Source organism: Megascapheus bottae, chromosome 9 (assembly GCF_031878675.1).
Source record: "Megascapheus bottae isolate mThoBot1 chromosome 9, mThoBot2.hap1, whole genome shotgun sequence".
In the NCBI taxonomy this organism is placed as follows: Eukaryota; Metazoa; Chordata; class Mammalia; order Rodentia; family Geomyidae; genus Megascapheus; species Megascapheus bottae.
Window position 1 is genome coordinate 39,228,025 of NC_143517.1, and position 1,153,433 is coordinate 40,381,457.

Genomic DNA, 1,153,433 nt, shown 5'->3' on the forward strand with positions numbered 1-1,153,433 from the left:
AATTATTTTTGTATAACTGATCTTGTAAGCTTGATAAAGCTACTGTGTTTTTTTCTCCACATGCAGAAGGAAAGGATGCCATTTTGGAAAGTGTAGGGTCCCCTGAAACGTTAAAAAGGTAATCACCATCCCTGAGTTTTAATTTGCTTCTTTTAAGATAGCTCAGCAGGCAGGGTTGGTTACCCTGTATAACACTCGAGAACCAGACTCCTGTGTCTATTAGGTAATGTGATCTAGTTGACTGTATGCAAACAGACGGAAGTATAAAGCCCACATTAACTAGCTACACAACCCCATTTAATCTCTCCAATCCTTTTGATTTTCCTTTTCCAATAAAAGGAAGTTACATCTTGTGAAACTGAGATATTTCTGAAGTATATGCCTTAATAGATGCTCACAAATTGAATGATATGGTAGTAACTTTGTTATCAATGAAACTTTAATACTTAATTATATCTGATATACTGAGAAAGCACTGTCAGGAAACAAGATAGATCAATAACATCTCTGCTTTCAAGAATTTTATAACCTAGAGAGAAGGCAAATAAAATACAGTAGAGGGGGAAAGAGTGGTTTGTAGAGGAAAACTCTCCACTGCAGTGATAATGGGAGGTGGAATCCCAGATGGGACACTGTAGACCTTAAGTACCAGGAAGCAGAGTTCTCAATTCACAGTAGAAAACTGAGGAGTTAAAAAGTGTTGGGGTTGTTTAATCAAAAGAAGAAAGTAGTGGCAGGGTCGGGTTAGTGATGTGGCCCATGTGAGAAGAGTAGGGACTGGGAATTGTTTTTTCAAGATAGGTAAAAGAAGTTGTCCCTGTGCTTTTCCTCTGGAGCCAGTTTAGGATCCAGAAAGGAAGTAAGAAGCAATAGGTAGCTGAGCCTGAAAGTTATTCTCTAAGGACCTGGAGTAGACGGAAGCTGACTTGACTCCCCGAAGGCAAGGAGCTAAGGTATATAAAAGTTTCCCAGGTCCAGGTGTCATCATCCTGCTTCAACAGCAAAGAAAAGTTCTCATTAGACCTGATTCCTAGCCGCTTATTCAAACAAAACAAAACAAACTAAGCCCCCCCAACTTGTACTACCAAGTAACATTTTGCTGAGATATCTAGATTTGTGTCCAAAATCAGTATAATAATGTACTAGACTTCTATTTTCATATATTCTAAAAGTTCTACTTAGAATAACAGGATCAATTTTCATTTTTTTTGGTGATACTGGGATGATACTTAGGATTTCATATTTGCTGGAGGGGGCACCCTACCACTGGAGCCACACCCCATCCCCCTTTTTCAGGGAGGGCTTCATATTTTTGCTTGGGGCTAGCCTTGGACTCAATCATCTTACCTGTCTGACTAGGATTACAGGCAATGCCACCAAACCCAGCTTGATTTTTTGAGAGAAAGTCTTGCTAACTTCCTGCCCAGGCTGGCCTCAAACTGTATCTTTCATCTTGACCTCTCATATTGCAGAGATTATAGACATGAGCCCGCAGAGTTTATTTTAATGATTAAACTTTGACATATAGGATAAGAAACAAAAATAGCTTGCTTATTGAATGTCAATGTGTTAGTAATTTGAGAGGATTTCCTGTGACTAAGTTAAATATCTTATTAAGGTATTATATAACATCATGTTGGAAAGCTACATATCAGTCAGTGGATAGACTATGGTGTTTAAACCTTAAGAGGTGATTCTGTATCCATGGGAAAAGTAGAATATAAAAGTACATAAGTAATACACGTAAGGTCACAGCGTCTGACATGTAGGTATCCCCATACAACAGATGTCATTAATTTGATATCCATTTAAATAAAGACATTTTCCCCCAATTCTGTTAGCTAAATTAACTTGTATTTTCAACAGAAAAGTGCTTATGCTAAAATGAACTGTGTAACAACAATGTTGTAATCCTGCATACAGGAGTTATCTAAGTTCATAAAAGCAAACAAAAAACTTTCTCATCTATAGGGCAAGGTATACAACAATGCTAGCTTTTCAGTGAGATGAAACCTTGACTCATTAGCTTCAATTACACTTGCAATACTGGATCTATTAAAGGATGGAGGTGTGTAGAAAGCACGCTTACTTATTTTTGGAAAGTTCTCAGCAATCAAGGTCAAAATAAAAGGCTTCTTCTTAAACTCATTACAATAACTATAAAGTTTTCTTTCCTGAGTGTCATGATTATTCAAGGCTTAACTAAACTTGAAGGTTTCTTTCATGGCTTGAGGTTCTTCAAACACATATCTTTAAGTTCTTTTCTTTGGTAGGGACAGAAATGAGGAGGAGGAAAAAAGTTAAATATATTATTCTACAAATATTTTGACTTGCTTCATACAGCTCTAAAATAAAGCAATTATTCATTGCTCTTAACGTTCCTAAATATATGTATCTGTATATGTTTAAGTAGATGTAACAACAGGGTATAGAGTCTACTAATATAAACATATATTAAAAGGAGGACTGCTGTTCAGACTGGATTAGCAGTCCCCACTTTCTTTTTTTTTTTTTTCCAGTCCTGGGCTTGAGTTCAGGGCCTGAGCACTGTCCTTGAACTTTCTCAAGGCTTAGCACTCTACCACTTGAGCCTCAGCACCATTTCCAGCTTTTTTTTTTTCCTATGAATGTGGTACCGAGGAATCGAACCTGGGTCTTCGTGCATGCTAGGCAAGCACTCTACCACTAGGCCAAACTCCCGGCCCCCATCAGTCCCCACTTTCTGTAGAGAGATAATCTTCATACTTTTTTTTTTGGCAGTCCTGGGCTTGAACTCAGGGCCTGAGACCTATCCTTGGACTTTCTCAAGGCTAGAGCTCTACCACTTGAGCCTTACCACCATTTCTGGTTTTTTTCTATGTATGTGGTACCGAGGAATTGAACACGGGTCTTCGTGCATGCTAGGCAAGCACTCTACCACTAGGCCAAACTCCTGGCCCCAATATTCATACTTTTTGTCCATTTGATATAGATGGTTTTGTTTGAATCATAGCACTTCATTATTTGATTCTATCAGATTAGGCCAAGGTAATAAGCTGGTGAAAGGCAAAACAATTATGGGCATGTTAGTACTGGGGTTTGACTCAGAACCTGGGCAATGTCCCTGAGCTTTTCTGCTCAAGGCTAATTCTCTTCCATTTGAACCACAGCTTCACTTCCAGTTTTTTGGTGGTTAACTGGTGATAGGCGTCTCATGGACTTTCCTGTCCAGGTTGGCTTCAAACTATGATCCCCAGATTTCAGCCTCCCAAGTAATTACAATTACAGGAGAGAACTACTGGTACCCAGTGGAAAAATAATTAAGGGAGGAAAAAAAAGATAGTGTTTTACCTGGTTAACTCATCTATCCCAAACAGACTCCAGGAACATTTAGCTTCAACACTAAGTTAAAAACATCTCATTAATGTCTTTTTTTTTGTTCTTTTTTTAATTTTTATTTTGGCAGTCCTGGGGCTTGAACTGAGGGCCTAGGCACTGTCCTTGAGTTTTCTCAAGGCTAGTGCTCTACTATTTGAGCCACAGCACCACTTCTGGCCTTTTCTGTATATGTGGTACTGAGGAATGGAACTCAGGGCTAATGCATGTTAGGCAATTACTCCACCACTAGGCCATACTCCCGGCTTTCATAATGTCCTATATAAGCTTTGGTATCTGCAGAATTAGCTGTTATTTATTTGTTTGTTTGTTCATTTATTTATTTTTTGCCAGTCCTAGGGCTTGAACTCAGGGCCTGAGCACCATCCTTGGGCTTTCCTCAAGGCCAGCACTCTACCACTTGAGCCACAGCACCATCGGCTTTTTTTCAGTGTTTGTGGTGATGAGGAATCGAACCTAGGGCGTTGTGCATACTGGGCAAGCACTCTACTGCTAGGCAAAACTTCCAGCCCCTAGCTGTTATTTTTAAATAATGTGTTTTATTTTTAATCACCTTTATATATTTACTTTTCATTGCTGTTTGCATAATGTCATAGTTTAGTAAGACAATATACTACTTATTAAAACTCAAAAGAACAGAGAGAAGTGCCACCAAGGGGCATTAGCTTGGACACTAGTGCCATTTTAGAAAAGAATGGAAGCTTTCTGAGGATAACAGACAGTGAACTCCAACTACAGCCACATAGTCAAGCTGTCCCTGCCTGCTTCCTTCCAATTAGACGTGGTCACATGAATAGTTTTGAACACAGGAGCTATGGTTGACTGCTGTGTTGTCGCTGACTCACCAGGCTCCCTTCTTGGCTGCGGTGAACATAATTGCTGCTTCAGCGTGTCCCTGGGTGCAGACAGAAGAAGTCTGCCAATCTGGGATGTGCTTGGAGTTCCACCTGTGCTATGCGATGCCACTGGCATTTGAGGGCTGCTATCAATGCACCGTGTAGGCTGGGCTGCCAAACAGACCAACCTTGCTTGGAAAAGACAAGAGTACTGGTTATAGTTTTAAAAATCATACAGAGAGGAAAGGTGCTGGGTAGCACAGTAAAGTTTATTTGTCATTTTGACTTACACATTGTAATTAAACACATAAAAGGACAAACACTGTCGAGATGACCCTATGCAGCTTAGGCAACAACTGGTCCCAGTACAATTATGCAAGTGTTCATTCAACCTAGAAGTGAGTTTCTTTTAATGGGTTTAATCTTTTTCCTTTTTTTTTTTTTTAAGTTCCTAAGGTTTGCACAGCTCAGTACAAATGTTTTTGCTGTTTTGTTCTCTCAGAACAACATGATGTTTACCAATTCCAGAGAAATAAATGAAACCAACAAAAGGCCTGTTATATTAGAGCACATTTTCACAGAAATAAATTTGATAAGCCTATTATAGTTTGATTTGGTGTAGCTATCAGACCTACACAAGAAACATGAACAATGTTAACAAATCACATTTGTCTTAAGATTTCATTTCTTAAAATATTTACCAGACATTTTTTTTTGAGCAAGGAGTCCACTGATTTCTTTGGTTTTAAACATTACAGTTCTATTTGACATTTGTATCAAATATCAAAAATTTAAAATTTCAAAAGGTAAAAATGTAATTATTGCTTCATTATAAAATGTGTTTAGTCCATTTGGATATTACTGCTATTATTTATTACTTTCTATTGAAAAGCTATCCTGGAAATCTAAGGATGTACTCATAACCCCCTGCTTCCATAATTTGGTTGTACATTATAACCTATTAGTATGTTCCCACCTTTACCAAAGCTATCTTGATGTTGTCTTTTAAAAACAAAAAGTGAAATAGCATAAATAAATAAATCTAGCTAAGGGGATAAAATAAATAGGCTTCTAGATGGGAATAAAGAATATTGTAATATAAAGCCCTTCAGTGCTGTACAAGTAAAACAATAGCTTTGGATTTTCAAGGTTTCTTTAATATACCTTTCATTTCAGATTAGTTTTATTGCTAGAATAACTGACAGAAAAAAAGAACATATTTCTATTGTCCTCATCATTTAAAACTGAGATGACAATGGGAATGATTGTAAATTCTATCCAGTGGGAATTTACCTAGGCATGTACCATTGTAGTTTTTGAACTTTGCCTAGTTGAAGAACATACATCTTAGGAATTTAAAAAGAGTATTTCATCAATTCTTAGTGGTTTCTTGGTCTTGAGAGTAGCTATAAAAACAAGAAATTAGACTCAAAAGTTTTGCTGCCTTCTTTTCTTAGCATCCATTGCATCCAGAATGGGCTGTCTTTTTGCAGTGTATCGCTGATGAAGTTCTTCTATTTCTCGTTCCATCATGGGGTCCAATGCTTTTAACCGCATCTGTAGCTCTTCTAAACTTAGATTTTTTAACTAGACATAGGAAAAAAAAATCCAAAGACGTTAATATAGTAAAGTTATACACCATACATTAAAGCCTAATGGGTTTTAATATAAATTACTTCAGGAAATTCTATCACTGAAGTATGGTTTAAAAATTAAAACAGAAACTCCTTCCCTGAAGAAACTATAAGCCACATCTTGCAAGAACTTTAATTTGCAACAAAACAATAAAAATTGTACATTAAGAAAAATAAGCTGATAAAATCTACTATTAAAAAGCACAGCCTGGCATGGTGGTTCATACCTGTAATCCTAGATGCTGGGGCACTAAAGTCCGTAAGAGTCTTATCTCCAATTAACCACTAGAAAACCGGAAGTGGCTCTGTGGCTCCAGGGGTAGGGTGGTAGTCTTGAGCTAAAGAGCTCAGGGAGAGCATCCAGGCCTACAGTCCAAGCCGCATGACCGATCCCCCCCCCCCCAAAAAAAAAAAACCACACACAGGCGGTGAGCATAGCCTAGCCTAGTGGTAGAGTGTTCACCTAGCATGCATGAAGCCCTGGGTCTGATTCCTTGGTACCACATACACAGAAAAAGCCAGAAGTGGCACTGTGGCTCAAGTGGCAGAGGGCTAGCCTTGAGCAAAAAGTGTCCAAGGACAGTGCCCAGGCCCTGAGTTCAAGTCCCGGGACTGGCAAAAATAAAATAAAAATAAAAAGCACAAAGGTATCTGGATGACACTAGCTCACAAACTGCCATTGCTAGCTGAGAGAGAAGATCAAGATTTGAAGACCCAGAGTTACAGGACAGCCTTAGCTGAAACAGTGTCCAGGCCCTGAGTTCAAGCCCCAAGACTAGCTAAATAAATAAATAAATAAATATACAAAGCACAAAAGCATCTAGATGACACTGGCTCACAATTGCTATTCCTCACTGAGAGAGAGGGTCAAGATTGGGAGACCCAGGGTTCCAGGACAGCCGTAGCTGAAACATCTGAAATTCCATCTCAGTGGAAGAAGTGAGATAAGCTAGCGTGCTCCTGTCAGTGAAAAGTGAAAAACAGTAGGACTGTAGTTCAGGTGAACACACAGATAGGAAGTGAGATACTAGCTCAAGAATAATAAGGGCAAAGATGGGCATGTTGACTCATATCTATAATCCTAGCTATTCAGGAGACTGAGACTTGAGAATTGTGATTGAAAGCTAGTCTATGTAGAAATGTCTGTGAGATTCAACCTCAAATTAATCAGTAAAATGAGGGGACTGGACTGGAGGACAACTTAAGTGTTAGAATGACAGCTATGAATGAAACAGCCAAGAGAGAGCAGGAGGTCCTGACTTCTAGCTCCTGTAGACTCTCCTAAAGTACAAAACGGGTTGGAGGAATGGCTTAGTGGCAGAGCACCCACCTAACAAGCATGAGGCCTTGAGTACTGGAAAAAAAGAAAAAGGAAGGCCAACAACAAACGCACTGTTGTTAGAACATGTTTCTGGATATCATTCTGTGTCTTAACAGCTATGGAGTGCTGCATGGCCATGCATACTAAGGAAATCACTCAAGAACTCTGGCAAGATCAAATAAAAGTTAAATTAATGGTTTTATCCTCTATTTTACCAAATGACTAAGTTTTTCTTTGTCTTTTTGTCATCAGTTATTGGGCTTGAACTCAGGGCCTTGGCACTGTCTCTGAGCTCTTTTCACTCAAGGCCAGCATTCTACCACTTTAAGCTCTAGTTTTTGAGTGGTTAATGGGGATAAGAATCTGTTTTCTACGTGGGCTGGCTTCAAACCATGATCCTCAGATCTCAGCCTCCTGAGTAGCAAGGATTACAGGTATGAGCCCAGTGTCCAGCCCAAATGGCTACATTTTTAAGCACTCAGTGAGAAAGTAATTTACATTATCCAGAACATTGTTACCCCAAATATTTTGATTAAGGAGTTTTTAGTTTTTGATTTAAAATAACCCATGTCTGATATAAAAGGTGCTGTTCAAGTTCTGAGGTAGGCCTGGCCAGTTTAACAATGAAGTGCCTGTGACATTTCACCTTATACAATATAGAGTGGTTATGTTGGCTTCAGCAGAAATCAACAGCATATCCTTTTCTGTGTAACAGCAGGAAAAAAGTTGTGTGTCATCTGTGTAGAGGGATAAAATCTGCTCTGTTATATAATAGGAGCCATGGCATTCTGGGCCTTACTGTATTTATTTCTATGTCAAAATAAGATGGTAAGAATTATTTCCTGAGAAGTACATTTTAGGCATGTCGTTTGGGGCTATGGGATATCCAATAATCTATGTCTAACACAGTGTTTTTTTTTTTAAATCTTATAGACATTTTAATGATACCTTTTGAACTCTATCTTTTAAAAATGGTTACAGCAATATGGAAGGCAGGAAGTTAACAGATCAGTTAAACCATGAGGAGGTACAGAATGTTACTGTCATACAGTCATCGGCATCTTGGTGGGTCTAGGAAGGACAGCGGAGAAGGAGTATTTCCTTGCCCTTAGGAAACAGATAGATGAGGTGTAAGGGTGCCTGGTGAAGGACTGATCTGATACCTTGTACAATAAAGCTGCCCTGTGTGTTATGGAGTAGTGGACAGTAGAAAGAGAGATGCTTAAGGAAGTCCATGAACAAGGACCTCATGTGCCAAATTCTGCATGTTTATTTGCTTTCCTGGGCATAGTCTCTATGTTTCTTTTAATGGATGCCCTCAGCTCAAAAAGAAGCCTAACTATAAACTCAGTGAACAAAGGAGATTCCCTCTCAGAATTAGGGCGTTAGAGCATGATGCTGAGCCCTGAGGAGGCCTTCCCATTCTAAGTTGAAAAACTAAGGGCACCACAGAATGGTGGTCTCTGCGGAGGAGATGCAGCAAGAATGGATAGACCTGGTAAAGCTCTTACTTCAGAAGTCATTAATTCTGAGGCGAGAAAATTAAAGAGGGTAACTGGGCTTAGTTTCAACAGAATAAAACCTGCAGCTCACTTTTTATTTTAAAAAGATAATGACATTTGGTTATTTTATGAGTCAAGCCAGAAAACACTCATTACTTTTAGTCAGCAAAAATAGTGACCTCAAATAGCACTTCTCAGCTGATCCTCCTCTCTACCGGCAATACCTAGCCCTAAGTGAGGCTTGCTTCCCCAAATTAAATCCACCCTGAGCCAAAAAGGATTCTGAGGATAATGAAAAGAATGAACCATATCCTCTGAAGGAAACTCAAAAGAGAAGTTCAAAAGCATTTGTGAGGAATAGCAGTGTTCCAGGAAAGAGTGTACAGGCTCCATGGTAAGAACCCAGAGAGGATCCTGCTCAGGGAGGGGGAGAAGTTTGTGTATGGACAAATTCATATGCCATAAAAATATAGCTTTTGTTTTTATACTATGCTGTAATATACATTTATATCATAATTCATAGTATTTTATTCACTAAGTTTTAATCTAACTATTTAATTATTCATCTGTTACATGCCCACTTCTGTTCAAAACATGATGAGGATAAAGAATAGGCCAGCAGGGAATTTCAGAACTTTCTGAACTGTATAAACAGGTGATGTTGGGTTGAAGAGCCAATTGTGAACACAAGACCACATTTCTGTGAGAAAATAGAGACTCACCACATCTACAAAGAATGCAATTCCACTTCAGAATTCTTTACCATATTTGTTTTCTTTCAGCCCACATTAATCTTTCTTATCTCTGAATTTTACATCACTCATAATTTAAATACTACAGTTGAAAATGTGATTCTAGAACTGTGTTTTCCAATGGATTTTATATATGAGCTTCACATTCTGATTCCAGGCTTTAGAGAATACATATTCCTTGAAACTATTCAACTGTGAAGCTAAATAACATGACAGGAAGGTGGATACATAAGTAGGAATAAGAACAAATGAGTGAAAGGGATGAGTTACACCAAGATTAGAAATAGCATATAATACAAAGAAAACAATTATAGTTACTTTAAAATGTCTTGCATTAAGATACTCCTGGGAAGGGCTGGGAACATGCCCTAGTGCATGTGCACGAAAACCTGGGTTTGATTCCTTTGTACAACATATACAGAAAAAGCCAGAAGTGGTGCTGTGGCTTAAGTGATAAAGTGCTAGCTTTGAGAAAGCCCAAGAACAGTGCCCAGACCCTGAGTTCAAGCCTCAGGAATGGAAACGAAAAGATATTCCTCTGAATGACTTCTGTATTACTTTTACCTGGGACCAACTTCAAGTATAAATTTCTACGTTACAGAAATAAATGAAGAGAAAAAAGCTTACTCTGAAGAAAAATTTTCTTTCTCTAATAGGTTTTTATTTGTGAAAAATAAGGCTGGGAGGTGACAGAACCATTATCTAACTTCATTAATAAATCAGGTGTTCCACACAAAATAAATTTAGAAAGTTCCTAAGTGTGAGTTCTTTAGGTGATACAACTATGTAAATCACTTTGAATATAAAATGTTTATAAACTACTTCACAGAATATATTTCCTTCTGAAGTGGAGGACATAGGGCCTGAAACAACCTCTCTTTGATGATGACTCATTATTACAAATTTCTAATTTGTTCCATCGTTATTTGAGGAAAAGCTTTCAGCTCCTTTTCTCAGCCATCATGATACATATTTTCTATCTTCCTATCTCTATAGCAAGTCTATTCATCTGGGAACTAGATGAGGCAATTTAGTAATGTTACAATGCATTACACTAAATAATGCAGTCATGAATAAAATTCTAAGGTGGTGCTAGGGAAGACAGAACATGCCTCTACCTTGTTATGCCTGTTTTTAGTGTTTGTATACCTTCAAAAATCTTATTTCAGCCAGGTGTCTGGTGGCTCATGCCTATAATCCTAACTACTCAGGAGGCGGAGACCTAAAGATCAGTGTAAAGCCAGCACAGGCAGAAAAGTCCAAGAGGTCAGAAGTGGTGCTATAGCTTAAGTGATAAAGCACTATCTTTGAGCAAAGAGGCTCAGGGACAGCACCCAGGCCCTGAGTTCAAGGTCTAAGGCTAGCATAAAGGAAAAAAAAAATAACAAAGTCCAATTTCGTATTTTGGCAATGTGGGGTTGAGATTACAGGAAATCTGTTTTTGGCCATGCTTTCAAGCGGCCTGTCATAATAAACTTCAGAGTACTACTAAGATTTTCTATGAATCAAGCACTATAGATATAGAAATGAATAAAATACTCTCACTCCTTACAACATGTCCACAATATGGCTGGCAAGGAAGGCCCATGCACGAATAACTTGTTGAAGAATGAGTAAGCAGAGAAATCGGAAATAAAACAGGGAGAGACACAGCATGCGAAAGTGTAGAATCTTCAGAGATAATGGAAGGCTACTGAAATTCAGGTTACTGAGATGAGGCTGGATAAAAATGGCAAGACCAGATGGCTAGGGGTCTTAAATATGTTGTCACATTTTTTCTGTGACATGAAATGCTGGCTGTGACATGATCATATATGAGCTTTAGATAAATATCTTCAATAAACAGACATATAAAATGAGTTGTCATGGAGAAGAAAATGGAGGCACGAAGACCTTTCAGCAGCTTTCTGTTTAGGAAGATGAGTTCTGAAACAGGACAGTGGCAATAAAGACTAGAAATAGAAGAAGGATTCAGTGTTATAAAAGAGTTAGTTGGTGGGAGCTTCACTGTGAAGAGTCAGGAGGAAGGATTAAGACACTATCTTAAAAGGAAATAGGAATAGAGACTCAGTAAGGGGGTGGTTAATAAAACTGATTTTAGTTCTAGAGAGTCTGAGGTTTGATCAAGGCACCATGGTGAACCACAATAGACTGCAGTTTGGGGTTTGGGAAGTCAGGAGAAAGAGACATCTACACTAAAGATACAGAGAGAGGGAGTCATCAACATTCTGTCTACAAGTGAACCCTTAGGAAAAGAGAATTTCTCCCTGATTTTACCATTTACTTATGGTGTCTAACAGAAAACAACCCAAACCTTGACATCTGTAATGCTAGGCTGTGTCAGTTTTCTGTCACTGTGACAAAATATTGCGGGCCAACCCTCATCCTCCAGGAACCTCCTTTCTGCAAATGGATCTAACCTCTCAATAGCCCACTCAGCTATGAACTCAGAAGTAAACCAAAGAGGTTAGCAGCCCCTTTGTGACCCAACCATTAGTGAACAGCTCTGTCAGCTGGAGACCAGGCCTCCAACCTCTGAGTCTTTTTGGGAGACACTTTATATCGAACCGTAAGAGGCTCTTCTCATTTTGTTTACAGAACAATAACACTGCCAGGCTTCCATATAACTCTAGATTATGATACTGCAAAGGAAAAACATTACTGAAGCTGACTGGTAAAAATTTTAACGTTTTATAAAATAGGAGATAAGGGGCTGGGAATTTGGCCTAGTGGTAGAGTGCTTGCCTATATAGCATGCATGAAGACCCAGGCTCAATTCCTCAGTACCACATACATAGGAAAAAGCTAGAAGTGGTGCTGAGACTCGAGGGGTAGAGCTCTATCCTTGAGAAAGTCCAAGGACAGTGCTCAGGCCCTGGGCCCAAGCCCAGAACTGGCAAATAAATAAATATAAAAAATCAAATAGTAGCTACCATTTATAGATATAAATCTCTGCCTATGTTCTGATTTTCAATTAAGCCCTAATCATATATATTTATCCTTTGGTTTCTTCAGTTATCAGACCTTCTACAGGAATAAAAATGCTTTGGGAAGGCAAGTGGCAGAAATGGCTTTTTTAATGTCTTCAAAAACAGTACTCCCCAATGTCTTAGTAGTAAAAAGATTCACAGACCAGATAAAATTTTATGGGAACTCAACAATAAAAATGGCCCTGTAATATACAATCCATTATTATCCTTTTACAGACCTATTTATTTGAATCCAAATTGACCAGTGTATTTAACTGGGTTTTACTAGGACTCTGGTGTTTCCTCCTTCTCCATGAATTGTGACTTCGGAAACCAAACCAGATTCTGTTCAACACAGGAAAGTTTAGCTAAAATGGAATATTAGGGTGAAAAGGAGTGTGTTGCTCCAGGCCACAAAAAGTCCCAAAACTGTGTGAGGCATGCGGTGGTAAATCTTACAAAATACTATAGGCAATTCAGTATCAAAATTGCTGTAGGAAATTATTGTTGTTAGCCATTCTGTTGATAGTTCATATTGTTAGAATTGCTAGCAGATGGGAAATTAGATGAGTCAGGGTACAGTATTAGCAATCCATATTTTTTTAATCACAGACTACTAGTAAGGTCTGTAGCATTTGAGAGATTTATTGAAACAGTTGCTAAGAAGAGTTTGTTTTCCCAGTAAACACAGTAACCTTGAATAGGATTTTCTTGATTGACTATTTGACTAAATGTGTTAACATTAACACAAAAGACCATTTGTTTCACTGTAGTATGTCTCATATATTTTGACATACTGATTATTTCAGCAACTTGTAGACCCATTAAGTTTTGAAATGCTGTCACATCTATGCACTTGAGTTTATTAACCAAGGTGAGTTGATGGCTCATGCCAGTAAAATCTAGCTACTCAGGAGGCTGAGATCTGAGGATTATGGTTTAAAGCCAGCCCAGTGAGAATCTTATTTCCAATTAACCACAAAAAAAGCTGAAAGTAGAGCTGTGCCTCAAATGGTGGCACACTAACCTTGAGGAAAAAAGCTCCCAGGCCCCAAATTCACCCCCGGACCTACTATTATGTCTTTTAATTTTTTAAGATTAATATTTAAAAGAAATTTCTTATCTATTTTTGACAAAACAATGTAATTTTTTTTTTTGCACTGTCTAAATACCAGTATAACCCAAGAAAAGTGAGAAGTCCACTCAACGCTTTTTCTCCTAGCATACTACAGGGTCTTGGTGCTACCTACAGAAGTCTTCTACCTGAAGAATTCTTCACAATAGAAGTAGAAATCAGCATCTATGTCTGGGAACTTGTTCAATGAGTACTGTTTTATTGGCACAACATTTCAATTGTTCAGTAAGTAGCTGGTTGGAATGCCAAATGTCAGTGTCATTTTCCTATAGGTACTACCTATCTTTATCTGTGCGTGGCTCTCTAGATGTCCCCTCACTTGACTTTTAATCTAAGTAAGGAGATACTTTTTTTCTCTCTCTTTCATGAGACTATCAGGTCTATTAAGATAAGTAGTTTTAAAAGCCATATAATGAGTGATTGTTGTCCTTAATGTACTATGTTATCTCTCATCTCTTTTGCTGTTCCTTGGTAATCTCATATTGTTACAGTATCTCACTTCGTTATCTGATATATTGGATATAGGATATATTTGTATTTGGTTATTTGAAATTGGATAGGGAAGGGGGGAAAACAAGATGAGGGGTGGGGGTCGGGGGAGGGAAATGGGGACCAAGACATGAGAAAGGGTATCAATGTATGTGAATTAATGCACCTCCTATCTGGCAAATATAATGTAACCCTTCTATTAATTACAATAAAAATATATGAAAAAAACAAAAACAAAAACAAAAAAAGATAGGTAGTTTGTCTTTGTAAACAGCTGTCAAGGGAACACAGTAGGTATTTAGTAAATATTTACTAAATGAGAAAAAGTTGGTATGGTCTTAGTAATGCCTGGACAGCTGTTTGATCCCTGTGTTGGATACTAGGGCTAGTTCTGCAGCAACAGAAAGTCTTAACATTTTAACAAATATCCATTAATAAAAAAAATGGCCTAGTGGTAGAGTGCTTGCCTAGCAGGATTGGGGGAAAAAAAAAAAGCTGTAGCCAGTCCCACAAGACTTTAATCATAGCTACTAAGGAGGCTGAGATCTGAAGATTCCAGTTTGAAGCCAGTCTAGATAGTAAAGTCCATTAGACTCTTATGCCCAATTAAACAGCAAAATGCCAGAAATGGAGCTGTTCCACAAGTGGAAGATAACCAGCCTTGAGCAAAAATGCTGAGACAGCATCCAAAACCTGAGTTCAAGCCCCAGCACCAGTCTGTCACTCAAATTTATCTGTGTGTAAATTTATAGGTAACTGAAGAAAAGAAAAATAAGTATCAGAAGAAATGGGAGGTTGGTTTTTTTTTTTTTTTTGGCCAGTCCTGGGCTTGAGCTCAGGGCCTGAGCACTGTCCTTGGACTTTCTCAAGGCCAGAGCTCTACCATTTGAGCCTCAGCACCACTTCTGGCTTTTTTTTCCATGTATGTGGTACTGAGGAATTCAACCTGGATCTTCCAGCATGCTAAGAAAGCACTCTACCACTAGGCCAAACTCCCGGCCCCAAAATCAGAGTATTTTTACCAGTTATTTTACTCCAGCTAGTTCCATGCTCCATTACATGCTCATTCTCCAAGTGTGATAATACATTTATTTTAATAATGAATGACTTACATCCTTTTCTCAGAAAAGTGGTTATATCAAAAAAATTCTTCATAATGGTAGTAATACCATCATCAAATTCATGGACAAACATGCACGGAATTAGTATTTCTTACTAAGATCACTTACTATGATTATTTATACTGTTTTCTACTACAATGATATCACAATCTTTATTCTGAATATTTCAGTTACACTAGCTTCATATTCTGGATAAAAAGTTCCCTTTTTATCCACAAATAATTGTAAAATAAAACAAATACATTTTGTTCTATTCTTGAATTGGAGTTTTAATAAAATAATATTTCAAATCACAAACTTCAGATGATAATGGATACCTGTTTTTGGCAGTACTGGCTTTTGAACTCAGGAATTCATGCTTGCTTGGCAGGCACTCTATTGCTTGAATCATATCCCCGAGTCCTTCTTATTTATTTTTTGAATAGGTTCTCGTTTGTTATTTGGGCCATCCTGGGCCATGGTATCTTTTCCCTCTTTCCATGTAGTGAGGGTGATTGAGAGTGTGTTATTACACCCCGCTTTGCATTAGTTGGGATGTGGTGAACTTTTTGCTTGGTCTGGTCCCTTAATTGTGATCCTCTTTGTGTTCCCAAGTAGCTAGCAGCGTGGGGGTGGGCCAGCTTGTAATAGATAAATTTTAAAAGTGGAACAAAAGGTAGAAATGAAAGGGACCCTAATCTTTTGTTTCTGATATATCTATGTCTGTAGTGTTTTGTTTTGTTTTTTTTTTTTTTTTTGCCAGTCCTGGGCTTGAGCTCAGGGTCTAAGCCCTGTCCTTGGACTTTCTCAAGGCTAGAGCTCTACCACTTGAGCTTCAGCACCACTTCCAGCTTTTTTGTTTTTTTCCTATGTATGTGGTACCGAGAAATTGAACCCAGCTCTTCGTGCATGCTAGGCAAGCACTGTACCACTAGGCCAAACTCCTTACCCTCTGTAGTTCTTTTAAAAAGATTATAGAGGAGTCAGGCACTGGTAGCTCATGCCTGTAATCCTAGCTACTCAGGAGGTTGACATCTGAGGATTGCAGTTCAAAGCCAGTCCAGGCAGAAAAGTTCCTATGAGGTTCTTATCTCTAACCATTCAAAAACCAGAAGTGGTACTCTGGCTCAAGTGGTAGAATACTAGCCTCAAGGACAACAAGGCTCAGGGACAGCATCCTGGCCCTGAGTTCAAGTCCTATAACTGTCAAAAAAAGAAAAAAAAAAGAATTATGGTCTGATAGCTATTTTAAAAAACATGAAATAAAAATACTAAATGTGTATTATATTGGACATCAAATGTTATCATTCTTATTACATGAATTTAGAAATAAAATTTACAAATAAGGAAAGATTTTAGCAGTTTCAATTATATAATGGCATGGTTTGTGGCTAAAATAGTATTTCCATCCTCTCAGCTATTGACAGACAACTATGCAAATTCAATTAAAATGTCACAAAGATTTCAGGGATGGATAGGAGGGCTATTATGAAAAAGTTCAAAACATAAAGTTCATACTTACTTTAATAATAACCATTTTTTGTAAACTAACAAGTAAAACCAACAGGATACAATTGAAGCTGACAGCACCTACCTTTGTCATTTCATTAATATTTGTCTAAAAATATGTTCATAAGTACTACTAACCTAAGGCAAAAGAAGCTTCAAAAAGTAAACAAGATTAAAGGAACATAGAATTAGTTAATTTTTCACTTAGACGTGTCTTAGGCATGAGGCAGCAACTTTCAGAGGCAAATGCCTCAGTTTTCTGAGTAGAGAGGAAAACAGTATTTGTACTGTATTATCTTAGTCTGGACAATTACTTTGCATACATTACTGAGGAGAAAGAAGACAGTAATATGCCAGTGTCATTGACACACACAACAGCTTAACCATTTACAAATGAAAAACTTTCATACTGCTAGTAAAGCCCAAGGTTTCTACTGATTATGACAAATGAGGGAAACCACTGAGCCTAAGTTCCTTTGAGTCTGGCTTACTTCACTTAATATGATTTTTTCTAAGTCTTTCCATTTCCTAACAAATGGGGCGATGTCATTCTTTCTGACAGCAGCATAGAATTCCATTGTGTACAAATACCACAACTTGTTGATCCACTCTTCAACTGAGGGACATCTAGGTTGGTTCCATATCTTTGCTATGGTGAATAATGCTGCAATGAACATTGTTGTGCTAGTGGGTTTAGTATGCCCTTGTTTCTGGTTGGTTGGGTAAATGCCTAGTAGTGGAATTGCTGGGTCATAGGGGAGTTCTATGTTTAGCCTTTTGAGGCACTGCCACACTGCTTTCCATAGTGGTTGAACGAGTTTGCACTCCCACCAACAGTGTAGTAGTGATCCCTCCTGGCCACATCCCCTCCAGCATCTGTTGTCATTTGTTTTCCTAATCCTGGCCATTCTAACTGGAGTGAGGTGGAATCTTAGAGTTGTTTTGATTTGCATTTCTTTTATGACCAGAGATGTTGAGCATTTCTTCATGTGTGTATAGGCCATTTTTGTTTCTTCTTCAGAGAAGACTCTCTTTAAGTCTTTGGCCCATTTTTTAATGGGATGGTTGTTACTTTGGAGGTTAGTTTTGGAGTGATTCAATTTTTTGAGCTATTGATATATTTTAGATATGAGGCCTTTGTCCGTTGTTTGGTTGGTGAAGATCTTCTCCCACTCTGTAGGCTTCCTGATTAGTTTACTAGCTATGTCCTTTGCCATACAAAAGCTCTGCAGTTTAATGCAGTCCCACTTATCCAGCCTTTCTCTGATTTGTTGTGATTCTTGGTTCTTATTAAGAAAGTTTCAACCTGTGCCACAAAATCTTGATACATAAGGCCATATAATGTGAAGCTAATTGAAAGGACCTCCAGGATATTGAAACAAAAGCCATATAATGAATGATTGTTGTCCTTAATGTACTATGTTGTCTTTCATCTCCTTTGCTGTCCCTTGGTTATCTCATATTGGTATAGTATCTCACTTTGTTATCTGATATATTGAATTTATTTGTATTTGGATATTTGAAATTTGATAGGGAAGGGGGGAAAACCAAGACGGGTGGGGGGGGGAGGGAAATGGGTACCAAGACATGTGAAAGGGTATCAATGTATGTGAATTAATGCACCTTCTATCTGGCAAATATCATGTAACCCTTTTACTAATTACAATAAAAAAATTAAAAAAAAGATTACATATAAATGCTGAATCAACATTCAATAATAATAAACCAGTGGTGACCTTCTTAATGTGAGCTGACAGTCATGGATGAATGTGGCATATCTGATTCTAGTTCAGGCCCCTATGATTATTAACACATATATAAATGATTTCAAAAAGAAAAAAAAAGAAAAACTTTCATACTTAAACAACTACAGAAATGAGTGGTCCATGGGCTTTGCCCTTTTTTGGGTGGAGGGGGAATAGTACCAAATCATTTTCTGAAAGTGTTTTTGTTGATATCAACTAATTCTATAGAGAACATGGCATTAAAATTTTACTTCTAACATTATCTTATAAAAAGAGTATATTCTCAAATGTTCCTAGAAGTTCAGTGTTAGGTTAGGTCTAGCTGCCAACTTTGCCAAAGGGACCAAGGCTTTTTCTTATCTGCCCTCAAGAGCAAACAACTATTTTCTTCACTACTGATGTAGACATGGAAGCCCATGCGAAGCCTATGATGGGGGAGCATTACAATGAATGGACGATCTGACTTTGCATCTATTTCCTGGGATGTCAGGAGACTGTGGTCATGAGTGGAAACTTGAGCTCTGGTTCCAATAATACATTAATGTGAAGTAATTTTACTAGTAAATCTTTACATTTTATTTTACAGGATGAAATTTCAGCTAACTTTTAAAAGTCCATTTAATACAAATACAAGGAAAAAATGCATCTTTAATTACTAACCAAATGAAAGACATATTGCTGGTTTACCTCCTGTGGAAAAAATAATAAAATAGTTATGTGGTTGTTAAATTCAGTGTGTTCTTGAAGAACTTTTCATTGTTAGCAAGTGACTGAAACATACTCTTATTTAAAAACTAGCTTATCCACTAAAAAATCTGATCTGAAAATATTTTGTATTCACAGACAATATCAATTAACTTTTAATGTCAAGTAAGTGATGAAACAGACATAGTGATGAATACCTTGTACCTGGCTTCAAGAGATAGTGGCATTTTCCAAAGCATTTTTTTTTTGCCTTTAATTTAATTTAACTTTATGGTCAGGATGCTGTACAGAGAAGTAACCATTACATACATAAGTAGTGAGTATATTTCTTGTTGGACACTGTTACTCCTTTCCATGTTTTTCTCCTACTTTCCTTTCCTTCAACATACCCCTCTCCTAAGTTATACAGTTCATTTCCAACATATTGTCTTTTGTGTATCATTATTACATTGGCTCACCCTTTGCAAAGCATTCTTAAACAAGAACATTGTAAGAAAAATCTCCTTTACCTTACTAGATTCAGAGTAGAGGAACAAAACTAGAAAGGATCAAGTAGTTTTGAAAAATATTACACACAAAGGAATTTCCTTCAGATGGAATAAAACACTGTGGGCTGGTTCAAACAATACTGCTCATAGTTTATCTCATTAATTCTAGACCATTTTATGCTGGAGTTATCCATACGACTAACCCCTTTCTGCTATAATGCTTTAAGTCATAGTAAATGTGCAGGCCCACCCTAGCCTTGCCACCACCAGTCCATGCTTGTCTTCTCATAGTGTCATCCACTGAAACCTCTCACCTCTAAGGGAGGCCTAGGTCACTGGCTACCCAGCACCCTCTGGTGGTCATTTTTGGCACCACAAATTTTTCTATATGGCAGAGATTTGCTTTTCTTTTTTCTAATTTTAATAGCTCTAGCATAGTATATTTTACAATCTTTTCTAGGCAAAGAAGTAATTACAAATAGCATTTCTCTGTATGGAAGAAACTGTACATATATAAATTTGAGACCCCCAAAAGTAAGCTATTAGAATACTTTAGAGAAATTTTGTTCCTCTGAATGTTTTTATTAAAATCCCATGTGTGAAGCTATGTAAATGAAAATAACTGGTCAGTGCTTAGCTATTTAAAACTTAATTTATTTTCAGGCACTTACTCTACAAGTAATATTTTTCTTTTATATAGAGTCATATTGCTATACAATGTGGGGTTACCACCACAGACACTATGCTGTTATCTCAGGTAACAGGCAAGAATCTTTTAAAACAGTACTACTAATATGATCAATTTTCAAAGTCTAACATTATGAGATACCAGAAATTTAAGCTTCTCAGAGACAGGCAAACCCTAGCTACTTAGGCAAATCCAAGTTAACTGAGGATGGTGGTTCAAAGCCAGACTCTTATCTCCAATTAATATGAAAAAAAGCTGGAAATGGTGCTGTGGCTCAAATTGGTAGAGCACTAGCCTTGAGCACAAAAGCTAAGGGACAGCACCAGGGCCCCGGGTTCAAGTCCCAGGACTAGAACAAGAAAAGGAGGAGAGGAGGAACTAAGCTTTTCTAAGATATTTAGGTAATAAGAAGTTTGGTCAGAATTACAATCTTAGGCAATTTAATTTCACTTTAAAGAACTGCCTAATACAAGAAGACTGGGTAGTTGTGGGGCTTGAACTTGTCCTGGATGCTGTCCCTAACTTCTTTTGCTCAAGGTTAGTGCTCTATCACTTTGAACGACAGGTACTGGTTGTAGGTTTCATTTACATAGCATGTTTACATACATGAAATGGACCTTATAATAATTCTATAAATAAGTATATTCTTACTTTGTAAGTAAGATTAAATGAGGCTTAGACTAATTAAGTAAATTCTGTAAGTAACACAATGCTCTCAAAAATGTCTTAAGAGATTGAAAGTATAGTGAATTAGTGTGGGTTTATATAATCTTCATGTTGTGTTCCATGGAATAAAAATAAAGATTTTTTTGTAAGAAAACAAAAAAAAATCTTACTTAGGATGGAAGATTTTTGCTTCACTTTATTTCTGCTCCACTTTATTTTTGTTTTATTTACTGGTGAATCAATAATTCACCAGTCATTACTATTGCTAAACTAGTAAAAATCCATAAAAGGAAGAATAAAATCAGAAAGTAAAATCTTACAGAAAACAAAATAAGAACAAGGATAAGTCATAAAATATACTCTTGAGTTGGGCAAAACTGTTTCCAAATTGTAAGATTAAGATCAATGATCATAGAAAGCAGTTAGCATTTAATAATTATTTAATTTTATAAAGTATTTTCAAAATTTTGTTACTTTTATAACCCCTAAGAGATCATTGGATAGTATAATAGTGTTTTCATGACTGATAAAAGGACATTTAAAAAGTATTATAAAGATAAACTACTACTCTGTTGAAAAGAAGACATCTTGTGATTCTAATCACATCCCCTCTCCCAGTTCTTTCAGCATAAAGCAATGTGATTTATGAGCATTCCTGACGCCCATCCTTCACACTGGCTTTAACGGAAGACCCATGTCTCCCTGTGAAGACAGTGATCTTCTCCTAATTGCATTTGTTTGTCTGTGAATTTTTTAGCTCTCTTAATTGTACATTTTTCACATCAACATGAAATACTTTCTACCATTTCCCAATGAAATGAATAAATAATAAAAAAAGTTTTGAACCCATCACTCCTTCAAAGGTCACAATTTCATCTCTTTCTCCTTTTGAAAGTCAAATTACTCAGCATAAAGAAAACAGTCTCCACATTTTAAATTGATAATCACATTTCAATTCATTGCATATTTTCTGTCCCTCTGATGCACTCCAAAATGTAATCAAATGAATCCTTTTTAATCTTGCTTGACTCTACAAACTCAACTTCTTCAAATATTTTCACAGCTCCTGTAATTTTTAGCTACTTTATGGTTACTTTCTAGTCTCCTTTATTGGTTGCTTCTTTCTAACCTCCTAAATGTTAAGAATTATTCAAAGATTGCTAAGTTGTTTTTTTTTTAAACTACATTCTCCATTTCCTGGACCGTCTTAATGTACAGGAACTGTACTGTACTGTAATGTGCAGCAACTCTTGTTTTTCTATTTATTTTTGAAATCTTGTTTTTGAGACATGGTCTTTTTTTTTTTTTTTTTTGCCAGTTCTGAAGCTTGAATTCAGAGCCTGGACACTGTCCCTGAGTGCCTTTTACTCAAGGCTAGCACTCTACCACTTGAGTGCCATTTCTGGTTTTATCTGTGATTTAACTAGAGCTAAGAGTCTCACAGACTTTCCTGCCTGACCTGGCTTCAAACCACAATCCTCAGTCTCAGTCTCCTGAGTAGCTAGGGTCACAGGCATGAGCCACTGGCACCCAGCTGTAAGAGTCGTGATCTTGCTGGCTTGGACTTAAGATCCTCCTGCCTTTACCTGCTGAGTAATCAGGATCACAGGTCTACAAAACCACATCTTGCCTCCTTCCTCTATTCTTGCTTCTATTAACGCTTCAAACAGCAGCCAGGATTATTTTGGGAAGGGAAGGGTAATCACACAAATGATGGGACAAAGGGTAAACCAATGCAACAGTGATACTCACTAGACACTATCTTTACAACTTGGTGTGTGTGGGGGGAGGGGAAGTGGGAGAAAATGAGGGGGGGTAACAATGTTCAAAGAGAAATGTACACATTACTTATGTAACTGCACATTACCTTTACAATAATTTTTAAAGTGTATCTTAAGCTATGCCATGTCCCTAAGACCTTTAAATGGTTTTATGTTGCAGATAAAATCCTAATAAAGCCTTATATGATTTGCCCCTGCTTAGACTGACAGCTTCAACAGTGCTACTTTTACCAAAATTCCTGTTTTTATTATTGTTGCTTCTTTTCTGGTTACTTGTCTTTACCAAACTCTTATGCACTGATTTGGGAGCAAAATTGTCCAAAGATGAAGTACTACATAACTTTCCTGTGCTTACAATCTTATACTCCCCACTTCAGCTCCAACTCTTTAACTAGTTCCTTTTTCTGAGGACCTCTTTCCCTTCATGTCTGCCTGATGAAGCACTATGCATTTTTAGAATTAAAACTAAATTTCCTCTGTAAAGTCTTCTAAAAAGTGTTATTTTTCTCTGTATTAAGAGAACTGTGTATGCTTCTGTTTAGCATATACCACTATATTGTAATTTCTAAAGACATTTTTGTTACACTAGAACTGTACAATGTGAGATCTCTATAGGACTGGTTGCTGTTTTCAGATAAAAGCATTTAGAAAGTACCAAACAAATGCTTGTTAAATCAGGAAAATGAGAGTTAAGCATAAGCACATCTCATACTAGCCTTGTAAATTTCTAAACATATTTTTTTCTAATCTGTAATCCATATACCTGGGGTTCTTGTTCATGGAATTCAGACAGCTCTTTTCCCGAATCCCCACAGGGACTTCAGATGACTAAAACAAACATTAAAAAGTAAAAGGACATAGTCCTTTCTTCCTAACCATTTGTAAAGTTGTGTGTAGGAAAAAAATCTGCATTTTTTCCCCCCAATTCTGAGACGTTCAAATACAATACTACAGTTTATTTCAGAGTTGTGCTGAAGATCACGGAGACAACAGATGGTGGAAGCCTAGCATAAAGGTAGGTACAGGTGGCCTGATCCATCTTCCTTTTTCTCCCTTTCAGCATATGTACACACACCTCCACATCTATGCCATCAGAGCTCTCCTTTGCTGTTCTTGTATTCTGCTTTATCAGTGTCTGTCTTCATCTTGTCCTAGAATTTTCCTAACTCTTTTGATCAAATACATTTAACTCCCTTTAGCTCTAATGACAGAAGAGTACATGTCTTAGGCAGCAATAGGAAAACACAAGAAAAAGGGTATGGCTGTGAATATAATGAACTTCCTATCATCATTTTACTGTGGTGTGTCTGGGTCCACCAGGGTAGAGGCAAGGGCATTTCTGCTTGATAGTACATATTTGTAGTTTAGCAGAAAACTTCAGAGGCAGTTCAAGGATACAGAAGCATATCTGGAGTTCCGCTTTTGCTGTGTCACAGAAAGTTCCTAATAGACTAACTCTTTCACAGATAATAATCTTACACCATTGGCAAAATAAACCAACTACTGAGGGCTCTGGAGAATGAACAAAAAACATATTGTTCTCCTACCATGAGAAATCATTTACAATGTCTGGGATGTAATCCAAAATTATTTGAAAAGGAAGAATCAGGAAAATGTGGTCCTCTCCTAAGAAAGCGAGTCAACAGAGACTAACCTTGATATGACCCAGATATAAGAAGTAACAGGATTGTATAACAGCTATAATTATATTGACTGAGTTAAGGGGAAATACGCTTGTAATAAATAAAATAATAAAAATTAGAGATTTTTAGAACAGAAAAATTCAACATTTACTCAATAAACTTGACAGTATAATGGAGCTGACAAAAATCTACTGGCAAAAGACCAAGAGAAATGATCCAAGGTGAAGAAGATAAAAGCTTGAAGAACAACTGAAGTTTCAGAATGATTGTGAACAATATCAAAAGGTCTAATGTAAACCTTTGGAATTCCAGAACGCCAGAAAGAATGTATAAAAAATGTGCAGGGGAAATATAAAGAATAGGCAAATTAGTAAATAACATACAAATTCAAGATGCTAAAAACTGCAAAAAAACCATGAACCTATCGGTCAAAAATATGACTAAGTTTATGAAAAATAGAGACAGATAACATATAAATAGAGCAACAATTTGAATGATTAGATTTCTCTCTAGAAAATATGAAAGTATACTTTGCCTTAAATACAAAGGCATGGAGAATCAAAGTGAATGGAGGTAAAATAAATACAGCTTACAAACAGCAAGCAAGACTGTAGTGGCTATATAAATATCAGAGGGAAAAGCATATAACTAAATAAAAAATAGCTGGATGTTTAAGATTTTATAAAACTCACAAACTTTATAATCTCAAGATAGAATTATTCAAAACATTATCTAGAAAAACTGGTGATCAGAAAATGTTTAGTATTTTTTCCCAGTGATGTAATAAAATTTTGATTCTCGGATTTTTTTCTTGTCATTAGTAACCTTTCATACTTAAAAAAATTAAAGAAAATCATTTATTCAAATGAAGCTAGTTTCACATTTCTCACCATTTTCCTTGAGCAAACATCAAAGATTAACTTAAAGGTCATGAAAAGATTCAAATTCAAGATTTTTTGTTTCCATCTGAACACTTTGAAATAAATGCAAACATAGACTAATATTCATCTACAGCATTCACCTTTCCAAGGGTTTGAAAGAAAACAGCCCACAAGTGGATTTTTTACATATAAGTCTTATAAATTAATATATAGTAGTTATCTGTATCAGTTATCTGTATTAAAATGCTACTTGTCCCTCAATAAAAATCAATGCAAAGGTTTGAAATCTTAGAGTGATAAAGGGCAAAGTTAAATGTTTCTAAATTATTGTACTTAAAGGATGAACAAATGTGATCATGCTATTCAGTGTATACTATGGAAAATGACCTATGAAACTTTTGGGCAGAAATGGGAGGCGGAAACTGGAGGAAAGTAAAGGAATGAGTGACACTGTCAAACAAAATGTACTTATTTCCTGACTTATGAACTGGTAATCCCTCTGTACAACATCTTAATACAAGTATATTAAACATGTTCACGTAGCTTTTTCTAAATCTTCTTTATTAAATCTCAAATAATAAAGAGACGGTTAAATGTTTTATAAGAACTAAAAAGAAATAGATATATAAAATATATTAACTGTAAATAAAGAAAGAGATTAGCAATGCCTAGAACGTGTAAAGGCTCATTTTCTGTCACGCGGGTAGTTATCCTATCTCTTATGAGATGACCCTCAGACTGTCTTAACATTTGCTCCAAAAATCATCAGTTTTCTGACAGCATTCCCTTAGACTCGGAGCATGACCTTTTAACTGCTTGGAGCCTAACTCTCCTCTTATGGAGAGATTAATTGCTAGCTACCTCTCAGAAACTCTGTATGATTTAATGAGGCAGGGAACCAGACCTGCATGGTAATTCAATTACTCTCTGTGTAGGAGATGTGCTGTTTATGAGATGCTAAGGATAGACAAGTGTAGTATAAGCATTACAAATAGCAACTTCTTGATTTCCCAAAATATTTACATTAACTATTTTAGAAAAACATAATAACCTAGTACAAATAGGCTAATACTTTATAAAACATTTTGGATTTAGTAGAATGAAATTATCATTCAACTGTTTAAAATACTGTTTTGACTAAGTAATGAGAAAGGAGAGAGAAAACAAGAACACCAATCTTTTAGGACATATGGATATTAAATAATAAGAAAACTCTAAAAGTGATTCTAAACCAAACAGAAGAAACAGCCTTGGTACTATGAACTATGTATTTAATTGAGCCAAGTTCAGGCTAATTTCAGCTTGCTTAAGGTAAAGGTTAAAATGTTGCCCTAGGAAGGGCAGATATGAATTGATTCATGGAATGAGATTCAATTCTTATGAAGAGATTTAGCGTAGTGGCACTTATATCATTAATACAATACACATTAATAAAGGCAGTAACAAACAATTTCAGCTTAGTGAAGAAATAGTTCACACAGGATGGTCATGCTCTCATATGGTCATGCTCTCACAAGTTAAAATGGACAAAATTGATTTTTTACACCAGATTAGCCACACAATATTAATCATATAAAATATTTCCCTAAAAGTCTTGGCACAAAAATGGGCCAATGTGTTCTGTTGTGGCTATTTTTTCCAAAGTAAATTTAGATGGAGCAAAAAACTTTAGAAAGTAATCACAAATTTCAAAATCAATAAATTCAAATTGTTTTTAAGGCAGTAAATAGAGAGGCCTGCCAAATGATGTAGGAAATTGATGTACAATCTGTCTGGTATCTGGACCATGTGAAAAAAATTTTAGGAAAGACCTTAAAATAACCAAGACTCTAATCTAAGGGTTCAACAAATCTTATTTTATTCAGACTGTTTGTCCTGCTTCATAAATAAAGAGGTAAAGAAGCAGGGGTAGAATAGCCAATTCATTATAGGGTGTGGTGAATTATCTTTAGCATCTTAAACTGGTACTTTCATTTGGACCTGGCTCAGAAGAAACAGTTTATCACAGAAATTAAGACCAGCTGCTAAGTGGCATAGATTTAAGTTATCCACGAAAACTTAAGGGTGTGTCTGAAAACTGGGAGTAAGAAAGTGCTGAAACCCCCCCCCCCCAAAGACCCACAAAACACTACCCTCCACCCTCCCAAGATTGCCACCTCCAGTCGGACATTAGTCAGTTTCTTTCTTTTTTAAAACTACTTTTTAAAGATCTACTTCCAAGTAGTGGAATTGCTGGGTCATAGGGGAGCTCTATGTTTAGCCTTTTGAGGCACTGCCATACTGCTTTCCATAGTGGTTGAACGGGTTTGCACTCCCACCAACAGTGTAGTAGTGATCCCTCCTGGCCACATCCCCTCCAGCATCTGTTGTTATTAGTTTTCCTGATCCTGGCCATTCTAATTGGAGTGAGGTGGAATCTTAGCATTTACCCAACCATCCAGAAACTAGGGCATACTAAATCCACTAGCACAACAATGTTCATTGCAGCATTATTCACCATAGCAAAGATATGGAACCAACCTAGATGTCCCTCAGTTGATGAGTGGATCAACAAGATGTGGTATTTGTACACAATGGAATTCTATGCTGCTGTCAGAAAAAATGACATCGACCCATTTGTTAGGAAATGGAAAGACTTAGAAAAAATCATATTAAGTGAAGTAAGCCAGACTCAAAGGAACTTAGGCTCAATGGTTTCCCTTATTTGTCATAATCAGTAGAAACCTTGGGCTCTACTAGCAGAGATTTGCAATAGAGCAAAACCTTGATACATAAGGCCATATAGTATGAAGCTAATTGAAAGGACCTCCAGGATATTGAAACAAAAGCCATATAATGAATGATTGTTGTCCTTAATGTACTATGTTATCTCTCATCTCTTTTGCTGTCCCTTGGTTATATCAACTTGTTACAGTATCTCACTTTTTTATCTGATATACTGGATATATTTGTATTTGGTTATTTGGAATTGGATAGGGAAGGGGGAAAACCAAGATGGGGGAGTGGGGGGGAGGGTAATGGGGACCAAGACATGTGAAAGGGTATCAATGTATGTGAATAAATGCACCTTCAATCTGGCAAATATCATGTAACCCTTTTATTGATTACAATAAAAATATTATTAAAAAAAGATCTACTTCCACTGATCTAACCTTCAACACTAACAGATTGAGATTTACTTTTTCAATTATATGACTACCATGCACTTATTCTTAGTTCCAAGCGTACACATATGTCTAGACATATACTCCCAGAACTTTTCAGCACACACACACACACACATACACACACACATACATACACACACTTATTGTTTATTCATTCTACCAATCTTTACTGGATGCCTATCATATATCAGGTGTAATGCTAGGTTGGGCATGATAATTGCTGGGGGATGTGTAAGGGCAACTGCAAGTGTTTGAAAAATAGGTGAAGGAGGTAGAATAGAAAATCTTTACTGGAGGAAGTATATCTAACTTCATTCTTAAAGGGAGGATATGTAGTTACGTAAAGAAGTACATGAACTTAAGACTAGAAAATAATAATATAAGTTCATGGATTAATAAGACCAATATATATTATTTTAATGTGAATAAACAATATCCCATAATTTACTTTTTCAAAGCTAATGTAAATAAAATACTGGAACTAGATTTTCAATATTGCAATTAATAATGATTGGTCTAAACTATACTATATATAATAGAAAACATAAGATGTAATATGGTAAGATTCTCTTTTTATTGATTACATTATATGCATAATAAATATATATATACACACCTATATACAAACTACAAAGTATTGTATACTACATATTGAAGAATAAAATAAATCTAGTCACTCTGGTCTTCTCCCGGAAAGAAAACAATCACTTGATTTATGTAAAAGAATTTTATTTATAGGCTCAATGATGTAGTGGTAGGCCAGATGACTAGCCATACACAACTAATGAAGTTGAATTTCACATACAACCATTTTGTTGCCTAGAAGCCAAATCTCTTTTAGTTATCCCAAATTTGATGCAATATGTTTTGTGGGCAAAGTATTGCTTGAAGCTCTGAAAGAGTCAACTGAAGACATGTTCTCTACAGGCTTCCAATATATTGTCAAAGACATAAATAGTAACAAATTATTACAATTCAAAAAGAGCACAGAGAAGAAAGATTGATTACAACTAGGAGAATGGGAAGTATTTCACAAAAGGGGTAGCTTCAAGCTGAGTAAGATTTCAATTAACACAAAAATGTAGGAAATTCTGAAGATACCCAAGTAAATAACACAACAGTGTTGCACAAAAGGAATACAAATAAAAGTCTGTTCTGTACATGTAGAAGATAATGAAATGCCAGTGAGATGAGTTTAGGGTGCTCAGAGAAGGTAGCAGTGGGAGGTAAGCCTGGAGGTAGATGAGGGCAATTACAGAGCAAAATAGTTACCTGTCAACAAACTTCAGTCCATATTCTATAGGAAGTAAAAAAGCCATTCAAGATTTTTCAATGGGAATATGCTCAGAATAAGGACACATGAGTTAGACTGGAAAGAAGACATGAGTAGGCAGACAGAATAGGGGCCTATGACAAAGAAGTACTGTAAAACTGACTGAGGACAGCAGTGATAGAAACTGGAGGAAGAAACTAGAGTGAAAAAGATACATTTTGGAGGCAAAATGTATAACAGAAAAAGCTAGGGCTGGCTCCAGGAAGTTCTGGATTTGAATTCTAAGTCTGCAAACAATCTGTTTCTGGTACTGGAAAAAATTTAACTCTTTTACACTATTAAGTCCTCGTCTATAAAATTAGAAACTACACACCTGTCTATAAAAAAAATGATGTGAAATGAAGGGAGGAAAAGGAGAGGAAGATCAGAGGAACACAAATGAAACAGCACTTGAAAAGATAGGTAAATATTTGCAAAATGTCAAAGCACTAAACCAAAATACAAGAATCTGATGATGTTCAGGTGCTGTTTAGAAGACTTTTCCTAACAGGTAAATTTGATTTGTGGTGGCGACTGTCAGTGTCAATGCTTTCTCTGAATGTTTATTTTATGCTGGTTCTGGGTACCGTATCTGAGTGTGTTCTCTCAACGCTAGCAGTCTAGCATTAGATCCACGGCTCCACTTGTGGCGTTCTAGTGCTTAAATGGAGGCAAGGGTGTAATGGACCTTCGTGACTGGTCTGGCTACAAATCATGATCCTTAGATCTCAGCTGACTGAGTAGCTAGGATTATCATATGTGTGAACCACTAATGACCAGCTTGAATAAGTTTAAATTTAAACAACAAATCCCCTTTGTTTTGACAGTTTATGTGCACTTATTTATTGCTGATAGGTGCCCAGCCTACTTCTTTCTTGAGAAAATGAGAGACAAAATATAATTTAAAACATTTATTTTTTAATGCTTTTGTGCTAGATAAATTTATCTAATTTATTCAATCAATTTTTTCTAATTGTTTCCTTTTTGTAAGGCACTGTGTGGGACACAAAGTGAATATAATGTGGTATTCATCTTATCATTCAGAAGCTAAGTCTCACAAATTAGTGCATTATAAAGTAGAAAATGGAACATTCAATAAGAGGAACAGATAAAATGACGTAGAGGGAGAGGAGATTATTTTGAGCTGAAAAGACTGCCATCTCATCCAGTAGTTGGGTGTAGTGTAGAGTGGTGTGTGCCTGGTTTTGTAGGCTAGTGAGAGGCTGACAGTTCCATACTGGCCCAGGCAAAGAAGGTCGTAAGATTCTTTTACTGCAACAGAAAAAGCTACCCATGATGGTGCAAGCCTGTCATCCCAGCTGTTTGGGGAAATACAAAAGGTAGATGAAGTTCAAGCCTTCTTGGAGAAAAACGAAACTTGGTCTTAATAATAATCACAGCAAAACAGTTCAAGCTCAGCTCAAGAATCTGTAACTACCAACTGGGAAGCTCTGGGTTCAACAAACCCCTTCCTCAAAGAAAAATGAAAATAACAGAAGAAAATTTTTTTAGGATTCAGAAGCAGTTTTATAATGTGTAGTATCTTAAATGTATTAAAAGATAGGGATGGCAGGGCTATCCTCTTTACACTCCCAACTTTTCCCAAACAGTACAGTACAAAATAACTCTCCTAGTTATTAAGATGGGGTTGAAACGGATGGAAAGGAAGAACAGAAGATTTGGAGTTGATTCTTTCCTACATCCAAATGCCATAAGCCAGCTGGTAATGTTTAGTAGCAATAACCTCATCTGCTAGGCACTGCAGCTAATTTCCCATATTTGGGTAGGAAAAACACATCTTGTCTCAAAGAATGACATATTGACAGGGAATTTAGTGACTGAAAGTGACAATAGATATGTAGCTCCAAAGGATGAGAAAGTACTCACCTCGATGACCTACAGATTGGACACAGTTTGTACAAGTAGAGACAGGCTGATTGACCTCAAAATACAGGCAGAACTAAGAAGTGGAAGATAAAGACAGAGGGCAGATGGATAGCTGATAGCTGTCCTTCAATATCTGTTCTTTCTTCCAAAAAAGTAACATTTTTAGTTGGGCATGTGGCCATTCGGAATAAAGACACTTTCTAGCTTTCTCTTGCAGCCATGGAATTATACAGCAGCTTTTGGGAACCTTCCTTAAAAGATGGTTAGGGTGTGGCGCACCTGTTTCTATCCTTTCCACATCTCCCTCTACCTTTGACCATGAAAGTGAAAGCAGCATCCTCAGCATGAGAGTATGAGTTGCAAGGAGTGGTTTCTAGACACAGACAATGCTTCCATTTTTAAAAAAATAATGCAGCTAACAAGGCCCTTACAAACTATCCTTTTCACATATCTATATTCTAAGATTGCGTTTCTAGGAGTAAAATGGCATGAAAGCGATCTAAATCTGATATATATGGAAAAATATTCTTCTTAAAGTTTAAATTTTCATACATTCCCTGCCTTGCTAGCCAATGTTAGTAGCTAGTTGTATCATTAGTAGGTAGTTCTCTTCATCTTACAATAGTAGGCATCATGTTATAAATATTCTTCTCAATTCCGCCTTTTGATTTAGTTGATTACTTCATTGCACAGAAACTTAAAAATCTTTATGTGGTCTAATCAGATCACTTAAAAAAGTGATTTTTTTGCCCTCATCATTATACCCCAAGAGCTTTCTACCACATCAAGACTTTATATATGCATATATTTAATAAAATCTTTCTATTTTCCTTTATTCTTTAATCCATATAAATTAATTTTTGCACATACACAGTGGATTGAACACAAGATTGAACATTCAATTTATGGAATCAATCTTTCTTTTTCTTTCTTTTCCTCCCTCCCTCCCTCCCTTCCTTCCTTCCTTCCTCCCTCCCTCCCTCCCTTCCTTCCTTCCCTCCTTCCGTCCTTCTTTCATTGGTTGTGGGGCTTGAACTCTGGGTCTGGACATTGTTCCTGAGCTCTTCAACTCAAGGCTACCACCCTACCCCTCGAGCCACAGTTCCACTTTTGCTTTTCAAACGGTTAATTGGAAATAAGAGTCTCACATACTTTAGTGCCCAGGCTGGCTCTGAACCAAGATCCTCAGATCTCAGCTTCCTGAGTAGCTAGGATTACAGGTTTGAGCCACCGTGCCCGGGTGAATGTCTTTTTCTAACAAAAAGTTTTACTGTTATTTATTCTGTTTCTATTGAATTAGTACTATATTTTTTGAGGGGGGGTTGGAGACAGTACTGAAGTTTGAACTCAGGAGTGCTCCATTGCTGAACCATACTCCTAGCCTTGTTTTTTCACTGGTAAATGTTGAGAGATCTGGTATTATTTCCTATCCAGCTATGCCTGGGCTACGATCATTTATGATCAACTACTTGAGGCTTCTAGTTGTTGTTGGGATGACAGGTACATGCCACCACATCCATATTTTTCTATTAAGATGGCATTTTACAGAGTTTTCTGTCTTGCTAGCATGAGACTATAATCCTATCAATCTCAGCTTCCCATGTAGTTTAGGATGACAACTGGGTGTTATTATGTAGAGCTATAGATTGAGAAGGGGAATTGTGAACTTTTGGCCCTGGCTGTGAAGTTCCTGATTTCAGCCTCCTAATTTGCTAGGATCACAGGCATGACCACACAATATCATCTAGGCTTCCCTAGTATTGTACTGTTTTAGTTATTTGGCTTTAGACAGTGTTTTTGTTTTTTAGTGCCTGCCTACTCAATTGACAATAATTCTTTGTTTCAAATATTTCTGTATGTATATATATATATATATAGTACTTGGGTTTCAAACTCAGGGTTTCGCACTTTCTAGGCACATATTCTACCTGCCACTTGAGCCACACCCTCAAGCTCTTCTTCCTTTAACTATTCCTTGAATAGGATCTTGTGTTTTTACTTGGACTGGCCTCAATTTGGATTCTCCGCTTATGATTCCTTATACAGATGGAATTACTGATGTGTGCCGCCATGCCCAGCTTTTTTGTTGAGATGGGGCCTCAGTGACTTTTATGGCTAGCTTTAAACTCTGATTCTCCAGATCTCTGCCTCTTGATTACCCTCAAGGATTTACAAAAACAAGTGACTGAACCTGGCTGTTTTTGAAAGTTTACTATCTTCAAAAATACTTTAAAAGTACACTCCAGGATAGGAAAAAAGAAATAAAATTGAAATTGTAATTATATTAAATGGTAATATAGGAACTTACAATTTTAAACTATTAAAGTCTTCTCAAAATATGGAATATCTCAAAAATACGGAATGTTTTTTCCATTTACCTAATTGATTTTATGTTCTTTATAAACTTGCAAATTTTATACAGTTAGATGAGTTACTTCCGTCCCTAAAAAATTTTCTTAAGCATGATTGTAGATCTTTTATACAAATAGTGTTATGTTTAGTAGGATCTTTAAGCATACTTTTCTGTGCTAGGATAGAGGAAACACTTAAAAATCATTTTGTAAAAAAATAGAAAGAAAAAATATTTTATAACTGACCATTCATTATATTGACATACTTTCAATAGGGTTCATAATACTTGATTATCTTCAATTTTCTAGTTATGACAGTAAAACAATTTCAATTTCAAATAGTGATATTTCTTTGTGCAGTATTTATACTTATATTTTCTTATCGCTCTACCACTTGAGCCTCAGCACCACTTCCAGCTTTTTTCTATGTATGTGGTACCATGGAATCGAACCCGGGTCTTTGTGCATGCTAGGCAAGCACTTTAACCACTAGGCCAAACTCCCAGCCCTATTTTCTTATCTTTTAAGACAACATTAAGTAACAGAATTACAATGCTACTTTTATACCCCTGACTTCAGTTCTTAGGACATTTTTCCTTTTTAACTATGTAATATCTGATATGTATCTATATTTCTTACCATATCTTTTTTTTTGTTATTGTTGGTCATGAAGCCAGAACTCTGAGCCTGGGTGCTGTCCCTGAGCTCTTCAACTCAAGGGTACTGCCCTACCCCTAGAGACATGGCCCTACTTCCAGTTTTCTAGTGCTTAATTGGAGATAAGAATCTCAGGAACTTCGGAGTCCAGGCTGGCTGAGTCTCAGATCTCAGCCCCCTGAGTAGCTAGGATTACAGGGGTGAGCCACCGTGCCTGGCTGCTGCTTTTCCTCTTCCTCCTTCTCCTCCTCTTCTTCTTTTGACAGTCCTGGGGCCAGAACTCAGAGCCTGAGCACTGTCCTTGGGCTTTCTCAAGGCTAGAGCTCTACCACTTGAGCCATAGCACCACTTCTGGCTTTTTTTCTATGTATGTGGTACCAAGGAATCGAATCCAAGTCTTTGTGCATGTTAAATAAGCATTCTACCACTAGGCCAAACTCCCAGCCCCAATCATATATGGCCTCAGAGGTTAGTATAAAATTATAAAGTGTGTTTCTTTAAAGGTAAAAATGGCGTTTTGCAATAAAATCTTTGTAGAAACCTGGCTCACTGTCTTGCACAAAGAACATTGTGGTTCCTAAAACTATGAGTCCTTGGGAGCACACAGAAGATTTCTGAAAAACAGACATGAAAAAGGGAACACACACACACATACACACACAGAGCAACTCAAAAGTTCCCCAAATCATTCAGAAACTGCAAATTCCCTTCTCATGGAGAAGGAATCTAGATGAGTTAAAACCTTCATAGGTGGTTCTGATGATTTGCAAAGTAAAGACTAGTCTTTTCTTTTTATCACCCTTGAAAACTGTTTCAGTCAGGAGCCTGATTTTCATATGTTGTCTTACACGATTCAACATTTGGGTAAGTCTGGTGATTATTGATTTACATATTCAATGAATGGAAAAGTTTTATTTTATCTTATTTCTCCTTCTTCCTCCTCCTCCTTTTCCTCCTCCTTCTTCTTCTTCCAAATCGATTGCACTGGGGTTTGAATTTAGGCCCTCATACTGGCTAAAGAGATGCTCTTCCATTTGAGCCATGCTTGCAGCCCTATTCGTGTGTGTGTGTGTGTGTGTGTGTGTGTGTGTGTGTGTGTTGCATTTTCAATTTTTCATGTGTAAAAATGGAAAATATCAACAAGATATACAAGAAAAATCCAATCGTATCTCCCACTTATCTCCTCTGAAAGGACCACTGATAACTAATGGTATCTTTCCAAACTTCTCCTTACCTTACTATACAAAGTAAACAAAAATGCACACATACAGGTAGTTTTTCCTTTTTCAAAACAACATAATAGAAAACTTATCTTGTAATTTTATACTATGTTACAACGTGTTATTTCAAATAATGATAATGCGTATACAAAAATTTAGCCTATATATAAATAAAATGAAAGCCAATTTTCTTTCGTTCTTTCCTTCCTTCCTTCCTTCCTTCCTTCCTTCCTGCCTGCCTGCCTGCCTGCCTGCCTGCCTGCCTGCCTGCCTGCCTGCCTGCCTGCTTGCTTTCGCTTGAACTAAGGACCTGAGCACTGCCCTTGGGCTTTCTTATGGGTAGAGCTCTACCACTTGAGCCACAGCACCATTTCCTGCTTTTTCTATGCATGCAGTACCAAGGAATTGAACCTGGGTCTTCATGTATGCTAGGCAAACACTCTACCACTAGACAAAACTCCTAGTACATGTTTTCTTATTTATTAGAGACCTTAAAGTAATAGTAAGTGGCTTACGCCTAATATCCTAGCTAATGAAAGGTTGAAATCAGAGTAAATCTGAGCAGACAACCATGATAAATTCCTATCTCTAACCAGCAAAAAAGCAGGAATGGAGGTGTGGCTCAAGTGCTAGAGCACTAGCCTGGAGTGAAAAAGCCATGAAGAGTATGAGGTCTGAAATTTCAGAGGCAGTATTAGCACAAAAAAACATCAAGGATAAAATAATAAGGATAAAATGTCATGAATTTCTAATTTTTTTTTAGCAAGTATCAGGTTGAATTTTGGGAAACTCAATGAGGAAACTAATATGCTAAAGAATATGGGTTCATATCACAGATATGACCAAGCAGCACTTAAAAATTAAGAGGATAGGGGCTGGGAGTTTGGCCTAGTGATAGAGTGCTTGCCGAGCATGCACGAAGACCCGGGTTCAATTCCTCAGTACTCCACATACATAGCAAAAAGCCGGAAGTGGTGCTGAGGCTCAAGTGGTAGAGCTCTAGCCTTGAGAAAGCCCAAGGACAGTGCTCAAGCCCTGAGCCCAAGCCCAGGACTGGCAAAAAAAAATTAAGAGGATATTAATTTAAAAAAATTAAATTTATTTAAAAGTAAAATTTAAAAAGTTAATTTAAAAATTTAGCAGCAAATATAAATAATACAAAATAAAATAAGCTTTTTGCTGGGTGCAAAAAGGCACACCTATAGTCCCAGCTGCTCAAGAAGCTGAAGCACCTAACAGTTTATACCCAAGAGATCAGAGACAGCTTTGGCAACAAAGTGTGTCCTGCATCTAAGCAATATAAACATTCCTTATTGTTATGCTCCCAGTTAATTATATTTTTCTTCCCTCCCTTTTTTTTCTTGTCAGTCTTGAGATTGAACTCAGGACCTAAACACTGTCCCTGAGTTTCTTTTGCTCAAGGCTAGCACTCTACCTTGAGCCATGGCACCACTTCCAGCTTTTTCTGATTAGGTGGTACTGAGGAATCGAACTCAAGGCTTCATGCATGCCAGGCAAACACTCTACCCCTAAGCCACATTCCTAGCTCTCTACCCTCCTTTAACTATACTTTTCTTCTCTTCTTTCCATAACTTCTAGAAAGGGGGGGACTACTTCCCTTTAAGTCATTCTCATTGCGATGCAATCTGGCTTTAGATCTCACCATGTCAAAACAACACTGACTAAATGTCAAATTCAATTTCGAATTCTTAGAAATCATATGATTTTATCTTGCTGTAGCTCATTATATGTTTACTCCCTCTTTATAGAAATGTTCTCACTCTCAGCATTTAAAAACACACATTTTCTCTGGTCTTCAAGGTCTCATTTCTGGTTGCCTAATGTTACTCATATTCAACAATATCAATTAGAAATGACCTAAAATTCTGAATCTCTAGCACAGATATTATTACTGCAGAGTTCTGTTCAGACTATGTTTAAAAACCAGATCTATCTGAATGTCTTACAGTGCTTGTGCATCCACAATTGATATTTCGTGTATCACCTGACAAAGGTCACGATTATTTTACTTGAATGGACCCATGCTCTCTTCCTTCCCTGAACCCACATAACTCAAGTAATATGTCTTAGAGTTATCTAAGATTTTTCCCTCTTATTTATTGTCAGATGTAAGTGCTAAGGAAAAAATACTCAGAACTGTCCCTTTCTGTCATTTCCATCACCTTCATCCATTTCTCATCAGAATTGTGTCATTAGTTCAATAATCTCCATGACTGTTCCAATCTCAACCCCTTCTAATCAAGCTTATAGAGATTAGGCTGCTGGAAGTTTTCAATGGCTCTCAATTATTTACCTCCTAAACTCTCAATTTCTTGGTATGATAAAAATGTACCTTCCTCAAGCCTTATTTCTATCATTTCCAACTCAATTTTATGCTCAAGCTACATCGGGCATGCTTTTCCAAAACTGTCGTACATGTTGCAGCATGATTGATTTCTACTTCTCATGGCACTGTCTATGAGGTGGACATTGTTGGTCAGTACAGGAACATTTCAGTTTTGAAGACTATAGGAACATTCTTTTGCTAAATAATTATACTGCATTACATACTAGGGTTACATGAGCATTGCACTTATAACTGGCTTACATTATGAAATAAATATAATATTCTAGATCATTAATTTAAAAAATTCTATTAAAAAACATATGCCCAGGGGCCAGGAGTTTGGCCTACTGGTAGAGTGCTTGCCTAGCATGCATGAAGACCTGGGTTCAAGTTTTCGGTACCACATATACATACAAAAAAGTCAGAAATAATGCTGTGGCTCAAGTAGTAGAGCTCTGGCCTTGAGAAAGCCCAAGGACTGTGCTCAGGCCCTAAGTTCAAGGCCTAGGACTGGCAAACAAAAACAAAAACATATGCCCAGAAAGAATTACTAAGTTTAAACTAGTTGAAATTAAAGAATAAGAGATTTTTGTTTTGCTGCTGCTGTTGCTTAGTACAGTGTACAAGCATTCCTTCTCACTTCTGACTTGAATGTTATTTAGATTTAAAGCTCTGACATATTTACCAAACAATTTTTTCACTATGTATTGTTTCAACTAGTGTTAGTCAGAAACCACCTCTGATGCCAGATTACAGTGCTGAGCAAAAGTCATCTCAACCTTAAAGGTATTTAAAAATGAAGACTTAAAAAATTAAAAACTCCTAAAGTATACATAAGGAGGGTCTCAGATGAGATCATGAAAATATTTACTTGGAAATAGAACGGTAGAGGGAAGGGAAAGGAGTTACTTGGTATAAAGTTTCAGATCTGTAAGGAAGTTCTGAAGATGTTAATTATATCGATAACTGTTTTGAAATAGATCTCTATTATCTATTTTTTAAGCAGATAGCAAAATCAATCTTAAACAGTGCTAAAAAGATAGGCAAAAACCAGGTGGATATAGATAGAAGTAGTGATGCTGGAAAGGCCTAGAAAAAAAAAATCAAGTACAGATATATAGAAAGAAAAAAATGGAGAGGTTACCAGGAGCCAAACTGAGAAGGATTTCTAAGTTTAAACTTTGAGCCTCCAGTTACTGATTTAAATTTTCTTCATGAATCAAACCACTAAATTAAACACCTGTTTTCCAAAAGCACCACATTCCTTTACCATAAAAAGAAAAAAACGCTCCAAATAAAACACTTCCCAGAAGAAAAATCCATCACGTGGAACCCACTGTGACTAAGGAAATAGATTAAAAGAGGGAGGTTTTACTTGCACATCTCCAGGCTGTGTGAAAATGAAAACAACTGAGACTCTGAATTCTCAAAAGCTATCACAGTTTTAACCATGAAGTCAGTGTGCCAAGCAACATATTAAATGTTCAGTTTTGAAACAGGAGGAATACATTTTACCTTTTTATTTGCAATAGAAGATTAGATCCTAATCTTTGTTGGTTTTCCATTCAGATGAGCACTATAAGTGGGATCATACTTCTTTATTTCAGGTACATTTTTCTGAAAGTCTGTGAGTACTTTAATTTAAAAGCCATGGATAGCAACCTCAAGGAGCTCTGACCATGCAAAATGTTTTATAAATAGTTCCATGTGTACTGTTCATCTGGAGTCTCACTAGAGAGGATAATGACCTTGTATTTTGTACTCATTTACTCTGAATTAGCCAAACCTTCTGTTTTTAATTACATACTTAATTCACCTAGCATGGTCTAATTACAGAAAACAAAACATCATTTAAACAAAAGGTGGCCTTGAACTTAATCTATCAAAACACCAGTTAGTTTTCAGTTTTCAGTTCTTAACAAACTGCCAAGACATGCAATAGCAATTTTCCAAATGTGATCATACGCTTTTATAGCAATAGATTTACTACATAATCAAACATCTGTATATACTTTGAGAATTCAGTGTGTTGTCTCACTAATAATACACATCTGCTTAAATTGTAATAGACTTTAGAAATCTTAAAGTTCATACTATACAATTATGTTTAAATATCCAAGGTCATTTTGGACTTAAAATGACAAGTTATCATAACTATGGCTACTTACTGACAAAATGATTCCAAACTCTGTTTAAACTAGCAGTCTTCATCTGTGCTATCACAGTACCTCATAGTATTCACAATGCTTAGTTTTTATTATTGGCTTGAGGATCTGCTCCCTAACTAGACTGTAAACTTCAGGAAGTAGAGTTTGTCCCTTTTGTCTGTGGATTCTTAACATGGAGCATAAAGCCTAATGTAGTGCAGGTACTCTCTGCAAATATAGTAAAATGGATTTAAATACAATTCTGTAAAACAGTATTTTAAAACTCACAATAAACTATCATAACTAGTAAATGTGTTACATTATAGAAACCAAGTTCAAATACAAAAATCACTTGTGTTTTTATGCAATCACAATGAACAAATAAAAAGTAAAGTTGAGAAAAACAATTCCATCTATAATAGCATCAAAGTGAATAAAAATTATAAAACATTACTGAAAAATTCAAGAAAACCTAAACAAATGGAAAGACATCCATGTTCATAGACTGAAAGATATACAGTATCATTTTCAAGCTAATACTCACCAAACTGACCTATACAACTTACAGATTTAATAAACTTCTCCCAAATCTGAGCTGATGACTTTGGAGAAATTGACAGGCTAAATACACTCTGAATTCAATTCACAGTGACAAAATGTACAATAGAATATTATTTAGCCTTAAAACAAAAGGAGCTGGTGCTGGTGGCTCATGCCTATATTCCTAGCTACTCAGGAGGCTGAGATCCAAGGACTGAAATTTGAAGCCTGCCCAGGCAGGAAAATTGTAAGACCCTTATCTCCAATAAACTACTCAGAAAAAGCCAGAAGTGGTGCTGTGACTCAAGTTAGAATGCTAGCCTTGAGCAGAGAGAAGCTGAAAGACAGTGCCCAGGCCCTGAGTTCAAGCCCAAGGATTGGAAAAAAAAAAAAGAGAAAATAAGACAGAGAGAGAGAGAGAGAGAGAGAGAGAGAGAGAGAGAGAGAGAGAGAGAGAGAGAGAGAGAGAGAGAGAGAGAGAGGGAGAGAGGGAGAGAGAGAGAGAGAGAAAGAGAGAGAAAGAGGGAGAGAGAGAGAGAGAGAGAGATCCCAAAAGGAAATAATATTGCCATGCAGAACTTTGAGACAATATGCTAAGTCAAATAGACCAGTCACCAAGAGTAAAATAATACATGATTCTACTTACATGAACTATCTAAAATAGTCAAATTCATAGAATAGGTAGTAGAATGATGAAGAGAAAAATTATTATTAGGTATAAATAAGAAAAACAATATGAATATACTTAACATCACAAGGCTGTACACCTATAAATGTTTTAAATGGTAAATATTATGATGTTATCTTCTTAACCAAATGGAAGAGAGTTAAAGAAAACCTGCCAAAACAGTTTTAAAAAAAGCCAAAGCACATAACATGTCCCAATTTCAAAACATATTACAGTGATAGTAATCAAGACATAGTGGTAGTGACATGAGGATGTTTCAGGTCAATGAACAGAACTGAAAGTTTAAACTCAAATAGGAAACTCATTTTTATGTGTTTGATACTGCTTATTAGGCAGGTACTCTAACACTTGATCTACATCCTCATCCCTAATCAATTTTTGGAAAAGGGTTCTAAGTTCAGTCAATGGAGAAGACTAGTCTTTTAAATAAATGGTCCCGAGACAAATGGATGGTCACACGCAGAAGAATGAAACTGAACTCTTATTATATTAAAAAATAGTGAATTATCAAGCCCTCTTCGTTCTTGAGCTCTAGTAGAACAAGTTGGTCACTTTCTCTTTAGAATATTTTCTTCACTTGGCTTCTCATCTTTTGTTTATTAATTGTTCCTTCTCTGTCTCCTTTGCCAATTCAACTTCTCTTCAATCTTTTCCTGCTAGTGTCTTGAGAATCAGTATAGACCCAGCAAGAGGTTGAGTTCATTGAGATAATCATGCCCTGGTTTCTGTAACCTATGTTATCTTATTTGGTAAAGACTAAAAATATGAATAGGATCTTAAGGTCCTCAGTATAGGGAGACAATTCTAAATTACCTAAATGAGTCTTGAATAAATTTATAAATATTCTTATAAGATAAAGAGAGAAAATTTTTTAAAACAGAACGTGATAGCTGGGTTAGAATGTTAGTCATTCTGTGAGGGCTGAAATTCCAGTGGCCAAGGTTCTGCCTGGTTGGCTGTGTCTCAAGGTTGCTCTGGCCTGGCCTGGTCTTATAGCCTGGTCACTAACATTAATCCTGTCTCCCTCTCACAACTCAGTTCCCCATCTTATTACAGGCTCCTTCCCTATAAGTTACATCCCCAGCTTAATGGAGTCAGCCTGCCAATCCTTCTGGCATTAAACATTTCCTCTCCTCTTGGATGTGTATGGTGTGCTTTATCCAGTTGGGACATCTAACATTGGTGCCGTGACTCGGATCCTGATTCCTCAGTGACTTTGCTCTTCCCCTCTTGGGGAATTTGAGTTGTCCCAGGGGCCTGGTGTCAGGTCCAAGCCCACTCAGGCAATCACCCAGACGAATTCCTCCTGATGAAGCGTCACTTCCTGTATTCAACACGGGCTGACCCACCCGCTCTTCAGTGGGGAGTGACTCAGTAGGGTTTGAAGGTTACAAAAACTTGGCACTGGGCTCTGAGTCCAGGAGGCCCAGACTGCCAGCCAGTTGTAACAGGCTAGGGATTCAACAACTGTGGGTGGGTGACCACCCCTCCAGTTTCCCTAAGTGTTAGGGAGTCAGCAAATGCAGGTGAGGACCTTTAGCTGCTTGCTCCCTCTGTCAGTTTACCAGGCACCTCCCTTCCAATGCTTGTGGAGGCTCTAGTGTCAACTCCACTCTCTCACACGTGGGAGGGGTCTGGCAGACTCACCTCTCCAGTGCTTTCTACTCCTTCTCCCCTTGGACAGCAACTGAGAGCACACAGGAAAATCAAGTAAGATCAAATATGTTCAAACTTCCTCTTTTCTTCACTCTCAACCGTCTCTGTGATCTTTGTTTTTCCAGTATAGATTCTCTCCCCACCTCTCTCCCCCTCTTCCCGATTGGAAATTGTTTGCCAATAAATCACCTCCATTCCAGACAAAATTTCTCCAACTAAATGGCCAGTGGTCAGCCTAAGCCTTTTTCTCATCCTTGCTAAAAAGCAAACATCTCTCCCTCACTCCAGTTTACCAAGCTGGCAGATCTGCAGTTTATTACAAACTTTGTTGAAGGTAACTGACAACTTGAGGTTTATCACCAGCTGTACTTAGTTGTTTTATTAGCCAGAAAGCCTTGCTAACAAAGTTGTTAATGAGATAAGGAAGCAGAAAGAAAAGGGATATCTTGAGTTTTATAAGACAGGGCTTATAAAACAATATAAGGAAAGACTTTGGAACAAGAATTGAGGGACAGAAAAATGGTTTCCTTTACATTGAAAAGGATCTGGAAAATAAGAATTGTCTTAAATGTTTGTTCAGAAGGAAAAAATTAAGACAAACCACAGAATGTTCAAGTAAAGTCACAGTTGGTATGAGGAAGTATAAGATGGTGTGAGTATATGCTGAGTTTTAAGACAGAGATTGTCTTTGTAAAAGACCTAGTGGCATCTATAATACTGTCAATCTTATTTAGTAAATGGGTAAATTAAGTTGTTTCAAGCTTCTAACACAAATTCATTTGTCACTGCAGAATCATCTCCCCTACTCTTACCCCTAAACAAATGTACCAGCAATCTTGGAAGAAAGCCCCAAACCAAGGCCAAGTCTGATGCTGATGCCCCTGACACAGGGGCCAATGAGACCTTGAAACTCCTCAGTTAAAATAACATTGCTCATCTATCCCACCTACATCTCATCCTACTTCCCTCTGCCCCCTCCAACTTGACTCTTCGTGCTTCTAACCTTGTCTCACAAGTATTTGCCTGATCTCACCTTTTCAAAGGTTTCTCTTTATTTATTTATTTTGTATTTTTTTCATATATTTTTAGAAGGGTTACATTATACTCACCAGATAGAAGGTGCATTACTTCACAAACATTGATACCCTTTCTCATGTCTTGGTCCCCATTTCCCTCCCCCTACCCCCACCCCTCATCTTGTTTTCTCCCCTTCCCTATCCTTTTTCAAATATCTGAATAAGCATATATACAATATATCAGATAACAAGGTAAAATACTGTAACAATATGAGATAACCAAGGGACAGCAAAAAAGATGAGAGATAACATAGTACATTAAGGACAACAATCACTCATTATATGGCTTTTGTTTCTATATCTGGAGGTCCTTTCATTTAGTGTCATACTATATGGCCTGATGTATCTGAGTTTTGCTCTATTGTAAATCTCTGCTAGGTCAAAGGTTTCTCTTTAACAACCATCACTCAGGACACCACCGAGGAACAAGTCAAGGCCATCCTATTACTTCTGGCTAACCGGAGATTTCACGTATGCTGCCTTGCCTTGCCCAGTGCAGATCTAGATGCCGAGGACCCCAGTGATTCCTTAAAGCCCCATTCCACCAGTAACTCTGGTGGCTTCAGGGCCTCAGCCCTGCTAGGGCCCACTATTTCCAGGCTCATGCCACTCCTAGGCCCTCTATCTGCCCTTCTAACACTGACATTTTTGCTACCCTGTCTCTTTATAAGAGGTGCTTCTGAAACAAGCCAGAATGTTCACCAGATGCTCCTACATAGTGAGTGTGGAGGCTATAGTCACTTTCCACCCATGAGTCCAATAGATGCCCAGACTATCAGGAGGTTACCCCACATGGTCATCACCCTTTTCAGCAGGAAGCAGCTTCAAAAAATGGACCACTGCCCCTTGTCCTGGCCAATAACAAACAAGAAAGAGTGGAATGTTGGCTGGGATGAAGCCATTCTGTGAGGGCTGAAATTCCAGTGGCCAAGGTTCTGCCTGGCTGTCTGTGTTTCAAGGCCAGGTGGCCAGGCTGGGCCACTAATGTTAACCCTGCCTTACTTACAATACAGTCCCCCATCTTTTTACAGGCTCCCTCCCTCTAAATGCCTGAGCCAGCTTAATGGCAGCTGCTGCTCTCTGTCCTGATGAAGTCAGCCTGCTAGTCTTTCTGGCATTAAATATTTCCTCCCTTCTTGGATGTGTGTGGTGTGTTTTATCCAGCCAAGACATATAACAGAAGATAGCCATGAAAGTAAAGACAGAGAGGGAAGATGTTAAATTACTGGCTTTGAAGTGGGAAGAAAAGGCTATGCATTGAGGAATATAGAGAATACAGAATATAAATGCTGAAAAACATGACAATCTCTGGATTCTCTTACAAAGAGGAAGTGTGGTCCTGTGGATGTAGCCCCATAGGCTTGTTTTTGTTTCTTTGGGTTTTTTTTTATTGTTGTTTGTTTTTTGCTTTTGCCTTTAGAATTATGAAATAGAATTCTATTGTTTTGTGATTTGTTACATAAGCCAGAAAAAATGAGTACATAATCTCTTAGCCTTATGAAAAACTTGGGAGTGCATTCTGACAAATGCATCAATAGTTGAAAACATACCTTACATTTGATCTTCTGAACTAAAAGCTTAGCGATACATATTATATATTTTTTTGTTTCCTTTCATAGTCACATGGCTGAGAACTATGGTTTAATACTCCTGTAGAGCATTGAGGAAGTATTGTACTTTAGTGGCTATAATTCAAATTATAGTTTCTTCTGGATGTAAATGGCTTTGCACCAACACAAAGCTGAAAAACCATAAGTAAAATTATGCTAAGTTAAAGACCACCTCCACAGATTATGATGCCTGAAAGTGGAGTATTTCCATAAGAAATACTTAAAATTATTAAAATAGCATTGAAATTGATGATGGGGCAGAAGCTAGAAGAAATGTGAAATGTATGATAGCAAAAACTTAGCTTCACCCAGACTCTTGGTTAAAACATGAAATTAAAGGCTCTGCTGGTGATATTCCATCTTAACTGTTAATATTTCTACCAGCGCTCTTTTAATGATGATAAATGTATTCTCCCAGATAAATTAGAATTCTTGTATATACTATAGCCCTTATTTATCTGAGCCTACATAAGAATTTTAGTATTTTGAGCTCCCTTATCAAAGATTGAGTGGCCATACGTCTGTGGGCTCATTTCTGGGTCTTCAATTCTATTCCATTGGTCCTCACCCCAGTTAGAATGGCCATTACTAAGAAAACAGTAATAACAGATGCTGGCAGGGATATGGCCAAAAGGGAACATTACTACACTGTTAGTGGGAATGAAAACTTTTTCTACCATTCTGGAAAGCAATATGGAGATTCCTTAAAAGACTAAATGTAGAGCTCCCCTATGACCTAGCAATCTCACTTCTGGGCATTTGCCCAGATAACTAAGACCACACTAAAGTTACCAGCACAAGTTCACCAGTATGTTCACAGCAGCATTACTTATCATAGCTAAGATATGGAATCGACCTAAATGCTACTCAGTATGGATTTTATTTTATTTTGTTTTTGCCAGTCCTGGGCTTGAGCTCAGGGCCTGAGCACTGTCCTTGGATTTTCTCAAGGCTAGAGCTCTACCAATTGAGCCTCAGCACCACTTCCGGCTTTTTTTTTCTATGTATGTGGTACCAAGGAATCGAACCTGAGTCTTCATGCATGCTAGGCAAGCACTTTAACCACTAGGCCAAACTCCCGGCCCCTCAGTATGGATTTTAAAAAGAGTAGTATATATACATGATGGAATTCTATGCTTCCATCAGAAAGAATAACACTGAATGGAAAAACTTGCAAAAAATTATATTAAGTGAAATAAGCCAGACCCAAAGAAACATAGGCTCCACTGTTTCCTTCATTTGCAATAATTAGTATGTACCTAGGACAGTCCTAGCAGAGGATCACACTAGCTCAATAGCTATGTATGTACGACAACATAAAATTATGCTACTCAAAATGAACTCCAATATATGGAAAGAAGAGGATTTTTTTGGTTGTATTTTTATTTTTAGTGTACTATTTGCATTTCTTTTTTTTTTTTTTTTGCCAGTGTTGGGCTTGAACTCAGGGCCTGAGCACTGTCCTTGGACTTTTCTCAAGGCTAGAGCTCTACCACTTGAGCCATAGCACCATTTCCAGCTTTTTTCTATGTATGTAGTACCAAGGAATTGAACCCAGATCTTCATGCATCACTCTACCACTAGGCCAAACTCCCAGCCCATCATTTCTTTTTTCTTTGGTCTCTTTCCCCCCATTTCCCCCTGATGTTACTGTTTTGTTTTGAATCTCAGTACCCTCAGTCTTATTTGTAAGTTTATCTGATTTGGGGGAGAAAGAGGAAGCACCAGAAAGTGTTGGAGAAAGGGTGAACCAATGCAACATCCACACTCACTAGACAGGATGCTGAAATAAATGTTACAAGGAAGTAGCGGGGAAGGAAAGTGAGAGAAAACAAGGGAGGGGATAACACTGTTTGAAAAGTACTCATTGCCTTACTTATGTAATTGTAAAACCTCTGTACATCACATTTATCACTAAAAAGTTCAGAAATATAATAAAATACACTTGAAAATTAACAATCTAATGTCTTCCTATCACTGCCTAAGATTTTATTTAAAATCTAATATCTAATGCTCACTGGAATTTAAACTTTAAACAACTGATAATTGTTTTATTCTTAATTATATGTTTATTATCGGTAAAAACTGATAGGATGCTGGGATTTGTGGCTGCAGGGGGGCAGGGGGAAAATGATGGAAGAGGTGACATTGATCAAGATAGACTGTATTTATAACCCTAATGTATGGAATTGTAACCTTTTTGTACAACTACTTAATAAGACGGGTTTTTGTTTCTTTGGTTTGGTTTGGGTTTTGCCAGACCTGGGCTTAAGCTTAGGGCCTGAGCACTGTCCTTGTTTTTTTTTTTCTCAAGGCTAGAACCCCACCACTTGAGCCACAGCACCACTTCTGGCCTTTTCTATGTATTTGGTATCGAGGAATCGAACCTGGGTCTTTGTGCATGTTAGGCAAGCATTCTACCACTAGGCCAAACTCCTAGCCCCAAATAAGAAGACAATTATTAAAACTGAATCCAAACTTTTATGCTAATATTACTGCTAATAGGCTAGAGGATATATTAGTTCATTGTCATTGACAGCAGCTATGAATGAGATTTATAGGTAATTTGGATTAATGTACACTTTAAAAGATTCTCTGTTGTTACAGGGGCTAAAAATAAAAGGAAGATCTGTAAGTGAGGGTAAGGATAATAGAGCTTTTTGGCCCAGTAAGAATGCTATAACTTTTTAAAACTGATTCAAGAAAATGGAAAGAGAAAAGTAGTATATACACTGTCTTCTGACATACACAAAAAGAGGACTTGCATATTTGTGGTATGCCTCTAGATTAGGCACTAAATTGAATTTGACTGTTAAATAACCCTTAATAACAGCATAAGAAAATGACATTTAGTGTTCCCTAGCCATCCCTTTCTTTCTTGTAGACATTACTGTGTATTAAAATAACAAATATGAAGATTATTCTTTTATTTTTCTAGCTTCTCTTTCATTTATATTTGAGCATGAACTGTATACAACTATTAAAAGGATTCCTTTAGGGCCGGGAGTTTGGCCTAGTGGTTAAAGTGCTTGCCTAGCATGCACAAAGACCCGGGTTCGATTCCTTGGTACCACATATATACAAAAACAGCCGGAAGTGGTGCTGAGGCTCAAGTGGTAGAGCTCTAGCCTTGAGAAAGTCCAAGAACAGCGCTCAGGCCCTGAGCTCAAGCTCAGGACTGGCAAAAAAATAAATAAATAAAAAAATAAAAAAATAAAAGGATTCCTTTAAATGTCTAGTGATTTCTTTTTTAAATCTTTCTTTTGAAATTACCATTTGACAAAGTACCCCTAAAATTCATGCTGAAAGCAAGAAAAGGCCTAGGAATGTAAATATATCAAATGTAAAATTCTTTCAAGAAATTCTTTTATTTTTGCTGGTTGTAGGGCTCCTTTTTGCTCAAGGCTAGTGCTCTACCATTTGAACCACAATACCATTTTTGTTTTTTTCTGTGATTACCTGGAGGTAAGAGTCTCATGGACTTTTCCTGCCTGGGCTGGCTTCAAACCTCAATCCCCAGACCTCAGTTTCCTTAGTAGCTAGGATGACATGAGTCACCCGGGCCTAGCTTAAGTAATTTTTTTTTTTTTTTTTGCCAGTCCTTGGCTTGAGCTCAGGGTCTGAGCACTGTTCCTTGGACTTTCTCAAGGCTAGAGCTCTACCACTTGAGCCTCAGCACCACTTCTGGCTTTTTTCTATGTATGTGGTACCGAGGAATCAAACTCGGGTCTTAGTGCATGCTAGGCAAGCACTCTACCACTAGGCCAAACTCCGGCCAAGCTTAAGTAATTTTTAAAGTTTAATAAGTAGTTATCAATAAGGTGAGAAAAATTCTATTTGCTTTATTATTCAAGCATCTGATTTGACTTAATGGTAAACTAGCTTACTGTGAAACATAATAAAAAGGCTACCAGCAATATGGAATAAAATAGGATACCACTGAGTGAGGCAGGAGAAACTAATGATAATACAGGCATTTTACATATGATTCCCTTTATAAAATTATTTCCTAAAGGTAGAAAAAGAAGGAAGATACTACACGAAAGGAGTCACAAATATTTTTGAGTAAAAGAAATATTAAAAATTATAAATGTTTAATTACTAACATGCTACTTGAGAAAAATAGAGTATTAAAATTATTTAAACCATGTAACTTCAAGTACATTTCAAATATATTCAGGGTGTAACATATTCTAGTCTTAGTGAATGTCTAATTCATTAATTAATTACCCGATCTTAGTGCATGCTAGGCAAGCACTCTACCACTAGGCAAACTCCCAGCCCTCATTAATTAATTACTAAAATTTCCTATAACATGGGAAATCATTAAATAAAAGTATCATATAAATGAATAAAATCTATTACCATGTGCTGAATATGAATCAATTCAAATGTAATATCTAATAATTTGATATTTATGTATTTCACATCTTTCCACATATGCAATATAAATTATCAAGTCTTTAAAACAATTAACTATTACACATTTTTATACCTGTTACTATTTTTATCATATATAGAATTAATTTTCTTTTTATTATAAAAACAGAGAGATAATGTGGCATTTTAGAACATTTAAATAAAAGCTAATGTATATTATCCTAAATATAAAGAATTTAGTATATGACCAGAAGTGTACAAGTCACTTGTACAGAGGGAAATTAGTGCTCAAAGAAAATCTGGTTTGGGGTTTTTTTTTATTTTATTTTATTTTGTATTTTATTTTTTTAATTTTTTTTTTTTTTTGCCAGTCCTGGGCTTGAACTTAGGGCCTGAGCATTGTCCTTGGACTTTCTCAAGGCTAGAACTCTACCACTTGAGTCTCAGCACCACTTCTGGCTTTTTTTTTTCTATATATGTGGTACCGAGGACTTGAACCCGGGTCTTCGTGCATGCTAGGCAAGCACTTTAACCACTAGGCCAAACTCCTGGCCCCGGGGTTTTTTTTTATTAGACTGACTTTGGGAATTTGAATTTCCATCAGTGCAAATAACAGTGGGTCTATCCTGCCCTGAGGCTCACTGGTGCCACATTTTCCCTTTGCATCTTTGTCACTCTGCCACATCCCATTTCATCCTGGTCTCTGAGGAAGGAGCCAGTGAACTGATTCTGTTCCGGAAGTTCCACCACAGGCCAGGAAAGCTTGAGGAAGTCATTGTGGAAGAAACAAAGACGACCCCCAACACTCTCCTTGATCTGCATCCCTGGGCCTGTGAATGACGACAACTCTGAGCTGCACCAGCTACCTCTGTCTGCATGGCAGAGGAAAGCCCATAAGAACCAACATGGATGAGGACTCAGACTTCAAGGAAGAAGCCATTTCCCCGGGTCCTTCTTTCTGTGTCTCACCACCACTACTCCAAACTACTCCACTGATCAGCATCTATTCAGAAGTTACACCAAATCTCAAAATTGGTGGAAGGGCTCTTGTGGGTAGCAACTATGAAACAGAAATAGGACACTAAATTACAAACATTATCTCTTTTTAATTTTTTTGATAAGTGCATCCCTGGTTTCATTCATTTCCAGCTTGAAAGCCCAGCCACACTACTCTAGTCCCTAACCAAACTGCTCTCAGAAGTTATTTTCATTTTGTTTGTGATATTTGGATGTGCACACTTCAGGAAGTTCACCTTTAACTCAGCATTCCAGATGAAGTTTCCTGACTCAGCATTTTTTTTGCAGAAGGAACTAGAACAAAGCAGTAAGGAAAAAGGGAGATGCTAACATCCTCCCGCCCCATCCCAACTGCACCTTAAAGTATACATGTCACCTTCAAGGTTTTATAATTGCCCTGTTTGCTTTATGTATGCACAGATTAAAATTATTGCTACAATTGAGGAAAATACAATTGTTTGCTTCTATGTAATTCCTGTCGTTACACAGGAAATCCATTTTTCCAGCTACTGAATAGAATTTGTTTAACAACCTCAAAATAAAAAAACCTAGTATATTGTTAATTGCATCAATTAATAACAGTAGGAACTGGTATGTTTCATTAAGGTTTTATTTATTATTTATTTAGTTTTTGCCAGTCCTGGGCTAGCGCTCTACCACTTGAGCCACAGCCCCACTTCCAGCTTTTTCTATGTATGTAGTACCAAGAATCAAATCCTGGTTTTCGTGCATGTTAGGCATGCACTCTATCACTAGGCTAAACTCCTGGCCCCAATGTTTCTTTTATATTATCCATTTCCCTTATAAGTTATCAAATTCAAACAGTTTGTTAAAAATAATCCAGGAAACAATAAGGATGTAGAAATTTTGTCTGTGTCCAATTCAGATGGATATATTACCCATGTGAAAAAAGACAAGAATTTAAATAGAAAAGCTCACATTCTTTTTTTTGGGGGGGCCAGTTATGGGCTTGAGCTCAAGGCCTGAGCATTGTCCTTGGACTTTCTCAAGGTTAGGACTCTACCACTTGAGCCTCAGCACCATTTCTGGCTTTTTTCTATATATGTGGTACCAAGGAATCGAACCCGGGTCTTCGTGCAAGCTAGGCAAGCACTCTACCACTAGGCCAAACTCCCAGCCCCAAGCTCACATTCTTAAAATATTGTTCCTACTCTGGAAAGCTGGTTTTATTATTTGATGCTTGTTTAAAATACTAATATAGCACAACGTTCCCTAAATTAGAAGTTAAAAATGAATTTTAAGCAAATATTCATTTGTTTTAATGTTTCCATTATGAAACAGGAATCTGAATAAAAATTCAAATATATCTCGAACAAGATGCATTGTATTAATCAACTACTTTGTTGAACTACTTAAAGATTCAAAAAAAAAAAAAGAAAAGAAAGAAAAACTTAGAGCTGGGTGTGGGTGGCTCATGCCTGCAAACTTAGCTACTCACCAAGCTGAGATCTGAGGATCACTGGTGAAGGCCAGCCCCACCAGGAAAGTCTGTGAGATTCTTATCCCTAATTAACCACCAAAAATAAGAGTTGGTGTGGTAGCCATGTGGTAGAGCTAGCCGTGATGAAAAGAGCTCAGGGACAGTGCCTAGGTCTCCAAGTTCAAGCCCCATGACTGGACTTCCCCCATCCCCCACCGAAAAACATCAAATGAATCAGATTTTAAAACAGCTTTTGGCTTTTAAGAACAAGATTTTTGTTTTTAACTTTCTAAAAAATAAAAGCATAAATGGATATGATGACATGTGAATGCCCTGAATCTAACTAAATTCTTTAGAATTTTTACACACAGTTACAACTTCAGGATCAACTTTTACAATATAAATAGAGAAACAAATCATTAAACATTCCTTGGGCTATAAAGTATAATATTTTTAAAAGGCTCATTATAGAATTCTTAGCACAAATATGAATCAAACACATAAAGTATTATATTAACTAAAATGCATTTATGTGTGTATGTGTCCTTGGGCTTAAACTCAAGACCTGGTTTCTGTTACTGAGATTTTTTTGGTTCAAGGCTAGTGCTCTTGGGGCCAGGAGTTTGGCCTAGTGGTTAAAGTGCTTGCCTAGCATGCATGAAGACCCAGGTTCGATTCCTCAGTACCACATACATAGAAAAAAGCCGGAAGTGGTGCTGAGGCTCAAGTGGTAAAGCTCTGGCCTTGAGAAAGTCCAAGGACAGTGCTCAGGCCCTGAGCTCAAGCCCAGGACTGGCAAAAAAAAAAAAAAAAAAAAAAAAAAGGCTAGTGCTCTACCACTTGAGCCACAGTTTCACTTCTGGATCTTCATTGGTTAAGTGAAGATAAAAGTCTCACAGACTTTCCTGCTTAGACTGATATCAAACTATTATCCTCAGATTTCAGCTTCCTAAGTAGGTAGGATTACACCCAGCCACCCAGTCACCCAGCCTTAAAATGTATTTTTAAGGCTGTGATATTTATTCCTATTAAAGCATGTTAAGTGGAAGCTTTTGTTTGGCCCTAAATTGTGGACTAAGGCTCACAAGTAGACAAAAATGTTATAAAAAATATTCCTTATCTTGAAGACAGGTGTCAGTTTGACAGGGCCAAATTGCTGCCCTTGGGTTTTCCAGAAAGTTGCAGAATAACTCCAGCAATACCACTTTAGCCTAAAGAGGGAGGGTAAGTGTGAATCCAGAGCATTAAGATACAGTGTCTTTCATAAGAATTTCTTCATTCAAGCCAAACATGACTGATACTATAGTACATATGAAAAAACACAGATTAGGGAAGAAGCTGGTTATTAACCTTTTCTATGTAGGTATTTATATGTCTGTAGTCCCGTCTATTACATACTGCCCCCACTTATTTTTTGTGGTGTTGGGGATGGATTGAAGCCTGGAATACTATGTAGCTTTATTTTTTCAGTTTCACATTAAGATGCAGCTTTAGAAACCAAATCGAAGACCTATAAAACTACAATTTTATAACCTAACTCAATGTCCTTGGCTAACAATATAGTCTGGATGATTTATGAAGTGGGTGAAGTTTGTATTGGAAATTAAACTCAAGGCTTCAACTTGCTAGGCTCTACCAGTTGATGGATACCTCCAATTGGTTCCCCCTCCCCCCCCCCCCCGCAGTTCTGGGCTTAATCTCAGGGCCTCAGCACTGTCCTTGTATTTCTCAAGGCTAGAGCTCTACCACTTGAGCCTCAGCACCACCTCCGGCTTTTTTCTATGTATGTGGTACTGAGGAATCGAACCCCAGTCTTCATGCATAGCACTCTACCACAAGGCCAAACTCCCAGCTCCTCCAGTTTTTTTTTTTTTTTTTTTTTTTAATGTTGGTTATTTTCTAGCAGCATCTCACTGTATGTCAAGACTGGCATAGGCTGTGATGCTAGTGCTCCCCTGTGGCCCTGGGAATGACAAGCATGCTCCATTGGGACCAGCCACTGTGCTTCCCCCATAGCTAAGATCACAGGTAAGCATTAAAAGCCCAGTCACGGAATGAGAACTTTATGCTGGAGTGATCACCAATGTATAACCCAGCAAGAATTAGACAGGATTACAGGCTTGAGCCACCATGCTCAGCCTCATGTGAAAATTTAAACATGTGCAATTATTTAATTACATAAAGAATATAATGGCTTCTCTGCCGAGAGCCAAAAAAATAACACAGCACTTTCCTTGCTATAATAAACACATTAGTTTGATACTTTCTTTCACTTGTTTCCTTAAGATCTATGATTTTGGTAGAAAAGTATATCTACTACTGATGGACCAAGTTATGAAACAAGATGACTGGTTTTGAATTAAGATAATTAGTTTTGGATTTTTAAGAGGCTGCTGTTAAAAATCTTCTAATAGGCTGGGAGTTTGGCCTAGTGGTAGAGTGCTTGTCTAGCATGCACGAAGACCTGGGTTCTATTCCTCGGTACCACATACAAAGAAAAAAGCCAGAAGTGGTGCTGTGGCTCAACTGGTGGAGCACTAGCCTTGAGAAAGCCCAAGGACAGTGCTCAGGCCCTGAGTTCAAGGCATAGGACTGGCAAAATTAAATCTAACAAGCAAACCTAATGAATGTGTGACATGTTTATGTATATATAAATACATATATATAAATACATGTGCATATACATATACACATATGCATATGCCTACATATGAATATGTAGACATGTATTCATACATTTGCCTACCTAGACATATGTGCATGTGTACACACACACACACACACACACACCACACACACACACACATATACACAGTTAGCCTAGTAGTTTTTCAGGGTTAGGGGATTAAACTCACCACCCTGTAATTGGTAGGCAAGCACTGTAATCCACTGAGCTGTGCTCCAGCCCTTTTTGTTGTACTTATTTATCATACTGGGTTTTTTATTTGTTTGTTTGGCTTGGGTCAATATAGTCTGTGATCCTTCTATTTACACTTGCAGTGTAGGTGAGATTATAGTTGTGAGCTTTGACTCCTAGCCCGAGGTCTTCTATTTTTAATGAGAGAGAGGGAGATACTATGGGAAAAGCTACTCATTTAGGACATAAAAGACATTGTCAGTTTTTGTTTTATCAAGTCATCAAATCTCCTTTTAGCTGTAAAAGACACAACTGTAATAGAAGTCAGTTACAGAAAGGTTTCTAAAAGCCAGGAGTGTGGCCTAGTGGTAAGAGTGTTTGCCTAGCATGCACGAAGCCCTAGGTTCAATTCTTTGGTACCATATATACAGAAAAAGCCAGAAGTGGTGTTATGGCTCAAGTGGTAGAGTGCTAGCACTGAGAAAGACCAAGGATAATGCTCAGGCCCTGATTTCAAGCCCCAGTCAGATTTAGGGAAATTTCATTTATGACCATTCAAGTAAAAAAAAAAATTCCATCATCAAAATACAACTTATTGATTTATTTCTTACTACTTACCTCAGTCAATCTAACACCTTATTTCAGATTTAATGGTATATTTATTTCAGGAGATAAATATAAAGGAATGTTAGTTTTAGAAGATGATAAATTAGATTTTCTACTCTTTCGTCCTAAATTCCATGATTGGTTAACATCTCTTTCAATGTAATTACCCTAACAGTCACTAATGCTTACTGAAACATCCAAAAATGAGATTATGAACAGAAAGATCTCATAGTCAAAATAACTTTTCCAGACATCAACATTAGCCAACACATATACTTGGAGCAGGATATATGTTTTTAAGAAGCCAATTTTCAACACAGTCTTCTAAATCAACTACGTTTTAAAAAGAATAATTATTATGAAGAAAGTTTGTGCTTTGTACAACTCTTTTTGGTAAGACACTTTTCTTTTTACCATGTTTTAAGCAACTTAATAAAATTCAACATGGTGACAAAAAACCATGTATCGCATCTGTACCTTCTATCTTAATTAATCCAATAAGTATAGTCTTATTCACTTCAATTTGAAAGGAAACAATGATATAATGAGTTTTAACTTAAGGTATGAATTTACGTAAATATGCAGAATTAGCTTTACATTTCAGGAGACTTTGCCTAGATGCAAGCACCAGATAAAAATTACAGAAACATTAGAAACCCAGTGTGTTTAGAAAATAAAATGTGTGGTTAAACGGACTAAATTATACGGAAGAAGAAACCGGTGAAACAGTTCCAACACTGAAAGCTTTATCTTTACTACAAAATCATAAAACTACTACAGCATCAATAAGATAGAATAGTTTACTAATATTATCTTCTACTTTCACACAAACACTTATCTTTGAAAGAGATTACTTTCCTTTCCAAGCTATGAATTTCTTACATGTCTCAGTCGACTGAAAAAGCCTTGCAAAAATTCTACATGGACCTAGACAATCACATGACACAACTTGCACACACCACGCCATCTGTGGGATATGACTGCCAGCACAATTCCGTGAGCTGGCAAAGGACCGAAATACTCAAGAATCCTACAAGTGCAGACTTCTCATTAATTTTAATTTCCTGTTGGCTCTACAAGGAATGAGTGAGTAGTGAAAGCACAATGTGCCACATACACTCAAGTTCATGCCATATGTACACCTGTAATCATAAACTCTTATCCAGGGCTATATACTGGAACATTTGAGATTTTATATGTTTATTTCTTCTTTACCCTAGAAGAAATAAACCTGAAACATCTACAGTTATCTTTTCATAGTCCATTAATACTCTTGCAAACATCTGGAAATACTTGACAATAATTGTTTAATTAATGCAAAGCTAATCGATGACAATGTGCTTATTAAATACTTCACTCAACTTAAGTGGTTTCCTCCGTGCAGAGAACTAATAAGAACTGAAGAGAACAAGCAGTTCTTTGAAAGAGTACTCTGCCTGGGAAGCTTTTAGTTAACATCTCTTCAAAAGCAAAGATAAAGTCTCTACTTAAAAAGATAAAGCAGATGATAGTATAATATTAGAGGGTAAAACACAGGTCCAGGTGGCTGGCTCAGGCTTTGTCCTTAAGACTTTTTATAGAGACTGTTCTGCTGAACACAGAACAGTTTCTGGGTACAATCCTCAAAACTGTAAAAAATAAAATAGGGCTAGTGTTGTTGCTATGTTTTCATGGGCTGTTGTCTACTATAAACTCTAGTTTCCTGAGTACTTCTTCAAAAATTCAGGCAATGCAGAAAGATGAAAAGACCCCAAAAGTAAACATTTCTCCAGAACAAGGGAGCTTTTCCTTGCAGCTTCAACAGCAGAGCTGGCAATCTTGTTGGTTACTGTTTCCTGTATTTTGCAGAAATGACTATTGTTTTGTTTCACTATAACCAAACTGATTTGCCAACCTACTAATCAGAGGTAGACTGCAGAAAGCCTAGGAAAGTCCCAGGCAAGTTTACATTTGGAGGAGAGGATTTGCTTCTTCAATTATTATGAATTTTCTAATTAATCCCCTCCCTCAATTGTTTCCTAGAGGGTTCTTATACCTCTTAATTCAAAAACAACACAAACTGAATTTTTTTTTTTTTTTTTGCCAATTCTGGAGCTTGAACTCAGGGCCTGGGCACTTTGCTTGAGCACTGTCAAGGCTAGCACTCTACCGCTTCAGCCACAGCACCACTTTTGGCTTTTTCTGTGAATGTGGTATGGAGGAATCAAACCCAGGGCTTTGTGCATGCTAGGCAAGCACTCTACCATTAGGCCACACTCCCAGCCCAAGACAATGAGTATATTCTTTTTCTGTTTCTTTGTTGGTCGAGGGGCTTGAATTCTGGGTCTGTATCTGAGCTCTTCAGCTCAAGGCTATCACTCTACCACTTAAACCATAGTGCTGCTTCCCAAACGGAATATATTTAAGAGTCAGAATAATCAAATAATGTTATCCTACAATTCAGTCAGGGTCAAAAACAAAAATAATTATTTTACTTAATTCCTCTTACATTAGTAATTACTGTCAATCCCCTTTCTTTCTTTCTTCCTTTCTTTCTTTCTTTCTTTCTTTCTTTCTTTCTTTCTTTCTTTCTTCTTTCTTTCAAGTTGGAACAAATATAGTGGATTAACAGATGGCTTTTAAACTTTTTGTTCTTAATCCAAAATCTTTACATTACCCCAAATATATCTATTTAAATATGACACTGTTAATTTTTGCAAATAAGATCTACATGCATTCTTTTCAGCACTAAACAATCTGGATGCTCAGGCTGTTTGGAAATAATTCTAACAAAAAATGGAAACATTAGACTGGTGCTATAATAAACAGATTTGCCTTTTATATTTATTTTAAAAAATTCTACATGTGTGCCAGTAGAGTTAAAGTAGGTCGATTAGTCCAACTATATTTTATTTCCTATCTTTTAACTCCAATTTGATGACATCATAACTTCTATTATCTCATTTCATCCAGAAAGAAAAATAATATGAAACAATTCATAGAAAATTCAAAATCCAAATACTAAAGATTTAAAAGAAAATGCACAACTTATCCTACATACAGACTTTAAGGTAAAGAAGATTTCCTCTTTTGCCCATCAGGGTAGCAGGTGTTTCTCTGAAGTAACTTTGTCCTTTAGAAATATGCTCTGAGTACTTCAAACAATAAATATTTTCTCTTTTTTCTGTTTTAAAACGTATTTTCTTCAATGTAGAAGAATGAATATTCTAATGGTTGGAAAATATGGGCTTGTTTCCACTAACTTGTAGTAAACAGACAAAGGAACCACACAAAATCCAATCCTCTTTTAGAAGCACACCTTACATGGTAAAGTCACACATTTTAACATTTTATATCTAATACATGAGAGAGTAAGACTGGACTTCCCTTATCATAAACAGCTGATGTCCTAACTAGAAATTCATCACTGCTTTTATTTTTGTTCACTTCCTTGTAAACATTTAACTATAAATCTCATCAAATTTTATAGTTCTAGTTTTCACATTTAGATCTTTGATCCATTTTCAGTAACTATTTTTATACAGTGAGGTAACTGTCAAACTTAGCTGAACCTGTCCAAGGTGTTATCCCATAAAATAGTGACCAAATAAAAGTTCTTCTCATAAGCAATTAATATTTGGGTGTGGAATTCATTCAGCTTTCTGTCTGTGGATTCTATAAATTCCTCTATTAATCTTTGGTTAGACTCATCATGCTCACACAAAGCCAAACGCAGACTTTTAATCTTCGGCATTCAGCATGTTTATGAGTAGTGTTTGTAGAGAATTTTGAGAACTATCCCCTAGGCTTTTCACTGATTGTTCTATTGCCTGTTTAGTTTGAGTGGGAGAAGTTCTTTGACTTGCCATTTTTCTTGTGTTTCTATGGCTTGTTCTGCCCATTTAGATACAAAAGCAAATCCAATACCACAAAAGAATACAACTTTAAGATGAGAACCAACCCAAGCCCTGAAATCACACAGATGTTAGAGGTTTATGATCATAAATAGGTATTTTCACCCTGTCTCTCTTTTTGAATACAAAAACAGATCCAATACCACCACAGAACACAGTTTTAAGATAAAAACCAAACCTGAACCCTAAAATTAACCAATTTTATAGGTTCAAAATCACAGATAGGTATTCCCCTAGTTTCTCCTTTTCTTTGTTAGGGGAGGGTTTAGAAGCAAAGACTAACTAGAGCGAAATCATTCTATTTCTTAACTATGATAATTTATTCATTACCTATAGCTCATTCATTTCAAATAATTTCCCAGTCTATTAGGATTTACTCTAAGTTGAATTTTTGATGCTAAACACTATGCATTATTCATGTTAATGAATGATTTAAAGCTTGAATGTCAGCGTCCTAAATAATTTATATAGTCTTAAAACAGATGGCTTAAATTGAATTCTTAGTAGAACCACAAATATATGGATTTGTTTCTCTAATTTCTTCAATATTAAAAAGACAGTAAAGGGCCGGGAGTTTGGCCTAGTGGTTAAAGTGCTTGCCTAGCATGAATGAAGAACCGGGTTCGATTCCTTGGTACCACATACATAGAAAAAAGCCGGAAGTGGTGCTGAGGCTCAAGTGGTAGAGCTCTAGCCTTGAGAAAGTCCAAGGATAGTGCTCAGGCCCTGAGCTCAAGCCCAGGACTGGCAAAAAAAAAAAAAAAAAAAAAGACAGTAAAGAGCCACTACAGTTAATATTTTAAGTCTAACCTGTAAATTACATTACTAATATATGTTAGCAACAATTAATAAATTTACTGAGAAGTTTATATATCTTATGATTTCATTACTAGAAAATTCAAGTTATCACAACAGTTAGAAGAAAAATAGGATTATTAATACTAGAAGTATTTATAATCCAAAAGCATTCAACTACAGGCAAACTAAATTGCATCATTTCCTCATATTGTGGATATTAATACATATCCTATACTTTTATAAACACATGGATCATATTTAAAAACTAGGTATTTCAATATGACAAAAAATATAAATGAAAAATATAAATGGAAAACTTCAAATGTACTTACAAAGTCAAAGTCTCCATCCTGAGGAACTTTCCAGTTATCAGGAAAAACATTTTTGGACATAGGAAAGGGTTCATGCATGTTCTGATTACAGTTTTCATGACTTTTATTTTTGAAGTCTTGCTTATCAAAATAGTCCATGAAAGATGGTCTTTGTACTTGTGGTGAAGTTGCATTTCCTTAGGTAAAGAAAAAAAATAAGGTGGGTATATAAGACTACATTTAAATAAATATGATTTTTACTTAAGTATTTTTTCATTGAGCCTCACAATAAATATGTACTAGTCAAGACTAAGAGCCAACACAACTCAAAGTAAACAAAGTAAACTAAAACATGAAGACAAAAACCATCCAAATCAAGTAAATGTTGAACTAATCACAGGCAAGTAGCAAAATAATCTTAGTTGCGAGCACTGGGTCCTGAGTTTAATCCCAACACTCGCAAAAAATATTCTTAGACTACAGACATATTTCAGAATTTAGCAGACTCTATCATAAAAAATTCTATCAACTGCCAGACACAGTGGCTCACACCTGTAATCCTAGCTTCTCAGGAAGCTGAGATCTGAGGATCATGGCTAAATGCCAGCCTGAGATTCCTATCTCCAATTAATCACTAGAAAATGGGAAGTGGGGCTGTGGCTCAAGGGGTAGAGTGGTAGCCTTGAGCTGAAGAACTCAGGGATAACGCCCAGGCCCAGAGTTCAAACCCCATGACCCACCAAAAAAAAAAAAAAAACCCAACAAAAAGACCCCATCAATTTCATTTGAAATCGGCCACACACACACACACACACACACACACACACACACACACACACACATACACACACACACATTTTAAAAATCAAATGTTTTTGATGTTCTACATTTAAGTCTGCATTGTCATTGTAATAATGCACATTTAGCTAAAAGAAATTATAAGGACTTACCCAGGGTTTTCCTTTTTTTTTGTTTTTTTGTTTTTTGCTGGTTCTGGGCTCTGTCCCTCAGCTTCTTTTGCTCAAGGTCAGTGTTCAAGGTAAGTACTTTAAATCACATCACCACTGCTAGCTTTTTTCAAGTAGTTTATTGGAGATAAGAGTCTCATGGCCCAGTGCTGGTGCCTCACACCTGTAATCCTAGCTACTCTGGAAACTGAGATGTGAGGATTGCTACATAAAGCTAGCCAAACCATGAAAGTCTGTAGGACTCTTCAATTAACCACTAGAAAACCGAAAGTGGTACTGTGAATCAAAGTGGTAGAGTGCTAGCTTTGAGCTGAACAGCTCAGGTACAGCATCCAGGCCCAGTGTTCAAGCTCCACTACTGACCAAAAAAAAAAAAAAGCGTCTTGGTATTTCCTGCTGGTGGTTCTCAGATCTCAGCCTCCTGAGTAGCTGGGTTTACAGGCTTGAGCCACTGGTGCCTGCCTTTTCTTTTTTTAAGATTTTATTAACATTGAGTTTTATATCATATTTCAAATGTCATGTTTAATAAACAAATATTCAAGAAGGGATTCTCTATATGCTATCACTGGCACATAGATTTTAGAACATAATTAAAATTAAGCTGAGGGTTTGTATGTCATAGACACATATCAATCTATATAACATTATGTCTATAGAGTATATATCCCATCATAGATTTCTATGTCTATATAGTTATGTTTATATCTCCAAGGCCATGTCCATAACCTTGGGTACCAAATATATTGAGTCATCGCTCTTGTACTGTTTGGATCTAATATTCACATATTAAGGATACCATGCATCTTTTGCTCCTTTGGTCTTGACTTATCTCACTCAAAATGACTAGCTCTAGTTTCATCCACTTCCCAGAGAAGACCATTATTTTATCTTGTCTGTTGGCTATGTAGAATTCCATTGTGTGTGTGTGTGTGTGTGCATCACATTTTTTTGTATTCATTCATCTGCAGTAGGGCATCTGGGCTGTTTCCATCACTTGGCTATTGAGAATAGGGCAGAGATGAACATGACTGAGCAGGTATCCTTATCATATTTTGGGTTGATTCTCAGGGCAGATGCCCAGGAGTGGTATGGTGGGATCACAGGGAAGGTTTATTTTCAGTTTTTTAAGAAGAGTGGCTGAACAAGTTTACATTCCCACAATCAGGGTTCCTCTTTCTCCACAACCCCGCCAGCATTTGTCATTGTCTGAGTACAGAATACTGGCTATTCTAATTGGGGTAAGGTGGTATCTTAGGGTTGTTTTTATTTGCATTCCCTTTATGACCATGGATGATGAGTATTTTCTCTTATGTTTTTCCGCCATTTTAACCTCTTCTTTGGATAAGTCTCTCTTTAGCTCCTTTGCCCACTTAGTGATTGGTTTGTTGGGTTTTTGAGGGGTCTGGTTTCTTGAGTTCCCTTTAGATACTAGATATTAAGCATTTGTCTGATGTATTATAGGTAAATATCTTTTCCCAGTTGGATGACTATCTTTCTACATGAGTAGCTATGCTTTCATCTGTGCAGAAACTTTATTTTTAGGTTGTCCTACTTGTCGCATCTCTCTCCAATCTGTTGTGACCCTGGGACTCTATTCAGGAAGTTTTGCCTGTGTCTATGAGTTCCAGTGTCTCTCTAACTCTATCGTGTAACAGTTTGAAGGTTTCAGGTCTGATATTGAGGTCTTTGATCCATTTTGAGTTAATGTTTGTGCACGGCAATAGGCTGGAATCAATTTTTAGTTTTCTGCATGTGGCTGCCCAGTTTTGCCAGCAGCAATAACTGAATAGGCTGTGTTTGTTCCACTGTATATCTTTGGTTCCTTTGTCAAATATAAGTTGACTATAGGTATATGGTTTTATTTCTGGATCTTCATCTGTTCCATTGATCTTCTGGTTTGTTTTTTTTTTTTTCTTTTTAATTGCGATTTGACTTCGCTAGTCTCTCTAGCTGACTCTCCTACCCTCTGGACTTCCATGGCTTGGTCATATTTATATTCGGTATCTCTCAAAGCTATTCACCAGCACAGACTGTGCTCCCTATGTTCTACATCTACCTTTGCAACTGCTTGCTTTTGTACTGTTTAAACTGGAGTGGTAAATTATCATACCAGTTCTGAAACTAAATAGATCTTTTTCGTGAAATCTGCAAGTTCTCCCACACATTCTGTATCTGCCAAGGTCAACACTAGTTATTCAAACTCCAAAGTAATAAACTTGAAAAATAATTCTGACTTTTGTCTTCCCATTGTATCGAAAATGACTGTAAGGCACATTTAATGCTACTTTTCAATAGAGTTGTTTAGATCTAACCCTTTCCTCTTTTTGTTTGCTACTGTCTTTAGTTTCTAATAAGCAGTCTCAAACAAATATCACTTCTAGTAACTCAGTTTTGATGTTATATTTTCATAATGACCTTTCTAAATACAAGCCCAATTACATTATTTTTCTGCTTAGAATCTTTATATGGCTCTTATTTTTTATAAACTGAACAATTAAAGTGAAAAATAAACATTTGGAATAATGAGATTTTTAATCCTCTTAACAAGATCTTGATCAGTAGGTTCAAAAAATTCCTTAAAGCCCAAGAGCTCCATAAGAATGGTCCAAAAATCATTAGGAAAGCCTTTTCCATAATCCTCCAGTTAGAAAGTAAGTTGTCGTCTTCTTAAGACCTTCTCAGAGGAGTACAGGAAATTAAAATCTGTCCTATAATACAAACATGCTCTAGATAAGTTTCTCCCAAATATCTGAATTATAGAGACAATGTCTTAGCTATATCTTTTTCAGATGAAACAGCCCCAGTTCCTTTCATATACACTTTTCAGACTCATCGCCATCTTGTTTACTTGCCTATGGAGACTTCACTTTCACAATGTTCCTCTAAAGTTAAGATATATTTGCAATAGTTAACTGGCCCATCTAGAAGACATTTATGATAGCAGTTTAATTGTAAACTATGGCAACTAAGTAATACCGCTGGTGAATATGAAATTTCAAATCTTTTTTTGCCAAGAAAATGCAATGTTAAAATTCTTTATTTTCAGTCTTTAAGAATAGAGAATGATGCCTGGCATTGGATCAGGCCAGTAATCCTAGCTCAGGCGGCTGAGATCTGAGGACCACGGTTCAAAGCTAGCCCAAATAAGAATGTCTGTGAGCATCTTATCTCCAATTAACCACAAAAAATAACAATAACAAAAGCTGGAAGTGGAGCTGTGGATCAAGTGGTAGAGTGCTAGGTTTGCACAAAAAACTGATAGACAACTAGGTACCAGTGGCTCATGCATACAATCCTAGTTACCTAGGAAGCTGAGATCTGAGGATCATGGTTTGAAGCTAGCCTAGGAAGGAAAGTCCATGGGACTCTTCTCTCCAATTAACCACAAGAAAACTGGAAGTGGTTTGAGCTGTGGCTCAAAGTGGCAGAGCATTACCCTTGAGCAAACATGCTCAGAAGGGGTATCCAGGCTGTCAGTTTAAGCCCCATAACCCCCCACCCCCTCCCAAAAAAACCCCCAAACTACAAAACAAAACCTGAGGGATAGTACCTAGGCTCTGACTTCAAACCTCAGGACAGAGGAAGTAGTACTATGGCTCAAGTGGTAGAGTGGTAGCCTTAGGCTAAAGAGCTCAGGGAGAATACCTAAGCCCAGAGTTCAAGCCCCAGGACTGACAAGAAAACGATCAAATAAAAATATGACTATTGAGCCAGGCACCAGTGGCTCATGTCTATAATCTTAGCTAACTCAGGAAGCTGAGGTCTGAGGATGGAGGTTCGAAGCCAGCCTGGGCTGAAAGCCTGTGAGACTCTTATCTGCAATTAACCACCAGGAAAAAAAAAAAAAACAAAAAACAGAAGCGGCATTGTGGCTCAAGGGGTAGAGTGCTAGCCTTGAGTTGAAGAGCTCAGGAACAGTGCCCAGGCCCAGAGTTCAAGACCCATGACTGACCAAAAAAAAAAAATAGACTTCAGGGGAGGGAAGGAAGGAGGGAGAGAAAGAGAGAGGGACAGTGACACAGAGAGAGAGAGAGAGGGAGAGAGACAGAGAGAGGAAGGGGAGGGAGGAGAGAGGAGAGAAGAGAGAGGGGGAAGGGAGGGAGAGAATTTGGAGTCAGTAGCAAATACCTGTTATACTAGCTTTTCAGGAGCTTGAGATCTGAGGACAATGGTTTGAAGCTAGCCCTGACAGAGAAATTGTCCATTAACCAGCCAAAAGCTGGAAAGTAGTGTGTGTTACAATGGTAAAACTGTAAAGCATTTGTCACGATCTATAAAAGAACCAAAAAAGAGCAAGAGGCACTAAATTCAAGCCCCATCTCACATACACACACACACACACACACACACACACACACACACACACACACACACACACACACACACACACACAATTTGTCAGAATGGAAGCCTTACTTTCTATGGTAAATTAAGACTCTGTAAGAAGAAAAAAAGAGAATGCAGTGAAGGAGGAAGAATTGTCAGGCTTCTACCCCATTTTTTCTTCCCTTTTCATGGCTCTCCAATTTCTAGGTACATTATTTGGCAGATTCAAAGTTTAGATGAATTTGTTCTGGTGAGGACAGAAGAAAAGGGAATAATGGTGGTGTTTATTCATTTATTTTTGTTTAAATCTCATTGCCTTAAAAGTGATATGACTTTTCCCCAACAAAACAAAGGTTTTATAACTTCATATTAATTAGGTTTTTTAAACTGTTATAAAATCCATATAACATAAAATAGACCATCTTACTTTTGGTTATATACCTAAAATTATCTGAAACAAGGTCATGAGATTTATATGTCTATGTTCATTCACTGTATTGTTACTCACAATAACTGAAAAATGAATGTTACTCTATTGTCCAGTGATAGATGGCTGGACAAAATGTGAGGAAGACAAGAAAAGGAGAAAATCAGTCAATCTGACAAGGTTATATTACTAACATTTGAAAGGGATACATGCTTTCCTTCAGTGCTCTCAACAGAATTTAAGAACATTGATTTGTCTTTAAGAAATATCATTGTAAGATACATTTCTGTAGCTTCAGAATTGAAACTTGGTTCCTATGGCAACATATTATTTCAAAACAGCCTAGAAATTTAATCTCAGTTATTCTCCACTTCTTTTTTTTTATTGTAATTAGTAAAAGGGTTACATGATATTTGCCAGATAGAAGGTGCATTAATTCACATACATTGATACCCTTTCACATGTCTTGGTACCCATTACCCTCCCCCCCACACCCCCCACCCATCTTGGTTTTCCCCCCTTCCCTATCCAATTCCAAATAACCAAATACAAATAAATTCAATATATCAGATAACAAAGTGAGATACGGTAACAATACGAGATAACCAAGGGACAGCAAAGGAGATGAGAGACAACATAGTACATTAAGGACAACAATCATTCATTATATGGCTTTTGTTTCAATATCCTGGAGGTCCTTTCAATTAGCTTCATATTATATGGCCTTATGTATCAAGATTTTGCTCTATTGCAGATCTCTGCTAGTAGAGCCCAAGGTTTCTACTGATTATGACGAATGAGGGAAACCATTGAGCCTAAGTTCCTTTGAGTCTGGCTTACTTCACTTATTCTCCACTTCTGCCCCATTTTATGAAAATAAGAAGAAAAAAAAACCAAATTGAAGTGGAAGTAAACTTACTCATCTTCTATTGGACACTAGGATAAATCAAATGGAAAATAATCCATAAAAGAATACTTTATTTGATATTCATTTCCTACCTTCTTTCAGCTTTTTTTTTTTTTTAAATGATGCTAGAGATCAAACTCAGAGTATAGTACAGGCTCACCATATGCTCTGCTGCTGAGTTAAGCACCTACCAAGAAAAGTAATTCTGGACTGTAACGTAATTACAATAGTTGTTGTAAGTTCTGGTTTTCAACAGAAAGTCTTAAAATGGGTCACATATATAAAGATATGTGAAAACTTTAATGTTCAGAACAAGGATTATTAATATTGCTATAGGAATGTCAGACTCAAAGACGACTGGAAAATGGTTTTAGGGGAAAACTATATGAAACGCATAAAACCACCATTATCAACTGCATTTGAAAAATGAATAGAAATATTTAATGAAACTATTTCCAGCAACTTTCTTTTTTGAAAACTTTAAATCCATGCAATGGAGCCTAGCTGGCCACAGCTCCACTTGAGGCCTAATAGCCCTCTTTCCTTGGCCTCTTGAGTCTAGAGAGCACTCCCCTCCATCCCCCTTCAATTTCTGGTACTGAGATTTAGAGACAGGGCTTTGTGCTTCCTACGCAAGTGCTATACCCCTTGAGGCATGCTCTGGCCCTTTATCATATTGCCTAGACTAGTTTGGAACTCTTGCTTCCTATCACTACCTGTCAGACAGCTACAATTAAAGGTGTGAGGCGCTTCCCACACCTAGATAGCATTCTTTTTTCTTGCCAGTCCTGGGGCTCTTGACCTCAGGGCCTGAGTGCTGTCCTTGGACTTTCTCAAGGCTAGAGCTTACCACTTGAGCCACAGTACCATATCCAGCTTTTTCTATGTACGATGTGGTACTGAAGAATTGAACCTGGTCTACATGCATACTAGGCAATCACTCTACTACTAGGCCAAACTCCTGGCCTTAGATAGCATTCTTTAAAAGTAAATTCAATATATGTAAGTACTCTGTCAAAACACACATATACTACGACAAACAGACAAATTATGACACTTTCAAATTGCTTTTAAAAAACAAAGGCACTTCCTGACCAATGGCCCTTCCCAAATCTTTCTCCTCTTAATATTAGATGACGAACTAGTCTCACTACTTTTCCTCTGGCCCAGAACTGTCTTTGCTACAGAGATCTAATTAGAGTCTATTTTATTATTTCATTTAATTAGTGTGGTACTACTGTGTATCACTACCCTGGTACTATAATGAAACTGTTAGGGGTCTTTTAATTCAACAATGACTCATAATACAGATCTTTATAGGTGAGAGGATCCACCCAATCATGATAGAAATGAATGAAGATTAACACAGAACTGACACAGAACAGCTCCTACATATTAAGAGTAGCGGTGTACACTGGGAAGAAGAAAAAATAAAAAACTTAAAGTTGCTTTTACCCTACAATGAATAAGTGGGGAAACAGTTAATCTTTTATAAAAGGCTTCACATCACAAAGAAAGATTAGCTCAGCAATCCTCTAGAGACAAGGAAATGGCTGAGAGACAGGCATTCTTTTCTATAGTAAGTCCAAGAAATGGAAACTGGATCAGAGATAAAGAGTGGTAATATAAAAGGCTGAAGCATACCAATCCCTTGGGTTTCATTTAAGAAAAAAAAAAGAAAAGAAAGAAAAGGGGAAAAAAAGAAGAAAGAAGTAATAGGAAATTTCATCGTAGAAATCTATTCTTCTAATCTCAACAGTTCTGGCCTCTTTTAACACTAATCTAATCAGAATCTTCTAACTTGTCAACCACAACTAGTGTTGAAGTCTTAAAAAGTAAAAAAAAAATTGCTTATATAATATCTACATTATTTTTCCCTCCTTAGGGGTAAAAAGGTACCTCCCTTGCATAGGAATGGCTATGTAATAGACTTATAGCCAGTAATATATGTTTCTAAGATGTTTCTTGATACAGAAACTACCTATTCAGCTTTTTTCCCCCTTTGACCTGAATGAAGACCGCATGACCAGAGAGCTAGCATTTATTCTATAAACAGGAGAATGAGCATCATACCCTAAAAATGATATCACAGGAAGGCCTTCTATTAAGAGTAGTCCTTTTTTTTTTTTTTCCCTCCAGTTGCAGGGATTGAACTCAGGGTCTGGGCACTGTCTCACTTTGAGCCACAGCTCCACTTCTGGTTTGCTGATGGTTAATTGGACAGAAGAGTCTCATGAACTTTCTTGCCCAAAGTTGGCTTCAAACTGTGATTATCAGATCTTAGCCTTCTGAGCTTCTGATTACAGATGTGAACTAACATGTTCTTTTTCTTTTTTCTTTTTGCCAGTCATGGGACTTGGACTCTGGGGCTGAGCCCTATTCCTGAGCCCTTCAACTCAAGTCTACCACCCTACCCCTTTAGCCACAGCCCCACTTCCCCTTTTCTAGAGGTTAATTGGAGATAAGAGTCTCATGGTCTTTAGTGCCTGGGCTGGCTTTGAACCTTGATCCTCAGATCTCAGACTCCTGAGTAGCTAGGATTACAGGTGTGAGCCACTGTGTCTGGTTTAACATGTTCTTAAGATAAAAAGAAACATTCTTACAGAGTAAACACAATTATAAGAATTAACTTATGGCTGAATGCAGGTGGTTCATGGCTATTGCCCTACCTACTCAGGAGGCAGAGACCTAGAGGATTACAATTCAAAGCTATCTAGGGCAGAAAAGTCTTTGAGACTCCATATTCAACTAGCCAGCAAATCACTGAGTTGGAGTCCACATGGTAGAACAGCAGCAAGCTGAGTGAGCTTATGGATCCAGAGTCCAGTACCAGAAAAAAAAAATCAATTTAAACAAAAGAAAGCAATCTATTCCATTAATCATTTTCTTTGAAATAAGATGCAATAACTCTAATATGTTTTTTCACCTAATTTTCTATTCAATTGTATTTGCATGTCTATTTTCCGTTGCTTAATTTAAAATCTAATTGTAATATGTACAGTATGTCTTTGTTACATTTTTTTCTTCCTTAAAAGGAAAATAAAATTTGTTTTCCAAGCTAATGGGGGGGGCACTTGTAATTTCTTAGTAATGTTTACTTGTACAATATGAGAAAGATGCTGTGGTGTTCCGTTGAATTTCCATGTAGAGCCATATTGACAGAGCTAGAACAGAGAGGATGATTTTTCTGACTTGGAATTTATTTAAAAGACAAACAAAAGAAAAACTAAGAAGTTTCGGGTGCTGGTGGCTCACTCCTGTAATCCTAGTTACTCAGGGAGCTGAGATCTGTGGATCACAGTTTGAAGCTAGCCTGGACAGGAAAGTCCTTAAGACTCTTATCTCCAATAAACTACTTAGAAAAAGCTGGAAGTGGCATTGTGGCGCAAGTGGTAGAGTGTTAGCCTTGAGCAAATGAAGCCTACACCCTGACTTCATACCCCAAGATGGGGGAAGGGTGGCAAGAAATCAAAGGCCCTTCAATGAGAGAATGACATGAAGACAGAAACCTTAAAACAGTAACCATTGTCATATGCAATTGTAGGGCAAGTATTTTTTTTAAACACATGAAAATAACATGAACTTCTGCAATTGCACTTAAATTCTGATCATAATCAGAATTATTTCAATAGTAAAATTAATATTCAAATTATCTGGCTCCTCAATTTTGGTCCAACTTTTTTGATGTACTTGTAGGACTAAAGATCCATTAAAAATAAAAAATAATCACCACTAATTTTCTTTGTACCTTTCAAATTATAAAGAAAAAGCTTGTTTCTGTCTCCATTCATTCCTCAAAAGATTTTAAAACACACTGAATTACATGGAATATAATGCCTTAGGAAATATGCCAGTCTGCCCCCAATTGTTCATTAATTTGCATCCAATCAAATGGTCTTTGTGAAAATTTACATATATAAGATTTCAAAAATACTTAACAAAAAGTTTGTCTAACTTTTAATTTATTTCCTTTTTTCTTTTTCCTCTGGCAATACTGTGGTTTTTGAACTCAGAGTCTCATTCTTGATTCCATGGCTAGTATTCTACCACTTGTGCCATGCCTCCAACTAAGTTTTTTGCTGGTTACTTTGGTGGTAAAGTCTCCTGAACTTTTCAGTCTGGGTTGGTTTCAAACCATGATCCTCTGAATTTCAGTTTTCTGAGCAGCTAGGATTACAAGTGTGAGCCAATGGCAGGCAAGGAAAGAGATTTTCATTTGCACTAGGAAGATTAGTATGCCTATGTTTACTTGGGCTTGGCGATAGTAAAACAAGTATTAATAACCAAACTGCACAGACCAGCAGTCCTGGGCTGGGTAATATCCCCAGACCCAGAGCACACAGAAATGAAGAATATATTCAGTGCCCATAGGAAGCTCCAAATCAGGCACCATGTAGCTGGAGTACCTAGTACTTTTTTAGAGGAAGATGAAGGATTTCTAATAAGCCACGAGGATTATGCATATTTAGATATGCTGTCAAAAAAGAGAAAATTATTATACTATTCTGATATAATTTTTATACAATCTGAAAATTTTCACAGATATTCTAAATCCTAACCATAAGGGATTAATATGATTTTAGTGTCAAATTTGGATCTATATTCTTGTTCCATCACTGACTTGCTATGAAATATTGAACAAGTTACTTAACACTCCTCAAGTTTCAGTTTCATTCAGTGGTAAATGGTAGATAAAATGGAATTTTATTGGGTTCTTGTGAAGATTAAACAAACTACTGTATCCAAAGTCTAGAGCACAATACTTGGCCCACAGCTATAATCTGAGAAATTCACACCTTTTCCCCTTGCCAAAAATTATTTCTTTCTTTCATGTTTTTATGGGACTATACCCATTTACTTAAAAAATGTTAAATTTCATAAACAGCGGAATATAATTCTTTTACCTCACATTACCTTAACATACATTGATAAACATGCGACTAAATATCAGAGTATCCCTTGACATTTTTCATCTGGTCAACTATCAAATACACCTTACTCATGTTCATGCCACTAAGTTCATTTTGAAGGTAATAATTTTCTAAACAATGTTTCTAGTTAGCTTACTGAATAAAGAAAAATGAGGTAAGGTCTAGGTGTAGGCAGAGAAGAGGTGGGAGCAAAAATGTTGATGGGAGAAAGGACGGAGCTGCTTGCTAAGTGGTTCTGTATTTCCAGTCCCAGGGAGATCAGGCCTTCCTCACAGAGTAAGAAGCAGAGCAGGAGAAAGTTCAGGAATCTCTATGTTCCAGCTTTCCAAGTTGTTGGCAGGAAAAGTGAAAGGGTATAAAGATAGGGATGATTCTTCACAGATTATCTACTATAGTTAAAGCATCCTTCTAGTTCCTAGATTTTATTATTTTATGATAAAATATTTAATAACTTAATTTTATTTGTTAAAATAAAAATTACACTAATTCTTATTTCCTCTAATAAATTCTGACTGAAATAAACATGCTGGAGTATAACTGTTGAACTCTCATAATAAGATCATCACCTAGGTCAAAATACATAGTGTCTTTACACTGGAGACCATGTCAAAGACTTTTCTAATGTCTGAAGACATAGTGACCAAAACCTGAATTTGCTTGAATCTAGAAATTGAGCATCTTTTTTAGGTAGTTTAAATTAATATGCATATGCACACTGAACAAAGGGGAGAGAAATATATGCAAATTAAACACAGAAAAGATTAACACATAATTAATAAGCAGCACTAGATTCCACATTATTTTATTACTATGTTCATTTCTATTTAGAAAATATTTAGTCCACATAAAAGGATTAGGGAAGTGCAACCCTTCAAAGTAATGAAGAGTACTGTAAGAGCTCAGGCATAATGAGATATGGGATTAGAAAGGTAAATAAGGACCAGAGCCTTTAAATCAATATTGAACACTAGCCTAAAAGCAACTGGCTGTCATTGGAATGCTAGAGACAGAAGAAAGATGTGATGAAAATTGTAGAGAGGAAATGGGCCCAGACTGGAGGTGGGGGGCTCATGAGGAAGGCTTATGGGGACTTGCACTAGGAAGTACACGTAAGCAAGTCTTCCCTCAAAAACTTCACACCTATTACTATTACTCTTCTGATTAACTCTGTGGAGGTTACATTAACACTACTTGATTAAATTTTGGAGAAAACAGAAAAGCTACATCATAGAATGATTTGTAGGAACTTAAAATATGAAAGTTAAAACCTGTTGAGACATAAAACTAATGCAACCACTTACAGCACTATCTGCTCAATTTCAAAATGATTTTTTCTTAAGATCTCTATGATACAGTCAGTCATCTATATTTAGTCATACAGTAAAATCATAATATATTGATTTCTACAGTTGTTACAGCTAAAGTGACTGTACAAATTATGTGAAAATCTATTGTGTAATTTCAAAGTATGACATCTGATAAATCATCATTATTACTTCTTCCTTGAAATGTAATAATCAAACATAAATTAAATTCCATACTCATTTTTTCAAATCACTGTGCTTATGATGCTCCAATATACAATTGTATAAAGAAGTTGTTTTGGTAGTTTTGCAGAAAGTTGAATAGCTCACTAGATGTACAATAAAGCAAGCAATGAAGAGTTCTTAAATGTTCTAAGAATCCTAAAATCTGATTGAAAGAATTTTATCAACTTGGAGAAATGCGATGTTATGTGCTGGTAGGAAATGTGTTATCTTAATGTGGGTTTGTGGGGCACGACACATTAGGGAAATGGAAACCTATGCTGTAAAAGGAGGCCTAACTCGTGGCCCAGTGCTCATTCCCTCGTCTTGGGACTGCATCTGGCTGAGATGGCGCCTGCCCCGGGTTGGAAGGCATGCTGTGGTTTGTGAAAGTAAGGCCACCTCTGGGATCGAACCCTTCAGCCCTCTTGGACAGCACATACATCTTATGTTAGCTGAATGGACTTCCTCAATGAGAGTACCTCCCCGACCCCTCCCACCTTTGTGCTGACAGGCTCCTGCATCCTATGTTGGCTGAATAGACTTCCTTAATAAAGGAGTTCCTGCCTTGACAGGTCTCCCTGAGGAGTCAGATTGTCCTCCCGCCAGGAAGGGCCGGGTGCCGGTGGTCAGTCGGCCCTCTCCTTTCTCTGCTCCTCCTGGCCGGGTGTGTTCTCCCTATCCCTCCTGGGAGTTGGGAGGGACCGAGGACTAAAAACCCCGACATGGGATCATTTTGATCTATAGAGTATATGAATTGTATCCTAATACCAGCAACATTGAGGGCCACAAGAACATCTTATGCAGTAAGCGTGTTAAAATGGGAAAGACCTATTCTAGTCAGAAGCTCAGCTAGGATTTTCTGGAAATCCAAGATTCAGGTTGCTTTCCAAGTCAAAAGTTCAGGATACCCACCATTGACAGGAGGAAAAAAACATTCATATACACTGCCACACTGATTAACTACATATAAATTCAGTTTGTTTGCACTTTGTGCATCATGACCTTCCCATTCCAAAGTATATAACCATATAGCAGAAAGTATATAAGCCATATAGCAGAAAATGTGGGGAAAGAACCAATAGTGAGGTAAGTGAAACTTTTGAGATTGAATTTCACTGGAGCAGCAACACTAGGGCAGTAGCACAAAGAAAGGGATCGGCAAAAACAAACAGAAATGTCAGAGAGGAAATTCTCATTTCCATTCCACAGTACTAGCAAATCACTTGAATATTTGCAACTTTCTAAGCTCTCTAATAGCACAAATCATGTAATTTTTCTATCCTACCACTTAGAAACAATATCATGTAGTAGAAAACTGCCTAGTACTCAGACCTTGATATCAATCACATGAGACTACAGTAGTGGGGGGAAAAAAGAGAAAGGTCAATGGTTGTTTAAAGTTAATTGTTTCTGCTCTCTCACTGTACATCACAATGTCCTGCATTGAATGAAGGATAGAAGGAAAGGAGAGAAGGAGGGAGGGAAGGGAGGAGGGGGAGGGGAGCAAATGGAAAGAAGGAAGGAAGGGTGGACTAGTCCATAGAAGGACCCTTATTTTCATCACTCTGTAAGCAACAGATGTCAGAGAGAATGTCTGAATCATTTTAGAGTCCTGGCCTGTGTCTCACACATGATAAGCAGCAGTAAACATGCATGGAACACAGTCTTCTCTATAAGCATTCCTAACTCCCATTCTTTCTTTGAGGATTTCTTATTTTCCTGCTTCAGCCCTCATTTCTTCCCATAACATGCACTCCTCTGTCTCTGTGGTTTAACTGATAATCTGGACAACATGAAATAATATTATGTTGTATTTATTGGAATGAAATTTTAGGCTTGCTTTTTTAATTGAAAAAGTAAATGTTAAGCACTATCTTCTTTCTAAAATACTTTACAAATTAAATTATGGGTTTGTAACCTTCAACAGGAAAAAAAGTTCTACAACTCCAAGTTAAATACATAATACTATATGTTATATTAAAATAAATTTTAAAGCTTTCTGGTGCTATATTTTCTTTCTTTCCTTCCTTTCTTCTTTCCTTTCTTTCTTTCTTCTTTCTCTTGCTATCAAACAAAGCTGAAACCCCTCAAAAAATCCATCATTTTTTTAAGTAATTATTAAACAATTCTAGTTTCCATGTAAGTATACTTTCAAAATAGGGAACTCATCTTTAATGAAGAAAAAGGTCACATACTTTTCATAGTTCCATCTTCTTCTTCCTCATCCTCACTGTTTATAACCATGGTCCCCAAATCAGATTCCAACATGGTACTGTTGTGTTCAATCATGGTCTGGGCCCCTTCACTCATGGTGCTTGTCGCCCGCATTGTGCCCACACTTTCTGAGCTAGTCTTCACCATGGTGTGGGAATCCAGCTCATCTTCATCCTAGAAACAAAATACCACAGTGAAGAAACACTGTTCTGGGACAATTGGATTTTTTAACTATTAACAAGGGCATGTCTACACTGTTATTAATAATAATCATACTATTATTACTACTATTTTTCATATAAGCATACACACAAATGTTATCGTAAGGGGTAAAATTAGCAAAACAACCTAAGGCTTTAGGTGATTAAAACCCAACAACAGAAAGTGATAAAAATACAAAGCTACTGGTTGTTTTTGAAATAAAGACTGAGATCAATACATTATCTATAAATACATTAACACAATATAGTGATGAAATAAGCTATACAAAAGGTCGCTTTAAAGGTAAGACATGTTTGCCCTTAAGCTTTTTCTTGATGGTACTGGGGTTTGAACTCAGGGTTTGTTTCTTTTTCAAACAAGGTCTTACTTCTTACTCAGTCATGTACATAGGGCAAGAGCCACCTATTTTATATTTTCCACAGCAATTGGAGTAATAGGCACACAAAATCCCACCAAGCTATCAGTTGATAAGGGGTCTCTAGACCTTTTCCTGCTCAGATTGGCCTCAAGCCTTGAATCCTCCCAATCGCAGCCTTTCAAGTAGCTAGGGTGACAGTATTGGCAGACACAAGCCACCATAGATGTGTTTATTGGTGATATGGGGTCTTGCTAACTTTCTGACCACACTGGCTTTGAATGGCAATTCTATCATCACCTCTTAAGTAGCTAGAAATATAGACACAAATGTCTTATAGTACTCTTGAATCCATTAAATTATTCCATTCTAATATTCAATATATATTTATAATATAAAATCAAGGCCCTTCAAGATAGAAAAGAAACCAAATTAACACACTGCTTAATATCTGGAAAACTGAGAGGCACAGAATGTGAGAAACATTTCTATTTAAGAGTTAGGGAAAAACAGGAGAAGGGGTAGTAATGTGTAATAAGTAACATACCTACTATCTGATGAATGTAACTGTAACCCCTCTTTACATTATCTCAACAATAAAATAAAAACATAAAATAAATGATTTGGGAGGCCAGGAGTTTAGCCTAGTGGTAGAATGCTTTCCTAGCATGTACAAAGACCCAGGTTTGATTTCTTGGTACCACATACATAGAAAAAAGCTAGAAGTGGTGCTGTGTCTCAAAAGGCAGAGCTGTAGCCTTGCGAAAGTCCAAGGACAGTGCTCAGACCCTGAGTTCAAGCCCCAGGACCGGTATAAATAAATAAATAATTAAATAATTAAAAGAGTTGGAGTTAAACCATTTTCTTTTTCAGGAGGAGGGCAGTAAGGAGGATTGAATTCATTGGCTTCATTCTTGTTAGGCAAGTGAGGTATCACTTGCTCCATCTCAGCCCTTTTGCTTTGTACTTTGTTTCTCAGATGGGATTTTACATTTTTTGAGGGGGAGGGCTAGCTAACCTGGGACTGAGATCCTCCTTCTCCTAAGTGTGCACCGCACTACCTGCTTGATATTGAGGTAGAGTGTCATTAACCTTTTGCTCAGACAAATCTGAACTTTGATCCTCTTATATGTGGGATTATAGATATGTACCACCACACCTGGACTACAATCCTTTCATTTCTTAGCCCATTATTCTACCACATACATGAATCTTCTTTATATTTAAATGTTTATCTGCTTGAATATTAAGTTAGATGTAGAGGCTTAACATGTTAATTTCCTATTCCACCCCATAAAATTACTTGATCCAAGCCACCACATTCTTTTACTTGAGTGAATCAGAGAAGCCTCTTATTATTTACTATTTTCATTCTTACCTCTTTCAGTTCCACACACCAGACATAGTGAGCTTTTCAAAAGACAAATCATGTCACATTATTTTCTAGCTGTAAATTCTGCACTTTGGCCTCTTATCACATTTAGAATAAATATAAACTATTTATCATGGCCAAATATGATCTAGCCTAGCAACATCTGCCAATCTCATCTCCTATCACATTCCTTCCTGTTCATCAAACTCCAGCCATGTTGGCCTCTTTTGCTGTTTTTTGAGTATTTTAACCACGTTCCTCTTTTAGTCTTTAAATTGGCTGATCTTTCAGATTGGAATGCTCTTCAATAAGACATTTATTTAACTTTGATTTCATCTCCTCAGGGAGGCTTTTCTGATCACCAATTTGAATTAGAGCTTCCATCACTCTCTACTTTTTGTCTTTCTCCCAGCCTAGATCTAGTCTTCTGTACCACTAGAATATAAGTTTGATGAAGGCAGGAGATTTTTTTTTTTTTTTGTGGGTCATAGGGCTTGAACTCGCCTGGATGCTGTACCTGAGCTCTTCAGCTCAAGGCTTCCGCACTACCCTTGAACCAAGCCCCATTTCCCATTTTCTGGAGGTTAACTGGAGATAGTCTCAGGTCCTTTTGTGCCTGGGCTGGCTTTGAACCTTGATCCTCAGATCTCAGTCTCCTGAGTAGCTAGGATTACAGGCGGCAAGAGATTCTTTCTGTCAAATTCTCACTGCCATAATACTAGGTACTTAATAAATGTATATTCAATAAATGAATTTATATTATCATTTACTAATTTATTCACTAAGTATTTATTACACATCTGTAATATGTCAAATAATGAAACAGGCATTGAAAAATACAAAAATCATTAAGACAGTTTTGTTCCATCTGTGGTGATTTGTTTTGTTTTAAGGAATTTGAGTTCTAGAGAATTTCCTGGCAACTGAAAAATAAATTACAAGACAATCGTTAAGAAGCATAAGAAAAGTGTTAATAGTATAATGGTTACCTAAGAGTAGAAGCCTCCAATTTTGCCTAAAAGAAGCAGAGAGGGCCCAGGAGTTTGGCCTAGAGGTTGAGTGCTTGCTAGCATGCACAAAGATCCGGGTTCAATTCTTCAGTACCACATATATAGAAAAGCTGGAATTGGTGCTGTGGTTTAAGTGGTAGAGCTCTAACCTTGAGGAAAGCCCAAGGACAGTGCTCAGGCCCTGAGTTCAGTCCCCAGGACTGGCAAAAAAAAAAAAAAAAAGAAGAAGAAGCAGCGAAAGCCTCACAGAAAAGGCTGCCCTTGAGTTAAATCTTTATTTCCCATAAAACATGAAAAAAAATTGATTAACACATAATAACTAACACATAATAACCATATGTACAGTGTGATATTTTAGTACCTGTATATAGTCTGTATTGATAAAATAATGGTAATTAACATTTAGAGCTTCTTTTCATTGCTTTGTCTGGAATCTTCTAGTTTCTCTACTGAGTTTGTCTTAAGGGATAAGTAGACTATATAAAAACAAGTAAGCATAAATTTAGTCAGGGTGTTTTATACAACTTTTTTTCAACACAGCTACACTCAGGCAAATGTTTTCACAGTTCAGACACTCTGAAACGTAAGTATGTGTAACTTTATTCCCCTAACACATTTTTCTTATCCAGATCATACATTTACTACAAATGTACATTTGTCTTATCTAAAGTCTCTATTTGACACTCAAAGCTCTAACCGTAGAAAAGAGATTTTATTAACAGTTATTTTCCTGATATCCGGTATAGAGCATCATTCTTAATAGTAATCTATTAACTAATACTTCATTTTGTGTCAAAATACAGAATTAACAACAATGTTATGTGAAGGTCTAGTGATACAACTTGATTTAAACTAAAATTATAAACAGAATGATTATTGAAGAACCCTTGGAGAAGAAAAATAATGTTATCCTAAAGTCATTCAGGAGATCCTTCCTTTAATGAAAAACATGGTTACCATCAATGAGCGAGAGGCACTGTTATGAAGTCTTTTTTTTTTTTGGGGGGGGGGGCCAGTCCTGGGCTCGAGCTCAGGACCTAAGCACTGTCCTTGGACTTTCTCAAGGCTGGGGTTCTACCACTTGAGCCTCAGCACCACTTCCGGCTTTTTTTCTATGTACTTGGTACTGAGGAATCGAACCTGGGTCTTCGTGCATGCAAGGCAAGCACGCTACCACTAGGTCAAACTCCCGGCCCCCTAAAGGGTATTTTTTGTTGTTGTTATTGGGGTTTTTTTAAACTATATTTTTTTGTCTTTTCTTTTTTGGCACTGGGGATCGAACCCAGGACATTGCACTTGCTAGGCTAGCGCTTTGCCACTGAGCTACATCCCAGCCCATGAAGTCTCTTTATAGGCTACTCCATGATTGCGTGTACACACACACACACACACACACACACACACACACACACACACACACACACACACACACGTCCTAGGACTTGAAGTCAGGGCCTAGGTGCTGTCTCTGAGCTTTTTTGCTAAAGACTAGCACTCTACCATTTCAGCCACAGCTACACTTCTGTTTTTCTTTTTTTGGGGGGGGTGGGGGGGCAGTTAATTGAGAATAAAAATCTCTTTTCTACCTGGGGTAGCAATGAACCATGATCCTCAGATATTAGCATCCTGAGTAGCTAGGATTACAGGCATGTGCCACTGTTACCCAGCTTAATGCTCTGATTTACCCTGTGAAGTATCATCTTTTTTGTAAAAATCATAAACCTGAAATCCAATTTTGTTTAAAAATCTGTCCAAGGATAAACAACAAATAACAAACAGTAGAAGCAAGATTTTAAACAGGGCCTGACTAATGCTAAAGGTTAGGCTCTAACTTCCAACTTTGTAAAGCTATTAAACCATATGAAACATTTTCTTTCAGTTCAATTTAATTTACATTAAAGATTCACAAGAGCATGCTTTCATCTGTTAACTGATGAAGAAAATAGCATACATATATTGTTTGTATATATTGTATATATTTGGTCAAACAGCTAGTTTTTTCCTATTTTTATTATGAAGAAAATAACATACATATATTGTATGCATATATTGTCTGTATTTGGTCAAACAGCAAGTTTTTTTTCCTACTTTTATTCTTTTAAGTAGATCCCACCCAAGGATGCAGAAGTTGATTTTTTTCTATCAGTTTTCTTTTGAAATCTACTACTCTTAATATTTTATACTAGATGACACCAGTGCCCAAAACACTAAATTATATTTTTATATCTGACTCATTTGTCATTCTTATAAGATTCAACACTATGGCCATTTAACTTAACAAGAAACATAACATCTCATTGAAATAGAACTTTTAACCTTCTAATAAGTCCATTGAGATTGAATCTACAAAAGGAATAGCTTGCCCCTTTGAATTTACACAATTACGAATAGCTATAAACTACTATAAATTGCTATAAACACAGTATAACCCACAAATGACAAAACAATAATACTATTTTCAAGGGGTGCCTCTTATCATATGCATTATTTTTGTGTATATATTCACTTAACTAAAAGATGCTAACCTAAATTTACAAATTGACAGCAAAAACAATAATGAAAGTAAAAACATGAGTGCTCAGTTCATGAAGGAGAAAGTGGCACCAAATGAGTAAATAATGAAGTACAGAGAGAATTAGATAATTTTTATGAAACTTAAAACACAGACACTAATAAATTGGTAATGGTGCTGAAATCTTTTACTTTTAAAAATCATTAACGAATATATTCTTGATATTTTTAGATCATTGTTAAAACTGATTTGCTATTTTTACATTTTCATAGAAACATGTTTTTCAAAGTTAAATTTTACTGACATATACTTTTGTTCTTCACTAAAGGAAAATATGCTGATACTTTATAGAAAAAGATCTGCAGAACAGATGCTTCTGCACTGCAGAAGGCAGCCAATTTCAGTAAGGAATACAACAGCATTTTCAATCAGTGGCCATCATGTGCCAGGAATGTAAAATAAAGAGTGCTGATGATAATCCAGTTTATGAATCATAAAATCCACATGGAATACAAATATTTGAAAACATTATTAGGAAATCCTAGTCTATCGCTCAGACAGATTTATGCTATAAAAGTCTGAGGAAAAAAATCAGACTTTGCATTATCATTACATTTGCTATATTTACTACTTTAAAGGAGTTTTTAAAATAGTAAATAATCAAATGATTTTAAGGATCAAAAATCAAAATGATTTTTACACTAACAATTCAAAGTATGTCTGAAATTTATAGTACTGAGATAGAATACTCCTCAAGCATATGTCCTGAGAAAAAAGCTCATCATTTTTTCTTCTTAAATTATATGAAATTTCTTTACTGAAAATATAATCAATATAAAAATAATGATCACAATGGCTTTCATTCAACTGGACAATGCTAATATGTACACATTCTATTATGATATGAAAAAAATCTTCACAGCTGGGAGTTTGGCCTAGTGGTAGAGTGCTTGCCTAGCATGCACGAAGACCCGGGTTCGATTCATTGGTACTACATACATAGAAAAAGCCAGAAATGGTGCTGTGGCTCAGTGGCAGAGGGCTACCCTTGAGGTAAAAGCCCAAGGACAGTGCTCAGGCCCTGAGTGCTAGCCCCAAGACTGGCAAAAAAAAAAAAAAAAAAAAAAAAAACCACCTTCAGAAAAAAAATATGCAGTGAACCATTCACAGAAAAAGCTGCAATTTTATAGTCATCTAGAAAGCTTTAATATCTTTTCTAAAAAAGAAAATTATTTAGGTTCTCAGTTTAGAACACTATTTTGTAAAAATAAATACAAAAAGAGATTGCATGTAGCCTTGGAGCTGAGGAATAGCTCCAATGGGTAGAATTTGCAAGTCCACAACTTTCTGATCAACATTGCACTGCTATGTAACCGTATATTCTCTCTCTCTCTCTCTCTCTCTCTCTCTCTCTCTCTCTCTCTCTCTCTCTCTCTCTCTCTCTCTCTCTCTGTGTGTGTGTGTGTGTGTGTGTGTGTGTGAAAGATCTCATCTTCTAGAGTTTCTTCTTGAAGTAATCGTCAGTGATGTGTTTAAGGATTAGGGATTTTCATTTGCTGATAACAGTTTTTGTGGAGGTGGTCACAATAAATTTCTGGTGTGTCTTACGAAAAGAAACAAGATTGAGGGACAGAAGTCCAGGTGCAAGTAGCAAGTCACTGCCTAGTTGCTGCAAGAAAACCACTCTCTTGCATCTGTGGCTCCAGTGAGGATGGTCACTGGAGTGATGCTGGCCTGTAGCCTTCGCACATGCTCACTAAAGGGCTTTTTGCCATGGCTCAGCAACTTCGGAGGCAAATCTTCAGTGGGATAGGATCTAGGTATTTTTTGAAGCTTAACCACCAGGATACCACCTTTCCTTCTCTTTTTTCTTTTCAAACTTGGGTTTAAGAGCTGAGTACTTCCTCTCCCACATGGCTTTTCTGGAATACATGGCAGATGGGGAGTACCTGCCAATTCTTCAACCAAAATGGGTTTCAACAGCAGTGAGGCCTCCCTTTCTTGGGATTTTGAGCCTGAGGGGTAGCCTTCTTCATGTTGCAATGGACACCAGCCTTCTTGGCTTCAGGGTTCTTCAAGTGTCAGGCTTGTCAGCTTTTTCACCTGCAATATCTTTTAAAGATGCTAAATAATAGCAATCATTGCTATGTACTTGTATAGCCGAGCTAACCCTGCCTTCAGATCTGCCCTCAGGGCATGTAATGGGGAGTGGGGAGGAGAGGTGGTTAAATAAAGTTTATATTTTGGTAGTTAAAGGAGAAGCTTAGGTTTTCTTCAAAGCAGAACTGGAAACCCTGCACAAAATTGGGATTCTTAAAGGTCTGTATTTCCAGTGAAAGGATAAATGAGGAAAAAATTGTTTAGAGATTCAAAGGAGGTGACAAATCTCACCTGATTTAAGAATAAAGTTGAAACCACATACTTTGCTTTCAATTTGGCACTGCCATTTGGTTTGGGGACTCTTATGCAGAAATTGCCTTGATGCGATTTCAGTTAGGCAGAACTCTGGATGCCTGATTTTTTTTTAAGTGCAAAATCCACCCTAGAGGTGTTTGTATCTTCAGCCTTCAATTCAGAATACACATTATTTTCTGAGATGAAAGCCAGCTGAACAAAAGCTTACAATTCAAAAGATAACTACACCACTGAGAGTAGTTAGGAACAACCAACAACAGAATTAAGATGCCCTTGTTCCTTAGAATTAAGTTAGTCCCCTTAGAAAACTTGGTTACGGGGGGAAAAAATAGGCATAGATGTGTTAATCCAGATTGGTAGGAAAAAAACCATCAAAGCTGAGTTATTCTAGCTTGAATGGAAAGCAGTGTGTGAGTCTGCTGCCATTAAGGGATGCCCACTGTTTACAGAAAGCTTTAAATGCTGCAGGCTGGCATGAGGTGCCTGGCAGAAGAGTGACAGGCACAAACTAAAGGATAAATTGGTAACCAAGAGTAAATAAATTGGAATAGAAAGCTGATGCTGAGATCCAGACTTCAGGTTGATTAGAACCTATACTAAAAATGGTCCCTTAACAGCAAAAATGACATGTCCAATCTAAAAGAACACATGAAAGAAAAAACTCATCATAGTCTAGAAAGTTTCTACAAAATCAAATTAAATAGATCAAAAGTAATTTAAGTACTCTGGACTTAGTAAAATCAAATTGACTCTAAAGAGAAAATTGTAAGACATTCTGATTTGAAGAAATGAAGGCAGAAAACATAACAAACAATGTCAGTTACTTATAACCCAAAATGACTTAATGGGTTTGCTACTTCAGCTCACAATGAGAGAGTGAAATAGTCAAATAAGTAGTCCACAAGGCATCTGTCATACAATTCAATGAGATGAGCGAAAAACTGTGGGAAACTTTGGTAGGAATCTTTTATTCCCCTCCTTGTGCATAATTGAATTCAGGGTTTGGTGGTTAACAGATTGCCTTTCTGTCAGAAAGTAAACTTTAATCACTGACTGGCTTAAAAGTAAAAATAATCACTGTACATTTACTTAAATATCTCAAATCATAAAAATAATCCTAATTAATACTTTTTGTTGTTGGTGGTGGTCATATGGCTTTAACTCTGGGTCTAGGTGCTGTCCCTGAGCTCTTCAACAACTCAAGGCTAGTGCTACTCTAACATTTCAGCCACAGTGCCACTTCCTGTTTTCTGGGGATTAAGTGGAGATAAGAGTTTCACAAATTTCCATGTCTGGGCTGGCTTTGAACCGTGATCCTCAGATCCCATCCTCCTGAGGACCCAAGATTACAGGCGTGAATCACTGGCACCTGGCATGCTATTTCCATATAAGGGAAATAGTTCACAGTGGGATCAAATGGTTAATTAAACCTGATTACAATATTATAGGTTCAGCTTAACTGATCTAAGAACTACTGAGAAAACACAAAACATTGCTCCATCAAACGGCTGCCACATCTCACACACACACAGGTTAAACTGATATTCAATCGCTTAATATTACTAAGACATGTAGTCTCTGAATGCCCAAAGAATTCACAAGGAATGAATTTCCTTCCATGGCTATAAGTAGGTGGTCTGTCGATGTCAATGTAAAACTAGCATAATAGCTTATACAGCTGCTGTCTTTGACAAACAAAACTTCATGGATCCTAACTTTTTGCATGTAAAGCTACATCAAAGCTTTCAGGAACTTGAGTCATAAAAGACTCTTCATCAGTATAACAAATCTAAATGGTGGAGGCATGTGGGAAGGACTTCAGAGGCCCTATGATGCAAGACTGTACAAGTTCTTGGCATTATAATCAAAGTTTCCAAATGTAAGATTATCTTCCATCTCTAGGGTTGAACAATACCAGTGTACAACACAATAAATGGTAAAAGCAGCAATTGCTATGACCTTCTTTTTTATTTTCTTACAGCCAAGACATTACAGGATTAACCTAATATAAGAGTTTAGAAAATCAAATGTTTTAGAATAACACCTTTGAAAATGATTGTGTTGTTAAAGCAGTTTACAAAAAAAGCCCACTAGAGGGCACCAAACACAAATGACTAACATTCCATTAGCTGGCAATTTACACATACTTGATAACATGTTCTAGGAACCTACCATGCTCTCTTTTCTCTGTAGATCCGTGGGGCTTGAACTCTGGGCCAGTGTACTGTCCTTGAGATCTTCATCTCAAGACTAGTGCACTACCACTTCATGTCGCAGCGACATTTCTGGTTTTCTAGTGGTTAATTGAGAGAAGAGTCTCAGGGACTTCCCTGCCCTGGCTGGCTTAGATCCTCATGATCCTCATGAGGGGCTTGAGCCACCAGCACCCAGCTCCTACCATACTCTTAATGTGTCAGAAATAAATCTGTAGCTACTTATATTTTTTTTTGGGGGGGGGGGTTATGAGGCTTGAGCTTGGCCAGGGTTCTGTCCCTGAGCTCTTCAGCTCAAAGCTACCATCCTATCCCTGGGCCTGGGCATTGTCCCTGAGCTCTTCAGCTCAAGGCTTCTGCCCTACCCTTGAGCCAAGCCTCACTTCCCATTTTCCAGTGGTTAAGAGATAAGAGTCTCAGGTCCTTTTGTGCCCAGGCTGGCTTTGAACCTTGATCCTCAGATCTCAGCCTCCTGAGTAGCTAGGATTACAGGCATGAGCCACTGCGCCCAGCTGCTACTTATACTTTTTAAGGGGAGACATTTAAGATATTATATCTATTGTGCCATATTTTTTATTAAGACTTTCAATAGCAAATGTTACTGGAAGCTTCCTGTGGCATTTCCACACATGAACAGTATAACCAGATCACATTCATCCCTTCTATTATTCCCCTTATCCTCATATTTTCTAAATAAGTCTAATAGGATTAATTGTTCTCTTTCATAAATCATTATTTTTTATAAAAAGAATTTATATTTTATAAAAGTGTTTCTTAAGGACAATGGATGCCTTCTCCACTTGGTAATTTACACAGTTACTTGTACACAATGAGAATCAATGAACAGATGCTGATCCTATAAAGTTAATAAAAGCATAAGAAGAAAACTGATATTTATAACACTATCACAAAATAACTATACATGTTTTATGGTAATATTAAAACATTAGATTTTAAAGTTTCATTTCATGAAAAGAGCACTATACTCAACCCATACCTTTTTACAAGGTAGACTTCCAATAGGCAATTCAGCTATCTACAGTAAATCTGAACAAACATAGATGTCATTTAGTCAACTCACACTAGATATTTGGGGGTTTCTTCGAGTATCACCTAGGAAACAAGTTCTTTCTTCTTATAGGACATTGCTGACATAGCCGATTCAATTGCTGTTGGGAAATGTCGCACTCTCCATGAGCAATCCTTAAACTACTGCAAAAACCTTAATACTGGAATTTACCTGCTGCAGAAATCTGTTTGCAAATTGTTTAATTAAAAAAATCTGCAATTACATTAACACATATTTTTAAAAAATCTATTTGCCAAAATGTATTCCTATCAGGCAAGCTATTCCTGCAATACGTATGGAGATTTAAATCATAAGGTATTGCTTCCAATCATGTTCCATGACATGCTAGAATAAAAAGACGTTTATTTATAATCATGACCAAGGGCACAGGTATTGAAGGGCACTGAAATTTTTTTAAACATACGTGGAAACAGCAATCATATACTGTTTTCTTTTTTAAAAGCTGCACTGTTAGTAGGGGAGTGGCCTAGTGGTAGAGTGCTAGCCTAGCATGCACAAAGCCCTGGGTTCCATTCTTCAGTACCACATACACAGAAGAAGCTGGAAGACAAGTCCAAGGACAGTGCCCAGGACCTGAGTTCACGCCCCAGGACTGGCAAAAAGAAAAAAAAGAAAAAAAAAAGCTGCAGTGAAAGTTGATAGAAACATGAATTGTTAATGCTGAATATTAAATACGAATATCTGTCTGAGTACAGCAACTAGTCTGATGAATCCACAATTCTGGAATTTATAATCTGGAAAAGAATGTGATCTACATTATCTCAAAGATTTTTCAGTTGTCCAAAGTCAAGCTTGGTCTGTGTCATATTAGCCCAATTACTAGGCAAGGACTAACCCAGGGTCTGGACTAGAAATAAAGACTAAGAAATGGGGAAATTCAAGTCTTCTTAAGTAAAAAATTAATGTAAACACAAACTGACAACATAAACCTCCCACCATGCTGAAGAGATCTTCATCTTTAAGATAACCAAATAAAAGGAAGAAATGAGAATTCTCAACAGAAACCAATATGGTACCAAGCTAGCCTAGAAGAGAGCTAATTCATAGTATCACAGTTTAGCAGACACTGACGAAGTGAATTCCCCAAACTGAACAAACTTGGAAAACAACCAGCAAACGTCACGGGCCAAATAAAACCAAGATGAATTGTAAATAATGCTGACTTCACAGATACAGATATTAAGGAATCCACTGTCGACTAGATATTGCCCCCCCTACCCATTGAAGAGACATTATTTTTCTTATCAACTACAAATTTGGTATAAATTGCCCTAATTGTCCTGATGGCTAGTAATGCTACCTTGCAGAAATGTTTTCTTCTTTGCTTAGACGTTTTTGGCATAACTGGATAGGACAGGCTAGAACTGTAGACTATCTTATATCTGTGGCTTTTGTTAATTTCTGAGTACTGAAGAAATTTTTAATAACTGAAGTACATAGAGATTTTATAGATTTACTTACGAGGATATCATCTAAGTATCATATTACAAACAATATACAAACTGAAAACCACCTAAGAAATAACAAGTGACAAGCATTTTCATTAAAATAAAAACAAAAAAGTTTATACATGTCCCTCCTAAAAATACTTTCAAAGTACAATAAAGGTACAGAAAATGATAAACTTACAAAGACAAAGAGCCCAGGTAAGGGAAAACAGCAAACAGTAGATGTCCAAAAATTTGGAAGTTAGAAAACAAATATGTAAGTGCTAATAACCTCAGCAAATCAAAAACACTCATCTTAAACTTGCAAGAAGTCACAATTCAAGTTCATTTGGAGGAAAGGAGAATGGTAGTTGGAGAACAGCCTGGGCACTACAGTATCTCAAAGCTGGGATCAGTGGTGCATACTGATAGTCCCAGTTAAACAGGAGGTGAAGGTAGGAGGACTATAGTCCAAGTCTGGCCTGAATAAAAGCACAAGACTACCTGAAACGCACTAAAAAGGCAAAAAATTGGGGTGTAGATTAGGAGGTAGAGCACTTGTATAGCAATTGCAAGCCCTATATCTAGTTCTATACCTAGTACTTTCAAGTTCTATACCTAGTACTGTTTCCACCCCAAAAAGAGATCTAAGGAAATGCAAATTATAGTGAACCCTAACATCATTTACAGCAAGATATATTATTTCTCTTATGCAGAGAATTTCCAAAAGTCCATAAAATAAGTTGGAGATAAAAACATAAGATCACCAAAAAGCAAATGGAAATTCAAAAATATCATGAAAATATGACAATAAAGAGAAAGAAGATATCATCAAAATTAAATATTCAATGTGAGAAAATATAGAGAGACTGAAGAAACTTAAGAAAACCACACAAATAACAAAAACAGAAAAAGAGACAGAGGATGGAAACAAAGGAAATAAAAGATGAATCAAGGAATGCCATCAATCCACTAAAAAAAAGTTCTATGAACCGAGAAAAAAAAGACAATAAAAAATTAACAAGAAAAAAACTACCCAGATTTCAAAGGTATTAGAAAATGTAAAAGATAATACACATAATGATTTTTAAAGATATACACAAAACATATGATCATCAAAGTTTTAAATAGCAGGAGGAATCTGAAGATCCTAACATTCAGAGTTGGTACCTATATCATATTAGTATTTCTGCTGGAAAAAGAAATAAAACAAGACCTTCAAAAGGGATTTTAAAATTTATACTCAAATCTACCAAGGTATGAAACACGAGTATTAGGAAACTACTAGGCAGATTAATATGGCTGATCAAAATAAGAAATTCAATCCAGGAAGTAGAGGATTAGTTAGTTATAAAAGAGAAGAAAGTGAAATTCTCAGAATGAGTTTGAAGGGAAGGCTGAGGATGACAGCTGGAAAAGAACACAGGGCTAAAGAAGAAATGAATTAAAAAAAAAGTAAGATGCTAATAAATTAACTATATTTGGACTTACACATAGTTCACAGCTCCTACTGAGTGTGGAAATGCATAATATTATTTAGGAATGTCTATAATTTTTTCTTTGCTCTTACTCTTTCAAGTTTAAAATTACATTTGTAAGTCTAAGTCATTGGTCATTTAATTTTTAATAGTAATGGAGTTTGAACTCAGAGTTGTAAGCTTGTTAGGCAGGTACTTTAACACTTCAGCCATACCCCTAGCTCTCCATACCCTTAGCTTTAAAATTTGTTATAAAATACTTGAAACTTGAAGTTTATTTTTAATCTGGTTCAAATCCGACAAGCAATGAAATAACTAATGAAAAAAACAAAAACAAAAATGGCACAAACAAAACTAGCAAAAGCAGTAGTGATGGCTCATACCTGTAATCCTAGCTACTCAGGAGGCTGGGATCTGAGGATTAAGGTTCAAAGCTGGGGCACTAAAGAACGTGAGACTCTGATCTCCAAGTAACACTAGAAACGGAAGTGGGGCAGTGGTTCAGGGGTAGGGTGGTTAACCTTGAGCTGAAGAACTCAAGACAGTGCCCAGGCCAGAGTTCAAGCCCTATGACCCCACACCACCCAAAAAAGTAATGTTAATAGAAATGAAAGCTAAACTGAGTATAGTATGTGCAAAAAATATAATTTACTTAAAAAGTATTGTCCCATAGATAGCAATTCTATTTACATGTGGTAAAACTGAAACAGTCGGATATACTTAGCTCAAGGACTTAAGAATCATTTGGAAATGGAATCCAAATCAGGATCCAAGCATAGTCTGTCCTACACTTAGAACCCATCATTTTCTGAGCCAGGTATTAAAGTTTCCTAGACTAACAAGGCCTATCCTATAGTCTGATTTAAAGCCCTATTCAACAAAAATAAAGGAAAGGAAAAAGTTCAGAAATGCTTACTCTTTCAGGTGCTGTCATCAGTTGAGGAGCACATTATTTTGTTTGGTCATTATCACTCCACTGCCCTTTCTTGCCCTTTAGCTCGCCTCCTACTTGTTCTATCACTCTTTCCAAATAGCCCCCCTTCCCTTTTCTTTTGAAAATATATTCTGAATATGAGAGAAAATAAGAAATCTTTCTTTCTGAATCAGGCTTATTTCACTTAACACGATAATCTCCAGCTGTCCATTTGCTGCTATTAGCATAATTTCATTGAACAAAACTACTCCCAATTTGCACCATATTTTCTTTATCCATTCATCTGTTGGTGGGCACCTAGATTCCATAACTTGGCTATTGTAAATAGTAGTACATTAAAAATGGGCATGCAATTATATTTAATGTATGCTCACTGAGATTTTGTTGGATACACTGAGGAATGGTGGAGATGAATTATATATTAGTTCTATGGTTAGTTTTTTGAGGAACCTTGTTTGTGATTTCTGTACTGGTTGGACTATTTACAATCTTACCAAAAATGTGTATCATTTTTTCCATCCTCACTAGCATTTGCTTATTTCTTTTCTTGATGAGAGCCATTCTGAAGGGGTAAGATGAAATCACAATGTAGTTTTTGGTTTTGTTTTGGTGTTAGTGCTACAGCTTTGAACTCAAGGTTGGCACTCAACTACTTAAGCCACAGCTTTACTACTTACTTTTTGGAGTACAACTGGAGATAAGAATGGATAAACTTTCCTGAATCTTGAATTGAACTCCTCAGATTTCAGACTTCAGAGTAGCTAGGATTACAGGCATGAGCCACTGGCACCAAGCCAAAATGTAGCATTGCTATGCCTTTCTGGGATGGCTCAGGATTTTGAAAATTTTGTCATATATTTATTAGCCACATGTACTTCGTCTGTGTCCATATAATGGTTGGATTATAATTTACACATTTTGGGTATTAGTCTCTTCTTAGATAACTGGATTTTGTCCCATTTCCTAAGCTGTTCCTTCACATTGTTTCCCTTGTGTAGAAGCTTTTTTTTTTTTTTTTGGCCAGCCGTGAGCTTGAGCTCAGGGCCCCAGCACTGTCCTTGGACTTTCTCAAGGTTAGAGCTCTACCACTTGAGCCTCAGCACCATTTCTGGCTTTTTTTTTTTTTAATGTATGTGGTACGGAGGAATCGAACCCGGGTCTTTGTGCATGCTAGGCACAAACTCCCAGCCCTATGTAGAAGCTTTTAAAGTTGATGGGATGTGTCTCATCAATTCTTGCTATCATTTTCTGAACAACTGGATTGTATTAATAAATTTCCTGCCTATGCCTGTATTTTCAAGTGTTTTCTCTATATTTTCCTAAAGAATTTTCAGTTTGAAGTTCTTTTCTTTTCTTTTTTTTTTTTTTGCCAGTCCTGCGCTTGAGCTCAGGGCCTGAGCACTGTCCTTGGATTTTCTCAAGGTTAGAGCTCTACCACTTGAGCCTCAGCACCACTTCTGGCTTTTTTCTATGTATGTGGTACCAAGGAATCGAACCCAGGTCTTCGTGCATGCTAGGCAAGCACTTTAACCACTAGGCCAAACTCCTGGCCCCAGTTTGAAGTCTTAAATGAAGGTTATTGATCCAATTTGAAATCACTAGGTGAAAAATAGTTTCAGCCTCCATATTTGGATGTCCAATTTTCCCAATACTATTTGTAAACAGTCAGTCTTTAAGGTATGGTATGGGCTCCTTTTTCAGGTGGACTCATTTCGAGGACCTTTATTCTGTTTAATATTGGTCTACTTGCCCATTTTGTACCAGTCTCATGCTGTTATTGTTATTATAACTCTGTGGTAGGTGTTATTTTAGGACTTTTTAAGTTCTATGAATAAGGTCACTGGATTTCTGATGAGGACTGAAACTAGACTGCTTGTGGCAGAACAGTCATTTCATACTACTAATTCTTCTGATAGATGAGCATGGGAGATCCTCCCATATTGTAGGCTGCCATTTGTTCCATATTTTATAACAAAAACATGAAGATTTATGCTGAACAGAACATTTATGCCAAGGTTGGACCAGATGGGACAAGATGAGATGACATCGAAATGACAGGCTCGTGTTCCCATGCCTAGCTACTGGCTGAAAGGGGGTCTTGCCCAATTTTTGCTTGAGCTAGTCTCAAACTATGATCTTTCTTTCCAAACTACACCTCTCGAAAGGCAGCAAATATCAAACCTTATTACTACATACATATTTAAACATTCAAAAGCCTGTGTAGTATTTCAATAAGCCATTAATCAGGGCTGGAAATATAACCTAGTGGTAGAGCGTTTGTCTAACATGCACAAAACCCTGGATTCAATTCCTTGGTACCACATACACAGAAAAAGCTGGAAGTGCTGTTGTAGCTTAAGTGATAGAGTGCTAGCCTTGAGAAAGCTCAAGGACAGTGCCCAGGACCTGAGTTCAAGCCCCAGGACTGGCAAAAAAAAAAAATAATAATAAATTCATTTAAATGCTAGATGACAACTAATTACACTTAAATAATAATAACTTACTAAAGTGCATTTTTATACTTTGAATGAGACAGATAAATTAGTATAATCTAAAATAGGAATAAGGAAAGGTACTACTCTATGTTCATACCAACCTATATAAAACTTTGTAATTATGTGGCCAAAAATAAGCATCAATTTTTGACTTTCAAATAAAAAACAGTAACATTTAATAATAGAAATTGGTCATTAAAGTAAATTACAAAGCATATAAGAAATTAGCTGTTTAAGCAGGGTGCAGTGGCTCAGTCCTGTAATCCTAGCTAGTTAGGAGGCTGAGATCAAGGTTCAAAGCCAGCCCAGAAACAAAAGGACCTGAAACTTTTATCTCCAATTATTCTCCAGAAAATGGGAAGTGGGGCTTGGTTCAAGGGGCAGGTGGTACCCTTGAGCAGAAGAGCTCAGGAACAATGCCCAACCCCAGGGGTAGATAGCCTTGAGCTGAAGAGCTCAGGTACAGCACCCAGGCTGAGTTCAAGCCATATGACCCACCCCCCCCCAAAAAAAGAAAGAAATTAGTTGTTTTATTTGTTCATAGTATTATGCAATCAAATTTAGTTAGGCAAATTTACATAAGAATCTCACAGAAATAAACAGTATAAACTCAATACATAAAATTTTGAGATTTCAACATGAGTAATAGTCTTACTACTGGTGAAAGCACTATTCTACACATCTCATTGTTCTTAAAAATGCATGTGCATATGGCTATAGATATATATACACATGTGAATTTTTACCCTATGGGTAATGATTAATCAAAGATATATGAAATCTTCTGCATGAAAATATAATCTAAGCAAAATAGGTATTAGTCAACACATCACTTTATCATATAATAATTTTTTCTTATAATATCAATTAACAACAATGAACATAATAGTGTTATTCAGAAATATTATATTTACTCCAGAGAATAAATGCTTATTTGAACTATAAAAAAAAAATCACAAGACCTGATATGTTATTGGTCTACAATTTTTTCAGAGTCCTACCAAGAAATGGTGGAACATCCTCCCTACCTTAAATTTAACACAGGTATGTATTAAGCATCAGTTTTAACCCAACCTACCATACATGTGTTTAGACTACTCACTAATTGAGAAAAAAACACAGACTACTTTAATAATACCTTAAACATGCAAAACAGAAATGGTTATATGCATGTTTTTATGCCATAGTAAAGATGAAAAAGTTGAACCATCATTTGTGTACCATCTGTATGAATTTAGGAGTAGAAGTGTACAGTTATGCTAAATTTATAGTTTTTTTGGTTTGGGGATTTTTTTTTTTGTCAGCTGTGGGGCTTGAACTCTTGGCCTGGGCATTGTCCCTGAGCTCTTCAGCTCAAGGCTAGTGCTCTATCACTTTGATCCACCACACCACTTCCTGTTTTCTGGTGGGTGATTAATGGAAATAAGAGTCTTGTGGACTTTTATGACCAGGCTGGCTTTGAACCTCAATCCTCAGATCTCTGCCTCCTGAGTAACTAGGATTACAGGCATGAACCAACAGCGCCTGGCTTAAATTTATGTTTGTTAGGAAAACAGCAGTTTGTTTGCAACAGAGACTGTACCATTTTACATTTCCACCAACAATAAATAAAGGCTCCATTTTCTCCAAATATTCAACAAGGCTTGCATAACTGGTAATCAGGTGAAATTAAGTTTTAGAAGATATGACATAATACTGTCCAAATTCCAAGATGTTTATTCATCAGAGAATAAATGTTAATTGCCTACTAGTTACCATAGAATGCTACTATATCAACATTCTATTCCATTACTATCAGTTTTAGGATATCTAAAAAGAATAACATTTAATGCAAAAAAGGTTTTTAAAAAGATGAAAATAATATAGCTCACTTGTATAATATTTTAAGAAATAAGATTAAGTTATAGAAAAATAACTCAGAAAATGTAAAAAGCAAACTTTCTTAGGATAATTACAAACCGAATTTTCATCTTCCTCTTCCAGTTCTCGTTGCTGTTCCTCATGTCTTTTAGCTTTAATCTCCATAGCTTCTGTGATCAGGTCTCTTAATATTGATACAGGTTTGGCATTCTTGATAAAAGGATGCTGGAAGAGTAAATTTTAATTGTAAAATTCAAAACCTCTTTCTGAATTGTAGGTAAAAAATCTTAAAACATTAGTAAATACTAAGCAAGTATCATAGATGTCAGGGTTGTTTTTGAAATACAACTAAATCTGTTGGTTAGAACAGAAAATTTTGAATGCTTCTGAAAATATATTTTTCAGTTTGCCTTTAAAATATCTTAAAACAAATACATAAAAATGTAACTCCATTAATAAAGCTATTTTTTTTTTGTTGTTCCTGGGGCTTGAACTCAGGTCCTGGGCACTGTCCTTGGGCTTTCTCAAGGCTAGAGCTCTACCACTTGAGCCACAGCACCACTTCCTACTATTTCTGTGTATGTGATACCTAGGAATTGAACCCAGGTCTTCATGCATGGTAGCTAAGCACCCTACCACTAGGCCAAACTCCTAGCCCAATAAAGCTACTATTCTTAAATGTACACTTATCAAAAAGTAGGGTAACCTTAGGTGGTAAAATAATTTAAATATTTTTGAGGACTAGTAATTATATTACATATAAAACAAATTTGTATTTATTAATCTTTATAAGTGGACATATTTTCAGATTAAATAGTCTATGCAAATATTCCCAAGAACACTGAAATCTGAAATATTTGTGACCATAAGTATTTTAGATATGAGGTATTCAACCTGCATTAACAGAAATGAGATCAACACTGTAAAAACTGAACCAATAGAATTGCATCTCTTTTAAAAAGGTCTAGAAATCTCCTATTATATCTTACTTTGTTTGCTTCTTTGGTAAAACTATGAGCTACCACTACAAGCCATATAATAATTTGTAAGAAAACCACTGTATTTGTCTAGTACAGTCTACTATACCCCTGTCTTTGTACTGTTCATTGTGAATTTACTACAGTGCTATGTTACCATAGTCTATAGAACTTAACACTTTTATATTTAAAATTTCCTCATGTGCAGTTCATTTATATTCATGAATACCTAATAGTACAACTAAAAACTAATGTGGAAATACTGAGTCAAAGAACATAAGGAAAAGCCAAGAAAAAAACTATAAAATAGAGAATTCATTGAAGGTGGGTTTTTTTTTGGGGGGGGGGGGTTATGGGGATGGACTTGGCTTGGGCTCTGTCCCTGAGCTCTTCAGCTCAAGGCTACCAACCTTCCCTTGAGCCAAGCTCTACTTCCCATTTTCTACAGCTTAATTGGACATAAAGAGTCTTAAGTCCTTTTGTGCCAACGCTGGCTATAAACCTTGATCTCAGCCTCCTGAATAGCTAGGATTACAGGCATGCGCCACTGCACTCGACTTGAAGTTTTGTTTTAAAACAGGTTTAAAAGCAAAGGATGCCAGGCACTGGTGGCACACACCTGTAATCCTAGCTACTCAGGAAGTTGAGATCTAAAAATCACAGTTTGAAACCATCCTTGGTAGGAAAGCCTGTGAGACTCTACCTCCAAATTAACCAGCAAAAATCTGGAAGTGGTAGGTAGTATGCTAGCCTTGAGCAAAAAATGGTTAAGGACAGTGCCCAGGCACTAAGTTCAAGCCGCAGGATCAGCACACATATTTAAAAAAGACAAAAGTTAACAACAAAGAAAAGAAAGTGTCATAAGATCACTCTTGGGAAACAAAGAAAGTATACAGAAGGAAGGGAAAATATGAGAAGGAGGGGGAGTTTTAACCATACTCTCAAAGGAGTTTTTTCTGGTCAATGTCAAAAAGACAAAAGGTACTCAGAAAAAATTCTTCCCCAGTAAGCACTCACTTGTAAAAGTTGTGTTGCAGTAGCTCTCTGCTCAGGATTCTTCACTAAGCACTTTTTAACAAAATCGGTGAAATCATCAGACCAAAGTTCAGGCTTCCTGAATGTTGGTGGTGGATTTGTAGGAATCATAAAAATAGCCTAGTACAAAGAAGACATTCAGAGACAAAGTAAGAATCACAATGGCACAACTAAACAAACAAATCTCTTTATCTACATTTTATCATATTCAAAATCTCAGATACAAATTTAAGCTGTTCTCATATTTCTATTAAGATTATAATTCAGGAAACAAGTCCATCTGCTACTAATGTAATTATTTCCCATTAAATTTACTCTGTTTGAATTGTAGCTCATTGAGCACATCATTCCTTATTTTATCTATTATTTTTTATAAGTCTCTGGACTGTAGCCACTTACTACAAAGTATTATCAATGGGTTTCCTCCTGGGACTTGAGCTTTCTCAAAGCTAGTACTCTATACTTGAGCCATAGCACCACTTCTGGCTTCTGCCTATGTGATACCAAAGAACTGAACCTAGAGCTTTGTGCATGCTAAGCAAGTGCTCTTAGCAGCAGGCCACACTCCCAGCCCATCAATGGATTTTTTTTCTCTGTCTTGGGGCTTGACCTCAGGGCCTAGACATTGTCCCTGAGCATTTTTTGCTCAAGGCTAGTGTTCTACCACTTAGAGTCAAGCTCCACTTCTGGTTTTCTGGTAGTTAATTGGAGATAAGAGTCTTTCGGCTGGCTTTCAACTATGTTCCTCAGATCTCAGCCACCTGAGAAGCTAGGATTACAGGCATGGGACACCATGGCCTGGCTTCAATCAGTGGGTTTTAAGTTGGAAATTGATTCAAATGATTTTCTGTTAGCAAAACAGTCAGTACTTTTAAGTATGTTGATTTTAAGATAGAAGTTAATCATCTTATCAGTGAAATGAATTATTCTTCAAAAAGAACAAATCCTTGAATAGATTGAGAATGTCCATACATATCTTGCATCACATTACACATATTATGCCTATGATAGTCTTCAAAAAGCAGTATTGAAACAATTAGTACCTTCTAATGAAACAATAAGTAGTTATAAAGCCATTTTCTGTGTGTTCAAACAATGCTGTAATTAGTAGGATGCGGTGGTTCATGCCTGTAATCTTAGCTACTCAGGAGGCTGAGATCTGAGGAACGTGGTTCAAAGCCAGCCCAGGCACTAAAGACAGTGAGACTCATTTCCAATTAACCACTAGTAAATAGGAAGTGGGGCGGTGGCTCAGGGTATAGGGCAGTAGCCTTGAGCTGAAGAGCTCAAGGACAGCACCCAGGCCCAGAGTTCAAGCCCCATCACCCACAAAAAAAAAAATAAAGAAAAAGAAAAAAGAAAAAAAATTTTGTACTTTAGGAGTAGCAAAGTGATAGGTCAAATAGCATGAGCTGAGTTATTCTACTTAGACAATATCAAGTTCACATTCTTGTATGGTTAGAATCTACTGAAATTAGGCTGATTTTAACTGAGATATATATTCTCTTTTTTTTGCATGGATCTCTTCCAATCTGATTGATGATCTATTTTACCACATAGTCCTTTCAGTTCTTTGTAACTACCTGACTTGGTAATAAGCCTTGTTATCACAGATTTTAAAATGGTATAAATATCTCAGTGCTCATAGTGGAGAAAAATAAGCATATACTAAACAAACAGCAAACAGAGTAGCAGAGCATGAAATTGTGTCTGAACAACTTAATCTCAGATGACTAGAGTTGAGTTAGAGCTTAATAAGGCTTTCAGTGTAGACAAAACGGGGTTAACAGCAGCAGCACACATTAGAAAATGAAAATAAATTTGAACTCTCATCTCTGCAGAGGAGTTCAAAGTACCTAAATAAGCCCCTATGTAGAATGACCTCAAACTTCAGGTAAGAGATACCAGATTGTCTAGATAAATGTGCTTGTTCACTTGTACTTGTTACAAACTGGTGGATAACAATTCAGTGATTTATGTCCTTGTAGCTGGACTTCTCTCCTTTGAACTTTGAGCCAATAAGTTCCACTTTTATCTTCAGATAATCTGAACATATAAGGTTCACCTCTGCAGTAGTTATTAGAAATCCAGAGATAAAGAGCTTAACTCTAACTCTTATTTACCCAGTACTACCACAAAGTACATGTAAATGTCATGTTTTACACTCAAATAAGCATTAAGTAAGCATGAGTATTGAGCATATACATCAAATAAATAATTCTTAACAGTTGATCTACCAAAATGTTCTCTGGAATGCTTCATTACTTCCATTTATAAATTTTAGAAAATCAATATCAAACTAACAGATTTTTCATAGACGTTGAACTAACTATTCAGGAATCACAAAAGATCTTATTAGAAATGTTCACATTTTATATAAGCTATTTAGGTAATAAGCCCCTGTTACAGAAAGTTTTGGCAATAAGTCTAGCCTTAAACTAACTCAGTCACCACCAACCAAATCACACAGACACATATTACAGCCATATAATTTATCTTATCTCTAACACTATTTTGATTGAAGAATCTCAGTACAATAAATTATATGATTATCCTGTATTTGTTTCAACACAATGTGTTGCTTAACTACATACTGAACCTCAGATTAAGTTTAAAAAAAAAAAACAAAAAACAAATTTCTCTGATCACAGCAGTAGAGGTGCTACAAAACAGCTAGTTATTATCCTGTTTGGAATTTCATGCCTTTGACTCCAGGATTCTAAAGTTGTAGAAAGAGCTTGAACTGAGACATTAGAATGCCTGAATTTATAATCTTGACAGAATGAGTCAACACAGATGTCTGAAGCTAAGGATTTGTGAGTGTACAGAAGCGAGGGTCATGCGAAGATCACAAAGAAATCCATGCTTCTATTTAAAAACCTCAGGTATATGGGCAAATGATATCTTCATAACAAATAAATGAGATAAAGAATGAAAAGGCACTTTATAAAGCTACAAAGAACTAAACAAATATAGCTGTTTCGACAGCACACATAGTAAGTAGCAAGTTTTTAAAGCAAATAAAAACACTGATCAAGACCCACTGTACACAGGAATTGAAACTCCTTTGTACACTTAACGATAATTTTAAAAGTAAAAATAAATTTTAAAAAATAAATTTAAAAATAAATTTAAAAAATCAACCAGTGCTTTCTAAGAATTTCTGGGAGGGATGGAGAGGGAGAAAAGAGGAACACCATAAAGAAGAGAGCCAACAGTACAACAATGAACCCAATAGAGGACCTGAGAAAAACTGTCTTGGGTTCTAATTTGCCTAACTATGAGGGTTCCATTGTGTTTTATTTCTTAATTTCATATAAAACAAATGGTTAAATTAGGCAATTATAAGAGCCCCCTTACGGTATAAAAGATTGATCCTAACTGCTTAGCAATCTAGGAGTCAAAATTTAGTTAGACAAATAATAAATTACTGTTTTGAAAAAATGGAAAAAAAGGAAAAGAAAGTTAGAGGTTTTCTGGATATTAAGATAAAACACAATACTAACTTTTTATCACCACTACCTCAAATACAAATATAAAGGTTTTGGAAAGAACAGTAGTCTGAAGTGAAACTCATTCCTAGAATATAGTCTCTAAGCAATGACTAAAGTGTTGGGAGCAGGAACTCAAAATTTCCTTCATCTCTAGGTAGAGGAACATCTATAATTATTTATCTGCCAAATGGAGGTCAATTTGCCAACTTAGAATGTGAATTAAGGAGGTGTAGATGTGCCCTACGTTATGGATAGTATCTATCACATGGATAGTAGCTATCATATTTTTCAGTTCAGTTCATCTATTAGGAAATCTCAATCCATATAGAACTTTCTATTGGATTGCCCTAATGTAGATCTAACTTCTAGATTAAAGGCAATATAGAAAATAGAGAAATAGATAAATTTGCTGAATGGTTCACATAAAGGCAAATTATAAGAGATTCTACCCCCCAAAAAGTGGCCCTCTTGGGCCAGGAGTTTGGTCTAGTGGTAGAGTGCTTGCCTAGCATGCATAAAGACCCAGGTTCGATTTCTTGGTACCACATACATAGAAAAATAAAAGCCAGAAGTGGTGCTGAAGCTCAAGTGGTAGAGCTCTAGCCTTGAGAAAGTCCAAGGACAGTGCTCAGGTCCTGAGCTCAAGCCCAGGACAGGCAAAAAAAAAAAAAAGAAAAAGAAAAAGAAAAAGAAAAAACAGAGGGAAAAGGTTGGATGGAGAGATGGACATTCAGCCAGACAGAAGTTCAGTGTAATCACAAGAGTCTTGAAAAGTGGGAAAGTCAAGGAAATACAACTATGGAAGAATTGTGTGCTTCTTTGAAGCATTCCCCAAATGCAGCTGTTCTGAAGATAAAGAAAGAGGGCCATAAGCTAAGGGCCATATGGGCAGCTTTAGAAACTAGAAGGGACAAGGAAATGAACTCCCCTCCACAAATTCCAGAAAGTCCTAACAACCCTGAATGGTAACACAGCATTAGACTTCTAACCTATAGAATAAGCTACAAGATAATCAACTTGTATTGTGTAAATCATTAAGTTTGTGGTTGTCACAGAAGAAACAAAAAAACACATGCAAATCCATAGAGGAGAGAAGACAAATGAGGAAAGAGGAAGAAAGAAGAAAATATCACTGTTTTCAGAACTGTGCAAAACAAAGCTAGTACAGTCGTGCTACGATGCCATCAGGACATGCTGGGCACTTTTCAGGGTACCTCATAATCTAAGATAGTCTAATACTAGCTACCCCATCTCATTGAGGGAACAACAGTCAGCTCTCCTTACCTAAAAGTCTAACACACCACTTTTGAAGTTTCTAAATACTTTAGAAGCTCCTTAAAACCTCAGGCATTTCTGGGGCTGTCTTTGTTATGCTAATGAAGTGACTCACCAGTAAAGCTCAGACAGTCAGGATAAAAGCAGGTCATGGGAAAAAACAACCATGTGTTTGATCCACTAGGACTTTCAGAAGACTGACCTCTGGGGAAGGGAAACTGAAAACTGAGTTCAAACACACAGTCAAAGATTTAATCAATCATATCTACTTAGTTAAGGCCCCAGGAAAATGCTGGAGAAGGTACAGAAGATCTGTGTTTCTTTGTACACACCTGTATACAGGTCTCTTTATTTGGTCCTGTTTTGTATTATTTTATAAGACTATAATCAAAGCTCCATTGCTTTCTGAGTTCTTTAGTTATTCCAGTGGATTATCAATCCAGAGGAAATGAAGGAACCTTTAAATCAGAACTGTGAATAAGCTGGGGAATTTGAACAGTCTAGATGGTATCTAAAATAATCTTATCAGAGACTGTACCTTAGCTTGTAGCTAGACTAACTTTAGATGGTTAGCATGCTGTAACAGTACTATATTGAGTAGAGATTGAAACCACGTGATAAAGATATAGCCAAATAATAAAATTAGTACTCAAGCTTATATAAGGACCTTCTTAAGAGGTAAAACATAATGTTTCTCTTTAGATGTTCACGAAATGTGGTTCACTGATCCTTTTACAGGACTGCCTTTTAAGAGTTTTTCAGGGCAGGCCTATTTTCATAAAAACTTGGAAATATTCTTTTTTTTTTTTCAAATATCTTGGCACTAAAGTTGAGAAAGCATCTTGGTGCCCTTGGTGCCAAATGAGGCACTGGAATCAACTCTAATGACTGCATTCTTTACTGTCTGGCAACAACTCACAATTTTTTAGAAAGTCACTTTCCATGAAGAAAAAAGTAGAAAAGGACTACCTGTGAGAGTCAAGTAGTAAAAACACCTGTGCCTAAGCATTCAAGGCCAATCTGAATAATAGAAACCTATCTTTTAAAAAAGGAGGGAAAAGATGAAAAAAGAGGAAATGGCAACAAAAAAAAGGAGAAAGGAAAGAAGGAGAAATTCACTGTAATCAAATACTGATTTTTTAGTATACATCTTTCTAACACATCGTGTGATAAAACAGGAAATGCATAAACTATTTCATACAAAAGTTCAATGGTTATCTCCACCAAAATCATATATATGACTAAGTTGCAAGCTAAATCACAACTTTTTATATGAAGTATCTTTTTTAAAAAATAGAGGTGTGGTCAACACTGGTGACTTGCCCAGCTGGAGTTATTTAAAAAGCTAAGATCCCAGGTCCCAAGCCAATTTGGACAGGAGTCAGTAAGACTCTTACCTAAAATTAACCACCAAAAGACTAGAAGTGTAGTTGTGGCTCAAGTAGTAGAATGCTATCCTTATGCAAAAAAGCTCAGAGATGGCACCTAGCCCCAAGTTCAAGCCCCACTGAAGCATATCCGTGCGCACAAGTGCACACACACACATGCACAAACATACACACACACGCACACACATACACACACACATCACAAGATGTGGATATAGATCAGTGGTAGAACACTTGTCTAGCATGATAGGCTCTGGATTTTATTCCTAGCAATGCAAAAAAGAGGGAAAAACAAAATGTTTGCACAGGCCTACCAAATGAGGAAAACAGATAAGTTTTGGTGTCAAAATGAAATTCAAGATCCCAAATGAAAATTCTGCTTTTCAATTCTGCACCATGAATTTAGGAGCTGCCCGATTCTTGGAAAATTTTCTGATATTAAAAGTGATAACACTAACAAATATGGCCTTTTGATACTACACAATATGTCAAATTTAACAGATCTATGTAATCTAGTAAAACAGAATTTCCAGACAGGTTGTAAAACCTCCAATTATCACAAAATAAAAGTTGTATTCAAAATAAAAGAAACAATAGGTTTTAATGTAACAAGATAAAAATACTCACTATTGGGGCTGGGAGTTTGGCCTAGTGGTAGAGTGCTTGCCTAGCATGCAAGAAGACTCAGGTTCGATTCCTTCGTACCATATACATAGAAAAAAGCCAGAAGTGGTGCTGAGGCTCAAGTGGTAGAGCTCTAGCCTTGAGAAAGTCCAAGGACAGTGCTCAGGCCCTGAGCTCAAGCCCAGGACTGGTTAAAAAAAAAAAAAATATATATATATATATATATATATATATATTAGGTTTCATATTCTAACACTGAAATTAACCTCTAAAAAACCAGCACCGATGAGTTTTGGTGTATATAGAAAAGTGATTAAAACTCTCCCTTATCTAACCACATATCTGTATTGAGCTAGATTTTTCTTCATATAATTTTTTTTGTTTTTTTTGGCCAGTCCTGGAGTCTCAGGGCCTAAGCACTGTTCTTGGACTTTTTCCTCAAGGCTAGCACTCTGCCACTTGAGCTATAACACCACTTGTGGCTTTTCTATGTATGTGGTACCGTGGAATCAAACCCAGGTCTTCGTACATGCTAGGCAAGCACTCTACCACTAGGCCAAACTCCTGAGAAAATAACACCTGTTCCTTCTGATTCTTCAGTCTTTCCAATTTTGAAGTGTTTTAACCTATACCTTGGTAAAATGTGATTAGCAAACTCATAAGTTATGAGATTCTACTAAAACTCTAAACCACTATGGCTCTCCATCTGGTTTATCCTTCCTTTTCTTTCCCTCTTACCCAGATCAATCCTTTTAAAACTCTGTTGTTCCTTATACCCCAAACACTCTCATATCAATTTTTCCTAACTCCAACATTATTTCCAGAAACCTGTATTGCTCATTTATTTTCCTCCATTATTTCTACTTCATCCAACTTCCTTTTATGTGTCTTTCTTGATAATCCTGTATAGGCTATCACAAACACATTGTCATTCTATAGCAATCTCGCCCTATTTCACTTTTCTTCATAGATGTACTATATGAATACTGGATGCAATTTTATGTTATTATGTTTCTCTCTTTTATAATAAAGGCACCTAAAGGATAGAAACTCTCATTCATTACCTTATCTCAGTGCCTAAAACAGTGTCAGAACTGGCACTCAATAAATATAGAACAGGGCTAGGCTTTTAACTCCAGTCTAGTACATGCCTAACACATATAAAATCCTAAGTTCAGTCTCAATATTGCAAAAATAAATGAATAAATATAGAATGAATTAAGAACTCAACTTTTCTGCAGGATTTATACCTGCATACCTTTAAGACCTATAAATCCTTGCAAAGATAAAGAAGAAGATAGCTAGGAAAGATATATAAAACTGTAAGCTGGCCTTCTTAGAAGACAGAGACTTAACAATAAATGATTAAGTACAAAAGAATAAAGTAGATATGTGGCAGCCATGTAAATTCTTGACAGAATAATAGATACCTACAAATAAATCTACAAAAAAACTTTATAATAAAACTATATAATTAAACACAGAGAACAAGTTTATCTTGCCAAGATTTGCTATCATTGGCAAACATCCATATTAAACTCAGCTTCCCCAATTCCAGATACAAATAGAATTGTGAATTTGGCAAATCACTGGAGAAAACGACCACAGTACAATCTGAGTTCACATTAAAGTTACCTCATTCTTCTCAACTCAGATCTGACCCAGAGGAAAATTTTTAACAGATTCTACTGGACAAGTGCCATAATACAGTCAGTAAAGTTCAAAATTAGCATTATGATACTAACCTAAAGGATTTCTATTTTCTTTCTCTAAAACTAAACTAAGCTAAAAATAAAATATGATGAATTATCAGTATACAACTGATGAAAGAAATACTCTGTCAAAGAAAAGGCAAGTTATAGTGCTAGTCTCTCCCTCTTGTTTTTTGTTTTTTACTTCATCCATGCAATATTTTACCCAGGGCTATACACATGGTAGCACTCAAGTTATAAATGATAAAACAGATATTCTTCTTTCCTTCAAGGTTTACCTAAATGTAGTGAGCTACAATATAGATATATGCCCACTTTAATCCTCCCATTGAAAAGTACAAATATGTATGTCAATGCATTCATTCATTTAATATCTATTATATCACAAAGCATTTTATTAGAAACTGAAATCACAAGAAACAAGTTGTACAAGCCAGGTGAGCATAGTGCCTCACACCTGAAATCCTAGAAACACAAATACAGATTAGGAGGATGGTGGTCTAAGATGGCTTGGGCAGCCATGTGACTGTGACTCCAGCTGCATGATGGGCCCTAGATATGAAGACTATAATACCAAGCAAAACATGAGATCCTTTCTTTAAAAATTATTAAAACAAAAAAGGGTTTGGGCATTTCTGTAATGGCAGAGTGCTTGCTTAGAAAAGAGTAAATTGCTGAGTTCGAACCCCACTAACCCTACCCCCTGCCCCCGTGCAGTGCTGTAAAATTCATTATCTAGTAGATATGTCACATAAACTATAATAGAATGATAATGTCTATAATCTTGAGCTGCATAGTGTTAAGGAAGCTCAGAAGGAACAGTTCCTAGTTTAAAACACATAGAAGAGAGATGGGGGGAAAATATAGGCACAAAAATAACTGGAGGGGATGTGGCCAGGAGGGATCACTACTACACTGCTGGTGGAAGTGCAAACTCCTTCAAACACTATGGAAAGCAGTATGGCAGTTCCTCAAAAGACTAAACATAGAGCTCCCCTATGACCCAGCAATTCCACTACTTGGCATTTACCCAACCATCTAGAAACAAGGGCATACTAAATCCACTAGCACAACGATGTTCACTGCAGCACTATTTACCATAGCAAAGATATGGAACCAACCTAGATGTCCCTCAGTCGATGAGTGAATCAACAAGATGTAGTATTTATACACAATGGAATTCTATGCTGCTGTCAGAAAGAACAACATCGCCCATTTCTAAGGAAATGGAAAGACTTAGAAAAAATATTAAGTGAAGTACGCCAGACTCAAAGGAACATAGGCTCAATGGTTTCCCTCATTTGCCATAATCAGTAGAAACCTTGGACTCTTCTAGCAGAGATTTGCAATAGAGCAAAACCTAGATACATAAGGCCATACAGTATGACGCTAAATGAAAGGACCTCTAGGATATAGAAACAAAAGCCATATAATGAGTGATTGTTGTCCTTAATGTACTATGATATCCCTCATCTCTTTTGCTGTCCCTTGGTTATCTCATATTGTTACAGTATTTCACTTTGTTATCTGATATATTGGATATATGTGTATTTGGTTATTTGAAATTGGATAGGAAAGGGGGGAAAACAAGATGAGAGTGGGGGGGGAATGGGGATCAAGACATGAGAAAGGGTATCAATGTATGTGAAATAATGCACCTTCCATCTGGCGAATGTAATGTAACCCTTCTATTAATTACAATAAAAAATATATGGAAAAAATAAAAAAAACAGTGAGCAAAGGCCAGAGCAAGAACTTATATGTACCTGCAAGTGGTAGTATGAATAAACAAAAGATATATCACACAAAGAATGTGTAAAGCCAAAGGCTTTCTTGTATGATACCCTTAAGGACTAGACTCCTAAAACTACAGAGAAAAACATTTTAATTAATTTTTAAAATAAGGAATATTTTAAATTAGATAATAGAATCATCTGTGTTTTACTTCAGGATGATCAATCTAGCAGCACCATGAAGACTTATCTGTAGAGGGAAGTAAGACAGAAGACTACAAAATATATTAGAAGATTGATGTACAAATCTAGAAAAAAAATGAATTATTTTGGGGGGTCAAGGGGCTTGAACTTGACCTGGGTGCTGTCCCTAAGCTCTTCAGCTGAAGGCTACCACCCTACCCCTGTGTCTGGGTGCTGTCCTGGAGCTCTTTAGCTCAAGGCTACCCCTACCACTTTACCCTCCAGCCAAGCTCCACTTCCCGTTTTCCAGAGGTTAATTGGAGATAAGAGTCTCAGGTCCTTTGGTGCCCAGGCTGGCTTTCAACCTTGATCCTCTGATCTCAGCCTCCTGAGCAGCTAGAATTACAGGTGTGAGTCACTGCACCAGACTACTATTTCAGCCTTCTAAACCATATATTATGACCTCAATAGGTCCTGCTGAGAAAAGTTATTGATGCTCTTCAGTTTGGGGAAAGAGGAGAAAAAAATGGGGGAAGGAAGAGATTGATTTAAAAAAGTGCTAAAAATCACAAGTGTAAGGTAAATACAAGGGTACAGGATCATGCATGAGATCCAATCATAACCAATAAAAAGCTGGGTATACTACAACATGCAAGTCATCTCACTTATGAAGAAAGTATATAAATAGATGAGTCCCCAGTCCAGGCAACCTGAGCATTACTGTGAAACAAGACTTCATCCAAAAAATGAAGCAGAAAAGGTTAAGGGATATGGTTCTAGTGGTAGAGCGCCTATCTAACCCCAGTACAGAAAGAAAGAATGAAAAAAAAAAAGGAAAAAAGAAAGAAAGAAGAAAAACATATGAGGTAAAACTAAGATATAAAAGGAAAGATTGTAATAGGAATAGCTAATCTGTATATAGTTATTGTGCTTTACCATTAGTGTTCTAATAAAAGTATATCTATATACATATATAGTACAAAGTACATGTTTAGAAGTATTCTTCATATACTAAGAAAATTATTTCAAAATGATACTTTCAAGATAAATTATTTAATTATATGGTCAAAATCATAAAATTAAAATTCTAAATGGTATTTAAGTTCTTCAGTTCTTTTATCCTTGGCAAAAGTAGTTTACTACCTCTCTGAAACAGAAGATAACAAATATAAACTAAACAAAGCTAATAAAAATGACACTTGAAAATGTCCTTGCAATATTGGTCAGGATACAGGTAAATAATAAGCCAAGTTTCCTAGAGTACTTCTGTTTTGGACCATATTAACTTTCTATGAGTAAAGAGGAAGTAGACTTATGACTTAATATACTGCATTTGTAAGGTTTAAAATTTTTTCATTGTAAGTTTTAAAGGAAAAACAGTATTTTTTACAAGGGAAAAATGCCTAAAAGTCCAAATACTGATCTTACTGAAAAACATGAAAGGTAAAATGAAGTATGAACCAGGTCTGGATCCCCATATCTTCAGTTTCCATTTATCAACAGAAAAATCTTTCCAACTTTCTCCTTTCCTGTGTAAGACCAAAACTATGTGATATTCTGTTTGTATTACAATTACACTAATTCAATGCAGGTCACTTGCCTTTTACTGAGTCCAGATGACATTCAGTAAACTAAACACAGGCCAATTAGTTTAAAAAAAAAAGAAGAAGAAGAAGAAGAAGAAGAAGGAAGAAAAGTAAAAGGGAAGAAAGAGTGCATTCTGATTGCCTTTGGGTAGGTCATACAGTGGCTACAGAGCATCACAGCCTGAACTTCATTTTGTCTAATACCAACCAGACGGCTAACATTATGGACTAGTATTTCTTACTCCTTTCAGATTTCTCACATTTGGAAATTCTGGTTTAAATGCATTTTCTGGTGAAAATGAGGATAGCACTTCTGCACAATATCAGCTATCCCCTGATTTAATTAAAATATTTTATTTTTAGAACTACTAAGGCAGACTGCTATTTTGTCTAAGCAAATATAATGACTCTTTGAAAATCAATTGTTTTTCACTTAATGGAGAATAAATGAACAAATGAAACTGATGATTTAGCTGACACTAACACCCAAAAACTGATGGTCTAAGGCTACTAAGTTTCAACATTTATATTTACATATATATATATATATATATACATATATTCTCTCAGAACAATGTAAATACCACATAATTAAGTATAAGATGTAAGGAGTGATAAGAAGAAAAAGGCAACACAATAAATATGACCAGGTATAAGTGCTCTACATTTTCTTATATCAAGTAAATTTTTGTTTACTATTGCTTTTAAATTCAGCTTATTAGTTTCTTACTCAAAACTAGTACATTTTTTCAAAGCCATAATTTAAGTTAAAAATGAACAAAAATCCTAAGTCAAAATCAGATTGCAGGCTGGGCAAGGTGGCTCACATCTGTACTCAGGAGGCTGAGATCTGAGGATCAAGGTTCAACCCAGGCACTTATCTCCAATTAACCTCTAGAAAAACGGAAAGTTGGGCCTGGCTCAAGGATAGGGTGGTGGCCTTGAGCTGGAGAGCTCAGAGACAGTGCCCAGGCCCAAGGAAGGGTGGTAGCCTTGAGCTGAAAAGCTCAGTGACAGTTCCCAGACCGAGTTCAAGCCCCATGACCCAGTTAAAAAAAAAAAATCAGATTGTACAGACACCAAATTTTGATGGCATTTAAAAGTAAAAACTAGTCATTCACCATTATTATTAAAAGGGAATTTTCTAAATGTTTGCACTAACTTGGTTTTTAAATTTTTCTTATTTGGGGCCTAATGTTTTTAAACATCTCTAAAATTAACTGAAGAATATTAGGTTCCTACAAGCATTCATGAATGTAGACATAGTAATGGAGATGGAAATTATTTACTCTGAAAATCCTGCTGCATGACTGTTAAATCACTTACATACGGCCAAATGATCTACAAGGAAGCAGGGAGGTCCTGAAACTGTGTACTCATATCCATTTTCAACTACCGCACAGGTGACACAAACAATCAAGTCATTACTGAAACAGAATGGGAATAGAAGGTACTTAATGAAAAAAGGTGAGTTCCTTATGAAACAATAGAAATAAGAGGTGAGTTCTTTATGACAAACTAGACTATCATTTTTGAAAAGTAGTGGCTATGGATTGTTTTCTGTATGCTATGATGATCAGAAATGCAAGCATAGTGTTGAACATTATCTAACATTCAATAAATGCAATAAAACAGAAAACAACAAATATCCTGGTAACAAAAGTTCCTTTAACAGAGTAGATCACCTCTACAAAAGTTAAGTGATAAAAGAAGGAAGAAGCATCCACCCTAGAACATAACTACAATACGCAATCAAGGACCAAATCCTGCCCCAAGACCAGACCAGAGCTCAAGCAGATGATGATGGTGCTGTGGCTGTGAAGGAAATGTATGGTTCCACCTATGGGCTAGTGGGTGTGGGTGAAAGCCAGACAGCATACATGATGAAGACCAGGAAATGTATCCTGGTCTTTTGAACTAAACTGCTAAAAGGGAATTTACATCCATGTCAACAAGCTATTTCTATTTTATACAATAAACCATGCCATCAGAAACTTCCTTAACATAAGTACTTCTTATTTTAAAGAAATCTAATTTTAAGCAAATTGGGCAATAATTATTACAAAATAGTTTAACAAAGTCTATGGAAATATTCTATTCAATAAGTAGGTAAATTGTCTATATTGGCCACAAAAAAGTACAATTTATCTGAGTAGCTCAAGATTATATAGACTTTTCTGCATATAGAGTTCACTGTCAATAAAAAATACTGCATGTATTTTATATACCCTGCTTTCAAACCCTATCTCCAGGTCTGACTTCCCTGTCTATTCTTTCACTAAGAGTGAGAGACAAGTATTCAAACTTAATATACTTTCAATTTTGTCTTTTTGGATTCAAACCATTCATCCTGCAAGCTATTTTTAGGATCTGCTAATTCTCTCATTAATTAATATTGTTGTCTCTCTCAATTCTCTACATCTGCAAATTAAAAAATATGTTGTATTATCTTAAACCACGCTACTTACACAAACTGCTAAACCTCTGAAAAAACAATTAAAAACTCAAAAGCATATATTATAAACATACCTCCACAGCTGAAGGAAAAGTTTCACACGAAGTAGATGATAAGCTGAGTGCTGTGGCATGTGCTTATCATTCTACCTATGCAAGAGACTAAGATCAGGACTGTGAGACTGCATCTGCATCTTAAAAGAGACTGGACATGGTGATCTTCACCTAATCAACTCAACTATGAGAAGGGTTTTCCAAGCTATCCAGACAAAAATGTTAAGATCATATTTCAAAAATAGCTATCACAAAAAGGGCTGGAAATATGGCTACAGTGGGAAAATGTCTGCCAAGCAGAAGAAAAGCAGGGTTCAATACTTGGTGCAAAAAAATAAAAAAGTTTATAAATTAGGTTGAAGAAACCAGTTATCCACTGGCACTGAACAAGACATTATAGAGCAAGGATCTGCTATCGCTATCTTTGTTAAGAAGAACTGAAATAATCAGGGAAAAGGTAAAGAACAGTAACAACAGTGAAGAAAAAACCAGTAGTGACCTTGGGGTTTGAGAACATTATTTCTAAATACAAAACAAGAATTGATATATTAAGGCCGTAAGTTTGGCCTGGTGGTAGAGTGCTTGCCTAGCATGCACAAAGACCCAGGTTTGATTCCTCAGTACCACATACCTAGAAAAAAGCTGAAAGTGATGCTGTGGCTCAAGTGGTAGAGTACTAGCCTTGAGAAAGTCCAAGCACAGTGCTCAGGCCCTAAGTTCAAGCCCCAAGACTAGCAAAAAAAAAAAAAAAAAAGAAGAAGAATTGATGTATTAAGCAAGACACACATCTACATCATACACTCATCAAAATGTATAGACTGAACATTTTAAACATTGTTGTGAACTAGTCCTAAAATTCACATGCCTAATTAATTATCAGTCCTCAATATAAATGCATTAGAGGATGGAAAAGATTCCTCTTTCTACCAGTATGAGATCATACCAGTAGTTGATAGTCTACAAGTAAGGAAGTGAATCTTCTCCAGACATGATGATTACCCTGGATCCTAAATTTGCTAGCCTCCAGAACATGATGAAGTAAGTTTCTATAATTTAACTTATGCAGAATATGGCATTTTTATTATGGTCACTTGAACTACAAGGATGAAAATTTATCAAATAGTCAAAATAACTGAACAAGGAGCACAGAAGGATGGGAGAAATATGTCTTTCACAAAATTACTTAAAATGTCAACTTTCATACAAATATTTATGAAAGCATTCTCACAAATTGTTAAATCAGCAAGTGCTACTTCCCAAAACTTAGAAATAATGCTACTAAAAAAGTTGCTAATGTTCAAACCTTAATACTATCAAACAAACAATCAAACAAAACAATATTTTATTTCACATGGGTAAGGCCCTAGGATCAGTACCTAATACCATGAATGAATGAATGAATGAATGAATGAATGAATGAACCACCTATATTCCCAGATACTCATCTGGCTGAGAAAATATGGCCATTTGAATCACCAAATGTATCAGATGCAGTTCAGGGTAATGCTTGCTTTCTTTGAACAGAAACTGAAGATACTGATTATAATATGGGCCAAAATTCCTAGAATAACAGTAGTTATAGATAACAAACTACTCTGCTCTAAGGGGTCAATGGCTAATAGGTTTGAAGCACTAACAATAAAAGACTTCAGTACATCTGAAAATAAAAATACCTATTCATGGGTAAGTGAAATGATTATTTTGTTTTTTGGGGTTTTTTTTTTCCAAAAACAAAACCAGTAAAACTTGTTTTGAATTCACTCACAGAGTTTGATCATAACTGGAAAATTTGACCTGCAATGACAAACTGTTCAGCTGAGCAACTGAGCAATATATCCTAGTACTTATCACATTATTAGTGAAGAAAGGAAATAGAAAAACTCATGCCTACATGGATCTTACATTAGTAGTACAAATTTACCACCTCATATTATGTTTCACACAAGAATTCCAAGACAATGACATTTCTCCTTTTCTTAAACAATATTTAATTGAATTATGCCCAAAAATTTCCTCAATACAGATTATCACATTATGCAGCATGTAAATGGCACTGGCAGTAAATCTAAAATGTCAAAGGAAAAGACAGATCTTCTGCACAAAAAGTACTGAACATAGCATCCCAAGAATTGTAATCTCCTTGCCAGCATCAGCCATTTACAGGCATACCAGCTTGAGAACAAGAATGTCCAAACAATAATAAACCTTCTGAATAATCCGAGGGTTATTCCTCATGGGTAATCAAAGTGCTACCTTATCTGACCTTCATAATTTATGTCCCCTTAACATCTTCAATGGTAAATGGGGGAAGAAAATTCAAATAACCATTTTGCTATTTGTTAGTAGTTAAGAAACAGACTCACTCAGACTGACAACTAAAACAAATTAACTCCTATAAAATTATTGTTTCCTCTGGGCTTCAAAATACTAACATCTTTACATCTTATTCTAATGGCTCTATTAGCCACCTAAAGTCTTTATTAAGTGCCTCTATTAAAGGAGGCATTGTATATATCCTTTACAATCACTATTTCTAAGACATATCACTTGAAGTGGTAAATATTTTTATTCTCTTATTTTCAGATAAGAAAACTGTCTAAAGAAGGACTTGGGAGGAAGACCAGTGAAAAGCTGAAGTGGGGAAGGAAAATGTGAGTGGGGGGGCAAAAAAATCACAAAAATATATATAAATATGTGATATATTTTCATATATATATGAAATAGCTTAGTGAAATTACTGAGACTGTTTAAAGAGAAAAGACAACAGAATGAGTTATAAGAATGTAATAAAGATGGGTAAATTTGGCCAAAGTATTTTATGTGTGTGCATGAAAATATCACAATGAAACACCTTTGTAAAGCTAATTTGCGCTACTGAAGTATTACATTAAAACACTGGGATTGAGAGTTTGGCCAAGTGGTAGAGTGCCTGCCTAGCATGCATGAAGACATGGTACCGCACGCACAGAAAAGCTGGAAATGGTGTTGTGGCTCAAGTGGTAAAGCACTAGCCTTGAGATAGCTCAAGGACAGAGCTCAGGCCCTGAGTTCAGTTCCCCAGAACCAGCAAACACACACACACACACACACACACACACACACACGATCAGAACTATAGAGGAACACTATTTGCTATGCATACTCATGCCTTAAAGGAGGGGGAAGAGAGTTAGCAAAGGAGTGGGGAAGAAAAGAGGAAGAGTGAAAAAGAGGAAGATAAGAAGACAAACAATACATACATACGTATATAGATGAAGAACACATACATGTGTATATGACTGTAGGAAAACATGACAATAAAATCCCTTGTCAAATCAATAGATGCTAATAACAGACCACAAAAAATAAAAAATAAATAAAATCATACCTAAGAGTTTGTATAAGTTTCTCAAAGTTATGCAGCATTTGTCTGAATATGAAATTATCTCTTCAATTGACTTCATATTTTCTCACTCCCATAACTGGTCTAAATTGGTGATATTAATTCCTCTTCTGGGGTTTTTTATAATTATACACACACACATACACACACACACACATATGTGTGTGTGTTTTAGAACTGATCTAAAACAGTTTATACCCTTGTTGAAAACATATCATATAATTAACTGGCTAGCTTCCTAGTTAACCAGAGAAAGACATGAAAACAAAATCCCAAGTATAATGTTTTCCAATATTATACACAAGCTATTGCAGTACTTTTGTAATTCTCCAGTGGCAAGACCATCTTACTGAAATTATTTTCTAAAGTACAATAAAATAAAAAAAATAAACATTCTGAGATTTTTGTTAACAACTTTATTACCTCAATGCTTTAAACAATTTCTATTGCTCTGGTTCACTCTAACCCCACTGGTCTCCTGGTAAACTAGGCAAACTTCGAGCTCTTGTTGGTTCCCTCTAACTAATGCTCTTACCCCTGAGACCTACATGGCTTACTCCTTCATGTCCTGTAGGCTTTGGCTTAAACATTTCACTATCAAGGCTTTCCAATACTATTTTTTTTTAAAGTGCAACCAGACTTTCTAGATCCTTTTCTGAAGTACTAATTACAATCTAATCATGCATTTGTTTTATTATATATTTGTTTCATTTATTATCTCTTTGACACACTGGTCATATAAATACCACGAAGGCAGATGATATTTGTTTAATTCAGTATTGTATCTCTTACCCATAGAACAGTGTCTGGCTCGCATAAATACTTTTAATTGAATAAATTAACTTTATCATTTGAAAGAAAAAAAAGAAATTAGATCTGATTTTGTCACAACTAAAGAAAATTCAATTAAGGCTGACTTTCTGATGCTTGTTTATCTCTCAGATTAAATGAGTATCAATATACATATATTTGTTTAGGATTTCTAATTATTTTTAAGCCAACTTGTAAGCTGGGAACCAGTGCCTAACACCTAATCCTACTATTCAAGAGGCTAAGATCTGAGGATCATAGTTCAAAGCCAACTGGGAGAGGAAAGTCCATAAGACTCTTTTCTCCAATTAACTACCAAAAAGAAAAATGAAAAAGAAAAAGAAAAGAAGGCAGAAATGAAGCTGTAACTTAAATGGTAGAATGCTAATCTTGAAGGAAAAAGCTCAGTGACAGCATCCAAGCTCTGAATTCAAGTCCTAGGAACAGCATGAACATGCACATGTGCGCGTGCACACGTACGTGTGTGTGTGTGTGTGTGTGTGTGTGTGTGTGTGTGTGTGTGTGTGTGTGTGTGTGTGTGTCTGTATGCTTCTGAAAAAAAAAAAAAGAAAATCTGAGTTTCTTGTGTTGTAGACATTTGGTGATCAGGTATTTGTTATATATTCACATGAATAAAAGGTTCCAAATATAACAGAAACTATATTGTACTCAAGCAATACATGTTTACACATGTTACATTATTTTTTAATTCTCAAAAATTAAAATTATCAGCTGGGCACAGTGGCTCACGCCTGTAATCCTAGCTACTCAGGAGGCTGAGATCTGAAGATCAAGGTTAAAAGCCAGACGGGCACAAAAGGACCTGAGACTCTTATCTCTAATTAACCTGTAGAAAATGGGAAGTGGGACTTGGCTAGAGGGTAGGTCCATAGCCTTGAGCTGAAGAGCTCAGGGACAGTGCCCAGGCCAAGATCAAGCACCATGACCCACAAAAAAAAAAAAAAAATTAAATTACCTTTTTCTGTAGCAGCATAAAGATAAGTGACTTCACACAAACAATTTTAAAACTATTTTATTAGTTCAATTAAGTAATTAACTGATACCATCTCTTAATACCACCCCTTCACATTTAAAAGAAATAAATAACACAGAGATTAAAATATACAATAAAAACCAGAGGAACAGCAGTTTTTCATTTCCCAGTCTTTCTACATAAACACTGAGTACAATTCTATGGAAGTATGGCTCCACATATTAAAATGAAGAATATATCTGTTTACATGTGTCTCTTTCCTGCTCTATATTATACTAGAACCTGTGTGTACAGAGCTCTGTGGTTAAGATTTACTACATGTTCATATTAAAGTCCCAGTTCCAACATTTAAACATGCAGCCACAAGACCAATTACAACAGTTATTAGTAAAACCCTTGCTGTCGCAAAGATTTGGGAGTATATAAAGTTGGAATTGACTGTTTATAGACAATTACAGGTACTGAAATAATTTAAAACAGTTCAATTCTTGTCATGCTCTGCAGAACCAGACTTATTTAAACAAAAGAACCAGATGCACACATTTAAATATCAACTTCTAATCAAAAATCACCACTAATTTCTTAGCAGGGTGGCCATTCTCCTGCTTCTAGTTCTTTGAAAATGCACTAACTCTGCAAGCATTGTAACAATACATTCACAACATTTTTTAAATAAATGTCTAGCAAAAATATGCAAGCCCGACTCTGACTTAAAGCAATCCATAATGTCTAAGAAATAACTACATATGTCAGATGCTGTGGAGTAAAATAAGTTTGTGCTGGCATTGGGGCTTGAACTCAGAGCCTGTGTTTTTACCTGGATTTTTTCATGCAGGGCTAAGTCAAACCTTTACTTCAGGCTACTTTTGCTGGTTAATTGGAGATGAGAGTTGGCCTGGACTGACTGAACCACCAATCTTTAGAACTCAGTCTCCTGAGGGCTGGGAGTTTGGCCTAGTGGTTAAAGTGCTTGCCTAGCATGCACGAAGACCCGGGTTTGATTCCTTGGTACCACATATATAGAAAAAGCCGGAAGTGGTGCTGAGGCTCAAGTGGTAGAGCTCTAGCCTTGAGAATGTTCAAGGACAGTGCTCAGACCCTGAGCTCAAGCCCAGGACTGGCAAAAAAAAAAAAGAACTCAGCCTCCTGAGCAGAAAGGGTTACAGGCATGAACCACCAGACCTAGTTAGGATTTTTGGTTACAAAACAAAACAAATCCAAAAGGCTGTACATCTTCTAAACCATTTCAAAGACTCCATAAAACTAAATAGGTATTTGGGGCTGGGAGTTTGACCTAGTGGTAGAGTGCTTGCTTAGCATGCACAAAGACTCAGGTTCGATTCCTCAGTACCACATACATAGAAGAAAGAAAAAAAAAGCTGGATACAGTGCTATGGCTCAAGTGGTAGAGCTCTAGACTTGAGAAAAATCCAAGGACAGTGCTCTGGCCCCAAGACTGGCAAAAAAAAAAAAGGGGGGGAGAGGAAGGGAGGGAAAGTAGAAAAAAATTCCAGTTTTTACTGAAACTATTGCTTCCTAAAAAAACTTAGAGTCCTATTTCAAGGTTCTTAACAGGCAGAAGAAAACAAAGCCTTTCTCCTATTTCACTACTACAGACTCCTTTCCTTAGTGTTAACTTTTGAAGAATTCCAATTATTTCGTTCTGTTACAGACTTCATTTTCCATATTGGTTGCAATTTGTACTTGAACTAATTCCCACGAGACATCTATTTTTCCTTTACTCCATTTGCTGTATAATCTAGTACAATTTTAGACAGAGTAAACCACTGGATGTGATTAACTTGGTACAGAAAGATTGTAGTAACCTTAACACACACAAACAAGCACACACTGTTACAGACTAAAGTTGAAAGTATACTCTGTGTTAAACTCCCATCTCTCCCTTATTTCATCCCTTGGTCTATTTCTCAAGTTTTCAACTCATTTTTCTATTTCTTTTATGATAATTTTCTCCAGCTAATAAATTCTTTACTTTATACCCCACATCCAATCTGTCCAAAAATTTTATTGGTTCTATTTTTAAAATATATCCAAAATTTGACCAAGTCTAACCACCTGACTACTAACATAATATATGCCAACATTATTTCTCACCTGGAATAATGCAATAGCTTCCCAACTAGCTCTTTGCTTCTACTTTTTCCCACAATCACAACTGATTCCCAACAACCAGGGTAATCACTAAAACTTACAAAGCAGACCTTATTATCACCTGCTACTACAGGTCTACAAAACACTGTTCCTGACCCCACCTACCACCATCATTATCTTCCTTAGTTCCCTCACTTATTTGATCTTATCACTTCTCAGGATCATTCAGTTCCCATCTGTTCCCAAACACACAAAGGATTTTCATGTGTATGTACATGTATGTGCAAGTACACACACACACACACACACACACACACACACACACACACACACACACACAGAGAGAGTAATGTAGGAACCAGTTCGAGAGTTGAGGGTAAAACTCCTACTAAGACAGTTAATCTAACACAAGAAACAACACCTTTACAGTAAGGACAGTTCTGAGGTATTTTTGGTCACATTTTTATGGAGTTTTTGAAGGACAGTAGATTCCTGTAGAGACAGTTATAAGGACAACATATAAGGACATCTATGAAAACAAGTGAACTGTAGAAGTTCATTACAACTCCACCAAAAGCCCCAGTAAGTGTGGCTAATTTGGATACAGAAATGTTGGACTGAAATAACTTGAATGTGTTTCCTTTCTATTGCCTCAGTATTACTGCAATTACTGGAATTGCGAAGGTGATAGACAAAGGGGTTACAGTTACATTATGTCAGGTAATGAGGATATTTCTTTTTAAATAGTCTCACTTCTTCCATCATTTTCTCCAAGTTTTTTCCCTTCTGACACCCCTCCTATATAAGCTATATAATTTTGAACATAGTGTTAGTATTTCTGCTGTATTTGTTCAGTTTGTCCCACCATTTCTGTGCTTCCCCTACCCTTCCCAAAAAAGATGAACTTACATATAACACAAAAGGTAAAGAAATCAAAAACTGCAACCATAGAGAAGAAAAAAAAAAGCAAAATGCAAAATAACAAACCTCATTTCCCCACTGGAAAATTAACATAGCTCAATTAACTGTCTTTCTTATTTTGAAGTAATATATAAGAACCCAAGATTCCTTATTATATTTAATCCAACCAATGTAACCTTAAACAAATTTATAAAATAACTTAGTAAGTATGGAGTTACCACCTAGCTAGAGTATGTGAAGAAACTTACAATACTACTCAAATAGAAGAAAACGGCATCTATGTTCTTGATTTTTTTTAAGTGGGGGTGGTTGTGGGACTTGAACTTGTGGCACTGTCTTTCAGTTGTTTTGCTCAAGGCTAGCACTCTACCACTTTGATCCACAGCACTACTTCCAGTTGTTTGGTAGTTAGTTGGAGATAAGAGTCTCATAGACTTTCCTACCCTAGTCTGGCCTTGAACTGTAATTCTTAGATCTGTCTTGTGAGTAGCTATGATTACAGGCATGAGCCATCAGCACATGGCTTGACTGGTTCTTCTGATGACAAGGTTTAACCATCAAACCTGGAGAAAAGGAGCAGAGGAAAACCCTTTCTGATAATAACAACAATAATAGTAGTTAATCTATATACAGAACTTTAAGTGCCAAGTGTTCACTGAAGTATTGGACATACATTTAGTCATGCATTTCCAAACAAATCATCTAGGGTTTACTAAAAAAAGAAAATATTACTGAAGTAAAAACATTAGAACTGAGAAAATGAATAAGAGAATTTGTTTCGCCTAAGGTAAAAAGAACAACAAACAAGTAGTAGAGCCAAACTATCTAGTTCTTAGGCATTATGGTATATTGCTTTCCTGATAATATATTTCAGAAAACTAAAAAGAAAATGGGAATTTAGAGTGAGTCATAGTATTATATAAAAGAATAAATTTCCTAGCCAATGAAATAATCACTAAAAGAATGTTTATGAACAGCCAGGCGTGGTGGCTCATGCCTGTAATTCTAGCTACTCAGGAGACTGAAATCTGAGGATCACTGTTCAAAGCAAGCCCGGGCACTACAGTCCGTGAGACTTTTACCTCCAATTAACCACTAGAAAACCAGAAGTGGAACTGTGACTCAAGTGGTAGGGCAGTAACCTTGAACTGAAGAACTCACAGACAGCACCAGGCCCAGAGTTCAAACCCCACAACAACAACAAAAAAGGAATGAACATACTTTGTAAATTAAAGAAAGCCAGTATAAAAGTGCATAAAAAATATTTGTATTATAGTCAGATTCAACATTAAAATATTAATAACAATGCATAGAAAATAGCACACATATATAAAATATTTAAGTCCTATTCATATCAGTCAAAAATTTATTAAATAAAATACTTGAAATGATAATGCTAAAAAGGAATTGAATGTCTCTTGGTGTGACTTTCAAAAATTCCTTCTCAAACTAAACACCAGAATTATATAAAATGAAGAAGCATACATATACTCAATAAAGATGGAAACAAGATTAGGATTCCTATATTCTACTCTACTGAAACTATCAATTTTATACTAATTCTTTCTATACCAACTTTTTTTTTTTTTTTTTGCCAGTCCTGGCTTGAGCCCAGGGCCTGAGCACTGTCCTTGGACTTTCTCAAGGCTAGAGCTCTACCCCTTGAGCCTCAGCACCACTTCTGGTTTTTTTCTATGTATGTGGTACCGAGGAATCAAACCTGGGTCTTCGTGCATGCTAGGCAAGCACTCTACCACTAGGCCAAACTCCCAGCCCTCTATACCAACTTTTTACTGAATTTTTTACCCACATTCTCTCATCTAATTTTATAAGCCTGTAGTTCTAATACATTTATATTTATGAAAGTAAAGTTTCAAAAATTCAATGCTTTGCTCTCTAAAGTCACATAATAAAAACAGAAAGAAGAATTTGTAAAACACCAAGACATGTCTTAAATATGTAAACTTTTATGTCACTATTTCATTAAAGCTGGTAGAAATATAAATTTGTGGAGTGGGCATGATCACAAACTATTATACTCAAGAACAACAGCTTATTACTTGAAACAAAAATGTTCAACAAGTAGTGCTGTGGCTCAAGTGGTAGAGCACGAGCCTTGAGCACGAGAACTCAAGGACAACATCCAGGCCCAGAGTTCAAGCCCCATAACCAACCAAAAATAAAAAGTTCAACGAAGCTAGTATACATGGTAATTTTTTCCCCCTAAAGGATTTCCTGTAGAAGTTGATTGCATAGTAAATGAGCTTTGGAGCCAAATATGCTTGATTCAAGTCAGGCAAAGTGGCCTAGATATCTAACCAAAAAGGGGGTATTGCTGAGATCAGTATCTATGGAGTCACTTTTGTGATAAACTTACTGGATATACCAGTGACAAATCTGCACAGCAACAGCAGCAAACTAAAACAGCTAAAATACCTTATCAAACAGCAATATTCCTAGTCCTAAGAGATCAACAGGCAACTTTCAAAAACTATGGATGTCCTGCTCTATAGATATGGACTGGGGGAAGGGTACAGAACTCAAGGATAGAAGGGTGAAAAAGTATAGCAGTAGAGCTCACTGGACTCTGATGAGAGTGAACTATACAACTTGTGGGTGGAGAGAACAAGGAAACAAAAAGGAATGTAGTCATATAATTGTAATCCTGCATATCACTTCCATAATAATAAAGCAAATTAACAGGAAAAAAAAGGAAAAAAAGAATTAAAAAAAAACTGGATAAGCCAGGCACCAGTGGCTTATGTCTGTAATCATAACTACTCAGGAGCTGATTCATGAGGATCATGGTTCAAGGCCAGACTGGGCACAAAAGACCACTGATACTATATACAAACAACAGGCAGGAAAATGATTTATGTCCCTATTAAAACCAAAAGATTAAGGAAAACAAGGAAGTGAAAAATAATGATAATCTATACTAAAAATAAGTTTAAGATGGAAAGGGATGAATAAATGAAATGTGGCAATAAATACAATCAGCCTACTTCCCCATAAGGGTAGGAAATACCTGGCCAGAGGGCTGTGTAAGGCCTGTGAAATCATTTGGTCTGGCCCTCCAAGGCAACTGCAGGTAGGGCTTCAAGTTCAACAAATCTAGGAGCTTTTTCATAGCAACGTAAACATCAGTATCAGCTAAGGTAACACATCAAATGACCTTTGTAGCAAAAAGGTTCCCCATGTCCTCCTAAAGACTGTCCTCTTAGATGCTACAAAATGGATGAACATGGAAGACAATATACTAAGAGAAACAAGTTGATCACAAAAGGACAAATACTATATGAGGAACCTAAAGTCATAGGAACAGTAATAAAATGGAAGTTAGTAGCAGCTACAAGAAAGGGAAATTTGAGTGTGCTTCACAATGAGTGCAGATTTTAAGTTTTATAAGATAAAAAAGATCTGTTGCATAACAATGTAAATAGATTTAATACAACTGAATAGCACATTTGAAAGTGGTAAATCCTATCTTCTATATCATAATTAAAATCAAATCTTTTAGTATAGAATATCATTCTTTTTCACTTACTTTTTTTCCTTAATCTTTGGTTTTAATAGGGACATAAAGAGTAAAGATAGAGATCAGTGCCACAATTTTTCTTTTCTTTTTTTTTTTGCCAGTCCTGGGCTGGAGCTCAGGGCCTGAGCCCTGTCCTTGGACTTTCTCAATGCTAGAGCTCTACCACTTGAGCCTCAGCACCACTTCCAGCTTTTTTCTATGTATGTGGTACCGAGGAATCGAACCTGGGTCTTCGTGCATGCTTGGCAAGCATTCTACCACTAGGCCAAACTCCCGGCCCCCACAATTTTTCTTAAGGGTAAAAAAATTTATATGTATTATATGTTACACCATTAAGAAAGCCAAATAAGGTTCAATTAATAATATCTGATGCATAATGATACAATACAGAAGCTCTCTCAAATTTAGGAGCAATAGTTCTTCAGCCACAGTCACTCACTATATTCATATTCCCTTTAGCCAAACACTTAACCTAAGTTCAAGGGTTCTAAAAGAAAGTGCAATTCAAGAATGGTCAATTGAGACTCAATATTAGGGATTTCCTTCTCTCCATTCTTCACTTTCCTATTATTACTACTGTAGAAGCCACTATTGCCAGAGACATTACCTCCCTGTTCAAAAATAAATTATAAATTAAGATATCCCCAGACCAGAAAGCACAGTGACACCCTTGTAGTACCAGCTATAAGAAGACTGAGGCATTTATGGATTAGATAAGGTATTCCTAGGCAACATATATTGAGCATGTATCTTTTCTTTTCTTTCTTTTTTTTTTTCCGGTCCTGGAGCTTGAACTCAGGGACTGGGCACTGTCCTTGGACAAGGTTAGTGCTATGCCACTTGAACCACAGGTGCCACTTCCGGCCTTTTCTGAGTATGCAGTACTGAGGAATTGAACCTAGGGCTTCTTGCATGCTAAGCAAGCACACTACCACTAGGCTACACTTTTGGACTGAAGAAGAAAGAAGAAAGAAGGAAGAAGAAAAAAAGAAGAAAAAAGAGGAAGAGGAGGAAGGAGGAGGAGGAAGAGGAAGAAGAGGAAGAGGAAGAAGGAGAATGAAGTGGGGGGTGAAGCCAAGCACTGGTGGCCCATATCTATAATCCTAGCTACTCAGGAAGCTGAGATATGAGGATCTGGTTCAAAGCCATAGCTTGGGCAAGAAAGTCATGAGACTCATATCCAATTAACTACCAAAAAGCTAGAAGTAGAGTTGTACGTCAAGTGGTAGAGCATAAGCCCTGAGCAAAAATCTCAGGGGCAGGCTGGGAGTGGGGCCTAGTGGTAGAATGCTTGCCTAGCATGCATGAAGCCCTCGGTTTGATTCCTCAGTACCACATACACAGAAAAGCTGGATATGGTACTCAAGTTGGTAGAGTGTTAGCCTTGAGAAAGCTCAAGGACCGTGCCCAGGCCCTGAGTTTAAGCCCCAGGATTGGCACCAAAAAAAAAGAAGGAAGAAGGAAGGGAGGACGGGAGGGAAGGAGGAAGGGAAGGTAGATGAGAGAGAAAGAAAGAGAGAGAGACAGAGAGAGAGAGACAGACAGACAGACAGAGACAGAGATAGACACAGACACAGACACAGAGACACAGAGAGAAGCAAGCAAGTAAGCCCCAGAAAGGCCAGAGTTACAGAGTTATCCAATGGTAGCCAGCTTACCCAATAAGAAATAATAATTTTTTTAATTCCCTTCAGTTGAAATGAATCAAGAAAATATGGTATATATACACACTGAAATTCTATATTTCTACCAGAAAGAATGACATTACTCCATTGGTAAAGAAATGGAAAGAATTGGGAAAAATTATACCAAGCAAAGTAAGCCAGACCTGAAGAAACATAGGCTGAATGGTTTTCCTAATGTGTAACAATTAGATCTGCCTGTAAATCTACAAATAAACCCAATGGATAAGAAAAGACAAATAATTACTCTTGGACATGATTTATTAAACAGCACTGTAAACATTCACCCAGTGAGACTAAAGGAGATATTCTCAGGAGAGGATCACAAGGATTCAATAACTATATGCATATGACTATATAAAAATGATGCTTTAGTGAATGATTGTTGTCCTTAATGTACTATGTTGTCTCTCATCTCCTTTGCTCATATTGGTTATCTCATATTGTTATAGTATCTCACTTTGTTATCTGATATATTGAATTTATTTGTATTTGGTTGTTTGAAATTTGATAGGGAAGGGAGGAAAACCAAGACAGGTGGGGGGTGTGGGGGGGTGGGAAATGGGTACCAAGACATGTGGAAGGGTATCAATGTATGTGAATTAATGCACCTTCTATCTGGCAAACATCATGTAACCCTTTTACTAATTACAATAAAAAAAAATAGAAAAAAAATAAAATAAAAATAAAAATGATGCTTTCGAAATCCACTCCAAGAGATCAACTCCAAGGAATGGAAACAAGAGGGTTTTATTTTTCATGTACTGTTCATGGTTCTGTTTTTTTTTTTTCTTTCCTTTTTTCTTTGGTTTATTCCCTTTTGTCACTATATTTGATTTCTGTACTTTTTGTCTTATATATAAGTCTATCTGCTCGGAGGGAGAAGGGAAGCACAAAAATGCTGGTTCAAAGGGTGAAGCAATTCAGTGGTGACAGTCACTAGACACTATGGAAATAAACTGAGGGGAAGGGAAATAGGGAGGGGAAAAACTGGGAGAAAAGGAGAGACGGAGTGACACAATTCAAAAGGAAATGTACTCTTTACCTTGAATTCATGCAACAAATAAAAAGTGCCAGCAGCTAGGGGGGATATGAGTCACACTTATAACCTTAGTTATTCAGGAAGCTGAGATCCAAGGATCACAATTCAAGTCAGCTCAGACAAGAAAGTCCACCAGACTCTTATCTCCAATTAGTCACCAAAACAAACAAACTAGTAGAACTGGGGCTCAAGTGGTAGAGTACTAGCCTTGAGTACAAAAGCACAACTCCAAGTCGCTAAGTTCAAGTTCCAGAACCAGCACCAAGAAAAAAAAAAAAAAGCCAAAAGATACATAGGCAAGTTCTGTTCTGTTTATTTATTTATTTATTTATTTATTTATTTATTTATCTGTCAGCCGTGGGACTTGAACTCTGGGCCTGGGAGTTGTCCCTGAGCTCTTCAGCTCAAGGCTACTGCCCTACCCCTTGAGACACACAGTGCCACTTCACCACTTACAATTTTCTAGTGGTTAATTGGAGATAAGAGTCTCACGGACTTTGCACTTTGTGCCTAGGCTGGCTTTGAACCACAATCCTCAGATCTCAGCCTCCTGAGTAGCTAGGATTACAGCCACTGCACCTGGTTTAGGCAAATATTTTTAAGTATAAATAAATATTTGAATTTCATATACAATCTCATTAATATAAATTACAATTTTTTCACCAGTCCTGGGGGCTCAACTCAGGGCCTGAGCACTATCCTTGGGCTTTCTCAAGGCTAGAGCCTTAGCACTTGAGCCATATCACCTCTTCTGGCTTTTTCTATATATGTGGTACCTAGGAATCAAACCTTAGTGTTCGTACATGCTAGGCAAGCACTCTACCAAACTCCCAGTCCCTAAGTTACAATTTTAAGAGTAGAGTTATACCAAGCTAATAATGTCAGATTGTGCAAACTTGAGTAGAAAACAATCTAATCTTAAAACAATCAGTGAAAAATAGTGTTGGAGCCATGATGCAGCAGTATAATGCCAACCTAGCAACCACAAGGCCCTAAGTTTAGCCCCTGCACAAGAAATAAAAATAAATAAAATAAAAAAAGGGAACACAGGTTCTACCAGCCCTTTTCAAATGGACACAGTAAAGAAAATTTCTCATAGTAACCGGTTTATTCCAAAAGAAAATTATCTCTTTGTTCATACAGTACTTTATTAAATCATAAATAAGTCTTTATCCTATAAATGTTTTAATAAATATAAAAAACTAATATCAAATATTTAAAAATTCTGAATCACTCAAGGACATTTTCTACATATATATATATATATATATATATACATATGAAAATTTTGGAGAGAGATGGTTATTCAATCACATGCTACTCAATAAAACAAAGAGAAGGAATTTACCTTTAAAAAGGAATCTTATAGGAAGTGGCACTGTGGCTCAAGGAGTAGGATAGTAGCCTTGAGCTGAAGGGCTCAGGGACAGTGCCCAGGCCCAGAGATCAAGCCTCACAACTGACCAAAAAAAAGTAATCTTCTAAGACTGAATGTTACCCTATAATGTTAGCCAGTTGGGAGGCAGGATGAGAGGCTCAAAGAGGATAGAAGAAAATGTTAAAGAGGCTGGAAGAAAATGTTAGCAAGACCCTCTATCAATAAATAAGTGTGGTAGTGCAACCTGTAATCCAATCTACAAGGGAGGCATAGGTAGGAAGATCTTGACCCAAAGTCAGTACAGGCAAAATGCCAGACTAAAGGGGGAAAAAAAAGAAGGGAGGCGGGGGAAGAAGAGGAGGAAAGAAGGAGGAAGAATAAAGAAGGAAGTCAAAGGAAGAGGAGGAAGAAGAAAAGATAGAGAAGGAAGAAAAAAGGGTGGCAAGTGTACCTAATAGTATAAAATCTGTCTAGAAAATACGAAGATTTGATTTCAAACCCCAATATTGCCTCCACACACAAAAGAAACCTTATAGTAAAAAAAAAAAAATAGACTAGACCATCACTTTTGACGGATACTGAAGATATAAACTTTTCAGCTTCTATAATAACTACCTGATCAAGTCAGATTAAAGATTTATTCTCTTGTAAATATTTCCATTTGTATTTGTTTTTTATTAAAGAATTTATTAACATTGATTTTTACATCGTTTTTCAAATGACTATATTTGTTTTTAAAAAGGAAAACTAAAAAATTTACTGATCCAAATACTAAATTTTTTCAATATAAACAAAAATATTCCAATATGAATTGTCCTTGGAGAACATAGGCATAAATCAAACTTGGAAATCCAGTAGAAAACTGCTAAAGAACAATGTAAGACAATGGATTCTGGTCTCAGCACATTGGAAATTAGTTACTTTCAATCACTGCTTTTCTTTTTTTTTGGCCAGTCCTGGGGCTTGAACTCAGGTCCTGAGCATTGTTCTTGGGCTTTCTCAAGGCCTGAGCTATAACCGCTTGAGTCACAGCACCACTTCCAGCTTTTTCTTTCTTTTCTTTTCTTTTTTCTTTTTTTTTTTTGGGGGGGGGGTGTCATGGGGCTTGAACTCTGGGCCTGGGCACTCTCCCTGAGTTCTTCAGTTCAAGGCTACCACCCTACCCCTGAGCCACAGCTCTACTTCCCCTTTTCTAGTGATTAATTGGAGGTAAGAGTCTCAAGGTCTTCAATGCCTGGGCTGGCTTTGAACCTCAATCCTCAGGTCTCAGCCTCCTGAATAGCTAGGATTAAATGCATGAGCCACCATGCCCAGCACTTCCAGCTTTTTCTATGTGAAACTGAACCCAGGTCTTCACACCTGCTAGGCAAGCCCTCTACCACAGGCCAAACTCCCAGCCTCAATCATTGTTCTTGTTTGTTTGTTTTGTCAGTCCTGGGCTTGAGCTCAGGGCTTGTCCTTGGACTTTCTCAAGGCTAAAGCTCTACCATTTGATCCTCAGCACCACTTCCAGCTTTTTCTATGTATGTGGTACCAAGGAATCAAACCCAGGTCTTCCTGCATGCTAGGCAAGCACTCTACCAACTAGGCCAAACTCCCAGCTCTTCAATCATTGGTTTTAATGTACCTAAATTACCCACAACTAAAATAGATGAAATAATTACATTTTATGATACCCTGAATATTGAACAAATGACAAAACAGGGAAGAAATGCAGATTTTATGAGAAGATACATTTCTTTCGGCTTTCTCTCCCACAAGTTGCTACAGTATCTTAATTCACATACTTTGACTGCTCAGAATATTCTAGAAAAAAATTAATTTATACTGTTTTGGGGTTGGGGTTTTTTTTAGGTATCTCAATTCTCAGGAAATGAGTAAAAGAAAAAAGCATTTCTTTCCAAGAGACTTCCAAGTCCAGCTATCTATTTCTCTTGTCCAAGTCCAGGTATCTATTTCTCTTGTGGCTGTCATTTTCCTAATTTCTAGTTTCAATTAAAATGTTTGCATAACTGAGAAAGGGGAACCAAAATTACTAATATTTTTGTGCAAAACTTCCAGTTATATGTCCTAAACCTTTCCTCAAAAATAAGTTCACAAACTCTGACAGATGTTTTATAAATGTTTAAATATTTAGTCAGTAAAAGGATGAATTTAAAAAAAAAACAAATGATTTCATTCTTCTTAAAAAGCAGGGTGGTCTTTGGGCAATTTTAGTGCCAGTGGTTTTGCAGAGGGAATAAAATGAAAACAGGTGCCATCAAATTCAAATTAAAGATTTAGTTCTATTTTAAACCACCTTAAACAATCTTTCCATAAACTTTCTAGCTGATACTACTATAAATTTGACAATATTTTATAACAAGAAAGGATTATAAATTGTCTGCAGACCATCAAATTTTAACTGTAACAAATTTAGACTGATTGGCAACACTTCCTTAAAAAAAAAACTTCCATTAAATATACAGCATCATTTTTTAAATGGAATGGATATATAAGGTAAGTTAAAATAAGGAAAGTAAGTAGGGAATTTAACAGGTTTTTCTGAAACTTTTTTTTACTAATTGATGTGCAGTTTTAAAACTTAAACATCAAGCATAAATAAATTCAAATTCACAATGTATGAGAAAAACATTATGCTATTAGCAACATTATGAAAGGCTTAATCTTTTCCCATTAACCTATTGTTAAAATTTGAAGTCCCTTCTACAGAAAAGCCCAATGACTTTTATTTTCTTTTATAAGCTTGCATTAGTCATGGGAGGTTCACAGTTACATTATCACACATTTACAATGTATTTTAATCAATCACCTCCACTACCACTTCCTCTTTCCTTCTTCCAATTATTTATTTTATATTGAAATGAATGTAAGTACTTGGCTTCTACCTTTAAGTCATATACTGTATATCTCCTTAAGAAATAGAGCAAGTGTCTCTTAATCTGTAAAATTTAAATCAAGCTTCAAAAGTATATCATTGTAGTATACATTTTCTTATTTGTGCAATACTGTAAAAGCAAAACATATTTTGTCAAAAGTTATAATCTAAGAAATGAGCATATGAGAAAATGGTGCTACATACAGCTCTATGTTCTTGATGAGATTGTATAAGAATCTTTAAAAAGGATTAAATATTTTGTTCCCAGTGAGGATTCTGGATAGATAGTAAAATGAAGTATTGTTAATCTAGTTTGCAAATATTCCTTTTTATCAGTTTTGACACTAGATAGCTTCTGAAACTTGAATGAGTATCTTAATCTTACACTGAGTAGAGTTCTTTAATTCTGACTACAAATAAATTCCATTTTCATATCAAATCTTCTAGATAGTGCAGGTTTATTTTTAGCAATGCTCTACCGAAACATAAGTAAATACATTAGCAGGGAATCATAACTCTTAGGTAGAGTGCTTGCCTACCACGCAGGAAGACCTGGGTTCAATTCCTCAATACCACATATAAAGAAAAGGCCAGAAGTGGTGATATGGCTCAAGTAGTAGAGCTCTAACCTTGTGAAAGCCCACGGACAGTGCTCAGGCTCTTGAGTTCAGGACTGGCAAAAAAAAAAAAAAAAAGTTTTCAATATTAATAGATTATTTCTAGCTTAAAATTTCCCCATGGGATTATATTTGCAAAAATAAAACAATAAAAATGATCTTTTTTAGCTTAGTACTTTCTTTGAATTGTAAAAGAAAAATATACCATGCTGTATGAAGCTGATCAAGATAAAACTCCCTCTACAGTTATATCAGTTAAGGCCTCAAACAATCTCACTTGTGTGTAATTATAAAATTACTGTACTGGTCTACTGGTTACTTTGAAAGTGATTAATCAAAATCAGAGAAAGCCAACCATCAACTAAAGTGTGTTTCAAATTTCCTTTGCAAAGACACGTTAAAAAGAAAAAAAAAGATGAGCCAAGTTTACTTTAATTAAAACCTGATTTAGAAATATGTAATAAATGTTTTCTATTTAATTCCAATTAGATTTCAATTGTGTCCAGCTTTCAAATTACTTTTGCTACTTGATTACACAGGCCAAACTAATCCTATGATTCAAATAAACAGATTTAAAGGGAAAAGACTTGGACTTGTGTTATAGGTATATATAGTAGTTTATAACTTTAAACTTAAACTAATTAGCTACAAATAAATTAGTCTCAATTCATTAATAACTTATTCATCTCTTAGGCAATGAATCTGTAAGAAAAAAAATACCTAAGTTTAATTCTTTAAAGTTGAGAACTCTTAATGTTTTGTTGAACTCTATTTTTTTCCTTACATTCTCTCTCTTATAAAAGCACAACAAGTGCAATGGCTTGGATTTTTAATTTTGATTGCTTTGCCAGAAGATTTAGAAGTAAATTTTCCTTCCAGAAGCAAAGAATGTTAAAGACCTATTCATAAAATACTACAAGAGTCTGTGATCAGAGTAAGAGTCTTTAACACTAAATAACTAATTGCCCCACTTATTACTGTCAGCTGACTTTCAGATATGTGTATTTGGATGGTTTAAAACAGGAAGGCTTGTTTTTTTGTTTTACATTCTAAGTAATCAAAGAATAAAAATGACAGGGGAAATAAATGCAACTAAAGTACACTTAACTAGCAAGTAGTAATCAACCAAAACTTAAAAATGGAAACTTCATAGCAGTCTTTTTTTTTTTTTTTGGCCAGACCTGGGCTTGAGCTCAGGGCCTGAGCACTGTCCTTGGACTTTCTCAAGGCTAGAACTCTACCACTTGAACCTCAGCACCACTTCCAGCTTTTTTCTACATATGTGGTACTGAGGAATCAAACCCGGATCTTCGTGCATGCTAGGCAAGCACTCTACCACTAGGCCAAACTCCCAGCCCTAGAACAGACATTTCTGACCATGTGCTCTTGGGGTGTTTCACACAGGCAATTGAAATCCACTGACTAGAGAACATAGGATTTCAACAGAATCAAGCAATAGTTGAACAGCAATCGAAACATTCACACAGTGAGAATAAAGGAGGATATTCTTGAGAGTATTACAATGGCTCAACAGCTATGTGCACATGGTCATATAAAATAATGCTTAACAAAATGAACTCCAAGAAATGGTAACAAGAGGGTTTTTTTTTATTGCACTGTTTGAAGTTCATTTTTTTTCTTTCCTTTTTTTAATTTAGTTTATTCCCTTCTGTTGCTGTTTTTGATTTCTGTACCTTTTGTCTTGTATATAAGTTTAGCTGATATGGGGAGTGGAAGGGAAAGCACAGAAATGGTGAGACAAAGGTGAACCAATTCAGTAGTGAAACCCAATACACACTATGTTGGAAATGAACTATACAGCTTGGTGGGGAGGAAAGTCAGGAGGGGAAAAACTAGGAGAAAATTTGGGGGGGGGCACGGATGATACTTTTTAAAAGGAAATATACTTACTATCTGACTTATGAAGTCAGTCGCAACCCCTCTGTACATCACCTTTACAATAATTCTTTTCTTTTTGCCAGTCCTGTGGCTGAACTTAGGGTCTGGGCACTGTTCTTGGGCTTTCTCCAAGGCTGACTAGCACTCTACCATTTGAGCAAGAGCTCCACTTTCTGCTTTTCCTGTGTTCATAGTACTGAGGAATCAAACCCAGGGCTTTTTGCATGCTAGGCAAGCACTCTATCACTAGGCCACATCCCCCGCTCTAACTTTTATTTCCCTCCCTGTGTACGTGGTACCAAGGAAATGAACCCAGGGCTTCGTACATGCTAGGCAAGCACTATCACTATGTCATGCTCTGGCCCTACAATGTAAGTTTTAAAATCTACTCCCTACAACAAGAGTGTCAAACAGATCAACTCCTCACGTATCTCCTTATCCTACACTGTTGTTAACGGCCCATTCCTTTAAAGCAGCCGAAGGCTAGGCAGAGCCAAAACATCTTTCACTGAAGTCAAGAATTAACTCACTTATGAAATATTTACAAAATGCCTGAAATAAACTAGAATTTTCCTTTGATAAAGAAACATTAAACCAGAACATTTATAACAAAGTTCTCTTAAGATCATTCTACTAATTGTGTAGCTTCCAGACACATTACCTGCAATTTAGAAAAAGCCTAAATGAACAGAAAAATAACTCCTTTGACAGAAACTTAACACCTAGAATCATTGCCTAAATCTACCTGAGGAAAATACCAGTCTCACTATGAAGAGCAATGCACAGTCAAAACCTAATTATAGCTATACACGATTAAAACTGAATAAAACTGGGACCGGGAGTTTGCCTAGCATGCACAAAGACCCGGGTTCGATTCCTCGGTACAACATACACAGAAAAAAAAAAAGCTGGAAGTGGTGCTTAGGCTCAAGTGGTAGAGCTCTAACCTTGAGAAAGTCCAAAGACAGTGCTCAGGCCCTGAGCTCAAGCCCAGGACTGGCAAAAAAAAAAAAAAAAAAAAAACCTGAATAAAACTGTCAAATTGAATAAACAATTGCATGTTATTTGGATAAATTTGAAGAAACAATAGAAAAAAATTTTCATGCTATGAATATAAAAATATGTAAAGATGGGGCTGGGAATTTGGCCTAGTGGTAGAGTGCTTGCCTAGTATGCACGAAGACCCAGGTTCAATTCCTCATATCACATACATAGAAAAAAGCCAGAAATGGTGCTGAGGCTCAAGTGGTAGAGCTCTAGCCTTGAGAAAGACCAAGGACAGTGCTCAGGCCCTGAGCTCAAGCCCAGGACTGGCAAAAAAAAAAAAAAAAAAAAAAAAAAATGTGTAAAGACTAACTAATGAACTGAGATGCTTTATTAGTTAGGGACATGCAGTTGAAGGCGAGCCTGGAATTTACTCTGTAGTCTAGGCTGGCCTCAAACTCATGATTCTCCCAAGGGCTTGAATTCTAAGACCATCAGGTCTGGATTTATTTATTTTTTTTTACTGTTTTGCTGGAAACATTTTCCATGCATACTGAAATACTTAAATTATAACCCAAAAATTATTTTACAAAAAATTTCTCATCTACACATCATCAAGCTAAGTACTGACATTACTATCTCTTTGCAGCCTCCATAAGATTTAGCAAAGTTGGCTAACTATTTCACTAAAAGTTTCAATACAATTCCTTCAGGAAATCAAAGGATGCTTCCCCACTAGTCAATCCATGTGATTTTAAAATACAATGCTTATTAACTTTTCTGAGACAGACAAGAAAAATTTATTAGGTGGTATGAGGTTAATAACCTGAATTCAAAGAAACTTAAATTTTTGTATACTCCAGTCATCAAGGGTTTATTGTTTGGTTGAGGTAAAGCACTTCTGAAGATTCTTTTACGAAGGTTTACATTTTATATAAAGAGAAGGTATGTAATCACTGGGAAATGTTCCAGAGGTCTAAGAAGCTGACACATTTTGCTGTGGAATAAAGAATGGAGAGTGAAAAGGAAAAATGTTTTAATGATTTGGGGTAGTATTTATCTCTAAAAACATCAACAGTATAAGAAAGATAATGCCTATATTTTCTTTATAGAATCTGAGCTTTCTCAAAGCCCATTCACTTAGTTTGATGTCATATTTTAAATATAGTTTAGTACATATTTAAAATCTACTTCATGGAAGAATGACTAAAACTCTATCTCACTTGTACATTAAGAAGCTAAGATGTGGAGTCCTATGTAAATTTTAATCCTGATTCTTTCAATTACTAGTTATGTAATATATGCTTCATTTATCATCTGTAAATTATACTCCATAATAGTAACACCTACATCATAAGATTGTTGTGAAAGAATCAAGTAAATCACTACACACAAAGAGTCTACTTAATATTTGCTTCTTGTAACTTACTTGCCCTTCATTTCTTGATCTCTTCAGAATTGGCTTCTACCCTAGCAGTTAAATGAATCACAGCTCGAGATATAACCTCCAATATAATAACTTGACCATACTACCCAAACTAAAGAAATCTGTTTTTGTAAATTACCATAAATCACATCCTCTTTTCTCTCTTGCCTAAAACACCAATTTCCTAATTCTCTTCTGGACTCTCTTTTATTTCTCTCCTGTAAATCACCAATCACTGATAACTTCATCATTCCTTTGTTTTTTTTTCCTGATCTTGAACAGATCCTGAAACTTTGCAAAATGTTTTATAAATGTAGCTGAGGTAGCAGCAAGGAGAGTGGCTTACTGGTGGATTGCTTTTCTAACATGGACAAAGCCCTGGGTTCAATTCCTCAGTACCACATACACAGAAAAAGCTGACGTTGTGGTAGAGTGCTAGCTTTGAGAAAACCCAAGAATAGTGCTCAGTTCAAGTCCCAGGACTGGCAAAAAAAAAAAAAATAGTATTTTTTTAAGAGAACTAAGGTATAAGACAAAAGTACTTACATAGGGAGAAAATAATTCCACTCCCTCCAGTAATCATCTGGCAACAACAGAATGCTTCCCTACTGTACGTGTACCTATCAATGTTCAAGGTTAAGAAAACACATTTGTAGCTTTTGGCAGGTAAAATATATTTTAAAAAATTTTTCAAGCACTCAATGTTTTCTTCCTAAAATGATTGTACTTCTAGAAGGAAGTATCTAGCAATCTGTTCACTATTAATTATATGTTTTCAAATATGGTTAATTATTGAGACAATGTAAACATTTAGCTGGTTAAGACTGCTTACTGATACAAAATTCAAGACTATATATATATATATATATACACATTATATATAAAAATTTCTTAAAGATAAAAACTAAGTCCCTCTAATAATCTTTTAAATTCTATGTAAAAACAATATTGAAATCCATAAAAAACTGACACGCAACATCTTGCTTTTTTGCTTTTTTTGTTATTATAAAAGTGATATACAGAGGAGTTACAGTTAAATAAGTCAGGTAATGAGTACATTTCATTTTAGACAGTATCAGCCCTTTCCTGGCTGCCTTGCTTTTTAAAAATTGTCATCAGAATACTTACCATCTTAAAAGGTATTACTTGTGATAATAACACTATATGAATGTAACAAAACCAACAGCATTTTTGCACACTTTAGAACTAATGACAGCAATGGCTTTTTCACATAAGTGGTTTTTTTTTTCTTTTCCTTGAAGAAATTATATTTTTATGCCAGTCCTGGGACTTGAACTGAGGATCTAGGTGCTGTCCCTGAGCTTTTGTGCTCAAAGCTAGTGTTCTACCACTTCCAACACAGCTCCACCTCCAGACTGTTTCTGTTGGTTAATTGGAGATGAGAGTCTCACAAACTTTCTTGCCTGGGCTGGCTTCCAACCATGATCTTCAGAGCTCAATATCTTGAATAGCTAAGATTACAGGCATGAGACACCGCATTCAGTGAAATTATGCATTATAAGCTTTATTATAAATGTTTTATGTATGACAAATTATTTCATTTAAGCTTGTTTTTAAAAGGATGATAGTATACAGGTAAGAGTCTCCAGACTGGCCTTGAATTGCCACCCCCCTTGTCTCTGCCCCCTTATCACTATAATCTTATTAAAGACATTACCATTGTATCTGACTTAAAAATACTGCAGCACTCAAAACTTCAAAGACATGAGAAATAGGTCAAGATATACTAAATAAGAAAATTATAAAACACTATAATACCATTTCAATTTTGTTTAAAAAAATCAGCATGTGCTGATGGACACAGTAAATATACAAAGCAAATAAGAAACCACATATCAAAACATTAACTGTAAACCAGGTGCTTGATGAATCTCACACCTGTAATCCTAGCTACTCAGGAGACTGAGATCTGAGGATGGAAGTTCAAAGGCAAGAAAGTTCATAGGACTCTTATCTCCAATAAACTACTCAAAAAAAAAAGTCTGAAGTCGGGCCAGGAGTTTGGCCTAGTGGTAGAGTGTTTGCCTAGCATGCATGAAGACCCGGGTTCGATTCCTTGGTACCACATACATAGAAAAAGCTGGAAATGGGGCTATGACGTCAAGTGGTTGAGTTGTAGCTTTGAGAAAGCCCAAGGACAGCACTCAGGCCCTGAATTCACACCCCAGGACTGGCAAAAAAAAAAGTCTGAAGTGGCACTGTGGCTCAAGTGCTAGCCTTGAGAAAAAGAATCTCAGAGCCCTGGCCCTCAGTTTGAGCCCCAACACTGATACAAAAAAGAAAAAAATGTTAACTGTAAATGAATTACTAGTACAATTTTATTTTCTAATTTATTTCTAATTTTATTTTCTTCTTTTTACTTTGCTTTCTTCCTTTAAACTTTCCTTCCTCTCATCAACAAACACCCATAACACTTATGGTTATGTTTCCTAGAACAGTAACTCTATTTTGATTAATTTCTGTCAACAAAGTAGAAAATAACCATGTTCTAAAGTGATATACAGTACCTTTTAGTATCATTAGTGTTCTCATGTACCTGATACATCAATATTTCCTTTTAATCTCCTTTTAAGATATATCAGAATGCAATTACTTACCAGTTCCACTGTTATTACCATATTTATTACTATCATTTCTTATTTATGAAAAAAACTCTCCTGATTAGTCAACTTGATTTTTACCCAATTACCTTCAGGTTTTCTCATGTCACTCTTCTACTCAGAAATCATAAGTGATTTGTCAATTTATTCAGAATAAAAGCATAAGCATTCATTTTCTACTTTTAAGGCCTTATGATCTATATTAGCAATCACCAGTTATGCTCTTATTTCAATATGTAAGAATATTGAATATTTAATTAGTTACATCTACCGAGTATGTTCTACATCCAGACATCTAATTTCCTACAGATTTTTCATTCCTATCAACATCTTGATGAGACTTTACTAGCAATCCAACACAATATATCACCCAGGTCACTTCACTGCTTTTTCCTATTACAGCATTTATTGTTACCTAACATAATTGGTGATATATTTATTTATACCTCTCCTTCAAAACTCAAGAAAGACAAATTTTCATTTTTTACTGCTGCATCCCCACCATCTAGAACAGTCCTTAGCACACAGTAGGTAGTGAATGAATACATGCATCCCAGTTAATCTGTAATATTAAAGCCATAATTTCCCAATCACAGTAACCTGGTTCACTTACTGTCATAAATGATATCAATTCCTTTTTCATTTTCTGAAAAGCAATGCCTGGAAATGACTTTACACAGGACTAGAGAGATGAAGAACAGCTATGCTAAACAATAATGCAGACATATCTTCTCAAGCCCCTAGGATTTTATCTTCAAAAATTTACAAGCTGGGTGTGGTGGCTAATACCTGGAATCCTAGCTACTCAGGAGGCTGAGATCTGAGGATCAAAGCCAACCCAGGCACTAAAGACTGAAAGAGTCACATCACCAATTAACCACCGGAAAACCAGAAGTGGCGTTGTGGAACAAGGGTTAGGGTGGTAGCCTTGAGCTGAAGAGCTTAGGGACAATGCCCAGGCCCAGAGTCCAAGCCCCAACCAACTGACCGAAGGGGAAAAAAAAAAAAAGAACAAACAAAATTATGGCTTGAGGCTGGGCGCCACTGGCTCATGCCTGTAATCCTACCTACTCAAAATGCTGAGGTCTGAGAATAGTGGTTTGAAGACAGAAAAGTCCTCATGTTACTTTTCTCTCCAATTATCCACTCAAAAACAGGAACCATTCTGTAGCTCAAACTGGTACAGCACTAGCCTTGAGCAAAAGAGCTCAGAGACAGTGCTGAAGCCCTGAGTTCAAGCTCCACAACCAACAGAAAGAAAATAAAATAGAATAAAAATAAATTATGACTTGATTTCATACACCAAAAGGACTCTGAGATCACACACTACTATTAATGATGCTAAAAAAAAGTAAGAAATACTATCTAAAACCATACTTACCTTTCTTTTTTTAACTAGAATATTCAGGTCTAGTCTGTAAGAGTGGATATAAAACTTTCCTTATGTGTAAACAAAACACTAGCTAAATGTCATATTACTATGCACCTGAGTATCTGTTATCCAAAAGATCTTGGGATCTTTTATAAACATCAATCAATGCTATGCAAAGAAAGCTAAGGGGAAAAGGCAATTAGAGACTGTGAATAAATGGAGGCAATCAGAAGAAATATAGTCCATAGTGGCAGGGACACAAGCTAAGCAGGAGGTATGGATAATCTGGGTAAGTGCCATGGAAAAATAAATATCATGATTGGACTTGAGGCAAATGGAAACAGTTCAAATTGGCTTCATATAGTACTCTGAAACATATGATGGCCATATGTCCATTACCAACAAACTGAAGCATGGAAAATAACAAAAGTCAACGCTATGATGGCTGCAAGAACACACCCAATGCCAGTCTACCACACCATAGCAGCATAGCTTGCTTACGACAGCTGCCAGGTAAGTTAGCTAAGAAGTCAGAAGCAATAAGAAAAGAAAATGAGAGGGACTATGCAGTGTTCACATTCCCTGCAGAAGAAAAAGTTAGGATCTATATAAGAAAACAGAATATGGCTACTGGTAAAGGCTTTTAAAAAGTAAAGCACATTTTTTTGCCTATATACATTTCAAAAAAAAACACATAAATACTTTAGAATTAAACAAGGCACAATACTGTCCAAATGACAAATGATTTAAGATACAGAGAACTAAAGGGTGGGATATGATATAGTAGCTTACAAATAAAGATCACAATCACAGTTGATAAAAAAGTAGCTCTTACACAAAAGTCATAAAGGCTCATTAACACAGAAAAACAAAAGCTATAAAAAACAAAACTATTTTTAAAAAGTTATCACCTCAGAACCTGTGTACTGGTCCTGACATTTTCAACCCACTTAGAGGCCAGATGCTTATGGCTCCTGCCTAAAATCCTAGCTATTTACAGGACAGAGATCTGAAGATCGAAGTTTGAAGCCATTCTGGGCAGGAAAGTCCAAGAGACTTGTACATCTAATTAATCATCAATTAAACCCCATTACAAACAAACAAAAACTGAAAACAGCTGTGGCTCCAGTGGTAAAGCACTAATCTTGAGCAAAAATAGTCCAGGCCCTGAGTACCTACCTGAGTAAAAGCCCCAGAATAGGCACACACTTACTTGTACGCGCACGCACGCACGCACACACGCACACACACACACACACACACACACTATTCCCAATTAGATGAACTACCTAAAAATAATCTCAGCAATGATGCTGAAATATATGCAGTAGTTGTTGTCATTCACTGAAATATATAATAATAAATTCCAGAAGTTAAAAGTACATAACTATTTTATATAAATATCAATGTCATTTTTGTTTCAAGCTGACTTCCCATTCTACTCCTTAGCCCCCAAATTTGAAACCAACAATTTCTTGAGTAGCTGGAGTGTGGTTAAAGAAAGGAAGCTATGCTTGTTTGTATGGAATCTACCATTTCCTCCCTGCCAAAACACTTGTTTAAAAAGTCATGTAATATTTCTATTAAATTGTAAATGCAGCCGACAAGGAAATGGCCTACTGGCAGTGCACTACCTTTGTGGCAGTGCCAATGGGCCTACAGCAAAAATAGTGCACATGATAATTTCAACATGCATTCCCAAGTAACAAAATTGTGCTTTACATAAATACCACAGAACCTGAGCAAGATCCAGAAAAAGCAAGGGAAATTTGCCCAAGCTTTCATGCTTGCCTATATCAATTGTATGTCATAACTAAAGCAAAATAGAAAAGCATCAACATATGTTCAAAAAGCTTGTGAAGTTAGATCATATAACCCTGGGAAAACTATTGCAACTTAAATCTGTGTATTTCTTGTTAACCACTGTAACAACTTACTAATAAAAATTAAGAAAAACTATGGGTATCAAATGAACCAAAATGTACTAACTACATACAAGTCCTTAAAGTTCATAATGCAACTTATTAACAGTAACATATGTTCAGTCTAAACCACAATTGTTATGTTAAATTACTTCTTCCTTTGATATCATTCATTTGATTACAGAATTTAAGACATTCACAAGACTTCCAATTAAAACGGTGACCTTCAGTTTATAAGTCACTTGCGACAGTGCTTACAAAGTCATCTCTGATCATTTGTTCTTTACCTTTCATTACAGAACACAACTACGTACAATTATGCTATTTAAATCATCCCACATGCAATGAAGATGGCTCTGTTCATGAGCTAAAATTATGCTGGGGCTGAAATGTAACTCAGTGGTAGAGTACATGCCTAGCATGAACAAGGCTCTGGGTTAGATCCTCAGCATCAGCATGTACATAAACACATTTACAAAATCTAAGTTAACATCGAATAGTGACTCTGTGATTAACACATACAATTTAGGACACCTGAATTTAAATTAAAATATCTTAAGTATGTATTGTCGATCTTTATGTATTGTAAATGTCTATGCTTAATTTCAAAAGGCAAATTTGATAGAAGCAGGATTTCTTCAAAAAAATACAAATTTTCAAGTGTTATACGTTTGAAATTACAGTCAATACTTGTACTTGCTGCCAACATACCCCACAATCTTCCAACCCCCACATGCCTCTGTCATCTAAATAGATGGCTATGTACATCTCTAACATACTCTGACTAACAAAACAAAGTATATACCAGAGAATATAGTAACACCATACAATTGCTTTGAAGAACATAAAATTCATTCCATTAGGAAATCAAGGCTACTGTGTCCAGAGACACAGCTGTGTACAGAAAGAGAAAACCTATCTTTGTCTTCACAGGTCAATCAATAATTTTATAAAGGTGTTTACATTAATCTACTTTCTAACCTAAAGTACTCCCCCCAAAAAATAAGATGAAATAAAAATATGAATTATGCCAATTTAAGTTTTTTGGAAAGGGGGTGGGTTTTTTTGTTTTTGTTTTCTTTTGTTTTATTGCCCGTCCTGGGGCTTAAACTCAGGTTCTGCGCACCATTCTAGGGCTTTCTCAAGGCTAGAGCTCTGCCACTTGAGACCCAGAACCACTTCTAGCTTTTCCTATCTATGTGGTACCAAGGAATTGAACCTGGGTATATCACTAGGCCACACTCCCAGCCCAACTCAAGTTTTAAATAAATAAATTGTTCTGAATAGAACTAAAAGTTAAAGGGCAAGACCAAAGGGAAGTTTTTTTTAAGTCTTTCAAGTTGCAGTTGATTAGCATTTCATTACTTTTTTAATAGTTTATTTAACTGGCTCTTCTTCAAAGTTATATGTACATATATTATTGTAAGAAAAAAGAATCTAAGCTTGCCAGAGTTCAATATTAACAGAAATATCTTTGATATAACGTACACAGTCAACAAAAATTATTGGATCCGCTGGCACAGTGGCTCGTGCCTGTAATCCTACTCAGGAGGCTGAGATCTGAGGATCAAGGTTCAAAGCCAGCGGCACAACAGGACCTGAGACTCTTATCTCCAATTAACCTCTAGAAAATAGGAAATGGGTCTTGGCTCAAGGGTAGGGTGGCAGCCTTGAGCTGAAGAGCTCAGGGACCAGTGCCCAGGCCAATTTCAAGCCCCAAGACCCATAAAAAAATAAAAATAAAAAATTATTGGGTCGGGCTGGGAGTTTGGCCTAGTGGTTAAAGTGCTTGCCTAGCATGCATGAAGACCCGGGTTCGATTCCTCGGTACCACATACATAGAAAAAAGCCAGGAGTGGTGCTGAGGCTCAAGTGGTAGAGCTCTAGCCTTGAGAAAGTCCAAGGACAGTACTCAGGCCCTGAGCTCAAGCCCAGGACTGGCAAAAAAAAAAAAAAAAAAAAAAATTATTAGGTCCTCATATGCATAAGTCACTCTGTTAAGTTTAATTAATACACAAAGATCAAAATCACTTGGATTCAAAATTCAAATCTAGTTGGAAAAAATAAGACAAACGTATCACAAAACCCATAAGAATACATCCTAAGTTTAAAAGTATAATAAAAAGTAATAGCTAAGGGAATTCTGAGAAAGGAAATATTTAATTACTGAAATCAAGAACTTCTCTCACTAGACTTATCTAAAGTACAATGTACACAAGAGGAAGGGGGAAGATAAAGAAGTCATATACATATATATTTGCCAATTCCATATTAAAAATAAAGAATTAAAATATATTGTAAGAACTAAAATTAAATATATAACAAGAAATCTTCGGAGTCATTGATAGTATGATTATTATTGAGAATTATAATTTTCAACTATCTTAGGTCAAAGAATCCTTGTTTCTAGGAGGCAGTATTTTCCATGAAAACTATAAATTCTCTTACCGGAAAAGAAATACATATTTTAAAAATACCATTGTACTCATTGAGTACAAAATGAGACTACTGACTGAATTTTATTGCTCCCCCAAAAGTTCATTCTGTCTTCTTAAGAATCATGGTTTTCATCACTGGGCCAGTCTATAAGTAAAAAATGAAAGTTAAAAAAAAATCTGTATCACTATCAGAAGAGAGAAAATGTATCTTTATCCTCATGGGTCATTATTTCCAGTGAGAGCTGCAGAAGTCATCTCAGAAGCCATAATCAAGGACTTCATAGCTTTTACCAACCTCCCTTGGCAGACATATAAATAACACTAAGCACATTCAAGCACAGAAATAGTAATGCATTTGGGTACTATGTAAGGCACCAATACCTCCATTTTCCTTTTGGTTTCCCACAAGAAAGTCAGATGATATTAAACAACTGGTTTGCTCTTTCCCACAACTAGAAATTTTATAAGAATTATTAAGTAGCAATGTTCTTTAAAAACTCAAGCTAGAGTATAGTTTCAATGCAAGACTTGAAAAGTAACTTTACAATGCTACCAAGCATTGCTCAATGTTTAACTTTGTATATGTATTACCCCTATGTATTTACTCACTAGACCTTCATAAACCACCACATGAAGTAAACAGATGAGGGTTCATTATAGCTAGTTCACAGACAAGAAAACTGATTGAGGACTAAAAATCTCACACAGCAGGTCACATCAACAGAAATATTCTGGCAACTGAAAGATTCAGATTTCCAAAGTCAGAGTCATTAATTCTTAACCTACAGATTGTTATTACTGTTTTGTCAGTTGTGGGGCTTGCAGGGCTAGGGCACTGTTTCTGAGCTTCTTTGTTTCAAGGGTACTTCTCCATCACTTGAGCCAGAGTACCACTTCTAGTTTTTGAGTGGTTAATTGGAGATAGGACTCTCATGGGGACTTTTCTACCCCGGCTGACTTTGAACCACAATTCTCAGATCTCACCCTCCTAAGTAAATAGGACTATAAGCATGGCCATTAGCACCCAGCTTACAAATTAAAATTTTAAACCATTACTGAGTCATAAAAGAAATTAAACGAATTTTCATCACCCATTTTTTTTGGTTTGCCAAGTTCCTTTATTATGTATGCTTTAACATCTAGCATATGCTATACATAATTCTAATGCTGGAAATCTGCTATACAAAAATAAAGGGATTTGATTTTTACCTCAACTACACAATTCCACAATCTAAAACTGTAACAAACTTAACACACAGTCTCTACTAAGCCAATACAAATGATAAATAACTAGATACAACAGAAATGAACACTGATGAAAAATTCAACCATTATTTTGAATAATCTATATTCGATATATATTGCATCTTTGTTAAAATAGAAGATATTTGAACTGTGAAGAAAATTACAGGAGCCCAAATTCTTTAAAAAAAAATAAGACTTTAAAAGTGTCTACTACATCCTATTCCATGTGGGACAATCCATTTAAACTACCTGAACATTAATACTATACCAGCCTTGTATCTATTCTTTAGAAAGAAGAAGAAATGGAATTTAGTAAATATTCCTTTAATTGCTCTTGCACATTTTAAAAATATTTATGTTTATTAATACAATTTATAACTATAATGATAAATTTAACATAATAGTAATATAGCATGGATTATTTTTTCCCCCAATTCTAGGCTTGAGCGCAGGGCCTGAGCACTGTCCTTGGACTTTCTCAGGCTAGAACTCTACCACTTGAGACTCAGCACCACTTCTGACATCACCCATTTTTAATAGAAGAATAAAATATAACATGAAAAGAAAATACCATAATGAAATAGAAAACAGAGTACTCCAAAAATTCATTCATCTATTGTTTTGTTTCAGTTGTGTATATGCATGTTCACAATATATCACAATATGAAATATGTTTTTTACTATGGGTGACATTCAAAAAATGACCTCTTGCAATCATTTATAAATCAATTATTTCCTTTAAACTCTTTCACAGTAGTATAGAAAAAAATGTTGCATTGTTCAGAATTCCACATTAAAATCTTTAAGAGATTGACCATAGTGTCATTCTCAATAATTACTATTCTAAGTAATACTCAATGGAACTATGACTCCCAAACTAGAATTCATATTTATGGGATTTGTGTATCAATAAGAAAATGATTGCCTTCTGAATAGCTACTAATCTTGCTTACAGAGAATCTGGCAACAAGTTTGAATAAAGACAATCAGTGAAACCAGAACAGTGGTTCAAGCCTATACTAGCTACTCAGGAGGCTGAGATCTAAGGATTGTTGTTCAGAGATAGCCTGAACACTAAAGTCCATGAGACTCTTATTTCCAATAAACCACTAGAAAACTGGAAGTGGCTCTGTGGCTCAAGAGGTAGAGTGGTAGCCTTGAGCTGAAGACCTTAGGGACAGTGCCCAGGCCCAGAGTTCAATCCTCACAACTGACAAAAAAAAAAAAAAAAAAAAAAAAAGACAAAGAGTGAGAAATTCCTCTTTCTATAGAAGCCTCAGGGGAAATCCTAGTAGTACCCTGTGTATAGGGAAGGGAAAGGGAACAACAAAAGGGCGAGACAAAGGGTGAACCAATGCAACAGAGATATTCACAAGACAATATGTTGGAAATGAGGGTGTTGTGAGGGAGGGAGGGTAGGAGAAAAATGAGGGCAGGAATAACAATGTTTGACAAGAAATGCACGTAACTGCACCCTCTCTGTACATCACCTTGATAATTAAATTATTTTAAAAAAATAAAAAAGAAAGACCATAAGACTGTTCTTCAATTAATCAGCAAAAAGCTGAAGTGAAGCTGTGGCTCAAATGGTTCAGTGATAGTCTGGAGCACAAAAGCTCAAGGAGAAAAAAAGACAGCAGTAAAGCAATAGGGAACTATCCCAGCTCTCTCTGATCAAACAGATATTTCAGGTCTTAACTCGCACTTCACTGCAACAGAGCAACAACAAGAAAAATAAAAACATATGGAAAATCACAAGAATGAAGAACTTATACCTAACACACACAAACAGGGACAGAAAACTGTGAGAGCCTTCCTTCTATCCCATCCCATCCACATAGTGCAGCTAAGCCTGGAAAGCAACCCAGTGGCAGTGCCAGGACCAGCACAGACAGCAACACAAATCATCAACATGACATTGCCACACCAATACACAGAAAACGTTTGTCACAACGCTGCCTATCAGCTCAAAACCAATGCTAAGAACTATATGTACCCAAGTGAGGATGCTTCTCATGGAACCATGCCTTAGGCCCCCTCCATTCTGCCCAAGAAGGGACACAGTACTTGAAGGGGACAAAGAGGCCAGAGCCCTACCATACACCCCTTCCACAGGACCAATATTGGTTCAGAGGTAGGACCCTGCATTTCTTGCAGTGCTAGCTGCTTTACAGAAAAACATGATCTGCTGAAAGACAAGGTGACAATCTCCCTGGACCACAATGTGGGAGCCGGGCCCCTCGGCAGCTCACATCCTCCCTGGAGGCCTGAACACATCATTCCCAGCCAAGGGGAAGTAGACACCAGTCCCAGACTTAAGCAGGAACCAGTTCAGGATAATCTCCTGAGAGGCCCAGTGGGAAGCCGACCCCTCAGATAGTCAATGTGATTTGTAATTCCAACTATAAGAAGTGTAGGTAGTAGGAAATGGCTTGAGGCCAATCCTGGACAAACACTGTTGGAGGCCAAGTAACACCATGTCTAATAACTTTCTGCTGAGACATGAGCAGGGGTAAAACACGTGGACCTCTTTGTCCTGCCCACCTGTTGTGCTGAAAGGCTACAGCACCGAATATAAGGAGGAGGGATTTGGGCAAGAGAGAGATTTTCCTGCCTTGATGAAGCTGCCTGGTGTCTCTGTTCGTGCCCCGGGGTAAGAAGGCTGAGTAGGGGAGGACAGTGGGCCCTTTCCTCTCGTGGCTAGTCCTGGTCCCAGTGTGTTTTTCCCCATCCCTCCTACTAGTCGAGAGGGACCGGGGGCAAAGGACCCCGACAAAAGACCTTACATGAAAAATTACTAAAGCAGAAAGACGAGGGACATAGCTCAAATCCAAAAGCCAACAACCCTAGTAGGGATGATGAAGTAGAGATAGAGGACAAAAGAACCATTAAAGTACGAATGAGAGAAAGACAATGAAATCAAAAGGGATATCCAAAAACAAATAGAAGAATGCAAGGAGGAAATGACAAAGAATATACAGATCACCTGAAAAGATATGGAAAGAAAAATAGAAATGCTACATCCTTTATTACAAGATGAAATTAACACCATGAAAACTGACCTCAACAAGAACTTGGAAGCATAAAGGTTCAATTTCTCTATTGCAAAACAGATGCCTTTAATCCTAACTACTCAGGAGGCTGAGATCTGAGGATCAAGGTTCAAAGCCAGCCCAGGTACAAAAGAACCTGAGACTCTTATCTCCAATTAACCTCTGGAAATGGGAAGTTTCAAGGATAGAGCAGCAGCCTTGAGCTGAAGAGCTCAGGGACAGTGCCCAGGCCAAGTTCAAGCCCTATGACCCACCAAAAAAAAAAAAAAAAAAGCACAATTGAGAGATTACACAATAGCATAAGTGAAATGGGGAAAATAGACTGTTAGGGGTTGAGGATAAAACAGAGGGATTAGAACAAAAAGCAAGGCAATGTCCCAGGTAGGGAGGAATCTCGCGGGAGTCCCTGGCCAGAGCAGTAGGGCAAGGCTAATGATTACCTCGCGGAGGGCGAGGCCTATTTTCTATTTTTCAATGAAAGAGATTTTAGAATAGAACCAAATGGGTTCAGACTGGAATGACCGTGAATGTGTGTGAAAGGTAAATCTAAATCTAAGTCAATACGGGAGTAAACAGTTTAAGAACAGGTGAAAAGCGCAGACTTGAGAAAGAGAATTAAGTGGTAGTGATTTAGAAAGCCTGTGTTTAGGTTCAGAATAGTTGAAAACAGGCTAAAGCTTTTTAAAGTCCCTGACAAAATATAGAGACAACGTCCCTGAGTCAGCTTGAAGAAGTTACAGAAAATGGATCTTTGCCCATAACCCCCTTAAAATGAAGGGACCAGAGTCATTTTTGGACAGTAGTTTAAAACAAAAAGGGGGGGACTGGAAGACTCCTCTAATTCTTCCATTGCCCTGCTATTCCCTATGGCTTGTGTGAATATTTTCTTAGTTAATGTTGGAATGTTTCCCCATTTTCTCTGTTGTAGTCAGAGCCACTCAGTATATACTAGTGCCTGTATAGGCGGAGGAGAATGCTTTTCCGCTCATCAGTAAAAGAGACTTTGGTGTTTTCCTGCCCTTACTGCTGCGAGTATTGTCCTTGCCACTGCAGTTTCTACAGAAAATGATTTGAATACTGCGTTGTAGATCTCAGAAGCCATTAATCAGCATGTGTGGACTGGAATTGTTATGTGCACAATTGTTACAATATTCTAACTTTGGGTGATTGTTATCTTGACACTTTTGGGATTGATCAGTTTGGATTTGTTTTTATGCACTATAATTGTGATATGTCTATTGCCTGTCTACAAAGTCAATGCAGAAAGTGAATGCTAATGTGACAGGCATTTGAAATAGGTGCATCCCCTCAAGTCTGGTTTGCTTAAATAGACGGCTGGTAGTCAAAGACGGGAAAGTCCCAGCTATTATCAGCCTAAGACAGGAGCCACGTACCTATCAACCTAAGACAGGAGCCAAGTAAAAAGGACTTGGTGATCCCATGATGGGTAAGAAGACTAATGAGCTTGGAGACACCTAAGACAGGCACAGCCGATCTAATATGGTGGTAGCCCCACATACCCTAAGTTTTGTCTTTTTTAAGATAAAAACGGGGGAGATGTTCGGGGCCAAGCAATGCCATTCTAATAACTTTCTGCTGAGACCTGTAAAATAGGGGTAAACAAGTGGACCTCTTTATCCTGCCCACCTGTTATGCTGATAGGCTCCCGCACCCAATATAAGAAGGGGAGTTTTAGAGAGAGAGATTCCTGCCTTGATGAAGCTGCGTGGTGTTTCTGTTTGTGCTCCGGGGAAGCAAGGCTGAGTGCAGGAGGACAGTGGGCCCTCTCCTCTCGTGGCTTGGACTGGTTGGGGTGTGCTTTTCACCCATCCCTCCTCAAGAGGGACTGGGAATGAAAGACCCCGACACTTTAGTAATTTTTCATGGCCTGAGGACTTGCCTCAGACCATTTCTTACTACTTACACCTCTCTTATAGATGGAATTACAAATCACATTACTATCCCTGGCTTACTAACTGAGACAAAATTTTGGTAATTTATTCCCCAAACCCTTTCTCCCTCCAGCCCTACCTGGCCTAGAACTAAGATCCTACCAATATCCACCTCCTGCGTAGCTGGAATGTATAGAAAAAGAAAGGTATTCTAGGATGTACATATATGTGTATGTTTTAAAGAGAACTATTTTCACTATTTCATAGATGCCTGAAGCAGGATCCATGTACTATAATTCTCTGCTACCTGCTAAAGAAGAGAGTACAACATTGTAAAAATTATTATGTTCAACTATGTATTTTGAAAGTTAAGATTAACAAAAGAGCTGGGTATAGTTGGTCAAAACTACCACACTAGCTATGTGTTACGTGGAAATAGGAGGACCACAGCCCAGACAGTTATTAGTTTTAAAATAACCAGTCAGTTATTTTTAAAAGTAGCTAACAAAATAGTGCTGAAGCAAGTGGCAAATTACCTGCCTAGCAATCACAAACCCAAGTTCCAACCCACACACACACCAAAAAAAATTTACAGAGACAGTAGAATCGAAATAATGTAAAACCTCAATTACCTCCATTAAATCCCAGTTCTAGATTGCCTGGGATATCTTAGTAAACCTCATACTCACATCCTTATTTGAAGATCATCTTTATAAAATAACTAAAAATAGCACAGAAGACTAAGAAGTGAGAATTTTTGTTGCTGTTTTTATGTTTACCTTGCAATTTTTCATTTTCAAATAATGAATTGATATTTTTATTTCTCATAATAAAATTTATATTTCGGGATTTATATGCATAAGAAATACTGCAAACTTCATATGACTGTAGTATTAACACAATTATCTCTATGAGGTGTCTCATTCAATATAGCCTGCACATTTTGAAGTGTTTTTTCACGATAATATTCTGTTATGTTTTATTTCTGTCAATTATATTTTTTAACTTAATGCATAGTATATTAGCCATAATTCCAACTTATTCTGCTTCCAAGTTATTCTAAAATACTGCACATTTCTCTCTTTTATTAACTTTACACATGCCATTCATTCTATCATCTCTTTTCTAGCAATACCTACAAACCCTAACCACATATATATCCCTGTCCTTCCTGAGGTAACTATAGCCACTAGAGGGCAATATATTTACAAAGAAAATTGTTCATTAGTATGACAGAGGTTCACATACTAGTAAATCTAAACATTTAAAACAAAGAAAATAAGACTTGATTCAAACCCACAAGTTAGTCCAGGAAAAGGACTCCACAGAAGCATACAGTAATGTTCAAAAACAGAATTCTGCTTTCCAAAAAATTACTTAAAAAGCATGGGGCCGGGAGTTTGGCCTAGTGGTAGAGTGCTTGCCTAGCATGCACGAATACCCGGGTTCGATTCCTTGGTACCACATACATAGCAAAAAGCCGGAAGTGGTACTGACACTCAAGTGATAGAGTGCCTTGAGAAAGTCCAAGGACAGTGCTTAAGCCCTGAGCCCAAGCCCAGGACTGGCCAAAAAAAAAAAAAAAAAAAAGCATACCTAATTATTTTAAAGATAAATACTAATATTAGAAATCAAGATTATTTAATATCAGCCTCAGATTGAAGGAAAAAAAACACAAAAAGGTAAAAGTACAGGGAGAATAGAAAAATGAGAACAGATGTCTTTTAATTCTTCCAAACTCACACTGAGAAAACAAACTAAAAGAACAAAGAGTATTTTGCAACTTCTATTGAGAAGCAAGGATATATTTATATTTTAGGCAGAAGAAAATAGCAATTACAGAGATAACAGAGACTTAAGTTCTTTTCTCAAAATTAAGAATGCAAAGGAAGGAGATATTAATAACTAATATTTTCCACAGAATCAAATTCAAATGAACTTCTTTTACCATGAAGGTGATGTACCAAGAGGTTACAGTTACAAAACTAAAGTAATGAGTACATTTCTTGTCCAACAGTGTTACCTACCCTCTGCCTCATTTTCACTTCTCCCCTCTTACCACCCCCCCCATCTGCAAGTTGCAAAGTGTCCTGTGAGTACTGCTGCTGCACTGTTCACCCTTTGCCCTTTATCTCACCACTTTGCTACTCCCCTACCCTTCCCCCAAAGACCCAGGGTACCAAAATCAAAATCAGTGACAACAGGAGATAAAACAAAGAAAAACAAAAGAAAATAAAAAAATAACTTCACACTGTACATTAAATTTAATTTTTTTTTAAATTTTGTTTCCATATCTTGGAGTTCATTTCAATTAGCATCACTTTTTATGGCCATGTGTACATAGCTTTTGAGCTATTATCCGCTGCTAGGACTATCATAGACATATATTGAGTATTACAAAGAGGGAACCTATGAAGCTTATGTTCCTTTGGGTCTGGCATACTTAACTTGGTACGATTTTTTTTTCCATGTCTTTCCATTTCCTTACAAATGGGACAATGTCATTCTTTCCGGTGGAAGTATAGAATTCCATTGTGTATATATACCATGTTTTCTTGATCCATTTATCTACTAAAGGGCATCTAGGTTGGTTCTATATCTTAGCTATGGTAAATAACGCTTCCATGAACTGTGCTTTAGTATGGCCTAGTTTCTGGACATTTGGGTAAATGCCCAGGAGTAGGACTGTTGGGTGAAAGGGGAGCTCTTGAGTGTTTTGAGGAACTGCTATACTGCTTTCCAGATTGATTGAACCAGTTTACATTACCACCAACAGTATAGGAACACACGAACAGGCCTAACGACCAATACAGTACAATTGCTATACAAGATCGTCTATAACTTATATGAATTTTTGGATTGTTTCTTCTATTTCTCAAATGAGTCTATTTACTCTGACATTATGATACTTAAACATTTAAAATGTGAACAATTTTAGGAAAAATTTTCTTACCCTCATTGGATGTATATCTGCATAAGGAGGTTTTCCTTCAGCCATTTCTATTGAAGTAATGCCAAGAGACCAGATGTCAGCCACACAATTATAGCCTATTTCTTGAATTACCTCAGGAGCCATCCAGAATGGAGTTCCTATCACAGTATTTCGTTTTGCCATTGTATCCTGCAATAACATTACATGGATATAAATACTACCACAAAAACAACACAAATATCAACATTAAAATACATGTTAAACCATCAAATACTATAGATCCTATTGGAAATTAAGAATTTTCCTAACTTAAAACTACTTATGACATACTTCGGAATTTTTAATTCTTTTTTATTGTAATTAACAGAAGGGTTAGTTATATTCACCAGATAGAAGGTGCAGTACTTCAAACCATTGATACCCCTTCTCATGTACAATTTTTAATTCTGAAATATTCAGATCTACAGTAATTACTTCAGTAAAGAGAGTATTGTAACAAAACTTACAAAAACGATGTGCTTAGAAGAACCAATACAGCTTCCTTTCACACAATTTGAGCAACATGAAGATATACTTTCACATTCAATGATTCTTAAACAGTAAATAAAAGAATAAATGATAATATACTTGGTTCAATTATGATTTCTTTTCCAAAAGAGTTAAACCCCCCCCAAAAAAATACTTAATCTCATTCCCTCCTAAAAGTTATCAAAGTTTGGTCAAAATCAAGACTGGACAAACAGTCAAAAATGTTTCCAAAATTATTACCATAAACTTACTGTTAATTGGCCAGCCACTCCAAAATCTGCCAGTTTTGCATGTCCTTCTGTATTGAGGAGAATATTCCCAGCCTTTATATCTCTGTGTATTTTTCTCATAAAGTGCAAATACTCTAATCCTTTCAATGTAGATTTTAGAATGGTTGCAATTTCATCTTCTGTTAACTGGAAAGGAAAATTTATAAAGCCATATTGAAACGCTGTTACATAAACTCTTGTACCAGTGAACACAACTAATACTTCTTTCCAACAGTCTATAAATCTCTACAAAAAGACTAAAGAATAAAAATCAAGAGCTTCTTTTTCACTTTCACAATATTATCAGTCTTATTATACATTTTTTTTTGCTAGTCCTGGGACTTGAACTCAGGGACTGGGCACTATCCTTGGACACTTTTTGTTAGCATCCTGCCACTTGAGTCACAGCATCACTTCCAGCTTTTTCTGTGTACGTGATACCAAGGAACTGAAGTCAGGGCTTTGTGCATGAGATGAGCATTCTACCACTAGGCTAAGCTCCCAGCCCCTTATACATTTTAAGCATGAGAAAAGTATGTCTTTTCTTGAAAATTATCAATCTCACTCAAAAAGCAAAGAATATAAAACAAGATTCATTACAACCACAGGACATTACTATTTCCCCTGTCATCTTACAGTTGTATGTCACTATTATATCTGTCATGACAAAAAAAAAGAGAATTCATACTCTTTCCCGCACAGCCCACAATTCATTCAGAAGAAGAAAATCAGGGGCTGGGAGCATGGCCTAGTGGTAGAGTACTCACCTAGCATTCATAATAAAGCTCTGGGTTTGATTGCTCAGTGCCACATACATAGAAAAAGACAGAAATGGCACTATGGCTCAAGTGGCAGAGCTCTAGCCTTGAGCAAAAAGTGTCCAAGGACAGTGTCCAGGCCTTGAGTTCAAGCCCCAGAACTGGCAAAGGGGGAAGAAGGGGGGAGAAAGAAAATCAGCATTGTTACATGAATACAAACAAAAGAGGTGATGTGTCACAAGCATCATTCTTGTTTCCAGCCAGGTTACCGCTAATCTACCCAAATCTTAAGATTTCTTACATAATAAATAAAAACTCAGGGCCAAAAGTTTAGCCTAGTGGTAGAATGCTTGAACGAAGACCCAGGTTTAATCCTTCAGTACCACATACATAGGAAAAAAAGAAAAAAGCCAGAAGTGGTGCTGAGGCTCAAGTGGTAGAGCTCTAGCCTTGAGAAAGTCTTCAAGGACAGAGCTAAGACCCTGAGCTCAAGCCAAGGACTGGCCAAAATAAATAAATAAAAATAAAAACTCAAAAATGGAGATAAGAAGATTAGGAAAATGGGAACAAATTAACAGCAGAAAAAGAAATAGGGAAGAAGAGAGAAATAGAAAAAGGAATATTTCTGTTACAGCCATTGCAATCTGCATAAAACATTATCACTAAAGATTTTACAAGTTCATTTATTCTTATGACAATCATAATAATAGTATGATATTGTAATATAGTAAAAATAAACATTTGGTTTGCTTTCCAGGTTCCTACTACAATAGTTCCTAAAAACCATTGGGATTTGCTGAATGATAGGAATAAAATACTATTTTTATTTTTTATTTTTTTTGCCAGGCCTGGGCTTGAGCTCAGGGCTTGAGCACTGTCCTTGGACTTTCTCAAGGCTAGCACTCTACCACTTGAGCCTCAGCACCACTTCCGGCTTTTTGCTATGTATGTGGGGTACCAAGGAATCGAACCCGGGTCTTCGTGCATGCTAGGCAAGCATTCTACCACTAGGCCAAACTCCTGGCCCTAAAATACTATTTTTAAAATACTCACAATATAACCTTTTCAACTACACGGAAGTTTATGGTAATGAGTAATACTTGGTGGAGACTACATAATTTCAGGGTAAGAATTGGTTGTCAGAAGAAACAATGTAATTAAAGGGTTGGAAATCTCAATCTTATCCCCTTCATGAATCATGAGTTAATTACCAATCTCCAATGATTTAATCAACCATGGCCATGTAATAGCACCACCAGAAACCATGAGGAGCTAGTGTTGTACATACTGAAAAGGGATAATTTGATAGAAAATCGCAACAGAAACAAAGGCAAGAACAAATGCCATAATAATGAAATAGAGACTGAAAAACTACTTTAAATCAGGTATATAAGAAGACGTAAAATAGTTTTATTTGCTTTTGTTGTTGTTTGGCACGGTAGTCCTGAGCCCATAGCCTCAAACATGATAAGTAAGCATACCTTCTACCACTGCTGCTCATACTAAAAGAGAAGGGAATAAAAACACCAGGATTCCACTTCTCAAACCTCTCCAAAATATTGAAGAACATTTACAAAACTCATTCAAGTGGGACACTGGTAACTCTTGCCTATAATCTTAGCTGTTCAGGAGAAAGTGCGAGAATTTTATCTCTATTTAAGTACCCCCAAATCCTGAAGTAGCACTGTGGTTCAAGTGGTAGGGTACTAGTAATGAGCAAAAAAGTATGGAGACAGTACACTCAGGCCATGAGTTCAAGTCCCAGTAGCAGCATGCATGCGTGTGCACACACACATGCACACACACAAATTGATTTTATAAAGCTAGAAGAAAAAGAAAACACCATTTAAAAAAAAAAAAAGCCAGCTAGCCATTGATGACTCGTGCCTATAATCCTAGCTATTCAGGGAGTTGAGATCTGAGGATTGTGGCTTTGAAGCCATCCCAGGAAGGAAAGTCCATGGATGCTAGCCTTGAGTGAAAAAGTCAGGAACAGCACCCAGGCCCTGAGTTTAAGGCCATGACCGACTGAAAAAGAAAGAAAAAGAAACTACAAGCTGAGAATAGGGTTAAATTTCTAATTCTGGCAGAAATTATAGGGGGTGGGGGCAAGATCAAAGTTCAAAGCCAGCTTGGACAAAACAAAGTTTTTGAAACTCCATCTCTACATGTAGTAGCATGTGCCTATCATCTTCACTATAAGGGAAGCACAATGACTAGGAGCACTGGTGTGTGCCTATCAGCCCAGCAACTCAGGGAATCATAAAAAGGAGAGTCACAGCACAGAGCAGCCTAGGCACAAAGCGAGTCAGTCTAAAACAACAGCCAGCATAAAAATGGCTTGGACCCATGGCTAAGCTGTGAAGCACCTATCTAACAAGTAGGTAGATCTGATTTCCAATTCCATCACTGAAAATGTACATACCAATATTCTCCATGAACACTAATGTAAAACTCAACTAAATACTAGCACTGCCATACTCAATTCAGCAAGATAGTAAAAGAAACCACAGATCATTGCAACTAATAAGTAAAAAATCTCTTTGCCAATTTAAACACTTATAATAAAGGTATTAAAAAACAGGAATTAAAAGAAATTACAGTATCCTAAAATAAAAGACACATGAAAAATCACAGCATCATATTCAATGGTGAACAATTAAAAGCTTTCCTTCTAAGATCAGAAACAGGAAAGGATGCATGTTTTGTCACTTCTGTTCTACATAGCAACTGAAAAAGTTCCAACAAAAGAAATTATGCAAGAAAAAGAAATAATAGACATCCAAATTGGAAAGTGTTTGAAGACCAATAAAACTACCAGAACTAATAAAAATAAATTGATGCACTAGCTTATAAAATTAAATACACACAAAAACAATTGTACTTCAATACACCAACAACATGCAATCTATGGAAGAAATAACAAAAATAATTCCATTTATACCACTATCAAAAGAAAAAACTGTTTGGGAATCAATCGAGACTTGCACAAGTGACTGAACTACCTACTCCCATCATGTATACAGAAAGCCTTCCTAGAGCATGAAAATATACCTCATATCTTTTTTTTTTTTTTTTTTTTGCCAGTCCGGGGCTTGAGCTCAGGGCCTGAGCACTGTCCTTGGACTTTCTCAAGGCTAGAGCTCTACCACTTGAGCCTCAGCACCACTTCCAGCTTTTTTCTATGTATGTGGTACCGAGGAATCGAACCCGGGTCTTCATGCATGCTAGGCAAGCACTTTAACCACTAGGCCAAACTCCTGGCCCATCTCAGATCTTATTATAGTCATTAGAGCAGTAGCAATGACTCACCTTCATTAGAATTTAACACAAATACAAAACTGATCTATCACCATAAATAACATTTTAAATCAATCATCCTCACTCTGAGTAGAAGAGTCTCACATATACAACCTCTTGAGGGATGAAATTAAGTATCTGTCAACCAACACCAACCATGAGCCATAATCCTGTCTTAACAAATCTACCAAATGCCAGAGATTGAACCTCCACAAATCTTTAACCAAGATATATAAATGCCTGAGAAAAATCATAAAATTCATGAATAAGTAAGGCAAGAAAACAGAGAGAACTTCAGCACAGTTATGGAAATCTTGGGGGGAGGGGAATCAAACTAAAATCCTGAAAATCAAGAATTTAATTGCCAAAATACAAAACTCAATTGAAAGCCTATGTAATACAACAGAAGTTAAAAATAGGGTACCAGAGGTTGAAGGTAAAGCAAGGAATTACATCAGTCAAATGTTTTGAAAGAATACTTGAAAGACATTAAAGAACTACAGACTTATTGGTCTCTATCAAAAGATCAAACTTGGGGCCGGGAGTTTGGTCTAGTGGTAGAGTGCTTGCCTAGCATGCACAAAGGCACTGGTTTGATTCCTTGGTCCCACCTACATAGGAAAAAAAGCCAAAAGTGGTGCTGAGGCTCAAGTAGTAAAGCATCAGCCTTGAGAAAGCCCAAGGACAGTGCTCAGGCCCTGAGCTCAAGCCCAGGACTGGCAATAGATAGATAGATAGATAGATAGATAGATAGATAGATAGATAGATAGATAGATAGATAGATAGATAGATAGATACGGGCCGGGAGTTTGGCCTAGTGGTAGAGTGCTTGACTAGCATGCACGAGGACCTGGGTTCAATTCCTTGGTACCACATACTTAGAAAAAGCCAGAAGTGGTGCTGAGGGTCAAGTGGTAGAGTTCTAGCCTTGAGAAAAATCCAAGGACAGTGCTCAGGCCCTGAGCTCAAGCCCAGGACTGGCCAATCAATCAATCAATCAATCAATGGTCTGGGAGCATAGCCTAGTTGGTAGAATGCACACCTAGCATGCACAAAGCCCTGGGTTCAATTCCCTGGTACCACATACACAGAAAAAGCCAGAAGTGGTGCTATGGCTCAAGTGGCAGAGCACTAGCCTTGAACAAGAAGTGTCCAAAGATAGTGCCCAGAACCTGAGTTCAAGCCCAGGACTGCCAAAAAATAAATAAATAAAAATCAAACTTACAAATTGTGGAAATAGAAAAGGATGAATAATTTAAAACTAAAAGCATAGAGAATCTATTTAATAAAATGACAGAAAATAGCCCAACCTCCAGAAAGGCAAGGGTCATCAGTGTGACAGAGGCCTACGTAACTCCAAACAGTAAAATCATGATGGCAGCACATCCAGCTTTATTAAACAAACACTTCTAGACTCATAAGCACAATAACAGTAAGAGATTCCACTCTCACCAAAGAATAATTAATTTAACAAAAAGCCCAACAAAGAACCATTACAATTAAATGACACTATAAACCAAATGGAATTAACAGAAATCTACAGAGACATTATTTCACCAAAAACAATACATGTTCTTCTTATGAGCCCATGGAATGGAATTTTCTCCAAAATATATCATGAGCTAAGACATACAACAAATACCAACAAATACAAAAAAAAAAAATGGAAATAAGCCAATCGAAGTGGCTGACACCTGTAATTCTATCTACTTAGGAGGTTCAAAGCCAGCACAGGCACTAAAGACTGTGAGACTCCAATTAACCACCAGAAAATCAGAAGTGGCACTGTGGCTCAAGTAGTAGGGTGGTAGCCTGGAACTAAAGAGCTCAGGGATAACACCCAGGCCCAGAGTCCAAGCCCCATGACCAACAAAATAAACAAACAAAAAAAATTGAAATAACTCTTTATATATATCAGATCATAAATTTGATCAAAACAGCAGAAAACACTCAAATAAATATGGCTTATTATGCAACTCCGAGGTATAGAAAAACAGAAACTAACCAAACCCAAATCGACTGAACAGAACTTAATAAGAATTAAAAGAACTATACAAACAATCAAAAAAGAAAAGTTGGATCTTTAAGAGAGGAAGAAGACTGTTAATACTCAAGTTAATTTGACCAAAGGAGGATAGACAAGATTGAATAAAATAGGACTGAAAATGGGGATATCACAAGCAATGAAATCCAAAGGATCATGAGGGAATAGTTCTAATATCTATACCTAAATAAAAGCCGGAAAAGTGGATAAAACTGACATAACAAAGCTGAAACAAGAAGAGATAACCCACTTAAACATAGCTATGATCTCTATTTTAACAAATTTCATTTACCCAAATTCATATAATCAATTACCTAAAGTACCCAAAGAAGCTAGATATTTATTTGGAAAATAGTTTTCCCATGTTGCAGAAAATTGTGTCTTTTTCATTCTGTAAGCATTTCATCAGTTCAAACAGGCCCCTACTCAACTAAGAGTTAACTATACTCAACTGAGAGTTAAGAGTTCCTTCAAAAGAAAAATTTTATCAGCAAGAATACTTTATTTGTAGATTTAATTAGATTACTTTCCAATGCATTACAGGTTTAAGTTCATTTCTGACACTATAAAAATGAGCAATGTCATCTTAAAATAATTTGAATCACGTTTTATACTCTGTTCAAAAAAACCGATTATAACCATGAATGAATACTCAGCAATCAGGGATGGAAATAAGACTTTTGTAGCTGAGCTAAGACATTAAAAGACGGAAGTCTACATCTGGTTTCAATATTGGCATGAATTCACTGGCAAATTTAAAAAGAATTTCACTGTACAAAAACAAAAAGATGGTTTTGATAGGCTTTACTCCTCTGGTTACTTTTGTTTCTAGAGTCATATGATTAGTATAATAATATGATACATTTAATATGTCACTGTATATATGGTTTTAATAAAAACTGTACCCACCAACTTGTCTCAAGGGCACATGCACAAATGATTTTTTAAATACACAGACTTCCTTAATGTTTTTATGTTCACAAAAACAAATAAAAGTATTCGGAGTTCACACAAGATTAAGAATTTAAATATTCTAAAGGGAGTTTTTAAGAAATGTAGCTAAATCCCACCTTTTGACATAATTGCTTAGGTATAGAAAACAATGTATGAATTTATGTTTAGTTTCTATTAACAAAGTATTAGCTCACTATTTCAGTGACACAGATAGTTTCATGTTTCACTCTCAGTAAGTTTGCATAAGATCTTAAAACTTGTTTATAATGAAAATTCACTAATATAATCCTAACATGACCTTATGAGTCATAAACTAATTATGATCTCTTTCAAAAAAATCACCCCATAGTCCAAAAGTCAGACTCTATCTATCCACTAATAACCAATAGCTTACATTTACTGAGTTCTTACTATCAAGCTACCCTACATGTACTATTTTGCTTAATACTCAAGCACAACCATAGAAGGTAGGCACAAGTAAAAATTGTTGCACTACGTCTTTCTTCAGTATTTTGTAAGACAAGCAGAAAAATTGTAATACTAAGCAATGGTACAAGAACACTTCTGAAGATCAAGTCTTAAAGCGGGTTATAAACTTGATGCAGTATCCTTAAAATAAAATTAAACCATCCAATACAACCTACAAGCTAGGTGCGAGTGGCTCACATCTATGATCACAGTTACTCTGGAGGCTCCAATCTGAGGAATGTGGCTTGAATCAGCAAAGTCTGTGAGACTCTTTTTCTCCAATTAACTACCAGAAAATTGTATGTAGCACTATGGCTCAAAGTGGTAAAGCACTATTGCCTTTAGTGAAAAGAACTCAAGGACAGCAGTCACGCCCTGAGTTCAAGCCCCACAACCAACAAAAACAACAAAAACCCTACAATCACCCTCCCTCCCCGCCAATCAAGGAAGGATTCATAGAGGAGGTGACCTTTGAGCTGACTCTCAAGAAGAATGAACAAAGGTAGCCAAAGAAGAAAGAAAATATTTGTATATAAAGACAATACCCCCAAAATATATGAAGCCAGCAGCATAGGTATCAGTTAAGGAAAGAATGCTAAAGAAATCAGGATATAGCTGAGTATGGTGGCTCAGCCTGCAATCCTAACTACTCAGGAGGCTGAGATCTAAGGATCACAGTTCAAAGTGAGCCCAGGCACTATAGTCCATGAGACCTCTTACCTCCAATTAATGACCAGGAAACTGGAAGTGGCGCTGTGGCTCAAGACATAGAGCAGTAACCTTGAGCTTAAGAGCTCAGGGACAGTCCCCAGGCCCAAAATTCAAGCCCCATTATCAACGAAAAAAAGAAAAGAAATTAGGATACAGGGCCAGGAGTGTGGCCTAGTAGTAGAGTGCTTGCCTAGCGTGCATGAAACCCCGAGTTCAATTCCCTGGTACCACATACACAGAAAAGACTAGAAGTGGTGCTGTGGCTCAAGTGGTAGAGTACTAGTCTTAAAAAAGCGTAAGGACAGTGCTCAGGTCCTGAGTTCAAGCCCCAGGACTGGGGCATATATATACAATGAAGTATTATTGAGCAATAAAGACAAAGAAAACCATGATCTTTTCAGGAAAATGGATAAAACTAAAGATTATTGTGTTAAATGAAGTAAAGCAGATAAACAAGTAATTTGTATGTTTTCTGTCATAAATGGAATCTAGAAAATACAAAAGGAAAAAATGGGACATGAAAGTTGGAAAGGGAACCTTAAGAGAGGGGAGAAGTGAGCTAGAGAGGGAGGTAGAGGATGAATATGACCATGGTACATTATATAAAAGCTCAGTGACAGTATCCAGGCCCTGAGTTAAGCCCCAGGCACCACAAAAAAAAGAAGATGAAGAAGAAGAAGAAAAATATGTAACCCATTAGGTTGTGTACAATTACTAAAAAGTAGCAAAAGGAATAAATAAAATATAAATATGTATTTATATGTATGTGTGTATATTGTAATAAATCTAGTACAAATGTATGGTTCTTTGCATTTCTGTGTAAAATGTATAGGAAAACAATGTAAAATGGTAAGAACAAACTGTTTTATACACTTACTGGAAAACTTAATTAGTCATATCTGAACTTAAGAAAAGTATGAGTCAGGCAGTGATGACTCACATCTGTAGTCCTAGCTACTCAGGAGGCTGAGTAGATCAAGAAGAGACTACATATTGAATTAAGGAATAAAATGGAAGACTGGAGGCACAGCTCAAGTAGTAGATTGCCATCACTGAGACAATCAAAAGCATAAGGTCCCAATATCAATGCAACCAGAGAGGGAGGGAGGGAGAGAGGGAGAGAGGGAACACTGACAGCAAACCCAAAGTCAGAACCTAAAAATGTAAATAGGTATACAGAATATAATAATATATAATGATCAAAGAAGTGTCTGCAGTCATAATGAAAGGGAAATCAATCTTGCTTAAAATCCCAAAGGAGATCTCTGTAATGGAATTCATAATAAACATTTTAAAGAAACTTTAGAGAAGAAACAAGAAAACACCAAAAGGAAAGCTCATATCTCTTTCATAATTTAGGCAGACTCAATGTAAAGCCAACATTATTTTTTTCTCAACTAGAATTGCCATACTTCTAAAATATTATGTATTGCTCAAGTAGCATCTTCACAGTTCCCCCAAAAAACTGTTGTTAAAAATGAACACTGTGGGGCTGGGAGTTTGGTCTAGTAGTAGAGTGCTTGCCTAGCATGCACAAAGGCCCAGGTTCGAGTCCTAGGTACCACATATATAGAAAAAAGCTGAAAGTGGTGACGTGGCTCAAGTGGTAAAGCTCTAACCTTGAGAAAGCCCAAGGACTGTGCTCAGGCCCTGAGTTCAATCCCCAGGACTGGCAAAAAAAAAAAAAAAACCCACTGGCCCAGAGTTCCAACCCCACAACCAACAACAACAAAAAAGAACACTGAGTAGCATGTTCACCTAGCATGCACAAGGCCCTGGACTTAACCTTAAGCAGCAAAAAAAAAAAAAAAAAAAAAAATCAAAACCTTTAACTAGTAATTCCATTTCTCAAAATGTATGCAATGACTATAACAACATAAACACCAGTACACAACTATAAACTTTCTAGAGCTTTGATTTCAATAGCAAAAATATTAGAAGTTGGAGCCAGGTGTGGTAGCTCACACCTATAATCCTAGCTACTCAGGAGGCTGAGATCTGAGGATCAAGGTTCAAAGCCAGCCCAGGCATAAAAGAACCTGAGACTCCAATTAACCTCTAGAAAATGGGAAGTGGGTCTTGGCTCAAGGTAGGGTGGTAGGCTTGAGCTGAAGAGCTCAGGGACAGCGCCCGGGCCAAGTTCAAGCCCCAGGACCCACAAAAAAAAATAGAGAGATAGAGATAGATATATAGATATAGATATATAGATATAGATTAGAAGTTGGAACAAAACTAAAAAAATAAAAAAGTGGATTTTACTTGTATATATATAAACCTTATACACACTGGTATGAGAAGGTAACTAGGGAAAAAGAAGAATGGGCAGAATATCACATACAGCATGAATCTCTTATTTAAAACAAAATATACATTCATTTATGCTGAAAGAACCAATGAGAAACTGACTGACTTGAGTCAATTTAAGGAAGGAAAATTAGAGTCAAACTGGATGTTCACACATTAACTTTCTTGTATTATAAATTTTTTACAATGTACTCAAAATAAGCTTTTTTCTTAAGGGTAATCTCTAAACTTGTTAAACATAATTGTACAGAAAACTTGTCAAGACAACACAAGTTTAAGAGTTCCACTGAATTATATTAAAATGTGAGATATTTTCATTTTTCAGGAAAATTAACATGCACAAAATTTCTTATTTCCTAAGACTGAATAAGGACTTTAATGCATGACACATGATCTTTTAAAAATGTTATTTTTAGTGTTACAGATCTACTATTTCAACAAATACAAAATTCTTAACTGGTGAGTAATTTAAAACAGTTTTTTGTCTTACACAGTAAACAAAGGAACAATTTCTGTTGGTATAGAGGTTCACAGTTTACAGAATTCTAACATTCATCATATTTGTCCCTCACAAAGGAACATGATGTAGGTAAGCCACGTAATATGATAGTGGATCCATTTTAGGATTAAGAATCTAAAGTTTGGAGGAATTACACCACATATTCAAGGTCATAAGACTCAATAAGTAGCAATCTAGTCACTGAAACCTAGTCCTCTGGCTCCACAGCCAGGAGCCTTTCAAATAAAGCACATCTCTCCAAATAACCACTGCTCCACAGGTTAAGTCTATGGCAAGGAGAGAGTGCTCAATGTGTATCCAGTATGACTAGCAATTTGCTCAGAGAGGAATGTACAAAATGAAAATAAAGTGTATGGAGATGGTTTTGACTGATGGAAGGGAAATAGAACTGGGTGAGATGCCAAGAAGAACAGCAACAAAGGTGAAAAACTGGGCAATTTACCAGTAAGGGAAGCCAAAGAAATACCTTTGTTAAGCCTAATTTACTTAGTTAAGGTAGAAGGAATAGTCTATGGAGGGGACTATATTGTAACACATAAAAAAATTAAAAGAAAGTGTTGATAATCCAATTAAAAATTTAGAAAAGATGTAATGAACCGTGATATATATGATGTATTTAATCAGAGATTAAGACATGATGGTGCATGATTACTATGAAAAATTGGAATAATTTAATCCTACAATGCATAGTCATTAGTTTCCATTCATTTTTTATGCTGTGACTTGAAATTTTAAGAAGCAAGTATAAAGAACTTTGAGAACAAAAATCTTCTCTCAGAAGAGATACCAAATAAGGAGCAAAGGTATCAATCACTTCCTGCAGACAGATTTGCTCTGTAAAAGATTTGGCTCCCTGCTGGCAGCATGATCAAGAAGGCATTGGCTTATTCGAGATTAATTCATTGATAAATTAATAGCTGAGTGGTGGGGCCTAGTTTAAGGAATTAGGACTCTGGAACTCAGCTTTGAAAGGGAACATCTTGTTTTCCTCCCTGCTCTGTACTCAAGCATCTGGACTTGCTTAGTTTGTTTAATGTAATGTCAATCTACTACTTGAGCCACTCCAACCCAGCTTTTTGCTAGTAAACTGGAGATAAAGTCTCTAGGTCTTTCCTACCCCAGCTGGATTTAAACAGATCCTCCAATTCTCAGCTTCTTTAGTTAGCAAGGATCACAAGGAGGAGCCACTGATGTCCACCTCTAAATCATTCATTCTTCACCCTACCCCAACCTCCAGAGTGCCATAGTTATGGTAAATGAAAGCTTTAATTCTTCACATCTTTCTACCTTAATATTTCTGCCTTGCCACAGGCCTAGAGCAATAGAACCACTTGACCATGGACTGAAACCATAAACCAAAATAAACCCTTCCTTTTTTGAGTTGTTTATCTCAAGTATTTCATCAAAGTCATAAAAAAAAATCAACACATTCTTCTAAGATTCTAGTGCAACACTTCTAACAGCAGCAATACCTACTCAATGTGAGAAGGAGCTAAGGACTCCAGATACACAACACTGTTGAAACACTGTTGATCAAGCCACTTGTGGTCTTAAAGAAACACTGGACCTTTAATCCCCATGAGGAGACTTTCTAGGAGAATTCTTACAAACATAGCTGAAGAACTGAATCCTTATTCCCCAGGGTCAAGCAAAGAATCAGGTACATGCTTGTCTGCAGGCAGGTCATTCTGACCTTCATCCCCAGGGAAGCATTCCATTTGGGGGCGGGCCAAGGATATCCGCCTTGGACCCCAAAGAGGCCATAATCCATTTTTAATTTTTCCTTATTAAGTCCTATATAAACCTACCCCAAAATCCAGTCCCTAGCACAACCTCTACTCCCAAGGGGTCTGTGCCCCTCGCTGTTCCTCGATAAACAGTCATTGCCTATTGACAATGGAGTCTAGCCTATTTCTTTTCCATTCTCCTCCATTTTCCTTACAATAGCAGCAACGAGTCCTTTGAAAAACACCAACATTATGATACCTTACTATAATAGGCACACAATAGCTATGATATTCAATGTCACCAGATAACTTCTTTCTAAGTTTAACATTGATTTTTGGAAACTATTTTAGAGAGACTTCTTGCATGGTTTTGTTTTGGTTTTAATATGTCATTTTTGTTTGGAAGGGCCTTCTGGGGGGATGCATTAGTAAATACTCAAAACATAATTTTTTTTTGCCAGTCTAGTACCCATTTACTCTTAGGCTAGCAATATTCTGATTTCATTTTAGGAAGGTACTGATTCTTACTTCTAGCAATGAGCTCCACCCAGGCTCAAGGCTGGACACAAAAGTTAGTAGGTGTAAGCCAATTACCACATCTTATTTCCATGGCTAGAATGATTTAATTAGAAAAAGGCACAATTCATTCTTATCAATGATGTCTAAGAGTATTTATCATTCCTACTGTATTTCAACTGGAAAAATATAATCCAGGAAACTGCTGGTGATCATCTTGTAACTATGAGGGGGAATTTGTATGAAAGTGAATGGATCAATAAAAAAGTACCAGAACAAAGAGAGAAATTCAAGTAATTCTTTTCACTCTGAATCAAGCCCTACAGAAAACTAAAATATATAGGTAAATAAGTAAACTTGAGCAAGAAAGCAGCACAAGGGCATAACATCCTGAGTTCAAGTCCTGGAATTGTCAATGTTAATGAAATGATAAGGCAGGTTTAATCTAATGGATGACTATAATGCCATCATTCAAAACTACAGGCAAACATTCTACAGTCTTATGAAATTTAAAGCCACATATAAAATTTTAAATTTTGAATGTAGTGTATAAAGTTTGTGCCTGATTTTTTTCCCAATTTACTGTCTTAGAAATGAACTTCTATGTGGTTTCCTCGGTGATAGAGACACACATTACTTCAATAAGCCTCACCAGGAGAATTCTAACAAAACAATAAATAAGTAAACATTAAGAAAGAGTGATAGGTAGGAAGGGAGGGAAAGAGGGAAGGAGGGACGGAGGGAAGGAGAGAAGGAAGTCAGTCCATTGGCTTAAAATAAACTTTAGGCCACATTTTCCATAACTTGTAACCAAGAGTTGAAACCAATGTAGTAAACTCTAAGTTAATATTAAAGAAAAATGAAATTCTTGATGAAGAGATTTGTACAAAGTACATCTCTAACTCCAGAAATGCTAGAGGTTATTCCAGATAACCATGTCAGATCTCTAGGCTGATTTCTATTTTTCTATCTCCCCAAAAAGGGATATAATAACTAGGGAATTGGGGAGAACAAAAGAATAATGAACACGTAAAAAGGAAAACAAAAAAATGAACACTGAAAAATAAATCTTTTTTAACAAGGGATCTGCTGGGCCAGGAATTTGGCTTAGTGGTAGAGTGCTTCCCTAGCATACACGAAGACCCAGGTTCAATTCCCCGGTACCACATATATAGAAAGAAAAGCTGGAAGTGGTGCTGAGGCTCAAGTGGTAGAGCTCTAGCCTTGAGAAAGCTCAAGCCCAAGACTGGAAAAGAAAAATCTGCTTTTGCCTTCCTTTCCTAGTGGTACCTCTTATAGCTAAAAAATATTTGTGTCAAATGGTTTTACTTTTGCATTAGACTTCATCTTACTGAACCCAAATACTTCAGCTTCTACTCATTTTTATGACTTGTATGATATAATCACATGGAGTGACCACCAAAACCCCTTACTAAAAACTTAATGGCTTAAAGAAACGTGAGGAATATGTAATATTCTTTAAAATCCTTAAATCTCAAAACACAAAAGCTTATTTATTAGATTTGATGTGAATATCTATGAAGCTTCATATTCCAACTTCATTACAACTGAAATTTCTCTCCCCTTTCTTTACCTCTGGGGAAAAAGAATACAACTTACCAGGCCTCTCAGGGACTTGGGATAATGAAAACACTGGAATAAACAGTGCAGCAACTCCATAACTCCCTCCACCTGTCACCATTCAATATCATCTCATCCAAAAAGACTTAAGAGTATAAAATATCCAAAGTTTTAAATAATAAAAAGAATTATGGGACTCTTCTAAAAAAACACAAATCTTCTGCTCAACACAAAATACATACATTAAGAAACATAACAAGAATATTTTAGCTATTATTATATACAAGAGGGCAGAGAGATTTTCTTTCATGAAATCTGGACTGCACATGTCTGGCAAGGAAAAAAAAGATTAATAATCTATCACAAAGTCCCACAACTAGCAATTCAAAATGAAAGCTTTCACTACTTACACCATATGTAAATATACATACATACACACTGTTTATAATCCCTTGATCTACAGAGAAAGAGAACTGATACTCTGTTGTGAAAATGATCAGTGGGTAGACATTTTAAAATCCTTTCCCACATGAAAAGATTCCTGAAAAAGAGATCAGAAGACAACAAAAAAGCACTCAATATATAAGGAGTTGTAAAACCAGTATGAACTAGTATCTATTACACAAAGGGAGAATATGCAACAAAGTGATTAGGAAAGTCAAACATGAATTAGAGTAGTCACAGAGCAAATATAGATCCCAAAAAAGAACTTCACAGAATATAAATCCACTTATATCAAAAAGGCCTCTATTATAAATAGCAAAGATACAATATAACCCAAATAAATAAGAAGAATTTGGTGTGCCTTCACCAAGAGAAAAAACTCTGTTTAAAGAATCACATAATTAACATCAAAGCAGTATGGATACATTTTTTTAAAGTATGTTTACTATAAAAGCTCGTGTGTGTAAGGTATTATTCTAGGGACCCAAGCTATATTTTGAATAGCTGATTTTTATTCTATTGAAGAAATTCTCACCACTTCCTGAAAATATGAACTCTATTTTACAGAGTATATATTTACTTCATTATCAACAATAATAGTGAACTACCAGTGGTAGGTAATTATATTTGATCTTTGGTTCCAAGGTCCTTCATCTTATTCTACCTCAACATATCTGACAGATAATATTCAAAATGTGAAGACACTCCCATTTCTCTGAGATGATAGGAAGATAATGAAAATATCAATAACAAGTACACAAAGAGCTTTATATACCTTTTGTGAACTTCATATATATCAAATTTAAAAAAATAAAATAGGAAGTTCTCTTAATAAAGATGAAGACAATACATTACAAAGAAGCTCTTAAATCTTACCAGATCACACTAAGTATGCAGAACAGGTAGGATTCAAACACATTCTGACTGTAGATTTTTGTGCTCCTAATAATATTTTAATTCTTCTACAAGTGAGTTATAATTTCAAATCCTTCTTCCTGTATAATTTACTTTGTCACATTTTGCTCCTTTTCTCATTTGGAAAATGGATTAATAAAAACGATAGTCTTTTTTAAATACCTGACATATATACTATATAAAAACTTCTTTAAAAAACTACCAAATGCTGGACCAGGAGTTTGGCCTAGCGGTAAACTACTTTCCTAGCATGCACAAAGACCAGGGTTTGATTCTTTGGTACCACATGCATAGAAAAAGCCAGAAGTGGTGCTGTAGCTCAAGTGGTAGAGCTCTAGCCTTGAGAAAGCCCAAGGACAATGCTCAGGCCTTGAGTTCAAGCCCTAGGACTGGCACAAAACAAAGAAAAACTATCAAATGCTGGGTGCTGGTGATTCACACCTTTAATCCTAGCTGCTCAGAAGGCAGATCTCTAAGGATCATGGTTCAATACCAGCCCAGGCAAGAAAATCTATGAGATTCTTATCTCCAATTAACCACCAGAAAACGTAAGTGAGGCACTGGCAAAAAGTGGTAGAACACTAGCCTTGAGTGAAAGAGCTCAGAGACAGAGCCCAGGACAAGTTCAAGCCTGATGATCCACAAAAACAAACAAGCAAACAACACCAAATGCCTATCACTTAAGTTGAGACAAACATCACTATTCTAAAATTATTAGTAAGAATTTATCAAGCAAAAGTAGAATACAGAGTCACACCTGCAATTCTAGCTACTGGAGAGGCAAAAATGGAAAAGTTCAAGGTGCAAGGCTAGTCTGGATGTAAAGTCCATAAGACCACACGAATTCTACCAATTAAAAAGCTGGCGCTGATGAGATGAAACTGTCATCCCAGGTACAGCAGAAATATAACAGGAGAATGAAAGACTAAAGTCAGCTCCATCAAAAAGCAAGACTTTATATAACTAAAACAAAAATGGATTGGAACGTAATTCAAATGGTAGAACAACTTCCCAGCAAATGCGAGGCCCTCAGTTCAAACTCCAGCACAGTCAAAAGAAAGAATGATCTTATCTTATTTTGCCATTTATGACAGGTAACAGCTAGCCATGAGCTAATAGGAAATGCAATGGTGATCTAAAATGGAAGATGGGATCCTAGGACTGAGAAAACATTGCCATTAAACTTTTAGTCAGTCTAGCTAGCCCACCAAAATCATGGAATATCGTAAGGTATGGTTTTTGAGCACCCTATCCACCTGAGGATATACTTTATTCTGGGCCTAAGGTAATTCAACAAATAGTTCATAAAATGAGATCTTTAACTTACCTACCAGGTCAACAGATCATGCCCTAGAAGTCAAATGTAATTCAGTAAACCTCCTGAGCCTGGTAACTGAAGTGGTCCAGGAGAGGCACTTAGTGCTCCAAATCCTATTCACTTACTAAAAATGTATGCCTGGCTAAAATTCATTGTCATTCTCACTCTAAAGTGATGTCCCACTTTCCATGCATTGGTAAGTATATTCCTTTCCTAATAAGCTCTCTTGTCACTTTCACTATATTCTGCCTTCCCTAAAATCTTCTCTGCAGATACAAGGATCAAGGATGATTAGCTACGTTCCAGTAATGCATTATTCTTCTAATTACTACCATTATAAAGCAAAGTTAACACCAAACTTGTGGAGCAGGACACACACATCACTTAAAATATGTTCTCTTCAGTCTGGAATTTACTACTAGAAACACAGAAGTTAATCACATTCTGATATAGGTAAATTTCAGAACATGCTCTACTATATATATCATGCTGGAATTTACCTAAGATTTAAAACATAAAACTCATTTGTACAACTGAGTGCTAGGTTCTCAAAGTTTAAAACCAGATACCAGAAGTTATCTTCATCAAAGATCTACAAATTATAAACACTAGAGAAAAGGGAAAACAAAAACAAAAAGCAAAAAAACAGAGATTATCTAGTCTAGGAACTTGTGATGGATTTGTTGAGATTTCTCAAAGGTACAAAAGAAGAGAGCAGTCACAGGGTTAAAAAGCATGTGGGATGTCACAAAATTTCCCCTTCTAGAGCTAATGAATGCTACAAAGAAAAAAAAAAGGGAAGCAAACACATACACATACTCTACTATAAAGATTATCAAATTATTCCTCACAATAGTTGTACTATTTTATTTTAAATTCCTGAGTTTGAGAGAATGTGTATAAAGATGTGTTTATAAAGACAGATTTGTACGTGTATAAAGATATAAGGCAACTGGGGCAAGAGTAAAATTACACATATTCAGGTACAAAATTTACTTGAATTTCAAGTTAATTATTGAAGTAAAGAAGTCAGGTCTAGCCGGTGCCATCTTGGCCACGAGGTTAAAGTAAGGTCTGGGAAAACCAAGACGGGTGGGGGGTGTGGGGGGGGAGGGAAATGGGTACCAAGACATGTGAAAGGGTATCAATGTATGTGAATTAATGCACCTTCTATCTGGCAAATATCATGTAACCCTTTTACTAATTACAATAAAAAAAAAATAAAGTAAGGTCTGGCATCTTGTCTTCATGTCTGAGCAAGGTGAGAGGCATGCCTGAATCCTTGGAGGCAGGGGTGGGCACTTGGCTGATAGGTTACTCAACCTGTCAATCTAGTGCCTGGGCTAGGGAGCTTTCTGTGACCCTGTCCCCTGCCTTGACCCTCTTTAGGCCCAGACTAGCTCAGGCACCATTATGCCATGCCACAAGTCTCCATATTCACGTGCTGTGTCCTGTTTCCTGGCTGTTCTCTGGTCACCATGATGTCCCAATTCAGCACTCTAGTAGAGCTGAAATGGCTTGCTATTATAGTCTTTGTTGCTTCTTTCCTTTCTGGTCTAGTTCCTAATTGTGTTAAGTGTATTTGCTGGCTGCAGGTCTTTGTAATTGGCCTGCCTGCAGACAGCTAGTACTCAAATAAAGACCCCTAGCTACTTTAACTGAGTTTTGGCGTGTCTCCCTGAATTTTGGAATATTTTAGTAATTTGTCTCTCCTTCTCTGAAACCCCATCAGAGAATAAAAAACCCCATAAGAGGTGTTTTTGTTTTGTTGGGGTTTTTTCCCCCCAAGCCAAGTAGAGGGCTTGACCTCTAGGCCTGGGCACTGTCCCTGAGCTCTTCAGCACTAACCTTTGAGCCACAGCCCCACTTCCTGTTTTCCAGTTGTTAAGTGGAGATAACAGTCTCATGGACTTTAGTGCTTTAAGCCTTGATCCTCAGATCTAAGCCTCCTGGTAGCTAGGACTATAGGGGTGAGGTACCACATTAGGCTGAGAATTATTTTTTAAAGAATAGACTCTAATACAAAAAAAATCTAATAACTTTGTGAATATTTCTATTTAAAGAGTCAAAATCAAGAGCAGGTAAAAAGAGGATCTAAAACAAGATTCCAACTTTAGAAACATAGTGTGAAAGGGCATGAATAAGGAAAAGACATACATTATGGATTAATCTCCAAAACAAAAAGAGTGAGGTGCTCTGAATAGGCTTTAATTCCTTCTAAAAGTAAACTCTCCACCCATTTATCCTAACTTTATGTCTGCCAGTAAAAAAGCATTGTTCCAGTGCTTCTGGTGAGAGCTGGAAAGCTTTCCTGCTCAAGACCAAGACCAAGATAAATAAAACAAATAATCCCAGAGGAAACAACAGATGCTTCACAAGATAGAAATATAATAGGTTAGAAAGAAAAAAAAAAAACTATTATCCTCACAGCAATTTAAAAAGCTTATATATCTTTATGTCAGCATTACTATGTTATAGGAAAAAAAGATCAGTTAAAACAAAGAACTTAGCTATGGAAATAAAAGGCTCAATTAGAAGAGTCAGAAAATGAAGTACAGTAAATCAAATACACTACCCTCTAAAAAAGGAAAAATAAAAAAAAGAGACAGAAAATATTATATGGATTTAGCATAAATCAGATTGAACCATCAATGAAGAAATGTTTCCAAGGCTGAAGAAAGACTACTGTTCATATTGAAAGAAACTACGGAATGCTGAGCATCCCTAATAAAAGGACAGGCAAAATATCTTGTCAAATATCAGAAATATAGGAGGAAAAAAATCCAAAATTTTTCAGACATGGGAGAAAAACCTAGGAATAAAACTCTGACAGGCATTATCTATCATATTTAGCAACAATGGGTGCCAGAAAGTAATGAAGCAAACTCTCAAAGTTCCAGTAGAAAATTATTTTCTACATAAAATCTTTCACAGGCTATCAACCAGATACAAAAGCAAATAAAATATGCTTTTAGATTTGCAAGGACTCAAATCACTGACCACTTCTTATACTAAAAGAAGACAGTTAGAAAAACAAAGAAAGAAAACAGGAAATACATAAGAAAATGAGGGCACTAACCCAGGAGTCCAGTGAAAAGAAATTCCAAGGATGCAGGTGTGCAGCAGACCTAGAAAGCAATGAGTTTACATTAGAACAAGAAATTAGGAAGCTCCAAAGACTGACTTCTTGAAGAACTACATACATTTCAAGGAAAGAAAAATAAAGAAACAGACATTAACAAAACCATAAAGATGTTAGAAGCTACCTTTTTCAACATAAAAAAGGTAGGAAAAGGTATAATAAAAACAAAAACTTGTATACCAAGATCCACATAGATCTAACAACTTAAAACAAGGCAAAGATTCTAAGCAATGGATTAAATATGAGCAAAGGAAACCCAGTGAATCAGATGCTGAGAACATTTCCTTTCTGGAACCTAAAGGGATAACAATGGGCCTTTAGAAATGGAAATAAAAGTAGTACTGTAGCTTAAAGTGGTAGAGTGCTACAGACCCTGAGTTTCAACCCCACTAGGGACAAAAATAAATAAATAAATAAATAAATAAGAAAGAAAGAAAGAAAGAAAGAAAGAAAGAGAAAGAAAAGAAAGATCAAATTTTAGCTTACTCCTTGCCTTCTCTTATCTGATTTATTCAGTTATTCATTCAATCCTACAACAAGTACCTACTGAGTATCCTCTACACTCAAGTATTACCCAGGAAATAGAGATAAAACAGTGAACAAAATAAACTAAAAGCTGTGCCCATCTAGGTGATATAATCCTGGTTGCTCAGGAGGCTGATACTCGAGGATAGCAGTTCAAAGCCAATCCAGGCAAGAAAGTCTGTGAGACTCTTTATTTCCAATTAACCACCACAAAGCCAGAAGTGGAGCTGTGGTTCACAGGGTACAGCAGTAGCCCTAACAACAGCATTGGCACACGCATGTGCATGCACACACACACACACACACACACACACACACACGCACACACAAAATCTGTTCCCTTTTAGAACCATATTTAATATTTAGGACACAAAGCCAGAAATGGAATTGAATTTAGTTTCTTACATGTTACCTCATGTGTATCTAAACAACACAAAAAGTAATCTTTCTTATACCTTTAGCAAAGCATGCTCTGGCCTAGACTGAATCTTTCCATTTGAACCTTTCCACTCAACTGACATATAAAGGACTATATAAAGATTACTATTATTTAATGTAAGAGGAAAGCGAAGTTCTTGTCAGTAAGTGATTTTCCTCAGACTACATCTTTTTGAAGAAGAATCAAACTAAAATCTATAGTGCTAAAAGTCTGAGTTCATGCTCTTTCTACTATACTATGTTGAATTAAGCCAAGCGGTCAAACCAAAAAAAGAGTCTAAACAGTAGAGAATAACCTTAGGCAATTTCTTAAAATGTTTCCAAGTATACAATAAACATCTAAGACACAGACTCTATTTCTTCCATATGTCAAGGCATAGCTTTACAATTATATGAAGATCATTTTGAAAGCCTCTAATCAAAAATATAACCTATCTTTAAAAAGCTCCAATTTCACAGTTGTACTTTTCTTCTAGGCACTATGTAATATTTATATATATACATGTTGGAAAATGTTAAATAATATTTAATGTCATTGATTTTTTAATTCTTCACAAAGGAAAATTTCAACTATTGGTCCCATAAAATTCACTGACCATTTTAATCTTTATAAAAACACTTTGACACAGAAAGGGGGAGATAAAGGTGACCAAATGCAGCTGTGTTACTCACTAGACACTATTGCTGGAAATGAACTCTACAACTTGTGAGTAGGAATGGGAGGGAAAACCTAGGAGAAAAAAAGGAAAGGGATGATACTGTCCAAAAAGAAATGCACTTATTACCTGACTTTTATAACTGTAACTCCTTTGTATATCACCTTTATAACAACATTTACAAAGTAAAAAACAAAACATTAACTTGCAATAACTCAGCTCTTTTTTCTATAAAGCCAAAAAAAGACCGAAAGAGGTCTGTGGGTAAAATTATGAAGCAATTTTTTTAAAAATAAGTAAAAAATTAAACATAGAAACACTACAAAAATTTAATTAAAAAGGAACTACATGTACACATGTACCAAGTTTATCAGTAAGCATACATTTTATAGCTATTCTTTGATATATGATCATCTCTATTCAATAATCCACATACTAAAATGTAGTAGTCACGTAAATAATAATTTTTCCACAAAACACCAAATACATGGGTTAGGATCACTTTATATTTGCAGAAACAACCAAGGAATTGATCTTATCTCTGCTATTCTTTTTTTAACAGATATAAATGTTTACTCTACATAAAAATTTACAAAATAGGGCCGGGAGTTTGGCCTAGTGGTTAAAGTGCTTACCTAGCATGCATGAAGACCCGGGTTCGATTCCTCGGTACCACATACATAGAAACAAAAAAAAGCCAGAAGTGGTGCTGAGGCTCAAGTGGTAGAGCTCTAGCCTTGAGAAAGTCCAAGGACAGTGCTCAGGCCCTGAGCTCAAGCCCAGGACTGGCCAAAAAAAAAAAAAAAAAAATTTACAAAATGGGCAGCTGGAAGTACTAAGACCTTTGGTGGAAGTAGAGGGGGTGCTGAGACGGCAACATGGACAGTGGTCACAAGCACCCGGCAGAAGCAAAGCTGAGGGCTGCAGCCCATGCACAGCTAGTCCCTGCATGCATGCGCATTCACACTCCTGGCCTGTGGACAAGGGGGACTGGCGTTGGGGTACACATAGACTGGGAGCCTGGATGGGCACGCCCCCAGCTGACTGCTTAATACTGCATCCAAGACACCTGAAACCACATGGCACTGGCACACCAATGGCGACAGCGAGGCAGGGCAAGGCCAGACCTGACATGACACCTGGGCCAGCATCCTGAACATGCAACACTGGCTTGCAGACGTGGCAGCGCTGGCCCAGACCCTACTCCTGCTCAGGGCCAGCCCTGGGTGGTTTCTGGACTGTGGGTTAGAAGGAGGCCAGAAGCTTGGCCAGGTGGAGGAGGAGCCTGGTCCTAACAGGCAAGCAGCAGCACCCTGAGCCTTGTGGCAGTGGCAGAGGCTTGGTGCTGGGGCTGTTGGGACCATCCCTCCCCCACTGTCTCAGCTATTCTAAAGATAAAATACATGTCCAATTCTGATGCTCCTTCTTTAACATTTATGCTGACAATCAGCTCATTCATTTTATAACTTTTTAAATGATAGGTAAAGATTCTGAAAACTATTAGCAAACTTTCAAGCAAGTACTAGACTTCCAAAAAAAGCAAAAGATAGAAGAGACCCAATAAGAAAAAAAATGTAATAACCAACACACGAGTGCTCAGCCGGCCTAGTGATCAAAAAAAGCAAAATAATAACAGTAAAAGTTAGCATATATTGTATTCCTCACATAAGAACAAATATGCAACAAAGACCAAATCAATCAATGAACTAGTATATCGACAACAAACTATCTAAAACGTTTTCAACTATAATATTAATTTTTGTTTGGTTGGATTTCTTTGAACTCGGACCTGATGCCGTAGTAGACAGGTACTGGGCCACTTGCTTTATTAAATTCAGATATGATCCCATCTATCTGGGACCACAGCAAACTAGGATCCTTCCCACTTCCCAAGGTACTGGGATTATAGATCTCAACCACCACACCTAAATCCTATTAAAGGAATTTGAATCTCACTTTGTATAACTTCCTGTGAAACCCAAGCTGACTTCAGATTCAGGATTCACCTTGCCTGAGCCTCCTGAATGCTAGAATTACAGATGGGAACTACAACACTCATCAAGATGATATCTTAAGGCAAAGCATTCAAAGATGCAAATTCAGTACTACAGGAAGTGAGAACAGTTGAACCTAAGAGAGAAAAATGAATAGCAAACTCAAAATCACAAATATATAGACCCAGTTTTTGTTCTAGGAGTCAGGTTTTATTGTGAAGTGAAATCTATAGTGTATGAGATAACACTGACAAGTTATAAAATTGTTTAAATGAGAAAGAGACAGTATTTGTAAAACACTGAATTTAAATTTCTTTTAAAAAGACATTAACTGGGGCCAGGAATGTAGCCTAATGGTACATTTCCTGTGGAACATTGTTATCCCCTCCCTGATTTTTCTCCCGCTTTTGTCTCCCCATCCTGCCCCAGGTGTAAAGTTCATTTCCAACATAGTGTCTTGTGAGTATCATTGTTGCACTGGTTCACCCTTTATCCTTTGTCTCACCATTTTGTTTGTCCCTTTCCATTCAGATAGTCCCCAATTCAGATAAGACACATAGATGTGTGTCATATATATGTTTATCAGTAGTAAATTTTACTGACAATGATTGAAGCCCTGAGCTTCATCTTCAGAACCACAAAAGAAGGGGGGGAGAAGAAGTGAAATACACTTGCATGGAAGAAAAAAATGTCTTAATTACTACCTTATATGTAAAGAAATATAAATGACAGGGCCAGGAGTTTGGCCTAGTTGTAGAGTGCTTTGCCTAGATGCACAAAGACCTGGGTTCAATTCCTTAGTACCACATACATAGAAAAAGCCGGAAGTGATGCAGTGGCTCAATTGGTACAGCTCTAGCCTTGAGAAATTCCAAGGACAGTGCTCAGGCCCTGAATTGGCAAATAAATATATATATATATATATATATATATATATATATATATGGGTGTGTGTGTGTGTGTGTGTGTGTGTGTGTGTTCTTCAGAGAAGTAGAAAATGGAAAAAGGAATGAAAAGCAATAAAAAGCATGAGTGCATAGATAAATATAAGCACTGGCAATATAAAACAGAAATTCCTATAATTTATGCATTTATATATATGCACATATAATATGATTACAACAACACATTAAAGAAACAACAAAGCATATTACAAGAAGTAAGAGCCTAGGAGCCATAAAAGCAGTTGAAAAAAGACTACCCATTATGACCATGAAAACAACCACTAGAGTAAATCTTGTAACTGTTTAATAAATGATCAATGTTTAAAACAAGCCATTTAGTAACAGCCATGTCTCTCAAATTCAAACTAGCAAATATTCTCATAAAATGAGAAAATATTTACAATATCTGAGTGTTTTTTGTTTGTTTGTTTGTTGTCAGTCGTGAGGCTTGTACTCTGGGCCTAGGCACTGTCTCTGAGCTCTTCAGCTCCAGGCTACTGCCCTACCCCTTGAGCCACAGCACCATTTCTGGTTTGGTTTTCTGGTGGTTAATTGGAAATAAGAGCCTCGCAGACTTCCCGCTGGCTTTGAGCCTTGATCCTCAAATCTCAGCCTTCTGAGTAGCTAGGATCACAGGCGTGAGCCACTGTACCCAGATTCTGAGTATTTTTTAAAAAAATAATGAGCCAGAAGCTGATGGCTCATGTTCGTGATCCCAGCTGCTCAAGACACTATGATCTGAGGATCGCAGTTCGAAGCCAGCCAGGGCAGGAAAGTCCATAAAACTCTTATAGACTACTCAGAAAAATACAGAAGTGGTGTTATGGTTCAAATTGGTAGAGAACTAGCTTTGATCAAAAGAAACTCAGGGACAAAGCCCAGGTCCAGAGTCCAAGTACCAGGACTGGTAGAAGGAAGGAAGGAAGGAAGGAAGGAAGGAAGGAAGGAAGGAAGGAAGGAAGGAAGGAAGGAAGGAAGGAAGGAAGGAAGGAAGAAAAGAAGTTTACCTCAATAATAATAACAGCTTCTATAGATAAATAAAAGACAGTATGTCCCTCAGGCCGGAAAAGAAAGATATTAGATACTCTTGTCTTGATTACAATTCTTTTAAGATCTGAAAACACAAAGAAAATAAACCCATAGCTCCTGATCAACCTCTTTTGCTACTACTCTGGATAATTTTCATATATGGAAATTGTTTTCCTGCTATCCCAGAACAAGAATAACTGTTCTATGAGAAGAAGTAGATGGTTTCAAATATAGACTTCTCAACATGATAGTAGATTTTGCCTTCTAAGGAATATGAGCATCTAAATCTTTCTGTTGGAATTAGTATAATGAAATTTCTAAGGAAAATTTTAAGAACCAGGGCTGGGATGTAGCTAAAGTGGTAGAGCACCTGATTAGCAAATACCAGGTTCTGAGTTCAAACTTCAGTATCATATATATAATCACCACTATTTGTAATTATTGGCAACAAGAAATAAACTTCTTAGATCAAATAATTTCTATGTAAAGTGGCATTTAAAATCTATAAAACAGATATTTAAAAATTTTTTTCTGCCTCATATATGTTGACTTTATATTCTTACTTGATCATTCACTATATATACCAAATATCCTAAATTTAACCTTGAAATAATTTAAAAACCCTTCTCCTTAACTGGAGTATAATTCTTTTTTTTTTTTTTTTGCCAGTCCTGGGCTTGAGCTCAGGGCCTGAATGATTGGACTTTCTCAAGGCTAGAGCTCTACCACTTGAACCTCCACACCACTTCTGGCTTTTTTCTATGTATATGGTACCGAGAAGTCGAACCTGGGTCTCCATGCATGCTAGGCAAGCACTCTACCACTAGGCCAAATTCCCGGCCCCAGGAGTATAATTATTTTTAATTAAAGTATTGTTCTGTCAAGCAAATGCCACTTAATTCATATAAAAGTAAGTTAAGCAAAGAATTTCTAAAATATGCAATTAACAGGTTACAGATCACTTCATCCATTCTGTCAAAATAGGAATTATTTTAACTTGCCTCCCTTCCTTTTGATTGAGTTCTATTTATTTTCTCTAACAGAAAAAAAGTTACAAGAATAAACTTATAATATATTTCCCCAATCAAACTTTCAAATGATTATGGTTAACCACAAATTTACTCAAGTAGTTAAATATTTTTTCTAAATGGATTTTACTAAAACATTAGTGTAACAATCTCAGGTAATTAAATTATTGTTCTACTGATTCACAAATTACTTCTCTGATAATTATTGTTAGCCCCTCATAGATTAAAATGTCTCTTTAGTCCTTGAAAAATGTGCAGTAAACTAGATACAGTACTAGGATAAACAATTTCATTAATAGTCCTCTTTTTTTGTTGTTTTTTTGTCAGTCCTGGGGCTGACTCTGGGGCTAGGCGCTGTCCCTGAGCTCTTCTGCTCAAGGCTACCACCCTATCCCTATAGCCACAGCACCACTTCCAGTTTTCTAGTGATTAATTGGAGATAAGAGTCTTATGGTTTTTAGTGCCCAGGCTGGCTTTGAACAGTGATTACAGGCATGAGCCACCACTCCCAGCTAATAGTCCTTCTAACGATAAGAACATAATTATAAAAGCTTTAAGTAATACAGTTTGCTAAACTAAATTCAGAATAAAAATGTATACAAACAATCTAGTGTTATCACTTTCACACATTTTCAACTATTTACCAGACATAAACTAAAGTAAGTATAAATACCTTGAATGTTATACGCTTTATATCATAATTTATTGAACTCATATTAATCAAACTCACACATACCATTATTTCCAATGAAGAAGAGGAGTGTTATGGTAATATCACAGTAACTTAACAAAAGTTTTCCTAAGAAATAATCATGACTGTATCTGCTCCAGAAAAATATGTGGATGGATCTCACACCTCCTGCTAGATTCCCTTACACAACATAAATGCTTTTCTTTTTTACATTAATATTTTCTTTGTAACAAAATACTACATAGTTAAATTCTAAAATAGGAATCTTTAGAAATCAAATTAGTAGAACAATTTTTAAATACTTACTGTCTTGTTTCGTAATCTAATTATGTCTGAGACAGAGCCAGCTCCACAGTACTCCATAACAATCCAAAGGTCTGTGTTCTTAAAATAACTGCCATAGTACTTTACAACATAAGGGCTAAAGAAAAATATAGATAATTAAATTGAATTAACTCCCAAGAAATTTTTTTCTTAATCTCAATACAAAGTGTTTGCAACATCTCATAATGTTCTAGTAAATAAACTTAATGACTAAATTTCTATTGTATACTGCACTGTCTATATCTAGAGTTCACCAACTGTGTATAATTAAGTTTTATTTCATGGACAACATTTAACAGGATTACAAACTAAAGGAGGCCCAAATATTTTGAGTGATTCCCAAGGAAAATAATACTTCATTTTGGCAAGAACTTACAACATAAGAAACAAATGAAGGCCAGGAATTTGGCCTAGTGGTAGAGTGCTTGCCTAGCATGCATGAAGACCAGGGTTCAATTTCTTAGAAGCACATACATAGAAAAAAGCCAGAAATGATGTGGTGGGCTTAAGCAATAGAGCTCTAGCCTTGAGAAAGCCCAAGGGCTGCGCTCAGGCCCTGAGTTTAAGCCCAGGACTGGTTAAAAAAAAAAAAAGAAATGAAAATATTTTCCTTTAAGACATTCTAAAAGTGAATCAAAAGAAGTTTGCTTTCAGTCAAATATTAGTACTTGGTGCAATATTTCAATATTTCATTTTGGTCTCAGAAAATTCTGGTGAAAAATAACTATGTACATACATACACATATATGCAAACATATGCATACATGTATATATACATATGTGTGTATATATAGTATTTTAATAGTGTACATACTGTATATATATGAATATAGTATAAATATATACACTATTTTGATAATTGGATGTGTATATATGTTTGGATGTGTACACTATTATCAAAATTTGATGCAAGATATGAGTGCCCATGCCTATATTCCTAGCTACTCATGAGGATGAGATCTGAGGATGGAAGTTTGAAGCCTGGGCAAGTAAGCCTCTGAGACTCTTATCTCCAATTAGCTACCAAGAAAGCCAGAAGTGGAGCTGTGGCTCAAGTGGTAGAGCCTTGAGCACAAAAGCTCCAGGACAGCACTAAGGTCCTGAGTTCAAGTATTAGACAACCAGTACCACCCCCAAACTGACAACTGTACATATCAATGTCAAATAAAGTCACAGTAATCAATTAAGAAATAAATATTGAGAGGTACAGGAATTGAGGGACAAAAGGTGTACAAACGCAACAATGGTACTCACTGGACCTTATGTTGAAAATGAACTACACAACTTGTGAGTGGGATGGGAGGGGACAACTGGGAGAGATGAGGGAAGAGATGGCATTGTCCAAAACAAAATATACTCTTTACCATACATACAGAACTGTAACCCTTCTGTACATCACCTTTTTAACAACAATTTTAAAATAAAAGGAAGAAAGAGAGAGGGCAGGAGGGAGGGACTATTGAGGGGCACTAGTGGCTCATGCCTGTAATCCTAGCTACTCAGGACATTGAGATCTAACGAATGCAGTTCGAAGCCAGCTTATGCTTCAGGAAAGTCAATGAGCCTTTCATCTCCACTAAATTAGAAAAAAGTCAGAAGAGAGCTGTAGCTCAAGTAGTAGAGTACTAGCCTTAAGCACAAAAACTGAAGGACAGTGTGTAGGTCCAGGTTTCAGGCCCAAGGACAAGTGAAAGAAGAGAACAGAACAACAGAAGGGGAGGGAAGGAAAGGAAAGGGGAGGGGAAGAAGGGAGAGGAAAGGGGAAGAGGAGAGAAAAGAAGAGGGGGAGGGGAGGGGAGAAGAGGAAAAGGAAGGTCAACAAAAATTTAAAATATTATAAAAGGATACATAACATATCATCACACCATCAAAAGAAGATAAGGAGGAAAACTTTTCAGTTGAGCCTTTATTTTAGTTAAGCCTTAAAGTCAGAGGTAGAGAAGGTTGGTTGGAGCTTCAAGGCCTGAACTAAAAAGATATCCACAGGACTAGAAATAACTCATGTGCCTGTTTCTTACTATGCCTTGTACATGTCTCACCCATCCAAATGTATGCCCTATATAGTTGACACAGTATATCAAAATAAAGAAAAATAAGCTGAATATATGCTCCCATTAAAAACAATGAGAACTTACATTGTCTGTATCATTTATAATTAGCATTGCATATCCAGATTTCTTTTCAGATCAATCTCTGCTCTATACTTTCTACATTCTATATATCATCCCTCCCTCTCTTCACTAGTCTATCCTTATCCTCCAAGAAGAGGCCCTACATTCTTATTCTCACCAATAAATTTGTCCTAAAAATAGGACTACACTGAGTATTTTCTTCACTCTACATTCCTTTATGCTATGATGTAATTTTCTCTTTTAGAAGCAAAAAGAAATAAATACAAAAGACATACTACAAAGCTGTCTTCATTTTCTTCAAAGGATTAGTCTCATTTTCAAAAAAAAGAAAGAAATAGCAAAGTAATACATTTCATTATATTTTATTAATAAAATTCATCCAAATGAAGAAAAAGTAAATCTCTTCATACCTGTCACATTGCTGCATTATAGAAATTTCTTTGATTATTTCCTGAAGATCTGACTCAACAGGTACTTGTTTAATTGCAACAACTTGGCCAGATTCTTTATGGATTGCTTTAAATACACTTCCATAAGACCTAAAAACAAACAGATGTTTACGTTTTCTTATCTAAATGCCATAAGTATTAGAAAAAAAGTATTGTAATTTTTTATGTAGTGTTTTCTAGTTTAACCACTATTTAAACGATAAAAATAAAAGCAAACAAATAAAAGTCAATGCATTAGTTTCAGTGCTTCAATGATAAATAAAGTCTTCAAAAGTTCATATATAACAAATTGAGTTTTCTTAGGAATGAAAGAGACTTACGGTTTCTCAACTCAAATGCAGCATAAAGAAGATATAAATAGAAATTAGCAGTATGAAAGATAGATTAAAAAGAGCTAAAATTTCAAATTAGGAGAAAAGGCTAATCTCGTTAATAATTTCCAGAATATCAAAGTCCCACTTTTGTTCAGAGTACTTAAAAACAGCTGAAACCCTCCACTGGGGACCACTTAATACCAAAGTTAAGAGTAAGGGAGCTCTAGCCAAATAGTTTTTCTGAAGTGACAGGTCCAAGATCTCCTCAAATGTTCCTTTTGCTGTTTTCTCAAAAAAAAAAAAAAAAAAAAACTACACAGTCACAGGTAACTTAAGAGATATTTAAAGTTCAATTCACAACTAATACTTACCTTTTCCAAAATAAAATGGGCTCCAAATTCTAAATGACACTTGCTTAACAAGTCAAAATCATTCAAGCTTACTAATGAGAACACCACACAACATCCAGAAAAACACACAAACACACACACACACACACACACACACACACACACGTATATTCTTCTTCTTTGGAAAACAGTATAGCACATCTAGAATCATCTGATCTTTAAAACTTCAGACTAATGATCCAAATTCAACTAGTATTAGTATTCAATTTTAGCAAACATTCCAGTTGAAAAATTAATTTAGACAGTCCATCACTATATAAATGCTAATTTATTTATTTTTTTTTTTTTTGCCAGTCCTGGGCTTGAGCTCAGGGCCTGAGCACTGTCCTTGGACTTTTCTCAAGGCTAGAGCTTTACCACTTCAGCCTCAACACCATTTCCAGCTTCTTTTTTCTATGTATGTGGTACCGAGGAATCGAACCCTGGTATTCGTGCATGCTAGGCAAGCACTCTACCACTAGGCCAAACTCCCAGCCCCTAATTTAATATTTTTTTGCACTCACCCTTCTCCAAGCTTTTCCAATACATCAAAAACTTCTTCTGGCTGCTTAGTCAAACTGTCTTCACTCAGCTTTTTCAATTTGCTGATAAGAAAAAGAAAAAAATATTTTCTTTAACATCTTCTATTTTTAATCTATTTCTAATAAGCAAAATAATCAAATGGCTCAAAAATAAAATAAGTCAAAGGCTGAAGGCTCATTTCTTTTTTTTCATATATTATTTATTGTAATTAATAAAAGGGTTACATGATATTTGCCAGATAGAAGGTGCATTAATTCACATACATTGATACCCTTTCACATGTCTTGGTCCCCATTTCCCTCCCCCCCAACCCCCACCCCTCATCTTGTTTTCCCCCCTTCCCTATCCAATTTCAAATAACCAAATACAAATATATCCGATATATTAGGTAACAAAGTGAGATACTGTAACAATATGAGATAACCAAGGGACAGCAAAAGAGATGAGAGATAACATAGTACCTTAAGGACAACAATCATTCATTATATGGCTTATATTTCTATATCTGAGAGATCCTTTCATTTAACATCATACTATATGGCCTTTTGTATCAAGGTTTTGCTCTATTGCAAATCTCTGCTAGGAGAGCCCAAGGTTTCTACTGATTATGACAAATGAGGGAAACCCTTGAGCCTAAGTTCCTTTGAGTCTGGCTTACTTCACTTAATATGATTTTTTCTAAGTCTTTCCATTTCCTAACAAATGGGGCAATGTCATTCTTTCTGATAGCAGCATAGAATTCCATTGTGTACAAATACCATGTCTTGTTGATCCATTCATCAACTGAGGGACAGCTAGGTTGGTTCCATATCTTTGCTATAGTAAATAGTGCTGCAATGAACATTGTTGTGCTGGTGGATTTAGTATGTCCTTGTCTGAAGGCTCATTTCTGTACTCCTAACTATCCATGAGATCAAAATTCACAAGCTTGAAGTCTGAACCCACAATAGGCAATTTAGAAGAGAGATTACATCTCCAAAAAATAACCAATAAAAAGTCAAGCTTAGGCAAAGCTCAAGTTGGTAGAATATTAGCTGAGCAAGCCAATCTGAGTAGGTTCCAGCCCCTGATTTCAAACCCTAGGGTGGGAGGAGGGAGGGATCAATCAAGCAATATAAAAAAGTATAAAATGAATAGTCTCCACCCAGGCCTTCATCATCATGTTTCTAACAAAACCACAAAAAAATGAACATATTCAAGATTTCTCCCTAGGGGATGAAAGCACCAGTTTTATACATATATATACACACACACAGATACCCAATAGACAGATTAGATACATCATACATACATACATACCTACATAGATAGATAAACACATAGGTACATACACCAATCAACAATGCTCTTGCTGGGAAATGAAAAAAATAACGATATTCTTCCAACAATCAAAGCTGAAAGAATTTATCAAGAAATAGCAGGGAGTTCTTCAAACTGAAAAAGATGCTAATAAGTGAATATCAAAGATATTAAACTTGCCGGCATGGTGACTCATGCCTGTACTCCTAGCTACTCAGGAGGCTGAGATCTGAGGATCAAGGTTCAAAGCCAACTGGGCACAAAAGGATCTAAGACTCTTATTCAAACTCAATCAAAATCTAGAAAATGGGAAGTGGAGTTTGGCTCGAGGGTAGAATGGTAGTCTTGAGCTGAAAAGCTTAGGGATAGCGCCCAGGCAAAGTTCAAGTCCCAGAACCCACCAAAAAAAAAAAAAAAAAGATATTAAACTCATTGGTAACATTAACTATATCAATTTAAAATTCTCTAACATAGTAAATATACCACAAAAAAAACAGTGAGTAGGCTTTTATGTCTAGTAAAAAAATAGTTTTAAAAAAAGCCCCCCCAAAAATTCAAAATGTGGTTAGAAATACAATGAAGGAGGTTTCTTACTAGTTTTCTTCCTTATTTCTCTTCTATTTACAATCATTAAATTACTATCATATCAAATTAGTATTCTCTAATGAAAAGACTTTATTAACTTTACAGTGACAACAAAGAAAACACATGTAAGAGGCACACCAAGTAATCAAGAAACTAACACCCTAACAAAGGAATTCATGGCACGATGAAACACTGTGTGAAGGTGGGAAAGGGCTGGGAGTTTAGCCTCGTGATAAGAGTGCTTGCCTAGCATGCATGAAAACCTGGGGTTTTTTTCCTCAGTACCACATACATAGACAAAGTCACAAGTGGTACTGTGGCTCAAGTGGTAGAGTATTACCCTTGAGGAAAGTTCAAGAACAGTGCTTCATCCCTGAGTTCAAGCCCCAGGACTAGCAAAAAAAAAAAAAAAAAAAAAAAAAGTGGGGGGGGACCTAGAAAATAAGTTGTAAGATGGCAACGAAGACCTCACCTGTTGCTATCTTACATATAAATGTATTAGATTCTCCAATTAAAAAACTGAGACTAAACTGATAAAATAACTGAGAGCCAATAATATGCTGCTTACAAGAAACTCAATGCATATCTAAGGACACAGAAAAAAAATAGTATCATTTGCAGAGAAATGGATGAAACTAGAACAAATCATGTTTAGTGAGGTAAGCCAAGATCAGAGAGACAAACAGAACATGTTCTCGCTGATATACAGAAGTGAGAGCTAAAACACATGGGGATTTGACAAATTACATAGGATTCTAGATATTCACACAGTGAGACCAAAAGAGAATCATCTTAGAGAATCACAAAGGTGCAATACCCAAGTGCCTTGTCATATCTATATCAAATAATATACATAGTGAAACAAGCTCCAAATATATGGAAACAAAGGAATTTTTTTTCTTAATTTGTTTATTCTTTTTCAGATTACTCTGTATTCTTTACCGTATATACAATGTGTTCGTGTGCACATCTGTGGGAGGGTGAAATGAGGGCACAAGACCGAGAAAGGTACAGCAGTGGAGTGCACTGGGCATTGATGAAAGTGAACTATGTAATTGTGAGTGGAGGCGGGAGGAGGTACTGGGTGAGAATAAGGGAATAGATGACACTGTCCCTCTCGATTAGTAGGAGGGATGGGGAAAAACACACCCCAACGAGTCCAAGCCGCGAGAGGAGAGGGCCCACTGTCCTCCCGCACTCAGCCTTCCTTCCCCGGAGCACGAACAGACGCCACACAGCTTCATCAAGGCAGGAAAATCTCTCTCTCTCCAATAAACCCCCCTCCTGAGGCAGTCCCTCCAGCTAATGTCCCCTCACTTTAGGTCCCAGCAGAGAGTGATAAACAATAACACATTTGTAACCAATGCTAATCAAGTCTTGCGCCATGCCTCTTGCACCTTGCCTTGTCTCAGCAGAAAGTTATTAGACATGGCGTTGCTGGGCCCCCCAACACATCACCTCTAAAATAACAATAAAGTAAATTTTAAAAAATAACAGGCCAAAAAAACTGGCAACTGTGTCTCAGAAATCAAAAGGACTTTACCTTCAAGGCTAAGCAAGTGACTGCAACTCAAAATGAACATGCACATGTCATAATGATGGAAGCAGCATTATTATAGTAACAAATTTCTTCCACAGTAAGCCAAAAAGTAGGAGTTGAAAAAGTTTGCTTCACATTTTTGTTTATAATCTGACTCAATTTAAACAAGTCATAGGTTATCAATTGAATCCAGTAAACACAATGAGTAATTCTAATTTACACATGTTATTTTCTCAACAGGTAGAATAACTGAAATGTTTTTTATTTAACTTAGGTAAAAAGTGCATCTCTTAGGTGTTTGTCAAGCGAAAACACATGATTTATTTTGGTAAACAATTCATGTTTTGGTTATTTTGTCTTAAGTTGTTCTCTTTTTGGTGTTTTAAGTGAAAACTAGTGTTTTTTTCATTTGTGACTTAATTTTAATGTTTTTATTATCTCCTTTAAATCCACATTTACAGTTTAAAAAAAAATTTCACAGGTGCAAGTGGCTCACACTTATAATCCTACTTACTCAGGAGGCTGAGATCTGAGGATCATAGCTTGAGGCTAGCCCAGGCAGGAAGTCTGTGAGACTCTCCAATTAACTACCAAAATGCCAAAAGCTTGTTAGGTATGCCCTGGGAAGAAATGCCCATCCTCATTGTTCTTCCTGTGCACACGTAGCTCCTCCCTAAAGCCCCCACCCAACATTCATAACCCAGGTAACTGGCACACCTGGAGGAAGTTACCTCCCCTTTCTCTGAGGTCATATCCTTAACTGCCCTGGTCACGCCTCCTCTGGACCATGGGAGGTTCCCAGATTCTGAGGTCACATCTACATCTGCTATGATCACTTCTCCTTCTCCCCTCCTCATCCCACCCCTCCTTCACCCCAATCTCTCCCTATATTAACCCCAATCCCACCAGAAGTCACCCCTTCCCTTTCCTTCTTTACAAACATTTCACCGTGTGCAGGCCAGCAGTATGCTCTTCCCCCAATAAACTTCTGTTTTCCTGAACCATGTGGCAGTTTCCTTTCAGCTAAACTTTGCATAATGGTGCTGAAAACCCAGGAGGAGGCAGTCAGGAGTCACTGTATTCCCCTCCTAGTCTCCTTCTGAGGGTCAGTCTGCCATCTGCCTCCTTGACCACTCCTCCTTGGATCAAACTGCCAAAAGCCAGAGGAACCTCATCTCTGACTTCTGGCCCTTACCATTGCTGGCCATGCATCCACCACACTGACTCCTCTCTACATCTGGTGAGTGACTGTGACTCCCCTCCTCTATACATATGAAGAGTGCTACTCTATGAGCCCTCTGACTCTGTCTCTCTAGACATGGCACCATATCAGACAGCCTCTATACCTCCTTGGTTGGTCACTGCCTATTTCAGGGACACCTGAATCGAAAATCTGACCCTTATCCTGAAAGAGGCTCAGCCACCTGAGCATTCCATCTGAAACCTCTTAACACACACCAGACTCCACCTTCTATGTCCTATAAGTCTCCTCCCCTTCTACATCCTATGGGACTCCCCCTTCCACATCCTTACCGCACTCTTCTTCCTCCCCATGTTTCTTCCAAGCCAGGAACTCCTTTGGGGTGTCTCCTATGCTCTCTAGATGTCATTTTCACTAAAAGACTAAATATACTTTATATTCTCTGCTAATGCAATGGTAAATGGTTAGAAATTCTGTATGTTCAAACTCTTTCATGTCCATCTCTGTCTCCTGTCTCATAAGCCTCACAAGCCATCTCCTCTAGAAATTTCCTAGTCTTGTAGAGGTTGAATCTCCTCTCTCCCTTTCATGCTCCCTTTTTGTCTCTCTGTCTCTATCCCTATCTGTCTCTATTTCTCTCTCTGCCTTGGTGCTTGTGCCCTTGGGAGTGGATTTTCTCCTAAAGGGTAGCTGTCCCTGATTTAAATTCTCTTAGCTAAAACTGTCTCTCCTCAAGAGCACCCTTGAGCACCCTGCCTTCCTGTTCGGCTGTCTGCTGTCTGTCTGCTTTCTTCCTTGCTTACTTCATAATGCTCCACCAGGTTTTCTTACCACCATGGCCTGTTTTTTGTTTTTTTTTTTTGTTTTTTTTTTTGCCATCTTGCTCACATGGTGGATTTTCAGCCCCCACACTTCTAGCAAGTGTTCAAAGGTCAACTGAATATAGCACTTTAGGATACTACTTAAGACTGAAACCACGTCAGCTCTGTATCCAAAGTGGCTTACATACCTGGAGAACACATATTAAAACCTTAACAAACACAAAGGAATTCTACATAGCCAACAGACAAGATAAAATAATGGCATTTGAAAGGAAGTGGATAAATCTAGAGCGAATCATGTGAGTGAGACAAGTCAAGACAAAGGAACAAAAATCGCAGGGTATCCTTAATATGTAGCTATTAGATCCAAACAGTACAAGAACGATGACTCAATATTTGCATACCCAATGCTATGGACATGGTACTGGAGATATAAACACAACTACATAGACATAAAAATTTATGACTCTATAGACATATTTTATTACATAGATTAATATGTATCTGTGACATACAAACCCTCAGCCTAATTTTAATTATGTTCTAAAATCTAAGTGCCAGTGATTGTATATAGAGATTCCCTTCTTGAATACTTGTTTGTTAAATTCATTTGAAATATGATGTAAAAATCAATGTTAATAAATTCTTTAATAAAAATACCTTAACAAACTTATTAGTGTACAAACACTAAATGAACATAAAGAATGATATGCTGATTTTATATCAGTGTATTACTTTTTAACTTATTTAAATCACAGCCATCTTAATTACATACCAACTTGCTAACTTTACTCATAAGCTCTACCTTATAAAAGTGTCCATTTTTATTTTTTTCCTTTGGCCTATGTGGTCAGGGGCCAGAAAACCTTCAAAATGATGTATTGAGAATTTCATCATTTTGCAATACCCAATGAATTAACTGAAATAAGTACTAATATTAACAGCTGCTGACGTCACAAGAAAAAGAATATTACACATTAAGAGTTTACTACTGTCTTGCTACCCAATTTATAACAATGCCTAATGGATCTAACTTTGGTCTGATCCATTTCAGGACCCAGCTTCCCAGTTGCAGGAAATACAGAAGACAAATATGTTGAACTGAGCCTGAAGTAAACAATGAACAAAACACACATAGTAAGAAACCACAGTTCAAACAACTTAAAGTTTTCAACAAGAAAAAGGGTAAAAGAAAACATAAATCTTAAAAGAAACAACCAACCCTAGCTTGGTTGTTACTAGCAACTCAGAAGGCTAAGATCTGAGTCTCAGTTCAAAGCCAGCTCCAATTGATAAAAACTAGTAAAGACTTTTATCTCCAATTAACCTCCAAAATGGCAGAAGTAGAGCTGTGGTCAAGTGATAGAGTGCTAGCACTGAGTAGAAAAACCTAAGTGACAGTGCCTGGTCCCCAAGCTCAAGCCCTATTTCCAGCAAAATTATATTTGGTTAATTGATTAATTTCCTACATCTAGCCTATCAATTAGTACTTCATTTCTAATCTCAAAATGTAGCCTCAATCTGTTCTGTTATCTCCATCTCCACTCACTCCACAATCTCTATCAATTTTTACATTGGCCTTCTGTTTCTTTTTATATTAACTCTCTACAACCCACTCAAAGCAACCAGAATAATATTTTTAAAACAGAATTGCTTGAAATCCTGCTTAAAATCTGCCTTAAATCAAAATTCCTTTCCATTACCTTTATCACTGAATCTCTGCCCATCTTTCGAACCTCATCTTTATTTGCCTTCTATTCTAAAACCTAGCCACAATGGCCTTACTTTAATTCCTTTAGGACATTGAAGTGGTCTTTCCCTCACCAGGCTTTCTCATGGATTTTCTTTCTGCCTTGAGTACTATATACACACATGTCTGTTCACCAGGATAATTTCTCAGTGTCACACTGCAGTTTAAATATCATCTGCTCAGAGATAATCCCAAGTGTTCGATTAAGCAGGTTCCATCACTTCATCAATTCACAAAGCTCAAGCCCCCAACTAGAATTTTTATGTTCTGTGGAAGACCTTATCTTTCATTTGCTAATGAATGCACTTAACATCTGGTGTTTTGGAAGGCAGTCACTTAATTACTGAGTGGTTTAAGTAGATGAGCAAATGAATGGACCAAGGCTTATAGTGAAGTAACCTGTCAGCATTAGCTGTCTAATTCTGTTTTTGTTTTTTTGTAAAAATACTTAAACTGCTTGGCCACCTGCGTATGGTGTTTTCCTGGTGAGCAGGACCACCTGTGTGTGGTGCTCTCCTTTAAAAGCTCAATCCCACAGCTCTCTATCAGCCCAAAGGTGGAGTGTAGCCACTGCGCAACTATTAAACTGACTCCTAGCTCCATACTGAGTGCTGGTGACTCTATTACTGGAGGGTTCAGAAACCCCAATATGACTGGATATTACATACAGAGGCCCCAGGAAGATTCCAGCCTCAGGCCTTGATTTCAGGTAGCCCAGGACAGGTGAGCCCGAACCTTTCAAGGGGGTGGCTACTGAGAGAAATTCCTCTCAGTCCCAGAAAAGGGTGGTAGCTTTTCCTGGCTGGATACTTCCTGTGGTCAACATTAAGCAGGAGTCTGTCTAAAATCCTCCAGAGGTAAGCATTTTATATATTGACTAGGAGTGTCTTATGTTTTGTGTACTGACAAACTGGTGAGCAGCTAGTGCCCTGTTCACTGGTTGAAACAGACTGGTGAGAGTACTGTCTTGTGTCTAGCGCTCCAGTTGAAATAGACTGGTGAGCGTTCTGTGTACTGGCTGAAACAGGCCGGTGGATGCGGGCCTTGGATAGGTTCATGAGTGAGCTGTACACCCCGACCTGAGGTGGTAGGGAAATTTGTCCCCACTGTCAGACCAAATGAATCTAGTGGGCACCGGTTGAAACATACTGGTGAAGTATGTCATATTCCAATTGAAACAGGTTGGCACGAGTTTACACTGGTGAGTATTTTATGTTCTGTGTACAAATTGGACCAGAATTGGACCAGGACAGTTAAGTGCTGACTTTGGGTGGGTTTGAGTCCCACCTGAAATTTGTGTCGTCACTTGTCTGCACGTAGCTGTTTCCATTTACCAATGGGACGACATGGGCCAAATGACATCAGTCTCTATCCCCGTGGAATTAATGCTCGAATGTTTCTGATTTCAGGAGTGGAGCCAGTGCTCATGGGCCATCTCTGGGCTCTCTGGTGAGCTTGAATGGCAGGAGTTCAATGTAAACTGCCATCTGAGGGTTCCTTTAATCTATTCCTTTTCGCAGTTCACAGGATCATCTTCAGAAACCCTGGTCACCCAAATCAAATCCCCCATTTCTTCAGGACCACAGGAACCTCGAGGATGAGTTACCCCCTCCTCTTTCTGAAAACCCCAGGCTTTAACTCCTTGAGTCTATTCTCTTCATTCATTAACCCCCTTGGAATCATTCAATAACCCCCTAGGAATGACAGCAGGTTTTACAGATCCTCTATCTCCTAGGAATGGAATAGTCATCAGGTGTCTCTAAAGCTACATGCTACAATCACCCTCCAGGAGACTGAAATCAGCGTGAAAAAAATCAGTGTAAAGGTTGCCTTTGGCAAAAGCCAATCAGCTCATCTTTACCTTCAAATGAACAGACCCAAAAGGCTGTTTCTCTGGCCAGCTAACCTGGACAGGCTTCTGCAAGGTTTTAAGAACTCTCCAACTCTTTGAAGCCCCAAGTCAAGACCGTCAAGACCCGGCAGCCTTTCCACACAAAATATCCAGAAGTAACTCTTACAATGTTGATGACCTCCTACTGTCAGCAAAGAGGTTAGTGAGGTCAATCCTTCAAGTATTAGAAATTAAATGTGAAGATCTATTAGTATCAGAAACTTAGCCAAGCAATTTTAGATGGATAGAACAGACTATCTTTAAGTATCAAGAGAAAGGGACAGGCCTAGAAAGTCACATATGGTGGGACAGGCCCTAGGAAGTGTCCACACATGGTGGAAGAGAATAAGCTGGCATGAAGACAGTTCATCTAAATCTAATCAGATGGGCCAAGTTGACCAACTTCATATCTTTCCTTGCAGACTGACACTGGAAATCTGATGTGAAAGATGACTGGTATTTCTAAAAATAGCCCCTAAGGGAAACTTTAAAAAGGGAAACTTTAAAAGGGGTTTTTGAAACAAGGTTTAAAGGTTTAGAAGGTTAAAAGTTTGTCTGTATAGGAGCAGGGAGTTTGGCCTAGTGGTAAGAGTGCTTGCCTAGCATACATGAAGACCTATGTTGGATTCCTTGGTACCACATACATAGAAAAAGCCAGAAGTGGTACTGTGGCTCAAGTGATAGAGCGCTAGACTTGAGAAAGCCCAAGGACAGTGCCCAGGCCCTGAGTTCAAGCCCAGGACTGGCAAAAAAACAAAAAAAAAATTGTGTGATGTAATTTGTTTTCAACACTTCTCAATACTATTTTGTAATTGAATGTATTAAAGAGGCATATGCTAGTTGAAATCTTGGTACAGTGATGATGCTTGTAATTCTCGCATTACCAAAAAACTGCTATTTGAATTCAAAGGTTATCTAAGAGTTCAACTCGGATTGGAAAACATTGCCTATTTTAAAATAGGTGACCCCAAGGCAATGGACTGTCTAGTGCTTCAAGACTTCAAATGAAAATAAAAAGCTACTGAAGTGTTAAAGCAATGATTAGCAAAAATAGGCTCAAGACTATAGGTTTCTGGCTAGGGAGGGTCAACTCCCCTGTGTAAGCTGGAAGAAGATGAGAATCTTTGCCCATCAACCCAACAAAAGGACCAGTACCATCAACCTAGCAAGACAACCAGTCATTTAAAAAAAAAAAAAAATAGGTAGGATTGAGAAAGTAGACAGTAAGATGACAACTGGCATGTCATCATTTTTGTGGAAGCCTTGAGTCACTATAGGTTGACCTGGCCAATTGTCTTACGTCCATCAAAGACTCAATTATATACAAAGGAGCTGGGAATGTAGTAACCTGTCAGGATTAGCTGTCAAATTGGTTGGGGGTTTTTGTTTTTTGTTTTGTTTTTTTTGTGCGGCTTGGACTCTGGGCCTGGGTGCTGTCCCAGAGCTCTTCAGCTCAAGGCTACCGCCCTACCCTTGAGCCAAGCCCCACTTCCCAATTTTTAGAGGTTAATTGGAGATGAGTCTCGGGTCCTTTTGTGCGCAGGCTGGCTTTGAACCTTGATCCTCAGATCTCAGCCTCCATAGTAGCTAGGGTTACAGGCGTGAGCCACCATGCCTGGCTTCTGCATGTGGTGTTTTCCTGTGTATATATATATCAGGTATTTTCCTGGTGAAAAGGACCACCTGTGTGTGGTGCTCTCGTTTAGAAGCTCAGCCCCACAGAAGGTCAGGGCTTCTCTCTTATCAGCCCGAAGGTGGAGAGTAGCCTCTGTGCTGCTATTAAACTGACTTAGCTCCATTCACTGAGTACTGGTGACTCTATTGCTAGGGGAATCCCAATATGGCTGGGATATTACAATAGTCCATTTCTGCCTTAAGTAATCAGTATGAAAGCCTGTTTTCAGAGACCATAGAAAAAATGACTATGTGGCTTCAGAGAATTCAAGAATATTTACAGGTTATCTTCAGTTTATGCTTTCCTAAAATATAAAATATATCAAAAGTTCATCTAAATTATAAACCCAAGTTTAACTTGTGTTCCTTTCTAACTATAGGACTCTACAGCCCATAATTTCAGAAGACCAAAAATCCTAAAGCTGAAAGATGATCTGGAGAAAGATATTATGTCTTAAATAAACAGAAATCCCACAAAATGTACTGTTTTCTAATATTTCCAATATTTTTCTAATTTCTGGTCTATTTCAATAAGAAAAGATGGTCATGAAATTAATTTGATAAATCATAACTCTCTGTTAGGTGATCTGTAGTTTTAAAAAATATTCTTGATGGGCTGGGAGTTTGGCCTAGTGGTAGAGTGCTTGCCTAGCATGCATGAAAACCCAGGTTCGATTCCTCCATACCACATACATAGAAAAAAGTCGGAAGTGGTGCTGAGGCTCAAGTGGTGGAGTTCTAGCCTTGAGAAAATCCAAGGACAGTGCTCAGATCCTGAGCTTAAGACTGGTTAGAATGTTCATATTAAGGAACACATGAATAATTTCTAAATATGTCCTATATTCTTAGTTAATTCTTAATTACCTTTTCCTTCATATTCAAAAACCATCTCCCTCTGATTAATCATTCATTCATAGCAATATCTGCCATTATGATTTTCTTACCTTCCCTTTTCATTTGTGGGAATATATTTCAATGCCAAAACATTTTTATGTCAATCCTCAACTTTATTTACCCCCTAACTTTCCCTTTCATAGTACTTAATTACCACAGAATCTAACAACATTTGAATCAAAGACCTCTCCTTCCTGTCTTAGAAACACAACTTAGGAACTTAACTCATACTTTAGTGTTTTCATTGCTCAATACCAACTTTGATTCCAAACAAATTTTAACTACTAGTCTTATAATGTAGTGGAGGAATGTTAGACTGATCTGGTAAAGTATATCTCCATAGCCTATTTAGAGCATATTGTGTATCCTCTCTTTGACAAGTACTGTATAATACCACAAACCTACTCTGTAGCAACTAGAGCTCTTGTATTTCCAGAGGCCTCTCTATGACAAAAACCTAAGACCCATTCTGGTACATTAGCAGATAACCACATTTACTGAATGTTTTATTTATTTTTGCCAGTCCTGGGCTTGAGCTCAGGGCCTGAGTAATGTCCTTGGACTTTCTCAAGGCTAGAGCTCTACCACTTGAGCCTCAGCACCACTTCGGCTTTTTTCTATGTATGTGGTACCAAGGAATCGAACCAGGGTCTTCATGCATGCTAGGCAAGCACTTTAACCACTAGGCCAAACTCCCGGCCCCTGAATGTTTTATTTTAAAAACAAAAAAGAAACTTAAGGATATTAAATCAACATATATGAAGATGCAGGTGCCTTACTATTTAAAACTGAGTCAGGGGTCTTTTTTTTTTTTTTCTTTTTGGTCAGTTGTGGGGCCTGAACTCTGGGCCTGGGCAGTCTCTGAGCTCTTCAACTCAATGCTACCGCCTGACCCCTTGAGCCATAGCACCACCTCTGGTTTTTTACTGGCTAATTAGAGATAGTAATCTCATGGACTTTAGTGCCCAGGCTGGTTCTGAACCTCGATCCTCAGATCTCAGCCTCCTGAGTAGCTAGGGTTACTGCTGCATGAGCCACTGTGCCTGGCTTCCAAGTCAGTATCTTAACCCTGGGGCATACTGGGAATTTCCAACTTCCAGAGGAATAACCAAAAGTAAAATTTAAATGTCAGTGGCAAAGCAGGGCTGATGTTATAGATGTGTCACTAAGTGACATCCTAAAAATCTTAAAGACATGTATTGAAAGGGCAAATACCCGATTTAGAATAGTGATCAACCTTTGCAATATATGAAGAGAATATAATTGAGAAAGGATAGGCACAGGAGGCTTCAGATGTATTAGTAATATTTTATCTCTTAAACTAGGCAGTAAATATCAGCAACAAACACAATTATGATACTCTCACAAAGATTAACAATAGAATGAGCAAAGGGAAGTAGAGAGATTGCAGAAAAAATCATTTCATTATGAAACTTTAATAGGCATTATTGAACATAATGGAGTACAGAGCTTTTGCAGCCATTCATACTAAGGCTTCTGGCACTTTCTCCACATGAAAAAATTAATCTGAGAATCATTTCATAAGGAAAACATGAGTTTTATCATGATTGAACACATTACAAAGCACTGTACCGAGTACTTTTCTAATGACCTCATTTAATCTCTACAATACATTTTATAAGTGAGAAGTTTAAATGTTGAACTAATACAGTAAGTGATCACCAGTAAGGATCACCATTTCTTAAGATTATATGTACAAGGTAGAATTAGAGACATGGCTCAAGTGGCAGAGCACTTGCCTAACAAGAGCAAGGCCCTGAATTCAAACACTATTATCTCCAAGAAAAGGTATACACAGTCACATACAACAATATTTCAGTCAATGATCTCATACACATAGATTCATAAAACTATATTGCCTACTAACACCATAGCCGCCTACATAGCTTTGTGAATGTATACTCTACAATGTTTATACAACAAAATCACCTATGGATCAATTTCTCAGAACCTAACCTACTTACTGTATGAATTTTCTGGCAAACAACTGATCTCAAAATTGATTGTCTACTTTATTACTTTCTAGACAACAATAATCAAAGGGGCAAACCAAAAACTTACGGTCAACAATTTCTGACATAGCCTTCCATGTTATAAAACAGGATTACTGTCTATAATCCAACTTACTCCCTTGCTGGGAGGATTAAAAATCATGAATATAGGACTGGTGCATAACTCAAATGGTAGAGTGCTTGCTTAGAAACCACAGGCCCAAGGTCAATCCCCAGTACTACCAAATATAGGACTAGAGAGATATATAGATATATAGAGATCAAAGACAGATAGAGATAGTCATATTCACTCACCATTAATATAAAACTTCTATAAAATTCAACAACTATTCAAATTAAAGAATTAATGTCACATATCTTTTGTCCTTCAGAAATGCAGCAAGATACTGGATTTAAAATTGGCAGAAAAAAAAAGACCTTTTTAGACTTGGGGAAAAAAAATTCATATTTAGTGAAGTAAGCCAGACCTAAAGGAACACAGCCTCAATGGTTTCCCTCATTTGTAATAATTAGTACACACCTAGGACTCTCATAGCAGAGGATTACAATAGCGCAAAACCTAGATATATAAGGTTATATAGGGTGAGGCTAAATGAAAGGATCTCCAGGATATGGAAACAAGAGCCTTATCTTGTGTGATTCTGTTGTTCTTAATGTACTGTTATTCCTCTTCTGTTTTGTTGCCCTTTGGTTAATCTCATATTGTTACTGTATCTGACTTTGTTACATGGCATATTGTACATCCCTTTATTTATTTGAAAGCAAAGGGAAGGGGGGAAAACAAGATGATTGGGAGGAGGTGGGGGAGGGAAATGGGAACAAAAACATGAGAAAGGGCATCAATGTGTGAGAAGTAATGCACCTACTACCTGGCAAAAGTAACTGTAACTCCTCTATACATTACAACAAATTTTTTTTTTAAAAAAAGGCCTTCATAGGTCATAACAAATCTCTCTGAACAACCACTTTGAAAAGTATAAATCCCCATGGAATTACCACCTCCTGACTCCTCTGGGTTGTCTAATGTCTTTGCAAGAATAAGGATTCTCTTACACCTGTGATGAAACTGTGATAACTTAGAGTAGAGCTAATAGAAAGCCTCTACTACAATTCGAAATGGCTCATGTTGGCCTATAGCATTATGTTAGGGGTGTTCCCTTACAATCCTTCCAAAGAAGAAAGAAAAAAGTGTTCCCAGTATTATTCTGTAGTAGTAAAATCTGTGGCCAGGAGTTTGGCCTAGTGGTAAAGTGCTTGCCTAGCATGCACAAGGACCCAGGTTTGATTCCTCAGTACCACATTAAAAAAAAAAAAGAAGTGGTGCTGTGGCTCAAGTGATAGAGCTCTAGCCTTGAGAAAGCCCAAAGTCAGTGCTCAGGCCCTGAGCTTAAACCCAGAACTGGCAATAAATAAATAAAATTTATGTCCACTGAGTACCAGAAGACAAGTTACAAAATGCAAGAAGAGTATGTTTCAATGACTTGCTTTCAGAACTCAGACTGATGGCAGGCCCCTTTTGAACCTATCCAATACCTTCCTTTTTTACCTGAACAGATGGCTTCCAGGCGCGAAGACTTACGCATCTACTCATACAATTCTTAATAGTTCCCTACCTTTTAAATTATTTAACATTCTTGAATACAACACTTTCGATCTAAAAACCTCCAGGTGTCAAAGCAGACAAATTCTTCACCACAGCACTCACTATAGACAGACATTAGTACATTTAGTTCATCAATTAAAAATGAAAGACTCTCCAGGTGCTGGTGGCTCCCAACCTAATCCTAGCTACTCAGGAGTCTGAGATCTGAGAACCGCCGATTGAAGCCAACCAAGGTAGCAAAGTCCATAACACACTCCAATTAACCACCAAAAAGCCAGATATGGAGCTGTGGCTCGAGTAGTATAGCACCAGCTTTGAGCAAAACAACTAAAGGACAGAACCTAGGAATTCAGTTCAAGCCTAATACTGGTACACACAGGGAGACATGTACATGTACACATACACACACACAGGTTAAATGCTTTGTCCAGCATCAACCAATTAATTCATTCTTGGGGGCAGGGGGTCAGAGTATAACTTGTATCCGTGGAAAATATGACTTCTTAAGAGCATTGCAAATGTTAGCTTTAATCCATCCATTTTGTTTGTCTATGCTTCCAGCATATGTCACGTTCAACATAAACAAATACCATGCCAAAGCATCACTATCTGTAAACCTACACGGGGGAGGGGTTCTAATTTAAGATTCCTTCTGTCATGGACCCATAAATTCTCTCAAGGGGGAGGGGGAGGAACACCTGTCGGTGTAACTTTTTACACAGGGTAGCTATTAATAATTCCCTAAACTATTTTCTTAAAACCGTCATCTCTAATAGAAAAGGGAAACAAGCAATACTTTGAAGCACATTGGACAAAAACAAGCCTAATAGTTTTAAGACCTTCGTTTGAAGGTCTCCAGACTCTGCGAATCTGCCACGAGGGAAAACCCCACGGCCCCGGGGTCGGGCCGCGGGCCGCCCGGCGCTGCCACCCCAGCGTTCCGGGGGCGCCAGGCCAGCCCGGGGCCGGCAGGCGAGGCGCCGACGCCCCTCAGGCCGCGGGCCAACTCCTCGTCCCGACCGCCTCCCGGCCCACGGCGAGCCCCGGCTCCCGGGCCTAGCAGGCGGGGAGAGGGTCGAAGCTGGGCCCGGCCTAGCCGCCCCCGCCCCGCGGCCGCCGGCGCTGCCTTCCTCCTTCTCCCCAACTTTGTTACCTCTTCGGGGCCGGCGGCTGCTCCATGGCGGCCGGTGGCAGAAAGAGGGACCAGGAGAACCGCGAAAGCCTGAGGGAAGACGGGAACCGAGGCACCAGCGGGCCAAGCCCGGGGAACCACAGAGGGAAACTCTGGAAACTCGGACCAACTTTCCCGTAACTCCACAGCGGATCTCCCTCCCGCCCGGAGCCTGGCCCCGCCCTCCCTTTCCCTCCCCTCCCCTTCCCTCCCACCCTCACCACCCGCCCCGCCCCGCCCCGCTCCGCCCCGCCCTTCGGCCCTGATGCTGCAGCCCCAGTACATGGTGGGCGGAGCGACTGCGGCCTAAAGTGGGGGGGCGGGGCCAGCCTGTGGGCGGGCCCCCAGCCGCGGGCAGCAGCCCAATCAAGATGAGCCGAGAGGCATCCTCCAGGACTGGGCGGGGCCTTCCGCGGCTTTGTATGGAGGCGGGGTCAAGGGAGGGGCGGGGCGGATGGAGCCGAAGGCCGGCTTAGCCAGAAGAGCCCCAGGTGAAGCCTAATCCTTTTCCAGCCCTACTAGGCCTCCACTTCTCACTCGCCTTGGCCCGGCTTGCCCTAGTCCCACCGGACTCATTTCTTAGGGTTTCTCAACAATGCATCCCAAACATCTTGGGAAGCCATCTGAAGTATAACTAACTGCCCACGCTTCCCTCTCTTGTTCTGCTCATAATTATTGGCTATGTTTCCCTCCCCCCAGCCATTTGACATTTGTAGCTACAGTAGTAGGGATACTTATGGAAATTCTGGTTTGAATTTGATTGTGGACAGCAACTCACTATCACAATAATTACATCTAATTACAGAGGAAATAGCTACTTTAGTCATTTTGTGTGCTGGGGTCTTGCGGCTGTCCAATGGCCTAACCTAGCAAACCTATCACAAATTATGGTGTGGGGTAAAGTACTCAAGAAAACTTTTCTCTCAGGCCAGGAGCCTGGACTATTGGTAGAGTGTTTGCCTAGCATGCATGAAGCCCTGGGTTTGATTCCTTGTTACTACAAACACAGAAAAAGCTGCAAGTGGTGCTGTGGCTCAAGTGGTAGAGTGCTAGCCTTGCGAAAGCCCAAGGACAGCACCCGCCCGCGTCCTGAGTTCAAGCCCCAGAACTGGCAAACCAAAAGAAAACTTTTCTCTCCAGTCTTCTCCCATAATTTGACTATTTTATGCAACCACTAATATGTAGGTATCTCTTTCTTACAACTGTATACAGCTGCCACATAATCAGTTTGCTTTTCATTACATTTTCTTGAAGGTTAGAACAATGAATATAAAGCACATAGTGAATAATATGAATAGTAACCCGCCAAACAAAATATTCATGTAGCTTTGGGATTTTGCATTGGTGAATTCATAACATTTGGAAAAGCATGACACATACCAGATGATCTCAGTTACATAAAAGGGATTGGTGTTACATGGAGGATCTAGACAGTCATGTCCAACTGAACTGCTTGTGTCAGAAATACTTTGCACTTTGCTTATATATGTTTTCTGTAATGCACATGTTTAAATAAATTTATTTATAAAAGAATGGAAACCCAAATTAAACTTGCCTATTAACTCTTCAGACAAGTATAATTCAGTTTCCTTTTTGCACTATGCGATAAACATACAGGATTTATCATTGTATATTTGTGTATATTGTATATTAATGTATTTTATATTGTATTGTATATTATTATTTATGATTTTATTATTGTATTTTACCCCAGATATAGTTATTTTAAGTTAGTTAAGACCATTCAACTTAAAGAGAAATGATTATAAAACCTTATGCTCAGCCTAAGTGCTCAAAAGAAGAAAAAAATATTAAAATGTCAACTACAAAAAGATCTAGCCTTCAGCTCACTCCCATCCTCATTTCCCATGCTCTCATCTTTTGATGTTACACCAAAAAATAATCTCGAGCTCATTTCATTTTTTTAAACTTACTATACTAAAAATATAACAAAATAATAAATTTACTAAAATTTTCCATCCTTAGGCTTCTATCATCTTATCAATTTACTCTTCAGGAAGCTTTTTCCAATCAACACACCAGCATTATCACCTACCAGTATCTACATTTAAGTTATAAAAAAGATACCTATCTCATATGGCCCACAGCCCTCTGTGCTTATGTGTGACATTTGCCACACTGTGTAGAAATTACATTTATCTAATAGTCACAATGACTCAACTGAGAGCCAAACCGTATTATCTCCTCTCTTTCCCTCCCTCTCTCCCTCTCTTTTTCTCTGTCTTTCTCTGTCTCTGTCTCTCTCTCATTCTGTCTCTATCTCTGTCTCTGTCTTTCTGTCTGTCTCTCTGTCTCTGTGTCTCTCTGCGTCTCTCTATGTTTCTCTGTCTCTGTCTCTGTCTCTGTCTCTCTCTGTGTGTCTCTCTCTGTCTCTCTCTGTGTGTGTCTCTCTCTCTGTGTCTCTCTGTCTCTCTGTCTCTCTGTCTCTCTCTCTGTCTCTCTGTCTCTCTCTCTGTCTCTCTCTCTCTCTCTCTCTCTCTCTCTCTCTCTCTCTCTCTCTCTCTCTCTCTCTCTCTCTCTCTCTCTCTCCTTTCATAATAAGTGCCTGACACCCAGTTAGGTCACGAGGCTGGGGAGCTTGCTCAGATTCATTTTCATCCCTCTCTGTTCTTTACATTGAAAGCCAGGCATCTGTAATAATGCTTGCTTCTGATGATAGAAGACCCAACAAGAAGTCATTATGAGAGGGGAAAGTTACTATTTATTTATTTCCCTAGTTTTCTTCTTTTGAGGTTGCCTAAACTCACCTCTTTGGGGAAAAAAAAGTAGCCAATTCTTCCTTCCTTCCAATCTTGCCTCTCTGCATTTAGGAGTCCTGACAGTTCTTGCTAGGTTGTGGGTTCCTTCTTTTCTCTCTTGTATTCCTGTAGTCCTCAGTCCCAACCAGCTGACCCTAATGTAAAGATACTGTGGGGTTTTTATTGGGTCTCTGACTGATACACCCATTTAAAAAAATTAAAAAGGGGGGCTGGGAGTTTGGCCTAGTGGTAGAGTGCTTGCCTAGCATGCATAAAGACCCGGGTACCATTCCTAGGTACCACATACATAGAAAAAAGCTGGAAGTGGTGCTGTAGCTCAAGTGGTAGAGCTCTAGCCTTGAGAAAGTCCAATGACAATGCTCAGGCCCTGAGCTCAAGCCCAGGACTGGCACAAAAAAAAAACAGGTTTTGGAAAGAAGAGGGGAAAATGTGAAAAATAAATCTCTAGCATTTCTCTCAAGTTGAAAAGCAGAGGGCTAACAATTATTGTGTGGTTTTTCAAGGGGATGAAATACTTGACCAACATCTCACTTGATTCTACTTTATTAGTAAGAGAACTGAAGTTCATTATGGTGAAGGAAACTACCATAAGCCACACAAAAGCTTTGCAGTCTAACCCAGGGCTTTATGACTCCCAAACCAGGCCTCATTTCACTGTAGTTAGTAAGTATTCACTGAACATCTAATTATGCTAGGTATAGGGGATTTTACCAGTGAATAACCAAGTTAAGAATACAAAAAAGAAAACAAAACTCATAACCAAAATATCTAGCTGATAATATAAGATATTGAAGCCTGGCAAAGAAAAATTGAATGGGGCAGGAACATAAGGCAGAGGGGAGAAATTGACATTTAAAAAGTATGGCCAGGGAAGGCTTTAATGAGAGGGTGACTGGAGAGAGGGAATAAATACAGGCATAGAGCTGAAGGAAAAAAATGTGAAGCCAGGGAAGTAATAAAGTTAAGGCAGGCCCAGAAGCAGGAGTGTTCCTGGTATGTTCTCTCTGGGTAACAGTTGCTTTTCGTTTGAAATATTCAGAAGGAAAATTATTTTTCCAAACTTCTGTTTTGTCTGGAGAAAGCTAGCCTGAAGATTCCAAGAGAAGCGTGGAAATCATCATTCAACCTACAAATAAGAGGCCACAGCATTCATAAACAAATGGTAGCTGTAGACAAACTAGAGATATAGATCAGAGTCTCTTAACTTCACTTAACTGTGAAAGAAAGATAATGTGTTTCCAACCGTTCTAGTTGATTAGAATTCTCAGTTCAGTGCTGTCTTAGCTTTGCAGCACTCTAACAAATACCTGAGCTAATCAACTTATGAAGAGAAAAGGTTTATTTTGGCTCCCAGTTATAGAGATTTCAGTCTCTGGAAGCAACAGCTGGTTCTGTTGCTTTTGGCTTATAGTCACACATCATGATGGGAACTCTAGGCAGTGTTAAACCATTTCCTTCAAGAAGTGGAAGGAAAAGATGCAACTGAGATCTCACATTCCTTTCAAAAACCTGTTCTAAACGATCCATCATCACCTTCCTAAAGTGACATAGACTTTGGGACCAAACTTTCACCAAACCTTTAGAGGACATGTACTAACGTTATCACAATTGCTAAGAGAAACAATGCAATTTGGGAAATGGTACTTTAAGTAAGAAAAATCATTTCCTTTGTTATTGAATACGTGAAACATCAAGCCTTTGGCTAAGAGAATATTAAGATCAAATGTTTTCTGTTTGTTGAAGCTCTAATTCTCTTAGGATTCACATACTTTTTTAAATATAATGTTAATTAACAAATGCTCATCATTTTCAAAATTTTGCAAAAATTTTGGCAGAGGTAAAACTCTAATCAAGGATGGGTCTGGTGGTTTAGGCCTATAATTATGGCAATTAGGAGATGGGGATTGGGGCTATCACATACAAAACGTTCATGAGGCCTCTATGTCAACCAATGAGAAGCTGGATACTGTAGGGTGGGTATGTCCTACCAACTATGCAGGAAGCCTAAGCCAGGCCAGCCTCAGCTTAAATGTGACAATAGGGAAAAAATTCCTAAAGTAGAAAGAACTGGGAATATGGCTCAAGTAATAAAGTATATGACTAGCAAGCACAAAGCCGAGTTAAAACTCTAGAAGCACACATATATACACACAAAATAAGAAAAAAGTTGTGATCCTACATATGACATTCATTATGTAATTTTTTTTTTTGCCGGTTGTGGGCTTGAGCTCAGGGCCTGAGCACTGTCTTTGGATTTTCTCAAGGTTAGAGCTCTACCACTTGAGCCTCAGCACCATTTCTGGCTTTTTTCTATGTATGTGGTACTGAGAAATCGAACCCGGGTCTTTGGGCATGCTGGGCAAGCACTCTACCACTAGGCCAAATTCCCAGCCCTATTATGTAATTTTTTATTTACTGAAAAATTTAGAAATGATTTTTTGTAAAGACTTTATTTTTTTTTTAAAAAAGTTTCTCACTCTCCTTTTTTCTATCTCAGTTTTATAGTCAGCTTAAACCTCTCAGAACACATCTGAATTCAACCACTACCCTCTTTTATCAAAGAAATCTTACACTTTTGTTTCACTTGTTTCTCTGAGCAGACTCTGAGTCTCTTGGGAACAAAGACAGTATCTTATTTATATGTGTCATCCCAACAGTCTGTCATATCAGGTTACTATAAGTATCAATTTAAAATTATTTTCAAAACAAGAAACTTGAAGTAGACGTTTTTTTAGGTTTGAGTAATTCTTTCATTTCTTGTAATGTCCTGTTCCGCTGTACCACAGCAGGGTTTTCAAATTACCTTCTTTCTGTCAAAGGTCCAAAGTGACCACCAGTGTCTCAGAAATCAAGTTAAAGTCTGTTGAGATTCAGCAAAACAATTCCTTGTGAATAACATTTTGTGTGTGTGAATAACATTTTTTAAGATGATGGGAAACCCTATCCTATAAGTCTCCCTGCTTTCCCACTGATGTCCAGTTGGCCAGAAGGTTGTTACTGACCCATGGCTGGCAAAGAAAAGAGATCACCAGGGGCTGGGAGTTTGGCCTAGAGGTAGAGTGCTTGTCTAGCATACGTGAAGACCCGGGTTGGATTCCTTGGTACCACATACCTAGGGGGGAAAAAAAGCCAGAAGTTGTGCTGAGGTTCAAGTGGTAGAGCTCTACTTTTGAGAAAGTCCAAGGACAGTGCTCAGGCCCTGAGCTCAAGCCCAGGAATGGCAAAAAGAAAAGAAAAGAAAAGAGATCACCAAAGCCTATTTGGGTCAATTGAAATTCAGGCCATGAAGCCAGGCTGGGGTCAGCCTTCCCTAAAATATATAGCAAGGAGAAGCACAAAATTGGGATTCTATTCTATTCTACTTTGTTTACTTATTTATTGCCAGTTCTGGGGCTTGAACTTAGGGCCCAGATGCTGTCTTTTAGCTTTTTTGCTCAAGGTTAACACTCTTCCACTAGAGCCACTGACTTTTGGATGGTTAATTGGACATAAGAATCTCCTAGACTTTCCTTCCTAGGCTGGCATTGAAGCTTGATCCTCAGATCTCAGTCACTATCTAGGATTCACAGGTATGAGACACCAGCACCCATTAGGGATTCTATTTTTAAGAATAGACAGTTCTTATTAGCAATAGTCTGGTGCATATCTGTTATTGGTAAGTACCTAAAATATAGTCTCTGAATATGTATTTGATGAGTGAATGAATATTATTTCCACACAAAGAAAACATCCAGAATTGTGGCATCAAGGATTAAATTTATGGCCCTGTGCTTGCGAGGCAAGCATACTGCCATTATGCTCCCAATATTAAACTTGAAGAATTTTAACAGACATCACTAATTCAAAAACTCTATATTAAGAAAAAATAGTGTGCCATTTGTTATCTTATCTTCTCTCAGCTCCAAATTCACCTTCCCTGGCTTGTTCTTTAAAATAGAACTAGACTATTCCATTTTTTTTTCTTTACCAGATAGCATGATGTTTCACCTTGTAAACAGAAGTCACTAGAGACACACTGGGAAAGAAAAGAATTGTCCTTCCTCAGATGGCACAGGCAGCTTCTCCAGCACTGGTTCTAGGGGTACAGAGCAGTGGTAGCATCCAGCAGCCAATAGTTGCCCTCTTACCACATCCTGCTCCTCCCCCAGTGAAACAGCTCACCTAGAATCGTTTTCCAGAACTTCTTCTCTTTTTTTTTGAATTTTCGTTTTATTTAAGGAAAATCTTCTATCAAGTTCTGCCAGAATAAAACTGCAGGAATGTCTTTGTCAGTTAGGAAGACACAATTGGACCTTCTACAAGGTCTGGACCTCAAGTTCGAAGGTATTCCTGTAATACTCTCTCTCAGCCCCAGGGAGAACATTGGTCCTAAGAACTGTTATCTGTATTTTCTTAATCCCTTCAGGCTTTCATCACACAATACTGCAAACTGATGTAAATACAGAAATTCACTTCTCAAAGTTCAGGAGCTGGGAAGTTCACATCTGAGGAATGAGCATTAGATAACTGGTGAGGCCACAGGTTCTGATTCACAGAGGGCTTGTTTCCCTCTGTCCTTACATGGTAGAAGAGGTGAACAGATTCTGCAGGCCTCTTTTATAAGGGGACCAACCCAATTAATGAAGGCCTAGCCTTGTGAATCACCTTTGAAAGCCTTATCTCCAAATGATCACTTCAGAGGTTAGGATTTTAATCTGAATTTGGGGAGATCCTAAACATTAACATAGTACCTTCATTCTTCAGAGTTCTCTTTATTTCTCACTAGCTAAGCCCTTGTTCCAATTTTCTGATATGATGAAGAATTTTTCATGTTAATCATTCTCTATTGAAATAACTGTATGGACTCTCTCTCTTGTGGCTTCGAAATTATACTGAATTTTCAGTGATAAAGAGTATATGCAAAGAATCCCAGAATTCACTTTCACCTCAGAAAAATGATTTATATGAACAATAAATGATTTCGCTTGCAATATTTATTAATATTCAACAACTATCTATACCTTCAATTATCAAACTATTTTGGTCTATGAATTTTTGGGTACTGAGCAGAAGCAGAAGTGGGGAGGGCAAAAAGAGAGGGTAAAGGTGGGTCACATATAGTCAATGTGTGAAAATAAAATATTGAAACCTACTAAAATTATTTTGAAAAGGGAAGCAAACAAAGAGAACAAGTAATGGAGGGAATTTGATCAATGTACATTGTGTGCATGTTCAGAAATATGCCAACAAAACTACTTTGTACAATTAATATATACTAATAAAATTTCTCAGACTTTTTATTTTTTATTTTTTTGGCCAATCCTGGGCTTGAGCTCAGGGCCTGAGCACTGTCCTTGGACTTTCTCAAGGCTAGAGCTCTACCACTTGAGCCTCAGCACCATTTCTGGCTTTTTTCTATGCATGTGGTACCGAGGGATCGGACCCGGGTCTTCGTGCATGCTAGGCAAGCACTTTAACCACTAGGCCAAACTCCCGGCTCCCAGACTTTTATTTTTATTTCTTGCCAGTCCTGGGGACTGCACTCAGGGTCTGAGCACTGTCTTGGGCTTTCCTCAAGGCTAGTGCTCTACCACTTGAGCCTCAGCACCACTTCCAGCTTTTCTATGTATGTGGTACTGAGGAATCGAACCCAGGTCTTCATGTATGCTAGGCAAGCATTCTACCACCAGGCCAAACTCCTGGCATCAGAAAGACTTTTTATGGAATTTAATGATTCTCGCGTTCAAATAGAACATATATTAAAAGAGAAACTATGTGTTTGAAAAGCAATTACTGAGGATAGACTTGTCCTGGGGAAGAGGCACAATATATAATAAGGTTATGGAAATTAAAATAGTGTACTATTAATTTGGAAATAGGTAACTTTTATATGTAATGAATAAAGAGCCCAGAACAGATTCATTTTTATATGACAACAGTTTGTTTTCTTTTTCTTTCTTTTTTTTGCCAGTTCTGGGCTTGAGCTCAGGGCCTGAGCACTGTCCTTGGACTTTCTCAAGGCTAAAGCTCTACCACTTGAGCCTCAGCACTTCTGGCTTTCATGCATGCTAGGCCAAACTCCCGGCCCATGACAATGTTTTTTTAAGAAAAAGTAATATTTTACATCACAGAAGAAAATGGATCACTCAATAAACTGTATTGGCCAGACAATGATTTAGCTATTTGGGAAAAGTGAATTAAGGTTGGCAAGTTTGGCTTCCTTATATTGGGACAGGCTCAGAATGCATTTCCTAAATAAAGGACTTATTTAACTGAAAGACTCCAGAAACCCAGAGAAGGCTTTAAGAATGCTTTAAATTGGTATCTGAGGTTTGTTTCCTATTCTTTTTTTTTTTTTGTCTCTCTGCTCTTTGTTTTTTTAGTGTCACCCTCATCCTAAGACTAAATGGATTACAAATTTCCAAGTTTCAGGACTGCCCATCAAAGAGCTTTTGAATAGAACAACTCCACAATCTGGTAGCTTGCTTAAAAGGAGGAGCCTCCTCTCCCATAACATGGCTACAACTTTCTTTGTCATTAGCTCACACTGTAAACTAGACCATTTCTCACCATGCAATTATTTGGTTTATGCCTGAACCAATGATTGGTTGACCTGAAAAAATTCAATATGGAAAGGGAATGTGATTTCTGTTTGATCTGAAAAAGTAGAGCGTCCTTCAGAGGCAAGGATGTTGAAATTCTCCACTATGACTACCCTAAAAGAAAACAATTTTCTATTACACAAAGAGAGGTAGAAGAAAACTCCAGTGTTCATCGTACCACGTATCATATATTAGAATAAATTCCAGATGCATTAAAGGTATGAAATGGTTAACAACAAAACAGCAAGATACTCCACCTTCAAGAAGGCCTAGTCCTCAATCCTTAAATATGGCTCTAGGGGCTTCTTTTGCAAGGTCACAATATCAAAGCAGGGTGGGAAAGAGTAGTTACATAATAGAAAGATACTCTCAGTCAGGCAATCAAGGTTAAAATCAGCAGTCATAAGTCATACTGATGGCAAGTGCCTTTCATCGGATAGCATGAAAAGAAGCTATATTTCTGTGGTCTTCCACAAACATAGCTCAAATTTCACTCCAGGAACATACGACAACTTATCTGACCTAATAGCCTTAAAATTGGCAAGATAATTAATTATTTAAATTGTTTCATAAAATACCTAAACTGCTTAGGCACTGGGGGCTCATACCTCTTGTAATCATCACTACCAGCTCCTAATTGCCAACAAGCCAACCTGAGTAGCAAAAAAATCAGAAATGGAGCCTGTGGCTCAAGCTGTAGAGTACTAGCCTTGAGTGGAGAAAAACCTCAGGGACAGAACCCAGACCCAGATTTAAAGCAAGAGGACACACACACACACACACACACACACACACACACACACACACACACACACTTTTAAAAGTCTATTTTTTAAAGACTAATAAACCAAGAGGAAGGGAATGAGGTCATGGGAGAGGGTGCAAAGTCCTCATGAATGAGATTAGTACTGATATTTGAAAGGGGCAATAAGAGTCTCCTTGCCTTTTTTAAATTTTTTTTATTTTTACCATATGAGAACCTACAAGTATCACCCTCAGTGAAGTAGTAAGTTCTCACTAGATTCTCACTGAATCTGCATTGACTTTAGCCTTTCCAGTCTCTAGAACTGTATAAATACATTTCTGATTTCTTAGTATTTTGTTATGGCAGCCTAAATGGACTAACTTCTTCATGGAAGAAAACTTAGGAAATATATAAAGTAATAAAGTAAAAGACTGTAGTAACAATCAGGACTTACAAAATACATCTTAGAACATTCTTAGCAAACTTTTAATTCAGGCTTGCCATTTCTAAATAAACATACATAGTTTCCATGTTTTTGAAATCTTTATAACTATTATAGTGATCATTATATGATGTTTTATAATTTACCTGTTTTATTTTAAAACTTCATTTTATGCAGATTTTCATTAATACATGTATGTTATTATGAATAAATATTTACAGAATTAATTTTGCATTTAGAATTGTTGTGTGGGAAAAATGTTTCTAATACAAATACTTGTAGATGTAGTTTAAGGCTTCTGATATACTATCAGAAACTGATTTACAACCTGTACATATGTTCCTTAAAAAATTAAAAAAAGAAGCTGGGCATAGTGGCTTGAGCCTGTCTACTTGAAATAATCCTATCTACTTGAAAGGAAGAAAGTCAGGAAATCAGCTAATAAAAAAATTCATATGACTCTATCTCAATTTACAGCTGCATGTGATGGCACAAACCTGTCATCCTAGCTATGTGGGAAAGAATGAATAGGAGTATTTCACTTCAGGCCAGCCCAGGCATAAATGAGACATTATCTTAAAATAACCAACTTAGGGGTCAGGAGTGTGCCTACTGGAAGAGTGCTTGCCTAGCATGCACAAAGCCCTAGTTTCAATTCCTTGGTACCACACACAGAGAAAAGGCTGCAAGTGGTGCTGCGGCTCAAGTGATAAAGTAAAGAAAGTTCAAGGACAATGCCCAGGCCCTGAGCTCAAGCCCCAAAACTGGCAAAAAAAAAAAAATAACCAACTTAAAAAGGACTGTTAGGGTGGCTTGGGTGGTAGAATTCATGCCTAGCAAGTATAAGCCCTTGAGTTCAAAACCCAAAATCACAAAATTAAAATAAAATAGCAACACAATAAAATGATCTAGCAATACCACTTCTGAATATATATGTATTTTTTGTCTTTTCTTTTTTGGTACTGGGGATCAAATCCAGGATGTTGCACTTGCTAGGCAAGTGCTTTGTCACTGAGCTACATCCCAGCCCTATACATGTATTTTTGTATATATTCCTAAATTCAAAATCATCTTACCATAGATAACTGTACATCCATATTTTTATTAAAGATTTTTTGTGATTAATAGAAGGGTTACATTATATTCACCAGATAAAAGGTGTATAACTTCACAAATATTGATACTCTTTCTCATGACATGGTCCCCATTTCCCTCCCACCCTCCCCTCACTTATCTTGATTTCCCTCCCTTCCCTATCCAATTTCAAATAATCAATTAAGCGCATATAAAATATATCAGATAACAAGGTGAAATATTGTAACAATATGAGATAACCAAGGGATGGCAAAAGAGATGAGAGATAACAGTACATTAAGAACAACAGTCATTCATTATATGGCTTTTGTTTCCTTATCCTGGAGGTCCTTATATTTAGTGTCATACTATTTGGCCTAATGTCTCTAGATTTTGTTCTATTGTAAATCTCTGCTAGAAGAGCCCAAGGTTTCTACTGATTATGACAAATGAGGGAGACTCTTGGGCCTATGTTCCTTTGAGTCTGTCTGGCTTACTTCACTTCATATGATTTTTTCTAAGTCTTTCCATTTCCTTACACATGTGGTGATGTCATTCTTTCTGATGGCAGCATAGAATTCCATTGTGTATAAATACCACATCTTGTTGATCCACTCATCAACTGAGGGACATCTGGGTTGGTTCCATATCTTTGCTATGTTAAATAGTGCTGCAATGAACATCGTTGTGCTTGTGGATTTAGTATGTCCATGTTTCTGGACAATTGGGTAAATGCCAAGTAGTGGAATTGCTGGTCATAGAGGAGCTCTATGTTTAGACTTTTGAGGAACTGCCATACTGCTTTCCATAGTGGTTGAATGAGTTTGCACTCCCACCAACAGTGTAGTAGTGTATATCCATATTTTTCAGGGCATTTTTCATGATAGTCAAATTGTGGATAAGTCTAGGTTCTAATCAACAGATAAATAGATAAAAGAAAATCTGATATCTATATAGATAGGCTATCTATCTATGTATACGCAATAGAGTTTTACTCCATTCAAGAAGAATTAAATTCTTTATTCTTGACTTCATACCTTACTCAAGAAGAGTTAAATTATATTATAAAAATGGAATGGAACAAGAGATCCGATCATGTGACCCAAAGTAAAGCAATTCCACAAAGATGAGTATTGTATGTTTTCCATCATGTGTGGAAGCCAAGGGAAACAAAACAAGACAAAAAGACCATGAAAGTAAAATTGGGTCTACTGGGGAGATAGAGAGGAAACAGGAAAGGAAGAGAAGAATGGAGAATTCAAAAGAGTAATAGAGGGGTAGGGCATAAACTATAGATAGATAGATAGATAGATAGATAGATAGATAGATAGATAGATAGATAGATAGATAGATAGATGCCAGTCCAGGGGCTTGAATACAGGGCCTGAGCACTGTCCTTGGGTTTTTCTCAAGGGTAGAGCTCTACCACTTGAGCCACAGCACCATTTCCAGCTTTGTTTGTGTATGTGGTACTGAGGAATCGAACCCTGGTATTCATGCATGCTAGGCAAGCACTTTACCACTATGCCAAACTCCTGGCCCAGATATGAACAAAGTATATTTTAAATTTATGTATAGAAATGTCAAGATGAAAAAGCCAGTTTCCATCTCTTGCTGCTCATTCTTCTGAAAGGCCTATACTTTATCTTTACTAAATAAACTCTTTAAAACTGTAAAAAAGAAAAGAAATATCAAGATGATGAAACCTGTTTCATGTACCATATACTATACACCAATAAAAGGAATTAACCAACAAAAGGTATTTTCATATGCCCATTTAAAATTTAAAATTATTTTTAATTTTTTAACATGTCTTCTTGTGTGTTCAATACATCATGATCAGAGTTACCCTTCCAACATTCTCCCATCCTACATCTCCCTTCGCAGAACAGTCCATCAAGTTTCTCACTTCCTTTCTGACATATGGACATCGACTATTATAACTGCGTTTGTCATCCATTTCTCTTTCATTGATACATCCTCTCACTACCTTCTCCATTCAAACTATGTTTCAGCTTCCTGATTCACTTTGTCGAACTGTCCATTAATTGTTCAAAGGATTAACTCCATAGTGTTTGACTCCTGCACTCCCTATGTGTTAGTCAACTTGATTGTGTCTACATGCATATGCGCCTGGATGTAAGAGGTTGTATTGGGGGTCTGAAATCCACATATGAAAGAAAACATATACTCTTTGTCTTTTTGAGCCTAGTCTACTTCACTCAGTATGAATTTCTTTTCCAGAGCCATCTATTTCCCTTAAAAAGTACATAATTTTTAGTTTCCCTGATATCTGAATAACATTATATTTTTGTGTGTATTTAAACATATATATGTATGTGTACACATATCATTATCACCTTTTTTTATGGGTCACGGGGCTTGAACTCTGGGCTTGAGCTCTGTTCCTGAGCTCTTCAGCTCAAGACTAACACTCTACCACTTGAGCCACAGCACCACTTTCAGTTTTCTGGTGGTTAATTGAAGATAAAAGTCACAAGAACTTTCATGTTAGGGCTGGCTTTGAACCATGATCCTCAGATCTCAGCCTCCTGATTAGCTAGGACTTCCAGGAGTGAGGCACTGGCACCCAGCTAATCACCTATATTTTATTCATTTATCTGTTGTAGGATACAGCTAGACTGTTTTTATAATTTGACTATTGAGAATAGTGCTGCAATGAATATGGATGTGCAGATATTTTTATTTTATACAATCATGTAGTCTTTTAGAAAAATGTCCACAAATGATATCATAGGATAGGTGTGTGTTAATTTATATTCTCACCAGCAGTGTATTAGGGGCCTTTCTTCCCTACATCTTCACCAGCATTTATTACTGTTCATATTCCTGATGTTAGCCATACTTGATAAAAGCTCAATATTGTTTTGCTTTGCCCTTCTTTATGGCCAGGGATGTGAGTTATTATTGATGCTAAAATTGTTAAATATATGTATATATATTATTAGAGAGTTTTAGAAAGTAAATTTATAGCATCTTTGTAAATAAAGATGCATATATGTTGCAAACCAGATATCTCACTTGTAGAAATTTTTCCAACAAAAATATTTGTACACATTCACAAATATCAATGTACAAGCACTTTGGCTTAACATTATTTGAATTAGTAAAATATTAGAAACAATTCAAAGGGAAATGATCAAATTATGTTATGGCTACACTCTTACTGAAAATACAAAGCTCTTATAAATTAAGAAGCTCTTTTTTTCAAATTTCCTATACTCTTTTTTTTATTGTCAGGGTAATGTATATAGGGGTTACAGTTACGTTTGCCAGGTAGTAGGTGCATTGCTTCTCACACATTGATACCCCTTCTCATGGTTTTTGTCCCCATTTCCCTCCTTCACCCCCTCACAATCATCTTGTTTTCCCCCTTCCCTTTCTTATTTCAAATAAACAAATAAATATATATACAATATACAAGGCAACAAAGGCAGATACAGTAGCAATATGAGATTAACCAAAGGCCAACAAAACAGAAGAGAAATGACATAGTACATTAAGACCAACAATCACACAAGATAAAGCTCTTGTTTCCATATCCTGGAGGTCCTTTCATTTAGTCTCATCCTATATGACCTTATGTACCTAGGTTTTGAACTATTGTAATCCTCTGCTAGGACAGTCCTAGGTGTGTACTAATTATTACAAATGAGGGAGTGTGGGGTAGGGAGGGGAGGGAAATGGGTACCAAGACATGTGAAAGGGTATCAATGTACATGAATTAATGCACCTTCTATCTGGCAAATATCATGTAACCCTTTTACTAATTACAATAAAAATGCACAAAAATGAGGGAAACCATTGAGCCTATGTTCCTTTGGGTCTGGCTTTCTTCACTTAATATGATTTTTTCCAAGCCTTTCCATTTCCTTACAAATGGGGCAATGTCATTCTTTCTGATGGCAGCATAGAATTCCATTGTGTATAAGTACCACATCTTCTTGATCCAATCATCTACTGAGGGACATCTGGGTTGGTTCCATATCTTCACTATGGTAAATAGTGAGCAGCTTTTTTTTTTTGATATGAAAATTCACTTAGGCAAAGACAAGTGGGAAAAAAAACAATAGATACATAATCGAATGGCTTCAATTATGAAAAATAAAGTAGGGTTGTGATATAGCTCAGTAGCAGAATGTATAATTAACACGTGCAATGCACTAGATTCCACACCTAAGAACGCACACACACAGGTACACACATAAACACACACAATTAAAATACATTTAGAAACAAATAGATATTACACACCTATGATTGAAACTGCTAGTTGTCTCACTAAATCCATTCTCCCTTTCTTCCAAAGTAACAGAAAACTTAAGTTTGCGTTGGCCACATTTCCCATCCTCCTTTGCAGTTAAAACTGGCCATGTATCTAACTTTGAACCAATGAAGTTTAAAATCTTTCTTGATTTCTGGGAATCATCTATAAGAAACAGCTGGTACATTTTATTGACTGATTTCAATAGCTCAAAGCAGAAATAGTCTCTTCTCATGGATCTGTAGGGCAGCTGGGGCAGCTGGGCTCCATGTGTTCACCACTGGCCCAGGCTCAAAGGGCAGGCAGGCAGGAGGACTAACTTTTATAGTGACAACAGAGAGCTAGGAGAACAAGCACAACTATATGAGCTTCTAAGTGCTCCGGAAGGCCTAGGCTTGGAATTGAAACTCTGTTATTTCCACCTGCTTTCTGCCTACCAAATTAATTCATGTGGCTCAGTCCAAAGGCAAGAGAAGAACAGCTTTTGTAAGACCATGACAATAATATGATCATGCAAGTAGGGTAGGGGAGTAGGACATTAGAGTATGTAATATATATATTACTAAAAGGTATTTAGTTAACTGTCAAAGATGTCAGAGCCTGGAATTCAAACCTAAGTCTATTACTTCCAAGGCCCATGTTGTTTTAATCTTATTGCTGTGCATTTTTATATTTTTACTCTGTTTTGATTCAGGCACCATAGAATAAATTATTCCTTATTTATTTTTCATTTTTTACTAATATTTGTGTTTATTTTTGCAAATTAATTTTGGAATAATTTTGTTGTACTACAAAAAATAAAACATTTAAATAAAAACAATAATAACAAATAAAGAAAAAAACTGGAAAACCCCAATGGATTAATTTGGAAAGTGCTGACATCTTTAAAATGGATGTATTTCTCTAAAAGGAATACAATATATCTACCACTATCAATTTGATTTATGTAGGCTTATTTTGTTAATATTATTCACAATCCTTTTGAATCTTTTAGGTATTCAATCACTTTGTCTATAAATATTAATAATGTCACTTTCTAACATTTACAATTCTTATTTTTGTTTTGACCTTTTTATGTTGTATTAGATTTCCAGAACAAAGTTACTGGAGGTTTCTTCAACAAAAGTATTACGATGATAGTGGGAGACTTTTTTTTCTTGCCTAACATAGACAGGCTCTGCGTTAATTTTAAGCATGAGGAAAAAAAGGAATTTTAATATAGTGAAGTTGTGTCCTTCGTATATGTGTGCGGAGATGTACATGCATGGTGCGTGTGGGTATGTGTGTGTTGTTGTTGTTGTTGCTGCTGCTGCTGCAGCTGCTGCTGAACCTAGACCCTCATTTTAAGCAATCGTTCTACCAATGAGATATATCCAAATACCCTTGTTTTATACTTGAACCAGGGCCTGGGCACTGTCTAAGCTTTTTTGCTCAAGGCTACCTCTCTATCATTGAAACCAAGCCTCCACTCACAGCTCTGTGTTTCTTAACTGGAGATAAGAGCCTCACAGACTTTCCTGGCTGGGCTAGCTTCAAATCACAATTCTCAGAGCTCAACCTCTGAGAATTTTTAAAGAGGACTTTTTTCCTTAAATATGCTAATATATAATCTATGAGATATCATTTAATCATATCAAATGATTATTCAGTGATTCTTTTTCTTATTATCTTTAAGATATCCTAAAGTTTCCTAAAACATTAAATATACTCTAAATATACTTGGTGAATATTCATTATTATTTTGGTGTATAATTAGAATTAAATTTTCAAAGTTAAACAAGCTAGATGTCAATTGGTATATTCCAAAGGTTTAAAATAGAAAAGTTTGTTTTGAATACCTACTATAAAGCTGTGAAAGTAGAGCCTTTTTTCCTCTTAGATTTCCACCCAAAGCACAACCGTATATTGCTTGCATTTGTGGCGCATTTATTTAAAATGGAAGCAATGTAAAATACCAAGTTAAATATACCTGGTCTAAAACTCCTTTAATATATACCTGGTGTACACAGGCACCTAACCCTTGGCTTACCTGTAATTCTAGCTACTAAGGAGGCTGAGATTTGAGGATGGAAGTTCAAAGCCAGCCTGGGCAGGAGAAGCCTATGAGACCCTGATCTCCACTAAAATACCAAACAATCTAGAAGTGGAGCTTTTGCTCAAGTGGTAGTGCACTAACATTGAGCAAAAAGAAGCTCAAAGACAGAAACTAAGCCTGAGTTCAAGCCCCAAAGAAAAGACCGGCACCAAAGAAAAGACATACCTGGTCTAAAAGTCCCTTTGGGGATTCTTAGGTTCCTTCTTTGTGGCTAAGATCTCTGATTTCTCTGTTAACAATTAGTAGGCCAATTCCTCCTCTACCAATGAAGCAATGTTTTCTCACCGTCTTTTATTTATTTATTTTTTTGCTAGAGCTGGGCCTTGAACTCTGGGCCTGAGCACTGTCCTTGGGCTTTCTCAAGATTAGCACGCCCTATCACTAGAGCCTCAGCACCACTTCTGACTTTTTCTATGTACATAGAATACTGAGAAATCAAACCAGGCCTTTGTGAATGCTAGGCACTCCACCAGTAGGCCGAACTCTCCACCCCTCCCACTGTCTTATACAAAGAAATTTAGTTCTTTTTCACTATAGTAGCAAACAACTCAGAATCTTAACAGCTACTAAAAACAAGAATTTATTTCTTGCTCACACAATTTCTCAGCGGTTATGACTTCTGGGAACCAGACAGAAACGTTGTGTTATTTTCTTGGTAGACAGAACACATGCACACACACACACACACACACACACACACACACACACACACACATATACACAATGATCAGAAACACACATTGCCTCTTCTAAAGCTACTACAAAGAACTGACACATTGTCAACCTCCTTTAGCTTCTATTGGTGTAAGTCACATCCCTAATCCAGAAAATGAGGGTTGAGGGGGGCATAATATACTTCTTCTGCCCTTTTTTGGAGGAGAGAATTGCTGGAGACATTAATACAATATGCTATAATAAAAGGAAGAGTCACCATCTTATAATTCATTGTAAACAGCAGGTTTTTCCGTTGCTTATACTATAGTCACAATTAAGATATATGTGCATAGTGATTAAAAAGCTAATGAGCTGAGAAGGCAGAAATAGAAAACCTGGAGAACTGTCCTAATATATATGATTTCCTTACCCTAGCACCGTTTTGATACTCCACAGGGATAGGAGGAGGTGTGTATTTACATTTTCCAAAGGATCCTTCAGTTATTTTGATAATACTTGAACCTCTTAAATAGTCTGGGGAGTCTTTATCAGGTTTTCCCCACATCATTCCTGGCACTCTATTCAATTCACCATGCTGCTGTGCAAGCACATAAAGAACAGGATCAGGAAATCTGCTCAGATATTGGCTAGGACTGTCCTTTTGAAGGATTCTTGTACTGCAAAGGTTGCTAAGATTTGCTACTTTAAACAAACGTTTGGAGTAATTTTTGTGGGAATATACTTTGAAAGCACTCAAGCAAGAAAAGAGCAACATAATTTTAGACTGAGCTGCATTTTTCAAAATAGGCACACTAACCAAAAGTGCAGCTAAGTGCTGGCTCAAGTGTTGGGTGTCTAACTGGGTTGGACAAGGCAAATCAGACTTCAACACTGGCCCTCGTTGAGGGAACTATAGATGCCAAAATCCCTTGGCGTAGATACAGGAAGAAAATTAAAGACTCCTTGAGATAGGAATGCTGGACTTTATCCTTTGTGAATGTCCTGTTTAAACATCTGAACTGTTGTCCCAAGAAGGACTGGAATGACTATTCTTTCCCAAAGCCTTGAAATTGCATTAATGAGAGTCATTCCACCATAAGAAAGAGAAGAAGGAAGGAAGGAAGGGAGGGAAGGAAGGAGGAATGGCTGAGAAGGAGGAAGGAAAAGAGAGCTAGACAAAGGAGAGAAGGAAAAGAAAAAGAAAGGAAAGAGACATAAAGTGACAGAGAGGCAAAGAAAGAGAGAAATTTCATTTTATTACTTCCTAAATGTTGGAGATTGCTAGTAGGAAATGGTTCAATGGAAATGTGTTTTCTAGGTTATTTGGTAGGAGAAGGTAAGAGAGATCCTCTCAACAATTAAAGAAAGTGCATGATTATAGCAATAGGGTAAAGAATCAGACTGACTTCGGAAATATTTGGCTATTCAAATTTGAACACAAGGTTTCAACTAAAGTCTGACTTGATTTTTATGTGAGTTTATGTTACTATACAAGGGGGAGGGTGGCGGGTCTCACAGTTACCTTTCCACATTTGCTAGACTCGTGTAACAAAAATACCCATAGGTGTTGAATAAAAATCTGACCTAAAGATGTCAACAAAGAGTCATGATTCCATCTAATTTTCAGAGCTAAATCTATGAAGTCATAATGCTTTGCTTGAATGGGTATTTACAGACCATGTTTTAACAGCACAATTCATTCTTTGATTATTCCTCCTAGATATTGCTAAAGGCAATTTAAAAGGACCACCAACCTAGGATAAGAGAGATATCAAGACTTTGGGAGAGGTTTGATACTTTTGCTGAAGTCTATTAGTACTATCTGACACACAAATTTACAGAGACCCACCAAAAGTTTGATCTCATCAAATGTTAAATCAACTCATTCAGTATACTTTTTAAAATGAACACCTGAATTGGATAAAAATATTTTCAACAACATGCAAGAGCTCCAGATGATTTTTTCTTGTTGTTGTTCTGAATATGAAGCAAGGACTATTGTGGTGGAAGCAGTGAAGAGTTTTCCCAGTCTCTAATAAAACAGTGAACCAAAGTCAGTGCTGCACTCTGGGAGGATTTTAAATATTAACACCACTGTTTTGACCTACCCAATGGCTATTTTTACTTGCTAAATAAAACAACTTTTTAAAAATTAAAGTTGTAAAACAACCATAGGCTTTTTATGGGCTTCCAAGAGGCTGAACTTCCCCAGGCACTGGTAGCTCATGTCTATAATTCTAGTTACTTGGGAAACAGAGTGAGATTACTGTTCAAGGCTAACATGGGCAAAAAAATTCATGAGACACCTCCCCCCCTTCTAAACGAATAGTTGTATACAGTGTCACACCCCTGTCATCCTAGCTATGGAGGAGATTGAGGCGGAAGGATTACAGTTCTTTCTAGGACAGCCTAGACAGAAAAGTCCATAGACAGAAAAGGCCTGGTGGTATATACCTGTCATCTCTGCCTCTGTAAGAAGTGGAAAGTGAGAGGATCGTGAACCAGCTAAGCACCTGGGCAGGAAGTAAGCCCTTATCTCAAAAATTACAAGCACAAAATAGAGCTAGAGATGTGGCTATCAATAAGATGGCTGTGTAGAAAGCTTGAGAGCCTAAGTTTAAAGCCCAGTACCACCAAAAAGAGAAACAGACCCACAGGGAGACTGAGCTTTGCTGTAGTGCACAGAGTAGTTCTTTTGGGGGGGGAAAGGGGGAATACTGGAGTTTGAACTAAGAGCTTTGTGCTTGCTAGGCAGGTACTCCACTGTTTGAGCCATTCCTCCAACCCTTTTGCATTGGTTATTTTGAGTCTTATTATCCACCTGAATCATGATTCTCCTATTTACACTTCTAGTAACAAGTGCATGCTGCCACAACATTTTCAATTGAGGTGATGATTTCATGAACATTTTTGCCTGTGCTGGCATGAACCATAAATCTCCCCATATCCAGCTCCCTAGTAGCTAGTATTATAGGCATGGACCACTGGTACCCAGTCAAGAGTGAGTCTTAGCTGCACGAGGTGGCTCACACTTGTAATTCTAGCTACTCAGGAGGATAAGATATGAGGATCCTGGTTAAAAGCCAGCCAAGGCATTAAAAGTCTGTGAGACTACTCTGTGAGTACATATGGGTTTCTGGGAGTTACCAGGACCTTACATCTGATAGGCATAAGCACTAGACCACTGAGCCACAGTCCTACTCTCTTTTTCTACTTGCTAATAAGCAGAGTTCTCAGAAACACTTGGAATTTATGTGACCAAAACCCACCATGGTTGGAGTGGAGCATCCCATTGGCAATGACTTGAAGACGTCTGGTTGTTCCTTCCAGATTCCTGAACTTTCCCTGTTCTTGTTCTTTCTGGTGCCTGATTTTGTGGCTTTTAATTTTGGTTTTGTGGTACTTTAAATACCTCTAATAAAATTTCTGTTTTTTAATTGTGTTTTTGTTTTGCGACAGATTCTTGCTTATGTAGCGCAGGCTAGCCTCAAACTCACAATCCTCCTGACCCAGTCTCCCAAGGACTGGGATTACCGGGAAGAGCTACCTGCAAATTTTTCTTTATTTTGCCTAAGGTTGTTAGAGTTTATTTCAATCACTTTTATTACTATTGCTTTCCCAACCCCTAATATTGATAGCCCTTCCTGTGCATTAAAAGGGGAATATTGCTTTCAGAATGGCTTTTATTTGGCACCAAGTTTTGTAATATATTTAGGAATTTTATCTTTATGGACTTACTTCATATTGCTACATGTCAGCAGTTCTCTTCTGCCACAATTTCCCAATCTTTGATGTTTTCATTGTGATAAACTCCTTTGGGCTCACAGCGCTTATCTTTGAGAAGTTTTCCAGAAAGGACACATAGAGAGCTTTATATATGAGGATGCCATTCTTATGACATCTCTGCATAATTATAGCTTTCTCCCTCTTGAGTTTCCACTATTGTTTTAAGATATTTGGTGTTATACAGAAGTCGAAGGACAGACTAATTCTGCACTGAAATTAATCATGTTTCTATGTTCATACACCTGGAAATTATTCTCATAGTATCTTTACTCCATGTGTTGTTGTTTATCAACAATAGAACTTCTACAAAGCAAATCTGTTGCTGGTAATAAAAAATCAGCTTACAGGGCAGGGAGCATGGACTAGTGGTAGCTTGCTTGCCTAGCATGCACGAAGCCCTGGGTTCAATTACCTGGAACCACATATACAGAAAAAGCTGGAAGTGGTGCTGTGGCTTAAGTGGCAGAGGGCTATCCTTGAGCAAAAATGTCCAAGGACATGCTCAGGCCCTGAGTTCAAGCACCAGGACTGGGAAAAGAAAGAAAAAGAAAAGAAAGATAAAGGAAGGAAGGAAGGAAGGAAGGAAGGAAGGAAGGAAGGAAGGGAGGGAGAGAGAAAATCAGCTTACATTAGCTGTACTGATTATAGTATACTGATCAATTCTAGACCACCCCAAAATAATTCACTCAAGCAGAACTTAATAGAGTGCATCAACTCGTTTCAGAATGATTAGGTCTGTAAGTAGGAGCCTGGGGTTTCAAGGATTCCTAGAAAAATACCTAATAGGCCTTTACTACTGTCATAGCTCCACTGCTGACTGCCCAGATGTAGTCAACAAAGCTGTGGATCGGGAAGTGGTTGTTAGCACTGCAAATTTGAACATAGCCACTGCTATAGCAAGGTGACTCTGCCTCTGTGCTACCGGGACAACCACTTCAAATGGATCAATAGCTCTTTCCAAATTCCCCTCAACTGTATCTATCTAGTGGGTGCTACCTCACATACAGAAACTGTCACTGTAAAAGCATATGTGTAACATAGATTTTAGTTTTCCAGCCTATGGTGTCAACAAAGTCATGGGGTTTGTAGTGGTATTGAGAAAGCCAATTGGGAATTTCTGCCCCACTAATAAAAATAATAAAGAGAATTTGTTCCAAGGAACTCCAACAGGGCTGGCATTAGATATGACTGGAACCAGAAGGTTAGGCCACATCATCAGCATTTATTCTCTGTTCCTATTTCTCAACTCTGATTTTATTCATTCTCCTAACATTCATTGAGCATCTCCTAAGTGCAGACACTATTCTAAGTGCTGAGATGCCACAGTGAACAACAAACATAAATCTTTGGCCCATTAGTACTTATGTTTCTCTGTGTTAGCTTTGTTCTCTGACAGGCTCTCTAAAAATGGCAACAAAAATAGCTCCCAGGAGCTGCAAGCTTATAGGCTACTTATGGTTTGAGATACCACAAAGAGAATTGGCTTTTCTCTCCTAGAATCCATATAAATTCCACACAATAAAATGATTCTAATTGGTTTTATTATGTGATGTATCCAAGGCCAATCAGAATTGAGGAGAATGTACCATATGTCTACCAGATGTGGAGAGACTGTTCCCAAACAGAAGAGGTGCTGAAATGACAAAGACAGAGTTGATGTCTATTACATTCCATTCCTAAACTCTCCAGGATCCTTTCTCTCTCTCCCCCCTCTTTCCTTCCCTCTCTCTCCCTCCCCCCATACAATGATTTTTAAAGTATGCCTACTACAACACAAATTTCTCTTCTATAAGTTAGAACACATTATTTTCCTCTCTCCAAATTCATCCAGTCACTATTTTGCGACTAAAATATTAGATCCAGATATCACTCTTACCATCTAACAAATCTATGGATAAGTAAGAATATAATAATGCCAAACATATTCAATACATAGGGAGCTGTAACAAAAACATTGAATATGAGAAAGCAATGGCCAGAGACCACCACTTGGTAACATGTATCGATGTTGTTGGAAAGAAAAGCAAGGTCTCTGCACTGACAGCAAAGTAAGCTCCTTGGACTTTTTAGTATATTCACATAGTTGGGAATCTATCACCATAATTGATTTTAGAATGTTTCCATTACTCTAAAGATGACTTGTTCCTATTGTCACTTGTCTCCCAATCTCCTATCTCTTATAATCCCAAGTAACTACTTGTCTATTTTCTGTCTATAAAATTGCCTATCACCAACATTTTTTTCCAGTGTTGGAGATCAAATCCACAGCCTTGTATTTGCTAGGCAGGCTTTCATCTATGGATCTGCCAACATGCCTCAATTCTGGACAATAAAATGGGAGGTCTTTTGCTGAGGTCCTTAGTGATTGGCTTCTTTCTCTTTTAAAAAATGTGTTTTAGGGGCCAGGAGTTTGGCCTAGTGGTAGAGTGCTTGTCTAGCATGCACGAAGACCCGGGTTCGATTCCTTGGTACCACATACATAGCAAAAAGCTGGAAGTGGTGCTGAGGCTCAAATGGTAGAGTGCTAGCCTTGAGAAAGTCCAAGGACAGTGCTCAGGCCCTGAGCCCAAACCCAGGACTGGCAAAACAAAAACAAAACAAAAACAAAAAAAACCAACGTGTTCTATTGTGGGTGTGTGTGTGTGTGTGTGTGTGTGTGTGTGTGTGTGTGTGTGTGATGATCCTGGAGTTTGAACTGGCTGTCCCTGAGCATTTTGCTCAAGGCTTACATTCTACCATTTAAGCTACAAACCCCATTTCTGGTTTGTTGGTTTTTTTTTTCTGGTCATTTAGACATTAGATTCTCACAGACTGGGCTGGCTTTCAACCCAGATCCTCAAATCTCAGCCTCCTGAGTAGCTAGGACTATAGGAGTAAGCTTCCAGTACCCAGTTTTTATTTTATTGTTTTTAATGGCTTCTTTCAATGAGAATAACTTTTCAAGGTAGGATATAGCAGAATTTTAGCACATTTTATTAAATTATTAAATTGTTAAATGCTATGGTATAGTATGGATATACTACATTTTAAAAGTGATTCAACAGTTGATAGACTTTTAGCTGTTTCCTATTGCCCTATTATGGACACTGTTTCTATAAATGTTCATCCACAAGTATTATATAGGCAGGCATGTTTTATTTGAATTTGGAGTGCTTAGGAATTGAACTGCTGGACAACACACTATGTTTAACTATTTGCTGAAGATTGTATTTTTCTTGACATTACTAAAAGCATTACTACAAGTCTTTACTAGGGGCCTAGTGGTAGAGTGCTTGCCTAGCATGCACGAAGCCCTGGGTTTGATTCATTGGTATCACATACACAGAAAAAAAAAAGTGGGAAATAGTGCTGTGGCTCAAGTGGTAGATAGAATGCTAGCCTTGAGAAAGTTCAAGGACAGTGCCCAGGCTCTGAGTTCAAGCTTCAGGACTGGTTAAAAAAAAGTCATTAACTTATTCTAGATGTATTTCCAAGCCACTATAGCACTAGGCATCAGAATCACACAATCAGATATCTAAAATGCAAGTGACTTTACATTTTAAATTGAATTTGTAGTTTACTCTATAACCTGGGTGTATAGTTCCCAAGTGGGGATGGTAAGATCCTCATTACCACTTACCATGCCTCAACTCAGCCAATTCTACATGTCAAGGCCTGACTTCTCTATATTCTATTTGTGATACTTATTTCGTGATTATACATGAACAAAAAGGCTAGGTCTCTATCCTTAATATGTGGCTATTAGATCCAAACAGTACAAGAGGAAGGACTCAAAAGTTGCATACCCAATGCTATGGACATGGTATTGGAAATATAAACACAACTACATAGACATAAAAAATTATGACTCTATAGACATAATGTTTTATTACATAGATTAATATGTATATATGACATACAAACTCTCAGCTTAATTTTAATTATGTTCTAAAATCTAAGTGTTAGTGATTTATATAGAGCTTCCCTTCTTGAATACTTGTTTGTTAAATACATCATTTGAAATATGATGTAAAAATCAATGTTAATAAATTCTTTAATAAAAAAATAAATAAAATCATAAAAAAGGCTAAGTCTCACATAACTAGGAAGTTTGACTGTGAGATCTTACTTCAGGAAGAGGCAAAGATTCAAGAACTAAACAGAAAGCTGGGCCCAGTGGTACACATCTGTAACCCTAGCACTCAGAAGGCTGAGGTTGGAGGATCATGAGTTCAAAGCCAGGACTAGTTTACATAGTAAGACTTTCACACAAATAAAATTTGAACCAAATGGTTACCTCTTTATGTTTCTGCTTTGGCTTAATTCTGAGCCATCTTGCTGTACCTAAGAACAAATAGTGTTCTTAAGAGCTCATGATTTGAGATACGGAGAGACACTCTTATCTGTCCTTCCACAGTAATGCTGATTGACCTTGTAGTGGCTGAGGAGGGTGGGTGTCTTTCCATCCCTCCTTCACCAGGTTCAAGGGAATGGGGTGGCAAGCCTGAGTTATGTGCCCTTTCCTATGGCTGGAATGGAGAGGTCGAATGATTGATATACACACTCACTGTGGGATAAGAAGTTTCTAAAAGGAAAAATGTAAAATAATAGAAATATGTGTTATACTCAGTTTCGTCATTTTACTTATCTCTATCAGTTTTTTTTCTAGGCTATGAAACGTTTCTCAACATTTCCCTGAACATCATTTATTCATTCAGTTTTCTGAAAAACCTAAGTCTGTAATTTGCCTCTTGCTCTGCCAGTTTTTATGTAGTTTTCAATAAATGATTTATTCTGCTCTGAGATATTATGTTACAACAATGGTTTTTCTTTCATGGAGATTACTGCTTTGTAGAAAAGGAAACAAATAATGTGAAAATTACAATCAAGTGACAATATTAAGATGAGGTCACAGTGCTTATAAGAGTCCAGAACAATCACCTAACCCAGAACGAAGGACTCCAAGTTTTCCTGAAGGAAATGGCAATATTGTTTAAGTGGTTACTATAACCACAATGGTGACAGAAGGTGAGAGTATGAGTTTCTGAATATGGCTGGTGTGATCCTCACATGCCCAGCCTCTTTTTGTGATTGAGGCAGAAGCTTAGCTGGTGCTTCCTCAGAGATTTTCTCTGTCCTCCTAGAACTGATCTTCACATGGTTAAAGTAACCTTGTCTTTAAGTCAGAGGCTCCCATATCACATTCTTAAAGGGGCTTTCCCTGGAAATTCATTCTTTCCCCCCCGCCCTGATAATTCCCATGAGTTAAAGCACTCCATCTACTTCATTGTCTTCTGTACTCCAAGTCCACACAGAGAAGAGCTTTGAGGATTTTGTGTGTATGTGTGCTGATTCTATAGCTTGAATTCAGGACCTGATCACCGTCTCTGAGCTTTTTTTGCCCAAGGTTAGCACTCTATACTTGATAGCACGCTATTACATGAGCCACAGCTCTACTTCCAGATTTTTGGTGGTTAATTGAAGATATGAGTCTCCTGGACTTTCCTGCCCATGGTAGCTTTGAACGGAGTCCTCAGATCTTAGTTTCCTGAGTAGCAAGGAATACAGATGTGAACAATGGAGGTCCAGCGTTAAGTCTATCTTTTTCTACAGCGAAGTGTAGCACTTCTCAGGAGAAGCATTTTTCCGCATTACTTTTCTACTGTGATGTACAGCAGCTTCTCAGGCCCAAGACAGTGGAGAAAAAGGTTCTTTTTTCCATTTGTTAAAAACTACCTTTAAGTAGTTATACAGTGTGTCTTGACCAATGTCATCCCTTCCATCACGGGAGAAAGATTCTTAAGGTGAGGTCATAGTTGAAAGGACAAGGGTCACAGAGTCAGAATGATCTTGAGATAGCTTTTCTCTGGCCTTTTTCTGTTGTCTTCCATGTTACTATAGCTCTACCTACCTGAAGTATGTTCATTAGTCCTTTAATCAACAAAATTAGCTCTAATGGATATTTTTGTTATAGCCACATGAAATTAAAGAAGACAGGGGTGGGGGACAGGGAGGAGAAAAAGAAAGACGACAAAGCTAAGAGAAAAGATAGGTGGCAGTGGCTGAGCACATTGGCTCACGCCTGTAATCCTAACTTCTCAGGAGGCTGAGATCTGAGGATCATGATTCAAAGCCAGCCTGGGCACTGAAGACTGTGAGACTCTTATCTCCAGTTAATCACCAGAAAACCAGAAATGGCACTGTGGCTCAAGGGGTAGGGTGGTAGCTTTGAGCTGAATTCCACCAAGGACAGTGCCCAGGCCTGGAGTCCAAGCCCCACAACTGACCACAAAGGAGAGAGAGAGAGAGAGGAGAGAGAGAGAGAGAGAGAGAGAGAGAGAGAGAGAGAGAGAGAGAGAGGGAGGGAGGGAGGGAGGGAGGGAGGGAGGGAGGGAGGGAGGGAGGGAGGAGAGAGAGAGAGAGAGAGAGAGAGAGAGAGAGAGAGAGAGAGAGAGAGAGAGAGAGAGAGAGAGAGAGAGAACAGGTGAAGTATAGCATCTGTACACATCTCATCTCTTAGACTTTGCATTTACATGGACCACAGGTTATCCTTGGTGCTAGACTAAATTTAGGTTGCTTTGTTTTATTTTGCACTTTCCAGTAAAACAATGCTGATCCTGTCAATACTATAATAATCAGTTTATCTCAATATCTATCTAGTTATATGTTTTCTAAAGATAGTTCACAAAATGATTTTTTTTCTGGTCTTTTCTCTGCTTTTTTTCTACCTTTCCATGAGTTCTTGTCCCTTCCTTGAGATCTTAAAAGGGCCAGAGGGTGGAAAAACTCAGTGGGGGTGATTCTCAGAGTTTATTTTTGCTATGTTTCTCTCAAATCTCTTTACATGTTTATGTTAGATACTACTGTGGGTCTCATGTTATCCACAGAATCTTAAAAGGGATTATTAGCATAGCTGTGGTTTTCTCCCTTTAAAATAAACTTGGAATTTGTATCCCTCAAGGGACTGTCTTTTTTTTTTTACCAGATATGCATAATAATAAATATTTTAATCAAATATGTGATAAAAATATTTTCCATTTTACTTCTTTTATTTGTTTAATGGGCTCATGTTACCCATTCTTTTTAGAATAGAATTAATTTGGGAAAAGATGAAGCTTTTATATCCTAAAATATGTGAAAATCATTTCTTGCTTCTTGAACATGTAAAATATCAGTCTAAGCCAGGCGTCAGTGGCTGTTATCTTAGCTACTCAGAGACCTGAAGATCACAATTCAAAGACAGCTGGGATAGCAATGTCCACAAGACTTCCATAGCCAATTAATAAGCAAAATGCTGGAAGTAGTTCTATGGCTCAAGTGGTAGAGTGCTAGCCTTGTGCACAAAAGCTCAGGGACAGTGCCTAGGGCCTGAGTTCAAGCCCCAGGACTGGGGAAGCAAGGAAGGAAGGAAGGAAGGAAGGAAGGAAGGAAGGAAGGAAGGAAGGAAGGAAGGAAGGAAGGAAGGAAGGAAAGAAGAAAACAAGCTAATAAAAGTTGTACAAACTTATGCTCTGAAAACTAAAAAACATTCTGTAAAGAGATGTAAACTATATAAATAAATAGGAAAATATCCCATCCTCATAAATCAGAAATGACACTTCTAAAATGCTAATGCTCTCCAAACTGACCAACACAATTCCAAGGTTCATCTCAGAAGACTTCTTTATACAAACTGATTAACTGAGATAAATGTCCTCACTGTTTCCTAAGCTTTCAGTTTACTCAGAACATCTTTCACTCTCTGTCTACTGGTGGAAGCCCTCCTCTTGAATGTTAAAAGGGAATGGCTCAGGATTCCCTGGCCTGCAACTGTTTTAAACCTCTATATGTATCCCTATTTTTGAGCCTGCTTAGCTGCAAGCAGCTAAAGCAACTTGGTAGCAGCTTCTGTAGCCAGTATTTTTATCAGCAACAATTGCTTTTTCCTTGAGCTTCTACTGTGAGCTCTTAGTTATCCCTTAAAACAAAGCCTCTTTCCTCTTTGTACTCTCTACTAGTGGTGGTTATATACTTTCTTTCCAAGCTGCCACTTCCCAGCTCTAAGTTTGTATAAAGAAATCATCTATCAAACCATCCAAAAATAGAACACTCATTCCAAAATAGAACGGGGGTACACACACAGAAAAAGTGAGTTTTAGGTCAATCTCTTTGATGAACATAAACACAAAAACTTAATAAAATACTTGCAAATAAAATTTAACATCCTGTCATGATTAAGATGCAAGATTATACATGGTTCCATTCTAATCATGCAAGTTTGGTTCAAAATATACAAAGTAATAAATGTACTGTGGCATAGCAACAGAATCAAAGATAACCATATGATTATTTCAAATAATGAAAAAAAAAGACTTTGACAAAATTCAACATGACTCTATGGAAAACAGTTCTAAAAAAATCTAGGGATGGAAGGGATGTATCTGAACATAATAAAGGCTATATATGACAAAATTATAGCCAACATAATACTAGATGGGGAAATACTGTAATCTTTTCCTCTAGTGTCCAGGATGAAACAAGGGTGTCCAATCTCTACTCCTATTCAGTAGATTACTAGAATTCCTAGCCAGAACAATAAGGCATGAGAAAGAAATACAAGTGACCCAAAAAATTGGAAAGGAAGAAGTAAAATTAATTACAGATGACATGATCCTATAATTAAAAGTTCACATCAAAATTTTTAGATCTGATAAACACCTTTGGCAATATATCAGAAAACAAAATCAACACAACAACCAAAACAAAAATGTACACCAGTAATTAACAGACTGAGAAAGAAAATAAGAAAACAATTCCATTCAAAGTATTTAAAAAAATAAAATACCTAGGAATAAATCTAACTAATGGAATGAAAAAACCCCTGCAATAATAGCTATACAACCTTGAAGAAGGAAATTTAAGAAGACACCAGGAAATAGAAATCTTTTATGCTTATGGATTGGAAGAATTATTATCATGAAAATGGCTTTAACCATTGAAAGCAACCTACAGCTTCAACACAGTCTCTATAAAAATTCCAGTGCTATTCATCACAGAAATAGAAAAGTGAATCCTAAAAAAGACTGAACAGCATACACACACACATACACACACACACACACACACACACACACACACACACACTGCAATGTTGGAAGTATCACAAAACCAGAACTTCAAATTATATCACAGCCATAGTAACAAAAAACAGCATGAGGGCCTAAGAATGTGGCCTAGTAGTAGAGTGCTGGCCTGGCATGAATGAAGCCCTGGGTTTAATTCCTCAGTACCACATACACAGAAAAAGCCAAAAGTGGTGCTGTGGCTCAGGTGGTAGAGTGCTAGCCTTGAGTAAAAGAAGCTCAGGGACAGAGCCTATGCCCTGAGTTCAAGCCCCACTGGCAAAAATAAAAACAATATAAAAATCAACCACAAAGAAAACAGCCTGATACTGGTACAAAAACAGGCATGAAGATCAATGAAACCAAGTTGAAGACCCATAAATAAATGTGCACAGCGCTAGCCATCTGATTATTGACAAGAACCCAAAGTGCACATTGGAGGACAGATTAAACTCTTCAACAAATGATGCTGGGAAAACTGAGGATGCACAGGCAGAAGATTGAAATTAAATCCCTATTTCTCACTCTTCACTTAGAATTTCAGGTCTTAATGTAGGACTTGAAATTTTGAAACTACTACAGAAAAGTATAAGGAACATATTGACATAGGCAGTAACTTCCTGACTAGAACTCCTATAGCTAAGGAAATGATATGGATTGACAAATTTGACACCTAGCACACACACACACACACACACACACAATATATATATATATACACACATGTGTAAATATATGCATGTATACATATATTTGCATATATATGGCATGTATTAAATACCACAGTGTAATTTCTAAAAACAGTTAATATACACATCAAAAATGAATTAGAGCAATTTAAAACAGGTCCCATTGTCAGCACTACTGAGAGAAAGGAGGAAGATAGAGGGCAAAGAAAGGTGAATATGCTTAAAAGACTTCATGCACATGGGAAAAGTAAAACAATGAAGTCTATGCAGGACAGTGATTGAGGGGATGAAAGCAGATCCAGATACGTTTTGTGTGTGTGTGTGTGTGTGTGTGTGTGTGTGTGTGTGTATGTGAAAATGAAACCTCTGGAACTAATTTATACTAATATATTACATGCATATATACACAGACACATATATATTCAAACATACATACATACATACAATATTTTTGTGTATGCATCCTGGGGCTTGAACTCAGGGCCTGGGTGCTGTCCCTGAGCTTGTTTTGCTTAAGATTAGCACTTGACCCATGGAACAATTTCTGACTTTTTCTGAGTAGTTTATTGGAGATAATCTTTTTTTTTTTTTTTTTGCCAGTCCTGGGCTTGAGCTCAGGGCCTGAACACTGTCCTTGGACTTTCTCAAGGCTAGAGCTCTACCACTTGAGCCTCAGCACCACTTCTGGCTTTTTTCTATGTATGTGGTACCGAGGAATCGAACCCGGGTCTTCATGCATGCTAGGCAAGCACTTTAACCTCTAGGCCAAACTCCCGGCCCCTGGAGATAATCTTTAGATCTCAACCTTCTGAGTAGCTGGGATTACAGACATTAGCCACCAGTACCTGGCCATACATATACACAATTTTTTTGCCAGTCCTGGGCTTGAGCTCAGGGCCTAAGCACTGTCCTTGGGCTTTCTCAAAGCTAGAGCTCTACCACTTGAGCCTCAGCACCACTTCTGGCTTTTTCTCAATGTATGTGGTACCAAGGAATCGAACCTGGGTCTTTGTGCATACTAGGCAAGCACACTACCACTAGGCCAAACTCCTAGCCCCATATACACTATTTTTTAACGGGGACAAATAGTTTAGTCAGCAAATTGTATTGGGACCACCAAGTAACTATGCGGAAAGGAAGGGAGGGAGGAAGGGAAGGAATTGGACTCTTAATCATGTCATAAAAATTTTTGGGTCAAAACTAGTCAAAGACGATTGGTAAGGGATGGGGAGAGGAAAGTTGGAAGAAAAACATGGGAAGGAGTATTAATGTTCAAGAAGTAATGTACCCACCACCTGACAAATATAACTGTAACACCTCTATAAATCACGCCAACCAAAAAAAAAATTGGTCAAAGACAAAAATATAGGAGCAAAAATTATAAACTTTTAAGCCAGGCATCTGGTAATCCTAGCTACTCAGGAGGTTAAGCTCTGAGGATAGTGGTTCAAAGCCAGCTCAGGCACAAAAGTCCATGAGTCTCTTATCTCCAATTAACCACCAGAAAACTGGAAGTGGTGCTGTGACTCAAGGGGTATGGCGGTAGTCTTGAGCTGAAGAACTCAGAGACAGTGCTCAGGCCCACAGTTCAAGCCCCAGGAAAGACATATCAAGAGCAGGTGCCAGAAAAGAAATAATAAGCATTAAAAATTTAAACTATTTTAATAAGGAACTCAGCTAGAATACACAAACAACTTACAAAATAATAGTTTAAAAAAGCCAAATTTTAAATGAGCATATAGACATCCAAGCAAATGACACAAATAGCCAGTAAGCATATGAAAAGCTGTTTTAACATAATTAATCATAGGGACAATGCAAATCTAAGCTACTTCATGAGCATTAGGCTGGTTAGCATTAAAATATCAGGTAAGAATGATATTGATAAAGAGGTGGAAAATTTAAAAGCTTGTTTGTATAAAATAGTGTGATCAGATTGGAAAATGTCAGCGATGTAAGATTACCATTCTGACCAAGTGTATGGTAAGGAAAGCAAAGTGGAGGGGTGGGGAGGGAGACAGGAAGGGAGGAAAGGGGAAGTGAACTAAAGAATAGGAGGCTGCTTCTGAGTGGATGGAAATGTTCTAATATTGATGGTGTTCATGATTGCCTCTACTTATGAATACAATAAAACCATGACATTATATACTTCAAAGGATTAATTATATGGTGTCTGAGTTACACTTCAATAGCTGTTAAAAATAAATGAATAATGATCAAATCTACTCAGTTACTATATTTGATTACTTCTTAAATATTAAAAACATTTGAACATCTAACTACAGATTCTTAAAGTTTTAGCTGTATGGATCTGTTTACTTAGCAATTAATGAAGCTCAAAGGAGTATTTTCAAATATTGTTACCTGGGAACCTAGAAGTTCTAGTTATGACTCTAAACATAAGTATAGGATCTGTCATGTCTTTCACAGGGGATTTATTTGCCTTATAAACAAAGCAAGAGTGCTCAGTTTCTATGAGAACAGAATAAAGAGGAAAGATTCAAAGTTTTATTTGCTCATTGTTTACAGAAGTATGCTGATGAATAAAAGGCTTAAACTTGAAGAATCACTAACCTTCAAAGTTCTTTTTTTTTTAAAGAAGAAATAATGCATCAAGTCCATTTGACACTCTTAAGGGTGACATTAATGATCACAGTAGAAATCAAATGAGCATTTCAAGTTGAAATTAATTGCTAGATTAACGAATGGCCAGAAGAAAAAAAAATGAAGGTTATTTAGTTAAACATAAAAGAAAAGCATAAATCCTAAAGAAAGAGCTATAAGGAAACCTGAATAGGAAAATGTTTAAAAAAACACACAACAATTAAGAGGCAAAAACAGAAAGTAAAGAGAAGGAAAAGAAAGACTTGTGTGAAATATTTAACTAGGTGCTAGAAAATATGATGTAGGTTTTTGGTTTTGTTTTTCATTATTGCAGTACTGGGGAATCAAACGTTAGAGCCATGAGCATGCTAGGCAAATGGCTACCACTGAACAATGTGATTTTGATTAGGTCTTTGGGGGTGTTTTGGCCAATTTTTAAATTTTGTTTTTTATTGTTGGCGTAATGTATAGAGGGGTTACAGTTACATTCCCCAGGTAGTAGATGCATTACTTCTCACACATTGATACCCCTTCTTATGTTTTTGTCCCCATTTCCCTCCCCCATCCTCTCCCAATCATCTTATTTTCTGCTTTTTTAAGCAGAATACATTAATGTATTTTAATGTATTATAAGGAGTGCATAATAGCATTTCCCTAAACATTTATACACATATATGTATGTGCACACATACACACATATATAATTTCCCCCCATTTTTTAAAACTAACTTTCCCATGTATTTGCCAATGGCTGCATGTTCATATAGACAATTTTATCATGTAATGAAATAATTTTTAAGTAAGATGGATCTCTGGAGCTCTCTTAATTGTCAAAGAACATTTGAAAACTGAGATTATAGATGTGGTTATTATTTTTCTAATCTTAAGTAATCGTGGTAGAAAAATCAAACCTCTAAAAGAGAACTAGCCACACATCAACAAAAAAAAAAAAAAAAGATTGCTGCATATTAGTCAGTTACAGCAAAGCCTACTTGGCCTCCGTAAGAAGAAATACTGCTTGACTACTCTATAAAAGTTTCTTTGGAAAGAAAGTGAATTTGTGAAGAAAGGGAAATTGGGAGTATATTTTATTCTTGGAAAAATCTTAAAAGATTTTTCACAGCAATAACTACTTCTTAATTGAGTAATCCTAGAATCAATCAGAGGGTTTTTGCTATGGATCAAGAATTAATGTCAAAAGTACTAAGGCATGGAAATTATTAAATGGAGAAGTGTAAATTGTGGAATTTCCCAACAAATCAATTCTAGGTCAATCTAATTTAATGGTTTATTATGCTTTGGAAAGGAAAGTACAACAGTAAAGTTTCTAAATTTGAAAATGAGACTAAAGTTTTACAGGGAATGATATGCCAAAATGACAGAAATAAACTATGCAAAACAAAAATGACAGAAGAATTCTGGCTTAAGTATAAGTTACCAAACACATTACTGGAAAAATTATCCAAATTCTAGTTAGAGATGAGATTTAAGTTACAATGGAGTACAGGAATCCAGGTGTTGCAGAGGATATCCTGCAGAGATACCTGATGTTCTGATACTCAAAGTTCAAAGACCAGACCAGTATTGTTTGAAATAAGCCAGCGGGTATTGTTGATTACTGTATCCACAGAGAACCCTGTTGTCATTTCTATGAATGATTGCATATTCAGTTATGACTTTTCTGCCCTGTGCAATAATACCATGTCCTATGAATATGCTTAACATAAAGACAGAATGGGGGTTGGCTACATCATTAACAAGAGCACAGATTGCATTTTCTGAGTTCTGTTATTTTCTATCAGAAAATAGAAGGTGTGACTCAGACACTTTCTGAGAAGCTACAAATAAGACACTCTTTCCGATTCAGCCATGACAGGTGGAAGGTCAAGCGGGTAAGATCACGAGCAGGAACTAGTACAGCTGACTAGGCAATGCACAGAGAAAAGATGCATGGAAAATGAAATTTAGCTTCATGTGGACAAGAATTCTGAGTAGAACAAAACTACAGAATTGGAGTAATAATGCATTTTCTCTCTTCTTAAAGCAAGACACTAACAGACATTGGTTTCAGGGGTGTTAAACTGTACTTGTAGGGCTAAGATCACTATTGCCAGGATTTTGATAACAAAAATCCAAACATAAGAGCTACCAACTCTACTTGCCAGGATTAAAATCAAGTTAAGCTCAAACCAATACACAGTATAACCAAATGAGGGAAATGCTTCACCCGCCTGACCTGGGATCGAGCGAACCATCACCAGCCATAAAAATTCGCAGGCCTCTTCAATACCATGTTAGTCTAGGTTCACAATGGTTTCTTAGCCAGGAAAATGGGTTTTTCATTTGGAGATGGCTCAAAGCCAGACTAAGCAGGGCTTTTGGAGGCATGGAACTCTCAAATGTCACCAGTCACAATCAGTGCAATTTCAGCTTATGTGATTTGCATTAAGGCAATCATTTAAAGAAATGAAAAGGCAAAAATGAGGACACTGGTGTCAGAAGAACTGCAAAATCCATTAAAATGTCATCTACTAAGGGGGGAGTCAGGTGACCTCTGCTAACTCCAAGCTGTTCTATTAATATACTAAAGGCACGACTTAATTGGATAAAATGACAGATGTCTAATATTTCTCTTCTTACATACACAAAACAGGTTCAAACCAGCCTTGAAGAGATTCCAGCACTCTTACCCTGTAGGCTGGCCAATTTAGTCTGCAGCAAAGAGGCCCTCCCAAACATACCAGACTCCCTGGAAATATGTTAAGTGGTACTGATCATCATCAGAGAAGCCAGTAATGTCAAATGTGTTTAAAAAGTGAGTCAAATGTGAGGCTGCCACCCTCTGGGTAGAGACACAGTTGATTTCAAGAGGATAGGGCTCCTGTTTCATGGTGTGTGGGATATTCCCCCATCAACGATCTCACCCAACAAGAGCACCTCAGGAAAAGAGGAAGTTGTTTTCTTTTTGTTGTTACTTTCTGGCTTAATTTCTCTGTGATCAGAGAATATCCCATGCTGAATTTTAATCCTGAAAATTGTATTCGGACTTACACATGTCAATTTTGACAATTGGTCTATGGGTATGAGAAAATAGTGTGTGCTCAAAAGTTGTTTGGTACTGTGTTCTAAACATATCAGTTAAGTTATAGTTAATTTTTTTTAAAATAGGCCTGTGCTGGTGGGTCACACCTGCAATCTTAGCTACTTAGGAGGCTAAGTTGGGAGGATTTCAGTTTGAGGCCAGCTCAGGCACACACATGGGATCTCTAATCAACCGCAGCTGGGCAGTGCGGTGTGCACAGCTAGCAGTAGTCTGAAATCAGAAAGATACAGGCTCCAGACTGTCCACGAGTCTCGATCTTAACAGAAGAAGTTGGGCATTGTGATGCACACCTGACATCCCAGCTTTGGCAAGAAGTATAAAATAAGTGAATCATAGTCCAGAAGTGCATCTGAACAGGACGCAGATCTTATTTCAGAAATAACTAGGATTGGTGGCTCAATGTGAACACATCCATCTAGCAACCATGAGTCCCTAAGTTTAACCCCATCTCTGCCTCAATAATAACAATAACAACAGCAGCAGCAACAACGCAAATAAAAACTACACTGCAGTTCTATCTCACCCCAGTCAGAATGGCTATCATCAAGGAAATAAACAACAGCAAATGCTGGCAAGAATTCAGGGAGGGCAGAAAGCTTTATAGACAGTTAGTGGGAATGAAAATTATTGCACCTGCTATAGAACTCAGTATTGAGATCCTGCACAAACTAAAACTAGAACATATCATTCCTGGGCCTATATCTGAAGACATGTTAAATCCACACATAATAGAGTTACCTGCACACATATTTATGATATGTATACCTTCATGTATATATGTTCAGTTTCAATGCTTTAAAAATATATCTGTGAAACTTCGGTAGCAGAAACACCAATTAAAGAAATAGTGAGCATGGGCTGGGAGTTTGGCCTAGTGGTAGAGTGCTTGCCTAGCATGCAGGAAAACCCAGGTTGGTACCACAAACATAGAAAAAAGCCGGAAGTGGTACTGAGGTTCAATGGTAGAGTGCTAGCCTTGAGAAAGTCCAAGGACAGTGCTCAGGCCCTGAGCCCAAGCCCAGGACTGGCAAAAAAATAGTGAGCAGCAGAACTAAAGTTATTCCTTAATGCTAAAGAAAACTTTCATTTATTTATTATGCCAGTTCTGGGGCTTGGGTTCAGGGTCTACGTATAGTCCTTGAATTTTTTTGCTTAAGGCTAGTGTTCTAGTATTTGGCCACAGTTCCACTTCTGGCTTTTTGCTACTTAATTAGAGATAAGAATCTCACAAAATATCCTGCACAAGTTGGCTTTGAACTTCGATTCTCAGATCTCAGCCTCCTGAGTAAGCTAGGATTATATGTATGGGTCTCCAGTGCCTGTCTAGAAAAACCTCTATACATAATTTTCTTCCAATGAGTAACTAATAATTAAGATAGCAGATATTTTCCTTGAAGTGAGACATATCTATATAAAGTCAAGTAACCATATAAATAAAATATAGATAGATAATATATAGAGATTAGATATACATATATAAATATACACACAATGCAGTATAACTAACATATATTGGATTCCATAGAATGAATTTTGTATGTTATCACATTTGTATGTCATCTTCACTACAGTTTTTAAAGAAGTAAATATCATCCTCTTAATTTATAAGGTGGAGAAGCACAGACTCTGTAATGTATAGTAGACTACTGGGAGACAGATGCAAACTACTGATGCTTATCTCATAACTTATAACCTAGATCCTATATTACTTAGGATTCTTTCAATGTGACAATCACCCAATTGAAATTAACTTAAGGAAAGTAATAATTTTGGGGACTCCCCAAAATAAAACTAAAAGCTATACCTTTCTACTAGAAAAGTATATCTAGTTTCTAGCATGGGTTACATCCATGAATTCCTTCATGATTCTGTCTCTGCCTCCTGGATAAGCATGCTTCACATGGTAAGCAAGATACTCTCCAGTATCTCCAGCCTTACACACTATATAGACCCCCAAATCCAGCAAGAAGAGAGTTCTCCCAGTTGCCCTGACACAAAGCTATGGAGAGGGTTCTGGTGGATCCAGATTGGACCATATGTTCAGCCTTGGACCAACTGATATGTCCAGGGAGGACAATTCATTTTGTGACTAGAGGAGATAAGAACATTGCCAAACAAATCCCATGAGATGAATTTCTCACAAGAAACTGGAGCTCTGTTACCGAAGGAATAGGCAAAAACAAACAAACAAATTCTCCTTCTATTCATATGAAAGATTTCCTGGGAATGAAAAAGTGGTAGGTAACTAAGTATTGAAGTAGCATGGTTTTATGATTTTCATGTAATACATGAATGCCTTCTTATTTGGTCCTTACAACAAACACTGTGAAGAAAAATTATCTTCACCGATGTGGGATCTGACCTACAAGGTTAGCAACTTATTCAAGGCCATACTGTGGACCAACTTGAACAAGGTCAGTCTTACACAGACCTTTTGGCATCCCAAGAAAGCAAGCTGAAGAAGTCTTTCTATGTTGTATTAGTTTTTCTGTTGCTTGTTTGTTTGAAACATGGTCTGAGCATGTTGCCCAGTCTGGCCTTGAACTTACAAATCTATTGCCCCTGCTTCTCAAGTGCTGGGATTACCAACGTAAGCCACTATATCCAGCCACTGTATCCATTTTTTTTTTTATTTTTGTGGGTCATGGAGCATACACTTTGGGCCTGGACACTGTCCCTGAGCTCTTTAGCTCAGGGCTACCCGTTGAGCCACAATGCCACTTCCAGTTTTCTGGTGGTTAATTGGAGATAAAAGTCTCACAGACTTTAGTGCCCAATCTGGCTTTGAACCATGATCCTCAGATCTCAGCCTCCTGAGTAGCTAGGATTACAGGCATGAGCTACCAAGTCAGGCTCACTATATCCAGTTTTAAGTAGGGCCCTTGCGCAGCGATAGCCTCCTATAAATCCAAAGTGCAATGACTTTAAACTCTCAGCCAACTGGTTTCATTAGGTACAGAACGCTATTAGGAACAGTAGAATCCATCTGTGTATTACCTTAGATGATTACAAAGTATCAATCCCAGGAGAGTCCTGTGATTGCTCTGGAGTGGCCATCACGTACATTAGCCGCTAATTTTTCATTAAGGCCTAGAGCCCTCTCACAGAACAACACAAACTCTTCTCCTACAGTGGATAGAGTCCACAAGCTGCCCTCCCCAGCTGTAAATCCATGTGTCCACTGGCTGTGTGTTACTGCCAGCTCACTGAGGCTGCTGCTACTTGCTCCATCCACACCCTGGAGTTTTTACAACACGGTGCTTCGATTTCTCAGGCATGTTGCTGATGTTACAGAAATTCCAAATTTTGTGAAGTTCTCAATGCACTTACTGTTTGAAAGAGTATGTATGTCCCGTTTTGGAATGTTGTCTATGTGGAATCCAGAAACTGAGCATTCATTCTTCAGGGCCAGGGGCAGCCCTACATCGTCAACAATGAACACTCACTGTAAGCCTGTTGTGTCTAGGGCTGTGGACACCCACCTACGTGGTGTAACGGCCTCTTCTAAAATTGGTTCCCATATTGTGACCACTTAAAACAGACTGGAAAGTCAGGTGCCTCCCCATCCCCCATTCAGGCCAAAAAGAGGCATTCACGCTGGTCCTGGGCACAGTCCGTGAGCTCTTCAACTCAAGGCTAGCGCCTACCACTTTGAGCCACAGTTCCACTGTCAGGTAGTTACCTGGAGATAAGAGTCTCACGGACTTCAGTGGCCAGGCTGGCTTTGAACTGAGATCCTCAGATCTCAGCCGTCTAAGTAGTTGGGATTATAGGCATGAGCTACCAGCACCTTGCTCAGCTCAACTTTTAACAAGATTCTTCCTGTGGCAGTAAGACTTAGGATTGCTGAATTTTGACGAGGAAGAGGTCATCAGAGATACAAGGAGCCTTGAGAAACCCAAGAACAATGCCCAGGTGCTGAGTTTAAGCCCCAGGATTAAAAAAAAAAGAAAATTTAGAGGAAATGGAGGCATCTTGGGGGACAAGCTCATCTCTTTCACCACTGCATTTTAAATGGATCAGGAGATGCACAGAAGAAAGTGGTTAGCACTCCGACTCTGGAGCCACCATGACTGGCTTGGACCCTAGCTTTGCTGCTTGTGAACCTTGGACAAGCATTTGACTTGTGTTTCAATTTCCTCATTTGTAAAATGCAGGTAATAATATTATGTATGCCACAGAGTTATTATGAGGTTTAAGTGAAATAACAGGGCTGGGAATGTAACTCAGTGCTATTCTGTATTGCCTAGCATACACAGGCCTTAAGTTGATTCCTTGGGGGTGCACGTTACACAGGCCAGTGAGAGAGAGAGAGAGAGAGAGAGAGAGAGAGAGAGAGAGAGAGAGAGAGAGAGAGAGAGAGAGAGAGAGAGGGAGAGGGAGGGAGAGAGAGAGTTATCACAGATGATAACTCTAGGATAGTTCAAGAATCCAGATTTTTAGGTGGCCTGGGATAACTCTAGAAATCTTCCAAATGCCAACCACACCTAAACCTTCATGACATAATCCTGGGGGCAGAATAAGTAAAAAAGAGAACTGTTCAAAGAGAACTGTTCAACTGTTATTGTTTGCCAAACAAAATACTTTTTATTGAAGTCAGCTTTTGCAATGTCTTGGACAGTGCATGAGTAAAAGCTATGTAAATCCCAAAAAAATGCCTAAGTTGGGTTTCATAATCCACATCCCACAGCCAGGGAGGGAGGTCATGAACCAAACGGCTGCAATCTCACCACCACTGCAGTCTCAGCGCCTTGGGATGGAACACAGGTTGCTAAGCATCAAGCACCGGAACATGACTCTTAGGTGTGTGGCCAGCATGGAAATACCGCTCCCCACCCCCACCCCAGCTTCTCAGTGATTCAAGTGCATCCTGCTTCAGCTCAGTTCTTACCACATGTAGTCAAATGAAAATTTAAAAAAGACTCAGGAATTTAAATCAACTACTCTCTTTAGAAATGATTTCTTTTTTTTTTTTGTCAGTCTTGAACTCTGGGCACTGTCCCAGAGCTCTTCAGCTCAAGGCTACCTCCCTACCCATTGAGCCATAGTGCCACTTCCGATTTTCTAGGGGTTAATTGGAGATAAGAGTCTCAAGGTCTTTAGTGCCCGGGCTGGGTTTGAACTGAGATCCTGAGATCTCAGCCTCCTGAGTATCTAGATTAAAGGTGTAATCTAGCCTGGCCCTAGAAATGTTTTTTTAAGGAGAAAAAGATTTCATTTTGTACTGAGTCAAAAGGTGTCCTCTTAAAAAAGATAGGTTCATCTAGAACCTATGAGTTGCCTTTGCAGATGTAATTACATTATGGATCTCAAGATGAGGTCATCCTGAGTAACCTGGGAGTGTCTTAAATCCAAGGATAGGCATTATTATAAGAGAAGGGTAACTGGGTGTGGAGTCTCAGGGCTGTAATCAAAGCTACTTGGGAAGCCAGGGTAGGAAAATTGCTGCTCAAGGCCAGCTGGGCAAAAAGGTTAAGCCTCTATCTCAAATAGCAAACCAAGCATTTGGTATACACCTGTATTTACAGATACAACAGAGGGAGAAGTAGGACTAGCAGAGTCTAATGCTGGCCTGGACAAAAGCAGGAGACTATCTGAAAGAAGAGTGAAAATTAAGAAGGATAGGGATATAGCTCAAGCGATAGAAGGTAAGGTCCAGAGATCTAACCCCAGTACTTCTAAATCATAAAAGGAGAGAATTTGAGACACACAGAGAAGAAAGTCACATGAATATAGAGGGAGAGGCAGGAGTTAGACAGCTACTACCAAAAAAATGCCTATAGCCACCAAAAACTGGATTGGCTTCAGAGTTTCTTTGGACATTTTCAATATACACTTCTATCTTCCAATACACTAAAAGAACAAAATGTGTTCTTTCAAACACCAAGTTTGGGACCAGGAGTTTGGCCTAATGATAGAGTGCTTACCTAGCATACATGAAGACCAAAGTTCAATTCCTCAGTACCACATACATGGAAAAAAGCAGGAAGTAGTGCTGTGGCTCAAGTGGTAGAGCTCTAGCCTTGAGAAAGTCCAAGGATAGTGCTCAGGCCCTGAGTTCAAGCCTCAGAGCTGGAAAAAATTAAATTAAATTAAAAACCAAGCTTGTACTAGTTTTTTACAGTAGCAACCAGGAACTAAACACTAAATATGTAGACTTGCCTCTGTGTATTCCTCTTTTTTTTTTTTTTGGCCAGTCCTGGGCTTGAACTCAGGGCTAGAGCATTGTCCTTGGACTTTCTCAAGTCTAGAGTTCTACTACTTGAGCCTCAGCACCACTTCTGGCTTTTTTCTATGTATGTGGTACCGAGGAATCGAACCCAAGTCTTCATGCATGCTAGGCAAGCACTCTTCCACTAGGCCAAACTCCTGGCCCCACAAGTATGTCTTTATTATTCATCACAATGTTTATCCTTTATTAGATAAATTAAAATGCAAGTTTCAGACAACATGGCCCAATATTTTATTTCAAAACAATACATGACAATCATTCATCATTTAATGAGCATGTGCTCTATGGATTTTTCTGAATTATTAGAGACTTTTTTCTTTTTTTTTTTTTGCCAGTTCTGGGATTTGAACCTAGGGCTTAGGATCTGTCCTTGAGCTTCTTTTGCTCAAGGCTAGCATTCTATCACAACAGCATCACTTCTGGATTTTTCTGTTTTTGTGATACTGAAGAATCAAACCCAGGGCTTCAGGCATGCTAGGCCAGCACTCTATCACTAAGCCACATTCCTAGCCTGAATTATTAGAGACTTTGTATCTGTATTTGTGTCATAGATGAGTCATAGAGCCTCATGTCCTCTTGTCCAAATGTGCTAGTCCACATCTGAAATTGAGCCATTGTTCTGTCAAATTTCCCATGAAAAGACACAGGTCAGAGATAAATAAAACCAAAAGGTGAAATGCCTATAGAACCCAGACGGAAATAGTCCTCAATGGAGTGGCACCATAGGACATGTTCAGAGATATTGAATAGAAAGACATCAGGGAATATAACCCTTGCCTCAAGTTACTGAAGCTCCAGCTCTGCAGCAACTATTAGCTGTCACAAAGGATTCAGGCTGAATGTTAAAGAATCCTCAGACTTTCCAAGAGAAAAATCAGAAGCCTGGATTTTTTTTTTTGCCAGTCCTGGGCCTTGAATTCAGGGCCTGAGCACTGTCCTTGGACTTTCTCAAGGCTAGAGCTCTACCACTTGAGCCACAGCACCACTTCTAGCTTTTTTCTATGAATGTAGTACCGAGGAATCAAACCCGGGTCTTCATACATGCTAGGAAAGCACTCTACCACTAGGCCAAACTCCTGGCCCCGATGCCTAGATTTTTAAAAAATAATGTAATTGTCTCTTTTTGTAAATGTGAACACCTACTGCATGCTTTCAGACCAAATAAAACATAGAAACTCAGATGACCAAGTTTCCACTTGTGAGTTAGGCCTTTATAAGAAAAGCCATTCCATTCTTTTCATTTTATTTTTTTACCCCTGACCCACAACCGCATTCATAGCTATTTTTTCAAGGAAAAAAAAGCTCTTGTTTTCATTTCCTGGAATTCATTTTGATAAGTATTATTTTGAGTGATCAGAGGCATTGTGCTTTTGTGTTCCTCCTCTGAAATCCATTCTCTGAGGTGAACAAAAATCTAGGATTTAGGACACAATGCAAAAAGTTCTTCTCATTCTTTGTTGTTGAGGCTGTAGCCTTGAACACAAGATAACAGCTACTTTTGCAATCAGGTTATTCTGCCACATGGATTTGTTTTTTTAAAAAAAACCAAACTCTTCTAATAAGTAAGCACCATGCTAGGCATATAGTAAATGCTCATTGAGTGGTAGTTATCACAGATTTGATAACCTTGAGTCATTATTTGATTTCACAGATTGGATATCCTTTGAATAGTTCAGAAGTAGAATAATGTGTCACCAAGAAAATGATAGGAGAGCTTTCACTCCGCAACTCCTCACAGAACTAGATGCTCAGTGACCAGTTCTGCTGGGTCTATTCAGAGATGAAAGGCTAGTTCTTTCCATTACCTTCAAGGCTAATCATTGCCCTAGGGAACTTCCATTATAGTAGGAGAGGCAACAGTTTAGTTTGGGGGTTTCTTTATTTTAATTTTTATTATTATTATTATTATTATTATTATTGAGATAAGTCTCACTCATTTTTTTGCCAGTCCTGGGCCTTGAACTCAAGGCCTGAGAAAGTCCTCGGACTTTTCTCAAGACTAGAGCTCTACCACTTGAGCCACAGCACTTCTGGCTTTTTCTGTGTATATGATACCAAGGAATCAAATCTTGATGCATGCAGGCAAGCACTCTACCACTAGGCCAAACTCGTGGCCTGCTGAATCTTACTCTTTAGTCCAGGCTGGCCTCACCCAAACTTCAGATCTTCCCATTTCAGCCTCCTAAGTACTGGAATTACATTTATGATGCAAAAGCCCATAAAGTTCATTTTGGTCTCCCAATATGGCTGTGTGGCCCCCAGGACCACTACCCAGGCTCATTTAGCTGCTTAGAGGAATGGGTCAAGGACCAAGACAGCTCTAGAAATTCCTCAAATTGTTTTTTTGTTTTCTTTCTGTGAGAAGCAAAACAAACGAACCCCTCAAGGCCATGGCATAATCATTTTCAGTGCCCTGAAAATCCAGAGTGCTAGCATCTGCAGGGGAATCATAAATCACTGATCTTTGTTGCCATGGCAATACTCTTGTCTCTATCCCAGCTCAGAACAGAGGCACTACTGGTATTTTGGTTGGGAATGAGGGAAAGAACTCTCTCACTACACTAGGACTCAACTTTCAGCTTCCTGGATCTTGAGGTCAGGATATTTTGCTTACTACTCAGGACAAGGACATGATCCTGATAGAGCTCAGGAAAGTGGAATGTTTCTCCATTGCTGAGAAGCTGTGTGAATGAGAGCCACCTCCATCTCTGCTTCAACTTCTTTAAAATGTGAACTACAGCACCCCTGGATGTTGCCCAGAGCCAAGCAGACCAAAACAGAAAAATAGGTTTTATTTTTATGTAGACAATATGTTTGTAAATTTGCATTCTAAAAAGTTAGAAATGTCCTTGAGTTAAGCTGCCGACTCCTTCCAGAAAAAGATAAAGGATCTTCTATTCTACTCAGAACAAAAAGATCCTGGCTATCGTGTTTAAACTCTAACTTAGCCTTGTATTGTTATCTAAGAATTTGTTACTCAATTCGTAAACTCTGTTAGCTAGAATGACTGATTCAATAAATGTGATTACAAATAATATTTAATCTGAAAAGACTGTATAACAACTATATACTATCATGTAATATAAAAAAAGTTCAAAGTACATTCTTTAAGGATGTGTTTTGGGTGATTAATTGGAGATAAGAACCCCAGGCTTTCCTGCCTGGGCTGGCTTTGAACTGAAATCCCCAAATCTCAGCCTCCTGAGTAGCTAGGATTACAGGCTTGAGTTACCAGCACCCAACCAATACTTTTAAAATATTTGTGACAGTAGTGGTGCTTGAACTCAGGGCCTAAGTGCTGTCCTTTAGTTCTTTCGTTCAAAGCACTACCACTTGAGGCACAGAGTCCACTTCTGACTTTTTGGTAGTTAAATGTAGTTAATTGTAGTGTAGTAGTTAATTGTATTTGGTAGTTAAGAGTCTCTTAGACTTGGGCTGGGAGTCTAGTGGTAGAGTGCTTGCCTAGCATGCATGAAGATCTGGGTTCGATTCCTCGGTACCACATACATAGAAAAAAGCCAGAAGTTGTGCTGTGGCTCTAGTGGTAGAGATCTAGCCTTGAGAAAACCCAAAGAGAGTGCTCATGCCCTGAGCCCAAGCCCAGGACTGCCAGAAAAAAAAAGAAGTCTCAGAGACTTACTATGTTCCGCAGATCTCAGCCTCCTGAGTAGCTAAGTTTACAGGTATGAGCCACCAATGTTTGGCTTCTTTTCCAGTTATTTTAAAATACAATCATAAAATGAAAGAAGTGTAAAACGTGAGGCAAACTGAGAGTATGACTCCATTCTCTAATTTTGCAGAAGAAGAAACAGGGCCTATAGCTCTGGGTGAAATGACTTAAAATGGTTCTACTAAATTATAACTGATCCTCTTGGAAAAACAACTATTGATAGAGAATTTGTCTAGCAAGATGGCCATCATAATTTGGTACCTTTATGTAAACACTTCTCCCTTCTCATGGTGAATGTGTTGGCATAGAGTCTATAAAATATAAAGTATTTATACTCATTGAACCTAAATGAGATGAACTTGAATCCTGCTTGTATAAACTAAAACATGAAAATCTAATATCAGTAGGTTACCAAAGTCTATTTCAGAAATGGGCTGAGCTGACCTAAGATCTGGTCTATAACTTTCCGTGTCACAAGCATCCAGGGTAGTAACATTCAAGAGTTTGGGGTAACAATACTCTAAACTTTTTATCATTTGTTTATTCAATAAATATTTTTAAATAAATGCTCACATCAAATTTAAACATGTATAAAAAACTTGGATAATAATTGATTGTCATTATATGCCATGTACAAAGAATAGAACCAAAACCTGAGCCATCCTTCCTCTTTAATATTTGAAAACTTACTCTCCCTAATTCTTCCTGAATCTTCCTCAAAGTTTTATCCTATTATGGCCTTTTATTTCTTGTTTATGTCTTTTTTTCTATTAATTGCCATATCATACATCTTGGAAACAGAATTATAAGTTGAAATGATAAATGTTATCTTATTTTCTGTGGCCATAATCCTCTAGGTATGAAAAATGCTCTAATCTTACTGACCATTGTAATTCTTTTTTATTTACTTATTGTGCATTTAGGAATCTCCTTGTTTGCTTGTAGGTGATGCTGTACCATTTGAACTTTACTTCTAATCCAGTATTTTGCTGGATAATTGAAGATGGAGTCTAGTGAAGTTTTCTACATAATCAGAGACACTCTAGGTCTCAGCCTTTGAGTATCTGAGATTGAAAGCATAAGCACCTAACAACTAACTATAAAAATTCTTATTAGTATAAAAATGGGATTATATCATGGGGAACGTAGCCTAGTGGTAAAGTGTTCTCCTAGCATGGATAAAGCCCTGACTTTGATTCATTAGTACCACATGCACAGAAAAAGCTGGAAGTGGCACTATAGCTCAAATGGCAGAGCATTATCCTTGAGAAAAACGTGTCCAAGGACCATGCCCAGGCCCTGAGTTCAAGCCTCAGGACTGGCAAAACAAACAAAAAAAGGAATTATAATATTTGATTAAAAATCATTAAACATAAGAAGCATTTTTTTTTGTCAGTCATGGGGCTTAAATTCAGAGCCTGGGTGTCTATGAACTCTATCCTCAAGGCTAGTAGGACTCTACCACTTGAGTCATAGCTCTACTTTGATATTTTTATTTCTTTTGTAGTTTAGTGGACTTTCCTGCTAGGCTGGTTTCAAACCAGCTGGTTTCAAATTTTTAACTGCTAGTGGCATCAGTCACCAGCACCAGCTAAGAAACAATTTTTTAAAAGAAATGTATTTCAATGAGCATTTTTTTCAATTAACTCATATATCCATGAATACAAGTTAGAGCCAGAATTTGGTTTCCTATAACCTCTCTACCTTGCTTGCTTGTTTGGGGTCATTGTTGTTAAATGAGTGTAACAGTAAGAAATCACAATTACAGAGCAGATTGAAACAAGGAATTTTGCTATTGCAATGTTGATGAGGTTTCTAATTTCTTCCAAATTATACCTGAACAATTACATGTCATCAGAAATTATATTTAATGACCCAGCAGACAGTAAATGGGTTAGACCTTCCCTTCAGACTACTGAAAGCCAAAGTTAGAAGCCTCTTTAATTTACATTCGGGCTTTTTGCTTAGCCACAGGAATCTCTAGATTTCTCTACTTCTAAAATATCGACCAAAAACCCTTCACCAAGTCTCATTAAATTACCATTCATTACACTTACCACTCTTTCACTTAGAGATATGCTTTATCCTTAGGGCTTAGCCAAGATCAGGAAAACAATATCAATTTTAATTTCATTTTTTGCCAGTTCATTTTTTTCAGTGAAATGTTCATAATCAGCACATACTTTAAATACAGTTGTCAAAACCCAAGAGCTGAATATGCAACACATCCAAATTATGGAGGTGACCTGCCAAATATCCTCCATGTCAGTTCAATTAGCAATTAGCCTGTTTTCACTTTACAACATGACTGGTTCCACTTCCTCAATTCAAATTAATATCGTAATTCCTGTTTCAAAACCATTATTTGTAAAATAACTGAAATACCTTCAGGAAAATTACCATAGAAGATTGCTTAAAGGACCAGTAGAATGCTCACCTAGCATGTATGAAGCCCTGGGTCTGATTCCTCAGTGCAACATACACAGAAAAAGCTGCAAGTCCCAGGACTGGCAAAAAAAAAAAAAAAGGATTGCTCAGAAAAGATTAATTTGAGCCAGGTCCAGTGGCTCATGACTGTATTTCTAGCTACTCAAGAGGCTGAGATTGGAGGATCGTGGTTCAAAGCCAGCCTAGGCACTAAAGTCTGTGAGACTCTTATCTCCAATTAACCACCAGTAAGCTGGAAGTGGTGCTGTGCTCAAGTGGTAGGGTAGTAGCCTTGAGCTGAAGAGCCAGGGGACAGTGCCCAGGCCCAGAGTTCAAGTCCCATGACTCCCCAAAAAAGATTAAATTGTTTTAATTATAATTTAATTAGAATACTCATTTTATAGTATGTTATTTAAACATGATATGCAAGATGATAAATCAATTTATTATGGAACTTATAAAGATGTAACATGATGTATACTGAAGATTTAGATTATTTGTAAAGTCAATAGTACCCTAAAAAGCACAGTATTCCTTGAGATTTATTTATTTCCAATGCTGGTGTTTATCTTCTGGGAAAAAATAGGCACAGAAAATAATTTCATTAAGAGAGTTTTACAAAAAAGGAAGTAAATCATTGCAAAAGACATATCTGATAAAGGACCCATATTCAAAATATACAGAAAACTCTAACATTCAGTAATAAAACAAACAATTCTATTTAAAAGTGGGGAAAATCTAGGCATTGTGGAACATGCTTATAATCCGAAAGATCTGAAAGACAAAGACAAGAGGATTTGGAGTTCAAAGCCAGCTTTGCAAAGGTGAAAGACTTGGTTGCAAGAACAAAAGGGCCAGCTCTTTTGTTCTACTACTACAGGGTGCTTAGCTCCTGTAGTAGTGTTTCCTGGGATATGCAAGGTCTTAGGTTTCATCACCTGTCTTGTGGGGGAAAAAATGTACACACAAGATCTCACTTCCCCAGAGATTCATGAAAAGATATTCACTAGTATGTGTCATTAGGGAATTACAAATTTAAACAATGGAAACCATACTTATTCCAATGGCTAGCCCATTTAACAGTTCATGTGGTATTTCATGATAGCCAGACATTAGGATTGAGGTTCAAGACCACTTTGGACAAAGCCTCAAGATTTTTCCAAATAAATCTGCGGAAGAGAGCTGGAGGATAATGGCTCTAATGCTAGACTGAGCATTTGCCTAGCAAATTTGAGACCTTGAGTTAAAACTCCAGTATATAACAAAAACAACAAAGAATCCCAAAGGAGACTGAGTCTCTTTCCCAGATTTCTTTTCTTTTTCCAATTCTGGGCCTTGAACTCAGGGCTTGGACACTGTCCTTGAGCTTTCTCAAGGTTAGTGCTCTACCAGTTGAGCCACAGCACCACTTTTGGCTTTTTCTGTGTATGTGTTACTAAGGAATCAAACCCAGGGTTTTGTGCATGCTAGGCAAGCACTTTATCACTAGACCACACTCCCAGATTTCTGAAAAAGGAACACTGAATGGAGTTTAAATTCAGGTCTTAGTCTGAAGCCAGAACAGTGGTCACATATAAATTATGTAGGAAAATTTCTGTATATTGGGAAAGGAGACTAGATAAAGCATTCTAAGTAGATTGTTCTTGTCAGAGCAGGTATTTCCTCAAGGTATCTATATGACAGCATATAAGTTAGACAGTCAATCAGGATACGGTGATGAAAATGTTCCACAGTATCTCTCACTAGCTAGGTATAAAGTCATAGAATACTAGTTTCTACAACTCTAAGATTCCACCTCACTCCAATTACAATGTCTAGGATCAAGAAATCTAATAACAGCAGATACTGGAGGGGATGTGCCCAGGAGGGATCACCACTACACTGTTAGTGGGAGTGAAAACTTGTTCAACCACTATGGAAAGAAGTATGGCAGTGCCTCAAGAGACTAAACATAGAACTCCCCTGTGAGCCAACAATTCCACTACTAGGCATTTATCCAATCATCCAGAAACAAGGACATACTAAATCCACTAGCACAACGATGTTCATTGCAGCACTATTTACCATAGCAAAGATATGGAACCAACCCAGGTGCCCCTCAGTTGATGAGTGGATCAACAAAATATGGTATTTATACACAATGGAATTCTATGCCGCTGTCAGAAAGAAAAACATCGCCCCATTTGTAAGGAAATGGAAAGACTTAGAAAAAGATCATATTAAATGAAGTAAGCCAGACTCAAAGGAACATAGGCTCAATGGTTTCCCTCATTTGTCATAATCAGTAGAAACCTTGGGCTCTACTAGCAGATATTTACAATACAACAAAACCTAGATACATAAGGCCATATAGAATGATGCTAAATGAAAGGACCTCCAGGATATAGAAACAAAAGTCATATAAGGAGTGATTGTTGTCCTTAATGTACTATTTACCTCTCACCTCTTTTGCTGTCCCTTGGTTATCTAATATTGTTACAGTATTTCACCTGGTTATCTTATATATTGTATATATGCGTATTTGGTTATTTGGAGTCAGATAGGGAAGGGGGGAAAACAAGATGAGGGGCGGGGGTGGGGGAAGGGAAATGGGGACCAAGACATGAGAAAAGGTATCAATGTATGTGAAGTAATGTACCTTCTATCTGGTGAATATAATGTAACCCTTCTATTAATCACAATAAAAATATATAAAGAAAAGAATGCTAGTTTCTAATTTTCAGTAAGATTACTGATAAATTCAGTGCTATAAGATTCTCATTTCTATATATGGGATCTATTTTTTCCTCCCATTCAAGTTTTCAGCCTTCAGTAGATTTTATTGCTACTTATATTCTGGAATTCCAGAAAGATATACCAGGATGTGTATCATTTTACCACTGAACTACATGCTGAGTTAGTGTTTGTATTGGTAGGAGGGGGGCTTACAGGGGAGAGGGATGTGCTGGTAGTAGGGTTTGAACTCAAGGCCTTGAGCTCTTGCTCAGCTTTTTCATGCACAGCTGGCATTCTACCACTTAAACCACATGCCTACTTCCAGCATTTTGTTGGTTAGCTGGAGACAAGAGTTTCAAGGATGTGTCTGCCTGAGTGGGCTTTGAACTGTGATACTCAGATCTTAACCACTTGTGTAGCTGATTATAGATGTGAACCACTGGGAATTCTTTTCAGTTAAAAAATATAGCAATGGTACTCACTAGACTCTATGTTGAAAATGACCTATACAACTTGTAGGTGGGAATGTGAAGGAAAAACTGGGGGTAAGGGTGACATTGTCTAAACAGTAATATACTCATTACCTGACTTGCATAACTGTTACCCCTCTGTATACCACCAATATAACAACTAATATATATATATGTACATGTGTGTATAGAGATATAATTTGGAGATAATTTCAGACTTTTTAAGTTGTAAATATAGTTGAGAATTCCCAGATTTCTCAAATATTAACAAGTTACTTTTTCTGGTGCAGAAATGCAATGGATTGAATGTTTATGCACTCCAAAATTTATATATTGAAATTGTACCCCAAGGTGATGGCATTAGGAGATGAGCCTTGGGGAGGTGCCATGTCTTTACATAATTGATAGCTCTGTGAAACTCTCCTGTCTGAAATGTATCCCACTTAGTTATGACTAGTTCATTTGTCTCCCCCATTTTAATATAAACATTATGAAAGCAATAACTAATTTTTTTTTACCAGGCTTGGGGCTTGAACTCAGGGCCTGGACTCTGTTCTTAAGTTTCTTTTGCTCAAGGCTAGCATTCTACTATTTGAGCCACAGTGCCACTTCCAGCTTTTTTTGTGTGTATGTGATACTGAGGAATTGAACCCAGGGCTTTTTCCACTAAGCCACATTCCCAGTCCAATAACTAAATTTTTTAAAAGAGTGAAATTAAAAGGAGGACTATTTGAGAAGAGGGAGCTGCATGGGAAGGAAGCTAGAAAAGGTAATAAGAGGTAAAAAGAAGTTTGAAAATATCACAATGAAACCTGTTATTTTGTATAATATACACTAATATGCATGGAGAATGGTTTTGTGTAAGCCCAGACAATTGTCACAAAGCTACGGATCCAGCTCACAAGGTTGCTGCTGGCCTCTCTGTCTTTGATGCAGGTGTCAGGCAGATGAAGATGAGGGTTGGGGGCAGTAAAAGACTTCAATAAGGAAGTAGAACTGAGGCTCCTTATTCTGCAGGAGAATTAGAACAATAGCTGAATGCAGGCCTAGAGAAAGATTTGAAATCTGAGTTTTTGGATAAAACAAGTAGGGAACTTGGGGTGCTGAGAATGCATGGTCCCCAGTACATGCTTTGCATGGATAGTTTTCATACAGTATTTGAAGCTTGCTTTCTGGACAATCAAGGGATAGCCTGATTTATTATAAGATAAAGGTTAAGTTTCATAGTCTACACCAGTGGTTTTCAAAGAGTGTTTTTCACTTTTTAAAGAAGTAGACTATTTCCTCCAAAGGAAAACTTGTGTGGTGTGGTAATGTGTGTGTGTGTGTGTGTGTGTGTGTGTGTGTGTGTGTGTGTGTGTTTCTAGGAATTGAACCCAAAGCAGTTGGCTTGTTAGGCAAGCACTCTACCCCTGGAGCCACATCCACTCTTTGTTTTTGTAATCATGGTACTTGAACTCAGGGTCTATACACTGTCCCTGAGATCTTTTTGATCAAGGCTAGCACTCTACTACTTTGAGCCTCAGCACCACTTCTGGTTTTCTGATGATTGATTGGAAAATAAGAGCCACATGGGTTTTCCTGCCCAGGCTGGCTTTGAACTACAATCCTCAGATCTCATCTTTCTGGATAATAAGATTACAGGTGTATTTTGTTTTTTAGATAGGGTTTCACTAACTTTGTTATGGTTCAAACTTGAGATCCTCCTGCTTCTGCTTCCTCAGTAGCTAGGGATTACAGGTGTGTGACACTAAGCCTGACTTCTCCAAAGGGAACCTTCAGTAAAAGTGTAAACAACCAAAACAAAATCAAGTTGTTCTGATAGGAGCCAAAGATAGGGATCCTAGATCCTACAGTGTTAGCCTTGCAATACACACACACACACACACACACACACACACACACACCCCTCCTGATGGTTCAACATCCAGATGTTGAAGCAGCAAAAAGGAACTCACAGATTTAGTAGCAATTTTCTCTATTGAGAAATTAGATCGGATGTCCAAGTTTTATGCATGCAAATTATCTAGAATTATCAGGTTTCTATTAGAGGTCATCTGAAAAAAAAGTAAACTTTGAGTTAGCACAACAGTAATCATTTTCCATGCTCTGCCTAGGTGCCCCCCTCCTCATTTATAGCTTCTATAATTTAGCTGGTGAAGGTTTTTCCTCTAGTTTAACAACTAAACTGGAGCCAGTCGGGATTAAACATATGAACCAATTTAGAGTTTACAGTGCAAAGATGAAAGAGAACATGCCAGCATCTTCTGCTCCTCCATACAGTGTTCCTAAGAGCAGAGCTCAGCCCTCATCCCCTCTCCTGTACAAACTCGGAGGCGAGGCCAACCCAGTATAACTTAAAACAGAGCAATCCTGCAGCCCTCTCTGACAAATTATTTCAAAACTAGCCAGAGCCAATGCAACTGTCCTTACCAGTTTCATAAAGGAATTGCCTGGGAACCATTCCTTTTCAGACCTAATTATAAAGTCAGTTTAGAATTACAGAACAAGATGGCATGAAAGCCAGTGGTCACCAAGCGGAACAAACAAACACGCAAAGATAAAATGCAGTGAGCTCTCACCGGAAAATGGCTGCCAGCCACAGGAGAAACAGCTCTCTTTCAGCCAAGTCGGGGGTGCCCTGGAAAACTTCACATATCTTCAGGGAGATACTTCCCAGAAACCCTTTCCACTCCTCTCCTGTATAAAGTACTCCTACAATAAACAAATAAACTACATTTCCCAGAATTCTTTGTGTTTAGGCCTGGACTATGTTCTAAACAATTCTGTCATTGTCCAATAAATAAATAGTTTAAATATGACAACCTTTTGACATGTAGAGTTGACTCAGCTGATTCCAAATCTTATTTTTTATCACTAATGCCCTTGGGCATGTTTTCAAATATCAAACAACCAGGCTCAGCAAGGCATAATAGAACAAGAGGGTGAAGCTCTTTACTCTCAATCTTATGTATTGCACTTCATTTAGTTCAGTGATCTTTAAACATTAACATGTGTGAGAATCACCTAAAGGGACCTTTTAAAGCATAGATCTGGATGCAATAGCGTGTGCCTATAATCCTCGCTACTCTAGAGACAGTGGCCGGGGAGTAAGGTGATTGGCCAGCCTAGGCATAAATGCTCTCCAGATTCCATCTCAACAAATGACTGGGCACTCTGATACATGACTGCCATTCCCAGAAATATGGGGAAGAACAATTAAGAGAATCATAGCCGCATAAAGCAAGACCCAACTGAAGGCAACCAAACCAAAAGTGGGCTGGAGGCAAGGCTCAAGTGGTAGAGTGTATAATGCTTCCCTAGCAAGCATAAGACCCTTAGTTCAAACGCCAGTATTGCCAAACAACAACACATATGGCTGACTCTCTACCTTCACAATCTTGGATTCAGCATTTGGAGGATGGGAAAAAGGAGGGGAGCAGGCTAGGAATGTGCACAGCCAGCAAGTTGCCTAATGATGCAATGCTACCAGTCCTTGGATCACACTTTAAGAGTCACCGAAGGCAAGTCAAGGTGTCACTCAAATAATAGAAAAAGCTAAAGGACAGGAGCCAGGCTCTGAGTTCAAGCCTCAGTACCAAAACAAATAAATGAATGAATGAATGAATCAATCAATCTATAAGAACCACTGAGGGACTGGGAGGAGTAAAACATGCTTAACACATGTGAGATCCTGGGTTGAATCCCAATACCACAAAACTAATGAGATGCTCTACATGCCCACTTTCAAATCCATGTGGGAAATGAGAAGCACCCCATTACTGATTCTAAAGCTTTGCCCTAGCAGTATCTGGGAGATATACAGACCCACACAGTGGGGAAAGGTGAAAAGCAGTGGAAGAAGAGTTGCAGTCCAAGTGGTAGAGCAACAGAATAAAGTCCTGGGTTTAATTTCCAGTACCAGCACCAAAAACAAAAACACACATACATGTACAAAAGAATTAAGGCAAAAAGCTTATGATGATGTAGAAACTACACAGTCATGTTCAATAGTCATCTTCTGTTAAAAATTTAGACTTAGAAAATCAAATTGCACAAGTTAGTACATCCACCCTCGTGCAGAGACAAAGAACTCTAATGGCAGGGTCTCCACAAAATGTTCCAGACACAATGGGAGTGAAATGGGATTCATGGGCTTGCCAACACCAGAAAGTCAACATGGTTCAGATTCTTACTAGATTTTCCACTGGCTCCTACCTTTTCACTTTCACTACATTGACTCCATTATAATTTCTCTTTCAGAATCCCCAGAAATCTTTTACTTGTTATTATTATTATTATTATTATTATTATCTTCCCTTTTATAGTCTAAGACAGGCAGTCAAAATAGCCTCATTGCAAATCAGAGTAACCTCAGAGCAAGACCAATCTTAAATTACAGAGATAAGAGATAAATTAATGAGAGTGATAGCATATATTTCCTTTTCTACTTTGTCTATGTAAGTAACAATAGAAACATCAACCAGGCCCTAAGCATCAGTCTGCTATGTTATTATAAGAAACCTTACATTGGAAGAAAACTTATTTATTCATACCAGTCACTCCCACTAGTACCCAAGGGTCATATAAACAGAAGTGTTCACTGAACTTTTAAATTCACAAACCGACCCTCTTCTTCTACAGATCTTGGTTACAACACAATTCAGCAACTAGAGGAAAAAATAAAACAACACCTATAAAACTATTCTTTTTGTAATTCCAAAGAAAAGAAACTCATTAGAAGGTCAGGGCCTGAATTCTTAAGCATCCATTATTGGAACGCATAGATATATAGATAAACCATTATTTTGGTAAAGATATATCTTCTTAAAAAAACCACTCAGCTTGACAGTGTTTGTCCTTGAATTAAAAAATGATTCCATTTTATTGTCTTAGCCTTGAGCTTGGTTAGCAATGCCAGTAACAGAGGGCTAATTTGAATAATGGTCCTGCTTTTTCACTCACAAATACCTTTTATTCAGTTAAAATGGTCGTTAAAAGCACATTGGTTTCTTTGCTGGTGCACAAATGAAAAACTTGACTTTCTGGGGGAGGGAAATGGGGACAAAAACATGAGAAAGGGTAGCAATGTTTGTGAAGTAATGCACCTTCTATCTGGCGAATATAATGTAACCCTTCTATTAATTACAATAAAAATATACTAAAAATACTTCAAATACAAATAAAAAGGAAAAACTCAACTTTTTGATGGTTCTTAAAAACCGTCCATAATGGTTTTATTTTTACCAACTAGAAACTAGACTCAATCCAGAGACTGTGGAGAAAGCCATTGTTTCTCCAAAATTCCTGAAGGAGGAATGGAAAAATCTCATCTCCAGAACCTGCAGCAGTGAAACAACCACCATCACTCTTCCCACTCCCAACTGAAGGCTTAGTGCATGCCAGGCAATATGCCAGTTATGGGCTATGAGTCTCAGGATGTGGCTCAGTGGTAGAGGGCATGATTTGAATGTATGAGGCCCTGGGTTGAATCCACAATAGGAAAAAAAATATGAAGTACCAGTTAAGAATTTTTGCAGGTTAGTCTGTGGTGGCTGAGGTTGCAGCTACAACCAGAAGAGCTTTTAGCAGCTCCATGTTACATGGTACAGCTGTTGTAGTGGCCAAAGGAGAAAAAGGTCTGGCAGCCCTGAAAGAAAGAGACGTTAATTCACTTACAGGAACTTTCCTGAGACAGTCTTTTAAAAAAATGCATTTAAGGTAGACCAGGTGCACTTGTGTTCTTTTTAAATCTCATTGCTTTGCCAAAAATTCTCACTTCCAGCTCTAAAGCTCATTTGATGCAATATTAGGCATCCCTTGTTGCACTGTGAGTTACAGTGAGGGCAATTAAAACATAACTGATCATTTATAATTCCTTTCGATGGATTGTATCTGGATATCTATTCAGAGCACTCAGTATATATAGTAGGGATTACAATGTAGGCTATCTGGAATCTTGTTAAAACTTTGGTAATTCACATAGATTTTCTTTTTATTAAGAGTCCTACTATGTTTCCCAGGATAGCTTTATATTTCTAGGCTCCATGCCTACTGCCTCAGTTTCCCCAGTAGCGGGTCTACACATGTATACTACCATACTTTACTGTGTATGTGCATGCGCACGTGCGCGAATTTGTGTGTGTGTGTGTGTGTGTGTGTGTGTGTGTGTGTGTGTGTACTGTTTCTGAGCTTTTGTGTTCAAGGATATAGTGTTCTACCACTTAAGCTACAGCTCTGCTTATCGCTTTCTGGGTGGTTATTTGCAGATAAGAGACTCGTGTGCTTTCCTACCTAAGATGGTTTAGTGAACTGTGACTCCTTAGATCTCAGCCTCCTAAGTAGGTAGAATTATAGGGGTGACCACTAAAGTCCAGATGTGTGTGTGCGTGTGTGTGTGTGTGTGTGTGTGTGTGTGTGTGCGCATGTGTGTGTTTGTCTATCTGCCTATATAAAGTATACTGTGCCCAGATATAAACAGCAGTAAAGGAAGACTGATTCGACACAGACTGAATGCTGTTAAACCCTTCTGGCTATACCCAGGCAGTAGAAGAGATGGGATCTAAGCAAAAAGAGATTACATAAAAGCAAAACTCCATAGTGTGAGGGGGTAGGGGTTGGATTTAAGTCTTCATGTAAGTGAAAACAGTCACTAGCCTGAGCAATTCTAGTAAATTCTCTGTAGTCCTTCACTAGGCCTTGAAAGAACTTGGGCCAGTCCCAGCATAACAAAAGACCTCCCAATGTCAGTATGTAATGTCAGCGAGGGCCAGCATGTGCTGAGAGGTAAATATTTGGGGTGAGCAGCTGTTTACATGATATGGTGTTTTGGGATTTTTGTTTAACCTTGTTTTGTTATTTTTCATGCCAGTTCTGGGCTTGAATGCAAAGCCTGGGGACTGTCCTTGAGCTTCTTTTGCTCAAGGCTATTGTTTCACCACTTTTTTTTTTTTTTTGATGGTTACTTGGACATGATAAGAGTGTCAGGAACTTTCCTGTTTGGCTGGCTTCAAACTGGAATCCTCAGATCTCAGTTTCCTGAATAGCTAGGATTATAGATGGAGCCTCTGTTGCCTGGCCTTAATGTGGTTTTTAAAGGCACAAGCACGTGACCACTCACCTCCAAAAAGTACAGTCCTGGGTCACAGAGCCTACAATTATATCATTGAAGTACATCCCAGACAGAAACTCAGGCATCATTCTTGACTCCTTTTCTCTGGTCACATTCAACCAATCATACATTCTTCCTACATAGCTTGTGACTCTTTATCTTTCTGCCTTTGGACACTATAGGTTAGAAAGACTCCTCCCAGGATGGCATAGTTGCCTCCTGATTTGCCTCTAGGCCTTTATTCTGTTGCGCACATTGGCCCTATGCCAAGATTCAAGTCTGCTCTAAAATCACTAGCCTCAGGTGGACAATGTGGCACGTACCTCTGGTCCAAGCAGGGGGGCGCAGGGGGTAGAGGGCTGAGGTGAGGACTACTTGAGCCTGGCTGCTGGAGAAGAGTCCAGGTGACAACAACAGAAGGCCCCAACTCCAAACAAACAAAACCCTTACTTTGTTCCTGTTTTTATGATTATTGTTGTCTTTGCTTTGTTTTGGCAGGGGGGTCACTGGGGTTTGAACACAGGGTCTCACACTGTGCTTTATCATTTCAGCCAAGGTCTCAGGCTTCAAGCCTGGGTTGTTACAGGGCTCTGGGGGGCAGGTCATTGCTGACCAAGCTGGGTGCCTGTCTTGCACTGCTTCCCCATCAAGACGCACTGATCTCTTGATCCCTGTGTTATAGCTCTCCGTTAACATAACATACACATGAAATAAATCAACTTAAAAAGAAATGCTTATTTTAGCTGGAAGTTTTAAAAGTCTCTTTCAGTCAGGATTGACTGGCCTGGTTTTCAGGAAGGCCTGTGGCTAAGCAGTTTGTCATGGCAGACAGATATAGTGGAGCAAGCTGCTTACTTCAGGGTAGCTGGAAAGCACACAGGGAGAGATGGAGTCCCAATAGCTTACCAAGGACAAGCCCTCATATGCTAGAAGACTTACGGCTAGGCCTCTGCCACCTCCTGCTAGTGCCAGACACCAAAATTTAAACACAGAGTGCCTTTGGAGTGCATTCTGAACACAAGCGACAACAACCCTTTATTCTTGCATCCACCCTTGTACACAGTCTTTTCTGTCTGTTCCAAAACCCCCAAATCCCTCTATTTATCCTTAGTTTGGCCCTTTATTTTATGTATGCTCCATTCATTTCATCATCAGACTACATATTTCATGCATGCCAAAACTGTACCTTATTCCCTAATATGGTTTTTAAGACCTAGCACAGAACCTGTTCCATAATAACCACTCAATAATTATTTGAGATAAGTGAGTGAATTCTAGAAGATATCCTATTTTCTATTAATGTACCAATAAGGACAATTCACAAATGAATGTAATTGTTCTTTTATCTCATCATTCTGAGAATATGTAACAGAAAGTTGGAGGAATAAAGGCAGAGCTGGCTCTGGAAAACCAGAGCATAGCATAAAGACAATGGTTAGCCAAAGGAGACAGGCAATGGAAAGGAAGAGGAAAACAGGTACCAATGCAGGAACTAGAAGATAAAAAGACTGATAAAAAGAAAATAACCAGGGAGAGGGGAAGGGAAATGGGGACCAAGACATGAGAAAGGGTATCCATGTATGTGAAGTAATGCACCTTCTATCTGGTGAATATAATGTAACCCTTCTATTAATTACAATAAAAATATGTGGAAAAAAAAGAAAATAGCAACTGCAACTTGGTTTCATCCCTGAGGTTACTACAGTAAAAGGCTACTATATGGGTAAACGCCAGCACTTGGCCCAGCAGCAACACAGGCCCAGCAGCAACACATAGGTCTTATCCAAAGCTATGCAGTCTATGCCACAGTGAAGCTGCCAGAGCAGGGAAAATCCATCCTAGCCAATTGGACTAAACTTGTCTAGACACATATGGTATAGCTGATTTTTTTGTTTATCATCTACTTTCAAAGAAGTATTAATATTCTTCCCATACTGTTATAGATTCATATCCTTCCCCAGTAGGAAATAATTTATCTTTGATTGGTACAGAGAAAAGATAACACATAAAATTAGCTTATTTGCTCTATTGCTAACTTCAGTCAATCACCCAGTGAAGTTTCTGGCCAAGGCAAAAATGTCTTTTTTTTTTTTTCATTCCAGGATGAGACATATATGCTGAGTCTCAGCCATGAATTTCTGATGGAATTCTGGAGTTTTGTATTGGTAAACCAATCATATCACGGCTCTCACTTCTAGATTGAAACTCAATATTAATAAGGCTTAAATCTAGTATAGTCACTCTGGTCTCGTAGGCAGACTCATAGGCCCACATTTTTCATTGTCTAAAAGACATTTTCCTTCGTATCTCTTACCAAGAGCTCCAACTCAACAAATTCTACTTAAGCAATAGTAGTCTTACCTCCAGGAAAAAAAAATTGTTAGGCACCGGTGGCTCATGCCTGTAATTCTAGCTACTCAAGAGGCTGAGATCTGAGGACTGCAGGTCAAAGCCAGCCCAGGCAGAATAAGTCTGTGAGACTCTTATCTTCAACTAAGCAACAAAAAACCCAAAGTGGAGTTGTGACTCAAGTGCTAGCTTACCTCTAGCCATATATATTAACAATATATATTTATATATACCAAATAAAATATTATTAAGGGAAATACAAATTTCTGTTTCCTGAAGTATATTTATATGATCACATTAGCACAACACAACACTATTTTGTTGTCATTGTATTCTAGTGAGAATTGAACTCATGGCCTTGTGCATGTTAGGCAAGTACTCTTCCATCCTAGCTAAGCCTCAGTCCTGCATTATCATTGGGAAAAATATAGCAATGGGCCTAAAACATAAGGGACAGCCCTGGCTGTCCTAAATATCTCCCAACTGCTCCTGGAGACTCCCTTAGGCTGTGATCACCTCTGTGGAAGTACCCATGACTCCTGCCCCATACTTTCCTGTTGACTCTATCCAGTCACTTCAGTTATCTCTAATCCACCAGGAACACACAGGCACCTGGGCACACATGTGAATCCATTTTACTTGTATAGCTTATTTATTACAGCACTGGAGTCTGAACTCAGGATCTCATACTTGTTAGATGGTTACAATTTTCTCTCTTTATAAGCAGCCCTATCACTTACTCCCTCTGCTGTAGCCCTTATGCTGCAGCAAAAATCCAAATAAAGTTTCACTAGAATAGTTTTGTTTTGCCAGCTTGTGAGTTCAGTCTCCTGCAGAGCAGACAGAGCTGGTGTTACTAAGGGTGTCGCCCAAGCTCCCTGAACTGAACGAAGCACCCTCTACAATGGTAGTTGTAGGAATCAAGAAATGTGCGTTCTTCTCTTCAGGAGTGTTCATTAAGTAGGAGACCAGTTTGTCTTCTGGTCTTCCCTTTTCATCATTTGTAAGAAATACCTTGATTGCATTACTTCTGAGGGTCAATATTAAGGCTATTTTCTGAGTGTGCTGGAAATAAAAACCCTCAGATTACCAAATTGCCTGTGGGAGTAAAGTTCATCTTCCACATCCTTGGCTGTTCTCTGGGTCATGAGACTTCTAAACCATGGCCTTATGCCAACCGAATGGAACACAGAATGGTAGCTCCTGACACCGCATGACTGCACTTCTCTGTGTGAACTCACTGTCAGTTTATCCCCATCAAACAGGCAGAGAGTTTCACAGCAAAATCTGTCAGAGGCCATTCATCATGGTGTCTCCAGCATCCCCAGGGCTGTCTTTGGCTTGCCCACTGATTCCTGTTCTAATCAGCTGTGGCCAATGCATGAGGTTCAGTCTCACTTGATGTTTGGGTAAAGAATTGTGGTTTGGGCCACAATTCTCAGAAAAGAGGCCTGCAGGTATGGTACAAACTTAGCCTCTCTCTTTCTGAAAGGTTTTAACGAATTTAACCAAATATTTTAATGATCATAAGAGACATTAGGGAATATGATCTTCTGGTCACATTATTCAATTAGTTATAACTTTTCTATATGATAGAATGTGTTTTGAAAGTAATCTAAAGAATAGGCAAACTATGCAAATGTATAAAACCCCTTTCCTTACAGACTTTCTAGAATCCCAAAACCTTAGGCTCAATATAATATTCTTTCGGTATTTTTTTTTTCTTTTGCCAGTCCTGGGCTTGAGCTTAGGGCCTGAGCACTGTCCTTGGGCTTTCATCAAGGCTAGTGTTCTACCCTGAACCACTGCACCACTTCTGGCTTTTTCTATGTATGTGGTACCAAGGAATCGAACCTGGGTCTTTATGCATGCTAGGCAGGCACTCTACCACTAGGCCAAACTCCTGACCCTCTTTCAGTATTTTTTAAAAAATATAAGAAGATTTAGAAGGTAAAATATTTTTATGACTTTCTAATGTATAGCAAATTCAAATCTAGCCCATGTGGTACCCAGCTTGCCACCGTTAGTGACAAAAATCTCCAACCTACATATCATAGAACACACACACACACACACACACACACACGCACACACACACACACGCACACACGCACACGCACACTTTCCAGAGAGGACTAGAGTGTGCTTACCTACATATCTCATAGAAAAAATAGGAGGCTGGGTCAGGAGGATGGCTTAGTGGTAGAGTGCTTACCTAGCATGCACAAAGTTCTGGATTCAATTCCCCAGTACCACATACACACAAAAAGCTGGAAGTGGTACTATGGCTCAGGTAGCAAGCACTAGCCTTGAGCAGAAAGTGTCCAAGCATAGTGCCCAGGCCCTGAGTCCTGGCTTCAAGCCCCACGACTGGCAAAAAAAAAAAAAAGGCTAGATTTGGCCCTTGATTCCAAGACAAATTTGCCATGGAAATGTTTTTAATTTTTTTTTTTTTTTTTTGCCAGTACTGGGTTTGAGCTCAGGGCCTGAGCACTGTCCTTGGACCTTCTCAAGGCTAGAGCTCTACCACTTGAGCCTCAGCACCACTTCCGGCTTTTTTTCTATGTATGTGGTACCGCGGAATCGAACCTGGGTGTTCATGCATGCTAGGCAAGCACTTTAACCACTAGGCCAAACTCCCGGCCCCTGTTTTTAATTTTTTAAATTTATTTATTTTGGAAATAGGGTCTTATTCGGGCTGCCCTTAGATTTCATTTCAGTACCCTGAATTTATGATGCTCCTACCTGAATTTTCTGAGTGCTGGGATTACAGATATGAGTCACTCACTCCTACTCGGTCCCACACATTTTAAAATAAATGTAAAAAAAAAAAGACCCGTGACTTTTTCAACTGTTATTCAAATGCATAGCTGAAGAATTTAGGATCATACACTGTAAAGTCTGGAAGACAGGAAAAGGGATGCTGCTAGTTTACCCAGAAGAACCTCACAGGACCATGGGCCGAGAATTTCTTCCTTGGATTGAATTCCTTCCTTTGTCTGACCCAGGCTGCAAAACCCAGGCTTGCAGTGTGCTTAAAATTCATAATAGTTACCAAGCTGGAAAAGTAACTCAAGTAGTAAAGTGCTGGCCAAACACTGTGAAGCTTTGAGTTCAAATCCCAATACTGCCTAAATAAATCATTAATAATAGTTGCTATTCACTATATACTTTTCTCCAATGCCAAGAAAATAAAACATGAATAATCATTTCATTTTTACAAGCACCCTGGAAGATAGGAATTATTGAAACTCTGAGAGAATAATTTCTCCATAGCTCATTGCCTTGTAAGAAGAAGCCAAGAGGCTAAGGCAAGTCTGAAGCTCAACTGTCTTTTCTGAGCATCCTCTCTGAGCCTTCATTTCTGCACCTCTACAAAGTCAATATTTCCTCTAGAGAATTGTCAAGAAATTTAAATTTTGTTCTATGTGTAAACATGTCTGGAACATAGTAGTTGCTCAATGAATGTTGGCTAGAACATAAGGGTACTAATGAGCACTTGAAGTCCAGAGAACTAAACCAAAAGGAATTGCACCACCTTGCTTTGTTTCCAGTGTGGAGTGATCTTTTTCTTTTTTGTTGTATTTTTTAATGTCAAATTAAAGATTACCAAAAACACAAAATATGGAGAGAGACACAAAAATCATACAAATCCTATAGTATACTTCAGCTATATTGAGGAATAAATGACTAATTAAAAGTGTGTACATGGGTCAGTAGTAAAATGTGCTTGCCTAGCATGCGTGAAGACTGGTTCATTCACCAGCAGCACAAAAAAGATGGTAACTATTTACGATATGTAGCACAATGCTTTGATAAATATATAAATTACAGATAGTTCTTTGTGTATTTTTTGCCATTATTGTTGTAGTTTCAGACTCCACCTTTTTCACTTAATGTTATCATAAGTATTTTGAATGTAATAAATACTATCTCACAGTCTACTCATACGAATAGATGAACCATTCTGGAATATTTACTTTTCTCTTAATTACAGTGATGGACCTTACATGAGAGAACTTTAGGAGAAAAAATCCTCAGCTCTACTATCTTACCACCCATTGGCTTTAGGAAAGTTGTCTCTTGGCCTCTGTTTATTTATTTGCAGAGTAGGGATAATGATTTCTACATTGGGGGATTATTGTAAAGATTGAGATAATACATGTGAAGTCCTTCTGCTTTTATCATTTGCTCTAAGCTTTTATTAACAGCTATTCTTAAATATAAACTTCTCCCTCCCCATCCAAATAACATTACCTCACATTTTCAGTCAATCAATGGCTCTACAGAGATTATATTGGTTTAAGAGAGTCAGAGGAGAAAAGACAGAGATGAAGAGGTTGTTGAGAGCTTGGGAGCTGAGAGGCCCTGCCTAGCTCTTGGACTGTATGATACGCCTGTCATAACCCCAGTTTTGCAACTGGAAGAGCAGCAGGGGTCCCTGGGCTGAAATTCCATTCCCAGGTAGCTCACAGGGCAGATGTGGTCGCTGCTGGGATGTGGGGCTGTGCCCACCTGCTCCCTCAGACAGCCTCATTCCAAACTGTCTCCCTCGGGATGACTGAAGCCACCGCGGCCAGGATGGAGGCAGCTGGTGAGGGCAGGTTTGCTTTCTGAGTCCTGTGAGTGCTTCTCAGTTGTCTGAAATCCTCAGCCTTTCAAAGAAGGGCTGATCCCCACACAGAAATGTGAAACTGCTGAGAGTCAAATAAATCATTAATAGGCTTGCTGGGAAAGAATGGGCAGTAAGGAGGACAAAGGGTCAACCTAGCCCTTCTCCAAAAGACTGACTTCATATGTACTCCCTCCTGCTTGCTCCATGCTTCTGCAACCCCAAGATGCCTTTTGCAGTCCCAAGAAGCTCTAGAAGCATTCCACAGTGCTGAGTACTCCCCAATTCTCTCAGCTTCCATGACACCACCCTCTCCTGGGCCCTCTTACTTTCTCCATTCTGTCTCCCTCTCCTTGGCTGGCCTTTTCTCCTCCACATGACCTCTACCTATCAGAGATCCTCAAGGGAAATTTGTAAGCCCTGACCCCATTTTAAACTCTCCCTGGGTGACCTCATCCATTTCCGTGATTAGAAATATCATCTTCTCCTGTGCTTTTTATCTCCAGTTTAGACATCTCTTCTTCAGAGCTCTTGACTGATTTTATCGTACACAGTGGATATAAAAATCTCTAACTGATTGTCTCAGAAATTTGTTGTAATTTAATGTGTCCCAAAACTCTTTATCTTAACAATAAAATATACACTTCCCCAACTGTCCTTTCCTCCAGTACTCTTCAGTAAATCACAGAAACCCTTATCTGCTAGACAACTCATGCATGCCCGAGACCCTGTCATCTGACTCCTCCTCCTGCTTCATCCCTGACTAGTTGATCATAGCCCCGCTCGAGTCCTCCTTTGTAACACCACATCTCCCCAGTGGCACCGTTCTGGAGACAGTCAGGCTTTCTCTTTCTCATTCTTGTTGGGTTTTTTTTCCCACTAAAACACAATATAGCTGGGCACCAGTGGTTCACACTTGTAATCCTAGCTACTGAGAAGGCTGAGATCTAAGGATCAAGGTTTGAAAACAGCCTAGGAAGGAATGTCCAGGAGACTTGTATTTCCGATAAACCACTCCGAGAAAGCCAGAAGTGGTGCTGTGGCTCAAGTGGTAGAGTGCTAGCCTTGGTCAAAAGAAGCTCAGGGACAGAGCCCAGGCCCTGGAGTTCAAACTCCAGTACCAGCAAAAACAAAAAACAAACAAACAAACAAACAAAAAACCCTCCAAATCCTACATGTGCTGTAATTGTTGAAACTCCTCAGTGGTCATATAAGCCAGGTAATTAGGGGCATTCATGTTCAGAACAAAAAGAGCGGATGTCTCGTTCTTAATCTTTCGACAAAACTTGTCAGTGGTTTTTAAATTATAACTTAAACAGAGGAAAGATGAAGGATCATAAAAAGCAAGGCAATGAAAGTCATGCTGCTCTTTGCTTCCATCTCGAGGCCATTCAAGAAGGCAAAGGTGTTTTTGACACGTGTTGTATCTTAAGATTGCTAATTGTCAGACACTTCCCACTCCCTCTTCTGCACCTCCCTTCCTTCCATCATAAACCATAGTATTTGATGACTCCTAGAGCCAGATGTACAGAACCTCCTACCCTTACTTTGGGTAGTGCCTCTGTGGCTTAATAAACTTGTGCTCAAGAAGGTTGCATTGTCTGAGCCACAGTTCATTGGAGTCTCTCAGATTTTTCTACCTAGACTGGCTTTAAACCTTGATCCTCAGTCCTCAGCCTCTTCAGTAGCTAGGACTACAAGTTGGAGTTACTGCTATCTAGCTTCTAATCTTTGAGATGATACCAACATTTGGGGGGAATGTATGCCTCTAGGGGCTCACTGTGTTGATAGTGTTGGTATCATCAAGAAGTACTTCTTATCAGACCACCTCTGTTCTAGCAAAGGACCCAGACCTTGAACCGCATCACCACTACCATCACTCACCTATTTATTTATTAATTTATTTATTTATTTGGTTGGTGGGGGGCTTGAACTCAGAGCCTGGGTGCTGTCCTGGAGTCTCTTTGTGCTCAAGGCTAGTGCTCTACCACTTGAGCACCACTTCTGGTTTTCTGACTGTTCTGCCTGGGCTGGCTTCGAACCACAATCCTCAGATCTCAGTCTCCTGCATAGCTAGGATTACAGGTGTGAGCCCCTGGTACCCGGCTTTTGGCTTTATCTTTACAAAGCTCCTGGAATCTACTGTTATGAAACTCTTGTTTTTTGAGCATGAAAGCCTTGGTATGACCCATGTTTGGGGTGCTCCATGTGTTCCTCAAGCCCCTGGACACAATACCTGGCTTGCTCCAGGTATAACAAAATCATTACAAAGAATAAGCAGTGATTTTATTAACAAAGCAAAAACACATCTCTAAATGGGAGGCAGGACAAGTGTCCCTGCTTTCTTTTATTATTGGCCAGCTAGCAAAGCAACCTGAGCCCTGCACAAGGAACTATAACAGCATTTGCAAGCATAGTAAGTAGCACTGTGTCATTTGTCTACACAAAAACACTTCCATGGCTTCACTGCCCTTCAAATCAGCGAACATATCAAGTCCTTGGCTGAGAATGCATATATACTTGACCTCAACCCTCCCAACTCTGTGGCTGCCATTCTGCTCTTAATGATAGGGAAAATGAGCCTGGGAGAGAGAAGTCGTTTGCCCAGATGGACAGAACTAGAACAGGTAAAGTTAAGATTTGAAACCAAGGCTCCTCAATTACTTCTATCCCATCTTTCCTTTAAAATAAAATCCTGGGGCTGAGTGCCAGTGGCTCATGCCTATCCTCCTAGGGACTCAGGAGCTTGACAGTTCGAAGCAAGCCTGAGCAAAAAGTCTGTGAGGCTTCCAAAATGCTGGAAGAGGACTGTGTCTCAAGGGGTAAAGTACTAGCCGTGAGCAAGAAGATTCAGGACAGGGCCCAGGCTCTGAGTTAAGCCCTAGGAATAGTGAGCATCAGACGAGAGAGAGAGAGAGAGAGAGAGAGAGAGAGAGAGAGAGAGAGAGAGAGAGAGAGAGAGAGAGAGAGAGAGAGAGAGAGAGAGAGAGAGAGATCTGAATGTCCTAACCTATGACCAGTTCCCTATCCAGCCCACCAGCACCACCATCTCCTCCCTCATCTCTGTGATTCATTCTGTCCTAGCCATGCTGAACTTTTAGTTCCTCTAATTTCATATGCTCCTTCCTGCCTTTTGGTCTTTGCATATGAAATTCCCTTTGTCTGTAATATTCTTTCCTTTGTGTAATCCAAAGCCTCAACCTTCAAGCTTCACCTTATCACTTTCTCACCAAGAGACTATTTCCTAATCACTGGTCTAAATTCCTTCATTACATTATGTTTTCTTTTCTAGCACTCATTAAACTATACATGGTTGTGATTATTCAGTGTTTATCTTTCCCATAAAAATAATCTCTATGTCTGGTGCCCGTGACTCATGCCTGAAATTTTAGCTACTCAGGAGGCTGAGATCTGAGGATCGCGATTCAAAGTTAGCCTGGACAGGTAAGTCTGTGGGATGTTTGTCTCCCATTAACCACTCAAAAGCCAGAAGCTTAGCTGTGGTTCAAGTGGTAGAGTGCTAGCCTTGAGACAAAAAAAATCAAGGACAGCACTTGGGCCCCAACTTCGAAAGTACCCTAGGGGAAAAGTTAACAGATCTCATCTCAAACAATAGGCCAGATGTGATCATGAGAGACGGTAAACCCAGCTGTGTAGGTAGGACATAGGATTACGGTCCAAGGATGGTTAGACTTCATGAGAAAAACAACTAAAGCAAAAGTGCTGGTAGTAAGGAGTGCCTCAATTGGTGGAGTGCTTGAGTGAGACCTTGAATTCAAACCCCAGTACCATCCCCCAAACCACAAACGTTTTAAAAGAGAAAACCTTACCAATAATCAATTTAATATGTATCAAGAATCTTAAAAGATACATATACCTCTATCTTAATATCATTCTTTTATTATTTTTCAAAAATTCTGTTACAAGACAAACTTAAACTGTTTTTTTATAAAAAATGCTTAATCTTAGCCTTATTACTATATTATTATTATAAGTTGTGCCAGTCTTGAGGCTTGAACTCAGAGCCTGGACACTATACCTGAGCTACTTTTCCTCAAGACTAGTGTTCTACCACTTGAGCCACAGCTCCATTTCCTGCTTCTCAGTGGTTCATTGGCAATAAATGTCTCAGAACTTTCCTGCTCAGTCTGGCTTCAAATCATGATCCTCAGATCTCAGCCTCCTGAATAGCTAGGATTACAGGCAGAAACCACCAATGCCTAGCTTCTCCCCATTATTTACAGCAGCAAAAACAAAATACAGTCAAACATTCTGGGTATATTCTGGGAATATTCTCAGTATTCTGCAGCCATTAGGCAGGCTATAAGATTAAATGTAGGGGAAATGTCATATTATATATGTTTGACTATAACTCAATCCAGATTATCCTAATAAAAATGTAAACCAATTGGACATTTAAGAGAAGACAACAGAAAATAAGATTATGTAAGCATGGCGATGAAAATGAAATTTGCTCCAAATACTGTATGCATGTATGGAAATATCACAATACTTGACTATTTTTTTACAATATTTAACAGTACAGTTTTACATACATATATAAAAGTACATGTATAGAAAATATCACTTTTTTTTTACCAGTCCTGGGGCTTGAACCCAGGGCCTGAGCACTGTCGTTGGGCTTTCTCAAGGCTAGAGCTCTACCACTTGAGCCTCAGCACCACTTCCAGCCTTTTCTATGTATGTGGTACTGAGGAATGAACCCGGGTCTTCGTGCATGAGAGTCCAGCACTCGACCACCAGGCCAAACTCCCGGCCCCAAAGTATCACTTTAAAAAACTCTTCTCAGGACCTGGAGTTTGGCATACTGGTGGAGTGCTTGCCTCACATGCACAAAGACCAAGGTTCGATTCCTTGGTACCACATACACAGAAAAAAGCCAGAAATGGTGCTGTGACTCAAGTGGTAGAGCTCTAGCCTTGAGAAAATCCGTGGACAGTGTTCAGGCCCTGAGTTCAAGCCCTGGGACTGGCAAAAAAAAATTCTTCTCTGTTATACCTACATTTTCTTAAAAAAAAACTATGAGGATATTTATTTATTTATTTGTACTGGGAATATAAATATGTAAATTTATATAACTTTATAAATGTTTATATATATTTATATATGGCATACAAAACATTTATAAAGTAAATGATTTATTTAAATAATTATAAAATATGAACCTACTGTGTTCATAAATAAATTTATCTAAATATATTTTATAAGTAAATATCTAACTCTACTTATTAAATTTAATAACTTAAATTTATTACATTTACAACCTATGAAATACACACATTAGATCACTATCAATGAATGCTAGGGTATCAATTCAGTATTCTGAAAACTAATTAAGAGAGGGGATTAGCATTTAGGCTGGCTTTCCTCAAGACTGAGCCTTAGGGTAAACAAAATGATAATGAAAATGATTATTCTAGCTAATAAATTGAGACTACATGCATACATACATCATTGGTAAACCATAAATTTACCATGGATAAGGGTCTGAGTTCAAGCCCCAGAACACAAACTAATAAGGATAGAATTCGAATATTACAATTTGCACTCTTTTGAAAAGATAAATAATATACTAATGATTCTTATCACCAAAATGAAGACCACCTCCAGGTGCTGGTTGCTTACACTTGCAATCCTAGCTACTCAGGAAACTGAGATCTGAGGATCAGTTTGAAGCCAGCCTGGCAGAAAAGTCCCTCCAATTAACCACCAGAAAACCAGAAGAGGTGCTGTGGCTCAAGTAGTAGTAAACTGTAACCCTTCTATTAATTATAATTTAAAAAAGAGAATAGAGAAGCTGTTGTTTGTTTTTCTGTTAATCCAACATGTGAAGGTGATGAGGAAAGCCCATCCTCTTAGCTGGAGTCACATAATCTTCAAAGAAGAGTCCCTGGAGAGTCAGAAGCAGAACTGCTGATTGCACACCACACTGGCTGTGCAAGGCGCCTGGCCCCCTTCCAGACACTGGGACATGGTCTCCACACATGCCTGAGCCCCACCCAGGACATGCTAGGTAAGGAGATTTTCACATAGGTAATTCAGTGCTCAAATCTCTTGTGCCATCTTTGCCCACTCAGGCCTCAAACTCAGTCCTTTGCCACATCACAAGGTAACCAAACTTGAGGAAAAGAATCTTCCACATCAGGCACAAGGATCATTTCTGTTCAGAAGGATACAAATCCAGGCATAGAAAGAAGTGCTGTCTTATAAGGGAATCAATCCAAGCCATGGCTGAGGTGCCAGGGAGAAGTCGGGGGGATGTGTGTCTCCTCTCTCTTTACTGCCAAGATGTGGGCTTCCTTAAGTCTCTAAATTCTTATCTCAAAAACAGAGCCAGCGGGTAGGGGTGTGGCTCAGTGGTAAAGCATTCACCTAGCACATCCACAGAGCCACAAAGAAGGAAAGGAGGAGGAGAGAGATAAAAGGAGGAAAGGAGGGAGGGAGGGAAAGAGAGAGGGAGGGAAAGACAGGATTTATCAGGACACTGCCCTAAAATTCTGTTTCTTCCATTTCTTTCTATCCACACCTTCTTGTGGTGTTCCAATACATTAACTAGAAAATTATTTCAGTGACTGATTACTCACTTAAATTCAAGAATCTGCGAGTCAGTCTTATATGAAAGCCCACATGTACACACACACACACACACACACACACACACACACACACCCTACTCCCAAAGTGAGGAGCTTGAAATTATTTCCACTGTTTGTTCACACAGGCCCAGGTTGCTCAACTTTGGGTTTCATGTTGCCACTATTGACACGTTAATTGTTCCAGTTGTTTTTCTGTCCTTTCAAACTGTCCTCAGTGCTCTTTAAGTAGAACAGATTTCTACACATAGGTCCTCAAAACTGGGTAGCAGAGCCAGCATCAGATGCTTAGGGGCATGTAAGAGCTAAATGTGCTGACTTCTGAATGTGAGCCTGAAAGACAGATATGACACAAGGACAATGACAGTGGTTGAGTGAAGAGAACATTCCTGAAAAATTGCAGACAAACAGATCTTTCATCCAGTAGAATTACATTTTGTGTGTGAAAGTGCAATTCTCTAGTTAAGGAAGAGAACATTGGTTTTGGTGTAAACTTATTTCTCCCACTTACTGTGCTAAGTTTGGGGCCCTGCTCCAAGCTCTAGGTTAGAGGCAACACTAGAAAAACATTCATCTCAAAGGACAAATGACTATGAAGACTGAATAAGAATGACACTATAAGAGTGGCTGCATAGCATCTGGAAAGCTACTTGATGGTAAATGATTGTTATTTTTTTTGTCAGTCCTGAGTCTCATAGATTTTTTTTACCTGGGCTGGCTTTGAACCATGATCCTCAGATCTCAACCTTCTGAGTAGCTAAGAGTACAGATGAGAGCTGCCAGCATCCAGCTGATTTTTATATGTTTATGCTTTCCTTTATAGTTTGTATAATTTGTAATGTGTGTTATATATTACATATAGTATATGTTTTATAGCATATATATTATATGTATTATGTACTACATATTATATAGCATATATAATAGGTGTTGTGCATTATTAGTCTCCCTATAATATTATATAGTTATGATATTATATAATATATAATATCTCTGTATACTGTATACAATATATTGAGATGACTGATTTAGGCTCTGGGGACAGAGTACTGAATAATTAGACTGAGGTTTCTGCCCTGTCTGAGGCTTCTCGTTTGGGTTGGGATTAGTAATGGTGAAACATAAATTGTGGCAGTGTAATTTATATCACACACACACACGCACACACACACACACACACACACACACACACACACACACATGCATAGATATGGAGAGCACAGTGGTATCCTGATTCCAGGGCAGGTAGACTTCTTTGAAGATGTGGTATGGATGCTGAGACCTGGATAGATGGAAAGAATCAGCCATGAGCAGATTTGGGAGCAGAGCAATTAGGGCTGAATGCTAGCTATACTTCCAGAGGTGGAGATGAACTTGAGGTAACAGTGGACTAGGAAGCTATCCAATGTGGCTAAAACATGGGAGCAAATGAGAGAGGAGCAGAAGATGAAGTCAGAAAACAGACACAAGCCAGGGCAGAAAGGTACAATAATGTATTTTCCAAAGACCTCATGATTGCACAATTCCTGTTGAATTGCCCCAACACAGAATAGGCACTCAATAAGGACTTAGAGTCATTGATTATCTACAGTCATAATACCACATGTCTATCTGTGGTTTTGCAGCCAATCGACCAGGGCTCTGAGCAACTAAGAGATATGCCAATGTACTTTTGCAATACCAGGGATGAATTCAAGGCCCAAATTTGCTAGGCATGTGCTCTACCACTTGAACCATATCCCTTCTCCTCCTGCTTTTTTTTTGGGGGGGGTCAGTTGTGGGACTTGAACTCAGGGCCTGGATGTTGTTCTTGAGATCTTTTGCTCAAAAGCTAGAGCTCTACCACTTTGAGTCATAACACCATTTCTGATTTTCTTGTGCTTAATTGGAGCTACTCTCACAGACTATGCCTAAGCCAGCTTCTGGCTGTGTTCCTCAGATCTCTGCCTCCTGAGTAGCTAGAATTATAGACATGGCCTCCAGCCCCCGACTCCTTCTGCTTTTTGCTTATTTTTCAGATCATATCCCAGCTTAACTTTGTCCAGGCTGGCCTTGTTATATCCAGCTCTTGAATAGCTGGAACAATAGACTTGTTCTTGTTTTTCAGATAGGTTCTTACTATATTATAGCCTGGACTGGACTCAAACTGCAATCCTCCTATTTCCATGTCCAGAGTAGCTAGGATTACAAGTATACACCACCAATGTAGTGTTTTACAAGAGGACAGCTAAAGAGCTTGCATTCTAGGAAGCAGAATTCACAATTAGGCTTCTCATGTGGTATAAACTGAATGTTTGAAGGTCTCCAACATTCATATCTTGAAATTGTTACCCTACAGTGTGACGATATTCATATCCAGGGCTATTGAAGGGTGATCAGATCACAAAGACAAAGACCTTATGACTGGGATTAGTGACCTCTTTGTTTGTGTGTGCTGGCCCTGAGGCTTGAGATCCAGGTCTGGGTGCTATCCCTGAGCTTTTATATGCAAGGCTAGCACTCTATCACTTGAGCCACAGCTCCATTTCAAGCTTTTTGGTGATTAATTTGTGTGGCTGATTTTCTGCCCAGGCTGGCTTTGGGCCACAATCCTCAGATCTCAGCCTGCTGAATAGCTAGAATTGCAGGGGAAAGCTATCAGTGTCTGGCTGATTGGTGATCTTTTTAAAGGGACTCCCGAATTCCTTTGCCCTTTCATGAGGTCATATCGGGAATTGGGTGTTCACTAGACATTGAATCTGCTAATCCCTTAATCTTGTACATCCAGGCCTCCATATCTGTGAGAAAATAAGTGTCTATTGTTTGCATACCATCCAGTCTATGATAACATCCCAAACTGACATGGTGGAAATTTTTCCTACCCAGTCATAAATTCCACCCAACACTAGGAACTGAGCCCAAAGTTACTGCCATGTCTTCTGGGTCTGAGGGCTCAGAAAGCCAGATCCGTTGGGAAGTGTGGCAGAGGAAAGAGCAGATACTCAGGCCCAGGCTCTGCTGCTTTCCAGCTAAGTAGCTTTGAACAATGAATATCTTCTGCTAATAAAAAAAAATTTAAACATGTTTATATAGTACTTTATATGGACCAGGTTTACATGCATTAACACTTTTTTTTTTTTTGCCAGTCCTAGGGCTTGAACTCAGGGCCTGGGTACTGTCCTTGGGCTTTCTCAAGACTAGTGCTCTATCACTTGAGCACAGCACCACTTCTGGCTTTTTCTGTGTATGTGGGATCAAGGAATCAAGCACAGAGCTTCATGTATGCTAGGCAAGCACTCTACCACTAGGCCAAACTTCCGCCCTGCATTAACACTTTTAATCTTCAAGAGTAGATGATAAGAATGCTTACTTCACAACCTGGAATGTCACACCTTAAATGGATGCACAACAAATATTTGCTTCCTATCCTTTTCCTTACCTTGAAAATAAATTAGTTCCTTCCTATTTTACACAATGAAGCTGGGCATGATGATGTTGTATCTCTGTAATACCAGTACTCAAGAGGCAGGACTGTGAGTTCCAGGCCAGCCAGGACTTCATAGTGAGAGGCTGTCTTTAAAAAAAAAAAAAGTTATTGGGGCTGGGAATGTGGCCGAGTGGGTAAAGTGCTTGACTAGCACTCGGAAGCCCTGGGTTCAATTCCTTGGAACCACATAAAGAAAATTAAAGAGGGGCCGGGAGTTTGGCCTAGTGGTTAAAGTGCTTGCCTAGCATGCATGAAGACCCAGGTTCGATTCCTCGGTACCACATACATAGAAAAAAGCTGGAAGTGGTGCTGAGGCTCAAGTGGTAGAGCTCTAGCCTTGAGAAAGTCCAAGGACAGTGCTCAGGCCCTGAGCTCAAGCCCAGGACTGGCAAAAAAAAAAAAAAAAAAAGAAAATTAAAGAATTTGCACCTTGATTTTAAGGCTAAACATGTAAAAACATTGTTGTTATAATGGTGATGTACAGAGGGGTTACATTTACAAAAGTCAGGTAAAGAATATATTTCCTTTTGGACAATATTACCTTTTCCTTTGCTCTCTCCTAATTTTTCCCTCCCATCCCCACCCACAAGTTGCATAGCTCATTTTCGACATTGAGTTGCCATCTTAAAAAAAGGGGGGGGTGGGCTGGGGCCGGGAGTTTGGCCTAGTGGTAGACTGCTTGCCTAGCATGCACGAAGACCGGGGTTCGATTCCTTGGTACCCCACATACATAGCAAAAAGCTGGAAGTGGTGCTGAGGCTCAAGTGGTAGAGTGCTAGCCTTGAGAAAGTCCAAGGACAGTGCTCAAGCCCTGAGCCCAAGCCCAGGACTGGCAAAAAAAAAAAGGAGGGTGGGAGGTTAGCCTAGTGGTGCTTGCCTAACATGCACAAGGACCCAAGTTCAATTCCTCGGTACCACATACATAGAAAAAAAAGCCAGAAATGGTGGTGTGGCTCAAGTGGTAGAGCACTAGCCTTGAGAAAGCCCAAGGGCAGTGCCCAGGCCCTGAGTTCAAGTCCCAGGACTGGCAAAGAAAAAAGAAGAAGAAGAATCTAGAGCTGGGCAAGGTGGCTCATGCCTGTAATCCTAGCTACTCAGGAGGCTGAGATCTGAGAATCATGGTTCAAAGCCAGCCCAGACATTAAAGAATGAGAGACTTTTATCTCCAATTAACTGCTAGAAAATGGGAAGTGGGGCTGTGGCTTAAGGGTAGGGCAGTAGCCTTGAGCTGAAGAGCTCAGGGACAGCACTCAGGCCTAGAGTATAAGCCCCATGACCCACCAAAAACAAAAACAAAGAAAAGCTGGAGTAGACAAATTTCCTGATCACTGGGGTGGTGATACATACTGTGCCTATCATGATAACCATATTATGAAGGTTCCCCCATGCTCTAGTTTACCTAAAGGATAGAAGCCCTGCTGAGCAACTTATATAGGTTAGCTATTCGGGGTATCAGTTGTTAACTAATCCTATAGGCATATAATTGATGCTCAGCAAATATTTTTACTTTTCTGTTGAGACCTACAGCCACTTTAAAAAGTAGCTTACTGGGCCAGGAGTTTGGCCTAGTGGTAGAGTGCTTGCCTAGCATGCACAAAGACCCGGGTTCAATTCCTTGGTATCACATACATAGAAGAAAGCCAGAAGTGGTGCTGTGGCTCAAGTGGTAAAGCTCTAGCCTTGAGAAAGTCCAAGACAGTGCTCAGGCCCTGAGCTCAAGCCCAGGACTGGCAAAAAAAAATAAATAAAATAAAAACAAGTAGCTTACTGGGCCGGTACTAGTAGTTCATGCTTATAATTCTAGTTACTCAAGAGGCTAAGATCTGAGGATCATGGTTCAAAGCCACCCTGGGCAGGAAAGTCTGTGAGACTATCTACAATTAACCTTGAAAAAACTAGCTATGGTTCAAGTAAGTGATAGAGCACTAACCTTGAGCATAAAAGTTCAGGAATTGCATTCAGGCCCAGAGTTCAAACCCTAGGACACACACAGCTTACTTATCTCAGAGAAGTCAACTGGATAGTAAGTGTTGGATTAAAAAATTCCAAATCCCTGATTTAGGTGATTAAACATACAGCTCATAGCTATGTTAACAGCTGGATGATAAGGACAGAGCTGGCATCTCTGTCTACCTTGTCAATCCCAGTAGTGGGGTCACAATCAGAGGAAAGGGCTAGGGAACTGGCTGCAACAGGTGGGTCCAAAGATTAAAATAAGCTCTGATGATAAGGAAAAGAAGCAGGATGTTCATAAGCCAAGATTTCTTAAGCAAGAGCTGTCCGTGTATCAGGATGCACACTCTATTTTCTCATGGCTATACTATCTATATAGAAAGCCTTAGAGGAAAGAGTTGAGGGAGCCCTTCCTATGTCTCCCCTTTGGAGTCTATGAATTAGAGCCCCCAAAGACCTCTGTGAAATGCAGGATCTGACCTGAGAGGGATAACATTCTCCATCCATCCATTAGCACCATTACCTGTAGATGAGTGTATTGTTCCTGAAGATAAATCTGCTCTTATGTTAGAGTTCAGAGCTAGGATATAGATGAGAATAATCTTTTTTTTTTCTTTTTGCCAGTCCTGGGGCTTGAACTCAGGGCCTGGGCATTGTCCTTTGGCTTTCTCAAGGCTAGTGCTCTACCACTGTGCTACAGTGCTACTTCCAGCTTTTTCTGTATATGTGGTACTGAGGAATCAAACCCAGGGCTTTGTGCATGCTAGGCAAGCACTCCATCACTAGGCCATGCTCCAGCCCAGCTGAGAAAAATCTTTATCACACCTGATGCAAGCCAAAAATAAAAACTGGAGGCTAAAAATATATCAGATTGCTTGAGGGACTGGACTAGGAAAGTTTAAGAGGAACTTTTGCCATCCAAGAAATGCTATATTATGATGGGAATTGACATCACGTAAGTGGTACATCACTTCATCAAACTTGTATAGCTAAAAGCTGTGCATTTCAGTGTATGTGAGTTTTTAAAACCTTAAGAAAAATTGTAACAAAGGAACCAGTGATATAGAAATGGAAGAACATGAGGGTTTATCATACTATTCTCTTCTCATTGTAGATGTTTAGAATTTTCCAGGATGAAAAAGAGAACTTGGGAGCAGAGCAAGACAGAACTAGAGACCAGAAAGAAGGTATGAATCCCATCAGTCACAGACTGCCTAAGAAGGGGGAACCCTTTGTTGCCTGACAAATTCTTGCCAAAATTTAATCTTATATGGGTATTTTTGAGGGGAGGGAAGGAATGGTAGTCTTAAGAACTGAGTTTTTTTTCCCATTGAATTTTCCAACTTTAACAGCAGCTAACACTTTTATGTATTTGCAACAGACCACTGTCTTAATAGTAACCATTCTAAGGGGAGGAGAATTAGAAGGTAAAACTTGGTTTAAATGTTTCCCAAGCCAGTCCTGCTCATTCCCAGTGAGAAACTTCAGAAGAGAGGGACCCACAAACCCAAACTAAAATTGCTTAAGAAACTTCCACATGAAGATTGTTGTATTCCCAGAAATGATTCTCATCAAACAAAAAACAGGGGTTAAAGGGAAGCTAGAGAACAGCCTTCGTGTGTACAAAGATTTATTTCTCCACCAGGCGATGGGGTGGTCAGAACAAGGTCTGAAAACTCATAGATATTAGCAGTAATGAGACCTAAACAGTCAAACCTCAAAATAACATCTCTGGTCTTCAGAATCAACACAGCTCTCCTGTCAACCTGCACCTGGCCCATCCTGCTGGGTCTGTGAGCCAGTGGGGTTTTAGGCCCTTTTTAACAGCTGCCAGGAACACATTACTCATGGCCAGGATATTGGCCTTTTATGTTGCCACAAGTGGCCCAGCCGTTGTTTGGGCCTGGTGGAGGCCATTGAGGTTGTTGCTGTTGCTGTTCTTCTTCAGGGCTGAGACTTTGCTCTCTGATTTTTCCAGAAGCTTCAATATGTCCAAATGTTGCCCACATATACTGAGCAAGCACTCTAGGCTCCTGTGTTGGCTTACAGCTGTGGCTTCTTGACCACATCCTCTGGTCCCTGGAAAGCCTGGGGAAAAGGCCGATGTTTCAGCCTCACCCTGGCAAAAAGCAAGCCTTGTCAGGACCTGGGTTCCCAGTGGAATATCTGGGAGGTGCCAGGCAAACATGAAAGTCAATTACTATGACCAATTTGGGAAACTGCAAAAAGTCCTAATTGTAATGCCTATGTTTGAAGTTACATCCTTGAAGTAGATTAGTGGGTTGGTTGGTCGGTTGGTTGGGTGGTTGGTTGTTTGGCTGCCTGGCTAGTTGAGTGAATGTGTGGTATCTCATTTTTTTTAAATCACTATCTAGTTGATAATATCCTTTCTGAGTTTCTAAGCCACAAATTAGGCTGGTGTGATTAGATATGAGGTCAATGGTATATGATGATGATAAGTTCACCATGATTTACTATAATTATTTTTCTGCTTTCTTTTTTCTTTTGAACACTAAGTCCTTCAAGGACAGGGGTATGTGTCTGTCTTATTTACAGCTCTATCTTCGGGGTTTGGCCCAGAAAAAGTCCTCAAATGAATCTTTACTGAGTGAATGAATCTGTTGAATCTTTTTTTCCAAGCCTACAAGGGCCTTGGGCATTTCAGACCTCACTGGACTCTGTTAGCTCTTTTCTATGACAGAGATTAAAAAATTCCCTTTGCAGTTAGTGTAGTTCCATAACACCATTTTGTCCAATAAGGCATAATGGGATAACTTCTGGGGACTTTGAGGGAAGATACTTTGTTATCCAATATTTTTTCAGACAAAGAAGAAAATATTCTGGAATTGCCTTTTCCCCTTCCTTATTGTTGTGAATAATGAATGCAGACTATAAAGACAGAAACATCGATAGCCTGACTCACTGGCTATTCCGGAGGCACCAAATCATCCCTGGAACCAATTACCTCTAGCTTTCTTCTTAAGTAAGATAATATAAATATCTATAATGTTTGAGTCATAGGCAGTCTCCTTTGATTTTCTATTTCTTGCCTTTAAATACTTCATTACTTTCTTATTTTCACATTAGATAGATAGAATGAAGTTGTGTTGGAGTCAGTTATTTTCAAGCAGCTAGCGCAGTGCATGGTACGTAGGAAGAGCCTAGTAATTATTGACCACACGAACACCTAAACAAAAAAGAAGATCCAGAGGTTCATTTATTGAACTGCTATAATGGTAACTCGTAATACAAAGGGCTGGTGGCTGAGTGAGGGCTGTTGTTCGAATTTGTTTAGTTGAAAATGGTATTTATAAGACATTGGTTATAAACTATTGTAATTCTTGGTTCTTGCTCTTTGATTTATATAAATTATGGTTCATCAAAGGCCATGCTGTTTGCTTATTTTCTTAATATATATACATACTCATTCATTCTTGAAGCTTGAAGAAAAGTAACTGCTCCTCTAAGTTTCTCTATTACGTTTATTAGCAGAACCCTTTCTATAAAATATGGAAACTATTTTTCTTCTTTGAAATTAGCTGAAATTGGTTCCGCTGAGGACTGCCAGGCTCTGGCTGCTCGCTGACATCATTTCATTTAAAGTACTAGGATATATACCATCCATGGGTTTTCAAAATGTTTGATGTTTGAAACTTTTAAATTAAAAAAAAATGTGGAGCCTTGATCAAATGGAAAGGCTTTAAATATATCTAATGCAAATTGTAATGAAGCAAAATTTATACTAGCTTACAGTCAATGACCCATGTCACAAAAGGTCTGAAATAACGAAAAGAACAGCAATAATGCAAATATTATGTTAATAAGTCTACGGATCGAATTATGGTAAAAACTTCTCTTTTCCTTTCATGCTGTTCTTCATCAAGGCCCATGTGAAACAGCGTAATAAATTTTCCATCAACAGGTGGCAACACTTGTATTGTTTGCTTTTCTGAGTGGGCCTTGATTGCATTTCAGAACAAATGCCCTGATAGCTGGCAAAGATGATTATGATATTTTTCTTAAAGCAATCGGATCCAGAAATAACATCCTCATGCAAACACAAAATGAGAACTGTGACAGAAGAATTCATAAAGAAAAAGGAACAAGCAAACAAACCAAAAACCTAGAACTACTTGTAGAAAAAAAAAAGAAAGAAAGTAGTGGGGGGGGCTGAGAAACCCCACACCCTACCCTTAAGCAGGGAGGGATGGATTGTCCCTCAATGGGGACAACCTAGAGGCCCCATAATAGGAGGTCCAGTGCTGTGGTACAGCCTGGGGTCTATGAAAATATAGATATTCTGTGGCCATTAAAAATTTCAAAGGCTGGGGGCTGGGAGTTTGGCCTAGTGGTTAAAGTGTTTGCCTAGCATGCATGAAGACCCGGGTTCGATTCCTCGGTACCACATACATAGAAAAAAGCCGGAAGTGGTGCTGAGGCTCAAGTGGTAGAGCTCTAGCCTTGAGAAAGTCCAAGGACAGTGCTCAGGCCCTGAGCTCAAGCCCAGGACTGGCAAAAAAAAAAAAAAATTCAAAGGCTGGGATACTGGACAAGTCATGGAAATACGTAAAATTAAGTGAAAGACAGAAAACTAAAAAGACAAGTGTGTGTGTGTGTGTGTGTGTGTGTGTGTGTGTGTGTGTGTGTGTGTGTGTGTGGTATTGTACTGACAGCAATAGGAGAGCCTTTGGAAGCATGTCAATTGTTTTATGTGAAGCCAGCAGTCCTTTTTTTCTTTTTCTCCTTGTGGAAATTGTTTAGATCTATGATACAAGAAAAAGGAAACATGCTTGCACTGAAACCATCCCTGAAAGGGTTGTCAGGCCTTCACAAGGGGACTCTGGAGGTTTGAAGGCTCAGTCAATCCATGAAGAAAGCAGAGAGACCTAAGGACAAGGATCTGTTATTTTCCTCTGAAAACTTTGTGGAGCTTTCTCCTGTTGGCAGGCCTCTTCCTCACTCTTGCTTCTTGTTTGGGTAGTGGAGAGAACATTTGTCTGTTTAATAAATTTGTGAACAAAGGCTGATTGCTTCCCTTGTTAATAAATAAACTTCATCTGCTTCGGTTCCCCTGCTAAATTGACTTTCTGCATACCCTAACTGGTCACATGAAGGCTTCATGTACAATTGTATGAGCGGGTAGCCTGAGTAGAGTTGTGAAATCAGAGCAGTTGACTTCTAGAGGATACTTTCTTATTCCCTGTTCAACTTCTATCTTATTTAAAGGCCCAGTAGCTTATGGAGTGATTACTTCCATCTTCCCTCAACCTAGTAAAGGTTCAGTGAATTGCATTCCAAGATTTTTTTACATTCAAAAAACAAACAATAATGAAAATAAAAAAACAAGTATGAGAAAGCACATAAATGGAGAAATGAATCACTCTAGACCAAAGTTTGTGCATGATATGGGGGATTGTACTTGGATATAAAAACCTTAAGTCATAACACATAGGCTCTTGGAGAGCAGAACTGAGGAACTGAAAGTTTAATTTACTGGCTCAAGGTCAAACAACTGACAGCGGTGAAAGTCAGGATTAGAGAAGGTAGGTGTCAGAAAGCAGTAGGTGTGATGAGAAGCTGAGTTCAGAGGAATGTGGATGAACCTCGCTTTCCTCCTCCCCCTATACGTGAGTAGAATCTGGGCAGCGTGCCCATAAAATGCCTCAGGGTTGTCGTTGGTGTACAACGGTATGGTACCAATCTGAAGAAGGAGGACAAAATCCTCTCATTTTAACATGATGGAGACCAAGGAGGAGAGCTGGAGAGAACCCACTCACACAAATTATTCAAAGTGAGATTCTCTCTGGAACAGCATCCTGCTAGGAAGACAGAGGAGCTGGAGTCTCAACTTGCCCCAGGGCAGCCACAAGATGATCCTATTGACTGAATGGAGCCGTTTTCTGTGGCTCCTCTGCTGTCCAAAGCTATCCAACAGTCTCTGGTGGTCAGCACTCTCCATGTTCCTGGCTTTCAGAGCCCTCCTAATATTCACTAAGCCAAACATTTGATCCTTCTTTTGGTTCAATAACCCCAGTTGGTTTGCTTCATGCTTCATAACAGTGGATATTTATCTTTCAATTAAAAACCATAAAAGAAAGTGTCCAGACTTACAATATCACAAAGAATAAAAAAATATGGAAAATTGAACAAGAGTTACATAAATGTTATACACACATACAAGCAAATGTTCATTAGACCTCCAACACCATAGAGAAGACTAGCAAAGAACTGGAGTGAGCTAAGTATGCAGGCCTATAATCCCAGCACTTGGGAGGCAGAGGCAGGAGAATTATGAGTTCTAAGCCAGCCTGCATTGCAGAAACAAAATAAAGTAAGCAGCTGGATATTGGTGGCTCATATCTGTAATCCTAGTTATTCAGGAGGCTAAGATCTGAAGGCTGTGGTTTGAAGCCAGCCTGGGCAGAAAATACGGGAGACTATTATGTCTAATCAACCAGACAAAAAGCTGAAAGTAGAGCTGGAAGTGTGGCCTTATGGTAGAGTGTGCACCTTGCATGCATGAAGCCATGGGTTTGAGTCCTTGGTACCATATACACAGAAAAGGCCAGAAGTGGTGCTGTGGCTCAAGTGGTAGAGCACTAGCCTTGAGAAAACCCAAGGACAGTGCCCAAGCCCTGAGTTCAAGCCCCAGGATTGGAAAGAAAAAAAAAAAAAGCTGAAAGTAGAGGGGTAGCTTAAGCAGTAGTATCATGCTAGTCTTGAGTGAAAAACCAGAGCTCACTAAAGGCCTTGAGTTCAAGCCCCAGCACCAGCACAAAACAAAACCAAAAACATATAACTGGGGAAACCTTTATAGACTGAACTGTATATCTCACCCACTCTTCAACTAAAGAAACTAGGTTTTGTGGTAATAGTGTGGTAAAAATTCATAGCATGTTCAGATAGAGAAAGCAGCCTATAGCCTTCAATGTCGATAACATAAACTCATTCAAGTGCCACTAATTTTAATTTTTTCAGCCTCTGTTTCCATCTGAGGTCAGTATTTTTGTTGGCCTAAAAACCAATTTTTGATTGCCTTTGCTGCTTGCTAAGAATGCAAGCTCTAAAGTATTCTGTTTAATCTTTGAATCAGCTCAGGAAGATGGAATTACCATCCCTGGAAAACTGCAGTTCAGTTTCAAGGAACTCACTGCAGCTGCAACAATAAGATGGAAATGTGACTGGTTTGGAGGAGGCAAGTATGGAAGGGATGGGATTAAGAGAACCTTGCTTGCCCCTGGTGAGTTAAAAGGAAAAAAAAAGACCACATAAATCACAGTCTAACCTTGGCTCTGCTCAGCTCCTATTAAACCCTGGACTGTCAAAGATTCTCCTAATCAGGATTTGTCATCTTGAACATCAGGATAGAAGACACAGATGCCAAAGAGAGGCCGGAGGGAGAAAAAGAGGATGAGGAGGAAGTGGATAATTTTGGTGACAGTGACCACTATGTTGATAGGAACCAGAATGTCTGCTATATTTCAAGAACCACGTCTAAGGGAAAGAGCTGTTGGAAATGTGCCTTCCACTTCAAAATCTTCCTGACCATAGAATGGTGATAAGCTCTGGGGGTTGGGGATAACAGCTGGAAGTCTGCAGGCTGCTTGTGTTTCCTTTCTTGATATTTATTCCTAGATCACATTTGTAGCTGCTTTTATCTGCTCTTTAGAAGTTCTTGGATTGGTGGAATCATTTATTGTAATATAAAAACCCAGTCCCTGACATGGAAATGTAATTTATTAGCCAGCAAGAGAGCTGGTTGTCTATTAATGCATACATTTGGAATCTGGAACTTTCTACTCTGCTCAAGATGCCATTTACAGAGACTCGAGAGGTTTATCACATCCTATCACTCTGGTTTATCACCCTGGCCTAAAGCATAGAAAATAATGTTTCCTTAACCGAGTGTGAGATGTGGCATACTTGTAACCCAAGCTACACAAGAAGCTGAGATCTGAGGATCATCATTTAAAGCCAGCTTGGGCAGAAAACTCTGTGAGACTCTTATCTACAGTTACCCAAAAAAGCCAGAAGTGGAGCTGTGGCTCAAATGGTACAGCACAAATGCTGAGGGAAAGTGCCTAGGCACGAAAGGAAGGGAAGGGAAGGGAAGAGAAGGGAAGGGAAGGAAGAAACAAAGAAAGAGGAAAAACTTGGAGAGAGCAAGGGAAGGGGTGACATGGTTCAAAAAGAAATGTGCTAATTACCTGACTTATGTAAGCAGCCTTCTGTATATTTTTGTACACCACTCCTACAATAACAATAAAATATATTTTTAAAAGAAACAAAATAATGCTTTCTTTAAGAGAAAGTACATATGTGTGTCTGTGTAAGTATATTGGATTATGCCACATAATATAGATGGGAAAACAGAAGATGTTTCTGACTTAAGAATCAAAAGTCTGAAAAAAATGACCAGCAATGAAAAATTAGAGCTGTAAGAACAAAGCTGTAGAGAAAGGAAGCATAGCCTGGTCTTGTTTAGATAGGACCAACATGTTTGAATTGGAAGCAACAAACAACATTAGGGCAGGCAGAGGTAAAAATCATGAGGACATTGACTGTAGGAGCATCTAAGGCACAACGTCTTACAGCAAGCTTAAGTGAAGTTCAGTATCCAGTAAGGTTGTATAGTGTAAAGAGAAGGAAGGAGCTCATGATAGGAACTGAGTTCCGGGATTTAGGTGTGCTTTAACAATTTGACCATGGACTTTCAATGACTTGGGCTAGTAAACTCCCTTTATTGCTTAAACTAGTTAGACTTTAGTTTTTGTCACCTGCACATGGATATGTCCGGATTAATAAGGCTTGTCTCTCTGTGGGTGCTTTAGTATGTCTTGGGGGAATCTGATGTGTTAAGTGCAGACTGTACATGTTACTGCATCATTCCATATGGTTCTTCCATTACCATTGGGCCTTGCATGAGTGATCAGTAAACATACTGGCTGTCCCATCACAGACCCAGACCCTGGCCCCTGGAAAGAAGTCTAAAGTTAAAGCAGTACAGGGCTATCACCTCACCAGCAGAAAATGTTTGATCTGCCTTATCAATGCCTGGTTTATAGCACACTGCAAATAACCCATAGAATACTGGTTGAACACAAAGAGGCCACACCTCTGTAACTGTGAAAAACAAGGTAATTGCCATGCTGTGCCTCTTCTAAAAGGTTGGGTGGTTGGTAGTTTCATTAGTAGCTAGATCAAATTAACACTTGCTTCAATTTATCTTGTTTGAAATGTTCTCTCTAGGTTTCTGGGCTGCAGAGAAAAGAGGCTGTGATTGATCAGCCTTAAAGTTAATACAAATGAAACTTCTGGAATGTCTCTGACATGTAATAAACTTCATGAACTAATGTCCTGTTCTTGATTTTCAAAAAATTCTGCAATACTTGTATTTCTTTTCTAATTCAAATAATTATCATGAATTTTTTTTTCAAGAGGAAGCAAGAGTTCCCCTACAACTCTGCTGCATGGACCAAAAGGCACTTCCTACAATTACTAACAAATTAGGGGAGAAATGAATGAGGAAGGATTTAATAGCTAGATTCCTAAAAGATGAATCTTTAATCCATATACACACCTAGGGACAAGTGTTAGGACCAGGAAAGATTTTGAACTCAAAGGTCAGTGCTTAGAACCAGGTTAGGCAGCATCAGCCTATAGTCCCAGTAACTCTGAAGGCTGAGAATAATCCTCCATAGTTTTTTTGCCAGTCCTGGGCCTTGAACTCAGGGCCTAGGCACTGTCCTTGGGCTTTTTCAAGGCTAGAGCTCTACTACTTGGTACTAAGGGATCAAACCCGGGTCTTCGTGCATACTAGGCAAGCAGTCTACAACTAGGCTAAACTCCCACCCCACCCCCTCCATTCTTTTTGAGTGTAGCACAACCCAATTTTTAAAATTTCAATTAACTGTGACAATTTTCCTCACTATAAAACTAGAGTGAAAGGCATAAAGTATTTGGCTAGCAAGATCCTTTGATACATTATAGCTGAAAGGAACATTAGAAAGCAAACAGGGGACTAGGAATGATGCTTCACACCTATAATCCCAGCTATGTGGAAGGAATAGATTAGGAAGATAGCTAGATCTGAGGCCTATTCTCTCCCCGCCCCCCACCTCAAGGAGCTGGGTGGGGGGAGCAGGTGAACACCTATCTACAAAATGATAGCATACTTTCCTACTAAACAGAAAGCAGAAGGAAAGAAAGAGAGAAAGAGAGAGGGGGGGAGGGAGAGAGAAAGAGAGAAAAGGAAAGGAAGGAGGGAGGGAAGAAGGAGAGAGAGAGAGAGAGAGAGAGAGAGAGAGAGAGAGAGAGAGAGAGAGAGAGAGAGAGAGAGAGAGAGAGAGAAAGCAAGCAGGGAGGGAGGGGGGAGAGAGGGAGAGAGGGACAGAGGGAGAGAGGGAGACAGGGAGGAGGGAGGTAAATACACATGAAGTAATCTGGACTAAATTGATGTCTTTACGAAGGACTTCTTGAGGCTTGGACATGTTAATATACATTTTGGTTCTCCATTATGAGATCTAGTTCATAACATTTCTCAATATTCTTTGATAAAAGATACTTTTCTTCCTTAACAAAATTAGTTTCAAGGACCTTGAATACTATCTAGGAAACTGTGTAGTAAATCACCCTAAAGTCCCTGCCAGGGTTCACATTTTATTCTTTAAATCCTAATTGTGCTCTGCTAGCTGACCTCTAGAAGACAAATTCTTCATCTCATAGCCTAGGGTCCTTTTGAGACCTCCAGATTACTGTTCTCTCCCATCCCTCAGCTGAGAGGGAGAAGCCAGAACTGCAGCTGCAGCTCCAAGCCCCCAAGCTCCCAAGCCCCACTCTCTGTACTGTAGCTTGGAAACCGCTCCCCTCACCCCCACCCCTGAGTATAATTATAAAGTATGTGTTCAGTTATTTACTTTCCCTGTTCCATGCAGCGTGTGTTACTGAATAATACAGTTTACAAGTAAACCCAGCTTTTCTGCTGCAAGGTCTGAATTTAAAAGATTACAACCTTCTATCATTCCAGTTTAAACAGAAACCACTACTTATGTAGCTCAAAAAAAAAAAAAGGAAAAACAATGATTCTCTGTCCTTGCAGAAATGCAAGCAAAGTTGTAGAATGAAGAGGTTAATATGGATTTTGTTATTTCAGATGGCCCTAAATTTCTATCTTTCTATGAAATTTAGAAAGGTAGAAGATAAAATGCCTGTTTCCTGACTTTCCAAGAATGAACTGTAGCAGCTGGTGGCTCACTGTTGTCTTCTAGAATTGGAAGCAACAGAAATTATAACCAAAGAGGTGTCAATTTGCTCTATTTATCTTGGGAATTAACTTTAAAGTTTGTCAGGGACAGTGATCTCTATCCCCATTGAGATCCCCAGGGAATTAGAAAAACAGACAACTTGAGTGGATGTGAATGTCACTGTGAGGTGAGCAGGCCTGCACACAGAAAACACTTCCCCCAAGGATGGAGCCGACCCTTCAAGCATCCGAGCTTCATTTCTTTTTTTTTTAATATTTTTTATTGTAATTAATAGAAGGATTACATGATATTTGCCAGATGGAAGGTGCATTAATTCACATGCATTGATACCCTTTCACATGTCTTGGTCCCCATTACCCTCCCCCCACCCCCCCATCTTGGTTTTCCCCCTTCCCTATCCAATTTCAAATAACCAAATACAAATATATCCAATATATCAGATAACAAAGTGAGATACTGTAACAATCTGAGCTTCATTTCTTAACTCAGATCAAGTTCCTAACTCACTGCTTGTGAGTGACCCATGTTTCTGTCACTGACCTGGTCCCATAAATGCCCCTGGATGTGACTTGCCACAGAGAGCAGATAGCCTTGAAATAAGCTGTGCTGGGGCCAGCTACTGACTCCAGTCAGCTTCCGAAGGCCCCTGAGGATGGATGAACAGCTAGGTACTAGACTGAAAAAGTTCTGCTTGTTTTAGGAAGGCCCTTGGGTAGGGTTTTGTCTGGAAACTTCCCCTTAATCAGATAGAATTTGGAACAAATGTTTGGCTGAAACTATATACTATCAAATTAATAGAACAATTGTACAATAGAGAACAATAAGTCAGAAAACAAAAATGTAAGCATACAGCTCATAAAAATCTACTTTATGAAAGTATTACAATGCTGAAAAAGTACACATTGTACTCACCCCTCCCCCACCCAGCTCCATCCATCTTGTACATATTTAACTTAAAAAAGAAGAGGGGAAAAGCCATTTGAGCAAATAATGTCCAGGCCTCTGCTGTGGTCAGTGGTAAACCCAGATACTCCAGAGATAACATCACTACTGCAATGAGGTAACTGAACAGCCAGGGGAAGCATTGGCTTTTCCTAACAGCCTATTAGAAGTACAGAAAACTTTGCTGACTGGCCCCTCCCTGAATCACTGCATTGCCTTATAGAAGAGAAGCCTTGTCAGAACAATGCCTTTTTCTTGGATCTGTTACAGCAAGTAAAGAGCTGTGAGAAGAGATTAAATATACTTCCTTTTATAATTGAAAAAATGGAGACCATTAATTGTTTTCACTCTGGAAACAGTGTTAGCTTGACCACAACCCATTTTCAGGAAGGAATTGAATGAAAGGATGAGGTAGGTGGACACTTGCAGAAAGCAAACCAGATTAGTTAAATCAGTCCTGGTGAGCAGTGGAATGTCAGATATCAAAGCAAAATCAACTTAGTGTGGGATTCTCAGGTTGATCTAAATAGACCTCCAGGGGAGTTCACTCCCTCTAGTAATAATAATTAACCAAGATGAGTGGGTGAGTTAATTTGGGAATCACTGGGAGTTTACCTTCTCAAATTGGAAGAGTAAGTAGGAGCCAATGAAAATTTTAAAAAATAAATAAATAAATAAGGCAGAAAACCTTGCCATTAGGAAAACAGCTCTGGTGTTTTGGCATCTGAGAAAAGAAGGTAGCAGGAAATAGGGCATGCTGTTTCCCAAGATTTGCTGATTCTTAATTATTCCTAGGCAACATTTTGGATCAATAGTTCTTGACCACTCAGGTAAGACTACCAGAACTAGCTCCAGAGAAAGTCTAGGACATGACCAAGAAAATAATACCCCAATGGTTTAGTAGCTAGACTGAGACTGAACTTTCTGTTTTGGATAGAAGCAGATAAGCAATGGAAGGCCATTCTATGTTTTTAATGTATCAGAAGAAAATGATTTAAAGTGTCTTTAAGGATGAAATCTGGCAGTAGGGAAACAGTGGCCTGAAGCAGTTCCCCGCAAATTGAATGTATAGGCAAATCCCAATGGAGCCTATGTTGCTTAAATGCAGATTGTCATTCAGTAGAACCAGCTGTACTTTTAACCATTCCCTATTAGTCCTCCAGCACTCAGGCCATCCTTTGAAAAAGCTGAGTCCTGGAAGACAGCTGAGATTAAAGTTCTGCTACCCACGGTCTCTTGGTATAGTGCAATACTCTGCAAATCAAATCAACATCTGTTCTTCTCCTAGAGCCAAATACCAACTTCAATCTAGAGGAGCTTGTGAGCCATGCCAGAAAAAGCTCTCTCCTGAAACCAGGAGTCCCAAGTCTGGGCTATGGAAGAAATCACTAGCCTGAGAATATTACTTTCCTTCTCAGCTTTTTGTGGCCACATAAGGAACATAAGAAGACTAAATAATATTGTCTCTAAAATACTTTTTCATTCCTTGATCCTAAATCCTCTAATCTTATCATGCAGACCAACTTAGGTGGCCTAATTCTGCAGGTTATTAGATACTGTACTTTAAAGAATCAACATGTGTGTTTTACATCCACTGGTATGTTTGTTGTAAAACATACATGTCCTTCCTATACATGAACTGTATACATTACTATTTAGACATGTAATTACACCCTAAAAGGGGGAAGTGCATTATGTGAGAGGGGTTGATAAAAGAAAATGCCATTGTATACAGACTGAAAAACATTATACTTTATTTTTAAAATATTGTACAAGCTAGTGTAAACAAGTCATAACTTACAGATGTGTGTAAATCTGCACAAACTGTGCACATTTACTATTTAGAGAGGGGAAAAAATCTGGGTTTTAAAAATTGTTTGGACTGTATGTTCTTTTCCTTTTTAGCAGGGTGGGGAGCCAAAAGAATTGAATTACAGGGTAGAATATAAAATACCTCCTTTAAGGAAATAAATGTGTAATAGGAACTATCTAGCCAGTTCTCTCAGGCGTGGGAATCCCCCGGGGCTCATGTAAATGTGTATAAGTATGTCCTCAATGTCATTGCAGATGTTCTGAGCAGGAAAAAAAAAAAAACAAAAACCTCTCCCCACACACATTGGCATCAATGCTCTGCAAGGAACCTCCATACTCTACTCAAACGTGCCTGGAGCCAAACAGCATGCTGAAGAGTGATTCAAGGTGAGTCTGAGGAGTAATGGGCCCTTGCCACCCTCATTCCTCTCTGTTTACACCTGGGTGATCATGTTACTAAGGACTACCCTAGGCTTGGAAGCAGGACTAGAGCTTGTAAGTATTAGCACAGGATAAGGCTCAGAAGCAGAGTTAACCCAACAAGCAGAGAGGTCAGACCAGAACAACTTGAAATGGTAATTAAGTCTCTCTGCACTTATCTTTTGAGTTTGTCCTTGGGCTCCAGCTAAGCAGGGCCTCCCCACTGTGTGAGGTCTCTGCTCTGCCCCTCCGAGGAGCACGAGCTGCATATTTTTTTTTCTTCTGCTACAGAGACTGATTAAAAAATATATCCTGTTTCTGACTTTTGCAGTTGCCCTTAAAATCTGTTTTATATGGTGTCAGAGCCAGGAAGAATCCAGAGCCTTAGTACAGGAACTTTTCCACTTAGTCTATCTCTTTTCTCTCTTCATATTCCAATGGAGGAAAAATTAAGAGCTCCAACAAAAGAACCAAGCACACAGCCACCTGCCACCTGGGGCAGCACATTCTCACAAAGGAAGTGCTGCATGCTACCAGTGGCTTTCCCCCACAATCCACAGCAACACCTTTCCACGCCAGGCTCCTCACAGCTTTTCTCTCCACACTCCTTTGTTTTGGTTACACTTCCTGGCTGGTAAGCAGAAAGTTGACTACCAGTGTTAAGAGTAAATAAGAAAAGGGACAAGGGCTGGCAATATGTTCCAGAGTTTCAAAGTAGAGTTCAAACATTTCATAAAATATTTAAAACACTTATAAAGCAGCAAATAGCTAGGGAAAACCATCCAGATCTAATGATAGTGATTATGGTGCATCCATGCGAGTTCACATATGTAAAAAAGAAAAACCAACCACCAAGCCTACACATCCTGTGGCCAAGACCACTGGTTCCTTGCATCCATTGCTTAGTCTTTAATAACAAAAGTTTACAATTTAGCTGGGCCCATGGCTACCTAGAGTTAAAGCTAATGAATCCTCAATAAATTCACATTAAATAAATGAACAGTTTTCAAATCCCAATCTACCATTGTTCCTTTCCATAGCTGGGGCTCTTCATGTATTCCAGATCATGGACTAGAGCCATGGTTCAGCAGTAGAACATCAGCTTAATACACATGAAGCCCTGAGTTCAAACCCCAGTATCACCCAAACAAAACAAAACAAAGCAAAAACTCATGTCAGTCTCAGGCCTGTCAAGACAATGTGATCAAGGATAAGACAGAAGGGAACAGGAGCAGTGAACACACCCATATGACATATTGCTGCTCTCTTCACTCTCTTGGGGCTGGGTGGGCCTACCACGTGGGGCATTTGAATGTGTCTCAGGGCCTAGGAAACGACTTGCACTTTGTGTATTTTTCCAGGGAAGGGAAAAGGCAACCATAGCTTAACACATATTAGAAACATTGTGGCCTGGTGTCCTGACATCATAGCATCCACCCAGTATGATTCCTTGAGGCAAGCCTGTTTGCCAAGTACAGGCCAGGGAGGGTGTTGGAGCAGAGGACATGGAAGGAGACAGATGACTGCAAAATATTTTTAGAGTATGTAGCTTGCACATGAAGTGCCACCCAACTATGATACAGTGTGTGGAGTAAGAGAAAGTAGGTCTCTCGACCTTTTCACACTGGTGTGTCTGCAGGTCCACTCAAGTTAGCTGTGTTTGAGGCTCAGAGGCAAAGACAGCAAAGCAAAGCTCATCACTTCTAATAAGACCTGGTAAGATCAAGATTCTGGTAAGATCTGATTGGATCTTGAAACCCAACTTATTCTGTTTCAGGATAATGGGCCCATCAAAGCACTCCTTCTTCCTTGACTCCTCCAGCAAGAATGCCAGAAGGAAAAGAATGTGTTTTCTCTTTGGGGATCCTTACAGAGGCTACAAGGTGAGAAGTCTTGAGTGAAGTATGATCACCAATCATGAGGAATCTACCACTAAATTATCACCTGGTGAGATGTGCAATAACATTATTATAACATGCTGTCTTCCAGTCTTTCCAGTGAAAGCCAAAAGTTAAGCCTGTACTGGCATCCACTCTCAATAAATGAGCTGGCTTAAATACAGACTTTCTTTCCTTAACTTGTAAAACGGACCTAAAAATGTGAGAGCTCAGTAAATGTTTTCAAGATTACTGTTAAATACAAATACTTAAACAATTTTTTAACCAGGGAGGGAACCAACCTTAAAAAAAAAAAATCCTGGGCCCGGAGTTTGGCTTAGTGGTAGCGTGCGTGGTAGCGTGCTTGCCTAGCATGCACGAAGACCTGGGTTTGATTCCTCGCTACCACATACATAGAAAAAAGCCGGAAATGGTGCTGAGGCTCAAGTGGTAGAGCTCTAGCCTTGAGAAAGTCCAAGGACAGTGCTCAGGCCCTGAACTCAAGCCCAGGCCTGGCAAAAAAAAAAAAAAATCCCAATTTCCTTGCCCTCACCCTCACCCCTAAGTCAGGAAAAAGTTTTCAGTTTCAAATAGTAACACAATTACCCACTACATGGAACATAATTAACACTCAAAAATATTCATAGAAAAGGAATTGTACGTGCCTCATGAGTTGGCATCGACTTTTTAGTTTGGTAGCTTGGATTGGATTCAAGAATAGTGTATAATCCTCTAGGGGAATATTCACAGGCAAACAGCTTACAAGGATATATTTTTTCCTTTGTTAAAACTTGTATCTGAATTCAAATATTGGCCTTGGCACTATCTAACTAAGTGCTGGCTGCTTTAAATGTTACTATGTCAAACTATCTGCACTGGGAAGCAAAATCCTGTTAAGTAATATGATCACTGGTTGAAAAGAGATTATCATGTTCTTGACTGTTATACATTTTGTATTTTGAAATTCCCCATAAGGAAAAGCATAACAGGCGCCAGTGCTTAAGACACTAGTTACTCTAGAGGCTAAAAGCTGAGGATTGAGCAGAGAAGCACTGACACTTCCATTAGCCATCAAAAAGCCAGAAATGGAGACATGGCTCAAGTGATAAGAGTTCTCAGGTCCAACAGACTGCAAGGCTTTGAGTTCAAACCCCAGTTTCAGCCTTAAAAAAAAAAAAAAAAACAAAAGTAATGATTTCCCTCATATGTAACAATAATTAGTATAAACCTAGGACTCTCCTAGCAGAGGTTTACAATAGCTCAAAACCTAGATACATAAGGCCATATAAAATGAGGCTAAATAAAAGGATCTCCAGGATATGGAAAGGAGAGCTTTATCTTGTGTGATTGTTGTTCTTAATGTACTATGTTATTTCTCTTCTCTTTTGGTAAATCTCATATTGTTACAGTATTTGACTTTGCTATATTGTATATATATTTGTTTATTTGAAATAGGAAAGGGAAAGGGAAAAACAAGATCATTGAGAGGGGGTAGGGGAGGGAAATAGGGACAAAAACATGAGAAGTGGTATCAATGTGTGAGAAGTAATGCACCTTCTATCTGGTGAATATAACTGTAACTCCTCTATACATTATAATAAAAAGAAGTCATTTTAAAATAGCAAATTTTTGTTAAAAATGAGAAATAGCTGTGCACAAGATATACCTATGGTCAGTATGAAAATTCATTTTGGTGTGTCTTCAGTGATATCCTCCCCCAACTCACTGAATTCAAACTTCTTTTTTTAATTCTGAAAACATCTAATGACCAAAGGTTTCTAATCAAACTGGGTTTTTGGAATCCAGCCTTCTCTGAAGTCTGCCCTCCAGTAGCCAAGTAGTTTGGTGAGCAGAACGCAGGTTAAGATTGTGGGAGCTGGAGTAAGCAGACTTCAGAAGGCTTTAGTGGTCCTTTGAGTGTCCCAGGGACCTCAGGGTAACCAGAAGTGCAGAGAGTGGTTTCCAGCCCTAATCCACACACACACACACACTGCCAGCGCATGCACAATGACCCAATGGTAGGAGATTAGTGTCAACTTGTGTGTGCAACAGATACAGAATCCCTAAGAGGGATGATGAGAAGAGAATAACATTGTCCTGGAAGAAGATGGTAGGTCAAGTTCCCAAAAGCTTGGAAACTCTCAAACGAGGCCAGATGCTCTGCATTTATTTGGTCCAGCATTTCTTGAAGTCCAGTCCACTGGTGTTCGATTCTAAGAATTAATAACTTACCCCACACACCCCTTCCTGTCCTTTAAGAAGGAGGGCTTGAGACAAGTTCACCGGAGAATCTTCACTTTCCAAGGATGTTAAAGTCAAGTGAAAGAGAGGAAGTGAATAAATAAATAGGCTTCCTTACGCCAGATATGTATGCATACAATCTTGGGAAGAAAGTAAGAAGGAAGGACTGAGGAGGAAGAAAAGGAGGGGAAACGAGGAAGGGAAAGAAGACCTGAAAGACAAACTAGGTGTCCACGATTACCTCCAAATGTCAATTTGATCTAGGTCAATGATTCTTAAACTTTATCATGCATCAGAATCACCTGGAGGACTTGTTTGAACAGTTTCTTGGGCCCACTCCCAGTTTCTGACTCAGTAGGTAGGGACCTATAACTTTTCTAACAAGTTCCAGCCGAAGTGCATGGACCACACTTTGCGAACTGCTGCTCCAGATAACTCTGCACGCTTCCTAATGTCTGTGGTGAGAACTGGAACCTCCAAGACAATCTTCAGCCAGCATTTTAAAAACAGAAGTCAGAGGCAGTGGAGCAGCGTCACTCAGCTTCAGCTAGGAGGAATAGTGCTCACTGGAAATCAAGATTTCCCTTTGAATTCCCCCATTGTTGCAACGGTATTAAGTACGGTAAAACATACAAACATGAAGCACAATCACCACCACCATCCCATGATACACACACACACACACACACACACACACACACACACACACACACAGAGGTTTACAAACCCTAGTCTTTTCTCAGGATGATCATTTCTGGGTGCATAACCTCCCTCTTGGAATGTACCTAGGTCTCTCCCTCCATGTTTTTTTTTTTTTAATTAGGAACATGGACAGAATTGGTTAGCAAGTAGGTGAATTTGACGTTTTCCTAGGATCCTTGAAACAATGAGTAGCTAGCTATCTACCTGCCCAGCACCTGCAGAAGAGCAAGCCACTCTGAGAGCTCCTGTCCCCAGAGACCTGTCAAGACTCCAGATAGCTGCTGTCACCCTCCAGGTTAGCAGTGACAGCTCAAAAAAATCATGAGTTGCAAACAGGTCATGGAGTGGCTTTGAAGCAGTTCTGGATGTTTTTATGCTACTGTGGTTCAGATCCTCACTTGGAAAATCTGAACACTTGGGACTATGGAAAGTCTCTGCCTCCAGGCTTGGCTAAGCAGCTTTCCCTGCGACTTCACCCCCTGCATAGCTCCAAATTCCTGGTGGGTGACTTGGCCTTCTCCTGCAAGAACAAAGCTAAGCCAAGGGTGCAGGCCTGTGGCCTAACAGGCCCTTCCCACCACCTCTGCAGTGGGAAGGCTGGGTGGGACTAGCCAGCCAGGCCCCACTCTGCAGGTGGCTAGAGCACTGGACATCTGGGCAGGGGTGGGGGCATCCTCAAGCTCTCCCTGCACTTTTCCAGGTTTCAGCCTTCAGGAGAACCCAGGCTTCAAATGTTCCATGTTGTGCTGAGAAGGCCCCCAAGATAGGGGTCTTTCCAAAACGGGGGAGCATCCATCTTGCTAACAACTCCCCCAAGACTCCACGTGCTGGGTCATCACGAGGGTGACCTGAGCGGCATCATGGAGCTGGAACCCCCACCTTAGAAACCCACTAGGAGAAATGACAATTGGGGCCCCCACGTGAGGGGGGGGGTCAATAATGGCTCAACCTGTTGATCCAGACATCCGACACAGGCCTTCTCCCCAGGACACATCCTACTCTTTCTCCACTGTAAAGGGGGCGCAACATCGAGGGGAAGGGAGCCCTAGAGCTAGCAAGAGTCACTGGGGCCACAGTGAGTCCACGCCACGAAGTGCCGGGCCTTGGCCTCCAGGGGGCGCTGCGGCCCTTCCTCCGGCCACCGAGCGGAGTCCGCGGCTTCGGTGGGCGCACCCCAACCCGGGGTGGGAGGGGGGAACCTCGGACGCAGCTTTCTCGCTAATTAAATCCTCGGTCTTTTCGCTTCTGCCTGCGCGGTCTCCACTCCGCTCTAAGGCCTGCAATCCGCTGCACGCCCCGGGCCAGCCGGGTCCGGTACGGTGCGGGCAGTGAGGCGGAGCGGGCGTCCCACAGCGCCGAGTTTGGGGAGAGAATGCGGTTTTGAAAAGCAACCACAGTGCGGGAAGTTCAAATTCGAACGGTCCCCGCCCCGCGCAGGCAGCGGCGTCCACGGGGAAGAGAAGCCTCCCAGAACTTGTTTTGCACTTGGGGTGGGGGGAGTTTCCAGGCAGCCCGAGTCCTGGTGGGAGAGGCGGAACCTGTGCCTGACACCTGCTCCCCAGCCGCCGGGCAGAGCCTCCTGGGTGGGCTGCGGTGGGGGGGAGGCTCGCGCCCCCTCCTCCTCTGCCTCCCGCGGCCGGAGCCCGGCACGGCTGGGGCTCCGGCTGCCTCTGCTCGCGCGCCCCCCGACAGTCTGTGCGCCGTTTCCCTGGAAGCGTCCTCGGTGTGGAAAACCCAGAGCCGCGGGGACAGCGGAGGACCGGACGGGCGGCCGAAGAGTTCGGGGGAGCGGGACAGCCCGACGGCGGGCGCCGCGGGGCCAATCGCCACGCGGGCCCGGGGCCGGGTCGCCGGGAGAGGCTGGCGGGTGAGCGGCCCGTGAGTGGGCGCCGGCGAGGCGCACAGCGGCTCAGCGGCCGGGCCAGAGGGGGCGACTCTGGGGTCCGTCACGGGTGGGCGTGGAGGTGGCCTGGGGCGGGGAGGAGGTCGGCGCCCCTCGCCCGGCGCGCACCTGCCCTCCGCGGGCCGACACCCCGCCGGGGCTCGGCGGGGCCGGGTCCTTCTCCTCACGGAAAGCCAGGGATCCCCAATTTCTAGTCGACGCTTTCGAGCACTTGCCATGCCGGGGCCCAGTGGGCCCTGACTCCATCTTGGAACTTGGGAGGCTGGGGTGGGCGAGGTGGGGGAGCTGTAGGAAAACCTCGGGCTGGGGAGGTCTGCGGAAGGAGGGCGCCGCTGCCAGGCGGCCGGCGCTGCTCTCCGGCGGGCGGGAAGCGCGGGCCGCGCCGCACCGCAGCTGCTCGCACTCGGGGACCGGGGAGGTGCGAAGCCCGGAGCCGAGGAGTTGTCGGCTTGGGTGAAGAGAGCCACAGCTGAGAATCCAGGAGCCTGCAGGTCACCTGGGGCCGAGGGTCCGTCCTGCAGAGGCCGAACGCTGGGAGCTTTCCCTCCAAGTCTCCAAAGCTGGAGCGCCGCGCTCGGGCGCAGCGGGGGCGGCGGCCCCGGGGCCGCGGGCGCCCCGAGAGCCGAGGCTCCAAACTGGGTGCCAAAAAGAAAGCACCCCAGCGAAACCCACTAGGGAAGACGCTGTCGAAAACCTCCACACTTAGGCATTCTACTCCCAAGCTGTTCCTCAAGTTCACTTTGGAAACATGTGAAGTACGGCAGGGTATGACAACTCTGTTCTCGGTCCTAGACTCCCTTTTTTAATCTTTGCAAACGGAAAATGGTTGAAAGACAGGGGTAGAAGGAGATCTTCTATTCCCGAATTATCTTTTACCAAAGAAACGAACATTTCTGTCCGCTTTGACATCCATACAACACAGAATTTTATCTTGATTAAAAAGTCTTGTCGCTTCTGCCTGGCTCCCCATTCACTGTAACTGTAGCTTTCTTACATTTCTACCTCTCCGCACAGTGGAGGTCGTTTCCAGGACACTTGGGGAAGGCTCATCCGAAATCACCTTTTGGCCGAACACCTGGAATTGTGCATCTGTACGGAAGCTCATCCCAGCGCCCACTTACTGAGGACGGCCGCCCGTCTTCTGGGGCTCCGTCTGGGACGAAGGGTGTTTTTGCTTAGTCTTGCTCAGGCGAATGCCATCTGAATAGAAGCTGTTTCCAATGGCTCTGTGACATTCTCTGTCATTCCGCCACCCCATTCCAGAGCCACTGAAGTGTGTTCTGCGTTTACACTCACACAAGACTAAGTTCTTTAGAAGAACTTTAGGGGGGGCATATATAGAACTGCTCGTCAAATTCGATTACTTCTCTTGGCGCCTGAACAATGAGCTCAGTTTTGCCGAGAATAAAGATAATACGTGTTTTGAGAAGCTAAAATTGTATTTTCCTAAAATTTTAAAATGAGTTTTATTCACCCATTCCAGATGATTCTTTATTGTTTGCCAATGGGTTGCAGATGCCCCCTCCATTAATCAAGTTGTTTAACTGCGTATGAAATATACATCAGCTGATTAAAGCTTAGATACTAGAAGAAATTTCTCCTGGAACATTCCACATGTCTTTGCAGCAATTACGAAATTAGTCAATTGTCACCTCTATGAATAAACTCCGTGTTTTTTTTATTTAAAAAAAAGGCAGAGAAAAAAAAACAGACTAGACGGGTAGTTACGTACAAAACCAAAAATATGTACACAACTATTAAAAACATGGGAAGGATGTTATAGGCTGGAAAACAAAATCTAGATCACTTTTACCCTTTGAAGAAGAATGTTGCGTTAAACATATGACGTGGAAATTAAGCTGGGGAACTCTCCAAGCAAATGAACACAGTGACCCCGTTGGGCTTCTATGCAGGATCTCTGAAAAGCAGAACGGTAGTCGCAGAGTTTCTAACAGTACAGGGAAAAGTGGCTGGGAGAAGGAAAAGGGTGGGCGTTGTCTTTGTGTGTGAGTTCTGAGTTGAGTCACCTTGGGCCGGCTCAGTGTCTCCAGCAGCAGAGAAATCACCAGCAAACCTGCGCCTTTAAGACTCAGTTGCTATCCAAACACAAGTAAACAGAGCGGACCATTAGCCTGGGCGCAGTGTGGGGAGGCGGAGCCTCGGCCTCCCAGGCCCCACACTGCCTGGGGTAGCCCGCCCGGAGGGGAGGCGGGGCCGCTACTAAAGCCCGGGACTCTCGGCCTCCGGCAGCCTGGGGAGGGACTCGGGCAGGGAAGGAGCTCCGCGCGCCGGCGGCCGGAGGGTGATGGCCCAGCGAATCTGCGGGCTCCCTCCTCACCCTCAGTCGGAGGCCTGGGCTCTCCGAAGCGCAAGGACCGGGGACAGGGGCGATCGCAGATCCTAAGAACCCCACACCCCGGGCGACCACAGACTCTGAAGGGTACAGGGATCCGCATTTCCCTTCCGCTCCCGAGGTCCTCCAGATATGTACGAGGCTCTCCAGACTCCGCGCGGAAAAAGAAGTTTGCCCAGCTTGGACCTAATGACCTCCCCGAGCCGTACGCCCGGCTGCCTGGATCTGGAGTGAGCGGCGTCGTCCAGGCAGACTTTCCAGCCAGAGGTGAGTGTCTATTCTGGAATGGGGCTGCCTGTGGACGCCCCAGGAAGGAAAGCTTTGAGAGCGCTTAGCTTCTCCGTCTGGCGAGCCGTAACATTCAAGATTGTGAAAAGAACTCATATGGTTGCCCTACTGGGGCATTGCATTTCGGGCTTGCTGGGATCCTGGGCACAAAACTACAGCTAACACCTAACAGCACACACACACACACACACACACACACACACACACACACACACACGGAACATTTTAGAAATCTAAACATTTGGTAAGATTTCTTATGAAAGCACACGGACGTATACTGATGTCAAACCCCAGTCCCACGGCTTTTCTATCCCAGCCCTAAGAAACTCTGGGTCAGCTCTGTGTTGGGGCAGCCGCTGCCGGCCTGCGCTGCAGTGCGGCGTTAGGAGGGATGGGACACGTAGTGCCTGCCCAGCTTACTGCTCTTAAGGCAAATTTCCAGAAGTAATAGTTCAGTCCTAAGTTAAGTTTACCAACCTTATGTTGGCCTTTTGATTTTCTTCCCACCCCTGTTGTGACAGAGAGTGCAGAAGGCAAACTCCCCAGAGGCTTAAACACTTAGATTCAGAAGAAATGAGTGAGAAAGGAGTTTGCAATGGAGGGGAAAGGAGGGAAGAAAAGGCGTTGGCGGAGGCAGAGCTGGTTCGGTCCCTCTACCTGTAAAAGAACAAAAGAGGGTTATGGCTTCCCCCCAAGCAAAAGAATGTAGATAGCTACTTTCTCTGCTCAGCAAACTGCAGTTTGTAGAAGAACAAGAGAAAATACATATATACGCCAGGGGATGGAGGGAGCAGAGAAAAAACAAACCTAGATTATGTGGAAGGCATCTTAATTTAATTAACTCCTTGGGAAGACCAAGGCCCGGAAAAGGAGCAGAGACTTTACCACCCTTCTCTCTGCTCACCTGATCAAGTCTCTCTCCTCACGTTTTTTTTTTTCTTTCAAAAATGAGCTTTGATCTCTGAATCACAGGCATTTCTATTGTGCTTTGGGCTGAAATTCAATGAGTTTATCTATCCACCAGTCCTTCTTCCAGAATCCAATACAGGCGTTTTAGAAGATGACCCTTAATTACATTATTTCTAGAATTGCCTTATTCAATTCAGTGGAACAACATCATTACCAAAAGTCCAGGCTCATTATCACATTACCATGTACCTTTCCTTCCCCAATGCTTTGAAAGCTTCACAGGGCTGAAATTAATATGTACACATCTCTCTTGCTGACATCCAGTGAACTGAATTTCACAAAACTCTGAACATGCCTGGAAATTCCTGTGAAGAAGATTGGTGAAAGAAATGTGGCCTCCACTCCACTGTGCTATTTATGCCTGTAGAGTGGCTCAACTGTCTTTCCAAGCAAAATTGAAAGTAGCAAGTTGTTTGAAACAGGCTGGTGGAGAAATGACAGCAGTCTTTAGAACTGCCTGAGTGTGGGCTCACAAAATGAAAGTACTTTAGATTTCTGCATTGACTTAAAATATCATTGACATATGTTTCCAGAAACTCAACAGGAACATGCAAATCTAAACTCCCTAATTATTTATGGCAGCAGTGTTTGGCAGACATTTAGAGTTTGTGAAAGGGTTTCAGAAGGTACCAAGGAGTCTTCTGTCCTCTGAGAAGACACATTCTAATTTACCCTGCAAATTAAAAGGAACACATAGCATAAGGTAGCGCTTTAGTGCCAACATGAAACTGAGTTTTAATAGAGTCATTAACTTCTGTATGATATAGTTCAGGGGAAAGGGAAGGAAGATGGCATTCAACTTTCTGCCAGCAAAATAAGTGCTGTGACCTGGATGGCAGAAAGTTCACTTTGTATATCAGGAATCAAACATCACAGATCCTGCTAGCTCCCTTTCTCCCCAACCCTAGCTCATGGTGGTAGTTGTGCTTTGCCTCTTATGTTTATTTCTAAGAAACTTAGTCTGGGACTATACCCAAATACTAATTTCAGTTTCCTATCTATAGTTTCCTATCTATAGAGGAGAGGCTGCTTTTCAACACTGAGAAGGGGGGGGGATACATTGAATCTCCGGAAAATCCTCATTTCCTAAGGAGAAGGAAATAAAGATTGAATTTATTATTTTTAATGGAAGGGGAAATAATCAGATAGATTACCAGGAATGCTAGTGGAGCCTTTCCCCACCCCCTGACTCTGGAGGAGAGAGGGTTTGAGGGCTGCGGCTGAACAGAAGTGAATAGTGATTTGTGGTGGGAAAGTTTATTACTTCTGGGGGTTTACAGTTTCGGTTGAATGGTCTGACTGCGACCCTCTGACTGTTGTACACCTCTCATTAACTCCCAGCCTGAACTCCCAGACTGCCTACCCACCAGGCAGAAGCGGTTCATTAATAAATCTCTGTCTCCAAGCTGTTCCACACAGAGGAGGAAGGTGCGGGCCGCAAGGAGACAGCCAGATTCGGCCTTTGCCAAAGCGCTGTGTCATTAGCGCAGCCCCTAAAGCCTGAAGGTAGATACACAGTCACGAAAACCATTGCACAGGGCACTGGGGCAGAAACACTCAGGTGTGGAGAGGGGTGGATGGGTGGGAAGCCTGGCGAGGCAGGGCCCAAACCCTGAGGTGGGGCCTTTGGTCGTGACCTGTGGCCTGCCAGCCACAGCGCGCTTAGCTCTGAGACTCCGCACCTGGGCTTCCACCCCGGGAGAAAGGCCCAGCCCTGCTGAGTCCGCACACACTCTCCCTAATCGGGGTTGGCACGGGGTGGCCGCGGGCCTACAGTGAGAACAGATGTGTGCTCCTGGGACCCTGATCTCAAGTCGGGCCTCCGTGTTGCCAGCCGGGGCGGGGTGGGGAGGGGCGGACATAGATTGCTGAGAGACCAGCCCGAAGACCCCAGACGACCTTCAGGGTGGCAGCTGTACCAACGTGCCCAGGGCCCACAAAGACTCCCTGTGCCCGCCCAGCCGCAGCTACCTCGCTTCGCCTCCCCCCAGAGTGTCTCCTGCTCTTTCTCCCATCTCCTCTCCTCCCCCGTGCAGGGGCCGCTCCCGCCTCCTGAGAGCTTGGCGCTCAGTCTGGGAAAAGAAGTTTTGGCCTCTGGGATGTTCTTCCCCTTTCTGCACCCCCCGCCCCCCGCCCCGATTCTGAGCCATCTGGAAGGGATCTTGGTAGGGGACGGGAGGAGAGGCAGCCCCTGGGAAGAAGGAGGGGGGATTCCAGGCCGAACCCAGCCCCCCTCCCGAGGTGTCACTTTTCTTTCCTGCGGCCCCGTCACTGCTGATAAATGGCACTGAGGCAGAGGAAGGAAAGAGAAAACCTCCGAGGTCAGTTCCGGGCACATCGGAGGACCCAGAAGGACAAGATGCCCCCACCGTGCCCTCCCGTGGAGTCCCCCAGCCGTGGGAGTGCGGGAGAGGCCGCCTGCGCTGGGCACTCCATCCCCGGGTGGGACCTACCATCTGTAGTCCCCCCCACCCCAATCCGGGAGCTCGGAGGACCCGGTGAGCCCGGGGGCTGCTGGCGTTGGCGTGGTGGGAGGTCAGGGGTGAAGGGGCCAGTGGGGCGGGGTGTCAGGCTGACTGAGCCCCTCACCTCCCTGTCCCCTGGGACTGGAGTCTTCGCTCTCGCGTGCCGGGAAGTTCATCTTCCTATGCGCGCCCCACCCACCAGGAATCACGGCCTTCCGGGCCCGAGCCTGGCCTCGACGTGGACCGGCTGGGCAGGTGCTACGTGGCCCCCTCACAGTTCCTTTGGGGAGTCTTGGAGAAGAAGGTGCCACCTGCGCTGGCCAGCATAATAACCACCGTCTCTCCCCTCTCTTTCCTCTGCCGTTTTTCCAGGGCTTTCTCTGCGCACTGTGGTTTCTGGGAGTTGTGTGTGTGTGAGTCCTGGAAGAAAGGGGCGTCTCACTGCGCCCCCCAGCATCCAAGAACATGGGGAGCAAGGCCTTGCCAGCGCCCATCCCGCTCCACCCATCACTGCAGCTCACCAATTACTCCTTCCTACAGGCCGTGAACACCTTCCCCGCCGCGGCGGACCCCCTGCAGGGCCTGTACGGCCTCAGCGCAGTGCAGACCATGCACATGAACCACTGGACGTTGGGGTACCCCAACGTGCACGAGATCACCCGCTCCACCATCACCGAGATGGCGGCGGCCCAGGGCCTGGTGGATGCGCGCTTCCCTTTCCCGGCTCTGCCCTTTACCACTCACCTGTTCCACCCCAAGCAGGGGGCCATTGCCCACGTGCTCCCAGCCCTGCACAAGGACCGGCCCCGTTTTGACTTTGCTAATTTGGCCGTAGCTGCCACGCAAGAAGATCCCCCTAAGATCGGAGAGCTGAGCAAGCTGAGCCCCGGCCTGGGCAGCCCCGCCTCCGGCCTCACCAAATTGACTCCGGACAGAAAGCCTTCCCGGGGGAGGTTACCGTCCAAAACGAAAAAGGAATTCATCTGCAAGTTCTGCGGCAGACACTTCACCAAATCCTACAACCTGCTCATCCACGAGAGGACCCACACGGACGAGAGGCCGTACACGTGCGACATCTGTCACAAGGCCTTCCGGAGGCAAGACCACCTGCGGGACCACAGGTGAGGTGGGGAGGGAGGCTGGGTGGGAGAGCGCGGGGGGGGGGGGCGCTGGTCCCGGGACGGAGAACCCAGCAGACCCCACCACCACCACCCCGGGTCACCCCCGTGCGCCCCGCGCCGGGCGAGCCCGCGAACTCCCCTCGCTCCCAGCCCGCTTCACCAGCCCCAGCCTTTACCTTTTTCTGCCTTTTCCGTTTTTCTTTCTTCTTCCTTTTCTTTCTTCCCTTTTCCTTCTTTTTCTTTCTTTCTTTCTTTCTTTCTTTCTTTCTTTCTTTCTTTCTTTCTTTCTTTCATTCGTTCTTTCTTTCTTTCCTTCTTTCTTTTGTGTGTGCGCGCAGCTGTCCTCAGCCGCTCTCGCCTTTGGAATGAAGGAGAGCTTTTTATTTTTATTTTTTATTTTCATATGTTTCCTATCCTTGGACAAGAAAAAATAAAGTTGGTGGGTTGGCCTTGGCCTTGGGCCCCTTTCCCCATTTCCTCTCCTGGGTCCTCCTTGGCCCCCGGGCGCGATCACAGATGAGGGGTCCCAGTCCCGGTTGCTGGGGACCTGTTGTGGAACTGCGGCCCTTCCTCCGGGTGTCCCCCTTTCCCCCCCCAACCTTCCCAGACCAGTGAGCTCCCCACTCCCAGCCTGCCGCGGGACCCTCCCCAACCGCCTTTTTGGGGGACCTGGAGGCCAGTTTCCCTTCCCTAAACTCTGCTTTAATGAACTACAACTGGAGAAACACACGAGCCTAAGGGTTTTCACCGGGAGTGAGCAGGTCTGGAGGGAGGGTGGTGCCTTCTCCAGATTTCCCGAGGTGGAGCTTCAAGAGATAATTTTAAAAATCAGTTTCCCCACACTCCACCTTGCCTTACATCCTGATTTGGCCAGTTTAAGTCACGGAGAAACAAACAAACAAACAAAAACCCAACAACTGCGGAGGCCAAGAAAGGCTCGTTCTGTAGGATTTCGAGCTCCAAAATACGCCAGAGAGGGCGATCAAGGGTAGATAAAGCCTGGCGGCCGGGTGAATGTTTTGAAGAGTCTGTTAGTTGAGGTTAACCATAAACAGAATTACGCAGGGGAAAAAAAATACGTTTATTTTTTAAGATAAAAAAGAAAAGAAACTCTGTTCCTTTTGTCTTCCTACGATTTTGCTTGAGTAATTGTCGAAAGAAATTCCTTCACTATGAGGACAATCTATTTCAATGAAAGCTTATATATTGATTTTCAGGTATATCCATTCCAAAGAAAAACCCTTCAAATGTCAGGAGTGTGGGAAAGGATTTTGTCAGTCTAGAACTCTAGCGGTTCACAAAACTTTACATATGCAGGTAAGTTTGTTTTCTTGCTTAACAACAGTGTTTTTTTTAAATCATTATTGCTTTACAAATGGTATTCGAGGCAGAATCTGTTCTTAAAGGATTCTATTTAGATCTCTTGCCTAAGTTGGGAAAAGCAGCCTCTAGGCTTTTAAAAAATACATAAACTTAATCATAACATCAAGCCATTTTATATTTGTATTAATGAACAAACAGGCTCTGTTTATAGTAAACCCTAAGTTTAGAACTACACTTAAAAAAAAAAAAAACCCGATCTGCCCTGCGTTTAAAGCTTTCCCAGTTGGGAGGAAATAAAGGTAATTTTGATAATGGAGGCATGTTGAAATCCCATACGCTGTCTTTCCCAGGGGCCTCGTAATTTGCAGCTCTCAGAACACGGAGGAATAGTTTAATTTTCCAGAGAAGAGGAGCCTTATTAGCCGGGAGAATGTGGCTCCTTAAGAGTGGATTAGAGGTTTTTTTGTTTTTTGTTTTTTTTCTTTTCCCTTGCCCCCTTTTCCTGCGTGTGATGTGGTGATGAAATGTAGAGAGCTGGAAAACACAAAGGCCTCCCTCTGCGGCGGCTGCAGTCCGGGGAGTCCCGGGCCTCCCGGAGCGCCCGCACGCGCGTCCTCAGGGTGGCAGGATTAGGAGCCCAGATTTGTCCCCGCAGCTCCCCTCTTTTGTAGTCGTGCTTGTTTTGTTAAGGCTTGAGATACCGATAAGACAGAGACGATTGAGAGGAGGGTGTGCAGTGGTGGTGTGAAGGATTAATCCTTTGCTTGCTTCGCATCTGAACAGGAATCTCCACACAAATGTCCCACATGTGGAAGAACCTTTAATCAGAGAAGTAACCTGAAAACTCACCTTCTCACCCATACAGACATCAAGCCCTACAGCTGCGAGCGGTGTGGCAAAGTGTTCAGGCGAAACTGCGATCTGCGGCGCCACAGCCTGACTCATACCCCGCGGCAGGACGGCTAGAGAGGCCCCGGAACTCCCGAGCCGCCGCGCTGCTCCCCTCCCCAGACACCTCGCTACGGCTCCCACCCGAGGGTCCCACCCCCCACCCTTCATTGACCCCAGCTCTGCCCCTGGCTGCAGCCGCACCTGCAGCTCCAGGGAGTTAAACTGTTCCTCGGGAGGACTGAGAACTATACACAAAGCCACACTAGACTGCACCCCTTTCACAAAAGCGCATGTGCTAGTTTCTTGTAGATACTCACAGCTCATTTTAGAGCTCTGTACAGAATTGTTGTGGGTGTTCGTGTTGTTGTTTTTGTTTTTGTATCTTGTCCGATGCACCTAAATGTGGGGGAGGGGGGAAATGGAAGCCAAATTTTCTTTAAAGACTGTATTTTCAAAATAAAACTTTTCTTGTTTGTTTCACCACTGCTGCTGCTGCAGAAAAAAAAAAGCGTGTTGCTGTTCAACTTCTGGTTTTCCTGGGGACACTGAGTGGAAGACCCTCTAAAAATGTTAAGAGGGCAGAGTACTATTGATTGCTAGATTTTAAAAATAGGATTTTTCTGCTGGTTCTCTTATTGAAATTTTACTGCTTTCTGGGTTTGGACACTGGTTCTTTGGATTTGGACATTGTGCTGTCTCTTTTTTTATATGAAAATCCTGTGTTATTTTTTCAGGTAAGTGCAATATATGAATTATTACTAATGACATGAACTCTAGTGGGTGCCCTTCTTGGGTGGGAAACAAAAAGAGCACAGAGCAAGAGAGGAGAAGAGAGCTTCTTGTCTATTCATTTTCTGAAAGTCCTTGACCCGCTGTCAAAGTTTACGATGGGCAACTTCTCTTACCATTAGACTTTGAACACAATGATTTATCACTATAAACAAAGACTTTATCCTACCTTCTGGGGACAAGTCTAAAACCCTACATACTGCCTTCAAGAACACAGGGAAGAGGAGGAAGGAGAAACTACTTAGCTATGTTTGCACACAGTATTTCTTTCCAAGGTGGAGATTGTTTCTGCCACAAGATTAGGATTTCTCCACAAAGCAGGGTGAGTTCAAGTCACTAGCCAGGTTTTGTCCCTAGGAAAATGCTCCTAGTTACTCCTGTATAGAAAACTCATGGCAAATCTTTTCACCCTCTGAGGCAGTTCTGTCGGTCTCAAATGGTTCCTGGAAGGAATTGCTCTCCTGACACAGCTGAAGTGTGTTATGGGGTTTGGTGTTCTGCCTTAGGATTATGCAAAGAGGGATCACCAGCAGATCTCTGTCCTCTTGTCCCAGTAGGTTCTCACAAAGTGTTTAATACTAAATAAGAGGGCAAATTAGGCATTCTCTTTTTCAAAAATGTGTATTTGTGTGTGGGTGGCACAATTCATCTTTTGGGGTGATATCAAGCAACGTGTTCTGTTTATATGTTAGAATAGGACATGTTCTAAGGAATAGCGTAGGTAAAGATTTGAGGACTAGATTAAAAGTGTCTTGTCAGTGCCTTGCTCAGTGTAACTTACTAGGTCTCAAACAGTGTTCCAAAGTTACTGACAACCCTGTTTTTTGTTTGTTTTTGTTTGATTTTGCCAGTCCTGGGCCTTGAACTCAGGGCCTATGTTCAGGGCATGCACTGTTCTTGGGCTTTCTCAAGGCTAATGCTCTACCCATTTAGTCACAGTACCGCTTCCAGCTTGTGTGTGTGTGTGTGTGTGTGTGTATCGAGGAATCAAATCTAGATCTTCGTGCATGCTAGGCAAGCATTCTACCACTATGCCTTGTTCCGGGGCCCAGACCCTGTTCTCAAGGAACATAATTGGCAATCAATTTCGTGTCTCACCGGAGACAGGTTCTGGACAATAAGGTGTCTGGGAGTCTGAACTATACCTGAATAGATCTCCAGCATGAGATGACTTCAAAGACCTTCACTAGAAGAAGGTGTAGGGTTGGAGTGTGGAGTGCTTGTGTTCAGTATTAAGAGGAATTAAAAGGCTGTTTGATTTCTTTTGTATGTTCAGAATTAACTCAGTGACCTTTCCTACCCTTACTCCCTCAAGATCCTGCCTGGCCTGACTCAGATTTGACTACCTAAGGGCAGAGTTACACATTGACTGTCCCTAGAGCCCCCCTAATCCTGAAAGCTTTTTCCATGTAGTTAGTCTGTAGCCCCACCCACACCTCCTGACCACAAGTGCCACAGTTCTATTTCACAGAGTTCAGGGGAATTACCAAGAATGACCCTTGCTCACTATCCAGCTGTGGTCCCCACCATAAGGTTATGTAGGTATATAAACAGAATATTGTTCTCCTTATTCATGTTGTTAAAAGGAGAACCGGAAGTGAAAGAGGAAGGACACAAGAGAAAGAAAAGAAAGCTATTTCTCTTCCCGTGCATACATGGTTTCCAAAGCTAAGGTTAATTTGCTTAGAATTAATTTCTTTATTCATTAGTTTAACAAATGTCTTAAGTCCTGCACCAGGTTCTATTGATTGTTTTTTTAATGTTGTGCTTCTGCCTTGTTATAGCTAATAGTAGTACTTACATTTTTTTTTTATTATCCTGATTACCTGGTTAGTTTAAAAATCTGTGATAGGGCTTAATTTAACAGTTCTTAAATCTAGTGTCAATGGAAGCTCAAGCTTGTGTCTAATAGACTATATTCTTCACGATTTCAAGTGAGCTTTGGAAGTAGTCACCTCTCCAATTCTGAATTTTGTTTTCTTCTTTAAAATGTTCAAATATACAGGAAATGAAACTTTTATGAGCAAACTTATGAGATATCATAGGGATAATGATAACTCCTCTTTTAGTAAATTGATCTTATGAATTTTTTATTGTTCATAATTATTATTTGAATTTTAATCTGATTTCTATGCCCATAATCAACTTAGAAATCAATACTCCTGGCAAGAGCAGGAGGAAGAACTATCACAAGTCATAACCACGATGGTAAAGAACTTCACTTATAACAGTTAAGAATTACTCTTAAGCCACAACTATAATCTCATTGTCTATGTGTGAACTTTTAAAAATGCTTTCTAAAAATGAATTACATTATAATAATTTATGTAACATTGTGAAGGTTTGTCAGATGCTCTTATTGATGACAATCGTGAAACGTACATTATCGTAGCTCTGGTACTTTGCAGTTACAGTCACCAAAATTGCTGTTTGACAGAGGTTTAGAACACTTTTCTACTTGTTTCTGTTTTTGTTTTTTATAGAAGCAAGCCTTTCTAAAATTTGACTTGAGGACAACTAAATGCTTTGAAATTTTAATTTAATTTTATTGTAAAAGTATTGTACAGAGGTATTACAGTTATATAAACAAGGCAATGCATATATTTCTTGTCGAATATTGTTACTCCCCCTCCCATTTTTTTTTTTGCCATTTTCCCTCCCTGGTCCTGACTCCCTCTCCCCAAGCTGTAAAGTTCATTTCCAACATAGTGTCCAGTGAGTATCCCTGTTGCATTGGTCCACCCTTTGTAGGACAAATAAGTATTTTTAAAGCCAATAAATCTAAAGTCTCAAATTATAAATAGACCTGATTACCTTGAGTGACAACACCAAAGCCAGATACTGGGCATTTTTGCTCATTTTTTAGAAGTTTTTTATTTTTTAAATAGTGTTCAATCAGATTTCCTTTCCCTTTTATTGGGGCAAGGGAGGGCAGCCTATCTCTGGAAGGCACTTGAGATACGACTGCATACTGTCAACATGGCTGACAATGTATTTACGTTAAACTGAGTAGAAATGACAGCAAATTTTAATAAAAGAAAGATATCGTTATAATGATTATGTTTCTTATTACCAAATAATTTTAATATTATTGTAGTAAGAGAAGAGAAAAATGACTAAATAATGTAGCACTTTGCAAACAGAAATAGGTCTGTGTATTTTGGAGGGTTGTTTGTATCCCCTTTAATAGTGTGTTAGATTGAGACTATATTTCTTAATTTTTTCTCTTAAATGATGACTTGCCATTGATAACCATCACTTACTGACAGTAGAGCTTCAGAATTATTCGGCCTAGATGACTTGACATATTTCAAGTTCATTCGTATTTCTTTCTTTTTTTATTGCTTGTTATAGTTTTTTAATCCACTATTATACAAGCTATCAGTTAATAGACAAAACTTAAAAAAGACAAAGTGATTTAAAGACAAAAACTGATAGTGAAAAACTGTAAGTAAATAGCCTTGAAAAGTAAAATATCATCTTTTTGGATGATTTCTTATTCACGAAACAAAATCTAACTAAAGGGGCTTTTAATAATAGGGAATTTATCTCTTCACATAACAAGAATTCTCCAGGTATTGTCTTCAGATTCCTAATTACCTGGAGTGACAGGATTATCCAGGGCCCAGTTCTTTAGTGTGCAAACTATGGCTCCCTTCATCACCACAAGATGGCTGCACCAGCTCCAAACACCAGTCCTACCATTTCCTTCTCATATATTTTCCAGAGTCAAGGGAAAAAAAAAATCTCTTCCTTGAGTAGCTTTTTAAGAACTAACACGCTTCACAAACCCAACCTGTCTTGACATTATCTATTATTGGTCAGAAAGAAGTCTTGTCAACCAATCACTGAGAATAGAATTATACTATGGTTTACTAAGTCTACATAAAAACTCACCACCGGTGAATGGAAATGGAGACAACCTTCCCTGAAGCTCATGACTACCTGGGAGAGAAAAATGTAAACCCTGAGATTTGCTGCAGAGAAGATAGGCTGTTGTTAATATTAACAAAGTTTCTATTAATCTTATTAGGAGATACTGTTAGATGTAAGATAATTAATGGCACATATAGAATTATCTTAACTAACATTAATCAAGCAAGACCTTAACAAAACAAAGCAGGCACAAAGTATAGCAGAAAGCACACCAGAATAATAATAGCAAGTATTTATAAGAGAGACAAACAATGGTACAGATTCCTATTCTTTTTTCATATATTTTTATTATAATTGATAGAAGGGTTACATTATATTCACCAGATAGACAGTGCATTACTTCACATACATTGATACCCTTCAGATTCCTATTCTTTCTCTCTTTTTTTCTTTTTCCCACAATGGGTATGCTATTCTATAAAAATGAAAAATATAGAAATATAAGAAAGCCTTAATTTGCTGAATATATGGACATATTTTCATCTTGATTAATTACTCCTGACCTGTCTTGGCTTGTCTTTTTTCACACACACAAAACTTAAAGCTGTTTCTAAGCCATTCTTCTACTTCAGTTACATGTTTACTTTCTAGTTGTTTCCTTTTCTTTCTCCCCACCCCCATTTTCATTTAAAAAGCCCAGTTGCCTCTGTTTTTTCTTCTCTAGTTATTTTTTTAAAATTCTGCTCCTGTTTTTCTCGCACGTTTTTTAAAGAGAGAGAGAGGAAAAAAAGGAGCTTCAGTAATTACCTGGGCTGTGGGCATGAGAATTTTACCCAAGGTACTTACTTCAGGGCCCTCCCTAGCCCACTGGATAAATTGGAATTTCTAGTGATAAAGACTAAAGGGCTCTGTATTTAAAACAAACACTTCAGGTAGTTCTTATGTGCATTAGAGACTGCAGAACTTCTGAGTTAGCCTTTGACACCATCATCCCCTTTATCTTATCCATCAGCCATTTACTATGTGCTTACCGTAATAAACATAAAACAAACCTCAGCCCACTTTTCTTTACTTATTTACTCACTGTCCTTGAAGTTGTCAAATTCTCCTCAGCTTTGATTCTTACAGCTCTTCCACAGGCACTCCCATCTACACTGCTGTTGTTGCTGTACCAAATTTCACTTTTTCCTTTTTAACAAACGTGTCTTTTGGCTTCAGTATTTTACTTCTTTGTTCTTCCTTGTTCTCACAACCCTCTCACTCATATAAAGAGGCAGAAGAGGAAAAATAATGGAATCGTTGATTAAACAAGAAAGATCACAGAGTAAAAGTAAATTTTCTTTTCAATTTAAGGGAAATAATGCCACTGAATATTCTTATATCTTTTCAAGAAATATTAATTTGCTTTAGTAAGTGACATGTGAAATGTATGCTGGTTTTAAAGTTAGAACTAATTTTAGATTTTTTAAATATTAAACTCACAAAAATTTCAGAGCATGAGGCCATTTTGTGGTAAAGCCATGGACATAAAACCTGAAGATGTATTTAATTTGTCTTAACGTGGACAAGACATCTAATCCTTCTGAAATTCAGCTTTTCATCTCCAAAATAAGAATTTATGCTACACATTTTATAGTTTCTTTTCTAGCTTATAAGCATTTTTAAAATTCCCATTAATGTGTAAATACAATTTTTAGAAAAATATAATTGTTGAACTTTTCAAAATCTAGAAAATCACAAGAAATGATATTCTGTCACCTAGTACTTGTAGTTCAATAAAAATAAACGTGATCTCTACTTGAATGCAATGCCATTTGCTATTTGTTGAAAATTTTGAGATTCTAAAGATTATTGATTGAAATAATATTTTCACACTGAAAAGTAAATGTATCTCAGAAGGCAAAAATCATATTTATATTGTTAGAAAACTCAAATAATGTAGAAATATATAAAGTAAGTCTCATTATCTTTTCTACCTTTCCCAAGCTAATGAATCCTTTCAACTTCACTACCCAAGGTTGCTGTCCTGAACATATTTTATATGTCTATGAGATATTTTTCAATGAGTAAGCATATGTAAGTGTATACTTGACCACACACACACAATAGGATTGCACTATTTTGCAACACTCTCCATTCCTCCTTCACAGAAAAACAATATGTATTGGTTCAATTTTGCTATCAGCTCACATAGATCTACCTCTAAGGTAATAAAGGGAAAATAAACCCTAAACCAAACACTTTTGAACCTAAGGATTAGTCTTAGAATCTAACACAGAGAAATAGGAAAATAGTTCTGTTATTGAAATTATTAACAAAATGCCATCTGTAACTGACAACCTTTAGACTCTTATCTTGCATGAAGGCCGCTGAGAGAATGCCTGAAGGGTTTTGAGAATTCTTCAAGGTGTGTCATATTATGGTTCACATCAATGCACACTGATATACCTCTTTGGCAAGAACTGAAAGATACAGTTCTTAAATCCCCTGGTGACCCATTATCTATGGATCATTGACAAGATAGAATGTAATAGCTCCTGTCTTTTTACCAACATACCCATCCCAGTGAAACTAAACTGGTCATGCCCTACATTTTTATCCAAATTAAAAAAAAATAATCTAGAGAAGAGACTCCATTAAGAAGAGAGATAATATAAATACCTTTATATTCTTTCCTAGTCTCAGCTCCCTTTTAATATTTACTAAGTAAGAAAGCAATAGCTGTTCAAGACTGAGAAAATTTTCTCCTAGCCAACCTTCCAAATAGATCATCTGGAATACAAGGCTTAATAAGTTGCACAAGATCTAGCATTTGAAACACTATGTTAAACTAAAAGACATTTTGCCTACTTACGGATGCATTCAAACGGTAGTTCAACTGGCAATACGGATCAGAATTAAACATTTCCCATTGTGTCTTGTTCTAAAAGAGCAGTGCTTCCCTGTTCTAAAAAGTATTTCTTTGGTGAACTGGGTCATAAAGAGTCATAGCTCTCAAAGGGACTTATTAACAGGCCTTTGCAATATTTACCATGTGGCATTGTGTTTTTGCAACATCACATTGACAGTGCTATGTCATAAATATTATAATGTGATGACAGGACATGGCCATGTTTTTATGTGGTTCTGATTTGGTCGCATATGAAAGCTTTTTATTTTATGTCAATCTTCTTGACTTCTAAAAGGATTCATTTCTATCTGTTCAGAGATAGAAAAAGTGAGAAATAGACGATGCTCCTCTTAACTCTTTACTTTTTGCCATACTCTTTCAAAAATGAAGAAAATAGAAATATTTTGAATAGCCATATCATATAAGGAAGTAAGGCTGAAGGTGTGAGGTAGATCCAGCATCTACCTAGCAATTACAAGGTCCTGAGTTCAGATCCTAATACTCTTCTCCCTTAGGGGAATATAAGCAAATGAGTCAGGGATTGTGACTTGGATTCATGAGGTTAAATATATGTATCTTTCTAAATCCATTAGAAAAACGGAAACATATCTTCAGAAACAGACATGGATAAAAATATTGAGAGAGAGAGAAAGAATGAGACAGAGAAAGAGAGGGAGAAAGAGAGAGAAAGAATGAGACAGAGAGAGAGAGACAGAGAGAAACAGAGAGAGAGAGACAGAGAGAGACAGAGAGAGAGAGAGAGACAGAGAGAGAGAGAGAGAGAGACAGAGAGACAGAGAGAGAGAGAGAGAGAGACCAGAGTAGAGTTCAATTCTAGCCACCAAAGCCAGTGCTCTGCTCTACCATTACATTCCCAGAAATAGAAGAGTAAATAAGTAAATACTGAATATTCACATAATGGAATACTATTACAATAGCTAACGTGACCAGATCCGCAGTACATGTATTAAGCACTTACTATGGAGTAGGAAAACATAGCAAGTTGTAGGATGTTAAATATACAACATTTGTAGCTTGAAGACAGTTTATACAGTTTACACAAATATAGTGGAAGTAGAAAACATTCTTGGAAAGTTTAAAGAAGTAAAAGAAGGTATTAACAGGGCAAAGAAATGGAGAAGCAAAAATCTTAAATGGTTTCCCCAAGATGCAAGCCAGAGTTCTGGAGTCTCATCTTTCTTTCTTTTTACAAACATCTATTTTCCCCTGTATACTATTTCCTTAATGTTTTTGTAATTGTTGATGATGTTAAGTACATGCTTCCAGTCTAACTTATATAATTACCGTCCCTCTTCAAGTTTTATGGCCTAAGTTATACATTTATCCAATGCCAAAATCTAGCCATAAAGTTACTAGAATATTTTGGACATAACATGAAATTTATACAACCTACTTATGATTATGCCAGCATAACCTCATTTCATGGATGAAGAAAGAGATGAGTGGAGGAGTAGCAGTAGAGTGAAGTAAATTGCTTGAGGCTCTGTAGGTGAGATTGACAGATTCTAAATCAGAATTCAAGACTCTGACATTGTGTAAAAAACTTGAGTATCTTTCTCTCTGATATTCTTTACCTCATTCACATCCATGTATTCCCATAAAGCCAATGCTTCTCTTTTGAAGGTTGCAAGGGACCTACCTTAACATAAAGAACTTGCCAGGTAACGTGTACTTTTTCACATTTGCAGTTACACATTCAGTGGTAAACATGTTTAAGAAATGGTTTTGTGTGCAAACTCTTCTCTCCAGATGGTTTCAAAGAATGTTCAAATCTTTTGGTCTCAAAGAATGTTCAAGAGAAATCTTTTCGTAGACTACAACTGAAGACACAATTACTCACAGTTAGCAAGTAAAGGGAATAGAAGAAGAAAATGATTATAGTGACTTAATCTACTTAGCGTTATAAGATCCATTCTTACAAAATTCTAGCATTTATAAAGTTTCTACTAAAGTATTAATCTTCAATTCTATTAAAATAATTGTTATATTTTATGGAATTTAAGATAACCATTACAGCACTTTTTCTTTCTGATTAGAAAAGAAATAAAACTAGAAAAGAAATAAAATCCTGACAGGGAAAAATTATTCTGAGCAGAATTTAAATATCCAGATGCTGTGATCTTCTAATAATTCTATTACTTCCCAGGAAGTGATCACACATTTTTACCACCCTACACACCTTTACTTCCCTACAGAGTTGATTATAGGTTGAGGTTGGAAGTGCTCAATATCGACTAGTACAGGAACATTCCAGAATTGCTTATTATCTTCATTTTCCAATGAATTCTTTCTTTCCTTGGTTCATGTGTGACGCTAGCCTTGTAAGGACTTCTTCAGTGTCCTTATTAAGAACATCTGTAAAGAACGTCAGACTGAAGTGTTGAATTTCACCCATTTGGATTTCATTAAAGTGTCTATAGTTGTCAAGCCTTTAAGAAAGTCAAGACACTAAGAGTTTGGGGTTTGACCCAAAGGAAATTGGTCCTCATTTTAAGGCTAAACAGAAGGGATAACTGAGCTAAAGTTTTTCTTAGAGTAGGAAATTTTTTTAAAAAGCCATTCCTTTCAGATATGTGCCCCCTGAAGAGTGAAAGTTAACAGTCATATGTGCCAATAGTAAGTTTTCCATCTTGCCAAACCAAGAGTGGGTTTATTTGCAAAGGTTCACAACCTAGAGTTCATGGACCTTGGTGGAGCCATAGACTGCCTCAGAGTCCATAAACTCTGTGTGTCACATGCATACAGACACATTGATTTCTTTTTCTCGAGAGAGGAAGCTGCAGCTTTGTCAGGTTTTCAGAGTTATCTTTGATTTAAAAATGTTAGAAAGTGTTGGCTTATTTTACTTATGTATTTATTTTTTTGAAAACAACCAAACAAGCAGGGTTTTATATATCTCTTTACTAAAAGTGTAAAACTGGTACATATAGTATACATATATTTTAGATGGTTGCTAAAGTATACTTGTTTTAAAGGATTAACGGCGGACCAGAATTTTGGTAAGTTGTGTAACCTACATTATTAGATTAGATTCAGCTATATGAATACTTGGATTCATCAGGTTTACCAAAAATGATGTGTTTATTTACCACAAATAACATAAAAAGATTGTGTTGAAAGTGAAAATACATTGTGGTGATATGAAATAGGAAAAATCAAACCGAAGTGGCTTAAGTTTTTTCCCATGACAGTTAGTAATAATAAGGTTTCTATTTGGTCAGTTGCTCATGTTCTAATTATTGTAGCCCAGTGTCATTAATTAATTTATGTTGCGACTCCAAGCTTCTCTGAGCAAAACCAGCAAGTTCATTTGGCAAAAACAGTAAGTAAATTCTGATGTGAAGGCCATTAGATATTTTCCATTAATTTTTTTTTTTTTGTGAGTTATGGGGTTTGAACTCTGGCCAGGGCGCTGTCCCTGAGCTCCTCAGCTCAAGGTTACCGCCCTACTTACCATTTTCTAGAGGTTAGTTGGAGAATAAGAGTCTCAGGTCCTTTTATGATCAGGTTGCCTTTGAACCTTGATCCTCAGATCTCAGCCTCCTGGGTAGCTAGAATTATAGGTGTGAGCCACCACGCTCAACTCTATTAAATTTTTTTAAATGGGCCTAGTGGTAGAGTGAAGACCCAGGTTTGATTCCTCGGTACTACATACATAAAAAAAGCTGGAAGTGGTGCTGTGGCTGAAGTGGTAGAGCACTAGCCTTGAGGAAAGCCCAAGGACAGTGCTCAAACACTGAGTTCAAGCCCCAGGACTGGCAAAAAATATTTTAAAAAATGAATACCAAATAGCCTGATAATTACAGTAATTCCAGTTGTATGTATATTTGGGATACTTGGTAAAAATCTAACTGGTCATATTTTAAATTCAAAACCAGCTCTTCTCTGCATGAGATTTTGAGAGAGTATTTTAACTGGATCCTATAATTACATTTGGTTTTAAAAGTAGACTAGTATATATTGAATGAAGAAAATTTCTTTTCAAAGTGATTTTCCTGGTGAATCATTTGAAATTGAAATCCAAACTGAATGCAACGAGGTAATGTGAATGTTTAATAGGCCATCTGTCACTTGTCTTTGTTTTTTAGAACTTATTTCTACCCCCCTTGAGCTGAACTTCAGACATCAGTTTACTTTGCTTTATCTCTTATTCCTTGTGCAGTAAATCTTCCTTGGCCACCTTCTTAAATTACCTATCCTCCCGGACCGTTCTTTAGTTTATTATATGTGAACCTGGCTTATTTCCAAATTAACTTGGGCTAGTCTCTTAATCTTTCCTATTCTCTCTGAAAAAATCTGATTCACCATCTTCACCTTCATCCAACTTGGTTTCCAGGTTCCCCATTCTCCACCTGTTTGACATATATGGTATATATCATAAACTTTTATTTTTAATGCTCTTTTCCATATATCTTTATACTCTCTTTGAACTTTATTTTTCTCTCTAACTTTTCCTCCAAATATTTTCTTCCTCCCAATTTGTTCTTTAAAGCACACTGAAATTTAAATAGCAGTAAAATAAGAATTCTTAAATAGTAGCTAATTTGTTAAGCAGTTAAGGCTTTTTCTATTCATTGGTAGTTTCTCTTTATTAAAAATAAAGTGAAAAGTTAGTAAATGTGGGAGGGAAATGGGGACCAAAACATGAGAAAGGGTATCAATGTTTGTGAAGCAATGTACCTTCTATCTAGTAAATATAATGTAATCCATCTATTAATTACAATAAAAATATATAAGAAAAAAGTTAGTAAAGGTAGTTTTATATAAATTAAATCTTCACTAAAGCTACTATAAAAATGTAAAACAGTGAAGTGGGAAAAAGAATAAAATAAGGGAATTTATACAAAAACACCTTTCCATAAATATTCATTATTATGAGTTACTATTATGTGCACTATTTAGCTTTACCAATTCTCTGAAGCTATCTTGCAAATGAATCATTTACTCTTCTCTACTAACTATCTTAGAACATTTATCCAAAAATTACTATGTGAAAACTTTTAGCACATAAAAAAGGTAACAAAACAATAAACCTGGCACTGGTGACTCACACCTGTAATCCAGGAGGCTGAGACCTGAGGATCACTGTTCAAAGCCAGCCTGGGCAGGAATGTCTGTGAGACTATCCCAATTAATGATATCTATCTATCTATATTATACATATATGTCATGATATAATATATATATATATATATATATGGAAAAGAGCTGTGCCTCAAAGTGGTAGACCACTAGCCTTGAGCACAATAGCTCAGGGCGAGTGCCCAGGCAGGCACTGAGTTCAAGCCTCAGACTGGCACCAACAAAACAAAACAAAACAAGAACACGCACACACAAAAGATAAAAAAAGATAAAGTTGAATTAATGGAGTCAAGTCATATATAGGAACCGGCGTATATACTTTTTATGCATATATTAGTATGTAGAAATATATACACATATACTAATATATTATACAGTTTAATTACTAAAATAATTTTTCTTATGAGCCATGTTAAATTTAAAAGTCTTATTCTTCGATATTATGAGTAGTATATGCTATTGCATAAAAAAACAGAGTTGAGGGCCATGAGTGTGGCCTAGTGGTAGAGTGCTTGTCTAGCATGCACGAAGCCCTGGGTTGGATTCTTTGATACCACATACACAGAAAAAGCTGAAAGTGGCGCTATGGCTCAAGTGGTAGAGCTCTAGCCTTGAGAAAGCCCAAGGGTAGTGTCCAGGCCCTGAGTTCAAGCCCCAAAACTGGCCAAATAAAAAAAAAAATCAGCTTTCAGGTTGGGAGGCTGAGATTTATACGTTCATAGTTAGAAGTTGGCCTGAGTAGAAAAGTTTGCTAAGCAAAAAGCCAGACTGGAGATATGGCTTACATTGTAGAGCATCAGCTAAGTAAGCAAACCAAGCAAGCACAAGGCCAAACTCTAATACCAACAAACAAATAAATATATCAAATTTTAGTACCTTCTTAGAAGATTATTAGATAGCAGCTGAAAATTGGTTTTGTGAAGTAATGTGATGATTCCTCTTATAAAGGACATCTCTCAATTTTAGTACTTAGGAACATTTATTCTAACATGAAACAAAGATCAATTTTCTGTGAACATAGATGTAAGTTCAGCCATTTCAGCAGCCAGCTGTGGTAACTCATGCTTATAATCCTAGTTGGGGTGAGACTGGACTACATAGCAAGACCTTGTCTCAGCCAATAAAAAGTTTCATTACTCATAAGTATTTTGCTTTTGTTTTTCCCTATATATCAACTCTACCTCTCTCTTAGGTCTTCAGTACCAACAAATAAGGAAATATTACTTACCAAAGAAGAGTTACATAGCTGATGGTTTACTGGTTTGCTAGTCCAGATAGCTAGTCTATTTTTAAGGTTGTGACCTTTATTAAACAATAATAGCAGTATTTCTGAATTGAAAGGAACCTCAGAAATGTCTTGTCTGTACTTCACATGGTATTACTAACTGCAGGAGCCCCTGCTAGTTTGTGAAGCTCTAAGAAGTTCTCAGAACACTGAAGATTTGAATTGCTTTGCCAACACTCATTCTTGGTTCACTTTCCGATGATTGGTCCCAACCCTGTCCATCTTCTACTTTTTTCTAAGCTCTTCTGGAGGAAGGGGGAGAGGATTCATTTTGTATACACAGATAAGATGTTTGGGTTGAACTCTGTAAAATATTGAGAATAGTTAGCAAATGGTGTCACTATGCCATTACGTTCTCAGAAAAAAAAAAATCCTCTTTCTTCCTTTCTTTATAGTCTGGACTAGGAACTTTTCCTCTCTTTCCTACAAATATACAAGTGAATTAAGCACATTTTTAGTCTTCCTGGGAGACTGCCAACAATTATCAACAAATCAATATTAGCACATCTTATGGGAGGAGAGAGAAGGAATTAGAAGCTCATGGTTTTATTTCCTCCTTTGGGGATGTGGTAGGAAGAAGGATCAACTGGTTTGAGTTGAAGCTTTGCTGGGTATGAGTCTTCTAATTCTCTGGCCCAGATTAACTAAATGATGCTAGTGGTAAGCATATAGGTTGTCAAGAGAACTTGTATCACCCTGATTTGCCTCATAACTAATCTGATCACACACTCCTCCACCTTTCAGGACATTCCATTGTCTTCCTCTTGCAAGTTCTAACATGCTAGGCTCCCATCCTGATTCAAGAGGGCCTGGATCATATGATAGCACTTCAAGTTAGTGAAGGCCATTGCTTCTTTGTTTAAAAAAAAAAAGAAATGAAAAGGAAAGAAAAAGAACAACTGCAAATATGAAGCAAGACTCTTAGTGACTACAGCTGGTTGGCTCAGGGTTGGCACATCCTTGTCTATTTATTCATCCAAATAATAACTTCAAAAAAGGTAAGAAAAAACATGAGTCACCTGGGCATCCAGCCTGAGATAATGTATATCAGCTTTGATCACATGTTCTGAGGTCTGAGAAAGTGGATCATTGTAAACGGAGTGTCATCCTAGCTCTTCCCTGGAAACACTTTTCTTAAATGTTGCTTTTGATCATATTTTTAAGATGTAATTAAGGATTCCTACTCCTGAATCATGTTTTCTCTCTTGAGCTCAAACCTTATGGAAACAATCCAATAGAATTATACAGTTATGGTTCCACTCACAGGAGCTCTTGGCAATGATTAAGGCTTCCTGGAAGAAAGAATATGGAATAGGTGTTTGCCTGGTGGGTGTGTCAATTGGGGGGGGTGTACTTTTTAATCTTTCCACACCTTGGGTTTCTCTAAGGAACTCTAGGGTATATTGGTAACTGGGGCATTCCTCTGATTGAATTTGAATTTTTCCCCAATACTTCTCATTTATTTGATAGCCATTCAGCTAATATTTGCATACCTCTATGTGCTAAGCAATAAACCAATACATTTGGGAGGCAAAAAAGTAAAAAGAAACATGTGAATATAGAAATAAATGTAATGTGGCTCAGGTTGTGTAGGCTTCCATAGAAGTACATAGAGATTTCCAGACAAGGAAGCAGGAGAGCACTGTTGAATAGAATTCACTGAAGGAGATGAATGTTGGTTCATCAATGGTGAGAGCATGCACAGGATTTTCTCCAATAGAAATCTAGAGTAGATTGTAGGGGTAAATCAGTTTTCCTTAAAGCATCTTCCATTGTGCAAAAGTCTTTTGTAACACTTTGAGAAGAATTTTGCCATCAGATGCATGTACAACCTCACAATGTACCTTACTAATGTCTTTATGAATTCTGGTAGTAAAGAAATTTGATTAACAAGTTGTAACCCATGATTGTCCCATCTGCCAGATCATAACTCTTCTCCTTTACTTTTTTTTTGGTCAGTAGTCGAGTTTGAACTTGGCCTGGGTGCTGGCTCTGAGCTCTTCAGCTCAAGGTTAGCTCTCTACCCTTGAGACACAGTGCTACTGTTTTTTGTTGTTGTTGTTGTTTTTTTCCTGGTGGCTAATTGGAGATAAGAGTCTTACAGACTGTTATGTCTTGGCTGGCTTTGAACTTTAATCCTCAGATCTCAGCCTCCTGAGTAGCCAAGATTATAGGATTATAGGAGTGAGCCATTGGTGCCCAGCTCATCCTTTACAATTGAGAGGAGAGTCACTGCCACCTGACAGATGCTGCAAAAATTCTTAAGCTAAAGCAAATAATTTCCTATGAAAAATAGATGCAGTGGATCAATGAGATAAATTGGAATCACTTGCTTAACTAGCTCACCTGAAAAACCTGCATGGAGGCTAATGGCCTGAAGCCCTTGGATAGAAAATGTCTCTATATCCTTTGAAACAAATATAAAGAAAACAATTAAAAAACCAGTATTATGAATTGTACTAAAGCCATGATAAAAAAAAAATCTCTGTACTTTGAAATACCTTACATGTTAGAGGACTAAAACAAATGAGTGCCTACTTACCAATAATTTATTCATTTCTATATTCTCTTAGGCCTTTTAACTTTGGTAATATAAATATTGTGGGGATTTTCCTTCAGTTATACTGACATAAAAATCTTTCTCCTATCTTTAGTGTGGTAGATTCTTTTTGCTATACTGTCTCATAGTTGCACTAGTATTATTGTCAGCTTCTGGCTTTATGTAAACCTATTATTCACAGTGATTTTTTTTTTAAGGTTTTTTTTTTTTTTTTTTTTTGCCAGTCCTGGGCTTGAGCTCAGGGCCTGAGCACTGTCCTTGGACTTTCTCAAGGCTAGAGCTCTACCACTTGAGCCTCAGCACCACTTCCAGCTTTTTTCTATGTATGTGGTACCGAGGAATCGAACCCGGGTCTTCATGCATGCTAGGCAAGCACTTTAACCACTAGGCCAAACTCCCGGCCCTCACAGTGATTTTTGAGTAGAGTACCTAAGGATCAGAAAAGATGACGAGTTCATAGATGACGCTTCATTGGGGACTGTGTGTAGCAGCAAAAATCTGTAAGCCAGCCAGGTGCCAGTGTCTTATGCCTTTAATTCTAGCTATTCAGGAGGCTGAGATCTGAGGAGCGTAGTTCAAAGCCAGCCCAGGCAGGAAAGTCTGTGAGACGCCAATTAACCACCAGAAAACCAAAAATGGCACTGTGGCTCAAAGTGGTAGAGTGCTAGTCGTAAGCAAAAAAGCTCAGGGGCAATACCCAGGCCCCGAGTTCAAGACCAGGACCCACACAAAACAAACAAAAAACAAGTCCTGGGGCTGGGACATTGGCCTAGTGGTAGAGTGCTTGCCTGGCATGGATGATTTGATTCCTCAGTACCACATACATAGAAAAAAGCTGGAAGTGGTGCTGTGGCTCAAGTGGTAAGAGTTCTAGCCTTGAAAAAGCCCAAGGACAGAGCTCAGGCCCTGAGTTCAGTCCCCATGACAGGCCAAAAACAAACAAAAAAAACAAGTCCTATTTAGCTGTGGTCATTACTAAGGATAATAATGACTAATAATTAATATTCTCTGAGACAGGTGTTTTACATAGGCTCATTTCATCTTCAGATGAGGAAATAGATACAGAGAAATCAAGTATTTCCAATACCTCACATAGTATTTTAGGGGGTGGAGTTTGAGTTAGATTTCATCTTCATCCACAGGCTGAAGAAACTGTAGTCAAATTACTTAACTTTTCACAACTTAAGTTTTTCTATTTGAAAACCTTTACCATTTAAGGTTGCTAAATTTGAGGTGTGGGGAATGATTCAATAAATTAGGAACACAAACAACCTGGGGAGGGGGTGAGGCTGAGGCTCACTGGTACAGCATGTGAGATGGGGAGTTGGACCACTGACTAGAAGATAATAGGTATCCCCCATATGGTGCTTGTTCTGGTGTTTTCTTTCTGCCTGTGTGGGCATTCCCTCTTGTGTCCTTCAAACACCCTTTTTCCTGTGATGGCTGTCAAGTGAGTGTTTCCTAATATTTTTTTTCTCTAAGCCTCTTCACCAGTGATTTCATCTAAACCCCAGATTTAGGCCACTGAACCTTCAGCCAGGCCACTACTTTAGACCAAATCATATGTCTCAACCCGAATGCATCATCCTGTCCCAATCCCAGCTTCTCTCTCAACAAATGGGTTTATTGAGTCTCCAGATACCTGAGCCTGGGAATCAATCTTTCTCCACTTCTCACTCACCCCTCATACTCAATTAGTCATGAAGTACTTCCCAGTCTCCCTTTTCATTATCTCTTGTATCAGCCCCTCCCTCCTTCTCTGTGCTCTCTCAGTTTCATTTCCACAGCCACCATCTCTGCCTGGATTCAGATTCTCACCACTTCTATCAGGTATAATTTGCAATAGTTTTCTAACTGGTTTTCTCACAATCAATTCAACCCTTCTATCTGTCCTCATGACCTTGACAAAAAAGAAAGAAAGAAAGAAAGAAAGCCATATCACAGATTTCCTACTTCAAAATCCTTTAAGAGCTTTCCACAGCTTTCAGGCTAAACTTCAACTTCTGAACATAAGGCCCTTCTAGATACAGTCCCTTCTAGCTACTTTAGCTGTATTTCCTACTACTTTAGTTATTTCATTTGTTTGTGCTTTGAAGGATTACTTGAACTTTTCCAGAGGAAGCTATACCTGTGCTTGAACCATTTTTTTTTTTAAAACCAGTCCTGAGGTTTGAACTCAGGGCTTGAGCACTGTTCTTGGGTTTTTCCTCAAGACTAGAGCTCTACTACTAGAGCCACAGCACCATTTCTGGCCTTTTCTATGTATATGGTGCCGTGGAATCGAACCTGGGTCATCGTGCATGGTAGGCAAGCACTCTACCACTAGACCAAACTCCAGGCCCTGTCCTTGGCCATTTAAAAATGTCTGGGGATACACACCCATCCTTCAGCTCATCGTTCAACTCATTCTTAAAAACTCAGCTCAAAGGCTTTCCTTGGGAGAGATTTTCCTTGATCCTTACCCTGGAATTGCTCCCTAACGTTCCCACAACACCAGTGTATTGCTATGTAACAGAAATTTTAAAGTATTTATTTCCTTTACTAGTCATAAACTGGACCCAGAAATTTATATAATAACCCCATCCCTTAACTGACACTTATGCTACCTCATAACAGATGAGGATGGCTAGTGAATAAAAGAGTGAATTCAAGAACACTCTTGAATAGTACTGCCTTTGGCTATTTCCTGTGTAAGCTTAGGAAACTAAAGGAAGGACAGGGCTTTGAGTTATGGTGGCACTGTTGTTGGAGACTGCTTAAACCTTATTTATTTATTTATTTTTTTGATTCCCTAGTCCTTTCTTTTTCTGCTTTACATATTGCAATTCCTTGAGTCTACTCTTAGGGTGTTGAAACTACTTTCTGACGCCCTGTGTATAGCAATCATTTAACACCCAGCATTTCCCAGTCAGCAGCCTAGGGAGATAAGATGGCGTGATTGGGTGAATAAGAGGTGAATACATGTTCAACCCTGTACAAACCTAGTTTCAGAGTTCCTGGAGAAATTTGAACCAGCAGCTGAGGTCTAAAGGGCTGTTGGGTTTCCCTTTCATTGTGAAAACTTGATATATTTCTGTTATTACTATCATCTGAAAAGAGAGATCCCTTTTAGACTTCTGTGAATGCTTCCCCCCGCCCCCGAAGCTATTTCTTCTCCTTCTGAATAGAATAGACTTAAAACAAGAAAAGCAAAACCAATGACTTTAAAAGTTAATGAAGCCTCCATACTTGGGGGAGTCGGAGTTGGATAGATCTTAGAAATCACACAGCTTTCTGAACAACTTAATTGTTATTATAAAATGAAGGGGTAGAGGAGGTTCCTGCTTTATCTCTCAGCTACATTAAAGGAGAGCCACGGATTCTAAATTCCCTCAAATTCCACTACTTGCAAACTGTTTTCCTTGGAGAGTCTGCTTGTGTCACATCTAATACATTGCCTATACAAATTCCTATAATAATGTTTATTATATGATTTTAAAACACCATACAAGATTAACACCTGATAAGAAAGAGGCCACATGGTAGATGCTGAGCTCTCAGACTTGGCTCTCAACATTCTGAACTTGGGAAGTGTAAATAGAAGCTGCCAAGGGACCCCGGACTCCCGCTGGATAGCCATTACTTGTCTCAGGCTCTTTTCCAAACAACGAATTGTCACCTAGTGGGAAAGCCAAGGCCTAGCCTGTGGGGAGCAGGAGGCGGAAGCTCAACCTGGAAGCAGGCCTTTTGTGCCTGGCACCAAGCACCTTCCAGAAGCTGCTGGGAGTCCACTGCGGACAGCTGGGCTGCCAGCTAACAGCTTTGGAGCCACGGTGTTGAGGGACACAGATGTGGAGCTGGACGACAGGTGGCTAGCAACTCAGGCCCCTGGGGGGCGGGCACTTTACAAGACCTGCTCCTGTCCCCAGATGCAAACTGGCCTGCTGGGAAGAGGCCCACCCTTGACTTTGCCCGTCCAGGTGATGGGCTGGTCATCTTTGCATCTGTACCTTGGCCTTCCACTTCACCCACAACGCAGAAGTGCTTTTGCGAGTTGATTGAGTGTTTGTTGATTGCGCACCGCGGGTGTACCAGAAACTTCTTTAAGAGAAAAAAAGGTGAAATTACCGCCCACCCGGGAACAACTTACTTCCATGCAAACCAAGACACAGACTAGGGTAGAAGGAGGTGAGCGCTCACAGACTGCAGGAAAGCGCTGGCTGGATGCAGGCGACCAGTGGGCCCAGGGCGGTGGTGGGTGAGGGGGGAAGGCAAAAGGGGAGGAGGTGGGAGAAAGGGTAGGTCGTGTAGATTTGGAGGGAATGAGAAGGGGAGGAAGGCCAAGAGCTGGGGCTTGGGTCACAGAAGAGTGGCATCAGGGGTGCTGGGAGCTGGGCCTCTCGTCCTAGCTGCTGGCTTCCATTAGAAGTCCGGGCTGTCCAGGAGACCGCTGGGCGCGTCCCCGCACGCACCACCTGCGCCCCAGCCGTCGACAGACCGAACGCCTTCCACCGCCCACTGCCTTCTCGACGGTCCCCCAGAACGCGGCCCCCGCCCAAGGCCGCCCCGGGAGCCGCGGTGTCCGCCCCTCTCCGTGGAGGGAAGGGAAGACACGGGCCCCGGATCTCCTCCGAGGGACGGGCGCTGCCTCCCCGCGTCCCGGACACGTTTATTTGGTTTGTTGGACGGGGGCGGGGGGATTCAGAGCGCAGTGGTCCCGCGGGGCGGTCGTGGGGGCCGAGCCGGCGAGGAAGGTGGACGGCCCAGGGCGGCGGCGCGTGCGAGGTGCCTGGCTCGCCGCGGGCCCGGGCGAGGGCGCTGCGGGGCGCCCGGGGCCCGGAGTGGTGCGGCCCGCGGGGGACAGCGGGCGCGGGGAGGCCCGGCCGTTCCCAGGTGTCCCGGAAACGCGCCCCAGGCGGAGGGGAGGCCTGACTGGGTAACGGGGGCCGCGCACGGATCCGCTCGCTCTCCGGAGGGCGGCCCGCGGGGCCTTCGTTCGGTTGGGAGCGTTTTCCCGCCTTCCGACGCCTTTCTGGGGAGGTGAGGACGGCGGCGCAGCCCGGCCCGGCCCCGGGGTGTCTGCGCTTTCCCGCGCAGCCCGCGCCCGCGCCCTCGGGCCCGGCAGGAGGCGCTGCGCGGACGGATTAAAAACAAGACTGAGGTAACGGGGCGGAGATTTCATCCCCGGCCTCGGGTCACCCCGCCGCGTGGCCTTCGGGGCCGTCGCGGGTGGCTTCACCCCCAGCCTCTGGCGTTGAAAGCGCGCGCTTCCGTGTCGTGTGCACGCGGAAGGAGCCGCCTGCCATGCAGTCAGCTAAAGCCTGGAAAAGGAAGTTCGAGTCCTTGACTAGCAATGAACGAGCCACCTGTTCTTGACGTTTGTTGGAGAGCCTGAGCAGCACCGGTCTGCAAGACCAATGCGTTCCCAAGGTCCGCTTGAAGTGGACTTATCCGCACACGGATTTACACAAGATGGTATTCCGATGTCGGGGAGGACGCCTGTCCGTGAGAGAGGGGGAGGTGATTCCGAAATGCGACTGAAATGCCCGTATGTTTATCATAATGCTGTTTATGACGGCCTTTACTAAAGTAAACCCCACCGTGGCCTGTGCATCCCATTATGGTCTGTGAATCGTCCTTGATCAGAGTAATTATGAAACGTTAAATGCATTATTTAATTTACTCTTATACTTAACTGTAGGACCAAATCATGCAAGTGAATAAACTTCCAAGAACTCCTATCAGAGTTCATAGGAAATCCAGAAGCCAACCCTACCTATGGCCCGTTTAGACTCTTGAGTTCGGTGTCACTGGTGGGATTATGAAAGGATTAAATGATGCTGCCAGAATCATATGTACTCTCAGCCTGCTGTCAGCCTCCCTGGACTTGGATTTCAAAAGTGATTACGGTCATTTTGGAAAATTATTTAACATGGAGTAGAATGACTATGATGAATGGAATAGATACTTTTTGATGTTTAGATATGTGTGCATATATGTGTGTTTATGAAAGAACTAATGTTCAAGCAAGGCTTTTATTTCAAAGAAGATTTATTTTATGGCAGTGTGATTTGGAAATGATGCTATTCTAGTCACATATTTCAGGACTTCAGGACATGAAACTTAAAGTCTACATGAATAGTTATCATTCAAGTTGATGTTAATTGTCATCTAGCTAGGCAATCCTTAGTTTTGCTAATATATAATGCTTCAATTTAATTTGCAAGTTATTGATAGTGGGATTCTGTCTTCTTTGGTCATACTAAAGTATAAAGGCAACTTTATTAAATAGTTTCTTTTTTCCTGATAAGAATTTAGGCCATGTAGACTGGTAGTTAAGAGAGGCCCTTTTACTGAGTAAAATATACTTGGCCTAAGGCTGTGTAGCATTATGTATGTGACTCATTACATTCTCACAGTAAACCTTCTGGAGTAAATGTAGGTAGGGAAACTGAGGCTCAGCAGTGGCCTCAAGTTCACATAGCTACTATGTGATAGAACTCAAACTCCATTCCCAAATAAGAGTGGAACTTTCTTTCATATATTTCTTAAATGATACACTTTAAACCTTAAGCAATCTCATCGAATGTTATTATTTATTATGTTCTATAATGGGGAAGTACAGGGGGACTATTGTTTCATAATCATCAATTTAAAAAACTATTTTAAGTAGTTGTACAAAGGGATTTCAGCACTCCAATTTATGAATGACATGCATCTTGAGCCAGGTGCAATAGCTCATGCCTGTAATCCTTGCTACTCAGGAGGCTGAGATCTGAGGATTGCGGTTCAAACCCAGCTGGGGCACTAAAGTTTGTGGGACACTTATTTCCAGTTAACCATCAGAAAACCAGAAGTGGTACTGTGGCTGAAGGGGTAGGGTGATAGCCTTGAGCTGAAGAGCTAAGGAACAATGCCTGGGCCCAGAGTTCAAGTCCATGACCAAAAAAAAAAATGCATCTTGAGCAACATCACCCCTTTTATTATCCTCCCATTGGATTACACATTCCAAGAGTGCAGAGTATGTGTATACATCTTGTTCATAGATGTAGTATCAATACCTTACACATGCTTATGATTTAGTGGGTATGATAAATTTAATATTAAATGATACACATATTGTCCACCTCTGGAAATTCTACTCTTCCTTCATAGCTTGATTCAAAAACTGCATCTTTTGTAAATTTTTTCTAATTTTGCTCACCACTAAATCCGCCTATTTCTAATTTAGAACATTTATTACATTCCAATCTTGTAACAGTTATTTGTAACATGTTTTATCTTACCTTCTGAACTATATTCTTCTTGCGGGCAGAAATATCACTCAACATACTATATATTCTATTCATGTCAACTAAGTGAATAAAATAAAAAGGTGCTATCCAGTATGAGTTATAGCTTGCTCATAACGTTTATAGGAAGATTTTATTACAAAATAAGTAAATAAAAATTTGCTCAAGGGGGAGGGTAATGGGTACCAAGACATGTGAAAGGATATCAATGTATGTGAATTAATGCACCTTCTATCTGGCAAATATCATGTAACCCTTTTATTAATTACAATAAAAAATATAAAAAAATTTTGCTCAAAAAATAACATATATTCAGATTGGTTATAATAATTTTCCTTTGGGGTAGTCTACATTTTTTTTTGCTTCAGTTTACAAAGCCAATGCTTAACATGATATTTATTATGACTTTCAATTTTAATCTCAAAGGTTATAGGGCTTCTGTGGCTAATAGTTATTTACCAAATTACACACAATAATCCAGACTAAAAACAGAAATGGGTGCTATTACAAGGTCATTGCAAATATTTTTCATAGATAAAGGACTGATTAACAGTTGATTAACAATTTTTAAACTCCAGAAAGAAATAGAAATTTGCCACTTAATGGCAAAATTTTGAAAAGTCAAGTCAAAATCAATTTTTTTTTACCTCTAGAAAAAAATATAGGCTTTTACAATTATTTATTCTGCTTTGAAAATCTACCAACTTTGGTAAGCTTTGGTCTTAGTGGGTAATTCTTTATGTACTATTCAGTTTACATATTATATACTACCAGAACTATGCCAGGGTTAGATATATTATTGAATACAATTTACTTTCCTTTTTTTTAAGGAGCACTGTCCTTGGGCTTTCCTCAAGGCTAGTATTCTACCCTGAGCCACTGCACCACTTCTGGCTTTTTCTATGTATGTGGTACCAAGGAATCGAACCGGGGTCTTCGTGCATGCTAGGCAGGCACTCTTACCACTAGGCCAAACTCCCGTCCTGGTACCTGCTTTTGCTAACACACTGCCAACTGAGCTATGCCTCCAACCCTTGAAATTTATATCCCAGTAGAATGATCACTATATTTAGTATTTAGACTCTTAAATGATACATTTCAAACCTTAAACAGCCTCATCAAATTTTATTATCTTCTATAAAAGTCAAGTATAGGGGGACACTTGTTTTTTATATTTAATTCATTTAATTCTCCATGCAATTGGAGTAGTCAAATCTTGATTTTCAAATAGTAATTGTAGAGAAGAATTGGTGTCTTTGAACCAATGAAAAGTTTATGGTGATAGAGAATGCAAAGTTGTGATAGAGTCTTGAAGTAGAGTTATTAGGAAGCTGACATTTCTAGTTTAAGATTTGATATGAAAGTACAAATTGTAGTAGTGGTGGTAGGTTTATGGCTAAAATAGTTCTTAAGAAGGAACAAGCTGGGGGTGTAGGGAGGGGAGGGAAATGGGTACCAAGACATGTGAAAGGGTATCAATGTACGTGAATTAATGCACCTTCTATCTGGCAAATATCATGTAACCTTTTTACTAATTACAATAAAAAAATGAAAAAAAAAAGGAACAAGCTAAGAGCTCAAAATTCAGAGTAAATTTGAAAGATAATGCTAGATTTTTTTTTAACTAAATGCAAGAAACTTTTAAAAGTTTATTCCCGGGCTGGGAGTTTGGCCTAGTGGTAGAGTGCCTGCGTACCATGCACGAAGACCTGGGTTCGAATCTATGATACCACATACATAGGAAAAAGCCGGAAGTGGTGCTGAGGCTCAGAACTGGCAAAAAAAAAAAAAGTTTATTTCCTTAAAGTCTGAAATGCAGTGTCTTTTGGTCAAGTGTTTTTAAATAACTCACAGAGGAAGGTAACAATGAAAAAGCAGTTTAACATAGATACTTCCTTCACCCCTTCATTTCCCCTGGACCAGCTGTTTATGTTTAACCTTCATTTACTACTTCAAGAGTCATATTTACACTTCTCCAGCAACACTTTGTCCGTATGTTCCTTGGCCTTATACATTATATAAGGCTCTTTTAGGGCAACTTCCTGATCTTTTTATTAAGAAAATGTCACACTCACCCGAAATAACCTTATAGAAGATGTCAGATGATATCACCACCAAAATAGCCCCATAGAAAATGTCATATGATATCACTTACGGACTTCATTTTATTTTTTACCAGTAGGAGTCTTTGCCAGATTTCTCTTCCCATTTGGACAGCTAGGATATTTCACTGCCTTACTTCAATTGATAGAATAAAATATTCTTCTAAAATATAACACAGAAGATACTGAATTCAGTTTCCTTAGGTATTCATAATGTCTAATCAGAAGATTTATCTAACACAAATCACTACTCCATTTTTGTATTCACATTGGAATGTTATACTCTAAGAGTACACAGAAAATGTTTCTGTACTGGGCATGGTGATACAAGCCTGTAATTATGCCAATTTGGGAGGCTGAGTTAGGAGAATCTCGTGTTTGAAGGCAGCCTGGGAATGTCAGTGATATCCTGTGTGGATTTTATTTCTTATTTGATTTTTTTAAAACCATGTAAGTGGTTAGAAAGTGTTTTCATGGGCAAATTAATGCAACTATTTTGGTTTTTCTGATGACTACAAGCAGCTATTCTTTTTTTTTTTTTTTTTAACAAACTTTGTGTTTATTTATTTATTTATTTATTGCCAGTCCTGGGGCTTGAACTCAGGGCCTGAGCGCTATTCTTGGGCTTTTTCTTCAAGACTAGCACTCTGCCACTTGAGCCATAGTACCACTTCCAGCTTTTCTATGAGTGTGGTGCTAAGGAATTGAATCCCAGTCTTTGTGCATGCTAGGCAAGCACTCTACCACTAGGCCAAACTCCTGGCCCATCAAGTAGCTATTCTTATTTTGGGGAAAATGGCAAGTCAGTGAATTTTCCAATTTTGTTGTCTAAGTTTGGTTACTTAGTAGTTGTTGGTTCAACAAAATTGGAGTTAACATTCTTGTATTGACCTGTTATAGTGAATTGATTATCTAATTGACCCTTAATCATTCAGTATCTATTAATAGACACGCTCATATTTATCATCTTTCTTTTTGTCAGTCCTGGGCTTGGCCTTGGACTTTTCTCAAGCCTAGAGCTCTACCACTTAAGCCTCAGCACTATTTCCAGCTTTTTTCTATGTATGTGGTACTGAGGAATCGAACCAGGGTCTTCGTGCATGTTAGGCAAGCACTCTACCACTAGGCCAAACTCCGGGTCTCATATTTATCATCTTTGATGAATATTTAACATTTTAAAACATGCCAAAAGAGTTCCAGGAACACAATAAATATAACTATCATACCACTTATTAGGTAATTTATATCTTTTGAAGTTGCTCAATGATTTCCAAATAATGTGTGATATTGTGTACCTATGACCAAGGCCTGTAATTTTAGCAACTCAGGAAGCTGAGACTTACTTGAAGGATAGAAGTTCAAAACTAGATATAGGAGAAAAAGTCAGATTCCAATTGCAATTAACCAGTGAAATTGTTGACAGGTTATGGTTCAAGCCAGCCATGAATAAGCATGTTAAGTTAGATTACAAGACTCTGAGTTCAAGCACTACTATCAGCACAAAAACAAAACATAATAAAACATCAATGTGTGATCTGAATGAATATTTCTCTTTCTGTTGTAATTTACTCTTGTCTCAAGAAGATATTGTGGTTGGGAATGTGGCTTAGTGATTGAGGGCATGCCTAGCATGCATGAAGCCCTGGACTCAATTTCTTGGTGCCACACAAGCAGAAAAAGCCAGAAGTGGCACTGTGGCTCAAGTGGTAGAGTGGTAGCCTTGAGTGAAATAAGCTCAGGGAAAGTACCCTGAGTTCAAGCCCCAAAGAAAAGAAAAGAAGGTATTGACTTCTATCCAAATCTGCTACTTTCAGAATATGGCTATTTTCCCACATGTTGCATGATTGCATTTTGATGAAATGTCTAGAAGATGTAAATACATCGAGACACAAAGATTAATGATTGACAGGGTTGATGGAAAATGAAAGTGGCAAGTAAGTATAATACGTATGGAATTTATATTGGAGATTATAGAAAAGTTCTATTCTGGAATTACATAGGAGTAATTGTTGCATAGCTGTGAATATAACAAAATAACAAATCATACACTTTAAAATGATGAACATTTCTGGTGCTGGTAGCTCATACCTATAATCCTGGCTACTCTGGAAGCTGAGATCTGAGGACTGCAGTTTGAAGCTGGAAAGTCTGTAATTCAGACTCTTGTCTTCAGTTAACCACCCAAAATCTGGAAGTGGAGCTGTGTCTCAAGAGGTAAAGCACTAGCCTGGAGCACGAAAGCTCAAGAATAATGCCTAAGATTTTTTTTTTTTTTTGCCAGTGTTGGGTCTTGAACTCAGGGCGCTTGGGTGCTGTTCCTGGGCTTTTTTGCTCAAGGCTAGCCTTCTACCACTTGAGGTAGAGTTCTACTTACACCTTTTTTGGTAATATATTAGAGTTCAGAATCTCACGTAGTTTCTTGCCTGGGCTGGTTTTGAACCATGATCCTCAGTTCTCAGCCTCTTGAGTGGCTAGGATTATAGGCATAACTAACTAGTGTTAGCATCTTCACATTTGTTTAACTTTTGTTCCCTTTGAGATTTTAATGCCATTGGGTCATGAGGTTCTTTTAATTATAACAAGTTTTGCTGGTTCATTTGGTGTTTTTTTTAGGGCTGAGGATTGAACCCAAGGCTTTGCACATGATAGACAAGTGTTCTAAAACTGAGCTGTCTCCCCAACCCATGTGATCTTTGCCGTTTTTCTCCCCTGCTTAACAACTTTTGAGTATAGTTTTTCACAAAGTGCACACTGAATGAAGAATTCTTCAAATAAATACGTTTTTTGTTTTGTTTTGTTTTGCTGAGTATTGGGCAAGGCACTGTGCTAGAGATAGTAAAGAATTAAGATACATGATCTTTGTCCCTGTGACATATACAGTCTAGTGAGAAGACAGTGATGTCTACATCATTTGTTAAATATACAGTCCTTTATATGTATTCTGAAATCTAGAAAGTCCTGAAAACTTACTTCTTAAGGCTAATGTATTTGACAGTAAAATATAACATAAGATTAACTCATCTGGCAGTAAAGTTTGACTTGAACTGGTGTGAAGCGATTTATAATTTTAATTTATTCCATTTTAAGGGAATTTCCATATGTTTCACTGTAGAAATATTGTTTTAATTATGTAGCTCTGTTTTACATGGTGTGCATGCTGTTATATCTTTTGGAAGGCTGACATTTTATATTCCAGAATACATCTGACCTTAAGAGTTTGGGAGATTGTGGACCTTGATTATATACAAATAGTTAAATGATAGTATGTCAGTAATAACCAATGTAATAATAATAGAAATAGAAAGTCAGTACTTGGAAAATTGCCAGTACTTGGGTTATAGTGTCTCTATTGGATGTTCCTGAAAATTGGCAAGTATTCAGAACCCAAGGGCCAAGGGTAGATGATGTGGGAGTATTTTCCTAACATGTCTAGGCAAAAGAAAGAGGCAGATGTCTGCATAAACCCAACCTTTTAGAGTGTACAAAGTGTCAAAATCAGAGAAAACAAGTCACCAAAGATTTAAAGATGACACAAAAAGGAACCAGCAGGACACTGAAAAAAAGTAAAGGAATTAAAGGAAGCTGAGTGTCCTTGACAGTTGCCATAAATAAATGGGTAATAAATCTGCAACCTACTGTGCATGAGGTGGTTTGTTCTAATGGATTGGCTTGGAATGGGCTCTATGACTATGGTGGAGGTATAGTAGATCTAGAAAGGACTTTTTAAAATAATTTTTATTGTGATTAATAGAAGGGTTACATTATATTCACCAGATAAAAGGTGCATAACTTCACAAACATTGATACTCTTTCTCATTACATGGTCCCCATTTCCCTCCCACCCTCCCTCCACTTATCTTGATTTCCCCCTTCCCTATCCAATTTCAAATAACCAATTAAGCACATATAAAATATATCAGATAACAAGGTGAAATATTGTAACAATATGAGATAACCAAAGGATGGCAAAAAAGATGAGAGATAACATAGTACATTAAGAACAACAGTCATTCATTATATGGCTTTTGTTTCCTTATCTTGGAGGTCCTTACATTTAGTGTCATACTATTTCGCCTAATGTCTCTAGATTTTGTTCTATTGTAAATCTCTGCTAGGGGATCCCGAGGTTTCTACTGATTATGACAAATGAGGGAAACCATTGAGCCTATGTTCCTTTGAGTCTGGCTTACTTCACTTAATATGATTTTTTCTAAGCCTTTCCATTTGCTTACAAATGGGGCGATGTCATTCTTTCTGACAGCAGCATAGAATTCCATTGTGTATAAATACCACATCTTGTTGATCAACTGAGGGACATCTGGTTTGGTTCCATATCTTTGCTATGGTGAATAATGCTGCAATGAACATTGTTGTGCTAGTGGATTTAGTATGCCCTAGTTTCTGGATGGTTGGGTAAATGCCAAGTAGTAGAATTGCTGGGTAATAGGGGAGCTCTATGTTTAGCCTTTTGAGGCACTGCCACACTGCTTTCCATAGTGGCTGAACGAGTTTGCACTCCCACCAACAGTGTAGTAGTGATCCCTCCTGGCCACATCTGCTCCAGCATCTGTTATTAGTTTTCTTGATCCTGGCCATTCTAACTGAGTGAGGTGGAATCTTAAAGTTGTTTTGATTTGCATTTCTTTTATGATCAGAGATGTTGAGCATTTCTTCATGTGTCTATAGGCCATTTTTGTTTCTTCTTCAGAGAAGACTCTCTTTAAGTCTTTGGCCCATCTTTTAATGGGATGGTTGTTATTTTGGAGATTAGTTTTGAAGTGTTCAATTTTTTGAGCTGTTGATATATTTTAGATATGAGGCCTTTGTCTGTTGTTTGGTTAGTGAAGATCTTCTCCCATTCTGTAGGCTTCCTAATCAATTTACTAGCTATGTCCTTTGCCTTACAGAAGCTCTGCAGTTTTATGCAATCTCACTTATCCAGCCTTTCTCTGATTTGTTGTGTTTCTTGGTCCTTACTGAGAAAGTTTCGACCTGTGCCAAGGAGGCCTAGTGTGTCTCCTGTTCCTTCTTGTAAAGTTTTCAGTGTGTCAGCTTTTACCTCCAGGTCTTTGATCCATTTGGAGTTAATTCTAGTGCAAGGTGACAAAGAAGGATCCAACTTTAGTTTTCTGCAGGTGCTTAACCAGTTCTGCCAGCACCACTTGTTGAAGAGGCTGTCTTTCTTCCATTCTATTTTTTTTGGCTCCCTTATCAAAGATTAGGTGGCCATAGGTCTGTGGTTTAATATCTGGGTCCTCAGTTCTATTCCATTGGTCTTCAGGTCTGTTCTTGTGCCAGTACTAAGCTGTTTTGATTATTATAGCTCTGTAATAAAGTCTAAAGTTTGATATTGAAATTCCTCCTGCGCTGTTCTTTCTGCTAAGAAGTGTTTTTGCTATACGGGGTCTTTTATTATTCCATGCGAAATGTTGGACTGCCTCTTCTATTTCTTTAAATAATGACAATGTGATATTGATGGGTATTGCGTTGAATTTGTAGATAGCCCTTTGCAAGATTGCCATTTTCACGATGTTGATTCTTCCAATCCAGAAGCAAGGGAGGTTTTTTCCATTTCCTCAGTTCTGCTTTATTTTCCTTTTTCAGGGTTTTAAAGTTTTCATCCTTCACATTCTTAGTTAAGTTAATTCCTAGATACTTTATTTTCTTTGAGGCTATCACAAAAGGAGTTGCTTGCCTTGTTCCTCTCACTGTTGGCATCGAGGAAGGCAGTTGATTTTTGAGGGTTAATTTTACACCCTACTACCTGGACTTTTTGTTATTGATTGATTGATTGATTGATTGCCAGTCCTGGGGCTTGTACTCAATGCCTGGGCACTGTCTGTGTGCTTTTCTCAAGGCTAGTGCTCTACCCTTGAGCCACAGAATCACTTCTGGCCTTTTCTATGCATGTAGGACCAAGGAATCAAAGCCAGGGCCTTGCGCATGTCAGGAGAGCACTCTACCAGTAGACCATGCTCCCAGCCCCCTAGAAAAGAATTTTTAAAGATCCCTTTCCTTCCCTACTTTACAAATGAACCTGAAGTTCAATAATCATTTTTTCCCAGCATAGTTAGTGGTTGAGCCAAACCATGAATCCAGATTTTATGTTGCCTTCTACTGGTCTTTCTTCAACCTTTGGCAGAGAATATATCAGTTTGTACTGGTCCAGAAGTACTTTTTAGAGAAAACAAAAGTTTGCATTCAAAGGTTATAGTAATTTGCAAAAACTTATTTCCCCATAAGTGTCTGGATATATTTTCACATATATTTTTCCATTAAAAAAGGACCTTAATGCCCAGAGCATTCTTAGCTTTGTAATCCTCAGATCACCCAGGCAATGTTTTTCTTTTAATATTTTTTATTGTAATTAATAAAAGGGTTACATGATATTTGCCAGATAGAAGGTGCATTAATTCACATACATTGATACCCTTTCACATGTCTTGGTACCCATTACCCTCCCCCCCCAGGCAATGTTTTTCATGTAGAATTTCTATACAAATTATTGAACTTCTCATCCATTTCATCTGTAAAGGAGACAAGGTCAGGTGATCTTTAGATCTTCTAGTCTGTGATTTAGAATTGTGTTTCTATTGCCTAGGACAAAAATAACTATCATAGTCAATGGTTTTAATTATTTAAGGATCACAAAAGAATTGTCATTTGGATTTTGGTTATCTAGGAAATATATCTGTCTGGAGATATCTGAATCATACTGAGTATAGATATTTGGTGAAATGAAATACAAAATAAATCAATAACAATATACTTTTTTTTTTGCTGGTCCCTGAACTCAGGGCTTGGCTGTTGTCCCCGAGCCTCCTTATGCTCAAGGCTAGCACTCTACCACTTGAGCCACAGTACCACTTTTATCTTTTTCTGAGTAGTTTGTTGAGATAAGAGTCTCAGGCTGGGCCGGGAGTTTGGCCTAGTGGTTAAAGTGCTTGCCTAGCATTCATGAAGACCCTGGTTCGATTCCTCGGTACCACATACATAGAAAAAAGCCGGAAGTGATACTGAGGCTCAAGTGGTAGAGCTCTAGCCTTGAGAAAGTCCAAGGACAGTGCTCAGTCCCTGAGCTCAAGCCTAGGACTGGAAAAAAAAAAAAAAAGAGTCTCATGGGCTTTGCTGCCTGGGCTGGCTTTGAACTGAGATCCTTAGATCTCAGCCTCTTGCATAGGTAGGATTACAGGCATGAGCCAGGGCACCCTGCTAACAGTACACATTGGAGTAATTAGTTAACATTTATTATTTGTGTACAAAGCAATAAGATGTATTCTTTGCCTTCAGATTGTTCAAGATTTAGTGTGGGTTTAGTTAAAAAAATTAAGTAAACACAGCAAGTGCACATAGGTTTTTCTAAAATGAATCAGCCTTTCAAAGTATGATATGACTGGCTATTTGACCTTTTGTTGGGCCTGTTTAAATTACTTACTATTTTATACTATAAATATTTTGATTCTCTGCGCTCCTTAGTTTTTATGAAAGTGGTTTACCATCAATGAAGAAAAAAGCAATCAGCTCATAGCTGGTAGTTCATGCCTGTAATGCTACTTAGGCAAGAGGCTGAGATCTGAGAGTTCCGATTTAAAGCTAGCTCAGGCAGGAAAACGTTGAACTCCATCTATCTTCCAAAAGGCTGGAAGTAGAGCTGTGGTTCAAATGATAGAGCACTAGAGTTGAGGGAAACAAAACAAAACAAAAGCTCAGAAATGACACCCTGATTTCAAGCCTCAGGACTACCACTTAAAATAAGAAGCCAGAGTTGAGTTTTATAGAGTACACTGTTTCTAAGCAGCTCTCCCTGAGGATAATGAGTATACTGGAACCCTCCTGTTCTCCGTCCCCAGCATGTTGGAGCAGTATCATAACCATCTTACTTTATGTTGTATTAACTAATGGTAAAAGTATTTGGTTGCAACTGCATACATAGCATTCTGATTGACTGGTGAACATTTTAATAAAGGAGATCTAAATAAAGATAACATTTTTTTCAAAAGAAAGACATTGCTGGTGCTTGACTACCTGTTCTGTAAGGTATTTATTTAGTCTTGTCAGTTAATTTAGATTAGAATGTTTGAAGTTACCAGTTTATGACTGTCTTCAGAGAATGAGCTATTGTGTGAAATTTTCTTGTTGGTCTTTTTCTAAACAAGGAACCTTTTTCAAGCTTTTGAATGTGGAATAAATTTCATACTATGACCCAGTATACATATATGTGAACAAAAGGTAGAGATATGAGACAGAACTTTCATGAAATAATACTTACCTTACTGTATGTATTACACGTGGATTTTTTTTTTTAACCATGCCATTGCGGAGGCTTGAACTCAGGGCCTTAAGTTCCCTCTCAGCCTTTTTCACTCATGGCTGCCACTCTACCACTTGAGTCACACTTCTAATTTCTACACATGGATTAAAAAATTATCCAGTTTAGGGGCCGGGAGATTGACCTAGTGGTAGAGTGCCTGCCTAGAATGCACGAAGACCCAGGTTCAATTCCTCGGTACCACATACATAGAAAAAAGTCAGAAGGGGTGCTGTGGCTCAAGTGGTAGAGCTCTAGCCTTGAGAAAGTCCAAGGACAGAGTTTAGTCCCTGAGCTTAAGTCCAGGACTGGCAAAAAAAAATTATCCAGTGTAGCATTTTACTACATTCGGTGTACAAAACACATTTGAGATATGAAAATTTAAGCCAAGATTATCCCAAGAAATAAGTGAGGATGTAATATGATTAATGTGTGAGAATATAGTATGGTTACCCCATACTCATGCTCACTGCAGCACCATTCACTATAGCCAATTTATGGAAATATCCCAAATGCTCTATAACTGATGAATGGCTCAAGGAAAAGCTTAATAATATCTATTATCTATCTATCTATCTATCTATCTATCTATCTATCTATCTATCTATCTATGTACACACCACACACACATACACATATATACAATGTAATATTCAGTCATAAAACAGAATGAAATATCTACAGGAAAATGAATGGATCTGGAAGACATTCAGTAAATGTCTTCAATGATTAAAATATTCAGTGAAGTAAAATTCAGGCTTAGAAGGACAGAGGATATATGTTTTCTCTCATATATGGATGTTAGACTAGAATTCAAGACCAACATGCCCATTTCTCTCTTCAACCATTCCCTAGTAGTTGTGTCTGGAGAGGTGTTCTTTTAAAACTATGCACAGCATGTACTCTTTGAACTTTGGTTCAAAATAATCCTCCTTTGCTAAGCTTCTCATTCTAGAGAGCTATTTGAAGTGCTGTTTGGAAGTATTCTGAGAATTTATGCAGACTTTTCAGACTTAAAGCAACCAAACTTCTTAAACTGAAACAGTTCCCCTACATGCAGATTTTAGAATTCCATTCTAATTTACTTTAGTATCAAAATCATCGGTCAGAAATTAACTAAATTGCTTGGCTGTTTAAAGGGTAGTAACCTGTAATTAGAAAAGCTTGAACTAAATACCCTTCTAAAGAGGTTACTATGTGCTATTTAGCATTTACTCCCCAGTTTCTTGGTCTGTGTATTGAAATGTTTGTTGAATGTTTTAATTGTCCTATTCCAGAAATATATCTGTGAAGTTTATAGAGGATGAATGAAACTGTTGAAAGAGATCAGAACATTGTAAGTAGAAAGTGAAACATATCAGAATTAAAGCTCAAGACACAATTAAGAAAACTCTAACAATGTTCTATTACCAAAAAGCTACATAATCAAGTATTGACAGTATTTTAAGGTCAGAATAAATGCATTCTAATCATTTTTTTCTTGAACTTATATCACAACTAGTGACAGTTAACTAACTGCTTTTTTACATGTACATGTTTGTGAAGGCTAACTTTAGTCAGTTGTTATATTTCCTAAAATATCTGAATCTTTTATAGTTAAATATTCTTTCTTATCATTCTTTCAAGAACACTGTAAGCCAAATACTACAAAGCATATTCTTTTTCTGTCTTGGAAAATTGTAAGTTTTCCCTTCTGTACTGTTTATAGTTTAAGTACAGGAACTAATAATTAAAATTTTATTCCAACAAATAGATATTTGTGGGGACATTTCCTTTTTCTGTGGCAGGTAGCCCAGGCTGGCCCTGTCTCTCTGTTCCTGTTCCCTGTCTCCTCTGCTTTAGTTTCCTAAGTGCTGGGATACAAGCATCAGTGACCACATCTATCATTTTTGTGGGTATTTTGATGAATATTTTTGGCTTTTAAATTCAACTCAAATAAAATTCTATTATGACACATACTATTAGAACAGAAATTTCTGGAAAGATTGCCAGGTAGTTCCCAACTGTTGACATTTTTCTTTGTAACAATAACTTGTAAAATAAGATTTTTGTTTAGCCAAAGAATTAAGATAGTCCAATAAAATTTGAGGGGATTTGATTCATTCAAACAAGTAAAATATGTATAATTTATTATCACAATACTGGATAGGATTATTTAAATTACCTCAGGTAGTTATTACAACTATTGCTTTGTAGTTAGTGATGCACTATTTTATAATTCTAAAAATTACTGTTTTCTTCTCAGCTATATGTTAATTTCTACCATGGAATTTTCTTTTCCTTTCTGTTTTCAATTTTTCTCTTCTAATTTTCAAATTTTTATCTCTTTTTATATTCTGCAAACAATTCTTGTAATTTGTACATACAAAAACTTTGAATGTTTGCTGATTTTTAAAGTCTATTTCCTAAAAAATTAGGATCATTAGGACTTAGATTTTATGTTATTTAATGGATTATGAACTAAAAGTTAGAAGACCAACTGTAATTCTGTTCCTTTTTTAATTTTTTTACTATGAGTGATTCTTCAAAATCTCTCCTTCCACTTTCTTACTGCTATTTTACTTTGTGCTTTTATTTTCTGTTTAAATATTTGCTTTCAATTTTCCAATTTCATAGCATAATATGAGGTAATTGTAGGAATTATAATTCAGTGGTGTTTATGGGGCTTTCATATATGATTGTCACAACCATATAGGATTGATGTTTGTATACAGTACCTACCAATGTTTGACACAAAGTGAGCAAATAAGTTGTTGATTTTAATATTGTTTAATATTAAACTGTTTAATATTGTTTAATATATGTATAAGTTTCAGTCATTTTATATTTCACATTTCAACAGTTAGTGTCTAATAATATTCTGTAAATCTTTTTATGTTACTCACTTTCTGTAGTTCTCTTAAGTAGAAACATTTTCCCCAAATCTAACTAATCTACTGTTTCGTTTCCTAAAATAAGCATTTGCATATAAAATTAAGATTTATAATTGAAAATAAAAATTTCAAAGTAATTATTTCATTTGGAAGTTAATCTATGGCATTGAATATTTTGGGTTCCATATTTTGAATTATGACAATTTGGATTATTCAGTATTTAACCATGTAACAACAGGACATTTAATCATCTGAATAATGGCAGTTTAAAATTTTGACTAAATTATATGCTACATTTTAAGTAAATTTTTCACTGTTTTTTTAGAAGCTACATGTAAAAATGAACATTTTAGTGAGTTGAATATAAAAATAATACAAAACAATTTAAATTTAACAAGTTAGAAGCCATACAGATAATTATTATTTTGTTCATTTACAATATTGCTAGGACTTCCTAGCACTATTGAGAAATTGTTTTTACATACAAACTTAGAACATTGTTCTCAAACATTTAATTTTGGCTTTCTCATTAAAAATGTAATTCCAAGGCAGGTGTCAGTGGCTCAAGTTTGTAATCCTAGCTACTCAGGAGGCTGAAACCCGAGGATTACAACTTGGAGCCAGCTGGACAGGAAAGTTCATGAGCCGCTAATCTCCAATTAACAAAAAAGTGGGAAATAGAGCTGTGGCTCATGTGGCAAAGCATCAGCCTAGAGGAGAAAAGCTTAGCAACAGTCCAGGCCTTAAATTTAAGGTTTGGAGTAGTGCACACACACACACACACACACACACACACACACACACACACACACACACACAGTTCCACTATAGTGTGTTTAAAGTCTTAACTTTAAATATCAATGATAATTCAGATGCTTTTGCAAAACAAAATTATATATATGTAATTGAAGCTTATCAAGTAGTTTATTTCTTCCCAAGAACAGTGTATTCCTGCTGTATGTATGAAATTTAATTAATATTCATTTTTTATTCAGAAAATTTTCCCTAAATAATGGTAGAGGAATAGAAAACATTTACAATTTTTTGTTTCACTTATCGAGCAAGCCAGAAACTGCTTTCACAATAATCCAACATCAGCTTAAGTTTTTTGGCTGTGTTTTCACATGAGCATGGTTTTGCTTCCAATTTCTGCACATTGTTTTTTTTTTTTTATTGGTTGTTCGATTTCCTATTCAGCACTACTTTATTTTCATTCTTTTGGTCATTAATCTGTTCATTTTGGAAGGCTAAGTAATTAAAGTAGTCTTTCAAAGGTGGTAAAGTGTGTGTGTGTGCCCGTGTCTGTGTGTGAATGAGTTTGTGTGTGTGGTATTTTGTAGATGTTGGAACATCTACAAAAGCCATAAAAATGCTTCTCCAAACTCTCAAGGTACAGATGGTATTGGGAGTGCTCTGTTACAGGAAGTCATAGAATCCTATTTTAAGAAATTCTATTGATTTTTTTAACTCAAATAAAATTTGCCGTACCTTTGAAGTACCTGACTGGCAGAGTAAATGTATGTTTCACCTACCAATTTGCTGGTTTCTTAAAAAAGGTGTGAAATTTTCACCTGATTGGCCTATTTCCTTCAGTGTACTAACTACACCAGGACAATTGTCTGCTGTGTAGCTCTGTATCCGTAATAAAGATCTCTATTCTGTGTTGGCTTCCTTGGTACAAGTTAGTACATGATTTTTGGTTTGCTCAGATTCAGAGTCATCATTAGGATTGTGTGCATTGTACCTAAATATTTTTTGCCAGCATCACTGTTTATTTACAGATCCAGTTACAAAAATAGCGTGTCAGACACCTCAGTTCATCCTTCTAATAAGCCTATTGATCTCCTCCCTGTTGTACCTTAGTCTTTTTTTATAATGTAACATTTTTATTTGAAATATTTTTTAACTTTAAATTCTTTTTTATTGTAATTAATAGAAGGGTTACATTATATTCACCCGAGAGAAGGTGCATTACTTCACAAACATTGATACTCTTTCTCATGTCTTGGTCCCCATTTCCCTCCCCTCACCCCCGCCCCTCATATTGTTTCCCCCTTCCCTATCCTATTTCAAATAACCAAATAAACATATATACAGTATATCAGATAACAAGGTAAGATACTGTAACAATATGAGATAACCAAGGGACAACAAAAGAGATGAGAAATAACAGTACATAAAGGACAACAATCACACATTATATGGCTTTTGTTTCTATATCCTGGAGGTCCTTTCATTTAGCGACAACCTATATTGTACCTAAAATTTTATATTCTGTTTTCCTCTTTCTGTTCTCTAGTTATTTTATCATTCATAGAGTTTCTAATTAAAACCACCTAACCCACTAATCAGGAAAAAGACAAAAAACACTTTGTGAACCTGAAAAATACCTTGACTACATAATTAGGTTCCTCATTTCTCAATTATTATGTTTTCAAAAATACTTGCAAACATGATCATTGGAAATCTGATAGTTTCTGAGATTGTGCTGATTAATTCTTATCCTTGGTTATAAGGTGGTAAAGATCTAGAATGACATGAAAATTAAAATTATCTAATGAATCAAAACTGCTTTGCCATGGAAGAGATTAAAAAATGAATTTTGGGGGTAGGAGCATGGCTTAGTGGTAGAATGCTTGCCTAGCATGTAAAAAGCCCTGGGTTTGATTCCTCAAACCCAGGAAATGGTGCTGTAGCTCAAGTGGTATAGCGCTAGCTTCAAGAAATCTCAGGGACGGTGCTCAGACCCTGAGTTCAAACCCCAAGAAATAATAATAAAAAATTTTAAAGCCAGGTGCCAATGGCTCACACCTGTGAAACCTAGCTACTCAGGGAACTGAGATCTGAGAAAATTGTATTTTGAAGCTAGCCTGAGCAGGAAAGTCCATGAGACTCTTATCTCCAAAGCATATTTAAAAATAGTTCCCCATAATCTAGAGAAAAAAACAAACCCTGCCTTCCTATTTCTGACATTTGTTCCAGCAAAATGAGGATACATGTGAATCCCAGAATTTATAGTGTATTTTTATGCCTCTATTCTTTGCTTATAATTATCCTTTTCTTGTCTCTTTCTCACTTTGCTATCTGCCGTTCATCTTTCAAGACTCTGCTTAGATATCCTTCCAGGAAATCGTACTGTGACCTTGTCTCCTTTGATTTTTCCATTTCAGGATTTGCTAAATTCTGTCTTAGAACTTATCTGTTTATATATGGTTAGTAACTGCTAGAAAGAGCTCTTAAAGGGCAGGGGCCAAATCACAGTTGGCTTTGTGACAGAAAACATTGTTAAAAAAAACACATGCTGAGCTGAAAAGTCCACAGCTCTATGTAAAACAAAGTATGTGCTATGAAGGGTTGTGACAAAAGAAAAGCTATGCCAAACACAAAAGGACATTATAGATTTCAGATAGCTTTATTGAAAGAAGGCAGCTGATCCAACGGTCTTTTCAATTTTTCCCATTCTAAATCCCTTCACGAGGTGGTAGTGAGCTCTGCCATTACATCCAGAGAATTGGATCAAAGCAATTTTCTTTTTCTTTTGTGGAACTGGCTGACTTGAATAGTTGTTGGCATTCCTAATAAATTCGCAGATCATTTTAGGAGTGATAAGCTTTGTGTAGCAGGTGTATTTCCCAGAGTAAGTTGATAATAGGAAAACAAAACAAAACAAAAACCCCACATATAACCGATTCTAGCTCTAGAACCTATTCTAGCTCCAGAACTATTTCTGTAGCCATGCTCCAAGAGCCTTTGGCAGGAGATATATTGGAATGCTCTGACTGTCCATATTTTGGGAGAGATGATAATAGTTCATCAGCCAGTTTGCTACATTTCTTCAGTTCACACAGTTTAATTGCTCAAAGACTTTCATATGATGAAATTTAAGCACACGTAAGTAAGTGTATTAATGCTAATCTGGACTTTTAACCTAGTCTCATAGAATTTGACTCAGTCTCCATATTTTTCTGGGAGAATTTATGGAAGATAAACATTTAAAACAGTTATAAATTAAGCTCACATACACTGTGAAGGATACACATATACTTGCCAATTTATAAGAAGGGCAGGGGAAATATAAAGTTCATGTGAATTAAGTTTTCCATTCTGTGTGTGTGTGTACGTGTGTGTGTGTATGTGTGTACATGTGGCACATACTAGCTAGTCCTGCATGCTCTACCTGGACTTTTTTTGCTCTACCATTTGAGCCACAGCTCCATTCCTAACTTTTTGGTGGTTAATTGGAGATAAGCGTTTCATGGATGGCTATGAATTGAGATTATCCTATCTCACCCTCTGAATCCATTTCTTTTTTTAATAGTTTTTTTTTTTTTGCCAGTTCTGGGGCTTGCTCAAGGATAGTGCTCTGCCACTTGTGTCACAGTGCTACTTGCTGCCTTTTCTGTGTATGTGGTAATGAGGAATGGAACCCTGGGCTTTGTGCATGCTAGCAAGCACTCTACCACTAGGTCACATTCCTGGCCCTTTTAAAGTATTTTTAATGATCATTATTAGCGTATTAATCATCTTACCACTTTATTATAAAAGACAATCAGTTTAGATTTAGCTACAATTTGTTATGACTGGTTAATTACTGTATTGATTATTAATGAATGCTATATTTGACTCATCTAGGCTAGTATTCTTCAGCATAAACTTTGTGATGATGTAAATGTTCTATTCCTGTGTTATCTAGTAGTGTGGTTAATAGGTACATGTGGCTGTTGAGCAGTTCAGTGTAACTAGTACGACTGAGGTACCAAATTTATTATTAAATTTCATTTAAATTAAAGTCTACCCATTGTGGGGCCCACGACTCTAATCCTAGCTACTTTTAAGAAAGAGATATAGGAGATCATGGTTAAAAGTCATTCCAGGCAAGAGGCTCAGTGTGATGGTTCACCCTGTCATTCCATCTACAGGAAAAACACAATAAGTGGCACAGTGTATCTACCGTCCGAGCAATGTGAGGAAGCATAAAAATGATTTCAGTCCGTGCCAGCCTAGGCAGAAATTGAGGTGCTGTATCAATAATAACCAGTACAAGGGTTGGAGGTGTGGCTTAGCTTGTAGAACACAGCCAAAGCAAACATTCTGGAGTGTGTGTGTGTGTGTGTGTGTGTGTGTGTGTGTGTGTGTGTGTGTGTGTATTCGATACAAAAAGGGCTAGTGGAATGGCTCAAGTTGGCATAGTAACTGCTTAGCATAGGTGAGGTCCTGAGCTCAAATGCCAATACTTCCAAACAAATCAGTTTATGAAAATCTAAAGTAAATAGCCATATGTGGTTAGTGGCACCCATGTTGGATAGTGCAGATTTAGTTTACATAATATCAGTTGTTTTTTTCAAAAAAAATCATTAAACAAGGCCCTTGAGTATAATGAAAATATTATCCATAATTAGCTGATCCGAATTCCACAATACTGTGTTCATGTATTGTGAACTTGCCCTACACCTCGAGCCACAGCACCACTTCCAGAGATACATGTTTGTTTGTTTTTTTAATTATGCAGAACTGAGGACTGAACTCAGGGCCTTGCACTTGCCAGGTAAATGCTCTTCCACCAAGCTAAAATCTCAACCCAGAAGATACAAGTTTTAATATGAAAAAAATGTCTTTATGGATGGAAAAAATGTGGTATTTTGGATACTTTGACTCCCGTAATCCCAATTACTCAGGAGGCTAAGATTTGAGGATTGCAGTTCAAAGCCAGGCCTCGTACTAAGTCTGTGAGATTCTTATCTCCAATTAACGACCAGAAAACTGGAAATGGTGTTGCAGTTCAAGGGGTAGGGCGGTAGCCTTGAACTGAAGAGCTCAGAACAGCGCCCAGGCCCAGAGTTTAAGCCCCACAACCGACAAAAAACAAAACCAAAAAAGAAAGAGGGGCCGGGAGTTTGGCCTAGTGGTTAAAGTGCTTGCCTAGCATGTATGAAGACCCGGGTTCGATTCCTTGGTACCACATACATAGAACAAAGCCGGAAGTGGTGTTGAGGCTCAAGTGTTAGAGCTCGAGCCTTGAGAAAGTCCAAGGACAGTGCTCAGGCTCTAAGCACAAGCCCAGGACTGGCAAAACAAAAAAAAAAAAGGAAAAGAAAATATAGTTTTTTAAAAAAAAAAGAAAAAAAGGGATACTATGGGCCAGGAGCATAGCTTAGTGGTAGAGTGCTTGCCCAGCATGCCCAAAGCCCCAGGTTCCATTCTTTGGTACCACTACACAGAAAAAAGGCAGAAATGGTGTTGTGGCTCAAGTGGTAGAATGCTGGCCTAAAAAAACCCCAAGGACAGTGCCCAGGTCCTGAGTTCAAACCCCAGGAATGGCAAAAAAAAAGGATACTGTAATTGTTCTTATGTATCTATAGTATAGATACAGAAAATATGTTAAAACTTGTTTCATATAAAGTATTTGAATACAAAAAATAGTTTGTGAGTTTTTAAAATTTTCTTTGTCTAAGAGGTAAGTTTTTGAAACCTAAGAGCCAGAACTTTTATATTTTAATCACCAGTTAAAGATTTTACCATCTATAAAGATGTAACAATTCAAGTTTGGGCACTGGAGATAAGAATGAAGGGAACTACAGAAAAGGAAAAGGCAAGAGTAAATGAGGAAGGAATGAGATAAATATAACTAACTTGATTTAGGAACTTTGAGTATGTGTGCATAGGCTTTTTTTAATGAGACTGTCAGAAATTGGATATTTGAATGTCCAATTGCTTCGGAGTTATGGAAAGATAGATATTAGGGGAGGAAAAAATAAAGGATTTCTTTAATATTCTGCTGAATGGGAGGAATTGACAATATGGTTGGGTTTTACTCCATTTAGATTGCTAGTTTGTTAACTATTAAACTTAGTGTCAGATTGGAATTTTGATCACTTCTGTCCCCATATTTTTCATTTCAACTGGTTCATTATCATTGTATTTTGTAGATTACTTCCCTCAACTAAAGTATACTAAATGTTTTCCATGTGACGTTTTATTGTTGGTGTCTAAGGAAAATTAATTGTGTGGAAAGCCACTGTCACCCTTATCTGTGACACTGTTCAAAGGATAAGAGTAGTCAAATACAGGAGCTTATTTAAGTGAATTTTCCACCACCCATAAGGGTGATGATGCCATCACTCTTAAACTTAGTTAGCCATAAAAAATTGTAAAATGGCATTGTTTTGGGGCAAGAAGAAACTGATTTAAGTCTTTTGATTTAAATAGAACTTATTCAATATTTGATAAGCTTTCTTTTTAAGTTAGATGATATTTTTGATGACAGGCAGGCAGTCTTAATTTACATTTTTCAAGTGGAATAGCCAAATAAAATGCCTGAACACTTTCTTGGCATGATTAGAAACATGAAGTGCCAAAAATCTCCTGAGAAAAAGACAACCTGTTTTCTCATATTTTCTAGTTAAGGTAAGGAAAGTCAAGAAGATTCTTAAATACCAGAGGTTAAGTATCAGAAAACAGAGCAGTAGGTGTTACTGTTTTACTTTTCTTGATAGGAGAGAAAGATAAAATGTGTGCGTGAGTGCATACATGCACGAACACAACTATAAAGGGTAAGCCTCTGGGTTTAAGGTCAGTCAAAGTAATGACAGTTGAAGCGGATTGGCTGGATTTCTACTCTCATTGTTTAAGGTCTCATGAATGAGTGTACTTTACATCTACATCTAACTGACTCTAAACTTCTCTTCAGTTTTTGTCTTACTCTTTGTCAGCAATTCTTTGTTCTGTTCATACTTCTTCCTTTCCTTCTCTTTTCTTCCCTTTGGTAGTTTCACCTTAGGTTTAGTTCTTTCATTTGCTTCCTCACTTTCTTCTTACATAGTCAATATCATCATTTTCTTGTGTTTCATACTTTTGTTTTTCCTTCATTGGAAAAGTAGAGATGACATCAGAAGATGATTGCATTTTTAAATTAAAATGTTTGTTTAATGATGTTCACATAATTCTTCTCCAAGACTATTCTGAAGAAACCACCACAGATATATGAAACATATATTAATAATAAAATCCCAGGATAATTGGGAGTACAGAACAGATAGAGTGAATTTTAATGCTTCAATGATTGATAGGGTTAAATATAACTATAAATGGACTATAAAAAGGTAAGATAACAAATAGTTAATGACATAGAAAGGTGTTCATCATATATTATTTTAAAAATTCATTACAAAGTTGCTTGAATATATAATTTCTATTCATACAAGGGAACAAATAGATATTTAATTAAATACTAAAAAGAGCATTACTCATTTTCTTAAGTCTGTTATGATACTATATGGCAATAAATGAAAGAAACATAAACTTAACAACAAAATAGTATATAAAAGGAATAATAAGGGCCAGCAGTATGGCCTAGTGGTAGCACTAAGCTCTGGATTCGATTCCCCAGTACCACATACACAGAAAAAGCTGGAAGTGAATGCTGTGGTTCAAGTGGCAGAGCCTTGAGAAAAAGTGTTCAAGGAAGTGCCCAAGCCCTGAGTTCAAGCCCCAGAAATGGAAAAAAAATAAGAAAGAAAAGAAAAAAATAATAGTGTGTCCAATAACAAATTTAGTAAAAAATATATTTAACTTACTGGAAATATATGCACTATTATTAGTTATTACCTTCAGAGGATGGCACTATGGGTGACTACATTTTTTTTTTAAGGCAGCAGGAAACTTTCACTGTTCTTCCCAGAGGAAAGCAAGAATTATTCAAGGTGGCCACCAAGTCTGGAAACCAGGAACATATTTCAACGAATGGTTTATTGATGCAATGAAAGACAAAATATTATCTTAATTTTGAGACTTTATGGTCAGCCCATAGACCACATCTTTATGCAAGAACGGGGGAAATAATTTTTTTGTTTTCCCATAATTATACTGCTGTCCTGCTCAATCTACACATACCTAGTGCAATGTTTCCTCTACCCTGCAGATTCCATTCTCCTCACTATGATCTATCTGGGTCACTCATAAAGAAAAATATATCTAGCAGCATGTTCAAAATTCATTTTGTCTTGAGTAACAAGACATATGATCGCTATTCAACATTTCCATCAGTGAGGATTTCCTGTATTTCCTGAGGATTCCCAAGACTTTTGAGAATCTTTCATAAGAGTGAATCCTTGAGTTTGACTAGCTATTTAAAAAAGACCCTCCGTGTGGCTCAGTTTCTGGTACATAAAGAAATTCAATGCAGTCCCTTTCATCTCAGAGGAATTTGCAGGAGGGAGGGAAAGTAATACAATAATTATCTATATTATGTAATAGCCTAGGAAGTCAAAAGATAGAGCAGAAACAAAATGCAGGGATGCATAGAAACTATTACTCTATACCAGGAAAAAAAGGGAGGGAACATGAGGGCACAGTCAGTCAAGGCAGAAGTAGCCAGTGAGTGTAATCAGCTTCATTTCATTAATTACACAGCAGAGAACTGAGAGAAGCTGGGGCTGGAGCCCTGGGTGCTCTCAGGTTTGCTGGTGAGATAGTTGGACAGCCTTTGGAAAGAGGGGGAAACCAGAGGTCACCACTCTCGCATGCAGAAAGACCGTGGTCTTGACAGAGTAGAAATTTGACATTCGAACTAGAAAAGATGCTACAAGCGGGACTGGGCATTTGGCCTAGTGGTAGAGTGCTTGCCTAGCATGCATGAAGACCCGGGTTTGATTCCTCAGTACCATATACATAGAAAAAAAGCCAGAAATGGTGCTGAGGCTCAAGTGGTAGAGCTCTAGCCTTGAGAAAGTCCAAGGACAGTGCTCAGGCCCTGAGCTCAAGCCCAGGACTGGCAAAAAAAAAAAAAAATAAAACTGCTACAAGCCTTCTCATGGACACGGCACCCATACTAGACACACACAAGATTTTATGAACAATCACGTCTTTCTGGATCTTCGACAGGGCAGGCTCAGTATGCTTGTTTGGACTGAATTGGTGTGATGTTGTTTGAGAAAAGTGAGTACACGTAAGGCCAGATCCTGTTAGTCTTTGTCCCTGAAAATTGGTGGAGAACTCCTCGGCTCTTGTATAGGTCGATGACTGGCTTCGCAGCATCGTTGCCTGGCAGCCACAGCTTCAGGTTTAGCATCCTCCTGTTGGACTAATGGTTCCCCAGTGATGGCATCGATTCCATGCGCGGGAGGTGGGTTGAAGTCCAGGTTATACACTAGAAGGATGAATCCAGCGTTGGCTAAGTCGATCTTTAAGTGTTCCAAATGGAATGTTCAAACTGATCCCTAGATCCAGGTCACAGATTCTGTCCAGGGCTTCCGCCTGCACTAATGTCCTTGGGAAACCATCCAGCAGCCAGTGTTGGCTAGTCCTGTTCTCCAGTTCTGACATCATTAGGAGTGTGATCACGCTATCTGGAACCAAAAGACCTTTCTCTAAATACTGCTTTGCCATGTCGCCAACTTCCGTGTTGGCATTGAGGTTCTCCCGTAAGAAGTGACCGCTGGAGAGATGCTGGAGGCCAAAGTTCTGGGCGATCCTCTGGCACACGGAGCCCTTGCCAGAGCCTGGTGGCCCCAGATGACAGCATGCAGCAGTTTAGAGGCCATGGCTTCCGCGGTTCTGACTGCAGTACGCCAGGTGGCAGCTCAGGAACTTTGTTTCTTGTCCCCTGTCTCAAGCACCCTGTGTTTGCGCAGAGACGCTCCTGGGTGACTTCATTTTAATTCACATTTTAAAATTTAGTTATTTTCAGTGATCATTTATTAGGTTTATGATAAGAAAAAATTAGGCTAGGTGCCAGTGGTTCACATTTATAATCCTCAGGAGGTAGAGATCTGAGGATTGTGGTTCAAAGACAGCCCAGGCAGAATTGTCCATGAGACTTTTAATGTCATATTAACCAGCAACAAACAAATAAACCAAACTGGAAGTGGAGATATGGTCAAGTTGTAGAACACTAGCTTTGAGAGAAAAACTTGAGAAACACCACCTAGGCCCTAAATTTAAACTCCTTACCCTTCAAAAATTCATAAATAAACCAAACTGGAAGTGGAGATATGGTCAAGTTGTAGAACACTAGCTTTGAGAGAAAAACTTGAGAAACACCACCTAGGCCCTAAATTTAAACCCTTACCCTTCAAAAATTCATAACAAGTATTATATGTGCTTTTTTGTTGTTGTTTTTTTCTTGGCCAGTCCTGGGCTTGAGCTCACGGCCTGAGCACTGTGCTTGGGCTTTCTCAAGGCTAGAGCTCTACCACTTGAACCTCAGCACAAGTGGCTTCTGGCTTTTTACTATGTATGTGGTACCGAGGAATTGAACATGGGTCTTCATGCATAGGCAAGCGCTCTACCACTAGGCTAAACTCCCGGCCCCATTTGTTTGTTTGTTTGTTTTAACTTTATTGTGATTTTCTTTAATTTGGAAAGTCAAGAAAACTCTTTGTTTTTCCTTTTAGGCTGGTTAGACTATAATAAGAGACTGTAAAGTAAAATGATTATGATTGTTAACAAACTCCACTTGTCATTCTTAATCAGTATAACAGTATTAATTCCATTCTGACACAGGTCTATAGTGAGTGAATCATGCAAGAGAACCATCAGTATATGGAAGTGCCTTGGCATTCAGAGTAGACAGAAGAGAGAGATCATCTCTAGTTGTCACAGAGCTCATTCAGAGGAAGTGCCTTGATTTGGACTGTTAAAGATGCAGATTTAGATTAATACTGGAATTCTTAGGACCCCATTAGAATATACTTCAGTTATTGAGGTGATTATTGAGAGGTTTTGTTGATGTGAATTATGTTTGTTTTGCCACATTACAAGTTTAAACTGAGAAACATTTACAATATTCATTTATTGAAAACAAATTATATGTTAACATGGGGTTGTAACTCAGGGGAAGAGTGATTCTCTACCATGTGTAAGGTCTGGATTGAGTCCCCAGCACTGCTAAAAGAAAATAATATGCTAACAAGCACAGAGTAGTTTTTATGAAAAAAATAACTTACATTTTCAAACAAAAGTATTTTGTCAAGCAAGTGGAATGGTTTCATATTTTGTGTTTTAACATATAGTTTTAAGACAAGACCACTAGATTCTCCTCTCTGTATTTATTATATCATAAACCTCTGGAATAGACCATGGTACACCTGTAGGAGACTAAGAGTGAGGATGCAAATAGGCTCATTGCATTAATATGGACATAGTTTTGATGTATGGCCTCCTAAGAACTGCTTTGAGAAGAATTGATTAAAACAGACTGAAAGCAAACATAAAGGGTAGCATAATCTCCAAAATAGAAGAGCCTAAGGCATGTCAGGGAGAGGGGAAGGAGGAAGGAGAAAGGAAAAAGGGAAGGAGAGAGAAGACAATAGAAAACAGAATGATTTAGTAGTTGTGATTCAAACGGGAATGTGGGAGAGAGGGCTAGAAATGTAGGTGGGGAAAGATCATTTTGTGTCAATTAAAAGCAATATTGTCTATCTTTACTGATCTCAACTTAGGCTTCTGAAAACTTCAGAGCAGAAAAAAATACAAGGAAAATTCATCCTTGGTCACAGGACATTTTAAAGTTATGTGGCTGACAATATTCTTATTGATTGCTTTATTTATTTAGTGTTTAACACATTTTAAGACTCAACTAGGATTAATGTAAAGATGAGAAAGACAAAGTCTCTACCTTGTAGAACCTCTCATCCCAGTATGGAATTTCAGACAGTTAAATAAGTAATATTTTGGTAATCTGGAAGAAAACAGAGGGGGAGACTACCAAGCGCAGGGAAAAGGGTGCCCATGGGTTGGACAGGAAATCTTAAATGAGGCCCCAAACACTACAAATAATGATATGTGATTACAATGAGAAATACTTTACAAGTGGCAGAGTTCTGTAGTTAATATAATACATTTGCGGAGATGAGAGTACTATGGGATAATTTGAATATATGTCTTCTTTTGAACATAAAAATACACAAAATCTCTTCCTTTAAGATCCACAGCATATTTTTACTGCTGGAGTTGGTAACATGTTTTCTTAGTATCTCTTTTTTTCTTCACCTGAATCAGTTTTCATTGTTTGTTTTTCTCTCTGACTCAGGAACTAAGGTGAGGAGAGGAAGTAAAATAGATAATTACAACAGCATTAAACCAGGTACTGAGAGCATCTTTATCAGCTCAAATAATTATGATGAAATAAGTAGAGAACCTATCTGCCAGCACCACCTGCAGGGGACAAGGAAGTGTGCAACGGGATTTCAACACCTTTGCCAGAATATTGTCAACATTCATTTATTGAGTATCTACTGACCAAAAAGCCTGATTTTAATAGCTGAAGAAAATGCAAAGATCAATAAGAGAAACACACACACACACACACACACACACACACACACACACACACACACACCTGTAGTCTAAGGAACAGTATTAGAACTTGGAGATGTTAGCCAGGCACAGTGGCTCATGCCTATAATCCTAGCTACTCAGGATGCTGAGATCTGAGGACCGTGGTTCAAAGCCACCAGGACACTAAAGAATGTGAGACTCTTATCTTCAATTAATCACTACAAAAGGAGAAGTGGCGCTGTGGCTTAGGTGTAGGGCGGTAGCCTTGATCTGAAGAGCCTCAGGGACAGCACCCAAGCCCAGAGTTGAAGCCTCATGACTGACAAAAAAACCAAACCAACAACAACCAAAAAACAAAAAAACAAACTTGGAGATGTTTGTAATGTAGTAGCTTGAGAGGAATGGATTCAATCTCAATAAATCAGGCATGTGTATGCAAATGGGATAGGAAAGAATCCAGTGATTTGCATTTATATATCCTGCTGTGACAGAAGGACAAAGATGATTTCACAGCTTGAAGAGGTGAAATAATTAAGTCTGTGAAATTTATAATATGATGAGAAAAACTTGTGCAGTACTCTATTTTATGTGGAACAGTTATGGATGTTCATTTTTTCCTAATTTGAGGCTATACTAAGACAACTATTCTTCTCAGAAGATAGAAGAGGGGCCGGGAGTTTGGCCTAGTGGTTAAAGTGTTTGCCTAGCATGCATGAAGACCCGGGTTCAATTCCTCGGTACCACATACATAGAAAAAAGCCAGAAGTGGTGCTGAGGCTCAAGTGGTAGAGCTCTAGCCTTGAGAAAGTCCAAGGACAGTGCTCAGGCCCTGAGCTCAAGCCCAGGACTGGCAAAAAAAAAAAAAGAAGAAGATAGAAGAAACTCATAAACTTATACTTTAAGTAAAAGGTACAGTAATATAATTTTCCTTTTCTTACTAAAATTATCCATAAGTTCTTAGTTCTTAGCCTTTTTTTTTTTTTTTTTGCCAGTCCTGGGCTCAAGCTCAGGGCCTGAGCACTGTCCTTGGACTTTCTCAAGGCTAGAGCTCTACCACTTGAGCCTCAGCACCACTTCTGGCTTTTTTTCTATATATGTGGTACTGAGGAATTGATCCCGAGTCTTCGTGCGTGCTAGGCAAGCACTCTACCACTAGGCCAAACTCCCTTCCTCTTAGCCTTTTTTGTAGCCTTAGAAACAAGCGCAAATTTGGGTGTGTGTGTGCATGCGCGCCAGAACTGGGGCTTTATCTCAGAGCTTTTTCACTCAAGTCTGGAGCTCCACTACTTGTGCCACAGTTCCAATTTCAGCTGGACTTGTCTTCGTTTCTGGGTTGGCTTTGAGCCTGATTCTTCTGACTTCAGCTTTCTGAGTACCTAGGTTTATAGGCAGGAGCTACCAGTGCCCAGAACAAGTATAATTTAAAAATTCTAGAATATTTTGAGACAGAATCTCACCATGCCTCAGAAATGGTTTGTGACCCGAGCTTTCCTGGCTTCAGGCCTGTTTCTCCTGGGATTATAGGCATGTCACCACACCTAACTCCTTTCTAGAAATTAAAAACAAAACAGCTTTCTCTTCTCTCTCCCTATATATATTCACACACATACATATATGCACATTTTTCATAGACATGCATATATATGTTATATATTGTGTGTATTTATGCATGTCTATGAAGAAAGTGAGCATTCATTGCTATATTCTCAGAATAAAAAAGGACAACTGCTATCTAATCAAGAACATGAATCATGTAATATCTGAGCCACTTTGGGAGGCCCAAACCCTTCAATAATAGAGTCACGAGCACTCAGTGAACCAAGCTAGGAGTCATTTTTAACAGCAGTGGCAACTTTCTACCTTCGGAGTGATAGAGAGCAGCCCCGACCTTCAGTGGGGCTGAGCTTCTGAAGGTAAATAAATACCACACACAGGTGGTGGTCACCATATGACGTCACCTTACGATGCCCACAGTCAATAGCCACAAGGATGAAACCACACGCAGGTGGTCCTAACTACTTGCAGGTGGCCGAGCAGGTTGAGCAGTTTTACAAAAACAAGAACAATTTGGCAACTAAGCCTGCCAGGTTACTACAAATAATTGATTACAAATGTAGCTCAGTGTGTGTGTGTGTGTGTGTGTGTGTGTGTGTGTGTGTGTGTGTGTGTGTGATGGTGCTTGAACTCAGCCTGGGCACTGTCCCAGTGTGTGTGTATGTGTGTGTGTGTGTGTGTGTGTGTGTGTGTGTGTGTGTGATGATATTTGAACTCAGCCTGGGCACTGTCCCAGTGTGTGTGTGTGTGTGTGTGTGTGTGTGTGTGTGTGTGATGGTACTTGAACTCAGCGTGGGCACTGTCCCTGAGCTCCCTTCCCGTTTTCTAGAGGTTCATTGGAGATAAGAGTCAGGTTCTTTTGTGTCCGAGTTGGCTTTGAACCTTGATCCTCAGAGCTCAGCCTCCTGGAAAGCTAGGATTACTCACCAGGCCAAATGTAGCTCATTTTAAAAACACTTGCGGAGCATGTTACAAGGCCTTGGGTTCAAGCATCACAGAAATATGAATAAGGTTGAGCTGTAAGATAGCTTTTGATGTTTTTCTTAATCTACCTTTGGAGTTTTCCTATATGTAAAGACAGAATTTGTGGAGAAATCCAGTCAGCTATCACCCTAAGCACTGTAAGCAAATACATGTACTTGGAAAATCATGTCCTACCTTGTCCACTAGGCAGATGTAATGTAGGTTAAAGGTTGAGTCACAACTCCAGTTGTACCACTATTTCACAAAATCACACCAAGTTATAAAAACAATGGTAGAAACTAGTTAATAGAATAAACATACTCAAAGATAAAAGAATCAGATACCACAACCAGTAATTCTCAAAGTATGTTCCCCTATTTGCAATATAACTTCTTGCTCATTACAAATGCAGACTTTGGGACTCACACCAAAACTAATCCATTTCATGTTCTTTGTGTAGAATCAAAGAATCTACATTTTTAACAAGTTTCTTAAATTTATATGTGCATTGAGATTTGGGAACCACTCATCTAGTTCGATTCCTTCATCTGATAGGTGACATACAATGTAGGAGATGTTAGGTGATTTGGCCAAAGTGGTGCAGCTTGTTAGGGACAGAATCTTGACTCAATCAAATCTTGACTCTTAGCCTAGATGTTTTCCAATTCTAAATCATTTATATTTAATTGAGAATACTCAACATACTTCAATGAAAAGGAAATTTGAGTTCTTTGTTTCCTTCTATTCCTCAAAGACTTAATATCAACAATTTGCTATGAATGGACTCCCAGTACTTGTGCAGTAATCTGTTGCCTCCAAATTTCAGAAATAATAACTTTAGATATTTGTGAAGAAAGGTATTTTGTCATGTTTTTTACCATCCCATTCCTCTTCACAATGACCTGCAAATCATTTTTCAGCAAGAACATATGCTTATTTTCCACAGGAGACAATAACAAAAAGCTAAATGGAAATTCCTGCTACTAGTGTTAAACAAGAATATCCCACCTTCTATAACAACATACCATATGGCATTTCCTTACCTTGTTCAGTATTTAACCTAACAATTTATTGCAAGGCGTCTTGGCAGCAAGCTGTGCAAGTTGAAGTGGAATCTGATTGAGGTGAGTTAATTAATGTGGTGGCAGCTTGGAATGTTGTCCAGCTGCCAGTGAGAATTATGTTTGTTTTCCTTTGGCCCAAGTGTGAAATGGCTGGCTGTTGATTTCAGAAGTGTGAGGGTACATTTTTATATCTCACACGAATGAATACATTTTTTGTATCCTACACATTTGGGGAAATGCTAAAATTTATTGGGTAATGTTATTTACCACTTGTGTGGCAGAAAGAGAACGGTGGGGTTTTGCCCCCGAGATTGACTTTGCATCTGTAGAAAAAGTAAAAACAGGTGGCTTATAAATCCATGCACAGGTAAATAAGCCATCTGAAATGAACTCATCTAGCCTAATGCTTTAACCTTTAAAAGAAGGTAAGGAAAACTCTTTTTTTGAACCAGAAAAGAACAACATATAATGATGAAAAGATTCTGAAAGTAAGAAGCACAGTTTTAAACTCCTCTTGAAAGAATGTTTCTTTTCAGATTTACTGTTGACTTTATTTTTGCAATTTTTTCTTTTCACCTAACACAACCTCCTCTATCGAACACTGTGTCTCACTGTGCAGTCTTCTTTAATCAATAAATGATGGCAGTGATTCTTATAACCTGTTTTTGGTGTTAAAGTTACTATGTAATTTGGAATGCTTGTTACTGACATATTCAAAGAATTCTCCAATTCAAGCTGTCAATAGCTAACATTAATTAACAAAGTTCAAAGAACATTTGAAGGGTTTTGGATATCATTGTTCCCCTATTTTTCCTATGTAATATTTTTGACAAAAGTTTCCTTTTGGGCTGGGAGTTTGGCCTAATGGCAGAGTGCTTGCCTAGCATGCACAAAGACCCAGGTTTGATTCCTTAGTACTACATACACAGAAAAAAGCTAGAAATGGTGCTGTGGCTCAAGTGGTGGTAGCGCTAGCCTTGAGAAATCCCAAGGACAGTGCTCAGGCCCAGAGCTCAAGCCCAGGACTGGCAAAAAAAAAAAGTTTCCTTTAGTAGACTAAGGAAATGGATACTTCAAAATATAATGTTGCTGGCACTGGTGGCTCAAGCCTGTAATCCTTGCTACTCAGGAGGCTGAGATCTGAGGATCGTGGTTCAAAGCCAGACCAGGCACAAAAAGTCCCTGAGACTCTTATCTCCAATTAACCATCAGAAAACCAGAAGTGGCGCTATGGCTCAAGAGGAATGGTGTTAGCTTTGAGCCAAAGTGCTCAGGGACAGTGCTTAGGCCCAGAGTTCAAGTCCCACGACCGACCCCCCTATCTACCCCCCCAAAAAAAGATAATCACAGGAAATGTAAGAGCAAATAGTATGAAGAAAAGTTGCACAGTTAACAAAACAAGCATTACCAGAACTCTTAACCCTTACAAAATATATATGGGGTTGGAGACGTGGTTCAGGCGGTAAAACACAGTGAGCAAATCTGTCAGATACTGAATTCGAGTCCCAGTCTCAAAAAAGAAACATGTAGGACCTTGTACATGGTAAATGAGTCCCTGCTACAGAGAATATTCTGTCCCAGTATTCCTTGTTTTTGGTGGCACTAGGTATTGGGGGTTTGAGCTCAGGTGGAAGGTAAGCTTGGTAGCAGAAACTATTTCCTGAGTCATACATCCAGTTCCCCAATTTTTTTTTTCTTTGTCTTAGGTTTGAACTCAGCCTGGGCACTGTCCCTGAGCTCTTCAGCTCAAGGGTACTGCTCTACCCTTGAGCCACTTCCTGTTTCTAGTTATAAATTGGAGCTAACAGTCTCATGGTCTTTAGTTCCCTGGGCTGGCTTTGAACCACAGTCCTCAGGTCTCAGCCTCCTGAGTAGCTAGGATTATAGGTGTGAGCCACCATGACCAGATCCAATATTTCTTTTTGACCATAAAAAGATCAATTGCATTATGAATATTTCTTTTTTTTGTATTTTTTTGATATTTTTTATTGTAATTAATAAAAGGGTTACATGATATTTGCCAGATAGAAGGTGCATTAATTCACATACATTGATACCCTTTCACATGTCTTGGTCCCCATTACCCTCCACCCACCCCCCCATCTTGTTTTCCCCCCTTCCCTATCCAATTTCAAATAACCAAATACAAATATATCTGATATATCAGATAACAAAGTGAGGTACTGTAACAATATGAGATAACCAAGGGACAGCAAAAGAGCTGAGAGGTGACCTAGTACATTAAGGACAACAATCATTCATTATATGGCTTTTGTTTCTATATCCTAGAGGTCCTTTCAATGAGCTTCATACTATATGGCCTTATATATCAAGGTTTTGCTCTATTGCAAATCTCTGCTAGTAGAACCCCAGGTTTCTACTAAAGTTGGATCCTTCTTTGTCATCCTGCACTAGAATTAAGTCCAAATGGATCAAAAACCTCGAGGTAAAAGCTGACACACTGAAAATTTTACAAGAAGGAATAGGAGATACACTAGGCCTCCTTGGCACAGCTCGAAACTTTCTTAATAAGGACCAAGAATCACAACAAATCAGAGAAAGGCTGGATAAGTGAGACTGCATTAAACTGCAGAGCTTTTGTATTGCAAAGGACATAGCTAGTAAATTAATTAGGATGCATTATGAATATTTCAAAGATAATTTTGTGTTTTTTGTTAAGTAAGTAGTCATTTATTTCAAACAAATTTCACAAAAACTTGCCTGCTAAAACATGAATAGTTTTGAAAACAGTCTATCAGTAAACAAAAAGTGTGATGAGGAAGCAAGAATGAGTTAACAAACACTAGATGTGCCTCTTCACTTATATCACTCATTATTTTAAGAAATGAAATAGAAACACTGAAGATTTTTATTTTTTTCACTGTGTAAGGAATTTTATTAAAGCAACAATTATACAACCCAAATTATGTTCCCTTGCTCAATTGTCAATTCTGTTACTTAGAACTGATGTCCTGAGCTATTCACAGTAAAGAATTACAAAATTAAGAAAATGAATGCTTTTAATTTTTGTACTTTCCTGAAATTTTTTCCCAGGGTCTATAAAACATTCATTTCATTTTTTTTTTTTTGCCAGTCCTAGGCTGAAGGCTAGAGCTCTACCACTTGAGCCACAGCACCACTTTGGGCCTTAATCTGTTTAAGTGATACTGAGGAATCAAACCCAGGGCTTCATGCATGTCAGGCAAGCACTCTACCACTAAGCAACATTCTCAGTCCATTCTGGCCTTTTTTTGGCCATTCCTGGGGACTGACTCAGGGCCTGAGCACTGTCCTTGGACTTTCTCAAGGCTAGAGCTCTACCACTTGAGCCTCAGTACCACTTCCGACTTTTTTCTATGTATGTGGTACTGAGGAATCGAACCCAGTGCGTGCTAGGCAAGCATTCTACCACTAGGCCAAACTCCCGGCCCCCATTCATTTCTTTTGTAGATTTGTTTTTGTTGTTACTTTTAAATTAAGTAGTCTAGTACTAGCACAGATTGTTAGACTTGGCATTTGCTTGATACCTAAGGTTCAAAGTTTCCTTTCCTTTTTTAAATTTTATTTTATATTTTACAAATTTCTTTTTTATAATATTTAAGTCTTTCAATGATTACAGTTTTCTCAGGTGAAGCACAACTTTCTTTTCAAAGTCCCTGAACAATTTTTAAACATTTGGAGCACCAATGGCACCAGTGTTTTCTGGGCAGTTTCTTTTTAGCTTGGTGGGCTTGTAAAGCACTGATTTTTAGACATAGCTCTAGGTTTATGGTTTGATTTGCCTATCAATTTTCATTGATATACAAATGGAAAATTACAAGTCCAAAGGGCAATTCTATATTAAATGTATACCTAAGGGGCTGGGAATGTAGCTTAGTGGTAGAGTGTTTGCCTACCATGCATGAAGCCCTGGGTTTGATTTCTTAGTACCACAAAAAGAAAAAAAAAATGTTAGCTAGTCCTGGGGCTTGAACTCATGGCCTGAACACTGTCCTTGGGCTTTCTCAAGGCTAAAGCTCTACCACTTGAGCCACAGCACTCCTTTCGCCTTTTCTGTGTATGTGGTACCCAGGAATTGAACCGTGGTCTTTGTGCATGCTAGGCAAGGACTCTGCCACTTTGCCAGACTCCTAGCCCATATAATCTTTTAAAAAAATTTTAGAAAAAGAAAATTCTACCCTTAATGTAATCTATGTAATCTCTTTGGTGGACTCTACATGCGTTTAAAAAAAATCTCTTTGCTGATTTTTTTTCCATTCATTTAAAATTAAGATCAAAATGTCTTGAACATTTTTTTTAAAGATACCCATCATTTTTTCAACATTATGTCTTTGGCCTCCCTTTTCTGAAAAATGATAGATTTCATTTAAATTTAAATAATACTGAATTATCTGATGTACAAAAGCCTGTTTAATTTTAGAGCAAACAAAAGAAATAGAAATATGGCCCCATTCCAATTATCAAATGTTCATAAAAATGACATCAGTACAAAAATCTACGCAAACCTCAAAGTAGGAGATTAGTAATTAAATGATGAAATCTAATATTTTATGAGAACAGAAGCTTAACACTAGATCAAAGAAACAACATTAAACTGAACATGAGTAAAGAAGTAGCCACAATTTTACAAAGTCTTCGATTCGCAACTACTTACTTTTGAACAATTAAGTTTTAGCAACATTTTAAAAAATTAAATGCCTATTTAACAAAACCAATTGGAGAAACATCACAAACTTCTAGGATACCACAGTAAACATGAGACATTCAAATATGAATAATTAAGTTCTATTCTTTTTCATCATCCGAGTGATCAGGTTGCAAAGGACGTGTTTTTTTTTCCTTGCTTTTCCTAAGCCACTGGGTCCTGCCTCTTCAGGAATCTGATTTTCTTTTTCAGAACCTTTAGGAGACTGACTGAAGAATTCTCTAATTCCTTTTTGCCACTTGGGAGTTGGGCATACACAAACTGGATTCCCTCCTGCATACTTGTTTTCAGCTTTTCTGGATGAAGGAGATGGAGAGTTGATGGCAGAAGTGGAGGAACCAAACACCTTCCTAGGAGTGCAGGAAGCCACCACTTTTCTGTAGGTGCTTGGGACACTGTCTGCTTTAGACTGCACCATGTTCTAACAGAGGGAGAGAGAGCAAAAGGCCCAGCAGAGGGTGATTCAGTGGCCACGGATCTGAAAAATTCTTTTGTAGTTTAAACGCAGGCATTAATGGAAAAAAATGCAGTGTAGTTCACACCTACTAAAGGTTTTTAATCTAAGAAGCTTTAAAACTTATTCCAAGGTTTGGATTCCTCCTTTTAACCCGTTTTACTTCCCTGCTTCTTCATTTCCCATTTATTCTTCTCTTCAGAGTTTTAGGGTTTTCTTTTTTTTTTCTTTTCTTTTTTTTTTTTTGCCAGTCCTGGGCTTGAGCTCAGGGCCTGAGCACTGTCCTTGGACTTTCTCAAGGCTAGAGCTCTACCACTTGAGCCTCAGCACCACTTCTGGCTTTTTTCTGTGTATGTGGTACCGAGGAATCGAACCTGGGTCTGTGTGCATGCTAGGCAAGCACTCAACCACTAGGCCAAACTCCTGGTCCTAGGGTTTTCTTATGTAGTTCAGGGTATACTTGAATTCAACTATCCTCCAGCTTCTATTGGAATTATAGGCATGCACTTCTTTTTATTGTGAACAAATGCTAATTATGTTGTCTTAAATTAAATAAGAGAGTATGATGTGTTTCCTTTCTCCTTCTATGTATTTGGTTTAAGATTATTTACAGCCTTTTCTTTTTTTGTGTGTGCCAATTCTGGGGCTTACACTTCAGGGTCTCAGTGGCCCCTAAACTTTTGTGCTCAAAGATAGCACTCTACCTCTTGATCTACACTTTCAGCTTTTTTTGGTAGGTAGTTGTAGATAAGGGTTTCATGGGCTTTCCTGTCTGGCCCGGTTTCAAAATGAATTCCTCAGATCCTGAATAGCTAGGATTACAGCTGTGAGCCATAGGCAACCTGCTTTACAATGCTTCTTCTATGCCTAAAAAAATTAGTAGTGTCAGTTACTGTTGCATATAAGCTGTATAGTTAGCCCTGGTACTTTATTATTTCCCTTTAGTAGATATGTCATAAACAAGACATTCTGTACGTACCTTTCACATAAAAAGTAAAAGAAAAACCCTCTTGTGAATATCATTGTACAATGCAGAGGATAACTTTGACCACTCAGGCCACAATAAGCCTCAGAGTTGTTTAAGATTGTATCACTGCCAGAATAAAGAATCAAACATTTTAATCTAATGTATACCTTGTCAGTATCTCATAAGGTCATATTTAGGCCAAATAGTTACCAAGACTAAGTTTCATAACTTAGTTTTTATTGTAAATTAAAAAATCATTTTGGCATTATTATACAAAATGTTTCCCTCTTAAAAGTTCATGTTTATGGCAGGCTTACAAGAATGTAATGACTATGTAGATGCTTTTAGACAAAATTACCCTAATTTGATTTTTGCTGTCACATAAACTCTATAACATTTAAAAATACTTTAAACCTTATAAGATTAATACACTCGAAGATTTTGGTAAAATGCTAAGCTTAATTTTAATTTTTGTTTTTTAATTTTTAATTTTTGTTTTAGAAAGATAAGGTCCATTTAATGAATAGTATTAATGAAGTGTTTTCAGATAAGAATTTAAAATAACATGTTGTAGGTTTTCAAAATTTGTGGAAAATTTGTACCTTTTACACATGTCACACATGGTGGACAATACAAATTTAAAATAAAGTCAATTCAGTGATATTGAGTTCTACCTTCACTTTGAAAAGTTTATAAATTCTGTATGATACTATTTTAGTTATCACAATATTTAATCATTCATAAGATGAATGATTAAAGTGTGTTTTAAAAAATTCTCATAGGTAACCTAAAGTTTTAATAAATATTAATGATTTGAATTCTTCTTTATGCTTCCATGAGTTTGTTAAATATAGTTGAATTAGTGCAGAAATAGGATAACAGTTTTGTAGAACTTTTGTCTTTATGGTAATCCAAGCCCAGAGAAACAAATGGTTTATGTTTTCTCTCACTTGCAGAAGCTAGATCTAAAATACACAGGAGTGATAAACAGGACTCTAGGCATTCACCTACAAACAATGAAACTAAAGGAAGATATTCTTAGGGGAGGGACCCAAATGCATACTGCATTTGAACATTTAAAATATTATTTATTTTTTGGCACTCCCATTGGTTGAACTCAGGTCACTGTCCTTGGGCTTTCTCAAGGCTAGAGCTCTACCACTTAAGCAACAGCATCATTTCCAGCTTTTTTTTAATGTATGTAGTACCGAGGAATCGAATGTGGGTCTTTGTGCATGATAGGCAAGCACTCTAACTCTAGGCCAAACTCCTGGCCTTAAATTACTGTTTATTGAAACAAATTCCAGGAAGGGAAACATAGGTATTATTTGTGTATGTTTGCTTTTGCTCTTTGTTTTGTTATTTCTTTTCTTCCGTCTTTTTGGGGACAAAAGTGGAACATAAATGGAGGAGGGAAAGATGAGCAAATGCAGGCATGGTACTCAGTAGACTATGTACAAAATGAACTATGCAATTTGTGGGCAGGGATAGGAATGGGGGCAAGAGGGGATAGCGAAGGAAATGATGGCATTGTTCATTAAGAAATATACTCATTACCTGACTTGTGAAATGATATCCTCTCTGTACAACATCTCGACAATAACAGTAAAATTATATTAAAAACTTTAAATTCTAAAGAGATTTCAGTTCTCTGTGAAATTTCAGCTGAATAAACAAATATTTAGAAATTGTAAATGACTGGCAAATCATATGAAATGTTAGATTTGGGACTCAGACTTAAATGCTTGTGCTTGTGATGTACATGAAATTGTACTAAACAGTACCCCTAAACATTTTTCATCTTGATGTGATGTTTGTGAAGAATACCACTGATTTGTACATATACTGTTATATAACGTTATACTTTTACTTTTAGAACTAGTTTGAGTGCTTACATATCCATATTTCCCATTATTAACAATACATGAATTTGTCATTTTTGTTATATGAACTAATATTAATCAATTGTTCTGAAGTATATACTTTATTCATATTTCCTTATTTTATTGTTACTGTCCTATTTTCTAAAATCCCATCCCCAAAAGAATATTGCAGGTAGTTGTCAAGTTTTTCTTATGCTATTCTTGGCTATGATAGCTTCTTAGGTTTCCTTTTCACTGACCTTGACATTTTTTTTTTTTTTTGCCAGTCCTGGGCTTGAGCTCAGGGCCTGAGCACTATCCTTGGATTTTTCTCAAGGCTAGAGCTCTACCACTTGAGCTTCAGCACCACTTCTGGCTTTTTCTAAGTATGTGGTACCAAGGAATCGAACCTGGGTCTTCCTGCATGCTAGGCAAGCACTCTACCACTAGGCCAAACTCCCAGCCCCTGACCTTGACATTTTTGAGGTATACTGTTTAGGTAGTTTGAAGAATCTGTCAATATCTCAATAGGAAAAGAGGAGGTGAAACTTTCCCTCTTTGTATATGTCACAATTCTGTATTTAAAGAACCCTATAGACTCCACTCTCAAGTTGCTAGAGCTGATTTGAAACTTTGGCAAAGTAGCAGGGTATAAAATTAACCCTCAAAAACCAACTGCTTTCCTGTATGACGACAACGAGAGGATCCAGGCAGAAATCAGGAAAGCAAATCCTTTTGCAATAGCCTCAAAGAAAATAAAATATTTAGGAATTAACTAAGAATGCAAAGGACCTTTATAATAAAAACTTTAAAAAGGAAATTAAAGCAGAACTGAGGAAATGGAAAAACCTCCCATCCTCCTGGATTGGAAGAATTAACATCATGAAAATGGTAATCCTGCCAAGGGCTATCCATAAATTTAATGCAATACCCATCAATATCCCCATGTCATTCTTTAAGGAAATAGAGGAAGCAATCCAAAAATTCATATGGAATAATACAAGACCCTGTATACAAAAACAATCCTTAGCAGAAAGAACAGTGCTGGAGGAATATCAATAAAAAACTTTGGACTATATTACAGAGCTATAGTAACCAAAGCAGGTTGGTACTGGCACAAGAACAGGCCTGGGGACCAATGGAATAGAACTGACGAACCAGAAATCAACCCGCAGACAAATGACTACCTTATCTTTGGATTTGGTGATTCCTCAAAAGACTAAACATAGAGATCCCCTATGACCTAGCATTCCCACTCCATGGCATTTATCCAAATGTCCAGAAACAAGGACATAGTAGAGCCACTATCACAATGGTGTTCCTTGCAGCATTATTTACCATAGTGAAGATATGGAACCAACCCTCAGTAGATGATTAGATCAAGAAGATGTACTTATACACAGTGGAATTCTATGCTGCTATCTGAAAGAATGACATGGTCCCATTCATAAGGAAATGGAATGACTTGGAAAAAATCATATTAAGTGAAGTAAGCCAGTCCCAAAGGAACATAGGCTCAATGGTTTCCCTCATTTGTAATAATTAGTACACATCTAGGACTCTTCGAGCAGAGAACTACAATAGCTTGAAACCTAGGTACATAATGTCATACAGGATAAGACTAAATGAAATATGGAAATAAGAGCTTTATCTTGTATGATTGTTGTTCTTAATGTACTATGATATTTCTCTTCTCTTTTTTGCCCTTATGGTTAATCTTATATTGTTACTGTATTTGACTTTGTTACCTGGTATATTGTATATATGTTTATGTTTATTTGAAATAGGAAAGGGAAGGGGGAAAACAAGATGATTGGGAGGGGGTTGGGAGAAGGAATAGGGGACAAAAATATGAGAAGGGGTATCAATGTGTGAGAATTAATACACCTATTTCCTGACAAATGTAACTATAACCCTTCTATACATTATCCTGACAATATAAAAAGAATATCCATCACTTAAGTTTTTCTTATGAATAGATTTGTTATGAATTTTTGAAAGGCAGCAAAAGTTGCATTTTAATCAGAGTACATACTACCAATGACTTTTACTGTCAATGTTGACACTTGAGAGTGTTTATCAGAGATTTAATCTTTTCCCATAAAATTACTTCTTTTTGGAAGTCATTATGTACCATCTATACTTACAGAATGAAGAGCTGTGTTTCATTTCTGTAAGGAACAGTATGTGCATAAACCATATGGAGTTCATGTAGACAGGATGATTATATCTTCATTAATGTATTCACTTATTACAATCAGAATTGACTCAAGGATACTGATTTTATCCTTTAGGTTACAATAGAATACTGCTTTATTTATAGTTCAACTTGATACCATTTTGGTCCTTGGGAGGTCTTGGAGTTGAGTATTATATCTCATGCATACTCATTACTCTGAGTGTTTATTATTTCCTTACTTTCCTGTACAAAGTCATCTTGCATACTTCCTGCCTGAGTCTTAAAGTTAGTTATGTGTTAAGGAACTTGAGTTATTTTATTTAGAAATGGTATTAGAAATCAGGAGCTGGTGATCATTATTACGTATGCCATTGCTTTTAGGCTCTCTAAAACTGATGGAGCAAGGAAATGTGTGTGTAAATGAGCCTATCAACATCCACATATTCACGAAGCCAACTACATCAAGCTAAATATAAATTCAATATATATTTTTATTTAATTATAAATGTGGTATTTTTAAAATCGAACTGAAAATCATATATTCAGAGAACAAAATTAACCTTCTCCTCTCCAAAGCTGACCTGAAACTTGAGATCTTTCTGCTCCAGATGCCAGAATGCTGGGATTACAGGCATAAGCCACCTGTGGTGGGATTACAGGCAAAAACCACTATTCTCAATTAATCACTTTAGAGTACATACAATTCAGACAATCATTATGCTAACAATGTTGCAAGCACCATGTTATTTGCAAATGTTTTCATTACCCTCAAAAAAACATTTCATCAGTGATTAACCACTCTCTTCCATCCCTTTCTTCAATTCCTTCAAGCCCCTACCAAGTATAATCTGAGTTTTGTTTGAGGATTTACCTATTTTGGATTTTGTGTACATGGAATGTGTGATCTGTTGTATCCTTTCACTTTACAGTTTTTGAGGTTTATCTATGTTGTACTATCATAACTTCATTTTTTGGGGGGGGCAGTCCTGGGGCCTGAACTCAGGGCCTGAGCCCTGTCCTTGGGCTTTCTCAAGGTTAGAGCTCTACCACTTGAGTCATAGCACCACTTTTGGCTATTTCTATGTATGTGGTACCAAGGAATTGAACCCAGGGTCTTTTTGCATGTTAGACAAGCACTGTACCATTAGGCCAAACTCCGGCCATAACTTCATTTTTATAGGGGACTAACATTACATAAATATGTATGCCATATTTTATTTGTTTCTAGGTTAATGGATATTTGGTTGCTTCTGCCCTACTGTGACTAACACTGCTGTGGTTTCTGTGACCAGTATATTAGTTTTTGTTCTTTTTTTTTTTTTTTTTTTTTGCCAGTCCTAGGCTTGAGCTCAGGGTCTGAGCGCTGTCCTTGGACTTTCTCAAGGCTAGAGCTCTACCACTTGAGCCTAAGCACCACTTCCGGCTTTTTTCTATGTATGTGGTACCGAGTAGTTGAACCTGGGTCTTCGTGCATGCTAGGCAAGCACTCTACCACTAGGCCAAACTCCCGGCCATAGTTTTTGTTCTTTTAAGTGTCTACCGATGAATGTAATTAATGTGTTCTATGGTAATTATAACAAGTTTAGAGTAACTTTGTATATTGTTTTCTACAGCAGCTATATGATTTTATGTGTCTATCAGCAATTTTTCTACATCCTCACCAATATTTTCCTGTTAAATAAACAATTTATAATTGGCCGGAAGTGGTAATTCATTATGGCTTTGATTCACATGCCAACAATGATATTCATTATGGCTTTGGTTTGCATGCCAACAATGAATGAATTTTTTTAATGCCTATTAGCCTTTTATATATCCTCTCTGAAACAGTGGCTATTCAAATTTTTTGTCAGTTTTTTTTTTTTTTTTTTGGTTGGTCATGGGGCTTGAACTCAGCCTGGGCGTTGTCTCTGAGCACTTCAGCTCAAGGCTACAGCCCTATCCCTGGGCCTGGACACTGTCTCTTCAGCTCAAGGTTACTGCCGTACACTTGAGCCAAGCCCCACTTCCCATTTTCTGGAGTTTAATTGGAGATAAGAGTCCCAGGTCCTTTGTGCCCAGGCTGGCTATGAACCTTGATCGTCAGATCTCAGCCCGAGTACAGGTGTGAGCAACCGCACCCGGCTTTTTTTTTTTTTTTTTTTTTGCCAGTCCTGGGCTCAAGCTCAGGGCCTGAGCACTGTCCTTGGACTTTCTCAAGGCTAGAGCCCTACCACTTGAGCCTCAGCACCGTTTTTGGCTTTTTTCTATGTATGTGGTACCGAGGAATTGAACCCGGGTCTTTGTGCATGCTAGGCAAGCACGCTACCACTAGGCCAATCTCCCGGCCCCTCTTTGGTCAGTTTTTAAGTTGACTTGTCTTTCTTGACTTGTCCAACTTCGTATATTCTGGAATGTTGTGAATTCCTTCTCAAGATATATTGTCTATTTTTTTCTATTCTGTGGATTGTCTTTTGGTTCTCTTGATAATGTGCTCAAATATTCAATTTGTTTTCTTTTGTTGCTAGACCATCATCAACTTCAAGATGACGTAGATATGTTCATGCTTTCTAAAAGTTGTATAGGTTAGCCATTTCATCCATTTTGGGCCAGCATTGGTATGTAGTATGGGAATGGAGTACCATTCCATTCCTTTTTTTGGTTGGTCATGGGGCTTGGGCTCTGTCCCTGAGCTTTTCAGCTCAAGGCTACTGCTCTATCTATTGAGCCACAGTACTCTCCTGGTTTTCTAGTGGTTAACTGAAGAGTCTCACAAGACTTTTGTGCTGGGCTGGCTTTGAACTGAAATCCTCAGATCTGTTCTGAGTAGCTAGGATTACAGGTGTGAGCCACCAAAGCATAGTTACAATTCCATTCTTTAGCACCCTTCTCAATATCAACTGTTGAAGAGATTGTACTTCGCTCATCCAGTGATCTTGTCACATATGTCAAAAATCAGTTGGTCATAGGAGGGCTTCTGACTCTCACTTTAACCTTTTTGGTTTATGTATCTGCTGTTATTGCAATGTCACACTTCTTTTTCTTTCTTATTTTATTTTCTTGTTGGTTGTGGGATTTGAATTCTGGGTCTGGCCACTGAGCTCTTCAGTTCAAGGCTAGTGCCCTACCACTTTGAGCCACAGTGCCACTTCTGGTTTTCTGGTGGTTAATTGGAGAAAAAAATCTTACAGACTTCCAAGCCCGATACCTGGGATATTTCACTGTTTTGATTAGTGTAGTTCTAGAGCAAATTTTGTAAACAACAGATCTCTGACATTTTTTTTTTTTGCAAGATTACTTTGAGATGGATTTTCTCATTCTGAAAAAAACAAAACAAAAACAAACACTGGGATTTTTATAAGTTCATTTAATCTGTGTATTGCTTTGGGCACTATTGACATCTTACAGAGACATTATTGGTGTACTTTCTTCTAATGGTTCAACGAAACATTTTTTTTTTTTTGTCTTTTCCAGCTCATAGTGACTGTTGGCATTCCTTGACTTGAAGCTGTATCCTTCATTTCTGCCTTTACGGTTCAACTGTCTTCTCCTATATCCTATACTGCCTCTTTTTGTGTGTGTGTGTGTGGGGGGGGGAGTCCTCGGTTTGAACTCAGGGCTTGGGTTCTGTCCCAGAGCTTTTATGCTCAAGGTTAGTGTCTTACCACTTACGCACCACTTCCAGTTCTTTACTGTTTATGTGGTACTAAGGAATTGTGCCCAGGGTTTCATGCAGGCTAGGCAAGCACTCTACCAATAAGCTACATTCCAAGCTCTCCTGTACTATCTTCAACATCATTTTATCTCTTTCTCTCCTTCCTCCTTTTCTTTTTCTTTTTTTGCCAGTCCTGGGCTTGGGCTCAGGGCCTGAGCACTGTCCTTGGACTTTCTGAAGGCTAGAATTCTACCACTTGAGCCTCAGTACCACTTCCCAGCTTTTTGCTATGTATGTGGTACTGAGGAATTGAACCCAGGTCTTCGTGCAGGCTAGGCAAGCACTCTACCACTAGGTCAAACTCCCGGCCCCTCCTTCCTCCTTTTCTGAACTTAGGTTTGCTCTACAACTTCAGCTAGGTCCTCAGTTGTTTTGCTTCTGCTTTTCAGAGTTCTTACTTTTCCCTGGGCCAGCCTGTACTTCAATCCACTTCTACCTCTAGAGTAGCTAGGATTACAGGTATGCTCCAAGATTTTTTTTTTTTTGGTCTTAGACCAGGATTAGAACTTAGTATCCATAAACTTTGCTTTTTGGCAAGCATCCACCACCTGAGCCATGACTCTAACCTCTGGGTCTGGTTCCCCCCCTCCCCCCCACAGGGTCCTGTTAGCTTGTCTGAACTGGTCTTGAGCTGCAACCCTACTTTCTCTGCCTCTTAAGTACCTGGGATTACAAGCAAGTACTTCCACACAGTCTGCTTCACTTTTTTTTTTTTTTTGGTACAGGGCCTCATGCTTCCTAGGCAGGTACTCTACCACTTAAGTAACATCTTCAGCCCTCTTTTTAGTTTTTTTTTTTTGGGGGGGGGGTGCAGGCCTTGGACTGCAATTCTCCTAGGTACACCTCTGGCCTAGATGGGATCACAGGCTTACCCTACCACACATAGTTTACATGCTGGTCTTGAAGTGTGATCCTAATGATCTTTTTTTCCAAGAAGCTGAGATTGCAGGCATGAGTTACCACACTGTGCTTTGCCTCATACATTTTGGTTTACTAGGCAACATTTAGTCTTTTATAAATGTAAGGTAAAGAAGTGTCATCATGGATCAATGTGATAGAGTGCTAGGCTTGAGCTGAAGAGGTCAGGCCCAGAGTTTAAGCCCCACAACAGACAGACAGACAGACATGCATGCATGTGTGTGTGTAAGGTAATACAAATTCTGGGGATTTAGGATGTAATTATATCTTTTTTTTGTGGAGATCTTATTCAGCTCACTACATGTAGTATCATTATTAATAACTTCACCAAAATAAAACAAAAAAGTATATTTAATAGCTCTTGCAGCACAATTAACTTTTGTTTCTTTAAAATTTCCCCAGAAATGGTGTACAATGGGTGAACCAATTCAACAGTAAAACTCAGTAGGCACTATGTTGGAATGAATTTTGCAACTTGGGGAGCACTCTTCAAAAAGAAATGCACTCATTACCTTACTTGGGTTAACTGTAACTCCTGCGTATATCACCTTTACAATAAAATAAAAAAATTAAATTTAAAATGTAATGAAACAGATAATGGAGTCAAGTGATTATAAAAATGATGTCAAAACAATGGGCCAAAATAAATATTTTTTCCTTTTAAGTTGTTTATCTCAGATACTGTATCACATCAATAGGAAGCCAATTAGCACAGGACCAAGTAAGATTCCAAGTAAGATCCCTATCTACAGTAGTTTAACATAAAGAAGTTACTTAAGGTAATTCATCATATCACCAGGCCAAAGAGGGAAAGAAAAAAATCACAATTGTATCAATGGCTGCAAAAAAATTTTCTGACAAAAGCCAAAAAAACTAGCAAGGCAGAAATAGGAGAGGATTTCCACATTTACCTACATCTTTTATTAAGACCAAGTTTAATGCCTGCCTTTTTAGAACAACTTCCAAACTTACCTCAAAGACTTAAAATGTGGGAAAAGTCTCATTATAAATAGACAATAGGTGTCTTGGGTTAAAGGTGGTCCACTTAGCATTAAATGAAAATGAACAGCTGGGCATGGTTAGACAGGTCTTAATGCATGCACTGGTAAGGCTGAGACAAGAGGAGTTACAGGCTAAACACATGGCCTATGTGGTGTTAAAAAAAAATAAAGCTGAGGGTATAGCTCAAGTGGTAAGAGTGCCTGTTTGGTAAGTGTGAGGCTCCAAGTTCAGATCTCAGTACTGCAAATAAATACATAAACGAACAGGCATTGAATCCTATTAGTAAAAAGAAATTACATTCAATTGCACCACATGATGGAACACAGGCTGAAAATAATTTTTGGTACTAAAAAAAAAAAAAAGCCCCAAACCAGCACTCAGACAATTTTCCTAAGGGATTTGTCATTATTATTTTTTTTTTCTGGCTCCAAGAGAAAAATGCCATACTAGAACTAATAATGTCAAGCATTCTAAGTATTACTTACGTTGTTTAAACACTTCAAGCCACATATTGCTACTCGTTTTTAGTATCTAAATTATCCAGGGTTTGATTAGTCTGTCACGCAGTGAAAAGTAGGCCCTTTTACTCTGTCTAGAAAAATGACAGGATCTGGAGATCCTGATCTAGGCCACTGTGAGCCTCCATACAATTCATTTTTTTCTCCCTTTATATTACAATTTCACAATCATAGTCATGGTTTCCACCAGTCTGCTTTCGAGTAAAGCAGAGGACACTTTTCAAGTGTCTTCCCTTACCAACCTCAGGTCTACACTGATCATCCCTCCTACCCGAGGCCCACACCACCTCCTTCCCCAGGGACCTAAGTTCCTATCTCCTGCTCATTTCCCAAGGGAACCTCTTTTTCTTTGTTTTCTTTTCTTCATCACTGGAAGAACCAGGGCCGTTTTCTCTTTCGCACCCGGAGCCGTGGCAGCTGGAGCTTCGCCAGCCACGCTCGGGCGGCCACCAACAGAAAGGGTCAGGAGCGGGGCCAAGGAAAGCCCTGCCACAGCGCACTTCTCCGAGGGCCACTTCCGGATTTTGAGTGTCTCCACCTTATCGGTCCGTCCCCTCCCCGGGGCACTTCCGAACAGCTCCGTATTAACCTCGAGCGGTAGTCAGGGCGAGGACGCCCCAGTAGCCTAGTAGGGGGAGACTGCGCCCAGGGAGACTCAGCCAGTGGACGCCCGGGCTCGAGTGAGCCATTGCCACCTCGCAGTGGGAGAGGAGCGGCGGTGGCGGCGGCGGTGGCCGGACCGTTTTTTCCTGAGCACCGGGGCAGGCACACCCGGAAGTCGCGCAGTACCGGAGTGGCGGCCTCTGTCGCAGCCGCCCCGGTCCCCGCTTCCACCGCCGGGCGCGGGCGCCAGGTACCCGGAGGTGGAGGGGAAGCCACGGTACGACTCAGGCGCGAGTGTCAGCGCAGGCCGCGGGGCTGCGGCCGGAGCGGCCGGGCCTCCAACTCGAGTCCCGCCGCGGCAGCTCACGGGCTTTCCGGAAAGGCGGAGGGTCTGGCGGGGGTGACTGGGCTGGAGAAGGGTGGGGGAAGCTGAAGAGAAGTCCGCCGGTCCGTCTCCCACCCGGCGGGCCTCACGTCGCCACCTCGTTCGCCCACCTCACCTGGCCAGGTGAGGCGCGTGCAGTTGTGGTGGAGCTCGGGCAGCGCCCGCGTGTTTTCTGCTTCTGGGAGGAGGCAAGCGACCGCTTTTCGGCCTTTCCTTCCTGAAAAATGTTATTTTTACTATTTATTCATGTGCGCTACACTCGCGATTCAGTTACGCACAGCGTTTCTGTCTCTGTCTCTACTCATTTCAGCGTCTGCCTTGGACTCCTAACCCTAAAAGATGCTGGAGTCTTACGTGACGCCGATTTTAATGAGCTACGTGAATCGATATATCAAGAACTTAAAGCCTTCGGACCTCCAGCTTTCTCTGTGGGGTGGAGACGTGGTTCTCAGCAAGCTCGAGTTAAAGTTAGATGTCCTGGAACAGGTAAGTTGTGCGGCTGTCATGGCCGAGAAACATTTCCACAATCCATTTCCTAGGCTTTGGCTTTGGGCAAAAAAGAAAAAAAAGATATTATTTTCTTGCTAATATAATTTTGTGCTGATGTACATTATCAAAATATTCTATGAAGCTGGAGAATATGACCTTCTTCCTTACTGGGCCAGTGGAAAAGAGTGAGAAATTAAGGTCAAATTTTTGAGGAAAGTCCTGTCTGTCTGCCCTAAAAAAAGAGCCATTCCTTATGGCATCTTCAGAAAATTCACTAGAGACTGATTGAGAATGACAATAAAGTTGCACACTTCTTTATTCATCACTTTTTAGTTTCCTCTGATAGAAATGAATTGTAATTTGCAAAATTTGCATATTCATTAAGTCGTGTAGAATATTTACCAGTAACATGCCAAATCATTGTCTTATGTTTGAGCAATTAAGATGATTTGTGGATTCTCAAAAGTCAGAGATCGACTGTGTTCTGTAGGAAATGTGGGAAGAATTAATCTGATGGGTTTTGTTACCAGTGTTCATGTTCTATCATCACCTGTTGCAGAATAATTTAGAGGTAATAACTAAGAAGCTCTTGGCTCCTTTCCCATTCTTTACCCAAGATTAAGTGGATATTTTAATATGGTTGTTTAAACATTTTAAATGAATATGTGTGTCTTAATTGTAACTAACAATGCAGCTTTAATATTTGTTACATCTGTTTATCTACCATCCAGATAAAGGTGTTTCTAGCACCTTAAATGGCTCTTCTGTGCACTTTTGTAACCAATACTCTCATCTCATAAAATAGGAGATTGCGAATTTGGTTTCTGTCAAGATAGCTATCTCTTACTGTTCTTGAGCTTCATCAGATTTGAATCATTTCTCTCTCTCTCTCTCTCGTTTTTTTCTTCATTTCATGGTATGGATGGGATCAGCTCACATACTGAATTAGCAGTAGTCTTCATTATTGTTGTATTCCATTGTACATGATCACAATTTACTTTATCTACTTTTTTATTGGTGGATCTTTGGTTTGTCATACTTTTGCCTATTACAGTGCTTCTGAATGTATTATTTGATGACATGAGTATTAATTTATCTTATGTGTATGTCTAAGAGGTAGACATATGTTTAGCTTTAATATATGTTGCCAAGTGGCTTTTCACAGTAGTTGGATTATTCTTACCACTCATAGCCATATTTGATTTTTTAAATTTTAGTCTTCTTGGTAGGTATATAGTAATATTCCATTTTAATCATTTTTTTTTCTATTGTCATATGGGGTTTGAATTGAGGGCCTTTTTGCTGCTAGACAGGTGCTCTAGTTCTGAGTCGTCTGCCCTTTGTATTCTGGTTATTTTTCACTTAGGGTGTTGATTTTTTTCCCAGGATGTGGTTTAGGAATTTTTTCCTGGATTTTTAAAGGATATTTTCATGGATTGCACCCTGTTACCACAGTTCTCCCAACGTAAGCCTCCTGAGTATCTTGGATTATAGGCTTGATCCATCTTGCCTGGCTTATTGTAATTTGTGTTTGCTTTTTGTCTAATGAGTCATGATAAACACATTTTCATATGCTCATTGGTCATTTGGATATCTTTTGTAAATTCTGTAGTTTTATGCCTTCTTTACAAAATTGACTTTTCTGTATTTGCTCTTTTCAACTTGTAGTTTTTGGTTTTTACTTATTTTTATTTTGTCTTTCTTTTCTGGGGTCCAGGGGTTGAACCCCGAGAGTTGCCATCTGCCTTATATCTGAGCTAGTTTCCTAACACTTAGGAGTTCTTTCTAATTATTTGCATTCTTTCTAATATCTGAAGTGAGTTCTTTGCCAGAAAAATGTTTTGCCACATTATAGCCTACTTTGTGACTTGTCCTTTACTTTCTTTTAAAAAAGTATCTTGATAAGTAGAAGTTTGTAACTATACTGCCAAAACGTGTCAGTCTTTTTCTTTGTGGTTAGGGCTTTCATGTTTTTATTTGTCTTTCTATTTTTACACTTTCTGATAGGTTCTTTTGGATTGTCTCTGTATACGATAATGAGACCTATAAATGATGACAGTTTGACATTTTCCTATCCAATGCTTACACCTTTTATTATTGCAATTTTATTATTAACACAATGCTTAATATAGTAGTGAAAATAAAACATTTTTTCTGTTCAACTTCAGTTGGTGTTAAATACTATACTTTTAAGTATTTTAGATGTGAATAACTTTATTTATTTATTTATTTATTTATTTATTTACTTATTTATTTATTTATTTTGCCAGTCCTGGGCTTGAGCTCAGGGCCTGAGCGCTGCCCTTGGACTTTCTCAAGGCTAGAACTCTACCATTTGAGCCACAGCACCACTTCTATTTTTTTTTCCCCTCTATGTATATGGTACAGAGGAATCGAATCTGGGCCTTTGTGCACCCTAGGCAAGCACTCTACCACCAGGCCAAACTCCTGGCCCAGCTGTGAATAACTTTTATTGGGTTAGGGAAATTCTATTCTATTCCTGATTTTCTAATGAATGTTTAAAATATGGAATAGGCATTGAATTGTATCAGATATTACATTTAATAAGTCTACACTGGTTTTTCTCTTGTTAATGGGGATTTTTTTTTTTTTCCAGTCCTAGGGCTTGAACTCAAGGTCTGATCACTGTCTTTTTTGTGCTTTCTTAAGGCTAGAGCTCTATCACTTGAACCATAGCACTGTTTCCAGCTTTTTTTTTTTTCTGTGTATGTGATACCAAGGAATCAAACCTGGGTCTTTGTGCATACTAGGCCAAACTCCTGGCCTGGGAAATTTTTTTTTTTTTTTAATGTTAAACTATCTTTGCATTTCCAGGCTAACTCTCATTTACTATTTATTAAATTTTATGTATTTCTGTTGCCTATATATCTGCAAATGATACAATCTTATGATTATTGTTATTTTTTCTTGTGGCAATACTGGGGTTTGAACTTAAGGCTTCATGCTTGATGCTCAAGTTGTATGCCACATCAGCCATGTTTCCAAGACTTTTGCTTTGTTTATTTTTGAGATAGAATCTTACTTGTTGTTGGAGCACAGTTCAGCTGGAGCAGTGTGTGCCTACCGCACCCAGTTATTTATTTATTATTATTATTATTATTATTATTATTTTGTGTGTGTGTGTGTGTGTGTGTGTGTGAACACTGGAATTTGAAGTTTGCGTTGTGCTTGCTAGGCAAACATTCTACCACTTGAATCATCCACCTCAGTACTTTTTGCTTTTAGTTACTTTTGAATAATGTCTTACATTCCTATGAGAGCTAGCCTAGATTCAGGCCTTCTTTTTATGCCTCCTGCATTGTTAGAATGACAGGCAAATGCCACTATGCTCAGCTTTATTGGTTGATATGGAATCTTGTTAACTTTTGGCTTTGTTTTTTGATAATTGATCCTCCAGAACTCTTATAGACTTCACTGTGTAGGCTGGCATTGAACCGCAATCTCAGATACTTAGCCTCCTAAGAAGCTAGGATTACAGGCGTGAGCCACCTATACCTGGCCATTACTAAGTTTTGATGATCAGATATATTATCTTTTTCAGATTATTTGTGAAATATTCCCTTTTTAAAATTTATGGTTGAGTTTATATATGATTGGTATTACTAGTTTTTTAAATAAAAAACCTGTAATTTTATTGTAAAAAGCATATAGAACAAAATATTTCCCCTTAAACATTTTAAGTATATAATTCTGTGTCATTAACTACATTCACATTGTTATACAGCCAGAACTGTTTTTTTGTTTTTATTTTTTTGTCTGTCCTGGGGCTTGAACTCTGGGCCTGGGCACTGTCCCTGAGTTCTTCAGCTCTAGGCTACTGCCCTATCCCTGGGCCTGGGTTGTTGTCCCTTCGCTCTTCAGCTCAAGGCTACGGCTTCTTTCCCTCCCTCCCTCCTTCCTTCCCTCCCTTCCTCCCTCCCTTTCTTCCTTCCGTCTCTTTCTTGTCCGTTGTTGGGCTTGAACTCTGGGCCTAGGTGCTGTCCCTTAGCTCTTCAGCTCAAGGCTAGCGCTCTACCACTTGAGCCACATGGGTAATTGGAGATAAGAGTCTCATGGACTTTTGTGCCTGGGCTAGCTTTGAACCAAGCTCCACAGTTCTTAACCTCTTGAGTAGCTAGGATTATAGGCATGAGTCACCGGCACTCTGCTTAATACTTATCTTTATAATGATTTTTATGTGAGCTACACACTTTATAGAAAATGAATTTGTTTAATCGTCAAAAGATACTGTTATCTAAATTTTGCAGGTAATTAGAAGTAGACACAGATTAAATAGATTTGCCCAAGCATTACTGGGCAGAGATCTGATTTAAATACTGTCTGCTTGGTCTAGTTGTTAGTTGTAACTACTTACCAGGTTGCTGTATTACTGCGAGGTTGTTTAACTATGTAGGTGGGCAAAAAAACCCCAATAAGTTTAATATTGATATTAACTCATACAAATAGATGCAATAACTAAAAGTGTGTGATATAGTTTGATCGAACTATACTGATGAAATTGTAAATATAATTTGATAAAGGTATTTGATAAAAACTAGATAAAACTGTATTATAGTTACATATAAATATTGTGATAATTTGGTCAAACTATATCAAATTATTTACTTAATATAGTTTCTTCATTATTTGATTATGTTTAGATCAGCTGTAATTCTCAAAAAAAATTTAGTGTGAGATTTTCTTTCTTCCTCTCTTTCTCTCTCTCTTTCTTTTTTTGCCAATACCGGGGCTTTAACTCATGGCCTGAGTGCTGTTCTTGGGCTCTCTTAAGGCTAGAGCTCTATCACTTGAGCCACAGCACCATAACTGGCTTTTAGTAGATATATGTTACCAAGGAATTGAACGCAGGCCTTCATGCATGCTAGGCAAGCACTCTACCACTAGGCCAAACTCACTGCCCTAGATTTTATTTTTCTTTTAAGGAAGGAATTTGGATATTATAATAAAAATATTAAACACTTACCAACTTTTATTTGTTTTGTCTTTTAAGGAACTGAAATTACCATTTACCTTTTTAAGTGGACACATTCATGAATTGAGGATTCATGTACCATGGACAAAACTGGGTTCAGAGCCAGTGGTAATTACTATCAATACAATGGAATGCATTTTAAAACTTAAAGATGGAATACAGGTAAGACATTATGGGATCTAATTGTTTATGATAACCAATTTTAATAGTTATTATATTAGACATTTCCTTAACTTTAATATGTTATCTGTCACATAAATCTATATATGTTTTATTAACAAAGCAATATATTCATTTTCAAAAGAGGTTTGGATGAATCCCTAAAAAGGATGTCTTAGTTGGGTGCTGATGGCTCATGCCTGTAATTCTAGCTACTCAGGAGGTTGAGATCTGAGGACCATGGTTAGAAGCCAGCCAGGGCAGAAAAGTCCCTGTGAGACTCTTAGCTGCAATTAGCTACTCAAAAACTGGCAGTGGTTCTGTGGCTGAAGTAGTAGAGCTAGCATTGTAGCTTGAGCACAAAGAGGCTCAGGGACAGAATGGGCCCTGACAAGCCCCACAACCAAGAGAAAAAATAAAACATTGCTTAGTCATAACTTTATTAGGAATCAGTAGATTGCTTATTAATTTTTATCCACAATAGGCATTAATACTGATTAAGACAAATTTTTGGAGTAAGGAAAGTTTTATTTACATGACATGTCAGTTCATTTTGAAGTTTTGGTATCACTGACTGATTTTTTTTTTTTCAGATGTTTATTTTCTTCTTTCCTATTTCTTGTTGGTAGCTTTTTTTTTTTTTGCAGTAAAAGTATATTTTTAAGGAGCATCTGCCATAAATCTTCTAACTTAGGAAGCAAATAGATCATGGTTGTAGTTTATTGGGAAAAATAGCTTTCACAACCATTTTAAGAAAAGTAATATGAAAATTTGAAAGTAATGTATTTATCATTTTTTTTCTTGAGCTTACATTTAACATTAACTTTTCAGTTTCATGTAGATTAAAAAGTATTAAAGTTATTATCTTTGGCCAGGAGTGTGGCCTAGTGGTAAAGTGCTAGCATGTCAAAGCCCTGAATTTGATTTGTTGGTGCCGTCTACACAGAAAAAGCTGGAAGTGGTGCTATGGCTCAAGTGGTAGAGTGCTAGCCTTGAGGAAGCTGAAGTTCAAGTCCCAGGACTGGCAAAAAAACCCCCAAAACAAAAAACCAAAAAACATAAAACAATTTTAGTGTATCCTAATTATAACTTTAATTTTTTGAAATTAGGGTTACTATAATGCTTCTAATAACATTTCTAAAATTCTTTGCTATTTCAAATAGATACCTTGGGTGTCATATCAGTCCACTGAGAGCAGATCATTTTTGTTAATGGAATCTTTGATTTGAAACCTCTGTTGTCTAGTCTCAGTTAAATAATATGGCTCCAAAGTTATATTTCCATGAGAATTATTTTATGACATTCCAGTATTTAAGATTTATTTAGAAATTTATTGATTGCTATATCACAACCAAGTTTTATTTTGCATTTATATTTGGTAATACTCAGATGAAATTTAAAAATAAAGCTAAATATGTGAAACTATTTAAAAATGAATTTCATCCATTATGTTTTCACAAAAACTTTAATTTCTAGGTACCAATAAAAACAAAGTCTGGACTTGGTTATACCACCCATGTAGTGCTTCATATTAAAAGCAAAAAAGAATCCAGATATTTAAGTATTCTTTTCAAGGAAAAAAGAAGTTTCAAAGACAGAAATTCCACACAAAGCACATCTTTTTTTTTTTTTCTAGACCTAGGCTTTGAACTCAGGGCCTAGGCACCATTTTTGGGCTTTCACAAGGCTAGAGTTCTACCACTTGAGCCACAGCACCATTTCTGGCTTTTTTCTATGTATTTGGTACTGAGGAATTGAACCCAGATCTTTGTGCACTCTAGGTGAGCACTCTACCACTAGGCTAAACTCCTGGCCCACAAAGCACATTTTAAGAGAAACAAATTACAACTAATTAGAGAGGCTGCAGGAAAAGATTTGTAACTTAGTGTGGCCTAGAATTCATATTTGATACTGGAACATTCAGATGGCCATTGCTGGAATGATCAAATTTCTAGCTTGCATGGCATTTGAGGTTTGGATTTTGCAATGGTCAGGCATCACAAATGTAAACCAGGCTTAAAACAAGCATATTTTATAGCTGCTTAAAATTTGAGACTAGAGAGAGTTTTGGAAATTGCAGTTGCTATTTAGACAAGTTGTTTAGCAATATGTATCCTTGGACTTTCATGCAGTTTTCAACTGTGATCCTCAGACCTCAGCCTCCAGTGCAGCTAGGATTATAGGTGTGAGCTGTTTGTGCCTGGCAATTTTTTTTTTTTTCAACAAGTGATTCCTTTATTTCCAACTTCCCAACAACAGTAGTGGTGTCCTGTCTGGGCTGTGTCTTGTTAGCCAATTCATTTCCATGACTAAAGGTGAAATAATGTCCCGACCGAGAAGCCAGGATCTTAACAAATCCCATCCTATGTGACAGAAACCCCTGTGCTTTCATGCTTCTAATAAAACTACTGCATCACTTCATCTCTGGCTCTAGAACCTTCTTTCCTTTGCACATGTCAACCCAAATTTGTTCAGTAGCCATTAGTCTGCTTTTCAGGTTGGTTTGTTCTTGTAGCTCTGAGGATAGGACTTGTTAGATGAGTTCTGTACCCTGAGCTACACCTTAACCAAAAGGCATTAAATGGAAAAGTACTTGCTATGTGTAAACCATATTCAGGGCACTCAGAGTAGACAGAACACCTGCCTGATATGTAGAGCAGTCAAAACACTAAAACCACTAACTCATTAGACAAGATTGACCAGAGCAACGGCCTGGCAATTTTTTAAATGAACTTTTACACTGATTTCCATAGTAGTTGAAATACTCTACCTCCTTAACACACTTTTCTTCCACATAGGATGAGAGTTGCGTGCCACCATATCCAGCAATTATGGGCCCAATCCTAATCTCTTTCCCCTATCCCTCTTTTCTTCCTTTGTTTCTCCTTTCCTTTCTGAGGAAGTTTTAACAATTGTCATTATTGGAAGGTTATAGAATTCTGTTACATTTGTTTTACCCTTGAGATTGCATTCCTCCATTACTTTTTAGGCTGTAAAGGTATTATTCTTATTCTTCATAGTTCTAAGAAAGTAAACTTTTGGCTGGGTGCTGGTAGCCATGCCTGTAATCCTGGCTTCTCAGGAGGCTCACAGTTTGAACCCAGCTGGGTCAGAAAAATCCCCATGAGACTGATCACCAGTTAACTACTCAAAAACTGGAAGGAAGTGGTGCTGTGGCTTAAAGTGGTAGAGTGTTAGCTTTGAGTAAAATAGCTCAGGGACATTGCCCAGGCCCTAAATTCAATCCCCATGAAAGTTTAAAAAAAGAAAGAAAGAAAGAAAAAGGAAGTAAACATTTGTGACAAGAAAGTCTTTAGGCCTGGTGCAGTGGACAACATCCAGGCCCTGGGGTAGGGCGGTAGCCTTGAGCTGAAGAACTCAGGGTCAGTGCCTAGACCCAGAGTTCAAGTCCCACGAAAGACAAAAAAAAAAAAAATCTAGTTTCATGAGGAAGTATTTTTTAGAATGTTATGAATGAATAGAAATATGGGGTTATAATAGAAATGCCAGTATAACCTTGATTATATATTTGGTGTTTTGGATACTTTGTGTAAATCCTGCAGAGATAACATTGTAGTTTTTAGAGTTTACAGCTTTTTGGTGGTTCCAAATTTTCTCTTTTCTGCTGGTTTTATGCCATCCCAATTGGCATTAAAGATAATGAAGAATATTTGATAATAGCTTCCAATTTGTGTGTGTGTGTGTGTGTGTGTGTGTGTGTGTGTGTGTGTGTGCCAGAGTTCTCTGGTTTCAGGCTTGATGATTGTTGTTTTCTTTTCCTTGAACTTACTTGTTTCTCCTGGACTCTTTTTTTTTAATATTTAGGAGCTGTTATCTGTTTTATATATGGACAGAATTTTGTATAAAGACAGATTGTACCTTGGTTTTATCAGTCTGATAATTTTCTGCTCATTCATTTGAGTGTTTTACATTTTATGTCATCTTAAAACATTACTTAATGTCTTTTTTTGTGGTTTGAATTTTGTTTCTTTTTTTCTTGTCTTGTTTTGAATTATGTAGTCATTCTATTTTATTTTTTAATTTTTAATTTATTTATTTATTTTTGTGGGTCATGAGGCTTGAACTCAGCCTGGACACTGTCCCTGAGCTCTTCAGCTCAAGGCTACCACTCTACCCTTGAGCCAAGCCCCACTTCCTGTTTTCTAGAGGTTAATTGGACATAAGAGTCTCAGATTCTTTTGTGCCTGGGCTGGCTTTGAATCTTGATCTTCAGATTTCAGCCTCCTGAGTAGCTAGGATTACAGGAGTGAGCCACCGTACTTGGCTGTGATTTTTCCTTTCTGTGATTTTAAATAGTGGAGGTCAGCTGCAGTCTTAAAATATTAAATGGGAATAGGCAAGTCATTTTGAGTAGGGTGATGAAATCTCTGGACATGAATAATTCCTTTGTTCAGCCTGTATGCTATAAGTGCTGCCTACTGCTCAGTCACTTAATAATAATCAATTTACCACAGGGTCTGTTATGTTTTTGCAGTGCTCATGTTTAAATTATCTTGTTTTTTTGTTTTTGCCAGTCCTGGGCTTGAGCTCAGGGCCTGAGCACTGTCCTTGGACTTTCTCAAAGCTAGAGCTCTACCACTTGAGCCTCAGCACCACTTCCGGCTTTTTTCTACATATGTGGTACCGAGGAATTGAACCCGGGTCTTCGTGCATGCTAGGCAAGCACTTTAACCACTAGGCCAAACTCCTGGCCCCTGTTTAAATTATCTTAACAGTGGCCCCAAAGAGCAAGAATGATGCTGCTGAAAATTTTAGTCTGTTGATTTATAATTATCTTATTGTTATAATTGTTAATTTTACCCTGTGTAATTAATAAAGTATTATTAGCATGTACACACACACACACACACACACGATAGAAACACAACTCAAATTAATCAGCAAAAAGCTGAGCAGTTTCAGTCATTCCCTAAAGACCCTGGAATGTATCCCTTCTTCCCTTCCACAAGAGAATGGTTATATTTTAGCCCTCCATTTAGCCCTCCATTATTATTAATTTTATTGCCTCTAACTTTTTGTTGTTTGTAGACGTTTAGAGTATGCACATATAACTTATTACTACCTACTCTCAGTATTATATCTCTTGTTATATTTCTTCACAGATAATGAATTATCCTTTATATTAATGTGCTTACAGTGATTTAAACATTGTACTTTGCTTTATTCCATACCATCACTTGTGATAACATTGTCATAGCTCTTCAATATTTGGTACACATTGTAATATGTTACTTTTTAGAACAATTAACTTAAGGAAAATGTTTACTCACCTTATCATTTTTGGTCATATTTATGTTTTTTGTGTTCTTTTTGTTTTTGTTCCTGATACCGAGCTTGAATTCAGAAACTGGGTGCAGTTCTTAGCTCCTTTGCTCAAGGCTGGCACTCTACTACTTGAGCCACAGCTCTACTTCTACCATTTTGCTGGTTAATGGAAATAGGAGTTTCCTGCCTGAGAGCTTCCTGAGTAACTATGCTATAGGTTTTTTTTTTTGTTGTCCATTTCATATTGCTACAAATTCTTTTTTTTTTTTTTTTTTTTTTTTTTGTCAGACATGGGGCTTAAACCCTGTGCCTATGTGCTCTCCCTGACCTCTGCAGCATAAGGCTACCGTCCTACCCCTTGAGCTGTATTGCCACATCTGGCTTTTTAGCAGTTACTTGGAGATAAGAGTCTCATGGACTTTAGTGCCCTGGCTGGTGTTAAACCACAATCCTCAGATCTCAACCTCTTGAGTAGCTATGATTACAGGGTAAGCACTGCACCTGGCTCATTGCTACAAATTTTTTTAGTTTTTATGTCTTTGAGAAATTCTTGGCTGGCTGGGTGCTATAATTTCACATACTCACAAAGCTAAGATTTAGAAGATTGTGGTTCAAGGCTAGCGCAGGCAGAAATTTTGTGAGACTACATCTCTAGTTAACTGACAAAAAGTGAGTTAGTAAGAAGCCCCGCATTAATCCTTGTTACTGACAAAACCCCCCAAACTTTGCTCCTGTCTTTAGTTTAAAATGCTGATTTCTGGGGCTGAGTGGTAGAGTGCTTGTCTAGGCATGAAGACCCAGGTTCGATTCCTCAGAACCACATACAAAGAAAAAGCTGAAAGTGGTTCCATTCATTGGTACCACACACGTAGAAAAAGCTGGAAGTGGTGCTGTGGCTCAGTGATAGAGTGCTAGTCTTGAGAAAGCCCAAGGACAGTGCCCAGACCCTGAGTTCAAGCCCCCGGACTGTAAAAAACAATGCTGATTTCTGGATTCAATCTTGGAGGTAATTCTTGCTTATCTGTTTTTGTGTAACGGTTTCTTTTGAAATAGTTGCTCTGACTACCTTTTATTTAAAAGAAAAGTGGTATGCTACATGCCTATAAAACTAATTCTTTGAAGCTGTTTGAAGCTATTAGAGGCTGGCCTGGCAAACTCACAGAGCTCTATCTGAAATGTGACTAAAAGGAATTTGGAGCATGGCTCAACTTGTAGAGCACTTGCTTAGCAAACTCAGGGCACTCAGTTCAAAATCCCAGTACTGGAAAAAATCCAGTGAATGAACAAAGGATGGCAAATTATTAGAAGATGCATAGAAATAGCTTAGTCTGTTTTTGAACTTTCTCATTTCTTTAGTGAACTAACAGTATTCATCAAAAGCTGTCACTTTGATAATCTAGTTTCTGTTTTTGAACTTTCTCATCTTGTAAGTGAACCTAATATTCATAAAAAAGTGTCACTTAGACAATCTATTAAACTTTTATCAACTTACTGTTCTTATTTGTTAAATGTGAATGACAGTACCTTTCAGGATCTTTGTGAGAGTTGTGAGTAGTGAATGTGGAACTTTTTATATTGATTGTGGCAGTGATAAGTAGTTACTCATCCTATTATTTTTGCAATCTTAAGATTTACTCACCTAAAAAAATTCTTCATGAATAAGTTGAATCTATCATAGGATGTTGTTTCTTTAATAGTAAAAGTGATAATTGTTAATACAAATATAATGTGGGGGCAGGTAATATAATTTCAGTGTTGTTCTTGTCTTTATGTGTCTGGTAGTTGATGGTTTTCAATTTTCAGCTGACTAGAATTATAAAGCTGAAGGGTGTAAGTATGCATGCAACATGAAGTTGTTAGCGTGAAAGTGATAGATTTATTTGCATGGAGTGCTTTTCATATTTTTCTTCTATTATGAACTTTTATAAGGAAATTATATTCTTGCTTGTTTCATGAGAAGCAAAGGGCAGTATTTTCAGAAGTAGCTATGTGGTCCTGAAGAGGAAACATTCTTTCGCAATGAAATACATTCAACAGACATTTTAGAAAAATTGCATCTTAAATAAGAAAGATGTAGGCATAATATGTTTGGGATTAAAAGTTATCTGAAAATATTTTAGCTAGTGCTTTTGAGAACGTAGTTTCTTTTGCTCATAATTCGAGGTTTCAATGAAGTAAAGATTTGTAATAGTCTCAAGTAATGCTTCCCATTAAAACACATATGGTAAATTCAAAACAAATGAGGGGACCAATTTTATTTGTAATAGTAAATATTAAAATTACTTTATAGCCTTTCTACCCTTAGTCTTATTTTGCTTTTTTTTTTTTTTTTTTTTTGTGGATTGTGGGGCTTAAACTCTGGGCCTGGGCATTGTCCCTGAGCTCTTCAGCTCAAGGCTACCACCCTAACCTTGAGCCAAAGCCCCACTTCCCAGTGATTAATTGATGGTAAAAGTCTCATGGTTTTGTAGTGTCCGGGCTGGCTTTGAATCTTAATCCTTAGATCTCAGCCTCCTGAGTAGTGAGAATTACAGGCATGAGCCATTGTGCCCAGCTTATTTTGCTGTGATTTTATTTAATTTGATTGGGACTAGATTTAAATGTAAGTCTTGTAATTGACATAATTAAAATATCATTTAAGTAAGAACAAGTTCAAATTATGAAAAGCATTTCTCTCTCTCTCTCTCTCTCTCTCTCTCTCTCTCTCTCTCTCTCTCTCTCTCTCTCTCTTTCTCTCTCTCTCTCTCTTGTTTGTGGGGCTTGAACTCAGGGCCTGGTCATTGTCACTGAGCACTTCAGTGCAAAGCACTCTACCACTTGAGTCATAGCACCTCTTCTGGTTTTCTGGTGGTTACTTGGAGAAAAGAGTCTTATGGACATTTTGTGGCTGGGCTGAATTTGAACCGCATTCCTCAGATCTCAGCCTCCTAACGTAGCTAGGATTACAGGTGTGAGCCACTAGTGCCCAGCCCAAAAGCATTATTTTCTATTTATATATTGGTATATAATCACAATTTTTATGACTGAAATTAAGAAAAAAGCATGATTGGTGATCAATATAGTTTTTAAGGAAGAGTTGATGACTGCGAATGTATATACTTTTTTGGAAATAATTAGCTTACTTTGTTTCACCCTATTTTTGCTAATAACATTTCAGAAATAAAAGTAATTTGTTCTCTCCTTTGCTTTAGCTTGTTTGTTATCATATGTGTGCCAGATTTATTGGATTGCAGTAGTTTTAATGCATTTTGGCCGCAATGCTATTAATGACATCATTGTAATCTATATTTAGTATGTGATTTAAGTGTTAAGTATTTTCATAATTATGATAGTTTTGGCAGTTTGCATGGAACATTTCCACATATCTTTAATGAACATGTTTTACTTCTGGACTTTTGAAGTAACCACATGTTTAAAAATTAATACTGTGCTTTTCATGTTAACATTTTGCAGTAATGTATGAATGGACATTTTAAAGAATAAAAGTTGAACTAAAAGTAATTATAGTCAGGCTTCCTTTTCCCCTTTAGTCCTTTAGAACTTACAGTTTTAAACACCCCCTCCCCAAATAACAGTAGATGTCATTTTAAAGAATTAATGATGAGCCGGGTGCTGGTTGCTCATGCCTGTAATCCTACCTACGGTGGTTCAAAGCCAATTTGTGCAGGAAAGACCATGAGAATCTTACCTCCAATTGGACTACCTGAAAACCAGAATTAGCTCTGTGGCTCAAAGTGGTAGGGTGCTAGCCTTGAGCAAAGGAGTTCAGGACATGTGTTTTGATTCTGAGCTTCTTTTATTGAAGGCTAGCACTCTGTCACTTCAGCCACAGTGCCACTTCCAGCTTTTTCAGTTGATATGGTACTGAGGAATCAAATCCCAGGCTTCATGCAGTTAGGAAAATACTCTACCACTAATCCACATCCTTAGCCCCCTAATACCATTTGTGTGTGTGTGTGTGTGTGTGTGTGTGTGTGTGTGTGTGTGAAGAACAACCTATGCTTGTTAATTCCAGTTTAAATTCTGATTCATGTTTTGAGCTACTCATATACTTTTGCCATATTTGTACCTCTACTGGAATCACTAAATTTCCTTTATTATAGTTTACTGATTGCAGCCTCTTACTAATCACCAAATCCCAAAACAGTTCAACTATAAGTACTGACTATATCTCTATTGTTATTTGTACTTTGATTTTTTAAACTACTCCATGCCTTTAACTTCTGCTATTGTATGAATTCTGATGTATTTATTTATTTTTGAAGATCTTTAAATTAGCATATTTTGGAAGATTTCTAATTAGCACAAATATTGAAAAATATTTAAATTATCATACATTAATTGTATACTGGAGATTTGTTAATGGGTCTTCCTCATTTAGTATCCATCCTGAAACATTCTATCTAAGTTTCTTTTCCTATGATACTGTGAGTCACACCCGGAGCATTGTATATGCTGGACAAGTGATCTGCCACTAAGGGTTCTACATTTTAGCCCTTATATCACATCATGTTCTTTTGTTACATTTTGTGGTACTGGGGTTTGAACTCAGGCCTTTACATTTTAATTTTTTTTTGCCAGTCCTGGGCTTGGGCTCAGTGCCTGAGCACTGTCCCTGGATTTTCTCAAGGCTAGGGCTCTACCACTTGAGCCACAGCACCACTTCTGGCTTTTTGCTACATATGTGGTCCTGAGGAATTGAACCCGGGTCTTCGTGCATGCTAGGCAAGCACTCTACCACTAGGCCAAACTCCCGGCCCCTACAGTGATACTCTTATCTCCAACTAACCACTAGAAAACCAGAAGTGGGGCTGTAGTTCAAGGGGTAAGGCAGTAGCCTTGAGCTGAAGAGCTCAGGGACTGTGTCCAGGCCCAGAGTTCAAGTCCCATGATTGATCAAAAAAAAAAAAAAAAGAAAAGAAAATAATTTAAAAGTCAAATATAAACAGAGATACATTAACAAGTTCCATTCCTACTTTTTTATTAAAGAATTTATTAACATTGATTTTTACATCATATTTCAAATGACAAGTTTAACAAACAAGTGTTCAAGAAGGGAATCTCTATATACAATCACTGGCACTTAGTTTTTAGAACTTAATCAAAATTAGGCTAAGGGTTTGTATGTCATAGATACATATTAGTTTATGAAATAAAACATGATGTCTATAAAGTCATAGGGTTTTTTTTTTTTTTTTTTTTTTTGCACCAGTCCTGGGCTTGAGCTCAGGGCCTCAGCACTGTCCTTGGACTTTCTCAAGGCTAGCGCTCTACCACTTGAGCCTCAGCACCACTTTCGACTTTTTTCTATGTATGTGGTGCCGAGGAATCGAACCCGGGTCTTTGTGCATGCTAGGCAGGCACTCTACTACTAGGCCAAACTCCCGGCCCTAGAGTCATAGATTTTTATGTCTATATAGTTATGTTTATATTTCCATTACCATGTCTATAGCATTGGGTATGCAACTTTTGAGTCCTCGCTCTTGTTCTCCTTGGATCTAATAGCCACATATTAAGGATATCATGCGCTTTTTGTTCCTTTGGTCTTGAATTGTCTCAATCAACATAATTTGCTGTAGATTCATCCACTTTCCTACAAATGCCATTATTTTATCTTGTCTGTTGGCTATGTAGAATTCATATATATATATATACCACATTCATCTGCAGTATGGCATCTGGATTGTTTCCATTGCCTGGCTATTGTGAGTAGTGCAGAGATGAACATAGCTGAGCAGGTGTCCTTGGGTTATGATGTTCAGGGTAGGTGCCCAGAAGTGGTATGGCGGGATTGTATGGAAAGCTGTGTGGCAGTGCCTCAAAAGGCTAAACATAGCTCCCCTATGACCCAGCAATTCCACTACTTGGCATTTACCCAACCATCCAGAAGCAAGAGCACACTAAATCCACTAGCACAACAATGTTCATTGCAGCACTATTCACCATAGCAAAGATATGGAACCAACCTAGATGTCCCTCAGTTGATGAGTGGATCAACAAGTTTTGGTATTTGTACACAATGGAATTCTATGCTGCTGTCAGAAAAAACGACATCGCCCCATTTGTTAGGAAATGGAAAGACTTAGAAAAAAATCATATTAAGTGAAGTAAGCCAGACTCAAAGGAACTTAGGCTTAATGGTTTCCCTCATTTGTCATAATCAGTAGAAACCTTGGGCTCTACTAGCAGAGATCTGCAATAGAGCAAAACCTTGATACGTAAGACCATATAGTATGAAGCTAATTGAAAGGACCTCCAGGACATTGAAACAAAAGCCATATAATGAGTGATTGTTGTCCTTAATGTACTATGTTATCTCTCATCTCCTTTGCTGTCCCTTGGTTATCTCATATTGTTACAGTATCTCACTTTGTTATCTGATATATTCATTTATATTTGGTTATTTGAAATTAGGTAGGGAAAGGGGGAAAACCAAGACGGGGGGGGGGGGGTGGAGGGGCGGGTAATGGGGACCAAGACATGTGAAAGGGTATCAATGTATGTGAATTAATGCACCTTCTATCTGGCAAATATCATGTAACCCTTTTATTAATTACAATAAAAATATACAAAAAATAAAAAGAAACCAACTTGTTAGGAGCCTGTTGCAATGTAATCCTACCTACTGAGGCGACTGAGATTTGAGGATCAAGGTTCAAAGCCAGCCCAGGCACGAAAGGACCTGAGATTCTTATCTCAAATTAACCTCTAGAAAATGGGAAGTGGGGTTGTTCCTGAGCTGAAGAGCTCAAGGACTCTGCGCATGCCAAGTTCAAGTCCCATGAACCTCCCCCCCCCAAAAAAAAACCTGTTAGTATAATAATGGTTGTGCAAGTAGATTTCCTTGTCACATTTTCATACATATGTACATACATATATACATGCATATATACAATGATGCCTCGTCATTGTGAGGAATTTAATATATAAGCAAATAAGAGAACCTTAATTCCATGCTTGAGATGTAAATAATATTATTGTTATATGGCAATATTATTTTATATATTTTTATTTATATATTGTTCAATAACAATAAATTGTTATTTTTTGATAGGCATTTAATTTTATTATTGTTATTTTATGTAATAATAATATTATTTTTATTATATTGGTCTTGTGATTTTAACTCAGCGCCCAAGCTGTTTTCCTCAGTTGTTTTGTTCAAGGCTAATAATCTACCATTGGAGCCACACACAGCTTTACTTTTAGTGATTAATTAGAGATAGAATTCATCTGGGTTGCCTTTAAACTGCAATCTTGTGATCTCAGCGTCCTGAGTAGCTAGGGTTATATGTGTGAGCACCAGCTCCTGGCAATATGGAAATTATTTAAAAGCTGCATATATATTAAGTATCATTGTAATATTAATATACTAATAATATTTTAAAAGGTATATTTCTTGGCTAGATTGGAAATTATTACATAGTTGTACAAAGCGGTTACAATTTTATGAATCTGTTCTGAGTACAATGTTTCTTGATCAATGTCCCTTCTGTTTCCTACTGTCCCTACTCTCAACTTATATAGTTCATTTTTACATAATACACATTGTATATAATGATTACATTTGTTCACCCTTCCTCCATTCATGTCCCCCTCTATGTCCTCTCCTCCAAAACCTTATTCAGTGTCCTGGTATTCATTTTGCTAAACAGTACTTAAGTTATTCAGGTGAGTTACACCGTTAGACTCTTCCCCTAAGTACTACTATTTAAAAAAATGTTGTTTGGGAATGTAAATTTTGAAACTAGCCTAGAGTTTTAGCACTAAAAAGTAAAGTTGGAAGTCTAATTATCTTCCATAGTAATCCATACATTTCATATATTAAATAAAAATTTTCTAGGTCTTGAATGTAATTGGTTTATTTTTCTTTCTTTAAAATAAAAATAGGATGACCATGAAAGCTGTGGTTCTAATTCTACTAACCGTAGTACTTCAGAGAATACCAAATCATCAATAAAACCTCGAAAAGTTCAACAGGCTGCTCCTACAGATCCTGATTTACCGCCAGGTAACTTATAATAAATCTGAAAAGCTAGAATTTTAGTTGTTACTGGTTATTACTTTAGTTTAGCAGTAGATTTTGGGTTTTTTGGTAGCAAATTAGTTCTGAGTTTCTTTCTCACAGCCTCTCTCAGTAGCAATTCACACTGTCCTTGTACCATCAACCTGTCGCCCCACCCCCCTCCCCATCCCCACCTTTTTTCTTTTTTTCTTTTTTGTTGCTGGTCTTAAAGCTTGAACTCAGGGCCTGGGCTCTGTTCCATGAGCCTCTTTGTGCTCAAAGCTAGAGGTTTACCATTTGAGCCACAGTACCATTTCCAGCTTTTTCTGTTTTTGTGGTACTGGAGGATTGAACCCTGCTTCATGAATGCTAGGCAAGCACTCTACCACTAAGCCATATTCCCAGCCCTCGTGTTGACTCTTTTTTGTTGATTACAGAGAAAAGACATGAGGTTATTCTAATTTTTGAAAAGTCTAAAATTCACTATGCTAAGTGAAACGAACTCAAGGATATGGAAACAAGAGGTTTATCTTTATGATTGTTGTTCTTAATATATTATGTGAAATTATTTTTTTTTTCTTTTTTTTCCCCTTATGGTTTATCTCATGTTGGTACCTGGTGTATTGTATATATGTTTGTTTATTTGCAAAAGGGAAGGTAAGGTAAAAACAAGATGAGTGGGAGGGGGTGGGGGAGGGAAAGTAAGAGAAAAATATGGGAAAGGGTAACAATGTTCAAGAACTAATGTGTCCACTAACTGAGGAATGTAACTGTAAACCCTTTATACATCACCTCAACAATAAAACTTAAAAAAAGGATAAAATAAAATTTACTGTGAATTGTAACATTTATAATGGAAAAGACCTTATCTATTATCTCATTTATTTATTTATGTATTTATTTTATTCATCTATTTTTGTTGGTTGTGGGACTTGAACAGGACATTTGAGCTTTTCATGCAGGACTAGCACTCTACTACTTTGAGCCACACAGATTCGCTTCCAGTTTTCTGGTGGTTAACAGTCTCATTTAAAAGTCTTATGGACTTTTCAATTTTCTGGTGGTTAACAGTCTCATTTAAAAGTCTTATGGACTTTTCTGCATGGGCTGCCTTCAGACTGCATTCCTTAGATCTCAGCATCCTGAGTAATTAGGATTACAGGTTTGAGGCAGTAGCACCTGACTTTCTGATGTTTTTGTATACCCATGACAGTAGTGGCTTGGCATAATTAGTTCCTTGGCAAATGTTTAGTGAATGAAAGGTATCGTGTTAGCTCAATCAACAAATTTCATTATTGCCTTTTTACAGTTAGAAAAAGTATCAGTCAGTCCTTTTAGATTTGTTTTAGTACATTTTGCCTTTTTTTGTGTGTGGAGATTGGTATATCTGCTTTCCCCTTCCTATGTCTTCCAAGGGTTGAAGCTATCAGTTGGTTAATTTTTGACAGTCTTTTGGCATGATCTGTTGATCTATTGTCAGAGGCTAAAGTTAGGATACCACATTATAGCTCTACCTTCATTCAAATATACATTCTAAGTTACTAGTATTCTTCAAGTGAACATCTTTAGTTAGTACTATAGTGATGTTAGTGCTGGTATTTGTGTTTTTTTCTAATTGTACCAAACAAAATTTGGTAATTAATTTGGCTTTTGGGCAGATCAGTTCTATAAATGGGAGAAGGTGTTCTTTTCTTTTTCTTTTTTGTTGGTGTCCTTATCATATCTTGGGTTATGATGTTCAGGGTAGATGCCCAGCAGTGGTATGTCAGAATTGGAGGGAAGGTCAATTTTTAGTTCTTTAAGAAACCTCCACACTGCTTTCCAGAGTGGCTGAATTGGTTTACAATCCCACCAGCAGTGTAGTAGGGTTCCTTTTTCTCCACAACCCCACCAGCATCTGTCATTGTCTGAGTTCAAAAATCTTGGCCATTCTTGTTGGGATAAGGTGGTATCTTAGGGCTGTTTTTATTTGCATTTCATTTATGACCATGGATGACGAACATTTTCTCATATGCTTTTCTGCCATTTTAATCTCTTCTTTTGATAAATCTCTCTTTAGTTCCTTTGCCCATTTAGTTCATGGTTTGTTGGGTTTTGGGGGGATTAGTTTCTTGAGTTCCCTGCATATTGAGCATTTCTCAGATGTATTATTGGTAAATATCTTTTCACCTGCATTGCTCTTTTTGCCTAGAATTGTTTTGGCTTCTAAGTTTTTTCTTGTTCCATATGAACCTTTGGATTGTATCTTCTATTTAAGTAAAGAATATCTTTGGGATTTTGATGGGGATTGCATTGAATTTGTATATCAATTTTGGCAGTATAACCATTTTCACTATGTTGGTTCTCCCTATCCATGTGCATGGGATGTCTTTCCATTTCCTGGTGTCCTCTTTACTTTCTTTTGTTAGGTTTTTATAGTTTTCATTAACTAATTGCTTTACATCTTTGGTTAAGTTAATTCCTAAGTATTTTATTCTTTTGTGGGCTATTGCGAATGGGATCATTTTCTTGATTTGGCCTCTGTTTATGTATTGTTGGCGGACAAGAAGGCTACTGTCTTCTGAAGGTTAATTTTGCATCCTGCCACTTTGCTAAAGTGGTTTATTCTAGGAGTTTGGGAGTGGAGCTTATTGGGTCACTCAAGTAGAGGATCATGTCACCTGCAATTAGGGATAGTTTAATTTCTTCTTTCCCTATGTGGATCCCTTTGATGTCCTTTTCTTGCCTTATTGCTCTGGCTAAGGGTTCCAGCACCTTGGAGAGAAGTGGAGAGAGTGGGCATTCTTGTCTAATTCCTGATTTTAGGTAAATGGTTCCAGTCTTTCACCATTTAGTATACTGGCTGTAGCTTTGTCATATATGGCTTTGATTATTTTAAGGAATGTACCTCTTATTCTTATTTTTTTCTAGTGCTTTCAACATGAATGGATGTTGTATTTTGTTGAATGCCTTCTCTGCGTCCAGAGAAATTATCATATGATTCTTATCCTTAGCTCTATTGATGTGATATATTGATTGATTTGTGAATGTTAAACCAGCTTTGCTTCTGTGGGATGAAGCCTACTTGATCTTAGTATGTAAATTTGTTTCTGGATTCTGTTGGCTAGTATTTTATTGAGGAATTTTGCGTCCGTGTTCATTAGAGAGATAGGTTTGTAGTTTTCTTTTTTTGTTGGGTCTTTCCCTGGTTTGGGGATGAGAGTAATATTAGTTTCATAAAATGAGTTTGGTATTGCTCCTTCTGCTTCTATTTTTTGGAAGAGTTTGAAGAGTATAGGTGTTATTTCATCTTTAAACGTCTTGTAGAATTCCGCAGTGAAACCATCTGGACCTAGGCTCTTTTTGGTTGGCATATCCCTGATTACTTCCGCAATTTCATTGTATGAAATTCGTTTGTTCAGCTTGTTTACCTCTTCATTGTTCAATGTGGGTAGCCTATATTTATTTAAGAAATCATCCATTTCTACTAGATTTTCTTGTTTCTTTGAATATAGGCCCTGGTAGTACTTATTCATAATGGACTGAATTTCATGGATATCAGTTGTAATTGTTTCCGTGGAGTCTCTAATTTTGCTTATTTGAGTCTCCCCTCTCCTTTTTTTGATTAATCTTGCCAGGGGTCTGTCTTTCAAAGAACCAACTTTTTGATTTATTAATTTTTGTGTATAGTCAACCTTATTTCAATCTCTGATATTTCTGATTTTATTTTTGTTATTTCTGTCCTTTTAGTTGTTTTAGAATTAACTTTTTCTTGCTCCTCTAGGTGTTTCAGTTTTTTTTAGGGTATTTACATGCTCTTCTTCTGTCTTTTTAGTATGTGCTCCTAGTGTGATAAATTTGCTCCTTAGAACTGCCTTTGCTGAGCCCCATAAGTTCCTTTGTGATATCTCTTGATTGTCATTACATTCAAGGAAGTTTTGAATTTCTTCTTTGATCTGATCTGTAACTCGGGAGTTATTCAGAAGTGTGTTATTTAGCTTCCAAGTATTTGAATGTTTTTTGACTTATACTGCATTGTTCAGAACTAGTCTGACTCCACTGTGATCAGATACAATGCATGGGATTGTATCAGTCCTCTTGTATCCATTTAAGTTTTCTGTATGAACTATTCTATGATGTATTTTGGAGTATGTTCCATGTGTTGCTGACAAAAATGTATAATATTTCACCATTGGCTGGAAGACTGTGCATATGTGTTAAGCCCAGCTGGGCTATGGTGTCGTTTAAGTCGATGGTGTCTTTGCTTAACTTTTGTTGAGTTGACCTGTCATTTGGTGAGAGTGGAGTATTGAAGTCTCCCACTATGATTGTGTTTGAGTCTGTCTTGTTCTGTAATTCTAAGAGAGTTTGCTTGATGTATTTGGGTGCTCCCGTGTTGGGGGAGTAAATGTTTATAACTATAGTATTGAGGGTATGGATTGTACCCTTTACTAATATGTAGAGGCCATCTTTATGTTTATGTACTGATTTTACTGAGAAGTTAATTTTGTCGGAGATTAAGATTGCTACTCCTGCTTTTTTGCATGGTGCACTGGAGTGGAAAATTCGTTTCTATCCTTTCACTTGGAATTTGTTTCTGTCTTTGGCAGTGAGGTGGGTCTTTTGGAGGCAACATATAGAGGGGTCTTGTTTCTTAATCCAGTCTGTTGCTCTATGCCTTTTGATTGGATTGTTCAGCCCGAGTTAGTTCTTTTTAAGATAATTTATTTTTTTAAATTTGGACAAATTGATTTATACTTCCCAGTTTCTAGATCAATTTTATAATGAAACTGAAGAGTGAATCTTAAAACTTGATAAAAAACCCATAAATAGTGCCAGTGGTTATTATGTTTCTTTTAATTTGTATTATATATTTTCAGTGTTACCCTTCACCTTACTTTAAAGATGACAAAATTTTATGACTCTCTGAAGAGCTCTTAACCTTTTACAAATTCTGTAATGATTAAGGTTTTTTCAGTAATTAGAAAACCAGTATTACTCATGTTTACTTACTTTTTAGAATCTTTTTTTCCCCCTTAACATACAGGTTAAAAACATGGAGTAAATATGTTTTATTGGGCCAGAAACTTTTAGTTTTAAAATTTCTTTTGGAAATCTGATTCATTTAGAGCAATTTTCAACATTGACTTATACAAGCTTGTTTCAAATTTTATTACTGTTTAAATATTAATTTTATAGTATATGAGAATTGGCGGTCTGAAAGCTGCTAATAGCTTCTCTTTATTTTCATCTATTTGAGAGTGAATGAAGTTTGTATCTTTTTTGCCGTGTTAAGATTCAATTCTGGGTCTTGCCCTATCTCTCAGCTATATCTTCAGATTCAGTTCACTTCAAACATAGTTATGGTAGAATAGATTTAAATAAGTTTACTTCTAGCAAATTTTTAGCACAGTAACAACAAAAGTTGTTTTTGATTTTTGTCCAGTAAATGTTCTACTTCAAAGGATATATATACATATATGTATCTAATTATTTCTTGAAGTAGCTTAAAGTTTAGTTACCTTTTAATTAGTTTTTGTAGTGGAAAATGGATTTGAATAAAGTGAAAAGTTTTATCTTTTTTGTCTTTCATTTAAAGTAATTTTTGCATGCTGCTATAGGGGTTTGAAGTCAGAGCCTAAGCACTGTCCTTTAGACTATTAATTCATGACTGTGCACTCTTCCACTTGAGCCACCAGCTTTTTATCCCCTTTAATGTAATTTTGTTGCAAAGGTGGTGTACAGAGAGGTTACGGTTACATAAGACACAGGTGATGAGTACATTTTTTGTCAAACATTGTTACCCCTTCCTCCTTTTTTCTCCGCCATTCCTATCCCCATCTTCACTCTTCCCCCCACCTTCCCAAGTTGTAGAGTTCATTTCCAACTTAGTGTTTTGTGAGTGTTGCTGTTGCATTGGCTCACCCTTTGTCGTTGTTTGACCATTTTGTTATTCCCCTTCCTTTCCCCAAATCAGATAAATGTATATACAAGGTACATGATACCAGAATCAAAAACTGACTGCAGGGGATAAACTCAAGGAATAAAAAGAAAGAAAGAACTTTGTACAGTACATTAAATACAGCAACACAACAACACAAACCTTGTTTCTATATCTTGGAGTTCATTTTGATTAATATCATTCTACATGGTCATATGTAGAATGATATTAAGCTATTGAGCTATTGTGATCCTCTGCTAGAACTATACTAGATATATACTAATTATTACAAATGAGGGAATCCATGGAGCATATGTTTCTTTGGATCTGGCTTACTTCACTTAATATGATTTTTTTCCAAGTCTTTCCATTTCTTTATGAATGCAGCAATACCATTTTTTCTTGTGGAAGCATAGAATTCCATTGGGTATATATACCACATATCTTGATCCACCCAGATGCCCCTCAGTAGATGAATGAATAAAAAAAATGTGGTATAATACTTCCAGTTCTTTTTCTGACTAATCTAATATAAGAGTATCAGAGACTTTTCTGCCTTTGAGTGGCAGCCTTCAAATTTCAGCCTCCTTAGTAACTATGCTTGTTGTCTCTTAAAATACTGTTTACATTTAATTAGTTTCATTTATATTTTCAGTTAAGTTTCTTAGATATCTGTATCTTATGTAAGAAACTTGTGTGGTTATAAAGTATTCTGTATGATATCAAAGAGAAATTGGGTGATTCTATGGAGATAAAGAATGCTCATCTATTACTTTTGTTGTTTTAAGTTTTATAAAAACTATTGTTTTTAGTTTTCTTTGTATTTCCCTGGTTTAATTTTTTCAAGTCTTTCTATACTTTTTTCATTCTATTCACATATGCATGTGCATATAAATATATATTTGTATATATTACATATATTAGTATATATAGTATGTATACACACGTGTGTGTATACATGTGTGTGTGTGCATGTGCATGCATATATACACACACTTGGGCCAGTACTGGGACTTGAACTTTGAGTCCTACCACTTTAGCTACTTCTCCACTTCCAGCTTTTTGTTGATTAATTAGTAGTATCTCAATTTGTTTTACTGGACTGGCTTTAGACCTTGATCCACAGATCTCAGTAGCCTACTGAGTAACTAGTATTATAGACATGAGCTACTGGTGTTTGGCTATCACTTATTCTTCTTTAAATGTTCTGATATATTATGTAGTCAGAATATACTAACTTTGTTGCATTTAAACCTTTTAATTGTGCTTTTTAAAAATTTTATTGTTGGGGTAATGTATAGAAGGGTTACAGTCATATTTGTTAGGTAGGGAGTGCATTATTTCTCAAGCATTGATACCCCTTCCCATGTTTTTGTCCCGCTTTCTTTCTTCTCTCTCCTCCCTCCACCCTCTCCCAATCATCTTATTCTCTCCCCCCCGCCCCCGCTTCCTTTCCTTTTGATCCATGTTCTCACTGTGCAGTCCAGGTTAGCCTCAAGCTCACAATTCCTTCTTTCTAGTCTTCCAAGTAGCTGGGATTATAGGTGTGGGGCATTGTGCTTATTTTATTAAAAAAAAAAAGATTCATTTTAGGCGTAGTATCTTGCCTACTTAGAAAGCAGAGATTGGAAATCTGTGATCAGCCTAGTTCCAGTCCATCTCAGTTTTAATGAAGTTTATGAGACTACCAACTAATGGTTTGGTGCCACATGTGTGTCTGAATCCAGCTAATTAGACAAGTACAATGGCTGGATGGATTGACGCACACCTGTCATTTCCAAAGGAAACACAAGAAGGAGGATTGTCTCAAAGAAGCTTGAGACTGAGTTTAATCTCCAGTACCACCTCCCAAAAAGAAAATGAAAATGTTTCTAAAATTTGTATAGGATGATTATTACATGGAATTTAGTATTGGATTCTGAATCCTCTCACTTGTACTAGGGCTTATACTCGAAGTCTTTCACTATAGCTTTTAACTTTCTTTCTCATGCCTGGCACTCTACCACTTGAGCCTTCCCCTTCAGATCAGCATTTTTCTGGTTAATTGCAGATGGATTCATCTGGGCTTTTCTGTCTGGGGTGGCCTTGAACTGTGATTTTCTAGGGTCCAGCTTTCTGTGTAGTTAGGAATGGAAGCATGAACCTGGAATAACATAATGGTATTTAATAGCTATATTATTAATGGTTTCCTTTAGTATATGAAGCTTCATTATAGAGCTTCATGGAAAAGGATTTGTTTGGCTGAATCTGCTACTTATATTGTGTTACTTCGGCTAGTTAAAAAAAATGATCTGAACTTTGGTTTCTTCTACAAAATCTGCTAAATAATGCCCACCTTTCATATATACTAAGTTCAGTAGTGTTTGCTGTTAATTGAAGCCTTTTTTTGTCTTCTATTTTATAGGGTATGTGCAGAGTCTAATTAGACGAGTTGTTAATAATGTAAACATCGTTATAAATAATCTCATACTAAAGTATGTTGAAGATGATATTGTTCTTTCGGTCAACATAACTTCTGCAGAATGCTATACAGTGAGTGAATTATGGGATCGTGCATTCATGGATATTTCTGGTGAGTAAATATCAAGAAAATAGTATATATCCATAAATAAAGTGATTCCCTTGTTATTGTAATTTTTTTTGTGAGGCCTCTGGCCTTTTGGTAAATCTAATAGCTGTAAGCCTTCAGCATGGGAAACATGCATATATACAAAAGAATCCCAGGTTAAGAAATCACAGACTTAAAAAAACTGATTTTTAAAAATTATCTTCAAATAGTTGTGCTAGGAAATTGTCATAAAACAGTTTATGAATACAATACATAGATTGATCAGTCTCACCCATTTCAGTATTCTCACCTCCCCTTTTACTCTCTCCTTCCCTAACTTTTCTTAAATTTGTAGTATATACAATGAATTCTAAACTGCATTCTCCCTGGCTTCTCCTCTTCATTGTCTATCCCACTCCCTTATCCCTATCCCCTCTCTTGCAAGTGTTACTCATTTTTACATACGATATGCTTATTTCAAGTATGGTATAAAATATTTTACAGTGTCACAGGTTATAGCAATGAAATTTAATTTTATTTAGTTTGAATTTTTAATGTTTTTGAAGGGAGAAAGGGACCATGTTTTATATAGCTTCATAATGATGACATAATGATCTGATTTATTTATTTTATTTTTTTGTGGATCATGGGACTTGGACTCTTGGGCCTGGGCACTATCCCTGAGCTCTTCAGCTCAAGGCTACCACCCTACCCCTCAAGCTATGCCCCATTTCTCATTTTCTTCAGCTCAAGGCTACCACCCTACCCCTCAAGCTATGCCCCATTTCCCATTTTCTAGTTGTTAATTGGAGATAAGATTCTCATGTTCTTTAGATTCTGTATCTCAGCCTCCTGAGTAGCTAGGATTGCAGGCATGGGCCACATGCTTGGCTTCTGATTTATGTTTTAGGATTGGAATGTTTTGATTATGTGGAAACTTCCTTAAGTATTACTTGCTGCTTTCTTCTGTTCATTTTAGAGGAACTAGTAAGTGATGATGATGATGCAGTTTTAGAAATGATCACATGTTACTGTTTTATTTCTGTATATTAGGCACCATAACTGCCTAACTTTGTCAGGAGAGATACTAAATAAGTCATAATATCTGTTGGTACATGTTCTGACTGGTAAGGAATGAAGCTTTTGGAAAATAAAGGGAATGTGATGAATACCCTTTATATATGACTGGCTATGGTATTTTTGTTGTTGTTTGAAATTTTTTTTTACACATTTAGTTGTTTTATTATATTCAGCCAAGTAAAATATAAAAACAGATCTTATCTACTTCCTTTTCTTAATGCAAAGCATCCAACATCTAAACCCTTTCAACAGTCTCATAATTCTTACTACTTCTTTTCCCAAGCTGAGATCATCATAACAGTATTTTAAATAAAATTCCCCAGATACGCTTTCACCACTCCAAAATTATTGGTACCATATATCTATTAAGAAAATAGAGCTTACAACAAAGAAAGATCATAAATGGAAAATAGTTACAGAAACATACTTTGGTGTTGCTACAACATAAGCTATATTATGAAAAATATGGTACTATAGGACTTCAATTCATGGATGGAATATCTGAGCCTTTGTACTTCACTAACATAATGTTTCAAAATACACCAAGATTTTAATAAAACAAAGTGAAGAAAGTCATGACCAATTGGTACAGCCTCAAACATAAGGATTCTTCTGCTTCAGGGTTTTTTTTTCTGTCACCCAAAAGTTAAATGATCCAGTGACTTATTTACTTATTTATCTTGCCAGTCCTGGGCTTGTGCTCAGGGCTTGAGCGCTGTCTTTGGACTTTCTCAAGGCTAGAGCTTTACCACTTGAGCCTCAGCACCACTTCCAGCTTTTTCCTATGTATGTGGTACCAAGGAATCGAACCTGGGTCTTCGTGCATGCTAGGCAAGCACTCTACCAGTAGGCCAAACTCCCAGCCCTGATTTATTTTTTAAAAAGACAAAAACAAACGAACAAACAAACAATACATGTGGGCTGAGAATGTGGCTTAGTGGTAGAGTGCTTGGCTAGCATGCATGAAATGTGGGTTTGATTCCTCAGTGGCACATAAACAGTAAAAGCTGGAAGTGGTGCCATGGCTCAAGTGGTAGAGTGCTAGCCTGGAGTAAAGAAGCTCAGGGACAGTACCCAGGCCTTGAGTTCAAGCTCCAGGACTGGCAACAAACAAGCGAACAAAAACCATGCTTTTGAACTTAAAACTTTATCCTCTTTGGAGGAGATCGGGTGAAATTATCAAGTTCAGGAAGCATGCTAAATAAGAAACACAGACTTGTTGATGCATTGTAAAACTGAGGCAAAAGGAAGAATCATGGAAAGGACATGAGGTGATGGCAGATTTTAGGTTTTCTCACTGAAGACAAGTAGAAAAACTGGACACAAAAGTGGTAAAATATGCTGGAAGATATTTGAGAGCTAGGGATGTATTGATGAATTACCCAATTAACATTCAGAAAAAAAAGAAATGAAAGGTATTGAAACTACATTCACGGATTAATGTATAAGACCTGGTTGAAAACTTACTAATGCTTTCAGCAACACTTTGGGTTGGGGAAAGGTGAGATAGGGTGAGATGGAGGATGAAATTTTTTAAATTTAAAATTGATTTATTTTTTATTGAGATTATAAATGTGTACAGAAAAGTTGCAGTTAATGTCAGTCAGGTAATGAGTACTGTTTTTGGAACAGTGTTACTGTTCATGAGTGTATTTGCTGAAGGTACTAGCTCCGAATTTGAATTCTGCCTGTTCAATTTAGTATGCTGTGACCTTGGGTGAATTATTTCTGTTTCTGAGTTTCTTCATTTGTAAAACAGACTTATTTTTATAAATTAAGTTAGTACACTTAAAAAACTTACAAAGAACACTTAGCAGTGCCAGAAATGAATTACTATTGTTATTTATACTCTTTTTTTTTTTTTTTTTTTGCCAGTCCTGGGCTTGAGCTCAGGGCCTGAGCACTGTCCTTGGACTTCCTCAAGGCTAGAGCTCTACCACTTGAGCCTCAGCACCACTTCTGGCTTTTTTCTAAATGTGGTACCGAGGAATTGAACCCGGGTCTTCATGCATGCGAGGCAAGCACTTTAACCACTAGGCCAAACTCCCGACCCTATTTATACTCATTTTTGCCTAATTTTCCTAACTCCATCTGTGGTATCCTTCCATTCATTCATTCATTCATTCATTCATTTATTAATCTTAAGTTCTAGTAAAAGGGGCAGGTTTTGAAAAATGAACTTGAATGTTAAGAGTACTTGTCTCGTAAAAGCATAGAACTAGAAACCAGTAGTACTAGAATATAGCTTCATTTTTCGATTCAGTCTTCATAGATGATGGATATTAATACTGATTTTGCAGCTTTGTTGAGCTGCATTAGAGTGTAAACTAAAGCCCATGTATCATTTCTGATACATGGCTAATTCTTCCTTATCCCTTGGGGAAAGAAAGATTCCATAAAAAGGGTAGAAGTGTAAGTAAAAGAAAATGGCTAGAAATTGGGTAAACAGAATTGATTAGATGAGTTGATATTTTTAGGTGAAGAGTAGATTTAATATTAACTTATTAATATCTACCATGAATACTCAATCAACTATTAGTATAATTATAATTTGATTAATGAATAATATTTACTAACATAACTGTTATTATTTAATATCTGCAGGAGTGTTAAAAATGTTAGCTTGGGAAATCTATAGTGAATTCGAAAAGTCTCGAATTTTCAGACTCTTCACTCTCTTTCTTTCTTTCTTTTTCACTCTCTCTTTCCTTTCTTTTTCTCTCTCTCCTCTCTCTCTCCCCTCTCTTTCTCTTTCCTTCTTTCTTTCCCTTTCTTCCTTCCTTCTTTCCTTCTTCCCTCCCTGTCCCCTGTCTCCCTGTCTCCCTGTCTCTGTCTCTGTCTGTCTCTCTCTCTCTCTCCTTCCTTTCCTTTCCTTCCTTCTTTCTTTCTCTTTCTTTCTTTCTTTCTTTCTTTCTTTCTTTCTTTCTTTCTTTCTTTCTTTCTTTCTTTCTTTCCTTCCTTCCTTCCTTCCTTCCTTCCTTCCTTCCTTCTTTCTTTTTTCTTTTCTTTTTTTTTCTTTTCTTTTCTTTTCTTTCATCATGGGGCTTGAACTAGGCCTGAGCGCTGTCCCTGAGCTCATCAGAGCAAGGCTACCACTCTACCCTTGAGCCAAGCCTCACTTCCTGTTTTCTAGAAGTTAATTGGAGATAAAAGTCTCAGATCCTTCTGTATCCGGGCTGGCTTTGAACCTTGATCCTCAGATATCAGCCTCCTGAGTAGCTAGGATTACAGGGCTGAGCCACTGTGCCCGGCTTGACTATTTTTTATACTACTTGCCTAGCACAATCTTAGATGAATCATTTGTAAAGTGTGAATTATCATTACTGTTAATGTGCTGATATAGTTGAGAGCCTCACATACAGTAGATAATGTAAAATTCCATGATGGTGATGTTGATAAAGTCAGTACAACAGTAACTGCCATACCTGATGTTACTAATAACAATTCCAGCAGCAGCATAGCATGTTCTACAAGATGTTTTACTAGTTTGCAGCTTTATTGGCTGTAGTATGTACTTAATTGCTAACTTAAAAATCACTGGCCACAAGAAAGTGCCAGTGGCTCACAACTATAATCCTAGGTACTTGGTAGCCTGTGTTAAGGTTGTGGTTTGAAGCCAGCCTCTGCAGGAACAGTTTTCAAGACCCCTTCTAAATGAAGAGCTGGATATACTTGTTATTATAGTTATTGAGAAACCTAAGGTAGCTATATGGGGTACAGGCTTGCCCTGGGCTCAAGTGAGACCCTATCTCAAAAATAATGAGCATTACTTGTCTGGAAGCATGCACAAGCTATAATAGTACTTGCTTAGTAACTAGGAGGATGACAAGGTGAATTCCAGCCTGAGTTACACAGTAAGACCCTGTCTTAAAGACACAGACACTCCCAACTAGTTGGCCAAATTTTATTTAACTCTGGAATTGCTTGTTAGCCTTAAGTATGTAAGTAATTCTTACTTTCTTTATAGTTTAGTTTCTTACTACCAGTCATTTAAATAAGTTTTGCCCTTTAATTATTTTGCAAACGGAGGCCTCTTTGATTTACCACATATGAAGATGAGGACAGTTGTAGGTTTATGAATAAGGTTTAAGGGAAGTAAAGCAGAAGTTCTTTGCATAGTCTGATATTTATTGATTATTCTTTTTTTGATATTTTTATTATAATTAATAAAAGGGTTACATGATACTTGCCAGATAGAAGGTGCATTAATTCACATACATTGATACCCTTCCACATGTCTTGGTCCCCATTACCCTCCTCCCCACCCCCCCATCTTGTTTTCCCCCCTTCCTTATCCAATTTCAAATAACTAAATACAAATATATCCAATATATCAGATAACAAAGTGAGATACTGTAACAATATGAGATAACCAAGGGACAGCAAAAGAGATGAGAGATAACATAGTACCTTAAGGACAACAATCATTCATTATATGGCTTTTGTTTCTATATCCTAGAGGTCCTTTCAATGAGCTTCATACTATATGGCCTTATGTATCAAGGTTTTGCTCTATTGCAAGTCTCTGCTAGAAGAGCCCAAGATTTCTACTGATTATGACAAATGAGGGAAACCATTGAGCCTAAGTTCCTTTGAGTCTGGCTTACTTCACTTAATATGATTTTTTTCTAAGTCTTTCCATTTCCTAACGAATGGGGCGATGTCGTTCTTTCTGACAGCAGCATAGAATTCCATTGTGTACAAATACCACATCTTGTTGATCCATTCATCAACTGAGGGACATCTAGGTTAGACTTAAAGAGAGAGTCTTCTCTGAAGAAAAAACAAAAATGGCCTATAGACACATGAAGAAATGCTCAACATCTCTGGTAATAAAGGAAATGCAAATCAAAACAACGCTAAGATTCTACCTCACTCCAGTTAGAATGGCCAGGATCAGGAAAACTAACAACAACAGATGCTGGAGGGGATGTGGCAAGGAGGGATCACTACTACACTGCTGGTGGGAGTGCAAACTCGTTCAACCACTACGGAAAGCAGTATGGCAGTGCCTCAAAAGGCTAAACATGGAGCTCCCCTATGACCCCCCAATTCCACTACTTGGCATTTACCCAATCATCCAGAAACAAGGACATACTAAATCCACTAGCACAACAATGTTCATTGCAGTACTATTTACCATAGCAAAGATATGGAACCAACCTAGATGTCTTTCAGTTGATGAATGGATCAACAAGATGTGGTATTTGTATTTATTGATTATTCTATGAATCTTACTTTCTTCTAAGATTTTTTTGTTACTACTTATATTAATGTTATTTTTACGTACTTATGGTAGTAAATTTTTTACTATATTTTGTTACTGTTTCTAGACATATATATTAGTTTATTATTTTTTCCTTCTTAAAATATTTTTTCTTTTCTTTTTAGCAACTGATCTGGTGCTGAGAAAGGTCATCAATTTTTCTGATTGTACAGTTTGTCTTGATAAACGAAATGCCAGTGGTAAAATAGAATTTTACCAGGATCCTTTATTATACAAATGTTCCTTCAGAACTCGCCTGCATTTTACATATGATAACTTAAATTCCAAGATGCCGTCTATTATTAAAGTACGTGTTCCATTTGTAGATGTTAAATTGCATGTCTTTGTTTTGTTTATTGGCTCTTGTGCATACTAAATGTAATGAAAAAATAAAAGAAATGAACCTCATGAATATATAAACCATTTAGTCTTATAAGAGGATTTTTTTAGTGTATTTGTATTTGAGACTGTTTATATAATGTGTTCCAGTATAGATATTTCATGTAGGTACAGTTCTTATTAAAAAGTAGCACAATGGAGCCGGGAGTTTGGCCTAGTGGTAGAGTGCTTGCCTAGCATGCATGAAGACCTGGGTTCGATTCCATGGTACCACATACATAGAAAAAATCCTGAAGTGGTGCTGTGGCTTAAGTGGTAGAGGGCTAGCCTTGAGAAAGTTCACTGATAGTGCCCCATTCTTGAGTTCAAGCCTTAGGCCTGAGAAAAAAAATAATAAATAAATAAATAAATGAGTAAGTAAAAAGTAGCACAAGGCCCTAGGTCAGTCTCCTGTACCACTTATAAAATGTTTCTATATCCTCAGTGAACTGAATATAAGTAATTTGAGTTTGAATCCTTATAAATTGTTCAGCATATTATGCTTATTTTTCTTAGATAACTATCAGCTTGATGTGCTTATCTAATAGTTAGCTTACTGGTTCAAACTTTTGAAGTCTAACACAGTTGCTTAGGTCTGTAATTTCCCTGATAGGAATACTAACACATGAAGATTATAAGCCTGGAATATGTAGTGAAGATCAGTTGAAAAATACACCCGCACGTTTGTGTGAGCATACACACACACACACAGACACACAGACACAGACACAGACACACACAGACACACACGTCACAGTTTTTGACTGATTGTTTCAAAATGTAGTAATGTTTTATAGTATGAGAATTTTCTAGCGTATATCCTTTGATGCATGTGAAAATTTACTGTCTTACAAGTTGGTATATATTTCTAGTAAGTATAATTTTATGTAAGGATAAATCCTATTAACTTTTGTTATTTAACAATTTTCATAGTATATTCTTGGACAAACTTTTATAGTGAAGTTTCATTTTATTACTGAAATTTTAATGTGGAACGTATTTTTAGTATTTAATTATTTGCTTTTGACTACTAAATGTTCTGATAGAAAAGCTGCCTCAAAACTGACAGTGGTATTTCCTCTTGAGTGTGGCTATCTTAAGATCATTTTTTAGCATTATATTTTTAAAAAATAATTGCTTTTCTGGTGCTTTGCCATTCTTGGTAGCACTCAATTGCATATTACTGTTTATATAATGCATACTTGTTTGTTTAAATCTGTTATTTTTTTCCTTTTTGAGTGGATTTCTTGGGCAAAGCGTGGGAGAGTATTGACACATAATAAAATTAATACTTTAGGAAATTGAGCTTATTTTCTCAGACTTGTGTCTGCTATAAGGTTGAGGATTGTGACTATAAATTTGTATATTTATGTACATGTGTGTACATGTAAGCATATATACACACATGTGTGCATACAAATATAAACATACACTTGTGTGTTTATATTTACATACATACATGTATACATGAATGGGGCAGAATTTTGCTGAATGATGAAAGTTGGTCTTGGATTTATGATCACTTGTCTCAGCCTTTTCATTTCAGGCATATTTCACTATGTCTGCCTTTAAAACATGTTATGTTTTGTGGTTTGGTGTAGTGAGACATGGTATACTGTGTTGCTCAGGCTAATTTTGAACAAGTGATGTAATCTATTTCAGTCTGAAAATACATATAGTGCAAATTCATTGATCTATTTCAGGATTTGGCTAAATTAGAAGTAAGTCTAAAAATAAGTGAACTTGAAAAAAATTGCTGTTGGCACAGGCAAATAAATAACTGTGTTCTCAAAATTGACCAGCCATGACATTTCATTGTGAAAAAATGTCTTAACATAAGTTAGGTTGTTTGGTCTGTGGTTTTTGGCTCTTGTAATTATTTGTGTAAGATGCATTATATTTTGCTCAACTTATAAGGATTTTAAATTTTTTCAAATAATACTATGATATAAGATTTGCCATTTTGAGTTAGGCCTCTAATTGTTCTAATCCTAAGTCTAGAAAATATGTGATAAATGTGATTAATCTCCTTGTTTACCTTACATGTGATTTTGACTTCTCAAAATGCTCTAGATACTTTATTTTTTAAGCCTTTCCCATATGCTTAAGTTTTTTAAAAAAAGTTTAATGACATTTATGAGAAGCAGATCATATGGGTACATAACATTTTCCCTATATTAAAATTTCCTTGGCATTTTTTTTCCACGGAAAGAAAATATGCACTTAAAACTTTGGCCACATTTCACGTGAATTACTTAGGAAGTAATTTCCTGTTGTAAATTTCTTATTAAGCAGTTTAAATTCTTATACTGCCTAAAATCTATATTTCACAGTTGTTTCAAGAAATATTTTGACTATAATATACACTCATGAATATTAATTGGGCTTTTTATACACTTGGGTAGCTCTAAATATTGCATTATAAAATGGCCAGCTTTTTGAGCAAAATAACGTAAGTAATATGTTTTAGTTAGATTTTTTGAAGATACATTGTTCACTTGCCTTTCGAAGATACATTGTTCACTTGTCATTTGATTGTTGAAATGTCCATTCAGGGTCTTTTGTCATCTTTTTCATGTTGAGACATAACCTTTTTTATTGACTTAAAAAAACTTTAATTTGTATTTTAAGGATAGGTTCATAAAACAGATTTTGCTCAGAATTGCTTATCACAGATGCTATTGGTGTAATGATATATTTAAAACGATGTAACAGAGCTTAAAGTACATGTGATGGCATCCACCTCTAGTCCTAGCATTGGAGAGTCTCGAGCAGGATAATCATGAGTACCAGGCTAGCTTAGGCTACATGAAAGACCCTGTCTCAGAAAATACTTTAAGTCCCAAAGCTTTACTAGGACTACATACTCCTTTACTCCTTTTACGTACATTTTCTTACCTCTACATAGTTTATTCAAAATGTGATGTTTATGTCATTTTAAAGAAACTTGTGATTGTTTCTTTTCCTTTCACATATAGATCTTTCTTCCCTTGATAATACAAATTTTTTGCCTTAAGCACTAAAAATATGATTACTATTACTTCTTTTTCATGTTAAACTTCTTTTTCATGTTACATAGAAACTCAAATACTAGTTAGTCAAAATAAACCTTCTAAGAAAGTTGACTTTATGGCTTGTTTTTATTCCATGCTTATATAATAGCAGGAAGCCATTACATTGAAGCTGTGTTTATACTCCATTGATATGTCTTAGTTTAGGAGAACTTTGGCTGGAGTATGTCCTACTTGATAGTAATGAAGTCATATTTTTCTTTTAATTGACTCAAGGTATGAATTTGGTCATATTTTAATCTATTTAAAATTTGTCAAGAATTGTTGAATGTATGTTTTTCTTGATTTTATATACTTGACAGCATTTTTGTTATTTTTGTGCTTATGTAGTTATAATCTTTTACCTTTATAATTTTAGGATGCATTATATTGTTTTAAGTTAAAATTTGTAAGAGTGATTAAACTTTTACTAATGTGACATCATGAAGCTTTATTACTAGAGCTGATATATGTATATATACATAATAATACATATTTATACATTATAAGGTTGAAATATGACTATATGACTATATTCTTTTATATTCCTTAGTTATTAGTTGTATGTCTTCTAGAGTAATTATCTGGGGATCTGTTTTTTTTTTTTTTTTTTGCTAGTCCTGGGGCTTGAACTCTGGCCCTGGGCTCTCTGTCCTTGAACTCAAGGCTAGCACTCTACCACTTAAGCTACAGTTCCACTTCCAGTTTTCTTGTGGCTAATTGGAGATGAGAATGTCATGGATTTTAGTGCTGGGGCTGGCTTTGAACCTTGACTCTCAGATCTCAGCTTCCTGAGTAGCTAGGATTACAGGCGAGAGCCTTTGGTGCCCAGTTTTGGGAATCTTAATTATAAATATAACTTCTAAGTGATCTGTTTGTGTCTGTATAATTTTTCTAAGTTTTCTGTTGATACAGAACAATTTGCTTAATTTCTAAGATTACAATGTAGAAATTATTTTGATTTAATAATGAGAAATATTTGGGTATCAGTGCTTTCTGACACATTGTTAAAATATTTACAATGTATAACCTTATCTAGAAAGATTCCTATAAAATGCTTTTTGTTGATGTTTGTGTTTCTCCAAAATACAGATTCATACCTTAGTAGAGAGTTTAAAACTGTCTATCACAGATCAACAGCTGCCTATGTTTATTCGTATAATGCAGCTTGGGATAGCCCTTTACTATGGAGAAATAGGCAGTTTAAAAGATGGTGAAACAGAGGACCCTACCTGTCACAGTAAAGATATGTTAGGAAACGTTACAGGTGAGTATAACAAAAACTTAATTTAGAACTATTGCTCTTACAACGTTTTTACAAATACAGTAGACAAAGTTATACACTTTTTTTTTTTTTTTGGTGAGTCATGGGGTTTGAACTCGGCCTGGGCACTGTCCCTGAGCTCTTCAGCTGAAGTCTACTGCCCTATTCTTGAGCCAAGCCCCACTTCCCATTTTCTAGAGTTTGATTGGAGATAGAGTCTCAGATCGTTTTGTACCTGGGCTGGCTTTGAACCTTAGATCTTAGCCTTCTGAGTAGCTAGGATTATAGGTGTGGGCCACTGTGCCCTGCTGGAGTTATACACTTTTTGAATATACTAAAATGTTTTATTTTGGTTGTTTCCTACTAGTTCAGCATAACAGATTAAAGTAGGGAAAAGAGGAGGCGGGAGAAATGTTTCCTGTTTCCCAAGCAGGAATAGATAAAGACTCAAAATGGTAGCCTTACCTATAGCCATTTTAGTTTACACACTGGTAATAGATCATGCATCTTCTAGCAATCCCCAAGCATTTTTTTTTTTTGAGGGTGGAGTGGGGATGGGCAGAGAGAGTTGGCTCTTGGTATCTAGGCCTTGCCTAAAAGATAGAGAAAATAAGCGATTTTTAGGGCTTCCTTTTTTCAGTTATGCCTTTTGTCCTTCTGTCTCTACTCTTTTGTGAAAACTTCTGTGCTTTTTAAAAAATTTGTATTTTATGGTCAAGGTAATGTATAGAGGGGTTACAGTTATTCATTAGGTAATGGGTACATTACTTCCCAAACATTGATATCGCTTCTCATGTTTTTGTCCCATTTTCCCTCCCTTAACCCCCTCCCAATCATCTTGTTTATTCCCCTTTCCCTTTCCTATTTTGAATAAACAAATGAACTTATGCACAATATATCAGGTAACAAAGTCAGATACAGTAACAACAGGAGATAAAACATAAAGGGGTAAAAAGAGAAGAGAAATAATTTCACATAGTACATTAAGAACAACAATCACAAAGGCAAACCTTTTGTTTCTGTATCCTAGAGTTCATTTTGCTTAGTCTCCTGCTATATGGCCATTTATACACACATCTAGGATTCTCTTAGCAGAGGACTTTTGTGCTTTTTACAGTTTCAAAGGAGAAGCTAGATTTAGGGCCCTTTTTTGGTCTCCCTGGTTTTGTTAGTTGACATTTAAAAGGTGGTATGGAGGGGCTGTTAGTGTGGCCTAATCGTTGGTAGAGTAATCGCCTAGCATGCCAGAGATCTTAGTTTGATTCCCTGGAACCACATATAAAGAAAAAGCCAGAAGCAGTGCTCAAGTGGCAGAGTGCTAGCCTTGAGCAAAAAGTGTCCAAAGACAGTGTTCAGGCCCTGAGTTCAAGCCTCAGCCCCAGGACTGTCCAAAAAAAAAAAAAGGAGGTATGGTGGGAGGGGATCTTGGTTTTTCAGTTTACTTCCTTGTTTCAGCTTTCAAATCTGTTCTTTTGCTATTTGTTAAAAATATTGTAATTTCCCTGTCTCCTTATCATCAACCATCTTGCTTCAGTAGCACCTTTTTTCCTCATTCCCATTAAGGAATGACTGCCTCAGTTGTTCTATATCTTTATAGAGCAACTATCCCCATGTGTTTTTTTTTTTTCTTCTGCATTCTGATGAATGTATAGTGGCCTCTGTGTGTGTGTTTGTGTGTGTGCATGCGTGTGTGTGTGCACGTGCACGTGCATGCATGTGCATGTTCCTATTCAAACTTTACATTAATTTGCGATAAGCATCTCATGGACTTTCCTGCTCGGGCTGACTTTGAACTATGATCATCAAATATCAGCCTCTTGAGTAGCTAGAATTAAAGGTATTATTTCCTGGCACCCAACTCTACTATCTGATTAACTTGTATACATATTTTTTTTTAATATCTGAAAAACAGATTTGTGGCTCTTATTTATACAGAAAAATAGCTATTTCCCCTATCCCCCCCCCCTTTTGTCATTATTAGAATTGAATTCAGAGCCCTAAGCTCTTAGCTTTCTTGTTCTTGGCTGGCACTTTATCATATGAGCCATACCTCTTGCTTGACTTTTTGCTAATTAACTGAACATGAAGTCTCTCAGACATTTCTGCCTGGACTGGCTTCCAACTTCAGTCCTCCATGTCTTAGCTTTCTGAGTACCTGGGATTAAAAGCATGAATCACACTGTGCATGGCACCCTTCTATTTTAATGAGTTAGACAGGAGCAAAATTACTCTTACAAATTATTAGCTTTATTTTTGTGAGGCAGGGGTTTGGTTTTTTTTTAGATTGAAAAAGTAATGAAATGTTAAAGAAGTAGCTTTTTGTTTGTATTTACTAAAGCATTTAACGTTATATACAGAAACTACCATTCATATAACATTAACCTATTGGAAGAGATTGTTGGAATATAATATGTGGAGTCTGGAGAACAATAATTCTAAACTATTCATTTCAACAAATTGATGTATAATTTGTTAATGCCATTATTAGGAAGTATGATGTAGAAGAAGTATTTAAAAAAGATTTTATGTTCTTACCTCTTCCTGATTTAAAATTCTGTATATTGATTGATAGGTGCTGAAGATGAAACAAGAATAGATATGCAGTATCCTGCTCAGTACAAAGGCCAAGAGTTGTATTCACAGCTAGATGATGAGCAGCCACAGGGATGGGTATCATGGGCTTGGTCATTTGTGCCTGCAATTGTGAGTTATGATGATGGTGAGGAAGACTACCCGGGGAATGATTCTCCATCAACCACGTATCAGCAGAAAGTGCAAACTTTGAAGGATCCCATTGTTTCTGTAGGGTTTTACTGTACAAAAGCAACTGTGACTTTCAAGGTAGGTTTTCCTTTTTTTACTATTAAAATATTTCTATAAACTTTTTCATTTTGATTGCTAATTAGATTCTAGCTTAACTTAGTAGATGTAACACAGCAAGTAATTTTTTGTAGTATTGTATGATCCCCTCCAGATAGATTATTTGAAGTTTGATTTCTTCCTATCTTCAGAACATCTCAATTTTTCTTTCTTTTTTTCTGTTCTTTTTGTCTACTCAACTTCTCTTGCCTTCCTTTCCTTTTCTTCCTTTTTCTTTTCCATTCTATTTTTTTTTTTGGTGTGTTATGGGAGCATGGTTTGAAATAGATGCATGTGAGAACATCTCACCATCTTGGCTTTTACTTCTGTATTTTATTTGACCCATTATTCATGCTTGGATGTTTTCTACATTCCACCTGGCCCTGGCTAGTTTACTGTCTGTCCTGCCTTCCTACATAAAGAAGTCTTTCCTCCATATTCTCTTCTGATATAACAACAAACTAATCCTGGTTTTAGTGGAAAGAATGTCTTATCTTCTTGTAACTGCTACAAGCTGAATAATGCTGTAGAGATTTCCTGTTTATTCTTTGTTCTAGTAGAGGATTATTAGGCATCCATGGAGACATAGTGGAATTGAATTGAATATAGGATTAGAATTGTATGGAATATTGGGCCATGGGATTAAGTGGTACTGGAGGGTTAGATGATAGGGTAAAGGACCCATACTGTAGAATTATCTGTAATATTTTCTAGCCCAGAAGTGGGAAGGAAAAATTTGGCTTGAATATAAAGACTAATTACTAACCTAGGTCCTTTTCTAAGTCTATCTGTCATACTTTGATAATTTTCTCCATTAAAAATATATGTAAAAAATACCCAGAATAGAATATATAAATTTATGTATATAAAGAGAAGTGAGGTGAATACTCTTTTACTTAAATAAACTTACTAGTACTTTTGGCTCCTCTTTTGTGTTTGTTTTTTTGCCTATTCTTCTCATATGTAACTTAACCTCAATTTTGAGTTGCTAACTTAATTTGTGCAACTTCTGTTAATTCTAGCTATGTTCCAATTTCTGTTTTGTCTCTAGAGATATATTAGTGAACAGATAGAAATCGGCTTTTGCCCATTAGAACTTAATTGCTACTGTAAACAAAAAAGTGTGAGGATAAGCATTAGAAAAAAATGGAAGAAGGAATAGTAAGTATATGACTAATAGGAAGAGATTATATAATTTAAAATTGGAGGTCAGGAAAGGACTTATAGTGAAGGAGATCTTTAAGCAGTGACTTGTTAGGGAGGAAATGGAAAAGGGATACTCTAATAGACTGATGCTAGCTTTCATAATATCACAAATTAAAATGGTCAAAATGTATACAATTAAAATGTTTACTGATGATCAATAAACCACACTGTGTGATATACCTATGGCATATTCTACCATATATATGTATATATGTATGATAGAATATTATTGAGCCATAAAGGAATAAAGTTCTGATAAATGCTTGAAAACTTTTACCAAGTAGAATGAGCCATACACAAAAGGTCAAATATTGTATAATTATATTTACACAAAATGTCAGAATAGAAAAATTCACAGTGACATAATATAGAATAGAGTTTCAAAGACTAAGAGAATTGGTGAGACAATATAAAAGTTATACAATGTAAAGTGTTATACAACATTGTGTATTTAATATGTATGAATTGTGCACTGATAAGCACTTATTTTGCTATCCAAAATAAGGTATTTATAAAAATGAAAATGGCAATATAGAAATTGACAGAAAAAGTTCTTTAAAAATATTTTTATCATAAAGGGAGTTAGAGTAATGGGATGACATATATACCAGAAGAAGAATTGTTGCAGTATTTTTTTTTTTTGATTATTTGATAGGTCTTAGCACCACTTGTAGGAGTGATGAATCTTGTTTCTGGTGTGACAGTGATAATTCATGAGTGTAAGTAGTTAGAATGATAAAGGCTCGAGGAAAGAAGGGAAGAAATAAAAATAGTCATCTCAGGGAAAATGAGAAATAAGTGATCTTTAAATATAATACATATGTTTATTAGAGACAGTATGGTCTAAAAAAAAGTAATCCTGAGTTTATAGACATGTCAATCATTGTAGTTTTGTTTTTCTCTGGTCATGTATTTTCTACTACTTGAATAAAGATGAATGGTGAAAAGAAATAAGTGGATTTGTTTATTAGAGGAGAGGAGGTGAATAAACAGAAACTAGACTTTAGGAATGATAATTTCTGTGAATATGAAACCATTGAGAATTATGACAGTGATAATGTGGGAGAGAATCTAAGGCTAAAATATTTATAGAATGAATAGAATGACTTGGGGATTGATGATGTCTGCATTAAGGAAGGATTGGTGTTTCATATTTTTAAGGGTGGAAAGTTTTGAAAAATGCTTCTATAAGCAATGGAATATACTGTTTTTTTTACTACATAGTACAAATGAATGAACTGAATGAATACTTTCTTAAATTTTGTTAGGTTTTTTTTCCTTAGTAAGTGCATTTTCATACTGTTTACTCTTGCTCCTAATCTTTTTGCCCATTAAATGCTGGCATCTGAGGCTTGGTCTTTGTTCCTATCATCTTTTCTTATTTGCATGTCCCCAAATTGATGTAATCTGATCATTGTGTAGATGCTCATGGAGTATCAAGTTGGTGCTTTCACTCTTTACCATAAGCTTTAGAAATCAATTGCCTGTTTTTTGTGGGTCATGGGGCTTGAACTCTGGGCCTGGGCCACTGTCCCTGAGCTATTCAGCTCAAGGATACTGCCCTACCCTTGAGCCAAGCCCCATTTCTCAACTGCCTGTTTTGTGTCATTATTTGTATATCAAATAGTTATATTGAACATACGCAAAACAGAATGCTGGATTTTTCTCTTCAGTCTTCCTCCCCCCTCCAATTTTCTATATTTTTTAAAATTTTGCAACATTATTCACTTAATTACTGAGACTTTGACATTTACTTTTTTTTTTTTTTTTGGCCATTCCTGGAGCTGAACTCAAGGCCTGAGCATAGTTGTTGAGCTTTTTCCTCAAGGCAGCGTCCTACCAATTGAGCCACAACACCACTTCCATCCTTTCTATGTATGTGGTACTGAGGAATTGAACCTGGGTCTTCGGGCATGCTAGCCAAACACTCTACCACTAGGCCAAACTCCCTGCCCCGACATTTACTTTTATCTTTCTTTTTACCATATCTGGTCAGTCAGCATTCTGCCAGTTGACCTCTTAAGTCATTTCTTATAAGCTTTAATGTTACCCATAGACTTTCTGGTCTCAGGAGTCTAGGCTATGTTTTTTCAAACAAAAGTTTGTGATTAAAGTCAAGGATTACTAGTTATTTTCTATCTTTTCTGATGAATTTTACCTGCTACCTTTTAAAGTTGAAATTCTTTGAGTACATTACCACTAATTTATTGATGAGAAGTGTATTAATCTCAGTCACTTGTGATAAATTATATGCATATAGAACATTTGCAGACTTTTGTGCACTATTTATTGTTGGTCAATATAACTTTTTAAAGTCTTAAAGCATTCATGTTTTTCAAAGATTTCTCTAAGGGAAAATATGTTGATGTTTTGGAGGAAAATATTAGAATTCATTGTTTGGCTTGGATTTGAAGAATGTATGGAATTAATTTGTGGTTCATATTTTGGTTAGAAAATAAGGTCATGTTTCTACATTAGCATTTTGAATAGTTGATACAGTCCAACAAGAATCATGCCAAATTGAATGTAGCATTTTTCCAATAATGTTTAAAATTGTTCTGATAGTGTTTCAGTCCTTTTAATCAATTAATTACTTTTTTTTCCCCTACAGTAATTGTAGGCAGTTGAAGAGTGATCAAGTTTAAAAAACTGAACCTTATTTCAATGTTTTATCTTTAAGAATTTCACTTTAAAATAGCAATTTCAAATATGAAGAAATTATGTTTATATGAAGAAATTATGTTTATATGAGAAGGGATTATGTTATATGAGAAGTATAATAGAAAATGAGAATTATTAGTTCTTAATATAAATATAAAACAGATTTAAAATGTTAAGTAACTTTCTTTAGCTCAAGTCTTTTTGAGTGTGTGTGTGTGTGTGTGTGGGTTTGTGACAATATGGGGGCTTGAATTTAGGACCTCAGGTCTTTCTTAGTTCTTTTTTTCATTGTGTCACTACATTATTTAATTTATAGAATTACTTACGATTCCTTTAAATAATAAACCTGGAAGCACAGTTTAAATGGTAGAGCTATTACATAGTTAGTGAAATGATCAGTATTGCCAAAGCCAATAAAAATTATGTCCATACATATATTTGGAAGTCATTCATTCTATTATATTTTGGGAAACTGGACCAATGTAGGAAATCTCTAAAAGTATGTTGTAGCACTATGTAAAATTATTTTAAAGCTAACCTTGTTGCTCAGTTTTCTTGCTTATAGCATTTTCTTGCTCATAGCATTGCTCATAGCTCTGTAGCATTTGAGCCACATATCTAGTTTTTTATTGGTTAATTGGGCATGGAATCTCAGAGACTTTTCTATCCAGGCTGGTTTTGAGTTACTTACTCAGTTTCTCCTGTTGTTATGCTATCTTATATGACTTGTGTATTTGTCAAACTACAAAGTCAAGACTGATGCATTATTGTTAAATACTTGTCTGGCTGATTTTCATATTCTTTTTTTGTTTGTTTTTAAATCAGGCTGGATGCCACATTACTTTTGGGGAAGTCTACTTAAAAATATAAATAATCTGGAAACTGTAGATTACTTTTGGGGAAGTCTACTTAAAAATATAAATAATCTGGAAACTGTAGATTATAAACTTGTTGGTAACAAAAGTAATTTTCTTTTATGACCGTCTGAATAGACATTTCTTATGTAGCCTTCAGTCAATAAGTACTTTATGACTGAGTGAGATATAATATGACACCTCTTTTCACAGTGAACATCTATGGTCCTACCTCCCTTAGAGGAACTAGAATGTTGGATTGAATCTATTTGTATTTATTCACAGATTCTTTTTTTTTTAAGAATTATTCTTGGAAATGATTGAATTTAGACATGTTACTATATTATGAAAGTGATATGAAGGTTATAAGAGATGTAAATTCTTGACTATTTTATGATTGGGACTCACTGCATATAGCTTTCACTTTTTAAAGCAATAATGACTTAAAGTCCTGTTTATAAGTAAGTTAAGGTTAGTGTAGTCAACCTCTATTCCATGGAAAATCAGTTACAGCTGTTGTTGTTGCACCTGTTTTTCTGCTTAATAATTAAATTTCTTGAATCTTAAAATTGGCCCTGTTTTCATCAATTCATCATAAAATGACAGTTTATTACTGTATGAGGGTGGTGTTGATTTACTTAGTATTCTTATATTTCTTAGCTCACTGAAATGCAAGCTGAGAGTAGCTATTACAGTCCCCAAAAAGTAAAATCTAAAGAAGTATTGTGTTGGGAACAAGAAGGAAGTACAATTGAGGTAAGCTTTCAACATCTTAATTTTGGGAGTGTTCTTAAAACTTACACAGAATTTTGTCATAATAGTTTATTTAAAATAGTTTTATAGTTTCATATCTCTATTTTAGGTACTAATATTGGTTAAGATAATTGTTTCTTTAACAAATACATTACTGTAATATGCAACAAAAATGATTTAATTTGTATGTGTGTGAATATTAGGTATGTATTTGTATTTATGAAGTGCCAGTAATTATGGATGCAAAAGGCTGAATATCCACAGGCAATAACAGTTTCTCTAATAGAATTTATGATCAAAGGACAGTATGTTTGGAATGGCCATAATCCTAAGGACTAATTTAGATTAATTTGACTAATTTAGAAATTCTTCAAGGAAAGCCTGTAACATTTTTGTTAAGTTCATATTCAAACTTCCCCTTCTACTTTTAGGCCCTTATGATGGGAGAACCTTTCTTTGACTGCCAGATTGGGTTTGTAGGTTGCAGAGCCATGTGTCTTAAAGGAATTATGGGGGTTAAAGATTTTGAAGAAAATATGAACAGAAGTGAAATTGTAAGTAGAGATTTTTCTTTCCTGTTGAATAGTAGCTACTTTGTACAACTCCTTAAGGATAGTAATACTATAACTTATAAGAAAAACCCAACTCTTCTTTTCTTCCTTTTTTTGGGTGGGATGTAGAAATAATGAAGTTGCTTAACCATATCAGGTTTGCTAGGCATCTTGTCTTTGTTTTGAAATAGGCGGTTTATTGTTTTTCTGTGTTTTTCTTATGTAAGAAACTGTAGAACTCAGGAGAATTTTACAATTGGATTGTGCTTAGCACCTAGACAGTGGTTCCAAATACTTTTCAGTTCATAAATACTTCTTTTTGTTTATGGCAAGTACTTGCAGTTTATTTTTGATTTGATGAAATGTTCTTCAACAGAAATATACAATTGAAACGGTGCTAGCATTCCTTATTTGTTGATAATATCTTAAATTTTGTATTGACTAATGAATGGGTGTTACAAAACCAAGGTTTTATTTTTTTTAAATCAGTCTAATTAATTTTCTTCCTGTTCTAAATTTTATATTGTTGTCAGGAAGCCTGTTTCTTCATTTGTGGTGAAAATCTGAGCACAAAAGGTTTGACATACCTTACAAATTCATTGTTTGATTATCGAAGCCCAGAAAATAATGGGACCCGTGCAGAATTTATCTTGGATGCAACTCATCATAAGGTCAGAGGATATATATTTAAGCCAAATTGTAGTCAGCAGTTGAGTTGATATAGAAATATTTATCTTTGCCTTCTTTGTCCTGGAATAGTGTCTTCTGAAGTGCTAATTGTTTGTTGAAAAATCTAGAATGTTTCATCCACATCTAGAAATGACTAAGAAATGCATAGAAAATGTTTTAAGTGTATGTTTTATGTAATTATAGTTTGTTTTCTCTTGCTCTATTGTTCAAATAGTTAAGGAGGGAAGATTTAAAATTATGTTTATTAGTTTATGTAAACTCCAGAGTATGGGATTAATGAGAAGGAAAGAATCTCACTTGTCATCATGCGTGCTTTTTATTATAGTCTGAAAATTTTACTTCAGATTGTACTTTTTATCGAATTTTAATGAATTTATATAGTAACTTTAAAAATTCTAAACTGTTACTTGAAGATTTAATAGAATATATAATTTACATGTTAACCTTTTCATTAAGATTTACTTTGATAGTTCAAAGTAAAGAATTTAGTATTTATACATACATTGAAACTATTTTAGTCAATCTTCAGTATTTGGACTGTTTCATGTAAGTGTGTTGAAATATTTAAGGACTAATACTTTTCAGAATATACGTTATATTCTGAATGTATATTTTCAGAATATACATTATATTAGATGGTTTGAGGTGGTGTTAAAGGTCAAGAGTGTACTGTCTATTAAAGGTATCCATTAATCAGATATTGATAAAGCAGTCAGAATGTCCAGTGAAACTGTGGGTGTCCTTTGTTCCATAGTAGAAATAACATTACCTTTCTTGAGTGAGTATTTAGGATAATCTCTAGTTTTGTTTTGAGTTGATATAATATATATAAGAAGTTATGTGTTCCCTGGCAGGTTTTAACAGTTTCTTGTATAAAACATTGTGTTTTCATTGTTTTGTTGGCAGGAGACATATACTGAAATTGCTGGAATGCAAAGATTTGGAGCTTTTTATATGGATTACCTGTATACAGTGGAAAACACTAGTGTAAAAGGTATGAGTTCCTTTTGTTTTATGTTTGATTTTCCTTGAGTAACTGTAACAAAAGCAGTTGGCTTCTGACTGGGTTGTGGGATATTTAGATTCACGTTTTAGTACTTTTGGAATGTTTTAATTTTAATATTGTATTAGAACTTTCCTGGCTTTTCCCCTCTTTTTCGATAATGTGAAATAAAAATTGATCTATCAAAAATTGTAACCCTAGAGCCGGGAGTTTGGCCTAGTGGTAGAGTGCTTGCTTACCATGCACAAAAACCCGGGTTAGAATTCTTGGTACAACATACATAGAAAATAAAAAGCTGGAAGTGGTTCTGTGGCTCAAGTGGTAGAGCTCTAGCCTTGAGAAAGCCCAAGGACAGCTCAGGCCCTGAGTTCAAGCCAGGACTGGCAAAAAAAAAAAAAAAAGTTTTTTTTTTTTTGTTTTCATTAAATGCTTTCTTTTTTTTTGTCTTTTGTCAGTTGTAGGGCTTGAACTCAGGGCCTGGGCATTGTCTCTGAGCTCTTTTGTTCAAGCACTTTGTACTACTTTGAGCCACAGTGCCACTTCCAACATTTTGAAGGCTATATAGACTTCTGTTAAGAGAGTTTGTTGTTTTAAGCAGAAAAATAGAGCTACATTTCAGAGATTATTGACACAGATTTTATTGTTTTCCTTATTTAAAAAATGTTTTAATTGTTCAAAGGAATTTTAATTCCTTGTGTCAGTTCATAAAATTTATTTTCTTAGGAAACAAATACTGTTTTAAAATTTTTTATTTTTTAATATTTAATGTACATATTGAGATATGGTGAGGTTATTATTGCTACCTTTTTATAGTGATAAGTTCTGTTTGTTGTTGTTATTTTTCATAATAAACTAAAGATTTCTGGTTGGCATGGTTCCTGCAGGCAGGAAGATTTCAAGTTCAAGTCTAGCTTAGGCTAGTGAGATGCTGTTTCCCAAAAGAATCAAGGGCCCTTGATATAGAATATGTAAGGTCATGGGTTCTGTTCCCAGTAAAACACACACACACACACACACACACACACACACACACACACGAGAGGAGAAAAATGCAATACTTATTTTTTTTTTTAAATCATTTCCTGGTCAGTCCTTAGATTCATTGCTTTCCCTAAACTCTTTTTTGAAGTGATCTCATTATTTTGCTTGGATTTATTTTTAAGTTTTTTAAAAAAAAATTTGTCGAGAGGTTACAGTTACATACGTAAGGTAGTTGAGTACATTTCTTGTTAAACATTGTTACCTCCTCCCACATTTTTTCTCCTACTTTCTCTCTTCCCAGTCCCACCTACATCCCATGTTGTAAAGTTCATTTCCAACATATTGTCTTATGAATATTGCTGTTGCATTGGTTTGCCCTTTGTCCTTTGCTTCAACATTTTGTTGTTCCCCTTCCCTAGTTCAAATAAATGTATATACAATAAACCAGGTGCCAAAATCAAATACAGTGACAAAAGGGGATAAGCCATATGGAAGACAACCTCCCTACCCCCCCAAAGAATAAAGAAATAACTTTGCAACCACAAAAAAACCCTCCAGCTTTCATATCTTGTAGTTTAATTTGCTTAGCATCATCTTACATGGTCAAATGTACATAGTAATTTAGCTATTGTGATCCCTGAGCCTCTGGCTTTTTCTGCAATTTATTGGAGATAAGCGTCTCATAGATTCCTCTGCTTGGATTGGCTTTAAACTGTGATCCTGAGATCTCAACCTCTGGAATAGTTAGGACTACAGATATGAACCACTGATGCCTGGTTAAAAATTATATTTAAGGGCTGGGAGTTTGGCCTAGTGGTAGTTTGCTTTCCTAGCATGCACGAAGATCCAGGTTCAATTCCTCGGTATCACATATATAGAAAAAGCCAGAAGTGGTGCTGAGGCTCAAGTGGTAGAGCTCTAGACTTGACAAAGTCCAAGGACAGTGCTCAGGCCCTGAGCTCAAGCCCAAGACTGGCAATAAATAAATATATATACACACACACTGGAATTCTGTTTCCATCAAAAAGAATGATAATGCCCCTTTCATAAGGAAATGGTATTAAGTGTAAGTAAGCCAGAGAAGGAGAACAATTAAATATTTCTTTTTTATTTTTTTGTTGAATTTTGTTATTTTTTTTTAGCAATTTGCTGTAGCATATTTTAGTGATTTCTGTTTTTCATTAAAGAATTTATTAACATTGATTTTTTTTTTGCCAGTCCTGGGCTTGAGCTCAGGGCCTGAGCACTGTCCTTGGACTTTCTCAAGGCTAGAGCTCTACCACTTGAGCCTCAGCACCACTTCTGGCTTTTTTTCTATATGTGGTACCGAGGAATCAAACCTGGGTCTTCATGCATGCTAGGCAAGCACTTTAACCACTAGGCCAAACTCCCGGCCCCTAACATTGATTTTTATATCATATTTCAAATGATGTATTTAACAAACAAGTATTCAAGAAGGGAATCTATAGATTTTAGAGCATAATTAAAATTAGGCTGAGTGTTTGTATGTCATAGATACATATTAATCTATGTAATAAAACATTATGGAGTCATGGATTTTTGTGTCTATGTAGTTGTGTTTATAGTTCCAATACCATGTCCATAGCATTGGGTATGCAAATATTGAGTCCTCTCTCTTGTACTGTTTGGATCTAATAGCCATATATTAAGGATACCGTGTGCCTTTTGTTCCTTTGGCCTTGACTTGTCTCATTCAACATGATTCGCTCTAGATTCATCCACTTCCCTGCAAATGCCATTATTTTATCTTGTCTGTTGGCTATGTAGAAATACAGTGCAATATATATATATATATATATATATATAAATATGTATACCACTTTTTTTGTATCCGTTCATCTGCAGTAGGGTATCTGGATTGTTTCCATTGCTTGGCTATTGTGAATAGTGCAGAGATGAACATAGCTGAGCAGATGTCCTTATCATATCTTGGCTTATGATGTTCAGCATAGATGCCCAGGAGTGGTATGATGGGATCGTAGGGAAGGTCTATTTTCAGTTCTTTAAGAAACCTCCATACTCTTTCCAGAGTGGCTGAACTTGCTTACAATCCCACCAGCAGTGCAGTAGGGCTAGTGATTTCTTTTTAAACAAAATATTGGAATATAGCATATGTATAGAATAGTGGAATGTATTTATGAATAGACTTTAAAGTAATTATAGTATCTTTACACACAAGACATGAATTAGGCCATTGCTTCTAGTGAATTTCTTGTGTGTTTCTGTGTTATCACATTCCTCCTTCACTAGAAGAAACCGACATTTGTAACAATTACTTTCTTGCTTTTGGTTTACCACTTAGGTGTCTGCTTTCTTAATTGTCCAAGGAGATTTACTTTTTTGAGAAAACAGGATTCTGTGTTAATTTAAGCTGTGACTATCACATGTACTTAAAAAATGATTTATATACTAAGTAATCATTTTAGTTACTCTGTTTTTGCTTTTAGGTAGCTGTTCAAAAGTTTCTCTTGTGAATCTTATTTACAGTATATAGTGGTAATGTTAGTAACAGCTAATAGTTATTAGATAAAGTTCTGTTCTGCTTTTTTCTGGGTCAAGTAGCTTTTCTAAATAATTTTTTACAGTATTTATTAGTATATATTGTTTATGGTACTTTTTTTTAATTATTGTTGTGAGTTTTTTGTTTGATTTTGCTTAGTTGTTGGGCTTGTTCTCAGGAGCCTGGGCACTGTCCCTGAGCCTCTTTATGCTCAAGGCTATTGCTCTGCCACTTAAGCCACAACGCCTCTTCCAATTTTTGAGAGGTTACTTGGAGATAAGAGCCTGGCAAGGACTTTTTCTGTCCAGGCTGGCTTTGAACTGTGATCTTGAGACTTCAGCCTCCCTGTGTATGTAGGATTCCAGGCACTAGCCAGTGGTGCCTGGCTCATGGTGCTTTTTTAAAAAAAGTTTGTTTTTTAAGCCTTAGTTACACAAAAGGGGATTTTGTTGTTAAAATTTCACATGCATCTATAATATATTCCAATAAATCTCACTTTTTGTGCATTTGTTTATTTATGCCTGTACTGGCCCCTGAACTCAGGAACTGGACATTGCCCTTGAGAACTTTTGCTCAAGGATAGCGTTCTACCACATGAGCCATAGTACCACTTGAGGCTTTTTCTGTGTATGTGGTACCAAGGAATTGAACCCAGGGCTTCGCTCATGTTAGGCAAGCACTCTTATCACCTGGTCACACTCACGACGCTCCTGTGGTATTTTTTAATGCATTAGTTTTAAAATTTCAATAATTCCTTATGATTCCAATTTACTCTTACAGTGCATCAGTACTAATTATAGCAGAAAATATGTGTCATATTAACTTTATATGTTTTACTTATATTTAAGTGTGTATATTTATAGATTTTTTTCCCTCTTATGACAGACAAAAAGTTTTGGGTTTCTGGGTCATCTGGTTTAGAAAAAATAAACAATTAAAATAATTCCATTCAATTTACATTAAAGTTTAATGTATTTTTGTTTAAATTATTAGAGTGTTCAAAAAAACCCTAAGAATTAAACAAGAAAAAGATCTATCTACTTAATATGTGTGATGCTTAAAATACTGATTAACAATTTGACTTTTTGTAGGTTCTGCAAATCCACCAGAATTTTCTTCAGGGAAAAATGAAGATTTGGGATCAGTACAAGAGAAATCTACCAAAAGCCTTGTTATAGGTCCTCTTGATTTTCGCTTGAATAGTAGTGCGGTACATAGAATTTTGAAAATGATTGTTTGTGCCATGGAACATGAATATGAACCATATAGCAGGCTTAAAACAGGTTTGTTTTTAATCTTTCCTTAATTCCTAGTTGGTTTGAATGATTATATAATCTAGTATGTCCTTTTTTTCTTGTCTTCCCTCTTTAGTGTATTTTGGCTTTTAGCAATGACTTAATTGTACTTATTTATCAGTTTGAGAAATAAAGGTATGTGAAAGTCCTAGGAGAGGCCAAGATTTTGAAATGTCTCACATAAGAACTATATTTTCAGCATTTTTACAAATTTTATTGTCATAGTTTTTGGTACTCTGTCCAGTGAATGCATCTGAAATATAATAATTTTTCACATTAATAGATTTCTAAAGAGCCTTATAAAAGAATGGTTCCAAACTTCCAGACTTAACATTCAAGGAAACTTAGGCACTACTGATGAAAAAGAATTGCTCTGAAAGTTTCTTTTTTTGTTTTTCTTTTTTTGGGGGCAGGGGGAGAGGGGTGTCACTCATTGGGCCTTAACTCTGGGTCTGGACACTGTCCCTGAGCTCTTCAGCTGAAGGCTACTGCCCTACCCCTTGAACCACCACTTCTGGTTTTCTGGTGGTTAATTGGAGATAAGGGTCTCACAGACTTTAGTGTCCAGGCTGGCTTTGAACTGCAATCTTCAGATCTCAGCCTCCTGAGTAGCTAGGATTACAGGCGTGAGACATTGTCCCCAGCTTCTAAGCATTATTTATTATTATTATTGTTGTTGTTATTGTTATTATTATTATTTGCCAGTCCTGGGCTTGAGCTTAGGGCCTAAACACTGTCCTTGGACTTTGTTAAGGCTAGAGCTCTACCACATGAGCCACAGCACCACTTCTGGCTTTTTTCTATGTATGTGGTACTGAGGAATTGAACCTGGGTCTATGTGCATGCTAGGGAAGCACTCTACCTACCAGTAGGCCAAACTCTCAACCCTCAAAGTATTATTATTATTATTATTTTTTTGGGTGTTGGGGCTTGAACTCTGGCCTTGGGCACTGTCCCTGAGCTCTTCAACTCAAGCCCACCCCTAGAGCCATGGCTCTACTTCCATATTTATTTTATTTTAACGTGGCATAAAAGGTAGGTGTTCACTGTGTGAAAAAGTACAAGTTTCTTTAATGGAATTAGGCAAGTATTGATTAGCATAGAATAGAATAACATAATGAGGGATTATAGATAGTAGTTAGGAACTGAGCTGATGGAGTTAGACCATGGCCTGAAACTTGCCTCCACTTATTAATTTTAGGAATTTCACGTCTTGGATCTTCTGTTTGCTCTATCTGTATACTAAGGTATATAATTATAGAACCTGACTAGTTGTCTACTCAGTATTCATTATTCCCTTTATGATACATACACACACACACACACACACACACACACACACACACACACACACATGCACACAGTAAGATAAAAAGAATCTAGATTCTCAGGGGTGGTAGCATGATGTCAGACCTGGTTCCTTTAGACTCAAATGTGTGCAAAGAAATTAACCACTATTTTTGTTGAAGCTTCTATTCTATTTTCGGTGATAGCGATTTTCTGTTATCTTAGATGATGTAGCAATAAGATCTATTTCCAAAGATTATGATGGGGTCTAAATTAGATATAGCTTGTTGAAGCACTAACTAGAATATATAGTGTTTCATGTGCCTGACATGTTTGTTCATTCCTTTATTGTACTTGATTTCTATAGCTAAACCAAGCTACATGCTTTCTATGTGCTAGGATAGTATTGCAAACGAGACATATGAGGCCTCTATCTTTACATCTTAGTGGGGGGTAAATCAATAATAAACGCATTATTTCATCAGCTGGTCAGTATATGAGAAAAAATGTGGGGAAGGAATGCTAGATACAGGAAGACAGGAATGGTGGGAAATTCACTTCTGGAGAGTGACTCAGGACTAATAATGGAATGAGTCTTATAATCATCAGTGAAAGAAGGTTTTATACAGACAGGTACAAATCTCAAGCTTAGGAACATGTTGGTAGCTTATAGGAATAAGAAGGAATTATAGAATAGTGGGAGCATAATATGTATTAGTAAGTCAGAGAGGTAGAACACTGTGAGTAAATAATTCCGTTAGTTTTCAGGGACCAAATAATTTTTTTTTCCCAAGTACAATAGGAAATCACTGGAAGATTTTGGGCTGGGAAATTACTAAGTTAAATGAAGCTTATGCTTGTAATCTTGGGTACTCTAGAGGTTTTCAGTTCCAGAGCATTGTAATTGGAAGCCAGCTTGTGAAGAAAAAGTAAGAAATTCTATCTCTAAAATAATTAGCATGATGATGGGTGGGGTGGCCTAAATCGTAGATCACCAGCTGAGGAGGGAAGCTAAGTAAGCTCTAGGCCCTGAGTTCAAGCCCTGGTACTGCTGAAAGACGAAGGCATTATTAACTTGCTCTTTTACTTTAATAGTAATTATTAGTGCTAACATACATGATTCCAGTTTTTATTTTAGAAATTCCCCCAAGGAAATGTGTGTATGCATACATTCAGATCTGTACAGTTTTATCTTGGTATACTTTCTATCCATTTCCACAGTGAAAAATCTGTGTATTTCTAACACTGTAAAAGATTTGTTCCCTTAAAATCATATATCTCCCTACCTTGTTATTCTCGTTTCCTTTATCCCTAATACTTAGAAATTAGTAGTCCTGGATTTCTAAAGTTTGCCATTTCAAAAATGTTAAGTAAGGTGGATACTGATGGCTCACGCCTGTAATCCTAGCTACTCAGGAGGCTGAGATTTGAGAATTGCAGTTCAAAGCCAGCCCAGGCACCAAAGTCCTTGAGACTCTTATTTCCAATTCACCACCAGAAAACTGGAAGTGGTACTGTGGCTCAAGGAGCAGAGTGATAGCCTTGAGCTGAAGAGCTCAAGGATAGTGCCAGGCTCAGAGTTCCAGCCCTATGACTGCCCCCCCCCCCCCAATTTTTTTTTGAGCAGGTAGAATGAATTATTTATTTATTTATTTATTTATTTATTTGCTCAGAATTCCAGTCCCATGACTGACCCCTCCCAATTTTTTTTTGAGGAGGTAGAATCATTCATTCATTCATTCATTCATTTATGTATGTCTGTTGTGGGTAATTTCTCTGAGCTCTTCCACTCAAGGCTACTCCATATATGATTTTAGTATTGGTTTATTTTGCTATGTACAATTCTCTGGAAATGTATCTAACTTGTTTTTTTGGATCAGCATTTTGTTTTTATTGAGTAGTGCTTTATTGTACATATGTACTAGTTTGTGAAATTAATCATACGATAAAGATATTTGGAACAAATCTAGCCTTTGGCTATTATATTATAATAAAATCTTTTATATGAACATAAGATTTTATTTCCTTTTTTTTCCTTTTTTTGTGGATCATGGGGTTTGAACTCTGGGCCTGGGTGCTGTCCCTGAGTTCTTCATCTCAAGGCTATTGCTCTAACACTGGAACTACATCACCAATTCCTGTTTTCTACAGACTAGACATAAGAGTCTTAGGGTCTTTTGTGCCCTGCTTGGCTTTGAACATTTATACCCAGCTCTCAGCCTCCTGAATAGCTAGGATTATACGCATGAGCCACCATGCCTGGCTTAAGATTTCATTTCTTAGAATTAAAGCTCGAGTGTGCAATTGCTAGGTCATATAGTGGTTGTCATATAGTGGTTGTATGTTTAAATATTCAAAAAGATTCCAAAATTCTTTTTTTCATATATTTTTATTGTAATTAATAGAAGGGTTGCATTATATTCACCAGATAGAAGGTGCATTACTTCACAAACATTGATACCCTTCCTCATATATTGGTCCCTTTCCTCCCCCCGGCCCTCATCTTGTTTTCCCCCTTCCCTATCCAATTTCAAGTAACCATATAAGCATATATATAATATATCAGATAACAAAGTAAAATACTGTAACAATATGAGATAACCAAGGGACACCAAAAGAGATGAGAGATAAGATAGTACATTAAGGACAGCAATCATTCATTATATGGCTTTTTAAAATATTTTAGTAACTCTATTAGGTCTGTAATTTTAATTGGCAACCTTCAAATATGTAGTTTAAAGTAGCAGTTCCTTATTGACTTACAGAATACCTCTTTTTTTATTTGCTTTTTGCATATTTTCATTTTTATTTCTATAGTGAAATATTTGCTCAGTTGTTTGCTCATCTTAAATTATCTGTATCTATATCTACATCTATATATTTATATCTATATCTATATCTATATCTATATCTATATCTATATATGTTGTCTGTCATGGGACTTGAATTCTGGGCCTGGAACACTGTCCCTGAGTTCTTCAGCTCAAAGTTACTGCCCTATCCCCCTTGAGGCATAGCACAGTTTTCTGGTGGTTAACTGGAGATGTCTCACAGACTTTTTGTTTTGCCAGTCCTGGGCATGAGCTCAGGGCCTGAGCACTGTCCTTGAACTTCCTCAAGGCTAGAGCTCTACCACTTGAGCCTCAACAAAACGTCTGGCTTTTTTTCATATATGTGGTACTGAGGAATCAAACCTGGGCCTTCATGCATGCTAGACAAGCACTCTACCACTAGGTGAAACTCCCGGCCCAAGTCTCACAGACTTTTGTGGCCACACTGACATAAAAAACAAAAGCTGGGGGCCGGGAGTTTGGCCTAGTGGTAGAGTGCTTGCCTAGCATGCACAAAGACACGGGTTCGATTCCTAGGTACCACATACATAGAAAAAAGCTGAAGTGGTGCTGAGGCTCAAGTGGTAGAGCTCTAGTCTTGAGAAAGTCCAAGGACAGTGCTCAGGCCCTGAGCTCAAGCCCAGGACTGGCAAACAAACAAACAAACAAACAAAAAACAAAAGCTGCTTTTACTTTATTTCTCTTCATTATGATTAAAGTTTATATAAATATTTCTTTGTTTTTACAATTCTACTGATCCAGAAAATTTCTTTTGTTGAAATGTCCATCTTTATCAAAAATCTTGTATGTCTGATTGTGGTTTATCAAAACATGCATATAGCACAAACTGACCAAATCAGGATAATTAGCATTTCGTTCTCCCTCCATCCCTCCCTCCCTTTTTCTTTTTTTTGCCAATCCTGGTGCTTGAACTCAGGGCCTGAGCACTGTCCTTGGGCTTTCTCAAGGCTAGAGCTCTACTACTTGAGCCACAGCACCATATCCGGCTTTTCCTGTGTATGTGGTACTGAGGAGTCGAACCTGGGTCTGTATGCATGTTAGGCAAGCACTCTACCACTAGGCCAAATTCTGGGCCCTTCTACTTTCTTTTTATTTGAAAAGTTCAAGCTCCTTTTTTTCTAGATCTTCGTTAAATATATATCAAGTTATTTATTGTGAATTAAATAGCCAGTCCTCTGTTATGGTGTGCCAAATCTTATTCCTTCTATGTTATCTAATCTCCCTTTAGCACCCTCCCTGTTTCCAGCCTCCAGTTTTTTTTTTATCTCAATTTTGAATACTGACCATAGTCAGAAATAAAGGAGAATTAAAAGTATCTCAGGCATGTTGTTTCCTTTCAGTAGCATGGCTCTGTCAACTTTTTTTTTTTTTTTTTTTTTTTTTTTTTTGCCAGTCCTGGGCTTGAGCTCAGGGCCTGAGCACTGTCCTTGGACTTTCTCAAGGCTAGAGCTCTACCACTTGAGCCTCAGCACCATTTCCGGCTTTTTTCTATGTATATGGTACCGAGGAATCGAACCCGGGTCTTCGTGCATGCTAGGCAAGCACTCTACCACTAGGCCAACTCCCGGCCTCTCTGTCAACTTTTTTATGAGATGTTCTCATACCTAGTTTCTAGCTACTCACTAGTAAAGTCCATATATCTCACATACATTTAGAGCATTTTATTGGTAAATGAAAGGAACCATTCAGTGCACTATAGTAGTCAGCAACTTTTCCTCTTACGGAATTATTTAAATCATTTGGTTATCTAAAAATAGATTTACATAGAGACTCTGGTAGTTTACCTTATTTTAATATACAGGAAATCCTTATTTTGCATAGGGGTTTGGATCTATAAAAATGATGATACAGCTGGGTATAATGTCACTTGTGATTCTTGGGAGTCAGGAGAATTTTGAGTTGAGAGACAGACCTTGGTTACAAAATAAAAACCCTGAAAACCAAAACCAAAGAGACCATGTAAAGTAATCTTAATAGTCAGGGGAAAACTTAGCATTGTTCTAAAAGTCTAGTTTAGAAGGTTTTTTTTTTTTGTTTTTTTTGGATATGTTTTGGCCTCTTTGTTCAAAATTGTATTTGTCTTTGGTTTTGTTTTTTGTACATTTTGGCTCTAGTACATTTTGAAGTTTGGTATTGCGATACCTTCAGCATTGTTCTTTTTTATTTTTTTTTTTGCATTGTTCTTTTTAATTTAGGATTACTTCTGCCACTTGGGGGTCTGTAATGTTCCCATATGAATAATTGGATTTTTTTTTTTTTTTTGCTAGTCCTGGGCTTGAGCTCAGGGCCTGAGTGCTATCCTTGGACTTTCTCAAGGCTAGAGCTCTAACACTTGAGCCTCAGCACCACTTCCGGCTTTTTTGTATGTATGTGGTACCAAGGAATCGAACCCGGGTCTTCGTGCATGCTAAGCAAGCACTTTAACCAGTAGGCCAAACTCCCGGCCGGATTGTTTTTTTTTATTATGGGAATAATGACATTTGGACTTTGGATATTATATTCATTCTGTACATTATTTTGCTCTAGTTAGGATTTCAAGTGCCAAAATAAATAAGAGTGGGGAGAATTGACACCTCTGTTCCATTCCTGACTTTGGGGGAAATTATTTCACTTTTACCCTATTTAATATGATGGTGGCAATATGTAATTTAAGTTCAGGTACATTTCTTCTATTCCTAATTTCTTTAGTGATTTTGGCTTAAAGCGTGTTGAATTTTTTTCAGAAGCTTTTTCTGTGTCAGTTGAGATTATCCTCTGATTTTTGTTTTTGACCCTTTGTACATGATACATTACTTTTATTGGTCTATATATATTGAAACAGTCTTTGTCTCTGGCATGAAACAAACTTGAAAATAGTGTGTTCTTTTTAAAAATACGTTTTATTTATTTTAGCCGTGCGCAGTGGCTCACTCCTGTAATCCCAGCTAGTCAGGAGACTGAGATCTAAGGATCACAGTTCAAAGACAGCCCAAGCACGAAAGTCCATGAGATTCTTATCTCCAATTAACCATCAGAAAACCAGAAGTGCCCCTGTGGCTCAAGTGGTAAGGCAGTAACCTTGAGCTGAAGAGTTCAGAGACAGTGCCCAGTGGTTTTGTAGAATGAATTCAGTATTATTTCTTTCCTTTTGGTTCCATGGAAAAGCTTTGACAACTATTGAAGTTCTTCCGTATAGATCTGATAGTATTCAGTAATAAATCCTTCTGGTCCCAGGCTTTCCTTTCTATTATAGATGGTTTAAGTGGTTTAAGTGTTTTAAATGTTGATTCCATTTTGGTAGGTCAACTGTGTCTACATGTTTATCCATTTCCTCTAGATTTTTGTTTAGTACAGATTTTCAAAGTATTTCCTCTTTTTGTTTGGGTATTTTTGTGACATTTTCTTTTTTAACTCTAATTTTATTAATTAGAGATAGTATTAGTAGCTTAATTTTATTAATTAGATATTGGAGATATTTTTATCTGTAATTTTATTAGAGATATACTGAGATAAGAGTCTCAGTGTTTTTAAAGAACCAACTTTTTGTTTCTTTGGTTCTTTGTGTGGATTTTTTCAGTTTTTATTCATTTCTGCCCTAATCTTTATTATTTCTTTCTGTCTGCTAATCTTGGGTTTAGACCATATTCTATCATATGTTCCTAGTTTTCTAGAAGCTTGAGCTGCATCATTAGGTTATTTAAGATCTTTCTGATTCATTTTAAATCTAGTCACTCGCAGCTATACAACTTCCTATTAGCTCCACCTTTTCTGTATTCCAAAGGCTCTGATATGTTTTGTTATTTCCATTAGGTTCAAGGAACTTCCTGATTTTCTTATTTTTGATTTTTTTTTCCAGTGACCCACTTGTTGTTGACTAAATAATACGTTGTTTAGTCTTCATCCTTTTACCCAGTCTATATCTTCTACCCTAAATCTAACATTTGTTAGTGAGATGTATTTCTTGTAGACAAGTGATCACAAAAAAGAAAAAGAAATTTATGTTGTGTTACATTAAAATTGTATGAAATTTAATTTTGATTTTTCTTAAATACATTTCACTTGCTTATTTGCAGTGCTATGGATTAAATCCAGGGCTTCAGGCTTATGCCACTGAGCTAGCCCATAAATAATGTTTTATTGGAAAGTTCCCATCCTGTGTACTTGTATGATTTTTTTTGTGTATGTGTGTTTTTTTTTTTTTTGGAAGTCCTGGGCTTGAGCTCAGGGCCTGAGCACTGTCCTTGGACTTTCTCAAGGCTAGAGCTTTACCATTTGAGCTTCAGCACTACTTCTGGCTTTTTTTTTCTATGTATGTGGTGCTGAGGAATCGAACCTGGGTCTTCGTGCATGCTAGGCAAGCACTCTACCCCTAGGCCAAACTCCTGGCCCCAGCTTTTTGTGTTTTAATGGTACAGTTAAGTAATTGTGATAGAGTGTATCATGTGGCCTATAAAGATGAAACTGTTTTTTATATGGTTCTTTGCAGAAAAAGATACTGACTTTTTTCTATATGCTTTTTGAAACTTAGTATTGTTTGTTTTTTTTTCATTTTAATATTTCCAGTGTATGTGTGGTTCTTTATCATATTTGACTATTTACAAATATATGATATAATGTTAGCTAGCATTTGGTATAGCTTTTAGACATTTAAGTATATCATCTTTTGCTCATCGAAATGTTTTTTCTTATTGTTGTTCCCTATTTTTGTATTGTATTGTTTATTTCTTAAAGAGTTTTTATTTTAAAATATACTGTGAAGATAAGTCTTGTGGAGATCTCTGCCCATGTATCTCTTCATCCTTAAATCTGTGGCAAATATTTTTTTCTCCTGCTCTGTGTCTGATCTAAGTGATATTTTATTATCAAACTATTTTTGGAGAAAGTTATTTTTGAAAAAGGAAAGAACTTTCAAAATATTTATAAATAAGCTAATTAATTTTTATGTAACTAAAATGTCAATATTTAGTGTAATATATACTTCATTTTGAAGTAACTTACTTTGCAACTGCTCCATTGTTGAAAAGTGAAATAGAATTTGACTTTAAAATTTGGGGAACTGATTAATTCATTTTTAGCTTAAGAAAATGATTTAAAAATATTTTTGACCTTTCTATTTTAGAAATTAAAGATGAAAGTCAAACAATTCTGAATACTGAAGAAGTAGCATCTCTGGAGGAATATATTCCTACTCGACATACAAGTGTTACTTTCCTCAAATGTACCTGCACGATTTTCATGGCTGAATTTAACTTGCTAGATCATTTGCTCCCTGTAATTATGGGAGAAAAGGTATATTTGTAATATATCACTGCAGCATGTACAAGTCTGAAGTTTGTATAAAAGGACAGGTTTAGCAATCTTGAAAAATAAAATGGTCATTATTATTTTTCTAGAACTCAAGTAACTTCATGAATACTACAAACTTCCAATCAGTTCGGCCTTTACCATCCATTCAGATATTGGTGGATAAAGTTAATATGGAACATTCTGTCCCAATGTATGCAGAGCAGTTGGTGCACATTGTCAGTAGCCTTACTCAACCTTCTGACAATCTGCTTCATTACTGCTATGCACATTGCTACCTTAAGGTATGGAATGTGAATTTCCTTATTAATTAATGTCTATTTTGCTTTGAAAGTTTCAAGTACATTTCTGTTGTTGGAGGTTGTACGTTCACATAATTAGTAGAATTTTAATGAATTTAAGCTCCAATATAGTTTAACTAAAACAAATATACTTGCTTTAAAGATAGCTTATACAGTAATGATAATTATAATCTTTGAAGATTTTTACTAAAACAAATATACTTGCTTTAAAGATAACATACATTAATGGTAATGATAATTATAATCTTTGAAGAGTTTTACATATTATTGATACTGATAATGCATAAAAGGTTTGAAAGCCCTTTTTTAATCTTTTTTTATATATTTTTTATTGTAATTAATAGAAGGGTTACATGATATTTGCCAGATAGAAGGTGCATTAATTCACATACATTGGTACACTTTCACATGTCTTGGTCCCCATTTCCCTCGCCCCCACCCCTCATCTTGTTTTTCCCCGTTCCCTATCCAATTTCAAATAACCAAATACAAATATATCTGATATATCAGGTAACAAAGTGAGATAATGTAACAATATGAGATAACGGACAGCAAAAGAGATGAGAGATAACGTAGTACCTTAAGAACAACAATCATTCATTATATGGCTTATGTTTCTATATCCTAGAGATCCTTTCATCTAGCGTCCTACTATATGGCCTTTTGTATCAAGGTTTTGCTCTGTTGCAAATCTCTGCTAGGAGAGCCCAAGTTTTCTACTGATTATGACAAATGAGGGAAACCATTGAGCCTAAGTTCCTTTGAGTCTGGCTTACTTCATTTAATATGATTTTTTCTAAGTCTTTCCATTTCCTAACAAATGGGACAATGTCATTCTTTCTGACAGCAGCATAGAATTCCATTGTGTACAAATACCACCAACAAGATGTGGTATTTCTACACAATGGAATTGAAAGCCCTTTTTAAAAACTGTATTTAATTGTCATGGTAATATGTAGAAGGGTTACAGTTACATTCATCAGGTAGTGGGTGCATTACTTCTTGAACCTTGATATCCCTTCTCGTGTTTTTGTTCCCCTTTCCTTCTCTCTACCCTCTCCCAGTCATCTTGTTTTCCTCCTTCCCTTCCTGAAAGTCTTTTCAATATGAATGCTTTAAAAGACTAATGTGTTCTTTGAAGGGACATTTATGTAGGAAAGGTAGTATATGTAGCAAATCTTTCACTGGTATATACAGTTTTGAGTATTTTAAAAATAAAGCCCAAGTCATTTTGTTGTATATTTAATTTCATATTTTATACTTCTGTGGTATAGTATGTTTTCATACTTTTAGAATTTGGTAGAGCTTTTCTTGATTTTGATTTAATGTCAAATTGAATAAAAGCTAATGATTGTGAATGGAAAAAGATATTGAAATGTATTTATTTTGAATGTGTTGTATAGCAAATGCGAATTGACATATTTCATCTTTGTGCCTATTAAATATATGTGAACATTTGGATCTTTTCCTTTTATTTCAGATATTTGGTTTCCAGGCAGGACTGACATGTTTGGATTATAATGGTTCTTACTGCTTACCTGTTCAAATCATTCCCTCCTTCAGCGCTGCTCTTTATGGTAAACACCTGAAACTCCCCACTTGCTGGTAAGTGTATGTATGTATGTATATATATGCCTGTCCTGGGGCTTGAACTCAAGGCCTGAGCACTGTCCTTGGGCTTTTTCAAGGCTAGTGGTCTGCCACTTGAGCCACAGCACCACTTCTGGCTTTTTCTATGTATGTGATACTGAGGAATTGAACCCAGGTCTTCATGCATGCTAGGCAACCACTCTACCACTAGGCAAAACTCCCAGCCCTGGTAACTATATTTATGACAGTTTTTTTAAAAAAACATTTTAGAAAGGACAAATCCAAATGTATCTATGTTAGATTTCTTCAAAATTAGCAAAACATCTAAAATAGTACTCTCTTATACTGAGATTAAAAAAAATGGGGCAATGTCATAGGCTCAGTGATTTCCCTCATTTTTAATAATTAGTACACATCTAAGACTCTTTTAGCAGATGGTTACAATAGTTCAAAACCTAGGTACATAAGGTAGTAGTGCTAATTATGGGTGGGAAATGACTGTTAATCCTGTGTGGAGGTATAAGAAATTATTGGTGCTTTAGATAGTAGCAGAAAGTATCAATACAGTGGCCTTTTTCTATAGGCTGTAATGATCTAAAAAATAGTTACTATGAAGGCTAGTGTTTCTCTATTAAATTATGTAATATGTTACTAAGTAAACTGTACTCACTATATATAGTTACAATATATTTGACAAGGTTAGTAGCTTTTTTTAAGAAATAGCATTTTGATGCTTATTTTCATTCATGTTTTGGTTGCTTTATTTAGAGATAATGTTTTCTTAAATTCAAATATATTTATAAACAAGGCAGTGCTAATTGTATATTTTTAGTTAAATGTAGTGTTTTAAATAAATTATTTGAATAAGTGAAATAATGTTTAAGTATGAAATTATTTTCGAGTGAAACTTTATCCATTTTAAAGTCCATACTATAGCAATGATTTGGAATGTATCTATGTTTTATCATTTTAATTAATCTTTTATAGAATATGCTTTTCACTATTTTTACTTAAAAGCATAATTTCTAAAAGAGTAAATATTAACTTATCTAAGTTCTTTAGTTCCTTTAGTAATATATAACTTATAAAATGAAATTTGTAGGGTAGCTGCCAAAAATAGTAGATGTAAGGAAGTATTAGAAGGAATTCTGTAAAATTAAGCCATTTCAAAGTTATTATTGCGTGATTTTATTTTGTAATTATTCATCTGTAGTCCTTGCATGTCCTTACTATAGAAAGATGGATTTAACATTTATTTGCCTTTACATAACAAGTTGCATTTGAACTAAATTTTAGATTCTGTGTTTCTTTTTGTTATTTTATTTCCTTGTTGGCTGTAGGGCTTTAGGGCCTAAGTGCTTTAACTGGGCTTTTTCATTGAAGCCTAGTGCTCTACTGCATCGAGCCACAGCACTACTTTTAGTTTTCTGGTAGTTATTTGTAGATAAGTGTCTCACAGACTTTCCTGCCCAATCTGGCTTCAAAGCATGGTCCTCAGATATCAGCCGCTTGAGTAGCTAGGATTAAAGGCAGTAGCTACAGGCTCCCAGCTTGTATTTCATTCTTCCTCCTCTTCCTCTTCTTCCTCCTTCCTTTTTTCATTTTTTTGGTTGGTCATGAGGCTTGATTTCTGGTCCTGGGTACTGTCCCTGACCTCTTTAGCTTTAGGCTATTGCTCTACCACTTTGAACTACATCACCACTTCTGGTTTTCTGGTGGTTAATTGGAGATGAGTCTCAGTGACTTTTGTGCCCAGGCTGGCTTTGAACTTCATGTGATCCTCAGATCTCAGCTTCCTGAGTAGTTAGGATTACAGACGTGAGCCACTAGCACCTGTATACTTTTCCCTTAAGAAAGAGCATGAGATTTGTTAATGTACTTCTGTTATTCTCAATCTTAATAAGTAATTTTGAAAAGTATTAAATATATTCTGATTTATCTTTTATAAGGCAAAGTAATTTTATTCTACTCAATAAAATATGTAGTCTAATATATACAACTCAATGACTTTGTTAAATAAGACCAAAAATACCTCACATAAATAATTGAACACTAAAATAAATAAGTTGTGCTTTTAAGATATTATTAACCATATTGAAGGTATGAAATCAGCCCAGATGTTCCACAGTAGATGAATGGATCAAAAAATGTGGTATATGTGCAAAATGAATTTCTATTCATCCATCAGAAAGAATGATATTGTACCATTTGTAAGGAAATGGAAAGACTTGGAAAACATTATATCGAATGAAGTAAGCTACACCCAGACAAACATAGGTTGCATGGTTTCCGTCATTTGTGGTAGGTTAGCATATGTCTATAAATTTACAGGTAAATGCACTGAGTGGTAAGCAAGAGGTTACAAATGAATTAATTGAAGTGTAATTAACTCTATGGAGAGGGCAACTAGTATAATTCTTTTTTTTTTTTTTTTTTTTTTTTTGCCAGTCCTGGGCTTGAGCTCAGGGCATGAACCCTGCCCTTGGACTTTCTCAAGGCAGAGCTCTACCACTTGAGCCTCAGCACCACTTCCAGCTTTTTTCTATGTATGTGGTACTGAGGAATTGAACCCAGGTCTTCGTGCATGCTAGGCAAGCACTCTACCACTAGGCCAAACTCCCGGCCTCTATAATTCTTTTTTTTAAAAAATTTTTATTGTTGAAGTAATGTATAGAGGGGTTATAGTTACATTCACCAGGTAGTAGGTACATTACTTCTCATATATTGATACCCCTTCTCATGGTTTTGTACCCATTTCCCGCCCCTCTCCTCCCAATCATCTTGTTTCTCCCCCTTCCCTTTCCTATTTCAAATAAACAAATAAACGTACATATAGTATACCAAAGGGCAAAAAAAAAAGATAAATAACATAGTACAATAAGAGCTAGTATAATTCTTTAAAAAGACTTAAGCCAAAACCCAACAAAGTAAGTTCCAGAAAATGAGTACTTGGCAGAGGAGAGGGAAGGATAAGAGAAGAAGGGCAGTAGAATGAAGGAAGTTGGGAAAAGGCAGGCAAGAATTCATTAGACATACTGTAGTATTGAGAAACATAAAGGAGGGGGAGTGGGTTGAAGGTGGATGAGGATGTCGAAGCAATGACACAGATCAAAATGCTTTGTATACATAAACTGCTTTGTTAAAAGGAAGAAAAATGAATATATAACCTAAATTGAGGTAAGTTAGAGGAAGGGGAGTTGAAAGGGGTGACAATGATCAAATGTACTGTATTCATAAACTGCTTTGTTGAATGGTAATGCCTTTGTACAACTACTTAAAAATAATAAAAATACTAAAAAAAGGACATACTGGTAATATTGTCAAATCAGAAATCCAAAATCTAAAACATCAAATTAAACACTAAAAGCATGATATCTCAAAGTGTTGGTAATTGTTTTTTTAGTAGTTAAAACCACTTCTCCATTACTCAGTGACATTTTTACTGTCCTTTACATAGTATCATTGTTTAAATTCATTTCAATTATAATTTATTCTTTTTGTGCTGGCTAGTTATAATAATGATTAATAAATACCATAGATGATAAATCTGAACTCTGCCAGGATTAGTTTTAATAGTATATAGGTATTATAGCACTGATCTCATAGAATTAGTGAATATTGATTTGGATAGAAGTTTAGACATTCTCACTTTTTGAGTTCTTTTTATTTTTTGCCAGTCCTGGGGCTTGAACTCAGGGCCTGGTACTATCCTTTTGCTGTCTCAAGGCTAATGCCCTGTCACTTGAGCCACAGCACCACTTTGGGCTTTTCCTGTGTATATGATACCAAGGAATCAAACCCAGGGCTTTGTGTATGGGAGCATGCACTCTACCACCGGGTCACACTCCTAGCCCTCATTTCTCAGTCTTTATCACACACAATTTATAGTTTGTTACTGGTTGAACATTTTATTTAAAGAATGTGTTTAGTAAGACAGTCAAATTTGCCCAACGTTAAATTTCTTCCCTTTTTTTCCTTCCTTCCTTCCTTCCTTCCTTCCTTCCTTCCTTCCTTCCTTCCTTCCTTCCTTTCTTTCTTTTTTTTCTTTCTTTTCTTTTCTTTCTTTCTCTCTCTCTCTCTCTCTCTCTCTCTCTCTCTCTCTCTCTCTTTCTTTTCTTTCCTTTCCCTCCCTCCCTCCCTCCCTCCCTCCTTTCCTTCCTTCCTTCTTTCTTTCTTTTCTCTGTCCTAGTTCTGAGGCTTAAACCCAGGGTCTGGGTGCTGTTCCTGAGCTATTTTGTTCAAGGCTAGTTTTTTTTTTTTTTTTTTTTCCACTTGATCCACAGTCCCACTTCTGGCTTTTGGTGATTAACTGGAATAAAAATCTCACGTGTTTTCCTTCCTAGAAATCCTCATATTTCAACCTCCTGAGTACCCAACAATTTCTTTCCTTTCTTTCTTGCTCTTTCTTTCTTTTTTTCTTTTTGTGGGTCCTTCCTTGCCCCTGTGCCTGGGTATTGTCCCTGAGCTCTTCAGCTCCAGGCTACCTACCTACCTTTGAGCCACGCCCCACTTCCCATTTTCTAGAGGTTAATTGGAGATAAGAGTCTTAGGGCCTTTTGTGCCCAGGCTGGCTTTGAACCTTGATCCTCAGATCTCAGCCTCTTGAGTAGCTAGGATTACAGGCGTGAGCCACAGTGCCTGGCCCCAGCAATTTCTTTCTTATTTTTCTTTGGTGTAGATTTAACATTCTCTCAAAGTAATTTTTAAAAATTTTTTAGAATCTTTCTTTTTTTTTTTTTTTTTTTTTTTTTGCCAGTCCTGGGCTTGAGCTCAGGGCCTGAGCACTGTCCTTGGACTTTCTCAAGGCTAGAGCTCTACCACTTGAGCCTCAGCACCACTTCTGGCTTTTTTTTTTCTATGTATGTGGTACCGAGGAATCGAACCCGGGTCTTCATGCATGCTAGGCAAGCACTTTAACCACTAGGCCAAACTCCTGGCCCCTAGAATCTTTCTTGTTAAATACATACTTGAATTTTGACTTGGGTCTTTCTTTTCATAATTACTGTTTATATGTCATAATCTGTTGTCATCCTTAAAAATATAAATAAGGCATTATCATCGTTAAAGAATGGAAATCTCCCTCCCCCCCTTTCTCTCCCTCTCCCTCTCCCTCTCTCTCTCCCTCTCCCTCTCCCTCTCTCTCCCTCCTTCCCTCCCTCCCTCTCTCCCTCTTTCCCTCCCTCCCTCTCTTCTTTCCTTCCTTCCTTCTGCCAGTTCTAGGGTTTGAACGTAGGACCTGGGCACTGTCCTTGGATATTTTCTGCTTCAGTCTAGCCCTCTACCCCTTGAGCCACAGCACCACTTCTGGCTTTTTCTGCTTATGTGGTACCTAGCAATTGAACCTAGGGCTTTGTGCATGTTTCGTGACCACTGTACCACTAGGCTATGCTCCCAGCCCTATATTTCTTTTTAAGATTGACTAATCCCTTAGCCCCATGCTTGGTTTTAACGAGAGACAGTGCCGAGCAATCTGCTTGTAGGAGTGATCTCCTTATGTAAAATCTATCTTTTCAGTTTTGTGTTAATGAGTAGATTTTGAATTTGGTTCTAGTTGTTTATGGTGTGAAACGGTGTCTGAAGTTCAGGTAAAGATGTACTGATATGTTGACCTCCCTAAAACTGAAACTGAAGCTGTTGTTTTCTGTCATAGCTCACTATCACCAGGGTAAAAAAAAAAAATCTTTTCAAATTTAATAGAAACTGAGTCCTTGAAGTCTGAGTATTAATTCAAGCTGAGGCATCCCTTGAGCCCCAGGTGTTAGAAGGCAGCCTGAGAAATACATAGTCAAAATCTGTCTTTAAACAGAAAAAAAAAACAAGAAAAGCCTATAATATTTATTAGGTAAATAAACAATAAGTTACCACATAGGATGTAAAATGTTTGTTCAACTACCCTGTTGTTAATAGTACCAGTGTAGAGGTCTCAAACCTAATTGATTGCTTTAAATGCTACTGGAAACAGATCCTGTTCGTCTCTTAATTTTCAATGTTGTGTTTATATTTTTGTCTTCTTTTGCGATTAACTTTTCTTTTAAATGAGTGTTTAAAACTACTAAGAATTTATGAGTGTTAATTCCTTTATCTTCATTTTAGTGCCATCAACCTGATTTTCAGCTTTGGTTCTTCAGACTTGTATTATGATGTCCTTTTTTTTTTTTTTTTGCGTAGGTCGTGAAACTTGAACTCTGGGTCTGGGCACTGTCCCTGAGCTCTTCAGCTCTACCCCTTGAACCACAGTGTCACTTCCAGTTTTCTAGTGGTTAATTGGAGATAAGAGTCTGACTTTGAACCACGATCCTAAGATCTCAGGCTCCTGAGTAGTTAGGATTACACCATGCCTGGTTATGATGTACTTTCATAGTATGTTTTGAACCAAAACAAAACATTGACATTATTTATTACAACCTTTTTCTGTCTATAATGAAAAAAACTAAGATTACATAATACCACTGCTTCAGTTTGATCTTTCCTTTCTTTGAGGCTCTTTCAGCTGTTCCACATTACTTTCAAAAAGGTTTTTTTTTGCTATTTGTATTGTAGTAAAGTATATACAACATAAAAATTATACTTTTGCTATTTTAAACTGAAGATACAGTAACATTAAGTTTTTTTGCATTGTTCTACATTAAGCTTTATCACTCATTGGCAGCTTTTACTTTAATATTCTGGTGTTTCTACTTATGGCTGAATAACAATTACTTTTATTTGCTTATTTTGCATTTTATGTATTAAAGTTATCAAAACATTTTTTTACATTTTGTATTTTTCTTTTAGTAATACATAACTTTTACTTTTTATTTTCTGTCCTTATCTGTCACCTAATGTTTTAACATTTGAATATTTCAGAAATTTGAAAAATATGAAATATATTTATGTCAACATAATGATCTAACTTATATAAAATTTGTATTTAAAGTAACTTGGAGTTACTAAACTGATTGTAATTACAAATATATCATAATAGCTAACAGTTGCAGTGATGACAAGGAAATAAATATACTCTGATGAACTTGAAATGTTAGTGTAATTTTATACTTGGCATTTAAAAGACCACTGTTGAAGTGCATATATTCACATACAAAAATCATGATCTGTAAGATATGAGGTTTAGTCATAAAAGGCATGCTGAACACATTTATATATTCCCATTAAAATTACTCTAGTCATATTTGAAACCATAAGATCAATATACAGAGTTTTTTTTTTGGTATGCTTATAAAGTGGTTATCTGTGATAGGAGAGTGGAGTGAAAATATAGGATATATTTAACTTAAAAATTTTAATAATAATAATAATAATTATTATTACTATTTTTGTTTGTCAAGGGGCTTGAACTCTGGGCCTGGACACTGTCCCTGAGTTCTACATCTCAAGGCTATTGCCCTTCCACTGGCTTGGTCATTGTCCCTGAGCTCTTCAGTTCCAGTTCCAGGCTACCTCCCTACCCCTGGAGCCACAGCCCCATTTCTGCTTTTCTACTTATTAATTGGAGATAAGGGTCTCAAGGTCTTTTGTGCCAGGGCTCGATTTGAACCTTGATTCTTAGATCTCAGCCACCTGAATACTAGGATTACAGGTGTGAGCCACTGCACCCGACTTAACTTTTATTTTTATATATCATTTAATTTAAATATTTAATTTTTTCTTTCACCGAGTATAAAGTGTTAAGTAAGCTGGGTTGTCATGAAAAGGAATACATAGTTAAAAACTGCTCTTATAAGTTAATGTAGTTTTATGTGCATTTTATTTTGGAAAATGTGAGGTAATCTTATTTTACACTACAGGATATGAGTAATAAAATACATTTTTGGAACCAGTTTGTATGCTAAAGCTGCATTTGGGGACTTTATATAAATCTTTAGATTCAGCTGTTGGTGAGAATATTATTTCAGTTGCTATGAGATATGTTCAGAGATATGTTCATTTTAAAAGAATTGATGATTGTTCCTTATGTACAAATATTTCATGGTATTGCTATAAATGTAAGTGGATTGTTTAATTTATTTTCTCCAGTTGTAGCTACCATGTTTTATGTTTTCTATTTACATTTTTTTCTGTCTTTTTGGTTTTGTGGAACTAACTTAGGTTTGCATATGCTGGGAGACACACTAAGCTATATCTCAGCACTCTATTTAAAATAGTTTAAGAGGAAAAATTTTAAAACAGAAATCCAAGTTTAAGTTAGAAATTTTCTCAGCTCCTTATTAGAATTGCCCATCAAATATTACAACCAGAACATTTATAAATTGTTTTTGTTATTTAGGGCATACTCCTTTTCAATCTTTGCTACTATACAATTAAGACCTACTTGTTTCTATTTCTTTCAATTTATCCTGGATTTTGTCCAAGTGAGTTTTAATGAGTTGTTTATCCCACTAGTTACACTAGGATTTATTTTACCCTAGAGAGTATTATTTGAATTGATAGTTTTGAAACCTATTCTGTAAAATGAACATATGTTCATTCTGAAATTTCTGGATATGAAAAATAGGCATGTGTTAAATAAGTTATACTCATGAACCTAACTATTAAAAAGGAGCTTTAGTAATGTTTCAGAACAACTCTAAAATTTGTTACTTTTAGTATGAATTTACACTGCAATGTCTTATTTTAAATAGGTTTAATAAATATGTAGATGTATAAGTAACAAGGAAAATTATGCTTTTATTCTGTGTTTTCATTCACATTTTAATGAGTCCCCCAAATAATTTAGATAGTATTGTTTAAGCAATTGATATTTAAATAGTTTGTGAAGCAAGTATGGCATAATGTAATGGTTAGATAATAGTTTGATAATGGTTAGGTTATATATATATATATATAAGCATTTGTTATTTTCAGTACTTGTTAGACATTTAAAAATTGACAAGTGCAAGAGAAATAAATCCTATTTATTGGTATTACACTAACAATAATACATATACTGTATAAGGTAATATCCATTGGTAAATCATTTTAAATTTCCTCATTTTATCTTAATGCTACCAGAGTGTTTAACACAAGTATAATAAAATGCACTTCCATTTTTGGTCATTATTGGTGAAAACAAAACCACAAAAACATGCCATGAGTGTATGAAATAACTCTTTTCATATATTTTTTATTATAATTAATAGAAAGGTTACATTATATTCACCAGATAGAAGGTGCCTTACTTCACAAACATTGATACCCTTTCTCATGTCTTGGTCCCCATTTCCCTCCCCCCACCCCCAGCCCTCATCCTGTTTTCCCCCCTTCCTTATCTGATTTCAAATAACCAAATAAGCATATATACAGTATATCAGATAACAAGGTAAAATACTGTAACAATATGAGATAACCAAGGACAGCAAAAAGAGATGAGAGATAACATAGTACATTAAGGACAATAATCACTCATTATATGGCTTTTACTTCTATATCCTGGAGGTCCTTTCATTTAGTGTCATATGTATCTAGATTTTGCTCTATTGTCAATCTCTGCTAGGAGAGCCCTAGGTTTCTACTGATCATGACAAATGAGGAAAACCTTTGAGCCTATGTTCCTTTGAGTCTGGCTTACTTCACTTAATATGATTTTTTCTAAGTCTTTCCATTTCCTTACAAATGGGGCGATGTCGTTCTGACTGCAGCATAGAATTCCATTGTGTATAAATATCACATCTTATTGATCCAGTGAATGACTATTTCTTTTAAAACAGTTTACCCCCTCCCTCATTTTCTTTTTTTTTGATGAGTTGGTGAAAACGGTTGGCCACTATTTTGTTGAGAAGTTTTGCATCAATATTCATCAAAGAAATGGGTCTATAGTTCTCTGATGAATCTCTCTCTGGTTTTGGGATGAGGGTTATAGTGGCTTTGTAGAATGAGTTTGGCAAAGAGCCTTAGTTTTCAATTTCATTGAAGAGCTTGAGGAGTATTAGTGTGAGCTCTGCTTTGAAGACCTTATAGAATTATGCTGTGAATCCGTCTGGTCCTGGGTTTTTCTTGGATGAGAGGTCTCTTATTGCCATTTCTGTTTCAGTGCTTGAAATAGTTCTGTTTAGTTGATTAGGTCTTCTTGGTTTAGTGTGGGTATGTTAATATTGGCTACAAATTCATCCATCTCTTCTAGATTCTAAGGTTTGTTGGAATAGAGGTTTGAATAGTATTCCTTTATGATGCTTTGGATCTTGGTAATTTCTGTCGTGATATTACCATTCTCATCTGTGATTTTTGGTTATTTGGGTGTGCTCCTTTCTTTTTTTGGTAAGATTTGCTAAAGGTCTGTCAATTTTGTTAATTTTTTCAAAAATCCAACTCCTTGTTTTGTTGATCCTTTCTATAGTTTTTTTGAACTCCATTTAATTCTGCTTTGATTTTAATAATTTGCTTCCTACTACTGGGATTAGGGTTGGTTGCTCTTTGTCTAAGAGCTTAAGGTGCGACATTAAATGTTGGTTTGTGATTTTTCCAATTTGTTAATGTAAGCACTCAGAGGTATAAATTTTCCTCTGAGCACTGCCTTTGCTGTGTCCCAAAGGAGCTGGTATTTTGTGTGCTCCTTTTTGTTAAATTTCATAAACTGTTGAATTTCTGTTCTGATCTCGATGACCCATTGGTGATTCAACAATGTGTTGTTCAATCTCCATGAGTTACAGGTTTTCGTTGGTGGAGATTAGTGTTCATTTCCAATTTGATGCCTTTGTGGTCTGAGAGAATGCATGGAATAATTTCAGTGTTTCTGAATCTGCCCAGGTTTGTTTTATGCTCTAAAATGTGGTCTATTTTGGAAAATGTTGTGATGTTGCTGGGTGGAATAATCTGCAGATGTGTGTTAGATCTAGTTGGTCTGTACAGTTGTTCAATTCTGAGGTTTCTCTGTTGAGTTTTTGCCTGGTTGATCTGTCCATATATAAGAGTGATGTGTTAAAGTCACCAACGATCACTATGTTTCAATCTATGTGTGGTTTTAGTGAAATTAAAGTTTGCTTGATGAAGTTCGGTGCTCTGGGATTAGGTGTGTAGATATTTAGGATGATCATGTCCTCCTGGAGGAGAGATCCCTTTATTAATATATAATAACCTTCTGTGTCTTTTCTCAATTTTAGTTTGAAGACTGTTTTATCTGATATGAGGATGAGAACTCCAGCCTGTTTATGGGGCCCATTAGCGTGATAAATTTTATTCCAACCTCTCACTTTCAAAAAATGTTAGGGCCTGTGGCTTGACAGTTCTTGTGGTAATTAGCTAGTATGATTTTTAGGTGCCATTTCTTTGTCAGTACCATGTTTGTGTTGGCTTTCAATGTGTAGAACATCTTTGAGAATTTTCTGTAGGGCTGGTTTGGTTGCTATGTAACCAAACTTTTCCTTCTACTAGAAGGTTTTTATTGTTCCCTCAGTTATGAATGAGAGCTTAGCTGGGTACAGTATTCTTGGTTGGTAGTTATTATCTTAAGAGCATGACATATACCTTCTAATCTCTTCTTGCTTGGTCTCTGCTGAGATATCTGTGGTTATTCTGATTGGTTTTCCTTTGTAGATGATTGTTCTTTCTCCTTGGCTGCTTTGATGATTCTTTCTTTGGTCTCTGTATGGATTATAAAGTGGCAGTGGGATGTCCTTTTCTGGTCAGGTCTTGTATCTGGATGGGCCTGCCCTTCTGGATATTTGGGAAGTTCTCTGAGATGATTCCCTGAAGTATATTTCCAGTACCATTGACCTCTTCTCTAGGCCCTCCTTAATACCTATTAGCCTTAAATTAGGCCTCCTAATTGTGTCTTAGACCTTCTGAAGTGTTCATATTTCCTAGATTTGGTTTGACTGATTTTCTGTTCTTTCTCTATAACAACTAGATTATCTTCAACCCTGGAGGTTCTCTCTTCTGCGTTGTCTAACCTGCTATCAATACTGTCTACTTTCTTCTTCCTCTCCCTTTATTCCAGTTGCTAATTTTTGATACCTTGCATCTCTTGTTTTAGATCATGTATGGACTTCTTTAACTTTTTGATTTTTCATTTGAGTGGCCTCTTTGAAGTCCTATAGCTCAGCAGTTTTACTCTCATTTGTTGGAGTTTGGTCAGCTTTTTGTTGGTGGATTCTATGAATTCCTCCATTTTTCTTTGTCTAGCTTCCTCATGTTCATGTAAATCCTTTATTATGTCTTCCTCATGTTTACGTATCACCTTCTTTATGGTATCATCTTGTTTAAATATGGCTTCCTCACTTATCTTTTTCTGTATGTTTTCAAACTTTTCATTAATCATGTTTGTTAATTGCATTTGTGTAGCATTTAGAGGACTCTCCTCTAGTTTTGTCATTGCCTGTTTATATTGGGTGGGAGATGCTATTCCTGGATTTGCCATTTTTCTCTAGTTTCTTGTTCTGCCCATTTGAAAATGGGAGCTAGATTAGTACTGCACAAGATTACAGTTTTTAAGATATATCCAATCTAGAGCTGTTTAGCTGGCCAGACAATAGAAGTTCACAATTTTAGATTGGTATTATCACTCTCTCTTTTTGTACACTTACAGACAAACCTAATACCACCACCGGTAACCATTTTATGACAAAAAAAAAAACCCACAGTGCAATCTCTATGGTATTTATGTCACTCTGGACCTACAGTATAATTCAACACCTAGGTATACAGTATTGCTCAGCAACCTTCACTGTAGATTCCTGCATTATAAAAGTTGAAGGTTGTACAGAGGATCAGAGATAGAAAAATAGTATGAAAAACGAGGGGAGGTAAGAAAAGAATAATGTAGGAGTGTAAGATTAATATAGTAATGAAAGAAAGGGATAGTGTAAATATGACTGAGCTAAGGTGATAGAAAGGTAAAATAGTTGAATACAAAATTTAGAAAATAAGATAAAACTTACAAAAATAAGAGTAATAAGAATATATAAAGAAAAGAGGAAGGTATATATAGGAGAGATCAGTGATTTAAAAAAATGTGGGGAGAGAACCCACACAATTGTGAATTCTTAAACCAGAAATACTAGGGTAAAGAACCAACAGATTAAAAAGCAGGTGACTCTATCAATAAAAATATGATTTGTATCCAGTCTGTACCCAGTGCTATCACTGTGTTTCTAGGAAAGTGGAAAAAAATGTGGAGAAGAATTATAACATTAAAAATAAAAAAAGGTGGTGGGCCTGGAGTTTGGCCTAGAGGTAAGAGTGCTGCTTATCTAGCATGCACGAAGACCCAGGTTTGATTCCTCGGTACCACATATATAGACAAAAGGCTGGAAATGCTACTGTGGCTCCAGTGGTAAACCACTAGCCTTGGGAAAGCCCAAGGACAGTGCTCAGGCCCTGAGTACAAGGCCCAGGACTGTCAAAAAAAAAAAGGTGGATGTAAAATGGCATAAAAGAATAAGAACACATAAAAATGTAAATGAATAAAGGTAGTAAAAAAAGGGGGGTATTCTTCAGTTTGTTTTTTTTGGGGGGGGCAGGATGGGAAATTTTTTTCTCCACTAAATTTAGGATCCAAACACTTTAAAAAGTCTTTTTCTCCTGTCATTTCGCAGAAAAAAAAGCTGGTGGAGCCTTCAGTGGCTTTGTTTACCAGTAGCACTCCCCCCCCACCAGTAGGAGGAACTTCCGCTACAACTGGTGGGGACCTCTGGGAAAACCTTTGCGCTTTTATACGATGGCGCTGCCAGCACCACTTCTCATGCTCCAGTTGGTTTGGCAGGGCCTTTGTCAGCAGTCAAGATGGCTGCTGCTTTTGGCTGGTGGGGGAGGGGATTCCTTCTCAATTCCGTTCCGTGAGCAGAAGTGGAAAGGTCTCCATGGAGTTACTCACAAATTGCTGGATTTTCTGGTTCTCTGAAGCTGCCACGGCCGGGTGACAGCTCTTGCTCTCGGCTTGTGCAGGCTAGATCTGGCTGTGTCTGGAGCCAGCAGGTCTGTGCTGCTAAGAAGCACTGTCTGCTCAGGTTTCAGATAGAGGCTTTGTCTCCATGGGGGCTCTGAGTGGCTGGCGCAGCTCCACACTGTCTTCTTGTGCCACTTTTCTACCTTTTTCCTCTCTGACGGAGATGTCTGTGGTGCTAAAGCTTACTTAGGATGGATCTTTGGGTATGAACTTTCCCCTATGATGCTAGAACTGGTATCTTGGCGAGAGTTCAGAAAGATTCACACTGAACCACAGCCATTTTCTGCCGATCTCTTTCTCCTATTCATCCAAAATGACTCTTATTTCATTTTTGAATACTGACTTTTGTCCAAAGTATTTTCTTTAATATTAAATTTGAAGAAGAAAATTACTACTTGCCCTTGGGCAGCATTAAAATGTAAAGTACATTAATTTAAAAATTTGTATGTATTATAGTAACCATTTGAACCACAATGCCACTTCCAGTTTTCTGGTGGTTAATTATAGATCGAATCTCATGGACTGTTAAGCCAGGGCTGGCTTTGAACCTCAACCCTCAGATCTCAGCCTTCTGAGTAGCTAGAATTAGAGGCATGAGCCACCAGCACTTGGCTATCTTTGTTTTATTTAACACTAATCATAATTATATTGACTTATTTTTGTCCAGTACTATTATTTTAATACTATTTAATACTATTTTTAAATTATTTTTGTTTCTCAATACTAGACTTTGAACTTATTGTGTAAAAAATGGTGCATCCCTGTGTCTTCTTATTCTAGCAGAAGATTTTGTTTTGTTTTCCTAATACAGCCATCTATGGTAGAAGTGAGCAGGCATATTGTACCTATCAGTGTTTTAATTAGGAAAGTGCAACTTAGAAAAGTTACATGGGGGGCTGGAAGTTTGGCCTAATGGTACGAGTGCCTGCTTAGCATGCACGAAGACCCGGATTCAGTTCCTCGGTACCACATACATAGAAAAAAAAAGCTGGAAGTGGTTCTGTGGTTCCAGTGGGAGAGCGCTAACCTTGAAAAGAGTCCAAGTACAGTGTTCAGGCCCTGAGTTCAAGCCTCACAGCTGGCAAAAAAAAAAAAGTTACATGGTACATTTTTCTGAAGACATTAAGAAAGTGAGTAAGGCAGAATTATATCTTTGACAAACTTTGAAAGTACACTTGTTAGATATTTAAAAATGTAACAATATCTAGGAAATTGTATCATAGTCTTTCTTAGAATGGTATTTGGATGGAATCTCAGTTTAGAGTGTATTTATAACCTAGTCAGATATTCTTGTGGAGGAAAGCTATAGAAAACCAACTGAATTAGTGAATTAAATTGTTATCAAACTGAAATCACCATACTGACCCCCTTGCTGTTGCTTGGACTTGTCAGGCCTAGTTTTTTTCCCCTGAAACTTTTGCAGGTTGATTATGATGTACTTGGTATGTTTTACAATTTCTTCAGCTTTATGTTTGGTGTTCTTTGAATGTAGTTTCTTTCAAGTTTGCAAAAAGTATTGGATACTATTTTCTTAAGGATATTTTCTGATCTCCTTCCCCTCTCTCAAGAGTCCAACTATTTAGGCTGGGCGTGGTGGCTCACACCTGTAATCCTAGTTCCTCAGGAGGCTGAGATCTGAGGATCCTGGTTCAGAGCCAGCCCAGGCCATGAGACTCTTACCTCCAATTAACCACTAGAAAACTGGAAATGGGGCGTGGTAGCCTTGAGCTGAAGAGCCCAGGGACAGTGCTAATGCCCAGTTTCCAAGCCCCACAACCGACCAAAAAAAATAGATTTCAACAATTTGAGATTGCTCATTACTTTACCAGTTTATTAAGACTTTTTCTAATTATTTTAGGCTTTCCTTTCCTGTTCTAAATTTCCTGTGACTTCCTAGGACACTTAGGAAATGCAGAATTGGCAGCAAGAGGAAGGAAAAGGCAAATCATTTGTCTATATATTTTGCAGATTATGCTAACAGAATATAACATAGTTTCTAGTTGTGTATCCAAATACAGAGTAAGCTTAGGCAAAACCAGTGGACTCATAGACTTTTGAAGTAATTTAATGCGAAAGGTGACCAATATACTATCTGTGGGAATAAATTTGGGAAGATGAAAAGCAGTGAATATTTATATCTTAACATATGTAATTTTTCTCTTCTACTTGGAGTTTTCATTAACCGTTGGTATCAATTTGATGCTTATAGATGTACTTAAATGTTTACTTTAAAATTTCATTATTTTGCAAATTGAATCATGAGATGTAATTCATAAACAGAATCAGATGAATAAGGTTTCAGTGAGCTAGATATTTTAGGACAGATATTTAAAAAATTCCTAGGAGGAATTCCTATTAGGAACTAGAATATAGTGTGACTATCATAAACACTTTTAGAAAGCAGGATAGTATGAACAGATAACTTGAAGTAACATTGCAGTGTACATATACACACATACACACACACACACACACACACACACACACACACACACACACCATACTGCACTTTAAATGTAGGCCTTTGCACTTGTTTGTCAGATGCTCTACAACTTTAGCATTTTTGCTCCAGTTATTTTATAATTAGTTCTTACTTTTTGTCTAGACTAGGCTGGGATTACTATCCTCTTATTTACCTTAACTGCCTTAGTTGGGAGAAATGTATGGACTACCATGCCCAGCTTCTGTTGAGATGGATCCCACTAACTTTTTGTTCTGGCTAGCCTTGAGTAGTGACTCTTCTGATCTCATCTCCCTGAATACCTGAATAGTGAGGGTTACAGAGATAAGGTACCCCATCTTTCTTGACAGTAGGATTTAAAAAAATGTATTTTATTGTTGGGGTAATGTATAGAGGGGTTACAGTTACATTCTTTAGGTAGTAGGTACATTACTTCTTGAACATTATTTTCCCTTCTCATGTTTTTGTCCCACTTTCCCTCCCCCAACCCCATCCCAATCATCTTGTCTTTCCCCTTGCCTTCCCCATTTGAAATAAACAAATAAACATACATACAATATACCAGGTAAAAAAATAAGTTGCAGTAACAACATGAGATAAACCATAAGGGGGAAAAAAGAAAAGAATATCACATAGTATCTTAAGAACATCAGTCACAAAGATAAACCTCTTGTTTCCATATCCTACAGTTCATTTCGCTTAGCCTCATTCTATATGGCCATATGTACATAGCTTTTGAACTGTTATGATCTGCTAGGAGAATCCTAGATTACTAATTATTACAAATGAGAGAAACCATGGAGCCTGTGTCCCTCTGATTGACAGTATTATATTTAATTTTATCTGTGTGTATACTGGCTTTTGTATGTTAAACATGAGTATAATGATAATCTGTTATGGGATTATTCTGACAATTTACTATGTTAAAAATAACATGATATTTAGAACAGTGTTGATCTACATTAGTAGATCTATAATTTTTGACTACTATCATTTCATTTGGGGTGATTCATTTGATTGAAAAATATAACTGGAACAACAGAATTTGTCAGTATATAGAATTTGTATTTTTAATTTACATTAGTATTTGTAAGACTTTGAAATATTGAAACATCTAGAGAATTGCAGTCGATTTAATTAAATTTGAAAATATTTTGAATATTTACCCTTTCCTCTGTTCCTTTATAAAACAGTGTGGTGTTTGTAATGCTATTTATCATATTTTTATTCTGTTTTATTACATAGGACCAAACAATCTCAGATTGTTATTACTGAAGGTATATTTGAACTTCCAAATCTTACAATTCAAGGTACAAGAGCCCAAACACTTATGCTTCAGGCAATCTATCAAAGTTGGTCTCATATTGGAAATGTGAGCTCTTTAGCAGTGAATGAAGCATTGATGAATGAAGTCTTTCAAAGTGCAAGTAAGTGTGCAATTTTGTTGACAAATATGTGGAAATTATGTTTCAGAGCTTACTTTCATTCAAATCTGCATATCTAGCATGTTCCACTTAAATTATAATATATTTCTTATGAAATTGTATATTTTTAGCTTATCTTTGAAGTCCCTAGTAAAGATTAAGCAATGTAGTTTTGTTCCCTAGAACAAATTTCTGGTTCTGTTTTGTATTTATAAGAGATCATTTACCAACTGTTTATTGATTTGTTTGTGGGTCTCACATAACTTTTTTTTTTTTGCCAGTCCTGGGGCTTGAACTTAGGGTCTGGGCTCTAGCCCTGATCTTCTTTTGCTCACTGTACCACTTAAGTCACAGAACCATTTCTAGTCTTTTCTGTTTATGTGGTATTGAGGAATTGAGCCCAGGGCTTCATGCATACTAGGCAAGCACCTTTCCACTAAGCCACATTCCCAGCCCCACATAGATAATTTTGGAGTGGTTAATATGTATATTTAAATCGGTAACTAAGCCAAGTGTGAACCTTGTATGTTTGATTATGCTGGTAAAGTAAAATGTAATTATTCATAATATTTGATTAGACTTGATAGGCATTTTTTTTGGTGAAAAAATAATCCTACCCTTTGGAGAGTTAACTACTGAAAACAAAATTCCTGTTTTGATATGATCTTAGTTTAATTTCTTCACCTTGTCTTCAGTTTGCAGATGAAGAAACAGTTTATAGGCTTTCTTTTTCCAGTTTTAGCTTGAAAATAATCATATTACATCTGTAAGTGACTCCCAAGTAATTTTTAAAGGTGATAAACTTTACTTGTAATTATTTATCTTGCTTAATAATTGTTTTAAATTTTTAACTATTGCTTCTTTCCCTCATTTATAATAATTAGTACACATCTAGGACTCTCCTAGCAGAGGATTACAATAGCACAAAACCTAGCTACATAAAGCCATATAGGATGAGGCTAAATGAAAGGATCTCCAGGATATGGAAATATCTTGTGTGACTGTTGTTCTTAATGTACTGTGTCATTTCTCTTCTCTTTTGTTGCCCTTTGGTTAATTTCATATTGTTACAGTATGGAAGGGGGGGAAAATGAGATAATTGGGAGGGAGTGGAGGGAGGGAGTTGAGGACAAAAATATGAGAAGGGCTAGGGCCAGGAGTTTGGCCTAGTGGTAGAGTGCCTGTCTAGTATGCACGAAGACCCGGGTTCGATTCCTTGGTACCACGTACTTAGAAAAAGCCAGAAGTGGTGCTAAGGCTCAAGTGGTAGAGCTCTAGCCTTGAGAAAAATCCAAGGACAGTGCTCATGCCCCGAGCTCAAGCCCAGGACTGGCAAAAAAAAAAAAAAATATGAGAAGGGGTATCAAGGTGCACAAAGTTATGCACCCATTATCTGGTGAATATAACTGTAACCCCTCTATGCATAACTAAAAAATTACCCCAAGTAAACTCTCAAAAAAACAACTCAATTAAGAAACTGGCTAAAACTGAAAAAGAAACTTCTTAGAAGAAATAAGAATGGCCATCAATGTCATAAGAAATGTTTAACATTTCTAGTCATAAAGAACTGCAAATCAAAATAACATTGAGATTCCACCTCACTCCAATTAGAAGGGTCATTATCAAGAAAACTAGCAATAGCAAATGCTGCCAGGGACATGGCCAACAGGAAACTTCTACTACACTATTGGTGAGACTGTGAACTGTTCAAGTACTTTGGATAACAGGTTCCTCAAAAGACTATACATAAATTTCCCTGTGATCCAGAAATTCCACTCCTGGATGTTAATCTAGTAGAACACAAACAAAGCCATGTTACTAATACAACCATGTTCACTGCAACATTGTTTATTTACCATAGCTAATATATGGAATTAACTAAGGTGCTCCTTAGTGGACAAATGGATCAAGAAAATGTAGTATATATACACAAGGGAATTCTATTCCTCTGTCTGAAAATTTGATATTATACCATTCACCAGGAAATGGGAATATTTGGAAAAAATTAAGCAAAGTAAACCAAAGAAAAATAGGTTGCATGGCTTCCTCCATTTGTGAGAACTAGAATGTGTGCCTGTAAATAGATGGTAAAAGAAAAAAAATACAGAGGAACATCTTATATTATACAGATTTCTAGACAGTCACATAGAGTAAGACCAAGAGAAGATATACTTAAGAGAGCATCATGAAAGTGCGATAGTAGTGAGCATCTGATCATACAAAATAATATTTGTCGGAATGATAGAAACCAGCTCATTCTTTTTTTTTATTTTGTTTTGTTTTTTTGCCAATCCTGGGCTTGAGCTCAGGGCATGAACCCTGTCCTTGGACTTTCTCAAGGCTAGAGCTCTACTACTTGAGCCTCAGCACCACTTCCAGCTTTTTCTATGTATGTGGTACTGAGGAATTGATCCCGGGTCTTCGTGCATGCTAGGTAAGCACTCTACCACCAGGCCAAACTCCAGGCCCTGAAACCAGCTCATTCTTATCTCCAGTAGTTACTCAGAAAAAATTGGAAGTGGCGCCGTGGCTCAATTGGTAGTGCACGAACCTTGATCAAAAGAAGCTTAGGGACAGAATCTAGGCCCAGAGTTCAGGCTCCAGGACTGGGGGGGAAATATATTCTGTTTTACAGAGGGGAACATTTATATTCAGAATAATTTCATGTTTTTCTTAAATAACATCTCATGTCTATTCAATGTCTTGTCAATTTTTTTTTTTTTTTTTTTTTTGGCCAGTCCTGGGCTTGAGCTCAGGGCCTGAGCACTGTCCTTGGACTTTCTCAAGGCTAGAGCTCTACCACTTGAGCCACAGCACCACTTCCTGCTTTTTTCTATGTACGTGGCACTGAGGAATTGAACCCGGTTCTTTGTGCATGCTAAGCACGCACTCCACCACTAGGCCAAACTCCTGGCCCCTTAAGTCAGTTTCTTCAGTCAGGTATTTGGACATTTCTGCTGTTACTATTCTGTTGTATTAAATTACTTTCCTGATAAGTGAGAGTGCAATACAGTAAGATAATTAAAGTTTAGCAGTCCTTTACAAATGATTTAATGAAACTGTAGCAAATCCTCGAAATTCAATTAGAATAATAAATTGCAAAGGATAAAGTAGAAAATTAACATATGAGCTAAATTTGTATTACTAATTGAGACAGTATGTGTTTTAGTTGTTTATACTTGGGATAGTTGTTAAATCTTCTAAATTTTAACCTTTTTCATTTTTTCCAGAAGATAAAATGCAAAGTCACATGAGACTGTCTTTTGCTACTTTTTCCTCATTTAGGTCATTATTTTTCCAACATTCTAGTTCCTTTGATCTAGTATTTTCAGGGAATTAGCTAACATATAAAAATTTATTTAAAGATGATCAAATGGACATTTGAATTTCTCATTTAAGTGGTATCTTAATGTTAAAAATAAAAAGCTACTTTTCAGAAATGGTAACTGTAAAAGTATTTTATGCAAGGTTTCATGTGGGATAACTTAATGGTTGAATAATAAATTTTACCTCATAAAAATGAAATTCAATAATACAGTAGCTTTCTCAGCTCAGTAGCATCTGGTTTATTCTCATGAGAGCCAATATTTTCCAACTCATTAGGATCATGTCGTTCTGTATGTCGTCAACATTTGACTTAGCCAAGCTACCTTTACTTACATAACCACCACACTGTTAAATAGGTCTCTTGTGGAGTGAAGTCAAATATTCCTTTACTTCTGTCTTAGAAGAGAGAAAGAAAATGTACATACTGTAACATTTAAACATCTGGTCTGAAAGTACATCAATGTAACTCCAAGCAAAGTTACACATTTGGTGTTCTTCCCAGGTGTGCATAGTTGAAGGAGTTTGGAGTTGAATAATTTTTAACCATTTACAAATAGATTGAGCACATGATGGGCTTTTTTAAGATTTCTCTGTCACATTTAAAATAATCTCTAATGTGTTTTAAGATACATATGCTTGAGTTATAAATTTTTTTGGCCAGATAAAAGCAATGGCTATGAATTTATTTTTCCTTAAAATTAGCTGTGAATTTAATTAGCTTTGCATGTAGAACTGTCAATAAGGCCTTCTTTCTCCTTTTCTCCTTTTTTTTCTTCCTTCTAGTCCTTCTGTTGCCTCTTTCTGTCACATGGTTTTACTGTATAGCCTACTTTGGTCTTGACATTGTCATCCCTCCGTCTTACCCTTCCTAGTGCTGGAGTTTGATATGTGTACCACAACTGTTCAAGACTTCTTGAGATTTCAGTTTGTAAGATAGTAACATGGGCAGTTGTAAGACATTAGTAATGTTTGAATTTTACCATAATGCTAATAATGTTTGAATTTGAAGACTTTTTTTTTCCTGTAGTTACTGTGAATTTCTGATGTGCTGTAAGTCTTTCTTTGCTGTGAACAATAGCTGCCTTTCTGTTATCTGGGTTGGTGGGAACTGTCAATCCTCAGTTTCCTAGTCATAGATTTCTCCAGATTTGCCTTCTAAGCTACATTGTAACTTTCTGCAGCTTAAAGTTTCCTCCTTGTTCCTGTTGGCGATTCTGCCCTTTCTGCACATGCCTTTTAAAACATTTTTTCAGGTTTTATAAGAGTATAATTTGTATAAGATTTAATATCCAAATTGAATGCCAAAATGCTCTGTAGGTTGTGACTGTTCCTAGTCATTGGGATCCCTAGAAACTTTCTCCAGGTGGAGACTCTGTCACTCTGGTATGCTGGATGAAACCAGAATGTCTTAGTTCTTCTGTCTGGTCTATCAAAGCAGATTAGTTACTGCCTCCCTCACTCTGTACTAAGCAAGACTTGTGGGCTGTTTTTTCTGCAGTTGAATTTGGTAATCCCTTGATACATTCATCTGAGTTTACCTGGTTTTGGTATCTTTGATTTTCCCAACCTATCTGGGAAAGCCAAGACCCAACTACAAACTACTTACCATTTTTTTTAACTGTGATTTATGTGACTTTCTGAGTCCCTGCAACAATCTCATGATTTCTTCTTTGCTTATCCCTTCTCAGAAATTGGTAGCTTCTATGTCACAGGATTCTTTTCATTCTCAGAGGGAAAAATAGTAGATATTCCAATCCATCATCTAGCCTGCCTCTTCTGAAATACTTTACATAGAGTTTGAGTGTAGTGTACATATTTGAAAGCAGTCCAGTAACTTAAACGATTAAAATATGTATCAATGGACTTTTGAAAATGAATTGTACATTGTGTATGATGTATCACTACTAAAGGAAAGTACAATTAAATAAGTTAATGTGGATAATGTGATGAGATGAAGCAGTTAAATTTATATGAAAAAGAAAACTTTTTTTCTTTGAAGATGGCTTTTAATGTACTATATTGGTACATAACTTAAAGTAAATTTGAGTTATATTCCCTTACAACTTTAAAAAGTACATTTCATCTTCAAGTACTTGTGGATCATGTTTATAATCCTAGTTAATTGGAAGGTTGAGAATGAGAGCATCATATTTTGAGGCCATCCTGGGAAGAAAATTTCCCTAGACCCATTCTCAACCTTTGCTGTGCATAGAGTTACTTGTCTATTATTCTAAGCTATGTGGAAGACAGATTGGGAGATTTTTGGTTCTAGGCCAACTTGAGCAGAAAAATCCACGAGATTTCATCAGTGAAAGGCAGATAGACATGGCTGCACATGCATTGTCATCACATCAATGGGAAGCCTAAAACTGACAGATTGCAGCCCAGGTACATACACATTAGGAAGCAAGAGCTTATCTTAGTGGTAACTGTCAGCGAGCATTGCTGTCTCAGAATTGTATTCCAACTTGTTCAGGAGGCTGATCCCAGGTGGGTTGTGGATTGAAGCTAACCCAATCAGAAATGTTCATGAGTCTGTATCTAAAGTAACCAATAAAAAGCAGGCCTGGAGGCAAGACTGAAGCGATTGAGCAAAGTATGCTGGGAACATGTGAACAAATTAGGTTGAGCAAGTATGAGACTCCTAAATTCAAGCTTGGGTACAGAGGTTAGGTGGAGAGTGACCAGGAAAAAAATGGAGCTGCAGATATGGCTCAGTGTTAAAGCATCTAACTCTTGTCTCAATCTTCAAGACTCTGAGTTCAAATTCCAGTACAGAAAAAAAGGATTGTGCAATATTACTACATTCTAGAAGCAGAGAAGTATCAAGAAATGACATGATTGCAGTCAGGAATCTAGAAACTTTTGTGTTAGTTACTATAGGCTCAAGTATGACTTCAAAATAGATAAGGGTTAGTCTTTGTTAGAACTTCTAACAAGGCACTACAAAATGAGTGGTTTTAAACAATAGCAGTTTATTGTCATGGCCTTCTTAAAGGTTAGAAGTTTGAGATTGAGGAATTGGCAGGGAAAAATCTTTTCTTGTCTTACTCTACATGTAGTAATGAGCACAATAGTAAAGCAAGAAAGGGAAGAGGACGTTAGTTGGCCAGCTTCTTACAATGTTGTATTCTGTTGGTTAGCAGACTCCTGGCTCTTGACATTCAATATTTATAATAGATTTTCTGTTAAATATAGGTAAGTTAAATATTACAGTAGAGCCTTCACTATGGCTCTGATGCCAGCAAAATGGGAGACCTATTGCTTAATGTAGAACTTGTTATAACATCTCCATACATTATTTTTTCTATATATTTTTTATTGTAATTAATAGAAGGGTTACATTATATTCATCAGATAGAAGGTACATTACTTCACAAATATTGATACCCTTTCTCATGTCCTGTTTCTGATTTCCCTTTCCCCTCCCCCCTTCCCTCTCCTATTTCAAACAACCAATTAAGCATATATGAAATATATCAGATAACAAGGTGAAATATTATAACAATATGAGATAACCTAGGGACAGTAAAAGATATGAGAGATAACATAGTACATCAAGGACAACAATCACTCATTATATAGCTTTTGTTTCTATATCCTGGAGGTCCTTACATTTAGCATCATACTATTTGGCCATATGTATCTAGATTTTGTTCTATTGTGAATCTCTGCTAGGAGGGCCCAAGTTTTCTACTGATTATGACAAATGAGGGAGACTATTGGGCCTATGTTCCTTTGAGTCTGGCTTACTTCACTTAGTATGATTTTTTCTAAGTCTTTCCATTTCCTTACAAATAGGGCGATGTCATTTTTTCTGACAGCAGCATAGTATTCCATTGTGTATAAATACCACAACTTGTTGATTCACTCATCAACTGGCTTGGTTCCATATCTTTGCTATGGTAAATAGTGCTGCAATGAACATTGTTGTGCTTGTGGATTTAGTATGTCCTTGTTTCTGGATGACTGGGTAAATGCCAAGTAGTGGAATTGCTGGGTCATCGGGGAGTTCTATATTTAGTCTTTTGAGGAACTGCCATACTGCTTTCCATAGTGGTTGAATGAGTTTGCACTCCCACCCACAATGTAGTAGTGATCCCTCCTGTCTACATCCCCTCCAGCTCTGTTGTTATTAGATTTTTTGATCCTGGCCATTCTAATTGGAAGGAGGTGGAATCTTAGAGTTTTTTTGATTTGCATTTCTTTTATGACCAGAGATGTCGAGTATTTCTTCATGTGTCTATAGGCCATTTTTGTTTCTTCTTCAGAGAAGACTCTCTTTAAGTCTTTGGCCCATCTTTTAATGGGATGGTTGTTATTTTGGAGATTAGTTTTGGAGTGATTCAATTTTTTGAGCTGTTGATATATTTTAGATATGAGGCCTTTGTCTGTTGTATGGTTAGTGAAGATCTTCTCCCACTCTGTAGGGTTTCTAGTTAATTTGCTAGCATCTCCATACATTATTACTCCTTCCTACCTTTATATTATCTGCTATTATTGCTTATGGGAAAATTAGGTGGCTATATTTAGTTTGCAGATTTAAAAAAGACTAACTTTGTGATTAAAAATGTAATTTTAGAGATATCCTTGTATAATGGGTTCAGGTTGCATGAAAGTTGAGATCCTTATCTGTTAATATGCCATATTGTTGCGATAAATGGTGCAATATTAGCAGTTAACCATAAATAGTAAGCTAACTCTCCAATAGTTGGAGAACACAAAATTCACTTGTTCGGTTTTGTAATTTTTAAAAATGTGCTACCATGCATTGTTATTGCTGTTTTTCTCCTGTTTTGCTAATTAAAATTACATGGTCATTATTTTCATTGTTTAAAGTGTTCATTGTTAGCATTGCCCTCTTCTCAGTAGGGAGTTATAATTGTCTGATAGACATGTTATTGGGGGAACAAAGGAAAGTAATACTTTATTTGAAAACTTAATATTTTATGTGGGTACATTTTATTTCCTTTTGTAACCTAGATTATCTGGTTAGAACTTGAACTTTTACCAGTTTTGAAAAGGGATGGTGAGAGTGGACGTCCTTGTCCTGCCACTGATCTTGGTAGAAATCATTTGGCCCTTTACCATTGATATTAGGTAGAGGAATTTCCCTCTTGTTCCTACTTTATTATGCTGTACATTTCAGAGGACTTTCCAGTTCTTACTTTCTGATAGTTCTTTTACACCCTGGCATCAGGTATCTACATTAACAGAATAAAGTCACATTCTTGCTGAAACTTCCTTCTGCATACTGTAATATATGTTATTGGTTAGGTTCCAACCATCTATCCTTTTTTTTTTTTTTTTTTTTTTGTTCTGGAAGAAAACTGATTTTCTTGTATAGAACTCATTCTTTTGCTCTGTGAAATAATTATCTAATTTTGGTAGAATTGATTCATGACCCAATTTTCTTTCTTCTTTTTCTCTATATTGGTTGGGAGTCCTAATTTGAGACAAGTGAAATATGAAAGGATATTGCTGAGGCAAGTCAGAAGCTTCTTTCTACCTGTAACAGAGAAAAAACCTTTCCTCCCTGGAAATATGGTGTAGGTTGGGCGTCTGCAATTATTGCTGTCATTGTATATAATTATGTCACATGGCAGGAAGATGGCATGTCTGGGGAAAAAGACACATATAGTGTAAAAGAGTGTTAAACACTTGGGCTGCGAGCATAACCTAGTGATAGAGTGCTCACCTAGCATTCACAAAGCCCTGAGATTGATTCCTTGGTGTCACATCACAAAAAGCCAGAAGTGGGGCTGTGGCTCAAGTGGCAGAGCACTAGCCTTGAGCAGAAAGTGGCCAAGGACAGTGTGCAGGCCCCGAGTTCAAGCTCCAGGACTGACAAAAAATAAGAAGAAAAAAAAAAAGAAAACTGAACACTTTCCAAGAATTGGTGTCATAGAATTTCTGACTTGTTTTAATTAAAAAGTTTTTATTCTGTGTTGCTATACTTCAAACAATAGAAGAAAACTTTAGAAAACTTTATAATTTCATGTGATATTCAGTAAATATTATTTGTAAATTTGGAAAATAGGTTTTATCAAGAAAGTGGCTAATAATTTTAAGTCTTGCCTGATTCAATCTGAGTTTTAGATCCACAAGAAGGCATCTTTTTTTTTTTTCTTAAAATAAATCTTCATTTCTCTTCAGATGTACTTGATACTCTAAACTCACCTGACTCTTTTCTACATCTGGAACCACTTCATCTCTATTGTTCTAGCCTTGCTTCCGGCTCTATGACCACTCTTGTCATAAACCTGGGAGTAATTTAAGGAATGTGCATTCAGTATTCTATAACTCAGGATCAACTCCTCAACTTTGCAGTTAGTTCTGCTTTGAATTGACCAAGCTTCAATCTTGAGTTGCCATTTCAATTTTTGAATGCCTGTTTCTTTTATTGGACTTTGTTCCCTATTTAGTATCCTACTTAGTATCCTGTTTAGCTCATTAAAGGCTAAAGTATGAGATTTCCTTTCTACATTCCTATGGGTTCTGTCTTTTCCTTAATTTTCATCTTCTTGATCCTGTACTTCTATTGGCGTACCTATTGCTAATACTACTACTACTACACCCATTTGAAGACATCTAGTTGCTGATTATATAATTTTAAAGGTTATTATTAATTACATTACATTTACCCGATGAGAATTTTTTTTTGTTGTTGTTAGACCAGTGTCAGATTTATCACTGTGTCACCTTTTGCCTTATTTAGCATCATTATTAAGGTGAAGGGTTGGTAAATCTGACTTAGTGCTTGTTTTTGTAAATAAATTTTATTTGGGACAGAAGCATCCTCAATTTTGTGGCTATTTTGTCCTATGGTGGTGTGTTTGAGTAGTTGTGACAGATAATATATGTTTCATAAATTTTAGTTATCTGACCTACTATGATTTGTTGAGTACAAAATGTATAGTTTGTAGCCTTGAAGTTTCATTTGGTACGTGTTTAAACTATATTTTTATTTGTAGAAATTTTGAGAAAATATACAATATTTATTCATATGATTTCCATATAACTTTTTGAATTATTTAATCCAATATTAGGCACAGGGGGGTCCTAGACTTCAAGTAATCTTCAGAGTTAACTTATTTTCATCTTCAAATCATTTTTTTCTTCAAATCATTTTTTAAAAGATATCCAAAATGCACAGGTGATTATGGTAAATGATACTTTTTTAAATCTTTGTTTAAATTGTACTTTTTTTTAAGGTTGAGGGTTTTTTTTTCACTCAGTGCTCTTAACTATTTAACCTATTTTTGTCAATTTATCCATATTCTAGCTTAATTTTCAATTATTTGAAAGGGTCTTCTTTAAACTGAAAATATATTCTGTGACAGCAATTATTATTATTATGCCTTATCAATTAGTATTCACTTTTTGGAATGTCTAACGAGGGTGTTTTTATCTTTATTTTAGTTTTGCAGATTTGAGAATGTAAAAAAAACTTTATAAGTTCTGCTAATTATTAAATGATATATTTTTTCTTCCCTCTGATACCATCTGTAGTATTTTTCTCTTCCCTCTGATACCATCTGTAGTACAGTAGATAGGAACAGGATCTACTTTGTTTTTTTGTTTTTTTATTAAAGAATTTATTAACGTTGATTTTTACATCATATTTTAAATGACAAGTTAAACAAACAAGTGTTCAAGGAGGGAATCTCTATTTACAATCACTGGGACTTAGTATTTAGAACTTAATCAAAATTAGGCTAAGGGTTTGTATGTCATTTAAACATATTAATTTATGAAATAAAACATTATGTGTATAGAGTCATAGGTTTTTATGTCTATATAGTTATATTTATATTTCCATTATCATGTCCATAGCTTTGGGTATGCAGTTATTGTACTCTTTGGATTTAAAAGCCACATATTAAGGATACCATGCGAGGATCTACTTTGATCAGTGAGTGAACAAAACTTTCACTTATTGGGGGCCAGGGGTTTGGCCTAGTGGTAGAGTGCTTGCCTAGCATGCACTAAGACCCGGGTTCGATTCCTCGGTACCCCACATACATAGCAAAAAGCTGGAAATGGTGCTGAGGCTCAAGTGGTAGAGTGCTAGCCTTGAGAAAGTCCAAGGACAGTGCTCAAGCCCAGGCCTGGCAAAAAAAAATTATAATTAAATTATGGGAAATAATTGTTAGTAAGATAATTTTGTGATTAAAGTTACATGGGAAAAATATGAGTATTAAATATGCATTTATGTATGTCAGGCCATTAAGACAGCCTCTATATATGGAGTTTTTGTAGAAGACTTATAGGGATCAATAAATACATAGTAGTTCACATGGGCCAATTTTATTGTTAACAGTATAGGTGAGGCTTCACAGATCATGAAAAGATACAGATACTATCTAAAGAAATCCATGCAATTTTATTGCCTTCTGTGAGGTGGTAAATTAAAATTTTCTTCTTTTTATTAAAGTAACATAATATATAATAATATTTGTAATGTTTCTGTCTGGGGAAGTCTGTTGCCCAAGGTTTTTTATTGAGGGCTAATCATAAATCAACCTCTGTAAGTGACAAAATTCCAGCCTCTCAGGAGTAAAACAGATGTTGAGTATAAACTATATTTTTCTTTTTTAAAACTAAATATTTCATATACAGTTGTAGTCTCAGTAAACCAGTTAATCAGTTTGAAAAAAGGAGGCAAGACAAGTTTCCAGATGCTACCAGTCAAAGGATGGCTATTCAAGTAAACATTTCTAAGGATAGCAGTCTTAGAGTTAAGTCTTCATATATATATATATATACATACATATACATATATGATATATGTTAAGTATATTGTATATATGTATGTATAGCTCTTAAATATTTCTTAATATCACTTTTTATTTTTTGTTAGACTGGGGTAAAGATTTTTAGTTGGCTTTATTGGGGGGGGCCATTTCTGGGGCTTGAACTCAGGGGACACTTTTTAAAATTTTTTTTTTTAAGATTTTATTCACATTTATTTATTTATTTATTTATTTATTTAGGTCAGTCCTGGGCTTGAGCTCAGGGCCTGAGCACTGTCCTTTGACTTTCTCAAGGTTAGAGCACTACCACTTGAGCGTCAACACCACTTCCAGCTTTTTTCTATGTACCAAGGAATCGAACCAGGGTCTTCATGTATGCTAGGCAAGCACTCTACCACTAGTTCAAATTCCCAGCCCGGTGCTTTACCTTTTTCTGAGTTCCCAAGACTTTAAAATTTCAGCTACTAAAAAAAGTACTTAAAATGATCAATTATTATTTTTTTAGACTGCATTGTAGCAATCTTTTAGCCGTCTGTTCTAGCAGTCTTTTAGAATGTATTGAAGCAAAGTCACAAAATTTACTGTTTGCTCTCTTTCCCCCTTTGTTGCTTTTACTGGGGCTTGAACTGGGGGCAGGGCTTAGGCACTCTTCTTTTGCTTTTTCTCTTAAGGCTGCTGTTCTGCCATTTGAGCCACAGTTCTATTTCCAGCTTTTTTTTTCCTGGTTAATTGGGAACAACAAGATGATGACACATAGGGTGAACCAATGTAACAGTGATAGTCACAAGACGATATGGTGGAAATGAACTTTACAAGTTGGGAAGAGGTGGGAGGAGAAAAAGTGGGGGAAAACATGGGAAGGGGTTCAAGAAATAATGTACTCACTACTTTGTGGACTTTTCTGCCCCAGGTAGTTTCTAACTACAATCCTCAGTTTCACAGAGTACCTGGGATTATAGACATGAGCCACTGGCACCTGGTTTATTTCCTCCTTTTTTCTTTAACTAAATGCTCTCAACTACTATAAGGGATTACCTGACAGGTTTATTAAAGCTTGCCTCGTAGTTTTTATTTATCCTTAGTAATAATGTTAACAACAACAATAGTAATTGCTAACACGTGAGTATTTACTATGTGTCTATCAATGTTCTAGGTGCCTTTTGTATATTAAGCCATGTAGAATAGCCCAGTTGTTACCATTTTATATCCTTTATCCGAATGATAACCTTCCGGGGATGGAGGAGTTAAGTAACATAGTCAAGGACATGGTGTGTTTGAATCTAAGAATGTGATTCATAGGACTAAATGAGGTAATACACATCCAGATCTCTGGCCAGATGATTTATCACATACTAAGCAATCATCAAGTCTTTTTGATTTGTAACAGATTTGAAATGTATAATTTTTAGTGTATATTTTTTACTTTATTTGTCCATGTTTTTGTGTCTTTAAATTTTTTTATAAATATAATTTATTATCTTTAGTTATACAAAGGAGTTGCTATTCAACAGAGTAGTTTATGAATACTACACAACTTGTTCAGTATCACCCCTTCATTCTCTCCCAATGTGTCTATTATTTATTTATTTATTTATTTTATTTTATTTCCTTATTTATTAATTTTTTTGGCCAGTCCTGGGCTTGAGCTCAGGACCTGAGCACTGTCCTTGGACTTCCTCAAGGCTAGAGCTCTACCACTTGAGCCTCAGCACCATTTCTTGCTTTTTTCTATGTATGTGGTAATGAGGAATTGAACCTGGGTCTTCGTACATGCCAGGCAAGCACTCTACCACTAGGCTAAACTCCCAGTCCGTCTTTTATTTTTTGTAAACAATTTTGAACCACAGAGTACAGAGCAACTGTACACATGTGAAACATATGCGTCATGTATGAACTTTGGTAAGGTTCATCAAGAAAGATAAATAAATGGACTCATTTTTAATGTACCACTAGGATAAAAATATGACTGCTACTGTTTTAAAATAATAGTACTGGAAAAGAAAGCTTCTGATCTTGTTAGCGGCTAGGCTTGCTTCCATCCATAGGTCCTTGTTCCACTTATCTTTTCTCTGCTACTGTTTTCATACTATAATTGTAGAGTTGAACAACTTCAGTAGAGACCCAATGACTCACAGAGCACTCGCAGCATTTATTATCTGGCACTTTTCTCTTGATTCACAATCTGGTGAATCCAATTGGAGTAGGTGCCTCATCCCTGTAATCCCAGGACTGAAGTAGGAAAATTGAAAGTACATAGTCAGCTGGGACCATACAGCATATTTTGACTTTATGGGAGGATTGGTATCAAACCGAAACTGGACTACCACCACCAAAACCAAAACCAAAACAATATGTAACAAGAGAAACCTATAGAAGAGAATCCAGATCATAATTATCTTTGAATGTCCTAAGGCTTCCTTTGATAGCCCTATTTTGTTGAGGTTAGTTCAATTAAGCCGTTTTGGGATTACTCTTTAATTCGATACACCCAAGAATGGCAATGTGAAATCTTAACATTTCAGAATAAGTACTAATCCTGGATTTGGCAGATTGTATTTGCAGACCCAATTTGACCTTTTCTTGAACTATAACACTAACATTCTCTTCAATTTTTAAGAATTTTTTTAAAGTAGAAGAATATTAAAACACTCATATGTTACCATGAAGCCTAAAATATTTACTATTTAGCTCTTTACAGGACAATTGGTAGAGTCTTGATCTATGTAATCTGTGTTTGTTTTTTCTTTCCTGATCATTAACCTGGAACAAAAGGAGATTAATCCTTTGTAAGATGAGGTATGTTTTTCAATCATATAACTTTTATTATTTTGTTGGTGTAAATCATTGCTTATAGATAATTTTTTGGTATGAGAAACTTCCTAATTTAACAATTATTTAATTTCCATTGAAAATATATCCCATGTTTTATCCATGATTTCAGATAATATAACTTCAGATGACAACATAAAATTTTGTCATCAAGTATTTTTTTTTGTGAAGGAAAATCTATGGGTAATTTTAAAGGAAAAAATATTAAGATGGTATCAGTTATTGACTTCATACTTTGTGCCAGCCATTCTCAGTGCTTGTTGTTGTAATTGCGTATTTAGTTTTCAGTTGTTTTTGTTTTTCTAGTACTGGGGCTTGCACTCAGGGAGTGGTTACTACATCCAGCATATTCTATTTATGTGATACTGAGGAGTTGAACCCAGGGCTTCATGCATGCTAGGTAAACACTATACCACTAAGCCACATTTCTATCCCTAGTTTTCAGTTTTGACAAGAAGATACTGTATTCTCTATGTACATATGATATACTGGTTTATAGGGAGATTAACAGGTTTCCCTTTGGTTATGGATTGTCAGAGCTGAAATTTTAGTCTTTGTGCTCTGAACAACATTAACCTCTTTAACCACTGTGCAGTGAGTACTTTTGATTCATTACTGAAGTAAATAGTACAAATAGCACATGGACAGGATAGTATTAGTAATACCAATATATGAACTTTGTAAAGCTACCGTAGATAATAAAATATTTCTAGCTTACATTAATGTATTTTGTATTCGCCCATGTGGAGTTGAGAAATGCATTAAAAATCTGTCAGTTATTTTAAATATTGAGTCATTTTTATTATGTCTGTGACATAATGAAATACTTTATTTTTGAAATATACCCCTATGATGAGGTATAAAATTTTTATCACTTTTATACTTGATGCTGTGAAAAGGAAATATTTGTAGTTTATAACAAATTGAATTGTTTGGGTCATTAATAACTGTTAAAAACTATTTAATATTTTAGTATTTAACTTTTTAACAAGTCATGTGCCATTGGCAGCTAGGTTCAGTGAGATTGCTCTCGGGAATATTCTTAACAGAAGGAAGACTTAGGATTTGTGAGGTTGTGGGCTTTAATGTGATTTTTTATTTGATATATGAGCTGTAACATAACTATTGTATAACAGAGATGTACTTGTAAGTGCTATGCTATGTAGATTTTTTTTCTGAAATAAAGCCAAAAATAAAATCTTGAATGTTCTCATTTATTGGGAAAAGAATACTTCATAGAAACATATGGAAACATTTCTAAGTATTTTTTTCCCCGTTAAATGAGCCTTTTACTTTCTAAGCGTTTTTATGATTGCCCAAACTAATGTCATTTACCTCATATTTTCCAAGTTTAGTGAGACATGGGAAATCTTACAGTACTGATAGGTTTGGAAACATATTCCATCTTTAGGAGTGCACATTTTAGAATTACAGGTGATGATTTTTAAAAGTTAGAATTGAATTTTTCTTAAGTTTTAGTATTACTAAGGACATCTATATCTTTTTTTTTTTTTTTAATTTGATGGGACTTGAGAACATGGACAGAGTAGTTTTTTTTTTTGTTGTTGTTGTTTGTTTTTTTTTTTTTTGCTGTTGTAGGGCTTGAACCCTGGGCCTGGGCGCTGTCCCTGAGCTCTTCAGCTCAAGGCTACTGCCCTACCCTTTGAATCACAGCACGGTTTCCGGTTTTCTAGTGGTTAATTGGGGATAAGAGTCTCATGGTCTTTGGTGCCCAGGCTGTCTTTGAACTGTGATCCTCAGATCTCAGCCTACTGAGTAGTTAGGATTACAGGCGTGAGCTACCACGTCTAGCAGTTATTTTCTTTTTACTAATTTAAAAATTATAAAAGCATAGTTTAACATTAAAGGAAATCAAATGGGAAAAATATAACATGATTGTTTTAAATTTTCCTCATTCCCTTTGTTTCCATAGCTTTATATCTACATGTTTATGTGTATTTTGTTTAGTTTGTGTATGTTACCCTTTCATATAACATTTAAAATTTTTTCTTGGACAGTCATACATCATCTCATTGTGTCTTGTAACAAATGCACAAAGAATATTGTGTCAGATTCTCAATATGTCTTCATATTTCTTTTTACAAATGACTACAGATGATATAATTTTTACCTTTAAATACTTTACATGTTCTTTTAGTTTATTCTCCCTGTGCTTCATATATGACTCATATAGAACTGTTTTCTTGATTTTTGGTCTTACCTTTTTTTTTTGGTACATCTTTTTTGTTGTTTATCCATTGAGTAATTTCCTTCTCTCTGAGTTTTAGGTACCACCAAAATTGACAAATGCTTTATTTAATTTTCTGGTCTAGATTTTGTCCTGGAAGCTGTTAAAATTCATTTGGTAGGCTGAGGCATTAAAAAATACTCAAAATATTGAAAATGAAGCTTAACTTATTCTCTAATAGGTAATGAACTAGTTTTTCATCCATTTTTTTTTAGTGAAAAACTTTGAAGGATTATATTTAGTTTACCTTTTTTGTTTATTTTGTGAACCATCACATTCTGTTATTATTTCATTGTAGATATTTCTGGTTCTGTGCCTTTACACTGTGTTTACCATCCTTTTTTTAAAATCTAGTACTGCAGTACCAGGTTTTCTTTTTCTTTAGCAATTTATTCTCTTTGTTAAAATTTCAGTGATCTTTCTAAAATGGAATTCTAATTATGTCCTTAAATGCATTCCATTTGTCTCCAGGATCAAAACTGGGGCTTCTTTCCATATCAATATATGGTCATTTCATGACTTTTGCGACTCATGGCTGGAACCTTCCTCAAGCCCCTTTTCTAGCTATTTTGAATTGTTATAGAACATGTAGTATTTCAACAGAAAAGTCTTTTCCATACCTCTACCTCATTGTACAGGCAATTGCATCTGTCTGGAATAACTTTCCTACCTTAAGTATTTTGTCTTCTTGTTTGCTTAACTTCTTCCTTTATGATGTAGCTGAAGCTACAGGTCTTTTAGCCTGATTTAGGTATTCACACATGCTTCCAGAGTGTATTAATTAACTTTATGTGCTAAGTTTGTAGTATATGACATTATAATTTAGGCAGGGGGCTACAATGAAGATTGAACTCAGGGCATTGCACTTGCTGGCAGGCACTCTTCTACTTGAGCCCTGCATCTCATCCTTTTTTGCATCGGTTATTTTGGGTAGAAATACTTTGCTTTGTGTAAGATATGGCAGATATGTGCAAGATATGTGCAAGATATGGCAGCTTGAACTCCTACTTGTGTTTCCTTGGGTTGTTGGGGATGATAAGCACACACTACTAGATTCTACTGTGCCTCACAGGTAGCTTGGAGTGACTAATGTGTGCTTCTATGTCCAGCCATTGATTGAGATGGTGTCTCCTGACTTCATTATTAAAGGTTTTTAGGAAACCTTGAATAATAGTATCTATAACGTAAACCATACATTTGTTTAATAGGAACTACCTTTTAAATGTGAAGACAATGTGTTATCTTTGATCTATAAATGCCATAAGTTTAAAATATTTTGTTATTTATATTAGACTAATTTAATTACATAAAAAATTTCCCAGTTACATAGTATTTTATCCTTATCTCTTAGATTAGAGGAGTATTACTTTCACCTAGGACTAGATTTTTTTTTTTTTTGCCAGTCCTGGGCTTGAGCTCAGGGCCTGAGTACTGTCCTTGGACTTTCTCAAGGCTAGAACTCTACCACTTCAGGCTTTTTTTTTTTTTTTTTTTTTTGCCAGTCCTGTGCTTGAGTTCAGGGCCTGAGCACTGTCCTTGGACTTTCCTTAAAGCTAGTGTTCTACCCTGAGCCACTGCATCACTTCTGGCTTTTTCTATGTATGTAGTACAAGGAATCAATTGGGTCTTCGTGCATGCTAGGCAGGCACTCTACCACTAGGCCAAACTCCCGCCCCAAGATTTTTAATAGTAGTATAGGTGAGATGGGATTTTTCTTTGGTTAGAAAATATAAATAGCTGAATAAATTTTAGTTTTTTTTAAAGAAATAATTTGAAATACTTGTATTTATACTATTCCTTTCTAAATTCCTGTTGAGGCATGTTTTATATTCAGCATTAATATAGCTTGATGGTCATGATGTTTCTTTGCACATGACATCCACATAAGAACTCTTTATACTGTTGGTGGTACTGTCAACATAGTTTCTTACCACAGTAAGTAAACACATTACCTCAGTGATTAATCAGCCCACTATGGCCACTGATGACCCAATGCCTACGTTGTAACACTATGCTGCTGACCCACACTCAGGGGGCTTATTTTGTTTTATTTTTTGATGCATTGCTGTAGGCAATTATAAGGGTGTGGAATCAAGGCATTTTCTCCCTTGGACTCATTTCCACTTTTATTTCCTATGGGATACTTAGCCTTCCCTTTTAATACTTGATTTTAAAATTGTTCACTTACTCCAAGATTACTGGGTAGAGAAGTAACACTATTGACTCCATTGTAACTCACAGAATTAAATAACAATAACAAAACTCAGTGTGGCTTAACTGCTGGTGTTAAGAAATTCTCAAAATGAAATACTGTCGTTTATAAAGTGGTTTTCTAGTGGACACTTTATTCTTTCTGAGTGCATGCTTTTTCACAGATTAGTTTTATTTTATATTTACATAGTAAGATGGCTTGGCCTGATTTTTGTCCTGGGAGTATGTAATTGAATTGACAGGTTATATGAAGTTGAATAGAAATTTTAATGAGTTGTAAAAAGCAGTTCTTGATTTTGCCCTGGTAACTAGTACATTATTTTTAAGGAAGTGGTCTAGGCGGCTCAACATGAATAAGACTTCAACTTACCTAGTAGCTTTTAGAGTATGTGAATGCTTGGGGTTTAAATATGCTAGAGTTATTCAAGCTCAGAGATATAATATATATGTAAATTATATATGAATATCATGCTTTTAAAGATTCTTTAAAAATTTATTCACATTAGTATATTTCTTTTCTTCATCAACAGATTTATAGAGAACCTTATTAATACCAGATAAATGTAAGGTGCTGAGTTTATAAATGGGAAGCGGCACAGATTGGCTGAGTTGCACCTTTAATAGCGAAATGGATTATAAGCACATACTTATAAATGTAGTTAGTCTTGCTATATGTTGAAAAGGAAGACAGAAAAAAGAGCAGATTATTATATTTGAAGGGCTTATAGGAGAGTTGATTCTTTGTGGTTGGATGCTTGGAGAAAGGGAAGGAGCCAGCCACATACTAACAGTGGATTGTAGGTTTTGTGGTAACTTTTTTTTTTTTTTTTGTGCCAGTCTTTGGGCTTGAAATCAGGGCCTGAGCACTGTCCTTGGGTTTCTCAAGGCTAGAGCTCTACCACTTGAGCCACAGTGCCACCTTCGGCTTTTTCTATGAATGTGGTATGGTGGAATCGAACCCAGGTCTTCATTCATGCTAGGCAAGCACTCTACCAGTAGGCCAAACTTCTGGCCTGTGGTAACTTTTTACTTATATTTTTCTTTTTCTTTTTTTTTTGTGGGTCATGGCGCTTGAACTCTGGGCCTAGGCACTGTCCCTGAGCTCTTCAGCTCAAGGCTACTGCCCTACCCCTGGGCCTGGGTGCTGTCCCTGAGCTCTTCAGCTCAAGGCTACCACTCTACCTTTGAGCTAAGCCTCCCTTCTGTTTTCGATAGGTTAATTGGAGATAAAGAGTCTCAGGTCCTATTGTGCCCATTTTCTAGAGGTTAATTGGAGTCTTAGGTCCTATTGTGCCTGGGCTGGCTTTGAACCTTGATCCTCAGATCTCAGTCTCCTGTAGCTAGAGTTATAGGCATGACGTACCACTCCTGACCTAATTATATTTTTTCATATGAAATAAATTCTCTATGCATTTTTAAAAGAATCCATTTTTATTTTACATGTAAAAAGTGATTTTTGAAATGGATGCTACTATCTGGGTTCTTTAGGAAGAAAACATCGAGATAAAGTTAGGATTGCAAACTACCTGAAAAGAAGAGGGAAGGGGATAGGATTAGACACAGAGTGGTCACATGAAGAAGATTGCCAATCAAACAGGAAAATTTGTTGGAGAACTGCCTTGGTGGACATGAATAGGCACTTCAACTACCACCTGTAAGATTTTGACTATGGGCTTCTCCAGAATATGCCTATGAGTAGAAACCTGACGCAAATTGTAGACCCTAACAAAAGGAAGCTTTTATTCAATCATGCTACTTTCAACTAGATTATGTGTTCTTTGTTATTTAAGGATCACATTTATCTGATCTGTTTGCCACAGAGATGAGGGTAAGGAAAGACTTTATGCATGCGTTGATACAGTAAGTTAATAAATATAATTGGCTATTACTAGGAGTAATGCTGAGTGTGGATAATGTAAACAAAGCAAACATTCCTTTTCTTATGTACAGCAAAGGGAAGGAGGAAGAATTTTCCAAGTTGAAGTCATTGAGTATAAAGGGCCTTTTATAAGCAAAAGCTTGACCTAAAGGAGATACAGAAAGACCACTTTGCCTGGTGAATTCTGTGTGTGTGTGTGTGTGTGTGTGTGTGTGTGTGTGTGTGTGTGTGTGTGTGTGTGTGTGTGTATGTGTGTAGGATGCATTAAGAAATTGTGGAAGGAAATGAGATCAGAGTGTTTGGCAAAACCATATTCTAGAGACTTGCAAGCCACAGAAAGGCGTTTAGATTTTATTTTAATTACAGTGGGAAGTCATTTTGGTGGGTATTAACCAAGTTAATGCAGTTTTATTTATGGTTTAGAAAATTTTCTAACTTTCTGCTTACCAAGTTCTATATTCAATGATCATAATGTTAATATGTCTTGACTTCTGACTTGACATTATATAGTTACTTAGGAGAATTCTTTATATCATTGATAATGGTATAACATTATAGGAAATACATGTGTCAGTTCCATTATCTGAGCTTATTTCATATTTACCATATTATAATATTAATATATTTATAAATATTTTCCTTCATTACCCAGGGAATCATTTTAATTTTAGTTTAGTATATAGGATATTTATTTGGTCTTTTGTTCTTTTTAGCTCTGAATAAAAGCAAGAAAATATCTGTTAGGAATTTTATTTAGATACATTAAAGTCTTAATCTGAGTGTTTTGAGAGTCTTTAAAGTTTTAACTAGTTTCTTATTATTAGATCTGTGTACTTTCCATGTATAGTACAGGACATGGAATATAGTAAGGATCTATAAATAGAATGCTGACTTTCAGAGCCATTTTAAATATTTTGTTATTCATTAGAATTCAAAAGTGGCTCCCTCATCTGAAAGCAAATTTTAGAACTTTATCCTTACCAAAATGCTGAGTAATACAGAATGATTTTACTCTTACTTAAAACTTGCATTATTTATTGAAAACTAAGCTTCAGTTGTGAGAAATGTCTTCTTAATGGTCAAGTTTGAAACTTGGCCTCATTTATTAACCATGTGATTTAAGCAAGTTTCTTTATCTCTTTAACACTTTTTTCTTCCTCTGTCACAGAGGACAAGTAGTCATAGGATTTATAGTCCTATAGTCGGAAGTAAGTGGAATAATACAGAATATTTTTCATATCAAGGCCATTCTGTAAATAGAAGTTTTTTTTAATTCTCTTTTTTATATATTTTTTATTGTAATTAATAGAAGGGTTACATGATATTTGCCAGATAGATGGTGCATTAATTCCCATACATTGATACCCTTTCACATGTCTTGGTCCACATTTCCCTCCCCCCACCCCCAACCCTTATCTTGTTTTCCCCCCTTCCCTATCCAATTTCAAATAACCAAATACAAATATATCTGATATATCAGGTAACAAAGTGAGATACTGTAACAATATGAGATAACCAAGGGACAGCAAAAGAGATGAGAGATAACATAGTACCTTAAGAACAACAATCATTCATTGTATGGCTTATGTTTCTATATCCTCGAGATCCTTTCATTTAGTGTCCTACTATATGGCCTTTTGTATCAAGGTTTTGCTCTATTGCAAATCTCTGCTAGAAGAGCCCAAGGTTTCTACTGATTATGACAAATGAGGGAAACCATTGAGCCTAAGTTCCTTTGAGTCTGGCTTACTTCACTTAATATGATTTTTTTCTAAGTCTTTCCATTTCTTTTTCTCTCTCTTTCTTTCTTTCTTTCTTTCTTTCTTTCTTTCTTTCTTTCTTTCTTTCTTTCTTTCTTTCTTTCTTTGTGTGTATATGTAAGAGAGAGTATATGTGTGTGTGTGAGAGGGAAGGAGGGAGGGAGGGAGAGAGAGAAGGGAGGGAGGGAGGGAGGGAGGGAGGGAGGGAGAGAGAGAGAGAGAGAGAGAGAGAGAGAGAGAGAGAGAGAGAGAGAGAGAGAGAGAGAGAGAGATTGACTTGCTATATTGACCAGGCTGATTTTGAGCTCAAAATCCTCACGCCTCAGTTTCCTGAGGAAGTGAAACTGAGTTATTTGCCACTACTCCTAGGATAGTTACTGTTAATTGTAATTATTAATTACTATATTAATTATAGATAGAATTAGGAATCAGTTTGAGTTGGGTGCTGGTGGCTCATACATGTGTTTCTAACTTCTCAGAAGGCTGAGATATGAAGATCAAGGTTCAAAGCCAGCCAGGGAAGGAAAGTCCATGAGACTCTTCTCTCTAGTAAACTACTCAAAAAAGCTTTAAAGTGGTGCTGTGGTTCAAAGTCATATAGCGCTAGTCTTGAACAAAAGAAGCTCAGGGACAATACCCAGGCTCAGAGGTCGAGCACAAGGTCAGGCAAAAAGATAAAAAAGGAGAAGAATCAATGGAAATTCAGTCAAATCTTTTCTTTCTTCAGCTACCTTTTAAAGGTTGAATAGTAGAGTCATTTTTATATAATTTCTTGGTTTTTAATTTTTTTTTTTTGCCAGTCTTTGGGCTTGAACTCAGGGCCTGAGCACTCGGGCTTTCTCAAGACTAGAGCTCTACTACTTAAGCCACCATACCACTTCTGGCTTTCTTCTATGTATGTGGTACTAGGGAATCGAACTCAGATCTTTGTGCATGCTAGGCAAGCACTCTATCACTAGGACAAATCTCTGGCCCCCTAACTTTCTTTTTTAGAAGACCAGAAAAATATTGTTTAGTATTATTGTACTACATAGTACTGTTGAACAAAATAGAGAGAACTAGAAGAGGAAAAAAGGCATTTTGGCATCCTTGAATTTATAAAGATGGATCATTTTTAGTGATTGAGGCAAACCTCTGATATTTACTTATTTTAAAATACGAATAATGTTGTTTGGGATATATAAATGTAATTTCAAAATTGTTAGTGAAGCCAATGTAAAAAAAGAATACAAGACCCATATAATGTGTGATTATTGTTTTTATTGTGCTATGTTTTCTCTCATCTCCTTTGTTGTTCCTTGGTTATCTCATATTGTTACAGAATCTCACCTTGTTATCTGATATATTATTATATATATGTTTATTTGTTTATTTGAAATAGGATAGGGAAGGGAGAAAACAAGATGAGGGGATGGGGTGGGGAGAGGAAAATGGGAACAAAAACATGAGAAGGGGTAGCAGTGTTTGTTAAGTAATGCACCTTCTGTCTGGTGAATATAACGTAATCCTTCCATTAATTACAATAAAATATATTTAAAAGAAAACAAAACAAAACAAAAAAGAATACGTCACTATTTGTCTATCATTATAGTTTACAAGTATTGAAACCTAATATTAAAAATGAAAGATGGCCAGGAGTTTGGCCTAGTGGTAGAGTGCTTGCCTGGTATGCACAAAGACCCGGGTTCGATTCCTCGGTACCACATGCATAGAAAAAAGCTGGAAGTGGTGCTGAGGCTCAAGTGGTAGAGCTCTAGCCTTGAGAAAGTCCAAGGACAGTGCTCAGGCCCTGAGCTCAAGCCCAGGACTGGCAAAAAAAAAAAAAAAAAAAAGAAAATAATTTAAATACTGAATCATTAATAGATTGTTAGCAAAAAGTAGGTTTTAAAAGTAATTATTGCTATACTGCAGTGACCAGTCTAAAACAATTGCAGTGATTTAAGCTTTTCAGTGTTTATGCTCATCAGTGGGTTTTTCTTCTTGAATGTGGGAGTGGCTCTATGATATACTTTTGACTAGTGGATTTGGGTGAAACTGGTATTGTTTATGAAAGCTAAGTTTTTGAAAACTTTATAGTTTGAATATGGGCTCTTGATGAACCCCTACACTAAGTATGAAATCCATTGATAGTATAATGTTATAAGGAAGCTCAAGCTTCTTTATAAGTGCACATAATGTGCTAATGTGAGGAAGGAGAGAGACAGATGCTTATCTGACTCTCAGCTATTTTGAGAAGTTGTCTAATGACTCAAGTGGCAGAGTGCTAGCTTTAAGGAAAAAGTCCAAGGACAGTGTTCACGCCCTGAGTTTAAGCCTTAGGACTAGCGCGTGTGCGTGCGTGTACACACACACACACACACACACACACACACACACACACACACTTTTGTAGCTAGGAGCCAGTGTATCATGCCTCTAATTGTTTTATTCAGAAGATGGAGAACCTGAAGATTGTGGTTCAAAGCCAGCTTGGGTAGTAAAGTATGTGAGACTCCCTCTCCAGTTAATTAGCAAATTGCCAGATAGAGACTCCATCTCAGATTTACCAGCAAGATACCAGACTAGGGGCTATGGATCATATATGTTAGAGTATCAGCAGTGAGGAAGAGTTCACTCAAGGGCTGTAAGTATAAGTCTCTCTCTCTGTCTCTCTGTCTCTCTGTCTCTCTCTCCACACACACACACACAAACACACACGTGCACATACACACGGATTGTTGGTTCAAGCCACCAAATTCGAGGGTAGCAGCAGCAAAGTATAAGTTACTGTTCATTAGTATTTGTATAAAATGTCTTTTTTTAGTGGAAATTAAATAACATGATTTTCTCTTCATTCTTAATATTGACACATTACTAAACCACAGTATTTTGGGGGTCAAAGCATGCTGATACTTAAGACAGAACTTCAGGTAGTTAGACGTCCTGAGGTTAAGAATCCAGCCAAATCTAACCAGAAGATGTATTTAAGGAAGTTTTAAAATGCCATTAATTAAGGGCCGGGAGTTTGGTCTAGCGGTAGAGTGCTTGCCTAGCATGCACAAAGACCTGGGTTTGATTCCTCAGTACCATATACATAGAAAAAGCTGGAAAATGGTGTTATGACTCAAGAGGCAGAGCTCTAGCCTTGAGAAAGCCCAAGGGCAGTGCTCAGGCCCTGAGTTTATGCCCTGGGACTGGCAAAAAAAAAAAAAAAAAAGAAAAAGAAAAAGCCATGAATTACATCGGCTGCACCAGCATTTGCTGTTTATAGTTATACAAAACAATACAGATCTGAGATAAATTGCTTTACAGGAATTTAAATAATTAAAACCTCCAATTCTATTCCCCTCATTTATTTTCACTTTTTCTACTTTAGAGGTTTTTTTTTTTTTTTTTTTTTTTTTTTTTTTGCCAGTCCTGGGCTTAAGCTCAGGGTCTGAGCACTGTCCTTGGATTTTTCTCAAGGCTAGAGTTCTACCACTTGAGCCTCAGTACCACTTCCGGCGTTTTCTAAATATCTGGTACCAAGGAATCGAACCTGGGTCTTCGTGCATGCTAGGCAAGTACTCTACCACTAGGCAAACCTCCCGGTCCCTTTAGAGGGTATTTTGATAGCTCACTTAAAGTAAAGCAGTTTAGAGGTTATTTTAATAGCTCACTTAAAGTAAAGCAGATCTTAATAAGGTTAAGCTTCAAGAGGATGACATTTATATCAGAAAAAAATGTAATATTTAAGTACCTTTGTGCATTCCAAATAGGAAAAACATGAATTCCCTGATGTTAGAGACTGGTGTTTCCAGATTACTAGCTCTTTGACCTTAAGTTCACTGAAGATTAGTATATTAGGCATAATTCATTCAAACTCATTTTCTAAGTTATCTTTCATGTTTTATCAACTGCCAGGTAGAATCTGAGTGTTTTTGGGGAAATGTAGTTAGTCATAATTACCAACTGGTTGAAACGTTTACAAGGTATATTAAAGAATATTAATAAGGTCACATTTAATTTTAAGGGCTTTCATGTGATTGTGAAATGACCAGGTCTTGTGCCTTTGTATTTTTTTTTCCTTTTCTTTCATTTTTCTCTTTTGCCAGTCCTGGGGCTTGAACTCTGGGCCTGAGCACTGTCCTTGGGCTTTCCTCAAGGCTAGTGTTCTGCCACTTGAGCCACAGCACCACTTCTGGCATGTTTCTGTGTATGTGATACCAAGGAATTAAACCTGGGTCTTCCTGCATGCTATGCAAGCACTCTACTGCTAGGTCAAATCCTGGCCGGCTTTTGTATATTCCTCTGTCTAGTTTTAGGCGAACATATTTTCAACTCTTAAGTGGGAAGCAAATATTAATTGCATTTGTAATTTAACATTGCATTGAGACATGCACCTTAAGTGTATATAAAGATATAATTATAAATATGATGTGGAACTGGCAAATATTTTAAAATGAAAATTTTGATTTATAAATATACAATTACAATTATAGAGTATACTTGGTACATATTATAGTCAAGATGTAGAATTGCATTACTTTAAGAATGAATTTGAAAATCATTGTACATTTTATAATGCATATATTAAGTTGTATTGTTTCATTTACAACTAAAGAACAAATTTCACTTTTCTCCAGCTATTTTAAGAAGAACTTAAGTGTACTTAAATATGACACAATCCTCTAGTTATTTGTAAGACTAGCATAATCATAAATTTCCCATTCATGTTTTTTCCAAAAATACTAACACATATTGTTCTCACTGGACCTGTTCTAGGGATGACTAATCCAACTGTTGAGGTCTCCCTTTATGTGTTTGATGGAACACTTGGTTTGCTGGACCACAGCTGTGTGTTTATGTGCAGTGCACACCTGCAGGGTCCTGACAAATAGCTGTAGTATGCAGAGGATACAAAATTACCCTGGCAGTGCTGCAAATAAGGAAGTTTCTGTTTTGAAGTCCATATGTGTGTGTGCTTGAGATGCCAGCTGGTGTATTTATGTTGCATGCACAGATGTAAAACTGCCAACTGATTTTATACCAAATGAAGTCTAATCTTTTTATATGTACTTTGTGTCAAAGTTATGAAGTGATATGAATGTTCTCACGACTTAGGTCTTTTAAAATACCCTGCTATTAAAAATATGAACTCATGATTAGGAAAGGGGATAGTGACATTAGGTGATATTTTAAAACTATTTCTACTAAGAATGTTATTGCTATATTACTAGATAAATAAATAAAATTTTGATTTATTATAGTCATTAATAATATACCCTCTTATGTGAGAATCATTTGGCTCTCTGTTGAATGCAATTTATGAATATTGAAATTTGAAAGACAAAGTTATATAGCTGCTTGAAGGCTTTGATTTGAATTTTCTATTTTCAAGTATACTTGTTTTTAGTAATTTGAAATGATACTACATTTTTGGCAGTTTTATTAGTGTATTCAAATTTGTTCTGTAGCTATAAATTGTTGAGTAGCTATAAATACTAGGAACAATATTTTCTAAAGCTATAGAAAATTTACAACCAATATAAATGTACTAGAAAAAGAAATTGGTCATTAGAATCCTTGATGTGAACATTTAAAAAATATATTCCCTTTAATCAAATGAACCACGTCTCACTTAGTGTGATCACCTTAAAGAACATTTGAAAGGTGGAAAATATTCAAATTAATATCACTAAAATGAACAACTCTTGTTTAATTGAAAATTTAAAAAACTTAAACTTATATTTAAAACTATTCTTTTTGTATTAGTCAGAATCATAGTCCCCTGGAATGACCCTAGTTTGCTAGCTAACTTTAGTTCTTCAGTATATAGTTGAGTTGTGATAATATACCTAGATATATTTTCAAAATACTGACTTATTATGCTTTGAATATGTACAAAATAGGATATTTTAGACTTTTCATAATAGGAACAGCTTATCTGTGTAGTTATATTTGGATTTGGTTTAACTGTAATTTCTTTATGGTCTTCATTTTATTGTCTTATTGAACATGAATGTTTGCTAGTTGAGGAACAGAATTCTAGTACTTACCCAATCATACTCATTGTCATATTAGAAAATATTAATGATATTATAAAGAAATCTATTCTACTCAGTTGTGCATCTGAAACATAGTAACATTTCCTGTTTGTAGATCTAAATAAATCTATTCTCCTAATTATATTATCTTTTGCTTCTAGACCTCTACTATCCTAGTTTCTTCTTTTATAGTTCTTTGTTTTATTTGCCTTTCTAATACACTTAGCAAAATTAGTAATCTGACAAATGTTTTTTATTAATAGTCTTGGTTTGTTTTTCATTCATTGTTAAGCATGGTCCAGTTTTTAACATAAAGAGAACATATTTGGGGGCTGGGAGTTTAGCCTATTGGTAGAGTGTTTAGCTTGCATGAAGACTAGGGTTTAATTCCTTGGTACCACATACATAGGAAAAAGCTGGATGTGATAGAGTCCTAGCCTGGAGAAAGTTCAAGGACAGTGCTCAGGCCCTGGGCTTAAGCCCAGGACTGGCCAAAAAACCCCCCTCAAAACAAAAACAACAAACAAACATATATGGTATTCCTTTTGGCACAATTGTACTATAAGTCTTGCTTTTATTGGGTTTCAGTAAATGTGGGAAGTGTCTGTACTTTCAGCATTGTGTCAGTCTTAAAAGTGAAATTTGATTGCATCGGGTTTCTCAATTTCTGTGGACATTTTAATCTGAATTAAGACTATACACGAGAAAGAACAGTGGAAAAGAAACCATACTTTCTTTTACCTGACTTGAATGATAGAATTTTTCCTGACAGTGTATAATTTATAATAAAGTACATTAAAAAAAGCCCAGAAAATTTTAGATATAAAGGTCAGGAAAGCAACAAAAAATAAGTGAGTAAACTGGTCAGGATACAGACAAACCTTAGTCCTGATCCTCATAGTTGTATGACATTAGTTTCTTAGAAGTTTAATTAAATCTTCCACCACAGAGGTTGAATAACAATTATAATTTAATATTGATATTTAAAAATAATGGGCAGAAAAGTTTTTCTATGGCCAGAGTGTAGTGCTATTTCTTTAGTAGAAGTAGCAGCAGCAGCAGCAGCAGCAGCAGCAGCAGCAGCAGCAGCAGCAGCAGCAGCAGCAGTTTGAAATAGTTCAATACATAGGAAATAAAAAATTATGTATCAAGTTAATCCAGGAAAAGATTGCAGTAGGAAGGCTTAATTGTTGTCTTACATTATTTCCATTAGACTATTTTTGAAGACAGACTTAACCTTTCATTTTACAGCTAAAAGCCAGAACTTTTTATTACTCATTTGAGAGATTATGTTCCATATATTGCTTGGTTATTTAGTGCCAGGACCAACTGCCTTTAGTAGAGTATCACTTCAAACACTATTGCCGCCACTGCAGGTTGCAAGCACATGATTGAAGGCTTCTAGTTCTCAGTTCATGCCCAGATGTCTTTCAATAACTATAGTCAGTAATTTCTTCAAATTGCTCACTTTATCAGCAGCACATGTCATCAATCCTGAAATGGTTGATCAAGTCAGACTGCAGAATCCTTAGCTTACAGATGCAGCTGCAAACAGGTGAACAGGCAGAAAGTAATTTGTGCAGCTTGGTGGCTGTCAGACGAAAGACAGACAATCTGTGTTTAAAACAGATTGCAGGCCTTGTATGGGCCAGACAAAAGGGATTTCTCCAACTGCAAATAATTCCAAGGTTAACATATTTTCCTTTCTGCCATTAGGTGATTTGTTCAAATTGGAAACAATGAACATTATAAATCTACATGGAAACCAGAGACAAGATGAAAGAGAAAATCAGATTGCTAAATACATTTTCATTTGTCTTTCTATAGAAGTACAACTGGCATTCATATAACCTATTTCCCCACAAATTAAACGAGGCTCTACAATAATTCTTTGAAATATACATTATAAATGTTTCAGGTATCATTAAGAATTTCTGATATTAAACAACTGTATATATCTTATGATCAATAATTTTGGTTTTAAGAATTTTCAATTTGTAGATATTAGAATTCTCTTTCATCAAATATTATTTAATGTTTCCCTTGAAACTTAATAAATGTAGATTTAAAGGAAGCTTATGCCCAGTTATATCCTGCTTTAGCATGTAAGAATATAGTTATAAAGCAAAAATTCTGATGAAGAGAAGAATTTCCATACTCTATATATTTCAAACAATGTATCCTCACATCTTTTTTCCTTGAAGCTATTGGAATGTGTCCCTGAAAGATACCAGATTGTGTTTGTAAAATGTCACATTTTAGAAGGCTCTTCCATCACAGCATTAAGAGTATTTGTCATTTTATCTGTGAATCTCAAAATTTATAAATAATGTTATTAGGGCCTAAATCTGTAGAGTATCACTCCTCAGAATTAGCCTTACTCTGTATCAAACTAGTAAGAAAGGCAACCTGTATTTTACTTGCTTTATGAGTACTTCAAAGTAAAAAAAAACACAAACTACTGAAGATCTACAACATGTAAATATATACGTATGTAAGACATTTAGATATTTAAAATATGTGTCCATATACATGAATGTCAGCATGCTTGCATGCATGTGTGTGTTCCATACATAACATAGTCCTGTTACCTCCCATTACTTACGTCTGTGATACATAATTGATTTATACCTGTAAGTCAATGTGACTGATTTATTCTCTTTTGTTCTTTGGCTATCATGTTTTCTCTTGTTTCACAATTTATTATTTGGTTATTTTTAGTAACTGATAGAGTTATATGACATAGTTGTTTAAAATCATAGTCTTTATTGTCGAATCTTATTCAAGTCCTACTTCAGCATATTGTGACTTCACACAAGTTACTAAACCAATTGAATCTTCACTTTTAGTGATGCTAATTACCTTTTCTTACTCCTTTTATTGTATTAAAATTTTTTTATTGTAATTAGTAAAAGGGTTACATGATATTTGCCAGATAGAAGGTGCATTAATTCACATACATTGATACCCTTTCACATGTCTTGGTATCCATTACCCTCCCCCCCCCACACCTCCCACCCGTCTTGGTTTTCCCCCCTTCCCTATCCAATTTCAAATAACCAAATACAAATAAATTCAATATATCAGATAACAAAGTGAGATACTATAACAATATGAGATAACCAAGGGACAGCAAAGGAGATGAGAGACAACATAGTACATTAAGGACAACAATCATTCGTTATATGGCTTTTGTTTCAATATCCTGGAGGTCCTTTCAATTAGCTTCATACTATATGGCCTTATATATCAAGATTTTGCTCTATTGCAGATCTCTGCTAGTAGAGCCCAAGGTTTCTACTGATTATTATTGTATTATTATTGTATTGATTATTATTGTAGTAAAATTTTTATAAAGCATTTTGCCTGAAGTCTTACCCTTTTTAAAACAATAACCTTTATCCATTACCCGGTAAAATTTAAATATCTGTTGTAAAAGGAATATTTTTGTCTTGTTTCTATCTTCCTAGCAGTTTTTAAATTGTAATTTGAATACCATAGGAGCTCAGTAACTAATTGGAATGAATTTTAATTAATAAATTGTTGAGTCTATTTTAGAGTTTTTGTCAGTTATAACAATCTTGTTAAATAACTTGACTTCAGAATACATATGATTTTTGTGTGTAGAGAAACAGCAATATAAATATTTTAATTCCTTTTATTTCACCTAACACTAGTGAATTGTTTTCACTATATTTTTCAAATATCGTTGACCTTTTTTTCTTTTTTGTCCATCATGGAGCTTGAACTCTGGGGCCTGGGTGCTGTCACTGAGCTCTTCAGCTCAAGGCTAGCACCCTGTCCCTTGAGCCACAGTGCCACTTCCGGTTTTCTAGTGATTAATTGGAGGTAAGAGTCTCATGGTCTTTAGTACTGGCTGACTTTGAACCATGATCCTCGCATCTCAGTCTCCTGTGTAGCTAGGATCATAGGCATGAGCCACTGCACCCAGCTCATTGACTTTTAATGATAGTCTATTCTGCACATATATACCTCTGTGGCCTTTTTTCTTGATTCATCTTTGTTCCTCTTTATTTTTAGGTAAAAAATTTATAGGTTCAAAAACACAGAGTTCTTAAACTCTGGACTGTGTACTACCTTCATATCAAATATTGTTTTCCTTAGAGGAGTATTAAAGATGTCTAAACAATATGGATGGCTAGGTCCTCCATTAGACCTGATATTTTGGAATCTTTGAGCCTGGGGCCTAGATATTGGTTTCTCCTAGCTACTCAGGAGACTGAGATCTAAGGACCACAGCTTAATGCCAACCTGGGCAGTAAAGCCCATGAGGCTCTTATATCCAATTAAACTCCACCAAGCCAGAACTGGAACTGTGGCTAAGGTGGTGGAACACTAGCTTTGTACACATAAGCTCTGGGACAGTGCTCAGACTTTGAGTTGCCCCAGGACTGGCACCTCTCTCCACCCCCATCTCCACCGACCCCCCCCCCAAAAAAAGCGGAAAAAAGACAGGTTCTTTAGTTTCATTTTTAGACTTAAACTATTTTAAAGTGAAATCTGAGATCTGATCATTTCTCTATTTGTCTAAACAAGAAAGTAGGAGAATTTGTGTGCCAGTACTTGGGCTTGAACTCAGGGCCTGGGTACTTACCCTTATCTTTTTTGCTCAGTGTTGGCATTCTACCACTGAACCTCAACTGTTATTTTTGTTTTTGTTTGTTACTTAGTTGGAGATAAGAGTCACATGACCATCCTCAGATCTTAGCCCTAAGCAGCTAGCATTATAGGAGTAAGCCACCAGCACCTGGCAGACAGACAGACATTGTCTGTCTGTCTGTCTGTCTGTCTGGCTGGCTGGCTGGCTGTCTCTCTCTCTCTCTCTCTTTTTCTCTCTCCCCCCCTTGCATTAATCTAATGTGGAAATGGGATTGAGAACAACTGCTTATGGTCTAACATGGCCTAAATATGACCTGTGGGTCAAACCATCTCATCACCTGTTTTTACTTGGAATGTAAATAATCAGCATTGTTGTTTATAGTTATTGTCTTTATACTACATTGTCAGAGTTGAATAAGTTTAACAGAGACTATATGCTTGCAAATCATAATATATTAATATGTCTCCATTTATGAAAAATGTTTCGCATTCCCCACTTTAGATTATGAGCTTTAAATATCAAAGCTTTCATATTTGTAGATTTCAAGCTTGTTAGTGTTCAATATACTCAATTAGTAAATTATGGTTTTTTTTTTGCTTAGCTTTTTATTTTTTGTCTCATATACTGTGAGCTATTTAAATGATAATACAGTTAGATGATTTTGTCTGGTTGAGTTTAAATTGAAGTTCATTATTTGATCCTTAGTTATTACTGGCCTTAGATTATTTTATGAGGGCACCAGCAAGGGGCAGTGTGGAGCTTTTTGCCTTACACAATTAGTTGTTTTTTTTTTTTTTTCCTCCTTGTCCTTTACAACCCATTGTTTTCTAATATAGTGAAAAGGGTATTCTAATGTTTTATGGCATTGCTAAGTTATTATTTTATACTCATACAAACATCTTAGTTCTTTATCATCATTTTATATTCATAAATATATTGGTTTTTATTTAAAATTACCTTCAGTCTTCTTCTTATCCATTGTTCCTAATTTTTAGATCTGAGTTGCATTTTTATCATCATTACTCTTTTAGAAACTACCTTCATTCATGTAGGGAGTTTGGCAGTGACTGAAATATTTGAGCCTTGAAAATATCTCAGTGATTTAATTAGAAAGGAGGTTGATTTAATTTGATTTAATTTGTCCCTTTAGTAGATCAATATTAGGTTAGCTTTTGTTGCTAGTGTGGCAATTTTTAGCTTGTAGGTTGCTCAAGAGAAAAATATAGACACAAAGTACCTCACTTAGGCTTCTATTTTAGTCTCTTAGAATGTTATACTAAACAAGTTTTAACTACAACTGTACAAATTATAGTTTAAGGATTATGCCTTACCATCTGTGTTCCCAATAAACAATATACATAAATATGCTACATACTTATTAAGAGAGTAAGATCACCATCATAAAGATATTTTTTTCATTGACTTGCTAAATAAAGTGAATATGCTGTTTAAGGCGAGGGGAAAACAAATAAAGCACCTAGGCAGGTAACTGATGGCAGTCCAAATGACTGATCAGAGTCTTTATATGTGTCGGTAACATGGTGTGCAATATAAGCTGAAATATTTTCCACAAGGGAGGAAAACGGAATAGGTTACATACGCTGTTCCTAAGTGCAATGAATATAAAACTCCATTACTCACTTTAAGCAGGTGCTTTTTATATGAGCCTTTAAAGAAATATAAAACTGCTGGTGAAACGATTGGTGTGTACAGACACTTAGCTTCTTCCACTGGTAGATGAGATAAAAAGGCTAATAACATTTTTGTAAACATTTCAATAATGATTAATAGATTGATGATTAATTTTTACTTAGTGTAATAACTACCACTGTAATACTACATAGTATATGAAATTTATGACTTAATTATAAAAGTTCATTTTGCAGGACCAGGATAATTTTAATTTTTTTCTTTGTTAATGCTTAGAAAATACTACTCAAACTGGGTGTGGTGGCTCACAGATGTAATCCTGTAATCCTAGCTACTTAGGAGGCTGAGATCTGAGGATCACAGTTCAAAGTCCGTCTGGGTGTCTGGCCACTAAAATCTAAAATCCAGGAGACTGTTATCTTCAGTTAGCCACCAGAAAACTGGAAGTGGTGCTGTAGCTCAAGGTGTAGGGCGATAGTCTTGAGCTGTAGAGCTCAGGGACAACACCCAGGTTCAGAGTTCAAGTTACACAACTGACAAAAAAAGAAAAAGAAAAAATTACTCAAAATATTTTTTCAGGATGCATATATATATATATATATAAATATGTTGATGAACTAAAAAATTTCTTTGTAGTTTTAAAGTTTAGTTCTAAAGGAATTACAGAGTATTTAATAGGTATTATAACTGGATAAATTTTGAAGTATGTGAGATGTCGTTAGGACCACTGTGTAGTTGTGTAGAATATTAAAATCTATAATGATTTTCTGTGGTTCTACTTACACATACAAATCTTAATATATTTCTGTTCTCACATTTTGAGCATTTAGAGAGAACAAGCAACTGTTGTTTAAGCGTTGAATGTTCTTTTGCAAATGGATTTTCATGTCTATGGAAGAGAAATTAAAAGAATATTTAAAAGTTGTTTTGAAATTTGTTCTGGACTAGTGATTGAACATTGGACTTTTTGATGAGTTTTTTTCTCCTTTGAGCTCCTCTCTCTCCCCCTCCCTCCGTCTCTGTCTCCCTGTCCTCCTTCTCCTCTCTCTACGTCTCTCCCTCTCTTCCTCTCTCCCTCTCTCCCTCTCTCCCTCTCTCCTCTCTCCTCTCTCCTCTACCTTAATCCCTCCTCCTTCCCCTCTTCCCTCCTGCTCTGTAATTAGATTTAAACTCACAGATTTGTTTATTATCTTTAAGTTTCAAAAGCGGGGTTTCAAGCCTGGCGCCATTGACTTAGCTCTGTAATCCTACCAATTCACGAAGTTGAGATCTAAGGATCGTGGTTCAAAGCTAGCCCAATCACTAAAGACCACAAGTCTCTTACCTCCAGTTAACCACTAGAAACCAAAAGTTGCGCTGTGGTCCAAAGGGTAGAGCGTTAGCCTTGAGCTGAAGAGCTCAGGGACAGCGCCCAGGCGCAGAGTTCAAGTCAAGTCCTGGGACTGACCAAAAAAAAAAAAAAAAAAAAAAGGAAAGCAGTTTCAGTTTAACAAATCAGTTTTTGAGTTTGTGAGTACAGTGTGCCCTTTCCATCATTCTTTCCCAACTAATGTGTAGTTCTATTTTCTGTCCTATCTTGATACCCCCTCCACTCCAATAACAAGGTTTCAGCTTCCTGCTCACACACTCTGGTTTTGTTTTGTGCCAGTCCTGGGGTTTGAACTCGGGACTGCACATTTTTGCACAAGGCTAGTTGAGCCACAGTACCATTGAAAATAAGAGTGTCCCATACTTTTTTGCTGATTTTGAACCTCAATTCTCAGATCTCAGCCTTCAGAGAAACTAGGACTACAGGTGTGAGCCACCTGTGCTCATTTTTGAAGTGTACAATATAGTTGTATTTTATGCATTTGGAATAATGCACAATTACCAAGTTCTCTTTTTTTGCTTCCTTCTCTAATGTCACCTGATAGATTCTAATCTATTCTCTGTCTATGAATTTCTCTATTACAAATACATCATATGAAAAGATTTCTAATATGTAGCTTTGTTTTCTTTCTGTGTAATTCTTGGGAGGTTATACAATTCATGTCTATGTAAGCACACCCTCTCCCACGCCTCCCTCTGCCTCACTATACAGGGGTCTTGAACTAAGGGCCTGGCCACTGTCCCTTGAGTTTTATTTTTTATTTTCCCCAAGGTTAGCTCTAGTACTGAGCCACAGCTTTACTTCTGGCTTTTTGATGGTTAGAGATTAGAGTTTCATGGATATTGACTGGTGTTTCGTATTTACTAGACAAGTTCTCTACCAACTTGAGCCATCCTTTTGCTTTATTTTTCAGATGTGTTTTTGTGCTTTTGTCCGTCTGACTTTAGTAGTATAGGTCTGTACTACCATATTCAGGTTGCTTTTGAGATAGGGGTCTTACTAATTTTTTGCCCAGGCTGTCTTTGAACTGTGATCCTCTTATATACTTCCTGAGTAGCTGGGATTATAGACATATGCCATCATGCTTAGCCAGTCTTACTTTTTTAATTGGTGTACTTGTATCACTTATAATTAATATAACTTTTGTCAGGTCTTAAGTGTGCCATTTACTTTTCTGTTGTTTGTTTTTTTTTTCTTTGCTTCTTTGGCATGGCTTGTTGTGGGTTACTTGAAAAAAATAAAAATAAAAATTTTATTTTGATTTTTGTGCGATGATTTTGAGTATATGCCCTTAGAATTTTAAATCTGTTTTAATATAGCTTACTGGTACCATTGTTATTTAAGTGCAGTATATAAAAATATGCTTTTCATTATGTCTTGCCTTTCTGTACTCTCTGTACTCTTCCTTGATTATAATAGTTTTGGGTTTTTTTTTTTTTTTTTTTTGGTGGGTCATGGGGCTTGAACTAGGCCCGGGTGCTGTCCCTGAACTCTTCAGCTCAAGGCTACTGCCCTACCCTTGAGCCAAGCCCCACTTGATTATAATAGTTTTAAACAATTTCTCTATGTATATTGAGAACTACACGAGGTATTTGTTCTTCAGCAGCAAGTACAACTTAAGAGGAAGAATTGATCTTATATGTTTAATTTACTTGGCTTCTTATCATATTCACTTTTTTCTTCAGCTAATTTTTTTTCCCAGTTGTGTTGTTTGAACTCAGGGCCTGAGTACTGTCCTTGGACTTTTCTCAAGGATAGAGCTCTACCACTTGAGCCACACCACCACTTCCAGCTTTTTTCTATGTACCAGGGTACCGAGGAATCGAATCCCGGTCTTCATGCATGCTAGGCAAGCACTCTACCTCTAGGCCAAACTCCCGGAAGTTTTTAACTTTATTCTTTATATTTGGACAACTAGCTTCAGCTCTTTTGTGATTGGAACCCAGTTCTTTTGTGATGAAAAGCTTCCTTATTGAGAATTTGCCATTCCTCTTCATTCTTGAAGATATATCTGTATATAAATACAGATATGTATAAGATATACACATCTATATTTGCTACACTTAGGCTTTACTGTGAAACTTTTTAAATTAAACTTTTTGAAATTTAGTTAATCTTATGGTTTCAGATTTCTGTAGTAAAAGACAACTTCTACCTAATTTGTAACTTCTAGTTTCTAATATTTTTCTTTGTGTAGTTTTCATTATGGCTAGAATGATTATAATTATGCCATTTTATGTTCAATTTTTAAAAATTTCCTAATATATATTTTGCATGTCTTTATATAAGTACCCAATAGTTCATGCTTTTAAAGATAATATGATAGTAATCTTTCTTAATGTACCTAATTCTGTGATGATATTTACTATGATATTTTGCGATGGTCACATGAACATTTTTTCCCTTAAAATTATTTTTTTGGATAAATCCCCAGAACTGAAATAACTTGGTAACAGATTATAAAGATTAAAAATAACACATATTGAGTATTATTTCCTAAGCCATTCCATGAATGGAACTTGGGATGATATTTTTTAAGAGACCCAGTAGTATTCTTAATAGATGGTACAGGCAAAATGATGTGTTTTCTTTTAATTTACTTATATTAAAGTTGAATTAAAACTTATTATTAAATTCAAATAAATATGTTTGTGTTTGTGTGTGAATGTATGTGTGTGTGTGTGCGTGCGCTTATGGCGAGGATAGAACTCAGAGCTTCAGGTAGTTTTTTTTTTTTTTTTTTTTTTTTTTTGCTTAAGGTTTTCACTCTATCCTTTGGACTATAGCTACTGGTTTTTTGTTGTCTAATTGGAAATAAGAGTCTTACAGGGTTGTTTGCCTGGGCTAGCTTTGAACCCTGATTCTCACATCTTAGCCTTCTTAATAGCTAGGATTACAGTTGTGAGGTATAAACCAGATTGATCTTTCTTACGGTGACATCTATTCTTATCATTTTTGTCTTTGCTTTTTTATTTTTCACTACTGATTGAATTATGGGTTCATTCAACAAGTATTGCATGTTTTCTTAAGTGATTTGTTTTTATTGTGTTTGTTAAGGGGGCTCTAAAGTGTTAATAAAAATTAAAGTCAGTGGAAGCACTGAGGAGGCTGTGGCATGGAGTCTATATGAGTGTTACTGGACCCCGGCCTTCTGCCTCCTTTGGACCTGCCTAGTTCACCACCTGATAATAATAGTGAATAGTGCTGTCTTTGTGTGTGTCTGTGCACACATGTGTGCATGTGTTCATGAACATAAGCTAGCTACTCTAGGGGTTGAACTCAGGACTTAAGGTCTGAGGTCTATCCATCCCTAAGCTATATTGCTCAAACCTAGCTCTTTAACTCTTGAGCCACAGCTTTACTTTTGGCTTTTTGGTGGCTGATTGGATGTAAGAGTCTCATGCCCTTTCTTTCCCAGGGCTGGTTTCAGACTGCTTTCTTTAGATCTAAACTTCATGAGAATTACAGATGTGAACCACTGGCACCTAATGTGTCCAGTCCTTTTAAAGAAACATATCCATACTGTTTCAGTTGTTGGTCCTATTATAAATCTTTTTTTTTTTTTTTTTTGTGGCTCATGGAGCTTGAACTCTGGATTTGGGTACTGTCCCTGAGCTCTTCAGTTCAAAGCTTCCGCCCTACTCCTTGAGCCAGAGCCCCACTTTCGGTTGTTTTCTAGAGGTTAATTGGAGATAAGAATCTCACGGTTTTTAGTGCTGGGCTGGCTTTGAACCATGATCCTCAGATCTCACCCTCCTGAGTAGCTAGGATTACAGGCATGAGCTACTGTGCCTGACATCTATTATAATTCTTAAGTGCACCTTAAACACAAAGCCAAATTGACAGCCAAACAACAAACACTTCTTTATTAAGAAGCAAGGAATTATACAATCAGTTTTCAAGAAGCAGTAAGCAAAAATCCTAGTTTAGGGCATACAGTCCAAAAGAACTGAAATCAGTATATCATAGTGATGTCTCTGCTCCCAGTTTTATTACAATATTATTTATAGTAGCCATGATATGGAAACAAGCCAAAAACCAATCAGTGTACAAATGGAGAAATGTGTGTGTGTGTGCGCACATGCACACACCCACACCATACCATTTTGTTTTTAGTCGCACATTGAGATCAATTCCAAATCACTTGAAGATGAATCTAGAGCAGTTGGAGAATGATTTAGTAAAATACAATGTTGATTATCACAGGGGTTAGGGAAGGATGTTGATCAAAGTTTCAGTTTGCCAGAAAGATTATTAAATGCTAGTGATCTATTGTATAGTAAGTTTTATGATAGTGTGCATTTCTTCTTTTTCTTTCTTGATACTGTACATTTCATTGTAGTTGAAGGAATTTTCAATTTCCTTACCACAAAACACACTTGATGGTAAAAGAAAAACTATACACTGGGATATGATAAATTATACAGGATTCTAGACATTCACAGAAAATGAGACCAAAGGTGGAAATTGTTAAAATTTAATTTTGTAGTAAGGGTGATTTATAGAGGGGTTACAATTACATGAGTAAGGTAATGAGTACATTTCTTGTCAAACATTTGTTACCCCCTAGTCACAGGAGGAAATTTTTAGGAGTGGATCAGAAAGGTACAATAGCTATATGCATCTGATCTGGTAAAATAACATTTATCAAAATGAACATTTATCAAAATGATTGAAGTTTTTTTTGTTGTGGTTGCTGCTTTTTTCCCCCTTTGTCTTGTTTGCTCATTTAGTTGTCTTTGGGAGGGTAAGGGGGAGCATAGAACTGGTGAACAATACAGTTGTGGTAATCAGTAGACTCTAAGTTAAAAATGAACTGTACAATTTGTAGATGGGGAGTGGAGAGAAAAAATAGGAGGGAGAAATTAAATGTACTCTTTACCTGACTTATGTAACTATAAACCCCTTTACACATCACCTTTACAATACCAATAAATTTTTAAAAAGATAAATATTTGAAATGATACATGTTAATTTATACATGTAATGAAATACCACTCTTTGGTTTATGTAACTTGTCATTAAAAACAAAGTAATAAATAAAGTAAGATGGATGAACCTAGAGTTTCAAGATGTATTTCAGAAGTAGAACTGAGAAAAAAAAGAAAGCTAAATTACAACTAAAATTATCTTTGAATCATTTAATCTATTTCCAAGTTTCTGTGTTTGAAATATTAAGGCTTATATTTTGTTTATTAGACTTTACAAACTGAAAGGTTGAAAAACAGCTTGACATCCAGTTGGTCTTACAGTTATAGGAAGTAGAATGATATTAACAAGTCTAAGTACTAGAATTTTTCTTTATTTCTACATTTACGACTTTCACTGTTTATTGGGCTTCTGACAGCTTAGCTTCATCAAATTGCTGAAAAGCTGAGGAAGAATTTGCAATGCTTACTTTTGGGAAATAAGCTCTTTACTAGTGTATTAACTCCATTTTCCAAACTTTGAGCAATCTGAAATTTTTTCTGCCTAGACAGATAGCAAAGAAATATATATATATATATATATATATATATTTATCTACACACACACACACACACACACACACACACACACACACACACACACACACACACACTCCCATTTCAATTCCAGTCAGCTGGTGTTGTCAGGAGCTCTGTGCATTCACTATTGATAAGCTATACATCAGTTCCTCATTATTCCTTCACTTATATGAATTGAGCGTCACAAATTCAAGCTTGATTGTTTGTATTAACAGAAAGAGTAATTTGAGTTTAGCAGGTAAACTTATGGAGTGCTTTTATGCCAAATGCGCTGCTAGCCATTGTCCACTTATCATTTCAGTCAGTGTTCATGATTACACTTAAGGCAGCTAGTGACAATACTTATTAACAGATTAGAAAAGTGTAATAGAGCAGCTACTTTAGAACACAGTATTTTTAATATTGCATATCCTATTGCTTCCTCATTTATATCATGGATGGAGTCTCAGGGAGGATAATATTCATTTGTAAGCTCTTTTTACTTATAAAACATACAACACTAGTTCTAAAAAGTAAAATTGAAGAAGAGGAAGAGGGAAATGAGGAAGAAAGGAAAAATAGAAGAATGGAGGATTTGGGGAAGGAGGAGTGAGAAGGAAAGGAAAAACTGAAAACAAGAGAGCTTACGTTGGCATGGTTTACTGTGGCCACCTTAGTAATAACTGAGCTTGCTTTCTAATTATCAAACGTAGCTGGGGACCCTAAGGGAGGAGTTGGAAATGACATGCTTATTCCATAAGCTCACAATTTCAAAAGTAGATTGTTTTAAAAATCCTCTTAATTTCCAAGTTAATAAAGAATATTTGTGATGGCTTTGATTGGAAGGAAGAAGGAGCATTCCCAGAGAATTTGTGAATACAGAGCTGTCTTCAGTTAGCTTTTAATTTTCTGTATTATTTAGAAATCACTAGTTGAATATGATATGGAGGGTCCTTGTGACATATCTGGGCATATTCTTTGAACTCTGGTAATATATTTGCAAAAGAAAGCCTTGTGTAAAATAACTGATGAAATGTCCTATTAATAGTGAGAGTGAATAGAAACTCTCAGTGGCTAAACTAGAATTCTAGAATGTTAGGAAATTCTTTTAAACAATATGAAATTTATGTTTAAAATGATCAAATCCTGATTAAGTAAAAGATGGAGTTCAGACTATATTAGAGGTAAGATATCAGTAAAATCTAGAAAATGTTTAAAGAAATATATATATTAGAGAAGTTCAGATTTTATTAGAAGGAATAAGTAGCAAATTAAGAACTTTCATAGAGATTATTATTGAATTTCAAAGATTTTTAAGGAAGCTATCCAGAATGTAGTACTGAAATAATATAGATGGAAATGGTAAATACGGGTCCCTTGATTTGGATACCAGGAAGAGAGGTTTTTTTTTTTTTATATTTTATAGACTCCCATAAAAAAATACACCAGAAGCAGTATTTGGCCTTGACATGATTGATAGACAATGTGAACTTTCATGTTTAAGAATCATAAATCTCAAGCAGGAAAAAAATATCCAGTCCTGTAAGTAGACACATTATGGTATATATGTGGTGTGCGAAAGATAAGTGTAAACCTCCATTACACAATTAGGGGAAAATGAAACTAATGGTATTATCTGCCAACATATGTTAATTTTTAAATACTCCCATATGTGATAATGAAAATGTCAAGGAAAGATTTGTAATAGATTTGTATTGGAAGAATGGTACTAAGTTTTCTGATATTCTTTTCCTTCAACACGTGCACGTGCAGTCTAGTGATTGTTACCTTTTCAGATAAAATGAGTTCTTGCATCTTATCAGACTATACTAATAATGTATAAATTCTTTAGTAATGTAATTAGGCTCTATCTCCTTCCAAATCAAAACAATTATTTTTCACTTATACCCTGAAGGTTCCTGTACCTGGAATCATAATAGACTAAAAAGTTTAAGTAAATAAGCTTGGGAAGGTTGTTGTTATTATTAGTTTTCCATTTTTTAAAGATAATTTGAAAAGAACAGTTTGGGCCATAGTGCAGCTGAAAAGAAGGTATAAAGATTTTTCATTTTCCTTCTCTGACTTATTCCATACATATATGGCCTTCCCGAATATCAATATCCTCTATTTGTTTTACTGATAAACTGACATTGTCATATAGTCATGCAAATCCATAGTTACTTTAGGTTCAGTTTTAGTACTGTGCATCCTGTGAGTTTGTGCAATGTGTGCACTCACTGTTTAGAATCATACAGTGTATTCACAGTCTCCAAATCCTCTCTGCTCTGCATATTCTTCAATGCTCGCAATCCTTGGTAGTTACTGATCTTTTTATTGTATTCATACTTTGCTTTTTCTAGAAGATTATATACTTAGAATCCTGTAGTCCATGAACTGTTGGTCCCCTTCTGTGCAATTTTAGGCATAGAACCCAGAGCCTCTGCAATGCTAGGCAAGTATACAAAGCTCCAGTAATTATAATGAGTTATTGCAATTATGAATTAATCTGCCATAATTATTGGTGTGTAGAATTTTGTATGGGTTTAAATTTTAACTCCTTTGGATAACTACTCAGGTGCAATTGCTAGATTATATGGCAAGAGTATGTTTTGTAAGAAACTAACAAACTTTCATGGGTTCTGGTTGCTAGAAGGTTCTGGATAACCTTTTTTGTTGTTTTTAGTAAATTACAGCCTGTAACAAAAAGGGTAGCCCTTTCTGTGTGTGTGTTTTTTTTTTAGAGCAATCACTTAAATAAAAGCTCCTTGGATATTTGCCCATAAGTTTCTAAAATGCACGATTTATTGCATACATGTTTAGATACTACTTGATTACTGTTGGACTTGAGAGTACTGTAGTATTTTATTTTTGGTCTAATACATTTTGACAAACTTAGTGCCTTAACACAACAGATGTTTTTAGACAATAATGTCTATATTAGAGGCCTTTTGTGAAGATTGAGTGATTTTATATGCATAATACATAGTAAGTTTTAAATAAATGTTAGATGATGATGATAGTGATGATGAATCCTTAAAATGGTTATGATTTGTCCTCACTGCTAGTGCTGTCAGAACAGTGTTCATTAGGATTCTTTGCCTATTCAGATCACATTTTCAAATCAATCATTTTATGATAATTATTCTTTATTCTTTATCCTTCAACAAGTAGTATGCAATAGATATGTTAATATTTATCTTTTTGTTAATTGATAAAATTTTTTTAATGTATGAGATTCCTTTTGCTTTAAAATGTTATATTTTTTTCTGATTATTTGCTTCAGTTTTATTGGAATTTTGGTATGGATGCTCATTTGTTAGAAGTATCATATCCATTATTGGGTATTTATGACCATCCCTGGTTCTTTTTTTAATATAATTTTTATTGTAATTAATAGAAGGGTTACATTATATTCAGCAAATAGAAGATGCTTTACTTCACAAACATTGATTTCCTTTCTCATGTTTTGGTCCCATTTTCCCTTCCTCCCTCTCAAGATGTTATGTTTTAAATTAAGAACCTTGTTATTTTATATCTCTTCATTCCATGTGATCAATACATTTTGTTACTCTGGTATCTTTCTCTGTAAATATCTCCACCGAAATATATGTTTCAAAAGAATATTATAAAGTCAAGTATGATTTTTAAAAACTCGTCTGTTTTTAAAGTAAATATTTGTACATTTGATTTTATTTCTTGAACTTGACTAATCAAGAACCGAGTACACAAATATAGTTATGAGAGTTCAGCCCATTTATTTAAAAATTTTATCCTTTCGCCTTTTAAACACTGGATTCTGAAACTTAACACAAATACTGTGAGAACATCTGAAGTAGATAATTAAAGTATAATTAAGTTTAAATGCCTTGGTGAAGGAGTATAAAAATTATTTAAATTCAATCGGCTAGTACATTTGCAGTTTTCTTTTATTAGGTGTGAAATCTAAGAATCCCCTGCCAACTCTTGAGGGCTCAATCCAGAATCTTGAATTGAAGTACTGCAGCACATCATTGGTCAAATGTGCCTCTGGGACTATGGGATCAATAAAAATTTGTGCCAAAGCCCCAGGTATGTGCAGCTGGATCGTGTAAAACTTTATTGCCTGTATAGGAGAATTGGCCTTACATTTTACAAGGAGCGTTACTGAAACAAGACTTTACTCATTGTTCCTATGAATCAGAGGTTTTAATTTTTTAAATTGCCTTAGAAAAATTTTTAATAGTGCCAGGATGATACTTCTTGACTTTGACGAATTAATTTTTATTTAAGAAAGGAACTTTGCAGTTTTAAGAATAGGTACGGAGGGGGAAAATAACATTCTGATACTTTTTGGGGAGAATTTGGAGTTGCATGTGACAGTTAAATATTAAATTAAAATGTTAGTATTATAGGATTAAATAAAATCTAGTAGTTTTCAGAATCATAATTGACTTTGCTTTTTTCTACTAGTATTTCATAATGTTTTCCTCAAATTATTCGTAATATTTTCAGCACAGAATAAATTTCAAGGTAAGATTATAATTGTAATTATTGCATTAAATTTTTAGAAAGATGTCTTTGTGTTATGTGTGTGTGTGTATTTATTTATTGGTGCTAGGCTTAAATTCAGGCCCTGAACACTGTCCCTGAGCTTTCTTGTTCAAGGCTAGTGCTCTGCCACTTGATTCATAGTTCCCTTTTTGACAGATAAGAATCACATGGATTTTCATGTTCACCATTGGATTTGAACTGTGGTCTTCAGATCTCAGCCAGCTTACTAGCTAGGATTACTCTCCATCATAAAAAAAATTTGAACATATTCTATGTTTATTAGCAAACATTAAAACTAATTTTAAGAGTTAACATTAGACTGGGCACTGGTGGCTCATGGTTTGTAATCCTAGTCACTTGATAAACTAAGTGTAGGTTGCAGTTCCAGGCTAGCCTGGGCACACAGAAGAGAATCACTTTTCAATCAATAGCTGGATGTATAGTCATTGCATCTACATTATGAACAGTAAAATAGGTGGATCATGGTCCTTGCATGTGCCAGGCAAAAAAATGAGACTTTATCATTAAAATTTATGCAAAAAGACCAGAGGCACAAATCATTTTTAGAGTACCTGAATACTAAGTGCAAACAAGTACAAAAAAAATGAACAATTACAACAACAAATTCAGGAATATTTAAAAATAGTTTTGTTAGACTTATAGATTAGCAACTAAATGTACCCCTAAAATTATATAATTGAAATATTTTTGTATTTGTGTGTTTTAAGATCCAGCATCACCAAGATATTCTGACATTTTACTGATTTTTTTTTGTTGTTGTTCCAATAACTTTTTATTCAGGTGACAGTGGAAAAGAGAAGTTGCTTCCTTTGCTTCAAGGTCCTTCTGACACTAAAGACCTTCACAGTACCAAGTGGCTCAATGAGACTAGAAAGCCAGAATCTCTTTTAGCTCCAGACTTGATAGCCTTTACTATCCAAGTTCCACAACATATGGACTACTGTCACAGTTCTGGTAAGTTTCAGCATTTATTATTGCCTTATTTTATGTTTTCTTTCCCAGAATCACTTATAAAATTGTCATTTAAAAGAAAATTAAGAAAAATTTGTGTTCATTGGGTAGTCTCTTTAGTTGTGCTTTTCTAAAATTCAGAGGCAATATTTTTGTGTCATCTTTAATAATTTAAATGTGTTTACAAATAGTAATGCTTTTTAAAATTTAATTTCATTGTCAAGGTGATGTACAGAGGGGTTACAGTTATATAATGTAATGAAAACAGTACATAAGTAATGAGTACATTTCTTATCAAACATTGATACCCCATCTCTTGTTTTTCTCCCACTTGATGTTATTTATGGGATTTGGTGTGTATTTAACACTTAGTCTGAGATTTATACCTATAACATTCAGTTGAGTTCTAAAATTTAGCATGTCTTGTAACATATGTTTTCCTGAACTAGTAGATCTTTGACTGTGACCCACAGCATGTCATATTGAAATTAGATATTTGAACCTTTTGTGCTCTTGTAGAAGGACAGGATTTGACAATGGGAATAACAACAAAAACAAAAGCAAAAGTTAAAAACAGAGGTTGAGATCTTACTTTTCAGGTTTGTATTTTTTTCCTCTATTACATTTTATTTACCACAATACTAGAACCATACTTCTCTTGTTGAAACATGATATCAGGAAGAAAAAGTTGTGGGGCATGTCACATCAAGGGTAAAAGGCCTACCTCGTGGCCCAGTGCTCACTTCCTGGTTTTGGAGATCCAGCCTGCCTGTCTCCTGCTTGGGAGGTTTGGCTATGGTTTGTGATGTAAAATAAGGCTACCTAAAACCCATGGCTTGGCCCTGCCTCCCTCTCTGACCTCACCTACCTCCCCCTGTCCTACCTACTTTTATATTAATAGACAATCCTGCATCTTACTTTAGCCCTGGTCTTTTCCCATTAAAGGAGTCTGCCATGACATTCTCCCTGGCACATCTGTGTCTTCCCTCTGGAGAGGGAGGGCTGGGTGAAGGCGGCCACCCGGCCCTATCCTTTCTCGGTCTTGTCTTAGTCCGGGTGTGTTCTCTTTGCCCTTCCTGCTGGTCAGGAGGCAAAGGGTGCTAAAAACCCTGACAAGATGTTAAGTAGATTAGTATTAGTGAGGCTAAGAAAATGCCAACATAAAAGTTTCTTAAAGGGGTTTCCTAAAAAAGATTCCTTTATAGTTTGTTTTCCTGTATTTTTGAAATACTCGCATACATGTAGAGTTTTATTATCATTGTAAGTTAGTTAAATGTTATAGCTTATAGGAATTACGTTTAACATTATTAAATTCAAAGTAGAAACAACAAAATAATTTATAGTTAATTTGGCAGAAACTAAATTAAAGATAAATATTAAAACAATGCACAAGTAAATACATGTAAGAACACAAAAACATTTTTGTAATACCAATTCCAGAGTTTCAACTCAGGGTTTGTCACGAGGCTTGCTTGCTTGGCTGGTGTTCTACCACTTGAACTGTACCTTCAGTCTGGCTTTTTACTGGCTATCCTTTAGATGGGCCTTCTCCTGATAATCGGATCTTAATCTTGTGAGTAGCTAGAAGCAGACATAAAGCATTAGCATCTAACTCACAGTTTGAAAGATAAGTTTTACTGTATATTCCCATTTTTAACTAAGTAATACACTAGAAATTAGAAATTACTATTTGAAAGACTAGTCTGATGATTTCCTGCTATCTTGCTTCTAAAGAGAATACTCCTCAAAAAGTGTTACATGTTAACAAAAATAGCATGGCACCTTCACAAAAACAAGCCTTTGTAATGGAATGGAAGACTTATAAATAAACCCGCAGAGCTAGCTGTATGTAGTACTTTAATCTTGACAAAGGTACCAAAAGCATATATTAGAACCATCTTTCAAAGGTTATTTTCATTAAACTGGATAATCCCATGTAGGAGACTAGATTCCTATTTCTCACATTGTACTAAAAGCAATAAAAAATATGTAAAAATGTTAATGGGAGACCTGAAACTTAGAAAACTACTAGGAGAAAATATAGGGGGACACGTTAAGATCTAGGCACAGGAAGACTAAAACTAGCTTCCTAACTCTCATGTTGTACAAAAATCAATTCAAATGTATAAAAAACCTTCATAGAAGACATGTGACTTTGAAAACTACTAGAGAATTCTTTGGCATAACCAATGACTATCTCAATGGTACTGCAGTAGTTTGGACATCAGAATAAGATGGCAGTTGGAATTGCAGTAAATAAAAAGTTTATTTTTCTGACAGTAAAAGAAACAATCATCAAAATGAAGAGGTAGTCTAGCGAATGGGCGAAAATCTTGGTCAGCTATTATCCAACAGGAAACTCCTATCTTGATTAGATAATGAAAATAATAAGCACTAAAAGAACAAATAATCCAATCAATAAACGTGCAAGTCACCCAGACATTTTTTCCTATTAAAGCATAAATACCTAATATTTGTGTGGGTAATGTACAGTATCATTAACCACCAGGAAAAGCAAATAAAAACTACATTGAGATTTCATTTTACCATAGTTGGAATAACTGTCACCAAGAAAATGAAAATTCACATGTATTGGCAAGGATGTAGAGATCCTTACATATTGGCAGTGGTCTAAATTGGACTAACCACTATGAGATGTCTCAAAAATTACAACTATGCTGGGTGTCAATGGCTCACGCCTGTAATCCTAGCTACTCTGGAGGCTGACATCTGAGGATCAAGGTTCAAAGCTAGCCCAGACACAAAAGGACTTGAGACTATCTCCAATTAGCCTAGAATATGGGAAGTGGGAATTGACTCAAGGATAGGGCAGAAGCCTTGAGTTGAAGAGCTCAGGGATAACGCCCAGACCCAGGGGTAGGGTACTAGCCTTGAGCTGAAGAGATCAGGGACAGTGCCCGGCCTAGTTCAAGACCCATGACCCCCACAAAAAAAAAGAGTAAGTATTCTTTCTCTTAATATTCATATTATTCTTCATAAGTTGAATCTATATATAGGGTCACATTATCTCTCTCTCTCTCTCTCTCTCTCTCTCTCTCTCTCTCTCTCTCTCTCTCTCTCTCTCTCTCTCTCTCTCCCTCTCTCCCCTCTCTCCCCTCTCTCCCCTCTCTCCCCTCTCTCCTCTCTCTCTCTCCTCTCTCTCCTCTCCTCTCTCTCCTCTCTCTCCTCTCTCTCCTCTCTCTCCTCTCTCTCCTCTCTCTCTCTTTGTGGGTCATGGGACTTGAACTCTAGGCCTGGGCACTGTCCCTAAGCTCTTCAGCTCAAGGATACCATCCTACCCACTGAACCATAGCGCCACTTCCTCACATTAGTTTTTCTTCAACTTTTCATGTGCTTCTAAAAGTAAGGTGGATAGAAGTATTATTTGTAAAAAATATTATTTGTGATACTTTCAATAGTTAAAGTGTAAAGTTTTATAGCTTTTTCTGCTGTTTAGGAAATTCATCTAAACTTCAACATTAGTGTCATGTTTAGAGATGTTGATAGACCTGTACGTAAAATTGTAATGTGATCATGTATTTGTTTCTTTGAAAACTTTCTTTTTGATATTTTTGAATCCTAAAAAATAATGAATTTTTACTTCAGCGTTTTCACATGCTTTATTTTTGACCATTTTGAAATTTTAAGCTTTCTTTTTATATATACATTTTGACTTACATGCACATTTATGGCTTAGATATTTTTTGATAATGGTTTAGAGAGCGCACAAGGATTATTTAGTTTCAATTGTATTTTATTATCAGGGTAATGTATAGAGGGGTTACAGTAACATTTGTCAGGTAGCAGATACATTACTTCTTGAACACTGATACCTCTTCCCATGTTTTTCTCCCAGTGTTTCTCCCTTCACCTCCTCCTAGTCATCTTGATTTCCTCCTTTCCTATTTCAGATAAACAAATAAATATCTATACAATATACCAGGTACAAAATCAGATGCAGTAACAGCATGAGATAAACCATAAGAAGAGTAAAGAAAAACAAGAGAGAGAGAAAAAAGATATAACTTCTTACACAGTTTAAGAACAATAAACACAAAAATAAAACTCTTGTTTAACCAGTTTTAATGTTTGACTAATTGTTTGATTATGTAACAAGATTTAAATGAAATGTATTTGTGTATGTGTGCATATATATGGCAGATGGTATAGAGAAATCAAAGACAGTTACAAGTTGTGAATTGTCTTTGGAGACTTTACTGAATAATATCAGTATCTCAGCAAGTATTTTTCTGGCTACTGTGTGTGGTTCTCTCCACGCGGCCCCCTCCCCCCTTCCCCCCCCCCCCGCCACACACACACATGCATCCAGTTGCCTATACTTTTGTACATACATAATGTAGTTACTCATACTTCTTGATTTTTTCTCTTCACTAGGTTTTCTTAGTTTTATCACAGTGTACTATATTTTACCCTACAGATTTAATTTGCTGTTTTTCTTTTCCTGCTTATTAGACTTTTATTCTTTATTTGGGCTTTTGCTATATTTTCATTGTTTAGAACAATCCTTGGCCGATGACTCACTAAAAATAAATATTTAATTAAATAATGAGCAAACAAGAAAGAATTGTGTTTTGAGGCTTGAACATGAAAAGAAAATGAGATAAGCAAAAGGTCTTCTGATACTAAAAATAAAATATTCTGAGTAGTTCAACTCCTTTAGATGAAAAATTAAAGAGAACATGTTATCCCTTTTGTCTTTCTCAAAAACAGTTGTCTAGGTGACATTGTTAATGAACTTTTCCCATGGGTTTATAAATTTGAAATATGATCATACTAATTAGTTTTGAGGATTATGGCATGATGTGTGGAAGACAGCTGCCATGATGTGTTCTCTTCCAAGTTGATGGAGAGAGGATTGAAGCTGAGAACTAGAAGTATCTGGGTTTTATATAATAGTAAGCTGAGAAGTGAGTTTTAAGAGGAGCTTGATTACCAGAATGGGAGAGAATAGGCAGGATTTTAATGGGAAGTAGGAGTTAATGTAATAGAAAGGAATATTACTGACGTTAGTGATACTCATTATAAAAGTTTGAACATAACTTTTATGAAAATACTTTTTATAAAATAAGACTTTTAGCAAAGCAATACTATTTGCCTTACGGTGGAAGAAATAGAAGCCTAAAAGTTAAATGACTTATCCACACTTACCAAGTCAGACTTTGAACCTAAACTTGGGCTTTTAGATTATACTATTACTCCATACCTTAGGCTTTTTTTTTGTGGGGGGAGCATTTTTCTCTTTTGACCATAGTATCTATATTGCACGGCATGGCATTAGTCTTAGAAGTTCTTTAATTCTGAGTATCTTCTTTCTTACTTCATGGTAAACATTGTCTAAAGAGCTACATTTCATGATTTCAGAACCTTGCTTCCTCTTTGAAGTATTAATACTTCCCTTGCAACTTGCCCTCCTTCCCTCATGATAGCATTCTGTGCTTGTCTGATTCTGATTACAATGAGGGAGTTGAGGGTACTTGTGAGACTTCATATACCATCTTGCTTTCTGACTATTTAATGGCATTAACATTTTTCTAATATTTGCACAGATATTAGAAATCAAATAAATAAATTTTTCTTCTTCCTTCATAGAAAGACTTGCTAACTCCAACTGATATACCTTTGTATGATATATTTATGTTTGATACTTTTGCATGGATTCTAAACCATTTTCTTCGAATTAAACACAAACTTTTGGCTTTTCATATTCTATATTTTGTTCATGACATAAGAAGTTTTACTTGTCAAAATGATCTTTCTTAGCCATGAATAAATAATTGAATAAATTTGTATATCTGATTAGGGTATGAAGTAATCATGGAAGACATTCTAGTTAGAATCAAAAGAACTTACGAGTATCATTTGCATTTTTTTTTTTTTTTTTTGGTTAGTCCTGGAGCTTGAACTCTGAGCCTAGGCATTGTTCCTGAGCTCTTTAGCTCAAAGCTACCACCCTACCCCTTGAGACACAGCACCCCTTCTGGCTTTCTGGTGGTTAATTGGAGATAAGAGTCCCATGGTCTTTAGTGCCCAGGCTGGCTTTGAACCTTGATTCTCATATCAGCCTCCTGAGTAGCTAGGGTTACAAGTGTGAGCTACTGTGCTGGCCTTTTTTTTTTTTTTTTTTTTTTTTTTTTTTGCCAGTCCTGGGCTTGAGCTCAGGGCCTGAGCACTGTCCTTGGATTTTTTCAAGGCTACAGCTCTACCACTTGAGCCTCAGCACCACTTCTGGCTTTTTCTCTGTATATATAGTACTGAGGAATTGAACCGGGTTCTTCCTGCATGCAAGGCAAGCACTCTACCACTAGGCCAAACTCCCAACCCCCTTCGTTTGTATTTTTAAGCATTAAAAATCTATTTTAATATATTTCCCTCTGTTTTAGATGTACAGGTGATTTTCTCTCCTCAGTTGTTATAAAACTTTTACATATGATTTTGTTTTCTTCCTACGTGTATCCTTGGTCTATTTATTCTCTGCTCAGTGTTAAAATCTCTGTTCTTCCTCTGTTATAATCCTAATCACTATTAGATCTTATTTATTGACTTTCAATTTTTTTGTTATAATAAATGTCATAAAATTTTATTTCAGCTGTGTATGAACCTGACTAAACTGAATCATTTAGCTTCATTTCCCAGTTTTTTTTTTTTCAGTTTCTAACATTTACTCTTGATCTTTTTTTTTTTTTTTCTACTGAAACCATAGTCTTTCTTGACCTCTATGTATGTGGAGAGATAAGTCTCTGTAAGGTCCATTACGTTGTTGAATAGTCTTCTGCCCTTAACTAACAGTCATTTTTAAGGTTATGTTATTGCTCTTTCCCTTTCATTAGCCAAGCATAAATTTATATTTCTTTATTTTTATTTGAGATCCAAACTCCAGGTTTAGTCATTACTTAACCATTTACCTACAGATATTTTAATGGTGCCTGACACATTGAAAAATAAACATCATAGTTTTCTTATCTAATGTGAACTGCATAATTTGCTCCTTAAGTATTGTTTGTAGTGTTACCCTTTGTAGTGTTACCCATAATATTTATTGCACAGTTATAACAATAATTTATGACATCATATGTAATTAATAATGATTTTACACATTGCATTTTTTGTCTCGTAAGCTGAAGCTTTCAGGACCAGCTCCCTCCCTCCTTGTTTCTCTTCGGATTGTAAACGCTACAAGATCATTTTTTAAAGCTAGAACGTAATAGTTCAGTCTAAATATTATAGCATTGCTTTAGTCATTTCTCATATGCTTCAGTTTAATTGCCATATTGGTTTATTTCTACTGCGTTACTGAAAAAGGTCAATTTTAAAATGGCACTCCAAAACTTAACACAATATTCTGTATAATACAAAGTATATATTATGTATACTTCTTAGATTCATGTTAAGTTGTACTTTTACCTGCTTTGTTCTTAGTTTCTTTGCCAGTAAAGATTATGTCTTTTATTCTTTTGAATTATACTTGTATAACATGAATATAATAATTTATATTTTATATTATTTTACATATGTATTTTATTGGTGCTGGTGTTGGGGATTAAATTTAGATCCCCATTCTTCTTTTACTGATCTGTTTTGCTTAAGGGTAGCATCCTACCTTTTTTTTTTTTTTTGTCAGTCCTAGGGCTTAAATTCAGGGCCTGAGCACTGTCCTTGGGCTTTCTTAAGGCCAGAGCTCTACCATTTGAGCTACAGCATCACTTTTGGCTTTTTCTATGTATGTGATACTGAGGAATTGCACCCAGGTCTTCCTGCATGCTAGGCAAGCACTCTACCACTTGGCCAAACTCCTGGTTCACATTCTGGGATTTGAGCCATGGATTCTGGTCTTTCTGGTAGTTAACTGGAGAAAAGAATCTCAGGGACTTTCTAGCTTAGGCTAACTTCAAAGAGCAATGCTCAGGTCTCAGCATCCTGAGTAGCTAGGATTACAGGTATGAGCCACTGCTGCCCATTTTAGGCGGCTATATGTCTTTTTACGTGAACAATTATGAAGATAATTTTCCATATTTGATGTTTATGGACCTATAAGGAGTTTGTTACTATTCCTATGGAATTTTACCTAGTTTATTTCTGTCTCACATTAATAAATAAGATATATTTGGAAGTATCTATTTAACTGTAGTCACTGTATAAACCTAATGAGAAGTTTTTGGGGGAGAGGAGAAGCAGATTCTTGCTCTGTACTCTTGCGTTCTAGGGTTATACATACATATTGTGAACTCTAGAGCCATTATTTTCTTTTAATGTATACAACTCAGAAAACCATTTTCTTCCTAAGATGACAAAAGGAAAATTAAGGTGATTTTGAATATATTCTAAAATAAATGAGAGACAAATGTTCATGGTAAAATAATTTTTATATATAATGAACCTTTAAGCTAGTCTTCATATTTCTTCAATATAAGGCTTAAAAAACTTGGTTAGATTTTCATAAATTTTTACATTTACTCATCAAATATGGGGAACTTTTGGTTATTAATGAAAAGCGATAATTATAGTTCCAGTGTCAGGAAATTTAGCTAAATTTAGTTGACCTTCTTGATTAAAACATGCCCGAAAGCACACACCTTTTGGTTTGTTGCTGAGAATATGAATTGTTAAGGAGTTTTGATAATAGATAGTATTTGACATTGGAAGTTTTAAGTTATAGGGAATGTAGAATAAAGTGTTCTTTAGAAGAAAGTTTTCATAATGTAGAATTATGTGAATTGCCTTGAAGTTATGTTTTAAGTACTTTGGACAGAACTCATGAGTAAGAATCCTTGTATATTGTAGCAATTAAAGACAATTCACATTTGTGGTTTGGAGATAAATGTGTAAAAATTATACCCATCTATCTTATTACATTTCCTCTTGGCTCCCTGAGGACTTTACTATGTACTTTATCTGTAATTGTTGCCAGTTTTCTATCATGTTCCCATTGGGCTTGTGGTGCAAAAAATCTTATCCTCTTGATGACAGAGCCTGCCTGAATGATTTCATGCTCCTAGCATTTTTGTTCACGGGAATTAAGGGCAAGATGTAACTGCAGCTGAACAGAGCGTCTATTTTTGTAATTTTGGAGTTTGGGCTCTGTTATTGGAACTAAATGAAGAGATCCAGGTGTTCTCTAGCCCAATCCCTTTGGGAGTTTTGGTGGTAGATGCTTGAAAAGAAAATGCATGTGTTTCCAGAGTCAAACAGCAGCTGTGAGACAAGGATTTATGTTTTTCTCAGAACTTTGGGATTTCAAAATGTTACATTGAATCACAAGCATAGAAAGGAGAGCAAATGTTAAAGATGTTATACAAAAAAGTAAATTTACTGATCTTTTTACCATATGAACTACTTATGGGAATGTATGAGCAATGTGACTTTTATAAATGAGTATTATGATAATTTGTACGATCGATTACATTGCAAATGTTGATTTTTACTTGGAGAAGTTTTTATCCTGCTAATTAAGATATGATTTTCCATTTAAAAAGGTATCAGTATATACATAATCAAAGGTCTTTGCAAAATAATTGCCATATGCATTTTGATTGTAAGTTGGCAAAAAGTTTAATAACTGTCTTTCAAAAAGCAATTTAAAGGATAAGAAATATAAATTTCTATCTACAATAATAATAGTGGGACTTTACTGATATATATCAAACATGTATTTTAACATCTACATATATATTAAAAAAGATAAACACATAGTCTTTTGAGGAACTAAGGCCATAAAGTATGAAGCTAAATGAAAGGACTTCTAGGATATAGAAACAAGAGCCATATAATGAGTGATTGTTGTCCTTAATGTACTATGTTATCTCTCATCTCTTTTGCTGTCCCATGGTTATCTCATATTGTTACAGTATCTCACTTTGCTATCTGATATATTGGATATATTTGTATTTGGTTATTTGAAATTGGATAGGACAGGGGGGGAAACAAGATGAAGGATGGGGGTGGGGAAGGGAAATGGGGACCAAGATATGAGAAAGGGTATCAATGTATGTGAATTAATGCACCTTCTATCTGGCAAATATAATGTAACCCCTCTACTAATTACAATGAAATATATATAAAAAGTAAAAAAAAGATAAACACAAAATTCTTTTTTAGATCATGAAGTTACTTTAAGTTTTAGTTGTCAAATTTTTCTTTTTTCATATTATTTATTTATTTGCTTATTTATTTATTTTTTGTCGTGGGGCTTGAACTCTGGGCCTGGGTGCTGTCCCTGAGCTCTTCAGCTCAAGGCTACCATCCTATCCCTTGAGCCACAGTGCCACTATTGGGTTTTCTGGTGGTTAACTGGAGATTAGAGTCTCATGGATGTTTTTGCCTGGGCTGGCTTTCAACTGTTATCTTCCTGCATAGCTAGGATCACAGCTATTGAATGACTACTGTTTAATATTTTAATCATCCTTGTGTTTTTATTGTATTTTTTAGTATCATCATTTCTTATTCACTTATACATTAAATACTTTATTGCATATTTTCTGTGTGTAGGAATATGATCATGCATCAATGTACTGTAATTTCTTTTTTTTTTGCTTTTAAAGTAGCATTTTTTTCATTGTCAGAGTAATGTATAGAGAGAGGGGTTGCAGTTACATTCATCAGATAGTAGGTACATTCCTTCTTTCACATTGATACCCTTTCTCATGGTTTTGTCCCCATGTACTATAATTTCTGACATATTAAGAAAGAGTAAATGAATGGTTGTTAGATAAAGGTGTAATTTTATCCATTGTAAACTGTATTAGTTTGAATAACTCATTTTCCTGGGTATTGTTTTCTTATTTAAAAAGATAAGGTATTTTCATGCATTTAGTAGAATTGATTGTTTTGAAGGTTAACATTATATCCTTAAGAATATTGTAAACTAAAAAAGCACAATGTAAATAGCCTGGCTTGGTGGCTCATGCCTGAAATCCTAGTTACTCAGATGGCTGAGATCTGAGGATTGCAGTTCAAAGTCAGCCCAGGGACTAAAGACTTCTAGACTTTTATCTCCAGTTAACAACTAGAAAACCTGAATTGGTGCTGTGGCTCCAGGGTGTTATTCTTGAGCTGAAGAGCTCTGGTACAACGCCCAGGCCCAGGGGTAGGGCTGTATCCTTGAGCTGAAGAGCACAGAGACAGTGCCCAGGCTTAGAGTCCAACCCCTATAACTGACCAAAAAAAAAAAAAAAAAAGGAACAACGATGTAAATTGTATTAATTGTTTTGAAATAGTATCATACATGAATTGCTTAGTTGTTTAAAACAAAGTTTCTTTCCCCATATTATCTTTTTTCTTGTTTTTGTATGTCAGCTGATCTAATTTAATTTTATTCTGAAGTTACCCTTATAAACCTGTGGGTCCAAAATTCTTAAGCTACAGAGCAAATCTTTTACCTATTTCTAGAATCTGCACATGCCTTGGTTAAATCATGATGCTAGGAGTCAGGAGCAGTTTCAACAGCAACAGGAAATTACTTCTTCCTTTGAACAATTTGGATTCTGGATGAAAGCCAGAGGGAGAAATCCATTGAGCCTCTGGATAACCAGTTGTTTCCCTCATTTATAGCACAAGGTCACAATTTTGGCATCTTTATTATTTATTTAGAAATGGTAAACTGATTTTAGAAGCTAATAAAGACTAGTTTTATTAGTAAATTATAAATTAGAATATAAGGACATACAGGTTAGAAATTAACTACAAGGAAACAAAACTACAAAATATATAATATTTAAGTACCTTTTACATGGATCAAATGCTACCATTATTACTTCACTTTTTATTCACTTTTTTCTTTTCTATGCCAGTCCTGAGGCTTGAACTCAGGGCTTAGGCACTGTCCCTGAGCCTTTCTGGTTAAGGCTTGCACTCTACCACTTGAGTAATATTGTTACTTTTGGCTTTTTCTGTTTATGTTATACTGAGGTTGTACCCAGGGCTTCATGCATGCTAGGCAAGCACTCTACCACTAAGCCACAGTCTCAGACCTCACTTTTTATTTTTTATTTTAGAAAGTCAGATCAACCCAAGTTATCTTTAGGTTTTCAGATTGTGGCTTTGTATGTGGTTTCTGATTTTATCCAAATTTTGAAAGTGCTTTTATAGTAGCTTTCCTACAAAACACTAGGGATTAAAGTCATGTATGAATTTGCTACCTACCTGTTTTCCTAGTTGTTCTAACTCCTCTGTAGGGATCTTGATTGTACAGAAAACTCTTGCATCTCTTTTCTTTCTTTCTTTTTTTGGTACCGTATCTTCATCTTCATGCATATGAAACAGGAGTTTACAACTTTCATGGAAATAATATTCTATTGATTGTACCATTTTTGTTTAAGCAGTTAGTTGACTACTGTGTTTTTCATGTGAATTTGAAGTATGAAGTGTGTCATAAATGATCAGAAGCCCTTGTATAGATACTGAACTGAAATTTTTCTCCCTTCTGATTAGATAAAATTCAAATCCATTTTCCTTAAAATGTGGAAATGAGAGATACTGTAGAAATATCTGCAGGAGTATATATAGTAGGAAACCTATAAAATAAAACTATAGATAATAACTTCGTAAGAAAATACAAATGCATTAAAGGAAAATGGCCAGGGGAGATACAAGTAGATATTCAAATGATTAGAAATATGTGAAAAACAGATACTGTAAGTGGTCAAAGAAATTTATATTGAAATGCTAAAGAGCAATTGGTTTACTTGTGAAATTGACCAATGCTTAAAAGCTTCAGGTTTTTTGTTTTAAGCAATATCTTTCTGATTTTGTTGTGGCTGGCTTCAAACTGGATAACCTCTCCTGTAACTTCTGAGTAGCTAGAATTATAAATAAAACTGAAAGCTGAGAAACTTATAATGAGGTAAGCAATTTGATAAGATTCTGGTAGGAGTTTGGTTTGGTACAAAGTCTAAACAAATCAATCTAGCAATATTTATGAACGACTAAAAAGGGGCCATTCTTCGCAATTTCAATTCTTAGACTATATTCTAAGGGATTAATCCAAGCTATACTTTTCAAGATTTGAATTTATTTTCAAATAGCATTGTCAAGTTTTCTATACCAATCACAAAGCATCTTGGTTGTTTATTGTTAGGCAAATTATAAAAGAAATCAGATTCCAACAATAAGAATATTTTATGTCATAGGAGATTGTTAATACTAAACCTTTGTGTAAACAAATGTAGATGTAAACCTATATTGATGACTGGTGAGTAGCTTGTAGAGTGCTTGTTAAGTCTGCAGAATGCCCTATATTTAAATACTCATTAATGATCTCAGTTTTATAAGAATTCTTCTATATGCACATATGAATTATATATGCATATGTACTTATGTATTTTATTCATAGGAAATTTAATTTCTGTAATTACTAATTCTTGATAAAGATTTTGAGTCATCTTCTACTTGTGTGTTGTCTGTTGTATTTGTGCTGGCATTATATGCAGTTATGTCATTATGATTAGTTTTCTCACAAATAGGTATTCTTGTACACCAATTCTTGAGTTACATTATCTTTCGTGCTTAAAGTTTTACTTTTTTTTTTTGCCAGTCCTGGGGCTTGAACTCAGGGCCTGAGCATACTTCTCAAGGCTAGTGGTCTGCCACTTGAGCCACAACACCACTTCCAGCTTTTTCTATGTATGTGGTTCTGAGGAATCGAATCTGGGTCTTCATGCACGCTATGCAAGCACTCAACCACTAGGCCAAATTCCCAGTCCTTAATGTTTTACTTTTGAAGACTGTGCTTGAATGCCACAAAATCTACAGCTGATTTTTTTTTTTTGACCATGGACACCACTTCAATGCTTTTTATTCAGGAGAACATGTAATTGGTGGATTACATATAGTTCAACCTTTAACTGGGAAAATTGTGTATGAGCTTTTCAGAGTCAAGAGAACATGGGGCTGTTCCTCTAAATGAAGCTACAAGATCTTCAAGTGACGACAAAGTCATTTACAGGTGGAGGATATAGACTGAGCAATTCCTTTTGTAAACAGTTACAGCTGAATTTTTAAAGATGTTTTGTGAGCCTTAATAGTTTTACCTGAAGAAAATAGCAGCTCTAAAGATAGCATAATTTTGAATTTTTCATAAAGTTTTGCTTTGACTAATAAATAAAATGTCTTCAATTTTTCCCTTTAGTTTGCTTTCTAGTTATAACTAAAATGTCCGTGCCTTCCCACTTTCATAGTTGGGTTTGATCTTTGGGCCAGGCACTTGCTAGGCAAGCATCCTATGACTTGATTTACACCTTTATCTCTTGTTTGTTTGAAAAACCTTTTGTTAAAAATTAATGTCGTTCTAACTTTTCTGTGTCTGGCTTCAAACACAGAACCTTTCCTCTACCTCCTGAATAGCTGGAATTACAGATGTGTTCCAATGTACTTGGTGTCTGCTTTTTTAAGTATGTGGTTAGAATTTTTCTTTTATTGTTAGTTAACCAGGTCTGTTACAGTACAAAAACAGAAAATATTCAGTGAAGTTGTGATCTAGGTTTATTTGAAAAATTGCCTTTAGACTACCTGAATGCATTTTTGTACATGAACAGATCCAGATATTGTTGTAATGAAAATCAAAGATTATCTTCTAAAATTAATTTTCTATTCCACAGTGAAGTAGAAATACATATGAGCCCTGTCATATAATAGGTCAGCACTATTTTTATGATGATACAAAAATGATTTGCACCACTTAATATAATTTTTCCATGTCTTTCCATTTCCTGACAAATGGTGTAATATCATTCTTCTAATGAAGTAGAATTTCCTTGTGAAGGGAATTCTTGATCCATTCATCTGCTGAGGGGCATCTGAGTTAATTCCACATATTGGCTATGGTAAACAGTGCTGCAAGCAATGAACATGGTTGTGTTGGTAGTTTTAGTATGGCCTAGTTTGGGTCAACTGGATATATGCCCAGGAGTGCTAGGAAATAGGGGAGCTCTGTGGTTAGTCTTTTGAGGACTCCTCTTCCTGCTTTCCAGAGTGGTTGAACAAGTTTACATCCCCACCAACCGTGTAATTGAGTTCTTTTTTGGCCACAGCCCTGCTAACATCTGCTTTTGTTATTTTTTTTTTCTTGTTTGGATAATGGCTATTCTAACTGGGGTGAAGTAGAATGTCAATGTTGTTTTGATTTGTATTTCTTATACGGCTAGAGATTGAACATTTCTTCTTTGTTTTATTGTCTTTTTTCCATTGTTTGAGAAATCTCTCCAAGTCTTTGGCTCACTTATTAATTGGAAAATTATATTAACCAAAGTAAACTAGAAACAAAGAAACATAGACTGCGTATTTTCTCTCATTTTCGTAAATAATATGTGCCTACAAATCTACAAGTCACACACTGGCTGGTAAAAGACAAAACATATATTGGAATATGATAAATTATACAGGTCTCTAGACAATCACACAGTAAAACCAAAGGAGGATATTCTCAGGAGAAGACCATATGGTCACATAAAATAATATTTATCAAAACAAACTCCAAGGAATAGAAAGAGGAGTATTTTTTTCCTATGTTGCTCTTTTTTGTTCTTTACCTTTTGTCTTATTTGTAGATTTATCTGTTTTAGGAAAGATAAAGGAATGCACAGAAATGGTGGGACAAATGGTGAAGAAATACAGCAGTGATTCCACTAGACACTATTTAAAATGAACTATACAATTTGTAGGTGGGAATGGGAGGGAGAAACTGGGAGAGAATGAGGGAAGGAATTACATTATTCAAGAAGAATTATACTCCTTACCTGACATGTAACTGTAACCTTGTTTACATCACCTTTATAATAATAAAAGTATATATTAAAAATGACATGCATTTAGCAAAAACCATTTTTATATTTTGAGCTTAGATCTTTTCCTGGACCGACAATTTGTAGTATGATTCCTTCTTGTGATGCAGTGTTGTGATGCTAGGCTGCAGCCATCAGCTGAAGCATAAACCACTGATACTCTTCAACAAAACTGTGTTGCCAGTTTCTGATGCTTAATAAAGTAGATGTGTCATGTGTATTTTTGACTTAAAATATTCTCAGGTTGTAGTGGTTTTGTTGGGTTGTAATGCCATCCTAAGTTGAGAAGTATCTGTATTCCTAATGAAGACCTTAGGATTTAATACTCAATAATAACTTGAGGGGCCGGGAGTATAGCCTAGTGGTACAGTGCTTATGTAGCATGCATGAAGTCCTGGGTTCGATTCTTCGGTACATATACTCAGGAAAAGCTGAAAGTAATGTGGTTTAAGTAGCAGAGTGCTAGCCTTGTGCAAAAAGTGTCCAAGGACAGTGCTGACACCTTGAGTTCAGGCCCCATGACTGGTAGCAATAGTAATAATAATAATAATAATAATAATAATAATAATAATAAAAACTTGAAAGAGAAGAGTTTAAAAATTAAGATAGTGTCTTGCATACTATCTTAACATTTTTTTTTTACTTTAGATAAAGGTAGTAATAAGAGAATGAGATAATAAAAATAATTTTTATATATATACTTAGAAGTATGTACGAGTATTTCCAAGACATTAGAGGTTGAAAATAGCAGCTCTTTTTTGTTTTTACCTTTATTTCTAATTGGTTTGACTCCTTATTTTTGTTACTGTTTTAGTGCCAATACTGGGGCTTTACCTCAGAGTCTTGTGTTCTCACTTAGCGTTTTTACTCATGGCTTGTTTTCTACCATTTGAGCCACAGCTCCACTTAGGGCTTTTTCCTAGATAATTAGAGATATGTCTTATGGATTTTCCTACCTGGCCTACTTTCCAACTGTGATCCTCAGATTTCAGCTTCATGAGTAGCTAGGATTACAGGTATTTCATTATATCAATGCCTAGCTCTTATTCTTTATTTAAGATAATTAATTATGATTTTTGGGGGTAATAATACATTAACATGAATGATGACCAATCAAATCTGATGTCTAAGGAAGATGTCCGTGTAAATCAGGACTCAATATGATTATTTGGAGAGGCAGGTAGAAAGGAGATCTTCTCAGTAAGATGAGGAACAGAGAAATAAGAACTAAGTTTTACTTAGAATAGGGGAAATTTGTTTCACTTTTCTGTTCATTTTCTGCTGCTTTAACAAAATACCACAGAAGGTAAATTATAAATATTTAGTAGGATTAGAAGGATCATGATTCAGGACTAACCCAGGCAAAAATGTTCTTGATAGATGGGCATCCAGGCTACATGGGAAGCATAAATAGGTTATAGTCTAGGCAGGCCTAGGGAAAAACAAAAAAATGAAAAAAACCAAACTAGCCCTCATTGCCCAGATACAACTAGAGCTAACAGGGCTAGAGGCATAATTCAAGTGAAACAATGCCTGACTAGCAAGCTGCAAACCCTGAGTTCAAATCTCGGTTTCACCCAGGCCTTTTAAAAAAAAGTTAATTTGGCTCATGATTCTAGAGATGTAGAAATCTGAGATCAAGGGGATGCCTCTGATGAGTGCCTTTTTGTTGAATCACAAAGTAGTGGAAAGCATCACATGATGAGTGTTTCTATATGCAGAAGAGAAAATTAAGGTGAAATGATTCCGTTTATTTGTAGTTGCTCCACAGAAAACTGCTACAATATAGTAGTAACCCATTTGTGATGATGGAGCCCTCATGACCTTGTCACTGCCTAAAGATTCAAAATTTCATATAGCAATAAAATTCCAGCATGTATTTTGAGGAGACATTTAGCTTTTATAAAATAAATTAGTAATACTTTTTTCATTCAATTGTTAGTATTATACTAACAATTTTAGATCTAACTTAAGGTAGTTGAGTGCAAAACAGAATATGCTACAAATCACTTCTACAGGTTGAAATAAAAAGTTACTTCGTAGCTGGTCGCTGTGGCTCATGCTTATAATTCTAGCTACTGAGGAGGCTGAGCTCTGAGTATTGCCATTCAAAGCCAGCCTGGGCACTAAAGGACATGAGACTCTTTATCTCCAGTAAACCACTAAAAAACAGGAAGTGCCCCTGTGGCTCCAGCACTAGGGCAGTAGCCTTGAGCTGAAGAGTTCAAGGACAATGCCCAGGCCCAGGGGTAGGGTGGTAGCCTTGAGCTGAAGAGCTCAGAGACAGCGCCCAGGCCCAGGGTTGAAGCCCCATGACCCACCAAAAAAAACAAAAAAGTAAGTTTGTATAAACCCCTGATCATCATGGGTCTAAAAAATGCTATAATTGGAAAACGAATGACAACAGATGCTGGAGGGGATGTGGCCAGGAGGGATCACTACTACACTGTTGGTGGGAGTGCAAACTTGTTCAACCACTATGGAAAGCAGTGTGGCAGTGCCTCAAAAGACTAAACATAGAACTCCCCTATGACCCAGCAATTCCACTACTTGGCATTTACCCAACCACCCAGAAACAAGGACATACTAAACCCACTAGCACAACCATGTTCATTGCAGCACTATTCACCATAGCAAAGATATGGGACCAACCTAGATGTCCCTCAGTTGATGAGTGGATCAACAAGTTGTGGTATTTGTACACAATGGAATTCTATGCTGCTGTCAGAAAGAATGACATCGCCCCATTTGTTAGGAAATGGAAAGACTTAGAAAAAATCATATTAAGTGAAGTAAGCCAGACTCAAAGGAACTTAGGCTCAATGGTTTCCCTCATTCGTCATAATCAGTAGAAACCTTGGGCTCTACTAGCAGAGATTTGCAATAGAGCAAAATCTTGATACATAAGGACATATAATGTGAAGCTAATTGAAAGGACTTCCAGGATAGTGAAACAAAAGCCATATAATGAATGATTGTTGTCCTTAATGTACTATGTTTTCTCTCATCTCCTTTGCTGTCCCTTGGTTATCTCATATTGGTATAGTATCTCACCTTGTTATCTGATTTATTGAATTTATTTGTATTTGGATATTTGAAATTTGATAGGGAAGGGGGGAAAACCAATACGGGTGGGGGGTGTGGGGGGGGAGGGATACGGGTACCAAGACATGTGAAAGGGTATCAATGTATGTGAATTAATGCACCTTCTATCTGGCAAATATCATGTAACCCTTTTACTAATTACAATAAAAAAAAGAAAAAAAATGCTATAATTGGGAGAATAGATCTGTTTTCTGAAAATAGAGGAAAGAGATCATTTGAATGGAAGAAGGGGAATTTTAAATGATTTTGAAAGTCTCCCAATGATTTATATTGAATGTGAGTTGAAAATTCTTATTTTGGTATTGCAAATATTATATATAATACATATATATATATAATATGATAGAGAAAGAGAGAGAGGGAGGGAGGGAGGAAGGGAGAGGAGGGAAAGGAGGAACAGGAGGAAGAGAGTGGGAGAGAGAGAACCAACCACACACACTGGTCCTGGGGCTTGAACTCAGGGTCCTTGTCTTTTGTGATTAAGGCTAGCCTTCTACCACTTAAGATAGCTCACTTCCAACTTTTTGCTGGTTAATCAGAGATATGAGTTTCACAGACTTTGCAAACTTAGCGTTGAACCATGATCCTCAGATGTCAGTCTCTTGAGTAGCTAAGATTACAGATCTGAGATACCTCTTCCAGGCTACTTTTACATATTGTTTTAAATAGTAATTATTTTTAGTTAAAGTCCATATTTTTCTAAATGTATAAGGGGGTGCTTCATATATATTTAGGAAAAGTAGTTTTCGCTTTTCAGTATTTTCAAGTACCACAATTAAATATACTTAAAATTTAAAATGATTGTAAATTATAAAATATGTAGAATACTTGTTATTATCTTATAGGCAAATAGTTTTACCAAGATAAATATTAGGACCATTAGATCATATTCAGTTTATGTAGTTTAATATACAGTTACTTATTAAGTGAACATTACTTTTAGTCTTAGAAAAATAAATGCACAAGCAAATAAATTTTTATTCTTATTGGACTTGTTAGTTAATACAGTGTGGCATGAGTAAGCTTCAGCCTGTGATAGGGATGACTTAATAGAGCTTTTGATGCATTTGGAGTGCAACTCCTTTATCAAGTTAATACTAGAAGCAGTCATGCCCTACTTGAATTACTCATTGTGCATGTGGACTTTGAAATCCTGGGAAAAAGAGATGCCTGTAAATATCCACACATTGAAAGCCTTTGCTCTCCAGCAGCTAGGAGATGTTGAGCTCTCGTGTCATGTGCAAGGCCTTCAAGGAGATGTGATCAATTTAATTATTGACTAACTATCCATTACTTTTAGTGATTATCACCTCTGAAGTTTATGGCTTCAAAATCATGTTTAGATATTATATACTTAAAACTAAAATTTAAACTGATCTAAATTTTGTCACTTAGTGTTATCATGTATACTTAGATTAAATAAGTCTAGACTATGCTAGAACTTTTCATTTTCATGGAAGGAAGTGGAGAATAAAGGTATTTTTCTTTAAAAGTTACTCAGTATGCTTTATATATTGCAGTTCTGAAGTTTATACCTTATTCCCTTTGTGTGGAGACCTTTGTAGTTTTCCTAAATATACCCAAATTAGTTTATTTTGAATAACAGCTACTAATAAACACTTAATACCTAATAAATACTTTCTGATAGCTGATGCAGAGAGGAATTTTAGAAACTATACATACATATATATACATATATATATATGTATGTCATAGCTGAGAATAAACTCATGATGTCTGAAGGAAATAAATGTTTCTGGATCTTTAAAACTTTTTTTTTTTTTTTTTTTTTTTGCCAGTCCTTGGCATGAGCTCAGGGCCTGAACACTGTCCCTGGATTTTCTCAAGGGTAGGGCTCTACCACTTGAGCCACAGCACCACTTCTGGCTTTTTGCTATATATGTGGTACCGAGGAATTGAACCCGGGTCTTTGTGCATGCTAGGCAAGCACTCTACCATTAGGCCAAACTCCCAGCCCCAACCCTTTTTGTTTTTGATGGTACTTAAGTTTGAACTCAAGGTGTTGCGCTTACTAGGTAGATGTTCCAGCACTTGAGCCATGCTCATATTCTTTTTAGTTATTTTTGGATAAGATCTAGTGCTTTATGCCCAAGAGCCAGCCTTGTACAGTGATCCTCCTACTGATAGCTTCCCCATAGCTGGAATTATAGGATGTATCACCATATCAGATTGTTGATTGAAGTATGTTCTTACTATTTGTCCAGGTTGTTCTTCAGATGTGATCCTCTCACTGGTTGTTTCCCAAGTGGCTGGGATATAGGCATAGACTACAATGTCTTGCCTTAAGGCTGTATTCTTAAATTCTAATTCTGGAATATAATTTTTATGTACATATTTTATTTTCATTTTGACTATTCCTTAACCTATTAAATGATCCCAGTAGCAAGCTCTGAAGACCATTCTTTCAAAGAGGTATATATATATATATACATATATACACAAATATGTATATATACTTATATATACAGATATGTATCTATAAAATATATATGTATACATATACATAAGTGATATACTTATTGGGTACATTATGATGTTTTGTTACATTTATACGTTATAGAATATTCAAGTTAGAGTAATTAGTATAACCATCATTACAAACATTTTGTAGTGGTAATTTTCACAACCCTGTTTTGTAGTGAAATAGTCAACACATTATTATTATCTGTAGTCAATCTATGGTGTAATAGAATATCAGAATTTTTCTTATTTAGCAGTGATTGCTGGCTAAATTCTACCCATGTTCCCTTCCTGTTTTTATCTTCTCAGCATTGGTTAGTCAGTGATTTACTCTCTACTTTGATGAAGTCAAATCCATCCTGCCTTTTGTTAGCACGATGCTACCACTTGAGTCATACCTCATATTCCCTTTTCCACAGGTTATTTTCAGGATGAAGTCACACTTTATACTGGGGCTGCTGTGGGCTGTGATCTTCCTACTTCTGTTTCCCTGTGTTCCTAGTAATGCCAGTTTGTACCCCTGTGCCCAGCCATTGTGTTTCTCTAGTGGTAGGTGGGTGTGTGCCACCTCATCCAATTGTTGATGAAGATCCAGTCTCAAAAACTTTTTGTCTGTGCTGGCCTTGAGTTGCAATCTCCTGACCTATGGGCCTCACCATATAATTAAGATTGCAGTCCTGAGCCACACCACCCAGATGAGATGTTTGGAGTGCTGGGTGGGTCAGTGTGGTAAAATGTTGTGTCTTTATCATAGTGTAAATTATTTTAAGTAGGAAGAGAATGGAGCTGGCTTTGGTCACAGTGTTTTCCTATAAGATGTTGGTAGATTCTATAGCTAGTGGAGTACCGTGGTTCTGGTAGTGGAATGCTAGTTATGTTTATTGCACTGATAGTATAGTTTAGGACTATTTGTTCAGGATCTGTTGCCACCTATGCCACAGCCAAATATGAGACTAATGTTCTGATTTATTTAGTGTATAAATTGGAGTACTTTTTCTTATGTCATTGGCGGAACAAATTGAACTTTCACTGGTTGAGTGCTTACAGTATAGTGTGGGAGGCTCATGAACTAGTTTGTTTTATTTACACTAGAGAACTGAGCTTTCCCATGGAAGAGGTATCTTACTTGAAATCCCAAAGCTCTAGTCAAAAAATTTAGGAAGTGGGATGATAGTAAATCAATTAACTAAAGTATGTATTAATTGACAATTTATTGACTTCATCCCCAGGGCCAACTTAAGAAAAGGGAGGAAGGGGGAAGGGTTAGAATTCAGGATGTGCTTTCAATTCTGTATGAGGTCTGTTTTAGTTTTTTGATTTGGCTGTAATTACTTAACTCAAATGCATGTTGGTTCATGATAAAAAGTTGGTTATCTTTTGCATCTGCCAAAGATGTAAAGGATCTAGTGCTGATAATTGTGAGCCTTGTTTATGTTAAAGCACCTAAAAATTTATGTTATCTCTTTTCCTCTTGTTTTTATAACCACTGGTCGATTATTTTTATTGCTTGATATATAGTTCAGTAGTAGAGTGCATGCCTAGCTATATGGAAAAGTCTGGGTTTGATCTTTACTTGAAAAAAATCAATGTAATTAAGCACTTTATCTTTATTCTCTTAATGAAGAAAAAAATCAGTGCTTTTAAATGTATTTTGAATAATTTATTATATCTTTGTATATATTTGCACATTTACTTGACTTCAGAGACTATAGCTTATGCTTCACATTTCCCTTTTTTGGGGGGGGAGAGGGGTCGGTCGTGGGGATTGAACTCTGGGCCTGGGCACTGTCTCTAGCTCTTCATCTCAAAGCTACCACACTACCCCTAGGCCTGGGCTATAACAGCACCACTTCCAGTTTTCTGGTGGTTAATTATAGATAAGAGTCTCATGAACTTTAGTGCCAGGCTGTCTTTGAACCTTGATCCTCAGGTCTCTGCCTCATGATTAGCTAGAATTACGGTGTGAGCCACCACACCTGGTTCACTTCACATTCCCTTTTAATTTGCGATTTAGAATAACTTTTCGGTTATTTAGAAATTGAGATGAGAAAATTGGCACAGTGCTGACAGTGACATTTTCTTTCTCTTCTCAGACTAAATGCAGAGAAGTTTAAGGGAAAGATAAGCTTAGTTGAGAATGCCAAAAAAAAAAGAAAAAGAAAAAGAAAAAGAAAAAAATGACCAAAGTATAAGCAGAAGGAGACAGTCAATAGTAGAAAGGTCCCAGACAAAAAAAAGGCTGATGCGCAAGCTGATACGTAGTACTCATTTCTACAGGAAGCACATTTAGTGCTTACTGTGCATACTTAGACACTTAGTGGGCCTCCTTTGTTGGTAAGTGGGCTACAGCTATCATAGTGCCCTGGTGAACTTGCCAGTGATCTGCCCCATTCCTGGGGGTTGATAAACTGGTTTCTTTGGCTATAATACCACATCCCACTCATGTCAGGGCTGCTACAGTTAGCTAGTATAGTTGTGGATTCCTACTGAATTGAAGAACTTGGCTATGATGTTCCCTGGAACCCTGGCCATAGTGGTTGGTCCTACATTACAAAAGAGGCAAAGACAGCTAAAGACGTCTCTGCGATTAACCTTATGAAGGTGGTGCCTTGACTAGAACTCATACAAACAACCAGAGAAGGGCAAAGCTGGGTTCTAAGAGAGACCAATATAGTGTTTCCTTTCTTTCTTGAGCTGTCATACTCTGTTTTTATCTGTTTTCCAAAGCAGGAAAGAAGACAAAGCAATCCATTTTATGAAACCCAGCAAGCAGAAGAAAAGCTATTGTCGGCTTGTTTTTCTCTTTGGCAGCCTATTCCACTTCTCTCTTTCTTTATTATTCTTATTTTTACTGCTCCTCTACACAGGTATAATGAATATCTTCACTTGCACATTCCATTGCTCTGGGTCTCATCTTCCGTACTCTTTATCCCTTCTCCCATCCTCCCTGTTTACATTAGCTAAGTACTATCCCCTACAAGCACCCCTTACTTGTGACCCTCTAGCAGTAAATTCTTGTTTTTTGAGTATATAATGTATTTGTATATATTTTTATTAACTTTGGTATTTTACTCTTTCTAAACATTTGTTTGGGTTTAGATTTGGTTAACATTACTTCCCTGTAATAGGGGCAAGAAAGAATATTTACTTAGCTAACCCCCATTCCTGTGAGAATATGTGATTATGAAGAAGAACTTTAAGTAATTACTTGTGTATTTATAGTATGGAAAAGCTAAATTTTTCTAACTGCTTTCTATTCCTTCTGTTAGGTATTTCTGCTTTTGCAAATTTGCTTGACCTTGACCCTTGGCTATTTAGAGTTTAAGTTTAGTTTTGAACTCATGTGCTGAAATGTTTTATGCTTAGCATTCATCTCACTTAATCAAGTATTTCCTTATAAATATTACATTATTTCTACAAGACTACTAACTTCACAACCCAGACTAGCAAATAGTGTTAAGGATTCATGAGGGTTAATTGATGTCTTTTTGACAATCCAATAAAGTCTACTCTGAAGCTTCTTCAGAAGGTCTGTGGCATGGTCAATAAGATATATTCATGTATTGGCCCTTCTGTTAGTTATTTCCTTAGAAAAGAGCTATCCAGTGTTGCTTAATAATTGTGACAAGAAAAAAAAATTGTCACAAGAAAAGCCAAATATTACAGATGCCCATGCTCATTTGCTGGCAAGTGAGATTTTTCCATGTAAGGAAGGAGTGTACGTTCTTGTATTTAGTAGACATATATTTACTATAGTGTATACTACAGAACTCTCCTTTTTCTTTTTAAAAAAAATTGTTGGGTGGTATACAGAGGGGTTACAGTTGCATTCATTACTTATTGAACATTATTATCCCTTCCCATGTTTTTCTCTCACTTTCCCTCCCTGCTTTCTCTTCCTCCTCAACTTGTTTTTCCCTTACCTTCCCTTTTTCAAATAAGCAAATAAAGTATATACAATATACCTGGTACCACATTCCAACACAGTAACAATGTGAAAAAAAATATAAGGGAAAAAGAAGAGAAAAGAAATAGCTTCACATAGTACTTTAAGAACAACAATCACAAAAATAAACCTATTATTTCTATATCCTGGAGTTCATTTCACTTATATTGATCTCGGCTTTCTTATATGACTATAGAATTAGAAACAAGAAACGAGAATCTGTTCCTTGTTTAATAATTGCTAATATAGGTTGAGAATGTGGTCTCTTAAAATAGGCAGTTTTATAACTAGTCTTATCTAAAAAGGCAAGAGGGAAGGAAATCCACAATCATTTTCTACTATCAGTATATAAGATAAAAGCTCTCTGCAAGGTGCTTTTATTAAACATACTTTTAATACTGAAGGAATTTCTTTATTTTTACATTGAGAAGTTTAGGCTTGATATGGCAGAATGGTTTCTTAACCATCCCAGACATATAAAAAATAGCAGAACCAGGAATTGAGTCCCAAAACCTGCATGCTGCATCATGCTGTCTCTAAATCAAGTGTCTTAATGATTGGGGAAAGGAGTAGTACAGAGTTTAATAAAGTATAACTATAAGCACAGTAAAAATAGATAGGGGTCAGGAGTGGTGACTCATGTTTGTAAGCCTAGTTAGGAAGCTTATATCTATCTGAGGATTATGGTACAAAGCTAGCTTCAACAGAAAAATCCATGAGACTATTATCTCCAATAAATTAAACTACTGTACTGAGATAAAGCCAAGGAGTGGTACTGTTGCTCAAGTGGTAAAGAGCTAGCCTTGAGTGTGAAGCTCAAAGACAGCACCCAGTGTCAGAGTTCAAGCCTTAGGGCCAGAAAACAAGCAAACAAAAATAAGCCAAATACCCAAACAAAAAGCAAAAACAGATAAGACACCTTGTTCACTTGTAATTGTACTGTGCTGCTCATGCCCCTTTTCATACTCTAATCAACTTGATTAATTTTGATTATATTCTGATGCAAAAATTTGCATTTATTTGACTTGTAATCTGGTTTATTGTGCTAGTGTTTTATTGAATATCCCGGAACCAAGTTCTTGAGAGGTAGTATTTTAAGGAGAAATTGTCCTGTGAGGATTTTGTTAACCTGACATTTTGTGGTTTTGCCTCATAAAACTGGCAAAGAACTTCCAGTATGGAATGTTAATGGGGTGAAGTCATGAATGTAAACTGGGACACAAACCAACTGAAATGAAAATTTGTATAGTTGATAATCTTTGATTCTTAGGGAATCTTTGATTCGTGGACAGTAGCTTTACTAAGAGAGAAAAGCAACAGAAGGTCTTTTAAACACAGCAGTGATCAAACTGGTGTGCGTATGTGTGTTGTGTGTGTGTGTGTGTGTGAAATTTAGGTTGAGTATCCCCAAGTAGTGCTCTGCACATGAACCAAAAATTATCTAGTACAATCACAATTTCATTATAAATTTTGCTTTTTCAGATGGTTCAAGTAAATACCAATTTTCATTTCTTCAAACTAAATATCAGCTTTTTCTTTCTAGCTTTTTATTGAATTGTTTGTGGCACTTTTCTCTTTCTCACTTTCAGTCACATAAGCATTAGCTGTGTATATTTTATTCCACTGGATTAATACAACTTCTATATCCTACTTTGCTTTTTAATTTTATTTTAAAACTTTTTAGTGCTCAAGATGTCTTAGTGATGTTTGGGGGATGAGGATTCTGAGCCTATCAATTTAGATTTCATCAAAGAAGCAGGGTTTTTTTTCTAGTTCATTTGTTGAACTGCCCTTTATTTTTATTTTTTTTAGAAAATTTTTTGAAATTTTGCTTGAAAATATTAGTCATGTTCTGCTGCTATGTAACAGGGTAGTAATTTAGAAATTTTTTTTATGGATTTCAAATGACAACACATGGGATTGCCTTGACTCATATTCCAAAAAAAGAGATGATTATTTATAGATTAATCTTAAGTCTTGTTACTAAAATGTAATCACTTTTGTGGGATTCAGTATATTTTGAGAGATAATAAGTGATTTGAAAAGTTAATTTTAAATTTTGATATTTTAAGTTTTCCTTCTTCTTCTATGGCAAATATATTTTAGGTAGCAGTAGAACTTAATAAAAAACCTAGGGCCTTTCATGTGCTAGCTAAGTGCTGAGGTATGTACCCAGCCCTTGTAGATGTTATTAAAACAGTCTGGGGAAGTTGTTTCTTTTGTCTCTGTTGCTGTTTTGCAATTAGTTGGGATTGTTGGGAGGCAAGTGCAGGGTCAGGCTGGCCCAAGAGTCTGCATCACTGAGTAAGATAACCATACAAAGAAATGAGCTGTCATGTATGAACGCCATGCCTAATTTTGAGCTATATCGTCGGTATTGTGAATCACTTTCTGCTGAGACTTGATTACCATTGGGTACAAGTGTGTTATTGCTTTATCACTCTCTGCTTGAACTATCCTGGAATGATAAGTGTGAACCACCAGACCCTACATTTTAATTGGTTGAGATGGACAGTCACTAGCACATTGCTTACGCTGGGCTCACACTATATTTCTTTCAATCCTATCTTCCTGAACAGGTTGATATAGAAATGTGGGCCACTGTACCTAGCAACATCAGGTTCTTTTATTGTGATAATAAAACTATCCTTTGCTATTAATTCTGTAGATATTGCTGATGACAGTATGAATGATAACTTGTATGATCTATGAATAATTGTTCTACTCAGTGTTAATGTAAATTTCCTTGTTTCAGTGCTGTTATGAAGTAATACATGTCGCCTAAACCATAATCCAAGGCTTAATTGGCTATAGCTGTTGGGAGATTGTACTATTGCTGATCAAACTCACTTTGCTATCAAGAGACTGGCCATCTTGTTCTGCCTTAGTGCCTTTTTTTTTGGTTGGTCATGGGGCTTGAATTCTGAGCCTGGATGCTGTCCCTGACCTCTTCAGCGTAAGGCTAGTAGTCTACTGTGCTGAGCCACAGAGCCACTTCTGAGCATTACTTCTTTTTGCCTAAAATTGCTTTGACTGTTTTGTTGTTTCATATAAATTTTTGGATTGTCTTCTCTATCTTGGGCTTTTGAGGGAGATTGGGCATGAAGTTTTAGATCCTCATTGGCAGTAGGATCATTTTCACTATATTAGCTCTACCTGTGCATGAATATGGGAGATCTTTCCATTTTCTGATGTCATCTTCAATTTCTTCCTTCAGATTTTTATTACATATAATATGCACATTACATATATTATATAAATATATACATATATGCTATTGGAAATGGAATTGTTTTCCAGATTTCCTTCACTGATAGTTGTTGGTATATAGATAAAGCTACTACTTTTTGTGGGTTAATTTTGTATCCTACTTTGCAAAAGTTATTGGTCAGCTCTATGAGGTTGGGGGTTGAGTCTCTTGAGTCCATTGTATACAAAATCATGTCATCTTCAAGTCGGGTTAGTTTGATGTCTTCTTTTCCTATGTGAATCCCTTATATGTCTTTGTAGTTCAGCAATTATAAAATGAGGATTACTTATTCTATTAAAACTGTGATTTTCGATCCGGGAGTTTGGCCTAGTGGTAGAGTGCTTGCCCAGCATGCACGAAGACCTGGCTTCGATTCCTTGGTACCACATACATACAAAAAAGCTGGAAGTGATGTTGAGGCTCAAGTAGTAGAGCTCTAGCCTTGACAAAGTCCAAGGACAGTACTCAGGCCCTGAGCTCAAGCCGAGAACTGGCAAAAAACAAAAACAAAAAACCCCAAACAACAACAACTCCCCCCCCCAAAAAAAAACCCTCTGTGATTTTCTTATATGTTTTTGTTTTTCTGGAGTCAGATACCTTCTTTCTTTCTTCCCTTCTTTCTACACTTTTTCCCTCCTTTCTTCATTTCCTCCCTCCCTCCATCCTGTTTTTCTTTTTTCATTTCTCTTCCTCTCTCCTATCTATGACCCATCTACCTATCTATCCATGAATTAATCTGTTAGAGACTGATAGCAGCCTGAAGAAATTATGAATCCAACAATTGGCTTATTAACTCCAGAACTTGAATTGTGAATAAACTGTCATATTTTTCTAAGGGATGCTACATTCAGAAGATGAGAAAATATTCTGTGTTAATCTGAAGAGTAGACTGGCATCTTGGTGTAGGTTTCACACTATTTAACTTTTTTTTTTTTTTTTTAATAGTCATGGGGCTTGAACTCTGTGCCTGGGCACTGTCTCTTAAATTCTTCAGCTCAAGGCTTGCACTCTACCACTTGACCCACAGCACCATTTCTTGGTTTCCAGAGGCGAATTGGAGATCAGAGTTTTATGGTTTGTTTTTTTTTTTTTTTTTTTTTTTTTTGCCTGTGCTGGCTCTGAATTGTGATCCTCAGGTCTCATTCTCCTGAGTTGCAAGGATTGCAGGCATGAGCTACCAATGCCTGACTACTACTGCTACTACCACCCCTCCTGCTCCTCCTCCTGGCCTCTTCCTCCTTAATAAACATCATCATTGTACTAGTGTCTTACACAAGAATTCTTTTGATTAAAAGGCTTGATTTGGGTTTGACAGTATTGACTATAAATTGGTAATTTCATCTCAGTATAAAGGCAATTGCTTAGGGAGTTTTCTTCTTTACATGTAAAACATTGTAACCGTAAGAGAGGTATGTTGTTATAAACCAAGTGTTATTTTAGAGGATTATAAATACAGGTTTTCTACAGTCACAGTTTTCAGTAATCATAGTTTGATCTTTCTCTTAGCCTACAGAATATTATAGTTCATATCTGTTCTGAGGGCTGGTGAATCTCATTTTAGACTACATGTGGTCTACCCAGTCAGTTAGGAGAGGATATTAGCACCACCTTGTGGTGCCTCCTATGCCATACCATTATTATATAGATAATCTTACCAGTAAGATCAGTTTGAAAATTATCTTAGAATAATATGTATATGCAAGTTATTTAAATACATGATATTCTTAGGCATATATAATAACATTTCTTAACAGCGATATTCACAAGACAAAATCTGTTGGAAATGAACATTATAACTTGGGAGGGGGTAGGAGGAAGGAAGGTAGAAGAAAAGCATGGGAAGGGGTAACAGTGCATAAGAAATAATGTACTCACTACCTTATGAATGTGACTACAACCCCTCTGTACATTACCCTGACAAAATAAAATAAAAAATATCTTATTTTAGTGCTAGAGATTGCAATCTTCCTGAATGTTTGCCAGTAACCACATCCCTAGTCCTCAATATGGCTTTTACAGTGTTAGAATACTGTTTCAGACTACTCTAGTAGATATGACTCTTTTTACTTACCCATTGTTTCATCTTAAATTTACTTCAGGAATTAATGTTTATGCTGTATTTTTATCTTAACTGCTGTTGCAACAATTAACAAATTCACCTAAAACAATTAATATTCAATTAAAACAATTTTAATATTATCTTTAGCAGAATTTCAGTGTCATAAAATATACAACTGATTTTTAAAAATGCTTTTATAAAATAAATTAATTTAAACTTTATTGTAAATGTGATGTGCAAAAGGGGTATAGTTACATAAATCAGATAATGAGTACATTTCTTTTTGGGGGCAATGTCAGCCCTTTCCTGCCCACAAGTTACATAGGACATTTTCCACATAGTATATATAAAATAGAATGATTGCGTTTGTTTACCCCTCATCCTACCCTTTTTGCATCCCCCTTAACCCTTCCCAAAAGAAAAAAAGAGAAAACAAAGACAAACACTACTACCACCACCAGTGGCAACAATAACAACAAAATACTCATGTTTCCATTTCCTGGACTTCTTTTCAAGAAATAGTATTTCAGATATTCATAGATGTTAAACCTTTTGAGTTTTCCCCTAAGAGTATCCTCCTTTAGTCTGACTGAATGCCTAGAGTCTTCTATAGGTTATCATGTTCACTTACATTTTAGCTCTTGCTTCCACATATGAGAGAAAATATGCTGTTTCTTCTCTTGCAGCTTGGCTTAACTCATTTACTACAATTTGCTATAGGTCTATCAATTTGTTTCTTTAATGTTATTATTCTTAGAATGTTTAAAAAATGTTTTTAGTAAAAAGCAATACATATATATAATCTATGTTTCTTTTATTTTTAAATATTTAAAATATATAAACCAATGGGTGTTGGTGGCTTATACCTGTAATCCTAGCTACTCAGGAAGCTGAGATCTGAGGATTTGGGCTGGAAGACAGCTCAGGCAGGAAAGTCTGTGAGACCCTTATCTCCAATTAACCATCAAAAAGTCTGATGTGGAGTTGTAACTCAAATGGTAGAATATTAACCTGAAGCACTGAAGCTCTGCAGCAGTGCCTAGGTCCTGAGCTTAAGCCCCAGGACTGGCATAACAAATAAAAAATTAAAAAAAAATATATATATAGTTATAATCTGTAAAACTGGGGACAGACTCGTTTTTACTTTTATGGTGTGTGTAGTTTCTCAGAGTAAAACTATATGAAGGTAAGATGGCAAAAAATACTACAGATCACCAGAGACAGAATTCTCATCAATGATGAATATCAGAAATGTATTGCTGGTGTAAGTATAATGCACTCTTCAGTTTGATTAGAATACCTTTTATAGAAATACACTATCTAGGATGGTCATCTTGACTACTCTGGTTATAAAACAAAATTTCGTACTCTTCCTACTGGACGACTAATATGTAGAATTATTACTTTTTTATTAAAGAATTTATTAACATTGATTTTTACATCATATTTTAAATGACGTGTTTAACAAGCAAGTATTCAAGAAGGGAGTCTCTATATACAATCACTGGCACTTAGTTTTTAGAACATAATCAAAAATAGGCTAGGGGTTTGTATATCATATTAATTTATGAAATAAAACATATCTATAGAGTCGTAGGTTTTTATGTCTATGTAGTTGTGTTTATATTTCCAATACCATGTCCATAGCATTGGGCATGCAACTTTTGAGTCCTCACTCTTGTACTGTTTGGATCTAATAGCCACATATTAGGGATACCATGCGCTTTCTGTTCTTTTGGTCTTGACTTGTCTCACTCAACATGATTTGCTGGAGATTCATCCACTTCCCTGCAAATGCCATTATTTTATCTTGTCTGTTGGCTATGTAGAATTCCATTGTGTGTGTGTGTGTGTGTGTGTGTGTGTGTGTGTGTGTATACCACATTTTCTGTATCCATTCATCTGCAGTAGGGCATTGGATTATTTCCATTGCCTGTCTATTGTGAATAGTGCAGAGATAAACATAGCTGAGCAGGTGTTCTTATCATATCTTAGGTTATGATTTTCAGGGTAGATGCCCAGAAGTGGTATGGCAGGATTGGAGGGAAGGTTTATTTTCAGTTAAGAAACCTCCACACTGCTTTCCAGAGTGGCTGAACTTTCTTACAATCCCACCAGCAGTGCAGTAAGTTTCCTTTTTCTCCACAACCCTCCAGCAGCTGTCATTGTCTGAGTTCAAAATCTTGGCCATTCTTGTTGGGGTAAGGTGGTATCTTAGGGTTGTTTTTGTTTGCATTTCCTTTATGACCATGGATGATGAACATTTTCTCATATGCTTTTCTGCCATTTTAATCTCTTCTGATAAGTCTCTGTTTAGTTCCCTTGCCCATTTAGTGAATGGTTTGTTGGGTGGGGGGGATTAGTTTCTTGAGTTCCCTGAGGATACTGGATATTAAGTACTTGTCAGATGTGTTATTGGTAAATATCTTTTCCCAGTTGGTTGGCTGTCTCTCTACTCTTGTGACTGTGCTTTTATCTGTGCAGAAACTTTATTTTTAGTTAGTCCCATTTATCAAGTCTCTCTCCTATCTGTTGTGAACCTGGGATTCTGTTCAGGAATCTTTTGCCTGTGCCTAAGAGTTCCAGTGTCTCTCCTACTCTATCATGTAGCAGTTTCACGGTTTCCGGTCTGACATTGAGGTCTTTGATCCACTTTATGTTAATGCTTGTTAAAGGCTGGGGTCAATTTTTAGTTTCCTGCATGTGGCTGCCCAGTTTTTTAAAATATATTTTTATTATAATTAATAGGATTATATTATATTCACCAGATAGAAGGTGCATTACATTGCTACATTGTTTTTGTCCCCATTTCCATCCCCCAACCCCTCCCCTCATCATATTTTTCCCCCTTCCCTATCCAATTTCAAATAAAGAAATAAACATATATATATAATATATCAGATAACAAGATAACATACTGTAATGATATGAGATAACCAGGGGACAACAATAGAGATGAGAGATAGCATAGTACATTAAGAACAACAATCACACATTATATGACTATTGTTTCTATATCCTGGAGATCCTTTCATTTAGCCTCATCCTATATGGCCTTATGTATCTAGGTTTTGCCCTATTGTAAATCTCTCCTAGGAGAGCCTAAGATGTATACTAATTATGATAAACGAAGGAAACTATTGAGCCTTTGTGTTCCTTTGAGTCTGGCATACTTCAGTTAATATGATTTTTTTCTAAGTCTTTCCATTTCCTTACAAATGGGGCAATATCATTCCATTTTATATAAATACCACATCTTGTTGATCCAATCATTAACTGAGTGGCATCTGAGTTGGTTCCTTATCTTTGTTATGGTAAATAGGGTGCAATGAACATCATTGTGCTAGTGGATTTAGTATGTCCTTGTTTCTGGACAATTGGGTAAATGCCAAGTAGTGGAATTGCTGGATTCTAGGGGAGCTCTATGTTTAGTCTTTTGAGGAACTGCCATAATGCTTTCCATAGTGGTTAAAAGAGTTTTCACTCCCACTAACAGTGTAGTGGTGATCCCTCCTGGCCACATTCCCACCAGCATTTGTTGTTATTAGATTTCTTGATCCTGGCTATTCTAACTGGAGCTTTTTTGTTTTGCATAAGAATTGGAATCAGATAGGGAAGGGGTGAAAACAAGATGAGGGGCAGGAGTGGGAGTTGGGGGAAGGAAATGGGGACCAAAACATGAGAAAGGGTATCAGTGTTTATGAAGTAATGTACCTTCTATCTGGTGAATATAATGTTACCCTTCTATTAAAATAAAAATATATAAAAAAGAATTATTTTACTGAGGAATTGGTGGCAGTTGGAACAGAATAGTTTTCTCTGTCAGCTGGAACAGTAAAGGAATGACACTGTGTTTCCTTTAGGCATATTTATTAAGTATATACACATATACATATGCACATATATACATAGGCATGTCCCCACATATATGTATGTATGTACCTATTCTGAAGGAATACCTATAATGCCTTTCTTTTTTGGGGAGTGGAGTGGGGGGGTCATGTGGATTGAACTAGGCCTGGGTGATGTCCCTGAGTTCTTCAGCTCAAGGCTACCTCCCTATCCCTGGACCTGGGCACTATCCCTGAGCTCTTTTTTTTTTTTTTTTTTTTTTTTGGCCAGTCCTGGGCTTTGAGTTCAGGGCCTGAGCACTGTCCTTGGACTTTCTCAAGGCTAGAGCTCTACCATTTGAGCCTCAGCACCACTTCTGGCTTTTTTCTATGTATGTGGTACCGAGGAATTGAACCCAGGTCTTCATGCATGCTAGGCAAGCACTTTAACCACTAGGCCAAACTCCCGGCCCCTCCCTGAGCTCTTTAGCTCAAGGCTACCACCCTACACTTGAGTCAAGCCCTACTTCCTATTTTCTAGTTTTTTAGAGGTTAATTGCAGATAAGAGTCTCAGGTTCTTTTGTGCCCGTGCTGTCATTGAACCTTGATCCTCAGATCTCTGCCTCCTGAATAGCTAAGATTACAGGAGAGCCACCGTGCCTGGCAATGCCTTTCTGTTTATGATTCTTTGCCTTTTTTCTTTTTTTTTTTGCTTGTCTTGGGTTTTGCCTGAGCACTGTCCTTGAGTTTTCTCAAGGCAGTAGTGCTCTATCACTTGAGCCACAGCACCACTTCTGGCTTTTTTTTTCCCCAATGCTAGAGTGCTAGGCAGCACTCTACCACTAGGCCAAACTCCCAAACTAGATTCTTTGCCATTTTAATTGTACCAAGTTTTTAGGTTTTGAAAAATTACCACATTAAGCATGAATATTTATCTGTGGTGGCCATAAGTTTTGTTTTTTCCCCTTAAAAACAAACCAAATCTAAGTTCAGAGCTGTGGCTACCGAGGAATTGAACCCAGGTCTTCATGCATGCTAGGCAAGCCCTCTACCACTAGGCAAAACTCCCAGCCCCTGAACTTTTTAAATGTTTCAGCTGAAATGATTTTTTTATTTTTATGTTTAAAAAGGAGCCATAATTTGATAGATTAAGAAAGCAAACCTTGTTGAATGTCTGTAGTATCTTGAAATAGCAATGATAGGCATCTATAATCATATTTCTAGATCCCAGGTAAAAAGATAAGTAATTATGTTAAATGTAAGAAAATATATACTTGCCTAGTATTGGTCAAGAAATTTAGGATTTATTTTTACTTAAAAATTTTTTAAGTAGTTGCAAAAAGGGTTTCAATTCACTATCAGTATGAGTATAGTCCATCTTGCTCAATGTTACCTCTTTCATTATCTCCCCCATCCCAATAGTATATATGTATGTATGTACGTACATATGTATTGACTTTTTTATTGTATTCCTGGAGTAATGTGTAGAGGGGTTTCAGGTAGTGGGTACATTACTTCTTGAACATTGATACCTCTTCTCATGTATGTATTGGTGCCAGAACTGGAGCTTGAACTCATGTCTTGGACACTGTCCCTTTGCCTTTTTTTTTTTTCTTAAGTTTGGTGCTTAAGTTTCTTATCAGAGCTATAGCTCTGATAAGAAAATTTTAGCACGGACCACTAAATCTTTGAAATATTGATTTCAAAAGAGTAATTTTTGACATGTACTAATGCATAAATTAAAAACTTCGATACTTTTGAAATGTAGGTAAGTACAAAGACTTATTTTTCAGTTCATTCCTAAGAACAATGATAATAAAACTGTTCATTTGACTTTCTACTTGAATCTATAAAATGAAATTTATGTGTATGATTTTGCATTATTTACTTAAAATTGAAGCCAGATGTGGATAATTTCATATAGCAAGCAAGATTAAAATGCTAAATCACTATACTATAAAACAGATAATCAGAATTATTCTGAACAAGTCTGATCCAAACTAGGTATGTTATTCTAAATTTGAAGTCTTTTTGTAGATGTGTATAGTATGTAGTATTTGAAAGATTGAAGAATTTACTTTTTTGAGAGATATTTACAATTTTGTAAAGAAAATTTATTGCTGTTTTCCAACTAATTTCAATTTTGAACTCTCGTGACAGTCATTTACAACTTCCTTGACTCATACTTGAGTTAATCATTGCTTAGCACTATTACATTGATGTATGGGAGGGGTTATTTTTATGTTGTGTTATTGTGCTTGTTAGAGATCAATTTTGATTATAAGCCTCTGGACACTACAATATGTTTAGAAAATTTTGTTTAATTGAACATTCTAGGCAAACTGAAGAAAGATGAAATTTCTTTTCTACCTATCCATGTGTGGGTCATTTTTCACTGGACCCTATGACAATTTTATTGATTATATTATATTTGATATTAAGTACTGTAATATACCAATTATATTGTATATACTCTGTCTCATACTGAGGCATATAAACTTTTTTCAAAAACCGTGATAGTCTATCATTTATTTTGACAATATTATTGTATAGTACTGCTATTACTAATCAATACAGTATAGTAATTATGCTACATTACATGAGATATTGGAAATAATATAGGGATACTTTAAAATGTACAGGAGAACATACATTAGCTCTATAAAAATACTACACCATTTTATACAGAAGACTTGAACATTATAGATCTTAATATTCATGTGGACTCTTGAAATCAAACCAATTTGGATACCAAGGGATGTTGTATTCACAGTGATATAAAATGATCCCATTTTCTAATTTTAAGATGCTTTTCATCCCTCCCCATAAGCACGTACCTATTAGCAGTAATTTCAAATTTTGCTGCTTCTCAGGCCTGGCAACCACTGAGATATTTTTGTTTCTATGCTTTAATCTGTTGTTATCATTTTACTTACATGGAAAATAGGATCTGTTTTTCTTTTTCCTTCCTTTAAACATTTTTTTACCCTAATAACTTGTTTTACTTAGCATGTTTTCATAGTTCATTCATTTAGTAGTTCATTACTTTTTATTGGTTGGTAATTTTCCATTATGTGGGTGCATTACTTTTTTGTCGTTGTGAAAGTACATCTGTTCATGGATGCTTGAAGTATTTTACCTTTTATGTAGGTATACTTTTTCTACTTTTATGTTTGTACTTAAGAATGTATTTGCTGGATCATATGGCAGCTATACTTTTACTCTTTTAGGAAATGCCATGTGATTTTACACATGCTTGTAACATTTTACTTTTCTACTAGCAGTATGTATAAGTATGAACTTAATTTTTGATCACTCTTATTGTTTGTTATCTTTCTAATAGTTATCCTACTTGCAACGTGTTATCAAGCTTATTTTTTATGAGGAATTAAAAATATTAAATCTTGTATTTTAGGTGCTGTACTGCTTTGTAGTGTTAAAGGATTAGCAGTTAATGTCGACCCAATAGTGTATACATGGCTCATCTACCAGCCTCAGAAGCGAACAAGCAGACATATGCAACAGGTGAGAGATTTTTTTGTGTTCTTTTCTTAATGAATAAATCAATTATTTAATAGAGCTATATATATCTATAAATACCTTTTTATTCTCTTTCAGTGAATATAGAAGAATTTGTCTTTCTATCCACTCCATTCAAAGAATTGTTTCTTGAATTAACATCTGCCCTTCCCCCGCACCCCCACACATACTTTTATTGTTCTGCAACAATTCTGGGCCTGCAAGTTGTTCCTGTGCTTATCTACTCAAAACTAGAGCTCTGCCACTTAGAACTATAGCTTCACTTCTGATTTTCAAGTGGTTAATTGTAGAAAAGAGTCTGACAGACTATACTGCCTAGGTTGCCTGGGATAGCTTTGAACCATGATCTTCAGAGCTCAGCCTGCTGTGTAGCTAGGTGTGAGTCCCCAGAACCTGGTAAAACTCCTGTTCCATCCTCCTTATTAATTACCAGTCTGTGCTACCATTGCTGGTGAAAAGAACATCTTATATATTGCTTATAAAGCAAAGGGAGTAATTTAGGTAATGTTATTTTACTAAACTATTACTTAGATTGCACATTTCAGTTACTTTTAAAAATAATAAAAATTTTCTAAAATTATAAAATCATGCTTTCTTCTTTCCTTTTTAGAAATATTAATTTATTTCACATACAAATCTACTTTGATAGAATGCTGGAAAACCATGACCATGTAAATGACAAAGAACAATTTAATATAACATAAATACAGCCTCAGATGTGGAGTTGTAGCATAACTAAGATACATAAATTTTGTTTGTTTGTTTATTTATTTATTTTTATTATTTTTTATGGGTCATGGGGCTTGAACTCTGGGCCTGGGTGCTGTCCCTGAGCTCTTCAGCTCAAGGTTACTGCCGTACACTTGAGCCAAGCCCCACTTCCCATTTTCTAGAAGCTAATGGACATGAGTCTCAGGTCCTTTTGTGCCCAGGCTGGCTTTGAATCTTGATCCTCAGATCTCAGCCTCCTGGGTAGCTAGGATTACATGAGCCACTGCGCCCAGCAAGATATATAAATTTTAATAAGTAACATCATCATTTTAAAAGTGAGAGTGATAAACTATCAGGACTACATTTCAGTATCCTGATGCAGACAATTTCATTGAAATATCCTACAAAGTGTAATTACCTAGTTTGTATTAGCAAGCATGAGGCTTTGAGTACAAATTAACTATAAGGCCACAGATAAAGAAAATATATATATATATAAGTATGTGCATACATAAATATAAAACTAGGTTCGAAACCATTAAAGAGGATTCTCTCATTTAGAGTTGGAATGATTTTACAAAAAGCTAAATCTTTGCTTTCATTTTTTTCACTGAGAATATATTTTTTAAAGTGTAATTAGGAGCTCTAGGCATACATTTTATACTTTTAAAACACATTTTGAGATGGTTATATTGGCAGATTTCTTCAAAACTGATATACAATTTACATTTTCACCAACAGTTCATAAAATTTCTGTTTTTTTAAAACCATAATCGAGGGCTGGGAATGTGGCTTAGTGATAGAATGCTTGCCTAGCATGCATGAAGCCCTAAGTTCAATTCTTCAGTGCTATTATAAGAAGTACTACAGAAAAAGCTGGAAGGGGCTCTGTGGCTCAAGTGATGAAGTGCTAACTTGGAGCAAAAGCTCAGGGACAGGGCCCAGGCCCTCAGTTAAAACCCCATCACTGGCAAAATATATAAAGTAAAACCATAATTGAGCAATATACAAAACAAGACTACTAAGTCCAGGGGTGTTGCCTAGTGATACAGTGCTTGCCTAGTATGCATGAAGCCCTGAGTTCAATTTTTTGTTACCACATACATAGAAAAAGCCAGGTGGTGCTGTGGCTTAAGTAGTAGAGTAGTAGCCTTGAGAAAGCCCAAGGACAGTGCTCAGACCCTGAATTCAAGCCCTAGGAATGGCAAAAATAAATAATGAGCAAACAAATAGAGCCAGGATACTTCTAAAATTAACTTTTTTATGTACTTTTTTTTTTTTCTCACCAGCCCCGGGCTTGAGCTCAGGGCCTGAGCACTGTGGTTAGACTTTCTCAAGGCTAGAGCTCTACCACTTGAGACTGAGCAATATTTTCAGCTTTTTTCTATGTATATGGTACTGAGGAATCAAACCCGGGTCTTCATGAATGGTAGCAAGTACTCTACTACTGGGCCAAACTCCCAGCCCCCTTTTATGTACTTTTTAAAGCTTTTTTTTCCCCCTGGATAATTGAGAAATAGTATATTTGAGTCATATGAGTTGTTCACCCATTGTTATAATTTCATGACCATCATTTTAAAATTACATGGTGAAAAAATGTTAATGTACAATTTTGTTAAAATGCAGATAATGGATACATTTATTATGAATAGAAATAGATAAGGTTTGCCAGATAGAAGGTGCATTAATTCACATACATTGATACCCTTTCACATTTCTTTTTTTTTTTTGCCAGTCCTGGGCTTGAGCTCAGGGCCTGAGCACTGTCCTTGGACTTTCTCAAGGCTAGAGCTCTACCACTTGAGCCTCAGCACCACTTCTGGCTTTTTTCTGTGTATGTGGTACCGAGGAATTGAACCCAGGTCTTCATGCATGCTAGGCAAGCACTTAACCAAATATCATGTAACCCTTTCACTAATTACAATAAAAAAAATAAAAAGAAATAGATAAGGTTGAAATATCGAATAAAATTGCAAATGTACAAATTATAATCCCTAAACTTTACCTCTTTTTGTAGATATGTTGATAGCAGATTCATATAAGCACATGTAATCCTATTATAGTAATATAAAATTGAAGCAACTAAGTGCTCATGTGGAAGTAAAACATGGCATATTTCATGACCTAAAACTTACTTGTTAAAATGTATATGATAGACCTTTTGACGGTTTCATGTAATATAAAACGTGTATCTCAAGGATATATGCAATATGATAGCAGTTAAATTTATTTTTCCAAAATGATCCATAATACATATGTGTTTATATATAAAATACATTATATATTTACATATAAACATTATATACTATATATGCATATATGATTATATAATAGTATATAATATATAAAAACAATATATGAAAAATATGTTAAATATAGTTAATATTAATCATTGTTATTTAAATGTATAAGTTTTCATTTTCCATTTTCAGATCTGTTTTCCTTTTGTTCAGCCCATCTGTTACCTTGCAAGCTAATTCTCTCATTGTCATTGTACATTTTGTGTACAACATTGATTGTGGTGATGGTCAGTGAAACACGATTCAACTGCACATAACTAGCTCCTGTCAGATCCATTCTTTGACACAGCTGTACTACAGCTATCATGTGTTGTTTCCCGAGCTGCACATTCATTCTCAGTTATGGCTCACTCCCAACATTTGAAGGTTCTTTTCCTTACAGTTCAACATTGAACTTTGATCCTAATCAAAAATACTTTTTTTGCCAAAAAAATTGACAATATTATATTGGGTGTCATCCATTGTAACATCAGACTTTATTTCAGTGACTAAAGATGAAACAGCTGGTTTATTGTTTAGCTCAGCACTCATGTGTTCAATATAAAATTGTAATGTTTCCCAGCTTTCTCTGACTAGAGATACTATTCTATACTTGCATATATTTTATGATTTTCATTTCATCATGTAAAATGTATAGGTATCTCAACACTTTTTCACAAAATTGCAAGCTTATTAGCATATAGTTTTATAATGATAATTTCCCACTTTCTAGGTGTTAAAAGATTTCATTTTTATTTGCCCTGTTTCATATTATCTTTATACTCTTTTATGATTTGTATTAACTGGGTGCTCCTGGGCTTTCTAGGTTTTCATGATCTGAAAATAAGAAATAGTTGATTTCAGAAATGAAAAAGTCTAGATAACTTTCATTGCAATGTAATTGTTCCTATGGTTATTATTATTAATCTTAGGCTTGATCCATAAATGAAACTTTATTCAGTTACCTATATTTAGGAATATATATATATATATATATATATATACAGTGTAATTGTTCTTTGATATTTATTAGTGATTGATTCCAGGAAACCACCTCCTTCCCTCCGAGAAACCAACATAAATGGCATAGTACTTTCATATAACCTGTGCACATCCTTCTTGTGTGGTTTAGATCATTCTTGTTTACTTATAATACCTAGTACAGTGTGAAAGCTACTTAATTAATTGTTATATATTGAGAGAATGAGAAGACTGGCATCTTTGTATATGTACAGTACAGATGAAAAATTCCCCCAAATGTATTTGGTAACAGTTGGCTGAGTCCATAAATATGGAACCCATGGATACAGAGGACAAATAGTATATAAGATTTTGTATAATCTAGTGTCAGGCATCCACTGAGAGGGTCTTGGAACTTCTCCCCTATGTTATATATGGAATAGGGTCTGGGCATTACTATATGTGATGGAAAGATGGATAGAGGAAGAAAGAATTACTTAAAATACTAGGCTTATCACTAACTTGTAAAATATTGTTTCTGGTATTGTGTGTTTAGCCTTTATACTCAGAAAGGCAGTAATTTGCTTTTTACTTTGGGTCTTTCAGCAGCCCGTGGTAACTGTCCCACTTGTTATGCCAATTAACAGAAGGAAAGAGGATGAATTATCTGTTGGTAGTGCACCTGTAGCAAAGCAGCAGTCATATCAGGCCTCTGAATATGCCAGCAGCCCTGTAAAAACAAAAACATTAACAGGTAGGTGTCAGTAATTGTAAAGGGTCTGTGAGTGTTACTATACTTATAAACTAATGAGCTTGTTTGCCAATTTCACTGAGATTTTATGGAGGAATGAAACTCCTGTATGTAGACCAAGGACTTTATTATGTTCTACATTAGTAATAACCAGAATATTAGCATTTTGGGTTTTAGTGCCCTTAGGGTGGTTGGAAGCAGAGCAAGTGACAAGATTATTTAGCGAATTATGTTCTAGAAAAGACATTGTGTTTAAGAAAATTGAACCTTCTGTAATAGAAAGGATGTCTTCCCTTTGCTCTAGAGCAAGGACTTATGTGTCTCTGTCTCTGTCTCTCTTTCTTTTTGCCAGTCTTGTTCTATAATTTGTGTTGACTGCTTCAAAAACTAACCAAGTCTGCATTCCTGTGAGGACAATGAATAAAGAGAAAGACAATCTCTATTTCTCTGAAAATTTAAGTCAGGTTCCATTTCTGTTTGTGTACTATTAGTCAGGGAGCTAGTCACACAATCATATATACTCACTAAGGGTGGTCTATTAATAATTGCTATTTGCTTTTATAAACCCCATTTCATTTGCATTTTTTGATGTTCCTATTTTTCTCTTTGCCATTTAACCTACACCTTTTTTTCTAATGTTATGATTCATTCCTTTTTTTTTTCTCCCCTCTTTTCCCATAATCCTGCTGTCACGGTGGTCATTCCTAGAAACACAGTGACAGCTCTGGGTACAGTCTGAATAAAACTGATATCTATATTGATACAGTCACCTGCTTTTTAAACTCCTGGTTCTCAACCCTACTATCTCTTGGGTAAGAACTCAGAACAGTGAGGAATCTCCTCCCACCTTTTCTTTTTTTTTTTTTTTAAATTTTTGTTTTTGTTTGTGTGTGTGTGTGTGTGTGTGTGTGTGTGTGTGTATGTGTGTGTGTTCTGTTTTCTTTTATTTTGTTGCTGTTTTGTTCCTTTTTTTCCTTTCTTTTTAAAATTTGTATCATTGAAATATCCTATATCTACCTCCCTCTTTTCTCTGTATATTCTTCTTATTACTCTTCTTATTTTGATAAGTTTTATCTAAGTTCATCTAAACTTTCTACACAAATACTCTACCTGTCTATCACCTTAGGTCAGTTATCCTTACACGATACCTTTTCTTCATTACTATATTATTCTTACACTCCTGTATTATTCTTTTCCTACCTACCTTGTCGTCTTTCATATTATTTTTCTATTTCTGGTCCTCTGTTCATCCTTCAACTCTTATAATGCATGGATCTATATTTGATGGTTGTTGAGCAATGCTGTGTATCTAGGTGTTCAATTATACTCTAAGTCCAGAGGGACTTAAATACAATAGAGAATGGATTGAGGGGCTTATTGTTTTGGTCATAAATTGGTCATTTGTGATTGCATTAGATTTGTATGTAAGTGTACAAAAAGAAAGAGAGAGTGACATTACCAATCTAAAAGAGCGAGCATCTATTGTCAGCCAACTAAAAAGGTCTAGGTTGGTTATCTGAAAAATTATAATCTTGTTTAGTATTAATCTTGCTCCCATCTTCAAATGGGCAGAACAAGAAACTCAAGAAAAATGTCAAATCAAGGAATAGCATCTCCCACCCAAAACAGGTAATGGAACAGTCAGTGGCAAATATAACATTCTTTTAAAAAATTTCTCCATGAGTTTACCATATTTGTAGAAGTCTGACAGTCATTAAATGAGAAACAAACAAACAAAACCAAAGGAAAACATTAGGCAGTAGCTCACACCTACAGCCCCAGCTACTCAAGAGGCTCAGTGAGACCCAAGGATCATGGTTCAAAGCAAGCTGGGGCTACAGATCTTGAGACTCTTCCCTGTAAATAACTACAAAAAAAACCAGAGGTGGGCTATGACTCAAATGGTAGATACCCTTGACTAATAAAGCTCAGGGATGGTGTGCAGGCCTTGAGCTGAAGCTCCAAGATTGGCATATACATTCTTTAAAAAAAAATTACTTTGGAGCTTTGTGCCTCCTTAGGATGGTTTTAAATAGAATGACTTACAGTTTTTATTTGCAATAATTAATTGCTTCTAAGGCACTAGTACCATATAAATGACTAAGTAAAACAATAATGTATTAAATATTTTATTTAAGTGTAACAAACATACACCTTTCTCTTGTTTTCATAAAGCTTCAAATTATTTGCAGATAATATACACATAGAAAGTACCTAAGGTATGAATGACTAATTTTTAAGAACTGTAGATTATAAACAAAATGAATCACACCAATACATTTTATCATTTAAAAACACCCATGCGATCCAAGTGCATAGTTTTTAAATTATATTTTTACTATCATTAAGTAGCCACTCAAATATATTCTTATGTTTTTCTGTATACTGGTTGAGAAAGGTCTTGTTAAGTATTTTGCACTGGCTGGCCTACTATCCTACCAATCTCTAGTTCCCAAGTAACCTAGATTGCTGTCATAATGCACCGCACCATACCCTGCCTCCTGGTGTAATTTTTGTTGTAGTTGTTTGTTTATTCCTATTTTTATTTTTGAGCAAATACCCGAATTGTATCATTTGTAGATTTCTTTATTGAATACATGTATCACTTTGTTAAAAAATAAATCATGGAAGATAATTTTATCTAAATGTGTTCTGATAGAATTAGAATGATGCATTTGAGTGGTATTTAAGCATGAAGAATATTATCCCTTTTATACATGAATACTATTTTAGCAAAATTATTTATTTATCTATTTATTATTTGTTCCCCCAGTCCTGGGGCTTGAACTCAGGATGACCTAGGCACTGTCCTTGGGCTTTCTCAAGGCTAGATTTCTGCCACTTGAGCCACACCACTACCAGTTTTTTCTGCATATATGGTATCAAGGAATCAAACTCAGGACATTGTGCATGCTAGGCAAGTACTCTACCACTAGGCCATGCTCCTAGTCCCCCCAAATATTTATTTATATATTTGTTGGTTGGTTGTGGGTCTTGAATTCTGTGCTTGGGTGTTGTCCCTGAGCTTTTCATCTCAGGGCTAGTACTCTACTTCGACCTGCAATACCACTTCTGGTTTTCTCGTGGTTAACTAGAGACAAGACTCTCAGGACTTTTATGCTCAGGCTAGCTTTGAACTATGATTCTGAGATCTCAGCCTCCTGAGTAGCTAGGATTACAGGCATGAGCCACTGGTACCTGGCACAAAAATTAAATATTTATTTAAAAAAAATTGTTTCACTCAGTTTATTTCAGTAGTTGTTTTTGATGCTGCCATTAAATGAAAATACATTTCACTGGAATCACAAGTTGCTCTACTTTCCTTAGTTTTAGTGTTACCCATTTTGAAAAGTTTCAGTAACACTAGACTACTAAATTTTCAACTTCTAAATATAAAAGAATATTTCCATTTAATGGGAAGGGTTTACCTTTTCTTTTCAAATTGATTAGTTTTATTTTGTACTACGTTTGGGTATATACCTTTGGCAGGAGTTCTTAAATTTGAAGATCTAATCTAATCATGAGAATTAATATAGTTAAAAATAGTAAGGGTCAGGAGTTTGGCCTAGTGGTAGAGTGCTTGCCTAGCATGCACGAAGACCTGGGTTTGATTCCTCGGTACCACATACATACAAAAATGCCGGAAGTGGTGCTGAGGCTCAAGAGGTAGAACTCTAGCCTTGAGAAAGTCCAAGGACAGTGCTCAGGCCCTGAGTTCAAGCCTAGGACTGGCAAAATAAAAATAGTTAATAAGCTTTGGTATCTACTTAACCTCATGTGTATAAGTTTTAGTGTACAACAAAATTAGCTTAGACCAAATGTAGGATTAAAGGGCCTTAACAATTACTATTCCTTGTCAAATATTTACCCTTTCTTCAGTATATTCAGCCCAAGTTTATCTGTGACCTTCTGATAGGGATAGGTTCCAATGTCTGTTTACTTGATAATATATCACTAAACTCTGTGTTTTCCCTTTTTGTTTTTGGCTGGTCCTGGCCCTTTAACTCAGGGCCTGAGCACTGTCCTTGGGCTTTCTCAGGGCTAGAGTTCTACCACTTGAGCCACAGCACCATTTCTGTTTTTTTTTTTTTTTCTATGTATGTAGTACCGAGGAATTGAACCCCAGTCTTTGAGCATGCTAGGCAAGCACTCTACCACTAGGTTAAACTCCTGGCTCTGTATGTGGTTTAAAAAAAATCATATTTAAAGTAAATATGAGTAAGTATTCTCAAAATTTCTCCCCAAACTCTTATGATGGGTCTGTTAGTTTTGTGTACAAAACTTTTAGAGAACAGTTTTTATTTTACTGTTGAAATCTGGAAGTTTTGGTTACATAGGAAAAGCTTCTCTTGTAGGATGGCATATGAGGGTGCTGTGAATGGATTTAATGTTCAGTGTTTACAAGCTCATCTGAAGAGGTAGAGTATACCCATGTGCAGGAGTTACATGAAATGGATTTATTGCTTACAGATGGACAGCAAGTGACAACAGCCAAGGCCCTGGGCTCATTTCTCGTTTGTTTGTGCCATACTTGAGGTACTGCTGAGAGACCCTGAGATGCAACATGTCCTAGGGTTTATATCTTGATCCCATGGGATTTCTAGGTCAAGTGTTGAAGTGTCCTAAGAAACATGAGAACAGAGAGTGAGCTGTTCAGGCCAGCCATTCCCTATGTCAGAATGTTTCATACCCTATACCTTCTACTTAGTACAAACTACAGAGCAATGAGGGGAATACATGGTTGGTCTGAGGCCATCCAGAAAACTTTCAGGTTTCAAGGAGCCAGGTTAAACTGAGGAATACTGGCTGAGGTAGTTCAGGAACTGTTGTTTAGTGAAGAAAATACCAGATGAGTAATAAAGATGAGCAATTGAGGGAGAAGGGTGTTTTTGAAGTTAATAGGCTTAGCTATGTTTTTTTAAAATAAAGATATAAAGTACTTAGATAATCTTCTCACACACTCTTTTTCTTCTCCCTGCAAAGAGTATTTTCCTTGCTATGCCTTGGCTCAGGCACCCACATCTTGAACAGTGACTAAGACCAAAGAGATTAGGCGTTATTTATTTATTTTTTAGTTTCTGTCTCACATTTGATCATGCATATTTTACTATGTTATCACACCAGAATATGAAAAGGCAGCAGAAATATGGGTATCTGAGAGTTAGGCATTCTAATTTCCAAGAATTGGTCATACCTGTTTGTATACTAACTTTTCATTTTTATAAAGATACAGAATGTAGTTAAAATATAACTTTTGGACTGAGTTACTTTCACATATTTATGTTTTGATGTAAATTACAGAAATTGACTCTGAGGGTAGACAAATGAACTAGACATTGGTAAGAAAGAATCTAGGAGAGACATGAGATATTTTAAGACTATTTTTTCTCTCCTATCTGGGGATTAAGCCTACTGTTGTGAGAATGCTAGACTTGTGTTTCACTACCAAGCATCATCCTCAGCTTTATTGTTTGTGTGTTTATTTATTTAGGACAAAGTTTAACCAGGTAGTTTAGTCTGGCCTTGAACTTTTTATATAGGTGAAGGCTGGTCTTGTGATCCATACTCTCCCTCTCACTACTGCCACCATTACAGCCATATGCCATCACCCTCACACTCCAGTGCTTTGGTTTTTTGACCTACAGTTTACTCATTTTGGGGAAAGGCATTAAAATATATTTTGCTCCTTACAGTAATTCGGTTCTGTTAGTACAACTTATTGTCAAGTTTTGTCAGGTTCATTGAAAAGAAAATTTTCCCAAAAGTTCATTCATTTGAATGATAATGCCAATTAATTATAAAATTCTTAAAGAACAAACTATGAATTAAATAAGTGCATTTGTTAAAGTTTTCACATGTCTTATACTTTGCGAGAAAAATGCCTAATTCTAGATTTTATATGTACTGGAAGTATTCAGCAAAATCTCAGTAAAATGATTTTGTATGTAGTGTCTTCATCTGCTTTTAGCAGTTAGAGCAACATTATAGTTTCCAGATGAAATTCTGAATGTCACATAGTGATGACATATATTCTCCTGGTTGGCTCAGCATGAGATGCAATTTTGCATGCCATGTCACGCCAATTGTAGAATACAAAAGCCATTATTTCCCAAAGGGCTTTCAGAGTGATATTATCAAATGTAGCTTGTATTTTGAAGGAAAGTGTTAGTCAGTTTTGCAGTTCTATGATAAGTTGCTTAAGTTTTGAAAATTTAAAAATAATATATATCTTTCTGCTACTTAATGATGTTTTAAAATTAGGTAGGCAATACTTTGCTGGAGATTTTTTGATGATTAAGTGTGATATTGGTTGTGAAATCATTTACATCTATTAAATATCATTAAAAAACTTTTCAAAAGGAATTTGTACAGAATTATTTATATCAGTAGACCAAGGACCAAGAAAACCTAGTTTTGACCTTACCCCTAACCCACATTAAACTACTTTCATGAACCTTTTTTTTTTTCTTTCCTGGGTCTGGGATCTTGAACTCTGAGCCTTGTCTCTTGTCCCTGAGCTGTTTTTGCTCAAGGCTAGCACTTTGCCACAGTACTATTGTGATTTTTTCTGTGCTTATTGGAAATAAGAGTGTCATGGACTTTCCAGCCCTGACTGGCCTGTAACTGCAATCCTCACATCTTAGCCTTTTAAGTAGTTAGGATTACAGGAATGGGCCACCAGCACCTGTCAACCATTTTCTTTATTTTGATAATATTAAATATATCCAATAATTTTTTTACTGTGCTCTTATTAGACATTCCCAAAAGAATACAAGTAAAATTTGTTCAAAATTATAAAGCACAGCTCAAAGTTAAGAATACATTTTTAATGTCTTGAATATTAAAGGATGAGTTAAATAGTGTTACAGCAATGAATGAAATATTTTTTCTCATTTTTATTAAATTAAATTGACATTCTGTCCCCTTCTATATCTGTGCCCAGTTTCCCAAAATATTTATTGGATATTCAGAAGAAAAAGGAGAAAAAAGCTATAGTGAATAGTCCCAAGTGCAAATAAAAATGCTGAGGTAAAATTTTACCTTAATCAAGTAATCAATAAATATAATCTTTAGTATGTAGTGTTTTGAACTATGAGCTAAGTATAAGATCTTTAGGAAATTATGAGAAGCACATGCTATGGCTTCTATGTGGTGGACTTCGGGTTATAAATGGAGAGGGAAAAACCATGTATACTGGGGTAGGCTTTGTAAACTGAGGAAAATTTGGAGGAAGAATCCTTCTTCTAAAGATCTTCCTGAAAGAAGACTTCAGAAATAGAAACAGTTTTCATTGAGTACGACTAATAAGGTTTGAAATGATTTAGGAATGTCAATTCATTTGGATAAGCAGAGTAATCAGAAAACATAGTGAACATGATGTAAAACAAAGTTAAATATGTCCCAAGAAGCAAGACATGCTTATATAGGGTTTTGATGTTTTATCTCAGATACTATTTATTTTTGAATCATAGCCTGCAACTGTAAAGTAGTCTATAGAATAGTACTTAGGAAGTAGCACATTCTCTCCACTTCTCTTTAACATAGTATTAGAATTCCTAGCCAGAGCAATAAGGCAAGAAGCAAGCTTCACAGGGATCCAAATAGAGAAAGGAAAAGGGAAACTTTACCTCTTTACCGATGACATGATTTTGTATTTAAAGAACTCTGTAAACTCTATTCCCAAATTGCTTGAGCTGATTCGAAATTTTAGCAGGGTAGTAGCGTATAAAATTAACCCTCAAAAATCAACTGCCTTCCTGTATGCCAACAACGACAGGAGCGAGGTAGCAATTAGGAAAGCAACTACTTTTGCAATAGCCTCAAAGAAAATAAAGTACTTAGGAATTAACTGAGAATGTAAAGGACCTTTATGATTAAAAATTTAAAAACCTGAAAAAGGAAATTAAAGCAGAACTGAGAAAGTGGAAAAATCTCCCATGCTCCTAGATTGGAAGAATGAACATCGTGAAAATTGCAGTCTTGTCAATGGCTATCTGCAAATTCAATGCAATACCCATAATATCCCAATGTCATTGTTTAAGGAAATAGAAGAAGCAATCCAAAATTTCATATGGGATAATAAAAGACCCCGTGTAGCAAAAACAATTCCTAGCAGAAAAAACAGCACAGGAGGAATTTCAATACCAAACTTTAGACTGTATTACAGAGGTAGAGTAACCAAAACACCTTGGTACTGGCACAAGAATAGGCCTGAGGACCAATGGAATAGAACTGAAGAACCAGAAATCAACCAAGAGACCTATGGCCACCTAATCTTTGGTAAGGGAGACAAAAAAAAATTGAATGGAACAAAGATAGTCTTTTCAACAAGTTGTGTTGACAGACTGGTTAAGCACCTGCAGAAAACTAAAGTTGGATCCTTCTATGTCACCCTGCACCAGGATTAACTCCAAATGGATCAAAGCCCTGGAGGTAAAAGCAGGTACCCTGAAAACTTTACAAGAAAGAATAGGAGATACACTAGGTCTCCCTGGCAAGGGTCAAAACTTTCTTAATAAAGACCCAGAAACACAACAAATCAAAGAGAGTCTTCTCTGAAGAAGAATCAAAAATGGCCTATAGACACATGAAGAAATGCTCGACATCTCTGGCCATAATGCAAATTAAACAAATTAAAACAACTCTGAGATTCCACCTCACTCCAGTTAGAATGGCCATGATCAAGAAATCTAATAACAACAGATGCTGGAGGGGATGTGGCCAGGAGGGATCACTACTACACTGTTGGTGAGAGTGCAAACTCATTTAACCACTATGGAAAGCAGTATGGCAGTTCCTCAAAAGACTAAACATAGAGCTCCCCTATGACCCAGCAATTCCACTACTTGGCATTTACCCAATTGTCCAGAAACAAGAACATACTAAATCCACTAGCACAATGATGTTCATTACAGCCCTATTTATCATAGTGAAGATATGGAACCAACCCAGATGTCCCTCAATTGATGATTGGATCAAGAAGATATGGTATTTATACACAATGGAATTTTATGCTTCATCAGAAGCAATGACATTACCCCATTTGTAAGGAAATGAAAGACTCGGGAAAAATCATATTAAATGAAGTAAGCCAGACCCAATGGAAAACAGCCTCCATGGTTTCTCTCATTTGTAATAATTAATACACACCTAGGACTCTCCTAGCAGAGGATTACAATAGCTCAAAACTTAGATACATAAGGTCATGTAGGATTAGATTAAATGAAAAATACCTTAAGGTATGGAAACAAGAGCTTTATCTTATGTGATTGTTTTTCTTAATATTCTATGTTATTTCTCTTCTCTTTTGTTGTCCTTTGGTTAATGTCATATTGGTACAGTATCTGACTTTGTTACCTGGTATAGTGTATATATGTTTATTTGAAATAGGAAAGGGAAGGGGGAAAACATGATGATTGGGAGGGGGTAGAGGGAGGGAAATGGGGACAAAAACATGGGAAGGATTATCAATGTGTGAGAAGTAATGCACCTACTATTTGGCCAATATAACTGCAACCCTATATTCATTACAATAAAAATAATTATTCAATCTGTCTATTTCTCCATTTGCAAATAAACATTAGCAAATATACCCACCACCACCCTCCCCAAAAAAGAAGGAAAGACCTGTCGCAGAGTTGTGAATAAATTGACTTTGTAGATTTATCTAGGACTGCCTTTTCTTTTTAGAATTTACATAGTTTCTTTGAAATTCTTGCTTGGACAATATACTCTTAGTTTGGTGTTCACAACTCAGTCACAAATATTCTTAAAAGCAACTGTTATTTTTAGTGCCTTTTTTTTTAAATCCACAGTCACTGAGATACTTGTCTATCTAATGGAATTCTGAACTTGTCATATCTGAATCTACATCTTTTCTTCTTGCAGCTTCTTTTCCTTTTACTCTGTTCTTTTTTAGGTTGCTCCAACCTAAATTTACCTTGGAGTGATCCTTGTTTCTCCTTTCTCTTTCATAGTACATTTTATCTAGCAGCAAATCCCATTGGATATACGGTTAAAATGGATATAGAATTTCTCCACATCTTGCCATTGCTATTGCTGCGCTAATTTTCCTGTTTCAATACTTGATCTGTGTAGTCTATTTTGTATTAGAGAGCAAGACAAATTATTTTATATTATATTCCTTGTATGTATGTAGAATTAATGATTATGTTCCAGGTTCCCCAGTGAAAAGCATCTCCTTAACACAGCCTATAGAAGCCCTGTTTCATCTGTCCCTGTATGAAGTTTTGGCTTTATCGCCTTCTTCTACATTTGTTCAATCTGCTCAAGCAGTCACTGTTTCTGAACCACTACTTTAAAATCCCAAGCACACTCCTAACCTTTGCTTCACCTGTCTTAATGTCTATCTGACTATATTGTAAACTGGTTTTCTTTCACATGCATTTATTTGAATCTCTCTTATACAGAGTCATTCACATAGTCATTCTGAACACAAATATGAGAAGACATCTGTGCTGCATAACATTAAAAAAATTTTATTTGTTTATAATTTATTTTTGTCTGTGTTGAGGTTGAATTTAGGACTTCTCTCTCACCTGATAGTTGGGTGCTTTTCATCTTGACCCACCACTCAATCCTGTTTGCTTTTAGTTGTGTGTGTGTGTGTGTGTGTGTGTGTGTGTGTGTGTGTGTGTGTGTGTGTCTGTGTGTGTGTCTGTGTGTGTGGTGTTTAAAGTCTCATGTTTTTACCAAATTCTAGTTTTGGATCAAGATCTTCCTACAAAGAAGACTCATGCCTGTGATTCTAGCTCCTCATTAGGCTGAGATCTGAGAATTGTGGTTCAAAGCCATCTCGGGCAAACAAGTGCATGAGATTCCAATCCAGTTAACCACCAGAAAACCAGAAATGGCACTGTGACTCCGTATAGGTGGTAGAGCACTAGCTTTGAGCTGAAGAGCTCAAGGACAGTGCCCAGGCCTAGAGTTCAAGCCCCATGATTGACCAAGAAACAAACAAACAAAATCTTCCTATAAGCTTACAGGCATGCAGGCATGTGCCACACTACATGACCTTTTGATTGAGATGCAGATGGGAAAGCTTTTTCTGGTTTTGTTTTTTTGTTTTTTTGTTTTTTGTTTTTTTGCTAGTCATGGGGTTTGAATTTAAGGCCTGAATACTCTCCTTAGACTTTTCTCAAGGCTAAATAAAGTTCTACCACCTGAGCCACAACACCACTTCTACTTGTTTTTCGATGTATGTGGAACTGAGGAATCAAACCCTGGTCTTTGTGCATGCTAGTCAGGCATTCTACCACTAGGCCAAATTCCAGGCCCCAGACGGGAAAGCATTTTGTCTAACCTGATCTTTAGACACAACTTTCCTAATCTCTGCTTTCCAAGTAGTTAGGATTATAATTGTAAGGTACAAGACCTGGACCTTGTCTGATGTATTTTAAAGCTATTATAAAACTAGTATATATGACCAAAGTTGGTAGGAGAACTGTGATTGGACCTGGTAAGTAGTTTTATGGTGATTACATTGTAGCACTTACTTTGGAAAGTATCCTGAGCTATTCAACCTTAATTTATCAATATTTGATTGACTTATACTATTATAAAATATATGTTATGTTTATATTAATGTAATGTGTATAAATATAAGTGGTTTTCCTAGATTGAAACATTTAAGTTGTATAGTCTTACAGATTAGTAGATAGTATATGAGAATTTCTGAAGCCTTGCATTTTAAAAATTATTGATTTCTGTAATTTTTTGGCTAAGCCAAAGTTGTCATAATGCAGGGTAGTATAAAATTTATTTTACTAAATATATATCTGCCTTTTTTGTATTTCTTTTAGTTACAATTAATGTTTTGTTTCACTATTGGAAAGAAAAGAATAATGTTATCTTTCCATATGAGTAGACCTATACCCTATTGATTTAGGATTCGTCAAGTACTTTGTAGAAATTCTTCTTTTTCTTTTTTTATTAAAGAATTTATTAACATTGATTTTTACATCATATTTTAAATGACGTATTTAACCAACAAGTATTCAAGAAGGGAGTCTCTATATACAATCACTGGCACTTAGATTTTAGAAACTAATTAAAATGAGGCTGAGGGTTTGCATGTCATAGATACATATTAATCTATGTAATAAAACATTATATCTATAGAGTCATAGATTTTTTTTCTTCCAGTCCTGGGCTTGAGCTTAGGGCCTGAACACTATCCTTGGACTTTCTCAAGGCTAGAGCTCTACCACTTGAGCCTCAGCACCATTTCTGGCTTTTTTCTATGTATGTGGTACCAGGGAATTGAACCTGGGTCCTTGTGCACGCTAGGCAAGCACTGTACCACTAGGCCAAACTCCCGGCCCAGAGTCATAGATTTTTATGACTATGTAGTTGTTTTTATATTTCCAATACCATGTCCATAGCATTGGGTATGCAAATATTGAGTCCTTCTTGTACTGTTTGGATCTAATAGCCTCATATTAAGGATACCATGTGCCTTTTGTGCCTTTGGTCCTGACTTGTCTCACTCAACATGATTTGCTCTAGATTCATCCACTTCCCTGCAAGTGCCATTATTTTATTTTGCCTGTTGTCTATGTAGAATTCCATTGTATATATACCACGGTTTTTGCATCCATTCATCTGCAGTTGGACATTTGGATTGTTTCTATTGCCTGCCAATTCTGAACAGTGCAGAGATGTGCATAGCTGTGCAGGTGTCCTTGTAAATAACCTAAAGAAGAAATTGAAACACTTACAGGAGCAAGAAAAAGTTAATTCTAAAACAACTAGAAGGACAAAAATAACTGAAATAAAATTATAAATATCAGAGATTGAAATAAGATCTACCATACATAAAATTAATAAATGAAAAAGTTGGTTCTTTGAATGAGTCAACAAAATTGACAGACCCCTGGCAAGAGTAATCAAAAAAAAGGAGAGGGGAGACTCAAATAAACAAGATTAGAGACCCTGCGGGAACAATCACAACTGATAAGCAAGAAATTCAGTCCATTATGAATAAGTACTACCAGGGCCTATATTCAAAGAAACAGGAAAATCTAGTAGAAATGGATGATTTCTTAAATAAATATAGGCTATCCACATTGAACAAAGAAGTGCAAAGCAAATTCAACAAACCAGTTTCATACAATGAGATAGCAGAAGTAGAAGGAGCAATACCAAACTCATTTTATGAAGCTAATACTTTTCTTTTTTTTTATTGTCAGTCATGAGGCATGAACTCTGGGCCTGGGCACTGTTCCTGTGCTCTTCAGCTCAATGCTAGTGCTTTATCGTTTGAGCCACAACACCACATCGGAAAATTTTTTACTGCTTTACTTTTATTGAGAAATGAAAAAGTTAAGTTTAATTAAGTTTTGCAAAGGGAAATTATGATTTATACAAGCCACTACCATTACTTTATAAGTCTCTATCTCCGACATCAATTCCTCGAATAATTGCAAAAATCATAATTCTACAATATAAAATGATCTAATGTGACAAGTTTTAATCTTACGTAGATGCAATGAAAAAAATGTTTTTGTTTATACATATACATTTAAAAATATATTATAAAGGTGATGTACAGAAGGTTTACCGTTACATAAGTGAGGTAATGAGTACATTTCATGTTAATCACCACCCTATTTTTCTTTCACTTTCCCCTGACTCCTCTTCCTCCCAAGTTCATTTCCAATATAGTGTCTTCTGAGTATCACTGTTGCATTGGATCACCCTTTGTAGAACGAACCAGTCTTGAAATGAGTTTCTGTATTTTCAGAAATTGTAAGTCATGCTTCTTTTGTATTCTTCTACATAGAATCCCGACCATTTTCAGTTCCTTTAAAAACCATGTTGACTATATCAGACGGCTGTGTAAGTCCTGAAGAAAGAATGAAAGAATTCATTGGAATTGTATGGAATGCAGTCAAGAGTCTCACACTACAGGTAAAATAAAAATTAGAAATATTATACCTTATATTTAATTTTTTTTTTCCTTGCTAGTCCTGGGCTTGAGGTCAGGCCCGGGGCATTGTCCTTTGGTTTTCTCAAGGCTAGAACCCTACTACTTGAGCCACAGCACACTTGTGGGTTTTTCTATGTATATGGTACGGAGGAAGCAAACCTAGGTATTCGTGCATGCTAGGGAAGCACTCTACCAGTAGGCCAAACTCCTGGCCCCAGATTTTTAGCGTTTTATTTTTATTTATTTATTTATTTTGCCCATCCTTGGCTTGAGCTCAGTGTCTGAGCACTGTCCTTGGACTTTCTCAGAGCTAGAGCTCTACCACTTGAGCCTCAGCACCACTTCTGGCTTTTTTTTTTTTCTTCTATGTATGTGGTCCTGAAGAATCAAAACTGGGTCTTCATGCATGCTAGGCAAGCACTCTACCACTAGGCTAAACTCCTGACCCAATTTTTTGCATTTTCAATATTGGTAGTACTTATTTCTATTTCATTTCCAGAATTTAAAAAATTTAAAAAGTATTATATACTTTGCTTATATATATGCATACACACACATGTACACACACACACACACACACACACACACACACATACACATACATACATGCATAACAATGTTAATAGGTGGGTACCAAGAGCTCGTGCCTATGTTCCTGGTTACTCAGGGGGCTGAGGTCTGTGGATCACAGTTCAAAGTTAGCCTAGATAGGAAAGTCTGTAAGTCTTATCTCCAATAAACTTCCAGAAAGTTGAGAATAGAGCTATGGCTTCATAGATTACCAGCCTTGAGCCCAAAAGCTCAGTTACTATTTACAGGTCCCAATTTCAAGCACAAGAACTGGCACCCAAAACAAAGAAACTATGAAACACCTATTATGTGTTTTTAAAAATTAAAGTTTACCTTAGTAACCAGTTGCCTGCAACATGGTGATACAGCTTCATTTTGGAAAGTGATAAAGATGGGTTTGCTCCTTTTCTGTGATAATAGTAAATTTATAGATAATGTATGAAAACATGAAAGATTTTAAATAGCAAAATTTAATTTAGAACAAACAGAACAATGCTGCAGCACACATATAACTATGCTAGATAGGCACAAGAACAAAAACGTAATGGCATAAACAGAAACATAAACCACTTGAACACAATAAAATAGTTGAAAAGACAGTGTTTTGGGCAAGTGAGGCTGGGAAAACTGGATATCCACATGCAGAAGAAGAAATACATACTTATCTCTAATATTGTACTAACATCATTTTAGAATGGGTCAGTAACTTTAATGTAATACCTGTAAATTTGAAATTACTTTAGAAAACCTAAGATATGTAGACACTGGCAATATCTTCCTAAATAGTACTGTTAATAGCTCAGCAAATAAGAGTATAGACTGACTAGTTGATGGAATCAAAATTTGAAACACATACTTCTATACTTACAGAAAAAAACAGTAATTAGAATGAATGATAGATGAGGGCCGGGAGTTTGGACTAGTGGTTAAAGTGCTTGCCTAGCATGCACGAAGACCCGGGTTCGATTCCTCGGTACCACATACATTGAAAAAAAAAAAAGCCAGAAGTGGTGCTGAGGTTCAAGTGGTAGAGCTCTAGCCTTGAGAAAATCCAAGGACAGTGCTCAGGCCCTGAGCTCAAGCCCAGGACTGGCAAAAAAAAAAAAAAAAAAAAAAAGAATGAATGATAGATGAATGATTAGAATAGAATGATAGAAAATTATTGCTAGCTATTCATGTAAGAAGTAATTATTAACCAGAATGTATGAGTAGCTCAAAAACTAAACTTCACAGCAACCAAAAATCCAATTAATGAGTGAGCCAATGAATTAAACAGATAATATTGTCTGTCTCTATCATCTACACAGACAAATGCATACATTTATGTGTTTGTCATTTGTGTCTATGTACACAAAATGGAGGATTATTTAAATATAAGCAAGAATAAAATTATGTGATTTGTAAGAAAATAGTTCGAACTGGAGATATAACCCTATATTGTTAAAAATTTTAAGTGACCAAGCCAGATTTAGAGAGACAAATATTGCATGCTTTCTTTCAGATGAAGAATCAGTGCTATTTCTATGTATGTCTATATACATTGGTATTTATATAACTCAAAAATGTAATTGTGGAGGTGTTTAAGAATATGAGGAGAGGCAGAGGGAAAATGAAGTGTGTGTGTGCATGTGTGCTCATATATCAACAATATCAAAACATATTTATCTGTGAAGATGGCATTGGTGAAACACAATAAACAGTTTAAGAGGAAATGGGGAAAAGAGGAATAGATCATTAAGCTGTTTGAAGTACTATATGTGCATGAAGTACTATATGTGCATGTATGAAGCATCATAGTGAAACTCCTTTGTATAGTTTATATATACTAGCAAAAAGGAAAAAAATAAATGACCAGAAAACAATTGAATTACATTTTTGAAAGAATTAGGAAAATAAACTTTTAGCATACAATTCTGTATCTAGGAAAATATTATTTGCAAAACTATGTTTGACAAGAAAATGTGCTCAATACCTTATGTATGTAACTATAACTGCTCGGTACATCACGGTGACAATAAAATTAAGTTAAAAGAAGTATTTCCAGGCGACCGGGAGTTTGGCCTAGTGGTAGAGTGCTTGCCGAGCATGTACGAAGACCCAGGTTTGATTCCTTGGTACCACACTCATAGAAAAAAGCCACAAATGGTGCTGAGGCTCAGGTGGTAGAGCTCCAGCCTTGAGAAAGTCCAGGGACAGGGCTCAGGCCCTGAGCTCAAGCCCAGGACTGGCCAAAAAAAAAAAAAAGTATTGCCAAAGTAAGCTCATGACAAAGTTCTTCCTCCAAAGTAGTTTAGTAGAATGTATGCTGAAGGAAGTTCTTTAAGCCTTTCAATTAAATTCGGTGATAAGCAAAATAAAGGATCTAGATTATAATTCATTATTTACATCGAAATTCAGTCACTGACTTAGAACACCCTTACAGTATTATTCATCTGCACTCAGACTATTTCTTTATATTATAGATGTGAGAAAGTTTAGCCAACAATTACAGTAAATTCAGAAGTGTATTTTTCCCTAAAGGAACATCTAGATAATTCAGGTGATAAGCACTTTGATTATAGTTTCTTGAGAGTCTAATAAGAATTCCAGTTTCCCATTCTTTTCTTTATAGGACAATGAATTTATTTTGTTTTAAAATGCTATGTTTGTCATAATTTATTTTATAGATAGGAAACTAAAACATATAGTATGTACCATTGCTGTAATATAGTTTGGTAGATTACTATCATGAAAATTTACCTATTGCACATACTTACAATAATAATATCTCAAATCAATGCCAGTTGTATAATCTCACTTACAAAAAGTATTTGTTAGGAATGTACTTAGGCTAGATGCCAGTTGCTCACCCTTGCAATCTTACCTACTTGAGAGGCTGATATTTGAGGAATAGCTGGAAGCCAGCCTGTGTGGAGAAGTCCACAATACTCTTAGCTTCAATTCAGTTATCCAGAAAAAACCCAGAAGTGGACCACTGTCTTAGTGATAGTGAAAAAGCTAATGAACAATTCCCAGGCATGAGAGAGAGAGAGAGGGAGAGACAGAGGCAGACAGAAAGACAAAAGCCTAGTTTTTAGTTTAACAATCTGTCTTCTCTGAGGAGAAGGAGGAGAAAAAGAGTAGTTTACCTTTCTTCTGTTTTTTACTCTGACATTGCAGGGGTATTATTTCTTGTAGATATTGCCTAAACCCACCAATCTTAGACAATAGACATTCTTTTAATATTATTCTAATAACTCGTTTTGTTGCTTCACCTGTCTTTATTTATACATATTGTCTCCCTTTAACACATTCGGGCTTTTTGTGTTTTTTTTTTTTTTCGGTTGTTTGTCAGCTGTGGGACTTGTACTCTGCTCTTTAACATGATTTTTCCTGATAATTATTTCTGTTTACTGTATTCCATGTGGCTTTTCTTTTGCTAAAATCTTTATCCTCAGGAGAAACTAAGTACTCTTGGAAATGAGAAACGTCTTCTATTCATACCAGAGTAAATGCGAACAGTTTATAAGTGAATTAATAAGAACAGTCTTTTTTGCTTATTTCCTGTGTTTCTCAGTATCTAGTTGATTTGTTGTCTTTGGTTTCATTGATTTAATACATAGTTTTTGCCCGTTAACTAAATCACCAATAACCTTTTCTATCTAATCAATACTACCCAACATTGTTGTATATTACTTTAGTAATTCTCTAGAAATAAAATCTTTTACATTTGTTATTAAATAAAAGGTTCATAACTATAGATACTTTAGTAGTTAAGAAGGTATATAACTTTATACTTTTTTGAATAATAATATAGTTAGTAGTTACTTTTTATAATTACATTTTTATTTGAAGATCTAATTTTGATTTATCGTATCTGTCAAGTCAAGTTTGTTAATCACCTTATTAGCCTTTCTTTGTGGAATGCATTTTTAAAATGTTTTGTGAAGGATTTATTTAGTTATAACAAGATAAAATAGGGGCCGGGAGCCTCGCCTAGTGGTAGAGTGCTTGCCTAGCGTGCAGGAAGCCCTTAGTTCGATTTCTCAGTACCACATACACAGAAAAAGCCTGAAGTGGTGCTGTGGCTCAAGAGGTAGAAAGCTAGCCTTGAGAAAGCCCAAGGATAGTACTCAGGCTCTGGAGTGGCCCCCAAAAAAGAAAAAAAAGATGAAGTGGGTACAAATTGGAGAGAAAAGAGGGAGTCTCCCTTGATATAGAATGGGAATAAAGGTTCAGAATGGTAGCTCTTATCCGTGGATGATGTTTACTATTCTAAACCATTAATATGCGATCTTAGTACTACTCGATACACTTGGACAAGAGAAGGTTTTCACATGCTTCCTTTGATCTTTTTTTTAATATATAGAGGATTTACAGTTATATTCACCAGATAGAAGGTACATTAGTTCTCATACATTGATACCTCTTCTAATGTTTTTGTGCCCATTTCTCTACCCTACCCCCTCCTCTCATCTTTTTGCCCCTCCTATTCCAAAGAAACAAATAAACGTGTATGTAATACACCAGGTAACACAAAATCAAATACTGTAACCATATGAGATTAACCAAAGGGCAACACAAGAGAAGAGAAAAAACATAGTACGTTAAGAACAACAGTTACTCATAATTAAGCTCTTATCCCTTGTAAAGGGTTTGCACCTTTTTATATCTCAAAGGAGTCTGCTACAAATAGCACCTTTTATGTCTCCTATTCTTGTATCGGAATTCGAGGTAAGAAGCAAGCTGGTTGTTTGTGCATTTCACTTTTAAGTTCCTGGTTTTACCTCCCAGTCTGTACCCCTTAGTATTTGCTAATTTTCAGTTCCCTGCCTCTTCATCGCTCCGACTTTATTTCTCCCTTAAATGTCTCTGTGTTCTTTTTATTCATATTTTCTGTAGTTGCTTCTGAACTGAAATTTTGTGCTATCCCTACTTAAAAAGAGAACCAAAACCATTCGTTTCAGTTAGGAAATGATGAAAATTTTATTTAGCAAGAAGTTAGGTTGATGTGCTGCAATGATCAGGATCGGAAGACATCACAATATTCTTTTATTAAAAGAGAAATTAGTGAAAACAATGCTTTAAGAATAGTGGTTCCAGTGTACATAAAAGCTGGTAATATTCGAAAGAAATCATAAGACATTAAGAAAATACAAAATATAAAGGTTTAATAATATACTGAAGGTTTAATAATATACTGAAAACACTTACTGTCTACAAAAAAACAGCATAGTACATTGATAGCTATTATGAAGATAGCAACCTAGATCCATCTGTTGTCTTATTTTAGATGGCAATGTTTGTGACACAGTTATACTTTATGGAAAATGATACTGAGTACCTTCCAGAGGGGATAAGTTCTTTAATGACATACAGAAATAACATTCTTCTTAGTACTTGATGAATGTAGCTGTTTCTGTTTTTGGAGTAAGACCTTAGGAAAAATAGTTTTTTTTCATGAAATGTGAATCTAAGCATGTCCTCAGATATAATGACATCTAAAAGTTTTAATAAATAACCCAGAGGCCTCAGAATTTTTACTATCTTTGAACAAGAACTTTTTTTCCCTGTTAATTGGTTAATTATATCTGATTAAATTAGCATCATTTTCAAATATGACATTTATAGAAGACCTTAGTTGCATAGTCAATTGTCCCAAATTATAGCTTATTTTTACAAATGCTTATGAATTTATTTAATATAAGTTTTTATGACATAAATCTTTCATATGGAAAAGGAGACTGTAAAATTTAGATAAACATGTTTTTGTGCTTAAATTTGACTTGGAATGGACAATTCCTGGAAGAACATAACAGAAGGATGAGCTCACGTGTGACTTACTGTAGTCATGTGGCGTATGATCTGATTGTGACAGCTGAATATTGGGAAAGGCCTGCTTCTCAACTTCTTCGGGTCCCTCTCTGTATCCTACATCTTTTTTTTCATATATTTTTTATTGTAATTAATAGAAGGGTTACATGATATTTGCCAGATAGATGGTGCATTAATTCCCATACATTGATAACCTTTCACATGTACAAGAACTTTTTTTAATTAAAGAATTTATTATCATTGATTTTTACATCATATTTCAAATGACGTGTTTAACAAACAAATGTTCAAGAACATAATGAAAATTAGGCTAAGGGTTTGTATATCATAGATACATATTAATTTATGAAATAAAACATTATGTCATAGGTTTTATGTCTATATAATTATGTTTATATTTCCAATACCATGTCCATAGCATTGGGTATGCAACTTTTGAATCCTTGCTCTTGCACTGTTTGGATCTAATAGCCACATATTAAGGATACCATGTGCCTTCTGTTCCTTTGGTCTTGACTTGTCTCACTCAACATGATTTCCTGGAGATTCATCCACTTCCCTGCAAATGCCATTATTTTATCTTGTCTGTTGGCTATGTAGAATTCCATTGTGTGTATATATATATACACACCACATTTTCTGTATCCATTCATCTGCAGTAGGGCATCTGAAGTGTTTCCATTGCCTGGCTATTATGAATAGTGCAGAGATAACCATACCTGAGCAGGTGTCCTTATCATATCTTGGGTTATGATGTTCAGGGTAGATGCCCAGAAGTGGTATGGCAGGATTGGAGGGAAGGTCAATTTTCAGTTCTTTAAGAAACCTCCACACTTCTTTCCAGAGTGGCTGAACTTTCTTACAATCCCACCAGCCCTGCAGTAAGGTTCCTTTTTCTCTACAACCCCGCCAGCAACTGTCATTGTTTGAGTTCAAAATCTTGGCCATTCTTGTTGGGGTAAGGTGATATCTTAGGGTTGTTTTTGTTTGCATTTCCTTTATGACCATGGATGATGAATATTTTCTCATATGCTTTTCTGCCATTTTAATCTCTTCTTCTGAGAAGTCTCTGTTTAGTTCCCTTGCCCATTTAATGAATGGTTTGTTGGGTTCGGGGGGGATTAGTTTCTTGAGTTCCCTGTGGATACTGGATATTAAGTACATGTCAGATGTGTTATTGGTAAATATCTTTTCCCAGTTGGTTGGCTGTCTCTCTACTCTTGTGACTATACTTTTATCTGTGCAGAAACTTTTTATATTTAGGTTGTCGCATTTATCGAGTCTCTCTCCAATCTGTTGTGACCCTGAGATTCTGTTCAGGAATCTTTTGCCTGTGCCTGTGAGTTCCAGTGTCTCTCCTACTCTATCATGTAGCAGTTTCACAGTTTCCGGTCTGACACTGAGGTCTTTGATCCACTTTACGCTAATGCTTGTGCATGGTGAAAGGCTAGGGTCAATTTTTAGTTTTCTGCATGTGGCTGCCCAGTTTTGCCAGTACCACAATTGCATTGTAAGGGATTGGTTCATTCAATTGGTTTACATCTTCATGGTTCAGTGTGGGTAGCCTATTTTTATTTAAGAAATCATCCATTTCTACTAGATTTTCTTTGAACAAGAACTTTTATATGTAAAATGAGTGACTTTCATAAATCTAGGATCCTTAGGTATAGGTAGATACCAGGAAATGAGCCTTTAAGTTTTGAGAGGCTTTTTGTTGGTTCCCTGTTCACTCTGGGTGTTACCAATCAGGTTATGGGATTGCCTCCTAATGGGACTTAGTTACTTCAAAGTAAGGGATTCAAATTCTATAGGAGCAAGCTATTTGTAGGTAATTTTTGAGCTATTTTCAGAGGCCGGAGGATGAACTTTTGAAGTTATGGTAGCTGTAGATATTTTATTTTTTTGTTGTCAGACCTTTATCTTTTGTGGAAAGATCCTGTGCACCCCTTCCTTCCCAGATTATGATCATCTTTTACATACTGGAGTAAAGTCTTCACAGGGTAAAGTTAAGGAGCTTGACCTTGTTGCTAAGGGGTTCCAATTATTTAAAAAATATTTTAAAACTTTCATAATCAAGCACACTAATTTGCAAGAAAACACATTTATTCAAAAGTTGCAAAATTAGAACCAAGATTATAATCAATGATTGGGGCCTCTTGGGGGCAAAAGTAATAAAACAAGTTGTCTATGTGTGAGACCCACACATAAAAATCTATTTTTCAGAACTTCTTAGCTTTAGTTACTTTTAGAAGAGTTGGGAGGTTTGATTTTATTTTGTTCTTGCTTTTGATGCAGGACATTATTATTATATATCATTTAGGCTGGACTCAAACTTGGTGTATGTACATATAACTTTATTTTTAGGCATGTATAACTTCAGATATTGTACATGTATACATGTATGTATGTAGCTGGTGAGGTCTCAAACTCCAGATCATCTTTTCTGAAGCAGTTGGAATACAAGTATGCTCCCCTATGACCAATGTGATAAAATTTTGAGCTATATTTTAGAACTAGTTATTTTAATATTTGTTAATAAAATCATATTCACTTATTTAACTATTAATATCTAAAAAATACTATGTACTGTAACATATATTATAAAACACAGCATTTGATTTGATAGAGTTTATCCTATAGTGAATATTCTGTGAGGATATTAATATTAAAATCTGCTTTTAGGCATTTCACATGGAAAGAATGTGTTTCCTTTTGTTCCTAACTCATGGCTTAGTTCATGACTAGGAGAAGAATTGTGAGTGAGATACAACTTGCAATATTTATTTTTATTTTTAATTTGAAATGCTTTCATGAAGCATTCATGTTTGAAATGTCATTATGTAGAAATTTTATGAAATGTGATTATCTCTAAAGTTTCATATGTAAAAATATAGTAATATGTTATTTGAAAATAGGAAATACCAGTGTTATTAAGGGGAACATATGGCACAGTTGTTATATATGAAGTGTTTGATATGATGGCCACTGGGTAAGAGTTTCATCTTAATATGTAAATGAAACACAGCCTCCTCCTTCTTCTACTCCTTCCCATTCCCCTCCCCTTCCTTTCCCTTTCCATTTTCTCTCCTCCCCTCTCCTTTATTTCAGTACTGGGATTTGAACTCAGGGCTTAGTGCTTTCTTTTACATCTTTTTGCTTCAGGCTGGCACTCTGCCACTTGAGCCACACTTTCATTTCTGGATTCTTGCTGGTTATTTGAAGATGAGGGACACATAGCCTTTTCTGCCTGGGCTTGCTTTGAACCTCAGTCCTCAGTTCTCAGCTTCCTGAGTAGCTAAGATTACATGCATGATCCAACAGCACTTCTTCTTAACTCTAGGTACAATCATAATTATAGGGCACATAACTCAGAAAAACCAAAGCTAAGGAAGAATAATGATATAAAATTAAAAAAAGGCATATACACTTGAACCTTCAAAAAATTAAATTGCAGTCATTTCTTTTATTAAAATAAGAATAGCAAACAATTTTTACTGTATTGGTTTATTCTCAGTATATGAGACTTAAATATGTAGCCCTTGACCTAATAGGAATCCAAGTAGAGGTGACTCTGTTTCAAGAATTTGTAATAATCCCTTTACTTTAACACATGAATGTGTTCAATATTGGCAAAAGAATACGTTGCTACCAAAACTGAAACAAGATCCTTGAAACAGAAAGGATGTTGCCATGGAAAAATGAAGTAACACTCAGTGCAGCTGTGATGCATTAATGAATAGGATATTTTTTTTTAAAAGATCGTTTGTGTTTGGTGTGGCTCAGAGGGTCCCAACCAGATGGTTTCCATGAACATGAACTGACCCCCAGCTTCAGGACGTCTTACTGGCAGATTACTTCATTTTCTTTCCCTTGGATTGTCAGATCCTTACATTAATGCTAAATTTACTGCTACAGATTTATATTCAGTAATGTAAATCACTCAACATTTTTTACATTAAAACCACAATTTTAGACATACAGTTTAACAGTTATTTTAAAAGTGTAAAAAGATTTATATGATAGGTTCAGTATATGTAAAATATAACTTTATAATAACTTTGAATAGGGTGGATTATATATATACTCTTATCATTAAAGGAATCCCCCTAACATATATCATATTTCAGAAAATTTTTCTTTCAGAGTTTTCACATTATCTCAGTCCCATTCACTCTGATTCTTTATGTTTTATATATTGTGATCTAGTGAAATTTTAGATGTCTTAAGCATGAAATTGGGATTTTGGCACAATTAAAATTTGTCTCTAAAGATATACCTATATCTATGGGTACATTTGTATATATAGCATACTATTACCTCACATTTTGAGAACATTTTTCAACACAGCATCAATGTCTATATGAGCTAAATATATTACTCCTCATATTTTGACCTTTTAGCCTACATTAATAGATAATATGCCAGTATTTTCACTTTTAAATTCTGCCAACAAATATCACTAATGTATCATATTTAGCTATTCCTTATATACATTTGTCTAAAAGATAAAAAATTCAGGGCCAAATTCATATAGTAAAACATTGGTTTATTTATTTATTTTGTTCATGGGGCTTTAACTCTGGGTCCGGATACTGTCCCTGAGCTCTTCAGCTCAAGGCTGCCACCTTACTCCGTGAGCCACAGCTCCATTTCTCCTTTTCTAGTGATTAATTGTAGAGTCTCATGGACTTTTCTGCTAGGGCTGGCTTTGAACCTGGATCCTCAGATCTCAACCTCTTGAGTGGCTAGGATTACAGGTGAGCCACTGCACCTGGCAAAACACTTATTTATTTATTTATTTATTTATTTATTTATTTATTTATTTATTTAGTTAGTTAGTTAGTTAGTTAGTTATTTAATTAGTTAGTTAGTGGGTCTTGGTGCTTAAACTCTGGGCCTGGGTGCTGTTCCTGAGCTCTTCAACTCAAGGCTTACCCCTGGGCCTGGTCAGGACAAGACTACAATCCTACTCTTTGAGTCAAGCCCCACTTCCCATTTTCTTGAGGTTAATTGGAGATAAGAGTCTTAGGTCCTTTTGTACCCAGGCTGGCTTTGAACCATGGTCCTCAGTTATCAGCCTCTTGAGTAGCTAGGATTACAAGTGTGAGCCACCACACCCCGCTTATTTATTTTATAAAAGTAAAAAGTTGTTGTAAGGCCTTATCTGTTTGGAATTAATAAAATTTAATGAACTGTAAAGGAAATCAGATTTTTCTCATTTATTTTTGTTAGCACACTTTCTAACTTAATTATATTTCTTGGATAGAAATATGGAATGTCAGATGTATATTCATTTTGTGTCACTGGGTGGTTTTGCTCAAGTTTATAACATAAAAATCTTTTCTAAGAAATGTATAGCATCTCTGGCCAAAAAGTCAATGCAAATGAAAACAACACTAAGATTCCATCTTACCCCCCCCCCCCGTTGGATTGGCCATAATCAAGAAAACTAATGGTAATAAAAGCTGGTATTGATGTGGTCAAAAGAGAACTCTACCATTGTTGGGAATGTAAACTTGTTCAACCACTATGGAAAAAGGTAATGAGGGATATCATAAACCTAAACATAGAAATATCCTGTTATCTGGCAATTCCATTCCTAGGTGTTTATCCAATAGAGCATAAGCAAAGATACACTAAAGCCACCACCACAACCATGTTTATTGCAGCTTATTCACCATAGCCAAGGTATAGAATCAACCTAGATGCTCCACATTGGATGAATGTATCAAGAAAATGTGGTATATATACATAATAGATTTCTGCTTATCAATCAGAAAGAATGATATTGTTCCTTTCATAAGGAAATGGAGAAACTTGGGAAAAAAAGGTATATTAAAGTAAGCAAGATCCAGAGAAACAGAGAGCTCTAATGTTTCTGTAAATCTAGAAGTGAAACACAGTGGTTTATAAATGAATTAATTGAAGTATAATAGACTCTATGGAGATTACAAATAGTTTAATTCTTTAGAAAGAGTAAGTCAAAGCCTAACAAAATAAGTACCAAGACTTGGGTACTTGTTGGGGATGATGGTGGGAGTCAAGGGGAGTAAGGTCATAGAATGAATGGAGAAATGAGTACAGAATGAGGCAAGAATACATTGTATATGTCACAGAATTGAGAAAAACAATGGAAGGGATAGTTTGGGGGAATGATATTGAAGGGATGACGCAAATTAAGATGCATTGTATATGTACATAGCTTTATTAAATCTCAAAAATTCAATACATACCTCAAAAATTAAAAATATGAGGGAAAGTGCGGAAGAGAATGCTAAAAGGAGTCACATTGATCAAAAGATACTATATTCATAAGAGGCTTTCTTGAAGGCAACTGCTTTTTACTACTAAAGATAATAAAAATATTTTAAAAAACAATGGGATAGTAAAAATATTTTCAAAGGTTTGTTAGGTTTCTTTGTAAAGTAACTTATGAAGTCATATTAAGGATACATTTTCAGTCGGCTTATTTATTATGATAAATATTCTAGGTCTTCAAATATGTCTTTAGTCTCATCGAAATATTTTAATTCTGCTTTTCTTTTCTAGCTTGAATTACAATCTTGTTGTGTGTTCATCCCTAATGATAGTCTGCCTTCCCCAAGTACAATTGTATCTGGTGACATTCCTGGAACAGTAAGAAGTTGGTACCATGGCCAGTGCAACATGCCAGGAACACTTATCATCTGTCTGCCTCAAATAAAGGTTATCAGTGCTGGTCACAAATATATGGAACCACTACAGGAAATCCCTTTTGTTATCCCACGGCCTATCCTTGAAGAAGGTACATTAAAAAACTTTTTGTAATTAATTATATATTTTTGTTAAAATTGTCTAAAAATGAAAGTCAGAATCATTGTAAATGGTGATAGTTACAGTGATTTGTATAATAATAACTGTAAATTGTGTAGGATATTAAGCCGGATACTTAATATTAAAGAATAGTTTTTTTTTTAAATGTTCTAGTACACATGTTAAGTCAACTCATTGACAGATTTCTATGGACTAGTAAGTGAACTGGTGTAATTTAATGTTAATCATGCCTTTAAATTATAGTCATAAATTAATCTAAATGAATATATACAGTATGACATTATTTGCAGAATAACGTAGTCAATAAAATATAATTGCAGGAAAAATTAATTTGAAAGATAATGGATTTTGTTGTACTGAAATAGGAAATGATAAGTAGTTTAATAAAAGCCAATTAAGAATGATTATTATATATAAATAATATATGTATAAATAGTGTAATAATGGAACGAATGTTATTTACTTCAAGCATAATATATTTTTAGACTTCTAACTTATACAGAGTAAATAATTCTCAGATTGTAGCTTTGATTCTTTTCCCAATATGTATTTAATTTCTTATATTGAGGTGTTTTTAGTTGTGAATTCATTCCCTTTTGAACTCTGACATATTCTTTTCAAACAAACTGTGAGCTTAGAAAAGTTTGAGTCACAAAGTAAGTAATATGAATCTATATTTTAATAACAAGGCTCAAATTTTTGACAGTCTTAAATAGGTCAACACCTTGTTCATATTATTTGGATGTAAGTATATGAATTCTGTTATTTAGCTTACTAAATAACAGAACAGCAGATAGATTGTTAATGTTTCATTCTAACTTTGATGTTGATCTCTTTTTCTGCATTGAAATTTACATTAAAAATAACTTTTCTATCAGAAGCTGGATTTACTGCTAGATATTAATATTGGTCCTTAATATTATGAATACAATTATGATAAATTAATTGAATATGAGGTATTAGAAAAACTATGAAGTATTTATGCAGTCTTGATTCAAGGATTCTTTCTTTTGCATCTTTGATAGTCTTTCTTATTTGCTTTTGGTTATTAGAAATTCTTTATTGTGACACCTATGGTATTACACATCAAGGTTATTTTATCCTGTTGAAATGAATTATCACATGCTTTTTTTTTTTTCTTTTTTTTGGGGGGGGGGCGATCTTGGGACTTGAATCAGGGTTTGGGGGCTGTTCCTGAGCTCTTTTACGGAAGGATAGCACTCAACCACCTTGAGCTATAGTTCTACTTCCTTCTTTTTAAGTAGTTAGTTGGAGATAAGAGTCCACAGGGACTTTTCTGCCCAGGCCAGCTTCTAACGGACATCCTCAGCCTCTGGAGTAAATAGTAATACAGGTGTGAACCACTGGCATTCAGCTAAGTTATTTTTTTTAAGATTGATAATTTTTGTAAAACTGAAATTATTTGTGGCATTTAAAAAAAGGAAAGCCACTTACAGTCAAATAATAGTGGTTTTTTTGTTGCTGTTGTTTGCCAGTCATGGGCTTAAGCTCAGGGCCTGAGCACTGTCCTTGGACTTTCTCAAGGCTAGACCTGGCTTTTTTCTATGTATGTGGTACCAAGGAATCAAACCTGGGTCTTCATGCATGCTAGGCAAGCACTCTACCACCAGGCCAAACTCCTGGCCCAAATAATAGTTTTTTTTAAAGCTACAATTTAAATGTCATAAAATTCTTCTTTTTAATGTAAACAGTTCTATTATCTTTAGAGTGTTCCCAAATTTATACAGCTATCAACCTGTGTATTTTGTAGAACATTTTCATCTCCAAACAAGAAACTACATCTCCATTCTTTGTCTTTTAAATTTGTTATTTTTCCTACTAAAAGTATACTTTCATCATTGCTTGTTTTTTAAATTTTCTTCAAAATCAGTATGCCTTCAAGTAAACTATAGTTTGAGAAATATAAAGGTCCATAGTCAATTTGTTAAATTATGTGGTGCATCAATTACTCCCTTCCTGAACAATATGCAAATCTTCAAGTACTTTCATCTTTGTCTCCAAATTTATGGATAATTGTTGTCATATTTTAACTTTAAAAATATGTCTTAGGATGTCATTTTTATATTACATAGATACAGTTGTTTTCATTGGCATGCATTTTGCAGAGATTTGGAAAATTTTTCAATAAAAGTTTAGATGGCTAATATATTGTTTACATCAGTTATATGGTTTCTTTTATTTTTTTCTTTGGGTAATTAATAGAGGGGTCACAGATTCATCAGTTAGTGGGTGTATTACTTCTTGAGTGTTGATATCCCTTCTCATGTTTTTGTCCCCCTTTCCCTAGCAATCATTTTTCCCCCCTTCCCTTCCCTATTTCAAATAAACCAATAAATGTATATGCAGTATGATTTCTTTTGAAGCTATTCAACTATGTTTAATTGTCTCAAAGAATTTATAGACAGTGTATTAATGAATCAGCATGACATTGTCCCAGTGAAATTTTATTTACGGAATCTGACATAAATAAAAATTGGGCCCTATATCCTCTTTGCTGGCCCTTGTGCCAGGGCTTCTCCAGTTTTTCCTTTTGCAATGCTGTTCTTCTTTTTCAGACCATTTATATCTACCCAAAGTATATCCTTTGGAATCTACTTTTTCTGGTGGTGAGATATTTGGAACTCTCAATTTTCTTTAGAAGATAATGTCTTTTTTACTTATTATTATTATTATTTTGCCGTGCTGCTGTTTGAACTAAAGGCCTTGAGCTTACTATGCTGTTCTACCAATTGACCTATGCCTCCAGCTTTGCTTTTTTTTATTGTAATGTGTAGAGAGATTAGTTATATTCACCAGATAGTAGGTGCATTACTTCTCATGCTTTGATGCCCTTTCTCATGTTTTTGTCCCCATTTCCCTCCCTCTTCCCTCTCCACCCTTCCTTTCCTATTTCAAATAAATGAATATATATATATATATATATATATATATATATACACAAAATGTCAGGCAACCAAGTCAGATAGCGAGCCTTGCTTTTTGCTGTTTACTTTGGAAATGGAACCTAGCAACTTTTCTGCTTAGGTGGCTCTAAAAGACTGCTTGCTAAGTAGCTTAAAAGCATAAGAAACTGGTACAGGGCTGATAATGTCTTCATATTTTGAATAGTTTGTGGGATTTATTTACAGTCAGCCTTTGTTGTGAACATGGATGTTCAGTCTTAACCATCCTAACAAGCTTTTATTTATCTTGAGATTCTGGCTTTCTTCAGTTCTTTGCTTTCAATACTTATATTTTTAGGGAAGTACACTAATGAATTTAAGAATGTGTGTATAATTTATAATTTTATAAATTGTGTTTATAATTTTGGCATAACCATTTAGTGCATATATGTTGAGTTACTCTTTGTTGTTATACTTGTACATTGATAGATAAAGAGCTAGCAATCTATTTGCTTATTTTACCAGTTTTTAAGTAGTCTTCCTGGTTATAGTATCATTCTTGCATTCTTTTTCAATTATTTTTGAATAATGAAATCCTTTTCAAAATAACTTGCTCTTCTTTTGTTATGCCACTTCTGATTTTAAAGTTTTGGTAAGTCTTATTTTCTATGATACCCTGTCCTATTCTTTTATTATTTTGTTCTGGGACTGAGGCTTGATCACAAAGGTTCATACTCTCACCTAGCTTTTTCACTCATTGCTGACTGTCTCCAATTGAGCAACACCTCCACTTCCAACATTTTTGCTGATTAATTGGAAATTAAGAGTCTTAAGGGTTTGTCTGCCTAGGCTGCTTCTTAATTGCAGTCCTTAGATTATAGCCTCCTAAGCAGATAGGCCTGAGTCACTGGATCTTTTAGATTTATAATGTTCCCCCAACTTCACAGGGTCATTTTTGCTGGTGTTAGAATATAAATAAATGTTGCTGATATTTATAATCAGTCATGTTCAGATGTGGAATGGATAAATCCATGGCATTTTTCTATTATGCCCTTTTCCTTGGATATCTGTTTTTTCATGTCCACATCATTTCTGTTCAGTTAATTTTTTTGATAAGTACCGATAGTGGATTGGAAGGAAATGGCATAAGGAAAGAAAATTGGACACAGTGAGATTAATTATATATTCTTGTTTTTAAAGTTGTCTAAAAATGGAAGTCAGAATCATTGTAAGTGGTACTAGTTACAATGATTTGGATGAAAGTAACTGTGGATTGGATAGAAATTTTTAAAAATAATAAGTTGGGTGCTGGTGGCTCACACCTGTAATCCTAGCTACTCAGAAGTCTGAGATCTGAGGATCACGATTCAAAGCCAGACCGGGCAGTAAAGTCCATTAGATTCTTACCTCCAATTAACCACCAGAAAGCTAGAAGTGGCTCTGTGGCTCAAGAGGTAGGGTGGTAGCCTTAACCTGAAGAGCTCAGGGAAAATGCCCAGGCCCAGAGTTCAAGCCCCATGACCAACAAAACAAACAAAAAAGTTAACGAAATTCTGTCCAAGCAGAAGGAGTGATAGCGAAGGAGAAATGTAAAGAATATCTTCATGTTTCATAGCTTTGATGTCTGAATAGAAATTTATATACTTTGGGCATGTAAGGTGGAATTCCTGGATTTATAATGGTGCCTATTGTTAAGTACCTATGAGAATACTCAAGTAAGTAGAAATAATGAGCTGCTGCAAATATGGATACAGATCCATATGTGTTAAAAAAGGTAACAGGAAACTATCAGTTACAAAATCAAACAACAAAATGATGAGACTATCTAAACTAAATAATGACAAATTAAATGGGAGGAATAATGCTTATTATATGACATGGAAAGAAATAATGTGTGATGGAAATTACAAATAAAAGCTCAAGTGTAGAGAATAAACCACAGTGAAGTTATCTGATGGAAGACCAGGGGATGAGGTCATTTATAAATGCAGTAGAGTTGCTCAGTAAGAAAAGAATTAAAACATGTCATGGAATTTTAGAAGACTACTGTTAATTCAAATGAAATTTTGGTCCTTTAAATGCTAAATAGGAATTGAAGAACAAATATAACATTGATTAAAAAAGAAAAAGTGTAGTATAGTTATGTGTATATTTATATCCCAAATAATACATATATATTTATGTTTATATTTTTAATTGCAAGCAATAAAAACTGAGTTAGGTTATTAGACACAAAAATAGTACTTCATAAATGATCTGTATTGTACTTAGAAATATAACTTTGGGACTGAGAGTGGAGCTCAAGTGGTAGAGCACTTGGCTAGCAGGCTTAATGCCCGGAATTCAAAATCCTGGTACTGATACTAAACAGATGAAAAAGGGAATGGAAGAGAGAGAAGGTAGGGGAACTGGGGAAGAAGGAGAGGATTTGAGTGGAAGATAAAATATATCTTTGTCATTTAAAATTTTTATTATTAATGTACTTGAGCCACATCAACTTGACCCCTTTGTTGTTGTTGTTGTTATTGTTATTTAGGTAGTTTAAAGAGTTGTTTAAATTCTTCTTTATCACTTTGTCAGTACAAAATACCTTAATGACATCCGTTTTATCACTTTTCTTCTCATTTCCAGCCTCATCCATTTTGTTTTGGAAATGGACTCTTGCTATCTTTGTTTATAGTAGCTTGGACATACAATCCCTCCCTTTAAGCCTGACAAGTGGCTGCGATCACAGATGTGTGCTACCATGCCTGATTTCTACCTTGTAACTCTAAAACTCCCCCCTCCCCCGTACCCTGCTTTTTCTTTGCTTCTCTGAGAAATTACCTTTTTTAAAAAAAAATTGGGGGTGTCATTGCTAGTTATCTCTGTAGCTCTTTATTTCTGTTAAAAATCTTGACTCTTTTTTTGGGGGGGGGTGGCTTACACTCAGGGCCTGGGCACTGTCCTTGAGCTTTCTTAAGGTTAGTGCTTCACCACGTGAGCCACATCACCACTTCTGCTTTTTTGTGTATGTGGTACAGAGGAATTGAACCCAGGACTTTATGCATGCTAGGTCACACTCCTGTCCCCCCAAAAATCATGATTCTTTGAAAACAGTTTTTATGATTTTCTAGCCAAATGTACTGCAAATAGTTTTCTGTGCAACGAAGGTTGTATATTTTTAACCTTTTATTTTGATTTATTATTATTTATTTATAATTTTCAGAATACTACATATATTTCTGGCTCTTATGGAAAATATGGCACAAAATTATTCATTTAAATATTACTCAGGATTGTCATTATGAATGCAACCAGAAGGAACACAATAAAATGAGACATTTTATTACCACCCTTAAAACTTTTTCAGTATACTGAGACATCACAAAGAAATACAACCAGATGCTTGTGGATCATGCTTGTAATACTAGCTACTCTGGAGTACTCTGGAGGCTGAGATTTGAGGATTACAGTTTGAGCCTAGCCTAGGGCAGAAAAGTCCCAATGAGACTCTTACCTACAATTAATCACTCAAAAACCAGAAGTGGAACTTTGTTTCAAAGTGGTAGAGTGCTAGTCCTGAGCAAAAAAGAGCTCAGGAACAGCACTTAGGCTTCACAACCCTCCTCCCCCAAGACCCCCTAAAAAGACATAAAATTTGATTCTAGTAAACCTAGACCATAATTTACTTGTCTAAAAGTGGGGAAATTGCTTGGTATTACATTCTAAAGATATGCATTAATCTAATAATTATTTCATTTGTCCCTCCTCTTTATTCTCCTCAACCCTCCAGCTTCTTTTTTCTTACTTTCCTTCCTTCCCCATCTATGTCCCGTTTTTCAACAAATGTCTGTTGAGCAGCAAATGTAAAACAGACACCGGAAAATATGATCGTATATCTACCATGTTTTAAACACAAAGAATATAGACTTGAACAACAGAGATGTAGTGCTTCTCTCATATTTTATAAGCTATTGAAATAATGTTGTAACGTTTTAGTTCCTTTTTTCTACGTAGTATTTTCCATGTTTTGTTTGTTCCACTTTGACATTTTTTTTCAGAAGACTTTATTGAGTGAGGCAATTAAAAGGAAAAATAGTATCTGTCTATTACATGGTTAAGTGTTCAGTAAAGGCCATCAGAGTTACTGATACTGAAAGAGGCTTTCTAAGTTCCATTGCCTGTTTTCCAAACTCTGCTGCTTCCCACATCTGTTTTCCTTTCTTGATTGGTGTTGTTATAATACTCCTGAAGTGCTGTAATCAACGTAAAGGTAGTATTAAGGAATAAAATAGCTATGATAGGGAAAAGTGGTCCTTCATTGGACATGTTTATCAAACAACTTCTAAACTGCTCATCACTCCCATACCTTTTGATACTTTAGAACTCTTCCCTAGCAATTTTGCTTAGAATCAGACAAGACAAGCTAGGTTTTCATGTTTATAATTCTAGCTACTTAAGAAACTAAAGGGCAGCCTGAGCAGATAAGTCTTAATCTCCAATTAACCAGTAAAATGTTACTATAGTTTCTCTTCCTTTTTAATATCCTGATCAATTTAAGTTCAAATTCTTCTCCCTTTCTTAATAAAGGTTATTTCTTTTTTATTTTTAATTAATTATTTATTTTTTGTGCCAGTCCTGGGCTTTAGCTCAGGGCCTGAGCACTGTCCTTGGACTTTCTCAAGGCTACAGCTCTACCACTTGAGCCTCAGCACCACTTCCGGCTTTTTTCTACATATGTGGTATAGAAGAATGAAACTGGGTCTTCTTGCATACTGGGCAGGCATGCTACCACTAGGCCAAACTCCTGGCCCCTATTTTTATTTTTATTTTTGTGGGTCATGGGGCTTGAACTTGGCCTGGGTGCTGTCCCTGAGCTCTTTTGTTAAGGCTACTGGCTCTACCCCTGGGTGTGGGTGTTGTCCCTTAGCTCTTCAGCTCAAGGCTGCCACCCTACCCTTGAGCCAATCCCCACATTGTAGATAAGAGTCTCAGGTCATTTTGTGCCAGAGCTGGCTTTGAACCTTGATCCTCAGATCTCAGCCTCCAGAGGAGCTAGGATTACAGGTGTGAGCCACCATGCCCTGGAAGGGTTATTTCTTTTTAATGCCCTTAATTCTATTCATGATTTCATATCCATCCTAGGGTAAATGTTAAAATCCTTAATGGTACCTTGATTCTATATGAGTTTTCCCTACTCATTCCTTAGTCTTTCTTTCTGCCACTGTCCTGCATCATGCTGTTGCCCAGTCCAAGCCTCAATAACCAGCAGAGTTTTAGATTAGCATAGACTGTCCTTCACAGTCAGTTTGCACAGTACAGACATGATTTTAGCATCATCTCTTTCAGTGATTGTAAGAAAAAAATATTTAAAAAGTAAAAGGTTAACTTCTAGCTTGTTTTAAGGTTCACATTAAATTGAAAAATAATTATTGGTTAAGTAAATAAAAAGTTACTACAGAAATAATAGGATGAATAAGAATTATACATTAAAGACTCTCATGCTTAACTTGGTTTTCTAAAGTTTAGAATGAAAGACTGTTTGTTGAAATATGTCATCTGATTTCAATTGCCATGGAAAGAGAGATGATCTCTACTATAGCCAGATCCAGTCTGTGTAGGGTGTTTGGGTCAAAATCAACTTCCTGAGTTTCATTAGGGAGCATTTGCAGTGAGCCTTGCAAATGTAATTTGCTACATCCAGCCAACACCTCTGAGCAGATGGGCTTCTACCCTATGTAGAGCAGAGGTTTGTTTTTTCTTCTTTCAAAGAGTTGCCTGTGACTCTAATAAAATATTTTGACAGAAATGGAATATTGAGATCATTTATAAATTAAAAGTGCTGTTGTTGGATTAGTGAGTTTTAGTAGAAACTAATGTGAAAAATTATTTTGCATCTATGAAAAATGAATACCATTTTTCTGTGAGGTTCTTGTTTATTTTGATGTTTGGTATGTATTGTTCCATGTTCACTTTTTTAGGTCCCAGTTTCATAGTCATGATTTTCCCTTGTTCTGAAAGATGGCAATGTGTTGTTATAGTATTCATTTTGTTTTGGATTTTCCTTGTGTTGCTGTTTTACTTGACTCAATCATAAAACTATGTTTAGGACTCTGCATAGAAAAGGGAGCTATAAAGATAACTTCACTTTTGTTTTTGATGATGCTTTAAAGTAAATGTATTGGAAAATTATATGTGCTTCACAAATGAAGTTAGGCTTTTGAACTATCTAAATGTAGTTGTCATAGTACTAAATACTGTATTGTCTTTTTTGTATCTCACATCCAGTCTGCTCCATTTTTTATTACATACAGATTCTTCCTTTTTTTTTTTTGTATCATTCTCTGTAATGGAAATTGACTCTGGGGAAGTTCTGTAGCTCAGACATAAATTGAGCTCAGTTACTTATACCTGTAATCTCAAACTCACTGGGGATATAGTTGCTGTTTAACACCAAATAGGTGAAAAGTTAGCAAGACTCAGTTTCTGCCAGTAAGCCTGGCATAGTATGAAAGCCTTTGATCTTAGATATGTGGGAAACATTGGTATGAAGATCAGAGAATGAGGCTGGCTCTAGGTATCACCATATCAAAGAATAAGTTAAAGGGCTGGAGATCTGGGTAACGTAATTAGAGTGGCTATCTTAGGAACTGATTTCAAACCTCAGTATGCCAAGGGTGACAATCTGAAAAGGAATGTTCAACTTTTATTTTCTCATAACATTTTATTCTTAATATTTTCACACATTTTACTTTTGTTTTGTATTGTTTTCCAGTACTAGGGTTTGTACTCAGGGCTTATATTTGTCTGGCAGGCACTGTAATCATTTGAGCCCTTTGTTTTTATTGTTTTTTAAGTATGGTTTCACATTTATGCCCAATTGACCACGGTCATATTTTTCTGGCTTAAGCTTTGCATGTAGTTGGGGTGAAAGACATTCAACAGTTTGTTTGGCTTTTTCTTGGTAGAGATGAGGTCTCATGAACTTTTTTCCCAGGGTTGTTCCTATTTCTGCTTTCCAATTAGCTAAAATTATAGATATGAGCCATCATGCTGGTTTATACTTCTTATAAAAACAAAATTCCATGTGTCTGATCTACTATGCTGTTATGTGTTTCTTGATTATTTGCATTAATAAAAACACATGATTTCAAAAAATTAATTTTCTTTCCTTCTTTTGGGCCAGTCCTGAGAGCTTGAACTAAGGCCTGGGCACTGTCCTTGAGCTTTCTTAAGGCTAGCACTCTACCACTTGACTATGGCACCACTTAAGTCTTTATCCGTGTATGTGATACCTAGGAATCAAAGGCTGGGCTTTGTGCATGCCAGGCAAGTACTCTACCACTAGCCATAGTACTGGCCAAAAATAATGTTAAATTCACAGAAAAATAGTACATAGATATTTTAGATACTTACAGCTTAGTCTTCCCATTATTAATTTCTATTTACAGAATGGTACAATGTTTATAGTTGGTGGCATGTGTATTCTACTCAGAGTTTATTATTTTATTATTCTCATGCGGTGATAGGCATTTTGTGAGTTTAGAGAAATAATGACAAATACATATGTGTGAGTATGTTTGTCTACATGTGTATCTACATGTATTCTATATTCAGGAAAGAGGAGGAGTATACAGAGCTCAAGAGAAAAAAGGCGAAAAAGTATAGAATTGAAAAAAAAAAACTCTGTGTGCTCCTTTATTCCTCCCTCTGTCCTATCCTGTATCTAGCTGCTGACACTTATGAATCCTTTCACTGTCTTCTCAGCTTTACTTTTCCTAGATGCCATATAGGTGCAATCATATCACCTGTAGCCTTATTGCTTAGGACAGTTTCTCATTTACCTGCTAAGGCACAATTGATTGCTTGCAAGTTTTAACAATTGTGAACAAAACTGCTGTAAACATCCATGTGCCTATTTTTGTATTTTTCCAACTCTTAGAAAAATACCAGGATAGGTGAATGTTGAGCATAGTGTAAGAAATGTAAGAAACCACCAAATTGTCTTCAATATACAATTTTGAATTCCTACCAGCAAGGAGAACTTCTGTTGTTCATCATTATTCCCAGCATTCATTGGTGTTAGTGCTTTAGCTTTCCTAAGAAATGTGTAATGATACCTCATTTCAGTTTGCATTTCCTGATGATGTATGATGTGAAACGAGTTTCCATATGTTCTGCCTTCTTTAGTAAGATTATTTTAGTCTTTTGTCCTTGTTTTTGCTGGTCCTGTTGCTGGAGCTCTGGGCCTGAATGCTCTCCTAAGCTTCTTGTTCTCATGAGTACAGCTCTACCACTTGAGCTACAGCCACCCTTCTGGGGTTTTTTTGTGCTTAATTAGGGATAAGAGTCTCATTGGCTTTTCTGCTGTGGCTGCTTTGAACTGGGATCCTTGGATATAAGCTTCCTAAATAGCTAAGATTACAGGTGTGAGCCACTGCCACCTGTCCCTTTTATCCATTTTTATGTGGTTGTTTCCTTATGATTGTTAAGTTATAAGGAGTTCATAGATTTTGTTTAATATTTTTTCTTTATTTGTACCTAATACTGGTACTAATACTGGCACTAGGACTTGAACTCAGGTCCAAAGTAAGGTTGGAGCCACAATTCCACTTCTGACTTTGTGGTGGTCAATTGAAGAGCCTCAAAGACTTTTATTCCCTGACTGGCTTCAGTCCTTAGATCTCTGCTTCTTGAGTATCTGGGATAATAGTTGTGAGCTATCTGTGCCTGGCTTAGATAATACTACCTCATCAGGTGACTTTTATAAATATTTTCTTATATCTAATTTTTGTTATTTCTTCCCATCTACTGGTTTTATGTTTAACTTGTTCTTGTTTTTCTAGAAGCTTGAGATGCATCATTAGAGCTTTAATTTGAGATTTCTCTAATTTGTTTATGTAGATGCCCATAGACACAAACTTTAGTTTAAACTCTTAGTATTGCCTTAGTTGTTGTGTTCCAGAAGTTCTGATATGTGTTATATCTGCTCACATTGAATTCCAAAAACTTGGATTTCACTAATCATTCAGCAGTTCATTGATCAGTTTATGTGAGCTTGAAGAGTTTTCAATAATGCTGTTAAGTGTTGAGCTCTAGTTTTATTTCATTGTGATCTTACAGGATATAGAAAGTAATTTCAGTTTTCTTGAATTTGCAGAGATTTAATTTGTGACTTAGGATATGCTCTATTTTGGAGACTATTCCATAGGCTTTTGAGAAGAATGTTTATTGTAACATTGCTGAGTGGAATATTCTATAGATGTCTGTTAGGTCTAGCTGGTTAAGGCAATTATTTAACTCTGCAGTTTCTTTGTTACATTTTTGCCTGGATTATCTATCCACTAGTAACAACAGTGTGTTGAAGTCGTCAATGATTAATGTGTTTGGATCTGTGTGTGTTTTTAGATCAATGAGTTTGGGATGTTTGGAATTCTTATGCTTTCCTGATTGTTTCCTTTTTAAATATGAAATGTTTTTCTGTGTCTATTGTGAATAATTTTAATTTGAAATGTTTTATCTGACATTAATATTACTACTCTGGCCTGATTATGAAGGCTGTTTGTTTGAAAGAGTTTGTTCTACCTTTCACCTTGAAGAGATATTTTGCCTGATTATTTCCTGTTGGCAGAATATTTTATGTGCAAGGCAACAAAGTACTACCACCTTGACCGCAATTTATTATTCATTTCTCATTGTTTCTAACCAAGTGGTTGTGAACTGCTATTATGCAGCAAGTCTTATCTATTATGGAAAAGACAATTTGAATGTTTATTATTTTATAATTTTACTATTTGGTGGGGATAATTTAAATGTTAATATTTATGATCATCTATCGTACAGTGGAATCTATAATATTATAACACATTTTGACTTTTCTATAGCTTTGCATGTGTATTCATTTATTTTTTGTTTTGTATTTTTTTAAAGAACTTTTTTTTATTGTAATTAGTAAAAGGGTTACATGATATTTGCCAGATAGAAGGTGCATTAATTCACATACATTGATACACTTTCACATGTCTTGGTCCCCATTTCCCTCGCCCCCACCCCCACCCCTCATCTTGTTTTCCCCCGTTCCCTATCCAATTTCAAGTAACCAAATACAAATAAATTCAATATATCCAAGCATATACTTTGCAAGTATTTTCCTTTAGTTTCTTGTTTATCTTTTCATGTTTTTTCCTTTTGTGAATGCAGGTCGTGGCACTGTCTTTGTGCTTTTTTATTTAAGGCTAGCACTATTAACGTTTGAGCCACAGTTTCACTTCTTCTTTATACTTCTTTTTAAAAAATTTGATATTTTGACTTTTTTACTTGTAGTATACTCTACTTAGTAATTCACTTGATATTTTTTCTTCAGTAATAAAAAAAATGAAAGTATAAGAACTCTGTGAGCCTGGCCTTAATTTTGTTTGAATCCAGAAGGGAAAAATATACCAAAATATTAATAATTTTATTATGAATGGCAGTGCAGAAGTTTCATTTATGACTGGCTTTTATATTCTCTCATATATTTAGTATACTAAATTATTTCTGTGTCATTGAGATCTTCTCTGATGAGAAAATAAACCAGTGATCTCTATTTTAAGTGAATTCTTTAAAAAGAACCATATGCTATCATATTTATACTGACATGTGTTAGTTAAATGTCAAAGGCAAACTACAAGTGATAGGAACGTATTTTCAGCAAAATGATACTACAATAAGAAGCTTTTTCAAATATTCTAGTGTAACTAGACTTATTTTGGTGACACTGAAGATTGAATGAATTAAAGGCCTTGATTTACCAATGCCTTTAGTGTTTTAGATGGAGTATCCTACTTTTGCCCAAGCCAACCATTTACTACAATTCTATGATTTCTGTCTACTTAGAATCCAGAATTATGTGACAACTTCACTAGCCCATAAGTAAGCTTTTAAAAATTCACTGTTACTTATTAAGCATAATAAAAACTAAGAAATTGTATCTGAGAAACTTATATTAACAATTTATCCTAGATAAATTAGTGACATTAAAAATATCAAAGAATAAAATTATTCTGTTTTTAATGCTGAAAATTATGAGTGATAAATTTTGTTAAGTGTATTTATTGGAAGAAAATAACACTAGACATAAGAATCACTTAGGGAGGTATGTTGAACCACATTGTGGGTCTTAACAGAAATTCTGATAAGTAAATTTGACTTAGAAAGCTGAAACCTCCAATTTAAATAAGCACATAATTCTGATGCAGAATTCTTTCTTTCTTTCTTTCTTTCTTTCTTTCTTTCTTTCTTTCTTTCTTTCTTTCTTTCTTTCTTTCATTTATTTATTTATTTTTTGCCAGGTGTGGGGCTTTAACTCAGAGCTTGAGCACTGTTCTTGGACTTTTCTTAAGTCTAGGGCTGTATCACTTGAGCCACAGAGCCACTTCCAGCTTTTTTGTTTGTTTGTTTTTCTATGAATGTGGTATTGAGGAATCAAACCCAGGTCTTCGTGCATGCTAGGCAGGCACTCTACCATTAGGCCAATCTCCCAGCCCAGAACATAGTTTATTCTTCTTTCTCATGCAAGATTCAAATCAAGTTACTTTTCCATGAGAAATTGAATTTTGCTAGTTTAACGCATTTTCGATAGTCTCCTTGTGCCTCTAACCATTTATACTATGCAACCCAATAGTAGAAGGGAAGAGCATATGAAAACTTCTACTTATATTTCCATTTTATATTTATTTTTCACATATTTGTGGTATATAATTATTGCAATTGAAGTATATTACAAGTATAAACATAAATACAAATATTTGCTTTTAAGGAACATGTAAATTAGTGGATACTTTGGTCTCTGGATACTCTCTTTGCTTCTGATGCAGTATTAAATATTTTGCAGTATTAACTATATTGTAATATAAATAATAATTTACTATAATGTGACAGTTAACTATATTTTTATTTTCTGCTTTCTCATTCTCTTTTGTTCCCTTTACCAGGTGATGCTTTTCCTTGGACCATCAATTTACATCATTTCAGCATATATACCCTTCTTGGAAAACAAGTGACACTTTGCCTTGTGGAACCTATGGGTTGTACCTCTACTCTAGCTGTCACATCTCAGAAACTACTTCCCACAGGACCTGATATGAGACATTCCTTTGTTGTCTGTCTCCATGTCGACTTAGAATCATTAGAAATAAAATGTTCAAATCCCCAGGTTGGTACATTTGACTTATGAAAGGAATGTTAAAGTAATATATTTCATTTTATTTTATTGTTTTTTATGTGTGTGTGTGTGTGTGTGTGTGTATGTGTGTGTGAAAGAAGCCTTGCTTTGTCGTCCATTGTTTTGAACAGTGCCTCTTCTATTAAGTACTCTAATTTGTATTTTAATAGGATTATCAAAGTCAGAGTGGTTAAACTAAGATGTGCTTTGGAAGTCTTTCAAATTTTGTAATATAAAATTTTCTGAAGAAGTGTCAATTTCAGAATGCTTCAATTGGATAATGCTATGAAACCAACAGCAGATGTGATGGTTTTAAACTGTGAAGAACATTTTACTGTTAGAGTGGAATGATCTATTGAAATGATCATGTGTAATTTTCAATTAAATTCCCAGAGCTCTTTTCCCTATCCTGACTTTTTTTTTTTTTTTTTTTTTTTTTTTGCCAGTCCTGGGGCTTGGACTTAGGACTTGGGAACTGTCCTTGGGCTTTCTCAAGGTTAGTGCTTTAGTACTTGAGCCACTAGGACCACTTTTGGATTTTTCAAACCTAGGGCCTTGTGCATGCTAGGCCAGCACTCTACCAGTAGGCCACAATCCTTAAAATATCCTGAAATATTTAAGGAAAAAAAATGCTACTGTATATTACATCACAAATCCACATGATTTCAGTTGCAATAGGTCAGTCATTTTGTTTCTTAGATTTATATTTTAATGTGGCTTAAGATAACCTGGATTTGTGAAAATTATTAGTTATAAAACTATATAAATTTCTTCATTAAACTCAAGTAGGTTATATTATGTTTTTCATATAATCACTTTTGGATATTAAATAAAGTTCTGTTTTTAAAGCAACTCTTTTTAGAATATTATTATATCTTATGAGATAATATTCATAAATCCCTATTCCATTTTTAGTAGTTATTAGCTAGTTTGTTTGTTTTTTTGTCAATTGAGGGGCTTTAACTCTGGACCTTGGCTCTTTTCCTGGAGCTTTTCAGCTCAAGACTAGCTCTCTACCACTTTGAGCCACAGCCCCATTTCCTGTTACTAAGTCTCATGGACTTTTGTGCCTGGGCTGGCTTTGAATCATGCTCCTCAGATCTCAGCCTCCTATGTAGGTAAGATTATAGGCGTGAGCCACCAGCCACTGGCTTATTAGCTAGATTTTTGTTGTTGTTGTTGTTTTTTCTTTCTAGTCCTGGGGCTTGAATTCAGGGTGTGAGCACTGTTCTTGGGCTTTCTCAAGGGTAGTGCTCTTTTACTTGAACAGCAGCACTACTTCCAGCATTTTCTGTGTATGTAGTACCAAGAACTTGAACCCAGGGCTTCGTGCATGTTAGGGAGGCACTCTAACACTAGGCCATGCTCCCTGCCCTATTAACTAATTTTTAGAGTATTTTTAGATAATTCCTGTCATCACTGAATATTTTATAGATCATACTTAATTTTATTATTTTCCTCCACTTTTTTCTTGGTCCTCTCCGTCTATCATATACTATACATTTGGTTTAACTTTGGCATGTGTTTGTTGACTTTGAAAAATTGAATTATCTAGTGTATTAGTAAGGGCCAATGTGAATAATATATATAAAAAGCAAGGGAGCTGTGAAAATAATAGTACTTTCAGAGAAAATATCCTCAATTATAAGGCATTCTTTTAGAATCATGCGTAAGTAATTTTGAATAACATTAAAGGGTTCCTCTTAATGGTCATTTTATTATGATTCATAGTGGTAGATAAGAGGGTAATTATAAGTTGATTTACTATTTTATAGATTGTTCACTGAATGTTACTAATAATGGTTGCTTTAGAGGAATGGAAATTTATGTTGAAGTCCTGTCTCCCATATAATAGAATATGACCTTATAGAGTAATAAGGTTATACCAGCTAAACAAATTAAAATGCTAATATCAATCAAATCCTTATAAAACGTATACATTTAAGTACAGAAACAGAATATCATGTGATGGCACATAGAGTGAGTACCTTGTATATGGTAGAGATTAAACTGATAATAGCTTCAGTCTTTAACCCATTTATTTGTAAATGGTGATGATAGAGTCTGGTTTTTGGGGGTTTTTTTTGCATGTAGACATTCAATTTTTCCAGCACCATTTATTCAGAAACACTTGTCCTTTCTCTTGTACTTTCTTGGCATCTTTTTAAAAACTGTACATATATGTGTTGCTTCTGTGTTCCATTGTTCTCTGTGTCTCTTTTTTCTACTAGAACAATCACTGTATTTTGGTTACTGTTGTATGCTATGTTTTTTAAGTCAAGTAGTGTCATGATTCTTGCTTTTTTTCTTTTTTTCCTGAAGATAGCTTAATCTTGTCAGAGTATTCTTGTTTGCTTTATTTTTTGTTTTTTTTCTTTAATGTGGCTTCATACTTATTTTCATGTTATTTCTTCTATTTCAGTGAAAAATTGTCATTGGTATTTTGATGAGGATTGCACTGTATATATAAGTTTTGGGGGGAAGTATGGGAATTTTAATATTGATTTTTCTAACTCTTGAGTACTGGATATCTTCTTGATGTGTGTGCCTTAAGTTACTTTTGGTAACTTTTGGTCATTTTATTGTAGCAACATTTCATTCTTTATTATTATTATTTATGGGTGGGCTCAATTTCTGTTTTAAGTTGCTAACTGGTAGTTAAAGCAATGCTACTGATTTTTGTGTATAGATTTTCTATCCAGCAAGTTTGTTAAATTTGGTTATTTGTTCTGATAATTTATTAGTAGAGACTTTAGGCAGGAGTTTTGTATAAAAATTATATCATTACAATAAATGTTTGAATTCCTTTTTTTTTCTTTGTGATTTGGAATAATTGTTTTATGTAGGACTTCCTGTGCTTTGATGAATAAGAGTTGTAAAATGAATACCTCTTTTCTTTCATAACATAGAAGATAACCTTCATTTTTTTCTCCTTCATTAAGATACTAGCTTTTGACTTATATAGCCTTTATTTTATGTTTCAGTGTTTCTTTTAGACCTAATTTGTTCAGTTTTACCATCAAGATGTGTTAAGTTCAATAAAAACTTTTCATCATCTATTAATATAATATAGTTTTTATTTTTCATTCTCGATGTGATGAATCTTTTATTACCTTGTGTTTGTTGAACTTTCCTTTATTCAGTAATTCATGGTGACTAATGGTTCCAGTGTGCTCTTATATTCATTATGCTAGTATTTATTAGATTTTTGCATTTATGATCATACATTGCCCTTCAGCTTTTTTTGTAGTTGTGTTTTTATCTGGTTTTGTATCAAATTAATATTGAACCCAGAAAGAGTTCTCTCTTCTGCTCTGATTATTATTTTTGTTTTTTTCTTAAGATTTTAACATTTATTTTCTTCTTTTTTTTTACTTCCTTGAGATACATTGATAATATAGAAATTGTGATTGCAAAAAAAATTCCCTGCGTGTGTGAGAGAGAGGGAGTGTGTGTGTGTGTGTGTGTGTGTGTGTGTGTGTGTGTGTGTGTGTGTGTGCGTGCACGCAGGCACATGCATGCTCTTGGCATTACCATTTTCTAGACATTAAATTATTTTTAAAGAACCTATAACCTGAGATTTTACAACTTCATTAATAAAGAAACAGGAGAATACTTTAAACCCCAGTACTGTTTTATATCAAATAAGGATTGACAATATTTTTTTTAATGCATCTGTTCTGCCCACATAAGAAGCCAGCTTCATCATCTGGATGTGTCCTGGAGCTGAAACTTCTTATAAATATAAGAATTTCACGTTTTTCAATTGGCAAACAGAATATGGTATCCAGCTGTGGATTCGCTTATATATTATGTTTGCATTTTTCCCTGGGCTTTTTTATACAGTCTATGGCAATGTGTTATCATACAAATTCCATGATTAATGTTTATTTATGAAATCTTATATAAATATCTTAGAACTCAAACAATGTGCAAGTAAAATAGTTTTTTTTTTTCTGTGAATAGTGAAAGGACAAATCCCAGAGGACTCGTAGATAGGTTATGTTGTCTATTAAAAAAGTCTCATATGTAACCTTTTCCTTTTCTAATTCTATGTTATTCCATTTTGTGCCAAATGGAAAATCCAATTTATAGCTTAGAAAAATAGAGAATATTTAGATGTGGAAATTACTATGAAATAAGCATAGTAGTCATTTCATAATTTACGTTAAGTATATTTTGTGATTTATGTTTGTTTTCTAATGTTGACCCTATCCTGAGCATAAAGATATGTTTGCATTTATTTCATTATTCATGTTTTTATAAGTGGTGTTTACACAATTGCTTTAATTCAGAGAACCGATTGGCTAGTTATAAAATATACTATGTGTATGAGACAGATTACAAGTATGAATAAATCAGATTCTTATATTTTTCTTATCTTTACATTTTAGTAGATTGTGACTAGAAATTGAAAACTGTTTTCTCTTTTGCTCAGGTCCAACTCTTTTATGAACTTGCTGATATCATGAATAAGGTCTGGAATAAGATTCAGAAGAGAAGCAATCTTAGTCCATCTTCAGTGTACCCAGAGACAGTGACAGGGCCTGTCCCTACTTCTCCAGTTCGAAGCAGTGTAGGTACAGCTCCTCCAGATACTAGCACATGTAGCCCATCTGGGGATATTGGAACTACTACTGAGGTAAGTGTTTTTGAAAAATTCTGTTACTAAATGTAGAGTAATATATAACACATAGTTCCATATCAGTATAGAGGGTGGAGGTGACCTCACCACTGTAGAAGCTGCCAGATTCAGAGGTTCATGAAGTGTTCTGGTAGCAGTGACTATGTAATATATTTCTTTGAGGTCCAAGTATTTTTATCACTTACAGTAGGTTGTAAGGTAGAAAGCCAAGACATGGTAAAGGTGTGTTTCCTCAGGGGTATAGAAATTTAGAAGCTGAGTATAAATGAGGCTCTGAGCTTAAGCCACCTTTTGAAATGAGGAAATTACTGTTATGTTTGACTTAGTAATTTTTAGCCCTGTGACCACCCTAACCTCACCTGGCATGCCAGTGATTTTCTTTGGTATAATGACTTCTTTATTATCCTACAGTAAAAACATAAGTTATGAAATAAAAGTAAAATAAAAGATTATACAACACAGATACACATACACTTTTTTTTTTTTTTTGATCAGTCCTGGCTCTTAAACTCTGGTCCTGGCTACTTTCCTTGAGCTTTTATGCTCAAGGCTAGCACTGTACGACTTGAGCCATAGCCACATGGACTTTTCTGCCTGGAGTGATTTCAAACTGTGTTCCTTAGATCTCAGCTTTCTGAGTAGCTGGGATTACAGTCATTAGCCATCAGTGCTTGGTTATACAAATAATTTTAAACTAGGAAATAAGTAATGTACAAAGGAAAATGAAGTACAGTAATATGCACTTTATAAGTGCTTTGTCCTGACTGTTGGACAACAAAAGGGAATATTTAGATACTTGTTATGACTGAATGTGATGGCTATAAACAGATGTGTCAAAGTCAATGCTAAATACCACAAATGCTATTGTTTTTAACATGGTTTTCTGAAACATTGACAAATTTTTGAACAAAGCATAGTTAATTCTTTTACTCCAATGGTTGCAATTCTGATTGTTAAAGTAAAAATTTACCACTCACTTATTGTGACTTTTCTCATTCTGTTCAGTTACTGGAACAGTACAAAATGAAAAGACAGTCAATAAATGCATGTTAATTTTTTATATTAAAATCATGAAATAACAAACTCCAAAGGGCATATTTCACCTTCTTTGAGTTATTTAGACATATTGGAGTAGATATATTTAACCCCTTGTACAACTTCTCTCTTCTGTTTATTCTAAAGATTAAGATACACAGTGACCTAAGTGATGATACTTTTTTCTGTATCTTTTCTTTTCTTTTCCTTTCCAAAATGAGGAGAGGGTAAGAAGTACATAACTCATGAGCCCTAATAAAGTTATTGGAATATATCTGTTCTAGAGTAAAGGCAGCAGTTTTTTAATTTGGTGATCCTCAGTCCTATTGATATATAGAAGGTTTAGGTAGTTTACAGTAAAGAAAGCTACTTAACTTTACTGAATGTAGCAGCTGCCAATTTTATTTAACTAAAGATTCTTACTTATTTTCTGCCTTTTTTTTTTCCAGTACTTGGGCTTGAACTCAGGGCTTTCTCAATGGTAGCACTCTACCATCTGAGTAGCATGACATAGTCTTCTTCATATAACCAGAGCCAAAAAGAAATTAAAAATTAAATTGAAATGACATAGTTATAAATTATTCAACCATAGTAGTTTTCTAAAGAATCTTCTCATAAATTACTTATAATGTATCACCGACTAGTTGGCTGTTCTGCATGAATACCAGTGTTCTTGTCTTTACAAAAACTGAAAACATAATATTAAGACCTAATAAATTTAAAATGATTAAATTATACTCTTTGTGTATATATTTCTTATCTCCTTTAATTCTCAAACCAATATTTTGAGGTGGATAATATAACTTAAATTTTTATAATAAAAGATTTGTAGCAGCAGAGCAGAAATAACTCACTCAAGGAACAGGGATACTAATTGGTACAACTAAATTAAAACTTCTGTACTCCAGAGTTTTGTATCTCCCTCCCTCCCTCTCTTCCTTTTTTCTTTTTCTTTTTGGTTGGTTGTGGGGCTTGAATAGGATCTAGGCACTGTTCTGGAGCTCTCTTGCTCATGGCTAGATCTCTACCACTTTGAACTACAGCTCTACTTCTGGTGTTTGGTGGTGAATTGGTGATAAGAGTCTCATGGACTTTCCTGCCGTGACTGTCTTTGAATCAGACCTCAGCTTTTGATTACCTAGGATTATAGATGTGAAGTCACCAGCATACATTACTTATGTTACATGAAATTTACACCTTGATCCATTAGGAGAATTATTTAATAAATCTTTGCCACCAGTTGTAAATGAGTTGTTTCTAATTTTGTGTGTTTGTATGTGTATATTATTGTTAGTTTATTGGAAAGTCTTGTTTAGTTCTAGGAAAATTTTAGTTAAGTAACAACATGATTTCCATACTGTCTATTATTTTTATTCTCTTTCTAAAATTTTCATTTTCTTTCTCCATGGCTCTGAATAACCCTCTACTTTCTACTCTCTGTTTTTATTAGATTTGTGTTTTTCTAATATTTTTACTTAAGTATTCTTTTTGCTCCTCAGTTTAAAGTTTTCCCGTTAGGTATTTCTAATCTACTTGGTTTAGCCAGAGCTTGATAAAATCAGGTGATAGATAGTATGAAAAAAAGTAGAGGGAAGAAAGGAAATACAAGTATTTTTAAAGGTATTTTATTCAATACTCATTTATTAATACTGAATTTCTAAGTTCGAGGAACAATTTTCTATCTTTATGATTTGCTTCGTACTAACACAGATGGTCTAGAATTATAGTAGAATTTAATATGTGCTGAGTTCACTGAATGTGTTCAAGTACATTTTGAAGTTTTGGCAGACAATGTAGATACCAAAGTGGGGAAAAGGGGAAAATTAGAGTTATATTTGGTTTCTATAGTAACCTTTCAAACAAGAAAATAGAATGTTAGTAATTTATTTCTCTAAGGTGTATTTTTTTCTCTTGGATAAAATGGTTAGATTATTGTTATACTTTCCTGTTCTTTGTTGGAGGCTCTCTTTCCTCACTAAGAATTAGCTTCCTCTTTGGTACAGTAATTTTGCAGAGCTTGTTCTCGAACAAACATGTCTCATAGTTCTGTCCATTTACTAAACTAGATTGTTAAAAGTGATTGTCACTTTGGAGATTAGATTTGGAGTGAAGAAGAAGCAAAAATGGCCTATAGACACATGAAGAAATGCTCAACATCTCTGGTCATAAAAGAAATGCAAATCAAAACAACGCTAAGATTCCACCTCACGCCAGTTAGAATGGCCAGGATCAGGAAAACTAATAACAAAGATGCTGGTGGGGATGTGGCCAGGAGGGATCACTACTACACTGTTGGTGAGAGTGCAAACTCATTCAACCACTATGGAAAGCAGTATGGCAGTGCCTCAAAAGGCTAAACATAGAGTTCCCCTGTGACCCAGCAATTCCACTACTTGGCATTTACCCAATTATCCAGAAACAAGGACATACTAAATCCACTAGCACAATGTTCATTGCAGCACTATTTACCATAGCAAAGATATGGAACCAACCTAGATGTCCCTCAGTTGATGAGTGGATCAACAAGTTGTGGTATTTGTACACAATGGAATTCTATGCTGCTGTCAGAAAGAATGACATCGCCCCATTTGTTAGGAAATGGAAAGACTTAGAAAGAATCATATTAAGTGAAGTAAGCCAGACTCAAAGGAACTTAGGCTCAATGGTTTCCCTCATTTGTCATAATCAGTAGAAACCTTGGGCTCTCCTAGCAGAGATTTGCAATAGAACAAAACCTAGATACATAAGGCCATATAGTATGAAGCTAATTGAAAGGACCTCTAGGATATAGAAACAAAAGCCATATAATGAATGATTGTTGTCCTTAAGGTACTATGTTATCTCTCACCTCTTTTGCTGTCCCTTGGTTATCTCATATTGTTACAGTATCTCACTTTGTTATCTGATATATGGGATATATTTGTATTTGAGTATTTGAAATTGGATAGGGAAAGGGGGAAAACAAGATGGGGGGAGGGTAATGGGGACCAAGACTTGTGAAAGGGTATCAATGTATGTGAATTAATGCACCTTCTATCTGGCAAATATCATGTAACCCTTTTATTAACTACAATAAAAAATATACAAAAAGTGTCAGAAATTCTTTTAGATGAACATTTTCATTTCGTGGGTTCAAACGTGGAAACAATGGTTTGAAGTTAGTTGCACACTGGTAGGGACTATTCCAACTTGTATTTAATTAGCATGATTTAAGTATACTAAATCGGTGGAGGAGAACCTGGCAATGGGTAGCTTTGATTTTTACTTCTGCATCTTATGATCGCATTATTTATCCTTTTAGACTTACCTGTTTCAACTAAAAAATTTCAATAATATTTATGCTACTCAATATGTTAGTGCAACTGTGGTTTTTTTTAAATGCCCTATATCCCGTGAATATATTATATTCCTTATTTATTTTTGTCTTTTTATTTTTGTCTTTTTAAATTTCTCTTTGTATGTAGCATGGCTTGCTTTATACCATACTTTTTCCTGAATATTTAATACAGTAGTTTAGTTGAGGCTGTTACATTGTGCTTTATCTCCCTTCTTTGTCAATATGACTAGTTACATTAGTTTTCAAATGTTAAAACTTACCTTGGATTTCTCTAATGAGCTTGACTTAGTTATATTTGTGTTTCCCTTTTTTATATTGCTGGTTAGGTTTGCTAATTATTTAGGATTTTTAAAATGTATTATTCCAAGTGATTCTGGCCTTTGATTTTTTTTCTTATAATAATAACATTATCATATTTGTATACAAAGATAACACTGCCTTCATAAAATAACTTGGAAATGTTAGCTCTTGCTTTTTTTCCCCTCAAACATATGATTTTCAAGTGAAAAATTCTAATTCGATGTACCTATTGTAATGAAAAAATAATCCCCATTGGGCCTGGAGTGTAGCCTAGAGTGCTTGCCTAGCATACATGAAGCCCAGGGTTCAATTCCTTGGTACCATATACACAGAAAAAGCCAGAAGTGGCAATGTGGCTGAAGTGGTAGAGCTCTAGCCTTGAGAAGAAGTGTCCAAGGACAGTGCTCAGGCCCTGGGTTCAAGCCTTATGAATGATTGGCAAAAGAAAAAGAGAGGGGGGGGAGGGAGGGAGGGAGGGAGAGAAAAAAATCATTTCAGTATAACACCTTTTTAAACCAGAGGATTGTTAAGCATTGCTTAATTATGCAGGAATTTTTAACCTAAAATATTCTTAGAAGACAGGAAGAATGGATTAGACAAAAGACACTAATTTTTACGAAATATTCATAGGAACTCTTTATTAAACTATAGAGGTATAAAATCCAGTTTCTACCACGTCTTCTTCCAAAGCACTGTCTTTTTTAAGTCTTTAACATTGGCCACTAGATCCAAATTATAGCAGTACACAATGTAAAATTTACAAGTTTATAACTTGTAAGTGTAATTCTGTAGCATTAAGAACTTTAACATTATTGTAAGACCATTTACTCCAGAATTTTTCATCTTTCCCAACTTAAACTTCTCCATTTATGTAATAAATCAATAAATCACTATATTTAATATTTAAAGTTTTATGTTTTGGGATTTTTTTTTTTTTTTTTGCCAGTCCTGGGCTTGAGCTCAGGGCCTGAGCACTCACTGTCTTTGGACTTTCTCAAGGCTAGAGCTCTACCACTTGAGCCTCAGCACCACTTCCAGCTTTTTACTATGTATGTGGTACCAAGGAATTGAACCTGGGTCTTCGTGCATGCCGGGGAAGCACTGTTACAACTAGGCCAAAGTCCCAGCCCATATTTATAAAGTTTTTTGATATTAAAAAATATTTACATTTATATGTGTTATTTAAAACTTTTTAGCAACATTTTGTATTTTTCACAGTAAGACATATTTCACTTTCTTGACTAGATTTACACTTATATGTATTCACCTGCTTGGTATTAAATTGGTAGTGCTTCTTAAGCTACTTTTGTCATGAAATAAGTACTCTGTCATATATTATAAATTAGATATAGAAGTATTTAATCTATGACTCATAAATAAAAATGTTATGTAAGGATTGTATTATTTAATTTCTGAACTGATTGTGGCATATGAACTTTTTAACCGTTCATTCACTATCATCCTTATTACCAGAAAATATCCATAAATTAGCTTAAGGTCAATGCAGAGTAAATTCTTACAATTCAATATGTGAATGTCAAATTATTTTAGAGTATCTCTGATTAATTTAAAGTATGCCATATATTAAGATGAGCTTGTTCATTAAATCAGTATACATATTTTATGTAAATGATAACATATGATAAAATTAAGTTATGCAAATGAGTATATATTAATGTTTAAATTATTTTAAAGTATTTTTATCATCTCTGGAATCTAAATCTTTAGAGGCTAAGTCTACTGCTTATTTTCTTTTTTAACAGGAGGTTGCTGCTTTATGTGTTCTATAGTTTGGTATTTTGTACTTCTCATTAGTGGTGCTGCATGAGCTTCTACTTAGGGTTTCGAGATACTTACTGGAAGAGCATTTGTATTTGCTTTTCTAAGAGAATTTAGAGGGTGTCCCTACTAGCAATTTTATAGTTAGAGATTTTGTGAAACATTGGACAACATGAGATTAAGCTTTTCAGTCCTGCCAATTTGTATTTAAAATTATGAGGGGAATATTTTACTTTTACTCCAATTTGATAAATCCCGCCTTTTTTAGTTTATTCTATCATTTTGTAAATTTTGTAAATTTGACTTGGCAGCAACCTTTAACAAACACTCATGTTTTGGTCCCCATTTCTCTCCTCCCACCCCCGCCCCTTATCTTGTTTTCCCCCCTTCCCTATCCTATTTTAAATAAACAAATAAACATATATACAGTATATCAGATAATACAGTAAGAATATGAGATAACCAAGGGACAACAAAAGAGATGAAAGATAACATAGTACATTAAGGACAACAGTCACACATTATATGGCTTTTGTTTCTATATCCCGGAGGTCCTTTCATTTAGCGTCATTTTTTCGGGGGGTATTTTATTGTCAGGGTGATGTATATAGTTACATTCATCAGGTAGTGGGTCCATTACTTTTTGGACACTGATAACCTTTCCAACGTTTTTCTTCCACTTTCCATCACCCCAACCCCTCCCAATCATCATCTTTTTCCCCTTTCCTTCCCTATTTCAAATAAAGAAATTAATCTGTATAGAATATGCCAGTTACCAAAGTCAGATACAAATAACATGAGATAAACCATAAGGGGGGAAAAAGAGAAAAGAAATAACTTTACACGGTACATTAACAACAACAATCAAGGACCTCCAAGATATAGAAATCAGAGCCATATAATATGTGATTGTTGTTCTTAATATTCTCTGTTATTTCTCATCTCTTTTGTTGTCCCTTGGTTATCTCATATTGTTATAGTATCTTACTTTGTTATCTGATATATTGTATATATGTTTATTTGAAATAGGACAGGGAAGGGGGGGAAACAAGAGTAGGGGATGGGGTATGGGGGGAATGGGTACAAAAACATGAGAAGGGGTAGCAATGTTTGCTAAGTAATGCACCTTCTATTTGGTGAATGTAATGTAACCCTTATATTAAGAACAATAAAAATATATATAAATAAAAAGGAAAAACAACAATCACAATGATAAACTTCTTGTTTTTATATCCTGGAGTTCTTTTTGCTTAGCCATATCCTATGTGGCCATATGTACATAGCTTAATATACTCATATAATTGTTAAAAGAATATGATTTATTCATGCCTCTGCCCTGAGAATGTATAAAGACAAGTTTTATGACCTTCTTTTGTTTCCTTTTACTTAAACCTTAGAAGAGAATCATTTTCTAGAATTATTTGGGATTTTTCATTAGATGGTTCATTAGCCAGCCAGCCAAACCATATTTTTTAATCTTATCAAGTTCTAGGAATCTCAAATTATAGGAGATTTAGCATTACTTAGCTTAGTGAAGTATTTGTATTAACCATCAACAAAGATCAAACTATTTGCTTTTTTTGGTACATTTGGATGAATGTACTACTTGTTTCTATCTTTCCTTCCCTCCCTCTATCCTTCCTCTGTACCCTCCCTCATTTTCCTCCCTTACTCCCTCTTCCTCTTTTTAATTGTGGTTTTATAGCCCAGTCTAGCATTGAACTGTATATTCTGCTGCCTCTATCTCCTGAAGGCTGAAATTCTCAACATGCACTACTACACATAGCTTAACTAATTTCTAGCACAGTAAATTCCAGCACAATAGTACTTTTTTTCATGCCTACATGTTGGAAATCTCCATTTTTCCTGTTTCTTTTTGGGAGTTCAGGGTAATTTATTTTTCTTCTGATTGAAATCATGTTAGATGCTGATGTTTAATACGGGCTGGCAGGCCCCTAGAGCTATTGTTTGGCAGACAGATCAGGAGAATCAGGAATTCAAGACCAACTTGGAATTTATAATGAGACCCTATATCAAAATAAACTGAGACCACGTAAAGAAGGCTTTATAGCTAAACTGAATAATGTCCTTGACTAGCATGCCTTTGCCAAAGTTAATTTCTCTTTTTTTTTTTCCCAGTCCTGGGCTTGAGCTCAGGACCTGCGCACTGTCCTTGGACTTTCTCAAGGCTAAAGCTCTACCACTTGAGCCTCAGCACCACTTCCTCCTTTTTCTATGTACGTGGTACCGAGGAATCAAACCCAGGTCTTCGTGCATGCTAGGCAAGCACTCTACCACTAGGCCAAACTCCCAGCCCCTGCCAGAGTTATTTTGTAGATGTTATCTTTCTTGTTTTTGGTTATTAGACTAATGACTTATCTTAGAGACTTGTATCTTCTTCTCTGCTTGAATTATTTCTAGAAAATAACGTATTTACCTTCTTTTTTTCTTTTTTTCATATGTTTTTTATTGTAATTAATAGAAGGGTTACATGATATTTGCCAGATAGATGGTGCATTAATTCCCATACATTGATACCCTTTCACATGTCTTCTTACATGTCTTACTAAAATTTTAAGTAGTATTTTCTTCTGACTCTGGCCTACTGGTTGTAAATAATTAGCCAAGAACTTTTTGTTTGAGATATTTAAAACACCAGTAACCTTTGTTGAATGGAACTTGTTTGTACAAATACTTAAAGATAATAAAAATAATAATTTAAAAATCATACTAGCGAACCATTAAAAGTCTAGGATGGGTCAAATGGAAATGTTAATGTAAGTTAGTTGTCAAAATGAGAAAGACAACAGAAATACTGTATTAATCACCCCCCCCCTGCACTTCAACATGCTTTTATTTAAACATAACTCTTTTTTTTTTTTTCCAGTCCTGGGCTTGGGCTCAGGGCTTGAGCACTGTCCTTGGATTTTCTCAAGGCTAGGGCTCTACCACTTGAGCCACAGCACCACTTCCGGCTTTTTGCTACGTATGTGGTACCGAGGAATCGAACCCGGGTCTTTGTGCATGCTAGGCAAGCACTTTAACCACTAGGCCAAACTCCCGGCCCCTTAAGCATAACTCTTAAGAGATAAATATCATTATTAAAGCCATATTATAAAGAAGGTATTGGACTGTTAAGTTAAATTATTTAAATTATTTGCATACCATGGCTGGTATCTCATCCTATTAAATCATACTACTTGTTAAGATGAAGTTTAATTAAATATATGTAACTAATGTTAAAAAAAGATTTACACATTTTGTCATATTATATTTGATTTGACCTTTCAGTTTTTGCACTTAGGTCCTTATGTTTTAGTGTCAGATTATAAATGAACAGCAAAGTTTGGACTTTTAAAAAAAATCCAAATGTTTGATAACTAATCGCAAAAGGATTTGAACACAACAAGGAATGATCATTGTCTCTAGCACTGTCAACTAAAGCTTTCAACTGCAGTTTTAACTTAAATAAAATGTCTTATTTTATTTATGTACTATTAATAGCTATCAAAAAGAACAAGAAACCTTTGGCACCAAATTTGATAGCACTTAATTAGGCTTTTATACATATCTTGAGTTTCATATTTATTGATTCAAATGAATTCATACTTTTTTCCTCTATGTTCCTCAATGCAAGCCATGATTAATATTTTCTTTCTTTTTTATTTTTAATTGAATTTTATTACGAAGGTTATGTACAGAGGGCTTACAGTTTCATATGTAAGGTATTAAGTACATTTTTTTCATCAAACATTGTTACCCCCTCCCACATTCATTCCCAAATATTTTAAATGGAAAATATACATTTTTTCTGTAAAAATAGATAGTAAAAATTGTAGCCTTTATACACACTAAAGGCTATTTGACTCTCTGTCCAAAAGCAGTCGTAGATAGTAACTAATGAATGTAATTTTATTCCCAAAGAATGCTAAATTTGGTCCTTGCCTTCAGTTTACATACCATTTTCTATATAAAGCATTTGAGTGGTTAGTTTTGAGTCGTACATAATTACCAAGATAAAATGTGAAATTTTTAAATATTTAAAGTTATAAATTTTATAGTTACTTTTCCTTAAGTTGCAAATCAACCCCATCTCCTTGTTTCTGCAGGGAGATTCTATCCAAGGAGGTGATGATTCACCATTCTCAGATTCTGTTACCTTAGAACAAACAACTAGTAACATTGGTGGATCTAGTGGACGTGTTAGTCTCTGGATGCAGTGGGTGCTCCCCAAAATTACCATAAAGCTCTTTGCTCCAGACCCTGAAAAGAAAAACACAGGTATGGAATTACTTTTCTTCTGCACTGGAATGATAAAATATTAGGTACTACATTCTAAGAACTAAACACTTTTGTTTATTGTCATTTACCTTTTCTGTAGTGCTAACAAAATGGCATTACTGTTGGAGGTTTGTGAATAGATATTTTCTTTCATTTTATAATAACTGAATTTTGCTTGTACTAAAATGTACACTAGTGGCCATGGGGGAAATTATAACATTGTCACTTATAATATTGACAAGTTCCTTGACTGATGTTAGATGTTGCACCTTAAACACTGGTTGCCTTTTTTTCTATACTGAAATAGATGACTTACCTTAATTTTAAGGTTTATATTGATAATTTGCTTAGGATTATAGAAACACATGAAGTTTCTTGTCTGTAGATAGCAAGGATGTATATGCCAATGTGAAATGCGAATTAAGAAATTGACTATTGATTATGAGAGTCTATATTTATGCAGTATTATCTTCTTTTGCAGAGGTTTGTATGGTCAGTGAACTGGAAGATCTCAGTGCTTCCATAGATGTGCAAGATGTGTATACCAAAGTGAAATGTAAAATAGAGAGTTTCAATATTGATCACTATAGAAGCAGGTAAATCATGACTAGAGAAAAATTTATTCTTTGAACAAAGTAACTAAGAATTTTTCTGTGTAACTTTGGTGATTTTTAATTATTTTTAAAGGGGATTATTAACAGATCATTAATTTTTACTTAATATTCATTTATGGTGTATAATAATATTTGTTTTAAAAGAAGACATGTGGGGCCGGGAGTTTGGCCTAGTGGTTAAAGTGCTTGCCTAGCATGCATGAAGACCCGGGTTCGATTCCTCGATACCACATACATAGAAAAAAGCTGGAAGTGGTGCTGAGGCTCAAGTGGTAGAGCTCTAGCCTTGAGAAAGTCCAACGACATTGCTCAGGCCCTGAGCTCAAGCCCAGGACTGGCAAAAAAAAAAAAAAGAAGACATGTGTCTACTTAAATAACATTGCCATATTAAATGAAATAAGGTAGATACCTTAACACAACTTATTATATGTGTTATATATTTTCTTATATGTCTAGAACTTATTTAACAGATCTGAGCTTTTCTATGTACCTCTATTAATTTCCTATATAATCTACATTAAAATGGAACAACTCTGCTCATATCCTTTAGCAATTTGACAACTCTCATTTTATTATATTATTTTGTTCATATATATGGTCAGTATTACTAGAATGGCAATGTTCCTTCCCTAATAAACTTCTACCAAAAGTAAGATTATGTGCAAATATGATTTGTTGGCATAATGATGCTAAAGTTAAATCTTAGAAATGTTTTTTCACAAAACTTCAAAACATTTTATATTTCCTAAATTAAAATACCTTTTTTTCTCTAATTTTCCACTTTCTAATGCAATTGACCTTTTCTTTTTAATGAAATTGTACTCATGTATCATAAAATTCACATTTTTTTTTGCCATTCCTGGGGCTTGAACTCAGGTCCTAGCACTCTACCACTTGAGCTCTAGCACCACTTCCAGCTTTTTCTGTGTCAGTGGTGCTGAGGAATTGAAATCAGTGCTTTGTGCACACTAGGCAAACACTCTACCTGTTGGCCACAGTCCCAGCCCTGCAATTGATTCTTAAAATTAATTTTTACTTTGCTTCTTTTTTTTATTTTATGGTATTTGATCTAGTAAGAGAAAGTATTTTGTTCTGGATTCATAATGTTTATTCATTCAGCCTTTTTTTGTTTTTTTTTTTTTGCCAGCCCTGGGCTTGAGCTCAGGGCCTGAGCCCTGTCCTTGGACTTTCTCAAGGCTAGCACTCTACCACTTGAGCCTCAGCACCATTTCCGGCTTTTGTCTATGTATGTGGTACCAAGGAATCGAACCCGGGTCTTCGTGCATGCTAGGCAAGCACTTTAACCACTAGGCCAAACTCCTGGCCCACATTTTTAAAATCTAATGTGAAACTATTTAAATTGTATGTTATTACATATGTCACATTGTTTATACCAATAATTTCCTATTCTTTAAAGCTGAGAAATAATTTTTACATAGAAAGTATTTGCTAAATGTATATTTTTATATTACTAAAATCATGTTTTTTTTTAAATCTTAGAAACAGGGAATTAGTAATTGAATTTTGATGATCATCTATTGGGTCTCTTTTCCATAATAGTTATCTCTTTCAAAATGATCTTTTCAAGTGATATAATAATACAATATTAGAATGAGGGTTTAAAACTCTATAAAGTTTACTGTAGTAAATTCGACAGAGTTTACTATAAATTAATGTTTAAATAATTAAATTTGAGTTTGAGTGTACATTGTATACCAACTCTTTAGTAAGCACACTGGACTAGACATAAATTCTACTTGATGGACCTTAAATAAAAGCTTGTGAATGAGATAGAAATAGTTGATAGAAATGATCATCTAGCCAGGGGGGCGCAGTGGCTCAAGCCTGTAATCCTAGCTACTCAGGAGGCTGAGTTATGAGGATCAAGGTTCAAAGCCAGCCCAGCACAAAAGGACCTGAGACTCCTATCTCCAATTAACTAGTGTGAAAATGGGAAGTGGGGCTTGGTTCAAGGATAGGGTGGTAGCCTTGAATTGAAAAGCTCAGGGAAAACATCCAAACTGAGTTTAAGCCCCATAACCCACAAAAAAAAAAAAATGAAAGAAAGAAAAAGAAAGAAAGAAATCAACTAACTATACAATTTTATAATTAGGGGAATTGCTTCTATGCAGAGCTATTAGTGGGTGGTGCTAATGTGAATGATCTTATCCATTGCATTGTTTCATCCATGTTTTAGTTTAGTATAGTATTGTAAACTTAGAACTATTGGATAGTTGTTTGTACGCAATTTTTTTACTTGGAGAAACTGAAGAGAACAGATAAGGTAAACTTATGTTTTCCAGGCCAGGGGAAGGTTGGCAGTCAGGACATTTTGAAGGAGTATTTCTACAGTGCAAAGAAAAACCTGTGGTGAGACTCATTTAGTAATTATGATTTTTTAAAATATATTTTAAATTGTTTTTCTTTGTTATTTCAATAGGACTGTTGATTACAAGAAAGAATTAGACCATAGTATATAAATTCTTTATTTCTTCTACAATTTGTTTTAAATTTAAAGCTACTTTTAATCTGCTCATGTTTTGTAACCATCTTCCTTTATAGCAGCTAAGTAAATCTATCAAAAGCACAAAGGTAGGATACTTTTATTAGTAAACTTTACATTCAGTGTTTTGTTATATTGATTTTTTGAAAGACTTTTGCCTTCATAAGTGAGTTCGTGTGGTATTGTATTTAACCATTCAGTAAATGTAATATCACTAAAAGCAAGTATTAATTTTTTTTAAATTCTATTCACAATACTTTTTCAGATGGAGGTTCAGACAGAGGACCATATATAGCAGTGGCTCAGACCTAAACCTGTACAAACTTGAGCAGAATTAAAATCTATATTTTTTTTTTTTTGCTTATGCCTTTTATTGCTTTTTGTCTTTTCACCTTCTTTGCTCCTGTCCATCACCTCAAGCATTGGGGAAGAGTGTTGGTCTTTGGGGCAATGTGGAGGTGTCTTCCTTTCCTGTACTGACAAGCTGAACAGACGTACTTTGTTGGTTCGACCCATCAGCAAGCAGGACCCTTTCAGTAATTGCTCTGGCATCTTTCCTTCTGTAAGAAATCATTTTAAAATTATACTACAGAACACCTGTAACAGGAACCAAGAGAGAATTGTACTATCCATAGAGTCAACTCTTGGTCATTATTTTTCTTCATATCATTCACTTTAGAAATAATCTAAAAATAGATTTTACTTCTAAAATTGGTTTTCACCACAATCTCTTTTTGAATCATTTGTAAATACTGATATCATTGTGTATTTATAAACTGATCAATTTTACCATCAGTATAGGAAAATCACAATAAGATATTAAGTATTATGTTTTCAAAATTGTACACATATTGAATGATCAAGAGTTGACTAATAACTGCATCTGTCATTCCCTCTGTGTTTTTTGCTGAGATTGCTTTATTATGATTATTATGATTATTATTATTATTTCTCTTAGGCCATTGTTTTCTTCTTGCAGCTAATTCAGGGTCCTATATGATATCTCTTTGTATCTAGGTAAATCATTATTTACTTCATTTACTGATAGAAAACTATATAACATAACTGAGAAGTTGAAAGACAACATTTTCTAGTGGTAAAACTCACATGACTATGTTCTTAAACTAAGTATATATTATATTTAAAGTGAATGAAAAGCATGGAAATATTCAATATTAAGAGCATACTATTGTAATAACTATTGAAAAATAATTAAAGACCTAGAAACATTACTGTTTTTACAACATTCTAGTTACCTATTTTTTATTTACACCTTGAAGATTTAAAACACATATTCTTACATGATAAAATAATGTAAATGATTTTCTTTATACTTTTCATGCCTAATGGGTTTTTTTTGTTTTGTTTATTGGATTTTTTTTTGACAGTCCTGGGGCTTGAACTCAGGGCCTGAGTACTGTTCTTGGACTTTCTCAAGGCTATAACTCTACCAGTTCAGCCACAGCACCACTTCCCGCTCTTTCTGTGTATGTGGTACTGAGGAATCGAACCCAATGCTTTGTGAATTCTAGGCAAGCACTCGACCTCTAGGCTACATTAATACATTAACTATGTTTTGTTAATTTCTTTAATTATCAGCATTTTAATCCTTTCATTTTAAATAGCAGAAAACATTACTGTATGAAAAATAAGTCTGTATTCTCTCAAATATCTAGGTTTATTTCTTCCCTTAAAGGAGTTAGTGATGCAGCCATTTAAAAATGGCAACCTTGCCTTTATGTAACTTATTTTTTAAGTGTTTGACATATTTAAAATACTTAATTTGAAACATTTTCATACATGGATGTACCTTTTGTACTGTTTCCATGGTTGCAATGTTATAATTCATAAGTATTTGGGTTATTTAGCTTAGTGATGACTAGAACCTCTTTATTTAAAGTATAGTTTAGACACTAGGAAGGAGGCATTACTTTGGCCTCATCACTGGGGCCACAGCAAACCTCCATCTGCTGTTGCCTGCTAACAAGCAACATTACAGGTAGGAGGTTAATCACTTTTCTTGCTTTACTGTGCTTATGTTTGTTTCATGTATAGAGAGCAAAATGAAAGGGAAATGAAAACCCAGAAGCAGTAGGAAATTGTTAATAATGAAAAACATTCTGATGATAGATCATTATAGAAAAAATTTATTTATTGATCAAACCATTAGCTTGAAAAAGAAACTGATTAAGAATATTATTGTTGTTGTTGTTGTTGTTGTTATTTTTATGTCTTCTCAGGCTTGACCTCTGGGCCTGGGCACTGTACCTCAGCTTCTTTTACTCAAGGCTAGCACTTGAGCTACAATACCACTTTTGGCTTTTTCTCTGTTTATGTGGTACTGAGGAATTGAACCATCATGCATGACAGGCTCTCTAGCACTAAGCCACATCTCCAGCCCTTGAATCAGTGATCTTCTAAGACTTTTATTTGACCACTCCTGGGGCTTGAACTCAGGGATCTGTGCACTGTCCTTAGGTTTTCTAAAAACTAGAACTCTATCAGTTCAGCCACAGCACCACTTCCAGATTTTTCTGTGTATGTGGTACTGAGGAATTGAACCCAGGGCTTCGTGCAAGCTAGACAAGCACTCCACTACTAGACCAAGCTCCCAGTCTTTAAGAAGGTTCCCTTCCCCCTCACTTTCCTTTGTTGTAAAGTCCATTTGTAAAGAAAAATTAGTATTGGTAACTGAGATGCATACTTTTTCTACTCTCACACTTTATTTGGTTACTCTGACATTTGGTTTTACACTTCAACATGAGAGAGTGGATGTAGAAAAGTCAGTTTAGGAATGATGGGGTGACAGGCTCAAAAATATTGTGGCTTTGTTACCTCATAAGTGAATCTCAAAGTATGCCATTGTTTTTCTTTTTTCCTAATTCACTTATTTAAATGTCTGTGGTAAATGTCTGTTCTATTCTTAATTTTGTATTGAGTAATTTATACAGTAGAATCCTGTCACTAAGTTGACCTGAAATTTAGAGCATTCCTTAGTTGGGCATGTTGGTGCATGCCTGTAATCCTCGCTACTCAGGAGGCTGAGATGAGGATCTTGGTTCAAAGCCAACTAGGGCACTACAGTCCTTGAGACTCTTATCTCCAGTTAACCACTAGAAAACCAGAAGTGCTCCTCTGTGGCCACAGGGGCAGGACTCCAGGGGTAGGATGTTAGCCTTGAGATGAAGAGCTCAGGGACAATACCCAGGTCCAGGGGTAGGGCTGTAGCCTTGAGCTGAAAAGCTCAGGGACAGAGCCCAGGCCCAGAGTTCAAGCCCCATGATCACCCCCCCCCCCCAGGGAAAAAAAAAAGCATTCCTGTCAGATTATTGTAATGGTCACAAAATATTTTTAACCATATCTGCTAAATTGATCAGTCAGGTATTTATTAAGAACTTTGGGATGGACCCAGACATAGTAAAAATTCACCTGTAATCCCAACTTCTACAGAGGTAAACTTATAACAAGTCAAGCAAAGCCAGGCAAAATTAAGGAGCTTTCAGCTCAGAAACAAAATTCCAACAGGACTTGGAGTGTGGCCCAAGAAAGCAACACTCATTTAGCATTTGCCACATCCAGAGTTCCATCTCAGGTACTACAAAGGGGAAAAAAAGTGGCGAATGAGTAGGACTGTAAGGTTAAAATATTAAAATAACTTTTCTACCTTTGAATATTTATTTCTTTTTTTAAGTGAAATATCTATTGCAATTTCCTTCTTTAACAGACAACTACAAAACTACTAGATGGTACTCATCAGCAGCATGGATTTCTATCTTTGACATATACAAAAGCTGTAACAAAAAATGTCCGCCATAAATTAACATCAAGAAATGAGAGAAGAAGTTTCCACAAGTTGTCTGAAGGTTTGACCGATGGTTCACCTCATTTTCTTCATGAAATTCTTCTTTCAGCACAAGCCTTTGATATTGTCCTATGTTTTCCTTTACTAAATGCCATTGCAAGTATATTTCAAGCCAAACTACCACGGGCACAAAAGGAGAAAAGAAAATCTTCTGGTCAACCCATGAGGACCCATACGCTGACTTCCCATCATTTACCTTTGATTTATATAAACACAAGTGTAATCAGAATTTTTGTTCCAAAAACAGAAGAAATGCAGTCTACAGTTGGAGGTATTATCTTTTGTTGTTGCTTTTTCCCTTGAGGCAATTTTTCTTTCATAGATCTTAGTTTTCTGGATGTTGTTTATTTAGTCTAAGGGGGTTATTCTTTCTAGTCTTGGAAAGTGGAATGTTTTAGAAAGTAACTAAAATAGTTATTTTATAACCAAATCTGTATAATTATCTAGTTCCATTAATTAGAAGAGTAAGATATCTGACTGTAACTTTTGCTAGTATAGCTAGTTGGTATGTGTGTGCTATTACTGAAGATTGAACTCAAGACTTTGCACCTCAGCCTTTCACTTAAATCTAACACTTTACCACTTGAGTCACACCTCCACTTCTGTCTCTTTGCTGGTTTTACCACTTGCATCACACCTCCACTGCTGTCTCTTTGCTGGTTAATTGGAAATAAGTGTGTCTTGCATTTGTCTGTTTTGGTGGCTTTGAGCTAGAATCCTCAGATCTTAGCCTCCTGATTAGCTAGAATTATAGATAAGAGCCACTGTTTTCAGCATAAAATGTATACTTTCTGTTAGGCTTGTAGAATGGTGCAGGGGATTGAAACTTATTTAGCAAACTAGGTCCTATTTTCAAATCCCATTTCTTTCTTTCTTTTTTTTTTGCCAGTCCTGGCATTGGGATCAGGGCCTGAGCACTGTCCTTGGACTTCCTCAAGACTAGCGCTCTACCACTTGAGCCTCAGCACCACTTCCGACTTTTTTCTGTGTATGTGGTACCGAGGAATTGAACCCAGGTCTTTGTGCATAGTAGGCAAGCACTCTACCACTAGGCCAAACTCCTGGCCCTCAAATCCCATTTCTAACGAAACACCTTAGGTATAAAATACCTAAGATAACTGAAATTTTCTTTAAAATGAAAGTGTTATAATAACTTATGCAAGTTCTATGATAAATATTTACCTGGTAACTGAGGATAGAAAAATGTTACTCACCATCAGCCTTCTCAGTTTTATGAAATTGTTCTGTTTATAATACCATTTTACTTTCCTTGTTCCCTAGAAAAATGATTTAAAGCATTTTACTTTTTCTCATACATTGACATAGTTATTAGTCATGGACTTTGAACTTATCTAGACTTGAGTTCCAATCTTAATGTTCTTATTTGTAATTTAAAAATATAGAGAGTATTTATCTAAAATCCCATGAGTAAAAATTGTAATTGCTAGCTTGATAGTAAGCTTATTAATACCTGTTTTTAAATGATAACAACTGGAGTCTAGGTGCATAGTGACAGACCCACAGTGAATTCTCAATGAATGTGGTTATCATTATAAGAAAATTGTAGTCTTACAATTAATGTAGTATTCTTTTTTTTCATATATTTTTATTGTAATTAATTGAAGGGTTACATGATATTTGCCAGATAGATGGTGCATTAATTCCCATACATTGATACCCTTTTACATTGATGTAGTATTCTGAGTATCTGGCTCCTCATTCCCGAGTTGAGTTAGCCCCAGCTGGTCAGCACAATAAATTTCAGACTTTTTACATCAAAAGAAAAAAAAATTCTGAATATCTCACATTTTAATATCACACATACTACATTGACCAAATGGAGTCCTATATGACTTTACTCACCTACAAAGGAGATTGAAATGTAGTCTTTCATTATAAGTCTGTTCTGTATCCTCACAGGGATAAAGACTAGAAGCGAAGAAAGGGGCAGACCCACTTACTAATGTCCTGTATATAGGAATGGACTTCTCTGGGCTGGGAGTTTGGCCTAGTGGTAGAGTGCTTGCTTAGCATGCACGAAGACCCGGGTTCGATTCCTAGGTACCACATACATAGAAAAAAGCCGGAAATGGTAGAGTTCTAGCCTTGAGAAAGTCCAAGGATACTGCTCAAGCCCAGGACTGGCAAAAAATAAAATATAATAGACTTCTCATGGCCTAATTATTTCCCAAAGGACACACTTCTTAATACCATGGTCTTGGAATTTTAGCTTTGCATTATACATTTAGGGAGGGACATGTATATTTCAAATAACAGAATATTCCTAGTGTTAGAGTGCTTACCTAGAAGAAAAAAGAAAAAACCAAAAGTGGTACTGTGGCTCAAGTGCTAACCTTAAGAAAGCTCAAGAATAGGGCCCAAACCCTGAGTTCAAGCCCCAGGACTGGAAAAAAAAAAAGTTCAAGTAAGCTGTTAATAAGATGAGCACAATATTAATTTTGTTCTAGAAAAAGTGGTATAGTATCTCACTTTGTTATCTGATATATTGAATTTATTTGTATTTGGATATTTGAAATTTGATAGGGAAGGGGGTAAAACCAAGACGGGTGGGGGCTGTGTGTGTGTGGGGGAAACGGGTACCAAGACATGTGAAAGGGTATCAATGTATGTGAATTAATGCACCTTCTATCTGGCAAATATCATGTAACCCTTTTACTAATTACAGTAAAAAAAAATAAAAAAAAAGTTTGAAGAAGTTTGTTGATATAATACTTTATCAGATTAATTAAATTGAGAATATGCAAGTTTTCTTGAGTGTGATAGTATAATAAATGATTCTGCATCAAACTTCTCCACAGAAGCATTATAAAAACATGATAGCATTCGCTTTGTCATGATAGAACAGTCTGTGTCATAGATGATTTTTAAGTAAACATTTGCCCGCTATTCTTGAATATGCTTTTGGTCTTTACTAACATAACAGTAACTAATTAAATCCTTTTGTTGATAGCTTTGGGTAGGGCTTGTATAATAGTTATTCCATTATAAGATTTCACATTGCACAGTGACAATTTCAAATACCATTCGGCTTTAGATATTTTACTATTGTAAGTTTGTATTGAGAATCTTGAAGCAAAGTTGAAATTGCTGTTTTAGTTCACATTTGATATTAAAATTTTAATCATAAGAAACAATTTTTGTGTTATATGATAATTGCATCGAAATTCTGTTGTTTATACTTATTGACTGTTGGTGCAAGATCATAATTTCAGAATTTCTTACATCCTTTTCATTTATTATACACATATAAACACCAGTTCACCTTTTGGCTCCAAGATGGATAATGTGTTTCTTAGGTACAATTCAAATTACATTAACAAAATTTTTAAAATATTAAATGTTTTTTATCTTTAAGTAGTTATACAGAGGAATTACCATTCATTAGATCAGTTTATGAATCTCGATTGAACTACACTTCAAGTTACATTAACATAAATTTTAAATCATGTATCAAATTTAAAAATGCCGTGTAGTTAATATTTTAAACTGTTAAATCTAGTATGAGTCTTCCAGGGTTTCTCACAAGGCTCAGTTCTTAAGTATATTAAGACAAAGAAGGAAAGCATTCATTTTCATGTTGGAAGTGCGTAAGAGGGGAACATTTTCTCATGTGGCCCAACTTTTAAATGCAGGTGAGATGAACTCAAAGGGATTTTTTTTTCAACTAAGTGAAAAAAGTTTTCAATAACTAAATAAATGACTCAAAGTACTCTTACTTAAATACATATTCTTATTATCTTTTTTATACATTAATGAAATCTTGATAACATGAATACTCTAATCATTTTAATCTAGTTTATAAATGATGTACACTAAGTGCTTTATATATTATAACTTAATAGTGAATATTTATTGAGAGCACTTTTGGCTCTAAAAGAAACAGAATTCTCTCCTAGGATCTGGTTTTGCAAGTAACACAAAAGTACATCATTTTTCTCCCATGTGCACCTCATTTGTTGCAGTGTTTCTATTACAGCTTAAACTTTCATATGATGACTGGTAAGCCTGGAAGAGCAGTTAACAAGTATGCTAATTGTTCATTTTCTTTTTTGTGATAGAGTTTATTCTCTAAGTTTACTGTTTGTTGATTTAATTGATGTTTGTTGCTTAATCAGAGGTCTTACCCACATGTAACTATTTGATAAGTTTGGCATCAAATGCAGGATCTATGAAATATAAACAATATTTATAGTATAAGGACCTTTAATCAAAGTAGTACTGTAGTTATTTTTAAATAGTGCAGCTGCATGAGTAGTAATTTTCAGTTTGATCCGTTTCGCAGTGAACATTAACAACTATTGTCTACTCTGTTTTTCTCTTTTTTATATGCTATGTTAGGTTATTTTACCTCTTTTTTTCTCTTCATTGCTTACTCTCTCATACCTCTACTTCATTTTACCTTCCTTTATCTTTGTCTTCTTTTGAATCCTTCTTTCCTTCTTTGAATATCTTTCTTCTTGATTTTTCCAAATTTCTTCATTCCAACCTTCTCTTTTATGGACTAATCTAAGTCAGACCATACTAAGTGTACTGCTGATGCAGCTGGAAATAATCTCCTGGCTTTTGCATTCTTTGGACTCCACAGCTTGGGAAATATGGATTGTATGCTTTTGTAGGCATTTTCTGTTCAGGATATTCCTGATGTCTTTCAGCCAGCCTGTGGAAGATGAGCAGTCCTTGAAAAATTTTGAATTTGTTTTTGTGTTTTTCCAGTACTGAAAAATTCCTAGATTCTCACATGCTAGGCAAGCAGCCTGCCACTGAGTATTAACCCAACCCTATACATTTTAATGCATATTTACTTCAAGACCCAGAATGTGTTTTTAACAAATTTTAAACAGTTGTAAAACATTCTTTTAATTACCACAGTAATAGTTATTGTTTGAAAAATAAAACAGTAAAATTAAATGAATAGGGCCATCAGGAACCCCTATCTATCCCAAATATTCCTTGGAAAAGAAATTCAACTAGAGAATGTACTACAGGAAAAATATTGAACTTTATAAGAATATGCAGTTAAATACTGTCATAGTATAAAGAAATGAAATAGGACTCATATATCCTCTTACCTTTTTGTTGTTGTTGTTATTCCCTTTTAAACTTTATTTGGAGTTAGAACTTTTACATAGATGTGAAGTTAACTGCTTCTTCAGTAGTTTCCCAGTGGAAATTATTAAAATTAAAATGTGCATGAAGAAATTCTTACTATTCTTTTGCCATCATTATTTCTCTCCTATAATTACTTTACTTACAGTTTTAGTAACTGTAGCCATATTTCTCTTGAGTTTTATGGCATTTGAGAGCATAAGTGATATACTCTTTGTCTGTGTGTACGTTTTATATATCTTTTTGTTCTTGTTGTTGGTCATGGGGCTTGAATTCTGGGTCTGGGCAATGTCCCTGAGCTCTTCAGCTCAAGGCTAACACTCTACCACTGTGAGGTACAGTACCACTTCCAGTTTTCTAGTGGTTAGTTGGAGATAAGAGTCTCATGGACTTTCATGCCCAGGCTTGATTTGAACCAGGATCCCCTGAGTAGCTAGGATTATGGGCATATGCCATTGGTACCCCGGCCTTTATGGTTTCTTTTAATCTCATAAATTTATATAGTTTTGAATGTTTGTTGCTAATGTTGATTTTTTTACTGTTTGTAGATAATAGTTTAATGTTTAAAAACTAGGACTAAGAATCACTTGGCAGTTGTACAAGATTATGAAATTAAATACATGACTATATAACTATATGTATATATGCTGAATATCATATGCTCTACTTTTAGGTGTAGATTTTCCTATTCTTTCAATGCCAATTTAATTTTGGATTTAGCAGAAAATGCTAGACCTAAAATTTGAAGGAGAGTTAAGAAAAGTATTATACATTTTTACTTTCAACATAATTTGGGGGTTTTTCATGTCCATACTTGTAAGTTTCTCATGATGTGTCTCCAACCATTCCCTCAAACATTTTTCTTTGTGCAAAGTTATGTACAGATTCACATTATGTTTTTGTATTGTTTTCTTTTATTACAGTTAATCAGGCAATACCCGAAGACACCATGGTTTTGAAGATAGGCTCTGTTGCCATGGCTCCTCAAGCTGACAATCCTCTTGGAAGGTCTGTTCTCAGGAAAGATATCTACCAGTAAGTTTATTTTCTTATGTTCAGTCTAGCAACAGTTGCATCCTGCAAGAAGTACAGTGATCAATAAAACTTACTTAGTGTGTCTTGTAGAAATTCTTCTCATTGAGGATCTTTTGATATTTAAAACCAGGTTTTTCTGATTTTCTTCAGTTGTGGGTTTTTAAATTCATTCAGACAAATCAAGTATTTCTGTGAAGTGTTGATGAATAACAGAGTGTAAGTACCAAGACGTCATAAAACTGAAGCATAGTTTGGAAAAATATTGCAGGCTTCAAATTTGACCAAAACTCTAATCACATAAGAAAATGAGCTTCTCACTAGAATCACCACATCCTACCGTAGCCATGTTGTATCAAAGTGAAGCATTTTCTTAATTTAAGTGTAAGCCATTACTTGAAATATAGGACTATGGATGTCATATGGATCAAAGCTGTAAAGAAAAGCAAACTTCTAAGGAGAAATTTCACAGTAAACACTTTCTGTGAAAAAGCCATGCTCTGGATTTTGTCACTGAGTCTTTGCAAGCTACACCAAGCATGTATAGACAACTAAACTGGAGAACATATGTAATCAACATGATAAAAATAATACATAATTTTACTGAAGTTGACATTGATGCCAGACAAAAAAGTAATATTAGAAATAATACCAAGTGAGAAAACTCAGAGGAGTACATATGAACAAGTTCCTTATTCTTCCTGCTAGTCTGTTTTTCAGCTGTATTAGTCTCATTTTTAAAAATCTAAATTCAAATCTTTCTCCTATAAATGTTAATAGGAAAAGATTGTAATTTTTGGTAATATATTTACTACCTAGAAATGAAATGTATTTTTACATTTTTATAAAATAGGCTCACTGTATATCTCAGCCTGGTTTCAAACTTGCTAAAAATTCCTGGCAAGACTCTCAGTCTTCATCCTTAGTCTCTCATGTTCTAGGATTACAAATGTGCTCTACCATACCTCGCTTCTATTTTTGTTTGTGTATCCAAAAATTATATTTCTAAAATGGCTGTGTATAGAGTTGCTGCTTATTTTCCCCTTTAACCTATGCATATTCATCACTTATTTAAACCAGTATTTAAGTATAAATATAATACTCATGTTTTAAATAAGATTTTACTTAGGAAGGTTTAGATAAAGTCTTAGAATGTCAGAGCTCAGGGAGAGTGACCCAGAGTTCAAGCACCACAGTGACAAAAACAAAACAAACAAAACAAAAACAAACAAACAAAAACAAACCTTTAGCTCTGTGCTGGTGGGGATGTGGCCAGGAGGGATCATTACTACACTGTTGGTGGGAGTGCAAACTCATTCAACCACTATGTAATACATTATGGCAGTTCCTCAAAAGACTAAAACTGCAGCTCCCCTATGACCTAGGATTCCACTACTTGGCATTTACCCAATCGTCCAGAAACAAGGACATACTAAATCCACTAGCACAACAATGTTCATTGCAGCACTATTTACCATAGCAAAGATATGGAACCAACCTAGATGTCCCTCAGTTGATGAGTGGATCAACAAACTGTGGTATTTATATACAATGGAATTCTATGCCGCTGTCAGAAAGAACTACATCACCCTATTTGTAAGGAAATGGAAAGACTTAGAAAAAATCAAATTAAGTGAAATAAGGCAGACTCAAAGGAACATAGGCTCAATGGTTTCCCTCATTTGTCCTAATCAGGAGAAACCTTGGGCTCTCCTAGCAGAGATTTACAATAGAACAAAATCTTGATACATAAGGCCATATAGAATGATGCTAAATGAAAGGACCTCTAGGATATAGAAACAAAAGCCATATAATGAGTGATTGTTGTCCTTAATGTGCTATGATATCTCTCATCTCTTTTGCTGTTCTTGGTTATCTCATATTGTTACAGTATTTCACCTTGTTATCTGATATATTGCATAAATGCTTTTGTGGTTATTTGAAATCAGATAGGAAAGGGGGGAAAACAAGATGAGGGGCAGGGCGTGGAGATTGGGAAATGGGGACCAAGAGAAAGGGTATTAATGTTTGTGAAGAAATGCACCTTCTATCTGATGAATATAATGTAACCCTTCTATTAATTACAATTAAAAATATGAAAAAAAAGTTTTCCAAAGTTTAGAAATTCATATAAATTTATCTTTTACATCTTAAAGAGTAAATGATCATATGTTTTTTTACTTGGTATAAAAATTGATATTAAAACACCTTGTACCATTAAATAGCAAACCATTGAAACATTTCCTTTCTTTCCCTACCCTTTCTACTTTCATGCTCTTTCATTAATTGTATCATCATCATTATCATAATAATTATTAGAAATTATTATTATTATTATCATTTTTCCAGTCCTGTGGCTTGAAATCAGTGGCAGGGTGCTGTACTTGTGATTTCACTCAAAGCTAGCTTGCACACCTCCAGTTTGAGCACACCTCCAGTTCTGGCTTTTTCGTGGTTAATTGGAGATAAAAGTCTTTCAGACTTTCCTGCTTACTCTGACTTTAAACCATAATCTTTATTTCTCAACCTATTGAGTAAGCAGGGTCAGATATGAGCCACCAGCATCTGACTTGTTATCATTACTTTTTAAAGACTCAGCATGGAGTTTGTGTTATAGTTTATATTTTTAATGTTTTTATTCTTATTATATAGTATGCATACACTGGGGTTACAGTTACATAGTCAGGAAAATAGTATATTTCCTTTTGGACAAAATCATTCCTTCCCTTGCTCTCTCCCTGTTTTTCCTTCCCACCCTCATCCACAAGTTACATAGTTCATTTTCACTGTTGTTTCCAGTGAGCACCATTGTTGCTTTTTTTTCACCCTTTGTTCCTCCATTTATGTATTTCTCCTTATTCTCCCAATGACATGTAAATGAACAAACAGAACAAAAAGTAAAGAAAAAAAAAGCAAAAAAGGGAAAAAAAACCCTCTTGTTTTCACTTTCTGGAGTTCATTTCAAGAAATGTTTTTGTACCCTCAGGAACATAGGCTCAATGGTTTCTGTCATTTGTCATAATTAGTACAAACATTGGACTCTCCTAGCAGAGGATTACAGTAGCTCAAAACCTAGATGCATAAGGCCATATAGGATGAGGCTAAATGAAAGGTCCTCAGGATATGGAAAAAAGAGCTACATAATGTATGATTGTTGTTCTTAATGTACTGTGTTATTTCTCATCTCTTTTGTTGTCTCTTGGTTATTCTCATATTGTTTCAGTATCTTAGCTATTATTTGGTATATTGTATATACGCTTATTTGTTTATTTATAATAAGAAAGGGAACTGGGTAAACAAGATGAGGGGAGGGGAAGGGGGAAGGGAAATGGGGACAAAAACATGATAAGGGGTATCAATGTGCGTGAAGTAATGCACCTTCCATCTGGCAAATATAACTGTAACCCCGTTATTAATTATAATTAAAATATATGAAAAAAGAAAAAAATTTGTAATATCAGATCTAATTTATTCTTAAAAATTAATTTACTTTATTATTATAAAACTGATACATAGAGGGATTCCATGAGTTAATGAGTTTATATTTTTTTATTCTCTCTTTCTCACACTTGAGTTTTCTTGTCCCTTTTAATGTTACTATATCTCTGAGTGTTTCTTTTAGTTGTTTTTTCCATTTCTTCTTGGATGAATCTTATCTGCTGCCCTGGCTTAGGAAAAATTGAATTTCAAGTATGTATAGTAATTTCAAATAGATCCTCTAGCCTAAGGTTAGGGATATGTGTTAGAAAGTCAAAATATAAACTATAGCATCAAATATGACACTCTCTGCCTACTAGTTTTCCACTGAAAGTTCATGTTCCAGAGTCATTTATACAAACCTAAACTATAAAAGGTATTTACAGAGGAATTCATCAAAACCATTTCAAGTTCTTATTGAAATGCTGTGTGATCAACATCAGAGGAAAAATAGCAGGAAATAGAAACCACAGTGAATGAAATAATCAAAGTTGGAGTAACTCAGAATAAAAATAAAAATGAAGACATAAACCTCTAAAGACACTGTTTTCTAGGTTTTATTATTTTTATTATTTTTTACCATAAAATCTCAGTGGATTTTTTTTTTTTGCCAGTCCTGGGCCTTGAGCTCAGGGTCTGAGTACTGTCCTTGGACTTTCTCAAGTCTACCACATGAGCCACAGCACCAGTTTTGGCTTTTTTCTATGCATGTGGTACCGAGGAATTGAACCCAGGTCTTCATGCATGCTAGGCAAGCACTCTACCACTAGGCCAAACTCCCTGCCCCGTCTCCGTGGATATTTTTAAAAACCACTTTTTTTTTTCTTGGTCAGTCATGGGGCTTGAATTCTGGGATTGGATGCTTTCCCTGAGCTCTTCAGCTCAAGGCTAGCACTCTACCACTTGAGCCACAGTGCCTCTCCCTAACTGCTATTCTTATATATAATTTCATTTATATGAAATATCCAAAGTATGTAGAAAAATGGAGACAGAAAGTAAATTAGTATTTTCCAGGGAATGGGAACAGAGGGAAATGAGGACGCTAATGAAGTTTATCCTGGGTGATACAAAATTTTCTATAGTTACATAATAATACAAACCAAACTATCCTGAAAGGGAATAAAAAGTCAAGATGGCTCATATTTCTTGAGTTTCATACTTATGGCAAAGAAAACACGATAGAGACAGTGTTGTATAGACATATAGAATAGTGAATAGATTTGAGACTTCGGAAATAAAGCATCACATTAACTATCAGTTGATTTTTGATCGAGGTACCAAGATAAATCAATAGTAAACTCCAGTTACTTCAAAATGTTACTTAGATTGCCTAATTTATAGAATAAATTGGAATAATTTTTTCTGACTTGGAATTAAGTAATTATTTCTTAAATATACAAGGTTTCTTAAAAACACAAGAGGCAAAGAAAGCCTTACTATAGTTTTCCATATTTATCCATCTTTGCAGTTTCACTGACAAAAATGGGGAAATGAAGAATAGGAGCAAATACTTAGGAGTTATATATATAACCCGAGTCTTGTGTCTTGTGTGTACATCTCAGTAATGGCTCATGTCTATTATCCCAGTTACTTGGGAAGTAGAAATAAGCAAATTGCAGTTCTAGGCTTACTCAAGCAAGAATGTCTTCAAGCATTGCCTGAAAGAATAAGCTAAATGTGGTAGCTTATGTTTATTATCTCAGTCATGCATTTGTGATTTCAGACTATCTCCAGGCAAAATCATGAGGCTCTATCTATATATAAAGGCAAAATTTGTTTGATATGGCTTAAGTGGAAGATGATTTGTAAGCACAAAATTCTGAATTCAAACCCCAGTACTGGTTAAAAAAATGAAAATAAAAATAGTTAAATTGGGCACTGATTGAACACACCTGTGGTCCTGTCTACTCAGGAGGCTGAGATGAGGGTATCTCAGTTTAAACTCACCCTAGGGAAATTCCACATAACTAACATAAAGCTGGCTGGAGGCATGTCTTAAATGGTAGAGCACCAGCCACAAGCAAGCATGCTGATCAAGAGCATAAGGCACAGAGAGACTTCAAGCTCCATAACTGACAAACATATAAATAAGTATATAAGCATAAATAAAAGGGGCAAAGTATCTTACTAAATACCTAAAATATGAAAATTTTCAATAAGAGAATGTAAAGATGTTCAAAATTATCAGTAAGTAAAGTGCAATACTCTTTTAGCTTCTTTTTCTATGTATATATATGTATACATATGTGTGCCTTAACAGATTGTTCTCTACTAGTGGTCTATAGCCTGTAGTTGTTTGAACTCATTAATATATTCTGGTCATCCTCCTATTTGATCATATTCAGGAATACTTGCTTGTTTTGAACTGATTGTTTAGACAGTAGAGTGTCTGAAAGGTTATAAAAAACTAAACATGACATTTTTTTGTGAACCAAATAAATATTTTTACTATTAGAAAGCCCTCTTTAAAGTTAAGTCTTGGCCAGCAGTTTGGCCCTAGTGGTAGAGTGCTTGCCGAGCATGCACAAACACCCGGGTTCGATTCCTTGGTACCACATACATAGAAAAAGCTGGAAGTGGTATTGAGGCTCAAGTGGTAGAGCTCTAGCTTTGAGAAAGTCCAAGGACAGTGCTCAGGCCCTGAGCTCAAGTCCAGGAGTGGCAATAAATAAATAAACAAACAAACATATAAATAAATAAATAAAAAATTTAAAAACAAAGCTAAGTCGTGTTTATAGTATCGTGATCAATCCTTCCCAGATGTTTAGGCATTCACATGACAAAATGTGAAAAGGAAAATGAACTATTTCCTTCAGTAAAATAGCTAGTGGAGTAATCTTTGGCGAACATAGATATCCATACTTAACAGGGAATACAAAGCCTAAGTGATTTGCTATTTAATACTGTGGTCTGAATTTGATAGTGTAGGAGTTTGTGCTTTAATGTACGCCTCTGAAATATTACCTGATCATACTTACTCTCTCAAACTGCTTAGTGTTTCATAACTGAATTCCTGTATTTTAATAGAGCAAGTACCTTCCCCCCAATGTGATTTTATTCTTCTAATCATACCATGAATTACTTCTTTGTCAGATACCTGTTAAAACTAAATATTTCATTTATTCCACTAATGTTTAGTGTGTTCTTTATGTGACTATAAATGTATGCATTTTCAACTTTCCTGAAATCTAGCTTGTGTTTATTCAGTCTTTCAAGTGTGGTTCTTCTGTTGTTGGCCTTTTTGGGGTGCTACTGTGTCTTGAACTCAGGGCCTGGGTGCTATCCTTCAGCGTACTGGTGCTTTACTACTTGAGCCACAACTCCACCTTCTAGGAGTTAATTGGACATAAGAGTCTCGAATACCTTCCTGCTTGGGCTTGTTTGGAACTATAATCCTTGGATCTCAGTCCCAGTAGCTAGAACTACAAGTGTGAGCCACTATTGCCTGGTTCAATAACTTTTATTCTGAAACTTTTGAATGGCTATACTTCCTGAAAATGACTTTTCCTTTGCTGTTCAATATTGCATTATTTTTAAAAAAATAGTATTACAGGTGTTCGCCAGAGAGAAGCTGCATTACTTCTCACACATTGATATCCTTTCTTTTGTTTTTGTCCCCATTTCCCTCCCCCACCCCTCCCCTCATTTTTTCCCTCCTATTTAAAATAAACAAGCAAACATCTATATAATATACCAGGAAACCAAGTGGGATACTGTAACAATATGAGATTAATCAAAGGTCAACCCGAGACAAGAGAGAAAAAAATACATAAAGAGTAATAGTCACTTCTAATTAATCTCTTGTTTTCATGCCCTGGAGGTCTATTAATTTGGCCTCATCTTACATGGCCTTATGTATCTAGGGTTTGAACTATTGTAATCCGCTGCTAGGAAAGTTCTAGATGTTTACTGATTATTACAGATGAGGGAAACCATTCAGCCTATGTTCCTTTGTGTCTGGCTTACTTCACTTAATGATTTTTTCCCAAGTCTTTCCATTTCTTACAAATGGTGCGATGTTGTTCTTTCTGATGGCGGCATAGAATTCCATTGTGTATAAATACCCAGAACATCAGAGTATTGCTTTAATTTTTAAAATTTCTTGAGAATACCTTTTAATTTTGGAAGTCCTGCTATTTTGAAACTTTTTGTGCTCTTTTTACTTAGAAATATTATTGCCTTTCTTCAGACATTTATAGCAGGCAGTTGACAACATTTGGATACCCATTATGTCACAATGGTACCACATAGCAGCAGTTAACATCAATGGAGCAAACCAACGTTTCTCCTTCAGGCTTTTTCAGGGCAATGCTTATATCTCATTTGACACACTCAACAGTCCTTAGATGTAGGCTTTATAATTATTTTCTGAGAGATTTAAAAAATATTATAGGAGGGGGTGGGAGAGGGGAGTGGGGGTTACATGGGAAGGGGGTAACAATGTTTAAGAAGTAGTGTACTCATTACCTAACGAATGTAAATGTAACTGTAATTCCTCTATATTGTCATCTTGATAAAATAAAATTTAGAACACTAAATATATAGACATTTAAAGAATTTTTCCCATGTCACACATAATTGTCAGCTTCTTGTAGCGCTATATCTTAATGGCTGTATCTTTGTGTTTCTTGTAAATCCTACTGCCTGTAGGTTAACTAACTCACAGATAACAGTTTCAAACTTAGGTTTTCAAGTTTCAAATTCACATTTTATTACATTTTTGTTATTTAGACATTAAATTTTTTCCCAATAACATTCTTCCATCCAACTGACCTTTTTTTGTATTTTTCTTAAAATATTCTAATCTGATCCTCAGTTATGATCATTGTGGTCCTTAAGTGTAGTTGAATATTTAGCCCATGGTTTTGCTCATATATGTATAAACTGAAATGAGTTGTGATCAGATATAAATATTAACATAAATTTATTTATTAAGATTAATGTGTTTTGTGATTTGTATTTCATAGGAGATACTTAAAATCATCATAACATGTAAGTGTTTATATTTTTCCTTTAGCAAACTCTAATAGTTCTTTCATGATTATAAAAATGAATAAATTAAAACTTATTTTTTCATTTTTCCTATTTGTCCTAAGTATTCATACTCAACATAAAAATCATATTAAAAATTAATCTGAAAACACTTCCATACTATTTGTGTACATGTATTTTCCATATGCCAAAATTATATCAAAGTTGAATATATTATAAAGGTTCTAGTGAGTTGAGGTTTTTTCTTTTTTTTCATAGTTCTGGGACTTGAAGTGCCTGACCACTTCAGCTTAAGGCTACCCCTCTTCCCCTTAAGCCACAGTGCCATTACCAGTTTTCTGATGGTTAATTGGAGATAATAGTCTCAAGGACTTTCATGCTGGGCTGGCTTTGAACCATGATCCTCATATCTCAGCCTCCTGAGTAGCTAGGATAACAGGTGTGAGACACTGGCGCCCAACTTTCCTTCTCCTCTTTGTCTTCTTCTACCCACTCTTCTGTACATTTAAGCAAAACTGAATTGAAACACATATCTGGAAATTTGTCATATCATTTGATCAACTTAGGAACCATTTATAATTGTATATTGATTGCCTATTTCATTATATTCTCATATTATCTCTTAATGCCTATACTAAGTAACTTTTTAATAAACTAGTGATTATAACGTGATATTTAGGACAAATAATATGAATTTTAAAGTCTTCAAACTAACTTCCTTCCTTCCTTCTTCCCTCCCTCCCTCCCTCACTCCCTCCCTCCCTCTTTCTTTCCTTCCTTCCTTCCTTTCCTTCCTTCCTTTCTTTCCTTTCTTTCCTTGCCAGTCTTGGGGCATGAAGTCAAGGCTGAGCACTGTTCTTGGGCTTTCTCATGGCTAGAGCTCTACCACTTGAGCCACAGCATCACTTCTGGCTTTTTCTGTGTATGTGGTACCAAGGATTTTAATCTGGGTCTTCATGCATGCTAGGCAAGCACTCTACCACTAGGCCAAATTTCCAGCCCCCATTCATAGCATTTTTAACTAGAAAGTATTTTAACTTCAATCTTTACTTTGAATATTTTATATTTTTCTGGAATTTATTTTCTGAACTTCTGCTTATACTTTTTGGTTCATACCATAGATATTTGTGGATCTTCTGAATGTCCTCTCTGATTCTTTCTGTGACTAATTGATTCCATAGCTTTTTAAAAGCATACATTTTTCAGCCACTTCTTTACAGACATTTCCTAATCCTGTTTAGTGCATTCATTATAAGATTTGAATGTTGAACTAGTATTTATTTTTCATAAAAAATTTTATTCTCTTAAAAATACCTCCACATATATGGGTTTTGACCAACCCAAAGACACTTTTTTATAAATGAGGTTTCTGACAGGTGTGCCTTGTTCTAGGGCATTTTAAACCATTGAATTTTATTTTTAATAACAAAATAATGAATTCATGTTTCAGTCAGACTCCCTATGCTAGAATTCTTCCAAAATATATACAGTATTTATTTTCCATCACACTTTGCCTGTGGACAATTTTTATAAAAATGTTTGCTGTCTTTTCTTTTTCTGTGTGCTTAATAGTACATCAATAATTGTTAAATATATTGCTTTATTTTGTAATGGATAAGATACAACTGTTATAAAACTTCATGGCTAGTATTTCGATAGCATAAATGCTCATATTATAGATATTTCCTACATGAATACTCTATCATTTTATTGATCTTGTCAAAGTTTTTAATGACCTATTTATTATACAGTACATGGTAATTTTCTGAACTCTGATGTATAATTAATTTTTTTTCCAGTCCTGGGTTTGAGCTAAGGGCCCAAGCACTGTCCTTGGTCTTTCTCAAGGCTAGAGCTCTACCACTTGAGCCTCAGCACCATTTCCAGCTTTTTTCTATGTATGTGGTACCAAGGAATCGAACCCGTATCTTCATGCATGCTAGGCAAGCACTCTTCCACTAGGCCAAACTCCCGGCCCTTAAATTTTTGAGATTAAAAAAAAAATCAGTTTGCTAAAAACGTGGAACCAACTGTCTTGTTAACCATTTTAAATACATAGCCCTTAATGACCTTGTAGGTATGCAAGCTAATGATATTTTCAGATGCTACAATTGTTTTATACGGTAATATCTGGGCAATATGAAGAAATTTTAATCTCCCACTTCATTTCTTTGTTGTATATATTTTCAGTGTATTTTATAAACTTATCCTGGCTTTTGAAAATGGCCATGGTTCCCAGAATGGAGTAGGTTGATATAGCTAACGAAATGCATGATTGAGATTATCTTAATTTTTTTTTGTGCCTGTAATAGGATTGAACTCAGGGTCTAGAGGCTGTCCCTTAACTTTTTTGCTCAAGTCTGCCATTTGAATTACATGTCCACTTTGGCTTTATGGTGGTTAATTGGCGATCACCATCTCATGGACTTCCCTGCCTAGGTCAGCTTTGAACCGTGATCCTCAAATCTCAGCCTCTTGACTCGCTAGGATTGTAAGTGTGAGCCACCATGCCTGACACTAGAGATTACCTTACTTTTTCATGACATATATACTTCAACAGTTAAGAATTGAAGTCCAGGAACAAAAGCAATACTTAGTTGCAAGTAAGGTCCTTCAATAGAAAGCTTAGCATTAATTGTTCGGTTTGTGTAGTACAATGAATTACATTTCTTTAAGAGTAGGAAAATCATTATTATGGAAATGTTTACCATAGCATTTCTTTTTCTGATGAATTTAGCTATGGTTTTGCCATTTTTCCTTTATGCTTGTATGCTTTCTTCTAAAACCTAGCTTATCATCTGCCTTAACACTAAGCTGTACTTTCCAGAGATAATACAAAGATTAAATTTCTTGAAAAGTATGTTTTTCCTTCCAACCTATAATTTATTCTTAATTCAATTTATATACAGATGTTCTCAAAATAGCCATTTTGTTGGTTTTGGCAAAGTATATTTCATATCTACTCACATTATGACCCTAATGTTATAATGCTTGGTGATAGTTACAAATAAACTCCTTTTAACAAGTCAGAGAGATTTGGGGTATTAAGTACTTAGATTAACTTGCCTAAAAATTTGTTTGAAAATAGTATTGGCAAAGTTTTGTTTCTTGTTGTAGTCTTTAGCCAATCTAGTTGAAGACTTTGAATTTATATTTTGCCTTCACCCAAAGTAATTGTATCTTTTGTGATTTCCTGTAGTAGGATGTAGGTTTTCATGAATATGTTTTCTGTTTGCTGCCAAAAAGCTACCTCAATAATAGAGTTGGATCACCATATATTCTAGTTTTGTAAGTCGTGGAATGTTTATAAGTGCATTTTATTCTGTCATCCATACTTTTATGCTATCCTCTAGAAATTCATATTAGAAAGAAACTATAGGATAAATAATATGTTTTTGTATTTAGTAGAAATCGATCTTATAGTCCTTTCATAATATTTTTCTTGTATTAAGTGTACTATAAAATAAAACTATACCATAGCAATATGTGGAATATATCAGTTTCTGATTGTATACTTTTGTTGAGGCACTAATATTATAGGTATGTATGTATGTGTGTGTGTGTGTGTGTGTGTGTATATTTCTGAGCTTGATGTTGAATGACAGGAAGCATAGTGTACCTTTAAAGTATGCCTTAAAAGTAAATAAATGAAGCCAGGTACCCAAGGCTTATACCTGTTATCTGGCTACTCAAAAGGCTGAGATCTGAGGATTGAAGTTGAAAGCAAGCTCAGTCAGGAAAGTCCTTGAGAACCTTAGCTGCCATTAGCCACTAAAATCCTGGTAATGTAGCTATGTTATCTCATATAATTAAAGTATTTCACCTTGTTATCTGATATATTGGATATATGCATATTTGTTATTTGAAATAGGATAGGGAAGAGGGGAACACAAGATGAGGGGCAGTGATGGGGGATGGGAAATGGGGACCAAGACATGAGAAAGGGTATCAATGTATGTTAACTAATGCACCTTCTATCTGGTGAATATAATGTAACCCTTCTATTAATTACAATAAAAAATATATGGAAAAAAAGAAAAAAGAAAATAGTTGTATTATTATCCAAAAACCTGTAGAACAATACTCTGACCCTGAGTTCAAGCCCTATTACTGGCACAATAGAAAAAGTATATTTAAATTTTAGGAATATAATAGTTGTTCACTATAACTACTGACATATAAGACAGATCTTAAAAATAGTAAAACTACTCTGAGTATCTAATATAAAATAAAAATTGCATTTTCCCATTAACAACGATTGAATGTTAAACTAAACGGTAAATTTTCTATTTATTCGTTTTGTAGTTCATGGATGAATGAATTGTGTGTATATATAGATAGTTAATTATGTTTTGATAAGTCTTCAATCTAACTTACTGATAAATGTGAGGTAAAGCCTTATGTAGACTTTGTCATTCCAGCTTGAGAAAGATCCATTTTATTGTGTTAACTAGTGTTTCACGGAGGCAAGAATTTCTGTCTCCACCTTTAAGAAAGAAGCTAATTAGAAAGAAAATTAGAAAGGAACCATCTTCCTTTCATTTAACATGTATGATCAATAATAACTTGCCTGTGTATATTATATAAGAATACATGGTAACCACTAGTAGTATTGTGTCCAGGGAATCCTTGTAGGTTTTTTATTGTGAAATCAGTAATTATTTTCTAAAATACTAATAAATAACTCTTAAATACACATGCTTATCTTTCATATAGTTTATTCTGTGTCTACTGAGTTTAATTTCTTAAGATGGACTTCAGAGTGACTGTTCACTATAAATTCTTATACTGATTGAAAACCTTGTAACTTTGTTGAAGACAGATAAATTATTTAATCTGAAAACCTACTGGTTGTCCATCACTTCTAATATTTAACTTTAAACAAAAATAAATATGAAAATTTTCTACATTGTCAAAGGTGATAAAATGTACAAACTTGGTTATAAAAATGAGTAAAAGAAAGTGTCAGCTAATTTCTTTCCTAGGTTACCGAGTTTTCAAATATTTTTTATTGAATCATAACTTACCTTAGGAAATTATGTTAATCATTTGTATATAATTTGATGAAAATTTACATATACATTCAGCCACATTATTCAATCTTAGAAACCTTCATTACTGTCTCACCTGGTATTACCTATATGCCACAGCTTAACACTGTTCGGACTTCTGTAGCAATAGGTTAGTTTCAGTGTAACTAAATGGTAACATCAAATTTTGAATGGTGAAAACTTTTTCTCTTCTTAATTTGTCATCTGTAAACCTACCTGACATAGTTTCTGAACCAACATTAAATAATGCAATTTAAAATATAAATAATTTAGTCATAATTTCAGTATACCTTTTAACTTCAATTTGTAATATACTCGAATAAAATTATATATACATATATAGAATCCATATAGCATAGATATTGTAGTATATAGTTGTATATGTTTACATATGTCACATATAACATATATATCATCCACTGTAAAAATTTCCATGTAAATATCTGAGTATGGCCAAGAAATAAAGTTACCATTCACTAAATAAAGTCCTAGTGTTAACCTTTTTGTTTTTTTTGCCAGTTCTAGGCCTTGAACTCAGGGCCTGAGCACTGTTCTTGGACTTTCTCAAGGCTAAAAGCTCTACCACTTGTTTTGGTTTTGTTTTTTCCTCTATGTTTATGGTACCGAAGAATCAAACCCAGGTCTTCGTGCATGCCGTGAAAGAACACTAGGCCAAACTCCCAGCCCCATGTTAACCTTTTAATCTGTGGCTGTGACATGATTTATGACAAGTTTTCATCTAGATCATTTATTACCATAATTACTTAGTGAAAGCTGTCTATATTAATATAAATAAGTTATTTGCCTATTGTGTAGTTCAAAGCTTCTCTGTAAGAGACAATTATTTATATTCTGGGGCTTGTTTTCCTTTACTTGCATCGATGATTGTCCAGGTATGGGCTTGATAAACTGACACAACAGTGAAAAGAACCCCTGTCCCCTGTCAGCTTATCAAACACACTGTGGACAGCAGTTCAGATTGAATGCAATCTAAGTCACTTAAATTCTGAGCAGAATCCTTGAAGTTTATGTTCAGTGAAACACAACCTCAGTGTTTCCAGGTGATTTTAAACAACACCTGATAAAACTGAGGTATAGTACCACTAAACTTTTAAGAATTATCCATAAACTAGGAAAATATAACACATACGGTTACAAAATTATAGTGTCATTTGTAAAGTTTAGTTATAGAAGAGATATTAATGATGTACACAGGAAAAACATTTAATAGCTTGTTATTCTGTTGTGCAATAAAATTATGCTATAATCATTTACATTGGAAAATTTTATCTTTTTTTATTCTAGGAAACATTTCAATAGACAATTCCCTGTGCCAAGTATCCTTCCACTCAAATCTCTATTTCATCTATTTTCCATTCAGTTATTTTATTTGAAATGCATGCTGTAAAATTTCACATCTTTAAAAGTTTTATTAATAGTACATCAGCATCATTTGTATATTGTCAAATTAAACTATGATGTTTTCTGAAGGAGATTAAGCCTTTACTCTGGTGACCTAAAAATATTCACGTGAGGAAGGGGTGCTGGGCTCAAGTGATAGAGCACTAGCCTTGAGCTGACGAGCTCAGAGACAGCACCTAGGTCTAGAATTCAAGCCCTATGGCCAACAAAGAAAGAGAATGAAAAATGCTGCTAATCAAAATACAATTAAAATATTCAGAAAAAAATATATTCAAGTGATTTATTCATTCAAGGTAAAGTATATTTACTTACAATAGTATTTAGCTTCATTTGGATGTACCAAAAGTAGGTAAACCCATGTTATTTGTGGGTGAATTTATCTGAGTTTTATCATCTACAGTGTGAAAATATACTTTTCCATACTTATTCTATACAGATTTTAACCCTTTGAAAAAGAAATTATGCAGATACTGTACCTCATCTGTGGAGCTCCACCACTGTGCTGCAAGTGGAAATGTAGTGCAATAGGGGCAATAATGCTGAGCTGGAGTCTCCTTTCTCCAGAAAACTGCAGTATTCAAATGCTTCTTTAATAAGGGAGTACTTTTAAATCTGTCTGGTCACCTCAAAGGAAATGTAGAACATTTCCTGTCTGTAGGATTAGAGGAAGGAAGAACCAAGCCAAAGTGTTTGATGTGTGGTGTACTGTAATTCCTTTCATGTGTTTGGTGGCTTTTATATGATGATCAATGTTCTGCTACCAATTGTGACCCTGATGTGGTCCAGGTCATTAAAGTTCCATCTTCTTTAATGTATAGAGTTATTAGCTATACCTAGCAGCATTATTATAATTAAGGATACTGTTTTCTTTTAAACATTACCTCTTATTTTCATTAAAATATTTAGTTTTCATAATTCAATAATTATCTTGGTGACTGTGATTCTCATGAAAGAGATGACTCAGTATTAGGGACTGCCAGGACTAAGATTACTGTAGGCACATCCTCTTTAGATCTTTCCACTTTACCTTGTAGAGCTGATTTTTAAATCAAAGTTTTCTATCCATAATCCACCATAGATGTATAAAGTTTAAGATGGAAGCTAGTTTTTTTAGGCAGTTTCAGTGGATGTATGAATCTTACAGGAAATAAGGATTGTGACTGTTGCCATTAGCAAAATACACCTGTAAGTGCAACAAAATTTAATGAATACGCACTTCACATGTTCAAAAGCAGCAAAATGGCAAGCTAATGTGAGATTAGGCTGGCTTATTTTTAAGCATAAATGAGAAATGACTGACTATAATGACTCAGAATTGCTAAAATGTAAACAATCAAGGATTGATTCGTATCATAGTGTAACATCCATGCATGGTAATTCTGCTTATTGGCATGAAATTTGATTTAGATATTTGGTAAATAAATAAAAGAGCTTTTATAAACTGAATGGGCAATATGACTTATTTACATGTTTCTATGTAAATGTGGAATAGAATGAGTTGCACAGCAAATTTTCAAGCTAGTTTTATTTGATTATGTATCTGAGTAATAGCTTCTTGCTTTTGTGAATGTGTATGTGCATGTATGTGCCTGCGCTGTAGCTTGAACGCAGGACCTGAATGGTATCCCTGCACATTCTTGCTCAAGGCTAGCACTCTACCAATTTAGGCACAGCTCCACTTCTGGTATTTTGGTAGTTAATTTGAAATGAGTGTTAAGTTTTCTCTCTGGATGGGCTTCAAACCATGAATTTTAGTCTCAGCTTCTGAGGATTATAGTTGTTAGTCACTAGAATCATCTGCATTTTCTTTTCCCTTTTCCTTTTCCTTTTCCTTTTCCTTTTCCTTTTCCTTTTCCTTTTCCTTCCTTCCTTCCTTCCTTCCTTCCTTCCTTCCTTCCTTCCTTCCTTCCCCCTTCCTTCCCCCCCCTTCCTTCCTCCCCCCTTCCTTCCTCTCCCCCCTCTTTCTCTGCCTGCCTCTCTCCCTCTCCCTCTTCCTCCCCCCCTTTCTTCCCCCCCCCCCAATCTCTTTCTCACTTTGCCAGTCCTGGGGCTTGAACCCAGGGCCTGAGCACTATCCTTGGACTTTTGCAGCACTAGTGCTCTACCACTTGAGCTATAGCACCACTTGTAGGTTTTTCTGTGTATGTGGTATTGAGGAATTGAACTCGGCTTTGTGCATGCTAGGTAAATCCTCTACCACTAGGACACGCTCCCGGCCCTTTTTTTCTTTTTTTAAAGACAAGTTTGAATGATATAACTATAGTGTTGAAAAGTAGACAGACAATGACAATTTTATATTCATTATATATTCAAGGCTTTAAATTTTACTTTAAACCTTAATATTTAAAAAATACTGTTTGCAATATATGGTCATAGATCTTTTATTCTTTCATATTTACCCATTCTGTGACACTGTGTATTATTTTATGTTCAAGGCTAGCACTCTACCACTTGAGTCACAGCACCACTTCAGCCTTTTCTGAGTATTTCATTGGAAATGAGGATCTCATGGACTTTAATGCCTAGGCTGCCTTCAAACTGTAGTCCTCAGTAGCCTCCTAAGTAGTTAGGATTAGGCATGAACCACCAGTGTCTGGCTTTAGTATCTTTTTAAACTTTTACTAGGTACTAATAACTTACCCAGAAGTCATTCAGTCCTTGAAACTGGTGCATACATACCTTTATGTGTATGTAAGTGTGTGGGTGGGGGGGTGGCTTATTTTGGCCATTTATTTAAGGAATTACTTTTTTGTTTTCTCTTCATACAAATATCTGTCTGTTTGCAGAATTTATCTTTTGTCTCCATTTCAAAATGTTCTGGTCCTTGATATTAACTTGAAAAAGATTACAGGCATATGCTGGCTACTATATAAAAATAAATTATGTTTCATATGTAAATTAATCAGTTTATTGTACCATTTGCTTCACCAAAGTAACTTGTGAGTTTTAAGTATTTATTTGAGGTAAATTTACTGTCACAATAAATTCTCTCACTTTAAGGTTGCAATTAGTGATATTAATGCATACAATTCAGAACAACCATGGTTGTAAGTATGAGGGACAAAGGAAAAAAAAATTGTGTGTGTGTCAGTCGTGGGATTGAACTCTGGGTCGTGAGCCACAGCGCCACTTCTAAAAAAAATATTTAATGGGAACTTTCATCATTAATTTGCACAGTTATTTAATAGTTGTTTGGCTTTTGCCAAACATCCCCTACATTTGAACTACACTCCCAGCTCCAAATTGTGTTTAAGAAATAGGTGTAATAATTTTTAACAAATTCTTTTGCATTTTATAACATGATAATATGTAGCTATATACTTATAACTCAAAACACTATTAAGGCTGGGTTTGGTGGCTCATGCCTATAATCCTAACTACTCAGGAGGCAGAGATCTGAAGATCAAGGTTCAAAGCCAGCCCTGGCTCAAAAAGACCTGAGACTGTTATCTCCAATTAACCTCTAGAAAATGGGAAATGGGGCTTGCCTCAAGGGTCGGGGAGGTAGCCCTGAGCTGAAGGGCTCAGGGACAGCACCCAGACAAACTTGAAGCACATGACCCACAAAAACAAAACCAAAAACACTATTAAGAATTACATTGATTTTAACATAATGTGACCTTTTCTTTTTAAAAAAATTTTCATTGGATGGGCTATATACTCTATAGACATAATGTTTTATTTTGTAGATTAATGCTTAATTTTAATTATGTTCTAAAACCTAAGTGCCAGTGATTGTATACAGAGATTTCCTACTTGAATATTTATTTGTTAAACATGACATTTGAAATATGATGTAAAAATCAATGTTAAGAAACTAATAAAAAAACATCAAAAAATTTTCATTGATTGTTGGACTTGAACTTGATGCCTGGGTGCTGTCCCTGAGCTCTTTTGCTCAGGGCTAATGCTTTAGCACTCTGAGCCTACAGTGTACTTCCAGTTTACTGTGGTTAATTGAGGATAAGAGTCACAGGAACTTTCCTGCCCCTTCTGGCTTTGAACTATGATCCTCAGAGCTCAGGCTCCCAAATAGCTAGGCTTATAGGTGTTAGCCACTGACACTCAGCTTATCATGTGACTTTTAATGCACACAAAGTATGAATAGCATAGCTTCAGTTTGGTAGAGAAATATGTAATTAAATAAAAATATTTTGAAGAAAGGTAGTTACAGAAATTGGTGAAGGAAAAAAATGACACAAATAGGTGATGGGAAAGATGCCAAGGAATTTTATTTTTAAGTTCTAGGGATAAGCGGACAGCACGATTAGTAGAGGAATCTGACAAGAATCATTTCCTGTTGAAATCAGTTCAGTTAAAGCGCTATACTGCTCATTGTTTGCTCAGACTTGGGAGAAACATAACTTCAGGGACTTAGCAGAGGAGAGAGAAGCATGACTGATGTTCCAATAAAAAGCTGATTCAAAAGTAGACAATTATGAACACTGGTCAGGTAAGAGCTACCAGTTTGAATGCTTAAGCAGAAAATAAGAGAGTATGTTGCTGCTTTTGCCTGGAACTAGAATCATTTTCTTTTTCTGGACAACCCTTTTCTTTCATAAAAATACCTTTGATTAATATAGCTTCATATTCAAACACATAACATGTATGTAAGCAAATGGCTTAAAGATTACATTACGAACTAAGTTGACTGTTATTAAAAAATATTTACAGCCAAAAGAAAAAAGATGCCTAGCATAAGTATAATTAATATTTTCTGTTACTGGATATATATCATTTTTTTCTTTGGGTATCTTGAAACAAAAAAGAACATCCTTATTTTCACTAAGGATGATTTTACAATGTTGGCAAGAAGAAATTGTACTGAAAATTCATCATCACCAACATTGGGAATCTTTAGTAGCATTGCTTTAATAGGTCTTTGACTGCAGTCTATAAGTTTTATTTTCAATGTTTTTGCTGCACAACACAAGCTCAGATGTAGGGAATGTTTTTTTTTAACCTCTTAAGGTCCCAATTTTTTAGGTAAAAAGACTATTCCAAAACTGTTCTCCCACTTTTGTGCATGTCATTTTCTGAGCTCAATTTTTGAATTTGAAATTATAGGTAAAATCATATATATTATATAATATAGTTTCTTTTTATTCCTTTTGAGAGATACTAGAACATCTTGGTTTGGGATTTAAATTTGTTACTCAAATCCGAGAACCTTTGTGATTGTTCCAGATTTTTATCATGATATTGAGTGACATTTTGAATAACAACACTTTTATATTTTAAATGTATATTGTGTGTCATTTTCTTTACTAATACCAGTTTTTCTCCAAATGTGTAGGATCATGATTTAGAATCACAAATAATGAGGACTGAATATTTTTTTGTATTAACCATTTTGTTCATAAAAACTGACATGATCTCAACATGGTGATAAAACCTCTAATCCAAGCATTTGGCAGACTTAGGCCAGTCTGTACTTGTAGCAACAAAGAACCAAAACAGCCAAATGTACATTGTTATATATATATTGCCACACTTCTCCTTATGTTTTATCTTTCTTTTTTATTAGAATGGAGGCAGTAGTAGGATTGACACTGCTTCTCTGGTCAAGTATTCTATCTTCAAGGTATCCCTCTAGCCCATTTTCCTCCTTACTTCCCATGTGAGCACCTTGATCCACCTATTTAAGGCTTCTATAGTTGCTATAATGACAAGCACTTGTCACTACATCCAGCCATTTCTGTTTAAATGGAATCTCATGGATTTCTCCGCCCAGATTGGCCTGTAATTTTGATATACCCAATCTCAATATTCTGTAGATGACAAGTGAACTTTTCTTCCTGGGCTGGTCTTAAATCATATTCTCTCATAATCTGCCCCCCAACTACCTAGAATTACAGGCATGAACTGGCAGACACCAAATCCTACCCTTTGATTTCTATTTTAATTTTATAAAAAAATTCAAAATGGCACCCTTATCCACAGTTTGAACTGTGAAATAAGATATAGTATGTGGAAAATATTGTTAGGAAAGGAAAGAATTTTAGTTTTTGTGTTCTGCTTTAGTGCCTGAAAATTTCATGTTTGTATTTATCACATAGTTTTCAAGTAAACCAATAGATTCGCATTAAAAATTTGATGCACTGTATTTGCCAATTATGCTGTAAGTAGGGTTTGTTTGTTTGTTTCCATTTCTTGGGGCTTGAACTCTGGATCTAGGTGCTGTCCTTGAGCTTTTTTGACTCAAGGTTACTGCTCTACCACTTAAGCAGTTTCTGGCTTTTTCTAAGTAATTTATTGAAGATAAGAGTCTCATGGACTTTATTGCCTGTGCTAGCCACCCTCAGATTGCAGCAACCTGAAAAGCTTGGATTACAGGTATGAGCCTGGCACCTGGCTTGTAAGTCGTACTGTTGTGGAGCTTGAACTCTGGGCCTGGGTGCTGTCCCTGAGCTCCTCAGCTCAAGGCTACCAACCTACTCCTGGAGCCACAGTGTCATTGCCTGTTTTCCAGTGGTTAATTAGAGATAAGAGTCTCAGGGTCTTTAGTGCCCAGGCTGGCTTTGAACCATGATCCTCCTATCTCAGCCTCCTAAGTAGCTAGGATTATAGGCATGAGCCACAGTATCAATTAAAGCTTTTATAAAAACTAATTAGTAAAAGCTATACTTAAATATTTTGGCCAAATAGTTTATGTTTTGTTGACCAAAGTCAATACTGTGTGACTCGAGCTTATGATATTGCAGCAAATCAGCTCCTGATACACTATTAAATATAAATGTATCACTATTATTATTGCTACATTATTCAAGTCTCACCATGTAAGGCCTTGACATTTAGAGTCTATGAAAGTATCTTCATTCTTTGAGCCACAAGACAAGGAGGAAAGACTTTTACATTCTATACCCTCTGTATTAAAAAATACATATATATATATATCTTTATATTTGGAATGACAGAGGAATGTTTCACTGAGTAAGTAAAATATTGATTTATTTTTATTAATTCCTGACTTCATAAATAAAATATTGTACTTTAAGTTCTTGTCTGTATTTATATATAATATTAAACTTACGATTTAAATCTAATTATTGCTGGAAATCTGGATACTGTTATGATCCATGCATCATAAACTGTGGTTGTTCAAAATAAAAAGAAAAATGATCAAACTAGATATTAAAAAAAACAAAAACATCAAGCAAGAAAAAAAACCTCTTGTCTCCATTTCCTATAGTCCATTTTGATAAATATTATTTTATATTATTACATTGGCAGAGTCACTGTGCCTTTATTTTCCTCTCCTAGGAATATGAAGTTTGATTTTTATAGACCCTTCATAAGAGCTTTTTCACTACAAAAGTTATTTGGAAAACCAAGAACCTATTTTCCTGCTAATTACATATTATAAATATTTCTGACTCTGGATTATTAACTGTTGTTTTAGAACCTTATTTTAGAGAACTGAACAGTAATTTTAAGTACTATTGTTATTACTATCTTAGTTGGTACTGTTCATAAAGGATAATGGGTAATGATTACTTAGTAGAGAAATAATGTTACAGACACAAGGCAAATGTTCCAAAATTCTCAATGTTATTCTAACTTGAATTTGGAAATAGTGAGTAGCCAAACCAACAATTTACTGAAATGTAAAACATTCAATGAAGATATGTCTAAATCTAGTTGGAAAAAAGGTCCAAGTGATTCATGTTTCTAAAATAGAATCTACAGCTATGGTAGTTTTCAGGAGAATTCTAAAGTAAAAATCCGTTGAAGTTACACTATGCACACAGAGCTAGTAGGAGGCAGGACTGTCTGTTATTAGAACATGTAGGTTTCATGTGCTTATTTTATTACAATCTTTAGAAACCTAAGGAAAAGCTTTCAAAATAACCAGTGTGGCATTTATAGTTAGCTTCAGCACTTGAACTATTCAGGATTCTAATATATATGAATTTAACTCTTAGGCAAAGTACATGTTTTACTAACCTTTAAAGATTCTATGTAAATACATCTATAAAAGTTTTTGTAATCTCAAGTTTTTTTCTTTTCTTGTGTTGTTAGTGACTGATTTTATATTATTACATGAATTAAAAGTATTCACTAATTTTAAATTTAATATTTCAACATAAGAGAATAATATTTAAGAATTATCTTGTTAGTACAATGAGGAAAAGATTGTTAGTGGGACTTTACAGCACTGTGTGATATATGTTGTGCTATTTAAAAATTAAAACGTTTAAGCCCTGTTTATCAAAATGCCACTTACAGAGCTTTTCATTTTACTGCTTTTAAATTTCATTATTTATTTTGATTAGCTCATTTAAATATCACAGAAATTAAATTTTCCTCTTTTACTATATTAGCTTTGTCATGTGAGAATGTGATGCCAAATTTATATAAAATTAATTAAATAAACCATTTAATTGAGCTCTACACACTGACATGTGACTAGAGACATTACCTCAAACAGGTATTTTTTTTGGGGGGGGGGAATGTTAGAAGTTTATTGAGCAAGGAAGGAACTGATGTGCCAGGACCAGGTATATTTTTTTGTTGTTGTTTTGTTTTGCCAGACCTGGGCTTGAGCTCACGGCCTGAGCACTGTCCTTGGACTTTCTCAAGGCTAGAGCTCTACCACTTGAGCCTCAGCACCACTTCCAGCTTTTTTTTTTTCCTATGTATGTGGTACTGAGGAATCGAACCCAGGTCTTAGTGCATGCTAGGCAAGCACTCTACCACTAGGCCAAACTCCCGGCCCCTCAAACAGGTATATTTGTATAAAGTATTTAAATCAGCTAAGTCCATTTGGCAATGTTTTCATTAGTTCAATGCTATTTTCTATCATAATCTTTTATACACCTGTATACCATCAAGTCTTACAATGTCAGCTCTTTTGTTTTCTCGTTTTTACTATCAGAAATGAAAATAGATCATATATGACTTGATTTGTTCTCAGTTTATTCATTTGACTTCTTATGTAACACTTAATGAACAGAAAACTGAAAATCACTTTCGTTGAGAAACAATGTCATAATTTTTATGAAAGAGGGAAATGACCTATCTAAATCCTAATAACCCTCTATGTGTTTGCTTGATCATACATAGGTTCTTTGGGTTGCATTAACACATTTTCATTGTAATACATGGTCAATCAAGAGGTGAAAATTAGTATAGGTTTGTATATGTTCACATTTATTGTATTATTTATGTAGCATAGATTCTTGAATCATTGGATCAGTATAAAATTAGTTGAAATTGAAGACATATTAGTTCAAGATTGTATCTGATAGCTGCAAAAACAGAAATTTTTTTAAACCACATGCTTCAATGTAGATAAATTGTTACTTTATTTCCTTAAGCAATGTGACTGTATTAGAAATAAATGCATATTTGAAGTGGAAAGTAGCCTCAGTTTAGTCACCTACAAGATTTAATGGATACTGTAAGCTAATGTCATGATTTATTTATACATGTTTATACATAGGTCATTAAATATATATAAGTGGAAAAAGTGTGCATTTTATTATTAGCCTTCATCTGTTAAGATAAAAATGTCCCCTCATTAAAAGTTTTCTATTAAGTAAAAATAAATTTTAGATATATTTTATTGCTTTCTCTTATGTACCTCTCCTTTTCTCTGAATAATAGGAAATGTTTGACCAGTAATTTAATACTAATTTAATACTTGGTTAGAGATATAGAGAAAAGATTCTGCATTTCAGCCCTACATGTTAAAGGCTCATTTTTTAAAATTGAGGTTGTACCATCAGTGTCCTTTTAGGTCTGGTAATGATATAATAGTAAGATCAGTTACATAGATTCAGCCACAAATCAGTCCAAGCAGTCTCACTTATACTAACAATAACATCATTTTTACATACCTCCATTCTTAAAATGACCACATTCTGTTCCAAAGAAATCTAGATAGAGGAGGTATTATATTATCTCCCTGAGGAAGAAATGTAATCAGTGATGTTCATTGACTTCGTGGGTATAACTGCCTTGTTAACCAGTAGAACCTAAATTGAATGTAATTGTGCTTACTTAAGTCAATGAGCAAGGTCATGAAAATAAAATGTTTCCTGATATATGCTGAAAACTCTTGTGTGGAGTATTGCTGTGATTGGATTTACTCAAAAAATTCCCATAATGACTTAGTTTACAGATGAGTAAAATGAAGCACTAAAACCTTATTTTGCTCAAAGTCACCAAGAGGTAGTGTAGCTTGAAGACGGATAACTGCATTCTTTGTTCTTTACCAGTATTCTAAAGGTATTTTGAATTACAAAGTAGTATTCTGCTGAGTTAATGATTGAAAATTGCCCATGAGCAATTTTAGAAAACCAGTTGGGGACCTTTTCTGGGAAAGTTTCAGAGAAGTTATTAGTGACACTTGATTATGCTTATTTACTGCAGAAAATGAGTGGTGTGCAAATTAATGGGAAGCTTGCTTCCAGAAATGTGGAAGAAAGGATAGTAATGTTTCAAGGATGGTAACCACTAGAAAACTGGAAGTGGCAATGTGGCTCAAGGGGTAAAGTGGTAGCCTTGAACTGAGGAGCTCAGGGACAGTGCCCAGGCCCATTGTTCAAGTCCTACAACCTACCAGAAAAAAAGGAGTTTAGGTGATTCTTCTGCAGGCTGAAGATTATGACCTTGCCTTAAGTCACTTGTCATTGAACTCAGCATTGGTTTCAGCCTGAGAAGTAGTCATTTGATCTTCTACTACATTCATTTTCTAAATTACCATCATTTATGGAGAATTGATATTAAATTTAATAAGTTAATAGGTTAATCAAGACACAAAAGTTTTACTTCTTACATTCCTATTTTCTAGCTTGTTTAACATTTTGCAGAACTCAATTGAGCTATCAGTAAATGATTTTTATTCCTTTACAGTGAATTCCTGAGATATGCCTATTCAGCAGTGAGCAATAAATGGTTCAACATGAGCTGTTCCTTATGTAAACATACAAAAGGCCTGCCCAGACTAAATCAATTTGAAAAAGGAAAACATTAAGGCTATGTTTCCTGTTAAACACTTAAAGTCTTCTTTGGTTCCTTATGATTACATTATTGACCAACTATTGCAGACTTTAGTTTGTCCTCCCACACCACCTGTTGAATGGTTTAAATGGTTTGAGGAAAGACAGTCAAAAGAAGAAAGCAATTACAATTTTAACTCCTACATTTTAGCCAGTAAAGTAGTTTCTCATGTTAAGTGTAAGTTGGTATGGACCTCTCAATTGACCCTGTTTTCTGATTTGAATGACTAGAAAGGTTTTTAAAGCCAAACTAAAGAGAGATGAGAGTTCATACAGCTTTTAGAAGTAATGTGAATTTTAGATTTTGATTTATGATATCAAACATTTCCAGGACGAATTTAATTAGGAAATGAAGTAATAACATAATGCTTTCAATTGTAAATTATTTACATTGCATTTTTAAGGCAGGCATTGTTAATATTAGGCATCCTAGCTCTTACTTACTGTTCTTTTCCTAGGATTAATTCTGTAGCAAGATACCATTCTTTAGAATAATGCTTTTTTTTTTCTTACGTTCTGAAAACAGTAAATGAAGCAAAGTTCTCCAATAAAACAGACTTTCGATTTTTGCTGCTAATTCTCTAATTAATTCCTCAATTGTATTGTGCTCAGAGAACATAGTATAAGATATGAATTCACTAAAATATATTGAGCTTAGCTTTATTACTTAATGGGTGGTCAATTTTTATAAATTGTATTGGAGAAAAATATACTCCAGTTGTTAGGTTCTCTATGTTCTATGTTATCAAAGTTGTTAATTAGGTTTTCAAATATGTTTTTTCTTCTGATTTGTGTAGTCCATTTCTGAGTGGGATAAGTTGAACTTGTTTACAGGAGATGATAGATTCATTGTTTTCTATCTTTACAACTATCAATTTTTTAATAGTTTGAAGTTAATTTTTCAAGAAAATTTGGAATTGTGTTCAGGGTTTTGGATGAAATTGAGAGCTTACCACATATGCTAGGTACGCACTGTTACTACTCAGGTATATATGTACTCTAGTTCTAAAATTATCTTAACTTTCATATATACTGAATCATTATTCAATCTAGTCCAGTAGTTGTTAGAGTATTCTGATTATTGTAATGTTACCATTCTTTATATATTCTTACTATATCTTCCTGTTGTCCAACTTTGCTTTTTTTATTTCTTGTATTCTAATTTTGCTCCATTTATTTGAACATTGTATCTTTTTCCATATATTTTTATTGTAATTAATAGAAGAGTTACATTATATTCACCAGATAGAAGGTGCATTACTTCACAAACATTGATACCCTTTCTCATGTCTTGGTCCCCATTTCCCTCCCCCCACCCCCACCCTTCATCTTGTTTTTCCCCCTTCCCTATCCTATTTCAAATAACCAAATATGCATATATCCAATATATCAGATAACAAGGTGAAATACTGTAATAATATGAGATAACCAAGGGACAGCAAAAAAGATGAGAGATAACAGTCCATTAAGGACAACAATCACTCTATCTTCTATGTCTGTTGTTTTCTAGGTTTTTCTTAGCTATTTAAGCATACATACGTAATAAATTCTGAAGTTAATTTTTTCCCAATAATACTGTTGTCTGGTCTTTGAAAGTTATATACTTTATTATCCAGTATCTTGTTTTTACCCTTCTCTTAATTTATACATCATTATATTATTGACAAAGATATTATGGGTTAAAAATTTGCTAATTTCGCACTGTTACTTCTGGGCATTGTTTGACCTGTTTGGGTATGAGATTTGGTATTTTTCTACACTTACAAAATAATTCTCAGACTTTCTTCGAAGACAGCCTCTCCTCTTTTTGTATATTACTGCCCTCAAACTCTAATTAGAGATTTTTTTTAAACTTTCTCCCTGTAATCTCTATGTATTTTAACTCTAACGTTTAAAATTCCTTTGTTTCTTGGAATTGCATTTGGGATTCCTTCGAATCTTTTAATGTGCCATTACTTCAGTTGAGTTTAATCGGCTTGAGTTTTATTTTTTCAGGTCTACCTTGTTCTGTGTTCTTTTTTTTTTTTTTTTTTTTGCCAGTCCTGGGCTTGAGCTCAGGGCCTGAGCACTGTCCTTGGACTTTCTCAAGGCTAGAGCTCTACCACTTGAGCTTCAGCACCACTTCCGGCTTTTTTCTATGTATGTGGTACCGAGGAATCGAATCCGGGTATTCATGCATGCTAGGCAAGCACTTTGACCACTAGGCCAAACTCCCGGTCCCTGTTCTGTGTTCTTACAAATATCTTCATTTCTCCTATTTTTGGATAGGATTTTACTATTAGAATAGAATTTTATATTTTTATATCTATTAGTATACTATTTGAAAGTCTTGGAAGATGTGTCCTTCCTATTTCTGCTATATCTCATTCATGGTACATTAATAAGATAAGTTAGTAAGCTATTTGAGTTACTTGTCAGTTTTGTCTGTGAATGTTCCATTTGACATGGAACCTAATCTGCTGAAATTCTTTGAGATGAAATTGCGCTCATTCCAAGAGTGTTTGTTTTACGTTAGCTATTGTAATGTGACAGGATGATACAAACATTTGGCACAAACCTGGATTTAAATTTTGTTATCAAATTTGAATCCCAATCCTCTGAGTGCTGTCCATTTGTTCCCTGTTCCCTTTTCTAACAATATAGCAAAATTCTGAGGAAAGTAGAAGTTTAGCATAGGGAAAGGATTTTGAGGGGAAAAAATTCAAAGCGAAACAAATAGCTTTGTAACTTTGCTGTCATCTCTGAGTTGTTTTCACTTTGGTAGAAATGTCCCTAATTGTAGTAAATTCATTGAGAATAAGAATGCAGACTTGGGAATAATATAATAAACCATCATGTAGATTATACTTGATTTTGAATTCCTTTATAAATCTTAATCTGGGGGCCGGGAGTTTGGCCTAGTGGTTAAAGTGTTTGCCTAGCATGCATGAAGACCCGGGTTCGATTCCTCGGTACCACATACATAGAAAAAAGCCGGAAGTGGTGCTGAGGCTCAAGTGGTAGAGCTCTAGCCTTGAGAAAGTCCAAGGACAGTGCTCAGGCCCTGAGCTCAAGACCAGGACTGGCAAAAAAAAAAAAAAAAAATCTTAATCTGTCTTGAAGATCTGATTAACTCACTTTATTAATCTGGGTAATTGGATTAGAAGTTCTAGATTAGGAAAGTACAGCTCTGGATATATCTATGAGTGTGTTTCCAGAAAGAAAGAATTCAAAGGGGAAGACCTTCAAGGTGAACATCATTATCACATAAGGCTGGAGAGAGCCCATTGCTGTAGCCATTTACTTTCTCTGCATCTTGGAGCCATGTTGTGATCTGCTGTGTTTCACCAGGCCTTCTCCTCTGTCAAAAACTGAAACCTAGGCCAGGGGCATAGCCTAGTGGTAGAGTGCTCGCCTAGCATGCATGAAGCCCTGGGTTTGGTACTACATACACAGAAAAACCAGGAGTGGTGCTGTGGCTCTAGTGGCAGAGCAATAGCCTTGAGCAAAAAGTGTCCAAGGACAGTTCCCAGGCTCTGAGTTCAAGCCCCAGGACTGGCAAAAATTAAAAAAAAAAAACCTGAAACCTGACATTTTATGCCAAAATAACTCCAAAACCCCCAGGTGTTTGATCACAGTGAGATATATATATATATATTAGGTCAACACAATTTTAAATCTACAAAGGGTAACAAGATTTCTTAGTAAGCAAAATAAGCATAGAATGTTGATTTTTACCTGTTTATTTTGATTGCCTCTACAGAAGAGCTTTGAACTTAGGAATTCTTCGAGATCCTGGATCAGAAATTGAAGATAGACAATACCAAATAGATCTACAATCCATCAATATTGGTACTGCTCAATGGGATCAGTTAAAACCAGAAAAAAAAAGTACCCCAGGAGGTGTGCTAACAGAGAATGAAAGGAATTCGCAAAATCCAGCCCTTGAATGGAATATGGCCAGCAGGTAGGAAATGATTGAGAAATTTTCATACTTTCTGCTTTCATTGTAAGAACAGTTGGAGATATTAACATACCTAATATAAATGTTTTGTTATTGCTTCTATTTTTATTACAAATACATATTTGTATTTGCTTGGAAACTTACTAGGCTTTCCAGTGTTACATTGTAATAATTACATATTTAGGATTGTGTCAGGTTTTTGTTGTTGTTGTTGTTGTTGTTGTTGTTTTGCTTTGCCAGTCCAGGGCTTGAGCCCAGGGCCTGAGCACTGTCCTTGGACTTTCTCAAGGTTAGAGCTCTACCACTTGAGCCTCAGCACCACTTCCAGTTTTTTTTTTTTTTCTTTTCTATGTATGTGGTACCAAGGAATCAACCCGGGTCTTCGTGCATGCTAGGCAAGCACTCTACCACTAGGCCAAACTCCCGGCTCCAGATTTTTTTTTTTGAAGTTGATATTTGATGAAGAGATCCACTTCAGGCTAAAAAATACTTGTGTATTCTCACTTGAACTCTATCATATTCAGGGTCAGTTTTAATATTTAATTTAGTTTTAGCTTTTCTAGTCTACTTGAAATTTAAAAATGATAAAGTAAAAAATGCAATATAAAGTTTTGTCCTCTTTCTCTTTAATTAAAAGCAGCTGTAGTTAACAAGAAACATGTTTGTAGAAACTTGTCCTGAAAAGGAACTCAGGATTTGTATGGAACCACTGCTATCTTACCCAGGCTACTCATGAAGTTGTTTACTACAAAGAAAATTGTTAAGAGTTAGACTCAATTTTATATTGTAAGATTATCGTTTTCCACTAACACACCACTGAGATATAAAGTTGTGTATAGAAGCATGCTTAGCCATCCAATATAAATTTCTGGGAGACAGACATGTATTGAGCTATCAGTAGGTAACTGTCATTACTGCTGAGGAATGTCTGTTTTCATGTTTAGTGAAATGTCTGGGTAGCATATCGCCACATCCTCTACCCAGAACCTAATATCTAGAAGTTGAGTAATACCAGCCATTATGATGTCCCCTCACTTATCTTTGTCACTGTTTTGAAATTTAGCAGGTATTATCTTAGGAAACTTAAAAGATTAGCATGTCTCAAAAAGCCACAAATTCACTTGTCAGTAAAAAGATGAGTCTATTTTCCATATTGTTCTAATATTTAATGTTCAATACATGACCCATAGTCACCTAGCCTTAACTCAGTTATTCCTCTTATATTCATTCTTTAATTTATTTAACAAAGCATATTGTATACCTGACTTGTGTTTGTGTTTTAATAATTGTAATGAAATTTATGTTATATAAAATTAAGTATTTTAGGTAATTCTTCAATGTCATTTAGCATTTTACAGTATTGGACAGCATATAAAACATGTTCCTTATGTTTAAAACCCGTTTTCTTTTTGGCCAGTCTTGGGCTTGTACTCAGGGCCTGACCTTTGTCCTTGGACTTTCTCAAAGCTAGTGCTCTACCACTTGATCTTCTGGCTTTTTTCTATGTAGGTGGTACTGAGGAATCGAATCCGGGTCTTTGTGCATGCTAGGCAGGCACTCTACCACTAGGCCATGTTCCCAGCCCCTAAAACCCGTTTTCTGTTCATCAGTTTCTCTTCATCATTCTTCTGTTCCTAGACTTTGGCAACCGCTAATCTACGTTGTTCCTCTAGGGGTTTATCTGTTTTAGATATTTTACATATATGATGTTTTATATCTATCTACATTCACTTATCAGTGTTTTGTTGCTTCATCCACACTATAGCACGTGTCTATACAAACTTTTTTTATGTCTTAATAATATTCTACTATTTGTATGTGTCATAATATGTTTATCCAGAGCTGGGAGCATGGCCTAGTGGTAGAGTGCTTTCCTAGCATGCATGAAGCCCTGGGTTTGAATCCTTGCTACCAGAAACACAGAAAAAACTGCAAGTGGTGCTGTGGCCCAAGTGCTAGATCACTAGCCTTGAGGAAAGCCCAAGGACAGTGCATAGTTCTGAGTTAAAGCCCCAAGACTGACACTGTGTGTGTGTGTGTGTGTGTGTGTGTGTGTGTGTGTGTGTGTGTGTGTGTGTAATGTTTATCCATTCATACATTGATGGTCATCTGGGCCATTTCCACCTTGCAGCTATTTGTAAATTGCATTACGTGATTGAGTAATTGTGATTAAGTATAGGTAGATACCTAAGAGTAAAATGGCAGGGCCATGGTAACTGTATGTTGACTTTTTGAGGAACTTCCGATTTTTTTCTACAGTGCAGAACTATTTGAATCCCCAACAGCAGCATTCAAGGGTTCTACTTACTTTGTCCACTTTGTTGAATTCTCTTTTTCCTATCTTGCCCCGCTCCCCCCCCCTCTCTCTTCCTGTGCTCTCTCTTTTTTTCTCTTCTTCCTTCCCTCCCTCCCCTTCTCCTCCTCCCTCTCTCTCTCCTCCCCCTCTCCCTTCCGGAGGAGTATATTGCTTTAGCCCTTTACTTTCTCTACATCTTGGAGCTATGTTGTGATCTGCTATGTTCTACCATTGAAACCTGGGCCAGGAGCACAGCCCTCTTCTTCTCCCTTTCTCTTCCCTCTCCCTCCCTCTCCTTCCCCACCCCCCTCAGCTCTATCTCCCTAATATGGGTTTGAACTCATAACCTCCCATTTTTTAGACAAGTATTCTACTTCATAAACCTATATCCCAATCTTTTCAGCTGTAGGTTGTTCTTTTGTTTTTGCTCAGATTAGCCTTGGACCTCATACCTCATGCTTAAGCCTTCCACATAGATGGAGTTCCAACCTGTTTCCTTTTTTTTTTTTTTTGCCAGTCCTGGGCTTGAGCTCAGGGCCTGAGCACTGTCCTTGGACTTTCTCAAGGCTAGAGCTCTACCACTTGAGCCTCAGCACCACTTCCGGCTTTTTTCTATATATGTGGTACCGAGGAATCGAACCCGGGTCTTCATGCATGCTAGGCAAGCACTTTAACCACTAGGCCAAACTCCCGGCCCTCCTTTTTTTTTTTTTTAAATGGATCATGGGGCATGGTGCTTGAACTTGACCTGGGCACTGTCCCTGAGCTCTTCAGCTCAAGGCTATACTACCTCTGGGCCTGGGCGTTGTCCCTGAGTGCTTCAGCTCAAGGCTACTGACCTACCCTGGAGCCAAGCCCCAGTTCCCATTTTCTATAGGTTAATTGGAGATAAGTGTCTCAGGTCCTTTTGTGCCCAGGCTGGCTTTGAACCTTGATCCTCAAATCTCAGCCTCCTGAGTAGCCAGAATTACAGGCATGAGTCACCCACCAACACCAGCTCAGAATTTTATTTTTAATTGTAATTATTTCTTCAGTGTTTCTATTTGTGTATTTATTTTTGTCATATGGGATTTTGAACTCATTATCTTGGACTTGCTAGGCTCGCCTACTATCCCTTGAGTTACACCCCATTCCTTTTCTGCTTTAGTTATGTTTTTGGAGAGGATTTCATGTTTTTTTCTTTGCTTACCTGAAACCCCACTCCCATTGTGCCTCTCAGAAGCTGTATTACAGATTTAAACCACCACTGACTTCTTGCTCAAGCTGTCATTGAGCCAACCATACTTCAGATGTTTGCCTCTTGAGTTGCTGGGATTGAGTTTGTGCCACTCTGACTAGTCCTGAATCTTTGTTTTTATTCATCCTTGAAAATACTTGGCATAAACACTTTTTATGGGTTTTTTGTTTTTCAAGTTTACTTTTACTTCAGTTAATTACCAGAGATACCACTAGCAAAAAATTAGTGCTGGAAAACAGGAAAATAATAGATTTGTAGTACTATTGGCTTGATTTTCTTTAGTATTTCTATGATTATTGGTCTTTCATATTTTGTGTCACACATATGAGGGAATATATAATACTGATAAGTACAGTTTTCCATCCATGTTTAAGTTAACATTCATTCTTATTTGGTTCCCTGCCATCTTTTCCATTTTAATCTATTGTTAATATATCGTATATTTTAGCACTCCCCTGTGAGAGCACATCAGATGTTATATGTTTTTCACATTGGTTATTTTATGGAATTTGAGCTATTAAGCCATAATTATGATGTCTCTCAGGATCTAAATCCTTCCTCTATAGTTATGGATTTTAATACTTCTTCCTGTTGCTCTCTACTTACCAGATCTCTTAATTCTTTAAAATTGACTTTCTTGAAATTCAATACTACTGTGTCACAGAACCAGATGATCCAATTTGCTTTTTTGGCAGATATCATATAAAGCTCTGCCCAATGCAAATTTAACAAAAGACTTCAATGCTCTCTAGAGTACTCCTATTTAAAATAAAGCAAAACACAAAGGATCTAGAAATGCTGGAATTTTATCTAGTCTTTCTCGTGAAGTAACTTATGCCAATTCTGTATTTCACCTTTATTGTTTTATAATGTGAAGGAATAGGAATGATATATTTATAGAAAATATCAAGATTTTAAAGGAGATTTGGAAGTATAGCAAAATTTCTGAGCATAGTTAAATGCAAATATCATGATTCATTATTTTATAAAATGTAAACTAAGGTTAAAGGTAGTCTTTTAAAGATTTGTACGAGTATATGCTATGGTTTCTAGCAGTTTATTTTCCTATTATACTAAATACCTAATTAAGGATAAGATTAGAAAAAAAAAGTAGAGTTCAGAAGTTGTTCTGGTATCAAACCCATATCTAGAGCTTTAGTTCCCATTGAATGGCCTTAGCTCAGATCTTGAGGTTTGTTTCCTTATTGGTACTGTGAGACTAGTAATATTGTTTGCTTCACATAGAGGCTTATTTTAAAGAAGCATCTAGTTTTAGACCCAGAATCCATTGAGAAGGCTACATAAGCAATAATCATCCATAAACTGATACAGTTCTTAGAGTTAACAATCATGTAGTTAAAAAGTTTGGAAAGATGGACATTGTTGAATTGAAAGTGAAAATAATAAAAGTAATGAGATCATTTATGGTAAGACAAGGCATGAAATTGTTTACAAGAATGAAAAAATAATTACTGAAGAAAATAAGAGTTATACTTTATTTGAAAGATCCTAGAATAATGATAATATGAAATTGCTTAATTGTATCTGAATTGCTCAAGAATTTTTGCTGTCTTATGAAGTGACATTATAAGTATAGATACATAGATATAAACTCTCAAAATAATAATGGAATTTTGTCATCTATACTTTTCATCCAAATTTTACATAACAATGAAAATTATCATTTTAAAAATGTAATGACTGATGTTTTACTTTACCTTTCAGCATACGGCGACATCAAGAAAGGAGAGCCATTTTGACCCCCATTTTGACAGACTTTTCTGTTCGAATAACTGCAGCACCTGCCATCATTTTCACCAAAATTGGTTCTCCAGAAAATCTGCATATTGAGGTTAGATTTATTTTAGGAGTTTTCAGTTTCAGCCCATATGACATCACATTGGTAATCAATCATAACAATTACCATTCTTAGTACTTGCTGGTACTGTTTATTATTGTTTTCTAGGTAATAAATCAACTGATTCTCATAGTAATCCTGCCAGTTGCTCTTAGTATCTAAATCTTATAGGTGAAGAAACTGAGGCATAGAGAAAATAGCCAGTTTGCCAAATTTTTCCATTTAAACTCTAGCAAAGCCAGAGTCCAAATCCAGCGGCTCCATTTCTAGCCTCTCAGTTTCTACAGCATCTAATGAAAATAACTATAATACTGACAGGTAAAACCTAATTTTCACATAGATCACCTGACATGGTTAGATCTATGTTAATTGCCTTGCTTAATCTTCTTAGCACCTATATGAGACAAATCCTCTTATCATCCTTATTTTATAGATGGGGACTTGGGTATAAAAGGATTAAGTGACTTGGCCAGTGTCAATTAGTAGGTCCAGGTTATAGTTCTTATTATCCTGGTGAAAGTATTAGTAATGTGATTTACCATAACTTAAAAGAAAGGAGATTATAAACATTTTGCTTTTTTATAGTTACAAACATTATTATGAAAATATTTTAAAATATCAGATTGCTTAAAGACTTAAGTATAGCTTAAATCCCTGACTTTTAATGATTCAATTTGCTATTTTTCAACTTTCAAGGTGAGAAAATGATATATATTTGAGTTTTACTGGGCTAGTAGTATAAGAGTGACACTGTGATTCTGGACAGTACTATTGAGGCTCACTGTTAGTCAGCCATGTTGACATGAGGGAAATAACACCACAATAGATTGTGTTCCTAAGCCACAATGTTGATCGTTGTATTAAGTGCTAAATTTGTGTTGCTTTTGAGACAAGATCTCACTGTACATTTGGTTGGACTTTTATTCACAGTCTTTCTTCTTCTACCTCCCTATAATTCTCTAAGTAGACTCTCTTAATTATCACTACATTCAGCTCAAATGCACTCTTAACTTACATTACGTTACCAGCTGCTAATGTCTCATACCTATAAGCCTAGCTATTCAGAAAACTGAGATCTGAAGATCATGGTTTTAAAGCCAGCTTGGGCAGAAAAGTCTGTGAGACTCTTACCTCAACTACCAGAAAAGTCAGAAATGGAGATGTGGCTCAAATGGTAGAGTATTAGCTTAAGTAAAAGAATCTCAGGGACAGTACTCAGGCTAAGTTCAAGCCCCAACACTAGCTCACACACATGCACATGCATGCACACACATACACACACACACACACACACACACACACACACACACACACACACAAACACACACAGCCACATACAAGCACACACAGTTATTGTCATTTTTAACAGTATGAGAGTTCAGGATTCAGCAGTTGATAGACTCAGTTGAACAACACCTCTGTGTGGCTTTTTTGGGAAAGAGGATTATTTTTCCAAGATGGTCTTGTGCTTTGGCCTAGGACCAGGCTTTGGATCTTGATCCTTCTACTTCTGTTTTCCAAGGAGCTTGGATTACAAGTTTGAGCCACACACTTGCTTGTTGTTTGAGATAGAGCCACATTAGCTTTTTGCCCAGGCTAGGTCTAAACCATAATCCTTATTTTTCTCCCTCAGATAGTTACTTTGTTATTGTTAGATGGGTTTTTATATATTAATATAATATTTAATATTAACTTTTTTGCATGTTCTAGGGTTTGAACTTAGGACCTGAATATTGTCCATGAATTTTCAAGAATAGCAGTTTCTCTTCCAACTTTTTGGTAGTTTATAAGAGATAAGAGTTTTACAAACCTTTTCTGGGTTACTGAAAACTCTTTTCTTGGGTTCTTAAGGACTTTTTCATGAAATTCTAAAACAAATATAAGGATAATATGACAAAATGTTATAAAAAATACCATCACAGCTTAATTACCTCATCTTTTTAAAATCTTTATTTTAAATGTGATGGAGTGGGGGGCGGTTATAGTTATATAAGTAAGGGAATTAGTATATTTCTTTTTAAACACTATTACCCCCTCCCTCATTTTCTCTCATTTACCCCTCCCTACTGACCCTCCACAAGTTGTACAGTTCATTTCCAACATAGTGTCAAATGTATCAGTGTTGCGTTATTTAATTCTTTATCTTGCTGTTTCTGTGATTCCTTTCCCTTCCACGCATTGAATAAGCTCATATATAAGACAAAGGGTACGGAAAACTAAAACAGAAAAAAAAAGGAATAACTGCCTACAGGATATAATAAGAACCTCTGTTTGAGTTCATGTTGGTACACTTCATTATACATAGAAAGCTTCTCATTCCCACTTGAATGAAGCATGGAACAGAATATCACGAAAATTAGTGACAAAAAGTTTACAAAATTTAAGATTCAGTTTCAACCTTCTCTTAAATTCCTTCTTCCCGGTTTCTATATACACATCTTTGCTGCCTCAGACAGTTATCTCAGTTGGCTTCTAGATTCTTAAGGATCAAACTGATTAAATAGTTAATAAGTACAGAAATTATTCTTAAATATATGCTGTTAGCTACCCATTGTACCAATTATATCCATATCATTTAACCTAGTACAAGATCAATAATTTGCTACATATTATGAGAGTTATGCCACAAATCAAACCAAGATAGTTTTAATACAAAAATTCACCCACATTTGAATCAGGGAAGGGAAGGGAAAAAAAAAACAAGATGATGAGTCTAAGGACAAAGAATGAACCAGTGTAACTGCCATATTCACATGACAATGTGTTGGAAATAAACTCTGTAACTTGAGAGGGGGAGGGGGAGGAAAAGTGGGACAAAACATGGGAAAGGATGACAATGTTCAAAAAGTAATGTACCCACTACCATACGATTGTAACTGTAACTCCTCTATACATCACTATGATAATAAAAGAAAAAAAACATCCCCTTAAATAAAAATGACATTTAAAAAATATTCTGAATCATTGCCTTTTATTTATCAACTTCATTTTGGGAGAATAAAATAAAATCCCAGCATAATCACTGAACTCAGAAAACTTGTGGAAGAAAATTATTTAACCAAAAAAAAAGAGAGTAATAATTTCAGATATTCTGTCTTTTCTGACTTTGTTAAACTTGCTGTAAGCTGTCTAGTTTGTGTTTGGAGCCATGGTAGTTTCCTTAAATCCATTTCCTTAGATGACACTAACAAGGAGAGGATCTGCTTGATGTTTCCAAGCTTTGAAAATTGTCTACTTGTGCTTCATGACAAGAGACAGGGCTTGTGCTTAGTAAATGAAGCTTCTGGATTGTTTTTTCTTTTGTTTTTCTTCTCGTAAGTGGTTTTCCAATGATAAGCATTCAAGTGACTGAATTATTCAGAATAGCACTAATTAAGTAGTAGACATCTAATGCTGCCAAGATTTTAGCAGTTTGAGGAAGTGAAATTAATGTGGCTTCTTTGGCTTCAGCATTCTACTTTGTTGTAAGTCACTTGATTTTGTCCAATGGAGAATATTCATACGATGACATTTACAATTGTACTTGTCCACCTGTTGTTTCTGGTTTACATCTGTCTGCCCATGTTAGATTATGTAACTTCCTCAAGAGCAGATTTCCCTTCAAGACTAACTTGATCTTTTAGTTTTTCTTGGAAGATGATTAGCATATTACTAAGAAAATTCTCAGAAAGTATTTGTTGATTCTGCTACAGAATCTCACTCTGCTACAGGATCTCACAATTGCTTACAAAATAAATAATGATGGCATTTGAAGTATGAAAAGGCCAAGTAGTTGTGAAAATTTTCTGTTGCTGGTTACCTGATATGTAATGCAATGTGTCACATAGCAAGGCCTTATAAATACTTAATAAATTAATCCATTAAACTATGTTTAGAGATGTGCTCACCATTTTTTATTTTTTCCTTAAAATATGAACTTGAGTGACAGGAAATTTTGGAAGTAGTAATAGTCAAATAAACAAGAATGATAAATTACTAATTGACAGCTATCATATTTATCTGTGTTCAATCTTTTCTCTCCTTCAGGAGATTTTAGTATGTGGCCATTCATTGGAAGTAAATATAACCACAAACTTGGACTTCTTCCTAAGTGTGGCTCAAGTTCAACTCTTACATCAGTTAATAGTAGCAAATATGACTGGATTAGAACCATCAAACAAGGCCACAGAGGTAACAGTTTCATGATTTTTTATTAGGCTTATTGCATTTGTGCCAGTGTTTCAATAGAAAAAATGTAATTAGACTAAATATTTTATCCTAATTATTTTTTATGTAACTATTCAAAATTCAGTCGTGTATCATTTTGAGTTGATATCCTATGTTTTTGAGATTTGTTTAGTCTGTTCTCTTATTATTTATCATGCAACTTTACAAAATTACTATGGACTGACCTCAGAAAAGCCTGTGTTAAGACAAGGTTTTATTGCTCTGCTGAAAATCCTAAAAAACTTGGTATAGTTTTCATTTTCCCAGCTACATGATTAGCTAGAACCTCTTTTGAACTTTGTAAGAGTATTTTAATAAGTAATTTGTAAAGTGTTCATTTCCTATGCTCAGTGAAGAATGAATATGATCATAAAAGTTGGATGCCTGCCTAGAATTCTAATTTTGATCCAGTGGTAATGACAGAACCTTCATAATCCACAAAGCATCTCAGTGTAAAATGAGAGGGGTGCTTATTAGATGCTTCTCCCATGGTATTTTCTTTGTTTCCATGCTTCTTATATCACAGTTTTACTTAGAATAATAAATCTTCTACAAGAACCTATGTAAAGAAACTATTATCTATGAAAAAGGTGTTGTTTTTATTCTCCAATGAAATATACAGAAACAGTTCAAGTCCTGCTTATGATAATATACCGAGGAAGAGGTATTCTCAGACAGCCATTTGGTGCCACGCAGTGTGGCCAGCTATTTCCAAGCTAAATCCCATGTCTTTAGGCTTATAATAAACTATTGAGGCATTATCCTCATTCTACAGATGAGGCTTTCGGCCTTAATAAGTGACCTGTCTGAAGTCACACGCATACATGTGTGGCTAAAACATGAGGTTCCTGAGAACTTAGAATTTAGAGAGGTTTCTTTGGTTTGTAGGTTTGTTTGCTTGCTTGCTTTTTTCCCTTAATTTTATTATCATTGATTAGTACTACAGAGGCTTAATTTTGTATTTGGTATATGTGTACAGTGTACCTTGTTCAGCTTTTCCTCCTGAATCTCTTTCCTTTATTCCTCCTTCCCTCTTCACCAAAACGATCTCAACAAGGTTCGTTGTTCTATTTTCATACGTGTACATAAAGAATTTTGTTCATACTCCTTTACCCTCTCTGTTTACCCAAACCTCTCCTGCTAGCTTCACTTGTGAGGATACAAATGGTTGGTGTATCTTAAGAATCCATATGACTTCAAGCTGGATATCAGTGACTCAGGCTTGTAATCTTAGCTACTCAGGCGGCTGGACTCTGAGGATCACAGTTTTTGGATTTTTTTTGTTTTTTTTTGAGGATCACAGTTTTAAACCACCCTGGGCAGGAAAGTCCATGAGACTCTTACCTCCAATGAACCAGCAAAAAGCTGAAGTGGAAGTGTGGCATAAGTAGTAGAGTGCTAGCCTTGAGCAAAAACAGCTTAAAGGCCAATGCCCAATACCTAAGCTCAAGCCCTAAGATGGGCACACACACACACACACACACACACACACACACACACACATATATATAATATAAAAATATATAAGCACATATATAACATAAATATATGATATATAATATATAAATATATACTGTGTATAAATATGTATTTTCATTTGTATTTATTTATTTGGAGATATTTGATATACATTTTCAAATATTAAAAGTTTTTAAATGTGTACTAATATGCAGAAAGGTACAGGTAAGAATGGGAGAAGATTCACAGAATTCCTTTAGAATACTGATAAATAATATTCTCACAAATTACATTTTTTTTTTGCCAGTACTGGGGCTTGAATTCAGGGCCTGGGTACTGTCCTTGGGCTTTTAAACACATTTTTAATAAATGTATATTCTTCCTTTTCTCAAGTAACCCAGCCAAGTTCTACTTTTTAAAGAGAGAAATTCTGTGAATTATGATGCAATAAAAGTCCGATTTTGAGCTTGCCACATGACATATATTGATATAGTAGTGATGAACCATATTTCAGTAAAAAGACATTATGTAACTTAATGTATTAGGGTTTTTGAAGGGTGTTAATATTTTCAGATGTAGTTGTGATATCTGAAATTATTAATTGAACTGTAAAATAAATCCATTTTGTATAGTAGTGGAAACATCTACTGTAAACAAAGGGGAGAGGAGTGCATATCTTTCAAATTGAAATGAAGGTAATAGGATATTAAGTATTGTTGAAAGCATTTAGAACAAATTAAGTAAAATATAATTAAAAATAGATAAGTAATTAAGCTATAAATTTTAATTTAAATATATAAAATATTCATTTAAATCTATTCTTTTAGTATCTGGTAATTTCTTGCAGATATATTAGACCTGAACAATACTAGGAATAATTTAAAATAGAAGCTAGAAAATAATTGTAATTCTTTCTGTGCATAAACAACAGTGTCTTACTCCATGTGATTTTGATGGGGCTTTGCATTTCCCAGTAGCCATGTCATGCAGACATGCACAATTATACTTCATCTACCAAGTCCTATTATTGAATGAAAAGTGGTGTTGACAGTGAGATATGAGTGAAGGAATGGAGTTGCTGTATCAGTTGTCACTTTAGGTTATATGAGAAAACTAATCATAAATTGTTGAGCTGTTAATATTTGGCTTCCTTTTACTTAAGACCAACAATATTCAAAAAATCTGAGATAATAAAAATCCTAAACAATAACCATATAATGGAATTAATGCTGAATAAATACTTGCTAAATGAATTAATAAATGGAGTCTTCTGTTTATGAGAATCTCTAGTTTATTCTTGGAAATAGAAAAGATCAATATAAACACAAAATTTTGATCAATAATTGACTATATTTTTATGGGTTTTTCTTTTTTTTCTTTGTGGTAGTCCTGGAGCTTGAATACAGGTCTCATGTACTACATCTTAAGTTTTTCTCAAGGCTAGTACTCTACCACTTGAGCCACAGCTCCACTTCTGATTTTTTGGAACTTTCATTGGAATTTTCCTTTCTGGGTTGGCTAAGCAACGATCACAGCCTCCTGAGTAGCTAGGATTATAGGCATGAGCCACTAGAGCCTAACTTTTATATACATTTTAATGGAGACAAGTTTTGTACATGTCTTGGAATGCTATGAATATAGCTTTATAAATGATTATATGTTTTACTTGTCAGTAGTTGATAGATGATGTGAAACATGTGTTTTGCTTAGAGAATAACTTCAGCTTTGTAGCTTATGTTCATGTAGAGCTAAACCTTTCACATTTTGATAGAAATTATATGTAGGCATGTAGCCTTCAAAGATAAATATCAAAGTTATATTCTGTCAACATAAGGTAAATGAGTACCTACCATAGCACCACTTCTGGTTTTCTAGTGGTTAACTGGAGATAAGAGTCTCCAATATGGTGCCCACGCTGATGTTGAACTGTAATCCTCAGATCTCAGCCTCCTGAGTAGCTAAGAGTATAGGCGTAAGCCACCGGCACCCAGTCTCTTAATGATTTACTAACCAAACTATCAATTCTATTTATATCTGCCATCATCTTTTTTCTCCTCTGTTACATTAGAAAGGTCCTCTATCTTAATGTCAACCCCTCTGCCATTTAGGAGGGACATTTCAGTTTTGGGAACATTATATTACCAGTTTTCTCTTCCCATTGCAATATACTTCAAGCTTTCATTAAACTGAATCCATAAATTTATATTTCAAAATACTTAAAATTAAAAGCAGCAAACAAAAACAAGCTTCGATTCAAACTTTAAAAATTACAAAATTCTTGGGCCGGGAGTTTGGCCTAGTGATAGAGTGCTTGCCTAGCAAGCATGAAGACCTGGGTTCGATTCCTCGGTACCACATACATAGCAAAAAGCCAGAAGTCGCACTGAGGCTCAAGTGGTAGAGCTCTAGCCTTGAGAAAGTCCAATGACAGTGCTCAGACCCTGAGCCCAAGCCCAGGACTGGCAAAAAAAAAAAAAATTCAAACATACAACAAATGCCTCATATCTAAAATATATCAACAGCTCAAAAAATTGAATCACTCCAAAACTCATCTCCAAAGAAACAACCATCCTATTAAAAGATGGGCCAAGACTTAAAGAGAGTCTTCTCTGAAGAAGAAATAAGAATGACCTATAGACACATGAAGAAATGCTCAACATCTCTGGCCATAAAAGAAATGCAACTCAAAACAACTCTAACATTTCACCTCACTCCAGTTAGAATGGCCATGATTAAGAAATCTAGTAACAACAGATGCTGGTGGGGATGTGGCCAGGAGGGATCACTACTACACTATTGGTGGGAGTGCAAACTTGTTCAACCACTATGTACAGCTGCCCTATGACCCAGCAATTCCACCACTTGGCATTTACCCAATCATCCAGAAACAAGGACATACTAAATCTACTAGCACAATGATGTTCATTGCAGCACTATTTACCATAGCAAAGATATGGAACCAATCCCGATGCCCCTCAGTTGAAGAGTGGCTCAACAAGATGTGGTATTTATATATAATGGAAATCTATGCTGCTGTCAGAAAGAATGCCATCGCCCCATTTGTAAGGAAATGGAAAGACTTAGAAAAGTGAAGTAAGCCAGACTCTAAGGAACAAAGGCTCAATGGTTTCCCTCATTTGTCATAATCAGAAACTTTGGGATCTCCTAGCAGAGATTTACAATAGAACAAAATCTAGATACCTAAGGCCATATAGAATGATGCTAAATGAAAGGACCTCCAAGATATAGAAACAAAACCATCTAATGAGTGATTGTTGTCCTTAATGTACTATGTTATCTCTCATCTCTGTTGCTGTCCCTTGATTATCTCATATTGTTACAGTATTTCACCTGGTTATCTGATATATATTTGGTTATTTGAAATCGGATAGGAAAGGGGGGGAAAAACAAGATGAGTGTCGGGGGTGGGGGGGGGAAATGGGGACCAAGACATGAGAAAGGATATCAATGTGTAGTAATACATCTTTTATCTGGTGAATATAATGTAACCCTTCTATTAATTACAATAAAATATATGGAAAAAGAGAATACAAAATTCCACAGAGAATTTCATAGAGAAAACAGGAAATATTTAGCTGGTCAAGAATTCAAGAAGAGGTACACTTTGTGCAAGGTGGCTGCACATTCTCTAGTGCCAGCAAGAACAGAAAATCACTTGAACCCAGTCTGCACAAGAGAGAGATCCTTTTTTTAAAAAAAAAAAAAAAGTGAAGGTAAAACAGGAAAGACTAACATGTAACTTTCCAAGATTTGGTTAATTCCTGCTGTAACTCCCACATTCGTGGAAGTTAAATCAGTGGCCTACCTCTCCGAGTACCTTTTTATTTCCCCAGTCCTGGGCTTGAACTCAGGGCCTGAGCACTGTCCTTGGGCTTTCTCAAGGCTAGGGCTCCACCCCTTGAGCCACAGTACCACTTCTCTTGCACAATAGGCAAGCACTCTACCACTAGGCCAAACTCCCAACCCCTCTCACAGTACTTGTAGGCCAACTTATTTTCAAAGGTGTAGGGATGGATGGGAGCGGGGAGAAAAGGACAGGAAGGACAGAGACAGGAGAAAGGTGCATGGAGAAAGAAGTAAAAAAGTCTGAGATAGATAAAGAGAATAAGCATATCTTTGATGCCTATTAGCTATGTACATTCAATAAGTTGCAGAGCTTTCTTCAAATTCTGTTTCTATGGGTATAGTACTAGAAAAACCACCCTAAATTTAGATGGTGTTTATAAGGTTTAAAGAAGATACAACATATAAATGGGACATTCCCTTACCACATGATGGAGTATCAATAATTGCTGCTGATGTTACAGATTCTGATAGCTGCAGTTAAGAGACACTCTGTCAGAACGGAAATCACAGATGCTAGTGGACTTCTCTGTCTTCTAAAGTTGTGTTCTTGGGTGGTCCAAGAATTCCTAAGGCTAGGTTCATTCCAGTACAATTTGCTCTTTAGAAATTTACCCTTGGATAGACTTTTACAGATGTGTAGTTACTCCAGTACCACCAACATTGTCAACTGTTCTCCCTTTTGTACTTCTGGATTCTTTCAAAGGCACACTATCAAGTAGGGCAGTCTTTAGATAGAATGGGGGTGGAGCACATGTGGCATATTCCCTGACACCCAGGTCCTTTAAACTGTAGAAGGAAGATTGTTGTGTTAGGTATTGCTTTTATACCCTGGAAGGATTTTAGTTTTTGCTTAGGAAGACTTTTGAACCTACGTTCTAGCAATAAGCAATATAAAAATGTCTAAAATTTTAAATTAGAATGATATACTTTCCAGGTTTCAGACAGTAGTACTTTCAAGTTGACTCTTTTATATAATCATAAGAAAAGCCCATTAAATTGCATGCTAGAAAAGCACAAACTGTCAAGAGAGGTACAGTAAGTAAACCATGCATCATCCTCTATCATCAATTTTGAGCAGGCATAATATTTATTACACTTTTATTCAGAAGGGATACCCAAATCCTACTTTTATACTATTTTCCTAGGACTTCCTTTTTCAAATACACTTCTTTTTGTATCACAAGAACATGCTACTAAAAGAAAGCATTGGAAATCCAATAAAAAAATTGGTGAGGAATAAACAATTACCAAAGGAAGAATTAAGGATAAGAAAGAAGACCATATCTTAACATGAATAGGGAGACATACAAAGCAAAGAGGAAGAGATGGGAGAGGACTGGGAAGGGATAAAGAAAAGCATAGCTTTGAAAGAACAGGGACTTAATGAGATAGGTAGAGCGACTATAGCATTCTTCAGGAAGCTGCAGAGAGTGCAATAAATAATACAAAGTCTATAGAAACAAAAACATTTCTTTAGGTGAAAATATTCATTCATGCATTATTTTAGAGAGACTGAAAACATGGACTAAATGCAGTCTATTTTGTGATAGCTAAGTAAGTTTTTTGCAAAGGAGATTTTTGTTAAGTATAATTTTACTCATCAAAGAGACGACAGAAACAGATGCCAAGAATGTAATGGACAGGTTACCAAGTACAGAAATGCTGGGGGATGAAGAGATGTGAGAGCTAAGGAAGTAGCTAAAATCAAGTGGTTAAGTGGAGGAGGAGAGAGAAGAGAAGGTACAGGAAGGAATACTCAATTACGGTTATAAACTGTCTCCATTCTTCTCCAGGGCATGTAGTATGTGGATCAAAGAACACCCACAACACATCTCCAATGATGTGGTTCTAGTGTTCTTTGCCCTCTAAAAACTTGGTTTATATTTTACTACAAAAGTTTTATTTACACTAAAACACTGATTTGAAAATGAGCATGTGTTCCTCCTTATACCACTTCTGTAAGTAGGGTTAATAAGATAATTACTTGCTAATTCAGGAACAACAATAATTACCTTAGCCAAGTAAACATAATCCAGGGCAAATGGAGTGCATTCCATCTTCTCAGTCTATTTTAATAGTGTTCATTGTATTAGGAAATAAGATATAGCAAGTATAACATTTGAAGCCACCAGTAGATGTTAATTGGAGATAAGAGAGAGATAAGAGAACTTTGATCATAGGCGGGGGTGGGGGAAGGGAAATAGGGACCAAGACATGAGAAAGGGTATAAATGTATGTGAAGTAATGCACCTTCTATCTGGTGAATATAATGTAACTCTTCTATTAATTACAATAAAAAATATATGAAAAAAAAGAGAACCTTGATCATCAGATCTCAGCCTCCTGAATAGCTATGATTACAGGTGTTGCCCAGTAATACGTGGTCCTTTTACCTGGCACAATTTTTATTCTTCCATGCTTTAGCCCATGTCAATATTTCCCTTTATTTATAAATAATAGATAAATGCCCACCAACTTCATTTTTTTTGCTTTTGTTTTCATGCTGTTTGTTTTTTCCATGATAGGTACTTTGGGGCTATCTTGAGTGATGCTTCTATGAACATTGATGGACATGTCTTTGTGTAGATGTATTTTAATTTATATTGAAAATATACCTAGTATTACTATTGAATCTTTGCTCAATTGTTTGTTACAGTATGAAATCTGAAACCATGACAGTAAAATCTCTTTTTCTGTTACATTATATTTCATTCACTGACTTTGAGTGAATATTTTACTCAAATATTTACCTAGTTCATTTTGAAAACATTTAATTAATATTTTTAATATAACCACTAATTTCCTTCTTATTTAGTTTTTCTAGTTTAAAAGGCAAAGGTTGGGGCCAGGAGTTAGACCTACTGGTAGAGTCCTTGCCTAGCATGCATGAAGACCTGGGTTCGATTCCTGGGTACCAAGTACAAGAAAAAGCCAGAAATATTGCTGTGGCTCAAGGACAGTGCTCAGGCTCTGAGTTCAGGCCCGAGGACTGACAAAAAAAAAAGGCAAAGGTAAAGGGGTATTTTGTGTCCTCAATGCCAGTTCCTTTCTGTTTTTGGTTTCTGAAAGCTTTGAATACTATGCTGCAAAGGTCCAAAACTGCATCCAGTGATCATTGTTGACCTTCTGAATCTGGAGCCAAACTATGTATTTCCTTTTTTTAAAAAAAATTTTTATGAAAGAATTTATTAACATTGATTTTTACATCATATTTCAAATGACGTGTCTAACAAACAGTATTAAAGAAGGGAATCTCAATATACAATCACTATCCCTTTTTTTTTTTTAAATAAAGAAGACTAGCATTCTACCCTTGAGTCCATCACCACTTCCAGCTTTTTCTATGTATGTAGTACTGAGGAATCGAACCCAGGGCTTCGTGCATGCTAAGTGACTATTCTACCACTAGGCCATGTTCCTGGCCCCTATTTAGTTTTCCTTTGTTAATTTTGGAGAAAATATTTATGAATTTCTAAGTGAAAGTAAATATGCTATTCTAGTTACTTTAAAATTAAAATGGTTTCTAATAGCCATGCATGGTGGCTTACACCTGTAATCTTAGCTACTCAGGAGGCTGACATCTGAGGATCTCATGTTCAAAGCCAAACCGGGCACTAAAGACCATGAGACTTTTATCTCCATTTAACCACTAGAAAACAGGTAGGGTGGTAGCCTTGAGCTGAAGAGCTCAGGGACGATGCTTTGGCCCAGAGTTCAAGCCCTGTGACCAACAAAAATAAAAATGATTTCTAATAAAGAAATCATCTGTTACATATAGCAATTCAGTTGCACCCCTTTTTTTTTCAAGAAAAATTATTTAGTGAAAAAGATACTCTTTTCAGCCTTTCCATTTTACCACACTAACAGTTTCTACTAGTAGTATCCAATTCATGCTCTTCTTACGATAACTGTTGTACCATCAATGGAAAGGCCAGCGTAGCTAAAACCACAATGATGTCTTAAGCTTTATTGTGAAGCCAGTTTGAATATTAAGGTATCCTTAATAAAATTTGGGGGCCTGAAGTAGTCTGTGGCATGTTTTGTTTTGTTTTGTTGCCAGTCCAGGGGCTTAAACCCCAGGGCCTGGGCACTTTCTTTGAATACTTTTTACTCAAAGCTAGTGCTCTGCCACTTGAGTCACAGTGCCACTTCCAGCTAGCATGCATTCTTTGACAGTTGTTCTCAAACACTAAACTTATTGATTCTATTTCCTGTGCTTAAGAAATATTTTCTTGGGTGCTCATACCTTTCTTTAATCCTAGCTAATCAGGAGGCTCAGATCTGAGGATTGTGGGTCAAAGCCAGCCTGGACAGGAACGTATATGAGACTTATCTCCAATTAATCACCAAAAACCTGGAACTATAGCTGTGACTCCACTGGTAGGATACTAACCTTGAGCTAAAACACCCAGGAACACTGCTCAGGCCCTAAGTTCAGTCTCCAGTGCTGGCACATACCCAAAAGAAATTATAACAAAAAAAAATAAATATTTTCTGGAAAGGTTAAGATTAATGAGAAGTGTCTTCTCATTTTAATTGGAAACAAATTTTTGTTATGTTAGAATTTTGTTTTGACCTTTTTTTAATTGGAACTACCTTCAAAGGTCATATAATATAAAGAACTTGAGAAAATAAGTAACCTCCACCCTCATTTAAAAATAAGGAAGCATTAGCTATTCATTTGAACTTGACTAATGATGAACAATAAGTAAATTCTAGAAGCCAAGTCTTTAAATCTTTAGAGGCTACTTTACTAGAAAATGTATATGGACTATTATGATATATTTGCAAATGTCTAAAGTATAGGCTTAATTTGTCTGTCACATTGAATAATCTTCAGTAATCTTAGTCATAAAAAATTGTTCAGTTTAAGAAATTGGATATGAATGCTGACATTCTAAAAATTCTCAAGTTAATTTCCTCTAAGCAGGGTTGTACGGGAAATGAATTATTTAAACAGCTTAAAGAAATATTTTAAGATCAGATATACCTTAGTTATAAAACCTCATATTGCTGCAAAAGTTTGGTTGAACAGATTAGTTATATAAAAGTCTGCAAGTAAACTTTTTATGTAAAATACAGTTAACATCAAGTAAGTTGTATATACTTTTTTCTAATTGATTTGATTTTTTTTGCTAAAGCGTCACTTAAGAAGGATATCTCTATATGCAATCATTGGCACATAGATTTTAGAACAAAGTTAAAATTAAGCTGAGGGCTTTTATGTCATAAATACATATTAATATATGTAATAAAACATTATGTCTATAAAGTATATATAGCCCACCATAAATTTTTATGTCTTTGTAGTTAACTATCTATGACATGCAAACCCTCAGCTTAATTTTAATTATGTTCTAAAATCTATGTGCCAGTGATTGTATACAGATTCCCTTCTTGAATACTTGTTGTTAAATATGACATTTGAAAAATGATATAAAAATCAATGTTAATAAATTCTTAAATAAAAAAGAAAAATATTATAATGTTTTGTGTAGACTTTGAAAATTCCTGCTTACATATTTTAAAATCCTGGATACTTTATCAATAGTAAAGTGATGGACATAGTAGATAACAGAATGACTGCTTACCATGTTCTTATATGCATTATCTCATTCTCAGACACTCATTTAAAAATAACTGACCATTCTAAGAACCAAAAGACCCCTCAGAAAAATCAGAAGCAAAATCAAAGCTTTGAATGTGGTAATATTTGTTTATTATAGGAGTAATAGAGCCACATAAAACAGTTTTCTATATACTAATCCATCAAATAGTCTTTGTGATGGCAGTTATTGTTTTATTTTTGCTTTCAATATCCATTTTTAGCATACTCTGACTTTAATTTGTATTTTTAAATGAACCGTAAACTTTATTAGCCTTTGTATAATCTTCTTAAAGTTTTATTCTTTCTAGAAATGGGCTTGATAGCATTTCCGTAAGGAATATAGAAGGAGGAAAACATGTTTAAAATTTTAATACTCAAACTCAGAATCTAAAATAGTAATAGTAATGGTGCTGATACCCAGGGCTTCATACATGCCAGGTGAGCACTCTACCACTAGGCCACATTCCTGGCCTCCATGTGCCTCTTCTTTGAAGCTTTCTGTGACTGTCTTAAAAATGAAACCTTTGCACATAATTCCTAATCCTCCTATAGCCTGCTTTTGTCTTTTTCATGGCACCTGCGATCTACTAACATACTGTACGTGTTACTTAACTATTACTTCTCTACCTTCTCAGAATATAGCTCCACAAAGACAGAGTTTGATTTGGTTTTCTTTTTCCCTATTATGTTCACCATGCCTTACATTACCAAGTGGTCGGGAGGAGCATAGCCTAATGGTAAAGTGCTTGCCTAGCATGCACGAAGCCCTGGGTTTGATTTCTTGGTACCAAAAAAACAGAAAAAGCTAGAAGTGGTGCTGTGGCTCTACTGGTAGAGCACTATCCTTGAGGAAAGCCCAAGGACAGTGCTCAGGCCTTGAGTTCAAGCCAGGACTAGAAAAAAGAAATTACTGGGCATATGATGCGTAACTAGTACCAAAATGCTAAGTTAATAAATGTACATCTATGTTCATCTCATACGTGTATGCATATATGAGAATTTCACATTTTGTCCTATAAAGATTTGTGATTATTATTTTTCAGTTAGTAATATTAAATATAGCAAGGATAATAGGTAGTGTGATGTGAGCTTTGTTGTTCTCAAGTTACATACACTACACAATCTTGCTGTTATATGTTTTACATATGATCTTGGATCTGCACTCCTTTCTTCATCTCTCAACCACAAGCCCTTGCCTCATAACATTTTTTGGAAGAAAATGTGTTTTACCAACTCACTGAATACATTTAATGAAAACCTGTAAGTGACAAATTTCCAACTTTATCAAAAAGGCTATATTGTGTTGATTCTGCCTACTGAGCAACATGGCCCTATGAGATAGAAGTGGGAGATATTTGCAGCAGCCACAGGCTGCTTTGGTAGAGTGGATTTAAGGTAATTAATTTAATTGACACAATATCAAATGCTGTCCAAGGCAGCATTATATGGGCTTATGGGATACAGGAATAATTAAAGGCTTATGGCTTGTGGATGGTAGCCAGTATAGGATTGATTGCTCTTTTTTTTTTTTTTTTTTGCTTTCTTTGTTTGATTTGGTTTCGTATTTTTTTTTCTTACTATTCTGATAAACTCAATTCTTTGGGTTAAAGAACTACTTTTTACTTTACATTAAAGGACATTTTTTTTCCTGTAAAAAAGTCCATTCCTTGCAACAGACACAGCATTATTAGGTCATTGTAAGTCAGATAGCTTTTAGCAATAAATTATTTAGTTTACAAAACTATTTGATATAGATGGAGTTTATGGCCTGATAGTGTTTAGAAGAGAGCCAAGGTATAAGTCAATAAAGATGCCCATAAAAAACCATACTTGGAAGAGGTGAAAAATGGTTGTGTCATCCTCCTGGCCTGAAAATCTATCACCATCATTTCCTAAGAGTAAAGTAAGTTACATTACATATCAAAGTAGAATATCTACCAGTACCTTGAGTCACTATCCCAGTGTCTTTACATTGTTCAGTAAGCTCTGTTTCATCATCCTATTTATCACCAGAAAAAGCAGTAATGTATTCCTACTTTAAATGAACATTTTTGTTCTTTTAAAAACATTGAGCATGCCAGAGTGTAGCCTAGTGGTAGAGTGGCCCTGGGTTCGATTCCTCAGTACCACATACTCTGAAAAAGCCAGAAGTGGACCTGTGGCTGGAGTGGTAGAGTGCTAGCTTTGAGCAAAAAGTATCCAAGGATAGTGCCCCTACCCCAAGTTCATGCTCCCCCGCCAAAACCCCAAAACCCTTGAGCATAACAGGTTTTTCATTCTGATTTCACTTTAATACAGACATTTTCTGGTTAACAAAATCTTCTTGTAAAGTGTTTTAAAACTTTAGTTACCAATTAATACCTCTTAAATAAGTCTAAAGGCCAGTATGACATGAAAAAATAAGCACATTCAGAAAAAGATGACACAAAGTGTTTGAATAATTAGAATAATCAGAAAATATATAGATTTTGTTTCTGATCTTATATTACAAAAGGTTTTCTCATTCCAGGGAAATGAATATATATGAATATATACATATATATACGAATATATAGATATACGTTTAATTCTTCTTAGTGTGGGGTACTTCTAGAAATAGAGAATATACAATTCCTTAACTCGTATTGTAAATGAAGGATATTGCCAGCATGCATATTTGTTTGCAGAATGCCTTCAACTGTATTAAAAAGACAGAATTGCATAACTTCCTCTAATTCTGTGAAGAAGTAGGAAATACATGGAATTTAGTTATTGGCATCTGATAGATTTGAGATACTGACTGGACTTGAAGCAAGTGGTGAAATGGAGGAGAGTCCTGTGACAGACTGTGTAAGTTATGATTTAAGTGAAATCTAAAGTTACTGCAGATATTCAAATCCAGTCTTTTACTGTATGATTTTTTTGGAAATTGTTATTTCTGGGCCTGTTTGCTTATCTCAAATGAAGAAAATAATAGTGTGCACTTTATAGAGTTATTCTAAGGATTAAGTGTATTCATGTCTATGATACAGATAGAAAAATATGTAGCACATTAACTATCTCAACTGCTGTCTATTTTATTTTAGAGAATATAAAGGAAATTAATTAGTTAGGTTATCATTGTTAATCTTAATCACTATTATCATTGCCATATGAAGAAACCTGCCTTGTATATATGCCTGTGTAGAGCTTTACAGAGTAGATATGGCATGATCCTGGGCTCAGAAACCTACAATCTAGTTAAGAGACAAAAAGTAAGGATTAAATGAAAGTTGTCATAGATGCTAAATGGCAGATAGATGATATATAGTATATCTTATAGACTTGTACACAAAAGAGTAGTTGCTATGAGCTAAATAAAGGATGGATTTACAGGGGGGGAAAAAGCCTTTCAAAGGACAGTCCTGCCAGGGAGGACAAGATATATGACAATGTGAAGGTAAGATGAGTGTAAAGTTCCAGAGTGGAGAATTTGAATAGAGAAATAGTGAGGTCTGGGTTAAAAGAGATCCGCAGATAGTGCTTAGGTTATTCAGGAGGCAATGTTCTGCCATAATTAAATTCTGAACTTGAATAGTAAAATCAGAATAAGACTTGTCATTCATCTGAGACCTACTGCTTTGTATGTTATCTTATTTCAGATTCCCATAATCATCAACAGTAGTCATTACTGACAGTATAAAGCAAAGCTGTTTTAAAACATTTTTGCCAGATTTAGCTAATAGTTCCAAGTTTGGAGGTTCCAAAGTTTGAAGGAGGCTGATACAATCTCAGCATTTGTGTGAAAGATCATAGTGAGGACTTTCTTAGAATAACAGGAGGGAAAACGCAAGTTTTTTAATGGAAGATTTTTTAATAAGAATTGTCTGCAGGACATACTTGTTTCTAACATCTCGATTGCTTTGCATCAATAGATTCTAAGGTATTGATAATAGATGACTGAGAAAATATGTGGCTTTAGTTCAGTTTAGATTTGATCTGTCATTAGGAAGTTAAAGGATAGCTAATAAAGTTCACAAATGACCTCCTGTTTTATAATGTCTTAATGAATTCAATAAAGTCTGAAAAATAATAGCACTGAAATTTGGGCTACTTTGGGAGACTCTAGAGTTTATTTGTTAACTATACCAATGAATAATGAAAATCACTTTTAGTATTTTAACTAAATAATTAATATTGAATATATTTGGCCATTTCTAGAATTTTTCAACTTACATTTAATAATGGAGAAAAATTGTTTCAAAAGCATGCTATTTTTCTTGCTTCATTTCCATAGTCTCTATATAATTTTTTGAAGGAACATATATCATTTACAAATAGTTATCAAATATGAATTTGTATGTATTCATCTATAGACATTTCTCCAAGTTCAGGGTCTGCCAGTTACTGATAGTTTATGCCTATTATCCTAGCTACTTAGGCTAGGAAGCTGAGATCAGAGAATCACAGTTCAAAGGCAGACCAGGCAGAAGAGCCCCAAAGACTCCTCTCTAGTTAATGGCCAAACCCTCCCCCCCCCAAACAAAAAAACAAAGCCTGAAATGGCACTGTGGCTCAAGTGGTAGCTAGAGTGGTAACCTTGAGTACAAGACCACAGTAGCAGTGTGCCAGGCCCTGAGTTTAAGCCTGAGGACCAGAACCAAAAAAAAAAAAAAAGAGAGAGAGAGAGAGAGAGAGAGAGAGAGAGAGAGAGAGGAAGAGAGAGAATTTAAGTCTATCATTGCAGGGCAAAAATGCACTGGAATAGTTAATAAGTGGTATGCTTCTACACTGCTGCAGAAGCTAAATGCAAGTTTTTCTGTTTCTCTCAGAGAATGCATAGGCTCGGTAAACTTTCATCTGCTTCAGAGTTAGGGCTGATTCGATCTTAAAGTGGGTTTATGAGAGTGGCTGATGTGATACAGTTGTTTCTAGTAAAATTAGACTAGTTCTGAGGAGCCAATCTCAGTCAGTCTTTGAGTAAAATTCTATGAGAAACAGACTGCAACTGAAACACCATTATAAAGCCTGATATAATGAGGACTTACAGTTGATTTAATCCTATTGAAATCTTTAAGCAGCCATGGACCAAAATAGTTTCCATATTGACAGTGGAATGAACCTTAGATTTCATCAGTTTGAAGAGTCGTTACCTTCTACACACAGTAGCCACTGTTAAGGAATTAACATCATGGCAGTTTCTAAGCCAGGTTATTCTTTCTGATGGAGACATGTCGGTCTTGATTAAGCTTTCCAGAATGTCTCAGCTTTTCCTCTTTAAAAACTGATTTTACTGCTAAAAGAAAACAAGTCTAGCATAGACCATAATCTAAATAGATTACATCTATGTGTGAACAAAAATGGACAACTTAATCTTTTTAGGTTGGGGAGAAGAAGGGTTATGGTCCTAGGGAGTGAGCTCAAGGCATGCATGAGGTTCTTTTCTGCTCAAGGCTGGTGCTGGTATTCTACCACTTCAGCCACAGAGCCACTTCAGCTTTTAGCCCTGTTAATAAGCTAATTATAAGAAAATCATATTTATAAATGGACAAATAGACACAAAAGTCTAGAACTCAATAACAAATGAAATTTCAATAGGGTGACCTGTGCCCATATGGATATGTTGTTGAACATACATTTTTCTCCCTCCTCCCCCCATCCCTTTTGTTTTCCTTTTTTTTTTTTTTTGCCTTATCATATTGAACAGGCACTAAGAATGATCTAGGCATTGTAATCAATTAACACTAGTCCTGGTCTGTTTTCATAATTAGCTTACAGACTTTAGTAAAATACAACCTTCACGAAACTATCTATTTTTTCCATGTATTTTTAAATTGTAATTACTAGAAGGGTTACATTATATTCAAGAGATAGAGGGTGCATTACTTCACATACATTGATACCCTTTCTCATGTCCTGGTCCCCATTTCTCTCCCCCCACCCCTGCCCCTCATTTTGTTTTCCCCCTTCCCTATCTTATTTCAAATAACAAAATAAACATATATACAATATATCAGATAGCAAGGTGAAATACTGTAACAATATGAGATAACCAAGGGACAGTAAAAGAGATGAGAGATAACATAGTACATTAAGGACAACAATCACTCATTATATGGCTTCTGTTTCTATATCCTGGAGGTCCTTTCATTTAGGTTATACTATATGCCCTCATGTTTCTAGGTTTTGTTCTATTGTAAATCTCTGCTAGGAGAGCCCAAGGTTTCTACTGATTATGACAAATGAGGGAAACCATTGAGAACTTTGTTCCTTAGAGTCTGGCTTACTTCACTATTCTAAGTCTTTCCATTTCCTTATGAATGGGGCAATGTCATTCTTTCTGACAGGGGCATAGAATTTCTTTGTGTATAAATACCACATCTTGTTGATCCACTCAACCACTGAGGGGCATCTGGGTTGGTTCCATATCTTTGCTATGGTAAATAGTGCTGCAATGAACATCGTTGTGCTAGTGGATTTAGTATGTCCTTGTTTCTGGATGATTGGGTAAATGCCAAGTAGTGGAATTGCTTGGTCATAGGGGAGCTGTATGTTTAGTCTTTTGAGGAACTGCCATACTGCTTTCCATAGTGAACGAGTTTGCATTCCCACTAACAGTGTAGTAGTGATCCCTCCTAGCCATATCCCCTCCAGCATCTGTTGTAGAGTCTTCTCTGAAGAAAAAATAAGAATGGTCTATAGACCCATGAAGAAATACTCAACATCTCCGGCCATAAAAGAAATGCAAATCAAAACAACTGTAAGATTCCACTTCACTCCAGTTAGAATGGCCATGATCAAGAAACTACCTCTTTATTTCATTTAGTACTGCAGTGTCTTGGAACATGAATACCTCAACTGGTACTTACCAGGCAGTAGAGGTACTTGCTGCCACTTCAGAGAGCTAGAAAAGTAATTTCATGAAAGAGAACACTTGAAACTATGGGACTTTTTAGCATTCTATCTGTTAAATAATGATGAGAATCATTAGTTCTGTATAATTACTGCACTATTGTGAAATATTTTTTTGTCACCCAACTGGGGGCAATTATGTAGAGTGACATTTTGTGTAACATTTGGCTTAGAGAAATAAATTTTTTTAATCATGTTTTCCTTATTACTCTTGATTCTATAGTATCCAAGTTCATACAGTTAGTTTATGTTTGGCTTTTAAATAGAAAACATTGATTGGTGATACTAAAGGAAATCTTTCAATAAACTGAAGTCAATTTATTCTTTTTAATGCTTTCTCAATTTTTTATCTCAATTTTTCAATAGTGTATTATATACCAAATGTTTATCACTTTATGGATAAAGTGATAGGCTAGGTAAAATTTGTTCATAAAGTGATAAACATTTGGTATATAATACACTATTAAAAAATTGAGATAAAATATATGCTTCTTATTTCCTTGATTAAAGTAATACATTTTGCTACCAACATAAAACTTTCAGTATAAACCACCTCTGTGTAAAAGGCCTTTCTCTCCTTGTCCCAGCACACTATCCCACAAACTCCTAAAAGATATAGCTAGTTGATAAATGTTTAGATAATAGTAATTTTGGCAGGTAAAACCATTAAAATACGTTAACCAATTTTTTTTATTGTCAAGGTGATGTTCAGAGGGGTCATAATTGCATAAATTAGGGAATGAGTATATTTGTTGTTGAACATTGTTACCCACTTTGCCTCCCACCCCATCAGCTTTCCTTCCCCATTGTAAAGTTCATTTCCAACATATTGCCTTGTGTCACTGTTGCTGTGGTTCACCTTTTATCCTTTGTCTCACCATTTTTTTATTCCCCTTCCAGTCCCCAACTCAGATAAAGGTATATACAAGAGAAAGGGTACCAGAATAAAATCACAGGGAATTAAACCAACGTAGAAAAAAAGAAAAAAGAAATAACTTCACACAGTGCATTAAAAGCAACAACAGCAACAAAGAAAAGCCATATCTTGGAGTTCATTTTGATTAGCATCATTTTATATGGTCAGTTTTATTTTTTGTACTGTATTGGATTTTGTAAGATGGATATGACACGTACTTATTTGGAAACAGTACTGCCTTTTAGCAAGAGCAGAACTAAAACTAGGATATATGTCACAGTTGTACTCAGAAGTAATTGTCACTTTGATTTCATGATTTTACAGTTGACTTTATTATCATTTGTAAGTGTGAAAGAAAGGATCCCATAATTGGAAAATTATTTTGATCAAAGTTGAAGTATAGTTATTGCTGGCTGGAAGTATTACTTCAGTATTGTTGTTGAGTATCTATTAAGAAGAAAGTAAAAAGTTAGGTTATGTTCATTTTGGTATATAGTAGTAGAACAATTTAAAGAAATGACATAAACTAAAGTACTCCAAAACGTTACTGAAGAACGTCTAATTAATGTCATTGGAAACTTTTTTTTTGGTGAACATGGGGCTTGAACTCTGGACTGGGCACTGTCACAGAGCTCCTCAGCTCAAGGCTACCACCCTACCCCTTGAGCCACAGGGCCACTTCCGATTTTCTAGTGGTTTATTGGAGATAGCAGTCTCCCGGACTTTAGTGCCCTGGCTGGCTTTGTACCCAAGATCCTCAGATGCCTCCTGAGTAGTTTAGGATTACAGGTATGAGCGACTGTGCCCCAGAAACTATTTTAATGTATTCCTTAATGTTGTTTTCTTATTCAAGTATCGTGATGCTCACAACTCTTTAGACACTGTACTAAATTCTAGGATAAGCTACTAAACATCTATCTCAAAGTATTAAAGGAAGAATTACCTTCAGTTCCCTAGCTACTAATACAGCTTTCAGCACCTTTCCATGGTTGCTAGTGTCTGTACCACATAGCTGTGAAAAGATGATGGGAAAATGTGCAGAAATGATCTAAGAAGTAAACTATCAACTTGACATGTTTTCCTAGCTATTGAAAACCTTCTCATACCGAAACCCATTGATAGTGAAATTGTAGAATTCCTCTGATTTAAGTACCATCTGGTTGTGCTCAAGACTTTAAAGCTGTTATCTCCACATAAAATTTCAGCGCTCTATACTTTTTTATTCACCAAACTATCCATTTTTAAGCCACAAATACTTTTCCAGCTCTTTCAGATTTTATCTAAAAGTATATTTTAACAGTATTTTAAAAGTTCTGAAACAATAACAATTTATCTTGATGGATGGCATGCTGTTTTTTCATTTTATTTTAATTAGCCATTGTGGAACCAAATTCCCTTTTGTTTTAGTCTTTTGAATACTGTTTAATTATTGTTATCATGCCAGATATCTTAAAGGTTATTTTACCAATACAGTTTCATTTAACATAACCCATATGGAATCAATAGCCTAGTTTCCTAAAGTGAATGCTTGGAAAATCTTACATTCATATGTTAAGAGTACACATCCTTTCCTCATTAGTTGGAAAGTACAGGGATTTTGGCACAGGTTCTGTGTGGAAGCATTGTGCAGCTTTTATATGGATTTTGTTTTTAGCCTTTGATGACACTGTTTAGAATAGGAAGTATCTAATAAGTGAAGCATTTTGTCTCAAGTGCTGCCAGTGTGTTTAATAGATGCCTGGAGGTCTGAAACATTATCTTCTTCACTACAGTAATATGCATTTAATTCTATGAAAGCAGAAGGTCGAACTTTTAAAAGGGGCGCAAAGTACATTTTCAAACAGAATAATTCAAAACATATGTAACAAGGGACCAGAGTAATGTACAGTTGGTTTTTATGGTTTAATCATGATCATGTTAATGCACACCAGTAGCTAATTAAAGAAAACTTTTATTGTTCGCTTTAAATAAGTTAGGTAAAGAGTGGGATAGCTGATATAACAGCGCTGACCAGAGAGACACACTATGCTCACTCTCAGCCATCAGCAGGCCAATACTGCTATTTCGGACAACTCATTATTTGTCCCCTTGGACAATCCTAAAGAGTGATTATAATGTAAACATTTTGATATCCTTAAAAGAATGATAAAAATCAGTGCCCAAGGGCTGGGAGTTTGGCCTAGTGGTAGAGTGCTTGCCTAGCATGCATGAAGACCTGGGTTCGATTCCTCAGTATCACATACGTAGAAAAAAGCCGGAAATGGTGCTGAGGCTCAAGTGGTAGAGCTCTAGCCTTGAGAAAGTCCAAGGACAGTGCTCAGGCTCTGAGCTCAAGCCCAGGACTGGCAAAAAAAAAAAAAACAGTGCCCAAGTTTCAGGGCCAGTATATAAATTAGTTAAAAGACATTCTCAATAGTAAACCAGATAGATAATGTAGATGAATTTGCAGTGGACTTGTGTTTAGAAAAATAATCTTTCAACTCAATTTTAAGTTCAAGAAGTAATGTACTCATTACCTGACAAAGGTAACTGTAACCCCTCCATATATTACCCTGACAGTAAAATAAACTTTTTTAAACAAAGAATTTTGTTTTCTAGTATTGGGAAAGTTGTTCTTTGTTTCTGCTCAGTAGTGACTAGAATTAGTTGTCTTCCATGTGACCCAAGCTGATAGCTGCCTGATTATTTATATCTCAACATCATGCTGTTCCATGTGTGCTGGAATCTAATGTAGCAATCTCAACACATAGCACTAAACTTGACTTTCTGTATAGATGGATTGTTTTGTCATGCATGTAAGCACCTGTAGGAACATTTAATTCACTTTAAAACAGAAAAGGTTAGATTGTATATACAAATCTCTAAATCAAAAGAATTTTTGGCATAGAAGCTAGGCTTATGTTATTAACAGTGGTTGACTTTCCTGATTAAAAGAATAAAAATAGTGCAGGAAACTTGTTTTTTGTTTTTTCATTTGAGTTTTCCATAGAACTCAACCTAGAAACTTCTTAGTTAACCACATACAGATATTTAGTGGTGATGCGTCAATATGTGGGCAGTAATCCTAGACTTCTTATTACTTGCTTATATTACTTTTTCACATATCTGATAATTCCTCATTGACAGTGGATTTGCAAGTGTGTTTGATATTCATGAGGAAAATAAAGCTTTAAATTTTAAGTTATTTTCTTAACAGGTGACTTTGTATTTACTGAGTTTATTTTTTTCACTTCTGGAGATTGTACCTAGGGCCTCAGGCTTGTAAGACAAATGCTGTGTCACTTGGGCTACATCTCTGGTCCTTTTTGATTTTTGAGATATAATCTCAAGTAGCTTTGCCTGGTCTGGCCTTTACCCATCTTCCTGTCCTGCCTTTGACTTCTGAAGAGTTGGAATTGTATGTGTATCACCCTGCACAGCATATTGAGTTTCCCAGTTAAATTTGTTCATTTATAAGTTCAATTAATACATATTAAGTGGAATTCTATGACAAGTCATATGATATGTCCTAAAAATATTAACATAGTGTTTCCAATTAGTATGTTTCTTATTTAAAATATTTATTATTTAACATAGCACACTAATTTATTTTAGTTTCAAGTGGATGAACATAGGCTTTTTGCATTTTTAAAATTTTCATTTTAAAGGCCTTGTACAGAGAGGTTACACTTACAAATGTTACATGAGTACATTTCCTTTTGAACAGACCACACTATATTCATCTTTAGTTGTTTGGTATGTCTGACTCAGAGTAGTGTGAGAAATACTATAATAGCAAGTAGGTTATTTCAGATACATAGAAATGGAAAAGACTAGCTATACCCAGAAAGCTTGTAGATATCAGCATTAACATGGTGGGGTTTTTTTGTTATAATTTTTCTTGTTTGTATTTATTTTTTGCCAGTCCTGGGACTTGAACTCAGGGCCTAGGCACTGTCCTTGAGCACTTTTGCTCAAGGCTAGCACTCTATCACTTGAGCCACAGCACCACTTTCAGCTTTTTCTGTGTATGTGGTACCCAGAAATTGAACCCAGGGCTTTTTGCATTCTGTTCAAGCACTCTACCACTAGGTCACACACCCAGCCACAAAGTGAATTTTTTTATATCTGGCCTTTGAGTGGCTACTTTGAGTAACCTTACAAATTAATGCTCCAATGGAGGAAGAGGACAGAGACCTAAGAGGATTCAGCACACAGGTGGGAGGATGAAGATCAAGAAAGACTCTGTAACTGTATCAGTGAAAGAACCTAAAGGGAACAATAGGGGGAAATTTTCATACACATATATTTACATTTTAATCTTAATTCTAATTCACTAGGCAATTTTTTTCATTTACTGTTGTATCAGAAATAAGCCTATCACACAACATTAATGGATTCTTTTCAGTGTACCAGGGGCTATACTGCCCCTTCATGATACTCAGGATGATATATTCCATTCTCTCTAGCAGTTTTAGTTTTGCATCTGGTAAAAGAATTAGGCATGTAGTAGCTGCCTATTATTGAGAATTTTTGCCGGGTAGACTATCTTACTAAATTCTCATGACAGACTCATGAACCTTATTTTACAGATAGGATTGTATAGTCTTAAAAAAATTTGTAATTTTTCCAAAAATCATATAATTAGAGGCTGTTAGAGACTTGATCTCAGTTCAGTTTGACTCTGAAGCCTGTGAGGTCATGCATTATTAATGATGAGGATATTTCTGAGAAATACACAACTAGGTGCATACCATAGTTGTATGAATATTGTGCAGTAATACCAACCTTGGTTATATTGTGTATATGATCTTTTTGGTATATGGACATGAGATGAAATCAAACACAAGCAAATACTTATTGTGATGTAAGAAATGTAAGTTAACACAAGATAAATATAGGTGTTGTAAGCGTGACACAGAACTCTGTTTTGCAGTAGACTTTTTCATAAAAAGAAAAATACATAGTAAATTAATGATAAAATATGTAGAATCATAAATTACGTTCTACTGGCTGACATGTATAATCCTAGCTACTCAGAAGGCTTAGATATGGAGGGTCAGGGTTGGAGACTGGCTCTGGCAGAATAGGCCATGAGACTGTTTTATTTTGGTAGACAACTAAAATTTCAATTGATGAACACCAAAATTTCATATATCTTGACAAATATAAAGTCAAGGAGATGCTCTGGTCAAGGAAAAGTACAGAGTAGAGCCAATGATTTAAAATGTGACATCTTCCAATGACAGGATTCTTTTGTTTCACTTAACTAGTGTTGGAATTTCTTTAAACAACAATGTCTTCCTTACCAATGTAAAATCAATAAGAAATATTGTTTCTAAAATTAATAACTAATTATGTCATTCATAGTAATTATTCTTTTTGTGATTTATTCTTTAACATTTTACATTGAGCCATTGACAAACTTGATAATAAGTAGCAAATGAATGGGGATTTTTACCTTGACTAGTAAGAAAGAGTATGGAGTATTTGTGGTAGCTCAAAGGTGCCTATAAATTTATGTGTAAACACATTCAGTGGTTAAAATACACTGGGACGTATCTCTAGGCATTCATACACTATGAGACCAAAGGAAGATATTCTTAGGAGATGATCACAAAGGCTGAATACCTATATGCATCTGATCATATAAAATCTGATCATATACAATGATATTTATAGAACTGAACTCCAGGAAATGGAAATGAGGGTGTTTTTCTTTGTTGCTTTTTTTCTTTTCATTTGTTTGTTCATTATCTGTCTTTTGGAGGGCAAAAGGGGCCACAGAAATGGTGGAACAAAGGGTGAACAAATGCAGCAGTGGTACTACTAGATACTGTTGAAAATGAACTGTACAACTTGTGGGAAGGAATAGGAGGGAAAAGCTGGGATAGAGTTATGGATGGTATAACACTGTCCAACTATACTACCTCCAAACATCACCTTTTTAATAACAATAAAAATGCATAAAGAGAAAAAATACTTTGATGATAATTTTCTGTTGATCTTAGTCATAAATAAAGTATACTATTTCTACCATTCAATTATATACTACTTTAAAATGCTATTTATAGACAAAATAATAGCATATCAAAAACTGTGTTATAGACTTGCCTCTACAGTATGGTTATAACCACAGATGGGTATTCATAAGAGTGGAAATTTGTACATAGGAAGGAAAAACTTGCTGATTATTACTGATGATCATGTTTACTGATACAGTGAGAGCATTAAGGGGAGGTTGTCTATTCTTAAGGATTTTCCATAGTTACTTTGATGATTCTGTATTACTTCAAAGAAAAATAAATAACATATGTAAGTATCAAATAGACGGTTGGGAGATCTGCTGCCCAAATGCTACTGCCATCTAGTTATTTTTTGTTTGTTTGTTATCTGTTTAGGAAATCATTAGTGAAAAGTGTTGAGAACTAGTAGTCTTTGTTGTACCAAAGAAAAACCATCCACCTTGAGAGGCTTTTAATTACTTAATTCCTAGATTGATTTTCCCTGATTACTTACATTTATCCTATTGTAGGGGAAGACATGAACATTTTTAAAGGCATACAGTTATCTTAGTTTACTGTTCTTTGTCCTTCCTAATTTAAGACTACTTTCTTACTGTCCAAAATCCTTTAAATCAGTCTTATAAGATTAAACAACATAGTAGTGCTGTTCTTATGTAAAATATGATGCAAACAAAAATGACTATGATTTTCCAGGTAACATATTACACTAAAGAATATTTACTTCATTCTGTGAATGTAGCTTAGTGCTTGAGTGCTTGCTTAGCATGCATGATGCCCTGGATTCAATTCCTTAGCACCACCCAAAGAGAAAAAGCCAGAAGTGATACTATGACTCAAGTGATCAAAAGAAGCTCAGGGACAACATCCAAGCCTTGAGTTCAAGCCCCAGGATTGGCCAAAATAATACTAATAGTAATAATAATCATCACTAAAGCAGTTATTTGAGGAGGCATTAAAAATACCGTACTAAGCCAATGTAAGAAATTCTGATACTCAAAAGTATATTTTAGGAAGTGGCACTGTGGCTCAAAGTGGTAGAGCACTAGCCTTGAGCATAAAATCTCAAAGACAGCTCCCAAGCCCAGAGGTCAAGCTCCATGATCAAAAAATATATCTATTTTAATGAAAGAAATCATATTTTGATGCGTTTTCTCAGCTTTTAAGATTTTTTCTTTCAATGACCTACTTTATCATCATTAGTAAAAGTTACTCTAGATTGATTTTTAATTTTTCCTTTAAACAGCATCTTTACGTAATAGCACTCCTAAAGTAACTACTTTGATGGTGTTTCTTTGTTTTTCCTACAGATGTCTAAACAAGAACAGAAAGAACTGGATGCATTTGATGGTGGCATAGCTGAAACCTGGTCTCGGTATAGTGGTGCCCAGGACAGTGGATTTGGCAGTGACAGTGTTAAAATCAGAATAGTGCAGATAGAGCCACACAGTGGTGCCAGTCAGCACCGCATTGCTCGTCCCTCACGCCAGTCATCAATTGTAAAAAATCTAAATTTCATTCCCTTTGACATATTTATTACTGCAAGTAGAATCTCACTAATGACATACTCCTGTAAAGCCTTGCCCAAATTGAAATCACAAGAACAGAAAGAAGATGAAAAAACGGGCAAGAGTTCACTGAATTTCCCAGAAGTTGATTCAGATGCTGCTAAGCCTGACCAGGCATGTATTTCCACGGTGACAGCAGATGATCTCTTAAGCAGTAACACTTCTTTTCCTTCTGGGAAGAAAATAGGGGTTCTCTCTCTTGAAAGTCTTCGTGCATCTACAAGATCATCGGCTAGACAAGCTCTTGGCATAACTATTGTTCGGCAGCCTGGTCGACGAGGAAATGGTGACTTACAGTTAGAACCATTTCTATACTTTATTGTGTCTCAGCCTTCCTTGCTTCTGAGTTGTCACCACAGAAAGCAGCGAGTGGAGATATCCATTTTTGATGCTGTGCTTAAAGGGGTGGCCTCTGATTACAAATGTACAGGTAAGAGCCTTCAAATTTATTGAAGTGCTGTGTTATTTATTGACTGCTACACATTTTAATTCTGTAGCTTCAAGACTGATTTGTAAAGAAGATATCTGGAGGACTTGACAAGTCTTTTCTCTACAGATTATGTAAATTATATGTCCCACTGAAGAATCATTTTAAAGTAAATATTTGAAAGTTTGCCCTTAATATTCTTATATTCTTACTGTACCTCTAAATATTCTTTCCCTCCCCACCAGGAGCTGACTGAAACAGAAACGCTTCTTAGCTATAACAATTTACAGTATATATATATATATATATATATATACACACACACACACACAAATATATATAAATGGCTCATAGATATACTACCATATTAATGAATAACAAAAGAATAAGAATATACAGTTTATTGTTTTGATTTCCTTTTGTAATCTAGTCTCCTCAGCACAATGGAATAGAAGTGTTAGTAAAGTCTATCAAAAAAAAAAGTTGAATGATTTGAAGATTTTTATATATTTACCAAAAAACTAAAATGTTGGCAAATAAACTCTTACAATCCATCTGTATCTTTCTTATAACCAGAGAGCACCCTATATTATAGTAATTATATTCAACATGTTCAGTGAGCAAATGATCAATTTAAGGTATATAAACTGTAACAAGATCGAAATGAGATCAAGTAAAGTATGAGAGACCTTTCCATGATGTGTTATTAGAGATATAGTCTAAGACTAGAGAAGATAATTAGATCAACCAAGATTCAGTAGTTGAAAAGGAACCTTCTAAGTATAGTTCAGTTACAGTTCACTTTGCCAAAAGAGCTGTGGGTTCTGTCATTTAGTGTGTGTCTACTGCCTGTGGTTAAACCTAGGGACACTCCCTAGACTGTTTACTAGTACTCTCTTCAGCAGTGACCTAGAGCTGGCTGATTCATAACAGCTTATATTGGGATCAAAAGACTGATGTTAGACTTTGAGGATCTTTGTAAATAACTAATACTTAAGCTAGCCATAGTGGGAGGAGAATTTGCATCAATCATCTCTCCAGTCTTAAGAGGCATTTGTTAAACATTTACTGGCAACTACCAGTAAATTACTTCCTCCTTTCTTCAAACATGTTCTCATTTACTGAGTGTAAATGGTACAATAGTTACTTCATAGATACTTGGGAATGGAGAATGGTGCTGGGGAAGTAGAGCATGTCACATGATTTAAGGTCTTGCCTCCACATCCAATACCTGTTTAAGTCTGCTTAACTTGACTAAAACTAGTTGCACGATTGTGGAATCCTAATCCTCAGCACTTCCTTACATTCACTCAGCTCTACCATATGAGGGACAGCACCACTTCTGGCCTTTTCTGTATGTGGTACCAGGGAATCAAACCCTGGGCTTCATACACGCTATGTAAGCACTCTACTACTAGGCCATACTCCCAGCCCCTCCAAAAGATTTGACAGTCCTGGAATCATAATCTTACTCATAAGGAAAGAAAAAAAGAAAATTATGTGTAGCTGTGGTGTGAACATTCATTGGAGGGAAAGAGAGGCAGCAGTGAGATGGAGGTGACTAGTTTTACTAGCAGTCATTGTTGCCCTTTAATTGAAGAGATAAAGTGAGATACCACAATGAAGTTAACCTTCTAAGAAAGGCCAACAAATAGGTAAAAACATCTTAAATTTTAAAAAGTGAAAGAAGAGGGCCAGAAGTTTGGCCTAGTAGTAGAGTGCTTGCCCATATACATAGAAAAAAGCTGGAAGTGGTGCTGAGGCTGAAGTGGTAGAGCTCTAGCCTTGAGAAATCCCAAGCACAGTACTCAAGCCTTGAGCCTAGGACTGGCAAAAAAAAAAAAAAAAAGAAGTATTTACATCTATGTTTCTACATGTCTCTAAAATGTTTATACTTTCTAGAAATTAAAATTCATCTTTTACTAAGGAGGATAAGAAGTGAAAGCCAGACAATACCAAACTTATTTGTGTATGCCTATAATTGCCATTTTTGACATTTTAGTCGCCCAGACTTTTCTGTTTAGGTGGTAGGGGATTTATTTGGTTCTTTGTGATCACAAAGATTTGATTGTAAAAGAATTATCATACAATGTAGCTTATCAATATTTATTGCCATCTCTGGAAACTGTGAGCTCGTATTCCTTTATATAAAAATCAAGTGGGACATGAAGCAAACCAAGCAGTCTGTGTCATTCCTTAAAAAGGCTTTTCATGTTTAGATGATAAATTTCAAATGTAGAAATCTTAGTTATACAAAACATGAGTAGATCCTGCCAGGTAACAGTGGCTCACACCTATAATTATAGCTATGCAGGAGATTGAGATCTGGGGATCACAGTTCTAAGCCAGCCCATGCAGCAGTATCGTCTATGAGACTCTTACACCCAATTAACCACCAAAAAGGAAAGAATGTCAGATTTTATTTAACTCATCAATTAATGATTTTATGATTAATTTATAAGAATTAATATATATGAAACTTAGTTATCTCAAAGAATTTATTCTAGAATTCAAACATTTAGTGATAAGAGCCACTTAATCATTGACATTATTCATTGTCAAATTTTTAGATAATTCTAAAAAGGTAGAAATATTTGGCATTAAATTACATTTCCTTTGACATATTGAGAAGACCTAAGGAAGAGTCTAAAAGTAAATGTTCACAATTATTTAAGCATCATGGTACTATGTCATATCTCAAAGTAATTCTATTAAATTAGTCAGTATAGTTTTAGATTTACATTTTCTCTCCTGTCTTATGTAATCTACTTGATTTACTATCCTGGATTGAGCTTTGTTCTATTAGGCTTTCATTTCTACATTCAGACAACCTTTGAGTATTGTAATTTGTTCATTCAGTTTAACACTTATTAAACAAGATGGTAAGTCAGGCCACTTAACAACCCTACTGATTATTATTGGTGATGTCTTAGCAGAATGTACATAGATGAATAAAGATCTATAAATTCTGCTTCTAGAGAAGCGATTTTGAGAAGCTATTATGAGTGATATTGTAAGGCTTAAGAAAACTGCTTGATTGTAGAGGATTGCACTCTTTAATAAATTTTTAATAGTAGTGCTCTCAATGTAGCCACAACTCAGAACGTACTCTATATTCTATTTATTTTGGGACTTATTTTTGTAATTTATTCCAGTGGTTTTCCTGGAGTTTACAGAATGCACACCAAATATTTCTATTTAGAGGTAATATATTATCACTTTTTTTCCAGTCCTGGGGCTTGAACTCAGGGCCTGAACACTGTCCTTGGGCTTTTTCTTAAAGGCTAGTGCTCTACCACTAGAGCCACAGCACCACTTCCGGCTTTTCTATGTATGTGATACTGAGGAATTGAACCTGGTCTTCGTGCATGCTAGGCAAGCTTTCTACCACAAGGCCAAACGCCCATCCCCTAGAGGTAATATATTATCATTTTAAGGAAAATATAGGAACATTACAATCCTTTCAACCTTTAATAAAAACCAAAAACTAGTACTAAAGTTTGAAAGGACCTTGCATTTGCTAAGCAGTTGATCTACCTTTTGAGCCTCTCCCCAAACACTTTCTGGTTTTACAAATAGAGACTTGCTTTTTTTCCCTGGCTGGCCTGAATTACAGTCTTCCTTCTTATACTTCCCGCTTAGCTAGGAAGACAATCACACATCATTGCACTCAACTATTGTTTGAACTGGGGTCTTACAAATTTCTTTCCAGGCTGGCTTTGAACTGTGACCTTTTTAGTCTCAGTCTCTGACATAGATACGATTATAGGTGTGAGGTACTGGGGCCCAGCTGGCCTTATATGATTTTATAGGATGCTTTACTGTCCCCCACCTACATTTTGTCATATATATTGCACCTATATACATTGAATGCCAGATAAAGATTTGATAATTTCAATAATCTTACATTTTTTATTTAAAACTGAAGATCAAAAAGTCCTTTAGATTTTAAAGTGTTTATCATGTCTAGTGTTCCATAAATTCTGTTAGTTCCAAATTTCCTTCTGGTTTGCTTTTCTTCAGCATTAACAACTTGCTTTTGGCCAGGTGCTCATGGTACATGCCTATAATCCTCATTACTCAGAAGGCTGAAATCTGAGAATCACTGTTTGAAACAAGCCCAGGCAGGAAAGTATGAGACTCTTAGTTTCCAATTAGCCACCAAAAAGCCAAAGATAGAGCCATAGCCTAGGTAGTAGAATGTTAATTGAGCACATAAGGTCACTGACAGCACCCATGCCCTGAGTTCAAGCCCCAAGACCAGCACACAAACACAAAATGAACTTGTCTTTTGCATTTGACTATTTTTAAAGCAACGTTGCTATACATAAATTTTCTCTTAGGTTTTCCTGATCTGAGACATTTCTTTCAGTACTTTAGACCTATTGTTGTGGTTTCTTCTATCCTGTTGTAGTTATTCTATTCATGATTTTTGTTGTTGTTGCTGGGGTTAGAACTTAACTACTTGTACTTGCTAGGGAAGTTGTGTTTCGCTTTTTCCCAGCCTCCCACAAATATGTTTTATCACACCCAGCTTCTTTGTTAAGATGAAGTTCTTGCTAATTTTTTACTACGTTGACCTTGAGCTATAGTCCATAATATTTTTCTCTTAAGAAACTGAGAATACGGGGCCGGGAGTTTGGCCTAGTGGTAGAGTGCTTGCCTAGCATGCACGAAGACCAGGGTTCGATTCCTCAGTACCCCACGTACATAGTAAAAAGCCGGAAGTGGTGCTGAGGCTCAAGTGGTAGAGTGCTAGCCTTGAGAAAGTCCAAGGACAGTGCTCAAACCCTGAGCTCAAGCCCAGGACTGGCAAAAAAAAAAAAAGAAACTGAGAATACAGGCATGAACCAACATGCCTGACCCTGTCCTCCATGGGTTTTAAGTGAAAAAAATCCATACTTATTCTTTCCTCATTTGTGATAAGTTGTCTTCTGTAGATATTCTCAAGATACTGTTTTTTTTAATCCTCTTGGTTTTACATAGATTGATTATGAATTTACCCTTTATCACATTTTTTTTTCCAGTCCTGAGGCTTGAACTCAGGGTTTGGACACTTTTTGCTCAAGGCTAGTGCTCTCTGCCACTTAAGCCACAGCACCACTTCCTGATTTTTCTGTGGATGTATTACTGAGGAATTGAACCCAGTGCATGTGAGGTGAGCACTCTACCACTAGGCCACGCTCCTGGCCCCCCGTTATCACATCTTTTAACTTCTTGTAATTTAGTGGCCTTGGTCATGAGTTTTTCTAATATTTTTAACGTTACTTCTTGTCCTTTCTGATAATTTTAACATTGTTCTAAAGATCCCTTTTCTTCAGTTTAGATTTTTTTTTTAATGCCAGTTCTGGGGCATGAACACAGGTCCTGGTTGCTGTCCCCGAGCTGTGTGCTCAAGGCTAATACTCTACCACTTAAGCCACAGCCCTGCTTCCAGCTTTTATTTGGTAGTTAGTTGGAGATAAGAGTCTTACAGTTACCTGGAGATAAGAGTCTTGCAGTTAAATTGGAGATAAAAGTCTGACAGACTTTCCTGCCCAGACTGGATTTGAAATTCAGTCCTCAGATCTCAAGCTCCTACATAGCTATGATGAGCCACCTTCACCTGACTGATTTTTAGGTTTCTGACAATCTCAGTATTTAGCCCATATGGGCTTAGAATTCAGTTGTCTAGCTTCAGCTGGCTTATAGTTGTGTATACTATTTATATTTATATGCAAACACATACATAACAAATTCTGTGAGATTTTACCTAGCCTAGGTGACAAGTGAATTCTTTTTCTTTTTTTTTTTGGCCAGTCCTGGGCTCGGGCTCCAGGCCTAAGCACTTCCGTGGACTTTCTCATGGCTAGAGCTCTACCACTTGAACCACAACAACATCACTTCTGGCTTTTTCTATGTATGTGGTACCAAGGAATCGAACCTGGGTCTTCATGCGTGCTAGGCAACCACTATACCACTAGGCCAAAGTCCCGGCCCAGAGAAGTGAAATTTTTAACTGTACTGTATCTATTTTACAAAGCAGAATTAAAATTAAATGATAGCAATTATTTATTTTGAATGTTACTAAGAAATTATAATTAAGCATAATTTAGTAATCCTAAATTATAGCAATGTACAAAGTATTACAGTACTATATTTTTATTTCCTAAGTTTAAAAATTAGCAGATTAACAATTAAATTATCAGATAAATTCCTTTTTGACTACTATTCAAATGATTTTCCACCTAATTCAAGTAAATAATAACTCTGTAGTTGGTTCCATGCCCTTCCCACCTGGAAACAACCTCTAACAGAAAAAAAGTGCTTCTGCCAGCACCTTTATATGTAGCAGCTGTATTACTGGCAATTCTCATTTAAATAAAGATGTATATAGTTGTTTTTAACATGATCATATTAGTGTGTTTATAAATGTTTAAAATTTGGTATTTGTTTTGTTTAAAGTAATAGAGTCCAGATTTGAAATTGCCTCATAACTTTGCTATGCACCCAAGGCAGCCTAAAATGTCATTTTTCTTCTTGTTTAGGGCTTTTTTTTGTTTGCTTTTGAAAAAATAACTATGCAATCTGGTCCATTCTGAAAGAGAACTTCCATACTATACAGTCAGTGAAATATCTTAATACTCAGTAATGTATACTAGGACTGAACAAAGAAATCAATTGAAAACAATAGTTCCTCCCTCTATAACTTCTTTATTTAATTATTACTTTTCAAATATCAGCTAAGCTAAAATGCAGATTTTAGAGTTTATTGGAAGTATCATACTAGAAAAGCAAGTAACGACATACTTTGCTTGACAGTAACATCCAAGATATACCTCTAGTGGGGAAGATTCTAATCCTAGCCTTGCTGTTTATTGCTGTATGATTTTGAGCAAGTTACTTTTGGTATCTCTGAGTCTCACTTTGCTTTCCTCAGTTTCCTTACCTATAATACAAGAATATTCTGGTACCCATTTCTGAAGGTTGTTAGGAGAGTTAAACAGTGTGTATGATGTTCTTAATTAAGTACTCAGCCCAGGCTCAATGAATGCTAATATTGTGGTTGCTTTTTTTTCATTTATTGTTAGGTTCTTCTCCTCTCTACCTCCTTGCCCGTTTGTCTTGGAGCTTGAACTTTGGGCCTGGGCAATGTCCCTGAGATTTTGTGCTCAAGGCTGGTGCTCTACCACTTGAGTTAAATGAGTTAAAGCTGTACTTCTATAGCATTTTGGGTTGCTTTAATGAAGATAAAAGTTTCATACTTCAAACCATGATGCTCAGCTCTCACCTCCTGAGTAGCTAAGGTCATAGGCTTGAGCCTCTGGCACCCAGAAATTGTTAGTATGTTTAAGTTTACTTTGAAATAGTGATCATAATTGAGAAAAACTATATAATTTCAATATAATATTTATTGTATTATTTGAAAATATTCAGTTATAATAATTGGCTGTTTACCCACTTGATTAATAGTACTATAGAAAATGAACCAAATGCAATTGAGTAAACCAACAGTTAAAAAAACATAAACTAGCTTCTAAACCTCATAAATCATTTCTTAATTTTACTGTTATTATGACTTTAAGAAAAGATCAAATTGCATGTCTCTTAAAGTTTGTATTCATGTCCCTGAAGAGGCTTAGAATTAACCTGTGACTTTAATATCATAACCACAACTTAAGTGTTTATCTGAAATTTTTGCTGCTGGAAATATTTTCTGCTGGTCAATATGTGAAGTGAATTTATTAATTTCCCAGGCATCAGCAAGTGAATCTCTTCAATGAAATATACTGCAGTGCATCACACGGGGGAAAAGTAGTAACAAAGTTAAACAAGAAGTAACCTAAGTTGAACCCCCAAGGCTCATGCCTGTAATCCTTCTTAGAAAGGCTGAAATCTCAGGGTCATGTTTCCAGTCTAAAGTTCATGAAACTTATCTCCAATAAACTACTCAGAAAAGGCTGGAAGTGGTGCTATGGTTCAAGTAGTAGAATGATAGCCTTGAGAAACAATCTCAGGAACATAATCCAGGCCCTGAGAACTACAGGGCTAGCACTGTCCCCCGCCCTCCCACCCCCCCAAAAAAGAAGAAAGAAGGAAGGGAAAGAAGGAAAGGGACCTAGTAGTAGAAGAGAATTAGTGGGAAAATGTATTGGAAAATAAATCAGGAAATTTGACTTGTATTCTTGGTACTGATTTCTAAACTCTTTGATCCAGAAAACTAAATTTCTTGATGCTCTAGTTTTCTCTGTCTCTAAAAATGTATAGATTAATACTGCTGTTTGAACTCTAATGGTTTAATTTGAACTCCAAATGAGATCATAAAAAAAAGAAAAATAGAACTTTATTCATCTGTTATTGTTAACAATGGAAGGGAGAATTAATAGCCTTCATCTTGGACATGATTAATGTTCTGTCCTGTGTCATTCCCATTGTTTATTTTAAATGAATGAAAGAAAGAATCATTGAAAGACATTGATTGAAGAGACTCAGACTTGCTCAGTTGTTTTCTTGTAAAATACATGCTTCTAAAAGTAAAAGCCAATGACTTCAAACATAGTAGTGTTTTACTTGATAGGCACACACTCTACTACTTGAACTATGCCTTAAACCCTTTTTTGCTTTTGTTATTTCTCAAATTTCTCCTATTTATGTCCAGTCCAGACTAGACTGAGATCTTCCTATTTATGTTTCCTTTGTAGATATGCTGACAGGTATGTTGCAGCTTTAATAGTTGAGATGGCATCTCAAGAACCTTTAGCTAAGGCTATCCTCCTGATCCTTGCCTCCTAAGTAGTTAGAATTGAAGATGTGAGCCATTGCAGCTACTGGTATTTTATTTTTAATTAAATATAAAGAAACTTACCAATTTTTAAATGAAAACAGCTTAATTCCTACTTTTCAAATTTTATATTTTCTATTATATCCTTATTTAGATGTAAGCAAAAAGTAAAAGAAAAATTCTTTAAGTTAGGAAGAGAAGAGATTTGCAAGACATACCATACACACAGATTCATTTGGTTTACACATTGGCTGTGAGAAACAAAATGGTAACTGTTGAACTCTTATCCTGAGAAGTCCCAGACAAAACACTTAACATGTGTTATTTAGTATTATATTCTTAGCATCTCCACATCTTTTTTTGAAATTAGTTCTGTTTTTGGAAGAAAATAGAATGAGACTCATAAAAGTTAAATTTACCTCATTAAAGAATTCAGGACCCGTGGTGACAGAAGGTGTAGAGTAGAAGGTATCCTTCACTCACCTGGCAGGGACATTCACACTGTCCCATGTCCCCAGCACTGATGAGGCTTCTGAAACCTCTCTGAGAAAGACCAAAGATTTTCTCCTTTCTGCCATAGGAATAGAATCACACTTGGCAGAACCAACAGTGTTTGTTGTAAAAGTCGGTGTGATGGCAACATGAGAAAGTCCTGCCAGTTTTGGTGTACCCTTCTATTAATTGTCCCAAAAGAGCTCATTACTTGGTTAATGCCTATTAATAGTCATCATAACAGTAATCTGTCATATAGTAATGTCAATAACATTTGAATGAAAACTACATAAAATTCGTGAGAAGAATAAAGATCAGGAAATATACACAGATCTGGTGACCTCCAAAGTTTTTGTTTCTTTTATTGCCCCATACTTTCTCCTACATTATAAACTCATCGAGAACTCTATCCTGGAGAAAGTTCTATGAACATAGTCTTAGGCCAGAAACTATGTCTCAACTATAAGACTATACCATATTACTTCCTGTTAATAATACATCAAGTTGCTTAAATGCTATTTCATGAACATGAAATGTTCATGTAATTAAAGATCAAAGACATATTTGAGCAGATATAGACTCCATCTTAGTTCTGTGGCAGTAGAAACTTTACAGAAAGAAAGAAAAAAAAGGAAGGAAGGAAGGAAGGAAGGAAGGAAGGAAGGAAGGAAGGAAGGAAGGAAGGAAGGAAGGGAGGGAGGGAAGGAAGGAATACAGATACCAATGGCTCATACCTGTAATCCTAGCTACTCAAGAGGCTGAGATCTGAGGATTGTGGTTCAAAGCAAGTCTGGACAGGAAAGTCTGTGAGACTCTTCTCTTCAGTTAACCACCAAAAAGCCAGAAGTAAAGCTGTGGTTTAAGTGGTAGAGCACTACCCTTGAGCAAAAGTTCAAGGACAGTGCCCAGGCCCAGGCCCTAAGTTCAAGACTCGGGATTGGCATACACACACACAAAATACGATAATAAAAGGGTTTAGCCTGTTACTTCTTTCAAAAACTCACAATATATCCCCTGGACTTTGTGGAAGTGATACAATGAAGGCATAAGTAGATCTTGAACAATTTGTAGTATTTTATAACAAGTATATTTTCTAATCATATGCTATTATCAGAGAAAAAAAATCAGTTAATGCAATGACTCTAAAATAACAGGTTAATAAAATTTGGCTCTACTGAAATATAATTTAGGAAAACGCCAATTGTTTTATAGATAAATATCATCAATGTTATCAGCATTAGTATCAAAGATTTGGATTTAAAATATGGCATAGTTCCAAATTGGGTAATAATGGGCAAGATGTTAGTTATTGAGAATTATAAGCAGCAATAAGATCAGATTAGTATAGTGAGAGGCTAAGTGGCCAAGAGCAGACTGACAGGATACTTGCTTGAGGAGTGGAAAGATGTTTAAACTGGGTGTGTCCTAGCTTCTCTGGAGGTTGAGGGAGGATTGCTTGAATCCAGGAGTTCACTTTGGAGACAGCTCCAAAACAAATAAACAAAAAATGAAGTACTCAAGAGCATAGTTTAGTATTTATTGTTTCAGTCCCACACGTTTTCAAGGATTTTCCACCATAAAGAAAGTTTAGGGATTGTGGTAGAACTTCATGTTTCAGTTTGTCCTTATTTCAACAGACATATAAGATGAGGTTATCTTTAGGAAAGACAGTAATTGCACTTACCGCCACAACAGCAAAAAGAACAACAACAAAAAAATGAAACTGCCAGGAAAAATAATTCTTAAATAAATGGTTTTTCAGATTTGAAAGGTAGGTCAGAAGGATTTCAGTCAAAACTATAGCCTACTCTGGAAAAAAGCACATAACTTATATCTCAAAAGCAGTAACACTAGGGCATGGCATAAACAACACGAGCAGCAACACTAGGCTCAGTGGCCTAAATCTTAGAACTTAAATTGAATCCCTGGTATCACCAGAAAAGCATGGAGGGGAAGGCACGAGGGAGGGAAATCTAGGTCTTCAGATCTCAGTCTCTTGTGTAGCTAGGATTACAGGTATGAGCCACCAGCACTCTGAATTTGTTTTGTTTTGTTTTGTTTTGCCAGTCCTGGGGCTTGAACTCTGGGCCTCAGCACTATCTCCAGCCCAAGGCTAGTACTCTACCACTTGAGCTGCAGCACCACTTCCCACTTGTAGCTTTTTGGTGGTTAATTGGAAAGAAGAATCTTACAGACCTTTCTGCTTGGGCTGGCTTCAAACACTGATCCTCAGATCTTAGCTTCCCAAGTAGCTAGGATTACTTGCATGAGTTACCAGAAGCTTAATATGACCATATTGTTTTAATTGGTCTAATTTTATCGTTCTTATTGTTAGAATCCTTGTCCTAGAAAAGTGTGGAAATAGATTATACATATATAATTTGTGTGTGTGTGTGTGTGTGTGTGTGAGTGTGTGCATGTCTCAGTCAGCTTTTTGCTTGAGATTGGCACATTTGAACCACAGCTCTTCTTCCAACTTTTTGATATTTAATTGGAGATAAAAGTCTCATAACACTCTTTCTCTTTATACAACTTTGTCATTCTTATTACTGTGCTTCACTTATTCTAAATTTACTTGCCAAATTTTTATGTATACTGTTCATATTTTACATCAATTTTAATTTCTCTGTTCATTATATTTATTCATATTTGTTCTCACCATTAAACAAAATAACGTTAAAATATACATAACCTAAAGGGTTTGTGTACATGTGTGACAGAAAAGGTAAAATCAACTGAAATTTTGTTATGATTGATAGTAAAAATGTTGACCAAATTTCATCATTAAAATAGATTATGGGAAAGCTACTGAAATTAACTTCCAAAGATATCTTTTTTTCAGCATACAGATTTTCCTCTATGTTCTTTTATTCTATTGCCAGTATCACACTTTTTAAAAATATTCACCTATTAAGCTTATATACTTAGAAGATAGAGATGGGGAGATCACAGTTTGAGGCCAGCCTGGACATATACACTCTCAGTACCACATCTTAACCAATGGATGGGCATAGTGGTATACACCTGAGGAAGCACAAGTAGGAAGACTACAAGCTAGGACTACCCAGGCATAAATCTAGACCTATACATTCAAAACAACCAAGACAATTGGACTGGAGGCATGCCTCAGGTGGTAGAATGCCTGCCTTATAAGTCTGTGGCCAAGAGTTCAGTCTTCACCACTGCTGCAGCCCCTTCCCCACTCAATTCTACCATTATTTGTTAGCAGCAGTTCAGAGTACATATTTTTCCTTCATTCCTAGCATGTGGGTTTAGACTTGTAATGTTTTTTCATCTTTTGCTTACTCTGGAAAACATACTTCTCTCATCCACCTCATTCAGACATGGCTTACTTTTTTTAGTACAAGTACTTGTATACTCTGTATGTACAAATACATATAATTATTTCACCGCTTTTCCTCTTGGCCAACTCAGGCTCAAACACCAAAATGAGTTGTTGATAATGTAATCTGTGTTTTTAATTTTCATTTTATTGCTTCAGATCCTGGGAAGACCCTACCTGAAGCCCTTGATTACAGTACTGTGTGGCTGCAGACAGTGCCCGGAGAAATAGACAGCAAAAGTGGTATTCCACCTTCCCTTGTAACGCTGCAAATTAAAGACTTTCTTAATGGACCAGGTAAGAAAGCCATAATGCAAAAGTATGCATTTTATTTTTCTCTGAGACTATATGAACATGTAGTGGTTTTTGACATTATTGATAAAAATGAATAATTCATTTGTTTTCCCAAAGTATATTCTCTTCAGATTGCCCAGAATAGAGAGCAAAAGACAAAATAAATATACAAGGAAAAACTCTTAATCTGACAAATTTGGTTACCAGTTAAAGAAAATGTGACTGGAAGCTAAAGACCTGTTATTTTATTTCTACCTTTACTCTACTAATCAATTTAGTGATTTCTCTCTTTCTTTATTTGTGGGGGTTAGACAGCACTAGAACTTGAACTCTGCCTGAGCAGTCTACCTCACCTTTTTTGGTCAAGGCTGGAACTTTACCACTTGAACCACAGCTCTCCTTCTGGCTTTTTTTTTCTTAATTAATTGGAAATAAAGAGTGTCATGGACTTTCCTGCTCTGGCTATATTAGAACCTCGATCCTTAAAATGTCATCCTCCTGAATAGGTAGAATTTCAGATGTGAGTCACTGGAGCCTGGCTCATTTTTAGTGTCAGAATTGTTTTTGTTTGTTTTGTTTTGTTCCTTTGGCATTCTATGTGCCTAGGCTCTTGCCGTTTTGTTTATACTTGATTGATTTCTTTGCATAGGGATGAGATTTGCAAACCAATGGTAGATTGAGCACCATATTTTGAAGACAACCAAACAAATTGAGATTTAAGATAAATGTCAGTATTTGAATAAGAGGCGTTATAGAAATATGATTTTTAAATAATTGTATTTATGTGTTTCTTAACATACTCTTCAAAATTAGGAATTATATAAATACCATTTCAGATTTTCTACCATTTCAATAGTACTGATAGTGTATTTGTTAAGTCCACCTTTTAAGAAATGTTTTCTTACCTTTACATTATATTACAAAGGGATGTCAATTCAACATGTCAATTTGTAATACAATTCATCTTGCTCACTGTCACCCCTATTATCACTCTTCCTTTCCATTTATTCCAACTCTCTATATCACCCTCAAGTGCAGCGGTGAATTCCCATGGTGTAACTACTTTAAACAATTAACAAATAGTTTAATGAATTTAATATCAAGAAGCTTAAGCTTATCTTATTTGAGGAGGCTAGGATTCAGGAGATGGGGATGAATGGGAAAATTCAAACTTTTAAGTAATTGAATAGAAGTAATTATCAGTGCTTCTCACATTGCATCTGCATTTGAAGGATTTCAGTGGCATGTGTTAAATGCAAATGATGATTTAATAGCTCTAGAACATATGCTTGAAAGTATATTTCTAACAGGCTCACAGTTAAAGTCGATTCTATTGGTCAGTTTATAACAGGCTTTACATGACTCCTACTAATTCTTTTTAAAAGTTAATATAAACACACACACACACACACACACACATTACTTCTACTATATATGATTTTTCTATGAATATCAGTCACAGTCTTTGATGGGCAAACTCCAGATATTTAGGGGCACAAGAAATATTTGAGGATAGCACAAAGACAAGTGGTTTTTAGAATAGTGCTTTTTTTCTGGAAAATCATACATGAAGTTACTCAACACATTTTAGCCATAAGTACTTTTATTTTCTTTGTACTTAAGGATGGATTAATCTTCAGTGATAGATTAGCTCTGTGGAAATTTTCTCTGAAACACTAATCCAACAGCTTTGAATTGGTTCAAAAATTGCTTTTAGACAGAAAGAAACTTACTTTTGTTCACTGTAAACAACTTGTCTGGCACAGTACATGCATAGATACTATTCCACAGAATAATTACATCCTCTTACTATATCACTATGTTGTCATCTCATGTTAATTTAGAAATCAAAAAGCTCTAACAAATAGCAAGATCAATTAAGTGGGAATAACAAGCACACTGAAATAGTTTATTTTGTATTTGAGGGCAATCCAAAATTGTTTTTTTGTTGTGTTTTTTTTTTTAACAGATTTTAGGTAATAGGATTCTGGGAGACGATTTATTCTGGGATTAGAGTAACAGACCACTGTCCCCAATACCATTACTTTCCTATGAAAAATTAAAAAATACAAATAAAAACTAAAGATGTTATAAATGAAACTTCCATTCTTACGCTGTTATAATCATTACTCAGGGCCACGAGTTTGGCCTAGTTGTAAAGTGCTTGCTTACCATGAATGAAGACCCAGGTTATTCCTCGGTACCACATACATAGAAAACAGCCAGAAGTGGTGCTGTGGCTCAAGTGGTAGAGCACTATCCTTGAAAACCTCAAGGACAGTGCTCAGGCCCTGAGTTCAAGGCCAGCATTGGCAAGAAAAAAAGAAAAGAAAAGTCAGAAGTGGTGCTGTGGCTCAACTGGTGGAGCGCTAGCCTTGAGAATGCCCAAGGACAGTGCGCAGGCCCTGAGTGCAAGCTCCAGGACTGGCAAAAAAAAAAAAAATCTGTATGCACATCTATTTATCACTCTCAGAGACTTTGCTGACTCTCCTAAAGTTCTGTTTTTCCATCTACTCTTTTCATGCTCTTGAATTTAGGTTACATTAACAATGAAACTTGTGGTTTGATAAGTAGAGGAAATAGTGATTATCACTGCCTAATCTTAAATTTTCTACAAAAAGATGTATATGTAAAAGGTCTTGAATTTAGCTTTTTGGATTAATATTTTTAGAGGATGTTTTCTCTGTAAAAAACAAAAACCTTAGCAGCAATGCAGCTCTTTAACATTTATATTGGGAAAATAGTTCAACAACAATTCTTGAATATTCTCTATTGCTCTGTTCATTTAGTAATACCTTAAGCAAATTTAAGTCCTGACTTCTACATAAAAACCACCATCAAAGATCTCCCAACCCCTGCCTCCTTACCTCCTTCCTCGGGAGGCAACAATTGTACCCATTAGCAAGGTCAGTGGCTTGGAAAAACCTGGAAAACAGCAGCTACTAGAAACCCGCTAGAATAATATCTCCAGCAGGTGATAGATTAGTTGGAACAAATTGGAACCATTGCAGTTCAGCAATCCTGGTTTCTTTCAAGCTGTTTTTAAAATGTCGTCATTTTAATACACAATCTAAGCCCTGGGGAATAGTCCACAGCAGGTTAATTTGAATCATATGATGTGTCACTGCCCTCAGCTGACATGAGCTCTATTCCATGTGTGAAGCCATAATAAATCCATTCCTAACCGAGGAAAATTCCCTGTGAGAAGGTGAACTAATCCAGGACTCACACTGGCATAATTGAAAGCAGAGCTACCTGTTCCCAACACAGTAACCCTACAGAGAAAAAAAAATTATATCAGATACCTCTTCTGTTGAAAAATCATTCATACTTCTTGTAAATTCAAATTCTGCTGTGAAATGTTTGGTATGACATCATATAGAAATGTAGGACTTTGCTCACTTGATCCCAGTTTAAAAGTTTTGTTAACCATAGGCTTTCTTTGAAATTATTTTGTTTTAATTTAATGAGAGCTGACACATAAGAACTGGGAAGGGTACAGATTTTTCTAATTAACTGAGGGTCATTTGCAAAACTATTTTTATTCCCTGATATTTTGTTTTTCATTGTCCTTATTGCCAAAAACATGTAGAGCTATTGTCATAGCCATGAAATAACATTTAAATAACAGCAAAGAAAAAAAGTATTAACTTGAGACAAGATTCCCAAGACATTTCTGGTTTATTATAAATTATTAATTTGCATACCTCATTGATTATATAATTCCAATAACATGCTTATCTCAACACAGTTATAAATGCAATTTTACATTTATTTTAAAGTACATAGTATCTACAGTTGAAACTCATAGCACTAATTTCTTTTTCTCCTAATAAAACAACTTTAGTCTCATCTTGTTTAAATTATTCACTATATTTTTTATTTTTCTGAATTTTTGTTGTCTTTGGATTGACTTCATCTCTAGTTTTATTTCAATTTAGTTTAAAAAATTTATTTAACTTTTAATTGGTTACAATCCCATTTTGAATGCTTTTAATATTTAATGTTAATTTACAGTTTGGTGTTACAGTAATTTTAACTAGATTCAGAATTATTAGAGTTCTGCAAACCTCTTTGATTTGAAAATAAATGTGCTATACAATACTAAAAGATTTCTTAATTATAGTAATGTCACTTGGTTAAATTTATATGAATATAGGAATTATTATAGGAATTATAAGTTGTTTATCCCATATATATATGGATTTTAGTGTGTGTGTGCATATTTATATTTTTTTTCAGTTGTGGGGCTTGGACTCTGGGCCTAGGCGCTGTCCCTGAGCTCTTTAGCTCAAGGCTACTGTCCTACCCCTTGAGCCATAGCCCCACTTCCTGTTTTCTAGTAGTTAATTGGAGATAAGTCTCACTGTCTTTAGTGCTGGGGTGGCTTTAAACCGAGATCTTCAGATTTCAGCATCCTGAGTAGCTAGGATCACAGGTATAAGCCACCTCACCCAGCTGGATTTTAAGTGTTTATCTTGATACTCTTATTATTATTAAATTTTAAACTTAGTAGTAATTAATTCACATGCATTTTAGAGTTAATTAACTCAAAGGGACAAAAATAACTGAGAAAGTTGACCTAAGTAGAACTCCAGAGAAGGAAAATAAATAATAAATAATGAGAGGGCTTTTTTGTTGTTGTTTTATATTTTTTTTTTTTTGCCAGTCCTGGGCTTGGGCTCAGGGCCTGAGCTTTGTCCTTGGGTTTTCTCAAGGCTACCACTTGAGCCTCAGCACCACTTCCGACTTTTTTCTATGTATGTGGTACTAAGGAATCGAACCCAGGTCTTTGTGAATGCTAGGCAAGCACTCTACCACTATGCCAGACTCCCAGACTGTGTTTTGCATTTTTAATGGTGGTACTGGGCTTTGAAGACCAGGCTGTCATACTTGCTAGGCAGGCATTCTTTTTTTTTTAATATATACATTTTTATTGTAATTAATAGAGGAGTTACACTTATATTTGCCAGATAGAAGGTGCATTACTTCACAACACACATTGTTACCCCTTCTCATGTTTTCTTCCCTATTTCCCTCTAAGCAGGCATTCTTATTGCTAAGCCACACCTTCATCCACATTTTTGCTTGCCATTTTTGAGACAGGAAGGGAAAGCTTCCTGCCTAAGTGTGTGCCTGGGCGGATCCACTTGTTAAGCTTTCTGGTAACTAGTATATAACAGGCAGTGCTGCTGTATCCAGCTCTCCACTGAAAGGAGGGAATCTTTTGAACTTTTTTCTGCCCATCCTAACCGTGAACAAAGATCTCAACAATCTCAGCCTCCTAAGGAGCTGGGATTACATATACAAGCCACCAATGTCTACCTAATATGGTTTATTTATTTTATTTATTTTTTCCAGTTCTAGAGCTTGAACTCAGGGTCTAGGTACTGTCTGAGCTTCTTTTGCTCGAGGCTAACACAGTCACTCTGGCTTTTTCTTTTATGTAGTACTGAGAAATCAAACCCAGGGCTTCATGCATGCTAAGCAAGCACTCTACCACTAAGCCACATTCTCAGCCCATATCTTTTTTTTTTTTTTTTTCTGGTCATGGAGCTTGAACTCAGGGCCTGGACACTGTCACTGAGCTCTTTTGCTCAAGAATAATACACTACCACTCTGAACCACAGCACCACTTCGTTAAAGGCAAGACAATTCAACATGAAAGAAAAGATTTTAAGTTAAATTAAAATTCTTTCTGTTACTATTGACCTGATGCTTTTTTACCTTTTTAAATTAAGAAATAAGGTCACACTAGAGGTCTCCCTCTAAATTAATCCAGTTTTACAGACTTAGCAGTCTATTACCCATCTACATTTAAAAACTATTTAATAAAACTATAAGAACCTTGACATTTATACTTCCTAAGGTTTTTTTAAAAAAATATTTTCATTATCTCTAAGCAGTTGTCATTCAACAAAATAGTTTCTGAGTATAATATCTCTTGATCATTGTCACCTCTTATTCCTAAGATTTATGGATTTCAGTTTTCCATGTCAGCATGGTATTATCACAGTTTATTTTTTCGGTGGTTTATCCAAATGAAACAGTAAACTTGATGCTGAAATGTACAAAGAATTTAAAATACAAAAAAAAAAAAGCTTTTTTTTTCTGCTTTGATTTTTCAAGTCTAACTTGTATTTTAGGAAGAAATGAAGAAAGAAAAGTTATGTACCAAATTGATGTTTTAATAAACTTCAATCAGAAAACAATCTGATTTTTTTTGCAATTAAAAATGAGAGACATGTTTATTCCATGATCAGTATAGGTGCATGTTCACCATATCCAAGTCAAACCAGTCAGTAACTCCTGAGTTTGGCCAACACCAAGGCACCAGCGTCGTGGTGTAGAGTGGGTTCTCATGGCACGCATAACCTCACCAAGGGCTTTGATTCTAAAATTTTAAAGAAAGAAAAAAAAAAGATTAAAAAACCAAAACAGATGGTAAAGAGCAGCTGCCCGGTCAGACTCACACAGGGTGGGGGCACTGCCTCCCGCCACTCGGCCCCAGCCCCCTTTCTTCCTTTCCTCGTTAAAAAAAAAAAAAATTAACATCAACTGTTCTCTCATATCAGTAAGCTATATTGATTACTTACTCACTCTATAAAATGAAGAGGCTTAAATCTTCTTTAAAGATGTAGCCAACAAGGATGCATCCAGTGAACAATACTCTGCTACATGTCTTATAGCCAAACATCACAGCAGCTAGTCAGAGTGGCTAAGTAAAAAGGACCAGCACTAGTGAACTACTTGAGTAGTAGTTACTTAGACTTTTCACTTCTTCGTATAGCCTAAGTCTGACAGAACTTTTCTTCTACAGGAGAGAATAAGTGAGTAGGAGGATATCTTTCTAGAAATATAAGGTGAAATAGAAAAAGAACATTAAAATGGCTTCTCCTAACTTATGCTTTTGCATGCTGCTCTGCTTCCCCTAACATTCTAATCCTGTCCCTTCCTAAGGACACAGTAGGGAGCCTTCTGGTCTCAACCACATATCTCTTTTTTATTGTAATGTATAGAGGGGTTACAGTTATATTCACCAGATAATAGGTACATTATTTCTCACACATTGATACCCCTTTTCATGTTTGTGTCCCCATTTCCCTCCCCCAACCCCCTCCCAATCATCTTGTTTTCCCCCATCTCTTTTATGCTAACAATGTCCAAAAGTCTAGCTCTAGTGTTGACTCCTCTCTAAGTCAACCTCGTTAGTAAATCTGTTTTGTTAAGTATATTTACATTCAGTTAAACCTCTCATCTTTGTCATTCATTCTCTTTCTATAATACTCACTTTTTTTCCTTTATAGTTTTGAGGATTGAACTCTGAGCTTTGTACATGCTACCCATGTGCTCTGCCCTGAGCTACATTTCAATCCAGTGCTCAAACTTTACAACTGTTAGTGATAGCAACTTGATGGCACAACAGCATCTCTGATTGATTCTTGCATGTATTCAGTCCTTTTAGTTGTGCTTTTGAAGTGGTCCTCCATTATGGTTACTAACTCCCTAGTGTGGATGATGTATGCCTTCATTGTTTCTTCATCCTGTTTACTGATAGCCCTAGTTAGATTCTTTTTGTCTTAATCACTGTATCTCTGTGACCCTGCTCTATTAGATTCTTCTACTGAATTCATACAAATATTTTTAAATTTTATTTTGTTGTCAGAGTGATGTATAGAGAGGGGTTACAGTTATATTCATTGGGTGCTGAGTACATTACTTCTTGAACATTATTACCCCTTCCCATGTTTTTCTTCAGCTTTCCTTCCTACCCTCCCTCCTGAGTTGTAAAGTTCATTTCCAACATGTTGTCTTGTGAATATTGCTGTTACTTGGTTCACCCTTTGTCCTTTGTGTTATCATTTTTATTTTTCCCCTTCCCTTTCCTAATACAAATAGACAAATAAACAAGGTGCCACAGTCAGATACTCATATGAATCTTGACCACCCATTTCCCTCAGTTCATAAAGACAACACTTTCCTTAGTGCCCTGTCCTCAATATGTACAATAAGTAGGTTGATTTCTGGCATAATCTGATTCAAGTTTATATGATTTTTTTGTTTTGTATTTTTTTTCATTTTAAAGCAAAGCTATTTTCTAAGGTTTTGTATTTCATCAAGAAGCATATAGTCTGAGCATGTTAATGCTCTTTTTATGGTATTATCAGCTATTGACACTCAATGCCCAAATTGATTGAAGGTTGTACACAATTTTATTTTATTTTCACCATCCTGCTTCCCATATAGTGTTCTACTTCTGTAAGAAGAGAGCATTTCCTCATCATTTGGTTATCAAGTAGTATTGATCACCCCCCCAAAAAAATGATAAGAGGCTTCTTTCCCTTTATTCACGTGTTTTCAAAAAATGACATAACTTCCTATTATAGCCAAATAGTGGCTAGTTAATTGATGTTGTTTGATATTATTTAAAACTCATTATATTTTTAATGATGCTTAGTTTGCCTATTGTTGGTAAGGAGCGCCTCTGTAACTTGGCTTCTCTGCATATTTACTGTGGTTGCTTTTTAAGTCTGGAATCTTTGCTCCCCCTTTCTCTGTTCACTCTTAATTCTAAGCTGCTATTAAATTTCTTAGCTTAAATTCCATTTCCTTAAGTGATCTATGCATTTTCATTTGTTTACTCAGATCTCAAAGTTTATCCCTCCTCTTTTTTTAATACCATTTTTACTATTTCAAAACAATATTTGGCCCTTAAAGTATATCTATTGTCTTGAAGTAGAGTGTATGTCTCCATTGGAATAGCAAAACAAAAGTCCTAGGTACTAAAAGTCTGCCACATGGGCTGGGATATAACTCAGGGGTGGAAGAATTGCATAGCAAAGTGAAATATCCTGGGTTCAATTCCCAATACCAAATAGGAAAAGATTTTAAAACACAGTTTAGAAGATCTGCCAAAAATATTGGACATGGGATTTTATTTGCTCTCATGGTCATTAACCAGAGGAGCAGTGACCATTTGGGAGTCTAGTTCAATATATTGATGTTAGAAAATTAATTTTATAATCACATGTCATGGTTTTGGAAAGACAATGTTAAAAAAAATAGTGTCTGATCAGATGTATATTGAGTAATTTTGCTAGTAGTAGTAATTCTAGGTCTCAACAACAAACACTGTGAATTGCCATACTCAGGTCAAATCTTGTGTTGCTCTATTCATATCTTTGAACCTCCCCCTAGTGCCATGCACACAATTCCTCCTCACAGCACGGAGCACCATTTCCTCCTTACAATATATGAGATAGCGTATATCCAGTATCTCCTCAGTTTATTGGATAACCTGTGTCCAGTATCCTCGTGGCACATATGCTCAGTGCATCTTCACAATATATGAGACAGCGTGAGCCCAGCTCCTCCTCACAGTACACCAGACAGCACATATGCAGTCCCACTTGGTACACCTTAGTTAAAAGCACTCAACTGTCACTGCTGAGGTCTTTACATGTCACGTCTTCCCCTAAATATGCCAGTCTTGGACAGCTTTATAGATTTTCTAGCTTTACACCCCAAAATACTCATTCTTCATGGTCCTTTGTCATAAATACCTTTCCTTGGATACTATAACAAAAATTGTGGAGAGATGATTATGACCTAAGGACAAAAAATTATTAAAGTTATTATAATCTAGAAAATCAAAATCAATTATAGATTTGTTCTGATTGTACTTTTTGTGTTTGTTTGTACATTTTTGTGTCCATACATAACTATGTATGTAAACACTGAATATTTTCCTAGTAAGCCTTCCTGCCCCCCCTTTTTTTTGAAAGCAAACTTCCAAAGGAAGAAATACTTAACAAAGAAGTTTTCTTTCATAAATGTTATGATTTGAATATAATAAGCCATACTGAACCCATTCGGGTTTTGGTAAAAGATTTCATAATACGTCATAATGTAAGTAATATGATGACTAATGGGTCAAATAAAGTTGGAACATTTTAAATGAGAAAATAGCTGGTCCAGTTTTCAAGAAAGTTTTCATGTTTGGTTCCCTACAAGGTGTGCATTAACATGAACTTAGGGGAGTCACTTCTGGGACTTAAATTTCCTCTTTGATTTCATTATTGCAATATGATTATTTTCCTTTGACTAGTAAGTCACCTTCTAGGGTGATGGAAGCATAAAATAATTGTAATTTGTTTTTGTCTAATCTCCTTTTAAGTCAATAGTTTGTTCCACAATTCTGTTTCCTAGTAGCTGTTTGGAAAGTTTTGAAGGCTAATTAGAATCTAGCAATTGACAGGCATAGGTTTCCTTGGTAACTTCAAGATATAGAATATGTTCCAGGGATGGTGAAAAATTAGATCTGGCCGAGAAGAAGATGACTCATCTGGGAGATTCTCAATTACTACATATTCTTAAAATCTGAACTTTGAAAATAATCCATTTATTAAATTCAACAAGAACAAAAAACATTAAAACTCTTAAATACTAGAGTATGATAATAATTGGAATGATCTCCACACTAACAGTTAATGCTTGAGTCTTTGTCCAGTTGTGTTTTTAGTTGTTATAAAGCATTATTCTGTATAATTTTCATTGTGTCTCTATAAAAAATTCATAATCTATTTCTTTAATATTTTTATTTTAATTACAGTTACTGTATTTATCAACTTGTTAAACTACACAAGTCCAGAAAATATAAATTGACCTAATTTTATTTATTTATTTGCCATTCCTGCGGCTTGAACTCAGGCCTGGGCACTGTCTTTTGACTTTCTTGAGGCCAGCGCTCTATCACTTTAGCTACAGAGCCACTTCCAGCTTTTTTTTTTCCTGTGTATGTGGTACCAAGGAATGGAACCCAGGGCTTCGTGCATGGTAGGCAGGCACTCTATCACCAGACTGGGCTCCCAGCCCCTAATTTTTATTTTTATTTTCTGTGTTTAAAAATGACAATTTTGCCCAGTGCCAGTGGCTCATGCCTGGCATGAGCCAATCTCTCAAAAGACTAAGAAGTGAGGATCACTTTAAAGTCAGTCTGAGCATGAAACTTCATACAACTCTTATCTCCAGTTAACCACCAGAAAACCAGAAGTGGTGCTGTGGCTCAAGTGCTAAAGTGGTGTTGCACTATACTTGACCTGAAAAGCTCAGGGACAGTGCTCAGGCTCAGAGTTCAAGCCTCATGACCAACCGGAAAAAAAAAGAAGCCAAACTTGTGCTTGTGGCTCATGCTTATAACAGTGCCTATTAAGGAAACTGAGTTCTGAGGATCAAGAATCAAAGCCAGCCTAAACAGGAAAGTCCACAAGATCCTTATCTTCAATTAAGCACCAAAAAGCCAGAAATGGAGCTATGAGTAAAGTGGTTGGGTGCTAACCATAAGCTATAAAGCTTAGGGCCAGCACCCAGCCCTTGAGTTCAATCCCCAAGCCCTGAGCCCTTATGACTGGCACATAAAAGGGAGGGCAAACTTTTGTTGCACAATTTTTTTTGTTTCTAATAACAATTTCCTATATTATGAGACTGTAAAATATTCAAAATGAAAGCTCTGAGTTTTTTCTGAAAATAATGTTCCAAGATAGTTTACAGATGAAAAGTCTATTGATGCTGGGTACTACAAGTATCAATACAAACTGGTGTCAGTGGTTCACAGGTATAATCCTAGCTAATCAGTAGGCTGTCTGGGAGTTGAGTTTTAAGGACAAGAGCCTGTTATCTCCAATTAAGCAACAATAATCTTGACTTAAGTTGTAGGATACCAGCATGACCAAAACTTCCCAGCAAATATTGTATATAACATTATTATATTATAAATATATGACATATAATAACATAATTATATAATATATCCTTGCAGATGTATTAAATCATGTAACAATGATTCATTTGACAAATTTATACATTTCAGTGTCATACACCAACAAAGAATGCTGGGGGAGGGTTGTTTGTTTTGTGTGTGGATGTGCTAGTACTAGAGCTTGAACTCAGGGCCTGGGCACTATCTCTTAGCTTTTGTGTTCAAGGCTGGAACTCTTTTTTTTTCATATATTTTTATTGTAATTAATAGAAGGGTTACATGATATTTGCCAGATAGAAGGTGCATTAATTCACATAAATTGATACCCTTTCACATGTCTTGGTACCCATTACCCTCCCCCACACCCCAACCCCTCATCTTGTTTTCCCCCCTTCCCTATCCAATTTCAGGTAACCAAATACAAATATATCCGATATATCAGGTAACAAAGTGAGATACTGTAACAATATGAGATAATCAAGGGACAGCAAAAGAGATGAGAGATAATATAGTACCTTAAGAACAACAATCATTCATTATATGGCTATGTTTCTATATCCTAGAGATCCTTTCATTTAGCATCCTACTATATGGACTTTTGTATCAAGATTTTGCTCTATTGCAAATCTCTGCTAGGAGAGCCCAAGTTTTCTACTGATTATGACAAATGAGTGAAACCATTGAACCTAAGTTCCTTTGAGTCTGGCTTACTTCACTTAATATGATTTTTTCTAAGTCTTTCCATTTCCTAACAAATGGGGCGATGTCATTCTTTCTGACAGCAGCATAGAATTCCATTGTGTACAAATACCACAACTTGTTGATCCACTCATCAACTGAGGGGCATCTGGGTTGGTTCCATATCTTTGCTATGGTAAATAGTGCTGCAATGAACATTGTTGTGCTAGTGGATTTAGTATGCCCTTGTTTCTGGATGGTTGGTAAATGCCAAGTAGTGGAATTGCTGAGTCATAGGGGAGCTCTGTGTTTAGTCTTCTGAGGAACTGCCATATGCTTTCCATGGTGGTTGAACGAGTTTGCACTCCCACCAACAGTGTAGTAGTGATCCCTCCTGGCCACATCCCCTCCAGCATCTTGATCCTGGCCATTCTAACTGGAGTGAGGTGGAATCAGAGTTGTTTTGATTTGCATTTCTTTTATGACTAGAGATGTTGAGCATTTCTTCATGTGTCTATAGGCCATTTTTGTTTCTTCTTCAGAGAAGACTCCTTTAAGTCTTTGGCCCATCGTTTAATGGGATGGTTGTTACTTTGGAGATTAGTTTTGGATTGATTCAATTTTTTGAGCTGTTGATATATTTTAGATATGAGGCCTTTGTCTGTTGTTTGGTTAGTGAAGATCTTCTACTCTGTAGGCTTCCTAATTAGTTTTCTAGCTATGTCCTTTGCCATACAAAAGCTCTGCAGTTTAATGTAGTCCCATTTATCCAGCCTTTCTCTGATTTGTTGTGTTTCTTGGCCCTTATTAAGAAAGTTTCATCCTGTGCCAAGGAGGCCTAGTGTATCTCCTATTCCTTCTTATAAAGTTTTTAGTGTGTCAGCTTTTACCTCCAGGTCTTTGATCCATTTGGAGTTAATTCTAGTGCAGGGTGACAAAGAAGGATCCAACTTTAGTTTTCTACAGGTGCTTAACCCATTCTGCCAGCACCACTTGTTGAAGAGGCTATCTTTCTTCCATTCTATTTTTTTGGCTCCCTTGTCAAAGATTAGGTGGCCATAGGTCTGTGGTTTAATATCTGGGTCTTCAGGTCTATTCCATTGGTCTTCAGGCCTGTTCTTGTGCCAGTACCAAGCTGTTTTGATAGTTATAGCTCTGTAATAGAGTCTAAAGTTTGGTATTGAAATTCCTCCTGCGCTGTTCTTTCTGCAAAGAAGTGTTTTTGCTATATATTTCCATACGAAATTTTGGATTGCCTCTTCTATTTCTTTAAAGAATGCCATTGGGATATTGATGGATATTGCGTTGAATTTGTAGATAGCCCTTGGCAAGATTGTCATTTTCACGATATTGATTCTTCTAATCCAGGAGCATGGGAGGTTTTTCCATTTCCTCAGTTCTGCTTTAATTTCCTTTTTCAGGATTTTAAAGTTTTCATCAAAAAGGTCCTTTACATTCTTAGTTAAGGTAATTCCTAGGTACTTTATTTTCTTTGAGGCTATTGCAAAAGGAATTGCTTTCCTGATTGTTGCCTCATTCCTCTCAGTGTTGGCATAGAGGAAGGCAGTTGATTTTTGAGGGTTAATTTTATACCCTGCTGCCCTTCCAAAGTTTTGAATCAGCTCAAGGAGCTTGGGAGTAGAGTCTATAGGATTCTTTAAATACAGGATCATGTCATCTGCAAAGAGGGATAGTTTTACTTCCTCTTTCCCTATTTGGATCCCCTTTATGCTTGCTTCTTGCCTTATTGCACTGGCTAGGAATTCTAATACTATGTTAAAGAGGAGTGGAGAGAGTGGGCATCCTTGTCTTGTTCTTGATTTTAGAGGGAATGGTTTTAGCTTTTCACCATTAAGTGTAATACTAGCTATGGGTTTGTCACACACAGCCTTTTTTATATTGAGGAATGTTCCATGGATTCCTAGTTTCTCCAGAGCTTTTAACATAAAGGGGTGTTGGATCTTGTCAAATGCCTTTTCTGCATCTATTGAGACAATCATGTGATTTTTGTCCCTGCTCCTGTTGATGTGTTGAATTATATTTATTGATTTGCATATGTTGAACCAGCTTTGCCTCCCTGTGATGAAACCTGTTTGATCATAGCGTATAATTTTTTTTTGATGAGTTGTTGTAGACAGTTGGCCAGTATTTTGTTGAGAAGTTTTGCATCGATGTTCATCAAAGAAATAGGTCTATAGTTCTCTTTCTTTGATGAATCTCTGTCTGGTTTGGCAATGAGGGTTTTACTGGCTTCATAGAATGAGTTTGGTAAAGAACCTTCATTTTCAATTTCGTTGAAGAGCTTGAGGAGTATTGGTGTGAGCTCTGCTTTGAAGACCTTATAGAATTCAGCTGTGAATCCATCTGGCCCTGGGCTTTTCTTAGGTGGAAGTTCTCTTATTGCCATTTCTATTTCAGTGCTTGAAATAGGCCTGTTGGGTTGTCTTAGTTCTTCTTGGTTCAGTGTGGGTATGTTAATATTGGCTAGGAATTCATCCATTTCTTCTAGATTCTCAAATTTGTTGGCGTAAAGGTTTGAGAAGTATTCCCTCATGATACTCTGGATCTTGGTAATTTCTGTCGTGATATTACCATTTTCGTCTGTGATTTTGTTTATTTCGGTATGCTCTCTTCTTTTTTTGGTAAGATTTGCTAAGGGTTTGTCAATTTTGTTAATTCTTTCAAAGAACCAACTCCTTGTTTTGTTGATTCTTTCTATAGTTTTTTTTGGATTCCAATTCATTTAATTCTGCTTTGATTTTACTAATTTGCTTCCTTCTACTGGGATTAGGGTTGGTTTGTTGCTCTTTTTCCAAGAGCTTAAGGTGACACATTAAATTGTTGGTTTGTGATTTTTCCAATTTGTTATTGTAGGCACTCAGAGCTATAAATTTTCCTCTGAGTAGTGCCTTTGCCGTGTCCCAAAGGAGCTTGTATTTTGTGTGCTCCTTTTTGTTAAATTTCATAAACTGTTGGATTTCTGTTCTGATCTCTTCAATGACCCATTGGTGATTCAACAATGTGTTGTTCAATCTCCATGAGTTACAGGGTTTTCGTTGTGTAGTCAATTCCAATTTGATGCCGTTGTGGTCTGAAAGAGTGCATGGAATAATTTCAATGTTTTTGAATCTGCCCAGGTTTGTTTTGTGTGTGGATGTGTTAGTACTAGAGCTTGGCCTGGGCACTATCTCTTAGCTTTTGTGTTCAAGGCTGGAACCCTTTTTATTTTATTTTTTCATAGGTCATGGGGCTTGAACTCTGGGCCTGAGCTCCGTCTTTTGAGGTCTTTAGCTCAAGGCTACTGCCCTATCTCTAGGGTCTGGGCATTGTCTCTTGAGCTCTTCAGCTCAAGGCTACTGCCGTACCCCTTAATCCACAGCACCACTTCTGGTTTTCTGGTGATTAATTGGAGATAAAAGTCTCACAGACTTTAGTGCCTGGGCTGGCTTTGAACCATGATCTTCAGATCTCAAACTCCTGAGTAACTGGGATTACAGGCATAAGCCACCGTGCCCGACTAAGGCTGGAACTCTTAATTTATGGACTTAATCATTCTAGTGTGTGATTCCTGTTTCTTGGTAGACCTGATACTTTAGGAAGGAATACCTAGAATCACAATTTATTCTTTCTTTCAACTCTTGCTTTTCTTCTTTGCAACTCCCAAGGAGAGACACTTGTCCTAAGCTTTCAGATTAATTTCTGTAATTTATTAATGCAGTATCTTGAGAGTTAGAAGTTAGACCGACACAGAAAGAGTTCATTAAGTACATGAGCAAAAGTCAGTGGTATCACATAGACTAGTTGGGAGAAGTGGGTCGTGATATTTCTAGAATGTTAAAGATGAAGTAGGCAAAAGGCACAGAGGAGGAAAACAGAATGTCTGGAATGTAGGAGAAAAGGAAATGGGATTCAAGCAATGTTTTGAGGTAAAATTGACCAAACTTACCCATGATTGTATTGGACAGGAAGAAAAGGTAATTCAGTGAATGAGAGTTAGATTTCTGACATGAGCATGTGATCCATAAAAGAACGATTAATGGAAAGAGGGAGAAGCAGCTATATGAGGATTTAATGGATTGTTTTGGATGAATAGATTTGATAATTTCATGTGAGTTTGGCAGAAAGAACAACACTTTTGTGTTCATTTTTCCTTATTCAGAATTAAACATACATTTAGTTGCAGTGAACTAAGCAGTAGTGTAATATGTAGGAGCCAGGCAGTGGTGCTGTGCCTCAGGCCTGTAATCCTAGATACTCACAAGGCTGAGGTCTAAAGATAGAGGTTCACAGCCATCCTTATCTGAAAAGTCCAGGAGGCTTTTATCTTTAATGAAATGAACACTTGATAGGTTTTATCAAGTGCCAACTTTTATTGGACATGTACATACAGGAAACACCCTGTGTTCTAGGCACTAGGTTATAGAGATGTATGACATACCCAGCCTTTATGATACTTGTAGTCTAAGATCTTACTGATAAATTCTTTTAATGACATAAAATGAAATATAAAAATCAAAATAGAATGAGTAAGATCAGTTTATTTTAAAGACAATTATAAGAGCAGCACCTGATGCGTGACATATTAAAAATGAAGCTATAGGTTGTGCTGGGAGTTTGGCCTAGTGGTAGAGTGCTCGCCTAGCATGCACAAAGACTCAGGTTCAATTCCTTGGTACCACATTCATAGAAAAGCTGGAAGTGGTTGGTGCTGTGGCTCAAGTGGCAGAGCTCTAGCCTTGAGCCCAGGGACAATGTTCAGGCCCTGCGTTCAAGCCCCTGACTGCCAAAAAAGAAAGAAAGGAAGAAAAGAAAGGCAGGCAAGAAGGAAGGCAAGTAGGAAGGCAGGAAGGAAGGAAGGAAGGCAGGAAGGCAGGCAAGAAAGAGAAAGAGAAAGAAAGAAAGAAACTGCAGGTTTTAATGATTTTCTCTCTGTTATATTGAATGAAGTATTTCAACTCTGTCAATGCAGAATGTAAGCAAAATTGACAAAGGAGGTTAGCAGCAAGTCACAAATAGAAGCAAACATTCTGCATAAACTTGATTAGAGAATATATGTAAGGGAATCAATCTCCTCAGTCAGTTGGATTAAGGTTGATGAATACCTGTTGGTTGGTTTGTTTGTTTGTTCTTTCAAACTTTGTTCAGTAATAGAAGTCTTCCTTCCACTGGAGAAAGAATGCAAATTTAGTGTAAGGAACAGTAAACACTGTGTAGGCTGCTTCATTTTGTGTAAGGTGTGAGGGCAGAGGCAAAGCTGGAAGTGATGACCTTGCTGACTGTCTGTGTGCATCCCTCCTTGTATCAGGAACAATCACAGTGAGTAGCAGCAATATAGGCTGAATAGTCCAAGGAGGAAGTTTTTGGAAAGAATATGCTGCCATAATGCATATATAAAAAGAACACTTGGGAAATTCTCCTGCCTTTTTTATTTTTATAGCTGACATCAACTTGGATATATCAAAGCCTTTGAAAGCCAACCTGAGTTTTACCAAACTGGATCAAATAAATCATTTTTTGAAGAAGATAAGAAATGCACACAGCTTTGCACATAGTGAAGAAACCTCAACTGTGTCAGACACCACACTGAACAAAGAGGAGCATCCAGTATCCAGATGTTACCATGCAACAATGTCTACACCTAAACTTCATGGTGATGGAGCAGAGAAGATTTCGTTTCAAGAAACCATGTGGAGTACCATTTCCTACTTCCAAAAAATTTCTGTCCACACTACTCAGATTGTGGTCTCTATGGAAACTGTCCCCCATGCTGATAAACCGTGTCTGCTAGCATCCTTATCCAACCTCAGTGGAAACCTTAATGTCAAAACAGCGCAAAGAGTGCCTGGTAAGTTACAGATAAGGGAAGGGATAGGGATAAGGATAGGGGAGAAAAACAAAGCAATACCTATTTTTCAGGTGTTATCAAAATATCAAAATATCAGTTTGAAGACTTGTGTTATAGAGAAGTGAGCAGTTTTAAAACCTGTTAGAGATGGGAGTGTTTCTGGTTCATGACTTTATGACAGAAATAGTTCTATAAAGAATCCTTTGAGCCTCTTATTTCAAAACCCTCCTTTTTTAAAATGCTGCTATCCACCTTTTGAGGCACATTCAAATCCTAACTTCTTTTTGCCTCAAGTGGCTATTGCGTACCAAAGGTGATTCAGGTTTTGTGACTCATTCACTAGTTTTCAAAGTAAGATCTCAGGCTTGGAAGCGGCATCACCTGGGGCTTCATTGATAATAAATATTCTTAAATGAGAGTCAGATTGGGCATAGAGTCTAGCAGTGTATAGTACAGTAAGCCCTACAGATGATTTTGATACCCTAGATTAACTAACTGGTAACAATTTATTTTAAAAAGAAAAATTGCTAGGGTGGCAGATATGCTATACTGAGTGTAACAGAAGCCACCGTTCAACTCTACAAGAATGCCATTGAACCATTTTATCAGTTAGCAACACCTGGCAAGGATAGGCTGTGCTTCTGTACCTAGCCCAGAAAAAGAGGCCTAGCCAGCTCCAACTGAATGTTGTAGATGGGTGGACAGGGTTAGAAGTTAACTGGTAGTGACATCTCCATTTTTCTCCTCTGGTACTCTTTAGTGGTTAGGCACTTATTTCCCTCTGTCAATAAGGCCAGGAATGGGGAACATGAGGAAGGGCAGAAAAAGGCAACGCAGGTTTTCAATCATAGAGACTACTACTGTAAAAGGTGACAGGAAAATGCCAGAAATTTTGCTCTAAAAATAAAGTGGCAAACGCAAACCATCTTTTCCACTTGTAGAAGGAAATAAGTGAAAAGGGGTAGTGCAGTGAATAAAATGCTAAAATTATGTGCAGTTTAGTTGCTTACCAACAAGTAAATAAGTGGCAGCTGGAGACTATAATTTCATTTCATGGAGTCAGTTTGGGTACAGTAGTTTAAAAGATAAAAGAAAATGTTTTATAGTTGAGAAGTATTACTTTTAGGCCAAGTATAGATGATTTATTTCTTTCTCACCAGAAATATTTGTGACCAGGCCAGCTAAAAAGCTCTGTAGTTTTTTTTATTGTCTTTAAAGTTTGAAATGAAAAATATAAGGTTCATGGGACCTGAAAGACATTAAATACCGGATGCTCCAGAAATATACTGCAGAATATGCTTCATATCCAGAAATAAACTGCAGCCCAGACAGTATTGAGCTGGTTTCTATGCCTTTTCAATTGTACGTTAATCAGAACATAGAAAGATTAGAACGCAGAGTGGAAGAACTTAAGCAAACTATATTCAGACTTTTCTTTTATCCTCATTGCTTTAAAATTTATTTTCTATTCATATGATACACACTTTTAATGGTAACTACTCTTCGTAAATATTTACATCTAAAATTTAATTTATTTTTTTCATATATTTTTATTGTAATTAATAGAAGGGTTACATCATATTGACCAGATAGAAGGTGCATTACTTCACAAACACTGATACCCTTTCTCATGTTTTGGTCCTCATTTCCCTTCCCCCACCCCTGCCCTTCATCTTGTTTTCCCCCCTTCCCTAACACAATTCTAAATAACCTAATAAATATATATACAATATATCAGATAACAAGGTAAAATACTGTAAACATATGAGATAACCAAGGGACAGCAAAAGAGTTGAGAGATAACAGTACATTAAGGACAACAACCACTTATTATATGGCTTTTGTTTCTATATCCTGGAGGTCCCCTTTCATTTAGCGTCATACTATGTGGCCTTATGTATCTAGGTTTTGCTCTATTATAAATCTCTGCTAGCAGAATAACCAAATGTTTTATCACCAAAAATTTGTTACCAGAAATTCATGCAATATTTAATAACCAGTCAAATGATTCTTTTAAAACCAAGATTTCTGCACTATATGTTATTATTGTGATTTCACAACACACAGCTTGGAGTGAGAGTGTTTCTCATTTTGCTTAAAAAAATAAAACCCTAGAAAGCATAAAAGGAGGATCATTGTTGTGTAACATAACATTATCACCAGATTTGATGTGATCAAAAATTTAATGTAGGGGCCGGGAGTTTGGCCTAGTGGTTAAAGTGCTTGCCTAGCATGCATGGAGACCCGGGTTCGATTCCTCGGTACCACATATATAGAAAAAAGCCGGAAGTGGTGCTGAGGCTCAAGTGGTAGAGCTCTAGCCTTGAGAAAGTCCAAGGACAGTGCTCAGGCCCTGAGCTCAAGCCCAGGACTGGCAAAAAAAAAAAAAAAAGAAAAGAAAATTTAATGTAGACTATAAAGTTTTCCAAACTACAATCAAAATATCAGATATTCTTAAAATTCATTATGAAATTATCATAATGCAATGTTTTTTAAGAATTTATTAATGTTGATTTTTACATCATATTTTAAATGACAAGTTTAACAAACAAGTGTTCAAGGAGGGAATCTCTATTTACAATCACTGGGACTTAGTATTTAGAACTTAATCAAAATTAGGCTAAGGGTTTGTATGTCATAGAAACATATTAATTTAAGAAATAAAACATTATGTCTATAGAGTCATAGGTTTTTATGTCTATATAGTTATGTTTCTATTTCCATTACCATGTTCATAGCTTTGGGTATGCAGTTATTGAGTTCTCGCTCTTGTACTCTTTGGATTTAATAGCCACATATTAGGGATACCATGCGCCTTTTGTTCCTTAGGTCTTGACTTGTCTCACTGAACATGATTCACTCTAGATTCATCCACTTCCCTGCGAATGCCATTATTTTATCTTGTCTTTTGGCTATGTAGAATTCCATTGTGTATATATACCACATTTTCTGTATCCATTCATCTGCAGTAGGGCATCTGCATTGTTTCCATCGCCTGGCTATTGTGAATAGTGCAGAGATGAACATAGCTGAGCAGGTGTCCTTACAATATCTTGGGTCATGATGTTCAGGATAGATGCCCAGAAGTGGTATGGCGGGATCATAGGGAAGGTCTATTTTCAGTTCTTTAAGAAACCTCCACACTGCTTTCCAGAGTGGCTGAACTAGTCTGCATTCCCACCAGCAGTGTAGTAGGGTTCCTTTTTCTCCACAACCCCGCCAGCAACTGTCAATGTCTGAGTTCAAAATCTTGACCATTCTTGTTGGGGTAAGGTGGTATCTTAGGGTTGTTTTTATTTGCATTTCCTTTATGACCATGGATGATGAACATTTTCTCATATGCTTTTCTGCCATTTTAATCTCTTCTTTTGATAAGTCTCTCTTTAGTTCCCTTGCCCTTTTATCCTCATTGCTTTAAAATTTATTTTCTATTCATATGATACACACTTTTAATGGTGACTACTCTTCATAAATATTTACATCTAAAATTTAATTTAGAATCTTTCTCTGGCATTGAGCCAGACAAACTTTTTAGGTTCCTTCTATTAATTTTTATTTTCTTTATATTGGAAAAACTATAGTACCCTTTTTCTTTTTACAGTTATATTCTAAGTCTAGTTAAACACCAAAATTAAAAACATATATATGTATATATGTATATATATATATAACTTTGACTAAATCATACTTGGTATAACCCTTCTGAGAAGTATCCAGCAAACATTCTAAAATGTTTACTTGTGTGGCATTCAATAAAAATTGAAGTCAGCCATTCAATAGGAAAATTTTTATTATGAGACCATCAGAATCTATTTTTTCTACATTTCAACTTTATGTGACACCATGCTCAAAACATGTTAAGAGGGTAAAATTAGCCAAATAATTACATAATTAAGTCACATAAAATGTACCAAGTTAAAGACCAGTTTCTAGGAAAATTATAATTAAGAGATCATTAAATAGCTTTGAATGAATGTGCACCTGTATGTCTACCTGTGTGTGCTAGTCCTAGGGCTTAACTCAGAGCCTGGACTCTATCCCTGAGCAGTTTTGCTCAAAGTTAGTACTCTACCACTTGAGCCACAGCTTCACTTCCAGCTTTGTGGTGATTAACTGGAGATAAAAATCTCACAGACTTTCCTGCCCAGGCTGGCTTTAAACCCTTATCCTCAGAACTCAGCCTCCTGAGTAGCTAGGATTGCAGGCAGAAGCTGGTACTGGCTTACATAGCTTTTAAACTATTTTTAAATGAAAATGAATTTAGCTTTAACCACTAATTTTTATTATGTAGTTAAATATCTTAAAATTTCATACTTTACAGGTTGAATAAAACATAGACAGACGTATATATATTCAGGTATAGGCACAATTTTGATAAGTGATTTAAAAATATCCAACACCAACACACACACACACATGCACACAAACATACACACACACACGCACACACACACACACACACACACACACAAACCTTTTACCAGTAGTCATATTTCTTTTTGTAGTTTTCAAATAACATCATTCTGCATTCAACCAAATTTTTATAGTACATCTTTGAGCTCAATGCGGTTAATGTTAGATTTTTATAGGCTGAATCTAATACAGAAATACTTAACTGTGTCTTTGATTTTACAGTTTATATAACTATTGTGACCATCTGCAACAGCTGCACTGTTCAAATTATTTGCCGGACCAAATTGAGCACAGTGACAAAAGTAGTCATCTCAGATGTACTATTAAACAGAGAAAGAAAAGGGAGCATTGCCTTGGTACAGTATGGCCATCTGCTATACAGATGTTATTGTATAGAATGACTTAAGATAAAAATAATTGAAGAAAAATTTTCATTAAAACCTCAACAATTTGCACTTGTTTATTCAAATCTGCATAGCTCCCCAATGAGACAACACAGTTGGGGTTTCTTTGGTTCTCACTCACTTTCTCTTTGATCCTTTTTGATGTGCTGACTTTAATAAACATAGTCAAAAACACTGTGCAAAAAACATCATGGAAAAAACTACAAAGGAACAATTATAGCAGCAGAAACTACTCTAATCCCTAACTTACGCAAGCTATTTTTAGTGAAATATTTTTTTAACACTCTTTATGTGACAATGTTATATAAACAGGGAAAAATGGTCCTTTCCAGATGAATGTTAATTTAGGGGCTGAAATAGATTTGTAATGCTAGAGGAATCTTATGTGCTAAGTAATATTTAGAGAAACTCCACTGGGAATGTGTTCCAGGCATGTTCCCTCACTTCTCAGAGGTACAAAAAATAATATAAGCTCGCCTAAAGACTACATTTTTTTATCTTCTAAACTTTCATAAGCTTATGGAAATTAAGAAAGGGAATAACAAAATCATGAAACAAAAATGTTAATGTTTTTCTCTAAATATTTTCAATACATTTAAACAATCTGAGCACTGTCCTTGAGCTTTCTCAAGGCTAGAGCTCTACCACTTGAACCACAGCACCACTTTCAGCTTTTTCTAGTGTGTGGTACTGAGTAATTGAACTTGGGTGCATGCTAGACAAACACTCCACCAGTAGGCCAAACTTCCGGCCCCACAAACTAATATATATATATATATATATGCCAGTCCTGGGGCTTGAACATGGAGCTTAGATAAAAACCCTGAACTGTTTTTTCTCTACCACTTGAACCACAGCTGTATTTCTAGCTTTTTGGTAGTTTATTGGCTATGGCTAGCTTTGAACTAAGATCCTCAGATAATTATTTTTTAACTGAATATTTACAAATTATTTACTGAAATGGCTAAAAGAGCACCTCTTTCCATAATGTGGAGCAAAATGAAATGGTGAAATATTTTCCACTGACAAAAATAATCCTCCAGTTGTTCTAAGCCTTATGTATTATTTTGTAACCCTTTACTGTGCATTTCAAGGGGCTTGATTCTTTTTTTCTTAATTCTACTCTGCAAAGTGTGTAGCAGTGACTTACAATAACATAATTCATATTTCTGCTAGATTACTTACGTTCTCCCATGTGTCTTGAGTAAAATGGCCCTAAAGTTCTGATTTTAGTAAATGTAATGCTCATCCTTAAATTAGTATATATAATATTGCATTAAATCCTATGAGTACATTATCTGTAACAAAATGAGTCTCAAGTAGAAATTGTCTTAATATTTTGAAATATTTTAAGGTAGATGATAGTCATTTTTTTACCTATTAATTCCATCATCTCATTCTACTAAATGTTTTTTTATGATGTTGGTCCTGGCACTTAAACTCAGGGCCTATGCAATATCCTTGAGATGTTTTGTACAAAGTTACTACTCTGCCACTTGAGCCACAGCTTTATTTCTGGCTTTTTGGTGGTCAATTAGAGATGAGTCTTGTGGACTTTTGTTCTCAGGCTTACTTTGAACAATGGTTCTCAGATCTCCACCTCCTGAATAGGATTACAGACATAAGCCATCAATAAGACACACAGGCAATGCCCTGCCTGGGGCTTGGTGGGAGTGGGGAGTGCGTGTTGGGGGTGTGCACATTTGAAGTGTTATTCTGCAGAAACCCAAAGTATGTAATTACAAATTCTGAATTTGTGGCACATCTGCCACAGGCAGGGTGGGCACACTTTAGCACCTGATCTGAGTAAGTTATGACTCTTATATTTCAGCAAACAAGAGTACAGAATGGCAAGCTGAGGCTGCCTTACTCTTTGGGATACTTACTTTGGCAACTTCGACTTCAATAGAAAGAGGGAATTAAGATATGAAAAAGTTAATGGCACAAAGGAAAAGAACCTAGACTCAAAGAATGCCGGGCCATTTTGAGAAAAGTTGGATTCTCCTCTTCATAAAATGATTAGAGACTTTTAAGTCAGGCACCAAGCAGTAGGTTGAACTCCTTTTACTTAGTCCAAGCATTGTGTATAAGTAACTTTCACTGCCCTGCTGCTGTCATCCAGATGTACTTATATTGTATATAAGCAAACTGAGAGACAAAAAGCACTGCCATATTTTTTATGTATATAAAAATGTGTCTTCCCATGGCACCAAATTCAAGACTAATAAAAAACTAAGAACCTAAAGTTCCTTTTCATGTACTGAAAAGTGAAACCTGGTTACTAATTGATATGAAATGGAGCTCCAGCTTTTCGTTCCTTAGTTAACAATATCTCCTGAGGGAAATCACTTAAGGTATCCTCATAACCTTTGGATGCTGGAGATGTTAGACTGGAGGGAGATAAAACGTTCAATTAGATATGACTTCTTAAAATAATATGTTGCAATAACATGCCATTTACAACATCCCCAAAGATGCTTGTTGATTTTTTAGAAGAAATAGCATCTAAGTGCTTGAACAACTGGAAATTAATTTCTGACAGTAAAAGCCAGAGAACACACTTAACTTTTAAGCTGCCACTGAAGATTGAAGTAGAAGTCCTACTTGTAGACAGTTAAGCAAATCACTAACAAACCTTAATGAATATTGGGTGTGGGCATCAGAGTCCTGTCACTTTTAAACACTGTGTCCCACATAGCTTAAACCTAACACTCAAAGAAAGGGAGAGACCTCATTGGATCTATAACATCTGGGATTTTATTTGTCATTTTGGCATACCCAGCAAGCGCAAAAGAAAGAGTAAAAAGGGATTATCTTGACAATGAAATGAGTTACTGAATCTTGTGATAATGAAAAGCAGAAGAATTCTAATGCTGTTCTATAGTCCCTGAGGTAGAGGTACGTTTATGATTTTGCAAAAATAAAATGTGGGCAGACAGAACAGATGGCCTAGAATTTGCGAAATCTAATACCCCCTCATCCCAGGACAGAATACCACTATTAATCCTGGTTAGATTCCCTCCTATTACTTTATAACAAGGTTCAAAGTTGCTACTGATGAACTGACATATACCTCTTGTTTACCTTTAAGTTACCTATAGATTACTGATCCCCCCCCACCATGGTGATTTTTTCCCCTACATTCTGATGAATTATCAAGATGTAAAAAAAAAAAAGAAAAAAGGAAAATAGAAAATTCTAAAAATTGGAAAGTAGATAAAATAATTTTTCCTCTACATAAATTCCTATATTATTTCTCTACTTTGATGAAAAAAGTAAGCCACAAATATATGCACTAGGGTAATTATCCTGCTTCTTACACATTATATGTAGTGGAAAAGAAATCTCAATGTGTAACTTTTATTTTTTTATGTAATTGTTACAAGAATAGACTTTTGGATAACAATAGTAAAACCTACTAGTTTATTGAAGGTCTTTTATACACCCTCATAAGAAAGCCACGGATGTTTGAAATAAAAAAAATCTCAAGAATATACATACTGTATATAATATATAATTACGTGTAATATATATGTATATATTATGTGTGTATATGTACATATTATATACATTTATATTTGTGTAGGTGGAGTTTTTGCTTGTGTGCTTCCATCTACTGAATGCTACCATTGTGCTGCCATAACTATTACATCATACATACATTTACTTTTCTGTGATAGAGGGCTTTTGCATTTCATAAAATATCTGTTCTGTGATAATAGTTGTTTAGGTTTTTTTTTTTTTTAGTTTTAGTGCTGGTGGTTACGTTAGCTGTTTTCAGCAGAAAGCCTTTTAAACATAGGATAACAACTCCAGAAATATAGAAGGTAACCATTGGGTTGCAACCCTGCTGCATTAGTTTCAAAGCTACATGAAAAATGAAAACTTTCTAATAAACAACAAACTTGAGCTATCAGAGCAATCTCTTGAGCTGTGGTGTAGAGAACATGATGTACCTGCCCAGTCTTTCTAAAGGGAGATGAGCTCACATCAGAGAGATAACCATCTCTGACTTTTTCTTCTGATTCATCACTGACCTGAACTCCATTTGAACCTTGTTAGACAAAAAAACAAGCAGAATTCCTGGCCCAAACTATAAAATATAATTAAGCCCCTTTGAAACGATGTGTAAAAGAACATTGCTGTACCCCTTATAACCACTACCACCACCACAACCAATAAAGTTAAATCAAGCACTGCCTGTAATGGATTAAAATAATAAATGTTCCTGGATTTCAGTGTTTGAAGTACTTGAAGAAAACAGGCTCCCAGCAGCCGGGGTAGCAGAATGTAGGAGAGACATTTATTAATGACGAGTTCAAGGATTTGGCCTGTTTAAGATCATTACTTTCTGTTTACCTTGTGTTACACATCTCTGTATTTTACAGAGCCCACATGTGTCCACATGCAATAATGAAAAGCTTTTTTGGAAAATAAAAAGAATTGTTAATTGTATAAATATGGTCCTCTTGGGGAGTATGAAGTCTTGTAAGACTCTGCTCCCTTCTAATGAGAAATCCAGTGCAGTTATTATAATGTTCCATGAAACTTCACCTTTCAATCTTGTCTCTATCAAATTTAGTTTCTTTTCTTTTCTTTCCTTTTTTTTTTTTTTTTTTTTTTTTGCCAGTCCTGGGACTTGAAATCAGACCCTTGTCACTGTCTCTGAGTCTCTCTGTGAGTAAGGATAGTGCTCTACCAGTTGAGCTACAGGGCCACTTTCCTGTTTATGGGGTACTGAGGAATTGAACTCAGGGCTAGGTGCATGCTAGGCAAGCAGTGTACCACTAAACCACATTCCCAGCCCCAGTTTATTTCTTGTTATTAGTTTTAGATACTAGATTCCAGATTTAATCTAATTTAGCCTTTTATATATTTTAGAATGTTTTCTTATAATAGTAGCACTGTGCATTATCCTATGTATAATAGAGGAAATAATCAGTGCTTTGTAATCTAGCTGTAGCAAAGGTATAATAAGAGCCATTTCTCAAGACTTACATGCATTTGAATAAAGAAAAATTGATATGAGCTTCATATATTCTCATATTTATACAAAACCAATGTGAATTTCATATATTCTCATATTTAAAGTGTTTTTTGGACCGGAGAAAAGGGGGCCTTTAAAACAACTAATGCTATTGACTAACATGTTATCTCACTGAGAAAAAATGATGCTGTGAAAAAAATTCTTGCCTGAGTAGTTAATTACTACAGACTTTTTCCTTAGTAGCCCTCCTTTGTACAGTAATGGTACTGTACTGTAATGATAGTACCCATGAGGTTATTACTCCAGGAGATGGACATGAATTTTCATAGCCTCAGCTTTAGAAATAGAGAAGGTTAGAAGTAAATCCTTTCCTTTGTTGAGTCTTTGACAGCATTTAGTCTTACCCACGATCACACCAGATTGCCTTGTTATCCCTTTATTGTCAGTAGGCTGTATGCTAGAAAGGTGTTTGACAAAGTAACCCTGGCTGTGATGGGTGGCTGAAAACATATCTCAAACATTCTTTTATACCCTGGCTGGTCCTCTGGACCTATGACTGTGTTGTCATGACTTACCAAAGCTGTGCAAGAGAGCTAACAATAAGCAAATACATTTATTTAAAACCCTGTTACTAATTGGAAAATGAAATTATTAAGACCTAATAGTGGTAGTTTTTTAAATAATATATAATGGAAATGCAGTAATAGTGCATTTCATTTTTATTATCATGATTAACTTCGCAAAATACATTTTATTGAAATTATAACATGTTTTATTATTAATTTTGAATTTCTAAAACTTTCCCTAAGTCATGTAAGGAAATAATTTGTATCTTTAAGGAATTAAACCAATATAATATTTTAGGATTCCATTAATGAATATCTAATTGTCTTTTCTTATTCTTTCCTTTAATCACTTACTATACCAAGATGTTTTTATTTTTATATTTAAGTAATTGCACAAGGTGTTCCAATTCAACAAAAGTATAAAACAAGATAGCTCTTGAAGGACTGGCAAAGTCTTCATCAGAGCCCTGAAACTAATTATGGCCAAATGTACTCCAAATTTTATCTCCCAAATGAAAGCAGAATAATCCACACTACTGTCTGGAGGGCTCGATAGCATAATCATGCAGAGTACTCTACACATTGCTTGGTACAGACTGTGTGCTCTCAGTTAATACCAGTCTTTTGTATGTTGTTTTCCTCCATCTCTCAACAGAATCATACCACTTGAATGCTGAAGTTATAAATCATTAAATTTTTTATCCAAAAATTCTCTTTTCTTTTTTCAAGAGCCCTTCTTTCTCCCTGTAGACATTATCATCTAAACACCTTACATTTGAGTGTAAGACAGCTAACAACACCACTGTGACACCATAGTAAGTTAAATATATATATATATATATATATCTTTGATACATCTCCAGCCCTGTCACAAACAGATCTAAGACCTTGTAGTGGTAAAGGTATCATATAGACCATCATTACTATGTGGGATACCCTAAGTGTCACGGTGCCTTGGCTTAAAGTCCTCTAAGCTAGTTTTAATGCCTTCTAGAGAAAAGTATGACCATATTAAATGATATACACAGGGCTATTCTAAGATATAGTGAACTTCTCATGGCCTCTGGTCTTTAGAAACTTTGATTATGGAGGTTGCTGGTAGCCTTGGCCTATTCAGAGGCTGAGATGTGAGGTTCATAGTTTGAAACCAGCTTTTAGCCCATGTTCATAGTTCCAATTAAGCATCAAAAGCTGAAAGTGAGGAGTACCTCAAGAGATAGAGTGCTAGCCTTAGGTGAAATAACAACTGAGAGTTTGAGGCCTTCAGTTCAAGCCCCTATACCAGTACAAAGGAAAAAGAAAACAAGCCTGGATTGAATAGATCAAAATTTGTTTGTAAGCAATTGCAGTAAGTTACTTAGCAACCCATTTTTTTTTCCTTTGTTGTTGTTAGCAATGGCAGTACTTAGGTTTGAATTTAGGGCTTCATACTTTCTAGGCAAATGCTCTACCACTTTAGGCATACTTCCATTCCTTTTAGTTCTGGTTATTTGGGGGATAGGGTTGGTCTCATTTTTTGGCCACACAGCCTAGACTTCAGCATAAATTATACTTCCTACTGTAGCTAGGAGTATAAGTACATGTCTTCCACACCCAGCTCTGTCTGTTGAGATGGGTTCTTGCAAACTTTTTGTCCTGGTTGACCTGGTACCATCATCCTCCTGATCTCAGCCTTTCAAGTGTCTAAGATTATATCCATGACATGTAATCAGTCAGGTCTTGATTACCTTTGTAATTGGATGTACAGTACCTGACTCGTTTTGCTTTTAATATTTTCTACCCATTCTTCCATCTTGGTAAATAATACACTTGGTCTGACAGGCTGGGTTTTTTTTTAACTATTTTAAGTATCTACGATTATTTCCCTCTGTAAGAAGTTGTCATATGCTTTTCAATATGCATTAAGATGTACAAGTCTGTTTTTGAATCATAGCCATGTGATCTAATCAAGTTTTATTCTTTGCATAGCATATCCTCTATTAACCTTTGGTAATTTTTGTTTTCTGACATCATGATTTTAAATGGTTTTTAGAAACTTCACACACACACACACACACACATTGTTCTTAGATAAAGATCTAGTATAAGTGGCCAACTTGGTAGATATTTAATCTTTCATAAGCAATGTCCATGTTAGTGTTGTCTCTTGTTTTCTATTTTCTTATGTTCAAAATATAGGACTACGGTTAGACAAAAGATCCCAGCTTTTATTCCCAATGAAGACTGAATAGGAACCCATGACGCCCTGCATGTGAAAAGTCAGAAGGTTCTTAAAAGAGATACATGCTGATGAATGAGCTCTCATTTTATAACTAGATTGTTGTTACTTTATAGAGGAGTATTGTCAGTCTTTCAAAATTGGATACTGGATCCTTCAAAGTAATTAAATGAAGGAACAACAAATGAACATTTTGGTACTTTTGAAGGACTGCTGATTTATTTATGGACCATACTTAAAAGATTTTTTTCCTCTTCTCTATTTGAATCATCCCAATGTTTCACTCTTAACACAGATTGGCTCCTGGGTATTTCTTAACATATGCTTCCTGATTTTCTAGTAGCCTAATATTACTTCCAGCTGCATTAAAAAAAATACCTGATTATGCTTTGCTAGCACATGTCATCATTGTGCACTGTTTCTAATGATATACAGAAGCTTGATCTAGATCTCATTTTGCTAAGTCAGCATGTACAGAGCAGGAGCCCTACTTGGAGTGTAGTAGATATTGATGATGTTGGGCTGGCAGTGGTTTGTAAATATTTTCTAAAACAAATAGCTTGCACTTATTAGTCTTCTGAAGAAGTATTTTAAAGGTCATGAAACTATTTGTTCTTTGAACTAAGTTTTTGTGCTCAATGAGAAGTATCTCAGTATGCAAACAAAGCAAAATCTATTTATCATACCAGTTGTTTCTGAAATTACTTCTCAATGTTGCTACACCTCATTTAGTTTAATTAGATATCTTCCATTAGTTTGCTGAAGCTTAAATTAAAAATATGAACACACTCTTGAAAGAAGTCAATAATAGAAAAAAAACAGCGAAAAAGCATTCAGTTAAAAGAAAACAGAAACACAATTACTAAATGCAACATTGGTCATAGCATAGGAAAAAATACTCAAACAGGTCTTTAAAATACTAGTAGTGAATAGTGTTAATTTACTATTTGTTGAGAATTTTACTCTCGTCGTATATGAATTATTAATATTAAGAAAAACTTGACAGAGAGGCCTGGTACCATTGCATCAAATCTATAATCCGAGGTACTCAGGAAGCTGAATTCTGAAGATCATGGTTAAAAGCCAACATGGGCAGTAAAAGTCTGTAAAACTTATCCCTAATAAACTCCCAAAAAGCTGGAAATGGGAACTGTGTCTCAAAGTGGTAGAGCACTAGCTGTGAGTACAATTTCTCAGGTACTACACCCAGGCTCTGAGTCAAACTCTGACTCAAGCACCGAGACCACCACAAAAAAAAAAAGAAAGAAAAGAAAAACTGGATAGAAAATATTAAGTTTGCTGAAATCTGAAATCTCAGAAGTTGAAATTAATTTTAATTGAATATAGATGGGGAATACCTATAACCCAGTAAAAGCAGAGCTGGGGCAGGAGCAGTGCAAGTTTGAGCCCAACCTGGGCCACATAGTGAGATGCTGTTTCAAAAATCAAAAAACAAGCAGGGCACTGGTCTCATACTTCTAATTCTTGCTGCTCTGTAGGCTGAGATCTGAAGCCCAGTGAGAGCAGAAAAATCCAGAAGTGGTAGAGAGCTATCCTTGAGCACAAAAAAGCTCAGGGACAGCACCCAGACCCTGCATTTCAGCCCTGGAACTGATACTAAAAAATTAAAATTTTTAATTACAAAAATAATAATTGTATGACCAGTGGATCACACCTGTAATAGTATTTACTCAGGAGGCTAAGTTGTGAGAATAGTGATTCAAAGCCAGCCTAGTCAAAAAGATTGGCAAGAATCTATCCCTAATAAACCAGCAAAATACCTGAAGTGTTGACAGCCCAGGTAAAATTTTAGAGACCCCATTTCAACAGAAAAGCCAGGTATGGTGATTTATGATGGACCTTACCTTAAAGATAACTAAAGCCAGATAGAGTAACAATATGAGATTAACTAAAGGGCAACAAAGGAGAAGAGAAATAACATAGTCATTAAGAACAACAATTACTCAAGATAAAGCTCTTATTTCCATATCTTAGAGATCCTTTCATTTAGTCTCAGCCTATATGACCTTATGTATCTACATTTTGTGCTATTTTTACTGTATCTGACTTTATTACCTGGTATATTGTATACGCATTTATTTGTTTATTTGAAATAGGAAAGGGAAGGGGGAAAACAAGATTATTGGGAGGGGGTAGGGCGAGGGAAATGAGGACAAAAACATAAGAAGGTATCAATGTGTGAGAAGTAATGAACCTACTATCTGGCAAATGTAGCTGTAACCACTCTATACGTTACCTCAATAAAAAAAAAAAAAAAACTAAAGCATAAAGAACTAGTGTCATAGCATAGGTGGTACGATGCCTCAAGCACAAGGCAAGGCCCTGATTCAAAACCCACCAAAAAGAATGAAGAAAGAAAGGAATGAAGAAAGAGATTGAAGAGAAAGGAAGAGAGAGAGAGAGAGAAAGAGAAAGAGGGAAGAGGGAGATCTTGGCAGGTGTGAATCATTTGAGACACTTTGGGTTGCAAGTGGCCATAAAACAACCTCAAATGAGTTAAGCGGTTCTAGTGAAAAGCTGTCATTAGACATAGCAGAAGCCATAAGTTTCTCTTTATGGGTTACTAGCTTCAGCCACAAGCTCTGCTCACAACACCTTCCCATTTTTAACTTGAAGACCAAGGAAAAAGGAAGATCAATTTCCCACAAGTTTTTCTTAAATCTCACACTCATCCCTGAACTAAATCAGACTCCAGTTAATATGGAACATGAAAATCTATAAAATGTTGACAAATCCCCAGGCCAGGAAAACCAGTTGTTCGCTTCTTCTATCACTGGATTATTGCAATAGCTAAGCAGTGAATAGATCAGTTGCAAACTCTCTCGGGTACATTGTGCAGTCTCGTGCCCTCATTGCTCACTTGAGTCTGGCCTACTTTCTTCTTCTTGTTCCAAACTCCCAAAGTCTTACTGACCCATAACTACCTAATTCTGTGTCATTTTCCTCAAGATTGCAGTGTCTACCTGCCATAGTTTGACTATCCCCTATATCTATGTTAAAGATTTGGTCCCCATCATGACACTACTGGACAGTAATGTGGACCTTTCGGAACTCTGGCCTCATGGAACATCTTTTAAGTCATGGAATCTTTTAAGTGACGTTAAAGGGAATCATGAGTTCCCAGTCTCTTGTTTATTCTCTTTACTCATGAGGAGAGCTGTTTTGCTCTAAAACATAATCCCACTGTAATGTGCAGCCCCGCCATAAGGGCAAAAGAATGAGGTGAAGCAGTGACCAACTAGAACCTCTGAGACTAAGCCAAGATAAATCTTTTATCTTTATAAGTTAATTTTGTTAGATATCTCACTATGGTAATGCAGAACTATGTTTTGTCTCCTAAGAATTCCAGTTTTCACACTCTCTGCCCAAGCAAAAAAGACTATGTGATGAGGAGGAAATGTTTATGAGTTTGATACTGCTTACAGGATCACAAAGGTTGTCAGGAATTATGTATTTGTTTTTGTGAGAATTCAATTCTCTAAATATTTTTGTTTATCTCCTTGCTTTAGTCATGAATACTTAATAATTTATGGAGTTAAGAGTTTGCCATCAATTCCACTTAAGTTCTTTGAGAAGAGACTCTCTCAATGTGCAGAAGGCATGGTGATACAAATTTTATCCTCTTGGTACTTGATTTTTAGACAGTAATACCTCATAAACTGTCAATATTTTGATGTGATTTCTGCATAGTAGAAACAACTAAAATCACTGGGCACAGTGGCTCATGCCTGTAATCCTAGCTATTCAGACTGAGATCTGAGGATCATGGTTCAAAGCCATATAGGGCAATACAAAGCTGTGAGACTCTTATCTCCAGTTAATCTAGAAAACAGGAAGTGGGGCAATGGCTCAAGGGCAGGGCGATAGCCTTGAGCTGAAGAGCTCAGGGACAGCACCCAGGCCAGAGTTCAAGCCCCATGACCTCCCCTCCCCCTAAAAAGAAACAGCTAAAATCAATTTGCAGGTGTAAATTCTATAGAGAAAAGTTTTTTATCATGTGTTCACATATTCTTTTATAAACTGATTGAATGAAAGAAGCAATTTCATTTATCAATGTGCTTCGGATAAAATGTGAAGCCCTTTGTTTTGGGTTTTTATTTTTGGTTTCGGTTTTGGCTATTTTTTGGTACTAGTACTGGGGCGTAAACTCTAGACCAGCCTTGTTACTTAAGGCTGGCACTCTACTACTTGAGCCACAGTTCCATGTCCATCTTTTTGGGTGGTTAATTGGAAATAAGACTTTATTGCCCAGGCTAGCTTTGAATATCAATCCTCTGATCTCAGCCTCCTGAGTAACTAGTACTACAGGCATGGGCCACTGGTGTCCAAAAGGCAACAGAAATATTTCATTTCTAGTGATCAAAACTAGTTCAATTTTTTATTTGAGTTAAGGAAGGAAAGGGGAAAAACAAGATGATGGGACAAAGGACAAAGAATGAACCAATGTAACAGCAATATTCAGAAGACTATTTGGAAATGAATTTTACAACTCAGACTTGGGTAGGAGGAGAGAAATGGAGAAAAACATGGGAAGGGGTAACAATGTTCAAGCAGTAATGCACTCACTACCTTATGAATGTAATTGTAACCCCTCTAAACATTACCCTGACCAATTTTTTCAAAAAACTAGTTCAATTTAAGCAGCCAAGGAAATAATGATAGAATTGGATTATGACACATAAAATGAATATTTGAGATCATAAACTAGTACAAATAAGTAATTGAACTAGTAAATGAAGTTGATAGACAGTTCTAATAAGAGAAATATGAAACCATCAGTATCACACATAACCATTAATCATTGCAGGATGCTAACATTAATGGATTAAAGTTTGATGAAAATTCAACTATTTTGTGTAATCTTCAAGAATTCTCCACAAACCCAAGGAGTTAATTATTTATTAAAGAGAAAATAGTAACTTTACAATATAAAATATTATAAGCATAAAACAAGAGCATCCCACACCCATTGTTATACATTAAGAGAATCACTGCTGTGGTACCCTTGCCAAAAATACATAACTTTTTTTTACTCATGAGAAAAACATAAGATAAACTGAGGTTGGTGGATGCTCTGCAGAATAATTGAAGTGGACTATTCAACAGTCTCAGAGCTATGAGTGACAAAGTTAGAAGCTCTGTCACAGATTAAAGAAAACTAGGACTTAATTCAGTGGGAATTTAAATTGGGTCCAGAAAAAAAAGACATTCATGAGAAAAATAGAAAACATTAAAAAGATCATTATTTAACATTAATATGTGTATTATATATAGTGTATATATATATATGTGTGTGTGTGTATTCTGTGCATCTAAACATATAGATATATATCAATGGAGAGAGTAACGTATCAGCATTTCAATATTTCTACTATAGTCACATAGCTACATGAAAGGCTGCGGAACTCTATTACATTTTTGCAACTTTTGTGTAGGTTTAAAGCTTTCAAAGTAGAAAGTTTTAGCTGGGCATGATTGACATGCCTATCATCCCAGCTTCTCAAAAGAGGAAACCAGAGAGTGGGGGTGAAAAGTTTTAGGCCAGTGTGGGCAATGAGACATGATCTTAGAAACAAAATACAAGCAAAAGGGCTCAAATGGTGTTCAGAAGGTAGATGTCTTTCTTAGCATGTACAAAAACTTAGGCTTTTTTAATCCCTAGGGCTGAAAAGGAGAGGGCTAGGAAGGAGATAGAAGAAAGAAGAGAAGAAAGATAAAAGGAAGGAAGGAAGCAAGAGAAAGGAAAGAAGGAAGAAGGAAAGAGAAATAGAAAGGAAGGAGGGAGGAGGGAAGGAGAAAGAGAAGGAGGAAGGAAGACAGAGAAAAAGGAGTCAGGTACTAGTGCTTTATGTCTGTAATCTTAGCTTCTAAGAAAGCTGTGATCTAGAAAGCCAGCCCAAGCAGAATAGTATTTGAGACTCCATCTCCAATTAACAACCACAGTGATGGACTGGAGGCATAGTTCAAGTGGTAAAGTACCAGTTGTGAGCTAAGAAGCTGAGCAAGAAAACTGAGTAAGAAAATAAGGCCTTGAGTTCAAGCCCAATACAGACACAAAAAAAAGAGGGAAGAAAAATCTGGAAAACTATCATTTTCTACATAGTTATGCCAAATTAAGCCTATGATTTTGTGATACCATTATTACAGTTTCTGAAGGATGAATTCCTGTGTTTTGTTTAACAAATATTTACTAGTGAGCAGTCAAGAATTCTAATGCAGTGGTTATGACCTAGTTTAAAGACTCTGTTAATAAGGTTATATTTTGATTTTTTCTTTTCAGCTTATTTATCTAGGTTTGGTGGTGGATGGTGACTTTTATTCTGTAATTAAGTGAAATTCACCTTTGAATTAATTGTAGACATGAAGTAGAAGTTTCAGTGACACAATATATTTATTTGATGACAAAAATTAAATTGATTTCCATAATTTTTTAGCAAAAGTCAATGCTAGCAATTTTACAGATGTGAGAGATTAAATCCTCCCTTCTGGGGAGGATTAAAAGTTGTATATCTTATTTCTACTGTGTAACATACTACATATATGCACTTTTCAAATCTCCACAGGGTTGAAAAACCAGTGTGGGTACTGTACTTTAAAACATGTGTTTACTGTGGGCCTAAGGTGTTTTTTAATCTTTCATCTTTCTGAAGGCTCAAATAGCATTAGAAAAATAAGCTCTGACCATTACAAATGTGGTCTGGTGAAATTCAATATTCACAATGACAATTTAGAATATGAGCTTCGTGAGAGGAAAGTGAACTCACCACTCTTAACTGCATCTAAACATCTTTAAGCGTGCTGTTGGTTTTATGAAAAGGTTTTGATCCACACTCTTACTTTGAGTTCAAAAAAAAAAACCCTTCATTTTAAAGTGTATTCCTTTTCTGAGTATATTTACTTTGAACTATAGCATATAGTTTTTCTCATAAATCTAACCTGCCACTATCTGTTTTTAAGACTTTATAAACTTCCAAGTGGTTATGATGTGTGAAGTTTGGATTAAACTAAATTTTTTTACAAAACACATGTTATATATTTTGATTGATTTGAATTTTAACATAGGCTAGTCAAAAACTTTCAGTGTCTAGTGAAGATTATAATATACTGTACTGTACTCTCAGTAAGAAATCATAGAAAATTACCCTTTCACATCATGTTAACAAAAGACAAATGAAGCAGCTGTTCTTATTCTTAATGTAGTTGCTTGAAAAACTTGCCGCATTTAATGAAAATGCCTCTGCCCATAAAATTTAAAATACTCACACATGGAAAAAGTCATAATGTTTTGGCAAATATTACTTTGTTAGGAATGTGAATGAGATATGCCTGCTTCGTGAGTAGAGTTCTGCATAAATGGCATGAAACTGGTAGAAAGCTAACTGAAGAAAAGACTGAAAAAGAGTGAATTGGCACTCTTTAAAAATAATCCCTCCCCAAATGTTTGGGTTTTTGTTTGTTTTGTTTTTATTGTAATGTATAGGGGGTTACAGTTACATTTGCCAGAACTTAGTAGGTGCATTATTTCTCACACATGTTTTGTTGTTGTTGTTGGGGTTTTTTTGGGGGGCATTGGTGAAGGAAGAATTATATACCCTCTGGAGCCGGGAGTTTGGCCTAGTGGTTGAGTGCTTGCCTAGCATGCACGAAGACCCGGGTTCGATTCCTCGGTACCATATACATGGAAAAAAGCTGGAAGTGGTGCTGAGGCTCAAGTGGTAGAGCTCTAGCCTTGAGAAAGTCCAAGGACAGTGCTCAGGCCCCGAGCCCAAGCCCAAGACTGGCAAAAAAAAAAAAAAAAAAAGAATTATATACCCTCTGTTTTTTCTCTTTTAGGTGTAATTCTTGGAGTGTCATTTCTACTTGACATAAATGATTTTCTCCTTAAAACAAGTCTCAGAGAAAGAAGTCGGAGTCTGATAGGACCATTTTGTGCTACTTCCAGTCTGGAGGCTAAATGGTGTAAACACAGCAGCAATCCAGGCCCAGAACAATCTCTACCGAAAATATCCATCGATTTAAGAGGTGGTCTGCTACAGGTCTGTAGGGATTGACCATATTTTCCAATAAATTTTTAAATAACCCTTATTTTTTAACTATTTTACTAAATTTTAAATCTTCATGTGAAAAACTTCATGTAAAAAAGGTAATGTCAGATTGCTGTATTATTAAAATTTTAGGAGCATTGTTGATGCATAATTTATATACCATATAATTCATCTGTTAAGCGAATAATACTTATTGCTTTGTATAAGTATGTTCAGAGTTGTGTGATTATTGCCACAGTAATTTGAGGGACAGTTAGCATTTTTCTACTTTTTTTTGTTATAATTAATGTTTCTATGGATATTTACATGCAAGTTTTTGTGCAGCATATTCCCCTGGGTATGTAACTAGGAATGGGAATGCTACATTAAATTGATTTTAATGTGTAGATTTTTCTAGTGGCAAATAATTGACCTAGCTCAAGCAGTGTCACTGGCAATATATACAGACTTTAGTGATATCAGGCCTTGATATTATAGTATCTGATTATGTCACATTACAACTTCTTAAGCCTTTGGCTTACAACCAAGTATGAAATGTGTCAGAGTATCCGCTTATTTCTTTATAGCATTAATATGGATTTTAATCTAATCTTGTATGATTTGATTTCTTCCCAACTTGATATGAATTCTGAAAACTTATGAGAATCACAATGATAGAAAATTGAAATTAACTTATTCATAAAGAAGGCATATTAAATTTGTACTTCTTATTTTCAGCTAAGTCACCTCAACTTTTCACTAGTTTCCTACCATAGAGAGTGCAATATTTGCTTTATGCTGTGTTTGAGACTTTCAGTATCCACTTGGCAAGAAGCATATGGCTTGGTGTATGTTGCTTTATTGAAAATATTAGTTGGATTACTTCTTTTCCAAGGCAGCAGAATAACCACACATTAAAAATAGCAGTAAGAGCAAAAACAACCTATATCATCTCTATTTTCTAGTCATTGACTATCTCTTAACAATTGAAAGGCTGGACTATATAGTGTTATACTCCCCAGCTAGACTTTTCACCTATTTTTCTTTAGCATCCAATAAAAATAATATTGATGAGGCTCAAAGTAGACTTAGTACTTATCTCTTCATTTGATTTCTAGGATGCTATAACTCTGGGAAACAGAAGCTAAGCCAAGGATTTAAAGCTTCCAGGAATAAGATTACTCTTCAATGCCTCCATATGTTCTTTTTTCTTTTCAATTTCCTTAGAATTAGTATTTTTGCTGCTTTGACTCAATATATTTAGAAAAATTCACATTTTTCAAACTTTAATTCCTCCAATGTTAATCATTATTATGTGTTGGTCATAAATCTGCTATAATATATTATTACTCAATGATGGGAAAATAAAATAATTCCATTCAAAGGAAGCCTATATTCTTGTATCCTTGTGCTCTGAAAGTTTTTAGAGAGGTGATCTCAGAAAGGGCCTAGCAATCCTTGTGTTGACACTTTGTCATTAAGCCCAGAAGCTGGAAGCCTTCTAGTATCAAGGCCATGAAGTAGGTTCTTTCTTATTCTCTGAAGTGTAAAAGTACAAAGAAAAGAACCTTATATTTAGGAATATTTTATTAGCATTTGGTCTTAAAGATTTATTTTTGCTGATCATGGGTTTTCATAGATGTTCTTTGTGCTCTTCACTAAGTAAATTTATACATTACTTCACATCAATGTCATTTCATCACCAAATAAGGATTTAAAAGTTAATAGTCACATAATGTATGCTGCAATTGATATCATCCTATATGTTATTGTATTTTAGACCTTTAGTTTATTATCAGAAAGTAAACTGAACAAAGTTATACTTTCTTGTTAATTCAGATATAATTGTACCTATTATACTCAAGAAATATTTGAATTTGAAGATAACCAGAAATTTTCATTTTGTTTTAAAGGTCTTCTGGGGTCAAGAACATTTGAATTGTTTAGTTCTTCTACATAAATTGCTCAGTGGATATCTTAATGAGGCAGGAAACTTTAAAGTGCAAGCTTGTGAACCAACATCTCAAATGCCATCTTCTGTGGAAAAGAATGAGAACTTTAAAAGTGAGCAAAGTTCAGATGACCTACGAACAGGTCTCTTCCAGTATATACAAGATGCAGGTAAGTACCAACAGTCTCAGATTGTTAGTATATGTACATAATACATAGTACATATAATATATGTAAGTGTGTGTTCATAAATTCATGTTCTCTAAGTGATAGCACATCACAATCACTTGAAAAACTTGCATGTGCAGGAGACAGGAGTTTGGCCTAGTGGTAGAGTGCTTGCCTAGCATATACGACAACCACGTTAAATTCCTCAGTACCACATATATAGAAAAGCCGGAAATGGTGCTGTTGGCTCAAGTGGTAGAGCACTAGCCTTGAGGAAAGCCCAGGGACAGTGCTCAGGCCCTGAGTTCAGTCTCCAGGAATGGCAAAAATAAATAATAAAAAGAAAAACTTGCATGTGCAGTTCAAAAATAGCATATTACAATTTAGTCTAAGAGAAATTCTTAAATTGTTTTGTCTCAAGTCATATAAGAATGATAAACTAGGTTTTATTTTTGCTCTAAGCAATGAACGTGATCACTTTTGAAAGCATGCAATTGTGTTCTCATTTGCTAGAACCTCTAAAGATTCCTAGTGTCTATGAAGTCCTGTTTTATAATGAAACAGAAGATAGCCCAGGAATGATGTTATGGAGATATCCAGAACCTCGAGTGCTTACCTTAGTAAGAATAACTCCTGTGCCTTTCAACACCACAGAAGATCCAGATATCAGCACAGCAGACCTCGGTGATGTGTTACAGGTATGTAATGGTTGTTCTTTTTAAAATAAGAATATTACAGCATCGATCATTTATTAAGAAACATGTTTGGAGCCAGGCACTGGTAGCTCATGCCTGTAATCCTTACTTTATTTTTGTCATAGCTCTCATTGATTTCTTTTTTATGAAAAAAGAAAAGATTTATTTTTATTGTTATTATAGAGGTGATCGACAGAGGGGCTATATTTACATGCATCAGGTAATGAGTACATTTCCTTTTGTACAGTGTCATCTGTTCCCTCATTCTTTACCATTCCCCACCTCCGATCGCCACCCACAAGTTATACAGTTCACTTTCTTTTTTTTATATTTTTTATTGTAATTAATAAAAGGGTTACATGATATTTGCCAGATAGAAGGTGCATTAATTCACATGTGAAAGGGTATACAGTTCACTTTCATCAGTGTCCAATGCACTCCACCTTTTCTCTTGGATTTTGTGCCCTCATCCCACCCTCCTACAGAATCAGGTAAGTGAAATGGAACTCCAGGATATGGAAATAAGAGGTTTATTTTTGTGATTGTTGCTTAATCTAGTATGTGAAGACAAATCATCAGAGAAAGAAAACAAATTTAAGGTCTTTTGCTTCCATGTCTTTGGAGTTTGTATTTTGCATTTTACATAAATATGAAGAGGCACTTAGGCATTGCACCTTTGTGATTCTCTCCTCAGAATATCTTCTTTTGGTCTAACTATATGTGAGTATCCAGAATCTTGGATAATTTGTCATGTCTCAGTGCATTTTAGATCTAACTTCAGTATATCAGGGAAAACATGCACTTTTTGACTCTGATCTACTCATTGATTTTTAAAATTATCTTTATGTACTTGTTTACTCATTTATATTTATTCTCTTTTTTCTGTTAGAAAATAAGCACCCTGAGTTTTCTTAATTATTTAATTTCTATATATTCTAGTATATATAGATGCCCACTGAAAATTTTTAATGACTGCTCTATACTGTAAAGATTAATCAGCAGGGCACCATGGCTCACGCCTATAATCCTAGTTATTCACGAGGCTGAGACCTGAGTATCACAGTTCAAAGCCCTCCCAGGTACTAAAGACCATGAAACTCTTAGCCCTAATTAATCACTAGAAAAGGAGAAGTGAGGCTGTACCTCAAGGGTTAGGATGGTAGCCTTGAGCTGAAGAGCTCAGGGTCAGTGTCCAGCCCAGAGTTCAAACCCCATGATCCACAAAAAAAGAAAAAAATTAGAGTAATCGTACAAAACAGAGAAATCCAAAATACATATAAGTATACATATTATTTTCTTATTTCAGTTCTTCTTTATATTTAGTCTTATTTATCTTCTGAACAAATAACAATAAAATGTGTTACTATTTTATCAAGTGAATCAGAACTTGAGAATAATTCAGGCTGCCAAGGAAGTTAACTGTCTATTTCTTTGTTTTGTTTTGCTGGTCCTAGGGCTTGAACACAGTGCCTGGTTGCTATCCCTGCACTTTTGCTAGTGTTCTACCACTTGAGCCATAGTTCCACTTTTGTCTCTGTGTGTATGGGTGTGTGTGTGTGTGTGTGTGTGTGTGTGTGTGTGTGTGTGTGTGTGTGTGTGTGTGTGTGTGTGTATGATTAATTGGATATAAGCTTCTCACAAGCTTTCTTGTCTGGGCTGACTTTGAACTGAGATCCTCAGCTTCCTAAGTAGCTAAGATTGCAGGTGTGAGCCATGGGTACTTGGCTCTTCTTGGGTTCTTAAGTCTTCTCAGATTTGTGTTCTCTCTTAACAAAATATGTTCATGATTGTTTTCTGCCCAAATTCTGGGATTATTTTTACTACAGTGGTAATTATGAGTTCTACTTGCCTAAATATAGATTATCTTTAGATTTTCAATCTAAATGAAAATACTCTGCACTAAAGCTTCTTTCCAAATGGATTTTAGGCTTAAATGTATAGAGAGGAAGACATGGTTATTCTGAACTATTGCCAAAGTGCTTCTAATTGTAGCTCTGCCAGTTTGAAAATAGTGTTACATAAGACAAGTGATTTATCTTTCAGTCTTGGGTTTTTTAACAATAAAATGGGATACTGATATGATTGTAAACATTAGTATTTGGAGAACACAATGAACCGTGCCTGCCACATGATAAGTGTTGCATGTGTCTTATAACTTCAAGGATTATTATCAAACTTCTTCATCTAGAGAAATAGGGCTACACCAGGAAGAGCTGGAATCTGATGGATGACTGTACAACAGCTACAGTAGTTCATATATTATGAGATAGAAGTCAAGGTCCAGACAGTAGGCATGGTATATAAGCAAAAGAAGGAAGTCTGGGAAACAGTTTGAAAAATCAGGTCCTGTTTCATAGTTTATTAAAGAAATAGGGAACTGAGAGATTAGCAAAGTTTGAAGATAAAGGGACTGGCCTAGGTAATAGGACAGAGTTGCAGCTACTGAACTGAAAGAGAGAACTTATTCTAGAATCAACATCTTGGATTGTAGGGCATGGCAAAATAGGCGTATGTACTGCCCTGATCCCATACTGTGGTGACCTTTATGTTCTGTGGACAAGGAGCAAAATTTAACCCTCTGCCTGGGATGAATCTTAGTAGTAGGAACAACCCTGAATTGCTGTCTTGGAGCCATGCACTATTTGGTTTTTCCTGGGGGAAATAATCTGCATCATGAATCACATATTTAACTCAATTCAGCAGCTTTTTCTTATGCTTCTATAGTACCAGACCCTGGGCTAGCTCTTGAGGTTCAAGAGACAGATGAAACACTGTTCACATGTTGGAAGTTCAGTCTTACAAGAAGGCTTCTGTGGTAGTTTGAGATAGGAAAGTATCCCTGTTTCAGCTTTCAAGGATGGCCTGTCAGTTGTCATATGATTCTATCTAAATCTGTACTAGAGACACAACTGTGAAACTGAACAGCTGAGCGTGAATGGCAAGGAGCTTATGAGAGAACTGTCCTTAGTCAAACACCATGGGCTTTGAAAGCAAACCACTGATTTCTTTGAGCTTCTTTTTCTTAAATTAAACATTAGAAATAATGATACTAATTGATTTGGGGTATTAAATCTAATGAGATATTATAGCTAATATACTTAAATGCATACATACGTGGTAAATTCTTAATAAATTATTTTCTTCCTTCTATTCCTTTTTCACAAGTGACACTAAAAGAGATTCTTAAATGGAATTCCAGCCTTCAATTTCTTTTGTTTACAGGGGTCTTATAAGACAGATGGATTGAACACTTCCCTGAAGAAACCTGTGTTGGTTCTATAACCTTGTCATTCTGACTTTGACAGCCTTGCAGCACATGGCCGGTGCTTTCTTTAATTTGACATATTTGTCATTTTGCAACCCAGTCTCTTTAACATTCCATTTCCTCTTCTTTGGTTCTTCCTCTCTTCTGTGCCAATTGAAATCCTATTCACACCTTGAATAGGTAAGGTAGCTATCTGTCCCATGAAGGTTTCCTAGACATCAGTTCTAAACCCTTCTGTGCAATCTGAAGCATTTAGGCCACCATTTCATGATCATTTTCACCTAATTTCCCATGCTTTAACTGATTTGTCTGAATCTTGCCTTCATCCTTTATTATATGCCTCTAAAGCCAGGGTCATGATCCTTGCAGTATCCTCATGCAACAGAAATGCTCAACAAATATGTCTATTATATGTAGGTAGACATGAGTACATGACTGTGTGTGCCTATTTCATGTTACTCAAAAATATTACATTATTTAGCTGGGCACAGTGGCCCCCACCTCTCAGGAGGCTGAGATCTGAGGATCAAGGTTCAAAGCCAACCTGGGCACAAAAGGATCTGAGACTCTTATCTCCAGTTAACCTCTAGAAAATGGGAAATGGGGCTGTGGCTCAAGGGTAGGGCGGTAACCTTGAACTGAAGCACTCAGGGACATTGTCCAGACCCAGAGTTCAAGCCCCATGACCCCCCCCATATTATATTTACCAGTATTTTATGAGCCTAATTTGAGTTTAATTTGGATTCTCTTCCTCAGTGGTGTCATCTGCCACAAACATACGCTCTAATGTCCTTTCTCTGGTGAAATCATTGACTAGTCTGCTAAGCTCATTTGTCCCCTAAACAAAGGTTAGTTCTTAAATATCAAGATAAAATAATCTGTTTGACGTAAGTCCTGAAATCATAGCTGAGTTGAGATGACTTTTTCCTTCAGGACCATTAATTCATTTAAAAAATGGGAGCATGCAATGGTTTCCCTCATTGTCATAATTAGTAGAAACCTTGGGCTCTGCTAGCAGAGATTTACAATAGAACAAAACCTAGATACATAAGACCATATAGTAGGATGCTAAATGAAAGGACCTCCAGGATATAGAAACAAAAGCCATATAATGAATGATTATTGTCCTTAATGTACTATGTTATCTCTCATCTCTTTTGCTATCCCTTGGTTATCTCATATTGTTACAGTATTTTACCTTGCTGTCTGATATATTGTATATATGTTTATTTGGTTATTTGAAATAGGATAGGGAAGGGGGAAAACAAGATGAAGGGTGGGGGTGGGGAGGAGGGAAATAGGGACCAAGACATGAGAAATAGGTATCCCAAGGGTATTGAAAATACCCTCCAATCAATAAAAGTACATGTCAAATAGATTGACTATTATAATATATAAGAAAGACTATTTCCTTTAAAGGAGAACAGATCAGCTCTGGAACAGTAGGATAATCATAGAGACATTTATTGACAAAAGTCTTCCTGGAAATCTCCAAAGAATTGGTGCCCTAGCATCTGATATACCTGGTAACTAAGTCCTCTGTACGGGAATGAATGTAGCAGTTGTCAAATCTCTATGAACAATCTTAAATCATGTAACTACCTAAACAACTCCTAATAGTTTGGTTCCTAATGCAATCCTTCCACAGAGAATATCATCTTTTCATTGGCTCACTATCATTATCCAGGCTGCTTAGTGATTATACATCTCTTGGTAAATTAGTAATTTGAAATATGTATGTGTAGATATATGTATATATATATATATGTGTGTGTGTGTGTGTGTGTGAGTATATATGTGTGTGTATATATATATATATATATATGTATCTCCAGTGAACTTTGATAGCATGCATAAGTATTTCTAAGTGGTTTCCTAATTTTACTACTGAAATTCTTTGACACTACAAGACCAAAAGCTAGAACTTGAACCCTGTTCAATGCCCTGCTTATTACCTGCTTTCCCAGCAAGCTAAACTTTCCCCAAAGGTATTTCTATTGTTCAGTATATCACAAACCTTTCCAAATAAATGTCTGCTGTCATTATCGTTGAGAATAATGAAGAGAAAGGATAATATATGTACAATAGCTAGCAAATAAAAGGGACATCATCTCCCTTTGGCATTAAAGGCTCAATAAGCTAATAAGATAGCCAATGGTAACTATTATGATTATCATCATCATTCTGTCAACTGGTCTGAAAACCTGCATCCAAGAAATGCCTGTTTTCCAAGGATATTAGTGTTGATAGTTTGTCGGTGTCCTAAGAATTTTGAGGAATGCTGGTTCTACATCACCTAAATCAGTGGAAACTGGGTGCTAATGATCCATGCATATAATTCTAGTCAATTGGTAGGCCGAGAGCAGTACCAAGACTCTGACTGCTTGAAGAGATACTTAAGCTCTCTCACATGTACACAGTGGCTGCTGTAGTACTTATACTTTGTAGGTTACAGGTACCAACTGCCTCCAAATCAAGCAAAACATAGAGGGACTTAAGATGCAGTGGATAAACTTACATACAATACACAAAGTACTAAAATAAAAAACAGCGCCAGGGGAGAAAAAAGTAAAATAACAACAAAAAACTCCTCTTGCTTCCATTTCTTGGAGTTCATTTTATGTGCATATGCACGTAGCTATTAAGCCTTCGTGATCCATATGTAAGTTTATCAGTTTGGGGGAGGGTAAGGAGAAGCACAGAAATGGTGGCACAAGTGAATTAATGCAGTAGTCACTAGCTACTAGTTGAAAATGAACTATGCAACTTGTGAGAGAGAGATGTTAGGAGAAAAAAAAAACTAGGAGAAAATAAGGGAAAGGATAACATTGTTCAAAAAGAAATGTACTCGGTCCGTGAGTTTAGACTAGTAGTAGAGTGCTTGCCTAGCATGCACGAAGACCAGGTTCAATTCCTGGGTACCACATACATAGAAAAAAAAACAGAAATGGTGCTGTGGCTCAAGCGGTAGAGCTCTAGCCTAAAGGAAGCCCAAGGACAGTGCCCAGGGCCTGACTTCAAGGCCCAGGACTGGCAAAAAAGAAAGAAAGAAAGAGAGAAGGAAGGAAGGAACTCAATATTTGACTTACATAATGATACCCACTCTGTACATCATCTTTTTTTTTGTTGTTTTTTTGTTTTTTTGTGCCAGTCCTGGGCTTGAGCTCAGGGCCCAAGCCCTGTCCTTGGACTTTCTCAAGGCTAGAGCTCTACCACTTGAGCCATAGCACCACTTCCAGCTTTTTTCTATGTATGTGGTACCAAGGAATCAAACCTGGGTCTTCATGCGTGCTGGGCAAGCACTCTACCTCTAGGCCAAACTCCCGGCCCTCTGTAAATCATCTTTACAATAAAAATAAATTTAAAATAATGAAACTCATGGTTTCTGACTGCAAAGTCAGCACTGCTTTCTAGTCTGACTGACTCTCCAGGTCTACAATATATATTCTGCTCTTTTCAAAAAGAAGCATTTCTTCTTACTGGCCTTTGGAGAAAGGATCACCACTGGCAGGTAAAACATTTTTTAGAAGGAAACGGTGCATTTTGCTGTGGTTTGCACAGCAGATACCTGGCAAAGCTATTTCTCTATGTACATCAAAGGCTACCTGCAGTTGGAGAAAAGTTTCATATCATTTTTTAAGTCCTTTCATCATCCTCCCCTAGCATCCACAAAATATGGCTTAAGCAAAGCCCTGTGTCTTGTCCCAGGATGCTTAAAATCAGTATATTTCTCAGCCAGTGTTTCCTTTTTAATTCAATCTCACAGATTCTCTGTGTGTATTTGTTGCCAACTCTAATGAGGTATAAGAGCTTTACCTTGCTGGATGCCGGGAGCTCACACCTATAATACTAGCTACTTAGGAAGCTGAGATTCAGAGGATCAAAGTAGACACCATGAGAAAAGTCCATATGATCCCAGCTCCAAAGTAACTTGCAAAAAGCCCAAGTAATAAGAGTGCCAGATGAAAAAGCAAGCCCAATGCCCTGAATTCAAATAGCAACACCAGCAATAAGAGTTCTTCTTTTTTATATACTTGGGTTTACAATTAGGTGTTTTAATATATGTAGTTTAGTGGCTATTTCATTTAGTTTTTAAAATGTATTATCTATTTATCCACAGAATGAATTAAAGCTTCATTAAGTCTTATAGTTATATGGATTTGTGTTCTTTCATACTTATGTGTAGAATATTCCAGACAGTAATACTTGATATTATCCAGTAATTTTAGAAACTAGACTTTTGCCTCTTTAAACTTGACTTTACAAGCTTCCTATCATTCTTAAGCACATGGACCTAATAGGCAAAGTTTACCATTCTAGCACATGGTAGCACTATAGAAAGAGAAGCCTTCAGAAAGTTATTTGCAATGTAATATGATTTCCCTCTTTCACACTCAGCTTAAAAAGAATAAAAGGAAGTATTCTGGGGTGTTTCTTTTCAGAAGGGTTGGGCGGATCACTTATTGCTGCACATATGTTCCCAGAATCTTGAGCTTTTTATTTTATAAGCACCTCCTGCTCACTGGCAGCTGTACTAATGTGTCCCAGAAGGCTTTGCTTCTATCCATCATTTTTAGGCGGAGTTCTCAGTGCCAGATATGAGATTCATTGTTGTTGAAATGCAAAAAAAAGGAAAAAGTCTGAGGGGCCTTGGGGAAGTAGGAGGCTGAGCCAAACTCTTAGAAAATGAAGGAAAGGAAAAAACTTTGAGTGTGCCCAATGAACAAAATAATAAATGGTTTTGAATGATGGGTAATGGTGCTGGATCAGCTACTAAATGTTTTATATCCAGAAGCTATTGCTTCCTTTTTTGGACAAAGTCAGGAAATCTAAAATGGAATATTCCCTGAAGACACTTTTAATCATTCTGTCTTCAAAATATTGTAAAAGTATGAAAGAACTATCTAGGAACACACTTAAAAGAGTTAAAATAGTACTGCCTGAGAATTGTGAGGTCAACTCAATAAACACAGAATGAAAAGATCTGGTTAGGTGCTATATATAATGTAAAGGCAGACATTGCAGGTGTTTTCAAAGAATCTGTGGCTTTTCAGGAAGGACAAATATAAAAAAGGTACAACTGTGTTATGCCCGTGTATATACACAAATTGTGTCTTTTTACACAAAGGGAATTTACAGCTGACTGCATTTCTTAAAACAAGGCTTCATTCAGGAGATGGCCAAATTGAGGGGATCCTTGAAGGATAAGTAGAATTTGAAGAGATAAGCAAAGGCAAGGAATATGTGAAAAAAAATCAATATAAGCAAAAATTCAATATTCAAGGCCAAATCTATCATTCTAGGAAGTGAAAAATGAACTTGTTTTATTAAGAAAAGTTAGGTAAGTATGGGACTGTAAGTATAGCTTGTAAATCTGTCCATTCTGTGGCTAGAAAGGAAAAAGCAACCCATTTATTGAGCACCTAGTATGTACAGGGCACCAAACATCATTTGATATGTCATGTCTCTTCTAACTTCAATATAACCTGAGAATAGAAAGAAAGTGTGATCCCCACTTTAGAAAGGTAAATGAGAAATTAATTTCCCCAAGCTCTTAAAACATGTAGGAGGTTAAAACTAAGACTTGAACCTAAGTCCGTAAGTCCTTCATTGTGCCATCTGGAATGTGTTTAGAGTATGGAGCTTTCATTTCTTTTTCTTTTGTGTAAAAAAAATCATTTTAAAGGAGATGAATGGGAGGGGCTACAGCTACAAAAGTAAGATAATGAATTTCTTTTTAAACACTGTTACCCCCTCCCTCATTAGACTTGGCAAACTGACAGTCTGACTTAGGGTAAATTAATTTGGTATTGTGGTAGCAGTGGAATACAGAAAAAGAGACCAAACAAGAAGACCTGGAAGGAAGCCAAGTGTGGTAGCTCACACCCTGTAATCCTGGCTATTTGGGAGGCTGAGATCTGAGGATTAAAGTTCAAAGCCAGCCCAGGCACAAAAGGACCTGAGACTCTTATTTCCAATTAACCTCTAGAAAACGGGTAGTGTGGCTTGGCTCAAAGGTAGGGTGGTAGTCTTGAGCTGAATTGCTCTGGGACAGTGTCCAGGCCTAGGGATAGGGTAGTAGCCTTGAGCTGAAGAGCTCAGGGGCAGGGCCCCGGCTGAGTTCAATCCCAATGACCCCCCTCCCCCCAAAAAAAGAAGGTGTGAGATATGACAAAGGAGATAGTTGAGAATGAGGTAGAAAAAATGAGTGCAAAAGATGTACCAAAAGAATCCATTTCTCTTAACAACTAATTTGGGCATTTTAAAGAGGTCAAAGATGACTAATAGATTTAAGCTCAATGTGGAGTAAGGTTTAAGAACAGTCACACATTTATGGAAATAAGGAGTGCCTGTTATGCTACTTGTGGTTCAACTTGTGAGATGGTGCATTCTAAGCCAAAGGGAGTGATGTTGTCCTCATTAGAGAAGAGGATCCAAGGGCTGGGAAACATGGCTTAGTGATAGCATGCTTGCCTAGCATGCATGAAGCCATGGATTCTATTCCTTGGTACCACATACATAGAAAAAGCCAGAAATGGTGCTGTGGCCCAAGTGGAAGAGCCCTAGCCTTGAGGAAAGTCCAAGGACAGTGCTCAGCCCTGAGTCCAAGCTCTAGGACTGGCAAAAAAACCCAAAAGTTTAGCAAAAGGGTTGGGAATTTGGCCTAGTGGTAGAGTCTAGCATGCATGAAGATCTGTGTTCAATTCCTTGGTACCATATACATAGAAAAGGGCAGAAGTGGTACATGGCTCAAGTGGTAGAGCTCTAGCCTTGAGAAAGGCCAAAGACAGTGCTCAGGTCCTGAGTTCAAGCCCCAGGACTGGCAAAAAGAAAAGTTTAGCAAAGAAAAAATAATTCCCAGTAATACAAGAAATACATATGTAGCTATTCAGTTCTCAGTCAATTGAGTTTAGGTTTAGATTGGGAAGGTAGAAAATACAAAGTAACAATATCTTAGAGATGACAAATTTATTTCCTCTCAAACCCAAGAGTAGTCTGAAGATCGACCAATGATGCAGGTGTCTCTACAAAGTCCTAAGAGTCCAGGCATCTTCCAGCTTCATGCTGCTCGGCCATTTCCAAATGGTTGATTTCCCTTTATGGTCCAAGATGACTGCATTGACTTCAAGCAATAGGAAAAAGAAAGGATTGAAATAAGCACACCTCCTCCTCCCTTTAAGGATGTTTCTTGGAACCCACATTGTATGCTCTGTCCTGCCAACATCCCACAGTCCAGGATCGTGTTGTTTGGGTACATTTGATAAAAGGAATATTTGGACTCATTTGCTGAAAAGGAAGGGAAGAAGAGATGTTGACAATAAGAGCATTCCCTGCTGGCATCACAGCTTTAACCCCTGAGGACCTGTGTCCAACCTGTGTTGTGAGGTGGGTCCTACAATTTACTTCTGCTGATCATGCAGCCCTTGGAGCATTTCTGTGTTTTATTTACGGAAAGATCAGCTAAAGGAGAATTTGGACAAAAATACTGGAGAAGTAAATGAGATTTTTTAAAATAAAAGTAGTCTGAAATATTAGCATTCCTTACCCTTCAAAAGAGTAAGAGGTGGAGAATGATCTGTCAGTGTGCAATGTGCTATTCAAGTAAATGGAAAACATTTGCACACTGAAAGAACACTGAAGCCACTTTTTGTTCTATCACTTTATTTGCTAGTAATAACTTTATTAGCTTATTTCTCTTTTCCTATTAAATACTCTTCCATATGAAAGGAGGGACCTTTGTACAAGCAAAGAGCTGTGCTTAGCAATCAGTGTGTTTAATGTTTACTGCTCTGTATAAAAATGTTTAAGATTTTTGAATATGAAACAAAGCAATGATCAATATGAATGGATGGTCTGTGTATTAATATCCACTTTAAAAAGCATTTTCTTAGTAGAAAGAATAGGGCTGGAAGAATATCAGTATTAAATTTCAAACTCTACTACAAAGCTATGGTAATCAAAACAGCTTGGTACTGGCACAAGAACAGGCCAAACAGGTAGAAATATAAACTTGTCCAACCACTCTGGAGGTTTCTCAAAAAACTAAACATAGAGCTCCCCTATGACCCAACAATCCCACTTCTGGGCATTTACCAAATATCCAGAAACAAAGCCCCACTAAACCAATCAGCACAACTATGTTCATTGCAGCATTAGTGACCATAGCTACAATATGGAACCAACCCAGATGCCCCTCAGTAAATGAACGGGTCATGAAGATGTGGTATATTTACACAATGGAATTCTGTGCTGCCATTAGAAAGAATGGCATTGTCCAATTTGTAGGGAAATGGAAAGCCTTGGGAAAAAAATCGTAATAAGTGAAGTGAGCCAGACCCAAAGAAACATAGGTTCTATGGTTTCCCTCATTTGTAACAGTTAGTATATGCTTAGGATTCTCCTAACAGAGGATCATAATAGCTCAAAAGGTATGCACATATATGTCCATATATGAGGCTAAGTGAACTCCAGGATATGGAAACAAGAGGTTTATCTTTGTGATTATTGTTCTTAATGTACTATGTAAAGCTATTTCTTTTTTCTTCTTTTCCCCTAAGGTTTATCTCATGTTTTTACTATATCTGACTTACTTTGGTACTTGGTATAATATATATATATATATATATATATGTTTATTTGTATATTTGAAAATGGGAAGGTAAGGGAAAAACAAGATGATTGGGAGGGAGGAGGTAGGGGAGGAAAAGTGGGAAAAAACAAACCATGAAAAGCGGTATCACTGTTCAAGAAGTAATGTGCCCACTCCCTGACGAACATAACTGCAACCCCTCTGTACATCACCCCAACAATAAAAAAAAAAAAGAAAATGAACTATACAACTTGTAGGGGAAAACCTGGAAAAAACAAGGGGTAAGTGACACTCTTCGAAAGGAAATATACTCATTACCTGAGTTATGTAACTGTGTATAAGCTTTACAATTAAAGTAAATTAAAGCAATTTCCTGTATGCAATTCCTAGTAAGATCCATTATACATTAAGAAATGATATTGTATGAGGGCAACAAACAGAACAAGCGGGAAATTCAATAATACAGTAGTCCAGTTCTTAGAACACAGACTATAGAGCTAAAATTTCTAGCATTAAATCCTAGTTCAGCTGGGACTGTAGATCGATTATATAATGCTTCCATTATTTAGCTCCCTGATCTGAAATTAGAGATAATAGCGCACACTTTATTAATTATAAAAGGCATTAGAACAGAGGTAAAGGCTTGCCATATCTAGATACCCAATTTGCCTTTCTCTGCTTTACATTTTGAATGTTGAAGACAAAAGGAGTTTTTACTGTAAACTTAAGGTTTTTCCCCTTTACCTATGCTTATAACAAAGACACTGGTCTGAACTTGGCATTTTTGTCATATACTTTCAAGCTTGTATTCCTTGTTTTTTATTGTAATTAATAGAAGGGTTACATTTATATTCACCAGATAGAAGGTGCATTATTACTTCACAAACATTGCTACCCTTTCTCAAGTTTTTGTCCCAATTTCCCTCTTCCCATCCTCTCCCCTCATCTTTTTCCCCCCTTCCCTATCCTATTTCAAATAAACAAGCGTATATACAATCTATCAGATAACAAGGTAAGATACTGTAACAATATGACAAAAGCTAGATATATAAGGCCATATAGGTTGAGGCTAAATGAAAGGACCTCCAGGATAAAGAAAAAAGAGCCATATAATGTGTGATTGTTGTTCTTAATGTACTATGTTATTTCTCATCTCTTGTGTTGTCCCTTGGTTACCTCGTATTCTTTCTTTTTTATCTAACTTTAAAAAATTAAACTGGATTATTATTGTCCATGTTTTGTAGCATCATATTTAACTGCTATGCTACATCAAAGTTAGGGTCTTGGCTCTCTTCAGTTATTAGTAGCTTTTTAATGTCTTTATTAAGGTGTAACTTAAGTGTCATACAGTTTACCCATTTCAAAGGTATAACTGAGATGGGTACTATTGGCCCCAGCCTGTCAGCTACTCAGAAGACAGGAGATTTGAGGATCATGGTTTGAAGCAAGCCCAGTTATAATAGTTTGTGAGACTCTTATCTTTAGTTAACCACCAAAAAGGCAAAAGTAGAGCTGTGGCTCAATACCCATATGTTCTGTTTGTTGCTCTCATACAATATCATTTCTTAATGTATAATAAATAGATGATAGATAGATAGATAGATAGATAGATAGATAGATAGATAGATAGATAGATAGATACAACCAGTTAGTGGTTATTAGTATATTCATGGAGTTGTATAATCATTACCAGAATTAAGTTTAGAACAATTTCACCCTGAAAATGCTTTTTGCCCTAAAATTTAGCTATCACTTTCTAATCTATCACCTAGCTCTAAGCTTTTCTAGCATATTAATGGAGTACTGTACTCCATTTCTTCATATATGTACTGGCTTTTGTCATGTAACATGGTGTTTCACAGTTTTTCCATATTGTACCATGGAAAGCTATGCATTTTTGGTGTAAAACAGTATTTCATTTTATCGACATATCAACTGTACTTGCCACTTGCCCAGTAGATGGATTTTCTATTCACTTACACTCTACTGTCCTACAAACTTGAAGGGAAAACCAAAAGATGCTAGTAATATCTCAAAAAGCTTACATTATGAATACATTGGCAACAATTACCCCCACAAGATAGACTAAGATCCACTGAGACATTTTGGCTTTTTCCATAAGTTTATTTTGTGAGAGTAGTCATTAAATGGCAATTGAGCTAAACAACAGCAATGGCCAATTGTATAGGGAATTTCTCCTACAGAATACATGGAGTTGAATGCATGCAGATCTGCTTTGAGTACATTGCAATTACTCTGAAATAAGAATGACAGTTGGAATGGGAAGAAGAAAATGAATGAAGAGAGACATCTGGAGACAGAAAAAAACAACAGATTTCAATGCCTGGAAATGGCCAGTAATGGAAGAAGAAAATTAAAAATGATTTTATGAGTCTACTCTAGGTTACTAAATGAATACCATCATTAATGAGGACTGGAAATTTCAGGAAAAATAGAGCAATAAGAGAGTGTGAAAGAGATCATAAGTTCTACATGAACACTTATAATTTAAGGTTTTAGAGTATAATCACAGCAAAATGCCTACCATACACTTGAAAATGTGAGCTGACAACTCACAAGGCACAGTTTTGTTTTGTTTTTTTTTTACGTTTGACTGTCATAGAAGTTAATATTGAAGTCATACAAGTAAAATAGAAGCCACCCAGAGAAAGTGAAGAGTTCAAACACAAGAGAACTATAGATAGAGCGTTTAGATAGAACTAAGGATAGAATATTTATTACATTCAGAGCCAGGTCCCGGTGGCTCACACCTGTAATCCTAGCTATTCAAAGGCTGAAATCTGAGGAATGTGGTTCAAATCCAGCCTAGACATGAAAGTCCTTGAGACTCATCTCCAGTTAACCCCCAGAAAACCAGAAGTGGTTCTGTAGTTCAAAGTGGTAAAGCACTAGCCTTGCATTAAAGAGTTCAAGGATAGCACCCATTCCCAGAGCTTAAGCCTTATGACTGACAGAAAAACAAGAATATTTACTACATCCAGCAAATAATAGATTTTTGAATTGTGAGTTGAATAGTGTCCTTTCCAATAATTTATTCCCATCTGGAAAATCAGAGTCTAACTTTATTTGGAAATAGTCTTTGTAAATGTAATTAAGTTACTATGAAGCCATACTAAATTAGAGTAGGCAATAACCCAATAACTAATATCTTTATAGTACTATCTTTATAGATAGAGACAGATATTAGAATGATTTAGCAACAAGTCAGGGAACACTAAAAACTAGGAATGGCCAGAAACAAGGAAGAAGGAAAGAATCTTCAGAGGACCCTACCTCTGCTGGCACACTAATTTTGTGCTTCTAGAGCTGTGAAATTTTCTGTTGTTTGAAGACACTAAGTGTATGAAAATCTGCTATGCAAACCTTAAAAACTAACCTAGAAATCAAAGAGGAAGTCATAGATATCTGTGTCAGAGATGCCCTGCTACAGTGAAACTTTCAGGGAACTTTGGAAGTATAACATCTATAAACTATATTATAGTCTCATGGGGGAAAGAGCAAGCAGTAAAGTTGGCAATTTCAAGGTCACACTTGACCTGAAAAAAAACAATAACAAGTTGAGACTTCTTCACTTGTAGTCTGTGCTTGTTCAGTTTTGGACATCCTCCATAGGCTTGGTTAGCAATAGTTCTTGTCTAACAGGTATAAGAAGTCTCATTTCATTGTCATCAATGTTATTTCCACTCTAGTCCTTCACTGTGGGTCACCTATCAGCCTTTAAACTGGCAATTTTAGCATGCAATGATGTTCATTAAGTTTTTCTGAAGTTTCAGACAAACGACATTAAAATTAACATCATTTAATGTTATATTAAAAGTTTCACTTAATTTATTGAGCAATTCCTATGTGCCAGAAATTCTGATTGACACTTTAGCTATGTTATTAGCTTTTCTCTGCCCCAAATTTTGTGTATCCTATGCATCGCTGTAGCTTGATAGATATGAAAACTGCAAAGAGATTATTTTGCTAAAGGAAATACAATGAAATGAACAAAGTTATATGGGGTTGGGGAGTTGCTTTTATTCAAATATGTACCAAGGAGATATTAACTGAGAAATGATTAAGACAGATTAAACTAAGTCTAACCTGAATAAATATGACATCGTTAGTGTTTGTATTATTATCAATGAAGCAGTGTTTATGTCATATAATCTTAGTATTTCCCTTGTTCCAATTCTGTACCTTTGGAGCAAGTAATTCATTTCATTATTAAATGTCTCTTTTATGAAGTAAAAGTATAAGCCCTATAATACTTCATTTTATAAAAAACCTTGATAGCCCCTAAATACTTTGTTTATAAAAGAAGGCCTATCCAAAACATTTTTCTACAAGTCTTTAAACACCATTTGTTTTTTTTACAGTTGGAGTTTATCTTGTCCATAGCAGCTAGTTGAAGTCTCTATGACCTCCCAAAGTCCTTTCACTCCTATGATTCTCACGTTAATGAATTCAAACAGAAAAGAATTGTTAGTCCAAAACCTCAGTGTAACTTCAGAGCCAGAATGTGGGAAAGTTACAAAATACAGATGTCTGTCAGGGATGGGATCCAGAGAGAAAAGAATGCCATAAGTTAGAAATAGATACGTTATTATACCAAAAAAAAAAGCCTTGACTTTGGCTTTTAGCCAGAATAAAAGTTAGTACTAAGATCAAACTATTAACCTATATAATATATAGTTGAAGTATGATAATGTCCTGTGGTTGGAGAGTTATAACTTTTCTTTAAAAAATCATAGTTCATGACATTCAAGTGAGCACCAACCAGCCCTCAATTCTTCAGATCTGTTACAGATTGTGCCTTTTTAGAAAATCTATAATACTATGTATTTATTTAGGAATAAAATGGTTCTTAGAACAGTCACTTTTTGCATATTTGTTTTGTCTGTCATGGGGCTTGAACTCTCGGCCTGGGCACTGCCCCTGAGTTCTTCAGCTCAAGAATAGTGCTCTACCATTTGAGCCACAGTGCCACTTAGAAACTGTCACTTGTATGTCAAGAATTATAAGAATTAGGGGCCAGAATACCAAACTCATTTTATGAAGCTAATATTACACTCCCCAAACCAGGGAAAGACCCAACAAAAACTACAGACCTATCTCTCTAATGAACACCAACACAGAACTCTTCAATAAAATACTAGCCAACAGAATCCAGAAACAAATTTAAAAAAATTATACACTACAATCAAGTAGGCTTCATCCCACAGATGCAAGGCTAGTTTAACATTCAATCAATGTAATACATCACATCAATAGAGCTAAGGAAAAGAATCATATGATAATTTCTCTGGACACGGAGAAGGCATTTGACAGAATACAACATCCATTCATGTTGAAAGCACTCGAATAAATAGGAATAAGAGGTACATACCTTAAAATAATTAAAGCCATATATAACAAACCTACAGCCAGTATTATACTAAAGGGAGAAAGACTGGAACCGTTTACCTTAAAATCAGGAACTAGACAAGAATGCCCACTCTCTCTTCTTCTCTTCAATATAATGCTGGAACCCTTAGCCAGAGCAATAAGGCAAGAGAAGGACATCAAAGGGATCCACATAGGGAAAGAAGAAATTAAACTATCCCTATTCTCAGATGACATGATCCTCTATCTGAGTGACCCAATAAGCTCCACTCTCAAACTCCTAGAATTAATAAACCACTTTAGCTAAGTGGCAGGATACAAAATTAACCTTCAGAAATCAGTAGTCTTCTTGTATACCAACAATACACAAACAGAAGGCCAAATCAAGAAAATGATCCCATCCACAATAGCCCCCAAAAGAATAAAATACTTAGGAATTAACTTAAACAAAGATGTAAAGGAATTAGTTAATGAAAACTATAAAAGCCTAACAAAAGAAATTAAAGAGGACACCAGGAAATGGAAAGACATCCCATGCTCATTTGTAGGGAGACCCAATATAGTGAAAATGGCTATACTGCCAAAATTGATATACAAATTCAATGCAATACCCATCAAAACCCCAAAAACATTCTTTACTGAAACAGAAGATACAATCCAAAGGTTCATATAGAACAAGAAAAGACTTAGAATAGCCAAAACAATTTTAGGCAAAAAGAGCAATGCAGGTGATATTACAGTACAAGACATCAAACTCTACTACAGAGCCATAATAACAAAAACAGCAGGGTATTGGCACAAAAAGAGACTAGTAGCTCAGTGGAACAGAATAGAAGATCCAGAAATAGAACCACATACCTATAGTCAACTTGTATTTGACAAAGGAGCCAAAGATATACAATGGAACAAACACAGCCTATTCAATTATTGGTGCTGGCAAAACTGGGCAGCCACATGCAGAAAACTAAAAATTGACCTTAAACTTTCACCATGCAGAAGCATTAACTCAAAGTGGATCAAAGACCTCAATGTCAGACTGGAAACCTTGAAACTGCTACACAATAGAGTTGGAGAGACACTGGAACTCATAGACACAGAATCCTAGGGTCATAACAGACTGGAGAGAATCACGGTAAATGGGACTACCTAAAAATAAAAAGTGTCTGCAGAGATAAAAGTATAGCCACAAAAGTAGAGAGACGGCCAACTGGGAAAAGATATTTACCAATAATACATCTGACAAATGCTTAATATCCAGTATCTACAGGGAACTCAACAAACTAATCCCCCCCTCCAAACCCACTAAATGGGCAAGGGAATTAAAAAGAGATTTTTCAAAAGAAGAGGTTAAAATGGCAGAAAAGCATATGAGAAAATGTTCATCATCCATGATCATAAAGGAAATGTAAATAAAAACAACCCTAAGATACCACCTTACCCCAACAAGAATGGCCAAGATTTTGAACTCAGACAATGACAGATGCTGGCAGGGTTGTGGAGAAAAAGGAACTCTACTGCACTGGTGGTGGGATTTCCTGTTACTCTGGAAAGCAGTGTAGAGGTTTCTTAAAGAACTGAAAATTGGCCTTTCTTATGATCCCGCCATACCACTCCTGGCCATCTACCCTGGACATCATAACCCAGGATATGATAACACCTGCTTAGCTATGTTCATCTCTGCACTATTCACTATAGCCAGGCAATGGAAACAATCCAGATGCCCTATTGCAGATGAATGGATACAGAAATTGTGACACGCACACACACACACACACACACACAATGGAATTCTACATAGCCAACAGATAAGATAAAATAATGGCATTTGCAGGGAAGTGGATGAATCTAGAGTGAATCATGTTGAGTGAGACAAGTCAAGACCAAAGGAACAGAGGCACATGGTATCCTTAGTATGTGGCTATTAGATCCAAACAGTACAAGAGCGAGGACTCAATATTTGCATACCCAATTATATGGACATGGTACTGGAAATATAAACACAACTGTATAGACATAAAAACTTAGTACTCTATAGACATAATGTTTTATTACATGGATTAATATATATCTATGACATTCAGACTCTCAGCCTAATTTTGATTATGTTCTAAAATCTAAGTGCCAGTGATTGTGCATAGAGACTCCTTTCTTGAATACTTGTTTGTTAAATACGTCATTGGAAATATGATGTAAAAATCAATGTTAATAAATTCTTTAATTAAAACAGAATTAGGGACCGGGAGGTAGGCCTAGTGGTGTGCTTGCCTAGCATGCACAAAGATCTGGATTCGATTCCTTGGTACCACAGACATAGAAAAAAGCTGGTACTGTGGCTCAAGTGGTAGAGCTGTAGCCTTGAGCAAGTCCAAGGACTGTGCACAGTCCCTGAGTTCAAGCCCCAAGACTGGCAAAAAAAAAAAAAGAATTATAAGAATTATCAGATCTTTTAAAATACTGAAAATTAAGCTATAGCTTGTTTATACTTTTAAAGTAAATGTAATTCATTCTTTCTGATGCCTTATTATTTATTTTTATTAGGATAAAGTCCCTAAAATTAATGCAACTTATTTTGATTGCATGCAAATTGTTTAAGAAATAATTGTCTAAGGAAAAATTTGCTCTTTGTGGGATTTTTTTGTTATTGTTTTTATTTTTGTTTTGCTGCTGTCTGGGAAAGGTGGGATTTCTCTTTCTCAGAATAGTTTGGACCAGTAATTTTTTCCCTTGGGCAGCAGGTTAGAGAAGGCTATTAGAGTGGTTAATAACCAAGAAGGTTCTGATTGTTCTGTGGATATGTCAAAAGGTATATGGATAGGTTGTTTGACAGTTTTTAAATTTAATTTTGTTTTGTTGTTATCACTGTCTATGCTATTAGTTTCCTATTGGACACTTTATTTTCCTTGAGTCATAGAAGAAAATTTTTTCCACATTAAGTCTGTTTTTATACTCCTAAACAAAAAATTAGGCATGGATAGTTTAGCCTATGATGTGTTACTGATTTGACTAAATTATCTAAAAATCAGAATTCCAAAACTCATCTTTTTCAAATTGCATTTCTTTTACATGATGATTAACTTTAAAGGACATAAGTCTTCACCAAATAATGGTAGTCAGTACAGTCAAAAATTCTGTCTACAAATTCATAAAAAAAATAGCCATTCATTCTAGCCCAGACAATGTCTCTGTCTTTAGATTTTCTTAAGAGATGATTTTGCAAGACTTACAGAATTAGAGATAACTGCGAGAGCATCTTCTGTTCCTAGGAGAGCATTCTTTGCTACCTAAAACTTGACAAACAAGTTCTATATGAATAAAGCTGGATTTGATGTCTAGTTGGTAAGTTAAACAGACATTTTCTACACTATGTGTTTGCTCTTAGGACAAATTAGGGGAGTATGAGGTTGAGAGTGGTTGTGATGAAACTAATATAAGCCACTATTTCAGGCAAATCTGACATGACAGAAAATACGGCAAGAACCATGATCAATGCCAAAGTCTTTCCTATTTCTTTGTATCAGTATGCATCATATATATCCACTGTTTTTGCTTCTATTTCAGGGCTACTATCTTGAAGTAGCTGTTTATGGATATGATTTTCTTAGGAAACTAATGATTTATCATGTTCATGTTTGAACAATCATTTTTAATTGAGTTTTCATTCAGTTCCATTCAAATGAATCTTGTCCATTTACCCAAAGATAGTTCACAGTGGGCCAGTTAAATTGTCATTTCTTGTTAATTAGATTTGTGACTATCTAAAATGGCAAAAGTCATTTAGTTTAAGTGCCATATGTTTTATAGTCTTTCATGATGCACTATTTCTAAGGTAGGAAAGATCTTATATTGAAAGATCAAGCACATATTTATGTATATGAATTTATATTATTTTTACAAGCCCATTTCTTGACTCTTACTCCAGAAAGCTTTCTGTGATATGGCATCTCCAACAAGACTAGCAACGTTTCCCATCCTTCAGACATTCATGTTACCCTGGACCTGTTTGTGTTATTGAGCCCATTCTTAGTTTTTGCTTCTTAAGAAGGGTGTTAGTTTATAGTATATGATATTTATCTTTTGTCCCCAGTGCCTAATAGTGTTCAGTTGACGTTGTCTGTGACTGGAAGGTTAAAGAGAAACAAGATTAGCCTTAGGTTTCCTCAAGATCATCAACGAAGTAAGGCCCTGTTTGCATATTCATTATTATATCCTGTGCTAAGCCTGCTGAATGAATAGGCTGAAGACAAAACAGCAGTCTTATTTCATGACTGGGCATACGCCTGGACCACAGACTTTTCATTTCCCACCATAGTTAGGTTGACTGGCAAACACTACCATACACAACTTTTTCTATTGAAGTAATATTGCAAACTTTTTGCTTAGGCTGGCTTTATTTTTGTTTTCCTGGAAAGTGGTACAGTGAGTGGTTTTGAAAGATAGGACATTTTAAGAAACACTGATAGAAACATACTAGCAGCTGTGAAAGTTGTATGCAGTATAAAAGTGGAAGACTTGTTGAGAGAAAGAGGTAGCGGGTCAGGATTTATGTCTTAATTCCTTAGGAATTTGCACATGATTCCATAATCTCAATTCTGAGAGTTGTTATTAGTACACATACAAATACCAGAGATCAATCAAAGTTAATTGTTTTTCAAACTGCCCCATTCAATCTTCCTCTTATTCAGAAGCTGATTATGTTTACACATATGTATAAGTATGTGTATATGTATATATGCAAAAACACATATGTATTTGGGGGGGGTCTGTTGTGGGGCTTGAACTCTGGACTTGGGTGCTGTCCCAGACCTCAACTTAAGGCTGTAAGTGCTCTACCACTTAAAGCCACAGAGCCACTTCTGGTTTTTTGGTGATTAGTTGGAGATGAGTTTCATCAACTTTCATGCCTGGGCTGGCTTTGAACTGAGATCTTCAGATCTCTGCCTCCTGAGTAACTAAGATTACAGGTGTGAGCTACCAGAGCCTGGCTAATCAGTCTTATTAGTGCACATTGTACAGATATTTTATATGATATATTGTACATATAAAAATATTGTTTCAATGAAGTAAATACATAGTCAAAAATCATTGAGAGTATGTTTTACCTTATTTGTGATCTGTCAAGTTATTAAGATGTGTGTTTGTGCATGTGTGTATGCTCATGCACATGCACGCACACGTGCACATGTGCACATATACAGTTACCTGGCATCATTCTCAGTGCCTCACTTTCTCAGCTTTTTTTTTTTTTTTTTTTTTTTTTTTGCTTATGGCTGATGTTCTACAACTTGAATCCTTCCTTCTGTCTCACTTTTTGGTTGGTTAATTGGAGATAGAATCTCAAGGGCTTTTCTTCCTTGGCTGGCTTCAAACCTGAAATTTCAGCCTCTTTAGCAGCTGTAAGACACTGCTGCCTTGGCTGTTAATTATTGAGTTTTAAAGTACATCATATACACCTAACTTTAATGCAAATATATACATACACTACTGAGTATTTAGAAATGAGACAAACTATAGTATGAGTTTGAAGTTTAGTTTATATAAGTCTCATCAAAAGAAATTCTAAAATAGTAAAGTTGTTCTAAATTAGTTTTAATGTAGAAGTTCTAAAAATGTTTTTATTAGTTCTCCTTAAGAAAAAATATGATCTTGGAATATGTCATATTACACACCTGCATTTACTTGAAACCTGGTAGCTTAGCTTGATAAATTGATAAGATAACTGGGTCATATGTTAAATTTTTTAAAAACCCAATCCAAACATGATCCTAATAAAAGAATGTTACACATTTCCTTTTAGGGGCTCCAAAGTATTTCTCAGGGCTCTTAAATTACCATATTCTGATACCAGGGGAAAATAAAATCTGGACTTAGAGTCTTGTTTGTACTTAGAGAGTTTTCCGGGCAGGAAGGCAGTCTTGATGCAATGCAGTTAGCCACAATACCAATGGGGCATTACAGGTGAAAACTCTGCAGCTGTACCCTTCACCACAATGTATTACAACTGTGCACTGGAATATTTCCTGTACAGAAATAGAGTTTGGTTAACTTTGTTTCCCAAGAGTAGATCACATTAAAATGTTATAAAATCATGATTTCCTGCATTTGAATACTTGTGGTTTCTCAATTGGTTCCAATGTTACAAGGTTTTTTTTTTTTTCCCTGTATGACTTCTATTAGTTGAAGATATATAGAAACTTTTTCCTTCTTCAAGACTGACTAAAAAGCAGATACATATAAGAAATGTAAACATAACATTAGAGATCAAAAACATTTTTTCCATTGAACGGTAGATTTTTTACAATGTAGAAACAAAAATATGCAGAGTCTATAGTCAAAATACCCTTTGTTTTTAATTAATAATTGAAATGTCCATTTAATTTGCATTTGTTCTAAGTGATGAATGTATGTTTCCTCTTCCTGTAAATTATAAATTACTGGCTGCAAGAAATTGTCTTTGTTTGAAAGAACAGGTATACCCTAACATATTCATACCTGGAAACCTGTATGACTGTATAGAAACAAAGCTGTGTTTGTTTTTTAACTCATTAAAGGTTTAGCTTGAATGCTGCTGTCCACTCATCCCTGTTCCTACATATGCACCATCTTTTTCAGTCACTGGAAATGTCTGTTTAAAGCTCAGAACTCACTTTGTTTTTTAACTACCCATTATCCATTTAAACTATCTTCTAATCATCATTTAAGAACTCTTTCTACCTGTGTAATTCTCTGATCTTTATGGGGCATTCTCCATTAGGGAAAATATTTGGTCTTATTACACCTTTGATAATGGTAGAAGTGAAATATGTGATTTTATTTTGTTAATGAGGTAAAATTTTAATGATCAAAGTAAGAGTTTTATAATGATTATTCACTTAATAGTTACTATATGTTATTAAAAGGCACCCCACCTCACCCCTCGATCTGTATGTCTAAAACCAATTAGAGGAAATTTGTTAATATTAATTACTTGATGAAATAGAAAATAGGGTTAAAAATTGACTGACTAGAAAGTGTAAAAAGAAAATATGGGAATAAGAAGTTCACAAGTTTCTTTTTGTTTTTGTTTTTTGTTGTGGGGGGGGGGGTCATGGGACTTGAACTCTGGACCTGGATACTGTCTCTGACCTCTTCAGCTCAAGGCTACCCCTGAGCCACAGCCCCACTTCCCCTTTTTCTAGTGATTAATTAGAGATAAGGGTCTCACATTCTTTAGTGCCTGGGCTGGCTTTCAACCAAGATCCTCAGATCTCAGCCTCCTTAGTAGCTAGAATTACAGGCATGAGCCACCATGCCTGCTCACAAGTGTTTGGTTTTTTTAAACCCTTGTATATGAATAGAAAACTAGGCAAGCAGAAAGTAAAAGTCAATACAATGCTAAAAACTAGCCCAAACAGGCTCAAAAGGCCTCCTTATCAAAGACTTCAAGGGTTATAATCACCAGGAGAGACTTGGTTGGGTACATAGTCTTTTAGTCAGTTTTGAATTACTATAACAAAATACTAGAGGAAGGCTTCATATAAAATAGAACTACTAGGCATTTACCCAATTATCCAGAAACAAGGACGTACTAAATCCACTAGCACAACAATGTTCATTGCAGCACTATTTACCATAGCAAAGATATGGAACCAACCCAGATGTGCCTCAGTTGATGAGTGGATCAACAAAATGTGGTATTTGTACACAATGGAATTCTATGTGGTTGTCAGAAAGAATGACATCGCCCCATTTGTAATGAAATGAAAAGACTTAGAAAAAAATCATATTAAGTGAAGTAAGCCAGACTCAAAGGAACATAGGCTCAATGGTTTCCCTCATTTGTCATAATCAGTGGAAACCTTAGGCTCTCCTAGCAGAGATTTGCAATAGAACAAAACCTAGATACATAAGGCCATATAGTATGAGGCTAAATGAAAGGACCTCTAGGATATAGAAACAAAAGCCATTAATGAATGATTGTTGTCCTTAAGGTATTATGTTATCTCTCATCTCTTTTGCTGTCCCTTGGTTATCTCATATTGTTACAGAATCTCACTTTGTTATCTGATATATTGGATATATTTGTATTTGGTTATTTGAAACTGGGTAGGGAAGGGGGGAAAACAAGATGAGGGGTAGAGGTGGGGGGAGGGAAATGGGGACCAAGACATGAAAAAGGGTTTCAATGTATGTGAATTAATGCACCTTCTATCTGGCAAATATCATGTAACCCTTCTATTAATTACAATAAAAATATAGGAAAAAATAGAAAGTTACTTAGCTCACAGTTTTAGAAATTTAAAAGCATGGCACTGGCATTGGCTTCATTCTCTTGAGGGTCCTTCTCACCTGTGTCACCTCAAGGTGAATGTTAATGATAGAAGCAGATGTGGGATGAAATGACCACATCTCAATATGGATAGCCAGAGAGGCTGAAGAGAACGGCAGTCTGCATTCTTGTGAGAACTAATCAGAGCCTCACAAAAATATCTTTATCTCTTTATGGACACAATCTCTGTGTCTACCACTAGATCTTAATTTCTTAATGGTTCACCAGCTCCACATCACCACACTCGAGACTAGCTTGAATATGTCAGAATCTGTGTGGGTTTTTTGTATGTGACAAACAACATTCACATCATGGCAATGATAAAAATTAAAAACCTTACACATGGTTCATCTACATCAACAACTAAAGGCAATGGCAGGAAACCCTGGGAAATGCCCAAATCTGATGTTTACAGTGTCATTCTTTATTAATCATATCTCATTTTAAATATTTCAACAAAAAGTTATGAAGTGCAGAGAAACCAAGTATGGCTCATATATAGAAAAAGAAAGTCAACAGAAACTGTCCCTGAGGAAGGAAGCCCACATGTAAGTTACTGAACCACCAATCCTTAAGATGTCCAAAGGACTAAAGAAAGATATAAAAATAATGCTTCACCAGTACTGATGAAGAGAAATACAGATTGAATACCCGTGATCAGTTGTTTAGGATGAGGGTTTCCAATATGAGATATTTTTTGATACAGGAATATGTGCATAGCTATGAATTGTCTTGGGAACAGAACTCATGTTTAAACATCAAATTGCTGTATATACACTTTTCTTGAAAGTAATTTTATGGAGTATTATTGATTTTTGTGTGTATGCACTGTGTTCTGTGCATGCATTTTTACTGAAACCTAACCCAGAAGTGAAGTGAGAGCTCTTAGCTAGACTTTCAGCACTCGAAAGTTTCAGATTTTAGAACATTTTGGGTTTTCAGATTATAGATGCTCAACCTATAAGAATTTATAAAAACAAATAGAAATTTTAGGATTGAAAGGTATAATAACCAAAAATTTCACTAAAGGAAGCTTAGTAGCATGGCAAAGAAAGAACAAAGATGAGTCAGTTTAGATCATTGAGTCTGAGCAACTGATAAAAGACTAAAGAAATATGAACAGATCCTTGGCAACTCTAGAAAACAGTGAAATGATATACTCAAGCTATTGGGGCAAAATGCTTAGTATAAAATAACTGAGATAAGTTACAAAAATAGCTGAAATAAAATATAAAAATTAAAATGTGCTCTGCATTTGGTTTGCTTCCTAAAATCCACTTTAAAGAAACTGGAGCTAGAAATTATAAACTATATATCACGAGTCTATTTTTTTCTTCTTTAAAGATAATTAGGCTACAGAAGCATAGAATTTAGAGACATAAAATATTCCACTGACTAAATGTAGTATCTTCTCTGCACAGCTGCTTTATTCTGTCTTCTAATTGTGGTTGACTTGGCGTGGTGGGAAAACTAGAAATGTGGTAGGGAGGAGCAAGGGAGATAAGAAGTATCCTGTCTTGTAATCAGCCTTCAATAATCAAGTCCAGAATGGAGGCTCTGCCTTTGTTTTTATTAAATAGACCTACATGTAAGCTAGCCTGTTTTATCTTAACACAAAGGAAAGGACAGTTGAAACACTGATAAGCTGTTTCAAACACTACTTACCAGCACTTAGTTATATACATACTTACAGTAAAAACACTTCCTCCTTATTCTTTGACTAGATAATTTACTAAGGACTAGACAAAGAGGTAATTGCCCAGCATCCACAACCTCTTCACAAAGAAGTCAGAACTGTTCGTCCATGAGAACAGATGGACAGTTTTGGCCCTTGTAATAGTTTTGGCATTACTATTAAGTAATAAAAATAAAGTGCCAAAATATTCTTTGTACCAAAAATATTTTTAAATGGCCAGCATACATGCAAATCTTCCCAAATTAGCCATCAAATGGGAACAAATTGTGGGATAATATTTTAAACATAAAAATAGATGTGCTCTTACTAACTGGCAGATATAAAACCTAAAATACGTTCTTATGCAGAGACCACATATGCTTAGAGTACAGTTTATTATGTATGGCTGGCTAATTTTTTAGAACCTGTCAAATAATGGATAAGAAAACAAAATGTAATAAAATATACATATATATGTACATATATATCTATAATCTTGACAGTCATTTGAAATGTACCATGTGTTACATGTGGAGTGTTTTCCAGTGAAACCAATTTACTTGTTTCCACTTCCCATGACTCAAGTACTAGATACTCAGGCCTTCTAAATGATGTTTGGCAATGAAACTTTCTTGGAATAGCCATTGTTCCTTCAAGTTTCTCAGTGTGGGCATTAGTAATAAATCCCCAGTTATAGCTATGTAACCGAGAATCATTCACATCCTCTTTTTCAAACCTACACACACACACATAGTAAAATTATTTTGAAGGATCACATAAAACAGAGCCTATAGTTTTCCTTGAGAATAATTAATTGCTACCATATGAAGTTATAAACAATATGACCACATTATGTTTTTAATTTAATTATGTCACTACTAATGTAGAGATTAACTGAGCAATGTCAACTTCTAACTCCAACACAAGGAAGATTAGTATGTGAAAGGAAAGCTGGTTCATCAGGATACGATGGCAAAATAATTTGATAACTAGTATCTAAAAGAACTTTTTAAGCCAACCTGCCAGTGGCTCACACCTGTAATCTTATCAACTCAGGAGGCTGAGGATTGCAGTTTGAAGCCAGCCCAAGCAGGAAAGCCTATAAGACCCTTATCTATTAGTCATTAAAAAAGCTGAAAGTGGCGCTGTAGTTCAAGTGGTAGAGCACTAACTTTGAAACAAAAGGAGCTCAGGGACAGCATCCAGGCCCTGAGTTGAAGCCCCAGGACTGGCAAAATAAATAAAAGAAAGAAACTTTAAGCTGATCATGGTGGCTCACACCTGTAATCCTAGCTACTCCAAGCCCGCTTGGGCCCTAAAGACCATGAGACTCTTACCTCGAATTAATCACTATAGAAAACCAGAAGTGGGGCTCTGGCTCAAGGAGTAGCATTGAGCTGAAGAGCTCAGGGACAGTGCCCAGGCCCAGAGTTCAAGTCCCATGTCTGACCCCCCCCCCCAAAAAAAAAGAAAGAAAGAGAAAGAAAGAACTTTAATAATAATTAAAAAAAGCTTATTCAAGAAGTATTACTATTAACAGATTGGGGTGTTTTCAACCAATGTGTTCATTTATTAATTGTTATTTAGTGAAGAGGAGTGAACCCAGAGCATCCCTCATACTAAGCAAATGTTCTTCCCCAGGTACACCCCAACCTCTGTTCATTAGTTTAAAACTAATTAAGACATAGAGTACATATTGACCATCTACTATGAGTTTATTTTTGAGATGGCTATACTTCCTTAATAATATTCATGTGAGAACACATAGCATGCTAGCTAGATTTAAAGTAGCAACAGGCTATTTTTAAAACTAGCCATTGTTCTGATCTTTCTTCAAATCAGTTCCAATATCTACCTTGTAGTAAGGTTTATTCCTTCCTGCTGATTTGTCTCCCTTCCAAGAAAATCCCTCTATTTCTTTAATACTGCTTCCATCTAATTATGTCTTTGTTGTTGTCTTTTACTAATTTTTGAGTACCTCTTTTCATTCTCAGAAGTTTTGTTTTGTTTTTGTTGGTCATGGGACTTAAACTCTGGGCCTGGGCACTGTCCCTGTGCTCTTCAGTTCAAGGCCATCCCCATACCTCTTGAGCCACTTGTGGTTTTCTGGTGATTACTTGGAGACAAGAATCTCATGGACTTTAGTGTCCTGGCTGGCTTTGAACTGCCATCCTCAGATTTCAGCCTCCTGAGATCTAGTATTACCGGCTTGAGCCACCATACCAGGTATTCTCAGAAGTTTTTAGCTCGTAGCTTCCATCCTTTTTCTTTTCCCTCAGCATCTATGAATGACCAGCCAATACCATATCTTTGTCTCATCTCTTATGTGATCTCCTTCACCCTTCCTACCTATTCACTCTCATATAAGCCCTGGACTTTGTCATTTTCCCAAACATTCCTATCTCTTAAATCATCAGTTCCAGCAAATTTCTCTCCCTCAATGTCTCACAAGCCTTTCAGCCTGCTTGCCCAACAACTAGCCTTCTCTCTACATAGGAGATGATGCTGTTTTCTTATTCCTTTTAAATATTTCACATTCCTTACTCATCATTTAAAATATCCTCTTATGAATAGGGGAAATGGTGACATTGTTCAAAAAGAAATGTACTCATTGGCTATGTAATAAAACTTGTATGGCTTGTTCAGCTTCTACTCTACTACTTATACCAACACTCCAATCCTGCTTTTTCTGATGAATTGGAGATGGAGTTTTTCAGACTATTAGAAAATGGCCTCAGATAGTAATATTTCAGATCTTTGCCTCTTGAGTAGCTAGTATTACAAGTTTGAACCATCTAGCATATCTTACGTAGTACTTTTTTTTTTTTTTTTGCCAGTCTTGGTCTTGAGCTCAGGGCCTGAGCCCTGTGTCCTTGGACTTTCTCAAGGCTAGAACTCTACCACTTGAGCCTCAGAATCACTTCCAGCTTTTTTCTATGCATGTGGTACCGAGGAATTGAACCCAGATCTTCATGCATGCTAAGCAAACACTCTACCACTAGGCCAAATTCCCGGCCCCGATCTTACATAGTACTTTGGAAAGTCATCCATTTTAGCTGAATCTCTCTTCTGTGCAGTAGATCATGACCTATTTGTTCATTGAATATTTATTTTCAAGAATATTTTACCTAAGTGGTACTTAAGCTTAAGTGCTACTTTAACTGTCATTGTTGTTGAGCTTGAGAGAGATAAATAGGACAAATGAAATCCCCATTTTTTTTGCCAGCCCCAAGCCTTGATCACAGGGGCTAGACACTATCCCTGAGTTTCCTCGAGGTTAGCTCTCTACTACTTGAGCCACAGCACCACTTTTCCCATTCTTTTTTCTTTGTATGTGGTACCAAGGAGTCAAACCCAGGGCTTCGTGCATGCTAGGCAAGCACTCTACCACTAGACTACAATCCCAGCTCCGAAATCCCTGTTTTCTTTTTTTTTGCCAGGGCCTGAGCACTGTCCTTGGACTTTCTCAAGGCTAGAGCTCTACCACTTGAGCCTCAGCACCACTTCTGGCTTTTTTTCTATGTATATGGTACCGAGGAATTGAACCTGGGTCTTTGTGCATGTTAGGCAAGCACTCTACCACTAGGCCAAACTCCCGGCCCCAAAATCCCTATTTTCATGGAACACACACACCCACACAAACACACACATATATGTAAACTTTCCACTATACATATATATATATATATGAGATAGAGAGAGAGAGAGGACGACATGGAAATATCTAATAACTAAGTGAAATACTTACCAAAAGTGACAAATGAAGCTAAATTCTAAATTTTGGAACTATTTATTTCTTGCTTAATAAAAGATTGTTGCTATTCCATTTGAAAAAAAAAGAAATGTACTCATTGCCTGACTTAAATAACTCTAACGCTTCTGTAATCATAATTTTAAAATTTACAAGCAAAACAAAATGCTCTCAAAAGCAGCCACCAATGGCTTAAGCCCGTAATCCTAGCTAGTCAGGAGACTGAGCACTGAGGATCTGATTCAAAGCCAATCTGGGCAGAAAAGTATGTGAAACTCATATCTTCAATTAACCAGGAAAAAAAAAAAAAACCAGGATGTGGAAATGTGGCTTTAGTGATAGAGTGCCAGCTTTGAGGGGAAAAAAACATATAAGCAATAACACGAGGACCTGAGTTCAAACCCCAGTAGCAGTATGCACACATGCATATCTCATGGGTGCAAGCATACATATGTGTACACACACACACAAACACACACATGCAAATAAGTATTCTAAACTTCATTAGTTTCAGTCCTATTAAATGCTCCTGACAGACAGCAAGTCCTGGATGAGCCCTGTAGTTATTTTGGAATAACTACAATATTTTCTCAATATTTTCACTGGAGTGGCTCTTCAAGCTTTCAGCTCAGCTTGTCTTAAAATGAGCTCAGCATCTCCCCTGCTCCACTCCATGCAGACCATATAATCTACTCCCCAGAGAGACAAATCAGACTTACCTATCCCAGGAAATGATGTCAGAATCCCACCTGGGAATCAGCCCTGACAGTTCCATCTCACTTCTCATATGCGATCAATGGCTAAGGAAGCACCCATAGAACTCGCCAGTCCCACCAGCCATACTCCAAGGTCATCATTTCTACCTTAGCCCTCCTAACAGGGTTTACTTCATTGATGCTTACTTCCATTCTCCACAATTCAAAATTTGATTACAGCATTGATTGCTTAAAACGCCTCGAAAATATATCATTGACATCAAAATAAAGTCTAAAATCTTAATTTGTCCAAAAGCAATGTACGTTTTAATACATTTGTTTTATAAACAGGAGAAGTATGGCTTATATTCATCAAATAGTCCAAGGTCATAAATCAATGAGTTATCAAGGCCAAGCAGGCTTTTATCCCAAATGGGACACCAAGGAGAATTCTTTGAGGGGTAGAAATAAGGTAATATAAAGATTAATATCTATATGCTTTTCTTTTTATAAATTCATGGCCCAATATACATTTTAATAGACAGTTGTATCAAATTACCTTAAAATACTGTGCTTATTGTTATCTTTTGTTTTGAAATATAATTCTTACAATGGAAAAAAGGATATATAGGTGACTTGGTAAAATTTACTTATAAATATAACAATTTTAACTTTTCTCAGCAGAGACTTCATTTGGAGCCAATTTATTAATGCCTTTATCTTAAGCAGTGAAAATAAAGTACATAAAGAAAAGTACTAGGATGTGTTTTTGTAGTTTTCTATTGTTTCTGAGTTTTCAGAGTAGCCTAGAATGTTCCAGTTAAGGTATGTAACCTCAGTTGAATCAACCATTGAATCAGCCTCCCACAGGTTATGAGCTAAAAGTTTTTCTTTGGCTTTCCTCCACATTAATATATATATATATTGTTTTTTTTATTTGCACAATTATTCTTTTCCCCAGTCTTCGTGTTGAGGCAATTTACTTACATTGCCCCTGAACAAATAGTTCCTACAGTGGCTCTCAGGTTGGACTTCTTTATATTATATGCTTAGTACAACAAAATTTAATTGCATGTGAAATTAATATGCATTAATAATAAAAACATGCTCATACTTTTTTTCCTTAAAGTTTTACTGGCTTTCCAGTGTAACAGTCAATTTTCATTAGTTGTTATACATTAACTATAAAGTGTAGAACTTCTGGAGAAAATGCTAGAAATAATTTTTCCACCCTGTTTTCTCTGTAACATCTCCACCAAGATTATATTGAATGCTACATTCCATTATTTATGTCACAAAAAAGTAAATGTGCTACTATGTTTGTACTGAACTCTTCCACTGAGATTCTTAGGTCCTTTTCTATTGTTCATACCCCATTTTCATGTCTTCTACCCTTGGTAAAAAGTCACTTATACCAAAAGGCAAGTTCATCCAGCAGTATAGAGAGGAGCCAAGCAATGAGCTTTTTTTCTTTTAATTAATAAGATATATAAAAGGCCAGTGTCAACCAGTTATATAGCAGAAAATAATGTTGAACTTCGGTGATAATGTTCCTGAATATCCAAGTTCCAGGTTTCTTTTTCTTTTTTTTTTTTTTTAACCAGTCCTGGGCTTGAGCTCAGGGTCTGAGCACTGTCCTTGGACTTTCTCAAGGCTAGAGAGTTCTACCACTTGAGCCCCTGCACCACTTCCGGCTTTTTTCTATGTACATGGTACCAAGGAATCAAACCTGGGCCTTAGTGCATGCTAGGCAAGCACTTTACCATTAGGCCAAACCCCAGCCCCTCCAGGTTTATTTTTCTTTATACAAACACAACCCATTGTTAAGAAATCTAACAAACAGAACACTTAGAAGATTCCAGTCATAACATAGAGGCTTCAGAACTGTTCTTAGAGCAATAAGAAGAAGAGTTCCTATAAAAATTTGAGAGTATTTCTGTTACTTACTTTTTAGAAATAGAGGAACTAGCCAGGCACTGGTGGCTCACACCTATAATCTTGGCTACTTAGGAGGCTGAGATCAGAGGATCACCGTTCAAACCCAGCCAAGGCACAAAAGTCTGTGAAACTCTTATCTCCAATTAACCACCAGAAAACTGGAAGTGGTGCTATGGCTTAAGCTGTAGAATGATAGCCTTGAGTGAAAGATCTCAAGGACAATACCCAGTCCCAGAGTTCAAGCCCCAGGACAGACATGGAAGAAAGAAAGGAAGGAAGGAAGGGAGGGAGGAGAGGGAGGAGAGGGAGGAAGAAAGAGAGAGACCAAAAGGACAAAAGGCGCATGGTATCCTTAATATGTGGATATTAGATCCACACAGTACAATGGCGATGACTCAATATTTGGGTACCCAAGACGTGGTCTTGGAGATATAAACATAACTACATAGATATAAAAATATATGATGTGCTATATACTCTCTAAACATAATGTTTTATTACATATACTAATTTGTATCTATGACATACAAACCCTCAGCTAAATTTTAACATCATGTTCTAAAATCTATGTGCCAGCCATTGTATATGGAGATTCCCTTTGACACTTATATGTTAAACATGGCATTTGAAATATAATATGAAAATCAATGTTAATAAATTATTTAATAAAAATATTCTATTTAGTAAAAAGAAGATAATAAACCAGTATTTTAGGCTAAAAGAGAATATAGAAACCATGTCCAAGAAAATTATGCTATGCATAGCAAAAAAAAAAAGGATTTCAAGAAGTGGTAGCTAAAAGTTAATACTGTGAACATGTTACTTACCAGTACTGAGAACTCCTGTCTGTTTCATCACACCACTAGGCACTTTTTTTGTGCCAGTTCTGGGCTTGAGCTCAGGACCTGAACACTGTCCTTGGACTTTCTCAAGGCTAGAGCTCTACTACTTGAGCCTCAGCACCACTTCCAGCTTTATTCTATGTATGTGGTACCAAGGAATGGAACCTGGGTCTTCATGCATGCTAGACAAGCACTCTACCTCTAGGCCAAACCCCCCGGCCCACCACTAGGTATTTTGTTTCTTCTCCTTCAGTTCATCTTCCATCTCTCCAAACTTGAATGTTCAAGTTACTGTTTTGTAGATTAGAAACTTATTTCCACTGGAAGTTAGTTTGAAAGTTAAGTGTTTCATTGATGCTAGGAGGAGACATATGACTGATGGCCAAAAAGCAAGAACTCAATTGTTGACAGCAAAGCACAACATAAATGTAGCTACATTAGTTCTCAGGGCCAAACAAAGTAACACAAAGATAGACAGAAAGGCCATACGATTGTATTCAGTAGATATTTGTCACTGTTGAGGCATAACTAATGGAGCTTGACAAGTGTAGCCCATTTAGAGCACATGTGCACACCTCTGCATGTTTACATGCTGATTCACAAATGATTTACAAAAGCTCTCTGCTATCAGAAAAGTAGTTCTTAATCTGTCCTTTAGTAGTTCTATCCTAGTTTGTGTCTTGAAGTTCTTTTTTGTATGAGTTGAAGTTTTATTCTCCATTCATGTGTTTTTATTTTTTTATTTTTTATTGTAATTAATAAAAGGGTTATGATATTTGCCAGATAGAAGGTGCATTAATTCACATACATTGATACCCTTTCACATGTCTTGGTACCCATTACCCTCCTCCCCAACCCCCCATCTTGTTTTCCCCCCTTCCCTATCCAATTTCAAATAACCAAATACAAATATATCCAATATATCAGATAACAAAGTGAGATACTGTAACAATATGAGATAACCAAGGGACAGCAAAGGAGCTGAGAGATAACATAATACCTTAAGGACAACAATCATTCATTATATGGCTTTTGTTTCTATATCCTAGAAGTCCTTTCAATTAGCGTCATACTATATGGCCTTATGTATCAAAGTTTTGCTCTATTGCAAATCTCTGCTAGGAGAGAAATATTCTCCTTTCATAAAATAAAAAAATTAACATTCTTCTCTTATGCTTTTACTTTTTTTAGCCTATGTCATTTGGGTTTTTTTTTAATTTATGTAGGGTATTTGGCTTTACCAAATAGCCTGCCAGTTTCTGCAGTCTCATTTCCTATTTCTCTGAAAAGGTACCTTCATTGCATACTCAAATTTCATCTCTACTTAACTCTTATACTAATTTTTATTCTGTTCTTTTCATCTATTTGTAAGTTATCTTTTAATTACTGTCATTTTAATATAGTTAACTCTTGTTAAATTTGTTCCAATTATTTCTCTTTATAAAAAGTTGATTATGGGGCCAGGAGTTTGGCCTAGTGGTAGAGTGCTTGCCTAGCATGCATGAAGACCTGGGCTTAATTTCTTGGTACCACATACATAGAAAAAAGCCAGAAGTGGTGCTGTGGCTCAAGTGGTAGAGTGCTAGCTTTGAGAAAACCCAGAGACAGTACTTAGGCCCTGAGCCAAAGCCCAGGACTGGCAAAAAAAAAAAAAAAAAAAAGTTGATTATGGGGCTGGGAGTGTGGCCTAATGGTAGAGTGCTTGTCTAGTACACATTAAGCCCTGGTTTCATACATCGATACCACATACACAGAAAAGGGCAGAAATGGTGCTGTGGCTCAAGTGGTAGATTGCTAGCTTTGAGAAAGCCCAAGGACAGTGCCCAGGCCCTGAATTCAAGCCTCAGGACTGCTGAAAAAAAAATAAAAGAAAGAAGGAAGGAAGGAAGGAAAAAGAAAAGGAAGGAAGGAAGGAAGGAAGGAAGGAAGGAAGGAAGGAAGGAAGGAAGGAACAGGAGGGAGAAAATGTTGGTTATTTTTACATATTGCTCTTGAGTGGATCTTTTTTCTGTTTTGAGTTAGAGTCCAGGCTGACCTTGAACTCACAGCCCTTCTGTCTTTGCTTCTGAGAGCTAGCATTGCAGGTGTGTGTCACCATGCACATCTTTGAGTAAGTCTTTTAAGTACACAAGGTAAATATAACTTGAAAAAAATCCTAAACCATTGTATTTTATAAGCTAAATCTGTTTTAAAAGCCTTAGTATTAAAATGTTTGTGAAGATTTAATTTGTATTTCTGCAACTATAACGCATATTTGCCATTTACAATTTTTTTTATTTTCATTTAGGTTCCTTGTAGTTTGGAATACTGGGATGAACTTCAGAAGGTTTTTGTTACATTTCGAGAATTTAGTCTATCTGAAAGCAAAGTTTGCGATCTGCAATTGCCAGATATCAATCTTGTAAATGACCAGAAGAAACTGGTATCCTCAGATCTTTGGAGAATTGTCTTGAACAATAATCAGAATGGAGCTGATGATCAAAGGTAACTGAGAAAAAAAAATGTGAGACAGTAATAGTGCATTAGGAAGTAATTACCAAATAAACTTCTCTTACCAGTTCAGCACCTGCATGTGCCTGAATACAGAGAACCAAGATGTTTCAGTTTGTGTACTTGAAGTCCTGTGTTTTACTTATATTTCAGCCCTTTATGCACTCACTTAGAATCTCTTCCTTAAAATGTTTTAAAAGATATATAAAAGGAAAGCAAAACAAATCTATTGTATTGAACCTCCATCTATGAAAATAGATGTGTATAAATAACCTCAATAGACCCTTGCTATAGTAAATAGTATACATAATATAACCCCGGGACATTAAAAGTAAAATCACCATTTGTCTTTAAAAAAGACAGAAGACTGCCATAGAAAGTAAATCACAGCTTGGTGAGGTGGCTCACGCCTGTAATCCTAGCTACTCAGGAGGCTGAGTTCTGAGGATCTCGGTTCAAAGCCAGTTGGGACACCAAAGACCATGAGACTCTTATCTCCAATTAATCAGTAGAAAAAGGTGGGGGAAAAAAGGGGGGGAAAAAAGTAAGAGGACAACAGTTTATTGAAGGGTTAAAGCCCTTCCAGCTCCAATGGAATTTGGATGAAATAAGAAGAATGAAAGAGCAAAGGTAGTATGTCACAGTAGATTTGGGTTGGCATACAACTTTTTATTGGTTCCTAGTTTATATTGTAAATAAATTACAAGACTGGGAATAGTGGAATATGCCTAAGTACCAGCTAGACAGTAGGAATAGGATTACAGTCCAAGGCCAACATAAAACTTTAAAAAATACCCTCACAACTAGATCAAATAAGACTAAATTATACAAAAAAAAAAAACTGAGATGGTAGAACTTTTATCTGCCTAGCAAATGTGAGGCCCTGAGTCCATGTCATAAAACTGCCAAGTAAATTAAATAATAAATAATTGATCATTAAATTGCAGGTGCATTTTGTTTTCTTTCTTTTTTTTATTGTAATTAATAGAAGAGTTACAGTTATATTCACCAGATAAAAGGTGCATTATTTCACACACATTATTACCTCTTCTCATGTTTTTGTCCCCATGCATGTGCTTTTTCTTTTGAGTATATTGTTGCTAAATTACACATTTATCGAAAACATTGAAAAGTAAATAATACCATCTGAAACCATATCACAGTAAAATGATTCCTATTAAGATTTTGGTCTACCCTTAGTGTTTTTCACTGATAATTGATATGTATAAGAATAGTAATGTGTATATACTTCATCAACTCTATTTCAAGTTCATCTGGGCTCTTTAAAAATAATAATTGCCTTCCTAGTGTACTCTCTGGCAATATAATCTTAGTGAAAATATGTTAGACACGCAGGATCTTGGTTTTTACCCTAAATATTGTAATGGTAAAAAAAAAAAAAGAACATCAGTTCTATGGGAAGTAGCAGATAGATAGCCAGATTTTTCTGTGTATAGATTGTCTCATTAGAAATCAGGACATATAAAAAATAGATATTAAAGTTGATTTTTTAATCTACCAAGTTAGAAATCATTTTTTTTTATTTTAGAAGAGTACATTATCATCACTGAATAAAGCATTTAGGACAAGGTAAATCCCTCAGGATCTGATACATTTATCAAATTATTTTGTGATAAGTTGGCACTATTGAAATGTGGAATCTTTAGTGGCCTGAAATTCAGGCTTCTCACTAGCTTTTGACCTCCATTGTCCCAACTAAGTATTTTTTTAACCTATTGATGCCTTCAGTTTTCATTTTAATCACACTTATATAAAATTGTGTTAAAAGGACAACTAAGTTTAATGAAAACCCATACAGTGTAGTTTTCAGTGATAGTTTCATTCTTTGCATATAGCATAACTATAAAGCACTTAATTTTGGATGTTAATAAAAAGTATTTGATTCACTCATGGGAATTAGTGTCTGAACAATCAGAAGACTGAAAGTATTGGATTTTTTGAGCAACAGTGACATACTCTAATTTGTGTTGCCTTAGTGAGACCAAATTGTCCATAAGTTTTATGAAATGTATATGGAAAAAAATTGGGCTAGAAGTCAATTTGACTTAGCAACTCAGGAATACTTAGAACAACTTTTGTGTTCAACAATCTGTATAACATACTCAACATGAATTAAAGAATATTAATGTATCTGAGTTTATATATCCTTGATGATTATTTATACAGGGTTGAGTTCTGGGTTTAAAAGCTTTTATGGAATGTCATTTTACTTACATGATTTGGAAACATTTAGGTTATTGAAGTTCTTTTATTTTTTCCCCACAGCTCTGGGAGTGAATCTGGTTCTCAAAGTACTTGTGATCAACTTGTTACTCCAACAGCTCTGGCTGCTTGTACTAGAGTTGACTCCTGTTTTTCCCCATGGTTTGTCCCATCTCTTTGCATGTCCTTTCAGTTCACTCACATGGAGTTCCATCTTTGCCATCACCTTGATCAACTAGGCACAGGTACTCTTTTTAGGGAAACATTTACTTAATACTATTTTATCTTGAGTGTTCTCAAGACACAGTATAGCAGTTTTTACCAGCCCATTTATTTTCAGGAAGTTATGAAGTGAGCAGTTATTCTGAAGTTGATCTGGTACAACAAGAATACCTTTGTGTGTGTGTGTGTACATGTGTACACACGTGCATGGGCACATGTGCATGCACAGATGCTAGTACTTGGAGTTAAACTCGAAACCTCATAATCTCACTGTTTTTTTGTTTTTTGGGTTTTTTTTGACAGTTTGGGACTTAAGCTCAGGGCCTGAGCACTATCCTTGCACTTTCTCAAGGCTAGTGTTCTACCACTTGAGCTGCAGCACCATTTCTGGCTTTTTTCTATGTATGTGGTACCAAGGAATTGAACTGAGGTCTTCGTGCATGCTAGGCAAGCACTCTACCACTAGACCAAACACCTGGCCTCTCACTGGGCTTTTCTTAGTCGCAGCTAGTGCTCTACCACTTGAGCCCTACCTTCATTTCCAGATTTTTACTGTAAATTAGAGATAATAGTCTCATACTTTTCTGCCAGAACTGGTTTCAAACTGATTCTCAGATCTCAGCCTCCTGAGTAGCTAGGATTACAGGCGTATGAGAGCTTATGCACCATCATTTACAAATGGTATTTAAATGGCGTGTTTTGCAATGCTTCCTAGTGAGAATTTTTTTAAGAAAAGTAAGTATAACATCTTTTTTTAATTTAATTTTATTGTGAAATGATATACAGAGGGATTACAATTACATATGTAAGGTAATGAGTACATTTTTTGCCAAACATTATCAACCATCTTTTTTAAAGGAACATGATTTTTTTTTTTTTTGCCAGTCCTGGGCTTGAGCTCAGGGCCTGAGCACTGCCCTTGGACTTTCTCAAGGCTAGAGCTCTACCACCTGAGCCTCAGTACCACTTCCAGCTTTTTTTCTATATATGTGGTACCAAGGAATCGAACCCGGGTCTTCGTGCATGCTAGGCAAGCACTCTACCACTAGGCCAAACTCCTGGCCCGGAACATGATTTTTTATTTCATGAATAATTATATTGGTGGCAAATAGACTACAAAAGTGTTTGATGCTGCCTGATTTCAAAAGCATGAATCCCTTATATAAATAATGGACACATTCTGAATTTCAAAGAATCACAAGTTTAGAAAGAAACACACCCAATGTTGCCTTTTATAAACTTGCTAATGTTACTTTAATAAATATTTCTAAATCATTATATTCTATGCCAAACTTCATCTAGTTAATAGGTTTTGAATTCAAGTGTCAGTCTACTTTCTTTTTTCTTTTTTGCCAGTTCTGGGGCTTGAACTCAGGGCCTGGGTTCTGCCCTTGAACACTTTTTGCTCAAGGCTAGTGCTATGCCACTTGAGCCACACCGCCATTTCCGGCTTTTTCTGTGTATATGATACCAAGGAATTGAACCCACGGCTTCATGCATACAAGGCAAGCACTCTACCACTAGGCTACGCTCCCAGCCCATCAGTCTACTTTTAATGGAAAGGGAGAAAGAAATGCAAATTAAAACCAAGCATACTTACTATTCAGTATCCTGCTTTTTAAGAAAAATAGTGTTTCAACCTTTCTAACCTTTGAGACATGCTGTTGTTGCTGAAATTCGGTTGGTAGATACAGAGACTTAGATGGTTGCTTCCTCTGTCTTATTTGTTGTCTTCTCTAACCAAAGATTTTTGTCTGTCAAAGTGAAAGTAACCCTTCATCAACATACATTTAAGAGACCTGATTGAACAAAAGAATTCATTTATAAATGTCAAATCACAATTCAAATGTTTCATATCTTTAAGAGACTTTTGAATTTATTAAATATTAAATATGAAAGTCAGTAGCAAAAACAGATGTGTTTGTTTTCTCAACAGCTTCACCACAGTTCCTCAAGCCATTCATTTCTGATAAAAATGTGCCATCTGAACTGGAATATGTCATCATTTCCTTCCAAGAGCCACAGTTGTATCTTCGACAGTGGAATAGTAGTTCTGTCTGCCAGGAAATCCAATTCTCAGCTCAAGTGGATTGTAAGCTTCTAGAGTGTAGAAATGTCACAATGCAAAGTGTGATAAAACCTTTCAGCGTCTTTGGACGGATTGAGATTTCCAGTGATGTAGTGAATAAGATGCTTGACTGTACTGTGACAGCGGACTCCATATTTGTAAACTTTGGACAGCATGTAGTTCATTCTCTAAATACCGCTCTACAAGCTTGGCAGCAGGTATGCACACTCCAGAAAGTTTTCAATTTGGATGTATGTGCTTTTTTATTTGATGCTATATATTATTAGTAATTATAAGTTTAATAACAAAGAAAGATGTGAGAGAATACAGATTTGATAAACACTATAATATGTGAGACTTTCCCTGTTTTGAGAAAGTGATCTGTCGTTTTTAAGAACTCTGGAAAACACAGGTTCTGTACACATGTATTAGAGGTCATACCCACATTTTTATGAATAATGTACCCATCTGTTTGGAAAGTAACATATTCCAGAAAAAAAATTGAAGTACCATTACTTTATTTTGCTAAAACTTCACCTTAACTATGTATTAAATTTAGTGTTTTTCTCAGAAATAAATAACCTGTATGAGCCTTTCTGATAATAACCTTCTAGCTTTTTAAAGAACAACAGAAGCAGTAGCATGAAATCTGAGTACAATATAGTCTTAGTCTTCTCCTTTACTATCTCTCTGCCTTTTCAGTTCACTGAAAACCAGTGCATAAGGCATTTTTAGGGTCAGTTAGAAACTCTTGGTTAATAATATTTTATTTGTATCTCATGACAAAATATCAAAAAAAGAGATGAAGTATAAGTCTATCCAAATGGTATACTTAAAACGGGAAAGCTGTGTGTTTCTATTAGCATTGAAACAGTATGGCAGAATGTTTGGGCGATGATAGATTTAGCAACTAAACAACAAATCACAGCTGCTTCTCTACTTACTTTAAATGTTTTGTTGTATTTCTATCAGTTTGGCTGTTGTTTGAGCTGAGGCATTTAGCCATCCATGTTTTGTGTATATTTCAGACCCTTGTGTGTGTGGCTGGTCCTAGAAAAAAAATCGTCTTCCTCCTGCAGTGAACTTGTTTTGAGATGAGGAATAGAGAATGGAGGAAGAGACTCTTACTTTTCTAACTCACAAATTTTTGTGGGAATAAGCTAAAGGACTTTGGGGGGAATTTTTATGAGAATAACAAAATTTTTGTGGAAGTAGATTTTATAAAATAAATAATTTTTGAAGAAGTTTTAGTTTTCTAACCTAAGAATTTTTAGGGGAATTAAATTTTATGGAAATAAAAGTTAATGTGTTTTATATGCATGAAGACCTATGCAAGACTAAGGAATTAATTACCTAACATGGTACTATAATAGCAAAAGGAAAGAAGATAACACATCTGTTTTATATTTTAAAAGTCTTTTTTTAAGGGCATTCCACGGTTTTCTTGTTGCAAAGGACATGCGTAAAATAAGAGCTAGTGTGATCTAAATCTTTGCAGCTGGTTCAAATAGCAATGTGAAAAAAACCTTCATGGCTCCAATTTCTGTTTTTTGTCATATTTTGAACAATGCATTTAATAAAAAACAAACCTAGAAAATATAAAAGAGTCATTGATAGAGCATTTAAACCTAGGATTTTTTGTCTAGGTATCAGGGCCATTATAAGGGGACTCATATAGCAACTACTGAAAAATGGCCTTCAGAAATATAATTTTCCTCCCAGGGTAAAAAAAATTCTTTTAGACACAGCTCTCTCTCTCTCTCTCTCTCTCTCTCTCTCTCTCTCTCTCTATATATATATATATATATATATATACACATAGATATATATATATAAATAAATAAAATATGGTACATAAATATTTAAATGTTTCAAACCACATCACAGTGTGAGTGACTGACTGGCTAATACAGTGCCTTGAGGAATATTCTAAGGGGTTTTTTTTGAGAATTGTATATTTGATTAAGTAGAGCCATATGTCACGTAGCATATTGCTGACAGGTACATTCTATGAATACTTGATTCTGATTTATACAGAGATTTGGCAATGTTAAAATGAGCCACAAGAGGATATACTTCTGTAATTGTTGCTGTAATTTTCTTGTTTCCTCCCATGTCAAGAGTACTTGCCACCAGATTTGAATGTGGTAAGGGCATCTAACCCTGTGTACTCTAAAGTAAATATGAAATATACTATTTTGAAATTATAACACATTTGACATTGAAATGGGCTGATAGAAGTTTATTAAGTTCACAACTCCTAATGTATTTATATAGTTTATTATTTATCCTCTTTAGTTTTCCAGATTTGGATTTTATTACATGTGTAATGCTTACTTAAGGTATAATTGTTGTGAATGACAAGAATTAATTTAATAAACAGGATAAGCTATTTAAGTTCTCCACATACTTTTTATCAGATTTTTAAAAGAGACTAGTCATGGGTTGGGCACATGGCCTAGTGGTAGCGTGCTCGCCTAGCATGCATGAAGCTTGGCTTCATACACAGAAAAAGCCAGAAGTGGTGTTGTGGCTCAAGTGGTAGAGTGCTAAACTTGAGAAAAGCCCACTGCTCAGGACAGTGCCCAGGTCCTGAGTTCAATCCCCAGGACTGGAGAGGGCGGGAGGGCTAGTCATTTTTACCCAATGTAAAGGGACCAGATAGTTCAGATATGAAATAATATGGTCTTTCACCTTTGGATCATGAATTTATTTTATTTTTTACTGTAATGTATAGAGGGGTTACAGTTAAATTAACAGATAGTAAGTACATTACTTCTTGCACATTGATACCCCTTCTCATGGTTTTGCCCCCATTTTCTCCCCACCCCCTTACAATTGTCTTGTTTTCCCCCTTCTCTTTCCTATTTCAAATAATCAAATATACCAAGTAACAATGTCAGATGCAGTAACAATATGAGATTAACCAAAGGGCAACAAAAGAGAAGAGAAATAACATAGTACATTAAGAACAACAATCACATAAGATAAAGCTCATTTCCATATCCTGGAGATTCTTTCATTTAGCTTCATCCTATATGGCCTTATGTGTCTAGCTTTTGTGCTATTGTAATCCTCTTCTAGGAGAGTCCTAGATGTGTACTAATTATTACAAATGAGGTAAACCATTGACCATATATGTTCCTTTGGGTCTGGTTTACTTTACTTAATATGATTTTTTCCATGTCTTTCCATTTCCTTGCAAATGGTGCCATATCATTCTTTCTGAGGGCAGCATAGAATTCCATTGTGTATAAATACCACATCTTGATCCAGTCATCTACTGAGAGGCATCTGGGTTGGTTCCACATCTTCGCTATGGTCTACAAGACTGCAGTGAACATCATTGTGCTAGTGGCTTTAGTACTACCTTGTTTCTGGACAATGGGGTAAATGCCAAGGAGTAGAATTGCTCTATGTTTAGTCTTTTGAGGAACCGCCATACTACTTTCCATAGTGGTTGAATGAGTTTACACTCCCACCAACAGTGTAGTAGCAAGGATCATTAATTTAAAATTAACAAAATCTTTCACAAGTGACTAATTTCTCTAGCTGTAAATTTTTTCCCTCTTATAAGTAATGACCACAGAACCAGATTAAGGATTCAAAATACCACTTCCAGTTAGCATTATATTTCTATGTCATAGACTTACACAAAATAGTATTGTAAAGAATTGTTTTTTAAACCAGAAATATACTCATATGTCTTCCTTATACCAAAACAATCTCTATGGAGTTGCAAATGCCTATATAACCTACCACAAAATTTTAATATAAATAAGCCATCTTTTACCTTTTGCAAGAATTTTCTTGCAAACATTCTGGAACTCAACGTACATTACATACATGTGAAGAAATACTAAAGCCTATAGTAGTTATAATAATAAAGTAATAAAACATTCCAAGAAATACTAAAGCCTATAATAGTTATGATAAGATAGTTAAAATAAAAATGTTATTGTAATATTTGTAAAAGTTATAATATACTCCACAGATGAAGAAACAGTAGAGAAACAATTCTCTAAGGACTTTGAGTAGTCTTAAAAAATGTAAACAAATCCCTTGTGTTCTTCAATTTACACTTTTTCTAAAATCCTTTTCATTTATTAAAGGTCAGTTTTTTTTTAATGATGAAAGTAATAGTATTTTTTTAACACTCAAGCCTCATCTGGTAATTTAAATTCTGTATTGAGATTGATCCCAATTTGTTTTGAAAACTGAATTTTAATCTCAGGATGGCTTGTTTTAACTACTTTAATCTCATGATATCATTGGAATCCTATTCTTCCTTCATGTTTGTACTGATAGATGGAAAGGAGAAAAGAATGTTTACAAGGAGAGCAGTTGATTATATAATAGTAAATGGAGGCTGAGAGTTTGGCCTAGTGGTAGAGTGCTTGCCTAGCATGCACGAAGACCCAGGTTCGATTCCTTGGTACCACATACATAGAAAAAAGCTGGAAGTGGTGCTGTGGCTCAAGTGGTGGAATTCTTGACTTGAGAAAGTCCAAGGACAGTGCTCAGGCCCTGAGCTCAAGCCCAGGACTGGCAAAAAAAAAAAAAATAATAATAATAAATGGAAAAATCTCATCAAAAGTAATTATACACTATGATTTCAGTTTGATTAAAGGTTTGTACATAAATATATAAGATAGGATTGGATACGACAGACAAAAATAGTAACAACATTAAGAAGAGAAAAACTGATGAAAAATTCATCAAAATGTTAATAGCAATTACAATAAAGTATAATGTTAAAGAAACACTTCCTATATTTTCTAATTTTTGTATAGTAAATATATATTGTTATATTGACTGGGATTAAAGGTCAGTGGTAAAGTACTCACTTGATATATACAAAATCCTGAACTCAGTTCTCAGTATTACCAAAAACAATCGACGTGGTTTTTATTTCCTAAGTCTTTATTGAGCACTCATGTGTCAGGCATTATACTGGAGATGAAATTGTAAATAATATAAGTCTAATTCCTACCTTTTGCAACAATCTAATGATGTTACAGTCTAAAGGAGAAATACCAAGTATCACATAGGAAAGTAGCCTTACATAGGAAAAAAGTTTGAAGAAAGAATTACTAGCAGAGGGATACCACTAAAGGCAGCAATTTGCCATTTTGGAGAAATTAAAGGTGTAAGGTGTGTTGCAGGAGTTGGGGGATTTTCTCACCAAATGAGGAGAGGATTGAAATATAGCCAGAGCTGCAGGCAGGTGGCAGGCCAGACTGGGACATCTGAAACCCAATAGCGGGCAAAATCCGAACTCATAGCTAATGAGTAAAAAGTAGAGGGAGCTGTATTAGCTATAGCAGATAATAGTTGGTTATATGTGCTTTGGTCGCTTTGATTAGTTTGATGGTCAATCAAGGTTCAGCTGTTTAAGAACTGAATTCAGCAGGAATGGATATATGACAGAAAGAGGGCCTAGAATTCCTAGAGGGCTCTGGAAGAATGCAGCCTGTCTGGATATCCTCACAACCTAAAGCATTGCCTCCCATATCAGAGGATTTCTGCATGCCTTAGACTGGATTCTGCTTCACAAGATGACCTTGTTCTCTGTTCCCTGATGAAGTTCTTAGACTAGTCTCCATACTGACTGGATTCCAGTTACACCATTCTTTGGCTTCATGCCTGTCAGTCCCTTGAATGACTGCACTTCTGGTTGTATCACCTTTTATTGATTGATTGATTGATTGATTGATTGTCAGTCCTGGGGCTTGAACTCAGGGACTAGTCACTGTCCCTGAGCTGCTTTTGCTTAAAGCTAGCACTCTACCACTTGAACCACAGCACCATTTCTGGCTTTTATGTGGCACTGAGGAATCAAACTGGGCTTCATGCATACTAGATAAGCACTCAACCACTAAGCCACATTCCCAGCCTTGTATCACCTTTTAATCTCCTTTCCTTCAATAAAGTGACAAAACATGGAGTTTGGCCATAGATCCACATCCAGGAAAAAGAGACCATTTGTAGAAGTATTCATTGTGTATGATCTCCCATTTTCTGCAAACTGATTAACCAAGTTATTTTTTTCTGATATCCTCAACTTGATCAATTATTCAACTATGCTTTCAGTATATCAAAAGCATGTTTATTGTTTTTAGGCTATAGCCTAACCAGATTGATAATATATATATATATATATATGCCTAGAAATACTGTATTGCTTTGTCAGTATTTTGCTATAATGGGGAGCCCCTGAGGTTGAGAAAGCGTAATCCATACAGGAACATTTTATTCATTTTCTGAGCCTTTGCTAATTTATTAAGTATATTAACAAATTGATTACTGTTAGCTGACACAGGTACTGGAAACTTTTTCAGCTAACATTCTTCTGGAAAAACATCTTGACAAAGTCACTCCTGAGTTGCTCTGTTTTGTGTGTTCAGCCACTTAACAATAGAGGGAATGTTATAGTTTTATTTTCATCTCTTCTTGAGAGATTTATATGCGTACACAGACACACACACACACACACACACATACACACACTCCCCCCTTAAGAGATCTGGGAATGTATTACCTAAATGATCCTTTCTTTCTGTAAGGGTACAAACTGTGGCTTTGGTAATTGGTCTTGATTGTTAAGTGTAGAGGGCCAGGAGCATGGTAATTCTAGCCTCTTTTATTCTGTTCAAAACGTGCTTACTAAGTACTGCATTCTTTGAGGCATGCTAATTCATTTTGAGAAATGTAAAAAGTTTGTGGGCTCTCATTGTTCCTTTACTCTTCTGTGTGTATGATTTATTTTGTAGGAGTATAAATCAAAACACACTCTTGGAACATTTATGATCTCTTTAAGGTATTTTTTCATGTGATTATCCTGGAAGTATAAAATACTTTGTATACCAGAGCTAATGACAACAGATCCTTTAGGGTTTCTGGGTTGTAACAATGGCCACTGGGCAGACAGCTGCCAAACATCTTGCAATTAATCTGATACACGTTGGCTTTCATGTTCTTTTTCTTTCAGAACAAATGCCCTGAGGTAGAGGAGTTGGTCTTCAGCCACTTTGTGATCTGTAATGACACACAGGAGACACTGCGGTTTGGCCAGGTGGATAGTGATGAAAATATTCTGCTGGCGAGTCTCCACAGTCACCAGTACAGCTGGCGCTCTCACAGATCCCCACAGGTATGTGAGAAACAGCCTTACAAACACAGCAGTTGTTAAAGTTGGAATTCATTTACTCTGCATTTGTGTGCCCATGTCCAGTTATTTTACATTTTTACCCTCCAGAGAAACCCAGAAATGCTCAGAGGTGAAGTCCAGTGTACCTATGAGCAGTTCCTGCTGAGCCTTGGTCCTGGCACAGCAGTAAGATGTGGTGGTACAGATTGACTCTAGAGCCACATGTGGGTCTGGATCCTGGCTTTGTGGAACCTAACCTTTTGGTACTCCAGTTTTCTTATATGAGAATGGAAATAAAAGTAGTATCTGATCCTCAGAGTTGTAAGAACTAAGAGAACTGATGTGTATTAAGGTACATAGAGTAGTGCTTGGTATACATTAATGATTATGTGTTGGGTACTACTATTTGTTCATGTGTCCAGGATTTCTTCTGCTTACTTTATACTCCATGCCAAATACTTGCTAGGTACCATATATATAAAGACAGGGAATTCTCGATCTTATTCTGCAAACAGCTCATATTCTGTGACTCAGTGAGCACAAGGACAAACTAGGCCAAAAGGAATACCAAGAAAGATATAGCAAAGGTTGTCTGTTTCCCAACTAGTATAATTTTATTTTCCTGTCATTTAATATGGAAATAATTAGAGAGGTATGCCCTACAGGGATAATATAAGTATGAATTAAATGCAAAGATGTGGTCTTTAAATGAGTGAAAGAAATCCTGGGAAGTAGTCTCCAGAATAATGTATTTCTAAAATACTGGGTAATAAGGAAACTACTGTCTGCTTGTGATTAAAAGAAAGTCATTAGATTAGAGAGCAACTTTTCCATGCGGAAAAATTTTCTATAGACCAGCTTCAGAACATGTTATATACCCTGAGGCTCCATTTTCCTTCTTCTTTTCCTAAACAACAGTGAGATTCTGGTTTCTTACTTGTTTGGGTTTTTTTTTTTCATCAAACTGCTACACTGCTGTTAGAAAATTTGAAAAAGTAGATACAATATAATATTTCTTAAATATATTTATGAAATTCAAATAATCCAATAAGACATTAAAACCATGTAAATCTCTTTTTAAATAAAAACCCTATAAATTTCCTTGTACAGTATATAGTGTCTTATTTTAGGATTAATCACATGCTCTTATTTTTGTTTTCCCCTTGAAATTTTTCAACATTTTTCATATAGTTTTTAAGTTGTTTGCCTGAGGTAACACACTTAAGATTTTTTGTTTATTTCAAAAGCTAAGTTTCTTTTTGTCATTTTTCTCCTAAGTGATTGCAAAAGTGAACACATACAGATAACTAGACCAAAATTTAAAAAAACAAAACAAAAGCAATCCACATATGTGTAATCCCAACCCTGGTAAAACTGGCTGTGTAGCCCTGTAAATGTGCTAAAGGTTTCCCTCAGAAAGCAAGACTGAGAAAGCTTTAATTTCTCTACAGTCATGTGGAGCATATGGAGCTCTCTCAGACCCTAGAAGTCTTTGGCCACCGAATCTAGAGGGAAAAGCTGATCACAAGAACAGCTATTGTAGATTGGACAGTTTCTGGGTGGGGAAGAGGTCAATGGGAAAGAAGCCAGTGTGTCATTATACCTTTTATATTTATACTCTTTTGTTCACTTTCAAGGGTTTTTTTTCTATTTATTACTAGTTTATTTTTACAACATCCATGCATAGTTTGTTGTTATACATATTTAATAGATAAATAGACTTTGTTATAATGTTCTGTGTAAGTAGTGTTTTTCCACAGCATTATCTCACTCCCCTTTTTTGGCAGTGTGATTGTCTATTAGAATAAGTAAACCAGCTGGAAGTTTTATGAAGGGGCTGAGAAATCTCTTATACATTAGTCCATGTAAGTCTAAAGCTAGACTAATATGGGATTCTTTTGTCTTCAATATGTACCTCTCGATGTCATAACCGTATTACTAAATCTTTTAATGATAAAACAGAAATATAGACAGGTATCTCTTAAGCCTTTTTTTTCTTTTATTTTAAATTTGTAACATTATACTCAGTACAAATTTTATAGCTACAGTTGCTATAATCTTTGGGCTAAAACTTAGATGAATGGATAGCACTGTCTCTTTACTGTATCTCTGTGTGCTAAAATAACTGTGTTTTAAGGCCCTCTGAAGGCAGAGCCTTAATAGACCCAGAGGGTCTCCACAGAATTTCTTACATCCACAATTGCAGATTCTGCTATGTCCTAATGAGAGGTTACATCTGAGAATCAAAAACTGGCCACTTAGCTTCAAGCTGCACCTGGAGCTATTCATGGACACGCAAGTGAGCAAAATGTTCCTTTTTCCAGACTCTTAAGTCATATCCTGAATTGCCCAGCAAGATTGGTTTTAGGAACATTTCTGTCTGCATGTTTATGCTACCTTGGGTGTTAGTCAATTCATAGTCTCATGGAGGATTTCTAAAGTTCATATAACTTAACTCCACTAAACAATGTAGCTTATATTGCAGAGATCACGAAAGTGTCAATGAAACCTGGAAATGTTTCAAAGTAGTCAAGTATATCTTAGAACCACACAAAAGTTTGCTAACATTAACTCCCAGAAAGATAGCAAGAAACACATACATGACCTGTTTTAGAAATCCAAAGCTGAGAAACCATTTAGAATTAAGAAGTCATAAACTCCCCGTATACTTTCTGGCACATGCTTTGAAGCAAAATTACTTAAAATGCTGGATCTTCCACAATAATTTCTTGCCTAAACAAACAAAGGAAGAAGAAAACTATTTTCTAGGGAATCATTGAATATGTGCAGCTGCACAAAATCACAGATACCACCACAAAGGGCCTTTAAATACCTCAATTCTCCAGCCCAGGCAGGAAAATCTATGAGACTCTTATCTCCAGTTAATCAAAGAAAAACCTAGAAGTGGCACTGTGGCTCAAGTGATACAGTGCTACCCTTGACCAAAAGGAACTCAGCAACAGAGTCCAGTCTCAGAGATCAAACCTCAGGACCAGAAGAAAAAAAGAAAATAAAGAAAGAAGTCTCAGTTCCGTGGACTTCAGATCAGAATGTTGGATGACAACAGTATCAGTCAAAGATTCATCTAGAATGAAGTGTTTCACATTATGCAGAGTTGAATTTAGGGGAAGTATGAGTTTATGAAATCTTTTCCAAGAAGATGAGCAGTATATGTAGTTCAGGGTAGAGAAGCTTTATATGATTTAGCCAAATTAGATTCAGTGACACCTTCTCCTACTAATAAGATTTCTGCATGAGCTGTTGAAGTTGTATTCCTTCTGGAAAAAATTACACAACTGTGTGTGTGTGTGTGTGTGTGTGTGTGTGTGTACACATGTGCTCATGCGTGCATGCATGCCAGTCCTGAGGCTTGACCTCCTCTACCACTTGAGCTCTACTTTTGGTTTTTAGTAATTAATTGGAGGTAAGAGTCAAAATGGACTTTCATGCCCAGACAGGCTTTGAACCACAAGTCTCAGCTCTCAACCTCCTGAGAAGCTCCTGGAATTAAAGGCTTGAACCACCAATGCCTGGCTAACAACCCTTAGAATAAGATTGCCTATACATTTTGTATAAGGCTTCACACTTGGCTGTTCTTAATCCTTGGCATAGACAAAGTATGAATTACAGGGTTTTTTTTAGAATTATGGAATTCTGATTACCAGTGACCTTTTTTTGGTAATTCAGTAGCAAGCAAGGTGGAAATAGGCTCTAGATAGAGTATATCAAATTAGAAATGCTGTCCCTAAAATGAATATGAGAGTAATTTCATGCACCATGAAAATGGCTGACATATTAAATCCAAAATACAACAGAGTTAAGAATTAATTTTGGTGAGCAACAAAGCTTCTTAGAAGTATTCATTAAATAGATATAGTGACAAAATTATAAATCCTGCATTACTTTAAGACAGAGGTTAGAAAACTTTTTATGTAAAGGGACAGATAATAAATAATCCAACATTTTATAATCTTTCTAGTAGCTATTCAAGTCTACAAAAGAAGCTGTTGTGATAACTAAATTATAAGTTTAGAGTATTCCAGTGAAATTATTTATTGACAAAGTAAAATCCAAATTTCTTATTATTTTCACACAAAAAGAATTGTTTTTTTAACCATTGAACGCATAAAAATCATTCATCATTTAAAAGCTATCCAAAATAGCATGTCAGTTTGGGCAAATTCACTAAAGTACGCCAATGCTTATGTTTTAAGTCCTTGATTTGATATATTTCAGTAGCCTAAACACTTTATTTAAAATTGTTTTTACTCTCACCTATATGATATTAGTATCATTTGATTGCTTGGTGAGGAGTTTCAAATAGTGAGAAATGGCAGTTTAAATCTAACCAAGATAATAAGTCCATACTTAGCAAATCACAGTAAAATTCTATTTTAAAATGAGATCTGATTATTTCCCCATTTAGTGGGATGGGTTTGTTTGCTTGTTTGGTTGTGTGTGTGTATGTGTGTGTGTGTGTCCCAATACAGGGACTTGAACTTAGATCCTAGGTGCTGTCCCTTAGCTTTTTTGCTCAAGGCTTATGCTCTACCACTTGAGCCATTGATTTACTTGGGCTTTTTTCTGGTTAATTGGAGATAAAAATCTCATTCTAACTAGCTTCAAAATGCAATCGTCAGATCTCAGCCTCATGAGTAGCTAAGATTCCTGGTGTGAACCATTGGTGCCCAGTTTAGCAATGGGATATAAGTATAATCTTATTTTTTGGTAATTTCATAAATAGACTTACACATTTATTCAGCCATCCCTGTCTCCAAGTTCATTCATATCATGCAAGTGAACATGTGTAGGATCTAGAGAAAGAACGCATTCTTTATTACCTTGGTCACAGTTTAAAAACCAAAAATTTAGGCATGAGGGGCAAGGAAAAACTGAAATTTTTTTTGAGAGTGCTCCTGTACATAGACACACATATTAAAGTTTGTGTTCTGCTTTGGTTTAATTTATTTGCTAGGGTGACAACTGGGAAGATGTGTAGTTGAGAAGAAATCTAGAGGAAAGAACACAACTGGGAGTATCCTGGGCTCTGGTGTATAGTCTATGAATCAGCAAAGTAAGGCATAGATTTATATAAATACTTAGGAAATGGATCTTTCTGTGAATGGCAGCTATAAATTCTGAACAGAACTTTAAAACGTACCTGACGGCTCAGGAGACAAAACAAAGGCATGGAGAGGAGTCAAAACTTCAAGCAGGCTACAGAGTGGATTGCCCATTTTCTGTGGCTTAGCCCTGAGCAAAAGTGCAGTCAGTAATGCAAGCAAGGGTAGCCTCTCATCTTTCTGGCCCAAGGCACCAGATAACCAGGGCTACTAGACAGCAAAGAGAAACCTATGGAATAAGGAGAGCCATATGATGGCACATTATAGGTAAATTTGGCCCTTTCCTCTTCAACCACACTCCTGCTTAGGCAAACTAAAACCAGTATGCATCCAAAGCTTAAACAACTAGACAGTCTTGGCTGCTACTCACTCAAGTATGAAGGTTTTGTTTTCTGTTGGAGTCTAGATAAGTTGATTATCAGTTAAATCAAAAGTATCAATAATATTGACTTAGTCATAAAAAGAGAATCCAGTCTTCACAATGTAACATGTCTGAAAAATGACCTAATAGGTTAGGCAATTGTTCCTCAATGTCAAGGAAAAGACAAATGCCAACCCCTCAGTAACCTGGATGGTAGAATTGTCAGACATCTGTCAAAGGTGAATGATTTAAAGTATCTGTCAAAAGTGAATGATTTTATAGATGTAATTAAATCCTAAATCAGCTCTCAAAGGAGAGCATAGGAAAAGGTCTCGTTTAATTAATAAAATCCTTAAGAAAGAATTGGAAAGTGGTGCTGTGGCTCCAGGGGTAGTACGGTAGCCTTGAGCTGAAGAGCTCAGGGACAGAGCCCAGGCCCAGAGTTCAAGCCCCACAAACAACAAAAAGAAAGAAAGGAGCGAGGGAGGGAGTGGGATTGGAACTTGTGTGAAGAAAGATAGGCATGTATACTTGTCTGACCTTGAAGCAAACTGTTATTTCTCTATAACTTGTAAGGCAGGCTAGAGGTGGCAACTGTAGGCACCTCCTAGACATGCAGGTAGCTTCTGGCACTAGTCATAATAAAGCTAAGGCAATTATAAAGCCACAAGGAATAAATGAGCCAATAGCCTGAGCAGGCTTGCAAGATTTTTCCCAAGATGAGCATCCAGATGAAAACACAGCCCAGCTAACACTTCATTCGTAGTCTTGTAAGAACCTGAACCTTGCTTAGACTCCTGACCCACAAACTCCATCAGAGAGTAAATAGATATTATTTTAAGCTACTAAATTTGCACTATTTTGTTATTCAATGATGGAAATGCAATATAGCATGACAGAAGATATCAGTAGAAACCATCCAGTATGAAAAAGAAAGAAAAAGTATTAAAGTAATATGAATACCACCCCAGGGACATCTCAGAGATTTTCAAAATGTCCAACAGATGACTAATTGTAATTCCAGAATGAGAAGAGATGTGGAAAAACAATTAATTCCAGAAAATTTCCCAAATTTTATGCAAGATAGGAACCCATAAAATGAAGTAGCTTAGAAAAACTCCAAACACAGTAAATTCAAAGAACTCACAATCAGGTACATTATAATCAACCCACTGAAAACCAAGTCAGAAAAAAATCTATAAAGTAGCCAGAGAAAAGCAGAAAACTCTAGCCACAGGGAACAATAGTAGCTTAGACTTCTTTGCATAGGGGGTACAACGCACTGTGGAATCTCATCTTTAAAGCTCTGGAAGAAAGTTAAGGCTAGTAAAAGTCTATTTGTAAGGTAAGTGGAAATTTAGTAAAATAACCAAGATTTAACTCTGAAGTTTTAGGATTAGACATGACAAATTGATAGTGTTGCTGTCTTCCAAGCACAGTTTTAGACAGAATGGTAGGAGTGTACATTAGAGTAATCCTAAAAGCATTTGAATACATTTAGTTTTAGGATGTTCTGTGTGCAGGTAGGATAATACATAAGAAAAAACTGAAGTCATAAATACCTAAGTATCACTCCTAAAGCTTAATTGTTTAAAATGAATAGTTTTACCATGTGCTGATGGCTCATGCCTATAATCCCAGCTACTCAAGAGGCTGAGATCTGAGGAATGTGGTTCAAACCCAGCCCTGGCAGGAAATTCAATTAACTATTCAGGGAAAAAAAAAAAAAAAACAGAACAAAAGAAGCAAAAGAAGTTCAAGGACAGTGCCCAGGCCCTGAGTTCAAGCCCCAGGACTGGCAACAAAAAGGAAATTCGTGTTTTGTTTTTTTTTAATTTCATGGATTTCTCCTCTGAAAAAAAAAAAAAACAAAATAAGAGGTTGAGGTTGCTATGAATATATCATGAAAAATATTCATAAAGGTCTTAGAAGAGAATTTGGCTTTGTATATTGAAATTTTTATTTCTTCCCAAACTGACTATCCAAGTAGACATATATAGTAAACATAGATGTATGCATCAGGGAGCTCAACAGAATCATCTGGCCTATCATCCACCTGTGCAGTAGAACTAGATAAGACTGCCCAAAAAGAGACTGCTAAAAGAGGGCCTTATTCAGTATCCAGGGCTATTGGACAATGTTCAGTGGAGATACAAGGATAGGATAGCTCCTGTAAATATTCCTATTCAAAGGAGTCATGTAGGTGCCACTTGTCCATAGAAACTGAAATCCAACCAGACAAAAGTTGGATTCTTGCTTAACATCTAGCGTTCTTCCTATTAGAGAGTAATTCTCCATGGCTTGTGGCTTTTGGCCTCTAGCTTCTGAGTCATCCATCATTTTCTATGAAAAGTAGTATTATTTACACCTTGTAGTTTCCTTAGCATGCTTTATGCTAGTAGAATTTTGAAGGATCATAAGCCCTCTATTTTGTTTTTGTTTCTTTCAGTCTAAATTAGCAAGGTTTATGTCAGTGTAATTCTTTTTTTTTTTTTTTTTTTGCCAGTCCTGGTGACTGAACCCAGGGCCTGAGCACTCTGAGCACTGTCCTTGTGTCTTCCCTCAAGGCTAGTGTTCTACCACTTAAGCCACAGCACCACTTCCAGCTTTTTTCTATGTATGTGGTACTGAGGAATCGAACCTGGGTCTTCGTGCATGCTAGGCAAGCACTCTACCACTAGGCCAAACTCCTGGCCTTTCAACAACATTGTGGGTCTCTTGTTAATTTTTATTGAGATTCACTATATTAAAGTCAAACTTACAAATCTCTTCTAGATAAGACTTTGTCTACTTCAAGATTTTGCTAACACTGCTGAAGGACATTATCTTAAATGTCTTAGAATTATTTTTGTTTGAATAGTTCTGTGAGCCACCAATTCAGATATTTCTGTGATCTTAACAGAAATTTTACAAGCACACACTTTGTAACATCTCTAAGCTCAGCTTTCCTGCCCATGTCCTGGACTTGATCTTTGCCTGGAAGGTATTTACTGATTTTAGCATCATTTTCTACCTGATAAAGCTAGGAACTTTAAGGACTAGCATGTCCTGGATGCTTTTTACCTCACAGTCCTTCCTCTCTGATTTTTATGTAAGCAGCAAGTAAAGGCCAGGAGGTACTTTGGCACTAACAGGAAATCTTAACTAGAGCACATAGTTTATTTTTTAGACCCATTTTCTACTTTCATGTCAGTGGTTCTTCCAAGCTTTCTGCCACTGCCTAACAAGGATTTCTTTTCCCCAATTTACAGTAATATTTGTCTTATTTTCTCTTTAACAGTCTTCACCAAACCCCTTATCTCTGAAGCACTTGAGCTATTCACTAACACTGTCTTCGGGTCTTTCTGGTTTTGACTCACTTCCCTGGCCTTCATTTTAGGTTTCTGTTAAGAAGCATTTCTTTTCCAGATACTCAAATCTGTATTAATTACCCATTACTCCTAAACCTGAATAATTGCCTATATCTCAGAGTTCTATTTGGCATTTCAAGGGGCATTGTTTAAGTGGCTGATTCTAATTTAGGACGTTACTCTGTTGATCTTGCCTGGGTACACATGAGGGGCTGCAGTTACTAATAGGTCATGTGTAGCTAGCTGGGTGTAGGATGGCTGCCTCAGCGTACTCAGCACTAGGCAGGCTGTTGGCCAGGTGCTTTGGTTCTTTTTCATGTGACCTCTTCTGCAAGCTAGCCCATACTTTTTCGCCTGGCAAAACTGTCCCAGCACAACCAGAAGAAAGACAAGTCTCTTGAAGCTAAGTTTGAATTTGCATGGGGTCATTCTGCCACATTCTGCAGTGTAGAGCAAGTCACAGTTAGGCCAAACTCAAAGGTTAGGGAACTAGATCTTGAAGGGATTGCTGCAGAGAATGTGTGGCCATTCTCAATTAACCACAAGTGCTTCCTTCTACTCTGAGATAGGAGGTCAAATGGAAACACAGAAGGACTTATAATGCGAATTTACTGAAAATGAAGAAGGAGAGAAGAAATAGGAAGCTTTAATGAAGTGATTTTTCCACAATATGTATTCCTGTGTCTAGCTTGTAATATATGTTCACTGGATAGATAAAATGGAAATTCCTAATAACTTTTCTTTCAAGAACATAGATTTTAGATCTTAGTTGTTTCAACAGTAATTAAATTATAAAGACAATTTTTGCATTTTGTAGTCTTAATAAATGTTCAATGCAGTTAGACCCTTAAAATATCTTTTGGTTCACTTCATCTCTGCATCTTTGGCCTCTCATGAATGAACAGTTGTAGAACAGGAAATTGCTATGCAAGGAGATGACCAATGTAATTCAAGTGAAACCAACTTTCTAGACCACGTGCATATCTAACTCCTCCCATTTGAATCTTGTGTGTTCAACTTCTTCTTATTTATCATGAGCTAAAAGTGCAATTACTGAATTTTAAGTAAAGACTTTATTGTGCATTTGCCACATATTTTATCTTTTTTTCCTAGTGATAGAAGTAATTTCCCAGAAATCAGCTTCATTTCTACATAATTATTGTTGTGTAGAGCACAGCTGTCTACAACTAGCAATTCCATTTGGGGAGGAAGGATTTTATGCTTTTGCTCCCCAGTGGCAATAACAACCTTCTTTTTATTGTTGCTGACATTAAGATCGCTAAAATGAACAGTGAGGTAAATACTTCTTGCAAGCATCTGGGAAGGATTTTAATCCAAAATATTCTGTAAACACTGATTCCATTTCAGTACCCGGAACTACTGTGGTACATTTGCCATCAATTGCATTTTTATTTTCATTTTAAACAGAAATCACAACAGAAAAAAAAAGTGGACAGTAGGCCCGATTCCTTCATTTCTTTCTCTAAAATATTTTTAGTTTTATCAGGGGTTCCAAGACACTCATGTTCTCTAAGGAACTTTACAGTGCTTTATGAACTCACCAATAGGAGTAAGTGGGCCCAAAGCAGTTTTGGTCATTAAATATCTAATGCACATAGTATATTTGGAATTTCCTCATTTTCTGTTGGGAGATATATTTATTCTACTTAAATTAGAGACAGAAGTTTGAGATTGAAATTTCTTTGGCTGTGTATTTTAGGGTTTCTTTGTTAAAAAAAAACAGAAAAGAAAAGCAAACATCATTTGCAGTATGACCTATTTAAAGATTTTTAAAGTCTTTCACAAGAAATAGCTAAGATGGGATTGTTGCAGGGTGCTTTCTACATTCCCAAGATCTGATTTCTGGAGTTTTCTGTAAACCTGCATGAAAGGGGTTGCCTGAAGATCATTTCAGCTGTGAAGCAGCCAGAGGAATGACTTCCGGTATTGCTAATGGTCTCTCTGTCCTCCTCCAGGCAATAAATTTTAGATACTGAAATACAACTCTGGAGAAAACATAATGGAGATTCCTTAAGCTTTTTACAAGACACTCAAAGCCTTTTCACAAGCCATTGCTCTGCAAATGTGACTTCTTAATGTCCAAACATAAAGGTTCTCCACTGAATTAATTTTAAATGTGAGTGTTACTGCTGAATGCTTGAAGAAAAGGTATTAAAGCATAGGAAGGGGTTCTTTTGATATTTTTAAGTAATGGAATGTACTGATTGAGAATGTTATAAAGATCTCAGCATACATAATGTGATTGTCTTTAATAATAACCTCTTACCATGAGTCTGTATAACAAAAGCATTAGAAAGGCAATGTCATACCTATTGTACTATGCTGTTTAAAATTATTCCCATGCTTTTAATTATTTCCAGGATATTGAAGAACTTATTATTTAAAGGTCAGCATAATGCCCAAGACATGACCAAGCCTAGTGAGTGTCAAATGCATGGAATGTTGGATGACTTCATAGTTATGAAATTATTTCATTTCTCATGATAATTCTTGACTCGCCAAGTTAGTGAATTTTAAGAACTCTGAAAGCAGATTTTAAGATAAATGTGAAATAATCCATACTTTTGGAGTCAGATACTTCCCTTCAGGCATTAGTTCATGTTTGACTTGCTTGACTTACACTTGGGGATAAAATGAGTTAGGTCAAGGTCTTAGATACCACATTCCCTCACTGGGAAGGAAAACCAACTTGCACAACTTTGGTTAGCTCATGTTTCTTGTTATACAGGCACCAAGAAGCGGCGGTTTCCATGAAATACTTTGTTTAACCTTTACAAAAATGTTTTCTTAATATGGCAAGACAGTTTAGTTAAATGAAAATAAATAGGTAGGAATTTTGGATTTCTTCTATTATCCATCACTTGGCTTCTTTTTTCTCCTAATTAAAACTTAGGGGTGAGGATTATAAATGTCTAAATTGTCTTGATAGCTAAAAATAAATTTACAATCTCAAAAAAACCATATGATTTTTTCTTAGGGTACTTATTGACAGGTCTTCTAAATTAAACTAAATTTTGCTGGGAAATGAATATTATATTTGAGAACAACATGAAAGAGTATTTTAATTAAGGTTTTAGGAAGGTTTTACTAATATTTATGCTTATATTTAGTCAAAAATCAATTTTCAAAACCAGAACCTGATAATTGACTCACAAACCTAGAATATTTATCCAAATCTGAATGACTTTTTGAAGGAGTTTTCACTTGCCTTGCTTGCTTCCATTTCTCTGCTCAACTAAACTATTCTTTTATTATTTTCATCAGCCATGTTTTAAATGCATCTGCTAAAGGATTGTGTCCAATAAAGTACATAATACTTATTGGCTTACTGTGAAAAGGGTATGTCTACATAACACTAGAATCTCTGAATTCTTAGTACAAGCAAAGAGAAAATTTGTGTTTGCTTTAGTTATTAATTTAAAGAGAAGGTAAGGATCATTCTACATACACATATATACATATATTTCAGGCTTTTGAAACTTCATTTTTCAGCACTTTACAGTAAATTAAGGACAAACAGATAACCACACAACTCTGAACTTAAGAACAGTTGTTAATACCATCACTCATGGCTTTTAATTATAAATTGACTTTAGGAAAACTCATACCCCTTAGAAACATTAATATTATATAGATATATGTAATGTCTGAATTACGTCATTTAAACTAGCCTATATATCATTTCATACTTTCTTCCACTTTATATATGTATATCTGGTTTCATCATGGAAATGCTTTAAAGGCCATGAATAACATTTCTAACTAAAATATTTTAATATATGAGACTACTTGCTTATTATTTTTGCAAATATTTTTAAGTAAATCACATTCCCTAATTTAGATAATTTAGATTTAGATAGTTAAAATAATAGACAATACCTATCTCCATTCCACTGTCATATAGCTAAAATCAAATAAAAAAAAGTACAAATCAAAACTGCCACAACTATTCACCCTGTTTGTTGTTGTTATTTTTTTGTGGAAGCGGGGTGTTTGTTTGGTGATACAGGCCCTTTCACACTCATTGTATTTGTTCAGCTGGTACTTTACCACTTGAGCCATATATCCAGCCTGACTTTTTGCTGGTTATTTTTGAGCTGGAGTCTTACAGTTTAATTAAATGAAAATAAATAGGTAGGAATTTTGGATTTCTTCTATATCCATCACTTGGCTTCTTTTTTCTCCTTCTAATTAAAGGTTAGGGATTAGGATTATAATTGTCTAAATTGTCTTGATAGCTAAAAATAAATTTACAATCTCAAAAAACCATATGATTTTTTTTAGGGTACTTATTGACAGGTCTTCTAAATTTTGCTGGGCAATGAATGTTACATTTGAGAACAACATGAAAGAGACCTGGACTTGCCTCAACTTTGATCCTCTGGATTTCAGCCTACTGATTAGTTATGATTATATGCATGAGCCACTAACCTAGCTCTGCTCTCCTTCTTAAACTTACTTGCTATAAGTGTAAAACTTCAGCCAGAGAATGAACAGACTAATGCTTATGCAGTAAAAGTACATGAACAGATTGAACTCAGAGTTCTGTTTATTATTATTTGTGAAAACAATGCTTACGTATCATAGTTCTTGGTTATAGATACGCTGAGCCATTGATTAATTCTGTTGGTGAGAAATGTGCGACATGTGAAAACTTATCTGTGGAAATTTAAATGACTATTATAAACTATATTATGAAATGAAATAATGCACTGTGGAGATTTTTAAGTGTATTGTTTCAAACAGCTAAGTAAGAACATTGTTTCACTATCATTCATGTATGGATCTCTGTATGTATTGATTACTGATGCTCTAAGGAAAAATACCAGTTACTAACATAAAAATTCACTGCCTCTTCACCCTTCCTTTCTTTTTCACACCCTTGGCCTTTCGCTGATCTTCACCTTTCCACATCCTCAGTAAACTACACACATGCATCTTGGCTGCTAAGAGTGAGATTTGACGTCCTAAAACAATGATTTCCATTCCAGTCTAATTCTGTTTCCAGAATTAATATTCAGTTGGGTCATGATCAAAACTATTAAAGGACAGGAAACTGAGAAGTTCATAATATAAAGTTAACTTTCCAAATTATATTGGCAGTAAATGTAACCAGAAGTTGTTTGTGCAATTAACTTGAAGCCATAGCCTGCTACTTTTATTACTTGTTTTTGTTTTAATGCAGTTAGTATTCCTTATAGACATTAATTTTGTACAGTAAGAACCCCTCTTTCCCAGGTTGTCAAGGGCAATATAAACTGTTGTCTGATTTTGTTTATTTTATCCCATTTCAGCCTATCTTTTCATGTTATTTCTCCAGTGAACTAAAATAAGTCTTTTGATCAAATGTTTAACTTCCCCCAACAAAACACCACTAGAGTCCTACAACAGTTTTTCTGTAATAAGATTTTGCAATGCAATTTTGATCAGTATCTTTTTCTTTTCTTTTTTTTTTATGGGTCCTGGGGCCTGAAGTTGGCCTGGGCACTGTCCCTGAGCTCGTCAGCTCAAGGCTACCACCCCACCCTTGAGCCAAGCCCCATTTCCCATTTTCTAGAGGTTAATTGGAGATAAGAGTCTCAGGTCCTGGGGCCGGGAGTTTGGCCTAGTGGTAGAGTGCTTGCCTAGCATGCACGAATACCCGGGTTTGATTCCTCAGTACCACATACATAGAAAAAAGCCAGAAGTGGTGCTGAGGCTCAAGTGGTAGAGCTCTGGCCTTGAGAAAGTCCAAGGACAGTGCTCAGATCATCAGCTCAAACCCAGGACTGGCAAAAAAAAAAAAAAAAAAAGAGTCTCAGGTCCTTTTGTGCCAGGCTGACTTTGAACCTTGATCCTCAGATCTCAGCCTCCTGAGTAGCTAGGATAACCACAGTGAACCAGTGCCCAGCTTATTGTGAGCATTTCTAGGATATGTGAAGTTTCTCATTCTTCTTCATAACCACTACATGTAGCACAGTTGACTGATAGCTGTATATCCCTGAAATATTTACAAAATTGCACAAAATCCTCACACAATCCCATTAAATTGTGTCTAAGAATCACATAACTGTATACTATAGCAACCTGGACCCTGTGCACAGACCTGTGAGGCTACCATGATGAGGCTCAAAGTGCCAATAATGCAGATGTCTTAGTCATAGCCAAAGCTTCCCCCATCTCGCCTTGAGCAGAAACACTCAGGGACAGTGCCCAGGGTCTGAGTTCAGGCCCCAGGACTGATACTCAAAAAATAAATAAATGAATTAGAATTCCCACCCTGGTTTTTTTTGTGTGTATATGTGGGTACCTATCCTAGTGTTTGAACTCAGGGCCTGCACACTGTCCTTGAGTGATTTTGCTCAAGATCAGTACTCTACCACTTGAGCCAAAGGAAAATACTCTTAATGGAGGAATACAAAGGCAAAATACTTCTATGCTTCTGATCATATTAACTAATATGCATTGAAATGAAAAGGAAAAAATGGGAATTACATGAAAGGGCGTACATTTAATACCTGAAAATAGAAATTTAAACATAACCCCAGAACCCTAAAATAATCACTTAAAAAATCTCCGTTTGTATATTTTTTTCTTTTACCAAAATAGAATTCACCTTTTTGTAGGGTTGGTTGTTTTTTGTTTTTGTTTGTTTTAGGTAAATCAACTGTCAACCAATGGTGTTAACATTTTTTCATGCTATAAAAGATTTCAAAGTTCAGGAAGATTATACATTATGAATTCATTAAGAACAGAAAGCCTATGTGTTCAGATTGTAAATCTCCCTACCACTCAGCATTGTTGTCCTGATGTAATATTTTTTCTACATAGGCCCATTTGGATATTTATAGCATCATTCCAGACCATACAAAACTATCAGTACCTATCAATACAGGCTAGTAGTTGCAGCAAACAACCAGAAGCATCTGTTCAGTTTTGTCATGTATCAGATGAATTTGAGGGCCTTTTACAAGTCTATGGGCCAGAGGCGATCCTCCTCCACATCTAGAAAGTACATGAAGAGGGGCACTGATTACTCAGTTCCTATCATCCTTATCATCCTAGCTGCTCAGGATGGTGAGATCTGAGAATCATGTTTCAAAGCCGACAAGAACAGAATAGCTTGAGGATTTTATCCCTAATTAACCAGGGGGGAAAAAAAAGATGAAGAAGAAAAAGCTGGATAAGACATGTAGCTAAATAGTAGAGTACTGTCCTTGGTGGGGGGCGGGGCGGGAAGCAGAGTGAGAATGTAGGACCTAAGTCTATCCCTAGAACTACCATATGTGGTAAGTATAATTATTTTTACTATGTTTTATTGGGCCAATTCCCTAGTAGTGCCAAATTATCATTATTAAAACAGTGCTAAAGAGCACGCACACATAGATCAATCTTTGCACATATTTATGGCATTAACTTAGGATAAATTCCTTTATAGACTTGATGAAACAATTCTGACACTAAAATATTTGGTAAAAGAATTAACCTTGTAGCTAAAATTTTTGTATCATCCAACATTTTTAGTATGACTATGATGTCCTCTCACTATAAAAAGTTATTTCAGGGGCCGGGAGTTTGGCCTAGTGGTAGAGTGCTTGCCTAGCATGCACAAAGACCCAGGTTCAATTCCTGAGTACCCCACATACATAGCAAAAAGCCGGAAGTGGTGCTGAGGCTCAAGTGGTAGAGTGCTAGCCTTGAGAAAGTCCAAGGACAGTGCTCAAGCCCTGAGCTCAAGCCCAGGACTGGCAAAAAAAAAAAAAAAAAAAAAAAAAAAAAGTTATTTCATGCTAATTGCGGTGACTTCAATGGATTCAAACAACTATGAGGAAAAACTTACTTCTCAGACTATGTGGAAAAAAAAAAAAACCTTCCCAACCTTATGTCATGACAGTGGTCAAAGACTGCTTTGGAAAGGTTGTTTTTTGTTTTTGTTTTTTTAATCAGTTTTATTTTTTTTGTTTATTTAATCATTCTTCTAGATGGTAGATTTTTATATTCCACAAAAATGTGACAGGATATATCTTTAGGATCCAAAGGGGTTCAATATTGAGTCATAATGACATCACACATTAGCATTTATGTAGAAATTTTTCTACTAAATTCTTAGCATTATTTCAAATTCCCATAACATCCTGAAATTTAACTGCCTTGAAAAAGCCATAATGAACAACAGATTTCACTTCATTCTATGCTAATTTATGTAACATCACTTATTCATTTCAGTTTTCCTTAACCATTTAATTTGCTTTCCAGATAATTTTATACATATGAGATTTTTTAATATTTGTACTTAATTTTTACTTATGATGCTCACCTGTCTTATCATTACATTAATTTGCAGTTTAACACATTATTTGGGTGAGACATAGCTCCTATGTTGAAAGATCATTCAAAATAAGAAACTTTTCTATTTTAATGCTCACATTTTAAGTGTTTTACATATAAATATCACCACCCAAATTTAATACTTAATTAGTTATTTTCATTAAATTTATTTGTTCAACAACTTATTCTTACAATAATGAGTTTTAAATTTAACAAGTCAATAATGCCAAAATTTTAATTTATCAATAAATAAAAAATTTGTAAATATATAAATGAACTGTTATATATTCAGCAGCTTTTTTTCCCTTGGATTGCTTGTTAATTATTTCTCCTACATTTCAATTAATTAGATATTGTTTTGAAGTTGCTTAGTTTCTCTTCAGTCACTATAGAGTAAATTAGAATAAAATGCAAAAGAAAGGAATGAGTGTGAAGAAAAGTTTTTTTTATTGTATTTTATTGTCGGGATAATGTATAGAGGGGTTATGGTTACATTCATCAGGTAGTGGGTACATTACTTTTCATACCTTGATACCCCTTCTTGTGTTTTTGTTCCCCTTTCGCTCGCCCATCCCCTTCTAGTCACCTTGTTTTCCCTATTTCAAATAAACAAATAAGTGTATATAAAGTATACCAGTATACAAATTCAGATACAACAACCTCATGAGATTAACCATAAGTGGGAAAAAAAAAGAGAAAAAAATACCTTCACATAGTACATTAAGAACAACAATCACAAAGATAAACCTCTTATTTCATTAACCTAGAGTTCATTTTGTTTAGACTCATCCTGTACAAGCTTATGCACACAGTTTTTGAGCTATTGTGATCCTCTTTTAGGAAAATCCTAAATGTGTACTAATTATTGCAAATAAGGAAAACCGTGGAGCCTATGTTCCTTTGGGTCTGGAGTACTTCACTTAATATGATTTTTCCAAGTCATTCCATTTTCTTATGAATGTGGTGATTTCATTCTTTCTGATGACAGCATAGATACCACATCTTGTTAATTCAATCATCTACTGAGGGGCATCTGCGTTGATTCCATATCTTCACTATGGTAAATAATGCTGCAGTGAACATTGTTGTGCTAATAGCTTTAGTATGTCCTTGTTTCTGAACATTTGGGTAAATGCCAACGAGTGGAATTTCTGGGCGACAGGGGAGATCTGTTTAGCCAATTGAGGAACCGCCATAGTGCTTTTGAGAATGGTTGTAGGAGTTTACACTCCCACCAACAGTATAGTAGTGATCCCTCCTGGGTACATTCCCACCAGCATCTGTTGTTATTAGATTTCTGGATAATGGCCATTCTAACTGGAGTGAAGTGGAATCTCAAAGTTATTTTGATTTGCATTTCTTTTATGGCCAGAGATGTCAAATATTTCTTCATCTGTCTATAGGCCATTTTTATTTCCTGAAGAAAAGTTTTAAAATGAATAATGAAATACTTAAATTCACAGAAAAGTATTTGTTACTTTTATCAGTTATGTATGAAAACATAGTTTCAAATTTCTACTTAACTATTTGCCTTCACTGATGTGCTCTATTTTCATAGATTCTATTTTCTTTTCCCTTCCTCCAGAATACATCAGTTCAGGAGCTCTCCCTTTGGACATGACCGTGTATGGTCCAAAGAACCTATGTCTAACCCCTGGAACACTTGTTCTGTTTTAAGTTTTATTTTGTATTGGAAGAAATATTAGTGCAAAGCTGTATATGTGCTCCCATCTGAAGTTTGCACTAGGAAAACTACAAATGGACTTTGGCTGCCAATGCAGAACTAGAGGGAGGTTCTGCTGAGAAAAAAAAAAAAATGTAGCCTTTTGGGACTTCCCAACAATTTTAGCCACTATATTCTAATGATTACTTTGGATTGTCATTGAAAAGTTCCAACAAGAAAGATTCCTATTTCGCTCCCTCCCACCAGTAGAACATATTAGACACTCATTTCAAAGGCCAAAATGAATAAAACTGATGTGAAGCTGGTAAAGAGAGTTTGTAAGGCTAATACTTAAAAGAAAGGAGATGAAAGAAAATTTATAGGTTGATAAGACAACATAAAAATCCCTAGGACTTCAGGCTGAGCCCATTGCTTTTCCCTTCCCCACATTGCTTCCCCTGCCAGTCTTACTCATTGTTAGCACAGTGCTCACTTCACCAGAGACTTCAGAGACAACCTGCTCAATTCTGACTAGAGCACCAGTTCTTGAGCTTCACAAATCACTAGAGCCAGCCACCATATAAATCTCCCTGTCTAACCTTGTCCCACTCTTTTCTCCATCATTTCCCATTTTTCCTTTTACTAATTTTGTCCTAAGCATTGTTTCTTCTTTTCACATCCCACACTGTCTGTTTAGCTTGGGAATGAACTGTCTCATGTTCCAGGTGAAATCTTACTCCGGTGGAGTCCCAGTGGTTTGTGAAGCTTGAGGAAGACTCTCCCTCCTCTGGACTTTCAAATACACTGCGCCTTTCCCCAGCCTCCTGCTGGATATTCACTCTTGTCTTTTTCTCCCTACAAGTTCATATGTTCCTTGTTGGTGGGGGGAGGGGAATCCTCATTTCTGCCTCTTTATTTCCTCCATTGTGCTCAGTATGTTGCCACCCTCTCAGGTAATGAAAATGTAATGAATGAATTGTGCACAGGAATTGCATTAAAATCAGAGTCTAACACACATCTCATGAACTCTGTGTGTGTGTGTGTGTGTGTGTGTGTGTGTGTGTGTGTGTGTGTGTGTGTGTGTGTGTGTCCAAGCCCGATTTCACATTTCCTTTAGTCTAGAAATGAAAATCAGTGTGAGCTCAATTGATAGAATGTTTGCCTGGTAATCCCAAGGTTCTATCCTCAACACTATCAAAAAAGATGTTATGAAGTAGAGATTTTCAATACCCATAGGAGTGAAATGTAGTTATTGAGTCCTGCAAGAACAATACCTCTAACCCTGGCATGCTGTCTGTGGGCATCTATCTGGGCGTTGCCATCCAGGTCCCAAATCTAGTTCCAATCCTAGTGATTACGTCACAGGACAGAGGACCAAGACACTCGTGGCCCTCCTGTATAGATGCTCTCTTCAGAATATAACTCCTCTCCAAAGAACCATATGCCTCAGTTGCCTTTAAATTGATGTTTAAATGGTTTGTTTTCCAGTGCTCGATTGGAAATTGAGCCTTGCATTAGTCCTGTTTTTTTTTTTGCTAGAGAGAAGTCTCAAGGTCTTTTCTTCCTGGGCTAACCCATTACCACAATCTGTAGCCTTCTGAATTGCTGATTATAGACATGAGCCATGGACACCAGGCTGATATTTAGATGTTTTTTGACAGGAGACCAAAACATTACAAATAATTGATGATGCATATGGAGAAAGGTGTTATGAGTATTTCTTGCCAACCTTTCTATGTGAACTAGACCCAACAATATCTGATTTTTTAATCATTCAAACAAAATATTTGTGCCAAGAGTCTTAGGGAAAAAAATGCTGCCTAGCAAAACATGAAATCTCATCATTAAAAACCGTGTGCATAGAAAGCAGCTGTTTTGAACTGAGTTCACATGCAAATACAAACATTCCTTAGTTAAAGTTACATAGGTATATTAAAACTTTATATTTAGAGTCTACGAAATATTTAGGGAAAAATAGCTTGATCTTAAGTACCTTGCCTCATTAATTTTTTTGTCATTTCCAGCTACCCATCTCTCCAAAGTAAACTTTTTTTACTTTGTGTGTGCCCTAAACTTTATTTCTAGTTGCTGCTGTTTACAAACAAAAAAACAAATGGTTGCAAACACTGCTATTGTTTTTCTTCTTTTTCCTGTAACTAATATTCAGACTTCAAAGATATGCTGGTACTTTTATGTAGAGTATGTGTATACAAGAGTAGGTTTCTCTTTAGGATACATGCTATCCAAAATATTTGTTGATATATATATATATAAATATATATGTGTGTGTGTATATTAATCTTAGTTACCAGCCTTTGTCCGTAGTAGCCTTTTGAATATTTTCTTTAGATATTTATAAGCCCAAATAGTACCACCTAGTTATCCACTAGAATTTATATTATGATAACCAGTGAGCTTGGGAATTTTAAAACAGAAGCATCTTGTCATAGGTTCCTCCTAAGCCTGCAACTAGAAAATCATCTTCTTCCAACAAGACTTATTATTATTATTATAGCAATGCTCATGTAAATCATGAGTATATCTATTATGATAACTCTTAAGGAGATTTTCAAAGTTGTATTTAATCTGTCAGTTGGAAGTATTTCCTGAGCTTTCTTTCCTTTCAGAGGTGGGAGAACATGGGCCCATAGGCTATATAATACATAAGAAAAATCATTTGGTACATGATGGTTCCGATATGTGTGCTTCTTATATGCTTCTTGTCAGCTGCCTGCACTGTACTGATAATTTTGTGAAGAAAACATGTTGTAAATATTCAAATTGGCTAACTTTTTCTTTGCCAATAGCCAAAGCATGTAAAACGTCATTTTCATTTAAATGTAGAGCCTAAAGAAGTACTAATTAGTTATTGTGAGTTTTTTCTATTACTATATATTACTATAATTCTGTTTTCTCAGCTTCAGTTTGTGGGTAGTATTCGGAATAATATATTTTTAATAAGCACAAAAGAAATTCCAACAGTAGCAAACATTATGAATAAATAAAAATACTAATCAAGAGATTAAACTGGTAAACATTACAATAAATACGGAATGCAATAAAAAGAGGAACAAAACATTTTTCTTACATCAAAACATTCATGGGATTTTTTTTATTTGATACTGCAATATCTTAAAAAGAATGTGTTTAATGAAGACTGCATCTTCACTTTTATTCTTTATTGAAAGAAAAGTAAGGCTATTTAAAGTATAAAATAACAAACAGCTTTATCTACTGTGTAATCATAAGAAGAAATAAATGATCATCTCAGACCAGCATTCTTTAATCTTACTTAAAAATCTTCTCGTCCTTCAAATGAATGGAATGGTATTTTCTCAAATCTTCAACAGACTTTTGACCATTTCTTAGTACCATTACCTTTTACAAGGTTAAAATTTTTATCTGAAAAATGACATTGACTGTATGTGGCATATTTGCTATTCTTAGACTGGTGAAATAAGCTGGAAGTGGATGAATAATTCAAGTTGGAAAGAAATCAGATGGTAGATGTGCAAATAGGAAGGTCTTCCAACAATGAGACTTTCATTTTAGGATAAGATTTTTGTTGGTATGTTTGGCATTATGCTGAGTATCGTTTTTCTGTCCAGCTGTTACACATCTGTATTGAAGGTTGGGGCAATTGGCGATGGTCTGAGCCCTTCAGTGTGGACCATGCTGGGACGTTCATCAGAACAATTCATTACAAGGGTCGAACGGCTTCCCTCATCATCAAGGTTCAACAACTCAGTGGAGTACAAAAGCAGGTAAGTCTGTGTTCATGAGCAACTTCTAAATCTTCTATATAATGAAGATGAAACTCAAAAGGAAGGAGTCCATCAAAGATGGCTATGCCTACTTGTGCCCACTACTACTGTGCCGGTGAGGATTAGACCAGTGCTTGCTGATCAGGCTGCTGCTGCTGGTGGTAGAGGTAGTGATGGTAGTCTCAGTTCCATTGTTCCCTGTCTTTTACAAGAGCTGCTAACGAGCAGTAAAATTTACTGATTTTAGTTTCACCTCTTCTTCCTGTCACCACCTACCTTCTGGTAGAGGTGCTAATGAGCTGTGAAAAATAGCCCAGGGCCTTTCCTGAGAAGGAGAAGAAGCAAAGGGTGGTGGAGACCTTGGATAATCCACCAGTGGATAACCCAGAGTTGTTCTCCTCCTCCATACGAGAATAACCTGTGTGAAAGTGGTGCAGTACTCTCCTGTAAAGAGGAGGGCCTGGGTCTCCTGCAAGCTTCTCTTTTCATAGGAGTTAATATTAACTGCAGTAAAAATTCACTGCAGGCTAACTCTTGGCATATAAAACCTGAGTTCTCAGCACATATTTTTATATATTTTATAAAACTTCCTTTTGGCTGTTTTTGAAGTTCTAAGACTGCAAAAGGGAAAAAGTATCTGACACTTTTTTGTGCATTCTTAAGAACCAAAAATGTGGTTCCTAAGGGATGTTTTTCAAACATAGAGCACATGATAAGAATAGGAAGGAAAAAAGGAAGTATTAAAATCTAACTGGTATACAAAGAAACTGGATCAGTCCTAAGAGTTTTAACATACACATCTGCACCTGGATTGTGACAGTCACCCAAGGCTTATGTGAACTGCACTCAGACCCTTGAAAGCAGGAGCTCCTTTGACCAAGCAGAAGTTCCTCTATTACCCTATGCCACAAACAAGCAAGAAGCAAGCAATTGGCAAAGGATGTAGGGCAGTAATGTATATATATATATATATATATGTATATATATATATTATATATATTTTTACTATTGGCCCACACCTAATCAGAGACTTGAACCCCTGTTCTCAATTGTTGTGTGCAACAGAAATCAAGAGAACCATAGCAGAAGATTCAGAAAAGAAGTATGGACGTCTTCCTCATAAACTGTTCATTCCTCTTAGCTTGATTGCCTGCAGAGGAACATAGAATAAAATGGGAAACACCAAAGTATATGACATAGTCTTGGCTCTTAAGTTGCAGATTTATGTAAATCCAGCCACAAATACAACTGACAATAAGTGTTAAGAGCATTTAGAAGCTTCATTAAGAAGCTTGAAAAATGTGTAGAATTTGAACTAATGTTCAAAGCAGGCAAGAAACTATACACATGGGATAAGTGAAGCTTATAAATGAAGGTACCTGTCTGAAGTACAGTCCTAACACACTGAAGTGTCACTGACTCACAACTGCCCTCCAAGTTCTCATATATGCACGTGCCCTCAATAAATATCTTCCCAACAGATATATATTGGCTTTCTGATTCTATTCTTTGCAGTCTTTTGGAAATGTCTCATTCACCTTTCCATCTACTACACATGTCTAAGAAATGATCCTTCAGCTTCCATTGGACTATTTCAAATGAGAAGCCCATTCCTCTATTGTTGATTCCTACCAACTAGTAGGATATTGTCTCCATAATTTGAGTTGAAATCTTATCATTCCTACCAACTTTTACTGTTCTCCAGAGCTGTGACAGACACACAACCTTTTATGAGGACTCTACCAGTCCCTTGTTTATAGCCCTTCAGCCCCTCAAGCTTCATTTTCACATTCGTGTGTTACGTATTATGACTGTTTGCACACCCTTCTTCTCCAACTCCTCTGTCCCCCTCCCCTTAAGTCTTATCTTCCTCAGCTTCCTATTATTTATTTTCTCAAACTGTCAGTTTGTTCAACAGAGTTACAGCATAGGAAATCTACCCCTGTATATACCATGTTTTAATTAGTTTGATTGTGGATATGTGCATATGGCCCAGTGTATGCTTTCCTATATGTTTATATTTTAGGTCTTCTAAATATCAGAGAAAATACATGCCCTTGGTCTCTCTGAACCTGACTTACTTGAAGTAATATAACTTTTTAAAAAACAGAAAATTTTATAATATACAGTTGCCACAATAAATGTTGATAAAAATATATTGATAAAAATATGTTGATAAACTTTTTTTAAATGTTGATGTTTTTAAAGTCTAAAAGAAAGTAATTAACATGTGGTATAGCCCATGTGATCAGAATCTCTGGAGGTCTTATTAAGGAGTAGAATGGCCCAAAATTTCAGATATAGAAAATTCTTCCAGTGTCCTGAAACTTTGCATGTCTTAGAAATTTCCCAGGGATGTTGATGATGCTCATCCAGGGGCCATTCTTCAGCTATCAGAGCTCTGAACTAAACTTTTTCCATTTGCTCAGCTCTTGCATTAGTTTTCTAGAACATTTACCCAGAAGTAAAATGGCAGGATCTTCTGTGGTAGTTAAGATTATAGACCACCTGTCAATCAGTATCCCCTATGTGATTTCCAGCAAATTATTTAACCTCTTTGTGAAACAGTTTCTGTCTCCCTGTCTTGTTACCTGGACTCTCCCCTCCCCCTGTTCTCAGCTTCTGTCCTCCCTTCTGCTTCTCCCTGGCCCTCTGCCTTTCTCCCTCTCCTTCTTTAGTTGTTTGTTGGAAGTTCTTGTGATTGAGCATATTCTGTAGGCACTCTACCACCTGAGTCACCCTCCAGCCCCTTTTTGCCTTGGTTATTTTTAAGTAGGGACTTACTTTATTTTTAGGCCATCTTAAACTTCATTCTACTGGGCTTCTTCTTGTCACTGTGGATGACAAGTTCTTATCACCATACCTAATCATTGGCTCATAAGACTGGAGTCCCATAAACTACTTTTTTGCTCTAGCTCTACTCAGAAGACAATCCTCCAATCTCCGCCTACGAAGTAGCAAGAATGAGAAGCAATGTGCCTGGCCGTGAATCGGATTCTCTATTAATTGAAAGTATTTATATTGCCTTCTTCAAGAAGTTAGCATGAGGATTGAATGAGTTTTTGTACACAAAATGCTAATGTGTGCCCTGGCCCAATTGTCATAGTCCAGTGAAGTTCAAATAGAGTTACTACAATAAAATAATCTCAGGAACGATTAATACTACATGGCCTTTTTATATAAGAGTAAATAGTGTCTCATTTTTCTGTCTCATTTTCTATGGAGTGATGTTAAATTTTAGGAATAAATATATGCAATGTTCCTGCATAGATATTATGCAACAGTATACCAAATGTCAGAAAATGGTCATTCAAAGAATGTATTTCTAAGAATGTCTCAAGTTTTACCTTACTCCCCTCCCTCTTTTCCTCAGCCACACAAACAAGTAAAAGGTTGAAGTACCTTTTAAATAGATTTAATACGTATTACCCAGGTTTTTAAATCTATAATCAGATTTGGTGAAGTATAGTTAGAGTATATCAGAAAGATTTCCTCAGATGGTGAGGTTAGGAAGGAAGAAAAGAACTAGGCTTTCAGAAAAGCTTCGTGGATTCACGCCTCCCTCGTGTCTTGGCTTCTTTCTTTCTGCTCCATCTGGGCCTGGACATTTGCAATAAACTGCAGCTGCCTAATTACGAGGGCTCATTTGGGGAGGTGAGTATATGCAGATCCCCGATGTGACTTACTGCATTCATATGCCCCTGGACAATAGAGAACTGGCTGAAGCTCTTTTCAACATTGATATTTGTTTGTGAGGGTTCTACCTTTCCTATATTCTCATTTCCCCATATACCAAATCCCCCAGGAACTTAGTACATTAGATAACACTCATGTATACTTACTTGCTATTGTGTTTCCCATTTCTTCATTGAAGAAACCTTTACTACTCTAAAAGCTTGTATGTATGCATATTTGTGTTTTTATACATGCACTTTTAATCATGGCTAAGATATCATTTTCAGTGCATCTGGTGCTCTGGAGTTGTTCTTTAATATCACTATTCTTCTTGGCACTGATCTAATAAGAGTTCTGAAACCTGCTAAGTAAAATCATATGTGGAAATCTTCAATACACATCTTTGTGGCTTGGGGAAAAGACAGGAATTAGTGTGAAACCTGGAAATGTGTATTAAAGAGAAACCTTACATTTTAAAAAATTAACTAGCTGTCTTCAACTGATAAATTAATCTTGAAATTCTAACTACAATTTTCAAAATCAAGACACTTAAAAGCCACTTTGAAGAAAAGCAGACAGCTCCCCTGAACCTGCCACCATGAAAGAGCAGCGTTCCAGTGAGTAGCCATTTTGAATTGTCCTTCATCTAAGCAGTCATCTTTCCCTGGACATTTTGAAGATTTTCTTTTTCTTTTTCTTTTATTTTTTTCAATCATATTTGAAAGCCTATTTAGCAGGATTTTTAGTTGAAAATGAAACTGTAAAAATTCACCAACGGAATCTTTGTCTCCAAATGAATTGAATCCCAGATGGCTGCAGAGAGTCTGTGGTTTTTGTAAAAGACAGAAATACTCTCTTCTGAATCTCCTGAGATACAGAGGTTGTGAAGCCAGAGTCATGCACATGTATTGCTAGGCCTTGGAATACCAATAATAAGAACAGAGTCAAATACTGCCTCAACACTTGCAAATGTTTATTTAAAGTTATCTGCTGCTATGGTATCATAAGACTTAGCATGAATTGTTTAGTAATCCTTAGCATATGCTCCAAAAAGCTTGTCTTCTAGTTTAGAATTGTGGTTTAGTTGACTTTCAGGGTTTCCTCTTCTAAAAACATAGTTTTTAAAAGATTATAATGCCTGGTGTACTAGAAGAAGTATAACAGTGAAGCATAGCTTGTTTGACATATGTGCTCCTTCCTCAGAAATTCAAATGATAAAGAAAACACTAAATCCCACTATTCAAATAACACCAAGCAAAACAACAGCATTTAATTTGAGGTCTATCAATCTAATAGATTTGTTTGGAATGAATACAGAATCCATTTAAAAATAGTGATTTATGTATTTGTGTAACTAATAATGGATTTAAAAATCATGGTACAGCATAACCATGTTGTAATGGCATAGAAATATCAACTAGGATACTAGGAAAATATAAAGGTTACTTTATAGTTTATATAAGGGTTACTTTACAAACTGTGTTTTTTTCTTTTTTAATGCCAGCTCTAGAGCTTGAACGCTAGGCCTGAGTGCTGTCCCCAAGCTTTTTTGGTGTTTGATTGGAGGAAGAGTCTCATAAATTATTCTTCCTGGACTGACTTTGAACTACAATATTCAGATCTCAACCTCTTGTGTAGCAACAATTACATGTGTAAGCCAGTAACACTAGGCCCCCCTTTTTTTTAAGTATTTCTCATATTATAAAATAATATGTATAACATGATATATTAGTATGCTATACATATTCATGTTATAAAATAATTTGCCTTTAAAAAATATGTCCTATATAAAAGTACATTTACAATATACCTTTTAGATTTTTTTATTGTACAGGTGATGTACAGAGGGGTTACAGTTATATAAGTCATGTATTTAGTACATTTCTTTTAGAACAGTGTCACCTCTTCCCTTTTCTCCCAGTTTTTTTCATTCTTGGTCCCCCTCCCCCACAAATTGTATAGTTCATTTTCAGTATAGTTCCTTGTGAATATCACTGCTGAATTCTTTCACACTTTTTCCCACCATGTCTGTGCTTCCCCTTCCCACATCAGATAAACTTACATACAAAAGTACATAAATCAAAAATAGTGACAAAAGGAGCAAAACAAAAAAAGTAAAATTAAAAACCTCTTGCTTCCATTTCTTCAAGTTCATTTTGATAAACATCACCTTATATGCACATAACTGTTGAGCCCTTGTGATCCTCTCCTAACAATATCCTCCTTTGGTCTCACCGTGAATGTTTAGAGTCCTGTTTAATTTATCATGTTCAAGTGTAAGTTTTTTTTTACTATTCAGGGGTTTACTTGTAGATTTATAGACACATTCTGATTGTTACAAATGAGGGAAAACATGAAACCTATAATTCTTTAGTTCTAGCTTACTTTGTTTAATATAATTTTTTTCCAAGTCTTTCCATTTCCTAATGAATGAAACAATGTCCTTCTTTCAGATGGGAGCATAGAATTCCATTGTTTATAAATGCCACATTTCTTGATAGACTCATCCACTGAGGACCATCTGGGTTGATTCCATATTTTGGCTATGGTAAATAATGCTACAGTGAACATGGTGGCTTAATGTGGCCTGGTTTGTGATCAGTTGGATAAATACCCAGGAATGGGATTGCTCTACACTAAGTCTTTAGAGGAACTTCCATAATGCTTTCCAGAGTGGTTAAACAAGTTTACATTCCCACCAATAGTGTATAACAGATGCTGGTGGGGATGTGAACAAATAGGAACACTGTAATATTCATTCAATTTCAACTAATATAAGAAAAATTTCTTTTTATTGACAATTTTTAAAGCACTAGTAACCCAAAAGGTTTTATTATATTTTCACACATGTGTACAATGTACTCTAAACTTGTCCCTCTATCCACTATTCCTCATCCTGTCCTCCTCCTTAAAAAATTTCCACAACTTTCATTGTTTAATGTACATACATACACATGAAGTACATAGAACATATTCACCCTCATTCACTCACTCTAGTGGACCTCCCATTGGTGTCTGTTCCCACAGAGCCTATTTTACTTTCCCATTATTGCTTTTTTTTCATTACTTTTAGTGCTATTAACATCACAAAAGGATTTCACAGTGGTATTTCACACCTGCATATATTATAATTTAGTCAGATTAACCTCTATTGCTCTCTTTTCTTCATCCCTCTGCCCATCTCTATTATCTTTTCTTCTTCTGCCATCCTCATCTCCCTAAAAAGGAGTTACAATGCAGGTTTGACTGTGGATGGGTAGATAGATGGATGAACACACACACACATTTTCCAGCCATTCTATGGTTTTTCACCCTAAGCCTCCTTACAGTACTGGTCACTTTTCTGGGTTTGAGCTTCTACCCTTCCCTCTTTCAGTGTTATTTACACTTATTTCACAAGTCTTTATCCCCAGTTCCATCTTCTCTCTCAAGTACTTGACTGTATTCCTAACTAGGCATTAGACCTGGCTGGACATATCCTTTGAATACTGGCACTCAGCTCTTTCCTTAAAGTCCTGTTTCCTTTTAGTCTTTCAAGTACTAAGCTAAGTATATTTTTAATGAACATCAAATTGTCTGAATGAGTCTATATTTATTGTTACTAAAGCCCAAACTGATTAAATCTTACATTGTCTTTTAGATCATCATCTGTGGAAGACAGATCATCTGTAGCTACTTGTCTCAAAGCATAGAACTAAAAGTTGTTCAGCATTACATTGGTCAAGATGGTCAAGCTGTAGTTCGAGAACATTTTGACTGCCTCACAGCGAAACAGAAATTACCCTCATACATATTAGAAAACAGTGAGTTGACAGAGTTGTGTGTTAAGGCCAAAGGAGATGAAGATTGGTCAAGAGATGTGTGCCTGGATCCCAAAGCTTCTGAGGACAGCATTGTTATCCAGGTATGACAATTAATATAATCTAGAGAGGGAAAATACAATCTGAGGGAAAATTCTACAACATATTTTTACTTGAGATAGGCAGTACCTAATTTATTAAAATATTATTTTTTAATCTTATTATAAAGTAATATGTAAAAAAGAGAGATCTAGAAAAGCTTTGAATAGTGCTTCTGAAATGGTTGCCCTCCTATACCTATTCTACCTGGAACCTTGAAAAAAGATTCTGGTACATCAAGCCTGAGGAAATACAGGTGGCAGCACCTGTACTTGAGGACTTTTGTGATAGTCAGTTCTTATTATGTCTTCACCATCCTCATTTTTATTCCCATAAGAATAAATCTTCTTAAGCCAGACTCAAAGGAACATAGGCTCAATGGTTTCCCTCATTTGTCATAATCAGTAGAAACCTTGGGCTCTCCTAGCAGAGATTTACAATAGAACAAAACCTAGATACATAAAGCCATATAGAGTGAAGCTAAATGAAAGGACCTCCAGGATATAGAAACAAAAGCCATATAATGAGTGATTGTTGTCCTTAATGTTCTATGTTATCTCTCATCTCTTTTGCTGTCCCTTGGTTATCTCATATTGTTACAGTATTTCACCTTGCTATCTGATATATTATATATAAGCATATTTGGTTATTTGAAGTCGGATAGGGAAGGGAGGAAAACAAAATGAGGGGGAAGGGTGGGAGAGGGAAATGGGGAGCAAGACATGAGAAAGGGTATCAATGTTTGTGAAGTAATGCACCTTCTATCTGGTGAATATAATGTAACCCTTCTATTAATTACAATAAAAATATATTAAAAAAAGAATAAATCTTCTCTTTTGCTCTCTATTATCTTCTTTCACATTCTCCATTGCAAAGCCCTTTATCTTTATCAACTCAGCTGTTGACTCTGCTCCTCCACTTTTGCCATGATAAAATCAGATTTTGTTGTGAGTGGCTTTTTTAAAATATAACTTTAAACATTGTTATCATCCAAACTAATACTGAATCCATGTCTTATTTTGACTAATTAGTAGACTGGTTAGTATCTGATAGGACCCTTTTCCATCTCATTTGCAGGTGCCAGCTTCAGACAGTTCTATTATTTATGTCTGGTGCACAGTTTTGACTTTGGAACCCAACTCTCAAGTGCAACAACGAATGGTGAGTGCTTTCACAACTGTGAAATATGGTATGTGACTCTGACCTTTCCTGCTCTAAAATAAATTAAGGTCAGAGTGACCCAACGAAGAGATTTATTGCGAGTTTGTTTCAGCATCAAACAGCTGGAATACTGCAGAAAAGCAAATATGAAAGTTGTTCTGTCCTTTTATTTTTATAGATTGTGTTCAGCCCTCTTTTTATCATGAGGAGTCATCTTCCAGACCCCATTATCATACATTTAGAGAAAAGGAGTCTGGGATTGAGTGAAACACAGATTATTCCAGGAAAAGGACAGGAAAAACCACTGCAGAACATAGAACCTGACCTTGTACATCACCTAACATTTCAAGCAAGGTATTGGCAAAATATTTTATATTTTCTTAAATTTTATTTTATTGTAAAGGAAATATATAGAAGGTTTATAGTTACATAAGTAAGGTAATGAGTACATTTTTTGTCGAACATTGTTACCCCCTCCCTCATTTTCTTCCATTTTCCTTCCCCTCTTCCTCCCCTCCCCACCAAGTTGTAAAGTTCATTTATAAAATAGTGTCTTGAGAGCATCAATATTGCATTGCTTAGTTCGCCCTTTGTCCTTTGTTTCACCATTTTGCTATTCCCCTTCCCTTCCCCAAATCAAATAAATGTGCATACAAGACACAAAGTGCCAAAATCAAAATAGTAACAACGGGATAAACCAAAAGGGGGTAAGGGGGAAAAAATAATATCATACAGTACATTAAAAAAAACACCACTTATTTCCATCTTGGAGTTCATTTTGATTATCATCCTTTTATATGATTATAAGTACATAGCTATTGAGCTACTGTGATCCACTGCTGGGAATAGATATGCTAGATATTACTGTAGAGGGAAACTATGTAGCCTATGTTTCTTTGGGTCTAGCTTGTTCAGCTTAATATGATTTTTTCCAGGTCTCTCCATGTCCTTATGAATGGGGTGATATTCTTTCTGATAGAGGCATATATCACATTTACTTTTTTTGTTGTTCTTGCTCATATTCTTTTTTTATAGTAACTAATAGAGGGGTTACATTTATATTTGCCAGATAGTAGGTACATTACTTCAATATCACATTTTCTTGATCTAGTCATCTACTGGGGGTATCTGGGTTCATTCCTTATCTCAGCTATATATCTTAGTATATAATACTGAAGTGAGCATAGTTGTGCTGGTAGCTTTAATGTGACCTTGTTTGTGATCATTTGGGTAAATGCCCAGGAGTGAGATTGCTGGTTCTAATGTGTGTGTGTGTGTGTGTGTGTGTGTGTGTGTGTGTGTGTGTGTGTGTGTTAACATATATAATTTATATTTAATTAACTTATTCTGTTTTATTTATTTTTTTTTTTTGCCAGTCCTGGGCTTGAGCTCAGGGCCTGAGCACTGTCCTTGGACTTTCTCAAGGCTAGAGCTCTACCACTTGAGCCTCAGCACCACTTCTGGCTTTTATCTATGTATGTGGTACCGAGGAATCGAACCCGGGTCTTCATGCATGCTAGGCAAGCACTTTAACCACTAGGCCAAACTCCCAGCCCCAACTTATTCTGTTTTAGTTGACAGTATGACTAGAGTTTTCATCTAAACATGGGCAGATGAGGAGGAAAATCCAGTACCCAGATCATGCCAGAACTCTGTCATAAATTCCTAAATCACAAAAAGTAGGCTTAGTATTATAGAAAAGTATTAATCTATAGTATTAAAGACCACTTTAGAAACTTATCTTTTTGTTTTTCTTCTCATTTCCTAGGGAAGAATATGATCCTTCAGACTGTGCCGTTCCCATTTCAACAGCACTTATTAGGCAAATAGCCACTAAAATCCATCCTGGAGGCACAGTTAATCAGATCCTTGATGATTTCTATGGGCCAGGAAAGATCCTGGTCCCCACATGGCCCTATAACAAGAAGGATTCTGACAGGTACCATTATTTAGCAACATTTTTCTATACTTGTAAATATTACAAATAGTAGATACTGTAAAATGTTGGCTGTGGGGAGGGACTAAATACATGTATTTGGCATATTCTGATCTTTCATCATCCAGTTAGGTATATTTTATAGTATTTTTAACTCATAAGTACATAAGTACATGAAAAGTGGTTTTTCTCCTGCTTGCACATTGAATGAGTTTGATATGAAAAGGTGTCATTAAGAGGCACTGTGTGTCTGGAATCCTTAAACATATTCATGAATACTCAAGTTATCATATTTCATTGAGTCTCTTGGATGTCGTATTTGGAACAGGAATGAACAGCTGAGTCAGTGGGACAGCCCAATGCAAGTGAAGCTGTCTATCTGGAAGCCATATGTTAGAACATTGTTGATCGAACTTCTACCCTGGGCCCTGCTTATCAATCAGTCCAAGTGGGACCTCTGGCTATTTGAAGGAGAGAAGATTGTTCTACAGGTTCCTGCTGGCAAAATTATTATCCCTCCTAATTTTCAGGTACTATTAACTTTTAAAATGAACGCAATTTTTTTTTCTCAACAACTAGATTTTATTCTGAGGTTGCCTTTATGAGCTTAACAGAGTAAATCATCTGTGGAAAACTGTCCTGGTAAGTGCATACATAAGGGGTGTGGAATGTTCTTTGATATTCAGACTTTTCAGTCGTTGGGTTTTTTTTTCCCACCAGCAGTATTCATGGTTGATTTGTCATTAAATGTGGTAAGTTATACTAGTTACATTCTTGTTGCCATTGTATACAGAACATTTGACAAGTACCAGGGTTTATCTTCTCAAATTGATATGGATACAAACCCATATTATGTCCTAATCCATTCCCTGGATATTCTTTGCAGATCTGAAAAATTCTTTGAAATCTGAATGGTACCAAGGCTTGCTAGACAATCATTTTTCTTTAATAAGTGAACTTGGATGTCTATAATTACAAATATTCACCTGGTTGTATTGTTTATAACATAGTAATACAATTAATAAAGGCATAGAGAAAGGGAGATCACATTGTAAAACTTAGACAAGAAGAATTCATATGACTGAAAAGAAGAAATTTTATATGAAGCAACTATATAATATATACGTCTGTAAGAAAATAGTGAGCTGGGTGCCAGTGGCTCATGCCTGTAACCCTCGCCACTCCGGAGACTAGACCTGAGGATTGCAGCTCAAAGTCAGCCAGGCAAGAAAGTCCATGAGACTCTTATCTTCAGGTAACCACCAAAAAGGTGTAAGTGGAGCGATGAGTCAAGTGGTAAAGCAATAAAGATGAGGAACAGCACCCAGGACCAATACACAGAAAAGCACAGAAAGAGAAAAATAGAGAGGAAAGAAAGAAGAGAAAGGAGGGGCGGGGAGAAATAAGGGAGAGAGGGAGGGAGGGGAAAAGAAAATAAATATAAATCATAAGAAAATTATTTGCCTGATAGAGAAGAATATCAGAGTTTTTTTTCTTTTTAGTTTTAGTCCACAAACATCTTTATTCAGTTGCACTTTTCCTTTAAAACAAAATCAAATGCTGTTACCTTATGTAATTGGAATGTTGACCTATATGAACCTAATGTTACAGATTACTCTCTTGTCAAATGAAACCTTTCCATTTTTAAGCCTTTGGTAGTCACATTTTTGAATGTGTTTTTCCCCTTTATAAATGTGGATTTCAATTGTGAATCAAAGACATTGGAAATCAAGATTAAACATATGTTGTCATTACAAAAAAGGGGGAAGATATTTGGCTGCCTTAGTAGACCTATTATATGATACTTTAAAATCTAATACATTGATATTAAAAAGACCATAGTTAAGAAAAATAATTGAGGAATTCTTTTTCAGGAAGCTTTTCAAATTGGAATATACTGGGCAAATACAAACACTGTGCACAAGTCAGTAGCAATTAAATTGGTCCATAACCTGACATCTCCAAAATGGAAAGATGGAGGTAATAGTGAAGTTGTGATTTTGGATGAAGAAGCATTTGTTGATGCAGAAATAAGACTTGGCGCTTTCCCAGGACATCAGAAGGTAACATTAAAGTTGATGCAAACTGGGGAAATAGGATGACACCTTCATAAATTATTTTAAATGAATGTGTTTTTTTCTTTTGTAGTCTCTTTTCAGTGTTACTTGTAAATAACAGTAAAATGCTTGGTTTCTTAACTTAGACCTCTATTTTACAGTGGATTTTTTTTCCTTTATTAGTGATTAAAAACTGTGTCACATAATTTATCCAGTAGCTACTCTCCTTCAGACTACTCAGCGATCACTTGATTTATAGTATATAAATGGACTTATTCCAAAATACAAACTATACTTATCCTGATTCTTTAAAACAAGAAATAAAGTATCTTCTGAAATGGACATCTCGAACAAAACAATAGGTTTCTCATGTAGTCAGTGTTATAACAGGGAATTGTGTTCAACAGTGGACTAGTTTCATGTGTTTTAGAGATAAGGTTTTAGATATGCTCTATTTTTAGTCTCATGAACTTTCCCACCTGGCTTTGCCTCTGAACAGCAATCTTTGTGCTTTAGCCTCCTGAGTAGCTAGGATTATGGGCGTAGTCATTGGTGCCTGGCTCATTTGGTTATTTTTTTTTCTTTGTGGGTCATGGAGCTTGAAGGAGGCCTGGACTTTGTCCCTGAGCTCTTCAGCTCAAGGCTACTGCCCTACCCTTAAGCCAAGCCCACTTCCCATTTTCTAGAGGTTAATTAGAGATAAGTCTCAGGGACTTTCATTTAGCCTCATCCTATATGGCCTTATGTATCCATGTTTTAAGCTATTGTATTCCTCTGCTAGGAGAGTCCTAGGTGTGTACTAATTATACCAATGAGGGAAACCATTGAACCTATGTTCCTTTGGGTATGGCTTACTTCACTTAATATTATTTTTCCAAGTCTTTCCATTTCCTAACAAATGGGGCAATTTGTGGGTCATTCTTTATGATAGCAGCATAGAATTCCATTGTGTGTAAATACCACATCTTCTTGAAGGGCATCTGGGTTTGTTCCATATCTTTGCTATGGTAAACAGTGCTGCAGTGAACATCATTGTGCTAGTAGCTTTAGTATGTCCTTGTTTCTAATTGGGTAAATGCCAAGGAGTGGAATTGCTAGTTCATAGGGGAACTCTATGTTTATGTTTAGTCTTTTGAGGAACCGCCAGGTATTTTAACAAGAGCTTTATCTTGTGTGATTGTTGTTCTTAATGTAAAATATGTTATTTCTCTTTTCTTTTGTTGCCTTTGGTTAATCTCATATTGTTACAGTATCAGACATTTTTACCTGGCATATAGTATATATGTATTTGTTTGTTTGTTTGAAATAGGAAAGAGAATGGGGGAAAACAAGATGATTGGGAGGGAGGGAGGGAAATGGGGACAAAAACATGAGAAAGGGTATCAATGTGTGAGAAGTAATGAACCTTCTATCTGATGAATATAACTGTACCCCCTCTATACATTACAATAAAAAAAGAAGATAAAGTACACACACACACACAGTCTCAGGTCCTTTTGTGCCCAGGCTGGCTCTGAACCTTGATCCTCAGACCTTAGCCTCCTTAGTAACTAGAATTACAGGCATGAGCCACCACGCCTGGTTTGGTCACTTTTTTTTTTTTTTGATAGGTCATGGGGCTTGAATTTGGCCTGAGTGCTGTCCCTGAGCTCTTCAGCTCAAGGCTACTATCTTACCCTTGAGCCAAACCCCACTTCTCATTTTCTAGAGGTTCATTGGAGATAAGTCTCAAGTTCTTTTATGTCCCAGCTGGCTTTGAACCTTAATCCTCAGATCTCAGCCTCCCGAGTAGTTAGGATTACAGGCGTGAGCCACTGTGCCAGGCTCCAGCTTGGTATTTTTTTTTAAATAAATTTTCCTAAAACAAGAAGTCAGTTTTCCTTCAGAATTCAAAGGTGTTATAAATTTCCTGAAAATTGTCTGGGCAGCACATGTTTCTGTTCCATAGTCCGAAGTACTGTAGCATGGGTTAAATGGCAAAGACATGCAAGCATGAGTCCCAAAAGTTGAATACTTCTAAGTGAACTACCACCAAAACTTGGGAAAAAAAGTAAGTTACAATGTACAGCCAAAAAACAATACCCTAACCCCTTATAGTCATCATAGCAAGTGCTAATAAATGTTTGTGAATAAAGGAGCTATTGGAAAATATACTGATTTCCACTTGCTCTTCAGCAATAACTCAAATTTTTGAGTGTCAGGAATTCCTTTATACTTTTCAAAATTATTGAAGATTCCCCAAATCCTTTATTTCTGAAGGATGTATCAGTTAGTACCAGTTTTAAAAGTAAGGCACATTTTTTTTTACCAGTTCTGGGGCTTGAACTCAGGGCATGGCACTGTCCTTGGACACATTTTACTCAAGGCTAGTGCTCTGCCACTTGAGCCACAGTACCAATTCCAGAATCAAACCTAGGGTTTCATGCATGCTAGACGAGCACTCTACCACTAGGTTATGCTCTCGCCCCCAAAGCAGAACTTTTTTTCATATATTTTTTTATTGTAATTAATAGAAGGGTTACATTACATTCACCAGATAGAAGCTACATTACGTCACAAACATTGATACCCTTTCTCATGTCATGGTCCCCATTTCCCTCCCCCCTCCCCGCTCATCTTGATTTTCCCCCTTCCCTCTCCTATTTCAAATAACCAATTGAGCATATATAAAATATATCAGATAACAAGGTGAAATATTATAACAATATGAGATAACTAAGGGACAGCAAAGGAGATGAGAGATAACATAGTACATTAAGGACAATAATCACTCATTTTATGGATTTTGTTTCTATATCCTGCAGGTCCCTACATTTAGCATCATGCTATATGGCCTTATGTATCTAGATTTTGTTCTATTGTGAATCTCTGCTAGGAGAGCCCAAGGATTCTACTGATTATGACAAATGAGGGAAACCATTGAGTCTGTGTTCCTTTGAGTCTGGCTTACTTCACTTAATATGATTTTTTCTAAGTCTTTCCATTTCCTTACAAATGGGGCAGTATCATTCTTTCTGACAGCAGCATAGAATTCCACTGTGTATAAATACCACATCTTGTTGGTCCACTCATCAACTGAGGGGCATCTGGGTTGGTTCCATATCTTTGCTATGGTAAATAGTGCTGCAATGAACATCATTGTGCTAGTGGATTTAGTATGTCCTTGTTTCTAGACGATTGGGTAAATGAACCAAGGCAGAAAATTTTAAAGCATAAAAATTTTAATATATTTCATAAGCCATCTGAATGATATTTTACATTGCCTGTGGGAGTGTCCATATACTCATGAGGAAATTAGAGTGAAAACATAGTGTCTTATTAATATTTTTATTTATTTACTACTTTTTTTTTGCCCCTGGTGCTGGTGGCTCACACCTGTCGCAACTCAGGAGGCTGAGATCAAGAATCACAGTTCCAAGCCAACACAGGAAGAAAAGTCCCCAGGAGACTCTTATCTCCAATTAGCCACTCAATAAACAGAAGTAAAATTGTGGCTCAAAGTGGTAGAGTGCCAGCCTGGCACAAAAGAGCTCAGGGACAGCATCCAGGTTCAAGCCCCACAACAAACAAAAAATAATACCATTTCTCACTTTGAGACACCACCTTACCCCCTTCTCAGAGATCACCCATGAGCCTCCAGACCACTGTCTGAGACCTGCTGTCCTAAGATTACCACTTACTAAATGAGTAGGTAGCATCTCCTCTGAGCTGATGTTCCTCAAGTAATATAATAAGGTAATGGAATGATAAATGAAGTAGTGAATTGCAATGCTGTAGAACCAGAACTCATGGATCCCAACTCCAAGTAGGCCTGGGCAAGTTGAACGGTGGGACCAATAATAACTACCTATTTAGATATTATGATGCTTCAGTTAGATCTTATGATGTTTCCACTCTGTATTTCCTCTGTAATATAAGACACATAAATTACCAAGATTGAAAACAAAACCACAGAAGTCAGTAATATGCTTAAAATATTTACAGTGAGTGGGTAGAACAATATTTTAATATGTGTGGGTCAGTCGTTATTTTTTTCTCTGTTATCATCACCATTATTGTTAGAACCCTCCTTGTACTATAAGAAGCATTTTATAAGATCACTGCTATAAAGGATTAGAGATGCTGGGTTGAATCTTATTGAATAAGACATGCTTGCACATAAGTGCTTTATAAATATTTTGTGAGATAATTTACAAACTAATCTGAAAACCTTCTGTTTATCACTACACAAGAGCATCAAAAGTAACTACCTTACTGAAAAGTAAATGCTAGCCCTTTCCATTGGCCAGTCAGTTTTGAGACTGAAAGGGACTGCTATTAAATACAATGGACAAACCAGATAAAATGTTTGAAAGATTTGTATATGTCACATGTCATCATCATTATGTAAAAATTGCTCTTTCTTTCCTCGATTTTATCTTATAGTTGTGCCAATTCTGTATTTCCTCCATGATACAACAAGGTATACAAATTATTCAGATTGAAGACAAGACTACAATCATCAATAATACACCATATCAGATATTTTATAAACCACAATTATCTGCCTCTAATCCCCATTCTGGAAAGGAGGTAAGACATCCATAATATGGTTGATTTTATAGATAAACAAATAGAATTGACTTTTTTAGCCTCATGTGAAGAGCAAAATGAACATTAATTATAGGTAATTTAGGATTAGTAATTAGATGCTATAATTAAAGCCATGAATGGTAACTGATGAGCCAAAATCCTCCAAGGCAGCAAATCCTGACACAGTGCTGGATTGTTTCTGCCTCCATTGCATTTACTTAGATTCACTAGCATTAACTTTTTGGTACTCTAGAAGATTCTCTAAACCCACACTAGCAGAAAAGGGACAGGTTTCCAACTTGCATGAAAAAGAACATCTGGCTTACAAGCCACAGAAGCTGAGGAGGCTATATGGACCAAGGGTTAGGTCTGAACTCAATCAGTCAGCCAAGTTTGTGTCTATGAGGGTTATAATGTGAAAATGTACCAGATCATTTCTCTTGACAACTCATTGACAGGATATAAGTTAAACAATATTCAGAAGGATTTTTTTTTGCAGTTAAAATGAACAGTTACATTTAAGAGAAAATGGCATGCTACTGTTTCATACTATCAAACTATCATATCGGAAAGTATTGCCGTTCTTTGCCTTTGTCTGCAGCTATTACTTACAGGCCCTAGAAATTAGAGCAGAATAATCAAATAAGATTAAAGTACTATACTTTTTACATTGCAATGTATGTGGTTTTTACAAAAATGTCAGAACAGTGGAATTTCATTCTAGATAACTGAAAGATCAATAAAAATAAACATTTATTGTTCAGGTAGAAAACAGAGGTTATCATCCTCTGCACTGTTGGTAGGGAATTGGCATGTGTTCTAGTAATTTTCCTGATTATCCTACTTCACTGTGTACAAAAATGAAAAGCTGAGTTCAAACCCAGAAAAAAAAGAGTTCTTATTTCCCCCACTTATTTACACAACTACTGATGCCAGAGCATTAGAAATACAATGTGCAGGGGAGGATACAGTCCAAATCACAAAGCAGCAAGTGGCAGAGCCCAGCCAAAAACCACGTTTTATGTGCCTGGGTTTGGGATTTCCTCAATGTCTCTCAGTCTCTGGATCTCTGCCTCTTGAGTAGCTAGAATTACAGGTATGAACCATTGTGCCTAGCATTGTAAAACACCCTAGCTCTATTAATATGCTCAGAAAAAATAGACACTGGGAGCTGGAGGTGTGGCTTAAGTGGTAAAAGTCTTGCCAAACATTCATGAGACCCTGGGTTCGGTCCCCTGTGTTGAGGAGGAAAATGCAAAGTTCAACTTACTGCATCTGCATTGTGGTAATAAATATGCTCCCTCTTCATTATCCTTTTTTCCCCCTAGTATTTTCATGTTCCAGACAGTGCTACTTTCAGCATTTTCCCAGGTGAAGACCAATCTGCTATGAAATGCAGCTCTCTTCCTTGTTGGGATTTCATGCCTGATATTGGGTCATCAGTGTGGGATGTATCCCTGCTTCAGAAACAGATCTTGCTGGGCTTTTGCCCTACAGCAGATGCTGACAGCTCGCAGTGCTGGAGCCTACCAGCTATAATTAAACAAGAGTTTCCCAGACAAAGCGTGGCAGTGCCCTTCGGGAACTTAAGAGAAAATGGATTCTGTACCAGGTATTTGACATAATTGTGAATGCCCTGTGTTGCTTGTGGAAGTAAGTGTTTAACCTCAAGCCAAAAGAAGCAGGGGGGTGATTGTAGTGCTACCCAGATGTAATGTTAAGCTATCCTTTTAACTCTAATGCCTTCTGGACATTGTACACAGTTGGTTGCATGTAATGATCACAAATTGGTTGTCCTAGTCTAATGCTTATCAGATTTGTCCCTTTCCACCTTTAAACTAAGGGGAAATGACGGTGTTCATACTGTTGTAGCAGCAGTACATTGTAATGAGAAGAATCAATTCTTTTTTTTCCACTCCTGGAGCTTGAACTCAGTGTTGGTCACTGTCATTGGGCTTTCTCAAGGCTAGCATTCTATCACTTGAGCTATAGCACCACTTCCAACTCTTTCTGTGTATGTGGTACCAAAGAATCAAACCCAGGGCTTCATGCATCCTAGACAAACACTCTACCACTAGGTCATGCTCCTAGCCCTCAACATTTTTTAGGAGTTTGTTGTAGGGGTTTTTTGTTGTTGTTGTTTTTTGGGGTTTTTTTTGTAAACTAAAGGCTAGCATATGAGAAAATTGAGTTGGAAAACCTTTCCATTTTCCAATGTTTTATTTTTACTTCAAAATGGAACTTTTCAGGAAAAATATAATTAAAAAAGATAACAGATAAATGCAAGCCAAGGAAGACAGTTCTGTGCTTATTCCTGCTCTCAAGTTATGCCAACTGCTGATAAGCAGTTCTACAAGTAAGAAGCGCAGAAATGAAAATGGTATGCTCACATGGATTTCTGTTTTGAGGAGCTTTCTGCAACTCTCAGAAGTGACTTATTTATGATATACATGACAATTATAAAAGAAAATATATTGTGACTTCATGAGAGGTGCCTTCTTCAAATGATTATGGATTTACAGACTGGGATTTAAGCCATCCTAGCCTTCTTGATGTATATATTTTTTAATAGTCATATTTTAAAAGGTAACAAATTAATTCAAGGTATCTTTAATGCTAAGGTTGTATTTCCTACATCTTTCTTTTCCATGTTCACAAACACTCCGGGAGTGTAATCCTGTACAGAAGTAGTTACCCTTTTTTTCTGGTTTTCAGTCATATCCTGGCCTCCAACTTTTACAATTGTCAAAAGGAAATTGCCTGAGGATAGTTGAGGAAGAAAACAAAACAAACAAAAAACTTCTCCCAGTGACGTGATTCTGAGCATGAGTTCATTCTTTAGTGTCCCACGTCCTCATCTCTCTTCCCATTCATTCAGCAGTTCACTAGGATGCAAGTACTATTGTGCTCTCACCAAATACTAACAGACAGTTGGCTCAGAAAAACTCAATCTTTGGAAAGGACTTGAATTGTAAATAGATGGTAAATAGAGAATAGTGTGCTATGGGACCCTTTAAATTAACATAAATTAAGATCACATCTGACAAAATACCTTATTTCTTATGTTAATTTTGACAATCTGTATGTGTGATGTGGCGTGAATTTTTCTTCTTATGTCCATGTTTACCTCCAAGTAATGCAGCTTTACTCCTTATAGAGACATATAGATCCTGTGAAGTATGATCATCTTGTGAAATTTGGCAATAAGCACTATGAGTCTATGGTTAGAATGCAAAAAGAGCAAGCACCCAAAATTCTCTCCAAGTGTAACTAAAAGCAGTCTGGTTCTTCTTTATCCAGATTTACCAAATACTTTGGGGGGAGAGGAGTGTACTCTGACTGAAGAGTTTGAGGAAAAAGAACAGGAGGCAAGGTAGCATCAAGTCAGCTATTGTTTGCTCTCAATGCTAGAGTTATGGTTTTTATTCTTGAGAAATGTATATTACTATTATTGCTAAAAAAAAAAAGAGTAAACTCACAGTTCGCTTATGATAGCTAATAAATGAGAAGGCTTCCATTACTGGAAAGTATTTCCTGAACCATAATAAAAGAAGGTATTTTAGAGTTAAGAATACTACTCGGGAGACTAAGATCTAAGGATTGAGGTTCAAAGCCAGCGCTGGCACAAAAGTCTGTGAAACTCTTTTCTCCATTAACCACCAGAAAACCAGAAGTAGTGCCGAGGCTCAAAGGATAAGGCCATAGCCTTGAGCTGAAGAGCTCAGGGACAATACCCAGGCCCAGAGTTCAAGTCCCAGGACCAACCAAAAAAAAAAAAGAATATTGCAAACCCAAGTAATTGTGTATTATTTTTTTCTAAGCTATGTCTGCCATTTGATTTGATTTTCTTCCAGGGCTATAGTACTGACATACCAAGAATACCTTGGAGTGACTTACTTAACCCTCTCAGAAGACCCTAGTCCTCGAGTAATTTTTCACAACAGATGTCCAGTAACATTGCTTATAAAGGAGAATATTAAAGGTATATTTTATGACATTGAATTAAAAGAATATAAAACATATTCTCTCTTGAGATTCTTGATTTAGTAGATATTTGTGATCCTATAAAGAATGCTTAAATAAAAACATGTACCTGGGTTTCATTGGCTCACACCTGTCATCCCAACTACTCAGAAGGCTGAGATTTGAGGATCATAGTTCAAAGTTAGCCCAGGCAGGAAAGTCCATGGGACTCTTCTCTCCAGTTGGAGAGCCTTGAGTTCAATGAGCCCAGGACCAGCACACACACACAAAAGAGCATGCATCCTTTTTTGAGTGGTCTATTTTACGTATGCCTTTTTTACATTTCAGATACTCCAAAGTTTGAAGTTTATTGCAGAAAAATTCCTTTTGAGAGTTCAATTCATCATGAGCTATATCATCATATTTCCAGTTATCCAGATTGTAGGACCAAAGATTTACTTCCTAGTCTTCGTATGAGAGTAGAATTGCTGGAAGAAATAACAACTGAGTGGAGTGACGCCATTGATATCAACAGTCAGGGAGCACAGGTTAGTGAACCACATGGATTCCTGTGCGGCCCAAAGGATAATCCCCTTTTCTAAATTCTCATTGATTGTGTACATATTATTTTTAAATGCTGAAATTATCTGTCAGAAGCAGTACTTAGAAAAATGAAACCTAGTAGAGATAAAAAAAATGCAACAAAATATATTTAGCAAGGGACCAGCTCACACCTGTAATCCTAGCCATTAAGGAGGCTGAGATCTGAGGACTGTGATTTGAAGACAGCTCAGGCAAGAAAGTCCATAAAACTTGTAATTTCCAATTAACCACTAAAAACCTGAAAGTGAAACTGTGGCTCAAGTGATAGAGCACTAGCGTTAAACAAACAAACAAAAGCAACAGCAGAAAAAAGAAAAAAAAAAAAAAAAACCCTAGGGCACAGCAGCCAGACACTGAGTTCAAGCCACAGTACTAGCATGTATACACACACACACACTCGCACACGTCAGACTTCTTTATATAAAAAGTAGGTCAGCTGTTCGGATTTTAGAATAATTATATCAACCCTAAATTAATTCTCAGTTTTGAAAGCTTACCAATTTTAAAATATCTATCCTAGTAATCCATAAAACTCTTAAAATACAAGAATAGTCCTAAAAAGCTAATTTGTTTCTATGTTACTAAATATGACTAGTATTGCTTATGTTGAAAAATGACACACAAACCTAACATTTCTTTACTACTTGTCGATTTTAATGACAATTCAGTGTCATTAAATACGTTTAATGTCATTGTTTGATGTTGTCTAACCATCACTATTATGTTAGTCAGTTTTCCATCTCTATGAGAAGAACACCTGATTAAATGATTTCAAAGGAAGAAAAATTTATCTCTAGTTAATGGTTTTAGTGTATGGTGAATTGACTTCATTGCTCTAATTGTGGCAAGCAGAAACATTATGGTGGAAGGGCATGGCTGAGGAAACCTGCTCATATCATGGCAGAGAAAAAGACTGGGCTGGAGACTAGCTAGATTCCTTCAAAGATAGCCCAGTGTCCTACTTACTTCAAGTAGTTCTTGGCTAATAGAACCCATTCAGCTACGAACTATCTCACCAATGGGTTAACCCATTCATGAAATTAGTGCCCTTATGATCCAGTTACCTCACAATAGTGCCATGTGCAGAACTTCAATACATGAACCTTTGGAACCATTTTATATCTAAACCATTAATAGCCACTATTCACTTTATTATTCTAAACAGAAACCATGAACACACTCTCCCTTTCCTCAATCCTGGTAACCTCCATGTGCTTTCTGTCTCTTAACTTTGCTTACTTCTAAGCATCTCAGATAAGGAAATCATAAAGTATCTCTCTAGAGCTCTTTTTATTCTATAAATTATGTTAAAGGCTCATTGCATGTGTGATAACATTCTACAACATAAATTGCAAAGTTGTTAGTCACTTTATGGCTGAATAACATTGTACTATACTTTTTAAAAATCATTTCATACGTATTCACATAGTCTTCACAATAAGCTTATGAAATAGGTCCTAATGTTATAAAATACATAGTAAAGTTATATTTACAATAATAACAAACACTGGTTATCATTTATCTCTGTGTCAGGTTTTGTGCTAGCTGTGCTAAGTTCAATCTTTTCTAAGTTTTATAATAGCCATGTAAGTGAAAATTGCCATGAACTGTGAGAGAAGGGTCTAAGGTTGACCTCAATCTTCCTTCATTCAACACCCATGTTTTAAGACCCTGGGCTATGTGTGGTTCTCTTTCACTTGGAATTCTTCGACTCTGCACTTTCCTTGCCCTTTAGGATATTTTTTCTTGTCTCTCAAGATTCAGTTAAAGATTTAGTTACTATCAAAGACTTAGCTACTAACTAAAGATTTAGCTACTACCTTCATGTCTTCATATAACTTTTGTACCTTCAATTATCTTTTTCTTCAGCAAGCACTCTACCACTGGAGCCATGCCCACAGCCCTTTTGCTTGTATATTGCTTGTATATTGTCTCTCAGCTTTGTCCAATCTGACCTTGCATTTGTGATCTTTCTATTTCCATTTCCCTAGTAGCTGAGATTACAGGTTTATAAACTGTACTTAGTTCTTTAGATTATTTTCTGCTAAAACAAGATTTCTGGTAGTGGTTGCCATGTTTACCCACAGCAAATACTGGTGAGTGGTTGAATAAGATGCGACTGCTGAGAAAGTATATGAAGGAGGCCAAGAGGGTCAAGATATAACCTAGAGAAACTACAGCTTGCAAGCATAAGGCAGCAAAAGAGATGAAAAGGAGCTAAATGATAACAGGAGGACTGGATAGGAGAACTGTTGAGAGACCAGGCAGGATAATGATGAGAAATTAGAACAACCAGAAGTAAAGGAATGCAGGGGCAAGTTTAAATTGTTCTCTTAAGTAGAGTGGCCATTAAAAAAAAAAATGAGATCAGTGTGGAGGAAGCTCTTTACATGTTATTGGGGAGGGGCCAGGAAAGGAGAGTAGAAAATAACATAGGCAGAGTCAAGCACGAAGGAAGAGTCAGTCCTGTTTCTCTGACAGAGGGAAAAATAAGGATGAACACAGGCATTGATAGATGTATAGAGAGGTCTGGGAAATGAAGTGACTTGGTTCTCAGTAGCCTGGTGTTTATTTTGGAAGTGGGGAGATGAATAATCTGCTAAAAAGAAAAAAAAAGGAAAGAAGAAGGGGACTAAAGCCTGCCTTTGAAATAGACAAGTCTACCCAGAGCTTTGTTTCCCTCAGCAGTGATCATTTGATGATCACTAAAAATCTGCTGGGTCTGAGCAGCCTTGGGAAATGTTCCTAGCCTTGTTAATTTACAAAATGAATACTGTAAGCTTCTCAAGCACTCCTGAACTCCCATGCATTGGTTTGAAGACGTTTGAAAACTTGCTTAGATATGACTAGAGACTTCTTTACAATAGGCATCTTGCCTGCCAAGCTATATTTGGGAAGTTCCTAAATTTCCTCAAACTTTTGTAATCAGAGATGCTTCAAAGCCTGGGGGAGGTGCTTTTTCCAACCCTCCTCTTATCATCTGGGGCCGAGGACCCAGCAGCAGAGGCTCCTATTCCCATTAATCTTTGAGAAGCTGTGTACCATATGTCCTGTGGAAGGAAGGCGCTGTGTCCCCAATGAAAGAGCAGCCCTTGAGGGTGGCAGGCTTGTCTTCCAGGAGCGTCTCCTCAGCCCTTGGTGCAAGAGATGGGATATGAGTTTCAACACTGACCGAAACATGTAGAATTAGAACACCATTAAACCTCTATTGTGCCTCAAGGAAGAAAGCTTTTGTCAGTCCTGAACATGTGCCCAGGTTCTGTTTTTGTAAATTAGACAATCTCATATTATATAATTTTGAAGTGAGATAAGGAGAAATAGTTTTAGTCTCACAAAGAAGCATTCTTTGTACCTCGTAGCATGTAGACCACACAATTGTGACCATGAGGGTGGTATAGGTGTTCTCAGATTGTCTCTGGCTCACATCTGGTGAGAAGCCATATCATGTTCAGTGGGAGGCCTCAAAGTGGACTGGTGCCCATTTCCATAATTTGACAATGAGTAGTAGCCTGACCTCGTGGTGGAGTGGAATCTGTAGGTTTGCATCTCTATAGATACGCAAATGCAAGACTGGACTGTAGTTCCTCCACTGTTTCCCTAGCATCTACACATCTAGGGTTCAATTTTCACCAGTGCTAAAAAATTTTTTTCCAATCTTAGGCTTGAGCTCAGGGCCTGAGCACTGTCCTTGGACTTTCTCAAGGCTAGATCCCTACCACTTGAGCCTCAGCACTACTTCCAGCTTTTTTTTCTATGTATGTGGTACTGAGGAATCAAACCTGGATCTTCGTGCATGCTAGGCAAGCACTACCAGTAGGCCAAACTCCTGGTCCTGCTAAAAAAAATTTTTAACTACATAATCCAAGTGAGATAATAATAATTGACCCAAAGTTATAATAATAATGATCTAGGTAATAACAATTTAACTGAAATTTCATACACGATTTTCTAGTGGTTTGGTTTGGGCCTGAGCACACTGTCTTGAGACTCCATTTAGACTCAGGGACATGAGAGGTGCATTGAACCAATGTAGTCTATCAAAACCTTTGTCTTGATGTTGCTGCTCTGTAAGAAGTAGGATAAGACAGAAAAGTCATTCCTCACTCACCGCCTCATTTCCTGCTCTTTGTGTTCTTATGCCTAGGCTTCTACCAGACAAGAGTTTATATCCTGTTGTAATATAATGGATTTCACTTTCTGATAGTCAGAAACCTTATTATTTTTACAGTTAAGCAACAGTACTTTTTAATATTCAGAATAAGAAATAAACACATAGAACATTACCATTTAAACAGCAATACAAAGCCTACTTTATTCAATCTACATTTTTTGAGTTTTTAGTATGTACCTCGTTGTAACTTTGGTACTCAGCCTACATAAAATGTTCTGTATTAAAATGGAGCACTGTCTTTGTCCTCTAGGAGTTTTCATGTGAAGCAGGTAGGTACTAAGTGATCATATGACATTTGTATTACTTCAGACTACATGGGAGCTGTGAAGGAAGCAGCAGGTGTCTGGAAGAGACACCTTGGAAGGCCAAGAAGTGTGTGTCTGGTTGAGGGACCTGGCATCTGCGTCTTTAAGGATAAATGAACCTCTAGACAAGAGGGTAGTAGAAGTTTCTAGTCAGTGCAAGCAACATGTTTGAAACTTCAGGATATAAGTTAGGGGCATGTTCCTTTTAAGGAAAAAGACATCATTTGGCTGTCCTGTCTGATGAAAAGACAAAAGGAGAGGAAAACTGAAACAGAGAATAGCTCTAACAAGCCCCTAGTATTCTCTCAGAATTGGCTTTTCTCTTAAGAGTCACAGGAGATCATCAGATTGTTTATGAAAAGTATAGTGTGAGACATTGAAGGAGAATGGTCAAGTAATTATCCCATTGTGACTAAATTTCCTTCTAAAAGGACCCAGGAAGTTCTCAAGATCTTTGGCTCTTAATGGAAGTGTTTAGTACAGTCCACCTCACTGCTAGTCTCAATTTTTTTGTATTTGGGAGGTGACAGTTCATGTATGTATAGCTCAATATCATCTATAAAGTGCCTCCATTTTTTCATTCATTTATCTGAAACATTTTATTGAGGATTTATCATATGCTAAACCCTTTTCCTCAAATAAGGCATAATTCCCAACTTCAAGGATGATGAATGGACTAATATAGGAAGATACTGAGATACAGCCATTGATCATTGAAAAGCTTTTTATATAGGATAGTTTTTATGTTGATTTTCCAGTGAGAGATTTCAGTGCTGTAGCTTGCTTCTGTCCAAAGTCAGGCTAGACCCAAATTTGCTCATATAATCTCCCAACCTGTTGTGTTTTTTTTGTTTATTTGTTTGTTGTTTCCTACAGCAAGCTGATCTCTGAAGTCTTGCCTTAACTATAGATACTGCTTGAAAGTTTATCAAACCAAATTAGGAAATTTTTCCAACTTCTCCCTTGAACTAGTATGAAAATCTCTCCCATGATATGTTGTTTTAGAAGGTCCCAGTATCAGCATTGTGGTTTATTCCAGTGGTGACCAAAGAAACTTTTTAAAATTTGACTAATACTGGGGTTTAAACTCAGGGTCTCACACTTACTGGCTCTCCTGCTCAATTGGCACTCTACCACTTGAGTCACACCACTTAATTTGCCTTTCTCTGATTATGTTGAAGATGAAGTGTTGTGGACTTTTCTTCCCAGATGACTTCAGATCTCTGTCTTCCTGATTTCAGTGTCCTAACTTGTAGCTAGGATTATAGGCATGAGCCATTATCTTTTTTATTTTACCGAGTTTTGAACTCAGGGCCGTATACTTGATAAGCAAGCACTCTACCACTGGAGCCCTGAGACCAGCCTTTTTGCTTTACTTTTTCAGGTTGTACTTTTACCTCATATAATTGGCATTTATAACTGTTTGTCTGGTCTGGCCACAAACTATTACCTTCCCACTCAATACCTTCCAGATAGCAGGGCTTACAGGTGTGTGTCATCATGCCAGACCTAAAAACTTTTTTTTATTGATCTCACTACTGCCGCTTGGTAGCATCCACTTTTTTATCCTCTAGAGCATACTTCCCACTCAGTATACCCACAGTACAATTTTTACAATGGCAGCTTCCCCATCTTCTCTAAGTGTTTTCTTATTCTAGCCAAAGAATTCTGGCACTTTGAGTCACTCTCTTAGTAAATGTGATTTCCAGACACATCACCACAGTTACCCCTGTATGAACACACCAGTGTGTTATGTTCCCTTTTTAAAATCTGGCAGCCGAAATTACACATAGTATTCCAAATGTGGTCTAACCAGCTATTACCTCCCTGTGGTTCCATTAATAAAGTAGAAGGGTGAGTTAGCTTTTTATTAACAAGTTCAGACTATTTCTTGTTATTGAACTTGTGGTCAGCCATATCCTCTAGGTTTTTATCATATGATTTGCTAAACAGTTGGCTATTCGAACCCAATGACCGATTTTGCATTTTTCCCTAGTAAATTCGAACCCAATGACCGATTTTGCATTTTTCCCTAGTAAATTAAGTCTTGTTGCTATTGGCTTCATATAGATTGTTAAATTGCTTTAGAAACTTTTGTGATGCTGTCATCTAACATTAAATGTCCTTGATGGCTTTACGTTTTCTATAGATGTGGTGAGTATGCATTCTACGTGTTCTTCCAAGAAGTCGATAAATATGTTGAGCAGCACGTATCCCAGGTCTCCATACTGTGTAGAATCACAGAACACTTCTGCTGTGACTAGGTTCAGTCAGCCAGTAGCACACCAATTCTTCTTGTCATCTAGATACAGGAGAAAGTGTGTAAAGGCATTTTTAAATAATCCTGTACATGATATTTCACATCAACAAGACTGTCATGAAACTCTGCGGGCCTGAGGAGGCAGAATTTGGATTTCTGATCTGTTTATTTGATGTGTGTCACAGAGTGTACCCTTCACACTAATGCATGGAGCAACAGGTAGGGACTTCAAATAGCTCTAGACTCTGGGAATTTTTACATAGAAGAAAAATTTGTAATCCGAGTAGATATCTGATTTAGAAAACATCTAGTGTAAGCCAGGCGCTATGGCTCATGCCTGTAATCCTAGCTACTCAGGAAGCTGCGATCTGAGGATCAGGGTTCAAAGTCAAGCTGGGCACAAAAGGACCTGAGACTCTTTATCTCCAATTAACCTCTAGAAAATGGGAAGTGGGGCTTGACTCAAGGGTAGGGTGTTAGCCTTGAGCTGTAGAGCTCAGGGATAGGGCCCAGAGTTCAAACCCGTGACCAAGAAAGAAAGAAAGCAAGAAAAGAAGGAAGGAGAGAGAGAGAGAGAGAGAGAGAGAGAGAGAGAGAGAGAGAGAGAGAGAGAGAGAGAGAGAGAGGGAGAGGGAGGGAGAGGAAGAGAAAAGAAAGAAAGAAAGAAAGAAAGAAAGAAAGAAAGAAAGAAAGAAAGAAAGAAAGAAAGAAAAAATATCTAGTGTAGGTATTTTGGCTTCTTGCTTATTGTTCTCAGCTTACTCCACATCCATGTTAGGGCCAGCACAGATTAACAACAGATTGGCACCCATTTCTGTGCATCAGCAAGTACCCTGGCCTGGAATCTTTCATGCAGTTACCACTGGTTCTGACTGAATCACAACTATTTCCAGAGACACTCAGGAGTAGGGATTTCTCTGAAATGTCTTTCAAAAAGCATACATAGGGAAAAATTACATCCAGAATATCTACTGTTTTTTTTTTCATCCCTATCCAACCTTTTCTACTTTAATCATTTTAGGGATTCATCTCTTTTTTTCTTTCTGGACTATCTAATTCATCTGATAACTGTAGCTACTGTCTATCACCCAATTACTACCAGATATCTCCTCTGGCTCTCATGATCCTCCCAAGCTCCAAATCTGTGTTTCCTGCTACCCACCCAATATCTCAATGTGACAGACCTACAAGCATTCCAAACGCAGTGTGTCTGAAACCAAGATGGTCATTTCTCAGACCCCAAGCTAGCTTTTCCCAGAAACTGTTTCAGTTAATGTCATCACGATTTCCCTAAAATAAAGGCTTATATCCTACTATTGTAAATTTGTATTGGACATCTGTTTTATGTCAAGTCCTCTAGAGGTATTGTCATGGTCTGTCGCATCCCTTAAAGGAAGATGCTACCTGAAGCTCAAGATGTGTAGGCCTGGGATTCACACCCAGAAATGTCTGGCTTACAAGCTAGTTCCTTTCTGCTGCATTCAAGTACCTTCCTGTTCTTTCTTGCCCCAGACATCCAATAAATCTCTGTGTTCTCTCAGAAATACCTCATAAATGCCTGGATTCTATCCCTTCTCACCATGACCAGAATTGTCTTTAAACCTTTGATTAATTATCTCAATCCAAGATTTTAGCAGTAGCCTCTTAAAAGATCTATCATTAGCTTGTCCACTCTCAAATATGTATCCATAACAACTAACCAAGAAACTAATAAAATGTTTTATTATTATTGTTATTATTTTTATTATTACTCCAGAGACAGCTCTGTACTGCACTAGAATGCCTAAAGCAGGACAGCTTCAAGGCCAGGCCACATCTCACCTCTGTCTTCCCTTTATAGGGATTAGTCCCTTAACACATGTATAAATGTCTTCTTCCCAGCCTTAAAAAACAAAGCCTAGAATTCTTTCATATCATAACTTATCTACTTGAAATGCTCTTCTATGGACTACTTACCTGGATATAGAAGAAATAAAGCCTGTTTCTACTCTTAGGACTGTTCTGTTTTTTTTTTTCCAGATGTCTAGATAGTCTTGGAGATTATTTTTCTGGTACTGAGATTTGAGGTCAGGACTACATAGTTGCTATGCATGTACTCTACAGTGTGAGCCTTACCTCCAGCCCTATTTTTCACTGGTTAGTTTTTCTTTTGGGGGGAATAGGGGATGGGTGGGAAAGTGGCCTTGGTCGTGGGGCTCGAACTCTGGGCCTGGGCTCTTCAGCTCAAGGTGAGTGCTCTACCCCTTAAGCCACTGGGCCACTTCCAGTTTTCTGGTGGTTAACTGGAGATAAGAGTCTCATGGACTTCCATGTTTGGGCTAGCTTTGAACCGAGATCCTCAGATCTCAGCCTCCTATCTAGCTAGGGTTAAAGGCATGAGCCACTGGAGCCCAGCACTGGTTAGTTTTGATATATAGTCTTATTTCCTGCCCATGGACCTGCATCCACCTTCATTAGACTTCTTGTTCTAGCTGAGAAGACAGGCACTTGCCACTACACCCAGCTTTTCCACTGAGCTGGAATGTAGCCTACAATTGTGATCATCCCAATCTCAGCCTCCCTATAGGTTGTGATAAGAGGCATGAGCCACCAGTCCCTAGTTATTAGTTGAAAAGAGATTTTGTGAACTTTCCTGCCTGGGCTAGCTCAGAGTGAAAGGTAGCAAGAAGATGGGCCAGGATGAAAGCTCATTCCTTTCATTCTCCACAGTCCATCCAGGTTTTTGACTAGCAGATATACATTCAAAGTTTAAGTTAATTTGCCTTTTTTTAAAAACTCCCCTGGACAATTGAACCTTAAAAAGATTTGTGCCAAGTGAATAATTCCAGTCTTCCAGCAAGGATTTATAAGGGGTAAAATATGTTTTGGTCACAGGGAATGGGAAATGGTAAGGCAAGAGATGAGGCTACAGCAATAGCTGAGCAGAACTGGAGGATGAATCACATAGGCTTAGAAGAGGAGGAGGCAAAGATGACGTCCAGGTGGCCTGACTGAATATGGTCAGGATCTCTAAGAGAGAAACCACTACAAAAGAAAGAAGCCTAATAACCTTCTGGTTATTTCTCAGCATGAGTCTATGGTCCTCCCCTGTGCATTTATGTCTACTCTCTGTAGCTCTTCATTTGCTCAAATTTAAAATATATTCATCACTTGGCAAGAAAGCACCTAACTTTGTTTCTTCCTTTAAGAATTGTCAGGGGTTTTCTTTTTGCTTCTGTTATTTCCTGTCCTGATAACATAGGGCCAGATTTGGACTAAAATGATTTGCAGATTGTTCAAACCAACATTCCCAAGCTCAAGGAGGTTCTTGCCCTTGCCCTCAGGTAATGTTGGCTGTGAACATGATGTTCTTGGAGTTGTTTTCCACATAGTTCTGTTGTGTTTTCAAATACCTATCCATGTAAGCAGCACTGGTATTTAATGCTGAAAGGGCATCTGTGCTGCTGCCCTGGCGCCTGGCTTCTGACACAGAACTGTTTGCAGGTCTTAGTTCATCTTCTCATGACAGAAAGATCAATTTTGACTCTAAGCAAATTAACTTGCCTAAAATTCTTATGCATTTGTGAGAGGTGTTAGGGGAGTATGCTGTATCTTATTGCTGGGTTTTGGGCAGGGGAGGGGGAAGAGGTGCCCAGGGTGTAAAGGTACCAATGTAGTAGTAAGTCAGCTCTCAACAGTCTGAAAATGTTTCACACATTGCATTTCAAGTCCCCAGTTTTAGAGGGGATTCTTTCCCACGGAGATTCATATGCACACATAAAGCTGGCCCAGGGCTGGCCTCCAGCCCATACAGAGTTATTTGTGAATTCCAAAGAAGCAGAGAATGAAGACACCCATGCCCCGTCATCCATCATTTCTTTTCTATGAACAGTACAGCTGGATATTGAAAAATCTGGATTTGATTTTTTTCATTTCAAGTCAACGGAATAGCCTGTACACATGGATATAAAGAAATAAAGAAGTGTTTGTGGTATTGAGTCAGAACTAAGATATTCAAAGTCAGCCATTTCAGTAGCATTCTTAGTGCTTTGTAATCAGATTGTGAATTTTTCCTTGCAGGTTGTCTTCCTTACTGGCTTTGGCTATGTGTATGTGGACATTGTACATCAGTGTGGCACAATCTTCATCACTATAGTCCCTGAAGGAAAAGCAGAATTTATTTTAACCAATAGCAATAGGTATGTTTAATTGATTTTCCAGTAATAATACAGTTAAGATTTACCATTACAAATGTGTAGCCTAGAGCCAGGAGTGTGGCCTAGTAGTAGAGTGCTCGCCTAGCATGCACAAAACTCTGGGTTTAATTCCTCAGTACTACATATACAGAAAAAGCCAGAAATGGTGTTGTGCCTCAGGAGTCAGAGTGCTAGCCTTGAGCAAAAAGTGTCCAAGGACATTACCCAGGCCCTGAGTTCAAGGACCAGGACTGGCAAAAGAAAAAAAAATGCAGCCTGTTATTTGTTATTCTTTGTCGCCTCCATATACTCCTTGAAGCTTCTGGTTTATTGTATATAATATGTAAGTAAGTTCTAGTTACTAGCATTAAATCATATAATAATAGAGTATCTTTTCCCATCTTTTTATTCTTCTGTTGTAAGCTTGACAAACTAAGATTTACAAACTAAGAAATACATCTTAAATTATGCAATTTTAAGCATAAATTTAAAATTAATTTATTTTTATATTATCTTGAAAGTTGTACAAAGGGGTTCTGATAAAAGTATAACTTGGTATCATTTTCCTAAGCACACTTTAGCAAGATGTATTAAGAGCTTTAAAATCCCTTTGGCTTAGAAGTTCCACTTCTTAAAATTTAATCGTTAAAAAAATTAAGGAAATGGACACAGATATATACAAAGGGATGTTTATAACATTGCTGTAGTAGCAAAATACTCAGACTACAAGTGTCCCTTATGAGTAGAGAAATAGAAGATACATAAATTAATCAGAAATAACATATTGCAAAAATGGGATTTTTGACATATCAAAAAATTTCTATGATAGAAAGTATAGTAAGCAGAATATAGATGTAGCGGTAAATATGTAGAATAGTTATATATCATCTGTACATGTTGACAGTGTATATGCACACACATATGGTTATGTCATGTTGTTTTTGACTATACTGAAGTTTGAGCTCAGGACATACGACCAGCCCCATTTTTTGCTGGTTATTTTGGACATGGAATCTAGTGACATTTTCATCCCAGGGTGGCTTTGAACCATAATCTTTCAAATCTCAGCCTCCTGAGTGATGAGGACTGGATTATGTTAGCTAGAATTGCAGATCCTAGAGAGAGAGAGAAATAGGAAGATATTGCTCAAGTCTAGCCTAGGCAAAAGTTTACAAGAAGCTAAAGCCTACCTGAAAACAAAAAGGTACTGAGGGCATGACTCAAGTGGCAGAACTCTTGCCTAATAAGTACAAGGCTATGGGTTCAAACTTAGATTACCATTCATGTTCAGCTCAGGCAAAAACAAGTTTAGGATACTTCTTCATCATGCCTGTCATTCTAAAGATAAGAATACTCCACTACAGATAGTAGTATAGTAGTCCTGGCTAGCCTTGACTCCAAAAACAGCAGCCAATACAAAAAGGCTGGCAAGTAGGTCAATTGGTAGGACATCTTAGCTAACATACAGCTCTGAATTCAACCCCAAAGTACCACCAAAGGGGGGAAAAGAAAAAAAGAGTAGAAAGTGGAGCTAGGAATGTAGCTCAGAGGTAAAGTGCTTACTTAGCATGCATGAAGCCCTAGGTTCAATTCCTCAGTACCACATGAACAGAAAAAGCCAAAAGTGGTGCTGTGGGTCAAAGTGGTATAGCACTAGCCTTGAGCAAAAGAAGCTCAGGGACAGTGCCCAGGCCCTGAGTACAAATCTCAAGACTGGCAAAAAAAAGAGGGGGGGGCGGAGAGAAACAATCACAACTACTAATAAATGATAGATTTAGAGTTATATGAGTTTTTAGTTGTATTTTAATGTTCTTTAATGGTATTTATTTAAGAACTCATTATTTTGCTTATCCTCATCCTATATGGCCATATACGCATAGCTATTGCTCTATTGTGGTCCTCTGCCAGGAGAATCCTGGGTGTATCCTACTTATTGCGAATGAGGGAAACCATGGAGCCTATGAACTCTAAGATATGGAAACAATAGCTTGATTTTTGTGTTTGTTGATCTCAACCTACTATGTGAGGTTGTTTCCTCTCCCTCTCTCTCTCTCTCTTTCTCTCTCTCTCTCTCTGTCTCCTTTTTGGTTTTGTTTTTGTTTGCTTGGTTTCTCGGTTTCTCTCCTTATGGTTTATTTCATATTGTCACTGTATTTGACTTTGGTACCTGATATATTCTATATATGTTTATTTATTTGAAATAGGAAAGGGAAGGGGAAAACAAGATGATTGGGAGGAGGTGGGGGGAGGGAAAGTAGAAGAAAAACATTAGAAGGGGTATCAGTGCTCAAGAAGTAATGGACCTACTACCTGACGAATAACTGTAATCCCTCTTTACATCACCCCGACAATAAAATACAATTGAAAAAAGAAGAACTTATTAATTTAGAACTACTGATATATTCTTAAATTGTGTAAATTTCAAGCCCATAGAACAGTTTCAGAAACATTTCTCCTAAATGTTAATGACACGAGCCACAATTTGTACATGCAGTGATACAAAGAAGACAGTATAAGTATCTACAACCTGCACTTGCTTGATTCATTTATCTAACAACTAGTTTTCAGTGCTTACTATATTCCAGTGCTTTAATGGGGACATGGGTTCATCAGTGAGTAAAAGACAATAAAATTCTTGCCCTTGAGAGTACATTCTCACAGCATCATTAAATAAGGGAGACACAGAAAGAAAAGAAACATAACCAAAAGGAAATTTTATGGTATGGTACAAGGTCAGCATTCCACAGGTATAAAACAACCCTGTTAGAAGAGCCATACGTGACAGGACCCGGGGAAAGGGAGAATGGAATTTTAAAGTTCTTATTATAAAAAGCCTATTTACAAATCTGGCATGTGGGCATAGTCTTGAAAAGTGAAGTTCTTCTGAAAGACATGTTTTCTAGATCAGGATATGTTATGGGTCTGTGCCCTGGCATCACAGAGTGCAGAGCAGAGGCCAGCTGAGTTTGGGGAGGTAAAAGCAGTAATGCATGAAGCCATAGAGCTCAGGGCTGTAAGGGGCCCAGGGGTGTGTTTTAATTCTAAGTGAAATGAGGAAGTCATTAGAACACTTGGAAGAGAGAACTGGTGACTTAAATTTTTAGATCATTGGCTATTTCGTTGAAGCAGGCTCTAGAGAAATAAAGAGGGAACCAGTCAGGACACTCTTACAGTTTGGAGGCTATTATATGTAATCATCCAAGAGATACTGGTGGCTTAGACCACAATAATATTAGTGGAAGTGTATGGGAAGATTTCCCTTTAAGGGAAAGGCAGTGGAATTTCTCTTCTATGTTAGATATGGATTTAAAGATAGAGACATCAAGAGGGATTCAAAAAATTTTGCTGTGATCAGTGGTCGGTTATGAGTGTATTAAATGAATAGCGTGAGTGTAAGAACAAGATTTGATTACATCGTTTAGCCTTCTAAGTGCGAAGATACAGTGTACATGCAGAGTCATAAGATTGGAGTTAGGAGAGTTCTGGGCCTCCACATGTCGTGAGACTGACCGAGATTCCCAGTGAAGCAGTGGCGATAGAGAGGAAAAGAGGGACCATGGCCTGAGTTGTGTACACTGTCAACTTAAGTGCTTTGCTACAGAAGAAGGAGGGGTTCATGTAGCTAGCTATGTATGAGTGACCAGAGAGGTAGAAGATCTCAGAAAAGACAGGTAAAAGAATAATGTATATGGGCACCTACATCTCTCCCAGCAGAGGATTACAACAGACAAATCTCAGATACACAAGGCCATATAGGATGAGGCTAAATGAAAGGATACGGAAACAAGAGCTTTATGTCTTGTGATTGTTGCTCTTAATGTACTCTATTTCTCATCTCTTTTGTTGTCCCTTGGTTATTCTCATGTTGTTACAGTATCTGACTTTGTTACCTTGCATAGTGTATATATGTTTATTTGTTTATTTGAAATAGGAAAGGGAAGGGCGGAAACAAGATGAGGGGAGGGGGTCGGGAAAGGGAAATGGAGACAAAAACATGAGACAGGGTTATCAATGTATGAGAAGTAATTCACCTTCTATCTGGAAAATATAATTGTAACCCCTCTATTAATTACAATAAAAAAGTATTATGTATGAACTAGAAAAAAATATTGTGTATGGGGGAGAGAGAGTTTCCAGTAATGTCAAATGTTACTAGTAATTTGAGTAAGCACAAAACAAAGCCCATTATTGTTTTGGCCAAATGGAAATCACAAGTAACCTTAACAAGAGTTGTTTTGTCAGATTATGGTGTATGATCCTGCTAGCAGCACACTTCATAGAGCAGAGAAGGAGAACAGAAGACAGTGTGCAGCAAATACTTCAGAATTTTTCTCTAAAGCAGTTCAGAGAAATGAGTGCTAGCTAGAGAAGAAAGTGCAGTCATAAGGGGTTATCTAAGAGAAATAGCAGCATGTTTATGAGCTGTTGGCAAGGAAAAAAAGAACAGTAATATAGAAGAGGGTGCATTGCTGGAGTGATGAGCCTGAGCAGTGAGTGCAGAATCCTTTGGTCCACCTTAGGGGCACAGAGAGAAGTAACATGCTACAAATGCTGGGCTTTCTTCTGTTTGCCTCACTTTTTCCAATTTGAGATTCTACGTTACCTTATTCATCTTTTTGTCTTATTGTCATCATGAGGGAGAAATAGTGCACAAATGCTAATGGGATTCTGAAGTCAAAATCTGGTGTTGATAAGGGACCACATACAGAAACATGACAAGAACTTGTAATTGTCCCGTTGGGAGCATTTCCTAATACTGTGCTAGTGTGGCTGGCTCTGTCTACACACAATGTACTGACAGTTGAGTTCTTATTTGTCTCTTATGAGAATCTGATGTCCTAGTAGGAGGTGTTTAATAAGACACTGTTATTTTAAAAAGAAGGAAAGTGGGGGAGACTAATGTTTCCTTTCCTCCTCTAGAACTCTGGAAAAGATGATTACCTTGCAAATGTTTGTCACTCAGTTGAGCCTGGCAGTGTCTGATGACCTCACTCACCCCAGAGCATCATCCGAACTTCTGAGGCTCACACTAGACCATGTTTTTCTCCACGTGGCCCCTGTAGCTAGTGCCCTCTCTGGGGAAGAGCCTGCAGCTTCTATCTTCCAGCTTTACTCTGTTGAAGTCTTCTGCGGGGACCTGCAGCTGGACAACCAGCTTTATAACAAGTCCAATTTCCACTTTGCTGTTTTGGTCTGCCAAGGAGAAAAAACAGAACCTATTCACTGTTCCAAAGTGCAGAGTCTCCTTGTCTCCAGCAGGGATTTGGAAGAATACAAGGAGAATTGCTTCATCAAACTTTGCATCACAGTAACTGAGGGCAGCAGCTTCCCACTTGAGGTCAATGAATTCAGTTTTGAACTGAAGCCTGCCCGGTTATATGTGGAGGACACATTTGTGTACTACATTAAAACTTTGTTTGAGACTTACCTCCCACACAGCAGGCTGGCCTGTCATGCCACACAGCTCCCTGGGAACAGACAGGTGCTGCCTGTCCAGGTGAGGCAGCATGCCAGGGCCTTGGTGAACCCGGTGCGTTTGCGGAGGCTGGTCATCCAGCCAGTGAGCCTGCTGGTCAGCATCCATGCATCCCTCAAGCTATACATCGCCTCCGACCACACTCCGCTGTCTTTCTCAGTGTTCGAGAGGGGACCCATCTTCACCACTGCGAGGCAGCTGGTCCACGCCCTGGCCATGCACTATGCCGCCGGGGCTCTCTTTAGAGCAGGTAAGGAGAACACTGAAGGTCTGTGATAAGTTAATGCCTAGAACCAAAAACGTAGGAAGCAATAGTTGAAACGTAAGGTTTTACAATTAAATAAAACTAGATAAAAGGCCTGGAAGCATGGCCTAGTGCTACAGTACTTGCCTAGCATGCACAAGACCTGGATTCAATTCCTTGGTACCACAGACAGAGAAAAAAGCTGGGGCTGTGGCTCAAGTGATAGAGCTGTAGTCTTGAGAAAACCCAAGGACAGTGTTTAGATCCTGAGTTCAAACCCCAGAACTGGCAAAAAAAAAAAAAAAAAGAACAAAAAACTAGATAAAAGTCTAGACTAGCAAGGTATTAACCTTCCTTAAATCTTTATTTTCTCATCTATAAAGTGTTTTGTGGGGGTTTTTTGGTAGGAAGGAGCAGATACAATTAAGTCAGGTACTCCATATTTCACTTCACGTTTATTCAACAATACTTGAAACTGTTGAATGACTTAAAATTTAGTTCAATTTAAAAAAAAATTAGAGACATTACCCTTTCTCAGCACATTAGCACAGTCAGAAAATTAGTTCACCCTTCAGCTCTTGGGCCTCAATAGAGCCCAATTCTGGGTGGTCACTGTTCTTTGTCGCTGCCAATAAATACTTGCAGTCGAGAGATTTGGAGCTCTGTGTGCTCTACCTGTGACCAGGTAGGAAGATAGCCTCCCATCTTCCTTACCACCCTCTGGTACCAACTAGCTGGTATCTGCCCTCTGGTACTCATAGGTGGGCTATACTTTCCTCAGGGGCCCAGTGGGAGTGGTGAAGCTTCTGCCGTCAGTCAAAGAGTGTTCAATAAGTGTGCAGAATCTTATATGGGAAATGCTGATTGTGTTGAGGACCATTTGGTCTGAGAATACAGTGTTCAGCACTGAAGCAGATGTTCCCATGCCAAGGTCAATCAAGCAGCTGGCTTGATAGTCTCCTCATAGTCCTTATGATTCAAGCCGAGAGCAGCCTCCCAATTTGGCCTTTTCAGCCCCTTCCAGTAAAGAAGTCTGGCTTTCTGAAAATAATGAAGACTGTGTGTAACCTTGTGCTTGCTGAAAGTATTACCATTAAAGATTCAGAGTGTAGCAATACATTATCGTTGGTCAAATGCCAGTAATTTGTGATATATTGGTAAGACTACATGTCTTACATAATGAAATTCATAGAAATTAACAGGGCTAACCAGATGTTGAAAAAAATACAGTATTAGAAACAGGGTCCTACCGAACCTATTATTTTGATAGCTTGCATAATAGTGAAGAAAATATTTCCCTCTTGCTAAGACGTCATAAAAAAGAATTAGCATTTCAAATTTAATAGATGAGTATGTTACAAATCATTCTAAAACATGAGAAACAAACATGGAAGTTACTAAGCTCAGAGCTGAGGCTAGAGAAGAAAGCAGCTTCACACGGAGGTGGTGTGACCAAGAGATACACCAGGTGCCCATCTGGTAAATGTACCAGAGATGAGACTGCACCTGTGGCCTCTGCTGCCTGTGTGCTAAAGTGATCTATCTCTTTGTTTTGTGTTGTATTTTTAATGAGCTTTCACATGAACATTCTGTTTGGAATTTTTTATAGTTCACCTAAAAATCTTAATGTCCCAGGTTCACTCTATACCAAGACAGGAAATTTTAATACAAAGGGCCAATTTTTTTTGAGTCTGTGGGAAACTCTGTCCCTTAAGGTATCTGGTCTAAAGGTGGATGAAACAAAACTGCTTGAATGAGTAGGAAATGGAAAGGCAGCTGGAAGTTGCCAAGCCCCGGGTAGAATAATAATGAAGGAGTGGGCTGGTATTCTTGCACAGTGAGAGAGCACTGGCCTTGAGAGTAGACTGCTTCCTCAGCTCACACAGGTCAACATTTACCCTTTGGACACTAGAAGCTTCCTGGATGTAATGATTTTTTTTTTAAGTGGGCTGGGAGTTTAGCCTAGTGGTAGAGTGCTTGCCTAGCATGCACGAAGACCCGGGTTCAATCCTCAATACCACATATATAGAAAAAAGCCAGGGAGTAGTGCTGAGGCTCAAGTGGTAGAGCTCTAGCCTTGAGAAAGTCCAAGGACAGTACTCAGGCTCTGAGCTCAAGCCCAGGACTGGCAAAAAAAAAAGGCACCCTGACCTCATTTCTAGGGAAATCTGCAAAGTGAGTCACTTGAAGAAATTTTAAAAATAAATTGTAACTAGAAATGAGTAACCCAACTTAAAGGAAAGAAGGTGAGCTTGAGAATTTCCTGAGGTCCTTGTCTACCTCCAAAGTCTCCATTTGATACAAAGCCAGGTAGACCCCTTTATCAACAAAACAAAAGATATACAGCTAGCCTTCTGTCTATGACTTCCACATATTATATCCAAGCAATTACACATTGAAAATATCTCCAAAAAAGAATTGCCTGTGTGCTGAACATCACAAGTATCCTTGGGTACTTCCTGTCCTTTTCTGGCCAACTCAAATGTCATTGAGTAGTGTTTCATCCATGGACATGTGCAATGGATGCCTTCCAACACCATGTTGAATTGCTTCTGTCTCCCATGCCAAGTATAGCCTTCACCTTAAATGAATCTGGGCATATCTAAAGGGAAGTAATGGTATTTTGTGGCACAGGTGTTGGAGAACTAAAGCCCCACTTCCACAGACCCTCCAACTGCATTGTCATCATACTAATTATTCCCTCTTTTGAGTTGAATCCTAATGTTCCAGGGAAAAAACAGGCTCCATGTTTATAGACGTCCATATGATCTGGGAACCTTCCAGACCCTGTAGTGCCTCCTGAACTCACACACCTTCCTGATCATTCATGGATTGGTGTCTTGCCTCAGGCTCTGTCACAGGGCTAATCCTCCAAAGCCATGCTGCGGAGGGAGGCATGGCTCCCCAAAGACTGTCCCCAGAGCCTTCCCTGCACAAGACTAGAAAGGACGTTGTTTTTCCCAGTTCCTTTTCTCTTGACTTTGGCCCTTGCCTGCCCCTGCAGTCTTCTGAGCTCACAACCCCAAATCCCTACCCAGGATAGACGAAGAGGGCAGCCACTGCAAACTGCGTCACAACCCCATTCCCACAGGACAGTAGACAGTGAGCAGGCCACAGAGAAGGCCAGCTCCTGGCAAGCCCAGCTTAATAGGAAACCAGATCCAGAGCTGCCCTCCTGAGACTTAGGCACAGAACACTCCCCTCTCTAACCTAATCAGTATGTCCCTGTCACTGATATTTATACAACCGAAGTCAGGGCTAAAGGGGAGACATTTGTCTGGCTCCAGCTCAGCTCCAAAGGGAAACACTCAACTTGGTAGGATTGGGAAAGATTAAAAATAACTCTTCCATCCTTGTCGGAAGTTTGCATCCCCTTCACAACACCCCATTTAGTATCTGGCCTCCCCAACCAGGCAGGCAGCTGCTTCTCCTCCTGTCACCTGGCCACCTATGGGGTCTGGAGACACTGCCCAGCCTCTGAGCACCTGCAAGCCTCAGAGCACCTCTCTGGTCAGATGGGAATGCGTCCTCTGCACAGGAATCTCTTTATAGGAGTTCAGGACACTCGGGCAAGGAAGTCATATTAAAGCCATTTGTGAAACTGCCAGAGGATCACTTTGATTTATAAAGTATGAAAGTTCACTATTTATGAATTCACAGTGAATGAGTTATTTCCCATACTTTGCTCCAAAAAAGCTTATTGCGTTCTCAGTTCCACTGTGAAAAATGGATTGCAAGGCAAGTGCCACATTTGCACAAATGTGGGAAGTGTTTGACTGGAGGTTTCCATAACTCTTCCCCCTTGGTACCTTGCAGGCTGGGTGGTGGGATCTCTGGAAATCCTGGGCAGCCCAGCAAGCTTGGTGAGAAGCATAGGAAATGGGATCTCGGACTTCTTCAGGCTTCCCTATGAGGGGCTGACCCGAGGCCCTGGAGCCTTCGTGAGCGGCGTTTCCAGAGGAACGACATCATTTGTGAAGCACATCTCCAAAGGTAGATGCCCTGGGTCCTGTGACAATAATGCCTTAACTTCCGCTCCTTCCTATCTTCCTCATTTATAAAGAACAGTGTTGAAAGCTGTGAATGCATTCACACTGTTTCCAGCTTTGTTTGTCTTGGTAGCTTGCAGTAAATATCGGACTTGGAACACAATTCATATATATAATGCCTTATGTTTAAAACAGACCGTGGCTTGCCCGAAGTGTGTGTACATGTTTCAGAGACTCAGGTTTTAAACCTCCTGATGGTAAAACAAGGATTGGCTAACCATTATTCCATGTGATAAATGCAAAAAATATTAAAGGTGCTCAAGATTTCTGCTTAGCATCAGAAATCCTACACTTGATGCCTCGCCATATTTTTTCTAAGCGTAGAAACAGTTGTCATAACTTTCCTCAGGACGTGGATACATTTTGACATGAAGGCTGATTTGGAGGTGAGCAGCCAACTTTGCTGTAGCATGACACGTAAACAGTGCCATCTGGTGGCCCACATAGGCCCCAGGACAGGAAGGCCAAACTGCTTCCCGAAAGAATGTTTTTGTTTCATCCCTGTGTGTTTGCTGGATGTTTTGGTCAAGTTGGCAGTGACTGAGGGACTAACCTGGGCCGTCTGAGGCCCCTTTTCTTCTCAGCAGGAGGCAGGGAAAACATGCAAAGTCCTTCTTCCCTGAAAAAGGCACTGTACTGTAGATAGTCCCTGAAACTCCATTATAAGTAGACAGATGGGGGAGTCGCTATCAGACCTTAAAAGAAAACTGGAACTAGAAACATGAGAATGTATGATCCATAGAAAGAGGGCTGGCAAGGGAACAGCAGGAGCAGTGAAAACAAGGAAAAGAGCCCTACCTGGGCTCCAGAGCCACAGGCTCACAGATCCATCCCTAGTGGGTTTCTCACTCCTGACTCTGGAATCTCTGTGGTTTGTTGCTTTTATTTTAAAATGATTGCCAACACCTGCTAAACTGGATTTCAGTGGTAATTTTAGCATCCTGACTCATTGAATGTTTTTTACACTTGTTTTCTAACTTGTTTGGTATGTTGGTTTGAAAGTATATGTGTGTATTCTTTTCAGACCACTAGTAAATATGCTATGAAAACAATATCTGTCATTACTTCTCCAAATATCTAATAGCAAATGAACTAGATCAGAGATGCTGGGCCTGCCTTGAGCAAGTGGCTGACATTAAAAACTATAGCTTCTCTTTCTTTTCTTTCTTTTTTTTCCCCCACTAATATTCTGAACATCAAAATTACACGTAGTCTCATTGGCATAATAATTATTGCCTCAGAATACCAACCAGTAACACTTAGTATCTCTTTTTTTAAAACTGAAGTCAGAGCTGGATGTAGTGATGTACCCCTGTAATCCCAGCATCCAGGAGTTTGAGGCAAGATTGTAAGTTCAAGGCCAGCCTGGGAGACACAGCAAGATTATGTCTCAAAAAAAAAAGAAGAAGAAAGTCATAATGAGGATATAAAATTTATTCCTCAAGTAGAAATACTGCTTTGCAATCCATCTATAACCCCACAACAGAACCTTAACCTTTAAAATCAGAGCAGACAAATTTTGGCCTTCAAAATTGAGCCTCATTGAGGACTGCAAAACTAACCAAGTTTGGCATTACATTCATTAGAAAGTCATGGCATTTTTTTCAGCCCCTCTGGTTAGAGATTCTTACTCAGGTCCCTCAAAGAGTGCCATCATGCTCGAGGAAGCTCACCTGAGGCCCCTACTGCAAATGGCATGGCAGCAGAGCACCATTGTCCCCCCATGGGGCACATCCAGGAGGGGAAAGGCGCTGCCACAGCCCCTTCTCCTCACTCCATCTGCCTAGCCCTTTAGGACCATGCTCTGGGGCACACTAAACATCTAACAAAGATGCCAACCCCATCTCTTGTGCCCTCAGGTACCCTGACATCCATCACCAACCTGGCCACCAGCCTAGCCCGAAACATGGACCGGCTGTCACTGGATGAAGAACACTTCCACCGGCAGGAAGAGTGGCGGCGACAGCTCCCAGAGAGCCTTGGCGAGGGTTTGCGACAGGGCCTGTCCCGGCTGGGAATCAGCCTACTTGGTAAAGGGCTGGGCACTTCCCCCTGCGCTCCCCCTCTGTAGGCTGGGGTCAGGCTGCAAGGGATTTGCAGCCCTTTCTTCTCTGAGGGTGGCCATGAATTCACCTCCTTTTTATAGGCAAAGTTGTGGCTCAGAGAGGATAGGGCATATCCCCACAGCTCATCTGTGGAGCACTGGGACAGGACTCCACTTCCTAGAGCCACTGTGTGGCCATGACAGGGACCATCCCAGGACCAACTGGGGAAGAAGCTGGTCTGCACTGTACCATGCTTGGTTCTTCTTGGCTTGAGCTTCTCTGCCACTCCCCAAAGCAAAGAATAATTGCATAGGACACCCCCTGAACACAGGGGTAGCCATACAAGAAAGCAACCTACAATTGTTTGCTGTTTGAGGTAACAGGCAGCCCTGTGAAGCACTCAATTCCACTACCCCACACGCTGCAGATGCTTGCTTTTCTTTGAACAGCTCTCGAGCGACGTGCACATGCGTGTAAACTTTGGTAAGGAGCTGGCTTCTTCTGTTTATTTATTTATATAGATCAGCCTGACTCAGAGCAATTATTGTTTGTTGAGAAGCCAGATGGTATAGTTGGAGGTGAAGATTGCTATAGTTATTTCAAAGTATTACAAATGTTTGAAAAGAAGTTGCTCTGGAAAAATCTATGAAAAGGAAGCTTTAATGCTGAGAGTTTGCAGTGCAGGATTTTCAAGGGCAATTTTGTTTATTTGCCTGTGGAGGAATTTAAGACTACAGTGCTTGGCACCCTGCCTTCCCCATGTCTGAGGGAGGACAGCCTCACAGAGATCAAAGCAGCGCAGAGCACAGGGTAGAAAAGAGGAGGCTGAAAGCTTCAAGTTCTCCCTGCAGCACCACATCGTGCCCCCTCACCACCACCACCAGCCCAGGCTGTGAGAGGAAACAATTAAATGTTACAAGTGCAGGTTAAGTTATTAGAAATTATTTTGGTTACAGCAAGCAGTGACCTATGTCACTGCTGTATGTTAATACCACGGACAGTAGGAGACTAATGACCAGTGATGGATGGGCTAGGAAAGTGCAGTCCCAGCTTAACAAAGCAATCCAAAGGTGGTGGGCTTCTTTGGGGACAGTGCGTGGCCCATGTGCCATAGGTTTACAGACTCAAAGATATTGTCAGAGTCCTTTATGACATCAAGCAAGTTCTTCTCCAGCCCTTGATTTTTGTTTTATAAAGCAGAGCTGGTAATACTGTTTTGGGGATAATGGTGGGCAGCCAGAGGAGGCACAGAGTCCATACTGGCATACAGCACTTATTAGCATTATATTCTGGTAGCTAACAGACTATAAGTGCTGCTGGGTTTCAAATAGTGTTCCAACAAAGAGAAACCTTTGAACATTGCTGGAACGTTCTTGCTGTAGTTGAATCCAACAGATTAAACGACTGTAACTAGAAGAGGTTGTTTGGGGGGCCTTCAGGTCATCATTCTGGTACTTCTGGACCTTAATTGTAGGCCATCATTTCATACACTTTGTTCTGAGTATGAGAGCTCAGGTGGTGTTTCTGAGTCTGGTAATTTCCAGAAACCCTTGAGTTCTGAGGGTGACATAACTTCCCCGTTGGTGTTCGGCATACTACCAGCACTGGGCACTTCTGAATCCTCGGTGTCCAGCTTGACCAGAGCAGTGTCCTTTTTTCCAGAGGTTCAAAGGCCTGTGGTATTTCACAGAACCTCTGGGTTATCTCAACATCTGGTCCCCAGAGTTACTAGATGTGTGAGAAGAAAGGAGAAGCAGGAGAAGTTGAAATGTATAGATGGTCATCATTTTATTCATCCCCAGAAATGGTATTTAAAATGACCATGCACAATTAAATACCAAGTTGAATGCAGAGCTATTACTATCTAATAATTTGAAACCCATGGTAAGGAAATTGATGTTCTGCCCTCTTCCTTGATGTTCAGTTTCTTCCTTTTTAAGACTGGAATTTTAATTACCCAGTTAGTAAAAAGATGAAAATTGAAGAACATTTTGGGCTTGACAAAGCATGTTCCCACATGTCATCTTATCTCACCTTCACACCGCATGGTATAGATGATGTCACTGCCCAGAGCATCCTTCCTTCTGCCAAGGCCAGGAGCCCGGGCCGGCCTCAAGTGCTCCTGGCCTGGAAGCCAGCAAGGTGTAGGACTACCTAATAGTTGAAACTTCCAAGGTAGAAGAAACACATTTCCCCTGCATGCATCTGGGTTTTGTGGGTTTCATGCTCCACTCTCCTAGGGATTCTGTGAGATCTGTAAAGCACCTAAACCTCAGCCATACCATCCCAGGGCAGCGATGGCAAGGGTCTGCCAGCTAGGAGAGGCTACCAGGATGAACTCCATAGCAGTTTTCCAAAGAAAAGACTTTGGGGAAAACTGTTTACCCTCAAAATTGTCATCAGCTCTGCCCACATTTGCCAAATCCACTTCCTTAAATAGTTATACTTACTTCTCTGCCCTGAATCCTGGATAACTGGAAAGTTCCAGGTCAATTTACTCTAGGTCCTACCCAGATCTGACTCTTCTACACAGCAAGGGCAGGGTTAAACAATACAATCTCCATAGCCTCACATCTCAATTTCCTGCTCCCTCTCTGAGTATCTCTGAGAATTCAACAAGACCAGCCTGAGGTAGGTGGATTAGGTATTCCCCTCAAGTGAGAACTAGAGGAGCTGCGCATATCAAGAACCAGCACGTGAGAGACAACTGACACTGTAGTCTGCAATCAGCAATTGAGTTTGCATTAAATGTCTCTTTTTCAGTTTGCTCATCTCTTCTGCCCAAAAAAGTTGGCTTTCAGTTGGAATGTCTGCTTTGCTGTATAGATTCACTGTCTGAAATGGTGACCTACAGCTTAGAATCCCAGCCTGGACCTCTTCCTCTGCTATTATAACAAGAACAAAAAAAGGGAGGAAGGGGCCTGAGCTGAGCACACAGCAACTCACACCTGTAAATCAATCCTAACTACTTAGGAGGCTGAGATCTAAGGACCTGTGGTTCAAAGCCAGCAGAGGAAGAAATATCTCTGAGATTGTTTTTTTCTTTAATCTCTGAGATTCTTTTTTTTTTCCCCCTTGTCCTGGGGCTTGAACTTAGAGCCTGGGCATTGTCCTTGAGCTTTCACAGCACCACTTGAGCCATACAGCACCTCTTCCAGCTTTTTCTGTATATGTAGTACCACAGAATCAAACCCAGGGCTTCACACATGCTAAGTAAGCACTTTATCATTAGGCCACACTTCCAGCACTCTAAGAGTCTTATCTCCACTAAAAAAAAAAATCTGGGAGTTGTGGCTCAAGTGGTAGAGCACTAGCCTTGAAGAAGCTCAGAGATAGAACCCAGGCCCTGAGTTTAAGCTTCCAGGACAGACAGACAGACAGACAGACAGACAGACAGACACAGACACACACACACACACACACACACCCGGCCTGAAATAAAACCACACCATTTGATAAGCAGCATCAAAATAAATCAGAGTGTCAAAGCTTTCTGCCTTGTGCTGGAAGTAAGTCACAGGAGCAGTGAAGGGAACCACTACAGTCCCTCACTTCTCTGAGAAAGGCCTCATCCTAGAGCGGAGGGCACAGCAGTGGTGGTTTCACAGCATTGCAGTCAATACCCCTCCAACTCCCAGCACACTCTTCCCTCCATGCCTTTGTCACATCACAGCCCTCTCCATGTGGCCGCCCACCCCATGGGCTCGCCGCCAACAGACAAGTCTTGGGATCGGTTTCCACCACTTAAGCCTTAGAGCAGAGTTTGAGTATGACAGTAAATAATTTACCCGTTGTGGACTTAGTTGGATTATCCTCAGGAAGAGGCCTTTAGAAGGCCCTCCAAGGAGCTGGCTCCCTCCAGGCAGTCTTGCAGTGACTTGGGAATAACTTTTAGCTACCTTGGCCTTGCTGGCTCCAGCTTGTTATCACAAAGTGAGCCAGTGACACCTGGTTCCTGGTAAGGAGCACTGCTTTTCCTCCTTGCATGGTCTGGGGCTGAGCTGAGGGCATGTGACCTGACAGCTTCTTCTCCAACTCATGGAATCTAACACCTTGTCATAGGACTCAGGCTTCCCACTTTTCAGGCTGCACCAATAGTTTATCTCTCAAAGCCACAGTAACTGGAGCCTTTGTGTGGCCAGTGGCTGGGGAAAGTGGAAGATCAAAGGGGAGTTTCACTATGATACCTGTTTGCACTTAAGCAGACCAAAGTTAGCACCCCGTGTAGATGTCACAGCTGCTCAGTGCTCTGAGCTCCTTGCTTAGATCAGGGCTGGCACATGAAAGGGAAGTGGAGAAGATTCTAAATAAGGCGGCCACCTGCCTCCATCACAGTTTTAATAGCTTTAATGAAAGCCACACTTGAGAGAAAACACTTCTACCAGAAACTCTGGCAGTAATTTAGTTGGTTGTTGTATTTGTAATCATTTACTTATTTTTTGTACTCTAAAGCATGGAAGCCTTTCAGAGAATCAGATAATGAAAGCACCAAAGCTGTGTTCTTTTACTTGGTGCTGTTCCCTTTGAGCTACCTGTTATGTATAGCGTGGAGGAGGCTCAAGTTCTGCCTCTCCATTGCACTGCCGGGCCTCCTCCTCCCCACAGACCGAGAACAGAGTGTGCAGCCTCTAGGCCTCTGACACAGTGAGGAGAGCTGCAGCCAAGGGAAACACTCGTCATAGGTAGAATGGTGACCCTCAGCCCTCAAACCAGGGCAGCCGGAGCCAGTGAGGAACAGCTACCGCCCCAACACCTGTGATTTCCTCACACGAGTTGGATGGCATGAGTCGAGGCTGGGAAGCAGACAGTCACCTTTGATATTTCTTAATGTATTGACTCATAAATTTAATGACTTCAAGCCTACCTAACTGAAATCCATGAAGAAACTAGCCTTTTGTTTTACTGGATTTTGCTCAATTTCAGAATGTTACTAAAAATTAGCAGGTCATTAACGGAGACCTACAAATCTGTTTACCCAGAAGGACTTTGAATTAGTGGCAGGTGGAGTAATGGGATTTGATGTGGTCTATAACGTCTCCCAGGAGAACTATGTTTTCATTAATCTTACCAGGTTTGAGTTTAAAACCTGTAATCCTGTCAAGAATTATAAAGATTTTATATTAGAGAACTTGCCACAGCATCATAAGAAAAGTCAGGCCTGGCAAGACCTCACCCTTGGCTCTGGAACTGAAAGGGGCAAGGAGAATGAGTCGAGTGGTGGACATGACACCTTCTATCCACAGATGGCTCCAGCTACCATGGCGGGGGGGGGCTTGTGGTAAGCTGTGCAAGCAGATTCGTGAAGCAGGATTTGGTTGCCTATACTGTACTGAAGATTAATTAGCCAAGCCTCAGTTGAAATGAAAAAAAAAAATAGAAACTTTTCTAAATAGGCAAATAGACCAACCTGCTTTAGAAACAGGATAAGTGGTAGGATAACTGATAAAGTTGGCAGCTAAGACTTTAGCTGTCACCAGATTCCTTGAGTTCAAAGTGAGGTCCAGCCACGTAAGAGCTGTGCAACCTTGGGGAAAGTCCTCAACCTCTTTGTACTTCAGTGTCTTCTAGAAAATAACAAGATAGTGCCCAGCTCACAAAATATAAGCTGAAGTACTTCACACAGTCCCTAGCATCCATCTAGAAGCAGGTATGTACCGCCACACCTGGCTAGTGATTCATTTTGTCCTTACTGAAGTTTTTTCTCCTTCAGGTGCAATTGCTGGTATAGTTGATCAGCCAATGCAGAACTTCCAGAAAACATCAGAGGCCCAGGCTTCAGCAGGACACAAGGCCAAGGGTGTCATCTCAGGTGTGGGAAAAGGAATAATGGGAGTGTTCACAAAACCCATCGGTGGAGCTGCTGAGCTGGTTTCCCAGACAGGTTATGGTAAGTACAAAACCACTGAGGCTACTGTGCACAGTGGCTCACGCCTATAATCCTAGCTACTCAGGAGGCTGAGATCCGAGGATTGAGGTTCAAAACCAGTCTGGGCACAAAAGTCTGTGAGAATCTTATCTCCAATTAACCAATAGAAAACTGGAAGTGGCACTGTGGCTCAAAGGGTAGGGTGGTAGCCTTGAGCTGAAGTGCTCAGGGACAAAACCCAGGCCCAGAGTTCAAGTCTCACAGCTGAACAAAAAAACAAAAACAAACACAAACAAACAAAACATTGAAGCCAATAGAGACCTTGAGGTGCATTTGCAGCAGATCCCCAGAGCTTCCCTGAGATGAGCCAGCCTTCCCCAAGGGGAAAGGGTGAGGAGGAACTGGATCAACGGATCAGTGTCTCCTTGTGATTATTTATACAGAGCAGAACCATACTTTAATTGTAGAACCAGGAAATCATTTACTAATCTCAGTAATTTCATAGTAATATTAACACAGAATATTTCTGAGCATACACTTCACAGAGTTTAATTTTTAAAAAAGTAATCAGTAAAAGGCGAAAGTTGTTGAGAGCAGCAGAGAAAAGAATGATTACTTTTTCCCAGTGTGGCAAGCAAGGCAGGAAGGAGGCCGTGCATGAAGGCGTTGGATAGGGAATGGGGTGCATATGGCTCTTCAAGGTTGGGCTTCCTTTTTCACCTGTAGATACTGACTGTGGGCAGGCTGTCTCCCAGCCAATGTTAGGAAAGGCAAATCATCCAGAAGAAAAGCCCTTCTTCCCCAAGCAGCCCCATGGAGATGTGGCGCTCGTGGCAGGCCTGTTCCTGCTTATGGCATGAATGGAAGCATCTCTTCCTGTGCTTCTCCTCACGTCATCCAGGGAGCAGGCTGCTAGCTGGCATCTCAAACCCCAGGAGGCCTTCCTGAGCACTGCCTGCATCTGGCCAGATTGTCTGCAGCTTACATCTCGTTGCACGCATTCTCTACCTCAGGATCTCTGACAGGACGGAACCAGACCAGGGCATCAAGACAGGCTAACGGGAGGGAGTGGAAGGCAGTGCACACTCCAGGCAGCCATCCCGAGCATCCTGGGGGAGACCACACAGGGAGAACCCTGCGCCGCCTCCTGCCGCCCCCTTCACGTTGCTCGCTGCCATGAATGACATGTTCCCTCACTGGGAAAGCTGCAGTTTAGAGACTTTAAAAAACCTCACTCTCCCTTATCAACTACTTAGGCCTTCCCAGTGAATAAAAACAGTATTCCTTTAGCTACAGATTCCTGGAGGTAACATGAACTCATACTTCATGTTTTCAGTTGAAAATGCCGTTGTCCCTAGTTGTGTGTTTCCCAGCGCTGAGGCCTCTGCCTTATGTAAGAGCATCTCAGAGCCGAGCTTCACATGGCCTTTTGGTTTCCATCACTCTTGTAAAACTTTTATTACCACACTGAAGGTTTTACAAACCACTAACTCTTCGTCTAATGACTCTGCCTCATTTAGAAACGTTTACAAGCCCTCACGAAGCACACGTGCTGCGCCATCTTTGATTCTGGAGGCCTGTGCGGCTGCTACGGTGCCCTCATTTGGTGCTGGCACCCGGGAGAGCGAGCAATAAACCAGAGCCCCAAAAGCACTCATAAATGTATACAGAATTGCCTATAACAGCTGGATTAAGGCACTTAGCATTTAAGTATTGTATCTAGGCTAACCATGTGTCTTTATATGTATCTGCGTATGTCATGTTTTTTTTTTTTTAATTTGGCCAGCCATAGCATGAATACAAAAGTATTGGTATAGTATTAAGTAAGCAAGGAAGTCGACTATTAATCTTGACTTTTGAACACGTAATTGTAAATGATGTGTGAGCTCTTGTTCATGCCCAGTTGCTCTCAGGAGCATTGTGCTTCCTCTGAATGTGTTTTTGGACTGTAGCATATTCCTGTGTGAGTTTGTAGCTAATGTAAGGTCACTAGAGTTAACAGCAGTGTGATAGGTAATGACTCTCTGCACTCGCGTCCAGGACATCATTTTTGGGTCTGTTCTGGAACATTTTATGGATGGCTCTAACAGGTGACATCATTGGTAGCATGCAACTGTTTTCCAGAAAAACTAGTAAAACCCCTTTACTTCTCTTACCCCGCAGGTATTTTACATGGAGCTGGACTGTCTCAACTTCCCAAACAGCGCTATCAGCCAAGTGACCTGCATGCTGACCGGGCTCCAAACAGCCATGTTAAATATGTCTGGTAAAGCTACTGAGATCCTTTCTGCACTTGTAGGTGCTAGCTCCTGGCTTGCTGTCAGGCTGACAGGCCATGCTTTCTGGGGAGCACAAGAGGAAAAGTTGATATAGGGTGTACTAGAAGGCCAAGGAAAGGCTGCTGCTCCCAGATTGAAAGCTAGCTTCACAAGTCTTCTCCAAAGGCTGGGGGTGGTGCCTCACCCCTGTAAACCCTGCACTCAGAAGACTGAAGCAGAAGGATTGCAAACTCAAGGCCATCCTGAGCTACACAAGGAAACTCCATGTGAAGACAAAACAAAACTCTTCTCAACACTGACCCCTCAAGGAGGGTTGATATATGAGTCGAGAACCCTGGGCTTAAAGAAGGGTCTCTGGAGCTGTAATCATTTTTAATGACAAAAATATTTAAAGAGCTAAAAAGAGCCAATGATATCTTTGTGTTCAGGAAGAGCCAGGTTCTGTTCCCCACAACAAAAGAGTTAGTAATTAGAATTTATAGGTTAAGTAGCTATGTTCATAACTAGCTCTTGGCCTCACTTTCCTTCTTTTAAACAGGAAAATGCTCCAGTCCCTGGGCAGACCCGAAGTCCACATGGCCCTGGATGTGGTTCTGGTGAGGGGCTCGGGCCAGGAGCATGAAGGGTGCTTGCTGCTGACATCAGAAGTGCTCTTTGTGGTGAGCATCAGCGAGGACACACAGCAGCAGGCCTTTCCCGTCACCGAGATCGACTGTGCACAGGACAGCAAGCAAAGCAACATCCTCACGGTGCAACTCAAGCAACCAAGAGTGGCCTGTGATGTGGAGGTACAGTCCAGAAAATAGGGTGATTAGGGCAAGCTGTCTGCCCAGGCAGGCATTTATGAGTCTCAGAAGTGGCTGGTGGAGACCAGGGGAGCTGCCATGAACGACAGTGGTAGAGGTGGTGGAGTGCATGTGCAGGGGAACTGAGAAGAACCCACCAAATTGCGCAGGTGAAACTTTTGCAGAAAGCCCAGCAGGTAGGCAGGACTACCAGCCTGAGAATCATCTGCCCTGTGATTAATACACGACTGATGCAGCTCTGTCATGGTGTTGGGGGTGGGGGTTCCATAGACAGTACCATGGGGTTCCAGAGCAACTTGTTAGCTAGGTATAGGGAGGGTGAGGAACGTGACAGCAGTTCTTAGCAACTACCTCACAAAGGAGGCTCCCTGGCCCCTGTGCCACATGGGAGTAGCCGTGGGTACAGAAGACTGCTTCAGAGCAAGGAGTGTACTGACAAAACCAAACAAGACAGGAGCAGAAGAAGGCAGAACTTTTGCAACCCCTCCCTCTGCTCCCCTCTATGCCTAACTCAAGAACTGGGGAGTCAAAAGTTTGTGAACAGGTCTCTCTCCTACTCACAGCTTAATTTCCTGTGGCTCTGTTTTTCTTTTCCCTGTGGTAATTTCCTGTCTGGTAATCCAGGGTTCCTCCTGGAGACAGCTTAGGCTTCTGCACGAGGGGCTGCTGGCTCCTGCAAACAGTCCATGTGCAGTGGATGCTCAGGTGGAGCATGGGGAGTGTCAGCCCTGATCAGATGGCTTCAGCTGCATAGTCCAGCCTAAAGTAAGCAGAGACCCCCACTGGGAAGGGGTACTCTGCCTCTACCTCCCAGGTAACGGCCAGTCCATGGACCCTGATTGGTCACCTAGAGAATGGACATCTTTTTCCATATGGCAAGACAAAGGTGATTAGAAGCCTACTACTCGAGCCTACTGGGGATTTGTGATCCTAGAGAGGACATGAGCCTGTCTCCATCAGGTCCTTCTGATTCTGATTCCTTCCTTCCTGCTTTATTTTCTTCTTGATATGAGAGCCTATTTCTTCCTCACACCAATGTTTGGGTACAATTATGTGAGCAGATGGAAAACAGCCAACCACAACAACTCTTAAGATTTCTTTAGTTTCTTGGATCACCATCAGTCAAGCTTTATGCTGAGGCTTGGCACCAGGACTTCGCTGCTGCTTTGAGCTGATGACTTTCTGGGAATAAACAGAGGTCAGATGTCCAGGCTTTGTTAGATCTGCCAAAAATCTTCTGATCCAGTTGACAATAAAGCAGCAGTGATCTGGCTACAGGACTTGGCAGAGGATAGTAGCATTATCTTAGTCCCTAGTCCCTAACAAGAAACCTCCTAGACCCTCCGAATAGCGGCAACTGTCCTTTTTCCCTTGCTGGCTTGGGAAATGCTTTAGATCATAACCTCTTCTAAGTGAAGAGCCATCTTTTTCTGTTAAACTGCCCTGCAACCTTCTAGTTTTGCATTTGAGAAGAGTATGGTGAGGATTACCATATCTGGAAGGAAAGAACCTGTTTTTCTAGGGGCTGTTGGGATAGTAATGGGAGTCAGCATCCTTAGTTCTCAAGGCTCAGACCATGAAATCAACCAAGTTGAGGCAGAAGCACCAGAGCTCTGGATAACAGGTTTAACACTGATTTTCCCTGGTATCCAGGGGTAAAAGGAGGCCCTCCAGTTGCCCAGATACACAGCTCAGTTAGGAAGCTACCCTCTAGTGAGAACCAAGAACAGCATTTTAAGCTCTTTATGTGAAATGGCCTTTCAGATTTATTGCTTTTGCCTCAAGGGCTCGGAAACACAGCTCCTCTGAATTTTGGAAGGAATTAATTTGTAGATGACATCATCCAATATATTCAAATATGGCAGGTTTCAAATTTTTTTAAATTAGCATTTGCTTTTCTTGGTTAAATGCAACCATTTTGGGGGTAATTGCTTAATATGCCTAGCACATTACCGAAATCCCTTTTGAGAGGCTCAAAATGAGTCAGAAGGTCAATTTATTCCTTGGCCAGGCTCCTTTCACAACATGGGTTTCCTGTGCTGCTGTTCAGGAGGAGCAATTAAGCCTTTTTGTGTATTCTAAGCTTTCCAGCTGAATGCTGGCCCCATCAGATGATATCATCAGCACTCTGGTGTTGGCCTGGTAGTGAACAGCTTTCAACTGTCAGTGAATCTTGGGGCCTTTCTTTCCCAAGCTCAAAACTACAGAGACCTGAGCTCTTAATAGGTGCCCTACTCCAGATAGGCCTTTTGGTATCCCTATCCTATCTCACTGGCTTAAGACTTGACGACGCTTGTTTCTGGACTCTGTACAACATTATAAACTCTTTACATTTCCACTACCTTCAAAACTTTAAAAAAAAAAAGTTAAAATGTTTATAATCCTTCCAGAAACAACTCAGCAGGTAAAAAGTACTGTAGAGTCAGTGGCTACTTCATGCTCAGACCTGGGGCTTGCACTGGGAACTTCCCACTAGGCTTGATCTGCACACTAGATAGCTTATAGGACTTGGGGCAGGAGAGTGTGGTGGGAGGGATTTATAGCTCAATCTTTGATGGTGCTTCTTAGAAAATTCCACTTAAAAACCTAGTATATCTCAGTTCATATGTGTTCTGCTGAAGATGAGCCAGACTTTTATGAACCATAAATGTACTCTGCATCCTCCCTTTTTTTTCCACAAAAATTTCCCCTTCCAATGCCCGCTTTTTTCTATTTTGTCTGGCTTTAAATCTTGACAGAAAATGTTACACTTTGAAAATTGTTTTTTTAGTGCCCCACCCAGAGCCATTGGTTTGTGTGAGGTGCTCTTCTCCACTTCCTGTCAAAGTAAAGTTCTATCTGAAGTGGTTTTAGGAGCTAGGCTAACAGCCTTTATTTCACGATGCAGAGTTTAATGTTAAGATTTAAGCACAGGAAAAGACATCTTGCTTCTTCATTCTTGAGCCTCTCAGTAAAGATGAAGTAAAATGTTTAATAGAGTAAAACATTATCAAGTCATCAGCTTCAAAGATGGGAATTTAATGTAACATTGGTGCAGTGCCTACTCAAAGGATGAAGACCTGATATCCTCATGCAAAGCTCTTGCTAGGCTAAAACTACTGTTGTCATTTTTATACATCAGAGGGAAAACAAAGCAAGGTTTTAGACAAAATGACCTGTATGAAGGAAAAGGAGTCAGTCTGTTAAAGAAGACTCCTAATCAAAGGTTTGGCAACTAATGAGTCATCATTTTTGGGTCCTAGGTGGATGGAGCCCGAGAAAGACTGTCAGAACAACAGTACAACAGACTTGTGGACTATATTGCAAAGACATCTTGTCACATGGCCTTCAGCTGCTCTTCTATGCAAGCACCATGCCCTGTGGTGGCGGTGGAGCCACCCCTTTCCACTGTTAAAACATACAACTATTTGGCTGACCCCCATTTTGCTCAGGTCTTTGTTAGTAAATTTACCATGGTGAAAAATAAAGCCCTGAGGAAAGGATTCCCCTAAATCTAGTATAAGGCATTATTTTCTGCTTGTGCAATTTGTTTTGAAACAGGAAACCCACGCTAGTAGTAATTCAGAACAGACATGGGGCTAACACTTTTCTAGCTACAGGTATACTCATTTTCTAGACATTTCTGTAATTTTCTCCCTAAAACAAAAAGGTTTTTTTTTAAATACATTTTTCAATAGAATGCTAAACATATATTCCTACCGCACATGGAAAACACATTCCTTATTTTTGCTCCAGAATGCCACTTTCAAATTTCCAATGTAATATGTGGCTCTCTTAGTATCCAGCTCTACAGAGAAATGTGATTTGGATTTAGTATTCATCTGTTCTGGGATAGGGATGCTATCACTACTTACCCTGTATCTGCAAAGATTCAGATTCTGGAAATGAAATGCTGAGGACCTCTTTGTTCAACTTCTTGGATTTGTCAGTTTGCAGTGCTGTTTTCAGTGAAAGCTGCCTTGTACACTGCCTTCAGGGTCTGCATTTTACTGAAATTTACAACTCTTTTAACTGTCCAGTACATTTTATAATGGCTTACTAGACAAGCTAAACCATTACATTTCTTCTATGAAACAAATGTGAAGTGCTCAGGTAAGCCCAGAAATTAAGATAGTTTTCTTGGACAAACTTGACAAAAAGCAATGAATATATCTGGTAAATATTATTTGGCATCTACAAATGAGTTTAACTTGATCTCAGGTCAAGATAGCTTAAAATGCTTGGTAAATATCTCCTGGTCCAATTAATTTAAACATGTCCACTGACTGCATTCAAATTTGCCATACAACTTTTTACTATCAATTTTAAGAAAAGCATGCAACTTAGAAGGCCCTCTGATTTAACTGAGTTTTTTGGGGGGCATGTCACCACTATATCATAAAGTGGTTAGTGGAAAAACAGGTTAATGGAAATTCAAACTGAATATGAAAACCACCTTTGATTTAGGAGTGACTTTTGGTCAGCCTTAAGGATATTTTAAGGATGTGAATATGTACTAATTCTTGTATGTTTTATGTATTTTGCATACTGTCAAGCACTATAAAATTATTTAAAATAAAATATTCATACAGGTAAATGTCTGTTAAATGAATTTTTTTTTTGGGGGGGGGAACCCCTGGGCTTTCCCTGAGCTCTTTTGCTAGAGGCTAGCACTCTACCACTTTGAGCCACAGCATCACTTCTGGTTTTATGATGGTTAACTGAAGAGACTTTCCTGCCTGGGTTGGCTTTAAACTGCAATCCTCAGATCTCAGCTGCCTGTGTAGGTAGGATTATAGGCATGAGCCACCAGCACCAGGCTAAATGGACTTTCTACATTGTCCTTTTCACTTATGATAAAGGTGACATCACCAAAGGAGATCTTAAAAGTGAAGCTTTTCATGGAGACAGTTCTTATACCAGTTTGCTATATTAATAAGGGATAGTGATTAAAGTCAGTTTTAATAAATCATTCCGATAGCTGCTATAATACCAGCAAAATATTCCAAAAAAAAAACCCCAAACTGCTGAATCATTAGCAAGCATTCATTTGTAGTATTTGTTTTTCTAAATTACATATGCCAACTCTACAAACTTAACTCTTTAGTAAACCAAATACTAAATACTCCTCAGTCATTGTATTTTAATTATCTCTGGTGACAGTAAGGCTATCCTATAATGAGAATGAAGCCCAAGGACAGGTTTTATTGGAAGCACTGTTTAACCCTTCTTAAAACCCACAGTATAGTCTCATACGGACTCCCAGACACATCTTCAAAGCCAGAAGCAATGGTAGCCAGAATTACCCCTAGTACAATAGGCAAAACATCAGAGCAATTAAATATGCATTAAAACAAAAAGACAATGTTTATAAACATTAAAATCTTATCAAGTATGATACTTTTTAATGCCCTGAATTATCAATATGAATAACTGAGCAAGACTTCAGTCCACAGTATTTGTTTATTAATCAAGAGAAACTATTCATTAGCTCATATTTATGTTTCATAGTTCAGGAACACAGGTCAAGCCAAAGAAATTCTGTGAAGAGAAACATAAGAGCTAAGTTAATGACAAACATCAATTTTCAACATCTGTGAAGTTGGTTTATAACTCCCATTAGTGAACCCTATACTTCAATCATTCACCTTTAATCAGCAGAAGCCCAAACTCATTTTCCAAGCTCGCTGACTAAGCTCTTTTCCATTTAAGACATATACCACCTTTTCTCTCCTTACTCAGAAAGGAGAAATTGGGAGGGAGGGGGACAGTCAGAGACACGTCTTCCCCATGCAGAAAATGGACGTAGGGGCCGGGAGTTTGGCTTAGTGGTAGAGTGCTTGCCTAGCATGCCCGAAGACCCGGGTTCAATTCCTTGGTACCACATACATAGAAAAAAGCCAGAAGTGTTGCTGAGGCTCAAGTGGTAGAGCTCTAGCCTTAAGGAAGTCCAAGGACAGTGCTCAGGCCCTGCTCAAGTCCAAGACTGGCCAAAAAAAAAAAAAAAAAAAAATGGAAGTAGATTCCTAGCAAACCAAATTTAATAGCACATTGTAAGGATTATAATTGAGGACCAAGAGACTAATTCCTAGAATGCAGGATGGTTTGACACATACTATTAAAATATGATACATCACAGCAAAACAGTAACATACCACGTAAATATACAGAGAAGGCATCTGACAAAACACCTTGTGATAATAAAAACAATTAGATACTGAAGTACAATGTACTTATAATAGCTACAAGAGGTTGAGATCTGAAGATAGAATCACAATTCGATGCAAACCAGGGCAGGAAAATCTATGAGCCAATTAACCACCAAAAAGCCTGAAGTGGAACTGTGGCTCAAGTGGTAGAACACTAGCTGTAAGCAAAAAAGCTAAGAGACAGCATCCAGGACCTAACTTTAAGTCTTAATACTGGCACACACACAAAAATAAATATAAAACATGATGAGCTCGTAACTAATGTCAAACCAAAAGGAAGATGACTTGAAAGCTTTTCCTTTAATTAGAATTAAGAACAAGACAAATGTGCTTATTTTTGGCCACCTAGCCAATACAGTATGAAAAAAACAAAAGGAATCCAAAGTGAAAAAAAAAAACCCCACAATTCCATATACAAAAAAGTATAAAAATAAAGCTAAGTTGCAGAAGACAAAATTAACACAACAAAATTGTTTCTATCAAGAATGAACAGTAACAAGCTCATTTCAAAAAGAACAAAATATTAGGAATGAAAGAACATGAACTATACACATAAAAAACTATAAAATATTGAAAGAAATAAATGATACAAATAAAAGACATTTCAGAAATGTTGAGGTATGCAATACTTAATATTCTGGTGGCTCATGCTGGTAACCTAGCTACTCTAGAGGCTCAGATCTAAGGATCATGGTCCAAAGCCAGAAAGGCAGAAAAGTGTAACTTGCAAAAAGATGACTAGATGTGGTTCAAGAGGTAAAGCCAGCAATAGTGGGGGAAAAAAAAAAAAAAAAGCCAAGTGAGAGTAGTACAATTCCCTGAGTTCAAGTCCCAGAGCCAGGACACAAACACAAAAAATTGCCAACATTGGGCTGGGAGTATGGCCTAGTGGTAGAGTGCTTGCCTAGCATGCATGAAGCCCTGGGTTCGATTCCTTGGTATCACGTGCACAGAAAAAGCCAGAAGTGGTGGTGTGACTCAAGTGGTAAAGTGCTAGCATTGAGAAAGCCCACGCCCTGAGTTTAAGCCACAGGACAGGCAAAAAAAAAAAAAAAAAAAAAAAAAAAAAAGCCAACATCATTTTTTGGCAGAAATAGAAAAAAAAAAACTTACAAAACTTTAGTAAAGAAAGTGTAAGCCAGGTGCCAGTGGTTCATGTCTGTAATCCTAGGTACTAAGGAGACTGAGATCTAAGGATAACAGTTCAAAGCCAGCCAGGACATAAAAGTCCCTTTGAGGTTCCTATCTCCAACTAACCACTCAAAAACCAGAAGCAAGCTGTGGCACACAGTAGTAGAGCACTAGCCTTGAGCAAAAGAGCTCAGGGACAGTGCCTAGGCCCTGAGTTCAAGCCCCATGACCAAAGTGTAATACTGATGAGCAAACTTTTAAGACAAATGAGACAAACCAGAGATCCAAATAACTGTATTACCTTTACATTCCAAATTCACTTTGCACTCTGAAAGATACCAGCCGCCTTCATCTCTTCAAAATCCTTCATGGAATCATAATTTCTATAGAAATCTGCATACGCCTTCTTTCTTGGTTCAGCCACACCAAACTAAAAAGCAACACAGTCCACTGAGAGACATTTTCAGATTATTTGAAATTTAAAATCTAAAGCCAAAGTAAATATCATGTTTATGTATACCCTTTCATCTGAACCCTACATTTCCTAAAGGGTAGAGGAGGAAACACAGATACAAGGAAGGGAAAGTAGTCTCATGGAAAACTACTGAACAAGTCGGCTGCTCTCTGCCTATGGACAGATTATACCTTTTCCTAGGTGGGAAGTGTGTGGGTGTGTTTGTATGCATATTTGTAGAATAAAGGTACAGACTGCAAGAGCTACAGTATAACCAAAAATGTAAAACTTATCAGTCAGTAGATGAATAGTCTTCCCTCTAGCAAATTTATATTTCTATATCCATGGCTGAGATATGCCAAAAACATTTTGGTTCAATTTAAACCACAGTATGAATTTTAAAGGAATATGACACTGATCTGTTGGGTGTCTACAACTGAATGACAAATTTTTATCTGATAAAAACGTTGGGGGTCAGCTAGGCACTGGTGGCTCATGCCTATAATCCTAGCTACTCAGGAGGCTGAGATCTGAGGGTAGTGGTTTGAAGCCACCCAGGGCTTCGAAAAGTCTGTGAGACTCTTGCCCCCAACAAATTACTCAGAAAAAGCTGGAAATGATGCTAGACAGAAAAGGCTGGAATGTACAGCATTTGCCTTCAGCATAGAGAGGTTCAGGTACAGCGCCCGGGCCCTGAGTTCAAGCTCCAAGACAGGCAAAAAATAAAAATTAAAAAGTTTGGAGTAATCTACATTTCAACACAGGTTGTAGGGGCTAGTGGTGCATCAGAGATGCACAGATTCAAGATGACAACTACTACCACATGGGCAGAAAGCCTTGAAGCTGCTGTAAGTAAAGAATCCTCAAAGGACAACAGGGAGGTCACGTCAATGGGGGTTTGCTTTTCAACTTCTACAAACAAATGGGAGAGATGTACAAAGAATGAAGATTTTTACTGAAGTGGAGGTAAGCAACTCGATGAAGGTCTAGAAGCACTATGGGGCTGAAGCAGGATTCAACTGCATACCTCCAACAAAGAAAAGTTGTATTTATTCTCCACACTGCATACTAGATTTCAGTGTGGTTTACACACCAAATTCAAATCTTATACCAAATATAAAAAAATAGTATAATTCAAAGCTGATCTATATCAGTGAGTGCATTACAGAACGTAGAATCATGTTACTTGATAAAGAACTCAGTAAGAGCCCTCTATCAAGTGTCTGGCATTGTCCCATTTCTTAATACAGACAAAACACAATGTACTCAGCTCTATACGATAGTCTAGTGCAAAATGCCAGTCTAATGGCTCAGGAGACCATAACCAACCTATTCAGAGAAACAAGACACACTCCACAGAGAAAACTTTTTAACCAGAGTTGAGATTTTAAAAGTTTCTTACATGTTAATAAGCATGGGAAAGGCAATTTAGAAATAACAAATACTTCTAAAAAGCCCCTGTATTACAAATGGTAGAGATACTGTTTTGAATATATACAGTATGTATTTACAAATTCTCTACATATAAATATATGATATACATATATATAATACATTAACAGACACAATCCAAGAATGCAATTTTTAAATCTTAAAACTACTACACACTGAACAGTGGTAACGTGATGAAATTAACATATCTAATCTGAGGATCATTTATTAGTAATAAGAATCACAAGACATTATAAGGTCAGAGTTCTGATCACTAACAATGACAGAATCAAGGAATGAACATAATAATTACTCTACCATCCTTTCCTTCTTCCATAAATATTCAGGCTCACTATACGGCAGGCAAAAATACATTTTGCTTGTCTCTTTCAAAGCATTCCTCCTGAGCGTGAACCCACTTACTGTATTCAGTGTTACTCCTCTAGGCTCTCCAAATTTCTCCCAAACTTTAAAAGTTCAAATTCCATCCCTCTAATAAAGAACTCTGACTCAAAAATATCCTCTCCCCAAAGCTACTTTATCTTCTTTCAACAACTAATATGTTTAAACCTCACTGATTTGACTCAAAGTTCTCAAGGACAGAGATTTAGTCTTACCTTTAGTATCCTCCAAAGCACATGGAACTACTGAATTTTAGATACATACAACAAATACCTTTAAACATCTGTGTACCAGGTAATAGGGTGGCACCATAAGAATAAAATGTAAGGTTGAGCGCGAATAGCTAGTGCTTGTAATCTTAGCTACTCAGAAAGCTGAGATCTGAGGATTGAGATTTGAAGTGATTCAAGGCAGGAAAGTCTGAGAAACTTACCTCCACTTAACTACTACAAAAAGCTGGAAGTTGAGCTATCACTCAAATGGTAGAGCACTAGCCTTGAGCAAAAGAGCTCAGGGATACCATAGTCAAATGACCTTACAGGAAATCATGTAGAGAAAAAGAAGACAAACTTCTATAAGCAAGAGAGACTCAGAAGACATCAAACCTGTCTACAGATTTCAAGTATTCAGAACTGTGAGGGGAGAAAACTGTCGTTTAAACCACTCTACAGTTATTTGGTTTGGGCAGGCCTAGCAAAATGACATGACTCTATCTGAAGAGGGCAAGCCATCTAGAATCTATGAAGTTCAGGGAAAGTAAGACTTACTTCCTGCCTTCCTGCCTGCCTGCCTTCCTCCTCTCCCTCCATCTCTCTTTGTGGTGAAGATTAAACTCTACTACTAGCGCTTTGCCCTCAATCCAAGAGGGATTTTTGGAGGGAGGTCACTGGTTCCAGCCCCAATACTAAATAAACTCCTTCACTAATCTAAAAATCGTTTTAAAATACACGCTTATTACCTTAAACACAAAACAAACAAATATACATACCTTATAGAGAGCTGAGACCCCCAGAGAGACAATGAATGCTCCAACAATATGTATCCGCAGACGCCTGGCCAGAAGACCCCTCATCAGAGGCTTTGCCAATGTACCAGAAGCCATGGTTCTTTAATAGATAAGGCGACAAAAGCTCATTTCAGATCACAGTAAGACACCGGAAGATCTCTCACCTGGAGACTGGCTCCTCCCACAAAGCTAAGGAGAGCAGTGTGGCTTAGCCACTCCATCTTTCCTCCTCTCCAGTGCTCAACAACTGTTCTAAATAACGACTAAGGCACAACCAGGCACCCACAGAGCAACACCTAACGAACATATTTTCCCAACCATGCACCAGCGGGAAGCTGTGCGGCGCTCGCTGTCTGGAGGTCGATGGGGCCGGCCCGGGGTTCCCGCCGGCCTGGGGTCCCCGCCGGGTTGGGGCGTGGGGGGCGGGGGCACGGGAGGCCCGCGGGTGTGGGTTCCCCTCTCCCCCCACCATCCCCCCGCAAACCCTGCGGAGGCAGGACGGTTAGGTGACCTAGTCAAGGTCACACTGGCCAGACAGAGAAAACCGGCGTGGAGGACGGATGCCCCGAGGCCCAGGGCGCGCGCGCAGGCGCCCGGCCGCCCCACGGCCGCCCAGGGCCCCGGGGCCGCCCCAGGCCCCCCTCCCCCGCCCAAAGCCGCCGAGGGGGCGGACGGGGGTCGAGGCGGAAAGAGACCCCAGGCTCCGCCACAGAGGAGATGCAGAGTGGCTAAGCTATCCCAGGACGGACCGGCGCCGTGGAAATCTGAACGCGGGGCCGCCGCCGCCACCGCCCGGTCTCACCTCGACACCAACGTCCTTCCCCGCGGCAGGCGAAGTGGACTGCGGCCCCGCAGCGCGCAGGCGCAGAAGGAAGGTGCGGCGGCCCACGTGACGACCGGAGCCGAAGAAGTCCAAAAGACTTGTACCGTGCGTCCTGCAGGTCACAGTCGAAGCACCCTGCCCCAACGCGGCTCCCGCTTTCTGCAATTTCTACAATTTTGACCCCCACAGATAATTCCTCTACTAAGTTAGACATGATACTCTTGCTCACACACTGAGTAAGTATGAATTTATTACGAAATTCAAAGATATTTAGTATGTAAAGAAAGAAATTACTGTACTTTACAGGTGCGGGAAAGATTGTCCTGGACCAAAGGATGGCCCCAGCCAAGAATGTGGCAAACCCTGAGGGAAACGCCGGGCCTTTCCTGGGCGGCGTGGAGTGGAGAGGAATTTTAGAAACGGTAGAGCCGATCACAGTAAACTCACGGTGGATGAATCAAGAGAGATTAAGAGGAGAGCTAGTATGCATGAGTTCTGGCTTCAAGTCCAACAGACCTGGATTTGAGCTCAGCGCCCTTCTAGCTGGGACATTGTCTTACTTCGATTTTAAAACGGCTTTCACTTCTAAAATGGTACCCGCCCTTGGTTAGGGTGCAAATTAAATGGGATTGTGCTTGCCAAGCAGACATTCTGAATATGTATCTCTCCCCCTGTCCTTTTGCCAGTCCTACATTTCCTCCTTCCTTCTAGGCATCAACCCTCCTCCACTTGGAGCCCTGTGGTTCCAGGTAAACCAAATCCTACTCCAACTGAGAATGTAAGTCCAGAGTGAACTAACAGTGCCACCCATTCCTTTGACCAAAGAACACTGGCAAGGTCAATAAACCTCTACCCTACAATTTCTGTGGAAACTACTAGAGAGAAAGGATCTCTGTGGGGAGAAGAGAAGAGGAAGTTTATAGTGAGGTAGAGAAGGGGTCTTGCAGATCTGCAAGAATCCAAGGCCAGAGTGTATTGTGTTCTGGCAATCTGTGTTGTTTCAGGGAACTAGTGACATTCAAAACCTGTCTTTGTGAAGCTTACATTCAGGTAAGCTAATCAGATAATGAAAATATATCAGAGGGAGATAAGAGCAATGGAAAAAGAAAGTCTGTTTAAAAAGACCTTTTTTAGTGGAAGGTTGAGAAAGATTTTGACAATCTAACTTAAGTCTTTAAAAACTGCCTCTGGGAAGGCGGGGTTTGTTCTATAGGTCTTCTTGAAATAAACAAGGATGATTAAGCTTCTGGGAGTTATATTTCAATTAAGTATTCAATTAAGTATTCAATTAAGTGATTAGAACTCAGTTCCTCTTCAAGATGTTTTTCAACTAGAGGGCACATCTAATTGTGGAAAACAGAATCCCTTTCTTGATAAATAGTCAAAGCAATGGTTTTGTTTCTGTCTTTTCATTCTAGCCTTGACAATCACCAAGTCAATGTGTTATCTTAAAATTTGTGTAAAAGATGTCACTGTTTTGCATATGGGCATTAGGGAACCCTTTGTCCTGGCTCCTGTATTTCTATGCTCAGGTCCTGAGAGGACTTGTCTTCACTGACTATACCCTGGCAATATGGTATGTCCCAAATCTACACAGTTGTGAATTATAACACCAAGGGCTAGAAGAAATAAAATTGACCCTGAAACAAATTAGGCATTAATATTCCCTAAAGAGCAGGAAACTTCAGTCCTTTCTACCATAATGTGAATCAATAGGAAAAGTAATGAGTACTTTGGTGGTTTTAGGAAATGTGAATCGTTAAGAAGCAGCAGTGACATGTGGGCACATCCCTGTGGCTCATGCCTGTAACTCTAGCTATTCAGAAGATAGAAATTGGGCAGATCATGGTTCCAGACTAGCCCAGATCTAAACTTCTCGAGACCCCATCTCAATGGAGAAAAACAATTTCAAAGGCTAGGTATATTGGCATTTGCTTGTTATTCCAGCTGCAATGGAAATTATAAACTCAAAAGATCATGGTCGAGACTAGCCCAGGCAAAAAGAAAGACTCTAGCATATGTGGCTCATGCCTTTTTTTGGGGGAGGGGTCGGTTGTGGGGTTTCAACTTTGGGCCTTGGTACTGTCCCTGAACACTTCAGCTCAAGGCTACTGCCCTGTCCCTTGAGCAACAGCACTACTTCCAGTTTTCTAGTGGTTCATTGGAGATAAAAGTCTCACAGACTTTCGTGCCTGAGCCGGTGGCTCGTGCCTGTAATCCTAGCTACTTAGGAGGCTGAGATTTGAGGATTGCAGTTTGAAGCCAGCCCGAACACGAAGATCTATAAGACTTTTATCTCCAAGTAACTGCCCCAAAGCCTGGTGTGATACTACTATGGAGTGCAATCCTTGAACACAAAAGCTTGCAAATAGTGCCCAGGCCCTGAGTTCAACCCGAGGACCAGCACAAAAAAGAAAGGAAAGAAGGAGGGAAGGAAGGAAGGAAAGAAAGAAGAGGAAAATCAAGGCTCTATCTAAAAAAATAACCAGAGCAAAAAGAGGTAAAGGCAAAGCACAAGCAGTATAACACCTACCTAGCAAGTATGAAGTTCGAGGTTCAAACACCAACACCAACAATAACCACAAAAATCAACCACAGCAATAGCAAAACCAGTCTCTATATGTGCTATATGAGGTGAAGTAACAGCAGTTTCAGCATTTGGCAAACCCTGTGGGTAGAGCTAATGACTTTCCTATATTTTTTTTATCTTTTTTATTTTATTTTATTTTTTAATATTTTTATTGTAATTAGTAAAAGGGTTACATGATATTTGCCAGATAGAAGGTGCATTAATTCACATACATTGATACCCATTCACATGTCTTGGTCCCCATTACCCCCCCATCCCCACCCCTCATCTTGTTTTCCCCCTTCCCTATCAAATTTCAAATAACCAAATACAAATATATCCAATATATCAGATATCAAAGTCAGATACTGTAACAATATGATATAACCAAGGGACAGCAAAAGAGATGAGAGATAACATAGTACATTAAGGACAACAATCACTCATTATATGGCTTTTGTTTCAATATCCTGGAGGTCCTTTCAATTAGCTTCATACTAAATGGCCTTATGTATCAAGGTTTTGCTCTATTGCAAATCTCTGCTAGTAGAGCCCAAGGTTTCTACAGATTATGACAAATGAGGGAAACCATTGAGCGTAAGTTCCTTTGAATCTGGCTTACTTCACTTAATGTGATTTTTTTAAGTCTTTCTATTTCCTAACAAATGGGTCGATGTTGTTTTTTTCTGACAGCAGCATAGAATTCCATTGTGTACAAATACCACATCTTGTTGATCCACTCATCAACAGAGGGACATCTAGGTTGGTTCCATATCTTTGCTATGGTGAATAATGCTGCAATGAACATTGTTGTGCTAGTGGATTTAGTATGCCCTAGTTTCTGGATGGTTGGGTAAATGCCAAGTAGTGGAATTGCTGGGTCATAGGGGAGTTCTATGTTTAGCCTTTTGATACTTTCATATTTAACAATAAAACACACTGAGTTTACGTTATGTCTTAAGATGTAAGGGAGTGAATTTTCTTATCACTATTCACTGTCCCTGAGATAATAAGCTTTCAGAAATGCAGACACAAAAAGAATGCCCACTGGTGAGAAATTCCCAGCAAGGGTCTCCAGAAAAACCCACCTGAAATTGCAAAGCAATATGAAACTTCCCTGTAAATTGAGTTTTACAGACAAACAGAAGATAAAGGACCACAGCAAAGTTTAAATGGGTACTTTTCTCAAAATGTAACTGTATCTTTTTGTTGATAAGGATCCAAGGAAATTTTTAGGGTATGTTTTACACACACAGACACACACACACACACACATATGTATTTACATGTAGGAAGTAATATTGAAACAGCATATGCCAAAAACTTGCAGATTGCTTTTATATCTCCGTTTCCTGATTTTATTTGTTCCAAATTTGTTCATATATTTAATGGCTAGAAAAAGATGTAATATTTCAAAAGGTAAGGCATTTTCAATTCCTAATGCCACCATAATAAGTTACCACACATATATTTCCTTTAAACAACACTAATTCCCTGTTTTTGAGTAACATAGTTCAAAAGCCTAACTCAGGTCTCAGTGAATCAATAATATCAATAATATCAATGTGCTGACATGGCTACATTCCTTCTGCATTTCTTGGTTCCTGTTAGTTCCTAGTGTTAGTCTATCTTCAGTGACTATGGTGAAATACCTGTTGCTGGGTCTTTATAAAGAAACAAGAGTTAGTTAGCTGACAGGTTTGGAATTTCAAAAATCTAGCATAAGCATTAGTTCAGCTTTGGTGAGGCTCCCTTGGCCGTGTCAACGGAGAATGTATGATGGAAGCACAGATGAAAGCAATCCGTTGATGAGACGAAGGCCAAGAGGCCTTACTGGTCATATTTCCTGTTTTCCTTTAATTAAAATGCATATTTTATTATCTTTAAGTAGTTGTACAAAGGAGTTATTTAACAAAGCAGTTCCTGAATAATGAATCTTGATCAATTGTCATCCCTTTCAGAATTCTCACCCATTTCTCCTCTATCCATCCCTTGCATGACTCTTCTTCATTTTGTAGGCTATACATTGACTTCATTCTCACTCTCTTCTCCTCTTCACTCACTATTCCTTTTCCCTTGACCCCCACACCACCCCTTGCAAGTACCCACTTCCTGGTGTTTATTTTGCTTAACTTTGATGTTGCCTTCTCTAAGGACCTACACTATTTGAGTTCTCCCAAGAATCTACCATATTTCAGTTAACATATTTGTATACAATGACATCCCACTCCAACATATTTACCTATAAGTTTATAAGCTGAATCTAGCTTCTACATATAAGAGAAAGGTTGTGTCCTCTGTCTCCCCAGGTGTACTTCGCTTAACAATTTTTCCAGGTCTTTCCATTTCTTCACAAATGGTATGGTATGAGTGTACCATTTTTCTAATGGATAAGTAAAAATTCATTGTGCATATATGTCACTTTTTTTGGTTGGTTGTGGGGCTTGAACTCTGGGCCTGGGCACTGTCCCTGAGCTCTTCAGCTCAAAGCTACCACCTTACTCCTTGAGCTATGGCGCCACTTCCAGTTTTTCCAGTAGTTAATTGGAGATAAGAGTCTCACAGACTTTAGTGCCCACCCTGGCTTTGATCCTCAGATCTCAGCTACCTGAGTATCCAGGATTGCAAGTGTGAGCCATGAGCCACCGCACCCAGTATATGCCACATTTTCTTGATCCATTTGTCCATTGAGGGACATCTGAGCTGATTCTATACCTTAACTGTGATGAATAGTGCTGCAATAAACATGGTTGTGTTGGTGGCATTAATGAAGCCTGGTTTATAATCTTTTGGATAGTTGCCTAGGAATGGAATTGCTGGGTCATAGGGTACTTCAATGTTTAAATTTTTTTTGCCAGTTCTGGGGCTTGAACACTGTCCTTGAGCTTTCTCAAGACTAGTGCTCTACCACTAGAGCCACAGTACCACTTCCAGCCTTTTTTTTTTTCTATGTATGTGGTACTGAGGAATCGAACCTGGGTCTTCATGCATGCTAGGCAAGCACTCTACCACTAGGCCAAACTCCTGGCCCCAATGTTTAATTTTTGATGAACTGCATACTACTTTCCAGAGTCATTGAACAAATTTACATTCCTACCAACAGTGTATTAGGGTTCCTTTTTAGCCACATCCTTGCTGGCATCTGTTATTTATTTTCTTGATAGTGACCATTCTAACTAGAATCACAATGTTGTTTTGATTCCCTTGATATCAGAAATGTGTCTATTTGCCATTTTTACTTCTGTAAACTCTCATTAGTGATACTATGATAACACACTAATCCTGACCACACCTTAGTGGGGTATATAATAGTCCATTTATTAATCAGGTTTGTCGATTTTTTGAGATTTAACTTTTTATGTTCTCTATATATTCTGCATATTATGTCATTGTCTGATGTGTAGCTGACAAAAATCTTCTCCCATCCTATAGTCTGTCTCTTTAGGTTGTTTGCTATGTCCTTGGCTGTGCAGAAACATATTTACTCTTATCTACCTAAACCCTGTGAGAACTAACTAGACACCCCAGGAAATATATTAATTTTTTGTGAGAGCTAACCCTTAGCCCATGACTTTTTATTAGGCTCTACCTCTTATAAATTCCCCCACGCCTTACCATAGCCTCACCAGAAGCAAGCCTCCAGTGCATGAGAGCCAGGGAACAAAGCACATCCAGATCATAGCAGCAGCCATCTCTCTGCCTTCAAAGCTAGCTCTCACCCTACTTCTCTTACTCTCTTTTCTCCTTCCATCTCCACTCTTGTGATTAGCCTACTTGACTATATTTGCTATTTTAACATCACTTGATGAACAACTTCAATTCTGCATTGAGTTTCTCTTTGTCACATAACAATCTAATCCAGGGATTAGTAGGATTGAAGGATTGTTATTCCGCAAATCCCACTAAGGTATGGGCAGCATCAGCATGGTGTCACGAATATTTTCATTCTCCTTTCAGTAATACAGTAGAACTTTACTCCCCTGCTTGTCTCGTCCCCTCAAAAGAACTTTTCTTCTCCAGTGCTGAGGATTAACCTAGGGAGTTACACTGTTGGACACATGCTCTACCACTGAGCCCTGCCCTCAGCCCTGATGGCTCCCATGAAAGTTAAAAGAGTCATATGTCTTGTCTTGATGAGATCAGAGAATCGTGGTTCAAAGCCAGCCGAGGCTTTGAGATTCATATCTCCGATTAACCACCAGAAAACTGGAAGTGGCTCTGTGTTTCAAAGTGTTGGAGTGCTAGCTTTGAGCTGAAGAGCTCAGGGACAGAGCCCAGACCTAAAGTCAAAGCCTTACCACTGACAAAAAAAAGGGGAGACGGGGGGAGAGGGGGAAGGAAAGAAGGAAGGAAGGGGGAGAGAGAGGGGGAGAGCAAGGGAGGAGGGAAGAAAAGAAGAAGGGAGAGAAAGATGAGAGAGAGAGAGAGAGAGAGAGAGAGAGAGAGAGAGAGAGAGAGAGAGAGAGAGAAAGAGAGAGAGAGAGAGAGAAAACTCATTAATGCTGTTCTACAAATAGACGACTCATCCTGACTGGCACAGATTTTTTTAAAAAAGATATCTGTTTGAGTTAGGAATATCTGTGCATGAATGCTGAGATATAAAATGAATGATAGAAACAAGAGTGTGCTGGGCGAGGTGGCTCATGCCTATAATCCTAGCTACTCAGGAGGCTGAGATCTGAGGATCACAGTTCAAAGCCAGCCCATGTACTAAAGAACGTGAGATTCTTATCTCCAATTAATCACTGGAAAAATGGGAAGTGGGGCTCTGGCTCAAGGAGTAGGTGGTAGCCTTGAGCTGAAGAGCTCAGGGACAGTGCCCAGGCCCAGAGTTCAAGTCCCGTGAACCCCCCCCACCAAAAAAACTAAAATAAAAAAGAAATAAGAATATGAACATAAAATGAGGCTATTAAGGTGGCACTAGGAAAAAACGATGCTGATGGCCACCATATGTGGTAAGGGGAAGGCCAAGTGGAAGGGAGGAGGCCCTACCTTTCTCAGTTAGTGGCAATTCCAGACCCAGCCTTTAAAGAAGCTGTGAAGATGCCCCCGGTTTTCTAATAGAGTTGTCTTTTAAGAACTGTCCAGCAGCTGTCCTAAGGGAACTCTAATAAATATTCATGTCCTTTTACATGCCTAAGTCATCAGAGCTTTCACCCTTAAAATGGGATACTGTGCTGTAGGAGCCAGTGGATGGCTCTGAAGCTCGAGTGCAGGCCGGGCAATGCCTTCTAACCTCTCCTGGACTGAGTGGCTGCCTCACTGCTTTGTAAACCCTACGTGATACCTAGTAGTGTGCAAAATGTAGTCATGTATGTTTTCATTTTGCATTCTCAATAATCCCACGAGATGAGCAAAGATGCCTAATTTTGTAATGGAGAAAAACTGGCAGTAGAATCTACAAGAGCATTAGAGGCTGCCCCCAGAAGGACAAGTCTACCTGAAAGGACACCTCCACATGACCTCTACTTACCCTCCATGCTGCAGTTCCCAGATACCAAGAGGATCTGCTCTGGGAGCCCCAGGGGACGCTGCCCAACTGGTTCCTAGGCTTAGGTTTCTATTAGGAGAATGATTTCTCCTCCTAGATCTTGCTTAGAAGCTGGAAGAGGTTATGTCCTCAGAGTAATACTGAGGAGGCCTGGTGATCCTTCAGGCACTTCAGAGCCAGTAGTCACTGAAACAATTTTCCCAGAACCAGGCTGATTTCAATCACACAGATGGCCTGGCCTGATACCGGCTCTTAGGAGAATGAGGCTTTGTGAAGTTAAAGGAAAGAATCATGTTAAAACTCAGCTGCGTTAAGAATAAGCGCAGAGCAAATGAATCCAAGTTTTTTAGATGAGAACAAACAACCAGGAGACAGGGAAACAAATCCTATACTTCATTCTCCAAGAAGACACTGAATGAAGCCAAAAGCTTTATCTAAGACACTTGATAATTACTCTTTAATATGCAAAAACAATGGATCTCACGGTAGTTACTTTGAACATGGGTAATTTTTTAGTCTACGGACATGGTGAATGAATTGGCTCTAGTAAACATGAGTATCTTCAGCTTTCATGTGATCTGCAGGGTGGATGGGGAGTGAGTGCTGGCAGGATGCAGCTTAACGTCTATGTGGTCAGACTGCTCTGTGCTACATCTAAAATCTGGGGCTTCCAGGAGCTGATGGCTCACACCTGTAATCCCAGCTACTCCAGAGGCTGAGAGCTGAGAATTGTGGTTCAAAGACAGCCTGGGCAGGAAGGAAAGACTATGAGACTTATCTCCAGTTAACCACCAGAAAACCAGAAATGGAGCCGTGGCTCAAAGTGATAGCAAAAGAGCTCAGAGACAGCACCCAGGTTCCAAGTTCAGCCCCATTACTGACCAAAACAAAACAATCTTGGGGCCCCAAGAGAACCGTGCAAGAAGGACCATTTGACTCACTGGAACCAGAAAAATGAGTGGATTTAGCTTCTTTGTCCACCCTCCCATCCCACATTTGCCTTTAGCCTTCTCTGTGTTAGATTACAGCACATGAAGGATGAGCTTTACATATGTGATATTTTAAACTTCATTTTCAAGAATAAGCTAAACCAGCTGGGCATAGTAATTCAAGCCTGTAATCTTAGCTACTTGAGGGGCAGAGATCAGGGGATCTCAAATTGAGGCCAGCTTGGCCGTAAAAGTTTGTGAGACTCCATCTCAACTAATAGGTGAGTGAGCACTGTGAGGCACTTTTGTCATCTCAAGCTACCGGAAACATAATAACCAGTTGCATGGCACACGCCTGTCCTTCAAAGAGAAGCATAAACAGGAGGATCGAAGTCCAGGACCACCCAGGCATAAAAAGAGACCCTATCTGATAAACAACCAACATAAAAAACTCATCCTCATCCACAGGACACTTCCCAAACTAGTAGAATAGTTCCTTGGCTTTGGTTGGTTTTAGGGGGCACCTGTTCTCCTGGCTTGCCTTAAGAGAAGCCCAGGTCTCAGGGAATACTGACTGGCTGGTCAATGGCTAACACTTGAAGTTTCTGGTACCCAGACTGCAGCCTAAGTACTGTTAACAGGATAAAAAAAAAGAAGGAAGGAGGATTGGGAAAAATAAGAAATAGGGTTACTGCCTCTCGTATAGAGGACATAATTGTTGAGTCCTCTGTCTCTGTCTCTCTGTCTTTGCCTTCTTTTGAGAGAGTATGACATTCTCTGATGTGCAGAGATGTGTCTGTATTGAATATTCTGCCTACAGACTTTGCAGAAACTCTTCTGTTTCTAGCTCTATATTTTTGCTTTTGCTGCAGGTTCTGGAATTTCTGAGCCCTAAGCCTGCTCGAGCTTCTAAAGGAAGCTGTGCCATTTCCTCAGCTGTAGCAGCCACCACTGATACTTCCTCCCTGCTCCCCATCCAGTGCTGGCCTCACCACTCACTCTCAAGCTCTAGAAATTCTCCTGGTTCTCTGGTCCACTGATGCCCTCTGTTTATTTTTGTGGGTTTATACCTTTAGCCTTTACAGTAATTCTTAAATGTTGGGAGGGACAGTGGCTAAACACATGTGCTTAATGCACTGTATTGAGTCACCAGTGAGAGAACGTCCTTTAGGACTTTTGCCACTTCCTGCTCTCTTCTTCCTGCATTGCAGTCTCCCATCTGGGATCGTTTCTGTTCAGTCTTGAGCACTTCCCTAGTATTTCCTGTGGTGCAGTTATTGCCAGCAGGCTCTCCACTTTAGTTTACCTAAAAATGTCCAAATTTAGCCCTCAATTTTTTTCTAGTTTTTTTTTAACTTTTAAAATTTGAACTTAGAAGCTTACAGAAAAATCACAGGACTTACTTGGTTATTTGAAATAGGATAGGGAAGGGGGGAAAACAAGATGAGGGGCGGGGGTGGGGGAGGGAAATGGGGACCAAGACATGAGAAAGGCTATCAATGTTTGTGAAGTAATGCACCTTCTATCTGGTGAATATAATGTAACCCTTCTATTAATTACAATAAAAATTATATGAGAAAAGAAAAATCACAAGAGTGGCTCAAACAAGCCTAATTATCCTCTTAATGGGTGGTATTTTAATAGTTAACATTTTGCCACATTTTCTCAATCACTATGCCTCAAAGGATGTATATATTCTACACATACATACAATATTTGAAGCATTTGAAAGTTAAGGACACACCAGACTTGGTAAAATCACACTGACAAAACAATCACCAAATTCACAGATTCCGCTCAGATTTGACTGATTTTCTTAATAAAGTTCTTTTCTATCCTCCTCCCAGCTTTACTCGTGTTTAGACACATTTAAATTAGATGCGTCTATAGTATATGATGTGATCACTTAAAATCAAATTCAAGCTGAGTGCCAGTGGCTCATGCCTGTAATCCTAGCTGATTAGGAGGCTGAGATCTGATGATCACAGTTCAAAGCTAACCTGGTGGAAACACTGGAGAGATTCTTCTCTTTAAGAAAAGCTAGAAGTGAAGCTGTGACTCAGGTGGTAGAGTGCTAGCCTCAAGCAAATGAAGCTCAGAGACAGTGCCGAGGCCCTGAGTTCAATCCCCAGAACTGGCATTCACAAAAAAAAATCATTTTCAACAAATACACAAAATATAAAAAATGTGCATATTAATGGAGTAATAGAATGTTTTGATATATGTGATGCTTTGAAATGTGTCTACATTGTGAGGTAATCAGACAAAACCAATTGACATATCTATTGTCTTTGTATTATCACTTCTTTGTGAGAACTTGTGAGATACTCTGTGTTATCAATTTTTGAGTGTGCAGTGCATTATTATTGAGAGTCACTATTCTGTACAAAAGCTTTCCAAAATTTATTCCTCCCCTCAGCCCTATGGATTTATATCTCTTCCCCCGTTCAAGTCTATGGAAACTGTCATTTTACTCTGCTTCTGAAAGCTCTATGTTTTAGATTCCATGGGTAAATGAGATCACATGGTGGTGTTCTCTCTGTGCTCAGCTTACTTTAATTTAACATAATGTCCTATGAATTTATCTATAGTGTTCTTCCCTTTTAAAGGCTGAATAGTATTCTATTCTATGCATGTGTACACATGTAGATCACATTTTCTTCATCCATTCATCCATCAATGGACTTAAGCTGATGCTACACCTTGGCTATCATGAGTAATGCTGCAGTGAACATCAGTGCATACTTCTTCAATGTACTGATTTTCTCCTACATTCCTAGACAGGTGGTAGTTCTAGTTTTAATTTTTTTAAGAATCTTCCCCTTTGCAGAACTGCTGTTCTAATAATGTTCATTTTAAGTCTAGAACCAATCCAGCTTGCATATATATATTTAGTTACCATGTTTCTAGTTCTCTTCAATCTGATGAATTCTTCTTTTGGTTCTTTTTTCATAGCTAACTTCCTTTTTACTCCATTACTGGGTTTGAACTCAGCCCCCATGCTGGCTAAGCTGGTGCCCTGCCACTTGAGTCGCCCCTCAGCCTACATTTTCGCTGTTGTTTTGTAGTTGTATGCCGGTACTTGGGCTTGAATTAAGGACTTCTTGCTTTACATTGGATTTTTCGATAGTTAATTAGAGATAAGAGTCTCAAGAACTTTTCAGCAGGACTGGCTTTTGAACTGTGGTCCTCACATCTCAGCTGCCTGAGTAGTTAAGATTATAGGCATGAGGTACCAGCACCCAACCTTTCACTAGTTATTTTCAAGACAGGATCTTGCACATACCCATATATACTCACTTAACTATGCCATTACAGTCAATTTCAGTGATTATTCAGAAAATAACTTCTGCATTTAAAAGGTTGGCTTTCTCGCCATGTACTTTGAGAGTTAACCACTGATCAGTTCTTATTTGACCAGCAATACTAAACTATACTCATAAAGATTATGTTATCAAATAGCATCTTAACCTAGAAAAAACTGTGTATTCAAAGTAAATGTATATTTAGTCCAAGTACTGAAGACAAGTATCCTATCTTAGGAAAAACCAACTTCTCAAGAGATTATTCAGTCTATTTCTTACAGAGATCATATGTACTAGTTAATCTATTTTATTTATAGAAAATAGACAGTTCTATTATTAATGTTAAATGAGAAAACCAGTTTGTTTAATGCCAGTTTTTTTATTGTCAGGATAATGTATACAGAGGTCACAGTTACATTGGTCAGGTCTCACACATTGATATCCCTTCTCAGGTTTTTGTCCCTATTTCCTCCTCCCACCTGCTCCCAATCATCTTGTCCCCCCTTCCCTTTCATATTTCAAATGCACAAATCAATGCATATACAATATTCCAGGTAACAAAGTCAGATACGGTACTAATATGAGATTAACCACAGGACAAAAAAAAGAGAAGAGAAATAACATAGTACATTAAGAACAACAATCACACAAGATAAAGCTCTTGTTTCCATATCCTGGAGATCCTTTCATTTAGTCTCATCCTATATGACCTTATATACCTAGGTTTTACGCTATTATAATCCTCTACTAGATGTGTACTAATTATTACAAATAAGAGGAACCATTGAGCCTGTGTTCCTATGGGTCTGACTTACTTCACTTAATATGATTTTTTCCAAGTCTTTCCATTTCCTTACCAATATAGCAATGTCATTCTTTCTGTTGGCAGCATAGAATTCCATTGTGTATAAGTACCATATCTTGATCCGTTCATCTACTGAGGGGCATCTGGGTTGGTTCCATATCTTCGCTATGGTAAATAACGCTACAGTGGATATCATTGTGCTAGTAGCTTTAGTATGTCCTTGTTTCTTGACATTTGGGTAAATGCCAAGTAGTGGAATTTCTGGGTCATAGGGCAGCTCTATGTTTAGTTTTTTGAGGAATTGCCATACTTCTTTCCATAGTGGATGAATGAGTTTACACTCCCACCGACAGTGTAGTAGTGATCCCTCCTGGCCACATTCCCACCAGCACCTGCTGTTATTAGATTTCTTGATCATGGCCTTTCTAACTGGAGTGAGGTGGAATCTCAAAGTTGTTTTGATTTGTAATGTAAGATTTAGATTCAGATTTTCTCTGATATTAAAACAACAATCTGAGTTGGTCTTTGATGGAATCAGAGGGAATTAAGAATGGAAGGACACCATGTCTTGATGATGTAAGTGAAGCAATATAACCATGGACTGGCAACTCCTTATGTTCCAGTTATATCACATTCAGAATAATAACTTTTGCTGGTATTCTGTATTCATAAAATAATAGGGTGTATAAAATATTAGTAAATCTGAATAGCATCCATAGTATTAACATTTTAATAAAATCTAGATGTCTTAGTACTGACCACAGCTTTGCCATTCACTTTGTATAAGAAGTAGAAAAAGAGGCCAAGTGTGGTGGCTCACACCTGTAACCCTAGCTACTCAGGAGGCTGAGATCTGAGGATCAAGGTTCAAATCCAGCCCAGGCACTTATCTCCAATTAACTACTAGAAAACTAGTGGGGTTGTGGCTCAAGGATAGGGCAGTAACATTGGGCTGGAGAGCTCAAGGACAGCACCCAGGCCCAGAGTTCAAACCCCAGGACCCACAACAAAAAAGAAGTAGAAAAAGAGCCCAGTACCAATGGCTCATGCCTGTAATCCTTGCAACTCAGAAGGCTGACATCTGAGGGTCACAGTTCGAAGTCAGTCTGGGCAGAGAAGTGGTACTGTGGCTCAAGTGGTAGAGCGCTAGGCTCCAAGACAGCACCCAGGCCCTGAGTTCATGCCTCACAACTGACAAAAAAAGTAGAAAGATGATAGAGAAAAAATTTGTTTGGGGGCTGCGAGTATGGCCTAGTGGGTTTGATTCCTTAGTATCACATACATAGATAAAAGCTGGAAGTGGTGCTGTGGCTCAAGTGGTAGAGCTCTAGCTTTGAGAAAGTCCAAAGACAGTGCTCTTGCCCTGAGTTCAAGCCCCACAACTGGCAAAAAAAAAAGTATGTTTAAAAAATAACCTTTCAATTAAATGTTAGAAAAACGTTAGAAAAAATGACATCTTACAAAAGATATTCTAAAATTATGTGGAAAATAGTCTTCCATGAGCCACATGTAGATTTTGTCCTCACACTTTAAAAAATCATTTTGGAACCAACTGGTCATTCTTTTGTCTTTGCTTGTACAAAACACAAGGGTAAGACTGCCAATCAGGACTCAAGGTAAATGTATTATAAATTATCTTTTCACTAGCTAATTATGGCTCCCCAGGTTCTTGGAAGTATGCTGGAATCATATTCATAAGAAGATCTCAAGGGACACATAAACCTTTCAAATACTTGAGGATTTGGACAGTAAGAGAATCTGGCAAACAGAGCTTTGAACTTGGCAGTGTAGTTGCTAAATCTACAATATGGAGCCAGAAGGCATCTTTTCCATCTTCTTAGGTTTGTAGACAGCCAAGTGACATAGCCAAGTGAACTATGTTACCTGAACATAAGAAGAGTTGTATGTTCTAGGCTCAATGAGTTTTGAGCTTTAAGAGTGGTTTGTCTTTTCCTCTTTAACATTAGGCTAATGTTTGAGAAAACCAAGAGCCTAGAAATTGAATCCTAATATCATGATCTACAAATGATAGGGATTATAAAATGACAACAACAAAACGTCCACCTATTCCTTCAAAGTCTTACACTTACAAAACATTTGCCCCCTACATGCTGCTCCAAACAGCCTACATTGACATGTACTGATTGCAGCACAAAATGGTGTGCTGGTAAGCTGATCTCAGCACCAGAAATATAGAACATTCATAGATCTACTACAAGCTTGACACGAAAATTAACCCTAGAGATTTTAGATATTTTTAATTTCAGCCAAAATGTGATGGAAGTTTCATACCCCTAACCCAGATTAGTAAGAAGTTAGTCACAGCTTCTTCACATAGTAAATGACAAATCTGAGCCTTCAATGGTTCCCATAGGATCCCAGGCAGACCAAAAAAACCTGTGGAACTGGAGTGTGTTCCTTAAATGAGTATGACTTAATAATGCCATTAGAGATTTACACAGCGTGTCATACTACCTGCTTTCCAACTAGAATGCTGTAGCTTTCAGTATTATTTGGGACTTTCAGAATTCATAAAATGGCCTGTTTTCACTTTATTATTTTACTTGAAAAAAATCTAATTAGGAAAAAATAGATCTCACATTTCTAGGGCACTGAAAGGTTTGAGCTTAGTGATTAATAGTTCTGGCAACAGATAAGAGTGTCAGCAGTTCTCCTTAAATGCATTTTGATTAACTGTGTTTTGAGTGAGTGCATTGAGAGTTCCGTGTAAGATGCATTTTGCCCTGTTTGATATGGTGCTAGACATGGTTGAAAAAACCGCAGCTATTTTTTCCCAGCAGGAGGCATGAGATTGCTAAAATCTTCAGCCTCCGCAACAGTATTAATTAGTGCATTTCACCAACCAAAGCTGTAAGGTCTGTAAATGAAATTCTAGAAGGGGCATCAAGCTAGAACAGGATATGGAAGCCAAATGGAAAACATGAACCAATAAAAGAAAAAAAATGCTCACTAGTAAGAAGTCTAAGTTTAGTCTTTGAAGTCAGTTCAAGTCCTGCATGCTTTAATTCTGATGTAATCTTAAAATGGTGGGTACAAACAAGAACTCAGAAACAGCTTTTGAAACCGCTGGACCACCTGCACATGACTCAGTTTGCTGATGGCTATAACAACTACACCATGGTCTTTGCTGAATTGCATCTGAATTAAAGCAGTCATTCTTCTTGCACTGAAATAGAGTAACAAGTCTTACCAGTAAGAAGAGCCATCCTCTAAATACGCACACACCCCACATTTACAAAAGACTTTACACAGTATGTTACATTTTCTTGATAAATTGTCTCAACAGCAGTAATGCATAAGCGCTTGCACGCAAGCACATTCTTCCCGTGTGACAATGTGTTTGTTCCTTGTTTGGCCTGTCACTTGTCTCGTTTCACATTTTAGTTATGAGATGATTGCTTTTCTTGGTACAAGAATTTTTTCTAAGAAGAGATAATTCTCTTGATTTGAAAAAAATTATATTTCTGGCAGGATGAGAATTTCAAACACATATGGCATAAAAAGGGCCTTGCCCATAATAGTCTTAATGGACAAAAAAAAACCCTCACTTTCATTAAAAGCAAATCTGTGAGATGTAGTCTTCTTTTGAGCTATCAGGTTTTATAAATTGTACAAAAAATGAAAAAAATACACATTGATTTCACTATTGTAGTTTTCTTTCCTCTTTTCCTCCTTCCTTTATTTTTTCCTGCTTTATTTTTTCCTTCCTTCCTTCTTCCATCTTTCTTTTCTGAGAAAGGGTCTTGCTATGTAACCCAACTTGTTATTATTTTGCTTCAGCCTCACGATCCCTGGGGTTTTTATGGGATTATAGGCATGTATCACCATGTTTGACTATGAAGTAACAAATAATTATTTCAAATCTATTTCCTTATTTTGGTGGCAAAAGAAAAAATTTAGTAAAGAATATTTTTATTTTTTTTGCCAGTCCTGGGCTTGAGCTCGGGGCCTGAGCACTGTCCTTGGGCTTTCTCAAGACTAGAGCTCTACCACTTGAGCCTCAGCACCACTTCTGGCTTTTTTCTATTTATGTGTTACCAAGAAATCGAAACTGGGTCTTCATGCACGGTAGGCAAGCACTGTACCACTAGGCCAAACTCCCGGCCCAGAATATTTTAATTTTTAAAAAGAGGAGCACAAAAAGACAATGTAGCAGATTAAAACTATTACAATCTCAGTACACTTAATGATGCTAATTGAATGGGTAAGTAATATTTATGTCAATGATATACTTATCATTAAGATTAAGACAAATATTTATCATCCAACTAGGATCTGCATCATATGTGTATAAACACTAGAAAATAGCCCACTGAAATAAAGAAGACACGGCCACCATTTTTGATAGGTAATTACACAATTCTAACTTTATTAAATTATTGAGTATTTAATAAAATATGCAAACAAAACCACAACATTACTAATAGATACTATAACAGAAATATGTACACAGCATCCTGGCAGGACAAAAAGTTAAATTTGGTTTGGCAAGGAGGGGGTCTGGAACAGATTTAAGGAGGAGCTAAAATTTTAATTAAACATCTAAAAAGTAGTTCTGCAAGTTGAAGAGGAAAGGGATTTTTCCAGGCAAATGAAAAAAGTATGAAACTGCCAGGACAGCTTGTATGCTGTAGGCAATTTGTTAGATTACAGTGATTCTTACAACATTCTCTGAGCTACCTCAAGCGATTGGCAAGGTCAAAATTATTTTTATAATAATGCTAATCCATGATTTTTCTTTTTCACTCTTGATTTTTGTGTCAGTGATGCTAATGAATTGATACTATGAACTCTGTAAGGACTAAGGCAGTGGAATTAAAAGGACTGTTTTTCACGGCCATGGGATGGCATAAACCAACACAGTGTTGGGGCTAGGAGTGGGTGGGTAAATCACTTCGGGTGGTGTAGACATCTTAACACTGTTAACTTTCCAGTCCATGAACCTGGGATGCCTTCCCATTTATTTGTCTCTGATTTCTTTCATCAATGCTTTGTATTTTGATGTAGATATTTTTTGTCTATTTCTATCATTATTTTTTTTGGAGGGGTGGGTCATGGGGCTTGAACTTTGGGCCTGGGCACTGTCTCAGAGCTCTTCAGCTCAAGGCTACCACCCTACCCCTGAGCCATAGCCACACTTCCCATTTTCTAGTGGTTAATTAGAGATAAGAATCTCATGTTCTTTAGTGCTCAGGCTGGCTCTGAACCTGGATTCTCAGATCTCAGCCTCCTGAGTAGCTCGGATTACAGGCATGAAACCACCACGCCCAGCCTATTTTTTGATGCTTTTGTATATTGAATCTTTTTAGTTTCTTTTATGGATAGTTTATTGAATTAGTAACTCTACAAGGCTTTTTGTAGATGCATTAGGGATTTCTACATACAATGTGCAAACAGATGATTTTACTTCTTTTTTAGATGTATTTTTTTCTTACCAATTACTCTAAGACTTCTAAGACTATGTTGAGTAGAAATGGCAAGAGTCAACATCCTTTCCTTATTCCAGAACTGAGAGAAACCATTTTTGTTCTTTCACCACTGGATATTATTGTATATGGTCAAATTAGCCACGTAGTGAAGAAAACAGCCTACCGAATAGGCTAAAATCTTTGGTGACTACTCATCCAACAGAAGGCAGCAGAGCAATAACTTTGTATTGGGATAATTGGAAAGAACTCAAGGGCTTCTGCAATGGGTGAGGCTAACCCTTCTCTTCACAGGCCCAGAGATATGCAGGGAAGAATCGTTTCATAGACCTGCAGAGTGCTCTCCCTGGGCTCATCTCCTGCACTGAGCTTATAAGCACTCCTTGGCCACAGCGATGGCTCAGGCAGGCCCGACAGCAGTAGGAGCAGGCAGCGGACATTCTGCAGTCTCTGCTCCCAGCCCCCCACAACTCTTCATTTTCTGGCTTCTACAACTGAGTATGGCTGGCAGCCCTGGCTGTTGTCTGTGTTTCTTATCATTTCAGCTGTTCCTGTGTCTTGGAAATCAGCTGTTTGAATGAGACTTTATGGGGGGCTAGGTTGCTACACCAAAAGGTGTGCACTGGAGGGAGGTCTCCAGACAGCTCCCAGGCCCGAGAGAAGCACATTCCTCTACAGCCTGGCACACATGTACTTGGGTGGGGAGATTTTCCTTCTTGACCAAAATGAAGAGTGCTGTCAGTAGTTCTGGGTTCTGGACTTTGGGTAGGGGCATCTGAGACTTATCTGAAACTGTCATGTCAGTCTCTTGGGGCAGAAGCATGTCTGAAGCAGCAAAGCATGTTAGGCGCTGTAGCCTAGGGTGCTGAGAGTTGGTTTCTGAGTCTAGAACCTTCAATGGCACCTCAATGGCTGAATTTGAGTCTTCTCTGGGTATGGGTAGCTAGATTAGTCTTTTCAGAGTGTTCTGCGAGATTCTTGGAGAGGAATTTCTTCCTTGGAGACAGCGTCTTATTCAGGCGGCTTTGAACTTATGAGCCATGAGGGCTGGATTGCAGCTGGGTAGCACATTTTTAAAGCAGCTGTGGCTGCCACGCTGACAGGAGGAATGTCCACAGGAAAGGAATGGAAGCATCACTGATTGCTTCTGGGGCTCCCTGGAAAACCACAGGGCTGCAGTGTGGCTGCTGTGTTGCAGGGACTTAAGGAGCTGCAGCCAGATGGCTCAGCCTCATGGGGATGGCTGCGACATTTCCCACTAGGTTTTTGGACTTGCTTGGGCGGACTGACACACGTCAGTCATGCAGCAAGACTGCCCAGCCTGATAGCTTCACTCTTTTGTGATGTATATATATATTTTTTTTCGGGATGCTGTACAGAGGGGTTACAGTTGCATATATAGTGAGTACATGCCTTGCTGAACTTTATCACCCCCTCCCATGTTTCTCTCCCCCTTTCCTGCCCTCCATTCCCTCCAAGTTGTAGAGTTCATTTCCAACATACTGTTTTGGGTGTATCGCTGTTACATTAATTCAGTCTTTTAAAGGGAAGAACCTTAGGAGATAACTGTTACAAAAATCTGACATGGAATGGGTAGCATCTCTCAAGGAATTTTTCCTTACACCTCTTAACCGCCAACCGAATACCCATTTGGTTCTTGTGATCTATCTCAGCCTACAACTTACCAAGTCATTACTGCTGGGCGTGGTGGCTCACATCTGTAATCCTAGCTATTCAGGAGGCTGAGAGCTGAGGATCATGGTTCAAAGCCAGCCTAGGCAGGAAAGTCTATGAAATGTTTACTTCCAGTTAACCACCAGAAAACCAGAGTGGTGCTGTGGCTCAAAGTGATAGAGCACTAGTGTTGGATGAAAAACCTCTGGGACAAGTGTCCATGCCCTGAGTTCAAAACCCACGACTGACAAAAACAAGAAAAAAAGATGACGCTAGTTTTTTTTTTAATTGTTAGGATAATATATAGAGGGGTTATTGTTATATTTGTCAGGTAGTAGGTGCTTGTCACACTTTGATACCCCTTTTTATGTTTTTGTCCCCATTTCTCTCCCCCTACCCCTTTCCAATCAAAAGATGACACTAGTTTCAAGCCAGGAAGAATATGCCAAGTGACTCAGTGAAGGGAATTAGCATACATGCTGAATTTTCCATCTTTTGATATACGGTTCTAATTCAACGTATAGAGATAATTTCCCTCTGAGGACCAAAACTCTATAGGCAGTTGCACATTAAAATGTTTCACTGTTACATTTATAGAATTTATTCTGGAATATTAATCCGAGTTCTTTATGCATAAGCAAACCCAGTTTCAAAGAGATTAAATCCATGGCTCCAAGTCAGAAAGGCAGCAACTACTTTTATTTTGCCAGTTCTGGGACTTGAAACTCAGGGTCTTGGCACTGTCCTTGAACTTTCTCAAAGCTAGCATTCTACCACTTCAGCCACAGCATCATTTCTGGCTGTTTCTGTGTATATGGTACTGAGGAATCAAACCCAGGGCTTCACGCATGCTTGGAAAGAAGTCTACCACTAGGCCACATTCCCAGCCCAACTGATGTATTTATGAGACAGAAGTTTCACACAATTTTAAAGAGTATGCCAATTAAAAATGTAATCACTCATAAGATTTGTGGTGTATTTTTTCAATTATATGACAAATAAAAACATACATTATTTTTTAAATATAACATAAATTAGTTGTATTTTTAATACCAAATTTGCTTCCACATAAGACTTAATCTGATCCAATTGGCCAAATTACTTCGAAGTTACTTTACAGTTGTAATTTTTTCCAAAATATATTTATTCACTAAAAAGTCTATGAGACTGTAATCTCCAATTAATCACCAGAAAACCAGAAGTGGCCCTGTGGCTCAAGAGGTAAGGTGGTAGACTTGAGCTGAAGAGCTCAGGGATAGCACCCAGGCCCAGAGTTCAAGTCCCAAGACTGACAAATATGTATATATATATATATATATATATATTAATTTAGTTTAAGCAGTAATTAAATGAATAATAAGCTAAATTTTCCCATGTTTTGAAGTGTCTAAGTGGACACGGTATGAGTAATAATTTGTATGACTTTTAAGGTGGCACTGTGGCTCAAATAGTAGACTGGTAGCCTTGAGCTGAGGAGCTCAGACACAACACCCAGACCCATCGTTCAAGCCCCACGACTGACAAAAAAAATAAGTAAGGACCAAATCAAATGTAAAAAATAAAACACAATTAGCATTTATTTATTTACACATACCCAGGTCAAATTTAAGGACACATTTAAGATTATCTATACAGTATATGTGGCGCACAATGTAAATAAGGAATTTAAGTTTTATTAATGCAGGAAACATTGGCTGAGCATCTCCTTCAGGCATCCTGCTTCTGAAGACTATTAGAAGGATGATTCAGACAGACAGATATTCATCAAGACTACTGAGTTATCACTGGTCCAAAGATACTGTTAATGGTGTTTTGGGGGAACAGGTATGAAGGTATAAAATGTTATGAACTAGATAAACATTCTTATGGAATCAGATATAAGTTGAAAATAAGCTCAAAAGTGAGACATTAAACATTTGTGTATTAAACAAGTGCTATTTAATACACAACAAATGAAATGATGAATAAATAAATTGAGGCACAGTTTTGATATTCTAAAAAAATGTTATGAAACTAGAATTCTGATTGTAATCAGAAATTTCCAAAAACAAAAGTAAACATGTTCCAGTCTAACGCACTGGTTCTAAACAAGGATGATTTGGTAAATATTTAAAGAGATTTTGAGTCGGTACAAGTGGGGTGCTGTCCTGTGCAGAGGCCGCCACCGCCCTCATCACACTGAGCTTCAGAAATCTGGGCCCAAAGGCCTGACTGTGATTTAATTAGCATTTATTTCAGATGGACTTTTATTAATCCAAAAGATGATGTAGCTAGAATAATTCACATAGAATTGTATCATCACCTATGCATTTACAATTCTAAGAATTACTAGATGCCAATTGCTGTGTGTGCCATTACCTTAAAAACTTCCTTAGACAAAGAAGTGAATTTTACCTTCTAGAGATTTTATAGTGGAGAACATTTCCTAATTTTTCCACAACCATTTAATGAATATCTGTTTTGTTTTTGTTTTTGCTTTTGTTTGTCCGCTGTGGGTGCTCTCCCTAAGCCGCTCCATGCTCAAGGCTAGTGCTCCACCACTTGAGTCACAGCACCACTTCAAGGTTTTGAGAGGCTAATTGCAGATGATCTTACAAATTCTTTTCATGTTGTTCTTGAATTGTAATCCTCAGATCTCAGCCTCCTGAGTAGCTAGGATTATAGGCATGAGCCACTAGCATCTAGCTGAGCGTCTGCTTTTTAGATATTCTATGTAAGGTGCTAGTAAGCTAAATAGTAGCTGTGTTACATAGGCATGTAAATAAAATTACAGTCTGTGTAGCGAATGCTGCTATAGCATGATGGACAGAGTCCAGGGTAGAGGAAAGGAGAAGTAACAGTGCCTGTCTCCCTTTGGTACCCTTGGGTAAAAGAATAATCAGACAGCTTCCCACAGAGCAAGAATGCTTCAACTATTCATATGAGAAGACTGGAGTGCCTTAGATATATGTCACATTTAGCAAGGGATCTCTCTCTCTCTCTCTCTCTCTCTCTCTCTCTCTCTCTCTCTCTCTCTCTCTCTCTCTCTCTCTCTCTCTCTCTCTCTCTCTCTCTCTCTCTCTCTCCAGCAGGTGACAGGAAACATCGTGAGTGTACTTTAGAAGGATAATTCTGATTCTGAAAACAGTGGAGGGTGGCCAGACCAGACCAGAGATGTATAGTAGTGCCTGGCTGCAGGGGGATAAGGGTCTGGAACCATGTAATTATTCAATAATGAAGAGGGAAGTAGAGGAGTAGAATTAAGAAGATAAAACCTAGATACATAAGGCCATATAGTATGACACTAAATGAAAGGACCTCTAGGATATAGAAACAAAAGCCATACAATGAGTGAGTTGTCCTTAATGTACTATGTTATCTCTCATCTCTTTTGCTGTCCCTTGGTTATCTCATATTGTTACAGTATCTCACTTTGTTATCTGATATATTGGATATATTTGTATTTGGTTATTTGAAATTGGATAGGGAAGGGGGGAAAACAAGATGAGGGGTGGGGATGGGGGGGAGGGAAATGGGGACCAAGACATGAGAAAGGGTATCAATGTATGTGAATTAATGCACCTTCTATCTGGCGAATATAATGTAAACCTTCAATTAATTACAATAAAAAATATATGAAAAAAAGAAGATACACAAACCAGTAGAACGGTAGTCTCAGAGGACACTTCCTGGGCACACACTAATGTAAAAAAAAATTCCCTCTAGCCACAGACAATGGAGATGACTTCATATTTTAAGAAGCTTTGAGAGGCCGGGAGTTTGGCCTAATGGTAGAGTGCTTGCCTAGCATGCACAAAGACTCAGGTTCGATTCCTTGGTACCACATACATAGAAAAAAAAAAACAAAACAGAAGTGGTGCAGAGGCTCAAGTGGTAGAGCTCTAGTCTTGAGAAAGTCCAAGGACAGTGCTCAAACCCTGAGCTCAAGCCCACGACTGGCAAAAAAAAAAAAAAAGAGAAGCTTTGAGAACAAACCAGTAATATATATATAAATGTTTGTCATGGAACAATACCATCAACTTAATATGTTGTAAAATAAAACCTTTCAAATCATAAATTAGCTTTCCCTTAAATTTTAAGAACAAAACTGACTACACAGTACTTTAAAATACAGATGTCAAACATCAGGCCACACCCTAATATGTAAAATCATGAACATCCTCACAGCAAGAAAAAGATGGACCAAACTAACAATTCTTCTTGGATCCATAAAGAATTGTGGTCATAGGTTGAACTCCTTCCCCTAGAACCGCAGAGACAGACACAGAATCACTCCAGTAGCCACAGCCGGTATCATAGGAACACAAAACTACAAGATGGTGAATTGCTGGAACCTGAATGGAGACTGGGTTGAGAATGAAAACTTCTGAGGGAACAGTCTTAGAGGAGCCTCCACATTTCCTTGTTAGAAACTGTTATGAGTTCTATCATGCTTCTCTGTGAAGACCAGAGAAAAGGCCTTTCCTGCTCTTGATAGAGAGAGAAGAATCATTTAAAACTGAACTCTGAGTTCTCGGTTTTCTGTCTTGTTAACCAGGCCTGCCCTCAAAGGGGATGATCTTCCTAGAACCAAACAGAGGAAGGTTTCACCGAAGCTCAAACCCACATCCAGCAGGCTCACGACGACACTCAGAACTGGTCATGGAGGAGGTGGGCACAGAAATGGAAGGACAAAGGTGGAACAAATGCAGCAGGGGCAGTCACTAGACACTGTTGGAAATGAACTGTACAGCTCATGGGTGGGGACAGGAAGAAAACCCTGGAGAAGAGGGAAGAGCAAGGGAAGGGGTGACATTGTCTAAAAAGAAGGTACTTTTACCTGACTTACAGAACAAATGAAAAAGCACTAGTCATGGAAATGAAAAATGGAAAGTTGCTTTAAGAGCGTGAAGTATTCAGGAGCTGTAGGAAACCCCCAAACAGTAGAGAAGAGCTAACAGAAGGCGGGAGAGGGAAGTCGGAGTTCTACTACCACAGTCTGTTCAGCCAAACATTAGAGAAACGTAAAACCCCACACAAGGGCATATCTACCTCATTTTCCTTTATCTGCTACATTATATCTGATTTTTAATAAGAAAAAGCACAAGGCAAGTGAAAAGGCAAAACAGTCTGAAGAAATATAGTATTAGAAACGAACTCAGATGTGCAGAGATATTGACCTCAATTGAGAATTTAAAAATTTTAAATATTGTCGACTCTAATCTTAAAAAGCAGACACTATTCAAGAACAGATAAGTAATTTTAAAAAACAAACCTACTATAATAGAAATGAAGCATGCAGTCAACAGACTAGAAACTGCCGAGGTAATAACTAGTGAGCTTGAAAAGAGATCAGGGGAACTGGCCAAAACCTATATGCAAAGAGGAAAATGAATAAAAAAAGAATAGAATATCCATGGCCTGTGAGACAAAAATAAAAGGTGTCTATATGTGTAATAGAAATAGAAGAAAAAGAGTTCAGGCCCCACAACTGACCAAAAAAAAATAGAAGAAAAAGAAAAAAGAAAAAATTCTCTCAATCAATGACATCAAACATAGATCCAAAAATGTAAAGAACACCAAAACAGGATAAGTGTGCAAAGTCTACAATGAGCTATATGTTATTCCAATGTAAGAAAATCAAAGACAAGAAAATCTTGAAAGAAGCTCAGAAGAAAGTGTGAAGCTTATTTACAAAGATAAGAACACTTGGCTTATCTTCAGGAACATATAGCCCAGAAGAGAGTGGAAACAACAAACAAACAAACAAAAACAACTACCTGCTAACTTCAAGTTCTTCATCGTGAAGTTATCCTTCAAAAGGGAGGAATTCGTCTCAAGTATACTGTCTTGTAAGAAAGTTTCAAAGAAGGTCTTAAGAGAAGAAAGATTATATGCTTTGGAAACTCACATTTACGAAAATGAAAGGATAATTTGAGAATTTGTATATATACATGTATATATACATTCATGTATATTTATATATAAATGTAAAGTAATTTGGTTTGTTCATAATAATAACAGCCACAATGCATCTGGGAACTACGCTTAGGGTAGGTGAGATACATGATAGCCATGTGATTGCAAAGCACTTGGCAGTACACGGGTATGGAGTCCTTGTGCTGTCCGGGAGGCGCTACCATGCTATTGTTAAGTGGGTTTTATGAGTTGTAATGCATACTGAAATCTTTCGGGAAAGCAATACATCTGAAAAGAAGCATCACTGCTGCACTGATAGGAGAAAAAATAGAAGCTGATAAAATGCTCAGAGAATAAGAGAAAGTAGAATAAGAATGGAAGGCAAATGAAAAAAGAAAGACAACATGAGGATGGAAGATAAGGACATGAATGGAAAACCATCAGGAAGCTCATGGGATTCTGTGGGAGGCATGGGGGACAAGCATTCCAATGACTTTAAAAATAGTATTCTAAAGCCATGGCTTTAGAAGGAAGATGATCCCTCAAGTATGTCTCCTGATATTTTCTCCACTTAAACTATTTAACTCCTGCCTGGCCTGGTGGTACACACTTGTAATCCCAGTATTTCTGAGGTGAAGGATGGATGATTTTGAGTTCTAAGCCAGCCTGGACTACGTAGTGAAAACCCTTCTCAAAACAAAACGTAAAATGTTAAAACTCCTATTTGGAATGGCAGTTTCAACTTGAAGATACTTACAGGGTTTTATAAGCCTGGAGGTGTGTTGATTCAGGTCTGGTAAAGGTGGGGTGATTCTAGTCTGGTAAAGGTGGGGTGATTCAGGTCTGGTAAAGGTGGGATGATTCAGGTCTGGTAAAGGTGGGGTGATTCTAGTCTGGTAAAGGTGGGTGATTCAGGTCTGGTAAAGGTGTGTTGATTCAGGTCTGGTAAAGGTGGGGTGATTCAGGTCTGGTAAAGGTGGGGTGATTCAGGTCTGGTAAAGGTGGGCTGCAGTGCTTGGTGACTGAGTCCTGAAGCCCATGGATGCCCCTCCTAGGTCATTTCTTCCACAGTCTCTTTTTCCCTCCAGGAGCAAATATAGAAAGGTTCTCTTTTTTCACAAATACTTGTCAAGTTTACTATCACTTTCTTGCTAATTTTCTTGTCCAAGAAAGTTGTGTAGAACACTTATGAGATCTGGGAATGGAGTAAGAGTGCAGGGCTGCAGCTGTCGCAGGTAAGTGGGATGGACACACAAGTGTGAGAACCACTCTTCAGTGCAGCTCTTCTCAGTAGGGCCCTGGTTTGGAAGGCTATTCCATGAATGTTTGGGGTCAATTTATTGTTAAGAATATTCATATCGATGGGCCAGGAGTTTGGCCTAGTGGTTAAAGTGCTTGCCTAGCATGCACCAAGACCCGGGTTCGATTCCTTGGTACCACATACATAGAAAAAAGCCGGAAGTGGTGCTGAGGCTCAAGTGGTAGAGCTCTAGCCATGAGAAAGTCCAAGGACAGTGCTCACACCCTGAGCTCAAGCCCAGGATCAGCAAAAAAAAAAAAAAGAATATTCATATCGCCTTATCACCTGCGAACATATCTACTAGCCAGATGCAGCAAATGCTCAAGAAATACTGCCTGAGGGGCAAAATATTATATTACTAAAGGGTATTATATACTAAAGGATGTGATAAGGAAAACTCTAAGCTTGCAGCTATTTTATTCTAGAGCAACGCAGGCCATAAGAAGAAATCAACCGCTTGAGCTTCTTGTGTCAGTGAAAGAATTCCTGTAAAAGAAAAATACATGGGTGAAACATAGGCATGTATAGAAGATGTAACCAGAAAACAACACTGGGCTGGGCACCAAGGGCTCCACACCTGTAATCCTCGCTACTCAGGAGGCTGGATCACAGTTCAAAGCCAGCCTGGGCACGAAAGTCCAAAGTCCATGAGACTCATCTCCAATTAACCACTAGAAAACTGGAAGTGGTACTGTGGCACAAGGGGTAGGGCGTAGCCTTGAGCTGAAGAGCTCGGGGACAGCACCCAGGCCCAGAGTTCAAGTCCCATGACTTGACAAAAAAATGAAAACAATGACAAAAAAGTTTTCATATGATCAAAAACAAAGCATTACCCTAAATGTCAGGTCACCATGCGGTCTAAGAAAAAGGGTGGGGGAGGCTAGGAGCTGGTGCCTAGAGTCTAGTGTCTAGATTAAAGTAGAGGACAGGACAAATAACAACAAAATGAACAGGCTGAGAACATGGAGGTCTGCCTCCTCAAAGCAGAAACCACATGTCCTGAGAAATCCAAAACTAATGTGCAAGACAGAAGAGATGAAAGGCCTGCTATGGCTTTCTTCAAGTACGTGCCAATGGGCTTCACACAGTGCATCACACACTAGAAAGGCCTTGTTCCACTTGAATGTCCGTATCCAATGAGAACTCCAGAAGCACATAAGTATCTGTGCAGGAGGGTAGCTCTGGCTTGATGCTTGGTTCCCTCAGGTTTAGAAAAGCTTTTGGAATGTTCTTCATGAGAGAAAAGAATTGATAATGAGTGAATAGAAGCAAGCAATGATTCCTTGTCCACAGGGCATGGCTCTCAGAAGAAAGATTAGCTGTTCCTGCCCGGTGATTCGGGGTGTGTGTGTGTGTGTGTGTGTGTGTGTGTGTGTGTGTGTAGGGATACTTGTGCATGTGGTGTGTGTGCAGATATGTGAATGTGTAGAAGGACACACGTGTAGAGGGCTGAGTATCTCCCAGCCTAGGACTTACCTTGTGGATCAGAAGCAGGTGTGATCACGGTGACATGTTGTTACTCTAGAAAAGAGAGGAAGTGTCAGCCATATATCTTGGCTTGTCCTTGACAGAGGAGAGAAAGCAGAGGCACATGGACGTGGAACAGACATTTATACCTGGACTCTCTTGTGACTCGGGGGCCAGAACTGAAGAGGGCATCAGTATTGCTATATTCTGATGGATAGTTAGATGCAGAAAGAAGAAATAGAAATAAAAATGGACTCTCACTGGAAACTCACTCTGAAAAGAATGGAGAGACATATTCTTCTTCAAATTTGTAGGTGAACCAGTAGGCTTGAATAAATTTGTGAGAGATGTACCTGCACAAACATAAATTAGAAAAACAGGAAGGTCGTCATGAGCAAATTAATAAAATGAATCTGTAATGGGAGATAACAAAGCAACTGTGCTTACACTTAACAAAGAACAAGAATTACCTGTAAACATCTTCTTCTCCAGTTCCTCTTGGATTTTAAGAAGAATTCTCTCCTGTTCCAATGCTTCTATGTACTTTGAGTAGCACCAGGTTGGCTAGGAGAAGAATTTCCTATGTTAATTCTGGAAAGTTTTGTCTCAAGAAATAAGCTGAAGATAAAATCACTTGTATCAGTGCCTTCATTTAAAATTTTGAATTACACGAACCATTAAAATACATGGGTTGGATGCGGGTGGTTCCTGCTGTTAATCCTCATTATTTGGGAGGCTGAGATCTGGAGGATCATAGTTTGAGGGTGGCCTGGGCAGAAAGTTCTCAGAATCCCTTCCCAACTATTATGTTAGCAATGACAGAAAGCCTAAAATGAAAAGATCACGCCAAGGAAGAAAGCAAGGCCCTACCTCAAATAGTCAACACACAACCAAAGGTGCAGACATGGCTCAGTGGCAGAGGGCCTCTGAGAAAGGGAAAACAGTGCACATAATGTAAATCTGTAATACTGTGGATTTTCAAAAACTAAACCTACCTTTAACTGGGTACCACAACTCACTCTCAATCTCCTTTATCCACTTTCATAAGAATGATGAGATAAAGGTACCTTTCTCTATATCCTTGGCCTCACCTGATGAGGGCCACAGGTGAGGATGGTAGCACCCATCACCACAAAGCTTGGCAGGTGCCACGATAGTTATGAATATAGTTCTTATGAAAGATTCAAGATGGATAAGTTAAAATTAACCACATTCCCTCCCTCCCTCCCTCCCTCCCCTCCTTCCTTCCCTCCTTCCTTCCCTCCTTCCTTCCCTCCTTCCTTCCCACCTTCCTTCCCTCCTTCCTTCCCTCCCTCTCTCCCTCTCCCCTACCCTTTCTCTGCATGAGCTCTGTCCCTGAGCTTCTTTTGCTCAAGACTAGTGCTCTGCCATGTGTGCCACAGAACCCACTTCCAGCTTTCTCTGAATATTTATCACAGATAAAAGTCTTATATAAACTTCCTGCCTGGGCTGGCTTCAAACCGCAGTTCTCAGATCTCAGCATCCTGAACATCTAGGATTGCACCCAGCAATTAGAGTTCTTGATGTGCAGGATTAATTAGAATTTGTGTGTGTGTGTGTGTGTGTGTGTGTGTGTGTGTATGTGTGTTGGCCTTATATTTGCTGAGCAGAAGATCTCCCTTGAGCCTCTCAGCTTCAGCCAGTTTTGATTATAATTATTAATAATTATTAATGTGCAAAACCTACTGAAACCAATTCAAACATTGACAGGCAGCTACATTTGTAAATGGCATTATATGGCTATTTTACAAATTGCTAGACTAATTCACAATGTAGACTTTAAGTAGTAATTGTAACTATAATAGAATAATATAATAATAAATTATTATTATATTTCTTAAATGCCTTTGGTGCCCCCAAGTATTTCATTTTTCTACAAAAATCTTGAACTATATGACAAGCCTTGAATATTCTCAACATATTTATCATCATCATAGTCACCATTATCATCATCATCTTTATTGTCACCATCATTTCCTTTTTTCCTTTTTTGACAGGTAAGGAAGCAGGCTTACACAGCACACACACTCACATACACATATATAAATATATAAAAGGGTATATATATTTATACATGTGCATACACACATATACACATGTATATACATATGTATAAATGTATATAAGTATATACATGTAAACATGTATTTTATATATATATACTTATTTATCAAAATGAAACCCACCGAACACTATTTGAGGATGAGTACTAAAAGAGTATAATGGAGGGAGTAGAGTCAATCAAAATATACTGTATACATTCATAGAATTATCACCAAGAACTCCTCTAGTATGCTAATAAAAATATAAACAGAAAAATTATAAGTGATCTAGTAGGTGGTTATAGTCTAGGCAATTTTATGACCACTTAAAGAATTAAGAAATTAAGATTAAGCATTTGAAATTCTGTCATCCTTAACATAAGAACACAATCTATTTAGTCTATCTCATTTCATTATAACTGTTGTAGTGTCTTTTCCAATATGACTGTCACTTCAATTTCTGCAACTTAAGTCTTTGTGTATTTCAAGGAGTCATTTTTCTTGATTATATTATCAACAGTCAGTTGAAATTTTAATGCCCTATAAAGCTCAAGGACATCCTCTTACAATCCCGCTTGGATATTGTAAGTGTAGTGCTGCATTCAAATAAACATACTTCTTGTGTTGTTTGGGAAGTGCTTGGCTGTCAGAGGAAGTAATAGCTAGCTTACCTGCCGGCCATAGGCTTGTAGACCTAGGCTAGAATCACTGGGTAACACAGTTTTGGTCCCAGACCCTATGGTACTCCCATACTGTCTGACTCCAACCTATAAGTAAATTAGATTAAATTATTCTAAGAAAGGACAATGTTATGTTAATTTAAACTTTAAGTTTAGGCAGCCATAGAATCGTATGAAAAGCTACTTTACACTGAATGCTACATTTGAGACTTTACCAAATCACCATCACTTTGATGGCACTTTAAAATGAATGAAGAAGTTGAATGTTAAAGCCCCTCCCAAATTCTCACAGCCAAGAAAAACTACTATAAATATTTTTATAAATATCCATCCAGACATCTCATTAAGGAAAATGTACAGATGTATAATCTGTAATTTTAATATTTCTAGTTTATGGCACAAACTTCATAAAAATAGAATTCAATTCTATGTGCTCTATTCAGATCTGTTTGCTGATTTGAAAAGAAAGATCATTTTAAACAATATGTATTATCAACTGATGTGCAAAAAGAAAGAACCATGTTAGACTGGGCACTTGTGCTTACATCTCTAGTTCTAGCTATTGAAATCATGGTTTGAAGTCACCCAGGGAAAAAGATCTGTTAGATTTCCTCTCCCATCTCTAAAACAACCAGCAAAAAGCTTCACTGGAGGAGTAGCTCAAGAAGTGGAGTGCCAGCAAGCACAAATCAGATCTCAAGCCCAGCCAAAAAAAAAAAAAAAAAACAGGAAGAGAGGGAGGAAGAAAGGGAGGAAAGGAGGGAGGGAAGAAAGAAAGAAGGAAAGAGGAAGGAGGGGAAAGGCAAAGAAAATATCACTTCACCTTTTCTCCAAGGATATATGAGTTTATACACATTTTTTCCAAAGTAGGCCTTGCCAATATTTTCGTCTTTGCTCGTCTTCATATCTTTGGTCACTAGCAATGTTAAATCCCTTTTAATGCTTTTAGTCATTTGTATTTCTTTTGCAAAATGCTTATTAGAGCTTCTTTCCCAAATTCCTGTTCAGAGTATTTATCTTTCCTCTCATTTATTTTTACAACTTACATCATACATTACATTTCCCAATTTGTCTTCTAGTCTTGTTTATATTTGCCATTTAAAAGTTTAGAACTTTTGTTGGTTCAGTCATTGGTCATCCTTTGTCAATGAATTTTACATGGATCAGTACTTGATACTGAACTAAATTAAACTTTTTTATGAGAGCCTTTCTCCTACTATAACTTCCTTCAGAATATGAAATTCTGGCTGGGCCTGTGATTCCTGTGACACGGGAGAGTGATATCAGGAGGCTCATGTTCAAAACCAGTCTGGACAGAAAGGTTTGAAAGACCTCCAAAAAGCCAGGCTAGAAAATCATGGCTCAAGCCCTGGTACCAGCAACAATAAAATGAAGCAAAACCAAACCCAAAGACCTCTGTAATATCAATTAATTCCCCTAAAATCATAAATAATTTCAATTATTAGTTGATATATGAAATCGAGGTTCAGAGTTATCATGCTCAGAATTAAGTCAAAAAATCTCATGCTTTACAAAAAGATTTCCTTCCTCCCTTCCTCCCTTCCTTTCCTTTTCTCTAGTTCTTTTCTTCCCCATTTTTCATTTGGGGTTGTACAGGGGCTCGAACTCAATGCCTCACTATTTAGGTATTATCCTCATAATATTAATAATAATAATAATAATAATAGGCTTCTTACATTCCTTTTCAGCAATTACTCTCTATGTTCATTGAAAATAAAATTTTGAGACAAGCAACTGTCTTCCTTACTTTTTCCATATTAAAATAAGCACATGTGTAAAATCTGCAATTACTAGTAAGTGGTGCCAGTGTGTATATTATATCAAGAGTATTTAAAAATGGTTGGCTACAGGGTCCAGGAGTTTGGTCTAGTGGTAGAGTGCTTGCCTAGCATGCACGAAGACTCAGGGTCGATTCCTAGGTACCACATACATAGAAAAAAAGCTGGAAATGGTGCTGAGGCTCAAGTGGTAGGGCTCTAGCCTTGAGAAAGTCTAAGGGCAGTGCTCAGGCCCTGAGCTCAAGCCCAGGACTGGCAAAAAAAAAATAGTTGGCTACAGTGATATACACCTATAATTTCAGCTACTTGCGGGGCTGAGGCAGAAGGGTTACACTATAAAGCCAGTTTGGATCACTGCATACTGAGGCTCTGGATTTAAAAAAAAAAAAAGTATTCAAAATAGAATTCCATTTTTTCTTTAAGCTACTCATTCTACAAAAGAGTTGATTTTCAATTGTCAGTATCTGTGCTTTATCAGTTAAGAGATAGGGACCAATGAGAATATCAATTAAGGATAGTACATTTCCATGTACAAGGTACATGCTATAACCATAATCCAGGATTCTCTGTATTGGAATTGGAAGCAGTCTAGCCCATTTGTAACTCACATTTCCATTTCCTCAGTGTGTCACCCTGCAATTTTAATATTGAATATGCCACTCGGGAATTCATTATCTATTTATTCCCTAATTTATTAGTAATTAATAATTGATCATGTGCTGGGGAGAAGTACAGATACTTCTGAAGCACATCAGAGACTGTCTTTGAGTCTCTCCATCATGCTCACATAGCAAATGCAAACCCCTGGGCACGGGACCATAGCAGTGTGCTTTCCGAGGCCAAGCATGGCAGCGGCAGATGCGAGCAGCCATGCGCTCAGCTCATCACCAGGGGAGCCTGGGGTAGAGACCTGTGAACCAGGAAATTGCAGCTGGGGTTTAGAAGCTGCTTGCTCTAAAAAGCATTTGGCCTACAAAATAAAAGTAGAGAAAAGCCTGATATGCCTGCCTTCATTTTGTCAGTGGGTCAGATTTTATGTTGAACTCTTAATTGTAGGCGTGTTAATACTCAGGAATGTGTGTGTTAAATGAATGACACCCATCACCCTGTCAGTACTGAAGACACAAACATAATGGAGGATGCTACCACCAGCTTTTATGATGTCCTGTTCTAGACCCCAGAAAAGGTACTGCAGTTGCTATCCTAACCTGATGATTCCAGGAATGGCAGAGGTTCACAGACCCCCATGATGAGATCACCCTGAACCAGGATGATCATTTTCATGGGAGCTAGATTCCCTCCCATCCACCAAGCCTCTCTTCAGGCTACCTTGTAGAACCAGAACTCAACTAATGATAAGCTAGATCACAGTTCCACTAAGACTGCTTGATTATGTGTCCCCTTTATCCCTTGACTACTTCTTATGAAACCTAAAATTTCTTGTCCACAACTTAAAAGTGGGCTTAAATGCCTGGTTTCTGTCTTCTCCAAATGACCATTCCTTCCCTGCCCCTAACCATTGCACATGCTTGCTTTGGGTTGTGTGGAACCCACATTACAAAATGAATTCTGAGAATTCAAGTGTGTCCTAAGCCTCTGAATGAAGGCTTAAACATTACTGAATGAAGGCTTAAACATCCACATGCCTAATTACTCTGTAATTTCTCCTTCAATCCCAATTCTACAAATTAATACGTATCACCCTCTTTTACAATTATAATTGCCTCCAAAATGAGTCTTGTCTTACCTTTCCAAATTTTTCCTCATCAAAGACTGATGTTTTCTTTTTCTGCTTATTATATTCTTGTCTTCTCTCTAAAACACTCATAATTTTTTCATCAGTTAAGTTCTTTCTGAACTCACAAAACTGTGGCCAAAATTTAAATAGAACCCCAAAAATTGTCATCTGTATAAAAAAGCACAGTCTGTCTCAGATTACAGTTCTATACAAATGTACTGATTTAAACTCTAATTCACCATACTAATGGATTAACTATTCTATCTTTAATATACACCATGTTTCCTTCAATTTATTGTCTCCAGATTTCCCAATAGTTTAGCTCAGCACATGCTTATCATCAATGTTTTTTTTTATTAACGAGAAGTCTTTCTTACACACACACACACACACACACACACACACACACCAAACACACTTAAAAGTAACTTTATCCTTCATGCTCCCCTAATCAATTGATTGTATTAATAAAGAATCCATTAGGTCTTTTTAAATAAGAAAATTTATGTTTTCTTTTAAAACACCCTACTTGATGTACCATACACTGCTATTTTATGCAAGTATTCCAAGTATTCAGTTTTTGAGAGACATTGCCCCACCCCCTTTCTTTCTGAGAAAGGAAATACCATTTTGCCTCTGGAAAAGCTCTTAAGCAAAGCTGCAGATCTAAGAATAAATCTTGAGTAACTTTAAAATGATATAATCTCTCTTTTATGTGAAAGCAAGAAAAGTAACATTTAAAACGCAGAATGGCATCCTAGACAAATGCTTTCTATGAGGATACTTTACATTAAATGATTAATTACAATATTTATAGAGATAAGAATGGTTGCTGGAATTCCCGTGCCAAGTTTTTTCATTAGTTCCAGAAGCATACATTGCTTCCAGGAAGGTAGGACCTGCCATACCAGATCAAGGTCAACAGCAAGGAACAGCCTTTACCTAATGCTTTGAAGAAAAATGAACCATCCTATTAGGCTGCTAGTCAACTTTTGGGGGAAAGAGAAATGTAAGTGCTCTAGTGATGGACAGTATGCATACTTCACTATCCCTCTTGTTCATCAGTGGATGTTATTAGTAATTTTAAAATTATTCACTCCTTTCAAAATAGTTACATTAGGAAAAGAAGTAGGGGAAGAATGCAGTCAAGAATCCAATGTAAAGTGGGGACAAAAGCATGAGAAGGGGTGTCAAGGTTTGAGAGGTAATGCACCCACTACCTGACAAATGTAACTGTAACCCCTCCATACATTATCCTCACAATAAAATACAATAAAAAGATGCATTTTATTCAGAAACTGTTATGTGACAACTCCTTTGAACAACTATCGAAAGATAATAGAAAGTAATTTTTAAAAAAGATTCCAATGTGTATCCTACAAAGTTAAAAAGAGTAAGGAAGAGTTGGGTAGGGGAGGGATGGCTGAAAATGCTGAAGGAGTGACAGTGATTAAGATACATTGTATTCATAAAGTGCTTTGCTAAGTGGCAACTCCTTTGTACAATTAAAGTTTATTTTCAGAGTTGAAAAATAAATAAAACGATGACTGAACACAAAAATAGTTGTGTTATTGAATTCTATAGCTTCTTGGGAATGTGACAGAATATAGATACTTCATTTGATGAAATGCAAGATGAAGAAATTTTCATCCACCTTTACTTACTGTTCATTTAATGAAGTAATCTCCTATTCTAATGTTCAATGGACAGAACAGTTATTATGAACTTCAATATACTTATATTCTCCAAAGTTGCACTTGAGGTTTTGGGTTATCTCTATTATTAGTAAACATCATCCTGCCAGGTGCTGTGTCTCACACTTATAACCTTAGCTACTTGGGAGGCTGAGATGGAAGGATCTGGGCTTGAGGCCTGATGGGGCAGAAAAGTTACTCCTTTCTGAACCCATAGCCTCACACACTGCCAGGCTTCCAAACCATACAGTATGGCCACTGAGATTGAGATGGCTGGAGTTTTAGGCCACCCCTGACTCTACCTCCATATAAGGAAGCTGGGCGTGGCGGGAAGAGGTGGGCGTGGTGGGCCTCTAGAACTTGGAAAAATAACCAAATCGTTGGTTAAGAAAAGAAAAATAAAATTGGGCACTAGTAGCTCACACCTGTAATCCAAGCTACTCTGAGGATTGCAGTTTAAAGCTACCCAGACAAGAAAGTCTGTGAAACTCATCTCTAACCACCAAAAAGCCAGAAATCCAGAAGTGAAACTGTGGATGCACTAGTCTTGAGCAAAAAAGCTTAGGGACAGAGCCCAGGTTTGAGTTCAAGTTCCAGGACCTGAACTAAAAAATAAATAAATAGGCAATACTGTCATTTGAACTCAAGGCCCAGTGCCAGGTATTCTACCACTTATGCCCAGCCCCACCTCCAAGTGCTTTTGCTTGTGTTATATTTCTTCATGCTCTGGCCCTGGGTCATGGTCCTTCTGTTTATACTTACCACAGCGCTGGATGGCAGGTGCTTGTCAATGCACTCAGGTTTGGTTGTGTGTTATTAGTACTGGGGTTTGAGCTTAGGACCTCACGCTGATCCCAGCTACTATTAATGTTGTTGTTGTTGTTGTTAGTAGTGGTGGTGGTGGTGGTGGTTGTGATGGAGTCTCATGAACTTTTGTTTGGGCTGGCCTCAAACCACAATCCTTCTGATCTCTGCCTCCCTAGTAGCTAAGATTATAAGCATGAACCACCATGCTCAGCTAGAAAATATTTTTAATAAATACAAAACTACTTTGCTTGTTGCCAGCAGATGAGTAATGGTTTTAATGAGTAAAAGGACCTGTGAAAATATGGTTTTTTGACTATTGGCAGTGAGTGTGGGAGATAGAAACTACACTAAAATAAAGCTAATTTTTTAAATTTACTATTCATCTCTTTTATTCCGCTAGCTTGTTTCCAATTTAATCTCACTGTTTTTTTTTCTCACATCATTCATCTCACATCATTCAAAAATGCCTACTCTTTGCCAGGCATTTAGGCCACAAAATTAAATAAGAAACATTCCCTGTCCTCCAAATGTTTACAATACCATGAGATAGACAGGAGGAAAGTTGCTTTCAACTTCGTGTGATGATTCTATGACATGGATAAACATATTGCTCAGAAGGAAAGCTGTGCAACTGCAGATATTTCAGTTACACTTGGAGAGCAAAAAGCAGGGAGCAAAAAGCAGGGAGCAAAAAGAGATACAGCTCCATGCGTGCGTAGGGATACCTATAAACCAATACCTGATGTTTTTAAGCAAAGAAGTGACAGGTACACATTTTTAAAAGCTTGTTCTGTGTGTAGTTGAGATGGAGTTAGGAGTTTTAGTAATTCAAGTGAGACATGTTGTAGACCTGAAGTGAGGTAGTGGTGTGTGGCTGGAGAAAAGTGAATGGATGGAATGACACAAAAAGGAGATAAATGGATAAAATTTAGGGAGTGATCAGGGGAGTGTGGGAATAAAGGGGCTAGAAGGCATGAAGATGGAGATTAGCTCTTTGTCTTAATATAGGGGTAGCAGCAACTCCCTTCTCTAAGCTTCCTTTAGGAAAACGGGGAGAATAATAGATTTGGAGGGATGTGGGTCCTACATAGTTTGTCTTTTCAGATGTTTTAAAGTATTTAAGCTATACTTATATTTCATTTTAGAAAATCAGATGAAGTCAGAGGCTGCAGGTCATGAATTCTACAGCTAGATGCTGCAATTCCTGAAACAGTGCCAGAGCCAGCTGGCTCAGTAGTTCCAGACATCTACTTTCGACATCTACTCAAGGTCTTTGATGTAGCTGGGTAAGTCTTGGTCTGGTTCATCAGTGCTCAGGGTAAGGCTAACTTATCTTTTGGATCTTTTCATTAAGGGATGCTACATGGCACCATGTTTTATCTAGTACTCAGAGCACATCCTCAATCATTTCTCTATTTTTGACTTTTTTAAATGAATAATTTAGATTGTGGGTTCACTTTTGGTCCCTTAGAAGAACTTTGAACACAGCTGGCTTGCAAAGGAATGTTAAGGAGTAATGGCCCATTCCTTGCTACTCTAAATCTGTTTCCTATCAATTCATGACATGGCCTTCCCTATTGCCCGTATTATAATTTATTTTTCTTAATCATTTTTTAGGAACAACATCACTAAAAGGTTTTCAAATTGCATATCAATTATGCTCACAAAGTCAATGTTTTCTATTATTTATCTTAAAAAGAAGTAACTTGAGCAGGTCAGCAGGCATAATTTTCCTTTCATGAGTTTGTGTACTTTGGTTGGTTGAATACTTAAATCTCCTCTCACTTAGTTTCCAACCTTTAAAAATATACAAATTTTAGCACACAAATATTTTACACATTTTTGTGGTAGGAGATGTTTTAAAAGGAAATACAAATGGTGGGAAAGAAAGAAAAAATTAGCTGGAGTATTTTTAATAATCTGGAAACAAAATGGTAATTATGGAAAGTTAAAGTATATTTTTCTTTTATTGCTGTATATGATGATCAACAAATGGCATCTAAGTTACTAATTTCTTATTTTTTGTGGCACATGCAAAGATTATTTAAATTAAGCAGAATGCATCCCAGCATTGGGAGAACTAAAATCTTGAGAAATAGGAATAAAATAAGAATTTTAAAAGAATATTTTGATTGCCAATCTATTTAAAATATGCTTAGCTGCATGTGCTGACATCTTACCTGTGCCTCTCTGAATATATACGGCCCCAAATCCTTCCTCTGTTCAATAATCTTCTGGGCTTGCTCTATGGGAATGTCAATTTGCAAGGCTGGTGGAATACAGGAGTTAATGAAGCAGTTGATAATGGTCGTAATCTTCTTTTGGATAACAGACTCACTACAATGGGAGTGGCACAAATCCTGAGTAAAAAGGGAGAAAGACAGAATCAAATGTGATTAATGCATTCCTGGGACTCCTTTACCAAGATTATCCATGTTCCAAGCAATAAATGTATTTTAACATCAGGTACTGGGACATGTCAGAGTGTTTAAAAACATAATTTCTGGGGGGCTAGGGGCATAACTCATGTGAAAGAGCACCTTTCATTTAATCTTGATCATCTATTTCCCCTACACAAAGCAACAAACAGATTTAGTGCCTATTATTCTAACTTACATAACAACCATATATTGAGTGCCTGCTCCATGCCTGGTACTGAGTTGAGCCTCCAGATACCACCTCTGCCCTTAAAGGGTTCAATCTCTATGCAGGGGAAGCCTGGAACACATTCCTCAGACTTGGAATGACAAATTAGTGTTACACAGAGCTATCTGAGGGTTGCGGGAGAAATGCTGTCTTGAAGCACCAAGTCCAGTGTTGCCTAAGGTATGTGCACCAGCTTTCCCACCTGGACTGCTCCTTAAAAAGGCTAGCAACTGTGAGCTTACTGGTAGCGAATAAGTGTCACTATAGATTGCATACTATCAGGATTGTTTCAGTTATCACCTCACACTATCCTCTGTATGAAAAACATAAAAATAAAATCTCTACATTAACAAGAGCCAGTTTTAAAGTCACAGATGTAGGGCTATTTTTTATTTCTCTTGATAAAGAGATTAGCTTGAATTATAGCATTTTTATGTCAAAAACACTCTCTGAAATCAATTGAAATTCAGAAACTTTTCATTCTGAGACAGAAATGAGGTAAATTTATGTGCATGTCTGTCTCTGTGTCCATGTGTCTGTGTGTTCTGGTACTGGGGCTTAAAATCAAGGCTTTCATGCTCTCACGTGGCTTGTTTATTCATTACCAGGGCTCTACAACTTGAGGCATACTTCCAGACTGGCTTTTTCTTAGTTTTTGGAAGTAGAGTCTCATAGATCTACTGCCTAGGCTGGCTTCAAATGGTAGTCCTCAGGTCTCAGCCTCCTAAGTAGCTAGGATTGCAAGCATGAGCCACTGGCATCCAGCTTCCTTCTCATAAGGTGTTCATTTACTTATTGTATTACAGAGAGGTTATGGTTCCATAAGTCAGGTACTGAGTATATTTCTTTTTTTTTTTTTTGCCAGTCCTGGGCTTGAGCTCGGGGTCTAAGCACTGTCCTTGGACTTTCTCAAGGCCAGAGCTCTACCACTTGAGCCTCAGCACCACTTCTGGCTTTTTTTTTCTATGTATGTGGTACTGAGGAATTGAACCAGGGTCTTCATGCATGCTAGGCAAGCACTCTACCACTAGGCCAAACTCCCGGCCAGTGTATTTCTTTTTTAACAGTGTCACCCCCTTCTCATTTTCTCCCAGTTTTTCCCCTCCTGACACACCCTCCTCCCAAGTGGTACAGCTTATTTCCAATGTAGTGTCTAGTGAGTATCATGGCTGAATTAGTTTACTCTTTGTCTCACTGTGTCTGTGCTTCCTCTTCCCCTCCCCAAATCAGATAAACATATATATATATATATATATATATATATATATATATATATATATATGACAGACTACAGTTTTTTTGTGCCTTCCTTAGTCTAGGAGAGAAGGCCGCCTTTCCCACTTTCCTAGCATCCTAGGCTTTCTCATCTGTGGACCTCATCTCAGTCTGACCACTGCCTTCTCCACTAATCCCATGTCCTTCCCTTGGTGCTGTAAGCTTCGAAGGGGAGGAATTTTTCTTGATGCTGTTCACTGAGGATTCAGCCTAGCCCTCTATGGATGTACACAGTAACACATACTTTAGATTAAGTCATTCCGTTTTCTAGTACCTGCTTTAAAGAAATAAATAATATAAGCATATTTTCTATCATTGAGTTTTCTCCTACAACACAATTTTGATTGGCTGCAGAGTATTCTGTTAAAGAAACATTATCATTAAGTAGCCAATATTCCATTGTCCATTCAAATCTGGTTTTTCGAAGTCCAGAAAAAGGACCAACTACAATGAACAGCAGTCATCACTTTGCATATTGCCACATAGCTTTGTGGCTAAAGATCTTTGGTGTGGATGGCACATTTGTAGATATATAAGCTGAAGACAAAGTGAAAACTAATCTCTTCTGAGCAGGAACGGGTGGTTCACACCTGTCATGCTAGCTTCTTAAAAGGCTGATAGGTGAGAATCCAAATCAAGCCAGTCTGCCCAGAAAAGTCATTAAGACTCTTATTTTTACATTAACCATCAGAAAAAGCTGGAGGTGGGGTGCTGTTCAAGTTGTAGAGTGTCAGCCTTGAGCCAAAAAAAACCTAAGCAAGAGCACTAGGCCCTGACTTTAAGCCCCAGTGGTGGCACAAAACAAACAAACCAAACCAAACCAAACAAACAAACAAAATATCCTATTTTGACTGATTTCATGTCTTGCCTATGGTAAATAGTGCTGCAATAAACATGATTGTAGTGGTGGCTTTAGTATATCCTTGTTTGTGCTCTATTGGATAAATGCCCAGAGTGGAATTGCTAGGTCATAGGTACTTCTATATTTAGTCTTTTGAAGACAGTTGACACTGTTTTCCAGAGTGTTTGAACAAGTTTACATTCCCACCAACAGTGTGGTGGGATTCTCTTTTAGCCATAACTAAAAGCCTAACAAAATGAGTACTAGGAAATGGGTACTTGCAGTGAGGTTGGGTAGGAGGCAGAGGAGATGAGAAAAGGAATGAATGGGAAAAATGAGAAGACAGGCAAGAATGCATTCTATATGCCACAGAACTGAGAAAAATAAGGGAAGGAATATGTGGAAGGGAGAGTAAATACATTGTATACATAAAGTTCTTTGTTAAATGGCAAAAAATTAAATACATAATCTAAAAATTGAGTGAAGGAAAGCATGGAGTAGGAAGGGTGGGTGAGAATGCTAAAAAGGGTGACACTGCCTCTATTTGAGTGACCCAACAAGCTCCACTCCCAAACTCCTAGAATTAATAAACCACTTTAGCAAAGTGGCAGAATACAAAATTAACCTTCCGAAATCAGTAGCCTTCTTGTACAAGAACAATACACAAACAGAAGGCCAAATCAAGAAAATGATTCCATCCGCAATAGCCCCCAAAAGAATAAAATACTTAGGAATTAACTTAAACAAAGATATAAAGGAACTAGTTAATGAAACTATAAAAGCCTAACGAAAGAAATTAAAGAGGACACTAGAAAATGGAAAGACATCCCATGCTCATGGCTAGGGAGAACCAACATAGTGAAAATGGCTATACTGCCAAAATTGACATACAAATTCAATGCAATCCCCATCAAAATCCCAAAGACATTTTTTACTGAAATAGAAGATACAATCCAAAGGTTCATATGGAACAAGAAAAGACCTAGAATAGCCAAAACAATTCTAGGCAAAAAGAGCAATGCTGGAGGTATTACAATACCAGACTTCAAGCTCTACTATAGCGCCATAATAACAAAAACAGCATGGTGCTGGCACAAAAACAGACCAGAAGATCAGTGGAACAGAATAGAAGACCCAGAAATAGAACCACATACCTATAGGCAACTTGTATTTGACAAAGGAGCCAAAGATATACAGTGGAACAAACACAGTCTATTCAATTATTGGTGCTGGCAAAACTGGGCAGCCACATGCCGAAAACTAAAAATTGACCCGAGCCTTTCGCCATGCACAAGCATTAGCTCAAAGTGGATCAAAGACCTCAACGTCAGACAGGAAACCGTGAAACTGCTACATGATAGAGGAAGAGAGACACTGGAACTCATAGGCACAGGCAAAAGATTCCTGAACAGAATCCCAGGGTCACAACAGATTGGAGAGAGACTCGATAAATGGGACTACCTAAGAATAAAAAGTTTCTGTACAGATAAAAACATAGTCGCAAAAGTAGAGAGACAGCCAACCAACTGGGAAAAAATATTTACCAATAATACATGCGACAAATGCTTAATATCCAGTATCTACAGGGAACTCAAGAAACTAATCCCCCCAAAACCCAATAAACCATTCACTAAATGGGCAAGGGAGCTAAAGAGAGACTTCTCAGAAGAAGAGATTAAAATGGCAGAAAAGCATATGAGAAAATGTTCATCACCTATGGTCATAAAGGAATGCAAATAAAAACAACCCTAAGATACCACCTTAACCCAACAAGAATGGCCAAGATTTTGAACTCAGACAATGACAGTTGCTGGAGGGGTTGTGGAGAAAAAGGAACCCTACGACACTGCTGGTGGAAATGCAGACTAGTTCAGCCACTCTGGAAAGCAATGTGGAGGTTTCTTAAAGAACTGAAAATTGACCTTCCCTACGATCCCGCCATAACACTTCTGGGCATCTATCCTGAACATCATAACCCAAGATATTGTAAGGGCACCTGCTCAGCTATGTTCATCTCTGCACTATTCACAATAGCCAGGCGATGGAAACAACCCAGATGCCCTACTGCAGATGAATGGATACAGAAAATGTGGTATATATACACAATGGAATTCTACATAGCCAACAGACACAATAAAATAATGGCATTCACAGGGAAGTGGATGAATCTAGAGTGAATCATGTTGAGTGAGACAAGTCAAGATCTAAGGATCAAAAGGCTATTAATATGGCTATTAAATCCAAAGAATACAAGAGCAAGGACTCAATAACTGCATACCCAAAGCTATGGACATGGTAATGGAAATATAAACATAACTATATAGACATAAAAACCTATGACTCTATAGACATAATGTTTTATTTCATAAATTAATATGTTTCTAGGACATACAAACCCTTTGCCTAATTGTGATTAAGTTCTAAATATTAAGTCCCAGTGATTGTAAATAGAGATTCCCTCCTTGAACACGTGTATGTTAAACTTGTCATTTAAAATATGATGTAAAAATCAACGTTAATAAATTCTTTTAAAAAAGCCAAAAAAAGAGAAGTAGTTTTCTCTAACCCCCAATACCTTATATTTTTGTACTTCTTGCCAAAAAAGTACTCCATTTTCTAATAAATCTCCTTTTAAAGCCACAAAACGTTGAAATTGTCTTGAAGTAATTGGATTCAATAATGCTTTACGAAAAGCAATAATATCACAAGATGAAGATATCCACTTACTCTCCACAGGCTGCCCAAAACAAAACAAAAAAAAAACAGAAAATGAGTTATGTTCTCAATAATAACAACAAAGTCATTAATTAGACTAAAATTATCAACTTCTATCTCCTTTAATGTTGGCTATTGAAATTTATAAGATGAATACAATACAATTTGACAGCTTTTCTCCTCCCTTGTGTCATTTTTAAAAATTATGACAAAAATTTAAAAAGCAAATTTAAAAATGATTTATTTAGAATGTAGAAAAAGAATAACTGATAATTTACAACATATGAGTGCCTTGTTTTAGAATGCTAACAGTCATTTCAGTTTGGAAATGCTGGGAAAAAAAACTTATAAGTACATGTGTGTGAATTCTGGAAAGAAAAGAAAGTTAATCATAAGGTTATGTTTATATTATTAAACTATTGTTTTTAATTTTACTTTTGAATTAGTATACACCGATACTATGAGGGGTTCACTGGAACAATTCTATGTGTACAGTTGTGCTTTGAGCGAGTTCTCAATGTCTACTGTAGCCCTCTTCTTCCTGTCTTCCTTTTCAAAGTGTTTCATAGGTTTCCTTCTATGCTGACTTCATGTCCACACAGGTAGTCTTTTTAGCATCCTTTCCTTTCCCCCTCCTGTTGACTGTCAACAGACTGCCTCCCTTTTATAATATTCATGTCCTATTATTATTTGTTTTCTCTATTTTTATTTTTCAATGTTGCATTATTGTCATTATTATCGATTGTTATTGTTTATTTTATTATAGCACTACTGAGGTCTGAACTCAAGGCCCTGTGCTTTCGAGGCACATGTTCTTACCACAGAGCCATGTTTCCACCTACCTGGTTACAGGCCACAACCAGCCTATTTTAGACTTTCTAGCATAGCTAGTATAACAGGTACATGCCACTGCACTCAGATCTGTGATCAGCTTTTCTACCTCAGCTGGCCTAATGGTGATCCATTCAATCTCAGCCTTCTGAATAGCGAGTATTATAAGCTGGCACTTAGCTTATTTGATTTAGACACACACACACACACCACACACACACACACACACACACACACACACACACACACACACACACACACACGCACATTTTTTGCTGGTCCTGGGACTTGAACTCCGGGCTGGAGCACTGTCTGTGAGTGTGAGCTTCTTTTATTCAAGGCTAGCCAGCCCTCTACCACTTGAGCCACAGCACCACTTTCAGTTTTTTCTGTATATGTGGTACTGAGGAATTGAACACAGAGTTTGATTCATGCGAAGCAAGCACTCTACCACTAGGCCACATTCTCAGCCCTGATTTTATTTATTTATTTTTCTGGTCAGTCCTGAGGCTTGAACTCTGAGCCTGGGCACTGTGCCCGAGCTCTTCAGCTCAAGGCTACCGCCCTACACCTAGGCCTGGTCGTTGTCCCTGAGCTCTTCACCTCAAAGCTACTACCCTACCCCTGAGCCATAGCCCCACTTCCCATTTTCTAGTGGTTAATTGCAGATAAGAGTTTATGTCTTCAGTGCCCACCCGGGCTGGCTTTGAACTGTGATCCTCAGATCTTAGCCTCCAGAGTAGCTAGGATTACAGGCGTGAGCTACCATGCGCAGCTCCTGATTTGATTTTTGAGAATTTCAGTATGAAGTCCAAGTTATCTTCAAACTTTGAATCTTCCTGCCTCAATCACAGTATTGGGATTATAGGCATGAAGAAACATTCCTACCTTTTAAAAAGTACATGCAGTTGAATATTTAAGATATTTTAAAATATATTTTAGAAAAAAATCAATTAATTCTACATAATTTACATGGAAATATTTACTAAGCTACATTATAATTCTGTCCTGGTAATATCTTTTCCTATGAACATCTTTAAATTGTTTTAGTAATAAATTATTAGTAATATAATATAAGTATGTAAGTGGTGATTTTGTGGTGCTGGGGATCAAATACAGGATCTTATACATCCTGGGCAAGTACTCTGTCATTGAGCTATGGCTCCAGTGCTAGCAATAAATTTTTAAAAATGATTGATTGAGGATTTGCTTCACATGTCATAAAATCTAGAAGTATCTGTGGTGTTTTCCTAATACGGAAAAGTACAGTTATCTACACCTATTTTATATTTTCAGCATTTTGAATTATGTTTCCTTTTTATTCTTTGCCCATTTTAAAATCATGTATCCAACTTCTTTTGCCTTCTAAGATTTAACAACATAAAAAAAGATTTTATTGACTTTAGAAAATAGCTTTCAATTTCATTGAAATTTCCCAAAGTTGGCTTTCACATACAACCCTATAAGGATATATCACTCCAAAAGCAACAGTTTAGAAATAACTTACTTACAAATTATACTAGTGATTAAATTACACAAAAAATATCTATTATTGACAATGCATTAAATAAATTCCTTGAAAGAAATCATCTATGACCATCATTAGAAGTGTATGTGAATTCTTTTTCAAGTGCTACAGGAACACAAAGGAAAGAGTAATACTGCCTGAAAAGAGGAGGGCCTGGAAGGTGACAGCGAGTTGGAACTGCAAAACCAAGGCAACTCTAGGCAGTCAGGATGAGTGACTGTGACATCAGCCCAGATAAAGTACCTAGATGTCTATCGCTATTTATTGAGGCATATGCATGTTCTCTGGACTAAAACTTAAGACCCTTAACATCTGGTCCACATTACAATGATAGCCTTATAAATAGGAACAACTATAAGTTAGACTGGGATGTTTATTTAAAACCCACTCAACAAATAATGATTTAAGACCTGCTTCTTAAGATAGTAAAACTTAGTAATTTGACTAAAACCTTAATTTAACTCAGTTGACCATACTACAATATATAATGTATAACAAGATAAAATACAAGCAATATTTCAATTAAAATATAACGAAAAACAAGTCATTTGAAAACTATTTCTTTCAAGTAAGCCAGACCCAAAGGAACACAGGCTCAATGGTGTCCCTCATTTGTAATAATTAGTACAAACTTTGGACTCTCTTGGCAGAGGATTACAACAGCTCAAAACCTAGATACATAAGGCCATACAGGATGAGGCTAAATAAAAGGACCTCTAGGATATGAAAACAAGAGCTGTATAATGTGTGATTGTTGTTCTTAATGTACTATGTTATTTTTCATCTCTTTTGCTGTCCTTTGTTTATTCTCATACTGTTACAGTATCTTACCTTGTTATCTGGTATATTGTATATACGTTTATTTTATTTATTTGAAATAGGAAAGGGAGGGGTGGGGGAAGGGAACGGGGACAAAAACATGAGAAGGGGTATCAGTGTATAAGAAGTAATATACCTTCTAGCTGGTGAATATAACTGTAACCCCTCTATACATTACAATAAAAATATATGAAAGAGTCAAGAGTAAGAGAAGACTTGAAAACACAAGAAATTAATTCTTTCAAAAGGAAAATACAGAAATAGATCCAATGGAAGCTTCATGCAAGAATGTACATACAGACCAGTATGTACCATTGAGCAGGTCAAGGAGTCTTTCAGAACAGATTTCTGACAGTCACATTCCATCCGCCAAGGAAGAATATGCTATGGGTAGTCAGTTGGTGGTTTAGAAGGCAGGAAGGTCTTTGAGCAAGAAGGGAAAGGAAAAATAATACTTTGACAAAGTGGAACTTAGGAGGATATAACAATGACTTGCCTTCCAGACCCCGATTTTCCTTTCAGCCTTCTGTCGTAAAAGCTCATCTGCTATGTCTTGCATCTGTACCTAAGAACAAAACCAATTACATCATCCACTTAATCAAAATGTTCAGCGTTTTGAAATGATTGATTTGCAGCTTATAAAATGAAGTGCAGATTAGTCTGAAAAGATGTCATTTACAACACGAATTAGACTGAGAAAGTGAAGGCCTGTGGTCGGGACTGAGTGACTCATTCCCGGAACCCAGGATTCTTGTCTGCTAGAGGTATTAGTACCCAACCGCGCTGCTCCATTGAAACATCACAGCTTCACTTTGGCCTGCTTATGTGACTCTGGAGAGATAGTGATAACTTCTCAGAGTTTGCTGCCATTTTCATAGTGGAGATTAAATTCGTGGTCTAGCACTTACTAGGAAAGCACTCTACCACGCCAGTTGCATATTTTTCCTCAACTAAGCTTTTCCCCCCAAAAGAAACTTTCAGCAGAGACAAACATACCAAGATACTGCTGACCCTCAATATCCACAGGTGCATCTGTGAATTCAACCAGGCTGAGATGAAAATATTCAAATAAAATTTTGCACCTATTCTGAACAGAGGTTCTTTTTCTTATCTTTTATTTCCTAGACAATACAGTGTAACAATCAACATTTGTATTGCATTAGTTTTACAAGTTATCTGGAAATGATTTAAAATGTATGGAAGGAGATGAGTAGGTTATCGGCAAATATTATAACATTTTATATGAGGAATTTGAGCATCTTCAGAATTTTGGTATCCACAGAGGTGCTCCATAAACATCAAAGAATCACTGTATTTCTTGGGGTTACTGCTCATATATAATAATACATAATACCTTATCTTAGAGAATAGCTCTTGCCAAATCTGTGCTAAATCTCTACTTCCCTGTCCAAAACACATAGATATAGAAATGATCAAGCAGAGAAGGATTAGGTTCACAAAGGGCAGAGCCCTTGTTTTTCTTTTTAAACAAATGCTGTGATCAAACCCAGAGCCTTAAATATTTAGGCATGCACATATACTAATAAGTTATAGCCCCAATTTTAAGTTTTCTTTTTTAGAACCACAGCTCAGAGAAATGATCTCAGCTTGGGTGTTACTGCTTCTCCTAAGTATATAAGATACTCCAAAATCATTTTATAGTATTTCCTGCCACTCCTTTTGTTGTCATTGTTGTTTAAGATTTTTCCAGAATTAATTTATTTTGCTGGACACCCAAAAAAATGCTAAGTCAGGAAAAAACTAAAGTTAACAATCAAATTGCTGAGGTAAACCTAATGAGAAAATGTGGTAAATATTATTAGTAGACCCTTTGTCAATTTAATTGGCTTTGAAAAGAGAATTGGAATTTCCCTAAAGAAAAGGAATGAAGAGATTTAAGAGTTTATTTACAGAAACATTTTGCCTAAAACAAGTGAGCTGTTCTCTATGCTAAAAAATTCTGTGTTTTCCTCTAAGTTGCTCAGCTCAACAGACTAAGGACATGTCCAATTCTGTAGGCCTCAAAGTGCTGGATCAATTGACTTCATTATATGGGAAGTTGTTTCGGATTGCTCCTATTTAACATTAAAGGCATTTGTCTCTAGGATCCAAAGTTACCTGTTTCTGACAGATCAGGCTTTCCTATTTTTAGCCATACTAGGGGAATTTGAATGATCTAGGTAATATTTGCTTCAATTTTTTAAAAAAGATAAACCAAAACCTATTTTATGAAGTAGAAGGTAAAAATCAAAAATCCTCTCATAGTCCAAACCCATTTCTAAGAAGTAGATTTTTCAGGATTTTTTTTCCTGGAGCTTGCCAGGCACCTCAACTGTTACTAAAAGATGAGTCATTCATATACCTTTATCTTTTGACGTGCTATAAACTGTTCACTTGTGAGAAACAATGGCAGCCACACATTTTCCAGCCTATTCAGGACATACTTCTGAACTTCAACTAGAACAGGTGCAGCCAGCTGTTCATGCAGAATCTTCCCCCAGCCACCACTTAAACGCATTATCTAAGAAAATAAAAGTAAAAAAGAAAGTACAAGTTTGTATTTGGTTAAAGAAACACTAACATTTATCGATTCATTCCAAATCACCATTTACAGTGTAAATCACAGTTGTCACAGTTTTCATTTCCCATATAACATCTTCTGGTTATATTGTCTATAGAAAGGACAGACCACCTACCCAATATCAACAACAACAACAAAAAAACCCAGTGCATTTTGTGGCACTTATTCTAGAACAACTGTATGATGTACGATTTTTCTTGCTATGCAATATTGAAAAGTGTATAGGAGTATCACGATTTTTGTTTGTTTGTGTGCTTGTGCTCAGATGAAATCCAACATTTTATGCATGCTGGGTAATTGCTCTACTGCTGAGCTACAGTCCAGCCCCCAGGAATGGGATATGAATACAAGAAAAGGCATTTTCCTCCATCTGTTCAGCATCTTCAACTATAATGAGGGCATTAATCAATTGTTTTCTTCTGAGTAATCTTAATGGCCTTTTGTTCTATATGAGTCTCATCAAATTAGTGGATTGGAGAGAGCACATTTTGTTGTCGGTGAGGGGAATGAGGTATCAGTTACTTAAAAGACAACCTTGAAAGTTGGGTGCTGGGGGCTTGCTCAGTCTTATCATTGCAACTACTCAGAAAACTAAATGCTGAGGATCCCAGTGTGAAGCCAGCCCAGGCAAAAATGTCTAAGACTCTTATTTGCAGTTAACCACCAAAAACTGGAAATAGAGCTGTGGCTCAAGTGACAGAGTTGTAGTATTGAGCAGAAAAGCTCAGACACTGAGGTTCAGGGCCCCGGACTAGAACAACAACAACAAAGACAACCTTTACTTAACATAAACATGGCATCATGAACTAAAGCTGAGAAGGAAATGACAGCACGATAGCAGGGTAGCAGTGTAGGTCATGTCAACAATTTCTTTTTCTTTTTTTGTTTTTGGTTTTTTTTTTTTTTGCGCCTGGAGTTAGAACTGGAAGTTTTATTGTAGTGTATACAACTTTCCGACCTAGCATCAATATACACATGTGAAGGGGACACGTGAGCACACCCCACTCTGCCTTAGCGTCTTTCCATCGTCAAAACAGCAGCTACAAGTACAGGACACAGAAGGGCGGCCACACAACATAGCACAGCTGTCAGTGTCCTCAAATTAGCAAGAGGGGCTCAGGATGGTGGGCACAAATGAGCCCCCATTTGTGGCAGTGTGAGGTTCACATGGGTTTACATTGGACTGCTTTCTTTTTACCTTACCACTGAGCCCCAAGGAGGACTCCTGCCTACTGGGGTACAGACATCACCACCACCTGGATGGCAGGGGCATCCATAGGGCACCAAGGGAGAAGAGGAGAACAAGGGGGTCTGTCTGGGGACACCCTAGCACTTTGCCTTTGAGCCTCAGGGTCTCCTTTTGGAAGAAGGCAGATCTCTCAAGCCAGCACTGACTCCCATTAAGCCAGGTGGCACATGTGCCTGCAGCGGTGTCTGTGAGCTCTGCACAAGCCTGCACTACCAGGGAAAGCCTCAGGTACAAGGCTGGCATACCAAGTCTAGGCTAGTGTTGAGGGACAGCCAGGCAAAGGAGGGGTGTGTCAGAAGCCATGGAACGGCATCACTGCATCACTCTGTGGCCAATACCCAAGTAGGAACCTAATCCTGTCCCCTGAGCAGCACTCCAAAGCCTAGGGCCCTGACCGCACAGGAGACCAGTTATGCCAACAAATTTCTAACAGGAAAACAGGCATAGAATTAGAGAAAAGTCAAGTACTTAGACTTGAGTAGATGGTTATTGCTCCATTGTTTTTTAAACACACATTTTTGTGACCCTAAACTCTCTGCATAATACTGACCTCGACCAACTATTGAAACCTATTTTCCTGCTGTAAATCATTGTTTTCTACCTATTCAGCTTTTCTGGATTGCTCACCAGAACAATTATCCTCATTTAACTCCCCTTTAACTTATAATATTAATAAAACACTATAAATAATATGAAAAAATCATATTAAGTGAAGTAAGCCAGACTCAAAGGAACATAGGCTCAATGGTTTCCCTCATTTGTCATAATCAGTAGAAACCTTGGGTTCTCCTAGCAGGGATTTACAATAAAGCAAAACCTAGATACATAAGGCCATATAGAATGACACTAAATGAAAGGACCTCCAGGATATAGAAACAAAAGCCATATAATGAGTGATTGTTGTCCTTAATGTACTATGTTATCTCTCATCTCTTTTGCTGTCCCTTGGTTATCTCATATTGTTACAGTATTTTACCTGGTTATCTGATATATTATATATATGTTTATTTGGTTGTTTGAAATTGGATAGGGAAGGGGGAAAAACAAGATATGGGGCGGGGGTAGGGGGAGGGAAATGGGGACCAAAACATGAGAAAGGGTATCAATGTTTGTGAAGTAATGCACCTTCTATCTGGTGAATATAATGTAACCCTTCTATTAATTACAATAAAAATATATTTAAAAAAGAAAAAAGAAAAAGAGGAGATCCTATTCTCAAGCCTCCAGAATAATAATAGTCAAGTAAATATTTGGTAATATTGTTTTTGCATAAAACAACAGAGAAAAATAAAAATACTACCTTGGCTTATACTAAAGCAACACAACTGAAATTAAGATTAGCATAATCTTTATAAAATGTAATGTGAGATTACATTTCCTGTCATCAAGAGATGACAGGAAAAAGAGTCAGTGAAAAGGGTATTCAAGAACTGTATACTTGACTTAGGGAATTGTAACCCCTCTGTACAACTCAATAATAATGATAAAGATATATTTTTTAAAAGTCAGTGGGTTGTTCTTAATGTTATTTCTCATCTCTTTTGTTGCCCCTTTGGTTAATCTCATATTGTTACGGTTTCTGACCTTGTTATCTGGTATATTGAATATACGTTTATTTGTTTATTTGAAATAGGAAAGGGAAGGAAGGGAAACAAGATGAGGGGAGTGGCTGGGGGAGGGAAATAGGGACAAAAACATGAGAAGGGGTATCAATGTGTGTGAAGTAATGCACCTACTACCTGGCAAATATAACTGTAACTCTTCCATTAATTACAATTTAAATAAAGTCAGTGGGAAAATTCTGTAGTAAGCACAAACATTTGCTATTATAGTAATGGGCAATTTTTCCTAACATGCTATGTGCACTCCAGAGGGTTCGGGTTCAGACAGTAGCATCAGATACCATGAAACCTCACGAAATGTAGCACAAGCCAAACAGAAAACAACTGCTCTCCATGTGTTTATCTCATACTTATGCTTATTGAAATACTCAACCACTTCTGCTAATACATCCCAGATTTATATCTCAGGGAAGTAATGGGAAGGCATTTTTGTCATTTAGTTCTAGAATTATCTTCATTTATTTAATTCTAGGGTTGCTTCTTCCTCTTAATCCCAAAGATTCCTGTTTCTTTCATCCTGAACCAGAGTTATAATTTAATTATTTGATTTGCTATACTTAAGAATGTCTCTTAAATTTTTAATATACTGAATTTGGCATGAATCTGACATTTGTGTTTTATAAATGTATAGCTTTAAGGTATGTGTGCTTTGAAGCTCTTAAAATTAAAAAAATCACATACTACACATTTGACCTTCATTGTAACAAACTTCAAATTAAATAAATTATAGTCCTTAACTCTATAGTTAAAAAAAACATAATCCATGAAATGAAGGTGTTACAAAAACTCTTAAATCCATTGCTGATCCTAATCTGAATGTGGGGAGACTATAAATCTGATGACACTATTGTTATTAATAATGATTAAGTCATAGGACTTTGGTACAACAAAATGGTGAAATCCATGTTCCTTGTTAATGAAATTAACATTTGTAAACAGGATTTAAAAAGCCAGTTGTTAGGGAATTAACAAGAAGCAAGGGAGGGGGTTTAAAAGATGGAGAGGAAGAAAAGGAGATTAAGTTAAGTGGTTGAAAGGTACAAGGGACCTTGTCTATTCTGTTTATTTTGAGAACAGTGGCTGATGTATCTAAGGCATCATGAATGAATTGTTGAATGAATGAGTGACTAATTCAAGCTGTGACTATACCCTCAAAGTTCTAGAAATTGTCTTTAATACAGACCCAGATAAATAAGTTATTTTTCTTCCATAAATTATTTCTAAAGTTATGCATTTTATAACATGTAACACTGGAGTAAACATTTAAAAAAATTAACTTATACTGTATATTTATATTAAAAGGCTGTAGCATCTAAGTCATAAAAGCAAAACAAAAGAAAAAAGGGAATTTTCATATCATTGGCAAAAAGAAATAAATATCATTCAGACTTCAAGTAGAAAATAGGTTTATGTTGATACCTCATTCTGCTGATATATAGTAGCTGGACTCTTGGATCCAAAGAAATATTTTTTATTAAGGTATTTGTTTTTAATGTATATTGATTTTGCTTCTCTTTGATTTCGATCTTTGAAAACAATTCTTCGAAACTGTTCAATGTCTATCCAGCACATAAGGTCCATGCTAAAATAAAAATGAAGAAAAAAATTTGGCCCTTATTTTTTCTGTAGAGTCTACACAATACCAACAAATTGCTGGTTTTGACAGAAACCAGTTAGCATGTCTGATTACATCAGTACTAATGAGTACAGTGTGACCTCTGAGTCTATGCCAGGCCAGTTAGACTCATAATCCAGATCCTCGTCAAATGCCTGATGGCTAAGAACTAGAACCAGAAAAGTAATCTATCATTATTGGTGCTGTTTCTGGGTCCTTCTACTAATGATGGACTAGTTCTATAGATTCCAAATATGAGAAAACATCCACATAGCATATCCATTTGATAAAAATATAAATCATAATGAAGGGAAACTGCTCTTCCAGTTCTAATCAATTTCTGTTAACGTGGAAGAAAAAATTTGACCATATTTCAGTTTACACTGGATAATTATATGATTTCAAGACTCTGTACAAACTCATAACATTTCATTAATAGACTACTAAATACTATGAACTATCATAATGTTTTCAGTAATTGAAGAGATATTTATTTCCCATAGTTAGTAAAGTATCACAATATTTTCAGTAATCTAAGAGATATTTATTTCCCAGTTAGTCAAGTACTTGGCTAGAGAGACATAAAATAGAGAAATCACAGAAAAAGGAAAGAAAAACAGTACACTGATGTTTTAAGTCAGCCAGTGTTAAATATCAACAAAAATCATGTAACCACTTAAAACATTTTAAAGGTTGCTGGTAAAACAATTGCATTCCAACAAAAAGTATTCATACTGATTTCAGACAATTATGCTCATGAGTTTTTACTAACACAGGTTAAAAAAATCTAGCACCAAGTAAAGATTATAGTATATTGAATCAAAACCAGTACTTAACTAATATATCAAAGATAATGTTTTAAGAAATACATTGTAAAATAGTTGTTCCTCACCTTGAAGAATGAGATTCAAGAAACTGACGGAAATGTTCAAATTCCAGTTTGTTGTTAAGCAGATCATTAAAAGTAAAATGCCTGTATTCTTCAGGAACATTATTCCAATATTCTGTTTGTTTAGAGACATTAGCGAGTGATAAAATACTAGTTCCAGTTTCACCAGTGGTACCCTAATGACATAATACTTTTCATAAAAATCTCTTAAAAGCAACAAATCATTTACAATTTTAAATAGAAAAAAACACAAGAAAAATTAATGATTCAGCTAAAACAGTTAAACAATTCAGTAGCAGAACTAGATTATGACTAGATGATTCAGATTCTAGTTCATATCAACTTCTGTTCCTTTCATCCCATTTTCTTCTTATAAACATTTAGCAAACACACTTAAAAATACTAATTTTATACCACTTCCTAGTAGAGCAGTAATATACCTGTAGTAAAAAGGAAGAAAATGCAATTATATGTAATACTATAATACAGATAACAATATTGTATATATAACCATATTATATAGATATATGTATATATCTTCTAGTCATTTATATCTATCTTCAAAAATGAAGATAGGATTATGCACCTACATATAAGTTTGTTAACATCATGAACATAAACCATGTATCCTATAATTAAAAGTCATACAAGAAACTTGTCTAATAGCGCATTCCTTAATGTCATTCCCATATTCAAGGTAATTTTTCATATAAACAAGCTTTTGATATTTTGTGGTCATTTTATAAACCCTACAAGGAAAAAGAATAGGTTTCTCCTTGAAAAACCCTTCCTTATATAATTCCTTACATAATGAATTTATCTCTATTTTTTAAAAAGTCTCATCATCTATCTGGTGACTATAACGTAACCCTTCTATTAATTACAATAAAAATATATGAAAAAAAGTCTCATCATGAGCAACTAATATTTAAAAGTTGTTTTCTTTTATAGAAGGATTATGTAGAATGTTATAAATTTCACTCAGTTCATCAAGTTTTAAATACAACTTTACAACATCTGCCCTATGGATTTTTGTGTATCTTTTCCAAGATATTAATTAATAACATATTATATAAATAGCTTCTGAGTTAACAAGGCATAGAAGGTTACAGTTTTAAACAATACTGTTTTTGTGAAACTTTATTGCATAAGAAAAATTTCAGAGAGGTACAAAGAAGAAAGTTGTTTTTTTTTTTTAAGAAAATCTTTTGAAATCTCACCACTCAGAGCTAGCTGTAACATTTTGGTGAGTATCTTTCTGTTGCTAAATGTGTCAATATAACATATCTGTCAAATGTGGTATGTAAAGGAACAGTCTATAATTACAGTGCCTAACCATCTCCTAGATGTGAGATCTCACTACCAGTATAAAAGTGGTAATCTTTTCTAGCATGAAAAGGTTGTTTTTCTAAGTAGAAAGTTGTTTTACCTCAGCTTTCTTGGAAAATGTCTCTTTATGCAAAGCCTGTAGCTTTCTGAAGTATGTAGAATCTAACTGCCGAGTTTCTTCCTCCAATTCCACCTAAAATAATTAAAATGCTTTGTAACATCAATAGAATAAACATTATAACAGAGTAGAGAACTGAATGCACAACCGACTGGGCCTATGCCAATAAGGTGATTCTTTTGGAGTGAAAACTAAGAAAACTTAGTTAAAAATACTAGCTATAGAAAGGTCATACTTCACATTATACAATTAAAATACACACATTTCTATGGAAGGATGCATTGCCACCAATGCCGACTTTTTTCTGGATCCCCACTGTAAACTAACAGGCAATATGTGGATTATGTTTTCAATTTCTACTCAGTCACAACAGCCACAAAGATTATCACTGATGGATTCATGAGCAAAATAATTCAGAACAATAATACCAATAATTCATATTGGTATTAGCCTGTGAAAAAAGGTTTTCTTGCTATAGCAAAAGAAGAGACTGTCATCAAAGTAATCTTTACAGAAGGACTCAGTCGTTGGAATATGCAATGCATTATTTTATATTGTTAGGGAAACAAGACACTCTTTAATTCTCTATTACAGGGAAAACCCAATTTGGCTGACTGACTACTTGAGAACTTTCTGTATTTAATAGCTGGCTCTGCTAGTCTGCTTAGGTATCCTTTTGAGGATACCTACACAACACAATGAAGTTCTCAACATTGAATTTAAGAAGTTTTAGAGAGGGGGTGGGGAGAGGGACATGGGGACAAAAACATGAAAAGGGGTATCAATGTATGAGAAGTCATGCAAATCTAAATGTAACTCCTCTATACATTACAATAAAAATTAAAAATATAAAATAAAAAAGTTTTAGAACTAAGAAAGATTTGTTTTTCCTCTTAATAAAAATAGCTAATAAGGCCTTTTATTATAATTTTTGTAATGGTGATTTTTTTTACTTGTTTAGGGAAGTTAGTTACAATCCCAAACCTTTCATGCCACTGCAGATGCCATACAGTTGATATTTCATTTATACAATATAATATATAGTTTTTAATATGAGTAGGGATGAAATTTTCATTTATATACACACATATATCACTAGTAGAAAAACATTATACTACTCTTTTCACACTATAGAAGATGTAGGAATAAAAAAAAAATCCTCACTAGTCTGGTCATTGAATTAAGTCAGTCATAAGTTTCAGTTACAATTCAATAAAATAAGTCCACTCCTAGATATTTAAGTATTAACTCCATCTCAGTCATTTAATTATCTTCCTGGTAGATGTGACCAGCAAATGGTAGGTAGATATTCATGAAAAGAAGCAATTTACACAGCCAAGTTCTGCATGAATGACCTCATGCACCAAGTGCATACATTAAATGGACATAAAAAATACCCAAGGACAGTTTTAATTTGTGATTCAAATCAATAAGAATAATGAAAATATTGAAGCAGAAGGGCTGAAAATGACCTCTTTTGGAATGAGAAAATAAATAAAAGCACTGAAACTTTCATCCAATCAAGCAGCCTGAACATCTGGGTGTAGTTTAAAATAGAAGCACTGAAGTCAGAGGATTGCCTTTCATAATACATAGGAAGCATTTATATTTTCCATGGGTGTAATATTTACTGTAATCCACCCAGCATAAAATGAAATGGTTTTTTTTATGAAATGGGTTTTTTTTTTTCCATTAATCAAAGTTAAGACCACTGCTGAGAAATGTCAGGATGGGACAAAACCAGTGTATTTTCATGACATTTTTTGCTGGGTCACAGAAAATCAAAACTCAGGTTTCTTTCTTCTAACATTATATGTACAGAGAATCATAATAACAAAAAACACACAGGAATTTACATCTTCTTTTAGGAGACAATGGAGAATGCTGGCCAGAAACTGAATATTTTCCTTGCTTAAGTGTTGAATCTTCTCAAATCTTAATTCTATAGCCCAGGTGCATGTGAGACCTTTTGCTATGTTTCTCCTGTGAGCAGCCAGGTGAAAAGTCCCCCACCGTTTCTCAGTGCCATCATACCTTTCTGTAGTTAACTTGGTCTGACTTTATCATCTTTGTCCAGGGCTCCAGAAGGATGAGGAGAATATACTCCTCCGCTGTATCAAAAAGATCTTCAAATGGTGGTTGTATTTTCGTATAAATTTCTTTTTTCTTTTCCTGTTGGAGTCCAATATCAAAAGTGGCTGACGGAGCAACGTAAGTGGCGAAAAGATACTAAGAGGGGATGGAAAGAGGACAGAGAGAAAATTGGAAGAAACCACAAAGGTTAGGCCAGCAGAGTCCTCAACAAAGGCACTTGAAAACTAGTGAGAAAAGACAAACAAGCTCAAACACTTGTTTCTTTTTATTATCTTTAACTGTACAAAGGAATTTCCATTTAACAAAACACTGTATGAATATAGTATATCCTGGTCAATGCCACCCTTTCAACATTCCTACCCCTCACTCCCCTAGCTCACTCTTGCTAATTTTGTAGGCAATACATTAGATTCTTAACTACATTCCCCTCCCCCCTCCTCTTCTTTGGTCTACCCCACCCCATTCCTTTCAAATACTCATTTCCAGTGTTTATTTTGTTGAACTTCGACTTTGCTTTTCTAAGCAATTACAGAGTTCTCCTTTGAATCTACCACATTTCAGTTAATTCATTTCTATTTGTTTACATACCAACCAATTCATTTACTTGTTAAGATTTTTTTTTTAAATTTTGTCAGTCTTTAGGACCTGAGCACTGTCCTTGGGCTTTTCCTCAAGGCTAGTGCTCTACCACCTGAGCCACAGCACCACTTCCAGCTTTTCTATGTACATGGTACCCAGGAATTGAATCTGGGTATTTGCACATGTTAGGCAAACACTCTACCAGTAGGTCAAACTCCCAGCCAGTTGTAAGTTTTTAAGCCCAATTTAGCTTCCACATATAAGAAAAAATATATACCCTTTGTTTCCCTGGACTTGACTTCACGTAATTTTTTTTCAGATCTTACCATTTCTTTACAAATAACCAAATATCATTCTTTCTAATGGATGAGAAAAATTCCATTATATAACTGTATCTATATAAATATATGCATGCATACACATCTATATTCTTGATCCATTCGTTTATTGTGGGTGTCTGGGCTGATTGGTAAATGAAATGAGCATGGTTGTGCTGGTGGCTTTACTGTAGCCTGGTTTGTAATCTTTGAGATAAATGCCCAAAGTGGTATTGCTGGATCATAGGGTACTTCTATATTTAATTTTTTGAGGAACCTCCATACTGTTTTTTTTCCCTTGGGTAAACTACTAAAGACAAAGCAAATTTTAAAAATATGTATAACAACTAGTTTTGCTTGTCTTTTTCTACTTTCTCATTTAAGTAGCATTTGGTCATAACCAAATACTAAAGGTATACTATCATTATGATTGATCTGTTCTTTTTTTTTTTGCCAGTCCTGGGCTTCAGCTCAGGGCCTGAGCACTGTCCTTGGACTTTCTCAAGGCTAGAGCTCTACCACTTGAGCCTCAGCACCACTTCTGGCTTTTTTCTATGTATGTGGTACCGAGGAATCGAACCCGGGTCTTCGTGCATGCTAGGCAAGCACTTTAACCACTAGGCCAAACTCCCAGCCCCCTCTCTGTTCTTTTATATTCACAAAAAATTTATATTACATCCCAAAATGATTTTAAATAACTCTGTGGAAACCAGAGGCAAGAACACACTAGGGTTGAAAATCTAGCCATTGGTCTTCTAGTGTAGACACCAAACTATTGACCCACCTAATCAAATTAGAGTTCCAAGACTCTTACTAATTGTTTCTTTTTGTTCTAAAATGTCTCCATCTGTCCTGTACTGTGGAAGGAATGCAGGAAGGTGATAAGAATAAATGGAAATGGCTGGGAAGTGGTGGCTCAAGTCTGTTGTTGAAGCTTAACTGTGAGGATCTAAGTTTGAAATCAGTCTAGTCAGAAAAGTCTCTAAGACTCTATCTTCAGTTAAACAGCAAAAACTAAAAAGTGGAGGTAAAGCTCAAGTTGAAAGTCCCAGTTCTAGCACACACACACTCACACACTCACACATATGCACAATGTAATAATGCTACTAATAATAAATGGAACATACATTCAGATACACGCAAACACATACACAATATAATAATAATAAATGAAAGTCACCCATAGAAACTTCAAAACTTTCCCATAAATAACTATGCAATGTTATTCATCTGTTTTGTCATTCAATAGCTGTTTATACTATGAGGCAATTTAATAACATTTTATTTATTTATTTTTGTGAGTCACGGGGCTTGAACTGTAGGCCTAGGTGCTGCCCCTGAGCTCTTCAGCTCAAGGCTACTGCCCTACCCCTGGAGCCACAGCACCACTTCTGGTTTTCTAGTGGTTAACTGGAGATAAGAGTCTCACGGTCTTTAGTGCCCAGATTGGCTTTGAACCTTGATCCTCAGATCTCAGCCTCCTGAGTAGCTAGAATTACAGGTGTGAGCCACTGCACCCAGCTTAGTAACATTTTATTTTTAAAGTTTTATATAGCAGATATGTCAAGCCACTCTCAATCACTAATTTCAGTTTTAAACTGTTTGAAAGACCACAATGTTGAACAGTAGCACAGAATAGTGTTCTTACTGGCTGTTGGCAAATATGGGAGGAGGGACATACTTGAGTTATTCTAGAGGTTGGGTTTAACTAGGAAATCTAGAATTTTTATAATCATGAGGATTGGAGACTTTCCTCCTTAAAACACTGATGTATAATCTGCTGGGAAGAAAGTGAAACTTGCTTCCCCCTACCCCACTTGCCTACTGCATATGGCAACGTTTTCTAATCTTGGGAGTAACTGAAGATAATGATTTGTAAGTTTAATGAGCTGGGATTGGATCAGATTCAAGTCCATTCTTAAACATTTTCATAGTTTTGAGCATTAAAATATATTAAGTCAAACTGACAAATTTAGAAACTAAAAATTTAAATTACCAGAGTAACATTTTAAAATGTCTCAAGCTGCAAGAGCTATGTACAAATGTCCATACAAGATGAGGTTAAGTGAAATGAACTCTGATAGGGACACAAGAGGTTTATCTTTGTGATTGCTGTTGTTAATGTACTATATAAAGTTACTTCTTTTCTCTTTTTTCCCCTTTATGGTTTATCTCATGTTGTTACTGTATCTGACTTTGGTACCTACATATATGTTTATTTATTTGACATAGGGAAGGGAAGGGGAAAATAATGATTGGGAAGGGATGGGGGAGGGAAAGTGGGAGAAAAACATGGGAAGGGGTATCAATGTTCAAGAAGTAACGTACCCACTGCCTGCCAACTGCAACTGTAACTCCTCTATTCTTTACCCCAACAATAAAATACAATAAAAATTTAAAAGTCTATATTAAAAAATGTCTCAAGCTGAAGGTATATCTCAGTGATAGAACATGCCAAGTATGTGTGAGGGCTTGGGTTCATTCTCCAACATAGATTCTCCCGAGTCTCTTGCCTTCCCTTCTTCTTTTTCTTTCTTTTTTTTTTTCCCAGTGCTCAGGGCCTGAGCACTGTCCTTGGACTTTCTCAAGGCTAGAGCTCTACCACTTGAGCCTCAGCACCAATTCTAGCTTTTTCCTGTGCATGTGGTACTGAGGAATCGAACCTGAGTCTTTGTGCATGCTAGGCAAGCACTCTACCACTAGGCCAAACTCCCTGCCCTTTTTCTTTCTTCTCTTTCCTTCTTTCTTTTCTTTCTTCCCTCCCTCCCTTCCTTCCTTCCTTGCTCTCCCCCCCCCCCTTCTCTCTTCCATTATTGCTTCTGGCCTTGAACTTTTTCTAGAATGCTGAATGCCAGACAATTATATATAAATGCAGGTAATTTATTTGATTCCCTACATTTATGTATTTACTTATTTTTAGCTTCCTCACTGGCAGTATATCAGAATACTGTTTATTATCACCTAAGTTATTTCTCTTTTTTCAAGTGTCATCTCCAGTATGATAACTAGCAGAATCCTTAATAACACACACACACACACACACACTATATATATATATATATATATATGTATATATAGTGTGTGTGTGTGTGTGTGTGTGTGTGTGTGTGTGTGTGTGTGTGTGTGTGGGTCATGTGGCTTGAACTCGGCCTGGGCACTGTCCCTGAGCACTTCAGCTCAAGGATACCACCCTACCCTTGAGCCAAGCCCCACTTCCCATTTTCTAGAGGTTAATTGGAGATAAGAGTCCCAGGTCCTTTTGTGCCTGGGCTGGCTTTGAACTTTGATCCTCAGATTTCAGCCTCCTGAGTAGTTAGGATTACAGGCGTGAGCCACCGTGCCCAGCTAATAATATATTTACTGACTTCTACTGGGACTGAGTTTTTGTCCCCACTCCGTATAGCAGAGGTAGGTTAGGATTTAAAGACAAGAAGAGAATTTCCATTATCAATTCTTTGTTAGTGCCTTCAACAGACATACAGCACTTTAATCTTTCTAACAATCAAGGGTCAATCTTTGAGGGCTAAATGACCATATATACCAAACCCGAGGTACACATAAATACATAAGACAAAGTAAAGTGGTAAACACCACCTTTTAAAGTCTTTATGAAGATATTTAAAGAATCATTACATGGACATAAACTGACTTTATGATGAAAGATAAAGATTATGCCATATAACACCTGAATATAGTCTGATTATCTATGGAAACACTGCTTCAATATCCTGGGTCATTTGCTGCTTTATTGGCCACCCAGCTCTTCCAGTTTCAGCCGCAGAGTAAATAACAATGCAGCTCCACAGTGAAGAGAAACCGTGAAAAGGCTCCCTTCATGTTCCAGCCAGCCCTCATTCACAGTAATGCAGAGATTCACTCACACACAGCTGGGCTGACAGGATTCCAACTTAAACATTAACCTTCCATGCTCTAACAGCCCAGCAGGAAACATTTCCAGAAGGGACACAAGCATGGGCTGTCTGTGATCAGACTGCCTGGCACTGCACACAACATGGCTCTGAACCCCATCTCTCCTGGAGACGCTCAAAGGTTATGTAATCAGGAAACACTCGATGGGCGGCCTGCCTGCACTGCTCTACACCTGTGCCTGTGACTCACTTTCTTGGCAACTCTTGAAAATGGGAGGTTGAGGGGAGAGCGAGTCCTCTCCCTGAAAAAAAGTCTTTTACGGTCTTGAAATTTTGAGAGTTCATTTTCACTCAAGACTAGCAAGACCAGCAAGAAAAAAGATAAAATATCTATATTGGGAAGACGGGAGGAAATTCTGCATTCAAGGGGGGGGAAAGGACAGGGAAATCAATTGGAAGAAAAGACCAAAAGTAAGAAAAAGGAGGTGGAAAATGTTTTTAAAATAGTATATGTCAATTGTACAAAATAATATTTCATTATGGCATGAGATCTGAGGATCGTGATTCGAAGCCAATTGAGGAAAGAAAGCTTGTGAGACTCATCTATTAACTACCAAAAAGGTCAAAAGTTAGGGGGTGAGAGGAGAGAAATGAGGACAAAAACATGAGAAGGGGTATCAATGTGTGTGAAATAATGCACCTTCTATCTTGAGAATATAACTGTGACCCTTCTACTAATTACAATAAAAAATAATATTTTCAAAAAACAAAAAAGGTCAAAAGTAGCACTGGGTTAAAGTGGTAGAGCACTAGCTTTGAGATACTAAGCTCAGGATAGAGCCCCGGCCCTGAGGTTCAAGCCCCAGGACTAGCAAACACACACATGCGCACACACATACACAGAGTCAAAATAATGATGATGATGATGAAATACTTTCTACAACTGTCTACACTATATTGGCTTCTGACAGCTACAAATGTATACTGTAGAAATGACGAGGAAATCCTTCTTCCTGTGCTGAAGGTGAGCACAGTCTTGGGAAGGCAGCTTCTCCATAAGTAGGGGCTTTTGGATGAGCTGCAGCTTGACAGTCACCTGTGTTCCAATGAAAACAAGAACAATTTCTGTGCAGCCTTAAAAGGCAAAGTCACATACAATACTAAATGTTGTAACATATGTGCTGATTCGTAATGTTCCATTTCAGCTTTTAGTTAATGCTAATGAAGTAGTTTCACACACTTCTCCTTGATGTATTTATTATAATGATCATGTGTATGTATCTTTCTGTGATTGCCTGGTAACACAGATTTCATAATGTTTTGCTGTCACCACCAGGCCATGACTGGAACTAAGGAAAGAAACATAACTTTTGAACTGTATGACTTAAAACGAGCCCCTAACTACATTATGGACAAACCTTTACTTGTCCTGAGACCTTAGCACTAGCTAATTAGATATCTAGCAGATCACATCATCAAGTTAATTGAAACTGAGGCCACTAAGTACATTTTCTTTTGAATGATCTAATCATGGAGATATGATAAATGTAACCATACAGGTAATTTCTGTGTTTTTTTTCATTACAGAAGGTATACATGTATCAAGTCATCACACTATACTCCATAAATGTGCAATTATGTGTTAATATTAAAATTAAACCGTAGATTTCCAACATAGATCATTAAAGTAGTCCGGAGATTAGGAGGGGACATTCATGCTTCAGTATTTTGTGCTATTAACAAGTCCACCTTTCTCTGAACCATTTCTGTAGTAGTAAAAGCAGAAGGCTGGGGTGGGGAGAGGGAAAGTGGGAAAAAAAACATGGAAAGGGAATATTCAAGAAGTATTGTACACACTACCTGACGAATGTAACTGTAACTCATCTATACATTACCCTGACAATAAAATGCAACTAATAAAGAAAGCAGAAGGCATCTTAATATGCATCTTGCACATTCTTCTAGGGATGCCATCAAGGGGTATAAGAAATAAAAACCTGCCTGCTTGCTATTGCTATTTCTGGGGTTGCTGGGTTCAGCTTAATGTCAACAAAGACCCAGAAAGAGAGATAGACACCCCACCATTCTCCATAGACATAGAAAATTCAAGTTCATGTAAGCCAACTATCAACAGGAACTGATTGTTTTAGATAAAAGTATGTTTTCTTTGGTAGGTACAAGCTGGGGGTCTAATTAAGTGGTCTCTAAAAGAAAACAGACAATTCTGATGGTTATGGGTCAGGGTTTCCAGCCCTAATATTAGAGAAATTTAAAATGGAACAAATCATAGTGATACTTCTCTTGTCATTATCTCTCTCCAACATATGAAACAACATATTTGCTTGCAAGAGTCAGTTCATGCAATGTTCAGGAATTCTGTGAATCAATTGTTAAGCTTGGTGTTGATAAAATTACATAAATTTAAAATTAAAGAAACTATAATTTTTGGAAGTGTCAATGTAGCTCAAGTGGTAGAGTACTACCCTTGAGTTGAAGAGCTTAGAGACAGCGCCCAGAGTTCAAGCCCCATGACCATAAAACAAAACAAAGAAATTGCATTTTTTTATTGCCAGACCTGGGGACTGAGCTCAGGGCCTGAGCACTGTCCTTGGGCTTTCCTCAAAGTTAGTGCTCTACCACTTGGGCCACAGCACCATATCTGGCTTTTTCTATGTATGTGGTACCAAAGAATCGAACCTGGGTCTTCATGCTTGCTAAGCAAGTACTTTACCACTAAGCCAAACTCCCAGCCAATAAATTGTATTTTTAAAGCTAAAACTGAATGTTCAAGACCTCATTGCTTCCTAATGATACTACTGTTTTACTATTTTCCATGGATTTATAATTATTTACCTCTGTGGGACCTGTATGATAGAAATATTGCATGATGGTGTGCCACTAAACTCTCTTAATTCGACAACAGCCAGTACAGCAGTATGGCAGCCTGAAATCAAGCAAGTTGAGGGCACTTACACCTAGAAATCAGCAAACTTCAAAATCAGAATTATTCTCCGATCCCCAGAGCTTTCTCTTAAACTTTTACTAACACATCACTGATTATAAGGCAAAAATAGTTCACCCTTCTTGGAATTGGAGACACACTAGGCCTCCTTGGCACAGGTCGAAACTTTCTCAATAAGGACCAAGAAACACAACAAATCAGAGAAAGGCTGGATAACTGGGACTGCATTAAACTGCAGAGCTTCTATAGGGCAAAGGACATAGCTAGTAAATTAAACAGGAAGCCTACAGAATGGGAGAAAATCTTCACTAACCATACAACAGACAAAGGCCTCATATCTAAAATATATCAACAGCTCAAAAAATTGAATCAATCCAAAACTAATCTCCAGAGTAACAACTATCCCATTAAAAGATGGGCCAAAGACTTAAAGAGAGTCTTCTCTGAAGAAGAAACAAAAATGGCCTATAGACACATGAAGAAATGCTCAACATCTCTGGTCATAAAAGAAATGCAAATCAAAACAAGTCTAAGATTCCACCTCACTCCAGTTAGAATGGCCAGGATCAAAAAATCTAATAACAACAGATGCTGGAGGGGATGTGGCCAGGAGGGATCACTACTACACTGTTGGTGGGAGTACAAACTCATTCAACCACTATGGAAAGCAGTATGGCTGTGCCTCAAAAGACTAAACATAGAGCTCCCCTATGACCCAGCAATTCCACTACTTGGCATTTACCCAACCGTCCAGAAACAAGGGCATACTAAATCCACTAGCACAATACAGCACTATTTATCATAGCAAAGATATGGAACCAACCCAGATGTCCCTCAGTTGATGAGTAGATCAACAAGATGTGGTATTTATACACAATGGAATTCTATGCTGCTGTCAGAAAGAACGACATCGCCCCATTTGTAAGGAAATGGAAAGACTTAGAAAAAATCATATTAAGTGAAGTAAGCCAGACCCAAAGGAACATAAACTCAATGGTTTCCCTCATTTGTCATAATCAGTAGAAACCTTGTGCTCTCCTAGCAGGGATTTACAATAGAGCAAAACCTAGATACATAAGGCCATATAGTGTGACACTAAATGAAAGGACCTCTAGGATATAAAAACAAAAGCCATATAATGAGTGATTGTTGTCTTTAATGTACTATGTTATCTTTTGCTGTCCCTGGGTTATCTCATATTGTTACAGTATTTCACTTTGTTATCTGATATATTGGATAAATGCATATTTGGTTATTTGAAATTGGATAGGGAAGGGGGGAAAACAAGATGAGGGGTGGAGGTTGGGGGGAGGGAAATGGGGACCAAGACATGAGAAAGGGTATCAATGTATGTGAAGTAATGCACCTTCTAGCTGTTGAATATAATGTAACCCTTCTATTAATTACAATAAAAATATATGAAAAAAAATAGTTCACCCTTCTTATCATGATCAAAGACAAAGCCATATGCTTAGAATATAGCAATTCACAGAATATGCCAATTTATTTTATAAAATAAATTCTGTATGACTAACATCCATCTGAAAAAAATAAAAGTAACCCTGTACTGGTGGCTCACACATGTAATCCTAGCTACTCAGAAGGCTGAGATCTGAGGATCAAGGTTCAAAGCCAGACTAGGCAGTTAAAAAGTCCATGAGATTCTTAGTTCCAATTAACAAGAAAAGCTAGAAGTTGAGGTATGATTCAAGTGGGAAAGTACTCAACAGCACCCAGGCCTAGAGTGCAAGTCTCAGGACCAAAATAAAAAGGTGGGGGGAAAGGGGAATAGTAAAGGTCCTTTTAATAGTTACTTTAAATGTGAGGGGGTTAAGAAGCTTATCTTTAAATTTGTCTCTTTGTATTCTGAACAATTGGAAAGAGTAAGGCAAAACTTTTAATGTTTAATTTAAGCCTAATAAGTGAATCAGAAGAGGTAAGACTAGAGAAAAACTTGTTGACTTGTCCTGTTAAGAAAGCACAAAGAAGAAGTGGTGCTGTGGTTTAAGTGGTAGATCTATAGCCTTGAGCTGAACAGCCGGGCCCAGAGTTCAAACCTCACAACCAACAAAAAACAAACAAAACAAAACAAATAAAAAACAAAAACCACAAAGAATAGTTTTGAAGTAGAAACATTAATGCATTAAGAGACATAAAATTGGTATTACTAGGTTTTCATTCAGTATCTGGACCCTAAGGCAATCGAAATCATGTCACAGATAATCTTAAACACAATACAGCACGTGTCACTACCCTGTGGCAACAGCAAAACCATATTGCTGTACTTGAAGGCAGATAGCAAGCTAACATGCAATCCTTTCAACTAGGCTCAATAACTCCTTGGAATTTATATAAACCAATGAGAGGAAACTGTGCTCCAACAAGCTAAAGGCACAAAAGAGTCCCTAGAGATACTTCTAAAAGGAACATAAATGCCATAATACAGGATGCTTTCAGAAATTTCAAAATATTTACTTCTACAAAAAGACAAGTCTGTTTTCATAATAGTTCACAGCTCTAGTGGGCACAGAACATTATTATCTGAGTTCATGCGAGGCAGAAAATGAAAATAATGAGCAAGTTCAAGCAATCCAACCCTTTTTTTCTGGAAAAGGAAAAAATGATGATTTTTAATGACTTCTCATATCCCATTAGGAGCTCAAAAACATTACTGAGAAGCTTTGCCGAGAGGGAATAAATTACAGATGGAGCTTTTCCACAAATGGATTTTCATGTGAAGAACCTTAGGCTTTTCAATAGGAATCTTAAAGATGAGCTCTAGGATTGCAACATCCTGGTATTGAAAGGCAAACTACTACAGAGATCAACACAAGATGGAATGGCACAAAAAAGATAACGTGATGACAGTCAAACAGTTTCTGCCAGTGGCACAGACGCTATGAAGGAGAATCCAAAGCAAAAGAACCTAAGAAAATGCCAGTAGGATAAAACAATAAAATACACTTGAATCAGTTTGGACAGAATGAAAAATCAGAAAGGGAAAACAGAATATGTTAAGTAAAGCCCAAAACAAACTACAAACTCAGGGGACAAAGTAGATTTTTAAGACTAACTTGGGCCATTGTTGAAACATTTTAAGTAGAATCAATTAAGTACAAGATAGAATAAACTAGATAAGCCATCTTAGGCCATCTAGGAAATAGTTGTTTGATCCCTTAACAAAAGCAAGGTGAGCATTTAATGGATTTAGCATCTACTGATTTCTTAGAAGTCAGTGAAGGAGGAATAATCCCAGAAACAAGGTACAGTTATACTAATATTTTGGTTCAAATGAAAACCCATCTCAGGTTTTCATGCTAACAAAGCACACAGGACTTGATCTATAAAGCCAGAGCATGAAATAACAACGAGAACATTTTGTGACATTAACTGGCACATCATACCTCAGAAAACAAGCTTTCACACGGCAGGTCACATCAACTCTGTGACTCCTGGGAATGTTCTCTGCATCAAGATGTGTCAAGTTGACCGGATGCCAAGGGGAACAGACATCTCGGGATAATGGTTTAAGAACATGGATAAGCTTTGCCTCTGTGATTTGTCTCATTTCAGATGCTAATCAACTCATCTTAACTAGAACATTTTGCCATTAACATGCTAGTACCTTCATCATATATTCTGTAGGCTAGCTGTCTTTAGACCATGTCTCCTATCTCTTCTGAATAATTACATGTTTATTTCATAGTTTATTTTTCAAAAACCAATTTAGGCTCCTAAAAGTAAGGTTAGAAAGAAGATGTTTCATTGCCACTCTAGGGCAGTCTATTAAGAACTCTTTATTAGAAACAAACTTAGAATACAACTGTAAATGTCTGAAAAAACAGGATGTACTTGGGTGATGGGTATATTTACCAAAATAAAAGTTGTTTTAAAAAGAAAAAACAGCTGGATTGCAGTTATAGTCAAATAATTATTCAGTGGAATTGGATTTGAGACATATAGCTAAGACTTTAAACATATCAATGAGTTCATTAAAGGTCTTCTAGAAGACTTTTAAAAAGCCACTCCAAATCTCAACATACAAGATAAACAAAACGGGCTGTTTTCAGGAACACAAAAATCTAGTGGGGAAAATATTAAGGATATAATTTTACATTTAATATTTATAAAGATATATGCAAATATTAAAGAAAAAGATAATTATGGTAATACATACCTTTGTAGCAGAAATGAATAATAGTAAGTCAACAATTTGGAAGTTAATATTGTAGAATCTGGAGTCAGAACACTTGATTCTAATTCTAAGCTTATTGCTAACTAAATGAATGACTTTAGGAAAGTAGGCAACTTCTCTAGTTCTCAGTTTTCTACTCTTTAGAATGGGATAATAATATCTACATCCTAGTACTGTCAAGAATAAGGTATCAATATTGGTTATATTAGATTGTTATATAACAATATTACTATAACAAAACCTAAAGATAGTAACCATTAATTAACTGTCACATGTAATGATAATTATTATTCAGAAACATTCAGGTATTAGCCTTTCTGAAAATAACAGGTTTAAAAGAGGATATGTGAAGATCCTTTTTGAACCATAATCCTAATAGTATTTAGAATCATGTGACTGAATTTAACAAGCTAGTATATACATTAGTAATAGAACTGGGTAACTATAAGCTAGAAAGCTGGGTGCTGCACAGTTTCTTACTGAATCCACTTTGCTAGCAAACACAACCATATGGGGATGTGAGACCAGAATCCTGCTGATTCTGTGCAAGGTGGTTCAGAGTGTTCAGGAATCTAAGCCTGACTGCCCCTTGGAACACCATCTGTCTGGTAACAAAAACAAATAATGTAAAAAATCTTGAATAGTAACAGCCCAACACTCAAGAAATAGCTTAATTATTAAGGCACTGGAATTTACCATAAAGTAATAAAGAATTTCGTGGTTTTCCAAATTCATCCATCCTTATATCCTACCCTCTATGCACATGCCTATGTCTCTTTTAAGATGATAGCTTATACTTAATGCTGTGGATAAATGAGCCTCGTTTTGCCCCTAGTTATGTGTCCTTGACAAGGTTAACTGGTCAAAGTATAGTTTATCTATAAAAATATCTCATGGGGCCGGGAGTTTAGCCTAGTGGTAGAGTGCTTGCCCAGCATGCATGAAGACCTCGGTTCGATTCCTTGATACCACATACATAGGAAAAAACCAGAAATGGTGCTGTGGCTAATGGTAGAGCTCTAGCCTTGAGAAAGCCCAAGGACAGTGCCCAGGCCCTGAGTTCAAGGCCCCGGACTGGCAAATAAATAAATAAAATAAAAATATGTAATTTCTATAGGTTATACAAAAATAGAAAAATATATACTTGAAACTTAAGATATATTTTAATTCAAACAAATATTTTTTCTACTCTACATTTCATTTGTGCATGGCCCTTTAAAACACTGGCATATGTAGGGGGTCTCAAATCCTCACATCATGAGGTTTGAGGCCAACTCCCAAGCCCGCAATTCCTGGATTCCCATGGCAGTACCCCTTTTTCCAGCCCATGCTTTTCCTCTAACTTTCATTACAGTCCCTGGGAGTTCCTTTTCTGTCTCAGTCATGTATCTAGACAGATTTTGTTCTATTCAGTATTTCTATCTTTTTTTAATAGAGGAAAAGTTTTCTAGTAGTCTGGAAAACTACCAGAAAGTAGGGTCTCTGGAAGAAGGAGTCACATACTTTCCTAGCATCCATAAACAATACCATAAAAACAGGCTTTTTATACCCACCTAACCCAGGAAATAAAAAGAAAGCACTTGTCTTGGCCTGGACTCTATGTAAGAGGAAAAAAAAATACATTTCCTGAGAATTTGTAATCATGTTTCCCCTCATGTGGGTTTGGTTTTCAAATTCACACTTGTCTAATTTCACATCGTTCCAAGATAAGAAACTAGCGTTGAAAATGTGCCTAGCAGAAGTACATACAAATCCCCACTAGAGAGCTCATAATTCAAAATTACAAAACACACAAGGAAAGAATCTCCGATGTCAGCAGAACTAATAATTAGTTCTTCCAAGAACTACTAATCATAGAATTCTTGACTAGTGTGGCAGCCACACTCAAGGTGCCCCCATAAACTCAGTGACTCCTGGTATTTGTGTCCTCACATCATTTTTCCCCCTAGTGTGAGCATAACACTTGGCTTGCTGCTACTAACCAACAGAATTCAGCAAGTGGTGATATGTGCGCTATTCCACGTTGTGGATCACACTGCAGACAGTGGTAATGCCCATCTTGTGAAGAGACATTCTCCTTGACTAGCTTGGCAAAGTGCTGTGGTCAGCATGGGGAGAGGTCACAGGGCATAACTTTGAGGGGACCTAGAGCTCACAGACAGCCAAAAATCGGAGGCCCTCTATTTCACAGTGTGCTGGCAGCTAAAATGTTGCCACCAGTCATGTGAACACCAAGGTAGATGCTTTCCCAGAGGAGAGCTGCATGAAAAACTAGCCCAACCCTGACTGGGGACTTGCTGAGGTCCTAGCAAAGCTGTGTTCAGAATCCTGACCCAGATAAACTAGATAAACTAACAAAAGCATGCTGTTATAACTGACATAATTTATAACACTACTTTTATGCAGAAAAGATATCACAGCTTCAGGCTGTACCCCATGTTTAAAATAATTAAAGATATAAAAGAAAAATTTTAAACAGCACAAAAGAAAACACCAAGAATTGATTGTAAAGTACAAATACAACATTTAACAATAGAAAACATAATTCCTAAAGTTACTTGACTCAGTAGGTGAGATTGAACAGCAGAATTAAATCTGCTGAAGAAATAATATACAAATTGAAAAATAGGCCAAAGAGATTTCATGTTTTTCACTTTACAATATATAGCACAGATATGAAAAAAAAACATGAAAATTAGAGTGTGTTTGGTCGCTCTAACCTGTAATCCCAGCTTCCTTGGAGGCAGAGACTAGGGGATGGCAGTTAGAGGCCAGATGGGGCATAAATGTTTACCAGAACCCAGCACCAGTTGTTCAGGCCTGTAATCCTAGCTACTCAGGAGGCTGAGAGCTGAGGATCACAGTTCAAAGCCAGCCTGGACACTAAAAAGTTCATGAGACTCTTATCTCCAATTAATCATCAGGAAACCAGAAGTGGCACTGTGGCTCAAGAGGTAAGGTAGTAGACTTGAGCTGAAGAGCTCAGGGACAACACTCAAGCCCAAAGTTCAAGTCCCATGACTAACAAAAAAGCAAAAACAAAAACTGAAAAACTTGATAACTTTCCTACCTATGTCTCCTGAGTAGTGGGTGTACAACTGTGAACTACCATGCTTAGCTAGATAGTAGCACAGAATTGTGCAAAATAGTAAGTTTCATTATGACATTTCCCATTTCCTATTTTTTAAAATGTGAATGTCTTTCCCCCTTTCTCTCCCTCCCTCTCTCTATAGTATATGACACTATTTAAAAAGGATATATATATATATATGTATATATATATATGTATGTTATAGAGAGTGGTAGATTCTAAGTGCCTGGTTTAGACACACAGTTTGTTTGAGAAGATAGTGGTATCCAGACCTGTTTCATTCTATGGTTATGCTCTTCCACTAAAACAAGTATGTAATTGCAATTTTTTTTTAAAAAAATGGTGTAGAACCTAGTTTTCAAATTTGTACTGTGGTATAGGATCTCCTGGCAAATTAGGGTGAGACAGAGTTCTCACAGAGTTCTGTTTTTTTGTTTTTTTATTTTAATTTTTTAGATCCCTCTCTAACAGTGATTATCTTTCTTCTTGCAAAGATCATTTATTTGGTTTCTAAATATGCATTATGCTCCCTTGAACCTCTGTAATGAAATTTACAAGGTATGATCAAGACTCTTCTGTCATGTTAAATCATTGTTATTGGTCCTCCTCCATCTGGTCTGCCATCAGATATTTCTATATTTCATTGGCAGGTGTGTCTGTGTGCCATCCTGGTGCTCTAACTCCCTGTGTGGGCGCTGTCCCTGAGCTTCATTTGTTCAAGGCTAGTGCACCACTTGGGCCACAGCTCTGCCTCTGGCTTTTTTTATTTTGGTAGTTTATTGGCAATAGGAGTCTCACAGATTTTCCTGCCCGGGTCTAACTTTGAACCATAATCCTCAGATCTCAGCCTTCTGAGTAGCTAGGATTACAGACATGAGCCACTGTGCCTGGCCTTGTTTTCTCTTTTTAACTTTTCTTTTCTTTCCTGTTGGTGATGGTATTAGAGTTTATAATGGGCTTCCTACATGCTAAGTAGACATACAACCATTTGAACCACTCTGCCAATCCCTTTTCCTTACTCATATTCAGTACTCACTGTATGCCGTGGCTGGCCTGGACTGCAATACTGTTTGTGCTTTCCTTTGGCCCCTGGGATAACAGATCTGTACCCTCATGCCCAGCTATTGAAATGGAGTCTGGTAAACTTTTTGTCTGTTTGTTGGTCGTGAGGCTTGAACTCTAGGCCTGAGTGCTATCCCTGAGCACTTTAGCTTTAGGCTAGCGCTCTACCACTTGAGCCACAAGGCCACTTCTGGTTTTCTGATGGCTAATTGGAGCTAAGAGTCTTATGGATTTTCCTGTCCGGGCCAGCCCAGAGCCCAGCTTCCATGGTAGCTTTAACAGGCAGTGTCAATTATCTATATTCTTTTTGTTTCATTTTGCTAGTCCTAGGGCTTGAATTCAGAACCTGCGCACTGTCCTTAGTTTTTCTCAAGGCTAGACTCTACCACCTGAACCACAGCACCACCTCTGGCTTTTTCTATGTATGTGGTACCAAGGAATCGAACCCAGGATTTCGTGCATGCTAGGCAAGCACTCTACAACTAGGCTAAACTTCCGGCCCCAGACTATATTTTTGCCAGTAACACTATCAATCCAATTATCTATATCGTAAATGTATCCTTGAAAAACATGCAGTATTTTTATTGTAAAGAAATTAATTATATGTCATGCTGTGAAACAAACTTGTCAACTATTTATATTACAGACAATTCCTCTATCTGGAGACACAGAAATCTTGAATAATTAAAACTTAAACCAGTTAAGATTTTTTAAAGTAGAAGTAGTTGTAGATATGAAATGAAAATACATTCAAAATTCACGGGAATTTCCTCTCTTTATTTCAGTCTTTATTCCTAGAAGTAAATATCTCTATTGTTCTTCTCCTACCAAAAGAGGAAAAAACCTTAAAGGCTGTGAGAATCCCCCCAAAGAATAATCTATGTCAGAGTAGCCGAAACTCTCCATACCCTGTCAAATAATATCACAACTAAGAATTAATTCTGTCTACCAAGTAGAGAGTCCTTCTTTATATGGAATCCTGATTAATTATTAACAAAAAAAATCCTATTTCATTGAGCAGCTGAAGAGTTTTAGAGGAATACTCTTTGTAGTAGTGAAAACATAATAAAAATAACGGATGGTACTGCAGCAGACAAGGGCAATAGGTTAGGAGGAGGAGGATAAACAGTGAATTACAGGTAAAGGATTAACAAGCAAAACAGTCAACTGTGTGGTCTCAGAAAATGGCACTGGCAAATTAGAGATTAATTTCATGGAGACATCTGGGCTATGTAGGAGCTGAAGTCCTTATTTCTCACGGTAAAAGTACAAAGCTCTGTCACTGATTTATAAGGCATAATTATTTGTGCCAGAGTCAGGGGTGGTGGAAGGAACAACAGATAGCCAGCAGTATGCTCTGATGTCTTGAATAAGATTAATAAAAGAATAAATAAAATGATGAAGCTCGTTTCCTCAGCAGTGTTTGGGTGGGGGAAGCCCGCTGGGAATGGGTTATTCAGGGCTACAAGAATCCCTTAAGCGATCAACAAACAGATAGAGAAGTGATTAGCAGTTTTCCAGTCTTGGATACCTCTCTCCATAAAAGATCAGAGAGTCTAAGAATAAAAACCGAAAAGATAAGTCAGCTTGAGCCATAATTCTGTTCTCTTTCCTTCCTCCCACCAAGAGAGGCCATTCTCTCTTTGTCCTTATTTGCAAAGAATCTTCTGTTCTTTCTCCTCTTTTTTTTTTTTTTTTAATTTCTTCTGTATTTTGCTTCAGGGTGGTCTTGAAATTTTCTCTCCTTCACTCTTGAGTTTCTCTGTCTTACATGGTGTGTAACACAGAAGGCAGGCACCCACATGGGGTCTGAACACACACAGCCAGTCAACAACAGCTTGGCATAGCCAATGGTTGATGTCTGCAGGAAGCTCAGACAACACTGCTTGTGCATTGCTCCCAATCATTCAGCGATTTGCTAGGAGTCTGTTCTTAGGTTCTCTTTTAGATTGGTAAAATGATAAAACTAAAAAAGCGGAAGGAAGGAAGGAAGGAAGGAAGGAAGGAAGGAAGGAAGGAAGGAAGGAAGGAAGGAAGGAAGGGAGGGAGGGGGGAGGGGGGAGGGGGGAAAGGAAGATGGAAGGAGGAGAGACGGAGAGAAGGAGAGAAAGAGAAAGAGGAGAGAAAAAGATTCTTCATTGGCAGAAAAGAGAAAATAGTACAAACCAAATAAAACAGATAAAACTGAAACCCCACAAATCAAATTATAAAACAATATTCTGCTGACATTTAAATAAAGCAATCCCATGACAACAATTTAATTGCTGTCTTTTTGCCTGCAGTTCCAGATTTCTCTTATTTGGGGCTGGCCACAATTCTCATCTCCCGGTAGACTGACAGCACCACACAGAGCCAATATTATTTACTACTTACTTGTGCTTGCTTGCATACTTTAAAAGGCTGAAGTGTTTCTTGGTAGAACAGCTGATGATAAGCCTGGAGGTCAAACCAAAAGTACACACTGTTCTTCCACAACTACAGATGGGGAAAAAGTATATAAATTATTACTGCCCAATTATTAAAGCTCTTCAAAGCTCTAAGTTCAAATATAAATAATTGTTTCATTTCTGACTGTTACCATAAATCAGCTTCAATTTAAGATGGTTTTGATCTTTTATCACAAACTGGCAATATGCAAAATATTTATGGGTATCGTCATTAAAACATTAAATTTGTGCATGTATGCCCGTATAATTGGTTATAAAAATGGAAACTTTCCAAACTAATGAAAAACCATAAAATGGTAAGCATTCTAGTTAATAGTTATAGTTATTGAAAGCTGGTGGTAGAAGGCTTGCCTAGCATGCACAAAGAACTAGGCTCAATCCTAGCACCACAGTCAATCAATCAATCCTTAAAAATAATCACATATTTCTGGCATAAAAAGAAAATCTTAAGGTTTTGAAATAAAAGGGAAAATGTATATCATTAGTCTAATTATTCAGACAATTATCCACTTTTCATTGAGATCGAATGAATACTGCTTGAAAAATAATTTGTCTCTGTTGATTGTAACTTCTAGAATTAAAATTTAGAGGATAGACAGGAATCAACTGCATATTATAAATATCATTAAACATGAAAACAAAGTATTGTTAGCATATTTTACTTTTTGTAGTAATTTTGGTAGGTTGATCATTAGTAATTGAGATCTTTCTATTTTTACTAAACACAAAATATGGACTTTTTATTTTACCAGAGATAGTAATTTTAACATCAAATATAGATACTTGAACATTGATTTACTTCAATACCATTTATCTTCAAATGATGTGAAATAATAAATTAGAATATTTTTCTACCTTGTTCCCTGAATCCTCACAGAATTTAGTAAAGAAGAATCCAGCTCTATTTTCCACATACAAAGATTGCAACAAATTTTCCATGTCATAGCCTCCCAAAGCACCAACATCTGATACAGTCTTAACCTAGATAACAAAACAGAAGTCCGTTATCCACCCCCAAAACACTGTAAGTTTTATAGCATTGTACAAGTGAGTTTCATAAATTCTGCTTGGCTGTCATTTTCCCACTACACTATTTTACTTTAGTTTTGTGCCATATATGTAATTAATGCGGTCTGTTTGCATCTGACCGTCATATAAGATTCATTTGTGAAACCCAATTATAGAAGCAGAATTCATTCTATCCCTTCTATTAAATAAATCAGTCTGGTTTCAAATTGTATGTTCAAGTGACTCCATGACCTCAATTATTTTCATATTTCAGGCACAGTGATACTATTTGAGGAGTCTTCCAAATCTCTGTTGGTGGCCTGTTTCCTACATATTTACTGTTATTTTAGCCTTGAGGTGCTGCTATTAGAGCTACAAGAGGGTTATTTAAAAAAAAAAAAAGTTATCTTCAAGGCCTCTTGGTGCTGCTCATTAACTACCCCTAGGAGGTCCCTCTTTGGACAGTCTCATCCACATAGGTCACGGCCTTCAGAGTGTAAATGGCAGTATAAGTTCTCATAAAATCTGCTGTTTATGACTTCCCTGCCAACAGTGTTAGCAACTCTAATACCATCCTTGAAACAGAGAGCTGGTTCTTTCTCCAAGTTCAAGAGTGACTCTCAGAATATGAAAGGCTATCTGAGCAGTTCACATGAACTCCATGTTGTTTTGTTGAACTCAGATTTCTTTGTAATCCTAAAACAAGTGTGACATAAACAGGGTTCAAGTAAGGCTTTTGTGTTCCTGCACATGCTGTCTCTCTGCCTCTCTTTAGCTGCCTCCTTACAAATTCTGAAATGGAAATTGAAGTTTTTTTATGATGTTAAACTATCAGCATTCTAAACTTTAAAAAAGTCCTAACTAGAAGAAACGGAGTGCTAGTCACTTAGAATAAAATAAGTCGATGTGTAGGGGCCGGGAGTTTGGCCTAGTGGTAGAGTGCTTGCCTAACATGCATGAGGACCCAGGTTCAATTCCTCGGTACCCCACATACATAGCAAAAAGCCGAAAGTGGTGCTGAGGCTCAAGTGGTAGAGTGCTAGCCTTGAGAAAGTCCAAGGACAGTGCTCAAGCCCTGAGCTTAAGCCCAGGACTGGCAAAAATAAATAAATAAATAAATAAATAAGTCGATGTGTAAAAACCACAGTTAGGTGTTCAGACTGGTGGGACTACCAATGTTTCCGCTTGCAACGTATCTGTAAGGAAAGTGATGTAAAAGTTTCATCTAGAACTAATGCATCAAATTCATATTACGAACTTTTCTGCACTTTGGAATAGCCTACCCTTATAGATTTTTAGATTTCCAAAACTTAATATCAAATTTTATTTTAAAATTTGGCAACAATTACTAGACACACATGGTTCATGCCTGTAATCCTAGCTACACAGGAGCTGAGAATTGATGATCACAGTTTGAAGGCTACCTAGACACACAAATACAAGAGACTCTTACCTTTTTTATTATACATCAAAAAGCTGGAACTAAGAGTATGGCTCAAGTGGTAGCTTACCATATCTGAGATTGAAAAAAAAAAAAAGGGCCCGAGTTCAAGCCCCAGCATCAACATTAAAACATAAGTTAAAATTTTTAACAAAGACAAAAGAGGTCTTATTTTTTATCTGAGGTGTCATCATATGCCAATCAGAACAGTTGGTTTTCTGGGAGATCTTTTAGCAGTACTGAGGTTTGAACTCAGGGTTTTGGGCTTGCTGGGTAGCCAGTCTACTAACTTGTACTTCCAGTCCCTTTCTGTGCTGAGTTTTTGTTGCTGTTGTTGTTTGGTCCAGGATGAGGATTCAAATTCAGTATCTGATGCTTTTATTCATTGGTTGGTGCTCTACCTCTGGGTCAAGCATCCAACCCCATGTGAGAGAGGGTCGTGCTTTGTGTTGGAGTATGCACGGGAGTAGAATCTGCCTATGGTTTGGCTTCTCATCACAGTTAGGACAATAGGCAGGCCCCACTGTGCCAAATTCTTAGTTGAGAAGAGGGTTTGTGGCCTCAAACTTCAATCTGCCCAATCTTGGCCTCTCAAGTAGCTAAATTAGAGATGCGAACCACTGGTCCTGCTTTCTAGGTTTTGGTTTTGTAGTTATAAGGTTTAAACTCGGGGTCTTAAGCTTGCTAAGCAAGTACTCTACTGGAGAGCCATGCCTCTATACCTTTCCTGTGTTGATTTTTTAGTAAGACTCTGTTTCTTGCCTGAGCACATACCTGGACCAGGATCCCGTAATTGGAATGACAGCTATGTACCTCCATGCCCACCTTCTTCTGTTAAGATTGCGGATTGCAGACTCTACCGCTGAGGCTGGTCTGGAACAGTGGTCCTCCCACACAACTAGGCCAACAGGTTATGTGCCACTTTATCAAATGACTTGTTGAGCTCTCACACACTTTTATACCTGGACTGACATGGAACTGCAGCCCTCCTAATCTCCATCTTCTAAGCAGCTAGGATTACAGACGAGAGTCACTGGTGCCTAGCCACAGGTATGTTTTTTAACAGTAATGATTGCAAGATATAGATGCATAATATTAGAAAAGGAAACATGGAGATTTCTTGTGTGAAATTCCTTTTGCAAGAAAAACATAAATATTCTCCTTGGTAGAGAAAAAAATACTACAATGAATCAATACAAGGTTTGTAGAAATCAGAAAAAGATTAGTTACATAAGTAATAGGTTATTCAGGCTTCAAAAAACTTACATTAGGCTCTTCTGTATAAATATATTTTCTTTCCAGCTGGGGCTTTAGACATTCAGAAATGTCAGTGAATGATGTTAAACGAATCACTCTGCTTTCTTCAGGCATGTACCTTGACCTAAATTAGAGACATGAAACAAATTGATCAACAAATAAATGAAAGCACCAAAGAACTTCCTCAGAATGCCAGAGAATCTGTCATTAGTGGCAAAAGAATATTTTTCCCTAAGCTTGAGAACAAAACTAGGTGCCTTTTCCTTCCTTCAGCATTTTACTAGAGCTTCTAGCTGAGACAACCAGGCAAGGGAAAAAGATTAAAGATTTAAAATAATTAACCATGTTTTTTTAAGGGTGATTATCCTCAGAAAATATACAAAATTCACTAATATGCAATGCAAGTAAGTCTAGTTAGACCCCAAATATACAAAGATATTCAAGATAAAAATTAAAAATTGTGTTTCTTGTACTTAGCAACAAACAGTTCAAAAATAAAATGAACATAAGAATAATATAGAGGGGTGCTGGGAGTTTAGCCTAGTGGTAGAGTGCTTGCCTGGCATGCATGAAGACCTGGGTTTGATTCCTTGGTCCCACATACATAGAAAAAAAGCCTGAAGTGATGCTGAAGCTCAAGTGGTAGAGCTCTAGCCTTGAGAAAGTCCAAGGACAGTGCTCAGGCCCTGAGCTCAAGCCCAGGACTGGCAAAAAAAAAAAAAAAAGAAGAATATAGAGGAGCAATGCCTATGAGCCTCTGATAATAATACCTCAGCTGGATACAGTGGCTGAATCTTGTAATCATAGCATTTGAAGGATGAGATTGGAAGGAGTGAGGTTTGAGGACAAACCAGGCCAAAGTTCACAATACCCCAGATAATAAAAATCTGAGCCCAGTTTTACACTCCTGTCATACCAGCTACCTGGGAAGCATAATAGGAGGATCACTATTCGGGCCATCTAAGGAAGAAAGCAAGACATTATTTGAAAACAAAAAAAGGATGAAGGCATGACTCAAGTGGTAAAATTCCTACCTAGCAAGTACCAGGCCTTGAGTTCAAAATCCAGTACCACTAAAAACTACAAAACCCCACAAAATTGTAACTCTCCTCTAAGTCCAGTGACTTTTAACAACTGTTTGGAATTATTACAAGTTTTTTAACCCAATAGTTATTTTTTTATTCAGCTGTCAGTCCTGCTCCAGCAGGAAGAAGAGGGATGGCAGAAGGACAACCCAGGGAGAGAGGACTGGGGGCAACTTTTGATTTCTTCAACCACAGTGAGGAAGAGAAGAGTGAGACCCTTTACCACAGGTACTAGAATTTTTATGTTCAAAGTTTCCTTTAGGGTCTTTTTGTTTTCCCCGATGGTTTTGAACTCAGGCTTTGTGCTTACCAAGCAGACGCTTTACTGCTTGAGTCAAGCCTTTAGCCATGTTTTCTTTTTTTTTTTTCATTCCTTTTAGACAGATTTCTCAATCATGTTTTTTTTATATTTTTTGTCAGTGTGAGATTTGAACTCAAGGCCTAGTGCTGTTGCTGAGCTCTTTTGCTCAAGGCTAGTGCTCTACTACTTTGAGCCACAGCACCACTTCTGGTGGTTAAACAGAGACAAAAGTCTCATGGACTGTCCTGCCCAGGCTGGATTTGAACAATGATCCTCAGATCTCAGCCTCCTGAATAGCTAGGATTACAGGTGTGAGCCACTATGTCTGCTCTCAATCATTTCTATCACTTTCCCTTTACAAATGAGTTTATGAAAAAATGATAAAAGTATTCTTCTAAACTTAAATTATTAAAAAATGATCTTATACCTATCCAGTAAGTATATTCTACTTAATTCCTTAATTACTTGTGAGGAGACAAAATCATTTTATCACTGAAAGAAAGTGTTCATATTTTCAAGGACTAGTAAATTCATTAGAAATGTGAAATGTGGTAAATTCTACCTTTTAAAATAAGAAAAATTTTAAAATGAGTGAAAATAAGACATATAAGCAAAGGTAATAAAACCAAACAAACAACAAAAGCTAACTACAACAATGGAAAGTCATTGGAGTTCCAGATACTAAACTTACCGCACACAGACTTTAATCAACTGTGGCTTAGGAGATGAAATAGAAAAGGGTGAATTTCAGCAGATGCTATAAAATGTAACAAAACATTTCAACAAACAAACCAAGGAAAAATCAAATAAATTAGAAATACAGTCACTGAAACTGAGAAATTCAAAAGATGCAACTTGCTGCAAATTAGCTACAGTTAAAAAAAAAAAACTAGTGGACTTGAAGATGACTATCTAGAACAAAGAAAATGAGACAGGATGGAGTACAGAAGGCAGAGTGTTAGAGGATAAATTGAAAAGGTCAAACATCTATTTCATCAGATCCTAGGATGAAAGGAAAAGAAACATGAGTTAGAAACAATATAAGGAAGTAACAGCTGAGAACTTTCCAAAAATCGATGAAGATTTCAAAACCACAGATCTAACAACATTGGGTTGTCTGCATAAAATAAAACCCACACCCAAACATACCAAAGTAAACCTGAAAAGAAATCTAAAAAACAAATATAATCCTAAAGCAAGTAGAAAAAAATAATGCATTATCTTCAAAAGACAATAATTAGCCTGAGAGCTAAGCTCTCAACAGAAACATTGAAAGCCAGAGAACAATAGGATAATATCATCAAAGCACTGAAAGAAAATTACTCCCCATGTCTAATTTTATACAGAACATGAAGAACCTTGAAAATGTTATATAAAGAATCTTGAAAACATTATAAATAAAAATCATCATACAGTACTGGGAATGTGGCTTAGTGGTAGAGTGCTTGCCTTGAATGCATGAATCCCTGGGTTCAGTTCCTCTATTCTACACAGAGAAAAAGCTGGAAGTAGTGCTATGGCCCATGTGGTAGATCACTATCCTTGAGCAAAATAATCTCAGGAACAGTGCCCAGGCCCTGAGGTTAAGCCCCAGGACTGGTCTAACAAAATCACCATCTCACATATGATGCCTACAAGAGGAAATGCACAAACACAAGAGTAGGTGGGTGTGCTAGGAGTGAGTGTGAGTGACCTCCAGCAGATGAGACCTTCTTCCTGGCATGAGGAAATGTTCAGGAATTATAATGGTGATGGTTGGACAACTTTGAGACTATACTAAAAATTGTACACATCTTATACTTCAATATGATTTAAGTACTAAACTCTATATTATATGACTAATATGAGTGTATTGAATATGACATATTCAATGTAGTTATAGTTCTTTATTTCAATAAAAAGAATGAATGTGGACTGGAGATGTGACTTAAATGGTGCAGAGCCACATGGAAAAGCTAAATGAGAGTGTAAGTCCCTGAATTCAACAGGGACCTAGTACTAGAACAGCAACAATGGAAAAAGTGGATATAAAGTAATAAATTTTAAACAGGATTTTTCAAAGTTAATACAAAGGACATTTTTCCAATTCCAGGCTTGGCTCAGGGCCTGAGCACTGTCCTTGGGCTTTCTCAAGGTTAGAGCTCTACCACTTGAGCCACTGTACCACTTCCAGCCTTTTCTATGTATGTGGTACACAGGAATTGAACCCGTGTCTTTGTGCATGCTAGGCAAGCACTCTACCACTAGGCCAAACTCCTGGCCCACAAAGGACATTCTTAAAGAGAAAGTCCTGTTGGAAATACAGAGCAATATAATAGGTAACTATATGAGAAAACATAAATTTATAAAATAATATGCTATGTTAAAGGATGATAACATTCTTGAAAGTTCTTATGAGTTCTGAATTATATTTAAATATAATATTCAATTATATTATTTGGATAGAGTCAAGTAAGTATTAGAAGGCATTTTTCTTCTTTAAAATTTAATTTTATTGTTAAGATGAGGTATAGAGGGGTTGCAGTTACATATGTAAGGTAGTGGGAACATTTCATGTCAACATTGTTACATCCTCCCTTGTTTTTCTCCCACTTTCCCTCTCCCAGACTGCCCCCCAGGTTGTAAAGTCCATTTCTAACATATTGTCCAATGAGTATCACTGTTGCATTGGTTAGCCATTGGTCCTTTGTCATTTTGTTGTTCCCCTTCCCTTAATCAATGTACATACAAAACACAGGTCACCAAAATCAAATACAGTGACAAGTGGATAAATCATAGGGGGAAAAGTGAAAGAAATTTTTTTTTTGCCAGTCCTGGGCTTGGGCTTAGGGCTTGAACACTGTACTTGGACTTTCTCAAGGCTAGCACTCTACCACTTGAGCCTCAGCACCAATTCGGGCTTTTTGCTATTTATGTGGGGTACCGAGGAATCGAACCCGGGTCTTTATGTATGCTAGGCAAGCATTCTACCACTAGGCCAAACTCCCGGCCCTGTAATTTAATTTTAATATGGTACATTTGATAAATTTGATATCAGAGATGAAAGTATGCTGTTCTTATTCATTTATAATTTAGAATAAATATGCTATTGTGATTTGATACCCAATAAAAATTTTATAACAAAAAAAAGTGAAAGAAAAAAGAAATAACTTCACATAGTACATTGAAAACAATGGAAAACCTCTTTTCACCATATCTTGGAGTTGATACCATGGAGTCTATTTTTCTTTGGTTGAAGGCATTTTTCATAGGGAAGTTTTAAGTTTTGGTTGCACTCGGTGCAAACGTCATCTCCCTCTCCCTCTCCTCTGGTTCTCTCTCCCGCTCTTCTCACTTCCCCTCCCCTTCCTATTCCCTCCTTTTCTCTCCTCTACTTCCCCTTCCTACTCAATCCCCTATCCTCTCAATCCTCTCCCCACTCTTTCCTCTCTCCTCTCCCTCCACTTGCTCTCTCCTTTGAGGAGACCTGGACACGAACTTGCCTTTAGTAATCTGAAACTTTACCAATTGAGCCATGCCCCATCTAGCTTTTTTTCCAGATAAGTTCTTATTTTTTTTCCCCTAAGGTCAGCCTCAGTTGGCAATCGTTCTAATCATGCCTTCTGAGTAACTAGGGCTAGGCACAAACACTACCATGATTCCTTCACCATCTTTTTAAGATGACTAATATCTGGATTTCTGCTCTTAATATGGTGTTTGCATGGTATATTTGAGTCTCTAATATAAATTATTATGATATAAGAATCTACATGAAAATCAGTATACTGGCTTTCAGTTTTTATTTAATTTTTAATTTCTTAAAAATTGTTACCATTTCAGGGCCAGGAATTTGGTCTAGTGGTAGAGTGCTTGCCTAGCATGCACGAAGACCCAGGTTCCATTCCTCAGGACCACATATATAGAAAAAAAGCTGGAAGTGGTGCTGTGGCTCAAGTGGTAGAGCACTAGTCTTAAGGAAAACCCAAGGACAATGCTCAGGCCCTGAGCTCAGTCACCAGGATTGGCAAAAAAAAAAAAAAAAGCTACCATTTTAACTTGGAAAAAATCATATTAAGTGGAGTAAGGCAGACCCAAAGGAACATAGGCTCAATGGTTTTCCTCATTTGTAATAATTAGTACACACCTAGGACTCTCCTAGCAAGGGATTACAATAACTCAAAACCTAGATACATAAGGCCATATAGGATGAGGCTAAATGAAAGGATCTCCAGGATCTGCAAGAGCTTTATATTGTATGATTGTTGTTCTTTTTTTTTTTTTTTTTTTTTTTTTGCCAGTCCTGGGCTTGAGCTCAGGGCCTGAGCACTGCCCTTGGACTTTCTCAAGGCTAGAGCTCTACCACTTAAGCCTCAGCACCACTTCCGGCTTTTTTCTGTGTATGTGGTACTGAGGAATTGAACCCAGGCAAGCACTCTACCACTAGGCCAAACTGATTGTTGTTCTTAATGTACTGTTATTTCTCTTCTCTTTTATTGCCCTTTGGTTAATCTCATATTGTTACAGTATCTGACTTGGTTACCTGGTATATTTCATATACGTTTATTTGTTTATTTGAAATAGGAAAGGGAAGGGGGGAATCAAGATGATTGGGAGGGAGTGGGGGAGAAGGGACAAAAAACATGAGAAAGGGTATGCGAAGTAATGCACCTATTATCTGGAGAATATAATTGTAACCCCTCTTCTTTACATTACAATAAAAAATAATAAAAAAGGTTACTATTTCAAAAAGTTACTATTTCAAAACAACACTTGATGTACAAAGAGATGTATTTACCCTTTCTCAATCCCATCATCCTTAGCAGAAGGATACAAAGACTCGCCCTTCCAAGATTTCTGAATGGCTGTTTTCATTCTGTCTGACTTTCTGGGAGATTTTGGAGGTTGTATTAAGCTCACTTCTTCTTTCTAAAATATAATGAGAATGAAATACATTAAAAATGTATAAGCTTAATGTACAACCTTATCTAGAAGTAGATGAGATCCGAAGGGATTTGTATATTTGTGAATTTTCATTAGTTTTCATAGTTTGAAAAACAAATATTAAAAACTTTGTTAATATGTTCAACTTCCAGTGGAATATTATATAAATTGCTAACAAGTAAAAACTGAATTTGTGATGGTTTTATCAAGAAAAAAATAAAATCTTATATGATTCTTGCATACCTTAAGATATGCTAATAACCTCTAACTAATTCTATAAATGAAACTACCCCAGTACGCTCTATATACAATTACCTACTTTCAGAGCTGTGACCTTCTCTCATCTGTTTTAGTAATTCAGAACACAGCATGACATTAAACCACACTCAATAAATGAGAGGTACCACAGCAGCCTGAGTCTACAATTAAATATACATCTTATAAAAGTAGTCGAATTTGCCAGATGCAGTGGATTCAGGAGGCTGAGATCTGAGGATCAAGGTTCAAAGCTAGCCCAGGTACAAAAGGACCTGAGACTCTTATCTCTAATTAACCTCTAGAAAATGGGAAGTGGGGCTTGGCTCAAGGGTAGAGAGGTAGTCGTGAGCTGAAGAGCTCAAGGATAATACCCAGGCCCAGGGATAGGGTGGTAGCCTTGAGCTGAAGAGCTCAGGGACAGTGCCCAGGCTGAGTTCAAGCCCCAAGACTCTCAAAAAAGTAGTCAAATTTATAGAGATAACAGAATAGTGTGGAATGAAAGGCAAAGGGAGTCATTGTTTAATGATTATGATTAAATGGATTAGATGAAAACACTCTGGAGCTTGACTGCACAATGGTGGAAGACACTTACCACTCTGCACTGTGCTCAAACGTGGTCAAAATGGTACACTTTCCATGGTCTTTTCTTTAACCACAAGATTATTTAATGTTTTCTTAGATTAGGGGTATATCTCATTAGAATTCATAAGGCCATAGTTTTGGTCCCCAAGATTTCCTCCCCCAAATCCTTAAGTTAAAAAACTTGATTATTGGGGACGGGGTTTGACTTAGCAGTATTGTGCCTAGCATGCACGAATACTAGGGTTCGATTTCTCAGTATCACATACATAGAAAAGGCTGGAAGTGGTGCTGTGGGCTCAAGTGGTAGAACTCTAGCCTTGAGAAAGCCCAAGAACAGTGCTCAGGCCCCACGTTCAAGCCAGGACTGGCAAAAAAAATTAATTATGAAGTATCATATAGAGAAGAACCTAAGTTAGAGTGTGAGGCTTGCAAGCTTGTATGACACTTGTAAGGGAAAAGTCAGAACATAACGATGGAGGCTCAAAGCTCAGTAAGATGGAGGGGGGCAGAAGTGAGGAGCAACTATTCCTTCGTCACCGAGATGGTGAGTGCCTACTGCATACGTTTGCCTCAATTGGTAGAACTGTAGCTGAAAGGACATGTCTTCTTATAAATATTGTTTTTCTTAATTTGAAAAATAAACCAGCATCAAATTATATTTCTCAGACTATTTTCTACGAAGGAGAAATGGAATGAGCCGAGGGTACACTGTCCTGCTAAAAAACTCAACAACAGAATAGGCAGCAACCCAGGGAGACACAGGAAAGTTATGTTTCTGCAACGTTTTTCTACAAGCTCATCTCTCTCTGTCACTGTTCACTTACTCACATCCCTTTGCTTTACCACACTGCTTATTTTTTTCTTTTCCCTCTCCTCTCAAACTAGAAAATGTTTATCGAATATTCCAATGTTAGATGCCATGCTCGTGCTGCTGAACTATGCCTCCAAGATGGGTCTTCATGCCCTATGTCTGGGTCTCTAGCCGCACTGCTCATCAGGAGGGGAAGATGAATTAGTGGAGTGGCATACAATATGGACACAAGGAATAAATGAGATCAGAAAGAAGTCAACATAGTGACAAGGCAACACTGGCGCATTAAGGTACAAAATCCCCAAACTCTGGGGAGTCCAGAGATCTCTCTTTGAACACATTCTTTGGGAGACACGTTAGTAATGTAATGCTTGGTTAGCAGTGCATCATCCACAAGTCATCACTCTAATGATCAGGCATAGTTAAGAACCTTGGAAGCCCAGCACCAATGGCTTCCTGCCTACAACCCTAGCTACTGAGATCTCACAATCACAGTTGGAAGCCAATCAGAGAAATAGGCAATTAGAGAGACAGAAATAGAGAGAAAGAGAGAGACAGAGAGAGAGACAGAGAGAGAGAGAGACAGAGAGACAGACAGAGAAACAGACAAACAGACAGAGACAGAACTGTGGTTCAAGTGGTAGAGTGCCTGCCTTAAGCAAAAGAGCTCAAGGACAATGCCCAGTTCGCCAAGTTCAAGCTCCAGGACCATCACCATAAAAGAAAACTCCCTAATTTCCAGGGCCCTAACTTGTTTCAAAACAATTAACTCAAAGATCTCTGATAGTGGGACAAAGCTATTGGGTATGTTTTAAAAGTTCTCCATCTAAATGTATGTTTCAGAGGAAAAACAGACCAAGAACAACTGCAGTCTTTCCAACTCCAAAATACTACTTAGAAAAATAAAATTTTAAAACTGTATTACACAGATTCCTGTCTTTTATGTCAGGAGATATGGGGAGTAAAATATCCTGAACATAGAGCCATCCTCTAAAGAAGTTTATGTGACAATGGCCAATAATAATTAGTATTTTGCAATGCCTTTAAAGGCTAGTTAAGATTAATGAGGATCGCAAATGCAAGTTACTGTATCTCAAAATATTTATTGCTTATTTATTATCTATAAAGTCAACCTTTTTCTCTTTTCTGCCTTATTCTCTTAACCTTTTTAATACTTTTATTCTTTCCAATATAAAGAAAGCTTACTTTTCCTAATTCTATTTCTAGTTTTTACACATTCAGTCAATATATATTCATTAAGTTATTGTATGCCAGGCACTATAATAGGTAGTAGGGACAAGTAATTGAGAAAGAAAAATTTCCTTACATTCTAGCAGGAAATAAGGGACAATCACTTAGGCAAATGACATGATAATCTTAAACACAATAAACCAACACAGGGAAAGATAAAGGACACAAATAGAGATGGAAGGTGTGTGCCAGTCTATGTAAGTATGCTTGTATAGAAGAGTCAAGCTAGCCTTCCTAAGTGATACTTGAGCAGATATCTAGAGGAAGTGAACAGCAAGCCAAGTAAATATCTGGAGGAAAAGTAATCTAAGTAATGAGAACAGCAAATTGAAAGTTGTGTGTGTGTGTGTGTGTGTGTGTGTGTGTGTGTGTGTGTGTGTGTGTGTTCAAAAAGTGCAAAGAATTAGGGTACTGTTGAGTTTACTGTAACTTTATTTACATTATTTTGGATAAATGTCCAGGAGTAGGATTTCTGGGTCATAAAGTAGTTCTATGTCTCATTGTTTTAAGGAACCTCCATCTTGGTCTAAGCCCAACAAAATCAACACCAGGAAATGGGTATATTCAAGAGGAGGAGTGGGAAAAGGGGAGAGGGATAGACTAATGAAGGGAAGAGGGAGAAAATACAGTCAAGAATTAGTTATAAATACCACAAAAATTAAGAAAGGTAAGGAAGGGGTGGGCTGAAGGGGGAGAATGCTGAGGCGGTGACACTGGTCACTACGCATTGTATTCATAAACTGCTTTGCCATACGGCACCACCTCTGTACAACTACCTAATAATAATAATAATAATAACAATGATAAAAGAATTAGTGTAGCTGGAGTAGAGTAAGAGAAGAGTGGCAAGAATCTGACAGGAACTGTACAGCTATGTAAGACTTTGGATTTTATCCTGAGTGGAAAATTCAGTCACTGCTTAATTTTGAGCAGGTAGGTGCCATTTATTTTTAAAAGATCACATTGATTCGTGAATGTGATCTTCCTACTTCCTTGCTATGGAGGCAAACTCATTAATACAACAACAACAAGGCAAATATTAGTGGTAAACTTATATGGCCGTCTAACTATACACTTAATAATTTAACTGTACACTTAATAAGCATCAACTTACACCCTACCTGTATCTCAGGTATCTGTGGAATGCAAGACTTAGGTCTTAGAGGCAAGAGGGTTGCCATCTGTGGGAAAGGGTCAATATCCATCCTTGGTTTCTCTTGGCGAAGGTGCCAGAATTTCAGTTCAGCACTAGCATGCTTGGTGGAGGATGAATGAGTGACACAAAATCTTGGTGCCCTTTCATAGAAAAATACGATATGATTAAATTACATAATCAACCTCAGAATTCAAAGCCCATAAGTAATACAATGAGTGATCTCATAATTATCAGTCTTGGTATACCTCATTTCTAGTAATTCCTATTTCTTTTTCTGCTATCTACATTTACAAAATATTTTCTATATGTCACTCTCTCCAACCACTTCATTCATATAAAAGATAATTTATATTGGAGGGAAAAATCATAAAATTATGTTCAAAATTATCTACTTGATAAGAAATATAAATCTATTGATGAAAGAATATTTAAAAGAATCTGTAGTTTCTAATAAAATATACTGTGATAATTTTTGGCATTCCTTTTTTCTTTTCTTTTCTTTTCTTTTTTTTTTTTTGCCAATCCTGGGGCTTGAACTCAGGGCCTGAGCTCTGTCCTTGGCCTTTCTCAAGGTTAGATAGAGTTCTATCACTTGAGCCACAGCACCACTTCCAGCTTTTTCTATGCATATGGTACAGAGGAATCAAACCTGGGTCTTCTTGCAATTGACCCTGGGTCTTCCTATATGCAAGGCAAGCACTCTACCACTAGGCCAAACTCTCAGTTCCTATACTGTGATAATTTTAAAGAAGTATATCAGGGGGAAGGGAAACAGGAACAAAAACATGAGAAGGGGTATCAATGTATGAGAAGTAATGTACCCACTACCTGACGAATGTAACTATAACCCCTCTATACATTACCCCGACAATAAAATTTTTTTAAAAAGTAGATCACCTTTACAGTAACAAATATATATAGGGATATATAATTTGTGTACATAGCACCACTGTGGAATAACTCTTATCTTTTTGTATCTTTCAAATACCAAATAATTTTTAATGAAAGAGAACAGCACACTATATATAAAAGAACACAAATGGTATAAGGAACATAGAATTCCTAATGGGAGAGGATATCAGAAAAGTAGGCAAGGACCAGAGTATGATGACCTTATTTGATAATTTCAAAAATCTCAACTTTACAGGAAAACTTTTGGGGCCATCAATGATTTTTCAAGCAGAGAAATGACAACTCAGATGAGAAGTATATAGTCACTGATCATCAAATGGCACGTGTATTCCCCATTGTATCATTCTCTTTTCCCATGGGAAATGTGACTTCCACTGTATACCTTGTGGATCACCACACGATTTAGTATGATAGTTTCTCCTGTGTGTTCTTCCCACCATACTCTGACCTATTATCTTTTATCATTAACCCAGCAGTTGGCCCATAATTGCTTAAGAAATGTTCACTAAGATAATAAATCTGCACCTATAACAACTACATTTACGTACACACACACACACACACACACACCCCTTTTATGAGATAGTGTTTTGTTTTTTTCATATATTTTTTTATAATTAATAGAAGGGTTACATGATATTTGCCAGATAGATGGTGTATTAATTCCCATACATTGATACCCTTTCACATGTCTTGGTCCCCATTTCCCTCGCCCCCACCCCCACCCCTCATCTTATTTTCCCCCTTTCCCTATCCAATTTCAAATAACCAAATACAAATATATCCAATATATCAGGTAACAACAACAAAAAAAAGCCAGGCACGGTGGTGGCTCATGATCCTAGCTACTCAGGAGACTAAGATCTGAGGATTGTGGTTCAAAGCCAGCCTGGGCACTCAAATCCATTAGACTCTTATCTCCAATTAATCACCAGAAAACTGGAAGTGGCACTGTGGCTCAAGGGGTAGGGTGGTAGCCTTGAGTTGAAGAGCTCAAGGACAAACCCAGGCCCAGAGTTCAAGTCTCATGACTGACAAAAAAAAAAGCAAAAAAAGCAATGTATAGAACAATGTGCTGACAGGTTAAAAGGGAACTTAGGTACTTTTCAACTATATTAAAGTCACCCAAATATTTTCATTATCTACAAGATAAACACTTTAAGAAAGGCCAAAGACACAATAATTTTTCCATTTTAAATTTCCGCAAATTACTTACTCAAAGGTATTAGTCATAGGTAGGTTAAGAAAAATGTAAGTAAATTTGACTCTAATTGTTTTTCTTACCAATATAGAAGTAAAGGTTTTACAACCTCAGATTGAATATTTTTTAAATGGTCATCAGTCCACTGAGATCCATCTAATAGTTTCAGTTTTGATAAGATTTCTGAAGAAAGGTAGCATTCTCCACTGCTCACAAGATAGCATTTTTTCATCTTCTCAAGATGTCTGAAATAAAGTTACACATAACACACACACACTAGTAAAATACTTTGCCAGCCAAATATAAATATTTCAGACAAGTAATAAGCTATCTCAAAATGAATATTCATTTATAGGAGTGCTAAGCCTTTCTTAGACTTAGACAATGGAGATAAAATATTTCTCCATTTTTTTCTAATTAAGCTGAGTGGTTTGTAAATTTGTTACCTAAATCCTGCCAGGACAATTTATTTAGGCCACTAAATTTGTGGTCATTTATTATACCAATATTGATTCTCAAAAACTCTAAGGTTTCTTGAACAAAATGTCCCTGGTAACAACTATCCCATGAGAAATGATAATCATTTATTTGGTAACCTATGATCTTACAATTATAGGCTCTGTGATTTGTATATCATTAAAATAACTAGAATAAACCAGTCTCTAAGAATTGCAATCTATTACAAATAATCCACTTTAAAGCAGATTAGGAAACTATAGGCAAAAATAAGAACTTCCTAAAGTAGTGTCCTCTTAAGATCCTTAGACTTATAGTCACCTAAAACATATGGAACTGGCTAATGGAAGACCTGAGCCCATTGGAACACTGGGAGGTCTCTAGCAGAAAGACTTATTCAGATAATCTGGTATGTGGCCTCTAACCAAAGATTGTAAAATTTGTGAACCAAGTAGATAGCTTGGGGGATAAGAAAAGTCCTTAAATCAGCATAGGTACCTATCTTATGCAAGCATGGTTATATACCAGGTAATTTTTTTTTGTAGTAGAGTATTTTATCATTGGAATATTATGAAGTTTACATAGAATAATTTTTGTAAAGATTATAGTTTATGTATGTAATATTTAAAAAGCCAAAATTATAGGGAATAATAATAAAATAATAAAATTATCTGAACCAAGTTATCAGAGTAAATATAAGGAGAACTGGGCCAGTGGCTCAAGCCTGTAATCCTAGCTAGTCAGAAGGCAGAGATCTGACAATTGTGATTCAAAGCCAGCTCAGGCTCTACAAAGCCCTGAAACTTTATGCCCACTAGAAAACAGGAAATGAAGCTGTGGCTCAAGGGTAGGGTGGTAACCTTGAGCTGAAAGAGCTCAGAGAAAAGGCCCAGGCCCTGGGGTAGAGGTGTAGCCTTGAGCTAAAGAGCTCAGGGACAGTGCCCAGGCCCAGAGTTCAAGCCCCAGGGCCCCTCCCCAAATAATAAAAATAAAGATAAGATATGTATCTATGATATACAAACCCTTAGCCTAATTTTGATTATGTTCTAAAAATTAAGTGCCTGTGATTATATATAGAGATTCCCTTCTTGAATACTTGTTTGTTAAACACGTCATTCGAAATATGATATAAAAATCAATGTTAATAAATTCTTTAATAAAAAATATTTTTAAAAAATAATAAAATAAATAATAAATATAAGGAGAAAAAAGGAGAGACTTGCAAGTAAGGTAGTTCTTCTATATGTTGGTATGATAGTGGCTTCAGGGATATTAATTTTTCAAAATTCAGAAGTTACACATCCAGTTTTTATGGACATGAAGTTTTAAAAGCTGCCTAAGAATATAATTTAACCAGGTATTATTTTGCTATACATCAAGGCTTATTCACATAGAATAATCTTTGACCAGTTCTAAAGTTAATAGAACAAAGCCCGCAAACCCAAATAATTGCAATTATTATTACCCAGAAGCTATAAATGCAGAATCAAACTGTATTATAAAAAATAGACTTCATGGGCCAGGAATTTAGCCTAGTGGTAGAGTGCTTGCCTAGCATGGACAGAGACCTAGGTTCAATTCCTCAGTACCACATATATAGAAAAAGCCAGAAGTGGTGTTGTGGCTCTAGAGGTAGAGCTCTAGCCTTGAGAAAGCCCAAGGACAGTGCTCAGATCTTGAGTTCAAAGCCCCAGGACTGGCAAAAAAAAATAGTCTTTATTAGTATTGTTCATTTTTTCAAAAAGATAAAATATATACTTTTATATTTCAGGCTTTCTGACAATGCTTTAAAAACCCAAAATAGACCTTTGTTTTTAAAACTATCAAGAAATAAAAACTAGAAATACCTTTGATGTCTTCCAGGCTCCTTGAGAACTTTTAACCTCTCGATGTCCATCCAGAGCCACCAATATCTTTCTCCTAATGTGCCCTTTATAAACTTCTTAAATCTTTCAAATTCCTTTCTATTACCAATGTCATAAGTTCTGTGAGAAACACACCAATCAGCCCTGGTCTCAGGTCCAATGCTCTCACTCACTGAACTTATACTTATTTTTCCTAATGTCTCTCCTAGGTTTTCACTTTGGGTTGGACCTGCTCTACCAACTAACTTTTGACCAAAGAAAGACTCAAAATCATCAAATGTCACTTGTGCTACATGGGTAAAATCTACAACTTCTGGGTTTTCAAAAGCTATCCCAGTAATTTTCTGAATGGCTGTATTCAAAACAAAGACCACAAAGGTGTTTAAAAACTCTTCACATGTTGAGAAATGTAATGTCAGGCGTTCCTCAACATCACTGTGCTGCTTTTCAAGGTATATTCTCAGAAGAGCCTGAGAAGCAGTGTCTTTTACAGAAACAGATCCTCCTTCTTCTTCTTGTTCTTCTTCCAGTGAAATTAAGTTAGATGAGCCTTTTTTTGTCCTGGGGTGAACTCCATCATCAAAGATAAAATTCTCTGTATTAAATCATAAAATGCTATTAGATTAGATATAAGTATAATTTGTTTGCTATTAAATAGAATCTGCCTAGAACATTGCCAAATGGGTTTACCACAGAGAAAAACTGCATTGACTTCAGAAAAATTCTGAGAACATATTTGGAACCAGAAGAGAAATAACTTCCAGCATTCATTGGCTTGTCTTCATGGACACAGCACAAAGGATGGGGGGCGGGGGGCGAATGACTGGATAGTTGCCACTTTTAATGCCCAGGATGTTAAAGACATATGCTATGCTTTTAAAATGCAATGTTTCCAACTTGCATAGAATGATGAAGGGCAAAATCTACTAGAACATTAGGCACATGTAATTGAAGTAACTAAATATTTCAAGTTGTATGATAAAGGAAAATTAATTGTCATAGATCATGAGACCATAGATGAATAAATCAGAACATAACAAAACTTAAGTCATTAAGTAGTGAACTTTTAAAAATTCATTACTCGGCCGGGAGTTTGGCCTAGTGGTAGAGTGCCTGCCTAGCATGCACCAAGACCCAGGTTCGATTCCTCAGTACCACATACATAGAAAAAGCCAGAAGTGGTGCGGTGGCTCAGGGTAGAACACTAGCCTTGAGGAAAGCCCAAGGACAGTGCTCAGACCCTGAGCTCAAGCCCAGGACTGGCAAAAAAAAAAAAAATTCATTACTCCTTTATAAGACAGATTCACATACTATCATAGATAGAACCTATCATGAAAGTGACAAAATAGCAAAAAATTGGGGGACAAAAGGCTGAACAGTAGAATGTCTTTACACTTTTTCTAAAGACAGAGTTTTTAGCTTCTATTCCTCAGATTCAGATCAGAGTCACCCCTGTGGTTACACAGTCAATCTGTCACCTTGGAATGTCATGGTTCAGGTCACTGTTGTCAGATTTCCTGTCATCAGTGTTGGTTTTCTTAGTTACTAGATTTTAAACCTCAATGAATGGAAAGCATCTCATTATAATTTTTATTGAAAATATGAATACAAAATTGCTCTGAGAGAGAGTGAGTTAGCCTTTATGAACCTATGAAGGGAAATGGGGATCCCCAGAACAAGGGGAATGCTGGAGTAGACGAAAAGGCAGGCATCTCCACTCATCATTGTCTCCCTACCCCTTTCTATGTATTTGCTTATTTATTCTCTACCTTCTCCTTTAATATTTTGAGGAAACAAGAAAAACAATTATCCAGGAAGTTTTTTTTTTCTACCCTCAACAGATAGACTCAGATAGGCGCAATCCTAAAGCATCCAGATTTATCTCCCCAGAAGTTCCCAATGCTTTTCACAGTGATTAGAGTTAAAATCCTCTGAGTCACATTTAGATGTTTTTCATTAGCAAGATCACAGTTGATGACTTCCATTTCTAGCGTGTTCCTTCTGTTTGAGTCACTCATAAAAGCTCCCCAAATAGAAGTTTATCTGCTTTCCAAAGTAGTCAGCTTAAAACAAAAACAAAGTAAACCAGACCCACAGAAACACAGGTTGTACGGTTTCCCTCATTTGTGGTAGGCTAGAATATGCCTATAAATGTATAAGTAAACATCCTGGGTAGCAAGCAAGGGGTTAAAAATGAATTAATTGTAATGTAACAGACTCTATGGAGAAGCAAACAGTGTAATTCTTTTACACTTTTGACTAAGTCAAAGCTCAGCAAAAAAAAAGTCCCAGAAATGGGTACTTGCAAAAGAACAAAGGAGTAGAAGAATAAAGAGTGGAAGCATAGGACTGGGCATGTGGTTTAGTGTTAGAGTGCTTGCCTAGCATGCATGAAGCCCTGAGTTCAATTTCTCAGTACCACATAAACAGAAAAAGCCAAAAGTGGTGCTGCAGCTCAAGTGGTAGAGTGCTAGCCTTTAGCAAAAGAAGCTCAGGGACAGTGCCCAGGCCCTGAGTTCAAACCCAAGTTCAGGACAGGAAAGAAAGAGAGAGAGAGAGAGAGAGAGAGAGAGAGAGAGAGAGAGAGAGAGAGAGAGAGAGAGAGAGAGAGAGAGAGAGAGAGAGAGAGAGGAGGGAGGAAGCAGAGAGAATGCAGGCAAGAATTCATTGCACATACTACAGAACTGAGAAAGGGAAAGGGTGAATTGAAGAGGGTTGAGGATGTTAAAGTGATAACACAGATCAAGATGCATTTTGCACATAAACTGCTGTGTTAAATGGCAAAAAAAATCAATAAGTAACCTAAAACCCAGGTCACTAGCTACTCAGGAAGCTCAGTTCAAAGCCAGCCCAGGCAGGAAAATCCATGAGACTCTTACCTTCAATTAACCACTGGAAAACCAGAAATAGAGCTGTGACTCAAAGTGGTAGAGTAGCTTCGAGCAAAAAGTCTCAGGGACAGCAGGTAGGCCCTGAGTTCAAGCCCAACATTTGACCAACAAAAGGGGGTTCCAAGTAGAAAAATGCTTTTAAAAATTCGCCCAGCAGGGCCAGGAGTTTGGCCTAGTAGTAGAGTGCTTGCCTAGCATGCACAAAGACTCGGGTTCGAGTCCTTGGTATCACATACATAGAAAAAAGCCGGAAGTGGTGCTGAGGCTCAAGTAGTAGAACTCTAGCCTTGAGAAAGTCCAAGGACAATGATCAGGCCTTGAGCTCAAGCCCAGGATTGGCAAAAAATACAAAAACAAAAGAACCATAGCAAAGGGCTGGGAGTGTGGCCTAGTGCTAGAGTGCTTGCCCAGCATAAATGAAGCCCTGGGTTCAATTTCTCCATACCACATAAACAGAAAAAGCTGGAGTGGTGCTGAGGTGCTAGCCTTAAGCAAAAGAGGCTCAGGGACAGTGCTGAAGCCCTGAGTTCAAGTCCAAGGACTAGCAAAGAAGAAGAAAAAAAATCACACAGCTAATAAGTGTTTCAATGAGATTCTAAACCCACCCCATTTTCAGTATATCAACTTGCTTCTCCAAAAGCAGTAGAAAGTGAGCAAAGTGTGTTGGTGCAAGCTTATACTCCCAGCACTCACATGTTGAGGCAAGAATATAGCATGTAGCAAGATCCCATTCTCAAGAACAAACAGTAGGAAGTAAAATAGAGCCAGGGGCTGTGCGGTTGATTTTTATTTCTCCCCCATCCACGAGCACTGTCCTGAAAGATTAAACCGAACAAAAGACTTGAAGAAGAGCTCTGAAGTAATTTTTATCCTTTCTTTCACTTACCCGAAACAGATGGAATAACTGGTGGCATGATTTTGCTGTGGGATATAGAGCAGGGTAAGGAAAAGGTGGAGACCATTTGCTCACTTTGTTTTGCTAGTGAAAACCAATCTTTTGTTTGGGTGTAGGAGGCCTAGGGAGAAAGAGACATATTATTTTAACAAAAGATAGAATTAATCTGAAAATACATACATACACACTTTGGGGTGGTATTGAAGTATACAGAAGAAATATAGTGGCATGAAGGGAAGTGGAGCTGAGGCTCAAGGGGTAGGGTGGTAGCCTTGGGCTGAAAATTTCAGGGACAATGTCCAGACCCAGGGGTAGGGTGGTAGCCTTGAGCTGAAAGGCTCAGGGACAGTGCCCAGGCCCAGAGTTCAAGCCCCACAACTGACAAAAAACAAAAATCATTGCAGGTCAAGGAGCATGGCCTAGTGGTGGAACATGCATGAAGCCCTGGCTTTGATTACTCGGTTACCACATACACAGAAAAAGCCAAAAGTGGTGCTGAGGCTCAAGTGGTAGAGAGCTGGTCTTGAGAAAGCTCAAGGACAGTGCCCAGGCCCAGTTCATGACCCAGGACTGGCAAAAAAAAGTTCAGTGCATATCCTACAAAATTTAGAAAATTGAGTGAAGGGGTGAGGTTAGGAGAGATGGAGGAGAATGATGAAAGAGGCGACATTGATCAATATTCATTGTATTCATATACTACTTTGTTGAATGGCAACTCCTTTGTACAACTACTTAAAGATAAAAATAAAATTTCACAGTCACAAAATAGACAAATTTTATAACATTAGTCAATGCTATGCTATGTGTAACCGAAAACTATTCTATATAAAAAAGAAAATGGTACTGAAATGTATTGGCTAAAGGAATAATAGGAAGAAAATTTTAATCTAGATTTTTATAGCAATTAGCAAAGAAAGAAGTATGTCATACAGCCATGAAATACTTCTCTACTCCCACTCTCTGCTTCCCAGACTCATAATTGTCTTTTTTCTTCATTTTATTAACTTCACATACAAAGAGCCAGAACTAATAATTCCCTGGATTGATCTTCCCTTGACATGTTTATTGGTCCTAACAATTAGTGCATATTTTATGACGTTCCTGACATTGGTACAGTGTCTAAGAGAAAAATAAATATTTAAAAGTAAGTATAAGAAAGAAGGCGGAAAATATCCCTTTAGTACACCACCAAATATCATTCAGCAAAAATAATGGAAGTGGTGAAATTTTTAACACTTTTGATAAATATTATTGCAATGTCTATAGCCCACACTAACTAGGAGCTACAAATGAAAAGAAAAAAGTTCAAGTAACCTAAGAGTGTCCACTGTAACATAGACAGAAAAGAGGTTTCCTCTTTTTTTTTTTTTTTTGCCAGTCCTGGACTTGAGCTCAGGGCTTGAGCACTGTCCTTGGACTTTCTCAAGGCTAGAGCTCTACCACTTGAGGCTCAAGCACCACTTCCAGCTTTTTGCTATGTATGTGGGGTACCGAGGAATCGAACCTGGGTCTTCGTTCATGCTAGGCAAGCACTCTACCACTAGGCCAAACTCCTGGCCCCAAGGTTTCCTCTTATATAACATTTTTGATCAATTGTCTTCAGTATTTTGTTGAGAACTTGGAGCTATATCCTAGCTCAGCAGATGGATGGTCTGCCATGGATGGGGATTAAGACTAACGGGATTCAGGCCACATATTTGTCCTTGCTTATTTCATCTACACTAGTGTATCAGAAGCATGTTGTGGAGTCTTTAGCTCCACTTCCAGCCTAGGGAGAAGGAAATGTTTCTCTCTTTCTGTTTTTCCCTACTTGAAACCCACCACACTCAAATAAATCCTTGCTAAACTTTCTCCTTGTGAGACTTCTTTGTGAGACACCCTGGAGGGTTTTTATGCATGGATCTCAAGGACCTGCGACTTAGAGTAGAACCAGAGTACTGGGAAAGCATGGGCTTCACTACACTATGACAACCAGAAAGGACCAGTAGCTCTAGAGCACATCTATCCAAATGTACTCATGTGACTCAATATTTGTGCAATCATGGAAGATAAACTTATCTTTTATTATTACAATGGATTTTACTACTAAGTAATTATCTAAACAATAGAAAGAAAACTCAACCATTTTTTGTGTACAAAATTAATTGAATCCAAATACCAATAATTTTGGAATAAAACACAAACTATCCTTGCTTTCTAGGTGAAGCTGAGTGTGTTCTTCAATCTTGCTTCTGTTATTTCAGACATGAGAATAATACTTTTAATTGTATTTCAGGTGAAATAGTACAGAGAAAAAAATGTCAGCTTAACTATTTCTAATAAAGAATCATTCTTAATTGTGCCTGTGAGGTATTTTACATCCTTTTCCCTGTTCGAGTGCTACAAATGAAATTCATGCCTCAGAAATGAAGTTTTAGTGAAATGACAAATTTAGGAAAAAATAATACTTTTACCTCACCAAGAGAAATGTAGAACTTTTTCATAATTATCAGATCATCTTCATCAGTAAGGGAAGGCTGTGGACTGGGTGTTTTTCTTATGATCCAGGGGGCAAAATTTGCACCTATGATAAAGTTCATACCTGACTTGCTCCATCTTACTTGTGAGACCAATTTGGCTAACCTGCATTTTAGAAATCACAAATTTTATGATAAGTTTCAGTTATGATAGAATTCAGGAGAACAAAAACTAAAGTTGGAATTTGTAGATTTAAGCCAATCTCTCCTAACTCCGTAGGATGATTCCCTTAGGCTCTGATGAAGTTAACAATGTTACATAGGATTTATTCATTAATAATTTGTGTTTTATTTTTATTGAAAAGTGCATGTTCTAAGCAAAATTTAAACTCATAAAATTTGAGAACATTACATATTTACACTCCAAAAGCTAGGATATAGAAAGGAACACCTCAATTCTGTTCTGGCATTCCTTCTGATTAACAAATACTTTAATCATTGATAAACACTGGTATTTAAATATCACTATCATTATAGCATTAATAAGTTCGTGTAAGGATAATTTAAAGGTAAATTTAAAAGTATAATGATCTGCCAGGAGTTTGACCTAATGGTAGAGTGTTTGCCTACCATGCACAAAGACCCAGATTTGATTCCTCAGTACCACATACATAGAAGAAGCCAGAAGTGGTGCTGTGGCTCAAGTGGTAGAGAGCTCTAGCTTTGAGAAAGCCCAAGGACAATGTCCAGGCAATGAGTTCAAGCCCCAGGACTGGCAAAAAAAAAAAGTACAATGATCAAAAAGGTATATGTTGCTAATCACATAAAAATAGCTTTAGGTGAAAAAATACATGGAAAAATATGTATGTTGATGAGACTACAATACCTGTATTCAAAATAACAATCACTTTCCAGAAATGCTGGAAGTCTTTCTTTTTTGATCCATTTAATACCTTGTTCACGATTGAGACACTATGAGGAGAAAGTGAAAAAAGATAAAGCATGTCAAAGAAAATCATCTTTCAGGACAACTGAGGCCTAGCCATGAGAACAATACAATCTCTATCACTAGGAACTTCTGTTTCCACAAGAGAGAACAAGGATGCTGAGCCACAAATGTGAATCAGGGCACACATGCCCCTTACACCTCTCCACATCTCTAAATTCAGTTCAGAAAAGTGAGTAACTTATTGGAAGAGGAGGAAGAATGATGGCAGGGGTTGGGGGAAGCCAGTTCAGCTTTAGGTGTGTGTGTGTGTGTGTGTGTGTGTGTGTGTGTGTGTGTGTGTGTGTGTGTGTGTGTGTGTGTGTGTGTGTGTGTGTGTTGGTCCTAGGGCTTAAACTCAGAACTCCAGCATTGGATTTGGGGCTTTTTTTTGCTAAAAGCTAGTACACTGTTACTTGAACTAAAGCTCCAGCCTCCTGAGCCACAGGATTGCAGACATGAGCCACTGGCACCTAGCTAGCTTTAGTATTTTTGCTGCTATAAAATGAGTAAAGAGGGTCAGGAATTTGGCCTAGTGGTTGAGTGCTTCCTAGCATGCATGAAGGCCTTGGTTCAATTTCTTGATACCACATACATAGAAAAAGGCAGAAGTAGTGCTGTGGCTCAAGTGGTAGCATATTAGCTTTGAACAAGCTCAAGGACAGTGCCAAGGCCCTGAATTCATGCCCCAGGACTGGCAAAAACAAATAACTAGCTATCTAGATAGATAGGTAGGTAGATAGATAGATAGATAGATAGATAGATAGATAGATAGATAGATAGATAGAATGAGTAAAGAATAATCACAAACAGAAAAGGAACCATCACTAAAAAGACCACCAAAAGACCTTGTTCTAGTTTTAGAATTCTTTTTTGTTCAATATTTAACATTTCCCCAGCACTCTCCTGGAGATATCAAGGTTAATATACAGTAGAGTACTTCAGGCATCATAGTGTAGGCTTTTGTGGGAGCCTATGGGCTCCAAATGCAGAAGAATTTTTCCATAGATCATGCCCTGAACTCAGACTGAAAACATGACTAGCTTGGTAGAGGCCTAAGGGTGAGTACAAGAAGAAAGAAACAAAGCTAGTAGTATTAGATGTCAGGGTTCATCTTAGGAATGAAGGAGGAAAGTTGACGAAGTAGGCAGGAGTTTCATTGTAGAGAAAAAAACTTAACATTAAGGAATTTAGATTTTACCTGTGGTTATGCATCCAGTACAAAATTATTGAGTGTTTATGAAGCTACGACTTATCCTAAGACATTCACCTTTATATGGACACAATTTTCTTCCTTATATTTACTTTTCCCAGATATAAAAGAACGTGAAAACCTCAAGAAAATGCTACTAATAAATAAAACAACCAATAAAACACATATGTCAAGTAGGGAAACATGTCTGCATTTACATGGTTCCCATGGACCATCTGCTACATGAAGAGTTGTGCTTTGGCATTAGTGTCAACACACTGACCATGGCAGATCCCAGTGAGAAAAGTGAGTGGTCACAATACAGTGCTGCAGCATCTGATGAACTGGTGTTTACAAAGGTGCAAAGTATTCACCATGTAGCAGAAAGACATTAGGCTCCCACAGTTGGAAAACGGCACACAGTAGTTTTCTCTGGCCCAGCAAAAACATCCATTAAAGAATCAAAGAAAACTTCTAGTCCAATTTGGCTATTCATCATGAACTAAGGATGTAGTAAGTACAGCACAGTAAATACCTATATTTCAGAAATGGAAGCTCCAGGACCTTCATATTAATTTTGTCAGATGCTCTATCTTGCAAAATGTAAATTCAACTATATTTTCTTACCATAATGTTGTAGTTGACATTAATGGTCTCCTCGTCACTGCGGACATGCATTTGAATAGGTTTGGCCTCATTTTTTCCTTTCCTTATAACATCATAGATGGGATTTCGAGGTTGCTGGTTTAATAAGATCTTTTTCAACTGCTTTTCTAGAAGTTGTGGAGCTTCATTAATTATTTCAAAAACACCATAATCCATATTGAACCTAATTGCTTCTGAAAATGTCTGTAAGATCATATAGGAAAATTGAAAAAAAAATTTAACTCAGAAATTCACCATCTTTAAGGAGGACTTAATATTTATATATGTGCACGCATTCTTACTCTTGTATGTTTAGTCATTTCCTCCTCTTTACTATGAGTTCTAAAATCCCTTGGTAAGAGGTCTGTTAGATCCAGTGACTTTTCTCACCAATGAATTTATGCCATAAGGTGTCGATGTAAGCTATAGCAAAAGTTCCTTTTATATAAACATCTTACCTCTGTGATCCTTTGAATCTAGAGAAAAATATAACCCTGGTTTTTACAAAGCCATGTTACCCTCTTAGAAGTAGAAACGGTGCACTACGAGCTAAGAACGAACAAAGAATAAATAATACTCCCATTATCTGTTTTATTTCCAAGAATCATGGAAGCAAACAATCTCCTTTCCCCAAAAGGAGAAAACTATGCATAATATGTTCCTCATTTAAAATTAGTTCAACAACATTCCTTACACTGCAAGACAATAACATGTCTGAGCTTTTCCCAGTAATTATTAATTGCTGCCAACTTTTATTTAAAGCCTACTAGATGGTATACAACAGTCAGGAGTCTTCAGCCTGTTCAATTCCAGTCTGTTAATAAGTAGATCTGTGACTTCAGGTCAATCGCTGAATACCTTTAGGTCTTTAATATCCATTAGCAGTAACTGGTGATTTAGGCACCAGTGGCTCACACCTATAATTCTACCAAGTCAGAAGACTGAGATCCGAAGATCACAGTTTTAAAGCCAATCTGGACAAGAAAGTCTGTGAGACTCTTTTCTCCAACTAAGCAGCAAAAAGCCAGAAGTAGAATTATGGCTCAAATGGTGGAGTGCCAGCCATGAATGAAAAAGCTAATGGACGGGGTCCAGGCCCTGAATTCAAGCCCAAGTGCCCTCATGAGAAACAAAGAAGTCAATATTTCTAATGCAGAATCAGGTCCCTTTTCCATAATATTCACTTATTTTAGAATATCTAGTGAACAGTTCACTCATTCATATAAGTTTATATATGTTTAACTAAATGGTAGAAGACATCAAACACTGCTCCATGGTAAGTGTTCATTGATTCAAGTTTCACTAAGGGGTTTCTATATACACTACAGTTAAAATAAGTGGTAGGATGTCGTTGTAAGATTGGAGCTAGAGTATCTCCTATTCCTTCCTGTAAAGTTTTCAGTGTGTCAGCTTTTACCTACAGGTCTTTGATCCATTTGGAGTTAATTCTAGTGCAGGGTGACAAAGAAGGATCCAACTTTAGTTTTCTGCAGGTGCTTAACCAGTTCTGCCAGCACCACTTGTTGAAGAGGCTGTCTTTCTTCCATTCTATTTTTTTGGCTCCCTTGTCAAAGATTAGGTGGCCATTGGTGTGTGGTTTAATATCTGGGTCCTCAGTTCTATTCCGTTGGTCTTCAGGCCTGTTCTTGTGCCAGTACCAAGCTGTTTTGATAATTATAGCCCTGTAATAGAGTCTAAAGTTTGGAATTGAAATTCTTCCAGCACTGTTCTTTCTGCTAAGAAGTGTTTTTGCTATACGGGGTCTTTTATTATTCCATATGAAATTTTGAATTGCCTCTTCTATTTCTTTAAAGAATGCCATTGGGACATTGATGGGTATTGCGTTGAATTTGTAGATAGCCCTTGGCAAGATTGTCATTTTCACAATGTTGATTCTTCCAATCCGGAAGCATGGGAGGTTTTTCCATTTCCTTAATTCTGCTTTAATTTCCTTTTTTAGGGTTTTAAAGTTTTCATCAAAAAGGTCCTTTACATTCTTAGTTAAGCTAATTCCTAGGTACTTTATTTTCTTTGAGGCTATTGTGAAAGGAGTTGTTTTCCTGATTATTGCCTCGTTCCTCTCACTGTTGGCATAAAAGAAGGCAGTTGATTTTGGGGGGTTAATTTTATAGCCTGCTACCCTTCCAAAGTTTTGAATCAGCTCAAGGAGCTTGGGAGTAGAGTCTACAGGATTCTTTAAATACAGAATCATGTCATCTGCAAAGAGGGATAGTTTTACTTCCTCTTTCCCTACTTGGATCCCCTTTATGCTTGCTTCTTGCCTTATTGCACTGGCTAGGAATTCTAATACTATGTTAAAGAGGAGTGGAGAGAGTGGGCATCCTTGTCTTGTTCCTGATTTTAGAGGGAATGGCTTTAGATTTTCACCATTAAGTGTAATACTAGCAGTGGGTTTGTCATACACAGCCTTTATTATATTGAGGAATGTTCCATGGATTCCTAGTTTCTCCAGAGCTTTTAACATAAAGGGGTGCTGGATCTTGTCAAATGCCTTTTCTGCATCTATTGAGACAACCATGTGATTTTGGCACAGGTCGAAACTTTCTTAATAAGGACCAAGAATCACAACAAATCAGAGAAAGGCTGGATAAGTGGGACTGCATTAAACTGCGGAGCTTCTATAGGGCAAAGGACATAGCTAGTAAATTAACTAGAAAGCCTACAGAGTGGGAGAAGATCTTCACCAACCAAACAACAGACAAAGGCCTCATATCTAAAATATATCAACAACTCAAAAAATTGAATCACTCCAAAACTAATCTCCAAAGTAACAACCATCCCATTAAAAAAATGGGCCAAAGACTTAAAGAGAGTCTTCTCTGAAGAAGAAACAAAAATGGCCTATAGACACATGAAGAAATGCTCAACATTTCTGGTCATAAAAGAAATGCAAATCAAAACAACTCTAAGATTCCTCCTCACTCCAGTTAGAATGGCCAGGATCAGGAAAACGAATAATAACAGATGCTGGAGGGGATGTGGCCAGGAGGGATCACTACTACACTGTTGGTGGGAGTGCAAACTCGTTCAACCACTATGGAAAGCAGTGTGGCAGTGCCTCAAAAGGCTAAACATAGAGCTCCCCTATGACCCAGCAATTCCACTACTTGGCATTTACCCAACCATCCAGAAACAAGGGCATACTAAATCCACTAGCACAACAATGTTCATTGCAGCACTATTGACCATAGCAAAGATATGGAACCAACCTAGATGTCCCTCAGTTGATGAGTGGATCAACAAGTTGTGGTATTTGTACACAATGGAATTCTATGTTGCTGTCAGAAAGAACGACATCGACCCATTTGTTAGGAAATGGAAAGACTTTAAAATCATATTAAGTGAAGTAAGCCAGACTCAAAGGAACTTAGGCTCAATGGTTTCTCTCATTTGTCATAATCAGTAGAAACCTTGGGGCTCTACTAGCAGAGATCTGCAATAGAGCAAAACCTTGATACATAAGGACATATAGTATGAAGCTAATTGAAAGGACCTCCAGGATATTGAAACAAAAGCCATATAATGAATGATTGTTGTACTTAATGTACTATGTTATCTCTCATCTCCTTTGCTGTCCCTTGGGTATCTCATATTGTTACCGTATCTCACTTTGTTATCTGATATATTGAATTTATTTGTATTTGGTTATTTGAAATTTGATAGGGAAGGGGGGAAAACCAAGATGGGTGAGGGGGTGGGGGGAGGGTAATGGTTACCAAGACATGTGAAAGGGTATCAATGTATGTGAATTAACACACCTTCTATCTGGCAAATATCATGCAACCCTTTTATTAATTACAATTAAAAAATTAAAAAATATTGGAGCTAGAAATATATAAAATATGTATCTGAATATGTAGATCTGAGATTATATCATGTATCTAAAGTCTGTCTGCTTTTCTAAGGGATGTAAAGCACATGGTTAGGCCAGGTACCGTGGCTCATGCCTGTAATCATAGGTGCTGAAAAGATTTGAAGCTCAACATTCTAAGCCAGCCTGGATTTTCAAAAGTCGGATAGACTTTATCTGCAATTAATCACCATAAAAGCTAGATTGGGGCCCAGCTCCAGTGGCTCACATCTGTGATCCTAGCTACTCAAGAGGCTGAGATCTGAGGATTACAGTTCAAAGCCAGCTCTGGTAGGGAAGTCCATGAATCTATCATCTCCAACAATTAACCCCTACAAAGCTGGAAGTGGCCCTGTGGCTCAAGTGGCAGAGTGCTAACCTTGAGCACAAAGGCTCAGGGACAGTGTCCGATCCTGAGTTCAAGCCCCAGGACTGGTATCAAAACTAAAAGAAGGAGGAGGAGGAGGAGGAGGAGGAGACGACAAATAGCTAGATTGGAGGCAGGCATGGCTCAAGGGGTAAGAGCACTAGTGCAAAAGCTATGAGAGCATGAAGACCTGAGTTCAAGCCTTGGTAAGAACAATCACTCAATTCCACAATCAAATTCATAGAGCTTGAGATAAGTATCTCAATAGAAACCTCAGAGCTAAGACTTGCCCCCAAATTGAAAGTAGAGCTCAATAATTAAGTATGAACAATTACCTTTATAGGTAATTATGTAGTTTTCTTTAATACACAGAATTTATTGTTTCCTGCATCTGTCTGCCAAATATGGAACTCAAACAGGCATACTCCTACTAGACTATAGAGATAAAAAAGTGCTGATATCATGGACCAACTTTATCTGGTTTGGGAAATGGAACTAAATTAAATGTGGCAGAAAATGAACACCAAATTTTAATGGGGCAGGGAAGGAAGCACTGTAATATAAAAGATCATCTGGAACTGATTTGTTTTAGTACTATAGAACAAGTGAGCCAGTTTCACCTTTATTTGTTTTTTTCCTTTCTTTTTTTTCTGCCTCCTACCCTCAAATCTGATAGCCAGTGGAACACAAAGGTGTGATAATCCAAAGTAAAGAATGTTGACCATCTTAAAAACAGATACCGTGAAAACTTTACAAGAAGGAATAGGAGATACACTAGGTCTCCTTGGCACAGGTTGAAATTTTCTTAATAAAGACTCCAAAACACAACAAATTAAAGAAAGTTTGGACAAATGGGACTGCATTAAACTGCAGAGCTTCTGTATGGCAAAGGACATATCTAACAAGCTAAACAGAAAGCCCACAGAGTGGGAGAAGATCTTCACTAGCCATGCAACAGACAAATGTCTAATATCTAAAATACATCTACAGCTAAAAAAAAATTGAATCTCCAAAAGAAATCTTCAAAGAAACAACCATCCCATTAAAAGATGGGCTAAAGACTTAAAGAGAGACTTCTCTGAAGAGGAAATAAGAATGGCCCATAGATACATGAAGAAATGGTCAACATCTCTGGCCATAAAAGAAATGCAAATCAAAACAACTTTGAAATTCCACCTCCCGCCAGTTAGAATGGCCATGCTCAAGAAATCTAGTAACAACAGACACTTGCGGCGATGTGGCCAGGAGTATAAACTCCTTCAACCACTATGGAAAGCAATATGGTGGTTCCTCAAAAGACTAAACATAGAGCTCCCCTAGGACCCAGCAATTCCACTCCTTGGCATTTACCCAAATGTCCAGAAACAAGGACATACTAAAGCTACTAGCACAACAATGTTCATTCCACCACTATTTATCTTAGCAAAGATATGGAACCAACCCAGATGCCCCTCAGTAGATGATTAGATCAAGAAGATGTACCTTTATACAATGGAATTCTATGCTGCCATCAGAAAGAATGACATCGCCCCATTTGTAAGGAAATAGAAAGACCTGGAAAAAATCATATCAAGTGAAGTAAGCCAGACCCAAAGGAACTTAGGCTCAATGGTTTCCCTCGTTTATAATAATTAGTACACATCTAGGACTATTCTAGCAGAGGATTATAATAGGCAAAACCTATGTATAAGGTAATGTAGGATGAGACTAAATGAAAGAATCTCTAGGATATTGTTTATCTTATGTGATTGTTGTTCTTAGGTTTTCTTTGCACTATGTTATTTCTCTCCTCTTTTGTTGCCCTTTGGTTAATCTCATAATGTTACTGTATCTGACTTTGTTACCTGGTATATTATATATATGTTTATTTGTTTATTTGAAATAGGATAGGGAAGGGGGAAAAACAAGATGGTTGGGGGGGTGGGGAAGGGAAATGGGGGGAAAAACATGAGAAGGGGTTATCAGTGTCTGAGAAGTAATGCATCTACTATCTGGTGAATGTAATTGTAACCCCTCTATTTAAAAAAAAAATTAAAAAGATGATAAGACAAAGGGCAAAGGATGAACCAGTGTAACAGTGATATTCATAAGACAACGTGTTGGAAATGAACTTTACATCTTGGGAGAGGTCAGGGGAGAGAAAGAAGGGGGGGGAGATTGGAAGGGGTAACAATGTTCAAGAAATAATGTACTCACTACCTTTCAGATGTAACTGCAAACCCCCTATACATAACCCTGATAATAAAATTTAAATAAAAAAATCAAAAAAACAAAAGAATGTTGACCATCAATGGAAAAAGAAAAAAATCCTACAAATCAAGCAAAAAGATCCGTAGATAAAAATTTAGACAAACAGGGCCAGAGTTTGGCCTCATAGTAGAGTGCTTGCCTAGCATGCATGAAGACTCGGGTTTGATACCTTGCTACCACATACATAGAAAAAAGCTGGAAGTGGTGCTGTGGCTCAAGTGGTAGAGCTCTAGACTTGAGAAAGCCCAAGGACAGTGCTCAGGCCCTGAGTTCAAGGCCCCAGACTGGCAAAAATAATCAGACAAACCCATAAATGAATTTAGAACTACTTTGTGGCATCGAATAGTTTTGATATAATTGGCAGAAATAACAGGAGACTATAACTAGCTTATGGAATATCTGCCCTGGGCTGGGGATGTGACTGGCGCCTTATCTTGAATTGTTCCACTTTCCTAAGGTACTTTTTTATTTTACATAAAGTGAATGCTTGATATGGTGAAGTGATAAGCTATGGATTTAGAGCCATGACATGATAAGAGCTCTAGAAATGAGTCTGTCCTGTGTAAAAAGTGCATCCCTTCTTCATTATATTGCTTCACATATAAGAAAACTAATGTGCATGTACTGACCACATTATGCTAGGCTTTTTGCTAAAGTAATAACTCCATGAAGTTAATGGAGAGCTGAGATTCAAACCTACGGTGTTTGCATTCTGATTTTACTAGTAAAGGCACAGAGGCAGAAATGTGGCATCTTTGGGTAACTCACAGAAGTTCCATGCAATTGTAATCAAACTAGAATGGTGATGGGTAGAACACTTCAACATAGGAGAAAGACTTGAAGTAGATAAGATAGAACCATCCCATAGAGATTGGATACCCAATTTCAAATTATAGTCTAGAACAATAGTAAAGAAAACAGAATGGTACTGACACAAAAACAGACATGAATGTTAAATACATCATTTGAAATATGATGTAAAAATCAATGTTAATAAATTCTTTAATTAAAAAATAAAACAGACAGGAAGACCAATTTGTTGGGGCCTGGTCGCTGTCTCTGGGGCCTGTTCACCATTCAGGCTCAGAGGCCATTAAAGGGCTTTGGCTAGGCATTCCTGGCATGCCTCTCTTGAGGTATTCACATTCCTCGCATACCTCTCTTGAGGTATTTCCATGTATGTGACTCAACTGAAGTCCTGAGCACACGTTCTCAGCCCGCGAGCGCTTTCCTGCACCAGTCCCATCCAGTATTTCAAAACTTGAACGTGTGCCCTGACCCTTGGTGATAGCACCTTGGCCTTTTTCTATTGGTTCCTCTTCCCTTTCCTATCTCCTCTTTCCCCCACAGTCTATAACTAAGTGCCCAACGCAATAAACGGGAGATCTGCTGTGCTTTCATGGCTGACACAGCTCCTGGCTCAGTGTTGTTTTTTCCCTGGTAATTGGGGGAGGGCTGGGTTATCGATATTTGCCATCTCGCTGGGCTCCTTGGGACTACAGGCTGGCCCTGGGTGTCCCTCCCATACAGGTGTTGCTGGAGAGCAACACAATTGAATTAAAAAAAACTCTAGGAATAAATTCATGCAGTTACAATATGATTTTTGTCTAAAGAAGCCAAAATGTAGACTGGAGAAAATGTAGCATCTTCCACAAGAAGTACTGGAAAAACTGGATATCTACACACATAAGATTGAACTTTAATTTCTCTTTTTATTCCAATACCAGTACAAAACGAATCAAGGATTTTAAGATAAGACCTTAAACATTGACTGCACTATAGAAAGAATAGGGGAAATGCTAAAACATATTAGTATAGGCAGTAACTTCCTGAATAGAATAGCTCAGAAATTGTAAGCAATGATTGACAAGAGATCATGTTTGACTAAAAAGCTTCAACACAGCAAAGGTAAAAGGAAAAGCAAACAAGGAATATTAGAATCAAACGTCCTTGTGATAAAATGACACAAAATATTCCTACTTCAAAAAAGAAATGTATTCTAGCACCTGGGAGTTTGAGGCGGGAAGATCTCGAGTTTGTGGCCAACCTGGACTGCATAGTGAGATTGTTTTAAAAACAAATATAAGTACATGTTAGAATAGTTATAAGCTGGGAACAGTGGCAGGATAATTGCTACAGTCCAGGAGTTTGAAACAAGCTTAGACAACGCAGAGAGATTATGTTTCAAAATTATAACTTTTAAACTTGATGTTCAAAATAAGAATCTTTTTAAGTATAAATAAATGTTCTATTTTTTCTTTTATAGAAGAAAGGACTGATTTATGTAACTATAACCTCTCTGTACATGACCTTTATCATAACAAACAAATTTGAATAAGAAAGGATCATCTTGTCTTCAGCACTGTTCTTAAGTTGATCAGTTTTCTTTCGGCATGAGAATGAATACTGATTCCTCAGTTAAGGATCATATGGAGCGGTGAATTTGGTAAAGCTCGTGTACAACAAAATTATGTTTAGCAGTAGAATTGTCCTTAGCATAACAATATAGCCTATTGAAAAGTAGGAAGAGGGGAAAAAAGTAAAGTAGGAAGAGGACATTTATTAGAGAATAAGAAAACTTCATCTTCCTTCTCACATGTGTTCATGGACCGGTACAACACACAAGATCATCGTCAATCTTTAACTCACTCTGGTCTCTGCAAAGCCTGAAGAGTTCAACTTGCATGATGTGTTGTATATCGCAGGAGGACTTTAACCCAGGAAAAGCACAATAGATGTACAAAGTGGTGTGATTAAAGTAAGGATTCACCGTCTTCAAGAAATTAAGGGAGAATGAAGCAGTGACATTATCCAAAAAGAAATGTATTCATTACCTGATTTATGTAACTGTAACTGCACTGTACATCACCTTTATAACAACAATTTTTAAAAGAAGAAGAAATCAAGGAAGAAGAATAGAGAAAGTGAATGATAAGCCAGGCAAGATGGCTCATACCTGTAATCCTAGCTACTCAGGAGGCTGAAATCTGAGGATCATGGTTCAAAGTTGTATATGATCTGAGGATCATGTAAAAAAGCTGTGAGACTCTTATCTCCAATTAACCACCAGAAAACCAGAAGTGGGGCTGTGGCTCAAGGGATATGGGGGTAGCCTTGAACTGAAGAGCTTAGGGACAGTGCTCAGGCCCAGAGTTCAAACCCAATGACCAACAACAACAAAAAAAATAGAATGCTGAATGTTGGGTTTATCAGGTAGGCAAAAGAGAGAAAAATTCAGCAAAAGAGTCAATGCATCAAATCACAGGGCACAGAGTAATAGGACATTTTAATGAACAGTAAGCCATCTGGCATTGCTAATTGTTTTAATTGTTCTTATTTGTAAATAATTGTATAGAGGGGTTTCATTTCAACACATCAGTTTATGAGTATAATAGCACTATTAAATTTTAATATGTGAGGGGGAAAGAACCAGAACAATCTTAGAGAGAAAGGCAGAGGACTGGTTCATCATGGACCTGCCATTCCACGCTGTCAGTACATTCTTCCCAATCAGTGGTCTCAAAGTGCTCACATCACCATCATCTAGGAACACGAAAGAAATCTCAACTCCTGTGGCCTTCCCTAAAATCAGACATGGGATGGGGCATAGCATTCTCTCAACTTAAGTAATTCTAAAGCATGCTCAGAGTTGGGACTCATTGCTTTAGAAGGATGCTGAAAAATGATCACCTGATGAGAGAAGCGTCCACATTAAGACCAGGTCCAATGCCTACGTCCCGTCCATTCCCTCATGCCGACCCTCTCGTACACTCACGGCTTAGGAGCAGGTGTTCCTCTATGCTCTGTACATGAAAGACCCTACCCTTTCATTCTGACCTAAATTCCTGCTGCCTGATTAAGAAGAGTTATCTCCTAACATCAAATCCTTTGGCTTTTACCAATTATCAAACTTCTAAAAATAAAGGCATGGGATAAGAGAGACAGAAATGAATTATAGGAATTATTTTTCCCCCAAAAGCTGATTCAAACAATGCTCAGCTTTTAATCATATGATGGGGGGAAGAAGTCTTCTGTTTGAGCCTGAACCCAATCTTCTCCAAGCTGCCTCACGCTGCCCTTTCCTTACTTCGTTTCTTACTTCAAGGGTATCATTTTCCAAAAGTTCTAAAATGAATTGATCTGAAAGTGGTGAAAGCTAACTTTGTAGTACTAGTCATCCATGTGTGAAAAATATTTTCACAGAAAAAGTGAGTGCATGAAAATATTTTTACCACAATAAATTGCTGGTTCCACATTTCTTTGAAAAGAGGAGGGAAAAAACCTGTGAATAATTAGTGATGTGCTTAAATTGCCAGCCCAGCACCACTAAAACTTACTGGGTGCCAAAATATTTAGTTGAACAGTATTTAAATTAAAAACTAATGACTAGGTTAATTTAATACATGTTCATCTCCACTCTAGCTCTGTCTTTACTAATTGAGCACCAAATCTATGTTTTAAACATGCATCCTTGTCAGTGAATAAAAACCATCTGACTAGTTAAACATAACAAGTCAGTTACCAATAACAACTTCTTTTAATCTATGTTTATTGTCATTTTAGATGTTTAACTGTAAACTGTTTATTAGACAGCCACCAATAAGACGGGAAGACAATATGTCACATAAAATGCATAGAAAATGTCCTTAGTTAATGAAATGAGTTATGTTAGGTAATTTAAATGTGTTACATTGGAACTACAAGATGTATCAAGACACTCATAGTTACAAATGCTAAACCTAGAACTCCATCAATACCTTTAAAAACCAACCTCTGAAAGCACGATCAACCTCTCTTTGAAATTTGGCAAGAGACTATCACGCCCAGTGTCTCCCTCCTTCCTCTCACTCATTTCCCTCTCCTCTCTCCTTCTCTGTTTCTTCTTTTTCTCTTTTCTCTCCAACTCCCTCTCATCCCACAATCCATATAACATATAACTTTCATAAAGCTGCAAGAAATTGTAACAGTTTACAGATTTTTTTAAAGTGTAGAGAATCAGTCCAAAAAAAGAAGTTATGGTTAAAATTCCAAAAGAACATAGCAGAGCATGGTCTGGCAAACACATGACATACCTATCCTTGCAAGGAGAGTATAGACAGGCCACCCCTTCAGCTTCTGCAAACTATAAATGTCACAAACATTTGAAACCACCCACAGAGGACCAACCTAAATCGAAGTGGCTCTTCTACTCAATCCCACAACAGTCACTGAGCATAACACACACAAAATAAAACCAAAAGGAAAAAAATATTTTCACACGATAGCACAGAAGAAAACTTAATAAGCAAACACTTGTCCATAAAGAGTTGACAGAAAGAAAAAAAAACTCCCTGACACCAAATGAAAACAATATCTGAATGTGAACTTGGCACAAGAACAAACAGAATGAAGTTATGAAAGCTAGGATTTAGAAAGTGCCATAATCATTTATAATAGCGGCAACTGTCCTGGATTCCCCTCATCAAAAAATAACATGGAGGCAGGCTACCAGCCATCAATTTCTGGATCTTACAGTGTGTCCCAAGGGTGTGTTCATGTAATAGAAAGAAATGCAAAAGCCAGAGAATCCAATTGCTAGGCCCATTTTTGCCACAGACCTTGTCACAACAGATGTGGAAACAGTTTTCAAATCCTCAGAAATCTAGATGGCCAGAGGGCCTATATTTTATGTTTACCTTCACAAGCTCACCTTGCACTTGGTTCTGGTGGGAAGTGGAGATTAGAGAAGAGAGGAAGCAGGGGAAAAGATTAGAATGCCTTTTGATTGATGTTATTTCAAGGAACTTACATGGAAAATGTGAAAATAAAAAGATTGTTCTCCAAGTTTTGAGAGGTGCAGAAGAAAAAGACATTTACAATGTAACTCCTAAAAGAAAATAAATGAAAGAAAAATTAACCAAAATTTATTTGCTTCTTTAAGTTCCGTTTCCCCATTACAGACAGATAAGAAGAAAGCTAGATGACAGACAGAGCAATCTTCCTCATATGATATTCCTGTAAGGTGATTTCCTTCTCTGTACCTGAGTATCTCTAATCACATGGCATTTACTACTTTATATAGAGGCCATCTTCTTGTTTGGAAGCAAACAAAAATCACCAATGTGAGCTGGACACAGTGGCTCACACTTGTAATCCCAGATACTCAGGAGGCTGAGATCTGAGGATAGCAGTTCAAAGCCAGTCCAGGCACTAAAGTCTGTGAGACTCATCTCCAATTACCCACCAGAAAACCGGAAGTGGCACTGTGGCTCAAGGGGTAGGGCGGTAGCCTTGAGCTGAAGAGCTCAGGAACATTGCCCAGGCCCAGAGTTCAAGTCCCACGACATACCAAAAAAAAAACAATAAATGTGGTCCTAGTTCTGACGTCTAGCTTCACAGAATACGTTAACTGATCTCCCTCAACCGGGTTTTCCAACGACTTCAAAAGGCTGCTTCCATGCCATCCAGTCCCACACCAGGCTCAACACTTAGACGTCTCTCAACCCTTCCTCGTCTGACATGGTTTCCTGAGTGTTCGCAGGCCGAGGTTCCCTGAATCTGTTTTGGCAGAGCAATTCTTAACATATGGCACAAAGAATGCAATACAATATTCCAAATGTGGTCTGACAATTCAACCTATTCCAAAAAAAAAAAAATGTACTGAATGCTTTCTATGCTCCAGGCTAATATTTTTCTTGATCTTGACTATATACTTCTATTAATGTACTCTAAAAACATATTCACTCTGTTTGGTTTAGCTCACTTCACAATACAGGATTAAATGAGAGCAAAGTCATTAACAAAATGATCACTTTCCTCCTCTTTGCTAGTTCTGCAGACATCTGTAAGTGTTATGGGACAATCAAAACATTCTGAGCCATGTGGCCCCAGGTGGACCCTACCATTTACTGAGTGACTTTCAACTGGAAAAATTCTGCTACTCTTACAATGTTTTTAAATGCAAGCTTAATAAAAAATGTTAAGGGGCCTGGAGTTTGGCCTAGTGGTAGAGGGCTTGCCTAGCACAGCACGAAGACCCGGGTTCGATTCCTCGGTACCACATACGGAGCAAAAAAAGCCAGAAGTGGTGCTGTGGCTCAAGTGGTACAGCCCTAGCCTTGAGAAAATCCAGGGACAGTGCTCAGGCCCTGAGCCCAAGCCCAGGCCTGGCAAAAAAAAAAAAAAAATGTTAAAAGGCGAAGTCAATGACAGATGTGTGTAGCACAGAACATTATCCTCCAGATTGACAACAATCCACCGATCCAATTAAAGAGTGATTGCCAGTTATGTTTCAGGAATGAAAGATAAGATGGTCTAGTTAGTGAAGGGAAAGGAAACAGGAACACTAGTCAGTAATATTACCTCACATCATAACAATCTTGTAATATATATTGTTTTCACAGAGAATGAAGTAGAAGAATTAAGTGAGTGATGATTTCTAAAATCACACTGCTAATGAGTGGAAGGAACAGAATCAACTATAATTTTGTCTTGCTCCCTTTACTATGACCCAATAAGGGAAGAACACAGGAGCTCTATGTATGGTAAAGGTGGACTGGGTGGGTTAAAGGACACTGAAAAGAGTGTACAGAATGACATAAGGAATATGAAGCTACAGATCAAGCTAGAGAGGTTATGTTGAGGCCAAATTGCGAAGATCTTGAATTCCATACAAAGGAATGTGGAGTTCAATCTGTAGGCTATTAAAAATCAACCCCTACTGGTTATAGTTAAGTGAACCAGTTCAAATATTTGAAAATGAATTTCACAGATAATGATAAGGGCTTTGGGGACAAATAAAGCAATATAAGCACAGCATGTGTTGGGGATATTATTTTAGATAGGGTTGTTGGAAAGGCTTTCTGAACAGAAGTGATCTAAGTCAGAGGGAAAAGTGATACAAATATTTCATGGAAGAGCATTCCAGGCTGAAAACTTGGCATACTCATTTTTCAGAAACATGAAGAAGGCTAGTTAAAAAAAATTAACAAGGGAAAAGGGAAATAAAGATCATGAGATGGCAAGAGCCAGATCATACTGGATTTTGGAATTTATCTTTAGTATAATGATAGGGTTTTAAGCACAGCAGGAAGTGACAAGACTCAATTTATTATTTTTATAATTCTTTATTGAAATCATAACACACTATATGTACAATACCTAAAATACTAGTTCATAACTACCTAAAGAGAGATTAATTTGGCATATTTGTTCTCAGTAAACCCATCTGGCTTCTAATTCTTTGCTAAGTGCTCATAAACCAAACATTACAAATCTGTTTCAAAATCAAGCCAGATACTTGGTTTGAGAATCCATCATTCCTTCTCCTTGCCCATAAATTGTGTGTGTGTGTGTGTGCCAATTGTGAGGCTCAAATTTGGAGCCTGGGTGCTATCCTTGAGATTTTTAATTCAAGACAAGCACTCTACCACTTACAGCATAGCTCCACTTCCAGATATTTGCTAATTAATTGGAGCTAAAAGTCTCCTGGATTTATCTGCATCAGCTTTGAACTATGATCCTTGGCACCTGGCATTTCCAGGTTTGTCTTTTTTTATTAAACACAATGATGGAAGTTAAGAGTCAGACCCAACAAGAACCCTGAATATCCTGGAATGCCCCTCATACCTATGCCTAGAAGCAGAGGAGGTGCTTGGTATCAATCTAATCCTTACAATAACAAGAGATCTAGCCATGCAAAATGGAGGAGAACGTATAATTTTTTTAGGGAAGGAAAAAAATAATGAAATATGTGTGCATGTATGTGTATGCAAAAACTAACAGGCAAGAAAGTGCAGGATAGTAATTACCCTTCAAACGACACTGTTCAGAGATTAACTTTTGGGGATCTACTCCTTTACATTTTACTTGTGACTTCCCCATATTCCAAATGGGATGACAGCATAGGAGTTTGAACTCAGAATCTTGTACTTTCCAGGTAAGTGCTCTACCCTTTGAGTCCTTCCCCCAGTCATTTTGTTCTAGTTAGTTTTTCAAGTAGAATTTTGTTTATGCACAGACCAGAGGGTTGGACCACAACCCTCCTATTTTATGTTTCCCATGCAGCTAAAAAGACAGATATGTGTTACCATGTTTAGCTTTTTTTGGTTCAGATATGGTCTCACTAACGTTTTGTCAGTACTAGTCTCTCAATCTCTACCTCCCATGTATCTCTTTATTACAATCATGGATCACAGGGCCTGGTCCTACTAAAACTTTGTGTTTTTATAACATGTAATAAAATGTTTTATTTTTCCTTACCTGATTAATTTAATTTCCTTTCTGATTAACTTAGTGTATGTACAACACAATAATATAAGGCCTTTTTATAAACTCATGTTTCCTAAACTACTCTTTAGTACTCTATCCATCACTGCTAAGGCACAAACGTGATTAAGTGGCATCTACCTGCACTAGAGAAACAACACTGTTCTAAGTCTTATTTGTCATGGACTTGAACTTTAATTGCCTTACATACAAATTCTACTTTAATGTCTATCTAAGAAGATGATAGAATTGCCTAGAATAAAAGTATAGATGATTGGGCATTTCTATATTCTGTCCTCATCACCCCTGTCTTTCGAAACTTAGGAAAATTTCTGCTTTAATCAATAAGTTCTAAATATAATTTAAACCCAAATGAAAAATTCTATAAAAATATATAAATGTATCAAAACGCCTTAAGTGACTTTTTAAGAAAATAATATTATCCCTGATGCAGGGATAGGTAATTCAAGTGATTACAGTATTTTGCTTTGTAATATATTTAATAGAACATACTAATATACTCACTGGAAGGCTCAGGAATTCATTAAAGTAGTCCACAAGGAAGTCATCTGTTGCCAAACAATCTTCCTGTAAAAAACATAAACCCACAATTTTATAATCAAGCTAAGACTTATTTTAATGCCTATAATGTTCTGTAATTCTGCTATTGACTTGTTATCGTGTGAATCTTCAAAGATTTTCTAGCCTACTTTGAATCCTCATTATAAACCTAACACAAGGACTACAGCTTCTGGAAGAATGGAATTAGAAAACAGAATAGAACACACTCTTAAGAGTGTTGTGTCATAGTTAAGTAGAAAACAGAACATAGGAAAAATATAGCACAACAAACACAAGATAATAGCACAGGGTAAATGTCCAAAATCTGTAAAATATGTATATTTATATAAAAAAGTTGCAGGGTCAATAAAGGCAGACACTGTGGTGGAAGTTAAAAGAAAGGTGAAAATATAAATTTCTTAAATGCTCAATGAATGTGACAAGTGAAGAGCGTATATAGTGTCTCCCCTTTGAAATGATACAGTTTTCATATCTGAGTCCTGCTTCATTTTTGTGAAAGAAAATGTTGCCAGCATGTCTTCTAAGCCTAGATTGTATACATTTTTTCCATAACTATCTCATCTACCAGCATAGCCACTTTTAACAATTGGCATTGAAAAGCCACTGCCAAGAACAAAGTCTCTCTTCCAAATCATACAACACCTTATTTTATTAGTCACTGTTTCCATTGTGTCAAAAACACATCATAGCACACTCTCTTGCACAGTACATGTGATTATTTTGTTATTCATAATTATACTTCAGTTTTGCAAATCTAACACAAAAGCTGACAACATGACACAATGCTATTATTTCCATATGGCTGAAGACTTCCTTTTTACCGTGTACTGGCCAATTTAAAAAAAAATTATTGAAGGATAGCACTAAATAGAAGATAGTATTGTAAATTTAGACCTACCTTGGAAACTATGTTTTCATAGAAATTTTAAGTAACTGCAGTGTCAGAGGAAGAGAATTATAAACAGTCACTTATAGGATTTATATTAAGGAACTCAACTAAAACTCTCAATTAACACAGGGTTTAGTTTACTAAAAACTAATGATGAAAACAATACAAACTAAAGATTTAATAAATCTAACACTACCTTAGGAATATGTACTCAAAGTTCTGATTGGCAAAGATCTAAAAATCAGAAGGCAGATATTCTGTGGAAACCCTGAGGCTATTTACCTTTCAAAGTTACTTTTAGTCTCTGGACTGCATTTAGTAAAGTACCCAGTTTCTGCTAACTCTTACAAGAAAACATCTGAATTCAATAAATATTTTTAGTATCTCTAAGATAGAAAGCATTGTGTTACAACAGAGGAGCCAGACTTTACGTGCTGGCTACAGGATCAAAAGTCTGTAGATGAGAAGGGGAGAGTGTGTATTTGAAAATAACAGTAGTAAAGTATTAAATCCCTTCTTAGATGTTTGTTTTTGGTGTGGATCCCTGGGGCTTGAACTCAGGACCTGGCCACACTGTCCATGAATTTGTTTTGTTCAAGGCTAGCACATTACAACTTGAGCCACTTTCTAGATTTTCTGAGTAGTTTATTGGAGCTAAGAATCTAACCTGTACGGGCTGGCTTTGAACTACCATCCTCAGATCTCAGCCTTCTGAGTAGGTAGGATTACAGGTGGAAGGCACCAGAATCCAGTCTTTCTTAGATTTTGTAAAATATGTATTTTTATTCTGAATTTTAACAGCATATAGAACGTACATTTCATAGAGCCTGTGGGCCCAAAATGCCGCCTGGAATTTGACCAACCACATTGACAAAATTTTCTAGAGTATTTTCTGACTCATACATTCATCTCCAAATGCTTCACACTTCCAAGAAGACTCTGTCAACCAAGCACATGTGATAAAGCACCTGTTTTGTTTTGTTTTACTTTTTTCTTTAGTCCACTTCAGACAAAGTAAACTTTTATGAAAAACACTAAGAATGAATTACTAGGAAATAAAGGACATACATCACAATTCCATTTTTATTGTTAAATTTAATAAATCTACCCTGTACAATTGCTGTAAAGTTTATAAATGTTCACTGTCAATTTCTGAGCTCATCTTTCTGAGTTCTGACATGGCACTAGTAGACTTTGGTCCTAACGCCTTGTTGGTTGGCCAGTTCTTGACATTCACTCATCCTAAAGCTTATTCACTCATCCTCACAATGGGGACTTATTTCGTTATTTAAAAGCATCACAATGGGTATTTCTTCTCTAAAATGTTAATTTCTATCCATATGAAACACTGCCAATTCTGTTAGTTTAGAACAGTTTCATCATGATAAATAGGTGTAGAATGTGAGTTTCACCTGTTCAATCCTCTGGGCACTTCAGCAGGAAGACAGGCCTGAACTGCTCTAAATGAGAATTTCCCACCGTAGTCACTAGAGCAATGTGTTCAAATATCTTGTCACCTCACTAAGCAAACCAACTGCTATTTATTCCAAAAATACTTGAATTTTTTTAAAAAGTAGGCTAAATACTTTGATCTGAAAAGGTAACTCAGTTATTCTCATTAAGTTTACACAATCCAAAGTCTAGGACTTTTTTTTTGCCAGTCCTGGGGCTTGAAATAAGGGCCTGAGCACTGTCTTTGGACAGGCAAGAGCTCTTACACTTGAGCCACAGCACCACTCCTGGTTTTTTTCTATGTATGTGGTACCAAGGACTCGAACCTGGGTCTTTATGCATGCTAGGCAAGCACTCTATCACTAGGCCAAACTCCTGGCCCAAGTAGGACATTTTTTTTTTTTTGCCAGTCCTGGGCTTGAGCTCAGGGCCTGAGTACAGTCCTTGGGCTTTCTCAAGGCTAGAGCTCTACCACTTGAGCCTTAGCACCACTTCCGGCTTTTTTTCTATGTATGTGGTACCGAGGAATTGGACCTGGGCCTTCGTGCATGCTAGGCAAGCACTCTACCACTAGGCCAAACTCCGGGCCACCAACTAGGACATTTTTAAATGAATTAAATTTCCACAATCCAATGACTTGGACATTTGACATGAATAATCCATACTCGGGTTTATTATTTCCAAATAACAAACTGTGGATGGTGAAAGGTATAATCAAGAAAATTGAGTCACAGTCAATTCCTCCATTATGTCATTCTGCAAACTTGAGTGCAAAATTTACAACACATATTCTCTACTGAATGATGCAATGGAAGGTGGAACACATCTTCAGAATTGAATATATTCTTGAAACCTGGTTTTTCATATATTACAGGTGTGCCGTCCATGAAAGCGAAGTCAGCTTTTCCATTTTCAGTCCAAATGTCTTAAATTTCTTACTGAAAGAGGGTTAGGCAAAATAGTTTATATACTCTAATTGTGGCAGTTTAAATTGGCTGGCTTATTTTGTTACACAATTTCTTCACAATTCTATAAGGCATAAGATATACAATGAAGATCTTATAAACAAGGAAGAGGGAATAAGATAAATACAAACAGAAAACACATTCCAGAAAGAATATAGTACATGCTACAAGAAAATGAGAATATAAACAGTTTTCTCCAAAGGAAGGAAAGGTATTATTTGATAGAAAGAATCAGAGACAGTTGGATCAGGAAAATGGCATTTGAAATTTGTTCAAATAACCTCTAATTCTATATTGAGAAATACAAGTTTGAAAGGCAATGCAGAGTATAGAGAAAAATGTATGAACAAATGTCAGAGAGAAAAGCACAGGATAGTTGTCTTGGAAATGAAGGCAAGAATCAACTGGAAGGGAACCTGAAGGAATTTTCTAGAAGTATAGAAATGCTTATATGATGATGAAAATTTGAATTACACCAATGCATACATTTGTCAAAATTTATCAAATTATATTTTCAAAATGTATTTCACTGTGCATAAATTTTACATCAACAAAATAACCAACTCATGTTATTCACCAAAGTATTTTGGAGTAGTATCATTATAGCTTTTTTTTTTTTTTTTTTTTTGTGGGTCATGGGGCTTGAATTCAGTCTGGGTACTGTCCCTGAGCTTTTCAGCTCAAGGCTACTGCCCTACCCTTCAGCCAAACTCCATTTCCCATTTTCTAGAGATTAATTGGAGATAAAAGTCTCAGGTCCTTTTGTGCCCAGGCTGGCTTTGAACCTTGATCCTCAGATCTCAGGCTCCTGAGTAGCTAGGATCATAGATGTGAGCCACTGTGCCTGGCTACAGCTTATTTTTTAGATGCAGGTACCACTGGCTCACACCTGTAGTCCTAGCTACTCAGGAGACTGATAGCTGAAGATTGGAGTTGGAAGCCAGCCCAAGCAGAAAAGTCCATGAGTCTCATCTCCAGTTAACTAGAAAAAGTTAAAAAGTGGAGTTATGGCTCAAATGAAGAGTGCTAGCCATCCATGAAACAGCATAAATCTTTGAGTTCAAACCTAGTGTAGGCACACAAAAACAAACAAACACAGCAAAACACTATAGCTGATTACCCATGATTGCAGTGCTAACTACTCAAGAGACAGATTCGGAGGACTGTTTTTCAAAGGATGTACATTTGAGGATCTGGTCACAAACTGGTCTCTGAAGGCAGCTGCTCAGAGCACCAAGGCAGTCTGGATGATGTTAGCTTGGAAAGGTTTTGTGGAGGAGATGAGCTAGGCCTGGAAAAATGTGCAAGATTGTGAAATGGATGAGGAAGGGCAACTGGGACAAAGCTCGACAGCAAAGGCAAGAGCCAAGCAGGGTAGTTTGGCTAGAGCAGACAGCATGTGGAAGTACTTTATAAGCCCAAACAGGATGGATGTCATATTTATCACAGAGAAAGTATCAGAGCCGCAGCAGGCTAAAGAATGAAGAATTCTGGAAAAGTTTGAATGGCTCCACAGAAGTCCAATTGGCTCTCAAGTCCAGTTGTTAAGCTCTATGCAACTTGACTTCCTTACCTGTAAATCTTGGATGGTAATAACCACTTCTCAGGGTTGTTTTGAGATTATATTATGTAGTCAATATTTAGTAAATCCTAGCTATTAATACTAGCTCTGTTCAGTCACATAACAGATGGGACAGATAAATAGATGGATAATTTTGATAGTACTGGGAATTGAACTCAGAGGTACAGGCTTTGCTAGGCAACTACTCTTATCATTTGAGCTGAGCTCCAAGTCCCTTTGCTTTTAGTTTGCTTTTCAGTAATCTGTGCTTTCGCCCTGGGTGTTCTCACACTTCAATCCTCCTAGCTTTACCTCCAGGCAGAGATTATAGAGATTACAGCTGGGATTCCAGGTATCTATTACCACATCTGGGTTAATATGATTATTTTTGAAATCCTGATAGCCGGGATGATGAAAAAAGGAAAAATCTCAAAATAGAATGAGCAAAACAACCACGTGTGATCCAGTGAGCTGATGTCCAAAAACTTGCATTTTATATTTTAGACAAAAACAAATTAGAGTTTGCAGAAGTAACATACCTTTGGCTCTTTCTGCCTTATTTTCTGTATAAAGCCTCCCGTGGTTGCTCAGGACTGGCCTCAGCCCATCATCTTTCTGGCTATGCCTTCCCAAAGCTGGCATTGCAGACATGTGCAATACACCTGACTTATGGAAAGTCTTGCTTATTGTTTTGCCTGGGCTTGCCTTGACCTGAGGTCCTGTGTTTTCTTAATTGATCGGATTACAGATGTGAGCCACCATATCAGGCTATATAAAAAAAAAAGTTTACAAAAAAAAAGGAACTTCTACAATGTTTACAAAAGGGAAAAAGAAGAGGAAGAAAAGCTCTGGTCTGTGTAATTGAGTAGCTAGTGGCACCATTAACCAAAATGATAGAGAGTGAAGGAAAAGCAGCATTGGGGGTAAGAGAGAGAATGGAGAAGTTCTGTGGGGGAAGACACAGGGACATGCTAATGACAATGGCTAGCAATCCACTGGAGAGGCACAAGTGACATCAAAGGTGATGTCTGGGCTGGAGGTGGTAGATTTGGAATTCCTAAGAGTGGAGGTGGCGAGGCTAGAGACACAAAGGGGAGCTTACCACAGAAATCCTGTAGAACAGAAAGCTGGAAAAGATTGACCGTTTCATGGGGAGGGGGAGGAGAAGCCAGAAAAGGGCAATAAAAATGAAATGGAGATAGTAATATTAAAGAAACCAAGAAAGACAGGCTAATAGAGCTGCCAAGCTATCACGAGTTTGCTGACATGGTCATATGATATGGTAGCAAATTGCTCAAACAATAAGAGGTGTATCATAAGCCTAGACTTAACTCCTAGAATCACTCAAAGAAATTTCTTATGAAACAGACCTTATCAACACCGCCAGCAGATATACACACATCCACATATCACCTTCTTCAGCTCTCAGTTCATATCTGTCTTTTCAGCAGTAGAATAAAGGAAATGTGAACTCGGAAGATGCCTATAAAGATGGATCACCAGTCCTGGTGGCACTAGTGGCTCAGCCTGTAATCCTAACTACTCAGGAGGCTGAGATCTGAGATCCTGGTTCAAAGCCAGCACCTTCTATCTGGTGAATATAATGGAACCCTTCTCTCTGCTCTCTCCCCCCCCCCCCCTCTGTCCTTGAGCTAGGCTACAGCTCTACCACTTGAGCCACAACATCGCTTCTGGCTTTTTCTATATGTGTGGTACCAAGGAATTAAACCCTGGTCTTCCTGCATGCTAGGCAAGCACTCTTACCACTAGGCCAAACTCCTTGTCCTAGGCTGTTAACTTCTTGAGACCCTCAGCATACAGGACTGCTCTCTGAATACAAGTTCACTCTTACATGTTGAACAAAAAGGCAAAAGCAAAATCAGATAATCAGCAACAGGAGAGACCAGTACTTCCATCTCCTGCAATTCTCCTGGGACTCTACTAGGACTAGGCTCTGCTACTTCCTACCCACCTGGACCGGGGCAAAGTTCCTTCAATAGTGTAAAAGAGAAGTCACCCTAAAGATAACACTCTTAGGGACTCCTAGGGTATAAGATACCCGCCAAAATTCTGTAGAAGGCTGAACTGAGAACAATGCACAGAAAAATTATATATAACATGATTATAAACGAATCACTCACTATTCATCAGTGCAATCTGTGAATGTTTACTGCAACCAGGAACTGGAAAGTGGCCTCACCACAACAAAACCATGGAGATAAAACCTATCTGGCATAGAGGCCAAGTGTTTGGAAGACTCTGAAAATGAGGTCGGTCAATATAAAAAAACTGTAACAATGATGAAAATCCACCAAATAAATCAGTTGCCCCCTTTCTAAAAATGTGCCCGTTAAGGAATGTGTGATGGCCTTGGACACAACACCTCATTACGCTGTTTGGCACAAGGAAAAACACACAGCTCTCTCCTATGATCTAATATTTGGTATTGTTTTAAAGCGAAGGAACAAATAAGTCGCCTCTCTAAATTGTACTTACGAAGTCTTCTTCTGTAATATTTGGTGGCTCTGAAACGAGATGAAACAGAACATTATCTCACCGAAATCTCACTTCCTTTTCGAGTAAATGTGATGACCTGACCTTGCTCTGGACGTTTCTGGGGACCTGTGGGTTTCCTGAACGCTGTCCCTGCACACTGTTGGTAGGCGGGGACCCCCTGGTGGAGGGGGCACAAGGCCGCTGTGACCCCGGTTAAGTGGGCGGCCGGGCGCACGGGCCGGGCGCGCGGCGGGCTCCGCCTGGGGAAGCTACAGTCCTGGGCGGCCCTGGGGTCTCGCGGGCGGGCGGGGGCCCGAAGCCCCCGAGGGCGAGCTGGGACGCGGGCACCTACCCGCGGAGAGCCGTCTCTCAGGCATGCCGCCTCCTGTGCGGCCCGCGGGCCGTCAGGACGCCCGGCGCCGCCCGGCCCCGCCCGGCTCTCGTCCTTCACTCCGTGCGCGCGTAACTGAGTTGCTATGGAGCCCGAACAATGCGGGCCGGGAGGGCGAGCACAGCGGAGCTGCGGCGTCCCGGGCGGGGCGGGGGCCCTCCGGCTGCCTCCAGCTGTCCTCCACCCCCAGCCCCGCGCCCCGACCCTCCGAGGGCGCCGGGGGGCTGAGCCGCCGGCTGCCCACCGCCGGCCTGTGCGCGCTCTCCCGCCTACCAGCGCGAGTCTGTGGCCCCTGCAGAAAGGGGCCCGGGGCCGGCTTTTTAAAATGTATTTGTTTTTATTATCTTTAAGTCGTTGTCCAGAGGGGCTGCCGGACAGTGGGTCGGCTGACGGGCCCCGCCGCCTGGCCTGTGGACCCGGGTAACTGCCCCTGGCTCTTCCCAGGGCCGATGCTTTTTCACCTTAGCTAACCTTTAGAACGGAAGCTCACTATCAATCAGAGTATGTGTTCAGGAGAAAGCTAACGTATGAAAGGTAAATTTGACCCCCCCAAAAAATCTAATTGGGAACTGCAGTTTCAGAAAAGGCGTGTGTAACTCAAATGTGGAGTCTAGACCTCGTCCCTGGACCTCCGAGCAACCCTGAAGGCAACGCTTCCAGCACAGGTGCAGACGCCCAAGAGGACACACTTACCGCCCATTCTGTCTTCACATTGCATCCATCTTCTGACACAAATCTCATCTACCACGGACTAAACCAGAAATCTGGAGTTTCCCCTGAAAACCTTCCCTCCGAATCCCATAGTCACTCAGGCACTGGATCCTGCTCGGATTCCTCTCTACTCCCACTAGCCACCCAGGACAGGCTCCCTGCTGATCTGCTGCAAAACCTTCCTAACTCCGTGCTCTTTGGGCCTTTGCTGCAACCGGAGTTCCCTTTAACTCCGTTCTCCATGCTGAAAGCAGAAGCACCTATGTAAACGCAAATCCAATGTTATTAAAAAAGTACAATGGTTCCACATTTGTCCCGTTGTGGGAAACGAACACGGTAAGTCTGGCTGGGGTCAACAGGTATGTGAATGCTTAAGCATGCATGACACCGTGTCATATTTTTTTGTTTTAATTTTGTTTTATGCAGCACAGAAAAAAAATGTCAAAAGCCTTGGGCAGAGAAAATCAGAACACTAGATGAAAACGAGAGCAAAGAAGAGAGGAGTAAGGAGAGCTGTGGAGAATGAACCACCAGAGCCTAGGGGCCCTGGCAAAGACTGGCTTTCATTCTGAGTGATGGTGGATGACAGAGTTTAAACAGAAAAGCAAGCATGATTCGACCTTTCTGTGAAAATGACCATTCTGGGTACAATCCAGATGACATTGAAAGGACCAATTTGGAGGGGTACTTTTTTTTTTTTTTTTTTTTTTGCCAGTCCTGGGCTTGAGCTCAGGGCCTGAGCACTGTCCTTGGACTTTCTCAAGGCTAGAGCTCTACCACTTGAGCCTCAGCACCATTTCTGGCTTTTTTCTATGTATGTGGTACCAAGGAATCGAACCCGGTTCTTCCTGCATGCTAGGCAAGCACTTTAACCACTAGGCTAAACTCCCGGCCGGAGGGGTACTTCTTATTAAATCGCCTTCTCTCTCCACATCATACATCCTCCTGAGGCCCACGGAGTAGGAGTGAATTGCGTGCTCTTTTCACAATTTCTGTGTAAGATAGCCATACTGACAAGTCAATCTGTTTTAACGAACAGCAGCTAACAGAGTATTCTTAAAAGAGCCTGAAGAGATCAGTATTATTGATAGCTTAACTGAAGACCCAGAGAGTGGTCAGATCCACAGCTCAATAGTGTTGAAGCCACGTGTTGTTCCAGCTGTCAGTTTCCAAAGTGTTCACCCTTTAGCCACTCTTGTTATGTGGCTTTCCAAAAAAAAAAAAAAAAAGAGGAAGCCTCACAGGATTAAAAAATAGCATAATCACAGAGACACCGTAACTTAAACACAAATGCCTAGGTTATAACTATTACTCTGCACTGATTTTTTGTAACAACTTTATTGAAATGTGTAAGTGAGAATGTTCCTCAATTCACCCATTTAAAGTGCAAAATTAGCAGGGGTGTGGGGAGGGAAATGGGGACCAAGACATGAGAAAGGGTATTAATGTTTGTGAAGTAATGCACCTTCTATCTGGTGAATATAATGTAACATTTCTATTAATTACAATAAAGGTTATGTGAAAAAATAAAGTGCAAAATTCAATGGCTTTTAATATGTACAAAACTGTGCAACCATCAGCACAGTTTTAAAACATTTCCAACACCTTAAAAAATTGCTTGCGTGTTAACTATCCCCGTTCCTCCCTCCCTAGGCATGTAAGCTAGAACATTTCACATATGTTGTGGGTGTATAGCTTTTTTCATGTTTTCAAGGTTCATCCATGTTATAGTTAAGTAGTTTTTTTCCTTTTTGTGAGTATATCATATTGCATTATATAGCACATTTTGTTTGTTAAACAGCGGGCATTTGAGTTTATACTTTTGACCATTAGTGTACAAAAGTTTGTGCATATATGTTTTCATTTCTCTTAAGGTACCTACGTAGGAGAATTGGGTCAAAAAATCTTTGCTTAATCTTTTGAGGAACTGATAGGGCAGTTTCCAAATTGGCTACACCATTTTACACTCCCACCAGTAATACATGCAAGTTTTGATTTCTTCTTATCCTGGTCAATACTTACCACCTGACTTACGTATTTATAGCCATCTTGGGCATAAAACTGTGTGTGTGTGTGTGTGTTGGTCATGGGGCTTGAAGTCTGAGACAGGGCACCGTCCCAGAGCTCTTCATCTCAAGGCTACCACCTGACCCACGGTGCCACTTCTGGTTTTCTGGTGGTTAATTGGATATTAGAGTCTCACAGACTTTAGTGCCCAGTGTGGCTTTGAACCAGGATCCTCAGATCTCAGCCTTCTGAGTAGCCAGGATTACAGAGCCACCAGTGTGCCCCTCTCCCTCTTGTGTTGTTTTTCTTTCTTTTTTTTTTTGCCAGTCCTGGGCCTTGAACTTAGGACCTGAGCACTGTCCTTGGGCTTTCTCTACCACTTGAGCCTCATACCACTTCCAGCTTTTTTCTATGTATGTGGTTCCAAGGAATCGAACCTGGGTCTTCGTGCATGCTAGGCAAGCACTCTGCCACTAGGCCAAACTCCCAGCCCAACGTTTGTTTTCAGTGATCATTTCCCTGATGCTTAGATTTTACTTTTAGTTCCCTTGCCTGCCTACAAGTGTCTGAAAAATGCAAGCTGTGGGGCTGACTACCTGTTCTAGTAAGCTCTGAATAAACAGCCTATAGTAGATCTGATTTTGTTTGTCTTCATTTATTTCCATATAGGTAATTTACTCATAGGTGAATCCGAATTAGAGGCCAGTGCAATAGGATTCATTCTTCTAGGAACTAAATAACAGCTCAGTATCTAAGAGTGTAAGATATCATCCTTCCCTACAATTCCTAAAGTAACTGCATGTTGCTATAGAAAATTTAGCAACAGGAACTATAAATTTTACATATCAACTATTTCTATTCTCTTTTTTTTAGCCACTTCTGGGACTTGAACTCAGGGCCTGGGCACTGTCTTTGGGCTTTCTCAAGGCTAGCACTCTACCACTTGAGCCACAGAACCACTTCTGTTTTTTTTCTGTGTATATGGTACCGAGGAATCAAACTCAGGGCTTTGTGCATGATAGGCAAGCACTCTACCACTAGGCCCCTTGGACATTATTTTTGCTCAAGGCTAGTGCTCTGCCACTTGAGCCACAGCATCACTTCCAGCTTTTTCTGCATATGTGGTACCCAGCAATCAAACCCAGGGGTTCATGCATGCTAGGCAAGCACTCTACCTCTAGGCCAAGCTCCCAGCCCCATTCATCCTATCATCATTCTCTTTTCTTTCTGTTAGATTATGCTTCTTATCTATATTGTGAAACGACTACCCACATCCATGTTACATGTAACTAGAAAATAGCATTTTCCTACTTTTTAACTTAACAGTTCATAATTTTTGAAAAACATAATTAGTTTAATATATTCATTAGGCAATCTCTTAATTTATTCAAGATAACTGCCATCTGGGCCTTCTGGTTTAGATTTATTCTTAATTGTCAATATATTCCATTCCATTGCTTTGTTTCTTATATACATTCTGTTGAAATAATTCACTTTTTAACCCTTCCCTAGTTTGAAAAATCAACAATTTCTCTAGAGTGATGTCATTTTTACAAGAATACTCTCTTCTTTCTTTCTTTCTTCTTCCATCTCCCAACTGGTTTTTCTTCCCTTTTAAAAAATGATTTTGACCTCTAAGGGATTTTTTTAAACATCTATTCATGTCTCTTTGTTCTAGATGTCTCTAGAACAAAGCCTGACATCATATAGTAAATGCTAAATAAATGTTAGATAAGTTAATCCTATTCAATAAGGAAACAAAGATACTGCTACCATCTTTTTTTAAAAAACCATTACCGGTCAAAAGAAATTATTTCAAGTTTTTATCCCCCAGTTAGAAACAGACAAGAAAAAAAGAGAGAGAGAGAGAGAAGGCCAATAGCTTGAATTTCTTTCCACCTGCTTATCTGAGGCCAAACCAGGAGCATATAGTTCTCTAATAAAATAGAATGCAGCAGACCCGAAGCTCAATAATACAGAAACAGGCCAGCTCCAACAAGAGCAGGTAATAAGCTAAGAATATTTAGCATGGAACAGCCTTAAATTCACTAATGTGGCTGGGATATGTTTTTAAAGCCATCTGAACCTTATTTCTTACCTGGAAAAATATGTACAGAAAATGGTATTTCCCTCATTAGAGCTGCTCTAAACAAAATGAGATGTCTACAAGGGTCATAGTTCGCTACTTAGCCAAATCAAACATTAAACACCAAAACTAAAGACACATTAAAGTGGGATCTCTGACTTCAGATCCCACTGATCTTTAGTCATCATTCACAGAGGATCTATGGGTTTACAATAGTAGACTCTGGTACACTAGAAAGAGGTAAAAAAAGAACAGCCCTATCTGAAGGCACTGGAATGTTACTTGAATGTGAGGGCAAATCACACTATATTGTTGTATGGAAAAAATGGAGCCAGCAACTTATGTTGCCTGGCAGTAGAGGAGAAAAAAAAGGAGAACTCTCATGTCAGTGGTCTCGACATCCACTCATTTCTAGTAATGTTGAAGACCAGTTTGACGTAGCCGTGAGCTTCTCCCTACCCTAATGCACTGTGTATTCCTGACTTAAACTAGGCAGAGGAGAGACATGGCAGGGAAGGTTTCAGCCAAACATGGAACTTCAGCTCAGACTAAAATAATGGGCTCACAGAGTAAGGTCAGAGGAACTGTAAGGAGGAAAACATCAAAGCTCTGATACGTGTGGAGATAGCGCAGTACAAACCAGTCTCCAGCTGCACAAAGGAGTAAGACAACCAGCCCCGGACACAAGGGAGGGAAATCAGCCCTGGTGACCCCTGAGCAGAAAATTCAAAGGCTCAAGGATGGAGGCACAGCAACAAGAGATGGGAAAATAGAAACACTTTAGCAATTCAGTTAACCCTTTTTTTTATATCCTAGTATGTGCACAACATGCTAAAGGAGGCAGAGGGGGAAAACCAGTGTTGCCCTTGATGGAATGATGATTAACATTTAATACAAATAAGACATGCCAAAAATACCCTAAGGGACAAATAATTGCTGGATTCAAAGAAGGTAAATTTTTCATCTTGCAGAAATCAGAAAATGATTTGTGGAAACTGAAAAGAACGCACTGGATTTTAATAGTACTTAATATGGCAGAAAAGGAAGTGAGAAGTAGGTAGGAGAGACCTGATCAGAGGCATTCATAATCATCAAGTAGGATGTGAAAGCTGCACTGACTTTTAGCAAGAATGAGACTACCAGAGGGAAATCACTGCTGGTAGGACACCATTTTTGTAACCAGCACTCATGTTTCCACTGCTCCACTGGCCTCTCTCATGAGCTCCATCAGCCAGGATGAGGAATCCAGAGTACAAAGCCCTTGGGCAAGTAACACACAGATGGCTAGAACAGAAACTAAGGTATGCCAACAAGGTGTGTTTTTAGAAAGCATCTGGGGAGAACTGTATACTCCTGCAATCCAGCTAAAATGACTAATCCTGTGTATTATATTTTTCCCAAATTTAGTCTATATATTATGAAGTCAGGGAAGTGTTACAGCATATTAATGTAAACTCCATAAATGCTAAATTTACTTTTTTGAAGGCCCAAATCATCACAAGTAAGTCTTTGGTGCCCTCTTGTGGAAGGTTTTAGCATAGTCTCTGAAATAGTCACCCTGCTCTATACAAAACACTGAATTACATCTTTTTAAAAAAATTTAAACATCACACATAGATATTACATTTATTCTGAAATAATTTAAAATTAATAAATAACAAGAATGTAACATTTTATATGCCAAACATGTTCACTAAATTTTTGTGTCATAAATTTTCAATTTTGCTTTATGTCATAAACAGCTTTATTAGAGCCAAATACATATGAAAAATGATTTCAAACTAGCAATACAAGCAAGGTGAGGTGGCTCACAGCTCTAATTCTAACTACTCACAAGACTGAGATCTGAGGATTGTAGTATGAAGCCAGCCCAAGCAGGAAAAGTCCATGTGACTTTCCAATTAATGTCAGAAAAGGCCGGAAGTGGTGGTGTGGCTCAAGTAGTTAAAGGAAGCTCCAGGACAGTGCCCGAGCTCCAGAAGCAAAAAAAAAAAGGCAATTTAACTCCCATTAAGAAATCCAGCTTGGCCTAGTGGTAGAGTGCTTGCCTAGCATGCACAAAGACCTGGGTTCAATTCCTCAGGTACCACATACGTAGAAAAAAGCCAGAAGTGGTGCTGAGGCTCAACTGGTAGAGCTCTAGCCTTAAGAAAGTCCAAGGACAGTGCTCAGGCCCTGAGCTCAAGCCCAGGACTGGCAAAAAGTATATAAAAATAAAAAGAAATCCATAAAAGAGTTCATCTTTAAATAGCTAGGATGAATTTAAACATCCTTTTTCTTGCCCACTGGACATTACAGTATAAAATGATCCAATTGTGGGGGCCAGGAGTGTAGCCTAGTGGTAACGTAGTTGTAGTTCAATTCCTCGATACCATGTACTCAGCTGGAAGTGGTGCTGTAACTCAAGTGGCAGAGCACTAGCCTTGAGCAAAAAAGTGTCCAAGAACAATGCCCAGACCCTAAGTTCAAGCCCAGGATGGGCAAAAAAAAAAAAAGAAAAAGAAAAAGAAAAAGAAACAAATTGACCCTGATGTGGAAAGTGTCTCTGGAAATTAAATTTAAAGATGTTCAAGTAAATCATAAAGTATATAAAAGATTTATTAACTATAGCTAATGCTTATTCATATGTATGTTTTATCTCAACTTAGAAAGGAAATTGTTAAATTTTACTATTAACACTTTTAAAAAGTTTATATCAAGTTAAGCATACAGTAAAATATATCTGACAAGTTTTCCAAATCTATCCTATTTAATTAACATTTTAAATCATTTTACTAAAATAATGTAGTAGGTATTACAGCTCACACCTATAATCCCATAAACAGAAAGCACAGGTAGGATTAAAGTATAGGCTAGTTAGGGTAAAAATTAAAGATCCAATTAAAAATAAAATAGGCAATCCTGCCTGGCACAGGTAGTTCACACCTGTAATCCTACTTACTCTGGATGTGTCAGAACAAGAGATAATGGTTGAAAGCCAGCCTAAGCCTGTGAGAAGAATCTCCAATTCGTTACAAAAAAGCACTTGCTACATCTGTAGCTCTAGCTCAAATGGAGCACTAGCCTAGAGCACAAAAACCTCAGAGACAACATCCAGGACCTGAGTTCAAGCCACAGGACAAAACAAACAAACAAAAAAAAGCAAATAAGTGATCCTAAAGCAAAAGGGGATAGAGGTGATGCTCAAGTCTGAGGTTGTTTGCCTAGCAAGAGTCAGGCTCTGAGTTCAAGTCTCAGTATTGCCAAAAAATACAAATGATTAAGAGTTACATGTAAATATTTCTGTAGCCATGTGAACACAGATACAGCAATTGCCTAAACAAAAGTTATAAAAACTACTATCAAATTTTCTCAATTTTAATAATTTAACAATAAAATCCACCTCATTTTTTGCTGATCTACTTACATAAAACATCATCAAACTCAATTTTTGAAACTAGGTAAATTATTATAAATGTGTGCCAATTAAAACATATTAATTTGATTTCTTATTAATAATTTTTCTGCCAGGCACTCACACCTGAAATCCTAGCTGTTGTGATCTAAGGATCACAGTTTGCAGCCAGCCTGGGCAGGAAAGTCTGTGAGACTTTTGTCCCCAAATAAGCACCAAAAACCTGAAAGTGGAGCTGTGGCTCAAGTCGTACAGTACTACCTTTGAGCACAAAAGCTCAGGAACAGTACCCAAGCCCTAAGTTCAAGCCCCAGAACTGGCAGCAAAATATTATTAATAATAATATTATTAAAATATGCAAAATAAGAGAAAGATTTAAATTATGGAGTAAAATGTATTTATATTTCATTTTAGTCAAACACTCATTTTCCAAATCTACAAGGCAATTGTTCTCATGGTTTAAAAATTTTAATATTTGGAAAACTATTTTATGAAAATGATTGATGAACATTTTATCACATAGTGACAGAATGCACAAATTTAAAATGTTACAGAAAACAGTAAGATACATATATATGATAACACTGAAAAGTCTTTATTTAAAACAGCAAGTTAATAAAATGGGTAAAAATAACAGTAAAATAAATATTTTCCATAACACATTACACTTGAAAGATAATATATAATGACAAGAGTATAATATATATAATAGGAACAAAAATCATCATCTGTCATTAATGGGAAGATTTGCATGCACTCAAAATAGTCATAATTTCAAGTCAAAACTGCATAGGGGTGTGCTCATTTTATAGTTAGTCTCTTTAGAGGCGTTTTAAGTTCCGCTTACTCTGGGCACTTCCTGGAAGAGCATCTTTTCTATTTCTTGACTTTGCTGTTCCTCTACTACATTCTTCAGACCCATGATAAGCACACAGACATAACACGCAAAAGTCAAAACCACAGGCTGTGCGGCTACACAGTCCCCTTTTCTTATATGGCTGGTACTTAGCAGGGGATTGGCACCTTGGGCAGGGCTTTAATGCTTCATCAGTAAAAAGTGTTTTGGCAACCTGCAGTGAAAGCACACATACTAAATCTTCCAGTGTCATCCAGCCCATCATTTTATTTCAAACTCTGCAAATCTTTATTTCTAATAACTTATAACACTTACCTTAACATACTCTTCCTGTTTACTATTTAAGGGAGTAACTGAAGAGCTTGCTATAGGTGTCAAAACTTCTCCCCAAGGAGACACAGTTGGAACTTGCTCTTTCTGAGTACTGGGTGTCTGAGCCTGTGCCTGCACTGGTCTTAAAGCTGAGCGATTTAGAAGATGGAGTCGAGTGGCAGCATCCTCAACACTTAACACAGCCTCCTATAGTAAAAGGCAAAAGAAATCAACACTGAATCTGAAAACAGTTCCAGGACAGCTTCCTGATGTACAAGTGGCTCATACCATCAGAACAGTCTTCCTGGACTCTTTATAGGAAAACAATATTTTCTTACTTAACACTTAAGGACAATGAAATATAAAAAGTATAGCTTTCAGTTTGCACAATCAGTCATTTCTCCTTTTATTTGAATCCTTGTTTAGCAAACTTTTCCTGTAAAGGGTGTATTTTAATATTGGCACACCATATACTTGCAGTTATTCAACTGTGGGTTATAGAGAAAGCAGCTAGAGACAAATAGTACACTCAAGAGTGGGGCTGTGTCTCAGTAAAACTTACTTTAAAGAATACAGATGAGGGGCTGGGAGTTTGGCCTAGTGATAGAGTGCTTGCCTGGCATGCACAAAGACCCAGAACAAGCTGGAAGTGGTGCTGTGGCTCAAGTAGTAGAGTTCTAGCCTTGAGAAAGCCCAAGGACAGTGCTCAGGCCTGAATTCAAGCCCCAGGAATGGCACACACACACACACACACACACACACACACACACACACACACACACACACACACACACACACACACACTATGAACAGGATTTGGCTCCCAGGCTATACTTTGTAATTTGCTTTAGGCCAAAGAAGTCTAAAAGGAGGCGAATCTTTTGAAGTCTGCTATGGAATTTTTTGAAAATTTCTTACCTTAATCATATGTTAAAGAATAATAGAACTCATTGATTGTAGAACTCATGTACTTAGCTTATTTGTGCAAATACCTTGGTCTAATTCATTTTTTCAGGTAAGTTTTAAACAGCCTTGACTTTTTTTTTCTTTTGTTTGCCAGTCCTGGGGCTTAAACTCAGGGCCTGAGCACTGTCCTTGGTCTTTCTCAAGGCTAGAACTCTACCACTTGAGCCACAGCACCACTTCCAGCTTGTTCTATGTATATGGTGAGGAATGGAACCTGGGTCTTTGTGCACGTTAGGCAAGCTCTCTACCACTATGCCAAACTCCCCCAACTCTTTTTTTAAATGTACTGATAGAACATTCTCCTTTAGCTTTTATTCTCAAGGCTAGTGTTCTACAATACAAACCACAGCTCCACTTTTGGCTTTTTGGTGGTTCTGGTGGAGGTAAGAGTCTCACAGACTTTCCTGCCCAGGCTAGTTTTGGACTGTTATCTTCCTGAGTAGCTAGGATTATAGGAATGAATCACTGGTACCTGGCAGCTCTGACATTTTAAAAGGAGCAAAAGCAATCCTTCATTTGAACTGGATCCCTACACCATTCAATACTCACTGAAGAAATACGCTAATTAGTTTTTACACCTTTATAATATGTAATCTGATTTGTCAATAATACCTTAATGAAGCTGGAAAAATAATTAAAAACAAAAACATTTTAAACAAATAATCTTATAGCCTTCCAGATTGATAATGGAAAAATGGAAACTGATAATAAATTGTTTTAAAGATGTTCATATATATATATTTTTTTTTTTCCAGTCCTGGGCTTGAGCTCAGGGCTTGAGCACTGTCCTTGAACTTTCTCAAGGTTAGAGCTCTACCACTTGAGCCTCAGCACCACTTCCAGCCTTTTTCTATGTACATAGTATCAAGGAATCGAACCCGGGTGTTCGTTCATGCTAGGCAAGCACTCTACCACTAGGCCAAACTCCCAGCCAAGATGTTTATATTTTTAACCAATATTAATGGATGGATTTGCGTATACCAAAAACTGTAATTGTACTTTCTCTCCCTTGATTGTCTAACTTGCCAAAATTGGCTTCTAACTCTGAGGAGAGCTAAAACATGAGAAAATTACAGGAAATTAAATTACTGGGCCATGAAACATTATATAACAGCTTAAAAATGTGTGCATAAGAGTAATAAATGTTAGCCTTCATAAATTACAATGAACACAGTTGAATATATTAAATTTATGTAAGGATTCAACCCAGCATTCATATTACATTTTTTGTGCCAGTCCTGGGGTTTCAACTCTAGGCCTAGGCAGTATCCTTGAGCTTCTTTTGCTCATGACTGGCACTCTACCTCTTAAGCCACAGTGCTACTTCTCAGTAGTTTGTTTGAGATAAGTATCTCACAGCCTTTCCTGTAATACCCCTCCCACTAGCTGCAAACCACGATCCTCAGATCTGAGCCTCTTGAGTAGCTAGGATTACAAGGATCACAGAGGTGAACCACGAGCACCCAGTTTCATCTTACATGTGTGTAAACATGTACATGTGTGCAGCCTGGGCCACGCACATGACCCAAGAGCACAATAACATAACACCAGTGAAAACACCATTGGATTTCAATGTAGTTAGAAAATTTAGTGTGTCTGCACCCCAAAAAATGAATAGAAATGTTGTTGAAGCAATTTCAGCCACAGTGGGAAAAAATGTGCTCATTTATTATCTGTAGGGCACCTAATAGGTAGCAAGTAAGTAAAACAGGCTAATCCTCCTGGAGTTTACAATGCAGTCTACTGAATGGGCACACATTTGTTAATGCTAATATTTTTCAGGACACAGTTGTCAATAGATTACCAGAAAAGATTTAAATATGTGAGAGTGGAGCATTTAGTGGGATTCCCTTTTACAAATAGGAAAAAAAACAGTGAAGAATAAATTAAGAAATTCCATGGAAAAGAATGGTATTCCAATTTCAAAGCTCATTCTACAAAAGCAAAGGGATAAAACTAAGCTCCTCCTATAATTCCTGGTCTGTACGTTCTAACTTTTACCTTTCAGTGAAAAGTGGGGCTTTCGGTGGTATTATTACACAGATGAGGAAAAATCACCAAACAACTCTGTTTTATAATGTTCCTATTTGCAGGAACGTTAGGATAGTAATGCATGAGATAGTTTAGGCACAAAACAACCTTAGAATAAGATGGCACAGGGGTGCAAGAAGGTTGTCTCTGAGGAAAAGAAGGAACAGGTAGAATATACCTCATTTGTTTGGGATCACAGAGGAGATTTCAGTTCTGGTAGATAATGGGAGATGAATCAAGGATCTGTACAGAGAAACACTAAGAAAAAAGAGAAACTGTACAGTTATTAACTTCAGAAAAGTTACCCTGGGAAAAAATACACTGTTACTATACAAGTCATAAATGTTCTCCATATAGTCTCAATGATGTCAGCACCTAATTCTGATAGTATAATTACAGCCAGAAAAACATGATTAAGGGAGAAAAGAATTCAGAGAGAAAAGTAGTTATATGGTAGTATTGAAGAAAGGCTAAAGAACTAGCCTAATCCTTTTACAGATAAAAATTATTTCTGAAAAAGTATTCAAAGCATATTAGTTAGAAATATGGAGGTAAAGGCTATAAGAAACAACTAAAGAGTTCAGAGGAATTGCCTTGATAGGACAAGAATTGATATACAGAAGAATGGTTTATAACCATCATAATTCAATTTCACTTTTAAAAACATACTTGTATTATTTTTGAGAGAAAAACAAAACAAAACAAAAAATTCAAGTAAGGAAAAAAATATATAGTCCCTTGAACTCGATGATTAGGGACTTTTCTCTATCTTCATCGCCTACCTAACTGCTAACTCATCATAGAGTCTAAGCTGAGATATTCTTCTTTTTAATTCCCAAGTATTACTCTAACATTGCTTTTAAATGTCCAATAGAATTATTGGCTTTCCCTAACATACACACATAGTAGTTAATTGTTTACTCATGTCACTCTAGACATGAGCTCTGAGTCCATGTCAAAAACAGCCATCATTGTAATCTGAGCTACTAACATAATTACTGACATTTGACAGGCATTCAAAAACCTGAACTAGCAGCCAGGCACTGGTGGCTCATTCCTGTAATCCTAGCTATTTGGAAAACTGGGATCAAGAAGATTGCAATTTGAAGGTAGCCCCAGGCAGAAATATTCCCTATACTCCATCTTTAAAATAACCAGCTAAGAGCAGGCAGGGCAGGCAGGAGGTATGGCTCAAGTAGTAGAGCATCAGCCAATCAAGACAAGACCCTGAGTTCAAAACTTAGTATCAAAAAGAAGCAGAAGAAGCTTGACAATAAAATACAATTTTAAAAAAGAATTTAAAGAAGCAGAAGAAAAAACTTGGACTTCAGAAATGTTAAGATGTTATCTAGTTACAAACAGAAACCAGTAGTTTATCATTAGTCAATACTATCAACAGCCACTTTGCATAATTTTCTATTCCACTTTTAAAGACTGGGTAGAAACAGCACTTGGAAAAAAGTAAAGAAATTATTGACGAACGATTGCTAAATGGACAAGGCTAAAAGATAGCAGGAAAACTAAATTAGTTCAGCCAGTGGTATGGAAACAGACGTTTACATAAATCCATTTCCGAAAAGTATTACCTCAGAATTTGCTTTCAGTTGTGTAATATAAAATTTCCTCCTTCGGTTTGCTTTTTTATCTTGAGCAACAATTTCACGCCAATTTCTGCTGACTCTCCAAACACTAAAACAGAAAGGTCACTTTTAATTTATTTTTTATTGTAATGTATAGAGGGGTTACAGTTTTATTCACCAGATAGTAGGTGCATTACTTCTCACACACTGATACCCCTTTCTCATGTTTTTGTCCCCTTTTCCGTCCCCCCCATCACCTTGTTTTCCCCGCTTCCCTTTCCTATTTCAAATAAACAAATAAAGGTATATACAATATGCCAATTAAAAAAGTCAGATACTGTAACAATATGAGATTAACCAAAGGGCAACAAAAGAGAAGAGAAATAACATGGTATATTAACAACAACAATCACACAAGATAAAGCTCTTGTTTCTATAGCCTGGAGATCCTTTCATTTAGCCTCACCCTATATGGCCTTATGTATTAGGTTTTGCCTATTGTAATCCTTTGCTAGGAAAATCCTAGGTGTGTACTAATTATTACAAATGAGGGAAACCATTGAGCCTATAAAGATCACTCTTTATATTGTTTTTATTTCAAGAAGATTATCATTTTGATAAGATAATTCATGAGAAGAAAATCAGTTTTTAAAGATTTTAGATATCAAGAAGTAAGGGGCCGGGAGTTTGGCCTAGTGGTTGAGTGCTTGCCTAGTATGCACGAAGACCCGGGTTTGATTCCTCAGTACCACATACATAGAAAAAAGCCAGAAGTGGTGCTAAGGCTCAAGTGGTAGAGCTCTAGCCTTGAGAAAGTCCAAGGACAGTGCTCAGGCCTGAGCTCAAGGCCAGGACTGGCAAAAAAAAAAAAAAAATGTACCCACTGCCTGATAAATGTAACTGTAACCCCCCCCAATACATCACCCCGACAGTAAAATACTTTTAAAACAAAAGATTTTAGATAATGGGCTGGGAGTGTGGCCTAGTGGTAGAGTACTTGCCTAACATGCAGAAAGCCCTGGGTTCTATTCCTTAGTACCACATACACAGAAAAAGCTGGAGGTGGTGCTGTGGCTCAAGTGGTATAGTGGTAGTCTTGAGAAAGCTCAAGGACAGTGCCTAGGCCCTGAGTTCAAGCCTCAGGACTGGCAAAAAAAAAAAAAAGCCAGTAAGGATTATATAAACTAAACTTTTGACATACTCCCATCAAGAAAGTAGTAAATTCCTGCATATTCTCCAGGCCAGCCATTTGCAGAAACCTCACTCCATCATGAATTCTCTCCTTCCTGGCCTTGACAATCTGAGGACCCTAACTTCTGACAGTACTGCAACAGCTTTGTATTGCTGGCATGAAGACTCTTGCTTTGGTCTTTGTAATTCTAGTTCCCATCATCAATATTCCTGAATGACTTAGTTTATTTTTATGCAGCAGCATTTATCTACTGGAGTATGCACAAATACAGTTTCTAAGTCACAAAAGCAACTGTATTTTTCTCCTCAATAAAAATTTATTTCCTTGATCTCTGGAAAGACTAAATCCCAAAACAAGAACCAACCATTTTTCTTGGATTCTAGAACTTGTATTAAATAATTCGTGTTCATTATTTGAAGTCACTTTTTGGTAGCCACCATGCTTTCTGTTTTTCTGACCAAGTATGCTAACTTTAATTCAATTTGTACCCAACAATAGAAAAGTAAGCACTTAAAAGAATTATAACATAGCTTGTGAAATAAAGTTTACCATCTTGAAAAGGAAAGTTCACCACTTAGAAACTTCTTTCCAAATGAGAGTAGTAAGAGTTTCTTCCAGAAAAAAAGACAATATTGTTGTTTCTAAAGCAAGCTTTTAAACAAGTACACTATCAAACTATCAGGAAGATGATTTAGATGCCCTTTTTATATATAGTATCAGACAATAAAAGACAAAAATAACAAAACACACAAAAAGCAGGGGCCATCAGTCATAGAAAAACTTTCCAACTTAGAAAAATGATCAAAGTAAACTTTCTCCACAAGGAAATTGTATTTCTTACCTGTGTAAGCTGTCTGCAGTCAAGGAATCTAAAACCATAGAAAGAACATGCTTTAAATTTCTATATTTCAATTCAGTTAAGATATCCAATTGTTCTATACCCATCTTCTTCCCAATCAGTCCTGCAAGGACACATTGCAGTACAGCTATCTTCCCCTCATCCCTTTCTTCTAATAATCCATGGTCATCCGCTTGCTGGACTCTTTTCCTTTTGCTTTTCATAAAGAGTTCTTGCACTAATTGCAAGGCTGGAGTATTCGACAAGTTCTTCAAGCTGAAAGTCAAATCCCCACTCTTATTGCCATGGCCCAGCTGATGTCCTGAGGTGTTTGAAGCACCCACAGGTCTCACTTCAGATTTGGAGTGGATGACCTGCTTTTCCTCTTCTGTCTCTGACTGGGATCCTTGCTCCCGGAGTGTAGATAGTCTTCTCAATCTCCCAAGACATCTTGATTTTCTGATAGTGTCCCCTAATTTAAGAGTTCCCTTATGTCTCTGAAGTAGTTCTTGAAAAGAGCCCTCCTGGTCAGACAAGGAATCTTCTGACTTATCCAAGCTAATTGAGTTAAAGCCACTGTCTTCAGGTGTTGAAATATTGTTCTTTGCTTCAGTCTGACTTGCATTAAAGTTAATGTTTTTTGCAAGGTTGTTTACTGGAGTCACAAATATGTTCTCATCTGTTTCAAAAATTGTTTTTCCACCAGAGGAGCTCAGAAGTTCAGGATGCACATTTTCATCATTAACACTTAAACTGCTATCACTAAAGTCATGTGTGAGAGAATTTTTAAAATCATTGCCCTGGATGGGAGATATACACTCAGCTTCAAATAGAACACAGTCGTCTCTGGAATCATCTATGGTGGAAGTTTTATGCTGAGAAAAATTTAGTCTTAAGCTCTGACTGCTGGAAGTCACTTCTTCTGTCTTTACAGTGCTAGTAACTAAGGGGCTAAAATTACTTTGCCTTGGAAAACTTAAATCACTGCTTGGAATACGTCTTTCTAAGTTGAGACCTTGACTTCCACTACTTTCTAGAGAACTGTTTTGTGACCCATATTTCCCCTTTAGAAGAGAGAAAGATACATCCAGTCTCCTTCGAAGTAAATATTTTTTTCCACTAACTTTAGGAGTCTCACAAAGTTCTGGAGTTGTATCATTTTCCTTCTTAGGAAAGACAAACTTCTTTTGAGTGGGAGATTCAAAAGGATTTGTTAAGCCGAGGATTGAAGTTTTGAGTTGTTCATGAATTAAGTTTGGGTCTTCTTCTTTCTTCTCAATAAATAGTGTATTGTCAAAGCTGTAAGATTTTAACAATTCATGATGGCCACTATCCTGGAAGGAAGATGTACAGAGTTCTCCAAGGCGGGAGCACTTGATGTTGACAGTAGGAGACTCTACTTTACTTCCTGTTCCAGGGCTATCTTGACCTGAATGCCTCTGTAACATCTTCAAACTCTGTTTCTAGGATGTGAAAACAAATGTGTTCTTCCTTTGAAATGAATAAACAGGTACCTTATGCCAAAATATATTATTTGAGTACAGGTAGTAATAAAATTATGATTTTAAAGTTACTTTAAAAACCAAATGTGCTTTACAATATACTGACATGCACCTATTTTAAACAATTTATTGATACAAAAATAAAAATTTTGGGGCCAGGAGCTTGGCCTAGTGGTAGAGTGCTTGCCTAGCTTGTACAAAGACCTGAGTTTCATTCTTTGGTACCACATACATAGAAAAAGCCAGAAGTGGTGCTGTGGCTCAAGTGGTAGAGTGCTGGCCATGAGTTAATTCAAAGACAGAGTTCAGGCTCTGAGTACAAGCCCAAGGACTGGCAAAAAATATCATTCCAGGGGTGGGGCTTGGTAGCTCACACTTGTAATCCTAGCTACCTTGAAGGCAGAGTTCAGGACTGCACTTCCAGGCTAATCGGAGTAAAATGTTATAGAGAAATGGTTGGCGCCTGTCTTCTCAGCCATGTGGGAGCATAAATACAACCATCTCAGTCTAAGTCTGCCTGAGCAAAACCACAGCATGCTATTCACAAAATAAAGCAAAAAGGTCTAGGGACACAACTGAAGTAGAGTGTCTGCCTAGCAAGTCCAAGGCCCTAAATTTAGCCTTTCCCCCCCCCCCCACAAGAAGAAAGGATCTTGGGAAGATAAATTTCCTATGACTGTAATGGGATAGAAATCTAATCTACATACGTGTTACATCAGTTAAATGAATATGCGTGTTATAAAAGCAAGTTGCTATGCTAAACACAAACATGATTTATAATATAGTCATCACTACATCATTTTTACTGGGAAATATCTAATTGTTTATTCATTTATTACTTCTGGTAGTATTAGGGTTTAAACTCAAGGTCTTGCACTATCACTCAAGCCACATGCCCAGTTCTTTTTGGTGGCAGTTTTCAGTTAGGGTCTCATGATTTTTCCCAGGCTTGCCTGGAACTCAGTCTTATGCTCCCTTGTAGTTAGGATGTCAGACACACTTCACTACAGCCAACTTATTGATTGTTGAGAGAGGGAACATTAGTCCTCTAGATCTGTGTCTCCTGAATAGCTAGGATTACAGCTATGAACCACTGTGCTGGCTTAGCATCAAACCTGTACTTCCTTTTGACGTCTCATATGTTCCTGCGGATCACTGCACCTGCTTAGGAATGAAGATTACCAAACTTTAAACAAATTGCCTATTTTAAAACAAATTTTATATCCAAAACTTTAACGATATGTGTTTTGTTTTTATTTTTTTTTGTCTATTATTGGACTTGAACTCAAGGACTTGGCACTGTCCCTAAGCTTCTTTGCCCAAGGCTAGTGTTCTACCAGTTTGTGACACAACTCCACTTCCTAAGGTGTCTTTAACCCATTAATCTTCTCTCCCAGTTCTGGGGCTTGAACTCAGGGCCTGAGCACTGTCCTTGAGCTTCTGTTTGCTCAAGGCTAGCCTTCTACTGCTTGAGATATAGCACCACTTCCAGCTTTATCTGTGTATGTGGTACTGAGAAGTTGAACCCAGGGCTTCATGTATGCTATGTGAGCATTCTACCACTAAGCCACATTCCCAGCCCATCCATTTAACTTTAACTCTTTGGAATCACTTAACAATTTTTACTAAATTTATTAAGATTAGTCATGTCTTGAAATTTTATTCTGCTATGTTACCACTAGGTGTCTCACCATGCTAAGATTTGGAAAATGAAGGGGCAAAATGATTAGGAGGGTCACATAGTAATATTCCCTTCTCCACAAAGACTGGGGGGGGAGGGGGGCTCACCAGCATCATTTTCATCTCTCCAATACCTCAAGACATAAATCTGAAAACTTATCCAATAATTAAATTTTAAAATATTCATGCAAAGTCGGGCGCGGTGTAATTCTAGCTACTCAGGAGGCTGAGATCTGAGATCGCGATTAAAAGCCAGTCCAGGCACTAAAGGCTATAAGATTCTTATGTCCAATTAATCACTAGAAAATGGGAAACGGGGCTGTGGCTCCAGGGGTATGGCGGTAGCCTTGAGCTGAAGAGCTCAGGCCCAGAGTTCAAGCCCCACGACGGACAAAAAAAAAAAATCACGTAAAATAATAAAATGCCTCTTAACTTATTTTTCGGAGACGAGAGATCACTGAGGAGCTAAACTAGTTTTGATAATCATTTTTTTTAAAAACCAGGCATCCGAATGGAGGGCTCAGCGTATCTCCGTGGGCTTTTTAGAACTCAAGAGTATGAAGTATTTTTTACAATGAGGTGAAAGCCAAATATTCTTTGCTAAAATGGAAAACAAAAATCTTACCACCAGTAAATCTTGAGCTCTTAGATGTCAAGGTTAAGTTGGCTTCCAAATAAGAAACTCATGTTTGCCTTTAAAAATTCATGCCAAGGAAACACCTCTTAAGAAAAGCGTTTGCGTGACGCACCACAGCGGCTAAAATTGCAAAGACACCAGTGATAAAGCTGCGGGATGGATGTCAACACTTGCAAAGGCCTGGGCCGTGTTTACAGTTCCCCCAGCGCCGGGGTCAGCAAGAAATCTTCGCACCCCTTTGGGGTCCGCCGCTCGTTTGGAAACTGGGTGAGCTTGCCCAGCCCGGGCGTGGGGGCCGCGGTGGGAGCGGAGCGCCCTCGCCCCGGGGTGGGCAGGCGGGTAACGGTCTCCCGGAGGCGTCGCCGCCCGCGCGGCCTCCCGCACCTTCCCGAGACGGGAGCCGGAAACGCACGGCTGGGGGTGGGGGGTGGGCTGGAGACGCCCCCAGGCCGCCTAGTGGGCCGCACCTGGGGGACCGGCGCCGGCCCACCTGGAGGCCGGCGGTGTGAGGAGGGGGAAACAGAGAGACAGACAGACGCACACACGGCAGAGCCCGCAGGGAATCGGCGGCCGCGGCAGGGCCGAGGAATCCCGCCTCGCCCTCTGGGGACGTGGCCTATGGCAACCCTCACGCAACCGGCGCGTGCGGCCGCCGCCTCTTCCCGCTTTCAGTTTGAACTGCCCGCGGAGCAACCGCAACGCTCAAGCTCCGGTAGCCACACCCTCGTCCGGAAGTCCCCGCCCCCGGCGAAGGCCACGCCCCTCCCCACCTTCCGGAAAGACGCGCCTTCCCTGCCACGCCCCTGTGGAGCCTTTTGGCTCCGCCCCTCCGCCGTGTCTGGGAAGGCCCTGCCCCGGGTCTCCGGCTGGCTTTGGCGGTTCTGGGGTAGCATCCTGGAGCGCTTCCGCCCCACCAACACCCCAAGTCTCTCTCCCTAGGCTCACTTCGGAAGCTGCATTTTCAAAGGCGAATGTGTCCTGCACGGGGGATGCCATCTATGAAATATTAGTGGGCGGTCGTAAGTTTTCTGGGGTAAGAGCAAGGCTCAGCGCAAAGGTGTAAGTGCACACAGTATAAACTGCCAGGTCTGAATGAATGGCTTGACTGTTCTGTCTTTGAACACAATTATGCTTGTTATTTGGTGTCTATATTTTCGTATATCGAACAATATATGGATTTTTTTTCTTTTTTTACCCGTCAGTCCTGAGGTTTGAACTCAGGGCCTGAGCACTATCCTTGAGCTTTCTCTAAGCTAGCTCTCTACCACTTGAGCCACAGCCTCACACCTGGCTTTTCTGTGTATGTGGTACCAAAGAGTCGAACCCAGGGCTCTGTGCATGCTAGGCAAGCACTACCACCATTCTCCTCTGGGGACATTTCTCTGTTAAGGGCTTGCTGGTACAGTAACAAATGTTACAACAGAACAGCTGTGACACAAAGGAAGAGGGACCAAATAATGCTTCTGGAGAAGGTGAGGCACTGACTTCCAAATGACCAGGCTGTCAAGGAAATTTTAATAGGAAGCAACTTAAAAGGAGACAACATGGAGTTTCAAACTTTAAAATGTGCAAGAGCAGAGTCTGGCTCATTAAAAAGAAAATTAGTTATAGTTAAGACATTTGGGAGCTCAAGCTCTCATATAGCTTTCCTAATCATAACTGGTGCTCTACCCCTTGAGCCATGTCTCTAGTGTGGCATTTTGGATATGTAGTCTCTTGGACCTTTCTGAGAGAGCTGACTTAAAATGAAATCCTCCAAGTCTCAGACTGCTGGTGAGCTTGAGTTATAGATTTGAGCCAATAGAACCCATGCAACAAGGATTTTTTGATCTAAGATATTTTTTGTACATAGCCTATTGTGCCTCTTGAATTATTTCAATTCTCTTGAGAGAAGAGGTACTTTGTAACAGGACTGATAGTCAAAATATGTGTGTTACTTTATCCTATGTGTGGTGGGAGAAACAAGAAACTACTGTTTCTCTGTTTGTTTTAATTTTAATTGCCCGCTAGGCACAAATTCTACTAGAGCTACACCCACAGCCTTGGAAAGTTTTAAATTGGCATTTAGGAATACTGAAAAGATAAAAGTTAAATCTTTCAGTCTAGTTTATGGAGAGTCAATCACAGTCTGAACACCTGGAAGTGAAAGGTGAAGGTCAAAGTTCGAAAAACACAGGATGTGGAACTGGAGAGAATAGCTGCTTAGTAAGATACCAAAGGCACAATACCTATCAAGAGAAAGCAAGGCTGCATCTTTGATTTAAATTTATAATCGCTATTAAAAATTATCACTTGTATTACCCATGTGAACTAATAAAAGGATTCATTTGAAAACATTTTTCTGCCTGCATGCTAATGTAAGTAAAATATCTGTTGTGAAAGAAGGCAAAATAAAATGTTCTGACCTACACTGAAAATTTGATCTTTGTTCTTTAAGGAGAAATAGGAGAAATAGGGCAGGGAAAAGCAAGAGCTACCCAAATCCCTGAGGTGGGTTGGAATAATGGATGATGCTACACCTATACAGGGCTTTGTTTTACCCTGAATAAAAGTGGAAGAAAAAGATGCCAGGATCCTGGGGAGAAAAGGCTGGAAAGAAAAACAACAACAACAACAAAAACGCGAAGTCAGGAGGACAGGAGGCAGCTGCTGCACTGCCCCACCACAGGCATCAAACAATTAGAAAAGCATAATGTGAAAAGTGTTTTTATATGTGGAAATCCTTAGTGGAGTGGATTATTCTATGTACGCCTAAGCTTCAGGATTCCATGGGTCACCTCTGTTTCTGTTCTCATTATTGGACCTTCCAGCATGTTGTTGTCTGTCTGTCTGTCATCCTACCTCTCAATTTCTCTTGTTTTGTGCCGATTCTTGGGCTTGAACTCAGGGCCCGAGTTTTGTCTCTGAGCTTTTATTTTTCTTTTTCCTCCTCAAGGCTAGTACTCTACACCTTGAGCCACAGCTCTAATCCAGTTTTTCTGTGTGTGTGTGTGTGTGTGTGTGTGTGTGTGTGTGTGTGTGTGTGTGTGTGTGTGTGTGTGTTTCATTGAAGATCAGAGTCTCACGGCCTTTCCTACCTACGCTGGCTTTGAACTGCGATCGTCAGATCTCAGCTTCCAGAGTAGCTGACAGTCCCTGACAGGAACCAGTTTCTCTACTTTGCATAATGGGGAGGAGGAAGGAGACACACCAGGCGGAAGAGGCGGGGATAGAGGTTGTGCGTCATACGCCCGCGCCGGAAGTCCGTAGCTACTGTTGTAGCCACACTGCGACGAGACGGGGAATCAGCAAGCTTGGGGCGAAGGTCCTCCGCGCTTCGCGGCCTGAAGTTTTTCTCTGTGCGTGACGTACGTGGGGGCGTTGACACTTGAGGCATTAGTCGGTTTTTTTGGCCAAAGCCAGAAAAGACTTAGGGTTAAGAGTGCCCGGGGCGTGGCGGGGTTAGTGTTGGGAGACGCTGGGGTGCCGTGAGGGGGAGCTTTCCGGTCCTCTGGCTTCTTTTACTTTAGCCACTTGGCCATTATCGCGTTACTTAGCCTTTTCGTCGCCGTCGTTCTGTTTTCATCTCCGGCGAAAGTTGGGAGGACGCGACCGTCGCTCAGGTCTGAGTCCTTTTGCCTTTGAGTCGCTGAGTGGCGCGGATTCACGTCTCCATCCAGCGGGTGTCGTGAAATTATGTCATGTCTAACGTATATTGGGTCGGGCATGGGGTGAGCGTTCGGTCCTTGGTTAAGATGGGATCTTACTCATCTCTCTGGAGAAAAACAAGACCTGGTTGGTTTTGTGAGAATGCCGCTTTGAACTGTTAAGTATTTGAATCTGATTCCAGGGACTAGCAATGGACACCCAGAAGGACGTTCAGCCCCCGAAGCAGCAGCCCATGATATATATCTGTGGAGGTAAGAGTAGCCCTTAAAGCCAGGGTGTTTCACCGAACCTTTTGGAAATCATTGCGGATACTTTTCCTTACGTTAGTACTGATCTGCGAATTTAGGAGGCAAAATTGCTAAAGTCACCTTTACAAAAAAAAAGTTCTCTTAAACTTCGCTTTCTTTCACCTCGAAGTACAGTGCTCACAATTTCTGTTCTGTACTGTTTAGTACATTTAATAATAGCATGTCCTTGAAATGGAGTATATTTTAGTGCTTTCGGTTGCCTTGGATTAAAAAATATGGCTGAGCCTGGGCTCTCTTGGCTCAAGCCTGTAATCCTAGAACTCAGGAGGCTGAGATCTGAGGATATCGGTTCAAAGCCAGCCGGAGCATGAAAGTCTATGAGATTCTTATCTCCAGTTAACCACCAGAAAATTGGAAGTGGCACCAGTGGTAGACTTGCTAGCCTTGAACTGAAGAGCTCAGGGATAGTGCCCAGGCCTAGAGAGTTCAAGCCCTTCAACTGGTAAAACCTATCTATCTGTCTATCTCTCTAATATATAGGCAGATATATAGCTAATTTAATTTGCTCCTATGTAATGTTTTTCGATTTAGGTGTTGAGAAAATGTGCTTTCTTTTCTAGAGTGTCACACAGAAAGTGAAATAAAATCCAGAGATCCAATCAGATGCAGAGAATGTGGATACAGAATAATGTACAAGAAAAGGACTAAAAGATGTATCCTTTTACTGTGTTTTCTAAGTATGAGGGGGAAATGAAGAATAACATTTGGGGTGGTATAAACCAAGTCCTGATTTTTTAAAAATATACAAATTTTGGATTCTTTTTAAAATTAATTTTGGCAGTATTGTGGTTTGATCTCAGGCCCTTGTCCCCAGCCCTGGATTGTGTTTTTTATTTGTTTTTGTTTTTTTAATGCCAGTACTGGGGTTTGAACTCAGGGCCTCATGTTCTTGGTGGGCTAATTTGCTCACAACTGAGCATTGCCTTCAGTTGCAGCTTTTTTGCTTGTTAATTTTACCTGGCTTTGAAAAGAAATATAATTAGCGTTTTTATGGACCAGTGTGTTGGCTTTCTGTAATTTAAATATTTGTTGAGCTGGGGGCAATGTGGTTCACACCCGTAATCCTAGCTACTTAGGAGGCTGAGATCTGAGGATCGATGTTCAAAGCCAGCCTGGGCACAAAAGGACTTGAGACTCTTATCTCCAGTTAACCTCTAGAAAACCAGAAGTAGGGCTTGGCTCAAGGGTGGGGCTTGGTTCAAGGGTAGAATGATGGTAGCCTTGAGCTGAATAGCTCAGGGACAGCAGCCTAGGCCCAGAGTTCAAACCCCTCCCTCCTCCCCCCCCCCCCCAAAAAAAATTGTTGATTTGGAATTTCTGCTTTTCAAGTGAGCCCTGGTTGCTTACATCTGCAATCCTACCTACTCAGGAGGCAGAGGCAGAGATATGAGGAGTTAGAGATATGAGGATTGAGGTTCCTAACCAGCCTGGACATAACACTCTTATGTTCAGTCAACTATTACCAAAAAAAAAAAAAAAACCAAAACGAAGTCCAGAAGTGGAGCTGTGGCTCCAGTTGTAGGCCAACCTTGAGCCCAATGAAGATGAGGGACAGACCCAGGCACTAAAGTCAAATCCCAAGATCAGCAAAAAAAAAAAAAAAAAACCCACCTTTTCAGAGATTCTATATTTATAAATACACTTATTTTTTATCTTTGCTCATAAAAGACTAAATTAGAGGAGAAATACAAATACCAAACAAAATGTATCAAATAACTAACAAATTCTTAAACTTCAACAAATTATCTTTTCTGAGTTTTTATTTTTTTGTTTGTTTTGTTTTGTGTGTGTGTGTGTGTATCTTTTTGGTGGGTCATGAGGCTTGAACTCTGGGCCTGGGAGCTGTCCCTGAGCTCTTCAGCTCAAGGCTACCACTCTACCCTTGAACCAAGCCCCATTTCCAGTTTTCTAGAGGTTAGTTGGAAATCTCAGGTCCTTTTGTGCCCAGGTTGCCTTTGAACATAGATCCTCATATCTCAGCCTCCTGAGTAGCTAATCTCCAGTTGTCATAGTGAATTCCACTTTTTGTTCATTTTATATGAAATAACAGTGATTTATTGGAAAGATAAATTGATTTAGAGGCCATACATTTTACATATTTCTTTTCATTTGACATAATTTTTAAGTGCTTTTTTTGTCCTTAACTGAATTTAACAGTGGTGGTTTTTGATGCTCGATGAATCATAGAAATCCAGGAGTGTCTTCATTTTACTTGCTTTTACTCCATTAATGGTTCTTATTGTTGGTATAACATTTAATTTAGCACACTTACCTTTTGAGTATAAAACTATGTACATAGGATTTTATTTCATGTTTAAAACAAGATTCTATTTAGGTATCAATACTTTGTATAAAAGATTTGTTCAACTGTATGACATGTATTCTGACTCACAATGAAAATTAAAACTGCTTCTTCAAGCCACACTTTTCATCAGGCCTTGTTTAAAAAAACTCAGTTTTCTAGAAACTTCATAGTTCTGATTTAAGTTCCCTGGAAACCACTATTTCATGTCCATGTCTGTTTGTAAACTTTCTGGCATTGTTTGGTACATTGGTACAAAGTATACCGTTGTATTTGCTGTCAGTATAAAGTTTTAGAAAAATAAACCAGAAGTGATTAGATAGTATAAAGAGGGCTGAGAAGGTGTTAAGTGGGTGCCTGGCATATACATGTATACACACATCCTCTCCCTCTTCTGAAATAACTTGTGTGTAGCAAATAAGTTAAAGTGGAGTGGTTACTGCATCCATGTTGACTGATGAGAAGAAGCTAGTAATAGGAAGATAGAACAAAGGGAACTGAATGGCATGTGAATTTGTTTTGTTCCCATTCCAGAATGAAGCTCACGCTATAAATATAGTGAATGCTGAGATTAGTGATAAGTGGTAACCCACTGATGCAAAGCCAGTGATGGGACAGTAAGCAGGAGAGTGACAAGGTATAAGACTTAAAAGTTACTCAGGCTGTTTGAGAATCACACATGCACATGCACACACATGCACATATATATATGGACATATAGTAGCAGGAAAAAAATGAGTCATTTGTTCTAATGGCTGGGCCAGAATGATAGCTGTGGAAGGGGTGAGAAGTTAATTGGTAATTGGCAGTGTGACCTCAAGTCTCCCTTTCTACATATGTGTGTGTGTGCACGTGCGCGTGTGTGTGGTTATATATATATATATATTTATTTATTGGAGTTTTGTATGTATATTATTTTGGGTGCAATAATTTAGTGGCAAATTTAATTTGCCTGCAATATTTCCTTCAAGTTATTTTATCTTGTTATGCGTAAATATATACAGTATTATAACTAGAAGGAAACAGTGAAAAGAAAATTAGAAGGCATGTGGAATTGCTACTGTTGTCTATATAGTTTTAAAGGTTTCTTTACTGAAGATATGATGAAAAGTTACAGTGGCTAAATGTTTTCAACTTAGGGCACAATTTTGATGAAGTTTGCTAGCTAGAGTCAGGTGTGAAGACTTTCTCATAATATGGAATTTAGTTAGCCTAAGGATTGTTCTAAAGTTGCATCTTATGTATATGTACATATAAGTTCAGTGTTTTTTAGCACTGGCAGTGGAGGTAGTACTGTAAGCTTAATGGCTTGAGCATTAGCATTTTTATTACCAGCAGTACTTGCAAACATATAGATCTTTAAGTGCAAAAGGCAGAAAGAATTTGCTGAGCTCTTACAGTTTGCTAGGCATGTACTAAGTGCTCCTCCATTTAAGAAATGGAATCTGAAATTTACTTAAAAACAAATATGGAAGGGGTGGTGGCTCACGCCTGTTAACCCTAGCTACTCAGGAGGCTGAGATCTGAGGATCAGAGGTTCAGAGTCAAAGTTCAAAGTCAGCTGAGGCACTGAGAGACTCTTATCTCCAATTAATCACTAGAAAACAGGAAGTGGGGCTGTGGCACCAAGGGTAGGGTGGTAGTCTTGAGCTGAAGAGCTCAGGGATAGCACCCAGGCTCAAGTGCAAGCCCCAAGACCAACAAAAAAGGGGGGGAGGAGTGGTGCTCTGTCTCAAGTGGTAGAGCACTAGCCTTGAGCTAAAGAGCTCATTGACAGCACCCAGGCCCAGAGTTCACAACGGACCAAAACAAAAATGTTCATAAATGGTCTATAGTGTCTTCTCTCACTTAAGTTTATCTCACGTTGGTATCCCTAACAACTGGGGTACTTGGATCATAACCAGTGTGATGGATTAAAAAAAAAGGAGCCGGGTGTGGTGGTTTACACATGTAATCCTAGCTACTCTAGAGGCTGAGATCTGTGGATAAGGTTCAAAGCCAGCTCGGGCACAAAAGGAACTAAGACTTACCTCCAATTAACCTCTAGAAAACAGGAAGTGAGGCTTGGCTCAAGGGTAAGGCGGTAGCTTTGAGCTGAAGAGCTCAGGGACAGCGCACAGGCTGAGATCAAGCCCCATGACCAATAAAAAAAATTTAAAAAGGAAACCTGTCTTTCTTTTTTTTTTTAAAGACAAAGCGGTGCCAGGAGCCAGTGGCTCACGCCGATGCACAAAGTCAGGGACAAGGTCCCTGTTCAAGCCTCACAACGCCCCCCCCCACCACCACCACCACACACGCACAAAACGGGGGTATAAGCTGCATTGCAGACTGCATTTAATTACAGGAATACAGCAGTCCAGGATAACAAGAAGTATTTTAAGCTACTCAAACTCAAAGGGACAGAATCTTCACCCTTCAGTTCTACTAGTCAGTGGTCTCTGCTGGTGAGAGCAGGTTAGGTGGGGCCAATCAGCGACATGGCAGGTGGATGTTAGCCAATCACGTTGCACAGCGCCTAATCTCCACCCCCATGGTCGGTCTTGGGTGACACGCCCCTCAGCCTGCCCACAAGCCTGCCGTCCACCAAGTGGGGACCTGAGCACCAGGTAAGTGCTGGTGTGTACCTGCCTGCCCAGGGCAGCCTGCATTCATCACCACCCTTGTGGGAGAGGGGGCGGAAGGCAGAGGCGAAGAAGGACTAGAATGAGCGCGGGGCGGGGGGGGGGGGGGGAGGGACGGCTATGGGATGAACATCTTCCCCCGTAGTCTGCGGAAACAAATGGGTGTCCGGGGAAAAGGCCAGGGTCCGTGACTGCTGGAAGTTGGAACGGGGTCAGCTAGGGGAACCAGCTCTGGGGGCCAAATCCTATGTCTGAAGAGTGGCAGTTGCAGCAAGCTGGCTTGTAGAGCCAGTCCCTAGCCAGGCGGTCCTCCCAGGTCGTGCTGTACATAGCAACCGTTGCCATGCTGGAGATGCCATTTCCTTGCGGGCTGCAGAGGGCGCTTGGCCCAGCGGATGCTGAGAAGGAGGTGCCCCAACTGGAGCAGCCTCTGTTTTCACCTTGTTTTCATGGCCTTGGTCGCCTCCACTGGAAACAGTACTGACAAACGGATTAGGAGATATGAGGAAGTGGATGTGGGTCCGAATGATGGAGGAAAATGCCGTGAAGACAAAGCATTTTCCTCATCAGAGACAAAGACTTGGCAAAGAATTATGGAAGAACTTAAGAGCAAAAAATGTCTAACTTCTTGGAACTTGCAAATTAACATTTAGTAAATCTTGAAAATGGGTATGAAAAATTAAAAAGCAGTTTACAAAATGGATACTTTGAGAAATGTTTTAACAGTATTCATAATGAATATCGTTTGATTAGGTAAGAATGTTTTTAATTTTATTTCTTAGTTATAAATATGTATGTTAATTTCATATTCTTAATTATACTTCATGCAAATCAAACTCAGTGGTTACAAGGTAAGTTTCAGCTTACAGAAACCTGTTTTAGTACTTCTAGTTACTCAGTTCTGCCCCACAAAAATCCTCTGTTCCCAAGGCGACTCACCCATTATTTTAACAGTGTAAATAAGGCTTTTCATCTTTCCCACCTGTAACTCTGTTGTAGTGGCTAGAGATTTGAACACATGACCTTGTGCTTAATCACTGGTCTGCTGGAGCCACACCCTCATCCCTCTTTCCTATAATTTACCCTCTTCAGATTATCCTGTGTTGAGATTGGGTGTGAGAACACCCAATCTGATTTCTTGGTCAGATATAATTTCAAAACCAAAGAACTGTCATTTATATTCTATACCCCTTGTCAAACTCAGCAGAATTATGGAAGGAAAGATGGCAGCGTGTCCTCTGTGCAGAGGTCTGATTATATATTCACTCAGGGAGCAGGGATACTGGAAGAAATACTTATGTAAGTTAGAGCTAGTACTTCTTGTTTTAGAACGATCATAGAAAGGGGGGGTTTTGTTGTTGTGGGTTTTTTGTTTTGTTTTGTTTTGTTTTTTTTTGCCAGTCCTGGGCTTTAGCTCAGGGCCTGAGGCACTGTCCTTGGACTTTCTCAAGGCTAGAGCTCTACCACTTGAACTATAGCACCACTTCCAGCTTTTCTTTCCATATATGTGGTGCCGAGGAATCGAACCTGGGTCTTCATGCATGCTAGGCAAGCACTCTACCACTAGGCCAAACTCGCGGCCCCTGTAAGTTGTTTTTTTTTTTGGGGGGGTCATCGTTCATGGGACTTGAACTCTGATCCTGGGCATTGTTCCTGAGCTCTTCAGCTCAAGACTACCACCCTTCCCCTAGAGCCACTGTGCCACTTCCAGTTTTCTGGTGATTAATTGTAAATAAGAGTCTCATGGACTTTACTGCCTGGGCTGGCCTTGACCTGCCATCCTTAGATCTCAGCCTCCTGAGTAGCTAGGATTACAGGCGTGAGCCACCGCGCCCACCCAGCTTAGAATAGGTTTTTAGTGGGATGGTTTTTAAAAAGTTTTTCATAGTGTCCCCCAATATAAATGCATTTCAGTTGTAACCATGTGTTTATATACACGCATAACTTCTATTCATATAGGCAATAACTTTTTAAAGTTTTTTATGAAACATGTTACATGCCAGATGGTGTTTTAAATTCAATTCTATCTTGTTATAAAACCATGATGAGGGACCAGGAGTTTGTCCCCTCAAGTAGAGTACTTGCCTAGCATGCACGGAGAACAGAGTTCAATTCCTCGGTACCATATACATAGAAAAACTCGGGAGTAGTGCTGTGGCTTAAGTGGTAGACCACTAGCCTTGAGAAAGCCCAAGGACAGTGCTCAGGCTCTGAGTTCAAGCCCAGGACTGGCAAAAAGGAAAAAAAAAAAGCGCTGATTGCTAACATGAGTTGCTTCTGAAATTTGAAGATGGACTCTGGCCAGAAGTGGAGCTGTGGCTCAAGTAGTAGAGCACTAGACATGACCACAAAATCTCAAGGCCAATGACCAGATGTTGAGTTCAAGTCCAAGGACTGGTACACACACACACACACACAGCAAAATAGATGAATTCTACAGTTAGCCTTAGGTTTATATCCTCAGTTTACTAGTTAGCTTACTTATTTATGAAATAAGTAAGCTAAAAGTTACTACTTGTGTTCTCTAGTTGACCCCAGGATGCTGTGCACACTAGGTAAACACTGTGAGTGGGCTACACCCTTAACCCTAGGAGTGATCATTAATGCCAATCTGGAGAGTGATTCTTAAGACTGAACTAATCAGGACACATAGCAATTTAGCTCCATGAATGTTAATTGTTATTAATGCTCTTCACATAAAAAGGTACCTAACATAATTGAAAGAATTAAGTACAGTAAATTATGTAAAGTACATGTACTTAGAATGATACCCAGCACACATTAAAAATTATATAAACAGGTGTCATTGGATCACCTGCAATCCTCGCTACCCACGAGGCTGAGATCTGAGAATCTCAGTTTGAAGCCATCTTGGGCAGAAAAGTCCCAAGAGACTCTTATCTCCGATTAACCACTCAAAAACTGGGAGTGGCTCAAGTGGTAGAGCACTAGCCTTGAGCAGAAAGAGGCTCAGGGACAGTGTGGAGACCGTGAGTTCAAGCCCTACAATCTCAGGCACCACAACAGACAAAACAAATGACATTAATAGTGTCATCACAGTGAAAAGCCAAAGGACTCATTCCTAACACAACTCAGCAAATAGTTTTTAAGGAGTATAATGTCAAAGTCGTATTTACTGAGAATGATGAGCTGACTGCCTTTAACTGAACATAAAAGTGGTCTGACTTCCTTCACTGGCTTCTGACTAATGATACTTGTTAATAGATACAGCCATCAATAAAGAAGCATTTCTCTTGGGAAAAAAAAAGTCGTACTTACTATGTTAGCTAGTCTTGGAATCATGAGAATGAGTAAGATCTATCACAATCTAGAAACAAAGAATTGAAACTTTTATGAAATATTAGCACAGTGCTTTAGAACATCGTGGGAACTGTTCACTGACAGGACAAAAATGGTCACAAGAAATGGAAAAAGGAAGAAAAGCTAGGGAAGCTCTAGATGCTTGAGCTGAACTTGTAGGACGATTTGAGATGTTAATAAGCATTTAAAGTCAGAGGCAATTCAAAATCAACATTAAAAGATAAAAAGTAGTTGGAGCATCAATTCTGTCATTTTCTTGTAGCTTTGCTTAAGGGAACATAGTGTGACACATAGGAATTTAAGTCTGCCTCTGTTAACTTGTTATTGGGGAGTGTAGAGTCCACAATGAACTTTCCTCCTTGAAACAACCACTTGACTTCCTTCATCTCAGATGATTCGCCACTACCTGAATTGAACATTACTGTATAGATGAGTGTCATATCTGTCTTCCTGTGCTGCATTTCAGTCATGACTGCCAAAGATTGTCCTTCTTTGTGGAGCTTTGGAACAACCAAAAAATTTAAAATTCCCATTGAACATTTGGATTTCAAATATATTGAAAAGTGTTCAGATGTCAAACAGTTGGAAAAAATTCTTTGTGTGTTGAGGTAAGCATTTAAAAGTTTCAAAAATATGGTTATGTTTTAATTATGCTGTTGACTTCTTAAAGTTGAAACAATAGAAATATTGGAGAAGATTCTGAAATAATATTGTTTTTTCCCCATGGCAGTTTCCAAAAGAGTGGTTTTGATCCTATAGTTAGTTTGGAATGTCTGACTAGGTTTACTTTCAAGATTGAACCTAGATCAATTAGTTCCTTCAGTTTGGAGTTTTTGTCTTTTTTTCAAGTCCTAGGGCTGGAACTCAGGGCCTGGGCACATTCCTGAGCCTCTTTTACCCAAGTCTAGCACTCTACCACTTGAGCCACAGCACCACTTCCTGCTTTTTCTGTGTATGTGGTACTGAGGAATTGAATCCAGACCTTCATGCATGGTAGGCAAGCACTCTACCATTAAGCCACATTCCAAGCCCTTCCTTCAGTTTTCTAGGACCAGGTAAAACAGCTGTGAGGGAAGAAAGCTAGTTACCTCACCAGTCTGAATGGTGGGAGGCCTGAAGACAAGAAATTAATGTACAGCCCCACCATGTGGTGAATGCCAAATATATATATGATCACCATATACAATATTTATATGTGTGTATATTAGATATTAATTTGTATAATATTGGTGACTAAAAATGCATACTTGAGGGTCATTTTCCTGTGAGTTTTGCTTCAAGAAATCTGAAGTGGGCCCAGAAATGTGCTTTTAATACTCTGATTGTTAGAGTAATGTGTGTGTGTATGTGTGTGTGTGAGTGCAAGCCAGTGTGACTCCACTTGAACGAGAAGCACTGCCTTCTAAACACCTCTTTGAAGTTTCTTGAGCGGTTTTCATTGGGGGACAGAGTTCTGATATAGATGGTTCCTGTGGAGCAGGAGCCTTCCTTTCCAGGGTTGGTAGGGTTCCTGCGGCCACCAGTGATTCTTGCATTTCTTTCCTCTGACGCCTTCCTGGTGATCATGGCCTTTCCTTTTTCTCCTTCATCACTTTTATTTAGTCTCCTGTCTTCTATCCCAGAGTTGACATTGTAACCTCATCATTTCTGAAATGGAAAGATGAAAAATCTTATTATTTTCCTAGCAGAATGTTGTCATAAATATTTGCCCAAGGACTGATTTTTTATAATGAAAATTTATGGGTCGAAGAGCTTAAAAAAAACCACAATTGTAATGTTGATTCCACTGATTTATATAATTATATAATTAAATTATATTCTGTTGACTGGTGATTGTTGTATAAAACTTAACTTGGAAATTGAATTTATATTTAGGAGTAAAGCTACAGAAGAATGGGAAACAATTTATTTTCTTTAAAAATAAAGAGACCAGATGCTACTATTTAGCCCACCACAAAAATGATTCTAGATAGAATTTGAGGGGTATTTCTCTGCCATTTTTAATTCTCTCCCCTTTTTAATTGAACTCTGAACAGAAATTCCTATTGATGTCTGGGAATTTGACCTTGGAGCAGCGTGCTTACCTACCATGCACCAAGAACTGGGTTCAATTCTTTGGTACCACATACATAGAAAAGCTGGAAGTGATGCTGTGGCTCAAGTGCCAGAGCACTAGCCTTGAGGAAGAAGCACAAGGACAATGCTCAAGCCCTGAATTCAAGCCCCAGGATTTGAAAAAAAATTGAAAATGAAGCCCATATTCAGTTTTTCCATTTCGACTACTTAATTCCCAGATGTATTTATAAAACTGCTTCATGTCCAAAATGAACTTATGTGTGTTAAGTAGTAGTGAACATGTTACTTATTCAACTGGGAAAACTTTGTGGAAGTTGGTTTCTTTGAGAATTTTTTTTTGTCACTATACCACTCCATAGATGAACAGATACATAAAGAGATTGTGCCACGGGAGCCAGAGCCCGGCATTCAGCCTTAGTCAGCCTTTGCTGTCTTTTTGGAAATGTGGGGCTTATTCAGGTGCTCTACAGAAGGTGCAAACTCTGAAATTATAAATATTTTTTAAGGTCGGGTGAGGAAGGATATTATCCTGAACTTACAGAATTTTGTGAGAAGCGTCTTACCGGCTTGGCTCCTGAAAGCAGAGCTTTGAGGAAGGAGAAACCCGCAGCAACACCATCCAGTTTTACAAAAGAAGAATGGGAAAAAATTGACGGTGATTTAAAGGTAGAGAAACCCGGGCTTCTTGTTTCTCAACAAAGTAATTACTTCGAAAATATTAGTTGCTTTTTTTTTGCTGCAGCTGGATTTTGAACTCTGAGCCTCGAGCGTGCTTGGCTTGCTTGCTTGGTATTCTACCAGTTGAGTCACAGCTCTGTTTCTGCTTTTTGCTGGTTATATTGGAGATAGGCAAATTTAACTGCCTGGGCTGGCCTCTGGCCATGATCTTCTCAGTCTCTGCCTCCGAAGTGTTACGATAGGATTGCTGGCATAAGCCACTTGCCTAGCATCTTTTTTTTTTGTATTAGCATTTGATTCATTGTGGTTTTACATTATGTATCTCCAGTGACTAATGATATTGTCTTTATTTACTGTCTATGTATCTTCTTTTTTTTTCTTTTGTCTAAGATCAGGATTTGAAGTCATTGCCATTTCTTCCTCTTACTGTCTCCCCATCTGTTTCCTTCCTCCTTTATCATTTCTCTTATTCCTTTGTTATTTCTTTTCCTTTTTCTCCTTATATCTTTCTTCTTTGCCTCCTTTTTAACCTTCATCCTTCCTATATGGACAAGTAATATAATTTATTGCTCAATCCATGCTTACAAAAGTATCTGATATATATATGTATATATATATATATATATATATATATTAGAATACTAAAAAAGCCAAGTACCAGTATCTCATGCCTGAATACTATCTCTTCAGAGGCTGAGGCTAAGATCTGAGGAGCTTAGTTTCAAGCCAAGCTGGGCAGAAAAGTCCATGAGACTTTTATCTCCAAAAGCCTGAAGTGGAGCAATGGGTCAAGTGGCAGACCTTCCGCCTTGAATGGAAGAGCTAAGGAGTTTAAGCCCAAAGAAAGAAAGAAAGAAAGAAAGAAAGAAAGAAAGAAAGAAAGAAAGAAAGAAAGAAAGAAAGAAAGAAAGAAAGAAAAAGGAAGGAAGGAAGGAAGGAAGGAAGGAAGGAAGGAAGGAAGGAAGGAAGGAAGGGGGGAAGTAGGGAAGTAGAGGGAGGGAAAGAGAGAGAAAAAGAGAGAGAGAGAGGAAGGAAGGGCAAGTGCGAGAGAGGGGCAGACCTTACTCAAAATTTCCCTGTGGTTTAGGGATTCAGAGGCTGTAATCTCCCTAGTGGCCAGGAGGTGGAAAAACAGCAGCTCACAGGTGGCAACCAGGAAACAGAGAAAGCATGTCTGTAGGTCTGGTTTCCTCTTTGCTCCGGGGTTATTCCATCCAGGGCTGCATCCTATGGAATGGCCCCTCACACATTCAGCGAGGAATCCCTCCTTAGTTAACCCTGTCGGGAGGCCTCCTCACAGACACACCAGAGGTATGCTTTACCAATCTCTTAGGCGCTGAATCCAAATGCTCAACCAAGATGAAGCATCATGGAAGGTAAATTTTATGTTACAGGTATTTTTTTCCACAACTGAAAAAGAAAAAGTAGGAACTGGGCATCAGTGGCTTATGCCTATAACCCTAGCTACTCAGGGGACTGAGATTTGAGGATCATGGTTCAATGTTAGTCTTGTCAGAGAAGTCCTTATCTCCAGTTAACTACAAAAAAGAAAAAAAAAAGTCAGAAGCTTGAGCTGTACCTCAAGTGGTAGAGTGCTAGCCTTGAGGGAAAAAAAAAAAAGCTCAGGGACGACCTTAGTTCAAGCTCCAAGACTGGCACCATTTTTTCTTTTTTTAAGAAGGAAGAATGTTATTTGTCATGATCAAATTGTCACCTCAAAAACACTTGTAGTGTGAGAGGTAATGCAACTACTATCTGGCGAATGTAACTGTAACCCCTCTATATATTACAATAAAAACAAACAAAAAAAAACCCCACAAAAACAAAATGTCTGTAGCCAGATGCCAATGCCTCACGCCTGTAATCCTACCTACTTCAGGGGCTGTGATCTGAGGATCTCGGTTCAAAGCCAACCTGGGCATGAAAAGTCTGTAAGACTCTTATCTCCAATTAACCACCAGAAAACCAAAAGTGACACTGTGGCTCAAGTGGTAGAATGATAGCCTTGAAGCTGAAGAGGTCAGGGATAGTACCCAGGCCCAGAGTTCAAGCCCCACAACTGACTAAAAGGAAAAAAAAATCATCTGTAGCAAACTATGATTTATAGAAATTTCTTTTTTTTGCCAGTCCTGAAGCTTGAACTCAGGGTCTGAGCACTGTCCTTGGGCTCTTTCCTCAAGGCTAGCATTCTGCCACTTGAGCCACAGCACCATTTCTGGCTTTTTCTATGTATGTGGTACCGAGGAATTGAACCTGGGTCATTGTGCATACTAGGCAAGCACTCTACCACTAGGCCAAACTCCTGGCCCGATTTATAGAAATTTCATGTGTCTGGTTAATTATTTCAAACTATGTATTTACCTTCTTTTTCTCCATTCTTCTCAGAGTTGGATGTTGGACATCAAAAGTGAAGAAAATACAATGCATTCTCACCACAGAGGAATGCATCCAAATTTAGAAGATCATTTGCCGCCAATTCGTGGCTCAAACAGCTGTGTTCATGTCAGCAAGGTAGGCCTTTGTGATGTGGTTTGGGGCTGGTTAGGGAAGACTTTAAGGGGATATCTCAGTCTAATCACAGTAATCAGTGTGACCAATGCAAATGACCAATACTGTTCAGAAGTATCAAAGACCAAAGACTCTAAGAGATCGAGATGTTTCCAACTAGCTGTGGCTTATCTCCTTGAGATGGAAATGAAGTAGCACTGGCCTTTGAAGGCTGGGTGTCAGTATTTCCCCCCTTTTTCCTTTTGCCATCCAATCTCTTCTATTCTGACCAGCTTTGATGAATACGTAAGGTTCCTGTCAGTGTGGATGAGACTTTTAGGAAACAATTACTTTATCTGGTTGAGATACAGGAGATATGTCTCAATTTCAGTACCTTCAGATTAAAAATGGTAAACAGATACTTCTAAGCCCTTATAAGTGTCATTCTTCTGTTTAGTGCAGGCTTTGTTTTTTTTTTTTAATTTCCTTTCCCACTTTCCGATCTGTCTATCTTTCTAGATTTCCCCGTTTTTATTTTGAACTGGGATTTGAACTCAGAACCTCGTTTGCTAGGCTGTTTGATACTGCTGAGTCATTCCTCCAGCCCCAATCTGTGCTTTTGTGTGTGTGTGTGTGTGTGTGTGTGTGTGTGTGTGTGTGTGTGTGTGTGTGTGTGTGCTAATCCTGGGGCTAAGCTCAGGGCCTGAGCATCGTCCTTTCTCAAGGCTAGAGCTCTACCACTTGAGCCACAGCTCCACTTTCAGTTTTTCCGTATATGTTAGCAAGGAATTGAGCCCAGATCTTTGTGCATGCTAGGCAAGCACTCTACCCCTAGGCCAAACTCCCAGCCCTGTGCTGGTTGTCTTTGAGATAGGACCTTGCTTCCTGCCTAAGTGTGCTGTATTCAATTCATTCATATTTTTTAATTGATTGCTATGGGTAAGTCTATGCCTTAAAAATTATAACAATGAATGCTACTCCAAGAAAGATCATCCACTGGCACAACAGCGTCATTGGCATGTCATTAGGGGTGTGTGTGTGTGTGTGTGTGTGTGCACATGAGGCAATGTCTTGGGGCCTGGGCTCTATTCAAGGCTAGTGTTCTACCACTTGAGCCACAGCTCTATTTCCAGCTTTTTAGAGGTAGTTATTAGTGGAGATAAGTGTCTCACAGGCTTTCCTGTCCAGGCTGGCTTCTACCCATGATCATCAGCTCTCAGCCTTCTGAGTAGATAGGATTATAGGCATGGCCCATTCATGCCCAGCATAGTAGATGTTTTAAGTGAGAACAGAGACTCTAAAAAAAGCAGGTGGACACTACCAGATTTCTGTCCTCATATGAGTTAAAGCTGGTCTGTTTGGAGATAGGGCTGTTTTCTCCCTCTCCAAATTTCATCAGAAGTCAGATAACTTAGTTTTCTATCTGGTGATGGGTATCTTTGAACGAGTGGCTCCATTTTGGTTTGGTCTGTTGGGGCCTAGTACACAAGGTCATTTGAAATGAATGGCCTCCTGTCATTCTCGTTAGCATACTTGAAAAACTTCTGAAGAGTTCCTAAGGGGCTAGTAAGGATAGGACATTTTAACTATATGAATATTGGGGAAGATATGCAAATGACCAATACTTTTCAGAAGTATCAGAATGCTCTAATACCAAAGATGAAAGAGTGTATTCCACACTGATAATCTGCTGTGGATTAGGACAATAATCAGGGCACTGTGGTATATATATGGAAAGAGTTCATATCCCAGTTTTCAAGGTCAAGAATGTCTTGTTCTTATATACCTATAGACAGGTGCTGTTTGGCTCATGTCTGTAATCCTAACTTCTCTGGAGACTTATATCCTGAGAATCAGTGTCTGAAGCCAGCCCAGTTTAACCACCAAAAAAGCTGGAGGTGGAGCGTAGCTCAAGTGTTAGAACACTAGCCTTAATCACAAAAGCACAGAGTCAATGTCCAGGCCCTGATTTCAAGTTCTAGGACCAGAAATAATAACATCTTGACTCTGTTAAATCTTGAACCCCCAAGGATATACCTTTTTAGGGTTTTGTGTGACACGGTAGGATGTATGCCGAATGTACCATGCTGACTAAGAGAATGATTTGTTGTTTCAAGGAAAGCACATTGGTTTATGTGTATTGATCAGTGTATTCTGTGTACCTAGTCCATATCTTGAGATTGAAAATTTTTAAAAATTTTAATTAATTTTATTACAATATTTCTTTATTAGTTAAATTGGCAAACACAAATTACATATTTAACTTATATGGACATGATGGCTATATACACATGCAGTCTAAGATAATTGCCAAAACCAAACCAATTCATATTCTTCTTTTACTCCCTCAGAGAGAATATTCTTTGTCATGATTAGACATTGGAATGCCACATTTAAATATTCTCGATATTTTATTAGTACCTTTTAAAACTATGTTGTACCACATGTATAGTTTACTGGGGCTACTATAACAAAGGAAACACAAACTGGTAGGATTAAAAAGAAAGAGCTAGGCCCCGGTGGCTAAGGCCTGTAATCCTAGCTACTCAGGAGGCTGAGATCTGAGGATCACAGTTCAAAGTCTGTGAGAATCTTATCTCCAATTAGCCACCAGAAAACCGGAAATGGTGCTATGGCTCAAGGGGTAGAACAGTAGCTTTGAGCTGAATATCAGCTCAGAGACAGCGCCCAGGCCCAGAGTTCAAGCACCATGACAGATGAGAGAGACAGAGGGCGGGGAGGGAGGGAAGGAGGGAGGGAGGGAGGGGGGAAGGGAGGGAGGGAGGGAGAGAGAGAGAGAGAGAGAGAGAGAGAGAGAGAGAGAGAGAGGCTTTTTTTCCTGAGCTGGAGGCCACATATAGTGATTTCAAGGGGTTGGCAGGGTGATGATCCCTTTGGAACCTGAGTGGAGGATCCCTTCTTGTTCTTCCATTTCTGGAAGTGCCAAGCATCCCTTAGCTTGTGTCAGTCTTAACTCAAGCCTCTATCCATGTCTTCCCAAGTGCCAGGCTCTTCTGTCCTATTTATAATAATGTCAGCCATACTAGACAAAGGCCCATTCTAATGACCCTATCTTACCTCACTTACATCTACACAGATTCTATTTACAAATGGGGTCTCATTCATGGATATCAGGTATTAAGAATCCCCTCTATCTTTTTAGAAGACACAACTCAACCCATACCATTGAGAACATTGTCTTCCTAAGCATGAAATAGAGTGCAGGCATGGAAGGCTACCTAGGAAACTGTAAGGAGTGCATAGGACTCCTGTGTACCTTCTAGCAGTTAGTTGAGTTAGTTACATCACTATTACAGAATGCCTGACATAAACAATGGAAAGAAGAAATGACTGATCTTGGCTCACAGTTCATGGCCAGTGGCATGAGGCAGCACATCACTAACGTGAGCATCACATGGCAGAGGACGTTCACTTCATGGCAGAGAAAGACAGGAAGGGACCTTCCCTCCCCCCCACCTACTTCCTTTAGGGAGGTCCCACCTCCTAAAGTTTCCAAAACCTTCTAAAATAGGGCCACCAGTTGGGGACCAAACTTTCAAAACAAGCCTTGACAGTACCCAGATCTTGGGTTCAAGCCTCAGGACTGCACCAAAACCAAACAAACAAAATGTGTAAACCAGGAGATTCAAACCATAACACTGGTATTGCTGAGTCTTCTGTTAGCAAACTTGAATGGCAGTAAAGACATTTCAATGATTTAAAAACAATCAGTGCCTACTTCATTTTATCCTAAATTCTGCTCCATTCCCTTTCATTAGACTGTATAGATGGGCAATTTTTAGGTAGTATTCCTTAGTGCATGTCTAGCATGACAAGGTACTACTTGCTCTGGGAGATTATTTATGAGCAATAATGACTTCTTTTTTATTTTATTTTTCTGATTTTTTTTTTTGCCAGTTCTGGGCCTTGACCTCAGGGTAAGCACTGTCCTTGGGCTTTCTCAAGGCTCTACTACTTGAGCCACAGCACCACTTCCTGCTTTTATTCTGTGTATGTGGTACCAAGGAATCGACTCCGGGTCTTCATGCATGCTAGGCAAGCACTCTACCACTAGGCCAAACTCCCAGCCCACAATAATGACTTCTTTGTGCATTTTTCAGATTCCCTTCTGGGATAGAACCTGTTCCTCTACCCCTTCACCATCAGGAGCTGTGGGACCTAGAATGGACCACTTTACACCAAACTTGTACTTGGTCAGAAATAGACATGTGACCCAAGCTAATCATTCAGATACCTTCCCTGGGATTTCTCTAACTGGAGGTGAAGAGAAAAATCACTGTCTTTTCCACTCTGATGTGGAGGTCAGTGAGGTTATAATGCAGGCTTCCAGGGCCATGTCTCTTCCCATAAGAGAAAGCAAGTAGCAATAAAGGAAGATGCAGCCTGCAGGAAAAGAGCAGAGAGCAGGGGAAAGAGGGAGTTTGGCAGTTTACCACCTCAAGGGTCTGTTTAGAGCAGGCAGTGCCTCTGCTTGTTTATCTGCTGGTGATTTCTTTTTAAATGGAATTAGTCCAAGATGGATATCTGTCATTGCAAACAAAACAGCCATGACTAATTCAGCAGAGTAGTTAGTCTTGCTTATCTAATGCCTGGAGCTTAAAAAAAAAAAAAGCAAACTTGAAGCTGGTGCCAGTGGCTGACACCTGTAATCCTAACCAGCCCTGGTAGAAATGTCTTTGAGACTTCATCTCCAGTTAATCAGCAAGCTAGGAGCTGGTGGTTCACACAGAGGCTGAGAGTTGAGGATTGTTGTTCCAGCCCCAGCAAGAAAATCCAAGAGACTCTTCTCACGAATTAGCTTCCAAAAAGCCAGAAGTGGGAGCTGTGGCTCAGGTAGCAGAGTACCATTCTTGAGTGAAAAAGCTTAGTGACAGTACCCAGGCCCAGAGTTCAAGCCCTAATACTCACACACACACATACACACACACACACACACACACACACACACACACACACACACACACACACACACAGGCTAAATTAATTTACTATTCTCATTTAAAAAATCATGAATAGGTCGGGAGTTTGGCCTAGTGGTAGAGTGCTTGCCTAGCATGCACGAAGACCCGGGTTCGATTCCTTGGTACCACATACATAGAAAAAAGCCAGACATGGTGCTGAAGCTCAAGTGGTAGAGCTCTAGCCTTGAGAAAGTCCAAGGACAGTGCTCAGGCCCTGAGCTCAATCCCAGGACTGGCAAAAAAACAAAAAACAAAAAACAAAAAAAAATCATGAATAATCACTCTATGAGTTTCCAAATTTTAGATAAAATTTATAAGCCTATAGACGGTCTCCTGTCCTTTTACCTGCTGGATATTATTTTATAGTTCTGAAAGTTGTTATAACCTGAAAGGCATCTATTTTCTGAACAATTGGCATTTTATATCTTTTTTTTAAAGTTTCTTTCCTTTTATTTTTAAATTTTTAAATTTTTATTGTAATTAATAGAAGAGTTATATTATATTCACCAGAAAGAAGGTGCATTACTTCACAAACATTGATACCCCTTCTCATGTTTTTGTCCCCATTTCCCTCCCCCATCCCTCCCCAGCATTTTATATTTTAATCTAATAGTTTACATTGCATTTACAATAAAAACCTTCTAATATAAGATTAAATATATCTCACAAGATATGATTTTATTCTTTCAGGGAAAACATTCTAAAAGTAGACCAGCTAAAAAGAAAGTTCCAAGGGATTATTCAGAATGGGATAAGTATGTTTTATATTTCTTTATACCAACTTTGTCATTGAAAATTTCTGCACCATTAAATACTATGATAACTTTTAGTGTAAATATTATGAACCTGAACATATGAAAATAAGGACAAAATTGCTTTTAGTAAAATACAAAAAGTGGGCTGGGAGTTTGGCTTAGTGGTAGAGTACTTGCCTGCTTGGTACCACGTATATAGAAAAATCTGGAAGTGGTGCTGTGGCTCAAGTCGTAGAGCTCTAGCCTTGGGAAAGCCTAAACACAGTACTCAGGTTGTGAGTTCAAGCTCGATGACCAGCAAAAAAAAAAAGAAAGAAAGAAAAGAAAAGAATAGCACTAGCTTTTTTTTGTAAAACAGAATATTATAAAAATGACCACATTTATATTTTATAAAAATAGCTAGTATTATATTTGTCCAAAGTAAAAACTTCAAACATTTTAAATCAAGAGAAATTAGTCACAATTTTAATGACATGGTTTGGAGCCAGTTAAAACTCAGTAATATTTAAATCCTCAGTTAATTACATGTTTTCTTAAGAAAGAATGCAAATGACATAGAAAACACACTTATGAGGCATGTATTGAGAATATATTCAAAGGTACAATAAAGGCTGAATATCTGTAACTTTCTGAAAATCAGAAATCTGAAATGCTCAAAGTTCTGAAATGGTTTCATAATTTCATCACCATCAGATTTCATACTATCAAACTTTATTTCATGCACATGATTATTTAAACTATTGTATTAAATTGTGTTTAGGTTGTATTGTATCAGTTGTGTATAAGGTGCATATTAAACATAAATAAATTATGTGTTTTAACTTGGGCTCCATTCCTAAGGTATATGCAAATATTCCAAAAATCTGAAATCCCAAACACTCCTGAATTAAGAATTTTGGATTGGGGGCTGGGAACGTGGCCTAGTGGTAGAGTGCTTGCCTAGCATGTACAAAGCCCTGGGTTTGATTCTTTGGTATCACATACACAAAAAATGCTGGAAGTGGTGCTGTAGCTCAAGTGGCAGAACACTATCCTTGATCAGAAAGTGCACAAGTACAGTACTCAATCCCTGAGTTCAAACCCCACAACTGGCACACACAAAAAAAAAGAATTTAGATTAAGTGACACTGGACCTGTGGTCTGGTACAATGGCTTAGGCCTGTAATCTCAGATACTTGGCAGGAAGAAATAGCAGAATAGTAGTCTGAGCCAGCTTGAGTTTAAAAAAAAAAAAACTTTAAAGAACAATCCAGGCATGGTACATGTCTCTAATCACTGTAATTATAGCTAGGCAAGAGTTATAGGTTAGAAATACATGGTCTGAGAATGATCTAGGCCAAAAATATGAGACCCTATCTAAAAAAAATAACCAAATCTAGCCATGTTTATAATACTAGTTACTTAGGAAACTTGAGACTCAGAGGATCTTGGCTTAAAGCTGGCCCAGACCCCCCAAAAAAACTCCATGATGCTATATCTCCAATTAACCAAGGAAATGTCAGGGTGGAAGTATGAATCAAAGTAATAGAGCTCTAGCTAGGAAAGCTGAGTTAACGTGTGAAGCCCTGAATCCAATCCCAGTACTGTGTCACACACACACACACACACACACACACACACACACAGAAGAGTAAGATGTACAACCTGTAATACAAATGTAAGAGTAGCAAATTGTATTTCTTTGCTTGCACTAAATGTATTTTCGATTTTGTTTTTCTTCCACTTAAGATTTGATGTGGAAAAGGAATGCTCAAAAATTGACGAGGATTCCAAAGAAAAGACTACAGTGGACAACAAGGCTCATTTGTCTAAACTTGAGACAAGAATAGATACATCAGGTGAGAGGGGAAAATAAGAATATCATAGTTAATAGCCTTTAAAACTTATAAGTATACTAAAACTTTCCAACCTAGGAAACATTAGCAAATGTGAGATTTCCATTATAAGTTTGTAGATTTTTTTCCCAAAGTTCACTTCTAACAAATTCATTTATATATATATATATATTTTTTTTTTCTGGTACTAGTCCTGGAAATTAAACTCAGGCCTATGCACTGTTCTTGAATTTTTGTGCTCAAGCCTAGTGCTCTACTACTTGAGCACTTCTCCACTTCCAGCTTTTTGTGCCTTATGGGAGATAAGAATCTCACAGACATTCCTGCCTGGATTGACTTTGAATAATAATCGTTAGATCTCAGTTCCCTGAGTAGCTAGAATTTCAGGCATGAGCCACCATCACCCAACTACATTTGTCTTTAACTATTTAATTCTATATGAACAATAGTTGCAATAACCAAGTATGTGAGACTCAGAATATAAACCTGTTATTCTTGCTGTAATTTCTTTTTTCCAAATTTCCTACAAATTCCTCATTTTATTTTTGCCTCACAACAACAAGATGGCAGTAAAACCAATCAAAAATTGAATTCTTGGGGCCGGGAGTTTGGCTTAGTGGTAGAGTGCTTGCCTAACATGCACGAAGACCCGGGTTCAAATCCTCGGTACCACATACACAGAAAAAAGCTGGAAATGGTACTATGGTTCAAGTGATAGAGCTCTAGCCTTGAGAAAAAGTTTAAGGACGGTGCTCAGGTCCTGAATTCAAACCCCACAACTGGCAAAAAAAAAAAAAAAATGAACTCTTAAAGGTTGTGAATGATAAAGAAAATAAAAGACCCTGAGTTTAGGAAATCTTTCTTTTCTTTTTCTTTTTTGCCAGTCCTGGGGCTTGAACTCAGGGCCTGAGCACTATCCTTAGTCTTTCTCAAGGATAGTGCTCTACTGTTTGAGCCACAGCACTACTTCCAGTTTTTTTCTATGTATGTGGTACCAAAGAATCCACCCTGGGTCTTTGTGCATGCTAGGCAAGCACTCTACTACTAGGCTATGCTCCCGGGCTAAAACCTTTGATTTATTTGGTTTAGTTTCTTTTCTACTTAATTTTCAATATACAGAAGTGTATGAGGGAATGGGCCTCAGGGGTACATGACTGCCTGGTGTGAAAAACCCTGTGTTTTGATTTTTAGAAACTGAGAAAAAAAACAGAAAAAACAGTTTTCTTGGATACAAACCTTTCATATGTATCTAGCTATCTAGGTATGTTTTCCTATAAATCAGACATTTATTTTTAGGTCTAACTGAGAAGGAAAGGGAGGCCCTAGCTACTCGAGAAAGAGAAAAAGGAAATGAGGCTTTCAACTCCAAAGATTATGAAGAGGCGGTGATGTATTATACTAGGTGAGTAAGCTTCTGTTGTTCAAACTTTTTATTTAAATAAAGCAATAATGGACTTGTTGCTAGAATCATATAAATAAGTTCAATAGTCTATCAGACCTACCAAGGTGTGCTTGTGATTTATCATAAACTCATTGGTGCTTTTTTTGGGGTGTCAGTACTAGTGTTTCAACTCACGTCCTCATGCTATTGTTTGGCTTGTTCACTCAAGGCTGGCACTCTACCATTTGAATCGTAATATCCACTCTTGGCCTTTTTGGTGGTTAATTGGAGACAAGACTCTCATTTGAAGTTTTCTTCCCGGGCTGACTTTGAACTCAGATCTCAGCCTTGTGAGTAGCTAGGATTACAGGCATGAGCCACCAGTACCTGGTTCCACTTCTGGTTTTAAATTTTTATTTATGTTTCATTTCTTTCCATTTTATTTGTCTTTTTCTGTTAATGTAAGCGATGGAACCCAGGTCTTCTCTTGTTAGGCTATATCCCTAACATTGCCTCGATTTAAAACAAACAAAAAACTACTCTTCTCAGACTTCTAAGTTCCTACTCTACTTGTATTTGACAGAGTCTAAACTTGCATTTTACAGAAAAAAACTGAAATCATCTGAAAGGAACTTGACAAAACTCACATAGCATAAGGATTAAGAACTTGAGTTCTGGGTCCTGGAGTTGAGTGCTTGCCTAGCATGCACGAAGTCCCGGGTTCAACTCCTCGGTACCACATACATAGCAAAAAACTGGAAGTGGTACTGAGGCTCAAGTGGTAGAGCTCTAGCCTTGAGAAAGTCCACGGACAGAGCTCAGGCCCTGAGCTCAAGTCCAAAACTGGCAAAACAAACAAACAAAAAAAGGAACTTGAGTTCTGCAGTGAGATTGCTGGCCCTAATTCATTTTGATAAGTAGACATCTCTCCTCTCCCCAGCACCTTTTCACCACTTCCAGCCTCTATTTAATTCTAACTCATCCTTTAGAACTTATCCTTTCTTCTTTGTAGAAGTCTTCCTGTTTTGACACCTCCCCACTATGGTTTACAGGCTCTTTCTTACCCAGCCTTATCAATCCTCTATAGCATTTCTCAAAGCACAGTTTCTATAATTCCATAAGAACTGACATGTCAGCATTGTCTACTTGCATAGGTGCTTGTTTTGCTTTGTTTTTGCATAGCTATGTATTCAATATCCAGGAAAAGGCCTGGTTCATAGCAAATGTTCAATAAATGTTAATAGGAACTTTTGAAGTTTTTGCAGCCTGTGAAAATAGAAATCTGACCTTATAGACTCACTAGTGCCATCTTAGAATTAAACTCAGTAATCTCTTCCTTCTACATTTGTAAGGAAGATTTTTCTTTTCTAGTGTTGTGTCTGTAAGTTGTCTATAGCTAAGAACTTGTGGCTCATGCCTGTAATCATAACCACTTGGGGGGCTGGGAATGAGGGGATCAAGATTCACCCATATGGCCAGGAGTTTGGCCTAGTGGTAGAGTGCTTGCCTACCATGCATGAAGACCTGGGTTCAATTCCTTGGTACCACATACATAGAAAAGCAGGAAGTGATGCTGTGGCTCAGATAGAGCACTACCCTTGAGAAAGCCCAAGGATAGTGCTCAGGCCCAGAGTTCAGTTCCCAGGACTGGCAAAAAAAAAAAAAAAGATTCACCCATAGCCTGGGCAGAAAAGTTTTTAAGACCTTCATTTCAACTCATAATGGGACTAGTGATTTATACCTGTTATCCCAAATTGAGATAGGGAAGATGACAGATCCAGGACAACCTGGGCAGAAAAGTCCATGAGATTCCCCTATGCAGCAATGCTGATGTGATGTTGTGTGCTGTGAACTTACTAAGAGAGCCTCAAATAAGCAGATCATAGCTCAGGTGTGAGCCTGGGTGGAAAGTGAGACTCTACCCTGCAAATAACCAGTGAAAAACAAGGCTGAAAGTACCAGTAAAGCTTAGCAGTAGAGTACCAGCTAAGAAAATAGGAGGCCCTGAGTTCAAGCCCCCGTACTACCAAAGAAGAAAATTTAAAAAGAAAGTTGGTTGGTTTTTACAGTTTAACTGAACACAGGTAAAAGTATCGGATGCATCATTCAGTCAGGGCAGCCTCCTGTGTTCAGGGGAAAGATATGTGTTATATGTTGTGTGTGTGGTATGATGTGGTATGCCGATCAAGGGCTGCCACCTTGTGATACCAGCAGACTCCTTACCTCCTGTGCTTATTTCCTTAGTGCATTGAGCTGTCATGGTGCAGATGAGTGGTGCCATGGGAACTAATTAGGATAGTGTACTCAGAGGGGGATGATATAGCAGACTGTCTGGCTGTGACTCAGCTCTGTCATTTACTAGCTGAGGACACCACAAGAGCACTTGTTTTCTCATCTGTGTCATAAGAAGAGCAATTATTCCTCCTCGGTGAGGAGGCCAGCTGTGTGGCTGGCCAGTGGCACCTAGTGGCAGGAATGCTTAGGATCACGTGTTCCTGTTGTTTACCTGTATGTGTTTTGCATGTCTTGCTATCCAGCTGTGTAGTTCTTCCACATTTATCTTTCATGATCTCATAAACTGACCCTGTTGACCACTTTACTGTTTCCATCTTCTGTTGGTTTCATAAATTCAGTGTACCGATATACCCTAATATTTCTTCTTTTTTTTTTGCCAGTATGGGGGCTTGAGCTCAGGGCCTGAGTGCTGTCCCTGGGCTTTTTCAAGGCTAGAGCTCTACCACTTGAGCCACAGTACCACTTCTAGCTTTTTCTATTTATGTGGTACTGAGGAATCAAACCCAGGTCTTCACGCATGCTAGGCAAGCACTCTACCGCTAGGCCAAAATCCTGGCTTAGGCCAAACTCTTGGCCCCTTATATTTCTTTTATCTGGACATTTATTATTTCACAGAATTCCAAATCAGGTTTTTAATCAGCTCAGGTTGATGTTTAGGTTCTTCTTTTCATTAATTATTTTGCATTTATCTCCTTCACGTGCCAAAATTGGTTCTTTCTGTTGATGTTCTTCATCTTACTACTTTCTTCTGTTCCCTTCAATTTTTTTCAATTAAATTACTTTTGGATTATTTCCTTAGAATCAAATCTATTTTTGCATTGCAGACTAATTTGTTTCAGTTAGCACACTGACAGCTGAAGAAAGGCTATTAATTGTGATGGATCACTCTGGTTTTTGTGTGTATTAGGAAATTGATCCTAAGGAGTCAATAAATGTTTGCTATTTATTGTGAACTAACCTGTTTCATTTTGTTGGGAGATTTACATGTATCTACATTTTTATATCACCTCAAAAATCTGAATTAACTTTATTACTGACTAATGAAGCATCTGTCTAAATGCAAATTTTATATGTAGATTGATGTGTTATTACTTTGGGTGATACATGATATATTATTTTGCTCAGGCTGTTATTATAACATATTACAAACTGAGTAGCTTAACAGGAAAAACTTAACCTTTCACATTTTTGGAGGCTGTAAGTCCAAGATCCTGGTGCAGGCAGGAATGGTTTCTTTTGGGTCCTCTCTACTTGGTTGGCAAGTGGCCATCTTTTCTCTCTGTGTGCTGGAATCCCAATTTTTTTTGCTTTTTTTTGTTTATTTTTGGTTGTGGGACTTGAACTCAGGCTTGAACTGGGCACTGTCCTTGAGCTCTATTGTTCAAGCCTAGTATTCTACCACTTAAAGCCACAGTTCTCCTTCTGGTTTTAGAGATAAGAGTCTCCCAGGGACTGTCCAGAGCGGCTTCAAATTGTGATCCTCAGATCTCAGCCTCCTGAGTAGCTAGGATTACAGGTGTGTGTCACCAGTGCTGAGCTTCAATTTCCTCTTTTTATAAGGGTGCTAATTGTACCAGATTAGTGCTCACATCAGTGACCTTATTTTAAAATATATATTTAACTATGTATTTTAACTAATTTAACCTTATTTTAACTTATTTTAACTATATCTTTAAAATTCCTATCTCCAACCATATTCATTTTCTAAGATATGGGGTTAGGACTTCAATGTATACTTTTTTGTTTGTTCTTTGAAACAGGTTCTTACTTTGTAGCCCAGACTGATATGGCACTCGTGATCTTTCTGCCACATCCTGCCAAGTGCTGGTATTGTAAACATATACTACTGTACCCAGTTAGCATAGGTTTTTGAGGGACATGGTTCAGCATTAGAGTATGATTGTTTTTAGTTAGAAACTTAAGGTTAATTTCTCCACATTCTTGTTTAGGCCTGCAGTTGCCAATTAAGTATTTCTTTTTAGGAGCCTCTCGGCCCTTCCTACTGTGGCTGCCTATAACAATCGAGCTCAAGCGGAAATCAAACTACAGAACTGGAATAGTGCTTTCCAGGACTGTGAAAAGGTCTTGGAGTTGGAACCTGGAAACATCAAGGGTAAATGCTCACCAAGTGCTTTTAAATTTACAGCAGGACCCATTAGGCCATCTGTAGACCCTAAATTCCTTCACGTGAAGCTAAACCCCAATTTCTACATGTGCTCTATCATCTATTTGGAATTGAAGCCCCTGATTGTACCAAGCTAGTTCATAATCCAGCCTTAGATGAAGTGAATGAAGGAACCCAGGAACTTTCCGTACTATCTTTGCAACTTTTCTGTAACTCTCAAATCATTCCAAATTATAAAAACATTACAATTGTGCTATCACAAGCACATCTGCATGGACCCATGTTCCCTTGGGAATCTGACCAGCAGTGGTAATGAGAAAGTGCAGGCAGTGCCTCAAGTTGGAGTAATGGATCACAGAATGGCTTGCCCTTGAGATCTCCACAGCATTCCTAGAGGGCTGCAACTCCAACCCAAAGTTACATTTACTGTTATATTCAAAAAGCAGGTCAGGTGTTTCAGGTCTCAACTTCCCACCTTTCACAAATAAGAAGCCTGATAGTTTTCCAAAATACCAGTTGTATCACACAAAGTCCTCTCCTTGCAGGATGGATAAAGGATGGGATTGAAAAAGAGATTCATTGTCAGTATTAATTCTAAGTTATACACTGAGACTACAAAAGAATCTGACACACATGCTCCATTTTTTAATTTAGCTGACTTTGTGATTCTCTCTCTCTCTCTCTCTCTCTCTCTCTCTCTCTCTCTCTCTCTCTCTCTCTCTCTCTCTCTCGCTCTCTCGCTCTCTCGCTCTCTCTCTCCCTCCCTCCCCCTCTCCCTCCCTCTCTCAATCTTTGAATGTTGGCTAAATAGATTTCATGGATGTACCATAATCTAAATGAGATGCTGGCCAGTCATTTATTAATTTTCATACAGATGTTCTAAGTTTCTAGAAGCAGTGATGATGTGTTGTGGGGCAGATACACCTGTTCGTAAGGTGGTGAGCTATGTTGACCCTCAGCCCTCCGTGGAGCTGGTATGCCTGGATGCAAAGGCCTGGTTGGAGGCAGCTGCCTGCTGCCCACTTCTCTTGTTTGGTTATTGCAGGCTCATTTTCTCTGGGATGGACAAATGAAAGGGGATTATTAAGCTTTGCATCCTGATCTCCCATACCGTTTGTTTTTTCTAACCATCAGGGCAACTGTCCAACATACAATTTTTATTTTGATAAAAATTTTCAGCTCTTCTGCGTCGTGCCACTACATACAAGCATCAAAACAAGTTCCAGGAAGCTCTAGAAGATTTGACTAAAGTACTGAATGTGGAGCCTGATAACGAACTGGCCAAAGTAAGTGCAGAAAATGGATTTGTCTCTTAGTACTCTTGTTGAGTTTATGTTACAATGGTTACTTTCTTGACGACTCAGGGACTAGTTATAGCTTTCTTTGCAAAGCAGATATATCCCAGATGCACCAAAAATGTGAATATCCTGATGTGAAAGGATGTGAAAGAAAGCACTTTTTTTTTTTTTGGCTAGTACTGGGCTTGTTCTCAGGGCCTGAGCACTGTCCTTAGGCTTTCTCAAGGCCAGTCTTCTACCACTTGAGCCACAGCACCATTTCTGGCTTTTTTTCTTTGTATGTGGTACCGAGGAATCGAACCCAGGTCTTCTTGCATGCTAGGCAAGCACTCTACCACTAGGCCAAACTCCTGGCCCCAAGAAAGCAACTTTTAAGAAAAAAAATATGCCAAATAGAAACTTAACACTGAAAACCAGATAATTAAGTTTGTGTCACTAAAAGTGCTGCTAGCATTGCTTTTCTCCGAACAAATATCAATTTATTATGTAGAGTGGCATAGAAGTTTCTAGGTATTTGTGGTGAGCTTCATGGCCATAAAAGAGGTTCGGCTGGCTGCTGGCATGGTAAGTATAGCATCACTGATAGCCCATCCTACTTGACTAAGTAGATTGACTCAGATAGGAAGTAAGGATCTCTATATTAAGGCCTAAAGAGCAGAGGTAAGGTCAAGCATAGTGACTGAAGCTTGTAATCCAAGCTATTGTGAGGTCATTTGAGGCAACTTGGGCATAAATTTTCAAGATTCTTATGCCACCGATGTCTGAGTGCAGTGGTCACACTTGCCATCCACAGTGACACAGCGTAGCATTTATTAATAGGAAGATCACAAAGCTGGCCACATGTTGCTGATGTCTGTAGTCCTCGCTATTCAGATGGCTGAGATATGAGGATCAAGGTTCAAATCCAACCACAGCAGGAAAGTCAATGAGACTCTTATCTCCAATTAAGGAGCAAAAAACTGGAAATTAAGGTATTGCTAAGAGGTGGAGTGCCACCATTTGAGAGGATAAGCTAAATGACAGCACCAAGGCCATGTGTTTGCACACACACGAACCTATTGGGCTATCACACTTCCTCTTTATGTCTTTGTATGGTGCTTATAAACATTGTCAATGTAACAGTATTATAAGACAAAATACTGAAACAGGGAAAGCCACTTTGTACAACCCAGCACAATTTTATGTTCAAATATTAACTTTTAAGCATTCTCCAAATGCATTTTTATCTTAACCACATGTAAAGATTAACTCAAAATGGATAATATATCTTAATGTAAAACTTAAAAGTTCTAGAAGAAAACACAGTAATCTGGGTATGAGACTCTAATATCCAGTTAAAACCAAAAAAGCTGGAAGTAGAGCTGTGGTTCAAGTAGTAGAAACACTAGCCTTGAGCACGAAAACTCTGACTTTAAGCAACAGGACCAGAAAAAGAGAGAGAGAGAGAGAGAAAATTTCTCTTCATTGCTGTTTTTGTTTTATTTTGTTTTCTAGTCATGGGGCTTGAACTCAGGCCTAGGCGCTGTCCCTGAGCTCTTCAGCTCAAGGCTAGCATTCTACCACTTGAACCATGGTGCCCCTTCTGGTTTTCTGGTGGTTAATTGGAGATAAGAGTCTCAGAGACTTTCATGTCTGGCCTGGCTTTGAACCTTGATCCTCAGATCTCAGCCTCCTGAGTAGCTAGGATTACAGGCATGAGCCACCTGTGCCTGGCTTTATTTTCTTTTTCCATTGTTTGTTTATGTGTCTTTGGGAGGGCAAGGGGTACAGAAATGAAGGGATAATGGAGGAACAAATGCACTAGTGGTATTCACTAGATACTATGTTGAAAATGAACTACACAATTTGTGGAAGGAGAGAGAGTGAGGGAAGAAATGTCCTCATTACCTGACATAACTGTAACCCCTCTGTACCTCACCTTTATAACAACAGTTAAAAACCTTGATGAGGCCGGGCTTGGTGGCTCACACCTATAATCCTAGCTACTCAGGAAGCTGAGACCTGTGGATTATGGTTCAAAGCCAGCCTGGGCACAAAAGACCATGAGACTCTTATCTCCAAGTAACCACCAGAATTAGCCTTGAGCTGCAGAACACAGGGACGGTGCCAGGCCCAGAGTTCAAAACCCCATGACCAACCAACCAAAAAAACAAAACAAAAAACCCCAAACAAAAAAACCTTGAAGACTTTTATTTAATGAATATATTCTTCATATCACATGGAAAATATAGTCTATAAAAGAAGTTAAGCCTCTCTCCGCCATCTTGGAGACTGTGGAGGCCTGCTGGGAACAGGACTTCTAAAAGGCAACATGTCCGGAAGGCTGTGGTGCAAGGCCATTTTTGCTGGCTATAAGTGAGGTCTTCAGAACCAAAAGGAACATATGGCTCTCCTTAAAATCCAGGTGTTTATGCTAGAGATAAGACCGATTTTTACTTGGGCAAGAGATGTGCTTATGTCTACAAAGCAAAAAACAAAGCAGTGACTCCTGGTGGCGAACCTAACAAAACCAGAGTTATCTAGGGAAAGGTAACTTGTGCCCATGGAAACTGAGGTGGGGTTCATGCCAAATTCCACAGCAACCTTCCTGCTAAGGCCACTGGACACAGAATCCGTGTGATGCTGTGCCCCTCCAAAATTTAATGAAAATTAAATAAAGTAAATCTGTGCTCTTTTTTTTTTTTTTGCCAGTCCTGAGAAGCGAACTCAGGCTTGAGCACTGTCCTTGGACTTTCCTCAAAGCTAGTGCTCTGCCACTTGAGCCACAGCACCACTTCTGGCTTTTTTATGTATATGGTACTGAGGAATTGAACCTGGGTCTTTGTGCATGCTAGGCAAGCACTCTACCAGTAGGCCAAACTCATGGCCCCAAAAAGGGCTGCTTCCTTAAAGGATGCTATTAGAAGATTGGGAAGATAAGCCATAGACTGGAAGAAAATGTTTGCAACTCAACAGAAGACTTGAATCAAGAACCCTCAAAATTTACTAAGAAAACAAAAAGCTTAATAGAAAATCAGCAAATATGTTTATTTTCATATATACATATATTTGCATGTGTATAATTTTGCAGTGCTGAGGATCAGACCGAAGCCTTGTGCATGCTAGGCAATCGCTCTATCATTAAGCTCTCAGTTCAGCCCCAAGAAAAATATTTGATCTGATAGTTCATCAGAAGAGACATAAAGATGGAAAATAAGCACATGAAAAGATGTTCAAATGTCATTAATCATTAGGGAAATAGACATTTAAAAGCACAGTGAGATGAAAGGACTGACTGAACCAATTGGTGATGATGATGTGGAAGAAAGGATATTCCTAGGAATGTAAAGTAGTGACCACTTGTAGAAAATAGTTTGGTGGTTTCATAAAAAGTTAACTATAGGACCAGGAGTTTAGCCTAGTGGTAGAGTGCTTGCTTAGCATGCACGAAGACCCAGGTTCGATTCCTTGGTACCACATACATAGAAAAAAGCCAGAAATGGTGCTGTGGCTCAAGTAGTAGAGCTCTAGCCTTGAGAAAGTCCAAGGACAGTGCTCAGGCTCTGAGTTCAAGACCCAGGACTGGAAAAAAAATTAACTATAAAAAATACTGATCATATGCTCCAGTCATTCCATTCCATTCCACTTTTAGGTATTTACACAAGAGAAATGAGATCATATATCCTTACAAAGACCTATTCTTTTTATTTTTTTAATGCCTGTCCTGGGGCTTGAACTCAGGGCCTGAGCACTGTCCTTGGATTTTCTCAAGGCTAGTGCTCTATCACTTGAGCCACAGCACCACTTCCAGCTTTTCTATGTATGTGGTACTAAAGAATTGAACCTTGGTTTTTGTTCACACTAGGCAAGCACTCCTGGCCCAAGACCCATTCTTAAATTCTCTGAGCAACTGTACTTGTAATAAAATGGAACAGTCTAAAATGTCTATCAGCCAGGGAAGGCTATATCCGCACTACAGACATCTCCCACATTGCAGTGGAATGCACTATTGAGGCACAGAACAGCATAGATGGTCCTAAGTGATTATGCTGAGTGCAAGCAGCCAGGCAGAAATGGGAACATGCAGAATGCTTCTGTCTATATGAAGATCTAGAATGCAAATTAGCCTGTCACAAAAGAGCAGGGATTGCAGGGGTGAGGTAAAGGGGAGTAGTGTTGTAATGAGCCAGGAAGAAACTTTTGGGGCTGATAAATATAGGTTTTTATTTTTATTTTTGTTTTTTCATATTTTGCTGGTCTTGGGACTTGAATTCAAGGCCTGGGTTCTGTCCCTGAGCCTCTTGTGCTCAAGACTAGTGCTCCACCACTTGAGCCATAGCACTATTTCTGGCTTGTTTCGTTTATGTGGTACTGAGGAATTATATCTAGGGCTTCCTGCATGCTTAGGCAAGCACTCTACCACTAAGCAACACTCCCAGCCCAGCTGTGCTTCATTACCTTATCAACTTGTGCATTTGAAGTTGTGTACTTTCTGTCATTTATCCTTCAGGAAAGCTTTAAAGATGGAGGGATGGTTTGATATAGATATTCTATTTTTCCCTTACATTTTTTTGACAGCCCTGGGGCTTGAACTCAGGCCTTGAGTGTTGTCCCTGAGCCTCTTTGTGCTCAAGGCGCTGAGCCACAATGCTGCTCCCATCTTTTCCTGAGTAGTTTATTGGAGATAAGATTTCACTGAACATTCTTGCTTGTGCTGGCTTCAAGCCTTTATCCTCAGACCTCTGCCTCCTAAGAAGCTAGGATTACCGGTGTGAACCACCTGTGCTCACCTAGATATTCGTTCTAGTTGGCATGAAGTATTTCAGAACTTCAACGATTCTTCAAAAGCAATATGTAGTATGACTATGTTTATATGTACAAAACCTATGGGAAGATCACCAAAATGTTGGTAATGTTATCTGAATGACAGGATTTTGAGAAGTTTTTTTACCTTTCCTTTTTGTACTTGTTAGCCAAAGGCTTTTCTTTTTCTTAAGTAGACTTGTATAATTATACTCAAATAATGCATTTGTTTGGGAGAAAAAGAAAATAGAAAAACATCTGCATATTCTTGTCTGTAAGAACAGTCACTTTTTATGAAAGGAAGCCATGTTCATTTGTTTGGTGATTATATTGCAGAAAACTTTGTCTGAGGTTGAAAGAGAGCTGAAAAATCCTGAACCTGCACCAAAAACACGAACCAAGGGGAAAAGGATGGCTATTGAAGAAGTAGAAAATTCAGAAGATGAAGCTGGAAAGGAGAGAGGAGAAACACATGAAGATGGCAGTGGAGATCAGAGTAAGACACGCTTTCTATTCATACAACGTGCTAGCTTAGATTTCCCTCCCTCCCTTCTTCCTTCTTTCTATAACACAGGCTGGTCTGGAACTCCCTATGTAGGCTAGACTGGCTCTAAATTTATGAGCATCTTTCCTCATCCTCTCAAGTGCTTCGCTTACAGGGAGTTACCACCTTGCCTGTTTTTGCTTGTAGTAAAATTGTTAGTCTACTAACCTTTTTCTAGTTTTACCTTGTAAATGTACAGATATGTGTAGTTCATCTTTTTCTCAGTACAGTCTCTCAACTCTTATTTTTCCCCTTAGTCTAGACCCTTTTTCTACTGCTGAGTTGAATTCCAGAGTATCACATGTTCATATAAATGGTTGTTTCTGTGTGGCAACAATTATTTTTTTTCTGTTTTTTTATTTTGTCTTTATTTTATTTTTTCATATATTTTAATTGTAATTAATAGAAGGGTTACATTATATTCGCCAGATAGAAGGTGCATTAATTCACATACATTGGTACTCTTCATCATGTCTTGGTCCCCATTTCTATCCCCCCCCACGCCCACCCCTCATCTTGTTTTCCCCCTCTTCCCTATCCAATTTCAAATAACCAAATACAAATATATCCAATATATCAGATAACAAAGTGAGATACTGTAACAATATAAAATAACCAAGGGACAGCAAAAGAGATGAGAGATAACATAGTACATTAAGGACAACAATCATTCATTATATGGTTTTTGTTTCTATATCCTAGAGGTCCTTTCATTTAGCGTCGTACTGTATGGCCTTATGTATCTAGGTTTTGCTCTATTGCAAATCTCTGCTAGGAGAGCCCAAGGTTTCTACTGATTATGACAAAGGAGGGAAACCATTGAGCCTATGTTCCTTTGAGTCTGGCTTACTTCACTTAATATGATTTTTTCTAAGTCTTTCCATTTCCTAACAAATGGGGCAATGTCATTCTTTCTGACAGCAGCATAGAATTCCATTGTGTATAAATACCACATCTTGTTGATCCACTCATCAACCGAAGGACATCTGGGTTGGTTCCATATCTTTGCTATGGTAAATAGTGCTGCAATGAACATGGTTGTGCTGGTGAATTTAGTATGTCCTTGTTTCTGGATGATTGGGTAAATGCCAAGTAGTGGAATTGCTGGGTCATAGGGGAGCTCTATGTTTAGTCTTTTGAGGAACTGCCATACTGCTTTCCATAGTGGTTGAACGAGTTTGCACTCCCACCAACAGTGTATTAGTGATCCCTCCTGGCCACATCCTAATTATTTGCAATTATTTGCAAATTAATTGTTTGCAAGTTAATTCTTTAAATCTCTCAAGTGATTTTGTATATCCAGTTGGTTACAAACAAATTTGTTTCATTCAGCTCAACTAGGGGCCTAGTGATAGCTCTGTTTATATTTCTAAATTGAATACATTATTGGAAAATTACTAGGCAAACCTCTCAATTATTTTTTGCTAGTCCTGGGGATTTAACTCAAGCTCTGGGTGTTGTCCCTGAGCTTCTTTTGCTCAGTGCTAGTGCTCTGCCACTTGAGCCACAGCTCCACTCCTGGCCTTTTATTGGAGATAAGACTCTCATGGACTTCTCCTGCTCAGGCTGTCTTTAAACCACAATCTCCAGATCTCAGCTTCTTGAGTAGCCAGGATTTTAGGCGTGAGCCACCAGTGTTACCACAGCTTTGACATTTTAAAATGAGGCTATCTTTCAAGTTTCTTTTTTAAAGATGAAATTGATTGTTGTTAGCTGTTAGAACCATGATTTCCTTATATGTTGCCAATTCCCTATGCTTTCAAGGTCCCTTGTATAAATTATTTGTAATTTAATTTATATACCATTACTTATATTATCTGCCAGTGAGGATGGCTCTTGTTTCATTTCCCTTTGATGCATCAGTTTTGATCTTCTTGATGGACTTCTTGACTATACCATATGATGGAGGGTGTGGGAAGAGAGATATGGCTGTTCTTAGTCTTGGAAGGCTAACATTTGAGTCTTCCTCCATACCTTTGACATCATTGGCTTTTGGTAGATTTTTTTTTAATTTAGGAAGTAGCATTTAATTTCTATATGGTTGAGTGTTCTGTGTGATAGACTTGGGGCTTGAACTCAGGGCCTGGGCACTGACTATGAGCTTTTTTGCTAAAGGCTATTATTCTACCACTTGAGCTGTCCTTCTCTTTTGGCTTTTTGCTGGTTAATTGGATATGAAAGTCTCACAAACTTTCCTGCCTGGGTTGGCTTTGAACCATGCTTCTCAGATCTCACCCTGCAAAATAGCTAGGATAACAGGCATGAGCCACCAACACTGGGCATTGGTTGAGAGTTTTTGTTTGTTTTGTTTTGTTTTGTTGGTCATGGGGCTTGAACTCTGGGACTGAGCATTGTCCCTGAGCTCTTCAGCTCAAGGCTACCACCCTAACCTTAAGCTAAGCCCCACTTCCCTTTCTAAAGGTTGATTGGAGGTAAGTCTCAGGTCTTTTTTTGCCTGGGCTGGTTTTGAACCTTGATCCTCAGATCTCAGCCTCCTGAGTAGCTAGGATTACAGGTGTGAGCCACTGTGCTCTCTGCCTGGTTAAGAGTTTTTGTCTTGAATTGCTATTGGATTTTTTCAAATCCTTTTCTATACCATTTTGATGTGATCATGTGGGTTTTCTTAGCTACTCTATTAATACATTATGTTGGTTTCCGAATTTTTGAATTGGATTTTTGAATTTTTGATTTCTTGAACAAGATTGCTTCAATTATCCTTTTTTTAAAAAAAAAGATTTTTGCATCTATGTCAGTGTGAGATAATAGACATCAGTCTTCTTAACTTACCTCCTTTTTCTTCTTTCCTGTTTCTCCCTCTTTTCCTTCCTTCTTTTTTTCCTTCCTAGCATTCATTTATTCATTTCCATATTTGTCTGTCAATACTAGCCTCAATATTATTTTTCAGAAAGCAGAAGTATTTCCTTCAGTTGTTTTCTGAAAAAGATTGTGTAAAATTGATACTATTCAAGAAAAATAATTGTACTCTGGATGAAGGTGTACTTAGAAGCTATGTTTTCATATACTTGCACAGATAGTGGAATCATGCAAAATGTGCCTTTTTGTATCTTTGTCACTCAGCAGAATGTTCTCCAGATTCATCCATAGTACAGCATGTATCAGTACGCCATTCTTTTTTATGTAGAAGCATTCCATTGTATGGCTAACCCCAGTTTTTAAATAATTCATCACTTGATGGACATTTGAGTTGTTTCTTTTTTGATACAAAAGAGCAAACGTTGTAAACACTTACAGTGGTATGAACTGATGATTCAAATTTTCTTGAGTGTATTCTTGGAGGTAGAATTGCTGGCCTGTTGGATAGCTCTATGTGTAACGTCATGAGTTGCTGCAGACTATTTTCCCAAGGACTACATCAGCATTGTGTGAAGGTTTCAGTTTCTTCAGATTCTCACCCACACTGGTGATTCTCTGTCTTTACCACTGTGTCCGCTCTGTTCTAGCATGTATGAAGTGGTGTTCCCCTTTGTTAGCGACTATGTCAACCATTTTATGCACTTGTTGGTTTTCTTTGTTGTTGTTTACTCTTTTTTTTTCTACCTCTTCCCCCCCTCCCTCCTTCCTTCCCTCTCCCCTTTCCTCCCTTCCCTTGTCCTCCTTTCGGGCCCTTTCCACCTCTTTCCCTTCCTTCCTAGCCTCTCCTTTCCCCTACCTCCCTGCCCCCACCCCTGGCCTGGGATTTTGAATTCAGGACCTTACTTTCTAGGAGATGCTCTACCACTTTGGCCATACTTATAGTTCTCTCCCTCCCTCCCCTTTCCCTTCTTTCCTCCTCTTCCTCCTCCTTCTTTTTCTTTCTTTAAGGGGTGTGGGGTAGAGTCAGTCATAGGACCTAAACTCTGTGCCTGGGCCTGGTCCTTGAACTCTTCAACTCAAGGCCAGTGTTCTACTGTTTTGAGCTATATGGTTAAATGGAAATAAGACTCTCAGACACTTTCATGTGAGGTTGGCTTTTAACCTCTATCCTCAAATATCAGCCTCCTGTGAATCTAGGATTACAGTGTGAGCCACTGGCGCCAGGCTCCTCTTCTTTATGTGTGGTATTGCTAGGTAGCCCAGGCTAGCCTAGAATTCTAGATTCTCCTTCATTGGTTTCTCTACTGTCAAATGTTTTTTTTACCATCATTTATGATGATGATATAAGACTTAAAATTTTATTCTGTTAATGTTCCATGTTGGGGAATTGAGTAACTTTCTAAAGTTGAATTACCTGTGGCCTCCTGAGATAAATTACCACTTGGTCATGGTGAATAATACTTTTTTTTTTTTTGCCAGTCCTGGGCTTGAGCTCAGGGCCTGAGCACTGTCCTTGGACTTTCTCAAGGCTAGAACTCTACCACTTGAGCCTCAGCACCACTTCCGGCTTTTTCCTATGTATGTGGTACCATGGAATCTACAATGGAGATCCTCTGCTCATCCTTTAAGAGCATTTCTCCTGTGGAGGGTAATCCATTCACAGCCAACATTTCATGACCTTTTTATATCAGCAGAGCCTAAGGCAGTGTGTCTGGAGAAGGCTATCCCCTGATGTATAGAAAGAGCCACCCCACCCCCCCCAAACAGTCCTTCTTTCTTGTCCCATGAGCCAAGTCATCACCCAGTGAGACTCTTGGGTCCTTCAGACTCCAGCCTCTGTTTCCCTTTCTGTGTAAGTTGCTCAGGAATACTTCAATCTTTAGTTCAAATCTCAGTTATGCTAGTTTCTCATTCCTTAGCGTGTCTCTTGTCTCCCTGGTAAAGTGGGAATGATACTACTTGCCATAAGGATCTGTATGTAAAAATTTAGGCCTGTATTAAGTTCCAAATAAAGGGTCACTGTTTGGTAAAAGCATTAGTGAGACATGACAGGTGAGTGTATCATACAAGGGAATGGACAAAAATACTAAACTATGTGTTGTTTCTACTGACATAGACTTGTGTTCCACCTGTGTCAGGGGCGAGGACTTGAGCAGATTTTAGTGAAAACTAGGGCCTGCAGTGAGGCCAATCTGGCGATTTGTTTCTATAACAAAGTATTTTTTTAAGTTATTTTAATAATTGAGCCCCTTCTGGTTGGTGACTGCAATGAAATGTATTGAAAACTGTTGTGGTGAACGTCCCCTTATAGTTGGTCTGAGGAAGATCCATCCTGGACTGATGTTCACTTTGATGGTTGTTGTTTTCCTAGTCTTGACTCCATGGTTCACCAAAGAGAATGAAAAATATAGTCACTAGAAATCAGATTAGAGCTTGTTCAAAGAGAAAGCTTGGAAATCTCCATCATTAAGTATTTTGACAGGATTGATGGCTTTGTTTCAAATATAATTAAGGTCATTAAGACATCCAACCAAAGCAATATACCTAATTTTCATATTTAAAAAACGGGGATATTGGTGGGGGCCTCAAATCTGTAATCTGAGCTACTTTGGTTGGAGGTCGAGATTTGGAGGGTGGAGGTTTGAGGCCAGTCCTGGCAAAAGTTATCCAGACTCCAACCCAAGCCAGGATCGGGGTGTGGTGGTGGCTGGAGGGTGCTTCCTGCTGAACCAGAGGCTCTCTAAAAAATAACAAAAGCTTACGTGGGCGGGAGGTGGAGCTCAGTTAGTACAGGGCCTGCCTACTCTGTGGGTGCCATGAGTTCAACCTCAGGGCCCTGAAGAAAACAAGGCACCATAAAAGGCCAAACCATGCGTTGCCTGAGCATTTAGGCTATCAAGACCTGAAATCTTTGAAACAAATCCAGACTTTTAGTTTGAAGAAGGGGTGAGTGGAAAGTTGTCTTTTGGTACTTGAACTTCGAAAGGCCGGGTGCGTAGTTTATGGAACTTCTTTGACAAATTCACTTTGTGAATTCGAAGTCACCTCGATTTTAGCTTGGTTGATTTAGTTTTCATTCTAATGGCCGTGTTCTCCCGACGAGGTGCCCTGCCTCAGGGGATCTAGGACGGGATCTAGTTCCTGCGATCGCTCAGTGCCAGGTTGTGAACACAGGGACTGAGGGGCCAGGCTGGAGTGGGGGCGCCGCCGGGCTCCCCACTGGCGCGGGACGCGGTGTCCAGGGGCAGCCTGGGCAGGGAGCGCGCGGGGGCGGCTCAGGCCTGGGAACCCCGGGCTCCGCCCCGAGGCGGGAGGGCGGCCGGCTTTCCCCTGGTCCCGCCCCTCTGCGCTGGCCGGGCCTCCGCGGCAGTCGCGGGTGATGCCTCCGCTGACTTCCCGCACCCGCCTCCCCGCAGCGGCCCCGCGCACCATGGGCAACATCCAGAAGAAGCTGTCCGGCAAGGGAGAGGGCGGCCGGCGGCCGGTCAGGGGCGCCCCGCGGCGGGGCCGGGAGCCGGGGCCGGGCGCGGAGGAGCGAGACGGGCCAAGGTCCACCTCCACGGCCGCCGGCGACGCCAACAGGCACCCGGGCAGCGGACCAGACACCGAGGACCCCGCAACGGCCCTTGCGACCCCCCGCCCGGACCCCAGCCCCGGCGCCCCGGCGGACCCCGTCGGCTTGAAGAACCAAGGCAACGAGCTGTTCAAGAGCGGGCAGTTCGCCGAGGCGGCCCGCAGGTACTCGTCGGCGATCGAGCTGCTGGAACCCGCAGGTGGGTGAGCCCCGCGCGCCCAGCGCGCCCCGCGGCCTCAGGGGACCCCCGCGGGGGCGGACGCCCCGGGGAGGGGGAGTAGGGGGCGGGGCTGGGAGGGGGGGCGTCCCCACTCCGTGGCCAGCCGAGGGCCAGGGCCCTGCTCTCCCTGGGTGTCCCCGGCGAGGACTGGGGAGGGGGGCGGGGGGCAGGGACCAGCGGCCCCGCGGGGCACCGCAGTGCCCAGCCAGGCTGTGGGACCACAGCGCCACCCTGGTCGCTGTCGCAATCCGCGGGTGATTTCTAAGGTTTTGCTAAGGGGATCTTAACGATTACATTGTGATTTTAGGAAGTGAGAGTGCAGATACCCTAAGTATCTTATATTCAAACAGAGCAGCCTGTTACCTAAAGGAAGGAAACTGCAGCGACTGCATTCAAGACTGTAACAGGTAAGCTGCAGGCTTTCGGTTTTGTCAGAGGTCCTAACAATTTCAGTGTGACTAAGGCAATCGTTAATAATCTCCTGGATTTCCTGCCTAGGGGCCTAATTTCTTAAAGACAGCTTTGGAGGTGTGCTAGTTGATTGATAAATAAAAACTGTAAGCTGCACTCACTCCTGTAAAGGCGCTCCCCCTCTCTAATTCTCTATCACCCTGAACTACTGGAGAAGCTAAACCTGATAACTACTTCATGTTCTGTGGTGGAGGAATGGCTGCTCTGAAGCATTGTTTCTCTCTGATCCTTTCTAGAGGGAACCTAATGGCTCTGTATAGCCTCCAGATAATTGTAAACAACTCTTAGCACCACAAACTTTCTGGACCACTCCCCTCCCTGCAGTCCAAGCCTTTGCTCACCTAAGACTTCAAAGCCTGTAATGCCCTTAGCAATCCCCGCTTGGCTGCTCTCCTCTGGCTCCCAGGCCATCTGCAGGGCTGTGATGACACTGGGTCACACCTAGAAGTCCTCAGATCATTCACTGCAGTGGATTTCAAGGCCTCACCCAGGGTTGAACTAGTGTTGGCGCTCAGTAAGTTACCTGACAGGGTGAGTGAGTGTGCATGAATAGAACATACTGTTTTCTTTAGTCATTAAGTGATGAGCCTGCCACAGAAGCCCTTTGACAAGAAGTGACTATTAGTGCATCTGAAAAAAGAAGAAGCCGTGTCTTGGTGTGACTAATATAGTCATGATTTTCTCCTGTTGTTTCATGTAATTACCTAGTGATCACCCCCAGTTCACTTGCCCTAGACTAGACAGTAAATTATATAGATCCCCTATAAGATGAACTATTTATGTATTTGTTTACATTATCATTAATGTAACAAATATATAAACATTATTACATTATTATTCTGTCATTGGCATTATCAGCTTATTTGGTATTGCATAAAATTTGTCTAGTATCTGTATCTAAAACTTGAAACAATTGGATTGTTTTTTGGCCAATTTTACATATGCATATTTAACACAAATCATATTTATATTTTGACTTGACCCCATCCACAGTGATACTTGCACACATGAGTGATTTGTTCTATTTTCTGGACATTGTGAACTTGTTGGTGTCAGCTGGTAGTTTGAAATCTGCTATGGCATGAGTACTGGTACCAAGAAAGTTGGCACATGCCACAAATCTAGGTGCTTTCCCTTTTTCCTTTTCTCTGTAAACTTGTTAAACCTTTACCATTGCCTCTAACTAATTGACAAGACCACATCAACTCGTTAGATATCAGACACATTGAGATGGCAGCCAATAGATCCTTAATACATTGTCTGCATACTGGTCTCAGGACCGGTAGTTAGTGAAGTCAGAATTCCTTAGTTGAAACTTAAGACCTCTGCCAGGCACTGGTGGCTCACACCTGTAATAGCAGCTACTCAGGAGGCTGAGATCTGAAGATCACAGTTCTAAGCTAACCTGAGTTAAAAATCCCTGAGACCCTTATTTCCAATAAGCCACTCAGAAAAAGCTGGAAGTAAGCTGGGTACGGTGGCTCATGCCTGTAATCAGCTAGTCAAGCAGCTCCGATCTGAGGAAGCCTTTCAAAGCCAGGCTGGGCATTAAAGAACATGAAACCCTTATCCCCAATTAATTTCTAGAAAACAGGCAGTGGGGCTGTGGCTCCAGAGGTAGGGCAGTAGCCTTGTACTGAAGAGTTCAGGGATAGCCCCCAGGCCCAGAATTCAAGTCCCATGACCCACAAAGAAAAAAAAGCTGGAAGTAGTGCTGTGGCCCAAATGGTAGAGTGCTAGCTTTGAGAAAAAGAATCTCAGGGGCGATACCCAGGTTCTGAGTTCAAGCCCAGAAAGAACAGCACACCCCAACCCCACAAACCTGAGAACTCTAGCTAGGCATGGTACTTACAGTTATGATTCTAGCACGGAAAAGGTTTTGGCAGGAAAATTTTGAGTTCCAGGCCAGCCATGGCCACAGACCCTGACTTAAAAACAAAAACAGTCTTAACACTTAAGACCCCTGAAGTTAGGACTGCTTTCAAGAAAGAGCCTTGTGTTAGCTGGGCGTGGTGGTTCATGCCTGTAATTCTAGCTATTCAGGAGGATCTTGGTTCAAAGTCAGCCGGCACATGAAAGTCTAAGTCTAAGACTTTTATCTCCAATTAACCACCAGAAAACCAAAAGTAGTGCTGTGGCTCAAGGGGTAGGGCAGTAGCCTTGAGCTCAAGAGCTCAGAGACAATGCCCAGGCCTATAGAGTTCAGTCCCCATGACTGACCAAAAAACAAAAATAGCCTTTGCTTAAGGAGCAATCATAGTCTGACTATCATATTCAGCATCAACTAGGATGAAATCAAAGATGGGACTGCAGGCTGCTGCCCAGGGAGGCTAGATGGGGCTGGCCCTGGGGAGAGGACAGGACTAACCAACCTGGGAGGGAGGTGAGCATCCGTTTAGATAGCTATCCTTAGATAAGAGTTGTGTTCTGCCAAGAAATCTTGCCGTGCTGGTCAGCGCTGACCTCCATACAGGCCGACCTACTTAGATGCTTCCTTGATAGCAGGTGAATGAGTCCCAGCAGGAGGGGTGTGGATGCCCAAAGGGTGGTGATGTTATCCAAAGTTTTGATTCTCAAAGGTTATTTCAGTACCAGAGAAGCAATGACCTTGGGAGACTCAGGTCTCGACTCTTCTTTTGTAAGTTCTGGTTGAAAAGCTATCTGTGTTTTTATGATTAGCTGTATTTTTGTTTTCTTTACTAGAATTTAAATTCAAAATCTCATATTCATTTTCCTGATTAAAGGAGAAAAGATCTAGTTGCATTTACTGTGCTGGGAAGTGCTACAAAATTAAACATCCCATTTTGTGGAAGTTTACATCCCAGTGTAGTTGGGGCCATGTTGGTTGGATAAAAGGCACCCTGAGGGGTGGAAGTATGCCTGATCTGGAGCTTTTTGTGTAGTGGCTAGGGATCATGGCTCTCCTAGTGAAGCTGTCCTCAGCAGTGCTGTGATGATTCATCCATGTGTCCAAGGGTGCATTGTCTAATGCTGAAACAGGCGCAGCTGATTTTTAACTTCATTTTCAAAACCCACTTTAATTACGAAAGTAACATATATCCATTAGAGAAAGCACAAGGTAAAAAGCCAGCACAATACAAAAGGAGATTGTTGAGACCACTCGTAATGCTTATATCTTGGGCACAGTGAAACTGGTTGTTTTCCAAAGCAATGAAGCCACTTCAGTTTAGTGGCAACCCTGTAGTCATTTCTGAGGTACAGAGTCCAGATGGGCACTGGACGTGTACAGCTCAGGGACATGTGGAGATACTGGAAGGAGTGGCAGGTGACTCATCTTCATGGGCGTGCATGCGTGCATGTGCATGTAGGCAGAACGCATATCTCTCATAGGTGTTTGCTGAATCAGTCATGGCACAGTGTTAACACGGGACAGGAAACAGAGCTAGTGATACTCAGGACAGGCAAGGAACTTGCCTTCAAGAAGCTTCTGTTCAGGTGGGGGGAGGGAAATGGGGACCAAGACATGAGAAAGGGTATCAGTGTTTGTGAAGTAATGCACCTTCTATCTGGTGAATATAATGTAACCCTTCTATTAATTACAATAAAAAATATATGAAAAAAAGTAAAAAAAAAAGAAGCTTCTGTTCAAAAGACCTGACAGGTTGCATGTTATGGGAACCTGAGTAATCTCACCTGTACAATAAATGTGTTAATACATACCTACCTGAGTGGCTTGCTATGAGGAAGGTGAGAGAATATGCTGCCTGAAAAGAAACAGATTCTCTCTCTGTCTTCCTCCCTCCCGCCCTCCTTCCCTCCTTCCCTCCCTCCCTCCCTCCCTCCCTCCCTCGCTCCCTCTCCTTCCACCAGCTACTATACAAGTTAGTAAAATGCAAACCCACGACCTCTGACATGGACAGTGTGGTGTGGATTGTAGAAGCCCTAGGCTCTTACTGGTTTCTTCATGGAGGACTGCTTTACTACTTCATATAATTTTGTTAAAGAAAGAGCTTATTAGTTCTCATTCATAAAGTCTATTTTTTGGTGCTGGCCCAGGGGCTTTAAATCTGGGCCTAGGTGTTGTCCTTGAACTTTATTTTTGCTGAAGGCTAGTGTTCTACCACTTGAGCCACAGCTCTACTTCCTGCTTTTGGTAGTTAATTGGAGATAAGAATTTCAGGAATTTTCCTGAGTAGCTCAGATTACAAGTGTGAGCCCCCCAAATAGCCTTTTGCTTATGTGTTTATTTCAGATAGTACCAAACTGGCTCTAAACAGGTTACTTTGAGGCTGAATGTGATAATGCATTTGTGACATTCTAGCTACAAAGAAGGTAGAGATTGAGGGGATTGAGGTTTGAGGCCACCTCTGGCAAAATGTTTACCCAAATCCCATTTCAACAAACCTGTGCGTGCGTGCGTGCGTGCGTGCGTGCGTGCGTGCGTGCGTGCATGGGTGCGTGCATGCATGCGTGCATGCGCCCCTCTGTAATCCCAGCTACATACATAGAAGAGATATAGGTCTGGGACTAGCATTGGGCAAAAGTGATATTCTATCTGAAAAATAACTAAAGAAAATTAAAAAAAAGCCTGGGGCTCATTGGCTTAAATAGGAGAGTGCTTGTCTGGCAAGTGTGAAATCCTGAGTTTAAATTTTAGAACCACCAAAACAAAACCAGTTACTTCAGACAACCAGAGTATAACCTCAAGCTGTATCCTCTGTGATACAGGAAGCGCTCCATAGATGCAAAAGCACAAAATGTCATGACTTCTATGAAATTAGCATATGCCTGCTTCCTCAATTTCCTGCTCCATGTTGACACCTTTTTTTTTAAATAGAAAGTTATATTTGATTTTCATGCTACAAAATATATGAGCCAGACATAGTGGCTCATACCATAATCCTAGCTACTCAGGAGGCTGAGATCTGAGGATCTCAGGTTCAAAGCCAGCCAGGCACTAAAATCCATGAGACTCTTATCTCTAATTAACCATTAGAAAAGGGAAAGTGAGGCTATTGCTCTAAGGGTAGGGCAGTAGCCTTGAGCTGTAAAGCTCAGAAACAACACCCAGGCCCAGGGGTAGGGTGGTAGCTTTGAGCTGAAGAACTCAGGTACAGTACCCAAGGACCAGAGTTCAAGCCCCACAACTGATAAAAAAAAAAAAAAAAGCATGAAGTTGGCACTGATAGGCAGAAATAGAAAAAGAGTGGGGGACAGAGGGTAAAAATGATGCAGTGACATACAAGGTTTTATTTTAATTAACAGTGGTTACGTTTTTGCCAAAATTAAGGATGTGAACCAAATTTTAAAATGCTGATAAGGAGCAGCATTAAAATGCAATATATTTTTTTTTGCCAGTTCCGGGGCTTGAACTCAGGGTTAGTGTTCTACCACTTGAGCCACAGCACCACTTCCAGTTTTTTCTGTGTATGTGGTACCATGAAATCGAACCCAGGGCTTCGTGCAGGCTCCTTGAACATGCTAATACTGGGCCACAGTCTTGGCCCAATGGTATTGATCATATAATAACCTTGCTTTGGTGTGGTACTGGGGTCAAAGTAAGTAACCTTGAACTTAATTGCTTGAGTTTTTGCCCCCTAGTTAACTTGCCTGTCTGCCATGTTGCCAGGTTCCTGGGATGAAATCTCTAATATGGAGGCACTTAAGAATCTGGTTATGCAGTATATGTATTCAGTTGGGAATTTTAAAAAATGGTTTCCAAGATAAATAATATGTGATACTGTTGTCTTTGCAGGGCTCTGGAGCTCCATCCATTTTCCATGAAGCCTCTCCTGCGACGGGCAATGGCCTATGAAACTTTAGAGCAGTATCGGAAAGCTTATGTGGATTACAAAACAGTGTTGCAAATAGATTGTGCGGTCAAGGTAGCAAACGACAGTATTAACAGGTAATCCCAGCCAGCTAGTTAGAATCTAGTTGTTTCTATGATTCAGTTTTTTTCCCATTCACTCTCCTCCAAGAACCGGGTCCGTGTGCCTCTGTACCTTGTGTGGATTCAATGTGTCATACCCATTCTGCTCCTCCCCCCACCCCTCAAAAAAAGGCAAAGGCAAAGGGGAAGAAATGACCTAATCTCCACTTTCAGCAAACTAGAACATAGTTCAGGGAAGACTTGATGTTAGGCAACTATCACCACGTAGGACAGTGTGTTGGATAGTGAGGTCAGGGATTGAAGAGAGGTAAGGCCATGCAAGGTCAAGCTGCCACATGGTGCATGCTGCATGGTGCATGCTGCGTGGTGCAGCGGGGCCCCCAGAAAACCTTATGACAATGGAAAGGGAGCTGTGTGTGTCATGTGCATTACTGTTAAAGTCATGGCCAGACTTTTCCAATGTGTCCACAGAGCTGACAACTGTTTCCTGGAGCTTCCTTCTGCTTGGCAGTCATGCACAATCTATCTGATCCCAGTCTGAGAAGAAGAAAGGGACCTAGGCAGGTTGGATACCCCTAATTCTGAAGTCTAGAGCGCTCCAGTTTTTGACACCTATGAAATGCCTGCCGTACCCCATGAGTCAAACGCTCCACCTGGCCCCACACAATGGGTCGTGGTCAAAATGAAGGTGTACAAAAAGTACTGTGTAAGATGACTTTCAGGCCATACTTAAACAATGTATCAGTGACACAAGTGTCCAGGTTTAGACTCAGTCTCCTTCTAAGCTATCTCATTGTACCTAGGCAAATATTCTAAATGCAGAAGAAAAAAAATGAAAATCTTCAAGTCCCAATCATTTTAACAATAGGGGTTGGTTATCGGTGGTAAAGTGGGTCAAACTGGGCTCAGGTTCTGGCAGGAAATCTCCCCTGGTGCTGCCCCGCCCTCCAGCTCTCCCAAGCTGCCTGCTACCTGCTCCTTACTGTAACTGAGGTCCAGTCCCCATTTAGTCCTTTTGGAGAAGACTGGGCAGTGCCTTTCCCTGCTTTGGCTCTTCCTGTCCTCACTCCCCCCATCTTAGCTTCCATTGCTTAGTGCTCCATAACTCCAACCACTTTGCTTTACCCATATACAAGTTTTATTTCCTTCCTTTCTGCACATAATTTTGTCCCATTCTTTCCCTACCATTCTATTTGGCACTTAAAAAAATTATTATAGGCCGGGAGTTTAGGCCTAGTGGTAGAGTATTTGCCCAGCATGCACAAAGACCTGGGTTCGATTCCTCGGTACCACATACAGAGAAAAAAGCCAGAAGTGATGCTGTGACTCATGTGGTAGAGCTCTAGCCTTGAGAAAGCCAAAGGACAGTGCTCAGGCCCTGAGTTCAAGGCCCAGGAGTGGCAAAAATTATTGTAAATATGATGTACAAAGGGGTTACAGTTACGTAAGGTGATGAGTACATGTCTTGTCAAGCATTGTTATCCTCTCCCTCATTTTCTCCCACTTGCCTTCCCCCCTACTTCTCTCCCTCCCTCCTAAGTTGTAATGTTCATTTCCAATGTAGTGTCTTGTGAGTATTACTGTTGTGTTGGTTCACCCTTTGCCTTTTTCTCACCATTTTGTAATACCCCTTCCCTTCTCCAAATAAGATCAACTTGGGCACTTCTCAATGTTAGGAACAGTGGTAAATCCATCTTCCTTGCTGCAAGACCTTGTATATAGCAGATATCCTCTATGGAAACACATAGATGGAGGAGCTCTCCACAGGGAAGCAGAGAGTACTCCTGTGCTTTGGGCTTTGCTTTTAACTTGCCCACTCTCTTTCTCTGGTGTTTGGAGAAAAACCAAGATCTCCTCCAGAACCAGAGGCTCGAAGAAAACCCCTGCAGCTGGCAGAGAGGAAACGGTCTCATCACAGCAGATGCAGGAAACCAAGTGGAGGCTGTGTTTGTAGTGGCTGGTATGAAAGGCAAAGTGTGTCTTGAGACCAGGATTACTTTAATTTTCAGCTTCATGGCATTTAGTAAGGCCAGTGTTGTGTAGTAACTGCATCTTCATGCCAACACAGTTTCATCACTCCAAAAGGAAGCCATCACCTCACTGAGCAGTTACTTCCCATTCTTCTTCCTCCCTCCCCTTCCCCACTCCCCAACTCTTGACAACCACTAACTTGTTTTCTGTGGATTTATTTGTTCTGGATATTTCATATAATTAGACCCATCAACTATGTGATGTCATGTATGACCTCTTGTATTCAGCGTAATGTTCTCAAGATTCACCCATGGTGTGGCAAGTATCAGTACTTCATTTATTTGTATAATTGAGTACATGTCATACCGTGTCTATCCATACATTAGTGGATAAATGCTTTTGATTGGCTGTTGTGAACAGTGTGCTGAGAATCATGGGAAGTATGCCTCAGTTCCTTTTGCTATATAAACAAAGTAGTAGTGTTGAGCATAGCATGATAATTCTGGGTTTAACTTTTTGAGGCTTGTATGAGATCTTTGATCTATACTCAAAACATTTCTTTCAGGGCTGGGAGCATGGCCCAGTAGTAGAGTTTCTTGCCCTAGCATACATGAAGCCCTGGGTTCAATTCCTGTATACTACATACACAGAAAAAGCTGGAAGTGGTGCTATGGCTCAAGTGGTAGAGCTCTAGCCTTGAGAAAGCCCAAGGACAGTGCTCAGGCCCTGAGTTCAAGCCCCAGGACTGGCAAACAAACAAACTAAAGTGCTTTCATACCAACTTTTAAAACAGGCATTTTTTAAGTAGTAAGAGTGCCTATCTAGCAAGTGAGAGGCCCTAAGTCAAACCCGTATACTGCCTACCCCCTGCCAAAAAAAGTCATTTTGCAGTTGAATAGATTTTGTTGGTATATTATTCGATAAGGAAGACAAGGAGGTTTTTTGTTTTGCTGTATATTTTTAGATAAAATATTTATTTTAAAAATTGCATCATTCCCAAGCTGGGTACCAGTAGTTCACACTTGTAATCCTAGCTACTCAAGAGGCTGAGATCGTAGTTCAAAGCCAGCCTGGGCATGACTTTTTGTTGTTGTTGCTGTGGGTCATGGGCGCTGTCCCTGAGCTCTTCAGCTCAATGCTGGCTCCCTACCCCTGGGCCTGACCATTATCCGTGAGCTCTTCAGCTCAAGGCTACCGCCCTACCCTTGAACCAAGCCCTACTTCCCATTTTCTAGAGGTTAACTGGAGGTAAGAGTCTCAGGCCCTTTTGTGCCCAGGCTGGCTTTGAGCCTTGATCCTCAGATCTCAGACTCCTGAGTAGCTATGATTTACAGGCGTGAGCCTGCATCCCACACCAAGCACCAGCTAAGTCCTTGAGACTCTTACGTCCAATAAACAACCAGAAAAGCAGAAGTGGCTCAATGTGGTAGAGCGGTAAACTAAAGAGCTCAGGGACAGTGCTCAGACCCAGAGTTAAAAATCATCACTCCTTTATGAATTCCATGTTTATGCTTCCTTTTCCATCTATTTCAGTCCATTATGGAAAATTTGACACCAACAATTTTTTTTACTTTTTATTTTAATTTGGTCATCTGTGCTTATTTTATTTCTGTCTTCCATTAATCATATTCCTTTCTTCTTCTCTAGGAATCTTAATATGTTAAATTTCCCTGCATATCCTTATTTCTTCCCTGGCAACAAATACATCATCTCTTTTCAGCTGCTTCTTCTTTCCTCTCTACTGGTAATACAAGTTTTGCTTAAAATTTCTTTTTTTTTTTCAAAAATATTTTTCTTCTGCGATGATGGTTGATTATATATCAATTTTCAGGTTTACCCTTCTATACTATAATGAGATGTAGTTATAATAAACAAACATTACCATTGAAATTTCAGTTTAACAAATGGAATGGATGTATATTAGAGTTGTCTGTACGTAACTGTAATTTCACACAAATAGTGTATGAGATTGGAGATTTAGGCTAAATGCATTGTACTAATTACAGTTAATTTCCTCAGTCTTGGAAAGTGCTTTTTTAAGTCAGATTCATCCTGAAGACATAATTCAATTTTGTTTTTAAGTCTAAGTGTGACAGTATGTATGTTAAAATAATAATATGATAATCAAGGACATAAATCTGAATCTTATGGTGATAATTACTAAATATCATTGGTGTAAGGGCTTTAGAGGTAGGCTCCATTATCTTACTTTTTTCATGTTGTATTCATATAAAAAGACAGTAAATGGACAGTTTTAGAAAGGAAAAAGCACCACAGAAGCGCATCTTAATCACATGGGAATGTTTAGAGAAGAAGCTGTGAGCTTGGGTTTCCTCCAGTTTGTGCACTGAAATCTCACAGGACTTCTGATTATTCCCAAGAGGAATGCCTTTGGGTTAAATAATATGAAGGGTGTTTCTTCTAGGCCTCCTAAATTTAAGTTTCATAGGTCACTTTTTCAAGAATTGAATTTTATTGAGCATGTATTGCAATTTTTTAAACTTCAGAAGTGATTATAAGTTTTCATATTTTCTTTGGATGACAAAATGGGCTAACAGGTGTGCTGGCGCACACTTACTCATCAGTCCCCGCTATTGGGAGGCTGAAGCAGGAGGCTCACCAGTTGGAGTCTAGTCTGGGGAACACAGCAAAATCCTGTCTCAAAATAAAACTACACCAACGAAAGACATCATTAAAGACAACTTTTTACAGGAATTCTGAAACAGAAGAAGAAATAGCTCTCAACTGTGTTTTCTAAAAGGAAGTATAGTTAGGTATGGCGCCTGCCAATCTTGATCTGACCTTCAATAACAAACAGCCTTGATTAATAGAGAAACCTAATTTTCTTTGTAGAATAACAAAGATATTAATCGAACTAGATGGACCAAATTGGCGTGAGAAGCTGTCACCCATTCCTACTGTGCCCACTTCGGAGCCACTTGGAGCTTGGCATCCTGCAGCCGAGATGGCCCCAGCCCACTCACCACACATCCTAGGTGCGTTGGAAGAGAGGACCTACCTTCTCTACTTAGGGAGCTTCTGGAGCCCTGTGCACATTTCCTGAGTAAAGCTGACAAGAGCCTTGAACCTTGGTACCAGCCCTGGCTGAACCCCCATTCTCCCTTTCTGCTGTTAAGAAGTTGCTTTCCCCCTCCCACATTTTCGTATTAGGAGAGGGGAGAATAGGAATAATAACTCAGCAGGCAGTTCTCAGGAGTGAACAGAAATAATGTATATCATGTGCCTTGCTAGGCTGCATAGGTGACAGATAGCAGATTGAGATTGGTGTGTTTAAAACAAATAGATAGCAGTTTAGGGAGCAGGGTTGGCATCCACTTGAAGCTTTAGGGTTTGCTTGACCATATTCATGAAATAGTTACTGAGCCAGAGGCTGGCGCTATTTAGATCCCTGTTTCCTAGACCAATTCCGCCGTACCAGTAGCTTAGGGAAAGGCGCAAAGTATCCTTCATACTCTTGTTACACTGCTGTGCCAGCCAGTGTGCATTGAAGCCACAGGAGCCCCTGTGGCGCTTGTGAATCCACAGGAGCTATCATATTTGAGACTCTGCCTCTTGTCTTGTAGTCAGTCTCCTGTATTCCTGAAGCCTCGTTTGACTTTCCTTTCTGTAAAAAACCTTTATGGATAACATGACAATTTCACGTATTTTATTTTCTATTTTGAAAATGTTGGTAGCATAATGATGCAATTACTTTTGCTTATCACTATAGTATCTTTCAATCTGTATATAAAGTTTTGCTGCATTTTGACTTGCAAAGTCAAATTACACAACTCTGCAAATGTTGTGTACTTAAGTCAGTTTGCAATAGATTTACCTCAAGTGGTACTTCAGTTTTGTAGAGGTACTTGTATGAATTCTCTCTCCCTCCTTCCCCCTTTCCCTGCCTGCTTCTCCCCTCTTCTCCCATAGATGAAACACAGTTTAAAGCCCTGAAGGAAGAAGGAAATCAATATGTAAAGGACAAGAACTACAAAGGTGCTCTTAGTAAATACAATGAGTGCTTGAAGATTAACAACCAAGAATGTGCCATATATACAAACAGGCAAGTTGTTTGTTACTTTCTATATGTTGTTTGCTAATAATTTTTGTTATTCTAAAATAATCTTTCATAATTATATGAATACAATTAATTGCCAAAGGCTTTATTTAATTTTCTTGGCATGGTTCTGGGAATCTATTTGGCAAGTTGTCCTAGTGAATTTGTGTGAGAGGTGGGACTGGGGAGTTGAAGTATGGGATGAAGAGGGTCTGATGTCTGCCTCTGGGTTCCCCTAAGCAGCTTGAGCTGATGCCATACTCGCTCAGTACTTCCTGGCTGGCTGTCCTCTTGCTATAGCAGGCCAGCCATGGGTGCTGTCTAGTGTGGCAAGAGTGGGAACCAATGGCTTTTCAAAACAGTGTCTTAGGGATCAATGTTCCCATCACCCCTCTGTTTTTTGTTTTTTTTTTATTGGTAGTGGGGCTTGAACTCTGGGCCTGAGTGCTGTCCCTGAGCTCTTCAGCTTAAGCCTTACCACTTGAGCCATAGTGCCACTTCCAGTTTTCTGATGATTAATTGGAGATAAGTGTCTCACGGACTTTAGTGGACTTCAGTGCTCCAGCTGGCTTTTAACTGGGATCCTCAGATCTCAGCCTCCTGAGTAGGATTACAGGCGTGAGCTCCCACTCCTTTTTTGAGTGGTACTGGAGTTCAAACTCAGGGATTTATGTTTACTAGGCAGGTGTTCTACCATTTGAGCCATGCTCTCTGCTATTTTTGCCTTTTTTAAACTTTTTGAATAGAATCTCAAATTTATGCTGGGGTAGTCTGGAAAGGCATGTACTTTAAAATAAACCAGTAACAATGCATGATGATAGGCATATGCCGCCATATTCAACTTTTCATTAGTTGAGATGGGCTCTCCCTTACTTCTTGAGCCTGCTGGCCTTGAACTTCAGTCTTCCTGACCTCGGTCTTCTGAGTAGCTAGGGTGACAAGTATGAACCACTGCTCCTGGTTGGCAGTGTTCTTTTTTTTAATCTGAAGTGTTGAGGGGAAGGACCAAGGTCTTTCATAATGTACAGCAGGAATGGAGGGTTCCAGAATGCTGCTCTGGTGTCATCTTTACCACAAATGGTGAAAGCTACCTCTAAAACTTGATGATTTAAAGATGTTTAGGTGTGAGTAGAGTTTCTGTGACAGAAAGAATAAAGGATAGCTTTTTGATGTTTTCAGAGACTGTTTCAGGTAAGTTCCTGACATAATTGCTCACCAGGTTTTCTGTACATATTTTCCTCTGGTGGTAATTTTTTTTCTAAAACCTGTCTATCATCAGATGTTTTTGTTCCCTTCTCCTCCAGCCTCTGGCACAACTGGGCATCACTGGCCATTCTTCCCTGAGCTCCCTTCTCCCTGGCTACAGCTTTCGTCCCTCTGTACACTTCTATGACTCCTGTTATGTCAGGGTGCAGGTGTAAGAACCTTAATTTGTTCTACATGCTCTCAAGGCTGTGTCATCCCCTCTCTCACCCAGCTCCATTCCACCTTATAATTGTATCTTCACCTCTCTGTCTTCTGAACTGGAGTTCTGACATCCCCGCCCCTGTCAGCATCTGGCCTCCCATTTGCAGCAGGCTGAGTTGGGCCCACCTTCCAAACACTCTCTCAGCATGACCAGTCTGCCCCCTCCCATCACTCCTGCTGCAGGCCACTGTCACCTTCTGCGAGATGTCTGCATCACTTCCACAATACCCCTGAGTGTTCTTCCCTCTTTTCATTCTCCACCTGGTAGCCGGAGTGATCTTTCTAAGACATGGTGGACATGTCAGCCTCTCTTAAAAACTTTTCAGAGGACCTCTGTTAGGCTCAGGATACAGCCCAGCCTCTCCATGGTGTACCAATACTTTTGTAATCTGGCCTGTCCTTCTAGCCCTGTCCCTGCACTCCAGCCATGCAGTGATTTTTTTTTTTTTACCAGTCCTGGGCTTGAACTCAGGGCCTGAGCACTGTCCTTGGACTTTCTCAAGATTATAGCTCTACCACTTGAGCCTCAGTACCACTTCTGGCTTTTTTTTTTTTCAATGTATGTGGTACTGAGGAATCGAACCCAGGTCTTCGTGCATGCTAGGCAAGCACTCAACCACTAGGCCAAACTCCCGGCCTCAGTGATTTTTTTTTTTAAAGAATTTATTAGCGTTGATTTTTACATCATATTTTAAATGACAAGTTTAACATACAAGTGTTCAAGGAGGGAATCTCTATTTACAATCACTGAGACTTAGTATTTAGAACTTAATCACATTTAGGCTAAGGGTTTGTATGTCATAGAAACATATTAATTTATGAAATAAAACATTATGTCTGTATAGTTAGGTTTGTATTTCCATTACCATGTCCATAGCTTTGGGTGTGCAGTTATTGAGTTCTCGCTCTTGTACTCTTGGGATTTAATAGCCGCATATTAAGGATACCATGCGCCTTTTGATCCTTAGGTCTTGACTTGTCTCCATGCAGTGATTTTTCATAACTCATCTAGACTGCCGTGCTGTCTTAGGTCCGTGCCCTGCCTCCACTCCTCACCTTCCCAGCCCAGAGCCTTGGCAACACATCATTCTCACTTTCTGTAGTATAAAAGACTTACTGAGCTGTTTGATTTTCACTGCTATGTTTAGCTCTGCTAATCCTGCGTCCCCTACTGTGTTACACTAGAGCTCTCTGTTACTTGAAGCTGGGCCAGTTTGAAGAGGCAAAGCAAGACTGTGAGCAGGCGCTTCACCTGGATGGTGACAACGTGAAAGCGTGCTATAGGCGAGCACTCGCTCAGAAAGGACTCAAGGTGAGAGGACATTTGCCTTTCCCTGGGTAAATTTCAGCCCTGAGTAGATTCAATGATCTCATAAATGTAAGTCTCAGGATCATGGATGAGGATTTGAACCCTAGCACTACATTCACCTCCCCTCAAACCTCCAGGTCGACTTTCAAGTTCATCTTTAACACATGTATGGAACACATACTTTCAAACATTCTTCCCATTCAAAATTTGGACTCGTTCTCTAGTTTTCGGAAGGGAATGTATTGTCATTGGTTTGCTTTAAAGCACAAGGTTTGTCAGTATATTACTAAAGGCCACAAGTATTGGGAGTGGGCATTCAGGAAAGCAACTGGACGGAGCCTGGACCACCAAGTGCCAGTTGGTAGAGACGGATAAGGGATTTGCAAGCTTGTAGTGACCTGAAGCCATAGTGTAAGTCAGTGAGGGACTACAGAATGATGTTTTCTCTAAGAAAATGCTACGATGTTTAGTTGAAACCTTTTTGTATAACTATTTGATAATAACAATAAAAATAAAAATGTAGAAATGGGGACCAAGACATGTGAAAGGGTATCAATGTATGGGAATTAATGCACCATCTATCTGGCAAATATCATGTAACCCTTCTATTAATTACAATAAAAATATATGAAAAAATAAATAAAAATGTACCCTACTGAGGTCTAACTAACTCATTTTTTTTTTGTGGCTCGTGGGTCTTGAACTCTGGGCCTCCGTGTGTGTCCCTGAGCTCTTTAGCTCAAGGCTACCACCCTACCCCTGGAGCCACAGCCCTACTTTCCATTTTTTAGTGATTAATTGGAGATGAGTCTCACATTCTTTAGTGCAGGGGCTGGCTTTGAACTGTGATCCTCAGATCTCAGCCTCCTGAGTAGCTAGGATTATAGGTATAACTCATAATTTTTAAAAACATTTTTTGTTATTATAAAGTTGATGTACAGAGGGTTACAGCTACATAAGTCAGGTGATGAGCTCATTCCTTTTTGGACAGTATCACCCTTCCCTTGCTCTCTTCCAGTTTTTCCCTCCCATCTCTAGCCACACATCGTGTCTTTCATTTTCAACATAATGTCTGGTGAGCACTGTTGCTACGTTTATTCACCCTGTGTCCCTTCATTTCTGTGCCACTCACACTTCGTAATTGTGGTAACCACTGATTTTTGCAAGTTCCGTATGCCATTTTGCAGTCTTCCTCTTTCCACTCATTCAGACAAGCAGTCATCTGATCTGTCATTATACATTTTCTGCTTTTTAGTACTACTACAAACTGACCACTCTGTGAGTTTTTCCAGTCAGTACCATCTGATTTTCATTAGTACTATATGGATGTGATTATTCCTTTTTATTACTGAGTTGTACTAGCAGACCAGTAAATACATTCATGCATGCAGTGGCTCTTAGCTTCCTTTCAGTTTGGAACTGTTATGAATAAAGCTTCTTTGATAGACTAAGATTTTTTTTTTTGCCTGTTCTGGGACTTGAACGGACTGAGCACTGTCCTTGGGCTTTCTCAAGGCTAGAGTTCTACCATTTGAGCCACAGCACCACTGCTGGCTTTTTCTATCTATGTGGTACCGAGGAATTGAAACCCTGGACTTTGTGCATGCTAGACAAGCACTCTACCACTAGGCCAAACTTCCAGCTCCTAGATAGATTTTTTTAATGGATTTGTTCATGTACCTTGCAGCAGGAGACCAGTTGTGTGTAGGATATGGGGATGGAGAGAGATGATCAAGTCTGGAGGAGGTTGGGAGGCCATGCTAGAGGCTGGACTTGATCCTGGAGATGTTGGGAGCCAACAAAGGGGAGAAGAGGAATGATGACATGATGGCTATTTTGGAGGCAGCATTGAACAAAGATCGGAAGAGCATCTCTCAGAGAGCAGAAAGATGACAGGCCACCTAGGTGGTATTTCTCCCTGCTGGAAGTCTGAGGTTGAGGCTGGTTGCTTTCTTCAGAGACCACTGTCAAATTTGTTTCTTATGTCTTCATAATCTTGCCCTGTGAACACTTGCATTTATAAGAATACCAGTCAGATTGCATTAGGGCCTCCTTCTAATGAGCTAATTTTAACTTGTTTACTTCCTTCAAGACTCTTAAGCCCAACTACGTAATATTCTGAGGAACTGTGGGTCAACATTTGATTAGGGAGTGGAGGAAACAAAATTCAGATCATAATGGAAGGCCAGGAATTCATTCGAAGTGGTTAGATGATAAGGTTGGCAGAACACAGCTGTGGACATGGCGGGAGAAGGAGAGGGCCTCTGGTGGTGGGGGGTGCAGGGTGATGATGGAGGGTGTGCAGGAGTGGAGCCAGACATCTGAGAGACAGTCCTTTTGACCTGTTGTTTGGGTTTGTTTGTTTTTTTTGTCAGTTGTGGGGCTTGAACTCTGGGCCTGGGCACTGTCTCTGAGCTCTTCAGCTCAAGACTACCACACTACCCCTACACTTTGAGCCACAGTGCTTTTCTAGTGGTTAATTGGAGATAAGAGTCTCCGAGTCTTTAGTGCTCCGGTCTGGCTTTGAACTGTGATCATCAGATCTTGGCCTCCTGAGTAGCTAGGATTATAGGCGAGAGCCACCACGTCTGGCTTGACCTGTTGAGTTGTGAGATACTTGATCCATGCCTATTACTGAAGGAGGAGCATCTAGGTTTTATTGGGAGGACATGTTGGTGGCATTGCATGCTGTATCAACTGAAGACCAACGCTGTGCACTGAATGCTGAGGTTTTTCTAGATCACAAACTCCCTCGGGTTACAGTTGGCTATCCCTGTACTAGGAGAAACCATACAGCTGCACTGCATTAGTTTGTGTCATTGTGATCCTTTTTCATCCCTTGCCCTCTCCCCCCATTTGGTTAGTAGTTGTAAAGCTATGTGGATTTCATAGGTAGCTTGTTCAACTGTTGAAGCTAATGGGTTTGGCCAAGGGAGGTGGCTGTGCGTGACTCATGAATTATGTGTGCCCAGAGCTGTTCCACCTCACACTGGCTCTAGGAACCTGTTTAGCTGACTGAAGATCCTAAGCTGTACCTAATGAAGGACTGGGACTTTGTATACTTCTTGGAATGAGTTCTAGAAATTCTATTATGATGTAGAAAGATAATCCCCAATGTGAGTAACCCTAACTCATAGACTGTGATCTTGCTATCTTGTTCTTCTGGTTTGACTTTTTATAGCTTGAGTTAGAAAATGAAGTTGGTCCACTAGGCTGAGGCATGGATGGAAAGCATTTAATTTCAGGTCTGTCAAAGGTAACAGCTGCTTATAAAATGTGTCAGACTCACATCTGGGCTTATTTGTCAAGAGTAACGATAATGAGGTTATGACATGGGAGAGTGGGAGGGGTCCCTTTGGTAGCAGGTGCCTCTTTCTGCTTGCAATTGAACACTGCCTTCTCAGATATTATGGCTTTTTTGTTGTTGTTGTTGTTGTTGTTTTGCCAGTCCTGGGGATTGAACTAAGGGCCTGGGTACTGTGCTTGGGCTTTCTTAAGGCTAGAACTCTACCACTTGAGCCACAGCACCACTTCCAGCCTTTTCTGAGTATGTGGTACTGAGGAATCAAACCCAGGGCTTTGTGTATGGTAGGCTAGCACTTTTCCATTAGGCTGTGCTCCAGAGCCCTCAGATATTGTTTAAGCCAGATATTGTTTAAGCCAGTATTGCTGGCTTAGTAGGAGGAGGAGGAAGAGAGGAAGAAGAAGAGGAGGAGGAGGTAGTAGAGAGAGTGGAAAAATATGAAACAAAAGATATAAGCATGTTTTGCATTTACATATAATTTATTTCTCTTTTAGAGCGCCAAGGGTTGTTACTATAGAGGTACATGAGACACATGACACACAGTTAAGGAATTTATAGCCATAGGGATGGTGCCAAAGCTAGAACATTAAAAAAAAAGAGTAATACCTTACAAAGTAATTACTTTCCTGGTTTAAGCATGTCTATTAATAGCAAGTAATACCACCATGTTTAATTAGACTTTTTAATGTGAATGTTGCCAAAGCCACACACTGCATAAGCCCTGTTCTCCCCTCTGTGTGGCAGCTTCCATCAGATCCTCACTTCCCCCACTGCAGCAAAGAAAGATTCCTCCTTCATATCCATCTCAAACTTTGTTTGTCTCCTTTTTTATTTTGGCCGTTTTGGGGTTTGAACTCAGGGCCTTGTGTTTGCAAGGCATGTACTTTGCTACTGGAGCCATGCTTTCAGCTGTGCATTTCAGCCTGTAATTATGTGGGGGGGGGGGTTGTTTGCTTTTTCTTTTTTGCCAGTCCTGGGGCTTAAACTCAGGGCCTGAACACTGTCCTTGGGCTTTTCTGAAGGCTAGAGTTCTACCACTTGAGCCACAGCACCACTTCCAGCTTTTTCTATGTATATGGTACCAAGGAATCAAACCAAGGGCTTTGTGCATGCTATGTGAGCATTCTACCACTGGGCCACACTCCTGGTCTTATACAGTAGTTTTTTGTTTTTTTTTTTTTTAATTACACATACTATTATACAGTAGTTAGTGGAGAGTTGTGCATAGGATATTAAGTTTGAAAACAATTTGCCTTTTTAATAGATTAAAACAGAATTATTTGCCAGGTACTAGTGGCTCATGCCTGTAATCTTAGTTACTCAGAAGGTTGAGATCTGAGGATCGTAGTTCAAAGCCAGCTCAGGAGGAAGGTCCAGAGACTTTACTTCCATTTAATGTCATCCCCCACCAAAAGACCCCACCCCAAAACAATAAAAAAAAAAAAGAACTGAAAACAGACCTATGGCTTAAGTGGTAGACTACCACCAGCCTTGAGCAAAACTAAGCTCAGGGACAGTACTTAGGCCCTGAGTTCAAGCCCCAGGATCATCACCAAAAACAACAAACAAAAAACCCAAACCAGAGTTAAGGTTATTATGTCATTCTTACTCTGGCGTGTTGCTGAAGAGAAGGAAGGTGACATTGTCTCTTGGGACTATCATAGACCCACTACTTCAGCCTGTCTGGGGCTCAACCTCTGTGCAGCCATCACCACAGCGTGAATATGTAAGATATTGCAGCTCTCTGCCTCCTCACAATTTGTTGTAATCAAAATGTACATCTATTTTGTAATTACAGAACATGACCTGTCACAGCAAACTGATTTTGTGACATGTGTCTTTGCTACTAAATTCAATGGCCACATCTTTTTATCCCCCTACCCACCCTTCTCTAGTGCATTGACTGACTCTTGGGTGAGAATCAAGGCTGCCAGGCCCTGGTGGCTCACCCCTATAATCCTAGCTGCTCCAAAGGCTGAGACCTGAGATCCAGTTCCACAACCACTTTGGGTAGAACAGTCTGTGAGAGTTATTACCAACTTACTACCCAAAAGCCCTAAGTAGAGCTATCACTAGGGTAGAACACCAACCTTGAGGGACAAAGCCAAGTGAGAGTTTGAGGCTCTGAGTTCAAGCTGTTGTCCTGTTTTCTTTTTACATGTACACACACAAAGTATACTTGTATCTATCTATACACACGCACAAGCATATATGCATATATACACACACATTACATTTTTCACATATATTAACAAAATTTTTCTTAGTGCAATGCTTGAGGTTTTTGTAGGAAAGATACATTATCAACATAAAATGCTATATGTCATATAAGTTATTATATATAGAAGTAAATTACATATAGAACTAAATTTAAATGATCAAATGAACATAAAGGAATTGAAAACTATTATGCCTGCCCCCAGAACAAATAAGATGCATCTTAGCCATTCATTGATGCAGAATCATCCAGTTGTAAAATGCGTATCAAATTAACATCACAGATATACTTTAATCACTGTGTTAACATAATTGCAGATGTGTTGGCCTGTTTTGATAGTGAAAAACTTCGTTTTCTTAGGACAAGAGTATTCCAAAAATAGTTACCATTTCTACAGGCTTATAGGTTTAAACTAGTTTTATTAATTCTTTAGTACAAACTCACAAAAATTAGTTGTTACTAAATTTTAAAGATGAGAAAACTGAAGCTCAACTCACAATATCACCTAGACATATCTTAACCTCCAGAGTTCATTTTTCTCCTGCCTCAGTCTCTTTGACTGGTTGGAACTGCAGGTGCATTGTGTGTGCCATTGTGCCTGGCTTGGGTCTTGTTTCATTAATAGTTGAGCTAGTGACAAAAGTCAAAAGGATGGTGAGTCTCTTTATTTATTCATTTGGCACATTGCCTATGATGTGTTTAATACAAAGAAAGTTGCTGGGTACTGGGGCTTATGTAATCCTAGCTCCTGAGCATCAAGGCACAAAGCTAGCCCAGGCGGCAAAGTCTATGAGATAACTCAATTAACCACCAAAAACTGGAAGTGAGGTTGTGAGAGTAAACTTTAGGTTTGCTAATTCTGGGCACTGGGCTCTTTTCTCAATAGATGTTTGCTGTTTTGTGAGATACCCTTTCAGCTGCCTTAAGAATGAAACTATCACCCTGCAATACTGCATAATTTTGTGACTCATGCTAATCAAGGCCCTGTCTTATTCTATCTTCCTGTTTCCAGAATTATCAGGAAAGCTTATCTGACCTCAATAAAGTTCTCCTACTAGATCCAAATATTGCTGAGGCAAAGCTGGAACTGGAAGAGGTAACCAGTCTCCTTAATATTAAGGACAACACAGCATCATTCAACAAAGAAAAGGAGAGAAAGAAAATTGAAATTCAAGAGGTATTTACATTTCATTTTGAAAAAAAAATATTCTTCTGATGATCTGTAGAGTTCTAGGCGGCTCCTATGAAAATTCTACGAAATTCAGGGCTGGGAGTTCGGACTAGTGGTAGAATGCTTGCCTAGCATGCACAAAGCCCTGAATTCGATTCCTTGGTATTACTACACAGGAAAAACTGGACGTGGTAGTGTGGCTCAAGTGGTAGAGAAAGCTCAAGGACAGTGCTCAGGCCTTGAGTTCAAGCCCCCACGACTGGCACACACACAAAAAAGAAAAATGTTAACTCATTATAAAGAGAAAGCTTGTCCTTTGTCATCATGATTGGCCGCTGTGTCCCTCACGCTTTCCTTGCCACCTCCACATAAGCTCGTCATTTGTATTATTTCTACTCCATGGTGTATGGAAGCCCTTAGCCTTCAGGTTTTGCTTCAAGATCTACCTGGAGAGGAAAATAGAATATTCAAAATATAAGCTTACTTCTCTGTCAAATATCAGGAAACAAATAAGCTGGGCACTGGTGACCCATGCCTGTGATCTAAGCCACTCGGGAGGCTGAGGTCTGAGAATCATAGTTCAAAGTCACCCTAGGCCAGAAAGTCCTTCTCTTTATTTCCAGTTAACCAGAAGTGTAGCTGTGTTCAATAGCGCTCAAGCCTTAAACAACAAAGCTCAGTATCAGTGACCAGGTCTTGAGTTTAAGCCCCTTGATTGACACCCTCCCCCTCCAAAAAAATCAAATTTAAAATTTATGAGGCAGGCGCTGGTGGCTCACGCCTGTAATTCTAGCTACTCAGGAGGCTGAGATCTGAGGATCTCAGTTCAGAGCCAGCCTGGGCTGTGATGAGTGGTAAATCTGTGAGACTCATATCTCCACCTCCATCTTGGCTCAAAGCAGTAGAGCTCTAGCCTTAAGTGGAAGAGCTTGGGGATAGCATCCAGGCCCAGAGTTCAAGCCCCATGACTTAAAAAAAGAAAAAAAAATTGTGGTTCTCAATGCCTACTTGACAAGCATGACTCAAGATGTGTGTGGTGACTGTTTACTCAGTGTCCCAGTGTCCGTTTTCCCTGTGAAGGTGAGCAAAGGCAATGAAGAAGAAAAGGAGCCTGGAGGAACCTCGGTGGTCTCCACGGACCGTCTGACCCGCGACAAGGAGAAAGAAGCCAGTGGGCCTCGGGAGCGCTCTGAGAGGCTTTCCATCTCCAAGCCGAGTAACGCCTATGAATTCGGTCAGGTTCTGAATGCTATAAATACTAGGAAAGATGAAGAGGCCTGTGCACACCTTTTAGGCATCATTGCACCAGAAGAATTGCCCATGTTGCTGAGTAACAAACTTGAAGGGGATACATTCCTCCTCCTTATTCAGTCTCTGAAAAATCACCTCATCAGTAAGGATCCCTTCTTGGTGTATCAGCATCTTTTGTATTTGAGTACAGCAGAAAGGTTTAAGGTAAGCAGGAAAATAGTTTAGTAACAGAGATTGACATATTTTTTAGGCTTTCCATAACTTTAAAAATGTTTTTATTGCTAATAGAATTTTTTTCCTTTTTTTCAGATGATGTTGACACTAATTAACAAAGACCAAAAGGAGCAAACTAAACAGCTATTTGATGACCTTTCAGATGCACAAACCAACCACTTTACTTTAGAGGATGTACAGGCCCTAAAACAGCAGTATGAGCTTTAACTCAAGATCATTGCTAGATTTCTTCCATGCATGTACAAGTTCCAGTAATGCTTAATGAGATGGTATTAAAATAGAGCTGCATGGATAAAACCTGGCTTAGAAAAGATACTTAGGTCTGGACTGTAAAATGTTTTATTTTTATATACTGAACACATATATGCTACAATATACAAAACATGAGTATTCTACAAACTTTTTATTAGTTGTAAATATTTTCTTATGTACCAGAGCCAACATCTTTATATTTAATAAGTATATGTGGAACTTGTTAAAATATATTTTAATTTATAGTACATGTTTTCTTTTAATAATTCAACCTGTTAAATTTTGGATGTAAGCTGTTTTTCTTTGGTCTATTTGACAGTAATGAATTGCTTTAAAGTTCTTTTGAAAAAATGGAGTCATTAACTGATTTATTGTATTACCTAGTATCCTACAAAGATGCACATGAGTCCAATTTTATACTACTAGTTGAATCAGTTTAAAATGAAATGTAACATTGGAGTCTGATTATTAGAAGTTTATTAATTTAGAGCTGTAAGAGAAACTTATTTTTGTAATATAAAGTATTGCCTGATAATTAATAAATTGCCAAGAATTGCCACCACTTTTTACTAGGTTTTAAAATGTGTCTTGCCCTTATATATTGCTTATACAAGCAATAAAGTCAGTATATAAAAGAAACCCAAGCTGTGTTTGTGTTTGAATTGTTATCCTTTACCTTCTCAAACTTAAAATATCTCCCTCCTTTTTACTGTTTATATTTCCTTCTGCAAAAGGGGAAGTGAAGGACTCATATTAAAAGCTCCTTTGTTAAGTGGGTCAAAGGTATTTCTTACAATAAGACATTTAAATCTTAATGTATCATCTATTATTCCTGCACTCTAAATTCCTTTATTAAGAATTTTTTTAACTTATTTAAAAGTGAAGATGATCGTATCATCTTTCATCATCTCAATATACATTTTTTTCTAGTCTTTTATAATTACAGAACACTTAAAAAAATCATCAGGAGTTTAGCATAGTGGTAGAGTGCTCACCTAACATACACAAACACCCAGGTTCAATTCCTTGGTACTGCATACATGGAAAAAGCTCTAGCTTTGAGAAAGCCCAAGGACAGGGCTCAGGCCCTGAGTTCAAGCCCCAGCACTGGCAAAAAAAAAAAAAATAATAATGGTGGGTCAGGTGAGTGGTGTACACTTGTAAACCCAGCCTGAGGAGGCAAAGCCGAGACGATTTTGAATTTAAGGTTAGAATAGGCAACATGGATGGGTTCACGTTCAGTCTGGACAATAGAGACACTCTTTAAGGGTAAATGGTACCTTTCACACTGCCATTTTTCTCTTGAACTGTTTTCGCTTTGTTGATACGGGAAAGTCTGGAATGGGAACTTGAATCTTCAAACAAAAATACATTGTTCTCTTTTTTTCAATGTTTTTTTTTATAATAGTAAATGATGACTTCTGTTCTATACAAATATAAATGATGATACATAATACTATTGCTTAAGACCTGGGAGCTTAGCTTGTATAAGTACACTTTGCTGTTTGCACAAGTCACCTGTCTGATGCATGTCTCAGAATGTATCCCTGGGACCCGGTCGTGGGTGACCAATGGCTTCTCTCCTGTAAGTAAAACGATTGCATCAATGTTGTTGGAAAAGAATAAGAACACTGTAAATACTGTAACACACATATGAAGATCCCTCTGATGAGCACTTCATAAGCACACAAGTGGCTGGCTGGAGAGCTCTGGTGCCATCTTCTGGAAATTAGCCATGATAACAGCAATCAAGAAACCCTACAAACACAGCTGGGCATGTCTTCCTTTTCAACTTCACTTCGTTTTGAAGGACAATGGGTAAACTATTGCACATTCAGAATTTGGCACAGGCTTCTAAGTTCTCAGTAAATGCTCAACAAATCCAGAAGACTTTGCCTTAAACAGTGTTCATTTCCAGAGTTCAGATCAGGCAAGTCCCTACTATGAAGTTTACAACAGCATTAAATTCCCAGGCTTTCTTGGGGATCTTTTCATAGTTATTGGAAAACTTAAAAGTCAGGAGCATTCAGAATCTTAGCTTTTGTGATTTTTCAGAACACTAGAGGACTTATAACCCAACAGACACAAAAGCCTGTAATTAACACTAAATGGCACAAGCATTGGGGTGAGCTAAACTATTAATGGCTGACTAGAACAGTAGAAGCAGAAAGCCTTGTCTGAGCATAGGGTTTTACTTTGAAAAACGCTGGCAATACTGAGTATGGGAGTTTTTGTACAGGGTGCTCTGAAAGCATAGTTTCAAAGTTCAAGGGTGCACAGGTATTAAGAGGAAAGGGAACATTCTCTAAAATCTTAGACAAGATTGAAATAGGTAAATGAGAAGCCCTCAGGAAGATTAAATTGCTTTAGTGTGGAACCTACCACTAGACTATGCTCCTGGCCCCACATGACCTCACACATGTATATATATATATATGTTTATATATATATAATATATATATATATGTATTTTCTAGTAGTGGGTCTGGAACCAAGGTCTCACTCTCTTCCTTGGCTGATTTGCTCATAGGCTAGTGATCTACCACTTGAGTCACACTTCAACTTCCAGCTTTTTGCGGTTAGTTGGAGATAAGAGTTGCATAGAGAGGGGCCAGGAGTGCAGCATAGTGGTGCATGCATGAAGCCCTGGGTTTGATTCCTCAGTACTACATACACAGAAAAAGCTGGAAGTTGTGCTGTGGCTCAAGTGGCAGAGCACTAGCCTTGAGCAAAAGTATGCAAGCATGTTTACTCAAAAATTCATGTGGAAACATTTTTCATAGCAGGCATGAGTAGAAATAACCTAAGTGACCAACTGATGAATATACAATTCAGCCACATAAAAATGAGATATTGCTATTCCATAGATGGCTTTGAAAGCATCAAGAAAAAAGGAAAAGCAAGGCCATATCTTATAATTCCATTTATATGGAGTGTCCAGAATGGACAGATCCATAGATTTCAAAAGTAAATTAGTGGCTAGCAGAGATTGAGAGGCAAGGTACCCCCAAAGAAAAAGTGTATGAACCATACCTCAAAAAAAAGGTAAGTGCAGGCTGGGAGTTCGGCCTGGTGGTAGAGTGCTTGCCCAGCATGCACGAAGACCCAGACCTGGGTTCGATTCCTCGGTACCACATACATAGAAAAAAGCCAGAAGGGGTGTTGAGGCTCAAGTGGTAGAGCTCTAGCCTTGAGAAAGTTCATGGATAGTGCTCAGACCGTGAACTTAAGCCCAGGACTGGCAAAAAAAAAAGTATCACCCAAAGGTAGTGAACTGATTTAATGGAAAGAGGAACCAATAGTCCTATCACAAATGGCCTTTTATTTGTAAGATAAAATGCTAGGATAAATTCAAGACAGATGGAAGCAAATGAAAGTTATTAAAAGTCATAGGAAATCTAGAACACTAAGTACAATTTAGGACTAGGAGAGATCTTAGTTATCACAGTCTTGAAGCCCTGGATGTTAAAATTAAGCACATGAACAATATAGCTTTCATGTAAAGAATATAGTAATATGCACTGAACTACCTTTGCAATATTTCTGTACATCCAAAATTATTCCAAAATTGGGGCGGGGAGTTTGGCCTAGTGGTTAAAGTGCTTGCCTAGCATGCATGAAGACCCGGGTTCGATTCCTCGGTACCACATACATAGAAAAAAGCCGGAAGTGGTGCTGAGGCTCAAGTGGTAGAGCTCTAGCCTTGAGAAAGTCCAAGGACAGTGCTCAGGCCCTGAGCTCAAGCCCAAGACTGGCAAAAAAATAAATAAATAAATAAATAAAATAAAATAAAATAAAATTGTTAAAAAAAATTATTCCAAAATAAATTTCAGAATTAAAGGTTGCCCATAAAAAAACCTGGTAAAGAAAAATGTAACAAATAGAACTGTCAACAGCTATAGTATGCAACAAGCAAAGATCTCTTTCAAATAGACAATGAAAAAGTATCTCAGATTAAGGATACAATAGGGACTGGGAATGTGGCTTAGTGATAGAGTGCTTGCCTAGCATGCATGAAGCCCTGAGTTTGGTTCCTCAGTACCACATATCCAGAAAAAGTGGGAAGTAGTGTTGTGGCTCAAGTGGTAGAGTGCTAGCCTTGAGCAAAAGCAGCGCAGGAACAGTGCCCAGTCCAGAGTTCAAGCCTCAGGACTTGGGGGAAAAAAAATAACAGCAAATGTAAATACCAGATGCACTTTTACTTCTTTTACAGTCTTTCTAGATTTTCTTTTGAAGTTTTGAAACTTACTTTGAAGTTTTCATTTTCTCCTCATTTTTGTGAAATTCTGTGGACATACAAAGTCATTCAAACACAAATAACCCAACCACCTTGAGCTGAGCACGGTGGCATATGCTGTTAGTCTCAGCTTTACAGGAGACTGAAGAAGGAAGCTCACTAGAACTTAGTTCAGTACAAGCCTAAGCAACACAACAAAAGCTCATCTCAAAAACAAATGAAATTTTACCAAGAGGTAATTCACATAACATACAATTTATAAGGTGTAACATGACTGGCTTTCAGAACCACAATACATTTCAGAATATTCACTTCAAAAGAAACTCCAGGATTAGAAGTATGGCTCAAGCAGAATACTTGTCTAGCAAGTACAAAGCACTGAGTTCAAATTTCACTACCAAAAAAACCCCCAAAAAACCCCAAACCCACCCTATCAAACAAAAACCCTCCATGTGCCATAAGCATTCTCACTTTTACACAATTCCCTTAGCTCTAGCCAAACACTAATACTGCCCGTGTCTTTACAGGTTTGCATTCATATATTATATATATATATATCATAAACCATACAACATGTACCCTTTTATAACTGATTTTAGCAAGTTTAAAATTCCATCAGTTTTGTAGAATATATATTGTCCATGTGGATATACACGTGGGTGGATATATGCCATCTCTTGTCTATTCACAAGCTGCCAGCATGCACACACATTCATTAGCTGATGGGCATTAAACTGTTTTTAATTTTTTTGGCTATTTTGAATTCATTGTGAATTTGTGGAAAATATTCCCAAAATAAAACTTAAAGGTGGCAGACTTACCTATTAGATGTCAAATCGTTCACTGTAGGTTTTTGAAATGCTCAGCCACCAAGTTATGCCTACGTGGCCCTCTCCTGTGAGTATTCTCAAAGGAGGGAGCATTCCTAATACCAAGAAATTATATACCTTCCCAAACTTCCTTCCATCTTGCATTTTCATAGCAATTATCGTCTGACACTAGTTTAAGTTGTGTGTATAGGTTTGCTTATTTTACTTTCTCACACTCAGAATCTGATAGGCCTGAGTGTTTATTTGGTTCTGTGCTGTATTTTCAGCATCATCTTTATTATTGTGTTAAAGAAATGAATAGACAGCAATCACAAAAATTGTGAATTAGCATATGAGAAGGTACAGTGATACCATTTGCACTAAATTTAAAACTGCAAACTCATTGTCTAGTAATCAATGGCTACTCAAATAATAAAACTCTCTGCAAATGATACTATTTTTGGCATTCAACATCAGCCAATATGTGAACAACTAGCTTTTACTTGTGGCTTCTCACACCTAAATGAAGGAAATAAATGCAATGAATTATTAAAAGGAACCATATAGACCGTGAGTTTGGCCTAGTGGTAAAGTGCTTGCCTAGCATGCACGAAGACCTGGGTTCGATTCCTCGGTACCACATACATAGAAAAAAGCCAGAAGTGGTGCTGAGGCTCAAGTGGTAGAGCTCTAGCCTTGAGAAAGCCCAAGAACAGTGCTCAGGCCCTGAGCTCAAGCTCTGGACTGGAAAAAAAAAATCCATATCCCCAGACCTTAAGACTGTTCTAGAAAAAAAAAATCCCCATTTAAAGAAAAAAAAAAAGGAACCATATAAAAATGTGGTCAGCATTGCTGTGTGTTTGTCAGTTCTGGGACTTGAACTCAGGGCTTGGGTACTGTCCTTGAGCTTTGTGCTCAAGGCTAGCATTCTCCTACTTCCTGAGCCACAGATTCACCTGGTGGTTAAACTAGATTTCAAAGTGTCATGGACTACCTGGGCTGGCTCTGAACTATGATCCTCAGGATTAGAACCAGAGGATCAGGTAACTAGAATTACAGGACTGAGCCACCAGTGCCTGGCTTCCTAAACCAGGATTTTAACAAGGATTTATTTAGTTTAACAGAGTAAAGAAGAAATAGAAAAAGACAATTCATGCTTCCTTGGCAGGAAATGGAAGTTACAGTCCCCAAGTCTTGAGACACTTGATTCTGCACAGGAAAGCAATCTACTTAACAGAAGTTATCTTGCTCATGTCATGTAGGAACGAATAGCTGATGGTTTTCAACATATTCTTTGGTGATCCAAGTCTATATTTAGATAATATGCTATGGGAAATCTTACATATGCACAATTTTCCCAATCTCCAACAAAATTCAAAGTGATAAATCATGTACATTTGACATTTAACTGATTTGATGCTATGAAGCTGGGGATTTGTACATTTAAGAGAATCCAGTTAAAATACTTTACATAATCATCAGTAGGGTATACTACAGTCTTAGTATTTTTTTCTGACACTACCATGTGATCTTTTCCTCCAGACCTTGAAGAAAGGTTTAAAAACTTACAGTGAGCTGGGCCCTGGGGTAGGATGGTAGCCTTGAGCTGCAGAGCTCAGGGACAGCACTCCAGTGAGTCTAAGCTCCACAACCAAAAAAAAAAAAAAAAAAAAATTACAGTGAGCCAAGTGCCAGCAGCTCATACCTGCAGTCCTATTTACTGAGGAGGCTGAGATCTGAGGATCAGGGTTTAAAGCCTGCCCTAGCAGAAAAATCTGTTCCTGTGATTAATCAGCAAGAAGCCAGAAGAGGAGCTGTGGCTGAAGTGGTAGAGTACTTGAAAGAAATCTCAGCAAGTTAAGGAAAGGGTATATTCTAGTCTAGTGTTGAGCTCCAAGGAAATCTGGCTTGGTCTGAAGTTAAATAGCATTCTATACTGACTCATGCTTGAAGGACCCAGATATGAAAAACTTTTGCGGTCAACTGAAAGGTGCATCATCGTGTGTGCACACGCAGGCGTGCAATGCAACCTTGTGGCCTGTGCAGAGCTCTACCACCTGCGCCATAGCTCCAGTTCTGGTGGTGGTTTTATTGTTTTTTGGGGTTTTTCTGGTGGTAAATTGGGAGATGTCTTCCAGACTAGTTTCATATTGCAATCATCAGATCTCAGCCTCCTGATTAGATAGGATTCCAGGCGAAAGCCACTCACTGGTGACAGGCAGGTGGACCATTTTTAAGGTGAGGTGGCAGTGACACTGGAAAGGACTGAGGTAAACTGCAACTTGGGTACTAAAGAACATGAGACTATTCAGCTCAAGGCTACCACCCTACCCTTGAGCCAAGCCCCCCTTCCCATTTTCTAGAGGTTAACTGGAAATAAGAGTCTCAGGTCCTTTTGTGCCTAGGCCGGCTTTGAACCTTGATTCTCAGATCTCAGCTTCCTGAGTAGCTAGGATTACAGTCATGAGCCACCAGGGTGCCCACGTCCAGCAAGAACCAGAACTGAGACTCTTATCTCCAATTGGAAAATATGAAGTGGGGCTGTGGCTCAGGGGTAGGGCAGTAGTCTTGAGCTGAAGAGGTCAGGGACAGCGCCCAGGTCCAGAGTTCAAGCCCCATGACCCACAAAAAAAAATAAATTTATTTTGACAAAAGTATCTTTCTTCTGCAGTAAAGGCAGGACGGAGACATGAAAGATGGAGTTTCAAACATTATCTGTTGGAAAATTCTCCAAATGCTTCCCTTTTGACTGAGGCCCAAGCCCAAACCATTTTAATGGCTTGTAATATTGATGACTATTACCATATAGCAAGTGAAAATTCCTTATAAAATTTATCTTTCAAAAGTACTTGTCCAAAATGTAGTCTCTACCTGACTTATTTAACTGTAACCCCTCTGTACATCATCTTTATGATCACAAAATTTAAAAAAATTCACACATCAAAATGCAGCAAAAGTATTTACATTTATTTCACATATGCAGTTTACACACTCACGATTGAACAAAACTGGAATGCAAACAAATATACAAATACTATAATAAGCATGATCAAATAAAATAACTGGCACTAGTGTTATAAGCATAATAATGGACTTGGTGAGAGAAAGACTTGGTGATGGAAGAGACTGCAGCCCATGATGTTTTTCTTTTTCTTTTTTATCAAAAGAAAATGCTCAGTAGCACCATAATGGTAGCACTTAAACATAGAAGGAACATTTTAACTGCTATCATTGAGATTAACCTGCTTTATATAAGTGGCCTACATGGGAAGTTAACAATACAGGCAGTATTTTGGCCAACTTCTGCTTTTGCCAGCTGAACATCTCTCCTAAACAAAAGCAAAAGGAACCAAAGCCAACCACACATTGACCTTTTGCACTCGGCACATGGAGTTCTTCATGGTGCTTTGATTTGATGGTTGGAAAAGATACATGTGTGTTTAAAACTGAGGTTACATTAAGTTATTTACTAAAGCCTGAGTGTGTCTTTGGTAGGCTAATACTTTTTCAGCATTGTTATTAAATCACATTCATGTTTATCTAGTTCCTGTATTTTTCTATGTAATCCAAGGTGATAAGAGAGGACATTGTGCACAATATAGCAAAATCCTCCAATGACTAGGCCCTTAAAACCCAATCTATCCCAAAAGGCACCAAGAATCAGTGGGGTACAAATTTCCCCTTAGTAAAAGATGACTTTTTTTTTTGGTAATACTCATAACCTAATGGGGTTTTTACTTTATAGTTTTATGTATTTTATTTGTTGCCGTCAATATATTTAATTATCTACCTTTACATTTTTCTTCTAAAATGGCATTAACAATATACAAGATATATAGAGTACCAGGTATTTCTATTTCAAAGTTGTGCAAAAACTGCCACAATCTTGCTCAAAGTGTCTTATATATCCAAATGGTTGCAAGTGGGCTGCCAAGCTTTATATATCCACATTGCATATGAAGAAAATGAAATTTAAGCCCAGTTATGAATAGAAATGTTAGAGAATATCACATACTAAGTAACCTGCCAGGTTATTTTAAATAGCATCCCTTAGTGGTTTCAATAAAATGTCACTAACCACTTAGCTCAGAGCCTTGTTTTCTTCATAAGAATGCTGTAGAGCTGCATTAGTATTTTGTACTGATCATAAATTAAGCCACATTTCTATCTAAATACACAGGTATGGTATCAAGCAATGTTTTGTGAGAAGCACACAAAACATGCTTTGCTCTTAAGATTTACTACTTTCCTAATAATGCACTTTAAAGCCTTCATTTCATAGTTTGGTGATTAAGATCCACATGAAACACAATGCTTTGCTGTAACTGCATTTTGATTACAAAACCTGGCTTTTGCTGGTAAGTTGAAGCTGCAAATAGTCACATACATTTAACCAGCTCCAAACAAGGTTGTTCAGTGGTAATGATACTGCAGCATTTATAGGCCTAAATTTCAGTCTGAATTGCAACTTTTAATTCCATTGTCTTATGCGAGTGGTTGTTATTTGTTTCTTTTAGCGAATCACCAAAATATAGATCAGCATTGGGTTTTATTCCACTGTTACCATGTTCTTCAGGGATAGGATTCTGCTGTGGAACTTCTGAACATGAAGCAGTTTTGGTGAGCAGAGAAATGCTACACTGATAGGGGGAATTTTCCAGACGGTCGTTTTCTACCTCAGGAAGAATGTTGACAGTTGCGAAGCGGGTATGATAATCATTGGACCCATGACTACAAGATGTTTTCATGCTTTCAAGGTCAGAGCAGCTGAATTCAGAAAAATGGCTAGAATGGGAATCTGCTACGGATGGCATACTGTCACTGAGGGATGGAGCCTCAAATTCGCTTGAGTTCGTGCTTTGTTGTTCTAACAGCTGTGCATCCATGTCCTCTCTGGTCTCATTGATCTTCATGTTCCCCTTTTTCCTCAACTTGCCGCTCTTAGATTTCTTTCCTGCGGCAGTTTCTTTGGACCACTTGGCTGCACTTGATTTACCTTCTGGCAAGCTGCAAGATGAAGCACCAGGCTGGCTTCGAGGAGTGCTGCCGTCATCCACGCTGCTGCTTCCGCTGTGGTGCCTCAACTTGGATGGCTTTGACTCAATGTCTACTTGCACTTCCAGGCTGTTGCCCTCTCTGGAACACAAGAGTAACAAATAGAATTTCTGGCCTCCTTTATTCAGATGATAGCACAGGGTACACAGGTTTGGTAAGAACAATCAAATGGCTATACATAGAAGTGGCACATGGCACATTCTACTAACATAAAACACTACTTGAAAGAAGAGGGCTTCAATTTTAAAAATAGTAGTAGATACATTTACTTCTTATGCTGCTCATTTTTGTTGTGTGTGTGCTTTGATAATTTTTAAGGTGGAGTCTTCTAATTTTGTCTGGGGCTAGCCAGACAAATAGGCTGATTTCAGGCTGCAATTCTTTTTCATCTCACCTCCCACCTCGCTGGGATTATAGGTGTGCTTGCTTCTCCCGTAAACTCTCCCCGCAGCCCAGCATCTTCTAAAGAACAGCTTTGGTGAAGTATAATTTAAATGCCATAAAATTTACCAGCTTACTGCATATAATTTAGTGATTTTTAGTCTTTTCAAAACATTTTCATCATCCCCAAAAGAAACCCTATACCCATTAACAATCAGTCCTCATTCTTTCCTCCCTGCAGCTCCAGCGATCTACTATAGAGCTGCCTACTCTGAATGGCTCACCATTTCTCTTCCCAAAGAACTTAACAGTGGGTCACCAATCTTCACCGGTTTATTCTGGCTCAGTGATAAAGATCATCCCTTTATATTTAATTCAAAATGACTTATGAATTTTTTTTTGGCCAGTCCTGGGCTTGAACTCAGGGCCTGAAAAATGTCCTTGAGTTTTCTCAAAGCTAGAACCCTACCACTTGAGCCACAGTACTACTTCCAGCCTTTTCTATGTATGTGGTAATGAGGAATCAAACCTGGGTCTTCATGCATGCTAGGCAAGCACTCTACCACTAGGCCAAACTCCCAGCCCCTACTTATGACATTATAACAATGTTTTCCTTACTTGTCCATTGGGATGTAAGAATTCAGAATGGATCCTGCCATTGCTTTGGTGCTGGCATTATCACTAACTGTTCCCAAGCTGACTGTGCCAGATTCTCCACTTAGGCTATACCGTTCTTTCTGTACATCTGCTTGTACTTCCAACCTTAAAGAGGAAGGTATCAGATAAAAGCCAAAATTATTTATAATTCAGTACTGCCATGACATGTTAAAATTAAAATTCAGCTAAGTTCAGTAGTGAGAAGCTAATTTTAGACACTATTTTTTTTCTGTTTCTACTTACTTGATCACTCAAATTGTACTATAGTACACTGAATAGTTCCAGTCATCCAGAAGCAATGGGAAAAATTAGCCAAATAAGGCAGAAAGAGCAACACAAAAATAAAACAACAGGCTTTTAACTTAAATATGCTCCACTTAGGATATGGCACTCTTGTCATGCTTCAGTGCAAAACACAACATCAAAATATATTATCAACTATTACACATGTCAGATCAGTGAATCAAAAAATTCTCTATTAAAAATGGTTCTAAGGCTTGGTGCTGGTGGCTCATGCCTGTAATTATAGCTACTCAGGAGGCTGAGATCTGATGATACCTGTTTGGAGAAAGTCTGGAGAGGAAAGTCAGTGAGTTTCCTATTCCTATCTTCATTTAAGTACCAATTAGCCCCCTTTTTTCCTCCCCCAAAGTAGAGCCTCAAGTGGTAGAGCACTCAGCCCATGAGTTCAAGCCTGAGAACTGGAACAGAAAAAGGTTCTATGAATGGCATCCGATGTCTTTCTTTTTTGGTAGTGTTAGCAAACAAACTCAAGGCCTTGTACATGCTAGGCACTGACCTTAATGCCTAGCCCATATCTTGACTTTTTTCTTTTTCTTGGTGGGTCATGGGGCTAGAACCCTAGGCCTGGGTGCTATAACTGAGCTCTTTAGCTCAAGGCTACCACTTTACCCCTTGAACCACAGCCACACTTCCCCTTTTCTAGTGATTAATTGGAGATGAGTCTCAAGGTCTTTAGTGCCTGGGCTGGCTTTGAACCTCATTCTTCAGATCTCAACCTCCTGAGTAGCTAGGATTATAGACATGAAACACAAGTATAAGGTTCATGTTCAAGTATAACCTACCTAAAAATAAGATAAATGTGACACATTATTTGATTCATGTTTTTCCCTTTACATAAATAGGTTAATAAAAATAAAACATAGTGAATCAAAAGAAGAAACATGAGAAGATTAAAAAAACAACAAAAAAAACATGTTAGCCATGGTGGCTCACACCTGTAATCCTAGCTGCTCAGGAGGCTGTGATCTGAGGATCAACGTTCAAAGCCAGCCCGGGCACAAAAGGACCTAAGATTCTTATCTCCAATTAACCTCTGAAGAGCCCTGCCCAGGCCGAGTTCAAGCCCCATGACCCCTCCCCCCCACGGCCCCCTGCTCAAAAAATAGATAAACAAAAACCCTCCAAAAACATATTAACTTCTCTTATCTATATGGCTTGGTACAAGTCTTGTACAAGACTCGGTGAGAAGTAACTCCATAGGACCCAGCTGGAATATCTATCCTGGCTTAAGTTCATGTACTCTTGAATGTCCTAACTCTACTTGTTACAAAGCCCTAGGTCATCTTGTTTCCCAATATCCAGATGTTTATTAAGCCCAGAATGAAGGGCATTACCTTTCGTGTACACTGAAGCAGCTCCAGCACTGACTCTCCTATCAAATGTGACAAGTGTAATGACAAACTGGCAGAATGCTATTTCTCAGACTTAGTTATTTATTACCACAATATAAAATATTTTGACAGGAAATTTATCAGTAAAACAAATCTATTACTAAATTTCATTTTTTAGCAAAGTAAGCATCATGTTCTATTCAAAATTCTTATATAAAAATGGTTTTAGTAAAAGAAGGCAGAAACAAGATAAATCAAAACCACACTATTTCATACCTGTTAAAACAGTTTACCATGGCACTTCCTGACAGACTCCCTGTTATACTAGCTCCAGCTAAAGCCATGGTGCTTGCTGTTTCACTCAGGTTGTCTCTGATGGCTCCTATTCGATCCATGTGGCTTCCACTTGCACTTAAGCTGCCAGTCAGACCACCAACACTTCCTTCTCCTATGCTAGGATTGTGTCTTGCTTCTGCTACTGATGTTGTATCTAAAAGCAAACGATTCAAAGAAATTAAGACAGGATTATTAATTTCTCCCTTCTTTAACAGCTCTGTAATTTCAGATAGGTCATTTTATTAAACAAAACACAAAACACATAGGAACGGAAAGATGTCTGAACTATGGGTAAGAGTAAAGGGAAGCATAAAGTATAGTTGGATCATAAACTAATTTTTAAAAAGATCCAGAAGAGGAAGGAATTTTATAATGAATAAATTATTGAGAAATTTAATTAATTTTAGAGAAAACTATGGCAAAACCTTCAATAAAGTGTCATATGAAGAACTTATAACTCTAGGCCAATAAGAATGGGACAAAAATTGGTTCCTAGATATACATCACAGTTCTAATTGTCTATAGACTATTGTAAGATTCATAAAACTTTGTTTTGAAGGATTCATTTATTCATGCCAGTATTTGATATACTCAGGGTGATGAAAGTTATGAGTGAGAAATGAATAGCCATGCACGGAATGTCTGCCCACCATTTTATGTAGTATAATTAAGGAGGCCTCTTAGCTAAAGTAACTCTTATAGAGATTCTAAGAAAAGTAAAGGAATAAGCTGTGAAATTATCTGGAAGAAGAGAACTGTAAGTTTAAAGCCTAGAAACAGAAACATGATTAATTAGCATGCTCAAAAATTAAGAGGAGAATGTCATAAGTTTAGTGACCTAAGTTTAGTTCACAGGAGTCTTTGGGGTCATGATAAGAACTATGCCCTCCCTGCCCCTACAGTTTAGAAGTCACTGAAGAAACACTGAACCTAAGAAGACATGATCTAACAGTTTTCAAGGCATGACCATGGCTGCATTTCAGAACAGTGAGTGGAAACTGAGAAGCTGATACATCAGTTGAGAGGTTATTACCATAGCAGAGGATTAATGCAGAAGCAGTGGAAAAGTAAGAAGTAGTTGAACTGTTGCCACAGACTGAAAGAAGTAGCAGAATGTGCTGATAAATCAGTTATAGGGTAAAAGGAGAAAAGGGAGAGTCATAGTAGCAGAGGGGTTTTATTTCACTTATTTGGCAACATTTATTGGATAACTAGCCTTTGTCAGGCATTATTCTTGCAGCTAGGACATCGATGAACAAAAAAAGGAGTTTCTCTCTAGTCTGTGCCTCTTCATGGAAGAGGCAGTGGAAGGTATGAAGTTCTGGGGAACTCTGAGTTGGGTAGAGTTGCAATTCAGTTGATTTTCTAAACAAGTGTGCAATCTTTTCAGACTTGCTTTGGGTAATCTGTGATGTGGGTAAGGGTGGCAACAGCCTCCCGGAGTTGTGACAATTTTCAAGTTAAATACCTACTACACTGTTCTCTAGACGTTAGATTCAGATAGAGTTAGTGCCATTATCCTTACAGGGAGAAAGTTTCTGGCCCAAAGAAAGAGCAGAAATAGAGAAGCTACTTACTGAGGTCAGAATGACAGTTTTAGAACAAAGAATTTGGTTGTAGACATGTTAACCTTGAAATTCTCGTTTGAAATCTAAGTGCAGGTTCAAGGACAAAGTTAAAATATTCACGTTAGAGGTTCAGGAGAGTTCTAACCTAGATAGAAATTTATAGGGCTATCAGTGTGTGTATCTATGTATGTATGCATATCTCTCTGTGTGTATATGTGTATCCATACTATTAGTGTTTGAGCTCAGTGTTTTACACTTGTTAGGCACACCTTGTGAACATTCTTGCACTGGCTACTGCAGTGACTAGACAACAATCCATCTATTTTAGGTCTCTAATTGTAGATGACAAGTGTGTGCTACCATGCCCAGTGTCGCTGGTGAGATGGAGTCTCTCAGACTTTATTCAATTGCAGCTTCCTATGTAGCCTGGATGACAGATGTGCCTCACTGCACCCAGATACTGGTTGGAAGGGGTCTTACACATGTCTAAGAGCTATAGTTATAGTTATGAGCTCAGCTGACAGCCTGTCTCTCTCTCATCTATACACATATATAATATATACAAAGATGTAATATATTGATATATCCTATATATTAATAGCGGGTGAGTATAGATAAATAAGAGAAGAATTGTGAGAACTGGGCCCTGGGACACTAAAACAGAGGTTAGGAGAAGGAAAATGAACTTTCAAAGCTTAGAAGGAATGGGCAGCAGACATGATTAGAAGTCCTTCTGAAAAAGGCATGTGGACAAGTGTTTCAAGGAAGATCCAGTTTATCACATTAGGTATGAAACATGCTGTTAAAATGAGGCTAGAATGCACTACTATATTTGGTAACATGGAAGCCGTGGGTGACCTCTGATTTAGTGGAATGGTGGAAGTAAATTCTGGAGTGGAAGGGACAAAAATCGGATTGAATTAAAGTCACGAGAGAACAAAGGTAACAAAGGGGCCTTGTTTCTTACACATTTGCTAATTATATCTTTAAGAAATAGAATCAAAGTTGCTAGATTATAAAACATGCACTTTTCAAAATAAAAGCGTATAAGCGAGTACTGGTGGCTCACACCTGAGACTGAGGATCATGGTTTGAGGCTAGCCTAGGCAGAAAAGTTCCCAGGAGACTCTTACCTCCAATAAACCACTCAAAAAGCTGAAGAGGCACTGTGGCTCAAGTGGTAGAGCAGTAGGCTTGAGCACAAAGAGCCTCAGGGAGGATGCCTAGAATCTGAGATCAAGCTCACAACGAACAACAAAGAAGAAAGACAAAAGCTTCTTTTCTATCCAGGTGGTTTGCCTCCTTTCTGTTAACCTTCTGAATGTTGTTTTTTTAATCTTGCCAGAAGGCTTGGCCCTAGTTAACTATATTTTAGTTATACACATCCCTTTCCTGAGCACTTAAAAGATCCATTAGAATTAGTTACAGCCTGTTGATTAAGCCATACCTTTTGCAAATTGTGAACCTGAGCTCAGTTAATATGAGCAGAGGGGCAGGGCCTGCTGGGTTAGGGAATAAAAGGGAGCAGCTTGCCTGCTGTGTGCTAATTGCTTGCCAGAGTTTTGGCTAATTGTTGCGAGTGTGGCTTCAGGCTGACCCATGGATCTGCATCACTGAGTAAGATAACCACACAAAGAAATGAGCTGTCATGTATGATGCCATGCCTATGAACTTTGAGCTATATCATCAGTATGGTGAACCTCCTGGCTTTATTGATTTATTGCTTTATCACTTTCTGCTTAACTGATCTGAGACTTAATTACCATTTGGTACAAATGTAACCCCTGACAGTTTCTTGGTTTTAAGAGTATATAAGACTGGAACTAGAAATAAATGGGGCTATAGTCTTAAGCTTACAGCCTCAGGCTACAGTCTTGGGCTGTAGACTTAAACTGTAGACCTCCCGACCCCTTCTGTTTCTTGTCTTTTTCTTTTGTCATCCTCACCCCCTAAATCAGGAATCCCGCCTTGCTGCCAGCTGGTTCTAGCAGCTAATGGTGCACCCTTTTGCAGAAGTAATCTTTGCCTTGCTGGGTTTCTTTTGAATTAGTGTCTTTATTCCTACTTAACACCCCATTATCCTGAGCTATTTCTAAAATGAACTATAAGTTCTACTGGTTTCTTCTTAATTTCTGCAAGCTATTGTCCTAATTCATAGATTTTTGGTTTCTTTTGCTGATCCTGGGGCTTGAACTCAAGTTCTGGGCCCTGTCCCAGAGCTCTTTTTGCTTCAGTCTAGCACTCTACCATTTGAGCCACAGCCCCACTTCTGGCTTTTTCTGAGTTGTTTACTGGAGATAGAGCCTCATGGACTTTCCTGCTTGGGCTGGCTTTGAACTACATTACTCAGATTTCAGCTTCCTGAATGGCTAGGATTATAGCTGTGAGGCACCAGCACCTGGCTAAGTCAGGTTTTTTTTTTTTTTTTCTTAATTGTCAATGTGTTAAAGCAAAATATAATAGTAAAAAGCTTCAGATGGCTGGGAGTTTGGCCTAGTGGTAGAGTGCTTGCCTAGCATGCACGAAGACCCAGGCTCAATTCCTGGGTACCAAGTACATAGAAAACAGCCGGAAGTGGTGCTGAGACTCAAGTGGTAGAGCTCTAGCCTTGAGAAAGCCCAAGGATAGTGCTCAGGATCTGAGCTCAAGTCCAGGACTGGCAAAAAAAAAAAAAAAAAAAAAAAGGAAAAAAAAAGCTTCAGATTTCATTCAGAATCATTCCACTTTTTTTCATACACACATACTTCCTAGACTGCATGAGCACTAGTAGACCTAAATAAAGGAAGACAATGGAAATTCTGACTTACATGTTATCTATGTCCTCTCCCCCCAAACTGTAAATATGCACATTGTCTTTTTTTCTTTCTTTCTTTTTTTGAGATAAGAGTCTCAAGGTCTTTTGTTCCCTGGGCTGGCTTTGAACCTTGATCTTCTTGATCTTCAGATCTCAGCCTCCTGAGTAGCTAGGATTACAGGCATGAGCCACCGTACCAGGCTCTTTCTTCCTTTTCTTAGAGAACTTACCTACAGCTGCGTTAGTTCCACCAACATTTATATCATTTTCATCATCAAATTCGATCCTGACTCCTTTTCCATTGCCTGCTGAGACTCCACAACCTCCACTTCGACAGAGTGAAATTGGAACGACACCATAGACATAAGCTAACATAATAGGAACACCAATACCTAAAGAGGAATTAAACAAGCCAATATAAGCCCCCAAATAAAATCTTAGAAATACAAGGTTAAGGAAATCTTTTCAAGAGAAATATAAGGGAGAAAAATGAAGAATATACCAAAAGTAGATTCACCAAGCTCTTTAATGAAAGGACACAAACAAATTCAAGACACTCAACTTGCCTGCCATTGGGCTGATACATATGAGAGGGAAAACAAAAAGATAAAAATAAAATCTTTTTCTTAGTGTCAGGTTCTAATATTAGGGGAATAGAGCAACTGGAAACTAACAATTTTTTAACCTACCCTTAAGGTTAGGTTCCTGAATATATAATACTTTTTTAAAATATAATTTTATTGTTATGATTAAGGTACACAAAAGGGTTCTTTCAGAAGTCAGGTAATGAGTATACTTTATAATACATTTATTTATTGTTGGTCATGGGACTTGAACTCTTGGCCTGGGCACTGTTGCTGAGCTCTTCAGTGCAAGGTTAGCCCTCTACCATTTGAACCACAGTGCCACTTCTGGTTTTCTGATGGTCAACTGGAGATAAGAGTCTCACAGACTTTTCTGCCTGGGCTGGCTTTTAACTGTCATTCTCAGATCTCAGACTCCTAAGGTAGCTCTACTGGTGCCCAGCTATAATACATCTAATTTTAAATCATCCTTACATAAATTTAAAAAGTAACCATCATCAAGACTTCTTCAAATACAAAATGAATCCCTCCCAAACAAAAACTTTCTACAACTCCACAAAACTTGAGGCAAACAGTATTTTAAAGGATTGTCTTACCTACAGTCACTGCAGCTACTACTGGAGACACAATGACAGACAATGTCACACCGCCTGCTATGGCCAGATTCCTCTTATGCTTTGAAACATCCTTGCCTTCATATCGATTATGAATCTTGAATCAAAAATAAAAACCAAGAGTAGAAGATTAAAGAGAACATATATGACATATTTTAGATTAAATAGATCTATATCTGTAAGGAATTTAAACTGGTTTTACAAATTCAGTTGAGTGTCACAGTAAAAGCATTTATTACTCTTAAGCTCTATTTCACAAGCAATTTGCTTATGTACAAAGACAGTGATTCAATAGATTTTACTTTGTATTTACCTTTAAAGTAAAATGCTGGGCAAATATAATCTGAGTACTCAGCGAACATATGTGAAAATGGAACTAGGAAACTTGAGGGGATGGATGGGGCTGGGGAGAATGATGGAAGGGGTGACACTGATCAAAATGCACTGTGCACATGAACTGACATGTTCAACTATTTAAGGATAATAAAAAATTTAAAAAGAAAAAAATTCTTGAGAAAAAACAACATATAACTTTGAGTAGGACAATTGTGCATTTAGAGAAGAAAAAGTAAGGATATTCTTTCAACATAGTTCTCAGCTGGTTGTTTCACTCAAACGAAATTTAACGTTCTGTAAGTTTCTACATAAGAATCTCTGGTTTTTGCTCAAGGCTGGTGGTACAGAACCACTTCCAGTTTTCTTGTGCTAACTGAAGCTGAGTCTCATGTACTTGCATGCCTGGGCTGGCTTCAAACCATGATCTTAAAATTTCAGCTAGGGATTATAGGCATGGTTCACCAGTGCCTGGCTCTTTTTTTTTTTTTTTTTTAATTTGAACTCAATAATAGTTCAATAAGACAAATGAGAGTTCTTATTGTCTTAATACATTTAATAAGATAATAAGAGTTCATTAAGACAAATGCAGAGCTCAATAAAAAAAATGCATAAGGACCAGGAGTTTGGCCTAGTGGTAGAGTGCTTGCCTAGCATGCATGGACCCAGGTTCAATTCCTCAGTACCACATATACAGAAAAAAGCTGGAAGTAGTGCTGTCGCTCAAGTGGCAAATCACTAGCCTTGAGAAAAAAAAGGCCAAGGACAGTGCTCAGGCCTTGAGTTCAAGCCTTAGGATTGGCAAAAGCAAGCAAGCAAGCAAGAAAGAAAAGTAAGACACTTAAGAGTAGGATTTTTCTCAAGAACATTTTTATATAAACAAACATGGATAGATGATTCAAAATTCTTTCCTCAAGAGGTAAAGAGAAAGCTGGACACCAGTGGCTCACGCCTATAATCCTAGCTCCTTAGAAGGTTGATCTGAGGATCACATCTCAAAGCCAGCTCAGGGAGAAAAGTCCATGAGACTCTTATCTCCAATATACAACCCAGAAAAAGATGGAAGTAATGTTGTGGCTCAAGTGGTAGAGTGTTAGCCTTGAGCACAAAGAGGGACAGTGCCTCCAGGCCCTGAGTTCAAGTCCTAGGACTGGCACTAAAGAAAGAAATAACACACACATATATACATACATACCTAATGAAAATGTTTTTATAATGAAGAAACTGTTGTCTAAAAATAAGCAAAAAGCAAAGCAAAAACAAACTAGAACCAAAAAAAAAAAAAGGATAAACCAAAAGGTTAAGAATAAACTAACACACTAGCAAAGAGGTATGCATTTTACCTTACGGCCCACATACACAGGAATGCCAATAATCATTGCAGGAATAGCAATGCCAGCTATTAAAGCAATTCCTACAGGAGCACCAACAAGGGTTCCTAGCTGCCATAAGATCTTCTTCTTTCGACTCCAGGGTTTCTTTCCCCAAAAAGTACAACCTGATGGGCTAAAGGTAAAAATTATAATGTAATATAACTGTTGCACAAAACTTTTCATATATGAAAAAATTTAGATCTAGTATAATACATAGGGCATTAAATACAAGCTTTCTATTTCAACGAAAAAGACACACAGGATTTCCATTTCTTATTATGACTAATTATAAATTCCAAATGACTGATGTAATAAATTGGTACCAATCTTTTAAATTTATGAAACTAAAATAAAATCAATCCTGTTAAATCTCAAGTTTAAAAATGCCTAGAAAGATTTTTTCCAAAAAGTACTCTAAACATTGCAATATAAAAATCATCCAAGTAACACCGGCTATAAGCTTACCTTAGATAATGTAAATCAGAGATTTCTTTCATGCACAACCAACAAAACTCACAGCCACAGACAGCACATGTCATGTGATTACAGCTTCCATCATTCATCTTTATTATATAAGCAGCACATCGTGGACATGGCTTTATATCATCAGCTATTAGGAAAAGAAAGACATCTGTTAAGTACATAAAACTGATATAAAAATAATTTCTAGTAGATTATCAATTGTACAGACAAAACAAATCTTAGCATGTATAATTCATTAACTGACAATTAATAGTATATAAAGTTTCTCCTCTTCCTTTCTTAGAGGGACACATACATTAAAAGTTCAAGTGGTGAACATTTTCAAACATAGTAGCAAAGTAATAGTAGAAGAAGGGGCTGGGAGTGTGGCCTAGTGGTACAGTGCTTGCCTAGCATGCCCGAAGACCCAGGTTCGAGTCCTTGGTACCACATACACAGAAAAAGCCAGAAATAGTGCTGTGGCTCAAGTGGTAGAACCTAGCCTTGAGAACGCCCAAGGACAGTGCTCAGGCCCTTAGTTCAAGCCCTAGGTCCCGCTTAAAAAAAAAAAAAAAGCTCAGGGACAACACCCGAGCCCAGGGATAGGGTGGTAGCCTTGAGTTGAAGAGCTCAGGGACAACACCCAAGCCCAGAGGTAGGGCAGTAGCCTTAAGCTGAAGAGTTTAGGGACAGCACCCAGGCCTAGTTCAAGCCCCAATCTCCCCCCCCCACCCCCCCCCACCCCCCCCCCCCCGGCACACACAAAAAGAAAGCAGAAGAATAAAAAGAGAAGGCAAATTATGAACTGTACAAAGTTTAAGTCCAGATACTGTAAGTGGTACTTCCTATTACTTTGAGGCACTATGTATAAAGCACTACTCACTTTTCTAAATTGAACTATAAGTACTGTAAAAATAGCACTACAATCAAGGAAGGGTGACACAGGGTTTTAAACAGTGTAATCAGGGAAAGCAATTTTGGCATAAAAGCAACCACTGTTAAGAGAAGCTCATGACTGTCCTTTCTATTCATTTATTCAGTTGGCGCATGCTCCTTACATAGTAGTAATATGGTTAAATTGCACAGTGGTGTCAAAGTTAGTGATAGCTAACTTTGAGAAACCATGATAGAATAAGTTACACAACTACTTGGAGCTTCAACAGCTACTTAAATTGTATTCTATGGTAATTTTACCATTATAGGTGGGCAGCTTAGTTTCCAATTATACACACAGAGTTTAGCAAAGATATTTGTAGTATTAGGCACTGAATTTAAGGATTGTTCAATTCCTTTTAACATCCCAAGTACTAAGCTATATTCTATTTTCCTTTCTACAGATTTCCTTTTCTTTTTTTTGCTAGTCCTGGGCTTGAACTCAGGGCCTGAGCCATGTCCTTGGATTTTCTCAAGGCTAGAGCTCTACCACTTGAGCCTCAGCAACGTTTCTGGCTTTCTTCTATGTATGTGGTACCGAGGAATCGAACCTGGGTCTTTGTGCATGCTAGGCAAGCACTCTACCACTAGGCCAAACTCCCGGCCCCCTTTCTACAAGTTTTATGGTCAAATTTTACCTGTGCTTTATCTGTGAATTTAGGTTTCCTTAGGGCTCTTTCTGAGGCCAAGTAGTTTTTAACTTAAGAACTGGCAAAAAAAAAATAGTGTTTTATCAATTTTGAGCAAACTCTACGCAGCCAGCCAAAGACAAATGATAATCACTAGGATGCAAAAATTTTTAAGTCTCATCTCAGTAGAATGAAACAAAAAATAATGGAGGCCAGCAAGGATGAAGCTCAAGGAAAACCCTAATTTTCTGTTGCTGAGAATGGAAACTTGCTTAATCACTCTGGAAAACAATATAGAGGCTCTAAAAAAATTAAACATAGAACTTCCCTTTGGTTCCTGCATTTACATTCCTTGGCATTCACACAAATTATTATAAACCAAGAGAGTGGCTTAGTGATAGAGTGCTTGCTAGAATGCATGAAGCCCTGGGTTTAATTCCTAGGAACCACATATGCAGAAAAAGCTGGAAATGGTGCTGTGGCTCCAGTGGTAGAGCTCTAGCCTTGAGAAAGCCCAAGGACAGTTCTCAGGCCCTGAGTTCAAGCCCATGGACTTGCAAAACAAAACAAAACAAAACAAGATTATAAACCAGGATACAGTAAAGGCACTAGCACAATCACGTTTACTGCAGCATTGCAGCACTATTCCCCACAGCAAAGGGATGGAATGATCCCAGATGCCCCTCAATGGACAAATGAACCAAGAAAATGTACTGTATACACACAGTGAAGTTTTACTACTCATCCATTAGAAAGAATGATATGTTCCATTTATAAAGAAATAGAAAGACCTGGAAAAAATGATGGTAAGTAAAGTCAATCAGACTCAGAGAGACAAAGGATGAATGTTTTCCCTTCTATGTGAAAGCTAGATTTAGCTTATAAACTTGTAAGTATGTTGGTTAATATGTAGGAGGATATAAATATATGATCTGACAGATAGTAGATTCAAGGGAGAATTCAAATAGGGTAATTCCTTAGAAAGGCAAAGTCAAAATTCAGCAAAATATACAAGGAAGAAGGTATGTGAAAGGGATGTAGTTGGTGTCAAGGAGAAAAGGGGTAGACAAATGAAGAGAAGATGAGGAGAATGACTCAAGAATCCAATGCATATCCTACAAAATTAAGAAGAGTAAAGGGGGTGGGTAGAGAGGGATGGATTGCAATGTTAAAAGGGGTGACATGGATCAAGATATATTGTATTCTTAAATGGGTTTGTTAAATGGTAACTCCTTTGTACAACTACTTAAAAATAATAAAACATATAAAGATTCATAAGTCATTTAAATGATTCAAAGAACATAGGCTGCATTAAAATTTTGTGAACACTAGGGCATAAAAGATTAAAAAATTTGATATAACATTTAGTATATTAAAAAAAGAAACATTAATCCTATATGGTTAATCAGTGTGTGAACTAAGAAACTTCCTCATACCAGGTAATACTCAATTAGAAGTGGGCTTTACGATAAGCCCCTTCATCTTTGGAAAAAACTGAAAAACATACCATGAGAAATGGATTTTTCATACATCTCCTTTTACAGATGTATCCACCTTTTCAGTCTGTGTACATATTTATCTATGAAAGGCTGTTTGGTGTGCTGGTTTCTTTCTTCAAAGTGACAAATTTTGGAAAATGGATTTATTGTGAACATGATATAAAGAAAAATTCTTTCAATAGCCTTATAATGCAAGTATATCTCCTTCCTTTTTCTCTTTCTATGGGGTCTTAAGAAGCTAAGTTCAAAGTTTTAGTTTTTATAGATTACATATTAAAAAAGTGAGCACAAGGCCATATATTCTGAACTTTGATTTTTGATGTTACATAGCACACATACAAATGCAAGTACTATTTTAAATTTCAAAACTGGAAGAAAGAAAATTTTTATTTTATTTTATTTTTTTTGCCAGTCCTGGGCTTGGGCTCTGGGCCTGAATACTGTCCTTGGGTTTTCTCAAGGCTAGATAGAGCTCTACCACATGAGCCACAAAAGCACTTTTGGCTTTTTTTTCTATATAGGTAGTACTGAGGAATCGAACCCGGGTTTTCATGCATACTAGGCAAGCACTCAACCATTAGGCCAAACTCCTGGCCCAAGAAAAATTTTAAATGGAACAAATTCAAAATAAATTTTATTTTATTAAATAATCATCTTGAGAGGTTATACTTATTCCAACAATGACATTATTTTGCTCAAATCAACTGGGAATATTTTCTTCAGAATTGCATTCAAAACTACTTTATATGAAAAACACTAAATATCATATATTCACTCTACGCCACTATTCAAACGTGGTATATGACACTCTTGTTGTTAGCTCTAAAGGAACCGCTGGTCATTCCCAGATAACACACTGTCAAATCAAATGGACAATGAATCTACCAAATTTAAATATTATGTCAGTAAAGCATTCCACTGAAGCATTTTTCTAAGATGATTACTCTGAGGAAGATCAATACTTGTTCATAATGTTCATTCTAAAAATAACAAAAGCCATCTCTATGTTACTTTTTATTTAATGCTCAAATCCCTAGCAGATGGCTGTGGTTCTGTTTCCCTGTCTTGTACCAGCAGGAGCACTTATTGTGAGCCAAGAATGGTTGAACCCTACAGACATAAGCTTTGTTAGTATCTATATTTTAAAGATAAGACAAATAACTTGTTCAAGGTCCCAGAAGAGGACTTAAATCCAAGAAGTCAAATTGCAGAGTCTATGCTCTGTATGTTCTATATCCTGTGGTCAATAAATATCCGTGCTCAGAGGAGAATATCACTTCTATGTCAATCATCTAATAATGACTATGCTGACTCTTTAGGGAACAGCTTAGATATATTCGGTTCCTCTCCAAATTGCTTCCGAACACATACCCATAAATTATTGGTAATAATTTTGAATTTTGCTCAAATATTTAGGAAATAGAAACAAATCAGTGAGCAAACAAGAATGAAGTATTAAATATTAAATTTTCCAGGAAGCTTAAGGAAGACCTTTAACAGCATAAAGTATATGAATATCAGGATGTACTACTGGTAGAATGGTATTCTTTTCATTACAAATTTCTGTATTTCCAGGTTTTTCTCGGTCAAAATCAAGGAAATTTTTTTTTGGGGGGGGGCAAGGTTGGTTGTGGGGCTTGAACTCTGGGCCCGGGCACGGTCCCTGATGTCCCTAATGTCCTAACTAAGCTTTGATTTATATTCTTATTCTTGGATTAGATGTGAGAGAGATGTTTTAAAAAGAGAAAAGGAGGGGCCAGAAGCATTGCCTAGTGGTAGAGTGCTTGCCTAGTGTGCAAGAAGACTCAGGTTTGATTCCTCGGTACCACATACATAGAAAACACTGGAAGTGTGCCGTGGTTCAAGTGGTAGAGCTCTAGCCTTGAGAAAGCCCAAGGACAGTGCTCAGGCCCTGAGTTGAAGCCCTAGGACTGGCAAAAAAAAAAAAAAGGAAAAAAAATGTTATTTCGTAAAGAAAGCAATCCAGTAATTCATTTGGAATAATAGAAGACCCCAAACAGCAAAAACAATCAGAAGGAAGAACAGTGTTGGAAAAATATCAACACAAAAATTCAAACTCAGTTACAAAGCCAAAGCAACAAAAACAGGTTGGTAATGGCATAAGAATAGGTTTGAGGACCATGGGACAGAATATAAGACCCAGAACCAAACTCACAGATTGATAGCCACCTAATATTGATAAGGGAACAAAAAACACAAGTTGGAAGACAGTCCACTTCAACAAATGGTGCTGGCAAAATTGGCTATCCACATGCAGAAAACTAAAACCAGATCCACTATGTATCAGCCTGCACCAAAATCAATTCTAAACAGATCAAAGACCTCAGTGCAAGACCAGATACCATGAAAATCGTACAGGAAGGGGTAATACTAGGTCTCCTAGGCAGAGGTCTAAATTCCTTGAGATTCAGAATCAGAACAAATCAAGCCAAGACTGGATAAATGGGAAGAGTTTCTGCATTGCAAAAGACATAGCTAGCTAGATAAACAGAAAACAGAATCGGAGAATAATTTTTTTTTACCAGCTATGCATTAGACAAGGGCCTCTTATCTAAAATACACTTTGAGCTCAAAACATTAACCCTCCCCTACAACTAAATCCTCAAACAACAACCCAATTAATAAATTGGGTTGCTAACGACTTAAAGAGACTTCTCAGAAGTTTGAATGGCCAATAGACATATGAAAAAATGTTCCATTTCTCTAACTATAAAAGAAATGCAAATGAAAACAACAATAGATTCTACCTCACCCCAGTTAGAATGGCCATTATCAAGAAAACTAATAATAACAAATATTAGCAGAGATGTGACCAAAGGGAACTCTACTATGCTGTTGGTGGGAATGTAAACATGTTCAACTGCTATGGAAAGCATAATGAAAATGCCTCAAAAGACTAAACATATAGAACTTCTCTATGACCCAGCAATTCCATTTCTGGGCATTTATCCAACAGAACACAAACAAGACCACATTAAAACTACCAGCACAACTATGTTCATAGTAGCATTGTTTTTCATAACCAAGATATGTGACCAACCCAAATGCCTCTTGGTGATTGAATGAATGGATCGAGACAACAAATGGACAGAGAAAATGTGGTGTATTCATCCATCAGAAAGATTGACATTGTACCATATATAAGGAAATGGGAAGACGTGGGGAAAAAAAAGTATTAAGTGAAGTAAGCCAGAACCAAAAAAACATAGGTTGCATGGTTTCCCTCATTTGTGGTAACTAGAATGGGCCTATAAATCTATAAATAAAGACACTTGATGGTAAAAGAAAAAGAATACACTTAGATGTGATAATTATGCAGGTCTCTAGGCATTCACACAGAGTGAGACCAAAGGAGGATATCCTTAGGAGAGGATTCATATAGGGACACTAGCTATGTGCATCTGACCATAAATAATATTTATCAAAATGGATTCCAGGAAGCAGAAACAAGAGGTTTTTGTTTTTTCTTTGTTCCTGTTTTTCTTTTCTGTAATTTTTGTCTTGTTTATTTGTCTTTAGGAAAATATGGAGAAGGCGAAGAAATGGTGGGACAACTACGGTGAAAACTTGTGAGTGGAGATAGGAAGGAAAAACTGGAGGGGGAAGGGGGGACATTGTTCAAAAAGAAATGTACTCTGTTTTTTTTGTGGGTCATGGGGCTGGAACTCAGCCTGGGCACTGTCCCTGAGCTCTTCAGCTCAAGGCTAACACCTTACCCTTGAGCCAAGCCCCACTTCCCATTTTCTAGAGGTTAACTGGAGATAAGAGTCTCAGATCCTTTTGTGCACGGCTGGCTTTGAACCTTGATCCTCAGATCTCAGCCTCCCGAGTAGCTAAGATTACAGGGGCATGCCACCACGCCCAGCAAAAAATGTACTCTTTATCTGACTTATGTAACTGTAACTCCTCTCCTTCTATATGTCACTTTTACAATAACAAATATTTTAAAATGCATTTCACAAAATAGTTAAACAAAAATGATTCCAAAAAAGTGGGAGAAAAACATGGGAAGGTATAACAATGTTCAAGTACTCACTACCTTACAAATGTAACTGTAACCCCTCTATACATCACCCTGATAATACAATTTTAGAAAAAGACTAAAATAATAAATACTGTTTAAGTCTTTAAAACAATATTTTGTGATATTTACAAAATTAAGTAGAAATCTACAGGTGATATATTCAAAATTAGTGTCAGAAAAATCTGCTTAGGTTGGCCTGTGATGCCTTTATAAACAACTGGTTTGGATTATCTTTATACATAATCATGCTATTTTCTTGTTTGTAGGACAATAAAACCTTACCAGTCTAACACCACTACCACAGGAAGAACAAATGTCCTACTTTATAGAAAGTCACTTAAAATATAAGACGCTTCTAAAAAAGTGGAGAGAACATAGATGATGAGAGTAAGTTTTTCTTTTTACTTTAAATTACTAGGCATTCTATGTCAAATATCTTATTAGAGAGAAAGAAAACTGAATACCTGCTGCTCCAGACTCTTGGCTATAGCTGATTGAAGAAGAGCGCAGAGTCCTCAAACGTACACTCTGGGCTCTCTCCTGCCGAGCAGCATCACAGGTCTGGTTAGGGTGCCAAATCTGCTTACAGTGGTAGCAGAACTCTGTTCCACAGCCTTCTCGCCCACAAGTTAATTTTGGACAGCTGGCACATCCGAATGCTATCACAGCATATCTTCAAAGAACAAAAATAATGACTTAAAATGTGAGATAAAACAAGAGCTAATAGTGATGTAAAAAAGATATATTATTCCTGAAATTTTCTTTGGAATCAGGCAAAATGTCATAAACTCTAACACTATTTCATCAATATGAAAATGAGAGAAAAATAGTTCACAAATGAAGACAAATAACTTTAAAGCATTTTAAAAGACCAATTTTTATTTTTACGAGTATGTACCAAACTATAAATTTATTTTAAAAATGTTGTTTTAGTAGCAAATGCAAAGAAGACTAGAAATACATATGCTAAAAATCTTAATGGTCTCCCTGGAGTTAGAATATTAATTTTATTTATTTATTTGTTTATTTATTTATTTATTGCCAATCCTGGGGCTTGAATTCAGGGCCTGGGCACTGTCCTTAGGCTTTTTTCTCAAGGCTAGCACTCTGCCACTTGAGCCACAGCACCATTTCTGACTTTTTCTATGCATATGGTACTGAGGAATCAAATCTGGGTCTTTGTGCATGCTAGGCAAGCACTCTACCACTACGCCAAACTCCCAGCCCTTATTACTTATTTTCTACAGTTACTTATTAATTTTTAAATCAGAAAATGATTAACTAAAAAATGCATTGAAACAGAGTCAGATATATCTCATAGCTAATAGTATATTGCATTAACATAAATTTTGTGATTAGCTTGTAATTAATGTATTAACTTTCATTTTGTGTATGTATGTGTGTGTATGTGTGTGTGTGTACACGCAGACACTATTACTAGTACTAGTGTATGTTCTAGTACTAGGGTTTGAACTCAGGCCTTAGCACTTAACTTTTTCACTAAAGGCTGGCACACTACTACTTAAGCCTTCCTGTTTTCTGCTAACTGATTGGAGATAGATGTCTCGTGGACTTTTCCTGTCCAGGCTACCTTCTCGTCCTGGGGCTTGAATTCAGGGCCTGAGCACTGTCCTTGGGCTTTCCTCAAGGTAGCGCTCTACCACTTGAGTCACAGCACCACTTCTGGTGTTTTCTGTGTATGTGGTACCCAGGAATCAAATCCAGGGCTTCATACATACTAGGCAGGCATTCTACTAGTAGGCCACATTCATGGCCCCTTTGCACATTTTTATTTCTAAACTGCATGGTAAAAAATGGTCATTGGTATTAATCTTCTACCAAAAAGTATACCAATTGAGCTAGGTATGGTGGGTCACCCCTGTAATCCTAGCTACTCAGGAGGCTGAGATCTGAGGAACAAGGTTCAGAGCCAGCCTAGGCACAAAAAGATCTGAGACTCTTATCTCCAATTAACCTCTAGAAAACGGGAAGTGGGCTTGGCTCAAGGGTAAGGTGTTAGCCTTGAGCTGAAGAGCTCAGGGACAGTGCCCAGGCTGAGTTCAAGCCCCATGACCCACCCACCCCCAAAAAAGTATACAAATTGAAATTCTTCAGTTGGGAAGTAGATTGGGGATTTCTGTTTCAAATAAGGTGACTAATAATGGTAGATTTGTGAGAGACTTAATTCCTATTCTCGAGAAAATAATTTTTGGTACTTAAATTCTTAAAATATAAATCTAGGGAACTAAATGTAACAGAAATGAAAGTTTTTTGTACATGAATATTCTTAGAAGCTTTATTTCTAATATCCCTAACCTGGAAAGAACACAGATGTCCTTAACAAGTAAACAATAAAATATGGTGCATAAATATATATACATTATGGACTACTGTTCACAATAAAAAACATTACTAACACAAGTAACAGCTTGGATGAACCTATGGGAAATAAGTCAAGCTCAAAAGCTAAAATATAGGAAGGAAGTAAATTTTGTTGTAAAAGAATATGATTGGGCTGCAAATGTGGCTTAGCAGTATAGTGCTTGCCTAGCATGCACGAAGCCTTGGGTTTGATTCTTTAGTACCACAGAAAAAGCCAGAAGTGGTACTGTGACTCAAGTGGCAGAGTGCTAGCCTTGAGCAAAAGCAGCTCAAGAGCAGTGCCCATGTTCTGAACTCAAGCCACAGGGCTGGCAAGAAAAAAAAAAAAAAGAATATGATCTTTGTTGTAATACATTGACTGGTGGTAACAATGTAAACTTACCTAAAATACATATCCACACACAAATTACAACAACCGGGAAAATGTGGATGAAGTGATTAGACTCTATGCCTATATTCTTATATAAGTGATAATTATACTGCCAACTGTCAAGCAGTAGCACAGACAAATAGTGTGAAGAATATACAGAATCTATTACTTCTCTTGTAACTGTAAGTTTACCTACAACTATAGCAGAAAAACTCTCAATTACAAAATTTCTAGACAGTTCTAGATTGAACTCTGGGCCTGGGCACTGTCCCTGAACTCTTCAGCTCAAGACTACTGCCCTACCCCAGGAGCCACAGCCCCACATCCCATTTTCTAGTGGATAACTGGAGATTGGAATCTCCTGGACTTCAGTGCCCGGGGTGGCTTTGAAACAAAATCCTCAGACATCAGCCTGAGGATTATAGGCGTGAGTCAACACACCTGGCTTGTTTTGTTTTTTAAAGGAAACAAACAAGTACTTCTTTTAGTTAAGAGGGTTCTTTTTTTTGGGGGGGGGGGGAATTTAGGGGAGTTTTCTGGGCTCTCCTTGTTACCAGCAATAAAACCTGAATAATAATGGTAACTGAGATTTTTATCAGGTTTCATGATAATCTATAGAACTATGTATTCAAGCTTTTACAAGACAGGAAGTTCTTTTATTGTTGATCTGCAGCTCCCTAAATAGGTACTTTACTCTTTACATCTTAAATTCTACTTTACTTCTGATAGAATTCTTTAACATTATCTACCAGATACGTTTAATTTTGAATAAACACAATTTTAAATCAAGAAGATAACCTAGTAAAGCTAAGCTTAAGATAGCTTAGTCACTCTTATCCTAGAAAAAAAGACTTTGTACTTTGTTTTCTATTAGTTATGAATCTATAATGTCTATGATTTAAAGGACAATCTTTACAGAAGCCAATGATCACAGTGAAAAAGAAACAACATTCTCTTTTAAACCTCTAAGTTTCCTTTTATTGAAGGAAGGAAAAAGGTAAAGGAGGGCAAAATGGGAAATCATGTATGAGTGCTGAGAACAGTGTGAACACCAACCATTTTTTGAAATTGGATATAATTTACAAAGTCAGAAAGAGGTTTAAGGTAGCTGGTGCAAATTACCCTTTTGATAAAAGCCATTTGCCTGTGGCTGACACCTGTAATCTTAGCTACTTAGAAGGAGATCTGGAGAACAGAGGTTTGATGCCAGTCCACGAAGAGAAATCTGAGAAATTCCTCTCGAACTAACCATTAAAATGATAGTCTTGAGGGCTGGGAGCCCGGCCTAGTGGTAGAGTGCTTGCCTAATATGCATGAAGTCCTGGGCTTGATTCCCTGGTACCATATACACAGAAAACGCTGGAAGTGGTGCTGTGGCTCAAGTGGTAGAACAACATTGCCTTAGCTTTGAGGAAAAAGAAGCTCAGAGACAGTGCTAACACCTTGAGTTCAAGCCCCAGAACTGGCAAAAAAAATAAAAATAAGATGCTAAACTTGAGGTATGATCAAACAGTAAACGCCAGCTGCGAGCAAGCAAGCAAGCAAGCATGATTTCCTGAGTTCAAACCCAATACTGTAAAAAAATTGGGTGGGAATCCAACTTAAGTTTTTCAAAAGAATAAGGCTTTCAACATACCTTTAAAGAACAAATATATATAACCACAATATCAGCAATTATTCGATTCAGCTGAGAAAAGTCAAATCCCATATTGCCCCTCCTGCCCACAAAAAAGTTAAAATGGCAATGCATGTGTGTGCATGCATGCGTGTGCAGACGCACATGGCAGTATTTGTGTTTCTGGTGCACAGGGCCTTGTGCTTGGTAGGCAGGTATTCTAGCTTTTGGGCCATACTCCATCTCTGGCCTTTTGTCAGTTAACTGGAGATAAGAGTCTCAAGGACTTTTTTATCCAGGTCTTCTTCCAGAGACAATCAAGTTAGTCACTGCATTTCTGTTGGAATGCCAGAAATTCTTGAAATAGAAACATAAGACTCTTGATTCTTGTATAAAACTTGCCTTTTTTTTTTCCCTGTCCCTGAGCTCTTCAGCTCAAGGTTACCATCCTACTGCTCTAACCCTAAGCCATAGCCCCACTTCCCAATTTTTTAGTGATTAACTGCAGAGTCCATGTGTACTTCATTGGCCAGGCTAGCTTTGAACCGTGATCCTCAGATCTCAGCCTCCTGAGTAGCTAGGATTATAGATATGAGCCACCCCACCCAGCCCAGATCTAGGTTCTTTAAGTAGCTGGTATTCAGGTGTGAGCCAACCATCTCTTGGCTAAAACAGCAACTTTTTGTTATCTACCTTGATACCTTGAGCATGCCAATGAAGGCTCCTAGGCAGAAAGTAATCTTTTTTTTTTTTTTTTTTTTTTTTTAAATCTAAGACAGGTTCTTCTCTCTTCCTCTTATTATTTCCTTACCCTATTCTCCCTAGCCATGGTGAAAGTTTTCTCTGAAACTGCAAACAGGCAAGGAAAAAACCCTTTCTTTGATTAAATCACAGCACAACACTCAGATCTGTCTTTCTGAGCCTCCTGTTAGGAGGAGTTTTTGAACAGAATTTCCTTTAAATTTAATCTGTCTTGGCCTTTAGAAGAATGAAGAGTATTAGGTCAGAAATCTCAACAGATATCCAATACAAGCCAGACCAGTAGTCTTTCTTACTAAGACATGTTAAATAAAATTAATGCCAGATAAAGAAAATGGCCAATGAAAAATGAAAAATTCATAATTCCTTCCTTGTCATTTCTGGGAGGGGGGAAACTTTTCGTGTGCACAGTGAAAGCAGTTAAATGCTATTTAAACACCAATGGTCCTATCACTGTGCATCCGCATTTCTGCGAATGATTTCTAATGTTCAGGCATCCAATATTCTTTATGTGAGATTTAAGTAAATGGAATTTAAATTTAAAATGTCCTTCTTTGAGTTCTAAAACTTTCTCCCCTTCCCCATTATCTCCACTTTCTGAAATGAGTCTTGCTCTGTAGCCCAGGCTGGCCCAGAACTCTAAATCCTCTTGTTGTCCTTCCTAGAGCTAGGATTAAAGGCATGCATCAGGGAGCTTTTCAAAAGGTTTTAATTAGGGCTGTGAGTTTGGCCTAGTGGTAGAGTGCTTGCCTAGCATGCATGAAGACCTGGGTTTGACTCCTTGGTACCACACACATAGTAAAAAGCCAGAAATGGTGCTGAGCCTCAAGTGGCAGAGCTCTAGCCTTGAGAAAGCCCAAGGATAGTGCTCAGGCCCTGAGCTCATGTCCAGGACTGGGGGGGGGGGGGGGGAGGAAGGTAGTTTTAATTAAATCTCCAGTACATTAAATATTTTGAATGACTAAAGTTAAAATGAGGATTAGGTAGAGTTGAGTGATCATTTGTCTCTTGTGTACAAAGCCATATGTCAAGTTCTGATATTACAAAAACCAAACCAAACCAAACATCTAAGAAATGAAGATGAGGCCGGGAGTTTGGCCTAGTGGTTAAAGTGCTTGCCTAGCATGCATGAAGACCCGGGTTCGATTCCTCGGTACCACATACATAGAAAAAAGCCGGAAGTGGTGCTGAGGCTCAAGTGGTAGAGCTCTAGCCTTGAGAAAGTCCAAGGACAGTGCTCAGGCCCTGAGCTCAAGCCCAGGACTGGCAAAAAAAAAAAAAAAAAAAAAAGAAATGAAGATGAGGAAGACCTATTAGAAGTTTACTGTGGAAGACTTTTCTAATAAAAGCAATTTCTAGTAAAATCAACTTCACAGGGGTGGGGTATATAGTTTAGTAGCAGAATACTCTTTGGCATGTACAAAGACTCTGAGTTAGCTGGGCATGGTGGCTCACGTACAGGAGGCTAAGATCTGATGATCACGGTTCAAAGCCAGCCTGAGCTCTAAAGAACATGAAACTGGTTTTTTTTTGTTGTTGTTTTTTAATTTCTTTTTTATTGTCAGGATAATGTATAGAGGGATTACAGTTACATTCATAAGGTAGTAGGTGTATTACTTCTCACACATTGATATCCCTTCTCATGTTTTTGTCCCTATTTCCCTCCCCCAAGAACATGAGACCCTTAACTCCAATTAACCACTAAAAAAATGGGAAGTAGGGCTGTGGGTCAAGGTGTAGGTGGTAGCCTTGAGCTGAAGAGCTCAGGGACAGTGCCCAGGTCCAGAGTTTAAGCTCCATGACCCACAAAACAAAACAAAAAACAAAAACAAAAAAATTCCCTGAGTTTCATATCCAACATAACAATAGTCATCCCAATCCTTGTAACATGATAAGACAGGAAGCCAAAATCAGGTTTAAACATGTTCATGATAAACAATATTGTAACTTTTTAAAAAAAAAAAAGCTTGTTTGGTATGATGCTTTCAAGCTTAACTGAGTGGATGAGGTTTTCTACATTAACACCAACATAAAACCTGCAATATGATCAAATTTATGAAATATGTTCTTAACTAGAGAGCCAGTATAAACCAACCAAATGTATGTGTGTGTGCATGCACGAGACACGTGTTGTTTTCTCTGCCCTCGTAGATAAAAATTACTGATAACCATCAACACCAAAATTTAATGTTTATAGTCAAATTAATGAAGGGCAATTCCATATTAAGCTTACACAATATTAAGCTTGGTTGTTTTCGTAACAGTCATTACTTAAATAGATTATAATTTATCTTCTTCAAAATATTTAATATGAGACATTTTACTTTTTATAAATAAAGTCTTAGTAAGAGGAAAATGTTAAAAAATACAGCAAAGTAGCTGGCTATCAAGGGCTCATATCTGTAATCCTAGTTACTCAGAAGGTTGAGAGTTAAAGGATTGTAGTTCAAAGTTAGCACAGGCAGTAAAGTCTGTGAGATTCCATTTCCAAAATAACCAGCAAAAAGCAGATCTGGGGGCATTGCTCAAGTGGTAAAGTGCCAGTTGGGCAAGCGTGAGACAGAGTTCAAACTGTAGTACCAGTGAAAATACCAGAGTACTAGTTTCTGAAAAAAATTTTACTAAGAAATATCATACTAAAATATAATATAAAATATATCTTATATATTAAAGTATAATAAAATAGGGGGTTTGGAAGTATGGCTCAGGTGGTAGAGAACCAGCCAATGAGTATAAGCATCAAGTAAAGAGTTCCAGTCTAGGGGTAGGGTAGGGAGTGTGAGGAAGGGTGAGAGAATAATATAACAGGTCAAGCCCGATGGTTCAAGCTCGTAATCCCAGAGATCTGAGAGGCAGAGATCAAGGAGATTACAATTTGATTGCTAGCCCAGGCGAAACATTGGCAAGACCTCATATCAACCAATAAGCTAGCAGCACACATCATAATCCCAGCTTCTTTGGAGGCTATGGTAGGAAGACCAAGGTTCAAAGATAGGTTTGGATAAAAAATATGAGATCCTTTCTTTAAAATGGTTAAATCAAAAAATAGGGTATGGCTCAATTAGCAGAGCTCACAAAGAAAAGTGTTACAATCATATATTATTTGATGATATTGACCATTATTGAACAATATCTTCTTCCCTTCTTTTTCTTGAGAGTCTAGTCCTTCATGAATCCTACAGGTTGGTTATGCCATTGTCCCTGGAAACCTAGCTCACTATAGCCCCCTTTAAATAACTTTTAACCTTTAATTTTGTTATAAATTTCCTTCAATAAAAGATAGCATAATTCAAATATGATACTGTATAGTCTGTCCTACCCATAATTAAAATATTCATGAAGTAGTAAATAACTGTGTAATTTTTACTGAAATCCTTAACAGGTCTTTCAGTGCTACTGATACCAGGGAAAACTGAGACTTATGTGTACCACACTAGGAACATAACTTTTCTCATTTTAAATTATAAAATTTATTACTCAATAAGCCTTTAGAAAAACATACACATACAAACTTGAGTACACTATGCTATAGTTCAGTTAAGTGTTTTTCAAAAGGATCATTTATTTATGTTCACAAATAACTCTCATCAGCAATAATCCTGGTCATTTTGTTATTCCCCCCAAAAATTCTCCAAGTGGACAGCATTGTATACAGCTAAATCCTATTCTCACTATCTTACTCTTTCTTCCAAATATGGAATTGAATTTACAGGGACAATATAAAAACAAGTGATGCTTCTTGGCTTTAACATCTAACATTGTGCCTCATAGGATATATGGTCAATGTATTTTTTGAATAAGTAAATTATCTTGTAGGTTAAGATTGTCTCTTTGAGTAACAGTTGGCAAATTCTTATCTCCAAGAAACAACCAATTAAGGCAGAAAAAGTCAAAACCTTCTTACCCACAATCTGGAGCTGGACACCACCTACAGTCAGGATCTGCAACAAGCCACCGTCGAAGCATAAATTCTTCATATTTCTCCATCAGGACATCATCACTTAATATCAAACGAATGTCATGGGGATTAAACCGTTCAGTACACTCTGGGCAACTGATATTAACTCTGCTTTCAGAGATTTCTATCCTTAGGTACTGTCGTAAGCAATCCACACAAGATCTGTGATGACAGGTCATTATATCAGGAAATCTGTCTTTAGAATGCCGCAAAAGGCACAAAGGGCACTCTATAAAGTCTCCAATTTGTTTGTTGATCAAAGTTAGTCCATTGTCAGAAGAGGTATTTGTAGAGAAAATGGAGTTCTTATCAGTACACATTTCAGAATGTATACTTTCAATACTCGCAATTCCATCCACCCCGCCATTTAGCTCCCTTGATTTACGTTTGTTATCCTTTTTCCTCCGAAATAGAGAGCCTATTGAAATTCTTCTTTTTTTCGGTGCCTTTTTAACTGAAGGCAAGCTTACAGATGAAGCAGAAGACTGAAGATCACGATCTGAACCCATTTGCCGATGTAAACTCATGTCTAAAATGCTCATCAGAATTGAGTCAGGGCCAGTGGTTATGCACAGCCCTTCATTATATTTCAAAGTAAAACTTATTGTTCTTGAATTCACATTAGGTCATGATGTAAAAAAATCCAACATGGCTCCCTCAGAGAATTCAGTTTATGGAAGTGCAGTTTATGGAAGACTATATCATGGAAGTCCTGAAAAACAAAAACAAAAATAACTTTCAAGACCATTTAATTGTAATTTTAGTTTGCGTATAGATATGTATATGTATATGTATATATATATATGTATATATATATATATATATTTTTTTTTTTTGGTCATGGGACTTGAACTCTGGGCCTAGGCATTGTCCCTGAGCTCTTCAGCTCAAGGCTACCTCCCTACCCCTTGAAGCTCACCACCACTTCCAGTTTTCTGGTGATTAATCGGAGATAAGAGTCTCATGGACTTTTTAATGACCAGGCTGGCTTTAAATCTTGATCCTCAGATATCAGCCTCCTGAGTAGCTAGGATTACAGGCATGAGCTACTGAGCCCGGCATTAGTCTGTACATTTTTACAAACAAATTTTCAGTGCAAGTTCAAACAAATAGTTCTTTAATCATTAGATGGGGACCATGTTATGAGAAAGGGTATCAATGTTTGTGAAGTTATGCACCTTCTATCTGGTGAATATAATGTAACCCTTCTATTAATCACAATAAAAATTATTTTAAAAAAGACTAACATTCGTTTACAGGAGTATATAAAATTACATCTGATATAATGAGAACATTCTTTAATCTTAACAACAGATTCTCTACACTTGAACTTATATAACATAGGATATAAAAATGTTCCATATGTATGATACTTGATTTATGACTAAGGTAACATTCTTAGCATGAAGAATGGGCTTAAAAAATTAAAGTGTTGACTGGTTATTCATCTGAGAAAAATAAAACAAGTTTAACCTATGGTTCACTTCATGTATAAAAATCATGTATAAAATTCCAAAGGGCAAATACAATGATTCACATCTGTAACCTCAGTTATTGGGGAAGTGGTGATCAAGAGGTTTATGGTAAAAAGTTACTGAGATCCTATCTGGGCATGATAGTATTTATCTGTTAGACTTGCTATGCTTCTATTAATTACAATAAAAATATATGGAAAAACAAAACAAAACAAAAAACCAGTGCAGGGCCAGGAGTTTGGCCTAGTGGTAGAGTGCTTGCCTAGCATGCACGAAGACCTGGGTTCTAGTCCTCGGTACCACATACATAGAAAAAAGCTGGAAGTGGTGCTGAGGCTCAAGTGGTAGAGCTATCCTTGAGAAAGTCCAAGGACAGTGCTCATGCCCTGAGCTCAAGCCCAGGACAGGCGGGGGAAAAAAAAAAGTATTAAAAATTCCTAACTATAAAGGAAAAGATTGATATATTGGTCCATAATAAAAGTAAGGGACAGTACTAAGGGTTTGGAGAAACTTGTGTTGTATATAACTAATAAGGGAACAGTACCCTAAATACATAAAAAGTTACAAACCATTAAAAGTAGACAACAGAAAAAATGGGAAGAGGACTTAAGAGGTACAGAAAAATGATCACCATAATTAGTCATAAGGGAAAAAAAATAAAGGCACACAGAGCAGTTACTATATACTCAAAAGCTAGCTAAAATTCAAAAAGTGGTATTTGCAGTTGTTCACAAGGATATGGAGGAATGGTGATAGGAATATAAAATGTTATATAAAATAGTACATCCATACTTTGGAAATCTGTTAAGAATATCCACCACATCTGAATATATACTTTTTTTTTTGGTCGGTTGTAGGACTTGAACTCTAGGCCTGGGCATTGTCCCTGAGCTCTTGAGCTCAAGGCTACCACCCTACCCTTTGAGCCACAATGCCACTTCTGGTTTTCTGGTGGTTAATTGGAGATAAGAATCTCACAGACTTTAGTGCCCAGGCTGGCTTTGAACCTTGATCCTCAGATATCAGCCTCCTGAATAGCTAGGATTACAGGTGTGAGCCACCACACCTGGCTGAACATATACTTATTACCACTTCCAGATATAAGTATAGAAGAAGCTCTCTTCTGTATTCTAATATTACATGCATGAAGGTATCCAGTGGTATACATATAACAAAGTTCCCAGCAGTATTAGTTATAACAGTCAATATAAAAACAAACCACATTTCCATCTAGAGTAGAGCAGATGAGCAAGTTGTGGTATATTTATACTACATTGCTACATACAAAGTAAAGAATGCCACATAAAAGAAGGTGTGCTATAAAATTCCACTCATAGGCAAAATCCACAAGAAGCCACCTCCAGTCCCCATTTTCATCAATGGCTTTAAGTATCATTTCATGCTGTTGGTGTACAACAGAAAGGCCATTCCTTGTGGACTTGAAGTGGCTCTGGTATCAGTACAGTTGGCACAGCTTCCCCTTACTACACAGTTAGAGATTTCCAATTTCTCTGCCCCATTTATGCCCTTGCCTCGATTCCTAAGATAATTCCAAAGAAGGTTTTAAGAGATAAGGTAGTTTGGGCCTCTGCCACTGCCTGGCAATATTTCCTATGGCTCATGATCCTAACGATGGGAGTGGACATGACTAAAAGTGCTACGTTGCTCCTGAGCAGACTTACAATCTTATGAATCTGTTATCAGAGAAATTTAATCTTGGCCACTCTTCTACACAATATCTACACAATTCATTTCCTACTCACTGATCCAGGCTGTGAGGCAACAGAGCATAGGTCATACATAATCTAGGCTGGGAAATATGTTGGATAGCTGTAGATGTTAGGGAGTAAACTGTCAAACACTCAGTGGTTCTGAATAAAGCCAATTCTAACTGGAAAAAAATTCTACTCATATAAAATTCAAAGTAAGCAGAACTAACCTACAATAGTAGAAGTCACCACCTTGGGGTGGGGATACAATAGGAGCTTTCTTAACATGTGTAGAAGCAATTACAAAAGTATGTTCAGGGGCCTGGAGTTTGGCTTAGTGGTAGAGTGCTTGCCTAGCATGCGCAAAGACCCGGGTTCAATACCTCGGGACCACATACATAGAAAAAAATCAGAAATGGTGCTGAGGCTCAAGTGGGAGAGCTCTAGCCTCGAGAAAAAAATCCAAGGACAGGGCTCAGGTCCTGAGCTCAAGCCCAGGGGAATGGCAAAAAAAAAAAAAAGTATGTTCACTCTGCGTTGTCACTGACCTACGAACTCATAATTAATGAATTTTTTAATGTATGTTATAGTATAATTAAAAGTTATATGAAAAGAAAGAGATGGGGGCTGGGAGTTTGGTCTAGAGGTACAGTGCCTGCCTAGCTTGCACAAAGATCAGGATTCACTTCCTCAGTACCACATACATAGAGAAAAAAAAGCTGGAAGTGGTGCTGTGGCTCAAGCAGTAGAGCTCCAGCCTTGTGAAAGCCCAAGGACAGTGCTCAGACCGTGAGTTCAAGCCCCAAGACTAGAAAAATAAAAAGAAAAGAAAGAAATGGAGGGATGAAGGAAGGATATTAAAGAAAGGAAAAGAAGGAGGACATCCAAGGGTATCTATCAGGAACCTGAAACTCACACTGTAATCCTAGCTATAAGAAAGTTGAGATCTGAGGATTGAGGTTTAAGCCATGAAGACAAGTTCTGACACTCTTTTCTCCAATTAACCAGCAAAAAGCCAGAAATGGAGATGTAGCTCAAGTGGCAGAATACTACTTTTGAGCAAAAAAGAACTCAGTGAGTGCAGAACGCCCCAAGTTTAAGCCCTAATACCAGCACATACAAAACAAGAAATAAAACAAGAGGTAGAGACTGGGAGAATTAAGGTTCAAGGCCAGCAGAAGTTCAAGTTGGGGTGGTGAGACCCTCATCTCAACAAACGAACAGGGCATGGTAACAGGCCTATAATCCTACCTAGGAGGCATAGACAGAAAATTATAGTCTGAGGCCAGCTTGGGAAAAACATGAGGCTCTATCTGAAAAATAAAGCAAAAAAAGAGAGTGGAACGGCTCAAGTGGTAGGGTTCTTGCCTAACAAGTTCAAATTCCAGTACTGGGTAGGGGGGTGGGGGGGGAAAGGAGTAGAGATTCGCTGGGAATAGGTGCACACATCTAACTCAAGTACTCAAGAGACTGAGACAGAAGAACCATGAGTTCAAGGCCAACCTGGGCCAAACAGCAGGTCTAAATCTAGCTTGGATTACACAGTAAGACTGTCTTAAAAGAGAAAAAATATAACAAATCATCAGGGAATGGTGGTCTTTATAGCTTAATCCTAGTGAGGAGGCTGAGATCTAAAGATCATGGTTCAAAGCCAGCCCAGGCAGGTAGTCAGTGACTCTTATGGCCAATTAACCATCAAAAAAAAAAGCCAGAAGTGGAGCTGTGGATGAAGTGGCATAATGCTATTCATGAGCACAAAAGCTCAGGGACAGCAGTGAGGGCCAAAGTTCAACCCCAGAACAGGCAAAAACAAAACAAAACAAAACAAAGTAAAAAATAAACTTCGATTTCTAAAGAACAAGCTAGTTATCCATTATTTGGACCACAGTTACTGAATAATGATCTCCTCTCCACCCTACCTCTTCCATTGATTTGATAAACCACTTCTTAGTGGACAATCTCATACTGCCTAAATGATACAGGCTTCTGAAACAGGCCCTTGAAACTGCTTTCTTTTGGTCTGTACCAACTGACAGAAAGGTATTTATGTCTCTGAATGCTCACCAATATCCTTCATTATATCAATAGTTCCATGTTCATTTTGTGCAATCTATTTTCTTCATTCTTTAGCTTAACAAATTTTTATTAATCTCTTCAATTTTACAACTTTTTCAACTTTTTCTTTGCTATCTTGACTCCACTGTTAAATCCATTCAGGAAAAATTTCATTTTAGACACTGTACTTTTCATTCCTAGAGTAAATTGTTCCTTTTTAGTTTCCATTTCTTCACTGATACTACCCATTTATTTGGTTCTTTAACTCCCAGGTCCTTAAAATACTGGTGTTGCTTTAAAAAAATCTAACTCTATTATCTACATTTTTTTTTTGGATGAAGGAGTAAAAAGCAAGCTGTGTTTTCTTTTTTAATGTTCCTATGATTGCTTATTATATGCTGTATATTCTATATGATATATTGTAGAGATTATGGTATCCTTATTTTTCTGAGAAAAGACTTTTTTCCATTTTCAAATAATTTTTTCCTCATTAACTTTTTTCAAGTTAAAACATAAGTACAATATTCAATGATGAACATGAGAAAGGGTATCAATGTTTGTGAAGTAATGCACTTCTATCTGGCGAATATAATGTAACCCTTCTATTAATTACAATAAAAATATATAAAAATATTCAATGATGTATCACTCTGTCTTCATACAGAGGATACATATGGAAAACATAACAAAAATCTCCAGAATTTCACATTCATCTTATAAAAGAAAAATATCTCGTACTTCAATTTCATAAGCTTTGTTGGAAGCCAAGTGCAGGGTCAGGCTGGCCCATGAATCTGCATCACTGAGTAAGATAACCACACAAAGAAATGAGCTGTCACATATGAATGCCATGCCTAACTTTGAGCTATATCGTCAGTATTGTGAATCACATTCTGCTGAGACTTGATTACCATTGGGTATGAATGTGTTATTGCTTTATCACTCTTTGCTGAAAATAAACACGTGGACCTCCTCCGTTCTGCTCACCTTTGTGTTGATAGGCTTCTGCACCCTATATTAGCTGAATGGACTTCTGCAATAAACGAGATCCTGCCTTGCCCGGTCTCCCTGACATGTCTGATTGTCTTTTGGTGAGGGAGGGCTGGGTATGGGGTGGTCAGTCGGCCCTCTCCTTTCTTGGCTCGTCCTGGTCTGGGCATGTTCTCTCTATCCCTCCTGCAGGTGGGGAAGGACCAAAGACTAAAAACCCCAACAAGCATAACAGTATATGCCACTGTCTAGAAGATTCATGAGGGACTAAATTAATTTCATAGGCTTGCCCAATACGAAGAAATTTTCTTCCAATTTCTAAAATTCAATGCCATCAACATTTATTGAACACAAACTACTTCTGAGACATTTTTTAAAAATATTGGTTGCATTCATGAACAAGTGACATATATATATATATATATATATATATATATATATATTGAGCTAAATGCAGGGTAATTCCCTTCGATGCTCTGAGACTATAATGCATCTAATAATGTTACACAGCATCATCACAACTTAAATGGTTCTTCATTCACTATTTTAGTGAAAAAATTGAGAAAAATGCGGTTATAATGTACAAAGCAGAGGAAGTACATGAAGCAGAAATGGTCTTCCATATATATGTATACTAACACTTGGCCTAAGTCTAGTCTTTGACAACCAGGCCTTGGGCCCATCAGCACCAGGCTCTTCTTAGAAGCTTGGGGAAGAGGGAGGTTTTAAAAAAAATTATATCTAGCAGTTAAATTAGGAATTAATCAAACAGAACTTAAGAGGCTTCCGCTTTTTCCTTTAAAAAATGGTCTGCAAAAAACACGTTTACTAAGGTACTCTCTATTGGGAATTACACACAATTCTGTAGTAGCAGCATAAATTCAATTCAGTTTTCCCTATCTTCCAGCATTGTTTCCTTTGAGATGTTTGGTTCAAGAGAAAATTACTTTTGAGGACAATTTATCCACAGATTTTAGGGGTAACCTACTATAACTTCCTTCTAAGATTTATGCTCTCAACTTTCAACCCCTCTATCAATCCAAAGTCTATTCCTGACACCTCAGACCAACAAAACTCTGGCTTTCCAGGCTTAAGTTCCTATACCACATTGACTTTTCTTAAGTAGAGCTGTGGTTCAAAGTGGTAGAGCACTAGTCTTGACCAGAAAAGCTTAAGGAGAATGCCTAGACACTGAGATCAAACTCTATTACCCCCCCAAAAAAGATTAAAATATTAAAGCTGGTGATAAGTCTCTCTTTAGTTCCCTTGCCCATGTAGTGATTGGTTTGTTGGGTTTGGGGTGGGGGGCGGGGATTAGTTTCTTGAGTTCCCTATAGATACTGGATATTAAGCATTTGTCTGATGTATTATTGGTAAATATCTTTTCCCAGTTGGTTTCTATTTTAGTAGCTATGCTTTTATCTGTGCAGAAACTTTTTATTTTTAGGTAGTCCCATTTATCGAGTCTCTCTCCAATCTGTTGTGACTCTGGGACTCGGTTCAGGAAGTTTTTGCCTGTGCCTATGAGTTCCAGTGTCTCTCCAACTCTATCGTGTAGCAGTTTCAAGGTCTCCAGTCTGATATTGAGGTCTTTGATCTATTTTGAGTTAATTCTTGTGTATGGCGGAAGGCTAGGGTCAATTTTTAGTTTTCTGCATGTGGCTGCCCAGTTTTGTCAGCACCAATAGTTGAATAAGCTGTGTTTGTTCCACTGTGTATCTTTGGCTCCTTTGTCAAATACAAGTTGACTGACTATAGGTATGTGGTTCTATTTCTGGGTCTTCTATTCTGTTCCATTGATCTTCTGGTCTATTTTTGTGCCAATACATGCTGTTTTTGTTATTATGGCTCTATAGTGGAGTTTGAAGTCTGGTATTGTAATTCCACCTGCATTGCTCTTTTTGCCTAGAATTGTTTTGGCTGTTCTAGGTCTTTTCTTATTCCACATGAACCTTTGGATTATATCTTCTATTTCTGTAAAGAATGTCTTTGGCATTTTGATGGGGATTGCATTGAATTTGTATATCAATTTTGGCAGTATGACCATTTTCACTATATTGGGTCTCCCTACCCATGAGCATGGGATGTCTTTCCACTTCCTGGTGTCCTCTTTAATTTCTTTTGTTAGGCTTTTATAGTTTTCATTAACTAATTCCTTTACATTTTTGGTTAATTCCTAAGTATTTTATTCTTTTGGGGGCTTTTGCAAATGGGATCATTTTCTTGATTTGGCCTTCTGTTTGTGTATTGTTGGCATACAAGAAGGCTACTGACTTTTGCAGGTTAATTTTATATCCTGCCACTTTGCTAAAGTGGTTTATTAATTCTAGGAGTTTGGGAGTGGAGCTTATTGGGTCACTCAGGCAAAGGACCATGTCATCTGTGAATAGGGATAGTTTAATTTCTTCTTTCCCTATGTGGATCCCTTTGATGTCCTTCTCTTGCCTTATTGCTCTGGCTAAGGGTTCCAGCACTATATTGAAGAGAACTGGAGAGAGTGGGCATCCCTGTCTAGTTCCTGATTTTAAGGTAAATGGCTCCAGTGTTTCTCCATTTAGTATAATATGGGTTGTAGGTTTGTCATATATGGCTTTAATTATTTTAAAGAATGTTCCTCTTATTCCTATTTTTTCTAGTGCTTTCAAGATGAATGGATGTTTTATTTTGTCAAATGCCTTCTCCACGTCCAGAGAAATTATCATATGATTCTTATCCTTAGCTCTACTGATGTGATGTATCACATTGATTGGTTTGTGAATGTTAAACCAGCCTTGCATCTGTGGGATGAAGTCTACTTGATCATAGTGTATAATTTTTAAAATTTGTTTCTGGATTCTGATGGCTAGTATTGTATTGAGGAGTTTTGCATCTGTGTTCATTAGAGAGATAGGTCTGTCGTTCTCTTTTTTTTGGTTGGGTCTTTCCCTGGTTTGGAGATGAGTGTAATATTAGCTTCATAAAATGAGTTTGGTATTGCTCTTTCTGCTTCTATTTCTCAGAAGAGTTTCAAGAGTATAGGTATTACTTCATCTTTAAACATCTTGTAGAGATGGGCTGGGAGTTTGGCCTACTGGTAGAGTGCTTGCCTAGCATGCACGAAGACCTGGGTTCGATTCCTCAGTACCACATACATAGATAAAAGCCGGAAGTGGTGCTGAGGCTTAAGTGGTAGAGCTCTAGCCTTGAGAAAGTCCAAGGAACTCAGGCCCTGAGCTCAAGCCCAGAACTGAGCTCTTCAGCTCAAGGCTACTGACCTACCCCTAAGCCACAGCCCCACATCCTATTTTCTAGTGATTAACTGGAGATAATAATCTCACAGTCTTGGGGACTGGGAGTTTGGCCTAGTGGTAGAGTGCTTGCCTAGCATGCCCAAAGACTGGGGTTCGATTCCTCAGTACCACATACATAAAAAAAAAAAAAAGCCAGAAATGAGGCTCAAGTGGTAGGGCTCTAGCCTTGAGAAAGTCCAAGGACAGTGCTCAGGCCCTGAGCTCAAGCCCAGGACTGGCAAAAAAAAAAAATATATATATATATATATATATATATATATATATCTCACAGTCTTTAGAGTCTTTAGTATCTGGATTGGCTTTGAACCAAAATCCTCAGATCTCAGCGTCCCGAGTAGCTAGGATTACAGGTGTGAGCCACTATGCCTGGCTACTAAACATTTCTTATACGGTCTGTTACAATGAAAACAATAGGCACAATAAATTTTGGTAACTGAATAAAGATAACTAATAAAAATAACTAATGCATTGACTGGCTTCAAAGAAATCTATGAAATCACAAACTAGATAATAAATTATAAATATAATACATGTTCAAATAAGAAGATACATTCACAGCTTTCAATAATTTCTCTCAGGAATATAATGGAAAGTTAATAGCTACTTCTGAGGAGTAAAAGTTTAGTTGAAAGTGTCAGTAAAAGTTAGCATTAAGCTAATGGCTCATGCCTGTGATCCTAACTATTCAAGATGCTATGATCAGAACAATGACAGTTCAAAGGTAGCTCAAATATGAGTTCTTCTCTCCAATTAACCACTAAAAAGTTGTAAGTAGAGCTGTGGCTCAAGTGGCAGAGCACTAGCCTTGAGCAAAAAAGCTCAGGAACAGGGCCTGGAGTTTGGCCTAGTGGTAGACTGCTTGCCTAGCATGCACGAACACCCAGGTTCGATTCCTCAGTACAACATACATAGAAAAAAAAGCTGGAACTGGTACTGAGGTTCAAGTGGTAGAGCTCTAGCTTAGAAAAAGTCCAAGGACAGTGCTCAGGGCCTGAGCTCAAGCCCAGGACTGGCAAAAAAAAAAAAAAAGCCCAGGGACAATGTCCAAGCCCCAAGACCTCCACACACACATAAAAAGTTGACATTAGCACCAGATAATCTCTTTACTATAATTTATATTATAAGTACAATATTTATCTGTATCAGCTTATATGCATATTCTAGTCCTGTAAAGTTACAGATCTTTCAGCATAAAAATAATCCCTCACATGTATTAAAACTAAAATCATACAAATAAAGGTTTATCAATATTATATGTTTAAAGGGAAGTTCATTATTTTGGGACAGTCTCTATGCAGACCAGGCTGGTTTCAAACTTACGATTCTCCAGCTTCTACCTGAATGCCTGGTTTAAGATGTTCAACACAAAAGGCAGCTAGATATGGTATTAGAAATGCAATCTAAATTAGTTTCAATTATTTCCATGTCTCTGCAGAAACATGAACATATTACATACACGAAAATCTGGGCACCATGGATTGCTACCAAGGTCTATGGTTTTTGACTGATAATGACCTCTCTCTTACCATTTGTATAGTGAGAAAAGCACTACTATGGCAGAGGTGATGCCACATGTTCAACTGTATCATTTTCTCCCTCAACACAAAAGAGGATATTTTCATTCCACTAGCAGCTACCACCAACTATCTGACAAGTTCTGACCAATGCAATCTGAGCACCATGATACCCTTCCAAGGACATTAAATTAAACCATTCCTTCAGAAATCCTTTAACCATTCCAGTGGCTGACTTCATCCATATGGCTCTTCTTGTGAGAACTATAAATAAATGTAATATATATATATAAAACATAATATATATATATATAGAGAGAGAGAGAGAGAGAGAAAGTTACATTGTATAGCCCTTTTCAATTTTGTTATGTTTATATATCTACAAACCTAACTCTACTGGTCTAATATTAAAAAGAGAATATTTTAATTTACATAGAAAAGAAGGGAGATAAGGATAAATCACTATGTCATTATAGACAAGTGTCATTTTCCAGCAATTATTTTATTTTTGGTCAGTCCTGGGACTTGAACTCAGGGCCTGGGCACCGTCCTTGGGCTTTTTCCCTCAAGTAAGTGCTTAACACTTGAGCCACAGTATCACTTCTGGCTTTTTCTGTGTGTATGGCACTTAGGAACCAACCCAGAACTTCATGCATATTAGGCAAGCACTCTACCACTAGGCCAAAGTCCTAGCCCAGCAGTTGTTTTCTACTTTTGAAAACTTCATGCTCATCAAGGATAGACTATCATGTATTCTATCCTTAAGAGTTTGTTATTTCCCAGAAACAGAAACTACAAATTCAGAATAAACTATTTCCGTATGCCATAAGGCCTCCCACGTATTTCTTGCTGGGTGCAGTGGCTCCCACCTATAATTCTAGCTACTTAGGAGGCTGAGATCTGAGGATGAGGTTCAAAGCCAGCCCTGGGCACTAAAGTCCATAAGACTCTTATCTCCAATTAACCACCAGAAAACCAGAAGTGGTGATATGGCTCAAGGGGCAGGGAAGTAGCCTTGAGCTACAGAGCTCAGGGACAACACCCAGGCCCAGGGGTAAGGCAGCAGTCTTGAGCTTAAGAGCTCATGGCCAGCTCTCAGGCCCAGATTTCAAGCCCCACCAACTGACAAGAGAGAAAGAGAGAGAGAGAGAGAGAGAAAAGAGAGAGAGAGAGAGAGAGAGAGAGAGAGAGAGAGAGAGAGAGAGAGAGAGAGAGAGAGAGAGAGAGATTTCTTAAACAGCTTCACAAATATACACTTGTCCCGTTTACCTAATCATTCTTGATTAGAAGGCAAAAATAGAATGATGCTTTGTAATTTTTTTTTGGGGGGGGGAGCATTCCTGGAGTCTGGACTCAGGGCTTGTGCACTATCATTGGGCTTTCCTCAAGGATAGTGCTCTACCACTTGAGCCACAACACAACTTCTGGCTTTTTTCTACGTATGCGATACCAAGGAATCGATACCGGCTCTTCGTACATGCTAGGCAAGTACTCTACTACTAGGCCAAACTCTTGGCCCCATGCATTAACAACACAAATAGTACTTGTTATTCAATCACAAAAAAGTTACAGAAAAGAAAAAAGCATCTATTCAATTAAAACGGTAAAAACTTGTTAAAAACATTTTAGGTGTCTTATTTCAGACCCTCCTTTGATAAAAAGGATAAGCACTACTCCAACAGGGAAACAGTAAGGAAAGCAAAATGCAAAAAATCTCAAGGTATCAGTTAATAGGCTTTTAAAAAGCTACTTAGCCATTAAAATTATTTTCAAAACCTATTAAAATACACACTGCTACAGAGCAACACAAGGGAAACACTAGGTTAGTATGCAATGTAATCCAAGTCTATTTATCTGTTTTAATTTCTACTTCCTTCTTTGAAAGTGAGGATTATTAGACCACATGTCTAAGGTCCTTTAGTTCTAAGACTATTCTAGTGTACAATGTGCAGCTTTAATACAAATAATTTTTTAGGGCTAAATTGGGTAAGTGCTTTCTCCAATACTAAAAAAAATGTTATTTTTAAAATGTTTTCAAAATTTCAAGTCCTGTTCAGCTCAAGGCTACCACCCTACCCTTGAGCCAAGCCCTACTTCTCATTTTCTAGAGGTTAATTGGAGATAAGAGTCTCAGGTCTTTTTGCGCCAGGGCTGGCTTTGAACCTTGATCCACGGCACCTGGCTGGTTTTCTTTTTTAAGAAATTAAAACATTTCTAGGTATCTTCTAAAAAAAATTAAAACGTTTTTATTTCCATATACATTATTTTCCATTTTACCATCCATAAATATAAACTGGTAACCACAGCATCCTATTTCTCTAGTTTTAGAGTCTCATTTAGAACTCTTTCTCCCAAAGAATATAACAGGCAAAGGAGTGGGAAGACCTACAATTAGCTAAACCATCTTTTGTGTTTAACTTGGTGACATATATAGATAAGAAGATACAGTAGAGACTAGAAAAAGTACATGGTAAAGAGGTCCTGAGAGCTATTTTTAATTGTTCATCAAATTATAAAGTAATTCTCAGATGGAGTAACATCTATTTTAAGACAAGAGGCACAAGAAGCAAACAAGTTTTCCTATGAATATTCAGCATTGATAGTCTTTCTTTAAACATGGTCTTCCATGAGTCCATGAGATAGAAACATAAACACAATATACTAACTTTACAAGGGAAGAAAACTTATTGGCAAGTATTTTCTAAAACAACAACAAAAAACCAAAAAGAAACATGAAAGTAATTGGTAAGAAATACATAGTAAGGTCAGGAGCGTGGCTAGTGGTAGAGCGCTTGACTATTAT

At 37.3% G+C, this 1,153,433-nt stretch overlaps 9 protein-coding genes and 4 pseudogenes across 21 annotated transcripts; 5 read left to right on the forward strand and 8 right to left on the reverse strand.

The window, feature by feature from the left end:
• Positions 1 to 4,462: 4,462 nt before the first annotated feature.
• Positions 4,463 to 259,023, reverse strand: Stk3 (serine/threonine kinase 3). 2 transcript variants are annotated; one of them, XM_090339129.1, is made up of 11 exons: positions 258,950 to 259,023; positions 186,455 to 186,535; positions 185,189 to 185,317; positions 182,629 to 182,743; positions 154,298 to 154,462; positions 153,540 to 153,707; positions 97,860 to 97,997; positions 95,965 to 96,090; positions 76,464 to 76,656; positions 61,202 to 61,377; positions 4,463 to 5,798 (listed from the first exon to the last, which is right to left on the reverse strand). In XM_090339129.1, the coding sequence occupies exons 3-11, from the start codon at positions 185,203 to 185,205 to the stop codon at positions 5,640 to 5,642; spliced, it is 1,257 nt and encodes a 418-aa protein (XP_090195255.1). In that variant the 5' UTR covers positions 185,206 to 185,317; positions 186,455 to 186,535; positions 258,950 to 259,023; the 3' UTR covers positions 4,463 to 5,639. The 2 variants fall into 2 exon arrangements, with proteins under 2 accessions (XP_090195255.1, XP_090195254.1); XM_090339128.1 differs by lacking the exon at positions 258,950 to 259,023 and adding an exon at positions 202,918 to 203,089.
• On the reverse strand, positions 83,208 to 84,017 carry LOC150059061 (large ribosomal subunit protein eL6 pseudogene; annotated as a pseudogene).
• Positions 259,024 to 306,162: 47,139 nt separating the features above from the next.
• Osr2 (odd-skipped related transciption factor 2) lies at positions 306,163 to 313,523 on the forward strand. 4 transcript variants are annotated; one of them, XM_090339133.1, is made up of 4 exons: positions 306,163 to 306,253; positions 310,249 to 310,829; positions 312,047 to 312,146; positions 312,936 to 313,200. In XM_090339133.1, exons 2-4 carry the CDS (start codon positions 310,318 to 310,320, stop codon positions 313,116 to 313,118), a joined length of 795 nt encoding a protein of 264 aa, XP_090195259.1. In that variant the 5' UTR covers positions 306,163 to 306,253; positions 310,249 to 310,317; the 3' UTR covers positions 313,119 to 313,200. The 4 variants fall into 4 exon arrangements, with proteins under 4 accessions (XP_090195259.1, XP_090195256.1, XP_090195258.1 ...); XM_090339130.1 differs by lacking the exon at positions 306,163 to 306,253 and having other exon boundaries at positions 310,087 to 310,829; XM_090339132.1 differs by lacking the exon at positions 306,163 to 306,253 and having other exon boundaries at positions 310,087 to 310,829; positions 313,018 to 313,176.
• Positions 313,524 to 359,986: 46,463 nt separating this feature from the next.
• LOC150059063 (adenylate kinase 4, mitochondrial pseudogene) lies at positions 359,987 to 360,638 on the reverse strand (annotated as a pseudogene).
• An 11,028-nt stretch (positions 360,639 to 371,666) lies between these two features.
• On the reverse strand, positions 371,667 to 372,079 carry LOC150059064 (PCNA-associated factor pseudogene; annotated as a pseudogene).
• Positions 372,080 to 384,274: 12,195 nt separating this feature from the next.
• Positions 384,275 to 878,336, forward strand: Vps13b (vacuolar protein sorting 13 homolog B). Its single transcript, XM_090339134.1, has 62 exons — positions 384,275 to 384,366; positions 384,554 to 384,729; positions 389,744 to 389,887; positions 403,061 to 403,181; positions 411,500 to 411,667; positions 418,115 to 418,296; positions 422,510 to 422,684; positions 425,254 to 425,522; positions 430,922 to 431,017; positions 431,446 to 431,568; positions 432,099 to 432,236; positions 433,162 to 433,249; positions 437,852 to 438,043; positions 447,293 to 447,462; positions 447,567 to 447,761; positions 449,260 to 449,384; positions 466,931 to 467,112; positions 513,184 to 513,318; positions 514,582 to 514,755; positions 552,631 to 552,740; positions 557,312 to 557,459; positions 571,261 to 571,388; positions 584,341 to 584,575; positions 599,462 to 599,682; positions 604,130 to 604,333; positions 614,897 to 615,068; positions 615,550 to 615,664; positions 617,986 to 618,052; positions 621,910 to 622,318; positions 628,098 to 628,209; positions 657,897 to 658,100; positions 663,356 to 663,482; positions 667,515 to 667,658; positions 693,726 to 694,413; positions 707,166 to 707,303; positions 725,174 to 725,581; positions 746,024 to 746,226; positions 748,128 to 748,335; positions 748,846 to 749,030; positions 785,764 to 785,960; positions 788,253 to 788,434; positions 790,348 to 790,697; positions 797,471 to 797,632; positions 820,063 to 820,218; positions 827,534 to 827,797; positions 828,870 to 828,953; positions 829,132 to 829,307; positions 830,722 to 830,892; positions 831,218 to 831,419; positions 832,764 to 832,952; positions 837,372 to 837,518; positions 838,847 to 839,130; positions 841,373 to 841,500; positions 841,830 to 842,029; positions 852,880 to 852,998; positions 857,916 to 858,721; positions 862,532 to 862,708; positions 864,624 to 864,794; positions 870,520 to 870,696; positions 872,839 to 872,941; positions 873,493 to 873,742; positions 877,003 to 878,336. Exons 2-62 carry the CDS (start codon positions 384,583 to 384,585, stop codon positions 877,249 to 877,251), a joined length of 11,994 nt encoding a protein of 3,997 aa, XP_090195260.1. The 5' UTR covers positions 384,275 to 384,366; positions 384,554 to 384,582; the 3' UTR covers positions 877,252 to 878,336.
• An 847-nt stretch (positions 878,337 to 879,183) lies between these two features.
• Cox6c (cytochrome c oxidase subunit 6C) lies at positions 879,184 to 885,256 on the reverse strand. Of its 2 annotated transcripts, none has more exons than XM_090339135.1 (4): positions 885,175 to 885,256; positions 884,355 to 884,472; positions 881,381 to 881,509; positions 879,184 to 879,280 (listed from the first exon to the last, which is right to left on the reverse strand). In XM_090339135.1, exons 2-3 carry the CDS (start codon positions 884,466 to 884,468, stop codon positions 881,396 to 881,398), a joined length of 228 nt encoding a protein of 75 aa, XP_090195261.1. In that variant the 5' UTR covers positions 884,469 to 884,472; positions 885,175 to 885,256; the 3' UTR covers positions 879,184 to 879,280; positions 881,381 to 881,395. The 2 variants fall into 2 exon arrangements, with proteins under 2 accessions (XP_090195261.1, XP_090195263.1); XM_090339137.1 differs by having other exon boundaries at positions 885,122 to 885,208.
• Positions 885,257 to 912,922: 27,666 nt separating this feature from the next.
• On the reverse strand, positions 912,923 to 1,015,233 carry Rgs22 (regulator of G protein signaling 22). Its single transcript, XM_090339142.1, has 27 exons — positions 1,015,135 to 1,015,233; positions 1,014,783 to 1,014,811; positions 1,007,363 to 1,007,425; positions 991,086 to 991,307; positions 989,168 to 989,253; positions 988,279 to 988,447; positions 985,817 to 985,946; positions 982,022 to 982,634; positions 979,802 to 979,963; positions 977,571 to 977,745; positions 973,402 to 973,532; positions 967,251 to 967,365; positions 964,391 to 964,516; positions 963,462 to 963,563; positions 944,954 to 945,148; positions 942,902 to 942,994; positions 941,476 to 941,648; positions 940,388 to 940,550; positions 935,879 to 936,037; positions 934,013 to 934,081; positions 930,199 to 930,360; positions 925,042 to 925,221; positions 920,370 to 920,528; positions 916,815 to 916,910; positions 914,551 to 914,644; positions 914,090 to 914,433; positions 912,923 to 913,099 (listed from the first exon to the last, which is right to left on the reverse strand). The coding sequence occupies exons 1-26, from the start codon at positions 1,015,157 to 1,015,159 to the stop codon at positions 914,135 to 914,137; spliced, it is 3,990 nt and encodes a 1,329-aa protein (XP_090195268.1). The 5' UTR covers positions 1,015,160 to 1,015,233; the 3' UTR covers positions 912,923 to 913,099; positions 914,090 to 914,134.
• Positions 1,015,234 to 1,023,945: 8,712 nt separating this feature from the next.
• On the reverse strand, positions 1,023,946 to 1,035,227 carry Fbxo43 (F-box protein 43). 4 transcript variants are annotated; one of them, XM_090339138.1, is made up of 5 exons: positions 1,034,954 to 1,035,227; positions 1,031,150 to 1,032,609; positions 1,029,123 to 1,029,225; positions 1,024,543 to 1,024,746; positions 1,023,946 to 1,024,441 (listed from the first exon to the last, which is right to left on the reverse strand). In XM_090339138.1, exons 2-5 carry the CDS (start codon positions 1,032,592 to 1,032,594, stop codon positions 1,024,193 to 1,024,195), a joined length of 2,001 nt encoding a protein of 666 aa, XP_090195264.1. In that variant the 5' UTR covers positions 1,032,595 to 1,032,609; positions 1,034,954 to 1,035,227; the 3' UTR covers positions 1,023,946 to 1,024,192. The 4 variants fall into 4 exon arrangements, with proteins under 4 accessions (XP_090195264.1, XP_090195266.1, XP_090195265.1 ...); XM_090339140.1 differs by having other exon boundaries at positions 1,031,150 to 1,032,633; XM_090339139.1 differs by having other exon boundaries at positions 1,031,150 to 1,032,637.
• A 2,971-nt stretch (positions 1,035,228 to 1,038,198) lies between these two features.
• Polr2k (RNA polymerase II, I and III subunit K) lies at positions 1,038,199 to 1,041,556 on the forward strand. 3 transcript variants are annotated; one of them, XM_090338711.1, is made up of 4 exons: positions 1,038,199 to 1,038,312; positions 1,038,795 to 1,038,864; positions 1,039,482 to 1,039,574; positions 1,041,079 to 1,041,556. In XM_090338711.1, the coding sequence occupies exons 2-4, from the start codon at positions 1,038,804 to 1,038,806 to the stop codon at positions 1,041,099 to 1,041,101; spliced, it is 177 nt and encodes a 58-aa protein (XP_090194837.1). In that variant the 5' UTR covers positions 1,038,199 to 1,038,312; positions 1,038,795 to 1,038,803; the 3' UTR covers positions 1,041,102 to 1,041,556. The 3 variants fall into 3 exon arrangements, with proteins under 3 accessions (XP_090194837.1, XP_090194835.1, XP_090194836.1); XM_090338709.1 differs by having other exon boundaries at positions 1,038,201 to 1,038,303; XM_090338710.1 differs by lacking the exon at positions 1,038,199 to 1,038,312 and adding an exon at positions 1,038,347 to 1,038,567.
• Positions 1,041,557 to 1,043,751: 2,195 nt separating this feature from the next.
• Positions 1,043,752 to 1,103,106, forward strand: Spag1 (sperm associated antigen 1). Of its 3 annotated transcripts, none has more exons than XM_090339143.1 (19): positions 1,043,752 to 1,043,829; positions 1,047,632 to 1,047,773; positions 1,049,748 to 1,049,907; positions 1,052,305 to 1,052,430; positions 1,058,079 to 1,058,143; positions 1,059,872 to 1,059,981; positions 1,061,275 to 1,061,380; positions 1,065,637 to 1,065,767; positions 1,066,959 to 1,067,065; positions 1,072,196 to 1,072,355; positions 1,078,634 to 1,078,990; positions 1,079,319 to 1,079,418; positions 1,085,199 to 1,085,351; positions 1,090,161 to 1,090,303; positions 1,091,238 to 1,091,370; positions 1,094,017 to 1,094,143; positions 1,100,675 to 1,100,839; positions 1,101,914 to 1,102,288; positions 1,102,394 to 1,103,106. In XM_090339143.1, exons 2-19 carry the CDS (start codon positions 1,047,634 to 1,047,636, stop codon positions 1,102,523 to 1,102,525), a joined length of 2,790 nt encoding a protein of 929 aa, XP_090195269.1. In that variant the 5' UTR covers positions 1,043,752 to 1,043,829; positions 1,047,632 to 1,047,633; the 3' UTR covers positions 1,102,526 to 1,103,106. The 3 variants fall into 3 exon arrangements, with proteins under 3 accessions (XP_090195269.1, XP_090195270.1, XP_090195271.1); XM_090339144.1 differs by lacking the exon at positions 1,043,752 to 1,043,829 and adding an exon at positions 1,044,282 to 1,044,597; XM_090339145.1 differs by lacking the exons at positions 1,043,752 to 1,043,829; positions 1,047,632 to 1,047,773; positions 1,049,748 to 1,049,907; positions 1,052,305 to 1,052,430 and adding an exon at positions 1,055,754 to 1,055,810.
• Positions 1,069,336 to 1,069,720, forward strand: LOC150059071 (large ribosomal subunit protein eL33 pseudogene; annotated as a pseudogene).
• Positions 1,103,107 to 1,110,562: 7,456 nt separating the features above from the next.
• Rnf19a (ring finger protein 19A, RBR E3 ubiquitin protein ligase) lies at positions 1,110,563 to 1,140,212 on the reverse strand. The gene is made up of 9 exons (XM_090339146.1): positions 1,139,544 to 1,140,212; positions 1,130,978 to 1,131,186; positions 1,123,411 to 1,123,555; positions 1,122,916 to 1,123,078; positions 1,121,222 to 1,121,336; positions 1,120,272 to 1,120,433; positions 1,115,620 to 1,115,833; positions 1,113,671 to 1,113,814; positions 1,110,563 to 1,112,752 (listed from the first exon to the last, which is right to left on the reverse strand). Exons 1-9 carry the CDS (start codon positions 1,140,137 to 1,140,139, stop codon positions 1,112,062 to 1,112,064), a joined length of 2,439 nt encoding a protein of 812 aa, XP_090195272.1. The 5' UTR covers positions 1,140,140 to 1,140,212; the 3' UTR covers positions 1,110,563 to 1,112,061.
• Between the last annotated feature and the right edge of the window lie 13,221 nt (positions 1,140,213 to 1,153,433).

Bases quoted from the DNA above. Each gene is read 5' to 3' on its own strand.
- Polr2k (XM_090338711.1), top strand. From the start codon at position 1,038,804: ATGGACACCCAGAAGGACGTTCAGCCCCCGAAGCAGCAGCCCATGATA. The intron at 1,038,865-1,039,481 runs GTAAGAGTAGCC...TTTCTTTTCTAG, and splicing joins CATGATATATATCTGTGGAG to AGTGTCACACAGAAAGTGAA. The intron at 1,039,575-1,041,078 runs GTATCCTTTTAC...TGAATTTAACAG, and splicing joins CAAGAAAAGGACTAAAAGAT to TGGTGGTTTTTGATGCTCGA.
- Osr2 (XM_090339130.1), top strand. From the start codon at position 310,174: ATGGGGAGCAAGGCCTTGCCAGCGCCCATCCCGCTCCACCCATCACTG. The intron at 310,830-312,046 runs GTGAGGTGGGGA...ATTGATTTTCAG, and splicing joins GACCACCTGCGGGACCACAG to GTATATCCATTCCAAAGAAA. The intron at 312,147-312,935 runs GTAAGTTTGTTT...GCATCTGAACAG, and splicing joins ACAAAACTTTACATATGCAG to GAATCTCCACACAAATGTCC.
- Rgs22 (XM_090339142.1), bottom strand. From the start codon at position 1,015,159: ATGCCTGAGAGACGGCTCTCCGCGG. The intron at 979,964-982,021 runs GTATTTCTAGTT...ACTTTATTTCAG, and splicing joins GAGCCTGGAAGACATCAAAG to ACATCTTGAGAAGATGAAAA. The intron at 925,222-930,198 runs GTATTGGGGGTT...CTTTTTACTCAG, and splicing joins AAGAAGTACAAAAATATAAG to GATTTGTGCCACTCCCATTG.
- Vps13b (XM_090339134.1), top strand. From the start codon at position 384,583: ATGCTGGAGTCTTACGTGACGCCGATTTTAATGAGCTACGTGAATCGA. The intron at 384,730-389,743 runs GTAAGTTGTGCG...TTGTCTTTTAAG, and splicing joins AGTTAGATGTCCTGGAACAG to GAACTGAAATTACCATTTAC. The intron at 604,334-614,896 runs GTAAGTGTTTTT...TTGTTTCTGCAG, and splicing joins ATATTGGAACTACTACTGAG to GGAGATTCTATCCAAGGAGG.
- Cox6c (XM_090339135.1), bottom strand. From the start codon at position 884,468: ATGGCTTCTGGTACATTGGCAAAGCCTCTGATGAGGGGTCTTCTGGCC. The intron at 881,510-884,354 runs GTATGTATATTT...GTTGCTTTTTAG, and splicing joins GGGTCTCAGCTCTCTATAAG to TTTGGTGTGGCTGAACCAAG.
- Stk3 (XM_090339128.1), bottom strand. From the start codon at position 202,943: ATGGAGCAGCCGCCGGCCCCGAAGAG. The intron at 182,744-185,188 runs GTATGAAGAGAT...ATTTTTCTTTAG, and splicing joins ATAATGCAGCAATGTGACAG to CCCTTATGTTGTAAAGTACT. The intron at 154,463-182,628 runs GTAAGTATTTAA...TTTCCTTTCCAG, and splicing joins TTAGATTACGAAACAAGACA to TTAACAGAAGATGAAATTGC.
- Rnf19a (XM_090339146.1), bottom strand. From the start codon at position 1,140,139: ATGAGCATTTTAGACATGAGTTTACATCGGCAAATGGGTTCAGATCGT. The intron at 1,131,187-1,139,543 runs GTAAGAAGGTTT...TGTTCTTTGAAG, and splicing joins TGTCCAGCTCCAGATTGTGG to ATATGCTGTGATAGCATTCG. The intron at 1,112,753-1,113,670 runs GTAAGGAAAACA...CTTGTGTTCCAG, and splicing joins TCTTACATCCCAATGGACAA to AGAGGGCAACAGCCTGGAAG.
- Spag1 (XM_090339143.1), top strand. From the start codon at position 1,047,634: ATGACTGCCAAAGATTGTCCTTCTTTGTGGAGCTTTGGAACAACCAAA. The intron at 1,049,908-1,052,304 runs GTAGAGAAACCC...CATTCTTCTCAG, and splicing joins AAATTGACGGTGATTTAAAG to AGTTGGATGTTGGACATCAA. The intron at 1,085,352-1,090,160 runs GTAATCCCAGCC...TTTTCTTTGTAG, and splicing joins GCAAACGACAGTATTAACAG to AATAACAAAGATATTAATCG.
- Fbxo43 (XM_090339138.1), bottom strand. From the start codon at position 1,032,594: ATGTTACAGAGGCATTCAGGTCAAGATAGCCCTGGAACAGGAAGTAAA. The intron at 1,029,226-1,031,149 runs GTAAGAAATACA...TTTCTGTTTTAG, and splicing joins ACTGCAGACAGCTTACACAG to TGTTTGGAGAGTCAGCAGAA. The intron at 1,024,747-1,029,122 runs GTAATACTTTTC...CTTTTACTATAG, and splicing joins AACTGAAAGCAAATTCTGAG to GAGGCTGTGTTAAGTGTTGA.